A 1,153,433-nucleotide genomic window follows, 5' to 3' on the forward strand; every position below is an offset into this window, starting at 1 on the left:
CTAGCATTATTACACATATTATTGCCTACTTTATTCCTATTATTCAATTTAACATTCTCATTTACATTGACTGCATTAACAGAAGCAAGACGGTGCGAATGAGAGGAAGCGAAGGATGGAATGGAAGGATTTCTTCGCTCCAAACGCGAATGCTCATAAGATTGTATACACACAGATTTTCCTTTGTGTGCGTGAGAAACTTTTGCTAGCGCAGTTCGTTGCACGAGATCTTGTAACTGGACTTTGATACCGTCTAACTGAGCTATCAAGGTTTTTTTTCTTCAGTTTGACTTACAGTTTCATGTACGTTCTGAATAATAACATCTAAAATATTTTATTTTGCTGTATAGCATTATTACTAACAGGATGTATATTGTATTCGTTTGTTATTGCCAAGGACTTCGATCGCTGACTACGCATGCTGACAAGAAAATTAACTCTCTCCTCTAAACCTAAGGACTTTGCTAACTCAATAACAGTCTTATATGATTTTCTTACGACTACAGAATAGAACGAAGGCAATAACCCATCGATTATCAAGTTAATTTGTTCGGTCACTGGCATCTTCGGATCGTACTCAAGTATTAATTTCCACTTATGAAAAATGTAATCCAAGACAGATTCAGAATCTGACTGTTCCCTATTTCTCATTTCTTGCTCTAAAACTTGCGAAACTATAGTATCTTCATAGGCCTCTATTTATTTCTTCTTAATCTTAACATACATGAAATTATTATATTCTGCGGTTGATTGTAAAGGTAGCAGATAAGCACGAGCCCCATTTTCTAAACAATACGGCAACAAATGACGTTTCTGTACATCACGTAGATTATGAAGGATAGAAAAATCCTCAAAATGACTAAAAATGACTGAACTGACTCGTTCAATTTGCCGGAAAATCTGGGGGTTCTACTAAACGATCTATAGCAGAAGATATAGCACTAGTATTCTCCATTATTGCTATTTTCAAAATCACACTTATAATAAATATCTTATACTACTATATATATATATATATATATATATATATATATATATATATATATATATATCCAAAACCAAAATGTAAATAACACTTCTTATATACTAACAAAAGGAAAAACAAAAAATAATAACTTGGCAATTTTTTTTCTTCTCACCCACTTAATCATTCAACTAAGAAACAATAAAACAAAAATTACTCTAACAGAGCAAATGAATAAACGTAGAGAGAGTGGGCGGGTGGGCTAAAAGTGACTCTACTCAATTTCTCTCGACAAACTATGAATTACACTGTACAAATTACTCAAAATGCATCGTTATTATCTTTTAAAATCTTTAAAATACCTGACTTATCTACCGAGATATTTAGATTAATCGTAGAATCGTAATCTATCGAAATTTTGGCATCGTAACGAAGGCGTAAGCCTCACAACATCTCCATCATGTGCAGCTGCTGTGCCATGAGTTGTAGCTCAGAATAATCTCTAAAAATACTCATAGAATAATGTAACAATTGGGGATGGAACTGATGCACAACACAGTACTTAACAACTAAATTATGATTGAATTTAAATAAAATTCAAATGTTTCTATTTTGAAGATGACTAGTAGGAAAAAGGTGAGAGAGAGAAATAGGTTATGATTGAAAGATAAAGGATGAGCACTAGCCTGATAGATCCAAAATATGTATTTACTAAGGAAAAGCAGAAAAAGTTATTTATTTGTCATTTCAGTGGGGAATTTGATTCTTCATATTCTGAAATTGTGTTCCGTTGTACACTGGATGTACCAACCCGAATGGTGATTTTCCCAGTAGACATAAGTTATCCAGGAAATATTTTCAATTCAGTTTAAGATTATGTAAGAAGTATATTTTACATAAGGGATCAGGTGAGCGGCGTGAAAGAGTTCAGTTTCCTAGGACTAGCCCGTGGGCCGGCTGTTGCACATGGCTGACTAACCAGTGTTATGACCGTTTGGAATTGTCACAGTAAATTCATTTTTTTCATTAGAAGTGATAATATGATTTAGGAAACCTTCTCGGTTATTCAATACAATCACAAAACTATCTCCCTTTCCCAAATGAAATTCTTGTTCGCCGATATCATCTTATGTGACACCTATGAGTCTAACCTTTCCACTTTTGCTGATTGGTGGAGTCGCCGAACTACAGAAGTATAGTATATGTCTAACTCATCTGCATCTACACGAAAACTTTTCTAAGCATTCGCTTCCACGGTGTTTCTGAGGAGCTAATCGTAACATACTGTTAATGGTGGTATTCTTTAGTGTAGTGTTACAATAATGAAATTTTATGTATCAGCGGCACACTGTGCGTTCATTCACTACTCCTTGCCTAATACTATAATTGTATTTTGGAGATTATATATGCTGCATGGGCATTATGCAAAAGCGATTAAAAAGAGACTGGAAGCTTTCGACATGTGTGTATGGAGAAGAATGGAGAGGGCTTGTTCAAGCAGAAAGCGAATGAGAGGTTGACAGAAATGCTGGGGGAGTAAAGAACAATGTTATATTTAATTGGAAAGAGGAATACTTGATTTGATTTTAGTTTAGCGTCCCTTTCAGCAGCGAGACTATATGAGACGTGGGATTTAAACCACATGTACTTACGTCAGGAAACGAAACCGGTCTCCCACGCCAAATGCACGTGCGCTAACATTTATCCACGAGAGAGCACCCGACGAGAGGAAGAGAAGCTGATTGGGACATTGGCTGAGAAGAACTGTATCACGAGGTACGTACTAGAAGATATAATGGCAGAAATGTGATGGAAGAAGCGAATGATTCTAGAGTTGATGGATTGTATCTAAAGAGAAAAATCGTACTTGAAGATGAAGAGGTTAGCAGAAGACAGTGGATCGTCGAACTTTCTCACTTGCAGCAAGTGACTTACCAATAATAGAGATATTTGAGTTCTGCAGATTGATGTAAGTAAAAGGACATTTGCTCTTATTATGCTACCCTCCCTAGTAACAATATTCTAGTTTATTTTGAATTACATTGGGAGGAAGAGTTACAAATTTTCGAATTAGAATTGCAATTTATTAACTTAAATCAATATATCAACTATATTATTCTAGCTTATTCTTCACTTTTTATTTCTCCAAAGCTGATAAGTCTGATAATAATTGAGTTTCTTCTTCCACTTCTGATCACATCAAGAAACCAGCGACAACTGCGCCACACTTCTTCGATATTTTCCGAATTTGACTGCAAAGTGTAAAGCAGGTAGAACTTGAATTTCAGTGGGGAATTTAAGAAGTACCACTGAATATTGTGATTTATAGATAATCCATAACCCATTTTAATCCTAAGCAACATACACTATTTCTAAAATTACATTTGTAATAGATTAAACCAGCTAAATGAACCTGTTATCTTATTATCTATGGGTGTGGATGTGAACAGAGGTGTTCTGGACGCGACGGCGGATAGAAATATTGTTGATGCGACATTTTGTGTTCGCGCAAACCACTATGTAAAATTACCAGCAGAAATAGGTACAAATAGGCACAAGTTCTTTTTTTCTTCGTTTTTTGTTCAATTGCTTCGGAAAGAATTGGTTTGGAAGAGGGATTAAAGTGAGGGGGAACGTGGGGTGACGTCGTCACCCCACTTCCACAAAATATCTGTGGCGACCCTCCACTTTCTAAACAAATTACAATGGACAAGGATAGGCACGGGGGACGGCGTGACGTCATGCGTCCCCCTATCTTTTCAAATCCATTTTTACCCCTGACCTGGAATAATTTTCAGCATTGTATAGAGCATTTCTAACTTGATGCCTTGTGGCGGCATAATTGCTGCTGCTTCTCAGTAAACTACACAGAGAGAACGTGATGCACTAGGGAAACTTACCACGTTGTTGATAAAGGCACTGATGGCAGGCAAAGGGAAATACCTATTACGAAGTTAATGGTCTTGCAGATATCCTATTGCATCCATGACTACTACTACTACTCACCACTTGCACCCTTGACTTCTCGTGCATCCGTGACTACTCCTATAAACTTATCTTGTTTATCCATGACAAGTTCTACATTTGTTATTTGAAGGTCAAAAAAACGTGCTCCGATGTCATGAGTCGGTAAGTGTAAATGACTGAGTCATAGTTGTTACTTTATTTTTCTTTTCTTTTCCTTTCTTTTCTTGTAAATATAAGTAAGACTTTGTTGGGACTTTAAAACTAATACGAATAAACAAAGAACTTTTAGACTGTGCTGTAAAATGAATAAAAAGTACAAAGATTCCTTTCTAAGTTGTATTTAATTTCATCTTTGATAACAGTCTGAACTTAAGGACTTTTGGTTCAGATCTCACGTTAATCTATAGGTCCATCTTTATATAGTCTCGCTGCTGACAGAGAAGCTTACTTAAATTCAACAAACCATTCTGTTTCTTTGTTTCCATGTTGGCTTCTATTTCTTCTAATCTTCTGTCCATTTCCAGCCTCCTCTTCTCCCTATAAAATTTGTTAGCAATGTTCCTCTTATTAATAATTTTTTTTCGTATTATGGTTGGTTTTATCAATTTTTTGTAGATTTCATTCTTTTTTTATTAATTATCTACGTTCTTTATCTTAACATTGTTTACTCTTTCTCACCTGTTGTTTATCTGTCACATTATCTGATACTTCCTCTACAATATTTTTCACTTCTTACTGTTCTTGCTCGATTTCTTCGTCTCTATTTTTCTTTAATTTCCTATTATTCTCTATTTTTTCCTCTCTTGATATTTATTACAATTTGAGTCTTTCTAGATTATATCGCTGTACCACTCCCTATTCTCCACGTTTCTCTACTTCCCTTTTTTAAAATTCTGCATGGGCACTTTTTAACCAAAAAGTGATTTAAACCAACGTCTACATTCTATACGTTCTGTCATCCACCACAAACAGCCAAAAATAGATGTCTAACAATATCCACAAAAGTTTAAAGTGAAGTTTTGAAAAGAAGACTTGGATCGACCAGGATTTCTATTAAGGATGATAAGTTCCGGAATTTTCACTTTATGTAATTCCGAAAGTAAAATCGGAAAAATTCCGGAATTTGGAAAAGTTCTTGAATTTTGGAAAAATTACAGAATTCGGAAAAATTCCGGAACTTTTCCGAAATCCAGAAGTAAAATTTCCGGAATTCGAATTCCGGAAAATTTTAGCCACCTCTAGTTTCTATAATTACACTTTGATTGAAGTGTGTTTCCTAAGGGACTAGTAGGTATTAAATTTTCTCACGAAACGCTGTTTGAATTTCTTCAACACTTGAATAGGGCTGTGTTTTTATCATTTTATTTTGAATAAAATACGCAACTTAAGGGGCACGAAGATGTTGAAATCCACCTTTCATATAGGCCTAACGCCGGATACTTGAGCTAGTGTGTTCGTTTTAATTTCGTTTTTTATCACTGAAAATATCACGCTTTTGTAGAGCGACACTCTATATATTTACTTACAGTCTAATAGAAAGTGTAGAATCCATGGTGATTCTTAAAAGCGGATATAATCGACAAGAGAATAGAGGAATGTGTCTACATAGCAAATGCTGAACAAATAAGAGGAAGAACTCAGTTGTAATTCCTTGTAGAGTGACGTAATTAAGGTAACACGTGTCCAGCAAAGCAGAAGGCGGGAAAAAGCTGCTTAATTTGCAGGCGTATGCTGTTATACAAATATGAGAAACAAAAGGTACAAGAGTAACTAGTAGCAAAGCAGCACTTAAAGCGTATACTGGTAAAGAGAACCAGGTGTAAAATTAATTAGTGAGAAAGAGAATGAGATGTGTAACATGCTTATACGTATAACAGGGTGCATTATGATACATGGTTGTTAATTCTTGTACTTTTAAATAAAATATATGAATGGACTTTGCCTGACAACGTTTGAAAAAAATACCCTTGTATGGTATGGAGAAATTGTTTTGCAAATATTTGGATGAACAATTATTTCTTAATTCAAATTAAATATATATCATTCTATCAATTACTTTTGTTCGAGGAGGCAAATATTCGAATTGACATACGGAATGTGTTCAAAAAGTATTGAACTTTTGGTTGAAAAAAATACATTTACTGATTTGGAAATTCGAAACACTAATCCCCTTCAAAGTAGTCCCGTTGGTAATGCATACACTTCACCTAGCGCTTCCGCCATTCTTGGAAACACTTCCAGAAAGCATTTTTGGAATGGTGAGCTACCGTGCTGTTGCATTCCGCATGATGTCTTTCCTTGACTCAAATCGAGTCCGTTTTAATAGCATTTTCAGCTTGAGAAACATCCAAAAGTCTCGCAGAGTCATGTAGGATGAGGGGGGAGCCTAACAACACACAGGAATGTTGTGTTTGGCGATGAAAGCCTGAATGAAATTTCGCGCACATTTTCCTCGTGCTTAAATTCTCTTTCAAAATTGAATGTACCGATCCGATTGCATAGTTTCCGCGCGGGTATCTCCAAGTAATTGGCAAAATTTGATACTACTTTTACTACAAGTAAAGTACTACTTGGCATACTACTTGTAAAAATCTGTGGAAAAGTTTTATCATAGGATATTAGATAGCAGGGTATCGAAAGAAAGGTTTATTTAAACTTCTTAGCGAACTAAAACTTCGTATAGAAAACCTATATATGAACAGCACTTTAATCATGACTGCACTATGGTGGGAGGGGGGAAGTAGTTACTAGTAGTTTTGCAGTTCTAAAATTACATCGTATATGCTGTATTGTGTATCATACATCTACGATTTACATAAAAAGGACATATGACAATCATGAAGCAGAAGACTGTATTTAGAAAACAAATAACAACGTAAAGCGCATATGTTGCCAATTCCATTAAAATATAGAAGCTGCAATGGTGTTTAGTTATTGCTATTTTCATGATTATGCTTCTTATATAAATCATTTCATTAATAACATAAGTGGGTGTAGGTACGTAGAAGAAACCGACCCACTCCGAGAAGGAACGAAGAAAACCACGTCCGATGCATCACATGAAATAAGGAAATTGTGGTAAGAAGTAGGGTGGAAATGTATATGATAGGTGAATAATGCTTTCGTACTTATATACAATGATCAAAGCAATACTAATTTGGACAGAGACGGGTCTCTCGTAATCTTTCCTTTTCTCTCTCTCTGTCTCTCTCGCTCTCTCCATTCTCATTTCTCACTTTCTCTCTTTCGTGATTACAAAGTAGAAAAATGTTTCTTTTCGTGTGATGAATATACTTGAGCAGTTAAAAAGAAGGACACAAGGAAGTTAGATATTAACTTCATCACAGAACTCACGACCCTATGAAATAAAGAAAGAAACTAATACAAAGTAAACAAAACTGCTACGCGCTATGAAGCAGAAGGTATAATTTAATGATTAAGATAATCTGAAGATGTATGGCGAGGCGTATACCGCCGTATACCCTATGCTACAGCCCTGGTTACTGGAGATAATTATCTCTGAGAACGTTTAACAAACACCAGTATCTCGTGTACACCACGTGAATGAGTTTGGTTTGTATTGCGTAATATTTTCTTCACCTTAACTGGACTGGCTAACGCTCTCGCCTTTGGTGCAATCGGTCCCTGGTTCGATTCCCGGTGGGGCACTCGGTCGAAAATGTGTAAAAAGCTTTTTCAGGCTAGCCACCCTGAATGAGGCTTTCCTGGGTTTTCCTCATTCATACGAGGCAAATGCCGGGGTGGTATCTAACTTATAGGTCGCAGGCCGCTTCCTTCCTTCCTTCCATTTCCTCGAATAGTGTGCTCGCCGAGAGACGCCATCCCTCATGTACGTGACGGGCGAAATGACCTTAGATGCCGAAAGCCCAGAAATCTCAATCCTAAATCCTAAATCAACTTAGCAGGAAACGATAGTAGATTACAAGTCTCGGTTTTAGTACGGAGATTAGAGTGGAGATAGGATATATATATTCTTGGGACGCTTAAGTGATCCCAGAAACTGGCTTTTCTCTATCAATTACCGCTTTTTGCTATATAGCGATAACATTTAAAACTGAAAGCGGCTTAGTTCCGGTTTTAAAAGAGATATTAGAATGGAGACGGAATATGTTCTTGGGACGTTAAATTGCTTGCAGAAAAATTGTTTCTCGCTATTACCGTTTCTATTCTATAGCGATCAACGTTAAAAGCGGACGTCGTTGGTTTCTGCCATTTTCAGTTTTGAATAGGGGGTTTAAAGTGAAGATGATACCTATAACTAGAACACTAAATGTATTGCAAAAACCGCTTCTCACTGTCTCTTATTATCATTGCTGTATGTAGATCAATATCGAAATCGGAACTTGTAATGTATTTGTATAACTTCCAATTTTAGTAGAAAATTAAGGCTGGAGATGTAATGTATTCTTAGAGCGTTTAATTGATTACAGGAAACCTCTTCTCGCTATTAATTACCATTTCTGATCTATAGTGATTACCGTAAACAGGAAAATCGTTAATTCCTTACACTTCCAGTTTGAGCATCACCTGGATGAAAAGGAAAAATTCTTACTCATCTTTGGGGGTGTACATTCTGACCAAAATTGATAGTACAAGTTTTTCGTTTTTCTAATTGATTGTTATCCATTAAGTTATTCTTGATTATTTGTTCCCCGGATGCACAGACAGAATAATATTCAGTGTGAGTGTTATATTTCGTTCTGTTCCTACAAATCAGAAATGACAAAATGAACGAGTGAAACAAAAATTGACATAGAAAAGTGCTAGTGGGTTCATCGAGTGCAGTATTTAACTTTATTCTCAGGGGCCTCTAACAGGGGACTCTGGACGGTTACTAAGTAACTTCAAATGCCAAGATATGTTTCGAGATATATCGCTATTAAGGTCAGAATAACAAAACTACTTTTGTACGAAAGAATTTTTCTTGTGTAAGAAATTATCAGATTGTGTTTCAGGTAAAATGGCTGGTGCCTATAAATTAGAAACGCCGTGTTGAGAGAGTATAGGTGTGGGTGTGGTATATAAACACACAGTCGATCACTCTGGTGGCGATGGGTATCGTATTCGAACACAACATGAGCTGAAACAGAACATGTCTGGTTTATAAACCTGCTTTATCAATTATTCATCAAATAAGACATTCAATATCCAATAAGGTTTAGATGGTTTTAGGACGTCATTTTTCCTTCCCTAAAGGGTTAAAAATTGTACTAATTCTCTATTCAAATATTCAAACAAAATTTTCTTTGAATACTTGTTATTTGAAATTTCGAAATATTCATTCTTCGAATAATCACGCGAGTAAAAGGAACAGCTATTTTTTTTTAAAAAAAAGGAAATAAAAGCTTTAACGTCTCACGATCATGTCTTTTGGGTCAAGGAAAACAAATGATTACTAATGTCCGTATTTGTATGCAATTACGTATTTTTTTCCTTCATATGTAGGTTCGTCAAATCGTCGAATATCGTTTACTAAAAGTTATGAGAGAGATGCTTAAATAAATGAAACATGTTATACGGCATTCTAATCCACATAAACGTTGCTGATTCTTAATATAATAATTTCTTTATTTGTATTGTTTGTGATAATTATATTGATCAAGTTTTGTTTTATTTCACTTTGAATATTGTTATAATTTCTTTTTTAATTCGTACTTCTTCTGAATTCTATGCTATTTATATCTATGCATTGATACAAATATTGTTTACTAAAGCTATGTTAATTATGCCCAAATGGAAGAAATAAGTTATATAGTATGTCAGCATATACTGCGTTGATTTGTTAATGAGCTCTCATAATATTGACCTGAAAAATCTATTTTAGAACGTAAATAAATAACAAATTGATTATATTTTTTGATTTAGTCCTCTTCATTGATAATTTTTATATAATTAAAATGGAATTAATTGTTAACTGAATAAAAGAATGAGATAAAATGAAATTAATAACTTTTGAAACAATAAAGCAAGAATAACTTTATTACATATATTATTTAATTATTATAATTATATTATATATTTATTTACTACAGCGAATTTGTACTGTGCGTACAGAAATAGCTTAAACTTAAACAACGTAGTTGCAGTAAACTACGCGTATATGAGAAGTTTAGCAAATTTATACAATTCCCGGTGCAAATCCACTACCCTGTCACGATAGTATTTGAAAGCCAAAGAACACATTAATGTCGATTCATGGTCGGAAACAAGAAATATTAAATCAGAAACAATTATGTAACCATAACGTCAAAAGAAAAAGAAAAACTATTGTCCTTCAGAGTATAAACAGAGAGAAATTAATATATATGTATTGTAATTTATATACGAGGGCTATTCGAAAAGTAATGTAACCTTATATGTAAAAATATGTAACAGTCCAGGATTCTTTCTCGAATTGTAACCAATTCAAGAAGTCCTCATCAGGTGCCATATATACACCGATATTGTATATTTATTTTGTAATTTCTTCTATTTTTATATCTTGGATTTGGACAACGGTGCTTAAAAGTACACAATCTGTCATGTAGAAGAAGAAGAAGAAAATAATTTATATGTTATTGATTATATATAGAACGAATTAAGATTTAATCTGAATAGTTGAAATATATGTTGGTTTTATAGGTGTAATCTGCATTTATAGTTATCATAACAGCAGATAATCGTTTATTTAAAAAGAACGTTGGTATGACAACCGAAGAAATAAGTATAATTAATGAATTAAGTGAAAAGGAATAAAAGATAATAATCACACAAGTTGACGTGTCTAATTTAACCTATTTTGATCGTGTTGATGTGTCCAAAAATTACACGAACTGTGGGCTAAAATGTAACATGAAAAGTAATAGGTTATAATTGTTATATCGTTACACATCTAAATTCTATCTTATTGCGAGTAAATTGCTGGAACGCACGAATCATTCCACGATTTCTCGCTTTGTAAATAATGGTCTTAAAGTGTTGTGGCTGGGAGGAGTTCAGGAAGAAAAGTCCTAGTTCTCTATACAGACAATGCAGCGTACACGTTAAAGGCGGCTAGAGCACTTACAGTTTTTTACCCTCACTTAATTCATTTCACCTACATGACCCATGCTCAACCTGTTGTTGAAGAGGTGAGAAGATTTTTGGAAGTAAATCAACTAGTCTCTTTCACGAAAAAAACTGTTTGTTAAGGTGCCACAACGTGTTCAAGTTTACAGAGATGAACTGTCAGACATGCCACTTCCTCCAGAGCCTGTGTTAACACGATGGGGCATTTGGATACGGGCAGCACATTTATACAATGAACATTTTCAAAAAATTACATAAAAATTATACATATTACATAAAAATCCGGACTCTAATGATTACACTGGTCTGAAAGCAAAAAGCTGTTTAGGGGCCGCGGTGACTCAGTGGTAGAGCGTTCAGCTCTGGTGATTGGGATCCCTGGTTCGATCCCAGCTCGCGCCAAGTGAATTTTTTGGTGGATTTCCTCGGGGTTCTCCCTTTTCTTTCCACTTTCTTCATTCTACAATTTCACTCATTTATCATTATCGTTGTCTCCTTTTTAGGCTCGCCGGCATACCCGTGGGACGTAAAACTCAAAGTTTTCATTATTTTAATTTTCAAAAAGCTGTTTGCATAAGTTTTGTTGATTTTTACGCTTCTTGGTGCACCGAAGTCGAAAATGACCCCGTTTCTTCCTGCGACGCCAAGGTTTTGCACAATCGAAATGTTAGGTGGTCAAACAGGTAGCTGGAAATCGCTAAATTGCAAATGCATCCCACGAAAATAAAAATGGACATGGAAGATTAAATGTATTTGAAAACGCGAAACATGAAAATACATGTATATTGGTCCGGATACTGATCACTGACACATATCTTAATGTGTCATGAATGAGAGTACGAGATTATAAAGAAAAACCAAAAACAATAAATCTGTTCATAAAATGAATTTATTAAGATTACGTCTTAGATTTGTAAAATGTTGGTTAATAGTTCTAGCTACACTGTTTGTTGCTCAAATACTACGAGTACGCGTTTTTTTGCCCTGATATTAGAAAACTCATATTCGACAAGGACTTCACCAGTTCAATGACTCCAACTCAAAAAGAGGCTTAGGTTGCCTTTACTGTGGTCATCAAAACGTTTTTGGGAAACTGAAAGGACCCATAGTACAAGGAAATGGTGGAAAATGTACGCGTTCCGAAACTTGGTTGCTGCATGAGCTTAAAATTCCATTGTCTCAACTCCCACCTTGACTACTTTCTTGACAATGTAAGGGCAGTGAGTGAAGAGTAGGGGAAGCTTTTCCATTAAGATATCAAAGAAATGTAACGACGGATCAGGGGAACTGGAGTGTTACGATGATAGCAGATTACTGCTGGATGTTGTTTAGGGATATTGCGGTAGTCACCTACAAAAGAACAAGCTCCAAACGAAATTTAACCTTTTAAAGAAAGACGATTTCACAAGCAATCTGATTGAGGGTGATATTACTTTTTTGTCTTCACGTGTGTACGTGTTTCTGTACATTAATTTGTGTTACGCTGTTAATGGTGTTTCTGTAAATCGCATATTTGTGTTCAAATTTTTGTTCAACAATGACAACTCGTTTGTTCGAAACCCAGACGTCCCAGTACAAAACGATCATCATTCCTGGTTTCAGCGCACCCCAGCACATACGAATCAGTTAACTAAACCGAAACAGCTTAGCATTGTTTTAATTTTGGAGACCTGTGTTATTTAAACTGGATGGTTTTGAACTAGTTGGTTGAATGCGAATGTAGAAGGAAAGAAGGGAACCCAGAAATAACTCACAGACACTGAACTGTTCACTACAAACTTAAATAGTCGGGAATCGAACCAGAGACCTCTGACACCAGAGATGAGCGATCTACCACTCAACCGCCGTGATTCTAGTCATTCTAAACAACTATTTAAGTAATTATAGGAATATTCAGAGGTTACCAGGAAAATCGTTCGAAAAATTTATTTATTCACACAAATTGTGTTGTATCCTCCGTATGATTGTGTTAAATGTGCTGATATGTGGGTGAATGGTTAAGAAACGTATCTGTTATGGGTACGGTCATGATTTTGACTCCTTTTGGAAGCATACTACTTCAAGTGTCTATTTATCATTGGGAAGTAGTTAAGAAATTACTTGAATAGGGCGAGAGATCTCGTTCAGAAGACTCGAAACATAACATCACCAAGGTGAATGCTATGCGGCCAGTCACAGTTTAATGTTTGTGCGGTAGCCATATATCCATTCATATATAGGCTCGAGTATTTATTCATTGGAGAATTTTGTGAATGGGCACACATAATACAAAATTATATATATATATATATATATATATATATATATATATAATACGCAACAGAAAAAGAGGGAACCCACAAACTAATCAATCAATCAATCATCCAGTCAGTTGATACGATACGCACCATGCATTTACCTACCTGCCTGACGAGAGAAGTTTAATAAAGTTGTTTGCATGGCTGTCACAGGAAAAAGTAATCTCGAAACCAATTTTGGGAAACTGTCCATCAGAGGCAGATGTGGCGTTTTCCGTCCATGTTACGTATTCCCACAGCAGCAGCAGCAGAGAAAGGGATGGAGAAAAAAGAGTTAGCAACTGTCGTGTTTACACATTTCAAGCTAGATTAGTTTTATTCTAGGTTTGAAATTAGATTATCAGACCCACACAACAGATATCTGTATTTAACTGATGCGGAAAGCGTAAGTGAAAAAATTTGTCACATCCAACGAATAACCAGAAAGATCAAATTGCCATTCTTTAATACATGTTAATCCAAATTTGTCCTGTTACGTAATACACACAACCCTGAATCCTCCACAATGACAATTCAATTCAAATTTCTACTTACGAGTGTATTTATCATATGAATTCAAACTTTGATGAAGGATTGGATTAGAGAGGACAAAATGTGGTTTTAAAATATTCAATATAGCATGGATATGGAAGTTTAAATATGTTCTACAGGATGAACGAAAAATCAACGCCCACATAGCCAAATCAGTCTATATGTAGTTATGCACTATTATTTTTTATATCTAAAATCAAGGAGTTTGTATGTTCTTTTGTGACAATCAACACAAGAATATGTGGTGTCGCTTACGCCAGAGGTTTCTCCGTGATTCTAACGGTTTTACAATCGCATCTAACCGTTAAAAATTATGTCGTTCGTTACCAATTTTACAAGTTGATAGTTTTTACTCAACTGAAAGAGATTATTTAGGTTTTATTCTGCTAAATTGGATTATTTAGTTTTTATTCTACTGAAATAGATAATTTAGTTTTTACTCTACTAAAATAAGTTATTTAGTTTTATTCTTTTAAAATAGATTATTTAGTTTTTACTCTACTCAAATAGTAATTAGTTCTTATTCTACTGTAATAGATTATTGACTTTTAATGAAATAGATTTTTAATTTTTATTCTACTGAAATAGATTTAATTTTTATTCTACTGAAATAGATAATTTAAGTTTTAATAGATAGTTTAAGTGAATTCTTTTAAAATAGATTATTTATTTTCTACTCTACTAAAATAAATTATTTAGTTTCTATTCTATTGAAATAGAGTATTTAGTGTTTATTCTACTAAAATAGACTATTTACTTTTTACTTTACTGAAATAGATTATTTTTTTTTGTTCTACTAAAATAAATTATTTAGTTTTATTCTACTGAAATGGATTATTTAGTTTTTATTCTACTGAAATAGCTTATTTACTTAATTATTTGTTGTATATGGAAAATATACAGTGTTAATTAAAAAACTGTATCTATTGTAGTTTGATTTCTTTTTAACACTTGTAAATAAGAATAGTTTTACCTGAATACTTAGTTGTCTTTTGCACGTCACAGACTGCAAACTGCTATTACATAAGAAATTAAACCAAATAATGTAAGAAATTATTTATTATAGATGATAAGAAAATTTTGAAAATTACCTTTATATATACTGTATATCTATATCTATCTGTCTATCTATAGTCTTGTGAATTCTTTACAAGTCATTTTTTTTTCTGTATATGAACAATGAAATTGGTATGAACATAAACTCAATTGGCAATTAATTATATGTCACTACCAACATCTTCCGCTTGGTTAATTCACACTGTATGTCTGTGTATGTGTGCCAGCATCATCAGCCCCACCTAAACTCTCTCTCTCACTCCCTCGTACCAGCAGACTGAACGTCACACCTTACCTTGATGGACAGCTTCCCGAAATTAGCTTTCTCATTAATTTGCCTCTGACAGATATACAAACATGTCTCCTCTTTTTTTTTGCGATACTTGGATAATTGAATTCTCCACGTAATTGGTTGATTAATTGATTTATTTAAAATCGCCTTCAACCTTTTGGTGTTTTATAGAACTTTGTATGAAGTTCAAATTTTCAGTTCGTATTGATATCAATTAACGTAATTTCTCTCTTCAAATGGCTCAACAAATTCTGTGCCATTTAGTTCTTAGTAATTTTCAAATGTGCAGTAAAACAAATAAAAAAATGTTACACGCTAAAAAGAGGTGAAACTATATATTGTATATAATTCCGATAATTTGATAAATTATTATTAGGATTACCTAGTAGATCTAATAAGATTATTAGCATTGTACTTCGCAGGATAACCTTTCAATGAAATTGAATTTCTGAACTCCGTTTTTCGGAATAGATAGCTGGAGGAATGATCTGTTTTGACGAGTTCGTTATAGGAGTCAGTCCCGTGCAGATTAAGAATACGGAAGGGCCTCTTCTTCACGACTATTAGTCTACACAATAGCTCTTGAAGAATATTGAATTTTTTGGTTTTTGTAGTAGACAGCTAGAGCAATTATCTCGGTCCTAGTTCACTAACAAAGTTAATATCTTACATATTAAAAAAAATGGGATCCATTTTTACGTTGTAGGTTACCCTTCTTACTCTCCTTAGCACATACGTGCCGGGCTTAAGACAAAGTCATGTGTCTCTGAGATATCCATTGCAACGGAACGTTATCTTGTATAATGATATAATTAAGTAGTGTTGTTGTTCTTTGAAAGTTTACTGTATCATTTTACGTCCGACTCTGTACAAGCGTACCAAGCAAAATTTTAAAAGTTAATAATGAGTTTGCCGTAAAAAAAAATAATTATTTAATTCTACTTACACCATACAGTTAAATTTTCTAAGATAACCAGTAAATGTAAATTTGGCTAGATAGTGTTTTACTTCTGAAAAAGTTTATATTAACGTAAAATTTCCAGTTGTCCCAAAATCTTGTAACACCTGAGAAATTAATATTTTTACAGTTACTTATGCGCTTCCGTCTCTTCAAAGTTGAAAATCTAATATATATATATATATATATATATATATATATATATATATATATAACCGCGTTCCGTGCTCTTCGTATCCTTGCATACATGAAGTTATAATATTATCTCCCATTGAAATAAGCAGTGTGTTTCCGCCAGCTTATTATTTATGTTTACATATGAACCTACTATTTTTCTTTTAAAAAATCATACATTATTAGCCCTTAATAAAAAAACGCCCAGAGATGAGACATATACCAATTGATAACAAATGATATGAATGGGTATAGAATTTAATTTTCTTTGTGAACCTGAAACTTGATGCTGTAACATGTAACTAACACTGAAACATACACTAATAAAGCTTCTATTATGATATGAGGAAGACGATAGTATGCCTATACAGCATGGCTAATGAGATATAATTAACGATAATATTCATCTATAAAACTTTAATTTGTGTTGAACTGTAATATTGTGCTATATAATCCATTGGTAGACAAGATCAAGATTAACAAAATTATCGGCTTTGGGGGATGTGTACAGCGTGAACCTGAAAGATGTGCTCAAACTCTGGGAGGTGATTCGTTACATTAAAAGAAGAAGGGGAAAAAACATTTGCATGTTGTCAATTCGACATCGTGTACGAGTGACAAGGGTGCTAACTTTGTATCGAAACTCCAATCGTGATAATACACCGTTTAGATTCCAAGTTGGAACCCCTGTCACTCACACACGACGCGGAATTTGACAACATGCAAGAGGACATTCTGTCGTCTTTTGATGTCACAAATCACCTCCCGAAATATGTGCATATGTATCAGGTTTACACCCTATATATAAAAATACATAATATTCTCAAGCATGGTTTTCGAGGGAAACCCAGAGAAACGAATGTTAAAATCCTTAAAAGGATAATTGTATCTATTGTTTCCAATCAGTGTTATTTTTACGGCTGGGGTACTGGGTACGGAATTAACCCGGGAACCGTCGAGTTTTGATTTGTAACTCGAGTGGTGAGCGCTGTGCTCACTTACATTATAATCGTTTCTATAGCTGTTTATAACTTTATATGGGATTTATTTTGAACACATTTCTATATGTTGACATTTTGTGATTATTATTATTATTATTATTATTATTAATAATAAGAAGAAGAAAATAAAATCGCAAATAAAATTATAATGCGTTTATATACAACCATTTCTTATTATAAATTATATCTATTTTTATTATCAAAGTTTTTATGAAATCAATTTCTGTTATCCTATAAATAATACAATTAGTTGATTATCCTTGTCGCATAAAATTACATTTTTATTATCATTATAACAGAAGGATTCCATTTTCTAAAAAACATATTTACATAATTACAGCGAGTTTTCAGTATATGCTTTTCAAACGTTCATACTATTCATATTTTGAGTTGGAAATTTCTAATGAAATTAAAGATATAAATATCTTAGTGTAAACACTACTTCTGTCTCTTGATACATACAGTAGGTATTTCAATAATACGCTGTTCTACTCTATGTCTCACCACTGTCTTAATGCCACCCATTACACTTCCAACAGATGCTGACAGTGTGTTTCCCACATATTTGCACTTTACAGGCAGCATGTAGTACAGTAATTTCTCCTTTTTTTTTCGTAAGCCATAGGCGAATGTGCTCCATGTTGTTGTCCATGATCTCGGAAAAATCACTCACGCCGTCGCTCGAGAGGTGAGCGTGGAGCTCACAAATTACACATAGTCACATTTATAAGGCCAGTGCTACTCCAACAGAAGAGAATGAAAATGTTATACTTGACTCTCATACACAAAACATACCAAGAGACAGCTAAACAGCGCCTCAACTCTGTAACCCTACTAGGGCGGATTTGAAACGAGAACATAAACCAGGGTGAGCGCTGCGCTCATCTGTCGACCGTTCCCGGGTTAAACAAAAAAAGTAACAAGATAAGTTTCCTAGTTCACCGACAAGAAGATGAGAAAATATATACAATGGTTTCCCGAATATCAAATACAATGTTTGATGTAAAACATCCTTTCATTTGTTTCTCCAAGAGGGAGATGTCTCGAGAAAAAATATTAGACAACGTAGTAACACTACGGAAAATAATTAGGATATAAACATAAAACATGTTATAGACAAACATTTTTTTTAAAATTGAAGTGTTGAATCAAAATAATCTATAGATTTGGTAAAAGTTTGTAAAGTTAGTTGGGAGGTTATGAGAAGTTGAAAAAAGAAGAATATAGGAGGTGCTGTTCCTCTAATTCGAGGAATGGTCGTAATAGTAAGTGAGTAATTCTGAGAACGAAAGAAGTGAAAGTATAATTTCCTAAGGGTTATCATATTAAAACTTAGGGGAAAGGAGAAGAGTCTTGTAGTGATGCAGACGTACGCAACGGCTACTATGCTAATTACTGAAAAAGTACGGAGATAAGAAAATAGATAAAATCTTATCCAGGGAGCAAAGGAATGAATGCTTTATTTATAATGCGTAACTATAATGAAGTTATGAGGTAAACGATAGTGTTGTAAACAAAAATGGGTTAGGTTAAGAAAATTAAAGGGGAAGACAGGTGAGTCAATTACTGAGACAGAAGTCACTAATAGCTGGAAACACTGAGTATATTCCGGGCGTATCAAACATATCTGATATCAAGGAAAATACCATAATTTTTGGAGTGCGAATTTCCCACTTAGACACCGATGTTTTCTATGATTACGAATTTGTGCTGGTCGAAATTGATATCAAATTGAAAAATGAGGTCACAATAAAATTATATAACAAAACGTTAGAAATCCAAAAGTTTAAAAATGAAAACGAACGTGCTTCACATAAAAATTATGGTTTTCAAATGCAGAAAAATACGCAGGTACTAACGAGTGATGAGGGCATATTATGTTTTGCATGCTTGAAATTACAACAGAAGTAGAAATAGGGATCGCGGACAAAAAATACCTCAAGAAGCCATGAGTTGCGGAACAGGTATTGCAGAAAATGAAACTCGATATGAGAGAAAGACTTGGAAAGAAGATAATAGAGAAGATGGCAATACATGAATACCGATTTACGAAAGGAAACGATCAGGGATAATTTAACACAGAAGAATTAAAAAAGAGTAAAGAAATATGACTATCTGTACAAATATGTGAAATCTATGAAAATTTGGAGGAACCAAAGAATTGTTACGAAGGCACTAGAAAATAAAATGGGAAGCTAATCAGGGAATGGAATAAAGTAAAGATAAAATGGCAAGCTAATCAGGTAATGGAATAAAGTAAAGATAAAATGGCAAGCTAATCAGGGAATGGAATAAAGTAAACATAAAATGGGAAGCTAATCAGGAAATGGAATAAATTAAACATAAACAGGTTTAAATGAGAGTAGAGAGAGACCGCAAGACCTAGAAGTTAACGAAAATACAGTAAGCATGAATGACCAAAAGGGTATATAATACTACGAGATGAATTCGAATTATACCGTATATTTCTGAATCGATGACGACTTCTTTTTAAATTTCGTGCCCAAAGATAAGGAATCGTCCTTCATTGGAAACATGTATGATTTGGAATTGAGGTCGATGTTATGTAGGAAGAAAACCAAGGCCGCAATGATAGGTAGTGACTGATTATTCAGTGGAGTTTTCCAGTAAGAAAAACTAAGGGAAGTTTTTCAGATAGTCTTTCAGATAGTCTTTTGGCCATTCTCCTGTTTCATATATTTCATTGCATAGTCGCAAAAATTCTTTCTTTTCCTTGTCTCCTATATTTATATATGCTTATAAAGCAGACAGATATTTATAATTGATACGGTCTGCTCAGAGTTGCCAATCTAATGGTTTTCCTACCAAATTTTGGAACTCCTCTTACTTTATAACTTAGAAAAATGTACTGATAACAATTTGCAAATTCAGAAACGTCTGAGACTGGATCCCGAGCCATCAGAATAATGAAAATTTAAACATCTATAACAGATAACGAGATAACTGAAAAGCAGGACAAATACATGTCCGGCTTGACTACAAAGCCGAACTGTCCGACCAAAAGAAGGACATCTGCTCAGCTATTTTGCGAATTTGAACATCCCTGCTAACAATGTAAGTGCATCACCATATGCATACTCTTTTTATGGTCTTATCGTTATGCCAAAATACAGTTATGGGCTAAATTCCCTTAAGCTCGTAGCGATTACTTATATGATGATAAACGAAACAGGACCTCACCTAAATTAAACTACTCGTAATATCGGCTAACTTAAACTAATCTAACCTTGTAATTACCACAGCTTTCAAGCACCACATGGCGTTTTAATACATCATGATATTTGTCATTTTAGCTGGTAACTCTAAACCGAGGCGTTTCTAGACTTGTGTTTATTAGATTTATTCTCTCTCATTTGATATATAGAGAATCATCTCTTTGAATTTCATCACTGAATCTCTAAACATATTGTAATATACAAAATATACTTATCATATTGTGTTTTCCAACTCTGTCCCAGATATATTACAAAACATGCCATAATTTTCTTTTGACAGTGATTGACAGAAAGAAGTGTTTTAAATACATCTTATTTGAACACTATTTTGAGACCTAACACCTTTTAGGTACGGGCATAACTCTTTAAAAATATATTTTGACTTATTTTCCCCACAAAGTATGTTATAAAACTTTCAATATCGTTTTAGCTTTTAGTATACCGTATATGTCTGAATCCAAGACATTCCATACTTTAACATTTCGGCCTTGGTTTTCTGCCTACATAAGATCGACCTCAATTCCACATCATACATGTTGCTAATGCAGGACGATTCCTTATCTTTGGACACAAAATTTAAAAAGAAGTCATCGATTCAGAAATATACGGTATAATTCGAATTCATCTCGTAGTGTTATATATCGTTTTCGTCACTCACGCTTACTGTATTTTCATTAATTTCTAGGTCTTGCGGTCTCTCTCTACTCTCATTTAAATCTGTTTATATTTACTTTATTCCATTTCCTGATTACCTTCCCATTTTATGTTTACTTTATTCCATTCCCTGATTAGCTTTCCATTTTATGTTTACTTTATTCCATTCCCTGATTAGCTTCCCATTTTATGCTTATTTTATTCCATTCACTGATTAGCTTCCCATTTTATGTTTGCTTTATTCCATTCCCTGATTAGCTTGCCATTTTATCTTTACTTTATTCCATTCCCTGATTAGCTTTCTTTTTTATGTTCTAGTGCCTTCGTAACAATTCTTTGGTTCCTCCAAATTTTCATAGATTTCACATATTTGTACAGTTGGTCATATTTCCTTACTCTTTTTAATTCTTCTGTGTTAAAGTACCACCTCTCCTGATCTTTTCCTTTCGTAAATCGGTATTCATGTATTGCCATCTTCTCTATTATCTTTTTTTCAAGTCTTTCTCTCATATCGAGTTTCATTTTCTGCAATACCTGTTCCGCAACTCATGGCTTCTTGAGGTATTTTTTGTCCGCGATCCCTATTTCTACTTCTGTTGTAACTTCAAGCATGCAAAACTAATATGCCCTCGCCAGTCGTTAGTACCTGCGTATTTTTCTGCATTTGAAAACCATAATTTTTATATGAAGCACGTTCGTTTTCATTTTTAAACTTTTGGATTTCTAACGTTTTGTTATATAATTTTATTGTGACCTCATTTTTCAATTTGATATCAATTTCGACCAGCACAAAGTCGTAATCAGAGAAAACGTCGGTGTTTAAGTGGGGCATTCGCGCTCCAAAAATTATGGTATCTTCCTTGATATCAGATATGTTTGATAGCCCGGAAATACTTAGTGTTTCCAGCTATTAGTGACTTCTGTCTCAGTAATTGACTCACCTGTCTTCCCCTTTAATTTTCTTAACCTAACCCATTTTTGTTTACAACACTATCGTTTACCTCATAACTTCATTATAGTTACGCATTATAATAAAGCATTCACTTCTTTGCTCCCTGGATAAGATTTTATCTGTTTTCTTATCTCTGTACTTTTTCAGTAATTAGCATAGTAGTCGTTGCGTACGTCTGCATCACTACAAGACTTTTCTCCTTTCCCCTAAATTTTAATATGATAACCCTTAGGAAATTATACTTTCACTTCTTTCGTTCTCAGAATTATTCACTTACTATTACGACCATTCCTCGAATTAGAGGAACAGCACCTCCTATATTCTTCTTTTTTCAACTTCTCATTACCTCCCAACTAACTTTACAAACTTTTACCAAATCTATAGATTATTTTGATTCAACACTTCATTTTTTTAAAAATAATGTTTGTTTATATTTTTTATGTTTATATCCTATTTATTTTCCGTAGTGTTACTACGTTGTCTAATATTTTTTCTCGAGACATCTTCCTCTTGGAGAAACAAATAAAAGGATGTTTTACATCAAACATTGTATTTGATATGCGGAAGGCCATTGTACATATTTTCTTATCTTCTTGTCGGTGAACTAAGAAACTTATCTTGTTAGTTTTTATTTGTTTAATTTCATACCCAGTATCCCAGTCATAAAAAAATAACCCTGGGTAGGCCGCTCGCCGTGATTTCTGCCAACTTTAGCTACTTGAGAAACTACTGTTTTCTCCTAAGATATAGTTCTATATTTAGACCAATTCAGCAAGCTTGACCTTCCTGGTAGTGAACTTCCAGCGACATAGATCTAACTTTCATTACCAGAAGTAATCCTACCCTCGGAAGTGTTTTCGAGAATCTTTTCGGATTAAAAGGTGATAAAAATTTGTGGTTTTGTAGGAGTACGTGTGGTGCGGATCCAATGGTAAACTGTAGATCCATTTCTTATGTAGCCCGCACCATTTAAAAGACCCTTAAACTCCAAAGTAGCAAATGCGTGAGTCTTGCACTGATTAAAGTGTTAGAAACAACAGCAGCATAATGTACGAAAGTATTCGGAATTTCGAAGTATAACCCCTATTATGTTATGCAACCATAATCACGGTAAAGAGTGTTTGGTTGCCTACAAAATGGTTACTTTGCTGTAATTATCCCAGTACTCGTTGAGGGTTTTCATAATTTAGCTCCAAAGTTACCATCAGATCCTAAAGGAATATATGTGGAACCAACGGAAATGTATTCTATTCCAAACAGAAAAAGAATAGTCAAAATCGATGTGCCTATTTTGAAGTTATACAAGTCCAAGTCGTATAACTTAGACACAGGTATAGGGATTTCAATTTTCCTTTTATGTTTGAAAAAATATTCCTTCCAGGTGGTCCCATTGTATATCACCATTATAATCATAGGTATTCTTCCATTATTGGCAGGTCACTTACCGCAACTGAGAAGCTTCCATGCTCCACGGTCTTCAGCTAACCTCTGCGCATTGACGTATAACTTTTCAAACTTTCCTGTTTGGATATACTCCATCTATTGTAGCCTCTTGCGCTCCCTCTTTCTCTTTCCTGCCACCATTCCCTCTAGAACGTATCTCATGATATACTATTGTGTATTGTCGGTTTAAAGTTAAGAAAGCTTTGGTTCTTGGATTCTTGAGAACTTGAAAATTACTTTAAAATTTACACGTTTTGCAGGTTAAATTAGATGTGTTTTTGTATGTAGATATGAGATCTATTACCTTGAAACATTTAATAGCAGCAATTTCTACCAACTTCCATTACACTCATGTTTATATTGCTAAAAAAATATGGCTAATTTACATGTTGAACTCATAATTTGTAAGTAGCTCATCTAAAATATTATTTTCTCTTCTTTCAGGTAATGTTCCATCAGAGAGAATGAAAAGCAAGGCAGAAAAGTATGTATTTTTAAAATTATGTGATTAACGTATAATGTTGTACGTAAAGTTTGGTTTTGCTAATGAGTATGTTTGAAACGTTGCTACCGATGTGCAGTGAAGAACCGATTTTTAAATTAGTTCTCACTTTCCAGCACATCATAACCTAGACGTCCGAACTATGCTTTGAATAAGCAATGACAACTTTATAGGTAGATCAGATGTATCCGTTAATGTCTTTCAACAGTTATCAGAGCAAGAACGGTAAAACATAGCTTGGAATCATTTGGTAAATATTCCTTCCAAATATATTAATTATTTCCTTCTTCATTTATATCTCTGTATCACAACCAGAACAGTACCATTTCCCGTTTCATTGTTTTTCACAAGAGACCAAAAACGTGAACAGCGAGATGTCTTTTGAGGGTTTAGGATTTAGATTTCTGGGCTTTCGGCATCTATGGCCATTTAGCCCTTCACGCTTTGAGGGATGACGTCCCTCGGCGAGCACACTATCCGGGGAAAGGGAAGGAAGAAAATATAGGGGAAGGAAGAAAGCGGCCTGGGACCTATAAGTTAGACACAACCCCGGCATTTGCCTGGTGTGAATGAGGAAAATCCCGGAAAACCTCATTCAGGGTGGCTGGCCTGAAAAAGCTTGTTACACTTTTTCGACCGAGTGATCCCACTGGGAATCGAACCCGAGACCGCTCTCACCGAAGGCGAGAGCGTTAGCGACTACGCTTCCCCGAGCCACATGTGTCTTTTGATATGAACCGATGTAACAAAAGTAGAATCGATCTCGGTTCTAAACCCACTATCGCGGCCGGAAGTAGTACAAATCTAACAATTCCTCTTCAGAAGATTAGCGAGAAAGCGTTTTGTATGGGTTTAGCATTCCATGAACAGATGATATTTCAATCACGTTCAATCTTCTTCAGAAACAAGACGGTAGAAGTTTGCTACACCTTCCGGTCTCAATATGGATGCCATCCCATAGTTACGCATTTTTATTAGTAAATCAATGTAAAACTATAAACTATATAAGGGAAGATAGTACAATAGATGAAAATTTGGTGTAAGTTGTATTACTAATAATTTCTAATATGAATGGTATATAAAATCAAGGATACGAGTGACGAAATAAGCATTAAGGAAAAGAGAAAAGAAGTCACTGATTGAAGAATTATGGAAATTACTGATCAAATGTTGTATGCTAATTACTATTTGTATTGAGTATAAAGATTGGACATAACAATTAGCTAGAGCTTTCTATGAATATATGATTAGCATACGCGTCCTCGGTGCGAGATATCCGGGTTAGAATTCCGGCGGGAGCTCATGTGGCTCGGGTTTATATTAAAGCTGGCCGCATATTTAACGGAGGACAGGGTTCGGGCCAACGTTCAGTACTTGAACAATGTAACAAATCCTCGTATCGCATATGCACTCCAGCACGTTACACGCAAAGGTCTCTCCAATGCTATGACTGAGATACATATTCAATGCACTCAGACTTCTCTCTCTGCATTCTCTCCTGCCTCCCTCTGCCTTGGCTTGACTGACTTTCCTCTGGTCAATATGCGTCCGCCCTAAGCCATGGGTCCACGTTTCACATAGCTTCTGTACTAACGCTGAACTCCAATATATCGAACAATAGAAAATAGCTTCTAAAAAGAAACTAATTTCGTTTCGTGTTGTAAAACCAAGGTACACTCCCAAAACAATTAGAGGTCCAATATTCTAAATGGAAATGATAGGTTGACTCCTTTGGCTATATGGTTAGCGTATGCGACTTTGACACGGAAGACCTTGGTTCAATTCCACGCAGGAATTCATGTGGTTTGGATCCCATGTTAATCTTATATCCATGTCTCATATAGCCTTGGTGCTGCAACGGACGCAAAACTCCAATCTAATCAACCAAAATTTGATATATTTATCAATTTAGTTTCAATATACTGTTTGAGAGGGAGATAGTCTAATATTGGATTTTAGTGTCACTCCTTTCAGCTTCATTTTCACATACGAGAACAGTGCAAAGTCAAAGGGAGCAAGATCTGGTCTACAAGAATTTTCAGTGCTATAGTGGTCAAATATTCGGTGCAGGCTTTCGTGAGGTGAGCTGAAGCATTGTCATGATTGAGAAAGCAGCTGTCTATTCTTGAAATTGATCGTAGGTTCTTTATAGGTTCGATGACTTTAGACAGGCAGGTTTCAGTGTACCACTTACCTGTGATTGTCTTTTGAGTGTCACAAACGAAACGCTCGACGATTCAACTCGATTGTAAAAGTACAGCTAACATTTTCTTCTTTACTGATTGGGATTTTCTGACAGCTACATGCGTATCCTCATCATCAAGACGCAAACTCTCTTCTCAGCCTTGGTCGGCATATCATAATAGTACAACTAAGTCTCATCATCTGTCGCAATGTTGTTCACATATCAAGATTGTCCCTTATCAAACGTTTAAACATCTTGCAGTATCATGTCACACGCCGTGTCATCTGTCAAACTATGCGGTAGCCAGAGACAACAATGTTTCTTCACATGCAAATGATCAAGCAGAATCGAACGAATTGCTGGTGCACTTAGGTCTAACGTATCCTCAATCTGCTGGTAGGTCACTCGCCTGTCTTCGTCAAGCGTTTTTTCTAAAATCAGTAATGTTTTCCTCCGTAACTGACGTTCGTGGCCTTCCCACCCTGCCAGCGTCCTCCAGAGTGAAATTTTCCCTTTGGAATTATCTGTATCATTTGAATATAGTTGTACGATGTGGACAGACATCACCCAGTGCAAGATCATTTCTTCTAAATCCTGGTCTACGTTTAAACCATGCGCGAAGTTACACCGCAAAACGGCTCGTATCTCATTTCGTTCCCAAGATGCCTTAGCAAGTACTTTAGATTATCACTGCTAACGAAACACTCAGTCCATCGAATTGCCGCAGCGGTTACTATGCATGTATAAATATGTCTCAAATGCACAAAGAAGCAAACTTGTGTTACACATGGTTGCATTGTATTGCAACACTTACCTAGTACCCTTTATATATGGCATTTTTCCTAAAAACAAAGTTCGCGCTAATAAAATTCTGCAGGAGCGAAAAATACAGATAATGAGTATGAAAGAGTGTAAAAGTAGTATTAACTAGCTGAACCTGCGCTCTCTACGCAGTGCATTATTCACATATGAGCATGAATCTCCTTGTAATTCCTCACAACATCTCTACATGTCCCTTTACAGACAAAAGTAAGGACGTCTTGATAAAAATCGGCAAGGTTTATCACAAAGGGGAGATTTTCGATTATGTGTACAATACCTCGCACCCTTTGCAAGATTTGGGCCTACTTCTGGTTGGAGTTTCTAATTCATGTACGATCAGTGTTTTCTTTCTTCTTGCATGCAGCATGTAATAAGCAAACACAGTACACACACAATTAATTATAATGTCAGTGATATATGGTGTTGATTGAGCAAAGCACTTCAAAAAGTATTCATTTTAGACTGGAGAAAAGGTTATTCGGTTTTCATCATTTGGCCATGGAACAAACGCCGGAGATTTATGTACCAACCTCGTATACAAATGTGTGGTGTTGGAATGTATAACTCGTAGGATATGATGCTTTACTTTTTAAAATTTCAATACTTCTAGTGTACCTCTAAAAATGTAATAAAGAAATAACGGCCATTTTTAAAAAAATATTCAATTAGAACTGAACAAGCTACACAAAATTTGAGATATCATTGTGAAAAGAGTTGGCCACAAACTAACTTTTCTTGACAAAAGCATATCAACGTAGCATTTTAATATATAGATTCTCAATTTTCAACCAGACTTCTTTTTATCTCGAAATTTCATGCTACTGAAGAAGTGGTTTGTGCAGTGTTCATAGTCAAAAATCAACCGTCAGCAAACAGAAATTGTGCTCTGGCAAAATAAAATAATGAACAAACGAATGAACGGAAGAAAGAAAAATGTCGAATGAGAAACAAATGAAAGAAAACTGTAAAATATCAAACGGGAAATAATCCACTTCCAAATTTTCCAAACAAAATGTGTGTAAAACAATCTTTTTTAAGTATCGTTAAGCTCATCATAAGGGGATGGTACACTCAGCGACAAAGGTTATTTCTGTTTTGGTAAAATTTATTTTTGGTATAACGATGATATGGAGGGAACATACAAAACACTAAATTTTTTATAATTTACTCAAAACTGTACTCAAATTGTCCTTTCAATTCTGAAGTTGTTTACGAAACTAATTTCATCAAACGGAAAAAAACGTTTGTTGCCGACTGTACAAAAGTATGATGAACACAGTGCATTTCTGACAACATATAATAGTCCTACTTGTTTTTGATTAAAGAATACTTCTGCACAAACTATTATGTATTCGTGTAAGATCGAATAGTTTCATTTCACATTTATTATTATTATTATTATTATTATTATTATTATTATTATTATTATTATTATTATTATTATTAAGATTATTATTATTATTATTAAGATTATTATTATTATTATTATTATTATTATTATTATTATTATTATTATTATTATTATTATTATTATTATTATTATTATTATATCTTTTAATTAGTATAATGTGTAAACTTCAAACCCCCGAAATGTGACTTTCTGATTCAAGAAATGGGATTTTATAACTTTCCAGGTTGACTTCATTGATTTAGTTGTGGACTGTACGTAGTTTGCGAGTGAACTCTTTCTTTTTTTTCTCAATCTAAAAAAAAAAAGAACTTTGAAAGATTAGTGTTTTGCTTCTAGTTACAATGTTTAATTATTTACATTCATACTAGAATTAATCCTATCTCCTTCAACGGGTTATCAGCAATTAATTCTCGAAGATAAAAATTTCCGCTATTTTAGGCGAGACGGGAATTCCTTTCTCGCTTAATCCCATCTCGCATAAAATGATGACTAGGATATTTCTGTATTAATGAGGGAATTATTGTACAATGATTATAATCGTAAGCACTACGAATTTGTGAACTCATGAACACATTTGGAAAAAAAGTCCATACTACTTATTAATCTCTATTAAAAATCATACATATGAAATCAAGAAACTAATTTCAATATTGCTAATTTCTATCAGCTAGACTGTGAATATGAAAGAGTGATTCCTAAAATATAAATAAAAATAATTAGGCTTGGTTTTGAGGAAATCGAATTTTGATTTTCACTTTATGGTATGTAACCCAGGGCTAAAATGGTATTTCACTTTGAAAAGTTAGGGGACGCATAACGTCGCTCCATCCTCCGTTCCTATCTTTGCCCATTGTAATTTTTAAGAAGTGGCCGACGCTATAGATTTTTCTGGAAGTGTGAGAACGGAGCCCTCACGCATTTTCTCTCACTTTTACCACTGATGCCACCTTTTCTCTTGGAGAAAGAACGGGAAATAGACATCTGGCGGACACACATAGTGTACGTCAAAAATAACATTTTCAGCATACATGGGACATACCATTGCAAATCGGTCGAAATATCGAATTCGATTTTCGAATAAAGAGACTGTGGAAGGACAGAAATGCTGTCTCGTTTCTGTCGCAGCAAAGTAACGGTATTCACAGTGTTGCCACACTCCTAGCTCTGGAGTGTGCTGAAAATAGTACCAAATTGAAACAAAAAGGGCTGAATCATTTTTTATACCAGTGTAATACATGGCTCTATAACATGAAACTAAAAGAGGCAATTCTAGAACACTCTCTCCCCTCTTACAAGAGTCCAAATCAAGAAAGTGCTCTTCTTAAAAATTACTTTTTAAAAACATCCAAATAGGAGGACCCCGAACAATCATGAAAGTAGATGAAACTTTTGTCGCACGTAGGAAGTATAACAGAGGCCGCAAATTAAAAGGGAAAACAGTTATCTTTGGTATGCATTGTAAGGAAACCAAGCGCACCTCTAAATCAAAGTGATCAATAAACTGAAACGGTATTATGGCCATATATGAAAAAATGTCTAAAACGAGGAGCAAATCAATCATCTCAGAGTTCGTATGTAAACAGTACGTTATAATAAAATATTAAAATATAAATTATTGCACCTTATTCTCACTTATTTCACGACCAAAGGAGCATAATAGACACAATGTTGTAGCATGATGCGGTGCAACGTCACAGAATGAATGTTCAGTCAGCATTTTTTAAGAGTTCAACTCGCAGTATATGTAACGTGAGATGTAGGAGAAATCTTACTGACACTTTTGAAAATGTGACAAGTATTCGTTACATGGTGCTGAATTGAGTAGATTTGTGCCAACTTTTTCATAAAAGGTGCTGAAAATGCCAGCGTGGTACCAACGGGCCAATGAATGACAAAAAGAGCTGAATTTGATACAATTGTACCAAGTGTGGCAACACTGGGTGTTCATAAATATCTCAGTTTAATATAAAATTAAATGTTCACTCATAGCTTTTGAAGCGTTCGCCATTTTAACCTTATCGAGGAAGTGTAAAACCAAGACTGAGTAAACTTCATCGTAACGTGTTTATTACCTTGATAGATACACATATGAATTGTCTTCTACACACACATCATAATTAGCAGTTAATTTTTCTATGCACCTACAGTTGCAGTCGTTGCAAGTAAAATGTCGTGCTGGCCAAATTTCCGTTTATTCTCATTCTCAACTATAATTTCCATCTTTTCATAAACTTCTTTAGAAATCGTTTTAAAAGGAACTGGTCAACTCTATCGCTTTTTTACTTACAAGTGATATTTTTAACAATGCCAGAGAAATTGACTGAAACTTTCTTTCGGGTATACACTCACACAACCAATGGGCTATAGGAGAGAACAATGACGTGTCTGGAGATGGCCCCCTACCTCTCCTAAATTACACCAAGCGTTGCACATCGTTAATGTAACGTTAGTGCACGATAGTGCAATAAGAACTAACGTTGGTGCTATTAGAGTTTTCGAGATATTGAAGATTTTTGGTAGGAGTTAACTTTATATGAAGTTAGTCTCCCTCTCATCTATATGCAGACAGATTTTCACGGAACTTATCACAACGTTAGTGCATCGTTAGTGTACTTAAACGTATTAAGCACTAACGTTAATGCTACCATGTTTTGAGATTTATTTAAGACTAGCAGCGTTCACCCCGCTTCGCTGCGGTCACCCCGGAACGCAATAAACTTTGTTACTTAGATAATTTTTACTTTTTCGCTTTCAAGTGATATGATAAAAACCATAGTAGATTGCAGTAAATGTTAACATTATATCGCCTGTCATTTATGTTAACCCGCCGAGTGACACGGTCATGCGGGTTGCATATAAATACGTTTATTTTTACCTATGATGAACTAACAAAGGATTTGTACGTTATGGACACTTGAATGGTCAATTATCTCAAGACACTGGTAATTAAAAATTAAAGTGATATGATAAAAACCATCTAGGGTCCAAATCCTAATAACCCCCCAAAAATGAAAGAAATTGGTTCAGCCGTATTAGCGTGATGAGGGAACAAAGGATTTGTGCGTTCTCTTTTATATATAAGATTTTTGGTGAGGGGCCAACTCAGAAATACCAAATCCCATACAAATTGACATAGAAACATTGGGTTAACGGCAATCGTTAATGAATCGTTAGTGCACTTAAGCGCACTAAGCACTAACGTTAGTGGTACCATATTTTGTGATTCATTCAAGATTTTTGTGGGGGGGACAACTTCAGAAATATCAAATTCCATACGATTTGACGTAGAAACATGGAGTTAACGGCAATCGTTTGTGTATCGTTAGTGCACTTAAACGCACTAAGCACTAAGGTTAGTGCTATCACATTTTGGGATTTATTCAAGATTTTTGTTAAGGGCCACCTTTAGAAGTATCAAATTCCATAGAAATTGAGGCGGAAGCATGCGGTTAACGGCAATCCTTAGTGCATCGTTAGTGAACTGAAACGCACTAAGCACTAACGTTAGTGCTACCATATTTTGGGATTTATTCAAGATTTTTGGTAGGGGCCAGAAATTTGACATTTCTGAATTTGGCTCCCCACCAAAAATCTGGAATAAATCTCAAAATATGGCAACACTAACATTAGTGCTTAGTGCGTTTAAGTGCACTAACTATGCACTAACGTTGTGATAAGTTTGTTGAAAATATGTCTGCATAAAGATGCAAAAATTTTCAATATCTCGGAACCTGTGATAGCACTAACTTTAGTTCTCAGTGCACTAACGATGCACTAACGATGTGCAACGTTTGATGTAATTTGGGAGAGGTGGAGGAGAAAGCAACTTTAGGCACGTTGAACATTGTGTTATTTGTACGTTGTAAATGAAAGGACTGTTTGTTTATTTACTTTCCTTTGACATTGAATCGTTTAATTAGATACAGTTGATAATAATTCTTTCGCTGCATCTATTCATGTACGAAGAATCTTCATAATTTTCGGCTAAGAGCTTTTTTCATTGTATTTTATCTTTAGAGAAAGAAGAAACTACATTATACGTAGCAGTTCGGAGACAAAATAATTGGTTATTTCGATAATCGTTACAAAAGATATGATCGGAGGCAACTACTTGAAATGTAATAACCATTGAGTTATAATATACAGTATGTATTGATTGTGGACAAAAATAGAATTCAGTGAATGCAAATCAGCTCCTTAGAATGCCAAGATAGACGAGTCTTCTTTATTGAAGAGTTTTCTTATAAGCTTGTTTGCTCCCATGTTATGGAGAAGGTCAAGTGTCCATTGGTTTTTCTACTGGAGATTCTGTTTATAGAGATACTCGTATTATCTAAATAAAATAATAACATCCATCATTACAGACGAACCACAAGACAGTGTTTTATGATTTTTTTGGGTCTGAAATATATCCTTACACACGGAGAAGTTTTTGTTACATCACTTTTGTGATACAATTACGATGTTCGTAATAATTGACTACAAAAGTATCCGTTGAATTTGAATGGAAACAGGATATTGGTCTTGTTGATGCAATAATACTTTTTTTTTTCTATGGAAATAGGACATTGGTCTTGTTGATGCAATAATGAAATTTCTTTTCTATGGGAATTTCTATTGTAATTCTTGTTATTAATTTCACAAATGGTGTGTGTGTGTCAGTGTTATGAGTATGCGTGTAATTCTTATGAATTATGCACTAAAAAATGTCAATTGAGCACAATGGTTCTGTGCTACCTTAGTTGTTAAATTTTGACACATACTTGTCGCGACTTTATCACACTTTGGAGTAAAATGTTAAAATGGTAGTAGTTAAATACAAGCCATGATGAGGAACCGGTTTTTAGTAACATACGATTGATGTCATCTTGCAGACAGTTGACAAACACCTACGTCTTTAAAAACATGTTCTTCCTTCCTAAACGGAAATGACTCCTACGAAGGATAATATAGTGTTGGATAAATTTAGAAATAATTACGAGGAACGAAATGTAGTCGGCGATGAAATGAAATACAGTGAACACAGGAACAACAAATAACAGCACTTCTACTCGTGCAAAAATCAGAAAACTATTTCCGTGATTGATTTCAGACTATTATAACGTGTCATTTGTAACTTGGTACAAATGACTAACATACCTCTTAAAGCTTTGTTCATAGGTCAATGTAAAAATAATAATAGGAATTCTAAATGTAAGTTACTTAAATATTTATTATGTCCTCCAAGGCCACGTGGACGCTTACAATTGTAGTATACATGTGAATATGAAACATAGAACGTTGAAGTGGTTGTGGTACACTAACGAGTCGAAATGAAAAGGATGGGTGATTGCTGAGGGATAATATATCTGTAAATACTACTAATCGCAGTAAACCTCTGACCTTGACCCTTGATTGACACACATGTTTTCGGCTTGCGACGTAGAATCATGCCATACAGCTTTTTCTTTGTTATCACTTCGTTTTACGTTTCTTTCAGATCTTTCAGAATTTACCATTGCAGTCCCATAAGGAAAAAAATCGAGATTTGATCTTTGATCCTATATCTCTTCCATCTTTAGTACAAGTGACATGTTTCTATGTCGAAACAAAACTTATGTCCTTCGTCTAAAGTTACACTAAATTCCACGGCTTTACGTCCTACCACTTTTCCACAGTGAACAAATGAAATTGACACACGAATTAATCAATCCTCTGTATATATATGAAGCTTCTATTTCCGCGTTTTATACACCTAGTTCTATAACAACACGGCGCTTTGTTATTTTCACACGGCTTCTGTGTCAAATCGGTACCACCAGGCATATGTTAACCGCAACATCGGATCCTATTGGAATAACACCCTAAAGTGACAGTCATGTTTGGACCATTGGTCTTTGTTAAAATTCAGTTAATTAACAATATATATTGATTAAAAGTGAATATGTAGTATAAAAATAGTCTATTTCAGCAGAATAAATCTATCAACTGCATCAGACTGGCAAAACTACACGTTGTGCTACCTAATGCCTTAAAACATTCGTTTCTCTCGAATACTAGTAATCAGAATTTGCCCCTAAGTATGTTGTTTTGTTCCCACCAATGCCTTAATAGGTACAGTTGTCTTTGCACATTATTATAGTTAAACGTAAGTTAAAAGTTCAAAGTTAATCATAATTTTTACTGTATATCACTACTCATATTGTGTACTGTGATTTTTGTTAGTGTTGTAATGAAACGCTTGACGGCAGCATAGTTCAGTATCAGTTTCATTTTATTAGGGGATTGCTATTATGTTGTATAAAAAAGTTCGCTAAATAATTAGTTTCTCTCGATTTTTCTGGAAACTTTCACAATGATGAGTGTGTCGCTAACGCTCTCAGCTTTAGTGCGAGTGGTCCTGAGTTCGGATCCCGGTAGGGACCGTCGGTCGTAAATGTGTAACAGCTTTTTCGGGCCAGTCATCCTGAGTGAGGTTTTTCCTGAATTTTCCTCATTCACACCAGGTAAATGCCAGGATGTTACCTAAGATAATGGTCACAGGCCGCTTCCTTTCTTTCTAATTCATTTCTTGCTCTCCAATTCCGCCGACACTGTGATCACCGTGGGAGATTATCCCTTATGTGACGGGCTAACGTGGCCATAGATGCCGAAAGCCCATAATTATAATCTCTAATCCCCGTACAATGATGAGGATTTGCACTCACCAATATCATTTTATCCAGCTTATTTATGGACGTTTCATTTTCTGTTAAACGATCATAATGTTGTAGAATTTACATGTGCGACTATGGCCTCTAACTCTGAGCGAAGAACATAGATTGAAAGCATTTGACAACAAGATCCTGAGACGAATATTCGGACCGAAGAGGAACGGAAATAGCGGAAACTTCATATCGAAGAACTACGTAATTTATGCGGTTTACCAAACATTGTTAGCGTCATCAAATCTAGGAGGCTCAGGTAGGCAGGTCATGTAGCCAGAACGGAAGAAAGTAGGAACGCTTTCAAAGTCTTGACGGGAAGAGCAATCGGAAAAGGACCATTAGGAAGACCTAGAAGCAGATGGGATTACAATATTAAGATGGATCTCGCAGAGATAGGAATACAAAGTAGAAAATGGATCCAGTTGGCTAAGGACAGAAGTCAATAGAGAGCTTTTCTGAACGGGGCATTGAACCTCCGGGTTCTTAGGCCATAGAGTTTCTACACCTTTAATAATGTCAGGCAGAAAACGGCTTAATCTTGAACGTTATTTAAAGTGAAGCATTTAAAAAAAAAAAAACTAAAAACAATCCCTCTCAATGCACACGCTCATTGGAAGTATATTGAACCATTTCCATAAGATTTAGGAAAAACAAACTTTAGCCGTCCTCTCTAATGCATTTTCTAAAAGCGTTGTTTTTGACAGTTTTTTAAAGTTATATTTTTGCTTGAAAAGAAAAAGAGAGAGAGAATTGGTTGCTGGTTAGTAGCTAGCGTGTGTGACTTTTGTGCACGTGGTTCCGGAATCGATTGCCGGTGAGAAAGAGCAAAAAATAATTTTACAATCAATCACTTTCGTCAATCGTCTGTCTCCTTTAACTTAAAGGGCATAACCCTAGAACGTTAAACTAAAACGAGAAATGTTTACAGTTTCAACTAGCATTGACTGAATCCTAGGGGTATTCTATGAGATACCCTTCAATATAATTAATTAATAATCCCTGGTTATGTTTAACAAATTTACGATTCGACATAAGAAACATTTTTTTACTTGCATATTATGGAAAGAAAGTAATAATCTTCTTCCACTTATTACGAGAAAAATATTCATATTACTTACTTAGTAAATAACTTGTGAAGCCATCAGAACTCCTAGTTGTCTGCAACCAACTAAACTCCGGTGATGTTTTGTGTCTATAAGTAGCAGCTGCTAGTTATTTCTAAATATAATTAATTATATAAGTCTAAAACAATAAACTACAGAGAAAAGTATATGAAAACATTATATTGCCACTGGATTTACACACCTGTGAATAAAATTCCAGAGCTGTATTAATATACAAATATTTGAAATTGAAGTTGGAAGATTTGGCTCTAACATGCATGCAAACGAGTAACCTAATAAAAGTATTCTTATAACAACTAGCAGTGTCACGTACACCATGTGAAAGAGTGATTTGTATGGCGTAATATTTCTTCAATACTGAAACCGGAAGTGGTAGAGATAGTAGAGTGGTTCTAGAAACACTTAATTACCACTCCAGTTGCTCTACTGACATATCCAAGAGTGTGTGTGCCCCATTACACAGTGTCCAAATGCAAGCAATTATTCTTGTTATTCCCTGAAACTTTTTTTTAGGGATTAGGTATTCATACGCTTAGGTATTAGCGTGATGCACTGCAACGTTTGCCTTATTATATATGTTGATTCATAATTAACACATAATTTTATCCGTTTCGGAAAAATGTTTATTTGCTAGACCAATATCATAGAATAACTTTATTTGCTTTATAATATTATATTAGAATACATGGCAACTTCAAAGCAAGAATCACAATATTTTGCAATAAACTAAAAAGTATGACACTCATGCCCGACATCAAATGTTACCGTTGTGTCTTGCAGCTAACGTATCGTAAAGTGAATGAATTACTTCTCTGACATTAAGAGAAAAGAGAAGTATCTCATCTCTTGGACTCACGGGAATAAGAAATCCGATCTTCCGTTTATCTTGCGGATGCTCTGTCACTTCGAGCTCCCACCTACACGGTTGGGAGTTTCTGTGCCTTTTTTTCGTTCCTTCCTGTGACCTATCAAAGATAACTAGACAGCTTCTAGCACGACTTAGAAAGATAATCCACTCGTCATGGATATTTTAGAAGGTGAAAGCAGGGAGTAGATGTTTAACACCTGCAGGCTATCCGTTCTCGTTCTTTGAAATTCAACAAACTTTCTTCTTTTCGTCATGTTTTATATTTAATTCATTTTTAAAGCACTGAAAAGTCAAAATCTTCTCTAACCCAGTACTTGAAATAAGGGGGTATGCTGGGTATGGCATACCCCAACATCAAGGTATTTGTTATCAGCCTAACTAAACCTCTGATTTTCTTTCTTTTTTTTCGCGTCACGGTTGCAAAATTTATCTTTCTGGTTTACATACCACTTCCTCATAGTTTCACTTCAAACACCGCTCTAACGTCCGTATACTAAAGAAGACGCATAATTAATTGAAAGTGAATTATTGTAAAAGGGTAGGTGGAATGAGAATGTAGAAGAAACCGTAGAAATCTTGAGGAAACTTTAAAGAAAGGATGCTGTCTACCAGAAAGTAGCATGAACTAAGATTGTAACATGGGACTTTTTGCACGTCAGTTCTAAGCGATCTACCATTTAGTCACTGTGCCTCCTTTATACCGAAAAATTAAATCTTATGATTTATAAAGAGATTTTTTTGTATTTTTACATTTATACAAATCTAGATCTCTGGCTTTACTTATTTTTAGGTAACGTGTAACCCTCTAGTTACAGTGTATGTAGTATTACATTTTGAAAAAAATCTTGTCCCTGTCCCAATAATTTTGAACCTCACTGTATGACAATACAAGGTATAATCGTGTTTTACTGTATAAATTTCTTTAATTTTACTGTATAAATCTCTAATCCGTTTTGCCTTCATTTAAATAAAATTAGTTTTGAAGTTTCAGAACAATTAAGTATGTAAGTTTTCGGAAAATTATAAAGTATGCATTATTATTTCAATGTAATTCATATTTTAGTACTTGGATAGAATTTCTTCCGAACTTTCCACCAATCCGAAATCTGGTAGGACTCTTAAGACCCTACTTCAGCCCGATGAGATACCAATATCCTACCAAAATTTGGTTTTATCCAGTTTTGACAATTTTCTATTCGTTTTGTAATGCCGCCGCTTCTACGTTGTAATTGGAAATTAGATGCAACGTTAGTGGCCTAGTGCGTTTTTACGATGTCTTCGTTACGAGAGCAGTCAACATCCTTCACATCACCGATGTAAAATAATAATAATAATAATAATAATAATAATAATAATAATAATAATAATAATAATACATTTGAGGAAAAGCTACTAAAAATCAGGTAGTACTAGTTTAAATCGTTATATAAACAACGTAGAAGCGAAGTGGAGTCCTGAATTTTTGCAATTTTACCTGAGAAACAAACAGAAAGCTACGAAATATGAAATCTCGTGCTGTGATTGCCATGTTGAAAATCAGAAACCTCATGTTTTTTTCTGATCTTGTGAGTTTTACAAATTAAAATCTGGAGATTCGATCTCAAACCTTTTCCCTTCAAAATATTAGTTTACCTTCATTAAATTTATTAGGTTCGGTAACCTGTCCACGATATAGTCTCTTTGTGTGAGTAGTATCAGTATAAAAGATAGGACATGGAGGTATATGTAGTTTTTGAATTCATGAAATTAATTTATAAGATGTTTGATTAAATTTACCGTAGGGACTCCTATTTATTTCCATTGGCATAGCAACTAATTTTTTTAGTGTGGGTTAAATAACGACAGGAAGGTTCTTTTCCTTCAGAAGGGAATTCTCCTCAATCCCCTTTATTGGCTGAATTTAATATTTCAGACTGTACAGTATTTTAGTTTTAGGTGCAAGGACTACCTAGTGCCCTCTACCGCCCCCTTTCACGTTAGAGCCGATCAAAAGATGTGTTGATTTTTCCCTAGAAAGGTATATCAATGTTTAGTGTAGATATGTAGATTTTCATTTTGTGTAGTGATATGTATTTATATGTGTAGTTATAGAATATATGGTATCTTACGAGTAAATGTGAAGTGTGAGTGAGAACGTTTTGATAATTTATCTATTGACAATGTATTACGAGATTTTATACATTCATCTCATTCGGGATTAAACCTGTGAGCAATCCAGATATAGATTAGATCCGTCGTGTTGTTCCGTACATTTATTTTGTAATGTAACATGTATAATACGTCGGCAAATAGTACACAATACATTTTCCAGTGCAAATGTCAATTTTCATTTGACAGCGCCATATAGAATAGTGAGCTCGGCAAAGTTGAAATTAATAGTTTTTGATTTTTATAAAATTGCTATAATCCCTACGATTTTGGTAAGTAACTAAATTTAAAAAGTGCATTATCAAATGTATACACCAGAAGTTCCATTTTGTTTAAACGATAAATAACTGAATGGTAATAAAAATAAAACTGTTTAGTTTCTTAACTACTATCGACTATTAGGAGCAATATTCCCGTATTCGAAGTCCAGAAAGTGTTCATGTTTCGTAACCTTAGGTATCTCTGTGCGTATACGGTACTGGCTAATTTTCGGAATACATACACCTGTTAATGTGAGTACAGAATTGAAATATGAATCGTTCCGTACAGCAATGTGCCTATCAGAATAGAAATTAGTAGAATGCTACGGTATATGCGAGTGAGTGCAAATAAAACAAGTACGCTACTAGTACCCATGTACAGTGTAAAAAGTAGGTAATTTCAGTTCGCGAAGCTGATGCAGGAGTATCATTCACAGAATAATATTTAACGAGAAATATATATCAGTAAATAACGCTAAATTTTGCTCATATATGCTGTATAACAGGTTACAAAATATAAATATATGGTGTCATCCATAATAGTAAAGGTGAATTATGAATCGTTCGAGCTTTCATTGCAATGGCCAGTGTTTGAAATTTTTTTATCTGAGTTTATAATCCCTATACAATATCCTTACTGGATATGCGAATACAGATTATAATAAGTAGTTTTTGTACGCAAGTACTTATTTATAGTGGCATATATAGATTTAAATCTATAGGATATAACTGATATAGGCTGTTTGGGGCATTTTAAGAATTGTGTGTCTTGAGGATGTATCTCTATGAAATGAAATATCAATAAATGGATATAAGTAATTATAGATGAGATGCTGAGATAGCGTCGTCCAATGATAGGACACCTCATGGTATGTTAGCCCAGTTTATTATCTTTTTGCTACTGGTTAGTGTCGTGTTTTAAATATATTTGTATGAATGTTGGTGCATGGTAGTGAATGTTTCAAGCGATGGACCCGGCATCAAAAATCGTACGGAAGGGAATTTTGCATACATGGTTGGCCATATTTACAACTTCCAACTTGTCTATATGACCGTAATTATTCAAAACTGAGATGAAAGCATCACGAGTAGAATAAATTGATCGAATAGTGAAAGGAATAGTGTTGCTGGGAACGATCAGTATTTTATATTATTTTATATTTTTTCTCCATTTACGCATATTAGTGACTTAAACAAACCTAATATGTAAATGTGAATGTATACACTGACAGTATACTTGGCCTGACGATGCGGATAGTGTTTATTAAATATTTCAGTGCATCTCAAGAGAAACTACAGAACATTATAACCAATTATAGAATCGTTGTGCAGTTAAAGTAGACGTGCGCCCTTAATATTTGACTCGCACTCGAGCCCATTCGTTGTTTCTATTTGAACAGTGTTGTTTATACGGAGTTAAGTTAGTTGTTTGTATAGTGATAGGACAGATGAAGGCGAATAATATATTATGTTTACTACGGTAAAAGTTTTATCTTTCCGTACTAGCCGCCAATGTCACTCGTCCATAAATCTTCATTTTCCTTACTCTAAAGATGTAATTATTGAAATTAATGGCATCTCAAGACCTCACGAGTCTTGCGGACTGGTAATAACTGGCAAGATTTGGTTTATATTAACTTGCCATTACAATTTTTTTTAAATTTTGGTTATCCCCGTTCTGGATATTCTTTACTTTCTGACCTTTAACCTACTTTCCTCTATGTCTCAGCCTTAACTCTTCTCCTTAGCTATTCTGAGGTGTCGGATATTTTTTGTTGTATACAAATTTCTAAATTAGAGACCACACTATCCTTGCGGTAGACCAGACCGTAATCTGATTGATTTGGTACCGGAGACAGTTAATAGTCAATCATTCCAACTTCAGAGACATTTTAGACTACGTATTTAGTAGGCCACCTGTTTCGGCATATTAAGATACTTGTTTGGCTTTGAAGTCGACATCTTTTGCATTCCTTAGTTTCGAATACCGTTGTTTTAGTATCAATATTCTATCTTACCTTCTTCTGTACACTTCTATTCTCTTCTTCTAACTGTCCTTCTATTCCTTCTCTAAGACTTTTTTGTAACTTGCCCCACGTTTAACTTGACAATTTATATAACAACTTAGTATAGCTGATTCTAACCTAGAGACATTATCTGGATATTCGTTTTGATTTGCACGAAATGTTGTGTGTGTCGGGGGATATTTTACCACTGATAGCTTTGCCCTGCGGTGATTGTGAACGATTGTACGGTGGATGATTTATTCATGTTTTCATTTTCTCTGCAGTGAAGTAACTGAAATATTTTACAGATTTTTTATCTTGTCATATCAATACGAAATATTTTGTGTCCCACTAACCGTCTTGCTCATTGCGTTTAATTTTGTTTCAATATCACACTAGAGATGGATCTTTATTGATCATGGGCCCATGAATTTATTGCTTAATTCTTTTAAATCTGTCATTATGTATTCTAAACTGAAAAATTCCCATTACTACGGGTATAAATCAATTTAAAATCTCTATTCATTATTATATTGCACAGTGTATAATATTTCGAGGGCATGCCTGCATGCTACTCTTGATAACTACACATTTCAAAACAGTAAGGATCGATTAAGATGTAAACATGTTTTTTGTTGTGCGCATACTCTTTTCATTTGTCGAGTATTTTTGGGCATGATTTGTTTACGCAACCTTGAAATTATAGAAAACGGAATAATTAACTGCCAATTGTATAAGATGATTAAGTATATGTTTATCGAAATATAAATATGTGATACATGTCCATTTATTACGAAGAGTGTAGTATAATGTTAAGATACGTCGTCTCGATGTGAGTGAGGGGTTTCGTTACTTTACCAATCGGTTGCAATATAATGGATACGTTCTGTTGTTATAGTTTTCGCAAGTTCGATGAATTTGAAACTGTGAATTTGTAGAGTATACCGCCTTTGTAAATATGTGTTGTTATTTCTTTCTTTGTGATGTGATGTAATCTGAACTATATATCTGTGTCTAACACCTCTATGTGTCACATTACTAATTGCATGTTGGGTGTTGTAAGAGACAGGTTATCGCGACTCACCGCTAACTTTATATGTATCTATAAAACATTGTGAAATCCAAACTCTTTGAAATAATTACATCTCTATTCCCTTTCTGTGCCTGAATCTCCAAAATCAGATAGTGTCATGCATCCAAGTGACGTTGTCGTGATTGTTTCCTAACAGTGAGGAGTAATTTTAAAAACATAGTTTAAAAGTTTGTGACGAATTCACCTAAGGCATCCCTTATAGTAAAACGTCTCCACAACTCTTCGTGCTGTAAATTATATCAAATTTACTTTGATCTTCCGAAGTTGTCGACGTACATCGACTTTGACTATATACCCAAATAAGTAACAATAATAAATAAATTTGTTTAGAACCTAATTGCAGAAACTAGCTTTAAATACTAACATTTTATATATATATATATATATATATATATATATATATATATATATATATATATATATATATATATATATATATATATATATATATATGAATGATTATGCATACGTAATATGGATTAGTTACGAGATAACTAAATTATTATAGTATGTGTACTTTGAAGGAAGATATAGCGTGCGTGGACACCTGACGAGTGAAAGCATGGACACACTACATAAGTGATATCATTTAAAACAACGAGAAAATAGACTCGCTTAGTGAATTGTGATTTCCATCTAAGAATACAGCGAAAGAGATTCGATCTCTTGTTATGAATGTCGAACTTTCGTACTAAGCTATATTGAATTTCATAACTTGAACACTGGTGGATATGTCTTAATATTTATGTATACTAATATATATATATATATATATATATATATATGTAACCATATGTAACTAATTTCTTTTCTTGTTTTCTTGTCATCAGTAGATATAATAAATATTATAAAATTATAGTTAGGTGATAGTTTTCCTAACATATTTACCTATATTGAAACATTGTCAAATATGGTATAAATGGTCATTGAATTAATGGTAATTCCAGTCTTAAGTAGAGAACTGAAAAGTTTAGTGTAAACTAATAACCTTTGTTATGTGTAGCCTTTTATTGGAAAATGTGGTTACGTATTATTTATGATCTAGGTCATGGAGGTTACTAATCTCTGATTAATTCGAAACGACTCTATAGGGCAAGCCGAAGGAATGGAATGGAACTAGAGATAATAACTGTTGTGTCAAAAGATTTCAAGAACCCAAAATTCATGGATAATCAGCTTATCACCTGAATTTTTTTCCTTGACTAACTACAATATGACTAATTCATTGTGCAAGATTCAATAAGCGAGTAAAGATTACTTCATAATCAGAAACAACGAATAGGACAGTCAACTTAACATTTCTCATCATCTGGGCTGGGTCTAGGTATCTCTGACTTGTACATTTACCTGAATCCAGGTCAGAGTTGTATGGGTAAACATGTGTCTTGCAATAAACAGTTCAAACTCGATCCTCAAGTAATGGGACGGGAATATAAAGAACTTCTTGTATCTATTTAAGCTTCTTTATTATAGTTCGATGATTATCCCGTATTTGTTCGTCTCTACCTCTTCTTCTTTCCCTCTCTTTTACCTTCTTCTGTCTTCACCATAGACCATTCAATAGACCTTTCCTGTAACATTTTATTCTTGTGTTTTACTATCTCTGACATATTTCTTTCAGAAAACCTTCCTAACCCTCTTTCTTCCTTCTATTCACCTTCCTCTGCTTCCTTTACCTTCCTCTTCATTCCCTATATCTCTTTCTTAGTCTTTCTTTATTTTATTAAAACTGAAAAGGAAGTCGTGACTGGGAGCTGTCGCCATATGTGCGGTCAATGAGTTTAATTCCTTTTTAACTTCGGAAGTCAATAACCATTAAGGAAATACATATAAATACTAAATTTATCAATTAATTTACTTCGTTTATCAAATTAATATACTCGATGGTTGAGTATTCAAAAGTTCAAAATGGCGACCACATCTTCGTCTTGTCACTTCTCACTTCCTTTTTCAAACTGTAGGGAAGATACCGTAGACTATCTAGAAGTTTTAAAATGCATAAATGAAGGGAAGCGGACTAATATATAGTATCTCAGAAGCTCGTGAAGTCAGACCAACCCGAATAGATCTACTGTATTCAAGGTTGCATAACACTTACTGTTACAGATAGATCGTACTCGGGCTATACAATATGAAACAAGTAGCAGTGTACAGGGTACCTAATGTGAAGAAGTAGATATCACAAGGACACAACATAAAAATTGAAGTTTTGATTTATTTTAACGCCTTAAGAATTCATTTCCTCTCACTCTCCATACCTCACCAAAAATCCTTAGTATTTTTATGACATTGCACATTTATTACACATGGTGATTTTTTAAAACTCACGGATTTCATTTGGGTCTAGAATTTCTAACTAAAGTTCAATTTCCATGCAGTTTGTGGCAAATGCTGAAGGAAGGATGGAATATTTATGAGACTATGTTTACTTATTTAAATTCATCCGAGATAATACCGGCCACGCCTCAAGAAAAACAGCAAATATTCGCCAGTGTACCTTACAATTGGAAAGAAATGCGATGCGGTGTGGAAATTAGAGTCTTCTCTGTTAGATGGCAACCTCACCATAGTCAATAAGAAACCGGTAAATGGGCCGTTGCATTGAGAATTGTTCTGTACAGTTCTATGTGAGTATGATCAGTACACAATGAGAATAGTGTACACTTTGGATTAACATGAGTTTATCCTTTAAAATGTTTGGAGAACGGAATGTATTATTGCTACGTACAGGGCATTTAGAGACAAATTTGCTTTACGTTCTGCCCAAACGGGAATATAATATGGTCGCTAGTGAATACATTGGAAGAAACAGGATCGCTTCTGGCTGAAACAGGGAAGCATCGGACCCTGCAGGAGGATGTTGTGGAAGATGTCAGTCCTCGACACCTTATGTCGTCCATGAAATATCTCCTTCGTTGTCACAAGAATACTGCCATATCTATTCGACATGTGATTTATGGGTGTTACCACTAATACCTAATTTGTGTTCTCACTAACACTTAATTTGTATTCTGCAATTTCGCTTCAAAAATCCAAAACCTCATTCCATTGTAAGATACACTGGCGAATATTTGTTATTTATTTTTAGGCGTGGTCGATATTACTCCGAATGAATTTAAACCAATAAACACAGTTTCATAAATCTCCCATCCTTCCTTGATCATTTGCCATAAACCGCATGAAAATTGGACTTTAGTTAGAAATTTTAGACCGAAATGAAATCCGTGAGTTTTTTTTTAATTACCCTGTATATTTAAGATTCATTAATTGCGTTATATGTTTCTCAATTAGTATTGAAACTGGGAGTAGTAATAGATATCTACCACTTTCCGTTTTAGTAGAGATGGAATATACCCTTCTGACGCTTAATCCGCTAACTCGAAAGTTACAGGAAATCACTTCTCACCATTTATTACTCATTTTGCTTGACAGTGATCAACTTGGAAACCGGAAGTGATCGATTCTACCACATTCGGTTAGACTATCACTCCGTCAACGAAACACGATTTCTGACTTTTTATCCTCTACATCGTAACAAAAACTAGTTCTTGGAATTTTGGGATCAGTTAGTTTATGATATTTTGCGTCTCCCGGGCGGAAACGCAGACAGACATAATAGATACATAAAGAAAATTTTGGTGTCACTTCTTAATATTATTTAATTTCATGAAAAGTACTATTATATTAACCCAATTACAATACTTTTTTTATTTCTTCTTGTTGGCAATGATTCAATTATAGCAGAGCCGTCGTTAGTACTTTTTTCAATGAAGAGATCACAGATGAGCCATGAAAACATTGGAAATTCTTTTAACGAAATAATAAATAACAGAAGTAACAACGATCAATACGTGTAATCATGAAACGAGGCATTTTTCTTGTACAAAATCAATATAAAACTATGAACATGAAACTGTGAAGAAACCTTATTATACAAGTAAGATGCTTTAGTTTGTCAGTATTGCTAATATGAAACATCAAAATATATTAGAGTTGTGGGTAGTATAAATATGAGGAAGAGCACATTTAGATATTTTTAATCCTTGTTCTAGAAACAAGACGCTTCAAAGTGAATGTCCTAATAGTTTTACAGTTAAGCCAATAATTGTTGCTATCTCCGCTGCTTCTAGCTAACACCATGGGAGGTTGCTAGCGTGCAGGAAATTTGCAACAAGGCGAAGGCTTAGGACGGGGCAACAACTACTTAGGCTAATGAGAAAGACCAAACTTTTAACCCTACTGTAGTCGCGCTCATTTTATGACATGAGTAGTCGCTGCGGACTGAGATTCCGCAGGTATATTAAAGTTTTTAATTGCATACTAAATAAATGATATTACAAAAATCGCAAAGAATATTAACTATTTTATTGAAAAAATATTCACCTTCACGAAAACACTTGTTATAAAACTATTATTATTCCATCACTTGATTTAGTGATTGTATTTATCGCTAGCGTATTTCTGTTTATTTAATTTTCTTGTAGTAAATCGTTGCTTTAGAATGTTACAAAACATGTTTTACGTGATAAAATTTAATTAAAATCCCAATTGTTTAGCATTATTGTAACTCAGAGCTTATACAATATAAAAGAGATAGTATGCATATTGTATTACAGTGTCATTCGCAAAAAAAAAAAAAAAAAAAAATCATTTTCCGTAAAAACTGATTTTTTTCTATGAAGGCCTTTCAATACAAACTACGCATGTTCTAGATACAATTACATTCTGCAATATTTTTCCAATCACTTAGTTTTCCCACGAGGCACTTTCAATGCATTCTACACACACCACTGATGAATGTTCTAAGCACAAAAATGTTTTGCATCGAATGCAAAAATACCTTGTAGGTCGGTTTTTCTTTCTGTCGCATTTACTGCACCTTCCCCGGACGCCTTTGGAAGTTTCAGGTAAGTTTTGAGTAGCTTCCGTTCCAAGCAGATCATGAATTCGGTTCTTCAGACTGCCGGAAATATTTTTGACAGTTACTCTAATTTTCAGAAGGCTCTCTACCATTCGTAGGGACAACCCTTTCAAAAATTCTCGTCGAGGAACACACAAGTCACAGTTGTTCGCATTGTAAACAATGTCGGAATTTATGCCACCAATATTGAGCATAGAATAGAACACAACCATCATCCATCTGCAAGTGTTTCTTGCACAGTCATAGACAGAACATAGTTTGCCCACCATATCAAAACCCCCTTTAGTTTCATTGTATGTCAATATCATTTCTGGTTTTCCAGTTTCGGCGTCAACACTGTCATCATGGTGCATACTTGATATCAAGAGAACATTTATTTTCTTCCTGGGAAGGTATGACACCAAGGTACAATCTTTGTGGAAAGTAAATATCGATGATCCCTCGAGACGACTAACTGGCTTTGAAAATTCAAGGGGTAATTCGCTCTTGTTTTTTCTGATGGTACCCAGCAATGTCAATTGATAGTTTACTTTTAAGGTCTTCATTAGTTCCACACTCGTAAACCAATTGTCCGTGGTGACGTTTCTACCCGTCCCTTTTATTGGTTCACAAAGTCTTTCAACCACAGATGACGGTGAATTATCCACTCGGTAAGGTCCCGGAGGCTGCATGTCAACATATATTTCCAGATTGCTTGTATAGTACATTTTTGAATCACAAAGAGCAAATATTTTAATTCCATACTTATTAGGTTTGCTAGGTATATACTGGCGGAATGCACATCTTCCTCTGAATGCCTCAAGTTTTTCATCCACGGTTACAAACTCGAAAAGTGTGTAAGCAGTTTTACATTTTTGAACAAACGTGTCAAAAACGAATCTAATCGCAGCTAACTTATCTTGACCTTTGCGCTGTTCACGAGTTGCGGGGTAATCAAACCTAACATAACGTAAAAAAAAAATCGAAATCTGGATAGAGATATAGTGAGTTTGAAAATTTCTACGCCCGTACCATCCTTTCGCCACAGGTCATCAGCGTTAAGCCTACTACATTTCAAAACGCCTGCTAAATATATCAGGCCAATGAGAGCCTGAATTTCAGCAACATCTGTTTCTTTTGCGTCTTGGATACGCGTATAGTTTTGTCTCACAAGTGCATTTTTTTTTTGTTTGTATTGTCTACAAGAGCGTTCATTATTTCTTCTGGAAAAAATATTTTCAAATTTGGAGTGGGTCTTTCAAATCCTTTGTGGCTTGTTTTACACCAGGTAAATGCGTCACTATGTTCACTGATCTTGTTCTTACGGTTTTCGGGGGTACGTGCACACTAGGGTGGGCCGAAAACGGCTGAATTTTTTTTTTTTTTACAAAATTAAGATTGAGTACCGTGCAAAAGTTGTAAAATGTTATATTATGTTTCCTCACCAAAATACAGCCGGGTAAAAAGATATTTAACCGGACCCCGGGGGCCAGAAAGAACGCTAATTTTGAAAAAAAAAATGTAGCGACCAGTGAAAATATTATTAAAATATATTTTTAGAAAGTTAAGTTTCAGTACTGTGCAAAAGTTGTATAATATTATGTTATGTTTCTTCACCAAAATGGAGCCGGATAAAAAGATGTTTAACCGGGCCCCGGGGGCCCGAAAGAACGCTAATTTTGAAAAAATGTAACGACCAATAAAAATATTATTAAAATATATTGTTAATAAAAGTTAAGTTTCAGTACCGTGCAAAAGTTGTATAATATTATGTTATGTTTCTTCATCAAAATAGAGCCGGATAAAAAGATATTTAACTGAGCCCCGGGGGCCCCAAAGAACATTAATTTTAAAAAAATAGTTTCGAGTAGTGAAAATATTATTGAAATATTTTTTTAAAAAAGTTGTTTGAGTACCATGCAAAATTTGTATAATATTATATTATGTTTCTTCACGAAAATAGACCGGATAAAAAGATGTTTAACCGGGCCCCGGGGGCCCGAAAGAACGCTAATTTTGAAAAAAATGTAACGACCAATAAAAATATTATTAAAATATATTGTTAATAAAAGTTAAGTTTCAGTACCTTGCAAAAGTTGTATAATATTATGTTATGTTTCTTCACTAAAATAGAGCCGGATAAAAAGATATTTAACTGAGCCCCGGGGGCCCCAAAGAACATTAATTTAAAAAAAAATAGTTTCGAGTAGTGAAACTATTATTGAAATAATTATTTTTAGAAAGTTAAGTTTGAGTACCATGCAAAAGTTGTACAATGTTATGTTTCTTCACAGAAACAGAGCCGGATAAAAAGATATTTAACCGGGCCCCGGGAGCTCGAAAGAACGTTAATGCTCAAAAAATATAGTTGTGAGTACTGAAAATATTATTGAAATATTTGTTTTCAAAAAAATAAGTTTGAGTACCGTGTATAACGAAATACTTTAGTTTGTATAATATTTACCTGTACCGTGGGCAAAAAGTGCTCATAAATATGTAATATACTTAGTAGAATGTTCATTTTAAATTAACAGAAAAGAAGAATGTTTTTAATATATGTAAGAGATTATTATGGGATAGTTGTGGCTATGTACATGTTATGTGTTGACCTAGTCAAGTGAATTTATGTATTTCACGGTTTTTAAAAAGGAATATTTAAGACATATCAAGCAATAAAGGTGAGACTAATAATCTTTGAATATCTGAGTTGATTTTTACATAAAGAAAAGTAATTATCGCTTCGTAAAGGATATTTTACAAGACGAACCAGGTTGACGACGCTTTTCTATAGAGTCGTTATAAAAATTTGGTTTACCAAACCCGGGAACTTTTGAAAATTCAGTTCCCGAATAAGGAAAGTAGGGCTGAATTTACTTGGATATTACCATTTATGAATACGAACTTAACCGTATTACGAAGCGGTAAGGTCATCAAAAGAAAAATGGATAGTGAAATAGTGCAACAGGAATCTAATACCAGTAATCCAGGTGAAATGAGTGCAACACCAAGTTTGTCATCTGAGGATCGACTTTTGTTAGCTGTGCAGCGACAAATTATGCAAATGACGACTGAGATAAAACAAACCATGGAACAGAAGCTCAATGAATCTAACACAAACATGGAACAGAAGTTCTATGAAGCTAACCAGACCATGGAACAGAAGTTCTATGAAGCTAACCAGACTATGGAACAGAAGTTCTATGAAGCTAACCAGACCATGGAACAGAAGATAGAACTGAAGTTCTATGAAGCTAACCAGACCATGGAAAAGAAGATAGAACTGAAATTTAATGAAGCTAGCAAGCAGTATGAAGAATTAAGTAAACGAATAGAACGGATAGAACTGAAATCAGACGATACGAAACAAACAATCGTCCAGGTGATGAACGACATATCCTCGCAGTTTGAAGAGAAGTTAAAAAGGTTAGCCGATGAGTGTCAAGAAAAGCACGATCATCAAAATCATGAAATCTGTGCTGTAAAAAAGGATTTAACGTTAATAGAATCTTCCGTTAAACATCAAAAGATCCAGTTGGCTACTATGCAGGAAGAAATTAAAACGTTACAGGCTAGAGACACCATTTATCGCAATAATCTGGGCAGTGATCGCTTCGAGTTTCCCCAAACACCGGATATAAATACGCCTTCGCCGGAATCTGAGGAGGATATTATATTAGAGGAAAATTGTCCGAAGATCACTGATGAACGAAATATAAATGGTATCATGACACAGCACGCTACGGACCGGAACAATCACACCACAAGAACAAGGAGTGAGAAAAGAAAGGTAAAGCTAAGTGTCAAGATGAGCGAAATCAAAGCCATGAGTAAATTTAGTGGTAAGTGCAATGAAAATGCTAGTTCTTTCTTAGAGAAATTCCAAGACGAATGTAATATAATGTCTATCGACCGATCACAATACATGAAATTAATACCCCATGTATTACTCCCACCTTGTTCCTTATGGTTTAAGGCAATACGTGATCACATTAGTACATATGAGGAATTTAAAGCGGCATTGATCGCGAATTACGAAAATGACTTTTTGCTGGCAAACAGAGATGCCACTCTTAGAAATCAACATTTCAATCCTCGATTGCACAAATCTATTGTAGAGTTTGTTATAAATGTCTATAATGAATTAAAGGTTGTTAATCCCTTGCAATCGGAATCAAGAATAATTGCATCGATTCGCAATTTGCTTCCATTTAAATTACAGCAGATCTTATTTTCCACACAGTGTATGAGTTTCAGTCATTTATTAATGCTTGTACAATGCTACGAAACTCAATACCATGCTATGAATCTAACACAATCAGGAATGGGTAAAAATAAGAATAATTCAGATCATTTGGTCCCTGTTCGGAATTTGAATATCCGAAGTGTGAATAATAATGAACCGAACCTAAGACGAGTATACTCTAGCAATCAAAATGAACAAAATAGACAAGGTTATGTAGGGAATCCGCCTAACCTAATTAATCGTAATAATTCCTATGTTAGACCATATAGTCAAAATAGGTTTAAAAATAGACGAAATGTATGGAGAAATTCCACCAACGCAGCGAACTACGTGGATAGAAGTAATGGAAGGATAAGAGATGGCACTTCACATCAAGATCCAGGTATTGAAGTAATTTCTGTACAAAACAATAATACAGGACATAATCATGATTGTGCTGTACAGTGTACCCTATTGGAACCCTACTCGAGTATGAATTTAAACTAATTGCGGCTGATATGGTAGGGGTTAAACCCATGTCAGCTGTAGGTTCTCATGAGCATTTGTCTAAAAATTTAAGCGATAATTTCTATGAACATTTATCTTCCAATTTACCGGTTCATGCTAATTATGAAAATGATCTTTCCTATGACGTTTCTGTAAAATAAATTTATTTACTTCCATTTGATTATTCAAACGTAGGTTATGTTTAATTTTTATTCTTTCTTATTAATGTGAAGAATCATAATTCAATTTATAATTAGTTAAAGGCAAAAAAATTTACTTTATATCAGATTGATTTGTGTTTAATTGTCAAAGATTATGTTAAGAATAAGATCCATTCTATAAAATCAATTATTCAATAACTACCTTGAATGAAATTCTTCTTTATTTATGACATCTTAGTGCTACTATGTATACATTACAATTGCAACATCTAACTTATTTGTTATACAATGCGCCCGAAAAGAATAAATATTATTTGTCACATCATCGTTTGTAATAATGATCGAAACTAGTAATCTTGATAATTTGTGTTTCACCCTCGTTAATTATATTTCTAAGCGACGATGTTTTTAATGATAAAGAATAAATAATAATGTAATAAAAGAGAAATATTAATGAAATCAAAGATTTATTGTAAATGTATTTATGTGAATGATAATAACTAATATTTTATATATATATGAGGGTTAACAAAAAAATAATGAAGATATATACGAGGTGTGATCAAAATATAAAGAACATATGTAATGTACGAACATTAATCTAATCAGACCAGTGGTTCTTGAATATAAAAGCCAAGCCTACTCATGACTTTTATATTCAGTCCCTTTGTCGGGCGACATTTTCTATAACGAAATACTTTAGTTTGTATAATATTTACCTGTACCGTGGGCAAAAAGTGCTCATAAATATGTAATATACTTAGTAGAATGTTCATTTTAAATTAACAGAAAAGAAGAATGTTTTTAATATATGTAAGAGATTATTATGGGATAGTTGTGGCTATGTACATGTTATGTGTTGACCTAGTCAAGTGAATTTATGTATTTCACGGTTTTTAAAAAGGAATATTTAAGACATATCAAGCAATAAAGGTGAGACTAATAATCTTTGAATATCTGAGTTGATTTTTACATAAAGAAAAGTAATTATCGCTTCGTAAAGGATATTTTACAAGACGAACCAGGTTGACGACGCTTTTCTATAGAGTCGTTATACGTGCAAAAGTTGTATAATGCTATGTTTCTTCCCCAAAACAGAGGCAGATAAAAATATTTCACCAGGCCCCGCGGGTCCGAAAAGTGTTATTTTTTTTAAATATATAACATTATTTTAAGAATGTATAGAAAAGATGGTTAAGATTCCTAATACTTTAACTGGACCCGAGAATTTTAAATGTTCTGATCTGATCTGATGCAGCTCTTCGTCTGATTGGTGTGTAGTAGATATAATAGTACGGACACAAATACATAAGGTAAGATTGAAAAATTGACCAACAAACACCAAACCAGCCCAGATCTCACCACGCGGAGGTGGCTACACAGAGAGTTCCTCCCACCCACCCTCCTCTTACTTAAAGCTCCTTAGTTGAATCTTGGAACAAAATATTGAGATTTATGATCGAAGCTTGGTAGATACTTTTATGCTTCCAGTTTTGCGCGAATATAACTGTCTCTTGCAACACTACCGCATACTTCTAAAGAAGATTCTGTTACTACCTTTTCACACCTCTCCAAAGCCTGTGTGTGGAAGGGGAACGTGACAAACTGTGAAACCTCCTCTTTTCCACAATCATTTCGGTTAGTTCTTCTGTTGATACGTTAGCCAAAATTGGAGGTTTCGTCACTATTACTTCTGACCAATCGGTCAAATCGATATAATCCGCATATTCTTCAGTGCTTTGCCTACTGCAATTGTCAATTAGAACTATAGTTTGGTATTTTCGGCCATCAAAATAGACCCTTAAAATTAATAGCTTTACACTGTAGACGGTTTCTTTCTCTCTCTCTCTCTTTTTTTTTTTTTTTTTTTTTTTTTTGCTAGTTTCCTACAGATTTTGATCTTATCTACTACCTTGTCTTGGTTAGTTTTGTTCAGTAAATTAATATCTTCTAAAACAGCGGATACATTTTTAGCAGCCGACCTATTCAGGACACCTGTTAAATATTTTGCGGTACTCATTTGTTGAGGGCTCACTATTGTTTATTTAGGTTTACTTTAGATTTTATTCTCTAAACGATAGCCCCATGCGAACTCTTCATCGTCTGAATTCGGGGTGGAAGCACTTAACGTATGTTCCAAGTGCGGGACTGAGGCTAACGATTGTAACCCTCTTGTATTTGGTACCGCAGCATCATAATCGATCTGTGTGTCATGCTTTCTTTTGAGCCTATGGGTTTCTGCTTTATGTACATTGCAACTCGTCATTTGTCTCTGATTTCTCTGATCTAATATGAGCTCCCACGGCGGTATTTAATTGGATTTATCACACTTACAGGTTAATCTATCGCAGCATTTGCAACAGAAAATATCAAATAACATCTGAGCACCGTTCTTAAATTTCTTTAATTTGACTCTTAATGGAGGTATCTCGTTTCTTAATGAGGTTAATGATCGTTTTGCATTTTGAGTTGTAATTCAAAATCATATCCTTAATTCGAAAGCAAGACATACAGGAAGAGAGGCTCGCAGCCATATCGTTTCTAGTTTATTTGAATTCAGCAATGTAAGCGCCGCCTTCGGAAAGCCAGTGTTGTGCATTTTGCATCCAGATGCGAAAAAGTGATATTCTCTTAAAGTTTGAGAGTTCTGAGCTGGGCTCAATACGAAGGTTTTTCGTGTGTTAATATGGTAGTTATGAAAGTTATTTAAGGTCTCAATAGTTATTTGCGTATATTAAAACCATGTATTTCATGTTTTATGTATTAATAGTATTGTCTGGTAAAATGTTGTTATTACCTAAAATCATTTTATTTGAACAAAAAATTAGGCACTTTAGGGCCATGGGGGCCCGGTTAAATATTGTTTTAAAATCAACATATTTGACATGGCTTCACTTCGTACCAAGGCACAACTTTTGATAACTACTTAATCCTGAATATCTGAAAAAAATTTTTCGGCCCACCCTAGTGCACAATCCACTTTGTCTTCTGATCTTTCCCCAGATAAAATGGACTAACTTGCTTGCGATGTGGCACTTCCTCTTCATCAGATATTTCCTGTTCGGTGTCCGTGTCCATGATTTCAGTAGTCAAATTGTCGTCTTCTCTCTCATCTTCATCATCTTCATACACGGTATCATTTGCATCGACTGAGTACTCATCCAACAAACGCTGGATACGCTTTTTCTCTTCGTCATATTTATATTTATTTCCCACTGAGCTTTCCCCACATCTTTCTGGTCACCACTATATTTAGCTAACGTTAATGGTCGCTGCGGGCTCACGTTCCGCATTAGCTAATATCTCTAATACTAGTGCACGCTTCGAAGTGCAACTCTGTACTGATAAGCAGAAGCCGATTGTTAGGAGGTATAAAAAACAGGAAGGGGCAGGGGTGATTTGCGCGGAAAGAAATTCAACCATTGTTGACTGCAGACTGGGAGTCCGCAAGCGAGCACTGCAGGGTTAAGAAAATCAGTAGTGACTATTGTGTTGTTCGACCGCGCATATTGGGAAAAAATAAAACATGTTTGTTACAAAGATTTCTAGTACAAGTGTTATGGTAGGAATACGATTGGTAGAAAATATTTCTTTAAATTCACACAGTAGCAGACACGTAGCCTAGTCGTTAAATCATAACCGATAGCCTAGATTTAATCCGCAACGCGTGAAAGGAGTCTTTCTCTTCTTTGTACCAATGAAGCTCAGAAATCCACTCAGTCAGTATAAAATTGGTACTTGGGCCAACCTGGGAATAGAGATAGCCGCATCGAGGTACTGACTTCATTCTTTCTACTACGTACTATCAGCGTCATTTCAGATTTAGCTTAGGGAGAGTTGTCGGATTTTTCACAGTATGAGTAGTTATATATGAGTAGAGTTGATTTTTTCTAAAATGTATATCATTATGCTATTGACTTAAAGTACATACTAATATATCTCTGAAACTAAAGGCAATGATCCCCTTGCTCTCCCCTAAAGGACGCCCTTCGCCGGAGTCGTGTAAGTATATAGCCTTACATTCACAAAGTCTTATCCCAGTTCTGAGCATACATTTCCTTTCACATTTTTTCTTTACTCTAAGTGCGTATAGAAAAAATATATGCATTTTGCCAAAGAGCTTAAGGTCTACTATATATTTGGACAAAACATAATAAGAATATAAACCAATCCTTATGTTTACTTTTCATTTAAACTTGAAAGCTAAAGCGAAATCCGATCTAATATAATAACTATATTGTTAACGCTATTGGTGCGTACTGTACTAACATTACTCTATTTGTTTTATCCAGTGGCGGCGATTGGACGTTAAAAGTGAGGGGGCAAGATATGTGAATATATGTATATTAAAGTTACTGTTCCTGGTTGTTTCTAACACTGTTTGACGAAAGGTTGTATAACTAATAGGATACTATCTTTTTCAGTTAAAATACCTTATATCGTGTTTCATATTTAATTACGTAAACTGACAAGAGCAACGCACATAGGTACTAACCCTTGATTCCTTGCTCATGAACATCTTAAAATTCTGTCAGGAAAATTGTGTGATCAAATTGTTTAATAACATACTTGTAAAACAAATAAATAGAAAGTATATTATTAATCATGAATAATAATGACTAATGAATAATGACTAATCACTAATGAATAATGAGGCTTGTTTTGTAGAAGTTATATTGAAACTGGGGATTAATGAACAACTCACATTTTTAATTCCACACTTGCCATTAAACGTATGTTATTACTCTTAGAAAGTGAAAGACAGTAAATACTACAAGCATATGCTACGACGCAATTGTAATATTAATTCCTTTGAATTGCAATTAAATCGCAATTCCTGTAGCTGTCTTAACTCCACGGGAAGACAAATAACCAATACACACTTACGCAACGACAAATATTATATGATACCATTTTTTCTATAAACCAGTAATATATGCAAAAAGTTTACATTTCTAAATGAAACTATATACATTAATCTTTTAAATTATGGCTTTTTAAAGGTAAATTATTGAATTTCAGTCAATCAGCTACAGCATCATCCCTATCTATCCTAGGATCATGGTTAGTACCTCATTTTCTTCAGAATAGAACAACTTTCAAACGGTTCAATTTACGTTTTCCTATCGTGTCCCTAAGAAGGAAAATTTTGAGGAAAATCTGGATTTTTTCAAACTTTGATCCCCTCTGGACCCCCCTTGTTAACGCAAAGATCTCAAAATCAGCTGAAAAATACGAAGGGGTGTACTAAATGTGTATTAAAAAATTCAAGCTTCTATCTTGAAAATTAAGTGCGGGAAAATGTTTACCAATGAGCTAAGAACATTACCACAATGCCCCAGATGACTCGGATGTAATATAAATTTTTCCTGAAACATCCCTATTTATCCTATGATCATTGTTCGTACATTATTCTTTTTAGAACAGAACAGACTTTCAAACGGTACCATTAACATTTCTCCATCATGTATTTGAGGAGGGAAAATCGCGAAAAAAATGATCCTTGTTAAAAAGATATATATATATATTTTTTTTTTACCTTTTTGCCTCTCTGGACCCCCCCCCCTCTGTTTTATCGCAGAAATCTGAAAAGAATCTGGAAAATATGAAGGGGTGCACTGAATGTGTGTGCAAAATTTCGATCTTCTAGGTACAAAATTAAGCCCTGCAAAAAGTAATAAAAAAGTCATAACAAAAAATATTATTTTTAGTTATGACGTCATCACACTCTACGTCTCGACGCAGAAAGGCGTGAAAGAATGTGACATGTTCTACAATGCCTTCAGGCTTGAGAAAAAAAAGGAGTAAAAAGCTTGGTACTTTTTAAAATCGAATAATGAAGATTCTAGCCTATCACCGAAAAATAGATGATATAATTTAAAACAGTTAAGTGGTCACTTCAAAAAAGTGGGGGGGCAACTGCCCCCTCTTGCCCCCCCTAATCGCCGCCCATGGTTTTATCTGTATACTTTTCCTATTCTCTATTTGCCTATTTTCCACTGAACAACAGTAAATTCTATACTCATTCTTATATAAAGTTGACATAGTATGTTTTATACTGTGTTGAGTTTTGAAACAGTAGAAAATGACAATTAGCACTGAAAATAAACAGGTCACTTTAATCTCATTTGTGTTAAGTGTGACCAAGCATATCAATGAATGAAAGTATTGCTAAAACAATAGTATTAGCAGACATATTGTAGATCTTTGCACACTTTAGCTGTAGAGATGTACACGAGATGAGATTTGCTTCTTTTCGTTTCGTCTTGGAAACACTTCTAGTCCCTTCTCTTGACCTGAAAATGTATAGAGACGAGGTAAAATTAATAAGAAGTCACAATCAAAAAGTTACAAAGGTATGAAATTAGTAATATTCTGATCAAATGCAGCACATCTCGCAAGATGATCAGACAAACTGAGAACCCGATAAGAGAAGGAAGATGAACGGGCAACTGACGAGTCAAATGCCTGTAATTTTCTGACTTTATACTCTGTTCGACTTTGAGGTTAAGCAATTTCGTGTGTTGTAAAATTTTTATGTTTGGGCGCTAATTATTCGTGCTCCCACTTGTTTCGTTCCAAATTTAAATCCATCTATGTCAGACCTAAGAGCAGATCCATAGCATTTTATGGGCAAATATGTCACCTCTGCTCCCCCGAAATAGAGTTAAAGAAAACATTTTTTTTTTTTAAGAAATAGTTTCATTCTTAGGACATAAGGGTAAAGTTTATCACATTCGGCCAATTTCTGAGATGTTTCCCCTGTCAACCCTTGCATATATAAATAGAAAATGGTATTACTTCGGTTTTTAATGGTAGGTCGAAGAGTGGTTTTTGTATGTTTTGTTCCAATCACATAACTACTTCTTTGCTAGAGGCAAGAGTCAAATCCCAGAATTTTATGTTGAAATATGTCCTTTCTGCACTCTCCAAATAGAAATAGAAAGACACTTTTGAAATACTTTCATTCTCAGGACGTCAGGGAGATTAAATTGTGCAAGCATTAAACAATTTGGACAATTTTTCAAGGGTGTGACCCCTGTCAACTCTTGTATGTATAGGTAGAAAATTCGGATTTTATTGTTTGTTACATTTTAATTGTAGGTCAAAGAGCTATGGACTCTGTAAAATTCGTTCCAATAGCCCAACTCTTTCTTGACTAGACACATGCCGAACTCGATGCGCGAACTCTTACTATCATGTAGTAAATAAGAAATAACCTTGCGAGTTACAATTATCTCATTTTTTAAATAACACCTACAATAAGGAATTGTTATTGCGAATCTTCATGACTATATTATTGTTTAAATTACAAATCTTCTTTAACACAGTTACTTCTACTCATTATTAACTACAGCGGTGTAAATGAAACTAGGTATGTGATTTTGCCGATATCTAATTTCTTTAATATTCATCATCATCATAAGTATTCTGCCATTATTGGCAGATCACTTCCCTAAATTGAGAAACTTTCATGCTTTACGGTCTTCCGATAACCTCTTCGTCCTCATATACGAGTTCTCTGTTTTGATATCACTCATTAATTGTAGTCCTTTTCGCCAGCTCCTTCTCTTTCCTGCCACCATACCTCCTTGCATGTACCTGATGATACAGTTCCTTCTTAGCCAATGTCCTAACTAGTTTCTCCTCCCCTTCTTAATAATATTTAAAATTATCTTCTCTTTTCTTCTCTTTCCCCCAAATCTTCTCTTTCGTCTTATTCATTTTTCGCTCGATCCAGCTAATTTTTTTTCCATTTTCCTCCACATCCATATTTCCAAAGCTTCCAGTCGTTTTTCATTATTTTTGCGTAATGTACATGTTTGTGACTCATACAGTACAATACTCCACACGAAGTATTGTAAAGCATTCGTCTCTGGTGCTTGGGGTCCCTGGTTCTTTCTCAGCTCGCGCCAAGTGGAATTTTTGTGGTGGACAAACATCGTGTGCATGAGTTTTCTCGTTTCGCCTCACTTTATTCATTATACCATTGTATTCATTTCTCATCATTACCATCTCCTTTAGCCTAGCAGGCACAACCACGAGACGTAAAACTAAAAGATTTTATTTCATTTCCACACGAAGTATATTATGAGTCTTGTTCTAAACTCTTTATTCAAAGTCCCTCAAAATAGAATTATTTTTCCTCCTAAAGGCTTCTTTCACCATTCCTGTCCTTGCTTTTATGTCATGTTCACATTTCATATCATCACTAATAATGCTACTTACAAGTAAACCTTACGTTTGGGTGAATCGAGTTGCTGACTGAGACACATATGAGAAAGTAGTACTAATTGTGGTCAGTATTTCAGTGAAGTTATAGGTGCGAAGCTCCAGGGGTTTAGGAGATACAGCTACCAGAACATCACATGGAAGTACAGAATAGTCTTCATACAGTTTGAGGTGAAAGCTCTGTAAGACCTCTTGTAACGACAAAAGGTGAATAAAAATATATGTGTACATATTAGGACTAGGGGGAAGTCATATAGTAAGGGTATCCTTGACGGCGGCCATCTTGAAATCCGCCATTTTGAATTAAGGTTAAGTTTTTAAAATAGGAATAGGGTCATGTGATACATGATTTAAGGCTCAAATTTAATCAGAAGAACAATGGTGACGTTAATTTCGATTTACGCGCAATTGGTAAAAAGTTACAGGGAAATTAAATATTGTTGCAGCATATGTATTAGACCTTTACCCCACCTTGTAAATTTTGTGTTAATGATAATAATTAAATAAAAAGCAGGTGGATAAATATTAAGTCTATGGTAAGAGTTGCCTTGATGGAGGCCATGTTCAAATCCGCCATTTTGAATCAGACAAAAGTTTTAAACAAAACGCATAACATTGACACCTTATTAATAGCAATTTTTACCATAACTCCAACGGTATAACCATTTTTGCTTTATCATTAACCAGCACAAAATTAAATGGATCGCTCCTTACGACTACTGCTTTGACAGAAATGTTAACGACAAATGTTTCAAGTGTAACTCGATTGGCTTTGTCAGGTGTGCTCACTGTGAGCAGAGCATTTGTGCAAGTCATGCACTCTTTTCTGAACTACATATTGATTGTACTAATTGAGGACTTTTCTGGAAGAAAGACCCAAGTTCAATTATGACTCAATTCCACTTTGGTCATTTTTCCTTAAATTAGCAACTTGTTTATGCGATAACAAATGCTGGTTAATGATAAAGCAACAATTGTTATACCGTTGGATTTATGATAAAATTTGCTATTAATAAGGTGTCACTGTTATGCGTTTTGTTTAAAACTTTTGTCTGATTCAAAATGGCGGATTTGAACATGGCCGCCATCAAGGCAACTCTTACCATAGACTTAATATTTATCCACCTGCTTTTTATTTAATTATTATCATTAACACAAAAATTTACAAGGTGGGGTAAAGGACTAATACATATGCTGCAACAATATTTAATTTCCATGTAACTCTTTACCAATTGCGCGTAAATCGAAATTAACGTCACCATTGTTCTTCTGATTAAATTTGAGCCTTAAATCATGTATCACATGACCCTATTCTTATTTTAAAAACTTAACCTTAATTCAAAATGGCGGATTTCAAGATGGCCGCCGTCAAGGATACCCTTACTATATGACTTCCCCCTAGTCCTAATATGTACCCATATATATTTTATTCACCTTTTGTCATTACAAGAGGTCTTACAGAGCTTTTACCTCCAACTGTATGAAGACTATTCTGTACTTCCATGTGATATTCTGGTAGCTATATCTCCTAAACCCCTGGAGCTTCGCACCTATAACTTCACTGAATTACTGACCACAATTAGTACTACTTTCTCATATGTGTCTCAGTCAGCAACTCGATTCACCCAAACGTAAGGTTTACTTGTTAGGTACCAAATAGTTATTGGTTCTATTTTCAACCGTCCTACTTCTATATTTGACAACGATCGCTTCGTTCCAATCACCATGGTTTTTGTCTTTCAACACTTATTTTCATTCCATATTCCTCACAACTGTTCCTCAGGTTTTCTAAATCTTATTGGTTTTCTCTTCAGATTTCACAAGGTCTATATAATCTGCAAACTGTATACACCTAATGATTCTACTTACTACGGAAATGCCGCCTTCACTATCTCTCCTAGATATCTATTAAATAACCTAGATATATCTCTTCACTATTTTTGTAGGCTCTTTTTCACTATCACTCCTAGATAGATATTAGATAATGTAGGTGAGAGGCAGGATTCCTGTCGATCTCCCCTTCTATTCATTCTCTGTTATTTCCTCCCCTATTCTAACACTTGTTTTTTTGGTTCATATATAAGTATCTTATGAGTCTTTAATATTATTGACAGGTAATTACGTATGGAATGCCCATCAAGTTTTAATAGTTTCATTGCAGTAACTTGTAAACGACGAAAATTATTATTGTGTCGATCACATTCTATTGTTACTACTGCAAGAAAATTCGCAACTGAAGTGCGTTACTTCGTCTGCTATCTTACTTTAAATTCACCATAATTTAAAGTGCCGAATTTTGTTCATTGCCATTCGAGTAACGCTGTGGAGAACATCGATCCACTTAGTGGATAAGGATCTTGGAGGCTGCGGTAGCTCAATGGTAGAGACTTCTCCTCTGGTGCGTTCTCCCGTTTTCTCCTATTTTATTCATTCCATCATTGCATTAATTTCTCATCATCACCGCCTCCTTTAGCCTAGCCGATATAATCGTCGGACGTAAAACTAAAAGATTTCATTTTTGGATAAGTATCTTTCCAGCAGTATTACTTTTCTGTCAGCTTAGACTGCATAAGTGCCGAATTTTGTACATAAACCGGAAAAGTACCAGAAAAAATTCTTTGGGATGTAACTTTTGAAAAACAGCATTTTACCGAAAATAGTTGTCCCAGGCCAATATATTATTTGCTTTTGAGTTACGTGCTTGGAAACAAAAGAGTTAAATAACTTTTCAGGACACATTGTGTATTGAATGTGGAACAGAATGTAACTTTGTGAAATTTCGCTTAAGCTATTAGAGTGAGAAGGATGTACCTATTAGAGGCCATTTAATATTTATTATTATTTGCTCGTTGAATTAGCTCTTCTCCAGCGATGTTTCATCCTACGCATGTGTATCCTATATGCAGAGAAACGTGTCAGCAGAAGCTTCAGGTTTAATCTCTTCATATTGTATAACGTTAGTCTAATTTGATTTTGCATACATACTGCTAAACCTTCTATGAATGCATATGTGAATGTATATAAACCCTATATGGTCTAGTGGTGAAAAGCGAAAATGCCTCGCAGCTTTGCTACAATTCAGTATGAATTATTTAAAATGTTGAAACAAGGGTCTTTTGTATCATGTGTTCTTGTTCAAATACATCACTGCAAATTATTCTATTTAGGAAAATATTTACAGACACTGTTTTCCGTTGAGATTTCCACAAAACGTTTTTCAAATTAGCTGAGAAGATCTTTTTATCTTCAAAAGCTTTATCATATAATTTGCTGATACTTAGGGTTATAACAGTAGGCCTAACACGGAACTGTTAAGAAACAAAATGAGCAGATTTAGCTTCTCTGCTGATACCTTTATTGCTTTGAGAATTAAAGTGTATTTTAGACACTTTTACCTCCATACTTAGAAGATAAAATCTATAGAAGTATGTGCTTTTGTCAATTTGGCCTTCGTACTTAAAATACACATTTTTAAAAATGTATGTAAAAATGTAACTTCGATTACATATGAAGAACCATCCCCCCGCGAAATTCACTTTTCAACGGATTCTGAATCTTTGGAATGAGTCTTGTCGGTTTTTTTTTCAGAAAAAATGTTCCGGAGGGCACATTTAGCATTCATAGGGGAACATATTATTTTCACATGGTACTATTCTGTTTATTATTATTTATAGACGTATTATTCTGGTCTCCTCCGGGGATAGTCTCAGAGCTCCGGGGGGGGGGGGGCAGTGCCTAGTGTTGTAAAATATCCGGAAAGTTTGAAACGACTGGTAAAAAACAGTTTTTCCCGGAAAAATTGGGAAAAAACAAAAATCTTTGTATTAGGTCAGTTTTACTAGTAATGGAACCGTTTTTTTTTTCGAAGGCGTGAAAAATGTAAATTGAGAAATTTCAATATTGTGAATGTTTAATAAACGAAGCATTCGAAAATAAAACAGTTGTCATTATTCTTGGAAATTAATAGTCTGCGCTCATTTCTTTTGCGTGCTTTTTAGTCGTTTACTCCTGGTTGTGCATTGCATACACATCTACCATCATGAAGCATTTCTGTTGCAACAAATAGGGCTCTGAAATGAAACTGAGTTCTTAATGTGCTCTTTGATCTGGTTAAATTTTGTTAATTTCAACCAAATTACTTCTTAAAAGAAAGAACAGTAAGCAAATTTCACTAATACTCGTAAACTAAGACATAGTTACTATTATTTAATATTCAAATACAGCCTTTAATATAAACTTCATGTACAAAATTTTGTATGTAAACAAACACCTGTTTTCTAATGCAACAATCTATCTACATATATAAAATGAAAGTAACTATATTTGTAATTTAACAACTCTTGAGCCACCAGATTGATCTGGATAAAAAGTTTCAACATAGATGAGGTTCGGGCGTCGGGCCTGAGATGGAGTTTACCATTTCACTCTGAAAGTGCAACTTGGAGGAAGGAAGTGTGGATATATATTGAAAATTACCGATCTTAGTGTCGAACTCATGGTTTTCGGAGTTGCTGAGATGAACATAGTCATTTCCGATGAAGACTAAATTCAAATTCAGCTCTGCAACTTGGGGGAAGAGGAGGGAGTTACATAAAATGATCAAACATTACCGATATTAGTGTCAAATCCATAGTTTTCGTGGTTGCTGAGGTGAACAGTGACACTTTCCATGTCGTTTAAATCAAAATTCAACGCCGAAACTTTAGGAACGGGGAAGGGGGTGATATATAGAAAACAATGATCGAAAATGACTGATATTAGTGTCGAATCCAAAGTTTTCCTGGTTGCTGAGATGAACACTGACGCTTCTAATGCTGTTTAAATCCAAATTCAGAGCCGTGACCTATGGGCGGGGGAAAGGGGAGATATACAAATGATCGAAAATGACCAATAGTAGTGTCGAATTCACAGTTTTTGGGGTTGCTGTGATAAACAGTAACACCTCCGATCCTCTTAAACCCAAATGCAAACCCGCAACTTCGATAGGAAGAGAACAATGACTGAAAATGGCCAATATTAGTGTCAAATCCATAGTTTCCGGGGTCGCTGAGATGAACAGTGACATTTCCTATTCTGTTTAAATTCAAATTCATCCACGCAACTTGGGGGCGGGGAGATATATAAATATTATCGAAATTCACCGATATTAGTGTCGAATCCATAGTTTTGGGGGTCGCTGAAATGAACAGTACCATTTCTGATGCCGTTTAAATCAAAATTCATCCTCGTAACTTGGTGGCAGAAGAGATGGGAAATATATAAAAAATGATCAAAAATGACCAGTATTAGTGTCGAACCCATGGTTTTTGGGGTGGTTGAGATGAACAGTGACATTTCCGATGCCGTTTAAATCCAAATTTAGCCCCCATTAGTTACTCCTAAAGGGGTAAAGTGACATGTAAAAGTAAATAAAAGTGACTGATACTAGTGTCGAATTCATAGTTTTTGGGGTCCGTAATTTCATTGGCGACAGTTTTGGTGCCTTTTATACCCAAAATGAAGGGTATTCTTCCCGTACGAAGAACGGGTATTCTGTTAGTCTTTAATAATAACGAACGGAAATTTCACATGTTAAATTCTTTAATATATTTGTCACTGCTCAAACTTACGCACTTGTGCGGTGTATGTGTGTATATGTACATAAGATCATCTCTCTTTTTGAGTTGCTCGAAAAATATACAAATAATGAAAAGAGATTTTTGCCAGAAATCAAAAAACTACAAAGTAAATTAAAACCTGTTGCTTTAAGTATTTTTAAGCAAGAATAAACGTATGCTGGAGATACGTTACAGCAAATAAGATTAGTATCAGGCGAAGAAAGTTTTCTTAAATTATATTTTCCAGGTTTTTCCAATATTTCCGAACGAAAGATTTTTCTAATGGCTTCAAAATTTCCGGAAATTTTACACAACACAAGGACAATATGTATCTCCATAAAATATATACTGTATTTGATTTTAACATATCGGTATTAACTAAAATTATTCTGGCCCTCTTATTTAACACTTTCCTGCCATAAAACGGTAATTTTATAAGATTACTTAAGATAATTTAAATGCGTCTATATTAATTAATTTAACTAGGATTATATTTTAGGATCTTTGGTAGTCATAAATCCATATTATCACGGTGATAACTTTAAAGGAGTGGTACAAATATATTTGTTGCCACAAGATTTGCCTATTCTAATAGAAGAAGCAGAACTACTCAATGATTTAAAATGTAAACTAATAATATAAAATAATTTTCATTTTAAAAGCATAATGTAGTAAAATATTCGAAAGTTTCAATTTTTCTCAATATTTCCGTTTTTTTCCACGCTTGGGAAAAAACGGCAAAAAATTGTTTTTTTTAACCGAAAATTTCCGTTTTTTCCTGGGCCTTCACAACATTAGCAGTGCCACCTCAAAAACATGTATAAAGGAATGACTGGTCGCATTGTGCAACAAGGTACTTGTATATACAAACAGGAACGATTGTGGTAGAAGTTAGACAATGTAAAGTTGGTCGTTTCTGCTCACAGGTAGCTGGCACAGTGGGTGCAGTATAGGCGGAACTGGATCCACATTAACTCCGGTCTTCATTTTTCCTACAGCAATTAGTTCAGTTTTGAATACATATTCATTTCTATGTTTGCCTTCATTTCAGTAACTTCTTAAATTATCTCTTATACATAATTTTATTTTTTTGCTTAGTCCAATTGAAGAATTTAATGAAATCTTTGAGTTTTACGTCCTACGTTTATGCAGATTAGGCTAAAGGAGACGGTGATGAGGAGGAATGAGTGAAATGGTAGAATGAAGAAAGTAGGAGGAAACGGGAGAGTCCCCGAGGAAACCCATGCACATGGTGTCCTTGGCGGAGACTTGGATCGAACCCGGAACCCCAAGCACCAGAGGTGAACGCTCTACCATGGAGCCATCGCGGCCCCCACTTGAAACTTAAATTTTATATATTTGAATAATACTCGTACCTAGGTATGTATGTATACATTTGATTGTGTACACATACTTTAAATATAGGTATAAACGAATTTAATTACGTACATGTTAGTATTTTTGTTTTACTCTGTCTAATTCGTTCCCAACCTGCACCAAAATTGCCAGAATTCTACGTCTGTTTATATTTCTGCCTCATACACCTCGTTCATTTCGTTCACTTCGGTATTTTTCATTGAAAAAAGAACACAACAATTTGTCGTATTTGCATTCAGGAAGTTATTTTGTTTCGAAATTGCACATTTTCAGAAGCGTTTTGACTCAAACTTCTTTTTTCCCCCTATCTACTGTAAAATTAGCAATTTTGGAAATGTTTCCTTTTAAAAATAAGATCAACACCTTGAAACAAATTAGTTTCGTTTCACTTTATGGAACGACGGAGGTCTTCCAAATTATGATCGTTCAATATTCTAAGGAGAAGTGATGGATTTATCAGTCCCGATTTTAACAGACTAATAAAATAGAAAAGATGGAAGCTACATTTAGAATGTTAAGTCCATATATATATATAATATTGGGTGTTCTAAAAAGGGCACCCACGGACCATAATTAGAGCAATATTCTACAAGTCAAAATCAAGAAAAATATATTTATATACATTTCGAGTCCTCGTCTGAAGACACAAATTGCACTATGTGACAACATCGCAAATAAGAAAATATGGATTAGATCTACCAATCTATTAAATAGTTATAGGCTATCTATTCTTTCCAAATGGCAACTAAAGTCGATATTGATTGACACTAACATCACTTATTACTGTAACAATCGATTCAATGCATGTTGTATTCGTAGAGTAAAGCTAATGACTCCAAGTTAATCTGCGACGTTGCCACATTCGCTTTATTTTGGCCTGTAAAATAGTGTTCTGTGGTCATGGACGCCACTTTTAGAACACCTGATATATATATATTGTAGGCCTACAAGAAAAGCAATTTCTCTTTCTCTCTTACCGCTGCTTGCTCTATGAAAATAAAATATTAAAACAAAATATTAAAACTGAAAGTGTCACATTTCTATAGCTCCCGGATTCAATATGGAAGTTAAATTCGTGATTAAACCTATTCTTTGGACACTAAAATCATATCAGAAAACTGTTTCTCGTTATTTAGTATGGCTTTTTCTCTATTGAAACCGGATATTTAAGTAGTTTTTAAAGCTTCCGGTTTTTAGTAGAGTGAAGAGAAATAGTCGGCTCTTGAGATGCGGAATACAAATCAACAAATCATTTTCCACTATCATCACTCCTGCTTTATTGTGATAAACAATGAAACCTGAAATTTATGTTTACATCTATTCTGGTTGGATTAGGAGTATAAAGACAGAGATATACCTTATCTATTCTTCGGAAGCAGAATCCATATTGAGAAAACCATTTTTCGTTATCTTTCACCGTTACTTGTTAACTAATAGATGGACGGACATGATATGTTCAGTATGGCTTCTTATATTTAAACATTGTATAACTTACAATTCTAAAATGGCTCCGGCAGGAAAGAAGATAAGTTGATGAACCTTTTGATTACTCCTACTGAAAAACTTCTTTCGGGGCGTGGAAACTAAACTCCCAGACGAGCTTTGTTTCAAAGGATATATATATATATATATATATATATATATATATATATATATATATATATATATATATAATAACTTCAGCAAGTATAGTCATCAGCCTGAATATCTGCCTCCTTGACTACTCTAACTTCATTAGGTCGAACGCAACACATTTTCTGGAGTCACAAAGCCCTGGAGAGATCCAATCCAACTTACACATTACAACTTTAGAAACCGAGGTCAGTTGGTAGGACAGGGCTGTACTGAAACAGGCTTTTGCTATGGAATTGGTGAGAGCGTGTCCAATGAACACCATAAATCAATGGCATAACAACTTATTGCGTGTATAATGGATTGTTTCACTATATTTCATGTGAGATGAAAGCAAAACACTGATAATACATCAGTTCGAAAATGGTTTAAATATAGTGAAAATATCAACTCTGGAAAATTGAAAAAGTAAGTTTGCAAATCTTTGCCTCCATTCATGGACCTACTCCAACTCCTCGTCATTCGAACATCTCTCCCACAGGATAAGATTACGATGACAAATTTTACATAGAGTGTCGTAGAATAAAGAGCGTATTATCGAGTGCACGTAAGTTGGATAAAATCAGGTTGTCAAAAATATATTTAGCCTTTAATTCTAAATTGAGAAGACATTTATTGCTTTTTAAAATGAACATTACCAAATCACATATACTACATATTAAATTACCTTCTGCCATTTTTTCCAGCAACACCATGATACCGTTGAATTGAGCTTTTATCGTTTCTGCTCAAAATATTGTAGCACGTGATCTTTTACAGACATCTTTTGAAACTAACTTAAGACCATTCAAGGAGTTGTGCAGAGACCGAAACAAACGATAGTACTAGTGACAGATACGGGCTATACCGTGGATGCAGTGAAACTTATCAGTCAGGTTCCCTGAATTTTTGACGCATCTTTAGAGAAGAATATGTAGTCTGACATTTCAGCGTGCTATATGGCATCCTTTCTGTTGACCAGTTCCGGTCCGTTTGTTGAATTGTTAGATGCATTCGTGGTAGTTCTTAACAGTATAGGTCCGAGTCTATTGTTCGGACTGCGGTAGTAGCTTGTAATGCATGACGCCTTTCTACTCCCACCAAATGCACAACTCAATCTTTCTGGGCATGGGTATGAGCTTTACCACAGATATGCAGTTTCTGATTTCGATTACGATCTTTCCTTTTTATATATTGTTGTCGTGGATTATCCAATTTTTATTAATCTTGAGCAACTGCTACAGAAATAGCTTGCGTTTTTTACGTCACAGTAGTGATTTGCAGAATAAAATTTGATCATGTAAATATTGTTGAGTCAGATCATGTGGATCTCAAGTTTCGAGTTTCTTTTGTAGTCAGAATTCTCCAAATGATTTAAAATTGTCTGATGATGGATATTTAGATCATTTGTGATTTCTATCATGACCGCTTATATACAGATTTTCCTCGCCTTTGCCATATTATCATTTTTCTCCTTGATCGTCAAATGCGAGGAGTATTTTTGACATTGAAATTTCCAGAACTGAGGAGACTGACTGAACTTTTGGCGGTTGCTTTTGATAACGTATCTTTCCCCTAAGCAGCTCAAATTTCTTCACGGGCCTGTGCAGCACTTGCGTTCTTATCTAAATAAAATTCTATAACGTAGCACAGTTTTCCGAAAAGTACAGTACATACGGCGTAATACCTTACGTCTGATTATAAGAATTCCAACGGTAGCTTCAATTGTCAGTTGTCAAAAGGAGTTAGTTCCCACTGCGATCCATATACCTTGAGATTTGGAACCGTGCGCAAAAGACTCAATACTTTGTATATTACCTGACATTTTTACTATTCAGTGTTATTGACATTTGATTTGCAAAATTAAAATCTCGCAAATGGACAATTTCACTTTCAAATATATATTAATACTTAGTCTACGTAAATGGAAAAGTTCTACTACAACTTCATAGTTTAAGACATCCAAATTCAAATTGAAGTTTTTTGTAAAAAGGGACCTCAGTAACAATTTTAGGGTTTTGATATCAGAGCCTTCATACCAGTGAATTCCCTATAAAAGAGGCACATTACTCTTCCGGTTTGATCAGTATCATTTAGCTGAGCCTCCAATGTTACAGCACGCCCAAATCGAAAGCAAATCGTTGTAAGACTCTTAAGAAATCAGTAGTAACATAACATATGATTCACAAAAGATGTGCTTGAAAGTTCACAGGAGCGAGGATGAATCTGATAAGTTTGCAAATCGTTTTACGTAGTAGTTCTTAATTATAGTTTTCAAATTTACTCAGAATTGTGAATCAACTTCCTAAGATTTTTCTTCTTTCTTGAGGGAGGAGAAATTCAATGTCAAGGTGCAACTCATATGAGAAGAGGCCTCGCATCTTATTACGTTTATCATGAGGGAGAAGAACAAAATGGTCTTTACGAGATTTTTCTGTTTCATAGTAGAGATCGTAGAATGTGTGCCTTCTGAAGTTAGTGGAAGTAGTCATTTATTTCCAGACAACTGTCCAGGCAGCGCCGTAACTTAGATTTTCTTGTGGGGGGGGCGAAGCAAGCATTATTACTCTTATTTGGAACCCCTAGAAAAGTTTTTTTTTTAATTCTTGGGCCCCCTCTTTCCATCTTTCTCACTCTTTATGGGCCCCCCGGAGCCTGTGGGCTCTTCCGCAAGGCAAGATCTGCGGGGCCTTTAGTTACGCTCCTGGACCGTTCTCTATATGACAAATTAATTCAGGGGACAATATTGACAAGCCTCAAAGCAATAAGAATAATTATTATTCCTAGAATCCTTAATAGAAGACATATTTTACTCAAATGGGCCCAGGACTCATCTTTGTTTTATTTATTTTTTGTGTGCTGTTTTGTTTATGTAATGTAGTGAACTTCTTTGATGCTTCATTTATAATGTTCATATCGTATATGGTATACGAACATTTTGTCTTTAAGTGGGTCCCCCTCGAATGGCGGGGAGCTTTCCTGGGGGTCAGTTCCCCTCCTCCCCCCACAAGTTACGGCCCTGTGTCCAGGTCAGAATGCAGTTTCATAATTTGTCGGTTCTATCTTTGAGTTACTGAATCTCGAAAATTTTGGAGCGTACTTCATTTCTTTTCACTTTGAAAATATTTCTAACAACTATATGGCACAAAGTTTAAAACAACAAAGTTCGCCGTAAGAAGACACAAACAAGTATATACATTTAACCCACTATGAGAACTTATTTTCAAAGCCTCATGGAAATAGCCTAACACTGATAAAGTCAAAGTTTTGTTTCGAACGTTACTTGCATATCGTATCTGTCACCAGTGCTGCAAATATTGTTTAAATTTTCTGTATTATTTTTACTACTTTCAGAATAGCTTCATATAGGCTATATTCAGCCCGGTAGAAGACTGTTTGTTACAAGTCAAAATTACTCATTTGTGGGAATATGGCTCTTAAAGTTTGTTATTCTATCAAAATCTCTCCCTGGAATACGCCTACTGCAAATTTCGGCCATTTAAGGGTTAGTTTGTTTAGTTATGTTTATGCGAAAATACCACCAGGCAGAACTAAGATATCTCTCTCTTCTCTTTTGAGCGATGATAACTCAAAAAATGACAATTTTGAGTTATCATAGTTCAACTGTATATAATGTGACTTCCCAGAAAATCAAATGCTATGAGAGTAAAATTTTAGGAAATTCGAAGTGTTGGTGTTGTATCTATGCTTAAAATTTCTGAAAAAGTGATGAAAATATGTTTATGTATCCAAAAGAATTATGAACCCTCTAAACTTTGATTTAAAATTGTAATTGAGAATTGGCAACTGTAAAATTCTTTTTCGGGTCTTGGTACAATCAACTTTGTCCTTTTATTTTAGACATGGCATAATTAAGTAGACAGAGATGTAATGCATGTCTGTTAGGTGATAACAACAGATTCAATTTATTATTTAAAAAAAAATCTTATAATTTTATATTCAGCTTCGCTATATGTAAGAAATGCAGAATACATAATGATATTGAATTGTATCAATAATATTCAAAATATACGAGGATTCTTTAGCGAAACAATCTCATCTTTAGAGACTCTCATTACATGTAGGGTATCACCCATTGTGACAGCTAGTAAATTTTAATATAAATAAAGAACCACAGCTAAGCAACATACTCTATTTATTGTTGTTTGCGACGCACATACGACTTGAATTTATACGGAATGAAGGTATTCGTGATTCACAATTGAACTGACCGGACGAGCGCTGATACCAGAATCATAGTACTAAGTTTACTTTGTATGTTTTAGTCTCAAACTGTTTAATCTGATCAGGGAGACACGGAAATGTCTTCTTTTCAAGTTACTATTCCCACTATTCCTTGAAAAAATGTCACCACTATTCCTCAAGAAAATGACTGATCATAAACATGTCACTTTGCGTGCAAAGTTAGTTTATTCTTCCTCAAATAGTCTTAGAGAAATCACTGTCAGTGTACGAGATATTTTCACAAATAATAGAACTCCGATTCTTGCGGAGTTTGGTGGCGCAACAAGGGTGGATAATTCCCAATATGGCCGAAAAAGGACATAAATATTGACAAAAATGCTTTTGAACAATTTATATTTATATTTACAGTAGGGTGCTTACCCACATGTAATTATGACTTAATAAACAACAGTTTTCTATGTTTTCGTATTAAAATACTTTCTTTATTTGTAATCGAAGTTTCTTTAACATTTCAAACAATGTTTTTCTAAATAACATATTCTTTTAAGACTGTAATTTATTGTCACAAAAAAGAAGACAAATCGTAAGGAAGATTGTGGATAATCCGAAGTTCACTATAGTATGTGCATCATAATTTCAATACTACAGTGTGGTCCGGAAGTGGGCGTACCCCTAATTGGTTTTTCTGACGGTTTTAGGTTTTAACCACACTTGTTTTGTAACGGTGCTTGGCATTGTCTGGCAACATTGCTATCCATGTTCATTTGTTTTCTATGATTCACGTGCGCAATTGGCTGAATCAGGCGTTTCCTGTCCGCTGGATTGGAAGAGGTTGTGCATCTTCACTAGCTCCCTTTGCTTGGCCTCCAAGAAGTCCCGATCTGACGACACCAGACAATGCTCTCTGGGATTTCATAAAGCAACAAGGAACACTCGATATCACACAACGCAGAAATTACGAGCAGCTGTGGAACACACCTTCACTCTCGTGACTCCGGAGTATATCCGCAAAGCATCTGCGAGAACTTGGCGCAGAATTCAGCTGTGTTGCGATATGGATGATGATCATACCGATGTTTATGACTCTTAAGATTCTTAAGACTTCAAGGTAACTCTGTAGAGACATTCTACCATAATTAACACTATACTGTTGAAATTAAAGGGAGGGTACGCCCACTTCCGGACCACCCTGAATATGCGTCACCGTTAGGGTAACCGCTGTTAGGAGAAGACAAAGAAAGAAAGAAACAATCTGCTAGTTAACATGCGTTATTCATATTTAGTCCACAAATATACTAGCAATTGGTTCCAGCAGAATTTAAACAAAACTATTATTGACAACGACGAAATAATTTTTAGAGTTACAATTTTCTTTTCGGTTTTCTCGAAACCTAGGCATGAGATTTTTACCCTGAAGTATGTCATTTTGTTAAAATCAATGTCATTTATTGATTCATCCTCATTTCATCCTTGCAGAATATTACAGTTAAATAAAAGAGTTAAAGTCTTGGACTTAATTATAATTTTTGACGATATCTCATTAACCATACTGTATCGTGTCATCTTGCATATGTCATAATGACAATCTCGTTGAGGGTACACTCCAATGCCAGTTACATAATTATATGCGGCATGGTTATCGTACAATACATAATTTTGGATTTACAAAAACAAAAATGTAGTTTCTTAGATTTTCTCGAAAATTCAGCATGAGAATTTACATTTACTCATATCATTTTATTCAGCTGAATGAGATATATTAACTGATGTATCATCGTCGAAATTACTAAGCTGTGCCTTTACGTATATTTGTAATAAGAGTTTAGAGTTTCTGAGGTGCACTAGTCAATTATAATATTTTAGTATTAAATCCATCTACATCATGCCAACTATCAGTATCTAACCTTTGGTAATGTTGGAAAAATCAATGTTGATGTACGAACACAGTTTTCGTAACATTATTTAAGACAATAGGTCCATCATAACCATATCGCTTTAAAACAATTGTCATTATTTATTTATTTATTTATTTAACGGCAGAGTTAAGGCTATGTTTACCTTTTCTTACACTCAACCAACTCAAATGTACACAAGATATACGTACTACCGAATCCATAAAAATTACAATTGCTACATTAATGCATATTTACATACACACATATATACCTCTACACACGAATATGCTCCCTTACATACGCCCTCCCCCGCCATACCCTCATACTATTCATCATAAAAAACAAGAAAACTACATACACAGTCAATCGTACAAACTTGTATATTTCGATGTCCTTCTATTATACCATCTGCTGCATGTAAAAATATCCTTGTGTCTGCTTCATCTTGAGAACATGGTACTATTCGACTTAAATCCGCAGGTTGTGAACTAACGGCACTGATTCCTTGAGTGACAACAACTTTTCCTAATATTCTGCTAAACTTACAAATTTTGCCAATAAAAGAAATAATTCTGTTTTGTTTTCATTAACTTGAAGAAAGTCCTTCCAGTTTTTAGGCATCTTTTAATCCGCTTCAACTTTTCTTCGAATGCCTGTTCCTCTCTTTTCACAAACACAACTCTTCAAGCTATATTGTTTATGGGTATCAAACACTACGTTAACACGTTTCACTTGTCCTTTAAATCGATTTCTAATCATGCTTATGAACTTTTCGGCATAGTCAGCAAACGAATCTGTAGCTTCTGGTGTCAGAAAGTGCACAACGACTGCACCATCAAGAATAATCATTTCAACATCAGGTCCAGCTTGATGAGGTTCACCACTATCTTCTTCACTGCAAGAAATAAGTTTTACCAGGCAGGGTACTATGTCTGATTTACCTCCATACCGAATGCTTCCATTGCACTCTGCCAGTGACGGAGGAAATAATTGATGCTCATGACTGAAAAACTGATAAAGGTTGCCATCTCGAACTTGACATCCTATGTACATTCTAAGGAAAAGATTGCGGTCTTGTTTGACATCTACAGTTTGTTGGGTGGTTGTACATTTCGATCTAATTGGAGAACTTAAAAGCGGAAATTTATTCTTTGTCAGAGTTTCATTCATATTAACTTCACGGTTTAATAAACGATCAATAAGAATTGTGTGCTCTGTTCTCTTCCAAGTGCTTCCATGTTTCTATATGATTTTGTAATATTTTCGTCAGCAACCACACGTGAATCCAAAGTAACTAAATCTTGCGTACTGTTCAGAAAAGGATCTTCCATTTCTTTTATTGTTTGCGCCAGGTTTCTAACATCCTTGATAAATCGAATCTGATTTGACGACACATGTTCATGATGAATAGTTGAATCTGAGGAACTTGACAGGCTAATAATTTTTAAGAATTCCTCCACTACCCTTGACATTTCTGGCTCTGAGACCATTCATCTACGAAGTGCTTCTGGATTCTCTGTAATTCCTACAGCTCCTCCTTCGCCCTTAACAGGCGCATTATTATGTTCATGTGCTTCGTCAAGAGGCATGAAAGAAAAAGGTCTCGAAGTTTTATTTACTGTGAACTTCCCTTTGGAGAACTCTTGAAGAATAGTAGGGTGAGTTTCTTTAAGTCTTCTCATATCTCTGAGATGAACTGAAACAGCCCTGGCGTAGTTAGTGTGATCCAAAGCAAAGAACAACCACACAATGTTTGATAAAGAACTCACATAGCACTGAAAATCTCCTTCATGGACAGATCGATCCCATGTTAATATGTCAAGGATGACTTTCATTATAAAGTTCCAGAAGAAAAACTGGGGACTTTCCTTGCATCTAATTTTTGACCACTCATTAAAAGATAAGACCTCATTGCTGTCCTCTCTTGATTCAAGATATTGCTTGCAGGCGTCGCTCTTCAGTTTGAAAAGTGTGCATGCTGTTACTTGATAGGCACGAAGCTTCTTCTTTATGTGTACCACTTCCAGAAACGCGTTCGCAGACCCGGGAGTTGAAACCCTAGCTTGTTCTAGAGCAGTTGTCCAGCCACTTCCTTTGATAATGTCTCCAAGACATTTAAGAAGGGCCATCTTTATGTGAAGACCTCCTAACATTGCTACAAATGTATCTTCTCCATAAGAATTTGGCCAGGTCCATTGACTTTCCTTTAGAATCCTGAATAACGGTTGATCACAAGCGATGACTGGAACTTGATTGGGATTGAGGTGAGACACAGATTTTCTAATCACATCAATGCAATGTTTTATTGTTACTACTGAGTTAGAAAAAGAGGCAAAAGAGCACTTTGAGTCGGAGGTTGTTGACTTTCATTTTTTTTTAGAAGCATGATATGATGCCCATGTGCAATCTAGTCAGATGTGAATCTTCTTTTTCGGTATTACGGTAAACGTGTTCACACCATTCACTTTCTATATCATTTTCAGCATTCCCAATTTCTAATGGTGCTACCGTCTCAATTTTAGGTGGATACTGTTTCGTCTTCGGGAAAAATATAGGCTTGACTAGAGTGTAACGCTCTGGGAGTTTCATCAACTTTTTTCCGTTGTGCACTACACGCTCTTCAACTTGTTCTTGACCCAAATGTTCAATATCTGGATGCTGAAACAGTTATATTCCCGTTCCATGAAATGAAGTAGTAGATGATGTAGATGAAGTATTATGATCGATATTATCAATTGCAGCTGTAGTAAAAACATTTTTCTTCAAATGCAAGGGAGATACTGCTTCTACTTTTATGAAATGAATTATAGCAGAATTACCCAATTCTGCTGAGAGGCAGAGAATTTTGTCATAAGATACACTAAGTCCTAATTCAAACAACACATCAACTATTTATTTTGATCTTGTATATGAGTGAATCATACATCCAACGAAATGGGGCAGCGGCGTTTCGCTATTAGGAGAATGGACTAAATGCTGTGAAACTTTTCTGAGTTTTTAAAACAATTAGAGGATAAAAGCTGTGAAAGAGAGAGACAAATTTGGGACATATAATCCACTTTGTTTTCAATGTTAGGACCATATAATATCATTCCAATAAGAGTTAACAATGTCGTTGGTACACTGTTTTGTTGGCACTTATCCTCAAATGACTCTTTAAATTGAAACTGGGGATGTTTAAAAATATCTCGTCTTACTATGTTTGCAGCATGAGATAAAAAATGGCATCTAACTCAGAATAATGAGAACAGGCTTTCTTGAGGCTCTCTCCTATATCACTGTTTCTCACAAGCAAAACTTCTCGACCAGCGCCATGGGGCTCAAGTTCTGAAAAATGACTAAGTATTTTCTCTTTTAGCTGCGTTGAATGCACTGTACTTGGGGCACCACCCAGTTGCTCAATTCTCTGACAATAGAGTTTCTTGAGATGGCTCAACTGCAGCATAGGGGAAATTTCGTCGTCATAAAGAATATTTTCAATGTGCACTAAAAGTTCTGCTAACGCGTTTTGTTTCATATATATGAACGTATTCTTCTTCTGATCTTAATTTTTAATCTCTTTCACGATTATATAGGGCCACGAGACATTTTGCATGATACACGGCATTTTGAGCAAACATATCACCAGCACTTAGCTTTGCAATTAATTTGTGATCTTGAAGAGTAAAAACACATGATCTCACACGATTATCTATTTTAAGTGTTCGTGATTTTCTAAATGACTGTGATTTTTAATCCACTGGTTCGTCACAAAGGAAGCACGATGTATACCCACCTTGACTGACTGAAAGTGAGTCCTTTGATCTGCTATTTCTCTCACTTGATGCACATACTTCTGACTTATCTTGACTTCCACTTTTCATCTTTTTTCTCTTTCAATTGCCCTGTTCAATTTAGTTTTATTGAATTTCAAAGAGCAGCTTTTATGATATTTTGCCTTTTTATCCATAAATGTTTGCTTAATACCTTGTCCTTCATCCAGCCTTCTTATTTTAAACCCAGAAGGTAGTGACTCTATTTCTTCAAATTTTACTAAATTTTCCGCTATAGTTGAATACCCAGCAGCTTCATTTGATGATTTACCAGCAAAATCACCAAAGGAGGTCAGCCTCTCCTTTGTTACTTCTTGGCAAAAAAGACAAAGATCCCAGTTTGATTTCATCACGTGGTTTGGAAACCTCAGTATTGTGTATTAGTTTGAAATTTCGTTTCATTTTAGCTGAAATAAATCAAAAAAACAAAATTTGAGTGACACTGAAAGACGAAAGAAATAGCAGGCAAAATAACTGTAAAACTAATAAAAATAAATAAATAAATCAAAATTAAACATTTAAATTCAACATTTACCACGCCAAGTGTCAAATGACCTTTATCAAGAGCATAAAAGTGAAAAATAGATTATAATTTAAAAATTAAAATGCATTAAGATGTTAATGCAATTAAATGTTATTTTATATATACTGAGCGGCCATTTTTAATATGGCAGCTATCTCGACGAAATCACGTAATATTTTCTGGCTCCATCCCTAGAATTGTTTCTTATGATGTTTATAAACCGTGTGTAAAATTTGACGCTTGTATCATAAATTGCACGATTCTTTGAGATTTTGTTACGGATCCTCCAGACTATTAATTAAAATTTTCAAATGGCTTCGAATATTTTTTTCCTTTGCCGAATAAGCACCCAGTGCTGTCACATCCAAAGAATCATGTAACACTGGAAGTACAGATGCCTTTGTTGCACCTAGGATATGGTAAATATCTAACAAAGCTACACAGTTCTGTGGAGACGGTCTAAAGTAGTAATTTGTGGGAAGTCTTGGGTAATGCCTTAATTTTGAAACTAAGATATCGGTATCTTGAGCAAATATATAAATTATTGTAGCGCCTCTTCGTGTTGCATCTATAGAATGAATAATTATCTTGGTATCTGCTTCTTTCTGAGTGCTACTTAAGTATTCCAAATTGCAGTGAGTTGAAAATACATTTGTACGTCATACAGCTACAAGATTTTTCTGAGAGCATATGAAATACTCCGATAAATAGCATATTAACTCATCTTTAGTGCTTATGTGCGAAAGAAGTTTCTTCATGGAGATGTTTGCTATCATGGTACTGTCTACAATCCTGTATGAAACTGGAGGCATGTCTTGAAGTATTTTCTGTCTCACTTAATTCTTAATGGATTTGTGTTCATACCTATTAAATATCAGATGAATTTCGTGGAAGGCTCAGTATTGTTTAATAATTAATTTTGTGTACTCTTCTGCTAAATCCTGTCTTCACGTTTGGCGCTTTACTTAGAGCCTGTAGCTCCGGCATTCCTTGAACTAAAGCAACTGAGAAGGCCCCTTTTGCACAGAAAAGATTTTAGTTCTTTTCTTTGGTCAGTCGAGACCAGAGGCACCTGCATTTTTCCTGGAGAAGTATCAGATTTGATAGAATCTGCAAAATTTCAGTTAACATACTTTTGTTACTGCACAAATGCATCATTCCATCTAAATTAAAAAGACAGCATTGCACAACAGAAAACTCATAACGTTCCAGAATATCACGTAAGTCCGTCTGGCGCTGCTATCTTACTTGCAATGTTATGGTACCAGCACCTACGTATTTCTTTATTTTGGTTATGCTAATGATGTGGTAATTTTCAACATGGAGTGTTCTTCTTGACTTCTACAATTGAGAAATTATGAGCATTTACGAAGTTTTTTTTTTTAACTTATTCGTATCTCCATACCTCGAGAACTAATAGACCAATAGCAAATTAAAGGTCTTAAATTACACTAAAATTTGTGTCCCGTAACAAGTTTCTGTAAACCTGATAGTTTCTTTGTAATTTGGCAAAAAAAAAAAAAATTGATTTCGGAAAATATATGAAGTCCATTTTTAATTATCGCTTGTATGAAAAAATGATGCTGAACAGAATTTTTAGCTTTAAACTAGAACTTTCATTTGAAGCAAACGAAATAAAAATTGGTTAAGTGGTTCTCAAGATAATACATGTTTAGTAGTTTGAAATGGCAACCATATTGGTAACGTCACTACACGCGTTCTAAGAGGAATAAGAGTGATATCATGTTAATTATTCATTAGGAACACCAGAATAATCGAATGTCGCAAACGGCATGCTTTTGTCATCAACTTGCATGCAAACTTAAAACTTCGTCCCTACTATTTGACTTATTCTTACGTCCATACATCGGGAAGTAATAGGCCCATTTTGATTTTCTTTACAGCAAATTAGAGCTCTCAAACTACACTAAAATTTATGTTCCGTTACATATTTTCGTAAACCTGATAGTTTGTTTGTAATTCGCCAAAAAACACAAATTTTGATTTCGGAAAATATATAAAGTCCCTCGTTCATTTTTAATTATCGCTTATATGAAAGAATGTCACGGAACACAATTTTTAGCTTGAAATTAAATGTTTTATTTGACCCAAACAATAAATTTCGGTTGAGCGGTTCTCAACATAGTACGTGTTAAGTAGGTTGAAGTTACGGTCATATTGATGACGTCATCACACGCGTCCTAAGGATTGGAGTGAGTGACACCATGGTGATTGTTCATCAGGAAGGCGAGAATAATCGAATGTCGCGAACGGCATATTTGTTTCATCAACTTACATATGAACTATTAGAACTACATTAGAACTACGCCCCTACTATAAATATTATCCCTGCTCTCCTCCTTAAGATACGCATATATAATTAAGTTGATATGATTAAACCCCAATTCTAGGTAAGTGATAACTATATCCCAAAAAATAATTATTTCAATTAGTTTAGCCGATTTCCTGTCATAGGACAGAAACAAGATCTGTTTGTGCTTTATGTGATAGATTGTATTATAAACATACAAATTTCGATCATTCTTTCAAGTTCTAGTGCATCAACATATGCAGGGAAAATTTAGCCAAATAGAAGTGCGATAACTTCGTGAAAATACGGTACCTACTTGTAATTCTAGTAGTTCATAACTCATCCCTCGGCGCCTTTTTTGTGGTCAAGTGCTTAATGCGGTACATTCTGTGCGGTTCCGAGTTCTATTCCGGTTTAGAATATTTACTCCGGATAGAAATCCGAGTAATCGTTCAGATCCCTCTGAGAACTCTACTCTGCAAGTCCCTTCTCATGATCTCCGACCTGAAAAAAGGTCTTTTAACTTCAACTAACCAATCACCTTTCTGTCTTCTAGTACTGTGGCTCATTCCCCACACGAAAATCATTTGTCTTTTTATTTTACTCTTATGATAATTATATATTATTTAATTGGGTGATCTTAATTGTCTGATATTTTGACCTGTTACTTTTTTCTTACATGCTCTTCGGATTATTTTGTATACGAGAGATTAATTTTAGATGTTTACATTCACACCAAGCATATATGTTTATTTCTTATAATACTCGATTGCGTCGCAAGTTGATAAAATACATGTTTTATAAATTTGTATAAATACACCTATTGGTAGTTCTCTCTCTCCCTTTCTCTCTCTCTTTCTTTCTTTCTGTTTGTTAACTGTACGACAGACGCAAGAATAGAAACACACACTAAGCAGCAATGACAAACAGGATGAAACGAAAGGGGAGGGGAGGGATGTTTCAATGATTAGATTAGCTTTTATGTTAGTCACGTTCATTCGCAAATCCATGTTGATATTCTGTTTTCGTCTCAGTAAACACAGTTTTTTATTTTTTTTAAAAAAAGGCGAAAAAATTATCATTCACCAAAGCTCTCTCGACACGATAAGTAAGTTGTGTATCTATTATAGATATGTCTACTACGCTGTATTTTTTTTATCTATTTGAATACCTCTTATTTGCGCATCGAGACATTAAAATAATAGCATCTACACACACACACTACTTCCAGACCGAAATGATATATAGTGTAAAATGGGAACTGTGATGCAGTGTTACAAAGTCGAGAGATTTTCTCTAGATTCAGGGTGCTTGTACACGAGACACTTAAACATGTTAAGTAACTAAAAATGGAAACACTTAAAATCACGTTATTCAACAAATTTGGGAGTCACGGTGGCTCATTGGTAGAGTGCTTACCTCTGGTGCATGAGTCCCTGGTTCGATCCCCGACCAAGTAACTTTGTGGTGGACAAGATCGTGTCCGTAGGTTTTCTCAGAATCCTCCCATTTCTTCCCACTCCCTCATTCCATCAGTCTCTTGCTTTAATCATCGTGTCCCTTAGCCTAAAGAGCATAATCGTGGGACGTTAAACTGAAATAGTTCAAATACTTAGTTCTTGAACCGAGCCTGTCTCGTCCCGAAACGGTGTAAAAATTGTGTCTCGTCTCGAAACGTTTATCTGTTGCTGATGGAAGAGTTCTGTCTTGTTTCGTATTTCAGGACGCTTCTGTCTCATTTACTCTCATATCGTAGGCACCCTGTAATAATTCGATTGTTTTCCGTTAAGTAGAAGTCTCCTTTCGTCATTAAGGGCAATTATGACACGGGATCTACACCTAAATTGATTCCTTAAAACTTTTATAAGTAATGATGGTTTCAGAATATTTCTTGCGGGGGGAACTTCAATAGTAAAAGTACAAAAATGATGGTAACCTACTTTGATCATGATCGGAGGTATGCCACAAGGTGAAATGTTTCTCATTTTGTAATCTTTCAAATCATGACTGTAAATAAGCGCATCATATAAAAGTAATATTTGTATTAAAACTCTACTATATAACAGTGGTAGAGCGTTTACCTCCAGTGCTTCGGGTCCCGGGTTCGATCCCAGCTCGCGCCGTGTGGACTTTGTGGTGGACAAACACCATGCTCGTGGGTTTTCTCGGGGTTCTCCCGTTTCTTCCCACTTTCTTCATTCCACCATTTCACCCATCTTTCATCATCACCGTCTCCTTTAGCCTAACCGGCATAACCGTGGGACGTTAAAACGTAAAGATTTCATTTCATTTCTACTATATAACAACATTTTTAATGTAATAGTACACCGCCACACACACACACACAAGCAAACAGAAGTTCTCTGTACGGGACTCTAGGGTATGGATTCTATGTAATTTGTTACACTCCAGGACGATCGTCCGTGGCAATGTTTGTTATGAGCAAAAAACCTGAGTGATTTTGGATAGAGAAGATACAGATAACCCAGCCATACAAAAAGAAGTTCTGTCCACCGGACCCCAGGACATGGATTCGATGTATTTTGTTCCACAGAATGCAAATTTCGAAACCCCAAAACGATTAACTGTGTCAATTTTTTATGGGCGAAAAACATGAGCTCTTTTGGATCGGAAGGACACATAGTTTTTGCCCATAAAACAAAATTGACACCGTCAATCGTCGCGGGGTTTTGAAATTTGGATTTTGTGTAACGAAATACATCGAATCCATGTTCTGGGGTCCGGTGCACAGTACTTCTTTTTATGACTGTGTTACGTGTATCCTTGCTATCCAAAATCGCTCAAGTTTTTCGCCCATAAAAAGGAATACACGCGGTCAATCGTCCTGGGGTTTCTAAAGATGGATTCTGTGTGACATAATACATCGAAAGATGGATTCTGTGTGACATAATACATCGAAAGATGGATTCTGTGTGACATAATACATCGAAAGATGGATTCTGTGTGACATAATACATCGAAAGATGGATTCTGTGTGACATAATACATCGAATCCATACTCTGAAGTCAGGTGCATATAACTTTTATTTGTGTGTGATTATGTGTGTGTGTGTGTGTGTGTGCGGCTGTGTAATTAATTTTTGATCTTATATTAACCTATAATTGAAAACTTTTAGAATGTTCAAAGTAAATGAACAGGTAACATATGTGTAAAAGAAAATATATACACAAACTCTTTCTGGTTTCCAAGGGATACTTGTTGATGTGAGTTTAGTTTTCCTCGAGTCATATAAAGGTTCCCAATATAGGTAAACAAAAATGAAGACCTATAACATTTCAAACCGATGAATTCACCCAATTTATGCAAACCACTAAGCAAAATCTTTAAAAATACAGCACGTAAAATTAGAATTTTATAAAAATTGGTGTATAATTTCCTCATTAAAATTAAGCCATCAGCTTTCACGTATGTTCTGCTTCTAAAGGGGAAAAGGAACCAAGTTTTATCTTGCTAACTTCAGAAACTTGTGAAATACTTTATTCTCTACGAATAATCTAAGCCCCATTTCTCTTTTACTATACCCTTGTCGTTATTTATTAAACTTTAGCGTGCATTTTCTGCATCAAGGCTATATAAGATACCAACTTAGCCTGTATAATTCAAACCACTGTTCTGAATATCTGAAATCGAACCCAGGACCCTCTTCATGTAAGTCACACTCGCTTGCCACTCCGTAGGTGCATCCGTAGGAATAGATCTTAGCATTATATTTGAATCAAAATGATATGATAAAATCCAAACTTGACCGGCTATGTTCAAAAACTCGTTTCAAACAGCTGGATCATTTTGTCAGGAATAGCTGGAAAGGCGACATATAATATTGACAATAAGAAATATAAACCATATTTCGAAACCGAAACAGCTGCAAACTTTCTAAGGGATTTTGTCGTTCTGTGGTTAGTAACACTGCAGTTAGAAGGGGAGCATTTTTTTTTTTTTTTTTATTAATATTCTACTTATACTGCCGATGAGATATATTAGTATAGCTTTTATGTTTCGACGGTAACTGTCGAAGCGTTCACAGATTATTCATTAATAATTCCTTTTTCAAATTTAGTTATATTGTGACATGTCTAAACGGACGTATTTTTTTTTGCATTTCTATTCGTTTGATTTTGTATTTACATCTTTTGAAGGAGAATCTAATGCGCGCTTTATGCATCAAAGATCTTTGAATGAAAGACAAATCAAAGTGGGGAGTACAAAATGATCTCCATAACGATATTCACGATAATCTCCTGCTGTATAAATGTTTTTCATGTTCATCTGTTTATTTTGTACTTTACTCCTGAGAGGTATATTGTTATACTATACAGCGTGGGCGATACGTCTCTTGACACTGCCAATTATTTCGTATTCAATTGGTTTGTATATTGTCCTATTATACTGCACAGGGGCACACCCCCCGAAGGAGAAAGTTTCTTATTTTGTATATAAATAAAACCCATCCTAGAGTTTGGAGTTCTTAACAGTAGCTCTAAGTAGTAATATTACAACCCACCGCCTCCCCCAGAAGTCCGTCCTGGATCCGCCCCTGATACAGCATGGGCCATATGTTTCTTGATACTAGCAGTTATTTCGTTATCAGTTGATTTGTATATTGCCCTATAATATAGCGTGGGCCATACATCTCTTGACAATACCTATTATTCGTTTTCAATTGGTTTGTGTATTGTCCTATTATACAGCATGAGCCATACGTCGCTTGACACTAGCAGTTATTTCGTTTTCAGATGATTTGTATATTGCCCTATCACACAGCGTGGGACACACTTCTCTTGACAGTAGCAGTTATTTCGTTTTCAGATGAGTTGTATATTGCTCTGCCATACAGCGTGGGACACACGTCTCTTGACACTAGCTATTATTTCGTTTTCACTTGACTTCAGTAGCGGTAAGTGATTGAAGTAAACAATAAGTTAAGACTGTAATAATGCACAAGCGAGAACTATGTATGGCACAGATCGCACAAACTTTTGTTTATTCATTTTACTCCGATTGTATTCGCTCGACTTAAAAAAGAATGATCAGAAAAACAGTTTGCTTGTAGCAGCAGGGGTTGCCACTAACACTACTTATGAATCTTACGTTGTCATTTACACAAGAATGAAATCATGTGACAGTAGCACTCCAAGCGGTCAGAAACCTACAAGTGAAGATATAGGTAGAAACTACAGTATACGGTCAAATTACAAGTGTCAAGCCGTACAGTTCAATTGTTCTTATGTAATATGAAGTCAAGAGTACAATACGGCAGTAGCTACACTGACGAACGTGGGCGACAAACCACACTTGAATGCTTAATTTAATATTTTCCCATTGCCCTTCACACATATTACCCATTCGGCTTTATTTACACAACGCGATTTTCACACCAGTTAAGGAATAATTTATTAATTAATTTGTCGCGGTGCTTAACTCAATATTCTTGATTGGCGCGAAAATCGCGATGCATAAATAAGGCTCTATCGAGTGGTTTGTGAATAATAAGTTGCATGAAGTGATTTTATTTATTTATTTATTTATTTATTTATTGAACAATTTCCCAGATACAGCATAACTTTGCCATTTTACACAGGGACATGCTAACAAAAGAAAGAAAAGAAACAAGACAACAATAACAACAACATAGAAAAAAAAGAGTGTAAAAGTAAAACTATTCCGTCAAAGCTCGTTTAATTGCTCTTTCAAACACTGGGTAGCTAGAAAAAATGTCCACATCAGTTGTTACTTGATTATAACTGGTTGGTATTCTATAAAAAAGAGACCTCTGTATAACAGCCAACCTAGGACGGGCAAGATGGAATAGGTGGGTATTCCGAGTGATGCGGGAAGGGACACGTAAGGATAGTTCCTGAAGTAATATTTCCGATCTTAAGGTTCCATTAACTATTTTATGTAGATATTTTAGATCAGAGATAATTCTGCGTACTTCAGGAGTCTGAATATTAAGATGTCGCAAGAGCTCCTTCTTAGATAATATTCGAAGTGCAGGAACACGAAATCGGACTATAGCAATGAAGAAATTGAGAACAGAATCAAGTCTGGAGAGATGTGTAGGTGCTGCCATGGCCCATATGGGAGAGCAGTATTCGATCTTGGGCGCTATTAAAGTCTTATAAAAAGTTGCTAATGAAGAAACAGTGCGTAGTTCGGTGAATCGATAAAGAAGTCCCAACATGCGCATTGAATTCTTTAGTATTGAGGAGATGTGGTCAGAGAAGGTGAGTTTTGAATCAAAGATGACACCAAGATCGTTATGACTAGCAGAATGTGTGATAGGGGAATCGTTGATATGGTATGTGGAGGGAACAGGAGACTTTTTCAAAGTAATAGTAATACTGTCACATTTCTTACTGTTGAGTTTCAAGTGCCACATTTCACACCAGCCTGTAAGGTAATTTATGTCTTCCTGTAGAGCAATTGTGTCATGGAGACACGATATTTCTCTGTATAACTTACAATCGTCAGCAAAAAGCAGAAGGCCACTAGGTTGAGCTGATAAGTGCGTGTAGAGATCATCCATATACAGGACAAACAGTAGAGGCCCAAGTACACTCCCCTGAGGCACCCCTGAGATCACGGGTTGGGGGTTAGAAGTCGCCCCTGAAAGAACAACTCTCTGTTTACGGTCCTTCAAGTAGGTTGTGATTAGAGAGAGAAATTTGCCATGTACATTAAATCTATTGGAGAGTTTATGAAGAAGATGAATGTGACTGACAGAATCAAAGGCCTTCGAGAGATCAAAGTAGATAACATCTAATTGAGTATTGTTATTCATACATTTGACTGCACAGGAAAGAAGAGTACTTAAGTTTGAGAGACTTGAGCTTTTCGGTAGAAAGCCGTGCTGAGAACTATGGATGTAAGGTGAGGTGAATTTAAGTAGCCTGTCTTTAATTATTTTTTCGCAGATAATTGATATTACAGAGAGAAGAGATATTGGCCTATAGGAGGATACATGATCTTTAAGTCCTGATTTATATATTGGGGTCACGTGAGCCAGTTTCCAACTGGTGGGATAATACCCTTCCTTGAAGCATCTATTGAATAAGATAGATAGAGGAACCGCAATAACTGAAGCAGTTTTGTTGAGAAAGAGAGGACTAATTTTATCAGGTCCAAGTGATCTATGTGGAGATAACGATAGCAAGAGAGCCAGAACTTCGCCCGGGGTGGTAGAGAGAATGGATAAGGTGTCCGAACAGATGGGATGGAGAGGGGGGAGATGGGTTGTAGAGGAAAGGGAAGTAAATGTTTTGCAGAAGCAATTATTGAAGAGGTCTGGTCTTTGATCATCACTCGCTTCAGTATTTTCATCTTGAATTGTTGCCGGTATGCCCGGAGATTTTGTTCTAGATTTAATTACAGACCAAAAGACTTTAGGGTTACTAACAGTAAAATCACCAATTGAGTCCATGTATTCAAAATATTTACGTCGCTGTACCTTCTTGGCAAGACTTCTAATTCTAGCAATTCATTTTAAATGTTGTTACACTTGTAATTATGAAAGTTTACTAGTAATACAGTAAGTTAACAGAACATGAACCTGTGTTCGTAATTCAAAAGTGGTGGTTACACGATCACAATTAAGATGTGATTTTACAGCATTTTCCCAACACCTCAACAAGCAATTCCTTAACCTTAAGGAGTATAACCTTAATAACCTTAATAAGGAGTATAACCTTAAGGAGTATAACCTTAACCTTCCAAGCATAACCTTAATAAAACTACTGAAGAAACTGGGTATGTGGTAAATGTTAGACTAGCTAGGTGTAAATGTGTCATCACGGAAGAAACTGTCATGACAGTACCGCAATACTTTGTGCAATATCCGACCAAATCTACTGTAAAAGCATTCAGTGAATATTGTATTCCAGGCATAGCCCTCCAAGGTATGCTCAAATATCGTATCATAGGACCGAATCGTTTATTTCAAATGCATTTTTTTCTTAATTTACATATGATCCTCTCTGTATACCTTAACACATGAATTTTTAAAAACATTATATTACGTTACAAGCAACAATTCCAAAAGTACAATTATGGTTTCTCGCTTTACAATCTAGGTGTATTGTCCAGTTGCGTCAAAGGAAAACAGTATTATGAGAGAGACAGTACAGAAATAACGGTATTAGTACTAGTGAAAAGACATATGATTTGGATTCAACGATAAGCTTAGGTCCTCGTCTTATATAGCCTCGTTGTTGAAAGAGGAGCTAAATTAAAAATCAAAGCAAATCAACTAGGGAAAAGTAACTAAGTCAGGATGTATTTATAATTTCACTTTTTGTACAAATTTAACTATTCCTAATTCAATGACAGTATTTTCAAGAGAAATTATCTAAAAGTGAGATACTAGATTTATTTATATCACAAATTTGAAATCATTTTTCGAGCCGCCCCATGGACGCGTATGTCTAAAGGTAGTTTGGTTGGATTCAGTGTCCTCAAATTAGTGTAAATAGTGCAATTATTCCTTTATCCAAGAGTCGGTACTTTTTTGATTAGTGGCATAATTGTTAGTTTTTAAATATTAAGGATCCTAAGTATGGTTCCGGTATAGTATGCGAATGGTCATAATAACAAGGGTAAGTATATTTTGCAGATACGTTGCCTTCTAATTTTTTTTAAGTTGTTCACTAAAATTTAAAAAGAAAAGCAAAGTATGAGCGTAGCTTATACTTTTAAAATACGAAACTTTGAAGCGCGCGTTTCATTAGAAAAAGTGCTCACCAGTTGTACGAGAAGTCTCTTGTTCAATCCTAAACCATATAATTTTGTGATAGATATAATTTTCTTAAAAGTGATCTTTCCCTCCGCTTTATTCTCGTTCTACAGTTATTATATCATTATTATCTTAAACTTACTATTCGTCTCTTTTAATCTAAAACAGTGTTGTTCACCCTTTTTTCTCGTGTACTTTTAACAATACTTTACCATTCAATACTGTATCCCCTAGTTTTAACCTATCCTTAATTCAAATTATAGGTATCTAACTATATAAAAATAAATCATTGACTTTATTACTTATTAATTAAATAATCGAGTTTTACCATAAATGCGAGAATCATCCTATACATTTAATACAACTATGTTAATTCATCACTATCATCACCATAGGTATTCGGCTATTATTGGTATGTCACCTGCCACAGCTGAGAAGCTTCCATGTACCATGCTCTTGTGATAACTTTATCTTTACGTACGATTTCTCTGTTTTGATGTCGTTCATTAATTGTAATCTCCTTTGTCCTCTACCTCTCTTTGCTATCACCATAACTTGTAGCACATCCCTCATGATACAGTTCCTTCTTATCGAATGTGCCAATCAGTTTCTCTTCCTCTTCTTAATAATATCTAAACTTATTCATCCCTCTCGTACCATTTTCAACACCCTCTCATTCGTTTTCCGCTAGGCCCACCTAATCCTCTTCATTCTGCTCAGCCCGCCATTTCGAAAGCTTGCAGTCAATTTTATTCGTGTTTGCGTAATGTGCATCCTTGTGCCCCATATAGTACAATAATCCACACGAAGCATTTAATGAGTCTTTTTCTCAACCCCTTATTCAAGATCACACAAAATAAACTTTTCTTCCTCCTAAACGATTCTTCCGCCATTCCTATCCTTGTTTTTATTTCAGCTCCACCTTCATGTCATCACTAATAATACTAGCAAGTTATCGAAATCTAGACACCTGTTCTATTTTCTCCCCTCCTACTTCTATATTTGACACTGACTGCTTCGTTCCAATCGCCGTGGTTTTTGTCTTTCTAACATTTATTTTCATTCCATATTCTTTACAGCCCTTCCTCGACATTTAAAATTGTTATTGATTTTCTCTTCAGATTCCTCAACAAGCGCCATATCATCTGCAAATCATAGACACCTAATCATTCTACTTTCTATTGAAATGCCGTCTTTACTTTGCAGATTCTTTTTAACTATCTCTTCTAGATAGATATTAAATATTGTAGTTACGGAATAAATCTTGCAGTTATCATGGAATAAATAGTTTACTATAGTACAATGCATTATTTATATACTTTTAGTATCCTCTAGGAAGTGATCGTGTAGACTTGCGCTCACACATACCCGATGTCTAATATTACAGATATTTAAGGGCATAGTCTTGAAATAACTAACACTACATTTCATTTCAATTGATTGTGTTATTGTTGGTGGTACCTAACTTGGAGGACATTTTCCTGCGAAGATATTACAGGTAAGGAGGTCTGAACCACATGTACCCCAACCAATGATTAAGTTCTTACACCGCTAGCACAGAAAGTACCCTTGTTAACTGTTGGGTTACTTATGAGCCCTTTATAATTAGCACACACTAAAACCATTTCTGCATGCATAATAAGAAAAACCTTACAATAACCCAATTATATCGCTTCCATTATTCTAATTAATGTGTTCGCACAGTAGAGGTGTTGGATTGAATAACTTATCTAAAGATACGTCCTAAGAACAAACTAAACCTAAAGCTAATTAGAGCGGATGACAATATGCGAAGTCTTTCCTAAGTTAAACAAAGTTGGAGAACTTATCTGGTGGGATTTTGTCTTTACGCTTTCTCCTTGGTTGTATTTCATATTCATTTCAACCATCCATTTTGCATCCAGGCTCATAGAAGCATTAATGTCTTGTCGTTTTTTTCCTTTCTTTCTCCTCCTTGAGTCTGGTGCAGGAGAGAATTCGTTGTTCTTCTTGTTTTCATCTGGCTTAAAGTCTTCTCATTCTTGTTACACTCTACTCATGCAGTGCTGTGTATCTGTAAAAGAGAACACCATGAGCAGAGTTGCCAACATCAGTAGTTTCTCGCTTGATTCTGACTACTTTACTTGCGCGGTAGGAATAATTTTCTGCTTTTGAGATGTAGAGATTAAGATTTTAATTGGAAAATAAGTTTCCCTTGGGGCTATTAACAGATATGTATATACAAGATAAATAATATAAAGGACAAAGCTTACTTTATTTTGGTTCTAAGGACTCCAAGGTAGTTGTACCGTAGACACTACCACTTTAGGTGAATCAGCTGACTCACACGCTTCTCACAGTCAAATAGGTGTACAATATTTGTCATTTTCAATTACATTGGACAAGATATGCAAGATGGAAGAAGAGGGAAAGAAATTGGACGAATATAAGATGAGAGTTAAGAAGAAACTCAAGGTTGTGGCAAGTGCGCCGTTAAACTAAAGAGAAGTACAGATTTCCCTATTGTTGAAGAACACAAATGGGTATAACAATCCAGAAGACTAGTTCGAAGAGTTTCGGGATGTGGTGATCGTTCAGGAGAATCCTATGAAGAAAAGAATGAATGTAGTAGCAGATATAATAGAAAAAAGAGAAAGAAAAGAAACAAATGTAAACAGTGATATGGATTATAGAAAAAAGTAAAAAGAGGAGATTGTTGGTAGGAAATGTTACGATTGTGTATATAGCAATTCAAGGTAAGGGATAATGTGGCACTTAAGATAAACAGAATTTTGTGAATTTCAAGATACTAAGCTTTGATGTCGCGAGGAATCAAAAGATCAGAAGATTGGGAATTGTAAGAACTATAGATGAACTTATAATAAAATATTATAATATAATTACAGATAAAGAAAAATTAATTTATAAAAGATGATCACATAAGATTAATTTATGACTACATTGTAGATAGTGAACCCGATGGAATTGATAACGTGACATACTATTTTGGATAGTACATGATAAATAGTTAAGATCCACAATTGTGTATGTATTCCTAACTTATTGTAATCTAGCAATATATTCTTCAGACAATACAATTGAACAGTAATCAAGTGAAAATGCAAATGCAATATATATCGGTAGGTAATTTCGCTACAATTTCTTCCTAAAATTCTGTTTTAATCTAAGTAAGGCTACAAATTCTATACGGACAGGGTGGCTCAGTGGTAAAGCATTTACTTGTATTGCGTGGGGTCCCTTGCTTGATCTACAGCCAAGTAAATTTGTGGTGGACACATCGTGTTCATGGATTTGCTCGGAGAACTCCTATTTCCTCCTATTTTTCCTAATTATAGTCAGCCATTTCAAGACGATTTCACAGAAGATATTTTAATCAGTATGCTATTATGAATGTAATCTCTACATTTACGATTCAAGGTTTACACTATAATTTTGGTTGAAATTTGACGGTCGTAGATGACACAATATCGAAAGAGGATTCAATTTCTTTTCATGTAATAGAACTTCCACTGTGTTCCTTATCTTAAACGACAAAATTTTGTTTTTTAAACAGAGTTTAATCGATATTGAAAGCTGAGCGTCACAGACAGATTAATAATCAGCTTTTGCATTTACGTTATATTTAATTATTATCCATATGGCTCTACTATGTCCTTACAAACTTCTAATAATCCAATATATTCAAGCCTGGACTTGTCCTAACTCTTTTCGCTCAACATTTTCCGAAATATTTGAAGACAACCCATTCCATACAGAAATATTGCTCAGAACTACCCCTTATTCGGACACATCAACACATGTACAATTGCATTTTACAAAATTACAGGCACTGTGGTGAAACAGCCTAGCTATCTGTTTAAATATTTCACATTATATTCACCCCAATAATATTGCTAGAGCAATAAATAAATACACTGATACACCTAATAACATTGAAAAGGATAATATTATTTAAAAGCTGCTAATCAGGAAACAGGAAGCTAGGCTAAACTAAAGATTGCTAATCTAGTCAACTAACTAAACTCCCATTTAGCCGAAAGGCAATGTGCCATTGTTCCCAACGTGCGCCACGTGGAGGCACGGGAGGTCTAATGGACTATACGTAATCAAGATGAGCTTATATAATTTCGATGTTCGATCTTAAACAAACTAAAGACACAATCTTGATGGTCCCTCTCTCAACAATAACAAGTTCTTCCAACGATCTTCATGATCTCTTTCTCAATAGCTAGCTTTGCCACCCTTTTCTCCGTGTCTTTAGGTACAGCACGTCTAGAGCCCAACTGGAAAGATCTTGAAACTCTTTTCTTTTGGGGAAATCCTCCCTCAATCCATTACATTTACTTTTTCTCGAGAGGTAACTTCTAGGCTATGCCCATCGACAACATCGACAACAAACCTGTTCCTTTCGGTGTCAATGACAAAGTCCAGGTTGAACCATTCCCTATTAATTAAAAACGCGTTTTCTCTCATCACCTGGATCCTTTTTCCTGTTGTTGAAAAGTGACCTGTGTCATTAAGCAATACCGAGGTTATGAAGGATGGGATACACCATTAACACAGGCTTCAAACCACGACGAAAGCTTGAATCCGATACAGTCGATGGATTCACACACCATAATATAAGATTAAATCTTACAATATGTTGTTCCCATCGCACTATCTCACCTCCAGGAGAATTGAATTACAAGACTGCTACCTGTCCATTCATAATAAAATAATAAAATTGTATTATACTAAACATTGCGATAAAGCACATTTTAACGTTTTACAATTTACATGATTTCTTGACAACTGGTCAATCATTATCATCATAAGTCGTTCCATAATAAAAGATGACTGCCCATAACATTCTGTGTGACGTTACCGAACTAAACTATTAATTGTGGTTCCAGGGATGTGATGGGACATATACGGCAGCGTATACACACCTAGCATTTTTATACTTCAACTTATACCTACCTCAAATTTACGAACGAATGAACTATATGGAGTAGGGTATACTCTATGTTTTTGCAAACTGTCGAGCGTATACCTACTAAACATGCCTAGTGTTATATCACTGGTAAATCCACAGTGCAAACTTTATGAAGTACTTTTTTCTTCTTGTCTTAATTTTTTCAATAATCTTTTCTGTGGGTGTTCACCAGTGTTGGGCAAAATCAATTGAAATCAATTGCAATTGATCAATCAATTGAAAGTAATTGCTCTGAAAATCAATTGCAATTGATTTCAATTGCAATTGATTTCAATTTGTAATTGACAATTAATTTCAATTGCAATTGAATTCAATCATAAAATTTGCAATTACATTTTCGTCAATTGTTAATTGTTAATTGGTCACCAGGCAATTGAAACTTTTAATTGTTAATTGTCAATTGCAAAGGGTGCAATTGAAACATTTAATTGTTAATTGCAATTGACAATTGAAACTTGTAATTGTTAATTGTAATTGTTAATTGCAATTGAAACCAGCAATTACAACTGAAGATAAGAAGATGTGTGTGTATTGTGTTGTCCACTTGTTACTGTTTTACATATTTCAAATAAGGTACTTATAAGAAATGCTGGATACCTACCATCCCTTCCACCCCCCCATGGGAAGAAAGCCGGAAAACTAAGTATTTTTTAAAATATATTATGTTTATGGTTCTATCCCCCTCGAAAGAACTCTATATGCCCGTCATGCATACAATAGGAATGGGCACCAACGAGTTCGAGCGAGTTTTCTTTAAAACTCGACTCGACTCGAAGCAGACATCTTTGAGCTCGACTTGAGATCTCGGCTCGAAAAATTTCCCCCAACTCGATTCGAATTCGGATCGAGTTTCCAGTCGAGTCGAGCCAATTCTAGCTAAATTCTTTGTGTAGTTCCAAGTACTACTATCTTCAAGTATTCTACATAGACAATATAATTATCAATGATACTACTACTACTACTATAATTAATTATCATTATAACACCGTGTACCTGTATAAACATGGAATATAGGCGGTTTGTATCGGAATACTAAAAATTAGTTGACTGTCGATCTTGGTCGTCAAGAAATCTTCAGGAGGCAAGGACATCGGTCACGAGGTTCTTAGTTTGAGTTCAGGAGGAGCAAGTATTCGGGCTCGAGCCAAAAATTATTAAAAGTTATGGGACTCCAGCCAAACATGTTCAAAACTGCTCGACCCGGGTTTAGGGTTGTCAACAGCTCAAGCAGCTCGCTCACAGCTTATTTACTTATCGAGCCGAACCGAGAAGTGAGCCGAGCCAACAGCTCATCCAACCGAGCCAGCTCGAGCCGATGGCTCACATGAGCCGAGCCGAACCGAGCTGATTGCTTACCCCAACCGAGCCGGTTCGAGCCATCGGCTCAGTTAAGCTGACTCGAACCCACCCTATGGACTCGTTTCAACGGAGCCGGTTCAAGCCATTGGCTCAATTGAGCCCAGTCTATGGGTAATCCCAACCAAGCCAGTTCAAGCTGTACGCTCAGTTGAACCGATCCGAGTCGGTTGACATCACTATTCCGGTTGGGCTTCTACTTTGGCTAAAAAATTGGACCGTGCAGTTCTCAGCCTTGATGGTAAGAATTACAAAAAATGATATGAAATCTTTAGTTTTACGTCCCACGATTATGCCGTTTAGGCTAAAGCAGACGGTGATGATAGGAAATGAATGAAATGAAGAAAGTGGGAGGAAACGGGAGAACCCCGAGAAAATCCACGAGCACGGTGTTCGTCCACCACAAAGTACAAACTGCGCGAGCTGGGATCGAACCAGGGACCTCAAGCACCGGAGGTGAACGCTCTACCACTGACCCACCGCGCCAATTGGTAAGAACTACAGTATATACTTATATTGGTGCTCACGGCGTCATTAACTTGTTCCGCCACCAACGAATTTCAAGGTACTTTGTTTTGCATCTTTTGTGTCGCTTTATGCGCCTATTTCCACATTTTGTGCATCACCGGAAGTGGGTCAAAATGGGCCTACAAATATGGCGGAACACATTATTGCTCTTCCGCCACCAATGAATTTCGAGATCGTTTCCTTCACATCGTTTTGTGCCGTTTTGTGCGTCTACTTCCGTTTTGTACGTCGTGGGATGTGGGTTAAAATGAGTCCCCAAGGTGGGACGAAAACGATCAAGAGTTCCGCCACTATTAAATCTCGAGGTCGTTAATTTCACATCGCGTACCCTTTTGTACGTCTATTTCGACGTTTTGTGCGTCACTGGAAGATGGTCAAAATGGGCCTCGAAGGTGGGACGAAAATGACCCACTGCTCCGCCACTACCGAATTTCGAGGTCCTTCCTTTCGTATCGACTACTGAATTTTCGTGTTGTTTCGTGCCCCCATTTCCACGTTTCGTGCGTCACCAGAAGTGGGTCAAAATGGGCTTCCAAGATAGGACGAAAATGACCCACTGTTCCGCGACTATCGAATTTCGAGGTCGTTAATTTCACATCGCGTACCCTTTTGTGCGCCTATTTCGACGTTTTGTGCGTCACTGGAAGACGGTCAAAATGGGCCTCGAAGGTGGGATGAAAATGACCAAGAGTTCCGCCACTACTGAATTTCGATATCCTTCCTTTTGCATCGACTAGTGGATTTTCGTGCCGTTTCGTGCCCTTATTTCCACGTTTTATGCGTCACCTGAAGTGGGTCAAAATGGGCTTCCAAGATGGGACGAAAATGACCAAGAGTTCCGCTACTATCGAATTTCGAGGTCGTTAATTTCACATTGCATACCCTTTTGTGCGCGTATTTCGACGTTTTGTGCGTCACTGGAAGAAGGTCAAAATGGGCCTCGAAAGTGGGACGAAAATGACCCACTGCTCCGCCACTATACCTACCGAGTTTCGTGGTCCTTCCTTTCGCATCGACTAGTGAATGTTTCGTGCCCTTATTTTCACGTTTTTCGCGTCACCAGAAGTGTGTGAAAATGGACCTCCAAAGTGTGACCACAATGACCCATTGTTCCGACACTGTCGAATTTCTAGGTCGTTTCTTTCGCATCGTTTAGTGATTATTTTTTAAAAAGTTTTCTGTGCCTACTTCCTCGTCTTGTGCGTCACCGGAAGTGAGTTAAACGGGCCTTTAAAGTGGGAGTTAAATGGCTCACTATTCCGCCACTATCGAATTTCGGGGTTGGTTCTTTCGCATCATTTAGTGTGTATTTTGTACCGTTCTGTTCGCCTACTTCCACGTTTTGAACATCACCAGAAATGCGTCAAAATGGTCCATCAATGTGTGAGAAAATAGAGCCATTGTTCCGCCACTATCGAATTTGGGGGGTCGTTTCTTTCGCATCGTACAGTGCCTGCTTTGTACCGTTTTGCGCTCCTATTTCCACTTTAGTGCTTCTATTTCCACTTTAGTGCGACAACAAAAATGGGTCAAAATGGCCTACAAGTATAGCGAAATAACTTAATGCTGTTCCGTCACCATCAAATGAGGTCGTTTCCTTCACATTTTTTATACATGATTTGTGTCGCTTTGTGCATCAGTGGGAGAGGGTCAAAATGGACCTTGAAAGTGGAATGAATATGTCTTTCTCTGCCATATTTGTAGGTCGCCTTTGATCCACTTTCGTTGGCCTATAAAACGTGAAAGTATGTGCAGAAACGGTATAAATATGCACTAAACAATGCGAAAAAAGCGACCTTGAAATTCGATACTGGTGGGAGAGTGGATCCGTTTTCTTCCCACATTGAATGCCCATTTTGACCCACTACCATTGAATCACAAAACGTGGAAATAGGCTTAGAAAACGGTAGAAAACACGCACAAGACGATGTGAAGGAAACGACCTCGAAATCGTTCCTGACGGAACAGCATTAACTTGTTCCCCATATTTGTAGGATAAGATTGACCCATTTCCGGTGACGCAGAAAACGAGGAAATAGGCGCACAAAACGACACAAAAATGGAAATTTAGCTTAATTACGTGGAAATTTTAAGTTTGTAAGCTTAATTATATGGAAAATTTTATACATTTTTCCTTTACGTTGGTCTACTTTATGTTGATTTGGGACTTTTAAATTTTATTCATTTTTCCACTGAAAAGTATGTATAATTCAACAAGTTGATTTGATTTTGAGTTGATTTTGGGGTTTAACGTCCCGGTCAGCAGCGAGGCTATATGAGACATGGACCTACTGATTAACGTGGAATCCGAACCACATGAGCTCCCGCCGGGAATCGAACCCGGGTCTTCCACGCCAAAGGCGCGTACGCTAACCGCTTAGCCACGGATGAACTCTATAATTCAACAACGAAATAATTATTAGTTATAATTATAATAATTATCTATATAATTGAATTCATTGTAATTTGGTCCATAACAAACACTTTACCATTTCGTACTAGCTCTTATGCCCGTTCTTCGCACGGATCAGATAAAATAACAATGTAAACAAACTGAACAACGGGAGAACAATTAAGAAACATTTGTAAAATTGGATATATTTTGTGTGAATATATATCCAACAACGTATATGTGTTTTCATTGGGAAGACCGATGGGGGCTGAATTTGAACGTAAACACTATCGGGGGTTTCAGTATAGGTCTGAGCAACCCCGATAAATATGGATTCGACACAAATTCTAGTACTTTTACATGTCCCGGTGAACGCCCCTCAGACCCCCTTGGTTCGTATTGTGAAAAAAATCTCCTCTGGCCCCCACCAACCCCCAACTAATACCGCGAAAACTATGAATGTGACACTAACATCTGCCATTTTCTACTACTTTTTACATATGCCGGTAAAAGTCCCTATAATCCTCTGGTTCCAATTTTGAAAAAAAAAAAACAATGCCTCTGGCCCGCAGCCGATGGGGGCTGTATTTGGAAGTCAACGCCTGTGGAAGTATCACCATTCATCTCAGCGACAGCGAAAACTATGGATTTGACACTAATATCGGTAACTTTCCATTATTTTTACATGTCTCGCAATTCCCCACCCCCGGTGACTCCCGGCCCGCATACAATGGTGGCTAAATTTGAAAATCATCGCTAATGAAAGTATCACCATTGATCTCAGCCTCCTAGAAAACTACGGATTTGACATCAGTCATTGTGGATTATTTTTACATGTCTCGTGATCCCCTTTATAATGCCCCCCTTTCTTAGCTGATGGAGGCTAAATGTGAAAGTAAACGCGGTCTTGAGTTTCACCAATGAGCTCAGCTACCCCGAAAACTATGAATTTGACATTAATATCGGTCATTTTCGATTATTTTTTTACATGTCTCGGAATTCCCCCCTCTGGTGACCCAAGGCCCGCATACAACGGTGGATGAATTTGAAAGTCATCGCTAATGGTAGTGTCACCATTGATATCAGCAACCGCGAAAACTATGGATTTGACACTAATATCGGCATTTTGGGTTAATTGTACGTTTCGGCATTACCCCCCCCCCCGTTGACCCACGGCCCGTAGCCGAATACGGTGAATTTGGAAGTTAATGCGATCGGAGTTTCACCATTGATCTCAGCGACCGCGAAAACTATGAAATCGACACTGATATCGGTCATTTTCTACTACTTTTACATGTCCCGGTAAACGCCCCCCTGAGACCCCCTGGTTCGAATTTTTTCGAGAAAGCTTTGCCTTGGTGTGGGACCTGGACCAAGGTATCTTTGACCAAAATTTGGTAACTCTCGGTCGACTTGTCTGGTCCCCAGGCCGGTCCCGGTAAACGTCCCCTAGAGACCCCCTAGTAAGGAATTTAAAAAAAAAAACTCTTCGTCTTGGTCTGGGGCCTAGACCAAGCTACCCGTGACCAAATTTTGAAAAGTTTCGGTCCACTCGTCTCGTCCACAGGTCGCACAAAGATAGACAGATAGACACACGAACAAACTCTATTTTATTTATATTAGAAAGGTCAGATCCGCCGTTATTGTATTAGTGCGGTGCTTGAGCTATTGATCGTAAAAATTCAAACTCCGATGAGTGATAATTTTATAGGCTTGTTTTATTACAAGTTTAAACTCTTTAGTCAGTAGAGAAGAGGGCGTGAATCATGGGTCAGAGTTGATGACAATGGGTTTTGGTGGATCTGTGGGTCACAGTGGGTAAGAGTGGTTTATGGTGGGTGGTGGGTCAGAGTGGGTCACGGTAGGTCGTGGGTCACGACGGGTGGTGAGTCAATTGGTCGTGGCTAAAGTTTTCATTGCCCCACGCCCTCTCTGAACTACAGTGTTGAAAATTAATCAGTAAAAATCAATTGCAATTGATCAATCAATTGAAAGTAATTGCTGTGGAAATCAATTGCAATTGAATCAATTGTCAATTAATTTCAATTGCAATTGAATTACAGAATTCAATTGCAATTACTTTCCACTGCAATTACTTTCAATCAATTGATCAATTGCAATTGATTCTCCTTTTTTAATGGCCAACTGCAATTAACAATTAACCATTACTTATTTCAATTGTTAATTGCAATTAACAATTAAATTTACAGATTAATTGTTAATTGTTAATTCAATTGAAATTTGCCCAACACTGGTGTTCACTTATTGCTACATCAGTTATAACTCCCATTGCCATTTAACGTTATACGTCGTTCAGACTAGTAGTGCTAAATGTGGCCATTAATATAACTATTATTCGAACTGACCGAACGGGAAATGTCTAGTGCCATTTTTAGACTAGTCATCAAACCTGTAAAATCTTACTTTGGTAGGTGTGTTAAAATAATCAAAAATCAGGAAAAATATATTGAGAATTTTTGATTGCATTCTCGAGGATAAATCAGAGAAAGTTGTTGAACATATACATGATGACCCTCTATGATTTCTGAAGGTACGTAGCTCTCATACAGCCTCACAAGTGAAGATCACGAAGCGGCTCCCGCTTAAATCCGAACGAGACAATTGTGTCTGCATTTGATATGTTATAACTAAACGTATCCCAACGTTTTACATGCCACCGGTCGTGATATCATGAGTTAGAACATATCTTGTAATGCAAAAACTATTAGCTGGCAGAATAGTTTGAATCATGTCATTTGATCAGAAACGGTTGGGTATATGGAAAACTCGACGAACAGGTACCTATCATTTTCAAGGGCACAGTTATTGCACTAAAAAAAATGCTCAAACGGGGTCCAACTCAAAAGTTTCAAATAGCAAGAGGGGTTAAGCATCACATTATTGAAGCCTGTTGTTAAATGAAAGATAATGAAGCAAGTCTCGACTCTCTCTGACAACCCTTTGCAAATTTTCAGCTGGTGAAAATGCAAACAAAAACTTAATTGGAAAGTCTACGGTCAGTCCTATATAAATCGGAAACGGTGAGACCAACGATTTAAAGAAAAATGTCATGTTGTGGGGCTCCCGTAGGGTTCCAGGTAGGGTACAACTCAAAAGTTTCGAAGGCAAGGGGTGCTAAGTAGCGCATTGTTTGAAAGCTGTTGTGAAATGAAAGAAGATCAGTTCACAATGACGGACTAATTTATGTATGGTACAAACACGATAGAAAATGAAAGTGAGAATAACATTAGTAAGAAATAAACGAAATGGTAAACAATACAACGACTTATCAAAAAGATAGTCGTTAACCTGGTTCGTTTGCTGAGATAAAAATTCGAAGTGGTAGTATTTCTTCTTCATGTAAAAATTAGCTTCGATATGTAAATACCATTAATCTCACCTTTTTAATAAATATGACAACGTCTATAAATGGTGTTAAACTGGTTTATTATTTGATATAACTTAAATATCCTTTTCTTTAAACTGTTAAGTACACAAACTCACTGACTAGGTAACCATAAAACATGTCCATATCCTCAACTATCCCATAATAATCTCTTACATATATTAAAAACATTCTTCTTTTGTTAATATGAAATGAACATTCTACTAAGTATAGTGCATATGTATGAGTACTTTCTGCCCAAGGTACAGGTAAATATTACACAAACCAAAGTATTTTGTTGTGTAAAATGTCGCTCGACAAAGGGACTGAATATAAAAGTCATGAGTAGGCTTGGCTTTTATCTTCAAGAACCACTGGTCCGTTTACATTAGTGTTCTTTACATTGCTTATGTCCATCATATTTTAATCGCACCTTGTATATCTATTCATTATATTTCACATATACATATATATATAAATACATTCATAACAATTCTTTCATTTTATCAATATTTATCTTTAATTACATTAATTATATTTATTTCATTATATTATTATTACATTTTCTTATTAAAATATCGTCGCTTATTTAATTAATCGTCGAAGGTTGCGATTTCAAAAAATGTAAAGGACAAACGTGGGTTACAAAATAGTATTAATCTTTACGGGCGCATTAAATAACAAATAAGTCAGATGTTGCATTTAAAGGCATACATAGTAGCACTAAGATGTTATAAGAAAGAAGAATCGTATTTAAGGTAGTCGTTGAATAATTAATTTTATAGAATAGAGCTTCTTTTTAACATAATCTTTGACAATTAAGTTTTCAAAACAAATCAATCTAATATAAATAATCTTTGCTTTTAATCAATTATAAATCGAATTATAATTCCTCATATTAACAAGAAAGGATAAAAATCATTTGAAAATTAATTTTCCAGTCTACCTAAAACTCTATTTAAGCAATTCAAGTATTTTTAAGAATCGTTTTCATTATTGATATTAACACATAAACTTTAAAATGAAAATTTACAAGAATCTACAACTAACATGAATTTAACCTAATGTCAGTAACGGTAATCAGGTTACATTCGAACTTGCATACGGTTCTAATAAAGTACACTGTACTGCGCTATCATGATTAGGTTCTACATTGTGTTGTACATGTCTTTCATCGTGATTTTGATGTTGATATGAAGTCCCATCTCTTGATCTCCAATTACGTCTATCCACGTAGTTCGCTGTATTTCTGGAGTTTCGCTCAGTACTTCGATTATTTTTATATCTACTGCTGTTGAGTGATCTGACATCATAATTACCATGATTAGTTAGGTTAGGCGGATTCCCTACATGACCTTGTCTATTTTGTTCATTTGGATTGCTAGAGTATACTCGGCTTAGGTTAGGTTTCATATTATTCACACTCCGAATATTTAAATTCCGAACAGGCACCAAATGATCTGAATTATTCTTATTTTTACCTATTCCTGATTGTGGATTCATGGCATGGTATTGAGTTTCGTAGCATTGGACAAGCATCAATAAATGGCTGAAACTCATACACTGTGTGGAAAATAAGATCTGTTGCAGTTTAAATGGAAGCAAATTTCGAATCGATGCTATTATTCTCGATTCTGATTGCAAAGGATTAACGACCTTTAATTCGTTGTAGACATTTACAACAAACTCTACAATAGATTTGTGCAATCGAGGATTGAAGTGTTGATTTCTAAGGGTGGCATCTCTATTTGCCAGCAAAAAGTCATTTTCATAATTTGCGATCAATGCCGCTTTGAATTCCTCATATGTACTAATGTGATCACGTATTGCTTTAAACCATAAGGAACAAGGTGGGAGTAATACATGGGGTATTAATTTCATATATTGTGATCGATCGATAGACATTATATTGCATTCGTCTTGGAATTTCTCTAAGAAAGAAGTAGCATTCTCATTACACTTACCACTGAATTTGCTCATAGCTCGAATTTCACTCATCTTAACACTTAATTTTACCTTCTTTTTTTCATTCCTTGTTCTTGTTGAGTGATAGTTCCTATCCGTGACATGCTGTGTCGTCACACCATCTATGTTTCGCTCATCAGTACTCTTCGGACAACTTTCTTCTAGTATAATATCTTCATCAGACCCCTGCGAAGGCGAGTTCATTTCTGGTGAGTGGGGAAACTCAAAGCGATCACTACCCAGGTTATTACGGTAAATGTTGTCTTTAGCCTGTAACGTTCTAATCTCTTCCTGAATAGTAGCTAACAACTGTGTATTTACACGTATGTTATTAGAGTTGTTGCTGACCTGGATCTTTTGCTGTTTAATGGAAGATTCTATTACTTCTAAATCTTTTTTTACAGCACAGATTTCTTGATTTTGGTGATTGTGCTTTTCTTGACAATCATCGGATATCCTTTTTAACTTTTCCTCGAACTGTGAGGATATGTCGTTCACCACCTGGACAATTGTCTGTTTCGTTTCATCTGATTTCTGTTCTATCCGTCTACTTAATTCTTCATATTGCTTATTAGATTCGTCGAACTTTTGGTCCATTCGTCTACTTAATTCTTCATTTTGCTTGTTAGCTTGGTCAAACTTCTGTTCCATTTCGTCAAACTTCTGTTCCATTCGTCTGCTTAATTCTTCATTTTGCTTGTTAGCTTCGTCAAACTTCAGTTCTATCTTCTGTTCCATGGTCTTGTTAGCTTCGTCAAACTTCTGTTCCATTCGTCTACTTAATTCTTCATTTTGCTTGTTTATCTCGGTAGACATCTGCCTGAATTGTCGCTGTAAAGCTAACAAGAGTCGATCCTCTGATGACAAACCTGGTGTTACACTAGTTTCACCTTGGTCACTAGTATTTGATTCCTGCTGCATTGCTTCGTTGTCCATTTTTCTTATGATTACCTTACCACTTCGCAATATGGTTAAGTTCTTATTCATTAACTGTAGTATAAAAGTAAATTCAACCTTACTCTTCTTCTTCGGGAACTGAATTTACAAAGTCCCGGGTGAGGTAAACCAAATTTTTACAACGACTTATCAAAAAGATAGTCGTTAACCTGGTTCGTTTGCTGAGATAAAAATTCGAAGTGGTAGTATTTCTTCTTCATGTAAAAATTAGCTTCGATATGTAAATACCATTAATCTCACCTTTTTAATAAATATGACAACGTCTATAAATGGTGTTAAACTGGTTTATTATTTGATATAACTTAAATATCCTTTTCTTTAAACTGTTAAGTATACAAACTCACTGACTAGGTAACCATAAAACATGTCCATATCCTCAACTATCCCATAATAATCTCTTACATATATTAAAAACATTCTTCTTTTGTTAATATGAAATGAACATTCTACTAAGTATAGTGCATATGTATGAGTACTTTCTGCCCAAGGTACAGGTAAATATTACACAAACCAAAGTATTTTGTTGTAACAAATAAAAATATAATGCTAGTCTCCGTTCTATAATGCTTACAATCGTCTGGTAAAGCGGTTAGAGCTGCTGCCTGGTGGCAACAACTTCTATACTTCGGTCGGGCCACTCGTAGATCTCTTCATTTCAACGTGTCAAATAAATGAAAATGCAACATGGTACTCAGCTGTGATTGTCAGATGCAACATAATTGTTAGCATTTGAGAAGTTATATGTAATAGGCCTTATGCCATACTGCCATAGGCCTTTTTACAGGGATATTGTATTTTTAAATTCTTTAGTGTTAATTCTATACTCATGCAAAATTTCATTGCGATATAGTAAGTCTTGACGTTCCTACAATGAAGGAATAGAGGTCGTCCTGAGACGAAAGCGAGAATCTGCTACAGTTATGTTGGTGGAAAAGTTGTTTGAAATATGTTGAACATGTCACAGGATACTAGCACGAGTGTGCACGATTTCGATTGTAATCCGAAGAAACTGAAGAAACAGTTAAAAAGCGATCGTAATGCAGAGAAGGTGAAAGGAAACTTAAATGAGAGCTATACAACAAATAGTGGCAAAGATATTGCCAAACAGCCATTTGCGTTGGTGGATAGGTGCTGTAATGGGAAATGTTGCAAGAACTTAAATGCTGGGAAACAAGAAAAGTTGTTTGCTCAATTTCACGGAAGCGGTTCAAAGGAAGAACGAGATGCCCTGCTGTCAAGCCTACTACAGAGTAGATGTACGGAGCCAAAGAACGAGACGTACAGAGTTTGTTTCCTTTTCTGGACCCAGATGCTGTTGATTTGTATGAAGAAGTGTTCCGTCAAGCCCAAACCGTAAACCAAGAACCAAATAGCGAGGATGCAGGAAATAATCTTCATGAGTATGTTTTTCCAGCCCTACATAATGAATAAACTGTTTCTAGTGTCCAAGACTGTTGCATGTCCAGTTTCTACATAATAAATTGACTACTTCAATGCATAATTGTAACACGTATATTGTTTTGTTTACTTTATACTTTGTTCCTTACATTGCAATGACATTTCTTTATTCATTTTCAGAAAGTACATCACACAACTGCTGCGATACATATATGCCAGAATCCTGCAAAGTCGTTCTTTCTAAAAAGTACCTATGTAAGCTTTCCAAAAAACATTCATATTTATATTATAGAGAAACAAACTGTTAGTTTCTTTGTTTCTGTAGAAGAAAAAGAATAAACCTATGTTTCTCTTGTAGAGTGCATATGTACAAACCTTAAATAAAAAATATATAACTAAATTTGAAATGTTTACAGTAGATTTTCTCGGAACTGGGTTTCTCGTTATAGGCCCTTATTACATAGCACTCCCCATTTAATACAAACTCTTTTTTTTCTTTTACGATGGCAGCATATCGGATTACAGTGATAGCCGTTGACCTTTTGTGGATATCTACTATTGAAAATAACCGTAAATACCACATTTCGGTTTTCCAGCTCCAGCGGTTTGAGCTGGACATGTGTGTGATACATAGTGCGAAATTTGAACTCAGGATATCGCGTTTTCGAACATTTCATATCTTTTCGCCACCTACGCTTACTGATCAACATTCATGCCAAAATTGGTTTTCCTAGCTTCAGCAGTTTAAAGAGTTTATGCTTTCGATATAGGTTTAACCCACTATCTTGGATTCACTTTTCATTAACTTTGTATTTATATTTTGACCCTATGTCATTTTGCACATTGTTCTCGTAGAGAGTCGAGACTTATTCCATCTTTTTTCATTTAACAACAGCTTTCAAACGATGTGCTACGTAATCCCCTTGCCGTTCAAAAACTTTGAAAATGAAATCTGTAAGTTTTACGTCCCACAATTAGGCCGGTTAGGCTAAAGAAGACGGTGATGATGAGTAATGAATGAAATGGTGAAATGAAGAAAGTGGGAGGAAACGGGAGAACCGCGAGAAAACCCACGTACACGGTTCAAAAACTTTCAGTTGGGCCCCACCTGTAACAGTGTGGGACCCTGGGACATGACGTTTTTACTTTAAACAATTGTACTTTCTAAATAATGTCACCATGTGCTTTCCTGTTTTCACATTTGTCTCACAGTTCCGATTTATAGGGGTTACCATGGACTTTTCAATTTAGTTTTTGTTTACATTTTAACCCGCCGCCATTTTCCATAGGATTGTCGTAGAGAGTTGAGACTTTTTCCATCTTCTTTCATTTCACAACAGCTTTCAAATAATATGCTACTTATTCCCCCTTAATATTTGAAACTTTTGAGTTTAACCTTGTCTGAGACCCTGCGGGGGACCATGGGGTAAACTTTTTATCGTAAAAAGTGTTCTCTTAAGATGATAGGATACGTGGTCGTCGAGTTTTCCATATAGCCAACCGTTTCCGAACAAATTACCTGTTTCAAACTATTCTGCCAGCTAATAGATTTTACATTACAAAATATATTCTAACTCACGATACCCCGACCGTGGTACATATAACTTTGGAATTCGTCCAGTTATAACATATCAAATGCAAACACAATTGTCTCGTTCGGATCTTAGCGGAGACAGTTCGTGACTTTCCTTTATTAGTATTCTTCTCAATTACCTTCTTATTAACTTCCTTGATTCCATTCATATCACTTAATGGTTTTTTTCTTCTATTACGTTCCTTCACCATGTCATTCCAACTTCAAGGACTCTCCAACTAGAGTACCAAACTCTTCATTTGCTGCTCCAATTCATTTCTCCAATTCCTTCTATGTTCTCAACTACTATTTTACCCATAATATTTTCATTTTCAATTAGACCGTTCACAACTCTATCCATCATTTAATAATTTCTGGAAACTTTATACGTTAAAACAAATGGAATCATCATCCTACCTGTGAAACAAAATTCCGGAAAGTATTCATTAAATTCATGATGGTGGTACATGCAACCTTATATTTTAAGTACATAGCCTCTATACTAAAAAAGGGATGCTAAACTTCTACAAACTAGGTAACTGCAGTATGTAATATGTAAAAAAAGGACCCGTGTGATTGTTTGTCGACACAGGGATTATGGCAAATGCGCAGTGAATGGCGTGGGAGTGGAAGCCAGTAATTTAGGTTTTATAAAAGAAGAAACTGTATACCTATTAGACCAAGAAGATGAATGTCTATTAAAAGTGAATGATTGTGAAATTGCGTTTTTTTTTTTTTTTTTTGCATTCCCACTGGAAATAGAACCCGAAAACATGTGAATCAATGATGATAATGAAAAAGATGATGAAGATTGGAATTAGGTAATGGGTAGAACAGAATTTATACGATTAACGTTTAGGTTTCTGGAGATTAATGGTATACACTCGGGTGTAATAAGTTAAAGCTATAGTTCTTCCAAAAGAATGGAGCTTTAGGTGGAATTTACCCAAACATACTCTTGGAATATATTATAAATACAGGTTTCTTTGATATTTATTTAGCGATCGAAGAACAGCTTTCATATCTAATCTTATTCTTCTATTGAAACCAGAAGTGGTAGAAATCATTCAGTCTCGAATTCATTATTTTATCCCCATAGAGTAACTGTAAGAAATAACAAGAAAATATTTCGTTTTTAATATATACTTAGCGTCACGAGAATAGGTTTCATCTCCACTCTCTTCACGACATCCGTTTTAGTTTTTATCTTTGATTTTGAACCTTCATTCATACTTCTCTATATCTAGATGATGTTTTTCTTCACCGTCTTTATAATAGAAGTTGTTTTAAAAGCAAGGTATGTCGACCATTGTTCTTTTCGTGTTAGGGATAAACAGGCTCGGCACTTACGTCCTCATTATACCATTGACAACTCAGTCTGTCTAATATACCCTTAATAATCCTGTCCCTTGGCCTAAAGGGCATACTTGAGGGACGTAAAACTGAAAGATGAGTTTCCACGATATCTAATATCAATTACTCATGCATGTAATCTTGGATCCACTTGCCGGTGTGGGAACGTAAATCTTGTTATTGATTCGCAATAACCAGTTAATTTTAAAATTGAGTTTATAGTGTATATAACTTCAGTGTAGCAAGCGATAAATAGTGATATTAAAACACGCTGACTAGATACCAACAAATTGAGCATATGTCGGTTGTACTTCGCAGGTGTGAAGCTAAAGATTGAATGTACTACGTGGTATGATGTGTAGTTCTTCGGATGTTGAGAAGCCAAATAATGAATTATGTCCTGTAGTTTTGTGATAGTTACGAAATCAAGGTTAGAATTGTGTAGCATAATTCTTGCAAGGTTGCTAAGTATAATGTACAGTAGAGAAGCGGTACACAAGATTTTTTATTACAAACGTTTCTATACAAGTTTATGCACACTAAATTACAAATGAATAAATGTTTCTAATAATTCTTTGTCTGAGTGTGGAACTTCTGCGCAGAGCAGCGCCGAGATGTTATTTAGTTTTTCGAAGTACAAAGCTAAAGATTAATTGTACATCGTGTAGTTCTTTGAAGATTAAGAAGCCAAAGGTTAAACTGTGTCATAAAGTTTCTTGAAGATTGAGAAGCCAAAGATTGAAGTGTGTCGTTCAGTTCTTTGAAGATTGAGAATCCAAAGATTGACTGTCGTAAAGTTCTTTGAAGATTGTGAAGTCAAAGTTTAAACTGTGTCATGTAGTTCTTCGAAGATATGAAGCCAGCACGTATAATGTGTATTTCTTCAGAAGTTGTGAAGCCAACATTGAACTATACCGTGTACTCTTTTGAAGATTGCAAAGCTAAATGTTGAACTTATAACTTATAGTTTTTATAAGACCGTGAAGCTTAAAAAGTTACTGTATCAGCATACGATGTGGGTTTTAAAGTTTTAGAATTGGCAACTCTGACTATAGCTGGTGTCTGGGAAAGAATTGAAGTTAATAGGTTGAAAAGAGAAAGAAAAAAATCCGACGCTGTGCTGTTACAACTACATCTGTGTAAGATCCCTTCTGTTACTGAGAATGAGAGAGTAAGAGACAGAGTGGCCAGTTGGGAAAAGGAGATAAATTGAAACGCTGTACAACTTGGAAGAGACTGGGTTCAAAATCCCTCTGCGGTGCCTTCTGTTGCAGCTATAAAAGAGCGCATAGAAACTTTCTTTTAAAAATAATTCTAAAGAAAAGGACCAATGTAATGCCAAGTAAAGGGATTTTCAACTAACCGACGAAGAGGATAAAAGACGGAACGAACAAGCAATTCCGAAGTTTTTCTTATCCTTTCTTTGTGCACTTTCCCACACATAGAAAGAGAGACGTTTTTCTTACGCTTGTTGGTAATGTTAACTTATTCTTAAGGAATGCAATTATGAGTTCTTAATTACGTTTTCTAACAAGACAACTTGTAAGCAAGTATTTGTTGACTGCATGCTATTTATAAAGCTTTGCTGATATGATTGAGTTACAGATTATTTCGAGTAAGCACTACTAGTATTAGAAAACAATTTGGTTGCTGCAATTACTGAGGGAGAACGTGTGGTTGTTTGGATTAAAATTTAAAGTCCCTTTCAGCAACGAGCTTATATGAGATATGAATCTACAGCTTAACGTGAGATGTGAACCATATGAGATCCCAGCGGAAAACCAAGCTGATACTCCCGCGTTTAAAGCACGTACGCTAACCAGCCATGTGTAACCAGGAGGAAGCTCGAAAACACGTGTGATATACGCTGAGAAACATTTCTTGTTCAGTCGTAAAAACTAAATCGCTTATGCATTATTATATTGCAGATATTAAAAATACTTGAACCCTGCTCTCGCCTTTGGCCCAGTACAATAATTTAAAATTAAATACTCAATGAAAAGTAACGGAATTAAGTTTCTAGTTTTACGAGTTGCGTTTTGGCTTTTAGGCTAAAAGAAACAGGTAATCAATAAAGGTGAATGATTATTAAATACATTTAATTGGTGGAATAAGTATCTACGTGAGAAGAAACGCTAGAACCTTGCGAAAACTCACGGACATAATATCCAACTCGGATTCACATCACTTAGGATCTAACCAGAGACGTATCGGGGGTGAGCTCCCTACCATTAGGCTACCATGCTCCCCTGAATGCTGCATAGATAAGCACTTGTACTCATTTTGCCCTCAAGAGGGTTGCTCTCGCCCTCATTTTGGTAGATGATGGTGAGAGCAAGTAAGGGCGAGTGTGAACGAGATGGTTGTGGGTGAGTGTGAGTGAGGGTGAGGGTATCGGTAATATCTGAGTATGAGTGAGTTGATTGAGGGTGAAAGATGGTTTCAATAATATTTGAGTGTGAAGGCGAGTAAGGGTGAATGTGGAGGAGTTTAGTGATAGTGAGTGAGGGTTAGTGAAGGAAAAAATGAAATGAAATCTTTGAGTTTTACGTCCCACGATTATGCCGGTTAGGCTAAAGGAGACGGTGATGATGAGTAATGAATGAAATGGTGGAATGAAGAAAGTGGGAGGAAACGGGAGAACCCCGAGAAAACCCACGCACACGGTGTTTGTCCACCACAAAGTTTACTTGGCGGTTAGTGAAGGAGTCGATTGAGGGTGAAAAATGGTTTCAATAATATTTGAGTGTGAGGGCGAGTAAGGGTGAATGTGGAGAAGTCGAGTGAGAGTGAGTGAGGGTTAGTGAAGGAATCGATTGAGGGTGAGGACGGGTGAGTGTGAAGAAGTTGTTTGAGGGTGAGTGTGAGTGAGAGTTAGAAATAATGCCCACCTCTGGAATTCTGTATGGCGCTACAGTTGGTTACTTTCCTTCTCAGCAAATCACAAAGAGTAGGAAAGCTGCTGACCTGAGAAATGTTGTAAGACAGTGTGGAGAGGCAAACAGGAACATCGATAGCGTAGTCGTAGACTGAACAAACCTCTTTATTCTATACTCTTATCTCATCTGCCAACTTTTGTTCAATGTGTTTGGAACTTCAATTTCCCTTATTTTAGTAGCACGCTCCTATATCATACATGGATCAGTTGGAAATGCCTACTCTAATGCTTAGCGCGCTTGTCTTTAATGGAAGAGATCATGGGTACCATTTCAGATGAGACAGAACTAAACAGTGATTCAGATCCCATTTGAAAATGTAGGTCTCGTTCTCTATAGCCTCGCTGCTGATAAAGGGCACGCATAGCAATAAATCAATCTGTTCTTAAAACTGTAGCGTCGAAACTGAGATACAGGGTTGGTATAGCGCCTGTAACCGCCAGAAAATACCGTACTAAATATTTGTTAGTTCGTTCATAGAAAGTTTTCTCAACCTGGGGATCACGACCTACAACGGGCTCGCGAAGGTAGATGAAAAAGATATATTCAATTAGAATCTAGTATCGGAAAAATATTTTTAAACATTATTTAATTTTTTTATATTTTCTTAGAGATATTTTTATTTCCACAGTTACTTTCAAATACATTACTTACTATCAAATATCGTCGACAATCGAAAAGAGATTAGTTTCATTTGGAGTCCAACATCGTTCTTCGCAGAGTTGTATTGTTAAGTATTCTCCCTGTTGGCAGGTCCTGTGATTAATGAGTTTTTTTCCCTAAAGATTCGAGCCTGGAAATGTTTCTTCCATGTTTCTTGATCTTCAGCTTCCTCTTATACGTAAAGTATTTTTTTCTATTTTTCAAATAATCAATCATTTACGTTCTTCTTCTTTCTACTTCTCGGTTTTCTTCCATGTTTCTCTCCACAGTGGTATAAAGAAGACCATTTCTTCGCAAGATGTGCCCAATCTAGCTGGCTAAAACCATCCTCATCTCTCCTACTCGTTTTAACAAGGCTTATAGACACATATACAACTGTAAACGATATGAAGCAATAATCAAGAGACTTATTAGAAATCGGAAATTACTTATGGGTTTCACTGAAAAGAGGATGTGATAAAAAGGGAGTCTTGAAATGAAACAGGTTGAAAACCCCGGTTTATAGCGTAACATCTGCTTTCAGTATGAAATCATTTCGAGAATACCTTTACACCTTAACGTAGTAATTTTCGAACCACGTGCATTCCCAGCAAGGATCAAACCCGGGACCTAGCACGCAAAGCGGTAACCAGTCAAAAACTACTTAACACAATAGTTAAGAAATTCAAATGTTCACAAAACTTACAATTGTTTCTATTTCGTTACTCGACATCCATGGTGTAAGGTTCGATTCCCAGTGGGGTTACAAATCCACGGATGATAACTAGAGTAGTGATCTGTATTCAAAAAGTATGTTTCGTCTCATGAAGAATTAGTCCTTAAATCTTGTTGCTTAAGAGACGAGACGAGACGAGACAAGGCTCTTCCAATACGTAAAATACGAGACGGCATCTTCATGACACCTTCTCGAGAGAGAAAAGACTCAGTTCTAGCCTCATAAGCAACCGTAATGAAAAGGAACATCAGGCGCCAATAACAACCTTTTCTAAATGACTGCAAACATTGCATCAATATCAATACTTCCAGAATGACCATCGTATATTCTTCCCTTTTAATGTTTGCCTTCTTTTGTGTCTTTCAATGGAATCAACGACAAGTAAAACTTTTTGGTGTATCCTTTTTATTCCAACTCCACTATGAGTACTTAAAAAAAACATATGACCGAAAAGGAAGGGAGAAAAAAATCTATTATGTTACCGCTTCAAGAAGTGATCGGTTATCGTATGACGAGAGTGGACCTCATTCCTTTTTAGAAGTGACGTTGCCTTTGAGGAAATTCCTTGCAGCGGATATTTTTTTACGTCGAACATATTGGAAAGAGCAGCTGACTGCGTGAGTAATTCATTATCCATCGTCTCTCCCACTGTCCCAACCACAACCCCCAGTCCTTTCAATCTATTCTTCTCTCTTTCTATGGAGACAGGAAGAAACGAACATTTTCAAAGCTATCATCATTTTTCCTTCTCGTCACATGGATGCGATGCAGTTTCATCGCTTTTTATAACATAGTGCTTGAAAAGGCGATCAACTGACCGAAACATTCCTTGGTGTATCTTTGAAAAGAAAATGATGCTATAACACAAAAACCAAAAAGAAAGAAAGAGGTTGAAATGAGTTTCTTACGAAAAGAAGATATTTTACTTTGATGAAGAAGCATTGATTTGCTACAGCATGTATCAAAGGTTTGTTACATGTGTCAGTTTCAATATAATTTCCACAGAGTTATAAATTAGCTCAGTTGTGATACAATATGTTCATAAATTTGATAACCGAACTATGAAATGAAAGAAGCAAGTTGTAATATACATGGATAGAGAAACAACGCCTCTCACAGTTGTTAACGATCGAAAATGCAAAACTCCATGTTTTAAAACGCCGTGATTAAAAACGCTGGAATTTATTACAAGCGACTCAACGAAATGTACTCCATGTTTTAGCATTTTCCGGTACCGGTAAAATGAGCTGCGTAATTGAGTACTGGTATACACCTCTAAGCGCTAATTGAGCATTAATTGCATATTTTGAAAGATGGATATCTAGATAGAACACACACTAGTTCCTCTGTAATTCCTTGAACCGATTGTGATAACCTTTTAAACCAGGGCGTTCTAAGGCATAATGTTTCGTACTTTTGTCAGTTCATAGCTCTAAAAGAAGGCGTTTTTCGACGTATGTTTATTAGAATAATTCTCTTTCATTTGATACTTATTATCATCATCTCCGGGGATTTGGTCACCACGTTTGTAACATTATGTATAAAGATATTACTACGAATCAATCTCCTTTTTTAATACCGTAACATATGTAGAATCTTGTTTATGTGTGCCTAACATATTCATAAATATTCAACCTTATTCTTTACGATGTGTGGCGTCCTCTGGTTGGGAACTGTTTGGTATTTTCATACACACACGTGAATTATTCCTGCCAGCAGGGTACTGCAAGTTAAAGTTAGTGCTTCGAAGAGGACGAAGGTTGTGGAGGACTAGTATATACATTCATTTACATATTTAGATCTATGGAAAATCTCATATATTCTATAGGTACACCCATTCAGTTACACAACTCCCATGTACATTTTTACATTTTCGTTTTTTTCCATTTCCTAATTTCCCGACTCTCTGGATAGCAGAATCTCTTTGACTGCAAACTTCATCCTGATTTTGACCCATTGACCTATAGTTGGTTTTTGTTTCTCTTTTTTGACCATTTTCTTCCTTATTATATATTTAAATTATAAGCATTTTCTGCGGATATAACACACTTTTTGCAGCTTACTAACGGATGCGACTGAAAGATAATCCCCATTTGGGAAGGTAATAAAATGAAAACAAAAAAGCGAAATCCCTGAGTTTTACTTCCCACGATTATGCTGGCTAGGCTAAAGGAGACGGTGATGATGAAAAATTAATGAAATTGTTGAATGAAGAAAGTGTAAGGAAACGGGGGAAACCAGAGAAACCCACGCACATGGTGTTTGTCCACCACAAAGTTAACTTGGCGCGAGCTGGGATCGAACCAGGGGCCCCATGCACACCACTGAACCATTGCGGCCCACAAAATGAAAACTAAGAATACGTATTTTTTACTTCTGGAAAATACATACAATGTCGTTTTAAATCAACAGGTTTTGAACAAAACATCGTTAAGTGCCGGTCTTTATTATTAAAGGAAAGGGCAAAACTAATTATAAGTTAATGCTGCGTCACTACTACTGACTCGTCATTTTTTAAACTCCTCAACGAGAAGGGCAGAAAGTTTTCACAACCATTCCAAGGTGTACACTAAAAAGAGCATTGCACAGCTGTTCAATAATAGAGTACCTGCCATTCTACAGCTTTCCACCCGAAGCTATATAACAAAAATGGACAGTTTTCAATTCTGCCTCACCAAAGAAGTCCTCGATTATGGATTGGCTTATGTTAGGGTGAGGTATAAATGCTCTTTTCAATACACACCATGAAATCGTCAGGACAACATCATTATCTTTTTTTGTTGATAAGTTTTTGAAAATTGGCGGGTCATTCGTAGTTACGTAGCGTTCAGTTTGCATCAGCTTTGTGATTTGTATCAATAAGGGAGCACACCACTTAAATGATTGTTCGTTGGAATCACGTTGATTTAACATGGTGTTTTGTGTAATTTCAAGAAATTAAAATACAATTACTGTAGCTTCTTTAGTTTTGAATTGGTTAGCTTCCCAACTTGAAGTAGATCTTTCTTTTGCACCTTTTAGATGCTTATATGACCAAATGTGTTCTGAGGTTTCAAATGGTGAAGAAGAAGGAGTCAAAGCCATGTTCGCCGTTTTCTTTGATTTCTGTAGCCTAATGAATGACGAGTATGCACACAGGCCAACTTATTTCGAAGAAAACTACATGTGACTCATTCATTCCTCTCCTTGTGCTCTAAGGCTTAAACCAACGGGCCTGTAGGTAGTGAAAAAATAACTTGCATCATAATACCTATCCATTCTTCTTACTTTTCTGTCCTCAGACAACGTTCCTCTTGTTCATCAGATTTCCTACATTTCCGACATGTAGCTATTCTACAACTTCAAAATTTAATTTAAAAGAACCCGATTTGTTTTACAAGATGATAATAGAAAAGCGATGCCATAGCTGTATCCATTTCCATAGAATATTTTAATAAATGCTTCGAAAAATTACAGAATCACTGAGAAAAGTGTGTGTGGTCTCATGGAAGCTTCACGATGGTCGTTATATTTTCTGTATAGTGGGTGTCCTGTTATCTAGTGAACATGTTCTCGGACAGCATGTATATCTCTAGAACTGTGCGTTACCACTTTCATATTGATAAAGACTTTTTTGTTACCCGTCCTTAGATAAATTGTGCGAGGTACTTAGCAAAAGATCCTGTATAGCTAGATTCCGCAATAAAGGGTATATACGAGGTAAAATATATACGAAAAAGCCTTAAACAGTAGATCGAATTATCCTCGGCGTTGAAAAGGGGAGTTAAAATCCAATCAGTCAATCAATTATACAATGAAATGGACAAATATTGCATTCTATATTATAGCTAACAATACTGCTGTATACATTTATGCTCGGGTTCAAGGCTTACCATAAATTAGTTTATCTCGAAAGATAATTATATTAAATTCGAATAAATACCGTTTATTATTATTATTATTATTATTATTATTATTATTATTATTATTATTATTATTATTATTATTATTATTATTATTATTAAACTCCTGTAACATATACCGAATATAATTTCAGCTGGAAAGACGAGATGCGTGACAGGGAATTCCTGTGCTAGCTATAGCAATGACTTAAAGATTTAACAGAAATAATGAATACGAAATATGCTGTACTGCAAGTATGAGAATATTATTAGTTATAGTAGTATCAAGAGATCATGCACTGTAGTACCTAGTTTGGCTAGCACTTAATCATGTGTCATGATGGTGATGACGATTCTGATAATTTTCTTCACCATAATCTGCAATGATTCATCATGACAAGATTTTCTTAACCATGGATTATAATAATTCATCATAACACGATTTCCTTCATGTCACAGACGTGTATTGTACCCGTTGATTATATTTGACTAACTGACGGCTGTATAAAGTATGGTCGTATTATTTGAAACGTCGCTAGATGATGAACAAGATAGCATACTTCGTTGCCAAGTAGTTAATGCGCATGAGACTTCTCCTAGGATCCATTACCTGTTAGATGATTACCTCCCATATTAGCATTATGTCACGTATCATATAGCCTAGGTACACTCATATCCAAAATTATTGTCGCATATCTATAACTGTCTTCTTGTAAGAATATAATTTGATAATGATTTTGCAAGGTACTTTTAATACTGATACCATGTGTATAATCGGGAAATGTATATTTGTGGTAAATTTCATAGGAAAAGAATTTTAAATACGAAAATTAGAATGTGTAAAACAAAATGTTGCTAAATGGACAAGAAAGTTTTATTTTCGTTTTATTGTTCTTATTTACTGCTCTTTTGACATACATACTAACATTATAAAAAATACCGGGTGAATTCGTTATCAAATTATATTCCTACAACAATATATTTATAGACATGCGACAATAATTTTGGACATAAGTGTACATGCGGAAAGGGTAACTCCGATCAACAAATCACAGCAGTTATACTTGCTATATTATCGATCTTATTTTTAACTTTGGGTATATAAGTAACGTTAAACTTACATTGTGTTTTGGGCATATTTTATACGGAATGTCTTATCTGAATTTCCCCGTTCAACACATCAATTTTGCTTGAGTCATGTATTTTAATACTTGGACTTAAAAGGAATTACTTGATTAAACTTTGTTATTGGATTATTCAGTATTGATGCAACATTCATATAGTTCACAGCAGTTTTCTATGTAAATGCCGTGACCAGAATGTTGTAATAATCCTCTTGAAAGCAAACAAAAGAAAGTTTCCCATGTTACAGGGCTTTCGCTGGGTGATCTCCGTGGCAGGTATAAGAGTAAAGATCCTGCTGTGGAAAGTGTCGGGCTTCCAATGTGCTCCTCTAGGCTTGAAAAGAAACGAAACTCAACCCCTTTCTCCTTTCGTCCTTTTCTAAAGTTTTCTGTCATCTTTGGAGGAAACTACAAAGTCTTTATTTACATAAGCTTCTGTCCTTTTCTCTCTCCGCCTTACGCTTTTAGACTTGATGGCGTCATTAAGGGATTACCAGACATTCTCTAACAGTTGGGCTCCGTTCTCACGGTGAAGTAAAACAAATCTACATAGACGAAAAGAGGGGACAGATGACGATCTCTTCTCGTTGAAATAGAACCTAATTCTTCTTTGAATATTCGGGTTGGTTCTTACATTGCTTCCATGTTCCCTATGCTCTGACTCTTGATATATTCAGGTGGATTAAAAAGTCATGAAAAGTGATATCATTCTTATCAGTTAAGATTTTATGAGCACGTCTTAATCCAAGTGGAATGAAATATTTCGGTTAGTACAATTGCGGAGGTATAGGGTTTCTGGTGCCCTTTCGACCCTATTCGAAAACTTGCCACCGCTCTCCGGTGGACCCTTCTCACTAGTAGTCATATCGCTACTTACTAAAGTATTGAAAAACGGAACGTTAAATACTTTGTGCTGCCAAACATTCAAAATGTTATTTAACACAATACTAACTGCGAATAATGTCTGAAGAACTAACCTTTGAATTGATCAGTAGAAAAAATCGTTTCCTATATTTAATCAAGAGTGTAATGTTCCTTATAATGCTATATATTTTGATTCATTTGTTTTATATACATTTTTCTTATCTATTGGAAAGTATTTTAACTTTAAGTAAATAAAGGTAATGATCTTCCAGATTGATTGATAATGTAACTGTGTATACGTGTGTGTGTATAATAGCGTCAAACTATTGTTTTTCTCAAAGCGTGTTACTAAATATTTTTGAAAAGCTAACAAGTTTCCTTGGCCCATTTCTCGTAAGTGAAAATAGATAATAAAATGTAACTTACCACAATTATAGATAATATTATTCTGCTTCCGAAAATACGAATCTGAAGAATTATCAGTGCTGCCATCCATAGAAATTACAGTGTGTCCAAAATTTGAATTTCCCAAATATCTAGGTTAAGGCAGCGACTAGAAAAATGAACTCAACGGTAGTTGATTAACTATCATGTTGTCTTGGTTCCTTGTTTATTACTTTTTAAATAATGTTTGTATTTATTTTGTAATAACTTATTTATTTTGTAATAACTTCTGTAAGTGGTGAGTCCTACGAGACGACATGAAAAGATACATTACAATTTTCGTCTCGTTTTCAAGACAAGAGAAGCTTTTTTTTCTAAATCGTGTGCAACATCAGTTCACCGAAGTTTTAGATCTCACACTATTCTAGTGTTTCATGATTCACAGTATAAAAACTACAAAATAATAGTGATATATAAACACAATAAAGAGCATTTAACGACATTTAAAAATAGGCAAGCCATTGCATAACACACTTCAAAAATAAATAGTGTTGAAATGTTTTTATATTACATTCTTCGTAGACCTCACTTGACGTAAAATATTTCTGATAACTTCTGGATGAAATTAAGAAAAACCTTCAGGGGATAAATATTATACACAAATTTACAAAAAAATCGAGTCGATAACAGTTTTCTTCTAAGAATCGAAATGAGACATACAATTCTTCGAGAAACGAGACGATAATTCAACGATATTTACGAGTCAAGAAAAGAAAATATATGTTTTTTTTTTTTCAAGTCGTCTCGTTTCGTAGTCAACCACTGCATTTCAGTCACTCAACGCTTACCATATTAACGATTAGCAGGATTCGTTCATATATATTTTTTTTTGCCTAATTTTTGTTCTGAATAGCAAGTAATAATGCTTTCTGCCGATAATTAGACTAAGCATAAACTCTAATCTCCCGTAACTATGGAACTGATGAAATTCAAATTTGGCACCATGCATACAAAGAAGAGTAAGGTTGAACTGACAACTCGAATATATATTGTATGTGAGCTCACATGTGTAAAGAATACGAAAACAAGGTATACACTTTTTGAATAATTCATTTTTTAATATACAGAGAAAAGTAAGAATTCCTAAAACTTGTTAAGTATACAGTATTTATTCTTATTAATTATCAACCAGAAGTAACTAATGAATACTAATTGCATAGAAGAATTTTTTTAAAAAAGGGTCGGGAATTAGTTTCTTTCCAATAATTCTTTTTAAAAACCCTATATTCAGGTCAAGAACAATAAAGCTAATTGTCACCAGAATCCTAATTAAGGATATATGCAGGAAAGATGGAATATACATAAAAATGTAAAACGAAACTCAATTTTATCTTGTATCAAATTAAACGTAACGAAGACTTTTCAGATATTTTTGTCCCTTGGAATTACACCGCCCACTTAACAAAAATTGTAAGAAAAACAAACGAAAGGTTGATTTAAGATCTAACTGTGCTAATTAATTCTAAACATCCCGATAGCCCAAATTTATGAACAAATTGTGCTTCTGGGTAGAATTTGGGAATAAAATATAGTTAAGAATTCCCTTTCACGTTTAAATATTTTGAATGAAACCAACAATTTTATGCAAGGTGAAGTGTAGAATATAACTTTCAACTTAAGCAAAAAGTGTATATATATACAGTGAGATATAAATATTTTAATATATTGATGAAGTAAGATGAAACTGTTTTATTTTTTTAAAAGGAATGTAGCTTGTTTTATTCATTTATTCAGTCACAATTATATTATCTTAGTTTCTCACTAAAAATTCTTTCGCGATTCATGGGTTGAACTTACGTATTTAAAAACTTCTTTTTTGCCCTCTTTTTCCCTTCCATGCATAATGAACTTACATTTATATTTTCATTTTCTTAGCCTTTCTAATTCAAGTTGTCCTTCTTGTTCAAAGTAAAATGACAAAACTGGATTTAAGAACTTAGTTTATGGAAGTTTTATCTTAACATTCAACTAGGAAATTTAATTATAAAGGTCATGCTTTGGTGTGCTTTACATTGATTGCTAAATTAAGTGACACAGTATTTTCTATGTTTATTTTTGTTCTCTTCTGCAATGTATAAAGAAACATAATTCTAGTAAGTGTTTTATATTTATAACTTAACTAAGTTTTAAAAAGAAATAAATTGTTCAGTTGTGGTTACAATGAAAATGTGTGTGAAAAACGAGAATCTATGCAACAGTTTTATTATTATTATTATTATTATTATTATTATTATTATTATTATTATTATTATTATTATTATTATTATTATTATTTAAAGAAGTTTAGGAATGAGTTGATTTGATTTTAGCACCCCTTTCAGGAGCGAGTATATATGAGACGTAGACCCATAGCTTAACGTAGGATCCGAAGCACATGAACTCTCGCCACGAATCGAACCTGAATCTGGCACACCAAAGGCGAATGTGGTAACCGCTTAGCCACGAAAGAGCTTGAGGTTTGGAATAAAACACTCATATATATATATTATAGCTCCCAAATAGTTTCTTGGCTGAACAATCATGCAGAGTGTGGAGAAGAGACACAGATAAACCAAGATTTCCATTCGAGGGAAGAGTCACAGGTAAACAAAGATGCACAATGAAGATATTTTATTTGATTGATTTGATTTCTAGTTTAGCGTCTGTTTCAGCAGCGAGGGTATATCAGACGTGAGTCTGCAGTTTAATGTGAAATCCGAACTACATGAGCTTCTGCTGGAAATCGAATCCGGGTCCCCCAAGACAAAGGGGTGCACGATAACCTCTTAGCTATGAGGAAGCTAGATGAAGAGACGAATCAATAGATAAACAATGCAGTGTAGAGAATTTCTCAGATGAAAAAGAATACGGAATGGCAAGAAAAGTCACACATGCACAAAGATACGCCATGGGGAGAAGAGTCACAAATGTTCAAAAATGCGAAAAATAGAGAAGAGTCACAGATGAGATACGCAATAGAGAGAACAATCCCAAATGAACAATGATGCGAATTGGAGCAAAAGAATTATTTTTAAACAAAGGTGCGAAATGAACAAGAGTAAAATGTTTAATGAGTAAATAACAATAGGAAGCATAGTCACGGCGAACAAAGATGTACAGTGGAGAACACAGTCACGAGCAAACTAAGATGCACAGTCGAGAACAGAGCAACTTGCTTCTTGAAAGCCTTCTAACTAGTTAATACATGAAATACTCTTCAGAGTGAAGCTACGGCTACTTTGTGTGACTTATATTTGTATTGTTCTTACTAAATTTTGTTGTTAGTCTACAAAATGCTAATTGACACAAGCAGTGAATGCTAGAATTGTTAGGAGGAGATGAAAAATCGGATGTAGGGGTCTAATTTAAAATAAGGGGAGAATGTACTTGAAACAGTCTAAGAAAGCACTCTATCTTAGAAGAGTAATAGAAGGCTTCATGGAGTTTAAATAGGAGGAAGAAAGGAATGCTCCATTGATGTACTGTATTAAAAGAATAATTTTAGAAGATAACAAACCAGAAAAGATTACCTAAGGATCGTAGTATATGCAAACTGGAACATGCGAACTGATAAGAATGACAATATGTTTCTGATGATAATGACCATGGAAATATTTTAATTTCGTTTGCTATGTTGCTTGAGATTTATAGATACGCTATCGGTAATACAACATATTTCTGACCGTTTACATGTCTTTATCGGACGTCCAGTTTTATTTTCAACCTTCTAATAAGTTGAAGAGGATACAGAAGTAATAGATTTGACATGCACACAAAAGCGTCTGCGAAAAATCGAAGAAAACAGTTCTATAACGACAAACCACCGAGTGCGGTAGCCCTCATAGTATCAGAAGTAATATAATGTGAAGTTGCGTGAACTTTCCACAAAACTCCGCTACGTTATACAATTATATTTCGATAAATGCGCAAATGCTGTGCAGGACCATGAAGAAATTTATACTGTTTATGAGACATATGCTATTAAAAGGAACAATCGAAAGATAGTTTAAGATGCTTCCGTTTTGGAAATTTCGATGCCCAAGATTCTCTTTATATTAGGCGAACAATTGCAACAAGAGAGGTTCTTGCAAACCTCGAACAAGACTAACATGTAAGCAGTCATGACCTAACCATCCATCACCGGTGTTAAACCATTTGGAGACAGCTGGCTACAAAATGAAGCTTCATATTTGTGTGCCACATAATCTGACTGAAAAAAAATATTCAATTGGATTTCTATCTGCGAATCTTAGTCGATTAGCGTGAAGCATCGAGCGCACATGGTTTACATTTTCCTAATTTCGGCTGCTCACAGCTCTATCTATATAAAGATCATCTTTTAGGGACTCACGACCATCTTGAAACGCGAAATTCATTCGAATACTTTACCTTGACTAAGACAATAATGCCCATGTGCGTTCTGTATTCTACACGTTTCAGTCATCACAACTTTACAATATTTAACACAAGTTGATTGCAGCATATTGCTCCAGTCTCTCAGACTGACACTGAGTAAAGAAGCACTGACAACGTATAAGGAAACATAAATAAAAATGTGACGGTGATTCTGAACAGTATTCCAATAAAACATTTTTAAATACTTTCCGGATCCTTTGCGTCCGATTCTGCGAGGTGTGTATATAGAGAACTAAACTGGTAATACAATTTTCTGGCTTCGTTAGGTATTTTATTTGAGATAATTCCGGAACTTATTGAATACACTGTTTATATATATAAGGTAATATTTTAACAAGGAATGGATGTGCAGTTACGAATGCTTGGTTGCATGTAGAATCGCGAACACGCCTGGAAAACTACACAGCATATTTGCGACCAGAGAAAAGCATAAATACTGTGAAACGGTGAATAGAGCGACTGTGTCTAAACTGCGTTCACTGTATAACTGAACATCATGTAGCTAAAATTCTGTTCTACGCCTTAAGGAAATATTCAAGCAATGCAGAATAATCGGAAAAACTTATTGAAATTGTAATAATAAAAAAGTCTCTCTCTCCGTTTAAGATGCATTCTATATAACAACTGATTCTCAAAGAAAATAAAAGGAACGGGCCATCATACTAGACTTTCTTGCTTCAATTTCATAAACTAGATCAGGTTACGCTGCAGGCGTTACTGAAACAATTATTTGTGAAATACAAATAAAATTACAAGATTATTTCAGGGAAACTTCATCCGAAAAAAACTCACTGCCAAAAGTAAACTACGCTTAGTAGATATTTTCGTAAGTAGTAATTTTCACAGCGTTATGTTTTATAAATGAAATGTTTATTTATGTAATATAAAGAAAAATGTTTTATCTCGTCTTTGAGAAAATCGCCTGAAATGAAACTCAGCCCCAAGAATGAACTAATGAACTATCTCTTGGGGTCTCTTCAGGACAAATGAGTTCTGTCTTGTTGTCAGGTTATTATTTATGAACTATCAACAAAATTGCTTCAGTCGTTACTGAGAGAATTGTTCAGAAAACTCACCTGTAAGAGTTTTCTACCCATTGCAGATTTTTTAGGACAATAAGTTATCATATACTCATGTTAATAATGCAATATGTAAATAGCCTGGTGTTTTTTTTTTAACAAAATCACTCAAAAAGAGTCCATTTTTAAAAGTAGATGACCCCTTCTGGATATTTTCTAGAGACATTACTCATGCCTTAGTATGTAGTCATGTGCAACAACCTTCCCTATGCCAGTTCCGACCCATTGAACCCTTTCAACTGGCCCGCATGATCCTTTATTGAAAATGTATTTCTTACGTAATTTCTTAAACTGAACTGAAAATGTTTTCCTGGATAACTAGTGCCTACCTTGAAAATATTCTCCGTATCGGAACATCCAGTGTACCATCAAACATTGAGAGAGTAGTCCAGAACATTAAGGGTAAAGTTTCCTAATAAAATAGTAAATAAATAGATTTTTCTGCTTTTCTTTAGTAAATAAATATGTTGGTTGTTACTATTATAACAGATTGTGTGTTGCTGTGATTTAAGTGTACGATGAGCGAGTTTCTCCATCGAACACATAGAGCTCAGGATGCCAGTAAATCTCTGATTGGCACAAACCCTGTTCCAACTTGCACATGCATGGTAGACCTACAAAGTTTTAATGAAACATTTGACACATTTAAACAAAATCGTTAAAGCTATTTCCGCGACAAATTAAAAAAAAATCATTTTCACTCTCTAGTAAACTACCATATTTCGAAAATAAGGAAAAAATAAAAGAAAATCCTCTAGAGATTATTAGAGAAACCTCACGTTTAAAGTTCGGTGCCGATACGTTTAACTGTATGGGTTCTAAGGGAGCGAATATGTTTAAAAGAAACAGACAAACATACATTCAAAACATCACTTTTTCTACATGGAATAGCCATGAAACTTGTAAATGTGTTGAAGGCTCGAATTCGATTTTTTTTAACAATCATCATGCTTTCTTTCCTCCTTTCATCGCTCAAAAGTTAAAAAAAAGAAAGAAAAAAGAAAAAGAAATACGTCTTTTCGTTGGCACACATTAGAAATTAAATTAATTTCCTTGCTGTTTAAAAGTCACACGTAGCAGAAAAACTGCAACTATCTTTATTCTTTTTGAATTCTCATTTCCAGGACATGTTATCATATTAACTATCCCCACTGCTACAGCAATCAACAAACTCAAGCCTCTCTCTCTGCGTTTGAACATACTAAAACCATTGTCCTGCAAGCGTTGCAAATTCTCCTCTTGTTTTCTCGATATCCAATTTCAGCCATTTCAATTGATTCTGAAATCAGCAATGCATTGGTTGATGATGAGCAACGAAAGGACAGAGACAACAGATTTGCTGAAACCTCATCGTCACCATCTCTTTGGAAACCAATCAAAACTGACGAAAAGTTGATCTCGAGAGTATATTGTGTGTAAAGAGGATGATGAGATGGGGGTGGGGGCGAAGGCGTGAAGACTGAGTGACAACTGGTTCAATGTTCAAGTTGGTTGGTAAAAAGGATGGGGATCTAGGAAGCGAGGAAGAAGGGTGGCTGCTAGTTGTAGCTAAAATTCACATTAATCACTGTCATCGATTCTGGTTTGCTAAATCAACCGGGAAACGTGAAAGATTCAATGCCTTCATTAGATTCATCCAAACGTTGCGGTACTGGTTACTAGCTGTTTTCACAGTTGAGATTTCCCCTTGAAAATAAAACCCTCTTCTGTATTAACTTTCTTTTCTTTTTTACTGAAAGAAGATAACAAACCTATTGTAATACTATAATAATTTGTTCAATTAAATATAAGGGATTCTAGCGTATTTTTTTTTATCGAATCTATTTTCTTCTTGCATTCCGAACGTTTTGCTGTTTACTCACTGTGATTTAGAGGCGGCCCTGTAATGTAGTCACAAAGTCGCGTGCCTTCCTGGTTAATACGTAGAAAAATAATTAAGAAAAACTATGGGCATGTATAGAAATGATAAACAACCGAAAAACATTACTTATTTTAATATGGAGTTTGCAATCATCAATGAATTCCATGAGAGATTTGGCAACCTAGTGTAAGTTACGATGCTTAAGTTATACTCTGTTCAGGTGTTCAGCCTTAGTTCTTTCTGGTGTTCGCATGCCTCACAAAGCAGCCCTTTAAAGGCTTTCTCTTATTTACGATGGTATCATGCATTTTTCGTGACTGATAGACAGAATCTGATTCAGTCGGCAGAAAGATGAGAAAATAGAGCGGACCAAGGCTTTGTGGCTGTGTTCACGCACTCAATCTGAGTGAAGTGGGATGGTATTGTTCCAATTTTGCTCATACAAACAAAAGAATGCCTGATATTATATCAAAGACGAGAAGAATCTACAGTAAATTTCGAATCTGTTTCTTTGCGCTGCTCATACTCAAATTAATAGGAATGAGCACAATTTTTAGAGTACTTCATAATCTCAGGATTAATAACACCTCATAATTGTGCACGCCTCTCTTTTATTTTTACAAGTATACAAGTATTCTTGAGCTTCACTTTTAATTGATTTAACACTGAAACGGTACTGCGGAAGGAAACATGCGAAGCCACAGATAAATAAGCGTTACCAATTAGCAGACAATAATCAACTTCTAAGTGATGTGGGGATAAGATTAAGTCGGACAACACACACAGGGTAAGTAAATTCGACCTCAAATGGATCTCGGAACTTCATGCATATTTTTAAGCATCCTCGTTTGTATATTACTTCGAAAACGCGTCTTCGGTACGGAATACTACAGTTTGATTCTCGATAGGAACATATGTGATTTAGAGTCTACGTTAAACAGTCGATCTACATCTTGGTGTTGAAATGAATGGTCAAATGAATTATTTATTTGCTTTAGAAATGGTCGAAATTAAATACACAATTGTTTCTTTGTATCATGAAAATATTACCTTGTCTCTATTTTAGAAGAAATAAACGAAGACATTTAAGATTTCACTCTTACTTAGTTTTTGTGTCTGTTTCAAACTACACTGTTAAGTATGCATATTAATGACTGACTATGTAACCGAATGATTTTTACAGAATCGATTGAGAGTAGGGCTTGGTCACTCAGTATAAGATCGCTCTCCTTTGGCGCGAGAACGATCCCTGGTTTGATTCCCGCTCACACGAGTTTGTATTGGACAATATTTCTACGAGTTCTCCAGTTTCCTCCCACATTGTCATTCCACCAATTGCTTCATAATTTAATCTCATTAATTCATCCATGTCCTTTAGCCTAAGGGGCAGTAGCATAGGACGTAATCCAGAAATTTCATTTCATTTACAGAATTGATTGCGAAAATTCCATTAAAGAAATAGGAATTAATGTTGGGAACATCAATTGCTTTTCGTTTTTTGAATAACTTGAATTCTTTGTGCTGAATAAAATACTGTATGCAAAGTTGCAATAATTCTTTATATAAGACATATATAAAATATATTATGTTGCCATTCGTTACTGGACAATCCCCTCAAGAAATGCTTGGGATTGTCTGAAAACGTCATACAACCTATAAAAGGTATTGCTGGTTGAGAATACACTCACGAGAACAAGAGCTGAGTTCAATCGAGGGAGGACGCGTGTACAACGGTCTCCCGTAATGGCTAGTGATAATGAATTGTTAATGAGGATTGCTCGTATCATTACGATGGATCCTATAATGAGTAAATGCGAATATTGCTCTCATAGTATTTCTATGAAACATACCTGTGCCAAACATAGTGATATCCTTCGAAAAGAAATAGGAGAAGCTGATTACCATAAAATTGAGGCTCATCTAAATAAGTGTGCTGATGAAGGACTTATTAGAAGTCGTACATGCAAAATTACTTCAATCACCTGTACGGAAGATACCGGCTCTTTTCAGGAGCAATCTTATAGTAGTAATTCATCCTCCTCAGAAGAACCAGCATTTAAGATGGCCAAAAACACTATTAAACCCAGAGCTGTACAACCTCCTACAGTACCTCCTCTAGGACATACGCACTCTTCATGTAATGCTCAACCCCGTTGCCTTAAATGCTCAGGAAGTTACATGTCTTACGAATGTACTAAATCTAACGATCGAACTCCGGCAAGGTGTCCAAAGTGTGGAGGAGGACATCCAGCTAACTACAACAGATGCCCAGTTATCTATAAAATACTCAACCGCTTCAACACACAAAGTTCTGTACTCAAAAAGGAGGAATTTCCCCCTATACCTGCAGACTCTTGCAAAATCCAAGATCATCATTCTCAAGCCGATCAACTTATGTTCAGAAGACTACTACTCTCCAGGAGAAGAAAACTAGTTCCAAGCCTTAGATATTGACTACTTGACTACCGCAGAAAAAGATCTAGATCTAACAAATGCCACTCTAAAGGACTTCCTTGATATCTTCAAAGATCGGCATTTTACGCACCATATTGCTGCCATCAAAAGAAGACTTTCTAAAGTAAAAACAGCTAAAGATATATTCACCAAACTTTTCAACTTATGTGAAATTCTAGAAGACATTACATCTTCTCATCACTGGAAGAAATTGAATTACATTCAGGATCGCACCCTTATGAGGGCCATTCTTTTTAAGTTGATTGGTTACTTAGAGTATCCAGCATCCGTTCAAAGCTACCAATAGCATACTTCAACCAACTCCTGTCTTCTATAAATATTGTGAATAACTTCCAATTCTCAACAAAAGCTGCTACAGTTGCACCTTTATTTCTACATCGCAGACCCTCAATCATATGCTCGTGACACAAATGAGAGGCAAGGGCTCCTGATGAGCCCAGCACTCAAAATCGAAATATGTTAAGATCCGTTCACCAAAACGGTCATATTAGCTACAATAGTCAATACGGAGAGGTGACGCGAACGAGTGAAGTGGAAAAAGGATGATTATTGGAGCCCACAGGCTTGATATTCGACCCATGAGATTTCCAACAAGTTTTAGATACTCCGGTCGATAGTGAGTGATGTTATCGTGAAATGGAAGCGAGAAGGGGGCTATGACATGCCGGCCAACTTATTAAAGCGAAAATATTAACAGATCGTAACCGTCAATGATAGAAATATGTGGTGAAGTCAAACTGGATACCATCATTAGAGATGGTGGCACGAGAGTTTCAATCGGCTTCCAATAGTGCTGCAAGTGAAAGTACCGTCCGACGGGAGATCGCCGCACTTGGTTTTCATAGTCGGGTAATGGTTCACAAGCCACACAACAAGCCTGCAGTTTAACCCGTCGTTTTCAGTGATGCAGGAAACGCCGCCATTGAACTCTCGAACAATGGAAATCTGTCTTATGGAATAGTGAATCACGCTACCAGATGTGGTGATCCGATGGGCGTGTGTAGATTAGCACGCCCGGAGAACGTTGTTTACTGGACTGTATCGTACCCACAGTGAAAGGCGTAGGGAAGCATCATGGTGTTGTTCTGCTTTTCGTAGTATGGTCTTGATCCTCTTATTTTAGTTCGGGGAAACATGAATGGTGAAGCATGTCAAACAATTCTAGTCAATTTCGTGCTACCGACATTACGGGCACAAATCAGTGTTATCCCATACTTGTTTCAGCACGAAAATACTCTATCATACGGCTGGCATTATAAACACGTGGTTCGAGGACATGGACATGAAAAATCTTGATCGGCCAGCTGTTGAACGAGATGGAACACCGTGCTTGAAAGCCAGCGGCTCCTAAGTAAACTCTAGTAAAAACAGTAAAAAGAATTACGTGATATATTTCCATGTATATGATATGAATATCCACCGTAAAACTCACTATTACCCGTTAAGATGCGAACGGATTTACTCTATTAACAAATTTGGCCGAGATAATTGCTCTAGTTGCCTCTTGTAAAACAATCTTAATTTAAAACTTAACTTACTTTTTTTTTTTGTATTTCGACATCCACTTCCCAATGCCCTTTTCTTTTCATATGGTCTTATTGTAGCAGCCTCAACTGCTTCTTTTAGTCTTGTTCTCTGTTTCTATGTATTGTTTTATTTTTGGTAGTTTCCTCCTCTTTTCTTTAGCCTCAGGTTAGAGCGACACGAGGATTATTTTTCTATATCATGACATCTAATTTAAGTCATGTCTTAATTTCTCTTCATTTACTTATTTTTTGTGTCATTTTGCTTTTATAAAATACACGAAAACACAAGAACATAATCTGTAATAAAAATACAGCTGGAAAGAAAAAATTAAAATTTAATAAAACATTTTAAAAAGTATGCTTGTTTTTTTTATATTCTCACCTATTTGTTTGTCTTACACTTTCCTTCTCCTGTGCAATTTTTCACATCCAGTAAAAAACACTGTGATACGAAATCAGAACACCAGATTTTCTGTTTGTTGTTACGTCTATCTTTTCCATTTTCTATTTATTTTCCATTTTCCCAAGATTTATTTGTTTGTTCTCCTAAAACAAAATAATTTAAAATAGTACCGTATAGTAAATAAAGAAACATTATATCACTAATCTTCACTACACTCTAAAATGTGAAGTTTGAAGCTGTGATTAATATAAGGAAATTAATCTAATTTGTTATCAGATCTTGTTTTAAAGAATTGAATATATAAACAATTTTGGAGCGTAATAATTGAGTTTTATCTGTCTTTTTTAACTTGTTTTCTTATTTCACAATTTTCATATAATATGTATCTTGCTATTGTTGTTTTAGTTTCTTCGTCTTACAAGGTATATTCGCGAAGTGGCCCCTTGGGATTCGCGTAAAATTGATTAAAATCCAAAGTTCTCCGCGTCCTGACGTATATTGTACTAATTTTGGCGGCCCATACTGGTAATTTGCATATTTATGGGCCTTCGTATATCCGGAATTCAATCATACGCTACTATAACGCTCGAACACAAAATTTCCTTTAGCTTCTTTAAATATAACTGGACATGAAAATGGGCATATGCAAAACAAATTGGATCAAGTACTGCTTCTCTGACACATGTTACCCTTACCAGCCGTGATCTTGGATCCGGTATATTGGATTCAACTTTTCAAATGGGAATATGTGCAAGTGATACATCAAATTCATGTACAATGTTCCTGGAAATTCATTGATGAAGTGAGTTTTACCGTACAGTAGCCTGTACTGATTGGAAGGTATTGCATGTTAAATGTCAGGCACTTTACGAATATTAAACCAAATAGAAAGTTGTGCAGAGCCCGGTGTGTATGTGTAATATTTAAGTGATTCATCATTGACGAAATACTCTCTGAATGTACACTCCGCATCAAAAAAAATTGCGACAGTTAACGCAATATAGCGCATATTGCGCATATTTTCCAGTAATTTCGCCGTGCAAATTCAAAAGTACGTGAATAATACTAATACTAGTACTACTACTACTACTACTAATAATATTATTATTTACAGTATAGTTGTATATTATTAATATTATTAATATTATTATTATTATTATTATTATTATTATTATTATTATTATTATTATTATTATTATTATTATTATTATTATTAGCATCAATTACCCGCTTCGTTGGGATAAATTATGAAAAACTAGTAATACGTTCCGCCACTCAGTCACTGCTTAGTATTACTAAAGCGCTCTTTGATGTCGGTCATTTTCGATGAGTTTTATATATCCCCTCCCAACCCTATGTTGTGGGGCACGGCATCTGCAGTGTCATTGTTCATCTCAGCGACCCAGAAAACTATGAATTCGACACTAATATTGGTTATTTCGATCATTTTTATATGTCTCCCCGTCCTCCAAGTTGAGGGGCTTAATTTGGATTTTAATAGCATCAGATGTGTCACTGTTAATCTCAGGGACTCCAAAAATTATAGATTCGCCACCATTACCGGTCATTTTTCGTTCTTTCTTAAATGTCGCTCCCCTCCCCATCTCCTAAGCTACACCGTCAAAGTGATATGAGAGAAACCATCTCAGGTTCGAACTTCATTTAGGTTCAAAATTTGAAATTTGATCGAGATTGGTTTGGTGGTTCAAGAGTCATTAAGTTTCATATATATATATATATATATATATATATATATATATATATATATATATATATATATATCCCTCTTCCATTCCCCCTCCTCAAGTTCTCCCGTGAAAGTGAAATGATAACAATGATCTCAGGCCCGAACCTCAATTATGTTAAAAAAAATATATTTAAAAAAAATCAAATTAAGTAAGATTGATTCATTATTTCACGAGTTATCAAGTTTTATTTATTCTTTGTAAATTTTTGCCTCCCTCCATCAACCCTAACTTATACAATCAAAATAAATAGATAAATACCATCTTAGGCCAAAACCTCATCTATGTTGAAAATTTAATCGAAACCGGTGGGGTGATTCAAAAGTGATGAAGTCACAAAGACATTCATTTCATTTTTTAGATATATATCTCTCTCTCCGGCCCCTACGATGCACCGTCAAACTGAAATGACAAAAGTCGTCCCACATTCGAACCTTATCTGTATTTAAAGTTTGATAGAGATCGGACTGATGGTTCAAGAGTTATTATGTTTTAATTTATGTTCATATATCAACCCTCCTCCCCTCCTTTTCTCTTACTACTTCAAAGTACTACAGTTAAAATGAAATGATAAAAAAATCTTTCAGGTCCGAACCTTGTCAATGTTGAAAATTTGATCGAGATCGGTCGGGTGGTTCAAGAGAGTAGGAGCCACAAACATAGTTACTTTCAATTTTATAATAATAATAATAATAATAATAATAATAATAATAATATATTATTATTATTATTATTATTATTATTATTATTATTATTATTATTATTATTATTATTATTATGTTTATTTGCGTACTTTTGAGCTTGCACGGCGAAATTACTGGAAAATATGTTTTATTTCTCTATTTTTTCCTTGTTTACGTGTTTCTCCTATATAAGTGCGCACTAATTTCTCTCTAGGCTGTCGATTAAATCAATTTCGTTGTACACTTTGGTTCGTTCCAAAGATCAAGGCTAATATAAGTAATATTTGGCTTCTAATTTTTCGTGGCACGATAGTGTAGGGGTAATGTAATGGCTTTATGAAAAATACAGCTATCTAATATAGGTTCAAGTCCTGTGCATGCCATAGTTCAATTTTTTACAAAGTGATTGTGAACAATCGACTTATCACACTGAACAAGCATTAAATAAGAATGTGGAAGCAATCACCTGTATCATGATAAAAACGATTTACGAATGTTAGTTGGGAAATCTAAGGGAATTACCAGGACATTCAAAAGACATCATTGATCTGCATTATACACTTTTCGTGCTATCGTTTTCAGAAAGAAAAATTACATCATTTGTTAAACAAAGTTTGGCTAAAGCAATCGGTGGCGTAGTGGTAACGTGCTAGACTTTCAATGGAAAATCTTGGTTCGATTCCCCGTCAAGTAGTATGATTTTTTCTATTCCCATTCAAGTAGTATGATTTAATGTTCCAAAGTTAAAACGGAGCAAGAGCCCGATATACTTGGTCTGGAAAATCTAATTAACTGGGAACTTCGGCGTCGTGTTTTTCGTGCTCTGGGGATAACATCTCCAGTCTTCGTCATCTCTGACAGAACTACTGTTTAAACTCAAGGGAATAAGTAAAATCTCTTTTTTATCCTCTGTGTTACCGAGTCTCAGTCGAATTACCGGGTCACTATGAATTCCCTTCTCTTTGTTTCCACTTACTTCTTTGAGTGTTGCAATTCTTGTTTTCTTCCTTGCTTTCGTTTCCTTGCTTTCTTTTGTAGCTTCGCAGTTGCAAATATTCGTTTATGACTTCATTTTTCGATTGCTGGATGAGTCACTTTATTAGTCATTTTTTAAGTCTTCTGCAATGGAAGAACTAACCTCCTTTTGATTTTCATCCTCAAATTTGAGCTTTGTTTCACGTATTAAATTATGATCATCTTCCGTATCCTCTTCCATTTTTTATTCTTTGTTCACCTCCTTGTAGGTGTAGTTTCTTAATCATCTTTTATGTTCCTATTTATATTTTGTTTTCATGACGCACTTCTATTTTCATTTTAACTTGTATCCTTTTCAACAGGAATTCTACTACTTTCATATCCTTGTCTTTCTCTTTTTGCTCTTCGATTATACATACATTTAATATGGGTTATAGACCCTGATGTTCTTTTAATTTATTAGGCATATCGGTGTATGAAACACTTGAGTTTTAAGTATTTTATCCATTGTAATTTGTTTTCGATTTCCTTAAACCTGAGGATACTTTCCATCAAAGATGAGAAATTAAAAGTTCCTTCTGTTTTGTTTACTTAGCTGGTATGCAACCCAAATTTTGCGGGAGTAAATTTAGTTGCATACCATTTGCGTTCTAGAACATTAAATAAAGGGTTTTTGTCCTTCCCACAAATCAAGGCTTAAAGAGGATCTGAAAAGGTAGGGGACAGATGACCTGGGATATTTTTATTTATATCTTCGTTATATTTTTAGATTTTTAATATATATTTTTTGGTATTTTTGTTTTTTGGTACATTTACGTTAGGAGGTGAGCGGCAACTCTCAAGCTCAACCTGAAAATACCGTTTAGACTGATTTTTATGGGAATGATGCACACAAACTTTTACCCGGATTCACTCGCTTCTCACATCATGTCGCGTTAGCTATCTATTGCTAAAAATTCGCTTATATGTATCTGATATAGAGAGTCACCCTTACTCGTTAAGATATTAAGCTGTTGACCCCGTTAATGAACTCATGCGAGATAATCACTCAAGCTGACCTGCAAAGAAAGAATTAAAAAATTTGCAATTTATCCAAGGGATGTAGCTATAGATAACCATCTCTTTAAAGTCGCTATCGCTCTGGCTACCTGTTGCAAGAAGTAGATAAAAAAAATCGCTTACATGTATAGCCAACGTTAAAATAGGTGTTATCCGTTATCCAACCAAAATAACTGTTACGCAAATATTAAGATATATATGTAAATAAATGATGTTGTTCTTTCTAAAAAAAACATTGAATTGAATACACTTTATTCATGGCTTCTCTAGGGAAATTTTGGTATACTAGGGAATCATATCTAGTACAAACAATATTGCTGCTATGAGATATTCTGCGAATTTAAAATGGCCTTTAGCTTCAGAAGTAATAAAAAGTCCTTTTCTTTCTTCTCTATTCTATTCTGTGGTGTCATTTGCCCTCTTTTTGTGATTCTTCCTGTTTAGATTCTACTTCCTTAATCCTGTCATCATCAATTTGATCTCCTTTTTAATTGTTTTTCTTCCAAAGTTTGAAATTCCTATTGTGGAGAAGAGATATCATTATTTTCTCTTGAAACTGTTCAAACAAATTTCCCCAAGTGCCATTACTTTGTTAAAGACAGATCCGTAATTAGGGAAGCACATTAGAGTTCTTGTAATATGATTCCAAATACTGGCTTATTAATATTCTGCTTCCAAGTGATTGTTAAAGAAGCCTAACATTACGTATGTACTATAAACGAATAATTAACTCAAAAATGTGTGTTTACTTTCATTTGTATTTTTAGTCTACAGGTTGACCCAAAAGTAGGTATACAGACCAGCATCGATCACATATGATATTTTAATTTATTAACATAATGAATTTATTTGTTTCGGTCTGTTCCAAGCTTAAGGCATAAGTGAAAAGAAATTAAGAACACATAATGAAAAAAACTAAGTCAAAACCTGTATGGTTAACAATAAGTAAAAGGTATAAAATGTCATGATCAATCAGTATGGGATTGTATACCTTACTTTTGGACCAACCTGTATTACAACTTTTTCTTCTTATTTTTTAGCCCTGAGATCACTTTAAGTAAGAAAAATGTATGATTATATAGGTTAGCCTTCAGCATAATACCATGATTCTTCACTTTAAAAATATGAATACATTAGTCTTCGTCTAGATGGGAACTTCGTATTTTCTCATACTATTACCCCGTATTTGCTCGTACTATTGCTTCGAGTTTTTTCCTAATATTGCCTCGTATTCGCTCCTACTATTGCTCCATATTTGCTTTTACTGATGCTCCGTCTTTGCTCTTACTATTGATTCGTATTTGCTCGTACTATTGCTCCGTATTTGCTCCTACTATTGCTTTGTATTTGCTCCTACTATTGCTCCATATTTACTCTTACTGTTGCTCTGTCTTTGCTCTTACTAATGCTTCATATTTGCTCGTACTATTGCTCCGTATTTGCTCCTACTATTGCTTCGTATTTGCTCTTAACATTGCTCCGTAGTTGCTCCTACTATTGCTCCGTATTTGCTCGTACTGTTGCTCCGTATTTTCTCCTACTATTGGCTCGTATTTGCTCCTACTATTGCTCCATATTTGCCCTTACTGCTTCTCTGTCTTTGCTCTTACTAATGCTTCGTATTTGCTCGTACTATTGCTCCGTATTTGCTCCTATAATTGCCTCGTATATGCTCCTACTATTGCTTCATATTTGCTCTTACTGTTGCTCCGTCTTTGCTCTTACTATTGCCCCGTATTTGCTCGTACTATTGCTCCGTATTTGCTCCTACTATTGCTTCGTATTTGCTCTTACCATTGCTCCGTAGTTGCTCCTGCTATTGCTGTGTATTTGCTCGTACTATTGCTCCGTATTTGCTCGTACTATTGGCTCGTATTTGCTCGTACTATTGCTCCGTATTTGCTCCTACTATTGCTTCGTATTTGCTCTTACCATTGCTCCGTAGTTGCTCCTACTATTGCTTCGTATTTGCTCTTATCATTGCTCCGTAGTTGCTCTTACCATTGCTCCGTAGTTGCTCCTACTATTGCTCCGTATTTGCTCGTACTATTGCTCCGTATTTGCTCGTACTATTGGCTCGTATTTGCTCCTACTATTGCTCCATATTTGCTCTTACTGTTGCGCTGTCTTTGCTCTGACTAATGCTTCGTATTTGCTCGTACTATTGCTCCGTATTTGCTCGTACTATTGCTCCGTATTTGCTCCTACTATTGCTTCGTATTTGCTCTTACCATTGCTCCGTAGTTGCTCCTACTATTGCTCCGTATTTGCTCGTACTGTTGCTCCGTATTTTCTCCTACAATTGGCTCGTATTTGCCCCTACTATTGCTCCATATTTGCCCTTACTGTTGCTCTGTCTTTGCTCTTACTAATGCTTCGTATTTGCTCGTACTATTGCTCCGTATTTGCTCCTATAATTGCCTCGTATATGCTCCTACTATTGCTTCATATTTGCTCTTAAGGTTGCTCCGTCTTTGCTCTTACTATTGCCCCGTATTTGCTCGTACTATTGCTCCGTATTTGCTCCTACTATTGCTTCGTATTTGCTCTTACCATTTCTCCGTAGTTGCTCCTACTATTGCTGTGTATTTGCTCGTACTATTGCTCCATATTTGTTCCTACTATTGCTCTATATTTGCTTCTACTGTTGCTTTGTCTTTGCCCTTACTAATGCTTCGTATTTGCTCGTACTATTGCTCCGTATTTGCTTCCAATAATTGCTTCGTATTTGCTCTTACCATTGCTCCGTAGTTGCTCCTACTATTGCTTCGTATTTGCTCTTACCATTGCTCCGTAGCTGTTCCTACTATTGCTCCGTATTTGCTCGTACAATTGCTCCGTATTTGCTCGTACTATTGGCTCGTATTTGCTCCTACTATTGCTCCATATTTGCTCTTACTGTTGCGCTGTCTTTGCTCTTACTAATGCTTCGTATTTGCTCGTACTATTGCTCCGTATTTGCTCCTACTATTGCTTCGTATTTGCTCTTACCATTGCTCCGTAGTTGCTCCTACTATTGCTTCGTATTTGCTCTTATCATTGCTCCGTAGTTGCTCCTACTATTGCTCCGTATTTGCTCGTACTATTGCTCCGTATTTGCTCGTACTATTGCTGCGTATTTTCTCGTACTATTGGCTCGTATTTGCTCCTACTATTGCTCCATATTTGCTCTTACTGTTGCGCTGTCTTTGCTCTTACTAATGCTTCGTATTTGCTCGTACTATTGCTCCGTATTTGCTCCTACTATTGCTTCGTATTTGCTCTTACTATTGCTTCGTAGTTGCTCCTACTATTGCTCCGTAGTTGCTCCTACTATTGCTCCGTATTTGTTCGTACTATTGCTCCGTATTTGCTCGCCATACGGCCTTCAGCTCAAGAATCAGCCTTAGCTTCGTGTTTCGATCAATGATAAAAAGTAATCTCAAGTGTTGTGTTCAAATATTCATTTCAAATGGTCTACTCTTTTTTCCCTGATGATGTGACTAACAACCTCGAAATAATTTTATATATTGAGAAAAAATATAACTCGTCTTCTCTCTTTAACAGTGAAATATGCTGAAATGCTGCGACATATTTGCACTTGTTTTGAGTAAGAAGTTTATATACCAGAATTCATATTCTAAAAGGATTTCGTGGTACAGCCATCTTACTATAACGATTATAGGCCCCGCACTTTTTTATCCCACTTCTTTTCTTTCCTTTCTAAGGAACAGGTAAAGAAAAGCATGTTTAATTATATTCAATAGGAACTTCATAGCCAAAATTTCCTCTCTCTAACATAAAGGCCCAAAGGGGTATTCCCAAAGATGGTAAAAATTTAAGCATCTTAGGAACCACTTTGAACCCCCTCTAATCTTTATTCAGTTTTAAAAACCAATACATTCATTTAAACTAACACACATTATATATACAAAAACAACAGTAAAATGCAATGGTACTTCATAAAAAAAAATTGTATAGTAATAGGTGTATGTATAACTCTATTCAGTTCCCCTTCTCTCTCTTACTACCTTCGTTCTGACTGTTACTTCTATTATAACACATATCATACAACCTTTTAATACTCATAGTTGTGTAACCCTCAATAAAATACAAAGTTTTAATAATCCAATAATACCCAAACAGACAAGTCAAAAGATAAAAATATTATCAAGTACACCACAGACCAAGTTATGAAAGAAAAAACATAAATAATAACAATAAAGAAAGAACTATCTAAAATTGTAATAAATTTTTCCAAACATTTATATACAGCAACAACACCATTATAACAACAAGTAACATAACATTATCCAACCAATATTTCCAGTATAAAAAGACAATAAATAAATATAATGAACAAGAAACCAATTATTAAAATACCTAAACTCATTAAAAGCCTTTGATTCTGTTATATATAAACAATCGTCTCAACACTGCATTAAAAATTTCTAAATCATTCTTGTTCGTAAACTAATAAAACTAGTTGGTATAATCTAAATATGCATTAAGAATTTCAATACTTAATTTCAGAGCTAGTACAGCAATATGCTTGACAATAAAATTAGGCACATTAAATTTTTCCAAAAATTTTTAGCACTTTTTCTAATTGCTCCCCTGGAACCAATAATCACCGGTATTATCTTGATTTTTCCTTTAAAACTTCATATTTAGTAATTTTCTCTAATAAAGCTCTCTCTTCCATATTGCCTTCTTAAATCGAATAGTAACATCAAGAATATATCTATGAGTAAAATTTTCAACTACGAGATCTGGTTTCAGTTTACCCTTACTGGTGTCGAATTCTAACTCTTTGCCAGTTCTAAACCCCTTAATCTGACATTGCTTCTCCAGGATGTTCACCACTTGATTGTGTCTAAATATACGGGGATTAGCATGTTGAATACATTTTCCCAAAACATGGGCCTTAGACTCAATCGGTTCCTTGCAAATTCTACATTCAACATTTAAATTTGGCTGAGCTCTAGACAGAGATACCCTAACGCCCTAAGTGTTTGTACGCATCTTCAGTGCGTCTATAAACCGGTTATCCGGAAGAATCTCATTGTCAAAAAGGAAACAATTAGAGATAGGGTCATTATGAAAATACTGAATACATTTCCCTTGACTTTGCTTCCCCTTCCATATTCCAAAATTTTAAACTTTGACTTCATTTGATTTAACACTACTAAATTATATGGTCTTTCGATATCTAGTTTCTTTATAATCTTATCTTCAATTTTATTTAAATTCGATACCTTTATCATCTCAATCAAAACGTTATAATTTTCCAGGGATCTTAAAGTATAAATAAACTTGGCCTGTGCGAGCAATATAATATTGTGAATATTGGGGAACCCTAGCCTACCGTCCCCTTTCTTTGAATAAAATACACTGTCTACAGTTCAGTTTAGCAAATGCAACCATTGTTTTTAAAAAAAAAAACTTTCTAATTAAGTCATCAACAGAGTTCAAAAATGAAGGTTCGCTTAAACTCGCAATCCAGACGTAAAAAAAAAACTTAGGGAGCAAATATGTTTGAATCAAATAAATTTTCTGGCGTGTCTTTAAAGAAAGTTTATCTACCACACTCAGTATTCTACTTAATTCGTCTAAATGATATTTGTTCTGTATACCATTACATAAAGTGTATTTGCAGCCAAGATACTCGAAAGCTTCGTCTACTTCTAAATTTCTTATATAACTATTGCCCAACTTAAGGTTACAACCATCAGTAATCCATGATTTTCTATGTGGATTATAAAATGACAAACATTTATCCACAACAATTTTCATATCAAGTTTGTCTAACAACTCACGTACGAGTTGTAACATCTCCTCAAGTTCCTGCTGGGAATTAGCAAATATCAGTGCGTCATCGGCATAAGCGAGTAGAGGAATACGGACATTTTGAAAACTAACACCCATCTGCTTTATATCAAATTGCCTTATAACATTGTCTAATACCAAATTGAATACCAATGGACTAAGTGGGTCCCCCTGACGAACACCGCGCTTAATCTGAATATTAACATTCATATTACTAAATTCAGTTTGATTATTTTCATATAAATTAGCAACAGTGTTTACATAGTTTGTTGGTATAGCTCTATTTCTCAAGACATCTATTATTGCTTGGTGTGGAATGGTATCAAAAGCCTTAGAAATATCTAATAAACAACCATAAACAGGTTTAACAGTTTTCCCCAGTTTCAACATAGTATCCAACATGAAGCAGTTAACAAGAGTTGAATTAGCTGGTATAAATTCTTTTTGAGCCTTATGTATATGGATAACAGATCTTAACCTGGTATCAATAATTCCACTTAGAATTCTACATAACACTGAAGAAATTGTCAACGGACGCCAATTAGTTACTTTAGTTAAGTCTTTACCAGTTTTAGGAATGAGTACAGCTTTGTTCTGTTTCCAACTCATTGGAACATATCCTGAGGTTAAAATTAAATTATACACTTTTACCAGCACGTACATAACCTCCTCTTTATCGATATGCTTTTTACTAATTTTATCTAATCTAGGGGATGATCCAGATGGAACACTTTTAATTCGTTTCTTAACTTCTTGGAAAGTAATAAGTTGTTTTAGTTTGTCCTTTTCCTCGTCGGTTAACTCTTGTTGAACCATTGTTAACCTGCTCCTACCTGATTTGCCCCATAAATCATGATATAGTTTACGAACTTCCTCTGACTCTAAAGTAACATTTTCCAGTTTAAATATATCTCTATTGTCAAACACAAATTTAACCAATTTACCAGGATCTTCACTGTACATGTTCTGTAAATTGGCATACTTATGCTGAGCATTATACCTAAATGTTTTACCTGTATTTCTTTTTTCCTTTTTATTTTCCTTATTTCCCACCATTGCCTCCCGTATATGGATTTAACCGTTTCAAAACCTCTTCGATTTTTTCCACAATATCAGTCCCTGTCTTATGCCAAATACTAGCAATAATTCTATCTATCTCCTGAATTTCCTTATTACATGCATTAATATACAATGAGTTACAATACTCCCTAATACTCAGTAAATCTTTGTCATCCAATCTTACAACCTCATTAATAACAGCAACGTTTCTTTCCTTATCACCTGCACGTAACACTTCATTCACAATATCTTCTAGTTGTTGTCTTAAAATTAGGCTATCATTACAAACACCTTCACATAAATTATCATTTCCTACAATTTCTTTATCTGAAGATAAAGCTACTTCTGTCAGTGTTGCAGCACTATTCTCAGCTATTTTTTGATCGTTAATTTTATTTTCTAATTCTTTAACCCTTTTTTTTTCATAAAATATGATTTGATCTTTCAATTCCAATAACGACTTAGTACACTTTTCTATTTCATTTTCTTTATTTTTAAGGGACTTCGAGATGCGGATATCTTATTTTAACAATTGCAAAACACACTTTTCTCAGCCGTTCCCCTTCCTTTTAGGGGAAATATTTAAATATTCTTAAACATATGTTTAATTGTTTTAAGTTGGAAGTTTAAATTTAATGCCTATAACTTTGAGAATTTCGGAGATATGAATATTTTATTGTAAAAATTGCCACCCTTATTCCTGTCTAATTTCAAAAAAATCGTTAGTGGGTTCATACGTCACAAAATGTATGTACTGTACAAATTTCAATTTTCTAGCTTAAGGGATTTGGCTTGGGCGTTGATCTGTCACTCACTCATTTAGGACTTCTTCTTTTATGTATAAGGTTAGTTGAATTCCATTTACTGTTTTCTAGTATTATATTTTTAAAAAATGTTATCTTGTGCAACTCTTTTTTGAGTAGCTTATTAGATTTTATAATTATAAAAGTGTAAACTTTACCCTCCTATGGCCTTGGGGTCAATATGACCACATGGGACATATTTCTTAAATAATTTCTTTGTATTTTGTTTTCGGTTACTGATTATTTTAGTATTCCTCGACCTAGACAACCCAAAAGTTAGTTATTTTAAATAACGTTGTTAAATAAAAAAGGTAACACATCGACCTTGGGGTCACATTAACCCCAATGTCTAATATTATATAGTTTCTATTATTATATTTTACTTTTGCACGATGTTTGCGGTTACGCATTACTTTTGTATTCCTCAACCTAGTCTAGTTCTTTATATAATCCAAATATTAAAAGTAAATTATTTTAAGTTACGTTGTTAAATATAATGGTAACATATCAGACCTTGGAGTCATATTGACTCCAGTGTCTAATATTATAATTTTCCTATTACCTATTTATTATTAATATTATTATTAAGCCAACTCAAGACACGAAATTAACTATTATTTAATCTGTCTTTCATGTTTGAATGCCCTTAAAAGAAATCAAATAATTGGGGTCTAATAGACCTCAAGGACGGGTGTGTGTGTGTAAGTTTGAAGGAACGTAGGACAGTTAAGGCAGAAAGCAACGTTTTTAATTTCTTTACTACAATTGCTAATAATACATTTGCTTTTAAAACTTCGGTCGTGGTTGTTGCAACTTTTATCATCATCCGTCACTGTATGTAGACAATATTTACACTCATGTATCTACCGCATTGATCACTATTTGAGATGAAGAATTGATGCATGTTGTATTACAACACTAAACAATTCCAATTTCAAGCAAGTAGATTGAAAGTTTTGGTACGAATTGCCAAAGAGCAAAGCATCTGGATGATTACACCTTTTTTTCTTTCAGCAAAGCATCAAATCCTTCCACGAAACTTTCAATGGCCTTAACGTGTTAGAAATATTGATATGGCAGAAAATGGAGAGAATGAGGAAGAACGAGAAACGAATCGCTTTAAAGAAAGAAAATTCGTTCTAAATGTAATGATCCGTGAATTGGGACATTTTTGTGGTGAACCTCCATTTGCTTGTCTCAAGATACAGCCACAATCGATTGATTTTGGCGTCGTTGCTTCAACTAAGCTCAAAGGAAAGTAAAAGAAAAAGTGGTGAAAGCTAGAAAGATGATAGAAACACGACGAAAAGGCAAGGAAATCGGCTGAAACGATTGTAAAAAGAAATAAACGTACTGAAAAAAATAAAGGATTGGTCCTTTTGTCATACTCTCAATAGTCGAGAAGCTGATTTTAGATAACCAAGTTAGGTTTCATTGGTTACCAATCCTTTTCTTTCTCTCTCGCTTTAATACAAGAATCAATAAATCAACTTGATGTGTAAATTTATTATATACGGTTTATTTCTACGTGAAGACAATCCTAAACATCATGTTGTCTAAAAGGTAATGTGCCCTCTGCGCACGAGATGATATTAGTCTCCCAAATCTCAAGGTATATTAGCCGCAGTGGTTAATTGCTTAATGCCATTTGAAACTAGTAGATCCAGAAAAACTGTTGGAATCCTTATAACCAGACGTAAAGTATTGTACCGTGAAGATGAGTGCACTTTTTTCTGCATACCTGCGCTATGTTTACAATTTTATTTCGATAGAGGCACAGATGCTGCGCAGGCCTGTGAAGAAATTTTTGTTGTTTATGAATATGCGTTATTGAAAGCAATAGCCAAAATATTATTCAGGCGCTTTCGTTCTGAAAATGTTGATGTCCAGGATGCCTTCAGCAGCACACAACTAATCACATCAAAAATGAATATTATTCTGAAAAAATCGAGCAAAGCCGGCATGTAAGCAGTAATGCTATAGCCAATGACCTAAACATTTATTACCAAATAGAGTTTTGATCAATTTGGAAAAAGCTGGCTACAAAAAACACGCACAGCTCTACCTGCTTGACGTTTAGATTCCACATGATCTGGCTCGAAAGTATTTAATTTTGATAGAATTAAAATGAATGAAATGTAACGAACTCTAGCTATTTCTAAAGCGATGGTCATGAGTGATGAAAAGTGGAGAGGCTACAACAACAATTAGCGGAAAAATCGAGGCTGAAGCGACGAGAACTTTCACAGTCTGTAGCAAAACCTACACCGACACCCAAGAAGGTTTACCGTGCGTTCGGTGGGATTGGAAGGACATCTTACATCACTATATGCTGCCTGCGCTCCGGGCAGAACAATAGACTCTGGCCTACACTATCGACAATTCTCGCGAGTGCACTTAGCAATTCAAAACAAACGACCGGCGCTGGCCAAGAGATAGGGCATCGTATACCATGCTGACAACACTAGACTACATATAGCTTTAACGATCCGTCAGAAATTGAGAAAACTTGGCATGAAAACTTTAATGCATGCACTGCAGACATCAGATCTTGTATCGTGAAACTAGCATTTGCTTCAGTCTCTGCAGATCTCCCTGTGTACACATTTTTTAAAACCAGAAATCACAGAAGTTCAATAGTGACGCGACGGCATGGTGTTGCCGGAAAAGTGATGGAAGATTGTCGAACAAAATGATGGTTCCATAATACGTTATTTTTCAATAACATTAAATGTATTCTTAATTGTGAATCCTGGGGTCACACTGTCTCAGAGGTAGAGAGCTTACTTCTGGTGCGTGAGTTCACTCTTTCGATTCCCAGCCAAGTAAGTTTGTGGACAACAACATCGTGTCCGTGGGTTTTATTGAGGTACTCCCGTTTTCTTCTACATTCTCATTCTATCAATTCTTCCATCATCATTCACTTGACTTACTCACCGTCTCCCTTAGCCTAAAGGGCATAATTATGGAATCCAAAACTAAAAGACGTCATCTCATTTCAGTTTTCACTCCCAAAACATCATTACGTTTTAGACAACGTGATATATATGTATAACAGAACCTAGAAGTTTTGAGTGAGATTAACATATAGGAAAATTTAGGTCTATTTTAAATCCGTGGCTAAATGGTTAGCGATTCCACTTTTCGAGAAAGTGATCCAATTCGATTGTTTACGAAATACCATATAATGTGTATCACTTGTTAACTTCTACACAGTAAAAATAATGGTAGTGATAATTCAACTCAATTTTAATAGACCAGTGTTCCAGCGTGATTATCATTTTTGTGTGTCATTTCAACTCCAAAGAACTTGTGTTGCTATTAACACAATCTGTGTTAATATTTGACACAGTGATTGTGTTGGATGGGTATTACAGAACTAAGTGAATGAGTGAAGAAACGCGGAACTAGTAATACAGGACCAGCGCAACACTTTCCTTTTTATACATACTGTACTATCACTATATGTTGTTTAGAAACACTCCAGCTAGCATTGTTAACACAAACCATTAACATAAATAATATCAAAGGCTGCATTATTCGTTATTGGTCATTCAAACCTCCCATTTCTTAAGAACAGTGACATATCAACGGTATCACAGTTACCTTAAAAAGCAGTGTATCAGAGAGATACATCGATATTGTAATGCTGGGCGTGAACATATCATTCCGTTTATACCATAAATATTTAGTACGTGACAGTAAGAATTCATATTAGTTTTAAATTTTTGCTGTGAATATATGACATTTCCATTTAATAACGAAGACATATTAGCTTCCCTTTAATTGTTATTATTTTTATGCAGATATTAATTTTCTGACAACATATACATGAGTAGAAATTGTTCTATCAGCTATTGTACCTACATGCACTCGTCATAAGTGTATTTTGTACTTTGTAACCACTTATAAATGATTTATACCATACATTGTTATCCCTCATAAGTCACTTCCGTTTAATAAAAAAATGTAAAAGTAATGTTTGTCAGCTAAAAGAACTCCCAATGGTGAGTTAGTAAAAAACGATTCCACATCATATCAAGTGGTTGATTAAACGACTACCAATTTAACATTTTACTCCAAAATGCAATGGAATGGAAGTAGCACTATTCATATGTCAAAATAACAAAACTCGGATAATAGCGAGCCATTGTGTTGAATTGACACAGACATGTTTACTGTATTGATGAACACTCCTAAGCTGCAATTTGATAGGGGACGATAACATATCCTCTCTTTGTTTCCTTATTGTAATGTATTGCATACATAATACGATTTATATAAGTTTGCCTAAGAAATAAGTTTTACTCAATTCAAAGTAATTCATACAATCTGTATTGATATGAATATTACATTATTATTAATATTATTTATTTTTCCATTTAGTTGAGTTGTTAGCTTGAAGTTTAACATCAATTCTCAGCACGAAAGCTTCACAGTAAAAATGTATCAGTTCACTCTATGTTATCCGAGTTATGTTAATTTTTGATACAAGTATGGTGCTACTTCAACTCCGTTGTATTTTGGAGTAAATTCTTAAGATGGCAGTCGTTAAGTCAACTACCTGACATGATTCAAAATCAACTTAGTATTAACCATTGTTGTTGTTTATACACAGTTGCCAAAAAAATACTTTTAGAAACGTTTTCTTTGACTGTGCATGATATCTTACATAGAAGGTTACGTCTCAGAGTCTACAAGCTACAGCTTTTCAAAAAACTTCAATTTAATGACAAGCCTTGCACGTATGAATTTGCTATTGAAATGCTATCCACATTGATAACGATGATGATTTCGTTGAAAGGGTAGCTTTTTCTGACGAAGCCACCTTCCATACGTCAGGTACGTCAGGTGAAATGCATATACATAACCGCAGGATAAAGAGTAAGGAAAATAAATATCAACTTATGGAAAATAAACGCAACAGTCCTAAATTAAACATGTCGTGTGTGTTGACTGAAAATTCAGTCATAGGACCATTCTTCTTTGAAGTGGCTACACTTACAGGAGCAACGTATCTGGAAATGTTGGAGAGTTATGCTGTACCTCGCATGCCACAGGAATACATGTTCCAACAAGACGGGGCTACTTTCAGTTATGCCTCTTGTGTAAAATAATTTGTGGATAACTTGTTCTTATTTCCAGAATAATTGAATTGGAAGCTGCAGTCACATTCAATGGCCCTGAATCTACCCAACTTGACCATGGACCTCTTTCTTTGGGGGTACGTAAAAATGTTAACGCACCAGACACAAGTGCAAGATTTGGATAGCCTAAGACAAAGAATTGTTGATACTTATTGATCCGTGACACTTCAAATGTTCCGCAACACTTTAATGGGCTTTGAGTACCGCCTTGATGTTTGCCGAGCAAAAAAACAGCACGTGTTGAGGTGTACTTGAGACAGGGGTGGATCCAGGACGTACTTCTGGGGGGGCGGTGGATTGTAATACTGCTACTTAGAGCTACTTTTAAGAGCTCCAAACTCTGGGATGAGTTTTATTTATATATAAAATAAAAACGTTTCCTCTTGTGGGGGGGGAGGGCGATCGCCCCGATCGTCCCTCTGCATCCGCCACTGACTTGAGGTGAATTGAGTGATGTTTCTTTGCTGGATATAAAATTCTTTCCCGTTTTTACGAAAAACAAACCCGAACGATTTTATCACAGTTGGTTCTCGAGCTATTCAGATTTTCGATTGGTACATTTTTCTTTGAGTACAGTATTTTTGGGTTGGTACGACTCAAATATGCAAGTGACGTGTGTCACTTTCAAAGTTCAAAAGAATGAAAAACTCCAATTAGACTTCAACCACACCAGGATTTAGAATTGGTCAACCAACGATTGGATTCAAGACGAAAGAAGTCTGGAATCAGCAACTTCAATATTCTTATATCACACATCCATAAACACAATTGAATGGAAACTAAATATTCAGGTACATATTGATCTCATTCTGTTTTGACTGTCATTTTGGTAGAGCGTTCACCTCTGGTGCTTGGGGCCCTGGGTTCGATCCCAGTCCCCGCCAAGTGAATTTTTGGTAGACAAACAACGTGTGCGTGGGTTTCCTTGGTGTACTCCCCTTCCCTCCTACTTTCTTCATTCCACCATTTTCTTCATTTGTCATCATCACCGTAACCTTTAGCCTACGTGGGATGTAAAACTCAATGATTTCATTTCATTTTTTGTCATTTCCTTTCTCACTCATTGTAAAATATATTAAGAAAATGTTTTTGCAATAATAATTTGAGGGTTAGTTTTAGCATTTAGATTTCTGGGCTTTCGGCATCTAAGGCCATTTAGCTCTTCATGTTTTGAGAGGTGACGTCCCTCGGCGAACATACAATCCGGGGAAAGGGACGGATGAAGGATAGGGGAAGGGAGGAAGCGGCCTGGGACCTATAAGTTAGGTACCATCCCGGCATTTGGGTGGTTAGAATGAAAAAAACACAGGAAAACCTCATTCAGGGTGGCTGACCTGAAAAAGCGTTTTACAATTTTTCGACCGAGTGCCCCCACCGGGAATCGAACCTGGGATTGCTCGCATCGAAAACGAGAGCGTTAGTGACTACCCCATTTAACTTGAATACGAGCGTTGCAAAGAAAAATAATATTTCGAAAATCTACCGTAGAGTCCTTGAAACAATATTACTTTTTTGAACGATAAGCAGAGGAAATCCTTCCCACCTTGTCGGCGTCAGAGTTTATAGGCTCTACCTTATTTCCTCTTCCTAAAGAGATATGATATTCTGTGAGGTAACCGAACGATAGGAGGCGGCAAGCAAGAACACGTGAACAGAGAGTAACATCAAGCATTGTAACTTATACTATGTTTCCAAATCTCTCATAGACATCAATTAGGGTTGTAGACTTCATATTAAAATAATTTGTTTTCGATTGTTCCCATTCGTATACAAAAATTTTTTTCTTTCGTATTAATTAGGAAGTTACTTACTTTGTACATTACAGAACAGCTCCTGGTAAAGAAAAGCTGTGTCCATTTAATTTCCAAGCATTCTTGCTACGTTTTTAGAAACATCGTTTATCGTAGAAATAAAAATGAGTCAAGATACTCGAATTAAAATGTAACATGAATAAAAGATTGTAGTTGCCCGCATGATGTATAGTAATTATTTGTTCCATTTCCTTGTTTCAAAGCTTCTCTTCGTTCATTTCTGTTTGATTCACTTGTTCTTTTTTTTCATTTATAACTTCCTGTATGTCTCAACAAAATCTGTTAGCAAGATAGTTAACGCATGGTTTACTGGACAAAAGCTCTTTACGAGATAAACAAAGCACTCACCGCCATTTTGTTTTATCTATAACTCTTGTATTTCCAGCAAAACCAAAATTAGAAAGAAAATCCCAAACAGAAATAAAAAGAAGTGAGAAAAATAGAAAACGCATAAAAATAACTAATTTGAAGCCTATATTGTCACAAATTGAATTACGATGTTTCCTAATTTCGTTACAAGGATGTTCAGTGGGATTTTGTTGTTGACTAGGAAAAAAAGAGAGCGATCAATTATTTGATCATTGCGTTCGTCTTTTGTTCGCTAGAACAATAAATGCTTTCATTTCCAGCCGCGGCTACATGGATTTTTTCCTTCATTTTATTCATCAGATATGCAAAGTTTCTCCGCTGCATGGATGGATAATTTAACATTTAGTAGCTGAAGCGTGCCTTGGTAGATTTCATGGAAAGAACTTGCAGATGGGGAATGACAAATACTAGTATCATTTATCTAAACTATCCTTAAACATAGTGTTCATACAAGTAAGGTTTGTGTATGCGTGCGTGCGTGTGTATGTGTGTGTGAAGTTAGAAATGTTTTAAATTCTTAAAAAAAAAAAAACATTAAATTGACCAAAGAGCAAAATTTCTCTCTCTTCATTGACAAATTGTAGTGATAGTGGGAAACCAAATCAAGAACAACTTATATTTCAAGTACGAGGGTACGTCACTAGATATACGAGGTGTGATTGGAAAGTTTCAAGACTGGGCTTGTAATTTAAAAATGACAGTACTTGCAGGCTATTGCGATGGATCATCTTCAATGTAGTTCCCTGCTTCCTGAAAAACATAGATTCCAAGTGTGTTTCCTCTTCTGCAAGCAGTCCTGAAAATTGTCTTTCCTAAGGGTGTGAAGAACTCTCTCCGTATTTGCCTGGATATCGTCAATTGAATCAAATCTCTTCTCTTTCAGAGACACTTTTAATTTATAAAACAGGTAGAAGTTGGCAGGGTCCAAATCAGGGGAATAGGGAGGTTGCAAAGTATAGGAATGTTGAATTTGAGCCGATTAAGCAGGCTTGGGAACAATTCAAGTCGATGTTATTTCTGCTCATCTGACAACAATTTCAGAATAAATTTCGTGGACATTGCATGCATGTTCAAATCGTCAGTTAAGCTTGACTGAACCGCATAGAAGCTTAAATCGAGGTTAGCAGCTATTTCTCTAATTGTAAGTCTACGATCAGAACGCATTAAGTCGCAAACTTTCACAATATTTGCGTTGGTTTTGAACGTGGAAAGCCGACTGGAGCCGGGTCATCTTCAACTGAGTCGTGGCCATCTTTGAATTTGTTAAACCAGATAAACACGTTTGACCGTCTCAGACATTTATCTCCAAAAGCTGTTTTTAAGGGTTCATAAGTCTCCGAAGCAAATTTCCCGGTTTTAAAACAAAATTTAACACAAACGCGTTGTACCAGTTTTTCTTTTTTTCTTTCTTTCTTTCTTTCTTTTTTTTTTTTTTTTTTTTTTTTGTGCAATTAGTATTCCGCCAGGACACACACGAATGCCCGCACGCAACAGGTTTTTACGCTGTGCTGAACAAACATATCACAGTGATTCTTGCGGCACGTATCAAGGTCAGGCCAAGCCACCGCTTGCATGCGAAAGAGCAATGCGGGTTCGATGTGTTTTTCATTGTGATACAAGTTTGTTATATTCAAAAAATTGCTTATTTTTATTACTTCATGTCCACGTAAAACAGTAATAATAAATAAATAAACAATTTCCATTTCCATTGCTGTCGAAAATGTTATATAAAATTTATAAACTGCAATGCAATTTTAACTTCGGAAATTGCTATGCAAAAAACAAATTCTAAGGAAACAGTAGGTAATAATTAGTTATTTCACTAGAAGTCTTTGCATTAAGTCTATAATAGGTTTTGGTTCAAAATACATTTACTCTCCCAAAGGTTAGTCATCTGTGCAATAGTAACCATCATAGACAGTAGGACATAGAACTTTTCTACTCGTCTAAATAACCTTCGAATAGTGTTGAGTCTAACATGGGTGTCATTTGAAAGAAACCAAAGGAATTATTGTACTTTAAAATCTCAAAAAGAACGTAAAAATATTATTTTTTAATTGAAGAAAACGTGAAAAAAACATTTTAAACTTCATTTATATCCCATAATGGAAATGTGTGATTTTAAACGTTGGTCTGATGGCTAGCCCGTGTGTATTTGGTGCAAGTACTCCCGGTTCCGATTTCTGGTGGTGAATATTTACTTCCACAATCATCCACTTTTATTTTTCATATTTAGCCTAATGGGCATAATTGTGAGACATTAAACTAACAAGTTTCATTTCATTTTTTTCGATGAAAATTTATTCTGCGCTTAGAATGTTTGGGGGACAGGAGTAAAAGATTTCAAAAAAAATCTTTTTGAAGTTACATTTTTCCTTTTAGGTTAAAAGATTTTCTGGTGAAATCTCAAAAATATTGCTGAGGTTAAAAACTTCACATTCTTTGGGCATGTGAAGGTTATAAACCCTAAAATATGTTTGTTGTATGGCATCAGTTTAGCCTTAAATATAAGATTTTTTTAGTTAAACGTAAAAAGTGGAATCTGTGTATTTAGAACCTAATGTAATTCCCAGTACGTAAACATGCCTACACTAAGTCTAAGTTTGCCCTTAATTTCCCTTGATAGCTGAATCTTGGAAATCTTCTCTGTGTATAGCTTTCCAACTGTAAATTTCAAGCCATGCTGGAAGTCTTGATAGTTTTGACGTTTAAACCTATGTATGCTTAGACCAGATGAAAGAATGAAGGCTACGCAAGAGTGATTATGTGTTAGACCTAGCCTTAAATGTGTATGGCTTGACAAGTGTGAATTTTAAGTCATACTTGACAGGTGTATCAATTTAAAAGAATTTTAAGGCTAATAGCCCTATGTTATAGGCCTATATTATTATCAAGTCTGAAACAAGTTATCAATCGAGGAACTAGGAACTTTGCTATAGCCTTGGTTAAGTCTCCAGCCATGTAAATGAAAACTTGTGCAAGTCTACAGACTTAGCCTTGAAGGTTTGAGTAAGGATAGTAAAAGTCTTAAATTTTATTAGAGTTGGTGTATGAGAGGTTATATAAAGTCTAGAATATTTATTTATTTATTTATTTATTTATTTATTCGTTTCTTCTTGAGTACAAATTAGCTAAGATTTCAATTGCTGGTATCCCAATCTCTCTGCCAAGTTTTTTTTTATCACTTCTATTATTTAAAAATCTGTGCTTTATTGTGACTTTAGATATTTGAACAGTACTTTCATCAGACGCAGACTTGAAAATCCACATTTTGTAAAGTTTGGTTTATTCGGAAATGACAATTACAATATATTTGTGCCCTTGAGTTTCCTAATATATAACTTCAAAAAGTCTACTTTGCTATGTATGTTACTTTGTGTACAACGTTCATTTGAAGTAGCTTAGAATGGTGCGTAAGAATAGGAACTAATATGGGACAATTTAAGACAACATACTGGAATGTGGAAAGCGATACTGAATGCGTACCGGTATGTGTTAAGAGTCGTGAGCTTTCTCCTATTAAGAAGCTGGTCCAGAAATCCAGACAGAAAATGCATATGTTAGTACTCTGGATATTTAGTGATTTAAACAACATGTTTTCTGATCACTTTACCTTTCTCTTAAAAAATCTATAATTAAAACGGGAAATTGCACTACATTTTGGAACGTTTGCGTCCAGGCATAACAACTTTGGCTTTATTCTAAATATTGTTGAATGTGAGATTCTACTTACAACACCAAATGAGTAAAATATTGATCGTTTCTAATAGTGAAGGGATGGGATATTCCATAAATTTGTCAAGGGTAAGGAAAAGCATATTGCATCACATCACATTTGTAAGCAGCTACAGAAACCTAGCAACGAAGAGAAGACAAAGTAAAGGTGATAATGCCGACACTTGTCGGATACCTGACATAAAGAATCTGAAATATGATAACGCTGATTTTTTCATGGTAATGTAAGTAAGAAGGTTGACAAGGAAATTATATAGAATGTGAATAATACAAGTTTGTAAGTATAATTCAAGGTAATATTTGAATAAGCTTTTCAATGCAAACAAGATGTCTCATTTCGCCACCCACTTTTCCGAAACTGATGAAATAAGAGGTACCAGTTGAGTTGTAGCGATTAGTTCTAAGAGCTCTCGGACACAAATATTCATCATTGATTGAAAGTGATCCGAAATCTGTCCATTGGTAACAATTATGAGTTTTGTGAACTTTGATAGGATCTTTTGACAAATGTTAGAACTACATTCATATATTTCACTGAAAGAAACCGTTTACAAACTCCATGCGAGAAGACGTCAGAGGGTGGTTGATTGAATTTGGAGAACATAAGCCTCTAGAACATTTTCCAGTCATCTCGAAATAAACCTTTGCAAGAGTAAAAAGGTGTTAATGACCTTAAACAGCAGAGCAAGAATTCTCCATTTTAATGTGAAGATATGTGACACCTAGGCATTATTGAAACCTTACACTGTCTTATGTGTACGGAAAAAGAGACGTAATTTAAACCATAAATATCTAGGTTCTTATACATGAGTAGGAAGTTAGTGGTTAAACTTTAGTTATACATGACTGGTTCTGCTATATACTTTCGCGACAGATGAGTGCGATATGTATGTTCCGGCTCCTATAACGAAAAGATACCTTGGATCCACCCAGAAAAAAATTATTTATTCTTCCTCTGAGAGAAGAAAAATGTCGATTGTTAATTGAGGTTTAACATATTCCTCTCCAGTACCGAGGTTAAATGAGATGGGTTTAAAGCGGAATTCGAACAAATATTTCAGTTTGTATCTGGCTCTTCACTCGGAAATCAAAAACGAAACCACACGCAGGAACTAATGCTAGCCTGAGAGTTAACTATTTGCCATTACAAAGCACTGAACAGAATTATTGTTAGAACGAGATAGGAAGAAGCATAGTAGTAAACACAACGCGGTCAATGGATCCCCAGCTTGACTGCCTTTGTACATCATATTATGATCGGAACTCTCCGAACAAACCATAAATGCCACAGGTTATTGTTTTTGTGACGTGTTGGTGCCATCATTATTGAACTGAAAGAAATTCTTTGCAACATGACCTATCGCTTTCATGTGTTAACGGAAAATAGGTTATATGAACGGTGTGCCGCTTAGCTTGACGCTACCTGGAAATCGTTTGAACTTGATGACTGTAAGTTAAGGCATTTTCAATAGACAATGGAGTGAAACTGATACTTTCCGTAAAATGATGACAAATCAACCCAGTGGAACTATGATGTGACACTTCACTGAAGTTAGTGAGAAAGTGTTAGTGTTAAATTTTTTCATAGTGATTTCACCCTCACCGTCTCTAAAAAAAACAAAATAGGCTGAGGAAGATTTAGAAGCTTGCGACTTGTTTTCTGCCACAGACTTATAGATGTCAAGTTAACTCACCCTTCTTAGAGGTCAATGTTTTGTGAGAAGGAACTTTTCATAGAAATGTGACACCAAGAAAATATTTCGAAGACATAAGTAACATCAAGTTGTTGGCACAAAGAAGGACAAGAAGGACTGATATTGTTCTAGTTTTTTTCTTTATTTCTTCTCAGCTTCTTGCAATCTCTACTGTTGCTGCTGCTGCACGCACAGTATATGAAAAATCTCATCAGGTTATGATACTTCATCTTTTCGCATCTGTTGTTGGAATGAAACACTTGCGTCTGGCATCTCAGGTCCATTAATTTTCTTCACTTTGTAAAGAAGCAAAAGAAATTTTAAAAAAGAACATTTTCTTCGCATTAAAAGCGGAACTAACCTAAGAACAAGACCATATGAAGCTTTGAAACAAGGATTTATAATACAGAGTTGGTGTCAAGATTGATATTAAGCTAACACCATGTAATTTTTCAATTTGTATCGTACATCAACCTTACTGACTCTACAAAATTAACTTCTATAACAAGCTTGAAAAGATATACAGAATGAGAATAACAGGTTAAAGTTGAATCTTAACCAAGGTATATATAATAAGGTCGATGTTCTTCCACCGGAATTCGAATTTAAAACCTCATGTATCAGCCATTATACGAGTGTTCAATTACTATAAGCTGTGTCACGAATGAGGTTTTATTAAATTTGGTAATAAAGCAAGATTGTAATACTTTAGTGCCGCAGTAATTTTATTTCTTTAGGAGGAAATATTCACCTTTATATCATTTTTGCATATATGGAACTACAGGATGATTCACAAGGTAGTTGAAATACTTTGGTGCCGATAGAGTGGGTGAGTAAGTAAAAACAGTTCCCATGAACATAGGTCCGATTCTTATCGGTTTGCGAGCCACATGTTGCTAATAATTTTCAAGCATTTCTTAACTCGGTATGTAATTGGTGTTCTGGAAAGTGCTATAGCGTGTTGGGATTCATTTCCATTCTGCCTAAAGGCCCTCTAGCACTTTGTAGAAAATATTTTAAGTGATCTAATCTCGAGACAGAACGGGAATTCCAGTTCTGCCTCATCTTTGGAGACGGGGAGTTTTATGCGAGGAGGAATTTTAGACAAATGCAGCACAGAAAACTTGACTCCTAACGTGTTTTTATGCAGATCGGAACTTATGTAGGTGTATAATCGCTGTGGATTTTGGGTGGGGAGGGCCCAGACAAAATCCAAGGAAAATTCTGACGAGGCGGACAAAATACAGTGGACAGAATGATAGGAGTATATATGTGATGCACGTGGGCAAACCCTATATGATTATGTTTTTCCTTCAATTGACGTACATTCTAAAATTTTATCTGTATTTTTTCAATTTACTGACAACTTTTTTTTTCTCCTAAAATACTGAAAACCCAATAAAACGTAAAAATCTTATAATAAAAGGGCATATTGGCTTTAATTACTTTCACACACACTCATATGAAAATTCCTGGGTACTCCTATTTACTGTACATTTAATATATTTGAAATACGCGCAGTATATTACTGTAAGACAATTCATTTTAATTACGAAAAGTAATTGTGATATTATTTTATTTTTTTAGTGTTCATCCTTATGAGGAAGCATATAGCAGTCGTTTGAGTGTTGTATAAATATTTATTTTAATTCTGAAATGCTGATCAAGATTTTCTTTTAGCAAAAATCAAAATGTGAAATATATATATATATATACTTAATATAACAATTTTGTGTGTTTCATTGAGCTTTCAGAATTAACAAAAAATGTTATTTCAATAAAGTGGAGAATTACAGATAACATTTTAGAAGCATGACAGTTAAAGAAAAAAATCATGTTATTAGACTGCGTATATGATTCTGTCTCTTGATTTCAGTTCTTTTTTTTTTCAGAAAATTCTTTGGATTTTGTTTTCTTGGATTTTGTCCTGCATTCATAATAATCTATTCTACATGTTCTTCTCGGAAAAATGACTATGACACAGTTGTGTTATTAGCATTGCCATTCACATCTACTTTAATAAAGATGGACGTGATTTATGTTTTAATACCTACAGGGAAATGGAGAATTGATTAACTCAGTTGCAAGAAAGCCGTTTGACATTGTAATTGAAACGAACATAAAACAAATTTAATTTGGTCTAATATCCTGTCGTTTCACATAAAAAAAAAATATTCAGTTTCCCAAAATGCTAAGGCTCGCAGTACGTAAAAAGTACCACAGTTGTTATCCTCAACAAAACGATGGATAAAGCGGCCCTTAGAAATGCTTAGTCTTCTACATCACGACTCCTTTTTTGGAATCATCTTATTTGATTTGTCTTCTATACATAATTCTGTATTATATACAATGAGTATCGTATATATTATTTTCATACTTATATTATCAATGTAAATAGCAGCAATACAAAATATCAATATCACATATTGAAATACTAATGTTTTTTGTAGAATTTCAATCAAATCGAAAGGTCAGATATAATAGGAGATACGTAAGAGCCTCTTATGCATCCTCTTGCATTGTTTGTTCTACGTATAGCCAAACATGTCTTGAGAATGTGAACTGTGGCTCCTTTCAAGTATTGCGAGCCTTACCATATTGGAGATAAACTACTGGGAAACTAAACTGGGAACCGGTCAAAACCCCCACAGCCAAAACACCCACACTCAAGAAATGTCAAAACGCCCACACAAACGGTCATAACCCCCACACAAATGGACAAATCTCCCAAACACACGAACGGTCATAACCCCCACAGCCAAAACCCCCACACTCAAGAAATGTCAAAACGCCCACACGATCGGTCATAACCCCCACACAAATGGACAAATCTCCCAAATACACGAACGGTCATAACCCTCACAGCCAAAACCCCCACACTGGTAATCGGTCATAACCTCCAACGGTCATAACTCCCACACAAATGGACAAAACAGCCACACATAGCAACGGTCACAATCCGCACATAAATGGACAAAAACCCCACACAAATGGACAAAACTCCCACACAATCGGTCAAATCTCCCATACTCTGAAATGATCCTGGTTGTATGTCTTGCCCTTGTAATTTTTAATAACATTTTTTATTCCACTTAAACCGATGTTGCAACTATTCTTCTTGCACTGTTTTGTAATGACAGAAACACTAAAGTGGGCGTCGTAAAGAGCCGCAACAAAGACGTGCAATCACGATATTTTCAGAGTGTGGGGGATTTGTCCGATTGTGTGGGGGTTTTGTCCATTTGTGTGGGGGTTTTGTCCATTTATGTGGAGATTGTGACCGTTGCTATGTGTGGGAGTTTTGTCCATTTGTGTGGGAGTTTTGACCAATCGTGTGGGCGTTTTGACATTTCTTGAGTGTGGGGGTTTTGGCTGTGGGGGTTTTGACCTAGACCCGGGAAACTGAATAAAAGGTTTCTTGTGAAATGATTTGATACTAGACCGAATTAAGTTAGTTTTAGTTACAATGTCAAGCGGCTTTCTTGCAAAAGAGTCAAGCAATATTTTATTTCCCTGCAGATACTAAAAATATCGCATTCATTTTTATTGATGTGAATAATACTGTTAAAAACAGAATTGTATATAGTCATTTTCTGAGAAAAACAAGTAGAGTAACATCTAAATTTATGATGAAACTTAAAGAAATAGCTATTCTTCTTACAGAATCTGTTACAATCACTGAAGAAAAATTCTAGAAACAAATCCTTCTCTGCACAGAATTTGTAGTCTCCAAAGACAATTCAAAATTTTTCTACGAAGGGATCTAGTGCTGGCAGAATGGGAAGACACCCGCGTTGGAAAGGTAAAGAAGTTACCTTTCGAATGGTGTGTAGTACTCTAATGCACATGATATGGAAGTTATAAAAGGAAACTTCTTAAATTATCTCGAAAATTTTCCTTTGTTTCCGAAAAATTTGTGGGAATTGGATGGTATCATTGCCACTGAAATAGATAAAGAAACATAGCATAGCTTAACCCGTTATATGCCAAACATTGATGAAAAGTTTCACGTCATTGCTGCCGTAGTAATAAAATATTTCAGATGCTAACGCTGACTAGAGGAAAGTAGCAGAGCCTCTTTTAAATTACTTTAAGAATATCCTTCCCTTTCCATGGTGAGTAACTGACAATACTGGCACTGAGCAATGCAAAGTACGGGAATGTGTGGCGATAGCTGACAGAACTACTATCTCGGTCATGCAGATGTAGGTTACAACAGCTTCGGATAGGGTTGACCCATAAAGTAAATGCTTCTCCTTTAACAGTGGTCTGCAGTATGTTTGAGACGTTGTTTTGATTGTTGAGCTGTATAAAGAAAAGTATAAAGTAAATGTCGCACTCATTTACACACGAAGTATATGCGGACAGGTTTTTGTTTATAACTATTGTAATAGGAGTGCCAACGCAGCTGCTCAGGAATACAGAAGACGATATCTCGAGCACAGAATACCAGACCGGAAAGTCTTTAAAAACATGTTTTGTGTCTTACCTCAAAGCGGTTCATTTTTCAGTGTGATGGTGTTATTAGACCGCTGTGTAATGTAATCAGTTGAGGTACAAGAGAATATTGTTATGAGTGTAGGACGAAGTTCAACCACCAGCACAAGACGAATTGCGTTCCACAAAGTAGCATCTAGCGAACATTATATCTGGACGGGCTGTATTCATTCCACCGTTAACAAGTCCATCTTCAACCGGACGATGAAGTACAAAGCCTGCAATTTTGTCATTGATTATCTCATAACAGAGAATTGCTGCACTACATTTTGTTTACCGACAAATCCACGTTTACTCGAGACAGTATCAATAATACTCCTAACACTCATCACTGGTTAGTGAATAACCTGCATTTTACTATCGGACCCAATTTCCAGCAACATTTCTCTGTTATAGTGGGTGTGACTTCGAAAATAACGTGTTGATTAGACGTATCATTTTCCCAGAACGAATGACAGAAGCCTCTTATCTACATTTCTTATGAAATTTTCTACCTTTACAAAGGGAAGATGTACTGTACACTTGGCTACAAGAAAACGCATGTACACTCATGTCCAAAATATTTTCGCATGTCTATAAATATGTTGTTCTAGGAATATAATTTGATAACGAAATCGCCCGGTATTTCTTATAATGTTTGTAAGTGTATAATCGGTAGAAACATGTATGTAGCAAATTTCATATCAAAAGAGCAGTAAATAATAATAATAACACGAAAATAAAACTTTCTTCTCCATTTAGCAAGATTTTGTTTTATGCATTCTAATTTCGTATTTATAATTCTTTCCCTATGAAATTTACCACAAATATACATTTCCCGATTATACACATAGTACCAGTATTAAACGTACCCTGAAAAATCTTTATCAAATTATATTCTTTCAAGAAGACAGTTATAGATATGCGACAATCATTTTGGACATGAGTGTACATATAGCACGATGGCGCAGCAATCCATAACACTAGGAAGACTATCTTAATCACGTCTACCCCAACAGGTCGGTGGGACAAGAAATCTCGTTCACTGGCTTGTACGTCCCCCTGAACTTACTCCTTGGATTTTTGTGTATAAGAGTGATTAAGGGAGAGGTGGACAAAATCAAAGTCAATACAAGAGATACAATACAGTACAGTCAATACAATACAACTTGTCGCTCGTATCATCAATGCCTATACCGGCTTGAAGGATCACTGCGATTCATTAGGACGTTCCACCCGAAGAACCTTCAATAGAGTTGACAAACTTATTGAGGTTAGTGATGGTATCTTTGAACATATGTTGTTACAAGTGGGGAGCTCCAAAACAAAAAGCGCTAAGTCTATAATAAAAAAATCAGGAGAACAAAAAAGCTAATAACTCCGAAACTGTCAAGGACTTAAGTAAACTTTTAATGTTATATATTAATTAAACTAAGATAGGTGTTTCAAATTTTGCCATGTTTGCAACTCTGCCAGGTATTTCCGAACACGTTGGCATAAGTAGTAGATGGGGTTAGTGTATAGATAGATAGCCCTTGATGAACGTGTTTAGTCCCATTTCGATGGGTAGGAGCTAGGCGCGAAAGACAGACAGTCAGTGTATGTAATAGACGTGGTGCTGTTATACGATCCAGACCAACGAAGTTCAGTCCATTGTTCCAAAAGGAAGGTTCGAAGCTTTGTGGTAAGTGTTGCATTATGAAGACAAATGCCTTACGTCTACAATATGTGTAACGCTGTGTGCTTACATTGGGAATCATATTGTCACCCCATTTGGAAGTGCTTGCAATTTCGCCATGCAGAACAAAGGGTGGCGAATCGGTAACCTATGCTAATGTGCATGACGTACTGGAGTAAAGGCATTGATATCTCCTTTCCTACGGAATAAAGAGAAGTACAGCAAGTGTTCATCCATGGATTTAAAGAACACTGTGATCAGCGTTACCCAGCATTAGCTATCTGTCAAGCTACAAGTAAACAATTCAAGATTGGGTGCCTATATACAAGCACGAAAGACACAACGTACACTCCCTGATAGAAAACCTGTGTTAAATGTAGCAACGAAAGAGGTCTTAGTCCAGAGAATTGTGGTGCTAGCAGACGTAGGATTTCCTCACACACTTCGACTGTTGAAAAATGTCTACAAGTTTTGTACATAAAACAAAGTGCCACATCCTTTCAACAATATGCAAGGTGCAGCAAGTCGAACATGACTTAGTGTATTTTTGTTACGGCGTCCTGAACTAGCGAAATAAGCTCAGCATTTAAATGAAGCCAGGGCCCAGAAGGTAAATAAATACATATTTACTAATGGTTATGTATTATGTTGAACATAATGTTCATGGGGTGAAAATAAGTACTCCAGTATTTGTTTTGTAGAGCGGTTTGACTAGTCACCTTTGTTTAACAGTAGGGGTGGCAAAATTGTGAACAGGGGTATGCAATTACGCTAGTTCCACATTTTTATATTTTATATTTTGGAAGTAATATACTATTAGCGTACGGGTGTTATTTTTGTCTCACAGATAACTTAAGCCGTATACTATCCATTTCTAGTACGGACGTACTCGCCATACCTATCAGGAATTTGCAACAGTCGTTCAAAGCTTAACGTGGCGAAATTGCGCACATCTACCCTATTACAAGTTGAGATGGCATGATTATAAAAATCAATTTTTCAGTAATAGGCGAGTTATTGTTACAAACATTTTGGACAAAGTGCATTTGATGCGAACACACCGAAAATGATGTATCTGAGACTCCGTAAATGAAATACAGAAGTACACTGAGCATATTTTATTTACAATAGTACACACAACAGTGTATGAGGGATGTAGAAGTATAATGTATTCTGTCTCTGTATGCGAATATTAAAGAGTTAAACGTCACAAACTGAACATACATACTACCAATTGAAAACAATGAACTTTTGTTATAAGAATACACATACACATTAATGTCCTCTGCAGTAATACGCTCTCAATATTGTGTTGTGTTTCATACGATATCCACTTACTCTTCCAAGTAATCGCATTCGAACATACTTTCGTTTTCAGTACAACATGCAGGCTGTGCATCTAATCCTTCAATATAGAATTGAAGCATAGATTCACGTCTCCAGTATCTCCAAATCGTTTTTTTTCAGAAGGTTTGCAATGTCAGCTTTCTTTGCATCGAAGATTCGACTTTCCAGGGATAGTGCTGGGGCATTTGGTACGCTGGCAACCTTCATCCCTCGTTTCAGTGATGACACATACTTTTTACCAGGGTCGTTAAAAATGTGCAAAGTGTGCAATTTGAATTTTCTCGCCTTTCCTGATAGCGGCATTCTTCACCAGTGCTGCTGTCGGTGATAAGACAGTGAGTCACAACTAGAGGAAAGAAAGGAGCTTGAGAGCCTTAACTGGACTAACCATTCATCCTACTTTAGTTTACTTCACAACAACGAATTTTCAGTTGAATTTGTGAATAAAACACTTCCTAGAGTATGACGTCATTCCTTAATACTTTGACTACCTTCTGCTCAAAAACACAAAACGCGCTTTGTTGTGTGTTATGGTATGCTAAAGTATTAACTATTCCCAAAATTTCAGATTTTTAAATACAGGTCCATTGGAGATATTGGACAGTGTAATATGCCAACTTTGCTTAATTCCCCAAATTTACGATATTTTTCAGACCTTTGGGAGTAGCTACAGGTCTGGAAATTTTCGAGTGTAAACGTATGACTCCGGAATACATGCACACACAAATTCAGACCTCTACGTCAGTTGCTTCCTCTTCCCAAACATGTCTTCAATGTCCAAAAATGTTGCTACTGTAGCCCCTGATTTCACCCCTTTCAAGGGGTTTTAAGCAAAAAATGTTAAGAGGACAAAGTTTTAGCTGTGCACAAGTTGGACACACTCAACAATTTTCAATATGCTAGGACAAATGCATGCTGAGATATTCAAAATAACGTAAACGCCTGAAATCCAGAAAACGCAAAATGGCTGCAGAAGCTGCGTCGTTATGAGATGTTTTAAAAAACAATTAATTGTGGTTTTGAAGTACCCTGGTATAGTATAAACATTCATGAAAAAATTAGATTTTTCTATAAGGTCGAGCGGCAATTTTTCTTCTTTCTCGATCCCTTGGAATGGATTGACCCTTCCGTATTTGTTCCTCGTACTTTCAATAGATTTCCAGGAGTTCTAGTGGACGTTTTTTTATTACGAATCATTAATGTTATTTTTTTCGTTCGCTATGAAAGCTAACGACTTGAAACTTCTCATCTATGTTTTTCATAAAACAAGTTACGCGGTTCTTTCTTTTTTATCTGACTCGAATGATAGCGTTGCCATCTAATTAGCACATTTTTTCTTAAAAGAGTAAAAATTTTCGAGTCCATTTTAAAAAATTCATTTTGTGATTTCCTTATCATGAGCAATAGGAATGAAATGAACTTCACTCTTTCAATTTAACGCCCCACGGTTATGTCCGTTAGGCTAAGGGAGACAATTAAAGAAAGGGAATGATGATGGAAGAAGAGGTGAAATGAGAAAGTGGAAGGAGACGGGAGCACCCTGAGAAAACGCACAATGCTGTCCACCACAAACTTGCTTGGCGGTGGATCGAACGAGGGACCACAGACCCATCGTGCCTCCCTTCATGAGCAATAGAGTATCATACTACACTCCACTCGCAACGTCTCCCTTACCTCTGGAATGCGCTATGCCATTTCCAAGAAGGGCAATTATATGCTTAATAAGAATATTTTTTTTCTGTGGGGAGGTGTCCAAAATGATTAACAACATGTGGCTCGCAAATCATTGAGAATCGGATCTGTGTTCATGAGAACTTTTTTGCTTAGACTCACTCACACACTATCAGCACCCACTTCTTCATGAATCACCCTCGGGTGTAAGCATACGGATTCGTGTTTTCACCCGAGGTAGGTGCGTGTGTGTTACTTCATTTCACGACAACTTGAGGGACCTGAACGAAAATCGGTGGGCAAGTAATCCATCGTCTAACATGCCGTCAGAATGGGACATACCTCAATAAATACAATGTACAACTTGAGTGTATATTTTTCACATATACTTTTTTTTAAACTGCAATTTCATTCCCAGTCGAAACTGGGCGGGCCACAGAAGGTAACGCCTTCTCCGGGGCCAGGAGAAAAAACAGAATTGTTAGAAGCGCCTGAGTATAGATGGGATACAGGAAGCTATTGATTGTGGTGATGTACGATCATCGTTATATTGTTAGATGTTGTAGATGAAGTGTAGAGTAAGAGAGATTATGGACGATAGATATGCAGATGGCTTTGATAGATGCGACGACGTGGGTTATAAGTTGCCGTGGCCTGGTCAAGTTCATGCAGTGCAAGGAGATGGTCGACTGGTGGATAGGCATGCCGTGGTCGTGTAGGAGTCTGATACACACATAAATATATATTCTGTTGCAGCAGATCAAAAACTGTAAGTTCTTGCGTGGGTCGTTCAATATATAAGTTTCCCTACATTTGTAAACTATACATATATGTATAGGTGGGTGTTTTCTCATCTCTCCACCTAACCCCCACTGAGATTCAGGCACTTGTCTGACCATTGCAGCAATTTGTCCAAACCTTTGCAAAAAGATCAGAGCTCCCTCTATTGAGCACTTTCTTCACATTTTATTTCTCTTCTTCATCTGTTTCGAAACGTAATCCTTACAATGCAGACTTTATGGAAGTAACTCGGTGCTACATTGAGGCTCCATGGAGAATGGGGCAGCCGTTCCTACCCTAATTCTTTAATTTTTAGTCCTATTTGCATGAGGGTGGGTGTTATCGCCCAGAAGAGACCAGTCGCTTATATCGAATTGCGCTTCCCTGAAGAAGAATTCAGGTTTGGCACAAGCAACCTGTTTTGTTGTCAACTGGTGATGAAGAAGTACAGCTGACAGATGACGAGAAGAACACTAGCAGAAGTAGTGTGACGTAGGTATGGGCTCGCCCACTTTTCGCACGGGGGTTTCAAATGACACCATGGAATAGCACACAGATAACTACCCGGAGTAGCAGACGACATCTAAGTATAGACCACATCTCAAAAACCGAAAAGAGACTTGACCGTATCGTTGACCTTTCCCCGCTGCCCCTCTTTTAGGGTTCTTCTCGTGATTTGTGAGCTGTAAAGCAGAATGTGAGAAGAGTACTAAATAGCAGAGCCCTGATTTTTGGCAAAAGGGTTTGGACAAACTGCTTCAACGGTAAGACAAGACAAATGCCCAAATCCCAATGAGATTTACGTGGAGAAGTGAGGAAGGAGCCACCTACACATGCATGTATAATTTACAAGGGTATCTTATAACTTTTTTTTACAGCTTAGGGAAACATATTGAACGACCCATGTGTTGGTGACATACTACACTATTTCTGGGCCACAAAAGTTAGCTTTTTACCGATTCACGAAAACTACACATCGGAATTTATTTCCTCAATTATGGGAATTTGTTCAGGTAGATTGACAAATACTTCATCTTTACACATTTATTTCAAGGCCTTTTTATATGCATTGTAACTTTGCTATTATGTCGTTAATTGTGGAAAGCGTCTGCAACGATCTTGCTTCAAAACATACGAAAATAGGGGGAACAATTTACTCCCATTAAATCTTTCAGTTTTACGTCCCATGATTATACCGGGAAGGTAAAGGAGACAGTGATAATGAGACATGAATGAAATGGTGTAATGAATAAAGTGGGAGGAAACGGGAGAACCCCGAGAATAATCACACACATGGTGTTTGTCTAATATAGTAATGAAAAGCATAAAACTACTTACATGAGATAACCTCCTCCCCTCTTCTTCTCCCTACTCCTCTCAACCAAATGCTGAAATGACACTCCTACTAACATTCTTCTTCTCGGAAGTACTTTATAATTACTTATGGTCTTTTCAGCTGCAGAATAATAATCGTTCAATACTATAGACATAGTGGCTTCTACTATTGGACCCTCCCAACAAAAAAATATGGGTGCCCGCCTGCCCTTGCGGGACCATAATAAACAACAAATAAACGGAATTCAACTATAACTTTGGTAAGTGGACCGTCAGGTGCTATAAGGTCTTTCTGTTTGTTGTACATAGTTACAAATGTTTAAACAGTAACATTGGGTTACATCCTATCCAAAATATTCGTAATTTCTGTTACACTTATGTTATGGCGAATACGATGTAAGTAGAATACCTTTAATTGTTCTTGAACCGTCTCCGTTAATAGTGAGAACTTCACAGATCCTTAGAAAGAAAGGCAGATAGACAGACTGAAATAGAGGAAGAATAAAAGAAATGCACTCGTTCCATCTGTAGTGGAAGATTACTTGATGCAGATGGCGATGATGGTACAAAAGGAGAAGCGAAAAGTGTGTGTGTGTGTGAGAGAGAGAGGGTGTTTGATGGAAGAAAAAAGAAAAAAATAAAGAAGAAGAGAAAGCACTTTGTTTCTTGATGTCTACTTGGTCCACCGACCAAAGAAATTTCCGCAACTGTGAGCATTCCCTGACAGAGGTAGATGCTTAATGCATCACCACCATTACCATACTTCTGAGATGAAAAAAGACTGAGTGAATTTTCTTCTTCGTCTTTTGGTACGTGAATGGAGAAAGAAATGCACAAGAGCAGAGGAAGAAAGATGATTAATATGACAAAGGACACAAGAACTGGGAAGAAAAGGTAATGAGAAACTTTCAACAGATTAATTAAACATAGATCCGAGGATATATTAATTATAGGAGAGATATACTGTATGCGGTGTGCATTTTCGATTTTTTAAGTTATGTCGTAATGTAACATCTACTTGCTTATGAGGATAAAAATGTACATTGATACAAAGAGTATATGGTGATAGAACATTTCTCCACGAATAGCCTTTCAGGTGAGACATGTATTGTATATGCAGATATATAAATTGTACCAGTCTGCGATGGAATGTTACAATATACAATATATGCATACCTTTCATTTGCACATAACGATGACCGATGTGGCCTATTAGGAATTATATTTCTGGAGATTACTTGCAGCCATGACCTCACCTGATCTCATATAAGGAATGACGTCTATCGGTGATAGCATTACCCGCGAAAGAAGGTGACCTGGGACACTTGATGTTAGATCTTCGCCCGGCTTGAATGAAGAAAACTCAGAGAAACCTCACTCAGGATGGCCAGCCTGAAATTTTGACACTTTTGCGACCGAGTGTTCCCAACGGACATCAAACTCGGGATCGCTTGCTCCAAAAGCGAGAACGTCAGTGACTACGCTAACCCACAGACCCATGTAATTCACAGAAGATCATTATTCATGGAATTATATGAGATCTCTAGATTAGCAACAACTTATAAGCCAACATGTTCAGTTTTCCTTTCTTGTTTGAGCATATTCTAAAAACTTTCTGAAATTATTAAGGGTGTGTTTGTTCATACATCGTTAATACTAGTGAAATTTTAGTTCAAATCCAATCCTTCTACAGTACTAAGCTTTATTGACTGCTCAAGCCATTGTATCGGAAACTAACAATTATAGCTTACGTCCTTCCTATTATCCTGGTCTCATATGTACACAAATAGTTTTCAAATTCAATACAGGAATTTTGAAACTTAGAAATACTAAACATTTGTGCACTGCAACTGTCTTGTGTTAGTGCCGTGTTTGACGATAGCGAGTAGTACTCTAGGTGGTATAGCACGGATTAATCTGTGCACTAAGCCAGACGTTAGTGGCCCAAAATGAGAATGTCCTGTCTGATGTTCAATAAAGGAATATTGTGAGTATGCGGTTAGTTGGTATAAATTGTATTGGATACAGGCTCGTATCCAGGTGAGGTCTAGGGGACCGCCCCCCCAAGTTTTGCTGGCCCCCTCTAAAGTTTTCACGGTAGGCTTGCAAATGAACTATAATATGGTGATGAACTATAATACGGTATTGTTGGATCGGGCCCCCCTAACTTCAGCCGCCCCCCCCCCTAAATTTTTGGGCTGGCTATCGGCCTGATTGGATATATTGCTTATTATTGTCCACGAGACGAGGCGATAAATATGGCAGTTCTAATATTGTTTTGCGAGACAGGACGAGAAGTTCCACGACTCTCGTGAGCAACACTAATTTACTCAATTCTTAAATCTCAAGCACTGTATTAGTGTTAGATGATTCATACTGTACATGAAAACTGTAAAGTAATAAAGTGACTGCACTAACACAATGAAGAAAATCAATCAACGTTTAAAGACATGCAAGTTAAGTCATTACACAATATGGTTCAATAATAATAAATATAGTTTAAAAGGATCAGTAATTTAAGGAGCGACTTAACTTTCTGAAAAAAGAAACGAATTATTTCTGCTGAACTATTCAATGAGGATACTTACAAGATTTCATGTCGACATCATGTAATTCTCACTTACGGACATCTCAGAAAATATACTGTTAATCCGTTCTTTGTAGAAACAACAATACTCCTAAAGTTCTGTTCATTCTTAAAACAGTTGCAACTTTGTTTCGCTATGTGCAACTGACAAATTGTATTTATTTTTTTTTATTTCCCAAATTCAACATTGAAGTACTTAGCTCCTGTATTGGTGTAGAAGTGCCAACAAGCAAGATTCAACCAAAATGGAAGGTTATATTTGAAGCTGAAATGAATGAAATGTTAATTAAATATTCGGAAAACACGCAAGAGAGGTGCAAGAAGTATAAATGACTACAAACATGCAGTAATTAAGAGGTCAATTTACAATCAACTAAAAAGTTTCATAAAGCTTAGTAAGGGAGAACCTGATTTTGGATTACATGCATAATGTTTCGTTGCGAACAATTACTGTAAGGAATTATTTTGTCTCCGCCGGCTAACATTGAATGTATTTGAAATACTAACGCTGACTGGAGAAGGACATTTCTATTTGTATGATTGAAACTCAAGGCTCCATGCAGGTACTGTGGCAGGGGTGTTTCTGGGGGTTCGGTTCTGGGGGTGAGGAGAGAAAAAGTAGAGGGAAACTAGTCTTACCAACGTATAATATCAGTATAAACTAGTATGTACTTAAATCCTCTTCCTGCTTTAGGAAGTGGCCCTAATAAAAAGCGCTCAAAATCAAGGAAAAGCAGGGCCGTTTTTGAAAATTTTCTTACACTTCGCGCAAACCATGGTGGCGTCTCGCTGCTGGTCTGACGATCTTATTCATATGTACGGGGGCGTCGTCGTATATTTTCGCCCTGGGCGCTGATTTTACACGGCACAGTACTGGCCTCAACTTTTTTGCGTTATATATAGAATGCATCTCCCCCGCCCAACAATGTAATGAACATTACTTTTTGTTTTCTGAAGAACGTTCGTATTTGAGGAGCAAAGTTTTACCATTTTAATGATTTAGCCTAGAATCGATATGCTACATAGGGCTCAGATAAAAATGGAAACCTGTCGATAGGCTAATACAACAATCTAAGCTGTGGTAATACAACAACACTTAATTGACAGCTAAATTATATTATTGATTTTTTCTATCAGTTACAGGAGTTTTGGGATTTGAAAAATGAAAAGAAAATAGTTGATCGCATTCATACATTGTCGAGGGCAGGTTTCGCTACAGATAGAACATTTCAGTTTGTAGCATTTAGGCTTGTAACGGAGCTTGGAATACCACACACGTTTAATAAAGAAACTGAAAAAAAGTAGGATAAAATTGAGTAAATTTATTTATGCAAAGAGTTCGGAACTAAGATTGCGTCAAATAAGACAGTCTGCTGCGAGAGGTCACTAAATGAATACACACGATGTTGAAATTATTTTCCTTCTATGGGAAAAACTTGAGAAAAAAATTATCTAATTGACAAACCTACTAATATATTTAATATGGATGAGACAGGATTAGAAGTAAACAACATTGGAGGTTCTGTTATCACAGGGAAATGACCGAAAACCGTACAAGTTTTAAGTTCGGTTGAAAGGGAGAATATATAGCAGAGATTGATAGTTGCAATGCTGGTTAACAACAGTTTTTCCATCCGATATTAACTTTTGAAGGTGTAAATATTAAGGTAAAATACAATCAATATTTGCCACCAGGTCAAGGGTGTATATGAACGACAAATCATCTTATATTTCAAATGAACTTTCTTCACTAATGGCTCAATAAACATTTCTTGCAACCAGGGGGTAAAAGTGGATCTGAAAAGGTAGGGGGACGGTAGGTAGCTGCATGACGTCAGGCCGTTTCCGCTGCCTACCTTTGCCCATTATGTTTTTTTTAAGAACTGGGGGGACGCCGTACATATTTTTTCGAGGCTGGTGTACGGCGTCCTTCCGCGTTCCCCTTCACTTTTACCCCTCTTGCAACACAAATCACCAGATAAAAACGATGCACAACTGGACGGTCACGTCTTCCTACGCAGTTCGCCACAGCTACTGCAATAGGTGAAATAACGTCAATCTTGGTGTCTTCCTTCTTATTCTACTCATGCGTTACAATACTTGGATAAATGCTTTTTTGGCTTCTCGTACATAAAATTAAATGTACGGGAAACCACATAAAAGTTTCTGGCTTGGCTTTGTTAGAATAAATTGTCATTATTACTGAAATATTATGCAATTATTACTGAAATATTTGTACATGAAATATGAACAAAATTATGTTAGGGGTTTCCGAAAAACTCTATCCGAAGAGAACTCACCCTAGCAGTTGAATACTCTATCTGTATTATAGATCCAGACATATAGAGTAAATCATTTGAGCCATTTTTAAGAAAATTGTACGAATGAAACACACGCGTACCATTAAACCTCTGGAATATTGTTTTAAAAATAGATTATGTAATATTGTTTTGACTTATTTTTTTTAAGATTTTCAAACGTTTAATAGCAATGTATAATTTCATACACAAGAAAACAACCAGGAAACAACTACAAATTAGTCTACTTGATTTTGAAGTAAAGAAGAAAAATATTTGGTTTCACTGGAGTGCTATCAAAATTTAGTCTGTAATTACATCTATCAAGATTTTATCAGGAAACAGACAATCTGTTCACTTACAATTTCCAGTACACAAAGTTGCATTAAGTTATAAACGGACATACATAATATGAAAATGTAAATTAAATGACAAACCAAAGAACATAAAATAAATTGGACAAGCAAAACAGTAAAAGAAATATCCTGAACCTGTCATAGATAAAAAGTTAACCGAAATATACAAAATGATGTACAAAGAATCAATGCATTACATAATATACAAAATTCCAGGCAACACTGTGCTGTGAAATGTGATATAATTGAACCTTCATATAACAGTACTTGATGGTAGGTGTGGCTAGCGTGGAACGGATTAACTAGTTAAGACAAAAAACTTCTTCCATAGTAGGGGCAGAGGGGAATGATTTAAAAATGCAAGCTACGTTTCCCCGCTGAATTGCTAAACTGAGTCTCTGTATTAAAAATTGTTTGCTCCGCGGATCTCCTGTTTTCACAACCAGCTGTGAACCTATTTGTTTCACTAGATTCTTTGCCTCTTTGCTGAAAACACCCACTGTTTCAACAGCAAAGGGAATGAAAAAATGTTCTTCTTTTAAGTATTTATATTTTAAATGTTTTCGTCTGCACGCTGTTTCTGCCGCACTTCCAGCTTCCTTAGATGTTGATACGATATGAGAAGCTACAAAAGTATCAACACAAGTGACATCCCATACTAGACATTGCCCATTTTCCCAGGGGATTAACGTGATGCCATCTGTTCTTTTCCCATCATCCCTTGATAAACCTGATGGTTCTAAAATTGAAGGCACGTCTATGCTGGCCAAAGCACGCTTTAGGATATCATTTAATTCAGCGTGACGGGACACTCTGCCTGCGCTTTTGGGACAGCTCAATGGATGCAAACACTTTTGATTGACTTGCTCCCGACAAATGCATGTAAATTTTTTACACATGTTCATGCCAAGGCGTAGAGCAACACAAAGACGAAAAGAATTGTTATCCATGAAAGTTCCAATATTCCTCGATGGAATTGATTGCAACCATGCGCCAGATTCTTTTTCTTGTAAGGCCTTAAAGCGAGCTATATCAAATACATTATCCAAAAATAGCTCTTGCTCAATAACTGATTTTAAGATTATTTTGTCCCAGCTTTTCTGTACTTCAAATGTGGATGGTATTTGACTTATTATTGAAATATAAAATATAATATTGGAAATTGCTTTTGAGCAAGAAACGTATTTATTTATTTCCGTTTTTTAGTAAACGAACGTTTTATTTCGGTGTAGAATGTAAATTCAAAGTATCTTTCATCTCTGGGAATCTTATCAGAACAAGAGTATTAAAATTTGGTCTCAATACACTTAATGATATGACTTTGATATTGTATGCCTCTGACTATAAGAACGAACAGATAGATGGAATATAATAAAAAAATATGTATATAATGCTCTTCTCACTCCGAGCTCTCAGTTTGCGAAACATCATATAAAAATATTTTTTGAGTTTAGTATGTAGTATTTGTAGAAAAATGGACAGAGTAAGGAATGAGAGAGTAAGGGGAATAATCAAGATTGTAGAGATATCTAAGAAGATCCTAGAAAGAATAATGTAATGGTATGACCATCTACTGAGAAGAACAAAGGACTATGTGGTCAGAAGACTATATTTTCTCTTCTATTGCTTGCCTCTGAAGCGGAGACCAAATGCTTCTACCCCACAGCACGAGAGTTTGTGGTAGACGATATTGTTGTCATGTTTCTCCCATTATTTTCACCGCAGTAAATACGTACACTCATGTCCAAAATGATTGTCGCATATCTATAACTGTCTTCTTGTAAGAATATAATTTGATAATGATTTTGCATGCTACGTTTAATACTGATGCTATGTGTATAATCGGGAAAAGTATATTTGGGGTAAATTTCATAGGAAAAGAATTATAAATACGAAAATTAGAATGAGTAAAACCAAAAGGTTGCTAAATGGACAAGAAAGTTTTATTTTCGTTTTATTATTCTTTACTGCTCTTCTGATACGAAATTTGCCACATCCATGTCTTTGCTGATTATACACATACTAACATTATAAGAAATACCGGGCGAATTCGTTATCAAATTATATTCCTACAACAACATATTTATAGACATGCGACAATAATTTTGGACATGAGTGTACTTGTATTTATATGACTTCTTTTGATCCAAGACATAATAATTGCCTAAATTCAAACAAAAAATAAGGTTAATCTTACGATGAACCGAAAAAAATAATAAATTCAACTTGAGAGATATGTAAAAGTGCTTTAGCGGATTGAGTTCTGTTTCTTTAGGGACTAATGCTATAGCTATATTTGTTAATCGTGAGTCTCTGTTCCATATTTCCTTATGAACAGTACACATAGTGAATTGAAGTTTAAGCTTTTCTCCCTTATTCTTCCATCTATACGTGTTCTATATCTAAGAGTCCGAAGGGCATTTGACAGACAATTGCTTTTTGAAAGATGAGAAGATTTAAAGAGCCAAGCATATGGCTCCTATTTTCCTTTCTCTCTCTGTCTTTCTTATCCATCGACTAGTTCTCCTCTTTTCTTCGCGGCTGCACAGATTCGACAGAAAGGCAACGCGAGTTTTCAATTGAGTCTTTTCCTATTCTACACTCTTCTTTTCCTATTTCTTTTCTTCTTCGGTCTTTCTTCCTCAGACAATGCTTTACGACAGTTGGAATAGAAACTCTTTTTTTTTTCCTTTTAACGATATTTCATATCTATTATAAATCTTTTTCTATTCATCTTTTGTTGTTTTAAACGCCATTTTCTCTCTTCATTTCGTCATTTAAACAATGTTTTCTCCCTATTTGCAGCATAGAGAAAGGATTTAGAACAGGTTATCGCATTGTAAATAAGTTTTCTTCTACCTTGTTGACGTAAGATCTAGTTATGAATTCAAAATGAATCACTTCATAAAATATATTTGTCTTCGTATGTGGAATAGATGTTGTATAACTGTATTTTCAAACTTTATATATATATATATATATATATATATATATATATATATATATATATATATATATATATATATATATATATATATATTAGGGCGGAGCGAAAAATCACTTTTTTTATATATCGAAAACGCAATAGTGCGGAAAAGTTGTCAATTGATGTTGATAAAATAATGTAAAAATTTCGTCGCTGAAATCAAATAACTTCGGGTGGCGAATCGCCAAAAAAAAGTTTTTGTGTATTTATAGGGTATGCAAACCCGCCGTACATATAAATCTTTTGTGTTTCTACGGTAAATGAATAAAACTATTACCTATATTTCTTATCTTAAGCAGTCTGTAAAATTGAAGAAACAAATTCTAGATGATTTAGGCAGATTTGGAACCATAAAATAGCCCCTTTTAGCAAAACAAATTATTCTACACCATACATTGTACTTGTGGTCCCATATAAGGTTCCAGCATTGCATTAATACGCCGATAAATGTGTTCATTGTTCATTACAACTTTTCCTTCAACACTCCTTTTCCTTTAAAAAAAATTCTCGTACTGTTTAATACAGCTTACTTTGCTTCCCTGCGTAAGAATGTAATTTGGACTAGTCCAATTCATAGTAGCAGTATTAAAAAGAAACAACGTTAGTATTCGATAACTTTGTTCGAGTTTGGAAGACGATCTTTTCAAGATATTTTGCGGTGTTAGCATTGCGTTTCGGTGTTTACTTTGTTGTACGTAGTTGATAAGTATATAAACAGTTTGTTTGTGTACTGTAAATTAAACTTTATGTAATTGTGAGATTCGTACTTTGCATCAATATTGAAACTCTAACCATGCCAAAGATAAGAACAAGATTACGAACGACTTACTCCGTGTTTGAACATTCAGCTAAGCTTTCGGGTGTACAGTTACCCACAAAATCAGATGTAATAAAACATTATTTTTAATTGGTAGAAACTGTGAGAAAGGGTATGATTGATCTGTAAAGATGGTGGCGAGAGACGTTGCTCAGTGTGTGAAATCTGTTTAGGACAAGGCTTCCATCCCTACTGTGTCGTTAGAATGTATAGTTCAGCTTCTACTTGCCTTGCACGAAAAATATACAAGAACTTTGTTAAATCTGAGAAGAAAACGAAAGCTTCTGCTAGTTGCCAGAAAAAATGGATATATTTAAACAAGATTATACTAAGTTCTTTGATATATGTTCCTGTAAATGTCATGAACTTTCCATGTGCTCATATGAATTGAGAAAGTAAGTACCTAAGAAGGAGTGGGCATTTCTGCAAGATCAGAGAACAACACAAGTAGGCAGAATAGAGGGAGTTGACTACGAGGAGCCTATAAAACTAATCATACGCACTAAAAGGAAATCAGGAGAGACCATTCTCCAATAGTCTTCTCACATATCACAAACGAATACTTCTAATGAACTCCATACATCATCTTCTGATGGCGATGAGTCAAATGTTGATGATTACTTTGCGAAATAATAGGATATTAGAGAAAAAAGAAGCAAGGAGTAACGACATGTCCTTAGACCTCTTGTTGTGCTGGTAGACCGATTTGGAATATCTGATCGTGCAACTGCTCTGATAGCAACAGCTGCAATGCAAAGTTTTGGAATGATTGATCCAAAGGTGATAGACCGATCAAAAATCCGGCGAGAAAGGGAAAAGGTACGACAAAAGGAAGTGCTAATGGCCAAAGGAAAGGTTCTTAGAGTCTTATACTTCGATGGTCTTAAAGATCAAACTCTATGCAGGAAAAAGACTGGAGGTCGCTGGATTTTAGTAGAAAGATACCCTACTTGTAAAGGCGGAGAGCTAAACACGTATGACTAATGAGAACTTACCACATACCACATAAGATACATACCACAAAAGGAGCGGCAATTGGTTCAGGAAGTAATCCAAAATAACTGTTATTTCGCTAATCCGTTAATATATTGCTTTCTATGGTTGACAATCAAAGATTTCAAGTCAGAAAAAAGGCATGGAGAAAGATGTCAACGCAAGGGGAAAGGCTAGGAACGAGAAGAATAGAGATAATGATAGTAGCAACAGTAGGAAGACGAAACAAGGAAGACCTTCTAAAGTAGACAATGAGTCATATGTAAATAAGAAATATGCGACCAACGCACAATTTCAATGCAAACGATTACACTGACTTTATTAACTGAGAATCAGTTGAAGTGACGCATCCTCCAGCGCTGTCTTGTTTTCCAATAGAGAAATCTACAGTAATAACCACGAACATCCACTCATAAAAAGACCTTTGAAATATTCCCGTCACATTCAAAATACAGAACTCTGCGTGAAACTTGTAACAGAAGCATCTGCATCAGTTTGTGGCAGAGATAGTTTTATCAGACTTAAACTAAATCCCAATCTGTAAACCCAAAAGTAGAAGCAAAGGCAAACTATGCTCACCAAAGAACCAAAGATCTAATTTTGAACACACGTGTATGGATGGTAGGGTGGGCATGGGAGGGACCCGACCTACACCCCCGTTCTCGTCGTGGGTCCTGGGTCCTGGGTCGTTTCACTGAAACAAGCAGATGGATACAGAAAAAAATGTGTATTTTGTATTAAGTAGATTGTTATTTTGATCACATTGGCTATTGTGTGATTCCAAATCTGCCTAAATCATGCACAAAATATTACTTAAATTTCATATATTACTTAAGTTAAGAAATATAGGTAATACTTTTGTTCATTTACCGTAGAAACAGAAAAGAGTTATATGTACGGCGGGTTTGCATATCCTATAAATACACAAAATCTTCTTTGGCGATTCGCCACCCGAAGATATTCGATTTCAGCGACGAAATTTTTACATTATTTTATCAACGTCACTTGACAACTTTTCCGCACTATTGCGTTTTCGATCTATAAAAAAGTGATTTTTCGCTCCGCCCTAATATATATATATACACGAATATATAAAATGCATATATATGTAATATATAAGGATGCATTATATATCTTTAAATACCTTGTAACTTTTAAACAAATAATTTTTTAAAAAGATCTTGACTTGAAATTTTGTACGATTCAACAGAGCTGCCACCAGAGATTTGGTAGTCCTGGGCGAAGTAGAATTTGGTGCCCTCTGCACTCATCTCACGAAGCTTTTTTTTATATGCATATAAGAGAACCAGTTTTTGTTGTTATCCTACCAAGGGCGTCGATCCTGGGGGGCCGAGAGGGCCCGGGCCACCCCAAAGCTCATGTGGGTACCCTCATTGTATTTGTAAATTTACAATGTTTGGCATAATTTGAATGCAATTTGTCTTAAAATCCTCATATATGCTTTCTGCATCTGAATGGGCCTCCTAAATTTACAGAGAAATCGGTTCCCTTGTATGCTACATTGAATTTTTATCAAGCTGCTTGGACAGACCATTTCAGCAGCCAAGCAGGGCTAAAAGTGGATCTGAAAAGGTAGAGGCACGCATCATATACCGTCCCTCGTGCCTATCTTTCTTCATTGTAATTCTTTTAGAAAGTGGGGGACGCGACAGATATTTTCTTGAAGTGGTGGATGTAGTCCCCTCGCGTTCCCCCTCACTTTTACCCCTGCAGCCAAGTATCCGTTTACAAATAAGAGCTGTTATCAAAAGGCTTATTTTGGACTTTTTGTTAAACTTGACAGAACTACCTTTGGTTGTAAACAGAGCCACTTGGAAAACAGTTATACTCGTAGAAGTGATCTTTCGAAATGGGTGACAGTATTAATTTCCAGCAATAATTGTAAACTTTTGAAATATTGTTCTGTATATGACGGTTGACCACACAAATAGCATTTTAATTTTGATACTTTTATGGTAAAAAAAAAATTTTTGAAATGTAACGGAAATTCAGAAGCAGCCTTCTTTGCGAATTTCTTAATATTGATCGATGGAGTTTAAGTATATGTTTAATGTCTGTATTTAAAATCCAAAGTATAGTTTGGGTACTACATCACTTTTAAATTACAGTAATTACTTAATTCCTTAATAATGAAAGTTCTGAATTTAAGGTTACTTATTATTAATTAACTATTAAAAACACAGTAACACGCATACATGCATACAAACATACATACCTATACCTATACTATATTAATGTGTGTGTTTTGTATGTTTATAGATAGATAAAGGTACCACAAAACTAGATACAAATATACAAAGAATATCCTTGCGATATAAGTAGTTGATAGAGAAATGATCACAATAAATTCCTTCAGATTGGAAGCATTTCATATATCAATGGAGTAAAAAAAAAGTTGTAGTGATCAGTTTGAAAAACATGAAATTAAGTTGGGTTAAGTTCTGGCCTCTTAAGCCCCTATTCTAGAACTGCTTGAAGTTCGAACATGTTATTATTCCTCTTGTTTACCTTCATTTTTAATGTTTCCGCGCCAATAGGAACTTGTGTGTATGTCTCTTCATACAGTATTTTCATAGTTTCGTTCTCATCGTCATGATTAATCGGATTGGGTAGAAAAGCGGGATTAACTCATCAAACTAATCACAATCAAAACGCCAAATATATATTTTAGACTTTAACTGTTGTTAATTTTAAAAATGCTCTTGCGTAATAATCATTATTATAATATATTATGTATATATATAGGGTATGAACACCTAATATGAGGATAGGCACCTAAATTGAGACCCCCTACCTATCTTCTGAAGCAAGAGCTGCAGTCTAGTGGAAGCGAGCTAAAACAGAAGAAAATAGCCCAACACAGCACCGGAAGTCAGTTGAGCTCGTTATGTGAAGAGTTGTTAGTGTAGTGGAGGCTGAAGAAATTGTGCCCCTACAAAGTTCCCTTAATGCGCAGAAATCAGACGCTGAAAATGGAGAAGGGAAGTTGATATTCATTCTATCTTTACTTGCTTTTATACCAGTGAATATACGTATTGTAACATGTTATGAGTTACCAGTCTTCTTCCACTTATATTTGAAATGGCGTTAATCATTTGAATATCGGTCGAATGTCTTATTATGAGACTCTTAACGGATTCAGTATATGAGCCCGGTCTCATAATGTGACCCATATAGTAATCTTGGGTCTTATATTAGGATCTCATTTGTATCGACATTTCTGTATTCACAAAGTAGTCTCTTAGACTTAGTCCTGTACATAGAACCTGTGATTTCGTTGGTATTGTGCTGTCATTTTGGACACGTTTCTTCTCATTTGGTACTGTTGTGTTACTAAATTTATTTGTTCTGGAAAAGAAAAAAAAGTAAAGAAGCTTCAACAGAAGTAAGCCTCTGGGATAGGTAACTATCCTAGAAGTTTACGAGTTGGCTACCTTGTGTCATGACTGTTCTGTGGAAGGTGCTGCCCTCTACGAGCTTTCGTGGTTATGCAGCTAACCTCCCCTCTTCAGTTATGAAGACTGGGTAGGTATCCTTTTCTTTTGTAGGCAATTTATTTCTTTTTCAAGCATGTTATCTAAATTCGTATTATATTTGGCATTCAGTGATAACCTAAAAGTGAAAAGAAAATTATATTCGTTAAATGTGAATTATACCTATGTTGAGTTGTGAGAAAAGTGAAATTATAAAAGAAAATTGTGTTGAAGACCAAACAAAAGCTAAATTGAATTGGACGTTTAGATGTTAGAACAAGAAGGCTTTTGGTATGTATTTTTTCTTCTATTTTTGGCATGCAGACTGAAAAGGAACATGTATTTGGAATTTATCTTGTACCACAGGATAAGGTGCTTTATAGTTAATTTTTTCTTAAATTGCTGTTTCAACAAGTTTGCGGATAGTCAAAATTACTTGACATTTAACCGGAATTTGTTTGAGTTAATAATCTCATTTTTGAGAAGTTATTTTTACATTTGTTTTCGATTTTGGCTTTCAAATAAAATTTGTTATATTTGTTTAGTTGAAAATCTAATCTTTAATTACATATTTAACCTGAGAAAACACCGCAAAACGTACTATCTGAGCGGTTTAGTATTAATTTACTTAGATACCGCAACAGTACACATTTGCACATTAAAAAAGTGATAAAAAAGCGTTGCAGTTTATGTGCTCAAAAAGTGCAAAATTTTTCAGTGCTTATATTCTAAAATTGAAGGAAATGAGTTAGATTCAAGGTGTAACGTTTTATATTTTTGTGCCATCACAGGATTTGGCTTAACTCGTCAACGTCCAGTACCACCTACAGCTGACACTGCTTGAAAGGCGTCTTCTTCCTTGTACAATACGTCGACTTCTAATCTTTTATGTGTGGTGATGCAACATATATAGGAAAGTAGTTGGTGCTACTGTGGCTCACTAGGACCCACTGGTGGACGATTGGTGAACAAGTAGACGCTTTTAAAATAGTGTCAAGTGCAGGTGACATTGGGCGTTGACGGGTTAAAGAAAGTGTTCAATGGTGAATTAATAAAAGAACTCTTTTAAGAGTACACAAAAAGCCGGAGTCTCTTATTGGGTCCCCCTCATAAAAATGGCAGTGTAGCAACTTTGGCCACATTTTTCAATATAATTTTGTGTTGTTATATTTTTATGTATTCCAATAGTTTGTATCGTAAATGAGATATTCCACACAATATATTAAAGTAACAAAAATGTTCGTTTATGCAATAATTAACCAGTATGTAGCATTCTAACATTTAGGGTTTCATATTCGGGGTTCTTACCATATATATATATATATATATATATATATATATATATATATATATATATATAATCTTAAGTGACCGATATTAGTGTCGAATCCATGGTTTTTGCTGAGACTACCAGTAACACTTCCGATGCCGTTTAAATCCAAAGTCAGCCTCCATTAGTACTTCTATGGGCATAGTGGCACGTCAAAATAATTAAAAATGAGCGATATTAGTGTCATTTTCGTAGTTTTTAGGGACCCTAAGTTTAATTAGTGATACTTTTGGTGCCCTTCATGTCGAAAATGAAATGTATTCTCCCGTGCAAAAAACGGGCATTCTCGTAATGAATAATACATGTCACATTATAACGTTTTCGGTTGAGATGTAAATTAAAAATATGCAATAATCTTGTGTATAGTGCCATTTGAAAAATATAACTTTGTTTGATTGGCCACACTGCTAGCCTGTTTGTATTGCAGAGTATTCAAACACTGTCCCCCTGTCGATATTTGCATGGTAAAAAAAAAAAACAACTTTCTAAAATCTATTAGTTTAAAACTTACAAGGGAACATCAGCATAAATGGTTCACCTTGTATGTACAGATGGTGATCAGAAAAATGGAAACACCTGAACGAAATTGCAACTTACCAGATTAATATGGTGTCGGGCCACCTTTCGCCTGGTGTCGGGCCACCTTTCGCCTTCAGAACAGCCTTGATGTGACGTGGGATGGAGGCATAGAGGTCGTGAATGGTAGCAAGTGGAATTTTATACCATTCCTCGAGCAGGGCATCGGCCAGTTCTGTGAGAGAGGATGGAGGTGGAAATCGTCGCCGGAGTCGTGTTTCCAAGAAGGACCACAGATGTTCAATTATGTTGAGATTTGGGGATTGGGCGAGCCAGGAGAGGTGTTGAACTTCATCCCGATGTTCCTCAAACCACGCTGCAACAACGCCAGCTGTGTGAATGGGTGCATTATCCTGGAAGATGGTGTCATTGTCCGGGAACAACATCCGGACCATAGGATGCAAGTGGTCTCCTAAAATTGCGATATAATCGTTGGCAGTGATTCGTCCGCTAAGTGTGACCACAGGACCCAATGAAAACCATGATATTGCGGCCCACAGCATCACCGAGCCGCCGCCATGTTTCACAGTTGGGCGGAGACACTGCAGATGTTAAACTTCTTTGCGCGTTCTCCACACACAAACACGGCCCGTGATTGGGAATAGGGTGAAGGATGACTCATCCGACCATATCACACGTTTCCAGTCCTCAACGGTCCAAGTTGCATGATCGTGGCACCATTTGCGGCGTGCAAAAGCGTTATGGTCCCTGATGAGCGGTTTGGCCCGTACAACACGACCCCGTAAGTTCATGTCATGTAATTCGCGGCGGACTGTGATTGTCGAAATAGGGTGGGGGAGGTGCTGATTGAGTTCCTCTGTCATTTGCTCCGCAGTGGCACGACGGTTCTGCGTGACAATGCGCTTTAATACCCGGCGTAACCTGTCACTCATGATTTTCTTCCGCCCACTGTTCCGCTTCCCCGAAGTGGTTTTCCCGTGTGTTGTGTAGGCCGTCATCACCTTCGACACTGTCCCACGCGACACACCTAACACAGTAGACACTGCCGTCACACTCACTCCACATAACCGCTCACCATTTGCCCTCTTTGAAAATCTGAGAGGTCTCCCATTTTACACTCCTCCGTCTGCTGCAGCCACTGGACACTGCTGTTCTACTGCGCCTGACGTAGTATGGAGACCGACCTAACACACCACCACCAGCGGTCCGGCACTGCGGGCGCCATGACACCACTGCCAACCCATACATCTGACGTGTTGTCAACTACAGGTGTTTCCATTTTTCTGATCACCATCTGTATATCATATATGTGTATGTGTGTTTCGAAGTTCGGGGTCATAGGCCAACTCCGTCATGAGTAAAGGTACATAAAAAATGGAAAGAGATACGCCTTATGCTTAATGAAAAAGTAGCTTTTCCAGTTCAGCAGCCTATTCGAACAGAAAGTAAGGTCACGCTAAAATAGCATAGGTAACGTGCACATTGTTACCAGGGAACCTAGATAATCCATTTCCCATCAATGCTATATTATTGGTATACTAACGGCGCAAGTGGATAACCCTACTGAGCTGGCAACGGTACTTTTTATTTAGCGTAGGACGTCTTTTACCAGTGTTCGTAGTTTGAGGGAAATTTCCCTAATCTAGGGAAATTTCGAAGGTAAATTTAGCAAAAAGGAAAAAAAGTATTTTTTTCGATAAAAAGTGAAAATCCAGGGAAATTCTATTGCTGATTGATTCACGAATGTAAATACTTAAATTTTTCTTTGTTCTTCAGAAATAAAACAACGTAATAGTATGTTTAAAGTAGGATGATTTGTATCCATTGTTGGTTGGGTGTATTTGTGTGTATTTATTTGTAAAAAGAAAGGAAAAAGTAAAAATTATAGAAGCAAGAAGCAACTGAACAAAACATATGTAGTTGCCACTAACTTTAATATATTTAAATTAATCTTATCACATAGATTCCGCCATAGGAATTGTCCACTCAATAAGTTACGGAAAATTTGATAAGAAGAGGGGGCACTTTGTGTCAGTCTAAGGAAAGTTTCTTAAGGAAACCTACGAGCACTGCGCCTTCAGTATGGAACTCAAACGGCTGGTGCGATTGAAAATATTCCGCCATTTAAGATTGAAAACCAATTATTTTGCAATAACTTCCCTCTCTATTTTTTCCTTTCTTTGCTCATAACGAAGTTGATCTACAGTCCCGAACTTTCAGTACACCTTGTCAGTGGCGTATTTACAATTTTGTTTCCGGGGGGAGGCTTGGCCAACTTTGTTAATGGAAATGTGAAAATTCTGCAAGATATTTCATTTACTTTAATGTAATTAATACAATTTCTGGGGGGGGCTTAAGCCCGGAAGCCCTCCTTAAATATTCCACTGCACCCTGTATATCTGTAAAATAAGCAGAACGTATAAAAATAGTAATGTTTTCAGTCGTTTGTGTACTCAAAACTTTGACTTCTTATTAATTAAGACGTAATAAAAAAATTTATGGGTATAAAAATATGATATAATAAAGTTTGATTAAAGTTGTCTTTCTTGTTTCTTTCATTTCAGAATCATATTGCTTTTAATGGTCTCTCTTTTTAAACCCTGTTACAAGAAAGAAAGAAAAATGAAAGGGAGAAATGAAAAGTTAAATCAAGCACGGAGAGTGTCGCAAAACACAATAACTTAATTACATCTGTTTCTCCTCCAACCCAAGAATAACTAGATTAATTCATCGCACAATGGACGAATTTCTAGCCATCTGAGTTGATTTTTGTTCTTCGCGTTTTAACTGGTTTATTTTTGCAAGAAGAATATTGTTGTTGCTTCAAAAATACAGCGTTGGTGAAATCATAAAACTTAAAGTTAATGTCAGTCTGATAACAATTATTTACAAGTTTGAAAAAGTTATATTTTATTCTGTAAGTAAATATAAAATGAATGAAAGGTACTAAAAATAAACTCTCTACTGGGGAGGTGTCCGACCTTTTGTTTGGGAACAGGTAAACAAGTTTGGGAACTTCTGACACAAATACATTCGTCGTTTTATCAGTAATGAAACAAGATTTAAAGTAACTCAGAGCTATGGTGCTGGTGACGATGATAAAGGATAAATAACAATGCTTAATACACATCAACTGAGGTCAGCAATGTCTCAATTGGTTTGACAGAGCTTTCCACTCTTCCCTATCCTGGGTCGGAGATTTAATTTCGTTGTATCTTTTCTTCCCTATATCATGTATCATTTAGCCCCTATATTTTAAGTGTGGCCTTCCTCTTGATATTTTTTTTCCTTCTGAAATTTTCTCCATAGCTTAAGCTTCAAATCGTTGTGGGCTGCAGAACCAGTTGTCAGTTTATTGGTTGGTTACCACATTCCCTTAGTTTAATAACTCGCAAGATGTTATGGTTGGCCAAAGCAATTTCAATTAGATGACGTGTATTTCATAACAACTGATCAGTACTGATATTTTTTGGATTTTTGAACTAGGAGTTCGCAACAGCCTCATGATAATTTGATAGGTCATCAGAAATTATGCCCTACCGGAGATTGAATCTAAGGAACTTACGCAATTCCACTGTCCCAAGGATTTTAGAAGACATTAAACGTATTCTAAACACTTGGCTTCCAATAAAGATACGTATGTTACTTATTTGTAACTAAAGACTATAAATTAACGTATGATAAACTTTACTACAATGAAACTATCCAAAAGCAGAAGTTGAACTCGTGTTTTGTACGAAGAGGATGTCTGCCACGTGTTGCTATCAATCGTTAGCAATATTTGAAAGCGTTCCTACATCGAGTAGTCATCTTGGAAACTTGATTATTTTAAGAACAAATCGAAAGTTGAGCCTATTTGTTTCCTCTATCTCTCTCTTTGAAAGATTCACTGAAATATTTGTGGACTTTTGCTGAATATTTCAGAACTCCGAAGAAATTTCAAGTACCATCTATCCACTAAATGTAAAAAAATAATCTTACCGTCTTCCCTATATCTTGCATTATTTGATCCACATATTTCGATTTGCGGCCTTCTTCTAGATGTTTTTGCTTCTTCAATTTCCTCCATAAATATTAATGCGCTTTCCTCTTATTTTCTACAAACTGTTCAGCTTCAAATTTTTGCGGGCTGCAGAGCAGTTGTCATTCTAATCATTGGTTACTATTCCCTTAATTTAATAATTCGCAAAATATTATTACGGTCAGTCAAACCAATTTTAGTAGTAATGTATTTATAACAATTGATCCGTACTGATATTTTTTTTATTTTTGAACAGGGCTTCGCAATTGCCTCATAATAATTTGATAAGAGTTAACATCAAAACTTATGCCCTATCGGAGATTAAATCTCAGGAACTTACACACTCTTATTATAATGCAACTAACTAAAAAACAAAACTATATATGTATATGGAGTACAGAACAGTTAGGATATCCACGTACTAATTGAAGGCAATATTTGAAACCATTCTTACATCGAGCAGTGAGAGTAAGCAGATTAGTCAGCTTGGAAACTACATTATTTTGAGAACAAATTTAAAGTTGGGTGTATTTGTTTCCTCTGCTTGTATTTCTTTGATATATTCACTGAAACATTTGTGAAGCTTTGTTGAATGTTTGAGAAGTCCAGAGAAATTTGAAGACACCTTACTCAAAGCACCATCTAACCACCAAAATGTATAAAAGAAATAATCTCATCGACCGCTCAAATTGTCTTTGAAAAAGAGGTTTGAACAGAATTAGATTAACATCAGGAGGTGCTCAGGAATTTATTTCGGGAGGGCTCTAAAGCTTTGGAAGCGAATCCAAATTCAATATATGGAGTAAATAATATTCTAATTTGTAAAATCACCCTCTAAAAGTACAAAAAAGTCAATCTCTCTGGGAGAGGGGAGTCCGGGCCTCCCGAACACACCCTCCGCGTACCGGTACGTCTCTGGGTACATACTTTTAGGAGCAGTAAGTTTCTAATATATTAACGTAAATGTATACAACTTTTGTTCTGTAATGAAGAATAATCCATGAGGTTTCTTTAGTCCATTTTTGTTTCAAGCTAGTTGTAGACTACGTCCATCAAAGGCACGCATGCTAGCCACTGGACCAGCAGAAAACGATGTGTGACTTTTAAAGTATCTTCTCTGAAAACAACTTAGAAATTCTATGGTTATGTGAACTATGAGCGCATCAGAAATTCCCGCAAGATTTTTCCAAGATGGAACTGGAAGACAGACACAATCAAAGCCGCGAATACAAACACACACACACATCTTGATACACACAAGATGATGTTTCTTTCAGAAGAAATGTTCCGGGGACACACTTAATGTTCCGGGGGGCACTGCTGGTACTAATTATTATATTATAGACATATTATTTTGGTCTTCTCCGGGAGAGCACTCTCAGACGTCTGGAAGAAACACTGCACACAATGCTTCACGTGAAATAATTATTTTTACTGCAAAGCCTGAGTAACTACAATAAATATATTAAATGCTGTAGTGTGTGAATAAGCAAAGTAAAACATTTTGACTTTTATTTCGAAGAGCAAACTTCCTTTCGAAATCTCGCAGGATGTCCTCTTTTGCGGACGTCCTGTGCGCAAACCCTCGTATCACTGGAACCTGATCGTACTTATGTCTTGTTCTGTTGGATTGCCGAAATGACAAGTCTTGTAGCATGGTCATGAATGGCTTTGGTATGACAGTGACGCAGTTTCCGTCTTTATACTCAAAGAAGGTAAATACCAAGGGAATGTGAACGCAAAATCCATATCTTAGAGTAAACAACTTTTGATGACTGCTAAGTAATCTCCAAATTTACCTAATCTTGCCTTCTTCAAAATCTGAACTTCCTTTGTTTACGTTTATATATACACGAAAGACCGGCAGTTGTGGCAAAATGTCCTATTTTTCTATGTTTACAAACAATCGTGAATGAATCACATTTGTTCTGAACGTTGGTAATATTTGTCAATTTATTGTTGCTTCTTAAATTTTTTCGTTACATTCCTACAGAAAACACAAGTCACATTGCTCGCCGTTATCAAAGAATGCAACTCGCGTGATAAATAAGGAATTTAACGCTCATCACCGGAGCGAATATATCATTGTAGGCAGGTGCCCAATTGCTTGGACCCAATTCCTAAAAATTAAGTGTTCCTCCTTTCTTTTTTTTTTTTTTTTAAAAAAAAGTAGACTACTCCAGAGTTTGTTGTGACAAATCAGTGATAGCTTGTTTCGTAGACTAGATTTTATCCAATTAGTGTTCTTGAAAGTTTGATAATGGTACAGGGTGTTTCAAAATGAATATTTGGCTCTTAAAGCTTTGTAGTATTTATTATATTTAACGTACAAGTATAAATAATACATCATTAATGAAAGAGCAACTCAAATAGTTTTTGCTACAAGTGTTCAATGTGAGCACTATTTGTTACATGGCACACATCGAGTCGATAAGCGAGTTCTTCCCAAACCTTGATCAATGTGTTTGGAGTAATTGTTGCAACAACTGCTGCAATCCTCTTTTTTAAATTTCTCATTCTCCTTAAATTCCTTCTCATTTTTTAAACTTATCATTCTCCTTCTCCTCATTCTCATTCTCCACGCAGACGTCACTGGAATTGCTAATTCACGACTAGCCTTCCGAATTGATTTCTTGTGGCCAGTGTTTCTTCCAGACATGTTTTATTGGGGGGCATTGCCTCCCTCCGGAGCTCCGAGAGTGCCCTCCGGACAAGACCAAAATAATACATCTATAATATAATAATAAATAAAATAGTACCAGCAGTGCCCTCCCGGAATACTACCTGTGCCCCACGAAACGTTTCTGAAAGAACGACTGCTTGTGGCTACGCGTGAAAGACCCTCTCACTCGTTCAACACTTTCTTCAACCTCTCTTAGCTGTCCCGCACTTTTCCCTTTGCACAGACAGCCGGTGTTTTCAAACTGATGATGCCATCTACGAATGTTATTATCACTTGGTGGATTGTAATTGAACTCAATATGCAAACCACGTTACACTGTAACTACAGATTCAGTCTTTGCAAAATGTAAAACACAAAAAGCTTTCTGCTCACTAGTCGCCATCTTTGCTACTAGCGTTTTCTAACAGCATACAGAGGAAGTAGTGCATAGGCATGCGTGGGGACAAAACTCTTTGAGTTTATTATTTTCCTCTTTTATTTGATGTATTTTTTATAATTGTAAGTTAATTGTAATAAACACTACAACGTCTTAAAACCTCTGTATTCATTTTGAAACACCCTGTATAATTGAAGTTTAATTAAAAATTATGTTCCTCCCAATAAATCTCATCATTCCAATCTTCGTCCTATAATCCCGACCGTGGGCAATACTGATTGCTGAACAATTATAAATTCATAGAAATCATAGTTGATGTTAGTATGAATTCCAAGAAGCCTGACGTACTTCAAATATGATCCTGTCACATTTGTTGATTGTAGATGTTAAATAATCGTTTTCAGGTCTAAAACTCAAGTTCACTAGTGATGGGCACAAAAACAGGTTTTTCGGTTTTTGGGAAAACCGAAACCGATTTCGGTGAAACACCGAACCGTTTTTCTAGAAACCCAAAACTGATTTCGGTTAAAATCCGAGCATGTTTTGGAGAAAACCGAAATGTCGGTTTTTCAGTTTGTTTTTTCTAGAAACCGGTTTTTAGTTTTTATTTAAAAAACCGGTTTTGCGCATCCCTAAATTTAACAGACAAACGATATAACATATTTCTGGTTTCTTTTAAATGTCTGTAATATTGTCCAATTAGAAGTGAATTATTTGTTGTGTGGCATGGCTGTTTTATCACGTGCTAAGATAGGGTTAACCTGAACTGAGACCTTTTAACGTAGTTTTTGGTCACGGTATGTTCATGCTGCTAATGTTTATATGATTTGTAATTTTCTGTTCCTTCCTTTGTTTTGATGTCCTGGTCGTGATGCTGTCAGTCATACTTATTAATTAATGCTATTAAAGACACTTAAAGTGAGTTAACGCATTAAATGTTTGGTAAATTAATGACAAAAAAAATACAATAAATATATGCATTTCTTGTAATGTAAATTGCTATTACCAATGAAATTTTTATAAGTTATCTTGCAATTTTGCCTGCAATTTGCAATATTTTATTTTGCTTCAACTGTTGGTCTTTAATTATATAAGGTAAAAAATAATCTTCTTTGAGAGGGGCCGCGGTGGCTCAGTGATAGAGCGTTCACCTCTGGTGCATGGGGTCCCGGGTTCAAATTCTGCTCCCGCCAAGTGAACTTTGTGGTGGACAAACACCGTGTGCGTGGGTTTTCTCGGGGTTCTCCCGTTTCCTCCCACTTTCTTCATTCCACCATTTCATTCATTTCTCATAATCACCGTCTCCTTTAGCCTAACCGGCATCACCGTGGGACGTAAAACTCAAAGATTTTCTTCTTTGAGATATTTTGAATTGGTAACGTCTTTCCTAGTCCGTTTTTAGAGACAGCTGCTGAATAGGGTGAATGCAGTTCCATTCTTTACTGTCACTTTACGGAAATGACTAGCTGCATAAAGCACGGTCCAGTAGGGCTCTGTGTCACATTATGTCACTCACACGTATTTGTTTCCGTCGACATGGTTCTTGAGTCACCAGTTCTTTCCTTCTGCTGATCATGAACTCGATCCGCTTCATAGTACATATTCACAAGGGTAAGAATAATTTTCTAGTGGATAATTGTAGTAGTGTTTCCAGGACACCTTCTTCAGAACACGCTTTACACGAATATTGACGCTTTACTCTCACAAGTACTTTTCCTCCCGGCCAAGTAAGTTTGGGGTTAACAACATTGTGTTCGTAGGTTTTCTCGGAGTACTCAAGTTTCCTCTTAGTTTCTCATTCCACCAATTTTTCCATCACCATTCACTTGCCTTAATCATTGTCAGTATAATCGTGGGACGCTAAACTGAAATATTTCGTTTCAAGTACTTTACCACAGTGAATACTCTATGCTTATTTCTGTACTAGATAGCCACCTTGGAGTAAGCGCAGTGTTAACTAACTTTACTACTCCAGATCACTTGAGAAAGAAACAAACAAAAAAGATAATTTTCATTACGGAACAAATGTATGTATTTCCGTTATTTTATTAAATACTGATAACATTCCAAAACGGTTTTCCTAATTTTCCCCATTCTGTATATATGCTTCGTTATGTTTCAAAAATATACATTGTTTTCTTTTAGGAGGCAGCAAGAACATTGAGCTGAATTGTATACTTGTAATTCAACTGAAACAATATATACATTGTGGACTATTTATCATGAAATGAATTTCTAACTTTTAAAATAATATATAAGAATCATAATAATTTTGTAAGATGGACATATTGTCACTGTTTGATGACCTACTCTGCAATAGCACAAGGTTACCATGATACCAACCCATCGGAGGTATATTTTTAATAGAATTAAGTCAGGCTTTACATATTTTTTTTTAAAAAAATGGATATATTTAACATAAACTTATAACATCTATTATTAAGTCTTACAAACTATGGACGCTACAGTATCACAAACATCCATACATATCCACATTTTGGAAGCCACTACAACAATAATAACACAAATGAAACGCATATGTCAGTGCTCATCGGAAATACCTTTGTGTCAAATACTTGACAATGAAATGACGTATTTGTAACAAGTAGGAATAAGATTACAAAAAATCGAAGTGAATTTCTTCTAATAGTTTTATTTCGAGAAATTGCTTCAATAAATATCACATAATTACATTAGTAGTTTTCAATAAATGTAAAGATCATAAGAGCGATTTGAAGTCTAAATCCATCCTGGAGCAATGATGAACAAACGTTAAAATTTCCAACACTGCTTAAAATTATGAGAACTTGTTATAATTCAAAAAACTATTGCTGTGTTTGTTGAAGTCAATAAAAGAAACTTCTTTATATATATATATATATATATATATATATATATATATATATATATATATATATATATAATCAATTTCTCACAAATCTCTACCCATGTCTTTCATATCTTCTGAACGGGTATAGACACCAAATTGCTATCAAATGCATTACGATCTCTATAATTTGGGAACCATCTATATGTGATCGGATGTGATTCTTAATCTCTCTTTTTTAAAAAAACGTGAAAGTTTCAATCTCTTCTAACTTTGTTCCTACGTCTGAGAAACACGTCATATGATGACCATAATGTTCTATTCTAAGGTATTCCCGATGAACATTGGTACATCCATCCCACTCGCGTTTTACTGCTGTCGATGCATACGGATACAACTAGAAAAAGCTAGGGAAACTAGCCTTCTAGAACACTGTAGGTTTCCCCTAGAATACCGTTGGTCCACACGTAAGGTTATTTCAGTTCTCAGAATTAAGGGGTCATGGTCATTCTTAATAAAATATCCTAGTTACACCAATGTGTAAAGGCCTCCAAAAATTGAATGTTTATGCATGTTTGTGAGTCAGTAGCGTCTTTAGTTTGTATCACTGAATAAGAAATATCGTAGTTAGGTTTTCGTTTAATATGTAGATTTGAAATGTATAGTAACTTGACATAGTTCCATTTTTTAAAAATGCAATCTTATGTTGAGTTGGCAAGACTGTTAATCTAGTGATATTGCAGATTATATTAAGCACTGTCCCCCATTTGATATTTCCATGCTCCGAAATTTGAGAACTCCCTCATGGCTAACTGGTTAGCGTACGCGCTTTTGGAGTACGAAACCCTTGTTCAAATCCCGCCGGGAGCTCATGTGGTTCGGAATCCACGTTAAGTTGTAATTCCACGACTCATATAGCTTTGCTGCAGAAACAGACGTTAAACTGAAAATCAAATCAAATCAAATTTAATTAGCTTTTTCTCTTAGTTTAAAGGTTTCAAGATAACTAGTCCATCCTGTATAGATAGGGATGCAAATAAGCAACAAAATGTTATTCGCCCAAGAAAAAAGTTACTAGCCACACCCCACGATAGAAATCATTTACTTACATTCGGTATGATATTAAATATTCGTCCGCACTGGGAGCGAGTGGTTATTTGCATCCCTGTGTATAGTTATACGTACCAGTTATGTAACATTTTATTCAAATTGCTAGTTCTTCTCTTTTTATAAATACAAAGCTGATTAAATTGCAAGATAAGAAAAGAAATGAACCTTTCTCAGCTGGAATTGTTCTTAAACAAAACAAAAAAAAGTTGGCATTTATTTGGGTTTAGGTAATGTTGTACAATAGTGCATTAAGCTGGATGTTTTTACGTTCGTTCCTTATAAAAATACCCACCGATGACTTGGAATACTTACAGCTAATTGTAGCGAAGAAACTGTAGACTCTTAGAATTTATTTATGTGTATGCTAATGGAGTCAGAGGAATTGAAAATGTATAGCAACTCAAAGACCTTTCTAGCTAGATAATCCTAATGCCCTTACTGTGTTCCAAGTTGCATACTGGCCCGTTCGTCTCGTACGTGTGAGAGGGAACGAAGCCAACTTCTTCCTGTAAGAGTGATTTTAATATGGATGTCCGCTATACAAATTCACGCCGTTGAACCGTTTGACATGAATTTTGGAACATAGCTAGTACCTAACTCAAACTCGGGTTTTACCGTGTCAGTTTGATTAAAATAGATCTTCTAGAGGGGTAGAGTTTCAAAATGTATGCCTACAATAGATTATCTCGACGCACCTCAAGTTAGGGAGATGGAATAAAACTTGGTCTATAAGCTCCTCACTGAATATTATTATTGGACACATGTCCCATTATTCACGATAATTCTGCTTCTACGAGGGTAGGGAGCAATTTCTACTATTTTACTATTTTGTATTCATAAAATAGTATAAATACGGAAACTATTGAACTGTTCGAAATGAATGTTTGATATGTTTAGCACTTGCATCCACTGTGTTTTCACTATTTCATTTTGATTGAAATGAGTATCTTGAAGAGAGGAGGATAGCGTTTACGTGGAAAATGAAATCTTTCAGTTTAACGTCCCACGATTATGTCTGTTAGACTAAGTAAGGCGGATGATTAAGGCAAGTGAATGATGATGGAAGAATTAGTGGAATGGGAATGTGGGACAAAACGGCAGTACTCCGAGAAAACCCACGATATTTTTCACCATAAACTTACTTGACCGAGAATGGAACCAGGGATTCGTTGCACAAGAGGTAAGCGATTTACCACTTAGCCACCGTGGTCCCTTTTTTGTTTGCGTAGAATAGCGAGCTACATCATATGAAGTTAATTTTTGAACACATCTAGCACTTGGATCGGGTTAGGCTTTTATCATTTCATTTCAATTTTGCGTGATGATGCTGAGGAAAGATCAAATATGTGTAACTTTGGGTACATTGTAAGAGAAACAGCGTTTTATTTTTCTATTTCAACGTTCTACTGTTGTCTCCAGGATAAGGGAGATGGTGATGATGAGATGGGTGATAGTAGTGAAATGAAGGAAATTAGAGGAAACGGGAAAACTCATCTGCACGGTGTTTGTGTATTATAAAGCTCACTTGACTCGTGCTGGGAGCGAACCAGAGACCCCACGTCCCAGAGATGAACATTATACTACTGAGCCACTGAGCCTCCCACAAACAGTTTTCTGGAATTACTTCAATAGTGTTACAAAGAACATAATAAAACCAAATTGAAAAAATGTAATTCACATGTGATTTATTGTGTGTTTATTTTTTAATTAGTTCTTTGAATAAAGCAAAGCCTTAGGTATCCTGTTTGCTTGTAAGTATTGTTTTTAGACCCTATTCAATACAGCAGAAAAGTGCAGTATTTTCTCTTACCTTGTTTTTTCTGCACGCTTCTTTTACTAACGGTACAAAGTATTTCGGAAATGTACTTCCGTTCTAGTAATCTTGATGGTTTATTTTCTATATTTGATTTCTTTTGAAGGTCTATTAGTTACTGTTCTTGGACGTCACACAGATATAGTTTCACTACAGTTATCTTTGATCTTCTTACTCTTATTTACAGATAATATTGTTTAAAGATGTTGTATTCCTCCGTCTTCTTTATTGCGTAGACTATTGATTTACATGAGGTAGTGCTTTTATTTATGATCTGGAATATTAATAGTTCCTTTTTACTGAGTTCTTTAAATTTATTAAATGTCCCTTGTTATGTAAAAGTTTAGTTCTTTGACGAATAATTCTAATATTCATAAATTAAATTTATATTATATTAAATCCTATATAGACTGGCCCATATAAAAACCTAATAGTAGCCTGTTATGGTAATTCCGAATACCAGCCGCAAGACTATGAAAATATAAACAGTGGTCTACTTACTTGTTAACAAAAGATGCTGAAAGAATCCCACGTTAACGCCAAGATACTTCCGCTCACATCACATGATATTGGTTAACATCACACCTGAAGCTCTTCACGGGTCATGGTTTGGATGGTATTTCCCGACCCTGCCATTTTTATGTGGACCACCCTTGATAATGCAAATTATTTTTGTCAAAGTAAGACACATTTAAATGGCATTTGAAGAAGAAATCAGTCAAATTAAACAGTTAAGATTCCTGTTCATTTCAAAGAAATAAACAAAAAAAAATATTTCTCGAAATAAATCATTTATTTTGTAGTAGTATCAGCAAGTTATATAGTTAAGAAAGTATGCTATGCCTTGATGAAGCGAGGGGTCCTCTTTCTCACTAATTGCAACCTCAAACTATAGGAGTAAGTCTTTAATCTTCAACAAGACACGCAGAATATTCTATAAAAATCTGAGTTTGTTTAATAAATATAACATATACGTAGAATTTGGAAGAGCGTGCCCCATTCATTATTGGTCCATTTCTGTTACAAGTAGTTGAGATGAACGAAAACTTTTAAGAAAAAATAAACCATTTTCGACAATATTGTATTATTTGCGAAAATTGTCATATAACTTTTATTTAAATCTTCGGGTGGGGATTAAGTGTTGAAATTTGATTGATTTCAATTGCAAGGGTAGGAATTTAGTGGAAAGCTCAAGAAACATTATGCATCACACTCTCCTACAATCGATAATATTTACGAAATTTATGGTGGAACATTTTTAAAAATCTTTGGTTTCGGGTTGGAGGGAGGTAAACTCTTTCGTTCTTTATTGATTGTAAATCCAGGTAGTGAGAGTAATTGTTAATTTTCAATAAGTTTACGCCGCCTTGCATTAAAATGTAATATTTTTATGAAAGATATATTTGAATTGGATCATATTTTTTTAACCTGGGGTGAGGATAATACATACCATATTAAGGGCCACGTCTCACATAGCCTCGTTGGTGAAAGGGACGTTAAATTCAAAATCAACTCAACTCAACCACGTTAGGGCTAAATTCTCCAATCATTCTTGATTGATTTTAATCCCAATCACAGGGGATTCCTGAAAAGAGTCAAAGAAAATATACTGAATATTGTGTCGAAATAGAATGAATTTTGCACAAGTTATCGGGGAAATTAAAAAAATCAGAGAGGGGGGGAGTTACTACATTATTCTTTGCTGATTTTAGATTCATAAAAAGTTAGTAGTTTTGAAGATTTAGAGGAAATTGTACAACACCAAACTCAGACAGCTGAAATGGGAATTATCGTGAAACATTTTGTACGTTTGCGGACAATCTAATCCACATAATGGGCCTGAAACACTCACTATTCACGAATTTTAATCTCAAGCATTGGGGTTATAGAAAGAGATCAACGAAAATTACATTAAATTAGATAAAAAACGAATGAATTTCAGAAAATGTATTGTGAAACTGTAAAAGAATGCGAGGGAGAGAGAATAGGAGGGTAAATCCACTTACATTATTCTTTACTGCTTTTACGCCCTACATAGGGAATGATTACGAAGACTCAAAGAAAATGTGCGACTCATTCACCAAAATGGATCATTTTCTTAACACAAAATTATTATGTAACACATTCTTAGAATTGAGGAGGCAGGAATTCACTTTGATTCTTGACAGATCTTTAACACCAAGCTCTGGGGATATTCACAACCCCATAATGGAATCCGCAACATTCGGCCGCTACTCTTATCAGTTATACTATTAAAACAAGTAATGAATACTGACGGTGGTACCTTACCCTTTCTTGTAGGACATATCTTACAAGGCTATACTGAATTTTACGGATCGTGACAATACGTTCAGATACACTAACAGCAAAATACGTTCAGATGCACTTGAAACTCTCTTTTTCTTGAATTTTTGCTTTCAGATATTTTTCATTGAGATATCACGTACACTACATCAGAGATGGCACCCTCACTCATTTTTGCCCACAAGAGGGCCGCTCTCACCCTCACTCACCCTCATTTCGGTAGAAGAGGGTGACTGTGAAAGAGTCTATTGAGGGTGAGAGTGGCTGAGGGGGTCAACTGAGGGTGTCTGAGGGTGAGTGTGACGGATTCGATTGAGGGTGAGGGTGTCTGAGTGCGAGTATGAGAGAATTAACTGAGGGTGAGGGTGAAAGAGTCGACTGAGGGTGAGGGTGGCTGAGGGCGAATATGAGGGAATCAACTGAGGGTGAGGGTGGCTGAGGGTGAGGGCGAAGGAGTCAATTGAGGGTGAGGGTGAGTGAGGGTTAGCAAAAATGCACTCTGTTATATATCTCTGCACTACATATCAAAGAAGCAGGGGCGTCACTTGGGACTTCAAGGAAGAGCAATTGCTCTCCTTGAATTAGAAACTTATATACAAGTTTTAATCAACACGATAACTATGTAAAAAATAAAAAATGTGAAATCCCATACTTATCCAATAGTTTTTCACTCCACTCCCTCCCCGTGCAGCAACATCTGAAATGGTAATCCGTGGTACAAATTCAATGAACTCATGTTATTAGGATCAAACTTCGCATATGTTAGATGTTAACTTGCTATAGATATAAGTGTATGCAATATTATGTGCAGGGTTTTGGTTCTAGGGTTATGTGTAATAAAAAAAAATTAGTAACATTTTCAAATTATATAAACAGAACTCATCTGATCTAAATCAAACTTGGCATGGTTATCGATCTTGACCTACTATTACAAACGTATGTAACGCTCTGGTGTGTGGACTTCTGATTACTAAGCTATGCACTATCAAATTTCTAAATTAATTTGTTGGGCGCAATGGAAACGTAATAAACACTATTATGATGATAATTAAAAGTCACTCTTGCACAAGAAAAGCTCTTGAAATATTAATTAAAAGTCCGTCTTTACCAGAAAAAAATATAGAATGTCAAATTAAGGGCGATTAGTTTTATGAATATGCATGTTCCCCTTGCACTTTGAATTTTCTTTAAACACTAAACTTTGAAATTAAACTACTTCTTGTCTGTGGTATGGAGTATCTTAAAGTGGTCTTGTCCTTAGGTCACTTTTCATCAGCCTCACCTTTCCCTTATCGTTAAGAAAAGGAGAGACCAAGCACTTTAACTTAATGGACTGCTTTCCTTATATACCTTACTTGTGCACTTTCCGGAAAGTTTCTGCTAATAGTTAACGAAAATTGAATCAACCACGACTTGAGAAGTGCCGTTAACAATGTTCTCATTGTTGCATCCCTTTTGTTCCCTCAACGTCTGCTCTTATACGTGTAAGGATTAATACGTTGCTTTAATGTAGACGGGGCAGTTGAGGTAAATTTGTAGAAGAGTGATTATCTAGTTAAAGGAAATGGTAACGCGAAGCAGATAAATCTTTCTATGGATAGAATAATTATGTGTATGAATTAACAATTCATACAATATGGGAAACTAAGACACACTCATCCTTAAATGAAAACGCTTTTACAAACCCTATAATAAAATTGTTTGATGTTTTTGGTTTTGTCATGCATTTTATTTGTTAACACGTTGAGATATTATTTTTGCCAGATTTTCAATATACTTAAAAGCCAACAAACTGACCGCTTGAGAATATTATAGTGAGAAGCAACTCCGTATCCAGCCCAAAAATGTAGGGGGGCCGGTAGAAGTTAGGGGGCCGATCCAACCATATTATAGTTCATTTGCAAACCTACCGTAAGAATTTCAGGGGGGCAGTAAAACTTGAGACGGGCCCGGCCCTCTTGCATACAAACCTGGTGAGCAGAGAGTTGAGGTTTCATTATCTTTGTGCACAATCATATTAAAAAGTTCTGCTTTAGTTACCTTTATTAAAACTTTTGGTTACACCTATGCATTCACTTGTTTAATAAGGGATTGATTGAGGACTCTACTACATCACTCAATTACTAACATTGAAATGTTCGACTGACATGTGTCACTTTCAAAGGACGTGAAAACTTCAATAACGGCTCAGTCAAAGTAGTCTCCGGATGCAACCATATAGTTTTCATATATCTAAGTCAAAGATTGGATTCCATGGCGAGAGAAGTATGAAGTCTGTCCTTAACCGCACATTGCACTGCCCGACAATTAAAGGAGTTCTTTCTTTTCAAAAATAGATCGAGATATTAGGAGAAGTGTTATCGGTAAGAAAGGTATCAGAATATAATGTATAAGGATTAGTTTCATACTATAGCTCATGGACAGTCTGCATTGGTCTTTGAACGTCATGCAGGTGTACGTTCTTGCACAATATGAGGTGTGCATTTTAGCACATCACAATGTCTGTTGACTATTGCTGGATACATGCGGATAACTTCGCGGCTTATTTCATAGAGTTCAGCATTGTAATGATCTGCACTCATCAGAGGCAGATTTAATATTTTACCGTCAATAGGGCGAAATGTGTTTGCCGCCCCTGACGTACAAACTTTTAACACAACTGGATTTTTTTTTTTTAAATAAACTTATTGGATCAAAAGATCTAATATATTTCCTTACATCTCGAGAACTACATATAATGTACCCAAACCAAAACTAACAATTTACTCAGTATGGTGTGCTTATTCCGTAAAAAATACGAAAAATCGATTTAGGGATCAAAAATTTTGTGGCCGATGATCCACAAAATTCAATATATTTCATTCAATCAAACATTTTATTGTACGCTCCATATTTTGAGAACTACATATAGTGTAGTCAAACCAAAAATAACAATTCACTTAGTATAATGTGCTTATTCCTTAAAAAATACGAAAACTCGAATTAGGGTCCGTTCAAAATTTTGTGGCCTCAGATTCAAAAAATTCAACATATTTCATTCAATCATTTTCTTGAACGCCTCATATTTTGAGAACTTCATATAGTGTAGTCAAACCTAAACAAACAGTTTACTCAGTATGATGTGCATATTCATTTAAAAAATACGAAAACTCGATTTAGGGGCTGTCCAAAAATTTCGTGGATCCTGATTCAAAAAATTCAATATATTTCATTCAATAAAAAAATTTCTTGTACGCCTCATATCTCGAGAACTACATATAGTGTAGTCAAACCAAAAGTAAGAATTTACTCAATATGATGTACTTATTCCGTAAAAATATGAAAACTCGATTTAGGGGTCTTTCCAAAATGGTGTGGTCCCTGATTCAAAAACTAATTATTGGCCAAACAGCGTTACGCGCCCGCTCCTACGCAAGTGCCTACTTCAAGAACAGTGTTAAATTTTCACTCAGCTTCAACCACAATGAATGAAGCCAATAGACTCATTAAAGGGAATTATTGTTTCGAGGATATTTACTTCCACATTAATCATGCTTATTATTTTTCAACTTTTGCGATTTTTTCGCATCCTTTATTAAGTTTTCGGCCAATGTGTAACCTTAAAAATGTTGCAACCTTATGCCCGGGTCTAGTGAGTCTCACTGACGGATCGACGGAGAAGATGGTGAGGACAATCGCCTATCCTCCCCCCCCCCGGTAAAGGCTGCTTTTTCAAAGGCTCACATTTGAAATGTTTCACTACTGTATTCTGCTTTTATGCAAAACTCTTTATTTCAAGCCTATATTAATCGTCCTGGAGCAATCTGCCCCTTTAAGCGACCCTGCTGGATCCCACTAGTCTACAGATCTTTCCAGATGAGAAGCACCATGAGCACTAGCCAATGTTACGTAATATTCAGCGCAGCGTTGCCAGATTACAGATTCTCTTCTTGCTCTTTCTTCTTCTAACGTTATTTCAAATGAATCGACAGCATCATTCATAATGTCAACAAATATGCCAATAATATTTAGCATATTCATTGTCGGTACTGGAAATATACAGTAAAATACTAAATTAGTTGTCCTGTAATTTGTTCTATTAGAACTGTCAAAAGTTTGCCATCTATTTCATCTTGCTATGGTCGTAGTCTATGATAGGCTGAATTTTGTCGGTATGTTAGCCTGAGTCTTATATTTATTATAACAAGTTGTACGGTTTGTTACTCACAATTTTATGGTCTGCTCTTCTAATTTTTCTATATGTTGTGTTGTGCAAAGGATCATCCCCAGTCTTATTGTTACGAGGTTAGCTTCGTTGGTTGAGAGAGACTTCCTTGCATGAGCACAAATGAATCACACAAAGAAAAGTAATTTTAAAGCCTATGTTCTCAAGTTTTGAAAATTGAGTTTTTACTTTTCTCAACTGATGCGACTTCTTTCTTACCTTTTACTCTTTAAAAACATATAAACTCTAAAAATAATTCTTGTTTCCCTTACGAAAACTGACAACCATTTTCTAAATACATTTTATATACCTCATGACGCAATGTGCAACTTATTTACCAAGATAGAATTCGAGAAACAGTTATACTAGTGAAGGTAAGAAGCCTTGTTTCCACCTAATTGTATTAGCTCTACGCGTCTCGAAGCAATAAAATTTGTTTTGGGTGCAATAATTTATTATACTATTTAGATGCCTGCACGTTTTGTTCAGCAATCGTGTGCTCATATGTTCAGTAAAATTTAAAAGAAAGAGGAAATGGATGATGAAATAATCAAACATGAAACGTGATTAAAAATCACATTGCCTATACCAGATAAAGAAATGTTTGTTTTGAAATTGCCTTCCGAAAGAAATAGAATCTTCTATTTACATTATTTGTATTATACATATGATTTTTTTTAAAGAATACGTAGTTACGTGTTCTTATCTATCTTAAAAAAGGCCAAGGAGTGTTAGTGAGTTCCTTTGTTTACTATTCTGCGGCAGGGAACTGGTTCGATTCCATATTGAAATAACTGTTCTAAAGATGTTTACAATTGTTTATATAGAAACATTTAAAACATTGCATTATGACAACTACGTAGTAGACATACAAACATTGTTGTACTTCATTTTCGTACTTGCTCAACATAGCAAATAATATAGTAATACAATATCTTTAGGTAACGCGTTTGGTATTGATAATATTCGCAGTGGCGCGAAAAAATCGGTATATACTTTTGTTTGCCACCAATTGACATCACAGCGTAAATGCGATTGAAGAAAGCACACAGCCCGCTCTAGTCCATGTAACATATATAGATAGGTAGATATAGTGGTAAATCTAGTCCTGGACTGATAGTTTTGCTTTAGCAGAGAAGAGCATACTGCATCAACCCTCCCTCCTGGATAGGCTAAAGATACTAGCAGCTACATCTGCGAGTGGAAAGGTATACAAAAAAAGAAAAAAAAAAAGTGCCGCTATAATGGCACACAGTGAGAATGTGTTTTGTTGTTTTGCTGCGAGCAAAGTTTTGAGCGATGTGTCTGACATTTATACCAATTAACAAACACTATATTAAATTTCCTGTAATCTTTTCACGAAAACAATTTCCTGAGCGCATGCATTCTACACGAGTAAAATCCCTGTCAACTGGTTTTCCTATGCGCAAGGAAATTTAGAAAATATTCCAAATAAAAGGATTTATTTCTTATTTGGGCGCTTCTCTCGGGGCCCCAGATTGATGTGCCTGTACGAAAAGTACCTCGAAAAGTGTATTTCCTGGGCTACATAGTTATTTGCGAAGTTTCATTGAAGGACTCTTAGTGGGTATGACGATAAAAGAAAAAGAACCAAGGACAACAATTTTTGTAGCTAATATGACAGAAAGAGAGTGTATGCAGACTGTAGCATCTGATCTTATAAGTAAAATGGGTGGCAGAAAAACATTTGCAATATGAATAAATGCATGTTAATATCGAATAATCGTCATAAATCAGTCTCTATCAGCATATGATTCAAGTACTTCAAAAAGGGCCTCTCTTAAGAAAGGTTCCTGGACTACAAATAATAAAATGTGCATAATAGAGTGCCATCTTGCAATATGAATTTGAGTTGCGTACCAAAAAGACTTGTATTGAAAGTTGGGGAGCACGGTGACTCAATAGTAGAGTATTTACATATAGTGCGAGGAGTCCCTGGTTCGACGCCAGGTCACGTAAGTTTGAGGTGAACAACATCGAATTAGTGGATCTTCTCGGGATTCTTCCGTTTCTTCCTTCAATTTTCATCACACTAATTTATTTCGTGAACATTCTTTTCAGTGGTAGAGGGTTCACCTATGGTGCATGGGATCTTTGGTTCTATCCCAGCTCGCGCCAAGTAAACTTTGTGGTGGACAAACACCGTGTGCAATGGGTTTTCTCGGTTCCTCCCGGTTCCTCCTAGTTTCATCATTCCACTGCTTCACTCATTTCTCCTTTAGCCTAACTGGCATAATCGTGGGACGTAAAAAAATAAAAACTTTCTTTTCCATTAATCATTCATCTTCTATAGTGTACAGAGTATAATTGTGCGACGTAAAACTGAAATATTTCGCTTCACAACTCTTGTGCTGTTATTATAGTTTAATGTGTTTTAAAAGTATAGAGGGTCGCAGAGTGAAACCACGCAAATTGATTACCCATAAGAAACCTGTACATTAATAATAAACAGTAGGTCTCAGTCACACTTTGGATTAGCGCGAAATGGTGCTACTGTAAAAATTCCAGCTAATTATAGTGATACGTTCGGACTACACTAAAATTGAGTTTAGGTTGATATCAAAACGGAATCTGTGTAACCCAGACTTGGACGTGCAGCGCAACTTTCTCACTGAAAATTTCAATCTATGAACAATTCTATCCGTAAGGGTAAAAAAAAGAGTAATTTGCTAAACGTGACCTACGTACTGTATATGATTCATTTGATTTAGTTCTGTTCTGATATTAACACCAACCAAATTTTTACTTTAGTTCAAAAAATTAAATTAACATCCGAAATTAAAATCAGTGAAATATTGAAATCAGTGATGGTCGCTTAATAATGCATGGCAGGTCAAGACAAAAAGTAGAAACCGTACGTATGACGTCACTTTTCATGCGCCCCTTTGAGGCAACGGTTCGCAGTATGTTTGTAAGTCACACTTTTCCTGAACTACTCTTCTGCGTTGTTTGCTATGTGCCATGTGTGTAGACTAAATTGGACCTGAGCTACGAACATTTGAAAATAACTTTGAAATTTGTAGTTTTCTAGGCAAAACCTTTCGGTACTAACTGCCTTATCTTGCTGAATGAATTTAATTAGTAAAAGAGTTACATTAAATACTCTCCCAGTTTTAAAAGACAAATCTCGATTCAGGCATATTATGATGGCCAACTACACTTTTCCTGGGTTAAGAAAAGGGACGAATGATGAATTTTCATCCTTTATTTATAATTGCTTTTTTCGCGGGATCGGTCAGGCTAGCTGAACGCCCTTTAGTAATGACTGATTTAAATAATAGATAGCATTGTAGCACGCATTATCTTTTACTATGTAAATAGTGTTTCAAGCTTTGTAATAACAAGTTTAAATACAGTTTTTATATTTTCATCTGTCTTCGCAGAAAATATTAAATTTATATAAATTAATTGACTTTTTCTCATCATTTTCAGGTATGTTTATTGAGCTTCACTAAAAGAAGAAAAGTCTTAGCACTTGATGTAAGTATGGAATAAAATTCACATAATAGCTTCAGGTAGTTTTTACTCTACGCATATACATACATCGTGAGCATTAATTTAGGTTATATAATAGACATACTTCATACTGTTATAATTGGATTCTACAGTAGGCTTTAGTGATGGCTATTAGTCAACAGCTTGCTAGTTTTTAATCTAGTAATATTAAATAAAGCTCTGTCTTAATGTTTCATAAGTTAGCTTTCACTATTACCATCCGATGATCAATACTGAATTTCGTAATAAAGGGCATACCTACTTTTAGGAAAATAACTTGTTGCCAGGTTTTGAGCTAATGGAAAATAGTAAGTATCATATATTTGTTGTTACTCAGTAGATAATATCTACAGAAAATGTCCAACCTTTTTTGGTTGAGACTAAAAATATGTTTGAATTTTTGTGAATAACCGCCATACAAAAACATTTACATTGACAACATTTATAAGCTTAAAATTAAGGTAATTTCATAGGTAATAAGAGTGCTTTCACCACACGGTTATGAAGCAAATCACACCACACACCATTTCCTGGTGTGGCCATTATCGTCAATGTCTCACCTGCAATGACAAAACCAAAAGAATTCAGAAAAGGGAGATTTTTTGGCAGTGTTGGTATTAAAAAAAAAAAACTTTAGATATGTGTAAACATTATGCTGCAAACCACACCTTTCTATCTTTCACCTTTTCTGACTTATATGCGATCAAAGTTTGAAAGATAATTTTGGAACATCCGATGCATTAGAAAGGTAGCAGAAGCTTGTTCATCTAATGGTGACAACTAGTTTTCAGAAAATCTTTTAATGACTACATTCAGTGGCGTATTTAGGGGATGGCTATCGGGCTCAAGCTCCCCGCCCGAAATAAATTTGTTATATACAAAACTTCATTAAAATTTGTAGTCAAGCAAATGAAAAAAATAAGTGCTTATTCACGTGTTGTGCATAGCTCCCCCCGAAACAAAATTCTAAATATGCCACGGAGTACATTTAATGTGAATTGGATAATTTTTTGATTGCAACAAGTCTACAAAATTTGCATTGGTGCCTACAACATATTGCATGTTGAATTTATCTGATACCTGTAAGGAAGAGCAAACAACAGCATCCATTATTCCTTAACTCAATTTTCCATACTCAAGTATAACAAAATATATAGTAATCAGTGGCGTAAAGGGGGGCGGGGGCTTCCGAGCTTCTATTTACTAAAGGAAATAGATATCTTGTAGAATTTTAACATTTTCAGGAATGAAGTTAGCAAAGTCCCTCTCGAAACAAAATCGTAAGTACGGCACTGATAGTAATTATGACATATAGAAACATCGTTTCAAACTATAATGTTCAAAAGGAAGCTTACCAAGCCATTTCTTTCTAGGAGACTTTGTGTTCTTATCTAAAAAAGAAATTTCATTGTGCAAATTAGAATTAATTATTTACTAGGATCTTTGTTTCAAACCCAAGCTTGGATTATCTTAATGCATATGATTATGAGAATGCAGTCTTCTAAAGAGGGATATTATTTTTTTAAGCCCTACTAGCTTATAAATTGCGATGCCGATCGTTTTGAACATCAAATTATGGGTTTGCGATTACTAATTAAAACTATTCAAAGGTGAGAATGATTTCGAAGTACTAATATAAACGGAACATATATTACTAAAACAGCTCATTATATTTTCAGTGTTACCGCAGTACAGATAAAACTCCTCTTCATCAATTATTATAATGATTAATCACGAAACTGTTCCATAGTTACCTTACAACAAAATCCCAAACAAGATTGTTTTAAGAAGTAATTTAATTTTGCTGTATTATTAAACCCAATTAGCTTTCTTGTTATATTTATTTCACAGTCAGTATATTCAAAATACCTGGAATATGTAAGTAACATAGTTTATTTGGATCACATACGTTGTATTTTCCCTCTTGTTGGAAGAAAATCGTTGCTAACAATTTTAAGAAGTCCAAAAGATAGGGCTGTCAGACTTCCTGTATATACAGGATTTTCCTTTACTTTACAATTTATTTCTTACCATATATGAATGTTGTACAGGAACATATTTTTACTGTACTATCTGTCAAATAAGTAAATGTACAACTGTTGTAAGTGTGACATTTCTACTACGACTAATGTAGAGAATATGAGAATTAGAAAAAGCTTTCTTGATAAATTTGAGTTCAACGTCCTGCAATTATGCACCGAGGCTAAGGCAGACGGTGACAACGAAATGGACGATAATAATGGAATGAAGCCCATGTCAAGTATACTATCCCAGCGCATTTCTTTGAATCGTTCTGCAACGTGTACATCTCGTGTTTCGTCCATTTTTGTTGCTTCTTAGCACAGAAGTATCATATCATGGAATTACATATTGCGAGGAGGAAACCCTTTAATGCAGCTTACTTCTGCTCAATATGTATTTACATAATTTTGGGAATCCCTGTGCCATGTGAAGAGTCCCTTGTTCACTCGTTTATCACATATGATCTTTGCATTTTTAGATACTACATGTTATGCTTCTTTACATGCCGCCTGACTGTCATATGCACAGTTGTTTTAAAAGTAATCTCGATCAAAGTTATTTTTCTATTTTCATACACTCGTAACTTGCAGAAAGACGTTTATTTATCACCCATCATCATTAGCCTATGCGTTAAATATTTCGTTTCATTTAAATTCTTCATCCGAGAGGTTATTCTATACTGAGACAAAATAGATCAATCACACATGTGTATCTTTCTTTATTTCGAATTCTAAGTGTTCTAATTTGAACGATATACTACTACTTCTGATTGTTGAAATCTTGTATTTGATTATTGTTTATTTCTCTCATTCAACGTTTGACAAAATACTCAAAGAAATAGTCCAGTTTCTTTCGGAGTCACCCTTGTGCCGCCACCTCACTACATCCGATTGTACACTAATGAAATCTACGACTGAAAATAATGGTTATTCTCTTTTAGCCGACTTCGATTCGACGCTTTATTCTTGTTATGACTGTTTTTATATTTTTCCTACAAATTTTTGGGGTGATCAAGACGCCGAAAGGAGGCATTTTTAAACCCAGGTTGGTGTACACTTTTTGTTTTATCTCGGTGTCAGGAATCACTTCCCAATGTTTGTTGTATTAATTAAAGTACACTCTGTATATATACGGGCGCCATTTTATGTATTAAAACCACCAAATTTTGTTAGTAACGTAAATAGCTAAACTGTGAAAACATCTTTACTAGTGTGCCGGTGCTGGGCCATCAGTTGTAGCTCAGAATACTTATTAAATGAATGCAACCAAATGGGGATGGAACTGATGCACAACACGGTACCTAACTGTAAAATTGTGGTTGAATTTAAATAAAATTCAAATGTTTCTAATTTGAAAAATGACTAGTTTTGGGAAAGAGGTGAGAGAGAGAGGATGTAATTAAGAAATAGGAATGAGCACTAGCCTGATAATTCCAACGAGGCTGGCGTCGTCCTGGTCACCTGTAACGATGAAGGGTTTGCCCTGGAGGAACCTGGATGTTCTGGTAACAGCCAACAACTGGAACTCAATCCTGCTGAACTTCTAGGGGCGTCGAACTCTCTCTGCGATAATGCGTCTTTAGGATGTCCTCTCACACCTTCATTCCATTAGTCTCAACTGACAAACTCATAAGTGTCTGCGGCGATGAACCGGCAGAATGGTATCCTGGGGACATGAAGCTGGTTGTTCTCCAAATGTGAGATCCTCTTCTCTCGTAGATCCTGCACCTTCCTTAACTGTGTGTCGAATACCCCTTGTTGTTGTGTCCCCCTTGGTTTTGTGTCACTGAAGAATGATGACTTTGGAGTTCAAAGAATCGGGAAGTATCAGGCTATGCTTGAAGGTATGCGGAAAGGCAATGAGGAAAATAGTCGAGTTTATTAACAAATATGTGTTCACAACAGGTGTCTGAGAATATACAATCTTGATCAAAGTTTTCTTCCGATGAATTTTCAAAAGTTCATGATTCTGCCGTTGATAATGCAATTTAATAAAATAATTGAATTTAGCGAATTAAGTTAGGAGTTTACACAATTATCTCATGGTCACTTCATATCTAATACAGAGTTACTTCTTCACACTAGAGAAACACATTTAGTTCTTGTAATATTTTTTTCTCAAACAACATAAAGCTAAATGTAAACCAATAAATCAATATAGCCATACCTAGGTATTTTAGAAATACAATAGGCACTGATTGTTCGAACACTGCTCTAAAACACACAGAAATAATCAAATTTGTAAATAAAGAGCTTACCTAATAATGTTAATTGCATGTACCTACAAATTAGATATTAATTGCTTTACTGGCTTTATACATTTTTTTGAAAGGCGATTGTATTCTTAACCTGTTTTCTGTCAATAGCAAATGTATGAATGTATAATACAAAGTTAGTATACAGAAGATTTTTTTTTTTTTTTTTTAATGTGATATTTCATAGGCCACCTTTTATAAGGAGGCGCTGTACCCTTCACAGGTCATTTATCAACAGCCACTATTTGAATTTACTATGCAAAACTGGTTTACAGAAGAATAACTAAAACCACTTACCTATAATGTGATGTTTCGCAGGGCGCACTGTACCCTTAACGGTTATTTTATCAACAGAAACAGTATGTATTTACTGTACAGAATTGTGCTATACAGAAGAATAAATGAAACAGTTTATCTTTGATGTGGTTTCGCAAGGGCGCCTTACGTAAAGGGCGCATTGTTCTATTTATGGGTTCTTTACCAACAATAACAGTATGTATCCATTCTACAGAATTGTCCCATATAGAAGAAAAAATAAAACTATTTATCTTTGATGTGGTTTCGCAAGAGCGCCATATTATTATATGTATAGAGCGCACTGTGCTTGTCACGTGTTCTTTACCAATAACAACTGTAAGAATTTATTATTAAAAATAACTTGTACCTTTATTTATACTGTGTTGTTTCGGAGGGCGCACCGGGACATGTCCCCGTGGGCCAGCACGGGCCTGACCGTGAGGCAAAACAGGAGAACCTCAAAAAAGATTCGCCACAAGGTTCACTTGGTGCAGGCTCGGATCGAACCAGGAACCCTATGCACCAAATGTTAACGCCCCATCACTTAGCCAATGCGGTCCCTTACACAAAGCATTAGTTTTGTGGAGAGAGACAATGAAAGTCTGGAACAGAGATGGTCATTTTTCCTAACCCTCCCTCACCCTCACCCTCAATTGACGCCCCTCACCCTCACCCTCCATCACACTCACCCTCCATTGATGTCCTCCCCTCACACTCACCCTCAATTACTTTATCGCCCTCACCCTCATCTACTAAAATGAGGGTGAGGTGTGGGTGAGGGCGGCCCTCATGAGGGCAAAATGAGGGAGGATGACCATCTCTGGTCTGGAATATATTACGTAAGAGAGCATAAGTTGTAAACACAAATAATGCATAGCGTACCGGTAGATAAGTGACAATATGATAGAAATACAAAAGAATCTATGAAAGATGATTTGAAGTAGGAAGACAGAATTCCATTGTAGTTAATACACAAAGGGCAACGTACGCTCGGTGAAGTGATCGTGATCTAATGGTTAAGATAACGGGCTAGAAATCTGAAGGACCATAGTTTGAACCCGCTGAGTGTTCTTTCAGGTTTTTTTGTTGGCTTATTTTGTTTTTACGATTCTTCCTACGCCAAATTTAATATTTTATTGTAAAATTAGGTAGGAATATTATTATCGTTCATGATATAATTTTGACTATGGAAACTAAGTTTATATGATCATGCAAACTTATGTGTTTATTTTGGGCAGAAGTGGAGAACTTGTGGTCATGTGGGTGTTCTTAAAAATGTTAAAGTATATAAGTAGTATGAAATATACTGCTGAAAAGGTAAATGAATGAAATTTTTCTTACTTTATATTTTAATACTTTAAATTTTTCTTACAAAATTATGTATGGTGAAAAGTATCATATCGTACTCCCGGATGAAGATTATTACAATTCAAAAATACTAATTTTTGGGAAAACGAATTTTAAACTTTGTCAGTTTCTCGCCGTATTACAGGGATCAAAATGAACACTAGTTATTTTAGTATTGTCTAATATGGGTTATTAATCATGTACTGTACGATACAAATAAGCTTATTCGGATTGTTTGGAAACGACGTGTGTAAAAGAGAAAAAATCGCAGTTTTATTGTTCCTACATCGTCAAATTAGATATTTGAAGACTGGCTGTAGAAAACAATGTGTCACTTTAAAATTGTTTCACTTATTTTATTTTTTAAATACGTTTATGCCTTAGTAAGATTTTCATACTTGGTTATATGCTAGGTTGTATTTCTAAGCAACAGTACTTTCTATTTTTTGAGGCTTGGGCACAATTTACTATCTTTTATCTTTATTGTTACAGTAACTATTGTGTTTGGCACTTTTCTACATTATTTTCTACAGCGAGTCTTCATTTATATCACATTTAAATTCTATTGTTATGCTATGGTTTCCTCCGATTTTATTTTCGTTGCAATATCATATGCTTTCCATGCTTTGTAAATCAAGTGTTCATAAAATTACAGCTCATTGGACATAAAAGAAAGGGACATGATGGTTTAAAAAATAAGTATTGGTTTCTACTGAAAATGAATGGGGTTCCGGATTGAAACCCTGCTCCCGCCAAGTGAACTTTGTGGTGGATAAACACCGTGTGCGTGGGTTTTCTCGGAGTTTTCCCGTTTCCTCCCACTTTCTTCATTCCACCATTTCACTCATCATCACCGTCTCCTTTAGCCTAACCGGCATAGCCGTGGGACGTAAAACTCAGATTTCATTTCAATTACATTGCACAATAACAAAATAAAGAATATTTTGTTTACTATAGTTCTGTGAAAATAAACTAGTATGCCCATCTTGAAAACATAAATTGTAAGGGGAAACGTCAGTGTTTTAATCTTCCTTAAACTATAGATTCATTCGGGAATTTTTTTACGTTAATACATTTAGGGGGTCATTTTAAACTCTTGACACTTTTCTTGTTTCTTCGAACATTGTTTTGTAATCCTTGTTTGAAACGTATTGCTAGGACCATAATCAATATTTTCACGCAATATTTTCTTAATGATTTCCCATTTAGACACAAAAGCTCCATCTTTGTATTAACAATAAGTGAGTACTGTTCATAAATTTCATAAACATTAAATCTCCCTTATACTTTCAAGAAATATAACTTTATTATCGATTTTTCATAACAAATTGCTATTTTTGCGAACATGAAGACTTGAAGATATATGTTGCAAAACTTGTACAATACCGGTAGGTATACTTCTTATCTTTTGCGTACAAGGGTTTCAAACTTGTCACTCCCATATCCTCGTACAATGTTATTCCTGTTCCTCTAAAATAAGTTCCTGGAAAATGTCATCGTTTGTAAGACCACATACCTTTCACAAGACTGTTTCGCGCACAACAATAGCCTATCAGACTAGACGCAGTCCTTACAAGGGAAGAAAGGGAGATTATATATCGAAGTGGAAGATGGTTTATATACCAATCGAAAGCACTACTGACACCTATTATGAAACTGTAATAAAAATTTTCTGAATGCATATACTGTGCGAGTTATATTAATAAACAGGGTGTCTAGAAAATCCGTTGCAAGCCCCTACAAATCGCAAATGGTACGACAGATGCCAAAACAGGAAAACACGTGTTTGCTCATTTTAAAAGTACAATGTATCAAAGCAAAAAATTTTGTCTCAGGGCCACCCGCAGGGTCCCAGGCGGAGTCCAACTGAAACTTTGCAAATGGTGAAGAGATCAAGTATCATATCATTGGAAAGCTCTTAGGAAATAAACGAAGACGAAAAAAGTCTCTACTCTCTACAATTACCATGTGAAAAATGCGGCCGGTCAAAATGTCAGCAAAGCCACCATTGTAAAGTCTATGGCCACTCTCATAAGCCTGAAATGGTGCGCAGATGTCAAAACAGGAAAACACGTGAGTCATCATTTCGAAAGTAGAATGATTGAAAGTAAAAATATTTATCCCAGGTTCCTCCACAGGGTCCCAGACGGGGACTCCCAACTGAAAACTTTCAAATTTCAAGGGGGGTTAAGTAGCATATTGTTTGAAAACTGTTGTTCAATGAAAGTAGATGGAAGAAGTCCGGACGTTCTACGATAACTCTGTGTAAATATCTTACGTTTTAGTTCTTTTTTCTGTAGTCGGGTGTTCGTTTGTTTGCACTTTAATTCGTGTACGCAACGTAAAGAAAGGACATGCGCCTACTATAAGATTCTGCTCTTCCGGGCCCTTAATGTGTAAAGAAAGAAAGAACGAAAAAAGGAAAAGAAAAGAAACGACAAGAACAAAAAACGAGAAGGGACGAAGATTATTATATTGAAGTGGAAGATGGCTTATACACTAATCAAAAGCACTATGCTCATTAAGAAACTGTAATATTATTATTGGTCCGAATGCATTTACGGTGCGAGTCATATGCAAGTTTAATTGTAAATTTTCCCATTTTCACCCGAATATTGTATCAGATAGCATCGGAAATGGTTTGAATAAAGTCTGAAACTGATTTCTAGATATTTGTGTTTGACAAAAGTGCTAAATCGTTGTTCATTTTACATGCACAGTGAATAACTACTTCCATACACATGTAGTTGTTTAATTTAACAACAGCTTTCAAACACTCCCCTTGAAATTTGAAAGTTTTCAGTTGTGGTTCCCCGTCTGGGACCCTGTGGAGGACCCTGGGATAAATATTTTTACTTTCAATCATAATATTTTCGAAATGATGACTCACGTGTTTTCCTGTTTTGACATCTGTCGCACCATTTCAGATTTATGAGGGTGGCTATAGACTTTACAATGGTGGCTTTGCTGACATTTTGACCGGCCGCATTTTTCACATGGTAATTGTAGAGAGTAGAGACTTTTTTCGTCTTCGTTCATTTCCTAAGAGCTTTCCAATGATATGATACTTGATCTCTTCACTATTTGCAAATCTTGAGTTGGACCCTTCCTGGGACCCTGCGGATGGCCCTGGGAGAACAATTTTGGTTTTCATACGTTGTGCTTTCATACGTTAAAGTGATCAAACACGTTTTTTCCTGTTTTGGCATCTGTCGTACCGTTTGCGATTTCTAGGGGCTTGCAACAGATTTTCTAGACACCCTGTATATTAATATAACTCACACAGTATATGCATTCAGAAAATTTTTATTACAGTTTCGTAATATGTGTCATTAGTGCTTTCGATTGGTATATAAACCATCTTCCACTTCGATATATAATCTCCCTCTCTTCCCTTGTTAGACATCAGTTATCTGACGTAATGAAAATATCCCAGCAATTAGAGAATCATCATACTTTTTCTTACACTTCTTCTTTGTCTTCATCTTTTTCTTTTACTTTTTCTTCCTCTTCTTCTTCATGTGCGTATACAAGACGGTGTAGTAACTGTCATAACTGAAATATGAAACCTTGTTCAAAATTCCACCAAAAAAGACCAAAATTTAAGAATTGTTCCAATTAACACCCCAAAGGAAATTACGTAGAACGTGTAATAACTACATTCACACACAGTTATTATAAACAAAATTTTTAAATAAATATAAAATAATAATACAGAAGAACCTATTGCAAGGTGGCAGAAAGAACCGGTAAGATTTTTTTAAATCATACACTTAAAATACAATAAACAATACCTGGTGGTTAATTCAGGCCCGAACTGGCCCAGGTGGCTAGGTGGCTATCGCCGCCCAGACAGGGGCCAAATCAAAAGGGGGCCAAATGAAAATTTTAATGAAGAGAGGTCGGGAGGAATAGGAAGAAAAATGTGGAAAACGTGTGGAACAACTAATATTCTTGTGAACAGTCAAGGAGGCAATCTGCATACGTCAAGCTGTTTGAGCGTTTCATTAAAATTTTGTTGCGACTCATGTCCACTATAAAGTAAGAACGGGCCATGTAAGCTTCAGTCATATTGGTGCAAGTAAAAACAATAGTGAAGCCCAACACGCTTCCTATCGCGGAATATAAAATGGATCCGATAGTAAAGTAGCGTGACAATACAGTTCTTGAGAGTTTTGCTTCTTAGTCCAGGAAAAATAACAATTTGAAACCTAACAGAAAGAGCTCTGAGATGACTTTCATTAAGCCTGCCATTTTTTATGAGAATACGGGGCACCTTTGATCCCCTCTCCCAAACAAACTTTTTAACAGAATCCAATGAAATATAGCTCTGATGAACAACAGTATAATAGGCGAAAGTTTCCTAAGGTGCAGCTACTTTTTTCCCTGAATGAAGAATAAAGATATTTACAATCCAACTACAAAAGAATCGCTTTAAAAACTCAGAAGACTACTTATAAAAATTTACAGGAAAACAATATATAAATAATCTCGTTTTATTTTAAAATGAAATTAAATCTTTTTTTACGTCGTTTTATTTAAAATCACTGTTACAATCTATTTTCCATATTCTTCGTTCGTTCAGTAATATTTATTCACATGGTTGTATTTGTCAAAATTATGTTTATCAGTTTAATCTGATGAAAACTTAGCTGATTTTTCTCCTTGTGCCGTGTGTAATTGTCAGGGCCGGATTTACATATTTCTAAATCCTAATTTAAAGCACAATTCTGTGTCCCTAGTCTCTCTGAAAAGATTACACTATGGAAGACTCATTTTGCCCTTGTCTTATAATACTGATTTCCTGTATTATTACATTAAAAGTAACTAGAAAAGATGTATTTTTCCATGAAACTTCGCTTCTGTAAGTAGTAGCATCGAAAATATGGAATTTGTCGTATATTAATGAATTTATATGCGCGTATTAAAACGTTTGATCCGTTAAGTTGCATTTAAATTTGATTGTAGAATCTGCCAACACTGAGAGATTCGCGATAGAATCAACATGCATCGGGCAGAGTGTTTTAAGGCTATTAGTAAGAATTTAAAGGTATGTGTATATACAGGGTGGCCCAAAAGTAGGTATACACTCCTGCATTGATCAAGTATAACATTCTAGTTTATGGGTGTCTTTGCATCGACTCTACCGAGCTTATGTTGTAACATTGAGAACAAATAATGAATCTATGAATCTACCTGATGGATAACAATAAGAAATTATATAAAATGCAATGAGCTGATCTGTACGGTGTTATATATATATATATATATATACTTTTGAGTCACCTTGTATATTTATAACCCTGGAATATCCTCTTATACTGCAATTGTGTCACAGCATGCCTTTCTTATTAAACATTGCATATACGAACTATTAATAGATAACCCTATGATTCTAACCAAACAGATTTTAATGACCTTATTCGAAGTCTGAGTAAAATTGATGGGTAAAATAGTGGAATATAATTGATAAATCAGTAAACGCAACACTTCAAAGGAGACGGCACAAACACTTTTTTTTTTAAAAAAAAATGAAGGCTGGATTATGCTTATAAGTGTTAATGCTTTACAGATACCCTGCATTCTGAAAGAGTGGCGTTTGTTTATAGACAGCTCATTTAGAAGTTTCAAGGCTGTGCATCTGCACAATGGGAATAAGCACATCTCTATTCCTATTCTGTCTCTATGAAGGAAGACTTTAACAACTTCAAGACCTTATTGGACAATTTAGAATATACAAAATATGGATTGCAAGTAATAGGGAACTTCAAAATTATTGCCATACTCATGGGTTTGCAGGATGGTTTCAACAAATTCTCTTGTTATCTTTGTGAGACAGTAGTGATACCGAGGCCCACTACCGGAGGAAGTACTAGCCACAACGGAAGAAGTACACTGTTAGGATACATAACTTAAAATGCGAACCACTTGTTGACCCTAAAATTGTATTGCTACCACCTCTACACATTAAACTTGGCATTATCAAGCAACCTGTGAAAGCTTTATATAGAGATTCTGACACATTCAAGTTTTTACAAGACATGTTTCCACAGCTATCTCGTGTTAAGATGGAGGCTGGAGTATTCAAGTGATGATAATAATCCAGTCCACTGAGTTCTTCTAGATAATAATCCAGTCCACTGAGTTCCAATAAACATCAGTATATTGTGATTGGTAATGAAGATATGATAATTTAAACTTAGTTATGTCTCCTGACACGGTAGCAAAATTAGGATGACATCACCACAGGTATTCATAATCTTTGATCAAGTGCCTCCCGGCAGTATTTTTTTATTGTTTTAAATGTACGTAAGCACTGTAAAATATCATGTTGAGGTGCGAAAGTGAAATATTTTTACGCTAATTCCACTGACTAAATAATATATTTAGCTACTTTTTAGGTAAATACGACGGAGTAGCAATGTAGAAAAATATTTTAATATTGAACTCGGAAGATAATAATCACAGAAAGTATGTTCCTTATATAGCCTATATAATGTAGGTCCTTATGTTGTAGGGGGTCCCAAATGGTTTGAAAAATGTTGCAAGAGCTTATAAAAGAAACTTCGTTGAGCAAGTTTCTTTAGAAAACGAATCTATATATGAAAAGGTGAACTTCGCCACTACGGATAAATTCTGGTGCCATGAGCTCTCTCCCCAGTAAAATAACTGAGAATATTAAAATAAGATAGCTCCAGAATTTGTATTGCCTTACTTTGAAGCAGTTAGGTCAATTGCGTCCTAATTTTGAGATTTGTATATATTTTAATCAACACTAAAGTAGTTTATTCTACTAATAAGAAAGGTGAACTATTTATACCGATGTAAAATCGTGGTTTTCCCGTTCCCCGCAAAACTTAGAACGACACTGTTGCTTTGAAGGGCATTTTCACAGAGGCGTCATCAATGTTGGTAAGCAAAAAAAGCAACTTAAAAGATGTAAATAACCAATGGGGATGAAAAATGTATTATTCAAAAGGTCTTAACGAAAGAAATGTTTTTGATACAACTTCCATATTGATACTTTCCCATCGGAAATGGCGGTATGGTGTTTACAGCTGTCACAGGTCACTGGATCTTCCAATCGAAGGAGAATATGAAAAAGAGCAGATAACGTATTTAATGTCTTCGAGGGATAACATAATAGAACCTACTTTTATTATCAGGGACACCAGCAGGTGGGAAACTTAGATTTTTAAAAAAGTGAGGTAACACACACACACACACACACACACACACACACACACACACACACACATATATATATATATATATATATATATATATAGGGTGTTTCGAAACAACACTGGCAACGTTTTTGGGAAGTGATTCTTGATACCAAGATAAGACAAAAAGTGTAGACCAATCTGGCTGCAGAAATCCGTAATTTCGGAGTTATAGGCAGCCGAAAACATGAAAAAAATGAAAACTATGGGACTTACCGTAGTCGGGTCAAGATTTCATTTAGGAACTAGTATGTTCGCTATCCAAATATCCATGTTTCAGAATCCTACAATACTTCCGCAACAATTTTTATAGAGGCAGTTTCTGAGTAGAGGAGAGTTACCGAAGAGTACGCACGCCCTAAGAGCGCGCAGCGCCAATTACTCTGAAGTGGTAACACACAGAATTATTATTGCTACGCTATTTGATGCGTCTTTGTGTGAGTGTTGATACGAAGAAAACAGAAATTAACGTATAGCTCCAAACAGAAAATACAGATAAAAATAACTTTTTTGAATTCTTGATGTAATATTTTAGTACTCTTAGTTAAGAAATTTTTCTGATATAATAGCTAACTACAGTACCTTTGTTGCATGGTAGAAAACATGAATGTAGATAGAATTGTTTACCATGGCTTACTTTCGGGGTCTTGCATTTGCAGCCACCGGGATGAATTTCACTCGAATTGACTGCTGTTTCCCAAAGAGTGCGCGTTAGTGAGTTACCAAAGAGCGCGCGCGTACTCCTTGAGATAATTTCATTAAGAGTGTGTGTAGGTAGCGGCATTCATCATACAGACTATATGGTTATTTTCTGTAGTTAGTTAGTTTAAAAAAAGCGGAGTGTAACAGAATATTTGAATGGATTGTAAAATTATTTGCAATTGTTTGTCTTTGATTCAAGCACCAACATTAAATCTTCTATAAGAAGTATTTTCAATTTACAGTATTTCTAGCCCAATGTGTCAGGAATTGTACGAAGAAGACAATTGACGAGGACTGGATTCAGTGCATTAATTGTGAACGATGGTGACATGTTCAGTGTTCGTCATACGAATGGGATTTGGGTTTCAAGTATGATAGGTGTTGAGTGCGCCCTCTTAGGGACCACGAAGCGCACTCTTTGGGACAGTGGTTCTTAAGAGTACGCATTTGGTTTTTTTCACTTTTTAACGTATATCTCCGTATCTACATTTAGTAGTAAAGTTTTCCATTTCTTACAATGTAGCTTAACCTTCAATTAAAATTATATTCAATTTATATAATTTTTGCTTCATTATTTTTGGAGCTATTTCAAGATGAATATTAAGTGCGTACTCTTTGGTAACCTTCCTCTACTTCAAATTATATGCCTATGGGCAAACTTTACTTATAAAAAAAATGTTGCGTGAGTACCGCAGTATTTTGAAACATGTATTTTTGGATAGCGCGCACATTAGTTCCTAAGTAAAGTCTTGATCCGACTACGGTAAGTCCCATAGTATGGAAGATATGGAACTTTAATGATTATTTCATGTTTTCAGCAGCCAATAAATCCGAAATGAAGGATTTCTGCACTCAGATTGGTCCACACTTTATGTCTTATCTTGGAGTCAGGAATCATCTCCCAAAAGTTGTTAGTGTTGTTTTGAAATACCCTGTATATATCAAAGAAATTTTGAATATTTATACGCTGTTAAACCTTGTTACAAATCAGGAGTAAAAATTGTTTCTAAACACTCATCCTTTCTCAGGGTTAAATAAATGAACACTCATCGATCAGCCCTGCAGGGTCATACGAATTGGACATGGTTTATTTGTTTTTCATATATAAAAGTATATACAGTATCGAATATTCAACGCAGAGGGAGGAAATTGAAGATTGGTAGATAAAGAAGATTTAAAAATATAACAAATACCTGTTGAATAAATTTTCCCGCTATTTACATTGTACACTATCATTGGTTGCTGTCCAATCGATCATTGTTATGAACATATATGTTTTAACGCCAATTTGGTATGTGCTAAAAACACATGCACATCCATTTCCCAAGATATGTATATACATTATATATATATATATAAAGACAATGGCGAATACTTATGGACTGTTTATGATGGTCATAAACGAAATTATTATACTGGTTGTGACTGACATTTCAACAAGTTAAGTGTTCTCCATTATTTATAACGTGTACCTTATACGTACATTATAATACTCAATATCCCTGAAAGTGCAAATAAACTACGTAGTGTGTTTAGACTTCAGATAGAATTAATGGGGGTGTTTGTGGCTTCTGTAATTGCATCGGATGACTACATATTGCTGTAGCCAGGTTTCCATTCCCGGAAACAACAAAACCACTTCTATGTACTCTGTATTACTTTGTATGTCCAATGCCGATAATTGTTCTTGTTTGATATTAAGTGTGCACGATATAAAGGTATTGTTTCACAATTTAAGTTATTGATATGACTGAAAGACAATTTGGGTAACATAAAGGATCGTGTATATAAGATCAACTTTAATTTTAGAATATGATTTCAGAAAAAAATTGTTCTCCTGTATAAGCCGCAAGTAGCCCAGAAAATATTTTAGTTTTAGCTGCGTAGAAACAGCCGACAATGAGAACAAAACTTGGACACTTGCATATAATTTTACAAGTAACGTGTGTATCAGTGATTCTAAATCTGTTTTATCCTACCATAGAGGTCTGCACGGGCTCGGGCTTACAAAGCACACATCACTTCGGGCCCGGGCCGTAAATTTTCAAATATAAAACCATATTTTTCAGGCCTTACGGGCCTAACTTTGTAAATATACTATACAACGATGTTTATTGACCCGTTCTTTCTGGAGAATTTTCAGAGCACAACTGCAAAATTAAACCTCTAATTCCTGTAAATAAAAATACAATTTTGCGTTAATAGTTAAATTTTTCTATTTCGGGCTTATTTCGGGATCATTTGATTATCACACGAGCTCGGGCCGGGCTCAGGCCTAAATGCTAAAACATACTTCGGACTCGGGTTGGGCCTCACATTATAAATTCACGGGCCGGGCCGGGCTCGGGCTAACAATTTCGGCCCGTGCGGACCTCTATCCTACCACTACTTGATAAATGTTTTTTTTTCTTGAACGTCTGCCGTCATCTTAACGCTATTCATCTATACAGAAAGTCGGAGCTGAAAGTAAGACTTGCACAAAGCAGTTTAAGACCCGAAAAAAACAGCTTCAATTCTTAACATCGGTCTTGAAGAACATTGCGTATATTATTTTACTTTATTTCATTCTTTTTTACTTGGGCTGTGAGGACTGTAATTTACTCAAATTAATAGATGAATAAATTTCCACTGAATACAACGCAAACGCATAAGCGAATGAAGATTCAACAATACTATTAATTAGTCGATTTTACAACACATTACTCTCCTACCTATTCTAATTCATATTGTTTGGAAGGAAACTTCCTTTCCTCTCTTAATTCATTAAATGTTTCATTTCTTCCAGTGGGTACAGAGAGGCAAACAGTTTCTATTTTCATAACAGTGGATCAACAGCAATATGAATTGCTCATTATTAAGAAGCTCCAACATAACTGGCTCTTATCCATGACTCAGAATCATTACATGTTTTGCTGCTAATTTGAAAATAATAATTTTCAGGAACGCCCATGGATTTTTTTTCAAGAATAGGAGAGTGAAACACTGATACAAATGCAAAGTCGCGAATATGCACACCTTGATACACATAATAGTTTTATATAAAACAATCATTATTGACGCAGCGTGACACAAATTCATTAACTACAATAAATGTACCAAATTCTGTAACGTCTGAGAAAGCATATCTTATATGTTTTCACATGTATTTTGAGAAATTAAATCATTTTGAAAATCCAGTGAGGGGAATCTTCCCCCTCTTGTCTCCACTGCAGGCGCTCATGATATGTATAAAATAAATATCGTTTGTGAAAAGGTTTACATTTTGATAACCTCTGAAAACCAAAATTGCTTTCGTCCAATAAGGTAAAAGTTTTGAAATGTCAAAGTCCCCTAAACAATCTATCGCCACCATCGTTTCTTTATGTTCTAACTTCCTCTGCAATAACGAGAACGCCCCTTGGGGGCGTTAACACCCACGTTAAGGGTACTAAATGTAGCTATATAGACCACTGCTACGAGTATGTATGTCTGTCAGAAGAGAAACAATGATAAATATGCTGCAGTGTAGATCCATTTCTTTTTACATATACGGTACACAAAAATAATATGTTTTAGTATAATGAAAGCTATCGATTATTATTGCCAGTGGGGGACACACATTTTAGCGTCATTAAAATTCGTCTTTCAAGATTTTCTCGAAAAAGAAGCAAGAGAATTTATCCTCAATCATTTAATTTTGTTTAATTTAACCTTTAAGAGAAAACATGTCTCTGAGGTACGAATGCGTTTTCAATTTCTTGTTCTGGCAACATTGGTTCCAACAGAAATTTTCTCAATAACTTCTGAACATGTATTATCTGTCAGGAAAGTAAATGTACACCTGTTTTTCGAGTCTGGCATTCCTGCTCTCCATCTGTGGAGAGTATGAGAATTAAATCAATCAAATGTTTACTGAGGGGCAAAAAGAAAAGTTTAATCTGAATAAGACATTGCAGAGAGACACAAGCTGTGAATACGAATAGTGCATAGTGTAAATAAAGGACGACACCGAAAGAGAAAGCCAGACACAGCTGTTGAACTTAGAAAAAAGAGTAAAAATTGTTGAAGTGGGAACATAAAACACAAATACAACAAATACGCCGAAAACTAAGCATTCACCATCCCATGATCTTGGTGTAGTGGTTAAGGTGCTGGCTTACAAATGCAATGGTCGCCAGTTCGAATCTTCGGTGAGGACATTTTTAAAAATTTTTGTTTATAATATACTATGCAGCTCATGAGAGATGGTAAAAGAGATCGTATTTAGTCTTTCGTAGCAAATATTATTGGTAAGGTTTAGTACTGATAATACTTTTTGTTTTGTTTTTGTCTTTTTGTCTTGATAAAAGTAAAAAGAAAAATATGGAAGTAGACCATACTCATGGTTATTAAAAATACAATTTCTACATGCCTTACACCTCCCGACCACGTTCCTACGTTAGCAAGTAAGAGGTTTGTGTTTATGTCAGGCTGGTCAATACGTTTTGCAAAGGGGCCCGGTTTAGCTCTGACGCACCACAGGTGCGAGAAGGGAGCAAAACACTTTTTCTCTCTCCCTCTGTGTGTCTGTTTATCTATCTATCTGTATACATATAACGCTATTTGTGAATGCCGTAACCACCCTAATTTTCAGCGGATTGAGATGAAACTTGGCACAAACATTAATTGTTGAAATATCTTCAGTTCGTTAACCAGAATAATCAGACGAAAATGTTCAAAATGGCGGCCCTTTAAACTCTTAAAAACTTCCAAGGGAACCAAATTTCGCCCATAAATGGGTATTCAGAAAGTTTGAATAACTTTTCCTCTTTTACTGAAATATTTGTGTGCAGAGACTTATTGAAATATTGGACCCGATTAATCGCATAAAGAATGTTCACGCCCTTTTCGCTACGGTCAGGCTTTTTTTTTTGCAGGAGGGGGTTATTTTCGTAGTGATGATAAGATGATTGCTAGTGATTATATAAAATTACACATTGAAAGTGAAGTAACTTGTGAAACGTGTTATTTGAAAGAATCATATAATAAATGTGCTTTCCTCTAACACAGAGAGAGCGTGAATGGCGAGGAGTGTTATTTGAATTGCTTTTTAGTAACACATTGCATTGCAAATAAAGGTAGGCAACATTAGTGGTAAGTAAAACAATAATAATAATAATAATAATAATAATAATAATAATAATAATAATAATAATAATAATAATAATAATAATAATAATAGGTGTTGTTTGTGGCAAGGCAATATCTTCCTAAATTCTTCTTCAAACGTAATGATTGTAACGCCATATCTCCCTTACAAACAAAATATTAGCAATTTATATCGAAAAAACGGGAAACTGTTGAGTAATGGGAGCAACGTTGGACAGTATGCACTCATAGTACTCAGAAAAATAAGCGATTTCAATGAAAAATGAACGAAGAGTCATTGTCATGGGTAGTCATGTAGCCACGGCAGAGCCCTCTTTAGGCAAAATGTCGATAACTTATGTCGAGAGAACAGGAGGTGATAGTGAGATGGGACCAACGTTGGACACCGTGGACCCATAAGGCGCATCGAAAAAATTAGGGGGGCGGGCGCCAGCCAGCCTTACTTATTTCCACATAATAATATAAAATTATATTGTCGAAATACACACACGAGTTAGCTAGTAATATTTCATATTATTATTATTATTATTATTATTATTATTATTATTATTATTATTATTATTATTATTATTATTATTATTATCGACAGCGTCTTTTCATTATGTGTGCATGTTTGACATGAAGCCAAAGAGAAGATCCATCATTCATAGAAAGAATAAGAATAGCCAGTTACTTTAATTGTGAACGACGGCGAAAAATACGAAAAGAGACAACCTTAGCGAAAAGAAACAATACTTTCTCTCAAATGGACAAAAAATAAAGCCGAGAAAGATTCGAACTCACATGGAAGCGAAAAGCCAGTTCATTGTCCACTTTTTTTAACTGACTCACGGAACGTGTTTTAGTAACTTGCTTATTGCTAATTTTACTTGCTTCACTCGTTTAACTTGCTTTTTCTAATAACTTATAACGACAGGGACACGAACACAGAAACATCGAGGACAGTTAAAAATCATAGATACTCTCCCACCGGGAATCGAACCCGGGACACCATGCACCAAAGGCGCAAGTGCTAGCCACTAGACCAGCGGGCAGAGCACTGCTCACTCTCTGTGTCGTTAGGGATTACGACCACTGTATTGCCAGCTATCACTTCTGAGGGTTGTATACTATGATCACATGTTTCTTCTTTGCTGGAAGAGTTAAACCTACATTCTATGTAATACATGAAATGTTTAGACCTACATGCTCTTCATATAATGTAATAAAAGGTCATGCTGGGAATAAGAAAAAGAACATTCCTTGGACTAAACGGAAACTATTGGCATCAGAAATATTTATCTACGAGGCATGCGCAGTAGTATATTTTAGAATAGTTACTGTTTAGTTCAGTAAACGAAGAAAGGGGTATAAAAAAGCAAATATGTCGAGTCAACGAGATCGACCAGAGTTGACAGAGGCGGAGTAGTAATACAACAACTTGGTTAAATTGATAATTGGTTCTTTATTCTGTAGTAGATCGTATCACTCTTTACGGGAGAGTAGAGAAAGACTTAAACGCTGTTATATAGTAAGCATTAGTAACACGATCATAAAGACACAAATGGATGTAACTGTGAGTACTACAACTTGGATTTAACGAAAGCCGTTTAGATATTCAGTGGTTTGCAGGGTTGTATAAGACACAAAAAGTTAAGACACAATACAATTCTTCATACCTCAGCTTCCAGTAACTAGATACATGCAATTTCAGGATATATACTGAAACTGCTGTCGGATTTTAATACATGACGTATTGCAGGATACAAAATGCTTTTGCATTACTTGTTTGTTTGTAGACAGCTACTAGCTTAGTGTACTGAAAGGTTGTGTATAAACTAGAGATAGCCAATTCCGGAATTATTACTTTCCGGATTCCCGAAAGTAAAACCGGACAAATTCCGGAATTCGGAAAATTCCGATTTTGGAATAATTCCGGAATTCGGAAAATTCCGATCTTGGAGTAATTCCGGAATTCGTAAAAATCCGGAATTTAGAAATTTCTGATTTCGTTTACATTCCGGAATTCGGAACAATCCGGATTTTTTTCGAAATCCGGAATTTTTCTCAATTCCGGAATTATCTAAATTCCGGACTCTTCGCGAGTTCCGGAATTCTTCTGAATTACGGAGTTTAACTGAATTCAATACTTTTCCGAAATCCGGAAAGTTAAAGTTCCGCTTCCAAAAAATGAATTTATTTTGGTTAATATGAATCATGGTGGAAATAAGTCTTTGACCAGGTAATGGCGACTGCATTGAAAGAAATAGAGAGTATGAGAATTCAATCTGTCATATTTGTAGTTTCGTGTGGAGAAAATACAAACTTGTGAACCAACGGTTCAAGGAAAACACAAGTTATTAATGTAAACTTTTCGGACATCATAAAAGAAATACGAAAGACATTTTGAATCGAAGAAATATAACATACAAGTTTGCAAGCGGAGACAAAGAAACCTAACGTAACCAGACTAAAGACGAATCGTTTACCGCGTAGCGATCAAGGTCGAGCTGTTTTCCAGAGCGAGTTTCGAGTTGAGTCGAGTTTGATAATGGCTCGCTCGCTCGTTCAGCTCGTTTTAACTCTTTTTTAAATAATGGCCTGATTAGACTGGAAAGCGAAAGCCATGAGAAATGTAAGCACTAATATGGAATACTTTTTAGTGCAGCTCACGACAGGGGTGCGTCTCTTCTCGTAATTTTAGTGCATCTCGTGGGGCAATTTTTGTGTATCTCGTCTCGTCTAGATAACAAGAAGACAAGGTTTTTTTTTATTATTACGAGACAGCCTCAAATGTCGTAATCACCAATATAAGTATATACTGTTGTTCTCAAAATCAAGGCTGAGACCTGCACTGTCGAATTTTTGAGCCCAAGCAGAAGACCAACTCGGGTAGCGATATCAACCGGCTCTGCTCGTATCAACTGAGCGAACAGCTCGAGTCGGCTCGGTTGGGATGAGCAGATGACCCGAGCCGGCTCAGTTGGAACGAGCCATCGACTCAACTCAATTGAGCCGATGGCTCAAGCTTTCTCGGTTGGGATGGGTCCTTTACTCGGCTCATGTGAACCGGTTCAAGCCAGCTAAGTTGAAATTAGTCCATCGGCACGTTTCGATTCAGCTCAACTAAGCTGATGGCTCAAATCGGCTCGGTTGGGTGAGCTGTTGGCTCGGCTCACTTCTTGGTTCGGTTCGATAGTGAATGAGCTGTAAGCCGAGCCGCTCGAGCCGTTGAGAACCCTAAACCCGGTCCCAGCTGTTTTGAACATGTTTGGCTGAAGCCTATAACTCTTAACAATTTTTGGCTCGAGCCCGAAAACTTGCCCTTTCGGAACTCAAACCCAGAACGTGACCGATGTCCTTCCCTCCTGAAGACTTCTCGACGACCGAGATGGACAGTCAATTAGCTTTTACTATTCAGATACAAACCGTATATCTTTTAAAGATTATACACGGTGTTGATATAATAATAATAATAATAATAATAATAATAATAATAATAATAATAATAATAATAATAATAATAATAATAATAATAAAAGTTTTAAACTTGAAATTTGGCAAAACTTACTTAAAAGTAGAGATTTCGGGGAAAAGGTTCCGTACCTTCAAGACAGTGGCGTAGGGAAGGGGGCCCGGAGGGGCCGGCCCCCCAAAGAGGTCCGAAATTGTACTTTGGTACTTTGATGTTTGTAATTTTTTATATATTTTTATGTTTATATATTTTTTGTTTGTAATTTTTCTATATGTGCCTATAACAGCACTCCCCCCCCCAAACACACATCCTGGCTACGCTACTGCTTCAAGACACACCTGTTTTTTCTCCATACGAAACTACAAATATGACAGATTGAATTCTCATACACCCCATTTCTTTCAAAGAAGTCGCCATTACCTGGTCAAAGACTTATTTCCGCCACGATTCATATTAACCAAAATAAATTCATTTTTCGGAAGCGGAACTTTCACTTTCCGGATTTCGGAAAATTATGAAATTCAGTTAAACTCCGGAATTCAGAATAATTTCGGAACTCGGAAACAATCCGGAATTTAGAAAATTCTGGAATTGAGAAAAATTCCGGATTTCGAAAAAAATCCGGATTGTTCCGAATTCCGGAATGTAAACGAAATCAGAAATTTCTAAATTCCGGATCTTTCCGAATTCCTGAATTATTCCAAGATCGGAATTTTCCGAATTCCGGAATTATTCCAAAATCGGAATTTTCCGAATTCCGGAATTTGTCCGGTTTTACTTTCGGGAGTCCGGAAAGTAATAATTCCGGAATTGGCTATCTCTAGTTTATACACAACCTTTCAGAACACTAAGCTAGTAGCTGTCTACAAACAAACAAGTAATGCAAAGCATTTTGTATCCTGCAATACGTCATGTATTAAAATCCGACAGCAGTTTCAGTATATATCCTGAAATTGCATGTATCTAGTTACTGGAAGCTGAGGTATGAAGAATTGTATTGTGTCTTAACTTTTTGTGTCTTATACAACCCTGCAAACCACTGAATATCTAAACGGCTTTCGTTAAATCCAAGTTGTAGTACTCACAGTTACATCCATTTGTGTCTGTATGATCGTGTTACTAATGCTTACTATAAAACAGCGTTTAAGTCTTTCTCTACTCTCCCGTAAAGAGTGATACGATCTACTACAGAATAAAGAACCAATTATCAATTTAACCAAGTTGTTGTATTACTACTCCGCCTCTGTCAACTCTGGTCGATCTCGTTGACTCGACATATTTGCTTTTTTATACCCCTTTCTTCGTTTACTGAACTAAACAGTAACTATTCTGAAATATACTACTGCGCATGCCTCGTAGATAAATATTTCTGATGCCAATAGTTTCCGTTTAGTCCAAGGAATGTTCTTTTTCTTATTCCCAGCATGACCTTTTATTACATTATATGAAGAGCATGTAGGTCTAAACATTTCATGTATTACATAGAATGTAGGTTTAACTCTTCCAGCAAAGAAGAAACATGTGATCATAGTATACAACCCTCAGAAGTGATAGCTGGCAATACAGTGGTCGAAATCCCTAACGACACAGAGAGTGAGCAGTGTTCTGCCCGCTGGTTTAGTGGCTAGCACGTGCGCCTTTGGTGCATGGTGTCCCGGGTTCGATTCCCGGTGGGAGAGCATCTATGATTTTTAACTGTCCTCGATGTTTCTGTGTTCGTGTCCCTGTCGTTATAAGTTATTAGAAAAAGCAAGTTAAACGAGTGAAGCAAGTAAAATTAGCAATAAGTAAGTTACTAAAACACATTCGGTGAGTCAGTTAAAAAAAAAAAAGTGGACAATGAACTGACTGTTCGCGCCGTTCATGCTAGTTCGAATCTATCTCGGCTTTATTTTTTTATCCATTTGAGAGAAAGTATTGTTTCTTTTCGCTAAGGTTGTCTCTTTTCGTATTTTTCGCCGTCGTTCGCAATTAAAGTAACTGGCTATTCTTATTCTTTCTATGAATGATGGATCTTCTCTTGGGCTTCACGTCAAACATGCACACGTAATGATAAGACGCTGTCGGTAATAATAATAATAATAATAATAATAATAATAATAATAATAATATGAAATATTACTAGCTAACTCGTGTGTGTATTTCGACAATATAATTTTTTATTATTATGTGGAAATAAGTAAGGCTGGCTGGCGCCCGCCCCCCTAATTTTTTCGATGCGCCTTATGGGTCCACGGTGTCCAACGTTGGTCCCATCTCAGTATCACCTGCTGTTCTCTCGATATAAGTTATCGACATTTTGCCTAAAGAGGGCTCTGCTTGGCTCCATGACTACCCACGGCAATGACTCTTCGTTCATTTTTCATTGAAATCGCTTATTTTTCTGAGTACTATGAGTGCATACTGTCCAACGTTGCTCCCATCATTCAACAGTTTCCCGTTCTTTCGATATAAATTGCTAATGTTTTGTTTGTAAGGGAGATATGGCGTTACAATCATTACGTTTGAAGAAGAATTTAGGAAGATATTGCCTTGCCACAAACAACACCTATTATTATTATTATTATTATTATTATTATTATTATTATTATTATTATTATTATTGTTTTACTTACCACTAATGTTGCCTACCTTTATTTGCAATGCAATGTGTTACTAAAAAGCAATTCAAATAACACTCCTCGCCATTCACGCTCTCTCTGTGTTAGAGGAAAGCACATTTATTATATGATTCTTTCAAATAACACGTTTCACAAGTTACTTCACTTTCAATGTGTAATTTTATATAATCACTAGCAATCATCTTATCATCACTACGAAAATAACCCCCTCCTGCAAAAAAAAAAAAAAAAAGCCTGACCGTAGCGAAAAGGGCGTGAACATTCTTTATGCGATTAATCGGGTCCAATATTTCAATAAGTCTCTGCACACAAATATTTCAGTAAAAGAGGAAAAGTTATTCAAACTTTCTGAATACCCATTTATGGGCGAAATTTGGTTCCCTTGGAAGTTTTTAAGAGTTTAAAGGGCCGCCATTTTGAACATTTTCGTCTGATTATTCTGGTTAACGAACTGAAGATATTTCAACAATTAATGTTTGTGCCAAGTTTCATCTCAATCCGCTGAAAATTAGGGTGGTTACGGCATTCACAAATAGCGTTATATATATACAGATAGATAGATAAACAGACACACAGAGGGAGAGAGAAAAAGTGTTTTGCTCCCTTCTCGCACCTGTGGTGCGTCAGAGCTAAACCGGGCCCCTTTGCATAACGTATTGACCAGCCTGACCTAAACACAAACCTCTTACTTGCTAACGTAGGAACGTGGTCGGGAGGTGTAAGGCATGTAGAAATTGTATTTTTAATAACCATGAGTATGGTCTACTTCCATGTTTTTCTTTTTATTTTTTGCAGCTACATCGGAACGTTCAATTTTTATTCTTTACTAATTGCAAATGGCGTTTAGATTCAAAATATGAGGAATTTTGGTGGCATTTGTTCGGATATTTTTCTCTTTTGAAATGAAGAAAAGAATAAAACCAATACGCAAAGACAAAAGTATTATCAGTACTAAACCTTACCAATAATAATTGCTACGAAAGACTAAATACGACCTCTTTTACCATCTCTCATGAGCTGCATGTATTATAAACAAAAATTTTTAAAAATGTCCTCACCGAAGACTCGAACTGGCGACCATTGCATTTGTAAGCCAGCACCTTAACCACTACACCAAGATCATGGGATGGTGAATGCTTAGTTTTCGGCGTATTTGTTGTATTTGTGTTTTATGTTCCCACTTCAACAATTTTTACTCTTTTTTCTAAGTTCAACAGCTGTGTCTGGCTTTCTCTTACGGTGTCGTCCTTTATTTACACTATGCACTATTCGTATTCACAGCTTGTGTCCCTCTGCAATGTCTTATTCAGATTAAACTTTTCTTTTTGCTCCTCAGTAAACATTTGATTGATTTAATTCTCATACTCTCCACGGATGGAGAGCAGGAATGCCAGACTCGAAAAACAGGTGTACATTTACTTTCCTGACAGATAATACCTTCATGTCTGAGCAAGTGACTCATTCATGACAGTCTCGTCTATGAAAGCATTTATAACTATTTTCTAAAAGCCTACGGTGTACATTAGACTATATTTGAATTAAGGAAGATATTTTTCAGCGTCTATTATAGCCCTTTTATACACATGAACTAAGTTGTGTCACTAGTATGAACGGAAATAATAAACCAAGCAACTAATAGCAGACACAGACACATTTTGCTGTTTTTGTCCTTCGACACCCACGTTTTCAATTCGTAGTGTGAGAGGGTTCCCAGGACACAAGAAATACATAACACCTAGGCTATATTAGACATACATCAATTGCTTAAATACAAACAACAGTACATACCACTTGGAACCTAACCCGGCCTTCTAAACAGGCAGAAAATTTCTAACCAAATAGCCACGAGAATTCCCAACAATGTACGTTTGCTTTTGTCTAGAACGTATTTCCCTCATTTGCTTCTTTCCTTAGTGGTTTAATAATAATAATAATGATAAACATTCGGAAATTCTTCATTTCGCAAATAGGTGCAACAGGAAATTGGAAATGAAAAATAAAATGAAATCTTTGAGTTTTACGTCCCACGGTTATGCCGGTTAGGCTAAAGGAGACGGTGATGATGAGTAATGAATGAAATGGTGGAATGAAGAAAGTGGGAGAAAACGGGAGAACCCCGAGAAAACCCACGCACACGGTGTTTGTCCACCACAAGGTTCACTTGGCGGAGCTGGGATCGAACCCGGGACCCCAAGCACCAGAGGTGAACGCTCTACCACTGAGCCACCGCGGCCCCAACAGAAAATTGGATGGTTAATATATATGATTAATATGCAAAGAACAAAACGTAATAGACGACTAGTTAGATCCCATGGGTACGTTGCACGTTACAGAAAGATCAGGAATATAAGGTAACTTGGAAGGTGGTAGTAATATAAAGAAGCAGTTATGCATTTATCAAAGAGATGATACCGCATTGTAACATAGAATATAGGAATAGTCTATAGTTGTTTTAATACAGTCGAGAAGTCCAGTGTATGGTGTAAAATAAGTAAGTTTCAAGCGATAAACAACTGGATATTTTTCGTCTCTCATCAATAATTCAACGTTTTTTCTATTACGAAAGATACGTTGGTAATATTGTGTGCTGGCGGCCACTATGGTGTCCCCGTGCTCGAGCTTCCATTTGAGGAAGTTCTTCTTCACGAGGGGCGGATGTTGAGAGTTGCTTCAGACGGTTGCGCTACAACAAACGATGGCAGCAAATGTTTTGGTGGAAGGAACTGCGATCACTCAGTATCAATGCTCCAACTTAAAGCAATGCTTCACAAGCATTGGCGCAACTCTGTGGATCAGTGCGAAAAACGTCTTAGACACGCATTTACGAAAGTGACATTTATTTAGAAAGTAATTTTCTCAGTGATTTTATTTCGTAATTTTTACTAGAGTGTTTAATAAATGTTTTCCGAAATGTTTTTTAATGTTAGATGAAGGCAAAAATGAAGAATAGGAATTAATAATATTCTTGTCAGATAATTCGGATATCAACATCTCATGTAATCCTGGAAGGATTATTTACGAAAAGTGAAGATTTCGCGGAACATATGAGTTCAAGTGGCGAGGTGACAGCGCACGTAAATCAATTTACGAGGCATGTTTTTCAAGTAAACATCGGTTTCAAATAATAATTTGAAAAACAAGCATACTTTTATTGTTACGTGAAAGCCTGTATTACCTGACCAGGATAGCAGTGCGGTTTTGGGAGGATGGCGCTGCTGTTGTGTTTACATCAGTTTCTTAGCAAGCGCGGTGGAACAGGGGAGCGGAGAGTTTCACTCTGCAGTGTATCCAACGGTTTTTAAAAGTTGCAGTTTAGATGTTATGTATAGCCTAATCTCTTTCCGCTTAATAAAGAACGCCGTAAGTTATATGCTTGTAGTGAACCATTCCTGCAGTAATGCAGATGTACTGTGGATATATGTGTGATATATGAATGGAAATTACCAATTTAAGAACAACATAGCACAATTGACAACTCAGTGAGCTTCTACCGTGTATTAAAAAGATTATATAAAAATTGATTACGTTTTATTCGATGTCATTTTAAAACAGGAGCAGTCTGTAAAACACTGCTCGCAAGTTAATATGGAGGGTAGTTAATATTTTGGTTGTAGGTTTTTTTTTTTTTTTTGTTACTTAAGATGTTCTGCAAATAACTTCAATAACTTTTGAAACTGTTTGTCTTAACTTGAACCAGGGGCGGATCAGGAAGAATGTTCGGGGGGCGGTCGCTCGAAGTCAAATCAAGGTAAGAGTGTATTGCAAAAACAAAAAAGTAAAACAACTTTAGAAAAGGAGAAGTACCTATTGTCTGTAATTTCTAGAATAGAAATGGCCACCTGCGATTTCGAAGGTGGACATTTTTTTGAGCAAGAACGCTAATGTAAGTAATTTTTTGCAATTTATTGCTTTATTTGACTTCTGCAACGTAGAACAGAAAAAGTAAGGCCTACCTATTTTAGGTTTTATTTTACATTTATAATACAAAGGTGAAAATTCTTAGATTCTATTTTTAAAATAAAAAATATCCTATTCTAGGGATGAGACAATCGCCCCGATCACCCCGCCCTCTGGATCTGCCCCTGACTTGAGCATATGCGTGAAGTGGTTTATTACGAACAGGACAAAAAGAACTGTGATAGACTGATTACAAGTAATCCGGTTAGAAACACTGCTGCTTGCATTTTAGTTAATACCTTAATCTACCTTTCTACATAGTTTGCACCAATATTAAGAATTTGTCGTATGTTACAACAAGTTCTTAAATAGACTCCTCATAGAAGTCTGATTTGGCAACAACTGCAACATGGCCGTTTTGATCTCATCATCGTTGTCGCGGTGACCCAAATACTTCTTCAAATGCAGGAACATGTGATAATGAAGAAATCGTAAAGCGCGTGTTCTCTTTCACGTTTTCGTTAATTTTCAGCACCAAGTCTTCATGATAACAGAAAGTCGCTCACTTCATTCCTAATCATAAACATTTGTGGGGCCATCTCTAAAGTCTTTCACCCATTTGCGTACTACTTCATCGCTCATAATGTTTTTAGATACGCGTCACTAATCCGGCGATGAATTTCAACTACTGCTTTATGCCTTTAGCACTAAAGTAAGAAAACGTATCACGGCGCGTATTTCACAGTCGGTGGGATTCTCAATCGGTGCAGGCACTTTAACTATCCACAAACAAAGGCAAACACAACCGAACATTTCTGTAATCTGTCTGTGGGTTACCAACAGGCGTAGGCACACTGCGCGAATTCGCGGGATACAGATAGCAGCGCTGCAGCACCCGAATTTCAAAACGGTAGTTTAAAAAACACCTCGTACTTGCGATTTTTCAGATGATAATGAAGCACTGTTATACTGGTAAAGATTATTTTGCTTGTATTAAATAGAGCCAAATGTAGCCCAATGCAATCTCAAGATAAAATTTCATCAAATAAGTAACTTTAAAACTACAGATCTCATCGTAATCATATTGCTATATGAAATGTAACTCAAATTTAAATTAATGATTCAAGGAATTTTATATATAGAGAAGAGTACTTATAACCGACATTATATATAAGAAGATAAACTTAGAGAAGAAGAAAATGCACTCTCTATACTTACCAAAGGAACAGGAACACCAATTATGTTTTAGGGATTTAGATTTCTGGGCTTAGCCCGTCACGTTTGAGGGATGACGCCCCTCGGCGTTCAGACTATCCGGGGAAAGGGAGGGAATAAAGGATTGGGGAAGGAAGGAAGCGGTGGGACCTGTAGGTTAGGTACTATCCCCGCATTTGCCTGGTGTGAATGAGGAAAACCCAGGAAAACCTCATTCAGCATGGCGTTTTACACTTTTTCGATCGAGTGCCCCCACCGAGAATCGAACCCGGGACCGCTCGCACTGAGCCAATTATGTTTTCCAATAATATAAAGGCCAATTTACTTAGAGCGTACACGACTGCATTCTTATTGCCATATTATTTACTTTTCTGGTGTGTTTTTTAAAGATTATTAGTAATTTTAACCCATTTTCTGTCAATGCCCTTTAAATGTCAATGACAGACTTTGTATCAGACCCTCTCCTCTTTATCAATGATACTGCACAATATGTAACTTAAACCAAAGAGGGCAGAAAAAGCAAGTAAGTGTACTAACATTTTTCTCCTTACATAGCAGTTAGTTTTTTTTAGTTCAAGATAAGTAACCAATAGTTAGTATAAGATATAGTTAGGAACTAACCAACTGAATACGAAATCTTAACTAAATATGTTTCCTAGCGTAGAACAGGAAATAAGACAGACACTAAAACACAGTACTGAACCAGGTGCTTATGTATCCATTAACGTTCTCGCTAAATCCCACTTGACCATTAATTGCTTGACCCTCGAGACTAGAGGGATTATATTTGGGTTGCACTAGTTAAAATTGCATTTGTGTAAAATAGTATAAGAGTTTTATGTTCAATGCAATTAACATATGAAAATCAAAAACGGATGATTATATCAAATGCAAAAATCAATTGGCCACGTTATATTAATTTCCTAACATTTCACACCATAAAATAAATTTCTCCATATAAAAGAAGTTCTGTTTGACTAATAGATTGATCAATACCCGGGCCAAACCACTTAAGCTAGAAACTTAAAATTTGGGTAGGACATGGGATTTGCAATGTAAGATCCCACTAAGGAAGGATTTTTGGAAATTTTATGGGGAAGACGTGAAAGAAAGGTAGCTATTATTATCTTAAAATGTCCATATCTTGGAATTTCTGACAGTTGGGGATATGAAGATTTCTCATTTAAAATAATAAAACACTCAAAATTTGCCTAACGATTTCCATGTATTGGAGTGAGTGTACTGTTTCGGAATGCTGGAAAATAATTTAATAATCTTCCTGCAGTAAAATGTTATTTAGGAGCAATTTAGTGAGTATTTGTAAGTCTAATTTCACCGAAATCGGAACTTGTATTTTAGAACTAGGGATGCGCACGAGTCGAGTCGAGACAGAATCTTCCTGAGAAAATTTGAGTCGAGACACAGCTCTTCCAATAGAAAAATGTACGTTTTTCAAGTCGAGACATCACATTTACAGCACATTTTCGAGACGAGACAGCCTCAAATCTTGTCTCGTGCGCATCCCTATTTAGAATGAGTATTTTGAAATTAAAATAAGGTGTGATATAAATCCTTCAAATATTTTTCGAAAATTTTCTAATGAGAAAATACATAAATAAACATATGTAATATGAATTGACTTACGTGCTTTTTAGTATGCTTTTAGCTTGTGTATGCAATAAAAGTGTTGAGCAAAAGAACAAACGAATTATGTACTTTCGAAAGCTGAGGTGAAAAGTGCTTACTTTGTAAATTGTATATATTTTAAAACTAATATTACTATCAAGTGTACACCACTCACAGGAGTTTGGTTTGTATACCGTGATATTTTCTCTGTTATTAAAACAGGAACTGGTAGTAGGTTTCTGCCACTTCTTCGGTTTTAGGATTAGGAATTAGATTCCTGGGCTTTCGGTATCTATGGTCATGTTAGGCGTCAGGTAAGAGGGAGGCGATCACACTGCCCAAGAAATTGAGCAGGAAGAAGGGAATAGGTTAGGAAGGAAGCGGCCTAGGTACATTATGTAAGGTGCCATCCAAGCATTTGCCTGGTGTGAAAGAGGAAAACTCAGATTGGGTGGCCTGAAAAAGATTTTACACCTTTTTCGACCGAGTGTCCCCACGGAGAGTACTTCCAGTTTTAGTAGAGTGATTAGAGTAGAGAGAGTCAGTGGCGGATCCAGGATATGATCAAGGAAGGGGCTAAACCATAGTTTGCCGTTTTATCCAGTGTAAACAAGGATTGAAGCCCATTTTATCGAGTGTATACCTGAGCGTCAAGGGGGTCTATAGCCCTATAGTCCCCCCTTGGGTCCGCCACTGGAGAGAGTACTTCCAGTTTTAATAGAGAAGTTGTTGGGACGCTTAATGGATAGTAAAAAGCCATTTCTCTCTTTCAAATGGAATTTATTCTATAACGATCACCGTTGAAACTGAAAGTTGAAGATTTCTTGCCACTGCTGGTTTAATAGAGAGATTTCAGTGGAGATGACACATTTTCTTAACACTCTTAATTGATTACATAACAGAGCTTGTTGTTATACAGTGTGTTTGAAAAAGAACTCCCTAGTTTTAATGTGTCCTAGAATCTGTACGAAGTGACATACACTATTCTAGTTTGTGGTGTTTGATTCATCAAGTCTCCAAGTTTGGTTCCCCTGTAGTTGGCAGGTCTGCTTGACTTTGAGACGGCACCAGTGCTGTTTTTTTTTCCCTCAGTTTCCTCAGTTCAGTCCGGGCAAGCGTGCAGTGCAGAGCAACTGAGCAACAATGTGTACTGGCCAGGAGCGTCAGTAACGGCCCCGCAGATTTGCCGTGCGTGAGGACCTACAGGCTCCGGGGATCCATAAAGAGTAAGAGAAGGATGGAAAGAGGGGTCCTAAAAATTAGAAAAACTACTTTTTCTAGGGGGCTCAAATACGCTGTTAATGCTTGCCCCCCGTGAAAAAGTCTAAGTTACGGCGCTGCAGTTCTAGTTTCTTGTGTTTCAAGGAATGCTTAGTAGAATCCACAAGTTGTCAAAATTTTAACTGACAAACATGTATTGAACAAAAACTAAGGTAGTAAACTTTTGATTTCAAAATCAGGAAGAAAGGAACAAAAGCCAAGTGTGAAGAAAACAGTAAGACAACAGACGCTAAATCGATATAAATACTGAGATTGGGAATAAAGAAGGGTCCTTCGCCTTGTCTCGTACTGCGTCTTGACGAGTCTCAAACTTCATCGTTCTCACTCTCTTATACCTGAGGTCCTAGTAATTCTACTTAGACTTGATCAACTTCGTTTGACTTGAACTTTGTATTTGGTCAACTTGCATCAAACAGTCCGTATCTGAAGAATTTCGGTTATCAGTTTTGACATTCATTAAACTTTGAACTAACAACACTTTAGATGAGTATTTCCAGGCACCGTGATTTGGAGAAGCAAGAACATTTACCACGGTTTCAGAAAACAACACAGAGCAACAAACCACACTATCAAAGAATCAACACTGCCGACTAGCCAGGAAGGAGTTCATCGCTACCGTCACCAAATAATGAATTTGGAAGCAGAACATTTTGATACAGTTAATCTTGCTCATATGACGCTATGTTTTATTGGCAAATTGCGGATTCACTCGGACATGAATTGAACACAAACGGAAAAATCTTGAAACAATAATTAAACATTTTCAAAACACTAAAATCTTTCTTTTTAATCAAGACACACCCAAATTCAAATCCATGCATTTTAGATTTTCTTTTGTTGCTCACAATGAAGTGTGAGTGGAACTCGCTTTCTTTCGCTAATATTGAATTCAAACATCAGTTTTAGACGCCCTCAAAACACATACCAGAGAGTGAAGGCTAAATATGTTTCCAAACGCTTCAACTTATAAACCTGAATCCAATTTGATTCAATACTTTAAAATGTTTTGTATTCAGAAAATTTGTTGTGTTGTACATAAGGTATAGAAATGTCTATGTCCAGAGGTTTGATGAGGCCCTAAGCTTTATATGTCCAGGTGTCGTCTCCTTTGTCAATGCCAAATTGTCAAAAGGTACCCTGTATGCAGAATTGAACCAACGTGATTTATTTTAGGAGCATGCTACCAGGAGGTACACAATTACTTAGGTAATGTAAGTCTATGCAACACAAAATACTGTTACTATCTTTAGGTTTTGTTTTTATTTTATATTTTGAACATGTACATTCAGTTTTTTCGTTTGGGTTAAATTCCAAAGTTGGGCGTCCGTTTCCAGCAAAATTTTTAAAATTTAGAGGAAAGATATGGATAATTTGATCGTCTGTGTGCTTGATAATGTATAAGAGTCTCGAAAAATCTGCTTATTTGTTATATATAAGCGGTTATAAACATGGGACTATACGGCGAGCGGAGGGAACTACTTGGCGCAAGGTAACCGAACAGTTGCATTGTGGGAAAAAAACGAGCATTTATGTTATCAACATGGCGAATGTACAAGGGCAATGAACTAACAGTTTTAACATTTGTGAAGCAATACGTTGATAACGAGCAAAATCTTTTAAAAGTTTGTGAAGAGCACGGATTAATGAACCTAATAACTACTTACAGAAAGAATGGAATGGAGATAACAGCGAAAAAACGTGGCGAAAGCGGACGCCCAACTTCGGAATAAATGCCTTTCGTTTAAATCTTTTTGAGACCCAGGAGAGAATTGGTCTATCGTGTTCAGTTTATACATAAATCAGGAACTGCCTATATCTCTTTAAAACACACAACCCTACATTATTAAAGGAACATTGTGCTAACTACGTAATTTCCCAGTTGTCTCAGTATTTTCCCATTCTTCCAACGTGTCTCTTACACCCATATACTTTGAGGCAAGGACAGACGTCCTGCTTTATGCTCTGATACGAGACATATTGTCTTTAAATGAGTGTCAGGAAATGAGCAGAAGAGAAATACCACAGCTTTCATAACGAGATGTTCAGACGGTAACAAAACACAGTATACAAGCATGAGTTCAGGGGACAAAATTAGTGGAGATGAAATGAGTACAAACTCAGAACAAAAAGAAAGAGATAGTACTAAATGAAATAAACAGCTGTAAACGTTTATCTAAACATAGAATAGGTGGCTCTAAATCAAAGGCCCGGGTTCGATTCCCGGCGGGAGCTCATGTGGTTCGGATTCCACATTAATCAGTAGGTCCACGTCTCATATAGCCTCGCTGCTGAAAGGGACGCTAAACTACAATCAACTCAACTCTAAATCAAAGGATAAAGGCTGACAGCAGGAAATGTTGCATCTTAAACATTTCAATGTGTCATATGCCGAGAAATAATTTACCTTTATATCTCGTGTGCACTTTTTGTGTATATTTGAAACGTTAGATCACTGGCGCAAATCCCGGGGGGACGAGGGGGACATGTCCCCCTCAATCTTGCACCTGGGGGGGACTGTCCCCCCCAATAATCTGATTTAAAAAGTGCTTTTTCCGATAAGTGTCATGATTTGTGTCCGACTGCCCCAAAGGAATGTAAGATGAAATTGATTTCTCTTGGCTTTTCCATTTTTTTTTTCTAAAAAAGAATCGTCTTCTGTAGTATTTCAAACTGAACTTCGTGCTGTAGTGAGTTTAGTAGTGTCATCAATATGTATTAATTCCACTTCCGCTATTTGGGCACAAATTGCAATAAATGCCAGAGGAGGATATGCCCCTCTCCTCATGCTGGAAAGTTGTCTCAGCTGTAGGTACGGGCACAAATTCCGGGGAAATGGGGAGACATGTCCCCCCCAACATTGGAACTGGAGGCTCTCCCAATAATCCGATTTGAAAAGTGCTTTTTGCAGATAACTGTGATGAGTTGTGTCCGACTGCCACAAAGGAAAGTGAGATGAAATTTGTTTCTCTTGGCTTTTCCATTTTTAATGAAAATGAAGGCGTGCGATTGTGTGTGACGTAACCTGATATGAAATCCTATCTCCTCCTCTCCCCTAGGCCCTAGCACACGAAGAGTATATAGACTATCCAATGTCAGTAGAACCCATCTTTTCAGTAAATGCGCATTTAATCTATTTGTAGTATCAGCCTAGGCATCTACTCATGCTTCGTAGCTAACTAACTCTAGCCTATGGAACCCGGAGGTTCAATGCCGCGTTCACCAAAGCTCTCCACTGACTTCTATTCTTAGCCAACTGGATCCAGTTTCTACTTTGTATTCCTATCTCTGCGAGATCCATCTTAATATTGTCTTCCCATCTGCGCCTAGGTCTTCTTAATAGTCGTTTTTCCGATTGGTCTTACCGCTAACACTTTGAAAGCGTTCCTACTTTCTTCCATCCTGGCTAAATGTCCTGCCCACCTAAGCCTCCTAGACTTGATGACCTTAACAATGTTTGGTAAGCCGTATAATTTATGTAGTTCGTCGTTATGAAGTTTCCACCATTCCCCATTCCCGTTCCTCTTGGTCCGAATATTTCTCTCGAAATCTTATTCTCAAATACTTTCAGTCTATGCTCTGCACTCAGTAAGCGACCATGTTTCGAAACCATACAGAACAACATGTATGATTATCGTTTTATACATTTTAAGCTTCAAATCCCTCGACAGAATTCGCGACGACAAGAGGTTTTGAACTGAATAATAACACGAATTCCCTGTTTTTAGTCGACATTTAATTTCTTTGTGAATATGATTTTCGTCTGTTAATATTGATCCTAGATATTTGAAAGTATCCACTTTATCAAAAGTATTATTTAATATTTTAACACATACATAATTTGCCGTCTTACGGTCCGGACGCACTTCCATGTATTTAGTTTTCTCTGCATTTACTTCTAAACCCATGTCCATGCAAGCGCGTCTAATAAGACCTCTGCATTTCTTTATATTTTTCTCCTATCATCCCCTACTAAATTTACATAATCAGCGTACGCATAACCTGGTGAACACCATTCAGCTCTAGGCCCTGGTTGCTTTCTATCTTTGATTTTCCTTATAGCGTATTCCAGGACAAAGTTGAATAATAATGGCGACAAGGCATCTTCTTGTTTCAGGCCATTCTTAACGTGAAATCTCGTGGACAAAAATGTTCCTACCCGGACTTTACTTTGGGATTCATTTAAACATGCCTTAATTGATCTAATTAGCTTTTTCGGTATTCCAAGTTCTGTAAGAACGTTGTATATACAATGTTTCTCTCCTAACCGAGTTATAAGCCTTTCTAAAATCAATAAATAGTTGATGTACCGGACTACTGTATTCCCGCTTGTTTTCGAGTATTTGGCGAATGGTAAATATTTGGTCGATAGTTGGTCGATTTCGTCTAAATCCACAAAAATTTCATCTGCGTATGGGATCAATCTTGCTAATAGAATGTTTGAAAGGATTTTATAGGATGTTAACAGAAGAGAGATGTCTCGATAATTATTACAGTCAGTTTTGTCGCCTTTCTTGTGGATTGGAACAATGGTTGATTCTTCCCACTCTTGTGGCAATTTTTCCTTGTTGTAGATAAGGAGAATGAGTTTGTGTATCTTGTTCCACAATTTTTTGCCTCCAGCTAAAATTAACTCAGCCGTAATTTCGTTTACACCCGAGATTTGTGTTTCTTTAATTTCTTTATAGCGATTTTTACTTCTATTCGATTGGGTTCTGGAATATATAGTTCTGCGGTGTGTATCTTCCTTTCTCCACGCACATTAGTTTTTGGCTGCGTGTTAAGCAAATCGTCAAAGAAATCTTTCCATCTATTTAAAATGCTATCTGTATCACTGAGAACTGTTCCATTAGCTTTCTTTCATATATAAGAACGAGGTTGATAGCCTTTCTTAAATTCGTTGATCCCTTTATACATGTCCCGAATGTTTTTATTTTTACTATTATCTTCAAGTTCCTAAATTTTAGATTTCAAAATATCGCGTTTCTTTGTTCAAAAAGTTTTGGAAGTTCCTCGCCTGATGTCTACGAAATTTTGTGTAGTTATTTCATTCGGATTTTGTAGCCAACGTAATTTTGCCTGTTTTCTCTTCTCTGCTAGTTCGAACCATGGTTCGTTCCTACGTATTTCCGCGTGTCCCAATTTTTCTTTTGAGAGAGGATGTTTCGTAAGCAAAGAAAATAATTCAATTGCTGGAATATTTTTCTCTATAATCTTAAGGTTACATTTGTTAAGTAAAGAGTATGACATGTGTCAGATTTCTGAAACGATTCCTGTAATGTTATTGAGATTATAATCATTTTGCTCAAAGAGTATTGTTGCGTCATACATAATTGATATTCTTTCTTCATAGTTTTGGGGAAGTCGTCATTTACGATATATTATTATATAACTATAAAACAATTTTAACGTGGATCTTTGTGGATGCCTAATTAGAAACATACCAATTATAAATATGCATGTATTCAGATTTCAGAATGTTTTCATGGCAGTGATTTGTAATACTGATATGTACTACTACTTCATCTACATCACCTAATATATAATATACTCTACAAGAGTTGATCAGATTCATCTACCGTAATATGAGTTTCATCTCCCTTATCTAGAATAAGCCTCAAATCTGCCCACCTTCCAATGTTGAAGACAACCAATGGCGTATTTAGGATTTTCTTTCGAGGGCTATGCCCAACACAAAGAACGAAGTGGGCAATTGCCCACCTGAGTTTGAGAATTAAATATATTTTAATGTATGCATAAATTGAAGTTATAATGGCAAGAATTACAGATCAATAAATCCTATATGATATGATACAAAAATTTAGAAGTGATTCTAACCCTTTATTCTATTCATACAAGAAAAAGAAATCATCCTCTTGGCCGTCCTAATTTCCCGGGCTAATTATTCCCCCGTTTTGATTTTCTTTAATTCAAACATATCCTTCTTCTAAAAATTACTAAACGATATAATTGTTCCTTTGTTATAATAACTAAAGTCCTGTCATGTTGATATCCGCGCATGTTGGTGTGGAACACTAGTTTCGCTTATCAACTCCTCTTAGTTTTGGTGTTACTGATGACGGCCAACTTGAATCACAACTGACAACGGTCGATAAAGTATGATAGGCGAAATGAAAGTAGTAACGTCAAGAAAAAGAAACAGAAAAATAGAATACAGGGCTGAATAACAGGGGCCTTATTACAAGTGGGGCTGAGAAATAGAGCCCTATCACTTGCTGTATGAAAGCCTGGTACATTACAATACAAAACGCCATTGTTGTATGTGCGTTTCAAGTATTTGCTTTTTCTTGTTATTTGGAAATTACATTACAACCATTTTTTTTCTTTAATTTTTTGGGCCTCCAAGCGAGTTGGGCCCTAAGGTATAGCTTGTTTAGCTTATACGTTAATCCGGCACTGCTTGTGTTGATAAATATTATATCGTTCAATACACACGTTTTAACTGTGTCATTACTAACATAAGGAGCATATTGAATCAAAAAACGACATTTAAAAAAAATGTTTGAACAGATGGTTGCTGCCAGAAAAAGACCTGGATGTTGAATTAGAGAATAGTTTTTGCCGTGCCTTTCTGACTCGACATTTTAAGGTTTTAAGTCACTTTCAGCTTTTTTACTGGTATACTTCAAGGGAGATTTTCCTTTCGGAGTTAGCTAACCATTACCCCCTCCCCGAGGTAAGATAAATGAAATTTCAATTGCATGTAACGCTTGTGCAGGTCACATCTAGTATTGCCTCTGAGACGAGAGAAAACCCCTTTTTTGTCTCGTCTCGTTCATTTTTCTCGAATATTCGTTTCGTCTAGATCATCGAAGAATTCTGTGTCGTCTCGATTCTTCTTATCTAGGTTTACTTTGTAAATTTATGTATAAAATTTATTCACTGATTTCCATATTAATTGTATCTAGAAGTCACCAGAATTCTTCCGCATTCCGAGAGGTCCACAAAGAGTATGCTGTAACAACATTTAAACCATACTTATTATTGACGTATATTGTAACAACATTTAAACTATACTTATTATTGACGTATAATGTAACAACATTTAAACCATACTTATTATTGACGTATATTGTAACAACATTTAAACCATACTTATTATTGACGTATATTGTAACAACATTTAAACCATACGGTACTTATTATTGACGTATATTGTAACAACATTTAAACCATACTTATTATTGACGTATATTGTAACAACATTTAAACCATACTTATTATTGACGTATATTGTAACAACATTTAAACCATACTTATTATTGACGTATATTGTAACAACATTTAAACCATACTTATTATTGACGTATATTGTGTAATGACTTGTGTACTAACTTCAAACTTTGATAAATGGTCTTCATTGTGTTCCTATAAGCACTTTGTCAATTTATAGCTCTTTTTACTATAGATCATGTAACAATAAAACAGTGATTGAAATCTATAACTTCGGTGAAGTAGTGAGATTTGAAAAAAAAAGTACTGTATTTCTTGTCTGCTGAGCAACAGTAGTCACATCGTCCCGTGATATTTTGATTTTGTTCTCACAGACAAAATATTCTAGGAAAAAAATCTAATAATAGGCTTTTCTGATCAAACTATTACTCTGTTGGAATGTTTGGTAAAGAAACATTTTTCTACCTTGAAGGGAAAAAAATATTAGAATACAAGAGGAAACAGGTTAAAATAATCATAGGACCTAGTTGATAGTATGGAAAGTGCTTGGGGATTGTTGAGAAAGTGCAGAAGTGAGTAGGCTACTGAAATAGTAAACAAGTCACATCATTATTTAGCGACAGAAATATTCTCATCTTTCTTTGTTTTTTTTTTCTTTTGCATTCTTTGACACACAATCGGCATAGACATGTTTCTACTTCTAAAATTACTAGCATATAGTGTTTGCAAGATTCCTCCTCTCTCCCTCAGTATATTAAAGAGACACTGCGGAACCTAAACAGGCAACATCCCGACGCAGAAGGGAATTGTGCAAGTACAAGTGTTGTCTATCATTTTGTGTTTGTGGCTTTCCTAGGTCAGTGGTAAACGGAAAAAGAATCCTTAAACGCGTTGTTTCTCTCAGTTCAGTGCGACCGATTTCTGTAGGTCCTAAAACTTAAGACCTGTTCAGTTATGTGTTCATCTTTTGCCATATATCCTAGCAAAATAAATTGGGATTCTGTAGGGTCAAAGTAACCTTTTTAGGAACTCGGGCCCCTCAGCCCCTATCGGATCGACACCTGTTGACTTTGGCGCTGTTCTAAAATTCTTGATTTGCTTAAATCTATGAAATGCTAGAAGTTACCATGCATAAGTAAAATTTTAATGATATTCTGTATTTGTGGACTATTAAATGTTTAGTAGAAACTGTGTTTAATTAGTTCTGTATCATTTAGTTATATACACCAGTTCTAAAAAAAAGATACTGAAGTATGGATCTACTTTAGCGACTTGGGGAGTAGAAAACAAAATAATTTGTTCGAAACAATTGTCGCACAAGTATACTTTTATTTGCCACATAATAATTGCCTTTATGCTTGTTCGTTCATTTGCTTTGCAAATTATAGCTTATTCCTGAGTAGTATTAGCAGACGACATCTTCCGAGAAGTCATTCCATTCCAAGTCAACAATGATGAAAAATTCATGATCTCAGATTTTGATAATTTTTTGTATGTTGAAAGACATGTTTGCGAATAGTTATTTCCCACAATAAAACTTTTCCAGCCCTCTTAGTTAATTATCAATTAATTTTGCAATCAGATTCAAGGTCACAACTCAAAAAGAGCTGATTTTGCATTTTATTGTTTATTTTAATAATCGTAAGAGAGATGAAGCTAAAAATTTGCATTTGCATGTAACTTTTCCTGTAGATTTCAAATGGGCAATCAAAACTAATGAATATTATATAAGTGTAGAGTTATAGCAGCATTTATGGTCCCAGGTTCAGGTCTCGGAATGAGCATGTGATGAAAGTTGTATATGTGTGAAATTCTAGTACAAGGTGAAGAACCACTTATATTTTGTATGAGCCAAATTTGGTTTTAGGTATTTGAACATAAGGGTAAAAATAAAACTTCTAATATGTAGTACAATTTACAGTAGTAATTAATTTGCAAGGAATTAATACATTCTTCATATGGCTATTTGATGTTGATGAACAGTTCCAAATTGAGGTTGGATGGGGCACTAAGACTTTGAAAGGGGCCCTGTAAACGTCAAGCTCTTTATGCAGCGACAAAATGCCGCTGTTTTTAGGTTTGATTATATGCTATGGGCCTAATGAATATCCAAATGGAAACAGGCAGCACAGATTCGGAAGATTGCATGCTTCACAGATGCGCATCTTGCCCTGAAAGAGCTAAGTTTAACTGAAGATGTTCTGCAGCATCGCACGACTCAAGCCAATAGGCTTATCCCTGTGAAAACAGTACCTAAAACTAGAAGTAATCATGGCTTCATTCCTGACAGTAAAATAAGTTTAAAAATTGGCTAATTTCCTCTACACCAAGGGAACACCTACATAGAGTTTGAGTAGCTAAACAACACAAACAGAATAAAAGTCTTGGATCCAGGAAAATTTGTATGGCTGCAAATAGTGGATTGGGATGGTGCTGCGATATTCTGAGGAATATCAGGACTACAACCAAAGTTCTTACACCCTGCAGGGCCCGCTTCCACTTTTCATTGACCTGGAACCGACGATATGGTATAGATGCCAGCGCATCACAATCTTATTGACGCAACAGATCTCATTCCTATCACTATGTGATCTTTCACTAGTGGAAGATCACATAGTGTGTCACATGAGACTGTTCATAATTAACGAGTTATTCAAAAATTTCAGTAAACATTGATACATTGTACAATGCTAATGATTACTAGATAAGGCAACTGTTATTTTTTGTTATAATTGTAGGCTACTGTGTGGAATAGTTGTAATAAAATTTATAGAGTATTAAGTGGCCTATATCATTATTTCAGAAGCTCATTATGGGGCAAAATTTGGGTCACAATTCAGATATTTATGCGGCCGTAGGTTTAAATACCCAAAACCAAATTTGGTTTACACGAAATATAAGTATTTCTTCACCTTGTGCTAAAATTTCACATATGTGCAACTTTCACCACATACTTACTTCGTAATGTGGGACTGAGCTTGGGACCATAAATGCTGCTATATCTCTACACCTATACAATATTCATTAGTTTTGATTTCCGATTTGGAACCTACAGGCAAACTTACATGCGGATGCACATTTTTAAAGCTTCATTGCTCTTATGATTATTGAAATAAACAATAATATTTAAAACCAACAGTTTTTCAGTCGTGTTCTTGAAGCTGATTGCTTAATTAATTACTAAGTAACTATAAGGGCTGGAAAAGTTTTATTTTGGGAAATAACTATTCGCAAACATCTCTTTTAATGTAAAAAATTAAGCAAAATCTGAGACCATGAATTTTAAAAAAGCTTTTACTTTGGTTGATTTTAGATAGAATTGCCCCAAGATAAGTACGACTATTACACACTTGCTTTCGTGTTAATAGATACAAGTATTTGCAGGAATCGAGATGGAACTATTTTTTTCAGTTTTCAATTTTTCTCGAATTGATAGAGAACTCAAGAATGTCACTGTGGGAGAAAACCACCCGGGCGCTTATTTTACTCTGTGCGAGCTGTAAGACGTACCACCATGTTCGTATGAACGAGCTGTCCTTTGGTGCTGGAGCAGTTAGAGGAAAGGACGGGCAAAGCGAACCAGTTCACTTCAAAGCCTCAAGTGACATTTAAAATTAGTACAAAGAAACTGAAACTTTGAGGAAATATTTTACGATTCTTAGTCGTTCAAATGATAATATAAGAATAATGAGAATCTCATATACATAAGTGATATTATGTTATAACAACTATTGCAATTTATTCGCTTTGCCCCAATGATCGGGTAAAGTAGATGATGATAGTGGAGCAAACTGAATAAGCGAAAACTCTCATATTAAACGCCAGAGTTTAATACAAATATGTTTAATGTAAGTTTTATATAAAATAGACCTAATATTGACATACAAGAATATTGAAATACTTAACATTTTGTGAGTGTTAGTCTAATACAATTAAATACGGAATTGGATCTACACAGGGCTTGCATACACACACTAGACCTAGACATATTTAAAGAGCTCAAGTTCGTATAAGTCCGCTTTCTTATCAAATAGGCAGTATTTTATTTGTCCCTTTTCTTTTAATCTCAAGTAACTTCAATGACAACAATGTACATAACAGTCAACAAACTGAAGAAAATATGTTAGGGCTTAGAATATCACATCACATGCTTGGTTTGCACAGATCACAAACGTAAATGTCTTGATCCTGATAATCAATGCAATTTTCGTGAAACCATGACAGACAAATAGAGCATTAGATCTAGTCTTTAGTAGGTGAGTGTGAATAATATTCGTGACAAAATTTGCACTGGTAACTACCGTCTTGTTCTGAAGATTCTGGAAGTGATTTTTTGTAATTCCAGATGCACTTGGTATTCCTATAGCAGCAGCAAAATATTTATTCTTGTAGAAATATCTTGATCGGTACATTTACTTCCCTTTCCTGGTAGGAAAGTGCACTAGTACATGCTTTGGTAGACTTAGTGGACTTGCTATACTTCTTTGCACTCTTCTTTTGTGGAGATTCCTTGACAGTGAATCGCTATTCTTTTTTGCCCCACACTGCCACACGAAATACAAGAATATCTACAGCATATGGACTATGTAGTTACGATTACTTCCAAATATGATAATAAAAGTAAGAACCCACACTAATGCATACCATGTTTGCAAACATTCTATGCAGAGCCAGATTTAGGTGTGATGAGACCCTAGGATATTCAAGATAATCGACCCTTTCTGACCTCTAAGTCTAGTTGTCTTTTGCCAACTGACATTTTAGGAAGCAGGCTATCAGGAGTAGCCCGATTACTTACATCATAGAAGCACACTGTTGGTATATATATATAATTGGTATAATTTTATTTTTGGAATTGCAAATGATCACTTTTTCGAGTGGCCAGTTTTCTTTTTAAATTTTTGGGCGCCCCCAAGAGAGAGGGGTCCTAAACTATATGTTGTTAGCTTATACGTAAATCTGGCGCTGATTATACGGAATAATAGGAAACGATTTTGAAAAAAACTTACCTTGTGAATTTGTTTAACAAAATGCGAATTTTCTTTTCTTCTTCTCTTGTGGAAACAACAATACGTACACATTAGGCATTAACGTCCTTCTCTTCTTCCTCTAGTGACGTCATAAGCTTTGTCAATCATTTCCTGCCATTTATACCTAGGTATTCAATTGACTGTAAATTACGTTATTTGCTTTGCCTCCTCTTCCTCTACTTTCAACTAGCAGCTCGAAATGAATGAACTAATTCCTTACTAGTTTACATGAATGTGCCGTTCAAAAAAAGTCCATTTGTTCATGAACGAACCATTAGTACAAGCCACACGAAAATCGAGTTGTGGCAAACTACAAGTTACTCATTACCTATCGGTGTGTACTGTATTTATTGTACGCGAATATATGAGTTAATCCGCATAATACAGTACCTTTGTTTTTGTTTTTCATTATTAGTTTTGTCCTAATATGACCTAAAAATTCTCCTTCTTCGTGAAAAGAAGAGGGACTCAAAATGCGCTATAATTCTTTTGAGCTTCATACTACATCATAAAATAGTTTTACAATTTTGTGCCTTTCTCAGGTGCGTCCCATTTCTCCAATTTTGTCTACACTGCTTCACTTGACTCTCAGACTGGGAAGACAATGTTCAATAAACATACAAGCAAGGAAACATATTTTTTTAAAAAATCTTTAGTTTACTTCACTACAAATAATCTCTGCTCAATTATTGTCAATTTTGTACGAAGTTATTCACGGAAGAAAAGTACGAAAAATGTCAATTCAAACTATACAAATTCTATTTCATAGGTGGCACGAAGTTATATACTACAACTTAACATTTTCAACGTAATAAGCAACAAAACTAAAGTAATTTCATAAGAAGTGTTTTGAAAGAAAGTAAGTTTCTACCATATACAGTATATTCTTATATTTATTTTATTTTAGTAAAATTGTTTAGAGGGAATCCAAATTCTAAAAGATTCTTCGATAATAGTTAAAAATAAGCTGAAATGATTTCCCATGTGTTGAATCTTCATATACCTTTTGAGCAAATACTGATTATCTGTAGTGGTTATCAGAAATAAAATAAAATAAAATAAAATAAGTATGAGAGTTGGAATCTTGTATTTGTGTATGTATTGATACACCCATTGTTGCTTATCTTCGGTCAGGAGATTCGGCTTTGATCTCCAGTGGGAGATTGTAGTTTGGATCCCATTAAAAGGAACGCTAAATTCCAACCAATCAATACATTGTTGCTTATCCACTCATTACCGAAAGTAATGCAGACTCAACAGAGAATTGAACCGTGGATTTCAGACCCAAATTTGACCACAATAATAATAACAACTCAGAGACAAGAAACCTGTTTTTATGTTGTCGCATACTGTGAAATCCAGTCATCATGCTTTTCGATAAAAAGTCTTGTTTCGATTTACTTGTTTTAACCCCTTTCTGCACGATTTTTTTCTTTTAGCGAAAAAAATAATCAGTATTGGAAATCCTCATATGGGAACTTGAAAAATGAATTAAAACTTGAATTTTAGATTTTTCACTTAATTCCGATGAGAAATAAGTAAGTGCCATATATGACACACGTACAATTCACATACCAGATGACAACAAAATCTCTTATTCATACATGTCAATATTTCACACAGCAGACAAAACAGTCATTTGATGCCTTTGATAAATCACAGAAAACCTAAGTGAAAAAAGGAGATGTGCCATATGTGACATGGCATGCGGTAAAGGGTTAATAGATTATCTAAATTTGATTAAATCTATATTTCTATTAAATCTATATTTAATAGATTTTGCGTAGTATGAGCATTTTGTGTAATTTTACATACTACAAATAACATAATTGTAGAAAAATACTAATATTACTGTAGCATCACTATTTCTTACGAACACGAACTCACATTAATATTTTGTTATTAATGTCAAAATTCCAGATGTACATTATATAAAACATTTTTCTTTCATATTCAGATGCTGTCCTGATACTTTGTTTTCTTTGATCCAATATTGCGATTCTCTGAATTGAAATTATTAATTTCACTTCCACAAATATGGTTTGAACTCTAAAAATAACGGATGAAAGATTCTATTCAATTCCTAGACAATCCTAGAAAACTACTACAAACTCATGTGCCCTGATATAGACGAGTGAAATCTTCATACCACAAGTGAAAGCTGTCGTAGTGAGCTATATTTGTAACACAAACTGAACAACTGAGGATCAGTGATGCCAACGAAGAAATGAAGTTTCCCCTAAATCCTATATTTCATTAGAATACCTTCATTAGATTTCATTAGATTTAAAGCCAAGGATGGGTTAAGTGTACTTGAGTCTTAAGTAAATTGAGTCAATGGATGATATACATAAAAGTGAGATCTTACTCTTTGCTCAAGATTTTGACATTAATCTCAAGGTTGTATGCATAAAAAGCGTGACAGCGTGACATCATTTAAGTTTAATCGCAGGCACCTGAGTAAATACTCGGAACTTATGAATCAAACTTTGATTTCTCACTTTTCGTATGCATAAAGTTGGGTATAATCTCAACTAGCTGAGATTAATCTACAAATGTTTTGAACCATCCCAGTACCTGTCTCACTTGTTTCAGAATGTGTGACAGTGAATGGAAATGGCTGAATTTATGGATGTGGAGGCAAGAAGAAAAGTGTACAAAGTTCGGAGAGACTCTGATATGCATAACTATAAACGTCTATATAAATTTGCAAAACAAAATGTACAATGGTTCTCCCAGCATTTTCTTGGGGATTTACTAAAAACCAGAGGTTAGGGTTTTGAATAATGGGAAGAAGAGAGTTGTTTGCTCTCATGTTGCATTCTCAATAATAAATAAAGACAAAAGATAAACAAAAACATGTTAATAATAAATGTGTTAAACAAATATGGTGATGTAAGGAGGAACCACTTCTTGTTCTTTAGTAATTCACAATGGACTAAATCTTAGGGTAACCGTGGTGTCCCGTCAACGTCCGATTTCAATATGAGCACTCTAATACTTTCTATGTGTGATTACATGTAACCTTTAATGAGGAACAAGATTCCACTTGATCAGCTTTTCTATTTTTTATTATTTTGGAGAGAATCGAATTTTTCTGCTTATTTTAAAACTTTGATTCTCTTTCTTCAATCTCTTCTAGATATTTTGGGGAAACCGAGATTGCCATTTCTTTTTCAAAATCCGTGGAAACTATCACCGTTGTATGAGACGGGGGTACGGTGGCACAGTGGTGTCCTTTCCGCTGGTTTAGTGGTTGGAACATGTGCCTTTGATACATGGGGTCCCGGGTTCGATTCCGGTAGAATAGCATTTGGAATTTTAACTGTTCTCGTGTGTCTGTGTTCGTGTCCCTGTCGTTAAGAAAGTTACTGGAAAAAATGTAGACTATACAATGAAGTAAAGTAAGGTAAAGACATTAAGTTACTGAGACTCGTTCGGTAAATCAGTTAACTTTAAAAAAAAGTGGTAGAGTCTTACCTCTGGTGCGTAAGGTCCCTGGTTTGATCCCTGGCAAAGTCAGGTTGTGGTGGACTACATTTTGTCTGTGGATTTTCTCAGAGTACTCCCACTTTCTCATTCCACCAATTCTTCCATAACCATTCATTTGCTTTAATCATCGTCTCCCTTATTCTAAAGAATTAATTATGAGACGTTAAACTGAAATATTTCATTTCATATTTGTTTACTGTTGCATGAGTTGGCATTTTCGTTTTGTTTCCCTCTCACAAATGCAAAGGTGTTCCCAAATTGTTTCTACAGAATTGAAATAGAGTTGTGGCCGTACGGTGATAAGCACTTGGACGTCACTGTTTTATATTGCTAGAATGGCATTTATTCCGAAGTTGGGCGTCCGCTTTCGTCAAGTTTCTTCGCTGTTATTTCCTTTCCACACTTTCTGCAATTTGTTATTAGGTTCATTAATCCGAGCTCTTCACAAACTTTTAAAATATTTTGCTCGTTATCAACATATTGCTTCACAAATGTTAAAACTGCTAGTTCATTGCCCTTGTACATTCGCCATGTTGATAACATAAATGCTAGTTTCTTTCCCACAATGCAACTGTTCGGTTACCTTGCGCCAAGTAGTTCCCTCCGCTCGCCGTATAGTCCCATGTTTATAACCGCTTATATATAACAAATAAACAGATTTTTCGAGGCTCTTATATATTATCAAGCACACAAACGATCAAATTATCCATATCTTTCCTGTAAATTTTAAAAATTTCGCTGCAAACGGACGCCCAACTTTGGAATTTAACCCGCTGGAATATTCAAACGAAAGTAGCCGCAATTTATTCAATCTAATCCAACAAAAAAAGTCCTGCTTTTGTACTGGATTAATAACGCTACTGATTTTAATTTTACTGACAATTTTCACTTGCTGCACACATGTGAATTCCTGATTTAGAAAAGGGAAGGAAATAAACTTCACTTTTATTACGTCATTTCTGTATGAAACGTCATCAAAGTCAAGCTTGCATGAGACGGAACTGCATGTCACAGTAAAAACTATCTCATTTGCTATTCGTTCTTTTTATGCATACAAATTACGAGTAAGAACTCACTTGTCGATTAATCTCGAAGTCATTTTTATGCATATCATCTAACAACTTTCCAAGATGTCTGCACGCTTAAAAGTAATTTGATATAGGAAAAGGAAATATGGAAAAGTTCAGAAAAAATCCATCCTTCGAAATGCACTTAAGTTAGTTTTCTATCTTAAATTAAGTAGAGAAAACCTCCGAAGTTTGCGACAGTGTTTATAATTCCAAGTGTGATAACATAATGCAAGCAGATCACTCTCTTGGTCACTTTTCAACTCACTGTAATTCCAGCACATTTAAGTAAAGTGTATAACGCATTATCAAGAATCAGGGTGGTAGTTCACTTCACACAAGCAGATTTTATTTATTCACCTGTCACCTTCCCACTGCGAAAATTTGATTGAATCTTTCACTATATTTTGCAATTCTTTTGCTATTACAAATCTGAGAAACGAATTCCATTTCAACATTGATTTGTAAAATCGGAAAGTGGATGATAATTTGCTGTTTGCTGGTAAGATAAAGGAATAGATATATTTATCACATAAATAAATATGTATTAGGATGAAAGTTCGTACAGTAATATCGTGTTTTAAGAAAATACTACTTCGAATATATATATATATATATATATATATATATATATATATATATATATATATATATATATATATATGTATCTTGACAATCTTAAGACAATTTGCTGAAGTGAAATATCTATTTTTTCCTATCTCCCCTTACCGTTTATTTTGAAGTTGACATTTTAATTTTATTTAATATCTGTGAAGTTTTTGCGGACTTCGTAGATTCAAAATATACACTGCACTACTTCCCCATCTCCATCTAGAAGCATTGAAAAATCTAGAAGAAAGAAACTAAAGGAGATGTGACAAAGAATTGTTCAATCCAATTCGACATCAAGGTTTGCCCGTTGAAAAATTATAATTCTTTCACTAATTTTCTTTATATTGTCCCCTAAAAGGTTTCCGCTGGACGACATGTAAATATCTCACTTGGCATAGATGAAATTCAAGGGGCCACCAGAAATAATTGTAGAAAATTTACGACTTGAGTACAACCATGGCTTCCGGATGTGTGCCATTAAAACTACAGCGCAAAAAAGACAAGCCAACGTGTGCTATCAAACAGAGTCTGGGCAGGGCGAAATTGTTGGGCCCGGTCGGTACCGCGGGGATGCGTCCGAAGGAAGCAGACGTGTCAGCGATAGTAGGATGCGCGTAACCGAGAGTAGTGGAAAGAAGTGGGTTTCGGCAATGATACGAGTTTCAATTAAACTTGTCATGGTTTCACGCTAGTAAGGCTCGACTTGTAAACGAAAAATACGGGTTCTGTACATTCTGCAGAAATATACCGCCGGTGGAAAACAGCATCTTATAGTTAATTTTTATATGAACCCACTTATTTTATCCGTCGCAAAGCACTTGTAATGATTTTACATTAGTAACTCTACACATATAAACCTAAAATACAGCTGTATTACTTTATATTTAATTATGTCGCCTGCAAAAATTTATTCTTTATAACTATGTCTTTTCATGCAAAATATTGAATTTTACCTGTAAATCTCCCAAACTGTGGTGCCTCAAAACTACACCAGCACCGTTTTCCCTATTCAAGATTCGACTAATGAATTCTGGCAACGAAATGTTCATAAGCATCTCTAAGCTAAATGTAGACGAATCTTGAATTCAAGATTCACCTTTTAAGATTCGTCTGATATGAAATGATGTTGGTAGTACTGGGAAGGAATTACACAAAATTATATTTAGTAAAGCATAAATGAGGAATAGGTACAAATATGCAATATTATTTTGTTTCTGTGTAATGAAATCAATATACTTTGATACAATATACAAAATTGTTCTAAATATCGTTGTGTGCCTATGGTACTGACAAGGGAACCTTCCGAAAATGATAGTTGCAGTGAAAGATGTGGCCTATGCCAATTGAAAGAGCTGTAACAGAGATGAGCATTCCCAAAAAATTAGCTGCCCATAGCAATAGGTTCAAGAAATATAAGGGGTGGAAGTTCGGGAAACAGCAAGGTTGGACAAGGGAAAAAAGTACAAATTCCGCAAAAAAAAAAAGGGGGGGCACGGCAAAATACAATGCTGGCAAGTGATGTATAGAAAGAGATTTGCCACAATAGGGAACAAATGGAGGCCACCAGTAGGGTTAACAGTGTTGCCAACTGCAATAAAAAGTACATGTTTTGTAAAGAGCACTATATGAATTGAGTGCAATATTCAGTGTCATGTAGAACATAAGATATGGCGTGTATAATCAGTGGTACAATCTAACAAAAGAGAATAGAAAAAACAGAAATACGAAAAATACGGAAAAGACGAAGTTGGCCATAATGCGCCACATTTGATCACGAGCTGTGCATATTAGAATGAACAAAACAAGAAGCTCCGACTATGCAGGAAACCGACGTACCTAGAGTCGAAAAGAAAAACGAGTTCCAAAGTTGGCAGCACTGGCCATGAACATCCAGACAATTCTAATATAATTAGGCCACTCGCTTCACAAAAAGAAAATTCCGGCAACAGGCATCACTCGGAATGCATCAATGCTAGAGTGATTGAGGCAATGCCAAGTCGGGGAACATGAAATGGTTGGGTTGAGCCAACAACCTATAATAGAAGTAAACATTATGTCATGGTTGGGTCGTGTGCGGGAATATACAGGGTGTCCCACCAAACTTTGTGACCTGAAAGATTTGAGAAACGAACAAAAATATGCAGGATCCAGTTGTGCAGAAATGTACCAATGTCAGAGGATGATAAAAGTCTGTGAGAAGCAAGTGCCCCCAGGATCCCCATCATAGGGCCCCAGGAGCCAACTTCAAACTTTCAAATGGCAACAGGGACTGAGTGGTACCTCTCTCGATAGATCATGGAATGTGCAACAACACATATAGGAAACATTTGTTATATGAAGCATGCTTTTCAAAATGGCCGCCACAAATATATGTTGTGTCTTAACATGGCATCGAACATTGTGATCTCAAATTGCTGCGAAGCGAAAAGAGATCTTGCAAATCCAATTGCACAGGAATGTACTCATGTCGAGAGCCAAGAACACTTTGTAAGAAGTAAGTCCCCAGGGTCCCCATCATAAGGCTCGAGGGGTCAACCGCAACATTTCAAATGGGAACAGGGGCGGATGATATTTCTCTGGATAGATACAACACCGCCTATAAGAAACATTTGCCATATGAAGCACGGGTTTCAAAATGGCCGCCAAAAATACACGTTGTTCTTGTCACCGAGCAGATATTTTGGCGGCCATTTTGAAATCCCATATAGTAGATATTTCTAATATGCGTTGTTGCATATTCCATGATTTATCGAAAGAAATATAACCCGACCGATAGTGCTATTTGAAAGTTTGAAGTTGGCCCCTGGGACCCTATGATGGGGGACTTGGGGGCACTTGCGTCTCACAGAAGTTTCTCGCCCGCTGACATGGGTACATTCCTGCACAACTGGATGTGTCACATTTTTTTTCGCTTTGAAACTATTTCAGTCGCAGAGTTAGGTGGGACACTCTGGATACATCATATAGGCGGTGATAGTACTACAGACAGCAACACACAGCAGATCAAGCCTTTGATTATGTTTGCTTTCTACTGGTGTGGATATGTGATAGAAAGACCACCTAAGGTTCCGACACCTCTAGAGTACTGTTTCGAGACATTCACAGGCGATCATTGTACTATGTATGACGGATTGGCAGTATTCCGCTGTGCTCACTGCAAATGTATCTTCTGTTTGGACCATTGTCTCATCGAACAATTGCACGTACAATGTAGACGTGCATGTACAAATGATGCGAAGGCTAATGCCTCTTGCCGGATTTTTTTTTTTTGTGAAGCGAGTGGCCTAATTATATTAGAATTGTCTGGATTTTCATGGCCAGTGCTGTCAACTTTGGAACTCGTTTTTCTTTTCGACTCTAGGTACGTCGGTTTCCTGCATAGTTGGTGCTTCTTGTTTTGTTCATTCTAATATGCACAGCTCGTGATTAAATGTGGCGCATTATGGCCAACTTCGTCTTTTCCGTATTTTTCGTACTTCTGTTTTTTCTATTCTCTTTTGTTATATTGTACCACTGATTATACACGTCATATCTTATGTTCTACATGACACTGAATATTGCACTCAATTCATATAATGCTCTTTACAAAACATGTACTTTTTATTGCAGTTGGCAACACTGTTAACCCCACTGGTGGCCTTCATTTGTTCCCTATTGTGGCAAGTCTCTTTCTATACATCACTTGTCAGCATTGTATTTTGCTGTGCCCCCTTTTTTTATTGCGGAATTTGCAGTTTTCCCCCTTGTCCAACCTTGCTGTTTTCCGAACTTCCACCCCTTATATTTCTTGAACCTATTGCTATGGGCAGCTAATTTTTTGGGAATGCTCATCTCTGTTACAGCTCTTTCAATTGGCAAAGGTCACATCTTTCACTGCAACTATCATTTTCGGAAGGTTCCCTTGTGAGGCTTACCTGGGCTCAGAGGCACAGCGCACACTAAACGCTCTTTTCAAGATGAGGTTTCCATACCTATAAACCTAGAACGTATCCTCATGTTTATTTTACGAGGGAGATTATTAGAGTAAATGAAAGGTACACAAATTTCGTGAAGGAAATTGTGAGCAAAAGGAAACATTCATTAATAGCAAAGGTAGTGTGTGAGGCTCAATACGAGTACCTTTGTTCTCTAAAATGAATCTAATTTGGAATTTAGTTTCTAGAAAATTTTGATTAGTGTCGGACTGAAAACAACACTTATCCTAAAAACAGACATTCAGACGGGAGAGCAGAGTTATAGGCATTTGTAAAGAGACTGCAATAGATTCAGATTTATGTCAATGAATGCTTACTACTTACGGACTTAAAGTTTTCCATTCCAGTTCGTCGTAATTGGCACCAACACTCACACAAACACTTCACTAGTGCACAGTTTGTAGAAGTTGTTCGGTGGGACTTGTTTAGTCCACAAAGGTGAATGAAAAGTCCTCTAATTCATTGGACATCAAAATTGCTATAAGTTCAATCCCGTGCGGAGACCAATGAGGAGTCGGGGTTCCAGCATCATAGGCGGCTAGCAATCGTCTTTTCCCTTCTCTTCTGTGAGGACTATGTTTTCCGGTGACTTTTCTCTTTTTGGGTGGATGTCGAGGGTATCTTCTAAATACTCTGAAGTATCCAAAAAATTGTAAAACAGTCTTTTTACGTATTTTAAATCTTGATCCTCATATTAAATTTGTCTTTTGATGATTAAATTAAGCAAAAGAGGATGAGCTCGCACACGGAGATCTTGCGCGACGGAGTTTTGGAGGCAGAAGTCATCATGTTACAAATCGTTGGTCTTATTTGTAGCTTCATATGGCGTTGTTCGAGCGATGAAGCGTCCATCTCTCAGCAAATTGATTTCCTGGCGGTGAAAACGGTCTCTTCAATGCATTTCTATCTTAGGTTTGCAGTTTCGTTGAATTTTTTCAATCTTCTGCTCTGTCTGCATGTCTGTTTTCCGGCTAATGTTGAAGGCCGATTTAATGAAGTAAGAAAAGTAATCGTTTCTATGCAATGAAAAGTAATTTGGAATAGTTGAGTTTTTCTCCGATTATTTCCTTTTACTCGTTCTTATTTATTTTTGCTTTCTTTCAATAAATTACAAATTAGATTAGTTTTACGATATTGTGTGACATATCATTCAACAGTGCGTAACTGTGCTACGTAAATCGATGGAAAATATTTGTAAAATAAGTAGAAAAATGAGCAATAAATTAGAGAAACACAAAAATAGTGAAGACCCATGACATTTTTCATTATTGTGCAATTCACTTACAAAAATTATAAACATAATAACCATGTTCATAACCTTCATAGGCAGTATGAACCCACATGACGCACAACTAACACATAACTCAATCCGCTTCTTGATCACAAGAAAGTTTACCCGACCAAAAGATACATTCAGCTTCGCTGCTACAGGGATTTCCCCTTCACGATGTCGTGAACAGAAAAGTCCTTTCTCAAACAAAGTGAATTGAGAGGTGGACATTCACAATTTACTGATGTTCGTTGTGTATTGTTCTTAGGCTTATATTTTTCCTTTGGCGCATTATCCTTGCTCTCAGAGCTATTTCAATGGGCGCCTTATATGGTGATGAAGTCAGAATATTAGCAGTGCCTGATATTCATCCTGCTTCCCTGTTTTTACCTTATGTTGGACACAGGTGATAAGTCCAGTGAAGTGGTCACTGTGTCGCTCGTAGATTGTTCTCCTTCATTGTGACACACATAGAAAAATCTATTTCCACTGCTAGGTATACTTGCATTCCGACCATCTTTATTTTGTGTTGTCCACTGTTTCTCTAGATACGATGAAATCTTGATCTGTGAAAACATTCCGATTTACTGTATTGAACCCTGTCATTCACGGTGATCTCGCCAGTATGGCAATTGAGATATGCCTTACAAAAAGGAGTTCAGCGATGTCCATGTTAGTCAGTGGCCTAGCATGAAGCCTCATTCATATCCGTACTTCCAGTGTCTCGCAATAACCAGATTTGAGTGGACTTATGAACGTCTTATCCAGTGACTGCGTTTTGTGAGTAGTTCGCGGGAGCAGCATAAGATGCAGACATGATTCTCTCGAATCAGATTAATGAAGTGTAAGTTTTCGGAGTGCTCCAGAATCAAGAGAACAGATGACTCAGGTGATGGTTTCACTTTCCCAATAAAAGTGGAGGAAGTGCTTGGTTAATATATCACTCTGAATCCACCTCGAAGGATTGCCGACATACCCAGGCAAGCAACTCTCATTAACTGACTGGTCATGTTCTTGCGAGGGAATATGATCATGGGTGGTACGACTATTCCACTAGGACTCATGCGAGATACGACTTTCACCCGAGAACCTCTCTCAGCAAACCTTAGTGTTGTCACTTGTAGCTTATCCTTCGCTGTTCTGTAAGAACTCATACTATCTTACTTTCTATAACACTCTACCCAGTTTAGTCGACATTGAAGATCCTGTCTGTTGCGAACTTTTCTTCTCCATTTCTTCAGTTAGGATATGTTGACATTTTCTTTCGTGTAACCAGTGACCCGATGGAAAGAAGTTGCTGTTTGCTTTGGCAAGGAGCACCTGCCCTTATGAATATTCAAGAAGAGTATATGATACACCGGCTCTGTGTCCTAGAAATGGATTTGGAATAAAATTCTTTATGGGTATTTGAAATGCCATCGTTTGTAAATCTCGTCTCATTAGTCCATAATATTTTATTTGCATTGCTAGAGCATAATGAAGTGATTGCTCCCAAGGGCGCCGATCCTGGGGGGCCGAGGGGCCCGGTTCCACCAAAGTTCTTGTGGGCTCCCCTATGGTATTTATGAATATATAATATTTGGAATAATTTGAATGCAATTTGTCTCAAAATTCTCATATATATATATATACCTTCTGCATCTGAATGGACCCCCCAAATTTACTGAGAAATCGGCGCCCCTGATTGCTCCTCTATTTACGGCGGCAAAACTCATTTTCTCTTAAGATTGGTTTTTGTGGTTTCATTCACTGACAAGTCTGATTTAGCCAACCTGAAGAGTGTCGGACATGGAACGTTAAATGATTTTGTTGTCTTCAAGTAGCCCATCATCTTTGGCGCACCAATTTTATTGATTTTTAGATAGCAACCTCATCCGACAGATTTCTAGCATTTGACGATTTTCTATCTTTCGATGTCGTTGCCATATCTACAGATGAAAAGCAAGTTTTACAATCGGAGTCTGAATATGGAATGCCCGGTATTCGATATTTGAGCCACTAATGTCCTGTGAAACTACATGTTTAAAACACTCATAGTTCAAACTATAGAAACAAACTACGTATGTGATAATGTAGCTAGATATATCCTCTCTTCAAGTGAATACAACTCTATTTACAGAGACACGTATATTAAAAACGTAAGACGAGAAGTTTCGTGCCTACAAAGATTTCATTTAACTATGACAACAGTCAAACGTCACTGGCACGCTGCATTCAACTTTCAACTCACCATCGATTATTTCCTAGCGCACAAGAGGGTAGCAGGGCTTGTTTTGTAGATTGTCCGTTAGAGTGCTCATATTACCATATGAGATATTACGGTATTCCATATTAGTGTCCCTATTCCATATTTGTACCTCTTCTTCTATGTTAAAAGTTTATATCAAAATAGTTTAGTTCAACTACCATATATGACTAAGTAGGCATGATACAGACCTGTAATAAAGTAGCACCTAGTTACAAGAATTATAAAATATAGTTGGCATAAATCATAAAGAAGTTAGACTTCACTTAAATCATCAATAGGGTATGGTAGATCAGTGGTAGATCGCTCACCTCTGGTGCGAGAGATTCCTGGTTCGATCTCACGCTATGTGAGCGTGTGTGGACAACATCGTCCATTGTTTTTCTTCGAAATTTTCCCGTTTTCTAAAACATTCTTTCGCAATCATTCACGTCCACATTAACCATCCGTCTCCCCAGACAGCAATTTAAACTTGTTGCAAGGTTGCGGCAAACTTGCCTTTGCAGATCAATTGTCTTGCCGCAAGCTCTACTATGAAAGTCAATTTGCTTGCTGCAAGCTTGTGGCAAGCTAGTAAGTTACATCAGGGTAATGCTTGCGGCAAGCTTGTCTTTACAAGTGAAACACTAGTCAAATGATCTCAAACGCAAGCCAATTATAAGCGTAACTCATCAATGGCAAGCCTTATTAAGCTTATTGCAATTGAAAGACACGCCAAACAAGCCATATGCAAGCTTTCGACAAACGAATTTAGACAAAACAAAACATAAATCCGTGTATAGCAATCGTCCGACTAAATCCACGCTACAATTTTTGAGCACATCAAAAACATGTATGACATATAAATCGTCATACACCCACGAGCCGTGAAAACACCCACGACTCCGATCTGCTTCTACAAAAAATTAAAATAATCATAAAAGTTTTGATATATAATACCTTTTTTTATCATGCAAAGCCCGTAGAAGGGAATACCTTCTCTTGGGAGTGAATTTAAGTGTATAGGTTAATTAAGGATAAAGTAAAAGGGCAAAGAGGTTTTATTTCATTTATTTGATATCCTTATTCATCCATTAGATGGGAATATTTATTCATCAATTGATTTATAATCGTCATTAATCGTATGTTCACTATTTGTCATGATGTATGCATGAAAAGATGCAGTGCAAATCAGACGCCACAATACAGTGATATTGGTTACATAGACAGATGAAGGGTTATCTTTTTGTGTCGGGGCGACTCGAAACATAATGAGAGACAATATGATGCCCTTGTTAGTGCGAATTAAGGTACAAAGGATGGATAGATGTTGGGTGATAAATCTGGTGGTTGATATGCTAATAGAAAGTCGTCTATGTGTTCGTCAGGATGTGAAAGAACATACATTGTAATTAAATGCTGAAGGGATGTAGGTTGTAGATGGGGTGAACGTCTTGTTCAGCTTCTATTCGTATACTACTGCTAAAGATGGGATGGCCTTGCCTCCAACGAGTAGTGATGTATCTGGTAAGCATTTTGCTAAATGAAGAAGATGATGTGGAAATGGAATGCGATCATATAGTAGCCGGGTAGGACTAGTAGCCCAGTCAATGAAGGTAAAAATAAGCTAGATGTCGGAAGTAATTCCCGGAGAGCTGAATTTTTTCCTGTTGATAGACTATGATGAGACATGTAATTTCCCAAAAGTCCCCGGTTCTCCCCCTTGTGCTTTCCCCCCAGACCCCCTTAAAGGTGAATTTGCCGTCTCTCAGAAAATTAGCCATAACTTCGAAACCAGTAGAGCAAATGCTTCGTAGCTTTTTTATTTTCTTTGTCTAATGTTAAACTACAAAAAAGGTGTCTTTCACTTCTCTCGAGAAATGTATCGTTTCATGGCAATTGTGTTTTAAAGAGAAAACAACAGTTTTTTGGCGGGAAAAATTTCCTTTAATTTTTTCCTACGAGGTAAAGTAAAAAAATGTTTCAAATGAAAGTTTTAGATCGAAGTCAAGCTTTAAAACGAGGTATATTATGATAGTATTTATTTGACACATAACGAAAAAAATAATAAAAATGTGCTCCACTGGGTCAGCGAGCCTCAGTGCTGGTGTAATCCGACGAAATAGTACAGTGAGCTCAGAAAACGTCGTAAGAGCACAGAAGAGTTATGTACAATTTTTTATCCGATAAACTTAATTTGAATGGGCGGTATAAAGAAGCAACCTGGCTGGAATGGGCTTATGAACATTATTTGCAGCACCAAGCATTTTTCTGAATCTACATGTGTTATGGCAGTACCATTTATAAACTTAGACCCAAATAATATGTCTACCATCTATTCTGCTTTATCTTTTGCTGCAGAAAAAGAAATCAATCTTGCATTGCTACTTTTGACCAACCATTGTATCTGAAACCAACAGAAATCGTAGAAAGGTCAGGTCCTAATAGTGACTTATCAAAGGTTATTCTTAAGTTAGGTGGATTTCACCTTTTAATGTCTTATATGGGATCAGTAGGCCGCATAATGGAAGGAAGTGGCTTACAAAATCTATGGGAAACTGTTTATGGTTCGGCAACTGTTAATCACATGTTAAGTGGGCATTCATATTCTAGAGGAATAAGAGCTTATTGTTTAACTGCATCGTCTCTCATTACGGTAATGAGGGAAGAACATCCAAAGATAGAAGAGGACTGCAAGAAATTAGAAGACATATATCAGCAGCTTATTGACAAGGAACTGGATTTCAAGCAAATTAACTTGGATGATGAAGTTACAGAAACTGTTTTAAACATTGAAACAAATTTTGAAGAGATAAAATAATCAAGCAGGACAGCAAAGCTTTGGCTAAATCTAATTAAGTGCATAGATCGTATGTTGAAATTTATATTTGCAGAAAGAACTGGCAACTGGAACATGCACTTGAGTACAGTAGTAGACATGCTTCCATACTTCCATGCTGCAGGCCACTTGCCTTATGCTAAATCCGTGCATTTATATGCTCAGCATATGTTGAAACTCGAATCTAAACTATCAAAAGAAGAATACGAATTATTTACTAAACAAGGTTATTTTACCGTTCGCAGGAATGGGAAATATTGGTCAGTACATGATAATAGAACAATGCCTAATGCGTCCAATGAAAGCTGTGGGAGGTCTGACGCATGAAAGAGGAATAACAGATAGTACTTTGTCAAAATGGATTCATGGAACACCGTACTATTTAAAGATACAAGAAGCCTTAGATAAATTTGCAGGAACAGCCTTAAATTTTACTGAACAGCATGTTGAACTGCAGGAATCAAGGAAAGAAAGAGATAACAAGAATATTGAGAAATTTTCATTTTGGCTGAGACAGCACAACCCTTTTACAAAGCTTTCAGGGCATCTCGTGTCTTTACATTCCGGCTTTGTGTCAAATGATTGTGTTAACAGTGATAAAGCTTATGGAATGGATTTGGCAGCTATAGAAAATATGAAAGGTAAGAGTTTTGGAGAGCTAAAATTGAAAAGAAAAGACATGGTATAAGTCTGTATCGGTTCGGTCATTAAAAGTGAACATAAACCCACAACAGTTTTTTAATAGAATTTTATGTGTATGTGACAGCCCCAATAAACTGAAAGTGTATTTGGAGTATGAATTGTCTTCTGTACCTCCATCGTTTTTGATGATATTTATCTTCGGAAAGGAAGTAAATCGTCTATAGTTAAAGCATTTTCAGAAGGAATCGTTGAGCAACCATGCTTAGAAGATGCTGGGATAGTTATCGATGGAGGTTTCCTTCTTCATTATGTTTCATGGCCTAAGGATGCTACATATGGAGATATTGTTAGGAACTATTGCTTATTTGTACTGTCCAAGTATGGAAATAATTGTACAGTGGTGTTCGATGGTTATCCAGAAGAGGCGACTTCGAAAGATGAAGAACACCAAAGAAGGACACTAAAATATTCCTCATGCGAAATACAGTTAGACGAAAATAATAAATGTGTCGTAAAAAAAGAACCTTTTCTTTCTAACAGAAAGAACAAAAATAAATTGATTGAATGCACATGTAAGGAGTTGGAAAAGGTTGCATTAGCAGCAGTTATAGCTGAAGAAGATGCTGATACTGAAATTGTAAGGACTGGAATTGACAAATTTGATACCTTTTCCAGGGTGATTGTTGTTGGAAATGACACGGACATTTTAATATTGCTAGTTGCATTAGCACCAGAGAAGAGACCCATTTTTATTCGAATAGATGTTGGAGGAAAGAACCCGTCAAGCACTTGTTTTGATATCGATAAATTGAAAAGACCCAACAAAAATATAGACAAACTTCTCCTTTTTGCCCACGCTTTTTCTGGCTGTGATACAACTTTGTCATTTTTTTGGAATTGGGAAAACAAAAGCAGTTGAATTAATTCAAAAAACACAGAGGCAAAATGTGAGGCAGAATCTTTCCTGCAACAAGATGCATCAAAAGACTCTTGTCGAGAATGGAGAAAAGTTTGTTCTTTCAATGTACGGGCTAAGTAAATATTCAACTTTAAACGAAGCTCGTTATTTCAGATTTGCAAGATTAACTGCAAAGACTTCTTTGAATTCAAACTTTGATTTAGCTAAATTACCACCGACCTCAGAAGCGTGTCGTCAGCACCTCTTCAGAGTGTATTTACAGGTGCAATTGTGGTTAGGGAACAAACTTAATCCTACTGATTGGGGTTGGAAACATGAATATATCAAAGAAAGTGATGGAAAAAGAAGAGTCTTAAGACCTATACTAAGTATGAAACCTTTTGCTCCTGATGACCTCCTAGCAATAATTTCATGCTCTTGTAAGGCAGCGTGTGGAGATTATTGTCGCTGCAGAATATTTGACTTTATCTGTTCAGCTATGTGTGAGCACTGTAATGGGTTATCATGCAACAATGTACCTCAATACAATGAAGATTTTGAAGATCAATTACACGAATAATCTGGCTTCATTTTAAAATGAATATTAGAAAACATTGCACATAGTATTCTTAGGTTATAGTGGTGGGTGGGTAGTCCCTGATGCTTTTGTTGTTACGAATTTATTTAAAAGTATAGAAATTAAAATAAACTCATAATTTAAGAAAGCTGCCGGTTGTTGCCAGTCCGGAACATGGCGGGTCCATAGGTGGTGGATAATGGAAAGCCCAACATGAGGGTAGGGAATAGTCCCCCCGAACCAAAAACTGGCATCTTCTGATCTTATTCCTATGAGCCTTGAAGCATGTTCTTATGACGTTCAAAGCTACATTACTCAGCTCTGGCTTTACGTACTGTGACAATATACACCTCGTTTTAAAGCTTAGACTTCGATCTAAAACTTTTATTTGAAACATTTTTTTACTTTACCTCGTAGAAAAAAAATTAAAGGGATTTTTCCCGCCAAAAAACTGTTGCTTTCTATTTAAGACACAATTGCCACGAAACTATACGTTTCTCGAGAAAAATGCAAGACACCTTTTTTGTAGCTTAACATTAGGCAAAGAAAATAAAAAATTGCGAAGCATTTGCTCCATTGGTTTTGGATTTATGGCTAATTTTCTGAGAGACGGCAAATTCACCTTTAAGGGGACTGGAGGGAAACCACAAGGGGGAGAACCGGGAACTTTTGGCAAATTACATATCTCATCATAGTCTATCAACAGAGAGAAATTAAGCTCTCCGGGAATTTGTTCCGACACAAAATCTATTTTGACTGGGCTATAGGCAGTTTGATGCGATATGCCAGGCGTAATGCATGTCTTTCAATTATCTAGAGGCGGGTGTAGAATTTGTTACTGGCATTAAGCCATGCGATGTGTCCATGAAGTATAGATGATCGTATGAAGACTTTGTATGTATGTAACAAATCCTCTTGATGAAGGCCCCGTGAATACCGACTAATCTGTTCAGAAGCTTTAGTTTCTTTTGCGCCAGAGATAAGAGATGCTGAAGATGTTCACGCCATGAAAGATGATCATCAAAGATACCACCCAAATACCTCGCTGTACGTGTGACGGAAATACGTTTGCCTGCTATGGTAAGATGGAAAAGAGATATATTGCGTCGGACCTTACTGGTACGTCCTGATGGTATTATGACAAGTGACTGTGTTATAGTGGAGTTGATTCCGAGTCGCCAAATATTACACCAGTCACAGAACTTATTTATTGCCTCTTGAAGTATAGTATTGATATGCTGAATAGATTTCCCACAGGCAAGGTAAGCAGTATCATCTGCAAAGGTAAAGGTGTGGATAGGGTCAGGAGGAACAGGCAAATCTCGAACATATAATATATATAGGAGTGGCGATAGCGCTGACCCTTGGGGTACACGAGTAAGTGGGAAAATAGGTAAAGATAAAGATGAATTAATGCAAACATATGCTATGCGATTGGTAAGATAGTGATAAATCAGTCTGATATATGCGAATGGTAGTCGTAGAAGATGAAGTTTGTTAATTAATCCATCATGCCAAACTGAATCGAAAGCCTTTTGCAAATCAAATAATAATAAACAGGTAGGTTGGATGCTATTGAAGTGGTTGGTAAGAATAGTGGTAGTTTGAGTAGATTATCATTGAGACTGTAGTTAGGGCGAAAACCAGTTCGTGTAGAGGAATGTGATTGTGGAAAAAGTGAGTATGTAAGAGACGAACTAATATACGTTCAAGTATCTTTCCCAGTGTAGACGTAAGTTGTATTGGGCGGTAAGATTCTGCCTTGGTGTTATCCTTATGCGGTTTCAAAAATATTAAAACCTTTGAGGTTTTTCAAGAAGCCGGATAATCACCAGCTCGAAGTATAAGATTATATATAGCAGAGAGTAGGAGCAGAACCGCCAGTGGAACCTCTTTAATATGTCGGCAAGTTATACCATAAAAATCAGGAGCTGTATTCTTCTTATTAGCTAAGACTGGTGATCTCCAGAAGTGTAATCGGATGAGTAAGAGCATGATCCGAATCCAAGTCATGACTAGCACTAATACGAAGATGTGTTTGATGTGGATCTATTACGTTGCTGATTCTAGTGCGTAAACCTTCAGGGATATAGGAAATGACTGGTGGCGTAAAAATGCTTTGAAGTGATTGAGCAAATACATTAGCCGTCTCTGTGTCACTTTGTAGCGAGGTATTGATTGACGATATGCGGGAAGAGAGGCGAGCGTGTCCCTCAGTGCATGTGAAAGGCATTCCAGAATTTGGTAGGATTATGTTCCTGATCAAGATGGTTAACTGTTTGGATCCACTTGCATATTTTATAGGCAATTATATAATGGTGAACTTGGCGTAAATATTAGCGCTGTAGTTGTAAAAGACCAGGATCACGTGTGCGAAGATATTCATGGTATGCCTGCCGTGCAAGACAACTAGTGTGCGATATTGAGGAGAAAGTGCGGGTCGATCATAATTAGATCTAATTGTGGGTATATGCTAATGGCTACTATGTTGTATACCAATAGTGAGCGTATCGAGCGTGGTATGTAAGTCAGAGTGATGTACTGGAGTATTCACAATAGAGAGTGTAGTAGTCAAATCTTCTCGATATTTTCCCAGTTAGTACGGTCATAGCAGAGAACGGTATGTGGTGGTGTGTCAGGAGCTTGACGGTGGTTTGGAAAATGTAAAGTCACTTTAACTGGGTCGCGGTCACTGCCGATGGAAGATAGAATATGACAGTTTACGAATTGTTGTAATGTAGAGGAGACAATGACTGCGTCAGGTGTTGTATTCGAGGAAAGTTGGGCATGTCTTGGTAATGCACATAGTTCAGCACTTGTGTGGAGGATTAGGAATTGATGGAAGTTCCGTTGTTGCGTAAGAGTGCGACTGGATAAATTGAGATTAGTCATAATAATATAATGACGGAACGTGGTGTCCATGTATTGGAAGAATGTTAAGGGAATTTGAACATTAGGTCTAATATACATAGTAGCAAAGGCAATAGTACGTGAAAGAAAATAGATCAGGGTGATGTTGTGCTCCGGAAGAGGGGCTTGAAAGTGATGCGTGATCATGCGTTGAGGTATTCTGCTTCTTACTCCTATAAGGGTTCCGCCATTTGCTCGATCTCCAGGTGGACCATCGCAATGAGAAATAATATATGGCTGATAATGTACATGTTGGTGTGGCAAAAGATATGTTTCGTTCAACGCAAAGGCGTGAATATATTCTTCCAGTAGTAAAGTGTGAAGTATACCTGTCGAGTGTTGAAGGAGCGGATGTTTAAAAACAGAAATGCTAAATCCACGATTATACGTATGATTTTAGATAAGTCTTGAAACAAGATGAAGTTGAAAGTGTACGTGTTGACCAGAATATGTTGCATAAAGTTCAATGTTATATAGTTACTTAACTGTAAACATAACTTGGTTAAGAGTATGAGTACGCAGAAATGGATGAAAGTTTTGGGTAGTAACTATAAAGAAATGAATCATGTTTTCAGTTGTAACAGGATGAGTTTAAGCAATACAACGTTGCTTCTTGCCAATATCCAATATCTTGCTATATTAGCTGCGAGTACTTGAAATTTCTACCCTTTTATATAAAAACGCATGAAAATGTTTATACTTTAAACACAGCATTCAGATAAAGTTTATACTATAAGTTAAACTTTAAGTTCATATTAAAATATCAGCAACAGTTCTGTACTCTTTCAGGAAATAAGTAGGCCCAAATCTGCTGTCATCTATTTTCATATTTATGCTTTATACATAAATACTGCAATTCGTTATGTATCATGGTTACCGAAATATGAGGAAACAAAGAGCGACATTATAGGTACGTGGGACTTGAGTACTAGAAGGCACAATTTTTAAAAAAAGTTTTGTCCTTTATTCAAGGTGAATGCTAAAAAGACGCTAACAACGCGAACACTACCTTGCCGCAGAAAGTTAAGAGGTCAGTGTCACGTAGGTTTTGAGAACAACTGAAAATCGAACTCGCGCTGGCTTTTTATTCAATTTGAAGAAAGCGTCTCGCAAGTGAAGCTTGGGTTGCCCGCACTACAGCTTGCGCTAAGCAAAGTAAGCTTTTATCTATAAGCGAAAGCGAAAATAAATCAAATAAAACCGACAGGCAAGCTTGCGGCAAACAAGCATACTGTCTGGGTCCTTTACCCTAATTAATAATCATAGGACGCAAAACTACAGATTTAATTTCATTTTATTTACAAATTACCAATCACATAAATGACATGCAGTGAGATATAGTATTAACGTATATATAATGTCCATTTCTACCTTTTGAGTTCCACTAAAGTCATTAGTGCTGTATCGCCGGACCAATTAGAAAATGGAAAAAAGTACGAAAATGTACTGCATTCGGTTATATTTGGTTGGATTACATTACGTTACGTTAGATTACGTTACATTAGGCGTGCAGTATTCCTATACGGATACATAGAAGCTACGAGGGCGGTTTCATAAGTCCGTGTAAAATCCGAGAGAGGACAACACTGATGCGTACCGAGGTGATTGTCAGTTAGTAACATCTCTTGGAAGAACATACACCAAGTGGCAGCCAGATCTGTTTAGTGCTCTGTGTTTGGCGTGGCGTTAAATTGGGTAAGTCGAGAGTTTCACAAACATGAATGAAAGATAATTTCGCGTGGTGATCAAACATTATTTTATGAAAGGTACTTCGCCTCAGAAGACGAAGGAGATGCTAGATAAACATTATGATGAATCTGCACCTTTGATTAGAACAGTGTATAAGTGGTTTCAAAATTTTAGGAGTGACCATATGAGCACAAGTGACGGTGAACGTTTTGGACGCCCTATCGAGATCACTACACCAAAAATCATTGAAAAAATCCATGATATGATCATGGATGATAGACGAGTGAAGGTGCGTGAAATTGCTAGTGCTGTGGGCATCTCTAGTGAAAGGGTACATAATATTTTGCATCAAAACTTGGGCATGAAAAAGCTATCCACACGATGGGTGCCGCGATCGCTCACAGTGGATCAAAAACGAAATCGTGTGAGGCGTTCCCAGGACGGTTTGCGGCTGTTTCAACTTAATCCACAGGACTTTAAGTGTCGTTTCGTCACTGTGGACGAAACGTGGATACACCACTACACACCTAAAACCAAGGCACAGTCCAAACAATGGGTTGCCAGCGGGGAATCTGCACCAAAGAAGGCGAAGACCGTTCCTTCAGCAAGGAAAGTGATGGCGACTGTCTTTTGGGATTTTCAGGGCATAATCCTCATCGACTATTTAGCAAAGAGGAAAACTCTTACAGATGAATATTATTCATCGTTATTGCACCGTTTAAAAACTGGGCTGAAAGAAAAACGTCCACGATTGGCCAACAAAAAGTTCTTTTCGATCACGACAATTCCCCAGTGCACTCATCTGTCATTGTAGTCGCAAAATTGATGGAATTAAAATTTCAACTCCTTCCGCATCCCCCTTATTCACCATATTTTGCCCCCTAGGACTACTACTTGTTTCCCGATCTGAAGAAATGGTTGGCGGGACGCAGTTTTTCTTCAAACGAGGAGGTGGTTCCAGCAACTAGTGCCTATTTTGCAGAGTTGGACCAATCATATTATATAGAGGGGATCAACAAACTGGAGCAGCGTTGGACGACGTGTATCAGCCTCAAAGAAGACTACGTTGGAAAATAAAATAATGTTATCCCTGAAAATGCAGTAGTTTTCAATTTTGCACGGACTTATCAACAAGCAGGAGTAGGAGTAGTAGTATTAGTAAAAGTAGTAGTAGGAGTAGTAGAAACGAGGAATTAGATTCTGTTCTGGACATGAAATGGACAAATTAAAGACTTGACCAAATTTTTCTGTATATTTTACAATCTATGGATCCATATAGTAAAACAAGTGTTCCTCTCCGCGAAAAAGTTCATCTGCCTCCATATACAGTGCCGCTTACATCATCAAAAACAACCAACAGATACAACCACTTTCCTAACTTTTACTATTCCCCTTACCTGACTTTCACTCATTCTTCCTCAGAAACTTAAATAAATTCTCCAATTCACCCGGTAAATTTCCTAAAATTGTTCCTGCGAGACAGCCTTTAACCCCACAATAAGCGAATTAAAGCTACACCACTTCGCTTGTCTTCAGAGAATTCCTAATTCTTGTTACAATATTAGATATGATTTCTTTTCTTAACTTGTAGCGAGAACATGCTGAATTTTACCTGTGTATCTTCTCTCAAGAGCCGCACTGCTTTCTTTGGTTTACTGACGTGTTTTATCAAACGTTGGTACAGTGTGATTTTATTCTCTGCTTGTTTCTGCTTAAAACATGTATAAATCTTTACATGTTCAGATGTTGATTCACTGCTTTATTGTTAATTTGTCACGCAACACCAGCATAAATGTTCACGTTGGTCATTGTTATATTGCTGAATCTACAGTCCTTTGGAAGAAAGAAATGAAATACCATTAACAGCACCCTTCGCAATGGTAAACTGAAACAAATATACACTGATCTTGCTTAATGAGTTACATATCTGATTTCTATCCGTAAAGAGCTATTCTCGGAAACCATTAAGTGAAATGACTACATACATATGCCATATTGTTATTGAAAGCAAACAAATAAGCAAACATTCAACGAAGTTTGGTTCAGATTCCTTTAGAAACATTGGACTCTGCATGTATAATCCGTTTGTAATCGTAAATGCAGCTGATGTATTTTGCATCTGAGAAATAATAGTTACAATCATGGCATACGCAACGTTTGGGGATGCTTACGGGCCTAAATTGTACAGCATCATCTTTTAAAGTTTACAGTTTATTTGATTCATTTTCTCGAAAACTACTCTTGAGAATTAACACTTACGTATTTCTATTTCGTTCAACGCATGAAGATCTATCGCTTGATAAATGTCTTATTTTGGACAGTTTTTTCCCTTTAAATGACAATAATGTAGAAATTTTTGATTGACAGGAGTTTTCCTGTTTCCTTCCGAGGTTAAAAGAGGAGAGACCTGTTGATTACAATGCAACCGCAAACACTAACTTTGCATTTGTATGTGTGGCGCACCAGAAAACCCTACCGGAAAACGAATTTGAGAGTAGATGTACAGAAATCACAGGCGTTAAGCTACTCAGCTACAAATAGGACTCCAAGCTAATGAAACAAACTTATCATATGGTGGTGAAGTTGTATAACATTTTTGCGTTTTACATTTTTTTATGACTGAGAAAAGAAGAATGAAAACAAACGACTTTCGTTGTATTATTGTGAAATTACAGAAGACTTCCTAATAATGAGAAATCAGTACTTTAACCGAAAGGAGTAGGTCTATTACTTCCGGTGGCAAAAGAGAGATAAGGTCGGAGATGGGATCTGTTCTTGACATGCTGAACGTATTTGAAAACAGTTTTTCATTATCTCTTGTAGTTTCCGCTGTACAGCAAACAATATTGAAACTAAAGTGATAGTTTTTTTTACTACTTCCGGCTTGAAAAGAAGAATAAAGGCTCATTCACACATAGGGTGCCGTGCTCATGTCGTTCCTCTACCATGCTTCCTCCGTTCCATGGCCGGGACCATTCACATACACTATGTGATCAAAAGTACCTGGCTGAAAATTACTCACCTGTTCGTGATCCTCCATCGGTACTGCTGGAATTCAATATGGTCTTGGGCCACTCTTAGCCTTAATGACGGCTCCCACTCTCGCAGTCATACTTTCAATTAGGTGCTGGAAGGTTTCTTGAGGAAGCCCATTCTTCACGGAGTGCTGAACTGAGGAGAGGTATCGATGTAGGTCGGTGAGGCCTGGCACGAAGTCGGCGTTTCAAAACATCCCAAAGGTGTTCTATAGGATACGAGTCAGTACTCTGTGCGGGCCAGTCCATTACAGGGATGTTATGGTCTTGTAACCACTCCGCCACAGGCCGTGCAGTATGAACAGGTGCTCGATCGTGTTGAAAGATGCAATCGCCATCCCGGAATAGATCTTCAACAGTGGAAGCAAGAAGGTGCTCAAAACATCAATGTAGGCTTGCGCTGTGAGAGTGCCACACAAAACAACAAGGGCTGCAGGCCCCCTCCAAGAAAAACACGACCACACGATAACACCACCACCTCCGAATTTTACTGTTGGCACTACACACGCTGACAGATGACGTTCACCGGGCATTCGCCATATCCACACCCTGCCATCGGATCGCCACATTGTGTACCGGGATTCCTCACTCCACACAACGTTTTTCCACTTTTTAATCGTCCTATGTTTACGCTCCTTACACCAAGCGAGGCGTCGTTTGGCATTTACCTGCGTGATGTGTGGCTTATGAGCAGCCGCTCGACCATGAAATCCAAGTTTTCTCACCTCACACCTAACTGTCATAGTACTTGGAGTGGATCCTGATGCAGTTTGGAATTCCTGTGTGATGGTCTGGATATATGTCTGCCTATTACACTTTACGACCCTCTTCAACTGTCGGCGGTCTCTGCCTGTCAACAGACGAGGTCGGCCTGTACGCTTTTGTGCTGTACCTGTCCCTTCACGTTTCCCCTTCACTATCACATCAGACAGAGTGGAGCTAGGGATGTTTAGGAGTGTGGAAATCTAGCGTACAGAATTCTGGCACAAGTGACACCCAATCATCTGACCACTTCGAAGTTCGTGAGTTCCGCGGAGCGCCCCATTCTGCTTTCTCACGATGTCTAATGACTACTGAGGTCGCTGATAATAAGTACCTGGCAGTAGGTGGCAGCACAATGCACCTTATATGAAAAATTTATGTTTTGGAGGTGTCCGGATACTTTTGATCACATAGTGTATCATGCCATGCCATGCCGTGTCGTGCTCCTGCTGCTGCTTTCTACATTATTTCCCAACATGGTTTGCAAGGAGGTAAACTTCGTGTCACTTCGTGTTCTCCAAAGAAATCCGAAGGATCGCGGCCGACGAGCCACGACCGGGCTGGTTTCAGGCAACCGGTCGAGGCACGGCATGGAACGGCACGGAGACAGCACGTCATGTGAGAATTAAAAATAGTCAAAGTCTGAATAGAAACTTCGTGGGCCATTGCACGGATGGGCACGGCATGACAACGGCACGCTCTGTGAATTGACCATAAGAAATAAGGCGGAATCTACTTTTCGGATACCGGGACTCTGTTCGCTGTATGGAGATCACTATTGAAATTTATGTGGTAGTAGATTTCTACGGATGGACATCTCGATTATTCTTGAAACGTTAATAGAAAACTACTTGTTATAATGCCGTTTCCATCCTATGGTGTTCAACGTTAAAGCCGAAAATGGTTTATTTCTACCACTTGCGGTTTGAACAGAAATTTACGGCAGAATATAGAATATATTTTTTAAATACATTGTATCTATATCAAAGGTAGATCTTGCTATCTTTTACCATTTGGACTCTTACACCTATGTTAACAGACGAACAAACGGGTGGAAATCACCGCTCTAAACGACTTCAATAGCATTGATTTTTTAAGGAAAGAGGAAACAAAATATTGAATTAAATAGGTATGGATTTGTATATGGTCAAATTCTTGTCACAAATCAATAAAAATAAGTGTGTTTACAAACACATTGTTACTCAGGGTGAAACTAAGTGAACTCTCATCCATCAGCCCTGCAGAATCATACGAATTTGACATGATTTGTTTGCTCTTCGCATATATGTAGATACACAGTATACTCAACACAGAGGGAGGAACTTCAAAAGCTTTTAGAGAGAATTTCTGTTGAATACACTTTCCCGCCATTTCTGACTGTACCCCGTGGTTACTATGCCATCGATCACTATTACGAACCTATTATCGACAATTCATGATGCGCCACAAACATCTGCACATGTTGCTTTGTTTTGCAACATATATACGGATACGAGTATATATATATGAATGCATACTATGTGCGTCAAGACAAAGGCAAGCACTTATTGACTGTTTATGATAGTCATAAACGAAATTATGATACTAGTTGTGACTGGCATTTCAACAAGCTACACGTGCTCCATTATTCATAACGTGTTTCTAATCAAACGTACATTATAATACCCCATGGGTCTAAAGGAGCAAATAAACTATCTATAGTGTGTTTAGACTTCAGATAGAATTAATGGGGATGTTTGTGGCTTCTGAAATTGCATCGGATGATTACACATTGCTGGCGTTCCCTCCCTGAAACTTGTATTCTTCACACACCCACTCTTTCAAGCTCCTTGGTCATCCGCACTCTTTTTCTGACTACTTCTATTTCAGATTTATCCTTGACTTCTCAGACTTCATGGTTAATAATAATAATAATAATAATAATAATAATAATAATAATAATAATAATAATAATAATAATAATAATATACTCAAGTTGAGCATCTAGAAGAAATTGTTCGATGTCGATGTAATTCGTAAAAACGCATATCATCGGCGAATACGTAAATGATTGGGGTTCAAATGACCTGTGATAGCTAGAATGGCCATCAGAGTGCCTTAGTGTAGTTACCACGAGAACGTGTTATCAGGCTTAATAGGGTGTACAGGGTGTTTCAAAAAACAGCGACAACGTTTGGGAGATAATTACTGACACCAAAATAAGACAGAAAGTATAGCCCAACTGGATGCACAAATACTTTCTTTCGGAGTTATATGCTTTCAAAATCATGAAGAAAAGAACTTTAAACGTCCATAGCTCCGAAATTATTTGACCTACTGTAGTCGCGTCAAGACTTCACTTAGGAAATAATAGGTGCCCTATCCAAATTTCCATATTTCAGAATTCTGCGATACTTCCGCAACAATTGTTTATAGAGGTAGTTCATGAGTACTTAAAATTATATGCCCGTAGCCGAACTCCCTTGAGAACTATCAGTAGGGGGACTATTGGATCATTGTTCCATCCGTAGGCTGCAGCTAATATAGCAACACATGCGGCAGCGTTTTGAGTGTTGCCAGTCTCGGGAAGCATGGATTGCAACCCAGTTGCGTCGCAACATTTTCAGCGATGAATCTCGGTCCAAAGGTAGCAAAGGTTAATATGACAAATTTTTGAATGTGAGTTTTGGGTTCCCCTAGATACACATGTCTCTTATGAGTGATTATAGAATCATATGAAGTGTTGGCATTTCTATTAGTAGATACATCTGCGCCTTCACACGTGCCTGGAGTAATATTGTTTCACCATGTTATTGCATTGTTTCTTAGCATAGATTTCAATGCCTAATCTGGCTAGATTAGCTGAAGATGGTGATGCACTGTGCGAAAGACCATGGTAAACGTGAGCTGCTTCATTGTGGAAGAAGGATGAAATGCAGGCTGCTGGCAGTCACTTACATCTGATGAACGATGAGTCGAAATGTGATTGAAGGGAAGCAATCAGAAGTTATCGTGCGGAAAATTTTCAAGAGCTTCCGTCATGAAGTGGATTATCTGAAAATTTGTTAGTGGGTTGAAGTGTCCAGGAAGCCGTCATGTGTTTTACAAAGGATAGATAATTTCTTGAATGAATCAGTGGCAGCGTATACCGTGTTTACTAGCGTAATAGTTACCCTCGCATAATAGACGCTCCTTAAGTTTGAAATAAAACATTCCCAGCATGAAAGTCACAATCTAATGGATTTTTGTCTTTGTGAACGAGACTTTCTTCGAAATTGCTTATCTTTGGCAAGTCCGAGCAACAGCAACAAGCAGTGGCGAAATAAAGCGTCAGTCTCTCGAAATGTTATGGAAATGGATAGTACAAAGTTGATCTTCGATAACGTCTGACACCATGTCAAAAAGCTTCAAAAAGACCGGCATACCCACTGCTTTGGACGGAAGTGAAGATGATGCTCTCTGGAACAGTTACAGAGGTTCGTCAGAAAGTGAAACTTCGGATGAGAGTAAATAAGGGGCTTGTATGGACAGCTCTGACACTTCTTGTACGTGTGTGTCTTTTTTTGTGGTGTAACGTAGTTGTTGTTCATGTGTTTCCCGATTATGTAAATATATCGTTCTTTTGTGTCAATGCCAAGAATACTTTTGACTTCCAGGAATCATTAAGTTAAGAGTTTAATTTTAACAAATTTTAATATTTTACCGTTAGTAGGCTATACATTTTTTTATCTTGACACCATGCTGCATGTATCAACATTCGAAATTGTTTTGATTGTATTGATAACTGAATGGCAGCTTTTCTCGCGTAATACTCGCAGTTGGATTTTCGCATTTAAAAAATTGGTACAACAAGGGTGACTATTACGCAAGTAAACACGGCAATTGCAGTATTTTTCATAGTTTTGAAGATGGAGAAGTTGGAGATTTCCATGAACTCCTGTATCGGGAAAACGGCCTTGCTTTTGACGTCTGCTACTCGTAGCTATCTAACGATGACTTCCTAGAGGAAGTGGCTATAACGACATAAGTAGATCATGTCTTACCATTAGAATGGAAGTTTCTGAAAGAGCTGTCACTTTGGACGCTTCTTCATTCTGTGTTCGAGATTTTATAATTTACCACCTTGATCCATGACACAATTCGCAATTTTGCCTGACATGTTTATTGTCTGCTAAGGTGTTACCTCAGTTTAATGTAACAATTGTTCTCGTCCGTTAACTTGATACTACCTTGAAATTTACTACGATTGTAAAGTTCGATTGATGAGAGAATAGTTAACTTCTGGAGACACTCTTTCGTCTGTAATGACATCATAAAAATGGGCTCATTATACCTAGGTATTTACGCGGAAAAAATATATTTAAATAACGTTACTTGTATAACATATTTTCATACAAGTTAGAGCTTGAAACTTCATTAACAAGAAATAAAGACATTTTAAAGACCAAATTCACCTTATGTAGTTAAATGTGGCGACCAACGTGGCCGCCAAACTTTAAATAAAGCTCGCAGCTATGTGGCCAAGTTTTTGAAGCAATAGAATCCAGTGGAATAGATGAACTTAACAAAAAGTACTACATTTTATATTTTATAATTAATTACCCAAATTCAATAGCGCATATAAGAATTTCTTATATACAGAATGTTATTCCTTTCTCATAATGAATAAAACTGTTTTTAACATTGTTTGTATTCATGTACTAATCAACGGTGCCGACTTTCGAAAATTTATGTGGGTGCATATCAGTGGCTGGACGTGTTAGCCTATATGTTTTCATGGAAATCTCTATATATGATTGATTTATTTTTAGTTAAAATCTTCTATGAACACTGTCATAAATGGCTGTGCTGTGATAAAGTAAAATATACCGCTACTATAAGGATAAGTTAGGGCTGCCCTAACTCAATCAGTAACACGGCTGACTTAAACACAGAGAAAGGGGTCCAAACCTGGGTCTGCACTAAAATCGTGTGGGTGCCGGAGCCCAGGAGCACCCACGTAGTCGGCGCGCATGGTCCTTACTAATTATAATTAGTACAAATCAGGAGAAAAAGTGGATCTGAAAAGGTAAGGAGACAGATGACGTCAACTCGTCCCCCGTACTTATCTTTGACCATTGTAATTTTTTTACGAAGTGGAGGGATGCCATAAATATTTTCTGGATGTGGGGTAACGGCATCCTCGCGTTGCCCCTGAATATAATTAGATAATTGCCTAATCATCTCATTACATAATTGTATTCTAGGTACGTAACTTTTTCGCCGCTCCATATGTCTTAACTAAAAGAAATGACCCTAAATAACAATGAAATAAACATAATGAAAAAATGATAATTCTTACAGACGCAATCTACATGAACAAAGCAATTTACGCACGTTTTTATTTATGATTTTTAAAATTACATTACTGATTAATGAACATATTTGTTTGTAACAATTTTTCATTCTTTGTCTCTAAAATAATCAGTCACATGAACATTGTTATTGTGCCGTATTATTCTGCGGAAGTAAACTTGTAAGCTAAATGATGTAGCAAGAAGTCACTCAACTCGTATCGAGGAACCGTCGCATTATACTTTTACCTTACGCAGGCACCAAAGTACAAATTTCAGCTAACAATACATTGTAACTAATAGTGTTTTTTTGGACAAATAGACAGTGAATTCTGTAAGTTTTCCTAAATACTATGATCATAATTATTCTACGTACAATGGAAGTCTAAAACGTTAGTTGTGGCACTTGCATTTGATCACTGACAAATCATTTCGTAAGGATAATTTCTTGGACAATGCCCGTCGCATGAACAAACTGAGTATACCGTAGTCCATTTATTATACATTTACACAAAGAACAATGTTTTTGCAGATATTACATGTGATCAGTTCTTCACAGCACCTGGAATAATAGTCCGCTATTGAAGATACTCGTCTTCAGCTTGTCCCATTCCCAAGCGTCTGGTGCTTGAGGTTTGAAGTTTATCTCAAGATAATGCTTCCACAGTAAGGATTGTAAAGTATCTCGCTTCCTATGTTAACGTAATACATTTTCTGTGGCTGGTATGTGTTCTATAGCTCTATTACATGTCATTAAGGAAACATATACAGTCACTAATTCTAGAAATGTTACGTTGTATAGAAGAATAAAAAGCTTGGAATCGTATGCATAAGAGACTAATCACCGGTAGTTTTGCCTGTCAGGTACTGTTCGGAAACATGATTGATTGATTGATTCTATTAAAGGTTGATTTTATTAAAGGTCATCCAGACTTTCTAAGCTCTTTTTTTTTTTACCTATACCAAATAATGCAGAGACGCTATCGCGTATTGTAATTGAATTAAAGATAAGTAAATTGATACAGATCTCAGGTGAGAGTTGAAAACATAGATCATGTATAAAAATGCGTGTGATATACTGGTTATTATTATGCCGTGCAACTGATTTACCGGTTACAGACAGTTCTGTTTCAGATTAAATAACGTCTTCAAGTGCACACACAGTTCTCTCATCTTTGCACTGTTCTCTTGTAAGTTGTGTTGCCAAGAAGTGAAATAGCTCTACTTGCTCTCATCAACTCGAAGAAACTCATTGTATTTCCTTGAGATTTTTCTGAATAGCATCAGACGAATGTGAATGCCCTTTTCTCTTGAGTATCAGGCATCACCTTTCAGAGGTGCTAGACTGTACTACCATGTGCAAAATAAATGACGCGTCTCTTTATTTTGAAGTTTTTTGAAAATATCTCCGTTTTCTTTATATGTTCGAAATTTCGGAAGGTTTCCCCAGCAGGACAGGTTAATAACAAACCCGTTTTTAATATTTGTGTTAGATATTAGCTTAAAATAAAGAAATTAGAAGCAAAAAACATTAAATCGACAGAAATCTCGAGAATTACCAACTCTGCTAAAGTGGGAAATTTTCAAGAACACGAGGGAATTCTGCATTTCAACACGAAGCAGCGACATCAATGTCATTGAGAGAAATGTGGATTAAATCAACAAACTAAACTTTTAACGAATATTTCTAGTATGTCTTATTATATGCATTATCTGCAAACTCCAAATATATGAATATATGCTAAGTATTAACATAAAGATAGAGCAAATAGTGGAAATTATCTATGGAAAAGGACGAATTGGTAGGACGATCGTAATGAAATATCGTCTTTACCGGAACGGGCTCAGTTCACGTAAAAAAACAAATAGCTCAGTTAGTTAAAGCAACGGGTCTGTATGCTGAAGGTAGTGGGTTCGATTCCATGGAAGTGCCGTTATCATTTTTATCACTACACTACGGTTATTTTATTTATTTTTTTATGTGGGAAAGAATCAAATTGTAACGTATGTGTAAAACTCATGACGATACCAAAAAAAGAAAAAATGCCCTTGTCGCACTTGCATTAGCGTCCCTAATTTTGTTTGCAAACAGTTTCGTAATTATTTCCCCTGTGCTCACTGCTCACCATATGCTCGCTGGCGCATAACGAATGTTTCCCAGTAAATGTTAATTCTAATTTGGAGAATTTTATAAAGTTTCACAATATTTCTCACTAGATAGTCTTCTATCTACGTGTTTGGATATTTTGATAACAGATTTCCCTATTAAATGTTTAATTTTCCCTAGATGTTTAATTACGGAAAAGTTTTACAATGAATTTGTATTGAATTGAAATTGTTTTGAATTTACTACATAAGGTAAGTAGACCGAAGGAGGAGAACTCAAGTAATTGATATTCTACGTAAAGGCAACCTATTGTAGAATGATGATGCTTCTTACCTTCAGCACATAATCTTTACGTTAGAGAGTCAGACAGAGAAAAATCCTGGTTTTTCCTCCTCTATGACCACCCATCTTAAACCTCTACATATCATTGTTCGTCTCACAAAATTTCGGTGCTCTAAAAACATTCAAATAATAATAATAATAATAATAATAATAATAATAATAATAATCCTGAATATGCCATCCTTACATAATGTAAGGATATCTTAGTTTCCTAGTTTAAATCTTAAATATCTTAGTTTAAAATGCTTTCTTTAGTACTTATTTGAGCAACCATGTAGGAGGGGGTACGACTTTTTATTTTGCCCCTCTCATTTCAGTACCCTTCCAACAGAAAGTAATTTTTGATAAGCAGGACAGACAAAATGAATAAGAAATATATTTACAGCATCCTCTCCCCTTTCATGATTGGAATATCACGTAATATTTTTTTATTCTACGAAAGATGGCCCTGTGCGGTTAGGGGTAGGTAACTAAAAAAATACCTAATATATAGCGCCCCTTGATCGTAATATTACCGCTTCTTTATTTGTACGAGGGAGCCCCTACACAATCAAGGGTGACAAAAAGAATAGGAAGGGTGTCTATTGATTCCAGTGGTGGATTCAGCACGAACTCCTGGTGGAGGGGAGGGGAAGTGAAACATTCTTTTGATGATGTGAAGCTGTCACAAATTACCACTTAACTAAACTAAACAATAGTGGGGGGAACCGGAACCCAGTCAGTTTAAATTGATGTAAAAGTTTAATTTTTGGCTTCATATTAAAGTTTTGGTTTCAAATGAGAATTTCAGTCCAAGTGGTCAATGATCACATCTCGTGGGGCTCTTGAGTGTAGGCTAATACGGCCCCCTTATGAGAAAAGGCAAAATTATTAACATGTTATAACTTTAGAATTTTTCGTCTATTTTAAAGAAATATTTTGCTTCGTATTAGTGTTGGTTCCAAATGACAAATTCAGTCCGAGTGGACAATGATCAAATCTCCGGGGGGGGGGGTCTTCAGTATAGGGGGCTACGGCTCCCTTATGGGAAAAGGCAAAAATATGAAAATGCTTATAACTTCCGAATTTTCCATCTATTTTAAAGAAATTATTGGCTTCATATTAAAGTATTGGCTTCAAATGACAATTTCAGTCCGTGTGGACAATGATCAAATCTCGGAGGGCCCTTCGGTGTAGGGGTTTCGGCTTCTTTATGGGACAAGATTCACGTAGTTGATATTGCAAAATTGTTTTGTATATATAAGTGGAAACTTGCACCATTTGGTTAATTTTACCCCTTATGTTTTGCAGATTCATATTCCAAGCAATAGTTACTTCGCAGAGCTAAAAGAAGGCACTTACTAGTTTCATTAAAACGAAAGTCTTTTATGAGAGGAGCAGACGAACGAACAGGCACCCAAACGTTGGTTGAGTCGTACGGTTGAAACTCGTTAAGCTCGCTTCAATTATTATTATTATTATTATTATTATTATTATTATTATTATTAATAATAATAATAATAATAATAATAATAATAATAATAATAATAATAATCATAATAATAATAATAAAGCATTGCAGGGACCTTTGGTGCAGGGGGTCCGTGGCTCGATTCCACTTCGTGCCAAGTGAAATTTGAGGTGGACAAATACCGTGTGCATGGGTATGTGTTTTCTTGAGATTTTCCATTTTCCTCCCACTTTCTTCATTTCACCATTTCATTCATCATCATTCTCCCTTAGCGTAGGTGCATAATCGTCCAACGTTAAACTAGATATTGCAATTTCAATAATAATAATAATAAAAATTAATTCAACTGAAAGGACTGTAATTTATGTGGACAGCAATTATCATAAATATGCAACCATTATAAAAACAATGCTTTGAGTAGAAAGATAATCCTTTCCAAGTGTTAGCGAATGCGCACGAGATAAGACATGTCTCGAGAAAGAGACAAGACGCGCTTTGTGACATCCAAGATAATACGAGGCAAATGTTTTGGACACGAGATAGCTTGTAAAATGTCTCGTCTTGTCTGGAATGTCTCGAAAACAAAAGTCTAAGTTTTAAAATTATTTTTCAAGATCTATTCTCTCCGAAGTAGTTCTCTGCCTTAAAATTAATAACGACATTTGTGATTTAAAGAAAGATAAACAATGTCCAAAGTTAATAGTTAACTTTTCGAAAAGAAGCTTCATTAAGGGTGAACCTGAAAGATGTCCACAAACTTCGGGAGGTGATTCGTGACATCAAAAGGAAACAAATGGTCCTCTTGCAGTTTTCGAATTCAGCTTCGTTGTCGAGATACAGGTTGCCAACTGGTCGTGTTTGAGAAACTCACTGGGAATAAATTCAAGTCCAAGAATAAACTACTACTCATATATTTTTCAGGTCAATTGACTTATACCATGTTGTAAGGTCAAATATTTATTTATGAAGTGTGTACAAAATTCGCGAGGGTATTTTCTGAGAAAATCGTCGAGAAAAAGTCACCTCCAAGAATAAACTACCCCTCGTAAATTTTTCTAAGAGAAATATCTGATACTGCAATATAGGGTTGTTAATTAAATATTGGTTAATGAAAAATAAACAAAATTGTTAAAACCATTTTTGAGAAAATAGCGTTTTTCGATTTTCGGCTGTTTGTAAACCACACTTATTTTAGCTGGTAGGAAAACATGGAAAAGCTCCTGTAAGAATACTAAGTAAACCCTAAGTTTAAAATTTGGTGTAGATAAGTTGAACGGTATGGCCTCTAGGCGAGTGCATATAAAAGTGTTTCGAACGGACGGACCGGAAGGACGGGTGTCGAAAAGTCACATTTTCGGTATGTAGACGCCATGAAACATGTAAATCCGTTGAAATCTGAATTTGATATTATTTTCACAATCACTATATTTTCTTCTCTCTTTTGTCGCTCGAAAAAGAAAAGCCTGAGTTTACCACAAAAAGCTAGGGAGTTTCTCTAAAAATATTCAATTACAGGGCCACCGCACTAAACTTTTTCAATTCAATTTCTTAACTGTGTTAGGCCGCAGTTGTTACTGAAGTGTGTATTTGGATAATACGAATAAAATTATCGTATTATTCAAATACATCAAATGTCAGATTATCGAATAAAAAACTTCAATTGAAGAAAATCCATACTACAAAACTAACTCACACTTTGAGCACATTTTCATTAGACATATAATAGACCAATTAATGCAATCATTGTTTATGAAATATGAAAAAAATCAAATGAGTCACTTTGGGAAAGTCGTTCAAAAAGAACACGTCAGGAGTAACCTACCTCTTGTGAATTGTTTCGAACAATGAGTTAAGATATACTTTTGGTTATTAATGAAATATTTATTTGCGAAATTTGAACAAAATCGCCTGTCGTTCGAGAAAATTGTCGGGGAAATAACCTTGACCCCAAATATAAACTATCCGTTGTAATTGTTTTTCATAGAAATGACTTATACTAAAATATAGGGTTATTAATGAAATACTTATTTATGAATTATCAATAGAATTGTCCGAGTAATTTTTGAGAAAATCGTGAGGGAAAAATAACTCCCCGAATAAACTATCTCTTGAGGATTCTTTCAGGGTAAGCGAGTTATTCCATACTACTAGGTTTTTAATGAAATATTTATTTCTGAGTACGAACAAAATTGCTTGACTCATTTTTGAGAAAACCGTGGAGGAAAAACACCCCCAAGAGTAAACTACCCCTCGCATATTTTTTCAGGACAAACGAGTTTTGCCATATTGTTCGGTTATTAACGAAATATTTATTTTTGCAATATGAATAAACTCTTTTGAGTCGTTTTTGAGAAAATCGCCCAGACAACACTCCACCAAGAATAAACTACCCCTCGCATTTTTTTAGGACAAACGAGTTATGCCATATTGATAAGTTATTAATGAAATATTTATTTATGAAATATGAACGAAAACATTTGAGTCCATTTTGAGAAAATCACTGAGAAAAATCTCACCCCCTTAGTATAAACTACCCCTTGTAGATTTTTCTCAGATAAATGCCTTATACCACAAAATAGGGTTACTAATTAAATATTGATTTATAAAAAAAAGAAAGAAAACAAGATCGTTAGAGCCAGTTATGAGAAAATATCTTTTTTCTATTTTCATCGTACAGGAAACTACCCTTGTTTTGGGAGTAGGAGGGAAATTAAAAAAAAACTATAGGAAATACTATGAAAATCTTAAACTAAAATTTGGTGCAGATAAGTTGAACGGTATGGCTTCTAGGCGAGTGCACAGAAAAGTGTAGCGAACGGACGGACGAACAGATAGACATGTATCGACAAATAACTTTTTCGGTGTTAGGGGCTATAATACGTGTAAATTCGTTGAAATCTCAAATTTGATTTTTTTTCGAACACCATACTTTCTTCTCTCATTTGTCACTTCAAAGTAAAAGGAACTCAGAACTACAGATAAAAGACACCTACTTTTACACATAGACATTTATTGATTTAAAACTGTTTTAGTTTGTGTCATTTCACTTCCAATTGAAAGGTTTTACAATGATTAACGGCATACCAATGACGAGACGGAAGTTTTCAGAAAGTAAATGCATTCAGAAGTCTAGACTACATTACGCCTATCAGCCTGTTTTTACTTCTGCAATTATTGACAGTTGTAATTTCGTCCAAACGCTACATGAAATAATTTTTGGTTGACGTCATTGTGTTACTATTTTAGTATTGTTCTCTTCAGACTTGGTTGAAGTTTTGTCTTAACGGTTATACATTTTTTCTTTCTTATTTCATCGTTACACATAAGAACAAAATGTTATGGTGAGTGGTTAGTTTCGAACCTACGAACATTGAGTTTATATTCTTCCAACACTTTACCAATGGACCAAGCTTTGTCTTCACGTTAACGCCCGGTTACAGGGTTTACTACGATTTAAATAAAATGGCTGGTTGTTAGAATTCCCTGCTCACATATTTCGATAAATAATTTTCATTGCTTCGTAGATACGTAGAGCAATGTTTAGATACACATTTTAGGAGAGTGAATTTTGGTGTATATAATAATTTCATGCCAGGTAAAAGCTAGATAAGTTTTGATAAAATGTTTCATATGTAGTTCTCAATAATAGGCTTGCTGTTCGGAGTGAAGTTCCAAGGTTCAGCATTGCCTAGCAGTTTTTACTATTAATATCCCTTCTAACAATATTGGCAGTGGACAAAAGTTAGCCCGTGTTAAAGCTTTTTGCTCCTAATTTGGTTATTTTACTTTATTATTTAACGAATATATTGAAAATTGTCAGCAGGCACGTATGCAGTAATTTATTTCGGGAGAAGTCCGACTTCAATATTAGTATAAATTATAATAAAATTTAAAAGATAATCCTTAAATTTAGGCTAAATTTACAGAAAAGTTGGGATTTCAGAGGGGAGTCCGGACCACCTGGACCCACCCCTAAATGCATCCTTGTTTGTCAGTAACGTTTCCTCATTTTGAAACCCTCAAAAACTTCGGATATATAAAGGAAAACGAGTTATTTTCGATAAAATATCACTTCAAGGAGACGCGACAGTTTTATTGCACATGGTGATATCCCAAGTTCACAAGGGCAAGAATTCATTAATGTTGGTTCTCTGTCATTGTGCTCTATCGAAAGGCTAGGTTTGTAACATATTACTCCTACGAACAAGCATGACTGGCAGATAGGAATACTGAACACAGCTCCAGAGAAATGCATGCTGAACTTACGTTTATAGCTACGCTTTGATGATTTGCCCTCAAGGTCAATCGAGTGGTAATTCAGTTCCGTCTCTGTTCTTAAGCCATGTTCGTATTACTTCGAACAGTTTTGATAATGAAAAGCATGCCTCTTAATATAACATACTTCTTTCGCGTAAGAAATCGAAACTCAGTTGGTCAGAGCAACTAGTCTGTAAGAATTAGGTTGTTAGTTAGTTAGGAGCCCAGTACGAGTAAGGGTTTTTATTACTATTGTTTTTATCTTTTTTATGTGAGGAAAATCAAATTGTGACATCGCGATATCAAATGTATTTGATTAGGTAGCTTTGTCTCAGCTAAACTTTAAACATCAGTAACCGTCGAAATTATTTCATTAACCGATCACTTACTGAACATTTCAAACACGTCAAACCAGTGGCATAACGTGAAGGTTAACCTCTCCTCCGCAGTCCTTAGTTATGCGTCCGTACTTTCAAGGGCGGACTAAGGGCCGGGCGACTGCCCGGGGCGCCAGAGAAAGAGGGGCACCAAAACGAGCAAACATTGTGAAACATTGAGAAACATTGTGAAACTATAAAATTCTCCAAATTAGAATTAACATTTACTGGAAAACATTCGTTATGCATCAGTGAGCACAGGGGAAATAATTACGAATCTGTTTGCAAACAAAAATTAGAGACACTAATGCAAGTGCGACGATATTTTCTCTCTCTTTTTTTTTTTTGGTATCGTCATGAGTTTTACACATATGTTACAATTTGATTCTTTCCCAAATAAAAAATAAATAAAATAACCTTAGTGATAAAAATGACAACAGTACTTCCACGGGATTCGAACCGTCTACCTTCGGTATACAAACTCGTTGCTTTATCTAACTGAGCTATTTGCTCTCTTACGTAAGCTGCACCTGTTCTACAGTAAAGACGATTTTTCATTACGATTGGGCTAACAGTTCGTCTTTTTCCATAGGTAATTTCCACTATTTGCACTATCTATACGTTAATACTTAGCATATATTCATATATTTGGAGTTCGCTGATAATGCATATAATAAGACATACTAGAAATATTTCGTTAAAATTTTCGTTTGTAGATCTAATCCACGCTTCTCTCAATGACATAGATGTCGCTGCTTCGTGTTGAACTGCAGAATTCCCTCGCGTTCTTGAAATTTGAATACATTTTCTATACTCGATAAAATGCTGTATGTATCTTAGTCACAATCATGAAAAATAATGACTTATCAAGTGCAAAATAAAGTCTCTAATCGTGACCACACTTCGGCAGGAACATGCCGCGCACAACCAATGATACAAACTTAAGAAATAGAGCAAAACATACGAAGTCGCGTCACTAGCAGCCAGTTGTCGCGTCTACACGTCGTTCCATAGTGTTTAATGAGAGCCAACACACGAAAGAGAAAACACGTGGATCTCACGCAGCATGTGAAGAAATTCTCACCTGTGATTAAAACACTTTGAGATTTTACAATTGCCAGAATAAACTTGAATTTTGTAGAAAAAATAATGATCTTTAAATTTTAGCATACGTTATTTTTCATTTTTTAAGAGGGAACTAAGAAGGGAAGAGCTAAAGTCAATCAAGAAAACTTTCTATGAATAATTTATGTTTTTAAAAATTATTTTAACATTTAAAATTGACTACTTTGAAGAGATAACATTGACATTCTTCCTTTAGGTGTCTATATTTATTACCATGTGCAGTCATTATCTTAATCAATATTATATTACTATCGTTATGCAGTTATTCCTTTTGTCATATATAAAGGTAACCAAGGAAGGTCTGTCGCTTTTTCACCCACCACCTTCAAACATCGATATGTCACCTAAAACGTACTTGGAAGATCAAAAATAGTCTCCATCAGCATGGACTAATTTCTGCCAAAGTTCTGGAAGGCCATGGATTCCATCGCAGTAGAACTTGGTGAAGCGAAGTAAAGAAGGTATCAAATGCATTTGGCACCTCAACTAGGAATTTGAACTAGCGTCCTTTAAGGTGATTGTCCAAGGAATGTAACAAGTGATAATCGGACGGTGCAATGTCCGTGGAGGGTGCAATAATGTTTACCATCCAAGCGTAGAATAGTGTCCCGGGTTATCCTAACCATGTGAAGCTTAACGTTCTAATATACAGGAAAACTCCTTTGCGATTTAGAAGTTCTGACTCCAGAGTTATGAATTCTTCATGAACACTAAACTGCTGAGAGTATACAATTGCATTGATGCTCTGATCGGCTGGTAGCAGTTCCCAATGCAATTGTCACGCTGCCACGAGCTGTCCCTCAAACACACAAGAGGACCTTCTGCTGGTGCAGTGCTGGTTTCGGCTATTTTTGAACCGGCTCATGAGATGCCACCAAATTATGACGGCGCCCTGGAGCTTCGTACAGGACCCACTTCTCATCTCATGTCATTACCCTGTCCAGAAATGGCTCTTTCCTCAGACGAGACAGCAAAAAATCACAGGTGTCTGGTCTCGTTGCCTTCTGCCCTGAGTCAAATCATGTGGAACCCATCGACCCAACTTGTAGTGCTTCCCAAGCTGATGGACGTGCTGCTGTCCACTCACACTGAATCGTAGTCACAGTTCCTCACATGTCTGGCCACTTCGCCTCAATTGCTACCTGAAGATCTTCATTTCTTACATGTGTTGGTCTTCCGGCACATTGTGTGTCTTCGAGTGTTTCGTCACCGTCATCAAACTTGTTAACCACGGCTGTACTGTCTGCGTAGTCACGACACCCTCACCAAAGGCCTGGTATATCTTCCGTCGCCCTGCAGCGGCGTTTGACCCCAATTTGAACTCGTACAGCATACACACCCTAATGACGCTTTGTGGAGGTTCCGTGTTCACTCTGTCCTTCGCAAGTTCACAGTGTAACTGAACTGCCACAACCAGGCAATATGTTTGATATGCCCTAAACAACAACTGACCTTCGCCTTACCTCCATTCGCATTCAACTTACGGTCTGAGGGTCAATTGAACACAGACCTCCACAAAATGCGAAAGAACTTTCTTGGGTACCTTTATACGTATATCGAAATTGCATGCATACTTATATTCAGTATTTAATATTATATATATATATATATATATATATATATATATATATATATATATATATAATCTTATATTCGTGCACTAATATATTACTGCATTGATTATCATATACTTATAGGTATACTTACAGGAATAAATACCTTATCTTGTAAGCTATAGTAAAATCCATTGATTATACTTGTCTAATCCTGTAATGATTTTTCTCTCTTTTCAGGCAAGTACCGGTACTTTTCTATCTAGGATTCATTGTCGAATTATAAAATGTAACTCTGCAGTACGTGAGTATATGATTAAAACTCTCATTTATGTATTTTATTATGAAACTGAAAATTTGTAGTAGTAAAATAACTTATTTTATTCTAATGCTTTAAGGAATAATACTTAAATATAAATAATTTGTTCGATAAAATTTATTTCCATTGATACTAATGAATTGGATAGCAATCAGTATTAAATGGACAATAAAAAATTCACTTGCTTTACATACGTTAAAAAGAGGTTTGTAATCCCTTATGGAAGGTTTACTTCAATGGCCTCTCATTAAGTTATTTAAAACAGTCAGTGCAGAAGAAATACACAAATAAATATGTCTCAGCAAAGTCATAGGAAGTGGCCAAACGGGCTCGTGATATTCTGTTTTCTAAAAAAGTAGAAAAAGCTTACTTACTTCTGAATTAGTGTTCTCTATGGGAAATTATTTGCCTAATATTTGAAATCTTAATTTCTATTTTAAAAAATGAATATTCTACTAATGAATCGTCATTGTCAAATTGTGCTTATTCAGGTATTTTTAGCTTTGATTTCCAAAAATGGGGATACTAGGATTTAGTTTGATCTCGATAGAATTTTATTTTAGAACGATTGGTACAACATGGTCGGACAAATTAAAACGCAAAAACACAAGCTTCTGTTCTTCATAAGCTTGGTATTGCATTTCTGTCATTTTTCAAACGCATTTCTACGTAACACCAACGGTGCCAGTTTTCCAAAATTTACGTGGGCGGGACGTTTTATATATTTTCAGGGAAGTCTCGATATTTTTTGATTGCTTACCTTCCAGTTAAAATCTTCTATGAACTCTGTCATAAAGAGCTGTGCTCGATTCTATTCACAATATACTTAATTCCATTGTTTTATTATGGGGATTGTCTTTGACTAGGCCAGAGACATGTAAGGAATGGGGGAGTGTGTTACTTGGTTGCCTTTGCACAAACATACTTGAATCAAACAATTATGTTTTAGAGTTTAGAAATTTTAATTTCCACCTCAATGTTTTAATTGCTTCTTATTTTTTTGATACTGGCAAGTGAGAAATATTTATTTTATTTTTTGTTTCCATCAAACTTAAAATCTTGTGGGTGCGCCGCAGTGGATGATGAAGCCCGGAAGCACCCACGTAGTCAGCGCGCATGCATACCATATATTTATACTATTCATAATTCATGTGAATATTCATGTGTCAACAACTTCGCTCTATCTTCACATTTTGTTTTAAAATTAAGTAGATTTTCTTTTTCCGCTCTGTATTTCATTCACTGAAAACATAAAGAAGGATGCTGAGCTGTTATGTTCGCTTTCTCTTCCTATAACTTCTTTGTTTTCTTAGAAACTATGCCTTAATCATACATTCTTTGTGTGGTCATTCATATTGAACTAAATGAATTGAACACAAAGCTATTATTGAAAAGAAAATTATTTCTTGCTTAAAATCAATTCTTGAAACTACGTCTAAGCATTAATGAAATAAAATGAAATAAGATGTTCCTTAAATACTTTATATACATTGTAACATATCTAGATTTTAAAGCCATGTTGCGTCTTTTATGGTTTAGTTTATAATGTTCAATAAAATAGTGAAACATATTGCAAAAATAATTGAAATATTATTTGGTTCTTGGTTCCATAGTAAGTAATCTTGAGAAAAGAAGTTGTGTTTTCTAACAAAAGCGCTATGATTTCCTAATTCTCTACATTATGCTAAAGTCGTCTCTGGGCTCAAATTCTAAATTCACCTTAAAATTATTTAGCCACATTAAGTGCGGAGAAGTTGGGTTTAAAAATTTTCTACCTGAATGTTGAAATAGTCTTAGAGCTGATAGAGAAGGCGTAAGCCTCACGCTGTTCTATAACATTGTTTAAAAATTGATTACAGGCATGTGTAACCCCCGTAAGATTGTATAGAGCAGAAATAACTAACAGTGGGCGTAAGCATCACAAGTCTTCGCCATGTTTACATATGACATTTATATTAGTTCTAGATTCTAATTTGGAGGGTGAAAAGTTTTAATAGAATTTAATTCATAGTATGAATTTAGGCGTGTGTTAGTGAAATGTCTTATGCACTGGACAAAGCCTAGCGTAAACATTTTTCTCTGACACATACCTGTTAGATTGAGATGAAGATGAATATTCCATTTTGTATTATAGTTTATTATTGCTCAGCTCCAATTCTAATAAAATCTTGATCCGTGGAGGTTAATTATTGTGGGGACAAAGTAATAATAAACTAGTACTCCCTTACAAGTCCTTTACAAATTCTGTGGATAACTCACTGTATCGGCGGTAAAGTACGTTCAACGAAAGATATCAGTCTATCTCTGCTATAGTTTGAAAACTGTCTGTTAAACGCAGAATATTGAGCTTAAATTGAGTATATAACGTGAACCGACATAGATCTTGCGTTGTTTATTTTCTGAATAGCACTGGACGCCATCTTTAAAATTACCTAGTGATTAATAATCTTAAATCTCGTGGACAAGATGTAAGACTACGTGCAGTCTTGCCTTTACAGGTTAATATACCCTTTGCAGATTCAAGTTTCAGAACTTCAAGAAAATTTCGGAATTTAAGAAGTGTGAAATATGTTTGTACTGGCTTGTCGCCATGAGTTCATTGGTTATATAAATAAAGCTGTGATCGGCACACAAGACGAATTCACAAAGATGTGATTGTATAGTGCTTAATTAATTTATCCTGAGTGCTAATTGATGTAACAATTCTTCACATACAATTGTTTACAAGTGAACGAAATTCTGTATTTTCTGATACTTCGTACATTTATACCACTAAAATGAGAATCAAATTTAATTCGAAGTAAAATCTAACAAGAGGAAAGCAGACTTTGGTAAACGGATTGCCGAGCCATCTTTCGCGAAGCTGTAGTGAGCATTTAAAGTGTTTTATAAACTGGGAGAGCTCAATAGCCAGAAATAGCGAACAAAAAGCGTCTTAAAGTTTCCGACTCGCCGTATATATGATACGATGCGTTAAGCTATGAAATGACGCCATGGCAATGAGGAGCATCTACACCTCACGTGTAAAGGTTCCCGAGTTCAATATCCGCTCGAGTCATTTTTTTTGTTTTTTGCTTTAAGAAATAAAGTAGCCATTTGTAACTACAAGTAAAAGATTAATTCACCATATCTTTATAATGCATAAAACAATAGAAATGTTCAAATCACTTGTAAAAGCTTGCCATGTTCCATGTTAACTACCAATAAAATGTAATCTATTCCGTAAATATATTGATATCACGAGTTATATTATGGTTACCACATAGTCGTTGTGTAAAAAATGTTCTTGACGTTTTGTCTGTATATCTGTGGACGGTGTGCGAAGGGGGATGAGCGGTAAATTCCCTTTGGTAATACTGGATGCATGCAATAACCAGGGGCGTCATTTCAGATGACAGTAGGAAGGGAAAGTATGACAGTTGTAATCAGGACGTCATTTATTGGAGCAAAAGGGGGCAATTACTCCCGAAGAGCTTGAGGAATACATATATTTTAATTGATTGTCTACTAATATACTAGTACAAAGCGTGGGTTTTATGTCGGTCGTGCTCTTACCCCCTCAAACGAGTCTCACTATCTACTATTCCTGCTGGTTTCAATATAATTCAGAAAATATTACACTACACCAACCAGATTCTCTCACATGGTGTACACGTGACATTTCTGTTTGTTTCTCCTTACGTAGCCTTTTCTTCTGGTTCAAGATGACTACTCAACAATTACTATATGAAATGTATAGTAACTGACCAACTGAAAACAAAATCTTAGCTAAATATATTCCCTAACGTAGAACAAGAAACAAGGAAATAGACATTAAAATACAGAAGTAGACCAGGTGCTTGTGTGTAAGCCATTAACGTTTGCGCTGAACAATACATCAACTAAATCCCTCTTAACCATTAATTGCATGACCCCTGAGACCAGAGAGATTACATTGCAAGAGTTACACGAGTTAACATAGTGCTTGGATACGATAGCAAGACTTTTATGTTCAATGCAGTTAGATATGTTAAATTCAAAACGGAGAGTCACATCAAATACATGCATTAGTAGGATATATTACGGCATTAATTTCCTAACACCTCACACTGAAAAAAACTATACAATATTATTAAAGCAAGAAAAGTGTTTAAAAATGGAGATATATTAATCATGTTGAACGAAATATCTTGATAACTAAATCCTTATGCGTGGTTTTCGAGAAATTGTTTTGTAAAGCTAATAACTGACACGCATGATAACTCCTATATAAGATCAAGCAGATACTGGAATATACTTTTCTCAATTTTTTCCTTATACGATAGTAAAAAGACGAGAACACATTATGTGGCTAATATGATATAGCCTATAGTCCATAACTGTGATTAACTTATGAATTTTAATTTTATTTATTTATTCATACTATTGTCGAGGAATGTGACTTATATTGAGTCGAAACATCACGTGAATATGAACAGAATTTTATGCTAAATTGTCATTTCTAGTTTTTCGAGAAAAAATAATTTTTATGGCCCTAAAAAAGCATTTCGATCGATGCCAAAATAATAATTGATAGCTTTAATTCTGTTTGAAGAGATTAATTATCTATTTATTTATTTATTTAATGTGTGTAAAATACACTGTTATGTAGCAGATTATGTGTATTGCTGTATGACATCATCTAACAATGACTTATAGGTGTATTCCTAACAATTACACAAATATTCCTTAACAACGACATACATACTCTTAACAATGACAGACACACACTCTTAACAGTCACACATATACATCTAACAATGATACACTCATACTTCTAATAGTAATTCACATACACCTAACAATGATACAGATATACATTTAACAGTGATACACATATTCTTAGCAATGATACAAGCATAATTTTAAGTGACACACATACTCGTAACAATGACACACACACATACTTTTAAGAGTGACACACATACTTCTAACAATGCCACACATGTTCTTAAGAGTAACACACATACGCCTAACAAGATCCACACATTCTCTTAACATTGATAAATATACTAACAATGATACACACATACTCCTAACAACAACACACACACGCTCTTAACAGTGACACATATACTTTTAACAGTGATACACTACTTTTAACAATGACGCACATACTTCCAACAATGACACACACATATACTGTTAACAGTGATACACATATTGTAAGGATGATACAGATATACTTTTAACACTAACACACATTTGTAAGTTATAGACATACTTTTAACAGTGACACACATACTTCTAACAATGACACATGCATAATAATGATACACATACTCCTAACAATGATACACATATACTCTTGACAACGACACATATACCCCTAACAATGATACACACTTATTGCTAACAGTGACATATATACTGTAGGTAACGTAGTAGAGCGGATATATGTGATTTAGACGTCACATTATTGCCCCTTTTCCTCACGCTGCCCAATCCCTTGTTTTTCTTTGCGGAAATTTACCAATATTTTGGACACAATAAATAATATCGAAAACATTATTTTCCTGGTTTTTAATTAATTAATTTATTTTTAGTCATTGGATTTCAATTCTAACATAGTCATTTCAGTGACCCATTGATGGCTGCAGTGAGATGTTTACGAGTATCGCGGGATTAGCATTCAGTAAATGGTTTATTTTATTGTAACGTTAGCTCGTTGCATTTACGAAATGAACATGGAAGATAGAAACGTATCTAGCATATCAGGAGCAATGGGAAAATAGCTTTTCTTCTTATAACGAATCAAATAGGTACCCAAAGCTGCAATATTTAATAGGTACGCAGATTGTGGAGAGACATTATTCAACTGTATATGAGAGTAAACACAGTAAAAATAAGTATAGCAAACAAGTACTTTTGGTAGAGTTAACGAAGTTCAAACATTCGCATTGCATGCTTCGTATGCGATTTTCCTGGAGCTTTCTAGAACAAATAACCTGTTCAGTGACAGAAATATACAGAAGTGCGCAGTAGAAATGGAAAAGTTTCATTTTTTTGTCATAAGGAGAAGCAAAGAAGTTTTTTCTTTTTGTGCTGCTTTCTCATCATGTTGTGCAGAGAATATTAGAAATTTGTTAATTAAATGTGAAAGAAAGTAACTATATAGAATCGAGAAATGTCATTTCTTTTTTTTCTACGCCTTTCAAACCATAGATCAGTCAAATACAATTTGTGATATATTTATTCGCATAATACAGGAAGATTTGACGAGTAAAACTTGTTTCCTTCATGGGATCGCAAAGGGAAGGAACATTTATAAAGTAATTAAAAATTATGTTGATAAATTTAAAGATTTTGTGAATTATTCATCAATTAAAATAGAATATCCACCGATGATGGTAGGAGAAAAGTCTAGACTAATAGACCTCTTGAGTGAAAACAATATAAATTGCTCTGTATTTCCCTCTTTGTGACAAATCATTAAGCCCAACAAAGTTCGCAAAAAAAAAAAAAAAAAAAAAGTCAAAACTATCAACATGAGAAATTGGCAACGATATTTTCCATCGCCATTTTCATGAATTTTTAGAGGGAATGGAGAGCATGCAGACCTACTTATCTACAATCACGTTAGGTGGTTAAGTGCGAAAAGTTGTCTCCAGTTTTGTTTTTTTAATTGAGAAAAGAGGATTACATACGTTTTCCCACAGTTGCTCCTTGCCACAACTCGGGTTTCGTGTACTTTGCCACATCATAGTTATACTTAAATTAGCTATCTTGAATAACTATCATGAAAATTCACACATCATTGCGGATAGTATGAAGATTGAGATGATTCCAAGTTTGAACTCCTGAAGAAGACATGTGTAAATCTAGACGATACTAAGTTCCGTCTCGGTCTCGTCTCTAATATTTACAGAAATAAATACTCAGATTATCTTTACTCAAAATTCGAGCACTTACGTTACATATAAAATGGTGGAACAATTTCCGGCCTATGTTTAGCAGAAGGGGTCCAGCTCTTTTCCCTAAAAAAATGTTACTATTTTGGTAATTTCTGTTCACATTCGGTTAGTTTAGGGTAGAGTTGGTTAGTTTAAGTTAGGTTAGGCTAGTTTAGGTTACGTTAGGTTAGTTTAGTTTATGTTATATTAGTGAAGGAGTCCCACATAATTTTCCAAAAAATGATAGAATTTCGCTTATTTCTACTAACATGACGTTAGTTTAGGTTAGTTCAGGTTAGCTTACGTTAGTTTATGTTAGGTTAGGTTAAATTTGGTTACGTTATGTTACGTCTAAGTACTTGCATCACTCATTTCTTGTGCAAATTTTGTGTTTTTACTTGCGTCTGGGCCCCTTGTACTAAACATACTCCCAATTTTCTTTAGACAGATACGGGAGAGGGGTAGGGGCAAACGTCACCTCTGATCATGTCACAAAATTTTAAGTTATGATTTAATACATTTTATTTTCTCTACAGTAATTTTAATAACTGAGATCGTGTATCCAACTTTTTTTCGAAACCTAATTTTATAAAACAAACAAATAAGGTTCCAACCCCTAAACATTATTATCCACACAGTTCATGAATTCTCCAGGAAAAGATATGTTTAAAAGTTCCTGTTGTTTTAGTATAACCACTTGTAGGTATGAATAATGGGTAAAATGAACCTTCCTTAAAAACTGAGGGTTCATCTTCAAGTTGAAGGAGAGTAGATGCAACATTTTGAGCAAGAGCATCATATTAAACCAGAAAATTGATTAGAACTTGTAGGGTCTACTTATTAAAACTCAAAAGGAAATTCCAGATATAACCAGCACGGCCAATTTACACTGGAATTCTTGGAAATCAATAAGAATTACAAGATACTGAGAAACGGGGTTATTCAAATTCGGTCAAGTCTGCAGGCGCCGATCCTGGGGCTGAGGATGCTAATTCCTCACAAGTTTTCTTAAATCTAAAAAAAAATCTGGTTGTCTTTACTTGGATATTTGTGTGAATATTTGTCAATGAGTCACACATAGCTGAAAGCCCCAAGGTTCCAAAGTCACACAGAATCTGGCACCGTTTCTCAAGGCATATACTTACATGTATAATTCTGGTATTCGGTTAGTGGATCTACGAGAGAGCTCTGCAAAAATCTCAGACAGTATGCCTATTTATCGGATTTGAATCTGGAATCTATATATCGTGAAAAAAGAACGCTAATCACTGGCTTTTGTTCACTTGAAGAATTTGTTTGGTGTCTATTATGACTTAACGCTTAACGTAATTTTGTTCGTTCGTTAGAATCTCTTTTCAGCATTGAAGTTATACAATGAAATGTGGACCAAAGGTTTATTAAAGTAGAATCACTACACAGTAATACGTTCAGTTTCCAGGGCTCTCTCCTTAAAGAAATCGAATTCTCAACCCCAGGCGCGTGCGCTAGGCACTAGACTAGCGGGTCTTAAACAGTTTTGTATTCAAAATCATACATTATTGGAAGATATAGAAATAGCAGTATATGTTTTAAACGCACAAATTTAACGTTGCTACAGGAATCCATGAATTATCTACATATATTCGCAGTCAAGGTCGTCCGCAGAACGGACAGGGTAGCAGTTTCCCTCTGGAGTTTGGAAGGGTGTTCAGGTTTTGAAAATACATGTCAAAACATACTAAGTTCCTCTCACATACTATAGTTGTTAATATATATTACTATAGTTTATTTATTGTAATTAATGAGGATATTTGCTTATGTTGTTACCGTCAAGAAGTCTAGGATGTTCCGGTGGCAAGTCATGTAGCCAGAATGGGAGCAAGTAGGAACGTTTTCAAAGTTTCAACTGGAAATTCAACCGGAAGAGATCATTGAGAAGACCTAGTCGCAGATGGAAGACCAATATTAAGATGGATGTCGCAGAAATAGGAATACAAAGTAGAAAATTATATCCAGTTGGCTAAGGATAGCAGTCAATTGAGTGTTTGTGAACGCGTCATTGAATTTCCGGGTTCTATAGGCCTTACAGTTAGAGCATTTCTGTTTCAAACATGCCCCTGCAGGTGCTGCTGTCGATGTGTGTTTTTCGGTGCCTTCCTTGAAAGAATAGGAACAAGTTGCTATGGCCGAAATCCTTCAATTGTTGGATTCGAACAGGTTTGCCACATTGGATTACAATGCTTGGATTTTTAGTATTGGCAACTACGGTATATCTTGAGAAGTAGAGTACTTACAAGGTTCGAAGTTTTACATGCCCTCGATGTAATCACCAGGATTGTGAATCACGTGTCCCCAGCGATGGGGAAGCCGCTGGATGCCGTTGAGAGTGCCTAATCTCTGGATAGTGCAGATGGAGCGATCGGTCGCTCGGAGATCATCAACTGTACGAAAGTATGCCCCACGAAGTGGTTCCTTCATCTTCGGGAAGAGGTCGTAGTCGTAGGAACTTAAATCTGAAGAATACGGGGGATGATACAGCTGAATGTGCCCTTGCACTGTCATGCAGAATGATGAGTGGGTTCCTCAGGAAATGGCGTCGTACTTGTCTTGCAGCTGCTCGCAGATTGTTTTGCAAAAAATGCAGTAGTACTCTGCACTAACGGCGTGTTCTTGGGGGACGGTATAGTTTATGATTACATTATCCAGTCACATTGGTTGGGGTATTCCAAACTGTTGTTTTTCTCGGTGACCCAAAATGACGCCACTCGTTTGATTGCCGTTTCAGCTGTGGTTCATACGCTCTGGCCCAAGTCTCATCAATAGCAATGATCCGCCTTAAGAAGGCTTTACTTTGACGTTGATACCGCTCCAAGTGCATGTGAGCGGCATCATATAGCAGCCACTTGTGTTGTTCAGTCAGATCATGTGTAACCCACCTTGAGGCGATTTTATGCAATCCCAGGTTCTTCTTCTGAATTTTCAGCACAGTCGAATGCACTAGTCCTGTATCGTTGACAAATTGACGAATCGTGGCGTTCCGATCCGCTAGCACTAATGCGTTCACGTTCTGCACATTTTCTTCACTTACAGGAGGAGGGCCGGAGTGAGGCAGGTCTGTGACATTTTATCGTCCGTCATTAAGGGTTTTGACCTACCTTGCTACAGTTCGGTATGGTAATGCACTTGCACCGAAAATATCTTGCAATACTTTATAGCACTGTTTTGCATTCTTGCCTGTAGCGCATTCTATTTTAACGAGATCCTCTGATCTCGCTTCTTAAATATGAGTATATTCCGCGAGCACTCACGCAACGTGACTGTAGGTCACGAGCACTCACTCAGAACTGACTTCTAACTGTTGGCGCTGCGCGCGCATGAAGGGAAGGGCAGGCGAGTCCATGTCCTCTGAGGGAAGGTTGGGATCTAACCTACCGTTGGTATGAATCATAACGGATTGCTTTTGTTCCCATGTATATGTATAGCAGTGTTGCCATTTCTAAAAATCCAACCCTTGTATTTTACCGGTTTGGCTGTGCACTGTCTTGTTATAGCCATTCTAAGTAGCCTTAATCGGTAAGACCGCACGACTGGATGAAAAATTGGCAACACAAGCGAGGTCATTCACTTATTTTCCCAAAGCAAGGGAAGATTTTGTCCGTTAGAGGGCGTCGAGGGTGGGGTCGAAGTATGTTCCACATATTTTCCGAGGACACACTTTAAATGGAATGGCTGTAATTAGTTCTATGCATAGGCGGCGCCAGGATTTTGGTAATGTGGGTGCAGGCTAGGATGGGACAGCACATCCTTACATTGTTGCCATGCTTTGTACTATTGCGCCTTAAGATCTCAAAAACAATCCCTAAGTTTTACTAAAAAAACTAGAAAAACACTGTTTGAGAGCAAGTAATTTATGTGAGACTTAAGAAGCCACTCTAATATATCCAAACATAAGAAATAAGAAATATACAAAATAGAAAGGATTATTGTAGGAATTCTGAAAATCGCAGTTAATGTGGGTGCAGCTGCACCCACTGCACCCACTGTGGCGCCGTCTATGGTTCTGTGCGTATCATCCCCCGTGTTAGTGTATTCGTAACTGTTTGTTTGACGGAATTTTCCCATCCCCTTGGAATTAGTCTTTTGCTACTTTGGAATCAATCTTTTCCTCTCCCTGGAATAGATTGCTTCCCCTCCCTGGAAAAATTCTACGTTAGTTCCAGCATTTTCCTTTTTTCTCAAGTTGTTCTCATACCCCTACTCTTTGGAAAGGAATAGAAATCCCACATTTATCGCTGACACGAGATATTCTATCTTAAATGAGTGTTAGGAGAAACGAGGAAAACAGACATTCCACAGCTTTTATAGCAACACATTTACACGGCAACAAACACGGAATAAAACTATGAGTTCAGGGGGACAAAATTAGTGGAGAGGAAATGAGTACAAACTCAGAACAAAAAGAAAGAGATAGTACTAAATGAAATAAACAGCTGTAAACGTTCACCTAAACATAGAATAGGTGGCTCTAAATCAAAGGATAAAGGTTGACAGCGGAAAATGTTGCATCTTAAAATTTCAGTGTGTTATATTCCGAGAAATAATTTTATAATATATTTACGTTTACTTTCCATAATATTTTCTGTATGTTATCAGTTATTTGGATATAAACTGTGTAAGAAATCTCAAGGTTTACTTCTACTCTCAGGAGGTTGTGAAATATGTATATTTGTACGAAACGGTTGCTTGCACTTTCTTTTTTCTTTGATAGTTATAAACGTGGCTCACCACCCGAAAGTTAATACACATTTTATCTCATTCCCTTAATTACTGAGGAATGAAACGTTACATATTATAAATACTGTATTATAAGATACAAAAGCTGACAAATAAAAGAAAATATTTGATTCGTTTTAGAATGAGCACTCAAGAAGGTACTTGCTGTTAGATCTTACTAGAAGTGCTCAGTTTTATGAAATCTTTATTTATGTGTGTAAAGTATTTTAAACTAATGTTTTCGTTATGAAATAGATATATTGTTTGACCATTTTTCGTGTTATGTTTCACATTTTATTCGAATATTAATCTATATTTAAGGAAATAGATTTTGAAAAGAAACTTGCGCAATACGCCATAATGCACTGTTGCCAAATTATACGTTTACTGTGATAGTCACAATAAGAAAATTCCTGGATTCTAGCGTTGCAGTTCGAGAAGCGGGACTTAGCTGTGAATTGCAATAAGGGTCGAAAACTAATTTCTCCAGTAAGTATCCAAGCAGAATTCCATGATTACTTCCTATATTATTTGGCATCAGTAAACACTCGACACTATCTGGCAACGCCGGACTATTCAAGCAGCGTTCAGCTTAGCACCGAGGACACCTAGTGATCCATCTTAATCTACGAGGGCCATCCGGAAAGTGGTACCCGTATTGCAATAAAGACACAGTAGTACATATTAACAAATATACACATTTTTATTGGAAAGAGCATACTTTACACTACTTTCCCACATAATCACCAAGCAAATTGAGGCATTTGTCATACCGTGTGACGAGTTTTTGTATTCCAGCGTCATAGTCCTCCGCCGCCAGCGTATTGAGATACGTAGTCAAGCCTCGTTTAAGTTTTTCATCGCTGTCAAATCCTTTTCCCGCCAGGAAGTCAAGACACATTAGGAAAATGTTCACATAGTTCATCAATTCTGACGCGCCGATCGTTCCTCACGCAATCGTCTACTGACCTAAGCAGTTCGTCTGTAATGACAGATGGTCACCCTGAACGCTCCTCGTCGTGTGTACTTCCCCTCCCCAGGTTGAAGTTGCGATACCAGCGCCGAACAGACGACTCGTCCATCACATTGTCTCCATACACTTCCTTTAATTGGCGATGAGTTTCACAAGGTCGAACGTTTCGTGCATTAAGAAATTTAATCACGGCCCTCACTTCACAACTGGCGGGGTTCTTAATTCGTTTAAGCATTATAAACGAGCATAGACACAACACAGGCACTGCTAGCGTCACACAACCTTGCACAGAGACATGGTCTGACCTTCCCCAGCGGCTCCCCGAGTCGTCAGCGCTTCGTGCAAACGGGCAACACTTTCCGGATGGCCCTCGTATGAATCTTGGTTTGATTCACCTTCAATGCTACTTTTATATTTTGATTATTATTTTTTCTCGTCAATAATTTTTCCTTATCTATGATGTAAGAACATGTATTAAAAATCTCATAGGAAATTAGAAGCTATAGGAAATTAGAAGTTGGTTGGCATTCCTGAGCTGTGATCGAAACCGGCAACTTTAGTGATACAACTGTAAGTAATTTATTAGACGGAAAACCAGTTCGTGGGTCATGTAAAATTCCCATAACTACATTGCATGTGCTGTTTACATTACTTTTTGAAGAGTTTCTTAAAGTACAAAAATACTTACAAGATAAATGCAAGAATATACAAACAATGATTTGGGATGCATGGCAGAAAATAGATTCAGAATCCGTACAATTAGCCAACCAAGCTGCAACCGAGGAAATAAAGAACCCGCAACTATATGAAAAACTTGGAGACTTTTGTAAAAAAAAGGAGTGGGAAGAAAACTCCTTTCAAAATGGTTCTAAATTATATGAATATGGTTTTCACTTTGATGTCATTTACGCGAGCAGTGCAATGTGCAAACTGGAAGTTAAGATTGTCTTCATTAGAAGATTTTGCAAAGTGTTTCTTTGTATTGAACTTACCCGATTACAGTGCATTCTGTGCGTTGCATATTGCAGAAATGAATGCACTAGCAAAATATGGTCACAACTTGAAGAAGGAAAGTGGGCTCCTAACAAATCTAGTTCGCATTTTTGTAATCTTGGAGCGAATGAAGCATTTGAGCAAGCTAATCGTCGATTGAAAATTAGAGATGGAATTGTCGGAATAAGTCAAAATAAGGAAACGTTAATGAAGTTTTTTTCTAACAAGTCCAGAGCGAATAAAGATATGTGCTCTAGGCATGAAACCAAGTGAACCGGAAAAGCCTGAAGACTATCATGAAGCAAACTTGCCGCATCATCTCGTTATAAGAAAAGTGTCATTGCTATGATAGAATGTTTGAAAACCCTTGTCGATCATTTCACCTATGATAGGGAAGAACTGTTTAATATTGTCACAATAACTATTGCACCACCTGTGAAACAAGATGTGTCCAGCATGCCAGAGAGTGGTTTACAAGAACACTAAAAATTTGTTAGTGAGCGAATTTCTGGAAGAAAGAATTTCTGGGATACATTTTCACACAGAAAACTAAAATTATGGAAAACAAAGGTAAAAAATGTGAAAGTTCAAAGCAAATAATGTATTCTAGAAATAAAGGATGAGAAAAAAAACTGTTTAATGTCTTGTGGTTCGCGTTCTGATGTAAATTTCAAAGGAATTATCAGAAAGTATGAGTAAACAGCAGTCCCAAGATCCATGTTTGCAAGTGATGGAACAATGTACACAACTTAAGCCAAAAGTAAGCTGATGCACCATTTGGAAGAACTTTTCACAAAGGAAGTAACAATAGAGATTCCCAATCCTTCTTCAGTAACGAGCAAAGGTGCAAGCTAAATAGAATCTACTAACTCTGGGACGACAATTATAGATGGTATGGCAGAATAACATACATTGATACCTTCAAAAGATACGCAAACTGTTGCTGATTTGGCAGATAAGTTCACCAATAAATTTTTAGGCAAGTTCAACGAATACGCAGAAATTCATATCGTATTCGATACTTACTTTGAGAATTCCCTAAAAAAAAAAAAAAAAAAAAAAAAACCTGAGAAACACGGCAGCATGGTAACCAACCTGTTATCTACAAGGTTGAAGAAAAAATGAATATAAAACATGTCACTATGAAAAAACTTACATGGAAATGAAACTTTATAACGAAAAAACTCTCGTTATAAAATTAAATGCTTGCTTTCTGTAGTATTAAGTCAGAATTTGCTCAAGAGTCTAGTTATTTAGAAAAAAAAACTCTTGTTCCTTCTTCCCGTAGCGAAGTCAAACAAATCACTGGCAGAAGACCTCGGCACTTCACAGGAAGAAGCTGATACAAAAATAATCCTCCACGCAATAATTGCGACCCAAAGAGGAGCTAAAGATATAACATTTTTTCACCAGATACTGATGTTCTTTTACTAGCGATTACTAGGTGTCCAGAATTGATAAGTGATACCACATTTGTTTTAACTGGATCTCAGAAGCGCACGATTCGTATAGATTGAATATATCAATCCTTAGGTGAGAAAAGAATTGAAGCATGCATTCTCTTTCTGGATGTGACACTACTGGTTCCTTCAGTTACAAATCAAAAACCAGTTTTTGGAAGAGCTTCATAAATGTAACGACAAAATGCTCAAAGTTCTTCTCTTATTAGGCAAACAGATATTATGGAGGTGGTGTCAAAGCAAGTTCAGGGATCAAATATGCCTTCGACTCAAACTGTCCTTCACCCGACCATAAGAAGAGCTCATTACCAAGCGATGATATGGCGAAGAGCTCACATTCCACAACCTAATATTCCACCCTCAACTTCTGATTTAGACTGGATGGTAAAGGAAAACGAATACCTATCTGTCTTGTGTGATATGTCTTGTGCTCCTCAAGAACTAATTTCATCATTACGCTGTTACGGTGTCTAGCATCCTGTAAGTGTGTGCAAAATGATGTACCATGTACTGAAATGTGCTCATGCTCGGCTAAGACTAATAAATGTGAGAATGTTGCAAACCATAAAGAAGCGGATTATGGTAACAGTGACATCAAAGACTCTAAGCTATTCTGAAGTTGAACTTTTCATTCAGTTTCATGTTTGACAATTTTTAACATCTAAGTACATAATATATAGTAATGATGCATATGTTATTGCCAAATTATCATTATTATTGGTGTATCATTTAGTAGTAAGTTTTCCTTGCCCTGTCTTAAGTCTATAAAGCTTATTTTGTCTATTCCAGTACTAATAGAGTTTCAAAATGTTAACTACACACTGTAGTTTTATATACAGTAGTTCTATACTCATTTTATTTTATTTTGGATACAATTAAAGCAGATAGTAGAAAAATTGTAGGAAACAAAAGAGTAGAACTTCTAAAAATTTTCGTTTAAAAAAAGATAATCGAAAACGAATGAATAATAAACGAGACGGAGATGGGTTTAAATGTCGTTCTTCCGCCATCTTGAAATGGCTATCATGTTTGCCGGTGGAGAGTCCAAGACCTTTACCATCACATCTCGTACATCTTAAGTATCCAATAAAACTGATTTCTCCATATTCACAGTTAGTTGAATCTTATCCCAAACTTCTCTTGCAACAATATTGAAAAAAGTACAAAAAATTACCAAAAACATGATTTTTGCATTTTGGGTAAAAACTAAAGTAGATAGCAGAAATTTCGTAATAAATAAATGTATAGAATTACTAAACACTTTTTGTTTAAGAAAAAGATGATCGAAATCGGATGAAAAATAACCGAGGAAGAGATAAATAAAATGTCATTTGTCCGCCATATTTGCCCGTCGCGGGTCGCAAGATGTCCACCATCGCTTTTCTTATTCTACAATGCTCGTTCAAGGTTGACCGGGACTTTTATTTCTTCAGAGGAAACAGATAGCACAAGAAGCACCAAACTGATAGCTTTTCAAAGTATTCTCTGTGCGCGTCGAGGCAGCGTTGCCATTGTTGTGGTAGCCCCTGATTCCTTTGACGTAGAAAGAACTTGGTTGTTGTCATAGCCACTGGAGGACATCGTTCCGCAGTGCTTCATCTGTCGTTAATTTCTTCCGTCCCAGATGATCTTTAGAGGGACACATGATGATGGATTGCAACAATTCATCACCTTCCGCTCGAAACCGATTCAGAAGGTGTTCACAGACCGTCATGCGTGTTCACTTCTGAACAAATGTCAACTGGCGAGGAGCTCACCTTGCACAGATTTTGTGGAAGCGTAAGTGGTCGTGAATGATTGTCTGAACACTACCGACACTGATATTCACCTCGGCAGCAATATCCCGCACTGTTACTCGCCGGTTCTCAAGAATCATTTGCTCAACACGTGCGATATTCACTGGTGTGACTGCAGTCGAGCGAATGTGTCCACGCGCTTCATATGTCACCAGCTCCCGTCCTTCGCGAAACTGTTCACACCATTCGTACGCTCTTGTCCGTGGTATCGTTTGTTCACCATACTGTGCTTGCAATCTCACCTAGTTTAACTTTCTCCTTCACAAGAAATTTGATTACACAGCGGTGCTCCACAGCCACAGCCACACTGCTTGCCGCCATGTTCGCTGTAACTGTTGCGCATGCGCCAAATACGTCATGCCGAGCGCTAGTTACTCGAGAAGGAATACATTACGTCATCCGCAAGTTTAATCATGATCCGGTTATTCATCGATTATTTACGTACGAAAATCTCGGTGGGACTATTCACAATATTTAATCATCAATTGCACACGAGATGTAGCTAAGAAAAGCACTATAAACAAAAGGACGTGCTTGAGTATAAATTCTAGAAAATTCACAAACAAAATAGATTTTATGGCTCTAAAATGTCTAATACGTGGCCAACTAGTACCAGATCTAGAAATGTTAGTCCCCCGGCAAGAAAAACTGAAAGGGCTCCTCCATATTCATTAATTTTTTAACAGTACATATTAATGAAATATTCCTAGTATTTTATTTGCTATGGAATAGAGATTCAAATATTTACGTTTTACAAGAAATCCTTCCTCCTCGACTTCATCTAGGCAAACTCCCGTATAAGATCTGCCTTTTCAATGCTCGAAGCCCTCTCAGGATTGATTGCCAACTGTCGCAAGTCGCTCATTGTCTGGTGTGCCATTGATCATCGTAAATAGCACTTGATCCTCTTTAAAATTGAGAATGGCCTCTCAGTGGAAGCCATAGTCACGGGTAAACTCAAGAATAAAGCAGGAGTAATCAAAACTTCACGAGGAATTAGAGAACAGTGTTAGTCTTTGAAATATGGTCTTTAAGTTCAGTGCGAAAGGAAATTAATTGCAATGGTAGCGATGGGCCAATGCTTTGCTGGTAGTTCTTTTGTAGCTTACCCTTAACTAAAATTTCTTCTTCTGAAAGGTTCACAAGTACTTTCGGGAATATATCAAGAATTGTTTGTAACGATGTAAAATGGTTCTCTATTTCATTGTACACAATGGTAAATGTTTATTCTAAGCATTATCCCTGAAGCAGGCCTCTGTGTTCGAAAACCGATGATCTTTTATCAGTTCATCAGTTTTTTTTTTAAACTTTGGGTTGTCTTCTTTTCTACGAACACAGGGTTGACTTTCCACTTCTCAGCAACAGCTGTGGCCTCTTTGATGGTTTTCTTCTCTCATTTTCTTCAATTCCTCTCGACTCTCTTCAAGAGTGGGTAAAGCTTTCTTAAGATCAATTTGTTTAGTTTGGAGAAGTTGCAATACAATGTTCAGTTGTGAAAATATTTTTGACAGCACCACAGTCAAAAACACAAAGTCGAAGGAATCCATGATTTTCGTTAATCGCTCTGCTTCTGATACCTCGTTAGCCTTCTTACTTGTCAGTGAAAGTTTTCGGAGAGTTTTCATTACATCTGCGTACTTCAACCTGATAGTTACAATGGACTGATACCTTGAGCCCCATCTGATTGGATTGAGCTTTTTCAAAGTGAAATCTGATTCTCCTGTCAACGATGACAGAAAATCCAACCTGTTAATACTTTGGCCAAAAAATATACACAAATTCTAGAGCGTTGTGAACTAACTGGCAACTTCTTTTACACAGCCGCGCAGTGAATACATATAGCTTGTTCCTCAATTTCTTGAAGTTTCTTCTGAACATCTGAGTAAGCATCGTTCATCATATCCGTGTCCTCTGCAATTTTTTCACAGACAATCCTAATTTCTCCAAATGACTTAAGACTAGAGTTGCAAGTCCGGATGCAGTTGGATTTCTTACGTGTAAGAAATTCTAAGAACACTTCAGCAGTGTTGCACCTCGAAACCCTCGAAAGTAAGAGGCATCTCGTGTGTCGTTGTCAGTCCTGGTAGCTCATTAACTTGATTCAAGTAATTAAACTATTGTGAAAATATCATTCTTTTTCAAGTGTTTTAAAAATTAATACTTAGAAACAAGGTGCAGGGGTACCTTTAAAAGCCCTGGGGCCCCTTAGGGTCCGGGCTCCCCCGCACCGCGGGATCTTGAGGTTTATAGATCCGGCACTGTGGCCAACAAAGGTTCAAAACACGCAATAATACTATAATAGACCCTTGTCCTCGTCATGAAATATTTTCTTGTTAACGCTAACAAAATGGCAGTATTTACTATAGTTAATGAGATATAATAACATAAAACTATTATGTACTCTTAAACTTTAATTATTATGGTATTTCAATAAATGTTTCCAACACTGTTGTAAAATATACGTAGAACTGGACCACCGAAGGTATGACGTAATTGTCTTGAGCAAATTGAAGGAAAAACGAAAACCAAACTTTTCCAAAAACGAACGTAAATACAGAAAGCAAAGTATGAGAGCGTTTTAACTACTACTTGGTGTTTCCAGCACTAATAATTGCAAATCCTACATTAAATAATTATTAATCTGTTTTCTTATGCAAGTGAAATACGCACAATCATAAGAGAAAAATCGTCCTTCATTTGACTTCTTTTTCAGCCCAAGTCTGACTTTTAATTGCTGTTTAAAAAATAATTTAATGTGTGAGTTTTTAATAATGCCTCATGTATTAATTTAAGAGCTTTGTGAATACCTTATGAACCAAAACCCTGCAAACCAGAATGTCTCATATGCTTGTATACGATGATGATTCAGACAATTTCCCTCGGGGAGGAGCGGAGATTTCAATACACAGGGTTTTAAAATACTAATGAAAATATACTGTTGGCCCTTACTGAGCACAATTGGACATTTGTCCCTGATGAAATTTCGCGGCTCCATGGGGGAAATTCCCCAGGGCCACCCCCTGAAAACGTCAATGCTTATATAGCAGTTCAAGGTCCATCACCATGCCGAGTTTCATTCCAGTCGGATGAGTTTGTTGTTTGGCTTTTTGTTTCCGAAGATAAGGCTCAAAATTAGACTACCCATAACTCGGAACCAGAAAGCATGGACAGCATAATATTTCATAACCTTATATAGTAACAACGCGCCCCAAAGTTCTCTTTTCAGCAGCAACAGTTCGTTTGCTATCCTATGTGGTGTACTCGAGCCCAGTACTTCTTTGTCTCTCTTTTGCGATTTACACGTTTTGTTTTGTCTCTAACATCAGACGTTATTCGTGGCGGGCCTTCCACTTCATAGCTTTTGGGTATAGGCCGTGTTATTTTGTCTGACAAAGACACTGATGTTATTGACTTGTAAGATGGTTTGAGAAATGCCTCGCAGACTACACTTTGATCTGGTATGTCGAAAGTTTGAAACATAAAATGGTTAAACACAAATGACAGTTTGAGAATACTTCAACACTTTACTTCCCATAGCTACAAGTTTGAACAATAAGATAATTTGTGTATAGGGGAGACCTCTGATTTTCTTCTTCGTTTATTGAAAGCTGAACAAATGTTAGTTGAGATAAAGGGACTTGTGGTTTCAAAGATCGTCTTTCTAATTCATCTCCTAAGACATCTTCGAATTATCCAAAGCCGCTCCCACAATTCCAGAGTATCACTTGTTAAGGTTCATCATTTTGACTTATTCTTGGTGCCGTCTTCATCACAAATAACTAAGATGTCTGTGCTTGACATTTCCATTTTTAACTCCTTGTAAAACATATAATGTGTAAATGTTCATGAAATTCGCTCAATGTGAGTAGAAATGTTGAAACTTCATCCAAGCTAGGCGTTTGAGTAGCCTAGTTTGTAATCTAGAGTAAAAGCTGGACATGTTCTCAATATCCGTGTCATACGCAATATTAAGCTGATCGTCGTACACAACAAGGCCTATTGACACAGTCAAATTCATTTTTCTTTCCAAATTACTCTACACTTGGTCACAGGAGTATCTAGTTTTAATAGTGACTCCATGATTCAACGAATGAACGTATTTTCACTTACGTCCCACCATCGAAAACTAAAATTAGGTATTTTCCGGATACACACTTTTGGGAAAATGCGTTGTATGTTAGAATGGTAAGTCACAGACATACGGCCTTACATGGTATACAAGTATGCCGTCGTACGGGTCATCAGTTATTAGCTCAGATCACAGTTTTTGAAAGCTAAATTAATGGATGTAAATGATTGGGATGAAACTGATGTCCTGCATGGGACTTAATTAATATAGGTTCTGTCTAAACATAAATCCAATTCTTTTAAATTAATAAAATAAGACCAGTTTAAAAGGTAAGATAAAATAAAAAAGGAAAATATTATTAAAATAAAGGATTGAGCGCTAGCCTGAATAGTTCCTGGGTACTGGTATCTTCCTCGTCGTCTGGAATGACAAATAGAATCTTTCCTGTGTTTTTCATTCTCTGGTTGTTGGAGAAGTTAAAGCGTGTTGACATCTGAAACCAAATCCTGTCAAGCTGCTAGGGGCGTCGGAACAAATGTATGTTGATGGTTGATCTTCATTTCTGTATGATGAAATTTATATTCTTCCTAGACTGTTTCTGTGGCGATATATCTTCACAATTATAGCTCAAAAGGTATGATGAGAAGACGTCTCCAATGGTATTGAACGTTTCTCTTGATGTTGCACCTATCATATATTCATTACAATTACCCCTTGGATACGTGTCTTCTGTCTTTTGTTGAATCGGGACTATGACTTTTGCGAACAATGAACGAGGAAGTTCCTGCCTAAGCGGAAGAGAATGTATCAGGAAGGAAAGAAGACTAGTCATACATTTATTGGAAGCTTTTACGATGGCAATAAGAATATACATATTTACTCAAGCTGTCTGAGAATGTACAACAGATGAAAATAAACTGAACAAATTATTATTAAATTTAACAATTTCACAGCAGAAGCACACAGACGTGTTCAAATTATTAAACTCAACATTCAGTTTCTGAATATTTTACTGTTCTTACAATATTATGTCAGAAAACGCGTTTAAACTTGGTCCAAATTAGTGTTCTGTAACTCTGTTCTAATTTCTTGTAGTCAAGGCACATGCTTTTGAATATCAATAAATCAGACTCGTACGTGATATTCAAATATAAATACTGTACAGTGTGTGTATCTAAATTGAAAACAAAGAAAAAATGGAATACTTACAAAAAAAAAATGATCTCTCACTAAGTCTTAGTCTTTTATCTTTGTGGCATGCTATATACGAATTTAGCACATTTTGACTTCAATTCAGCATCATGAATCAACAAATTGTTGATGTTCTCTATCAATTGACTTACAAAAAAATATCTCTCACACAAAGATTAATATTTCGTTTGAAATCCGTTACTCTTTATTAAGTCTTTTATTATTTGTAGCATGCTATATACGAATTTAGCACATTTTGACTTTGATTCAGCATCATGATACCACAGATTGTTGATGTTCTCGATCAATTGACTTACAGAAAACATATCTCTCACACATAGATTAATATTTATATGAAATCCGTTATTCTTTTTTTAAGTCTTTTATCCTTTGTGGCATGCTATATACGAATTTAGCACATTTTGACTTTAATTCAGCATCATAATACCACAAATTGCTGATGTTCTCGATCAATTGACTTACAAAAAAAATATCTCTCATACAAAGATTAATATTTCGCATGAAATTCGTTATTGCTTGTTAAGTCTTTTACCCTTTGTGGCATACAATATACGTATTTAGCACATTTTGACTTCAGTTCAGTATTATGACACCACAAATTGTTGATGTTCTCGATCAATTGACTTACAAAAAATATCCTTCACACAATGATTAATATTTCATATGAAATCCGTTATTCTTTATTAAGTCTTTTATCCTTTGTGGCATGCTATATACGTATTTAGCACATTTTGACTTCAATTCAGCATCATGATACCACAAATTGTTGAGGTTCTCGATCAATTGATGTTTGGTTGTAATATGCTTCTTCTTTAGTTTTTCCTTCATGAAGCTCCAAGGGTTTTCAATCGAATTCGTATCTAGATTATTGCGCGTCCACGGAAGAACACTAATTTCGTTGTTCTCGAAGAATTTTGTCACAGTTTTGCCCGGGTGGCATAGGGTTCCATCACGCATAAAGACGAAGTGTGCGTCATCGAACCAGACTTCAGTCTGGGGAAGCAGTTCTTTTTGAAGAACTTGTAGGTATTGGTCATGCTTCATTGTTCCCTTTTATATACAATTTCCCAGGCCCGAAGACAGACAGCTCACGCCAGACCATGATTGAAGTAGGATGCTTCACAGTTTGTTGGAGGCATTCCAACTTGATTTTCCTTCCCAGGTCGACGTCGCACATGTTGTGAATATTAATTAGACACGAAGACACATGATTTATCACTGAAACACCTATTCTCCAATCATCAACAGTCCAATGTTGTGAGCTCGTGCCCATTCGATGCGCTTCTTTGCCATGATTGGAGCAACTTTTTCTTTCTTTCTTGGCCTGAGTGATTTTATTCCCTCAGCACAAAGAATCTTTCGAACATTTTTAGGCGAAATGTCTACACCATACTCAGCCATTTTTATGCTTAAGTCTCTAGAAATTGCGTTTCTGTTTCCCAGAGCCAATCGTTTAAGTTTTTCTGATACCTTGTAGCTTTAGTTGTGGTTTTCGTCCACACTTCCCAACCCTATTTTGCTGATACATTTGCTTCTTGCTCATCGCAACGGAGATTTTACTCACAGATTTTTGCCCTAACTCAACTCTACTAGCAATTTGTCGTTGTGTATATCTTCCCTCCGCCAGAAATGTTTTTACAACTTCCACTTTATGCAGAGAAAGGTCTCTGGCTTTTCCCATTATGCCACGATTACAGTACTTCACAGAATAAAAGATTAATACACAAAACATGTCACGATCACTTTAGACTTGCCTATTCGAACTGTTGAACGCTTTGAATGTCGTAATTGCTTACGACCGCAATACTTCGTATAGTAACTTATTAATAGAAACCACAATAGCTGTCTACAACTAAAATACCACATTCAGAACTCCCCTCTACTAATTCCATCTGCTGTTCAATGGTGATATCAACACTTCAACTGTACAGTAAACAAATGAAGCATCCTATGTTGGTAGCTTAACCTTAAATTACATGTTCTAGAACTCCGAAACTAGGACTGAAACATCAACTTTGCATTTTTCGAGCTTGAGTCTAATAATTTGAAAACGTCTGTAATTATGGCTATCTGCATATAATAGTGAGTCTTATCTCAATTTCGACAAAAAGTGACTTTCGACCCTTCGACAAATCGCTTGACGATTTACTCTGTGTCAAGTATAATCCTTGTTATGAAAGGAAATTGCCTCAGTCGGTGAGTAATAATTGTTCTAATAATTAATAGTCGCCCCGTATATAGCGCTACGTACATGATGCCACAAGCGTGCAAGGAATTCCAAGATTTAGAAGTGCCGCCTGAGATTTAAACCAATATATAAGAATATCCTTCCAATATAGGATAAATTCCTGTGTAAAATACAGTGAATCTATTATTTTATAACTATAGTTGTGGCGATTTAATTTGCACCTTAAAACTGAATTGTTCGATGTTAATTATTTCAAAATACGGTAAGGACTGTAACCATACTTAGATTTTAGTATTAATATTTGTGCAACCGCGTGTTTAGCCAGTTAATAACTTAATAGCGTGTATTTGATACAGATATGATTTAGTTGCAGCAAGCATTATGATTTTGTTTATTGGTACAGAACAAAAATAATATTTAATATATTCATACCTATTTGAATGTGTCGCTCTTCGGTGATGCGTTATTCCTACTGCAACACATTTGACAATTTAAGTACAACATAATGTACAGTAACCAGGGTAAGAGTGAGGGGAAACGCGGGGGGGACGCCGCACCCCGACCTCGAAGAAATATGTACGGTGTCCCCGCAATTCCTAAAAAAAATACGATGGACCAAGATAGGCAGGGAGATGGCGTGACGTCATGCCACTACCTACCGCCCCGTACCTTTTCAGATCCACTTTTACATCTGACAGTAACATATAGTAACGATGTAAGCTAACTTAATCTATACTAATATATTGTGACGATTTAAGTGAAACTTAATCTACAGCAACATATCGTGACAATTTAATAGCAACTTCTATTGTATTGTTTCAATAATGATGATACTGGACATCAATGTGCTTTGGTGTTAATTAGTGGGCTCGCTTGGGTTTATTATTTGTTGTTAATAACTCTTAATCCGTCATTGGCTCTTTGCAGTGAGACAAGGGTAATTGCAGGAACTCTTAATACCCGCTCAACTGAAGCTGAAATAATAATAATAATACAAACTCATGTTTGCAATCGAGTTTATGCTTCTCGAATTATTTTGAGGGCATTTGATTTACATAGAATACCATTTTGATTTTAAACGAAGGCAATTTTCTATTAAGTCATCTTTTGCTGTAACACCTAACAAAGCACAAGGAAAAAGAGTTTAAGATGTTAGTGTCTTCGCGAAGTCCGGTATTCACTTATGAACAACTTTATATTGTATTATCTTCTGTTTCATCTAGGAACCATATTAAATTATTCGTTGTTTTAAGCTTTCACGACGTTCAGCTTTTGTAGTTTTGGTTCTAGACCGAATATCTTTTCGGTGGTCCAATTAACAGCCTAATAATAAAAGAAGGAAACTGAATATCTTTCTTATATGTGGTCATTATCGTTTGCTACTCTTTGATTGGTTGATTTTGTAGTTTACGGACCAAAGGTCCTCAAGATTTGCGTATTCCTTATAAGAAGAAGATTTTCGGTTGGTAGGATATCCACTTTTGTTCCGCTTCCTGTAAGTGTACGTCTGTGGTCTCATTCGTAGTGGAGGATGATGGCTATTATGCTCTTCCTTCGTGCGTTACACTTGTCCGGCCACTTTTAAAGGTTTCGATCTACGAAAAAAACACTTTTACGTGATAAAGTACTGTCTCTGTATTGGGATAAAACTCTACGATGCATTTATGCTTCCTTCACAGCCTTCGACCATGGTAATCGTGCTCATTGTTTCTTCTTATTGAAAACTGCTAGAGGAGCGAACACTGTGTTATGGCAAAAGTGTCAATAATTTTTGACTAAGTCTCCAGTTCTGCATTCCAAAGTATCGAAGATGGATATTAACATTTTTGAATACCATAGTCAGATAATAATTTCCTCTCGCCAGTTCCTACTAGACGAAACCTAAGACAACATTTTTATAATAGATAGCCTTCGGCTAGCTGGAAACTCCGCTCCCCCACCCCCGCATTTGCTCGGCCTACGTACGACCTCGTACCTCTTAAACCCACAATTCTACGGAATTTCAAGCTTCTTTTCGTATTTCAAAATCGAAAAGATATGATTTTGTGTCCGAAGAACACACCCATTTAAATAGCATGGGAATTTCTACATTCCCCCTTTAGACCACCTAAAACTTTAAAATATTCACTTTTGGCAATTTTTATGTTGGTTAGTCCCGGAAAGCTACAATCATGCCAAATTTCAACTTTCCTCGTCAACGGGAAGTACCCCTTTATTTTTTTGTCAATTCATATAGTTTTATTTTTGTTAGGATATAGACCAACATAATTCCTTATCAACGCTGTTAACATTTTCAGCATAAGATGGTTTGATACGGAAGCTCTATCTGGAACATAATTAAAAATATAAGTGAATAATATGAAACAAATAATTATTTATCTGTAAACAAACTCCTGAATTTCCTTTTTATGCTTCCAATTTATAGTATGAATAAATAGGAAGTACATTTAGTTGTAGTGTAGTATTTCCAAATTTGAATTTTCACTAGCTCAGAGTGTTCTGTTACTTTTATAATTTTTTATATCACGAAAACAAAATGTGTACAATTCAAATTAACATAAGAGGAACATTTCAATCTTTCGACCACTTCGATCACCTGTAGTGCGACATCTTCAAATTCGAATTTTAACTAGCTCTGAATTTTGTACTATTTCTTTCTTATCTTTCTGTACCACTAAGAAAAAGTGTACCAAGGGTCAAAACAACATTTAGTCCACTTCGATAACATGTACTGAAACATCTTCAAATTGGAATTTCAACAAGCTCAACATTTTGTGGTAATTTGAAACTTTTTGTACCACCAAGAGAAAATTTTGTGTCATTCAAATAAACAAAGGAGCGCCATTCCAAAATTCGGGAAGTCCATTTAGTTATAGCAAGACATGCTGAAATTCGAATTTTGATCTGCTCAGAATTCTGTACTATTGTGAAGATATGTGTATTTGGATACATGTCAAAGTTTCTTATTTTGAACAACGGGACATTTCATTTTAAAAGAACATTACAGTGAAGAGAATAACTATTCATTTTAAGTTAAATCACCTTTCGACTTTTTTTTCTAAGTTCATTTGCCTTTGCTGTCTGTCATTTACTTCTTAGGTTTGTACTTTCTTAATTAATAAAATAACAGATTGCTTCCCCGTCAGCATTCCATCATCACCTTACCTTGGTTAATCTACGAGCATGCATTTTTTTCGTCGAGAGGCAAATCAGAGTGAATAACCCAGGACATGAACTCGGAAAGAACGCCATACAAATTCGATTGAGAGACTATTGGAAAGGACAGTCGACATGGAGCGAGGGACGAGTTAGAATGTAAACCGCGAGCTTCATTTTGAAATTTACGTTTTTTTTCTTTTTTTTTTGTTCAAAATAAGAAACTTTGACATGTATCCAAATACACATATCTTCACACTATTATAGTGTTCCCATAAGCCTGGAACATCAGGGAGTATCATGGTATTTGATTTTTGTCATGGAAAATTAGACAAATTATTGAAAAATTCTATAATTTCAGGGAAATAATTGATAAGTTCTTTAATGTCAGAGAAAAAAAGCAGTTGTTCCCGAAAATGTAGGCATCTTTGAAGGAGTAAGGTTATTTGGGATTTAGAGATCATGCAATACATCAATATAGGATATTAGGCTATAGATGCACTAAGTTATATGAAGGGGTGTTGTACCGTGATTTGTTGTTAGGTTCTTAACTCTAAAACCAGTTTAACTAGAGCATCTTGAATGCCTTAATGTAAACAAAGCGTAACGTCCTTGATCTTCTGAAGGTGCTGCTGTGGCTCAGTGGCACAATCTCGTACTACAATACAAGATGTGCAGGAGTACGATTTCCCCCTCATATATTATCAAAGAGTTAGTTTCTTTTCTACCTGTATCCCTCTTTTCTAACTGAAAGTGATGAAAGTCCATGATTTGCGGTTTCAGCTCTGACCGTCATGGTGTAAAAACGATAAAGATAGCAAAAAGCAGTTTTCAATCTAGATTTATTACAGCTAGAATAGCATTCAATTCCTAGTTTATCTTCTACTGCAATCAGAAGCAGGCCCGTATCCGTATCAGGCCGCTAGGGCAGGCTGGCCCCCCTAAATTTTCACTGCCCCCCTCTAAAAGTTTCACGGTAGGCATGCAAATGAACTATAATATGGTTGGGTCGAGCACTCCTAACTTCTACCGGGCCCCCCTACATTTTTGGGTTGGCTACCGGCCTGATCAGAAGTAACAGATATTTACTAACCCTGATTCCAATATTGATTTAGAACGAAAACGTAAATGAGATGCCACAAACGATTTTATGATATGGATTCTGAATCCTCAAAATAGATTTCTTCATCGTAGCTCTTATTCTTCTACTGAAGTCGAAACTAGTAACAACTAGTGAATTTTTAATGTTATTTTTATATGGTAATGGATGTAGAAAGTAGTGAGAAGCATTTTTTTTTTTAAATATAGATTTAGTAGCGCAAGAATAGGTTCTATATCCGACCTTTTATTCCTCTCTCTATTCGCATTCGTTCCCAATCTTGTGTACCTGGCGGCCTCTTCGTCAATCCTGCATACTTAACGACTCTCTATCCTTACAAATTCAGTACAGTATTGAATTTTGAAATCATCATCATTAATGAATACCACATTCTTTCTAATTTATCTCTATTCGTACTTCGAGTTACACTTCTGTATATCATTGTGGTTCAGTATTATTTCTACAACTTTTGTTCTCAATAGATTCAAGAGTTCTTACTCAATAGTGACTTTCTGTTTGTATGGAATTTAACTCCTCTTCCTTAAAAAATGACATTTCTCAGTTTAACGTCTAACGTATATTCCTGTTGTGCAACGGAGACGATGATTTATGCAAGTGAATGATCATGAAATAATTGGTGGAATGAGAATATGGGAGGAAACGGGAGTACGCCGACAGAAACCACAGACACAATGTTGTCCACTGTAGACTTACTCGACCGGGAAGTACTAGGGACCACATGCACCAGAAGTAAGCGCTCTACCACTGAACTGTCACAGAATATTTTGGTCTTAGAATATTTTTGTACCCCCAATAAATAAAAGAACATCCGAAAAAGAGGCATGGCAATAAAAGTGACAGCGGTCATAACCGCAAATTATCTTTCCCTCAGAAGAAGAGGGACAACTTGGCACGCGACACTATGACTGACAGGTAATAAACAGACCGCTCAGAATCTGCAGATCCCTTCAACGAATGTTCCCAATTTCCTTTCTCTGTTTTCTTTTTCTTCCTTTCTTTCTTTCTTCTTTTTACAAAGAATACAGTATAGAACATATTTACATTTATAAGTTTTTTTTTTTTTTTTTTTTTTTTAAATCTATTCTGGGTTACCTTTAGTGTTTTGCAACAAACATCCTGAATCGAATTCTGGAACATGTTTCTCACTCTTAAAAAGATAAAGATTAGTCAGAATTTTAAGAATTTATTGCCGAAATCTCAGTTTCGTGTGCTGATCTGAAATATCATGTACCTATTAAATGGATAACTAAGTTAGATAGTTCGGAGTCGGGTCAGTCACATTTGAAATAGAATTGAGAAACAAAAAAGAAGAAGAAGAAAGAAAGAAAGAAAAAAGAAAAGAAACTACAGTGCTTCGAATTTTATATTTACTGGTTTCTATTTTAACAATTCCTTAAGCTTATGTTTATTATATGTAGAGTTCAGAGCATAAGGCAATTAAGCAATAAAGTCGGGAGAAAAACAGGCATAAAATTTGTGCTGTAAACTCTATTCCTTGGAAATTTCAAGTCTTGGACGGTATGCTTAATTATATGAAAAATGTTACACTGCTTTTATTTATTTATTTATTTATTTTCTGCTTTACATTCGCCTACTTTACCTTGATTTGAGACTTTCAAATTTCATCCTATTTTCCACTGACAAGTATATGTAACTCTACTAGGAAATAATTATATATTATAACTATGTTGAAATTCATTGTACTTTGGCTAATGACAAACACTTTAGCATTTAATGTCGTAAAGGTCAGATCCACCGGTACTGTAAGAGAACGGTGCTTCAGCTAGAAATTCAAACTCCGATTAGTGATAATTTCACAGCCTTATTTATTACAAGTGTAAACTCTTTAGTTAGTGGAAGGCGTGGATCATGGGCCAAAGTTGATGACAATGGGTTTCGGTGGATGATGGGCCAGAGTAAGTCATGGTGAGCCAGAGTGGATCATGGTGGGTGCTGGGTCAGAGAGGGTTATGGTAGGTCGTGGGTTCAGTGGGTCATGGGTCACGGTGGGTGGTGGGTCAGTGGATCATGAGTCAAGTTTCTATTGACCCACGTCATCTCTGTGCACAATCATGCAACCTATAGAACTAACCGCTACTTTCATTATCTGGTGTAGATCTAATTCAGATACAGCATGGCAAATGCTGACCGTGAAAAACCACCTAAGTCGACTTTTTTTGAAAATTGATAGTTCTACATTGTGTAGAAGCGGCTAAGGCGAATTCATAAAATTGAGAAAGTTACCGCATTTCGTTCTGTCAAAATTAGCATGATAACTGTTGTAAAATTTAACTTTAAACTGCTCTCCTGTAAAATTTACTTTTCTCAACTTAACCGGTTATTGACTGGAACCAGCTATTTATCTGGAATCTTTTCCAAGATGCGAAGTTTAAGAGTATTTCTTGTTCTCTAAAAATAGCATCTCTAAAAATGGCATAATAAACGATTGAATCAATCTCGATAAACGCACATAAAATGATGATTCAGTACTAAATGTAATAGTTATTAACTGACTCCCGTTATGAATTTGTAAAATGCATTTGAAATAACACATCACCCCAGAAAGCAGAAAGGTGCTAAGCGCCAAATTGCAAATTTCTCAGGAGATGAATAAAAACGAATGAAACACTAATTAATTCCGATTCTTTCTTTCTTCTAGAATTCAGTTTTCACTACAAACCTTTCATATTGTCTCCTGCCACTTGTTTCCTTTCTGCACAACATTAAACATGGAATGGGTAGTCAGGATATGCGCTTAGCTGGAAATTAAAGAAACTGACACTTAGCACCTTTCTGCTTTCTGGGGACGATATATGTAAATAGCAAAAGAATAGATTATATAATGTTTCTGAGAAACTGGGTTTTCAATTGGTTTGGAGTATAATGCCTTTTCAGCACCAAAGATGCATGAGATATAGACATACAGCTTAACATGAATCCGAACAACATTAGAACTACATCGGGATCTTTCCCAGCGAAGGCGTGTATAGTAGCCATACAGAAACAGTGAGTTCGATAAACCGATTGCTAAATGCAGAAAAAAGGCTTCGTTGACACATATATCCATTATTTGCTGATTCTCATCGTGAAAGTCGCATTAAACAGCAGTTTAGATGGTTAATTCATTAAGAACCTATTCCATCTTTAACTTTTAAGCCATTAATTTTTCTGTAGAGTTACTTTTCTATTTGTATTTTATGTGAACTGGATATGACGTGATTTTATTTATTTTTTCCTCAAATCTAGTTAAATGTTCCTTGCTTCTTCGAAATACATTTGAATTACTTATAAATTTAATATTACTAAAATAAAATTTGATTACTAAATATAAAAATTATATTAATAAATTTAATTTTCACAAAATAGATTTGGCAACGAAATCAGGAAAATCGAACCATTAAAATTTCAGTTGATTAAGAAAGAAAATACTTCCCCATATAAACCAATGGGCTGAAAATCAAAGATGGTGCAAGTATTCAACATCTTTAATAACTACAACGAAAGGAAGAAATAAAACGAAAATGTAACAAATTGCTTGAAAATATCAAATTCCTATTGTTATTGGAACAAGTAGTTGTCGGCGTGGTTTGGTGGTTAGCATACCGAATGCCCATTACATGCAGCAGATTAGGATTACAATTTTATCCATATCATCAATATCGTAGCCCTCTCTGCTTGTTTAGTGGCTACTACGTGTGCCTTTGGTGTATGTGGTTCCGGATTCGATTCCCTGTAGGAGAGCCTTTGGTAATTTAACTATCCTCGATTCTTTATTTATGTCTTTGTAGTGTCCGGTATTTCTCAACAGCTGGAAAAGACTTAAATAACAATCAAAAAAGTTTATTTTGTTAAAAAAAAAAAGAGATACAAAACTCAACTCTGATGCATGGGTCCCTGCTTTGATCCTTGCCCACACGAGTTTGTGGAGGGCAATATCATGTCCGTTTGTATTCTTCATGTTCTCGCATATTCTCATTCCACCAATTATTTTATAATAGCTCAATTTCTATACCCACCTGTCTCATTTTGCCTAACCCTATTGCCATAACCATGAGACGATAAACATTTTTTTAATATCCATAACAAATATTGATAGTACGCATGTATTGTACTTTCCTTTTTCGCAGAAACCAAGTAAACGTGTGAAAAGAGTAATGAAAACAATCATATTATCAATTTCTGCAGATTTTAACCTATGAGTTTCAAGCTACTGGTTGTTCTTAAAGTAATAACTTTTGAAGACGATAACAATTTGCCTAGATAATGAATACGTGAAACATTTGATGCTCTTAGTTAGAGACTCACCAGATATTACGTAACGCTATTTTTAACCATTTTTTTACCCCTCCTTCCCTCTTGTCACACTTCGTAACGCAAGGCCGAACCCATGTGTTACGTAACACTTTTTGATTCTTGCTTTTCAGCAATTTGGCTTATTTTGGTGATTATTACAATAAAAAACTATTATTAATGGTAGACCTTTTTTACTATAAAATGCTTGTATTACCGTAATAATAAGTATTTTAACCCCATAAAGTTTTGTAACTAACCAGTCTTAATTCTTCGAAATTTCATACTGTCGTTTTCCCAAGGATATCGCACCCATCCTTTTAGGTGACCGATGATTGGCAAGGAGGAAATACTGCCGGAATATGCAGGTGAAATAAGATCTAAAGAACTGATATCGACTGCTTTTTCCACGATCCAGGATGCTTCATGCATTTGAAGTTCACCAGTGGTGATAATGCAAAGAAGTTTTCTTTCTCGTCGACCACAGATTAGAAGTGGCTGCACTCGTAAATGAGCAGGGACATCTCGTTTGTGAACTTGCTTTCGAGCGTCTTCTTTGGACTTCACTTTGCCCCGTTTCAAATTGTTCTTATTCTAAATCAGTGCCAAAATGCGTAAAAAACTCGATTTCTCCAGAAACATTCAAATCCAAAACTAAAGAAATTCCGTACGAAATGAATATCCGACGAATTAGGTTTTTAATATCTTATTTTTTGATGCAAATCGATGATCGTTCCGTCGCAGAAACTAATATTCTCAGAAATAGCGATACTAGTGGGGACGCGATACTAGTTACAATCACTAATAACTACCTGCAGAAAAGCGTATGCCATAAATGCAATGCTGGGATAGTAACAAAACGTAATTTTATTGTGGGACACCCGAATTCCATTCCCGGCGGGAGCTCATGTGGTTCGGATTCAACGATAATCATGTCTCATATAGCCTTGCTGCTGAACGGGACGTTAAACTCAAAATCAACCCAACGGAGTTTTATTGTATTGTAATAACCGCAAGGTTCGTCAGCAGTCATGCTACTATCAAATAGCGTTTTCGAATCCCTTCTGCATTATTAAGTTTATACAGGCTGTAGTTCACAATTTCCCAAAACAATAGAAATATTTATTTATTTATTTATAGAAAAGAAAAGAATTGAAAAAACTAGTTTGAAAGACTGCATATAAACCTGAGAATAAAAATAAACATTACAGCTAAAAAGAACTCGTTACGTAACGAAAATGTAACCCCTCTCCTTCCCCCTTGTCACACTTCGTAACGCAAGGCCAAACCCCTTCCCACATTTTGCAGCGTTACGTAATATGTGGACATCCCCTTAGCATGGATTACAAGCAAAAAATGAAATGAAATCTGAGTTTTACGTGCCACGCTTATACCGGTTAGGCTAAAGGAAACGGTGATGATGATTGAAATGGTGGAATGAAGAGAGTGGGAGGAAACGGGATAACCCCGAGGAAACCCACGCACACGGTGTTTGTCCACCGTAAAGTTCACTTGGCGGGGGCTGGGATCGAACCCAGGACCCCAAGCACCAGAGGTGAACGCTCTACCACTGAGCCACCGCGGCCCCCACTGTAGACAATTGTCACTACTTTTACATAATAAGGTAATTTATCAGTAGAATGTTCTCTAGGGTTCGATAATGTAAATCAGTGTAGTAAGAATACAATAAATATAGAGTTTTCTGCTTCAGAAATAAAAACTTCGAACTTTTTGTAGAATGTGGATACAAGAAGTACATACCCATGCATAAAATACTTAACGGGATCGCACATTAACAATTAATCAGTATCGTTTAATTTTCGTATGTGGACCGTAATCCCCTGCGGATGGGAAACATGGTGACATGCATTTTATCATGTCATTCAAAATACATTTCAGCTTAAAAGAGTGCTAGATCTCTGTGCGATATACGTTATAAGTTTATCAGTATCATTCTCTGTAATTTAAAACCTTCTACATTATACTTAAGGCTCATATAGAGGTGACGTATAATAATTTTACGAAAATTACGAAAAGATTGGAAATGAGTCAACGAGGGTGAAATAAATCCGAAAGAGACCGAGGGAACATAAATACTAAATTATATACTATATTGACTAAAATCAAACATAACACCTTTTTTACCCCTAAGAAAGCATTTTTCTTCAGAGAATGTAGTTTAAACTAAAATTTATCTGTTTTAACTTTGTAATGATTCCAATAAATTTACAAAAAATATTTACTCAGAGCTCGCTCCGTCGTTTGTAACAAGTAGTGTTACTCACAAGACGAGAACCCCTTTTAAAGTTCAAGACGGGACAGGTTGATAATATTCTAATATCTTCTGAACATTAGTACGCCCATATTAGATTTTAACACGGTTTTAATGTTCCAGTACTATCAATGTAAAAGCTATAAGTTGGTAATCTGATTGTAAGTACAATGTAATAGCATTTATCAAAGTTATTGAGATACTAGTAATCTCAATTAATATACTTGAATTATGAGTAACCTTTAAACTAGGGTCTTAAAATTTAATATGTTATAATTATGCTTAATTTGTTTTATCAGTTAATGTCATCTTAATATACAGTGGATCCTGAATATGAAATTATTTTTTGTATGTGGATTATATAAGAAATAATGAAGCTAAAAATTAGGCTTTATCATATATTAATAATTGAAATAGCGTTTCTCAAACCTATATAAAGAAAATTGTATGAATCATCCTATTTTAACCTTTGAAAGGAAATTTATTTATTTATGTTTTGAGCATATACAACTGTGCCAGTATACTAACCTTTCGAAAATAGAATTACTTAACATTGTTATTTTAAATTGATATTCATACTTAACAATACATATTAGTTTTCTTTAATAACTGAAGGCAATGAATTTATACCATTAACATACTTGTGATTAGATTAACCGCTCACTTGAAGCAGCACACGGGTGGAAAAAACTGTTGCGAGTCATGATGCATTAAAATAACGGCACTGAGGAAGCACATGCTCCCAGCGACACAACTAGGCTAGTTGTCGCACAGGGCAGGAACTAGCCTTAGCGTCCCCCCCCCCTTGACCAACCAAACCAAAACGCTCCCAGACTACACCTGATATTGGCATCACACAGTAATTCTCCTATTCCATTTCTTCTTCAAGTGTTAAAGCATGATTTCAAAATTGCAGTACATAATTTAATTTTTAGCACAAGATAAAACACCAAACTAGTTATTTGATTGCTAAATAATCTGAGAGTAGCATGCTTGACATATTCTTATAGTCTTATCATAATAACTGCAAACCACAATGTTTCTGGAATTGCATTGGGATGTGCACAGTGGGGTATTTAGGGGGATGGCTTCCGGGCTTAAGCCCCCCCCGAAATCTTACTTAGTATAGTAAAGTAAATGAAATATCTTGCAGAATTTTCACATTTCCAGGCAAAGCCCCCTTCCGAAACTTAGCAAAGCCCCTCCCGAAACCAAATCGTAAATACGCCACTGGATGTGCATATGTGTAGAATGAATCAACAATCAGTTGCTTTAGAGTAGAATGAAGCTGTTGTTTCGAGTATTATACTCGGACATTTTACAAATCTCTGAAATCGATCTCTGAAGTTTGGTGAAAACACAAAAAGCTGGAACTAAAATTTAAGTTTGCGGGCTCTTTTGGCTGCAAAGGTTTTTATAATGTCCTCAAAAGATAGCTTTGAAGCTAACTTATGCTCTATGGATATGATCCTAACGTTGGTGAGTCGTTGTTTCCCTCTTACGTTTCTGAAGCAATTTTATTATGATCTTTAGTTTACTAAAACTACTTTCCTTGCTTTATAGTGAAAATAAATATTTGCCCACTTTTGCGTCCCCTATCCGGCGCCAGGGGCACAGGCCCGTTTGCTTCCCTAGTTACGTCACAACGTCGCGCGGCACTTAGAGCAGTATCGGACATCTACTCTTATATTTTTGATGGGTTACAAAACTGCCGGAGGACTTCGATTGGCGTATGTGCAGACGGAGACTTTAACTACCAGTCATGTGTCGGTTATAAAGTGAATTGTGTTACTGCAGATGTGAAGCTACCGCGCAAACCGAGGGAGCAGAGAGCTAAATTCTCCAGCGGAATCTGATTTGGAAAAGCTGCTTCTAACCGTTCTAACATTAGTTTGCGCCCAGACGTGGAGTTAAATGTATTCTAGAATGGAGGGAATATGAAACGAGGACCTGAAATTTAAAGTGGAATTCCAACCACTAAATTACGTTCAAATTTCAAAGCTGTACCACTAGGAATCGAACTTGGGATCCCGTGCGCCATGTATAATCTATTGCTTACGCAAATATTTATACTTATTTAATAGTTTTAACTATTCTCCACTTAGTACTTGCATTTCAATGGAGTTATATTTTAATATGAATAATGGTTAATCTAAGAGGCCTATTAGTAGTTCGTGGGCCACAGAAACTCTCATATAGCTTCGCTGCTGGAAGAGGCTCACACCACTCAAATCAAACCACAGAAATGCTAGGTTAGACTTGAACGATTTTTACAGAATGTTTTAAGTTTATATGGGAAATACGTACATAAATAGCCACACACACACACGCACAATACAAGGTCTGTATATAAGGATGTTTGTGGGTGTGAGTGTATCTGTGTGTAATACACATAATTCAAAGTAATTAATATTACACTGTGCTATATGATTCCATAGTCGAGTAGTTGTGCATCATTTGCCATAATTTACGCATAGAAAATTTATGTGCTGTATACTCCACTATAATCTGTTCCACGTAACCTGATAGGAAAAAGAAGTTCCTTCCCCCCTGCTCAAGTACAGATGAATGGTGGTATTCTGTCTTCCACCATCAGCCCCCGCACACAGAAGTATAGAGTGTATCTAAATATGTCTAAATAATATATTACAACTTTAATAATATCACTACGTATTTTAAAACATTTAATTGCATTTGCCTGTATTAGTGAGGTAAGTAACACATGTTATTATAATGGAAATTTTATTGAACAATTATATTCTTTATTTTTATTCCTTTGGCAGTCGGGGTTGTGACATAATGTTGGAATGGCAAGTGATGGCAAGTTTGATTAGTGAATCGATATTTACTTATTAATACAATAATTTCATAATATAAAATCGAAAACCGAAAATGAAACCTTTATAAGTTTTACGTCTCACTATTATGCCGGCTAGGCTAAAGAAAACGGTGACATGAGAAATGAAAGAAATGTTGGAATAAAGAAAGTGGGAGGAAACGAGAGATCCCCGAGGAAACCCACGGATGCGGTATTTGTCCACCACAAAGTCAACTTGGCGCGAATTACGATCAAACCAAGGAACCCCAGCAACCATAGATGAAAGCTCTGAGCCACCGCGGCCCCAGACGTGTAGGATAGTCTAATGTTGTAACAACAGTTGAGTATTGTATAAGAAATGAAGAAAAAACACTTGGCCTAACGGCCCGATTTGTGGGCCTCAGCCGCTCCACGCTATCTGTTAATGGTTGGTGGAACTACGTCCAGTCTAGAGACGAGCACGCGCTCAGTGCGCCACGTCGCCCTATCATTAACCGGCGTATCGGGAACTCTCTAGACTTAGTGGACGTCACGTCTTATATTAACGTGACTTCCCAGTTTGCCACACAACGTTGGGGAAGCACTGGACGGGAATCAAACCCGGGACCACGCGGACATGAATCCACTAGACTACGGTGTTCCCACATAAGAAAAGAAAGTAACGATAAATACTAGTTCATTCAATTATACATAAATAACGAACGCTTTGGCTTAAAGAGCTCAAAGGCTAATCGTAGCAGAAACAAACATTTCCATTACATTTTAACCTGCGAAAAATCTATGTCCCATGTTTGTTATCAACCATCTTTCAAAGATCTTGCTTTACATTGTCTAGAAGCCTTCTCTTTCGCCCAGCTAATAATCTCCTTCTCCTAGGCTTTTTGAATATGACTTAATGAATACGTGCGTATTTCCCATACAAGTAACGTGTCATGCTTATACGTAGTAACTTCACTCTTTTTATAATACTCGGTGACCTGTAGTTATTGTAAAATAAAAGCTTGTATACTCTTTTAATTCACCTGAATGTATGTCTCTTTTGCTCCAAATATTTTTATGAACATTTTGTTTTCGAAACCCCGCAGTTCCCGTTCTTGTATTCGTGTTAGGGATCAGCTTCCACATTCATACAAAATTGGGCAGATTGAGCTGTTATTGATTTTAATATTTTCAATATTTGTTAAGACAATAAAATGTTTTACAGTAGGCTAAACTTTAGTTCATAAATGATATGCAATACTATTCAACAAGACAAAAACACTAATTGTTTGTTACTCGGGGTTGATAGCTAAAAGGAACAGCAGTGCCTTCTCAACATTAGGTGCGAGCGAATTGTACGAATTTATACTTTACACGATTCTGTTTATTAGAAAAGCTTCCCTCCCTGTGAAGGCTAACGAATTGCTTACCCCTTCTGCAGTGGTAAGTTGTGGGAGGTAGAGGATTTTCCTATCAGGTTGCCTGGAACAGACTTTAGTCCTTATCATATGTCTATTGAAGGTGCCATGCATGTTCGTTGTAAAACAAATTATAACTTATATTACTCTTAGTTATATTACTTTCAATGAGAGAGAAAACCTTACATATACAGTAGGTATTCAATATCTTTACAGCCCGCATATGTGGAGACACACACATGTTACCTAACAAAATATTAAAGCATTTGATTATTTACCATGAAATTGTATATAACGTAATAATAAAATTAATACTTCAATACATGTCTTAAGTATGTTTTAAAAAATGACATATAGGATCTAGGATGGTAATTATTTTTAATTTAAGACTTTTTATTGCATTTCTTATGGAGCAGTGAGGGTATTTTAGTATTGTTTCTGTATTTAAATGGTCTGTGAGTTTTGAAATACGGACTTACTGTACATTGTGTTGCAGTTATTTAGCTATTTCAATTCGTCTCCATTTAACCTGATTGGAATGATAATGATTGAGATATTGTTGCCTTGTTTCTTATAATTGAGAATAATTGAAGTTTTAAACTAATAGTTTTCGATAAATATACTCAATGTGTTTATGTTCTAATGATTTTAGATTCTTGTCTGTACTTCCGAAAGTTACGTTTATTAAATTCGTTATTTATATGTGATATTCTGTTATGTTTTATTATTTAGTAATGATTTCCTTATTGAAAAAGTAAGGTACGCCACTTTGAACCTAAGCTAAATTTCTAATGTGAAGCTTTTTTTTTCTTTTTTTTTTAAGGGGAGAGAAACTTTATGCTTGCGTTATATTTGTGATACCCATTGGTGTCTGAAGAAAATTTTCTAGGGAGGGACATCTCCATGGTAGCTATTTTAAGTCTCGTATACTTGGTTTGCTATATTACGTACACATTTTCATGAGCCAGGGCCCTCCTGCCTTCCCCTTCGATCGTCCATGCTGATACCTGTAAGAGGTCAGATGTTTAGTCAGGATTTTTGCATTCCATCCTATATTCTCAAACTTCTATTTTTCAAAATTATATGCTAGTAGTTTTGTGAAATCAGTGACTTTTAGTTTAGTTTCGTATGAGTATTAATTAAGAATGTGGGTGATCAGTATTTAAGAAGGAAAAAACTTAAATAGTTATCCCTATATAGCAGTTAGTTGTATTACCTATTACTAAATGAAATGTTCTGTCAAAGCTAGTTATAACACTTCCAAGAAACAGAAGTCAATTAAATAAAATAAGAAATCGATACGAGAGAAGAATTTTCGAGAACCCTGACGAGACGAGAATATTTCGTGAACCAATACGTGATCTCATGGCCAACATTAGTAATTAGTAAAATCATGCTCAGTGACGGGACACATTGTTCTTTCATCAGGCTGTCAAAAAAAAGTATGGAGCCTTCAAAGGTCAAAATTGAGAATAAATTTATTGTTATTTGAAAATAATATTATGAAAACACATATGTAATATTTTGTTTGGTGAACTTCTGTAATTTTTCGAGCAACATCCCGTCGCTATAATATTTCTAAGCTTTCTGTTAAAAAAAAAGTAAATAAATAAACGTGATTTTCACAAGTCTTTTTTGAAACTAAGTTAACACCGTTCCGGAAGTTCTACAGAGACCGAATTAAATTATAGTTTTATGGTGCAAGACCCGGGTTATACTTTGGATGCATTAAAAGCTCCCAGGCAAGTTCTCGCAATATTAACGGATCTTTAAAGATGTATGCGGTCTGGTGTTGTAGCCATATGACACCACTTCTATTAACCAGTTCCGACAGTTTCTTTGAACTGTTAGGTGCACTAGCGCTAACTGTTGACAGTACAGATCCGAGTCTATCGTTCTTCCCGGCAACAAGTAGTGATGTAAGTGGGTAACATTTAGGGATGCGCACGAGTCGAGTCGAGTCGAGATTTAAGCCTGTCTCGACTCGACTCGAGAAAATGTTGTCTCGACTCATGTCTCGACTCGAAAATATGTTTCTGTCTCGACTCGACTCGAATTCGAGTCGAGACGTCTCGAAATTCGAGTCGAGACAAAATATACGAATTAAAATATACGCACACATCAGCCAGAACATTATGACTATCTACCTAATTGCCAGTATGTCCACCTTTGGCACGGATAACAAAGGCGAGTCGTCTTGGCATGCACGCAATGATCCTTGGTAGGTCGCTGGGGAGAGTTGGACCAGATGTGCACACACACAGGTCACCTAATTACCGTGAATTCCAAGGAGGGGATGATGCGCTCTAACGTCATGTTCAATCACATCCCAGATGCGTTCGATTTGGTTCAGATCCGGCGAGTTGGAGGGCCAGCACATCACTTGGAACTCGCCCCTATGTTCCTCGAATCGCTCCATTACTCCTGGTCTTGTGACGTGGTGCATTATCTTGTCAAAAAATTCCACTACCGTTGAGAAACATGGTCGTCATGAAGGGCTGTACGTAGTCTGCAAGCAGTATGCAATACACCTCGGCGTCATGGTGCCTTGCTCAAGCTCCACCAGACAAATGGATGCTCACGTAAATGTTTCCCAGAGCTTAATTAAGCCGCCGCCAGGTTGTCTCCGTCCCGCAGTACAGGTGTCAAGGAGTTATTCCCTTGCAACACGATGGATTCGTACCCTCCCATCGTCATCGTCGGGATTCATCAGACAATGCAGCGCTCTGCCACTGCGTCAAGGTCCAGTAGCGATGGTCACGTGTTCATTTCAGTCGTAGTTGCCGATGTCGTTTTGTGAACATTCGCACATGGATGGGTCGTCGGTTGCGGAGGCCCATCGTTGGGAGTGTTCGGTGCACTGTGTGTTCAGACACACTTGTACTTTGCCCAGCATTAAAGTCTGATGTTTGTTCCGCCACAGTTCGCTGCCTGTCCTGTTTTACCAGTCTGCTCAGCCTACGACGTCCGACATCAGTAAAAAGGTGGAGGGCGCCCAATGATATTTGATAGTACTTCTTTACCTGTAAAAAATTTTAACGGCCCGGTAAGTTTGTATAGGGTAATTAACAAGCACAGAGCAGTACACACCACACGTTTAGGGAAACTTTGATAAATAAATCATTTCTACAGTCCATACAGGATGTTTTGGTGCTTAAGAATGGTACTCTGATTTGAGAAGAGTTTCTTTAAGTTAACTGTCATGAAATAACAGACCAACTTTTCAGTCCGGAGTGAAGTCGCCTACTTAAGCCTTCATAAAACCATAACTTCAAACAGATTTTCTCTAACGCAGCTAAGTTGTGCTTTAATCATGAGAGAGCAGAACATGTGTTTTCTTACATCATACTCCCTCAACATCTTAAAGACAATTTCATTAATCAGAAAGCTGTCTGGCATAAAGTCCTAAACATGAAATGGTCTATAAACAGACTCTCCATCAAAAAGGCTAATTCTGTTACTTATAGGATTGAGTTGGTTGAATATAAGAAAATTCCTCTCACCAGAGAAGTGAAGTGCCTTCAGCAGAATCTTCGTTTGAGGTTAAGTTTCTACAAAAACAGTCGTCAAGTTCTAGCACCGGAAACTGAGTCCAGTGTCCTTTAAGTTCGAACTCAATTGAATGTATTCATTCTGCGTTTAAAAAAAATAAAAAATAAAAAAAGTATTTGAACCTCGTAAACAAGGACCCTCCTTGCTCACGTTTCAAATAAGGCTCTTACTCTAAAATCCCTACGACTTGCTCCATTACTATAGAAACCAGGTATTGCTAGCAATCTTAAATAAACGTGGAAATGTCAATATCCATAAACAGACACTATCTCCCGTGAAAATGTTAGATGTTCCGTGCTAAGAAACAGGGTGAATTGATTTAAATCACGATTTAAATCAAGATTTAAATCACTTGATTATTTTTTTAAAAAATTCGTTGATTTAAATCGAATTACGAAATAAATTAATTTAAAGTGAAAATAAGTAAAATCCCGTTTCTGTTCTGTTATTTCGATGATGAAAGTTAATAATCATAATACAATGAGACTCAAATGTATCCTCGTCGCCATAAGTGCCTTTACATCGCAGTGACGGGTATGTGACCGCGCAGTACTCCAAGGAAGGGATGGTTGTATAAGAATTTGTGATTAATTTTGAAGAGTTTTTATTTTGACTAGGGAATTAACATAGGTGAAGGGAGTAAAGACACAGATTTGAAGCATCAGTTCACTGCTATTGAAGCATCAGTGCACGAAAAGATTCGTATTCTCAGTTTTTCTATTTATTGTTTTATATGTTAAGTTAAACACCACAATATGTATCACTGATATCGCAGATCGTATTATTTTTTAAAATCGTGTTTGTAACCTATTGTCAAAACATTCACCTCCAGACATGATGTAGAGAGAAGAGAAAGAGATACGACATCTGTAATATATGTATATGTGATTCACTAAGTAACTGTAGAAATTAGTTAAAGGACAGATAAGAGAGCGAAAAGAAGCTCTAGAAGTCTGAACTTTTTAGAAACGTCCTAGATAGGTGAAAATATAGTTAAAAATTGCCAAAGGTATCATGTAAATTACCTCTCTTTTCTTATATTCTAGTATACTTTTTCTTTCACATCCAAACATCTCTATTCAGAATTACGAGATAAAGGTGGAGAGAGAAACATTCCCATTTCAAGAATTATATCAGGAAAAAAATCTTTTGACTTAGACTAGATTCGAACTCGCAACCCTTGCATCCATGGCTCAGCACTCTACCGATTGAGCTAACAACTACTGTTGGAAAAGCTAGATTTCTACAACTACCGGTTGCTGAATGGTGTGTATTAACCAAGTTTGCCGAGATAATTGTTTCATATAGCTATAATAATAATAATAATAATAATAATAATAATAATAATAATAATAATAATAATAATAATAATAATAATAATAATAATAATAATAATAATAAAGTAGAAGAAGAACAGAATCTAAAAAGTCACATATGTTAAAAGTTTGACGTGCAGAGTAAGTCCTAATATGAGATTTTATTAATTATATATAATAAATGTAAGCGTGGTTTATTCGTGTGTGCTACTCAAACTGCGCAACTCACTACCTAGTCCCATAAGGGTTGTACGCTTATGGTACAGTAGCCTTGCGTCCTCCAACCGTGAAGAATGTTTCTGTTTGAACCTATGCGTGCCCAAAGAGGAAGGAGATTGAAAGAAAGAAAACTGGTTTAGAAGCGTGTCTTTCAGCTACTACTCTATACAAGACGTGCATCTACGACTTAACGTGGAACCCGAACCACACGACTCCTGACGGGAATCGAAACCCATATCACCTCTAGTTCTATCATGGGAGACACAGGAACATGTAAAAATAATCGAAAATTTCTTCTATCTTTCTGATAAAGAAAACAAAGTTGATACCAGATATAAATAACGAAAAAACATATGAATTTAAATGTAAAATTTGAGTCCAAAATACCCACTTATAAACAACTGCTGAATTTTAGAAAATAAAGACATGTAAATTGAAGTTATGTGATTAACTTGGAGCTTCAAAAACCAACACCCAGAAACCGCCGTGTAAAGTCTAACTGATGCAAATTTTTTTATTGCATAACTTGCTTTCGTCTAGGCGGGAGTCCGCCCCCAGACGCTTGCATTTGCTCTTTCTCCGACCTCTCACTTCTCATATCCCTAAGACCTCTGATCTTAAGTGGTTTCGAGATATGGCTATCTTATTGTAACAATTTCAACTCCCAACTTTGACTTCCTGCTGTTTTTCTTCTAACCGTAATATATATACTCTTAAGGGATTTTGGAATATGGCCAATCTATTTTACCAATTACAATTTAAACCTTTTTTTTCTAAGGAAAAATGAAAAAACGCAGAAACATGTCTTTAATTGTTTTACTTGCAAAACCTAAACACCAATTTTAATTCCCGGCGGGAGCTCATGTATTTCGAATTCCACGTTAATCAGTAGGTTAACGTTTCATATAGCTTCGCTACTGAATGGGACGTTAAACTCAAAATCAACTCAACCAATTTTCATGTCAATAACCTTAACGATTTTCGAGTTATGACCATCCAATTATAACAATTGTAACTTTACCCTATTTTCTTCCTTTCTAGGGCAAATATCATAAAAACGCTTACATACATATCTAATTATTTTAAATGAGAAGTCCATATACCAAATTTCATGTCGTTAACACTCAAAGATTCCAAGGTATGGGCATTTTAAGATAATTGCCACTCCTCTTTCTCCCTTTTCCCTTCAAATTTCCAAATATTCTTCTTTTAGTGGAACCTTACATTACAAATCATATGCCCTTTCTAAACTTCAAGTTTCTAGCTTAAGCGGTTTGGCCTAGCGTTGATCAATCAGCCAGCCAGAACTTGTTATTTTATATAGAAAGATACATAATAAAGCAAATTAATGACAAAAATATTACTACAAAAGCAATATAGCAAAGAACTCATATACTGTGTTAAAATATGTAGATATTCATTCATTTGGTAAATTTCATAAAACTAAGGGCACAAGCTTAGCGTACGTGCGTTTGGCGTGGGAGACCCAGGTTCGATTCCCGGTGGGAGCTCATGTGATTCGGATTCCACGTTAACCAGTAGGTCTACATATCATATAGCCTCGGTGCTGAACGGGATGTTAAACTCAAAATCAGCTCAGCTCTGCTAAGGGCATAAGCAGCGTGGACCTACGGCCTTTTGGGTCCAACCACAGATGACAAAATTACACTCCTATTGCTTTACAATTGCTGTAAATCTCCCTGCTTTGGAAATGAACGGAACTTGACATTCGCTTCACCAACTTTTCTATTTCGTGTGTTCATTTTAAAGCCGTACACAGCGCATGAGGGCATTGCTAAAGTTTTCAAAGTCAATGTAAGAAATACAGATGAGTTCTATTTACACAATGTGTACAGTAGAAAATATTCAATAATATTCCACATAGAAAATATCATACACAACAGTGTGTAAGAAATTCATAAAATGTTTAAAAATCAAAGAAAACGTACTTCAACACAAATGCAATTAAAACCTGACTCTGAGAGCGCAATAATGTTATCTTGTTCGAAGGGTCAGTGATTTTGTGCCGAACAGGCTGAGCGTGGGCTTACAATGCCTTATGTTTCGCAACATTGCTCTTGGTCAGGTGGTTTATTGCTTGTGCCTTTAGGTATTTGCCCTAAAGCTATACAGCGAGTTGTGTGCGTTCTTCCTTCCCTGCCCCTCGCTGGCGAAAATATTATTTGCTTTTCATGCATTAGGATAAGGGGCAAGACAGCTTGCGACCTTGAAAGGGAGCTTCAAGCAACCTTGGGAAGGGAGTAACATATAAAATGATCGAAAATGACAACCGGTGTTCATGTAGAGTTCATAGTTTCGAGGTCGCTGAGATGGTTAGGCGTAAAGCTATCAGCTATTTTCTGTTAATGATTTCTTCATATAACCAAGTTAACGAATCAGTGATAGAACGTTCACCTCTGGTGCTTGGGGTCACGGGTTCGATCCCAGTCCCCGCCAAGTGATCTTTGTGGTGGATAAACACAGTGTGCATGGTTTTTCTCGGAGTTCTCCCGTTTCCTCCCACTTTCTTCATTCCACCATTTCATTCATTATTCATCATCACCGTCTCCTTTAGCCTAACCGGCATAACCGCGGGACGTAAAACTCAAAGATTTCATTTCATTTCATTTTCAAGTTAACGAACCTTGACTTACCTGCGTACAGTGATTGGTTAGTGTGTCCTCGATGGCTATTTTTACTTTTTCCATGATCATCCCATACCATACAGTATTTTTTATGTTTTGAAAAAGCTTGATTCTATCAATTCGTTAAACAACAATGTTTCTTTTTTTTTTCTAATCATGTTTCTTAGTATTATCCTCTTCATTCTAACTAATTTAAATATTTTCAATAATTCAGAATTTAGACTAAAAAATGTTACAATGATCAAGAATTGTATAAGAAGAGGACTCTTCATTTCTAATCATTGTCATAACCGGAAGGGAAAGCTTTAAAAAAAATTGAAATAACTTAGCAGACGTAGAAAATCGACGGAAATAATAAACATCAACTATTAGTTGACTCTTAGAAGTATAGTATATAGTTCTCAACCGAAGTAGAAGATGCACTCTTTGCTTCATGAAAATAATACGAGTAAACATTTTCCAAAAATAATTACAGAAAAGTAATTTCATGACATTTACTGAGCGAACGTAGGTTACTGGTTAGCGTTGACCTTTGTAATTGGGAGTCTCCAGGTTCAAATTTCGATACGAGGCATCCTGACTAGTGATTTTGCAGTACCACTGGGCGAATACCGGGATACTTTTAATACATAAGCTTTGGGAAATTTTCTTGAAAACTTTGTTCTTATGTTGTTAATGTTTCAGTGTGAAATGGCATTTTGCTGCATGGAAAATATTTTTAGTAAACAAAATATAGTAGATGAATGGTTAGTATAAGGGACTCCTACTTGTTTTCTTTAGGTTCAAATCCCGACTGTTCTTATTGATTTTTTCTTTTAGTTACGCTCATATGTTGCGCTCCAGAAGTTCAATTTTGAATTAAATGTAGTCGCAGCTAGTTTAAACTGAAATTATTTTCAAAACTTTTTGCTATTATATGTTTTTGTTTTACTTGCGATGTTTCAACTTTGATATTAGATCTTAGACCTTAATGTAACTCATTTTCCTACGTCATATTATGATGAATGTTTTCACAACAACGATAGTCGGGCGGTAATACAGAATTCCATTGTTACTGCAGGGCCGGATCTTGAATCCTGCGAACTACGCGTTCGCAGGAGGCGCCAGGTGAACAGGGCACCAAATTAGAAAAATGAATTTTGTTTTAAATGTAAATATTCATTTTAAAAATGTTATGATGAAAAATTTTCCTCATATAGCTTCGAATAAATATTGTACAGACTGAGATACAGATAAAATACATCAAAAGGACAATAAAGTCGAATCTTCGCTTGGTTGGCTGTAAAACACCCCTTTACAAATGAAATGGACTCGCACATCAATTTCTTGCTGTATTGTACTGTGGAGTTACAACCACAGTTATTTGCTCAATTATCAGTTCTTTACTGAAAGAATGTGGGGATAGCACTTTGCATGGCAAGAGAGAAAGTACGTGGGGATCTGAGCAGTACAGCGCTGAAGTAATTAATTGGGGATGAATGAAATGAAATGCATGTTTTCTAATAGAAGAAATCACAGAGACACAAAGGTTAGGAAAGGAAAGGGTTTTACTGTACCTCAGCCATTTCGATATGATGAGCCTCTTCAAATATCGGGTGAAGCCTTATCCTCCAATTCGTTGAGTGTTTCCGTCTGGTATCGATCCCGGACCTCACGTTCGAGAGTGAAGAACCTCTCGACCTCAGGGCAACAGCTCCCAGATGTCCTGGCCTCTTCAGAATGACACCTCTGTCATGCAATGGTTGGTGAGGGCCCAGGCGTGTCGACCGTCTCTCAATTGCTGCTACGACGACTCTTCTGAATAGGGGTCCAAAGTGTGTTTCTGGCGGCTTCTGTCACACTTCTCACCTCGAGGGTCCCGTGTCCCCTGGTTTTGTTCTACTTCTTTGCTTTCGCTTCTTCCTGGTGCTCCGCACGTGGGTGACCAGCTCATCACAATTATCTTGGTCAATAGGGAAGTTTGTTAATTGCTGAAACGGCGTGGCTGAGCTTGTTTTGATGAAGTTACGGAAACTAGGAAGAGAATGGTAAGCATGAATTTGTATTGGGATGAGGTGACAACATAGGGAAGTCTCTTCTTTATTATTTAATAATTACAATTTCTTGTTTGAAGAACAATAACAACATACAGGGAGAATTCAAAATAGGCGCTAAGCCTGATATCCTCTAGAAATTGATGCCAATGCCACACTCACAAGAGATGCTAGTTTGAGGAAAATTTCCATGGCACAGGATAGATCTTTTAAAGAGGGAAAAGGGATATTTTACGAATATGAGATAAAATCAATGTAAATTTAGCTTTCCAATAGATGTTGTATTAAGCACTATGACCGTAGAGCTAAAGACTGGTATTCTTTCCCCAATCCCACCATATGCACAAAATACAAATATAACAGTCTCTTCATTCCTTTCTCAACAGTTAAGGGTTGAGAAAGATCACCGTAAATGAAATGCACATTATCAAAGTTGAAGCAAGCATGGGCACCCAAAAGGGGACGAAAGGGCCGGGCCCCACCTGGCTTACGATAAGTATAATGTATATGTATAATTTCTTAAGATTTTCTTAATACAAATAAAAATACCAAACGTAATATAGTAACGAGGGAGATGACCCCCCTAAAAACATTCTTCGGGCCCCCATGCAAGCAAGTAGGCTTTCTTGTTCATTCGTCCAGGGAGTGGAGCGAATACTAAGAAAAGACGGGCGGTACAAATGGGTTCTTTAAAAATCATTTCTGAGGGAAATTTTAACTTAAGTTCCTAATGACTCACAATCGCTGTCCAATGCTTAATGCTCACTTTGTTAATATCTATTAGTCATTTGTCATTCGTCAACATTTTCATTTCTATCCTAAGTCATTTTGTTTTTGTTTATATTTTTAATTTATAATGATGTGTGCTTTCACTTTTTAATAGTACTTTGTTTTTCATGTAATAATAATGACCAACAATATAAAACCAAGTGAGCATTTTATCGGAAAAGAAAGCTACAAAACGTGAAAGAAGATAAGAGGCAACCGAAGGCTCTAAAAAAGTTCTTTCGAGTGCTGGACAAAATTAGACAAATATTGAGGTGGGGAGTTGTCAATATCAGTCACTGTTAACGAAGCATTTGCAGGTCGACATTCTTTTGAAGCTGACAAATTTATTTTAACCTGATTGCAGTAATTTAATTGTTGAATTAAAATGGAACGATACGGTCATTTCGGTTACGGATCTGAATTAAATTTCATGTATTTCAAAATTTGTTTGAATACAATTAGTTTTCACGTGGCATATAAGTATATAACTTGAAAGGATATAATCGAAAGCGACGAAAGGTCATTTGGATGACAAGTATTTTTTTTCAGTACTCTCACTTTCAATCACAGCAGCGTATACAGATGCTCGTTTTATTATGACAGATAACAATAATTATTAATCCATTCTCTGCTAATAAATTTAGATGGAGCGATATTTTAAATTAGTAATAATTCTAATGCAAAGTAGAGTTTTGATTATTAGTTACTTGTGTTCAGGGATGTAACGACATAGGTGCTACGGATGCGCAAGGGGCCAGGTAGAGACAGAAATTTCCAGACAAAATTCGAGTCGAGACACGGCTCTTCCAATAGAGAAATATACATTTTTCGAGTCGAGCCATCACTTTTACAGCACATTTTCAGTCGAGACAGCCACAAATCTTGTATCGTGCGCATCCCTAATAGGTGCAGTTTTCTATTCACAAAACATCTTCCGGGGGGCACACTTAGTAGGGCCACTGCTGGTACTCTTTTATTTATTATTATATTATAGACGTATTATTTTGATCTCCTCCCGGGGGGAGTGGCCCCCTAAAATATGTGTGGACGAAACACTGAACAGGCAGTCTGAGAGTCTGGATCCCCCAATTAGCATAATTTCAGGGGGCAAATACACAAAATTATTTGCATTTTGTAGGCTATTCCGAAAAAATCTTCGGACCTCAATGGGTGCATCATTACTTGTGTTTACATTGTGTTACTGCCTGATTTCGAACGTCTATGTTGGAAAGAAACATGAAAGAATTGAATTGTTCTATAGGCATAAGGGGTCCTGAAAAGAATTTTTGCGGAGAAACATGATTTTAAAGTTCTGCCACTGATCGGGGACAAATTACATATAAATTAAGACACACTTTTGTCATTTGTTGTGTATTGAACTAGTTTAACTAAAATTAATAAAGAATTATTTGAAATCAAGTATATCTCAAGAACGATTAAATGGACTAGCTTTGATGGCCATTGAAGATGACATTCTGAATGAAATTGATATGGATGCAATAATAAGAGATTTTGCCAAATTGAAAGCCAGAAAAGTGTCTTTATAACATGAACTTTACAGTAACAAAGAAAACGAGAAATTAAGCTAATTACCATATTTGTATCACTAGAAAACACTATTTAAATATGCTTTTAATGAAGTGTAAGAGCATATCTCTTTGTCAAAATCAAACCTGTGATAATGGTAGACTTGAAGCTCATTAGTTTTATTCTATTTCGACTTTTATGTTTCAACTGTATTTGTCAAAATACATCTTAGGTATACATTTTAGTTGTTTCCTGTGCTTATTTAATAATAATAATAATAATAAAAAGATATAAATTATTAAAACTGGAACTTTGGTCATGATTCATCCACAGTTAATTAGGTTTAATTTTGCCATCTTCCTCTAATACTCACTGGAAGACTGAATTATTATATATTGAAGAAATTTGTAATTGTAACAATTATCTGATGAATTTTTGTCCATTACAGCATTCAATTCTTTTATTATCATATAGGCGGGGCGCCTAAATATTATTTGCTCACAGTTACGAAATGTCTACAACCGCCCCTGTTACTGTTATATATATATATATATATATATATATATATATATATATATATATATATATATATATATATAGAGAGAGAGAGAGAGAGAGAGAGAGAGAGAGAGAGAGAGAGAGACAAAGTTTTGACTCAGAAAAAGTACTGTTGAACGTACGATGCTACATGGGCTCCTGGAGGGTGCACAATTTACCCCTAAAAATGCTTTCGATCACTGAAATAAATTCCTGCCTACGCCCCTGTAAAGCAGTAACTTTGAGTAGCACGCACGAATAAACCACGCTTACATTTATTATATATAATTAATAAAATCTCATATTAGGACTTACTCTGCACGTCAAACTTTTAACATATGTGACTTTTTAGATTCTGTTCTTCTTCTACTTTATTATTATTATTATTATTATTATTATTATTATTATTATAGCTATATGAAACAATTATCTCGGCAAACTTGGTTAATACACACCATTCAGCAACCGGTAGTTGTAGAAATCTAGCTTTTCCAACAGTAGTTGTTAGCTCAATCGGTAGAGCGCTGAGCCATGGATGCAAGGGTTGCGAGTTCGAATCTAGTCTAAGTCAAAAGATTTTTTTCCTGATATAATTCTTGAAATGGGAATGTTTCTCTCTCCACCTTTATCTCGTAATTCTGAATAGAGATGTTTGGATGTGAAAGAAAAAGTATACTAGAATATAAGAAAAGAGAGGTAATTTACATGATACCTTTGGCAATTTTTAACTATATTTTCACCTATCTAGGACGTTTCTAAAAAGTTCAGACTTCTAGAGCTTCTTTTCGCTCTCTTATCTGTCCTTTAACTAATTTCTACAGTTACTTAGTGAATCACATATACATATATTACAGATGTCGTATCTCTTTCTCTTCTCTCTACATCATGTCTGGAGGTGAATGTTTTGACAATAGGTTACAAACACGATTTTAAAAAATAATACGATCTGCGATATCAGTGATACATATTGTGGTGTTTAACTTAACATATAAAACAATAAATAGAAAAACTGAGAATACGAATCTTTTCGTGCACTGATGCTTCAATAGCAGTGAACTGATGCTTCAAATCTGTGTCTTTACTCCCTTCACCTATGTTAATTCCCTAGTCAAAATAAAAACTCTTCAAAATTAATCACAAATTCTTATACAACCATCCCTTCCTTGGAGTACTGCGCGGTCACATACCCGTCACTGCGATGTAAAGGCACTTATGGCGACGAGGATACAAACATAGTATAGTATGAAAACAAGTGTCATGCAGAGGATGATTAGGGAAAATCCCGTTTTGAACAGGTAACGGAGCAATCCTGCTTTATTCTTTTCGTAACATTGGGTTTGGGTTTTAAAATCGTTAACTATTCCAACGGGGAAATCACCACCGAAACTTAAAACGAAAAATCTTTTTTGTGCGTATCTGTTTGTTTGTTCCCAGATAATAGGACGTATTTAGAGAGGTCCTATCCCCTCTCCAATTTTTTTTTTTTTTTTTTGTTAATTTTATAACTTTAAGCGAAATTTATGTATTTCATGCCGCAAGCTAGTTCTGAGTTTTTAAAAATAGGCCCTTGCCAAATATCAGTAGCTATTGAGAAAGAAAGTGTCATTTTGATAAATGTTGCTGTACTTTTTCCTTTAATGCTTAACCTTTTAAATTATATCACCTAGTTTTAGGTGATAGGGTAGAATCTTCATTATTCGATTAAAAAAGTACCAATAAGGCTTTTTACTTCGTTTTCTTTAAGACTGGAGGCATTTTAGAACAGGTTACATATGCTTTCACGCCTTTCTGCGTTGAGGCATAGTGTGTGATATCATAAATTTAAAAATATATTTTTTCTTATGCGTATTATTATTATTATTATTATTATTATTATTATTATTATTATTATTATTATTATTATTATTATTATTATTATTATTATTATTATTTGACGGGTTTATTTTGCATTCAGAAGACTGAAATTTTGGACACTCGTTCAGTGCACCCCTTAATAATTTTCAGATATTTTCAGACCTCTGCGTGGAAACAGCGAGGTCCAGAGGGCAAAAATGTTTAAAAAAAGAAGGATATTTTTAACAAAAATAGCTTTTTTCGTGATTTTCACGCCTCATATGGAGACATATGAATGGTACCGTTTGAAAGGCTGTTCCATTCTGAAGAAAATGATGTACATACTATGGTTCTTAGGATAAATAGGGATGTCTCAGGAAACTGTTACCTGAGATCCTGTTTTATACGGACATCTGGGGTATTTAGGGAATATTGTTTTTCGCGGGCTTACTTTTGCACCTACAAGATTGAAATTTTGCACATTTATTCAGTGCACTCCTCAGTATTTTTCAGATTTCTTTTAGATCACTGCCTTAAAACAGGGGGAGGGATCCACAGAGGTAAAAATTAAGAAAAAAGGATATTTCTAACAGAAAATTCCTTTTTTCGTGATTTACGCGCCCCAGATCACGATGGAGACATGTGAAGGGTACCGTTTGAAATTTGTTTTATTCTGAAGAGAATAATGCACAAATCATGATCCTAGGATAAATAAGGATGTCTGATGAAATTTTTATATTACATCTGGGTCATCTGGGGCATTGTGGGAATGTTGTTAGCTCATTGTTAAATAGTTTCCTCACCCTTACTAATCAAGATAGAAGCTTGAAATTTTGTACACACATTTAGTACACCCCTTAGTATTTCCCAGTTGCTTTTGAGATCTGTGCATTAACACAGGAGAGTCCAGAGGGGATCAAAATTTTTTTTTAAAAAATAAAAAAAATCCGATTACTCTCAAAATTTCCCGCTTCAGGGACATGATAGGGAAATGTGAATGTTACCGTTTGAAAAACTGTTCTATTCTAAAGAGAGTTATGTATGTACCATGACCCTAGGATAAATAGGGATGATGCTGTAGCTGCTTGACTGAAAGTCTATAATTTACCTTTAAAAAGAGCCATAATTTAAAAGTGTTAAAAACATTAAAAGGGGTTAAAAGGGTTAAAAAACATTGTTTGGGATTGATATAGGTTAACGATTAGGGATAATTCAAAATTCACCCCAATACTTCCACTTAAATGGCGTAATTAGCATTTAATACTAATTCCTAATGCTTTTTCTTCAGTTCGCGACTTGTATTATACGAGGAGAAAGATTTGATTTAAATCAAAAAATCGATTTAAATCAAAATATCAACAAAAATGATTTTTTTTAAAAAAATCATGATTTCCCCCCATGAAATCCCTGCTAAGAAATAACATAAGAGTAATCTATTTATCTATCTGGAAATTAATTTACCTACCCTTAACAAGAAACCAATCGAACTGACTCAAAATAGTTCTTAATTCCAGTCATACACTCAGAAATAACTTATTTCAATAGATATACTGCCTGCTTCAAAGCTTGTCATAGAGAATACTGCTCCAACTTGAGACTATACATATATAACAGAGAATCCATCTTTCTCGAAGCAAAACCTTTAAGTCCGGGTTGCTACACTTGAGACAATCAATGATGCCAAACACGCGCCTGAATTACGATAGATTTTTCTAAATTATACCAGATTTTTTACATATCTTTCCACACTAATTTTAAAGACCAGTCAGCACTTACTTTCATTAAGAGGAGCTAACTGTATTCATGTACTTGTATTAAAGAACTAACATGACTCTTACACAAACGATAAAAATGAATTAGTAAATGGCACATCATATGTATACATTCAATTTTAGTTTAAAGATATTTAAATGTGACTTAAATTTATATTTGTAAGTTTTTAGTTTATATCCGTATCAAACACCCAGTTTATGATGGATCTACTGCATAAAGTAGGATCCCAAAAAAAGGTCATTGGAATTTGTACCATTCTTCAGTCGAACCAGGAACTGAAACATAAAGAGTGACATTTTCTTTTTAAAGATACTTTATTAAGATACTTGAGTATTGTGAAAATTTATGTTAGTACCTAGGTAGAACTACTAACATTGTACAAGCGCAATTCCACAACTTTATGTACACATTACCAAATATTGAACCCTCTTGTGTCCATATTGTTAGCGTACGGGTCTTTGTTGCGGGAGACCCAGGTTTGATTTCCGGTGGGAACTCCTGTGGTTCTGATCCCACATTAATTTGTAAGTTCACGTCTCATATGGCCTCGATGCTAAAACGTATACTAAACTCTAATCGAATACTAAATACAAGTATTTAAAGAAAAATAATGACGCACGAAGATGACGTAAATTTGGCTATCAAATCCATCTTGTGTTTTCAGTTATTTTCCAATAGTATTTTTTTCTAGACATCCTTTCAGAAGACAGTGATGCAAATTTCGTAACTGCGAATTCCTGTCCGAAGTCATGAAATTTTCCGATGAGACGCAAAATTTCCCACCCAATAAGATAGATACCGTAAATTTACAATATCTAGCAATAAATAAGTTTGAAAAATATCGCTTTAGAGGTTCTATGACGTACAGTAGAATTCATTCTCGATGTATGAAAGGCATTATATATAATTATGCATGATAAGATCACAAACAAAATTTAAAAATATTAGGTGCACTTTTTTAAACAAACATTATATTTTCTTTTATGGTGTGGAAGGGGATATTAAGTTCGGCAAGAAGAAAAAAAAATATTGGTCTTAACACGATTCTTGTGTTGCTGTGCACCACATGTTCCTTGCCACAGAAAAGATGCAGTACATTTTGCAATTCCTTTACATTAGCTTGATGTTTCAAGTCTTTTGTGTGTTTCTCAAGTTCACTTTTACCACAAAAGAGCTCAATGTTAACAGGTCTTACATAGATTTGGTTCGATTCTCAACACGGACTGCAACTACACGTTAAATTGTAGATCCGAAAGCCACCCTTTGTTAAACCTTGCTTATTACCGCTCATCTTAATAATATATATAAGTTCACCGAGAAGCAAATGTTGCATTTCTCCCTTTCATCCTAGCACGAAACAAAACTAAACACAGCTGTAACACGAAGGAGCTACTTCGAAAAGAAGTAAGCTATCTATATTTATGTGGAAAACAACTTCATAGAGATGTGCACCAAATGATAGAAGTATGAAGTATTATTGCCACGCGGAAAACTTGGTCTATTATAATATTTGCCTCCCTCTGTTCGCTCTTTCGTATCATGTGTATCGGATGGTTTTGATACTTCTTCTGATCATTAAAACATAGCAATGATGCCTGTGTGCGGGGAAAATACCCAAAAGCACCAGATAACTGTCTTTCCATTTGTTTTGGAAACAACAAACCCATTTCACGTGTGCGAGAAAAAATGAGCAGAGCGAGATCAGGTGTTTAGTCATGGTCAGTTCGCAGCAGGAGTCCATGGTTAAACATTTGGCTCGCTATCTTTTCATATTGATGTGAAAACATACTCGCAAAACCTTACAAATACAAAAGACTGCACTTCAAAGAAAATTTTAAGACACAGATAGTTCAGTTTTCTCTTAGCATCTTTCTTCAGCAAAAGAATCGGTTCACTGTATTCGAATAAGGGAAGGGTTGAAAGGGTGAATTTATATTTTATAGAGGAAGTAACATTGTAAGTAACATAAACAATACATACCGCTTCCGACACTGTACTAAAGCATTTCTTTCAGCGGTATATCACTAGATCTATCCTGACCTCAAATTGTAAAGTAAAAAGGGACAGAAATATCCAAGATAACTGCGCACTTGAGTTTCAGTTCACAATCATAAAACTAGTGGGCAAGTAAACAGTCTTTTGTAAGCTAAAGAAAACGGTGATGTTGAGAATGAATGAAATGGTGGAATGAAGTAAGTGGAAGGGAACTAAAGAACCACAAGAAAGTCCACACACACGGTATTTCTATGCCACAAAACCCACTTGGTATCAGCTGGGATCGAATCCGAGTCTTCACACACCAAGGGTGAATGCTGTGCCATTGAGTCACAGCGGCCCCGGGGCTAGATCGAGTCGCTTTTGCCTTTATAGTTTCTTAGTATTTAAAGTAGTGAATGTTACGATTATGAAATAGATTTTCCTTAATGAGCTGCATAAAAACAAAAGCCTTCGAAATGCATTAAACAATTAGCGCGATTTGATTGTGTACTTAATAGTTTCTGTAAATTTAAAATTGATTACAAAATCAACCCGTAATTTTATTAGGTGAATATAAAATATACTCCCAGCACCAAACAAAACTATTTGGAATTGTCATGAAAAGAAAGAAAGAAAAAGCAAATAGCATTGTAAAAAGATTAGTAAGTAAGTGAAATACATTTCGGACGTGAATTTCGGAAAATAAAAATTACTAAACCCATTTCTCCTTCAGCAGTGCGCAGAATCAATGTCTAGCGAATGAACACCTCCATGATAACAGAGAGAAATCGGTGTTAAATCAATAACAAAAGAAAGCTAAATAAATTCATATTAAAAGTTATATCAGTGTGTAAATACGGAGACGCACCAAAGCTCGAAAACTTAATACACTATTACTTCTATGTATCAAGCAATCGTTCAGCTGTCATTTGAGAGGATGGAAATCCCAGGCTCCTGAACAACTATGTTACTAGAGTAAAGCAAGGAGTGTATTTATCTTACAGTGAACTGCTTTGATGCCAAGTGGCCTAACTCCAAAATTGAAATTTTCCAGGAGTGAAAGTTGAAGTTCAATATCTCATGGACAATCCAAGTTTCTTTTATGTTGGGAGCCAAAACCGTAACTACTGTATGTAGTTTATTGTTTTATGATTTAGTATTTACAAAAATCCTTTTAAAAAATATCTATTTATAGAAGTGAAAGGTACCTATATCTACTAGTTCTTGGCATCCAAGCAGTCCATTTTTTGTAATATACCATGTAAAATAGTCTCGTATGTGATGTACAACAAATGTTACATTATATATTACGGACATTACTGAAGTTAGAGAAGAAATATTTGGAGAACTTCGAAATGTGGTGTTGGAGGAAAATGGAGAAGATAAAATGGATAGAGAGAGCAACAAACGGAGATGTTTAAAACGGATAGGAGAGAAGAGGACACTTCTAGCCACCATTCTTCGTAGAAAGGTCAATTGGATTGGACACATCTTGCGAAGAAATTGTCTTCTTAACATCGCCATAGAAGGAAAGATGGAAAGGAAGCGAGGAATAGGAAGAAGAAGAACACAGCTGATCCAAGATTTGAAAGGTAGGAGAAAATATTGGGAGTTAAAAGAGGAAGCTGAAAATCGGGAAAAGTGGAAGAAACATTTCCAGGCCAAAATCTAAAATTGAGTTAAAAAAAAAAATCCTCATTAGTTCCAGGACCTGCCGAAAGGCAGAATATCTAATAATAATAATAATAATAATAATAATAATAATAATAATAATAATCGTAACTCGTGATACGCTGCAACACATTAAAGCCTCAAAGTAGTTAGGAAAGCGAATAATCCAGAAGTTAAGTAGTCCTATTGCGTTCATGGGAACGAAAACAATAATTATAACTATGCTAAATTACTATAGACTGCCAACTGTTCATTCAGAGAATTTATGAAGTTCATTTTATCGCAATAGTTTTATACAAACTACATATAGGCTACGGATAATAGTTTTATACAAAGTAGATAATCGATTATTATTATTATTATTATTATTATTATTATTATTATTATTATTATTATTATTATTATATTTGAAATACAATCAATATCACGACATTAGTTTTAATTAACTGAATTGAGCTGAAAATTAAATCTTGATCTCGAAAGATTAACTATTAAGTTTAGCGTTCTATAATTTTTTAAAGTAATAAATGCTGCAATTGGTTTCAAGGCTGTTTCTGAGTGAATACTTTCTTCAAAATAATATTAAAAATCATAGAAAGATTTTCGAGACATTCGAGTCGAGTCGAGATTTTCACGAGCAGTCTCGACTCGACTCGTGTCTCGACTCGAAAAATCGAGTCAAGAAATACGTTTGTCTCGACTCGTCTCGAATTTTACAACGTGTGTCTCGACTCGAATCTCGACTCGAATTCGAGTCGAGTCGAGTCGAGATTCGAGACATGTCTCGACTCGAGCGCATCCCTAGTAACATTCATAAGATCTAAACGGCATAAGATCTAAACGGCATAAATATAAGCACTAGACCTAAATTTTAGGTATGGTGCCATTTAGGTCTTATGCCGTTCAGATCTTGTCATTTTTCATTCAATTGTCTTAGTTCTGAAATTCGCCATCATCACACGACACTGCGACGATGCAATAACTACTTGGCAATAATGTTACGAATGTAGCTAATTCCAACGGTAACAGTTACATTTGTAATACTAAAATCTGCAGTTATACATGAATTACATAATATAACTTATTTAATTGTAAGAATTAACTGTTTAAATTTTCTACAAATTCGTATCATTCAAATTTAGCTACGAGAATCCCATGACAAATTCCTAAAATGAATAAAATAGAAGTGGTTAAAGAACATATTTGACGAGACTTTTCTGAAACCAAGTTTTACATGCTGAGGCATATGATTCCGGAAGTCCGTCGTTCGATTCTAGGGATGTCACAAAACTGTATTTCCCTCCCCCCAAGAAGAAACACACTTATGTAGCCTCAAGCTTCTTTGAAGCATTTTGTAAAAAACTTCTTTAGTTAACTAAACTAGGTGCAATAGCAGAAGCCCTTCGCCCTGCACATATCTACATCATATTCCATATCTTGACTTTTATTCCCTTACTTGCTACTTTTACACAACACACATCTTCTTATATGTTAGCTATACTTTGTTGTAAATAAATGAAATGTTTGAGTTTTACGTCCCACGGTTATGCCAGTTAGGCTAAAGGAGACGGTGATGATGAGAGATGAATGAAATGGTGGAATGAAGAAAGTGGGAGGAAACGGGAGAACCCCGAGAAAACCCACGCACACGGTGTTTATGCACCACAAAGTTCACTTCGCGGGAGCAGGGTTTGAACCCGAGACCCCAAGCACCAGAGGAGAACGCTCTACCACTGAGCCACCGCGGCCCTCTATATTTTGTTGTGTTACTTTGTCGAGTCAATATTTTGATATTGACTAACATGCCAGATAATGCTTTCTACAGAGTGATGTTATCTATATCGGCATACATAAACAATATTTAGTGTAGAAATCCATCTTTTCTACTTTAATCAGCTGTATTGATAAATTCACGTTGGACGATGTCACCTCCTGTGAGGTCGATTGAGGGTAATGCTTGAGGTACTGAACCTTGGAGATTTGTCCTAATCCTTCTAGAACTTTCGATCTACGTAATGACAACCTGACTGTGGGTGTTCCCTAACATTCGAAGTTTACTACCTTTTATGGAGAAGAGAAGAAAAGTGGTGGGCTTTTGTAAAACAGCTTTGAATAAAACCACGAACACAAAGTTTGTGGGGGAAGTGTGCATAAGATTTTCACGAAATAACTTCGTTGGACGACAGCTCATGGGGCTACCTCGATACATAAAGGTATTGTAATCAGCCGAAATATTGAAGGAACTTTAAATTACAAACCATTACATTTTACAGACCAAAGATTATTATTTTACCAACTCAAATTCTGCTGCATCTTTTCAAATATGCATTTTGTGTATTTGATTTATAATTAACCAAACAACTGTTAAAGTTACATCAAGAATTTAGTATTCATGTATTTTAATGAAAGAATTATACCATCATTCATGTTTCCAACATCTCATGAAGCTGGTAGTTGCAAGGGGCACTTCGTTACCTTGCTTGATTATTCATGTTATATATTTTAATATTAAATCCATGGGCGACGATTAGGGGGGCAAAGGGGGCAGTTGCCCACCCACTTTTTTGAAATGACCCATCAATGTATATAATTTTATTTGGATATATAAAGTTTTTATATGTATTAATGGTTCATAGAATAAAAATGGTGCCATAAAATATTTGCCGTTCCGTGAGTACGTATTGGTTGTCTTCCCGTCCAGTGAAGAAAGTTACATAAATTGTGTTTTAATTGCCACGAAAAATGGCCCAAAAATTAACCTATTGGAGTGCCACAATTCGAGTGTACTTTCATTTCTTCTTACAAGGGCTCGATATGTTAGTCAGTTGCTTTAGAACTAAATGAGATAATATTTCGCAAAAAAAGAAGTTCTTCACAAGCAGTGTTTCTTTCAGGAACAATGTAACGGGGTGCACACTTAGTATTCCGGGGGGAGCACTGCTTGTACTATTCTATTTATTATTATATTATAGACGTATTATTTTGGCCTCGTTCGGGGGGGTGGGATACTCTCAGAGCTTCGGGGGGTGGGATACTCTCAGAGCTTCGGGGGGCAGTGCTTCCCGAAAGCATGTCTGGAAGAAACACTGTTCACAAATTATTATTTAATTGCACAGAAATCGACAGTTCCTAAAATGTCTTTTCTTCTTTCTAATGGTAAGAAATATTTTGATTTGATTTTTTTTGAGTTTAACATCCCGTTCAGCAGTGAGGCTATATTAGACGTGGATCTACTGATTAACGTCCAATACAAACCACATGAGCTCCCGCCAGGAATCGAACCCGGCTCTCCCACGTCAAAGGCGCGGCATTGTTTTGCAGTGTAATATATGAATTTAGGGGTATACATACTGTATACAATTTTGTATATACAATTAAATTTAGTGAATTCAACATAATTCTATGTTTTAGGTAGGGGTGCGCACGAGACGAGTCGAGACAGAATTTTCCTGACAAAATTCGAGTCGAGACACTGCTCTTCCAATAGAGAAGAATACACTTTTCGAGTCGAGACATCACTTTTACAGCACATTTTCGAGACGAAACAGCCTTAAATCTTGTCTCTTGGGCATCCCTAGTTTTAGAATTATTTTGCATAACCCGAGTCTGGAGTGATTCTAAGTATTGTTGAGTTCTGATGTATTCCAAGAAAGTGAAAACTGTACCTAATGACAACCAACTTTTTCGGGAAGCTGCCAAAGCATTTCTTTAAATGTCGCAGCATATGCTTGTAGTATTTACTGTTTTTCTAAGAGTAATAACATGTAATAACATGCATGGAATTAAAAATATAAGTTGCTCATTAATTTCCAGTTTCAATATAACTTTTGCGAAACAAGCCTCATTCGTCATTACTGTTAGATTAATATTATCCTTTCTGTTTGTTTTGTGAATTTATCAAATAAGCCCCTAATCCGACCACACAATTTTCCAGACAGAATTTTAAGATGTTCATGAGCAAGGAATCAAATCTCTTCTTACACCTTCGTTGTTTAAGAGTACAAACTGCTAGTATCTACTTGCGTTGCTCTTGTCAATTTACTTAGTAAAATATGAAACACGATATACGGTATTTTTTCTGCAAAATACAGTATCCTAATAGTTATACAACTTTTCGTCAAACAAAATGTTAGAAGCAACCAAAAAACTAACATTGATACAAATGTTGAGATCATATCTTGCCCCCCGACTTTTGACGTCCAACCGCCGCCACTGATTAAATCTATATATATATAATTAAGTTGTGTATATTAATTAGTAAATCAGGCTTGACACGTATTTATCTAACACATTTATCTAGTACTATTTATTTAATAATTATAGCGCAATATATAATCTTACTATGTTTATAATATGTAAATGTATGTAAATCTCAATTAGTGCATTATCCCTTTCATTTATAAATGCCAAATTTTCTTTTAAGATCAAGATTCAATTAGTTAGATCGAGTATTACTCTCGCTCCCACTATAGTTTTTTAAAGATTTCTCTTTTCTTGCTTGCTTTTCCAGTAATTTTCTACTGCTGTAGAAGTTTCTACAACCGTTGAATACTTAAATTTTTTCTTCATTTTTTCTGTCCCCGGCAAAACATATAAAAAGGCGGATTTTTTACATGGTTTTTGCTGTTTCAGCTAGGGAGGCTTGTAGAGTAGAGGTCTATACTGGTGGCTGTTCAGTCCAAAGGGAATCAGCAAGTAAGCTTTTTTCTGGGAATTTGTCCTTTAGATTAGTTACTGGATGACCAGTGGATGTGTTAGTCCGTGGCTTCCTGTCCTGCTAGGGAAAGTGGTCTCTGGCCTAACTTAGGTGAAATTCCAGAGTTAGGAATAGGAATTAAAGAATAAAGTAGGAGTTTGAGCTCTACGTCAGAGTAATGACTTAAATGGGCTCTAGTAAATGGTTAGAAGGAGTGAAAAGTAATTTGCTCTTGAGGTGACCCTAGGGAGAGAGTGAACCCAGGTCACTTAGGTTTTTTGAAAATTTCCAGGTGCTGGGGTTCTTTTCCCATTAAAATTGAATCCAGGTTGCGGTTTGGGTTCGTTCCCCGTACAGTCAGGCAATAGTGAGGCTTGGCTGGTGTTTTTGTTTCAAACTGCTACTTTCGTGTTTGAAAGTATTAGAGTGTGTGTTTACCTTTTAACCTAGAGTCTTGAATGGAAGACGTAATAATATAGCTGGGCCATGAGTGACGGCTGCTACTCCTAATTCCCTAAGCTTACCAATCCTTTAAGAGTTTAGTTTCCTTTTCTGGATTTCTCAGAGTGTTGAGAGTCCAAACCAGGTGTAGGCCAGATTGTTACTGAAGTGAAGTTAATCAGTCTTTGAAAGCAAGGAATATGGACCTAGAGTAGAGAGAGTACTAGTTTCCCATATTATCGCAGTTCCCAAAGAAATATTAGAGAAGTCTTTTATTGTTTATGATTAGTGATATTTAAATTAGAGTCTGTGCTCCTTGAACTCTCATGATGAGTTCTTTGGGAAGCCTAGAAAATATTAAAGATTTTCTTTCAAGGACGAAGTAACGTCCTTTGAACCTCAAAATTCTAGTCACTCACCTTACCCTAATTAGAAAAATATTAAGTTTAATAAATATAGTTATCCATCGTAAATCCCTTGAGTGTATAATTTTAACTCAACCGTATTTTGAACCTGTTACCTAAACAACAGCGAGCGGACGATTTATTTCTTAAGGAATTTATTTCTTTTGTTGTAAAGTAGAAATGGCAGACTCGTTAGAGTGGGGTGATAAAGAATCTCGATTAGGTTTATAGTTTTCATGTAGATATAAAGTGATCAGATCCGAAGAGTGAGAGATAGAACTACTACATTGAAATATATATATATATAGGGTACAGCGGGGTAATTCGAATTGGCGGGGAATTTGAATAATGTTAAGCATTTTGCCAGCTGGAGTGGAAACGCGGCTCGCCATGTTAGTGAACCTGTGGTGAATTTGTAGGTGGTGGTTTGCAGAAGTCGCTCTCAGAAATACAAACTATTCCTTCGGTTCTGAAGGCTTATACGATTTTTTGTTTGATGCAAGGTAAGTACGAATGTGTGTATTTTTAGGTCGTTATAATTTTCAACGTTGTTTCCTTAAGCTTTCCTTATTATTAACTGGATAAAATGAAACCGCTCTGGATTATAATCGTATCAGTAGCATGTGGGGCATTGATATATTGTACACTGGCGTCAACTAATCAGCAGTTTTCATACCACAATTTGAATAGTAGTGAAATTAGAACTATAGGCCTACTATTTTATATTTGTTTGTCAAAAGCGAAAACTTCTAGTGTTAACAAGGAAACTGCGAATTCTTGTTTTGACTTACTGGGAAAATTAATGAACGAGTATGATCTCCAACTGTGATAGCATGCTGCAATGCCAGAAGGTTTTTTATACCTCCTGTAGTAATATTCAAAGGCGTACGCCTAAATCCGGACTTTAAAACCCAAAATCTCACTCACAACTTTTGTCCTTAGAGTTCTCCAAAGTCATGACATCGAAATGCTTTACCTACCTCCACACACAACACACATATTATAACCACTCGATCGCTCTGTTTTTAAGGCCCTTAAAGCCAATTACCACCAAGAGGCAACTATATTGATTCACTAAAACCCGAGTTCAGTGATTAGTAAATCTCAGTTCTGCATTTTGTTTACTGAAGCCTAGAAGTGGACAGCTTCTGTTGGACTGACAGTTAATGGGTTTTCATGTACTGGTATCTACCCGTTTAGTCCACAAGCTATTGAATAATTTCGATTCGCCCCTTCGGAAACGTATGGCCTTATTATACATTTTGAGGAGCAGTCTTCTCGGGAGGAAGATCTTAACAACGCGCCTTCTTCTTCCGGTGATGGCTCTCAAAATTTTGTCCCAACGAAGCCTATAGATAAACCCATACAACAAGTGCTTCCCAGCCCAGAAAAAAATTGTGTGCAGAAGAGACGTCGTGTCGCAGGAAAATCATGCCACTCAACTTCTGAAAATATTCGGGCAATGAGAATAAAACACCTCCGAGGAAAGACGCAAGCATCGGGTGTAACAAAATGCAAAGACACTACAAGAAAGAAGAGTGCTAATACAGAACCTGCCAAGAAAAAAACAAATAAATGCTCGAAAGAAACTGATATCCTATACCCCTTCCAGTGAAGAAAATGTAGGCCTAAGTCTAAAGATGGCTGCAGGCAATGAAGGTCAAACAAGGAATTGCTGTTTTTGCCTTCTTAATTACTATTCAGAACCTTCTGCTAGAAAGGGAGACTGGATTCGTTGCCAGCGTTGTAAGACATAGTTCTACGAAGTCTGTGTCGGTGCAGTTGTCGTTAAATACGAACGATGGAAGATGAATTAACCAATTACGGCTCTTTGTCTTAGACAGTGTTCTGAACATTTTTTTAGTGTAGGCCTACTTCCTTTCATTCAAAACTAGCATATTTCAACTACCGTAGAAATTGCAATCTAACTATTAAATAATTTATACATTATTTCTACAAGACTTGTTTATTTAGTTGGTTATTCATATTACCCCACTCGTTATTCAAATTGCCCCTCACATTTATGTTTTTCCAAATTTCGGCGGGGAAATTGAATACCCAAATTTCACAATGATGTATCTCAGATACTATCTTAAGAAAAATTGTTAAGTAATAGTAAGGTTCAAAGTTTTCGTTCACAATTTTGTATTTGAATACCAATTACAGTTTCCGAGATATATGAGAAAATGTCTGAAATTATTCAAATTACCCCACTGTACCCTATATATATATATATATATATATATATATATATATTAAAATTTTTTTACCTTACATAGTGGAGATAACATACCCTATTTGTTGCGCAACAATTTTCTTGCATTTTCTAGGTTGCCTTCAGTGTTTTCCCGACATTACTTTCAGTGACGGAACATAGTGGAGATACATTCAGAACTACAGTGCATTTTATAAAGAGTAAAAACATTGTATTATAAAGAGGAAAAACACTCTATAGCTTTCCAAAGATAGGAGAAAAGCCCACCGTTTATCTATTAGGACCAAATGCACTAGATATTTCAGGAATAAGCATTAAATAAGCACTGTATACACAAAAAACGCAGTAAATTTAAAATTAAAAGAACATTTATTATGCTGTACTACATTTTACAATGTGTTGTAATACAGTTGATATGTATAAGCAAAAGAACCAAAAACAAGAAATAACGGTAAAGTACTAATGTAATATGCAACACAATACAAATGCAGAGACAGGACTGATCCAGGAATTTTCTGAGGGGGAGCCCAGCTCTGAAAAATAAACTTAAGACATTTTTGATATTTGGTTCGCTAAATAAAAATGCAGACTTAAGTGTGGCGTAAGCGTAATACGTATTTATCTTTATATTGCCGAATTCAGTTTTAGAGATACACCCACATTTTTATATTCCTAAAGAAAAAGGTTAAATTCGGATAATTACAATTAGTGTATAGAAACTCATTAAAATACTAAATTATCTTTATCTGAAATCGTTGAAAATAATGTTTTTTATTGCACACACTCTTGTTCAAAAAATACTTTCATGAGAGAGAACAAAGTATTTCTTAACTTACCTCTGAACGAAGTTAATATCCTTCCAACTAAAATGATTCTAGAATTTCCAGATTCTAGAATTTCCAGAATAAAATTCAGTGTCTTGATGGCTTTCAATTGTTCCTTAATACAAACTTCATAATACTTTAAAATAGGGTAGATTACCCGATTTTAGCGGGTACCGTCCGATTTTTAGGTCCCATATTCTTCCCCCGCTTAATCATCTCTTAATCATGAAAAAACACCCGCTTTTTTGGATTGGAGAAAAATCTAAGACCACTTTGTTGATAAAGTGTTACTATACTCAACGCAAAACCGATACATATCTGTGTCAATCTCAATCGCCATTGAGTTAAATTTGGACTCAAGCTCAAGACTCAGGCTGTGAGCTATTTGGCCAGTGGGCGTGCGCAGAGCCGTTTGCTAATAAGAGATCTGTTCTAATGCACAGTGTTTTTTATTTCTATTTATTTGTTTATTTTTTCTAGTTCATGTGTTTTTATTGTAATGTATTGGCTGTTATATACGAATGATCGTGTTGTGACAAACATACTTGAATTATTAATGACTTTATAAACTTCAAAAAATGTGTCATAATCGTACACATTTTGCTTCAACCCATGAATGGTAATGTATGATCTCATGGGTGTGTATTTCTTTGATGACTATTCTATTCAGTTCAGCTGAACAAGTCTGTTTTTATCTAGTCTACGGGTTTACCTAGTCTTTATATATTCAGAAATGATTGCAAATTGATCCTTAGCACTTTGTTTAGCTTAGATTCATTATTAATATTTTTTATTTTAAAATGTTTATGCTGTATTTCATATATTGTGAAACCTTAGTAATTTTGTATGCTAGTACGATTTCAAGTAGCAGTCTTTAAAAATGATTAGAAATTTTATAAGAGATGGGCCAAGACTACTATTGTGCTGCCAAAATGTCTTGAGCCGTGGCAAAAATGTGAACTAAAGCTCACACCCTCACACACCCACGCGTTGAGCCAATAAGGGTTCAGCTGTTGCTAAGCGAGAGAAAGCGAGTGGAATTCCTTCAGCCGATAGCAGCGCTTGCAACGGAAGACTAGGGATCAAGTCAATGTGGCATTAGAATAAATATGTTTTATCTTTCTTATGATAAAAATTTAGAAATTATTTTTTGTTTTTCTTAGAGAGAAAACCGTATGAACAATATCTGCCATATGTCGTTTGCTTTTTTCTAAACTTGCCTTACATATATCCTTACAATTACAGATATCTTACTGTAATACTTATTTAATACTTACTTTACAATCAAGACTCACTTTTGTTGAACTGAATAAACGCAAAAAGTCAATTTGTCTACTTTAGTTTTTTTTATAAAAGTACATTGGATGTGTCACTTAAAAAAGAAATCAATTAAAAAAAAAGGTTCGAAGGATCCGAGATTAGTATTTCTAATACACAAGTTCACATCAGTATTTACGGTTTAGAATCCCCGCTATTCTAATTTTAATATATGGCAACTTTAGAATTCATTCTTGTAAGATTAATTTGACTGTACACACTGATTTAACTTATTGCAACAACGGTAACACACATTATTAAAAGTAATTTATTGTATACAAAGTTTAAGACGGCAATAGAGGGCGAATCAACTCGAATACGGCTTAAGTGTTTGTCAATTACTAATTTTATCTAACAAAACGACATTAAAAAATACAAATTTGTTGAGAATGTAAACACAGTTTAAAAAGATGTAATCCTTATTTCGCCTATTTATAGGTGCATATCAAAGCACACGGCAAAACAATGGATTAAAAAAAAATATCATATTACTTTATACCAATAACTGAAAGTTTGCATCATTTCGAAATGACACATAAGTCTTAAAATAATAATTTCTTGCTATTCGTTTCATAATTTTAATGCTATCTGTCTGTACTAGTGCTGCTTAAAGTACGGACTGAAACATCCTTTTTATCAAATTAAAAACCTATTAATAACATTTTCAATGTCCACGTAAGATTGCGATGTATGTACAACAATGCAAGTCCAGTCGACCTATCTTCTGTCATCCTAGACCTTATCCAGCTCTTGAATCTTCTTAGAGTTGAAAAGCTTCTTTCTGCTGTCGCTGTGGATATTGGCCAAGTAAGCAATATTTGTAACAGAGTTCAAAAATAGATAGATATTTCCATCAATTTTGGAATATGCTACTAGCGCCGTGTTGAACGTTTTGATAATCTTCGAACTTTTCTTCAAAGAACATACCTCATGTAAAAGTTTCGTTTCTATCGTGTCCTTATCGCGAAAAAGCAGAGGGAAGCATTTGTCACAAATATTTTCAATTCTTTCTTTCAATCACTCATATCTGAGATTTCTTCCAGCTATACGGGCACTAAAGTGTTTAAATCTTAGCAATTGACAGACTGTTTATAAAACGGTTCTGAAGATCAACATTAACACAATCTACTAATGGAATGTACACACATTTTTTTTCAATAAGACTTAATATTAGCTTCTTCATTATCAGAAACATTGGGATAGTTTGTCCGGTTGGCTTGTTTGTCAGTCAATCGTAGAATGCGAAGAGGACATCCATGTTTCTCATTACGCTTTTTTTTATGTTCAAAGATAATAGAAAAAACTGCCTTCTCCTTCAGTACTTCAATTGCATGTGTTTTCTCCTGTACCGCGTACACATCTATGTTTTCTTCCCGTAAGTATTTACTGAGCACAACAGCAGTGTTCAGGATATCACTTAAACTGACAATAGTAATTATAAATTCACCGTTAAGAATCGAATGTAATAAACAGTTTGCCATAGCTGCAGAAGCGTTGTCTTGCCAAAGGGGTACACATTGAAGAGATTCGGCTATTATCAGCGAATCTCCCTGGAACTCCAAAATGGAAACGTGCCTCTCGATCCAACGGGTTTCACAATAACTTCGTAATGAGTGTCCTAACACATTTTGAAGGTCATAATTGCGTTTCGAAGACATGTGGAAAAAGGCTAAAACTTCTTGAACACAACCAACAGCGTTCTTGCGCTCTGAACCTAAATTCGTTACTGACATAAGGTAAAGAAATACCTGTAAAGACAGGTACGTATCCATAGGGACGTAACATCGAATAATGGAATTGCACATTGAAGTGAAGAAACTTCATTTGTTGAAGTTGATACCCCTTCCACCTCGAAACCCGAAGACATATCTATTTTATTATTATTATTATTATTATTATTATTATTATTATTATTATTATTATTATTATTATTATTATTATTATTATTATTATTATTATTATTTTACTGGAGAATAATTTTTCGCCTGAGTGCTGAAAGGGAGCATTTCTTCACAGAAAACTGAAAAAATGTAAAAGTCTTTGATTTATTGATAGAGATGGACAAGAGATGAGACTCAAATATTTTTGCGAAATAAGAGACGAGACTTTAGCATTTCTCATAGCTCGTCTCGCGTCCATCCCTATTTATAAACTGTTTGGTTATTTCAATTTCAAAATGGGGTTTCGCAGTGATTTTTATGCGCTGGCGGAATAATTTCACACGCGTCACAGTAATGTTTCTCCTCGAACTGAGAACTTACAGCGAGGGTGCGACCTCCTCTCTATGTGCGCCCTTCATCTATCGCGACCTAGACATGGAGGTAACAAACGCGACTTAAACCTCGACCTCGATCGCGAGGTATCTTCGGTATGTCTTTATCCTAAATATAACACATACATCAAAATGAAAATTAAATCTTTAAGTTTTACGTCCCACGATTATGCCGGCAAGGCTAAAGGAGACGGTGATGATGAGAGATGAAAGTAATGGTGGAGGAAAGGGAGAAAAGGGAGGAAAAGGAGAACCCCGAGGAAACCCACGAACACGGTGTTTGACTACCACAAAGTTAATTTGGTGCGAGCTGGGATCGAACCAAGGACTCCATGCACCAGAGGTGAACGCTCTACCACTGAGCCATCCTGGTCCCTAACATCTAAGTTTAGATCAAATCGTTTTGCTAAGCTCGTTAGGTTGTACATAGATGGCGCAACTGCACATGACAGGAAATGCGTAAAGTAGGAACGAATATTAGTGTTAGTTCCATTTTTAAAGATTATGATATAAACGATAAATACTTTAATGCACTAGAGTTTTGTGTGTTTCGTTCTAATAAAGCAATATAAAATAGAACTGATATCTTTTTATAACAATAGTTAACGAGAAATCCTTGTGCAAAGTTTCTTTAAGTAAACTATTTTTTACAATTACTGTACTATATTACAATAAGTAATATTGTTTTGTGTAACTACTGTGTTTGAAATAAAAAGTTAGACCCCATGAAGTAACAAACTGGTATTTTTATTAGACAAGTCAGTAATGTAATAAAATGTTTCGCAACTTATTTTTGCTCGTAAAATATTCTCGAATTTCATCGTACAGGAAATCCAGTTACAAGACTAATTTATTTAGTACTTCGAATAACTGGCAGCAATTTATATCACTTCTCATATGTGACATTTTTTTTCTCTTAGGTTCAACTTTATATTACTGAACTTGACATATTGAAAAGTACACTTACAGTCACGAGGAAATTAGAACCTGGAAGTAAAGCTCAATGATTAATTCGTAATCGTTAAATTTGAAATACATAAGAGTGCTTGGTTCACTGAAGTATTTGTAAGTCTACTGATACGTAAAATTGCGTAAAACAATATATGCAGTGCTACAATTTCAGTTCACACAACCGTGTGTAAAGACATTCTTTGTATCGTGTTTGCATGTGAAGTCACTCTATTATACAATATACCTAATAATAATCGAATTTTTTTTTCCATAGACAGAAGGTTATTTACCTCAAATTTATATGCTAAATCATTTATTGCTCTATCACTTACAATGTTATTCTGGCATTCCGTATTCTACTTATTGTTTTTTTATCAACGACATTTTTACTCTGCACATTTGTAGCTCGAGCGACACATATTATGCGTAACATGTGCAGTCATTTCCAAATTGATTGTCGCATATTTATAACTGTCTTCTTGTAAGAATATAATTTGATAATTATTTTGCAGGGTACTTTTAATACTGATACTATGTGTATAATCAGGGAATGTATGTGGTGGTAAATTTCACAGGGAAAAATTATCTTACGAAATTATAATGAGTAACATAAAATGTTGCTAAATGGACAAGAAAATTTTATTTTCGTTTTATTGTTCTTATTTACTGCTCTTTTCACATGAAATTTGTTACATACATGTCTTTGCCGATTATACACATACTAACATTATAAGAAATATAATAATTCGGTATCAAATTATATTCCTACAATAACATATTTATAGACTTGCGACAATTTTGGACATGAATGTACGGTGAAAAATCATATGGGAACGAAAATAGAAACGAATAAACTATAACAAACAAGTCCTTATAGCCAGCCAGCATCGCGCGTCCTTTTTCGTCCATGTTCGCTGACTGTCTGCCGTGGAAGAATAGAATTGTCTGGTACATAAATAATGTTGAAAGTTCAATCTAGGTTTTTAGTGGTGACCGATAGAGATTTTAAAAAGCCAACTTTTTTCAGATGGAGGTTTTCCTCCCATAAAAACGCGTCCTTTTTTTTAACAAAACGACGAAATTTTCATTTTTAATTTTTTTATGACTTTCTTCTTCAGGAACTATGTTTGTTTCCTTGTAGTGGAGACTGCAATTAATCAAGTGCGTTTACAACTTGCAGTACTTGTGAGTTATATGTTCAATCCAGGGCTGGGTGTCTTGATTAGTTTTCAAACTTGCATTGCAGTTGTTACCAGCAATGTGTGAGTTATACAACCCAAATATCGCAAGTGTCATTTCGGTTGGTTAACTATTTTATCAACTACCAGAAGTTACGCATTTTTATATATGTGTTTAGGTTTACTAAATTCAATCTAACAGAAAAAAAAACAAAGAAACATACAAAACGATTTTCGATTTGGTAATATATATATATATATATATATATATATATATATATATATATATATATATATATATATATATATATATATATATATATATATATATATATATATATATATCTTGCTTACATCCTGCTCTCCATTTGAGAAACATTTCACCTTAAGCTTCAGAAGGTTCAGTTTATAAAGTTAAAGCCATAAACAAATAGGATATGGGTTAGTGTAACATCATTATTCCCACAATTCCTTATTCCTTTACCTTATTTTTGTTGATAAAAGCTGAAAAAAATCTCATACGCTATATTGTGCATAGAACTGCATGCTCTTATTTGTTTGTTTCTTTCAAGATTAGGATTTAGTTTCAGCACTGATGCTATATGAAAAGTCAGCAGTGTACACAACAGATCGTTCCCGTAGAGGTTCAAAGAGCCGCACATTTTACGTAGTAAAAAGAAATAAAAATTATTTTTTGAATGTATAAAATAATTCATAACTCACCATATAGACCATTGTCAGAAGTGTCCGTTCTTCGCACAGTTACAATTAATTTAATATAAAACCGGAAATTTGAATATTCTATCTAAATTGCCCCATTTCTCCTCCAGAAGACGAATTTGTTATAAATGCTGTAACACGTACCCGATCAGTTTTAATAAAGAGCTTAAATTTCCCTTATTTTTTAAAGAATTTAAATATTCGAATTTGGCACCTTTAATTTATATTGAGTATTTTATGAATAAATATTTTGAAATTCGAATATTATATGAATTTGTTACTTTGGGCACAGAATTTCCAAAAAAGCTGCAACGATTGTTAGTTTACTTTTAATGGGAAATTCATATACTTTGGGAACTTGTGAGATACACTAATCTTGCCAAAAAAAAAAAAAAGATTTGAATCTCTTGCATCTCCTTAAGAATACGTATTTCGAACATGGTTGTTTCTTGTTAATATGCATAGCTTGATATAAATCATTACACGCAGTGGCAAAACAAAGTATTCATTTTCATTTACATATATTCTATAATATCTTGATTAAGGAGGAGGTTTAAATCACGAACCCCTTATCTTCGTACGCCATGGTTATACGAAAATGACAGATATAAATGTTCAAAATTTCGGCTTTTATATATAAAAGCCGAAATTTTGAACATTTATATGTGTCATTTTCTTATAACCAGTTTATATACCTCTTTTCTTATATATATATTGTCTTCTTAAACAAGCATTATTTCATATAAATCTAAACGTGATTTTTATTCACATTCACAATTGTTGAGAAGAGAAAAAAATTGAGAAAACTATCAGAAAATATTTTCTTTTACTTCTTTATTCACGGGTCGGTTTATTAGCTGTCTGTCGCTATGTCGCGTGGCAACTTGTCCTTCTTGCGATTAAGACCGTCATCAGGTCTATTGTCCTGCCTCTTTTTCGGATGTTCCTTAATTCATTGCAGAACCCAAAATATGCTAGACAAGAATAAAGTATTTGTTTTGAAGGGAGCACGTGTCTAAAGTTAGCCCCGCCCACATTTCAAATGCTACTCAAACTTTCCACATGGTTAGTGCTTCGTTAGTGCACATTAGTGCACTAAACATTGACGTTAGTGCTATCATAATTTAGGAGTTATTGGCGAATAACTCGGGCGGGGCTAACTTTAGATTTTTCAATTTTTACACAATTTTACACTAATTGTCAGACAGAAAAGAGATAAACACCAGCGGTTAGTGCATTGTTAGTGCTCCAGAAAAAACTAAGAACAAACGCTAGTGTTATCATAGTTTATGAGTTATTAGTGAATAACTTCCGCCGGGCAAAATTTAAATTTATCGAATTTTTATAAAATTGACACACAAAAGTGGGATAAACGTCAAACGTTAGTGCATCGTTAGTGCTTCCAGAAACACCAACTACTAACGTTAGTGCTATCATAGTTTAGGAGTTATTAATGAATAACTCACGGGGCTAGCCCCGCCCACATTTCAAATGCTAGTGGGATAAACGTCAAACGTTAGTGCATCGTTAGTGCTTCCAGAAACACCAAGAACTAACGTTAGTGCTATCATAGTTTAGGAGTTATTAATGAATAACTCACGCGGCTAGCCCCGCCCACATTTCAAATGCTACTCAAACTTTCCACATGGTTAGTGCTTCGTTAGTGCACATTAATGCACTAAACATTGATGTTAGTGCTATCATAATTAAGGAGTTATTAGCGAATAACTCGGGCGGGGCTAGCTTTAGATTTTTCAATTTTTACACAATTTTGCACTAATTGTCAGACAGAAATTAGATAAAAACCAGCGGTTAGTGCATCGTTAGTGCTTCCAGAAACACCAAGTACTAACGTTACTGCTATCATAGTTTATGAGTTATTAGTGAATAATTTCCGTAGGGCAAAATTTAAATTTATCGAATTTTTAAAAAATTGACACACAAAAGTGGGATAAACGTCAAACGTTAGTGCATCGTTAGTGCTTCCAGAAACACCAACTTCCAACGTCAGTGCATCCACAGTTTAGGAGTTATTAATGAATAACTCACTGGGCCAGCCCCGCCCATATTTCAAATGCTAGTGGGATAAATGTCAAACGTTAGTGCATCGTTAGTGCTTCCAGAAACACCAACTACTGACGTTAGTGCTATCATAGTTTAGGAGTTATTAATGAATAACTCGCGCGGGGCTAACTTTAGATTTTTCAATTTTTACACAATTTTACACTAATTGTCAGACAGAAATGAGATAAACACCAGCGGTTAGTGCATTGTTAGTGCTCCAGAAAAAACTAAGAACAAACGCTAGTGTTATCATAGTTTATGAGTTATTAGTGAATAACTTCCGCCGGGCAAAATTTAAATTTATCGAATTTTTATAAAATTGACACACAAAAGTGGGATAAACGTCAAACGTTAGTGCATCGTTAGTGCTTCCAGAAACACCAACTACTAACGTTAGTGCTATCATAGTTTAGGAGTTATTAATGAATAACTCACGGGGCTAGCCCCGCCCACATTTCAAATGCTAGTGGGATAAACGTCAAACGTTAGTGCATCGTTAGTGCTTCCAGAAACACCAAGAACTAACGTTAGTGCTATCATAGTTTAGGAGTTATTAATGAATAACTCACGCGGCTAGCCCCGCCCACATTTCAAATGCTACTCAAACTTTCCACATGGTTAGTGCTTCGTTAGTGCACATTAATGCACTAAACATTGATGTTAGTGCTATCATAATTAAGGAGTTATTAGCGAATAACTCGGGCGGGGCTAGCTTTAGATTTTTCAATTTTTACACAATTTTGCACTAATTGTCAGACAGAAATTAGATAAAAACCAGCGGTTAGTGCATCGTTAGTGCTTCCAGAAACACCAAGTACTAACGTTACTGCTATCATAGTTTATGAGTTATTAGTGAATAATTTCCGTAGGGCAAAATTTAAATTTATCGAATTTTTAAAAAATTGACACACAAAAGTGGGATAAACGTCAAACGTTAGTGCATCGTTAGTGCTTCCAGAAACACCAACTTCCAACGTCAGTGCATCCACAGTTTAGGAGTTATTAATGAATAACTCACTGGGCCAGCCCCGCCCATATTTCAAATGCTAGTGGGATAAATGTCAAACGTTAGTGCATCGTTAGTGCTTCCAGAAACACCAACTACTGACGTTAGTGCTATCATAGTTTAGGAGTTATTAATGAATAACTCGCGCGGGGCTAACTTTAGATTTTTCAATTTTTACACAATTTTACACTAATTGTCAGACAGAAATGAGATAAACACCAGCGGTTAGTGCATTGTTAGTGCTCCAGAAAAAACTAAGAACAAACGCTAGTGTTATCATAGTTTATGAGTTATTAGTGAATAACTTCCGCCGGGCAAAATTTAAATTTATCGAATTTTTATAAAATTGACACACAAAAGTGGGATAAACGTCAAACGTTAGTGCATCGTTAGTGCTTCCAGAAACACCAACTACTAACGTTAGTGCTATCATAGTTTAGGAGTTATTAATGAATAACTCACGGGGCTAGCCCCGCCCACATTTCAAATGCTAGTGGGATAAACGTCAAACGTTAGTGCATCGTTAGTGCTTCCAGAAACACCAAGAACTAACGTTAGTGCTATCATAGTTTAGGAGTTATTAATGAATAACTCACGCGGCTAGCCCCGCCCACATTTCAAATGCTACTCAAACTTTCCACATGGTTAGTGCTTCGTTAGTGCACATTAATGCACTGAACATTGATGTTAGTGCTATCATAATTAAGGAGTTATTGGCGAATAACTCGGGCGGGGCTAGCTTTAGATTTTTCAATTTTTACACAATTTTGCACTAATTGTCAGACAGAAATTAGATAAAAACCAGCGGTTAGTGCATCGTTAGTGCTTCCAGAAACACCAAGTACTAACGTTACTGCTATCATAGTTTATGAGTTATTAGTGAATAATTTCCGTAGGGCAAAATTTAAATTTATCGAATTTTTAAAAAATTGACACACAAAAGTGGGATAAACGTCAAACGTTAGTGCATCGTTAGTGCTTCCAGAAACACCAATTTCCAACGTCAGTGCATCCACAGTTTAGGAGTTATTAATGAATAACTCACTGGGCTAGCCCCGCCCATATTTCAAATGCTAGTGGGATAAATGTCAAACGTTAGTGCATCGTTAGTGCTTCCAGAAACACCAACTACTGACGTTAGTGCTATCATAGTTTAGGAGTAATTAATGAATAACTCGCGCGGGGCTAACTTTAGATTTTTAAATTTTTACACAATTTTACACTAATTGTCAGACAGAAATGAGATAAACACCAGCGGTTAGTGCATTGTTACTGCTCCAGAAAACAACTAAGAACAAACGCTAGTGTTATCATAGTTTATGAGTTATTAGTGAATAACTTCCGGAGCGCAAAATTTAAATTTAAAGAATTTTATAAAATTGACACACAAAAGTGGGCTAAACGTCAAACGTTAGTGCATCGTTAGTGCTTCCAGAAACACCAACTACTAACGTTAGTGCTATCATAGTTTAGGAGTTATTAATGAATAACTCACGGGGCTAGCCCCGCCCACATTTCAAATGCTAGTGGGATAAACGTCAAACGTTAGTGCATCGTTAGTGCTTCCAGAAACATCAAGAACTAACGTTAGTGCTATCATAGTTTAGGAGTTATTAATGAATAACTCACGCGGCCAGCCCCGCCCACATTTCAAATGCTTCTCAAACTTTCCACATGGTTAGTGCTTCGTTAGTGCACATTAGTGCACTAAACATTGATGTTAGTGCTATCATAATTAAGGAGTTATTAGCGAATAACTCGGGCGGGGCTAGCTTTAGATTTTTCAATTTTTACACAATTTTGCACTAATTGTCAGACAGAAATTAGATAAAAACCAGCGGTTAGTGCATCGTTAGTGCTTCCAGAAACACCAAGTACTAACGTTACTGCTATCATAGTTTATGAGTTATTAGTGAATAATTTCCGTAGGGCAAAATTTAAATTTATCGAATTTTTAAAAAATTGACACACAAAAGTGGGATAAACGTCAAACGTTAGTGCATCGTTAGTGCTTCCAGAAACACCAACTTCCAACGTCAGTGCATCCACAGTTTAGGAGTTATTAATGAATAACTCACTGGGCCAGCCCCGCCCATATTTCAAATGCTAGTGGGATAAATGTCAAACGTTAGTGCATCGTTAGTGCTTCCAGAAACACCAACTACTGACGTTAGTGCTATCATAGTTTAGGAGTTATTAATGAATAACTCGCGCGGGGCTAACTTTAGATTTTTCAATTTTTACACAATTTTACACTAATTGTCAGACAGAAATGAGATAAACACCAGCGGTTAGTGCATTGTTAGTGCTCCAGAAAAAACTAAGAACAAACGCTAGTGTTATCATAGTTTATGAGTTATTAGTGAATAACTTCCGCCGGGCAAAATTTAAATTTATCGAATTTTTATAAAATTGACACACAAAAGTGGGATAAACGTCAAACGTTAGTGCATCGTTAGTGCTTCCAGAAACACCAACTACTAACGTTAGTGCTATCATAGTTTAGGAGTTATTAATGAATAACTCACGGGGCTAGCCCCGCCCACATTTCAAATGCTAGTGGGATAAACGTCAAACGTTAGTGCATCGTTAGTGCTTCCAGAAACACCAAGAACTAACGTTAGTGCTATCATAGTTTAGGAGTTATTAATGAATAACTCACGCGGCTAGCCCCGCCCACATTTCAAATGCTACTCAAACTTTCCACATGGTTAGTGCTTCGTTAGTGCACATTAATGCACTGAACATTGATGTTAGTGCTATCATAATTAAGGAGTTATTGGCGAATAACTCGGGCGGGGCTAGCTTTAGATTTTTCAATTTTTACACAATTTTGCACTAATTGTCAGACAGAAATTAGATAAAAACCAGCGGTTAGTGCATCGTTAGTGCTTCCAGAAACACCAAGTACTAACGTTACTGCTATCATAGTTTATGAGTTATTAGTGAATAATTTCCGTAGGGCAAAATTTAAATTTATCGAATTTTTAAAAAATTGACACACAAAAGTGGGATAAACGTCAAACGTTAGTGCATCGTTAGTGCTTCCAGAAACACCAATTTCCAACGTCAGTGCATCCACAGTTTAGGAGTTATTAATGAATAACTCACTGGGCTAGCCCCGCCCATATTTCAAATGCTAGTGGGATAAATGTCAAACGTTAGTGCATCGTTAGTGCTTCCAGAAACACCAACTACTGACGTTAGTGCTATCATAGTTTAGGAGTAATTAATGAATAACTCGCGCGGGGCTAACTTTAGATTTTTCAATTTTTACACAATTTTACACTAATTGTCAGACAGAAATGAGATAAACACCAGCGGTTAGTGCATTGTTACTGCTCCAGAAAACAACTAAGAACAAACGCTAGTGTTATCATAGTTTATGAGTTATTAGTGAATAACTTCCGGAGCGCAAAATTTAAATTTAAAGAATTTTATAAAATTGACACACAAAAGTGGGCTAAACGTCAAACGTTAGTGCATCGTTAGTGCTTCCAGAAACACCAACTACTAACGTTAGTGCTATCATAGTTTAGGAGTTATTAATGAATAACTCACGGGGCTAGCCCCGCCCACATTTCAAATGCTAGTGGGATAAACGTCAAACGTTAGTGCATCGTTAGTGCTTCCAGAAACATCAAGAACTAACGTTAGTGCTATCATAGTTTAGGAGTTATTAATGAATAACTCACGCGGCCAGCCCCGCCCACATTTCAAATGCTTCTCAAACTTTCCACATGGTTAGTGCTTCGTTAGTGCACATTAGTGCACTAAACATTGACGTTAGTGCTATCATAATTAAGGAGTTATTAGCGAATAACTCGGGCGGGGCTAGCTTTAGATTTTTCAATTTTTACACAATTTTGCACTAATTGTCAGACAGAAATGAGATAAACACCAGCGGTTAGTGCATTGTTAGTGCTCCAGAAAACACTAAGAACAAACGCTAGTGTTATCATAGTTTATGAGTTATTAGTGAATAGCTTCCGCAGGGCAAAATTTAAATTTTTCGAATTTTTATAAAATTGACACACAAAAGTGGGATAAACGTCAAACGTTAGTGCATCGTTAGTGCTTCCAGAAACACCAAGAACTAACGTTAGTGCTATCATAGTTTAGGAGTTATTAATGAATAACTCACGCGGATAGCCCCGCCCAAATTTCAAATGCTACTCAAACTTTCCACATGGTTAGTGCTTCCTTAGTGCACATTAGTGCACTAACCATTGACGTTAGTGCTATCATAATTTAGGAGTTATTGGCGAATAACTCGGGCGGGGCGAGCTTTAGATTTTTCAATTTTAACACAATTTTGCACTAATTGTCAGACAGAAATGAGATAAAAACCAGCGGTTAGTGCATCGTTAGTGCTTCCAGAAACACCAAGTACTAACGTTAGTGCTATCATAGTTTATGAGTTATTAGTGAATAACTTCCGTAGGGCAAAATTTAAATTTATCGAATTTTTAAAAAATTCACACCCAAAAGTGGGATAAACGTCAAACGTTAGTGCATCGTTAGTGCTTTCAGAAACACCAACTACGAACATCAGTGCTATCACAGTTTAGGAGTTATTAATGAATAACTCACGTGGCTTGCCCCGCCCACATTTCAAATGCTACTCAAACTTTCCACATGGTTAGTGCTTCGTTAGTGCACATTAGTGCACTAAACATTGCCGTTAGTGCTATCATAATTAAGGAGCTATTGGCGAATAACTCTGGCGGGGCTAACTTTAGATTTTTCAATTTTAACACAATTTTACACTAATTGTCAGACAGAAAAGAGATAATCATCAGGGGTTAGTGTATTGTTAGTACTCCAGAAAACACTAAGAACAAACGCTAGTGCTATCATAGCTTAGGAGTTATTAATGAATAACTTCCGTAGGGAAAAATTTAAATTTATCGAATTTTTAAAATTTGACACACAAAAGTGGGATAAACGTCAAACGTTAGTGCATCGTTAGTGCTTCCAGAAACACCAAGAACTAACGTTAGTGCTATCATAGTTTAGGATTTATTAAGAATAACTCACGCGGCTTGCCCCGCCCACATGTCAAATGCTACTCAAACTTCCCACATGTTTAGTACTTCGTTAGTGCACATTACTGCACTAAATATTAACGTTAGTGCTATCATAATTAAGGAGTTATGGGCGAATAACTCGGGCGGGGCTAACTTTGGATTTTTGAATTTTAACGCAATTTTACACTAATTGTCAGACAGAAAAGAGATGTACAATAGCGGTTAGTGCATTGTTAGTGCTCCAGAAAACACTAAGAACAAACGATAGTGCTATCATAGCTTAGGAGTTATTAATGAATAACTTCCGTAGGGAAAAAATTAAATTTATCGAATTTTTAAAATTTGACACACAAAAGTGGGCTAAACGTCAAACGTTAGTGCATCGTTAGTGCTTCCAGAAACACCAACTACTAACGTTAGTGCTATCATAGTTTAGGAGTTATTAATGAATATCTCACGGGGTTAGCCCCGCCCAAATTTCAAATGCTAGTGGGATAAACGTCAAACTTTAGTGCATCGTTAGTGCTTCCAGAAACACCAAGAACTAACGTTAGTGCTATCATAGTTTAGGAGTTATTATTGAATAACTCACGCGGCTAACCCCGCCCACATTTCAAATGCTACTCAAACTTTTCACATGGTTAGTGCTTCGTTAGTGCACATTAGTGCACTAAACATTGACGTTAATGCTATCATAATTAAGGAGTTATTAGCGAATAACTCGGGCGTGGCTAACTTTAAATTTTTCAATTTTTACACAATTTTGCACTAACTGTCAGACAGAAATGAGATAAAGACCAGCGGTTAGTGCATCGTTAGTGCTTCCAGAAATACCAAGTGCTAACGTTAGTGCTATTATAGCTTAGGAGTTATTAATGAATTACTTCCGCAGGGCAAAATTTAAATTTATCGAATTTTTAAAAAATTGACACACAAAAGTGGGATAAACGTCAAACGTTAGTGCATCGTTAGTGCTTCCAGAAACACCAACTACTAACGTTAGTGCTATCATAGTTTAGGAGTTATTAATGAATAACTCACGCGGCTAGCCCCGCCCACATTTCAAATGCTACTCAAACTTTCCACATGGTTAGTGCTTCGTTAGTTCACATTAGTGCACTAAACATTGCCGTTAGTGCTATCATAATTAAGGAGCTATTGGCGAATAACTCGGGCGTGGCTAACTTTAAATTTTTCAATTTTTACACAATTTTGCACTAACTGTCAGACAAAAAATGAGTTAAAGACCAGCGGTTAGTGCATCGTTAGTGCTTCCAGAAATACCAAGTACTAACGTTAGTGCTATCATAGCTTAGGAGTTATTAATGAATAACTTCCGTAGGGCAAAATTTAAATTTATCGAATTTTTAAAAAATTGACACAAAAGTGGGATAAACGTCAAACGTTAGTGCATCGTTAGTGCTTCCAGAAACACCAACTACTAACGTTAGTGCTATCATAGTTTAGGAGTTAATAATGAATAACTCACGGGGCTAGCCCCGCCCACATTTCAAATGCTAGTGGGATAAACGTCAAACGTTAGTGCATCGTTAGTGCTTCCAGAAACACCAAGAACTAACGTTAGTGCTATCATAATTTAGGAGTTATTAATGAATAACTCACGCGGCTAGCCCCGCCCACATTTCAAATGCTACTCTAAGTTTCCACATGGTTAGTGCTTCGTTAGTGCACATTAGTGCACTAAACGTTGACGTTAGTGCTATCATAATTAAGGAGTTATTGGCGAATAACTCGGGCGGGGCTAACTTTAGATTTTTCAATTTTTACACAATTTTGCACTAATTGTCAGATAGAAATGATATAAAGACCAGCGGTTAGTGCATCGTTAGTGCTTCCAGAAACACAAAGTACTAATGTTAGTGCTATCATAGTCTAGGAGTTATTAATGAATAACTCACGGGGCTAGCCCCGCCCACATTTCAAATGCTAGTCAAACTTTCCACATGGTTAGTGCTTCGTTAGTGCGCATTAGTGCACTGAACATTGACGTTAGTGCTATCGTAGTTTAAGGGTTATTAATGAAGTTCACCCTGGGTCCCTACTTCAAGCAATAACGATAAAATTAGTACCATTCGTTAGTGCATCGTTAGTGCTTCTAGAAAATACTAATAATTTCGTTAGTCCTTCAATATTAGTGTAGATATAGCCAATTATGTCGCGAAACTTCCGTAAAAATGCATGCAGAATTTTTCATTGCGTCAAATTACCGCCAAATACAAAAGCACTAATGACCTCTCCTAGTGCAATCGTTAGTGCATCGATTCCTATTGCATCAAAAGCGAACGTTATTGCTTCATTAGCGTAGGTGCTATAAGTAAAAAGCATGTAGAGGGGCCAAGTTCACGTTGCTCCCCTACTTCAAGCATTAATGATAAAATTAGTATCATTCGTTAGTGTATCGTTGGTGCTTCTATAAAACACTTGTAGTTTCGTTATTGCTTTAATATTATTGTGGTTATGGTTAATTACGTGTCACGAAACTCCCATAAGAAATGCATGGGGAATTTTTCTTTGCGTCGAATTACCGCGAAATTCAAAAATACTAATGATATCTTTCAATGCAATAGTTAGTGCATCGCTAGTGTTTCTTAGTGCACCAACCGTAACGTTAGTGCTTCATTAGTATAGGTACTAGAAGTAAAAAAAAATCTTTGGGCCTAGCATGAACTTGGTCCCCCATTTAAACACTAACAAAGTGATTAATGCCGTTCGTTAGTGTATCGTTAGTGCTTCTAGAAAATACTAACAGTTTCCTTAGTGTTTCACTATTAGTGTAGATATAGCCTATTGTAAGTCACGAAACTCCCATTAGAAATGCATGAGGAAGTTTTCTTTGCGTTAAATTCCCGCCAAATTCAAAAGCACTAATGACTTTTTCTAGTGCAATTGTTAATGTATCTTTAGTGCCTCTTAGCGAACCAACCCTAACGTTAGTGCTTCATTAGTTTAGGAACTACAAGTAAAAAAAAAACTTTGCGCCTAGCATGAACTAGCCCCCCCCCCCCGACTTTGAGCACTAACGAAAAGATTAGTGTCATTCGTTATTGCAGCGTTAGTGCTTCTTGAAAATGCTAATAGTTTCGTTAGTGCTTAAATATCAGTGTGGATATCGCCAATTATAAGTCACGAAACTCCCATAAGAAATGCATGGGAAATTTTTCATTGCGTCGAATTACCGCGAAATTCAAAAGCTCTATTGATCTCTTTTAGTGCACGCGTTAGTGCATGGTTAGTGTTTCTTAATGCAGCAACCCTACTGTTAGTGCTTCATTAGTGTAGGAACTACAAGTAAAAAAACCCTTTGGACATATCGTGAAGTTGCTCCCCCCACTTTGAGTACTAACGAAAAGATTGGTGCCATTCCTTAGTGTATCGTTAGTGCTTCTAGAAAATACTAATAGTTTCGTTAGTGTCCTCTCTAAGTGTAGATATAGAAAGTTGTAAGTCACGAAGCTCCCAAAAGAAATGCATGAGTATTTTTCATTGCGTTAAATTCTCGTACGTAATAGTAACCATTACACTAATATATGATTATTAGTGCTTTTAAATTTGGGGGAAGAATTTTACAAAATGGAAAGTGCTACGTGTCTAAATTTAGCCCCGCACGCATCTCAAATACTAAAAAAAAAAAAAAAAAAATTTCACATGGTTAGTGCTTCGTTATTGCCCATTAGTGAATATCATTTGCGAGACTAAATTGAAATTTTTCTAATTTTACAATTATTGTCCTACAAAGGTGAGATAGACGTCAAAAGTTAGTGCATCGTTGTTGCTTCCCGAAGCACGAAGCATTACTGTTAATTTCTATTATAGTTTAAGAGTTATAAGTGAATAAGTCACTCTGTGCTAAATTTAATTTTAGCGAATTTTACAATAATTGTCCGACAAAGGTGGAATAAACGTTAAAGATTAGTGCATCGTTAGTGCTCCGAAAGACACTAAGCATTAACGTTACTGCTACCGTAGTTTAGGAGTTAAAAATGAATAACTCGGGGTGGGGGGTACTTTAGATCTTTAAATTTTATACAATTTTACGCTAATTGTGTGATGGAAATTGGACAAAACCAACGTTTAGTCCTCCGCTGACTGAGCACTAATGTTAATGTTATTTTAATTTAAGTGTTATTAACATCGGGCTAAATTTAAATTTATCGAATTTTACAATAATTGTCCATCAAAAGATAGGATAATTGCTAAAAGTTCGTGCTTTTTAGTGCTTCAAAAAATACTAAGCATAACGATAGCGCTATCATAGATAAAGAGTTATCAGTGAATAACACGGGCGGAACTCAATTAAAATTTATCAAATTTTACACAAATTGTGTAAAAATTGAAAAACTTGAAGTTAGCCCCGCTCGAGTTATTTGCTAAAACTCCTAAACTGTGACGGCACTGAAGTTAAGTGATTAATGTTTCATGGAGCACTAACAGTGAACTAATCTTCGATGGTTATCTTTCCTTTATGGGACAATTAATGTGAAGTTCGATAAATTTAAATTCAATCCTATTCGGATTATTCATGAAAGCACTAACGACAATGCGTAGTGTTTTATAGAACTCTAGCAATGCAGTAAGTGCTTGTGTTTGTCCCACTTTTGTGGGACAATTAGTGTAAAATTGTTTAAGTTGAAAAATCTAAAGTTAGACAGGGTTGAGTTATTCATTAATAAGTACTAAAATATGATAGCACTAACGTTAGTACTTATTATTTTTTGAAGATTTAAGGATGCACTAACCTTTAGCGTTTGTCCTACCATTGTGAGAAAATTAGTGTTAATTCGATACTTTTAAATTCAGTTTCGTCCGAGTTACTCATTAATAATTTCCAAACTACGATTTCACTAACGTTAGAGCTAAGGTAGCATTAACGTTAGAGCTTTTTGGAGTATTAACGCTGTACTAACCTTTGACGTTTATTAAACCTTTGAGAACAATTATTTTAAACTTCGATAAATTTAAATTTAGCCCCGAGTGTGTTATTCACTTATAACTCATAAACTATGACAGCAATCAGTGTTTTATAGAGCTCTATTAATGTACTAATCACTGGTGTTAGTCCCACACTTGTGGCACAATTACTAAAAAATTGTGTAAAAGTTGAAAAATCTAAAGTTAGCCCCGCCCGAGCTATTCATTATTAACTTCTAAGTATGATAGTACTAACGTTAGAGTTTAGTGCACTAATGTGCAATAACGAAGCACTAAATATGTAAATAGTTTTAGTAGCACTTGAGAAGCGTGCGGGGCTAAATAGCTAATTTAGACACATAGCATTTTTCATTTCGTAAAATTCCCCATATTTAAAAGCACTAATAACCACATATAGTGTAATAGTTATAGTATAGTGCAGTGTTAGTAGCTCTTATTGCAGAACTCCTATCATTAGTGCCTCAACAGTACGGACGGTAGAAAATAAAACTTAGGGGAAGCTAATTATACGCTAGCCCATAGAAGCATTCACGTTGAGAAGCATTAATGTTCTTTCTTGGTGCACTAGCAAGCAATAACGAAACACTAACGATGCCACTAGAAGAGACCACTACTGCTTTTGAATTTCGTGAGAAATTAACCTAATGAAAAATTCTCCATCTTTTTCTTATGGGAGACTCGTGATTTATAATTGACTATATCAACACTAATAGTGAAGCACTAACGAAACTATTAGTATTTTCTAGAAGTACAAACGCTGCAATAACGAATGGCACTAATCTTTTCGTTAGCGCTCAAAGTCGGGGGGGGGGGGGAATTCATGCTAGGCACAAAGTTTTTTTTTACTTGTAGTTCCTAAACTAATGAAGCACTAACGTTAGGGTTGGTTCGCTAAGAGGCACTAACGATACATTAACGACTGCAAAGAAAAAGTCATTAGTGCTTTTGAATTTGGCGGGAATTTAACGCAAAGAAAACTTCCTCATGCATTTCTAATGGGAGTTTCGTGACTTACAATAGGCTATATCTACACTAATAGTGAAACACTAAGGAAACTGTTAGTATTTTCTAGAAGCACTAACGATACACTAACGAATGGCATTAATCACTTTGTTAGTGTTTAAGTGGGGGACCAAGTTCATGCTAGGCCCAAAGAGTTTTTTACCTCTAGTCCCTATACTAATGAAGCACTAACGTTACGGTTGGTGCACTAAGAAGCACTAGCGATGCACTAACCATTGCACTAAAAGATATCGTTAGTGCTTTTGAATTTGGCGGTAATTTAACGCAATGAAAAATACCCCATGCATTTCGTATGGGAGTTTCGTTACTTATAATTGACTATATCTAAACTAAAAGTGAAGCACTAGCGAAACAATTAATTTTTTCTAGAAGAACTAACAACGGCACTAACGAACGGCGCTATTTCTTTCGTTATTGTTGAAGTGAGAGGCCGGCGTGTACCATTGTTTAGGCTCTAGAGCCTACACTAATAAAGCACTAACGTCAGGGGTTGGTGCACTAGGAAGCACTAACGATGCATTAACGAATGGCACTAGGTATTTTGTTAGTGCTTGAAGTGGGGGACAGTGTGAACTTGGCCCCTCCAAAGGTTTTTTATTTGTAACTCCTACACTAATGAAGCACTAACGCTAGGGGTTGGTGCACAGTAGTAGGGGCCTCACTATATCTAGTCGAGTCAGCAAATTTTTTATGACGTCATAGGTCAAAGGTCAATGGCCTTGGCCCGTGGTCAATGACCTAGGAGTAGTGATGGGCAGTGGGAATATTCCCGGTGGGAAGGAATTTTAAAAATGGGAATATTCCCGGTTTTTTTCCCTGGCCTATAAACTCCCGGGAAGGAATTTATTTCCATTTCTTTACTTTATCTTTCAAATTATAAGAACCATATGACTAATTACTTTATTTTAATATATTCTATTATGATTTACTTCTAGGTTTTAAAGAATTTGGAGGTTTAAAATTTGAAATTATTTGACGGTACTTTATATAACTAATAATATGATTTTTAAGTTCTATTTCCATTTGCACTACAAAGTAAGGTAATTGTTTAGTATTGGGGGGCCAAAACTAGCAAAAATAGGATGATTTACGGAAGAAATGAGTTGATAGTGATGTTCAAGTAGTCAAGAAAGTATCGAACATATTTTTTAGGGCAGTAGGGAATTTATACAAAACGGAAAGGTATGTGGAACTGATTTATGTGATAAAAGAAAGTGAATTGTTGGTAACGGAGACAGAAAACAACGTGCCATGCGGGGCTCTAACCCGCCTTCATTCGCTAACGCTCGCTCTGCAATGCTGTCTGAAATTAATTTTGCTAACGTAATTTAACGTATGAAACCATAAAACAACCGCATCGGAATAGAATATCGCAAAAAAGTAGATGCAAAAGCTGGCCCCCAATGCTAAAGAACAGCCAAAATTAGAAAAGTACTAATTTACAAAATGTAAAAATAGAGATGAAGTACTGTTAATAAACCCTGAGCCACCATTAGTAATAGACGTCGGTCTGTCTCCTCTCTCTGACTCGAATTTCTGAAAAGGTACTCGGACTTTTTTTTTTTTTTTTTTTTTTACATGTGAATTAACGTATGGAATTTCGAGAAATATGTAGAATGAAAGGTCGTGTGTGGCAATGTTACATGCTAAAATATAAAGATAAGTAAGTATCTTGCAAATTTTGTGAACATAAATATGTATGCGCAAATGTTGATAAATTGGTGAGACATGTATCTTCTAGCATTTATCCAATCTAATTGGTTTATAACATTTATAAATTTAATGTGTTTATAATATCAGTAATAGTCAAGTTGAGCAAATCCACTTACATATAAACTTAAACTGTTACTATATAATTTACTATATAATTTTTTCGCACATATTTAATTGATAGATCATATTGCAAATAAATATACATTTATGCGTACTTTCTAAATATAATAGAGTGTTAATAAAGTAACATAGTACCGTTCAGAATATATAGATTTTAAAGAATCCTCTGTGAAAAACAGTAATAATATGCTGTGATATAATAATTAATTCAACCTTGAAATCATAATATAGTAATAGAATGCAATTTTCTTTCTGATTGTACATAAATTCCCGGATAAATTCCCATTTTGGGAATCTTCCCGGGAATATTCCCAAGGAATTTTCCCGGGAATTTACCCATTACTACCTAGGGGTACTTAGGGCCACTCCCTCTAAATTTTGGCAGGGGTACCTTGGCCCATTCCTTAAATTTTGGAAAGTGCCAAATCTAAAAATTTGGTATGGTAACCTAGAACCATAGTATGTACCACTATAAATTTGGGTGGCCCACCTCGTTCCCTTTCATGAGTACAAAATTGCCAAATTTTAGTACAACCACGTGTTTGATTTTTTGGCCCAATTTACCCCCTTTGGTGAGGTCCTATTACCTTATATGGTTATATGGTTATGTATATTGGTCCATTCCCTATCATAAGACATGAGTATATAAATGCACCCCTTGAAAATTTTGGGAGGGGTGCTTTGGCACACCCCTTCAATTTTAGAAATTGCCCAATTTAAACATTTGGTATAATAGTATAGAACCCTAGTATGTATCACTATAAATTTAGGTGGTCCACTTAGTTCCCTTTAGGGGTACAAAATTGCCAAATTTTAGTACAACCACGTGTTTGGTTTTTTGGCCCAATTTATCCCCTTGGATGAGGTCCTATTACCTTATATGGCTATATGGTTATGTATAGGGGTCCATTCATGGGTAAAGAACTACCAAAAATCAAATTTCGGAGGTTATTGACCCCTTTGATAAGTATTTAGCACGTTATATGGGTATCTACAGAGGTTTATTACCTTTATATGTTTGTTCGTTCTAAATTTGGGAATTATCAAATAACAAAATTCGGTAAACGTTTTCTAGGACCCATTGTAAATGTTGGTGTTCCTCTTAATGCCAAATATTCAAAAAATTTTAAGGTTATTGACCTATTTTTTTTAATAGGGATTTATTATTGAATGAGTACAGGATTTATTACTTTTTTCATAAGACACAGGTGTATTTGTGTACCAATCTTAAATTTTGGGAGGGGCACATTTCTTATTGTTAAATAAATAATTGGTAATTGTTCTTAAAATTGGATGGTATCTCATTCATTGGGTAAATCATTGTCACACGTGATCAGTTATTGACCTATGATGGGATTAGGAGTCCAAGACATTGGTACATTGAAACTTTGTAGGATAATCTGCGAATTGTCAAATGCAATTGCGTCATTGGTTTTGATTATTCTAGCCTATGGACCAAATATAAACGTAAGCAATACGATGTACCACGTGATTGACCTTGATGAGGTAGTGTAGAAGGATTCATTTCCTTTGTTGTGGTACTTCTTAAGTTTGAGTACACACTTCTAGAAAACAGTTGGTTCTACTAACGTAAACAATTGACGGACATTGTTGACCTTATTGAACATATAATGATATGATTAATTCTAAGACTTAGGTATATCGAGAGAAGTATTCTTTAAATTTAGGAATTTTCATAAACAGAATTTTATCATAAGGCGCGAAATTTGAAACAATACATTGAACTTCAGTTACAGCTCATAATCTAAGATCATTGGTGGTGGTTGATTTGATCTTGAGCTTTAGAAATCTGATAGCTAACCTTATTGAATCTTATGGCTCATAGTCTTAAGGGAATACATGCTACAACACTGAAATTTAGTCACAAGGTGATGTAATCTGACACTGGCAAAGTTATTGTTGATGCAATTTGATTGGCTGATCACTATCTTTCGTGCAATCTGATTGGCTGATCAGTATCTTTCATGCAATCTGATTGGTTGACGAATTTCAAATCTTTGCTGCATTCAGTTTTAAGTTTTGTTTAACATTTAAAAATCTTGGTTTCGTTCAACATTCTGCACTTATTGATAAAAATGATCAAAACCGTTTATTTGTTAATCGAATAGTTAAAAACCGGATAATATTTGACGGTTAACCGTGAAACGTGAAATTATTTTATTTGAAATTTTTGGTTCGAAATTTTTTCGTTTGGAGCTTTTTGTTTGAAAATTCTTTTCAAATTTTTGTTTGAATTTATGTTTCAGAATTTTTTTGACAACTTTTGTTTCAAAATTGTGTTTAAATTTTTGTTTGAAAATTTTTGTTTGAAATTTTTGTTTGTAAATTTTTGGTTCCAAATTTTTGTTTGAATTTTTTTTTAAAATTTTTTGTAAAACTTTTTTCAAAATTTTTGATTTTCGTTTGAAAATTTTTGTTTGAAATTTTTCGTCTCAAATTTTTTTGTAATTTTTTTTTTAAATTTTTTGTTTGATAATTTTTGTTTGAAAATTTTTTGTTTGAATTTTTTAAGATTGTGCTCTCATTAGTAAAGAACCGGAACTGTTTAGAACAAAAACTTCTGGCAACAATGTTTTATTTCATGATGCAATAGTACACGTCAAAACATGGGGTTGTACTTGAAATGAAAAACACAAATCATTGAAATGGATCATTTTATTACACTGCCCATACATCCATACCAGATATAGGATCTGGATATTGTCGATATAATGTATTTTGAACTTCTTGCACTAGTTTGTCTTTAGCATATATTTTAAATTACAATTGAAGTCTTTTAAGGTCTATTGCAATGTCAATTGGTGGAAACTCAATGTCCATTTGATCACAAATAAACTGTTTATCAATACAGGTATGCACCCACGAACGATGTTGACAACCATCACAACATCTAGATACATGTTGTACAATATGCATAACACATTTCTGAAAATAGTACTTTTTCAGGAATATACTTGTTTTGTTGCACACTTCTACTGCATGTTTTACACACTGGAATACATTGATGAATTTGTTCCATTCCGTTTACGTTAGAAACACCATGTTGCGAGGGACATGCAATGCGAGGGACTCTTTTTACGTAACAGCACCATCTTCTCTTCGAGGACTGTACGCAGCACCACTTCATGATTTGAGCCTAATGATTTGACTATGGTCACATTTAGCTCATCATGAAAATAATAATTAATTTGGTCGATTCGTTCCATTCTTCACAGGTCAGTTGTACACAAATTGTTCTGCTTTGCCCAATCGAATCACAGGTTCAAACATTGTAGCACTGATACCAATCATCACATGTTTTGTTTATCGGATAATAGCTTGCGAAGAGGATTTCTTTATCGTTAGAAGTACACATCTTTCCTCCTGAAACGCACTTGCTCTAATGATTTCATGGGCTGACACGAAATTTGCTGATTTCATAGTTATTGGCGACGTCATTGGAAAGGAATGTGCTGACGTTTGAATTCATGATTTCATCACATTTGCGGACGTCATGCTGACCAACCAAATTCATAGATCGCATTCTGCGATTAAAGATTTCAGCATACAGCTACGTCTGACGTCGAATGTGCTGACGTTTGAATTCATGATTTCATCACAATTGCAGACGAAACCAAATTCACTGATCCGGCTGTGTACTAAATTCAAATTGATGACTTCGACCCAAGAATCCTTTGTAACATAAAGATACAGAACCAGTATTTAAGAAACGTAACAGTTCTTCTTGTTTTGATGCTTCCATGGGTAAATATTTTGCTGATAAAATTATATTCTTATCATTTTCAAGCTTCACTTTCAAGATTCTTAATCCAAATCCCTTAATCTTTGTAGGGATTATTTGGCTAGTTAAGATTCTATAAGGTACATTTTGTTGTAAATCAGTAATCTTGGTAAATGATTTCATCACATCACGTGTGTTTAGAAACTGCAGACAAGTAGCCGTGATGACGTTATCATGAATACTAACTCGAACGATACTTATATATGATGCAAAACTGATGACGTTGCATTATCATATTCTGAGTGTACTATTCCATCATGATAAACAGTGTTGCCAGATGTTTATGTTCTAAACAGTTCCGGTTCTTTATCAATGAGTGCACAAACTTAAAAAATGTCAAACCAAAATTTCCCAAACCAAAACTAATAAAAAGTTTACAAACAAAAATTTCGAAACGAAAAATTTCAAACAAAAAATTTCATACGAAAAAATTTCAAACAAAATTTTCAAGCAAAATTTTGAAACGAAAAGAATTTTCAAACAAAAAATTTTAAAACAAAATCATCAAACAAAAAAATTCAAACGAAAAAATTCAAACAAAATTTGGAAACAAAAAGTTTCAAACAATTTTTCAAACAAATTTTAAACAAAAAATTTGGAAACGAAAAAATTTCAATCAAAAAATTTTCAAACAAAAATTTCAAACTAAAAATTTTGAAACGAAAAAAATTCAAACAAAAATTTCAAACTAAAAATTTTGAAACGAAAAAATTCAAACAAAAATTTCAAACAAATTTTGAAAAAAAAATAAAAAAATTCAAAAAATTCCAAAGTAAAAATTTTCCAACTAAAAATTTTACGTTTTACGGTTAATCATCAAACTTTATCCGGTTTTTAACTATTCGATTAACAAATAAACGGTATTGATCATATTTATCAATAAGTGCAGAATGTTGAACGAAACCAAGATTTTTAAATGTTAAACAAAACTTAAAACTGAATGCAGCAAAGATTTGAAATTCATCAACCAATCAGATTACACAAAGATAGTGATCAGCCAATCAGCTTGCACGAAAGATAGTGATCCACGAATCAAATTGCATCAACAATAACTTTGCCAGTGTCAGATTACATCAACTTGTGACTAAATTTCAGTGTTGTAGCATGTATTGCCTTTAACTATGAGTCATAAGGTGCAATAAGCTTAGCCATCAGATTTCTAAAGCTCAAGATCAAATCAACCACCACCAATGATCTTAGACTATGAGCTGTGATTAAAGTTCAATGTATTGTTTCAAATTTCGCGTCTTATGTTAAAGTACTGTTTATCACAATTCCCAAATTTAAAGAATACTTCTCTCGATATACCTAAGTCTTAGAATTAATCATATCATTATATGTTCAATAAGATCCATAATGTCCGTCAATTGTTTATCTTAGTAGAACCAACTGTTTTCTAGAAGTGTGTACTCAAACTTAAGAAGTACCACAACAAATGAAATGAATCCTTCTACACTACCTCATCAAGGTCAATCACATGGTACATCATATTGCTTACGTTTATATTTGGCGAGAATAATCAAAACTAATGACGTAATTTTATTTTGACAATTCTCAAATTATCCTACAAAGTTTCAATGTACCAATGTCTTGGACTCCTAATCCCATCATAGGTCAATAACTGACCACGTGATCATACTAATATTTGGCAATGGTTTACCGAAATATTGAGATACCATCCAATTTTAAGAACAATTACCAATCATTGATTTAACAATAAGAAATGTACCCCTCTCAAAATTTAAGATTGGTACACAAATACACCTGTGTCTTATGATCAATAACCTTTAAAATCTGAATAGTTGGCTATAAGAGGGACACCAACTTGTTACTTGATAATTCCCAAATTTGAGGAATGGTTCTATGTAACCCAACAAAATTTAAAAGGGAACATAAAAATATAAAGGTAATAAACCTCTATACACAATTCGTCCTTATCAAAGGGAATAATCACTTGCGAAATTTACATTTTTTGACAATTTTTTACCCATGAAAGGAAACAAAATGGACCACCCAAATTTATACTAATACATATTAGGGTCCTATAGTACTATATTAAATGTTTAAATTTGGCAATTTCCAAAATTTAAGGTAGAAGCCAATGTACTACTTCAAATTTTTCAACGGGTTCACCAATGTATCTATATCTTAAGAAATAAAATAGACCTCTATAAATGCCCATATAATCATATAAGGTAATAAGACCTCATCAAATGAAATAAAATGGGTCAATAACCTCCGAAATTTGATTTTTTGGTAGTTCTTTACCAGGGGAAGGGAACGAGGTGGACCATCCAAATTTATAGTAGCACATGTTTAAGTCCTGTAATATGATAACAAATGCTTATATTAAACAACTTCTAAAATTGAGTGGATGAGCCAAGGTACCCTCTCCCAAATTTTTAAAGGGGTGTAACAATGTACCCATGTCTTATAATAGGAAATTAAGCCCCTATACATGATTATATAACTATATAAGGTAATAGGACCTCATTAAAAGGGATGAATTGAGCCTAAAGTCAAACAAATGGTACAACATATTGCTTGTCTATATTTTGGCAATTTTTTATCCACGAAAGGGAACTAGGTGGACCACCCAAATTTATCAGGATACATGTTGATGCCATGTACTATGATACCGAATGCTTAAATTGGAAAATTTCCAAATTTGAAGGGGTAGGCCAAGGTACCCCTACCAAAAAATTTAAAGGGGTGCATCATTGTACCCATGACTTATGATAGGAAATTGACTCCCTATACATGACCATATAACCATATAAGATAATAGAATTTCGTCAAAGGGGATAAATTGGTCCAAAACCAAACATGTGATTGTACTAAAATTTGGCAATTTTGTACCCCTAAAGGGAACGAGGTGGACCACCCAAATTTATAGTGATACATACTAGGGTTCTATACTATTATACCAAATGTTTAAATTGGGCAATTTCTAAAATTGAAGGGGTGGGCCAAGATATCCCTTCCAAAATTTTCAAGGGGTGCATTAATATACCCATGTCTTATGATAGGGAATGGACCAATATACATAACCATATAACCATATAAGGTAATAGGACCTCACCAAAGGGGATAAATTAGGACAAAAAACCAAACACGTGGTTGTACTAAAATTTGGCAATTTTGTACCCATGAAAGGGAACGAGGTGGACCACCCAAATTTATAGTGGTACATACTATGGTCCTAGTTAAAATACCAAATTTTTAGATTTGGCAATTTCCAAAATTTAAGGATGGTGGTCCTATGTACCCCTGCTAAAATTTAGAGGGGGTGGTCCTAAATACCCCTAGGTCATTGACCCCGGGCCAAGGTCATTGACCTTTGACCTATGACGTCATAAAAATTTTGCTGACTCAACTAGATATATTGAGGCCCCTACTATTTGCATTAAGAAGCACAAGCTATGCACTAACGACTGACACTAATGTTATCGTTAGTGCGTCAAGTGGGGGCCAAGTTCACACACCTTAAGTGTTTATGTTTAGGGTTTAATTAAGAATAACATTCCTGGAACAATTAGGTTGAGCTAATTATTATAGAGCTAATAGTAGCGCTTGATATTTTGAAAAGTTAAAGATGCAATAACCTTAGGCTTTTGTGTCACTTTTTTGGGACAATTATTGTAAAAGTTAATAAATATTAACTTAGCTCTACCCGAGTTATTGACTAATAACTCACAAATATAATAACACTATCCTTAGAGCTTAGTATTCTGAAGTGCACTGACAATGGAATTTGCTGCACATTTGTAACACAATAAGAATATAAGTGTGTGATAGCTGAATTTGTCAAAAAGCCCGAGTTACTCACTAATGACTAATAAACAATGATAGTACTATTAGTGCTTGCTGTTTCTCGAAGCACTCAAGATGCAATAAAGGGTCTTTCCTGGTAAGATAGTAAAATCGGTCCTTGATCCAAATTGGGTCGCTATTGGCCAAAAAGGTAACCCTTACCTAAAACTACCCCCAAAAATTTTGACCCCCCCTTCCCTTTCCGGATTATCGTATCATACATCATCATCATCATAGGTATTCTGCCTTTATTGGCAGGTCACTTGCCGCAGCTGAGAAGCTTCCATGCTCCACGATCCTCCGCTAACCTTTTCGTCTTCGCGTATGATCTTTCTGTTTTAATATCATCCATTAATTGTAGTCTCTTTCGCCCCCTCTCTCTCTTTCCCGCCACCATACCCTCTAGGACGTTCCTCATGATACAATCTCTTCTTAGGCAATGTCCCAACCAGTTTCTCTTCCTCTTCCTAATAATATCTAAAAGTGTTCTTTTCTCACCCACCATTTCTAACACTCTCTCATTCGTATCATACATATTCAAAATTAAATATTTTTTAATTTTGGTGGGAGTGGTCCAACATTTTTGAAAGTTTCACAAATTGTAGATACTATGTAGATCCAAATGTGCAATTTTTTCCGAAACTATCGGTGCGTATTTTCTTTATTTATTTTTTATTTTATTTTATTTTTTTTTGCGTATTGAAAATTTCAAAAAAAAAAAAAAAAGATGAAAAAATTTTGGGGAAGACACGTTCCTGATTTTTTGGTTAAAAATTTGTTATACCCTTGGGTACTACATATATTTTTTTTCAGGGCCTGAAAGTGGTGGCAACATTGTCAAAAAGAAATAAAACTGAAACCGAACGTGTTTTTCGCACAGTTATTACACCATTTTAGGGTACTCAAGGTGAGGGTCCCCTTCAAACAATTCTTTGCTAAAATTACAATTTTCCTTTCCCTTGTGTCCGTTCCGCTTCTGTCGTTTTTCGGGTGATTCGATTGTGCCCATTTCGAAACAGAAACCCCAAGTATATCTCCGCAACAGTGCTTCCACTTCAACCGATTCTTGCACAACGAAGCTACACAGCTCGTAATTGAGCGCTGCCGGTAGAGAGCGCCACTGTGTGCGGCCACTGAAGCAAGCACTGATAGATACGAAAAACTGACGCAATGTAAGTGCAACTTTGCAAGAGTCGCACGAAATTGAAGCACTATTGCGGAGATATATTTGGTGTTTCTATTCCGAAATGGACACAATCGAAGCATCCAAAAAACGACAGAAGCAGAAGGGACGCAAGAGAAAAGAAAATTGTCAACTTTGGCAAAGAATTGAATAGGCCCTAACCTTGAGGGTCCTTAAATGATGAGCATTTACCATCGACTAAAGAGGCACAAACCATTGACGTTTACCCCATATTTGTGGGATATTTATTGTAATATTCGGTAAATTTACGTTTGCAACCGCGTGAGTTATTCATTAATAACTCCTAAACTATGATAGCACTAACGTTAGTAGTTGGTGTTTCTGGGAGCACTAACGATGCACTAACGTTTGACGTTTATCCCACTTTTGTGTGTCATTTTTTTAAAAAATCGATAATTTAAATTTTGCCCAGCGGAAGTTATTCACTAATAACTCATAAACTATGATAACACTAGCGTTTGTTCTTAGTGTTTTCTGGAGCACTAACAATGCACTAACCGCTGGTGTTTATCTCTTTTCTGTCTGACAATTAGTGTAAAATTGTGTAAAAATTGAAAAATCTAAAGTTAGCCCCGCTCGAGTTATTCATTATTAACTCTTAAGCTACGATAGCACTAACGCCAATGTTTGGTGCACTAATGTTCAGTAACGAAGCACCAACCATGTGGAAAGTTTGAGTAGCATTTGATATGTGGGCGGGGCTAGCCCCGTGAGTTATTCATTAATAACTCCTAAACTATGATACCACTAACGTTAGTACATGGCGTTTCTGGAAGCACTAACGATGCACTAATGTTTGACGTTAATCCCACTTTTGTGTGCCAATTTTTTAAAAATTCGATAAATTTAAATTTTGCCCTGCGCAAGTTATTCACTAATAACTCATGAACTATGACAACACTAGCGTTTGATCTTAGTATTTTGTGGAGCACTAACAATGCACTAACCGCTGGTGTTTATCTCATTTTTGTCTGACAATTAGTGTAAAATTGTGTAAAAATTGAAAAATCTAAGGTCACCTCCGCGCGAATTATTCTTTAATAACTCTCAAACTACGATAGCACTAGCGCTAATGTTTAGTGCAGTAATGTGCACTAACGAAGCGCTAACCATGTGGAAAGTTTGAGTAGCATTTGAAATATGGGCGGGCCTAGCCGCGTGAGTTATTCACTAATAACTCCTAAACTATGATAGCACTAACGTTAGTAGTTGGTGTTTCTGGAAACACTAACGATGAACTAACGTTTGACGTTTATCCCACTTGTGTGTCAATTTTTTAAAAAATCGATAAATTTAAATTTTGCCCTGCGGAAATTATTCAATAATAGCTCATAAACTATGATAACACTAGCGTTTGTTCTTAGTGTTTTCTGGAGCACTAACAATGCACTAACCGCGGGTGTTTATCTCTATTCTGTCTGACAATTAGTGTAAAATTGTGTTAAAATTGAAAAATCTAAAGTTAGCCCCGCCCGAGTTATTCGCCAATAACTTTTTAATTATGATAGCACTAACGTCAATGTTTAGTGCACTAATGTGCACTAACGAAGCACTAACCATGTGGAAAGTTTGAGTAGCATTTGACGTTTATCCCACTAAGGTTTGACGTTTATCCCACTAGCATTTGAAATGTGGGCGGGGCTAGCCCCGTGAGTTATTCATTAATAACTCCTAAACTATGATACTACTAACGTTAGTACTTGGTGTTTGTGGAGGCACTAACGATGCACTAACGTTCGACGTTTATCCCACTTTTGTGTGTCAATTTTTTAAAAAATCCATAAATTTAAATTTTACCCTACGGAAGTTATTCATTAATAACTCATAAGCTATGATAGCACTAACATTAGTACTTGGTGTTTCTGGAAGCACTAACGATGCACTTACCGCTGGTCTTTATCTCATTTCTGCCTGACAATTAGTGCAAAATTCTGTAAAAATTGAAAAATCTAAAGTTAGCCCCGCCCGAGTTATTTACCAATAACTCCTTTATTATGATAGCACTAACGTCAATGTTTAGTGCACTAATGTGCACTAACGAAGCACTAACCATGTGGAAAGTTTGAGTAGCATTTGAAATGTGGACGGGGCTATCCGCGTGAGTTATTCATTAATAACTCCTAAACTATGATAGCACTAACGTTAGTTCTTGGTGTTTCTGGAAGCACTAACGATGCACTAACGTTTGACGTTTATCCCACTAGCATATGAAATGTGGGCGGGGCTAGCCCCGTGAGTTATTCATTAATATCTCTTAAACTATGATAGCACTAATGTTAGTAGTTGGTGTTTCTGAAAGCACTCACGATGCACTAACGTTTGACGTTTATCCCACTTTTGTGTGTCAATTTATTAAAAATTCGATAAATTTAAATTTTGCCCAGCGGAAGTTATTCACTAATAACTCATAAACTATGATAACACTAGCGTTTGTTCTTAGTGTTTTCTGGAGCACTAACAATGCACTACCCGTTGGTGTTTATGTCATTTCTGTCTGACAATTAATGTAAAATTGTGTAAAAATTGAAAAATCTAAAGTTAGCCCCGCCCGACTTATTCGCCAATAACTCCTTAATTATGGTAGCACAAACGTCAATGTTTAGTGCACTAATGTGCATTAACGAAGCACTAACCATGTGGAAAGTTTGAGTAGCATTTGAAATGTGGGCGGGGTAGCCGCGTGAGTTATTCATTAATAACTCCTAAACTATGATAGCACTAACGTTAGTTCTTGATGTTTCTCGAAGCACTAACGATGCACTAACGTTTGACGTTTATCCCACTAGCATTTGAAATGTGGGCGGGGCTAGCCCCGTGAGTTATTCATCAATAACTCCTAAACTATGATAGCACTAACGTTAGAAGTTGGTGTTTCTGGAAGCACTAACGATGCACTAACGTTTGACGTATATCCCACTAGCATTTGAAATGTGGGCGGGGCTAGCCCCGTGAGATATTCACTAATGACTCCTAAACTATGATAGCACTAACGTTAGTACTTTGTGTTTCTGGAGGCACTAACGATGCACTAACCGCTGGTGTTTATCTCATTTCTGTCTGACAATTAGTGTAAAATTGTGTTAAAATTGAAAAATCTAAAGTTAGCCCCGCCCGAGTTATTCGCCAATAACTCCTTAATTATGAAAGCACTAACGTCAATATTTAGTGCACTAATGTGCACAAACGAAGCATTAACCATGTGCAAAGTTTGAGTAGCATTTGAAATGTGGGCGGGGATAGCCGCGTGAGTTATTTATTATTAACTCCTAAATTATGATAGCCCTAACCTTAGTTCTTGATGTTTCTGGAAGCACTAACGATGCACTAACGTTTGACGTATATCCCACTAACATTTGAAATGTGGGCGGGGCTAGCCCCGTGAGTTATTCATTAATAACTCCTAAACTATGATAGCACTAATGTTACTAGTTGGTGTTTCTGAAAGCACTAACGATGCACTAACGTTTGACGTTTATCTTACTTTTGTGTGTCAATTTTTTAAAAATTCCATAAATTTAAATTTGTGCTACGGAAGTTATTCATTAATAACTCTTAAGCTATGATAGCACTTACGTTATACTTGGTGTTTCTGGAAGCACTAACGATGCACTTACCGCTGGTGTTTATCTCATTTCTGCCTGACAATTAGTGCAAAATTGTGTTAAAATTGAAAAATCTAAAGTTAGCCCGCCCGAGTTATTCGCTAATAACTCCTTAATTATGATAGCACTAACGTCAATGTTTAGTGCAGTAATGTGCACTAACGAGGCACTAACCATGTGGAAAGTTTGAGTAGCATTTGAAATGTGGGCGGGTCTAGCCGCGTGAGTTATTCATTAATAACTCCTAAACTATGATAGCACTAACGTTAGTTCTTGGTGTTTCTGGAAGCACTAACGATGCACTAACGTTTGACGTTTATCCCACTGGTATTTGAAATATGGGCGGGGCTAGTTCCGTGAGTTATTCATTAGTAACTCCTAAACTATGATAGCACTAATGTTAGTAGTTGGTGTTTCTGGAAGCACTAACGATGCACTAACGTTTGACGTTTATCCCACTTTTGTGTGTCAATTTATTAAAAATTCGATAAATTTAAATTTTGCCCTACGGAAGTTATTCACTAATAACTCCTAAACTATGATAGAACTAACGTTAGTACTTGTTGTTTCTGGAAGCACTAACGATGCACTAACCGCTGGTCTTTATCTCATTTCTGCCTCACAATTAGTGCAAAATTGTATAAAAATTGAAAAATCTAAAGTTAGCCCCGCCCGAGTTATTCGCCAATAACTCCTTAATTATGATAGCACTAACGGCAATGTTTAGTGCACTAATGTGCACTAACGAAGCACTAACCATGTGGAAAGTTTGAGTAGCATTTGAAATGTGGGCGGGGCTAGCCGCGTGAGTTATTCATTAATAACTCCTAAACTAGGATAGCACTAACGTTAGTTCTTGGTGTTTCTGGAAGCACTAACGATGCACTAACGTTTGACGTTTATCCCACAAGCACTTGAAATGTGGGCGGGGCTAGCCCGGTGAGTTATTCATTAATATCTCTTAAACTATGATAGCACTAACAATAGTAGTTGGTGTTTCTGAAAGCACTAACGATGCACTAACGTTTGACGTTTATCCCACTTTTGTGTGTCAATTTTTTAAAAATTCGATAAATTTAAATTTTGCCCTATGGAAGTTATTCACTAATAACTCATAAATATGAAAGCACTAACGTTAGTACTTGGTGTTTCTTGAAGCACTAACGATGCACTAACCGCTGGTTTTTATCTCATTTCTGTCTGACAATTAGTGCAAAATTGTGTAAAAATTGAAAAATCTAAAGCTAGCCCCGCCCGAGTTATTCGCTAATAACTCCTTAATTATGATAGCACTAACGTCAATGTTTAGTGCACTAATGTGCACTAACGAAGCACTAACCATGTGGAAAGTTTGAGTAGCATTTGAAATGTGGGCGGGGCTAGCCGCGTGAGTTATTCATTAATAACTCCTAAACTATGATAGCACTAACGTTAGTTCTTGATGTTTCTGGAAGCACTAACGATGCACTAACGTTTGACGTTTATCCCACTAGCATTTGAAATGTGGGCGGGGCTAGCCCCGTGAGTTATTCATTAATAACTCCTAAACTATGATAGCACTAACGTTAGTAGTTGGTGTTTCTGGAAGCACTAACGATGCACTAACGTTTGACGTTTATCCCACTTTTGTGTGTCAATTTTATAAAAATTCGATAAATTTAAATTTTGCCCGGCGGAAGTTATTCACTAATAACTCATAAACTATGATAACACTGGCGTTTGTTCTTAGTTTTTTCTGGAGCACTAACAATGCACTAACCGCTGGTGTTTATCTCTTTTCTGTCTGACAATTAGTGTAAAATTGTGTAAAAATTGAAAAATCTAAAGTTAGCCCCGCCCGAGTTATTCGCCAATAACTCCTAAATTATGATAGCACTAACGTCAATGTTTAGTTCACTAATGTGCACTAACGAAGCACTAACCATGTGGAAAGTTTGTGTAGCATTTGAAATGTGGGCGGGGCTAACTTTAGACACGTGAAGGGAGCAGCATATTCTGAGCGGTCTGTTTATTACCTGTCAATCATTGTGTCGCGTGCCAAGTTGTCTCTCTTCTTCTGAGGGAAAGATAATTTGCGGTTATGACCGCTGTCACTTTTATTGCCATGCCTCTTTTTCCGATGTTCTTTTATTTATTGGGGGTACCAAAATATTCTAGGACCAAAATATTCTGTGACAGAACCATTGTGCTCCCTCTTTGCTACAACATTCGTAATGATTGTAAATGTGAATGTAGTTTACAGGTATTTCTGTGTCAGCTGCTTACATTCAAGGGCGCACCCACAGCAGAGGCCCACCGGGTCAGGACCCTCTCCAAATTTTCCAACTTAACGTACACTCATGTCCAAAATTATTGTCGCATGTCTATAAATTTGTTGCTGTAGGAATATAATTTGATAACTAATTCGCCAGGTATTTCTTATAATGTTAGTATGTGTATAATAGGCAAATACATGTATGTGGAAAATTTCATGTCAAAAGAGCACTAAATAAGAACAATAAAAAGAAAACAAAACTTTCTTGTCCATTTAGCAACATTTTGTTTTACTCACTCTAATTTTCATATTTATAAGTATTTTCCTATGAAATTTACCACAAATATATATATTTTCCGATTATACACATAATATCAGTATTAAAAGTACCCTGCAAAATCAATTTCAAATTATATTCTTACAAGAACACAGTTATAGATATGCGACAATCATTTTGGACATGAATGTACATTTGTATACTTTCTCAATAAAACTGTACTTGTTTAACAGGGAAATGATTGATATAGCATAAGACGTTGACCATACACTTCATCTGTACTCTTTCTCTTATAAAAACAATCTAATTCTATCATTTTTTTTCTGAAAATATAGGGGGAAATATTTTACAATTACTTATCGTCTTTTCGGGTCTATAATAATAGCCGTTCAGTATTACATAGACGAAGTGGCTTGTAGTATTGGACCTCCGCTTCAAAGCTTGGACCTCTCCCAACAAAAATTTCTGGGTGCGCGCTGATTGTGCCTCTTATGTGTTCTTCGCTCACCAGGTTGGGAACTACTACTCAGTTGCAACAAGAAGTTCTAGATCTGTCAGTTCTAGTTTGAGTAATGAACTTGTATAATTTGTAAGTCTACTGCCAAGTTCACAATTGAAACGAAACTCACTTATTAAATAATATTTTTTTGTAAAAAGAATCCAAAGATGTTTAATGGTTGATTTTTGATGTTGCTTCTTTCCATATTGTTCTTTGTATTTGTATGCGCAACGAGGAAACTAAGAACATAAAGTATAATGTGGTATCCAACGTTGTTCAATTATCAATCATGTGCAACGGGATTCAGTGTGTTGTATAGAGGAAGCACTCTCGCTATGTAATGAAGAAATGTTTACAACCAGTAGGTAAAGAAGAGGTATGTATCTCCAATCAATCAGATAATTCCTTTCACGTAGGCATGTAGTCGATTACATAACGCTTGTACACACACACACACACATTGCATACATACATACATATTCACACATATTCATGATCTTTATGACTGGAAGTTGTGTGTTCAATACTTACTGATTGCATTGAATACATTCAATTTCTCTATAGAATTTCTGTTAATGTTATGAAACGCATATTTAATGTTAGTTAATCCGTATCAAATGAGGAAAATATGAAGATAATGTATCCGGGAGATGAATAAAATCAAATATAATTGAATTGAATGCATAGACACAAAAACTATGGATATTATGTGAGTCTGAATTTCTGTATTTATTCAGGAACAGCAAGAAATGAGAATTAACGAACTCCATACATTACATGTTACTACTTTTGTTGCTATTAATTTGCAGTTTGATATAGGGCTTGTATACTGAAAGGAAATGGTCCCAACCTGACAAGTCCGAATTCGACGAAATTTCGTATAGATACTAATTTCAGGTCGGTGAATAACGTGGGAATTCGTCTCGCTTTTACGTACTTTACGAGATACATAAGATGATGTAAAACAGAATGCAACGTAAGACACCTATGTAAGAAGCAAGTGCTGCAAATCTACGCTTTACCCTAATGCATGTCATAATAGCACACAAAGGAAAGAAACTACAGTTGAAACATATTGAACGGAACCTAAAACGATACATGCCCTATCGATGTATATCGGAAAAAGTAGATTGCAAACGAAGTGAGTTGGACAAAGAACCATGGAACATTAGATGCAGGTAAGAAATGCTGCTGCCTCAAAACCTTTTGTTGCACATATATCATCGTCAACTTGAAATAGAGTTTGAAGAATATTTCGGAAACCACAATTCAGTTCTTTTTTTACGTATCCAGCCTTGCGCCACGCATACACTAACATGTCTTGCAGCGCAGAGTAACAGAATTGATGATAGACCACGGAATGTAATTTCATTATAAAGACTCTATCATGGAACGTTTTTGTACTATTTTCAAATATAATCTTGTGTCCAAGGAACTTTTCAATACTCCGAATGAGAATTTTGTACTGCCGGAAAAAGTAAACCTCAAAAAGTAAACCACAATTCGGAGGAATTATTTGTGTTCGAAGCGTCTTCTTGTTTAACATCTGTTGTATTTGGGGATCGTTACAAATATCATGATCAGTCTGTCCACTCCAGGAATCTAATAGCAGTAACGTGTCATCCCTAACATCAGGAATTTAACACGTTCGTCATCCATCTTTTCACATGTAATTTCGTGAGTTTTCCCGACTTGCTAGTATCAACGACAAGGTTAAATGGAGGGTGTCTGTCTAGAATTTAATTTTAGGCCTGAACTCTCCTTTCGTTTCTCGGAAACATATGTAAAATCGTGTCCCTAATGGAACCCAGTTTCCGTTCTAATGTTGACCTTCCAAGATGCAACTGCAATTTGTAAACGATGCGATTTCAGGAAAATGTGTCCTCAAAGACTCGTACTTCTTTCCACTATATCAACATCGAACGTTGTTTCTCCTTTCATTTTCATGTGGAACTCGCTTTACTCAACGGGAGATTTTACTGCGACGCCACTGCGTTCCTCATTATCGCCACGAGATTCCGCATTTTCATTTTGGTATCCACGTGTGGGCTTTCATCATTCTATACCGGTGTATTACAGAATGCTTCTACGTTGTTTAACTTCTGCATCACCCTGTATATCTAACAAAGTATTCAAAAACGAATCAAATGGCTACTCCCACGTTACTCACCGACCTCAAATTAGTATTTATAAGAACTTGCGTCCAATTCAGATTGGGAATACATTGTTTTGCATCTCCCTGTATATCTCGCAAGATACGCAAAAGCTAATCGAATGAATATTACCACGTTATTCACCGACCTCAAATTAGTATCTATACAAAATTTCGTCCGCTTTGAACTGGGATTATGTGGTTGTCTTATGTTACATTCTTTTGCATCACCCTGTATATCTCGCAAGGTACGCAAACGCGAATCGAATGACTATTTCCACGTTATTGACCGACTTCAAATTAGTATCTATACGAAATTTCGTCCAATTCGGACTTGTCAGGTTGGGACCATTCCCTTGTTAAGTAGAGGAATCTGAGGTGATTATTGAATAGAGGCATATCTGCTGTTTTGTGTTTTAGTCTTACGGCGATTTTTGATAACATTTCTAACCGTAAGAAGACAGCGAGCACATTGTGTAACTTGAAGATTTGCAGTTTAAATATAGCTGTACATTTGAATCGTTCTCACATGAATCATTAAATGCTGGTCATTAGATGTCTCTCCAAGCCCATTATGTTTCATGTTCAGAACAAATCACATCACGAAATTTAAAATAGAAAACGGGATGATAAATAAATACACTGATTAACAGTTGAATACAAACGTGATTCTACCTAAAGAAAAAGGAGCGGTTGTTCAATTATGAACATCAGAAATTATTAATTATTGCTTCAACAATTGCTTTATTTCTATTATAATTTGACATAGTATGTTGTATAAAATATTATTTACTATTACGTTTTGTCACTCGAAAGCTCCTTATTTTTATTGTACGTATAACTTAAGAAATAATTGCCTGTACAATATAACATTTCACAATCTCGTACGGCAGGTAAAATTTACCACTATAACCACTTTGAAACGAAGAACGGAAATAACTTCAACCAAATATTGCATATTTTTCTTCGGTAGAGATTACTTCGTAGAAAAGAGAATTAATTGACTTCCAAACTATGCTACACAAAAGTATTGGAAGTGCTTTTGCCTGTCTGTCCGTCCGCATGTTGACCGGTATCAAAGCGAAAACAGTGAGTGATATCCAGAAGCGGATCTTTCGCAATCGATTCAGCATCCCAAGAACAGGTTCCATCTTTTCCTTTAACTCATTATTCAAACTGAAAGTAGTTAAAATTAACCATTTCCGGTATCAACGTTTATCGCCATAAAACGAAAACGGTAGCTAAAAGATTTTTATTTGAAATTGGAAGTACTGGCTCCAGAGTTTTGACTCTTTCTTGAACACGGCTCAACTGCTGACAATACACGTTGCATTGATGCTCTGACTAGTTGGTAGCAGTTGTCGATACACGATGCTGCGACCAGTCCACTTAACACATAGAAGGGCCTTTTTTTGGTGTACTGCTGGTTCGGTTTTTTGGAACCGGTTCATGAAATGCAACCAATGATGACGGCGCAATGACGCTTCGTACAGGACCCACTTCTCATCACATATCAACACCCTGTCCAGAAATGGCTCCTTCCTCAGACGAGACAGCAAAGAAACATAGGTGTATGCTCGCTTTACCAGAGTCAAATCATGTGGGACCTATCGACCCAACTTATAGCGCTTCCCAAGTTGATGGAGGTGCTGCTGAATGGTTTCTCCAGTCACATTGAAATGTAGTCCCAGTTTCTCACATGTCTGGCCTCTGTTCGCCTTAACTTGCTGCGTGGAAATCTTCATTTTCTACATGTGTTGGTCTTCCGGCAGGTGATACATCTTCGAGTGTTTCACCAGAGTCCTTAAACTTGTTAAATCACCGCTGTGCTGTCCCCGTAGTTACAACACCCTCATCAAAGGCCTAGCATATCTTTCGACTCGCAGCAGCGGCATTTGACCCCAGTTTGAACTCGTACAGCATACACATTCTTATGACGCTCTGTGGAGGTCAAATGCCCACTCTGTCTTTAGGCAAGTTTACGGTGTCTCTGAATTACCACAACCAGGTAGTGTGTTGAATATACCCACATCAACAGCTAACCTCAGCTTTATCTCCATTCGCATTGAACTCACGGTGTGAGGGTCAATTGAACACAGACCTCCACAAAAAGCGACAGAATATTCTTGATTACTTTTATAGATGTAGTTCGGGTTGGGGATGGTTTCTGTCATTCCACGTTGACAGTGCAACTTAGGGGAAGGGGAGGGAGGAGAGATTTGAAGAATGATCTAAAATGACTGATATTATTGTCGAATCTATACTTTTAGAGGTCACTGAGATGAACAGTGACATATCCGATACCTTTTAAATCCAAATTCATCCATTTATGTCCAAAATGAAACTTATTCTCCCAGTGCGAAGAAGGAACATTTTGCTAGTACATCATAAAACACAAAGTGAGAAAAAAAACGTACCTGACTGCCGTCCTAAATTAGTCACAAGGATCAAATTACGTTCATTTCTTAAAAATGCCACATCCGCCAAGATAAAAGTCCACCATACGATATTAGAAAATAGAGGCAATCGGGTAGCGCGACAGTTGCGTCCCTTTTACTACAAATACTTTCGGGAACAACGGCAAGCCGTTCCAAATTATAACACGTGGAAGGCATGTTATCTGACACGAAATTTCAACCAAAATTTAGAAGCTACCAAGACAAGTTCTAGCGTGTACAAAAGTGGCATAGCATGAAATAATCATTAGATCTGATTCAATTGAAGAGAGACACGTCCATTTTTTTTTTTTTTTTTGAAAGTGGAGTTTTCCCCTGAAAATCTAAGCGTTAGTACTGTTCAATAGCCACATCAACTATTCAGATGAAATTAATATTGCAAAGAGTACTCTTATTAAGCATTTGATCATGATACTACGAAGACGACAGCACTCAGCATGGTTTGTGGCATATACTGTAGCTTAAAATTGTGCTTAACTCTTTAATCTTTTTGAGCTTTAATATTGTACAAACGGGACCCGTAAACCATTGATTGCTGACATCAAGCTGTACAAAATGACATGATTATGGGTAAATTATTATGTGTAGTTTTTGAGAAAACTCGCAAAAGACTATTTTATGGTTCCTAAAACTACGTTGCTCATTGCTACGAATAACTGGTAGTTTTTGTTCTCCTGAAAGAGTTTGTTTAATTACGTACTGTTCACGTAAAATAACTAGCAGTTTCACTTGTACAGAATGTGAAGGCGTTCAGTTTGTATGGCGTGATATTTTCTCATTATTGAAACCGAAAGTGTTAGTAGATTTCTACGAATTCTAATTTTACTAGAGATACTAGGGTGGAGATAGAACATATTCTTGAGACGCTTAATTGATTACAGAAAACCACTTCTCACTGCTTATTACCGTTTTAAATCTATAGCGATAAATGTTAAAACTAAAAGTGGTCGGTTTCTGCCACTTCAGGTTTGATTAGGAATAGGAATTAGACCTCTGGGCTTTCGGATCTAAAGTCATATTAGCTAGTCATGTATGAGGAATTTGACGTTCCTCGACGATCACACTATCCGAGGAAAAGGAAGAGGCTTGGGACTTATTTGCTAGGTGCCATCCCGGCATTTGCCTGGTGTCAATGAGGAAAACCCATGAAATCCTCACTCAGAATGGCTGACCTGAAAAAAATTTCACACTTTTTCTTCCAAGTTTCTCCACTGGGAATCGAACCCAAGACCGCTCGCACCAAAGACCAAAGCGTTAGCAATTACGCTACGCGGAGCCACTAGTGGTTTGAATAGAGCGTTAAGAGAGAAAATGCTACCTATTCTTAGAACGTAAAATCAATTATTAAAAAAAAAAACGGTTCTTGCTATTCCTCATGGTTTATGCTCTTTGTAGATCAATATTGCAACCAGAAGTTGTAGCGAATTTATATCATTTCCAGTTTCAGTAGAGAGTAGCTGCAATATATTCCTGGGATTCTTAATTGATTGCAAAAAGCCAATTCCCTTTTTCTATTTTAGTTTTTGTTCTACAGTAATCAAGTAAAAAACCCTGAAATGGCTTGTATTTCTACTACTTCAGTTCCAATATCACCTCAGATCAACAAACAAGATTTCTACTTTTCAGAAAATTGTGTTTCATTAAGTAGTTCTTGACATTTTCTTTTTGTCCCTTAGAGGCACACCCACATGGACAGAGTAAATATACAAAGGATAAATCACATTTCTTAATAATACGCTGCAAGGGTAAAAGTGGATCTGGAAAGGTAAGGGGACGTATGACGTCACGCCTTCCCCCGCGCCTATCTTTGCCCATTGTATTCTTTTTAAGAAAATGGATGGACGCCACAAGCGGGGAGCCGACGTCATCCTGCGTTCTCAATCACTTTTACCCCTGAAACGCTGTTAATGAAGGAGTTTTACTGAACCAAACTTCTTAATAATACGCTGTTGATAAAAGAACATGTTTATTTTGTACAACTCAAATAATCTTATTTTCATGCAAGATGGCGCCCATCTTATTTTACCATCGATGTCCCCAAATAGCTCGACAAAAATTTTTGCGACATCGTGCTCAATGGTCAGAAAATAAGCCTCGCCTCAAGCCACGTGACATTTTCTAGCAAAGTATGCCAAAAGGAGGAGTTTAGAATCTTAAGAATTAGGTTAAGTATTACACTCAATACTTTCTTTAATACACCACATAAGTTCCTGTATGTCAGCAAATTCTGTACGCAGGCAGTTTCCGTAACCTATTGGACAACAGTGATTCCTATGTGGTGTTCTAACACTTCATGCAATTTCTACCCTTCTATTGTAATCAGTAAGTATTGTTTCGTAAAATTACTAACAGTGTTAAAAAGGCGGTTAATCTTCAACCATTCTGTTCACGAATTAAATAAAATGCTGGAAGGTTGAAGGCAACTTGGGATCAAAGCTAAATTTTAATTGCCGAATTGGCCATGTTTTTTACTCTTTCTTAATACACAATAAAATTAAAACAATTGTTTCCAGTGTTGCCAATTTGGGGAGAAAGTCGCTAAATCTAGGGGATTCACCTTCCAGGACAGTGACAAAAAATATTTTTTCCGATTAGCGACATTTTTGGTGATTTTGGAATGACGATTTGGCGACTTACCTACAAATCTAGCGACTTTTGTGCTGCGAACAACTTGTCCTAAAATAAGCACTATTAGCTCGAATCAGTTCAGATATATGTTTATTCCTTTTGCTTATTTGAATCAGTGCAGGTGTTGACGAGCTGGGAAAGTGCATAACATTTATCTCTATATTCCCACTTTGATTGCTGTTACCTCTAATCTCCTCATGGGGACCAATCCCAGCTTTTAATGTCCTTTAGTTTACAGAGCTTCCTTTAGAGGCACAAATAATACATTGCCGATAGCAAACAATTATCTGTAGAAGCGAGAGTAGAAGTGAAGTGTGTAAGATTTTTTCCTCGACTTTTAATTTTGTTCGTTTTTCTAAACTCATTTTTGATTTCGCTGAAGCAAAATTGATCATAAAGTTAAAAATGTATAAAAGTGAAATATTAGTTATATATGTCTTTCATATATGTTCTTGTAGCGTAGATAGTACTATGGTTTGAATTGATCACGTATCTTATACACACACATACATATTATATATATATATATATATATATATATATATATATATATATATATATATATATATATATATATATATATATATATATAAGAGGCGAAATTCCACGAAAATTTTTTTTAGCGACTTTTCACCCGAAATTGGAGTCATTTCATCTCCTATTTAGCGACTTTTCGTATTAACTTGTTGGCAACACTGATTGTTTCCACAACAAGAAGTATTTCCGTATATTATGAAGGCAGAAAACATTCCTTTGATCTAATAATACAATCTTATCAGCTGCCTTTAGGATACACTTTCTTAAAATGTGCCATTAGCAGTACGTTCTAGAGAATCAATTTTCTTTCGTTATTTTAAATAAACCTTAGAGCATCACATTCCAATGTTACTGTAAAGTAAATACCCGCGAGATATTTTAGGATTCCAAAAGAAATGCTTCTTCTTAGTTCATAAAATGTTGCTTTAGGTTGTAACGGAGCTTTCAGTTGCTAATAGGATATAAAGAGAGAAGGAAATATTCTATCGCATTTCTTGCTAGTAACAAAAAGTATACAATGTAGGAATGACATGATTTAATTCGATAAAAGTGACGCCCTCATAAGTGGAACATTCTTGCATATTAAGAGAACCAGCTTTAGAAATATTTAAAACAAAATCGAGACACTGAACAAGCTGGCGATATCTGACAACAAACCTAAATATAGCCATTGTTATCTCATTATTCATGCTAGAAGGGAGGGAGAAGTTTACTTTCCAAATAGCCTCACTTTTATTTACGTAATTTTATTTCAATTTTAATTTTTACATCACCATATCAAATATCGAATTATTAAGTTCACTACAGAGCTATCTGTTTGAAAAATATAAAATTATTTTAGAAAATTTTGAAAATATATTACATAACTATAAGCCAAAACGGGATTTAAAAAAAAAAAAGGTGTACTTCTGCGTCCCGTTTTCATTTTTTCGGAACCTCGTACGACTTTTTTCATTTTTAAACAAAGTAAGTCTCGTCAAAAATTAGAAGTCTGCTCACCCTATCCTATATTATTGCTTTATATGAGACTTAAAAAATCTCAAATATCTTTAGTATATGACGAAGAAATTGTATAAAGGTTTTATACACACACACACACACACACACACACACACATATATATATATATATATATATATATATATATATATATATATATATATATATATATATATATATATATATTGTAAGACTCTGTCCCATATAGGATGTAGATAAAGCAACGTAATAAAAAGTGTCTCCGGAATCCACTCCCACTACCGGCTTTTATTATAAAAATTCACTAATTAACAGTATTTTACAAGTATACTACAAAGATATTTTCTCTATACTTGTGAGGTTAGAAACAGGTAGTCTTTGAGCGAGAGGTCGCAGACAGGATGTCCACAAAGCCACGTAACAGGCTAGGCAGAGTGGCGAAGGATTCCCCAAAGCTCCGTGGCAAGCAGTGAGAGGGTTAGTGATTACAGAGCCCCGTAGCAGGCTAAGCAATTGCATATAGGATTCCCGACAAAGCCCCGAAGCAGGCTAGAGGCCTGGGATTTGGTTACTCCTAATGTTCCGAAGCCAACAGTAGTAGGGACACCAGTGAACTGGTACTGATCCGCTGTCGGCTGCCGAATTTATAGATCCTCAGGCGGCTGTGGCGCTGCTGCTCCGATGTCGTCGTCTGCTTCGTAGGAGGAGCCAGAAGTCCATCGTCTGCTGGTTGTAGTGGATCCATGTGATGTATAGTATCGCCACGTAAAACTATGTGGTGGTGTTTACAAACATAAACGTAAAGTGTGGTTTGTACACAATACCACGTGGGATATTACAATATATATATACACTAATGGATAGATTTCATTCAGCTAATCAAAATTATATGAGTTATTGAAGAACTTTAGAGAATAAAAAACGAAATTTTTGTAAACTTAAAAGTTAATGCTGCGGAGAACCACAGTCTCCTACATAGATGAGACACACTGAAGTACACTGAGAAGATTCCGTTCTCCGGATAGCGGTATATTGTACAAATATACGGAATCCACATATTTACTACAGAAATCAATACGGAGCATACGCTACCCATATACTTTTCCCGCTTACGTATTATTCCATGCGGTTGAAGGATGTCTGACATACAATAATCTTCAGGATATTATATATGTATAAGTGTTTTACATACGTCAGCTAGATGTTACATACGTCCATCTGTATGTGAGATCCTGACCACCTATATACAGCTCTTTCGTTCGTACGGAAACTACGTAAAATATGGAACACGTAACGGAAACTTACTGGGAAATACGAAACACTTATTGAAAACACACGGAAAATATGTATTAAATATACCTCTTCAGATATGTGTTTGCTGTATGTTAAGTCCAAAAACTACAGGATTTACAATTATAACCTACGTCTTTACGTACGCCACACACGTTTTTCTTCTCAGTGTAGTCTATACCAGGGGGGTCCACCTTGTCCAGAATCCCCCAAAATTTCCAAACTCGGCATACATTTGTACACTTTCTCAATAAAACTACATTTGTTTAACAGGGAAATGATCAATGTTACATAACATTTTGATCTTACACTTCATCTATTCTTTCTCTTATAAAAACAATTTAGTTCTGTTATTTTTTTCTGAAACTATAGGTAGAAGTTATTTACAATTAGTTACCGTCTTTTCGGGTACAGAGTAATACTCGTTCAATACTACATAGACGTAGTGACGTGTAGTATTGCCCCTCCCAAAATTTGGCCCCCTTCCAACAAAAATATCTGTGTGTTTGCCTGATTAGTGATGGGTAAATTCCCGTGAAGATATTTTTTGAGAATATTCCCGGGAAGATTCCCAAAATGGGAAAGATCCGGGAATTTATGTTTAATCAGAAAGAAAATTGCATTCTATTACTATATTATGATTTCAAAGTGGAATTAATTTTTATATCACAGCATATTATTAATGTTGTTCACAGAAGATTCTTTAAAATGTATATATTCTGAACGGTGCTATATTACTTTATTAACACTTTATTATATTTAGAGAGTACGCATAAATGTATATTTATTTACAATATGTTCTATCAATTAAATATGTGTGAAAAATTTATATAGTAACAGTTTAAATTTATATGTAAGTGGGTTTGCTCAACTTGACTCTATTGCTGACATTATAAACACATTAAATTTATAAATCTTATAAACCAATTAGATAGGATAAATGCTAGAAGATACACGTCTTACCAATTTATCAACATTTGCGCATACAGACGTTAATTCACATGTAAAAGAAGTCGAGTACCTCTTCAGAAATTCGAGCTAGAGAGAGGAGACAGACCGACGTCTATTACTAATGGTGGTTCAGGGTTTATTAATAGTACTTCATCTCTATTTCTACATAATTCTAAATTACTTTACAAAATGGCTCCTTTTCATCATTTGTAAATTAGTACTTTGCTAATTTTGGCTGTTCTTTAGCATTGGGGGCCAGCTTTTGCACGTATTTTTTTGCGATATCCTATTCCGATGCGGTTGTTTTATGGTTTCATACGTTAAATTACGTTACCAACATTAAATTCAGACAGCGTTGCAGAGCGAGCGTTAGCGAATGAAGGCGGGTTACAGCCCCGCATGGCACGTTGTTTTCTATCACAATTCAACGTTACCAATAATTCACTTTGTTTTCTCACATAAATCATTTCCACTTACATTTCCGTTTTGTATAAATCCCCCACTGCCCTAAAAAAAAAATGTGTTCGATACTTTCTTGACTACTTGAACATCACTATCAACTCATTTCTTCCGTAAATCATTCTACTTTTGCTAGTTTTGGCCTCTCAATACTAAACAATTACCTTACTTTTTAGTTCAAATCAAAATGGAACTTAAAAACTCATATTATTAGTTATATAAAGTACCGTCAAATAATTTAATTTTTTTTAAAACCCAGAAGTAAATCATAATATATTAAAATAAAGTAATTAGTCATATGGTTCTTATAATTTGGAAGATAAAGTAGAGAAATGGAAATGAATTCCTTCCCGGGAGTTTATAGGCCAGGGAAAAACCCGGAAATATTCCCATTTTTTAAATTCCTTCCCACCGGGAATATTCCCACTGCCCATCACTATGCCTGATGCCATATGATTAGATTTAGGAACTATATTTCTGGACATTCGGCATCTATGACTTTTTAAGCCCGTCACGTACGATGTCCTTCGGCGATTACACCACTCGGGGAAGTGGGGAAGGAAGGAAGTGACCTGTAACCTTTATGTTACGTGCCATTTCGGCATTTTCTTGGTGTGAATGAGAAAAAGCCCAGGCAAACTTAAAACAGAGTAGCTGGCTTGAACAAGGCTTTTACAAACTTCCGACCGGGTGTCCTCACCAGAAATCGGACATGTAACCTGTCGCATCAAAGGTGAGAGTGTTAGCTATAATGCCACTTAAGATTACAAACTATTACAAGGATAAGGAATATATCTCGAGGTGACCAAAATGACGTAGTTGACGGTAATTTATCGTTCGTAGTTCTCGAGAAAATCCAGAGAAGCAATTTTATGGTTCTTGACAGTATGTTGACGGTTCCCAATAGAACGAGTAATTAATAAGTTTTTACTTCCATTAGAATAGATTGTTTATTAGCTTGTATGTTATAAGCCTATATGTAAAAACAATACACTACTTAGTGGCAGATTGTACTGTACCTATTGTTTGTCTTCTTCTAATGCTTACACACATGCCCCTAACATTGACATAGATACTTGTAGCATTTACGCACACGCTAGTTGTAAACTTATGAGGCAATTACATGATAAACTCAAAGATTCTTTGTACGAATTCTTTCATCAGTATCGGGGGAAGCTAATGTGGTTCGTACTCCTTGTTAAAGCTGTAGGCCTACGTCTCATCTAGCCTTGCTGCTGAAAGGGACACTAAACTGTAACCCAGTTCTTTTTATCAATGCTCCAAGAACACCCTACAGAAATGACTTTCATTAACTTTTAAAGTCTTGAACAGTAAGATGGTTCGGAATCCACACTAAGCTGTAGATCCAGTAAGCCTTGCTGCCGAAAAGGACACTAAACTCAAGTTGTGCTGTTAGCCCGTCAAATGTGTGGGTTTATGTTCCTTGGCGATCACACTGCCTTGGAAATTAGGGAGAAAGAAGGGGTTGGGGAAAGTAGGAGGAAACCTAGGACCTTATGTTGTTTAGCATCCCAGTATTTGTCTGGTGTGAATGACTAAACTCCAAGGAAATCCTTAATCATAATGACTGACCTGGAAAGCTGTTAAACCTTTCCAACCGAGTATCTCCGCCGGGAATCGAACCGGAGACCTCTCACACCAAAGGCAGAGCGTCAACGACTACGTGAAAACAGACGTCGCTCATGAGAAGAGAAGAAGTATTGTGCCCCTTCTCTTAGTAGTTGTCGTCTACTTAAGCTCCAATTTGATAATTTAAACTAGATCAAATCTTATTTTTTCTTTTCTGCGTGTGTTTCATCATTAGTTAATTAGTATCGGACTTCAGAAGAAAACATTAAATGAATTTATTGACCATGTCTACAGCGACAACTCCCAGTCATGACCTCTCTTCAGTTTTATTTAAAAGTAAGAAAGAGTGAAGAAGAGATATATGAAAGTCAAGAAGGAGAATAGAAGAAACAAAGAAGAAAGAAAGAAAAAAACTAGAAATGAAGAAATACTGGATAATCATGGAAATATAGTAAGGAGGTTTAATTAAGTATTAAAAAGAGATTAATACCCGAATTTTATTGTTCGAGGATCGATTCTGAATTATTCTTGATAAGACACATGTTCCCTCACACTACTCTTATCTAGATCCAGGTAACTGCACAAGTGAGAGTTACACTGACCCAGCCCAGATAATGATAAGTATTAATTGATCCAATACACACATATTATCGTACATATGAACCAATACAAAGTTAGTTATCACCCTTGGCCGCGAACCAATACACATATATTATAGTAATAGTACACACATATTGTAAACACTATCATCATAAATCAAGATTAAAGGCTACCACTTAAAACTAGAGTTATCATTTATTAACGCGCACAAGCAAACATACAGGACAATGTATTGATATAGGTAAATCAGCTTTAAAGGGAACTATCAACTAGGTACATTTTGTTTACATTTATTACATTTATTACAAATAAACACAGAAAATGTTAATTACATGCAAATGAGTATACAAATAGATATATCATTACGCATGGAATCTTGGATTACATCAATATAGATTCAATATTAACAGGAGGATGAAAAAAATAAACTTTTAATGAAATAAAGCGTAAATTTGAAAATTTCGTTACGTCCTATTATATCTCTTTTTTTTTTTTAAAAAAAAAAAAACTTAATATGATGGTTAAACGAGTCTTTTCTGGCGGTTTCAGGTAATATTTTATATTGCGCATCCATAATGCTCCCTTTTTGTGTCAATGCGCGTTATAACTTTATTTAGATACGCATATGAAACAATATTTATGCACTTGTGAATTACACGTATTCAGTTTGTAACATTATTCGTTTAAGCATTTCCAATTCATAGATTGAAAATAAACAGTTTTCAAATTAATTTCTCTGTGACTATACCACCCATTTCGTTATTGCATTTATTATCTCATCCGTCCGTAATTTTTAAATCACTGTCATATTTTATCATTAAACTCACACCTTGGTATTTACAGTATTAATACAATCTAAAGAAGACAAATTTCCTGAATTCAAAGAGGTTTTTTGTTGTAAGCACTTTCGTATCAAGACCATAATCACTGATTTAGGAAACACTATTCTGGTTCAAAGGTTGTAGATGACGAATGGAATTTAAAAATAATTATAAGGGAGATTCTAGGTTTACTGACTTGAATTTTTTTGTGTGTTACGTCCTACGGTTATGCCGGGTAGACTAAAGGAGACGGTGATGATGAGAGATGAGTGAAATGGTGGAATGAATAAAGTGGGAGGAAACGGAAGAACCCCGAGAAAACCCACGCACATGGTGTTTGTCCACCACAAAGTTCACTTGGTGGGAGCAGGGTTTGAACCCGAGACTCCAAGCATCAAAGGTGAACGTTCTACCACTGAGCCACCGCGGCCCCCATTTACTGACTTGAGAATGAGGTATATGGTAGTTTAGGGTTACGACAACCTGCCTTAATTACATGCCACATGCAATTAGTACAACAGGGGATGTTAATATATACATATACAAGTTAACCACATTACAAGGATTAAGGATAATGTTTAACATGGAGCGGTATATTCTAAATTTACATTTGTGGAAATTTCTGAAATTATGGCAAACAACTTAACCCTTCGGGGCCGGTAACAAAATCCTTTATACATATTTATCCAATGATTCAACACTTATACGCTTTTCTTCAATATCACATTTATATTCATTACATATTTATATTTCAACATACATATATTTATTCATTATTTAACTTTCAAATTAGTTACCACCCTCAATAAAACGCTGAGGTTGCAACACTACAAACAATAAAATAAATTCGACTATTTAATGAATGAATAACCGCGCATTATGGTTAACATTTATATTCTTCACAATTTGGACATTTAAACTACAAGGCAGGTACGTAAACTAAATTACAATATAGAAATTTTATTTTTACAATTTGTCATCCAGATGATGAAACCTTAAAATTTTAATAACATTTATGGGCCCAAACATCCACACAGAATTCATCTCTATTGAGCTCGATAGAAACAAAAATGGAGACAATGAATAGTATAACAGTGAATTCCAATCAAAGAATGGTAAGAGAGATGAAAGCGAAGTTAAATTGTACACCGGACAATCGCTCGCCACTGCTGTGGGTCGAATTGGGATGGAAGTAGTCACTTGATACCTGACGAAAGTGAATACCTTCACGAATTGTGTCTCGTAATATCTCAATTGAATATCTAAGTCCAAATGATGTATGTTAAATGGTTAAAATTTGTCAAGTTAAAAACTGGTTGAGAAGGTTGAAAAAAATCTTAGGGAAGAGAATAGAAAGATAGCTAGAGAAGAGTAAAAGTGGCGCGCCAATGCAATAAGCTAGAACTCGTTTTACTACAAAGATAAGATGTCGAATGTATGACAATCGTCAACTTCACAAAGACAAGGGCTTTATGGAAATCCTACTACACGCTGTATCCAGTCAATGTCATTGACGACTCCGGAACTACCGGAAGGTCAGTGTGGTCTCTTAATTTAGAATTTCTAACTAAAAAAATATCCGGCCACTGGGAATTCTCATGAACCAACTCTCGATTCTTTCTATACAAATCACAACACATTTGCACTTCAAGTCTTCATATTATATGCAATGAAAATTTAATATTGCTGACTGTATTCCTTGGATAAATGTGACTATATTCTGAAAATAACAATGATATTAATCACCAAAAGCAACGAAAGGTGAAAATTTGAAATTGCAATCTGGCGACGGAATAGCGTCATGTATGGTAACTTCTGTTTATGAACGAACGTAAAGTTTGTATTTGTTAATTATTTAATTAGTAGACTACATAACGTATTGTGCTTTTCAGAACAGTTAGTTGGTAATGTAATTCATTTATTTATCTGTTCATATGGGACAGAACTACGACATATTTCTCAAACAATCACGAAAAAGAGATGATTTTTGAGCTAACTAATTTCTTAAGTCTCGAGGGAACAAAACACTAACGATGAGTAATTGTTTACGGGACGTAAGATGGCATTGTAATATAAAATTAACTTTGTACTACTAAACGCGCTTTGTACTATATTAAAAGCTAGCTACGCGTTGTATATCATGAGATAACAACACAGAATTACGGTAAATTTGTATTACGGACTAATTTGCTTAATAGAATGGACTAAAAGAGATGAATAATAAGGAGTCAACAATACATTGTCCTTTAAAAAATTAATAATACTTTCACACATACATCACTCCTACTAATCACATACTAAATTACACATATACATGCTACATCACACTTGAACAAAAACTACACATACTAACACATATCACTATAAAATTAATTACTATATATAGTCCAAACAAATCACTGAAATTACCCCATTCCAAACTGGCTCGGGAACAGAAGGGAGCAAAAGGGTCAGATCCAGGTGGCCCTTCTATCAACTAACCCATGTTTTCAATTATAAGATTGTTGTTAATGTCCCGGGAGGGACATATTGAAAATATTAAGGAAAAAAGATTCCTTTCCTGAGGGGAAAAGAACCTTTATGAAATTATACAACTCATGTCAGTTGGAAGCTGCAGTCAATTTAAGCGCAAAAGAGAGTCCCTGTTAAATTTTACACTGACATGATGAAAATTAACTTAACTACAAAAGAACCTACAAATACCGCCATATTAAAAATTCACAAATACTATAGACAGCTATATATACATTGAGGTTTTTCAGTCTAGATTTGGCCAATTTCGACTTACTAAAAACTTAGAAGAATCCATGGCGCCAGATCCGTAAGTGCTCGATGTGTTTCCCTTGGTTCCTAACAATAGCCCGACAGCGTAATTTCCACTGTAATAAGCTTCTCTGAAGAACTGGGAGGGGAATCTTGTCCCATTCCCTTTGCACAGCTTTCCAAAGTCCTTCCACAGTTGTCACACGTCGTTTTCCCAAAGCCCACTTCAGCAATCTAAATCCACAATAGTCCATAGGACTTGCATCTGGAGATTTAACAGGTACCTCATTGAAAGGTATCACCTGTATACCACTTGCCTCCTCCATCTCCCTGTAGAATGCGAGGGACGATCGTGAGGTATGTGATGAGGCCTTGTCCATGTGAATGCGCACCAGATTGGCGTCATTTCCGTACATTGTTGGAATATCATGATCGTAGATCGGCCGCATGATCTGCTCTTGAAAATACTGCGAATTTATTTTGCAGTTCTTCGCCACCCTACGAATCTTCAGTTTACCTCGGTAGCAGTAGCCAGTAACGACCATGAACCCATTTGGGAAGGATTCTTTACAGACACGGATTAACCTTCTGAAGTTCTTGGCGCCTTTCTCTCGGTACATGATGGCTCTCGGTTTGCCGCAGTCGGAAAGGTAAATCCATGCTTCGTCGATCTTTACGACGTACACGCACCTTTGTTTTGCTAGAAGCCGTTCGTACAGCTTCCGGGCGTTACACTTTCGTCCCTTTTCTTGGGCATCCGTGAGAAGATGGCCGCGAGCTTTCATGACTTTTTCCAGTTTGAGTTGATCGTGTAATGTGCGGCTCACAGTCCCCAAAGACACGTCAAGACGATTAGCCATACACTTTTGTGTTGGCGGATTTCTTTCATTGCCATTTTTGAAGTTTCCTCTGCATGCTGGAGGTGGCTTTGGTGCATTCCCGCTTCTTAGGGAACTTCGTTGGTGATCCAAATAGTGGAGCTTCGTTGCAATTCGGACTTTTAATAACATTTTTTATTCAACTTAAACTGATGTTACAAGTTTATTCTTTGCACTGTTTTCTAATGACAGAAACACTAAGGGGGGCGTCATAAAGAGCCGCAACATAGCCTTGCCAAAACCGACTTAGTTTGGGCGGCATTTTGGTCACAGAGCGGAAACACACACACTTGGAAACAAATTTAACACAACACACAACAATGGTCCTGTTTTGTGCGTTATTGTCGTCCGCGCGGAAAAAAACAACTCCGTTCCCAGGAAGCCACTGCACAACACTGCAGGACGCCACGAGTCAGGTCAAGTGAGTCCATTCTGCCCGGGAGGGGGAAGGAACGAAATCGGTCAAACGTAGGTTGAACAACCTCTGTATATATATATATATATATATATATATATATATATATATATATATATATATATATATCTGGATAGGGTACCGCAACCCGATTCTGAATTTTTGGAGGAAGGAAAATTTTGGATGAAAGCACTAATTTCCAAACGTAGTTAGATGAGATCACAAGATCGGAAAATTAACACACTTCACTTTGATGAACCTGTCCACAGCTACTTGTAGATGCAAACATGGCGTCTGCAGTGCTGAATTCTATATTTTATACTTTTCGACTAGTTTCACTGCAGGATTTTAATAGTTCAGGACTCCGTTCTGCTTCCAACGGGTTTATTTACTGTTTCAGACATGGTTACCTGATTGCTACATCTTTTTTCGTGACAAAATCCTAATTTTCCTGGAGGAGAATTTACACAGTCCGTCTCTAGAAGTGGAACACGAAGAACAAGGTGAAGGCGCGTCAGAATACTAAGGCGGAAATATAGTTCGTAATCAGAGCAAAGGAATTTTCGCGGCGGAAAATATAAAGCGAATAAAAAATGGTAAAAACTGAATGAAATCGGATTTAAGCAGGATATGGGCATCTTTGAGGGACGAAGGGGGTCTAAATTATTCTACCAAATATTAGATTGGTGGACAATTTCAGAAAATTCTGCCCAATTCGTGACCTATGATTTACATTGCAATAAGAATGTATAATTTCAATAATCATCCATTTGATGTGCCCATATACAGAAAATTACGATGAAGTACTATATAAATAAAGAAATTATTCCCTCAAATATATTTTTTTCTATATTATTCTGAAGCTCCTGCGTTAATTTTTGGTTTAAATAAAGAACAAATTGATTTAATACATAAACCGAAAATTATGTGTTAAAAGTTTACAATACACAGTACGGTCAAAAATTATTGTCCCCCCCCCCAAAAAAAAGTTATGCTACCTTGACTGTAATGACACATTACATACGTTACACGGAGCCACCCAGTCATTTGCGATTTACAAACACTTGACGTTTTGTTTGAAACATCCGGTATATTATGTATACTAATGAAGATGGCAGACTCCTTATAATTGAAACATCGGATAAAAGTGAACGTTATTAACGAATACGAGTATATAAGTCTTTTCTATTAGCAAGAGACAAAGATTTGTGATTAGATACAGGATAGAAAATAATAATAATTGGAAGTAGTAGTAGTAGCTGGTAGTTGGAAGAAAATAATAATTTTAATCTGTCGGCCCACATAACATATCGAAGGCCTTTTGCCGGTCAAATTGTAGAAGATAGGATGATAGGTCTTTATTGACTTAATTAGTAATTGAGATGCTTAAGCGTAACAGGTTATCCAGGAGACTATATTTTAGACGAAAGTCTGTTTTGTGTAATCTTCGAAAATTATAGGTAGTGAGGTGAACATAAAAGCTACAAACAACAATGCTATTTCAAAGATTTTCCTCAATGTTGAAGTTAGTTGAAGGAAATTATTAGATTGTGAATGTATCTGGTCGTTATTCGGTTTTGAGAACATCGAAATATTGGAAAGCTTCTATCAGGATATGAAAAAGTGTCCAGGTAGCAGTGATTGAAGCATTATTAAGAGAGCTTCTTTGTTCTGTTATTATCCAACCGTGGCGCATTACTATTCTTGTTCCGAACCGCGTATGTTGTTTCACTAGTTGTAATAGAAGCTGTCCAAGGGTCATCATCATCAATATATGCTTATCTCACTCGGGCCCAGGCTCACCGTCCCCAAAGAGGCTCGCGCTTACTAAATTATGTGAGGCTCACATTAAGTCAGGCTCGCACTAGCTCGATCTCAATACCCTCAATGAGGCTTCTGCAAGCTCGATCTCGCTTGAGCGACCTCGATTGGGGTCCCACAGTGAGACTAAAAGCTGATTCACACATGGGGTGCCGAGTCCATGTCATTCCCCTGCCATACTCCATCTGTGCCACGACCGCGACTTTTCGCACATACCATGTGCTGTGCCGTGCCGATGGATTGCAAGGAGGAAATCTTCGTGTTGGTTGGTGTGCTCCAAAGAAAGTCGGGGATTGCGGCCAACGAGCTACGACTGGGCTGGTTTCTCTTCAAGCCGGACAGTCGGAGCACGACACGGCACGGAACGTCAGGTATGAATTTTAAGAAAAGGCAACCTAACGAATTTCCAATGTCAAAATTTGAAAAAGAAACTTCTTGAAGCACTGCGGGGACGGTAAAGGTCATGGAAATAGCATAGTATGTCTGAATTAATCCTTACAGATTTGTAGTTGATCCGTCCACTTATTTGTTACTTCGTACGATAATTCTTGAATGGAATTAATTTCTAAAATTTTCTTTTCTTGCAATAAATAGCTGGATAAATTATGTCAGCCAAGTTAAGAATGGACTCAATCCGACTATACCTTCGACATAAAGAGTTTTTAGTTTGGAATAAAGACATGGGCGGAGAGAACTGAAAATTGAAATTTAGTATTAGTAACGAAAACAGTTACTGTTCTTTCATTATTTTAGGGCAAAGTTTCATCTTCATCCAAGGAAATTTTAAGTCTTGAGCACGATTATTTTTGTGTCGATTTTAGCTGTTGAAATTATGGCCACCCTAATCGTATAGTCAATCGTATGTCAGGATATGAGTTGAATTGATTTTGAGTTTAACCTCCCGTTCAGCAGCGAGACTATATGAGATGTGGACCTACTGATTAACGTGGAATCCAAACCACTTGAGCTCCCGCCGTGAATCGAAGCCGGGTCTCCCACAGCAAAGGCGCGTACCGCTTAACCATGAAGAAGCTCGGTATGTCAGGATGTGTCTAACCTGACTTTCTCTACTTTGATATACCGTGTATTGCTGAAGTTGGCGTAGAAAAGTTGCGTATCCGTCACACAATCAAATAATTACCTAATTTAATAGTTCTCTACAGATCATGGAAATGGCAAAGCCCACTGAGAAAGTTACATAATTCAACCATGAACGAAGATTCGAGGCACAAGCTACGTAACATATGTGATAGTCCCAGAGTTTTTCCTGGTTTTCTAACCATAGTACAAACTGAAGGCCTTCTTAATCAATGGCGTTCAAGTTTGCTTTTGAGATTTGAAAGTTACGTGTCAGAGAAGATAACAAAATTTGTCAGCAGAGTTCAAGCATTCGCGATCCATATTCAATCACGAGTCACTTTGTACTCACTTCACACGAATTAAACTAGACAGGAGCACTATATTCGAAACATTTGTAACAAATATGTTTTAAACCACATTCGTAACGAGTACAGCCGGATAAAACAACAAAAGCGAACTCTACATTTTTATCGCTCGCGGACTCCCCACAGGACACACACTCCACCCCTTCCCTTCCGTGTTACTTGCTGACGGTAATAACAGGCTAAGTAAACATAGACTAGAAACATACGTATAACAATAACAATACATCAATATTTTCTGCAATGAGCAATATCATAATACTTACTTTTCACGGATTTTGGAAACATCGGATACGACAATGTTCTTTGGTGTTAGCAGGCGTGGCACCCAGATTTTTTTGTTGGGAAAGTGCAAGGTTTGAAGGGGAGTCCAATATTACAAGCCAATATGCAGTATGAATGGGTATTATCCTCATCCGAAAAGACGATAAGTAATTGTAGAAGTACTTCCAGTTATATTTTCAGAAAAAAATGATGGAACTCGATTGGTTTTATAAGATAAAGAGTACAGTCGAAAGACTGACAGGTAAACTCTTTCAGAACTTCTTTGTTAGATTAAGACAGTAGGGGACGGAAGCTTCTTAGTATTCACCAAGTATCCTGCCAATAGTAGCAGAATATTAATGGTTATGATGATGAGTTTTTTTTAAATCCCAGAGAAAGACTATTTTCTAGAAAAAAGAAAAGAAAAAAGGAAGAAAGAAAGAAAAAGAAAAATATATTCGTTTGTTCGGATGATATAGCATCTTACAGCCAAAAGCAAGATTGTGTCATGACAGACAAAGTTCAGCTATAAATAAATATCAAAGAAAGAAACTAAAAGAGAAAAGAAAATATTTACCTCGTAGCCGTCAGAATATCATTATTTACATTTTTTGTTTATGTCGGTAATATGAATCTGAAAGTTGATTTTTTTTCAGTTGGATTCTGTAAAGGTGTACCCTTTTTGCATAGTAAGAGAATAAAGATGAAAAATAAAGCTTTGAAAGTATGCATCTGTGTTCAATGATAAAAAGAGAATGTAATAACAAAACAAATACGAAAATGGGCCTGAAAATGCAATAGCGTAATAAATAAAGCAAGAAGCATTGCATGTATACCTCTGGCATCAACATTGTTGCTTTGTACTGGAACTACGTTTGCTGGATTTTTCAGCTAGAAAGAAGGAACATATAAGCTATAATATTCAGAATATACACATAACAAACATATATATATATATATATATATATATATATAGTCTCATATAGTAACATACTATTGATAAGTACCATGATAATTGATAACATACAATTGTTTCTTAAAATATTATAAAATTACCGCTTTAATGCAGTACGTAGAGCAATAGCACACGGTATTGTTTTCTCCCACAATCTTTTATCAAAATTCCTGCTATATACAATGTATCACAAAGTCAATATAAGTGCATTACTTAAGATTAATACAAAGTTCACTAAATAGTATTAGATTCTAGGTCCAGGCAAGCAAGGGAGAGATTCCTACAAAGCTCCAGGCAAGCTAAGTGGAGGTGAGTTCAGATTCTCAGTGATTCAGGCAAGCAAACAGAGGTTGGATTTCCACAAAACTCCAGGCAAGCTAAGCGGTTAGGAAAACCAGAAAAGTCCACGCTAGGTAAGTGTTTGCGGTTAAGATTCTCTCAAAGCTTCACGCAAGGTACGAGAATGGTTGAGTTCCCACAAAGTCCTGCCAAGCTGAGTGGGCAGGAGACCTCAAAACTTCTGGCAAGCTAGGAGGCTTGGATTAGGTTAGATCTCCCAGAGCTCCAGACAAGCTAAGAGAGAGATTAACTGACCAGCCGAAGCTGATGTCAATGGAGGCGTTGCATGGAGATTGATATCTTCTGATGAGCATCGGTTGCGCTGGTGTTCTTCTTCTATTACACGATCACATTATGATGAGAATGCATGTCTTCTGCTTCGTGTAGTAATTCAAGTAGAAGAACATGTGGTTTTGTTTAAAAATACAAACAGTAATTCTTTCTGTTATAAATATAAATCACGTGAAGGATATTACAATATAACTGCAATACAGAAAACACAAAAAAGTATACTATAATTCCGAGTAGGAGCTTATGTGGTTCAGATCTTACATTAAACTGAAGGTTCGAGTCTCATATAGCATCGGTGCTAAAGGAAAGACTAAACTTAAATCTAACCAACCAATTACACAAATCTTTGTTGCCTTTTAATTTTATTTTAATGAAGGGCCTGGCATCGTTTAGAGTTCCATCTCCTTTTTTTTATACGTTCCAAACCTCGTTGTGATATATTAGCTGCCTCTGATATTAGTATATTACGATCGATCCAAACTGCAATATGATCGAGATGGTGTTGACAATAAAGGCTAAGATGCTAACATGCCAAACTATTAAACGTTAAGTTTGAGGCGTCAGTAAGAAAGGAGGTAAGAGCGCAACCTGTTCAAATTTCTATCTCAACACTAAGTTACATCATTGGCAATACTTTGTTGACAGTGTGCGAGAAATCAGTTTCTCTAATTGATTTTTTTCGCACTCGATTAGAAAAACGTTTTAAAATTATTCAAGGCTATTCTTTCTTTTATTTATTTAGAAAAGGGACGAAATCATGGGCGCCCGAAGTGGAGGGAAGGGTGGGGCTCGGTCCCCCCTCTGGCTCACGAAACTATATTTGTAATATAGCAAACCACGTATATTAAATACCAGAAATACCAGATGTAATACAGCAATCACGAAGTTGGGCTGTTCCGTAGAAAATTTTCTTCGGGCGCCCCTGGACGAAATATTTTTACGGGAAAATAAAAAAGATATAACATTAAACATGGCAGAAATACGTATTATTTACTGCAAAAACGTAAGATTTTGCAACTCTAATCGATATGGGTAAACATACAGAGATTTTAGTAAACATATAGGCATCGCAAAAGCATAACAAAGGAAGACGATTAGTCAAAGTAAATATATTACGAAAAGGATGATTTATCCTAGTTTAGGGTCCTTCTTCAGACGATATTTGTTTATCAGGTCGTCTAAAATCTATTATTGAACCTTTTGCGCATGAGACGGTATTAGTGTCCCAAATATCAGGATATAAAAATTACAGCGGGTCTGGGCAAACGTCAACAGCTGAGAGTTGAAGCTACTAGATGTGCAAAAAGTGTAGGAATTCTTATAACACTGCTGGAAAGTAAAAATACATACAACGTAGGCAAAATCATTTCTTATTTACTAAATGGACTACGCTAATCGCAAAAATAACTATAAAAATAGCCTGTTAGCTGAAGTTTCCAAGATATGGGGGAAAATGTAATCCACTTTTACGGGTTTTATACTTCTCAAAATACTGCCAACATATTGCAGAGTATGAAGTTAAATATTTTCAAGTGATCGAGACAAGCTATGAATCGTTCGTTACATTACAGTTGATTTTACTACGTACGGCAGCGAGTAACTGAAGGAAAGTACTGAATTTGTCCCGACGAACAGTGGGGCCAAAGCACTGAATTCTTGGCCCAAAGTAGGAATGCACAATACGAAGCAGAAAATTGTAAGGAAACCAATTAGTTCTGTGTGTGCAGTGGCTACAATAATGTATTCAATATGTAGAATAAATATTTGGACATAAAATACAAGCAAACAAAAAGAACAAAAAGAACAAAAATAAAATTTTTAGGTGGCATGCACCAAGATTCACTATATGAACATGTCTTTGGAAGTGTAAAAAAGATCCGTGGACTGAAATGTTTGTGTTATTTCGACATAATTTCATCAAAAGTATAGAGGTTTACTTCGTTGATTATAGTTTAGCGTCCCGTTCAGCAGCGAGCCTATATGAGACGTGGACCTACTGATTAACGTGGAATGCGAACCACATGAGCTCCCGCCGGGAATCGAACCCGGGTCTCCCACGCCAAAGGCGAGTACGCTAACCGCTTAGCCACGGAGGAGCTCAAATTTTTTTGTTGGGAAAGGTGCAAACTTTGAAGGGGAGTCCAATATTACAAGCCACTATGTAGTATGAATGGGTATTATCCTCGCCCGAAAAGACGATAAGTAATTGTACAAATACTTCCAGTTATAATTTCAGAAAAAATGATAGAACTCGATTGGTTATATAAGATAAAGAGTACAGACGAAAGACTGACAGTTAAACTCTTTCAGAGCTTCTTTGTTAGATTAAGACTGTAGGGCAAGGAAGATTCTTAGTATTCACCAAGTGTCCTGCCAATAGAAAGCAGAATATCAATGGTTATAATGATGATTTTTTTAAATCCCAGAGAAAGACTATTTTCTATAAAATAAAGAAAAGAAAAGAAAAAGAAAAAAGAAAAATGTATTCCTTTGTTCGGATGATATAGCATCTTACTGCCAAAAGCAAGACTGTGTCATGACAGACAAAGTTCAGCTATAAATAAATATCAAAGAAAGAAAGAAAAAGAGAAAAGAAAATATTTACCTTGTAGCCGTCAGAATATCATTATTTACATTTTTTGTTTATGTCGGTAATATGAATCTCAAAGTTGATTTTTTTTTTTTTTTTTTTTTTTTTTAGTTGGGTTCTGTAAAGGTGTACCCTTTTGCATAGTAAGAGAATAAAGATGGAAAATAAAGCTTTGAAAGTATGCATCTGTGTTCAATGATAAAAAAGAATGTAATGACAAAACAAATACGAAAATGGGCCTGAAAATGCAATAGCGTAATAAATAAAGCAAGAAACATTGCATGTATACCTCTGGCATCAACATTGTTGCTTTGTACTGGAACTACGTTTGCTGGATTTTTCAGCTAGAAAGAAGCTATAATATTCAGAATATACACATAACAAACATATATATCGTCTCATATAGTAACATACAATTGATAAGTACCATGACAATGATAACACACAATTGTTTCTTAAAATATTATAAAATTACCGCTTTAATGCAGTACGTAGAGCAATAGCACACGGAATTGTTTTCTCCTACAATCTTTTATCAAAATTCCTGCTATATACACTGTATCACAAAGTCAATATAAGTGCATTACTTAAGATCAATACAAAGTTCACTAAATAGTATTAGATTCTAGGCCCAGGCAAGCAAGGGAGAGATTCCTACAAAGCTCCAGGCAAGCTAAGTGGAGGTGAGTTCAGATTCTCAGTGATTCAGGCAAGCAAACAGAGGTTGGATTCCCATAAAGCTCCAGGCAAGCTAAGCGGTTAGGAAAACCACAAAGGTCCACGCTAGGTAAGTGTTTGCGGTTAAGATTCTCTCAAAGCTTCACGCAAGGTACCAGAATGTTTGAGTTCCCACAAAATCCTGCCAAGCTGAGTGGGCAGTAGACCTCAAAACTTCTGGCAAGCTAGGAGGCTTGGATTAGGTTAGATCTCCCAGAGCTCCAGACAAGCTAAGAGAGAGATTAACTGACTAGCCGACACTGATGTCAATGGAGGCGTTGCATGGAGATTGATACCTTCTGATGAGCATCGGTTGCGCTGGTGTTCTTCTTCTATTACACGATCACATTATGATGAGAATGCATGTCTTCTGCTTCGTGTAGTAATTCAAGTAGAAGAACATGTGGTTTTGTTTAAAAATACAAAAAGTAATTCTTTTTGTTATAAATATAAATCACGTGAAGGATATTACAATATAACTGCAATACAGAAAACACAAAAAAAGTATACTATAATTCCGAGTAGGAGCTTATGTGGTTCAGATCTTACATTAAACTGAAGGTTCGAGTCTCATATAACATCGGTGCTAAAGGAAAGACTAAACTTAAATCTAACCAACCAATTACACAAATCTTTGTTGCCTTTTAATTTTATTTTAATGAAGGGCCTGGCATTGTTTAGAGTTCCATCTCCTTTTTTTTTATACGTTCGAAACCTCGTTGTGATATATTAGCTGCTTCTGATATTAGTATATTCCGATCGATCCAAACTGCAGTATCATCGAGAAGGTGTTGACAATAAAGGCTAAGATGCTAAAAATCCAAACTATTAAACGTTAAGTTTGAGGTGCCAGTAAGAAAGGAGGTAAGAGCGCAACATGTTCAAATTTCTATCTCAGCACTAAGTTACATCATTGGCAATACTTTGTTGACAGTGTGCGAGAAATCAGTTTCTCTAATTGATTTTTTTCGCACTCGATTAGAAAAACGTTTTAAAATTATTCAGGGCTATTCTTTCTTTTATTTATTTAGAAAAGGGACGAAATCATGGGCGCTCGAAGTGGAGGGCAGAGTGGGGCTCGGTCCTCCCTCTGGCTCACAAAACTGTATTTGTAATATAGCAAACCACGTATATTAAATACCAGAAATACCAGATGTAATACAGCAATCACGAAGTTGGGCCGTTCCCTAGAAAATTTTCTTCGGGCGCTCCTGGACGAAATATTTTTACGGGAAAATAAAAAAAATAACATTAAACATGGCAGAAATACGTATTATTTACTGCAAAAACGTAAGATTTTGCAACTCTAATCGATATGGGTAAACGTACAGAGATTTTAGTAAACATATAGGCATCGCAAAAGCATAACAAAGGGAGACGATTAGTCAAAGTAAATATATTACGAAAAGGATGATTTATCCTAGTTTAGGGTCCTTCTTCAGACGATATTTGTTTATCAGGTCGTCTAAAGTGTATTATTGAACGTTTTGCGCATGAGACGGTATTAGTGTCCCAAGTATCAGGATATAAAAATTACAGCGGGTCTGGGCAAACGTCAACAGCTGAGAGTTGAAGCTACTAGATGTGCAAAAAGTGTAGGAATTCTTATAACACTGCTGGAAAGTGAAAATACATACATCGTAGGCGAAATCATTTCTTATTTACTAAATGGACTACGCTAATCGCAAAAATAACTATAAAAATAGCCTGTTAGCTGAAGTTTCCAAGATATGGGGGAAAATGTAATCCACTTTTACGGGTTTTATACTTCTCAAAATACTGCCAACATATTGCAGAGTATGAAGTTAAATATTTTCAAGTGATCGAGACAAGTTATGTATCGTTCGTTACATTACAGTTGATTTTACTACGTACGGCAGCGAGTAATGAATTTGTCCCGACGAACAGTGGAGCCAAAGCACTGAATTCTTGTCAAAAAGTAGGAATGCGCAATACGAAGCAGAAAATTGTAAGAAAACCAATTAGTTCTGTGTGTGCAGTGGCTACAATAATGTATTCAATATGTAGAATAAATATTTGGACATAAAACAAATTTATAAGCAAGCAAAAAGAAAAAAATACAGTTTTTAAGTGGCACACACCAAGATGCACTATATAAACATGTCTTTGGAAGTGTAAAAGAAGATCCGTGGACTGAAATGTTTATGTTATTTCGACATTATTTAATCAAAAGTATAGAATTTTACATCACAAAAGGAAATATTCCTTATATTCGCGCCTAAATTATATAACAGATTGTATGACTGGTATAAACACACACCTGGTACGATCGACTTACATTCTTGCGCATGAAAGGGAAAAGTGTAATTATTCAATTTACAACTGAAGAAGAATAAAATTAAAGAAAAGTTCTTTATTCTCAAAATGATTTCAAAGTTGTGGAGGATTCATTATGACAATGAAGATACAAGGACGCTTCAATACATAAAAATTAACTCATCATAAGTTCTCGATATGAATATATTGAGTTGAGTTGAATTTGAGTTTAACGTCCTTTTCAACAGCTAGGCTATACGAGACGAGACCTACTGATTAACATGGAATACGAACCACATAAGCTCCTGACTGGAATTGAACCCGGGTCTCTCACGCCTAAGGCGAATAAACTAACTGCTTAGCCACGAAGGAGATCCATATGAATATATTATTCAGGGATGCAAATAACCACTCGCCCGAGGCGAGTGGTTCATCGGAGCGGGCAAGTATTTAATATCATACCAAATGATTTCTACTGTGGGATGTGGACTACTAGCTTTATCTTGGGTGAGTAAAATTTTGTAGCTTATTTGCATCCCTGTGTTAAACACTTTATGATCTACACGCTTCGGTAACCTGTTCAGGTTATTTCATATATTGCATCGTGCAATACGTAGGTTCATTTCAGGGCCTTAATTGGAACACTGTAGCTGGATAGAGCGGAGGCTCATTACAGTTGATTCCAATGTCTGTGCAAGCATCACAAGAAACAAATACACTGAATTGATCAACACCATTTTTAATATGGTGCTACCTTATGATCCGTAGATTGTTTAGCAAATATTGGCAATTTAAAATTTCGCAACCATTAATCAAATATTTTTGACTAGCTTTTAGTTCTGTTGGTGAATGTCAGAGAAGTATGACTAGATGTTGGGAACAAGATGGGGCCTGGGGGTGAAGCCCTCAACGAGGTCTGGGGCAAAATTCCCAGAATCGACTTATATTCAATTTTGTCAATACGTGCATGGGATCACACGTCTAATAACCTAACACTTGCTCTCACATTCATCCTAGCTCAATTCAAAAGCAGCACTACATTCAGAATGTGTTTTTCCTAAAACATTTTCATGCACCATATTTCCCAAAAGTGCAAATATGTGCAGGTTCTCTCTTTGCATACAGTAAAAACAATGTTTCCGCTACGACATATTTAAAAATCACAGACATATTATGCCATATTTTCTACTAAAATGCCATTCTATCGTTTGACCATAATTTATATGCTTTCAGTATCACAGCATTTTCCAAATATGATATTTAGTAGTACTACTACACATCACATCAACCCTCTAAATATACAAAACGATACATATATGTGGGTTGTGTTACTATGTTTACCAGCCACTGAATATCTGTATGCAATGAAGGGATAGTTGTATTCAAAGTCAACTTCCTATCTTCTGTCACTAAGCAGATTCTCTCCGGCTTGGGCGGATAACCAAGTTTACACGTGTTATTACCTCATTGTAAGCTGCTATTACTTCATTTCCTGCATACTATCTTATGTGTGCACTATTACGGTTTCATTATAACAAATTATATCGAGTCAATCTTTTATTTCATTTTTCGGGCTTTTGCCAAGAATGGCCTGGTTTGCCCCACTGTGCGACGCATAGAGTAAAAAAGATGCAAAATAGGAATGTTTTAAGGTATTTATTACATAGCACAACGTACTTCACATGAATGCAATGTACAATGTTCATGAGAAGTTGATACCGTTCTAAAGCTTCATCCTTTCCCTTTAATTTGATATCACCTTCATTTCGATTTCATTATTACTTAGGGCATGAGAGGCTTTTGAATCGTAAAAAATGTCTAACACCAAAGTTTTGTCGTATCCGATCTTTCCGAAATTGCCTGCGAAAATTCGCGGAAGGTAAAAAGTATTATGTTGTGTATTGTAGAAAATATGCTCTGAAGATTGATTACAAAAGTGAACATTGAAAATTATTCAAGGACTCATCAAAGTTAAGTCTAAAAGCTGTCTTTCTGATCAATGTCAAACTGTTTCAGTCGGTTCCAATTGGTTACGCAGCTTACATGAAGAAAACATGACAATTTGAAACAGTTATTGTTCATGTCATGTTTAACTGTCCGATTTCCAGTGATCTCAATGTCATTGGCATTTTACTTGGCTTGCAGCAGGGTTACGCGAAATTTTGTTGGCTTTTTTTATCTGTGGAACAGTCAAACCTATGTCACTACAAACAGACATTTTAGCCTGCGAGTCAATCTTTTCGATCTGGGACACAGAATGTAATTAACACAACACTTACAGAATTCAGAAAAAATACACTACATGCTATTTTTGTAAAATTAGAGTTAATGAAAATTTTTAGAATGGCCATGGACAAACCTCGGAAAGCATTTTTATATTTGCATAAGAAATATTCACGTCTCAGTGAGACTGGAATAAAGAAGTGGTTTCTCGTTGGTCAACAAATACATGAACGTTTCAAAGATCAACATTTCAATAATATTTTAACAGGGTATGAGAAGTTAGCCTAGAATTTCGTTTTTCAAATATCCACCAACTTCTCTGGAAGAACAAAGGAAAAAATGTAAAAATGTAGTGAATAATCTATGTAGTGAGTAAGTGTTATGAAAAACTGGGATATAACATGACCTTGAAGTTGCAAGTCTTGCATTCTCACTTGGACTTCTTCTGCGAGAAATGTATGTTTTTCAACTAAATAATTTCTTACTTTACCGTTTTACACTTGTCAGTATTCAACATTTTGTTGCCTACTTTTCTTCTGTATACATTACTCAGTTGAATATCCACTTCGTCCAGCACAAGGTTATGATCAGAGAAAATGTCGGCCCCCGAAAATGTCTTCGTGATTTCCAAGCTATTTCGACACATGTTCTGAATCATAATGTAGTCTATCTTACAACGATATTTTATATCTATTTTGTGAATTTCTTCTATTTTTATAGTTTGGTTTTGAGCAACGATGCATAAAAGTACACAATCTGTTATGTAGAAGAAGAAGAAGAAAAGAATATAATGTTGATTCAAAATAGAAAAAATAAGGTTGAAGATAAATGTTAGTAGTTGAAGATATATGTTGATTTTATATATATATATATAAAATTACCCTTTATTACCCTTTATTCTATGATTATTACCCTTTATTCTTTTCACTTAACTTCATTAATAATAATAATTTTCCTTGTTAGTTGTTATAGCAACTTTTAAATAAACAAATATATCTGTTGTTACAATAACTAAGAGTACCGATTATATATATATATATATATATATATATATATATATATATATATATATATATATATATATATATATATATATATATATATATATAATCGGTACTCTTAGTTATTGTAACAACAGATATATTTGTTTATTTAAAAGTTGCTATAACAACTAACAAGGAAAATTATTATTATTAATGAAGTTAAGTGAAAAGAATAAAGGGTAATAATCATAGAAAGTGACGTGTCTTATTTAATGTAATTTGATCGTGTTGATATAGCTAAACATTACGCGAACTGTGGGCTGGAATGTAACATAAATATAACGTTACAATCTGATATCTTCCGCCGTCTATTGTTGAATTCTATTTGGATTGTCTACAAAAATTGACCAGTCCCTCTTCTCTTTCGCCTAAACCATATTTGCCTGCAAAACTACCTTCCTGCTTCTTTCCCACAACTGTATCCAAATTCCCCGTTACAATTACGCGTGCACACCTCTTATTCCTCTATATAATTTCTTCCATGTTCTCACAATGTTTGTTCCTTTACGTGTAATAAGTGGAATAGAAATCAACCCAGGACCCCAAACCTTACTGAAGGATGCGTTAGTCAAATTGAAGGGATGGGAAAAACATTGTCATAGTTACGTGAGAATATCAGCGATTTTTGTAAATTTTGTTTTGCTTCATTATACAACACTGAGATTATGTTACTATTATCGGAACCTACTATTAACGTGAGGCCCGCACCATGCCCATGGCTTGAATTTGGTGTAATTGATGGTACACAGACAATTATGTGAGATCAACGCTCACAGTACAGGCCGTTCTGCACCACACTATTTTGCCTCCAAATGAACTGGGTTATATTACCACATCTCCCATGGATAGAGGAAAAGCAAATTTACTCGGCCAAAATATTTATAACCCTGTATATTATTGAGAAACGTCATAATATAAACAATCCTCTTGGTAATTGTAAAACAGAGATGAAATAAAATCATGTAACTTGCGTAGAAATGGTATAAAATAGGATCCAATGTCGGACTTCCGTTTCTCAAGTGATTAAATCTTCAATCTTCCTAGGTCAAAATTAGTTATGTATGATAATGATGACGTCATAACACTCAATATATCCAGTTTTATAGACAGTATCTGCATATTATTGTGCAAGTTGAAATATAATATAGATCTATAGCATGGTGTTTCTTTTAACAGCCGGGGGTACTTCCATTACTGGGGCATTCACTTTTTCTAGACCAAAATATTTGGACATTATATGAAAGTTTACAATGTTAAACAATCGAGACGCTTCATGAAAAATAACTATGGACTTATTTCTTGCTGAAACATCAGCATTAACTAAGGGTCTTCACTACAGCGAAATTAAACTACTGCTAATTTTAGAGTTTTTCTGTAATATCTTCAAAACAAATAAAAAATATTTGAAAAGTAGAAACGTAGTGAACTAGACAATATCATTTTGCTTGTCATACCTTCAGCACAATTCACCTATCTGCTTTTGGTATGCCGCTATTTACAGAACCCGCTAAAAGTGCTAAATCTATCTACAGTTGCAAATCGAAAGCAGATAGATCAGTTGTTATAACAGTATCACATGCAAAATCGCGTTGTCTAGTTCACTCCGTTTCTGCTTAATTCGAATATTTTTATTTGTTTTGAAGGTATTACAGAAAAACTCTAAAATTAGCGATAGTTTAATTTCGCTGTAGTGAAGACCCTTAAGTAATAGGTCAAAAGTGACATAGAATAGATTATTTATATAAGTTGAGTATCGATCACTATTAAAATTGGGACTTTTAAAAGACATGTCATGAATGATATTAGCTTACGTTTGTGAGAGGGACCAATAATTTTGAACAATTCCTGGAGGACAAGAGATGAAAATCTGGGGCTATCCAGGTTGAATCGGGACGTTTTTGAGTTCTAATAATGGCTGTAACATCTGACTTTGCATAATGAAGCAAAATTATTGGTGCGTGCTTGACATTTGAAAAAGGGAAGTCTATTTTACAGTGGCATATGGAATTTGAAAATGGCCGCTGAAACTCAACATCAGTGGATGCGTGAGTTTGGAACAAAACGCCCTTTTAACACAAGACAAAAAAATGAAATCTTTGAGTTTTACGTCCCACGGTTATGCCGGTTAGGCTAAAGGAGACGGTGATGATGAGAGATGAGTGAAATGGTGGAATGAAGAAAGTGGGAGGAAACGGGAGAACCCCGAGAAAACCCACGAGCACGGTGTTTGTCCACCACAAAGTTCACTTGGCGGGGGCTGGGATCGAACCCGGGACCCCAAGCACCAGAGGTGAACGCTCTACCACTGAGCCACCGCGCCCCCCTTTTAACACAAGACAGTTACAGGGGGTTGTGACAAGTTTGAGTCGCATGGTATCATTTATGATGTTCATAGGGAAAACTTCGGGAAACCTCATACACCTGCAAGACCAGCTTCTTCGGCTACGGTTTGTTCGAAAAGTTAACAAGATATCCACCGAAGTCTGCTACACACTCCTGTACGAGTGACTTCAATTTAGAAGGTGTCTGGTTCGTTATATTCCACTTTTAGTAATCTTCGAAATAATTCAAACGTTTTATCACTTTCTTAGCTGATTTTTAATACTCAACCATGAGAAGCGTACATAATCAACTTTCTGCATATTCAACAAGATGTCTACGTACCTACACACCTATTTACTACGTTGCCGTAGCAACAACTCTCTTTTAAGTTAACGATTACAAAATAATCTCTCGATATCTCTATGTGTCTTTCTTTTCTTTATATATAATACTGCTCAAATAATTCGCCTCTGATCCCTTTTTATAAGCTGGCACAGATTGCTAATATTATATACAACGTTATCGTTGTAAATTGTACTTTATTATAATTTTACATTAAACTTGTAACACAGAATTAAATTTAGTACTAACAGACAGTACAGAGTTTTCTTTTAGTAAAGTGTTTATACATTTGTTTGGACGTTCTCTGCATTTTGATTTCTGTAGGGAAGACTAGCTGGTTAATTAATACCCTGTCCGTATGGGCGGCAGATGCCCTTTGTTTTTCAGTACTTTATTGAGTCTCTTTCATGGACTTTGATTTAGATTTACGGAGGCTATACATATTCCCGGAAACGTTTACAGACTAACATTTTAAATCCTGTATAACTCACGTCCAGAAGCAATTTTATTTTACAAGTACCGTAATTCATAGGCAGATAATAGCTAGTTTAAAGTGAAAAATCTTGTCTCTTATTGGCCTACAGTGACTGGTCAAAAAAAAAAAAACTCATTAGACAGATAGATATTTATAGAGAGTTGGGCAGGCGACAACTCTGCCCGATCAGAGTATTCCATCAGGTTAATTGCTTTCCCAATCCGTGACAAATTATGCCTTGGCGTAATACCAATTGATTAATTGCGTCCTGCTATCTCCCTGTTGTCCTCCCTTCCCTGTTTGTTCTAAAGCACCATGCGTGTGTATCATCGCTTGGTTGAATTGGATTGGCGTTGCACGGAACAAGGATAAGAAGCAGTTGTCGAAAACATTCTCTAAAAAAATATTTATTATAAGCTGTATTGTAGTGTGTGAGGGAGTTCTCAAAAATGTGTTGATTACATCTCGTTGAATAAAATAAAAAAAACAACATCGCCTGAATATTTGAATTATCATATATATAAATAAATATATAAAATTTTAAAGATTTAGAGAGCTACATGATGGCTAACACAATTCAATTATTGAAATGGCATAGCAGGGACTGTGATGTAAATTTCATGAAATACGGAGTTTTGTAATGAACCACAATAAACTAACTCGATTAACTATGCTTTTGTATTGGTTACCAAATCGTGAACGACGGTTGATAACATTACGTGATCGTTTCTGTTTTCGACACGTTACGTTGTGAATAGTAAATACCTAATGATATTAATCGGCCATTGATATAATCGTCTATTTGAGTTTCGCATGAGTGAATATAAATTAAGGTCACTTAAATTACATTTAGTTATAATTAATTCTGAGAGGGTAGGTGATAGATTTAATAACAGCTAAAAATGTACCAACTATCATATAACAGTAAAGGTCTGAAATTACACTGAGAAATACATCATCACCATCATTATTTTCACTTGCATCTGAGAAGCTTCCATGCTCGACGATCTTCCGTTTCGTCTTCACTATGATTTTTCTGTTTTGATATCGTCCAATAATTGTAGTCTTCTTTGCTCCCTCCATCTATTTTCTGCTAATATACCTATATCTCTCCCCCATGATACAATTCCTTCTCAGCTAATGTCCCAACAAGTTTCTCTTCCTTTTCTTAATAATATTTAAAATTATCCTGTTTTCCCCCACTATTTCTAGCACCATCTCATTCGTTTTCCGCTCGACCCAGGCAATTCTTTCCATTCGTCTCCACACCTACATTTCGAAAACTTCCAGTCGTTTCTCATAATTTTTCCGTAATGTCCATGTTTCTGACACATACAATACAATACTCCAACGAAGAATTGTATGAATCTTTTTCCAGCTCTTTATTCAACGCCACACAAAATAGTATTTTCTTCCTCCTAAAGGCTTCTTTCGCCATTGCTATCCTTGCTTTTATTTCATGTTCACATTTCATATCATTACTAATAATACTATCCAGGTATCGAAACCTAGTCTCCTGTTTTATTTTCTCCCCTTCTACTTCTATATTTGACACCGATCCCTTCGTTCCAATATCCGTGACTTTTGTCATTTTAACATTTACTTTCATTCTATATTCTTGACAGCCCTTCCTGAAGTTTTCTAACATCTTATTGATATTTTCAGTTTCTGCAACAAGCACCCTATCACCTACAAACCGTATACATCTAATTATTCTACTTCCTACTGAAATGTAGTCTCCATTTAGTAAGCTCTTTTTCACCATCTCTTCTATATAGATATTAAATAATGTAGGTGAGACAGCACGCCTGTCGAACTCTTCTTCCAATTATACTCTCCTCGAGTCTTTGATCTTTCCATTTCAACCCAATTTACATTAGAACTTGCAACAGCAATTCCCAATTCACTCGGTCAAAATACATGATAGATGTTAAATTTCCACAGTTTGCTTCAATGTTGTTCTTACTCCTTCTCGGGACCCAGAAAAAAATTATGAAATCATACTTTGCAAATATTTTATGTAACGTATTTTCTCCTTCAGTATACGAGACATGGAATCGTTGACTTCGTCCTGTAATCCTGCGAGAAGATATAGTGTAAAATGAAAAATGACATGAAATTTACAATTTAAGTCGCACCGCTATGCTCTTTAGGCTAAGGGAGACGGATAGATTAGTTAATGTGTACGTGCATAATTATGGAAGAATTAATTGAATGAGAATGTGGAAGAAAACCAGAAAACTCCAATAAAACTTAAGTATACGATGTTGTCCACGATAAACTAACATGACTTGGGATCGAACCACAAATTCCTTGCACTAGAGGTGAGAGATGCTATGCCACTGTAACTCTTGCAACTCTTAGCGAGATAGTGTGTAGGCTGTCCTAGTAGTTTATGATTTTTAAACTAAAGACCAAAAATAAACAATTTTAAAGGATTGGCAATAGATAAGGAGACTGTAGGGGGCCGCGGTGGCTCAGTGGTAGAGCGTTCACCTCTGGTGCTTGGGGTTCTGGGTTCGATCCCAGCCCCTGCCAAGTGAACTTTGTGGGGGACAAATACCGGGCCTAGGACAAATCTGCCAATGACCAAATGCGCCAATCGTGAAAATGGACAAATCTGCCAATTGACAAATCCGCCAATTACCAAATCTGCCAATTACCAAATGCGCCAATTGTGAAAATGGACAAATCTGCCAATTGACAAATCCGCCAATTACCAAATCTGCCAATGGACAAATCTGCCAATGGATAAGTCACCGAACTATCATTTTACTTTAGATGTATTCTTTAATCATCGTCCCACAGTATTACAAAGAAGAGGAAGGAGAATTTATGAAAGAGCGGAAAAGGGTATTTTAATTTTAATGTGTTTTACTTTTATAAATTCGCAATTATGTTTCAAAATGAATGTTTACTGATGTTGGTTTTTGTAATTTAGTATCCCATTGCTGTACTTAGGTTATATGAGACGTGACGTAACACGTTTGAATTTTAATGCCCTCTCACTGGGAATCGAACCCGAAAAGATTAATGTTTGTTGTAATTATTGGATAGCCAACAAGCCTATTTGGTCTTTCACTTAAGTAGCTATTGCTTCAATTCTGTTCATCCGATTATCTTGGTTCATATGCCATTCACTTCAGAATAAACCAAGCTTGCAAATGGTACTATGCGCATGTGTACATGATGTATAAGAAGAAGGAAATTCAAGGTAAAATTGGGAATTTCCCGTCCAAAAGTCCCTTTGTTCAAATGTAGCACCCCTTGGTACGGCCCCAACTAAAGGCACCCAAATATAATATACCTTTAAAACTACTGTAGTTTATAAATAATATATGTGCCAAGTTTCATTGTAATACCTACAATAGTTGTGACGGAAAAATATTTCTCAGTTCTGCTTGACAATACCAAATTTCATATAGAAAGAAAGTGAGATAACTAAAAAAACAAATTAGTCCGAACAGTATTATTTATTTGAAATGAAATGAAATCTGAGTTTTACGTCCAACGGTTATGGCGGTAAGGCTAAAGGAGACGGTGATGATGAGTAATGAAAAAATGGTAGAATGAAGAAAGTGGGAGGAAACGGGAGAAACTCGAGGAAACTCACGCACACGGTGTTTGTCCACCACAAAGTTCACTTGGCGGGGACTGGGATCGAAAACGGGACCCCAAGCACCAGAGGTGAACGCTCCACCACTGAGCCACCGCGGCCCTATTATTTATTTGAGTATCATGACTTATACGTCATTCTCTTCAGAATAAAACAGGCTTTCAAATGATATCATGATAATATGTGTGTGTGTGTGTGTTGTACGAGAAAAGGGGAAATTAGGGTAAAATTGGGAATTTTCCGTCCAACAACAATCGGCAAGAGCAGAGTTGCTCCAGTAGCCCTGATATCATTTCTCCATCATATATATAACTTGGTAGAAATGTTTCCAATGTTCATCAATGACTGCTCCGCAATTTTCTGGGAAGAAATCTATGTGGGAGTGGAACATATGTATTTTTAGTGATACATTATACCCTATTGCTTGGTAGAAGGTATTAGGTGAAACTCTACTTTCTTATAGTTCTGAGACCGCTCGTTTTCCAAAACATTCGTCACCACTTTTCGGAAAGAATCTCATGTAATCCTCTCTTCATTTTCTAACACTGCATCAAATTCAGGATCATTGAGGAGTTGAATTGAGGAGGCGAATTTGAGTGCCAATAAGGATTCATACTTGATTTTAGTTTCAGCAATTTGTGGAAGTTTACGCAGAATATATTTGAAGAATGTTTTGATGCGTCTATGAATAGCCGCCATTCATTGAGATTATCGTCTATGTTAAGTTTACTCATAAGACCAGTTAGGTCTACATAGTTACAACGTAATATGTCACTTTCCACTGAAACTACTGTTTGGAGATTCTGACCTGTTCAAAACACGAACACTTTTAGATCTTCAGAATAAGCTCCCCACTTCTTGAGTTTGGATGCCAGCAGTTCTGCGCCACTTTTTGAAAACCCCAGGTAATTTAATTCAGGTTGAGTATCATATGGTGAATAGATAATGATATTTTGGTTTTGTGAGGTTAGAATCGTTGGAAGACGATGAATCTGCAGCAGAATTTGACAATGTGGGTCGACATTGTTCACCTTTTGTTCTTCATCGGGTAAAACACTGGAGTAAGGTACGAGAACTTGTGAAACCTTTAGTTCTTCAGAGTGTAGCTCAGTGATGAACATTTCAAGGAATATTTGAATTGAATAAGTAGCAGTCCACTTTTTTTTTTTTTTTTTTTTTTTTGATATACCTTTAATTGGAAGAACTATGCAAAAATAGCAGTTTGAAGTATGATCTGTCTGTTCTCTCCATATCATTGGAACTGCAAATGGCACGCATGGCCTTTTTCCGTGTAGCCAGTCCCGCAAATTTGTAGAACAAGTATTACAACATATATGTGGTGCTCAGTTCTTGTCCACATCTCCCACTTTACAGCCAAAGTACAAGTGATAGGTTTTCTTTATGATAGGAGCGAAATACCCCTTTTCGCTTCACTTCGTTAAAAACAACAATTTGCTCTTCACTGCAAACACATTTACGCGACATGTTTCTGCTTAGTATAGTCATAGAAAGATAAATAATAATAATAATAATAATAATAATAATAATAATAATAATAATAATAATAATAATAATAATAGCACCCACCCTCCCGCCCAATATACCACCACCACTACTTCCGAGATGGCAAATTGTAACTACAAAATAACGTTACACAACATGTTTTCTCTGTCAAACTCTTCAATATAAACTAAACCGTGAAGTGGTTGATATTTCTTTGTCAGCGATGAAGTGCGAGCAATATGAATAGGCAGAGACTACACAGGAATTTATTTCGGAAGGGGCCCTAAGCTTTTCGGGGGTCCAAATACAATTTGAAGCTAAATTATATTAAAATTTGTAAAATTTAACCTGAAATTAGACTAAATTTACAAACAAGTCGGGGTGTCAAGACCCACAGGACCACCCCTGCGTATGTCCCTGAGGGTAGCAATGAAACTAACCGTCAAACAATGGAAGTTTATTGAAATAAGTAGACAGCTTCTGTTGCTACGAACCCTTAATTTGCCCAGCAGAGCACATCGGATGATAACGTATTTCTTTGAAACCCGAACCAATCTTCAAAAACGAATTTCATATTCGTTATCAGCACCCTCAAATTAGTGAGAATTGATTAGTTTTATCTCCGAAGCATTTTCACTGTTGACCAGTGTTTTCAGAGCAAGTTTCTCTTTATGTAGTTAATACGTTTAATGTGGATTAAATATGATCCAAGGTTAGTTGATATAAAAGGAAAATTAGTATAATTGAGTTAATCTTTCATCTATTAGTAAATCCACATTAGCAACTAGTGTTTTGTAACTTGTATGCTTAGTGCATAAAATAATTTTTTGATCTTGATAACAGATTCCTAAAGTGAAAAATATTAACTGTTAACAATCGGATTGTACCTTTTGTTGCTTGATTTCTCTTAACACTGACACACACATTTCCAAGGATGATACGCGTAGTCCTAACAGTCTTCCAATGACGAGACATATATCATTCCATTGATAATATTGAGGTAAACAAAATGCCATGTAAAAACCCGTGTAAACTTTTCTAGAACATGTACTAAAACATCCTATTCGTAGATATGAAAATTGATGCTTTGTTACAGCTACTTACTGATATAAAAGTGAAACTGAATTATATCGTCATTAACCATGCGCGCTGATCTTGGGGATCGGCCTCCCTGGATGTAGATATCTTTATTCGAATTTGTGACAAGGAACTACACATATTTCAATGCCTCCCCAAAGTTATATAGAAGTCGTCGTCTCTGTCATTAAGATCTTTATTACACCAATTCTAAGACTACATTACTCAGTTAATGAAATATAGTCCAGAATGTTGATTGATTTTCTTCCTTTAAAAATTATATATATATATATATATATATATATATATATATATATATATATATATATATATATATATATATATATATATATATATATATATATATATATATATGTCAAACACATTATATATGTATAAATCACATCGAACCAATTAAAATGAGATGCTCGAGTACACGTTTACATGTTTAGTTTATTTTTTTTAAAAAAATATGCTGCACTAACAACTGAATCTTTCGTTGCCAATAATCAGTGACAGCTTTCATTCATTGTCCTTTCAGTAGCGAACTAGCAGCTTGCTTGTCTTTTCATAAGGTGACACACATATACGTTTCCGAACATGCTAGTTGTAATCGTAGGTAATAACAATCAAGTTAATTAAGAAGTCTTGGTAATAAGTATTTTCAAATTGGTCAAAATGAATCCGAACCTGTTTTCGGTACGGTTAATTTGAATATGGACTTCAAAATATAAGCCGTCACTTTAGAATCTTTTTGAAGAAAATTACAAAAGTGTTTACTTAAAATATTTACTTTATTTATTATTTACAAGGCTATAAAAATATTTATTCACATTCTTTCAAATATTCACAACTTTCACAATTACAAATTAGAATTTCTCACTAAGTACAAGGTCGTACAAAAAATAAATACCAAAATTTATAGTTGTACAACAATTTCTTCTATTATAACTTTCGGTTTTAAATTTCACGACTGTAAATCAGATCAAGAGGACAACAGTTACTTGTAACATGGGCAAAGTTCCTACAGTCTAAGAACCCAGCAAAGCTGACTGTCAGTGAACTATAGAAGCTGCTGGATGTATAAACTAACGTCTTATGATAATGTAGCCAACTACGAGTGGTGGTGAAGCTAGAATTAGAATCACAATGTTAAAATTCTTTCTTCTTTTCTTTTTTTTTAAAAAAAAGAAAAAAATACGATAAGTGCTTCGTAGTTTACCGTACTTAGTACAGCATTACATAAATTCTGTTACATCAACTGGAATTTTTCATGTTACAGAAATAAAAGTATACTGTCACTCATGTGTGCCCGAAGGAGGGGCAGGGGGTCGCTCCCCTAGTTAACGAAAACGTATTAAATTTCTTAATACAACTAAAAAATATCCAATGGAATAGGGTATATAGTAACCAGGGAGATGAGTTCCCTACAAACTTTTCATCGGGCGCCCATGCTGTCATTATTTTTTCTGGATAAATGAATTGTTAGATTTGAAAAATATTTCTGTAAATATTTTTATTTTTAATTTTGTTCTGAGTACCTATAATCTGATCTGGTGTCTTGTTAGTACATTTGAGCGTTTAATAAACATGCAAAAGTTCGATACTCTGGAAGTTTGGTGACTTTTTTTCTTTTTTCTGAGCATTGATGCCACTGTTACATAATTATGCAAACAGGTATTTATTAATTTGGGATAGCGGATACTGGATACTGTAGGCAATGTTGTGAGAAGTCATATGGTTTTACACTTGTTTAGTCATGGTTCTGGCCATTCTAAGCTATGTTGTCGGGTGCCTGCTTGGTTATCTGAAACCGTAATAATGCGACTAACCGAATGAATCGCTGATTAGAATATTTGAGGTCTGTTAGTCTACTGGTACTCATAGCGAAAATACATGCGATAAAGCTAGTCTTAACACTGCAACAGAATATCGATTTATGAATATCTTAAAAGGACATGGATGTTTGTTCCAACTACATTTTCAAAGCGTGCGAAAACTCAGCTATAAAATTCAAGAAGTAGTTTTTATTTTGTATGTAATATCGAATCCTCTTCTGGTGTTTTGTTCAATACATGACAAAATTGGTAATTTTGAAAAGAAAAAGCAATGTATGTTCAAGATGATATCAGAACAAGGGTTCGATATTACAAACTAAGAATTAATTTCAATTTTATTCTTATGGATATTATGCACGTCGTAGGTGCCACGCTTCTTTCATTCACTTTTGTGTTTTCTTTAGTTAAGTAGTCTTTAACACCAGTGGACCAGCGTGCACTCTAGTTGCATCCATCCAGGAAAAATTATTGCTAGCTAGTGTGTGTACTGATACAGTTTCCAGCAATTCGATAAAACTTGGGTCAATATATATTGCCCAGCAAGAATTCTTACTGGATCTAGCAAGAGGGCACGCTGGACCGGCAAGGACCTCTAGATAGGGAATCGGTGTGATAATTACCGTAAATCTTGTACGGTAATAACACACCTGTGCTGTTTTTTTTTTAAAAAAAACGATCCCTAAATTTTACGGTAAATTACCGTAAAATATACGGTACCAAATTTGTTTCTAAACACGGTCAATATTATTTTGCTTCTAAATATACGGTCTGCCGTTTTTATGAAAAAACGGTGGTCCGTAAAATTTAGGGTAATCGGATGGCAGCGAGAGTTGACGGTAATCGGTCAGTAAATTTAAGGCAAAATTTTTTACAGTGTATATGAAAAATAACTAAATATTCTAAACTTTCTAAATATAGTACTCAAAAAAGATTTCAAGATACGTGTTTGTAAACAAGTCATGATTATACTAACTACTGCTTACTTATTAACGATATTATTATTGCTATAATAATTGCATTTCTTCTTACTTTCCTTATCCATTTTCTGTTAAAGATTATAGCTTCTTATTGAAGACTTTTTATTATTAACTGATTACCAGCTGCATTCTTCTATTATAATAAGGAATACATATATTGGTTTATTTCGAAAATATAAAAAAGAAGCTGACATCCGCTTAATGAATTAGGTTAGCCATAGACAGGGCTGCTCCTAGATTTTATGGTCTTTTACACAAATTCTATGAGAGGTCCAACCAAACTTGTGAAATCTCCATCCCCGTAAAGGTCGTCAGCACAGTTGTAACTTTGTTTTTGTTGAAATAGTAAAGTAACAATATTTATATGGTTCAAGTCCTTTTTTATTATTTCTTCCACTACTTTTAAAGGGCCTGTGACACATCCATAATGTATCTGGGTCACAACAACCGATTTTGATGAATCTTGGTAGACTAATAGAACACTTTGCAAAACTACTGTAACTAGCAGGAATTTGTCGAAAAAACTGTAGTTTCTGAGATACAGTCGATTCATTAAAGACCAAATTTGTCGTGATATCTCGAGAACGAATCCACAGAAAACAAGAAAACTTTGCAAGCCATAGTAGATACACGATAGCTTTAAAAAAAATAAAACGAATTGTTTGCACCTGCGAAAAACTGCGCATAATGCGAAAATAATTGTGCGCATTCGCATATCTCTAAAACGTGAAGACTGCGATATATTTTTCTATTGCTTAGTTTGAACTACATGACAAGTATAACATAATGCAAGAAAAAACTAGACTCAAAGGTGAGCGTTTTCAACCAATTCAGGTGGGAAGATGTTAGGGTGGTCTGGCCCCGGACACCCGTGTCTACTTACGCACTTTGTCTGGCTTCTCAGTCATACATTTCCATTACACCTGTGTAGAAGTCATATAGTTAACATTAATAGTCGCCATATTCGGTTGTAGTGATATCAAGTACTGTAAGTCTTCAATGTTACACAACAGTAACACAGTATTAAGAGAGCGTAAGGAAACACTATCAGGCCTATAGACGCAGTCTATTCGAACACATCAGTGTGATGCAGGCATCTATGCTTCAAAGAAAAGTGTCAAAATCATAGGTCATAGGGTTTACTTATATATAGTTAGTGTGGCCATGAGACGAAATCTTTGGTGTTGTCTCATCTCGTCGCGTGAAACAGTCTCGTCGCAAACATGAGATGCTGGTGTCGTCTCGTGTCTTTGTCTCGAAGCCTGTGCCTGGTGTCGTGTCGTCTCGTAGAACATTACGAGACAAAACTCATGATAAAATTGAAGGGAAAACCGACTAAATGCTAGTCGTGACCCGAACAAGCCTGCGTAACTACCGTCGCGGATCTCTCACGTCAGCCTTTGCTTTATACAACTGGGTAGTATTGCTACGAGACGACGCGGGATATTGGGGCTGTCGCATTTTGTCTCCTTACAACACTGTCGCGTGTCTCGTCTTGCAAATAATAGATAGATTTCGTCTCGAAGTGTTTGCTCGTTGTCGAGACGAGACGAGACATGGAAAAGGTTTCGTTTCGTGGCAACACTAACTATATATAGGTAACCCTATGGGCTATGATTTTGGCATGTTTCTTTGATGCATAGATGCCTGCATCTCATTGATGTGTTCCAATAGACCGCGATCATAGGCCTGAAAGTGTATCGTTACGCTCTGCGTAGGTGCAGGCAATTCGTTTTAATTTCGTTTCAAAGGTATCATGTATCTACTATGGCTTGCAAAGTTTGCTTGTTCTCGGTGGAACCGTTCCCGAGACATCACGACAAATGTCATTTTTAATGAGTCGACTAGCTCTGAATCGAATCTCAGAAACTACAGCTTTTTCGACAAATTCCTGCTGTAGTTTTGCAAAGTGTCCTATTAATCTACCAAGTTTCATCAAAATCGGTTGTTGTGACCCAGATACATTATGGATGTGTCACAGGCCCTTTAAAAGTAGTGGAAGAAATAATAAAAAAGGACTTGAACCATATAAATATTGTTACTTTACTATTTCAACAAAAACAAAGTTACAACTGTGCTGACGACCTTTACGGGGATGGAGATTTCACAAGTTTGGTTGGACCTCTCATAGAATTTGTGTAAAAGACCATAAAATCTAGGAGCAGCCCTGTCTATGGCTAACCTAATTCATTAAGCGGATGTCAGCTTCTTTTTTATATTTTCGAAATAAACCAATATATGTATTCCTTATTATAATAGAAGAATGCAGCTGGTAATCAGTTAATAATAAAAAGTCTTCAATAAGAAGCTATAATCTTTAACAGAAAATGGATAAGGAAAGTAAGAAGAAATGCAATTATTATAGCAATAATAATATCGTTAATAAGTAAGCAGTAGTTAGTATAATCATGACTTGTTTACAAACACGTATCTTGAAATCTTTTTTGAGTACTATATTTAGAAAGTTTAGAATATTTAGTTATTTTTCATATACACTGTAAAAAATTTTGCCTTAAATTTACTGACCGATTACCGTCAACTCTCGCTGCCATCCGATTACCCTAAATTTTACGGACCACCGTTTTTTCATAAAAACGGCAGACCGTATATTTAGAAGCAAAATAATATTGACCGTGTTTAGAAACAAATTTGGTACCGTATATTTTACGGTAATTTATCGTAAAATTTAGGGATCGTTTTTTTTTTAAAAAAACAGCACAGGTGTGTTATTACCGTACAAGATTTACGGTAATTATCACACCGATTCCCTATCTAGAGGTCCTTGCCGGTCCAGCGTGCCCTCTTGCTAGATCCAGTAAGAATTCTTGCTGGGCAATATATATTGACCAAGTTTTATCGAATTGCTGGAAACTGTATCAGTACACACACTAGCTAGCAATAATTTTTCCTGGATGGATGCAACTAGAGTGCACGCTGGTCCACTGGTGTTAAAGACTACTTAACTAAAGAAAACACAAAAATGAATGAAAGAAGCGTTGCACCTACGACGTGCATAATATCCATAAGAATAAAATTGAAATTAATTCTTAGTTTGTAATATCGAACCCTTGTTCTGATATCATCTTGAACATACATTGCTTTTTCTTTTCAAAATTACCAATTTTGTCATGTATTGAACAAAACATCAGAAGAGGATTCGATATTACATACAAAAAAAAAAACTACTTCTTGAATTTTATAGCTGAGTTTTCGCACGCTTTGAAAATGTAGTTGGAACAAACATCCATGTCCTTTTAAGATATTCATAAATCGATATTCTGTTGCAGTGTTAAGACTAGCTTTATCGCATGTATTTTCGCTATGAGTACCAGTAGACTAATAGACCTCAAATATTCTAATCAGCGATTCATTCGGTTAGTCGCATTATTACGGTTTCAGATAACCAAGCAGGCACCCGACAACATAGCTTAGAATGGCCAGAACCATGACTAAACAAGTGTAAAACCATATGACTTCTCACAACATTGCCTACAGTATCCAGTATCCGCTATCCCAAATTAATAAATACCTGTTTGCATAATTATGTAACAGTGGCATCAATGCTCAAAAAAAAAGTCACCAAACTTCCAGAGTATCGAACTTTTGCATGTTTATTAAACGCTCAAATGTACTAACAAGACACCAGATCAGATTATAGTTTAGAAACAAAAACAAAAACAAATATAACACCACTTCCAGAAGGCAATACACAGTTGACTATTATTTAACTATCGATGGGAAAATGATACAAGTTTGCAAGCAGTTTTTTCTTTGTACTCTTGACGTTAGTGATAAAGTGTGTCGTTTCGTTTTGCAGAAAGGGCTTTCTTTGGGAAGTACAGGTCACGAGCTTCGAGGGAAACACAAACCGAAACACAGTTTAACATCAGCAGATAAAGACATTGTAAAAGAGCATGTGCTATCGATGTCCCGAGTTGACTCTCATTATTGTCGATCTTCAACCTGCTATTATTATGTTGAGGCAGGACTGTCGTATGTGAAGCTTTACAACCTTTATAAGGAATACTGCAAGGAGAAGAAAGTCCCACCTGGAAATGTGATGGGGCTTACTTCATACTGGAAAATTCTGAAAGAAATGAATATCAAGATACACAAGCCGAAGAAAGATCAATATAAAACTTGTCAGTTTTAAAAATTTGTCTTCTGAGGAAAAAGAAAGAGAGAAATTGTTTTATGAATAACATTTGAAAAGGAAAGAAGCAAGGTAAGAAGAGCAAAAAGACAAAGAAAAAGCAACAAAGGACGATACTCATATAGCTATCTATTTTGATCTCAAACAAGTCTTGACAACGCCTTCACGTAAAACGGGTGTTATGTATTATGTTCGTAAACTTAATGTTTACAACCTCACCATCTACAATCTAGCCACGCGCGAAGGGGTTTGTTACATATGGGATGAAAGAAGGGGTAAGAGAGGCCCTGATGAAATTGCCTCCTGCATTCTACTCGCGAGTAAACAAGTGACGATGTATTCAGACTGTTGTAGTGGACAGAATTTGAACAAGGAAAATGCAGCAATGTGTATGTATGCAGCCATAATACAAGTGTAACCTGTATTGACCACAAGTTTCTTGAACCAGAACACACTCAGATGGAAGTTGATTCCATGCATAGTCATAGAACGCGCAAAGAAGAACATAGATAATTATACACCTTCTGATTGGTGTATAGTTGCTAAGATGGCAAGACGAAAGCTGTAGCCATTCACGGAACATTCGATGACAACAGAATATTTCTATAATTTTGATGCAGCAAAAAGCTATTATAAGTTAGCTACATTCGAAGATCAGAACGGTGTTATTTTTCCATGGCAAAAGTTAAGATGGCTGAGATTCACAAAATACGAAAATAAGATTCTCTTCAAGGAAAGGATGACAGAGCCTTTCAGAGAATCCTCACATTCAAGATCCTTCCGAACACCTAGAAAGAAATACAATCCTTTTCATCTGTACTCAGGACTGCTACCAATTTCCAAGGAAATGAAGAATGATTTAATGAAACTCTGTAACACTAAAGTAATCCTGTAAGAGTATCACAGCTTTTCCATAAATCCTGTTACATTCGATTACGCTAAGGACTACTTAGAGATTTCCTACTCGGGCACTCAGTAAAAGTACTTGTGCATAATCTGAAATAGCTAATGAAGATTGGAATTAATCTTGTTATGGGTAAAAATTAATCAGTACTATTGAATCTCACTATTGCATCTCTATGTATGAAAAAAAAGTATTGAATATTCTCTTTCGTTATCTTGGTTGTGTAAACAGAACGTGGTAAAGTCCAATCTAGAAAAATTACTATTCCTCTGATAGAAAAAAGTACTCACGGAAAGGACTACTGTTATAATTGTATTTTTAATTCATTGTGTATACTGTATCATTGTGTATACTGTTTTATTATTGCGTAAGTAAACAGCAGCGGTATGTAGAAATTCATTTAAGTACTTTGTTGGAAATAAATTGTTTATGACATAAGGGCGTATGTACGACACTAACATGTAGAAATTCAATAAAAATGTTATGTATGAAAATACACATGATAAAAGGCATAATAAATAAACTTTGACCTCAAATATCAAAATGACAAAAAACATTTGTGTTTGCTTCTAATCTGAGAGAGTACCGAGAGATTCAAATCAAGCAAAATCTTTTTTTCTTCTCTCCTGTAAAAAATTAAAAATGCAAATTACGCCCCTCTGCCATGTGGCCGACGAACATTACTCACATATTTATCTTCATACTCTGTTGTATTTCTTTCATTATAATATATTCATGGGCATGTTCAGTTTCGTCCTTTGGAACAAATGCTATAACTTCAATAAAAGTATCACAAGTTGCCTACTTATAATAAAGTATATATAAAGTATATATATTTTCTTATTATTCGGGTAAGTGTTATTCTCTTACAATTTTCACTTTATGGTTTTCAATGAATAGGTTAGGTTCTCTAAAATAACGATTCGTATGACATGTTCCTTTTTCTGTACTTATAAATTTATTTATAACTATAAACTTATTTACACAAAATTTAACATTTCGACTCATATTTCTTTGATTTGCATAACTACTGTAGTTATATATTTTTCATTAGTCATTTCGATAACCTGAGAATATATATAAACTATAAATTTATAAAGTAAGTAGTCGTAACTTCGAAATCAACATGTATTCTTCTTCCATTTCTCATTCAGTCACCTTGTTTTAGATATATAATGTACTTTTTTTTACAATTGCAAACATAATATAGAGTCACAATTACACAATTTAATGGCATGTATAAATATTATAGTGTCTTACGTATGTTCGTTAAAATGTCATACATTAAAGCTTATACATACCACGTTCTTGATAAAGTTATTACAACCTATTGCATGCCAATAGAGGCACTTGGGAAGAAGGGCAATGCATTATACTACATTACATTAGTAGAATCGCTTTTGGTGTTCTTTCAGGTACCTCATTGCAACCACAACATTGGCCTACACCACGGGATGTAGAAAGAGTAGAAACAACATTTTGATTTTCTTTCCAGTGATTATGTAACAAATTTAAGAAAAAAGACGATAATAGTGAAATGAAGAAAGTGAGAGGAGCCGGAAATAACTAGAGAAAACTACACGATGTTTGTCCACAAGGCGCACTTGCTGGAAGCTTGGATCATAGCAGGGTCTTCCCCCTCCAAAAAAAAAAAAAAAAAAAAAACACTAGATAACTTTGTTTAAGTCTGATGAAGATACTGTTATAGTATTAAAACTTCACATCTTATACAGTGTTTTTACTAAAAAGTGTTGTACCTTGTTACGACTATTGAGTTAAATATAAAATATGTTTACAAGGTCTACAGGTGGTTTATTTAACGTTAGAAATATTTTTTGAACATATCGTTGTGCATGTTAAGGAGATACAAAGAATTTTCACCTATACAAAATTAAACATCACTTTCATTACTGCTTACAGTAACTGTATACACATACATAATTTTCAACTTAACCGGTGGTTTTCATTTGATAATCAGACAAAAGTGTCTAGGATAAGCGCATATTATAATTACACATGAGACTGGATTTGAGACAGGTCTAGTACCTAGGATATATCTGCCACACAGGAAGTCCTGGGTTCGATTCCCAGTGGGAGAGATTTTAAGTTTAAGCGCATTGCGGTGGTTCGGATCCCATCTCAAACTGTAGGTCCAAGTTATATATAGCCTCGGAGTTGGAAATAAACGCTAAACACTAATAATTAACTAATTAGATGGGTGCTTCTAGGATCAAACATTTATAGAGGATTTTTGATAGGCGTTCAGCACCCGTAGAATTTTTCGCTGGAATTTATTCCGAAATATATCACTCTGATGCCGATCGATGCACCAATTAATATCCCTATTTAATTGCACGAATCACTCTTAAAACGGTAGTTACAATCAATCCAACCCACTTTCCCTCTACTGTTTTTATCAGGCGCATACACAGCAATTTCTTTCTAGAGGGGGGTCCAATTTCAATTTGAGAATAAAGAATTTTAAAATTTGTAAAATCGCTCCTAAAATTAGACTAAATTCATAGAAAAGCAGCTTTGGGGGGGGGGGGAGCTGAGTCCGGACCACCAGAACCTATCGCCTGTGTATGTCCCTGGTTTGTATTTTATTGGTTAAACTAGCTGAAATGCCCGTTCTTCGAACGGGGAGATCAGGTTTATTAAAATATTTGAACTCCCAACTACCCTAACAATATACATTTCAATAATTGATTACACGGTTCATCCCGACTATACATGTCATCCCCCATGTGACCCCGAAGGGTTGACAGGGGTTTATTAGCCACATTTGGACAGAAACGCCATCGGGTTTGGCATTATTCATCTCCACAACCCCGAAAACCTTGGATTCCAAACAAATATCGCTCATTTTCGATTATTTATACTTCATTCCCCCTGTGACCCCCCTAGAGATGGTAGGGGTATCTGACCTCCACTGAGACTGAAACGCTATCTGGATTGTCACCATTTATCGCCGTGACCCCGAAAACTGAGAAATCGACACTAATACCTGTCATTTTCGATTATTTGTATGTCATCTCCTTGTGACCCTCTTGGGGATGGTAGGTATATCTCACCCCTACAACATTTTGTGTTGGTTATAAGTAATATGTGTACCAAATTTCGTTAAAATTGCTCCGGGCGTTCCAGAGTTATGCTAGACAATATATAGATACATACAAACACACCTACATACATTATTTTTTTTTACATATCATCCTCCTGCGACCCTCCTAGGGATGAAAGGGGTATCTTTCGCCCATAGTGTTTGTTTCCTCACTGTAAGTAATACGTGTACCAAGTTTGGTTGAAATTGCTCCAGGCATTCGAGAGTTATGCTCGAACATACATACATACATACATCCTTTTTATATGTATAGATAATGCCTTAACAAGTTTAAAGTTTTTAATCTACGTACAGTACAACCTCGTTTATCCGGCCCTCGTTCACCCGGATCTCCGGATAATCCAAACCGGATTTGTAGAAACTTTTTAAAATTTAATGTTCACATAGATAATAATTTTTAACTATGATAGCAAGAACGTAACCAAAAGTACGACAAACATTTTCTTTTTGTTTTGATTAAATGTACAGTTCGTGTATAGATTTCACAGTAAATTATGGTAATACTGTACCTAAAATGATTCTTATCGAGTTTTAGAAAGCTTTACTCACAAGACGTTGAAGTGAATTGACTCAGGATTTGTTTTGCTTATTATCCATATTATCAGGATTATTCGGATTTTCGATTTTCCAGATTGCCTTTGGTCCCAGATAGTCTGGATAAACGTGGATGTACTGTATATAAAATAATACGTATGTATGAACGGATTTAGACCCTATGTGTATGTGTGTATATGTTCTAGCATAATTCTGGAACGCCTTGAGCAATTTCAACCAAACTTGGTACAAGTATTACTTACAGTGAGGAAACAAACACTATGGACGAAAGATACCCCTTTCATCCTTAGGAGGGTCACAAGAGGATGATATGTAAAAAATAATGTATGTAGGTGTGTCTGTATGTATCTATATATTGTGTAGCATAACTCTGGAACGCCCGGAGCAATTTTAACGAAATTTTGTACACATATTACTTATAACCAGGAAAAAATGTTGTAGGGGTGAGATACATCTATCATCCCCAAGAGGATCACAGGGGGATCACATATACAAATAATCGAAAATGACTGGTATTAGTGTCAAATTCTTATCTTAGTGTTCGGGGTCACGGAGATGAATGGTGACTCTCAATGCCATTACCGTAAAATATTGCCTCCACTGGTATGGGAAGTGAGGGGGGAGTTAAAAATAAAAAGTCATAGTGAGTATGGCATGAACAAAGAATAGGTTCAGTCGAAATAAACCGGGTAATCAATCTTTGAAATGAGCATTATATGGGGAGTTGGGGGATTCAAATATTTTGCACAAACTTCGTCATACTGTGCGAAGAACTAGCATTTTAGCTAATATATATAGTGAAACTTGTATAAAACAGAAGGCGGTGCGTCCGAATTTTACTCGAAGGAATAACAGCGATAAGGACTGTGAGGAGTTTCCGTTATAGACAGATTTCCGTTTTATTCAAGTTCCGGTTTCTACAAGTTTCACTGGATATATAATCATAGTCAACCATTGTCAATACAGTGCTGGGTGAAGGTCTTTCCAACTCTTTTCCGCAACAACCTATCGCAACAATCTTATCTTAATCAAACTTGGAAAACAATTCAGTTGGTGTTCGACTCTGGAAAATCAAAGTTTCGGATACTTGACGCAAGCACAAACAATAATAACAGAACATAATGTCAGCTTCAGAAAATGTTAAAAGCACAGGCAAATTGTGTAGCTAATGGATTTATATATCACTATTTACAAATATTAAGTTTTCAAAATTTCAGAACAGAAAATAGGAAAAAAATATAACTTGTTATAATGCAATAAGTGTTTTACATGTTGATTTTCTACTATTCATAACATAATAGGAAACAACAAGCATTTTTTTTTTCAAACATTTAGTTCCAGTGTAATACGTTATGTACAAAGACTGGAGCCGTTTCTGCAAAATCTGAAACACTCTTTTAGTTTCTTTTTTGGTGGTTGACCCACAGCATCTTGATGTAGCTCAGTTGAAACCGTTTCTTCAACTTGTTGAATTAAGTACTATCAAAATAGTCCAGAAGTTCCAGCTCTTCCTCCGAAGCCTCTTGTATTCCTGATGCACATCTGTTGCGGGAAGAAATGTCAATCCGTTAATTTTCTCCCATAATAGTCATTGCTCTTGCACCGTTCTGTGAATCCAATCTCTTGAACCTTTCTCCACGTTGACTGAGTCAGGTTAAAAAAAAGCAATGCTGTACACGAGTTGATAATATTTCTGTGATAGAATTACTGGAAACTTTTATCTCTTATCTCAAATACGGGTCTAGGATGTTTCGGTGTAGGACATTTCGCTGTAGGGTGTTTCGGTGTAGGATGTTTCGGTGCTGGACGTTTCGTTGTACGGACGTTACGGTGTAAGGACGTTTCGGTGTAAGGACGCTTGGCTGTAAAGGACGTTTCGGTGTATAGCCTAATATTTGATTGCATTAATCATATGCTTGTAATGAACAGTCATGAAGTGTCATAGTGTAGTCACTCTGCAATAGCGTAAACTGATTAATATTGTAATTGAGTCTCATTGTTATTGCTCAGTCTCTTCGTAACATCAGCGTATTTTTTTTCTTTTTTCTGACTTCATGTCCGCCAATTAACTTATGTGTTCCATTTGAACAGCACTAACAAGGAGACTTACGGAAGTGTAATTTACTGATTTGAATGAAACTTTGCAAACTTGTAGAATATTAAAAAATAATCGTCACGTACGATTTTTTTTTATTTTGGCAATGGTGCGGATTTAAGGGTAGAAACCACCCTTTTAGAGGTGGCCTCCAAGCATAAACAGAAAATAATCATTAAAATAGAAGATTAAATGATACAGCCAGCTTACTGCCAAGGGGGTTTTAGGACAGGTGATTCAGAACCTGACGTTAAAATTACAAAATTCAAATTGGCGGATCCAATATGATGATTACTATTACAAATAGTCTTCTGGTTTGAAATGTTCTGCAGTTAGCCAAGAACAATTATAATTGGCAGGGACTACTGAGAGAAGGTGCACACTGACGCGAAACCCCTTTCTGTACTTATTTTAACAGGACGTTTGATTAAATCTATAGCCCAAAAAGTTAGAAGCCAGTACCAATGCTTTTGTCGCGAAGAAGAAGCAACACATGTTATTGGAAAAGGAAATATTTATAACTCTGATAAATATGGTTTCATTTTTAAATGTAGACGGGACGTACTCTAGTGTTTACAGAGACACAAACAGTGGAAAGTGTGGCGCAGTCAGTAAATTCTATGACTCATAGCTACATCATACAGCCTATAATTTCTGTAAATAGTGTTTTGTTATCACCACTGTTAATTCTTTTGTAGGAAAACAATGGAACATTTGGTCTTGTAGTCCAACACAACCTCTTTAAATTTGTAAACATCCTTGTAAAAACATCAAATCCGGAAAAATTAACATCAAGTCTTGTGAGATCATGGTTCCAAGAGATTTTTCTTCAAGCGTCTAATCCAAAGTCCATTTTGTTATTAGCTTCGTGGAGTGGTCACATTTCATCAACTTTGAACCTATTTTAAGAACAAAAGAGTAACTCATAATATAAACAATTTCTGCGGGAACAACTGGTAGGATTCAGGCTCTTCTTGTGCTCTTTAGGCCATTAAAAAATTTTCTTGAGACATTTATCTGACACTGTCCTTCTCTACAACTATAACATGAATTTACATCTCCGTAATAATATAATTAAGATCCCAACACTGATTCATAATCAGTTTTCTTCTCCTAGATTTGCTAATCTTATTCGGTATGCATGATATAAAAGCGGTTATTTTGAAGAAAAACCTCCTGTGTTTGAAAATTTTCTTTCAAAGATTGTGCAGCATTTTGCGATTTGTGCACAGTTATTGCCGTAATAAGGTGTGTGTGGTGTACACAATGTTTATACATCACACACTTTTTTTTTTACTATATACCATTACCGTAAAACGTTTTCCCAATCAATTCATAATTATAACATTTCAGGATATAAGAAGTTCTGACATAGAGTGAAGCGAGGGGACCCACTATAAATAAGTAACCCCTGCCAATTACAGCAGCATTTAATTTTTTTATTTATTAATTTATATTTTCTACTTCATGAATTTATTTCTCCGTAACGAATAATTTTCATTTTGAAGAGTGGACATTTCGATATAAACATTGGAACTTTTACACCGAACCAGCCTCACACCTAAACGTCCTTACACCGAAACATCCGTGCACCAAAACGTCCTACACCGAAACGCCCTGCACCAAAACGTCCTACATCAAAACATCCTACACCGAATCAGCCGTATCCCCTCAAATACGATATCTGAAATATGTAACTCTTTATTTAATAATAATAATAATAATAATAATAATAATAATAATAATAATAATAATTATTATTATTATTATTATTATTATTATTATTATTATTATTATTATTATTATATTTCGATTTGCTTCAGTTGAAGATTAAAGAAAGCAATTTCAAAAACTTTTCCGATTCATTCATTGTACTTGTATTATATTCTAAAAGACACTGGTGATGATATTATCGTGACAAAATTTTCGGTGACGAAATTACCTATATGGTAATATTTTGGTGACAAAATTACCAGTGACGAAATTACCGTGACGAACTTTCCGGTGACGAAGTTTCCGGTGACAAAATTACCGCCGCCCGTTTCCTCTCGACGTTTCTCCCATTGTGACCAGAGAAAAACAAAAAGAGGGAAGGAAGCGAAACCTTGCATGAAGCAACTGTAGGAAAGGGGACACCTAGCCACGTATTGGTTAATATCACCGGATGTAAAATGTTGCCAACTAAACACAAAGTTGTATTTTTTGAATGGCACTACGTTATGTTATTACAAATTTTAAGTCTATATACAAATCGAAAACAAACAATACCACTTTTATTGTTCAGTGTTGCAAACTAATTATGCTATAATATCACAAAAATCCAGAAACATCCCAATTTTGGAGGTCTCTATAACAGTGATGACGCAAGTGAGACGGATGGTGCATCGCACATCGAAAGCACCTTAGTGTCGAATACTATGGTCAGCATATGATGTATTTCTATCAAACAGAAGAAAAAAGCTACAAGGAATTCAAACCTTGACTTCTTGCAAAAGGCTTTATTTCGAAAAAGAGCTGAGATAAGTATCACATCTAATTACGTAGATTATTTTCAAGAGATGTAATGATCATAATGCCGTTTACAGCAATTTGATATTTTTCACCGTTTAGGAGATATAATAATGAATGTTAAAGTTGGCAATACTACTAAAAGTCGTGAAATTAGGAGAATATGTGGTAATCACAACTACCAAAAACTGTTGGTCAAGTATCAAAGGTGCGAAAACAAGCAACGATCGCTTTATAAATTTCTTGCAACTGCGTCATTTTAAAATGTATTGCCAACTGTAACATGTATATATGATGTCTAGTGATGGGTAAATTCCCGGGAAGATATTTTTCCGGAATATTCCCGGGAAGATTCCCCAAAATGGGAATTTTCCGGGAATTTATCTACAATCACAAATAAAATTGCATTCTATTACTATATTATGATTTCAAAGTTAAATTCGTTTCTATATCACAGTATATTATTACTCTTGTTCCCAGTGGAGCCTTTAAAATGTATATTCTGAACGATGTTATTTTATTAATAATTTATTATATTTAGAGAGTACGCATAAATCTATATTTATTTACAATATGTTCTACGAAAGTAAATATGTTTCAAAAATAATATAGTAAGTCGACATACTTTTAAACCGCTAAAAAGTTTAAATTTACATGTAAGTGGATTATCTGAACTTGACTCTACTACTGATATAAACATATTACATTTTTAAGTGTTATAAACAAATTAGGTTGGATAAGTGCCAGAAGACACATGTCCCACCATTTTGTCAACATTTGCGATTGCAAGATACTTTCTTATCTTTATAATTTTGCATGTAATATTGCCATACACGACATTTTTTCCTGCCCATTTCTCGAAATTTCATGCTTTAACTCACATGTAAGAGAAGTCAGAGTACCTCTTCAGAAATTCGAGTCAGAGACAGGAGACAGACCGACGTCTATTACTAACGGTGGTTCAGGGTTTATTAATAGTACTTTATCTCTATTTCTACATAATTCTACATTACTTTACAAAATGGATTCTTTTCATCATTTGTAAATTAGTACTTTGCTACTTTTGGCTATTGTTTAGTTTGGTGGGTCCAGATTTTGCACCTACTTTTTTTGCGATATTCTATTCCGATGCGGTTGTTTTATGGTTTCATATGGTTTCATTAAATTCAGACAGCATCGCCGAGCGAGAGTTAGCGAGTGAAGGCGGGGTAGAGCCCCGCAGGGCACGTTGTTTTCTATCTTCGTTACCAACAATTCACTTTCTTTTCTCACATAAATCACTTCCACTTACCTTTACGGTTTGTACAAATTAACTACTGCCATAAACAAAATTGTGTTCAATACTTTCTTGACTAATTGAACACCACTATCAACTCATTTGTTCCGTAAATCGTCCTACTTTTTGCTAGTTTTGGGCCCCCAATACTAAACAATTACCCTACCTTTTAGTGCATATGGAAATGGTACTTAAAAACTCATATTATTAATTATGTCAAGTACAGTCAAAAAAAATTAAATTTTTTAACCTCCAAATTCTTTAAAATCTAGAAGTAAATCATAATATATTAAAATAATGTAATTATTCGTACGGTTCTTATAATTTGGAAGATAAAGTAAAGAAATGGATATAAATTTCTTCCCGGGAATTTATAGGCCAGGGAAAAAACCCGGGAATATTCCTATTTTTTAAAATCCCTTCCCACTGGGAATATTCCCACTGCCCATCACTAGTAATGTCCAAGAGGTCGGGCGCCCCAAACTATAACCTCAGTGCAGAAAGTAGCCAATCACTTCAGCAAATAACAAAAACATTCATTTTTAACAGTTATAAATTCATCGAAATTAACACATAATTACAAGCAAATTATCTCTCATTGCCTTAGAGCATGTACGATTTATTGAACTTTTACATCATATGTCTCTCCGGTCTTCACAAAATAACAAACTTTTTAAACATATAGGGGAGTCCGGGGCTAGTTGGCGAACTTTTCATTCTTTATTTTTTTTTATGAGCAGATTGTGCACTGTATTGCAATGTAATGGATGTGTACGGACAGACCAATGTTTCCTCTAATAAATTCCATTTTTGTTTTTGTTTTGTTGCTTACAGTTTTCGAGAAATAATTTTTCTTTTTTTTTAAAACGGAGTATGCCAACCGACCCCTACTGAGGGTCTGGTTGGCTGATAGCGTGGGGCTAGTTGGCATTCTTTTTAAATATAGCAAAGCACACAAAAAATTGGATTTATTAGAAATATACGTTATTTTCCTGAATTCTATTATATATATTGCAATGAAGTAGGCTATTTGAAGTTTGAAATTACTTTTATTCACAACATTTAAAAGAATCAGCATTATGAAATATGAAAACTTCTTTCTTTTATTCTAGCTTGGTTGTCATGACATTGAAAGCTACAAGATTATCAAACCACATCAGTTTTAATATGATTTGGTGTAGGTTAATTCTTCATATTAGTTCAAAATGTAATTAAAATAACTGAACTATCAAGAAAGGTAGTTTATTTCTCGCTGTTCACAAAGTAGCTAAGAGAAACTAAGATATGTTTTAGCTGAATTATCGAGAAATGCAATTTATTTCCTACTTTCCACAAAGAAAGAAAAAGCAATAGCTAGGCCTCTATTTTTGTAACAAAAGAGCACATGCAAAATATTCTTGATCCTGAGAATTAGGCCTATTCAGAAAATTCAGAGTCCGGCATACAGTCTTTTCTCGATTTCTAAATTTTGACAGCAATCCAATATCTGCATGCTATTCTATAACATTGAAGTAAAAGATTGGTAGAACTGTAAACTATATAACAATAAAATAAACAATGTAACAATAAAAATAAAATTAAATAAAATTTCACATGAGGTTGTTTGGCGCACTTGCCAACCAACCCCAAATGCTATACGCCAACTAACCCCAAGCCCATTTTGTGCAACAAAGTCGTAATTACTCAGCAATTGTTTGGCATTTACGTTTTATTGTTTGAATATCCATAAAAACAAAGTTCAGATCTAACTAATGCTATATTACTTACCTCTGTACCCCAAGTAGTGACGATTCTGTGATGTAACAGAGAACTGAAAAAAATACTTCAGACCGGCAAAAACACTCTTTATCTAATAGACACCATAATCCGCAAGTTACAAATTCCATATAAAGGTGGCAGCTGCATCCATAGGTCCTTCTTTTATGACAGTAGCAACAGCTCATTATGTTAATTAATGAAGGAGTTATATGCAGTTCGTCAACCAGCCCCGATCTCCCCCAATAAGTAAATGTTAATGCTATTGTAAATGGTTACCTCGTTCAAATCCTCAAATATTTGGGCGATGATTTGATTACTTTCTCTTAATTACTCTTAGTTTCTTGCTTGTTATTCGTAAATACTTTCTTTCTTTATGTTTTTACTAGATTATCCAGTTATTTGATGATAATACAAACAGAATTGGGTGTTTTCCGTTTGGCAGAATTGTCAATTGGAAGATTTGTCCATTTTCACGATTGGCGCATTTGGTAATTGGCAGGTTTGGTAATTGGCAGGTTTGGTAATTGGCGGATTTGTCAATTGGCAGATTTGTCCATTGGCAGATTTGGTAATTGGCTCATTTGTCCATTCTCACGATTGGCGCATTTGGTCATTTTCGCGTTTGGCAGGTTTGGTAGTTGGCGGATTTGTCAATTGGCAGATTTGTCCATTGGCAGATTTGTCCATTCTCGCGATTGGCGCGTTTGGTCATTTTCGCGTTTGGCGCATTTGGTAATTGGCAGATTTGGTAATTGGCAGATTTGGTAATTGGCAGATTTGGTAATTGGCAGATTTGTCAATTGGCAGATTTGTCAATTGGCAGATTTGTCCATTGTCAGATTTATCCATTGGCTGATTTGTCCATTTTCACAATTGGCACATTTGGTCATTTTCGCGTTTGGCGCAATTGGCAGATTTGTCCGGGTCCCCAAATACCGTGTGCGTGGGTTTCCTCGGTGTTCTCCCGTTTCCTCCCACTTTCTACATTCCACCATTTCATTCATTGTTCATCATCACCGTCTCCTTTAGCCTAACCGGCATAACCGTGGGACGTAAAACTCAAAAGTTTTCCTATCGGAGACTATGATGATGAGAAATGAATGAAAATGGTGGAATGAAGAAAATAGGAGGAAACGAGAGAACTCCGAGAAAACCCACGCATTATGGTGTTTGTCCACCACAAAAATCGCTTGGCGCGAGCTGGGATCGAATCAAGAACCATGCACTAGAAGTGAACGCTCTACAATTGAGTCACTGTATAAATATCCGGCATCCAAATATTTACTACGGTAATCTGTACGGAGGATTTATTATCCATATGCTACATACGTACGGCCTTTTACTCGCTTGTATATCATATGATGCCGCTCCAAGATGTCTGGCACCTAAGAAGCATATATTACATGCATATACGAATGTTAGATACGTCAGCTATATGTTATATACGTCCATCTGTAGGTGAGATCCATCCTTCCTATATACAGTTTTTCTTTCTTACGGGAGCTCATTCGTGGCTAATTGGTTAGCGTACGCGCCTTTGGCTTGGGAGACCCAGGTTCGATTCCCGCCGGTATTTCATGTGCTTCGGATTCCACGTTAATCGGTAGTTTCCGTCTCATATAGCCTCGCTGCTAAAAGGTACGTTATACTCAAAGTGCTTCATAAGGAAAGTACGTGTAGATGGAACACTTATACAGAAAGTATTATAAAACATATGTTTTCAGTTATACGTTTGCTGCAGCATGTTTTACGTATGTTACATATGTTGGCGTATACGTTAACTCAAAAACTACATGATTTACGCAAGTAAACTACGTTTTTACGTAAGCCACATACGTTTTTTTCCTGTGTAAGATGCAGTTCTGTGTCACAAGTACATGTTTCGCATTGGACATATTGTTTCCCTCAGGGAGTGTAAACAGTTCTTTGTCAAATATTGCCATACGTGCATGTTTGTCTTAGAGATACATAAATGGGCCAAAAAGGGTGTCAGTTGTATTCCTATCATATTTCTAAAAATAAATACGTTGAATTACCAAATTTGGGGTAATGGATTAGCCGGATTAGCGGAAGTGACGAATTATTGAGTGTCTGACATTTATTTAATTTATTTATTTATCTTGTTTTTTTTATTTATTTTGAAAACATAGGGGATAGAATGTACTGTACTTCATTAAATCGAAGGATATAATTTTAAAACATAGAGGATAACTTTATTAAATCCAAATATACATTAATTTTCAAAGCAAACTTAGTCCTTGAGTAGCATCACTCACTATGAAACATGTCTCTAATTTTTAACTGTCGCAATGATGATAAGCGACGGTGGTATGCTTTATCATGCAACCGAACTGTAAAGAATGCTACAATTTCGAATATGTACGGTATATAAAGCATTGTTTAACTAAGCATTGTTGCGCCTGTGCACGATAATTCATTGTGCACGTTATTTTGGTTGGATGTGCGCCGGATTATTGAGAGGCCGAACTACTGAAGGCTGGGTTAGCGAGAGTCTAGTGTACTCAGCTTGTTGAACGTCACCTTATATCCTAAATATAACGGCTACTCTCAGAAAGGAGAACGGATAATGCTTTGAGAACTGAGAATATTTTTTGTTGACTCAGAATATATTACACCATGTGTAATATAGGATTGATAAGATCCTTTCTCTTGTAATTACGAGTTACAGACACGGCAATTTTATCTTCTTTTTAATATATAGGAGAGTGTAGGCGTCTCTAGTAACAACCGACTTAATGTTAATCCAATTTCAATTAACAGAGCATTTTGGTTGATCGACGCCAGCGTAGGCTTAAAACGAGATTCAACACAATGCGTTTCCACATCAGTATCTTCCTTTGTAACTATGTCGCTCACTTCATGCTATCACTATTCAAGAACATTGAGCTGGAAGAGATTCTAGAGAAACGATGTAATTGAAAGCTATTTCAATGTCTTCATCCTCCATGGTAAACATAACGTTACCTCATTACGTTCAACGCGAAGACTCGCTTAAGGGTCTTTTCTGCATAACCAACAATTAAAGTTAGTGAACAATTAAAGACACTAACGAATCAGAAAATTTTACAAATACAACCAAATTTTATCTACAAGACTCTATTAAACTAATTAACTATTGTCAGACAATATTTTCGAATATATCAGAAATGGGTCCTCAAAAGTAGATGATGTACAATATGAAATGTACCGAAAAGTGTATTTTACTAAACGCCATATGTATTCATGGGTTACTTTATACAATTAAAATATTGATTGTTACTTTATATATATATATATATATATATATATATATATATATATATATATATATATAGATAGATAGATATATATATATATATATATAGATATAGATAGATAGATATATATAGATAGATAGATAGATAGATAGATAGATAGATGCGGGCTACTTGGACCCAATTTTGCAATAAATTCGTTCTCTCGGCCTGTTTTCATCCACGAAAACTCGAAAGTTATTGTCATAATCCATATTAAGTGGAACTACAGGCTTTATTGTACATATCGAGGACAGTTTTAGTTACATATATTGGAAACAAAGCACAGGCGATTATTGTAAAAAATGGGTCCAAGTAAGTCTTGCGTTCGGGCTACTTGAACCCAACCCCATATTTTCCTACAGAAAATCATTGAAACCTGCTCTGAGACTAAGTAGGACGTAGGTGTTCCAAGAACAACACTTTTTATTTACTGCAAACCACAAAGAGAACGTGTTAAGAGGTACTATCAAATATCATGACTGTAATAGCTGATTACGTTTTTTTCTACAGCTGCACGAGCCCTATCTATATTAGCAGCGAATCTAGTCGTTGACTGGAGGTGCAGTTTCTAAAATAACTACCCAATCTAGACTGAGAAGATTGTCTTAGAAAGCAATGACAGTTCTCCCATGCTTGGCTAAATAGGACTTCACAATAAATCTGAAATCAATTTAATTAACGGGGAATCAGAAATCACAAACTTTATCAAGGTGACTAGCGAAGGCTAATTCTTCTTCTTCAGCGAACACTTTCAGATGGCCCGGATTCTGTCCTGACCTGTTCTTTAATATTCTTTCTATGATGGAACGACTTACCTTGAAGTGAGCTTCTGTTTCTTTTTGCGACATTTTACCCGACTGAATTGCTGGTAAACATTCTTCAAGCTGTTATGAAAAATCAGCATATTTTCGACCTGCAGGCAATCTTTTATATTGATGTACTACCATGAGCAAAATAAATGACGCGTCTCTTTATTTTGAAGTTTTTTTAAAATATCTCCGTTTTCTTTATATGTTCGAAATTTCGAAAGGTTTCCCCAGCAGGACAGGTTAATAACAAACCCGTTTTTAATATTTGTGTTAGATATTAACTTAAAATAAATAAATTAGAAGCAAAAAACATTAAATCGACAGAAATCTCGAGAATTACCAACTCTGCTAAAGTGGGAAATTTTCAAGAACACGAGGGAATTCTGCATTTCAACACGAAGCAGCGACATCTATGTCATTGAGAGAAATGTGGATTAAATCTACAAACTAAACTTTTAACGAATATTTCTAGTATGTCTTATTATATGCATTATCTGCAAACTCCAAATATATGAATACGGTATATGCTAAGTATTAACATAAAGATAGAGCAAATAGTGGAAATTATCTATGGAAAAGGACGAATTGGTAGCACGATAGTAATGAAATATCGTCTTTACCGGAACAGGCTCAGTTCACGTAAGAAAAACAAATAGCTGAGTTAGTTAAAGCAACGAGTCTGTATACTGAAGGTAGCGGGTTCGATCCCATGGCAGTGCCGTTGTCATTTTTATCACTACACTACGGTTATTTTATTTATTTTTTTATGTGGGAAAGAATCAAATTGTAACGTATGTGTAAAATTCATGACGATACCAAAAAAAGAAAAAATGCCGTTGTCGCACTTGCATTAGCGTCTCTAATTTTGTTTGCAAACAGTTTCGTAATTATTTCCCCTGTGCCCTGTGCTCACTGCTCACCATATGCTCGCTGGCGCATAACGAATGTTTCCCAGTAAATGTTAATTCTAATTTGGAGAATTTTATAAAGTTTCACAATATTTCTCACTAGATAGTCTTCTATCTACGTGTTTGGATATTTTGATAACAGATGTCCCTATTAAATGTTTAATTTTCCCTAGATGTTTAATTACGGAAAAGTTTTACAATGTATTTGTATTGAATTGAAATTGTTTTGAATTTACTAGATAAGGTAAGTAGACCGAAGGAGGAGAACTCAAGTAATTGATATTCTACGTAAAAGCAACCTATTGTAGAATGATGATGCTTCTTACCTTCAGCACATAATCATTACGTTAGAGAGTCAGACAGAGAAAAATCCTGGTTTTTCCTCCCCTATGACCACCCATCTTAAACCTCTACATATCATTGTTCGTCTCACAAAATTTCGGTGCTCCAAAAACATTCAATAATAATAATAATAATAATAATAATAATAATAATAACAATAATAATAATAATCCTGAATATGCCATCCTTACATAATGTAAGGATATCTTAAATATCTTAGTTTAAAATGCTTTCTTTAGTACTTATTTGAGCAACCATGTAGGAGGGGGTACGACTTTTTATTTTGCCCCGCTCATTTCAGTACCCTTCCAACAGAAAGTAATTTTTGATAAGCAGGACAGACAAAATGAATAAGAAATATATTTACAGCATCCTCTCCCCTTTCATGATTGGAATATCACGTAATATTTTTTATTCTACGAAAGATGGCCCTGTGCGGTTAGGGGTAGGTAACTAAAAAAATACCAAATGTATAGCGCCCCTTGATTGTAATATTACCGCTTCTTTATTTGTACAAGGGAGCCCCTACACAATCAAGGGTGACAAAAAGAATAGGAAGAGTGTCTATTGATTCCAGTGGTGGATCCAGCACGAACTCCTGGGGGAGGGGAGGGGAGGGGAGGGGAAGTGAAACATTCTTTTGATGATGTGAAGCTGTCACAAATTACCACTTAACTAAACTAAACAATAGTGGGGTGAACCGGAACCCAGTCAGTTTAAATTGATGTAAAAGTTTAATTTTTGGCTTCATATTAAAGTTTTGGTTTGAAATGAGAATTTCAGTCCAAGTGGTCAATGATCAAATCTCCGGGGGGAGGCTCTTCAGTATAGGGGGCTACGGCTCCCTTATGGGAAAAGGCAAAAATATGAAAATGCTTATAACTTCCGAATTTTCCGTCTATTTTAAAGAAATTATTGGCTTCATATTAAAGTCTTGGCTTCAAATGACAATTTCAGTCCCTGTGGACAATGATCAAATCTCGGAGGGCTCTTCGGTGTAGGGGTTTCGGCCTCTTTATGGGACAAGATTCACGTGGTTGATATTGCAAAATTGTTTTGTATATATGAGTGGAAACTTGCACCATTTGGTTAATTTTACCTCTTATGTTTTGCAGATTCATATTCCAAGCAATAGTTACTTCGCAGAGCTAAAAGAAGGCACTTACTAGTTTCATTAAAATGAAATGTCTTTTATGAGAGGAGCAGACGAACGAACAGGCACCCAAACGTTGGTTGAGTCGTACGGTTGAAACTCGTTAAGCTCGCTTCAATTATTATTATTATTATTATTATTATTATTATTATTATTATTATTATTATTATTATTATTATTATTATTAATAATAATAATAATAATAATAATAATAATAAAGCATTGCAGGGACCTTTGGTGCAGGAGGTCCGTGCCTCGATTCCACTTCGTGCCAAGTGAAATTTGAGGTGGACAAATACCGTGTGCATGGGTATGTGTTTTCTTGAGATTTTCCATTTACTCCCACTTTCTTCATTTCACCATTTCATTCATCATCATTCTCCCTTAGCGTAGGTGCATAATCGTCCAACGTTAAACTAGATATTGCAATTTCAATAATAATAATAATAATAATAATAATAATAATAAAAATTAATTCAACTGAAAGGACTGTAATTTATGTGGACAGCAATTATCATAAATATGCAACCATTATAACAACAATGCTTTGAGTAGAAAGATAATCCTTTCCAAGTGTTAACGAATGCGCACGAGATAAGACATGTCTCGAGAAAGAGACGAAACGCGCTTTGTGACATCCAAGATAATACAAGGCAAATGTTTTGGACACGAGATAGCTTGTAAAATGTCTCGTCTTGTCTGGAATGTCTCGAAAACAAAAGTCTAAGTTTTAAAATTATTTTTCAAGATCTATTCTCTCAGAAGTAGTTCTCTGCCTTAAAATTAATAACGGCATTTGTGATTTTTAAAAAAATAAACAATGCCTAAAGTTAATAGTTAACTTTTCGAAAAGAAGCATCATTAAGGGTGAACCTGAAAGATGTCCACAAACTTCGGGAGGTGATTCGTGACATCAAAAGGAGACAAATGGTCCTCTTGCAGTTTTCGAATTCAGCTTCGTTGTCGAGATACAGGATTGCCAACTGGTCGTGTTTGAGAAACTCACTGGGAATAAATTCAAGTCCAAGAATAAACTACTACTCATATATTTTTTAGGTCAATTGACTTATACCATGTTGTAAGGTCAAATATTTATTTATGAAGTGTGTACAAAATTCGCCAGTGTCTTTTCTGAGAAAATCGTCGAGAAAAAGTCACCTCCAAGAATAAACTACCCCTCGTAAATTTTTCTAAGAGAAATATCTGATACTGCAATATAGGGTTGTTAATTAAATATTGATTAATGAAAAATAAACAAAATTGTTAAAACCATTTTTGAGAAAATAGCGTTTATCGATTTTCGGCTGTTGGTAAACCACACTTATTTTAGGTGGTAGGAAAAAAATGGAAAAGCTCCTGTAAGAATACTAAGTAAACCCTAAGTTTAAAATTTGGTGTAGATAAGTTGAACGGTATGGCCTCTAGGCGAGTGCATATAAAAGTGTGCCGAACGGACGGACCGGAAGGACGGGTGTCGAAAACTCACATTTTCGGTATGTAGACGCCATGAAACATGTAAATCCGTTGAAATCTGAATTTGATATTATTTTCACAATCACTATATTTTCTTCTCTCTTTTGTCGCTCGAAAAAGAAAAGCCTGAGTTTACCACAAAAAGCTAGGGAGTTTCTCAAAAATATTCAATTACAGGGCCACCGCACTAAACTTTTTCAATTCAATTTCTTAACTATGTTAGGCCGCAGTTGTTACTGAAGTGTGTATTTGGATAATACGAATAAAATTATCGTACTATTCAAATACATCGAATGTCAGATTATCGAATAAAAAACTTCGATTAAAGAAAATCCACACTACAAAACTAACTCACACTTTGAGCACATTTTCATTAGACATATAATAGACCAATTAATGCAATCATTGTTTACGAAATATGAAAAAAATCAAATGAGTCACTTTGGGAAAGTCGTTCAAAAAAAACACGTCAGGAGTAACCTACCTCTTGTGAATTGTTTCGAACAATGAGTTAAGATATACTTTTGGTTATTAATGAAATATTTATTTGCGAAATTTGAACAAAATCGCCTGTCGTTCGAGAAAATTGTCGGGGAAATAACCTTGACCCCAAAAATAAACTATCCGTTGTAATTGTTTTTCATAGAAATGACTTATACTAAAATATAGGGTTATTAATGAAATACTTATTTATGAATTATCAATAAAATTGTCCGAGTAATTTTTGAGAAAATCGTGAGGGAAAAATAACTCCCCGAATAAACTATCTCTTGAGGATTCTTTCAGGGTAAGCGAGTTATTCCATATTACTAGGTTTTTAATGAAATATTTATTTCTGAGTACGAACAAAATTGCTTGACTCATTTTTGAGAAAACCGTGGAGGAAAAACACCCCCAAGAGTAAACTACCCCTCGCATATTTTTTCAGGACAAACGAGTTTTGCCATATTGTTCGGTAATTAACGAAATATTTATTTTTGAAATATGAATAAACTCTTTTGAGTCGTTTTTGAGAAAATCGCCCAGACAACACTCCACCAAGAATAAACTACCTCTCGCATTTTTTTAGGACAAACGAGTTATGCCATATTGATAAGTTATTAATGAAATCTTTATTTATGAAATATGAACGAAAACACTTGAGTCCATTTTGAGAAAATCACTGAGAAAAACTCACCCCCTTAGTATAAACTACCCCTTGTAGATTTTTCTCAGATAAATGCCTTATACCACAAAATAGGGTTGCTAATTAAATATTGATTTATAAAAAAAGAAAGAAAACAAGATCGTTAGAGTCAGTTATGAGAAAATATCTTTTTTCTATTTTCATCGTACAGGAAACTACTCTTGTTTTGGGAGTAGGAGGGAAATAAAAAAAACTATAGGAAATACTATGAAAATCTTAAACTTAAATTTGGTGCAGATAAGTTGAACGGTATGGCCTCTAGGCGAGTGCACAGAAAAGTGTAGGGAACGGACGGACGAACAGATAGACATGTATCGAAAAATAACTTTTTCGGTGTTAGGGGCTATAGTACGTGTAAATTCGTTGAAATCTCAAATTTGATTATTTTCGAACACCATACTTTCTTCTCTCATTTGTCACTTCAAAGTAAAAGGAACTTAGAACTACAGACACCTACTTTTACACATAGACATTTATTGATTTAAAACATTTTTAGTTTGTGTCATTTCACTTCCAATTGAAAGGTTTTACAATGATTAACGGCATACCAATGACGAGACGGAAGTTTTCAGGAAGTAAATGCATTTAGAAGTCTAGACTGCATTACAGCTATCAGCCTGTTTTTACTTCTGCAATTGTTGACAGCTGTAATTTCGTCCAAACGCTACATGAAATAATTTTTGGTTGACGCCATTGTGTTACTATTTTAGTATTGTTCTCTTCAGACTTGGTTGAAGTTTTGTCTTAACGGTTATACATTTTTTTCTTATTTCATCGTTACACATAAGAATAAAATGTTGTGGTGACTGGATAGATTCGAACCTACGAACATTGAGTTTTTATTCTTCAAACACTTTACCAATGGACCAAGCTTTGTCCTCACATTAACGTACGGTTACAGGGTTTATTACGATTTAAATAAAATGGCTGGCTCATAGAGTTTCCTGCTCACATATTTCGATAAAAAAATTCATTGCTTCGTAGATACGTAGAGCAATGTTTAGATACACATTTTTGGAGAGTGCATTTTAATTTCATGCCAGAAAAAAGCTGGATAAGTTTTAATAACATGTTTCATATGTAGTTCTCAACAATAGACTTGTTGTTCGGGATGACGTTCCAAGGTTTAGCATTGACTAGCAGTTTTTGCTATTAATATCCCTTCTAGCAATATTGGCAGTGGACAAAAGTTAGCCCGTGTTGAAGCTTTTTGCTCCTAATTTAGTTATTTTACTTTATTATTTAACGAATATATTGAAAATTGTCAGAGACACGTATGCAGTAATTTATTTTGGGAGGGGTCCGACTTCAATATTAGGATAAATTATAATAAAATTTTAAAAGATAATCCCCAAAATTAGGCTAAATTTACAGAAAAGTTGGGGTTTCAGAGGGGGTCCGGACCCCCTGGACCCACCCCTAAATGCGTCCTTGTTTGTCAGTAACGTTTCCTCATTTTGAAACCCTCAAAAACTTCGGATAGACTATATAAAGGAAAACGAGTTATTTTCGATTAAATATCACTTCAAGGAGACGCGTCAGTTTTATTGCACATGGTGGTATCCCACGTTCACAATGTCAAGAATTCCTTTCCTATGATTCTCTGTCATTGTGCTCTATCGAAAGGTTAGGTTTGTAACATATTACTTCTACGAACAAGCATGACTGGTAGATAGGAATACTGAACACAACTCCAGAGAAATGCATGCTGAACTTACGTTTATAGCTACGCTTTGGTGATTTGCCCTCAAGGTCAATCGAGTGGTAATTCAGTTCCGTCTCTGTTCTTAAGCCATGTTCGTATTACTTCGAACAGTTTTGATAATCAAAAGCATGCCTCTTAATATAACAGACTTCTTTCGCGTAAGAAATCGAAACTCAGTTGGTCAGAGCAACTAGTCTGTACGAATTAGGTTGTTAGTTAGTTAGGAGCCCAGTACGAGTAAGGGTTTTTATTACTATTATTTTATCTTTTTTATGTGAGGAAAAATCAAATTGTGACATCGCGATATCAAATGTATTTGATTAGGTAGCTTTGTCTTAGCTAAACTTTAAACATCAGTAACCGTCGAAATTATTTCACTAACCGATCACTTACTGAAAATTTCAAACACGTCAAACCAGTGGCATAACATGAAGGTTAACCTCTCCTCCGCAGTCCTTAGTTATGCGTCCGTACTTTCAAGGGCGGACTAAGGGCTGGGCGACTGCCCGGGGCGCCAGAGGAAGAGGGGCACCAAAACGAGCCTCAAAAAGTAAATTTTATAATGTGCTTTCTACTGACGTTTTTGGTTTATATTCTTGAGAAGTAGTGGCAATTATATGATCTTTTTCCATTTCACTATGGAAGAAGAGAGTTTCATAGTACTAAGGGGGCTGTATCGAAAAATGGAGAGATGGCATGTAGAATAAAGAGTGCCGGTAATTAAGTATTGTTTGTTTGTTTGCTTGAGTTTAGCATTTCACGGTTATGCCTTAATGGGCAAGGGAGATGTGGATAGTAATTATAGTGGAATTAGAACCACTTTTATCGTTCAACAGTAATCCACCGGGAATTGGACCCGGTACCACAGAAGGCAGGCGTGCTAGCCGCTAGACCAGGGGGTGGAGTTGGTATTGTTTATAGCGGGCCATATTCTTTGTGAAGTTTTCCTAGGTAATGGATTTCTTTTTGAAAATGGGTTTAAAACAGGGGCGTCATTTAGGGATTGCAGGGAGGGGCATTTGCCCCCCCTGAGTGAGATGTATATAGATTTTATCATTAAAATAGTAGTAAATCAGTGAAAAATGCGAAATTTTACTTATATCAAGAGGGTTTGCCCCCCCAAAGCAAATTCTGAAATGACGCTCCTGGTTTAAACTATTAAAAACACTATGATAAAATGTAAAATATAGGCTACTACTAGGGGAAGGGCGCCAAAAAGTCACTTTGCCCGTGTGAAAATTTGGCCTGCTCCGCCCCTGCGTACTTTCTGTATATTTTTTGGCCTTGCAGCTTGTGCGGTCCCTACGCCACATTGTTGCGGGGGCGCTATTTACGCCTACGCTTCGAACGTAATTCAATAACTGTTTAAGAAATTCTACCATCAGCGTGGAAACGGGAACATATTTTTCTAATAGTCCGATAGAGCTTTCACTCAGAACGCCAGATACAATTTTTCAGAGTGGGCTCTAACTAAGTAGAAGGAAGATCTGTTTCCTAAGTAAGTTCCTTTCAGAAAGTTTGCTATTTCATTAACAGTGATGTAAATAAACATACTCATCGTTATTAGCTCGACACCAAACCATCCTGGACAAATCCCTCTAGAACAATGATCGCCAAAAGTTATTCTGCCTAATTTTATAAGCGACTCAAGGGTGAAACACTTGTTAACGAAAGCAATGTTCTGTATATACCAGTGTTGGATAAGTTACTTGTAAAAATGTAACGCGTTATAAGTTCTTTACTTTCTCTTAAAATGTAACGCGTTAGTAACGCGTTACTTGCCCCCAAAAAGTAACTGTTACTTTACTTCGAAAGTAACGCGTTACTTTTAGGTCCGAAACTTTAAAAATGTGAAAAAAAATTATGACCAATTTTCCGTACTACTATTACTACCGCTATTATTATTATTATTATTATTATTATTATTATTATTATTATTATTATTATTATTATTATTATTATTATTATTATTATTATTATTAATAATAATAATAATAATAATAATAATGCACGTTTTGAATCGCTTTATCTAAATGCAGGGACAAATTTTTACTTGATATATGAACATTTTCATATAATGTAACATTGATAAAATGCCATACTGCGTTACTCGTAAGGATGGACACGAGCGAGTTCGAGCGAGTTTTCTTTGACACTCGACTCGACTAGAAACAGACATCTTTGAGCTCGACCCGAGAACTCAACTCGAAAAATTTCCTCCAACTCGACTCGAATTGGGGTCGAGTTCCGAGTCGACTCGAGCCAAATCCGGTGTGTAGTTTCGAGTACATTCTTCAAGTATATTACATAGACAGTATAATTATTATCAATGACACTACTACTACTACAACTTATATTATTATTATTATATTATTATTATCAAAATTATTATTATTATAACAACACTGTATATAAAAAGAAAGATAGGCGGTTTGTATTTGAATACTAAAAAACTAGTTGATTGCCAACCTAGGTAGTCTTGAAGTCTCGGAGTCAAGGACATTGTTCACGAGCTTCTGAATTTGGGTTGAGGGTCTAGGTTGAGTATTCGGGCTCGTGCCAAACACTGTTAAAAGTTATAGGGCACTGGCCAAATATCTTCAAAACTGCTCGGCCCGGGTTTAGAATTGTCAACGACTCGAGCAACTCGGCTCACAGCTCATTCACTATCGACCCGAACCGAGAAGTGAGCCGAGCCAACAGCTCACCCAAGCGACTCGGCTAGAGTCCTCGGCTCAGTTGAGCTGAACCGAGCAAATGGCTCATCCCTACCAAGCCAGCTCGAGCCGATGGTTCACCTCAAGTGAGCCGGCTCGAGCCATCTTCTCAGTTGGGCCGAGCCGAGCTGAGCTCGTTATAAAATATCTCTTGTGGTCTCGTCATCGAGACGAGACGAGATGCGAGCAGTGTCCCCTCTCGTGAGCAACACTAAAAGTATTCCATGGCTTTCGTTTTCCAGTGTAATCAGGCCATGATTTCAAGACGACTTAAAACCAACAAGCCAATTATCAAACTCGACTGGACTCGAAACTCGACGCGAAAAACTGAATCGGCTCGGAACTCGACTCAAGGATATTACCCTTGACTTGACTCGAAACTCGACTTGAATTCGAGTCGAGTCGAGTTTTAGCTTGACTCGTGTTCATCCCTATGAGTTAGAAAAAAAGGTTGCTTATTATTATTCTGCTAAAGTAATTATATAATAATAACAATGTTATTATGTAAAATTAAAAATAAAGAATATAGAAAAACATTACACTACTCTATAATCAACGGGATTCTAGGATAAGCAAACTGATCTGAAGGAACTCCAATATTACATACCACCAGCAAACTATTTTCTAGTAATAAAGTAGGCCTGCTCATCAAAACACAGTTTATTCATATTAACCCCTTATTGTAAATCGTTAATTAGGGGAACGTGGGGCATAATGGGGAAGCTAAGATATTTGCCTTTCTAAATTGGTAACCAATATCTCAATTGCAGTAATTTTTCTGCGGTAGACACGTTGGACATTTATTGTGATATTTCAATCAGCAAATCCTTTCAAAAATATTGTTTTGCACCTTTTTGCTTAGCTTATTCCAAAAATGGCTCTTTTCCCCATTATGCCCCCTACGTGGGGCATAATGGAACATTGGATTCAGTCAACCCCATTATGCCCCTACCCCATACTGCCCCGTACACTATTACATCTATAATATCCAGATCTAATATAGACTTATCATAAAACAACAATATATGATGACTATTATACAACACAACTTGAATTTTATGAAAAATTTATTAGACTCAATAATCAAATATAACAAAAGATGAGTACTCTTTTTTTTTAAAAAAAATGTTGATAATTACTTCAAAAGCTACATTCTGAATTAGGCATTATTAAGAAAAAGAAAAAATGTGATCATTGGGAATTGTACTACAAAGTTTATGCAGATTACATCGAATTATTGTCAGTTAAATCTTAATATTTCCTTGTATCAAATCAACATAACCAAATTTTAAGAATTCAGCATGAAGAACGCGGTGGCTCAGTGGTAGAGCGTTCACCTCTGGTGCTTGGGGTCCCGGGTTCGATCCCAGCCTCCGCCAAGTGAACTTTGTGGTGGACAAACACCGTGCTCGTGGGTTTTCTCGGGGTTCTCCCGTTTCCTCCCACTTTCTTCATTCCACCATTTCACTCATCTCTCATAATCACCGTCTCCTTTAGCCTAACCGGCATAACCGTGGGACGTAAAACTCAAAGATTTCATTTCATTTTTTTTTTATTTATTTTAAGCTAATATCTAACACAAATATTAAAAACGGGTTTGTTATTAACCTGTCCTGCTGGGGAAACTTTCCGAAATTTCGAACATATAAAGAAAACGGAGATATTTTCAAAAAACTTCAAAATAAAGAGGCGCGTCATTTATTTTGCTCATAGTAGTACCATTTTGTACCGGTATCCTTAAGGAAACAACGAAAAGTCTTTACTTGTGTGACACGTGACAACAGACCTTTATTTTTCATTGATAAAGATAACAAAGGATGGGGTGGGATAAAGATAACAAAAGATGAGGTGAGAAAAAATATCCATGTTTTCCAGGTCATATGTACACACTTCATAAATAATGCAATTACGCACACATCTTATTATATATGAGAAAGTTTACCATGTCAGTTTCATTAACCTATATGTAACTACTTATGTGTTTACTTAGCATTGGTTCCACTTTCTTGCAAATAGTGTCCACACATAAAAGTTTGGCGGTCAATAAATACACTCTTTTCCTCAACGACCTTTCTCAACAATGCTGCTCAATTGTAGCCTACCACAGAACTAGTTTCAACGTCTGTACGCCTGCATTATGATCCCATCTAACGGATCTAACTCTGAACTCACTCATTATTGCATTGCATATGGGACTTTAAACGAGTTTTTGGTATGGGTCCAAGTAGCCCCTTAAGGGTCCAAGTAGCCCGCAATTACGGTATATAATTGGTCATATAAAGTCTGCGCGGTTTTTTGGTACATTTTTGAAAAAAAATATTGAAAATCAATTTAAACCGAGTATATATTGACCATTATTATCTACGACCTTTTGCCATTTTTCGGGTAGCTTCATAATTCCATCGGTGTAGAACTTCTGTGGTTTATCGCCCAAAAAACTTGGCCAAGTGATTTTCAGCGGCTCTTCAGTCGTCCATTTTTTTTTTAAAGTATGAAGAGAGTTTTCTAGTTTTCCAGAGAAAGTGAAGAGATTGCTCAGTTGGCAACAATGCATTACATATGATGCTATTGAGCATGTCTGTGGGTACAATGTTTCCTTACTATACTGTTGTGTCAATGTTATTTGGATTACTTTAATTATTTTGAAGTTCTTTCTGTGTCAGTGTATCTTTCGCATTGCTATCTTCACATGATTCTAGATCCTTCTTTCCTCTGTATCTCCTGTGTTTCTGGGTGTCGGACCGTAAAACTTTGGATTTCTCACTTTTCTTCACTCCTCTATCGATTGCACATTGTTTGATTGGGCAATGCTACTATCAATATAAGATGTTCCCTTATGAGATTTTTTTTCGTATTCAGCATGAAAAAGTCTACAAGAGAAACAGATGTTTTGACCGCTCCAGCAACGAGGTCGTTTTGCACCCATGCGCTGAGGTAACTTAATCATAAAAACAGAAAAATACTAATACAGTTTCTTAATCGCAGACCTGTGTTGTTATTAGAAACAGACGAAGATACTTTTTAGCGCCATAAAAGATTTTTTTTTAATTCTTGAAACCTTCACCTGATTACACCCTCAAGCATGTTATTTTGTTGAGCATTAAGTAATCTATTGACTCGTGTATATACCATCCTTGGAAATAACGTGTCTCCATGATACATAGAAATATTATGTCTCTATGACACAATTACAGCAAGACATATAATACATTACATGCTGGTGTAAAATGTGGCACGTGGCGTATTTAGGGGGGTGGCTTCCGGGCTTAAGAACCCCTCCGAAATCTTACCTAGTATAGTAAAGTAAATGAAATATCTTGCAGAATTTTCACATTTCCAGGCAAAACCCCTCCCGAAACAAAATCGTAAATACGCCACTGGTGACAGTACTACTATTACTTTCAAAAAGCTTCCTATTCCCTCCACATGCCATGTCAATGATTCCCCTATCACACATTCTGCTAGTCATAATGAACTTCGTTTCATCTTTGTTTCAAATTTACATTCTCTGACCACATCTCCTAAATACTTAAAAATTCAGTGCGCATGGGTTGGGACTTCTTTATTAATTCACTGAACTACGCACTGTTTCGTCATTAGCAACTTTTTATAAAACTAATAGCGCCCAAGATCGAATACTGCTCTCCCATATGGACCATAGCAGCACCTACACATCTCTCCAGACTTGATTCTAGTCTTATTATTTATTTATTTATTTTTCGCTATAGTCCGTTCCCGTGTTCCTGCACTTCGAATATTATCTAAGAAGGAACTCTTGCGACATCTGAATACCCAGAGCGGAAGTACGTAGAATTATCTCTGACCTGAAATATCTTCATAAAATAGTGAATGGAGACTTAAGATCGAAAATATTACTTCAAGAACTATCCTTACCTGTCCCTTCCCACATCACCCGAAATACCCACCTATCTTGCCCGTCGTAGATTGGCAATTATAGTTTTTTTTTTTTTTTTTTTTTTTTTTACAGAATACCAAACAGTTATAATCAACTAACAACTTATGTGAACATTTTTTCGAGCTACCCGTTGTTTGAAAGAGCAATTAAACGAGTTTTGACGGAATAATATTACTTTTACACTCTTCTTTGACGCTGTTTTATGTTGTTGTTGTTATTGTTGTCTTGATTTTTTTTCTTTCTTTTGTTAACATTTCCCTGTGTGAAATGGCAAAGTTATGCTGTATCTAGGAATTTGTTCAATAAATAAATAAAATATCATATTGCTTTTAAACAGAAATTTAAGTTTGAGTTATTCATAATTCTGGGCTATATCCAAGTAATCATAACGTGTATTATAGTCTCGCTAATGCCCTAAGGAAGAGCTTAATAATAGTATATATCAGTATCACTGTCATCTTTAATACATGGGCCAGTTATCATGCAACATAAATTTTTTAAGTTTCTAAAAATAATTATAATTTTTTCGATTTTCTCGGAAACAATGCATCAAGTTTTACATTCACTAATATCATTCTGTTCAGCTGCATGAGGTCTAACGACTGATATGTCTCTGAATTATAGCCAACTCTTATTCTATTATACGCTAACAATATTGTAGAGTTTTGGACATTATTTTCGATAAATCAAATTTTCCAAAGTCGATACGTAGCTGAAATGCTTTCTCTTACTCGTAAAGGATAGAGCATTGTATCCTCTGCCTTGAAAATCGTTAGAAGCTATACCATCTCACCACTGATATGATTTATTCCAAAGTCGTTCTTACCTCAATGTCCTAAATCTTAACTTCAAAACTTTTTGTGACCTCTTTTACAGCTTAGAAAATGGATAGGAATTTTATCACAAGTTTAGATCACTATAAACATTTTTTGGGAATCCAAGCAACACCAAATTCGATGTGAATTTAGCCCCAGAAAGTGACATTCCGTTGTGTGATGCCTGAGCCATAAAAGTCGTCAATTATAAAAAAGAAAAAAATAAATATCAATAGTATTGCTACAAAAAGTCAGCAAAACAGTAATCGGGGATACGCTGAAGGAGCTCAAAATGACCCAAATATTTGTGCGAGGCTGGAACAGTAGAAGAGAGGATGAGTAAGGACGTACATACCTGATTCATACCGTTAAAGTCAATATCAGTGCCTGCCCTGTAAAAGCAGAGGTTACAATATCAAAGGCATATGTCTTTAAGGAATAATAAATTATTCCATTGCATATAGAAGTATTACGTTTTCATATATACAGTTTATTTACTTTTAACACACAAATATATTAACTAGAATAGGTTCACGTAACACCATTAAACTACCTGGTTCAATATGTAATAAGACAAGTCAATATAATTATTTGCTTTTATATTATTTAAATATTAAAACTTAAGAATAATTCTATTCGTTAACTGATTCCTTACACAACATGTCGGATATTACCACTTATTACATTACACATCACCATAGCAACGGTAAAAAAATTACAATCGAAAATAAGATTAACACATATTTCTTTCAATTACAAATAACTCACACAGTTAGCCTCTGATCCATATTCATAATAGCTGGTACAGGTATATTTTAAGCACATTTACAAATAAATTATAAATTAATTACAAATAAATTGCAACGTTATCGTTGTATGTCCAAAGGTGAGCGCATTCACAATGTCTTGGCCGCCATTTTGAATACGGTGACCGATATAAAAAAAATCTTTTGGCACTACGCTTTTTAGTTTTTAAAGATCTTTCAAACGAGGTTTCATTTGCCCCATGTTTCCATTTAAAATTTTAAAATTAGACTCTTGGGCCTCCCTGAAGGGCAGCCCTAGGGGACACCGCGACAACACCATTCGATGTATCCTATGGTACTTCCTCTTTGAGTTTTTGTTTGGTCCATTTATGTTGAGCAGTTTTCCAGATACTTCCGTGGAAAATTTAAAATGGACCACCCTGTATACATGCATACATTCAAAATGGGCCCCTCACTTCTTCATATATATATATATATATATATATATATATATATATATATATATATATATACTATTTGTGTGCGTGTGTGTTTTATTTCAATTACGGAATTAGAAGCAGATACACTACCACATTCGTTAGGCACACTTCCAATAAAATACGACTACCAGACATGGTATTTAACGTCTCATAGCATGATTAAAAAGAAATTGAAATTTTATAGAACACTTCTGACTATACGAAAATAAATAGAATTCAATTATATGCACCGCCACCACGCTCCTAGTTACTTAATTCTATGCTCGATGCGAGCTTGTTTTGTGAGACATCATTTTTTCGTTTCTTCACACTCCATTTGCCCATAAAGGATTTAAAAATTTGAACCAGGCAGTGCTAAGTTAAAAAATTCGTAACTGTCATGAAAGTAGACTGCTGGTAGTGCTTGAAATACTTCAATACAAGAAGATTGGAGAAAATTTGCTCTTCCGTGTTAATAAAAAAAAGAGCCTCCATGTTCTTTGCTTAATACAACAGCCGACACTGGTAGAAGCCCATATTTAGCGAAATCCGGTGAGAAAGTAGTTGGTTATGGCTAGTGACATTCACAAATCACCAACTTCGATGCATCGAGTCCTACATACTGGCCAAGGGCTGCGATCATACAAGGGTTGTATTGTATGTAGATGCACCAAGTGCTGGATTTACTACAAGGACACACGTTGAGCGAAAATGTAATAAGGAAGACGAAAAATATAGAAGTTGAATACTAATAATAATAATAATAATAATAATAATAATAATAATAATAATAATAATAATAATAATAATAATAATAAACATGATTAAAATAAGAATAAACGCTATACATTTAATAATTCGTCCACTGAATGTATTGGCTTTAATCATTGGTGATTGAAGTTGAAGATTAGTAGAAAACATTGTACTTGCACTAGACAGTTCCGTAGAGGCGGAGGTGAAACGCTATTGTGTTTATGCGCTGTGCCCTACGCATGTGTACCTTACAACAAAGTCACAAGACCAAAATTAATTATCATTTGTACAAAAATGTTGATACAAAGCACAAAATAATTTTATTTAATATATATATATATATATATATAATATATACTGGGACGGATCCAGGATATAATCAAGGGAGGGGCTAAACTATATTTTGCTGTTTTATCCAGTGTAAAGCAGGATTGAAGCCCATTTTATCCAGTGTATACCTGAGCGTCAAGGAGGGGGCTATAGCCCCTATATTCTCCCTTGAATCCGCCACTGTATATCTACGTATATATATATATACGTAGATAGAAAGACAAAAGCCATGGTGATTGGAACGAAGGGGTCTGTGTCAAATATAAAAATAGGAGGGGAGAAAATAGAGCAAGTGAATAGTTTTCGATACCTGGGTAGTATTCCTAGTAATAACATGAAGTGCGAACTGAAATAAAAGCAAGGATAGGAATGGCGAAAGAAGCCTTCAGGAGAAAGAAAAGTCTGTTTTGTGGTACCTTGAAGAAAGAGTTGAGAAAAAGACTCATAAAATGCTTCGTGTGGAGGGTTGTACTGTATGGGGCGGAAACGTGGACATTACGTAAAGGTGATGAAAATCGACTGGAAGCCTTCGAAATGTGGGTGTGGAGAAGAATGGAAAGAATTAGTTGGGTCGAGCGCAAAACGAATGAGAGAGTGTTAGAAATGGTGGGTGAGAAAAGAACACTTTTATATATTATTAGGAAGAGGAAGAGAAACTGGTTGGGACATTGCCTAAGAAGAGATTGTATTATGAGGGATGTCCTAGAGGGTATGGTGTCGGGAAAGAGAGGGAGGGGGCGAAGGAGACTACAATTAATGGATGATATAAAAACAGAAAGATCATACGCGAAGACGAAGAAGTTAGCGGAGGACCGTGGAGCATGGAAGCTTCTCAGCTGCGGCAAGTGACCTGCCAATAAAGGCAGAATACCTATGATGATGATGATATGCGTAGAAGTGAGAGGCGTATATACCTTTGGCCCTAGGGGCGGCAAAACATTAAATCTAACTCTGGATGGGCAGATCACTTTCTCAGGCCGAATTTCAAGATCTACAGGAATTTAAACCTGGTTGTTTTCACTAACATTCACGTTTCAAATGAAAAAAGAATACATAAATTGTAAGGTTGACTGGATTAGGTGCGGTAGGCAGTACCAAATAATTTGTTTGTATAGAAATAAATGGATATTTGTAGTCAGATTAGTATGGTTACCTATTTGTTACAAAACCCCTGGACGGTTGCAACTGTATATATCCAAAATATGGCCGTTGAATGGAATGGTTAGAATGTACGCGTATGAATTATAAAATTTTATTGACGTTCAATGAAAAAAGTAATTTGCAACTATGAGAGGGACTATATACCAATTGATCCAAATTATCGAGCTAGAAAAAGTAACTAGGTGAGTATGAATATTCATGCATAATCATAGATAAACGATTTTTTAACTCAAAAATTAAGACACAGCTATAGGATACATGCACCGCTACATGCGTATATTAGGATGAAGCTGGCATTTAAGTGAACCTTCACTAGCTGCTTATTACGGCACTAAGGCTACAGTACTTATTATGGTTAGTAAGATAAGTTATTACAGCATATATTTTAAGTTTAAATTTAAGTAAAACATACAAACACTTTTGGAAACATGTAAAATGTCTGGGTCTGCAGTGGTCGGGCGGAGACCGAGGTGCCGGGCTGCTTAGCGATTTGTTAGCTCAAACTCCATACTAGAAGAGGTTCCGTAGTATTTAACAATGAAGAGAATTAAGCAGATGGTGATAGTGTAAAATGTGCAATCACATTGATTTCCGAAGATAGAATAGGATTTAGATTTCTGGGCTTTCGGCATCTAAGGCCATTTAGCCCTTCACGTTTTGAGGGATGACGTCCCTCGGCGAGCACAAATCCGGGGAAAGGGAAGGAAGGAAGCGGCCTGAGACCTATAAGTTAGTTACCACCCCAGCATTTGCCTGATGTGAATGAGGAAAACCTCATTCAGGGTGGCTGGCCTGAAAAAGCATTTTACACATTTTTGACCGAGTGCCCCCACCGGGAATCGAACCCGGGACCGCTCGCACCGAAAGCGAGAGCGTCTGATTTCCAAAGAAAACAAGTACTTGGCGCTCGTTTAGGTTATGTGAGGGTGAATTAAACACCAAGTGTATGCTGCGAGGAACAGTGTCCCAGATGCTAATGATCTACAAGACTCCCAAGGAAAGCAGTTTGGACAGAAGAAAAGCCTCCCACAATCTGCGTCGTCAATCACAGTTCGCAGCAAGTTACAGACGTGGACATACAGACATGGTCGGGTTGTACGTGCAAAACCACTGCAAAAGGACAACAGGGTGTTGGCACAACGCCAATAATGCCACCACGAACATGCAATATGGACCACTGAAGACTGGAAACTTGTGATATGTTTGGATCAGTCATTCTTCACCTTATATGAAGCTACGGGCCATGTTCATGTATGCCGGTCACCCAAAGAAGTGCATGATGCGCAGTGTTCTGCCCAACCGTAAAGCATGGCGACGGCTTGTGATGCTGTATACCCATATCATGCTTTTCAGTGGACCTGTGCTGACGTTTACTAGTCGTGTCACTGCCGTGGTTACGTTGTCATTTTAATGTCCCACGTGACCCTATGATCGACGTATTGTTTCTGGGCAATCACGTCATATTCCTGGATAATAATGCACACACCTGGAGCTGGTATAGTGTAGTTTGAGTAAAATGAGGATGAAATTGAACACTTTTTCTGCCCTTTCCAATTCCTGGTCATAAACATATTTAAACATATATGGTCCGTTTTAGACACGAATCCGGCACGGATTTCCGTCTGTGTTATCTCTTACAGAACTAAGTGATGCACTGCGCGTGATCGTCATAGGTGTTCTGTCATTACTGGTACGTCACTTACTGCAACTGACAATGAGTTTCTCCCTCCTTCTGTCTTGAGATAGTCCATTAATTGCAGTCTTCGCCCCCTCCCTCTCTTTCCTGCCACAATACCCTCTAGCACGTCCGATACAGTTCCTGTTTATCCAATGTCCCAACCACTTTCTCTTCTTTTTAATTATATCTAAAATTATTCTTTTCTCCCCTACCATTTCTAACACCATCTCATTCGTTTTCCTCTCAACCCAGATAATTCTCTCCATTCTTCTTCACACCACATTTGGAAAGCTTTTATCATTTTTGCGTAATGTCCATGTTTCTGACCTATAAAGTACAATACTCCACACGAAGCATTTTATAAGTCCTTTTCGCAAATCTTTATTCAATGTCCCACAAAATAGTGTTTTCTTCCTTCTAAAGGATTATTTTACCATTCTATTCTTCCTTTTATTTACGGTTCACACTTCATATCGTCGCTAATAATAATACCCAGGTATCGAAAGTTAGTCACCTGTTCTATTTTCTTTCCCCCTACTTCTATGTTTGACATCTACCTCTTAGATCCAAGTGGCATGGCTTTTGTCTTTCTAACATTTTTCATCCCTTATTCTTCACAGCCCTTTCTCAAGTTTTCTAAAATTTTTATTTATTTTCTTTTCAGATGCTGCAACAAGCGCCATATCACCTGCAAACCATATACACCTAATCATTCTACCTGCTACTGAAATGCTGTCTTCATTTTGTAGACCCTTTTTCACTACCTATTCTAGATAGGTATTAAATAATATAGGCGAGAGATAGCATCCCTATCGATCTTCCCTTCCAATTGCAATCTCTTCTGTCATTTCCTCCCCTATTCTAACATTACCTTCTTTAGAATTTCCAACAACAACTCCCAATTCAGGCGGTCAAAAACCTTTTGCAGATCAATAAATACCGGTACCACATATACCTCTTTTCCTTTTTGTATGAAACTTTTACCAATCACTCTTAATATTCGAATTACAGCTGTGGTGTACTTATCTCTCCTGAACCCAAATTGCTTCTCTCGACTTTTTCGTTTTTCTTCCATATAACCTTATGTTCAGAATTCGAAGCAAAATTTTTGCTGCAATGGTTATGAGACAAATAGGTCTATAATCGGGTTCGATTTCTTAGCCATCGGTATCATGATAGTCTTCAGAAAGTCTTTTGCCCACTCTCCTGTTTCATGTATTTCATTGCACAATCGGAACAACTTTTTCTTGCCCTTGTCTTCCATATTCTTAATGAATTCGATGGCTATATTATCTATGCCGGTTGCCATTCCATTCCTAATTTCGGATATAGCCTTTTCAAACTCATCCCGAATAATACTAAACCCTTTATCATCCTCGAGTCCTTCATTTTCTACTTCAATATCTAGGTCACAAAATGGTGTAATATTCCACTTGCTACCTCTTACAACCTCTATGACTTCATTCCCCGCTAAACTCAGAGGAGTTCTGAAGGTGAAAAGTGGCTCAGCACCATATTAATTTGGAAAAAATTGCAATTTTGCAGCCGTTTCCGTTACATATATAATATACGACTTTTATGCTCCGTATTTGAGAAGAAGATTTGTTTATATATCCGCATTTGATCAATATGCGCCAGCTTCCAAGCTGGGATTGATTGAATTTAGCCCTAATTTATATACTTATTGGTGATCTATCTGAACCAGAAGCAGTAGACCTATTTTGGAATCCTGAGCGAAGGCTTATAGCAAGTGCAATTAAAAAATCAATGTTGGCTTGTGAGGAAAAATCACGTAGGTGAAAACTGAAATGAAATGAAATTTTTCAGTGTAACGTCACACGATTACGTCCTCTAGGCTAAAGGAGACTATAATTAAGGCAACTGAATGATGATGGAAGAATTATTGGTGGAATGAGTATGTGGAAGGAAACTAGAGTACCGCGAGAAAACACGAATACGATGTTGTCCACCACAAACTTACTTGGTCGGGGATCGAACCAAGGACCTCACACACCAGAGGTAAGCGCTCTACCACTGAACCACCGTATCCCCCATGTGAAAATTAAAATGTTATCGCTAAAGACTAAAGAAATTACTTGCCTAATGCCTAAATTTAAGATTTTTTTTAGAATCAAGGATGGAATTATGTTTTTATCAATCTGACTTGATTCACAAGCCGCCACTGTTTAACACCCTTAAATTGTACAAAAGTTACTGTCAAGTCAGACAGACAGACAGAGACGTAAAGAAACATACAATTGCGTGTCATTTAGAAGATCGTTTTAATTATAGAACTTTTTGTTTTGTTGCTTTCCCTTTCGTAGGCAATAGGAAGAAGAGTTTCCGCCAAAGGAGTCTAAGTATGCTCTTATTTGTTCCACTGGGAAGCAATATTCTCATTAGTTATGAGTCTTTTATCACTACAGAAATGGGAATTGCGCTAGAGAAATTATTTCTTTTCTTTGTTTGGTTGTTTTGAGTGTGTGTTGGGTAACATGGAGGAGGTATCATCCCATCACTTGTAGAAAAAATTGGCCCACGAAAGGGTTAAGATATTATCACTTTCAAAACTTGAACGGAACTGTCCTAATCTGTTTATATTATCTTTTAAATGTTCTCTCGAGACAAGTGAACATCATCTTTAATGTAGAGCAGAAGGTAACAAGATAGATCGGCAAGAATAATGTTTTCAGTTCTTTGTCAAGGGAGACTAGATGCGCTTCTGCTTGAAGCAGAATCCTCTCAGCTTCTCTCTCTCTCGCTCGCTCTATCTTGTGACAGTAAGAAAAAAAATCATGAGCTGCTTTAACATGGAGATAGGTGAAAAGCTCTTGTTTCATTATAAAAGCTACCTGCGTAACGATACAATCTATTGCTGGTTACAAGACAAAGACCGTGCTAGTAGGCTTACTAATATAGTATACTTGTATAACTGACATGAAATAGGAGTAGACCCACGAATCTCCCACTATAAAGATTATTAACAAGAAACGTTGTTTAAACATTCTACTTTATCAACAGGGTTTCCCTTTTAGTGAACATTTTAATATTCATTAAATTTTACCTAATTGTCTCAAAGCAGAATTCTCTGAATACGTACGTCAAAGAGAAAAATAAATAAATAAAAATGAAGTAGTTTTAACTGAAGATTGATATGTGTATTACATGCGTAATATGTAACTTGAGTTGTACTTCTCGTAATTCAAAATATTTATCGACAATTGTATTTCCAAAAGGACCTGTGATTATAGGATTTTTGGATAATATCTCAGTGGGTAATTTATTTCGCTTGAAGTAATGATTCATTGCAATCGTTTTTCACATACACGTGAAAATTGGTATCAATTATATATCTGTTATTGCCTAATTTGAAGTTCACTTTCTCGAATGGGTTAACGACAGAAACTGATTAAGGGCGGAGTTAATGGAGCCCAGGTTCCGTTGGCCACAGGCTCAGGGAGCCCCCAAAAATCCCTCTCTTTAACACTAAAATATAGCAATCAACTTATTATAGGCCTATTATAGGCTTCAGACCCATATTAATTTTTTTTCCCGTTCGCTACGCTTGCTGTATCGATAGAATTAAGTCTTCTTCCACCAGCGTCTTCACGATACTTATTTTGTAAGGAACTGAGCTACACCCTCCATTCCGAAAGAAACCGAACTTTTGAAAACAAATAGTACCACTAGTGCCATCTGTTGTAATATTTTACCGGTAGATGGCGTAGTCCCTCATTGACAACTGGTATAAATGTCATGATATTTGGATGCACGGCAACAAAGTTATTGCGTTTCAGCTGTCAGTGTGTTGTGTACATCGGTCGGAAAATGAGTTTCAAACAACGAGCTGCAATTGAGTTTTTTGTTAAACTGGGTAAAACTTTTAGTGAAACCGCACCAAATGCTACAAAATGCATATGGTGATGAGTGTCTATCCCGTACGCAAGTTTACGAGTGGTTCAGGCGATTCAAATCGGGTAGAGAGACGCTGGATGATGACGAAAGATCAGGCCGTCCCAGAACCGGATTATCGGAAGAAAACATCGAAAAAGTGCGTGAATTCATCAAACATAACAAAAAATCGTCGGTGAAAGTTATTGAAATGGAATTAGGCATTCCTCAAACAACCGCATACCGCATTTTGACCGAAGTTTTGGGCCTTAAGAAGGTTAATTCGCGGTTTGTACCACACAAACTCACCGAAGACCAAAAAGTTGATCGAATTGCGCATTGCAAAGACATCGTTAAAAGTGCTCGGCAGGATCGAAACTTCTTGAAATCGATTGTAACTGGTGACGAGACGTGGTGTTTTGAATATGAGCCCGAAACAAAGCGGCAAAGTGCTGAATGGAGAGCGCCGGATGAAGGAACACCCAAAAAAAGTCGCTTGGTGAAGTCAAAAGTTAAGGTGATGTTGATTTGTTTTTACGATTCAAAAGGAATTATCCACAAAGAATTTGTTCAGCCCGGCCAGACAGTCACTGGAGAGTTTTACTTAGGCGTCATGAAGCGTTTGCTTTCAAGAATTCGTCGTATTCGGCCCGAATATCGCGAAATCGGCAGTTGGACTCTTTTGGACGATAATGCACCATCACATCGTTCGCGACTTGTAACTGAATTTTTGGTCAAAAATCACATTATTCGGTTGCATCATCCGCCCTATTCACCAGATCTCGCTCCGTGCGATTTCTATCTGTTCCCGAAACTGCATTTGGCGATGAAAGGAAAGTGGCACGCATCGATTGATGCCATTGAGAAGGCGACGACCGCCGTCCTAAAGACCATTCCAATAAAGGACATGGAGAAGTCGTTTGACAACTTGTTGGAGCGTGCAAATATGTGTATCGATGCAGAAGGGGAATACATTGATTAATAAAAATGATTTGTTCCAAAATGTACATTGCTTTTTTGTTTTTTTAAAACGTTCGGTTTCTTTTGGAATGGAGGGTGTATTTTGGGCCTCTATTACAAACCAAACTATTACCTTGTGGTGACAATTTCTTTGATATACATATATATATATATATATATATATATATATATATATATATATATATATATATATATATATATATATATATATATATATATATATATATATATATATATGTTATTTCAATGTCGTTTAATGACATAGGGAATCCTTTGCAGAGCAAAAATGTAGGAAAACTTTTCTAATGTAGTCTTTATCTATTTGTATATGATTTTTCTCCTTTTACTCTATTAGTGTTTTTACAAGGACCGTTGACCATTTGGCTTGTATTTGACTTTTGCTTGTACACTGCCATATATGAGCATTTCACTGTTAGTAATGAATGTAATCAAACTAATTATTGTAAAGTTGGAGCACATTAAAATATTACAACATAGTTCTAGGTGTTTCGATAAGTCTATGAGGCTGTGGAGGGCAGAAAAGAAAATTTATGCGCTGGAATTTTTCGTAACATAGAGCCCCCTTGAAATACCTGGCTCCAGGGCCCCAAACGCCTTAATCTGCCGCTGGTTAACGAATATATTTATAATATGTACGTTACTAATGTCCTTATTTAACGGCGTTGAACACATTACCATATTTCTTTTTTCTGTCCATTGATTTATAAAGGGAATTATTTTATTGATTTCTTTTTCTTTTTCTTTTTTTTAAGTAAATAAAACTTTTATTATGTCGGACATTCAGATATACATTCTGCTATCATTTGATACAATATAATACAAAATTCTGCTATATAAGCTTTAGGAATGTAGCTATTTAGGTAACATATGCTGTCCAAAATTGGAAACTTTCGAAGTGAATGCCACAAGGAACGGTCCTAGGGCCAATTACATTTTAAATATTTTAAATATATGAAAATGGTTGATTCTTCGTCTAGTAGCAATTGCGAGAGTTTCGTGAGAGGAGAGTGATTACAAAAGGAAGATTTCGTCCAAAGCTTTTCCCGAGGGGAGAGTTCCTAGCATCGCTGCTACGTTCCCTCTTTGCACAGCCATACTTATTCTTTGTATAAGATAGGATGATGCTCAGGTGTCGCCTGTGTTAAGAGTTATGCGGTATCCAACTTCATTAATGAAGTTTAGACCTTCCTGGCCCCAGGAGCCACAAGTTTCAATGGCTATGGTAACGAAGTGGTATTTGTTCAAGAGGTTGTTATAGTTTCGTCTCTTTTCATATTCTCTGCGAGTTGCAACCGTCCCAGCTTTTGTGGAAGACGAAGGAAGATTAGAGGGGGCTATGGTATCGGTACAAGTGATATCCCATATTAAAGCCTTCCCTCGTTTCCAAGGCACCAAAGACATTCCGTCAGGTCTCTTGCCATCAGAGCGACTACACCCCATTGGCTCTCTCACGGAAAGCGTTCCAGAGGAGATGAGGGCTCTCATAATGAGATCGTTAACAGTGGAGTGTCGAGAGTATCTGCCAGCACCGTGAGCACCGTGATAGGCCATGTATACCTTTCTTATCCACTAAGCTTCCGCAAGCAGGGCACTGGCGTTGTTCACAGACATCTGCTCCCAAACATAACGCACAAGCGATTCGAAAACTTTCGTCGGGAAGATGCAGCCCTAGGGATGAAGATGGGATAGCTTGTAACCATGCACCTGCTTTTGGGGAAGAAGTAGCAAGAAGACGTGCCTTATTTTCAGGATTGGTGGAGGACTGAAGAATAGAAGATAATCTGGAGTCTATAAGAGGAGTGTCCCATGAAGATTGAAAACTTGTCTTGTCAAGATCAGGTAGATCGAGTCCGCCGCACGATATCCACTGGGAGATACAATCATTTATCTCAGCTTATGAATCCTGATGAATATCCCGGCGAAGAAGAGAAGAGAAGATTGGCATAGAACTATAAATGGAAGAAACCAAAGACGGAATAGCCAAGTCAAGGGCTCGACAAATTCCTAGACGTCCGTGATCCACTGGGAGAGATGTCTGCAGCCATGAGCTATCTGTAAGAGAGCAGTTGAGAAGGGATTCTAGGCCAAGTCGGATGGATTCATCGCATTGTTCCAAAAGATCTGTCTCACGCCAGGATGGAGAACTACGAAGGAAATATAACAATCTAGGAATGGCTAATGAGGCCCGTAGGAGATAAAAAGCTGAGTGGGTAGATATCTTAGGCGAGTGAAGAAGAGATCTAATTTAGATATCTTGTCCAACAACAAAATGCATCGAGTATCAGTGTGTAGCGCTGCACGTAACACGGAGGCTCTGTTGGATGATATAAGCTGAATTCCAGGGGCAACGTCGTTGAAAAGGGAGTAAAGGGTGTTAGCCTGTTCGTTTGAGACCTCAGGAAACAGACTTCGCATTTGCAGAAATTGAGGTGTAATCCAATGTCACGAGATTGAGTACGAATCTTTGACAAAGCTTCGAGGACATTATCCTTGTGTCCAGCTATAGTCCCATCGTCGAGGTACCAAATATTTAACTCAGTATTGATATTTCTGACAATAGATTGAAGTATTAACGCAAATACAGCAGGTCCTAGGGGGTCGCCTTGTTGAAAACCTTGCTGGGAGAGTATGATATCTTCACCAAAAAATAGATGACTAGGCTGGAAGTAGCACTGTTGTATGAAGGCATATATATAAAGGAAGTGCGTTTTTTTACTGCTGTAAGAATAGAGTCTCTGTTGATTTCGTTGAATGCATTCCGGAAATCTAGTTTCAAGAAAATTTTCTCTTGTTTGCGGGGATAATAATAATATATTCGGGTGACATGGGCTCTAACCTCTGAGCCATGAGGAACGCACACTCCCAACTGATATGGTGACAAGAAATTAGATAACGGTTCCCTAATTCTTTGGCATATTATCTTAACTGATAGCCGTCTCCAAACGTTACCGACTGCGATGGGGCGTATATCACCACCTTTCTTCCTTAACGCTATAAGCGACGCTCCGAAAAATAGTGGTCTAATTTCTGTAGGTACGTTTTCAGTGAGGATTATGTGAAGAAAATCACTGATAGTGCTTAAAAGACGGTCTCTAGATCGTTTATTTTCTATTTTTAGTTTAATTACTGGAAGTTTAATTACATGTTTTAACTGACTTCTTGTTCAAATCTATGGTATTTAAATGTTTCTTACTTCGTGAAAATTAAATTTCGTTAAATATAATTTTATTATTTAATGATGGAATTTAATTTAAGTATTTACTAACTAACACTATGATCTATGGAACCTAGATGTTCAATGCGGTGTTCACTGAAACGCTCCATTCACATCTGTCCTTAGGAACTGGATCCAGTTTCTATTTTCTATTCCTTTTTCCTACGAGATTAATCTTAATATTGTCCTCCCATCTGCGCCTAGGTCTTCCTAATGGACGTTTTCCGATTGGATTTCCAGTTAAAACTTTAAAAGCGATTCTACTTTCTTTAATTCTGATTATGTGACCTGCCCCCTGAGCCTCCTAGACTTGATGACCCTAACAGTGTTTGGTAAACGCTATAAATTATGTAGATCCTCGTTATAAAGTTTCCGTCATTCTCCAATCCCGTTCCTCTTGGGTCCAAATATTTGTTTCAGGGGATTTTATTATCAAATACTTTTCAATCTACGTTCTTCCCTCAGAGTAATCGACCATGTTTTTTAACTATACAGAAGAACAGGCATGATTATTGTTTTATATATTTTAAGATTCAAATTTCTTTACAGAATGCGTGGCGACAAGAGATTTTGAACTGAATAATAACACAAATTTCCTGCTTTTAGTGGACATTTAATTTCTTCGTGAATATGGTTTTCGTCTGTTAATATTGATCGTAGATATTTGAAAGTATCCACTTTATCGAAAGCATTATTTGATATTTTGACGCATTCATAATTTGTAGTGTTATGATCGCGGAGCATTTCCAATATTTAGTTCTCTCTGCATTTACTTCTAAACCCATGCCCCTGAAAGCGTTTAATAAGATCTCTGCATTTGTTTCTATTGTCCTCCCATCATCCCTATTAAGTCATTACTGTATATAATGGAAATGCAATTAAATAAAGCAAGTGACATTTAATTTGCCTTGAAGATGGAAAGTGTAAAATCACATAAATAAAAATGCAGTTTATTTAATTGAAAACAGAGAAATAATTTCCGATATTATAAATGAATAGGCTTTAAACCACAGATGGCTAGGTATGCAATACCATTAATTCTTTCAGTTTATTCTGGATGAAAATAAGTGTATCACTGGTCTATCACATGATCTTGGAGACCAGTTTGCTTATTATTTCATGAAATTATTCGCTATGTGTAAGTAAAGCGATATCCTCAAAGAGATATACCTAATAACCACTTTACTGCATTATTCTAAAGTGCACCAGTCTCTCCGAAATCTTGTAAATCCACTTACAAATTTTAAGCTCTACTGAAGACATCATTTGTCTGAAGCCAAATGATTAGTATAGATGTTGATAACATTCGTGTCCATGGGTTCTTCCATTTTCTCGGTGGTGGGTGGCTCATGCGGTTCAAATCTCACTATGCCCATCCTCATGTTTCTCAATATTAGTGAATACCAAAAGACAATATGGAATACCAAAATCGTAAGAAGTAAGCAAGATAGTATCTACAAAACGACATTATATCATAAAGACCTTTGGTATAGTGTACAAATTTGGGTGCCCAGTAATTACCGTATGACGTCGTAAACAGCACCCAAATTGCTGTTCTATAAGGAATAGTGTCTAAACATTTAACCTAAACTATTACATAAAGGATTGCAAATAGGTGGTTGATGACCATTAAATTCATATTACTACAGATTTGAACATAAAATGTGGAGAGAAAACTCGTTTTGTGACGAAAGCAAGGAACAAGGATCTCCGGAAATTCCCATTCAAAAGGGGTAAGGGAATTCAAATTATCCCCAAGAATAGTGCGATTAGAGACATCAAACATGCTATGTAAACTCTTCACTAGACGTAAAGCAACATATGTTTCAGTGTTTCTGAAAATTCCGCTCTAAAGGGAGAGAAGAGGAATATTTATAAAACACTTAAATTTCCCATTGTTTAGTCAAAAAGTACCGGATGTGAGGATTCTGATGATACCGCCCCAAAGGTAGGGAGAGGCCAATTTCAATTATATTTATTCACAAAATACCGAATATTGGAAGTCTCTTGAGTGGAAGATGTAAAATTTCGTATAAACTCTTGAATAACAATAAGAGAATAGAGCTACATGTCTCACCGTTTTCAAAAAATCATGAATCTAATGGGAAAATGTTGAGTGATCTCTATAATATCGGGATTTCCTTTTCTTTATGAAGAAAGTGCCCATTTTGAAGAATTGCCTAAATTGGAGACGGTGCAAATCAGTATTTAGCAGGGGCGGGTGGTGATATCACTTGCACGGCTCTAAATGTAAATTTTTTGTATTTTATGCACAAATACGTAAAATATTTTCTATTGTACAACTGAACCACAACCAAAGTATTTTAGTAAAAATAAATTTTTGGTGTTCAGTGCAAGATAATATTGACATATCTATAAATTTTCATTTAACAGACTGAAAGGAAGGAAGAAGTTTCCATTTGCAGTTGCAACAATCGTTGCCATTAGATCCAGTACAATTAAGTATATGGCAAAGAACTACTATTTCTTAACATAAAGAGGATCATTTATACCTTCATCGGTGCTATCTACTTGTATTGTCCACTAGTAGTTGCATCCATTTCCGCAACCGCTAGTTAGCTTCTTAAACTGTTAGGAATTCCTTCGTTTTGCAGCACTTCTCAGTTGGTGGGGTGGGTGAGTCGCACCAGCTTGGAAGAGACTGATTCAGAAAACACAAATTCATAAATAGCAAATACGCGTCTCCTGGTAGAAATGGTTCTTCTACGCATATTTTCGACTTTTCCTCCACCCTCCCCCGTAGGTAAGAAAATAAAATTGCTATTTGCCAATATACGAAAATAAGAGTCCCAGTGTAACCTTCTCATCCAGCGTATTTGCTTGCCTCCCCCGTTGGACCAAATTTTCTGCGCGAAAGCCTGGGTGGTAGTGCAAATAAGATCAGCGGCGTAACATTAGGGCCTGCAATTCAAATGGGCTTCTCATGGCTACGTGACCCGCACACTCTGTCCTTTTCTGATTAAGAGAGGAGGTCACGATGGCTCAATGGTAGAGAATTACCTCTGTTGCATGGGGTCCCTCGTTCGATCCCCGGCCAAGTAAGTTTGTGGTGGACAACATCGTGTTCGTACACTTTCTCGGGGTAATTCCGATTCTTCCCACTTCCTCATTCCACCAATTCTTACATCATCATAATTCACTTGAATTTTCAGTTGATATAAAGACCATGAACCCCTTTACAGCAATGTGATATCTTAAACTGTTCCGGGGATATGAAAAACATTGCTATACTGTCTCAAGCAGGAGCGGATCCAGGGGGGGGGGCGATCGCCCCGATCGCCCCCCAGAAGAGGAAACTTTCTTATTTTATATATATAAATAAAACCCATCCCAAAGTTTGGAGCCCTTAAAAGTAGCAGTATGACAACCCACCGCCCCACCCCCAGAAGTCGGTCCTGGATCCGCCCCTGGTCTCAAGTGAGTACTTGTAAAAATTATTTAAAATAATTGTTGGTTTCGATTGCTTCTATTAGGATCAGAATCAGGAGGAGAATAACAACTTGAGCAAGAAAGTGGAGAGAAGGTGGAATGGAATGAAACAAGTATTGACAGTGTTCGACTAACCGTGAATCCACGAATAGTGTCTACAAAAAAACATTGATTACGTCTTATTTGCTTGTCATCTATCTCTACTATCAGCGCTAAGGTTGCTACTCTCACTCTGAGTGGTTCACTGAAAATTTGAGAAGCAAGTTCTGACGTCAGAGTTGAAAATGATAGATCTATACTTTCTGCCTTACCTTAATCTAAGGAATCACCCACCAAACATTTTTTGTTGGTGTTGTTTAGAAACACCTTGCATACTTACATAGATATACTCACTAATGCTATCTGTGAAAATAATAACACCAAGAAAGACACATGTAAACAGAGGCGGATCCTGGACGGACTTCTGGGAGGGCGTTGTAATACTGCTACTTAGAGCTACTTCTAAGAGCTTCAAACTCCTTTTATTTATATATAAAGTAAGAAAGTTTCCTCTCCTTGAAAGAGGGGGGGTAAATCGCCCCGATCGCCCCCCTGGATCCGCCAATTTTTGGTAGAAGGCGTTCAAGCTTTGGGGGGGGGTTCCAATACTACAAGTCTCTACGTCTATGACGTATTGAACTGATATTGTTCTGCATCCGAGAAAACAATACGCAATTGTAAAATACTTCCACTTACTCGTATATTTTCAGACAAACAATTATAAAATTAGGTTGTTTTAATAAGAGTGCAAAGCAAGTGTAAGGTCAAATTTTCATGCTATAGCAATCGTTTCCCTGTTAAACAAATATATTTTCATTGAGAAAGTTTGTAAATGTTTGTTGAGTTTGGGAGCTTTGGGAGGGGTCAGAATCCAATGTAACGCCGTGGGTGAGCCTCAGGGGGCGGATCCAGGGGGGCAATTGCCCCCCGCCCAGAAGAGGAAACTTTCTTATTTTATATAAAAACCCATCCCAGAGTTTGGAGCTCGTAAAAGTAGCTCTAAGTAGCAGTATTATAAACCACCGTCCCCCCAGAAGTCCTCCCTTGGTAAGCCCCAACTATTAGTAAAGATTGTTTACATATGACTACACAGAAATCATACTAATTTCAAAATTGTAATATATATATATATATATATATATATAGGGCCGTCGCGTGGGTGGGGCGACCGGGGCAATTGCCCGGACGCCACGATCAAGGGAGGCGCCGGGACAACAAATCAACAACATTCAAGAAATTCACATTATGTTGGTAAATGAATTGTGTTTTTTTAGTAATATCAATGCAGATATTTTAACAAGATCACGCCACGGCTAAGTAAACCATTTATTTATTTATTTATTTATTTCATAAGGACAACACAACAGGTTTAATGCACAGTTGTATTGTCGTGTACATACATACACTATTATACATACACAAATATACGTCGCTTAATTATGGAGAAGTTATTGTCTGACAATTGTCTTGAACTTGTTTTCGGACGTTATGAAATCTAAACATGTCGTAATATGAAGCACACGTTCTCCACAAAGGAGATTTATGCCATATGTTAGTTCTTGCTTTTCTACAATAGAATGTTCCAGTGTTTGCTGTCCTAGTCTTACCTGTTGGGACACGTAATAACATTTCTGAAACTAATTCTGGACCTAGTCAATTTTACCGTTTTATAATTTAGGTAAGAACAACAGAACAAACACCCATCTCCTTTTTTCTAATGCTTAAAAGTAAAATTCGTTACTAAGTCTTCATAGGGGACATTCTTTGGGTAGAAACCGGTTTTCTTGTATGCAAGCATTAAAAAAAAAAAAAAAAAAAAACAATTAATTGCACACTTTCTATTGCATCAGAGTATTTAGTGACATTTGGTGTCCAAACAATTCAACAATATTCTAATTTTGACCTCACATACGAAAAATATAACCTTATAAATGTTGATTCTTTGTAGAAATCCTGTCTCATCTTATAAATTAAACCTAGGTTTCTATATGCACTACTCGTTATTGCGTCAACGTGTTGAGCAAAGGTTAATTTGCTAATATAACTCCTAGATCTTTGATAGTATTTGGGGTAGACAAAGAAGTGTCACTCATTGTACAGGCAATGTTAATTGGATTTTTTTTCCTCCTGAAAGATACAGATTTACATTTAGACACATCAGGACTTATTTATTCTTATCACACCATATTTGAATTCTCTCATTAGACTGTTAATGTTTCACGCAGTCATCAGTTGAGTTGTCTATTTCCAAAACGACTCATGTAAATTTACAGAAAATCCTAGAAAACCTTTTTTTTAAATGTAGGATTCGCATGTTTTGTACAACTGGGAATACTTCAGTGTGTTCAAGTGAAAAACCTGAAAATCCTCACGTATTTTCAGTTCTACAAAACGCATTTATCCTACAATTTCTCTCGGTTTTCTGGGATTTTCCGTAAATGGACAAGAGCCGTTTAGGAAATTGACGACTCAATTGAACTTACATTGGAGTATAATTTGCGATCGTCGGCAAAGAGAAGAACTTGAGAAGGTTTAATACACAGAGAAATATCATTAATAACAAGAAGAAACAACAGGGGACCTAGATTATATCCTTGAGGAATTCCTAATAGAGTATTGAGGTTGAAAACTACCGGTAAAGTAAAACATTCTCTATGATTACTCAATTGAAACTCTCTCCAGCCCTCTGTGAGAAGAGCTTATCTTGGAATTTAATATTTGTATCGTTATTTGTATATTCTATGCTATTACTATCTTGATGTGTATCAAGTTCAAAATAAGCAAGAATAGCACTCGATTTCAATAAATTCAAAAACCATTATTTCATTAACTTTTGTTTTAACTACAAAAGCCATTCACCACTTTTATCCAACTTATTTTATCTTACATTAGGATCTTACATTCCATATTTGGCCTAGGTTTAGCAGAAGGGGTCCAGATCTTTTATCTAAAAAATGTTACAATTTTGGTCATTTCTGTTCACATTCGGTTAGTTTAGCGTAGGTTAGGTTAGTTCAGTTTATGTTGTATTAGTGTAGGGGTCCCGCACAATTTTCCAAGAAAATAATAGAATTTCGCTTATTTCTACTAATATTAGGATAATTTAGGTTAGTCCAGGTTAGCTTAGGTTAATTTATGTTAGGTTAGGTTAGATTTGGTTACGTTATGTTACGTCTAAGTACTTGCATCATTCATTTCTCCTGTAAATTTTGTGTTTTTTACGTGCTTCTGGACCCTTTGTACTAAACATACCCCCCATATTTAAATCTAGGAGTACGGAATAAACTCTGTTTTTTTCATAACACTTTTTTTTTGGGGGGGCTGGAAATTCTCGCCCCAGACGCTTACAACCCACGCAACGGCCCTGTAGATATATGTATATACACCACGCTTTAGTAAATCAATATTTTTAGATTCCACGAATTGGGAGTTTTAACTATAGAAAGCATATGAACCAACAAATGTGTTTTATGTATACATATAACCTGTTGATAGTGTATGCAGATGTTGTTGATAGGCTGTTGATAGCAGCTTGTATGATGTTGGGTGGAATATGTATTGTGTGCTCGTTCACGTGCTGAGTGGCCGATGAAACAATGAAGAGCTCTCACTCTGCGACACCTGGATCGACAATGTAGAAGTAAAAGCCTGTGATTATTATGTACTCACAGTGACATCTTGTTTGTGCATGTAAACGCCTGAACAATAAACCAAACGCTCACTCTAATTGTACGTGAAGTATTTCAAGCACACACTATTTCTACATAAAACAACATCGTTACTTCATGTACTCATACAATGTACATATTTATATACAGATACACAACATGAGACAAAAGCCATTTGCTAGTACACAAAGAACAACATTTTGTATTGGGCTTTTCTTTTTACATGACTTAATGTAGACCCAAATGATGTGGTAGAGTTTATCACCTGTTAGTTTATAGATGTAGAAGATGTTTTGTAGAATACAAAAGAATAATGGGAGGATTCAGTTAAATGTTCAATACTATGCTGTCAAAGACACTAAAATAAAGTAGTTATAGGCATTGATAGTAACATGCCCGATATTTAAGGAATTTATAATTCTATTTCTCATCTAAAGTTGCACATACACACACGAAGGCAAAACAATGCATGTAGCCATATGTGAAAGGTAAAAGATGTTTGAAATTCAACATTATAAAGTAAACGATTACTTTTTCATCATATCAAAAATAGTTTAAAAATAATAAACTGCATAGCTATGAGTAGATATAATTTTGTGATAGAAAATGTAAGATAGTAACTTTTTTTTACTCGCACCTTGACTTGGATAATACACGTCTACACACTGAGAAAAAAAGGACTAGGATTTCCGTGTGCATACATCGTATTTACGCGGGTGCGCTCCTTAAGTAATGTAATTTCATGTATAAAAGTACAGCAGCTGGGAACACCATGCCAAGTTTGGAGTTCGGCATCGAACTAGACTCGCTGTGATTGGATAATTGTATTCACATGATTGATTTCGTGTTAAAAACTATTACTCTCGTAAGGAAGGGGAGTCACAGATTTAAAAAGAAGCAAGAGGGGACAGTCGTAGGAAGGTGGTAACAACATTATATACGTAAGTTACCACCGTCGGAATGGGTACGGCGTTAATTCTAGATTTGAAATGGTGGTCCCACAATACAAAATTTTCGCTGGACGGTGGTGTAGATCGTACTACTGATGAAACAACATTACTTAATGTGGTGACGCGCGTAACCTGGTAAAAACAGCATTTACATGCCGACTGGATTATGCATTTTTCTCCGTGCATGAACGTTTGTTGCAAGTATACGAAAAACCAGGTGTCTTTATACCAATTTACACAACTAGATGTCAAGAAAGAATTCCGCTTGTTAAGGAATATATAGCCGGAGAAGATATGAATTGAAGCATACCATAAATTGTACATCTCTTGAAGATCAGCCAGTTAATAGACATGATGTGATAAATTTGAAGAGATCATTGTATTTTCGGCATTTTGTATTCAAGGGCAATGGCGCCGATTTCTCTGTAAATTTGGGGGGGATTCAGATGCAGAAGGCATATATGAGGATTTTTAAGACAAATTGCATTCAAATTATGTCAAATATTGTATATTCATAAATACAATGCGGGGGCTCACATGAGCTTTGTGGGGTGCGGGAGTGTCCGATGATGCTGATGGTATGATGGTAATATTTAATCTCACTGCTGAAAAAAACAATGTGAGGAAATGAAAACTGTTGTTCAGTTTGGGGAATTGTCAAAGAATTTCTTTTGGCAGCTGTAGAGTACGTTTGGAAAAGAAAATTTGAAGTTAAATATACTTTGGTGCTTGATAAAAATGACAACAGATGCCGCTGAAGCTTCGTGATTTCTTCCTATAGCGCACTCATAACATGGGACAAGGATAAAATTAAATTATTAAAATTTTCTGAAACACACTATTACATGCAGTAATTTATGTTGAACCAAGCTATTTGAAGTTCTATTATACTTCCTGAAATAACATTATAACATTTCATGTTAATTCAAGTAAAGATGAACTGCTAATATAGTTGCTAAAACAGATAGTACAGTCAATATTTTGGGTGAGTCAAAATATAGTTGAAGTGCTAATAAAATGTCCTTAAGCTTACATTGATTTAAGTAAAATTGATGTGCTGCGTTACTTTATGCCACAATGTAAACACACAGTGAAGGTTTTACATTGGCTAAAATCGTATTTACGTGTTCTCGAACTTTGTGAAAACTGAATTCAAAGAAGTTGAAGTGATATTAATTTTCTAAGGCCACAGAGAAATATTTTAAGTTCTCTCAAGTAAGTTGAAGTACAACTGTTTCATGAAACACTCAGTGAAGTAATTTACGTTCATTTAGCTGAAGTTGACTACCTCGAACTTGCTGAAACTAAGTGGAATATTTTACGTTTATTGAATTAAAGTTGAAGTTTTAAACATACTTCTTAAAAGATATATATTTTTCGTTCGTTCAAGTAAATTTGAAGTTTTACCATTATGCCAAAAACACATAATGAAACGTTTACAATGAATCATATAGAGCCGAAGAGCCCAATATACTGTAAAGTACCCAAAATTAAATAATAATTTCCTACATTTATTTTAAGAATTGTATTGAGGAGGAAGCTGTGAGCACCATGTCGTGCAGCAAATATATATATTCTGAAGTCTTCTGTCATTGAACACAAAATGTCTAGAATACTTCCTAACCGTGATTTAAACAGATAGGGCACATTATACATTGCTATTTACACATTACAAGACGTTTCTGCCTCTATATTCATTGGACATATTAGACTTACAGGTACATTTTCAACATTTTTAGGGTAGTTGATATTAACGCTGTTATAATGCATTCAGGAAATTTTTATCCACTGATAGCAAACATCTGGATATTTTTTGAACACACTAAACAATGATCAAACGTCGTTTCTTAAAAAAAAATGTGTCCAAACATTGATTTATTTATTCCAGAGTGTTTCAAGTAAAGTTTGAAGGATTCGTTTCGCCGATGAAAGGTTTCATTTCAAACTATAGCTTATCTGTACAAAGTCTTCATCTTTATTCTGACCAAGTTGTCAAGTTCAATATCTGTACAGTACAGCACAAGCGATTTACGAAAACTTCAAGGGAAGTCTTCAAATTTACATTGGCATAAATGGGGTGTACATTGGTAATTATATGGAGAATACACGGAGAAAAATGCATAATCCAGTCGGCATGTAAATGCTGTTTTTACCAGGTTACGCGCGTCACCACATAAAGTAATGTTGTTTCATCCGTAGTGCTATCTACACCACCGTCCAGCAAAAAAATTGTATTGTAGGACCACCATTTTAAATCTAGAATAAACGCCATACCCATTCCGACGGTGGTAACTTACGTATATAATGTTGTTACCACCTTAATACGACTGTCCCCTCTTCGTTCTTTCTAAATCTGTGACTCCCTACCTTACGAGAGTACCGTAATAGTTTTTAACACTAAATTAATCATGTGAATAAAATTATCCAATCACAGCGAGTCTAGTTCGACACCGAACTCCAGACTTGGCATGGTGTTCCCACTTGCTGTACTTTTATACATGAAATTACATTACTTAAGGAGCGCACCCGCGTAAATACGATGTATCCACACAGAAATCCTAGTCCTTTTTTTTCTCAGTGTAGTTAAACATTATATATTATTAACTTGAATATATGTGTATCTGGAGTTCAGACTAGTATTGACAAACTGAAATAATACTGACTCTCTGAGCAAAATCCTTCCTGCGTGCAATTTGAACACTCAGTCATTGACCAAGTACTTCAACGCGTACTCAACATCGGAGAGTAAGAGAGAAATTTGAAGCATCGACGCTTCGTGCTCATACCTAGGATGGAAGTCGTTCCTCTTTCCAATAGAAAATGCTGTTTAAAAATATATTGATGATATGAGTATTCAGGTTAGACGCTGCAAAGATGTCGAATATACAGGGTGGCCCAAACGTAGGTATACAGTCCCGTACTGATCGGTCATGACACTTTATATTATTTACTTACTGTTATCCACACAGGTATTGACTTAGTTTATTCCTTATCTGTTCTTAATTTATTTTCACTTATACCTTAAGCTCGCAACAAACCAAAGTAAACAAATTTATTATATTAATACAGAAAATTAAAATATCATACTTGTTCGATGCTGGTCTGTATACCTACTTTTGAGTCACCCTGTACAGAGAGAGAGAGAGAGACATAGATGGATAGTTATCAAAATAATGGGAAATAAAATAATGGAATACTTCAACAAAATTCAGATTACCTAATTACTACGCGTTGGACTTTTTTATGTTTGTGAAACACCTTAGGCTATATTCACTGGAAAATTGAGACATAACCATATAACCCGTGAATCGTTTTCAGATGAATAGTAGAAAATGTCTTATGCAACACAGCACTTAGTTTTATCATCAATTATGGAGGAGGAAAGCAGTATGCCTATGTACTTAATTCACTACATTAAAACTGACCACAGATTTTCAATAATGGTTGTGTCGGGAATTGGGATACAGTGAATTCTGATGTTCCTCCAATATCGGCAGTACATTTTGGCTTATTTTCATCTTTGAAAATTATGTTGTTGGAAAACAACTTCTGTGCAATAGGATGCATAATCACTGCTCACTCATAATTATGTCTATGATCCATTGCCTCGGCTCTGACTTGTCAAGATTATTGGTGGGGGGGGGGAGAGAATTGATCACAGAAAATAATGAATCTTAGAAATAAAAATTACGTCTTCGTGTAGCAGTTTTTAAGTAGGTGTTATATTCCTCATGCAAACGAGATGTAACTAAAAAAAAAAAAAAAAAAACAGAAAATATTTTAAAGTATCTTCATGTCTTTTGTATCTGCTCATTGTTTTCTGATAACATTTTGATCGAAAAGTATGTATTATGTCGTATGAAAATAGTTTTACTTGTTTCTTTTTTTCTATACTTTTACTTTTTTTTACATAATGGACAAGGTGTGTGAGAAAAGTAATAAGATTGGCAACACTGTGAGCGATCTGGCAATATTGTGTCTACCGGCCTGTGCTAGATCGGTTTGTTTATACCTTCCACTTCCTCAGCCCGAGTTACAACTTCGTACAGCTAACACATTATTTTTGGCAGCGCCATCACTGAAGTTGTGTTTTTGTTGTGTGTTACAGAAATGGAGCATCGGAATTTAGAGCAACATTAAGGAATAAAGTTTTGTGTTAAACTTGGTGTATCCGCGAGTGTGACTTTTGAAAAGTTGAAACAGCTCTATGGGGAACATTGCGTATCAAGAGCACAAGTTTGCTGCTGGCACAAATCTTTTTTGGAAGGCCGAGAACACGCTGAAGATGAACCTTGCTCAGGGAGACTTTCAACTTCAAAAACTAACGAAAACGTTGAACGTGTGAGGGCTCTTGTGAGATCAGATCGTCGTTTAACAATAAGGATGATGAGTGAACAGATAATTTAAACACTTTCACCGTACATCAAATTTTGACGGACACTTTGAACATGCGAAAGATTTGTGCCAAAATGGTACCGGAAAACTTCACAACTGAACAGAAGGACAATCGAAAAAACGTGTGCGTTGGTCTTCTTGAGAGGATTGCGAATGACCAAGAATTCTTCAATTGTATGATCACAGGTGATGAATCCTGGATATTTGAGTACGATCCTGAAACAAAGCGGCAAAGCGAAGAGTGGCACACTCCGTCATCTCTTCGGACGAAGAAATGTGGAATAAGCAAATCAAAGATAAAGACGATGCTGATTTTTTTTTTGACAGTAAGGGTTCGTGCACAAAGAATTCGTTCCACCGGGACAAACTGCCGACCAAGTGTTTTATAAAAGTGCCCTTGAAAGGCTCAATAAAACAGTGATTTGTGTGAGACCAGACATTGCAGACAAGTGGATGCTTCATCATGACAATGCCCCTCCGCAATTTCCATCGGTGAATTTTTGACCTCAAAACGCATAACTGTTGTTCCTCAACCCCCCTATTCACCTGATTTGAGTCCTTGTGACTTTTTCCTTTTCCCGAAATTGAAACATGCCCTAAAAGATGTCATTTTGGAACTCTGGAGAACATTCAAAAGACTGTGACCGACCAGTTAAAAGCCATACCAGTTGAAGATTTCCAGCGCTGCTACGAAGAGTGGGACCAACGACCCCGCCAGTGTATAGCTGCCCAAGGGGACTACTTTGAAGGGGATAACATTGTTGTTTGAAAAACGTAGAAACTTTAGTTAGTACAAAATCAGTCTCATTACTTTTCTAACACACCTCGTATGCAGTAAAATGTAACCTGACATCCCGAATTAAATTAATGAACATATCAAAATAAAGCAAAACTTGCTCTAGTCACTTGATTATTTTTTAAAATGAACTCATTAATGAACTGTCACAGGTCCAATTATCAAGCACAGTTTGATGTATGTGGAGTACCTCTAAGCTGCTTAGTATATTCTGCCCAATGTCTTCAGTTGACGAAGAGCAGTGAATGTAGCTGTTGTTACTCGCAAAGTGTGGAGGAGCATCGTGAATTTGGCAGCTACATGCAGAAGTTCCTGGAGGGTCTGTCTTCCAAAACAAACTTTCCTATGCCACCCACACATGTCAGTTAGAACCACTTTCTTCTGTTTAGAGGTATCATCAAGCATGGACAGAGGTAAGGAGAGCCTATCAGCATTCCAGATCTTGGCGATATAATTAGCGCTTTTGCTCAGAGTTTGTTGTCCAACTGTTCACGACAGATATACTGTGTCTCTACGACGCGACGGTTACATTTTGTACTTCTATAGAATCATGTCTTAGTTTAACACTTGACTTTACTGCGTCGCACACTCAGTGTATATTGATGTATAATATCTTTCGGAGTGCAGAACTTCTCAACTTTGGCAGCATCACGATTTTCAAGTTTCTTAGGAGCGTGACGTTGTCGAGGCAATTCTGGCTTATCAACGAGCTCGTTATCTGTACATTTCTGCCAGAACTACTTGGAACTCATTCGATTGTGTTTGTGTGTTTAAATTTCTCAAAAGATTGAGGTTTTCATAGTTGTTTAAGATTTGTTGGGAACTGGAGGGTGTCTACGTCCACCGATGAGAGCAATCTGTTCGCAGTTCAGTACAGCCAGTCTTCTCATTCATTCCTAAATAGTTGCAATTTTTTAGGGGATTACTTAATAGTTTGTAAACAACTCGTTGACTAAATTCATGATGTCTCTCATAAAGGGTAGGCGGCACAAGATGTCCTTAACCTACAAGTTCAAGCTATGAGCTCCAAAATGCACATAAATAACCTGAGGCTGTAGATTTATAACTACCTTTTGCAACCCTTTAAATCTTCCTCTCAAAAAGGAGGCACCATTGTAATAATTGTCTCTTCAAATTCTCTATAGGTAAGTCCAGACTCACCAGAATGTCTTTACGTCAAAAAAAATAAAGAGTTGGCTTCACAGTGTTCGGAATCTCGTAAAAGCCTAAAATTTCTTCAGAAATTTCAGAATTGTCATTCACAGTTCAAATGAAAAATATCAATTGTTCATAAATGGAAAAGTCGTGAGTTTTGTCAAACACAATAACAAAATATTCTCGACTCTTAATATCCCGTCGGATTCCGTCTTCAATAGTAGGTCATCAGTCTCATCTGTACAGCATTCCTCTTCATTGATAAACCCTCGCCACCAGTTTTGCATGCCGCAATCTCCTTAAGCACTGCCGTGTATACACTTCATTCAACAGAACAAGCACCTAGAAGTTGTCTCTGTTTGGAAATCGAAGAGAGGTCTCAGTTTGCATCACTATTGTCAGGCCTATTTTCACACATAGTTGTGTATTATACCGCCTCACGTACTACTCACTATCACTCTTCACACTACTGATATAAGAACATCACAGTCGACGAATAATCAGTGTTACATAATTACGAGATTATGCATTGAAGTGTACAAGAGTTTACATTATTTTGATAAGTACTAAATGTGTACCTAGGTATATAAATCATTTTTCTATATGGTAAATACAATACAAAACTAGTAACACCGTCAAGTGTAGACCACGCCTAACCGAAAGTGGTAATATATTTATTCCACTCTCGGTTTTAGTAGAGAGATTAGAGTGGAGATGGAAAATGAAATGAAATCTTTAAATTTTACGCCCCACGGTTATGCTGGCTAGGCTAAAGGAGACGGTGATGATGAGAAATGAATGAAAAGGTTCAATGAAGAAAGTGGGAGGAAACGGGAGAACCCCGAGAGAACCCACGCACACCGTGTTTGTACAACACAAAGCTTACTTGGTGTGAGCTGGGATCGAACCCTATGTACCTGAGGTGAACGCTCTGACACTGAGCCACCGCGGTTCACCCAGAGTGGAGATGGAATATCTTATAATGGAAATAAATGATCCCAGAAAACAGATTTAGCCAAATCTAAAGAACTTTATTCTATGGCGACTAACACTAAAGCCGGAAGTGATTAATTTCTGCCACATCCGGTTTGAGTAGAATGATAATAGAGGAGGTTTTACCTACTCTTAGAACGTTCAATCGATTCCAAGAAACCCTTTCTCGCTATCTGTTATCGTTTTTGCTCAATGTAGATCAATACTGAAACCGGAAGTTGTAATGACATTCTTCCATGTACGGTTTGAGTGGAGAGTTAAGAATTGATATGTAATGTATCCTTGGGATGCTTAATCGATTGCAGAAAATAGCTTCTCTCTGTTACCGTTTTTCCTTTATAGCGATCAACGTCCAAACTGGAAATGGTTAATTTCTACCTCTTCCTGTTTGAATATCAGCTCGAAAAACGGACTTGATTCCTAACTTCTACATCCTGACCAAATCTGGTGATGATTGATCAAATACTTCTTGAAAAGTTTGTCTCCTGGAGAGACAGATGGACAGGTAGACATATAAAGATTTCTAAACCAGATCGCTTAATGTACGAGGGACGTTTGATAAGTTATCTACCTAGACAGGAAGGAATACAGATAGGCTCACCTGGTCATCACTGTTTTCCCATGTAGTCACCATGGAGGTCTGTGCGCTGTTGCCACTTTTTGGGCAGTGAAGAAATCCCAGAGAAAAATAGCCTTTGTCATGGACTGCAAATCACTGGTAAACAGCCTGTTGGACCTCGTCTGGCGATAAACCTTGTCCCATGCAGGCGTTCCTTCAGATTTCGGAAGAGGAAATAGTCACTACTGGGGAAACTTGAATGAGAAACTTGATGACCGAGCGATGCTTCAACTTCTGCAAATCCATTGTTCGCGGCGTCACATAAACATTCTGCTCACTGCCATATCGTTGCTCCGAGTGACCTTAAGGTTGGTTTAAAGGGACAAGTTTTGCCGATAGATGTCACTAGAGTCTTCCTATCTCTCCCATGTATTTTTTACCTTTTATGAAAATTTACAATTTCTTTTATAAATTTCAACCTAGAGACTTCAAAGTTTTAGAGAAGGAACTTCATAACCTATTAAATTGAACAAACCGTGCCGATTTTTTATTTAGAATTTTCTTCATTGTTCAAACAGCTTCATCGTTAAAGATTTGGATATCCATTTCAACAATCAAGCCATTTCAACAATGAAGAAAATTCTAAGTAAAAAATCGGCACGGTTTGTTTCCTTTAAAAGGTTATGAAGTTCCTTCTCTAAAAATTTGAAGTCTCTAGGTTGAAATTTATAAAAGAAATTGTAAATTTTCATAAAAGGTAAAAAATACATGGGAGAGATAGGAAGACTGTAGTGACATCTATCGCCAAACCTTGTCCCTTTACACTAACCTTAAATTGCGCTGCGAGGTTCCCCACAGTGGCCTTGGTATGCGTGCCAAGCGTCAATTCGCTCCGCTCCTTCCTTCCTTTCTAGGTAGATAACTTATTCGACGCCCCTCGTATAACAAAATGACAGGCACTCTTTATTTTTTGCCATCATAATTACTGCTCTCATAATCACCCTAATTACCCTACATTAAAATGAGGCTGGTGAAAGTTACGGAATCAATATTATTTAAAGGGAATGGTGAGAGCATCAATATTACTTGAGGATGAGGGAGTGTGTGTGTGTATAAGGGTTATTAAAATTGCCCACATCAACGTTATAGATTTCAGTTCTCGACTTTTTAAGCGAACATTGAACACATAACACTATTCATTAAATAAATGATTTAGTTAAAGTTATTGATATTTATCAAATTTAAACCTATTCCATTTACGCTTCGCTTCATCACTGAATAGAGTATCTAAGCAAGGAATACAAAGAAACCTATACTTGAGAGAAGTTATACACAATATAATGTCGGTGAATGTACACCACGCTTACCTCTTTTGTCCCATTGCTTATATAAATAAAAGAGGAAGCCCACAATAGAAGTCATATTGAAAGAAGAATCAACATTCATGCATTTTCCATGAAAACTATTCTAAGGAACATCAAAAGGCGAAAATGAAGTAGAAATTGTTCCCATATTCCCCCAAGCCCCTTTCTCCTATGCAACCAGCACGAAAAACCCAAAGAATGAAGATACGAAAATAAAAAGGAACGGGTTTCCACACAAGTGTTCTGGGACGGGAAACGTAATTTCCTTCGGGGCTTGCCAAAGGAAATTGGTAGGTGGAAAGGGACAAACAGCTAAGAAACTAAAGGGATTTTTTTCTCTTTCTTTCCCCCCCCCCCGTAAACCCTACTGTTTCCATATGTCTCCTTTGGTCTCTCGTACAACATTCAGGAAATGAAGGGAATTTAATACTAGGATTTTCTTTTTAAGTCTTAAAAAGCAGAGCAGAAAAGAAAAGAAAAACAATGTCAGCTAAAAAGAATGGGAAAAAATGAACAGAGGAACTATGATATTAGTGTAGAAGCAGACCGGACGGAAAAGTATGCTTGTAGATGAGCAACAAATGAATGCCCTTAAAAAGAAGATAAGAGAAGAACCCTTGAAGGTCTTACTTAAAGAAAATGACAAATAAATTACAACAAAATACAAACAAAGAGCTTAGCATAGCATACAAAGTTTACCTTCATTATTCAAACATTTTTACGTACCGTACAACTAAAGTGTCTCACTTTTTTACTATAATAGATATTGCAGATACCTTTCTGTCTGTAATATACTATAAGATAAAACTCGCCTGACATATATATATATATATATATATATATATATATATATATATATATATATATATATACAGGGCGAGTTACCAGTCACCGTCCACTTTTTTCTTTGAGTTCAGTGTTCCGCAATTACGCACTCAGGCTAAGGGAAATCGATGATAATGAGAACGGGAGATAATGGTGGAATAAAGTAAGTGAGAGAACACACATACACAAAAGAGAAAGAAAACTGACACACGCGGTAGTTGTTGCCAACAAAACCTACTTGTTATGAGCTAGGTTAGAACCAGGGGGGATTACAAAGGATGAACGCTGTACTACTGAGCCACTGCGGCTCAAGAAATGCTCACGCCACGGGATATAAAAGTAGGGGTGCACAAGTCACCAATAAACTTGAGAGACACAATGATGTGGTGGAAAGAGTTGAAACAGCCACTGGCGTACCATAGGCGTATTTCCGTAGTTTTCTGCACAATTAGCGTTGTGTCATCTAGTAAGTAAATTTTCCAATAACCTGTATGCTATATTTCTGTAATGATATGGTCGCCTTCCGAAAATATGCAGACGCCTCTTGTTTGCATCTCTAGAGGATACGGTGAGTGGCTGAGTGGTAGAGCGCTGAGTGGGGTCCTTGGTTCGATGCCCAACCAAATAAGTTTGTGATGGACAACATTGTGTCCGTGGGTTTTTCTCGGAGTACTCCCGTTTCCTTCCACATTCTCATTCCACCGATGCTTATACCATCATACACTTGGCTTAATCATAGTCTCCTTTAGCCTAAAGGGCATAATTGTGAAACGTTAAACTGAAAGATTTTGTTTTATTTCATCCTTTTGATGAATCTCTTTGAAGAAATCTCGTCCTGAAATTTGGACATACCTTTAAACATTACCCTGAATGTATTTATTATAGAGCAGACACACGGGAACCGTGTAACAGCTACGTGTAAAATATAACTATTACTTATTTCGTTATAGCGTATATTAAAATTTTACGCATCTTCAGCACATTCTTTATATTCAATTTTCTCATCTCGCGCACAGAGGGTCAGTGGTAGCTGGCGTGTGGTAGTCCAGCGATCTGATGCATTACGCCACATTGCCACGTTAAATGAATCTTGTAGCTGTCATAAAAAAAAACTTTCAACCCGATTTTTCTATTTACTCTTTACATGTTACAAATTCTTGAAGGCAAGAAAGGTTTCTCCACACATGCAGCACTGCACTCTAGTGGACGAATAGTGAAACTCCTCATTAAAAACGTGTATTTTGGCGCACTTCCCCTAGCTGTCCAAAAGAATCCGTTGTTTCGGAAGCGTCGAAACTTTTTTTTTTTTTTATTTTATGTCAGCGGTAGTGCGGTAGCAAACAAGACGTCCCAGAAAGTTGCGCGTCGTTCAACTCCTTACAAGATGGAAAAAATGTTTTATGACCCTTTCAAGACTATGTGTACACGGTGAAATATGGTAGGGCTTCAAGATTTTTTTTATGACAGCTACAAGTTGTTCTAACGTGACAATATGGCTTAAGGTTGATGAACACAAGGTAAAGGCCATCATGAGTTTAAGTCTCATTGAAGAGCACGGGTATTTTTAAATCTTCTCGTCTGGTCTGGCAAGAATTTGGAATGCACTAAGAAGGAATTAAGTGAGAAACTGAAGTTTGTTCGGTAGTTCGTTCTCTTTATTTTACATAAGAAAAAGGGAAAAAGAAAGAAAATAGAATGAAGAACTAGGAACTGGAAGAGCACTTACCTGAAATGTAAGTTGTCCTGGTTCTATGTAGTGCGCAGTATCTTCTGTTTGTGGTTTCCCGTGGTTCTCACTCTTCCTCCCACATTCTTATTCCACAAATTCACTACTACCCCATAAATAATGATGTAAGGGGGGCTATACAGGAGTGTACGGCTTATACCCACGTAAGATGTTTATAGTCCATCGTATACTGGAATTTACAATAAAACGACCGTGTACAGCTGTGCCTAATCTTTATATTTAAAATAAAAAGTAGAGTGTATATAGCCCTACCAAAAAAGGCGGTACATCACTGACTATAGGGCACAAACGTGGGATGGTTCTTATTCTTCCTTTTTCATTTTCACATATTTTTACTCACGAATTGTGAAACTTAATATGGTCAATATGCAGAGTTATATTAACCATTAATCAAAATAAGCTCATATTTAGGGCATCAAGGAAAGATGGCACTCCTAGCCGAATTAACCATGATCCAGTATGGTATGGTGCTATACTGCAAAACGTATTACAGCTGAACCAGTATCACGAAGAAGCAAGGACGCCCATCAGTGGGGGGGAGATGGGGCGCTCACCCCCTCTACATGAAATTGTACTTTGGAAGATCGAAAACTAATATATTTTTTTAAAGAATAGACTAGTTAGCACAAAGTTTAAGACTACATTTGAAATGTCGCTTATACTTGCCCCCTCCTAGAAAACACAACGTGGCCGCCCTTGCCAAGAGGGTGCCCTACATTAAATTAAAAACTTGCGTACATATATGTACAAAAAATAACCATTCAGAGAGTCCAGACCTCCCGCCAAAGGTAACGAAATCAGACGGGGAAAAATTCTCCATATCCCTAAATAAAAGCAGGGGAAACTTTGTATGCTGTCTGTGAATTTTGTATACTTTCCGCTCAGCGTCAGCGAAAAACACACATTCACATATTTCATCAAAACATTCGTTGGCGAAAGTAATAATAATAATAATAATAATAATAATAATAATAATAATAATAATATAATCAGGGGCGCAAATCTGCCTTCAACTTTGGGCGGGACGGATAAGACCGTCCCCTTTTTTTTAAGCGATGTTCAAAATATTTATGAAGTTGAAAAACAATGCTGTGGTAGCTTCACTTTTCATATATTTTTGTAATTAAATTAGTATAGCGCGTGAAATTCAAGGACAAATTGGGATTTTTTTTCTATCTGCCTCTCGGGATGGGATTTTGTAACATACGAGGTTGGTATCACTGCATCTATGTCATCTGAAATCATACTAATGGCTATTTGGAACATCTACTTCCTAATAATAAAACAAAAAATTAAAGTGCACACTGACCCATACATAGTACCTGTGGGTAAGATGATTAAAAAATTATAGAGTATGCAACTAAAAATGGAACATTCAATAATAACATGTAAGTTTAATCTCGCATTGTGAAATTCTGAATAAGCTTGCAAATCATACGATTTCAAAACTGAAACCAGAAATTAAAACTCTAGAGATTGTCATCTTCTCTCAAATTTTCCGTTCAATGAAAATCTATATTGGACAGTAGATTTTTGACACTTCTGGTTGTGAATTGTAGTGACCGCGACCATGCGTTAAGCCTAGACTTTATACATATACAAGGTGGTCCGGAAGTGGGCGTACCCCCCTTTAGTTTCAACAGTATAGTGTTACTTATGGTAGAATATGTATACACAGTTACCTTGAAGTCTTAAGATTTTTAAGAGTCGTGAACATCGGTATGTTCACGATCCATGTCGTAACACAGCTGAATTCAAGAAACGTGCGCAGTTACCTGAATCAGACGTTTTCTGGCCGCTGGATTGGAAGAGGTTGTGCATGTTTACCAGCTCCCTTTGCCTGGCCTCCAAGAAGTCCCGATCTGCCAACTCAAGACAATACTGTCTGAAGTTTCATAAAGCTACAAATAAGAAACACTCGATATCACACAACGCAGGAATTACGAGCAGCTGTGGAACACGACTTCACACTCGTAACTCCGGAGTATCTCCGCAAAACACCTGCGAGAACTTGGTGCAGAATTCAGCTGTGTTACAACATCGATAGTGATCACATCGATGTTTATGACTTAAAACTCTTAAGACTTCAAGATAACTGTGTACAGACATTCTGTCATATTTAACACTATACTGTTGAAACTAAAGGGGGGTACGCCCACTTCCCCACTACATCTGTAGAGCTGCTTTCACTTACGTATGATACATCAGAATAATTCGACAGGATTTGTGGAACTGTTTTCCGAACGCAAACTTGAGAAAAAGTGAAACAGCAGCAAACGCAGCCAAACGAGCAGTAAAACAGCAGTGCAGCAAACGCAGCCAAACGAGCAGTAAAACAGCAGTGCAGCAAACGTTGCCAAACTTAGAGGAGATGGCAAACGAGCGAGAAAGAAACAGCACTTAAAGAACGATTGCATGAACACTAACAATTATTGCAATTACACGGTAACAATAATAATAGAAAAATATAAAATAACAGCAATGATAAGAATAAAACGAAAACTAAGCGAAAATTTTTACAACACTTCACTTTCAGGAGATGTTCTCCACCAAGAGCCATACGACACTTGGTAGAGGTTGAAGACCACGACAAATCCTCGCGTTCTATTGGGTTGTAAAATTCGTAAATGTAGGTCAAACTTCACGACTCTTCGTGATCACTATAGATTGAATTGATTATATTGAGTTTAGTGTTTCTTTCAGCAGCGCTAGTATGTGAGACGTGGACCTACAGTGGGATTCAAATCACTTGAGCTCCCGCCTAAAATCAGACTCGTCTGGTTCTGATAGAGGGAAATAGAACAACATAGAATCTATACTTGCAATACTGAATCCGTTTCAAAGAACTATTTCTCATTTTTGTTGACATTTATTCAAAATGGTGATCAGTGTTAAAACTAGAAATCTTCAATTTGCAGCACTTCTGGTTTGAATAAAGGGCTAAGCATTGCGACGAGACTTCTTGACGCATTGAACCCGTATTAGAAACACACTGGTGTCTATATTTTAGAGCTTTTGCTTTGTGAAAATTAATATTGAAACCGGAAGTTGTAGTACATGGCTCCACTTCCGGTTTCAATTGAGGTATAAAGTAAGACATGCAACATAGTGTTGTGGTACTAAACCCATATCAAGAAACTGGTTTTTCCTATTTGTTACCATTTTTTCACTATGTCGATCAGTGCTCGAATTTGAAATTGTAGATTTTCACGACTTTCGGTTTGAATACAAGGTTAATAGAAAAAAAATATATACTTAAGCCGCGGAATTGATTCCAGAAAATTAATTAGAATACAAAGACAAATAGACATTTTCGATTAGACGTAAAAGCTCCAAAGCTCAATCTAGCCTTTTTGCTTTTTCCTCTGCGTCAACACATTTTCTTCAAGATCGAGTGTTTATAAGAAGAAAGAGAGAGAGAAAAAGAAGGGTTTAAGCTATTTTCAGCTGTGTATTAATAAGGTCTTTCTGTGTTTATCTTCTTATGCAATGTCAAGAGTGATTTAATTGGCACTAGAATTGCGTGTCCATATTTAGAAAATTTGAAAATGGCACTCGATAAACTGACAGTTTAGATTCCATCTAGGCACAGTCATTGTTATGTTGTTATTTGAATGTTATGTTGTGAGAACTCAGCATTTTGTTTCACTTTTGTTCTTAGTTTTTTTTTTTTTTCATTGGACCTTATTAAGATGTGAAATCAGATCGTTGTACAACACACACTATACAATTAAAAAGCAACACAGATTTATGTACCATTCTTGATTGCTTAGATTTTAGCTACACTGAGAAAAATCCGGGCTGCGGTATCTTGTACAAATATACGGAATCCTTATGTTTACTACAGGAATCTATACGGAACAACGTTATCCGTATGCAGCATACGCACTGCCCTTTTTCCACTCAGATGTTACGTCATGCCCTGCAGGATGTCTGACATTTGACCGTCTTCCATATATTACATTACATATAGACAAGTTATATGCACTGGCGCAAATCCCGGGGGGGACGAGGGGGACATGTCCCCCCAATGTTGGCCCTGGGGGGACTGTCCCCCCCAATAATCTGATTTAAAAAGTGCTTTTTGGCATAAATGTGATGATTTGTGTCCCACTGCCACAAAGGAATGTAAGATGAAATTGATTTCTCAGTATTTCAAACTGAACTTAGTGCTGTAGTGCGTTTAGTAGTTTCATCAATATGTATTAATTCCACTTCCGCTACTTGGGCACAAATTGCAATAAATGCCAAAAAAAAAGGATATGCCCCTCTCCTCATGCTGGAAAGTTGTCTCAACTGTAGGTACGGGAATAAATTCCGGGGAAATGGGGAGGCATGTCCCCCCCCCCCAACATTGGAACGGAGGCTCTCCCAATAATCCGATTTGAAAAGTGCTTTTTCCAGATAAGTGTGATGATTTGTGTCCGACTGCCACAAAGGAAAGTGAGATGAAATTGGTTTCTCTTGGCTTTTACATTTTTTAATGAAAATGAAGGCGTGCGACTGTGCGTGACGTAACCGGATATGAAATATTTTCTCCTTCTCTCCCCTAGGTCGTAGCACACGAAGAGTATATAGAATACCCAATGTCAGTAGAACCCAATATTTTTATTAAATGCGCACTTCATCTATTTTGTAGTATCAGCCTAGGCATCTACTCATGCTTCGTAAGCTAACTTACTCTATAGCTTATGGAACCCGAAGGTTCAATACCGCGTTCACAAAAGCTCTCCACTGATTTCTATCCTTAGCCTACTGGATCCAGTTTCTGCTTTGTTTTCCTATTTTTGCGAAATCCATCTTAGTATTGTTTCCCATCTGCGCCTAGGTCTTTTTAATGGTCGTTTTCCGATTGGTCTTACCGCTAACACTTTGAAAGCGTTCCTACTTTCTTCCATCCTGGCTATATGTCCTGCCCAACTAAGCCTCCTAGACTTGATGACCCTAACAATGTTTGGTAAGTCGTATTATTTATGTAGTTCCTCGTTATGAAGTTTCCGCCATTCCCCATTCCCGTTCCTCTTGGGTCCGAATATTCGTCTGAGGATCTTGTTCTCAAATACTTTGTCTATGTTCTTCCCTCAGAGTAAGGTACCATGTTTCCAAACCATACAGAACAACAGACATGATTATCGTTTTATATATTTTAAGCTTCAAATTTCTCGACAGAATTCGCGACGACAAGAGATTTTGAACTGAATAATAACATGAATTTCCTGTTTTTAGTCGACATTTAATTTCTTCGTGAATATGATTTTCATCTGTTAATATTGATCCTAGATATTTGAAAGTATCAACTTTATCAAAAGTATTATTTAATAATTTAACGCATTCATAATTTGCCGTATTACGGTCCCGACGCATTTCCATGTATTTACTTTTCTCTTTCTATTTACTTCTAAACCCATGTCCCTACAAGCGTTTAATAAGACCTCTGCATTTCTTTCTATTGTTCTTCTATCATCCCCTATTAAATTTACATCATCAGCGTACGCATAACCAAGTGAACACCGTTCAGCTCTAGGCCCTGGTTGCTATCTTTGATTTTCCTTATAGCATATTCCAGGACAAAGTTGAATAATAATGGCGACAACGCATCTTCTTGTTTCAGATCATTTTCGACGTGAAAGCTCGTGGCCAAAATGTTTTCCTACCCGGACTTTACTTTGGGATTCATTTAAACATATTTTAATTAATCTAATTAATTTTTTTGGATTTCCATATTCTGTAAGAACGTTGTACAATGTTTCTCTCCTAACCGAGTCGTAAGCCTTTCTACACTCAATAAATAGTTTATGTACCGGGCTACTGTATTCCCACTTCTTTTCAAGTATTTGGCGAATGGCAAATATTTGGTCGATAGTTGATCGATTTCCTCTAAATCCGCACTGATAATCTCCAATAATTTCATCTGTGTATGGGCTCAATGTTGCTAATGGAATATTTGAAAGCATTTTATAGGATGTTGACAGAAGAAAAATGCTTCCATAATTATTGCCAGTTTGGTCGCCTTTCTTGTGGATTGGAACGATGATTGATTCTTTCCACTCTTGTGGCAATTCCTCCTTGTTGTAGGTAAGGAAGACGAGTTTGTGTATCTTGTTCCACAATTTTTCGCCTCCAGCTAAAATGAACTCAGCCGAAATTTCGTTTACATCCGGAGATTTGTGTTTCTTTAATTTCTTTATAGCGATTTCTACTTCTATTCGGTTGGGTTCTGGAACACACGGTTCTCCGGTGTGTATCTCCCTTTCTCCACGCACATTAGTTTTTGGCTGCGTGTTAAGCAAATCGTCAAAGAAACCTTTCCATCTATTCAAAATGCTATCTGTATCAGTGAGAACTGTTCCATCAACTTTCTTTAATATAAGCACGAGATTGATAGCCTTTCTTAAATTCGTTGATCCCTTTATACATATCCCGAAGGTTTTTATTTTTATTGTTATCTTCAAGTTCCTTAATTTTAGCTTTCAAAAAATCCCATTTCTCTGTTTAAAAGTTTTGGAAGTTTCCCGCCTGATGTCTACGAAATTTTGTGAACTTATTTCATTCGGATTTTGTAGCTAACGTAATTTTGCCTGTTTTCTCTTCTCTGCTAGTTGGAACCATGGTTTGTTCCTACGTATTTCCACGTGTCCCAATTTTTTTTTCCGAGAGAATGTTTCCTAAGCAAAGAAAAGAATTCAATCGCTGGAATATTTTTCTCCATAATCTTAAGGTTACGTCTGTTAATTAAATAGTATATGACATGCGTCAGATTTTTGTAACGATTCCTGTAATGATATTGAGATTATCATCATTTTGCTCAAATAAGTGTATTGTTGCGTCACACATAATTGATACTCTTTCTTCATAGTTTTGGCGAAGTCATTATTTATATTATTATATTATTTTAAAACAATTTTAACGTGGATCTTTGTGGATGCCTAATTAGAAACATATTAATTATAAATATGCATATATTCAGATTTCAGAATGTGTTCACGGCAGTGATTTGTAATATTGTTATGTATTACTACTTCATCTATATCTCCTAATATATAATATACTCTACAACAGTTGATCAGATTCATCTACCGTAATATAAGTTTCATCTCCCTTCTCTAGAATAAGCCTCAAATCTGCCCACCTTCCAATGTTAAAGACAACCAATGGCGTATTTAGGATTTTGTTTCGAGGGGCTACGCCCAACACAAGGAAGGAAGTGGGCAATTGCCCACCTGAGTTTGAGAATTAAATATATTTTAGTTTATGCATAAATTGAAGTTATAATGGCAAGAATTGCAGACCGATAAATCCTATATGATATACAAAAATTTAGGAGTGAATCTAACCCTTTATTCTATTCATACAAGAAAAAGGAAGCATCCTCTTGCCCTTCCTAATTCCCGGGCTAATTATTCCCCAGTTTTGATTTTCTTTAATTCAAATATTTCCTTCTTTTAAAAATAACTAAACCATATAATTTTTCTATGTTATAATAACTAAAGTCCTGTCATATTGATATCCGCGCAAGTTGGTGTGGAACACCAGTCTCGCTTATCAACTCCTCTTAGTTTTGGTGTTACTGGTGACGGCCGACTTGAATCACAACTGACAACCGTCGATAAAGTATGATAGGCGAAATGAAAGAAAGTAACATCAAGAAAAAGAAACAGAAAAGTAGAAAGGATGAAAGAAAGAACAAAATTACACAGTTCTTACATGTAATGAAATTTGACAAATACAGTATTATTTCTGAACAAAGAGCATAAGAAAATGGAAAGTCAATGACATTCTTAGAAATGGTACGGTAAGGATTATTGTTGTACGTGGAATGCAAAAACTAACAAATTTATTTATTTCGGGGGGAGCTTGAGCCCGATAGCCCCCTAAATACGCCACTGAAGACAATTCTGCTCCCTGATCCTCCACAGCATTATTTTCAACTTCACAAACACACACACACACACACACACACACACACACACACACATATATATATATATATATATATATATATATATATATATATATATATATATATATATATATATATATATATATATATATATATGTATGTATGTATGTATATGGGAACGGTCTTACCCGTCCCCCCCAATGTTGAAGACAGATTTGCGCCGATGGTTATATGTATTAGCTATATGTTAAATTATGTCCACCTGTATGTGTGATCCTGATGACATATGTACAATTCTTTCGTTCGTACGAAAAGTACGTGTTTTCGGAACACCTATACGGAAAGTCCTTATAAAAAATTCGTTTTCACTTATATGTTTGCTGCAGACGGTTGTACGTTAAGTCCAAAAACTACAAGATTTACATATGCAACCTACCTTTTTACGTATGCCGCATACGTCTTCTTTCTCAGTGATAAGTGTCCCATTATCCATCGAGGCTATATGATAACAGGACCTATAGCTTAACGTGGGAACTGAATCAAATGAACTCCCACCAAGAATTATAAATTACATTTTTGTGTTCTGTCTCTTGCAATTATTTTAAATGGAACTGCTTCATTTTTCAATTAAAATTATTGCACGTTACTACGTGAAACTCTATATGTGTTGATTATATGTAAATTCTGAATATCACATATCTTCCTTTCTTCTTCCTGAAAATTGTAAAATCTTTCTTTTATTTTTTTTTTTTTCTCTACGAATTGTCTGGCAGCTCTAATCTTTCGTAACTATCGTCCCAATAGACTATAATACTGTTACTTGTATTATAGATAATAATTGGATCTGACTCTAGAAATTAGCTTAATTTCATCCTCAGTGACTAATTGATTTTGAAGATATCGGGTTACATATCCTATCAACAGCGTACTTTTGTAATTACACGTAATAAGCTATTCTCGCGTCCTATGTATAAATTAAATGGTATTTGGGTTTCTAACTGCTATATACTAATTGGATTGCTTATTAAGTTTGCAATCAACTCTATTTCCAATCGTCTTTGTTATGTGAAAGCAATTTTAAAAAGAGAGCGTAAAAGTGGTTGTTGAAATAGAATTTTCTGTTGAGGCTGCAAATTTATCACGTAATACCTATATAGTTTATGAATGACGAAACGTTATAGGTGTTAATATTACCGAAAAGTTTTGATATTTAACGTACAGAAGCAAAATACATTCTTAAGATTGAGTACCATTTTGACTCTTAATTTTCCACGTTATACTTATTACAAATATGATACGAAAATTGAAACTTGTTGATTAGTAACTTTTTACAAGATTTGAATCAGTTATCTTCTATCGATCTTCTATGTTGGCAGAAGTACAGTGTCTACACTATGGCGCAAAATTTCAGTCAGACGCACTCGCCAATCCAAAAATGATGGTCGCTAGTATCTCTTACGTACAAATTATGAGACCCCCTCCCCACGGCCTTTGTTTTGACAAAGAAAGATATTACATCAGGGTATAAAATTTCAAAACCAGACAATTATATTCAGAAATAACAATTTTTAATTGGACAATTAATATACGTTAAAAAATATCTTAAGACTTCACATTTGTGTAACGGCCTCTCTCTGCACTAAAGTATGTTATCGATTGCAGTGATAATTGTATCTCATGCAAACGTCTATTTATAAAGTATTTTATGTATTATCTACTTATTTTGTCATTTATTTATCTATTTATCACTGACATCGTGACGTGATTGGTTGATCTCTTCTAGGCACGGGGCTGTTCCCCAGCTGATCTACCTTGAATCAGCGGGAAAAATTATCTCTCGCGCTGACACGCCGGGAGGTCAACCATTTCGAATGAGGGTGGGAAAGGAGGGGCGAGTTATAACGTTGTGAAAACTTCACTTTTCATGTCCGCTGTGATGACTTCAAATTCCGTGTTTTCTCTCTCACTCACATGTCAGTGACAATTACTTTCGTGGAAACAGTAACTGCGTAGCCCTGCGAATTTAGGTAGGAACTATTCTTACTGAAGACTGGTCGCCAGCTCTAAATTGCTAGTAGCTAATGGTGACCTGGCGACCGGAAATTTTGCGCCCTGGTCTATACCACGACTTTGCTCGGCTGGCTACGTCAGCTTCTACTGGCCGTAGCGTTACCGGAAGAAACTTTGTTCTCCACATATTTTGTGTGGAACGTCCTGAAAATTGTTTCTCGTTAGGATTCTACTTTCTTTGTTCATTTATTGTATCTTCTCCCTCATTTCTTAAGTACCCGAATATAAATTGTGTTATTTGCTGCTTATATTTTCTAACTATCGCATAAGGATTAACTTAGTTTAGAAACACATTTCGCACCAGCTAGCACTATTCTAACAGCAAACGAAAGATTTCGTGTCAAAATTACGAATTTGACTTTCGATTGATTTCGAGTTTATTGGTGACTGATTATGTCTACCGTAGAGAATTTTGTTAACGCGGATTTTATATATAAAAAAATCCCTTACATGTTGCTCTTTCAGAAATATTAACGTCAATAAAGTCCCACGAAATGATTTTTCCCACAGATTGGCATTACAGTCCTAGAATGAAGTGCCTTAGTAAGATAAACGAGAAAAATGACTTTCAAATTGAAATCTTTCAGATACCGCTCAGGCAACAGTAAAAGTCAGTAACTAGTTTTCGATATATTTCTATTTGCACTTTTTTTTTACACTAATATGAGAATTCTGAATCCAAGGAACTATTTCTAAACATATGCGCCCATAGGATCACGAGGAAACTTATCTCAAATTTGGGATATCACTACGTATTTAAATTTCAAATTTAAGATCACTTTTCTAAGCACCCAGGGAACACGAATATATATATATATATATGGATTAGAAATGTATCCAATTGAGAATACTTTTTATTAGTAGTGTAACCGTCAGTTCTTTCCCTGATTTTAATTAAACTTAATGTTATGCTTACCTTGATATTACCAGCAGCATTTATAGTTACCATTGAAGTCCAAGGGTTAAGTTCCAAAGTTGGTCGTGCGTTTTTAGCAAATGTTTGAAAATTTACCGGGAAGAAATTGATATTTTGCTCGTTTGTGTGCTTGATAATATATAAGGAGAGCGAAACTTTGAAATGAAATGAAATCTTTAGTTTTACGTCCCACGGTTATGCCGGTTAAGCTAAAGGAGACGGTGATGATGAGAAATGAATGAAATGGTGGAATGAAGAAAGTGGGAGGAAACGGGAGAACCCCGAGAAAACCCACGAGCACAGTGTCTGTCCACCACAAACTACGGGAATCTGGGATCAAACCAGGGACCCCAAGCACCGGGAGTGAACGCTCTACCACTGAGCCACCTCGCCCCTAGCGGAACTTAGGTTTACTTATATATATATACGTGGATATAATCATGGAACTACATATTAGGCAAGGGGAGGGAAGTAGTTCGCGCAAGGTTACCACATGGCTGGATTGTGGGAAAGTAACGAGTATTTGTGTTCTAAATACGGCTGCAGGTGTATAGAGACACACCAGTTGATATGCTTACCCATAGAACTTATATTCTATTAATGCTAACAAAATGGGTCCAAACTTTCCTAACCCTACGTTACTCTACTCTACCCTACCCTAACCTATTGTAAACTTTTAAAGTGGTCCTAGAAATTGATGATTTTTAAATTTTCGTAGCTGTTATTATGCTTTTTGTCGAAAAGCAAGAGGATGACAAATTTCGGAATAAATGCCGAAATCAATAAGTATGAAGGCATTAAATTTACTCTGAGGTTGGAACTTTCGGCACATTGAGTTGTAAAAAGATGTTGAGCATTTACATCATGTAGGTTCCTCAGCCAATTCATTGATACGGGGAAATATTCCTTTTTTCTTTGAAATGAACCTAAGATTATATGATTCATTTTTTTTAAATCGATTCAAATGTTCTATACTTGTGATGTAATTTTGTAACGCATTGCTGTAATATTCACATCAAGTTTAATTTAAATATGCTGACTCGTTTAGAGGAAGGGATCCCATTCCGTAGTGGTTAGCGTCAAAGTAATGCTCAATCTGCGTTTCAGTTTGCGATAATTATAATCGGTATATTGCTTGCAGTTGCTTGTTCCACCTTTTGCGTTGCGGTCTGCAAATTTTCTTCCGGAAAATGGAACGGAATGTGACTCAAAACAAGATACATTTAAATACTGTTACAGAAGAAATCGGCAACATCAAACAGTTTAAATTTCAGTCAATTTCAAACAAAGGAGACACTTGCCTCATTATAAATCAAGAAAAATGCAGAAATTTTATGTGACCATGAGACGAGACGTCACAGAATTTTAGTTACTAGATAAGACGGGAGTTTCGTTAGAAGATACGAAATGCTATGTAATTATCTTGATGAGTTGCGAGATGAGATAGTCTCTTCCATGTAAACGCCCACTCTGGTTTCATGTGTGGGTACCAAGTTTATATGTACTTCTACGTAGGGATTAGCATGAGCGGTTTCGAGTGAATCTTTATTGAAACTTGACCCGACTCGAAACAGACATCTTTGAATTCGACTCGAGAACTTGTCTCGAAACATTTTCTCCAACTCGACTCGAATTCGGGTCGTGTTTTGAGTTGAGTCGAGCCAAAACTAGCGAAATCCTGTCATCCTGTGTGTAGTTTCAAGTACTACCTTCAAGTATCCTACATAGGCAATATAATTATTATCGGTGATGCTACTACTACTGCAACTTTATTATTATTATTATTATTATTATTATTATTATTATTATTATTATTATTATTATTATTATTATTATTATTATTATTATTATTATAAATCCGTGTATAAACATTAAAGATACGCTGCTTGTATCTGAATATTAAGAACTAGTTGACTGACGACTTCCGTAGTCGTGAAGTCTAATAGACAAGGACATCGTTCATGAGGTTCCAGGTTTATATTCCGGAGGAGCATCAGACCCGTTGCCAGACGAAGTCAGAGGATGAACCCTCTCTCAAGATTATGCTTCGCGGAATTGTAAGTTGTGATAACTTGCGTTTCGGACTCTAATTAAAACATGAATTTGCAATGGAAACTAATTTTGCTTTCATGATTACTTTACGTCATATAGTCAAAACGAGCCAAATTCTGTATTTAGTTTTAAGTACTCTGGGCCAAGAATGATGGAAGGGACGAGCATATGAAGAATAAAGGATCACACGCAATGTCAACCCTCCACAGCTCTGACGTTATCATCAAGGGCGAGGAGATAGGGTCAAAACAGAGTTGACTTAAATTTAATTACAGCAAACTGACATCTTGCCTTATACCTTTGGAAAGCGATGGGGGAAGTTAGCTGCCAGATCAGATTATTTCAATATAGGTGTCATCCCGACATCGCCTCGTAGATGAGAACAGCGTAAGGGACCGTCCACATATTACGTAACGCTATTTTTAACCAACTTTAACCCCCTCCCTCCCCTTTGTCACACTTCGTAACGCAAGACTGAACCACTCCTCCTTCGTTACGTAACACTTTTTAAGTTTTGTTTCTTCGCTGATTTTCATGATTTTGGGGGTTATTACAATAAAAAATATAAAATATATTACAACAAAAACAGAGCTTTAGATCTAACTCGACTCGAGAAAATTACGTTTGACTCGACTCATGCCCATCCCTACTTCTGCGACAATTAGAGACGAATATTCACCATTGAATTCGTCGCCACAGCGTTTATAATTTAAGATAGACGAAGGACTTCGAACCAAAGACATCAGATATGCAAATGAAAGAGGTGCTGCTTTGACGATCGTCATAGCTAAATAAATAAAAACAGCTTACTCTAAAGTAAGGATTTACAAATGACAGTCAGATGTTTCAAATTCATTACGCCAGCTGCAAATCATCCCTATCACACAACTCCTACATCAGAGTACACTTATAGTACAGATGGGATACCTAGGTATTTAACGTTGAATCTCTGTCTTACATACGGTACGTCTAATCAAAAATTAACATTATCTTGGAAACATACTTTAGCCTGATCTTCATCCACAAAATCGTCGCTTTATATTATAACATTATCTTAAAATCATTATCATGCTAATATGGATGCACTAGCTTCATTAAGTTCGTCAACATTACTTCATTCCTTTAAAACCATATATACGTATTTATTCATAATAATTTTCATCATTATTTCACAGAAGAATAAGAATGCTTAAGACTCTTCATACGACACTAGATTCTCTACGTTTATTCGTATCAGTTGAGAGCACAGAAACACTACACAATTTCAATAGAAACAGAATTGAATGGTAATTATATTCCTTTGAACTAGTGTACCGGTACAAGAAGTAGCAGAAAAGACTTATCAACGAACGCAGCAATATTAGACTGAACGATATCGTAAAACACCATATCCTCATTTACTTTTGGATTTCGGAGTCTTATTTACTTTTGGATTACGGACGTAGAAAAATTTATAACAACGTTACGAGTCTTAATCGAAACACTTTTGAAAAGAAATGTTCATTAAAAAAAACAGACCTCTATATCGGATAGGTGGATATGTTTCATACCGATGTGCAAGATTTAATGTGCTATTTATTCGTATTTATTTTTTGTTGAATTGTGAATATACGTAAATATAAATTACGTACTCTTTTACTCTTTTAGTCTTGTTATCTCTGTAAGTTGCATATTGTTGTATATTTTACCTGTTACTAAATATTCTTTTTTTTATCTAGATATAGCATTTTTTTTTTTTTTTTGTAAAACTAACATCGTTTCAAAAGTAATTCGATTAAGATCATTCTATATACATCATTACGAGACATTGGGCGGCATATTTAAGACGAAACAGTCTCAACTATTGTGTTATCGAATCCAGTGGCGTTCTCAATGTGGGGTTTGTGGTTCCAACCCCATGATATGCAAGAATGAACATCTACCATTACATGAACTTTGGAGCTTCTAAGCTTCTACCCCTTGACGAACGATGCATACGCCACGGCGGACAATCTCAAAGATTTAACAATTTCTAGAATACATGCATTATGAAATGCACAAAAGGCATAGTGCAAATTTATTTTTAAAAGGATTTCAGTCCTAAAACAAAATTGCTGTGTCTTAGAATAAATTTGTAAATGTATTTCTGTATCTTTAGCTAATTACGCACAGGTACTATTGATTATTTGAAAAAAATAACAGCATACTAGATACCTTCATAGAGATCGAAACTTCATTGCATGGAAATTTTTTTTTTTTTTTTTTTTGCTAGCCAGAGCTAGCTACCCGCTCGAGGGTTACGCCCTCTATGGGGAATTGGGTAACATTACAATGAGAAGAAATAAGAGTTGTGGTGGTTGGTCTATGGGATGTTTGTCTTACTGGGTTTGAAAAGGGGTATAGGAATGAAGGAAGGTGTTATCGTTATTATACAGAGGATTTTATTTTATTTTATTTTATTTTATTTGTTGATCTTTAGCATTGGTAGGTTGAACATTGTGATCTTTAGATCACAATCATGAGGTGAAGATGAGATGGCATGATGTGGTGAAGTGCGAATCACAAACACAACACTGGGTTATGTTAGTTGACTGATGCTGGTTAATCTTCTCGCTTGGGGGCTGCTCCAAGCATTGATGAAAGACAAGGGAAAGCCCAGATTAGTGACAGAGGTATTACAGTGCGTATGATGGACAGATGAGAGGCTGTGGGTCGTCGGTCTTTAATTCTTCTGCTAAGTGGAGGTACCTGTGGTTTGGAGGTAGAGTGTAATGGTAAATCGTGAAAAGAAGAGATAACGGCGTATGTATAATGGGAGTTGAAATAGGAAAGTCTATGTGAGCGTTCATGGTGTCTATGAGAAGCGGGTGGCGTTCATGCAGGTGTTTATCGATATATTTGAGACGGAGAGATTCGAGATGGAAGAGAATATGTGGAAAAGGGATTCTTTCGTACAATTCGCATGTTGGACTTGGCAATTTTATCCTATAAGCAATGCGGAGTGCATGGCGTTCTAAGATCTTTAATTTGTTATAGAAGGATGGTGGTGCAGCGATCCAAGCTAGATTAGCATACGTCAGAACTGGACGCAAAAAGACCTTGTAAGTATTTAACACAGTTGTAGAACTGAGACCCCAGGTAGTGCCCGTGAGACGTTTTAATAAATTGAGCCGGTTTGAAGCTTTTGTAATCACGTCCTGTAAATGTGGTTTCCAAGTGAGATGTGTGTCTAAGGTGAGGCCGAGGTATTTGACAGATTTACTGAGTTGAATACGTGTATCTTCGACTGTGAGATGAAGTAGATTGGGGTTTCGGTGGACCTTTGTGCGTTTTTTGGGCGGCAAGAAAACTATAGTCTGGGTCTTGAGAGCGTTTATCTTGAGGCGCCACTTTTCACACCAGTTAATAAATGAATCTATAGCGGACTGCATTGAAATATTAAGTTGGTGAACAGTTTTACCAAGTGCTAGGAACGCTGTATCGTCTGCATATTGAAAAACATGAACGTTCGGAGGTAATGGTGGTAAGTCAGCCACATAAAGAAGATAAAGCAGAGGGGAGAGTGAAGATCCTTCTGGTACACCAGAGTAAAGGAATATAGGATGAGAGAATGTGTCGTTAATAGATACGTATGCCAAGCGACAATGCAGAAAGTTATAGATGAATCGAATATAAGCAAGAGGAAGCCGGAAGCTCAAAAGTTTGTACATAAGTCCTGCGTGCCATACTTTATCAAATGCTTTCTCCAAATCAAATAAGGTAAGGCAAGATGGTCGTGATGTATTATATTGGTTGGTGATGTGATTGAGAAGACGGAGTAATTGGTCGTTGATACTAAAATTTGGGCGAAATCCAGCTTGCGTCCGTGGTAAAAGATTATAATGAGTAAGATGGATATGCAGTCGTTGAACTAAGATTGTTTCGAGAATTTTACTGAACACAGGCGTTAATTGAATAGGTCGATATGAAGAAATACTGTCAGCTGGTTTATTAGGTTTGAGAAACATCAGAATTTTAGACGTCTTCCATTGTGATGGTATGAATCCAGTACGTAAGATGAAAGTATAGATTAGTGAGAGAAGGTAGAGGACTGCATATGAACATTCCTTAATATGGCGATAAGAGATTGCGTCTATACCTGGGGCTGTATTACGTTTTCTTCGAATGGCTGAAGTAATATCATCAGGAGTGATGGCCGCTGTTAGTGTTTTATGAATATTCAGCTGGTGGTTGCTGTTTGGCTGAAGATGAGCAGATGAAAAATCAAATTGATCCACCGGATGATTATGAACAGGACGGTCAGGAGTAAGTGGGGTGAAGATATCCTGAAGATATGTGGCAAAGGCATTTGCTTTATCGAGATCAGAGTGAAGAGGTTTGTCGTTAAGAATGAGTGGATATGACGTTCTATTTGATTTGCCAGAAAGAGCGTTGAGGCGTTTCCAGTAACGTGACGGGTGGGATGTCTCTGCAAGAGTGTTGCAGGTTTTTACCCACTGACGTAATTTATAGGCTTTAACATAGTTTTGGACTGTACGTTGTAGAGCTCTGTGATGGCGAAGAGCCTCTCGACTTCCTGTATGAATGTAGTCCCGAAAAAAGTGTCGCGATCGCTGCACCATGGCAAGATATTGCGGCGGAAGTTTAGGCTTATATGGCGTATATTGTGATTGTGGTATATATTGTGCTGAAGCGTGATTGATATGGCGTGTAATAGTATCCAATAGATGATATAGTTCGTCTTCGGTAGTAGGTGGATCAAGTCCTTCTAGGTGTGTTGAAAGATATAAACGATATTTCTCCCAGTCGGCTTTATCATATCTTAAGATCATATGAGGTGGGGTTGCATCAAGAGGTCGAGGAGTGCGACATTGAATGAATAGCTTGATCGGTACATGATCACTTCCTAATGGGTCTAAGACTTCAAGTGTTGTGCGCTGTGTTAAGGTAGCTGAAGTAATAGCTACGTCAGGGGTCGTATTTGATTCTGGGCGTGTCGGTTTTGGTAGTTGGTGATATGTGCCTGTTGTAGCAGTGGTGATGAAGTTCACAAAATTCGTTTTGTCTCTGATAGAACGACTATGAATATTGATGTCAGCTAAGATGATATAGCGCTGAAACGAGTTTGAAATATACTGAAAGAATCCCAGAGGGATTGGGTGGCCTGGTCGTACATAGATTGTTGCTATGGTGATGTAATCTGATTTGTAGTAAAGGGTGATTATGAGATGTTCTGGTAGATTCTGTGCTGGACATGTATGTATGCGATATGGGATATGGGGTGAGAAGCCGATAGCAACGCCACCATTTGCACGTCGTGCTGGTAGAGTGCTGTCTTTGCGGATTAATGTGTAGCCTGGAATTTTGCATTGCAATTTTGGAGTAAGATGAGTTTCGTTCAGTAGGAAAGCATTTGCTTTTTCTTCGAGAAGGAGTTGTTCGAAAAGTAGTTTGTGAGTGAAGAGTGAACGAATATTTAGAAAGAGAAAGACTAAACCCATAATGCTCATGACAGGATGAAATTTAAAGGCCTTGCTGAGATGGAAAAGTATGAAAGTAGGCCGTAGGTCCATTGTAAGTTGCATGAAATTGAAGGTGAAAGACTGATTGTGCAGCGAATTGAACGTGTTGCAAAACTAGAGGACGTGCGAACGGATGTATGTTTTGAAGCGTGAGCGTGATGAAAGCTAGGAGTTGTTTGATTGTTATAGGTTGATCTGAGGTAGTATGAGTGTCAGAAGTTTGATTTTGTGCATCATGCATGCGGAGAGGAACAACTAATTCTGGCTGTGCTTCTTGAGGAACAGGTTTCGATTTGCATTTGTAACTATAAGCAGGATGACGTTCGTGACAGGTAGGGCAGTCAGGTGGTTGTTGCATGTTTGGACAGGTTCGGGTGTGGTGGGGACCACCACAGTAACCACATTTGAAAGTATTAGTACATTTTGATGTTGGATGTGTATACTCCTGGCAACGGTCGCAACGTATTGGTAGAGGGGCTGGAGTTTTCGATGGTTCAACTCTGTGTCGTTTCTTGTAGATGTATGCCCCGTGTTCCAATAGATCGTCAATAGTGTCTTGTGATTCGGTCAAGACCCGCACCATGTAAGTAGCTCCTTGGTTGTTACGGATGCGAAGACATTTCTTGAACACGTACCCTTCTTGACGTAATTCCTCTTCAATTTCGTCATCGCTGTATGATGGATCCACTCCGCGAATGACCACAGATAGTGTAGGAGATCGTCTGGGTGGCGGCGGTAGTTTGGTACGTTGGTCGTGGAGTTTTGTAAGTTTTGCTGTCTTGCCAAAGATTTCGAAACTGTGCTTGTCTCGTATTGTTGTAGCAAAATGCGGCAGAGGTGACTTTATGATGTAGCCGTTTTGTGTTTGAACAATTTGTAAAATTTCTGTGCGTGGTCGGTATTTAAGAATTTGTTGAAGTAACAGTTTGGTGTTGCGGAGTTTTGGATCAAAGTTTTGTAGAAGAAAGTTATGAACGTCTGGTTGAGGTTTGTGAGAGAGTTGCTGGATGCCGTCTACTATCATGAGTCGGGAGCTATCGTCGGAACTAGCAATACTGATGTTATCGTCATGGTTCTTCTTGTGAGGTGGAGATGTAGATGTAGATGCTATGTTACCGTTGTCCGTAATCCTGGTATTCTCATCTGGTCGTGGTGTCACAAGGACTGGTGTTTCAAACGCATCCTTATAGCTCTTTCGTTTCTCTACTTTATGAGCAGCCGCAGGGAGGCCTGATGGTGTAGGAGCTGTCGCAGGAAGAGACTGGTGTTGTCCGCTGGCCATAATGGCCAATGAAGATGGTGGATGGAAAACCAATGATTGAAGATCAGTATGTTGAACGGAAGATGAAGAGATGATGATGATGAAGCTAAGCTTCCAAAAATATGCACACTAACGTGTACAGTAGTGCAGTCTCCACTCGAGTGAAACCCTCTGTCTCTCTCACCCTCTCGCCCGCCACTGAGAACTGCCGGGCTTGCGTCCACAAGCTCGTAATATCCTCAGTCAGGACTTGACACTGTAAACAATGCCTCAAATGAGAAAGCTGGAAACCAGCGAAGTATGCGTGCATGGAAAATTTCTCCTCTGCGCATATAACTCCAGTTTTAATTATTTTGACATCGAAAGCTGCTAAATTTCTACTTAGTACAATGACCCATTATAGTTGCTTCTTCTGTTTACTCTGTTTCTTGTTCTGTTTTTTCTTTTTCTTTAAAAAAAATTCTTTTTAATTCACTATTTTTCTTTGCCTCATTGTCGGAAACTCACAACTCAAGGACAAGCGACTGAAGTGACATCTAGTTTTCTCATTCCCTTGTTGGTGGAGACTGAAGACATCTCGTTACGGTTCGAAAAGTACACTTTCATGACGTTGATGTCTGTGCGCTCCGAGTAACACAAAGTTCTGTCTTAAGAAATAGTTCTTTTTAAGAATAAAGAACAGAATGGTGTAGCATTTCCTCTGGAAAACTCTGAAGAGAAAGTATATATATATATATATATATATATATATATATATATATAAAATACATGTATATTATATGAAGCGAAGTCATTTTGTCACAGAAAGTTTAGACCGCAAAACTTCTAGTACTACTTCCTTCAGCAGTGCGTTAAGAATTACATTTCTTTTTTCTTTTTCACTTTTAAAGAAAGTTTTGTGTGGTTTTTGAAATGAATTCACTAGTAATGCACTTTTTAAGAGATAATAAAAAGCTGCAAATGATATACCGGTTGGTTCTTTGAGCAATGTTTTCAGAAAAAAACTTTACCTGCCATTCTGATCTCTCTTTTTTTCTTTTGTTACTTGCAAACATGGCGTTACCTTTTTTCTGTTTTCTGAAAATTTTATGTAAAAGTTTAGTTTTACGTTAAATCTGAAATTATGATCATCGTAAAATGCATTTTTGTCAGAAGAAAAAAAAATCTTAAAGCAATGATTAATAAATAAAGAAAACTATACAGGTACTATTCATTCTACGGGTGAGCAGTTATTTCTTCAACACATACTTCTGGAAGACTCTTTGCTACCAGATTTATCAAGCGCCTTCCCATTGAGGCTAAGGTAAATTAACTTCTGAATACATCTTATGCAGAGCACAGTCTATAACGAATAGTTTCCCAGCGTAGTCCTCATACATGGACTTCTTGTCTTTAGCTGGACAAAATTTTCTGGAAGAAAGCCTGCTGGTCAGTGATGATTTCCCGGAGAGGCCCAAAGGGGGAGAATCTCCCCCCTGGAACATAGTGCGTTGTTTTTTCAAAGTTATAAAATGGTATTAAAAACAGTGTGACTGAAAGTTCATGTCTTCTTGTAAAATTCTCCTTGCACTCGCTCTAGGAAGCCCAACAGCTGCAGCATGCTTCCTTGTAGAACTTCTTGGAGACTGCAAAACAGACTATTTTACACTCTCAATATTCCCAGGAGTACTTTTAGATCGGATAGATGGTCCTTTCTTCCAATATTGAACCCGTTATTCGAAAATTCTCTACCTCCTGCAAGATAGTTGTCAGATCAGGGACATTTTCATCGTGTGGAAAAGCGAATTGTAAGCAAAAAGCTTTTTTAATACTCTAGTCACACGAAACTGTTGCTTTTCAACAAACATTTCTTATGCGTTAGGGTTGTCATTCGTCCCGGAAAATCCGGGATCGTAACAGAACGAGATCTGCGTCTCGGTGTCCGGAAAATATTTCTCGGGATGCTTAAATGTCCAGGATAAGAAAAGACGGGAATATTATAATTTGCTTTTTTTCACTGGATTATTATTACAAACGCCGGCAGAATATATTGCCAATGAACTAACCGTTCTTTTTTTTTTAAAAAAAAAAAGAAAAAGAAAACACGAAGAGACAAAACGTTTGAAGAGAAACATCGTACCTTGAATGAGCTAAAACGGACTCTGAAACAACAGATTCTGAGAAATAATAATAATAAAAAAATGCTTACCGATGGAGGGGGTAAATCATCTGCTTATGTGTACTTAACTAGGGAGGAGAAAGTCGACTAAAATGACTAAGAAATTAATTACGTAATACTTGAACAACTCTATCTAGTGAAAGAAAAGTAAATTAGTATAGAACACTTCTTTTCACTCTAAGCATTTCAAAGATTCTGGTAATTTAGTAGCGTCCCGGATTTTTATTTTTGAAATATGGCAACCCTATTCTGCGTACGCACAATGATCTCACCAAACCATAATGGCGACTAAAAACGACAGGTGAGTCGAGATGGAGAGTGACAACCTCAACTTCTCTTGCCCCTTCACTGTCAGCACTAGAATCAATCGAAAAGTAAAAAAAAAAAAAAAAAAAAATATTGCTTTTTATGGATATTATTAGCAATAATTGTATTGTCAGCTGTTGTATCATTTCAATATACAACACAATAGATTGATTCAAATCAGAAAAAAAGTAAGTACAAGGTATTTCCGATGTCATTGTATATTTTTAAAATAAACAAAAGTTCTATCTGCAATACTTTTTTCGATTTATTAGCCTTTAAAATGTTGGAGATTTTGTTGGCTCACCTTGTGCAACTATCCTTCAGTACCTAAGATTCATTGGGCCTTATGCAGAGTCGTTTTGACGCGTGATTAGTGCCATACTAAAGAGTTTGACTGACAATGATTTCCTGCAGCAGTCAGGCTTTTAGTATGACGTTAATCATATGTCGAAACGACTCTTCACAATGCCCATAGTGTTTGAGAGCTTCTGTTAAGTTGATATATTCTGTTTCTCCTATCAAGTTATTTTAAAGCGTTCATTGAATGAACTTTGCAGGCAGAATTGCATTTGCATTCTTCGAATGGTCATATCAACGTATAATTCAACTTACTATCATAATCTTCGAGATGTCCTTGTCGTTTATTGGGCTCACGCAAATAGGGCTTTTAATATTGCAATATTAGCACGTCCGTTACTTCACAAGTTAAATCTTTAACGGGATTTAATTTTTGAATGCTTTTCTGCGTTTTGATCATTTTACTCTCTGATCTATTTTTGCTACTAATATTACTAAAAAGTATGATGTCCTTTTTTTTTTTTACATAGTGTGTTGTTTGCATAATACAATAACTTAGCAGATGCTAACAGAGGTAACTTTCCAATACTTTTTCTACATTAATATTTCAGTTAGAAGTTGGCCGCCTACATACATAAGATCCTTAGTTATTAATTCATCTTCTGCGAATTAACATATTTTGCCTGTAAATGTTCCTAAAAAGTAGCCACTGTATTCCCTGCCATCTCTTTTCTTTATCTTTTTATATTCATGATGATCTGTTATTCTTCAAATTAATAGTTCAAAGCCTTCGGATGATTGCAAACAAATGTAGATCTAAGAGTGCTAGTTTACTTTTAGCTCATCACACTTTCAAAGATTTACAGGTAAAATTCAATACTATACATGAAAAGACATATTTATAAAGAACAAATTTCTGCAGGCATAGAATTAAATTCAAAGTAATACACCTGTAAGGTTTACGAGTACCTGTAGGGTTACTAGTGTAAAATCATTACAAGTGCTTTACGACGGATGAAATAAATGAGTGCATATGAAAGATGATTGTATTAGATACTATGTTCTACCGCATATGAAAGATGATTGTATCAGATACTAAAATCGATTCTGATTGGTTGTCGTCTTTTGTCTTTAATCTTCGTTTAACAAAGTAACAAATGAAGGAAGCATACCGCGTGCCGGTCTTTTCGACTTTCGAGATTGTGTGCCTAGAGTTGTGAGTAATTTAATTTCAGTGATCGTAATTGTGATGGAAAAATAATGAAACCACGAGTAAAACATTTTTCCGAACACGAGAAATTTATTGTGTAATTTCATTAGTGGAAAAATACAAAGACATTATTGAATGTAAACAGACTGACTTCGATCAACAAAGTTTAAACCCCCAAATTTGGCCGTTCAAGTTAAAACCAAGTTTATCCACGATTTGACCGAGACCTAACCTTCAACGTTGTTGGTGCAACAGACATTTTCACCGAGCTTAATTATGACCCTCGTTCAACAGTTGAACTTGATTGGTGCACACGGCCATCAAGACTCATCTTAATCGGTGTAGCCATTTGATTGCAATGCAATCACAAAGTCTTAGTATCTCTGTAATGCCTTTTACGCCGACGGATTGTTTGTTATAATAGTAACCTGTTAGTACTTTCTCATAGCTTTTACGAAACCAGATGTTTTGATGCAGTTAATTAGTCTTGTTATTTCACGACTAGTTTGTAATGTAAAAGAGTTCGTGGAAATGATAGATAAGCTGAGTTATGTATGTAAAATGAACTAAGAGTAACCTTCAACTTGCCCCCACCACTGCATTAAAGATAGGATAAAACCCATGTGATAGAGTCAAACTAAATTAAAACAAGTTGTCTAGTCTGTTTAAAAATGTTCTACAGTTGTTCCGTTGTCCTACTAAGATAATCAATAGCACATTGTTTTCTAATAAGTTCATTCTTGAAGAAGTTTTACTGTTATATTTTTTTCATTACTAAAATATAATTCTTTTCTTTTTCCCTTACAGATCCTGAGATAGGAAATGGTAACTTGTTCACAGAAGTTGGTCGGAAGATGTCCAATTTCCTCACAGGATGGGGACATCATAAAAACCGGACAACTCGAGAACAACACAATCACGTTCATAGCGGACCAGATATCACCTCATCCACAAAACCAGGTCCACTACAAGATGCTCTTTTTGCCGATCCATCTTTGGCTTTCGTTGTACGCGTGAAAAGGACACTTCAACGTCAGTTTCGCGGCAATGACTCTGCGATCCATATTCGACACGCTAAGCACCGCGCCACCAAAGTGACTACACAGCGAGTGCACCAGAGACACAAAAATCACACAGTCTCTTCTTCGTCACAACCTTTGTTATCAGTAACTCCAACACCAGCGGTGCAGGAAACCGCAGTTAACAGTAACGCTAATAACAATAATAATAATGTTAGTGGTTTTACTCCAGTGTCTTGGTATCATGGTGAAGGTGAAGATGATAGTGATGTGAATTGGACATCGTCCATTGACTCTGCCAAAGACCCTAACAAAAAACTCTCCTCGCGTGATTCGCCTACAAAGAGACGAATAGAAATGTGCTACGGAACAAATGAAGTTCTTCTTATCATTGGAGTCACGTGTGGAGTGAATTTTGCCTTCATTTTTGTCGTCATGACATTCGTCCATATCTGCAATAGGAAGAAAAAGTCGCCAGAGTAAGTTTTTTTAAAATTAAGTATTTAACTCTTATACATATGTATAATACTTTTATACCGGATGGTTTATAACGTAAACACGATATACCACATTATAGTGAAAAAAATATAACTATCAATATTAGTCTGTTGGGAATTATTTAGGAAATCATATTCATAGCTGAGTCTTATTTCGAAGATAATACCTATATTTCATGGTAATTTCGGAGGCAAAATCCATAGTACAAGCTTATTTCGGAACTAATACAATAGTGAAGTTAACTTAGAAAGCAATACTCATCGTCCATTTATTTATGAAGTAACATCCAAATTCTTATTTTGGAAGTAACATCCATAGTTAAAGCTTACTTCGGACTTAACACCCATAGTTGAGGCTTATTTAAGAAATAATACTAACACCTCATTCTTATTTTGGAAGTATTCCTAATACCCTGAACTCATTTTTATTTCGGAAATAGTATCTTTAGCTGAGGTTTATATCAGAACTACTACCCATACTTAAACTTTATTTCGGAAGTATTGCTTATAGTTGAGGTTAATTTAGGTAGTATTATTACAAATAATCGAATAATACAGTTAAGACTTATTTTGGGACAACGCCGATAGTTGTTATCTATTAAGAAAATAGTACTCACAATTTATATATAATAAATAGAAGTAAAATGTGTGAATACCTTTTTGAGTTTTTATGCCAATTGTTCGAAACTTATGATTGAATATAGGCCTACCTCGTAACATCAACAGGACATTTCGTAACATCGAAACGCAAAACATCGAGAGCCAAATCATCGACAACCAATTTATCGACAACCAAATAATCGACAGCCAATTCACGGACAACCAAAACATCGACAAGCAACTCTAGGACAACAAATCATCGACAGCCAAATAATCGATAACCACATCACAGATAACAAATCATAGAAGGCCAAGTCATTGACAGCCAAGTCATCGACAGGTTGATGAAATGATTGTCGATAAACTGAGTTCATGATTTTGGATGTTGATATTCTGGGTGTCGATGATTTGTACATTGATGGTTGGCTGCTAATGACTTGGCTATCTATATGATTTGGTCGTCGATATTTGAAATGTCGATGAATTGGTTGACGGTATTTAGGTGTCGATGGTTTGATTGTCAATGACTTGGCTGTTGATTTCTGTGTTGAAATGTGCCATCGATGAAATATATGTCGATGTTATTGGATCTACTTTTGGTGTCGATGATTTGACGTGATACCACTCCCTTTTTAAATAAAAAAAAATATTATGCACAGCATGGCATTGGTGTCGCATAACATCTGAGATTTCATGTAGTTATTAGCTAATGTTGTCTATCAATTCAATGAAAATTTTATTCTTTGTTGCCTAACTACCAATAGGCTTTTTATTAGTCATTATAGATATGTACCATTTACACTTACTACACTCTATTGATTGATTCTTTATTTATTCCGTATTAACTTACCAAGCCTAATGTAAAGTGCAAATAATGTATAATTTTGTAGAGATATAGATCAGTGACGACGCCAGAGGGGGGGCAAGGGGGGCGAGCGCCCCCCTGGTGGCTACTCCTGCCCCCCTGACTGCCATTCAGACTGCCCCCCCAGACTCCTACAATCATATAACCAATGAAAGCTTTCTACATATAGTATTTTATATCAGTATCATAACCAATCTCATTGTCAGATCGTACTATCTATACATTTACTATGTGGCAGATTAGTCCTCAAGCTTTCTTCTTTGAGGTCTGGGTATGCATGCATATTTCTGTTTTCTAATTTAGCGCCTTTTCCGGTAAATTTTAGTTAGTATACAGTTCTTTCTTATGAATTTTAATTACTGTGCCTAGTGAACAATAGTAGATTTGGTCGACTTGTTTTCTTCTCATTGGGTCAACTTCGATTAGAAAGAAAAGAAAGGTAAAACCAATTACATAACTTGTTTGTATTTATCCAGTTTTGAAGTTTTCAGTTTCATATTTTGTTTTATTTAAAGGTTCTATACTTCTATTTCCTGAAACATTATTCTCGGCTTTCAATATTCGGAGGATGGGCTTACAACAGCTTAATTTGCGACTACCAGGGCTTAATTTTTTGAAGGAAAAAAAGTTGTGTTTTTCCTTCTTGCAAATGATAATAATAATAAATGTATGGAATTAAATCGATTATTTATTTAGCTCCCAATAAAACGTATTGTCAGAGTGTGGATCTTTAATTAGTAATTGGTATACACTAGTGCTCCCTTACTTATTTTGTTTCAAAGTACTGACATGACGTCTACCATATTGACTAGAAATGTACGTGGAGCTGCTGAAAAATTCGTAGCCCAACCCAGGAGTGCACGTGGAATGGTGAAGTTTTACTTCTTCTACACTTCCCCCGTGAGTCAATATACTACCTTGTACAGTGCTCCAGTTTTGCAGAAGTTAAAAAAATCTGGAGACTTCCTCGCACCAATGTCTTATCAGATCTGAAGTTCAATCAGATCTAAGTTTGGGAAATAAATACAGGCAATAGTTAGACGGAGCTAAATCTGGGGAATAAGGATGATGATCTAGACATTGAAATCCTAGATTATGCAATGCTAATTGTGTTCACAGGGGTTCGATTGACAGGTGTATTCTCTTAAAGGAACGATTGACAGGTGTATTCTCTCAATTCCTTTCTCTTCATTTTCCGCGGTGTTGAACTTTGAATTTTTGTTTCAGTTTTGTGAGTAATGTAGAAAGTCTGAATTAAATATCTGACCGTTGCGGAGGTACTCTATGAGTACGACTCCATACTTATCCCAGAAGAATGTTGCAAATAGTTTTTCAACCTACTTCTGTGTCTTGAACTTCTTGGGGCGAGGGAGAAATGAGTGCTACTACTCCATTGACTGTTGTTTCGATTCAGGATCATAGTGGTACAACCATATTTCGTTCATGGTTACTATTCGTGAGCGAAATGATCAGCATTACATTCAAACTGGAAGAAGACTTCTGTTAATGCCGTCACTCTTTTATTCTCCTGACAGATTTTTTGGGAACCCACTGTGCCAAGAACTTGCGCATACCCAAGCCATTCTGAATTATACTACCAACGAGTTCCAAAGAAATGCCCACAATCTTTACTGAGACGGTAAAAACTGGGGAAGGGGGTTGCAGCCAGACCTCAGACTATAATAAGTATATCGTGAGTTTACTAAACACTTTAAAAAGTGTTTAAATAATAGCTTAAATTCTCTTTGTCAGTCAAAAACTTGGGTGGCGTAGGAACCCCGGCCCCACGTTATATCTACCACTGGCTGAAATGCTGTAATTTTCAAGAATAATGTCACAATTTGCATTCATGATTTCGGGAACAGTCACTGGATGTAAAGTCATCCTGAATGTAAAGCATAATTTGTTGAGAAACCGCCACGTTTGAACTAAGCCATCAATTCTTCACCACTGTATATAATGGAGGAGAGTCCCGTAGTGTTTCACTGATTTTCTCATTAATTTACTTTGGTGACTATCCTTGATGGAACAAAAATGTTATAATAGTTGTGATCTGGATGTTCGCTGTTTGGGCGCACATAATCACTTCAGAGGCCTGAGAAAGCATTAAGAATTTCATTATTAATATGAAAATTTGTTGAAAACATGAAAATTTGTTTCAAAACTACAGTTTCATCTTTCTACGGTTGGATTACGAGATTTTCAGCAGCCCCTCGTAAATTATATATATATATATATATATATATATATATATATATATATATATATATATATATATATATATATATATATATATATATATATATATATATATATATATATACGTTGCATATAGTACTAGACGAATTTGTTACTTGTAGCAAACGCGAAAGTAATTCAATTTAAGTTTCAAAAGTTGCATTGAAAAATATTTCATGTGCAGACGTTACTTATTTGTTAGTTACAAATTTTACTTGAAATAAGTTTATCATATAGGCCTAATATAAAATCAACAACGAAATACAAAATGTAAAGTAAGTCAAACATAATAAATGTCATTTTTGGTGTGGAAAATAGCCGCCCCCCCCGAAAATGTATCTGCCCCTCCTTTGCCCCCCTAGGAACTTACAGCTGGCGTCGTCACTGATATAGATTGAGGTTGATATTCAAAACTACGTATTAGGTGTCTTAATTATTGATTTTCGCTGGTAGAGCATCGAACTTAAGATTCGAAATTCTAACCTTCAGGTTTCATTCCGATATCTAGCTTTATCAAAGATCATTATGCAGTTTTCCCTGCCTGCTATCAGCAATATTTTAGCTTGTTTTCGTGACAATGCTGGCTTTTAAAAATCGTTGCAATATTAACTTAAGAACACCTAAGGAACCACAAAAAATATTATCACTACTTTCTCCACTAATTTGAAGAAATACTATTATGAGTCGAAGAAAGGTAGTTTTGAGTTTCTTTAACATCTAACTCATCTTGTTCAGCGTAATCAAGTTTCTACTTGTGTAAAGGGAAAAGTCAATCAGCTTTTTTTTACGATGTTTACCCTGAGTAATGTCAGGAACAACGACATTGTTCTTTCGTTGTTATGTGCGTTTTCAACGGCATTGAATACTTGAGCCATCTTTCCTTATTTATGAGGAACTATTCTAATATTTTCTTTAATTTCGAACTAAAATTGTGATGAAGTGGTTTCATACATTTCTTCTTCAAGTATGATCCAATGTTTCGAGCTTTTTCTTAAATGAATTTGAATTTTATATATAAACTAGCACCCTCCAAATCTTCGGCTCACTATTACGCGCTAATAGTTCTTAAAGTTCGTACTTAATTAAAGTTCTAATTTTTTACATTTAACTTTGTAATGATCAAATCTAAATATGACTACGCCTCTTGTCCTATTTTGAAGTAATTAAATTGAAACAGTGGAGTTTTTAAATTGCAATTAAATTGTCGCATTTGTTTTATATGTGCAAAATGCCTGCACATTAGCTTCATCTCTTGTAGGTTGGGTAGATACAGTGAATCTACAGGCAGCTATTAGTCTGACTGTGAACTATTACTAGTGTAACAAGCTGGCGGAAGGAATTTTGCATTATATACAGGGTATTTCAAAACAACACTAACAACGTTTGGGATGTGATTCCTGACACCAAGATAAGACAAAAACGATAGACCAACCTAGAAGCCCAAATGCTTCCTTTCGGAGTTACAGACCGCCCGAAAACATGAAAAAATGAACTTTAAAGGCCCATAGCTCCAAAACTATGGGAACTACCGTAGTCGGGTCAAGACTTCACTTCGGAACTAATATGTGCCCTATCCAAATATCCCAGTTTCAGAATCCTGAGGCACTTTCAAATTGTATGCTCATAGCCAAACTCCCTCTATAAAAATTGTTGCGTGAGTACCTTAGGATTCTGAAACATGTATTTTATTTTATAAGACATATACCAGTTCCTAAGTGAAATATTGACCAAACAACGCTAAGTCTCATAGCTTTGGAGCTATGGACGTTTGAAGTTCATTTTATCATATTTTCGGCAGCCTATAACTCCGAAAGGAAACATTTGTGCACACAGGTTGGTCTATACTTTTTGTCTTATGTTGACGTGAGGAATCACCTCCCAAACGTTGTCGATGTTGTTTTGAAACACCCTGTATATAGAATTCAGGCCATCACATCTGTGTGTTATTTAACAGGTATTGTAATTGTAAAATACTTCGATCTATGTTTTCAGGGGGAAAAGTATAGAACTAGATTATTTGTATAAGGGAAAGAATACACAAGAAGAGTAAGATGAAATGTTCATGATACGTCAATAATTTTCCTGTTAAACAAGTATAGTTTTATTGAGAAAATGTACAAATGTATGTTGTTTTAGGAAGATGTGGTACGAGGTCCGTATCCAGTTGCTCCTCCTCTGTTGGCGCGCTAATGAGAAATTTCAATATTAATTGAATTAAAGGGTATAAGACGGTGAAAAGTGCCCTTACACGGATTGCTGTGATATTTACACCAAAGGTATCTCATATCCAAGGATCACTTTGGTAAAAAAAAAAAAAAAAAAAAAAAAAAAAAAAAAAAAAAAAAAACGAAATTCCTCCGAATTTCGAAGTTATTGTTGAAAATTTGAAAATCAAAAAGTGTTCATATCTTGGAAACGACTTACATTACGAGGATGAAACATAACATGAATATACTTTGTTTGAAGGATCTTACCGTAAACAAGAAACAACGTATTCTGCCTTCAAATTTCTAGCGAAAAGTGCGTAGAAAATATTCGAATTCAAATATTTTTACTTTGTTTGAATGACCATATTCTGTTTTCCACCATAGAAGCAACACCAAACCACCTAGAATGTATTTTGATCGTGATGTGATTCTCACGGTGCAAACTTGGTGTAAAATGAGGAAAACAAAAGTCGAACTCGCCTGGAAGATATGAAATTCGCGTTACGCTATAAATGTTTTGGCCGGCGCGGATATTGTCAGAAGTCACAAATGGTTGAGTTTGAATTTCTGATTCGTTATGAATGGCTCTACATGACAGTATAACTCCCGTATCATGCGACTATAAGAGTGGATGTTCGTGTTTTGGTCGCTTACGAGAAATATGCCAACCCACGCTTTGCTATTACTTGCAGAAATTTAATTTTTTGTCGGTAGATGTGTATAGAATTTCAGCACCTCCGTGTTAATTTTTCCCCTCTATCTTGTCTTTTACGCATATGTCATGGGTTCAAATTTTTAGCACAGCTCTAAAAGAGTTTGCACCTTTTTCTTAGAAACTCCTGAACGAATTCGTTTAATATTTATACCACGCACTCCATACTAGCTGGTAATGCTACCGAACTAGGATTATTTTTCTAGGTTACATAGAAAGCAGATAATTATTTTTAAAACTCTAACAAGGAACCCTTTGGGTGCGAGGTTGCAAGTGCAATCTCTAGTAAGGCTCGTTTGAAAGTGTAGTATGAGCAATGACAACAGGGAAAATATTAGCTGCTAATGATTGATCATGTGCATGCGGACGACCACAGAAAATGCGTGTCTGGGAGGTGCAGAGATCAACCTTCACAAAAGAGACAACGTCAACATTCACCAAAGTTCAAAGCAAACCATCAACTTGCACTATAAACACCGAATAAAAAATGATGCGCCACGATGATCACAAACATTCGCACCGTCAAGATCGAAGGCGGACTCCTTGGGAGTTACGCCAATTCAGGACGTTTAAATAGGTATCCTCTCTTAAAGAATGTATATAGAATCATATTGGTGTAACAGGTGCCAACACATTCCATCAGTTTTCATCTCCCCGATATACCTATATGATTTTATATGCATTCTGTGAGAGTGGATACCTAACTGAACGTCCTGAACGCCTTGTAAATCTCAAAGAATTCTCCTTCGATCTTGATTGTGCGAACGTTTGTGATCACTGTGGCGCGTTATTTTTCATTCGATGTTCATACTACAAGTTAATGGTTTGTTTTGGACATTTCGTGAATGTCAACGATGTCCATTTTGTGAAGTGTAATACATACATCCCATAGAAGGTTGATCGCTACACCTCCCGGACACACATTTTCTGTCTCCTTGCTCATGCATATGGTGAGTCAATAACAGCTAATATTTTTCCTGTTATCATTGTTCACACCACACTTTCAAATGAACCTTACTAGAGATTGAACTTGCGACCTCGCACTCAAGGGGTTCATTGTAAGTATTTTAATTATGTTATTTTTTATATTCACTAAAGAGTAATTGAGAGAAATAAGGAAATACGCTATAGTTCCAGTTCACTAAATAGAGGTACGTAAAGTAAGATTTATGCAAAATTTGGCTACTTTAGCATTAATAGTTTGTGAGAAAATGGTACATGTATGTTCAGAAATGCAATTTTAAGAAACTATAAGTTTATAATTTACAATGGATTTTCATCAATAAGGCGGATCACAACATTCAGAAAGCACTATATATCCAACGTCTTTTCTTCGTTCTTGATTCTTTTGAAAGGATTGCCAACTCAGATTTTCTTATACGTTTTCTGTCCAAGTCCCGCAGTAGTTTGAAGGTATATTCACCGCTTGAAATTCACATCTTTTCCAGAACAGTAGTTCTTGCTTCACGGCCACTATTAAAACACAGAACAGCATCATTACACTGCAATCTGTACGATTTTAGAACCAGCAAATGTAGTTTTTCGGCATAGTTGGCACTTCAGTGCATTGAAACTTTCATTGGGATTCTGTGTTTTCTCATGCAAACATTTTCCCAAAGGGCAGCCTCCGCAAGAGCTCTCTAGTAGGTTTGATAGCATTCATCACTGCAGCAAGCATGAATGTTTATATTCATAATGTTCTCCAATTGCTTGAAATCTGTTATACCCAGACCATGAATTCTCTCCTTTGGGACATAGCATATGCGTTGGTTTCTCGTCAGTTGAATATTTACGAAAGTAAGTTGCCTTACTGCTTTCTTCATCTCCTGAAGGTTACCAATGTTTTCTCTGATTGCTTCCCTATAATCACTGTTGAATTCAGGTTTGTTGAAGGGAGAGCTCAGCCCCCGTAGAATATATGTGCGCTCTCCCTAGAATAGCTATACGAATATATTGAAATATTTGCTCTTGTCTTTAAATTTTTCGGAAATAAAAGTCTTAAAAATCAAGACTTTTAAAAAGAACATTAGTTTTTTTTCTTTTGGCCAATCTAATTGTTTTAATTAGCAAACCGAATTCTCGTATAAAGTCGAAGTTAAATAAAAACTTGAAAATTAGATACAGACGTACACAAATGCTTTACAACGTTAGTTAAGGAAAATTGCAATATGTTGATCCTTTTGTAAATATAGGACGAAGAAAGGAAGGAGAGCTAGCATTGGCATGAAATGTTGATATAAAAAGGTTGGGAAGTGAAGCACTATAGTAGAGACTTGGTAAACAAAATAAAACAGCCCGAACGAAGTTGAAATTAGCCTTCATCCTCCTGAGGTATTCTTCGCATATATATTGCATAGGTTTCGAGATGTGATGTTTTAGAAGCCTTCTTGCAGTGTTGGGAGCAAGGGAGGAATGCAAAAGGCCGAAAAAGAGTCTCTCACATGGAGGTGTAATGTGAGGGTTTTCCACATTGGTTTTTATAGAAAGATTTCTGTTTTGTACGTTTTATGTATTCCGACATTCGCCTGGTGGGACGAAGAAACTTTCTTGGAAAATTTTGAGTTAGAATGGCCTTGCCGGACCAAATCCGGATTTTTAAACTGTACCTCTTAAATTTTTATTGCCCTCCCTTTTAGAAAAGTCTGAATTCAATACTGGCTATAATATATCTGTAAGCAATCTGCGCGCTTCATGTAATACTTCCGCCTGATAGGTTTACTACCACGAACTAATAAGGAAAACAAAGAACAGTGAATGTAGAACAGTAAACAACACTAAGCAAAATGATGTGTGCATTCTTTTTGGAACGACAAAGCAAAAATATATTCACATCATTACAGAAGAGTGTTATGGTCAGGCAACCTGGAATGAACGAAAAAACTGAAAATAGATATATTTAAGCCTGAAAAATACAACGAAGTACACAATAATATGCATTTCTCGAAGGAAACCTGATGTCAGACGGTCATGAAACTTTCAGCAATGAAACGTCAAAGATACTTTCCAAAAATCGAAAGTTTTGACCTCAAACACGGACACCCCTTAAGAAACAATGTGAGACCGCTAGTGCCGCTGATAATCGAAATATCATTTACGATTTTATTAAAACTGCGCACTGGAAATTCGAATAGTGTTAGTACTGCAATTCTCGAGCTGGGAAAGGAACAGCATGTTTCGGATATGAGTACATCTGTCATGAAGTCCTTCGAGAAAAAAATATTACCCTGTAAGTTCGGAGTCGCGGCCTGTTCAGGAGAAGAGCTCATAACTATTGAAAAAGCTATTGTGGCAGCGAAACTTCACAATACTGTTGATTATTTGGTACTAATCTTTGATGTAATACATATTCGACACGGCAAGAGTCAAATAATGAGTATGAGCTAAAATCGTACTCTGGACAAAAAAGCTTGCCTCAATATATGTCGTTTACATTTTCCACTACTACTGGTTATATTGTAAATATGCTGGGGACATATTCTGCAATCGCAAATGACGCAGCAAAAGTAAAATGTGTGTTTCAAGATCCAAACGGGCTAGCGATTCACATGGCACAAGGTGATATTTATTGTATGAATCGCAGCTTTCGGGAAATAACTGAATATTTGAAAGAAAGAGAATTTACAGTTTTAATGCCTACACTGAAAGGTAAGCGCAGGCAATTCACTACGGTTGAGGCGAACATTTCCTGCTCAAAAATTTGCTGGGTTGTTGAGGCAGTTCATGGTATTCATGGAGTGGTATTGCCTTCTATATCACCAACTGGATAACATGTTGCTGCCTCAAATTAGATTGTTATGTTAGACAGCTTTTTCTTTTTTTTTACATAATACTTTCAGTAATCGTTTTAATTCTGACGATGGCCTCAACGAGGAAGTCCAATAAATAGAGCGACAGCACATCGCAGAGAACACATTAGGATTAGAAGTAGAAGAGTTCGGTTGGAACAAGTGTACACGCTGTTTCGCACAAGTCACATCTGTGGACATTCTGAACTTTTCGGAATTGACAGAAAGGGATCTAAAAATTCGGTTTATAGGTTTTTATCAACTGTCTTAGGCATCTTCTACACGGCTGAAATGACGAACGAGAGCTCCCTTCGTGCCTAAGCTGTTAGCGTACGTGTCTTTGGCATGGGAGACCCGAGTACGATTTTTGGCGGGAACTAATATGGCAGGAGTTAGTTAAACAGTAGGTCCACGTCTCATATAGCCTCGCTGCTGAAAGGGACGTTAAAATCAACTCATGTAATGATGAATGAAAATATAAACGTAAACAAGAAAGTTCTGTCGCTTTTTTACCCACCATCTTCGGACATCGATATGTCACCTAAGACGTACCTGGAAGATCAAAAATAGTCCACATCATTTTTAGCCAAATGTCTGGAAGGTCATGGATTCCATCGCAGTAGAACTTTGTGGGCCGTGAAGCGGAGAAGATATCAAGTGCATTTTGCAAATCTACTGGGGATTTGAACAGGCGTCCTCTAAGGTGATTGTCCAAGGAATGGAACAGGTGATAATCGGACGGTGCAGTGTCCGGGAAGTGTAGCGGATGCAATAGTGTTTTCCATCCAAGGCGTAGAATGGTGTCTCAGGTGATCTTAACCACGTGGGTTTGGCGTTCTCCTGTAACAGGAGGACCCCTTTGCGTCTCCAAAGTTTTGAGTTTTTCTTTAACACAGCTCAACTGCTGACAATAAGCAGTTGCATTGATGCTCTGACCAGACGGTAGCTGTTCCCGATGCACGATGCCACGAGTAGTCCACCAAACACACAAGAGGACATTCTTCTGATGCAGTACTGCTTTCGGCTGTTTTGGAATCGGTTCATAGGGTGCTAACCAATGATGACGGCACCGTGGATCTTTGTACAGGGCCCACTTCTCATCACATGTCAATACCATGTCCAGAAATGGCTCCTTCCTCAGGAGAAACAACAAAGAAATACGGATGTCTCCTCGCGTTGCCTCCTGGCCCAGTGTCAAATCTTGTGGGACCCATCAACATAACTTGTAGTGCTTCCCAAGCTGATGGGCGTGCTGTCGAATGGTTTCTCGACTCACACTGAATTGTAGTCCCAGTTCCTCACACGTCTAGCCTCAATTGCTGCCTGAAGATCTTCATTTCGTACATGTATTGGTCTTCCGGCATGTGTTGTGTCTTTGAGTGTTTCATCGCCGTCCTTAAACTTGTTAAACCACAGCTGCACTGTCCATGTAGTCACGACACTCTCACCAATGGCCTGGCATATCTTCCACCCCGCTGCAGCGCCGTTTGACCCCAGTTTGAGTCGTACAACATAGACACCCTTATAACGCTCTGTGGAAGTCACATGTTCACTCTTTCCTTACGCAAGTTCACGGAGTAGCTAACTGAATTGCCACAACCAGGTAGTTTGTTGGATTTACCCACACCAACAACTGATCTTCCTTTTATCTCCATTCGCATTCAACTCACGTTGTGAGGGCCAGTTGACCACAGACTTCCACGAAAATCGGCAGAACTTTCTTGGTTACCTTTATAACAGCATCAATCTCCATTTCCTGCAAGAACATACACACACCGTTAAATTCAAGTTATGATCTCGACATTTCGTAGGAATACATACAAGCGTTACATTGATTTTGTTCCAAATACAATAGGGTATTCGGGTCTGAAGTCGTATTATTGTGAATGTGCATATGGAAACTGAACTGTTTGATGTTGTCGCTGCAAACATTTATTACCTTTCATGAACTCGATACTTTGCTAAAGATTATTTGGGCTACAGAGATTTTAACCAAATGGTTCATCGCCAGTCTTGTCACTCCAGTAATAAAGGCACATAGTGATGAAGATTGAAGGTTCCACATACCGTGCCCTTCATTTTCCTTGTAATGTTATCTAATAGAGGATAGACATTGCAAAAAACTTGAAATATTATTGTATTTTCATCATCTTGTGCATTATAATAATTTGCACATTATATATGTGTATATCTTATATATAGGAATAACCAAAAGCGTTTTCTGTAAATCACGATTTAAAGTATTGGTATCCTACTAAGGCAGACTGAAAATCAATGGCGCAAGTGTTCTCACGCTGTTTCTGGAATAGGTACAATTATGAAAGTTATATTCTCACGTAGTTCATGACAAGCCACAAACTTAAACTCAACGATCTTTGACTTCTTACAGTATTCGTGTCGGCCAAAACATTTGGGGATAACGCGTGTTGCATATCTTCCAGGTGTGTTCGAGTTTAGTTTTCCTCCTTTTACAATAAGTTGCACCGTGAGTATCAAACCACAGTCAAATATATTATAGGTGGTTTGATGCTGCTTCTATGGTGAAAAATAGAAAGTGGTAATTCGAGCACAAAGTAAAAATATTTGAATCCGAATATTTTCGACGCTTTTTTCACTAGAAATTTGAAGGCGAAATACATTGTTTCTTGTTTTCGGTAGTTTCCTTTAACCCTTTAATGGTCAAGTATTGATAGCATTACCATTAAAATATTTATTCGGTTTATGATTCAGCCATGTCTTATTGATCATAATTTCGTAATTTTTAAAGTAATTTTGTACCTTGGTTACAAAATACTGGGTGTTTATTTCAAATCAACATTGCCATAAAATATATCTTAGGTGTAGCTGCTGAGCAGCATTGCCCTATTACGGTAAAATATCATAAGAATACTTCAGTAATTACCAGCAGTTTCGTTGAAATATTTTCCTACAGAGCAAGAAATTAGAATTTTTTAAAAAAAAATAAAAAGGAACTTTCGCAGAACGTAGGAGATAAAGCTTCTACAATACTAAATTTGACTGTCCGTGCTGACGAAGACTAGAAGTGTCTAAAGAAGCGATCTACAAATCATATATATACATATTGTATGAAAGCAATAATGCCAATTAAATGATTACTGAAGTTATAATTCGTGTGGATAATGCAATATAACGCGATGTTGCTTGAGAGCAACATTGCTCACTAAAGTGTTATGCAAAGTTTATTCATATTTTATTTCATCCTGGTAACTTAAGTCGTTTCCGAGATATGAACACTTTCTTGATTTTCAAATTTTCAACAATAACTTCGAAATCGAAGGAATTTCAAGTTGATTTTCTGACCAAAGTTATCTTTGGATATGGGTACCTTTGGTATACCATCACAGAATCCGCGTACGGACACTTTGCACCGCCTTATCCGACCATATCCTTTGATTACTAAATGTTAAAACTATGTATAACAAATTAAGGGTCACTTAGATGGATTTAAGAAGAGACCAGTTAAATAAAACAACTAATTGCGATTAATTAAAAAAAGATAACAAAAAAGGCATGTATTCATCATAAAATTTAGTGGGATCAAAGTCAAATGTGGTGCGGTATCTTTAAGCAGAGACACACCAAAATTTGAAGACATACGTCTTTTAAAAAAAAACTAAAATTGTTACTCTCAATAAAATAGCAAAATTCAGTTATGATATATCATGAATTGCACTGTCGGATAATTTGTTTGTAACAGCAAAACAACTGACTTATTTGTTTTGTTATATCTCTTTCCAATTCCGGTACATAGCTTTCTTTCATCAAATGAGTTGATTGATATATGTCTTGCTTGTGTGCAATTGCTGGAAATAACCCATCTCCGGGCAGTAAATTAGGTACCGTGTTCCGGAAATGGGTTAACGGAATAAAACGACTCCGATACCTGTTGCTTTATTTAACGAAAAGGAGTTAATTGATATAAAAGTTGCAGCTGTGTAATCGCTGGAAATACTCCATCCCTGGAAACTGTATTGTTTCTTTCTTAGAATATAGCAGATTATGATTGTCTTCGTCTGCAAATATACACTTCTGCCAATGATTTGATTTCGTGGCGAAAGGAGTGTGGAGTCTGCGGTGCATAGATTTCCTCAACTGTTCATAGTAAATTATCAGGGAAGATCTACCTTCCTGAAATTTGACAGAGGTGTCAGAAGAGGTTGTAGCTGAAGGAAGATTCGTAAGATGAATACGGTGAATGAGGGAGTTTCTTGTACTGTAGCTGATTGAGAGTTTGCATCTTCCTTTGAGCGGCATGTGCGTACGAAGTGTAGTTCAACGTGAGCATGAAGTATCTGTTGATTATTCATGAATGATTGCAGATAGTTTGGGCTGCATTTCATGGAAATCAGGACAATAACGATTTTCAGTGCTTGGTTTGCTACGGGAGAAGAATACAAGGTGGCTCACACCCATCGTAACAACAGAAACACCTCCTGAAAGTGGTCTGGGACACTGTCAATCCTCACGTTGATCATGACCACAGTCACTGACTTGGCCAGTTACAATTCTCGTCTCAAATGACAATTCGATCCGTACACTTGGGAGCTACATATCTCCAGATGGTGATTCTTCTTGAGCGATGTCAAACTTATGTGGCACCCATTAGCTCAACTTTTCTACCTTACTAGTTGCACACAGCAGCAGAGCAACAGTGGTATGGTGTGGTATATACCTTTCCAATAGCAAGAACTCTTTACAGACAGCTGATTTGACCACGTCCCTAAGGAGCTTATTCGAACATGATATTAGTTAGTCCCTTTGGGGTTCATTGCAACCATCAGACAATCCAATGGCGAATGAAGCTTTCATTCCCCATTCATGATCCAAACGCACCACTATTGTTTTTGCTAGCTTGCTGTTGTCAAAATGTTCCTGTTTGATTCGTATCGAAAAATTATTCTCAACTGTGTGTTCTCGTGGTGCTGTTTTGTATCACACTCTTCGATAATGCAATGCCTCCTGACTGTCAAAGTAACCCAGATTCTTTGCTGGATGTGTACTGAGTTTCTGAAGTTAGACTTGCTATTTTAGCCTATCCCTGTGTTGTGTTGCTTAGGTGAGTTTCTTATAAGATCTCAAAGTACACATGCATTTACAAATCTAATTACTTAACGTTCCATAGTTACGCCTTTTAAAGTAAAGGAGACAGAGATTAATGAAAGTGAATGAATATGTTGTACATCAGAAACTCAAATGACATTCGATAGAATCAGGCTGCTCTACCACACTTTTCAAACGAGTTATTATTTATTATTTTTGTTATTGTTTTTATCGAAAATTTTTCATGAGGATTATGAGTCGACAAGGGTGGGTACATATGTAAACACATCGAGGAGAGTTAAAAACGGTCATGGCCTTCAGAGGCATACAGACCTCCAATTGGTTTCATCCAATAATTGTCCGCCTAACGTCTTAGACCTTTCGCCTACTCCATACTGTCGCCGTTGAGCTGCCGTGTAATGGATATATTTCTTGTAGAATTTATCTAACAGACGAAGAAAGAAATGCTAAAATCCTTTTTCAGCCTGCTTGTAGAAATTCATACCATTTCACGCCCATTTAGGTAAATTTAGATCTGATACCAGGTACCACTCTAAATCTGATACATAGACGAAGGGAGAATCGATTTATAAGACTTCTTGCATAGCATAGTTTGGAGTCAGGGATTTATTTGTAGCCAGGGAAGCCTGGGAATTTCCTCCTTCTAAGTTTGACTTCCCTATCTCTAGATTTAATTCAGTCTTCCCAGCCTGGGAAGATATTTTCCCCCTTTCTTAGACTATACAATAATTCATGTTTTCAGTATGTTTATTATCGCGAGCTGTGTTGGTCTTGTTTATAGAATTGCTTCCCGAAGAAAAATTTTTTCAACTGGCACCACTACTTATCATTCTTAACCTGAGTAGCACAGCAATAATAATAAGAATAAAAAAAAAAGTTTTCAGTAATCAGTGAACAGTCATAGCAGTTGTGAATTGGTATCATTTTCGTTGACAAGCACGTTAAAAAGAACAAAAGGAAATTGATATTAGACTATATTTTAACAAAAGAAAAGCTCCTGATGATGAGGCAAGTAATTCTAGCACACAAAGTAAGAGGCTTTGAAGATAGTGCAACGTCCGAAATCACATTAGAGATATCTCATCAGAAAAATGAAAATGATTCGGGACCTAGTGTTAATAATGGTAAAGTTATTTCTAGCCCCAGTGGCTTGTTCTCTTCAATATGTGAGCAAAAACAATTTGCAAGCTGGAAAATTAAACGACGTGGCTAGGTGTTAAACAAAATACTAATGACATTGGCGTTGTGTGTATTATATGTGCTTCCGTTTGTAAACTCGGTATTGATACAGTGCGTGAGTTTTCTCGGGGCTCTTCTGTTTCCTTCCACTTTCTTCATTCCACCATTTCGTTCATTTTTCATCATCACCGTCTCCTTTAGCAGAACCGGCATAAACGTGGGACGTAAAACTTGAAGATTTAATTTTATTTCGGTATTCATACAGAAAGAAGAATAAATGTACAAAGTGTATGGTGCAACGATATTATTGCAAAAGCATCAAAGAAACGTTTTTATAAAATTGTTAACCACGAAAAGTCTATTGCACACAAAAAATGTTCATATGTCAATATGTGAACAAAGGGATAGGGAAGAAATATAGGTTTCAATGGCAAATGCAGAAGACAGGTGGAAAATTGTGAATGAAATTCGTGTTAAAAACACAGCTACGATATTTAGGACTGCCTACGTTATTGTCCAAAATCGTCTATCGTTTACGATGCTTTCACATCTTATTAAATTACAAGAAATAAATTTAATGGACCTCGGACAAGTTCTTTACTGCTATGTTACATGTGCAAATATTAATGACTTTTAGCTACAGAAATGAAGGCAAACTGGCCGAATACCTTGCGCGTTCCGTTGAACCCTTCGAGCTAATGGTGGATGAATCCTCCACTGTGTCTCATAAACCAGTTCTCATTGTGTATATCCGTACTGTAGTTAATCACGTATGTATCAATATAATTTTAGGATTATTTGAGTTACAGGCAATAACAGGCAGAGAAGTTTGTGATTCCGTGATTATGTGAAGGTATGAATCTTTCCAAAACTATATTACGGGAAAGACTTATGGCAGTTTGTCTGAGAGCGCCAGTAACATACAAGGCGGAATAAAAGATGCTGTCTCTTGACTGCAGCGAGAATTAGACACCAATTTACTCGTGTTTTACTACATGAGTCAGAAGATGGAACTGGTTGTTCACAATGCTGTTAATACGGTTTCAGATATGGTTCATTTTCAAAACTTTGTAGAACGATTACACGGGTTTACTCAATATCCCCGTAGAACACGAGGAATCGAATTAATATCAGGAGAACTAAGTATTCGCTTCTATAATATTACTAAAGTTTTTGATGTACGGTGGTGAGGCTGTTCATATCGTTCAGTAGAAGCATTGTGGAAGTCCTACCCTGCGCTAGTGGAACACTTTCGAGAAGCTTCTACAAATTTGCAGAGAAGTTTTGAGCAGCGTGCAATATTTTTGGGCCTGCAAAATTTCACTAAGTGGAATTTTGTTTATGAAATGTCCATGATCCGAGATGTGCTGGAACCTCTAAATGTCCTTAGCCTGTTTCTACAAGAAAGGTCAGCATCCCTTGTACTGTACAGGCAAAAAGCAAAATTGAAACAACTGTACGTGTACTGGAAGGATTGCAAGAGAAGGATGGCATGTTCATGGAAGAATTACAACGTCAGTTTGAAGAAACTGGTCAGTTTTGTGGAGTCCCACTTGCAAAACCCTTAGACAGTTCTCTTGAGAAGTACCAGCAAAACAGATTGCAATTCTGTCAGGGTCTAGCATATAACATACGGTCTTGCTTTTCTAACGAAACGCAGTAGGGTCGAGGTTTTGCTACAATCTAAGTGGTCAGAAGAATTGTCTGCAAGAATGTTATACGGCGACAAAGAAGTAATGGAAATTAAAATAAAATAAAATTTTCCTCTGATAATTCAGCCAAAATTCTGCAGCATTCCGAGAGAACCTCCTAATATTGGACCAAATCTACAAAATCTTAACATGAAACAATTGTTCTTCTAGTTTCATCTGCATACTGTGGAAGAGGCTTTTCTAGCTTAAACTTACAGCACACTGACGCTAGAAACCCTTTATCTGTAAAAAAAACCCTCGAATCTACCAGACATTACAAGACTTCTGTCACCAGCTGGATAAAAAGCAGACATCATGCTGCTACCGACAAATCAACTGGGAAAAAGACGGTGTCCGAGTTAAACCAATCTCCTATTGCTTCACTATTCTAAAGTGAGGTACGGTGTGACAGTACTATTAATTCTACTGGTACTAAAACTTATTTATGGTATGAAGAATGACATTTAGCACCGTCTTTCCCCTTCTATTTAATAAAATTAGATTCAAGTGTATGTGAACTTATCACTGTTATGCAAAAAGTAAACTCCTAACTTTTGTAGTATTTATTGTTCGGGCAATGAATTTCGTCTTCAAATACCTAATAAGAATGGACTAATGAATTACTTGTCATAACAAAACAGTTTTACGTAGGAGTGTGACACTTGTTATGACAAGTTATGCAGGTTGCAATGTAAGTATAGGGCTTTTGCTGGATGCAGCACACTTGTCCTCAGCAGTAGGACGAAAAGTAGCAAGGCAAGTAACGAATGTGATCTCACCTACCTAACCAAATTTTATCTAACACCAATATTTATCATAAAATTGTTTTTTAATGAAAAAAATATGAACTTGGAAACTGGCTATGAAACTATTACTATAATTTCAAAGTATATAGGTTTAAAAATAACGTTGTCCCAATCTGACTTTATAGTTGTTCTGTTATACGGAACACAATCTTTCATAAATATTCCCCCCTTCTACAAAATCCACAAATAAATCACTGGTTTGGAGATATAATAATTGGCAACTTTGAAAAAAGAGTTTGCGTCCTTCCAGTCTAATGAGATGTCTGACGATAAACAGAGACTACGACAAACACAACTAAGTAAAAATGTTTAAACCAAAAATGGTTAGACTATCACTTCAAGTTACAATAGAAGGATACAATTATAGGTGAAACATGCTCTTAAGACTCTCAGTCTACATTTTAAAAAAAATCCCTACTTACATTTTAAAAATCCCTTGATAAAAGAGACTGATACTTTTGTAGCACATTTCAAAACCTTCCGATTTTTCTGCGGGAAACAGATACGGGCGGATATGGAACATATTCCTTGCAACACTGAATAAATATAAGATTCTCTATATATTTCTATATATTTCCGATAAGCTTCTCTATATATTTCCGATTTATATTTGTGGAGGTCAGTGTTGAAATCTGAAATCTTGTATGTTAATAAGTCACAGTTTGAATAGACAGTAGGGGTGAAGATCAAAACTATACTTGACATGTTAAATACGAACCGAAAATTATTTATCCAGAAATAGTAAGTTCCTATCCGGATTCAGTTGCGGAACAAGAGTTGACGTGAAACCTATTCTTGGGACGTAGAATCCACCCCGTAAAATGCTCATCAGTATCTCATACCTTTTTTGTTTTATGGTGTTCAACATTCAAACCGGAAACGATTCATTTCTACTACTTTCAGTTTGAATAACACATTGAGGTATAACCTATTCTTCGGAGATGGAACCCGTACCAGAAAACTATTTCTCGCTATGTTATCGTCTTTGCTCTGATATTCATCGTAGCCTTTCTGCATGACATCCCATAATAGAATAGCGCAGAAAATAACTGAGGATGTTGATAGGCCCGTATCCAGGGGGGCTAGGGGGCCGGGCCCCACTACATTTTGGTTTCCCCCCTAAAATTTTCACGGTAGGGCTGCAAATTAACTATAATATGGTGATGAACTATAATATGGTTGGATCGGGCCCCCCTAGCTTCCACCCTCCCCCCCTACATTTTTGTGCTGGCTACAGGCCTGGATGTTAGATATACTCAACAACGTAGGCAAGATGCAAAAAGAGCACTATGAAAGCCATTGGTAACTGAAGTGATGCTTAAGAAGATGAAGGAACACAGAAGGGCGAAAACCACACATATCAAACAATACAAACACCAATCGAACCCGGGACCCCAAGCACGAAAAGTGAATACTCTACCACTGAGCCACCGCGGGCCCCAAAGTAGAGTTGGATTAGACTAGTGTGGGTAATTAATGTGTTTAAAATTCTATATTAAGCTGTAAATCTACGTTCCATACAGCCTTGGTGCTGAACTTCATCTTAAACTTCAAACCAAGCATATCTGGCTATTCTTATAGTGGTTTCTTTTTCTGGTGAATCTTTGAGTGGTACATTTAAATATAATTTCTGCCCGACTCTTTTTCCAATAACACTGTACTGTCTTCCATTGTTATTTTTTCCTCTTATCAAATAGCTTCACAGCGTGTCTGGAACTACATCAATGAATAATAAACGTTCATTCGTTTGGATACTTTATTTTTCCAATATTCTCTTGATAGCTGCCCGGACCTGAAAATGCATTTTTCCAACAAGCCCTCTCGGAGGAAGTACGCATACCAAAGATAGAGAAACATTACTATACATAAGTATATTCTTTTAGTTTTACTATTTTGAATGAATGAAATATTTAAATAGAAATTTGAAGAACGGTTCTACCTAGAAATGAAAAGAAAACAATTTCAAATATGCGTATTTTTCTAGTAAAAATAATATATTTTTTCAATGTTGTAATGTACATTATCCTAGGATGTTATCTGCAATAAAACTTTCTCTGACGGTAAAATATTTTAACTGTGTAATATGAAAATTCTGTGCTTCAACTAAAATGCAAATTAAAGTCTTAGATTGCCCTTTGGGAGCACTGCTTTAATATACTTAACATTCTTAACAAATACATTAGAAGAGTAAATTGCTTCTACAAATATGTTAGCATGGTTTAAGCGTCAATTAGGAGATTTAAAGTTTTATCATCTACATTATAATTTCTACAACTTTGTCAGATTTATGAGAGAATTTTACAATCTTCTCGCAATAATTAACATACATCATTGAGTAAAATAATGAAGGCCCTATAACTTGTCATATTTTATTTCATGTTTAGTCGATATTTTGTAATTATTGTAGAACCATTGGTAATTATTCTTAAATACCTACTACCATGAGACCATTAAATTATGGTCGTAAATGTAGGGTGTAGTGATTTGTTTCTTTAAATAGAACAAGTTAGCGGTCATATTGGTAATTATTTGACTTACCAACGTAGCAGACCGGTAGCCATCCCCAAAATTTAGGGGGACCCCGATCCAAGCATATTGTAGTCCATAACCATATTATAGTTCATTTGCAAGCCTACCCTGAAAATTTGTTTGGTATTATTTTGTTTAGTTTTGCATTATTGCTGTTTAAGTTATGTAGCACACGGTCATATTAAACTTAATCCTTTGAAGTCAATTTATATTTCGCGAGTTTGTCAAAATAAATCTCGATGAATTAGATTTATAATGATTGGTATTTAACTATCTATTAAAACTGTTGAAAAACATGGTTTAGTTATTGTTAGTCCTACACCAAATCGGGTAAATTGTTAGGCCTAAGCATCCAACTCGATATTAGACGAAATCAACTGCAAAAAGGATATTGAGTGTGACACGAAATTCCTTTCCAAATTAGTTTATTGGTCTTTTTTGTGTGTGAATCATTTGGAATTTGAGTCAATTGTAACACCGAGGCTATTTCAGACATCGTTCAACAGCTTCGCCTAGAATTCCAACCAGGCCCGTAGCCAGCCCTAAATTTAGGGGGAACCGGTAGAAGTTAGGGGAGGTCCGATCCAATCATATTATACTTCATCACCATATTATAGTTCATTTGCAAGTCTACCGTAAAACTTTTAGGGGGCCAGGCAAAGTTTAGGGCAGCCGGCCCCCTAGCCCCCCGTGGATACGGGCCTGATTCCAACCACTTGAGGTCCGAGTAAGGAACAAATCCGGTGTCCATTGGCGTATTTAGGATTTTATTTCGGGGGCTATGCACAACACGGGGAATCAGGAGGCAATTGCCTACCTGAATTTGAGATTTGAGTATATTTTAATTGATTATCTACTACTATAGGAAGGAACATGAAACTCGTATGTCGATGCAGGATTTTACCCCCCCCCCCCAGGCAAATCTGAAATGATGCTGCTACAAACGCACGTTGAATATTTGTAATCTGATTTCAATTTAACTGATTTCACTGTAGAAAAAATGGAAATATTCAATTTTATCTGTGTAAGCTTTTACCTGAAAGAAAATGTTGAGACAAGTTGAAGCTGAAATATATTAATTGCTGTTTTAATGGCAAGAATTGAAGACTGGTGAATCTTATGTAATATAATATACAGTAAGATTTAGCAGTTAATCCAACCTTTTATTTTATTCATAGAAGAAAAAGAAATAATTCTCTTGACTTACCTAACTTCCCGGCCTACTTATTCCCCCTTCTTGATTTTCTATAATTGAAACGTTTACCTTTATGACTAAATGATGTGAATATTCCTTTGCTGTAAAAACTAAAGTCTCATTATGTTGATATCCGTGCAAGTAGGTGTGGGGACACCAGTTTCGCGTATCAGCTCCTCTTAGTTTTAGTGTTACTAATAACGGCCGACTTAAATCACAACAAACAACGGTTGAAAATATAATACGAGAAACGAAAGAAAGTAATAACTAAGAAACAAAAGAGTAGAAAGGACGAAAGAAAGAAAAAGGAATGCAGTTCTTACGTGAAATGAAATTTGACAAATACAATATTATTTCTGTACAAAGAGCATAAGAAAGTGAAAAGTCAATGAAATTCTTAGAAATGGTAAGAAGGATTATTGTTGTATGCTGAATGCGAAAAACTAAATTTTTCGGGTGAGGGGGCTTGTTGCTCGGTAGCCCCCCTAAATACGCCAATGCCTCTGAATATGCTAAACATACAGTATAACCACTAGGAAGCTCTGTGGATAGGTCAAGAATGACGTATTTCTGCTGGTATTTCCGGTATTATTTGTTTCCTCATATTTCAGTTTCATTATTCGCTTAACATTTATCATATGTTACCCAATATTTGTACAATAAACATTATCTGTTATTTATCACAAGAAACAAGGTAAAAATAAACAAAAAATAAAGTTTGTAATCGGAAGTGCGAGTATGCACACTTTAGTTAATTGTGTTCATCATAGCTATATTATCGTACTGGATACATAGCGTCATTTAACATTAAATGAAAACATGTGTATAGGTATGATCTGTGGGCTCAGTCCAAGTGACTCGAAATACATTTTTAACATATTTAGGCGCCTATATAAAGTTTATTGGAAACTAAAATTTATAGTAATTTTGTAATATGTATCTTACACCATTTTTATAAAATGTTCCCTCTCCTGATTGTCAATCTCCTGAGAATTCAACAATCATCCTATAGAGTGATAGGGTCCTATAGGGTTCCTATTCGATCCCAGCTTCCGCCAAGTAGATCTTGAGGTGGGTTTTCTCGGAGTTCTCCTGTTTCCTCCACTTTCTTCATCGCATCTCCTTCACATCATCCATCTCATTATCGTCGTCTCTTTTAGTTTCGATGTAAATCGTGGTACATTAAACTTTGAAAAATGTACATTCACTAGTATTAGCAATTAGTTTCGTCGTTGACCAAACATAAAGGCTACATATTGGAGATTTAATGTTTTAAAGTTAGCGCAATATGGCCACATAAAATTACAGGTATAAAATAATAATTACATGAGCTTCCTTCGGGAATCGAATCCAGAACGTTTCCTCCAGTGTATGCACGTATGCTAATCGTGTTACAAGAGGGAGCACATCAGGAATTATTGAAATTAAAGTGTTAGTCCGTACATACTTACGGGTTTTAGTTATTGAAAATAATCTCCTCAGGTTTGTGCAGGCCGGTAGCCAGCCCAAAAATGTAGGGGGGGGGGGCATCCAACCATATTATAGTTTATCACCATATTATAGTTCATTTGCAAGCCTACCATGAAAATTTTAGGAGGGGCAGCAAAAATTTAGGGGGGCCATCCCCCTAGGAACCCTTGGATACGGACGTGGGTTTGTGTAACAATGTAAAGAGAAAAACAAACTACGAAAATGAAAATTATTTCAAAATGAATCAATCTGTTTATCTTATCGGATTGTTTATAAAATGATGAATGTTTTGTACACACAGATATTCATGCATGTGAAAGAACTGAAAGAGGGGGGAAAAAACGAGATAGGAAGTGGGAGAGAAGAGTTGTTTGTATGCAAATACTATCCACAATCGGTCTATGAAACCGGAAAAATAAAAACGCACGAGATACTTTGTGTTGAATTGAAGTGAGAGCAACCCAACTGAAAAGCTGGTTGTAATTCGTTCCAATATTAGGGCAGTCGTTGTTTCAGATTCTCGTGCAGCCACCAACAGATGCTGGTTTTGTCCTCGACAACAGATGGTTTCTATCCACTGATTCACCCCATTCAACAAAGTTAATAGTTAAAAGTTAATAGTTATTTCTTACATATACAAGGCAAAATAGAAAAATGAAATGAAATCTTTAAGTTTTATGTCCCACGATTATGCCGGTTAGGCTAAAGGAGACGGCGATGGTGAGAGATGAGTGAAATGGTGGAATGAAGAAAGTGGGAGGAAACGGGAGAACCCCGAGAAAACCCACGAGCACGGTGTCTGTCCACCACAACGTCCACACAGCGCGAGCTGGGATCGAACCAGGGGGCCCCAACACCGGAGGTGAACGCTCTATCACTGAGCCACCGCGCCTCCAAGGCAAGATAGAGATAGACTAACTAACTAACTAACTAATTAGCTCTATGGCCTATGGAACCCGGAGGTTCAATGCCGCGTTCACAAAAGCTCTCCACTGACTTCTATCCTTAGCTAACTGCATCCAGTTTCTACTTTGTTTCCAATCTCTGCGAGATCCATTTTAATATTGTCCTCCCATCTGCGCCTAGATCTTCCTAATGGTCGTTTTCCGATTGGTCTTCCAGTCAAGGCTTTGAAAGCGTTTCTACTTTCTTCCATTCTAGCTACATGACCCGCCCACCTAAGCCTCCTAGACTTGTCGACCCTAACAATGTTGGGTAAACCGTATAAATTTTGTAGTTCCTCGTTATGAAGTTTCCGCCATTCCCCATTCCCGTTCCTCTTGGCTCCGAATATTCGTCTCAGGATCTTGTTCTCAAATACTTTCAGTCTATGTTCTTCCCACAGACTAAGCGACCATGTTTCGCAACCATACAGAACAACAGGCATGATTATCGTTTTATATATTTTAAACTTCAAATTCCTCAACAGAATTCGCGACGACAAGAGATTTTGAACTGAATAATAACACGAATTCCCTGCTTTTAGTCGACATTTAATTTCTTCGTGAATATGATTTTCGTCTGTTAATATTGATCCTAGATATTTGAAAGTATCCACTTTATCAAAAGTATTATTTAATATTTTAACGCCTCCACAATTTGTCGTACTACGGTTCCGACGCACTTCCACGTATTTAGTTTTTTTCTGCATTTACTTCTAAACCCATAAAGATAGACTTCCATTACAAATTGATCCTTTATACATTGTCTTTAAATATGCCCATTTTGTAAAGAAATACGTAAGATTATTCGAAAAGTACACTAAATATTTTTTTAATGAGAAATTTCTTTCAATGAAGTTCGTGTTAAACATTATCCTTAAACCTAAATTTTTGTAAATAATATTACCATTTTAGAAGCTCGCTTTCCTCCGAACAATATACATTAGCCTGACATAAGTGAATAGACACCTGTAGGGAAACACGATTAAAAAAAACTTACGAATGCAAACGGCCTATGAATATGACGTAGAATGCAGTGTAACAAATGCCAGTATAGTCCTTGGTCGTAGTGTAAAGATTGATGGGGATTACCGAGGTCGTATAATTAGTTATTGGATGTGCGGTAAAAGTCACACTGACAAAAATACGTTATCCTAACATCGGTATATTGTACGAATATACGGAATCAGTATGTTTACTGCGGAAATGAGTACGAAGCATACATTGTCCGTTTGCTACATACTTTTCCCACTTCGATGTTACATCGTGCCGTTGCATTATGTATTACATCTAGCAGTCATTCATATATTACATACATATACGTATGTTAGATATGTCAGCTATATGTTACATACCTCCATCTGTATGAGAGATCTTGACCGCTTATATTTCGTTCGTACGGAATATGCGTTTATTTGGAACACTTATACGGAAAATACATATAAAATTTTACTTTCTCAGTTCTACGTTTGCTGTACGTTAAGTCCAAAAACTACAGGATTTACACATGTAACCTACTTTTTTAAGTACAAAACATAGCTTTTTTTCTCACTGCAACGCACACTCAGTACTATGTTACGTATGCAAATAGTAACGCTTAACATGATTACAGTACAATTTATACGGAATGGAACGACATATGTAGATTCGAGATTGGGCGATTCTCAAACGTGCGGATATCACGATGACGAAACCAGCTATCTCATTCTCCCCATAGCCTACTATTGCAGCCGAGTTGACAAATTACCATGAACCTTCCAGTGGTATTTGCATAGTGCAGGAGTATATATATTCATCGCGAAAGAGAAGCCTCTCCTTACAAAACCATAAATGAGGACATACAATTGGTTCACTGCCATATGCAACAATGTGACCACCACAATTTTGAAACCATGTTGCATCCTCCAATGTAAACCGACTTTACCCATTTGGATCAAACAGTCAAAGAGTGGCTGTAGTAGCAATCGATTGACCCAATTCACTACAATTCCGTATTCCGACCGCAACATACAGCAGTATAAGTGTCATGGTGTTAGATTCAATTTGAAATTGGTCGCAGTAACTTAGTCACACTTCATTCTTTTGCGAGGGTCGCATTAATGTTACGATACCCACTGATGTATGTACTACCAGATGCTCCCACGTGTTACTGTGGATAATACATATCTATATTGCGTTCTTCCTTTCCTATCTTTCATATACTCGTAGAATACGTCTGAACGCGAGATCTCGAAAAATTTGAACGTCTCGTATGGGCATCTTAAAGAAGTATCAACACTCCTTTTCCTTTCGTTTCTTATTTTTTGCAACAAATATCAAACAAACGATGAAAAACGTATTTAATTATTTTAAGTGAAGGATTCAAACACTATGGGCCTTATGCAGAGTCGTTTTGACGTATGATTAGCGTCATACTAAACCCTGACTACTGCAGGAAACATATGTTAGTTGAACCCTTTTGTATGGCACTAGTGATGCGTCAGAACGACTCTGCATAAGGCCCTATATGTCTTTTTTCTAACCGTAGGGGATTCTGAGATTTGCAACCTAACCTTTCTTCGCACTCATTTTCCTTCATTTTATTACAAAATCAAAAGCGCAATTAACACTAGTGTAATTATTTTAAATAAGAAGCACATATAATAAATTTCGTGAACCTAACTCTTTGTAAAGTAATTGAAATTTCTGCCCACTTTTTCCATCTAACTCTCTTTTATTTCTTTCTAGACTGAATGCCCCAAAACACTGAAACATATTTCTAATTATTTTAAGTGAGAAATCCAAATATCAAATTTCATGTTTATATCCTTAACAAATTTAGAGTTACGGGTTCTTATTATAATAGTTGTAGTTCCCGCTCAATTTTCCTTCTCACAGTTTTTTTTATTCTCTTCTAGATAAAATACCAGAAAACGCTGAAACAAGTTTCGAATCATTTTAAATGAGAATCATATCAATTTTCATGTCACTACATTTCAGGAAGTCGAAAATACGGGAAAGTTTATATTGTAATTACAATATCTATTCCCCTTCCCTGTAGAATTTCCAAAAATCCTTCCTTTCTGGTACCTTGTGTCAAAAATCCTATGCACTGTCCGAATTCCAAGTTTTAATGTAAGGAGTTTGGATTGGTCAGTGACTCAGGGTTTCTTATTTTATATACAGTATAAAGATTGCAAGACTACTTGCTACCCGTTTTTGCAACAGATGAACTGTCGCGGGACAGTACGTAATTCATATATCATAGGGCACCCTGTAATAAGACAAAACTGACCACAATCTGGAAAAAGGCCAAATGAGGCGCAAATTCTGTTAAGGCCTGGATAATTTCCGGACACATATCCTATAGATGATGTTCGGTATCTTCTATACCTAAAACCAAGAATAACTCGGCAAGTCTCTAGCGAAATCTTTCCCAATGGTTCAATAGGTCTTTGGTGATGAGTGTTTACCACAAAGGCAAGTCTTGGACAAGGCACACGGTGTTTTGGGAATTCTGTGAAGAGGTCAACGACGAAGCCTGCGCTGGATACCCGTGAACCTCCTCAAACAACGAAATGTGACTTGTGTGGAAGAACGTTTGCAAACAAAGCGTTGAATGAATGTTCGTTTAATGGCCAACATGTTAAATATTCCAAAAACTATCATCCACGATATTGTGACCAAGGATTTGGACATGAGAAAAGTTTGCGCGAAGCTTGTTTCAAGAATTTTGACCGACGACCAAGACTCTCCCCGAGTGGAAATTTGTCAAGACATTTTGGAAATGTGTGTAGATAATCCTCAGTTTTTGGAAAATGTCAACACGAGTAATGAAATGTGAATATTCTAGTCTTGACTTGGCTTCCGCAGACATTCTTTTGTTTTCCTGTTTGAAATTCCCTAAAAAGACATAATTACAGAACAATAACGAAATGAAAGCTGCTTGTGACTGGATGTTAAACGCACTTCGTTAACGGCCTTCCTTTACACATTGGAAATTCTGCTTGCAAAAATGTATCGACGCACAAGAACAATAATTTCAAGAAGTTTAATGTACAGATATTATTATTATTACACTAGTTAACAAAGGTTTTGTTACATAAAAGGAAATACCTGTTCTTAAAGGAACTTTTTGCGCTGAATTCGAATATGCACTCGGTTTTTCTCCATCACGTACGATTTTCCCGTAACAGAGGGATTTTCGGGAAAATCCATCAAAAATTTCCCTTTTCGTTTATTTTACACCCCAAGATCTTGTCCCCTTGCATATACTAACATAGAAATTATACCTAAGTATACTTTGATTCATATTTAACAAACCCTCCAAGTTTCGTAATAATCGCTTTATTCTTTCTAGAGAAATAAATATGTTTGTATGTATACTGTGTGTACTGTTTATTGCACCTTATAGTAATGCTTTCAGATCTCTTAAGTTGAGGTAAAACGTTTTGCTTTATTACCACAAACACATATATAAAATATAATACAATATAATTTACAAGTGTGACAATTTACAATAAACAATAATACAAATGTACCAAAAGGTCATGAAAAGACAATCAAAACTATCACAATATATGAAACTTCCATTGGGTTACAAAAACGTACACTACTTCCTTCTTTTGTAAGAAATGTTGCATTCTCTAACAAGACCCCAACAATAGTCCCCCATCATTGAAGGATCCCATCGTCCCTGGTACCTTTTCTCCATTGCCATTATATCTTGGTGGAATCTTTCCCCCTGTTCGTCGCTGAGAGCACCTAGGTTAGCAGGAAAGAAGCTGAGGTGGGAGTGCAAAAAGTGGATTTTTAAAGACATCCTACAACCCAACTCGTTGTATTTCTGTATCATGTCCTGTACGATTTCTGTGTAACTCTCAGCTTTGTTATTGCCCAGAAACTTGCGCACAACACACTTAAATGCTGTCCAGGCAGCTAGCTCAGCACTGTTTAACTTGCTGTCAAAGCTATCATCAAGCATTAATTTCCTAATTTGGGGACCAATAAACACTCCCGCTGAAATCTTAGCATCACTCAGGTTAGGGAACTTATCTCGCAAATACTTGAAACCTTCACCAGATGTGTCCATGGCTTTGACAAAGTTTTTCATAAGTCCTAAATTGATATGAAGTGGCGGTAGTAATATCTTATTAGGATCTACCAAAGGAGCGTATTTGACGTTGCATTCTCCAGGTACGTAATTCACTCTAGGTTCCCATTCCTTCACTTCATAATGTTTGTCATCAGCTCGGCTATCCCATAAACATAAAAGACATTGGTACTTCGTGTAACCGCACTGCAGTCCTAATAAAATACCAACTACCTTGAGATCACAACATATTTGCCAACAATGGTCCTTGTAATTTATAAGATTTAGCAAAGTTGACATGGTGTCATAGGATTCCTTAATCTTCACTGAGTGCGCAAGTGGTATAGAAGGTTTTTTATTTCCATTATGTAAAAGGACAGCTTTAAGGCTGACCTTTGACGCGTCGATAAATAACCTCCATTCTTCTGGAACGTAAGGAATTCCTAGCTCCGCCATCAACCCATTTATATCCGTACATACGCACACATTATCTTGCATTGAGAAATAGCTTGAAAATTGAACATGCCTTTTCCTGTACACTGATATGTTCGTTTCTGCATCCAATAAGTTCCACTGCTGGAGCCTTGATCCCAGAAGTTCCGCCTCTTGTTTTGTCAGGTGCAAATCACGGACTAACTGTACGTGATGGAGAGAAACTGTACGTGATGGAGAGAAACCGAGTGCATATTCGAATTCAGCGCAAAAAGTTCCTTTAAGATCAGGTGATTTTTCTCATGTAACAAACAAAAAGTTTAAATTTGTTAACTAGTGTTATTATTACGAAAATAAATGTTTTTTATTCACATTTGTAGACTTGGTGACATTATTTTCCGAACAGGCTTTGTATATGAACTAGTAACATGCATATTATTGTACATATATATTTCCTTCACTTAGTTTTTATTCGTTTCGATTATACATACGTATTTAAATAGTTAATCCTTTTAATAATCTGATACGTTATTTCAATGCCAAATTAGTCTTTACAAACTAAGAAAATCTATACCTAAACAAAAATTAATTTCAAATTCGGGATACATTTTTCTTATGGAAAATATAACTGGAAAGCGAAAACAAACGAAAAACGAGAGAGAACCGAAACAGAGAAATAAAACGATCCAATTAAAGTCAGCTTAATGTCATTTAGTGCTGTTAGAATTGATTTCCAATAATTCATTAACTGTTTTGTCTGTGTTTTGGGGGGGAAATTAAGAAAATCAAGCGAAACAAAAACAAATCAGAAAACATAAAAGGAAAGTGTATGAGGAACAAAGAAATAGGAACGAAAATTGTAAATAGGAAGCAAATTGAGTTCTTATGGCAAAAAAAAAAAAAAAGATTTCACGTTTAAAATGACTTGAGGAAAAGTTAATTTAATTTTGTTTCAGAGAAAGAGAGAAACAGAAAAAACGCCAGAATGATATATTACAACCGCATTTCTAAAAGTAAACAGATCTTATTGCTGTTCGTTTTTGTTTTTTCAATCTTTATTTTCAAATCTGGTAGAAGAAAATCAAGTTATTTGTTTGATTAAAACCATTTCTTTGTGTTATGTACACTGTTGTCAATATTCAGGTTGTTCCATAATGTTGACATGCTATGGAGAATATAGTTTCAGTGTTCTCGAAATGTACACATACGAGGCCCTTCAGGAAAGTAAGCTTCTCTAGGGCGGTAAATACAAAGAATATACTTTGACCTTGAAACATTTATTGGCTCAGATCTAGCACAGATGACACTACTTTTCACCATATTTCACCAAAGGAATTCAGATATTTGTCATACCTTGGGATCAACTAGTTCATTCCGATGTGTAAAAGTGAGCCGCCTGGGAGTGGAACCATTATATGACTGTCGTGTGCATTGTTCCTCACTATCAAAATGCTTACTGGACACGATTTTCTTGAGGTGTAAGAAGACATGGAAATTGCTTGAAGCAAGATCCGTGTTATACAGTGGGTGAGAACCGATATGCCAGTAGTCGCATCTCAATCAGGCGCATTATGTCAAAGAACAACTGGCACCCTTATAAGCTGCAACTTCACTTACAGAAGATGATTCAGATCATTTTCTGGAATTTGCTCAACGGGACCCGATTAGCCACGACAAAGACCCAGATTCTCCTCTAATGCATTGTTTACTGATGAAGCAAAGGTTTACCTGTCGGGAGATGTTACCAAACAAAACGTGCGGCATTGGTAAAATAACAATCCGCATTGGTTTGACTCATTTGCAACTGTTCTCAGAAGACGATGTGGTGTAGCGTGTAGGAGGCTCGCATTGTGGATCCATTTTCTATCTGTGAGGCGTGTTATCACCGCATGTCAGAAAACAACATTTTCAATAACTGCTGTACAAGGATGGATCGTTTCCTAAGTTTTTTTCAGCACAATAGTGCTCCAACTCATTACGGTACATGTGTTCGTGAGCACTTCGATCAGCATTTTCCTAATGTGTATTAGTCGGCGAGTGTCTGTGGAATGAACCCTTGTTCACCTGACATGCAAACTATGTTGCGTATGCAGTAAAAATTTATGATGTTCAGCACCTCAAGAAACAGATCGTAGATGCATGTTCCAAAATTACAGCTGACACTTTGCGCAAGATTTCGTGTGACTGGGAACTCAAATTGCATCGGGCAATCGATCAAGTGGGAAACAACTTCGTCACGTCCGGTAATAATGCATTGTTCTCGCCGCATGACTCACCTCTTTTGTTGGAGACGCAACAAATAAAGTCATAAGTTCGTAATGATCAGAGATAAGGCAAAATTAACAGTGTCATACAATTTCTAGAATAATTAGCTATTAAATATTATATCACATACTGTGGTTTGCACTTGCGTAAAATCAAAATGCTGGGCATCATTATGATGGGTCCTTATATATATAATATGATTTAGAAGGAAGCACAGGTTTTATAAATTATGATTCGAACACAGTCTACAATTATTAAGAGCCTTCTATATAAAGAGAGAGGGAGTGATGTACAATTTATGCATTTCAATTCAGCAAACGAACATCCGGACACACCTATTTCAAATCAAGATTGTTATAATAAGTTCCTTATGTGTTCTATTCCAAGATATCTACGGTGATATACAAATATTATACTATAGACACTTTCAATAAAAAGTCTCCGGTACGTTCGTAATATAGTTGTTTTGTAATTGAAATTAGTTTCTAATGTTATAAATGAGCATATCACACACAAATATACACAGACTTGCTTCCGTTACTTTCTCCTCATCACTACATGTGCAACGATATCTTATAGTTTAATCAGATAACACAAATGTTAATGCACGTGCCAACACGTAGTGGCACACTGAAAATTAAATCAAACGTCCAACTAGAAATTAACATATAGTTTGTTTTAATTTTATAACGAAAATGATATCTGTTTAAGTGTCTGTTAGTTATATTTGACTCATTTCTTTATAACACTATGCTTACTCATAATTCTGTATGGTGTATGTATTTTTTGTCTTAAAATAACATTTCTCCCTCTGGTTTCGAGTTTAATTTAATCTATCTTGAAAAAAGTACAAGAGGGAAGGAATTGTACCGTAAGAATCAACACAGAACAAGCGAACTGCAAATACAATGTGGGCAGTCATAGTTACAGTTTCCTAATAAATTATTTAAAAGCTAGATACTTTTCTAAATTCCGTTAGAGTTGTACACACTTTCCATGAATTTTCATCTAACCTGCTCTCAACAGAGTCTACAAGCGAAAGAATGAATGAGAGAGAGAGAGAGAAAAACAAGAAAAGAGAGAGTTTTCAGATTCAGAACACGTGCGGCTATCTGTACACGTCGTTGTTCATTACCGGGTCGCATCTCTTACGGGAGTTGAGAGACAGAGTCATACGGGACATGATTCACTTGTCTGCATTCGTTTGACCCTATTACATTGATGGCCTTCACCTGGCGAAACGCATGAAAAGGACAAATTGTTCCCATTTTCGTGAGCTGCAAGGATGAGAACAATACATGTATAGACTGGATGCATTTTATATTCTGCATTTTATACAGTATATGTAGAGTGTATGTAATTTTTCTGAATTAATAACACCATGAGTTTCTTACCCTGATCATTAAAAAAAAAAAAAAAAAAAAAAAAAAAAAGAGTTTGATGTGATATATGCTCACACAGGAAGAGTCATTTTAGGTAAACTCAAACTACGCATATGTATACCAGGTAGTTGTCTATTACGGAAGCTTTTATTATGGTTGTCAAGTTCGAGATACAAGTTTCATATCAAAATAAGTCAAGAATGGCACTCTGTGCAATAGACACAGAAAAAGATAAGTGAAGTTTAGGTTTACTCAAAATTGTTCATTATCTCTGTTTCTACCGTTCCACATTTTTGCAAATCTTTTGGGAAAATCAAAATGCAGACACACTTCCATCTGGCTAACTCATTATTTGCACGTTAATCCCTCGTGCTCCAGGTGTCATTTTGCTCATGTAATACCGGTTTCATTTACTGCTGAAAGAGTGTCAAGACCGTTATACTGGACATAGTTATTGTGCGCGTAAAGAAAGCATTCACATTACTGATAAAAACAATTATTTGCACTGTGGAACATTTTGACTGAAAAAGGGAAATTCTGATACTCTGAAGGAATTTTATGCTGCTTCAGGTTCGCAACACTGACCAGAGATCCAAGACAATGCTCTTCCTTTTACAATCTCGAAAAAGATTTCAAAGTTGCTAGATATTTATCGTCAAAACAAACATGTGTGTTGTAATTGAATGCTTTCTTAAGGCCTGCCATCTACTGACAAGGAAAGGACATGAACCTATCAACGGGACTACCTAATCAATTTTAGTCCATTCGATAAATATTACAAAGATATGTTCATGCACAAAATATTAGGTGCCATGGACAACGGAGTAAGGCCCTGGGGCCAATTGACCTTGTTAGTATAAAGAAAATCGTAGACTCGCAGTGAAATAGCTATTACATTGAACACTGTTCATTGGAATATCATGGTTTATAGTTCATTCTCTTCAGCATGAAACAAGCTTTGCCAGAAGTGCTATGTATTGGGACTGATAACGTACATGAGCAGGGAAAATTGGGGAGAATGTCGGGAAAATTCCCTCCAGAAACCCCACCCATCAACTTTGGACCCCTATGGTGTGGCCCTGGGTAGAAGCACACAATCAGAATATATCTCAAAAAATAGTAGCCTATATGGCATAAGAAATGTGTGTACCAAGTTTTGTATTGATAGATGGAATAGAAGTGAGGGAATAATTTGTATACCAATACACGATTTCCCCTCATACCTATTTTGTCAAGCAATACGAAACTTGGCACACACATTTCTTATCCTCTGTAGTATTTTCCGAGATACATTTGAAATGTGTACGTTTACCCAGGGCCACTCAAGAGGAGTCCAAAGTTGATGTGTGGGTTTTCTGCAGGGAGATTTTCCGACATTCTCCCAATTTTCCATGTTCATGTACGTTATAAGCCCCAATACATAGCACCTCTGGCAAGTTTGTTTCATGCTGGAAAGAATGAACTATAACTCATGATTTTCCAATGAACAGTGTTCTTGCAATAGCTATTTCACTGCAGGTTTACGATTTTCTTTATACTAACAGGGTCAGTAGGCCCCAGAGACTTACTCCGTTGTCCATGGCACCTATTTTTTGGTGCATGAACATATCTTTGTTTTGTTTATCGAATGGACTAGGTTTGATTAGGAAGTCCCGTTGAGAGGTTCATGTCCTTTCCTTGTGAGGTTTTTTTGTCTTTCTATCAGTAAGGTGCTGTCACCTAAGGAGAAATAGTAGAACTAAGTTTTGCCTTGCACCCACTAAGAACGTTCTTCACCTCCAGAATTAATACCACCCTTAATAAGGGATAAGTTTCCGTGACATTCACTGGTACGTAAGGGGTTAACTCTAGACACAAGAATGATAACATCTAATTCGTTTACAACTTCGCTTTTTAAAATATTATGAGAATGTTGAAATGTATGAAAAACAACTATAAACAAGTGTACTTACACAGCATTCTGTTAAACTTCGCTTAGTCATATTTATGAATAGGGATGATTTTTTTTAAAACAATTTCTTCTTGGAATACAACTGGTCAAACATCAAAATTAAATTGACAGTAAATTTTAACTTAGACAAATGCTGACAAATCAGGAAATTGGGAAAATGTATGGGGGCAGATTTCGTTTAACTCACAAAATGCGGATTTTCTCTCTTAAACTTTTAATTTTTGTTTAACTATAGTACTGTTAATATATAAAACCAATTATGCCAATCAGTAGTTAACATTTAAACCGAACGTAATTACATGCCTGAGGATAATTTCACATTCGTAGGTTTTTTTAAAAAAAAATGAGTAAAAACTAATTTTTGTGACGGTAAAAAAGTATGTCGTAAGATGTCAATGATGTTTGATAGTTTTTGTTTAAGCTGAGACAGAGTATTCGTTCATTTGTTTTTATATATGTTAAAGAATAAACTGCTAAATAACATATTATATTTCCTTGTATTCTTTTAAGGATGACACACATGCCACTAATAGTGACACACTCATATTCAACAGCGGCATTCACACAACTAATACATTCTGCACGAAATATTATGTTGATTAATTTTCATACTATTCGTTTGGAATTTATTGAGATCTTGGTTACCAACGGACTCTCGGGATAGCTTTTCTGCTCTCATTTTTCCCAGGATAGTTTGTGGTCGGTGACGTCACGTGAAGGTATCGCGGTATTTTTCAAAATAAGTGAAATACTGCATAAACAATAAACAAGTACAATACTGTTTCAAGTTGGGCAAAAGTTATCTTACTTGTGCAGTAGCTCATTCTAATAACATAGGAAGCAATACAAATGAAATAATGTTCCATCGATTCCCTAAAAATGATGAACTTCGAAGAAGATTGATTTCCCGCTGTAAACGAAAGAACACTTTTAACGTGGATAACGCACGAATATGTTCTGCTCGCTTTTCACCAGAGGATTATCAAAGAGTTTGAAAAAACGAGCTTCTAAGTTTCCTGCAAAAGTAGTGTTTAAGATCTGACGCTGTTCCTTCATTATTAATACCAAACTGGCATGGGGAAAAATAAACTAGACACTAGTCAAGTTGAAAAACAGGTGTGTAACAACAATAATTAATTTTACTTTTATGACATTTGTTTCTGTAAAGCGAAGTGGAAGGGGATACCAACTAGAATATAAATGTATACTCTCATATATTTTTTAGTTTAAATGATATTCGCAAGTTTTGTTAAGTATCTGAAACATTATTCTGACAAAGCGCTCAAAGTGCACTTTCAGCAGAACATTCATAGGAACGTATTACGAACTTAACCTAACCTAACTTTATCTAATCTAACCTAATCTAATCTTATTTAACCGAACCGTACCTGTTACGTACAGATCACATTGAATTTATTCCTTCTCGAATGCCACATCGTGTGACAAAATTATTTGTTCTGATCAAAGTGCACTCTTACCATATTCTTATAATTGAAGGGCTGGCCGAGAGAGGGGGTTAAGCCACAAAAACTAAATTCCGATAAATCGAAGGGCAAAGGGTAGGACAAATAACTGCAATTTTTCCCCTGTGAAGGTGGTTCTTTTATGTATGTATACCACTCTATAGATATCTGTGCAACTTATAAGCTGTAATCAGTGGCGGCGGTTGGACGTTAAAAGTGGGGGGGGGCAAGACATGATCTCAATATTTGTATATCAATGTTAGTTTTCCTGGTTTCTTCTAACATTTTGTTTGACGAAAGGTTGTATAACTATTAGGATACTCTCTTTTCCAGTTAAAATACCGTATATCGTGTTTCATATTTTTTTTAAAGTAAATTGGCAAGAACAACGCAAGTAGATACTAGCCCTTAATAACAAATTTGCAAAACAAATAAACAGAAAAAATATTAGTGGAATAGTAATGAAAAATGAGGCTTGTTTTGCAAAAGTTACATTGAAACCGGGGATTAATGAACAACTTATATTTTTAATTCCACACATGCTATTAAATGTATGTTATTACTCTTAGAAAGATAGTAAATACTAGAAGCATATGCTGCGACATTTAAAGAAGTACTTTTGCAGCTTCCCGAAGCATGTTCGTTGCATGTACAATTTTCACTTTCTTGGAATACGTACATCAAAACTCAACTATACTTAGAATCACTCCAAAATAATCCTAAAACATAGAATTATGTTGAATTCACTAAATTTAATTGTATATACAAAATTGTATATGTACACCCCTAAACTCGTATATTACACTGCAAACATTGCCGCGCCTTTGACGTGGGAAACCCGGGTTCGATTCCTGGCGGGAGCTCATGTGGTTTGCATTCCACGTTAATCAGTACGTCCTCGTTTCATATAGCCTCACTGCTGAACGGGATGTTAAACTAAAAAAAAAAATCAAATCAAAATATTTCTTAGTATTAGAAAGATGAAAAGACATTTTAGGAACTTTCGATTTTTGTGCAATTGAAGAATAACTTGTGATTCACAAGTTGTGAAGGACTTCTTTTTTGTACGAAATGTTATCTCAATTTGTACCAAAGCGGCTGACTAACATATTGAGCCCTTGTAAGAAGAATGAAAATACACTCGAATTATGGCGCTACAATAGGTTAATTTTTGGGTCATTGTTCATGGTAATTAAAACGCAATTCCTGTAGCTTTCTTAACTGAACCGGAAGACAACCAATACGTACTCACGGGACGGCAAATATTTTATGGCACAATTGTTATTCTATGAACCATTAATACATACAAAAACTTAATATTTCCAAATGAAACTATATACATTAATGGGTAATTTCAAAAAAGTGGGGGGGCAACTGCCCCCCTTTGCCCCCCCTAATCGCCGCCCATGGCTGTAATACATAATGTAAAATGTGTTATATTGAATAATAAACAAATATTAGTAATGTAAAGGAAATATTTTGCAGTCACGACTTCTGACAATTTGGTTAATACACACTAAATACAACGGGTTAGGTTAGATTTCTAACCTGACCTAACTTAACCTAGCCTAATTTGGTTATATTAGGTTAGGGTAGATTAGATTTCTAACACAACCTAACCTAATTTATTACATATCCGGAATTTCTGAAATTTTGAATAATGTTTCCTTTATGTATTTTACTACCTTATTGAAATATTCTTATTGAGAGGATTGGTTTACGGAAAGTATTTGAACTCCTTCCACCCTTAGAAGTCACGTTTCAATGAAAGTGCAACGACAAAAATCCATAATGCCACCCCTTCCACACGCCCAAAGAGGATGCATTTGGTTTTAAACGGTATCGGGAGGGTCACTGTTCATTTCAGTGACCCTGAAAATTATGGACTGGGCACCAATTTCGGCTGTTTTTGATTATTTGTCATCTCCATCCTATCTCCTCTCATCCCGAGCCAAAAAATGATAAGATCCTACGTTAGGCCTGGCTGCATTAAAGTACCAAAAATAGTTAAAGTTGGTCGAGAAGTTAGCAATCAAACACCGTTATAATGAATAGAAAATGCCCCCTCTTCCCCTTAAAACGGAAATTTTCAAAAACAATGGGACATGTTTTTCTTTAAGCTTAATGAGGAGTTTATATACCGAGTTTCATCTTTCTAACTTGATAGGTTCGTCAGATACTGTATTTTAGGTACAAATTTTGAACCCCTTAGGATTCGCCCTTTAATCAAAGTAATGTGATAAAAATCTTAGTTAGGCCAGGTCAACTCATGTACGGTATTAAAAATTATAAAAATCGGTCCAAAGCTCTAGAATAAATTAGCCAGTAAACATTATATTCATTTTTATTTGTATAGATTGATTAATCATTATTGACGGTATTTATATATTCATTACATTATATTGCCTCATCTGTGAGTAGAAATAACTCATTATTTGTATTTGGAAAGACAAGGAATATCATAATTATGTTTTGAATCCAGTTTTACGAATAAAGCGCTAAGTGTAACAAGCAGGCAAGGAAAAAAATCTTCACCGATACCTCCACAGGACGTCACGGACAGGAAGCCAATCAGAGCGCTAATCGCGAACTGGGGCTACCTGTTATTTTATATACGTTGCTTGGTTACTACATATGTACAATTTTCGGCTAAAGTTATGAGAGAGTGATTTAATGTCGTAGATTAGGAGACCTCTATACTTCGTACTTGTTTTAAGTTGGTCATTAACTGTACGTGAACAGTAGTCTACTTAAAGAAAAAGGTTAAAAGGTCTCCCTATACATATACACAAACCACTTCCAAAGTTTTACCGGGTGTTTGTAATGGCTTCTCAGAACTCAGAGAAACACAATCAATGTTGTTTGCAACTTAACCATTCATAATGGGAATTATGTTTGGTATGTTGAACACGGAGATAATATGTTTCTATCTGTGGTCAGTTGATTGGTTAAATTAACCGGAATAAGATGAATTAAAATTATTTCTCCTGAATTTCCCAGAAGTGTTTACTGTAATGGTTATGCTTTAATGATGTCATTATTTTATTTTCATTGTTAAAATACTTGAAAATACACCATCCACTGACTTGTGAGTGTTTCTGCGTTACAAAGTGACTAATGCACGTGCCTTCCGTGTGTATGATCGCAAGTTATCCCTCTGTTAAAGACATAAATATTTAGTAAAGATATGCAAGCAGCTTTAGCTTAGATTTCTTAATACTTGAGACCAACAACAAGATCTCGTAGTAAGCAGGGCCGGCCTTAAGCCGATTGGACCGATTGCTCCCAATCGGGGCCCGCGCCTAAGGGGCCCCGCGCTAGTGGTTTCTATTCTACTCTTCAGTCTAATTTACTATCCCGTGTCATTTTAACTGCATATTAGGCCACAGAGAAAACAAGTTTGTTGTGGTCCCTGTGACTAAATTATCCTCCTAATACATGTAATTAATACATGCGGGGCCTCCAAACAACTGGCTATGGCACCGTGAAGATAGCTCTGCTACTTTCGGTTGTCAAGTACACACAACAACATATTGCAACACAGCTACATCCATGAACTCCACAAGGGAGGGTATGCTCTCTCCCTAACAAGTAAATGAATAGTTTGTATTAAGTTTCTGGGCATGAACAAATATGTTTTGAACTTAATGCTGCAGTAGTTTCTTTATTTTTTTGCGTTTGCAATTTCTGTTGTAAAAATAAATATTACGTCCAGGGAGTATTCTGCACACCTCCAACATCCCTAAGACACTCCCTCAAGTTTCCTTACCCCCTGGGAGTAAATATATTGTTTTCTCTGAGTTTGCACCCTCATTACATCATTATTCAGGGTGCATACCCTCTTTTATTTTGAATACCCAACTAAGTAAAAGTTCCTGGCGTTCTTACTGATTATGTCATGTGATACTAACATGAATGCCGAGGTGGTATCAAAAACTCAACCTCAGTGCGACTTCTTTGTATATCCTTTCTCTTATTATAGCTATATTAAAAATACAAAGCTAGAGGACAAACTTTGCCCTCTGCTGCGAAAAATCCCGTGAATGTATTTTTTTAAAAAAAATCAAATCAGAAAACCGAATCAGAAAAACTAGTGCGCACTGAATAGGTGGTTGCTTACGAAGGTTTGTCTTCTCACTCGAATAATCCAATGGAAAATATGTCATCCATCTTCCATCAATTCCTTAAAGTTTGTGATCGTCTCATCGCCGTTTCATTTTGTCTGCAGTCGATAACGATTTCAAGCTGATTATACCTTTCATACATAGTTACCAACGATGTTCTCACTAGCGTACATTAGGTTTATCTGACTTGAATTATTTTCAAAAAGATATAGCTGTTAAGAAATCTTTGAATCAATGAATTCATATTAAGGTGCATTTCACTATGTCTTACAAATATGAACTTATGGAGACATAGAATTCGCCATTGGATTTCTCGTAAAATTCTAACCCAATTTGATATATTACATGACTCCTTCCTATTTTAATGGTCGATCGAGATACAAGATGGCTGGCTTCAAGATGATGGCCATCAGTGGCGGATCCAGAATATTATCAAGGGAGGGGCTAAACCACAGTTTGCAGCTTTATCTAGTGTAAAGCAGGATTCAAGCCCATTTTATCCAGTTATACCTCAGCGTCAAGGGGGGGCTATAGCCCTCCTTGGATCCGCGCCTGATGGCCATGATAAGCATACCCTCAAATAGATGTCTACTTCCTCCCGGTGTCGGTTAATGTATTTTTGGTTTAATTCCGCTTTACGAATAAAATGAAATTTTCAAACTTGAAACACATTGTTATGGCTTATTCTGATCAATGAGGTTTTTGACCACTGCGGCCAAGCCCTTCCATGTGAAATCAACCAAAATTTCAGGAAAGAAACCTCGTTGTCTCAGAATTGGATGAAACTTGGTGTATATGTAGCCCGCTATGAGAGATGATCATGCACCAAATTTTAGTCCTGTACCCCCTGTAGCTTCACAGTACAGGGTGATAAAAATGGACAAATTATGCTTTTTGTAGAACCTTATTAGCTTCAATTGGTCATATTTCCCTTAAATGTTGAACGAGACAGAAAATAATATACCATTTTGAAGAGGAAATAATATGCTACAGGATATGTCAGGAACATGTATTTGAAAATCAAACATTTTCCGGGAAATCCAGGGGAAAAAATTGGATCAGTGATATCTTAGAAAGTGCCAATTTGATTTACTTGAAATTGGGTACCATACCAAGTAGCCCCATATATCCGGTATAAGTGTGCCAAATGTGAACTTGGGCCAAGAATGGGTCTGGAGTCTAGAATTATTTTCGTGTGACCATGTCGAGAGACACCTAGGGTGTCAATGTGGAAACTTGCCAATTTGTCAGTACTGATAAAGTAAGGTGTAAAGACTTAGCAGTAATGTTTTTCTGTGCAATCTGTAATTCAGTAATCCTGTTTGTAACATTCCATTGTCAGTCGTTGTACATTACATTGATCTAAATATGTGATGCAGCTCGACAGATTCCTGGAACCCGTAGATTTCACTCTGCTTGGTTCCTGTATCTAAAAGAAAGGTCGCAATGACGCAATATTTTTTTAAACCAAACTTTAAGGAGGAGTTAGTAATTGCAACAGATGGCTGACAAGCTGGCATTATCATTTATAGAATCAGGGGCTTTGTCACTTGCACCTATGGTGGCTTCTGGTGGCTTGCTTGTGTTCTGCAAGTCGACGAGACACATGAAACAGCAACGTTGTGTTTTCTGAGACCTCATGGACCAGCATCTTCCTTTGTATATCCAGATATACCAGATGTGTTCCCACTGCCTGCTTCTGACATCATCTCTCTTGTTGATCCTATAACTGCAACTAACCGTACATATACGCTCAGCAACAAAGAGATGGAAGAAGCCAGTCGACTGCTTCAATACAGGCAGGCACCCCTGACAATTCATCACTTCCAGCAGGTCAGCAATAGCTAAATATTTCTTACATCTTACTCCACCAGTACAGACAAATTGACAACTTGCCATATTGGCACCCAGGTGTGTCTCCCAACATGACCACGCGAAAATAATTGTAGACTCCAGGCCCATTCTTGGCCCAAGTTGACATTTGGCATACTTATGACGGACATACTTTGGTACCTAATATCAAGGAAATCAAATGGGCACTTTTTGAGATATCGCTGATCCAATAATTTCCCGGGATTTCCCGGAAAATGATATTTGATTTTCAAATAAATGTCCTGACATACCCTATAGCCTATTCTTTCCTCTTCAAAATGGTATATTATTTTTCTGTAGTCTGAAACTAAAGGGGGAACAGGGTTACAATTTGGTGCATGATCATTTCTCATAGGGGACTACATATAAATCAAATTTCATCGAAATCTGACACGATTAGGTTTTTTGCTTGGTTGATTTCACATTGAATGACCCGGTCTCTTTATGAACGGAAGCACTTTAAATTTTGCATATGCTCGTTTGCTGATATTCCACACTTCTCTGCCAAGTTTGATCAAGAAACTAGATTTGGACATCGATAGGTTTACTTCTAAGGGAAGGAAATTATGAAATAGTGGTACAGAACCTTCTTGAAAAATTGTTAGGCACAAGGGTGAAATATGTATTTTAAAATTCATTTACTGTCTGCATCATTTCAATTTGAGTTATTTCTCTGAAAAATTAGCTACTATAAGCAATGAACAGGGTGAGCATTTTCACCAGAACATTTTAAAAATGGAAAAACGTTATAAATGAATGGGTATAGCTACTAGACAACTAATGAGAGCGATATATATATATTGATTCTACAGACCTTGGTGCAAGTTACTTGTAAACCTGGGGCCCCGCAAAAAGTTCCCAATCGGGCCCCGCACCTCCTAAGGCCGGCCCTGGTAGTAAGTAGGAAAAAAATGAGTGATTCTTCGGAGAACATTCACATAAATGCGTTAATCTTTCAATACCATTTCTTTTTCAGCTATCCAATTTCTATAGTAATATTTTATTTATAAACTAACTGAAATACCGCTCCTTTACACGGGAAGAATATAATTTGAACTCTTTCATCCCAACTTACAATACTTGTTTCAATCAAATTGAAGAGATACAGAGTCAACTCTGCTCAAAGGCTAACCATGTTCAAAAATACATTACTTTAAACGATTACTTGGTTTCTGGACATTAGGCATTTTATAAATAGGAAATTGGAAATTAAAAAATGGTCTCTTTTTCCCCTTTTGGAAGCGGAATTTTTGAAAACGTTGGGACACGCCGTCAGTAATTACTAATTAGGAATTTATATATATATCGAGGGTCATCTCCATAACTTGAAAAAGCTTCTGCGATAATGTATTACTGGCAAATACTTTGAATTCCCATATATCTTATTTAGACGCATTTCGTACTTCGATTACAATGAAAATATATAAAGTCAGCCGAACTAAAGCGCTACCAAAAAGTTTATTTGAAATAGTTTAGTCGTTTCAGCACATTGGGCATTTCATGAATACAAAATCACATTGTAATACAGAAATACTATTGAAATTACCTAGTCCTCTCTTTAGAATCTGAAGTTTCAGCAATACATAGACACATGTTCTATTACTTTTAACAATGCGTTTCTATGCCGAGTGTAAATTTCCCCCAGCTTGAAAAATTCCTGATATACTTTATTTCGGAAACATTTTAACTTGTTTTTCCTCGCATAGAATATGCACTTTAATCAAAATGAGATCACGGATACCTGGCCAGAGAACTACTAACCATGTTCCAAACTTCAATTCAAATAGTTCGGCCGTTTATCCGTGATGATGTAACGGACAACGCCGATTTCATTTTGTTTCATCATAGGTATCATTAGAGGCTGTCAAAAATAAATAAATAAACAAAATAGGAAGAAACTGTACTTTCTTCCGTGCACACCGTCTGCTTTTCATATTTTCAGTTCCTTCCTGAACCAATTCCACGATATGAATGGAGAATCGTCACGCTGTAATATACACCACAGTTTATAGAGGAAACTTGTTTCTCCATACAGTGTGAGTTCGAGAAGTACAGTGAGTACCATGGGAATAGTAGACGATGGTATGAATGACTAAGAATGGATGGGTTTAGGGATGTGCACAAGTCGAGATACACTTTGTAAAATTCGAGACGAATCGAGACAAACGTATTTCTCGAATCGAAACACGAGTCGAGTTGAGAATGCTCGTAAAAAATCTCGACTCGACTCGAATGTCTCAAAAATCTTTCTATAATGTTTAATATTATTTTGAAGAAAATATTCACGCAGAAATAGCCTTGAAACTAATTCAGCATTTATTACTTTAGAAAGATACAGAACACATAAACTTAATAGTTAATCTTTCTAGATCAAGATTTAATTTTCAGCTCAATTCAGTTAATTAAAATAATAATTAATGTTGTGATATTTGATTGTACTTCAAATATTATAATAATAATGATAATAATAATTGATTATTTAGTTTGTATAAAACTATTGAGATAAAGCTAGTTTCATAAATTCTCTGAATGAGATGGGAGGGTGCGAATCCGTCGTGTTCTATGGGAACAGCTTCTTGACACCTGTACTGCGGGACGGAGACAAACTGGCGGCGACTTAATTATGCTCTGGAAACATTCTCGTGAGCATCCATGTATCTAGTGGAGCTCGAGCAAGGCACCATGACGGCCGAGGCGTATCGCACACTGCTTGCAGACAGAGTACATCCCTTCATGACGACCATGTTTCCCAACGTTAGTGGCATTTTTCGAGAAGATAATGCACCATGTCACAAGGCGATGAGTGTGGTGGAGAGGTTCGAGGAACACCGGGGCGAGTTCCAAGTGATGTGCTGGCCTCCAACTCGCCGGATCTAAACCCAATCGAACCTAAACCCCTTAGATGTGTTGAACATTTTCTCAGCATCAATTCTCTCCCGCCAGCTCGAATGGAAATGTTGATAAGGATTCGTTTCCCTGTTACTTCACAGTTTATTGTCGAATGTGACATTGTAGATCCGTGAGAGATGAGAGGAACAAAATTATCTTAATTTACAGGGCAAGTCAAAATGATGGGCCCGATTTCAGAAATTTAATCTGTGAATTCTAATAAACACACAGAGTGGCTCAAAAGTAGGTATACAGCCCAGCATCGATCAAATATGACATTTTAATTTATTAATATAATGTATTTACTTGCTTTGGTTCATTCCGATCTTAAGATATAAGTGAAACTAAATTTAGAACAAATAACGAAGAAACTAAATCAATACCTGTATTGATAACAATTTGGGCCACTAAACTGTTGCTAAAGTTTTCTTCAAACGTATCACAAGTGTTCCACGTGAGCAATTCGCGTAACACGGCACACATCAAGCCGATACCAGTAGTCTATTTCCCAGTGGTCGCCGAACTTATAAAGCTTCTGAGCAACCGTACCGTTCTTAAATCTTACTGTGAGCTACCAACCAAACGAACTATCAACTTTAAATAGTATCTTACATTAAGGTGGTTCAGCTCAGTGGAGGAATCAAAGTTAGTCAACCGGAGCGTTAGCGGAAACGATCGAAAATTTCCTTTTGAGCTACAAGTAACTCGCAATCGACGGTTTGGCGATCACTGCCATTTCCTGTCAAACCTTTTCTTAGCATGTTGCGGTCGGCCAGTCGATTTTCGTTTGCAGATGCAGCCCGAATTTCTGAAATGCTCATACGACTTACAAATTACTTTCTCTATAGGTAGGATATTTCACAGAATAAATTTCTGAAATTGGTTCCATTGTTTTGAATTACCCTGTAGAATAGATCAAAGTCACAGATGAGCTTGAGAGATTATGATATTTGGTGTTCTTTAAGATGAACATAGTGATTTAGGGATCATCTCTTCTAATGTCAGTCTTCTCTATTCTTTAAGTTTTGATGTGTTCACGTGAAGGAAGTATAGACAAAGAAAATATCAGCTCCAAAGAAGAATCTCTGTTATAATTATAGAGTTTCTTTTGCTACAACTCCTTTATATACATATATGTAACCTGTCTGTCTATCTTTCTGCCCATCCGGAAGACAATAAAATCTAAAGAAACGAGTTCACTGATGGAAACATCACTTATTAAAGTCGACCACCCTAGAGCAAATATAGATGGCGAAAAGAGGTTTCCTGAGATCAATTACGTGTCTCATCCTTAACTCTACTAAAACCGGAAAAAAAATAGAAATCCACTACAACTTCCGGTTACAATGTTGATATCCATTGAGCAAAAATAATAAAATATAACGAGAAATTGTTTTTTTTGGGGGGGGAGGGTTAGGATAATTAGCGATTTAAGAATGTGTATAATGTTCTTTCTTAATTCTGTATTTAAACTAGAAATCCTTGGAATGAACCATTTCTGGTTTAACGTTGATCAATAGAGAGTAAAAACGGTAATAGATAGTGAGACACGGTTTCCTGCAATCAATTTAAGTCGTAAGAATACATTCCATCTACACGCTCTCTACTAAACGCAGCAGTAAAGGAAGCGTAGCACCACTTCCGGTTCCAATATTAATTGAGGAAATATTAAGCCAGACACTCCAAATCAATTCGCGTTGTGTACACATGACACTACTACTTGGTTAAAAATTGGTTTATCACGGAGAAGGTGTATTCTTAACGACGAGAGCAAGTGAAAGGAGGATTTTTAGTGAAAAGAGTCGCTACAGAAGAGAATACATATTCATATTGTGTAGGACACAGGAGCGCACTGATTACATAAAACAAAGGGCACGGTACAGGTAGTCGAAGAGGAAAGGTTATTGTATCATTTATAGATGTCTATTCTTACAAATATCTCGTATTATGTGTACAACCACATATAATTTTAACTATAACATAAGATATAATTTTGATATAAAGACATTTCAAACAAATGTATTGTTAGGGTTAGTTTCATCATCGATTTCAGAAGACAGCCGCAAGGCAACCCACTTATATAGCTGTAACTTCAATAAGTCAATCGTACAGGTGTCTTGAAAAGATATTACCAAGAAAAATTTTGTTCAATGTTACAATTTTCTTCTTGATCTATAGATGGTGATCCGGAAGTAGGTGTACACCTAATTGGTGTTTTCTGACGGTTTTAGATTTTACCCATATTTATTCGGTAACATGCTTGGCATTGTCTGGATGGAGCACCAGCGAACTTCGCGATTCACGTGCGCAATTACCCGAAGCAGACGTTTCCTGTCCGTTGGATTGGAAGAGGTTGAGCAAGAGCATCTTCACCACCTCCCTTTGCTTGGCCTCCAAGAAGTCCCGATCTAACGACACCAGACAATGCTCTCTGGAATTTCATAAAGCAACAAAAAACACTTCATATCACATAACGCAGGAATTACGAGCAGCTGTGGGACACGCCTTCACCCTCGTGTCTCTGGAATATCTCCTCAAAACATCTGCGAAAACTTGGCGCAGAATTTAGCTGTGTTACGACATCGATGGTGATCATACCGATGTTTATGACTCTTAAGACTTCAAGGTAACTGTGTACCGACATTCTACCATAACTAACACTATATTGTTGAAACTAAATGGGGGGTACGCCCACTTCCGGACCACCCTGTACTAACGTTTATTCATTTCTGTTTCTTTTATAATCAGATAAGTTTGCACTCTCCTCATTACAGCACTCCTCCAAAAATTGTATTAAAAACGAAAGATTTACGAGAGATGCGATTTATTTCGGGTATGATTCGATTAAAATAACGTAGATATATTTGGAAGGACTAATCAATTTATTGTCATGTTTGATTAGACTTTTTAGAGGCGCTCTAAAGAGGAGAGTGCAAAATTGTCTGATTTTGAAACAGAAACAAATGAATAAATGTTAGTAGGGTTGTGCAGAAATGATAATATGGAAAACCGTTAAAACTTAAACAATAAAATGGACGGTACATTAGATGCAGATTTATTGTACGGAATTTGTTTAAGTACAGATTTAATGTACTTAAACAATAAAATGGACGGTGCAGATTTATTGTACGGATACATACATACATTCATTACACATACAGTTCTTTTTTCTGTAAATCGACTTTTCGTATCTTATACAATCATTTCTTGGATGTGGACTTGCACTCGTCGGTACATATTTACTTTAGGAGGACTTAGGAATACGTACACGATAACACCTATTGTGCAGAAGACAATATCCTAACCAACTTGTTCCAGGTAGTCATTAAGAAGCACGAATGCTATCTGGCCGAGTCAGGCCAGAAATGAAGCAATGGGCCAGAGCGACAGCGAACTGGTGCGTCCGTAGGGAACATGCGCGTCAGCGAATATGAGAATACATATAAAAGAGGATAGCGGAAAAGATTGTATATGGCATAAAATTACTTACTTTACGTGTTGAATTATGTATTTGTACGTTACTAAAGACGTTTTCATTGCTTACATATTTGAGATCCAAATTAACGATGCATTACTAACGTAAATTTCACAATTATGTGAATCCCTTCACTCTTGGACATTTTTTTTTTAGTTGCGCGTCATGAGTTAGCATATTGACTTCAAATATTTCACTTCGCTTCACTGTATATTGTGGTTACTAGGTACCTTATAGAAAAATCCGTGTATAATCGTTCGACTTTCAATGATGTATTTTTTTAAATGTAGATACACATTTGATAGGTAAGAACACAACATATTTAGGTTATTTACACACTAGTCTATTAAAATAACATTACCGAATTGTGTTGTAGATTTTGCAAATCTGTGGATCCGTACAGTAAATCTGCATTGTACATTATTTGTGAAGATGCTTTCTTATTAAGACCGAGATTGAAAATACGAAGAAGGATCAAAGAGAGGTAGAGAAGAATAAGTTTCCTATTAACAGATGATAGTAAAGGAAAGGAGGTGTTGCTAAAACCGCAATGCCTGGAGGGTTTTTTATACTTCCGTCAAGTGGCTCGCTTGTAATGGCAGAATTGTTTTCCCTAGAGCTCCTTTGCTTCTATGTAGTTAGCGTACGCGATTGTCACAAGGGAGAATTGGTTTGATTCCCAATTGGATATTATAAATTCATGACTTATATGGCCTTGTTGTTGAAAAGGAACACTAAAGTCCCAAACAAGTAGCAATCGATATTATTATTAATGCTACCTTCTGAGAACTACGTATAAAAGTTTCAGACCTGATTATTTCATGCTTTGTTTCTTATTCTATACCTCTATTTCTAGAGTTAAATCAATCTATATGTCACAATAGTCCTTTCGTTATAAACTAATCAATGTTTCAATACAAGGCAGAACTTTCCTTAACTAGCCGCTGGCTTATATATCACGCGAGTAAAATGCAAAATTCCTTACGTGACACTATCTTTTGTATACTTCCTCTGCAGACTAATAAATAGTGGACCAATATAGCCTGTCCCTTCCTTTGAATACTTTGTACTATATTTAGAATATGTCAGCCTTTCGTGACATTAGGAAATAAAGATTACATTGGATGAATAATGTACAGGATGCAACGTTTGAACCGTATTTCTTTTTCATCAATTACCGTATGCAGTAAAATCTCAGTCTGTTTCTTAGGAGAAGAAAGTTGAGTCATATATACTGTACATATATAGGGTGTTTCAAAACAACACTGATAACGTTTGAGAAGTGATTCCTGACACCAAGATAAGACAAAAAGTTAGACCAACCTAGGATGCACAAATGCTTTCTTTCGGAGTTATAAGCTGCCGAAAACAAAACAATTAAAGGTAAGTAGCCCAAAACAATAGGATCTTCAATACTTCACTTAGGAACTAATAACGTTATGTGCCCTATCCAAATATCCATGTTTCATAATCCTGTGGTACTTCCGAAATAATTTCTATACAGGTAGTTGACAAGTACTGACGGGCAGGCCCGTGCTGGCTCACCGGGACACCGGGACGCGTCCCGGTGCGCCCTCCGAAACATCACAGTATAAATAAAGATACAAGTTTTTAGTAATAAATTCTTACAGTTTTATTGGTGAAGAACCAGTGAATGGTCCAGTGTGCTCTTTACATTAGGCGCCCTTGCGAGTCCACATCAAAGATGAACGATTTTATTTACTCTTCTGTATACCACATTTTTGTACAATAAATACATACAGATACTATTTTTAAAGAACCCGTGAAAGGTACAGTGCGCCTTTTACATAAGGCGCCCTCGAAACATCACATTATGGTTTTAGTTATCCTGTGTACCAGCTTTATATAATAAATTCAAATAGTGATTGTTTAAAGAAGCTTTGAAGAATACAAGGCGCCCTTTACAATTCATACAGTTGCTATTGGCAGAGAACAGGTAAAGAGTATATTCAGTTATAAAAATATTATAAAGTTATGTAGCTATTAAACGAAACAATGTGATAGTGTCAATAATAGTTCGGATAGTCAAACGTACGAGCATTCATGAAATACTACACTGACACTAGTCTCTAGTTTAGGGTTTTTACGGCATCAAAGCTTTCACAGTCTTAATATGCATTCATATATCCGAGCATATTGATTGTTCCTGTGTGTTTTAAATCAGTGTTCGGATAATCAGTACCTATTGTAATTCTAAAATATAGCTGTATTCATTTCCGTAAAATGTGGTCTTCCTGTCACCACGGCACGGCGCGTCCTCAGGTTGTGGATCGAGGAGAAGTCCTTTGGAATATAGAGGTTAGCTGCGAATATACTGTATAAGCAGTCGTGGAAGGACAAGGCGTGATCCTCCAGCTTGGGGATTTGATGTGGGGCTAACAAATCATTTTGTAAAAGAAAAAAAAAAAGAGATTGTTAAAATATATTCGCAAGAATCCTCGGATCAGAACTGGTAACTTGGCACGGACTCAGCAAAGCAAAATCGACATAAGAATTGGAACATGGAAGATAAGAAGTCTCTATAGGGCAGGTGCGTTAAAATGTGTAACGATTGAGTTTAGAAATAGAAGATGGACCTAGTGGGATATCAGGAAGTTAGATGAGAAGGAAATGGAGGAGTCCAGTCGGGAAATTTTACGTTCTTTTACAGGGAACGAATTAAAAGTTACCAACTAGGATCAGGGCTTTTCGTTCACAAACGAATACGTAATCATCAGCAATTACATGGCTTGAATTTGTTAATGATAGATTTTCTTTTACTTCTCTTAAGGGTCGGTGGTGTAATATTATTGTTTTAAATGTACATGCCCCAACAGAAAATAAGGATGACAGTAAAAAAAAGTTTTTACGAAAGAATAGAACGGGTATTTGATCATCTTCTGCAATATTATATGACAATTCTGTTAGGCGGTTTCAATGCGAAGGTAGGACGAGAGCGTATTTTCAAACCGATTATAAGGAAGAAATGTCTGCATAAAGAAGGTTGTGACAACGGCGTTAGACTCGTGAACATTGCAACATCCAGAAACATTATCGTGATGGTTACAAAATTCTCACATCGCGACGTTCATAAATATACTTGGACCTAACCAAACGGAAAAACACATAATCAAATCGATCACCTCAAGTTCACGCAGTCGCTTCGCGCAACATACGGTTTCCTAGCTACGGGAGGCGTGGGAAATTTACTTTCTGGATGCGTCTCGTATATTAAAGAAAGCTGAAGAAACAGTTCTCACTGATCAGGATAGCATCTTAAATAGGTGGAAAGATTTCTTTGACGAGTTGCTTAACACATAACCAAAAACTAATGGGCGTGGAGAAAGTGAAATGCATACAACACATCCGTATATTCCAGAACCTAACCAGATAGAAATAGAAATCGCTATTAAAAAATTAAAGAAATACATATCTCCGGGTGTACACGATATTCTGGTTGACTTAATTTTAGCTGGAGGGGGGAATTGTAGAGCAAGATACACAAAATTATTCTCCTTATCAGGAACAAGGAGGAATTACCACAAGAGTGAAAAGAGTCAATCATTGTTCCAGTTCAGAAGAAAAGCAACAAGACTGATTATTATTGAGACATTTCTCTTCTGTCAATATCCAATAAATTTTCTTAAATATTCTATTAGCAAGATTGACTCCATACGCAGATGAAATTATTGGAGATTATCAGAGCGGATGTAGGTAAAATCGATCAACTATCGACCAAATATTTACTATTCAACTAATACTTGAAACGAAATGGGAATACAATATTCTGGCACATCAATTATTGACTTTAGACTAGGGTAGGAGGGAAACATTGCACAACATGCTTATATAATTTGCAATACCGAAAAAGGTAGATTAATTAAGATATGTTTAAATGAATCCCAAAGTAAGGTTCGAGTAGAGAAATTCTTGTTCACGAGCTTTCACGTTGAGAATGGCCTGAAAGAAGGAGATGCGTTGTTGCCAATATTTAGTTTGTTCTGGAGAACACTATGAGGAAAATCAAAGGCAGGAATCAGGTCCTAGAGCTCAATTGTATTTACCAGGTTATGGCGTATGCTTATGATGTAAATTTAATAGTGGATGATAGAACAATAGAAAGGAATGCGGAAATCTTACTTAACGCTTGCAGAGATATGGGCTTAAAAGTAAATGCAGAGAAAACTAAATAAATGGAAGTTTGTCGAGATCGTAATACTGCATTTTATGGATGCGTTAAAATACCAAATAATATTTTCTTTCGACAAAGTGGATACTTTCAAATATCTAGAATTATTATTAACAGACCAAAACCATAATCACAAAAAAAAAAAGAAAAATTGATTTCAACTGAAAGCAGGGTTTTCGTGTTATTATTCAGTTAAAAATCTTTTGCTGTCGCGAATTCTGTTGAGGAATTTGTAGCTTAAAATATAAAACTATAATCATGCCTGTTGTGCTGTATGGTTGCGAAACATGGTCACTGACTTTGAGGGAAAATCGCAGACTGATAGTATTTGAAAACAAGATTCTTAAACCAATACTCGAACTCCAAGAGGAACGGGAATGGGGAATGGCGGAAACTTCATAACGATGAACTGCATAATTTTATACCGTTTACAAAAACATTGTTATGATCATCAAGTCTAGGAGGCTCAAATGGGCAGGTTATGTAGCCAGAATGGAAGAAATTAGAAACATTTTCAAAGTTCGAACTGGAAATCCAAATAGGAAAACGAAAATTAGGAAGACCGAGGCGCAGATGGGAGGACAATATTAAAATGGTTCTCGCAGATATTGAAATATAAAGTAGAAACTGGGTCCAGTAGGCTAAGGACGGAAGTCAATAGAGACCTTTGTAAATGCGGCACTGAACCTCCTGTGTCCATAGGTCATAGAGCTATATTAAGTTGTTGATACATTTAGCTTCTTTTTTTGACACAAATGTTACTGCAGGAACTAAAAAAGCTTTTCTCTAGTAAAGAGGATTTCGATTCAAGGTTTCCAAAAATTAGCGATTTACGTTAATACTAAAACAAATTTGATGGTGATTTTGTGGCATCTATACTTTCTTTAAAAGTATATATATATATATATATATATATATATATATATATATATATATATATATATATATATATATATATATATATATATATATATATATATATATATTCTCGTTTGTATGGGCGCCCTTTTAGTAGACTTGTCCACCGCCCTCGTTAGTATCCCAGCACGGCTCTGCTGACGGGTACAAATTATACGCCCGTAGCTAAACTCCCTTTATAAAAATTGTTGCGTGAGTACCTTAGGATTCTGAAACATGTATTTTTGGGTAGCGCACATGTTAGTTCCTAAGTGAAGAGTTGATCCAACTACGGTAGCTCCCACAGGTTTGGAGCTATGGACCTTTCAAATCCATTTATTCTTGTTTTGGGTAGCCTATAACTCCGAAATGAAACATTTGTGCACAGAGATTGGTCTATACTTTTTGTCTTATCTTGGTGTCAGGAATCAGCTCCCAAACGTTGTCGCTATTGTTTTGAAACATAGGTACACATATACGTCTTATTTTAAGAAATACTTAAGTATTTTTGATATATCTATTTTATTAGCTGTGATTTTATCAGATAAAGTGCACCAATACTCTGGTTATTTCGTTTTCTTGTTATATAGTCCGTGTTCAAAACTACTGTGTTATCTTCAACATTAAAAACATGATAACTTGATTAATAATCGAAATACGTGATGATCGAGCTCGAGTAGTGGACATTATCCACTATAACATTCTGCAGTAAGGTTTCCGGTTACTTCCGAGTTATCTAGTCTGTCTGGGTTACCAGGTCAGACCGTTCTGAGAAACTAGACTTAGACGGTGAAGTTTGCCAGGCAAATGTCTTTACCTAAGTTACACATGTGTCCCAGTGTAATCCGTGCCAACACTGAGCTCTGTCTCCCACAAAATTGAAACACTTCTCGATCTGTTCTTATCTAGCTGATCTATGGATCACTAGTTAGCCCTTCTACATACCTCTTTCGTAGAAACCTAAATCTTTCCTTTAGCGAAAAGACAGTGATACTGTTCGCAAATGTATCGAAGTATAAATGTCGCCCTTTCTTATTTGGGCCTGGCCTTAAGGGGGCCAAAACTGCTGAATGGAGTTAAGGACATTGGCACATACTAGTGTATTGCCAGAAGTTTGCGACCTGACACTGAAAGGTTACGCATGAAGTAACAAGCCACACAGTCCCAGCAACAATTTCAATCATCTAGGTGCGTCATTTCGTTGGAGACCATGTGCGTTGATCTCGCTTACTGCACGATAATGTGCCACTTCACTTTACCGTTGTTGCCAAGTAGAGTGGGTGATAAATCTAATAGAAGCCACTGTGCTTCACTGTGGCCTTGGCAACAACAGCTATGTGGGTTTCGACTGTTGTTGCCAAGGCTATATTGCTAAATAAAGCTGTAAAATGGCTGCAGAGTCTCATAGAAGCCACAGTGTTTCACTGTAGTCTTGTCATCAACAGCTGTGTGAGCTTCAGTTGTTGTTACCAAGGCTGCACTGCTAAATCTGAGCTGTAGGTTGGGTGCTGAATCTCATAGAAGCCAGTCTTTCAATGTAGCCTTGGCGACAGCAGCCATGTGAACTGGAATATTATTATACAATATGGGAACTCAATGCACAGTTACTTATACAAATTACTACCTCCAACGAACTGACCGGCGCTAGACGGTTGAAATTAATACATTATTTTTTCCATAGATGACACTATATGCCATGAATAGTTTATTGCCAGTTACGAAGGTGGTGTACCTAGCGGCACACTCCGGCCACTTTTTATTCTTAAGATTTCCCCAGATCCTCATTTTACAGAAATGAATAGATCCCTTATTCACATTGGAACGAGAATAGAAGAACATTTTCCTGGTCTCACCTGTGGTGAAATTAGGGTTACCCAGTTAGTCGATAAGAAGCCTACTAGAACACTTTGACTCTGTTTCCAGCTACAACTTCCCACAGAAAGTAAAAAAAGAAAAAGTACATTAAAAGAATATACATTAAAGTAATTTAAGTGTATGAATAGATTTAGTAATACATTGAAGTAATTAGGAATTAGTCTTCGTTGTGGACGACAACGTGGCGCACCTAATCTTAAGTATTCTCCTGATACGATTTGTGAGAGTAGAGATACGATTAAAAGAAAACTTCCCTCAGCGGGCACGATGCGATGCGATGTAATAGAAGAAAGAGACAGTCTATTAGATTTAGGTCATTCTGTGTAGTTGACAGTAAATCCCCGATTGGGTCACTCTTCGTTTTCCGCTTGGATACGCGCCTTCTCAAGCGCAAGTCCGCCTTCAGAGAGTGAAAGGAAAGGACTGTTGACTCAGCATATCCAGAGAACGCCTTCTTAGTCCTTCTGGCTTCCTTCTTCAATTCTCTAGATTCCACTTGCCTCTCTCGTTCTCCGCTTCTGTGTGTCTCTGCGTTTGTGCCATTTCTATTCTTGGTATTTTTTTTTTTAATTCTAGGCTGAAGCCCTAGAAACAACGCCCTCATATTACTATTTTATGTACGAGATTTTTCAACTCAATTAAAGACAAGACTTAACATTTAGGTCAGAAACTGGCGACTTAGTGTATTATTTAGACAATTTGATTGTATATAGGGGGTTTCTCTTTCTACATAACTCATACTGAACCGTAACGGAAAACAGTTATAGCATTATAATGTAGTTTACTTAAATAATACTGGTGTGGTGATAAGAAATTTGTGTATCATCACGATCAAAACTGCCTTTACGCTTTCCATCTTGCGGAGTATTTCACCATCTTCACGTATACGAACGGAATTTGCGTAAGAATTTGGGTTAAAGTTATTAATTTGACTAAATAAGAAGTGGGCATTTTTAGTTAGGATTCTAATTCGCAGTATCATTAAAATATCATCTCTAAAAAAAACGGATATTCTCATTTTTTCAATGTCTTGTCCAATACTTTAGAGTAAGCACTACAATATGAAATGAAATCTTAAAGTTTTACGTCCCACGTTTATGCGGCTAGGCTACGGGAGACGGTAATGATGAGAAATGAATGAAATGGTGGAATGAAGAAAGTGGAAGGAAACGGGAGAACCCCGAGAAAACCGTGCACATGGTGTTTGCCCACCAAAAAGCTCATCTGGGGCGAGCTGGGGTCGAACCAAGGATCCCATGCACCAGAAGTAAACACACTACCACTGAGCCATTGCGTCCCCAGCACTACCACATGCATCAGTAACTGATTATATAACTTATTTTTTAAAATCGACTCTGCAGTCTATTTGTCGGATCATTCCTTTTTTGAGATAAGACAGAGAAAATAGAAACAAAGAGAGAGGAGAAAGAAAGAGAGATAACGTCTATAATATATATATATATATATATATATATATATATATATATATATATATATATATATATAATATGATTCACTAAACAACTATACTCGATTTATAATGCAGGTAAGAAAGGAGCAGGAAGATCTCAAACTCTGAACTTTTAAAAATGTCCTGAAAAGTCGCAAATATGCTTAAATTACCAATATAATGATGTAACTGCTCTCAATTTTTGTATCCTCAAGTATCCTAACGTCTCTATGTAGAATTTTGAGATAAAGAGAACATTTTCCCTTCAGGTTTTAAATCAGAAGAAAATGCTGTTTTCCCGACTACGTTTTGCATCCGTAACCTTTTCATTATGAATCCAATATTCTACCATTCTGTTAAATAAGCTTCTTTGCATTATTTCAAAAATTAGTATTTCTAAATGTGTAATGTTTGCTATTAAATTTCACTTATTTACTTCTTTGCAAGACATATAAACCACTCTCCGTTAACACATTGACTTTTCCTAATGATTGTTACGGTTCGAGGTCGACCAGGGCCGTGTACCAGCGTTTTCAAAAATTCTGCTCCCTATTCAGAAAATAAGAAATGTAAGGATTCACTTGAGTTTGAGGTGTGAAATTCGGTATATAAAAAACTCTAAACTAGAAATAGTGGAAAATGTATTTCAGAGTACTCGAAATTACTCTTTAAGGGGAAGGAGGGATTTTTTCATTTCCTCTGGACATTGAACCTGACGTTGTAGCTTTCATCATCATGGGAAAGTAGATTAACTTCGTAATAGATCCTTGAACACACAGTTGTTTTAGAACCAGTTTCTATCGTGACACCCTCATTAGAATGCTTATATTAAGGTTTAGGTAGAAGTTTAAAATAACTGCCTAGATACAGTGTCTCAGAAGATCAGAATGTTAAGAAAATGAATCTTGATTTATATAAACTCCTTATTAAGAGCAAGTGGACATGTACCCCAGAGTTTTCGAAAATTACAATCCTAAGGAGACTAAGGGAAATTATCTATAACTTTTTGTCAATATATGAAAATTGCACCAATTTTATCTATGTCATCACAGAAAAACTACTGAATTGTCTGAAACGTACTCTCGATCTTGTCATATTACTTTTATTAAAATGCGTATCGTACAAGTTGAGTGTTAACATACACGAGTAATTACGCCGACATTTATGTATTTCAGGAGGCTTTAACTTTAGTGAGATAAAATTCGTTATTATCAACTCCTTACTTACTGAAATGCCCTATTCTGAAAATTCTGCTTCTGGAGAGGTCTGGTCTGGTCTGGTGTGTCTGACTATTGCGATGTTGGGAGTACCGGGTTCTTTTTCGGGAACCCCTGCCTCCGATTTGAGCTGAATAGCATATGAATTAAACGCATATGAGCTGATGGTGAAGGGCAACTGTCACACCTTCGTGATGTATGTTTATTTGTATTGATAGATGGAATAGAGTGGTGATCTTGAGGTTGTTGTATGGAGAACTAATGGCACTGACGATGATTGGTTCCTGAGTGAGTCAATGGTGGTTGTCTGAAGTGGCCCTCATAAGGGTGGTGGTCCTGTATGTGATGAGAAGATGTCTTCAAGGTGTAGCCTTTGTGATGTCGTCCAGAATTTCAGTGAGTATCGTCAATTTGGTGAGTGTATCTGCAGCTTTCTGTAGATGTGGAAGTCTGTTTTTGAATGCTTTTAAAAGTTTAAATAGCTGTGGATCTCTAAGGATAGTGAGAAGTTCTGTTAAACTGGTTTCTGTATCAAGCAGAGTATCTTCTTTAGTAGTATCTTCTTTAGAAGTGAGATTAGGCATCTTTTTACGCATAGTTGTCGTCTTCTTAGCATAGGTGTCTGTATGAGCCAGTGCCGGCCCGGGAGGCACAGCAGAGGATTCAGATGTTAAAGCAGGAAATTCTTCTTTAGATGGTAATTTCTGTTTATTCGTGCGTCGTGATATTATTTTATGGAGAACTGGGCATCCTTGGAAGTTTCCTGGGTTACCTCCTCCACAATTCGGGCATTTAGCTGGAACTTCTGATGATTGTTTTGTACATTCATACGTGGCATGAGATTCAGCACATTTCATATATCTTGGTGGAGCTCCACAATATAATTGGGTGTGTTCATAACGTTGCCATCGGTAACATTGTATAAACATCTTAGGTTTATATGTTTCTACACAAATGCGGTAAAATCCAATGTATTGTAGCTGATAAATTGATAAAGCATCTGTACAGTCTTGCGTAATGTAACCAGAAAAACGGGGAAGGGTTTTCCACCATGTCCTGTGAGTTGTTGGACTGATACAACAGCGAATCCTCTATTTGCTAGATCGGTCTGAATATGATCCATGTTAGTGTCAATTGGTAATTTATGGATGACCACCTTAATCAGTGATTATGATCATTGCTAGTGCATACTGAAACTTGAGGTGCATTTCGCCAGCCCCCCCACCTTGGAGTTTCGAAACAAAACCTATGCCAATCGTTTGTGCTACGTTTGTGCCGGAATGTACCGCAAAAATTTTTGTCTGTACCACTTCCGGTACGAAGTTATAAGGGTTTTGAAGTGGGGGGCTAGGGAAACGGCAGCCTCCAACCTAGGAATTTCAAAACAAAACCTATGCCAATCGTTTGTGCTACGTTTGTGCCGGAATGTAACGCAAAAATTTTCGTTTATACCACTTCCGGTACGAAGTTATAAGGGTTTTGAAGTGGAGAGGTTGCAGAAACGGAAGCCTGCAACCTTGGAATTTCGAAACAAAAACTATGCTAATCGCTTGTGCTACGTTTGTGCCGGAATGTACCGCAAAAATTTTCGTTTGTACCACTTCCGGTACGAAGTTATAAGGGTTTTGAAGTGGGGGCTGAAGAAACGGCAGCCCACCCACCTAAAAATTTCAAAACAAAACCTATGCCAATCGTTTGTGCTACGTTTGTGCCGGAATGTAACGCAAAAATTTTCGTTTGTACCATTTCCGGTATGAAGTTATAAGGTTTTAAAATGGGGAGCTGGGGAAACGGCAGCCTTCAACCTAGGAATTTCGAAACAAAAACTATGCTAATCGTTTGTGCTACGTTTGTGCCGGAATGTACCGCAAAAATTTTCGGTTGTACCACTTCCGGTACGAAATTGTAAGGGTATTGAAGTGGGGGGCTGGGGAAACGGCAGCCCCCCACCTAGGAACTTCAAAACAAAACCTATGCCAATCGTTTGTGCTACGTTTGTGCCGGAATGTACCGCAAAAATTTTCATTTGTACCACTTTTGGTACAAAGTTATAAGGGTTTTGAACTGGAGGGGCTGCAGAAACGGAAGCCTGCAACCTTGGAATTTCGAAACAAAACTATGCTAATCGTTTGTGCTACGTTTGTGCCGGAATGTACCGCAAAAGTTTTGGTTGTACCACTTCCGGTACGAAATTGTAAGGTTTTAGAAGAGGCGGGCTGGGGAAACGGCAGCCCCCCCACCTAGGAATTTCAAAGCAAAATTTATGTCAATCGTTTGTGCTAGGTTTGTGCCTGAATGTACCGCAAAAATTTTCGTTTGTACCACTTCCGGTACAAGGTTATAAGGGTTTAAAAGTGGGGGCTTGGGAAACGGCAGCCCCCCACCTAAAAATTTCAAAACAAAACCTATGGCAATCGTGTGTGCTACGTTTGTGCTGGAATGTACCGCAAAAATTTTCGTTTATACCACTTCCGGTACGAAGTTATAAGGCTTTTAAAGTGGGGGACTGGAGAAATGGCAGACTCGAACCTTGGAATTTCGAAACAAAAGGTATGCCAATCGTTTGTGCCGGAATTTACCACAAAAAGTTTCGTTTGTACCACTTCCGGTACGAAGTTATAAGGGTTTTATGTGGGGGCTGGAGAAACGGCAGCCTCCAAACTTGGAATTTCGAAACAAAACCTATGGCAATCGTTTGTGCTACGTTTGTGCCGGAATGTACCGCAAAAATTTTCGTTTGTACCACTTCCGGTACGAAGTTATAAGGGTTTTAAATTGGGTGCCTGGAGAAACGGCAGCCTCCAAACTTGGAATTTCGAAACAAAACCTATGGCAATCGTTTGTGCTACGTTTGTGCCGGAATGTACCGCAAAAATTTTCGTATTTACCACTTCCGGTACGAAGTTATAAGGGTTTTAAATTGGGTGCCTGGAGAAACGGCAGCCTCCAAACTTGGAATTTCGAAACAAAACCTATGGCAATCGTTTGTGCTACGTTTGTGCTGGAATGTACCGCAAAAATGTTCGTTTGTACCACTTCCGGTACGAAGTTATAAGGGTTTTAAAGTGGGGGGCAAACTTCAGAAACATCAAATTCAATACAAATAGAGATAGAAACATTGAGTTAACGGGAATCGTTAGTGCACTCATAAGCACTAAGCACTAACGTTAGTGCTATCATATTTTGGGATTTTTTCAAGATTTTTGGTGGGGGGGGGCCAACTTCAGAAATATCAAATTGTATACAAATAAAGGTAGAAACATAGTGTTAACAGCAATCATTAGTGGATCATTAGTGCACTTAAACGCACTAAGCACTTACGTTAGCGCTACTATATTTTGAGATTTATTCAAAAAATTTGGTGGGGTGGTCAACTTCAGAAATATCAAATTTTATACAAATAGGGATAGAAACATGGGGTTAATGGCAAACGTTAGTGCATCGTTAGTACACTTAAACGTACTAAGCACTATCGTTGGTGCTACCATATTTTGGAATTCATTCAAGATTTTCGGTGGGATGGGCAACTTCAGTAATTTCGAATTCTATACAAATAGAGATAGGAACATGCAGTTAAAGACAATCGTTATTGCATCGTTAGTGCACTTAAATGCACTAAGCATTAAGGTTAGCATTACCATATTTTGGGATTTATTCAAGATTTCTGGTGGGACTAACTTAAGAAATATCAAATTTCATACAAACATTTAGTGCTTTCTAGAAGCACTAACGATACACTAATGAATGGCATTAATTTTTTGTTAGTGCTTGAAGTTGACGCAAGTTCCCCGTGCCCTCCAAAGATATTGTACCTGTAGCATCTACACTAATGAAGTACTTACGTTAGGGGTTGGTGCACTAACAACCACTAACAATTGCACTAGAAGATATCATTATTGCTTTTGAATATGGAGGAAATTTGATGCAATTAAAAATTCCCAATAAATGTCTTATAGGAGTTAAGTGACATGTAATTGTCCATAACTACACTAATATTGAAGGACAAACGAAACTGTTAGTGTTTTCTAGAAACACTAACGATGCACTAACGATTGCACTAGAATAGATCATTAGTACTCTTGAATTTGACGGAAATTTGACGCAATGAAAAATTTCCCATAAATTTATTATGTGTTTCGTTACATGTAATTGGCCATAAGTAAACTAATATTGAAGTTCTAACTAAATTGTTAGTGTTTTCCAGAAGCACTACCAATGCACTAACGGATGGCACTAAGTTTTAGTTAGTGCTTGAAGTGGGGGCGCTAAGTTCACTCTGGCCTCAAATGGTCTTTTAATTGTAGCACATTTACTAATGAAGCACTAACCTTAGGTGTAGATGCGCTAAGAAGCACTAACAATGCACTAACGATCGCTCTAGAAGAGATCATTAGTGATTTTGAATTTGGCGGAAATTTGATTCAATGAAAAATTTGCCTAAATTTCTTGTGAGTCTCGTGATATGTAATTGGCCATAACTACACTAATAGTGAAGCACTAACAAAATTGTTAGTGCTTTATAGAAGTACTAACGAATTGGACTATTTTTTCCGTTAGTGCTTAAAGTGTCGGTGCGAAATTCACGCTGACTTCTCCATAGTTTTTTTTTTACTTGTAACACCTACACTAATGAAGCACTAACGTTAGGTGTTTGTGCTCTAAGAAGCAATTACGATGCACTAACAATTGCACTAACAGAGGTAATTAGTGCTTTTGAATGAGATGGGAGTTTGATACAATGAATAATTCCCCATGTGTTTCTTATGGGAGTTTTGAGACTTATAATTGGCCATTTCTACACTAATGGTGAAACACTAACCAAACTACTTGTATCTTCTAGAAGTATTAACAATGCACTAACGTATAAAACTAATTTTTTCGTTAGTGCTTGTAATGGGGGCTAAGTTCACGATAAATTCGAAAGTTTTCTTTCCTTGTAATATTAGTGCTTCCTAGTGCACCAACACCTAAGTTTCGTGCTTCATTAGTGTAGGTGCTACAAGTAAGAAACCTTTGCGGGCCAGCGTGAACTTGGTTCCCACTTCAAGCAGTAACGAAAAATAAGTCCATTCGTTAATGTATCGTTAGCGCTTCTGCAAAACACTCATAGTTCCGTTAATGCTTAACTATTGATGTAGATATGGCCAATTATATGCCACAAAAATCCCATAAGAGATTCATGTGGAATTTTTCATTGCGTCAAATTTCCGCCAAAATCAAAAGCACTAATGACCTCTTCTACTGAAATCGTTAGTGTTTTTTAGTGCATTAACACCTAACGTTAGTTCTTCATTAATGTAGGTCCTACAAGTAAAAAAAACCTTTGGAAGCTTTCATGAACTTGGCGCCCCATTTCAACCAATAACGAAAAAATTAGAGCTGTTTTCGTTAGTGCTTAACTATTAGTGTAGTTATGGCCAGTTACATCTCAGGAAACTCACATAAGAAATTTAAGGGGAGTTTTTCACTGTGTCAAATTTCTGCCAAATTAAAAAGCACTAATGATCATTTCCAGTACAATCCTTAGTGCATCGTTAGTGCTTCTTCGTGCACCAACCCCTAACGTTAGTGCTTAATTAGTGTAGGTGCTACAAGTAAAATATCTTTGGTGGTCAGCGTGAATTTGCGCCCTCTTCAAGCACTAATAAAGTAATTAGTGCATTCGTTACTGATTCCTGAAAATACTGACACTTTGTATGGAATTTGATATTTCTGAAGTTGCCCCCACCAAAAATTTTGAATAAATTTCAAAATGTGGTAACACTAACGTTAGTGCTTAGTGCATTTAAGTGCACTAATCACGCTCTAACGATTGCCGTTAACTCCATGTTTCTACCTTTATTTGTATAAAATTTGATATTTTTGAAATTGGCCCCCCACCAAAGATCTTGAATAAATCCCAAAATATGGTAGCACTAATGTTAGTGCTTATTGCGTTTAAGTGCACTAACAATGCACTAACGATTACCGTCAACCCCATGTTTCTACCTCTATTTCTATAGAATTTGATATTTCTGAAGTTGGCCCCTCACCGAAAATCTTGAATAATCCCAAAATATGGTAGCACTTACGGTAGTGCTTAGTGTGTTTAAGTGCACTAACGATGCACTAACGATGCGCTAAGTTTTGTGAAAATCTGTCTGCATAAAGATGGGTGGGGGGCTAACATCATATGAAGTAGGTCCCAAACCAAAATCTTCAATATCTCGTAAACGCTGATAGCACTAACGTTAGTTCTAAATGCACTAACGTGCACTAACGATGCATTAACGATGTGCAACGTTTGGTGTGATTTGGGAGAGGTGGGGGGCCAACTTCAGGCACGTAATTTTTTTTGCGGTACATTCCGGTAAAAACGTACCACAAACGATTGACATAGTCTTATCTCGAAATTCCAAGATGGGGGGTTCTGGAAACGGCAGCCCCCTAGTTAAAACTGTCATACTTTTGTACTGGAAGTGATACATACAAAAATGTTTGCGATACATTCCGACACAAATGTTGTTAAACGATTTGCATAGGTCTCGTTTCGAAATTCCGAGGGGGCATCAAAACGGCAGCCCCGTAGCTTGAAACTCTCGTATCTTTGTACCGGAAGTGGTACAGAAAAGAGTTTAGCGAAACGTTCCTGTTCAAAAGTAGTGCAAAGAGTGGGCATAGGTTTCATTTCGAAATTACTGGGTGCGGGGCTGCCGTTACCACAGCCCCTCTTGAAAACTCATATAACTTCGTACCGGAAGTGGAACAAACGAAAATTTTTGCGGTACATTCCGGCACAAACGTAGAACACACGATTGGCATAGGTTTTGTTTCGAAATTCCAAGGTTGGAGGCTGCCGTTTCTCCAGCCCCCCCACTTTAAAACTCTTATAACTACGTACCGGAAGTGGTAAAAACGAAAATGTTTGCGGTACATTCCGGCACAAACGTAGCACACACGATTGGCATAGGTTTTGTTTCTAAATTCCAAGTTTGGAGGCTGCCGTTTCCCCAGCCCCCCACTTCAAAACCCTTTTAACTTCGTACCGGAAGTGGTACAAACGAAAATTTTTGCGGTACATTCCGGCACAAACGTAGCACAAACGATTGCCATAGGTTTTGTTTCGAAATTCCAAGTTTGGAGGCTGCAGTTTCTCCAGCCCCCCCACTTTAAAACCCTTTTAACTTCGTACCGGAAGTGGTACAAACGAAAATTTTTGCGGTACATTCCGGCACAAACGTAGCACACACGATTGGCATAGGTTTTGTTTCGAAATTCCAAGGTTGGAGGCTGCCGTTTCTCCAGCCCCCCCACTTTAAAACTCTTATAACTACGTACCGGAAGTGGTAAAAACGAAAATGTTTGCGGTACATTCCGGCACAAACGTAGCACAACGATTGGCATAGGTTTTGTTTCTAAATTCCAAGTTTGGAGGCTGCCGTTTCCCCAGCCTCCCACTTCAAAACCCTTACAACTGCGTACCGGATGTGGTACAAACAAAAATTTTTGCGGTACATTCCGGCACAAACGTAGCACAAACGATTGCCATAGGTATTGTTTCGAAATTCCAAGTTTGGAGGCTGCCGCTTCTCCAGCCCCCCCACTTTAAAACCCTTATAACTTCGTAGCGGAAGTGGTACAAACGAAAATTTTTGCGGTACATTCCGGCACAAACGTAGCAAAAACGAATGCCATAGTTTTTGTTTCGAAATTCCAAGTTTTGAGGCTGCCGTTTCACCAGCCCCCCCACTTTAAAACCCTTATAACTTCGTACCGGAAGTGGTACAAACGAAAATGTTTACGGTACATTCCGGCACAAACGTAGCACAAACGATTGGCATACCTTTTGTTTCGAAATTCCAAGGTTGGAGGCTTCCGTTTCTCCAGCCGCCCCCACTTTGAAACCTTTATAACTTCGTACCGGAAGTGGTACAAACGAAAATTTTTGCGGTACATTCCGGCACAAACGTAGCACAAACGATTGCCATAGGTTTTGTTTCGAAATTCCAAGTTTGGAGGCTGCCGTTTCTCCAGCCCCCCATTTACAAACCCTTATAACTTCGTACCGGAAGTGGTACAAACGAAAATTTTTGCGGTACATTCCGGCACAAACGTAGCACAAACGAATGCCATAGTTTTTGTTTCGAAATTCCTAGTTTTGAGGCTGTCGTTTCTCCAGCCCACCCACTTTAAAACCCTTATAACTTCGTACCGGAAGTGGTACAAACGAAAATGTTTACGGTACATTCCGGCACAAACGATTGCCATAGGTTTTGTTTCGAAATTCCAAGTTTGGTGGCTGCCGTTTCTCCAGTCCCCCACTTTAAAACCCTTTTAACTTCGTAGCGGAAGTGGTAAATACGAAAATTTTTGCGGTACATTCCGGCACAAACGTAGCACACACGATTGGCATAGGTTTTGTTTCGAAATTCCAAGGTTGGAGGCTGCCGTTTCTCCAGCCCCCCACTTTAAAACTCTTATAACTACGTACCGGAAGTGGTAAAAACGAAAATGTTTGCGGTACATTCCGGCACAAACGTAGCACACACGATTGGCATAGGTTTTGTTTCTAAATTCCAAGTTTGGAGGCTGCCGTTTCCCCAGCCTCCCACTTCAAAACCCTTACAACTGCGTACCGGATGTGGTACAAACAAAAATTTTTGCGGTACATTCCGGCACAAACGTAGCACAAACGATTGCCATAGGTTTTGTTTCGAAATTCCAAGTTTGGAGGCTGCAGTTTCTCCAGCCCCCCACTTTAAAACCCTTTTAACTTCGTACCGGAAGTGGTACAAACGAAAATTTTTGCGGTACATTCCGGCACAAACGTAGCATAACGATTGGCATACCTTTTGTTTCGAAATTCCAAGGTTGGAGGCTTCCGTTTCTCCAGCCGCCCCCACTTTGAAACCTTTATAACTTCGTACCGGAAGTGGTACAAACGAAAATTTTTGCGGTACATTCCGGCACGAACGTAGCACAAACGATTGCCATAGGTTTTGTTTCGAAATTCCAAGTTTGGAGGCTTCCGTTTCTCCAGCCCCCCATTTACAAACCCTTATAACTTCGTACCGGAAGTGGTACAAACGAAAATTTTTGCGGTACATTCCGGCACAAACGTAGCACAAACGATTAGCATATTTTTTGTTTCGAAATTCCAAGGTATCAGGTTTCCGTTTCTGCAGCCCCCCCACTTCAAAACCCTTATAACTTCGTACCGGAAGCGGTACAAACGAAAATTTTTGCGGTACATTCCGGCACAAACGTAGCACAAACGAATGCCATAGTTTTTGTTTCGAAATTCCTAGTTTTGAGGCTGCCGTTTCTCCAGCCCACCCACTTTAAAACCCTTATAACTTCGTACCGGAAGTGGTACAAACGAAAATGTTTACGGTACATTCCCGCACAAACGATTGCCATAGGTTTTGTTTCGAAATTCCAAGTTTGGAGGCTGCCGTTTCTCCAGCCCCCCACTTTAAAACCCTTTTAACTTCGTACCGGAAGTGGTAAATACGAAAATTTTTGCGGTACATTCCGGCACAAACGTAGCACAAACGATTGGCATACCTTTTGTTTCGAAATTCCAAGGTTGAAGGCTTCCGTTACTCCAGCCCCCCACTTCAAAACCCTTATAACTTCGTACCGGAAGTGGTACAAACGAAAATTTTTGCGGTACATTCCGGCACAAACGTAGCACAAACGATTGCCATAGGTTTTGTTTCGAAATTCCAAGTTTGGAGGCTGCCGTTTCTCCAGCCCACCCACTTTAAAACCCTTATAACTTCGTACCGGAAGTGGTAGAAACGAAAATTTTTGCGGTACATTCCGGCACAAACGTAGCAGAAACGATTGGCATAGGTTTTGTTTTGAAATTCCTAGGTGGGGGGCTGCGGTTTCCCCAGCCCCCCACTTTAAAACCCTTATAACTTCGTACCGGAAGTGGTACAAACGAAAATTTTTGCGGTACATTCCGGCACAAACGTAGCACAAACGATTGCCATAGGTTTCGTTTCGAAATTCCAAGGAGGGGGCTGCCGTTTCCTCAGCCCCCCCCATTTTAAAACTATTATAACTTCGTACCGGAAGTGGTAGAAACGAAAATTTTTGCGGTACATTCCGGCACAAACGTAGCTCAAACGATTGGCATAGGTTTTTTTTCGAAACTCCAAGGTGGGGGGCTGGCGAAATGCACCTTGAAACTTGAAGTGTTTACAGAGATTTATATCTTTTGTGTAATCATAGTTAGATATCTGATTAAGGAGCAATTTTTAAAATATCTTAATTTCCCGTTTAGTATTCATAAAATGACCAATGTGTGTGAACTTTGAAATGGTTTAAGTCAGTTTCTGAATATAATTGTCATTTTGGTTGATGACTATTTTTTTTCTTTTTTCAGCGAATTTATTTTGCTTGAAACAAAATATCTTAGAGAAAGGATACTTAAATTTCTAGCACAGATTAAACGCTGCACTCTATGAATTACAATTTTAAACATATTTATCACTTGGGTCGAACTGATGTTTTTATTTCACTTCTATTTAAACAAACATATTATGAGAGAAGAGTTTCCAAATATACTTCTATATACGAAGGTGGATTGGAACGTTCGTGGCCAGACCTACGAAATTAGAAAATATTTGGATAAGTTATGTTTTAGTTTTCCACGTAATCCTCCTTGACCGAGATATATTTGTGCCACCTGTCCGGTAACTCTCCTATGCCACTTTTAAAAAAAAATGATTTCTTGAGGCCTACAAAATTATTGTAGTACATTAAGGGGGAACGTGGGGGACGCCGTCCCCCACTTTCAGAAAATATCTGTCTCCACCACTTTCCAAAAAAATTACAATGGGTAAACATAGGAACGGGGAACGGTGTGATGTCATGCGTTTCCCTACCTTTCCAGATCCACTTTTACCACTAAGTACAGCTCGTTTCATCTCTGCTTCCGAAAAAAAATGATGACACCCTAAAAACTTTTTCAGGTTTCTAAACAAGTGAAAGTCCGAGTGGGTCAGATCAGGCGAATAGGGTGAGTGCGACAGAGTTCGAACCCACAGGAATGAATATCAGCCATGGATGCAAGGGACATGTGAACGCATGCATTGTCCTGGTGATTTTTTCCATGTCACATATTTCCGTCATTTCCGCCAACTTAGCGCCTTATAAACTCTTCAAGTGAAACAATACAGAAATGAAATTTTACACAGTGGCTACCAAGGGATAGAGCCACTCAATTAATGTATATAGCCATAACATAATTGCTTCCTTCCTAGTCAGGCTATGAACTTTCCAATCCACCCTGGTATATTCGTTAAACCTTACTCAGCAAATAACGTGCATTTCAGTTAGTATGTATAATACTATACTCCTAATTCTACCTACCAATGCCTTATGCTCTCTTGTCTAAAGTTACTTAGAAGTATACCATATCTATCTTATACCAAGGTAACAGTGTAGATTTCCATGAACCAAAAATGTAATAAAATGATTCTTCTAGTTTTACGTCCCACGCTTATGCTCTTTAGGCTAAAGGAGACGGATGATTAATGAAGGAAATAAACAGTTAAAGAAATAGCGAAATGATGAAGAAGTTAAAGAAATAGCGATATTTAAATACGTGTACATGAAATCTGATAATCGAGTATTACGCGTTCGAAGAATACTAATTTTTGGAAGTGCTGCAACGGAGTTGTAGTTAGCTTAGCATTACAATGTTGTGCTGAGTTGGATCAAATCGTGGTCGGAACACAAAATGTTTTACTGCTTTAAATATGAAGGGGAAATGTTCCCTTTATCTGGTAATCCTGGCTAGAGACGTTATAATGCTCGAGAATGCTGAAACTAAGAAAAAAAAGGAGAGAAATTACATTTAGGATTTTTTTTTTTAATTTTTAAAATTTAGGATGTCCTTGCTCCTCTGATGTTGCCTTGTAAATCGAGTTGCCTATAGTTGTCAAATACATCTTATAGACGTTATACGAGGGCTATCCAGAAAGTAGATTACGTTTTCGTCTGTGTCCGCTAGGGGCGGGGCTAGCGCGGCCATCTTGGGGTCAGAGCGTTGCGCAGCTCAGTCGGCATCTAGCCGTGCCAGTGAGAGGTTCGTGCTGTGCTCCGTTAAGATACTGTGACGGTTTGAAATGTCTGCGTTAATTGAAAATCCCGCGAGCTGCGAGGTGCGTGCAGTAATAAGGTTTCTGACAGCAAAAAACTGTAAACCGATAGAAATCTATCGGCAGCTGTGTGAAGTGTATGGGGACAACATTATCACTGAAGGTGGAGTGCGACAGTGGGTCATAAGATTTAAAAATGGCCGAACCAATGTTCACGACGAAGATCGAAGTGGGAGACCCAGCAAAGTGACTGCCGAACTTGTCGAAAAAGTCGATGTTAAAGTCTGTGAAAATCGAAAGTTCACAATAACGGAACTTTCTTTGAGTTTTCCACAAATTTCGCGAAGTTTGTTGCACGAAATCATCAGCGAAAAGCTTGGTTACCACAAGTTTTGTGCAAGATGGATTCCAAAAATCTTGACAGAGGACCACAAAAATCAGCGAATGGCTGCAGCGTTGCACTTTTTGGACGCCTACAATAAGGATGGTGACTCTTTACTCGATCGCATCGTTACTGGTGATGAAACATGGGTGAAACACGTGAACTGTGAAACGAAATTGCAATCAATGCAGTGGGGGCACACAGGTTCTCCCCAAAAACCCAAGAAATGCATGCAAAAAATGTCGGCAAGGAAGATGATGGCGACTGTTTTTTGGGACAGAAAAGGTGTGATTTTGGTGGACTTCCTGGAAAGAGGCACTACAATAAACGCTCAAAGGTATTGCCAAACTCTGCAAAACCTCAGAAGAGCAATTCAAAACAAGCGCAGAGGAATGTTGAGCTCTAAGATCTTGTTGATTCACGACAACGCCCGGCCCCACACGGCAAATGTCACGCGTGAAGTTCTTGAATCTTTTCAGTGGGAGTTGTTTCCTCATCCGCCGTACAGTCCCGACCTGGCACCGAGCGACTTCCACCTATTCCCAGCAATGAAGAAGTGGCTGGCTATGCAGCGTTTTGATGACGACGAACAGCTGCAAGAAGAGGTAACGAAGTGGTTGAAGTCGCAGGCGGCCGAATTTTTCGACGAAGGAATTTCCAAGCTCGTACATCGCTACGATAAATGCCTTAATTTGAATGGTGACTATGTCGAAAAGTAGTATTTGTGTGTGGCTTTCATCTGTATATAATAAAATTTGTTTCCTATACTTTGTTGATTTTTTATTCCAAAACGTAATCTACTTTCTGGATAGCCCTCGTATTTCTTTATTTGTCTTCTCTTTGTCTCATCTCTGGAGATGAATGTTCCGACAAATGGGAAGCAGAATTGATTTAAAAAATGGTAAAATTTAGCTGACGGGGTCCAGAAGTACGTTAAAAATACAAAACTTACGACAGAAATGGAAGATGCAAGTACTTAGACCTAACATAACCTAACCAAATCTAACCTAACCTAATCTAACCTAACCTAACCTAAACTAACTTATACTAATCTGAACTACCCTAAACTAACCTAATATTAATAGAAATAAGCGAAATTTTATCATTTGTTCGGAAATTATGCTGGATCCCTACACTAATATAATCTAACATAAAGTAACCTAACCAAACCGATACTAACCTAATCCAACCTAAACTAACCTGAACTAAACTAAACTAACCTAATGTGAATAGAAAGTACCGAAATTGTAACATTTGTTAGAAAAAATAGCTGGACCCCTTCTGCTAAACATTGTCCTAAAAGATTAACAATTTCTGCACTGTCACTGATACATATTGTAGTGTTTCCCTTAAGGTATCAGACAAGAAATCGTAAAATAAGAATCCGAATCATTTGAGAAATGATATTGCACTGATGAGGCGAATCTGAATCTTAACTGCATAAAGTTACTCCATAATTCTTTACTCAAATAAGCAAATCATAACTTGTATCGCAAATTCTTATACGCAACCTGGCTTCGTATAGTCTACATCAGAGTGGACACGTACTCTACAAGACGAATGGTGTAAAGACATTTTTGATCTTGATGATACAATAAATTTTCTGGTTAATGGTTATACTGTATAGCCTATTCGTTTAATTTCATTACATCAATACAATTATGTCGTGGTTTTGTAATAAAGCTTTCTAGGAGGAGAGTTAGTGTAGTGGGAAACGGCCTACACAGTGAGGATTGATATTGCATGATGGTCAGTGCACCGCCAACTGCACCAGATTCAAGTACCGGTGTGGTTCGTTAGCCCACGTTAATAGCAGGTCCTCTCTTTGATAACCTTGGTATTGGATAAGGACGCAAACTGAACTGAATTCAATTTTTTTTAAAGGAAATTTGTAATGGGCGTAGAGATACACCGGGTGACCAGGAGGAACAGTTGCCACCCCAACCCGTCACTGGAGTTTCGAAGCATGTTCAGTTCTTGGAAATAAATTCAAGTCAAAACATACTAATTTGGTTCCACATAGTATAGTATAGTATTTAATATATTTATATTAAATACAATAAACTATAGTTTATTTACGTAAGTTAACAAGGATACGTGCTTAAATAATTGTTCCTTTGTTCGGTGGATCATGAGCACGCGTGCATTGAAGTATGTGTTTATTTGCAACTCTCGTTTTAACGATCTTTTGTTCCCCTTGGAAAAAATCTGAATGGCGTCCTTGGTTATACAGGGTGGCCCAAAAATAGGTATTCGGACCAGCATCGATAAAGTATGACATTTTAATTTAAGATAATGAATTCATTTGCTTTTGTTTGTTCCGAGCTTAAGGTATAAGTGAAAATAAATTAAGAACAGACAAAGAAGAAACTAAGTCAATACCTGTATGGATAACAATAAGTAAATGATATAAAATGTCATGACTTATTGGAACATTTTGCCACTCTGTATAATAAGTGTAAAGAGAGTTGTTCTACATTTTGTTTTGGTACAATTGATACTAAATACAATGTTTCAACGAAATTGTGCACAATGACTCTACATAGCACTAACTATAGCTTTTTGTTTTGTTTTGCCACAAACTATGTGTTTGGTAGATACTTTTTAGTACCTAAATTAAATACTCCATTCTTTGCCAATGCTAAAATCAATTGTTTTTGTTGAGTACAACATTTGATGCAGTGATCTTTCTACACCCAATATTGCTTAAGGAAAAACAAGGAAAAAGTATATTGCGGTATGATCAATATCTTCAGTATCCCTTTGGATTAAAATATTTCTCATCACGTTCATCTTCACTTATACAGAATTATCCAGCTGGTGGTTGTCACCTAACAAAATATATGTTTTCTCCTCCAAGCATTTAGCATGCTTCACGCTATAGGTCAGAATCGCGTTTAATTAAAACTTCTAATAGTTAACATGTAACACTTTTTATTGAAGTTTACCCTTCAGCTACCTTTGCGGCTACGCACATATTGATGCTTAAATCTCAATATCATTGGCAAATATGCTTCCTGTGATTTGGCGGTAGAGGTTGCTAAATATTACACTATGCAAAATCTAAAAGATTACAATGGTCTGTAGGTTATATACTGTGTTTATATTGATAAGTTACTAAATTACATTGTACTTAACATGAAATAAACACCTGTGGGTTTTATATGAGTAACTAGCAAATTATGTACTCCTCCACGTGTTGCTGTAATTAATATTTTGCCTTCAATCTGCAGCAAAGAACGCAACTTTCGAAATACCTGAAATTTCTGCTCTAGTAAGTTGGCAGCACTGAACGTTACACTTTTGCTTTTGTGATTGGTAGTCATGGAACGTCGCATAGCGCGTGATCGTGATCTGTTTTCTGTTCCTACCCGTTCCATATGGGCTTGTTACGAGTGGGGTTCTTTGGTCGGGCGATTTTCGCAACGGTGACGTGAATTGGCTACCTAGGTCTTGTGATTTGACACTATAAGATTTCTTTCCAGAGCCGGATCCAGGATTTTCTGAGGGGGCGGGGTGCACCAATAACTACCAGTACATTTGAATTAAATTTGAGTTTCTTAAATGCCTTTGGGCATCTGTGATGTGAATGAGGAATTTCTTTGGAAACGCAAAGTGTCTATTCTCAATGAATTCTTTTCCTTCAACCTGCAAAACTCACTGCTAGCTTCAGGTACTGTACATTTACAACGAAGGGGGATGCACGTGCACCTTTGCATCCCCCATAAATCCGGTCCTGTTTCTTTCTGTGGTGTTATTTGAAGTCTCGTATGTGTTCCAATAAGCCACGATCACTTCCAGAGCTTAAGGACGAGATTCAACGTGTAATTTCTGAACTAGAGGTGCAAGTATGCCGAAACTTATGGAAAATTTCATCGAAAGAACGATACTGTGCCTGCAGAGTATTAGAGTGCTTTTGAGTGATACCATATTTCATACATAATCACAGGTAGCATACACTGCAAAAATATATAAATATGTAGGCCAGTATGTATATTACTTACCGTAATTTTATCAATAACTTTGTATGTTATTATTCACTCAAAAATTGCGTTGTTTAGAGGATATCCTTTATATGTCAAATTCGTCTGACCGGGCCCGTATCCAGGGGGGTCTAGAGGGGACCGCCCCCCCCTAAATTTTTGCTGGCCCCCTCTAAAATGTTCACGGTAGGCTTGCAATTGAAATATAATATGGTGATGAACTATAATATTGTTGGATCGGGCCCCCCTAAAGTTTTGGGCTGGCTGCCGGCCTGCGTCTGACCTCGACGTTTTTCAACGAATTAGATCCTAGGGAGGCACCCCTACCCCTTTTTTTCATTTTATATCAAGCATATTTTTAATTATTTTACATTAAAATGCTAAACACCAAATTTCCTGTCTCTATCTTAAGGGGTTCCGATATTTAGATATATATATAATTGCAACTCTTATCCTTCTTACCATCTCTGTTCTTCTTTTTGAGAAAAAATATCTAAAACGCTGAAATACGTGTTTAAATAAAAAAAATCCAAATACTAAATGTCTTGTCTTTAACGTTAACGAATTCCGAGATATGGCCATCTTTTACAATAATTGTAACCCATACCCCTTTTTTTCCTGAACATCCTATTTTCTTCCCTTCTAGGTCAAATATCAAAAAAGTTGAAACAAGTGTTTTATTATTTTAAGTGAGAAGGTCACAAACTAAAATTTCATATTTCTAGGCTAGCCTTCAAGAATTCCGAGATACGAACATTTTATTATAATTTCCACCCTTATGCGAATTTGTAAAACATATAATATATAAATATACAGTAAAACCTGCCTTCAACGGACCCTTTATTAAACGGAAAACTGTTTTAAACGGAAATATTTCACGGTCCCATGAATTTTGGAGAACAAAATGTGTAAAAAGTCCCTTCATTAAGCGGAAACTGTGTTACGCGGACAGCGGAAAGGAAAATAAACATTTAACGGAAAATTCTGAGTTCCAGACTACAGCGTTTAGAAGATGTTTAGACATTTTGTGAGACATATACATTAAACTGTCTGCGATAAAATGTTCGTTCTTTTGTTAAATATTTCTGGACGTGTAGAACTTCCCTAATCACTACTCATATTCACCCCCACAAATTGCCCTTAATCCCCGCAACTTAATCAAGAATCATACGGAATGTTGGAAAGAAGAAAACGAGATAGAGGAAGAAGAGGAATACGATATTGAGTTCGAAGAAGAGTGTAGAATAAATACATATAAAGATGCTCTCAGAAGCTTAAAGGAACTGCAAAAATTTGCCTTACGGAAAAATGATTCTGATTCACTTAGTATAATTTCTCAGACTAAAGTGATGCGGAAAGTCAAGTAGCCAAGCAGCAATGTACACAAAAAACTCTGCTTGGCTGTTAGAAAAATAAAGAAAACGTGTGCATAGTATATTTTGTATTCATTTTAATTTTTTTGTGTATTTATTCGTAGAAGAAAGAAGCACTGTAATCGAACAATGTACGTACAGCAATATATTTTCTCAGTATGCCCCTTTATGAGCATGTATTTTTTTAAAAAAGAAGGAAAGGTCTACCTCCACTAAGCGGAAACCTGACTTTAACGGAAATTTTTGCAAGTCCCTCTCGATTCCGCTAAAGACAGGTTTCACTGTATTATATTGCAACTAACACGAAATAGCTATTCAAATAACTTCAACGTTGTTAGTAACTGGAACCACAAGATACCCTCGTTAAAATAGAAGGATTACCTTCAGAGCAAATGTAACGTCTAGAGGTTTCTAATAGATAATTTGCAGTTCATTTTTCTGTTTTAAATGAGGAAGAACGAATTTTACTTAATTGCTCTGTACTCGGAAACCAGAAGAAAATATGTATTTCCATTGATTGTTATCCCGCTTATAGAAATTAGACAGTCGATTTTAAATTCCAATACATCTATACTTCGAAATAAATAAATAAGATAATATTGTTTTTATTTCTTCTATTGTAAACTTGTTTAAAACACGTCTAATAATTCTTAGGCCTGTGGACAGACAATCGGGAGCCACGACTCCCGAAGAATCATGATTCCCGAAGAATCACTTCTTCCAAAGAACAACGAATCTCAAAAAGTAACAACTCTCGAAGAATCGTGGCTCATTTCTAGTGAACAACGACTCACTCACTCATCCAAAAGAGTTAGTCAGAAGAATCGGCTCACTCGCGAGCGATACATCACTAAATCGGGGGCGTTCTCTTTAAGGCTGGTTGATTTGTTCATAATTTAGTCAAGATGTCTTCCTAATTTTAAGACATCTGGCGTAATTCCTATTCGTGTAACCATCATCTGCTAGACAGTATACTAAAAATGAATGTATCTGAATTTAGTTTAATTGGAGTAAAGTTAATTGCTCACTACATTCTTTTTATCTTCTTTTAAGATCAGAATCATAAGAGTTAAAAAAATAAAAATAATTAGCAGACCGTAATCTCTCTCTCTCTGTCTCTCTCTAGAGAATGAGATCAAAGTAACTCTAGCAGAATTGCTTTACTGAGACAAGCCTTCATTGGGGACAGAAACCCAAGTACCCTGAATATGAACACATACCTGTATCCACTGATCTTTACACAATGCCAAATTAATTGAGACCAGGATAACGCAACTCTCCCACAACAAGCAATCCAGTATCCATAAACTCAAATGTATATATTAAAAGTAAATATTAATTTCATTCCCTACCCTACTCAGGCTGAAACTATCGTTTTAATTCTACTTAGATATGAACCCACAGAGGGAAAAAGGGTCGAGGCCCCCGAAACGACTTCATGACTCTCCCAAATGGAAAAATGAAATTAAATGTAATCTTTTAAGTTCTGCGTCCCACGATTAAACCGGCTAGGCTAAAGGAGACGGTGGTGATGAGAAATGAATGAAATGGTGGAATGAAGAAAGTGGGAGAAAACGGGAGAACCCCAAAAGAACCTACACACCACCACAAAGTTCACTTGGCGTGAGCTAGGATAGAACCAAGGACACCACGTAGCAAAGGTGAACGTTCTACTACTGAGTTTGACTGGTATGTGTTTATTTAAACATGTTTACTAAAGCAAAATGACAAATGCTTGTAGAAAAAATAGTCTAAAGTGTTTCAGTTCAATGTCCCGCGATTATGCCCTTTAGGCCAAATGATACGATGACGGAGGTAAGTGGGTGATGATTTAAGAATTGGTGGAATGAGACAGTGGAAGGTAGCGGAAGTATTCCGAAAAAACTCACGCATCAGAGGTAATCAATTAGAATTACCCATTCTTGACACGGAAAGGATAAGGTTTAATGAATATAAAACCAAAAAATTTCATATTGTGAAAACATTGTCCTCTTCTTCTTACACTGTTGGAAGTGGAATTGTCGGAAACGCTGCAACTCATGTTTACTTATTTTTTTGTAATAATAAGTTTTTATATATCGAATTTCACGCCTCCAACTTCAGCGAATGCTCACATTAGGCATTTTCTGAATAAAGAAACGGAAGGTTTAATATTAGAAATTGCTCCCTTTTAGAAGGCGAAACTTTGAAAACTCGAAAGACGTTTTCAGTTAATTTTAATTAGGAGTTTATGTACCAGATTTCTTACTTCCAACTTAAACGAATACTTACATTTTTTTTGTATAAAGAATCAGAAATTTGTACATTGTAGATAGATTTTACTGTTCCCTTTTCCCATTAGAAGCGAAATTATCAAAACTTGAATTCTCTTAGTTTTAATTAGGAGTTTAAATATCAAATTTTACACCCCTAACTTTTTGAATCCTCACATTTGGGAGTTTCATAAAAGACGTAGAGTCGAAATTTGAAGATAGGAATTGTCTCCTTTTCCCTATTTAAAAGTGCAATTTTCGAAAAAAAAAACACTAAAACAAGTATTCAGTTCTTTCAAATGGGAAGCTCATATGCCAAGTTTTATCTCCTAATGTGAGATACGTCGCTCTTCGAAAAAAAAAAAGAGATTTGAACTCTCTTTAACCCTTTATTGCACGTGTTAACTTTGGTCGTGTTGAAACATGTTTTTCTCCTTTCTTTCTTTATGAATTACTTATAATATCCAATAAGATGTTTTTTATGTTTTTACTTCTGGGGTATCAAGTTACAGAATAGATGTCATGGTTGTATTATACTATTGAAAATAGAGTTTAGTGTCGATATCAGCAGAAACCATGTTTTATGAAAGATTGTGAAACAGATATTTTTTTTTAATGTTAAGAGAACAAAAAAAGGTTTTATGAAAGAAATTACAAGTAACAAACGTTTTCTGCTTTCTATATGCTTTTTGGTGCTCTCTGACACTCTCTTTCCGACCTATGCCTCTAGACGAAAACTGTGTGATAGAAAGCTTAACTTCATTGGAGCCACATGGCATCGGCTTGCGTTACTCGCTAATGTACAAATTTTAAGAATATTATTATTATTATTGTTTCCCTATGATGTCAATTGGCATCAAAATGCATTTTAGGGTTAACCTCTCTTAGGATATGTGTTTAAAAATCCTTTCTTATCACTTGTTATCATGGTAAGATAATTCAAATTTTGTTTCTTACTATAGTAGTATGCCCTTTATATTGATGAGTGGACCATTTTTATTCTTTTATATAATAGTGTAGATATACATGTAAAAGCAAAAAGATCCTAATCCCCGTCAACACCTTATAATAATTACGAACGTCCCAACTGCAATAATGAGTGCCTTACTGATGCCTGGCATAGCCAGAATTACATAGTGGAGAGCACTAATAAAATTTCGGAGTAACGAATAAATGCGCTTTACACACATACACATACGCATACATCAAGCATTATGAGGTACCAGAGGCTGAAATATGTGCCATATGATCGGCCAGAATACTTCGTGGGCTCTTGTGACATGAAGTTTACTATTTTATTTCAGTACACACAACTGAGGCGAATTCCAGATGGGGCGAATAAGAAAGAATTTATATTCTTTTCCGTTTTCTTGCGTTACACAGTATTGAAATACTGATAAAATTTGCTAAGAAGTATTAAATGGAACTTTGAAAAGACCATGGCCAGCCAGAGGATTCACCTTCAAGTAGGTAATGAGTGGCCAGCACATCCTCTCCCAAGTGTCATTGTTTCTGGCTTTATGAATCGGAGTTATCCATTTCTTAATTCAGTTACTTCCCCCGATTGCCCCATGACCCTGGGTCAATACTAGAAAATTTTAGTGCTCCCAGCGAGAATAAACCAGGAGTCATGCACACCGAGGTCTCACACGCTGAACCGGAGCTTAATAATAATAATAATAATAGTAATAATAATAATAATAATAATAATAATAATAATAATAATAATAATAATAATAATAATAATAATAATAATAATAATAAAATTTAAACATCTACTTTAGTTTTCAATGTTCTCTATTCGCAACCGCAAAGGTAAATGTTCATGCATATCGTAACGAAATGGATTAAGAATATAGTATAAAACTAATCTGCTGAATCTTGTGTAGGCTTAAGAATAGAACTTATGGAAGGTATATTGAAGGTAATTTTTTAGAGTAAAAATAGTAATAGCGTGAATCGGTTTTCTGCAGTCAATTGAACATCCCAAAAATATATTCCATCTCTATTCTAATATCTTTATTAAAATCATGAATGGTAGAAATCGACTACCACTCTCTGTTTCGAAAAGCTCAAAGTATACAGACCAACTACTTTACGTGGTGTACACGTGACACTGCTAGATATTTCTTTTTAATTTTATAAAAATTAAATAAGTAGAAATTAGTAATAAATTATTAACGTAATGCTAAAAGTATTAAGAATATGTAGATGACGGTTGCGTTAGCTTAATTAGTGAAAAAATAATTGTGCTCGTTTCTAATTACGAATTGATGTTTTACAGTTCATAAAATGGCATTGCGTCTACAGAAGATTGCTTACATCAACCATAATCAATATTCATTTACTATTAATACTAATGATACTTTCCAAAATTAATTTGGAATTTAAATACGGAGGGAAAAATAGTCTAAAAGTCATAGAAAACGCTAAAATTTAAATGAAGATAAAGTGTAAGGCAACTAGTGTAATGGACCGAACTAACACGATTCCATTTTATACATTCATAGTTTCCTTTCTAAATGGAGAAACCCTATTGTTCGACCATAGCCTGCTTTGTTTCTGTAGAAATCTTTTGTAAAGAGATCTCTGGTTACTATAGTAACGGTTTTTTGAAAAAACTAAATAACTAGTTCTCCTGTCGGAAAGATCGAGTTCTATCTCATTTGTGAATGACCTTACCCGTGAGATACAAAGACCAGCTTCCAGATAAGGATATCTTATACGCTACGTAATTACGATGCCAGTTTCCCCTCTGGTACAATGGCATTGAAATGTTCATTATAACTGTCGCCACCAGAGGACTCTGAGCAATTATTCCTTTTTCTCTTACTAAAATAAAACCAAGTTTTGAAGAAAAAAGAAAATCGGCCACGTCTACGAACTCAAGAAATGTTAAAATGTTATCCGCGGTGAGAAAGTGAAAGTTAGAATTTAAAGACTGAGATTAAAAGAGCTGGTTAAAGTTTAAAACTCTTTTATGCTATATCTTACTTTAGATAAGGCCTTGTTACAAAAAGATTCGAAGGATTTGCCCTGTTTTTCTTTAATGGCTTGTGTTTGAATGGCTTTTGAATTACTTAAAATTGCGGTGTAAACTTAAGTAATTTCAAGGAGTTCCTAACCAGAGTTGCTAAGTTGAGGGATAAATCCTGCGGAGCAAGGTTTCCGACGTTTAGAGGAAATGTGTGAATATTTTAGATAAATGTTGAAATGAAATTAACTCCTTGGTACCTTACAGTTCAAGTGTACAATTATCTTTAAAATGTCTGAATTATAACGACTCTATAGAAAAGCGTCGTCAACCTGGTCCGTCTTTTAAAATATAAGTTACGAAGCGATAATTACTTTTCTTTATGCAAGAATCAACTCAGATATTTAAAGATCATTAGTCTCACCTTTATTGCTTGATATGTCTTAAATATTCTCCTTTTAAAACCGTGAAATACATAAATTCACTTGACTAGATCAACACATAACATGTACATAGTCACAACTATTCCATAATAATCTCTTACATATATTAAAAACATTCTTCTTTTCTGTTAATTTAAAATGAACATTCTACTAAGTATATTACATATTTATGAGCACTTTTTGCCCATGGTACAGGTAAATATTATACAAACTAAAGTATTTCGTTATAGAAAATGTCGCCCGATAAAGGGACTGAATATAAAAGTCATGAGTAGGCTTGGCTTTTATATTCAAGAACCACTGGTCTGATTACATTAATGTTCGTACATTACATATGTTCTTTATATTTTGATCACACCTCGTATATATCTCCATTACATTTTGGTTAACCCTCATATATATAAAATATTATTTATTATCATTCACATAAATACATTTACAATAAATCTTTGATTTCATTAATATTTCTCTTTTATTACATTATTATTTATTCTTTATTATTAAAAACATCGTCGCTTATAAATATAATTAACGAGGGTGAAACACAAATTATGAAGATTAATAGTTTCGATCATTATTACAAACGGTGATATGACAAAATAATATTTGTTCTTTTCGGGCGCATTGTATAACAAATAAGTTAGATGTTGCAATTTTAATGTATACATAGTAGCACTAAGATGTCATAAATAAAGAAGAATTTCACTCAAGGTAGTCATTGAATAATTGATTTTATAGAATGGATCTTATTCTTAACATAATCTTTGACAATTAAACACAAATCAATCTAATATAAATAATCTTTGCCTTTAACTAATTATAAATTGAATTATGATTCTTCACATTAATAAGAAAGAATAAAAATTAAACATAACCTACGTTTGAATAATCAAATAGAAGTAAAGAAATTTATTTTACAGAAACAAAAGACACCCTTTTGTTATTATATAAACACATTTTTCATTATTATTATTATTTTTCATTCTTATTTATTTGATCAAGAATGTTGGGTGCTACTAACTCTTTAACTAGATGCATCCATTTTTCTTTTGTATACGGAGTAGGCTTCCAAACCTTTAACTCATCTATGTTGCGAAGTCCAATTGACATCCCCGTTTTAGCGTTTAACAATTCGAAGACTTTAGGATTTATCTCCTTAAAACATAAATAAGGGCCTGAAAAAATGTCACAAAATTTATAGATTTTCTTTAACAACATATTACTCTGCGGATGTTGTTTAACGAAAACTAAATCGTTGACCTTGATCCGATATTTTCCTTCTTGTAAAGATTCTACTTGCGAATTACGTTTCAAAAACTTGTTGTGTCTTCGGATCTTAACCATGTTCACTAAATTGGATGAGTCTATAATTGTCGAATCTTCTAATTTGACATCAAAATGTTGTTCCACAGGGAAAATTACATCAGAGCCATTATGCACCTTAGCAGGAGACACACCTAAAGTGTCTGATATAGAATGGTTCAAAAGGTACGTAATTTGGTTGACATGCTTAATCCATTCAGCATGTTTATCCTTACAAAAGTGCCGAAACAACATACCGAAATTGCGATGTACATTTTCTACTACGGAGCTACTTGGGTGATACGGAGTCACAAAATGAATTTTAATGTTGGCCTTATTCATGGCTTTGAGAAACACATCACTTTTGAATTGTGAGCCGTTATCGCATAATATATGCTCGATAGGGCCACAATGTGGAATATATACATTTAGAATTTTATTCACTATAGCAGCGGAGGTTGCTTTGCGCAAGGGGTAGGCTACCACATACCGTGAAAAGATATCCATTGTTGTTAACAAATAAACTTCTCCAGTAGCTGCTCTGGGTAACGGTCCATATAAATCAATCGATAGGAATGAATGTGGTCTCTCCGGTGTTATTGAAAGCATTGGTTTTTGTATAGCCTGATAATTATGCTTAATTTGCATACACTCGATACAGTCATTGATATAATTTTTGACCTGAGCTCGCATTCCTTTCCAATAAAAAGATTTATTAATCAAGGCACATACCTTTACATACCCAAAATGTCCAAAATCGTCATGGTAGGCCTTTAAGATGCGTGCTGTTAACGTAGGTGGAATACAAATTTTGTTCCTAGATTTGAACTTAAAATCCTTAATGAGTAAGATTCCGTTATTTAATTTAAATCTGGAATTCCAGTGCTTGGGACAACTACATCCATCGCCACATGAAGATAAATGTTCCATGATTTGTTGGTATTCATGATACTTCATTTGATGTTCTCTTAAATCTTCTATTGAAATGGTAGCTATTTCATCTTGTAAGATCTTAAATTCATTAATAGACAAAATATGTTGCTCTTCTCCAGGAAACAGGCGTGATAAAGTATCTACGGGTCCATTATCTACTCCTTTAATGTGTTGTACTTCGAAATCATAAGCTTGCAGATCTAACGACCAGCGAAGTAATCTGTTATTATACCCCTGTACGCTATTAAGATATCGCAATGAATTATGGTCGGTAAGTACTACGAAATGACATCCGCTCAGATAGGGAGCGAATTTTTGTATAGCAAAACGTACAGCCAAAAGTTCAATTTCTGTTGTAGTGTATCCCTTTTCAGCTTTCTTTAAAGTACGGCTAGCGCAATGTATAACAGCTGGTTCCTGCATCGTTGGGTTAGGCTGCCAGAGTACTGCAGAGATTCCAAGTTGAGAACCGTCACATTGTACGTAGAAAGGAACGTCGTATCTGGGGTGATTCAAATGGATATTTCGTTTTACGCACTCCTTCAATTTATTAAAACTGTGTTCCTGGATCGGACCCCATTGCCATGGTATACCCTTCTTTATGATCATAAATAAAGGCTGGGCTATCTCAGCGAATCGCGGGATGGCTTTGCGAAACCAATTGAAGAGTCCTAATATTGGTCGTGTCTGTTTCACATTTACTGGAGCAGGCAGATCTTCTATGGCTTGAACTTTAGATTGACTGAATTGCAAACCAGAGGCATCAATTTGGTACCCAAGAAATTCTATAGAATTCTGCAAAAACTTGGATTTCTGTAAATTGATAGTAAGGCCTGAACTTTCCAATCTGTCTAAAACTATATCTAAATACTTCAGGTATTCATGTGGATTTTTCCCCATGATTAAGATATCATCAGCATACGTTATCACGTTGCTACGCAAGTCTTGACCTAGAACTTTGTTCAAGCAGGATGCTAATGCTGCACTACCATTGATAAGCCCAAAGACTACACGATTGTATTCGTACAAGTGACCTTCAAAACTAAATGCTGTAAATGGTTTTGAATCTTCGTGTAACTCGACCTGATTATACGCCATTACTAGATCTAAATTTCCGAATACAGTGTTCCCTTGTAAAGAAGCTAGTATTTCTTCTACTGGAGGATACCTCACTTGTTCCAGATCAATGTGACCGTTAGTTCGCCTCAAATCTAATACCACACGTAGAGAACCATTTTTCTTTGGAACAACATGTAATGGATTAAGGTGGACGCTCCTCGAAGGCCTAATGATCCCATCTCTTAACATATCTGCTATTTGTTGACGTACATTCTCTCTGTATCTATATGGAATTATATAGGGCTTGGTTACTATAGGTTTATCAGTTTTAACTTTAAAAGAGTAAACAAAATCCTTGCAGCATCCAGGACGTTCTGAAAAGACCTTTCTATGTTTATATAAAATGTTCTTAAAGTCTGCTATTACGGTATTATCAGCAAAATCAAGGCTGCTTTCGAGAGATTTAACATGTTCAGAAAATACTACATCATCCTTTACATTCATCAAATTTTGTTTCTTTTCCAATCGTTGATCATTTAATTTATCACCTTTTTCACTAATAGAAACATTATTCACTATAGGAGACAGATCATTATATTGGCACGCACTATTATCTAATTTTGGAAGCAGTTTCTGAACAATTTTCTGAGGTATACCCGGTATCGTCAAAGTTTGGTTTTTAAAATCAAGCATGACTCGTAATTGGGATAGTAAATCTAAACCCATAATTAAGTTCTCGTTAAGATCCTTTATAACCAAAATAGGGATTGATATTTCGAAATCTTGAATAGATATTGACACACGGGTAATTCCTGCTACTCTCTTTTTATGTTTACCGGTAAAATCAACTATAATAAGGTTCTCAGCCTTTTGTAGCTTAGGATTCGAATAATTACTAGTAATTACTTTCCACCATGAATACGATAATAGAGAGGCGTTTGCTCCCGTATCGAGTAAAGCTTCGGTACTTAATCCATTGACTTTAATAGGTATTTTAGCGGTACTATATGATTTTAAAAATACAAAATTTTCTTCGATATTAAAACCATCATTGACAGTATCATCCTCAAACCAACAACGATTTACAACAGGTATAAATTGATATTGACACCTGTTAATTGCTATTTCCGAATAGTTATTCACAGAAACGTCATAGGAAAGATCATTTTCATAATTAGCATGAACCTGTAAATTGGAAGATAAATGTTCATAGAAATTATCGCTTAAATTTTTAGATAAATGCTCATGAGAATCTACAGCTGACATGGGTTTAACCCCTACCATATCAGCCGCAATTAGTTTAAATTCATACTCGAGTAGGGTTCCAATAGGGTACACTGTACAGCACAATCATGATTATGTCCTGTATTATTGTTCTGTACAGAAATTACTTCAATACCTGGATCTTGATGTGAAGTGCCATCTCTTGTCCTTCCATTACTTCTATCCACGTAGTTCGCTGCGTTTGTGGAATTTCGCCATACATTTCGTCTATTTTTAAACCTATTTTGACTATATGGTCTAACATAGGAATTATTACGATTAATTAGGTTAGGCGGATTCCCTACATAACCTTGTCTATTTTGTTCATTTTGATTGCTAGAGTATACTCGTCTTAGGTTCGGTTCAGTATTATTCACACTTCGGATATTCAAATTCCGAACAGGGACCAAATGATCTGAATTATTCTTATTTTTACCCATTCCTGGTTGTGTTAGATTCATAGCATGATATTGAGTTTCGTAGCATTGTACAAGCATTAATAAATGACTGAAACTCATACACTGTGTGGAAAATAAGATCTGCTGTAATTTAAATGGAAGCAAATTGCGAATCGATGCAATTATTCTTGATTCCGATTGCAAGGGATTAACAACCTTTAATTCGTTATAGACATTCACAACAAACTCTACAATAGATTTGTGCAATCGAGGATTGAAATGTTGATTTCTAAGGGTGGCATCTCTGTTTGCCAGCAAAAAGTCATTTTCGTAATTCGCGATCAATGCCGCTTTAAATTCCTCATATGTACTAATGTGATCACGTATTGCCTTAAACCATAAGGAACAAGGTGGGAGTAATACATGGGGTATTAATTTCATGTATTGTGATCGGTCGATAGACATTATATTGCATTCGTCTTGGAATTTCTCTAAGAAAGAACTAGCATTTTCATTGCACTTACCACTAAATTTACTCATGGCTTTGATTTCGCTCATCTTGACACTTAACTTTACCTTTCTTTTCTCACTCCTTGTTCTTGTGATGTGATTGTTCCGGTCCGTGGCGTGTTGTGTCATGATACCATCCATATTTCGTTCATCAGTGATCTTCGGACAATTTTCCTCTAATATAATATCCTCCTCAGATTCTGGCGAAGGCGTATTTATATCCGGTGATTGGGGAAACTCGAAGCGATCACTGCTCAGATTATTGCGATAAATGTTGTCTCTAGCCTGTAACGTTTTAATTTCTTCCTGCATAGTAGCCAACTGGATCTTTTGCTGTTTAACGGAAGATTCTATTAACGTTAAATCCTTTTTTACAGCGCAGATTTCATGATTTTGATGATCGTGCTTTTCTTGACACTCATCGGCTATCCTTTTTAACTTCTCTTCAAACTGCGAGGATATATCGTTCATCACCTGGACGATTGTTTGTTTCGTATCGTCTGATTTCAGTTCTATCCGTTCTATCCGTCTGCTTAATTCTTCATACTGCTTGCTAGCTTCGTTGAATTTCAGTTCTATCTTCTTTTCCATGGTCTGGTTAGATTCGTTTAACTTCTGTTCCATGGTCTTGTTAGCTTCATAGAACTTCTGTTCCATGGTCTTGCTAGCTTCATAGAACTTCTGTTCCATGGTTTGGTTAGATTCGTCTAACTTCTGTTCCATGGTCTTGTTAGCTTCATAGAACTTCTGTTCCATGTTTGTGTTAGATTCATTGAGCTTCTGTTCCATGGTTTGTTTTATCTCGGTCGTCATTTGCATAATTTGTCGCTGCACAGCTAACAAGAGTCGATCCTCAGATGACAAACTTGGTGTTGCACTAATTTCACCTTGATTACTGATATTTGATTCCTGTTGCACAATTTCACTATCCATTTTTCTTTTAATGACCTTACCGCTTCGTAATACGGTTAAGTTCGTATTCATAAATGGTAATATCAAAGTAAATTCAGCCCTACTTTCCTTCTTCGGGAACTGAATTTTCAAAAGTCCCGGGTTTGGTAAACCAAATTTTTATAACGACACTATAGAAAAGCGTCGTCAACCTGGTCCGTCTTTTAAAATATAAGTTACGAAGCGATAATTACTTTTCTTTATGCAAGAATCAACTCAGATATTTAAAGATCATTAGTCTCACCTTTATTGCTTGATATGTCTTAAATATTCTCCTTTTAAAACCGTGAAATACATAAATTCACTTGACTAGATCAACACATAACATGTACATAGTCACAACTATCCCATAATAATCTCTTACATATATTAAAAACATTCTTCTTTTCTGTTAATTTAAAATGAACATTCTACTAAGTATATTACATATTTATGAGCACTTTTTGCCCATGGTACAGGTAAATATTATACAAACTAAAGTATTTCGTTATAGAATCAACAATTTATTTTTCCAACTTTCGAGTCTTGAGCACCAAATTTCTTTAGTAACTTGATTAGTAATATGATTAATCATTTCACGTCCGCAAGACATGCAAAATGAATTATTGTCACCAAACACAATTGAAGGGTAAGGGGAAAAAACAAGGAATGTCCATGTGTATGCTTTAACGCGTGCTTTGTCCTATCTGTTGGTGACCCTTGGTACTATTTGACTATATGTACCATGCATGCGTAGATGTAGAAATGTCCATGTATTGTGCGTTCACTCTAGGATGGAAGATTGTTTACTACATAAATTGATGCTTTTGAGATGACTGAGATATTAACATTATGACAAATCGAGTTAGTTATTATGTAATACAATCTTACATATAATGTACACTCAATTTTGTACAAGTGTTCTTGTTCGAAAGTGTGCGAAAACCATGTACGCCTGGCAATATTGCAAGCCTGCAGTTTGTATTGTAAACAATAAACAGAGACAGCGAAGACCGTTAGGTTCGCTGGACAGCGTTGTTTTCATGATAAGGCGATAGTAACATATTGTGCTGATTGTAAACAGGGGCTGGGAATTTCGATGCCGGTATAGGTGGAAATATTCTCGCCACATTATTGCCTGTTGGTGAAGGTACGTGTTCAAAGTACAGCATATAGCGAATTTTAACATGTAAACATTTTAAAGCAGAACCTGTAAACATTTGCCTGTTTGGGTGCCCTTACCAGACACTGTCCAACACAAAAAGGCATTAAAATAGGTAGATTGAGCGTGGGCATGAACCCAGCTCTGGCTGGTATTCCTTTTTAAGATTTTCCTCAGTCCCACGAGGTGAATTCCTACACGGTAGCTTCTGTAAGGCAGGAGCGGTTCCAGGACGGACTTCTGGGGGGGGGGACGGTGGGTTTTAATACTGCTACTTAGAGCTACTTTTAAGAGCTCCAAACTCTGGGATGGGTTGTATTTAAATATATAAAATAAGAAAGTTTCCTCTCCAGGGGGGGGGGAATCGCCCCTGGATCCACTACTGTTGTAAGGCCAGAATTGGGCCAAACACTGAGGCCCCAGAATTGGCGGGAAATATATTCCGCCAGAATATTATGTTGCCAACACTTCCACAAATATTATGGTGGTGGGTTCCGATATCCCTTCTTCGTTTACATGTGCTTAAATTCATTATGAAGTAAATGTAGAAGTGTTTCTTTCATTATCTTTCTTTCTTTCTTCTCATCTTTCTCCTCCTCGCTCTCTTTTCCCCACCTTCTTAAAATCTGAATACTATCCTCCTGTAAGATTGTTTCTCTCCACGGCCCAAGGTTTAAAGAGACCAACTTGATATAGGTAACTATTAGCAGAACTGTACCAATAAATTCACATTAGAGACAGCGCCGTAACTTAGTTTTTTTTCTGGGAGGCAAGAGGCAAGCATTAATACGTGTATTTGGGCCTCTTAGAAAAAAAATGTTTTCTCATTCTTGGGCCCCCTCTTTCTATCTTTCTCTTACTATTTATGCCCTCCGGACCCGTGGGCCCTCCCTCACGGCAAGGTATGCGGGGCCGTTACTTACGTCACTGAGCCCCTTCCATACATGACAAATTAATTAAGGGGACAATATTGACAAATCTCAAAACCGTAGTAATAAATGTTATTTCTAGGGCCCCTAATAGTAACTTTTTTTTTTTACTGAAGTGGCCCACGACTCACTTTTGTTTTATTTACCTTTTGTGCGCTGCTTTATGTAATATAGTGAAAATGATGCTTCATTTATAATTTCCTGTTCGTATCGTATATAGATTAAGAAAATGTTGTCTCAAAATGGGCCCCTTCGAACGGCGGGGAACCTCCCTGGGGGGCAGTTGCCTCTTCCCTGCCCCACACAAGTTACGGCCCTAATTATAGAAGAAGTAAACTGTTTCGAAATTTACGCAACTTGCATATACCAAACCCTACTAGTGCTAAAGTTGATGGGTTAGTGCCACTGTTACCACTGCGTTAAGGGGAAAGAAGGGGAAGGACTGCTAAGATTCGCTAGCCAGGTTTCGTGCCAAAACACAGCTCCAAGCTTCAGTAAACGGACAATAAAAAGAAGCAACAGATTAGACTAACCCTTCATTTTAAAACGCAGTTTTCTCAAAAATGCAGTTTGGTGACATTCCTTTTTTTCCCCTTACCCTTCAATTGCGCTTTCATTGAACAGTCTCCATCAATAATTAGAGGGGACAAAATGGCTCAGTAGGCGGTGGCAATACCCAAGTGGTTTCGAGAGTTTGGATTCGGAAAATGAGGCGTTATCCACCGGGGGCTCAAATCCCTCTGAAGAGCATGGTCGGGATTAACTGTTCTCGATGTGTTCGTGTTCCTGTCATGTTTGGATTTAGTAGAATTTCAGAGATGAACATGAAGACCAATATACGAGTTGGAACGAACGTTAAAAAAAAAAGTGGTGGAGTGCTTACCTGTAATGTGTGGAGTCATTTGTTCGATCCAAGGCCAAGTATATTTCTGTTGAACAACTTCGTGTCCGTGGGTTTTCTCGGGGTACTCTCGTTTCCTTCCACATTCTCATTCCACAAATTCTTCCTTCATGATTCGTCTCCAGGACATAATTGTTAGACGTTAAACTGAAAGATTTCATTTCATTTCATTTTCATTAATAGTCAGTAAGATTTTTCTTACTACAGTTATTTCTTATGGATAAGATGATTCACGATAAGAAATTCGATAAGCGCCAAACTATACAGTACTGAAACTCGCACATCTCGAACACACGGTTGCTTTGCCGCCAACGGGGCAAAGCTCCATCTGCACATATTCGTTGTAATGAAAAGAAAGTTGTGTTGTGCAGTAGATTTTGGAAATGTGTCTCTTGATGGAGGAAAAAGTATTCATATTTGAGCATTATTTCCGCTCATACGGAAGCGATCTTGAAGGTGAACCGAGTTTGAAAAAGGTGGCAGAACAAATTCCGAGAGGAGTTTAATAAGACGGCACCAAGTATCACAGTTATGCTGTCTATTGTTACGTAATTTCGCCGTTCTGGTAGTGTACTGTGTCAACGGAAGGGAAAGTTTAGTTGACCAGTAACTGTTTCGACAAATGAGAATCGCGCACGTGTTCTCCACAAGCTGCTGCATTCGCCCCGACGAAGTCTACGACGAACAGCCTTGAAACCAAACGTCAGCGGTACGTCCGTTCACCGATTGTTTAAAGGCATAGGTGGATTTCCGTACCGTATACAGATTGGACAACGCTTTACAGAGCCAGATATGCGAGCCAGGATGGTGTATTGTGGAACATTTTTGGCTATGGCATACGGGGATCCAGATTTCTTGAAGAATGTGTGGTTCTCCGCCGAAAGTCACATTCACTTGAACGGCTACATCAATCGCCAGACAACTCACTTCCTGGGTTTTGAGCGGCCAGATGTTATCGTCCACAAACCACTTATCCAGCACACGGTTTAGTAGGCCCCTATTTCGTTGAAGATATGGAATGCAATGCTCATACTATCACCCAAGAATGCTACTGGGGTTTAGTGATCGAGCCATTTCTTCAAGTTTTCAGAAAATTCTGTCGTGCAAGAAACATTAAGATGAATAGACAGTTGTATCAACAGGACGGGGTGATCAGCCATATCGCTCGAGAATCTCTAGCTATGCTGCAGGAAAACTTTCCAGGACGAATCATTTCACGTGGTACTGACTTCCCATACCCGTCCCATTCTCGCGAACTTACACCACTTGATGCCTACTTGTAGGGAATGTTAAAGGAGACTGTGTTCAACTGTGAAGATCCACCAAGAAATGTGCCTGCATCACGTGAGCAAATCATCTCCTTTTGCAGAAGTCTGCAGCAACCTTTGCCTCAGAATATGTTTGAGAATCTGCTTGAACGATATGAACACTGTCTGCAGCGAGGCGGTGCACATTTCGAACACTTACATTACACATACTGTAAAAAATCAACACGCTAATAGTGTATGCATGCATGTATGTATGTAGTGTGTTTGTTAATTTCTTTTGAGGAGAAATAAACTCTCAGATGGCAATAATGTAATTTTGTTCATTTTTTCATTTCAGTACAATATATTTTGGCGCATACTGCAATAGCACTAATACCCACAAACACAAAACGAAAAAGTAGATCCATTATTGAAGTCATGAGGAGGCTCGTAAGAAAAATCACACCAATATCTTTTGGCTTGAAACATTAAGAAGAAAACTTTTGTAACGTGCTAATTATTGTATATAACAATTAATACATTAGATAACACTTATTCTTTAGTTTCAAGCCATAAAACCTATCGCACTATCACACTAGGTTATCCAGCAAAAGATCAGCTAATTACGGTATTTAGCCATGTTTAAGGTATAGGTCATTATTGCACGATTCTTATCATCTTCGTCCTAATCTAGTTTTATAGTATCTTCACTTCATAGGCAGAATATAATTTAAAAATGATAATTATTGATTTTTAATACGAGTATGTATATTTTAACGTTGATACAATGATATTATACAAGTTCCTGCCAGAAGTTTTAAATTCCTCACATGCAGTTGAAACTCAGATGCACAAGTTTTATAGTACAAAAGTATTTTCTAATCAACGTGTGGAAGTCTTTAAAACTTTATCATTGATTGAGTTATAAATGAACAACTTTACAAGCCATATTCCTACGTGAAGTTCTAAAGTGCAATAATACAAAATGTCATTTAGCTGCACAAGTGTTACCTAGGTAAAGTGCAGAAGACTTACAATGTAGGACTCGTCCTTGTAGTTTTAGCACTTCTGCATTTTAGAACTTAAGGAACGTCGTACGACTTGTCTCTTCTTATACTTTTTCATTGGATGTATGTTTATTTTTCGTGTACGAGAGGTATTTGACATTCGTTGGAGGTTTTTTTGTTTCTCTGAGAATCCTGATATCACTGGATCTAATCCCGGTATTCTTTCTTCGATAAATAATTGTTTGCAGATACTTTGTTAGCTTCACAGTAGGAAAAAAGTGATCGATCTGGCTCAACATTAGCCATATGAGGCCAACTCACAAGCCCCTGGGAAAATGACCACCGTGCACCGTGAGCCCACGCTCTTTTACGACCTAAAATTTAGGGGTGAATTTAATCCCTTTTATGAGCACTTTTAATTGGGTGTATTCGTTCTCTTTTATGACCACTTTTAAGGGGTGAACTCGTTCCCTTTTACGAGCCCCCCCTGGGAATTGACCACCATACAACGTGAGTCCATGGTCTTTTACGATCTCCATTTTAGGGGTGAACTCGTTCCCTTTTATGACCTCCATTTTAGGGAGTGTACTCGTTCCCTTTTATGATCTCCATTTTAAGGGTGAACTCGTTCCCTTTTATGAGCATATTTTTCAACCCTTATTTTAACATAGCAGATAACACATAGAAGAGCAGATAACACATAGCACTATTTTAACATAGCAGATAACATGTAAGATTACGAACACATATAAGAGCAGAAGACTACATAACATAGCAGGCCTCCATTTTAAGGGTGAACTCGTTCTCTTTTATGAGCATATTTTTCAACCCCTATTTTAACATAACAGAAATGACATAAGAATACGTAACAGCAGGGTATACTCGTTTTCTTTTATGAGCACTTTTTCAACATAGCAGACAAAGAACTTAGCAAAGAGGTACGAACACATAAAATAACAAGGGTGTACTCGTTTTCAACCCCTAAGCATGTCCTCAAACTACTGACCATCGTGAACAAAGGTCAAACTAAGAAACGAAACAACATATCGAGGTGCTGTTTCCACATTTAGCAATTGGTCATCAAAAAAGTACTGACCATCAAGGTCAAAAATTAAAACTCGAAAACAGAGCCACATTTAGCAATAGGTCATCAGGTACTACATGTCCCAAAATTAGTGGTCATCGAGGTCAAAGGCCAAAATACTTAAAACCAAATAACTCTTAAATGGATCCACATATTGAGATGCTGTTTCCAAATCTAGTAACTGGTCATCAACTACTACAAGTTCCAAACTAGTGGCCATCGAGGTCAAAGGTCAAGTACTTAAAACCTAATTACTCGAAAATGGATCCACGTATCGAGGTGCTGTTTCCACATTTAGCAATTGGTCATCAGGTACTACAAGTTCCAAAATTAGTGGTCATCGAGGTCAAAGGTCAAAATACTTAAAAACTAATATCTCGAAAACGAAGCAACATATTGAGGTGCTGTTTCCAAATCTAGTAATAGGTCATCAACTAGTACATGTTAAAAAGTACTGATCATCGAGGTCAAAGGTCAACATACTTAAAACCTAATAACACGAAAACTGAGTCACATATTGAGGTGCTGTTTCCACATTTAGTAATCGGCCACCAACTACTACAAGTTCCAAATAATGATCATCGAGGTCAAAGGTCAACATACTTAAAAACTAATATCTCGAAAACGAAGCAACATATTGAGATGGTGTTTCCACATCTAGTAACTGGTCATCAACTACTACAAGTTCCAAAATAATGATCATTGGGGTCAAAGGTCAACATACTTAAAACCTAATAACTCAACAACTGAGTCACATATTGAGGTGCTGTTTCCACATTTAGTAATCGGCCACCAACTACTACAAGTTCCAAAATAATGATCATCGAGGTCAAAGGTCAACATACTTAAAACCCAATCACTCGTAAACGAAGCAACATATTGAGATGGTGTTTCCACATTTAGCAATTGGTCATCAACTACTACAAGTTCCAAAATAATGATCATCGAGGTCAAAGGTCAAAGTACTTAAAACCCAATATCACGAAAACTGAGCCACATATTGAGGTGCTGTTTCCACATTTAGTAATCAACCACCAACTACTACAAGTTCCAAAATAGTGACCATCGCGGTCAAAGGTCAACATACTTAAAACCCAATCACTCGTAAACGAAGCAACATATTGAGATGGTGTTTCCACATCTAGTAACTGGTCATCAACTACTACAAGTTTCAAAATAATGATCATCGGGGTCAAAGGTCAACATACTTAAAACCTAATAACTCGACAACTGAGTCACATACTGAGATGCTGTTTCCACATTTAGTAATTGGTCATCAGGTACTACAAGTTCCAAAATTAGTCGCCATCGAGGTCAAAGGTCAAAATACTTAAAACCCAATCACTCGTAAACTGAGCCAATATTGAGGTGGTGTTTCCACATTTAGCAATTGGTCATCAACTACTACAAGTTCCAAAATAATGGTCATCGAGGTCAAAGTACTTAAAACCCAATAACACGAAAACTGAGCCACATATTGAGGTGCTGTTTCCACATTTAGTAATCGGCCACCAACTACTACAAGTTCCAAAATAATGATCATCGGGGTCAAAGGTCAACATACTTAAAACCCAATTACTCGTAAACGAAGCAACATATTCAGGTGTTGTTGCCACATTTAGTAATTGGTCATCAGGTACTACAAGTTTCAAAATAATGATCATCGAGGTCAAAGGTCAAAATTTAAAACCTAATAAGTCGAAAATGGATCCACATATTGAGGTGCTATTGTCACATTTAGTAATTGGTCATCAACCACTGCAAGTTCCAAAAATAATGAACGCGAATAACTTAAACAGAGCAACGTTTTGAGGTGCTGTTTCCAAATCTAGGAATACGTCATCAACTACTACATGTTCTGAAAACACTGACCATGGAGGTTAAAGGTCAAATATTTAAGCTTTAATAACTTTAAACAGAGCCTGTGTGACCTATTAAGTTTTGTACCAAGCAGAGAGAAGTGAAGAATGAAAAAATATGACTGGCTTACTTCGAGAAAGAAAGCAACGATATACATTTTAACTAGCTGCGTATTTTAAATCATTTTGTACTATTTAAATAAACAATCGGATAAATTTAACCGGCTCAGAAGTTCAATACTATTTTGTACTCTTGAGTGAGCTTTCCAATTTTGTAGCAAGAAGGACCATTTTTTAAACTAACTCAGAATTTCATATCATTTTGTAATACTCAAATTTGGATGAAGTGTTTAGTTTTGTACAAACCAGAAAAATTTGATTGGATTATTTCCTTAGGTACCAACTGGAAAAAGTGAAGGGCCATTATTCAAATAAACGAAGGAATAGAGTATTTAGTTTTTGTACGAACTAGAAAAAAAGAAGTGAAGTATGAATAAAATTTAGGTGGACTATTTTCTTTTGTACCAACTGGAAAAGAGAAGAAGAGCTACTTTAACTAGCTCATTATGTACTGTTTAAGGAAACGAAAATTGACTATTTAACTAGCTCAGAATTTATGTAAGAATAATTTCGATGTTCTACTTTTTATACCAACGAGAAAAAATGAACTAGCTGAATATTTAAATATACGAAAGAATAAATTTAAGTGACCTATTCAATTTTGTACCAATGAGAAATGGCTCAGCAAAAGGCGAAGAAGGACTATTTTACATAATTTTACTACTCAAATAAACAATGAAGTATTTAGTTTTGCACCATTTTGGAGTATTCAAATAAACAAAGGAATTATAATTTGTGTCAACTCTAAAATCAATTAAACGAAGTAATGCATTTGAGTGAGCTATTTAATTTGACAAACCGAAGTTGAGTATTTTATACCATTTTGTATTATTTCAACAAAGGAATAAGCAAAACGAAGGCATAAATATGAGTGAGCTATTTAATTTTGTAGCTGAGTATTTTAACGAAAGAACAAAATTGTACTAACCAGAAAAAACCGAAGAAGGCCCATTTTAACTAACTGAGAATTTCTGTACCTTTTTGTACTATTTAAACAAACGATGGAGCAAATTTGAGTGGCCTGTTTTTTGTACTAACCAGAAAAATCGAAGAAGGTACCTTTATACTAGCTTAATGAACGAAAGAACAAATTTGGGTGTTCTACTTTTTTATTTTAACTTGCTGAGTATTTTATACCATTTTGTACTACTCAAATAAACGAAAGAAAAAGCGAAAAAAGACCTTTTTAACTAGCGCAGAATTTCTGTAACGAGAAAGAAAGCAAAGATACGCCATATTAACTATTTAAATAAACGAAGGGATAAATTTAAGTGATCTATTCCATTTTGTACCAAGGAGAAATGTCATTTTTATCTAGCTTAGAATTTCTAGTGCATGTTGTATTATGTAAACAAAACGAAGGGCTAAATTTGAGAAAGCGAATATGAACCATTTTACTCAAATTTGGATGGAGTATTTAGCTTTGTATGAACCAGAAAAAAAGTGAAGAAGGACCATTTTAACTAGTTCAATATTTCTGTATAATTTTGTACTACCCAAATAAACGAAATTTTATTTTTGTACCAATCAGAAGGGTCATTTTAAATAGCCAAGCAGAAAAAAGGAAAGAATTAACACTTTGTACTAATCAAGTAAACGAAGGTATAAATTTATTGAGGTGTCCTATTTCTTTTTTACCAACGAGAACCATTTTTAACTGGCTTAGAATTTTATACCTTTTTGAAAAATTTGTATCAAATCGAAAAAAGCAAGGAAATACCATTTTAAATAGCTCAGCATGTTATAGCTTTTTGTGTTTTTGGTCTACCCAATTTCTTGACCAAGTTGTACTATTTAAACAAACAAAGGAATAAATTTGTGTAACCTATTCACTTTTATAGCAAGCAGAAAAAGCCCCTTTTAGTTTTATACCAACCATGAAGGTCCATTATACCATTTTGTATTACGGGTGCTCTATTTCATTTTTGTAACAATCAGAAGAAAAGATTAGAATTTTATACCTTTGTGGTGTTACATTTTGTATATTTTTGTGTCATCCAGAGAACAATTTAAATTGACTCTCCCGTCACTAAGAAAGGCTTATAAAATATTTCAACGTAAGATTTAACAAACCAGAATTGTGTCATAATTGTGTAGAACAGACTCCATAGCAATTTGCGTAACATCATGCATGGCCATTTTTGATCACAACAGAAGAAGAGATCATATCAAAGTAAGAAAAGCAGATATTTAAGCAACGTTACGAATGCGTTACCTAACATTTGTATTGCTAAGGTACTGCCTATTGTTCAACGATTCAATTATTTATAGACTTTCCTTCCTCGTCTAAGTCAAAAAAGACAAATATATATTTTTGCATTTATGTATTTTATTATAATGGAATATAAGTTTATGGAGTATATTTGGAAATAATAGAACATACATTATGATGTTGTATTGCCTTGAAACATATTATTAAACACGGAGAATGCATAGAACACCTGAGAAAACTATTTATTTGATTTGTTTTTGCTGAAGAGTAGAAAAATGACTAGCATGGAAATTGTTTATGTTTCACCTAGAGAAAAAGAAATGCAGCGTGAAAACGAAAAACCTATACTGTTAATCCAGCCATCTGACCCCGATTTGCCAGATGAATTACGTGATAAAGTGAGAATCATATATCCAACACAAGAAATAGAAGAAGTGTATTATTTTAGACGCTATAATAGATATAATGATGAAATACTCCCGGAAAGTGATGATGACAGTGTTTCAAATATTACCTGTTTTGAACTGGAAGCTAATGAGTGTGACTGTACTAGTGAAACCATTAGTGATACATGTGTTATACAATTATTTAATGAGTATACACCAAATTCAGTATTATTATGTGAAGCATGTTCTAAACATAATGAGAATGAAAAAGATCACAACTGTTTGCTGCAGTATGATTACGAATTATTGCAAAAGGTGTGGACGATCTTAATTAAATGTGAAATGAGAGAGAAAATTTATAAACTTTATATAAAGAAGCATTTTAAAGGTTGTAATATTAAAAACACTTATACTTTGGAGAAAAAATTTAATCTGGTATATGAATACATTACAGAGTGTGATTATTATATCAACAAAATAGTAGAAATGTTTTTAGAGAAAGATAAACAATTATTTAATTCTGTAAATGAACACTGAGCCCACTGTAGCATATGCATTTGATTGTGTAAGAATAGAAGAACTTGAACTGTTAACTGGATCAATTTGTAGTACTGTAATATTAAGAGTTGAGTTGAGATGATTTTAGTTTAGCGTCCCTTTCAGCAGCGAGGCTATAAGAGACGTGGACCTACTGCTTAACGTGGAATCCGAACCACATGAGCTCCCGCCGGGAATCGAACCTTGGTCTCCCACGCCATAGGCGCGTATGCTAACCGCTTAGCCACGGAGGAGCTCTGTAATATTAAGAATTTAATAGATAACTAACATTGGACTCTGGCAACTGAATTGTCAGGGAGAGTCAATTTAAATTTTTCTCTGGATGACACAAAAATATACAAAATGTAACGCCACAAAGGTATAAAATTCTAATCTTTTCTTCTGATTGTTACAAAAATGAAATAGACCACCCGTAATACAAAATGGTATAATGGACCTTCATGGTTGGTATAAAACTAAAAGGGGCTTTTTCTGCTTGCTATAAAAGTGAATAGGTTACACAAATTTATTCCTTTGTTTGTTTAAATAGTACAACTTGGTCAAGAAATTGGGTAGACCAAAAACACAAAAAGCTATAACATGCTGAGCTATTTAAAATGGTATTTCCTTGCTTTTTTCGATTTGATACAAATTTTTCAAAAAGGTATAAAATTCTAAGCCAGTTAAAAATGGTTCTCGTTGGTAAAAAAGAAATAGGACACCTCAATAAATTTATACCTTCGTTTACTTGATTAGTACAAAGTGTTAATTCTTTCCTTTTTTCTGCTTGGCTATTTAAAATGACCCTTCTGATTGGTACAAAAATAAAATTTCGTTTATTTGGGTAGTACAAAATTATACAGAAATATTGAACTAGTTAAAATGGTCCTTCTTCACTTTTTTCTGGTTCATACAAAGCTAAATACTCCATCCAAATTTGAGTAAAATGGTTCATGTTCGCTTTCTCAAATTTAGCCCTTCGTTTTGTTTACATAATACAACATGCACTAGAAATTCTAAGCTAGATAAAAATGACATTTCTCCTTGGTACAAAATGGAATAGATCACTTAAATTTATCCCTTCGTTTATTTAAATAGTTAATATGGCGTATCTTTGCTTTCTTTCTCGTTACAGAAATTCTGCGCTAGTTAAAAAGGTCTTTTTTCGCTTTTTCTTTCGTTTATTTGAGTAGTACAAAATGGTATAAAATACTCAGCAAGTTAAAATAAAAAAGTAGAACACCCAAATTTGTTCTTTCGTTCATTGAGCTAGTATAAAGGTACCTTCTTCGATTTTTCTGGTTAGTACAAAAAACAAGCCACTCAAATTTGCTCCATCGTTTGTTTAAATAGTACAAAAAGGTACAGAAATTCTCAGTTAGTTAAAATGGGCCTTCTTCGGTTTTTTCTGATTATTACAATTTTGTTCTTTCGTTAAAATACTCAGCTACAAAATTAAATAGCTCACTCATATTTATGCCTTCGTTTTGCTTATTCCTTTGTTTGTTGAAATAATACAAAATGGTATAAAATACTTAACTTCGGTTTGTCAAATTAAATAGCTCACTCAAATGCATTACTTCGTTTAATTGATTTTAGAGTTGACACAAATTATAATTCCTTTGTTTATTTGAATACTCCAAAATGGTGCAAAACTAAATACTTCATTGTTTATTTGAGTAGTAAAATTATATAAAATAGTCCTTCTTCGCCTTTTGCTGAGCCATTTCTCATTGGTACAAAATTGAATAGGTCACTTAAATTTATTCTTTCGTATATTTAAATATTCAGCTAGTTCATTTTTCTCGTTGGTATAAAAAGTAGAACATCGAAATTATTCTTACATAAATTCTGAGCTAGTTAAATAGTCAATTTTCGTTTCCTTAAACAGTACATAATGAGCTAGTTAAAGTAGCTCTTCTTCTCTTTTCCAGTTGGTACAAAAGAAAATAGTCCACCTAAATTTTATTCATACTTCACTTCTTTTTTTCTAGTTCGTACAAAAACTAAATACTCTATTCCTTCGTTTATTTGAATAATGGCCCTTCACTTTTTCCAGTTGGTACCTAAGGAAATAATCCAATCAAATTTTTCTGGTTTGTACAAAACTAAACACTTCATCCAAATTTGAGTATTACAAAATGATATGAAATTCTGAGTTAGTTTAAAAAATGGTCCTTCTTGCTACAAAATTGGAAAGCTCACTCAAGAGTACAAAATAGTATTGAACTTCTGAGCCGGTTAAATTTATCCGATTGTTTATTTAAATAGTACAAAATGATTTAAAATACGCAGCTAGTTAAAATGTATATCGTTGCTTTCTTTCTCGAAGTAAGCCAGTCATATTTTTTCATTCTTCACTTCTCTCTGCTTGGTACAAAACTTAATAGGTCACACAGGCTCTGTTTAAAGTTATTAAAGCTTAAATATTTGACCTTTAACCTCCATGGTCAGTGTTTTCAGAACATGTAGTAGTTGATGACGTATTCCTAGATTTGGAAACAGCACCTCAAAACGTTGCTCTGTTTAAGAGTTATTCGCGTTCATTGGTTCATTGGGCGTTCATTATTTTTGGAACTTGCAGTGGTTGATGACCAATTACTAAATGTGACAATAGCACCTCAATATGTGGATCCATTTTCGACTTATTAGGTTTTAAATTTTGACCTTTGACCTCGATGATCATTATTTTGAAACTTGTAGTACCTGATGACCAATTACTAAATGTGGCAACAACACCTGAATATGTTGCTTCGTTTACGAGTAATTGGGTTTTAAGTATGTTGACCTTTGACCCCGATGATCATTATTTTGGAACTTGTAGTAGTTGATGACCAGTTACTAGATGTGGAAACACCATCTCAATATGTTGCTTCGTTTACGAGTGATTGGGTTTTAAGTACTTTGACCTTTGACCGCGATGGTCACTATTTTGGAACTTGTAGTAGTTGGTGGTTGATTACTAAATGTGGAAACAGCACCTCAATATGTGGCTCAGTTTACGAGTGATTGGGTTTTAAGTATTTTGACCTTTGACCTCGATGGCGACTAATTTTGGAACTTGTAGTACCTGATGACCAATTACTAAATGTGGAAACAGCATCTCAGTATGTGACTCAGTTGTCGAGTTATTAGGTTTTAAGTATGTTGACCTTTGACTTTGATGGCGACTAATTTTGGAACTTGTAGTAGTTGATGACCAATTGCTAAATGTGGAAACACCACATCAATATGTGGCTCAGTTTACGAGTGATTGGGTTTTAAGTATGTTGACCTTTGACCTCGATGGCGACTAATTTTGGAACTTGTAGTACCTGATGACCAATTACTAAATGTGGAAACAGCATCTCAATATGTGACTCAGTTGTCGAGTTATTAGGTTTTAAGTATGTTGACCTTTGACCCCGATGATCATTATTTTGGAACTTGTAGTAGTTGATGACCAGTTACTAGATGTGGAAACACCATCTCAATATGTTGCTTTGTTTACGAGTGATTGGGTTTTAAGTATGTTGACCTTTGACCTCGATGATCATTATTTTGGAACTTGTAGTAGTTGGTGGCCGATTACTAAATGTGGAAACAGCACCTCAATATGTGACTCAGTTTTCGTGTTATTAGGTTTTAAGTATGTTGACCTTTGACCTCGATGATCAGTACTTTTTAACATGTACTAGTTGATGACCTATTACTAGATTTGGAAACAGCACCTCAATATGTTGCTTCGTTTTCGAGATATTAGTTTTTAAGTATTTTGACCTTTGACCTCGATGACCACTAATTTTGGAACTTGTAGTACCTGATGACCAATTGCTAAATGTGGAAACAGCACCTCGATACGTGGATCCATTTTCGAGTAATTAGGTTTTAAGTACTGTGACCTTTGACCTCGATGGCCACTAGTTTGGAACTTGTAGTAGTTGATGACCAGTTACTAGATTTGGAAACAGCACCTCAATATGTGGATCCATTTAAGAGTTATTTGGTTTTAAGTATTTTGGCCTTTGACCTCGATGACCACTAATTTTGGGACATGTAGTACCTGATGACCTATTGCTAAATGTGGCTCTGTTTTCGAGTTTTAATTTTTGACCTTGATGGTCAGTACTTTTTTGATGACCAATTGCTAAATGTGGAAACAGCACCTCGATATGTTGTTTCGTTTCTTAGTTTGACCTTTGTTCACGATGGTCAGTAGTTTGAGGACATGCTTATTTCATTTCTGCTATGTTAAAATGTTCAAATAGGGGTTGAAAAAGTAATCATAAAAGGGAACGAGTTAACCCCTCTAAAATGGAGGTCGTAAAAGAGAACGAATCTTATGTATTATCTGCTCTCCTATGTAATTTCATTAGGGGTGGAAAAAAATGGTCATCAAAGAGAATGAATGAATACACCCTCTAAAATGATTATCTGTAGACCGTGGTTGTTCAATTGTAATCTTTGCTCGTTATGTTAAAATAAGGGTTGGAATGAGTTATGTATTCTTATGTCATTTCTGCTATGTTAAAATAGGGGTTGGAAAATACGCCATGCTCTTTTATTAGCTGAGCTATGTATTATCTGTTGTGCTGTGTGTTCATAGTCTCAGTGTAATTTCTGCTATGTTAAAATAAGGGTTGGAAAATATGCTCATAAAAGGGAATGAATACACCCTTGTTATGTTAGGTACTCTTATGTGTTATCTGCTCTGCTGTGTGTTACGTAGTGTTATGTGTTATCTTCTCTTCTATGTGTTCGTAATCTTATGTGTTATCTCCTATGTTAAAATAGGGGTTGAAAACAAGTACACCCTTGTTATGTTATGTGTTCGTACCCCTTTGCTATGTTCTTTGTCTGCTATGTTGAAAAAGTGCTCATAAAAGAGAACGAGTATACCCTGCTATGTTACGTATTCTTATGTCATTTCTGTTATGTTAAAATAGGGGTTGAAAAATATGCTCATAAAAGAGAACGAGTTCACCCTTAAAATGGAGGCCTGCTATGTTATGTAGTCTTCTGCTCTTATATGTGTTCGTAATCTTACATGTTATCTGCTATGTTAAAATAGTGCTATGTGTTATCTGCTCTTCTATGTGTTATCTGCTATGTTAAAATAAGGGTTGAAAAATATGCTCATAAAAGGGAACGAGTTCACCCTTAAAATGGAGATCATAAAAGGGAACGAGTACACTCCCTAAAATGGAGGTCATAAAAGGGAACGAGTTCACCCCTAAAATGGAGATCGTAAAAGACCATGGACTCACGTTGTATGGTGGTCAATTCCCAGGGGGGGCTCGTAAAAGGGAACGAGTTCACCCCTTAAAAGTGTTCATAAAAGAGAACGAATACACCCCCTTAAAAGTGCTCATAAAAGGGATTAAATTCACCCTTAAATTTTAGGTCGTAAAAGACCGTGGGCTCACGGTGCACGGTGGTCATTTTCCCAGGGGCTTGTGAGTTGGCCTCATATGGCTAATGTTGAGCCAGATCGATCACTTTTTTCCTACTCTTCACATGTACTTTCACATTATGCTTTTCAACTTCTACCTCATATTTCAGTTTAACCCTTGTAGCACCAAGGGGGGTGCACATGCACCCCAGCTTCAATTTTTATGCACGGTTTCCGTATTTTTTGTGCATAAATTTATACGATGCAAGCGCCTAAATACGATAAAAATACATTTATTTGTTAATTTCAAACGTAATTGTAAAGCATAAGCACAGTGCTACGTAAGTATTAAACCATTTCCGTATGGGGTGCACTAGACCCCTCCTTGGTGCTTAACGTAACTTGCTAGCCTTGATGCTTCTAGGGTTTTAAATCATCAAGGCGGTTCAGTTTAGTTTGGAAATTGTTAATTGCAGTGTTTCTCTGAGGAAGAACAAGATATATCTGAATACTTCCATTTAATGACCAAACTGATTGAAAGTTACAGCTTAACAGTACAACCTTCATACGGAATGATTGTCAATGTTTGATGTGTAAAGATATATAAGAATTAGATTTTGAGGAGGAGGAGGGGCTTGGCAATTCTATATATATAGTATTTCTTTCCTAATTCACAATCTAACTCATTTAATGACAAAATAACTTCATTACCAGAGAATCAAAGTCATCACAGAGTTATATCATCCAGGGATGTATGCACGGGGTGGATCCTGGGATACGACCCACCAAAATCCCAACTTTTCTGTAAATTTAGTCTAATTTTATTGGTAGTTTTATAAATTTTAATGTAATTTATTCTCTTATTGAATTCGGACCCTCCGGAAAGCTTTGAAAATCCCGGAAATAAATTCTGCCCACGCGTTTGATATCCTCTATCTAGAGTAAGAGAATCTAGAGGATGAACAATCTGAGAAAACAATCACATTTTACATTACTATTTCACAGGATTTTACTGCAGCTATTTGTTGTTTTCTAGACAGTTCTCAACTGCGGGTCACCGTGAGCATAGCTTTCTTTTAATATCAATATTGCCTCATGATATAAGGTCAAGACTGAAGAATCCTATTCTTAACAGGAATCGAAGCCGGGTCCTCACGCAGGAAAGGCACACGCTGACAACAATAATGATAATAACAGTAGTAAATGAAGCCAAGTTGGCTCTGTGGTAGAGGTCTCACTTCTGGCGCATGGTGCTCCTGGTTCGAGCCTTACTCGCGTCAACTGATGTTTGTGGTGAACAAGCACTGTGCGCGCGGATTCTTCAATTTCTTTTTGTCATTCCACCATTTCGTTCATTATCATCAGCTTCACAGTCTCTTTTAACCTCAATTCATCATTGTGAAACGTTAAACGTAAAATAAGAATTTTATTCATTTCGTAGTACGAACACTTTTAAATATCTTTAAAAGCGTATACGGAGATAACTCGACTATCACGCTCATTCTCACAATGAAATTATGCTATAATAGTCGAATCTGTGGTAATTTGGATGAAACGTACTTGTAAAATGGTTGATCTTTTTCAAGAAGTTTCAGTATCATTACAAATATATCTTTAAACGTGTTAAGTAAAATGTGGACTTTCATTTAGGAAAATAAAAGTATTCTTTAATTTTTTTTTATTTCAATTTGAAATTTGAATTTCACTCCTACTGCTACTTGTCGGATTATAACAAAGCACACTATGTAGAGAATGAAGACTTAAAATAATTGATTATGCATGTATTGAGCCACTTCTTGCGGCAGCATTAATTAGAATTTAGATCGCAAAAATTGGATCCTGCTTTTCCTCTATAATTACAATTTGGATTTCAATAATTAGGTAGAGGTATTCCTCTATTATTATTTGGTCTAGGAATTAATTCGTGCGGTTTTTAATAAAAATTGAAGCTTTATTTCAAAAACAAAGTAAATGAATACGTTAACAAAAATATTGTCCATCGCTAGCCACTACTTTCTCCCATCTTTCAGGCAATTTACGGATTCCGTGTCGAAAGAATTCCTCATCTTTTGACGCAATCTAATCAAAGATCCATTTTTCGATATTTTCTGAAGAAGTGAACCGCTGTCCAATCAAATCGTTATTCATGCAATCGATCAAGTAGTAGTCAGACGGAGCAGTGTCTGGTGAATATGGCGGGTGGAGTAACACTTTCCATCCGACATTTTCCAAATAGGTTTTGACCGGTTTTGCGACATGTGGTCGAGCGTTATCATCTTGATAAATAAGTTTATTATGCCTGTTATTCCATTCTGGTCGTTTTCAGGCCAGAGCTTGCTTGAAACGCATTAATTGTTGTCGATAGCTGTGTCCATTAATAGTTTCACCAAGTTTCAGAAGTTCATAGTACACCACACGTTTCAAATCCCACCATATATACAGCATAACCTTTGCACAATGAATATCTCGTTTCGGTTGTGAAGGACCTGGTTCACCTTGCTTCACCCAGGCCTTTTTTCGTTTAGGATTCTCGTAATGAATCCACTTCTTATCACCAGTTACAATTCGATGCAAAAATCCCTTCCTTTTCTGTCTTTGAAGCAGCAATTCGCAAACGGTTTTTCTTCTTTCAACGTCTTTCTTTTCAATTCATGTGAAACCCAATAAGACATCTTTTGAATCATTCCTATGGCTTTGAGACGTTTGGAAACTGTTGTTTGCTCAACTCCAAATGCTTCTGCAAGTTCGTCCTGCGTTTGACACGAGTCCTGATCAAGCAATGCTCTCAATTCTTCATCTTCAAATTCTTTTGGCTGTCCAAATTGCTTTTGGTCTTCCAAGCTGAAATCACCACCTTTAAACCGTGCAAACCACTTCTGACACGTTCGCTCAGCTAGAGCATGGTCACCAAACACTTCCACTAAAATATGATGACTTGCGGTAGCACTTTTCTTCATGTTAAAGCAATGAAGAATAACTCCCCGCTAAAACACTTTATCAGGCACAAAATGCGCCATTTTCAGTTGAAGAAAAAATGTTGTTGTTTCCGCTTCAAGCAACTGACATATACTAAACAAGATGCTCAATGACAGTAGTTTTCAACGCATGTTTGGATCAACGAAACTATGGGACAATAAGCTAGTTACGCCATCTTTTGTAAAACCGCACGAATTAATTCCTAGACCAAATAGAATTTGGATTGCAAGAATTGTATTGAGGTACTCCTCTATAATTACAACTTGGATTGCAATAATTGGATCAAAATATTCCTCTATAATTAGAGTTTGAACCACAATAATTGGATACAGACAATTTGATCTAATTCCTCTGTAATTAGAATTCGGATAACAACAATTGTGTCGAAGCATTCCTCTATCCTTATTAAACCACGCAAATTTTTACTAGATAACATGTGGTGGTACGCTGCATGCAGTGCATGCTTTACTCAATAGATGACGCTAGCATGCAGACAATCCACATTTAAAACTATTGTGGAGATTCAATCCCAACTTCAGCTACAAATGAAGAGTATACGGGAAAAAGGGGGCTCATTGCAATGTTTTTGCGAAGAAAGAAGATATGAATACCATGTGTTGTTGCTAGTTTGTACTTTTAGAACACTACGAATATTGTGAAAAAAGTGACTCGTTGCAGAGATACTTACACAAGAACAACAGCCATACAAAAAAGAATATCAACATTTTGAATTGCTTCTTCTAAAAATTAAAATGTAAAATATCGATTAGCTCCTTCTTTCCGTGTATACTTCAAATATATTGTTTCACTTTAATTATTAGGAAACAATAATGATGACATCATAGTATGAACGTGTTTTGATGTTTATTGTTATCCCGATTCTTCTGTAAATTTTAGTCTGATTTTAGTAGTAGCTTTACAGATTTTAATATAATTTATCCTCATATTGAATTTGATCCCCGAAAATCTTAGTCCTCCTTCCGAAATAAATTCCCTGCATACGTCCCGGCCCGTAACCCCACTTAGATTTGAGCATTAATGTTTGTGTAACCACAAGTTAGGTAATCATTAAAAAAAAAAAAAAAAAAAAAAAAAAAAAAAAGGAAAGAAAAGAAAGAAAAAAATAGAAGTTAAACGTAAAGAACTTTTATTTACGCTCAATTTTAACCTATAGTATACAGCGAACCAGAAGAATTAATTTGCGTAATATCTGTACGATTTTTTATATTTAGCAAATAGAAAATGCGGCTTGCTGCAACATTGATGGTTGTAGAATAGATTCGACCAAGTTCATATTCTCATCCCACTGGGATCCATCTTTTTTGTAGGAGTAGGTTGCAAGCTAGACAAAGGGGGACAAACTTTATTACATTCCTAGAGATATTTTTTTTTGTCTATCATATAAAAAGAAAGAAGAAACTGTCATCTGTTCTCTATAAACTAATTAGTTTCGGTGAATACAAGTTTAACGTGTCGTTGTATGTAGAACTTAAAATTTAATATCTGTAGCCTGATGCTTTGTAATTTTATGGCAAATGTAGCAAAACTAGCCGTTACTTTAGATCCTTTTATTGCAATAGAGAGAAAGAGAGGAGGTAGGTATCCGTGGAGGCAATTTGTCTCTGGTCGTTTTCCCCGCTCATTCAAGTGGAGCAGGGTGTGACCTTATAGCCTTAATGAGGACACCTTCTCCTGTATCTTGTGGCTTTCCGAGATGGGGAAGTTTCTCCCGTCCTTCCTAATCCCGGAGAAACACAACCACAGCGTTTTATCGATTGTAGGACTTCCACCGCTCTTCTTCTCTTCCTTGCACTAAAGGGTTTACGAAAAGAGAAAGAAAAAAAATTCAGCCCACAAATGAAGCAACGAGAAAATTTTCTACGGTTGGATAACGGTGCAAAAGAAATAAATGGAATAGAATAGTTACTCTCTAAAAGGAGACATTGGCGAGAAAGGTTGTGTTAGGTTCAGTTCTAACATCAAGTCATCACTTGCTTTTTTAGAGACATCGTAATCGAACGACCAACTCTTTTTATCCATTTCTTTACCACACATCCTGTTTAAATACTTATTTTGTGCTGTGCAATGAAAAATGCACCAAATATTTATTACTTAATTAAACAAATAAGTAATAGGTAGTAAACAATTAATTCAGATTTTCGAAGAAAGTATAAAAACATTTTCATTCTATAGTTAGTTGGTTAAAGGTTTAAAAGAAAAATGAAACGAAATGTACATCACGCGGTTATGTTCTTTAGTCTAAAGGAGACAGATGTTTAATGAAAGTGAATACTTATGAAATACTTAGTGAAGTGAGAATATACGATATTGTTCTCCACAGAATCGTATGGCTTGGGATTGAAGCAAGGCCCCCTTGAACTAGAGCTAAGAGCTTTAGTATATTTCTTTAAAAAGTTTCTCCAACCGGTACATGGTCTTGTGATTAATCAGTTTTCTACTTAATAGAATATAACATCTACATACAAATTTTAAGGAAAATTTCAAAAATTCCCAGGGTTTTTAGAAAGACTCAAATCCCAATAGAAGTCTTCTGAAAATTGGCAGATTATCCCCTAAACCGCTTGATTAAATCATACCAGCTACCACTCAGCCATCATGTCTCCAGTTAGAGTTTGACGTATATCACAGAATAGGACTTATGTTTACCTGGGGGCACGGTGGCTCAGTGGTAAAGCGCTCACCTCTTATGCGTGAGGTCCTTGGTTCGATCCTTGGTCAAGTAAGTTGACTTAGCCTAAAGGATATAATCGTGGAACGTTAAACTGAAATATTTCATTTATTGGATCAAAAGATCCAATGTATTCGAGGCAAAAATTTTCTTGTAGTCCTTATATCTGGAGAACAGCATATAGTATAGCCAAATCCAAACTGTCACTTAGCTCAGTATTATGTGCTGATTCCACAAAAAGAACGAAAACCAGATTTAGGGACCGTTCAAAAATTTTGTGGCCCTTGATCCAGAAATACCTTAAAGGATCCAAAATATTTTAATCTAAATTTTTCTTTTACGCCTTATATCTGGAGAACTACATATAGTGTAGCCAAACCCAAGTTATCACTAAACTCGGTATGGCGCACTTATTCCGTAAAAAAATTACTAAAACTCGATTCAGAGTCCGTTCAAAAATTGTTAGGCTCGTGATCCAAAAATGCATCAAAAGATCCAATATATTTCGATTAAAAATTTCCTCTTACATATTATATCTGGAGAATGACATATAGTGTAGCCAAACCCAAACTATCATTGAACTCAGTATGATGTGCTTATTCAGTAAAAAAGATAAGAAAACTTGATTTAGGGGCCGTTCAAGAATTTTGTGGCCTCTGATCCATAAACTAATTATTGGCTAATAACGCATTCTTTAGATGCACATTTTTTTTTTACCTTCTTAAAATTCTTGGCCTATATCGCAATCTTTTGAACTATTTTTTGGGTCAGTCCTAAAATTTTTGTTTTTACCTATTGTGCAGTTTAACATACATTAAAACATTATAAGTATTTCAACCAGAATTAGGACTAGCATCTCATTATAGAAGGCCAAAATGCTCATTATTTATACATAAGTTAACTGTATTTTTATGATTTGGTTTAATAGAGTTCCGATACCCGCAATTATATACAATACTACTTGGCAGCATTTTATTTGTCCTTGAAAGGAAAGCCATACCATTCAGAAATTTCGTTGAAATTTTATCCTCATTGTTCTTTCTCACTGCCAAATTTGGTATGTTTGTTCTACATGTTTATCACCAGTGTTGGGCAAATTTCAATTGAATTAACAATTAACAATTAATCTGAAAATTTAATTGTTAATTGCAATTAACAATTGAAATAAGTAATGGTTAATTGTTAATTGCAGTTGGCCATTAAAAAAGGAGAATCAATTGCAATTGATCAATTGATTGAAAGTAATTGCAGTGGAAAGTAATTGCAATTGAATTCTGTAATTCAATTGCAATTGAAATTAATTGGCAATTGATTCAATTGCAATTGATTTCCACAGCAATTACTTTCAATTGATCGATCAATTGCAATTGATTTTCACTGATTAATTTTCAACACTGTAGTTCAGAGAGGGCGTGGGGCAATGAAAACTTTAGCCACGACCAATTGACTCACCACCCGTCGTGACCCACGACCGACCGTGACCCACTCTGATCCACCACCCACCATAAACCACTCTTACCCACTGCGACCCACAGACCCACCAAAACCCATTGTCATCAACTCTGACCTATGATTCACGCCCTTTTCTCTACTGACTAAAGAGTTTAAACTTGTAATAAAACAAGCCTATAAAATTATCACTCATCGGAGTTTGAATTTTTACGATCAATAGCTCAAGCACCGCACTAATACAATAACGGCGGATCTCACCTTTCTAATATAAATAAAATAGAGTTTGTTCGTGTGTCTATCTGTCTATCTTTATGCGACCTGTGAACGAGACGAGTGGACCGAAACTTTTCAAAATTTGGTCACGGGTAGCTTGGTCTAGGCCCCAGACCAAGACGAAGAGCTTTTTTTAAAATTCCTTACTAGGGGGTCTCCAGGGGACGTTTACCGGTACCGGCCTGGGGACCAGACAAGTCGACCGAGAGTTACCAAATTTTGGTCAAAGATACCTTGGTCCAGGTCCCACACCAAGGAAAAGCTTTTTCGAAAAAATTCGAACCAGGGGGTCTCAGGGGGGCGTTTACCGGGACATGTAAAAGTAGTAGAAAATGACCGATATCAGTGTCGATTTCATAGTTTTCGCGGTCGCTGAGATCAATGGTGAAACTCCGATCGCATTAACTTCCAAATTCACCGTATCCGGCTACGGGCCGTGGGTCAACGGGGGGGGGGGGGAATGCCGAAACGTACAAGTAATCCAAAATGCCGATATTAGTGTCAAATCCATAGTTTTCGCGGTTGCTGATATCAATGGTGACACTACCACTAGCGATGACTTTCAAATTCATCCACCGTTGTATGCGGGCCTTGGGTCACCAGAGGGGGAAATTCCGAGACATGTAAAAAAATAATCGAAAATGACCGATATTAATGTCAAATTCATAGTTTTCGGGGTATCTGAGCTCATTGGTGAAACTCAAGACCGCGTTTACTTTCACATTTAGCCCCCATCAGATAAGAAACGGGGGCATTATAACGGGAATCACGAGACATGTAAAAATAATCCATAATGACCGATGTCAAATCCGTGGTTTTCGCGGTGGCTGAGATCAATGGTGATACTTTCATTAGCGATGATTTTCAAATTTAGCCACCATTGTATGCAGGCCGAGAGTCACCGGGGGTGGGGAATTGCGAGACATGTAAAAATAATGGAAAGTGACTGATATTAGTGTCAAATCCATAGTTTTCGCTGTCGCTGAGATGAATGGTGATACTTCCACAGGCGTTGACTTCCAAATACAGCCCCCATCGGCTGCGGGCCAGAGGCATTGTTTTTTTTTCAAAATTGGAACCAGAGGATTATAGGGACTTTTACCGGCATATGTAAAAAGTAGTAGAAAATGGCAGATGTTAGTGTCACATTCATAGTTTTCGCGGTATTATTTGGGGGTTGGTGAGGGCCAGAGGAGATTTTTTCAAATACGAACCAAGGGGGTCTGAGGGGGCGTTCACCGGGACATGTAAAAGTACTAGAATTTGTGCCGAATCCATATTTATCGGGGTTGCTCAGACCTATAGTGACACCCCCGGTAGTGTTTACGTTCAAATTCAGCCCCCATCGGCCTTCCCAATGAAAACACAAATATGGCGGAACAAGTTAATGCTGGTCCGTCAGGAACGATTTCGAGGTCGTTTCCTTCACATTGTCTTTTGCGTGTTTTCTACCGTTTTGTAAGCCTATTTCCACGTTTTGTGATTCAATGGTAGTGGGTCAAAATGGGCATTCAATGTGGGAAGAAAACTGATCCACTCTCCCACCAGTATCGAATTTCAAGGTCGCTTTTTTCGCATTGTTCAATGCATATTTATACCGTTTCTGCGCATACTTTCACGTTTTGTAGGCCAACGAAAGTGGGTCAAAGGCGACCTACAAATATGGCAGAGAAAGACATATTCATTCCACTTTCAAGGTCCATTTTGAACCTCTCCCACTGATGCACAAAGCGACACAAATCATGTATAAAAAATGTGAAGGAAACGACCTCATTTGATGGTGACGGAACAGCATTAATTTATTCCGCTATACTTGTAGGCCATTTTGACCCATTTTTGTTGTCGCACTAAAGTGGAAATAGAAGCACTAAAGTGGAAATAGGAGCACAAAACGGTACAAAGCAGGCAGTGTACGATGCGAAAGAAACGACCCCCCAAATTCGATAGTGGCGGAACAATGGCTCTATTTTCTCACACATTGATGGACCATTTTGACGCATTTCTGCTGATGCTCAAAACGTGGAAGTAGGCGAACAGAACGGTACAAAATACACACTAAATGATGCGAAAGAACCAACCCCGAAATTCGATAGTGGCGGAATAGTGAGCCATTTAACTCCCACTTTAAAGGCCCGTTTAACTCACTTCCGGTGACGCACAAGACGAGGAAGTAGGCACAGAAAACTTTTTAAAAAATAATCACTAAACGATACGAAGGAAACGACCTAGAAATTCGACAGTGTCGGAACAATGGGTCATTTTGGTCACACTTTGGAGGTCCATTTTCACACACTTCTGGTAACGCGCAAAACGTGAAAATAAGGGCACGAAACATTCACTAGTCGACGCGAAAGGAAGGACCACGAAATTCGGTAGGTATAGTGGCGGAGCAGTGGGTCATTTTCGTCCCACCTTCGAGGCCCATTTTGACCGTCTTCCATTGACGCACAAAACGTCGAAATACGCGCACAAAAGGGTATGCGATGTGAAATTAACGACCTCGAAATTCGATAGTAGCGGAACTCTTGGTCATTTTCGTCCCATCTTGAAAGCCCATTTTGACCCACTTCAGGTGACGCATAAAACGTGGAAATAAGGACACGAACCGGCACGAAAATCCACTAGTCGATGCAAAACGAAGGATATCGAAATTCAGTAGTGGCGGAACAGTGGGTCATTTTCGTTCTATCTTGGAAGCCCATTTTGACCCACTTCTGGTGACCCACGAAACGTGGAAATGAAGGCACGAAACAACACAAAAACTCAGTAGTCGATACGAAAGGAAGGACCTCGAAATTCGGTAGTGGCGGAGCGGTGGGTCATTTTCGTCCCACCTTCGAGGTCCATTTTGACCATCTTCCAGTGACGCACAAAACGTCGAAATAGACGTACAAAAGGGTACGCGATGTGAAATTAACGACCTCGAGATTTAATAGTGGCGGAACTCTTGATCGTTTTCGTCCCACCTTGGGGACTCATTTTAACCCACATCCCACGAGGTACAAAACGGAAGTAGACGCACAAAACGGCACAAAACGATGTGAAGGAAACGATCTCGAAATTCATTGGTGGCGGAAGAGCAATAACTTGTTCCGCCATATTTGTAGGCCCATTTTGACCCACTTCTGGTGATGCACAAAATGTGGGAATAGGCACATAAAGCGACACAAAACACGCACAAAAGATGCAGAACAAAGTACCTTGAAATTCGTTGGTGGCGGAACAAGTTAATGACGCCGTGAGCACCAATATAAGTATATACTGTAGTTCTTACCAGTTGGCGCGGTGGGTCAGTGGTAGAGCGTTCACCTCCGGTGCTTGAGGTCCCTGGTTCGATCCCAGCTCGCGCAGTTTGTACTTTGTGGTGGAAACACCGTGCTCGTGGATTTTCTCGGGGTTCTCCCGTTTCCTCCCACTTTCTTCATTTCATTCATTTCCTATCATCACCGTCTCCTTTAGCCTAACCGGCATAATCGTGGGACGTAAAACTAAAGATTTCATATCATTTTTTGTAATTCTTACCATCAAGGCTGAGAACTGCACGGTCCAATTTTTTAGCCAAAGTAGAAGCCCAACCGGAATAGTGATGTCAACCGACTCGGATCGGTTCAACTGAGCGTACAGCTTGAACTGGCTTGGTTGGGATTACCCATCGACTGGGCTCAATTGAGCCAATGGCTTGAACCGGCTCCGTTGAAACGAGTCCATAGGCTGGGTTCGAGTCAGCTTAACTGAGCCGATGGCTCGAACCGGCTCGGTTGGGGTGAGCAATCAGCTCGGTTCGGCTCGGCTCGTGTGAGCATCGGCTCCAGCTGGCTCGGTTGGATGAGCTGTTGGCTCGGCTCACTTCTCGGTTCGGCTCGATAAGTGAATAAGCTGTGAGCGAGCCGCTTGAGCTGTTGACAACCCTAAACCCGGGTCGAGCAGTTTTGAACATATTTGGCTGGAGTCCCATAACTTTTAATAATTTTTGGCTCGAGCCCGAATACTTGCTCCTCCTGAACTCAAACCAAGAACCTCGTGACCGATGTCCTTGCCTCCTGAAGATTTCTTGACGACCGAGATCGACAGTCAACTAATTTTTAGTATTCCGATACAAACCGCCTATATTCCATGTTTATACAGGTACACGGTGTTATAATGATAATTAATTATAGTAGTAGTAGTAGTATCATTGATAATTATATTGTCTATGTATGATACTTGAAGATAGTAACACAAAGAATTTAACTCGAATTGGCTCGACTCGACTGGAAACTCGATCCGAATTCGAGTCGAGTTGGGGGAAATTTTTCGAGCCGATATCTCAAGTCGAGCTCAAAGATGTCTGCTTCGAGTCGAGTCGAGTTTTAAAGAAAACTCGCTCGAACTCGTTGGTGCCCATTCCTATTGTATGCATGACGGGCATATAGAGTTCTTTCGAGGGGGATAATATATAAACATAATATATTTTTAAAAATACTTAGTTTCCCGGCTTTCTTCCCGTGGGGGGGGGGAAGGATGGTAGGTATCCAGCATTTCTTATAAGTACCTTATTTGAAATATGTAAAACAGTAACAAGTGGACAACACAATACACACACATCTTATCTTCAGTTTTAATTGCTGATTTCAATTGCAATTAACAATTACAATTAACAATTACAAGTTTCAATTGTCAATTGCAATTAACAATTAAATGTTTCAATTGCACCCTTTGCAATTGACAATTAACAATTAAAAGTTTCAATTGCCTGGTGACCAATTAACAATTAACAATTGACGAAAATTTAATTGCAAATTTTATGATTGAATTCAATTGCAATTGAATTAATTGTCAATTACAAATTGAAATCAATTGCAATTGATTTTCAAAGCAATTACTTTCAATTGATTGATCAGCTTGCCCAACACTGTTTATCACGCAATAAGTTGAATATTAGCTGTTGTTTGAACGCGCAATAGCGACAATAGCCTGTAAAGTCTATAAAGCTATTATAAAAAAAAAGTTCTTACATTATAATATTATCAAAACTTGTGAAATGCTATCAAATGTGAGATATTATTAAATGTTAGACTACACTCAGAAAAATCCGTTATCCGGACAGCGGTATAGTATTCAAATATACGGAATCCTTATGTTTACTACGGAAATCAGTACGGATTATACGTTATCCATATGCTTCATAATTTTCACGCTTAGATCTTATATACTATCGTTGCACGATGTATGACATCTACAGTCTTCCATATATTCCATACATATCAGTATGTCATGTACGTCAGCTGTATGTTACGTACGTTCAATTGTACGATCCTGATCCCCTATGTACAGTTCCTTCGTTCCTATGAAAGTGTTTATTCGGAACACTTATACGGAAATTACGTGTAAAATATACATTTTTAGCTATACGTTTGCTGTATGTTAAGTCCAAAAACTACTGGATTTATACATGTAACCTAGGTTTTTACGTACGCCACATTCGTTTTTTCCTCAGTGTATTATCAAAGATTCTAAACTATTACCAAAGCTTAATCAAACAACACTATCAAATCTGACAAAGCATTATCATATCTAATTAAATTGCTATCTTGGTTTACTAACCCATTTTTTTTAAGCTTGTGAAGCTTTATCAAAGCTAGTCAAATTATTACCAAAGTATGTCAACTATTATCAATACTTGTTGAATTAATGTTATAATATTGCCAAATTTATAACGTAATTACAAAATGTTTCCAATTATAAAAGCTAGTTAAACTATTATCAAGTTTTCAAACTAGACTACCAACAGTTATTAAACTTTTATCAAATGAGTTAAGTTGATTTTGAGTTTAACGTCCCTTTCATTTGTTAGGCTATATGAGATACAACCTACCGCTTAACGTGGAATTCGAACCAAATGAGTTCCCGCCGGGAGCCGAACCCGGGTCTCCCACGTCAAAGGCGCGTATGCTAACCGCTTAGCCACGAAGAAACTAAAAAAAAAACTATCATCAAAACTTGTGAAAGTTTTATCAATACTTGTTGCACAATTATGATTGTTTGCTAAAATTAGTATCAAATTTTGTCAAATTATGACAACTTTTCGAAGTTGTATTTTGAGAACTTGTCAAAATGTTACAAAAATTTGTTATAATAGAATCAAAGATTGTTGAACTATTCCACAGTTCACTGACTGCAAACCTTGCAAGTTAGTCTGTTTTATAATATTCTATTAATATGTTTGTATGTTCAAGTAATACTGTCATTCTTCAATTTTCTAAGATAAATAACACTAGTAAACAAAGGTTTTGTTACATAAAAGGAAATATCTGTTCTTAAAGAAACTTTTTGCGCTGAATTCGAATATGCACTCGATTTTTCTCCATCACGTACGATTTTCCCGTAACAGAGGGATTTTCGGGAAATTCCCTCAAAAATTTCCCTTTTCGTTTATTTTACACCCCAAGATCTTGTCCCCTTGCATATACTAACATAGAAATTATACCTAAGTATACTTTGATTCATATTTAACAAACCCTCCAAGTTTCGTAATAATCGCTTTATTCTTTCTAAAGAAATAAATATGTTTGTATGTATACTGTGTGTACTGTTTATTGCACCTTATAGTAATGCTTTCAGATCTCTTAAGTTGAGGTAAAACGTTTTGCTTTATTACCACAAACACATATATAAAATATAATACAATATAATTTACAAGTGTGACAATTTACAATAAACAATAATACAAATGTACCAAAAGGTCATGAAAAGACAATCAAAACTATCACAATATATGAAACTTCCATTAGGTTACAAAAACGTACACTACTTCCTTCTTTTGTAAGAAATGTTGCATTCTCTAACAAGACCCCAAAATAGTCCCCCATCATTGAAGGATCCTATCGTCCCTGGTACCTTTTCTCCATTGCCATTATATCTTGGTGGAATCTTTCTCCCTGTTCGTCGCTGAGAGCACCTAGGTTAGCAGGAAAGAAGCTGAGGTGGGAGTGCAAAAAGTGGATTTTTAAAGACATCCTACAACCCAACTCTTTGTATTTCTGTATCATGTCCTGTACGATTTCTGTGTAACTCTCAGCTTTGTTATTGCCCAGAAAGTTGCGCACAACACACTTAAATGCTGTCCAGGCAGCTAGCTCAACACTGTTTAACTTGCTGTCAAAGCTATCATCAAGCATTAATTTCCTAATTTGGGGACCAATAAACACTCCCGCTGAAATCTTAGCATCACTCAGGTTAGGGAACTTATCTCGCAAATACTTGAAACCTTCACCAGATGTGTCCATGGCTTTGACAAAGTTTTTCATAAGTCCTAACTTGATGTGAAGTGGCGGTAGTAACATCTTATTAGGATCTACCAAAGGAGCGTATTTGACGTTGCATTCTCCAGGTACGTAATTCACTCTAGGTTCCCATTCCTTCACTTCATAATGTTTGTCATCAGATCGGCTATTCCATAAACATAAAAAACATTGGTACTTCGTGTAACCGCACTGCAGTCCTAATAAAATACCAACTACCTTGAGATCACAACATATTTGCCAACAATGGACTTGTAATTTATAAGATTTAGCAAAGTTGACATGGTGTCATAGGATTTCTTAATCTTCACTGAGTGCGCAAGTGGTATAGAAGGTTTTTTATTTCCATTATGTAAAAGGACAGCTTTAAGGCTGACCTTTGACGCGTCGATAAATAACCACCATTCTTCTGGAACGTAAGGAATTCCTAGCTCCGCCATCAACCCATTTATATCCGTACATACGCACACATTATCTTGCATTGAGAAATAGCTTGAAAATTGAACATGCCTTTTCCTGTACACTGATATGTTCGTTTCTGCATCCAATAAGTTCCACTGCTGGATCCCTGATCCCAGAAGTTCCGCCTCTTGTTTTGTCAGGTGCAAATCACGGACTAGGTCATTAAGTTCACATTGCCGGATGAAATGTGGCTCGCGAACACAGTCAGGGATGAACGTTGGATCCTTGGATATACATGTTGATGTCTAGGTTCATCAAGGTCATGATCATCATCAGAGTCTTTTGGCCATATCTCTTCCCAGTTGGTAGGGGGCTCGGGAAGTGGAAGTTCATCCCCGTGCGGAATAGGTCTAATTGCGAATTTAACGTTGGGATAACTTATTGTGTATTTGCTTTTTTTTAGAATGTCCCTTAACTACTGTGAGACAAAAATAACAATCATCCAGATGGTTGGTGGGTTTTCTCCACACCATTGGTACAGCAAATTTCATGAACCTCCGTTTCCCTTTGGCCCATGCAAGTAAAGTGACGTAGCACGACGCACAAATTATGTTGGGTGACCAAGTTTTGTCCTGATCTCCCACACGACATCCGAAATATATATAATATGCTAGTTTCACCGATGGCGTAATGGATCTACACTGTCCTTTAACTACAAACTGGCCACACACATAACAAAAACTATTTGGTGAGTTAACACACGAACGCCGTCCTCTTGACGCCATTGTACTGATCACAAACTAAACTTCTGGTCTTAGTTGGGTATAAGGCCGTTAAGATCAAACATGAAAGCACTCTTAGCAGCAAAGACAACTTTGAAAGTGAAGTAGTGTTAAACCACACGTCAATATAAAAATGTACAAAACTCCCTCACCAGGTGTCAAGAACACAAGAAAGAAAGAAATGCGCGGGGGGAGGGGGAAAACGATACCGTAGTGGAAAATTCAGACTGCATTAGTTCATTGTTGTCAACAATGAGTCTGTATTCCATTCTTTCTTTCTTTTGCATTCTGTTACATTTGATAACAAATATTGATAACCATTTCATGAAAAAAACGAAAAAACTTGGAGAATTGTGTATATATATGTATTAAGATATACATATACTGTACGTTTAAACAAAATATATGTTGGAAGTACATTGTATTTTTATACACGTTTCTACTTTACAGAGAGCAATACAAGTGTGTTGTTGACTATTGTAAATAGTCATTTTTATGTCTGTGTTTGTAGTAATAAAGCAAATCGTTTTTACCCGAACTCAGGAGATCTGAAAGCATTACTATCAGGTGCAATGAACAGTGCACACAGTATACATACAAATATATTTATTTCTCTAGAAAGAACAAAGCGATTTTTATGAAACTTTTAGGGTTTATTAAATATAAATCAAGGTATACTTAGGTATAATTTCTATGTTACTATATGTAAGGGGACAGGAGCTAGGGAATAAAATATCTGAAAAAGGGAAATTTTTGAGGGAATTTCCCGAAAATCCCTCTGTTACGGGAAAACTGTACGGATGTTACGTGATGGAGAGAAACCGAGTGCATATTCGAATTCAGCGCAAAAAGTTCCTTTAAGATCAGGTGATTTTTCTCATGTAACAAACAAAAAGTTTAAATTTGTTAACTAGTGTAATTTACATATTTTCCCATTCGTTCCTCCTCAACCCCTAGTCTCGCTGCAACCTGAAATACAATTCCGTTTTGTGGGTTGCGTCCCAGGTCGATTATTGAGTACTATAGTGCAACATTGTATTAATCTGTGATATTTGGTAGCTTCTTGTTTGCTGCAGTAAACACAAGGACAAATTAAAAATAAACAAACTCTGTGTTAATTTACATTTATTTACCGGTTTTCTGTACAGTAAAGAAGTATTATTGAAATAAAGAATTGCTCAACAACAACAGAATTGAGAGATTTCTGTACACTGTCCGAACCGCCTAACCTGATAATTACTACCGTACTGTTATTCTCTTTGTCATCACGAAACGGATTATCACATTATAAAGTATAATATTCATATGTATGTTTTGCTCAAAGCTATATTGATATAATGAAAGCTATTCATTTTGTATTAGAAACCGTAAGTTATTTAACTCTCGAAAAACGCGACGAATCAAATTCCCGCTTGGCCATACAGACAGAAGGGTACTCCAAATTTTGTATATCCTTAACTCGTATTCCCAAAGCACCCTCTTTAAGATGAAAAACTCCGACCTGTATATGTTAGATAAATTTGAATTATGCCATTTCAAACAATGCATTACAAAAATCACTACAACGTGTTAATGTTGGAAGCATGTAAAGAAGGAGAGGTTACTATGATATAGGTTATGTTGGTACTGAGGATTAAATGATAAATATGTTGCTTGAATGTTCCGTTTGAAGGTGACATACTCAATAAGTTTAGTACGGAAACTCGTTAAGCAAATCAGCAGATGGCCGGCCTATAATAGGAGAACGCATATAACAGTTAGACATAGCCATCAATGGAAACGTGTAGTATCTTAAAATCAAAATTTTATTTGATTTCAAAGGATATTGATCTATCACATAAACACATTACTTTTTGAATTTAAATTTCACTAAGTCAAAATCTGAATTATATCTTGAGATATGTACAAGGTGGGTAAAAAGTAACTGTTAAAATAAAAGTATTATAAATTCTGTAGCATTGATTCTTATTTATTCGCATTACAAAAATGTATGTCCTCCATCAAATAAGAAAACAAAGGAACATGTTAAATTTCATAGCTGCACAATTGATACTTTTCTGAAGAAAGGCAATTGTAATGTTGACATTAACCTCTTGAATCCTTCTCTCCAGTTCCTCCAGTGTACAAAATTTACACTTATTCTCTAGTGTAGTCACACGGCATGAGACCTAAAGTTTATTACTGGTTATTCGTGAGAGTCCACACTGAGAAAAATGATTGGGTTGAAACGTGACCACGCGGTGTAGTTAAAAAGTTTGAAACGAAATTGGGTTGTTTGGGAACGATGGGTGGTCACTTGCAACCCAACTGCATTAACCCTTGGGTCGACAAAATAACTATATGTCACTGTAGAGTATTTTAAACCAACATTTCGGTCTTACCTGGTTAACGGAAAGTGTCATGATGCGTGAAACATATACTCTAAACAAAGCTTATTTACGTGGACTATTTAGTAGATATACTACAAAAATTACAACACATGTTGGTTATTTATTGTCTATTCAGTAGAAGTTATAAAGAGCTATATCTTGACAGAGCACGATTGTAAAAGCAACGTTAGCTCCGGCTCAAGCGGAAGGCTACAGAGGAAGAAAATAGCGCCAAAAAGAAAAAAATACATTGCATCGAAGCCACAATGCATGAATAGCAGTGCTGTAATCTTTTCTCCTTATCTGTTATTCTTATGTCGTAGCACATAAGAATAACAGATGGCGCAACCGTTACTCATGTAACTGTTGTCAAACTATTTACAAGTTTAAAAAACTACTACTGTTACCAATTACAGGAAACATAGAAGGTTATTCGTTGCTTTGCATAAATGCCAAATATACTGCGAAAAGCTCTGAAAATGAAAATATTCTCAGCCAGTAATTAATTATTTCTAGTATGCTCAGAAGTCAATATCCTTGGTGTTGAATAAAGTTTCAAATGAGAAGCTCAAGTGGTACTCAATTTCTGTTATGAAGTGTTTGGTCACATTGGTAACCCACTTAGGGTTTAACATTAACCACGTGTTGTGTTAAATTTCGTAATGGTTAACGTGATGTTTACTCTTTTAACCCAATATTTCGTTGTTTTAACTCCACCATGGTCAATTTTACCTCATTGTTGGGTTATTTGCACTCCCTCCTTTCTCCAAGCGACCCCGCAATATGGTCATTTCTTACCCCATGCTTGTTCACTTTTAACTACACGTTTGGTCAAACGCATAACCGGTTTAGTGGAATTTACACTTTGTTGGATCATATTGTACACCAAGTTGGATTAAACGTATTAACCGGTTATGCGATTTTACACCAATTGGGTCCTTGGGTTGGATTCCTACAGTTAACTACACATTGGGTTGAACTTATTTCAACCCAATTTAACTAAACGCTTTGACCCTATTTGGGTCGGAGCAGTTTTAGCCACCTGGTTGGGTTAAAATATGCACCAATAGGGTCAATTTCAACTCAATCATTTTTCTCAGTGCAGCATTGCGATCTATGAACTTGTTTCATAAACAGATAAGTGATCGACTGTGGTTGTTTACATTGTTCGTACTTCTTCCAGCAATAAACGATTGAACTAAGTGAATCAGGCGATGCGAAAGCTTAATAAAAAAAAAAAAAAGTGAGATTACTTTATATGGGGACATCATTGTCTATTGGGTAGCTACACTGTAGTCTAATGGGTCCTGGATCGGATTCCCGGGTGGTGCCTAACCAATTATCGGTGTCCACCCAGCGTCGTGATGTCGGCAAACTGGAAAGTCACGTGAATGAAAGACGTGACGGCCATTAGGTCTAGAAAGCTCCTGATACGCCGGTAAGTGATAGGACTTTGTGGCACGCTGACTACACTTTCGGCGTTCGGATGGGCGTAGTTCCACCAATCGCTGATAGATGGAATGGAGCAGCTCAGGCCGACAATCGGCCAAGTTTGTTTTGAGTACTTGATATGAACAGTATTATGAATTATAACTTTTATAGAGTACAAAAATAGTCAGTTATTTTTCTCATACTGATATTAACCGTGCATTTTACTCAGGAATAAGGTTAAGAATTTCATTATCCTCACAAGTACCGTATAAACGTTACTGTTAGGAGATGTGTCTCACAATTAGAGGACGAGAAATACCAATCTATACCATGTGTTAGTTAACGTTGTATTTTTTTTTTTTTTTTTTTTTTTTTGCTTACATAATAGATAAATAAATACAAATATCTGTCCCAGCAAACGGTAAAATTCATCAATTTATTGTTTAAAACGAACGCTATACTTTTTTAGCATCATAAAACTTATTTTTCTCCAGTTTCTCAAAACCGATGCTTGATGATTTACCTTCAATAATATTTTATTCAATTGAATGAGAGCAATCAACTGATACACTCATTGTCAAAAGTCTGAGGCCAGTAGTGATTTTTTCAGAATTTTCCAAACGAAATACACAGTTGTCCATGTAACTCTGTGTTGGAGTTGGGTTCTAAAATAAACATAATTGATCACATAAGGAAACAAAAACACGCTATCCTGTATCTACTAAGACAAATTTATTGAGTATGTTTGCATTCATCGAAATGCAGATCCGTAGTCTTAATAATATAAAAGTAAACAACAAAGTTCTGTCGCTTTTTGTGGGGCTCTCTGTTCAATTGGCCCTCACACCGTGAGTTGAATACAAATGAAGATAAGCTAAAGGTCAGTTGTTAGTGTGGTTATATCCAACATACTACCTGGTTGTGGCAGTTCAGTTACACTGTGAATTTTCGTAAGGACAGGGTGAACATGGGACCTCCATAGAGCGTCATAAGGAGGGTGTATCCTGTACGAGTTCAAACTGGGGTTAAACGCCGCTGCAGCGGGGTGAAAGATAATCCAGGCCTTTGGTGAGGGCGTCATAACTACGCGGACGGTGTAGTGGTAGTTTAACAAGTTTAAGAACGGTGGAGAAACACTCGAAGACGCACCACGTGCCGGAAGAACAACACACATATAAAAGGAAGATCCTCAGGCAGCAATTGACTACAATTGAGAGTGAGTAGAGAAACCATTCGGCAGCACCTCCATTAAATTGATAAACACTACAAATTGGGTGAATGGGCTACACATGATTTGACTCTGGGTCAGAAGGCAACGCGAGCAGACGGCTGTGTGTTTTGCTGTCTCGTTTGAGGAAGGGGCCATTTCTAGACAGGGTGTTGACATGTGATGGAAAGTGGGTTCTGTACGAAGCTCCACAGTACCGTCATTACTGGTTAACAGCTCATGAACAGGTTCCAAAACAGCCGAAACCAGCACTGCACCAGAAGAAGGTCGTCCTGTGAGTTTTGAGGACTGTTCGCGGTAGCGTGCAATCGGGAACTGCTACCAGCTGGTCAAAGCATCAATGTAACTGTGTAGTGTCAGCAGTTGAGTCATGTTCAACAAAATACTAAAACTCTGGAGCCAGCACTTCTGAATCACAAAGGGGTCCTCCTGTTACAGGACAACGTTAAGCCTCACGTGGCTAGGATGACCCGAGGATACCATTCTACATCTTGGATAGGACACCCAATTGCATCCGCCATACTCCCCAGACATTGCACCGTACGATTATCACCTGTTCCATTCCTTGGACAATCACCTTAGAGGATAACAGTTAAAATTCCTAGTAGAGGGGCAAAATACACTTGATGCAAAATGCACTTTGCTTCACGGACCACCAAGTTCTACAACGATGGAATCCAAGGCCTTCCAGAACGTTGGCAGAAGTCGATGCTGATGCTGACAATTTTTGACCTTCCAGATTAGGTGACAGATGCCGTGTGACTGTGGCAGATATTCCAGTTTTGTATTGATGTGAGCTTCTTCTTCGCTTTGGAGATAGTTACTCGATACCCTTGAAGAATATTTGGGATCTTTATCCTATTTTAGTACAAAGTTACGCCCCAAACTACACATTCCTAATAGAATTGCATGCTTCACGTAAATGTTATGATATACACTTGTATCCATTATTATCTAAAAACATAATTGCTTGTAAAACTTCTCCACATAGTGACACTACTTTTCCATGGTTGTGCTATAAGTATTACAAATCAGGATGAAAGTGCTTTTCAGAAGAACGATGCTCAAACATCTGGCGATGAGAACCGAGAAGTTGAAATTTAGATTTGTCTGTGCTGAGTGCCCTCTTCTATTGTTAATCTGTCCTCTATTTATGCTATGGCACAATAATGTCTTCCTGCGATATGTCCTCCGGGAAGGAGTGGTTTCTTTGTTGCAACTGCACACAAGACCATAAATCTGCAGGTTTCGAACTACTATCCTATCTGATACCGATTGGGAACAGCTCATCTGTAGTTCTGTTGCTAATTCCAGAGCGGTTAAACGTCTATTCCGTTTGTACGTAGTTCTAATGAACTTGTCCTTACAACAAGTTATTTCTAATGGCCCCGCATGACGTAGTGGCTGTGGTGCGAGCTCTCCCGGGATCGATTTCCGGTGGGGACACTCGGTCGAAAAAGTGTAACAGTTTTTTCAGGCCTGCCATCTTGAGTGAGGTTCTTCTTGGGTTTCCCTCATTTGCACTAGGTAAATGCCGAGATGGTACCTAACAACGGTCCCAGGCCGCTTCCTTCCTCTCCTTTCCTCGGATATGCTCGCCGAGGGCCGTCATCCCTCATATACATGACGGGCTAAATAGCCATAGATGCCGATAGCCCAGAAATCTAATTCCAAATTCCAAAATAATTTACTAATTCACGTGAGGAAAAGCAGCACGATCGCATGTAACATATTCGCACCCAACTTTACTGAATACAACATGATTAAGTAGTATACACACGACTGTTCGTTGTAATATACAGACAAGTAATGATAAGGTTTCATATGAACAACTAAAGTTGTTCAAACAAAGCGTGATGTTCGTTGTCTGTTCTAGCAGTCTTCCTCAATAAATATGTCTCAATGTAATGAGGAGCATGCATTTTTGTATCCTTATATTAACAACGTTATTTATTTGGCAAAACAAGGGCAATAACCACGGTTTTGTATAAACACAGTGTCTTTTATTTGGGAAGATGTCTCTATTCTGATTGACAATGACAATGTGTCTATTGTTTTATCTTGGAACAATATTCTAGTTAAATACAATTTTAAAAAATAGGAGATAATCATAATTTCGAACTCCTGTCTCATTATCCATATTGCATAGCGTCGTTTTGCTAGTATTATAATAGAATGCTTAATGCGGTTATATTTCAATATCTGCTTTATCTTAATATGTGATAGGAGCACGAACGCTCAGTGGTAGAGTGCTTACTTCTGATACGTGAAGTCTCTGCTTCGATTCCCTGCCATATAAGTTTGTGCAGGACAACATTGTAATTGTGGGTTTTCTCGGGGTTCTCCCGTTTCCTCCTTCTTTGTCATTTCAACAATTCTTCCATCGCCATCGAAAGCATTGTCTCCTTTAGTCTAACCTGCATGATCGTGGGACGTTAAACTAAAGATTTAATTTTTTTAATAGGGGGCGCGGTGGTTCAGTGGTAGAGCGTTCACCTCCGATGCTTGGGATCCGTGGTTTGATCCCAGCTCGCGCCGTGTGGACTTTGTGGTGGACAAACACCGTGCTCGTGGGTTTCCTCGGGGTTCTCCCATTTCCTCCCACTTTCTTTATTCCACCATTTCACTCATTTCTCATCTTCACCGTCTCCTTTAGCCTAACCGGCATAAACGTGGGACGTAAAACTTAAAGATTTCATTTCGTTTTTCATTTTTTTAAATATGTGATGTGCTTATTGCTGAGCATAAATTTTAAAATGTGATGACAAAATGTTTTAAGTCGAAACTTGCGCATGAGGATTTATACACACCCATAATATTTCATTCAGAATAATAGGCTCCATCGATTGATGAATAATGTCTCATCTTTGATCACGTTTTATTTTTGTAATATGCTAATAATGTTGTAGTATTATTATTATTTAAATCCTTTACTACACGAACAATTCATTTCCGTATGAATAGAATTTGTTTTGTTATTTCTACTTGTAAGGTTTCACTTTAATGTATACAAATGCACCACAACCAATGGTTTTTTTCCCGTCATTTTTCCTTTCTCTCTTTCTCTTAACCACAAATATTTCACAGTTATATTCCACAAAGAGAGAAAAAAGTAGTATATATATATACGTATACATATGAACTTTTCATTTGGTGGTTGAAACTGTTCCCTTGTTCATGTATGGTTACGGTGTTTGGTCAATGTTTCCATTTTTCTTCTTTATTTTTTTCAAAACCTTTAGGCTAATATTACTACTACTACTATTACTATAATGTAACTACTAGCAATAGTAATATTAATGTCAGTTATTTTCTTTTTCCTTCATCTAATTCCACAGGTCGATTTTTAAAAAAAGAAGGAAAAAGTGAAGTATAAAATGTTAGTGGTAAAACAAAATGGGTAATAGACCAAGAAGGTGGCGGCTCCTAGTGTTTTAAACCTCTAACTAACTACCTATCGCAAAAACCGCTCTCATTTTTAATTATCGTTATCCCAGCTACGAATATCAGTTATAATAACAATTTAAGAACGAGCAACAGTTAAAAGTCATTACTTTAAGTTAACTTCTTCCCCTATCCCCAGAGAGAAAACCACTAGGAAAGAAGTGTTGCTGGGTATATTTTTTTTAATAAATGAAAGAAAAACTTAGAATTTTAGGTTTAGTGGTTTATGTACTATGTTCTTAGCTTTGGAGCACATGTTGAAGCAAATATAAAACAAAAACGTAAGCGTAGAGAAGAGTTGTTATCATTGATATGACTAATTTTTAAAATTATCTTATTCTAAAATAATCCTTTATTCATTTCAGTATACATACTTTTTTTTATTATAAGTACACACTGCGTGTACGACATAGCTAATCAAGCGGTTCATCATTTACATTTTTTTCTGAATAGCAACAGTATTGAGAACTACAGTGTTTAAATACTTTTTAGCCCATTGACTTTTATGAGGAATTATTTTTATTTAAAATGAACTAGAATTTTAATTGTGATTTATTCTTCAATTTTAATGAAATACCTAAGTTGAATTAAATTAAACATTATATAAGTTCGATTATTAAATTAAATATTAAAATTTAAATATACCAAAATATTTCTTTCACAAAGTGAGGGACATTTAAACAGATTTAGAGAAGAAACCAGCACAATCAACCCATTAAAATTTCAGTTCATTTAAAAAAAAAAACAGAATAATTATTACCTATGTACAGGGGGTAAAAGTGAGCGGGAACGCACAGGGACGTCGTCCTTCCACTTCCACAAATATCTGTGGCGTTCCCCGCTTTAAAAAAAACTACAATGGGCAAAGATAGGCATGAAGAACGGCTTAACGTCACACGTCCACCTACGTTTTCAGATTCACTTTTACCCCTGCCTATATAAATCAATGGACTATGAATAGGGTTTTCAACTGTCCAGATTTGGGCTGGACTAAACAGGAATTTTCTGGAGGAAATTATTTGCTCACCGATACGGTTAAAATCCCAAAGTTTAATATTCCGTTTCCTGAATAATGAATATACGTTACGTTAGTTACAATAATAAATAAATAAATTAATAAGCAAATAAAGTGTAGGTTTGCAACTATCGTAATCACTGGTGTTACATATCCAGTGCAGCACTAGTGTCAGGAAAGGCACAAAGTTAAAAATTCAACTGAAAGGTGGACTGACCTTCTCAGCAATAGTGGTTGTAAAAATATCAATTGGTATTACTGTCTTTTCCCTGTATATTCATGGATTTTCTTTTCTTCCTTGCACTGAAAATCCTTCTGAAAAATAAGGCATTCCTTTAAAAAATACTTGGTTTCAGTAAGTAAGATCCTGAACATTTGTGTTTCTTTGATTAAAACACGCCATAATTGAAAACCAATCATTGTATTAGTGATGATGATGATAATACTTGGGTAAAATTTAAGTTTTCGTTAAAATAAGTCTTTCATGTAGTTATCATGTAAAAATGGAAATCACAGATCTGGAACTTACAAAAATATGAATAACAATAAAACTGTATAATTAAAAATTGTAGCATTATAATTTTAAGTTGTAATATAAAGGTACTTTCCCCCTCGATCCCTAAGTAACTCCCTGATAAATAAGGATGCACAGTCCTGTCATTAAATATTTGTCCTGAAATGAGTCACCACATAGCTAGAGTCCTATATTAGAAGCAAAGGTGACACAGGTTTCCAACATCGTTAATGAATACTCTATGATACTAACAAGCAAGGGTTTTCACGTGTCATATGCCGATTTGCTTCAAACTACATGAGCGAATAAACTAATCAAAAGTAAGACATATATGGATTTTACATGTTTAAGACATACATTGGCCTATGTTCACACATTAGGGACGTGTTTACCCCCTTCATCCCCCGCGTTTGCCAATATAAAGAACGTATGTCCTACTTTTAATTCCTTTATTCACTCCAGGAGTTTCAAGCAAATCGGAGTGTGACTATTGTAAACCCTTGCTTGTAAGTACAAATCTCAAATTAAAAACCTACAGCAAGAGAACCAAATGTTTGAACAGAAAACGATTTTGCATTTGCATTAAGTGGGTCAAAGTCTATCATGCTGAATTTCATCAAGACAGATGAGTTCTTCTGACCATGCACGTTACATAGTATACTATTTTTTGTGATATTTGTAATTTTTAAAGAAACATCACTTTAACCCTTGAATTCATTTCGGCGTGCTCTGACACTGTAATAATTACGTGTTTACCTTCTGATGGAGCATTAGACGTTGTAGCGTGAAGTTATTACTTTTATTCAATTGATGTTCAATCTACTTGTGTGCTGATGTTCTTTTGTTGAATTGAATTTTTTGCTATTTTTCAAGGTATGTATTTACTTTGGGGTACCCTGAACATAAGCAGATTCAGAAGATCAAAGGGTCGTTCACCTCACCTGATTTACCCCCTGGCACCACATGTGGGAATTCCTGAGTGTATTTTTTTTAAAATTAGAAGTCCCCTAATAACTATTGTTTTCAATATTACACTGCAGATCGCTGGAACACAACTCTTAGTGATTGTGTATATGCCAACCGAAATAGTATCGATAAAGTGATTGTGGCAGTTTCGAAGACCTAAGTGAAGTTTAGGATAACGTCAGCACTCAGTACTCCAACTCCGAAATTCACTTCAGAATGAAAGCCATATTCTATATTTATATTTAGTTGTTGAATATTAGGTGGCTTAACTAGTGACAACGGTTGTGATTTACTAACAATCTGAGTCATTTCCAAACATCATATTAATATTGAAATAAATACACATCTACTAAATGTGATGATAAAAAATACGAAAGGTAGTTGGGGTTCTCCAGCATTCCATATGTGTCTTAAAAATCGCAGAAAGTGGGTGTGTATTTCAGGGTTTAGAGTGAAATTCATAGGTTGCAAACAATCAAAATTCAGACGTGTTAAGAAATGTTTGGAAGCATGCTGTAGGGGCTAAGATAGATAGTAAGATGTACTTCTTAATATGTCAGAACCATTTGAAATCAAGCAGAATCGCATTCAACAAAGGGAAACATAGGGGTAAAAGTGGATCTGAATAAGTGGGGGGACGGTAGATAGCGGCATGACGTTACGCCGTTCCCCCCGCATATCTTTGCCCATTGTAACTTTTTAGGAACTGGGCCCCCGCAATTTTACCCCTGATTATACCAGATTATATACATAGACACTTCGTACTAACAAGGTAGGTAATAGATTTAACAGTTTACAAAGGGGGCGATTTAACAGTTTATGAGAAAAAGGAATCCTTTTACTTTGCACTTTAAAATCCTTTATCCTGCACTTTAAAATCCTTTTACAGTGAAACACAAAACAATAAACACCGCAAGCAATAAATAATTTTATCATAGAGTGAGGATAATGTAAAACAGCAAATAATTAAACTCAAATACGTTAATTACAGCTCTGTAAGTACTGTATAATTGGTTTATTAAACCTTTACAATAGAAAATAAACTATAATCTGATTGGGATAGTGCAACCATTATTTAGCTCTAAGCAAATATATATTAAAATTTAAATTGAATTAACAGGGAAGAACTAATCGTTTTCTCAAGTGTGTTTCTCCCGAATGAACTTGAATTGAATACAAGAAAGGCTTCAACTAGATTATTTGCCAATAATCTCCTCGGTGCAGACAAGAGGATTTTCCACTGATGTTCTGTGGATAACAGCATATACACTGGTTTTATAGAAGTGAACAACAGCCGATTATTGTACCAAGCACAACATACAAGTGAAGAATACTTGAATTCTGAGCATTGAAGTAGAAAGTAATCCATACACTAAGCAGATGAGGGATGATATCACTTATGATAGACATACATGTGAAGTACATTTGGATAAAGATGCATATAGAGTAAATTCGGTGCCAAGTGCCAGTCAATAGAAAAAAATATTCCCATCAAGCGAAAAGTGAATAACAATAGAGATGAGAAATTTGCCCCCAGGTAGAAGTGAATTGTAGAAAGAACAGTATAGAATTTACGAACGACACGCTATGTTTGAGGACCACGGTTACTCAGTAATAGAGAGTTCCTCTCTGGCGCCTGGGGTCCAACCTCCCGTCAAATGGACTTGGTAGTGAATAAACACCATGTGTGTGGGTTTTATCGAGGCCCTCCGTTTCCTTCCACTTTCGTCATTCCATCTTTCCTATCGTCCATCATAATCATCATCGTCTCTCTTAGTCTCTGTGCATAATCGTAGGGTGTTATAAAAATACGCCACGGTGACGTAATCAGTAAAGCATCTACCTAAGGTGCTCACACATAAGTAGGTTTTAGAACACAGGTTTCGCCCTGAAGATTTCTTTGGGGAAGGGGATTGAAAATGTCACAATTGAAGTTTAAGCATACCACAATTATGTTTTTAAGAACGGAAAATGTTCTGAAATTCAATAAGAATTCATGTGGAAGTTATCTTGGTTTCGTTACAACTAACTCCTGTATCTGCTACAACTTTTTGTGGCGGATTGCGCCCAAGCATTTCGGTTGAGCTACCTCTGCTTCTACGTAACATTTGGGGAAGTTGTGGTTCGACGCTTTTCTTGTTTCTATCCTTGTTTCAATTCAGCTCAAGGGACTATCTAAGCTCCGTAAAATCAGTTGCTGACCATATCGCTTACTATAATCAGTGTGACAATTACGCAGTGTGACCGGGCCTGTAAAAAAATGAATACCAAGTGTAATCAATTTACTTACGTTTATTCAACGTAGAGACTTACTTTGTTCACACAGAGCTTTTAGCGATTCATTAAATCATGAAATTAGTTTTGGAATCATGGAGTGTAATGATGTTCAGGTTCCTCGTCACTGCTTTCTGGCTGGTGGAAAGATCGCAAATAATAATAATAATAATAATAATAATAATAATAATAATAATAATAATAATAATAATAATAATAATAATAATAATAATAATCAACCCTTCAGTGGTGTTTTTGATTTGGGGAAAATAAAGTGACGAGAGAGGAATGGGTCTGGCGAGTATGGGAGGTGTGATGGTAACAGGAGTACATTTTTTGAACGAAGAAGTACACGAACAATCACTACATTATCTGCTCCTCCCTTATATAATGGGGCAAAACATGCATGCAGCTTCCGTTTCTTTGAATCCTCCGTTATTATAAAGAGTATGTGTGTGTCACTGTTAGGAGAAATCAAATAACAATAAATACAATCTGCTACTAAACAGTTCATATTTTTGTGACACTTCGTAAAATAATAATAATATTTCAGCAGAATAAAAACTATTCCAGAGCATGAAAACTGTCAACGGGATACACTGAACTAGAACTTTTGAACGAGAAGAAACGAACGACATACTTTTTAACGGTACAAAAGTTCATTTCTTTCTATTATCTGAAACTACACATGAGAATTCACTTTGAAAAGTGAAATTTATCCTGAAGTGATCTATAGATTGATATATGCCTTATCTTTTGATATCATAGTTAATAAAAAATAAATGTTAAAAGTTAATCAAAATTTCGGGATATATCTCATTAACCATACTGTATACTGGGCTATATCTCATAACCATATCATATACTGGGCTATATCTCATTACCATAGCATATACTGGGTTATATCTTATTAATCATACTATATACTCGGCTATATCTCATTAACCATATTGTATACTAGGCTATATCTCATCAACCATACTGTATACTGGGCTATATCTCATTAACCATACTGTATAATGAGCTATATCTCATTAACCGTATTGTATACTGGGCTATATCTCATTAACCATACTGTGTATTAGGCTATATCTCATTAACAGTACCGCATACTGTACGGGATATATTTCACTAACCATACCGTATTCTGGGTTATATCTCATTAACCACACTTTATACTGGGCTATATCTTATTAACCATACTGCATACTGGGCTATATCTCATTAACCATACCTTATACTGTACGGGATATATCTCACTAACCATACCGTATGCTGGGTTATATCTCATTAACCATACTGTGTACTAAGCTATATCTCGTTAACCATAAAGTATACTTGACTATATCTTATTAACCAAACCATGTACTGTCGTCTTGATAGTGTCATAATGAAATACTTGACTAGAGTATGTTACAGTTAATAGGTGATGACGTGATTAGAAACTCATTTAATTATTAACGTATCTTGCAAATCAAAATCTAAAAATAAAATAATCTTGCAACAGTGGAATTTAGACATTAGACTACAGTAATTGGAGAAAAATATACTCTAAAACTTTAACACTAACTGCTAGTAATTTTTGTGTCCGCATATCAGAAGAAAGAAGATATGAATTTTCTAATGTGTAACGACCGTTCCGTTACAGCTACATGATCTGCCCATCTGAGCTCCTAGACTTGATGACCGTAACAATGTTTGGTAAACGATATAAATTATGCAGTTCCTCGGTATGAAGTTTTCACCATTCCCAATTCCCGTTCCTCTTGCGTCCGAATAGTCGTCTAAGGATCTCATCCGGAAATATTGTCAGTCTTCGTTTTCCCCTCAGAGTAAGCGGTCATGTTTTCAACCATACAGGACAACAGGCATGATATGGTAACAGGCAGTCATATATACAGGGTGACTGGTAATTCGATGCATTCCTCTACAAGTACTTCGGAACATTTTCACCTATATGAACCGGGGATCGCAAATCAATAGTTTCTGTGTAATTTGCACATGTGTGATTTCTTTGAAATTTGCCGGCTAACGAGAAGTGCGCGAGAAAGTTTTCGTAGAGCGATGAAATTTTGCGTATGTAATCTTGCATATCTATGTAGGTAATGTGGTAATATACAACTTGTAATCCTGCATTGCTGCTGTGTTATAGGCCCGAAAGTGAAGTAAGGTGTAGTAGTCCAAAATCCATTACTGTACCTCAGAAAGCGGCGTGGCAACATCACAGAAGTACTTGCCCCTAGGAAATGACTGCATTCTTGGGAAGAGATGGAATGAAGATGGTGTGCGGTCAAGTCAAAACTCGAACTATGACGTATTTCTTTCCCTGGGGCCTGCATCTGTCTGGACTACATTCGAGCAGTGAACGGGTGCGTTGCTTTCCAGGAGGCGGACACCTTTTGTGAGCGTAACAAACTCTTGGATTTCACAGAATCCTGCAACACACGCAACAGTGATGAATAGTATATCCCAGTAATTGTGATACCCTTTACCTGGAAAGCAAGTAGTAAAACCCCACGAGATCACATTGTTCGCTCAGAATTGAACACGGACGTCTTTTGTTAGTGGTACGTCGGCTCGCTGTCATTGGTTTGACTAGATTTTCCCTGGTATTCTTCACTCCCACCAAGCGAAGAGTGGGATGATATCTTTTACAAGGCAGGGCCATTCGTTCCCAAATCCTAAGCCCACCTAAAAGACAGATGTGACCCCGGCGTTGGAGGTTTAAACTCTTCCTTGAGTCCTTCCATAAATACATAAATACATAAAGAAAGAAAGCAATACCAATCGAATACACCGACGTACCACCATCACAGGAAGTCCGTGTTCAACTCAGAGCGAACAATGTGATCACGTTTATTTGGGATCAGCATGGGGTAATACTACTTGCTTTCCAGGTAAAGGGTACCACAATTACTAGGATATACTATGCCTCACTGCTGCGTGCATTGCGGGATTCTGTGAAATCCAAGAGTGTGGTATGCTCACAAAAGGTGTCCGCCTCCTGGAAAACAACGCATCCCTTCACTGCTTGAAAGTTGGCCAGACACATGCATGGTCGTGAGTATCTTTCACAGTTCTCGTTTTCTCTGGACCGTACACAATCTTCATTCCACCTCTCCCCAAAAATGCAGTTATTTCCTAGAGCCAAGTACTTCCGCGATGTTCCCACGCCACTTTCTAAGGTTTGAAAATGGATTTTAGACCACTACACCTTACTTCACTTTCAGACCTATAACACAGGAACGGTGCATATTTGCAAGCTGTACATTAAAACATTACCTACATAGGTATGCAGGATTAGATGTCAGCTAGATGGCGGCAAACATCCTCTAGCGGATGACATCTACCGAACAAAATTGAAAGTTCTATGAGTAATTCTTTTTACTGTCTTTAGCAGAGTTTGGTGTGGAACTAATTTTTCTAAGGTACGTTTCATCTTTGCCTTCTAATGTAAATGGTATTGCTAAATTCATCCGTTCTAGTTCCACTATTCGATTCCAATAATGAGCTCATTCGTAGCTAAGCGGTTAGCATACACGCTTTTGGCGTGGGAGGCCTGGGTTCGATTCTCAGTGGGAGCTTATGTGGTTCGGATTTCACGTTAATCAGTAGGTAATGTCTCATATAGCCTCGTTGCTGAAAGGGAAGTTAAAATCAACTGAACTCGATCCCAATAGTTTGGAAGTTATCACGTTCGTTTCCATAGTGTCTATATAAACATTTGTACATAAACGTCTATATAATGTAAACATTGATTATATTACTTTAGAGTTAGTGTTATGAAACGTGTATTTGTTCTTGTTGGAAATTAGATTTGTCAGTATTGTTATGGATTGATATACATATTTTGCCATTCCGACAAATTCTATTGAAATTAATTTGCAGCCCCACTTTTATTCATTTCTTTTATATAAAAAAAACTATTTTTTAATTTTCAAAATATGGAAATAGCATTTTCCTACGTGGCTAAGCTTCAGTGCATAAATTCCATTCCAAACAAGGTATGACGGATGAATATGCTGTCTGGGAATGAGAGCAGATTACAGGGTTGGAGAAGGGAGGACGAGAGGAGAGGTTGTGATTTTCCACTCATCAACACAAAACTATTTGCACACATTAATGTAGGATATAATTAAAATGCAAATAGGTGTTTGCACTGTTGTTTTTTATCAAGGATTTCATCTGACACGTTTAAAATAGATTTTTAGCGGTCTATAAGGAAAATACAGCTTTTACATTAGTTTTATATGTACAGCAGGCTGAGTCTATGTTGCATGTTTTTAACGCTTGTATCTCCGGAGCGAGAGAGTTATCGACTAACGTTCTTTAGGGTCTTAGTGACTAGCACGTGTGTCTCTGGTCTACGCGGTCTCTGTTTCCATTCCCGGTGCAGAGCACCAAACAATTACTTTCAAAAGCGTTATTTATAGCCTACACTGAAAAAAAAATGTAGGTGGCATACTTAAAAACGTAGGTTACATTCGTAATTCCTGTAGTTTCTGGACTTAACGTACAACCATATATAACATCCTGCAGCAAACGTATAGCTGAAAAAGTATGTATTATACGTACTGTCTGCACAAGTGCAATGACGTCATTCGTGTGACGTTATCTGCAGTAACAAGTATATACGGAGGTAATATCTAGCTTTGTGACGTCAGGGTCGTATGTAGCATGTGGGTTAATAATGACGACATACACTGACTATCAGGACGGAGCATGATTTCAAGAAGTATGCAATATACGTTCTGTACGTATGTTTCTTGCGTTCAACCCCGAGACAGCATCTATATTGTACTTGTGCCCCATACGTACGACTAGATACAGTATACGTATTGTACGTATGTATTATACAGATTTTCCTTATGTCGCACACAGCTTGTCCAGATACAGCATACAGAATATCCGTATGCACCATACAGAGTGCATATATGTAGCTTACAGACTGTCTGCATGCAGCATATAGATTATACGTATGTCGCGTACAGGTTGGCCATATGTAATGTATAGATTGGATGTATATAGCTAATAGGTTGTCCATATGAAATATACAGATTTTACCTGTATCGAATACGTATTGCCTTCTTGTAATGTATGGATCGGACATATGCAGGATCTAGAGTGTACGTATAGTGCACCATTATTAAAGTGCTGCAACATACTGCAAAGTGCATGATACATTCTTACTGTAATGTTGTCAAATATTGTTTTACTCTGTATGAAAACAAAAATAGCTTAAAATATGGTTGATCTCCTTTGTGCCAATAATAATAAAATTAACAAAACTACACTTTTCAAATCTTAGTTTGGAGCAGTGAAACTGTCCAAAGAAATGTATTTACCTGCAGGGTGTCCTATAAGTTTGGGCTTCCTGCTAATTCGTTGGAAAGCTACTGCAAAGTCAAGTGTTGAAAAGTGACACAAGCGTTAATTTTAAAATTATGGGCACAAAGGAGGTTAACCATATATTAAACTATTTTCGTTTCCATACAGAGTAAATCAATATGTGATATATTACTGTAAGAATTTATCATATGGTTTGCAGTTAGTTAGTTGCAGCACCTCAATAATAATGCAAAATGCACAGCCTTATACAATCCTATATTCAAACTCAAACAAGATTTACGTACAATCATTTATTAAGCTGTTATCATCCATTGCTTGTACGATATAAAGATTATTTTACCTCATTCTTTTCCTTAATAGTATCTTCTACTAAAGTGCAGTTGTTACCACAAGAGGCCTGAATAGAATTTTCCAGAAATAACTTCTCTGTACATTTTAATTAACAGGTATGTCTTTTTTTTTTAAATGTCGCAATAATTAAAAGTGTGGTGTCAGCCGGAAACGTATTCGCTTACAATATGATTCCTACTCAGTACTCGCAATTAAAAATGAAACACCAAGAAGGAGACTGGGTAGATGCGCCAAAGTTCCCAGGCCGATACCTAATAGTAAGTGCAGAATACTCTTAAACGTTCGCTGTATTCGCTGTGTGACAACGTGGTGACAGCGGAGGCGTTGTGCAGCCATCGACTAAACATATTTATTCTTCCCTGCTATAGACATTCTGCAAATTTGGACTTTCCTGGATGCATCCTTCTTAGTGCAACATTTTAAGGAAAGAGCAATTTAACAGTCTCATACATTGCTTAAAGAAAGAGCAATGATTCTCAGAATTACTCGGAAGATATATATACACAATAATTTAAAACGGTTATTTCAAACTTTGCAATTCAAAGCACGAAAAGAACTATAGATAAAGGAACACTGATTTTACCCAAATAGTAATTAGTAAACTCAATCACACTCAGTACCATTAGTTGCTTGGTGTTATCCGTAAGTCAGAGATCACGGTATCTCATTTCGTGTAGATTTTTGCATTTGTTTAACGCTAAAAATGTATTTTATCGCTAATTGAACCCAGTACCATATATATACCGACAGGACGTACCTTAGTCACAAGGTGACATGAGTGAAACACTAAACTATTCGATTGACACCTGCGGCCTTGTCAACACTAGAGAAAGTTACAAAGTGATTAAGTAAATACGGAACATAGTTCATACAAAGTATAGCGATGTATGAAGTCTCCGTTTCATACGACTTGGATAAAGGATACATCTGAAATAGCAACAAAGAAATATATAATGATTTCTCTGGATAATTTGGATTAGTCCAGAATTCGAACACACACACGCTGGTAAGTCCAACATTTTTTTTTAATTTCTTTCTTCGGATTCCCAATAAAGTTGACTACTGAAAAGCTGAGTTATAGATTCTGTATTAAAACAACACCTTCGCTAGACATGTTCAGTATACACATTGTCTTACATACAGAACAATACATTAGTTATTAATGCATGTCTGAAATAATAGTGCTTCGTATAGAATTTTACTTCATCCAATCGCAATAGCACAAAGATAAAAAATATTGCTAGGGATAATGTTCTTATTACAGAGAAAAAGAATTAAAATGACTTAACATTAACAATCATTTTCTTTAAACAGAGATAATATTTTATTATAATTTATGGAAGAAAGAAATAATTTGTAGTACAGTATCTTTATTAGGGTTATATATTCGTACAAAATAATGTAAGTACAACTGAGTCTGTCTTCAGAAAGGGCGTACTTTTAGCCACAACCTACACTGCTTCTTTTGACTGTCTTTCAAGCAGAATCCTGGTTTGATGCACGAAATACCTGCAACAAAAATCAGAAAATATTTAAACTGTTATATTCAGTGTGCTTAATTTGGTTGTACTTAACAATACAAAGTATCTTAACATTTTTGAGATTAAATGGACAAAATCTGTTCGGTCATGTATGGACTTTTGGGTTGCACGTAGAAAAACTATGAAGTGTTTATTGATGCTGAACAACAACTCAAAATGTATTACCATTCAAAAGTAAGTGGGTACCTCAATGGTGTTCGGGCTACCATGGGGTACCTAATGTCTGTATTTTTTAGATATATGAAAATATATGTCTCTAAAATGTAAGGAACTGACATCTGTTTACCGAAAACCTCAACTCGGTAAGCCTTATGGATATCGAGATATGGGAAAATAAAGAGCGATACTACAGAACTGTGGAGTTTGCGTACTAGATGGTGCAGTTTCGGAAACGTAATTACGAGGGCTTACAACAACCTCAAAAGTAGTTTCAATTAAATACACTACACACACGCCCTGATGGGGGTTTTCGGGTACCATGATATTCCCAGAACTCTCATTTCTAAATATTCTAAAATATGTCTTAATAACGTTTTAAAGAACGTTAGAGGTGTGTGTTTACCGAAACCGCAAGTCGGTACGCCTAACAGTTACCGAAATATGGTGAAATAAAAACCGACACCATAGGTACGTGGAGCTTGCATATTAGACAGTACAATTTAGAAAATTAATTAAAATATGACTATCAAGATATTGTCAAATAAAGGGAGGATCCATATAGTTATGGGGTTTTCGTGTTAGGTGGTAAAATTTCCGAAACCGGTCATGTAAAGTTAATAAGCATCAGTAGCAATTTCATCTTAAAATAATTAGGTATTTCCATGGAGTTTAAGAACATCATGGGGTCTACCAAGATTAAATTTTAAAAGTTTTGTAAAATATATTTTGACATTTGTAAAGAGTATTAGAAATATGTATTTACCTAAAAGTTCCAGCTAGTACCTCTAGCAGCTAGAGAGACACCATACAATAAAAGCGTATTAGATCTTGAAATTTCAGAAAACAATTATTGATCCTAACAAAAGTTAAATAAGATGGTACTTATATGGATTAAGTGAGTACCTCAGACTCGTCAGTACAATTTCGATCGAAAGATTAATTCAGCTCTAAATTTTCTTTGGACAATTCCAAGCGTTCATCGGGCTCTGAAATAAAGTGAACATTTTTTGTCAATATCTAATATAGCAAGCGAGATATAAGGAATTATGCATTTTATGACGTCGTAAAAATAGAGACCCACATGGATTTGTACTTTTGAGTATTTGCTGTAAGAAGAAGAAATTTCAGAAAACAACCGTATATACCTTAATAGACAATTAAATGGGCGAGGGCACGATGGCTTAGGGGTAGAGTGCTTACCTCTAGTGTATTGGGTTCTTGGTTCGATCCACGGTCAAGTCAGTTTGTAGTGCACATCGTATTCGTGGGTTTTCTCGGGGTACTCTCTTTCCTCCCACCTTTGCATTCCATCAATTCTGTCAACAACATTCACTTGCTTTAATCATAATCTCCCTGAGACTAAAATGCATAATCGTGGGTCGCTACACTGAAATATTTCCTTTTATTTAATTTTAAAATTAAATAGGGAGTTAAGTATGATCGTATCTCTACAGGTTAAGTGAATACTCCAATAGTTTCTGCAAAAAAAGATTAGTTAAATACCCTACCACTAAGCTACTGTGTCCCCGCCCACTGAATTGTCTATTAAGGTATATACAGTAGTTTTCTGAATTTTTTTTCTTATAGGAAAGAGCCAAAAGTACAAATCCGTAAAGATCTCTATTTTTACGTCATAAAATATATAATTCCTTATATCTTGGTTACTATCTTAGATATTGACAGCGAATTTTCAATCTTTTGCACAGCTCGATGAACCCTTGGAATTGCCTGAAGAAAACCTAGGACTGAACTAATCTTTCGATCGAAATTGTACTGAGGTACTCATTTAACCCATAGAAGTACCATCTTATTTAATTTTGTTGCCACCAATAATTGTTTCCGAAATTTCAAGATCTCGTACGCTTTTATTTCACAGTGTTTCTCCAGATGTTAGATGTACTAGCTGGAAGTTTTGGGTAAACACATATTTCAAATACTGTTTACAAATGTCAGATTATATTTTCAAAAGCTTTTAAAATTTAATTTTGGTAGACTCCATGATGTTCTAACATTCCATGAAGATATCTAATTACTTTAAGATGAAATTACTACTGGTGTTTATTAACTTTCCATGACCGATTTCGGAAATTTTAGCATCTAACACGAAAACCCCTTAACTGTGTTGGTCCTCCCTTTATTTGACAACATCTTGATAGCCGTTAGTCATATTTTAATTCAATTTCCGAATTGTAGCGTCAAGTATGCAAGCCCCACATACCTATAGTTTATTTTCCCATACCTCGGTATCCATAAGGCTTACCGAGTTGCAGTTTTCAGTAAAAAAAAAAAATCAGTTCTTTACATTTTAGAGACATGTATTTCCATATATCTAAAACGCAGAAATTAAGTACCGCATTGGAACTCCATTGGAGTACTCACTTACTTTTGCATAGCAGGGTAAAAACGCCAGTGGTTCTCACTTTAAGGTTGAAAACATACTATTTTGTCTCTTCTCTGAGCATCGTGAATCTGTCGGAGCTGTACCATAGTTGGAAAGACTCACTGATCCTTCCTATAATGACCATGTAGTTAGAATTAAAAAAGGAGTAGCCGTTGGAGGAAAAACAATATTTTAAAATCCTTGCACCAGTAGTCGTCACCTTAAAATCAAAATGTTCCAGTAGTAGTCAGGATTTTCTACCAGTGTTCGTCACTCAAATAACTTGACATAATTTATTCAAAAACGCACTGTGTATCAGTTTAGGGTTAAGAATACAATATAAAGTAGTAAGCTTAATAACTTTGCATCACTTTTAGCACTCAAGAAATAAAATAAAAACGTTTTTACACACTTTTTAAAGCAATTTCAGAGAGAAAAATGTTAACTGAATTCAAAAGTTAACTGTATATCACTTCCACGTTAAGAGTACAATATTAAATACTATGTTTAATAACTATACGTCACTTTAAACTCTCAAGAATGAAAATAAACGTTTGTACATACATTTTAAAAACAATCTGAGAAACAAAATAAGTTAACTGAATTCAAAATTTAATTATACATCACCTTAAGCTTGAGAATACACTATAAAATACAGAGATTAATAAAAAATGAAATCTTTAAGTTTAACGTCCCACGATTATGCCGGTTAGGCTACAGGAGACGGAGATAATGAGAAATGAGTGAAATGGTGGAATGAAGAAAGTGGGAGGAAACGGGAGAACCCCGAGAAAACCCACGAGCACGGTGTTTGTCCACTACAAAGTCCACACGGCGCGAGTTGGGATCGAACCAGGGACCCCAAACACCGGAGGTTAACACTCTACCACTGAGCCACCGCGCCCCCCTGAGATTAATAATAATGCATTACTGAAGAATGAAAACAAAAATGTTTTAGCTACCTATATTGTATTTACATGTTACCGGTATTTCTCATTAACTTTTTTTTTTTTTTTTGATACCTCATGATCAAGTGTAGGGATGCGCAAGAGAAAAGATTTGAGATTGTCTCCTCTCGAAAAGGTGCCGCGAAAGTTATGTCTCGTCTCGAAAACTGGATCCGTTTCTATTGGAAAAGCTCTATCTCGTCTCGAATTTCGTAACAAAAATTCTGTCTCGTCTTGTCTCGTGCGCATCCCTAATCAGGTCCATAGCCAAAAACTTCATTTTGGAGGGGGTTCGATAGGGCTTTGGGATATCCGAATTTAGATATAGATAATCGATATTGACAAACTATCGAAACTTGTTCGAAATATCGAAAAATACAGCAATATCGAAATATAAACAATATCAAAAATCGAAAATATAGAAATATGAAAGAGATCAAAAATATGGATATATCGATCAAAAATGGATATATGATCTTGGAATACGATTTGGTGGAATAATGAGGGAGAAAAATAATCATTGATTAAATATTAAATTGAAAAGAAATAAGAGCCTGACGCTCAAATACTTATCTATCCGGCACCCATCTTGATCCCCATAAAATATCATGAAGTGCTTGATTGATTCTAAACCCAATAATAGTAATAGTAATTTAACAACAAACACAGAATATATAATTTACGCACCTTGAAATGTAGAAATTAATGATTGTAATCCCCAGCTTTCCAATAGACGTTTGATTTCTCCAAATGAAGATTCGGATATCTTGTTTCTTCTCAAGCAATAATGGGTTACAATAATCAGTTGCAGTCCAAAGCCAAGTCACTAAGTTAAGCATGAAAATAAAGAATTCATTAGTTAGATGCATACAAAATCCTACGCATATAAATCCGAATCTACTTGTATTAAATTGTAAATTTAAACAAACTAAATTATACTACTTTGGAAAGCGTCTCCAAATATAATGTTTTCATTCTAAAGTGAAGGAATTTTTAAAATCGGATAACCCGTTTGCGCTGTACACTCGCTATGCGTCCAATGTGAAATGAAAATGCAACATTGCCATTTACCTGGACCCACAACGTAAGTGAGTGAAGTTACTGTCTTTTACGCTAACATGTCGATGGCCAGCCCCCGTTTCAAACAGTAACTTCATTCACTTATGTTGTGGGTCCAGGTAAATGACAACGTTGCATTTTCATTTAAAATTGGGTGCATAAAGAGTATACAGCACAAACATCTCGTCCGATTTTTTTTAAAAAGTGATCACTTTAGATCGAAAACGTCATATTTCGAGATGTTTTTCCTCTTACATTTTGTTGTAACTCTGATAATAACAGAGTTATCCTATGTCAGGGAACGTTTGAGACATCCTGTATACATCATAAGAAGTTCCTTTCTAAATTCTACACGGATGTGGTTTCATTGAATGTGAGGTGGGTGATACACATTAGGCCTTTTGGGAGTACGTCACACGGACGACCGTAATTTTGTGCTCAAAATTTTTATGAATTGATGGGATATGTGATACATATGGCCACGGACTAGAATTTTCTCAGTATGTCAAATATGCAATCAGATTTCATGCAGCTTAATTTGGTGAAAAGCTATTGCCAATTGAACGTTACATTTACCTCTTTCTTGCAGATGTTGAACCATGCCGTTAGCACGTGAGGAATGGATCGAAATAATCAAACTGTGGGGCGGGAGGAGTATATGTGCAGTGGTTGCCGATTGCAGTCATCCACAATGTGACTCTGTGTCACATGTTTCAGTGTCACAGTAATTAACTAAATTTGAGAAGACGGGGACATTCGTGAACATACATCGTAGCGGTTCAAACTCGCGGAACCTTTTTCCTTCCCCATTTTGAACCGGTACATGAAACAGCGGCGTAGCGTAAGGGAACGCCTGTATGCCCGGCATCCCCTGTTAATAAGAAAAAAGTACGTATTTCATTATATTTATAAATTGTTTGCTTATAATTATCACATTATTTCCACTGCAATCTTGTGGATGCGCTCTCTCGCTTTACTTTGGCAAGCGGAACCTACGCATGCGCATCACTCAGATGCACATTTTCTGTCTTTCCTCTTGTTGTACGCTACGTTCCTCGGGCATCCAGGCCTACTGCAAGCATCGGGGTTTTCGTCTGCTTTCTGTCGAATGCGCATGCCCAACTACTCCCCGCCATCCCTTTGCATCCCAACATTTGCTTTAGATATAAGCTGGCGTATGCTCAAGTACTGCCAGCTCTATATATTTTGAACTAAGCTATGGTTTCTGTATAGAACGTACGACCGCTGTCAAGGAAATAGAACAAAACATAAATAGTTAGTTCAACGCCATTATGAAGCATGTCGCTTATGTAAGTGATATATAAAAATAGTTATGCTTTAATCGTAATTAAATGCATCGTAATTGTAATAGTAATTAAAGGCAAACTAATAATCTACATCATAAATACATATCATGTCCCAGAATGTAGCCAGATATTCTTTGAGAGGACTCACATACACAAGCATAACTATAATTCATTCTGTAAAATCACGGTCACCGATCCGGTAGGCCACCCTCTGCCCTTCACAAAGTTCACTTGTGCTCTTCCGTATCTGGATATCTGACAGTGAAGTAGATACACAGAAATAGGCCCCCAGAGTTGCTTTAAGTGCTTTCTATTTGTATCTTCAAATGATATAAACACTCAGGCCCATTTTCACGAACGGGCACCTGAGGTCCGGACCCAAGATAACAAATTTCTAGGGGTGACATTAAAAAAAACACGAGATTGAAGAAGCTGCGGAGCAAGAAGCTGCCCACGAGATAGAAATAAAGGGAATTATACTGAAAACAATATTTATACAAAAGTGGAGCCGGTTTTTCTCGTCACAATGCTAGTGGCAGAAAAGGAGCTGAGACAATTGCTTATTGGCGTCTAACGTAATCTACACATTTGCTACTGTATGCTCCACCAGGCGTGCAATTACAGGAGCCTGGGCCCCTAAATGTTTTGGCCTCCTAATTATTAAGAGTAGTTATTGATAAAAGAGATCCAGAATTGTGACGATTGGACCCCCTAGCATATTTGTGCCTCTCTCCTAAACTTTAATGGCTGGTTGCGGGCCTTAATGAGCAGACTCAGCCTGTTAATCTTCTATTTGTGTTGTGTAATCGTATGGGATGGTTGCAAATTATGCCGTGCTAAATATAAAGCTTCTGCAAGTTTCTTGTGATAAATTATTGGCTCACCTCTCCCTGGCTATGCTCTTGCGTTCTGTACTAGATTTATGCTTTTGATTAGCAACATTGATCGTTGGTGGTCAAGAAAAATTGGCGGTATATATATATATATATATATATATATATATATATATATATATATATATATATATATATATTTTGCGTTGTGATTTGAAATGAATATTTGTTTTATTTTTTATTTTTTTTTATTTTTATTTTTTTACTGTAGTATGAAAAAAATTACATTTATAACTAAGAGACAAAGCTGTGGAAAGTGTTCGGCGGCTACAAGGTTAGGAAGTACCTTACTAACTTTTAGCAAATGATGACTACGATAACAGTACCAGACACAAATTTAATTTATTTTTTTAACAACTACCATATCTCGGTTGACTTACGAGCAGCGCTGCTCTCTGAAAGGGATACGACCTACTCCAAAGCTTTCCATAAAAACGACAACTAGCAATCAGTCGCAAATATTTCAGTCTTCGTGGTATGATGATAGGTTTTCTTGGCTTTCTGGGTGTTCTGTAGGGAATAAAATGTTATGTTTCGTCTGCATTATGTTTGGGGCAAAGGAGTCGGAGTGGTGTTCAAACGGTATTTCTGATTTGGGTAATTTCATGAAGAAAGCTCTAAAACATGAGTCATCGAAACAACATTTGCTGCATAGTGAATCTTTTCACTTGTTAAGGAAACTACACATTCAACATGCATTGCATTGTATTGTATTATATCAGACAAGTGACTAACTTTGGCATCCCCCTTTCGGAATACCACGCTACGCTACTGACATGAAAATGCCATTTTCTCCATGTTTGCCTGCGCCGATTTTGAAAATTCCTTCACTAATCGATTTCTGTCGTCGAGTACTACAAGAAACAGTTAAAATCTCGCGGGCCCTTTTTTCTTCCCCATTTTGAACTGATACATGAAAATGCGATTTTCTTCATGCTTGCCTGCGCCAATTTTGACAATTCTTCACTAGTCGATTTCTCTCGTCGAGTACTACAAGAAACAGTTAAAATCTCGCGGTTCTTTTTCATTCCCCATTTTGAACCGGAACATAAAAACGAGATTTTCTCTATGTTTGCCTGCGCCGATTTTGAAAATTCCTTCACTAATCGATTTCTCTCGACGAGTACTACAAGAATCAGTTAAAATCTCGCGGAACCTTTTTCCTTCCCCATTTTGAACCGGTACATGAAAATGCCATTTTCTCCATGTTTGCCTGCGCCGATTTTGAAAATTCCTTCACTAATCGATTTCCCTCGTCGAGTACTACAAGAAACAGTTAAAATCTCGCGGGCCCTTTTTTCTTCCCCATTTTGAACTGATACATGAAAATGCGATTTTCTTCATGCTTGCCTGCGCCGATTTTGACAATTCTTCACTAGTCGATTTCTCTCGTCGAGTACTACAAGAAACAGTTAAAATCTCGCGGTTCTTTTTCATTCCCTATTCTGAACCGGAACATAAAAACGAGATTTTCTCTATGTTTGCCTGCGCCGATTTTGAAAATTCCTTCACTAATCGATTTCTCTCGACGAGTACTACAAGAATCAGTTAAAATCTCGCGGAACCTTTTTCCTTCCACATTTTGAACCGGAACATAAAAACGAGATTTTCTCTGTTTGCCTGCGCCGATTTTGAAAATTCCTTCACTAATCGATTTCTCTCGACGAGTACTACAAGAATCAGTTAAAATCTCGCGGAACCTTTTTCCTTCCCCATTTTGAACCGGTACATGAAAATGCCATTTTCTCCATGTTTGCCTGCGCCGATTTTGAAAATTCCTTCACTAATCGATTTCTGTCGTCGAGTACTACAAGAAACAGTTAAAATCTCGCGGGCCCTTTTTTCTTCCCCATTTTGAACTGATACATGAAAATGCGATTTTCTTCATGCTTGCCTGCGCCGATTTTGACAATTCTTCACTAGTCGATTTCTCTCGTCGAGTACTACAAGAATCAGTTAAAATCTCGCGGTTCTTTTTCATTCCCCATTTTGAACCGGAACATAAAAACGAGATTTTCTCTATGTTTGCCTGCGCCGATTTTGAAAATTCCTTCACTAATCGATTTCTCTCGACGAGTACTACAAGAATCAGTTAAAATCTTGCGGAACCTTTTTCCTTCCCCATTTTGAAGCGGTACATGAAAATGCCATTTTCTCCATGTTTGCCTGCGCCGATTTTGAAAATTCCTTCACTAATCGATTTCTGTCGTCGAGTACTACAAGAAACAGTTAAAATCTCGCGGGCCCTTTTTTCTTCCCCATTTTGAACTGATACATGAAAATGCCATTTTCTTCATGCTTGCCTGCGCCGATTTTGACAATTCTTCACTAGTCGATTTCTCTCGTCGAGTACTACAAGAATCAGTTAAAATCTCGCGGTTCTTTTTCATTCCCCATTTTGAACCGGAACATAAAAACGAGATTTTCTCTATGTTTGCCTGCGCCGATTTTGAAAATTCCTTCACTAATCGATTTCTCTCGACGAGTACTACAAGAATCAGTTAAAATCTCGCGGAACCTTTTTCCTTCTCCATTTTGAACCGGTACATGAAAATGCCATTTTCTCCATGTTTGCCTGCGCCGATTTTGAAAATTCCTTCACTAATCGATTTCTCTCGTCGAGTACTACAAGAAACAGTTAAAATCTCGCGGGCCCTTTTTTCTTCCCCATTTTGAACTGATACATGAAAATGCGATTTTCTTCATGCTTGCCTGCGCCGATTTTGACAATTCTTCACTAGTCAATTTCTCTCGTCGAGTACTACAAGAATCAGTTAAAATCTCGCGGTTCTTTTTCATTCCCCATTTTGAACTGGTACATGAAAATGCGATTTTCTCTATGTTTGCCTGCGCCGATTTTGAAAATTCCTTCACTAATCGATTTCTCTCGACGAGTACTACAAGAATCAGTTAAAATCTCGCGGAACCTTTTTCCTTCTCCATTTTGAACCGGTACATGAAAATGCCATTTTCTCCATGTTTGCCTGCGCCGATTTTGAAAATTCCTTCACTAATCGATTTCTCTCGTCGAGTACTACAAGAAACAGTTAAAATCTCGCGGGCCCTTTTTTCTTCCCCATTTTGAACTGATACATGAAAATGCGATTTTCTTCATGCTTGCCTGCGCCGATTTTGACAATTCTTCACTAGTCAATTTCTCTCGTCGAGTACTACAAGAATCAGTTAAAATCTCGCGGTTCTTTTTCATTCCCCATTTTGAACTGGTACATGAAAATGCGATTTTCTCTATGTTTGCCAGCGCCGATTTTGAAAATTCCTTCACTAATCGATTTCTCTCGACGAGTACTACAAGAATCAGTTAAAATCTCGCGGAACCTTTTTCCTTCTCCATCTTGAACCGGTACATGAAAATGCCATTTTCTCCATGTTTGCCTGCGCCGATTTTGAAAATTCCTTCACTAATCGATTTCTCTCGTCGAGTACTACAAGAAACAGTTAAAATCTCCCGGGCCCTTTTTTCTTCCCCATTTTGAACTGATACATGAAAATGCCATTTTCTTCATGCTTGCCTGCGCCGATTTTGACAATTCCTTCACTAGTCGATTTCTCTCGTCGAGTATTACAAGAATCAGTTAAAATCTTGCGGCCCTTTTTTCTTCCCCACTTTGAACCGGAACATGAAAATGAGATTTTCTCTATGTTTGCCTGCGCCGATTTTGAAAATTCCTTCACTAATCGATTTCTCTCGACGAGTACTACAAGAATCAGTTAAAATCTCGCGAAACCTTTTTCCTTCCCCATTTTGAACCGGTACATGAAAATGCCATTTTCTCCATGTTTGCCTGCGCCGATTTTGAAAATTCCTTCACTAATCGATTTCTCTCGTCGTGTACAAGAATCAATTAAAATCTCGCGGTCGTCTTTTCTTCCCCATTTTGAACCGGTACATGAAAATGCGATTTTCTGCATGTTTACCTGCGCCGATTTTGAAAATTCTTTCAGTAATTTATTTCTGTTGTCGAGTACTATTAGAATCAGTTAAAATCTCGCGGGCCCTTTTTTCTTCCCCAAGCCAATATTTTTGTATATTTTGAATGTATTCCAGTATGGAACAAAAGTATTATATAATTCCCTTAGTAGGTTTCTCAACTTCATATTTTTCAACTTAAATTTTATTTATTTTAATTATTTATTTTCTTGTGACTCAATATTTAATTGCAATCGTTCATTGGGGAGAAGGGTGGCCATTCTCAAATATATAAATATAGTATTCTTAAAATTTATGTGTTCTCGTACTATTAGTTTCTTCCACTAGACCTGGAAATTGAAAAATTAATACCTGGAAAACCTGGAAAATTCAGGGAAATTGAGTTCCATATTTATGTATGAACACTGCTATTTACAATTTTTTTTTTCGAATAGGGAGAACTGTACAAAAGGGTGTTTTGGGAATGGTATAACAATAGGTTTCTGGGAGTGTTGTTCGAAATGAAATCTTTAAGTTTTACGTCCCACTATTATGCTGGCTAGGCTAAAGATAACGGGGTGTTGTTCGCAGTGTTGAATTCAGACATTTACACCCGGGGGGGAATGTCAACTGCTCGGGGGAGGGTTATTTTTCTGTATTTTTTTCAAGAAAGCAGCATATTTAACAATTCCATTCACATACACATCTTACCTAATATTGAGACTAATTGCCGATAAATATTCAATGAGATTATAATTTTAAGAAAACAATCGTTTGATTTCATCTAAAACATTAAATAAAGACTGGCAAAAATAGTTTACACTAAACTTTAACTGCTATTTACAGTAACTATTTTTATTATTTCCTATATTCAGTAATTACTGTTTGTTACTAATGTAAAAATTTTTAAAAAGATTTAAATTAACTGAAATATTTTTTCTCCTAAAACAAACATACTTAGGAATATCTTAATAAAAACTTATCATTCTTTCTCACACTTCTGATTCTAAATCAAACATATTAGCCTTGGTTTCTTCACTGCATATACATCAATAGTTTAGTTGACGAAATCTTCAGTAGGATTAGTGCCGTGTCGTGGAAAATCAGCGCTTGGCGCGAGAGTATACGACGGCATCCCCGTATATATGAGTGAGGTCGACAGACCAGCCGCCAAAGGTGGGAAAATTTTAAAAAGTAAACCCTGCTTTTCCTTGATTTTGAGCACTTTTCATTACTTTTTTCCTTTCATTTTATATATGTCCACATGTATTTCATTCCTCTGTTTTTCTTTCCTTCTTTTCTTTTCTTTTTCCCTCCCGAATTTTTCACCCCTTACTTCGGCGCCCGGGGCCGTCGCCCCGCTTGCCCCTCCCCCATGGAACGGCACTGAGCAGGATCTTGGCCACCTTCAATAGCAATCTTTCACTTATATACTATTATCATATTGATAAATTCTATATAAGTCTCTAATCAAGGAGGGATAACTGTTCCTCCCTGATCCCTCTAAATGACGCCCACTGAATCTCACCCTTTAACTGAATTATTTTTAATTAAAGAAAGATGTGTTTACTTTAACAATCGTAAAACACATTTACGTCTGTTACTTCCGATGCGATAAATGGGATTTAGGCGCCCTATTTCAAATAATGTAGGAACTGTATATTTTCAAGAACTGAAGTCTGCTGACATGAGAGATTATATGGAATGATCGAAAGATCTTCCCTATCTTTCCTTTCGTATCTCAACCTGTGCTAGTGCTACCTACTAATATATAATATAGGGCGAGAGTATAGTACCTACTAAAATACAAACCTTTCTTCAACAGTTAACAATTTCATGTTCTGCCAAACTCAGTCATAGCGTTAAGAAATACAAGTTTTATTCACTATTTGGTATTCTATCTTAGATGTTACATGTTAACATTTATATAGAATGGGTCTGCGTCATTTATATGTATATTGAGAGATCGGATTTCGTCTGCACGTACACGGACAGAAAAGCAAATAATTGGGTGAAGTAATTTCTACATTTTGTGACTGAAATTTTGGGAGTTTCTCCGGGGGGGAATGAATTTTTTTCGGGGGGAGATTCCCCCCGGGCTACCCCCTGAATTCAACCCTGGTTGTTCGGTGGGGGTCAATGTTGCCAATTTTGGGTAAAGTCGCTAAATAAGGGGAATTCGACCTCAACGATAGCGTAGGTTGACCATAAAATTTTCAGTTAAAAACGGGACAGGTTCTTGCAACACTAGACTTTTAGATCTACCTTTGTTCTTATCAGTGCCTTGATATCAGATTTCCTCCTCTCTCTCTTTGTTACAGAGCGGGTACTTATGAAAAAGGAAAGACACGTTGAAATTTGTTCAACACACAACCAACTGCCAAAACCTCTGCTGCCTTTCGAGCAGTACTGCGAACTATAGAGTATGTTTAATATAGGGAATTTCAGTTCAATTTTTGCCTCTTTGTTATTATTAATTATTAATACTTTTAAAAGGAGTAAAGATACTGGGTTTGTTATTTACTTCTTTCATTTACATAGAACGGGACGAATACTACTTTTTCCATCTACTGACGGGACGGCCGGGACACGCCACTAAAACGGGACTGTCCCGGTCAAAACGGGACGTATGGTGGCCCTACGATAGCGACAAAAAATATTTTTTTCCGATTGGAGACTTTTTTGGGTGATTTTTAAATGACGATTTACCTACTTACACATTTAGCGACTTTTTGCTCCAAACAAAATGTTCATCTGTAGAGAAGCATTATTAGTTCAAAACAGTTTTTACGTTCTTTTTTTCTGTTTGTTTGTTTTAATCAGCGCAACTGATGAAGAGTTTGGAAATACAGCATACTCACTGCCCCACAATCCTGCATTGTTATGTTACCCTTGCCCTCTAACGAAGAACAACTACAAACTTGATGTCCTTTAGTTCGCAGAGTTTCCGTTGAGAAACACACGTAATACATCATTACCGATAGCAACAAGATTAGCTATAGATTGCGTGAATAAAGGCGAAGAAGATATTTGTTATATTTGTCCTTTGGGGTCTTTTAATTATTCTGCACTTTTTCTTTTACAAAAAAATTGCTTAACGTAAGTACTGTAGTGTTAATTATTTCGGAACTATTTTGACCACAATATGAACAAAAGTACCCGAAACAACCTGAAATGATCCCTGAATTAAAGGATTGGTTGCGCCCTATTTACAAAGATGTGAGTAGAACCAGCGGCGCAAATCTGTCTTCAACATTGGGGGGGGGGGGGTAAGACCGTTACCATACTTTTTTTTGACGATGTCCAAAATACTTATGAAGTTGAAAAACAATGTTGTGGAGGATCCGAGTTGTCTTCAGCGTTGGGAGGCTGCAGATTTGAGGCTTATTCTGGGGGACATCTATTTTATCTCACGTTCCTTTGTAGCAATCGGACAAAAATAATCAAATTTCTCCCAAAAAACACATTTCAAATCGGATTATTGGGGAGAAGTCCCCCTCAGTTCCAAGATTGGAGGGGACATGTATCCGTCATCCCCCCCCCCCACGGATTTGCGCCAGTGAGTAGAACATATTGTTTAATTTACATCTACAACTTTAAAACAATGCTTATAGACAATGAATTTCTCTATTATTTTTTATAGCGACTTTTCACCCAAAATTGGAGTCGTCATATCCCGTTTCGCAAACTTATTGCCAACATTTTGGAAACTGGTTGCGAAGAGAGCTACAATGGATGAGTCGAGTTATTTCGTGAGCCTAAGTACAAGATTCCAAAGAGATTAAGAAAAAATGAAATGAAACCTTTGAGTTTTACGTCCCACAGTTATGCCGGTTAGGCTAAAGGAGACGCTGATGATAAGCAATGAATGAAATGGTGGAATGAAGAAAGTGGAAGGAAACGGGAGAACCCCGAGGAAACCCACGCACAAGGTGTTTGTCCATCACAAAGTTCATTTGACGGGGGCTGGGATCGAACCCGGGACCCCAAGTACCGGAGGTGAACGCTCTACCACTGAGCCACCGCAGCTCTTAAGAGATTAAGAGTCACAAACATAGTCACTTTCAATTTTGTAATGTATATAGGTCTATATATTGCATCACTGACTAATAACTAAAATCCTTGGATTGTATATATAAAAGTCGCCCCCTGCCCGTAAAAAGCTTCATTCGAACTCGGAATCGAACAATTGCATCTGTAAAACAGTGCTGATTTGATTTTAACGTTCCTTTCAGCAGCAAGGCTGTATGAGACGTGGACCTACAGATTAACGTGGAATCCGAACCACATAAACTCCGGCCGGGAATCGAAAAAATGAAATGAAATCTTTGAGTTTTATGTCCAACGGTTATGCCGGTTAGGCTAATGGAGACGGTGATGAGTAATGAATTAAATAGTGGAATGAAGAAAGTGGGAGGAAACGGGAGAACCCCGAGAAAACCCACGCACACGGTGTTTGTCCACCACAAGGTTCACTTGGCGGGGCTGGGATCGAACCCGGGACCCCAAGCACCAGAGGTGAACCTTCTACCACTGAGCCACCGCGGCTCCCGGCCGGGAATCGAACCCGGGTGTCCCACGCCAAAGGCGTGTTCACTAACCACTTAGCCACGAGGGAGCTCTTCTATAAGGCAGTGTAAGCAAACAAAAAAACGCACACTGGATGTTTGCGCAACTGAGGATCAAAACATTCTCAATGGAGTATGAGAAATAGTTAACGCCAATCAAAGTGTGCTTTTGCTTATTTATTACTTCGTTAATACTTAATTCCTTCTAGAAATAGTGAAACTATACTATGAAGAAACACTAATAAACTAATAACAATTACGTTGTATTTCTTACCACACCACGACCATTTTTACCACCCATAGAATTTGAACCTAGTACTATACTGCATTAGTCACGCCGTAACGAAAGATGAACACCTGGCACTCGTAGCTGTTGAAGCTGTATTGTAGCTACCTGTATATCACGCGGCCTGCGTTGGTACTCCTCAACATAAATACCTCACAGCCCAAAGCCAGGAAACATCACAGACAGAAGACAGGGGCACAAGCAGTGCCTGACACTTCACGAACTCTAAACCCGCCAAGACTCAACTCAACATGACCTTCAATTACGTTCTAGAAACCAAACCAATGCTAAGGCACAAACTTACCAACTTCCTATATGAAAACACAAGAAAAAAATCTAACTTTTTTGGTTCCAAAGTGATGACATAACAATAATACTAAAAAGGTTTTAATTTTCAGTAACCCAAACATTAATTAACTAGGGAACATAACAAAGCAAAAATAAATAAAAATAAAAATAAATTAAATTAAAAAATAAAAATCTGACAAGTAAACTCTCCCTGACTACTTTTTTTTTTTTTTAATTTCAGTGAGGCTGTAAAATATGTCAGTATCTTCGTAAAATATATATATTTCAATGTAAACAAGTTCTTTAAACAAAAGAAAGCTTTGTAGTAGAGCGCTTACCTCTGACGCGTTAGGTCCCTGGTTCGATTCCTACTCCCGACAAATAGCCTTTTGGTGAACACTGTAGGTGTGGTTATTCTTAAGACTTTCCAGTTTCCTTACATTTTCTTGATTCCACCATTATCATGTATCTCATTGTCACCTTCTCTCTTACATTGATGTACAATCATGGGGCGTTAAACTAAAAGCAAAAAAAAAAAAAAAAAATTTTGCAAATATCCTAGTAAAAATGAGTTTTCTAGACTACACAAGTGGCCCCGCGTAGGGTAGTCGCTAGCGCTCTCGCCTTCGGTGCGAACGGTTCCGGGTTCGATCCCGGGGGAGAACTCGGTCGAAAAAGTATCAAAAGATTTTAAGTCCAGCCATCCTGAATGAGGTTTCCTTGGGTTTTCCTCATTCACAGCAGGCAAATGCCGGAGTGGTACCTAACATATAGGTCCCAGGCCGTTTTCTTCCTTCCCCAATCCTTTCTTCCCTTCCTTTCCCCGGATAGTGTACTCGCCGAGGAAAGTCATCCCTCATATGGGGTAACAAGGCCATTGATGCCGAAAGCCCAGAAATCTAAATCCTAAATCTTCACTACACAAGGAAATTTCCGCGCTGAAAACGGTTTATTAGCAATTATGTTAAGCAGTCCTGTAGTAAATCTGCACCAAGTAATAAATCGTCACATATAAAATGGAATGAATAAACACATAACATTCATTTTGCTACCTTGAAACATAATATGTTTCAAAACATTAATATTCAAAGTTTTTTCAAAATTCAGATTCACCCATTCCATTCTCCTCAATCATTTACGAGTTACAATAGTAAGAATTGTAGTCATAAACTACATTACTTACTTAGTACTATATTAAAGCAAGTTACACTAAAAGAATATATAATTAATGGAATATTTAACTAAAGTAATAGTTAACTATTGTACTTACCCAGGCTTTTGTTTCCTTCCTCTCTTCTGTTCCGTTTGTAAACAACCTCGTTTCGCAAGCAAAAGACGGTAGTTCAATGACGTCAGCCATGGCGAAAGAAAGAGTGTCTATAGGCGGTCTGGATCTTACACACAGATGGACGTATATAACGTATAGCTGAAGTATTTAACATACGTATACGTATGTAAAATACGGAAAATTGTTAGATGTCAGACATCCTGCAGCGACATGATGTAACATCTAAGCGGGTAAAAGGCAGTACCTCTGTAGTATATGGATAAAGTACGCTCCGTACAGATTTCCTTAGTAAACATAACGAATCCTTGTATTTGTACAATATACCGCTGTCCGGATAATGGATTTTTCTCAGTGTATAGGGCGTAATCGTGCGACTTGAAACAAAGCACTCTTACGTATATGTACCTCATAACCCCTTATCGCTATAGCAAAATTCATTGCAATTTATACAAAAATGTTGAAATAAAAGTATTCATATATATATATATATATATATATATATATATATATATATATATATATACGTAAATTTTATTTTGTGTTTTCTAAATGATTGATCACCACCACCCTCAATCGCTCTTTGAATTGTCATTAACATTTGACCAATGGTAATATCAGTTGCATTAGGTGTTCTCTTGTGTGGATATTCAAAATCCAAGAGTTCGTACCTTATACCATTGAGATGAATTTTTGTTCTGTAATGAGTGATTCCAAATTATGTTGAATGATTTAGTACTAAATCTAGTTTCTGTTTGATGTGTTATTCTTGAATGACAAAATATTGTAAGTCAGAAATAATATTAAGTATAGGTTGAAGCTATCATTTATTATACCTCCAACCTATACTTGATATTGTTTCTAACTGTACAAATAAATACGAACATTGATTTTATATGGCCAATGTTTATCATTATGCAATCAGCCAAATCCTTTACAATCAAATGAATCTGGTAGATTCCTTCATACAAGATATTGCTTAGCGAAGTAACTTCTCAAATATTTAACAGTCTTAAATAAAGTCCAATCTTAGAGTGTTACCTCGGAAGGAATTTGAATGGATACTATAGTACAGCTGGAGATAGTTTATTGTGGAGAATATGGAAGTCTAGTAGGCTACATCAACAAACAATATAAACCAAAACAAAGCGTAGAAAATACACAATTAAAAGAAAAATTTAAAAATCATATTAACCAAACTCAAAAAAAGCACTAAAGAGTCGGATATAATAATAAAGTATAGAAAATAATAAGATAGCTGAAAGCAGAAAATAATTAAAGAAACACAAAGTTACTACTATATTGTTAATAAAAATATGTAAAGTCTGTGCCAAGACAAACAAATTAATGAAATGAAAAATGAAATCTGTAAGTCTTACGTCCCACGGTTGTGCCGGCTAGAGTAATGGAGACGGTGATGGTAAGAAATGAATGACATGGTGGAATGAAGAAAGTGGTAGGAGACGGAAGAACTCCGAGAAAACCCCACACACACGGTGTTTGTCCACCATAATGTAACACGAATGGTAAGAGTGAAAAACACAACCTGAAAGCTGTGCAGGAAACACAATTGAGGTAAAACTAAGCACCAGTGTAGACACGGAAATGTCGCTAACGAAAGAGACCAATATGTTCATCGTAGAGGAATATTATTCACGATTACCACTGAATAAAGTACAAGAAAATATTCGTCCCGAATTCAATTGTGATCCACCTACCAACCTACCCATACCAAGTTATAAAGAATTTTGAACGAAAAGGATCTGTGCTCGTGAGTATTCATATGAGTAAGGAACATGAATACTCGCTTTGGAAAAGTACCTAGGTGCAAAAGGAAGATATTCACTAGCAAATCTTGCAGACTCAAACAAAGTGCACAGAGTGTCTCCTGCAGCAAACGAGTGTTACGAACAATATTTTGGCGCGTCCTGAAAATCGTTAAGTTGAAGCTATACAAGAACTAGGCTCTACACACCTTCTAGTCATGATTTTATTTGTGAGGTAACCTGGAAAGCAAGGTGTGTTACAACAACCCATCAACCATTGACGAACTGCAACAAAAAATACCCTGGATTCAACATCCAAACATCCAATTAGATAAGTTAAATTCGAATTGAACGAGATTTTTCAGGAATACCTGTGCCTGAAATGTGACAGTCAATATTTCCGGCAGCACCTCTACAGACGGAGGAATAGATGTTTGTCCATCTGCTGCCTTTGATCTACTTGTATAACACCGCTTTGCAGTTCTTATGTTGATCACTTGATTAACGTTCTCATCCAATATGTGGTTAGAGTGAGACGTGTGTGCCAGATTTTGACATAGAATTCTTATAAGCAATACAAGGTTTCGGGTATGAATATAAGTGAACTTTCCGCAAAACTGCTGCACATGTTACTAATTTTATTTGAATAAAGGAGCAAATGTTCCACAAGCCTACGAAGACATTTGTGCTGCTTATGGACGAGACACGTTATCAAAGGCAACAGTCACTTCAGTTCCGGAAATTTCGGTGCCGTAGACTCCTCGCAGAGGACAACCAATTCTCAAAATTTGAAGGATATTTTGGCTAAAGTCGAGTAAGACCAGCATGTTAACAGTCAACATCAGTGATGGCATAAACATCTATCACCAATCAGTGTTAGACCGATTGAAGAAAGCAGACTATAAAAAGAAGTTCAACGTTTGGATTCCACATGAACTGGCTCAAAAACGTTTATTCGATCGAATGTCTATCTGCTAATTTGTACTGAAACGTTAAGCGCTCGAGCCGTTTCTGTAGTGGTTGATCACAAAAGATGAAAAAGTGGATAATCAAGTACAATCTGCGAAAGAGACCGTGGTCAAAGCGATGGGATACTACCCAGTTTGTTTCAAAGCTCACACGGACTCTCAGGAAGGTTATGCTGTTCGTTTGTCGGGATTGGAAGGGCATCGTGCATCATAAGTAGCTGTCGTCGGGAAGAATGAATTTGCGCGAGCGCACCTAGTAATTCAAAAGTAACGGTCGGAAGTGATCAACAGAAAGGGTGTCGTTATATCATGTTAACAGCGTCGCATAGCATACATTTTAACGAAAGTCAAAAAGTTGAGAGTACTTGACTTCATGTTTTAGTCCAATCACTGTATAGCCCAATCAGGGCACTGTGAGACTGTCATATTTTTTCCACTACCTGAATTATTTTAAGTTATTATTAAAAGATGCCATTGGAAATCTGGTGTCACAATTTTTGGACCAGAAATCAATGGAAGTTCTGTATAGCGAAGGGATTATGGTGTTACCAGAAGAGTTCCAGAGGATCGTCGAACAAAATACTCCATATATAGTTTCGTAATATTGTTTTCAAATTACAATAATTGTATGCTCAATTTTAACCTCCAAAGGCTGATTACTTTATAAACAACCTGATATTACCGTTCCAACCTGATAAGGTTGTACGCGAAATATTAGAGTTTCCATTTTCTCATTTTAATTTGATCAGTCTTAGACGTGGAGTATAGCGATGCGCACGAGACGAGTCGAGACAGAATTTTCCTGACAAAATTCGTGTTGAGACAGGGCTCTTTTAATAGAGAAATATACATTTTCGAGTCGAGACATCACTTTTACGGCACATTTTCGAGACGAGACAGCCACAAACCTTGTCTCGGGCGTATCCCTAGTGGAGTATTATTTATATATGAAGCAAATACAGTACTCTAAGAACAAATAAACACAAACACGTACATACATCAGAGGTATTCTTCAATTTCGTTCTGTTTTTCCTTTGAATTGTTCGAGACTTGAAAAAAAGCACATATATCACTATAGGAATTCTAACCTTGTGCTTTGTTTTATATATTTTTTTATTTTTTATTTACTTATTTTGTTCTGTTGTGTAAAAAGAATTGTACAGGTAGTGGGGAAACCGAGGGAAATTGATCAGGAGAACAAGCTATAAATCCGCTGCAAACATTTCGATGGAACGAACAAAAGACTATTTGGAACAAAAGTAGAAAAGCAAAAATTTCCGGCAGGGTTTCCACTTTCGATAACTTCACAATGAATTTAGTACTAGTTTTATTATGGGATTTTATGGTGTATTATAAACGCGAAGTATTAAGGTATTCTAATTTTTTATTTTTATTCATCGTACTTTGATATGAACGTAAGTCATACCTTGAGTAATGTTATGTTATTTAGTGATTAGTTTTGTCCTTGGCTGCCCTATTTGGATATTTTCCAGTATACAATAAAATGACGATCTTTTACTTTGCTAATTATGAAAACTAACTGAATGTTGCCCACTCTAATTTTGGAACTGCGTACAGTTTCGGCAATATATTGTCTTTGTCTGGCACATCGACGTTCGACAAAGGCAATGATTTTCTTACGAAATACTAACACATTAATAATAATTAGTTTTTTGGAGGTCAGGTTTCACTTGTATTTAAGTTATATGATTTTTTGGCTCAGATTTTAATTTTATTCAAGTTACATGGTGTTTTGATCAGATTTCACTGTTATTTAAGTTATACGACCACTAACTTATGTTGGTTATTTGTAACATAAATATAACCAACACAAACTGTTTTCTTTTGCACGTATGTTTATCAAAGACGTTTCCCATAGGTTAGAGTAGGTTATTTCAATAAACAAATGTCATAGTTCAAAAACGCTTTATTAACAATAATATTTTTTTTAAATTGACTGTCTGTCTGTTCATTTTTCATTTGCTTTTTTCTCTTTATAAAGATCTACAACACAAGGACAATATTATAAATGCGCGAACAATGTAAACCAATTGAACTTTGATCAAGCTTGGCATGATAATAAACCTCGCCAAACTTCGTACACATATGCAATATGATAGTGTGCAGGTTTTTTTTATTCCCTAGTTGTATACGAAGAAGTTCCAGGTTTGAATAATTTATCAATAAATAAATAAATAAATAAATAAAATCTCTACGCGACAGATAAAACTCGTTCAATATTTGTGGAACTTAAATAGTGGCAGATTTTGAAGAGCTTACTTTGCATACCAAATAAACCAATGCAATGAGCATGTTTGATTAGCGATTTATGTGGGTCATTATATTTGGGTTTTAGATTTAGTCAAATTTTCACAATACAAAATTATTCTACAAGTGATTCGTATTTAGAACAAAAATGCATAGAGTAAATTTGTTAGTAAACATTACATTCAAATATTATAAAAAAAATTATTAGAAATTTCATTAGATATATTGTTTATGCAGTATGTTATAAAACAGCTTTAAAAGTCAATGGAAAACTTTTTTTTCGAAATGAATAATGTTATTATACATTAGTACATCATAAATATTTATATAGAAAATTGTTTGGCACTTGTTCTGTAGCGAAAAGATCTCTTTTCTATTAAAAATTATTTTGCATCTTTTGTCCTATAAAGAAATAGATCCCTTTTCCTATACAAAATTGTTTGGCACGTGTTGTTCTATAACGAAGGAGGACCCTTTTTTTATGTATATAGCCTAGGAAATGGTTCAATACTTGTCCCATAACCGAAGGTGTTGTCCTAGAACTAGAGAGATCCCTTCCTTTATATGTAGAAAATTGTTTGGCACGTATTGTCTAATAACGAAAGAAATCTCTTTTATATATAAAATTATTTCGAATGTTTTTTCATGTAACAAACAAATATCACTATATATTTTGTTCGGCACGTGCTCCACTATAACGAAAGAGATACATTTTTTATAGAATTTCTTTTGCTCATGTTGTCCTATAATGGAGTAGCTTCCATTTTTATAATAACAATATTTGAGTCGTATTGTTTTATAATGGTAGAAAACCGTAGTTTTATACTTAAAAGTAAAGCATATCATTCATATTTAATACTGGAATTCGGCTAGCTGAGAACTCCGCCCCCAGACCACTGAATTTCCTAGGCCTAGGGCTTCGCACCTCTTATATGCTAACACGTCTCTCTGATCTTAAGAAATTTCGAAATATAGTCATATTATTATAACAATTGCAACCCCCCCCCCCCATCCTTTTTGTTTTCCCGCCGTTGCTCTTCCCTTCTAAGGGAAACACGCAGGAATAAGTCTTTAATTAACATGTCTGTAATCTTAAGGGATTTTGAGATATGGCCATCTTATAACAATTGTAGCCTCCACTTTTTATTCTTACTTCTTAAAGGAAGCATCGAAAAATGCTTACTCATCTCTTTAACTATTGTAAATGAAAAGTCTAAATACTGAATTTCATGTCTCTCTAACCTTAAAGGGTTGGAGATACAGTCATTCTATTACAACAATTGTTACACCACCTTTTTTTTTTTTTTTTTTACCAAGCCTTTTCCTTTCGTTCTAGGGGTAATATCAAATAATAATGGAACACAGCTTTAATTATTTTAAATAACAAATCTATGTTTAAGTCTCATATTTCTACCCTTCACATATTCGGAGATATGGACATTTTATTATAATGATTCTCACTCCTATTTGCCTCCCTTCCTAATCAAATTTCAAAAAAAAAAAAGTTCCTAAAGGTAGCTTACGTCATGAATCCTATGCACTGTTCAAATTTTATTATTCTGTCCTGCAGTTTGGCCTGGGCGTTGATCAGACAGTCAGGATGTCTTCTTTTATATATAAAGATTCGAATATACAGTATATTCTGCCACGAGATATTTTTTAACTGTAAGAATTTTGAACAAAATATATCTGTATATTTATCACATCAATATAAATATTTTAGTTTTCTTTTAACTGAATAAGCATGAAATGTTATATTAACTAAAACGGTTAGAGGATAAAGGTGGTATGTAACATATTGTACATTTCGGGAAAATTAACTTTCACAACTATGTCTGTTAACATACCCTTCATCGTTTCCAAATCTCTTCAGTGGGACGAGGAGTTAATAAATGAGTTATGTGGCATGACTAACATATAACACATACACAAAAAGCCAGAATTCAACGTTTCGAAAAATGTAACATAACACCTTTATTCTCTAAGCGCTTCAATTGTATAAACTACTAGAATTAGTCATGTAACATTTCTCTTCATTGAATTATGCGAACTGTTGCTGTAAAATGGCCGTAGATAAACTAATTTGCATATTTCGTTTCACAGATGTGATATCAAAATTAGTATAACCTATTTTCCTCAAAGAGTTAGAAAGAGTTACGTCTATCTATCAAGTGCTGTATTTTTTGTATCTTATTTACGCACAAGAACTCCATAACTCTCATAATAACCATAAATAAAGTTAAAAACTATTTTCAAGAGATTTGACATTAATGGAAACGCAAGAAAATACGATGACACATAATATTCAAAATTCAAACTTGAAGTTGAATTCATTAAGTTTAGAATAGTCGGGGAACCATACAGAGAACGCTATTTCATAATCATATTGATTGCAGAAACCTACTTAATCTATTTAGTAGTTCATGCTCCAATAAGTGCAACCTGACCTGAAATTATCTTTTTTTTTTAAATTTTACATTAAACCTGTGTATATCCTATACGAAAGTCACCAATATAGAGACAGTGCAACTTACAACAGGTTAGTGAGAACCAAAACTTGATAACCAAAACTTAATTGGCTGTCAATATGAACAGCAGAAGAAAGTTAAAAGCGGGTGTGTGTATTCTTGTAGAGATGATAAACTCTTAAATACTCGTAGTATTTAAGCTTTACCCGATACCCTACTACCTGTAAGTAATTTCTATTTTTGATGCTGTAACATCTTAGAAAGTAATATTTTGTATGTAGTTTTTTCTATTTTGACACTTATTTTTAGGAACTTTTGAATTTCTGACCTGGTACTTATTGGTCTTTTCTCGTTGGCAACTCTGATTTACACACACACACACACACACGCACACACACACACATAAAGAAAATAGTACAGAAATACAAGAAAGAGAATGTACGGTTATATTCGAAGCTTGTCTCTTTGTGTTCGTGATCCCTTTAGTGGCGATCTACTAGCACTTGAAGAATGCATGGAAAAACAACAGAAAAGAAGGACGAAACAGTCCACGACATCGGAATCCAATAAACTGCTAGTCTTTGGGGCCATTCGCTTTTTTATATATATACTTTTTTATTTCGAGAGTCCTTAAGGACAAAAGTTGCAACAAACTTTAGCTTGTCCTCAAGAAGCAATATATTTATCTGTTTGCTGTATGAGGTAGAACTGAATACTATTTCCGTAAGAAGTAGCCTTTTTTTTAACTTTAAGATATTCAAACAGAACTGTACATTTAATTAAGTTATCTTTTTCTAATTTTGAAAGTTATAAATTTATGATAATAATTTATAAATAAGGTTATTAAAACACATTAAATGTAGATATATTTCTTAAAATTTAAAACAAACAAAATGCATTATATTTATTGTTAGTTCAAAATATAATATTTTAACCGATATTATATTTTGCTATGATAGCAAGTGATGCCAGATAATTAACTCTACGTATATACTGACTCTTGAATGAAAAACAATTTCATTTTTGCTTAAAAACAGCATTAAGTGTTAAGGTTAAACTTTAGTTCTCGTAACTGACCTATATCTTATATTGAATTATGGAGTCCAGTTAAAAAAAATATACGAGAAGTTTGTGTTAAGCAAAAGAGAAAAATAAATCTATTAGGTTATGTTTCACCAACTACTAAATAATGTTAAGTATTTTAGCTTACTTGTTTATCATTCGTAAATATCTCTTTCGATTAAAAGTTTTTACTCTATTCATGTACAGGTAAACTCTTAAATAACCAGTATACACACCTTTTAAATACACATTAATTTCTTTCGGCTTAAGTTCCAAAGTTGGGCGTCCGTTTCTAGCAAAATTTTAAAAATTTACCGGAAAGAAATAGGCAATGTGCTCGTGTGTGTGCTTGACAATGTAAAAAGAGAACGGAAATTGTGTTTATTATTTTTATGAGCGGATATAATCATGGAACAATTAGGCAAGGGGAGGAAACTACTTCGCGCAAGGTTACTGTATGGTTGTATTGTGGGAAAATATCGAGCATTAATTTTATCAAAATGGGTCAAAAATTCCCTAGCGCTTATGCTAAACCGCCCCTGCCCTATCCTACATATCCCTACCTTACTTTACTTTATCCTACTCTATATTCTATTATACCCTTTAAAAGCGGTTTAAAAATGGATTATTTTAAAATTTCCATAGTTGTTATTACCCATTTTGTCGAAATCCAAGCAGACGACCAACTTCGGAATAAATGCCCTCTTTTCTGACAGTTCTACCTGTAACTATGTATAGCATAATAAATAAATGTCAAATAACTTCTTTTTTAAAACACTCTATCCGATTAATCAGTTAAATTCTTATAACCATTTCCAAGTCGAGAATAGTTCCAAACATACTGTTTAAAATGCAATCATATATTGACATGCAAATCTAAAATATAATGTAGAGTCACAATATAATATACAAAATATTACGTACGCTTGTCACAATATAATTCTTGTATCAAAAAAAAATAAAAATCATATTAAAAAACGAATACATATAAATTATAAGGTTTTTTTTCTTATATTCTAATTATAAGGTTGTTCATTCTAGTGTAAGATAAAAACAATGTGTTTCTCTTATCTTTTCTTCTAATCTTAACCAGATACACATGATCCTTATTTATGAAACAATCTGATCAACCAACTAATTATTATTTTCATACCAACAGTTTAAAATTTGCATTCTTTCAGTCACAATTCCTAATAAGATCACACACACACACATACACACACACAGTTTAAATAACTAAATACCTAATAAAATACTATTTTATCAAAATAAAGTTTAATAACACAAAAAATTGATTAGTTAAAATGTATATTAAAGATAAGTTTCTACAGGTGGAAAGATTTTATGAATGACTAGAACAAAAATGTGCAGATTAGTTATTTATTTAGTTGATGATGATAAAACCCAAGGGCTTGTTTTCTCATAATCAACGTTACAAATGTGATTTTACATATAATATAACTTTAGCAAAATATAATGTAACATTAATAAAATAGATGCTCCCTGTATATACTAAGGTACCCAAACCCACAAACTCTTCCTTTCTGTTTCACACACACCACTCACTCATATGTTCAGCATAAGTATAGAGTGGTAGATTAACACTACGCTGGACAACGTCGAGACAGTGGACTTAGTTTTTTTGTTCCTTCCTCTTGTATCCATCTCTCTGTATCTTCCATGATCAATCATTTGGATTTATCATTTGTTCCCTTTACCTTATTTCAGAATAATTGCGGGTCATTGGTCTGAAGATTTCGTTAATTTTGTATTTGTAATCTTGAACAGAATTATTCTTGTGTTCTTTTACCTTTGTTTCCGGGCAAATAAAAATAAATTCATTAATATGTTCATTATTTAAGTTATTACATACTAACAGTTTATACTATCAGATACGCAAGGAAGGTTTACGGATTTTAACCCTTACCCTTCAACAAGATATTATGAGAGAATGAATAACATTAAGATATACTATGCAAGCATGAAAATATATGAGTTTGGGAGATTGAACCCCCTTGTTGATGAAATATTTTTGAATTCATGCGTTACTGAGTTAGTCTTCATGTTCTCCAGGTGATTGAAGATTGACAGCTTATGAGTTAATTCGGTATTTATGGGCTGACATTTTGTAACTTAACTGATAGCAGACTAATATATTATAAATTATTTAGCAGGAGTTCACTAGCTGATTACAGACTGACAGTTTTACGTTCACTAGATAATTAAAGATTGACAGTTTACTGTTGTGTGTTGTGATAACGACATTGTTCTTTATTACAGACTACTGGATCAGGTAATTATTAAATAAATAAAACAATGTATTTAAATGTTTCAAGGACTGCAACTATATCCAATTGTATAGGGTTATTATATGGAATGTGTGTACACTATTTTTCAGTACTTCCTACATCATGCATACAGTAAACTGCAAAAATTAGTAAGGCATAGTATACGAAACTACATGTAAATCGTCTTTTTGTGATTAACTTAGGAAGGTGTGGGAAGAATTTTAATTTCGTTTTCTTTAATGTACAAAAAACGGACTTCTCTGTAAAGTTATAGAAAATGTGCCATAAGCGGTTCAATTCATTCGAGGGATATTGACACCACAATATGTAAGATGTGTGTATATGTACCTATACACACACATCGTATTCGTTGGTGACTGTATATATAATGAAATTGATCCTTTTATTTTCTTAAAATTTTCTAAACTTCAGACAAGTCTTAGCAATACAATTGAACACAGCACGGAAAAGTTTTACACATATTTTACTTTTGATTTCGAAATATTTTTATCCGTTAACTGGAGTGATAAGGCCCAAATGACCCTTATGAGGAATTTGTCAATAAAATGAAGAGAAAGTAAAATTTTTTGCTGTGATTCCACTTCCCTACCATATTATATCACCTCTAAGAAAGACCAAACTACAGTAGCACACTATCTGTTCTTGGTTTTAAAATGTGATATGCTACCAGTCTTGGAAAGCTGCAGATTTTCACTGTGAATTGTATATTTGCCAGTTCTGGAACGACCATATCATTATACCTTTATTCTATTCACAAATTGCTTGTAAAGGAAATGTGGAATCCACCGTACTAGTTAACGAATATCCAATTACCATTCGTGTGTAATACCTTGATTTTTTCATTTAAGAATATGATACCTAACATTATTGAAGATGCACATGTGTTTTCTAGTTTTGTACTAACGCTTCAAACTTACTAGCTAACATTAATCATCTTTATGTATCAATGTAAATTTGTGTACGGTTTGTATTTTTATTTTTGCTTTTTTCTTTCTAGGGATGAAGCAATGGCTCTGGTGGACAGTGAGTGTGCCTCTCCTGTAGACCGGAAGTTGTCATTGGTCGATCATCATGTGATGAAAGGCCATTCGTCACTCAGCAGTGTGCAAGAGTATGTAAATTCCCTGCCTGTTGATCCGACCGCAATGGATATCACGTCTAAAAGTGGATCTCTTGTGTCAATTCATTGTGTTGGTGTGGGTGGTGGTAATGGTAGATTTCAACAACGTGATGGTCCAAACAAAACAGCAACAACATGGAAAAATAAACAGAAGTTTTCACGCCTTTCTCCAGCGTTTTCTATGGAGAATTTGCACATATTGGAGTAATTGTAGTAGACATTAGAAGTGGCGCAAGAATCGCAGTGGTTTCTTCTTTCTTAAAATTATTGTTCATGTTTAAAAAAAATAATATTTTTCACTCAGCAATTGTATCTATTGCAAATTATTTTATTTCTAACTTCAATTATGTTTTTCTCGAGGGTGCTCATTAGTAAGTTTCAGTTCTATTATAAATAATAAACAGTTTATTTCAGTAAGTTAAGGCTCTTCACTAAGCCCACCTGTATTAAAAAACAAACTCAAAAAACGTGACCTATTAAGGCGAATTGATACGATAATACACATCTTTCAATTCTCTAATATGATATTAGCACAATGAAAGCATATTTTATCGTTAATGAGGTAAAGTAACTTACAATTATTATTATTAACCCTTAAACCTTAATTTTACATATTTTTCAATCAATAGTTTCAGAGTTCTACGTATCTATTTTGTAATATAATTTGAAAATATAAGTAAATTGATACTTATCAACATCATCATCATATGTGTTCTTCCATTACAAGTTATTCCATTAGTAATCATTTCGTTATAATCTCATAATCTTTCTTTTCTTCTTCCTGCCTTCTTTTGATTTGTTTAGATGTAGAAATCGCTACAATCTATCGTCTTTTACATTCTACTATATATTCCTTATTACGTTTTCACGTAAGAATCATTACGATCTTTTCACCCGTCCTCCCTTTCTTTGTTTCGTTTAGACATAAGAATTGTTGGAATCTTTTTCTCTTCAATTTGCCTGCTTTTCATTGTACTATGTCTTCCTGTACTTCATTTTGACGTGAAAACTTACAATTGTACTATACTGTCCTTTACTTCGTTTTGACGTAAGAGGTGTTACAATATTGCCTTTCCATCCGTCCTTCTCTCCTTTCCTCGTTCAGAAAAAAAAAATTGGTACAGCCTTTCCTCTTTCCTATTGTACTATATCTTCCTTTATTCCATTTTGACGTAGGAATTATTACGATCTTTTCTGTTTTGTTCACCCTCTCTTCCTTTGTTTCGTTTAGACGTAAGCATTTCTACAATATTTTGTCTTCATCTTTTATTATAATGTACTACATCTCCTTTCACTTGGTTTTAGCATAAGAACTATTACAATATTTTATGCATCCTCTTTCTTTAGTTATTTTTGCATCGTTTAGATGTAAAAATTGCTACAATCTTTTCTGATTTAATTTGTATAGTATCTTCCTTTGTTTTGACGTAACAGTTATTACAGACTTTTCATTTCACCCTTCCTTTACTTCATTTAAACGAAAGAATTGCTACAACCCTTTCTCTTCAGCTTTCCTGTTTTACATAGTACTATACAAGATGTTTCAAAAAGAATTATCTGATTTTAAAAGTCCATGTGTATTTATAAAAACATACTATAAAAATGGGATAAATTGCGAAATACTCTTTAAATATTAGCTATGTTATTACAAATGTTCTATGAGTCCACTAGCAGCAGCACGAACAACATCTAGATGATAGCTAAATTCGTCATTTCATCGGAAGTGCGAGTCCGATCTGGATTCTTACTTTTGCACAAGCATTCTGTCTCTTCAAATTGGCGATACCAACGATGAAGGCTTTTGGGTGGAGGCTAATCAATGCCAAAACACCGACGAAAAACACGCTGGACCGAAATCCCTGACTCAGTCTTTGCAAACTGCAGCACACAAAACGCCTTCTGTTGAGCGGACGCCTTCTTACTTCTGACTGACTGCAAACTAAGAAGACGCATTGACTGACATCTGACGGCGATTTTCTGGAACTCAAGGCCACGCCCATTCAAAGGACACTCATTCCCTTGCCGGTATGTCCCATGTTCCGTAATTATTACCGCCCAAAATCAGGGCATTCTTTTTTAAACACGGTGTATATTTCCTTTCGTTTGCTTCGTTCAGACGTACAGAATTTAAAATTATTTTCTTCTCACTCTTCAATTTTTAGCTTTCTACTCTATTTTCATTAAGACTTTATTTCAGCTTTTTTTACTATGATTTCTCTTGCTCTCTCCCATATCTAAATTTCCAATGCTGTCAGTTTTTTTTTTAATCGTAATTTCATAATGTCCATCTGTTAACAACAAAATATTGCGAAATTCAGCAATTGTTTTCTAGATATATCAAATACCGGACACAAATTTAAGTACTTGACACTTTTTGTCGTCATAAAACTCTCTCATATCTTTAATGTGTAAGTGTAACCTACAAGTATTCATTAGGGAACACTATTTGTTCCAAAAGTTCCCGCTGGTCTAGTTACTAATCCGTATCCATTTTGGAGCTCTTTCTTTACCGGTTTCGCTTTCCGGTGAGAGAATACAAACATTTAATTTCAAAAATCATTTATTTTCATTAATCATCCATCTTCTTTAGGTGAAACATATAAACGTGGAACGTTAAACTTTAGAAATAATTTTTTCACTTACCCTCCAGCTTGTTGAGCACTATAGGTTTAAAAGTCGTGCTTAGTTACAAGATATAATTGTTTATATTTAATAACATTTTTAGCTTAAACACTAACTACTCCACAACCCATACCATACAATTCCTCAGCGACTAACCTATACAGGTAAGCAACATTGGCATCATTTGGGGCTTCATTTGGGGAAAACCAATAAAACGTTGTGAGAAGGGTAGTAAAGAGCCTTAAATACTCATCTATCAGATAGTTTGACCTAATATGTATTTTGTATGTTTGTAATTTAATATAAATTTCCATCTTATATGGGACACGTATCTACTATTTAACACTTTCACCGTCTTGCGTATTACACATATATACCACTAGCTTTTACGAGTGAGTTTAGTATAGTATATTGACTTACGAATTGAGTGTTTTATGTCGTGTATATTATCCTGACGCACGGTCTGCAATTAAATAAAACTTTGTTATGGTAGAAAATTGGTTCTGGTGTATGATTTCTTAATATTGGCAAAACTGTCACGAATTAAAGCATGCTGATTGAGTTTTCTTTCATCTGAAACTAGAATATTCCAAACTTACCTGACGTTGAAAGTGTTAATGTGAGATCCTAATCATCATAAGCTCCCTTCAAGAATCGAAACTTGATTTCATTTACAAAAGGTTTCATTTTAAGTCATGTTGTAACCTTTGTCTTACACATTTATGTGTTGTCAAACTTTTCCTTCTTTCTCTTTTATTTGAATTCCTAATTTTACGGTAACTTTTTCGTATTATTAACAATAACAACTACAACATGAAACCTATTCTTATTTTCTTAAACCGTGTACTGTTACAGAAGAAGCAATAAAACTATACACTCAGTAAGTGGTATAAATACATACCTCTCCCAGCAGTGATTTCTTTAATCAATAATACACGTAGAAGGGGATGGAGAACTTGAGCCAGAAGTTTACAAGGAACTATTGCCATAAAGTGAAACAGTACTCAAAGGTAGCAACTGGCGTTGTTATTAATAAACGAATATAAAGGAATGAATGTGCTTGCTTGGAAGCAACTTGAGTCTCTTTTCTTGTAATTTGACTATTATAAAATTGTTGTTGTTATATATGAAATTTGATACAACGAGAAAGCTAATAAAAGAAAACATTTACCAGATCATACAATGAAGTGTTATTCAAATTGGTATGGAATTTCATTTAAACAAAATTAATTATCTTAGCGTTAGTTGCTGTATACAAACATATCCTTCACCTCTGAAGCTTTTAACTGCCCTTAGGATTTTTTTGAAAAAGATGATCTAGCAAACTCCTTGTGGAATAACTGTGGCTCTGAAGTAATCATAAGTTGATGTACATTTATACCTTGAAAAACAAAAGTTAGGCTTAAATGAATATATGTAAACGAATAAATGAATAAACTTCCGTTCATACATAAAAGTTTATGGATTCATGCAGTAATATTGAAATGAATGGAATAATTATGGATGATGTTTCTTTTTCCGTTTCGTTTGAACATATAATTTCCTCATTAAAATTGTATATGTTAGAGTTATAATATTCTTAAATAGAATTTGAGAAATAATGTACATATAAAATATTGCTGATTTTATTCTGTTGACAAGAGCATATTCTTCCCTACATAAAATAGTGGTATAAATGTTAGGTTCTTTCTCTATGGACCAAGCATAGGGAAAACCAAGTATTTCCTTTCTACATAATTTGTATAACTATGGGTCAGTGGTCGTAAATTGAGGGACATTTACGTAATTTACCAACTTTGTATAATGTTCAATTGGATAAAAGATAAAAATGTGTTTGAAGTCCATTACACGTAGAAAACTACATTTTTGCACACATGATTGTCCTATATTGACAACATTTTTGAGGGTTTACCGCTGTGATTTTACTTCTAGTTTCCCGTTTATGTGATGAGGTGTAATCCATCACATGCTTCTAATATATTTGTGAATATGTGCTAATAGGGTATTCAGTTATGGCAGATTATGGCTGAAAGTTAAGATCAAGTAGATGTTAGAACTTAAAAGTATGTTGAACTAAACATGAAAAGTATTCTCTATTTTTAAAGGAATAGAGACCATGAAACCCAAGATTTGATTTTAAAGAACAAATGAAGAACGTAAGAGTAGCACAACTATTTAATTCCAAACATCACGGAAGTCGAACAACATCTTTAAACTAATCCCATGCTTTCTTTAAGTGGTGAACACAGGCACGTAACAATATCAGCAAATAATCATACTGATAGACGCTTTCGCTGACCAGAAGAGAGGTAGTTACAGGACGCACACCCTAACATGAACACAACATAAACATATTAGATATAACTTACATTGCCCAGCACGTAAATTAAGGAAATTTCAGAGCCTGAAATGTAAAAAGAAACAAGTGATAAGAAATGAAGTATACCTTGTGTATACAAGTATAGATAAATTTACTCAGATCTGAATTTCATTCACTGTAGAAAGGAATATTCTATCCTTAGATGAAAATTCGCCTCATTCCTCCACTAATTTAAACATGTACTAAAAGGATAATCAGACGTAAACTCACAGCTGTAACACCACGTAACTTAGGCATGTTTAAGACGACTAAAATTAAGAAGATCCGTATTTCATTTATAGTGATTTTTTTAAACACTCGTGAATTATATATTGTATTTTATCTCACCATGCACATATCAAGACCCACAGAGTTAACTATTACCAAAAGTTCCAAATTCATTTTGTTTGTTACTTGTATTTAACTGTAAATAAGTTATTTACATTGAATATATATATATATATATATATATATATATATATATATATATATATATATATATATATATATATATACTGTTATTTAATCATGTATCAAGCATAATAAAATACATTAAGAATTTTATGATTTTATTATATTTTTATTTAAGATATTATCAATCTTAATGGATTTATGATGTACCGTTACTTATATTTTAAAATATATATTGACTAGGTATAGTTAGATTTTCTCAATTAGTTTGATTGTAGTAGAGAATTATGTGTACTTTTTAAGATAAAATGTTTCATATTTACGTTTATTTTGACATTTTTTATCGATCAGATTCAGTACACAATATTGACATGTGCACTATCAATTTCTCATAATAAATTATTATTATTATTATTATTATTATTATTATTATTATTATTATTATTATTATTATTATTATTATTATTATAACATCAACAAAATACACCTTAGGAAGTATTGAACTGAAGAAGAATGTCATAAGTTGTAAAATAGTATTACATTCTGCAAATATGTTATTTTAAGAAAAAAGTAAATCGTTTTAAGAAATGCAAATATTATGTGGCATACATTATGATTCTATTATTACTGTTATCATAGAGAAGACAAAATTTCTCAACTGTTTTGAAAGTTTGTATTTACATTCCAAACGTGTGAACATAATTTGAATGTTGTTTATCCAGTTACAATTTTGTATAAAGTTATTGTAATACAATCAGTTGGATGCATTGAAATATATACCTAAATAAATTGTTCGCCATAATTCTCATTTAAAAAATAACCCAGTATTAACGTGTAGTACGTAATTGCAAAGTTAGTAAACTGAAGACAATCAAATTGCCAAGTTTCAATTTGAACAGATAATTGTGATGTGTAATTGTGTTTAAGATAAAACATACGAAATTTGACATCAATATTATAAATGTTAGTTTGTACCTTACTTTTCCCCATACACATAAATTGAGATTTCCTATTTACACGTGTAGTATTTTTCAATATTATAAATATATTTTTAAAGAAACAATTAGTTATGAATTGCATTTGAATTGAGTATGTTTGCAAATTACGCATTTTACAGATTCTTACAGAAATGAGTGATTGTTGTATGTTTATCTCCAGAGCATTTTCTTTATCATGTGAGTAGGTAAAACATTGGTGCAACAATTCATATTATTAATCTGAGAAATGAAGTTCTACACAATTTTATTGCATTTTTAAAAAATCCTAAGGAATTTAACTTTTTTTTCCATACAGTCGATCAAAATGTAAACATCGATTTAAATTAAAATAAAATAAAAAGTTATGTAAACTATGAATGTTAAAATTGCCAAAATGTAATCGAAAATTCTTTGCAGGTGTTATTATGGTTTACTGTGAAAACTTGTTCAATGTAGTGGGACACGATGGTTCAGTCGCAAAATCTTCATCTCTGGCGTGCAGTGTCTCTGACTTAATCCTGAATCATAGGAGTTTGTGATGAAAAACACCATGGCCGTGGGTTGTCTCAGGGTAATTATTTCATAATAATTCATTTTCATCAACCATCCGTCTATTTTAGCCTAAAGGACATTAGCGTAATAGGTTAAATTCGAGATTTCATTTGTTTAGTCAATGTTTATGTACAGGGAAAGGAAGCCCATATTTAACACTTACCGGCCCCATATTTCACTTTATTCCCATCATGTTACATGCGAATAGTAGATACGATTACTTATTTATATTAGCTTGAATAAAAAGACTAGAATCAAATATACCTTCATGCTCTATAAGAGAGCATCTTCAATAATTCCTCTCATTCCTTCCATAATATGACACAATATGCCACTTTTAATTAAACTGCCTTAACTGTTATATCTTATACCTAAAAGGGATGAATACAAAATGGTAAGAAAGAAGTACCAAATTATGTGATTTATGTATGTGTTGTTGCACCAGTGTGACATTTTAAATACAATTATCAATAAATCTACACTGAAAATAGATTGTATCTCCTGTTATTATTCCTATGTATAGCTATCTGTTTAGATACAAACCACATACTACATATTCTTAATACTGTAAATAGAATTTCTTTCCGAGCAACGGAATGAAACAAAATGAAAAGCAATCAGTCGTTTACAAGGAACGTATTTTTCTATTAAGAAACTGTGATACAAATTTTAATATTTCAACTAGTTGTTATAACATTTTAAGCAAATTAATATAGGGTCTATATATATATCGTAAGTACATGTTGTCTTGTATTTTGGTTTTTCCATAATGTACATTTAAATACAAAATATAATAATAGTGATGGTAATAATAATAATCATAAAATATATCTTAAGTGAACACTATAAAATATGTGTGATTTTCGTTTAAACTGTGAACTGTATTTTGACTCTTTGACATTATCACGTAAGGTTTAATTCACCAAAATAAAGTTTAAGATACTGTTGTATTCTGTATGTATATAACATATCAATGATATATTTACATCAAATGCATATATTTTAAGAATAAAGTGAACATTTAAAAATAATTACGAGTTTATTTTTTTTTTAATTTAGTGATTACTTTTTCTCGTTGTCACTGAAAATAATGTTAACATAATTTGGAAATGATTTTACTTTGGATTGTAATTCGTTCATCAGAGATTATCAGAGTAGTTGATATCTTTTAACCGCAAGATTGCCATCCGAAGTATTGATACAACGACATTTTGATTCTTTATTACTTAGTTAAGGTTCCCGTTTCGCTTTATTGGACTTGTAGTAATCAAACTAATGAACTATAAACAACCCCTTTCTTTTACTAGTGTGTTACATATTCTTATATTGTTCCATATTCATATGTCAAATAGACGAACATAACCCCTTCTGCATGATTTTATTTCTTTTTGGTTAAAAATAAAGTATGTGGTAGGTTTCGAGGCTACTAGACCATATTGAAAAGTATTTTTTTTAAAAAAAGCTTTTTTATTCGAAAAAAGAAGAACAAATGGTGTGGTCTATTTTTAGTCATTCATACAATGATGGTAAAATATAATTACTTATGCTAGTAGTATCAAACGCCACACGCACTACAATTAAACTTTTGCCTTTCATTGGCACACGATCTATATCTTCACATCTTTACTAATGATATATGAAACCGATTTAAAAAAAAATAGTGACTTTATTGATAGACAAATTAACTTCTAACTTCTCACACTTCACAGTTTTGGTCCATATTTGGACATTCATTCGCAGAAAGTATAATATAGTTATTTTTACTAAAACTATCATACTTTACACGGAATACAAATAACGTGTGATCTTTCAATAAAACACGGTCTATATCTTCATATCTGCTTTATGTGACAGATTTGAAACATCCTTTAGCCTTTACACAAATGATTTTCGCACACAGCTGATCTAGGCTTCACACTTTTACTTAGGCCTTATGAAAACGATTGAAGCAGTCTCTGTCATTATTGTTACACAAATGAACTTCGCACTTCTCACATATTACTGCTGATCTCCCCTTGAAGCCAGGAAGTTTGCATCTTTGTCGATCTGCATATGTAGGCAAGTGTTCAACATTGCCTAAACGAATGTCGGCCCCAGGGATAAATGCACAGGGTCCACTTCGTTGCTTCTTGACTACTCCATGCTCGACCTCACTACAGGGGCGTCCTCTACTACGTGTTGGTGGCTTGTTGAGCTTGCAGAGGGCAGATGCAACTTCTATTTTCAAGTGCACTAATGGCTTGGACAAACCTGTCTTGCGCCTTCACAATAGCCAAGCATTTATAATGGCCATATCAAGAAGATGTTGAAAGATTCTCATGTACCACTCTTTAGACCGAATCGTTATACGGTAGTAGCCTAACATGGAATCCAGGAGATCGACTCCTCCCATATATTCGTTGTAGACTTTCACAAGATTGGGGCATGGAATCATTTGAAACTCCCTCTGGGATCTGACAAAACGTCCTGCTTCCCCAACTGGCCTACTTCCTGCAAACGATGATAGCAAACATAAAACTTTGTTGTCGTACCAAGCGACCGCACATAGTTTCACACAATCAGCAACTGTAACTTTCTCAACAAAAGTCCCCCTCCCTTTTATCTTCATAGCTGATTCTGTTGGCATATCAACGGCTCCAAGTCTATTCAACCTGATAGTTCCTAGTGCATTTGTACCTTCCTTTTTGATAACCTGAAGTTGGATGTTGTTGAACCAATTGTTGAACAAAAGTGTGTTTTTTTTAGGTTTCTTGGAATTGTGCGTGAAAGACGAATAACAACATTCCCACTAACACCAACATCTGCTTCATTTGGATGTAGAATATTATCGGAAGCACCGGTAAATATTTCAGTCACAGCTGAAGCCGGATTTGCCACTAAGAACAAACACTTTATACCCCACTTATGAGGTTTTGCGGGGTTATATTGTTTGAGAGAGCTTCGGCCTTTGAACGGGATGATTTGCTCATCGATACATAGTTTTTCTTCTTTAGGCACAGTTCCCAAAGATGAGCGGAGAAATTCGATAATTGGTCTGACCTTATGCAGCTTGTCGTGACCGTCCTGTCCAGCTGGAATGAACGTGGTGGTGTTGTCATTGAAGTGAAGGAAACGGCGTATTTCTTCCCATCGATTGACTGACATAACTTCATATATTCGCGGATGTCCAAGTAGAACACTCCAATAATCTCTGCAAGAAAGTAACTGGATCACGGACATATTCACTAATATGCCAATATATTGTTCAATGTCGCTTTTAGTAATATATACTGGCTTATTTGGTCTTATTTGTGTCGCATACAGGTTCGTTTGCTGAACTATGTGATTGATTAGCTCATCCGAGAACAGGTATTTGAAAAAGTCGAAAGGGCCGTTTAGGTATTGAATCGATGTAAGTAAAGTTATGTCACCAGTGAATTTAATTTCACGTCTACTAACCGAGAAAATACCGTTTTTCCACACCACTTTATCGTTCTTGCAACTAGCCTTCTAATTTCTTGGACGAACCACTGACGGCTGGTTGGTTGACGGGGTCGGTTCTTGTTCTTCGTTAGAACTTAAACACGGCGTGTCCGGGATGATGGTGATATTACGATCCGATGACATAGCTCTCAGGCTGGACAGGAACTCATCCTCGGAATCAGGAGCTAAGATCCTGCACCACTCTTCGTCGTTCGAAAGATCTGAGTCTTCACTAGCTGAACCATTCTGTGGGAGTGCTTTCACATAGGAAGTATGTCCGTAAAATTTCCATGGGTCCATTTTCCAGACTGAAAAGATACAAAGAGTACGAAAAATGCCTTAGAAAAGCGAAAACCACTACGATTATAAACATGTAATAAAGACAGCTTTACATTTGATGGGGCCTCACACTACATAAGAGTACAACATTGGCGATAGTTCAAGCCTCAGTAGCCATTTACGAAACAGTTTATTTGCCACTTGCCCTTTGGCCCGATTAGCTCGAACTATCGAGACTCTATTGTATACCAAATAAATTCCTAAATTGGCAAGAACTGCCCCGTGACAGCAAATCTCTCATCTGATATTTGAAAAGGAAACTATTTATAGTAAATTGTTTTTGAGATACGTTTTACACGTAAAGTAGCAAATACAAAAACAGCAGCATAAAAGGACAATGGAGAACAGTGTTGTAGAATTCCTGCAGAGATGCCTATATTTAGACCATAGTTTTTTTCATACAAAAAAGTAAAACCATTATTATCAACAGTAATACATTATTCTCTCTTTAAAAATATCCAACTTTCATGACAAATTTTATTTTTGACTAATTCAAAGTATTTCTTGGAGAAAAAAGAAAAAAATCTTACCTTTGTTCCATAAACCACGTTTTCAGTCGCTTGCTCTCACCAAACTACACTTCCTTTCTCCAAAGCGCCAGAATGTGGCAGCACATGTGTAGCGTGAATCACTAGCGGTCTATTTATCAACCAGCATGCACGAAAGGAAAATATAATTTCAAGCTTCTAAGGAAACAGTACCTTTGCGGTATGGTCTAAAACTAGACCGCTATGTATGAAGGGGATAAAATATTCAAGGTATATAATATAAGAGGTAGCACCTGTTCGCGTTTAGCGTTCTGATTGGCTGGCTGTCCGTGACGTCTTTTGGAGGGACTTTTGCCCATCTTGAAACAATAACCAACTAGAGTAATTGCGTATACAGTATTTCACTTGTTCTCTTGAACAACACCTCGCAATACTCAAGGATGTTATAAAATAGAGGCTCTGCTCATATGTATCTTCATCCTGTAACTGAATGACCGCCATACATGTTGACTCAAAACACTGCGATCTTCATATTTGGAGATGTAGTAAGTCTTTATTTTTATTTAAGTCGTTGATTCAGATTTATATTTTGCAATGGTTACACGTATGGGTGCACAAATAGGAGTGAGAAGAAATTACCCGAAATAAGCTTTCACAGGTAAGAAAATCACCAATCATAGGATACGTATGGGTAAGACGTATGGCATCACGATTTTGTTGTAGGGGAAAATCCTCTATTTTATAACATCCTTGGCAGTACCTTCACCTGACATTACCACCGCAAAGTATTCTGGGAAAATGAGAGCAGAAAAGCTGAATCGAGAGTCCCTTGGAACTTACTATTAGAACCAAGGATCTTTATAAAATAGAGAATCTGCCCTTACAACAAAATCCTGAAGCCATACGTCACAGTTTCGCCACCCCTACTCTGCCCACTCCGCCCAATAGGATCGCAATGTTTTGAGCCAACAATCATGGCGGAAATGAAAGTAGCCAATCAGGCAATGGCAGAGACGAGAGTAGCCAATCAGACACATTGTTTTTTGGCTTCATTGATTTAATAGGATGAAGATACATATAGGAAGATACTTTATTTATAACATCCTTGATTAGAACTGATATTTACATAGTAAAAAGTCTCTACAACAACGTTATAAAGAATTCCTTTTCTTCTTATTATTGGCTGGTATACATTTAAAGCGCTTCTTCCCCGTTATAGTAGCAACCCTTTCCTTCTAGAAAAGAATGTCCAATTTTGAAATGGCATATACTAGTGATCGTTCATTATATCTTCCTCAGATTCGGTGCATCCATCAATTCTGATTTTATTGAGATGAATTTAAAGAAGTGAGTTAATTGCGTTAACGAATAAAAATGGCTTGTAACACTTGTCCTCACTAAGAACTCTCGCAATGCTACATGGTTCTTTGGCATGAACCGTCCACACTCATTAATCACGTTCTCAATTCTTTACATCCCCTCTTCTGTCAGTTGTACTAGTTCTGTGACTTGTTTTCAAGAAGTAAGTCAACTAGGAAATCAATTTGTAATATAAGCCAAGGTTGTTCCTACAGGTGATTCTAACTTTGTCATAACGTTTATGGCAATGGATGTCAAAAGGATCGCTTTAAACAGGAAATACTTCTGTTATATTACTCTTATCGTCCACGGACACGATAGCCAGTTCTTGTTCATTTTCATTGATCGTACTTTAACCACAACTTACAATTACGAACTACTATCATTTTTTCCTTTATGATACAAAAATAAATTAAGATACGTAAAATCCAGTACGGAGGTTAGTATAGCTATTTTTTTTTTTTTAAAATAAACTCTGTGAGTAACTAGATAGATGCCGCCAGCTTCACTGCCTTGCAAAACCCAATATATGGCGATAGAATACAAGCAATTTACTTATTTAAAATTATTGTGCCGGTTTAATCGCAACTGCTGTGAAGAATATGGGATGAAAATAAATGTTAGAAAGACAAAGGCCATGGTAATTAGAACGAAGCGGTAGGTGTCAAATATAGAAGTAGAAAGGAAGAAAATAGAACAGCTGACTAGTTTTCGATACGTGGATAGTAATATTAGTAATGATATGAAGTGTGAACGTGGAATAGAAGCAAGAATAGCAATGGCGAAAGAAGCCTTTAGGAGGAAGAAAAGTCAATTTTGTGGGGCCTTGAATAAAGAGTTGAGAAAAAATTTTTAGAATGCTTCTTGTGGAGTATTGTAATGTATGTACATTACACACAAATGATGACAAACCATTGGAAGTTTTCGAAATGTGGGTGTGGAGAAAAATGAAGATATTAGCTAGGTGCAGCTGAAAACGAATGAGAGGGGAGAAAAGAATAATTTTAAACATTACTAAGAAGAGGAAGAGAAGCTAGTTGGGACATTAGCTACGAAGGAAATGTATCATGAGAGATGTGCTAGAGAATATTATGGCAGGAAAGAGTGAGGGGGAGCGAAGGAGACTACAATTAATGTACGATATCAGTAGGGTGGGGACACTTGGGCTTGTTTTTTTTCCTACTGCGCATGCGCAAATCCTTGACGCTGATTGGCTGGCGCAGGTCACGTGACCCCGCCCCCTTGACCACGCCCCTTGACGCTGATTGGCTGGTACCGGCCACGCTCTTCTACGACCTCCATTGTAGGAGTATCTACTGCGCTGACTGGCTGGCGCGGGACCCCGTCCCCCTTGACGCTGATTGGCTGGTGCCGAACCACGCCCCCTTGACGCTGATTGGTAGGTACCGGCCACGCCCCTTGACGCTGATTGGCTGGTACCGGCCACGCTCTTTTACGACCTCCATTTTAGGAATATATACTGCGCTGACTGGCTGGCGCGGGACCCCGTCCACCTTGACGCTGATTGGCTGGCGCCTGACCACGCCCCCTTGACGCTGATTGGTTGGTACCGGCCACGCCCCTTGACGCTGATTGGTTGGCGCCAGCCACACTCTTTTATGACCTCCATTTTAGGAGTATCTACTGCGCTGACTGTCTGGCGGCGGACCCCCCGCCGATTGGCTGGCGCAGGACCCTCCCCCTTAACGCTGATTGGCTGGCGCCGGACCTGGCTCCCTTTACGCTGATTGGTCGGCCACACGCACAGTCTTTTAGGAGTGCCGCGCTGATTGGTCGGCGCCGGACCCCGCACATAAAATTCGTTCCCTTTTATGAGCACTTTACGAACACATAGCAGAGCCGATAACACATTCTCCATCCACCTATTTAACATAGCACATATAGCATAGCAGGGGTGTATTCGTTCCCTTTTATGAGCACTTTTAACATAGCAGATATTACACAGAGACTACGAACACATAGCAGATCGATAACACATTCTCCAACCGCCTATTTAACATAGCACATATTACATAAGACTCGTCCCCTTTTATGAGCACTTTTACCATAGCCGAAATTACACAGAGACTACGAACACATGACATAGCACATATTACGTAAGACTATATAGCATAGCAGGGGTGCCCTCGTTTCCTTTTATGAGCACCTTTTTTCAACATAGCAGAGAATGGAGACCAATTTTTGACCTACTGCGCATATGCGCAAAACTGTTCCGATTCCGCCCGAGCAGAACTGCCGTTCTCTTTATCAATGGTACCAGAACACACACACACACAGCAGACCACAGTCTGTTCAAGTTTAGGAGCAGATTACGGATATGCGCAGAAACATAAAATAAGACCTAACACCCCCGTTCTCTTTTACGAACACTTTATAGCATAATAGAGCAGAGAATAAAAACATAACAACACACACACAACCACACACACACACACACTTGATTGCTTATGCGCAGTAAAATTAAATTTCCAATTCATTACACATTGCACGTATGCGCAGAAAAATTACAGTCACATAACATACTGTTCCAGTTTCAGTGCCAGTTCCGGTTCAGGATCCGATTACGCAAACTGTTCCGATTCATGTTCCGATTCCCCCGGAGCAGACTACGTGCAACAAGTAGGCCGTAAAAGACTATGACCTATTATTCATTCCCTAAATAACATAGTATACACCCACGCGCAAAAACATTTACATTTCCGATTCCACCATGCTGATTACGAATACCATACTTACTTTTACCTGGGTCTTATAGTTTATGTGGGATATGTCGTTTGTATGACACTTAAAACCTAATAACTCAAAAACGGAGCCACATATTGAGGTCGTGTTTCCACATTTAGTACTTGGTCATCAACTACTACAAGTTCCAAAATAATGACCATCGAGGTCAAAGGTCAACATACTTAAAACCTAATAACTCAAAAACGGAGCCACATATTGAGGTCGTGTTTCCACATTTAGTAATTGGTCATCAACTACTACAAGTTCCAGAATAATGACCATCGAGGTCAAAGGTCAACATACTTAAAACCTAATAACTCGTAAATGGATCAACATATTGAGATGCTGTTTCCAAATCTTGTAATTGGTCATCAGGTACTACAAGTTCCAAAATAATGACCATCGAGGTCAAAGGTCAACATACTTAAAACCTAATAACTCGTAAACGGATCCACATATTGAGATGGTGTTTCCACATTTAGTAATTGGTCATCAGGTACTACAAGTTCCAAAATAATGACCAACGAGGTCAAAGGTCAACATACTTAAAACCTAATAACCCGGAAACTGAGCCAAATATTGAGATGCTGTTTCCAAATCTAGTAATACGTCATCAGCTACTACATGTTCGAAAAGTACTGACTATCGAGGTCAAAAATCAAATATTTAAGCTTTAATAACATTAAACAAAGCCTGTGTGACCTATTCAGTTTTCTACCAAGCAGAGAGAAGTGAAGAATGAATAAATATGACTGGCTTACTTCGAGAAAGAAAGCAACAATATACATTTTAACTAGCTGAGAATTTTAAATCATCTTGTACTATTTAAACAAACGAAAGGATAAATTTGAATGACCTATTCAATTTTGAACCAACGAAAAATGCCATTTTAACTGGCTCAGAATTTGAGTGGTCCAAAGAGGCGAAGAAGAATTATTTTATATAATTTTACTACTCAAATAAGCAATGGAGTATTTAGTTTTGTACCACCGAGAAAAACAAAGAAATTGCACCATTTTGGAGTATTCAAATAAAGAAAGGACTTATAATCTGAGTCAACTCAAAATCAATTAAACGAAGTAATGCATTTGAGTGAGCTGTTTAATTTTGTAACAACCAGACGAAAACCGAAGCTGAGTATTTTATACCATTTTGTATTATTTCAACATACAAAGGAAAAAGCAAAAAAGAACCATTTTAAACTTGGCTAATAAAAGAAGGCATAAATATGAGTGAGCTATTTAATTTTGTAGCAACCAGAGAAAAACCGAAGAAGGCCCATTTTAACTAGTTCAATATTTCTGTACAATTTTGTACCACCCCAAATTTTATTTTTGTACCAATCAGAAGAAAATCGAAGAAGGACAATTTTATACTTTTTCTACCATTCAAAAACTGATGATAACTTGAGTAGTCTAAGTTTTTGTACTCATTCGAAGAAAAGCAAAGAAGAACCATTTCATACCTAATGTTGCCATGGCTATAAGAGAAGGAATAAATTAATATGGGTGTCCTAACCATTTATATCAGGCTTAGATTTTTATGCCCTTTTTGGTAATATTTGTACCAAACAGAAAAAAGGTACACAAATAAACAAAGGAATAAATTTTTTAATAACCACAAAAAGAGGAGCTCAGCCTGATATACCATTTGAGAGGCCTATTGAATTTTGTACCAACGAGAAATCTCATTTCCAGGCCATGTTTTACCATTTAAACAAACGAAGGACTAAATTTGAGAAAGCGAACATGGACTCACTCAGAATTTTATATCATTTTGTAATACGCAAATTTGGATGGATTATTAAGTTTTGTACCAAGCAGAAAAAGGAAACAAAGGTATAAATTTGTACTGACCGGAAAAACCGAGAAGGATCGATTTGTACCAAACCGAGAAAAGCAAGGAAATACCATTTAACTAAATAATAATTTTTGTGCTAACTAAAACAGCGAAGAAAGACCATTTTAACTAGCTCAGCATGTTATAACTTTTTGTGCTACACATTTGAGTGGTCTACCCAATTTCTTGACCATGTTGTACTATTTAAACAAACAAAAGAATAAATTTGCACTAACCAGACTCAAAATTTTATATCATTTTGTAATACTCGAATGGACAAAGGAATAAATTTGTGCGGCCTATTTAGTTTTGTAGCAAGCAAAAAAAAAGAACTAACATTTTGTACTAATCAAATTTTGGGTGGCTTAAGGAAAGAAGGTCAATTTGTACCTTTTTGTGCTATTAAAATAAACAAAGGGTTAAAATTTTAGTGACCTATTCAATTTTGTACCAAGTAGAAAAATTTGAAGAAGGCCCTTTATAACAAGCTCAGTATTTTTATATCATTTTGTATTACTCTAATAAATTTGGGTGGTCTATTTCATTTTTGTAACAATCAGAAGAAAATTGAAGATGATACATTTTATATTTTTGTGACGGATTAAAAAAAACAGTGGTTCATTTAGTTGTGGTGCTACATTTGTATATTTTTGTGTCATCCAGATAACAATTTAAATTGCCTCTCCCTTCACTATATCGGTATTGACGTGTGTTTAGCGAATTAGGTTGGCAAAATACTAACGGCGATGCTAAAGTCCAAAGTTTACCGGTCACTAAATATTTGAGCGTGAGATTTAACAAACCAGAGTTGCGTCATAATTCAATTATAACTTAATCCATAGCAATTAGCGTACTAAAGAAAACTGATGAAGGACGACAAATCATGACAGCATACTTGGCCATTTTCGATTACAACAAAATAAATCATATCAAAGTAAGAATCAGCTCATCAAAGAAAAGAAAAGTTTTCAAAGTTCCATGTTCCATACCATCTATAAAGAATGCGGAATTATTCATTCTGTTGCTGCAGATATTTAAGCAACGTTAATAATGCCTTACCTAACACTTGTATTGCTAGTATAGTGAGGATCCTAAGGTACTGCCTATTGCTCAACGATTCAATTAATTTTAAACTTTCTTTCCTCGTTTAAGGTAAATTATATGAAACTTATTAAGCTCAAAAAGATAAATATATATTTTTGTATTTATGTATTTTATTATAATGTAATATAAGTCTATGGAGTTTATTTGGAAAATATTAGAACATACATCATGATGTTATATTAACGAATTATTTTGTAGTGCCTTGAAACATATTATTAAACACGGAGAACGCATAGAATGCTTTTATTGTAGGTATATAAATAGCTGTATCACGCTTCAAAAATTATTTATTTGATTTGTTTTTGTTGAAGAGCAGAGAAAATGACTAGCACGGAGATTGTTTATGTTTCACCTAGAGAAAAAGAAATTCAACGTGAAAACGAAAAACCTATACTGTTAATTCACCCGTCTGACCCCGATTTGCCAGATGAATTACGTCATAAAGTGAGAGTCATATATCCAACACAAGAAATAGAAGAAGTGTATTATTTTAGACGCTATAATAGATATAATGATGAAATTCTCCCGAGAAGTTACGATGACAGTATTTCAAATATTACCTGTTTTGAAGTAGAAGCTAATGTGTGCGGGTGTACTAGTGAAAGTATTAGTAATACATGTGTTATACAATTATTTAATAAGTATAAACCAAATTCAGAATTATTATGTGAAGCATGTTCTGAACATAAAATGAAAAAGATAACAACTATTTGCTGCAGTATGATTACGAATTATTACAAAAGGTGTGGACGATCTTAATTAAACGTGAAATGAGAGAGACAATCTATAAACTTTATTTAAAGAAGCATTTTAAAGGTTGTAATATTAAGAACACTTATACTTTGGAGAAAAAATTTAATCTGGTATATGAATACATCACAGAGTTTGATTATTACATCAAAGAAATAGTAGAAATGTTTTTAGAAAAAGATAAACAATTATTTAATTCTGCAAATGAACACTGAGACACTGTAGCATATGCATTTGATTGTGCATGAATAGACGAACATATTAGGGCTAAAATTACAAAAGGTTACAGAGAAATGGGCTGTTAAAATTACGAAATACCGGCTACTGATCTGTCAGTGAGACTAATGTATTGTTTTCTTTAAAAGAAATCAATAAGCTGATCTGGAGGACACAAAAATATACAAATGTAGCACCACAACTAAATGAACCACTCGTTTTTTTAATCCGTCACAAAGGTATAAAATATATCATCTTCACTTTTCTTCTGATTGTTACAAAAATGAAATAGACCACCCAAATTTATTAGAGTAATACAAAATGGTATAAAAATACTGAGCTTGTTAAAATGGGCCTTCTTCATTTTTTTGTGGTTGGTACAAAACTAAAAGGTGGTATAAAAGTGAATTGATTTATTCCTTCGTTTATTTGAATAGCACAAAATGTATAGAAATTCTGAGCTTATTCCTTCGTTTGTTTGAGTAGCAGTTTTTCTTTGTTTTTCTCTGGTTGGTACAGAAAGTAGAATTTGAGTAGTACAAAATATATATAAAATAGACCTTTTCTCCGCTTTTTTAATTGCAAACAAAATTTATTCATTCTTCAATTTTCTCTATTTGGTACAAAATTGAATAGGTCACTCAAATTTTAATCTTTTTTATTTTAATAGCACAAAAAGATACAAATTGACCTTCTTTCCTTAAGCCACCCAAAATTTGATTAGTACAAAATGTTAGTTCTTTTTTTTGCTTGCTACAAAACTAAATAGGCCGCACAAATTTATTCCTTTGTCCATTCGAGTATTACAAAATGATATAAAATTTTGAGTCTGGTTAGTACAAATTTATTCCTTTGTTTGTTTAAATAGTACAACATGGTCAAGAAATTGGGTAGACCACTCAATTGTGTAGCACAAAAAGTTATAACATGCTGAGCTAGTTAAAATGGTCTTTCTTCGCTGTTTTGGTTAGCACAAAAATTATTATTTAGTTAAATGGTATTTCCTTGCTTTTTTCGGTTTGGTACAAATCGATCCTTCTCGGTTTTTCCGGTCAGTACAAATTTATACCTTTGTTTCCTTTTTCTGCTTGGTACAAAACTTAATAATCCATCCAAATTTGCGTATTACAAAATGATATAAAATTCTGAGTCAATATTCGCTTTTTCAAATTTATTCCTTCGTTTGTTTGAATGGTAAAACATGGCCTGGAAATGAGATTTCTCGTTGGTACAAAATTCAATAGGCCACTCAAATGGTATATCAGGCTGAGCTCCGTTTTTTGTGGTTATTAAAAATGTATTCCTTTGTTTATTTGTGTCGCTTTTTTCTGTTTGGTACAAATATTACCAAAAAGGGCATAAAAATCTAAATCTGTTATATAAATGGTTAGGACACCCATATTTATTTATTCCTTCCCTTATAGCCATGGCAACATTAGGTATGAAATGGTTCTTCTTTGCTTTTCTTCGAATGATTACAAAAATTTAGACTACTCAAGTTATCCTGAGTTTTTTAATGGCACAAAAAGTATAAAATTGCCCTTCTTTGATTTTCTTCTGATTGGTACAAAAATAAAATTTGGGGTGGTACAAAATTGTACAGAAATATTGAACTAGTTAAAATGGACCTTCCTCGGATTTTCTCTGGTTGCTACAAAATTAAATAGCTCACATATATTTATGCCTTTGTTTATTAGACTAGTTTAAAATGATATAAAATTCACAGCTAGTTAAAATGGTCCTTTGTTTGTTGAAATAATACAAAATGGTATAAAATACTCAGCTAGTTAAGATGATCCTGCTTCGGTGTTTGAAATTAAATAACTCACTCAAATGCATTACTTCGTTTAATTGATTTTGAGTTGACACAAGTTATAAGGCCTTTGTTTATTTGAATACTCCAAAATGGTGCAATTGCTTTTTTCGGCTGTACAAAACTAAATAGACCACTCAAATTCTGAGCCGGATAAAATGGCATTTCTCAATAGTACAAAATTGAATAGGTCACTCAAATTTATCCTTTCGTTTGTTTAAATAGTACAAGATGATTTAAAATTCTCAGCTAGTTAAAATGTACATCGTTACTTTCTTTCTCGAAGTAAGCCAGTCATATTTGTTCATTCTTCACTTCTCTCTGCTTGGTACAAAACTGAATAGGTCACACAGGCTTTTCTGCTTGGTACAAAACTAACTAATCCATCCAAATTTGCGTATTACAAAATGATATAAAATTCTGAGTCCATGTTCGCTTTCTCAAAGTTATCCCCTTCGTTTGTTTAAATAGTAAAACATGACCAGGAAATGAGATTTTTCGTTGGTACAAAATTCAAAAGGCCACTCAAATGGTCTTTCTTTGCTTTTTTTCTGTTTGGTACAAATATTACAAAAAGACATAAAAATCTATGCCTATTATAAATAGTTAGAACACCCATATTTAAATGGCAACATTAGGTATGAAAAAGCTGAGCTACTTAAAATGGTTCTTTGAATGAGTACAAAAACTTAGACTACTCAAGTTATCCTCGGTTTTTTAATGGTACAAAAAGAAATTTGGGTAGTACAAAATTGTACAGAAATATTGAAGTAGTTAATATGGGCCTTCTTCGGTTTTTCTCTGGTTGCTACAAAATTAAATAGCTCACTCATATTTATGCCTTCGTTTATTAGCCTAGTTTAAAATGGTCCTTTTTTGCTTTTTCCTTTGTTTGTTGAAATAATACAAAATGGTTAACAATATTCAGCTTCTGTTTTCGTCTGGTTGTTACAAAATTAAATAGCTCACTCAAATGCATTACTTCGTTTAATTGATTTTGAGTTGACACAGATTATAAGTCCTTTGTTTATTTGAATACTCCAAAATGGTGCAATTTCTTTGTTTTTCTCGGTGGTACAAAACTAAATATTCCATTGCTTATTTTAGTAGTAAAATTATATAAAATAGTCCTTCTTCGCCTCTTTGGACCACTCAAATTCTGAGCCAGTTAAAATGGCATTTCTCATTGGTACAAAATTGAATAGGTCACTTAAATTTATTCTTTCGTATATTTAAATGGTTCATTTTTTCTCTGGTTGGTACAAAAGTAGAATTTGAGTAGTACAAAATGTACATAAATAGACCGTTTCTCCGCTTTTCTAATTGCAAACAAAATTTATTCATTCTTCAATTTTTTCTATATGGTACAAAATTGAATAGGTCACTCAAATTTTAATCCTTTTTTATTTTAATAGCACAAAAGGTACAAATTGACCTTGTTTGCTTAAGCCACCGAAAATTTGATTAGTACAAAATATTAGTTCTTTCCTTTTTCTGCTTGCTACAAAACTAAATAATCCATCCAAATTTGCGTATTACGAAATGATATAAAATTCTGAGTCCATGTTCGCTTTCTCAAATTTAGTCCTTCGTTTGTTTAAATGGTAAAACATGGCCTGGAAATGAGATTTCTCGTTGGTACAAAATTCAATAGGCCACTCAAATGGTATATCAGGCTGAGCTCCGCTTTTTGTGGTTATTAAAAATTTAATCCTTTGTTTATTCGTGTAGCTTTTTTCTGATTGGTACAAATATTATAAAAAAGGCATAAAAATCTAAGCCTGATATAAATGGTTAGGACACCCATATTTAAATGGCAACATTAGTTATGAAAAAGCTGAGCTACTTAAAATGGTTCTTCGAACGAGTACAAAAAACTTAGACTACTCAAGTTATTCTCGGTTTTTTAATAGTAAAAAAAGTGTAAAATTGCTCTTCTTTGATTTGCTTCTGATTGGTGCAAAAATAAAATTTTGGTAGTACAAAATTGAACTAGTTAAAATGGACCATCTTCGGTTTTTTCTCTGGTTGTTAGAAAGTTAAATAGCTCACTCATATTTATGCCTTCGTTTATTAGCCTAGTTTAAAATGATATAAAATTTGCAGCTAGTTAAAATGTTCCTTTGTTTGTTGAAATAATAAAAAATTGTATAAAATACTCAGCTATTTAAGATGATCCTGCTTCGGTGTTTCAAATTAAATAGCTCACTCAAATGCATTACTTCATTTAATTGATTTTGAGTTGACACAAATTATAATTCCTTTGTTTATTTGAATACTCCAAAATGGTGCAATTGCTTTGTTTTTCTCGGGGGTACAAAACTAAATAGACCACTCAAATTCTGCTAGATAAAATGGCATTTCTCGTTGGTTCAAAATTGACTAGGTCATTCAAATTTATCCTTTCGTTTGTTTAAATACTACAAGATGATTTAAAATTCTCAGCTAGTTAAAATGTATATCGTTGCTTTCTTTCTCAAAGTAAGCCAGCAATATATTGATCCGTTTTCGAGCTATTGGGTTTTATGTATGTTGACCCTTGACCGCGATGGTCATTATTTTGGATCTTGTAGTAGTTGATGACCAATTACTAAATGTGCAAACACCATCTCAATATGTGGATCCGTTTACGAGTTATTAGGTTTTATGTATGTTGACCTTTGAACTTGATGGTCATTATTTTAGAACTTGTAGTACTTGATGACCAATTACTAAATGTGGAAACACCATCTCAATATGTGGATCCGTTTTCGAGTTATTAGGTTTTAAGTATGTTGACCTTTGACCTCGATGGTCATTATTTTGGAACTTGTAGTACCTGATGACCAATTACTAAATGTGGAAACACCATCTCAATATGTGGGTCCGTTTACGAGTTATTAGGTTTTAAGTATGTTGACCTTTGACCTCGATGGTCATTATTTTGGAACTTGTAGTCGTTGATGACCAATTACTAAATGTGGAAACACGACCTCAATATGTGGCTCCGTTTTTGAGTTATTAGGTTTTAAGTGTCATACAAACGACATATCCCACATAAACTATAAGACCCAGATAAAAGTAAGTATGGTATTCGTAGTCAGCATGGTGGAATCGGAAATGTAAATGTTTTTGCGCATGCGTGTTATTTCTACTAAATTGGATTTGGCATACGCAACCAAGCGTGGGTGTATACTATGTTATTTAGGGAATGAATAATAGGTCATAGTCTTTTACGGCCTACTTGTTGCACGTAGTCTGCTCCGGGGGAATCGGAACATGAATCGGAACAGTTTGCGTAATCGGATCCTGAACCGGAACTGGCACTGACACTGGAACAGTGTGTTATGTGACTGTAATTTTTCTGCACATACGTGCAATGTGTAATGAATTGGAAATTTAATTTTACTGCGCATAAGCAATCAAGTGTGTGTGTGTGTGTGGTTGTGTGTGTGTTGTTATGTTTTTATTCTCTGCTCTATTATGCTATAAAGTGTTCGTAAAAGAGAACGGGGGTGTTATGTCTTATTTTATGTTTCTGCGCATATCCGTAATCTGCTCCTAAACTTGAACAGACTGTGGTCTGCTGTGTGTGTGTGTGTGTTCTGGTACCATTGATAAAGAGAACGGCAGTTCTGCTCGGGCGGAATCGGAACAGTTTTGCGCATATGCGCAGTAGGTCAAAAATTGGTCTCCATTCTCTGCTATGTTGAAAAAAGTTGCTCATAAAAGGAAACGAGGGCACCCCTGCTATGCTATATAGTCTTACGTAATATGTGCTATGTCATGTGTTCGTAGTCTCTGTGTAATTTCGGCTATGGTAAAAGTGCTCATAAAAGGGGACGAGTCTTATGTAATATGTGCTATGTTAAATAGGCGGTTGGAGAATGTGTTATCGATCTGCTATGTGTTCGTAGTCTCTGTGTAATATCTGCTATGTTAAAAGTGCTCATAAAAGGGAACGAATACACCCCTGCTATGCTATATGTGCTATGTTAAATAGGTGGATGGAGAATGTGTTATCGGCTCTGCTATGTGTTCGTAAAGTGCTCATAAAAGGGAACGAATTTTATGTGGCGGGGTCCGGCGCCGACCAATCAGCGCGGCACTCCTAAAAGACTGTGCGTGTGGCCGACCAATCAGCGTAATGGGAGCGAGGTCCGGCGCCAGCCAATCAGCGTTAAGGGGGAGGGTCCTGCGCCACCCAATCGGCGGGGGTCCGCCGCCAGACAGTCAGCGCAGTAGATACTCCTAAAATGGAGGTCATAAAAGAGTGTGGCTGGCGCCAACCAATCAGCGTCAAGGGGCGTGGCCGGTACCAACCAATCAGCGTCAAGGGGGCGTGGTCCGGCACCAGCCAATCAGCGTCAAGGTGGACGGGGTCCCGCGCCAGCCAGTCAGCGCAGTATATATTCCTAAAATGGAGGTCGTAAAAGAGCGTGGCCGGTACCAGCCAATCAGCGTCAAGGGGCGTGGCCGGTACCAACCAATCAGCGTCAAGGGGGCGTGGTCCGGCGCCAGCCAATCAGCGTCAAGGGGGACAGTGTTCTGGTACCATTGATAAAGAGAACGGCAGTTTTGCTCCGGCGGAATCGGAACAGTTTTGCGCATATGCGCATTAGGTCAAAAATTGGTCTCCATTCTCTGCTATGTTGAAAAAAGGTGCTCATAAAAGGAAACGAGGGCACCCCTGCTATGCTATATAGTCTTACGTAATATGTGCTATGTCATGTGTTCGTAGTCTGTGTGTAATTTCGGCTATGTTAAAAGTGCTCATAAAAGGGAACGAGTCTTATGTAATATGTGCTATGTTAAATAGGCGGTTGGAGAATGTGTTATCGATCTGCTATGTGTTCGTAGTCTCTGTGTAATATCTGCTATGTTAAAAGTGCTCATAAAGGGAACGAATACACTCCTGCTATGCTATATGTGCTATGTTAAATAGGTGGATGGAGAATGTTTTATCTGCTCTGTTTGTAAAGTGCTCATAAAAGGGAACGAATCTTATGTGGCATGCGCTCTGGCGGGGTCCGGCGGCAGCCAATCTGCGTGGCACTCCTAAAAAACCGTGCGCGTGGCCGACCAATCAGCGACAAGGGGGCGTGGTCCAGTGCCAGCCAATCAGCGTCAAGGGGGCGTGGTCCGGCGCTGGCCAATCAGCGTCAAGGGAGCGGGGTCCGATACCATCCAATCAGCGGGGACCTGCGCCAGCCAATCGGTGTGAAGGGGGACGGTGTCCGGCGCCAGCCAGTCATCGCAGTAGATACTCCTAAAATGGAGGTCGTAAAAGAGCGTGGGTATGGCCGGCCACACCCCTTCACGCTGATTGTGTGGCCGGCCAATCAGCGTCAAGGGGCGTGGCCGGTACCAGCCAATCAGCGTCAAGGGGCGTGGCCGACGCTAGCCAATCAGCGCAAGGGGCGTGGCCGGGGGCGTGGTCAGCCAATCAGCGTCAAGGGGCGTGGCCAAGGGGGCGGGATCACGTCACCTGCGCCAGCCAATCAGCGTCAAGGATTTGCGCATGCGCAGTAGGAAAAAAACAAGCCCAAGTGTCCCCACCCTACTGATATCTCAACAGAAAATTCATACGAGAAAAGGAAGAGGTTAGCGAAAGACCGTGGAGCATGGAAGCTTTTCACAAGAGAAGGACCCACAAGTTGTCTTTCAAATCTGATTCCCACATATCACTTCTGATAGAACCTAATGAGAAATAAAAATCAGCAAAATATAAGGTGCTATAGACCAGAAGGATAGGACCTACAGGACTTCAACATTTGAATATCTAAAAAAATTATATCATGGAAATATATACGATTTAAGTAAATATCTTAAAAAAATGTTAAAGCAATCGAAACAAAAGGTGCACAATATAATGAGAACAAAATGCCGTATCGAAAACCACAAATAGTGTTGCCATAGATGAGCAGTGTTGTCAACTCAGCATAAAAGTATTTTGTTTGAAATGGCACCATATACAAATGTGCACAGATTGAAAATGCACTATTATCACTAAACATAAAAGTGAAGTGTAGGGGTACTTTTTACTTTCGGTTCAATATGCTGTTCTGAACGAGTATTGCTTTTTGATTTTTTTCCCTTCTGACCCTTACATTTTCCGTACTATATTTTGATTTCCGAATTCGATACACGTAAATGTGTTTAAGAGTATCATTACCATGTTCCCAAATCATTGACTAATACCAGATTTCATGATTCCAATGGCTTAAGAATTTTAAAAGACTACAAAGTATGCAATGGGAACTACATATTTAAATTATCTAAATGAAGCTTCAATCTCATGATTTGAGGTTATATGAAGGAAGCAGTTGGCCCCTAAGTTTAAGACTAATTAATAGTATACTAGTGGAAGATACAAAACTCTACCTAAACGGTGGAAGGTGCTATGCCCTCAAGCAAAACTTCATATGTTACTGCTTCATACGTTACTAACTATTACGAATGATTCGAACTTTGTTTCTGCAAATTCATATTAACTTTTTTTTCGCTCTGTAAGGTGGCTTAATCAAATTTGACCCTAGAAATAAGGGGCCTTACGAATAGTCGTTTTGACATATGATTAGCGTCATATACAGGGTGTCCCAAAAGTAATGGGGAAAATGAAACCACAGATTCCTGGTACCAAAACAAGCAAAAAAGTATATATGACATATAGTTCGGAAATGGACAGGAGCGAAGCTAGACAATTCCGAAAGTGAGGAAAAGGAATTTCACACCTGCTTACCGGAATAATGATAGGAGCTAGGAAATGGATTCAGAAACATATAAAAATCATATCTTCTTGACCTGTTAACTGCATGCTACATAACTGCGCTAGAGATTCTTCATACGTTATGTAGAAATTCACCAAATATCTGTACTCTAAGCAACTACAGCCACCCACCATGAGTCTCACCCATTATCTCTGTGAGTATACAACATTCCAGTCACCCTGAGGAGTGTAAGAATTGCCAAGGGGATGAGAAGGAAATCCCCTCTGTAAAACTGGATATTTTCTGTAAGTTTTGAATTTCCACATGTTAATTTTCTCGGATGTACACTTTATCTTCCTTGTAAAACATACTTTAATTCCCATCCTGTTCCTGCGGTTAATACAACCATGCTAGGCACGCTTTGCTTTGACCGACAGTTTGCAGTCATCCATGTAACACACTTTGTACTGTATTTCTTCTATCTTCATTGTACCGTTGCACTATACGTTCCGGAAAGTCACTCCGTTAATTCCCAGACGATGTATCATATCATATGATACTTATGTATTTATAACCTGCTTTCCTAGCTCCGATCATTATACCGGTAGCCAAGTGTGAAGTTCCTTTCACCATTCAAAGTTGTCTCGCTACTCCCCTGTTCATTTCCAGACTATATGTTATATAAACTTTTTTTACTAGTTTTCTTGCCAGGAAGCTGTGGTTTCATTTTTTTACCGTTTCTTTTGGGACACGCTGTAGAGGCCTGACTACTGTAGGAAACATATGTTAGTCGAACTCTTTTATATGGCACAAATCACGTGTCAGAACGACTCTTCTTAAGGCCCAGGCGTTCGTTTGAACAAACAAAATTTATAGTAACCCCAAAACTCTGGAAGCTGTGTGGGTTCCAGTCTTGTTCATATTCCCAACCTTTATATTAACTTATACTCGAGGATCCTCCTATAATGCTTCCAACAAGTAAATTTGTAACAGGACAGACAAAATGTAAGAGAAATACCAACTTGCATAAGTACCAGCTGCGCATCTATGCCCACATCAATTCCTGTTTCAAATAATTGTAATATTTTCAGATGATTTTAAGCGTTCATGCGTCTCACAATACGTACAGTGCAGGAATACGAATATTAATTATGCCGTTGCAGATGTAACTTTTGACTTAATGTGTAACATTTCGATCGTCTCTAGAGAACCCTCGCTTGCCCAGTAGCAGCTCTTATGCCTGTTGACGAATCCTTCTACATGAAACACAACATGATCACTAATATATATATATATATATATATATATATATATATATATATATATATATATATATATATATACAGGGTGAGTCAAAATAAGTGTTAAAAGCCAATATCTCGCGAACTATACATCATATGAAAAATATTAAGAGACAATGTACAATACAGAGGGGCCTCAGAAATGAGTCAAACATTAGGCTTCCCCCGCCATCCATTTTTGGGGGAGGGGGGAGAACGTGAAATTTTCAAAAGGGAACATAGGTCTAGTGATACCTCGTTCGAAAGAGCTTGAAAAATTGAACAATTTTTGTAGGAAACAATTTTTGATATGGGGCACCGTTTTCAAGATGGGCCCCAAAAATGGTCCTGTATTCGATAAAATTTCCAGTACTTATAAATAAGTGTTACAAGCCAATATATCGCGAACTATACATCATATAAGAAAAATATTAAGAGACAATGTACAATACAGAGGGGCCTCAGAAATGAGTCAAACATTAGGCTTCCCCAGCCCCCATTTTCGGGGGAGGGGGTGACCGTGAAATTTTCAAATGGGAACATAGGTCGAGTGATACCTCGTTCGAAAGAGCTTGAAACATTGAACAATTTTTGTAGGAAACAATTTTTGATATGGGGCACCGTTTTCAAGATAGACCCCAAAATTGGTCCTGTAGCAGATAAAATTTCCAGTACTTATAAATTGGAAACGGCTAAGTAGAAAAACATGAAACAAAAAATGAAAAAGGTAAACGCCATAGGCAACGTGGAATGGTGTTGTCGTGGTGCCCCAGGGCCCCATTATGGGCCCCGGGACCAATTTTAAAATTTCAAATCTGAATATAGGTCGAGTGTACCTTGTTTGATAGATTATGGAAAACCAAATAGCTTATTAAGAAAATGTTTTAATTTCGGGCAAGCCTGTTTCAAAATGGCCTCCTGAAATCGTTCCACATTCAGATAGAAAGTGCAGTGTTCAAACTGAGTGTTACAAGCCAATATCCCGCGAATTATTGTATCAAATAAAAAGTGTTAATAGTCAATGTACAATACAAACAGGCCTAAAAATATGTCGAACACGAGGTTCCATCATCATACTGTAAGTGAATATCAAGTAAAATGTTGTTAGTTAATAATTTTTCTATTGTTTGTTTATGTGTGTATTCGTGTCTACTGTTGTTCTCAGATGTTCGCTTTCTCGGGACCAAGGTGCGTTTGAGTATACCACCAGTTTAACCAGCTACAAGTCTATGTGGCCATCACAGAAGAATAGCTCGCAACCGGGGATGCACTCACTCGCTCCATAGTCATGGGAGAAAGAATCGAACTCAGAAGACCTGCCCTACAAGTGTATTATCTAAATGAAGTTTGCGCAACGGAAAAAAAAATATAAATAAACTCGAAAATTTGGAAAAGTAAATAAAAAAAAATCTCAGGATTCGTGACATTCACTGATGGGTTCCCCGTAACGTTTCACTCATATCATTTTCCCTTCGATGATTCATTTATCGGATTGATAGGAAGACGCACTATTTTGATCTCGACTAAATCATGTTTTACTATAAAATTTTCCTACTCTACTGTATCTCTGTTATATGGAATAAAACATAATTGTCAACCAGAAGCTTTACTTGTTTCACCGAAGCTCTATACAAACTGTTTACATTTAGTTTAGGGGCACAACAATACATCGCATTACACTTTAAAGAACCATTTTACCGTGCGTGTCACAATTCGTGACCAGCCATTTTAAAATATTACATGCACACATACTCTCATAGCTTTCAATTTATTTTACATATTCCCAATATTTAATACTTTTATTAATAGTCACTTATTCTCGAGTATATCAAGGAAAGTGACTCACATTGGCATTCATATCTTTCATTTTTTTAAAAAAAATCTTATGTTTTAGCTGTTCACAGCAGCTACTATTACTAGGCACCCTTTTTCCATATTTATTCATTTCTTGCCTACACATTCTGTTACAAAAATACACATGAAATCACTAAATCCTTAACCTACACTAACCTAAGACACATTCACACTACACACTCACACCAAAAAATTTGTTTTATAACGTAAAAACGCTTTGGTTGGCAGTCCAGGCCACATTTCTTTTAATGGGAATTTGTTACTTAAAAAACAATTATATGAATGTTCGCACGGTGTAGAAAAACCAATTGCCCCTATCGAAAACTTGTGATAAAACGACCCATCGTGCTTCTTTTATCAAAGTACAGCTTCGGTTTATTTTCTCATACTTTACGGATACGTTAAGGTTAAAAAAAAACTTTTAAAAAAAATAAAATATATTGAAATGTTCTATACCGGAGAACGTCATTCCTATCCTATTTGTCTAGCTTGGTTCTAATGGACAGCCAAATGATGCATAGCCAAATAAAAAAAAATCCCAACAATAATAAAGAATACTGCATATAGCCTTACACAAGATTTAGGCTTTCTTTGAATAACAGGAATTTAGATGGTCACTCTAAATGAAAATGTTATACTCGCATGTATATATTCCGTCAGTATTTTGTTCTACCTTTTATTCCCCCCCCCCCTTCATAGATAAGCCTAAGCCGTCACATATTGTCTCAGTAATTGTATAGATCCTACGGGAAAGGAATTTACGAAGACATAGTTATATTATTATGCTTCATTGAACACCATATTCCAACTGTATAACTTGGTGAATTTCGAGGTTAAAAAGAAAATATTCATAAATCCAGGCTACCAAGTTACTTCGATTGAAACCACTTTAGAAATAAAGTAAACATTACTTACATTTCGGATGAGTTTATATGCAAGAAGAATCCAATGGTTGTCCTTACGAGTACCAGTTCCTGTTAACCATTCTTATTAAATTTTGTGATGAATTTCATGGTTCCAGAAGGAAAACAACTATCACTCACATCCTTTATAATATACAGTCCCACCTGAACCAGTTAATGTCTATTAACTATCACGGTTCTTCCAAAAAATCAGGATCCAATTATGTAGAAATCAGATTCCGTCCATAGTTCATACAGACAACTTACAACATTGGGCTGCTTCGCTTCACTAATTCCCCTCGCTACTCGCTCCGTTCCGTTCAAACAAATGACACAAAATATCGCAAATTTTGCAATCGAACCTTTTTAGATCTTTTAGTAGAAAAAAACCGTTCTGGAGCGGCTTCCTTTACCACTTTATGCCGATAATATCTGACGGGCAGTAACTGAGGATTGCCCTCTTAGGCTGACGCCATTACAGTACAACAACAATGTGACGTAACAGTCTGAAGATTGAAGATGAGCTAATTATCAGAGAGTTCAAAGGAAAGCGACCAATTATAAATAATTCTGTAAATCTGTGCTACTGACGTCACACAAGACAAGAGTGAAGATGATGCACCAAAACCGAATGAATCTTGACGATTTTCTATCAAGATGGCTGAAACTCTAAAGAATTTTATGAAGAATAATTTTATAATAAATTTTTTAAAGAAAATTTTGGGAGAATTTTCAGAATGTTTGGAGATAGGAAAAACGTTCTACAGATGAAAATAAAAGAAATAAGCAAAATATTATTAAAGAAATATAGGAAATTAAGATAGAAATGAACAAAACATAGACGTTAAATACGAAATAAAATCCTAAACCTATTTTAATGCACGTCCTAACTTAATCCTACCTTCTAATATTACAAGAAAATTAAATGACAACATTACATCCTTACATATCCTATAATATTTTATTCTACGCTATTATACAGGGCGTTCGAAAATTTTCAACATGATAACTCCATATTGGGAGGTAACAATGTTCTGGGGCAAAATCGACCTATAAGGGTTAACGTAATAATAATAATAATAATATTAATAATAATAATAATAATAATAATAATAATAATAATAATAATAATAAGATGATGATGATGATGAAGAAGAAGAAGGATACTACTACGAAAAATAATAATAAAACTAGTAATAATAATAATAATAATAATAATAATAATAATAATATGAATGAAAATAATAAGACGATGAATAATACTAATACGTATGCTCAAAGAGACGTCGTTTCTCAATCACTACAATCCTATGAGAAAGGGATAGGAAGGTACCTATTAGGCCCTACTTGTAGGCAACATCTCAACATGTGCCCAGTTAGAGTAAGGAAAGCCCGCCAACGTCATTGCCTGGGGAATGGAACCGATGGCCTTCGGAACACAGTACAACGATAACGTTGTATATTGCATTAACAATCTGTACCATCTTATATAAAAAAAAGGATCAAAGGCGAATTATTTGAGCCGTTTTGTACAAAGAAAAGAAAGTTACAAAGAAATATCTTTAGATTATATTTGATCGACGACTATTAATGTAATCGCTATGAAAACGTAATAAATGTAAGTGTAAGTGTGCAGACATCTCGTTAAATATGTCAATGTGGAATATAAACGCTTCTCAAGATTAAGTATTAAAACCAATTTAAGAAAATTGTAAATTGTGTTTGTCACGTAGTTTAAGAACCGGGATACAATCTAGATACTACGTAGAAATAAATGCAGTAAAATTAGTGGTGTCTCAACTCCAGAAAATAGACATTTTAACGTATTATAAATTGGTGCCGGAAACCCGAAAATAGACATTAGAAACGTAACAATATCTAGTACTTTTAATTTCTTAATAATGGCTGGTATACACAAGTGTCAATAGAGCCGATCACACAGGGGACGGGGAATGTGATTTTCATTGTTCTACTGAAAACATTTGACTCTACCTGTGTGTTGTTTGTTCATGCAGTGTGAATAGTATGGTATTATTTTTTTCTTGTTGAGTAGTAGTGTTCAACGTAAAATCATCATGGATGTTACATTGCCTAGCTGTTAGTGAGAGTGTTAGTGACTTAAAGGGAAGTGGCAGTGTGGATATTGTAGGTAGGGGCTGTAGTTGTGTGTTGAACGGTTCAAAAGCGTAGAAAGAACTGGATATCAACTTTGGTGATAAGTTTTCCGTACAAGAACACTATCACATTAATATTATTAGTTTGGGTAGCGTTTGAATAGAGCAATGGCGGTGTTTGATCATTGTGTAGATATGTTGCTGGTGTTGGGCGAATGTAGAAGAAACTATCATAACGCGGCACTAATGTATGCAATGCGCTATCCCCAACGCCAATAAAAATCTCACATGGCATTTCTGCGATTGGAGAGACGTTTGCGGCAACATGGTAGTCTTGTCCGGGAACGAGGTAGGGGTCGTTACCGCTCTGAAACCAATGAAGAACGTGCAACAGGAATATTGGCAGCAGTGCATGTAGACCCACATGTTACCACGAGACACCTTGCTGAGGCCAGTGGAGTTAGCCAAAGATCTGTAGTGCGTATTTTGCACGAGTACATGTTTCATCCGTATCATATCATCTTATATCAGGAACTATCTGGCAATGATTTTCATGCCAGATTGCAATTTTGTCTATGGTTGGAAGGTATAGAAAACAGACAGCGCAACTTCATATCCACCATCTTGTTTAGCGATGAAGCTACATTTACAAACACAGGACACGTAAACCGACATAATATGCATCATTGGGCTAGGGAAAATCCACTATGGCAGAGACAAGTTGCTCATCTGCACCGGTGGTCTCTTAATGTATGGTGTGGCATCCTTGGTAACCATATCATTGGGCCATATTTTTTTGATGGACGTCTTACTGGTGATACCTATGCCGCATTTATCAGTGATGTACTATACCCGGAGTTGTTAGAGAATATTCCTTTCGCTAAACGTATAAGAATGTGGTATCAACATGATGGTGCTCCGGCACACAACGCACGCCAGGTCATAGCCTTATTGGACCACCGTATGGCGAATAAATGGATTGGGCGTCGAGGTCCTATTCACTGGCCTCCACGATCTCCTGACCTAACCCCACTTGATTTTTTCCTCTGGTGTTATGTTAAGGATCGGGTAATGTCCAACGTACCAACAACTACTGATGATATGAAGGCGCGTATCCAAGGTGTGTGTGCATCTATCACTCCAGAGATGCTACATGATGTACGAACATCCCTATGCCGCCGCTTACGGAGTTGTGTGGAGCAGGATGGAGGACATATCGAGCATCATTTGTAACATGGTAAGTGTTGAAATTATTTGCTTTACAGTGATTGAAATTACAATTTTTAACATCGCACATACCCGTAGAATTACTAAACGTTATTCTACTGCTTTACAGGATATTAGGTTGTGGTAATGCTGTTGTGAAAGGCTTGCCTGAAATCAAAACAACTTTTGTAGTAAGCTGTTTGGTATTTCACGATCTATCAAAGAGGTATCACTCGCCCTATGTTGCGATTTGAAAATTCCATGTACACCCCTCCATACAAAAGCGGGGGGAGGGAACTTTAACTCAAATTTCAGGCTTTCTGTATTGTACATTGACTCTTAACACTTTTCTTATTTGATGCGTAGTTCGCTTAATATTGGCGTGTAATACTAAATTTGAACACTGCACTTTCAATTTGAATGTGGAACCATTTTGGCGGCCATTTTGAAACAGGCTTGTCCAAAATGAAAACAAATTTTGTACGAAGCTGTTTGGCTTTCCACGATCTATCAAACAAGGTATCACTCAACTTACAGGTATATTCCCATTTGAAATTTTGAAATTGGTCAGGGGGCCCCATGATTAGGGCCCTGGGGACACCACGACAACATCATTCCACATTGCCTATGATGTTTTCGTTTTTCATTTTTTGTTTAATCGTTTCCTACTCATACGTTTCCGATTTATAAGTACTGGAAATTTTATCTGATACAGGATCAATTTTGGGGCCTATCTTGAAAACGGTGCCCCATATCAAAAATTGTTTCCTACAAAAATTGTTCAAGTTTTCAAGCTCTTTCAAACAAGGTATCACTCGACCTACGTTCCCATTTGAAAATTTCACGGTCACCCCCTCCCCCGAAAATGGGGGCGGGGGAAGCCTAATGTTTGACTCATTTCTGAGGCCCCTCTGTATTGTACATTGTCTCTTAATATTTTTCATATGTGATGTATAGTTCGCGATATATTGGCTTGTAACACTTATTTGGCTCACCCTGTATATATATATATATATGTATGTATGTATGTATGTATATATATATTCTTCGATACAATTCTATAAGACTATTAAATGTTAAGACAAGTAAGTGATTTATGCAACCCAGCTACCATTTAGTGAGTCTATTTTGCTCTCTTCTCTCTCTCTCTTTCTATGTATTTGTTTATGTGTGTATGTGTGTGTTCGTTCAATCGCTTCGGTATGATCTGAGCGTGCCTTTGACCAGCAAGGCTATATGAAATATAGACCAAATGATAAAGCGGGATCCGAACCACGTGTACTCTCGACGGGAATTGAAGATGCACACACTAGTCATGTAGCCACGAAGGATCTCTCTAATTGTATTTGAACTTGAGTGAGCGAGGGTAAAAACTCTTGCTTGTATTGGTGGGAACAAAATCTGTTCTTTGCTTTTTTTTTTTTTCCTTTAAAGGAACTGTTTCTGGATTTTATCACACCGAGGACGTGAAAGTACAGCTCTGGACGTAGTGCAGGATTTACCCTAACACAGCACCAACAACAGCCCGGCATTGCGGTCGTCGCCTGACCGCTGTTAATCCAGACATCTGACGCGTTTCTAACTCCAGTTATTTGTATTAAATTGGTGAGGATCTTTGGTGGTTGTGAGTAGATAACGCTTGAAGCCTAGGGAGGATTATAAGTTCCACCAGTGTATATAATAAGATGTCCATGATTGATACTGGGACTCTTCATGAAAAACAACTATACAGATAACTTGAACTAGTTTCTTTTAAATCGTACGAGTATATTATAGATTTGAAAGAACTTCGATCAAACATCGTGTTCAGAGTTTTCACTTTTTTTTTTTTAAACTACTTTAGAATAACGAAAGGAGATGAGAAAATATGGTGACCATGAAAAATATTGAATTCGAGATTTCAACTGATTTTGCACATTTAAATATCCCCCACAAGTAATTTTTGAATGCCGGAGAGTGAAAATTATTACTATACATTATGCAATAGCTTATATTATTTAGGTAATACAATCTAAAATCTGTTATACAAGTTTATTGCGCATACAGATAGCACAGTCCTATTATGGATTACAACATATAGCTCCGGCACCTACGTAGAATAAATATGTAACAGGCTATATGCTTCACGTTTATACATGTTTTAACATAAATAAGTAATACGTATGTACCGGTAAGTTATATTTAAAAGCGCTACTAGAAATAATTGATCAAACATAAATTTTCCTTAATAATGTTTCCATCCTGCTGCAAAAGACTTGGATTGGGCGACATAACGTTACAACTATACTGTACAGATGTAGCATAAGTTAAAGAGGCCACCACAAATATTACTATACACTGTTTGTTCCCAGTAGTTTATGCAATCCGTGTGAGTCGATCTGCCCTTGTAGCATATAGTTACAGTATGCAGTTTTCTGAAATGATTGTTCGCGTTTTCTGTAGATATTGCTCGTTTTCAAGCCACATTGGTGTCATCTTGCGTCATGTAAGCTTTTTTGGCGGACAAACACTGTGTGTGTGGATTTTCTCGGCGTTTCTCCGTTTCCTCCTACTTTCTTCTTTCCACCATTTCAATCATTTCTCATCACTACCGCCTCCCTTAGCCTTGGTGCATAATTGCGGGACGATAAACTAGATACTTCATTTCATTTCAAAGCATATTAGTAGTGTTCTTCTTCCAAAGCTAAAGAGAAACGTAGTATTGAACATCGGTAATACCGTACACCATAGGTGTCGATTACATGGGTATGGCCTTGGCTCCGAGACTCAAGCATCCGTTGGAAATTTTCAATGTGTGCTCATAAAATCAATATCTAAATAACATATCTGACATTGACAAAAACTTAGTGCATGTGACCGCAAGTTTGATTTCATGGGCAGATGCTTATACATTGAATAATTGTTTATTAATATAATTTTTAGCCTCCTTAGGTATACGGCACATCGAGGATTGAACGATATAACATTATACTACAAAAAATTTATATTGTAAAATTGAAAGTGGCTATTTTTGTGACTCCTAATCTCTTGAACCAGCCGACCGACCTCGATCAAATTTTCAACATAGATGAAGTTTGGGCCTGGGAGTATTTTCGTTTCACTTTGACGGTAAAACTTACGGGAGGGGAAGGGGGAGTTATAAAATAATCAATAAAACTTAAAACTCTTGAACCAAAGGAACAATCTCGATCAAATTTTTATCATAGCTGAGGTTCAAGCCTGGAATGTTATCTGTTAGTTCACTTTGACGGAGCAATGCAGGGAGGAGGAGGAGGGGATATGAACAAAAATCAATATAAATAAAAATAAAAATGACTGAGTTTGTGACTTAATAACTCTTGTACCGATCTCAATCAAATATTTAACATGTATGAAGTTCGGTCCTGGAAAGGTTTTTGGATTTTGTTTCACTTTGATGGTAGAACCTAGGGGAGGAGTTTATATAAAATAAACTTAATAACTTATGAAACACCCGACCGATCTTGATTTCAACATAGGGTAAGCTATCCTGTAATTGGCACTGCCCAGTTATTTGGCATTTCAAAGAATAGTATCAAAAATTAAGATATATACTAAACTGACAACATTGGTTTGGTTCCCTCCCTTTAGCATGGTCTTCAGTTGTTATTTGCAAGTAGCGTCAACTTTGCTGGACATTTGTTTTGAAATAATTGCGTGTATTTGGAAAGCTTTTTTGATTTTCAACATTTCTGCCCAATTCTAAGCAGGTAGGTTAAGAAATGCACTTTCACTATTCTGTTATTATTTACTGTTGTAATAAAAATATTATACATGATTGTCTTTCAACGGTTAGTTATACCTTTAAAGAAGTGGATTACTTTTATTGCCAACAATTGTCAGATCGTTTCATGCTTTCAGGGGGTGCCAATAATTGGTATTGCTAATATATTTAATGTCCATTTACTTGGCACAGGGGCCAATAACTGGCATTTTTATATAAATATATTTTTCATGTTTTACCATTACCATTGTTCTATTTAACGCATATGAATTACGATGCTAGCGCTCTTACCTTGATAGCTTTATTTCTACCAGTTGTTGGCACCAGTGCCAAGTACCGGCATTCAGAGTGCCAATTATTGGTACAAACTTTTGGTGCACTTATAGTACCTATTTTAACTATTGATCTTCGTTGTCTTAGTAGACCAGTAGAAGTTTAAAGTCAGTGTTAGAATTTTTATGTGTAGGTCTACGCTTCATTTTGTTTTTTTTAAAGCCGTTACTCGATAATGTAAGAAAGAAGGGTAGAGCAAGATTTCGTGCGGTTATTGGAATATAGTCTAAAATGTTGATGTTGTCAAGAAGGTGTTTCCAGGGCCGGTGTATCTTTATTAAGTGTCTCATGTTCACAAACTGTAATCTAAAAGAGTCAGTGACAATGAATGACGAAAATTTCTCTAGTTGCACGGGTGGAAAGAACAGTTCTAACATTAGATAAACATAGGTAAACGTTTTAAGCACTGACATTCTTGTAGCTCAGTCTTTCCTCGTTACTCCAGAAGTCCAACGCCTACATTTCTGCAACGCGCAATTTCTGCTCTTCTCTTTTTCTTCATCGTTTACCACTGAATTTTCTGGATCACACAAAAAGGCTGGCTGGTTGTATTACTGTTTTTTCTTTGAGGAACAGTGGTAACCTGGGATCACATAATGCTTCTGGCGCTTCTCTACACTTTGTATAGTCGGCTGCTTATTCAACTGCTTATGCCTGCTCAATTCCTTAATTTTTCTGTGATACATGTAGGCTCTATTTAGAAATCCTCTCTCCATCGCCCAATCGAATTTTAATAGTTCCACTTTCGCCTCCAGCTCTACTACTACTGCTGCTAGTATTACTATATCTACTATTATTACCGCTATTTCTATAGCAAGTAAGGCCACAATTGCTGCTACTAGTACTATTACATCTACTTCTAGTACTATTACAGCTAGTAGTAAAATAACCCTATTTTGTGCTTGCTTTTATCAAGTGTATTAATCCGATTCCTTATTTTACGTTATTTTGTTCGATCCTATTTTTATTGCAAATTCAATTGTGGAACTGAAAATTTGGCTATGGTACCTCCATACACACAAGAACAGCTTCAGAAGGTTTTGCAAGATGTTGAAGGTGGAATGGGAGTGGAAACTACAGCCAGAAAGTATGGCGTTCCACGTTCGACCATTCAGTTTCGTCGAAGTGAAAATTTCACTAAATCATCTCGAGGAGCTCTTCCAATTTTGACTGCTGAAGAAGAAGAAATTCTAATCTGCAGGGTTTGCGAATGCGTCAGAAAAGATTTCCCAAGAAGAAAAGATCTGCAAGCTAGTGTCCAGGATTCTTAAATCTCAATCAAAGGAAAACGCCATTTAAAAATAACCTACCTGGGCATAAATGGTATAGATCTTTCAGAAAGCGGCATCCTGAGTTGGCAAAGGAAACACCGGAAGGCTTTACTGCTGCTAGTGCTTGTGTATCAGAAGATGGCATCCGAAGGTGGTTCAAGTCAGTGGAAGATTTACTTAAAGAAGAGGGATTATTTGAAGTACTTAATGATCTTACACGAATATACAATGGAGACTAAACTAACTTCATCCTCTGTCCCCAAAAGAATACTGTTTTAGCTCCAAGAGGTATAAAGAATGTTTACCAAGTTCAAACCACAAACGCTAAGACTAGTCTTACTGTAATGTGCACCTTTTCTGCGAATGGCACAGTGTGTGCACCTATGATCATCCACCCATTACAAAGAATTCCTTCGGAACTATCTCGAAAAGTTCCTAAAGAATGGGGAATAGGCAGAAGTGACAACGGCTGGATGAAATCAGAAGTCTTCTTCGAATTTATTGGAAATGTTTTTCATCCGTTTTTAGTTCAGAAACGAATTACTTTTTCAGTTATACTGTTTATCGATGGTCATAAGACTCACTTGACATATCAACTTTCAAGACTATGCAAGGAACTACAGATCGTTTTAATAGCTTTATATCCGAATTCGACCAGAATTCTCCAACCTGCGGATGTTTCAGCTTTCAGGCCTATAAAAGCTGGATGGAAAGAAGCAGTTTTGAAGTGGCGAAGATCGAACCCAAATCAGGCAATCACGAAAGAAGAATTTGCTCCTATTCTTAACATTCTTTTAGAAAATATTGATCTTTCAAAAACTCTAAAAACGTTTTCAGAGCTACATGTTTTTACCCATGGAATCCTGATGCCATTGATTTCTCTAAATGCGTAGGAAAAATGAAACGTCGTCAAGATAACAAAGCACCGGAGCTCACCGGAACAGAAAGTAGGAATCCACAGCACTCAGAATATTGGAAATTCTGTCAAATTGTTGGTAAGGAAAGGTTACAGCGTTTTGAGGCTTCAGATTCCCCTGCAAAATATAGTGATGAATTTAAAATTCTGTATCATTTGTGGAAAGCTTATCACAAAGTAGAGTATGCGCAACCTGAAAATAACATCAGAATTCCCGAAGATAGCTCTCACAACGAAACATCTATGAACGTAAGAGAAGATTTTGAAGCAATTGTTATCAGTATAGCCGTCTCTGCAGCACAAAGTTTCCCTTCAGCTAATCCGATCAACTCCTCAGGAAACGTATTGCAACAGTGCGAAGAAGCAAAACCTCCCGATGAAATTGTACAGCCATTAGAAAATATTTTGATGTGGCCGGAAACACCAAATCGAAAGAGGAAGAGAAAAATTGAGCGCATTTCATTTGTTCTTACATCAAAGAAATGGAACGATGTTCATGAAGAAAAGAAAAGACAAGCTAGAAGAAGAAAGTAAGAAGGAGAAACGACGCGAGGATTGAGATAGGAAGAGAGAAGTTCTAGCTGGATCAAAAGTTATTCCGAGATCTGCAAACACCGCACAGGTATCCTAATCCAGCCAATGATTTCTGTAGCAGCAGAAAATAGGAAGTCTAGCACGACAAACTCATCGTTAGAGGAAGAAAAACTTCTGCTCCGACATAACGACCTAACCGTAAAAGAAAGACGAACCAAAACAACAAAACGTGGAATGTGTTTTGTGTGTAGTAGACCAGTAATGCAAGGACTAACATGTTCATCGTGTCAAAAGACACTTCATCTATCTTGTGTGCCAAACAACCATTTAGAATACGTTACTGATGATTCAGATAACGATTTATTCTTGTACCACCTGGTATCAAATTTGTGATGATGATGAAGAATTATTAGATAATGAATTCCTTGCTCTTGTTAAAGCACGACTGTAGGTAGATTATCGTCTGAAAAGCTTCATTCTAATTTAAGCATGAAAGATTGCGCTTAGAGGGTATCATTCAGCACAGTGGTCTGCTATTTTGTGTTGTGTAGCATGATGTAGCCTTAAGAATTGAAACGATTTGTATGAACGTGTATAGACTGTAGGCCCAGGTATTCTACATGCAAACATTTTTTCTTATCACTAAAAATTCAAGATAATAAAGGCACCTTTTGTTTATATATATATGTCTCTCTGTCTGTGTGTCTATCTTGAGGTCCGAAGTGGTCTAAAATCACGGAAGAACAGCAAAATTTGTAATTTTTATCCATAAATACAGAATAAAACATTGTAGCTAAAACATTTCTCAGTTTTATTTTTCTGTGTTTTTCATAATTTTTAATTGGGTATATATTCAATTTTTATTTTAATAGTTTTATAATTACAATATATTCGTATTGTATACTACTTAATGATAGTTTGATGAATTAATGCTTGCAATAACTGTAAACGTTTTAGGATAAGTAAGCCTAGGTCTACTATGTAAAGGTGAGGTGCCAATAACTGGGCATCAGGTGACAATAATTGGTCAGTGTGTGCCAACAACTAGGCATTTTGAGGTTCTCAATAAAAAATATATTTTAAAGGAATAAATACTTTCCGTTTTCGCTATGTCTCACTAGTTTTCACTTCAGAAAAGGTGTAAAAGTTTATAAAATGACTCAACCCAAAAATTGTAGCGATACAATACGCTTATTTACTTATTTTCTGAAAAAAGCCTCTTAAAGTGCCAATAACTGGTATGTTTACCCTAGATGAAGTTCAGGCCTGGAGTGATTTTTATCATTTTAGTTTGATTGTGCAACGTAGGGGAGGGGGAGGAGGGATATATATATATATATATATATATATATATATATATGTGTGTGTGTGTGTGTGTGTGTGTGTGTGTGTGTCTGTGTCTGTGTCTGTGCCTGTGTATGTATAAAATTAAAAATATAAGTGACTGTCATTGTGACTCCATCACTCTTGAGCCAGCCGATCGATCTCAATCAAATTTTCAACATAGATGAGGTTCGGACTTGGGGTGTTTTTTCAAATTACTTTGTCGGTAGGACTTAGGGGTTAGGAGGAGGGGATGGAAAATGTACAAAAATAAATAAAATTTAATAACTCTTGAATCACCCGACCGAACTCGATCTCATTTTCAACATAGATGAGGATCGGACCTGAGGTATTTTCTCTCATATCACTTTGACCCTGCTGTTTAGGGAGGGGGAATGAAACATATTTAAAAATGATCGAAAAATGACCGATATTAAAATGGAGTCTATAGTTTTAGGGGTCGCTGGGATAAGCAGTGACACTTCCGATGCTATTTAAATCCAAGTTCAGCCTCGTGCCTTGGCAGAGGGAAGAGAAGATATATAAAAACGATCGAAAATGGCAAATATTATTGTCGAATCTATAGTTTTCCATCCGATTCCGTTTACAACCAAATTCAGCCTCGTAACTTGGGGAAAGGGAGATACATAATATTGATCAAGAATGACCAAATATTACTGTCGAATCCATAGTTTTTGGCGTCGCTAAGACGAACAGTGATACTTCCAACCACGCTTAAATGCAAATTCAGCACCGCAACTTGGAGGAGAAACGAAATATATAAAATTATCGAAAATTACCATTATCAATGTCGAACTCATGGTTTTCGAGGTCATTGAGATGAACAATGACACTTCCGATGCTGTATCTCACAACATGGAGGAGAAGGATATATATACAGATGGCGATCAGAAAAATGGAAACACCTGAACGAAATTGCAACTTATCAGATTAGTATGGTGTCGGGCCACCTTTCGCCTTCAGAACAGCCTTGATGCGACGTGGGATGGAGGCATAAAGATCGTGAATGGTAGCAAGTAGAATTTTACACCATTCCTCGTGCAGGGCATCGGCCAGTTCTGTGAGAGAGGATGGAGGTGGAAATCGTCGCCGGAGTCGTGTTTGCAAGACGTCAGTTGAGATATGGGGATTGGGCGGGCCAGGGGAGGTGTTGAACTTCATCCCGATGTTGCTCAAACCACGCTGCAATAACGCCAGCTGTGTGAATGCGTGCATTATCATCCTGGAAGATGGCATCATTGTCCGGGAACAAAATCCGGACCGTAGGATGAAAGTGGTCTCCTAAAATTGCGACATAATCGTTGGCAGTGATTCGACCTCTAAGTGTGACCACAGGACCCAATAAAAACCATGATATTGCGGCCCACAGCATCACCGAGCCGCCACTATGTTTCACAGTTGGGCGGAGACACTGCAGATCATAAGCTTCTTTGGGCGTTCTCCACACATAAACACGGCCCGTGGTTGGGAATAGGGTGAAGGGTGACTCATCCGACTATATCACACGTTTCCAGTCCTCAACGGTCCAAGTTGCATGGTCGCGGCACCATTTGCAGCGTGCGAAAGCGTTATGGTCTCTGATGAGCGGTTTGGCCCATGCAACACGACCCCGTAAGTTCATGTCATGTAATTCGCGGCGGACCGTGATTGTCGAAACAGTGGCACGACGGTTCTGCGTGACAATGCGCTTTAATACCCGACGTGACCTGTCACTCATGATTTTCTTCCGCTGCCCCGATGTGGTTTTCCCGTGTGTTGTGTAGGCCGTCATCATCACCGACACTGTCCCACGCGACACACCTAACACAGTGGCCACTGCCGTTACACTCACTTTACATAACCGCGCACCAACAATTTGCCCTCTTTGAAAATCTGAGAGGTCTCCCATTTTACACTACCTCCGTCTGCTGCAGCCACTGGACACTGCTGTTCCACTGCGCCTGACGTAGTATGGAGACCGACCTAACATACCACCACCAGTGGTCCGGCGCTGCGGGCGCCACGACACCACTGCCAACCCATACATCTGACGTGTTGCCAACTACAGGTGTTTTCCATTTTTCTGATCACCATATATATATATAAGTTTATTGAATTTTAATAACAATATCCGTAAATCATCCGCAGCGGAATCATGTCCATCCTTCAGCCAAGAAATAACTAGCTCGTCTGCTTTGAGCTTGTCCAGCAGTGGACCATTAACATTGATGAACAAGTTAGACAATGTTTGAGCACTTCATCTATTTCTAATATCAGTCATCTGTAAATTGATAAGGGGAAATCCCCGTTCCCACTCTGGCGTGGAAATTTATAATACTTCTATTCGACGTAGAAACTGCAAGTCCTCATGGACAATCTGCTTGTTAGACTTGAGTTTGATAATGACTTTTCTCGATCAGTTTTCAAATACTCAACAAGAAGTATCACCTCTCTATGACCATACAACATCTTTTCCATATCGACCATGCCAGTTGGCAATGTCGAATCATGGAGAACAGAAACTTCACCTACCAAACCTTCGATAGGGAATCTTGTGCATAACTTATCAATTTCAGCCTGATAAATTGATGATTTCTTATTTGTTTATAAATTTAATTTTTGTAATTATACATGAAAGTTTGATGTCATTACCAAGTCCGCCCCCTAGAAATAAAAGGGAACGAGGTTCTGGGGAAGTGTTCAGAGGTGAATGTGAATTTCTCTCCTTCTTCCCCTTCAGTTCCACACTGCTGTTTATCATGGGCCAAAATACGATGAATTTCATTTAAATTATCATAGTATAATTATTTCCTTGTTGAATTATCGATACTTTTCAGTGGAAAAAAGGATTAAATTTGAAAGTCCCAAATCAAGGTAAGTAAACCAACGTAAAGGAAAAAAATTAAAAATTTCCATATAATCTTGCGTACAAACCAAACTTAAAATTTCTGTGTAATTAAGCTTACAGTTTTGTGTCTATTTTTCTCACAACTTTATGGGTTTATTGCCCTGTTCTGTGAGCGCTCCATATAATAAAAATAAGCTTCAGCAACTGTATTTTTTGTTTCTGAATTTTTTCTTAACTAATATCGATCGTTTTCGATCATTTTTACAAACCAAGTCACTACCAATTTTCCATATATAGAAAGTGCTCTCCTCCATAAAGGAGAATTAAGAAAAAATACTAGGACACATTCTGTTCATTTTCAATAAAGAGTTAATACACTGAATTTCAGCTCAGAAAGTTGAACTCGAGATACTAATTTTTTTCGCAAAAATTCGGATCCTCACTACCCCCTTAGGATATGTAGCTATTATAATGAAAGCAATATAACATCCCAATTTGGATTAAGGCCTAGCTGTATACCCAAAGTCTTGACTTTGCAATTTGGCCGTGATGATCAGGCACACATAGTTACATTCAATTTTTTATTTAATAATTTATATATTATAGTGATTCAAAAATGTATTTTTCCCTTAGTTTGCTCCTCTAAAAACTCACAGGCCTCGAAAGACAAGTAGTAGTATAAGTCATATTGATATTATTACAATTGCAAATATCAATATCCAAAAGTGCCTGAAGTTCTTTTTTTTTCACTTAGATATATTCACCTCAGGTAAGTAGACAGAAACAAATGGGAAAAGGAAGAGAAATGAAGGTCTTGAAAGTAAAATGCAAATTTACCAGTCTTTAGAAGATATTATATACAATGCAGTGAGCAGAGTGAGTTTGTCGATCAGACTGAGTCGGTGGGTCGCAGTGGGTCATGGTGGGATGTGGGTTCCAGTGGGTCACGGTGGTTGGTGGGTCACTGTGAGTCATGGTGGGTGGTGTGTCACAGAGGGTCACGGTGGGTGGTGAGTCACAGTGGGTCACATGTTGACCCACGACCCACTGACCCACTTAGAAAACTTGACCCACTGAACCACTCCATCTCTGATTACGTCATCTGTCCTTTGTTGAACTAAACAAAATTCTGCAGTCTAGGAGATTGAAACTAATCACTGTTTGCAGTAATTAACGATTCTACTTATACGTAGTTACCTACGAAGGACACTTAGGTCAATTGCTACTAAAAATCCTGTCAAACCATCGCTGGTGGATATTCCCTGTCTACAACTGTTTGTTGTCATATCAGTTGTTAACTAAAGTTGGAAAGCAGTAATAAAAGCTAAAAATATGTTTATATATTTTCTCATTTATAGTAGGATACGATATTGATAATCATATGTTTATGTGCATTTTTTCCTCAAGAGTCACAGCCATTCCTGCACCAGTCCTGCGGTAAGAGCCGGGTTAATTTTTTCTTTATCCGTATCATCTTTCTTAGTGGCGCAATTGGTCCATGCTTTTATTTTCTGTTTTCTTCACTTCCGTAGCACTAAGAAAGAAATGACCCTAGGCAGATGTACAACACTACGAAGAACACCTACATAATGTACAAGTACATAAACTATTGTTGCAGAAATGCTTAAGAAGCAAATAGACATACCAAGCCGAGATCATGTTCAAAGCACCGTCTCGGGAGCATTGAGTTGTTTGACGTTACAAAAAAGGGCACAATATTTGAGTTTCCAATAGGCCTTGAACCCAGGTTTCTCGTATTCGAGACCAGAGATGGTCAGTTTTCCTAACCCTCCCTCACCCTCACCCTCAATTGTCGCCCCTCACCCTCACCCTCCATTGACGCCCCCATACTCATCCTCCTTCACACTCACCCTCCATTGACGCCCTCCCCTCATCCTCACACTCACACTCCATTGACGCCCTCCCCTCACCCTCCCTCACACTTGCCCTCTATTGACGTCCTCACACTCACCCTCCATTGACGCCCTCAACTTCACCCTCCCTCACACTCACCCTCCATTAACGCCCTCATCATCACCCTCCATTGACGCCCTCACCCTCCCTCACACTCACCCTCCATTAACGCTCTCACCCTCAAACGACACCCTCACCCTCGCCCTTGCTCACACCCACACTCAAATAACGCCCTCACACTTACCCTCAAGCAACTAAGTTAATCAGGACACGACAAACTTAAATGTGCCCAATATAGTACGTGTAAAAGAGTACGTACGTGTAATTCCCCTCTAAGGTGTGGAATTTTTAAAAAACCTAAAAAAAGTTACTATTTATGGTAAATTGGTATTCCAAGTTTTATCTTCCTATCTTCAGAAATCTGGGAGATACAATTCCTTGAAAAAAAACTACCATTACTCTTTTAGGATACACGTTTCCGAAAATCCTTCCATATCACTTGTTTTGTGACAAAAGGAGCATTTTATGTAAATTGAACATTCCTCCCAATAGAAATGTGGTCTGGCTGATAATGAGTCACTCACTACTACTGTTCTATATAATAGCATAGTATTGTTGTTATTACTGAAGCTTTGAAAATAAAATGCTGCATCTGAAATCCCAGAAAAGGTCAGAAAAGGCATCTGAAATCCCATTTTTCTCTTACTTAGAAGAAGAAATAAAGCTTTTTCTTAGTTACAATTTCAGAATGAATGAATATATGAATATTTATTAAGTTCTCTTCTGAACGAATATATAAAAAAAACATTAATTCCTGAGAACTTCTAGTATTTTTAATGGGTTACTTTCGTTAAACTTTGAAATTTTCGGTAGCTAAAAACTTGCAGTAGATATTTTTATATATTTCGTAATTATTATTTCTATAAAGTGAAAATATATAAATATAGAAAAGTAATAAAGTTATGAGAAACATCTTGTCTTCGCGCATGAAAAGCGTATGAAACTGATGGGATATTGATATGAAGATTTTCTGTGAACTACGATTAATTCTAAGAAAAAACTACATTACATTTTCTAACACATTTTCCAGAAATGAAGAATTGCAAAATAATTAATTTTATGAACCCTTACCCTCACCCTCACCTCCCTCACACTCACCCTCAACTGACACCCTCACCCTCCCTCACACTTACCATCCACTGACGCCCTCACACTCACCCTCCCTCACACTTACCCTCCATTGACGCCCTCACACTCATCCTCTCTCACACTCACCCTCCATTGACGCCCTCACACTCACCCTCCCTGACACTCACCCTCAATTACTTTATCGCCCTCAACCTCAACTATTAAATGAGCGTGAGGGCGGCCCTCATGAGGGCAAAATGAGGGAGGATGACCATTTCTGTTCGAGACTGTGGTATGGAGGACAGATAAAAAATAGCCAGATGTAAATATGTTCTTTGGTCCATATTGTATACGTGGAATGACTAATGATACATGGAATGATTAAAAGGACTATTTGCATCACCCCAAAATATGTTAGTCACTTCACCCCAGCTTGTCTTTTTTCAATATATGTTTTCTATGTGTATGTTCGCAATATATTGAGGCATGCATATCCATATACATGCGTACCCAATAAATCGCCTCATGCTACTGTGGAAGTATTGCATGCAACACGATTACTTGAGGAAAGAATCGCATTAGTTTTTTAGTGTTCCATATTACAATAGCAAGAAAAAAGGCTACAAATCTACTCACTTTTCCTGCTGCCCATTTTCACTGCATTCAATAGTCCGCTTCTTTCTTTGGCGTAGGAGACCTGGGTTCGATTCCCAGCGGGAGCTCATGTGGTTCGGATACCACGTTAATAAGTAGGTTCACGTCTCATATAGCCTTGCTGCTGAAAGGGACGCTAAACTAAAATCAACTAAACTCCGCTTCTTTCCTCTGTACACTGCCTTCTTCATCAGCCCCAAATACAATGCTGAACATTTACAGGGCTTTGTAAGGTCAGTGCCGATCATGCTTTGTTGCATTAACCTTAACTCTATTCACTTCACCCCTCTGGCCATTTCCCCCCGAATTACTCTAAGTCTCCATACAAATTATGAAAACGGTGACTAGTGCCTAATTTCTTTTTACAAATGAAATTATATTATGCTATAGTTAGAGGATATGTTCCACTGGGGATGCCAATACTGAAAAATACAATTACCAGCACCCCCTCAAAATTTCCTGTAACATAGGCTTATTTGTGAAGTATCTCAGTTCGGATCCATCCATCCATCCATGAAAATGTACTATCGTGAATTAAAATGAAATAGCACCTGTATTCTGCATCAGAGCCCTGCAAACCCAGGCTCGAAGACGGCCCGGCCCGACCCAAATGGATCTGAATTCTGTGCCCGGCTCGACCCGACCCGGCCCGGCCCGGCCCGAATCTCGAGCCGGGCTCTAACCGGGCCGGGCACAAATCGGGCCGAAACGGGCCGAGCCGGGCCGGCCCGACTCGGCCCCAACACTGTGAAAGACGGATCGGTAACTAATGTTGGCAGCCTGTGTTAATCGTAATGTGTTTGGCATGGGCGGCGATTAGGGGGGGCAAAGGGGGGCAGTTGCCCCCGCACTTTTTTAAAGTAACCAATTAATGTATATAGTTTCATTTGGAAATGTAACGATTTTGTATGTGTTACTGATTAATAGGAAAAAATGCTGCCATATAATATTTGCTGTTGCGTGAATACGTATTGGTTGTCTTCCCGTGGAGTAAAGAAAGCTACAGTAATTGCGTTTTAATCGCCACAGAAAATAACCCCAAAAAATAACCTATTGGAGCACAATTTCAGCATACTTTCATTTCTTCTTACAAGGGCTCGATATGTTAGTGAGTCGCTTTGAAGCTAATCGAAAGAACATTATGCAAAAAAGTAGGGCCTATTTCACAAGTTATTCTTTAATTGCACAAAAATTGACAGTTCCTAAAATGTCTTTTCTTCTTTCTAAAGTAAGGAATATCGATTAAAAAGAGCGTGATAAGAAACAACTTCTACCTTTTCCATTGTTTTGTAGTGTAATATACGAGTGAAGTGTTGTGTTTAAGGATGTACGAGTGAATATATAATAAAATTTAGTAAATTGAACATAATTCTAGGTTTTAAGTTTATTTTGTATAACTGAAGTGTGGATTGTAAGTATTGTTGTGTTTTGATGTGTTCCAAGAAAGTGAAATCTGCACCTAATGGCAACGAACATATTTCAAGAAGTTGCAAAAGCAAATATTTCTTTAAATGTCGTAGCATATGCTTGTAGTATTTACTGTCTTTCATTTTCTAAAAGTAATAACATACATTTAATAGCATGTGTGGAATTAAATATTAAGTTTTTCATTAATCCTCAGTTTCAATATAACTTTTGCAAAACAAGCATCATTATTCATTACTATGATTAATATTATCTATATATATAAAAGAGAACGCACAAAATCCTTTGTCCGCTCATCACGGTAATACGGCTGAACCGATTTCTTTCATTTTTGGGGGGTTGTTAGGATTTGGACCCTAGATGGTTTTTATCATATCACTTTAATTTTTAATTACCAGTGTCTTGAGATAATTGACCAATCAGGTGTGCATACGTAGAAAAAATCCTTTGTCCGCTCATCACGCTAATACGGCTGAACCGATTTCTTTCATTTTTGGGGGGTTGTTAGGATGTGGACCCTAGATGTTTTTTATCATATCACTTTAATTTTCAATTACCAGTGTCTTGAGATAATTGACCATTCAGGTGTCCATACGTACAAATCCTTTGTTATTAGTTCATCATAGGTATAAAAATAAACGTATTTATATGCAACCCGCATGACCCTGTGACTCGGCGGGTTAACATAACTGACAGGCGCTATAAATCACTTGAAAGCGAAAAAGTAAAAATTATCTAAGTAACAAAGTTTATTGCGTTCCGGGATGACCGCAGCGAAGCGGGGCGGGTTGGGGTGACCGCAGCGAAGCGGGGCGGGTTAACATAAATGACAGGCGATATAATGTTAACATTAGTGCAATCTTCTATGGTTTTTATCATATCACTTGAAAGCGAAAAAGTAAAAATTATCTAAGTAACAAAGTTTATTGCGTTCCGGGGTGACCGCAGCGAAGCGGGGTGAACGCTGCTAGTCCTTTCTATTTATTTGTTTTGCAAATTTATTAAATAATCTGATCACACAATTTTCCAGACAGAATTTTAAGATGTTCATGAGCAAGGAATCAAATCTCTTCTTACACTTTCGTTGTTTAAGAGTACAAAGGGCTAGTATCTACTTGCGTTGTTCTTCTCAATTTACTTAATAAACTATTATATACGATATACGGTATTTTAACTGAAAATATAGTATGCTATTAGTTATACAACCTTTCGTCAAACAAAATGTTAGAAACAACCAGGAAAACTAACATTTATATACAAATATTCAGATCATGTCTTGCCCCCTCACTTTTAACGTCCAACCGCCGCCACTGGTGTTTGGGAAATTAACTCTTTATTCAAGACTGTAAAGTACTGTACTTCTACTACTCTTATTACTACTACTACTGCTACTGCTTTTATTATTATTATTATTATTATTATTATTATTATTATTATTATTATTATTATTATTATTATTATTATTATTATTATTATTATTACTTCTACTACTACAACTGCTACGAGCGTCAGAGTTGACATGTCTGGTGGTACATACTTTACAATCTAAGTACAGAAAAAATCGAAGAAATACTAGTTATTATGGCCAGTCTGCGTAGTCTGGCCAGTAGAATGCATTCACATCTGGTGGTATAGGTCGTCGGATCGATCCCTCCTTATGTTATGTGAGCTTTGTTGTGGACAAAAATCGTGAGCGTGGGAGTTTTTGGATTAGCCCGTTTTCGTCCAATGTCTTCATTCCACCAATTCATCCATCATCATTCATACGTCTTGAGCCGTAATTGCCTAAAGAACATATGAGAAAGTCAAGTCCTTGACCTACTAATTAGAATTTGTTCCGCTACATGAGACCACGGAGGCCGAAACCATGAACTGGCGTGTTCATAAGATTAGCGCAATTTGTAGTAATGTTCAATTAGCACGGCAGATTCCAAATCATATTACATGTTCCTGTATTCTTTATAATTCGATGCTACAATAATAATAACAAAAAACAATGATCAAATAAATCACCCAGACCACAGGATCGATGAAGTGTTCCTGGAACGGTGCGTAACAAGTAAATAACAGAGCTATATGACGATATGACGAAATGCGAGGCAGTAAATCAAAACAAAATCCACACATATCATTGTTGATCAAAAAATACCTCAAAAGTCCCCTGAATGAAAAATGTATAGATATCAGCTATCAAAAATGCCTCTTAACATCACATATAATAGAAGGGATAGTTGATATTAAGAAAATGAAAATATAAGGTTTCCTAAGAAACCAATAGTGCAAAATGAACATCGCTTTACTGTATGTCCTTGTACGCATCGGATAGCACGGAAACAGATTCAACAGTTTCAGGCTTTAGAGCATTTCTCCGTTCCTGAGTACTAAAATCTCTTTCAGTAGACGCACTAGAAGCAGGGATGACGAGATACTGACGCGTTAATTTACACAATTTTGGTAATGTTTGTTCTTGTTGCTTCCACCACTGCAGTATATCTAGTTCTCTTACACATGCTGACATGTTGAGGTAGATGTCTACATCATCATCAAATTCACCAGAGATTGAATGTCTATCTTCCCAATCCATTAGTTTATTCTTCTTGGTAGGTGGTTCCAAGTTATGCCAACTAGCCTAAAGGAGACGATGGTGAGAAATAAATGAAATAGTGGAGTAAATAAAGTGGAAGGAAACAGGAGAACGCCGCGAACCCCCCACACGGTGTTTGTCCACCACAAAGTTCACTTGGCGAGAGCTCGGATCAAACCAGGGACCCCATACACCAGAGGTGAACGCTCAACCGCTGAGCCACCGTTCCAGGAACACCTAATCGACCCTGGCGATTTGGTGATTTATTTGATCATTATATTTTGTTATATTTGTAGCATCATACTATAAACAATACATGAACATGTAACACCATTCGATATTTGCCTTGCTAATTGAACATTACTACAAATTGCACTGATCTTATGAGCACGCCAGTTTATGGTTTTGCCCTCCGTGGTGCAATGGTAGCGTACCAAATTCTACTTACTAGGTCAAGTACTTGACTTTACCATACGTTCTTTAGGTAACTACGGCTCAGGCTGAATGGATGATGATGGGATGAATTGGTGGAAAGAAAACAGTGGGAGGAAGCGGGACCACCCCAGAAACTCCCATGCACACGATGTTTGTCCACAACAAAGCTCACATAGCATGAGCAGGGATTGATCCGACGACCTCTAGCACCAGATGCGAGTGTTTTTTCTATTGAGCCACTATTCTCCCTCGTAGATCAAGCATCGGTTCACATTCTACGCAGACCGGCCATAATAACTAGCATTTCTCAATTTTATTCTGTACTTAGAAGGTAAATTCGGTACCATCAGACATGTCAACTCTGACGCGAAGTCGTAGCACTTGTAGTTGTATTAGCAGTGGTCGTAGTAGTAATAGTAGAAGTAGTAATAGTAGTAGTAGAAGTAGTAATAGTAATAGTATTACCAGTACATCACAGTCTTGAATAAAGAGTGAGTTTCCCAAACACATTACGATTAACATAGGCTGACAGTAAGACCGTACAAACACGGCAAAAATAGAGGTAGTGGAGGACATTAAAAAAACAAATAGGCTGACAACATTAGCTTCCGAACCGTCTTTCAGACTATCGGGCCGAGCCGGGCCCCGGCTCGGCCCGAAATGTGCCCGGCCCGGTTAGGGCCCGGTCCAGTTTGATATTACTTGAAACGGGTCGGGCCGAATCGGGCGCGCCCGGCCCGTGCAGGGTTCTGTTCTGCATATCCTTAGTACATTTACTAATAAGCATTTAGTAGGTACATTGTGCTAAAAATGAGAAACTAAAGTCGGTAGTGATAATTTCATTTTATTTACCAGTAACAGCCACTTTTAAAAAAAAATATCGAAACAAATGAACAAAAGTATATTAAGCCTGGCGTGACAATCTTGGATTTACAAAATGAAATTTACTCTTTAATTCTATAGTTCAACATTAAATTATTTCGATGTTCGATGTTTTATTCTGGATTAGATATTTCAAAATACCGGTCATAAATGGACTGGTAAGAATTTTGTACCTGTCATTGGACTTAATCAAAATAACAGCAATATTTCCTACCAGGCCGGTGAAATACCGGCCAGTTGACAACCCTACGTTCCACATGTCTTCCATGTTCAAACATAATGTTAGGATCTCTAACCAATTTTGACGACCAAGTGACAATGTGTCTCTTGTTATTTGAGTGCTAGCTTGTATAATTCTCCTTATCTGATGGTCATCATTATAGATTTTCTTTGGTATACAATCGCTGTTGGGTCCCCCCAAAGGTAAAGCACGGAGTAGTGAGATCTGGTGAGTTCTGTAAAATGTTGCGATACTTGCTGTTTGTATGGATGCCACCTGTTAGTGGGCAAAACGCGCGTGACATTGCTTTAGCTGATTACAATTTCCGAAGAACGGTATAGGGTCCCGTTTGTCGGACTCTTGGTCATCACTGCCAACGTACTTCATCTGTTGCTATCTTTAGTCTTCCAGGCCTGCGTTCGTTGGTAACAGAACTTGTTCTTTTGAATTTCTTGATAAGTGTGGCCACGTTGTCATGGGTCATGTGCGTTCTTTGGGTTACAATGAGTGTGCGTGCTATATGACGTCTGTTATCCCTCTTAGCAAACAGAAGGGATGTCCGTCTGTTCTTTCCTCGTTAGTAGTGTATTTTTACATTGGTTCAACTAGGGGCAGATCCAGGGAGCGATCGGGGTGATCGCACCCTCCACAGAAGTGGAAAGTTTCTTAATAAAGAAATAAAACCCATCCCAGAGTATGGAGCTCTAAGTAGCAGTTACAAACCCCCAGAAGTCCGTCCTTGATCCGCCACTGTGCTCTTCTGCCTCAAAAACAAATAAATAAATGAATGAATGAACACACTGGTCAGCATGCGTTCGGTTGTCTCGAAGGCACTGGCGTCTCTGGCATGTAAAATTTGGGGGGACATGAAAAAGCGAATTAAATGGTACCACCTAACCCAAGCTATTTATTATCTTCAATTCCATGTGTTACTTTCACGGACCCCCTGAGAACTCCGAACTCTGTTATAATCGTTTAACAGCCTGAATATTATATTCCAAATATGGTCGTTAGTAAATAAATTAAATTAGAATAAAATATGCAATATTTTATATTTCAAAATATTGGGGGGAACGCGTCTCCCTCGTCTCCCCGCCAGAGACGCCCATCTTGAACGTAATAATAGCTGTTTCTTTATAATTTTGACATGCTCATTCGGAAAATGAAGTACAGTTTTTGCACTACAGTATATTACTTTCCTTAATTTGAGACAAGAAAGTGTTGTTTCAGATATTGTCAATAGATGGCGCCACGTAAATATGCACAAAATACATGTACTTGTTTGTTACAAATCTTTCATTTTGCAACTGAATGTGAATAAAAGTAATATAAACACTTATTTTTGAAATGAAATCTTTGAGTTTTACGTCCCACGATTTTGACGGTTAGGCTAAAGGAGACGGTGATGATGAGTAATGAATGAAATGGAGGAATGAAGAAAGCGGGAGGAAACGGGAGAACCCCGAGAAAACCCACGCACACGGTATTTGTCCACCACAAAGTTTACTTGGCAGGGGCTGGGATCGAACCCGAGACCTCAAGCACCAGAGGTGAACGCTCTACCACTGAGCTACCGCGCCCTGTAACACCTATTTTTATTGTGTTGACATGCTATTGTTAAACCATTTTGGCTTTGAGTATTTATACGCCTATTTACTTATAAATATCCATAGTAGTATTGAAAATGTTTTGTTTTATGTGAGTTATCGCGGTGTGTGTAGTTATTTTGCGAGTGCTCTGTTGTTCTTTGGTGGGCTGAAATATAAAAAAAAGTACTTATTTGAGCAGTGTTTGGTGTTTCTGGTTGATAGATATTGACTGAAGCTAGCCATTTTGAAAACAAGTTCCTATTCTGCTTATTTTGCCAGTGTTGTGTTGTTCTAGTTAATGTGTAGTGACTTAAACTAGTTAACAAATATGTTTTAATGTACTTATTTCACCAATGCAGTCTCTTCTTGGATAACTTAAGTTGACTCAAGTTAGCTATTTATAAATATTTTAATGTGCTGGTACTTATGTTGGTACTGTTGTGTCTTCCTGGTTAGCGCAGTGACTCAATTGTTAGAAAATGACATCGCGTAAATGTTTGAATGATCCTGATATTTTCTGTTATGTGTGTGGCAGTTACACTGTGCTCAAACAGAGACTCCCTATTACAAGTTTCATAAAAAAGTGTAATTGGCTTATTTTGGTATAAAATTAGGCGATCAAGATAAATAGTGGGCACCTCACAGTGTGTACAGAATATGTGTAGAGACACTGAGATCCTAGACAAACGGTAAAAAGAAAGGAATGCAGTTCGGAATACCTACGGTGTGGAGGGAGCCTCGAAACCATCATGATGACTGTTATTTCTGTGCTATAAATCTTAAGGGATTCAATGCGAAGAACAAGAATGGATAACATAGCTTCGGGAATTCGGTCCGTTCCTCATGGTGAAAATCTACTGATTCCCAATCCGCCAGTCTCTATGGATGTTTTACCATCATCTAATAGTAGTGAAGCAAATGTTCCATGCGAGGATGATAGCAACTATCCTACCACGATTCCGCAGCCGTTTACACAATCAGAACTTAATGATCTTGTTAGAGATATAAATCTACCAAAGGAGAGTGCAGAAGTTATTGGGTCTAGATTTCGTTCGAAAAACCTTTTGGCCAGTAGGACACATTACTCATGGTATAGACATCGAGAGAGAGAATTTCTTCCTTATGTGTTCTGCAACAAAATTCCAGCTGTTTGTGGATGCATTGGGTGCTACTCATAACGCATCCGGTTGGAGACTTTATATAGATGCTTCGAAATTCAGCCTAAAAGGAGTTCTTCTGCATAACGGAAACACACTTGGATCAATTCCTGTAGCATACTCTGTTACATAGAAAGAAACGTAAAATACCTTGAAATTAATACTTTCTAAGTTAAAATACGAACAACACGTTGGTCTGTTTGCGGAGAATTGATATTCATAGGTCTTCTAATAGAAATGTAGTCAGGATATACAAAATACCCATGCTTTTTATGTGAATGGGATAGCAGGGCCAGAGACAAGCACTGGAATGTGAGAGAGTGGCCTCAGCGCTGTGATTTGTCTACAGGTAAAAAAAAAAAAAAAGTGTAATCTACACTCCACTAATTGATCGCAATGAAGTGCTACTTCCACCACTTCATCTGAAACTGGGACTTATGAAGCAATTTGTGAAAGCTGTGGACAAGAATGGGCAGCGTTTTCAACATATAGCTAAAACTTTTTCATCACTGGGTGCAGCAAAACTTTCGGAAGGTAATTTTACAGGCCCACAAATTAGAAAGCTGTTAGTAGGTGACACATTTAAAAATTCAATGACCGAATTGAAAAAAAACGCCTGGTTAAGTTTCAAAAATGTTGTAGTTAACTTTCTCGGAAACACCATATGTAACAATTGTAGAAGATATGTTGACCCATTTTCGCGCACTTGGGTGTAACATGAGCCTGAAGATACATTTTTTACATTCTTATCTCGACTTCTTTCCTGCCAATCTTAGTGAGGTCAGCGAAGAGCAAGGGGAGATTTCAGAAAGATATTTCTGAAATGGAGAGCAGATACCAAAGCAGATGGAATATCACAATGTTGGCACACTGTTGCTGGATGATGAACAGGGATCGTTACAGTTACGACAGAAGATGTAGGAAAACAAAAAGGTGTGCATTTAAAAAGGAATAAGTGGTTTCTCAATGAACTTGAGAACCATCGCAAGTAAGCGTATTCAACATTATACCGTAGGAAATTAGGTTTATGATAAAATTATGTGTGTATAGCATTGTTTAGTGTACCCAAAACAATCTAGTTTATTTGTTTGAATTGTTTTATTGAATTGTTGTGCAGTATTATTCGTGCCTTCCGAAATTATATAGTACTATATAGCCTACGTGTATTGAAATTATGGTAGTGTTCGAAATAAAGATTGCTTATTGTAAGGAAACCTGATGTGATAGGCATAAATAGATATCATTTCTGTAATCAGCGCCCAAAAATCAGTTAGGATCACCTATTAGTTTGTAAACAACCGAAACTTTTTTTAAATGCTCACCACACTGAGAAAAAAAAAATGTAGGTGGCGTACTTAAAAAGATAGGTTACATGCGTAATTCCTGTAGTTTTTGGACTTAACGTATAGCAGACGTATAACTGAAAACGCATGTTTCATAATACTTTCTGTATAAGTGTTCCATCTATACGTACTTTCCGTATGAAACAATGTAGGCGGTCAGGATCTCACATACAAATGGACGTATATAACATATAGCTAACGAAGGTAACGGAAGCAAATGTATGTGATATACGGAAAACTGTTAGATGTCAGACATCCTGCAACGGCATGATGTAACATCTAAGGACAGTGCCTATGTAGCATACGGATAAAGTATGTTCCGTACTGATTTCTATAGTGAGCAAGAGGATACCGTATATTTGTACAATATGCCGCTGTCCGGAGAACGGATTTTTCTCTGTGCAGTGACATTAGTCATCTTTTTTACAATTTGTATGGCCTTATGACTCACCCCGTATATTTATTTTGAGACCGTTAAGTGTTTACGCTTGTAGTGTTCAAAATTGCAGTACTGGTAACATTTTAATCAATTCATTACTAGTTAGACCGAAAAACGGTTATTAAACTACTGAAGAACTGGTAGTGTTCGACTTCGTCCGAAGAGATCATTGATATATCTCACGTATATGATAAACCTCGCGTTCTAAACAGGTCATCATTTAATAAAGGAATACTGCAACATTTCTTTCAGCGTCTCCACAAAAGAAAATGTCTAAACAACTTGAATAAAAGCGTCGTATTTGCTCTTATACCAAATGCATCAGGTAAGGAACAACAATGTTTTAATATTCCTTTCCAGTGTTGTCTCATAACTTCATATAAACTTCAACATTTCAAATACCTTTATGTTCATCTTAAAGCGTCATCAGTAGAACGCACTTGTAACTACAGGAGCTCACAAAATTATCTGAAATTGTCCAAGATTTATGAAATCATATAAACGCTAAGATGTCAATGAGTTACAGGCATAAACAGAATATAATTTATAATCAATTTATCCCTCCGAAAATGTAAAAAAGGACGTTCAGTCAAGGCTACATTGTCCAGTGAGTTCTAGGACTGGAGTACGAGCGTGTCCGCCGGGGAATAAGTGGGGCGTGTCCCCCAGAAATTTTCCATGAGGGGATTGTCCCCCCCAACAATGGAGAGTGGGATTCTTTCTCAAATGTTTTGGCAAAACTGATGAAATACTAAAATAGGAACGTCGATTGGCAATTAATGATTCATGGGATTGCTAAAAAATTAAAATTTCTTTGAAGAAAATTCTGCAACAATTATAATGATATATAATTGAAGTACAGAACGTAGTGAGACTGTAGTAGATACATCAAAAATTATCATAAAGCGTGCACACTTTTAATTGTGGCAAAAATAAGGTTTTCAAATATACCTTTATGAAAATGGTAGATTCTAATTGAAAGTACGAGGTTCGTAGTGCGTCTTTTTATTTTGTACAGCTACTGATTTGCGAAAGACTTACAACTTGCTTCCAAAGCAGAAATATTTCGAACCCTTGCCTAAAGAGACCTTTTCCTTTGTGTGCGGATGTGAAGATCCTTTGCGTGTTCCAGGCATGTAGGCAGGATTTCATAATGGTGGGCGTCCGTGACATAAAGTACTGTGGTTATGATCCCAAGGGCTCGATCATTTTAAACTATTTTATTGGCAACATATATTGGATCGTTTAGCCAGGATTTCGTAATGGGGGAAATGCGTGACATGAAATACTGTGTTTATAACACCAGGGGTTCGATGAATATAAACTATTTCACTGGCAAACTTTTTCTCGTTCCTTTTTGTTTCATCTTTCGTTATTTTTTTTTCATTTCTGGTTTCGAAGGGTAGGGATGCGCATGAGTCGAGTTGAGTCGAGATTTAAACCTGTCTCCACTCTTCTCGAGAAAATGTTGTCTCTACTCGAAAATGTGTTCCTGTATCAACTCGACAGTTTCTATATCGACTCGACTTGAATTCGAGACGAAACGTCTCGAAATTCGAGTCGAGACAAAATATACGAGTTAAAATATACGCGCACATCAGCCAGAACATTATGCCTACCTACCTAATTGTCAGTGTGTCCACCTTTGGCACGGATAACAATGGCGACGCGTCTTGGCATGGACACAATGATCATTGAAAGGTCACTGGAGAGAGTTGGCACCACATGCGTACACACAGGTCACCTAATTCCCGTAAATTCTGGGGAATCCCATCTGTGTTCCACTGGGTTCAGATCCGGCGAGTTGGGGGCCAGCATATCACTTGGAACTTGTCTCTATGTTCCTCGAACCACTCCATCACAATCCTGGCCTTTCGAAAAATGCCACTACCGTTGGGAAACATGGTCATCATGGAGGGGTGTACGGAATCTGCAAGCAGTGTGCGATACGCCTCGGCCGTCATGGTACCTTGCTCGAGCCCCACTAGACACATGGATGTTCCGCAGAGGATAATCAAGCCGCCGCCAGTCCCGCAGTACAGGTGTCAAGGAGCTGTTCCCTTGGAACACGACGGATTTGTCATGATGAAGAACGTATCGGGATTCATCAGACAATGCAACGCTCTGCAACTGTGCCAAGATACAGTGACGGTGATCATGTGGTCATTTCTGTCGTAGTTGCCGATGTCATGGTGTTAGCATTCGCACATGGATAGGTCATGGGCTTCGGAGGCCCATCGTTAGGGGTGTTCGGTGCACTGTGTGTTCAGACAAACTTGTACTTTACCCAGCAATAAAGTATGATGTAAGTTCTGCCACAGTTCGCTGCCTGTCCTGTTTTACCAGTCTGCACAGCCTATGACATCCGACATCTGTATTGCGGTGGGGGCGCCCAACCCCTCGATGTTTGGACTTCGTTTCCCTTGGTTTCGCCACTTGTTGAAGACCTCACCACAGCACTCCTCGAACACCCGACGAGTCCTGCAGTTTCCTTAATTCTCCTGCCGAGTGTCCTGGCCATTACACCTGCCCTCAGTAAAACTCAGATAGATCGCGGGCCTTCCCCATACTACACACGGCCACCTCTCTCACTCATACTACATGCACCGTACCTGTGACTGACTAGCGAGCATTCGTCGGCAGGTGGCGCAGCTACCGCCTGGACGGGTTGATATCGATAGTAAGTAGATAGTCACATTTTCTGGCTGATCAGTACATAATAAATAAATTTAAAATGTAGGAAATTTTCAACATTCTGATTAACTTGCAGTAAATTTAACAAGTTATTTCAAGAAGGAACTGACTTGGACCAGACATCGGTTAGTTGATGAGGCAATCTTCTTTCTGTTTTTTAGGTGTGCGGCTTTGACGTCAACAAATATTTCATGCCTTGTGAAATTTTGATGTTTGGTGCCCATCAGTCGCGCTTCTATTTTCTTCTAATTTTTCAAGTTCATGATAATTAACAATACATTGCGCAGTTCGAATACATGTTCACGTTTTCAAACAATCCAACTCAATCCGCTTCATCGGCGGCAATTCAAAACCTGCTATGTGCATTTTGCAGGAGAAGCGAAAAACAGTATCCTGGTTAGCTTTTTGGCTTTATAAAAGTGATGTTATAAGTAATATTTGATGCTGCACGTAACTGGTACCTTCTCAAGTTACTTGAAAAGGTATCAAGTTACGTGCAGCATCAAATATTACTTATAACATCACTTTTATAAAGCCAAAAAGCTAACCAGGATACTGTTTTTCGCTTCTCCTGCAAAATGCACATAGCAGGTTTTGAATTGCCGCCGACGAAATCTACGTGCTCATTTACTCAGTATTCAAGGTTTTAATTACAACTTGAATTGTTAAAATGAGAACGTAAGTTGTATTAGATATCTAGGCAATTCCCATGGATAATTCAAGCACAAGCTGATTAAGGTCTTTCTAACAAGTACTTCTGCTGTTCATAAACGTTACGTATTCGAGTAGGAAAAAAAAAAGAAAGAAAGAAGTAAAAATAGTAATTTGCAACCGTGACTCACTCGGGCTCATGCTCTCTATCGTCAATGGAGCTCGCGTTCGCTAATCCCAATGAGGATCACACTAGTCAAGATTCTCACTAATTCGAGCTTGAGCTTGATATTTACTGTGAAATTCTCTTTAGCTCAATCTCGTAATGCCACATGTCATTTCCCGTTTTTACATTTGTCTCGCCATTTTCGATTTATAGGGGTGGCCGTGGACTTCAATTAAGTTTTTGTTTACATTTTGACCCGCCGCCATTTTACACAAGGTTGTCGTAGAGAGTCGTGACTTGCTCCATTTTCCTTCATTTTACAACAGCTTTCAAACGATGTGCTACTTAACCCCTTTCTCTATTTGAAACTTTTGAGTTGGACCCCGTCTGGGGTCCTGTGGGGAACCCTGGTTGAAACTTTTTACCTCAAAAAGTGTGCCCTTGAAAATGATGGGATACGTGTTCACCGACTTTACCATTTACCCAACCGTTTCCGAACAAATGACTCGGTTCAAACTATTCTACCAGGAATTTTTTTTGGTAGCTTTTACATTACAAACCAGTTGAGAATGCTCCAAGAACATTGCCAGAACGAACTTAAAAAGAATGGAGATATGGAGCGGTAAGGATAACTGTCATTGTACCTAGATGTAAAAGTAAATCTTTTTATCCGCACCTTCTTCTCTTTCTCGCAAAAATTAGCAAAATATCATCTCTCTATGACTTACAGTTCTCGAGATATGGCTGCTTAAATAACCAGAAATTCGAACGTCTTGGCCAATATCTGGGGAACGGTGGCCAATTGGCCAGTAGACAGTTAATCAGTGGCCACAGGTTACTTTTTGGTACCAAAATATTTACCATCCTCTTAGGTATTTATCAACATCAATATCATCTCTCTACAACTTATGGTTCCCGAGCTATAGCTTTTCTAAATATCCAGAAATTGGTCATTTTTTGGTCAATATCACTAGAACGGTAAGTCATAGAGAGATTATATTCATGTTAATCAATACTTAAGAGTATGGTGAACATTTTGGTACCGATAATAATGGGTGGCCACTAGCGAACTGGCCATTAGCCAAACCAGTGGCCAGTTGAACAGTGGGCACCGGTTACTATTTGGTACCTAAATATTTACCATCCTCTTAGGTATTGACCAACATCAATATCATCTCTCTACAACTTTTGTGGTTCCCGAGATATAGCTCGTTAAATATCTAGAAATTGGCCATTTTTTAACCAATATCACGGGAACGGTAAGTTATAGAGAGATGATATTGCATTTAATTAATCCCTAATAGAATATTAAACATTTTCGTACTGATATTAAGTTGTGGTCTCTGACCAACTGGCCATTGGACAAACCACTGGCCAGTTGGACAGTGGCTACCGGCTACTACTTGGTATCAAACCGTTTACCATCCTTTTAGATACTGATCAACACAAATATGATCTCTCTATGACATACGGTTCGCGAGATATAGGTCCTTAAATTTCTGGAAATCGGCCATTGTTTAACCAATATCTTAACGGACGCGACGCGAACGGTAAGAGTGACGCGAAAAATTTTATCACTTTCTCTTATACTTTTTGATGCTATATCGAATGCAGTGTTCAAAATTTAAAAAAAATCACAAATAACAGACAGACGGACAGACAGACAGAAAGACAGACCCACAGACAGAGAATTCAGTAACGAACTTTGTAAGTTCGTTGAATATCTTGTAACTCACGATATCCCGCCCGGTGGCTCGTATAACTTCGGGATTCTAGTTATAACATATCGAACGCGAACACAATTGCCTCGTTCGGACCTCAGCGGAGCCACTCCCTTGTCAGTAAGCAACTGTCTTCTTCAATTAACAAGTAACAATATCTCGAATTGTTTTCTTAGTAGATATTTCCGGTAAACACTATAATTTATTGTAATACACGGTAATTGTACAGAGATTGTTCAGTCTATATTTGGCCAATTTCGACTTACCTAAAAATTTAGAAGAATGCATGGCGCCAGCTCCGTAGATGCTCAATGTGTTTCCATTGGTTCCTAACAATAGCCCGACAGCGTACTTTCCACTCTAAGTCCTTCCACAGTTGTCACACGCCCTTTACCCAAAGCACGCTTCAGCAATCCAAATCCATAATAGTCCATAGGACTTGCATCTGGAGATTTAACAGGTACCTCATTGAAAGGTATCACCTGTATACCACTCGCCTCCTGCATCTCCCTGTAGAATACAACGGATGATCGTGAGGTCTGTGATGAGGCCTTATCCATGTGAATGCGCGCCAGACTGGCGTCATTCCCATACATTGTTGGAATCTCATGCTCGTAGATCGGCCGCATGATCTGCTACTGAAAATACTTCAAATTTATTTTGCAGTTCTTCGCCACCCTACGACACAGACGTAGGTACGAGTAATAGTAACCAGTAACGACCATGAACCCTTTTGGGAAGGATTCTTTACAGACACGGACCCCCACCTTCTAAAGTTCTTAGCGCCTTTCTCTCAGTACATGATGGCTCTCGGTTTGCCGCAGTCGGAAAGGTTTAATCCATGCTTCATCAAACGTTACGACGTACATCCTCCTTTGTTTTTCCAGATGCCGTTCGTACAGTTTCCGGGCGTTACACTTTCATTCCTTTTGGTGGGCATCCGTGAGAAGATGGCGCAAGCATTCATGACTTTTTCCAGCTTGACTTGATGGTGTAACGTCCGGCTCACAGTCCCCAGAAAGGCTTTCAAAATGCATTAAAATTATAAATGACAAGTAAAAGGTGCCTGCTTAGCGTACCTTGGAGGGGCCCCCTCAGGTCTACTCCTCCGCACCGCAGGGTCTGCGGGCCTTTTATCGCCGCCACTGGCTAATATGAATATGAAACAGATGTCAGGCAAGGCCAACTGAAAGGACAGCGGTGTTTTCTATATGATCAGACGATGACTTATTTATGGCACGAGCCATAGTAGAAGGCGGCATAGTTGAAGAAATTGTACCGTCTCAGTAACCTCAATTGCACGAAAATTTCCAAAGCAGGATCATTGACCTGAGTACCGCTTCTTGTCCACTTTGTCCAAGAGTGGAATGGTTTGTTTCTAACTTTTCTACCGAAAAGCATTTGTCTGGAATGGTGTTTCGGTGACAATAAGATAAAGAAAATATACTACGCAGGGAGAGAGAGCAGGGAGGAGGGAGTGTGCCAATTATTCCTTCCTCTAAACTTTCCTTCGCCTTCTACAAGAGAATGACCGTGCATTTTTTTTTTTAAATTTCCATTTTCTGCCTAGTCTTTCAAGAAAGCGAAGAAGGGCTGGGAGATGTGAGAGAAAAACCTGTAGGATTCCAGAACAAGTTTACCTCTTGTTTGTCTTGATTGCTAACAATATTGATTCTCCATAAATTAGGCATTCCTCATGCTCCCATGCATAAAGCCATTCTGTTACACACATTTTTGCATCGTATAGGCATATATCTTAAATAAAAACAAAGAATATGCTGAATATGCTCTTAAGCACTAATATATGCATTAACCTTTGAAATATGCATTTATATGTATTATAAAACTTCAAATTCGAGCTGTACTATTGTTGTTAAAACACCCTACCAAGTCTAACAGAGATGCATATAAGCAAATAAAAGATGCATTTGCATCCGATGTCTGCTCATTACCAACCTTGTAAGTAGCATGGAAGCATAGTGCAGAGCATGCATCATTGTGTGTGGTGATCACAGAACCTTGTAAGGAAAACCTGAGAAGACATAATGAATCGCAGTGGTTTCAGCGTTGACTTTGAATAAAAGTGTCATTTTTTTTAATCATGTGTTTCTTTGTATTGCTTCCTGTATCATACCTTCTATGTATGGCTCAAGTTCCACTAATCTATGCCACTTCGGGCATACGAAACTTACTTTCGCAAGTGACATAGCACGCGGAATTTATTTTTGTCCTAAGCGTTGCACAACAGTGTATACCTAGGTACATATACTAGCAGAAGTGTCCGATTTACGTGAAGAAGAATAAAGTTTAATGAATAAAATCCCAGAAATTTCAGTGTTATACGAAATAACTTATTTCTTCCTTTAAAAAAGGGAAAACTGGAACACGTGTTTGCTCATTCTTATTGAGGAGCTTATAATCAATAATTCACGTCTCTGACTTAAGTGAATCCTCACATTCAACATTATGTGCTTATAAGATCTGAAGTTAGAGCAGTATAGGTATTACTGTTTCTTACTTCATGAGCGAAGTGTTTGCATCCTGGATTTCACACCTCCAACTCAGGCCTCCAACCATAACTTAAAACAAGGGAGGGCACGATAATTTTGGGCGGCTAACTCAAAATCTTTCAGTGTTACTTCATGTCGCACGATTTTGCCCTGTAAGCTAAAGAAAACAGTGACGTTGAGAATGAATGAAATGGTGGAATGAAGTAAGTTGGAGGAAACTAGAGAACCACGAGAAAGTCCACATACAAGGTGTTTCTGTGCCACAAAGCCCACTTGGCACCAGCTGGGATCGAATCAGAGTCCTCACACACCAACGGTGAAATCTGTGCCACTGAGTCATAGCGGACCCGGGGCTAGGTCGAGTCCACTTTACTTTATAGTTTCGTAGTAGATAAATGTTACGATTATGAAGCCTTCCAAATGCCAATCGAATTAAACAATTAGTTCGATTTGATTGTGAACTTATATTAATAGTTTTTTGTAAACTTAAAACTGATTACAAAATGTATCCGTAATTTTATTGGGTGAATATAAAATATACTCCCAGCACAAAACAAAACTATCTGGAATTGTCATGAAAAGAAAGAGAAGCGTTGCAACCAGAAGAAAAAGTAAGGAGTGTATTTATCTTACATTGAACTGCTTTGTTGCCAAGTGGTCTAACTGAAATTTAAATTTTCCAGGAGTGAAAGTTGAAGTTCAATATCTCATAAGCAATCCATATTTCTTTTATGTTGGGAACCAAAACCATAACTACTGTATATAGTTAATTGTTTTATTCAGTGTTTACAAAACTCCTTTTAACAAATACCTATCTACAGAAGTGAAAGTTACCTGTACTGGTTTTTGGCACCCAAGCAGTCCATTTATTCTAATATACTATGTAAAATAGTCTCGTATCGTAATATGTAATGTATCCTCGTCGCCAAAAGTGCCTTTACATCGCCGTGACGGGTATGTGACAGCGCAGTACATTAAAGAAGGGATGGTTGCATAAGAATTTGTGATTAATTTTGAAGAGTTTTTATTTTGACTAGGAAAATAAAGTAGGTATAGGGAGTAAAGACACAGATTTGAAGCATCAGTGCACTGTCATCTCTGAAAAGATTCGTATTATTGCCTTATATGTTAAGTTAAACACCACAACATCTGTCACTGATAGCGTAGATCATCTTACTTTTTAAAATTGCCTCTGTAGCCTATTTGTCCATACATTAATCTCCAGACATGATGTATAGAGAGGAGAAAGAAAGAGATACAACATCTGTAAGATTTATGTAATTCACTAAGGGACTATAGGAAACGACTAAGCTAATTACTGCTACTAGCGCTTTCTAATCTTCAGGGATTTACTACATGTTCGCAAAACATTATTCTAAGTCCTAAATCTGTGCGTGAATTATTTCGTTCGCCTCACTGTAATTATTTTAGAATGGAAACTGATTACGCTGAACGTGAAAATGTTTCTCGTAAAGCAAGGGCCGTAATAAATGTAAATAAGGTTCTCATTATTATATAAAACACATAAGTATTTATTCCGTGTATAGAACAATATAATACAGTAACTAAGCAACATCATAATCACTAACGCCCGCAGGATTTTTTTCAACGGGTGGAGGGGAAGTCCGATATAGAATGTTTCGTTTTATTCCCTATATATATTAACAGTCATAACATTTATCATTGATAGCATATATCGTCTTTCGCCACTGTAGCTTATTAGTCAGAACATTCATCTCCAGACATGATGTCGAGAGAATAGAAAGAAATAGATATGAACAGTGGTGTAACTAATTTTACTGCGCCCTGGATCGATCGATCATCGATTTACTCATACTCCCCCAGGCCCTCTGCCACAGGTATTTCAGCTGCTGCGTTATATATATGGTTCCATGTTAGAAGGGCCAAACAAAAGGGCAAAGACAGAAAGACCCGAGTCAAAAGGGCCCTGCGTCAAATGGGCCCGGGTCGAGATGGCCCCCTCGCTACAAAAGGGCCCGAGTCAAAAGATCTCCGCAACAACAGGGCACGAGTCAAAAGACCCTGCGTCAAACGGGCTCGGATCAAAAGGGCCCGAATCAAAACGCCCCTCATAAAAAGGACCCGGGTCGAAAGGTCTCCGCAACAAAAGGGCCCGAGTCAAAAGGCCCCGAATCAAAACGACCCTCATAAAAAAGCCCGAGTCAAAAGGGACTCCGCTACAAAAGAGCCAGAGTCAAACGACCCTGCGTCAAAAGGGACCGAGTCAAAAGTGGCCGAATCAAAACGCCCCTCATAAAAAGAGTCATAGTCAAAAGGAGCCCACGAGAAAAGGATCCGAGTCAAAGGCCCTGCGTCAAATGAGCCCGGGTCAAAAGGGGCTCTGCCACAAAAGGGTCCGTGTGAAAACGACCCCACATCAAAAGGTCCCGGGTCAACAGGTCTCCACAACATAAGTCCCGAGTCAAAAGGGCCCGAATCAAAACGCCCGTCATAAAAAGAAGCAGAGTCAAAAGGGGCCCCGCTACGAAAGGGCCCGAGTCAAACGGCCGTAAGTCAAAAGGTCGCGGATTAAAAAGTCCCTAGTCAAAAGGGGCCAAATCAAAATGCACCTCAAAAAGAGCCCGGGTCAAAAGGGTTCCACGACAAAGTTACCTGAGTCAAAAGACCCTGCGTCAAACGGACCCGGGTCAAATAAAGCCGGAGTCAAACGGCCCCGCGTCTAAAGGGCCCGGGTCGAAAGGTCTCAACAAAAGGGCCCGAGCCAGAAGGCCCGAATCAAAACGCCCCTCATCAAAAGGGCCATAGTCAAAAGAGTCTCCCGACAAAAGACCCGAGTCAAAAGGACCTGCATTAAACGCGCCTGCGTCGAAATGGGCCCCGCTACAAAAGGGCCCGAGTGAAATCTGCCCCACATCAAAAGGGACCTGTTCAAAAGGTCTCCACAACATAAGGGCCCGAATCATAATGCCCCTCATAAAAAGGAGCCGAGTCCAAAGGGGTCCCCCTACTAAAGTGGCCGAGTAAAACGGCCGTGCGTCAAAAGGGTGCTGGTTTAAAGGGCTGGAGTCAAAAGGGGCCGACTCAAAACGCCCCTCATAAAAAGAACCCAAGTCAAAAGTGTTCCACGACAAAGGGACCCGAGTCAAAAGGCCCTGCGTCAAATGGACCCGGGTCAAATAAAGCCGGAGTCAAACGGGCCCGCGTCGAAAGGGCCCGGTCGAAATATTTTCTCAACAAACGGGCCCGAGACAGATGGCCCGAATCAAAACGCCCCTCATCAAAAGGGCCCGGGTCGGAATGTCTCCGCAACAAAAGGGCCTGAGAATCGTTTGTTAACACAACGCAAAAATTTGAGATTTAGATAGCGATAATAAACATAACAATTATAATGATGTCTGCAGAATTTTTGTGTATACTGGTACGGAATGACAACCAACGTCAGTAACAGAGGCGACTCTTGAGGGAAGTGACATTGGTAAAAATTAACATTTTACGAACGCAATCCACAAGAAGTTAACTGCACAAATGTATGATGGAATTTCATTTACGGTGGAAAACATTAACGGTCTCAAAACAAAAGATCAAACAAAACTAGTGATGAGCGCAAGAGTCTTGGTCTTGCAGTTTTTGCAAGAGTCTTGCATGCAAGACCAAGACCAGGAATCCCGATGCAAGACCAAGACCAAGACCAAGGGGTGCAAGACCAAGACCAAGACCACACCTGCAAGACCAAGACCAAGACCAAGACCAAGACTCTTGCGCAAGAGTCTTGCACAAGTACCGTTTCGGTGGTAGAGCAGTCACATGTGGTTATACGGGTCCCTGGTTGGATTCTAGCATGCGCCATGGAAACTTTTTAGTGGGCAAACACCGTGTGCGTGGGTTTTCTCGGTAGAGACCTGCATGGGCCGGGCCTTGCCCGAGACACGAAGCCCGGCCCTACCCGCGGGCCGGACTTGGGCGGGCCGATTCTATTATTTCTTTGAGTCGGGCCGGGCTTGGGCCGATTAATTGCAATTCTTTAACCCTCGAGAAGTCGCGCTGAAAAAGTAACGCGAGTAGTCGCGCGCGGTCAAATGGACCGAACGAACATAATGTGTTGCAAAAATCGTTTTAAACAGTTTTCTTGTATTAGAAACGTAATTTTGTATATTTTCTGATTAAGAGGGAATAACATTTTTATTATTATAATAAGTTTTACAGTAATAACTATTAGAGAAACCTACAACTAGACATGTTATTTTTTTATTTCTCATTTGGAATAAAATGTTTTTGTCGTTACATATTTCTTTAGATAGATAGCTACGCACTGGTTTTATTGAAAATTCTAAACCTGATGATGATCTTTTGTTTTTGTCAACTTTGGTTCGTCTAAAATTAGAAATGCAATAGTAAATTAGTTAAAAATATACTATATAAACATAACAATAAAACAAAGCTTCACAGCGCATTTTACATTGAATTAGAGCTCAGTCGTAGCTTAGCGGTTAGCATACACGCCTTTGGCGTGGGACTGCCGGCTCGATTCCCGGTGGGACCTCATGTGGTTCGGATCCTTCGTTAAGCAGTAGGTCCACGTCTTACATAGCCTTGATGCTGAAAAGGGCGCTAAATTGAAATCAAATCAAATTTACATTGAATTATTTTAAGGTCCTGTTATTTTGAAACTTCACCTATACAGCACTACATTGAATTATTTTAAGTTATCTTCAAATTTACACTGTTCTACACTTCGTCGTCGCTTATTTCGTCCCCTCTTGCTCTGACTACATTCGGGGAATCGCTGGTCATTTCTGGGTTTAAGGTCTTCAGATTCGCTCGCAGACTCCTCACTTGACCTTTCGTGTTCACTCATATATAAATATTCATTATGATCTTCCTCAGACAAAGCTTCCACGAGATCATGTCGGCTGATTTATCCAAATAGTCAATCCCTAACATTTCCCTCCGTTGTTTTAAGCTGTTCAGTTCTAATTTTCTCTTTTCTCATACTTGGTATCAGTTTGTTAACTCTGTCGACCTCTCTTCCGTCCATTAAAATAATATTTATGTTTATAAAGCTTAAACACCTCCAAAGCAAAGGTCACGTGCAGAGCGAAACACTGAGAAAAAACATTACACGGTTAGTCGCGCGCGGTGGAAAGCACCGCAGAATCACTAAACAATCACTAGTACTTAAACTAAACAACGGATAACGGAGTGATTGAGCAGGAATGTTTGGGAAGGTGAGAGGCAAGATTAGCTAGACGGAGAAGTCTGTCGGACAAACAGAATGGACACACGATCGAAAATAATTTCCCTGTGGTGCTTTCGACCGCGGCGCGACTACTCGAGGGTTAATAATTATTGACATTCGTTAAACGATAATTAGAATAAAGGCAAACGTTGAAGAAGTGTGCCCGTGAAAAATGTTATAAAATGAAACTTCGAAAATTTATCGGGCCCGGGCCGGGCTTGGGCCAAGAATTTTAAAAAACTTATAGGGCCGGGCCGGGCTCGGGCCGAAAATCTCCAAAACGTTTCGGGTCCGGGCTGGGCCGCGCCTACATACATTCGGGCTGGATTGGGCTCGGGCCAAAAACTTCGGCCCGTGCAGGTCTCTATTTCTCGGTGTTTTGATGTTCCCTCCTACTTTCTTCAATCCACTATTTCATTCATTTCTCATGAATACCGTCTCCCTTAGCCCCAATGCATAATCGTGGGACGTTAAACTAGATATTTCGTTTCGTTTTAAAACATATTAGTGGTGTTTTTCTTCCAAAACTAAAGTGAAATGTAGTATTGAACATTGGTGATACCGTACACCATAGGTGTCGACTACATGGGTATGGCCTTGGCTCCCAGACTCAAGCATCCGTTGGGAATTTTTAATGTGTGCTCATAAAATTAATATCGAAATAACATTTTCATGACATTGAAAAAACTTAATACATGTAACCGCAAGTTTGATTTCGTGGGCAGATGCTTATACGTTGAATAATTGTTTATCAATATAACTTTTAGCATCCTTAGATATACGACACATCGAGGGTTGAGCGATATAACATTATCCTACAACAATAAATCTATGTCATAAAATTGAAAGTGACTATTTTTGTGACTCCTAATCTCTTGAACCACCCAACCGATCTCGATCAAATTTTCAACACAGATGGAGTTTGAGCCTGGGAGTGTTTTCATCATTTCACTTTGACGGTAAGCTTAGGAAAGGGGAGAAGGGGGAGTTATAGAATAATAAATAAAACTTAACAACTTCAACCAAACGAGTAATCTCGATCAAATTTTTAACATAGAGGAGGTTCAAGCCTGGAATGTTATATGTCAGTTCACTTTGGTGGTAGAACGTAGGGGGAGAAGAGCGAAAGGGTATATATATATATATATATATATATATATATATATATATATATATATATATATATATATATGACTTAATAACTCTTGAACCACCTGACCGAACTCGATCTTATTTTAAGATAGATGAGGATCGGGCCTGAGATGGTTTTTATCAAATCACTTTGATCTTGAAGTTTCGGGGAGAGGGAGAGGAAAGATATTTAAAAATGATGGAAAATGACCGACATTGAAATGGAATCTATAGTTTTGGGGACCGCTAAGGTAAACAATGATACTTCCGGTGCTGTTTAAATCAAAATTCAGCCCCGTAGCTTGGCGGAGGGGAGGGGAGATATATAAAAATGATCGAAAATGGCGAATATTAGTGTCGAATCCATAGTTTTCGAGGTCGCTGAGTTGAATACTGAGACTTCCTATACCATTTACGACCAAATTCAGCCTCGTAATTTGGGGAAGAGGGAAATGCATAATAATGATTAAAAATGACCAAATATTAAAGCGAATAAAAAATCACTTTAGCCCTAATTCGCAGATATATCAAGTTATTACAATAAACATATCACTTAATAGCTACTAACCATTTTTATTTAATCCTTTGAAATCACCTGACTCGTATCCAGTTATCGTTGATTTACATCTACAGCCATCTATTTCATGTATATCATGTAGATAATAATGTTTACCATGACAACATGTCATGTCAATAATAATGTTTTTTCTTTTAACTATATATAGGCTATATGTTTGATTATTGCGCCTCTGATCAGTATTGACAAAATAGGTACAGATTAATTATAATAAGGATATATCGTTGTATGAAATGTCGCCCAGAACGGGAATTCCGTAACAGTATTACAGAGAAGGAAAGAACCCTGGATATTTTCAAAACATTCACTTTTTGAATAGCCCTCGTATTAATTATTATTACATCAATATAAGTAGTTTTCACTTCTCTTCTTTCTCCATATATATATATATATATTAATTCATTCATAACATTTTATTTTATTACAAATCACATATCATAAAAACGTCGATTCATTAAAAATATTGTTTATGGGTCTATTCAAAATTATAACTAACTGATGACTTACGCAGAGTTACTAGTTAATTATTCCTTTTTACATCGAGCGATAACATTCATATACAAATAACATTATTTCCAATTAAGATCGTCATCACATCAAATATCAACAAGATCAGAAGGCAATAATTACATTTAGAAACTTCAATTAAGATCAATGTCATAGATTTCAATTTAACACAATCAAATCTCTTTTGAACATGTAAAGTAAAATAAAGGTAAACATAACACTCAAAGTTAGTACAAAGATAAAATAAATTAATCACATCATAACATGTTACACATATTCAAAGTTTAAATGAAGTACTCATAATACAACTCGTAACATCTGAGAGAATAGATTAAGAATTGTTATCCACAAATAAATTACTATCATTCTCAAATAAACTATTAGATGAACATTGAGACGAATAATCATGAGAACCTTCAGCTGATATGGGATTAACCCCAACCATATCAGCAGGTTTTAGTTTAAATTAGGGTTAACAAATGAATCCATTAGGGTGCATTGAACACCGCAATCTTGATTCTCTCTTGATCCATTTCCTGTTTCATTTATTGCTTCGGTCCTATTTCGACAATTCCTGCCATCTCGAGATCTCCAATTAAATCTGTTTTGAGTCATACTGGCATGCATCACATTGTTACCGTAATTGCGTCTTCCACGAAAGTTTCTTCTGTTCGCCCAACTGTTCCTTGGATTACCATAATTCGTTCCATTTCTACCGCTGGTATCGAATCTTTCATTAGCTCCAGTTCCAGTACGCATTACAAATCTTTCACTAATTCCAATCCCAGTATTGTCACGTAATCTCTCATCGCTGCGAAGATTTTCGGTATTCTCATTAGTTATATTCAGGTTTCTGACGGGAATCGGATTAGACAGATTGCGATTACTTCCGCTAGGGTTCGGGAATTGATTCTCAAAGTTCTGAACTAAGATTATGAGATGATTGAAGTTTACGCATTGAGCTGACAACAGAATCTGTTGTAATTTATACGGCAATAAAATGCGTACGGAAGCGATTATTCTGGATTCGGGCTGAAACGGATTGACAAGTTTGAGTTCATTATATGCATTGATTGTAAAATCCGTAAGGGATTTATCGACCCGAGGTGAATAGTGGCGAGTTCGCACCATCGCATCGCGGTTAGCTAACAAGAAATCATTTTCGTAATTAGCCAACAGGGCCCGTTTGAATTCTTCGTAGGATTTTATATGGTCGCGAATAGCTTTAAACCACAAGGAACAAGGAGGAAGTAACAGATGTGGTAACAACTTCATAAATTTAGATTGAGCTATGCCCATAATTTCACACTCTGCTTCAAATTTTTCTAAGAACGAGCTTGCGGTTTCGTCACACTTACCGCTGAATTTTGTCATGGCCTTGATTTCGCTGACCTTGACATTTATTTTGCTATCGTTGCGGTTTCGTTGACGTTGGTAATGGTCTATACTCCTTTCACGCTTATTTATTTCATTCTTCCTTTTGCGATCACGATCTTGGAAACGTCTTCTGAGGTTTTCCGTAGCTAAATCATCATCAGTAGAACCTTTAGAGGAAGATGATCTGTCGGTTTCCATTAATGGAGTTCTCGGGCAATGATGCGATATTTCCTGTTGATTGGGAGCATCCAAAACCTCCTTATACACAGGATTATTGTGGTTTCCTTCCCTTTCTTGTAATAATCTGACTTCCTCTTGTAAGTTAGTTATCTGTATACTATGTGAGTCGACCTGGGCAGTGATATTCGCCATTTGATTCTTTTGTTGGTTTGTAGTAGATTCCATGACTTCGACGACTTTCTTTATTGATTCAGTTTCCAGGGTTAACTGATCTTGCCTGCATTCCCATTTGTCGCAGAATTGCTGGAACCGGTTATCTATTTCACGCGTTACATCGTTGGTGATTTTGATGGTAACCTCATCAGTCAGTACATGCAAATCTTCTCTCAAATTATGCTGTAGCCGATCGAAATTTTCATGGATACCCTGAACTCTATCTGCAAGAGATTTGTGTTGAGTCAATAATTGTTCGAACTTTTCATCGCTCGATTTTTGTATTTGTTCTAACTTTTCATCGCTCGATTTTTGTATTTGTTCTATCCATTTTTGCATCTGTTCCATCTTTTCATCGTTCGATTTTTGTATTTGTTGATTCGTCTTTTGCATTTGTTCCAGCTTATCAGTTAGCAGTTGGCTAATCGTACTAACAAGGTTAGCCTGGCCATATTCAGGCGTGTTTTCTACTAAAGTACTCGGTACATCCATTACGTCAGGATTCTGCATATCTCTAATCCTTTGTATTTTCTTTCCGCTTCTTAAAACGGTGAAATTCATAAAAAGGATATACGTTTGCAAATATACCTCGTCCTTACTTCTTTTCAGAACTTTGAGGTAAGGTCCCGGTTTTACGGCACCAGATAAAGCGAATAAAAAATCACTTTAGCCCTAATTCGCAGATATATCAAGTTATTACAATAAACATATCACTTAATAGCTACTAACCATTTTTATTTAATCCTTTGAAATCACCTGACTCGTATCCAGTTATCGTTGATTTACATCTACAGCCATCTATTTCATGTATATCATGTAGATAATAATGTTTACCATGACAACATGTCATGTCAATAATAATGTTTTTTCTTTTAACTATATATAGGCTATATGTTTGATTATTGCGCCTCTGATCAGTATTGACAAAATAGGTACAGATTAATTATAATAAGGATATATCGTTGTAATATTAGTGCCGAATCCATAGTTTCGTGGTCTCTGACACGAACAGTGACACTTGTGATGCCGTTTAAATCCAAATTCAGCCCGGCAACTTGGGGAGGAGGAAGAGAGGGAAACATAAAAATAATCGAAGATGACCGATATTAGAGAGCGCTTTACTAATAGTAAAAAAAGTGATTGACTAACGATATATATATATATATATATATATATATATATATATATATATATATATATATATATATATATATATATATATATAATCATTATTATTATTATTATTATTATTATTATTATTATTATTATTATTATTTTAGTTTAACCCAACAAAGTAGATACTTGATGCTAGTAATCCATATTCACAAGTGAGACTTCAAATAACTTGGAGTTTGATGCCCTTATTTTGTATTTCTAATACAGGTCAACAGTATTTATATAAATTGAGTCTACACAAAAGACATAGACAGTTGAGTTGTTTTCAGTTTTCCCTCAAATTATTCTAAAATATTAAGAGGTTTGATTATAATAATTATTATTTTAATTTTCTTTCCCTCTTTTTTTTTTTTTTTTTTTTTTGTCAATATTGCTAAACATATCATCATCATAATAGCTATTCTGCTATTATTGGCAGGTTATTTGCTTCAACAGACAAGGTTTGACGTTCGGTGGTCCTCAGCTGGTCTCTTCGTCTTGACGTGGCAATTTTCTGTTTCAATACCTTCCTTCAACAAGTCTGCTTCGCTCCCTCCCTCTTTTTCCTTCCACAATACTCTCTAGCACGTCCCTTGTAATACAGTTCCTCGTCAGCCAATATATTAAACAGTTCCCTTTCCCCCTCTTAACAATATCTAAAATTCTTCTTTTTTTTCTCCTACTGCTAATATTTCTAACACATTCGTTTTCGTTCAACACGGCTAATTCTCTCCTTTTTTCTCCATGCCCATGTTTCGAAAGTCTGCAATTTTTTCATCGCTTTTGCGTAATGTGAATGTCTCTGCCCCATGGAAATGAAATGAAATCTTTGAGTTTTACGTCCCACGGTTATGCTAAAGGAGACGGTGATAATGAGTGATGAATGAAATGGTAGAATGAAGAAAGTGGGAGGAAACGGGAGAACCCCGAGAAAACCCACGCACACGGTGTTTGTCCACCACAAAGTTCACTTGGCGGGGGCTGGGATCGAACCCGACACCTCAAGCACCAGAGGTGAACGCTCTACCACTGAGCCACCGCGGCCCCCTCTGCCCCATGGAGTACATATTGGAATCAGTAAAACAAAAATTCAATATTTAATTGGAAGTTTGTTTAATACAAGAATTAGCTAATCGTGGTTGGAAAGAAAAATCTGACGCCTTTAGAGTGTAAAAATAATTTTGCAATTCATGGTATTTCAATAATCTGTGCCGTCTGATTTTCTTTCATGCGAAACAGGGGTAGCCTCCTCAGTTTGGGAACCAGTGGAATGTTGGATCTGTTAAAAAATATATATATAAACAGATTACGAAACCCTGTGATTTAGGCATATCTTATAAGTAGTGAAGCATGGGCACCCATTAAAAAAAATAAAGGTCATAACCTATGTTGTACGCTATCATACTTACACGACGTTAAATTATATTACACTTAGAAACATACATTGTATTTCCGTTACTACTGGTGCTTTGTAGAGTTTATTATCCCTTATATCCATAGTAAAATTTACCTATGAAAAGCTTGAGATTTCTTAAATGCAAAGAGCTCCTCCGTGGCTAAGCGGTTAGCGTACGCGCCTTTGGCGTGGGAGGCCCGGGTTCGATTCCCGGCGGGAGCTCATGATAATAATCACAATATGCATAACAATGAACAAAAAGTGATTGATGTGTTTTGTTTAGTGATGAGCAAATGCAAGGTCTTGGTCTGAGCTCCTCCGTGGCTAAGCGGTTAGCGTACGCGCCTTTGGCGTGGGAGACCCGGGTTCGATTCCCGGCGGGAGCTCATGTGGTTCGGATTCCACGTTAATCAGTAGGTCCACGTCTCATATAGCCTCGCTGCTAAAAGGGACGCTAAACTAAAATCAACTCAACTCAACTCTTAAATGCAAGACTTGCAAGACTCTTGCATACAAGACCAAGACCAAGACTCGATGTGCAAGACCAAGACCAAGACCTTGCGTTGAGTTGAGTTGATTTTAGTTTAGCGTCCCTTTCAGCAGCGAGGCTATATGAGACGTGGACCTACTGATTAACGTGGAATCCGAACCACATGAGCTCCCGCCGGGAATCGAACCCGGGTCTCCCACGCCAAAGGCGCGTACGCTAACCGCTTAGCCACGGAGGAGCTCAGACCAAGACCTTGCATTTGCTCATCACTAAACAAAACACATCAATCACTTTTTGTTCATTGTTATGCATATTGTGATTATTATTATTATTATTATTATTATTATTATTATTATTATTATTATTATTATTATTATTACTATTATTATTATTATATTACTTTTATTATTATTACCATTTTTATTAATAATAATATGCAAGGTCAGTGGTAGCCCATGCCTTCAAACCAGTATACGCCACTGTTTGAAACTATGAAGTCTACATTAACATAGGTCGTCTTTCGATCATTTTATGTTCGAAGGTGTGCATAGGTGTCTTACCCCTTCCCCCAAAGCATGAAAAGCAAACACAGCCAGGGGCAGAGAGAGAGACACACACAGAACACACAGCTCGCTGTGTACCTGCAAGAGACCTATGGGTAACTATAATTGCCCTCTTGTTACAAGGTGTTGAGTCAGGTAGTATCAAGGTCAGTTCCTGCAGTTGAACACGAAGTTGACTGTTAGAAAACAGAAGCATATAACTAGTCTCATCTGTTTACTTTTCACGAATATTTTTCACCTTCATGTGTACAGATCACGTCTGGCGTACCTTTAAAAGGCATGCTGTGTCAAGTATATATTCCCAAAAAGATATGAGTACTCAAAAGGCAAAAGCCTGTAGCTACTTTTGTTTTCCTTTTTCTATTAGCGTGGAAGCGTTGTTTCAACATCCTTCTTGCGGGAGCTCATGTGGTTCGGATTCCACGTTAATCAGTAGGTCCACGTCTCATATAGCCTCGTTGCTGAACGGGACGTTAAACTCAAAATCAACTCAACATCCTTCTTGTAGCTTGCTTAGCACTTTCACTTCATCTTTTTAGTTGAGCTTTCGGCTATGAATACTAGGGATGGCCACATTTTTTCGAAAAATACTTTTTCGAAAAATGAATTTTTCAAAAACGAAAATTTTTTCGAAAATACGAATTTTTTTCGAGAAACGAAAAACGATTTTTTTTTCGAAAAAACGAAAACGAAATTTTTCCGAAAACCGGAAAACGAAAACTACCGAAAAACGGAAAACGGATAATTTTTGTAAAACAAATTGAGTTTATTTCATTTGTTAGTACTTCCAAACTATAGTATACTATGCATACGTATAGGAAGTCTTATAGAAGGGCTATGTTCATCTGTCTGCCTATCCATCCGTTCGTCTGTCAGCTGGTATCAGAGCAAGAGCGGCAAGAAATAGCGAGAAGCATACATGTAAGTTTGCAACACGAATAGATTCATCTAATGCATTTGACTTTTATTTAATAATCCAGAAGTGGTAGAGATCTATCGCTTTCTGCTACATTGTTGATCAACACAGAACACAAACGGTAACATATAGAAAGACGCGATTTTCCAGAACCAATTCAGTGTCCCAAGAATATATTCAATGTTCGCCCTTATTACACTTGCAGCTTAAGCTATGCATAAGTATCGAAAATCTTGAGAATGGCTTTGTCCGTCTGTCTGTCGAGAGGTGTCAGAGCAAAACAGTAACAAATATTGAGAAGTCGTTTCTTGCGGTCGATTTAGAGCCCCTAAAATAGGTTCGATCTCCTAAATTAACCCTCCATTTAAAACCGTAAGTGGTTCTAATACCATTTTTGGTTTCAATTTGTATCGCTATAGAACGAAAATCGTAATAGATAGCGAGAAGCGATTTGTTGCAAACAATTTAGCGTCTTAGACAACATACAACTATCCACAACATTTAATCAAAACCAGAAATTGTTTATATTTACTATTATTTCCGGTTTTAATACTGAATTACGAGATATCGAGATGTAGATTTTGGCAATCGATTCAACTACCTAGAAATAGCTGTACCTTTTCCATTAATCCTCTATTCAGATCGGAAGTTGTTTAAAATAATCATTTTCGGTTTAACATTAATCGATATAGAACAAAAATGGTAATAGATAGCCACAAGTGTGTGTTTTTTTTTTTTTTTTTTTTTTAACGAATCTATACAGCGTCTCAAGAGTATATAAGCTATATATCATCTCAACGCACAATACTATCAAAATTGAAAGTGGCTGAATTTACTAGTATATTCAATAGGGATTCAATACGGATTTTTATAAAGCAAAAGATTGAAGAAATAGTGATGCGGTTTTTCGCGATCGACTAAGCGTTCTAAGAATAGACTCTACCTTCTCCCTTGATCTCTATTCACACCAGAAGTGGTTCAAATTAACGATTACAAGTTTCAACATTAATCGCCACAGAAGAAAATTGGTAATAAATAGCGACAAGTGGTTCATCTACAATCGATTCAGGTTCTCAAGAGGAAATACAATTACAATCCACAACACTCCACAAAGGCAGAAATGGTTGAAGGTTATTACTATTTTTGATTTTATAGGTAATACTAATTTCCATAGAGCAAAATCGGTCAGAGATATCGAGATGCATTTTTTAAAATTAATCCAGCATCCCAAGAATATATTCCACCTTCTTCGTTAACACTTTATTTGAACCGAAAGTGTTCAAATTAACCATTTCCGGTGTTAACACTTGTCGCGATAAAACAAAATTGTAATAGATAGCGACAAGCAATTTTCTGGAATCAATTCAGGGTTTTAAGAGAACATATCTTCATAACCTGCACCACTCTTCTGAAACGGAAATGCTTGATATTTACTACTACTTTCGGTTCCAATACTTATATGCATAGAACAATAACTATAAAAGATATCGAGAAGTTCTCTGAAATCGATTCAGCGTCCTAAAAATATATTCCGTCTCCTCCCTTAACCCTCTATTCAAGCCGGAAGTGGTTCAAATTAGCCATTCCTGCTTTCAATCTTTATCGCCATAGAACAAAAACGATAAGTGATAGCTAATAATGGCTTTTTGATATGGATTCAGCATCCGAGGAACAGATTCTATCTTTGATTTTATTAACCTATTCCAACCAAGAGTTTTAGTTGTGCTACTTGTTGTACTGAAGTTTTGAATATTCAATTCGCATGGATTGCAAGTCTGCCTCAGTTTTACACTGTGAAACGAATCTCATTTGTTTCTCTACAAAAACAGGAAAAAATGTATCACAATCAGGGGGGATCCAGGGGTCGATCGCCCCCCAGAAGAGAACACTCCTATTTTATATATAAATAAAACCCATCCCAGAGTTGGAGCTCGTAAAAATAGCTCTAAGTAGCAGTATTACAACCCCCCCCCCAGAAGTCCGTCCTGGATCCGCCCCTGATCACAACTCCCGGTTTCAGTATTGATCATCATAGAGCAAGCGAGAAGCATGAATTCAGTACCTTCGCAATAGACTATGTCCAAGTTTTATCCTGTGGTAGAAATTTCCTACTACTTCTAATTTCAATAGTGATCACCATAGAGCAAAACTAATAAGAGATAATGAGATATGTTTATATATATGAATCCAGGATTCGAAGATTGTCATATCGATCGCTATCCCTCTATGTAAACCGGAAATAGTGATAAACTACCATTTCCGATTTCATAGTAAAGAAAAGGCGATAACCGGAAGCAGGATTTGATATGGATATATAGAGGTAGTTTCCATCTCTAAGTTTAATGCAACCGAAAGTGATAAATACTTACTATATCTCTGGTTACAATCTTTCTTTCTCATAGAACGAGAGAAGTACTAGGAAGCGACAAACGTTTCTTTTCAATATATAATTTTATAATTCCAAGAAAAGATTTCAAGCCCTGCAACTGGTCTAGTGGCTAGCGCGTATTCCTTTGATGCACAGGGTCCCGAGTGGGAAAACATTGAACGTGTTATGGTGGTTCGGATTCCACTTTATAATGTAGGTCCAAGTCTTGTATAGTCTTGCTCGATTCTGAAAAGGGACGCTGAACTTCAACAAACAACCAAATAAAAAATATTTCATCTTAGTAGTATTCTTCTACTGAAGTTAGTAGCAGTAAAAACTAATACGAAAACGAAGACCCACCTATTTAAAATTTGAATTCTCGTTTGATGAGATTATTATAGTCAGATACTTAGTTCTTTGTCTTACCGTATATAAAACATCTTTAGAACAAATAAACCATTCAATAGTATTTTGTTAGTATTAAATTGCCTATTTTTGAAAGCAATCAAATTGTTTTTGATACTGACTTAATTAGTTATAGAAAATAAGATAAATGAATGGGGGATCTTAGTGAGAAGTCTTTAGTATCAGTACATATAATCACTTCATGTTTCATATTTTGTTAAAATCAATTGTTAAAAGTCAATTTATTACAGAGTTGCCTGATACTATCACGATCAGTTTATACAGCATCCTTCTATTTGGTAATTTATTAGTCTTTTTTTACATTATAAAATATAATGTCGGGCTAATTGCTGTATCGCCGGACTAATTTTAGGAAATTTACCGGGTCAATTGGAGAATTCATTTAAGTTTATGAGGAAGAGTGATTGAAAGTCAGGTAAGGGGAATAGCAAAAGCTCAGATAGTGATTGCATTTGCTGGTTGTTTTTGATGTTGTAAGCGGCACTGTATGTGGAGACGGATGGACTATTTCGCGGAGAGGTACACTTGTTTTAATATACGAATCCATAGATTGTAAAATGTATAGATAAATTTGAGCAAATCTTTAATTTTCCCATTTCATGTCGAGAACAGAAACCAACAAACCCCTGTGGGGCTTCTAATCCGTTCCTACTACTATCACTACCCCTACTCCTACTCCTCCTACTACTACTACTGCTACTCCTACTTATACTATGGATCCGTATAGTAAACCTACGCACCTAATAACATAATCTAACGTAACTTAATGTAATCCAACCAAATATAACCGAATGCAGTATATTTTGTTCCAGTTTTTCGATTTTCAAATTGATCCGGCGATTCAGCAGTAATGCCATATTGTCGATGACACATTAATAATCACTAGTAAATAATTATTTTTTAATATTCTGTAAAATATAAATTTTACACTGTTTACCTTTGTGAATTATTATTTCTAATTTATATCCCTCAAGAACCGAGAACCAAGGGTCTGTGGATCACAATATTTCATGCTGAGCTCGCACACGTACTAGACTTGTTAAAGTCTATGACCATATCAACTTTGGCCAATATCGGATGAGATTAACGCGTTTTAATGAAATTTATTCATTTAACTAAGTTCAAGTCCAAATTTTCTGAACAGTATTTTGAGAAAAAATACTGCTACAGGCTAGTCAGAGCATCAATGCAACTCTGTACTGTCAACAGTTGAGCCGTGTACAAAAAAAAAAAAAAAAAAAAAAAAAGACTCTGGAGCCAGCACTTCTGAATCGCAAAGGGGTCCTCCTCTTACAGGACAAAGCTAAGCCCCACGTGGCTAGGATAACCCGGGACACCATTCTACACTTTGGATGGGAAACACTATTGCATCCGCCATACTCCCCGGACATTGCACCGTCCGATTACCACCTGTTCCATTCCTTGGACAATCAGCTTAGAGGACACTAGTTGAAATCCCTAGTAGAGGTGCAAAATGCACTTGATACCTTTTTCGATTCACGGCCCACCAAGTTCTACCGCGATGGAATACATGGCCTTCCAAAACGTTGGCAGAAGGAGACTATTTTTGATCTTCCAGGTATGTCTTAGGTTAAATATCGATGTTTGAAGGTGTTGGGTGAAAAAGCGACAGATCTTTCTTGGTTACCTTTATAGTTACTAAGCTCGTCAAGATCTACCACCTTACCAAGTTTGGTAAAAATTGGATGAGTTCCATCTTTCGCGCTTTAATGAAATTTCTTGATTTCACTGATTCCAAACCTAACATTGATAGCTAATAACTCAGGAACAAAAATTCTGCACATCATAATATTTTATATGAGCTTCCATGCATACCAAGCTTGTCAATATTTACGATCCTACCAACTTTAGTCAAGATCATTTGAGTTTAATCAAATGCGACTTGGTGAAATTTTTTGATATCACTAACTTAAAACACAAATTTGATTAGCAATAACTCGGGAACCAAAGTCCCAAACAACATAATATTTAACATGTGTACTAAATACATTGCAGTCCATAACCATACTAATTTTGGTCGTGATTGGATGAGTTTCATCAATAGTAGCACTACACACTATCCTTTCATTAGATCGAGCTCCTCCGTGGCTTAGCGGTTAGCGTACGCGCCTTTGCCGTGTTAGACCCGCGTTCGATTCCCGGCGGGAGCTCATGTGGTTCGGATTCCACGTTAATCAATGAAATGAAATGAAATCTTTGAGTTTTACGTCCCACGGTTATGCCGGTTAGGCTAAAGGAGACGGTGATGATGAGAGATGAATGAAAATGGTGGAATGAAGAAAGTGGGAGAAAACGGGAGAACCCCGAGAAAACCCACGAGCACGGTGTTTGTCCACCACAAAGTTCACTTGGCGGAGGCTGGGATCGAACCCGGGACCCCAAACACCAGAGGTGAACGTCCACGTTAATCAGTAGGTCCACGTCTCATATAGCCTCGCTGCTGAACGGGACGTTAAACTCAAAATCAATTCAACCTTTCATTAGATCCAAATACAAGGAGCACGGTAGCTCAGTGTTAGAACGTTTACCTCTTGTGCATTTGATCCCAGACCAAGTAAGTTCGTGGCAGACAACTTCGTGTCCGTGTATTTTCCCGGGGTACTCCCATTTCCTCCCACATTATCATTCCACGAATTCCGAAAACTTTTCGAGAAACGAAAAATCATCAAAAAAGGGAAAACGAATTTTTCGAAAAAAATCTTTTCGAAAAAACGAAAAACGATTTTTTTCGAAAAACGAAAAATCTTTCGAAAAAACGGAAAACAATTTTTTTCGAAAAATGAAAGACGAAAAAATTTCCGAAAAACGAAAGACTTTTTTTTTCGAAAAACGAACGAAAAAACGAGAAATGAAATTTCCGAAAATCAGATTTTTTAAAAAGGCCATCCCTAATGAATACCACCGCGACAAGTCGTGGTTCTTATGATAGTGGCGTATTTTCGTCCGGAGAAATTATGGAAATAATAAATAATGTAGACTCCGATGCTTTTGAAACGGACGATGAATGTAGTTTGTACGAAGATTCTAGCATCAATTTATGTGACACACATACCTCTTTTCATATAACATCGCTGTTGAACGGGACGTTAAACTCTAAATCAAAACTCAACACATACCTCTTTCTATTTAAAAATATTGTGTGGTATACAATATTCGGAATTCAAGATGGCTGCCATGATGTGCACTAAATCAATTATGTCGTTATTATTGTTCTGTCCCAATACTTTTCAGTAACCCTGTATACAGATCCACATGTCTTCTCACAGCAAAATTAATTTAATGTTTTCCACAGAATATTTTTCATACTAATATGTATTTTTATACTTTGATCCAGGAGTAGAAATGGAATTCTAGAAGTAAGGGAAAAGTCAGCAATAGATAAAGTTTGATTGAGCTATGTCACGAGAATACAAACTCAGAAAGACGGTAGTTAGGGGCGGACTGGCCAGGGCCCTTAAGTCGCAATCGCGGCCTAGGCCCTCTAAGAAAACAATGAAAGAATAAAGAAAGAAAGAGAAAGAAAAGCTAAAACAAAAGAGAGCTAAATAATTCGGTAGCTCAGTGTTATTATGCTACCAACACACACTCCTCTTCCACCCTTCCATCAATCAGTAAGTTATCTTTTTTAATAGGGTCCTTTCGTTACTAGATTTGTGGCTAGGTCCATCTTTCACTATGGTCTTTTATTATCAGAAACTGTGATTTAGTTTGTACTTGGGACCTTGGGCCCTTCTTTCAATATATTGGATAGTTGGGTCCTTCTTTCATTACATTGAGAAGTTGGAGCCCTGGGCCCTTTATTCATTATATTGGGCAGTTGGGGCCCTTCTTTCATTTCATTGAGCAGTTGCGGTCCTAGGCATGTTTTTCATCATGTTGAGCTGTTGGGACCTGGAACCTTTTTTCATAATGTAGGGTAGTTGCATCCCTTTCAAGGTTAAAGACTGGTGCCTGGTTTGTAGCTGGGTTCATATTTAACCACAGGCTGGTTGGTTCTTTATGGATGTTAATACACCTTGTAGGTCTATATTTGATAAGTTAATTCAAAAATGGGAAAACAACGCATTTTTAAAAATTTATTTTCTATCAAAAAGTTTACAAAATAACAGGAGAAAACAGTGGAAAACGCCAAGAAAGCGGGCATTTCAACATAATGGTTGATTCTATCCAAGATGTTTCAGGGCTTAATCAGCTGGCTATAGTAATTCTCTGCGTTATAAACGGTCAAGTATTTGAGCGGCTGTTAGTAGTTGTCGTAAACAGCTTGGGCGCCTCTGGCAGGGGGACGATGGGGACGCGTCCCTCCAATATTTTGAAGTACAAATTATTCAATATTTTGTTCTAATTTAATTTATTTACTAACGGCAGAATAACATATAAATGATAATAATTATATTTATTTGTCATATAATATTCAGGCTGTGTAACAGAGTTCTTCATATGCCTCACGGGATCCGTGAAGGTAAGCAGAAATGTAACAAATGGAATTACAGATAATAAACAGGTTGGGCTAGATAGTACCATTTAAATAACTTTCTTTGATGTCCTCCCCAAATTGTATATGCCAGAGACGCCAGTGGTAAACAATGACACTACAAGACAAGTAACTTATAATGAAATCAAAAGAGTACTTTGTGACAAAAATGTTTTGATGCTTGTGATGATATTGTAAGTTGCTTTTTTGATGGAGCTGCTAACTTCAGTGGATGCTATTAAGGAGTTGAAGCATTACTGGAGAAGGATAATCCTGAAATCATTTACACCCAATGCATGGCTTATGCTCTTAATTTCGTTATGACAAATTCGACTGAGTAGATACCTGAAGCTGCAAATTTATTTGAAACCAGTGCCATGTTCTGTTTGAATACTACAAAAGAAAGGATGTTTGTAAGAAAATGATTGATGCAAGCCACGAGGGACATGACAGACTACGAAAAGTTCAACAAGTTGGTACAACACGATGATGGAGCAGAAACAAGGCACTGAATGCAGTAGTGGACACTAATGAGTTTCGCTACGAAACATGAAACCAAGACGAGGATGACTGTCTATCATCAAGATTTCTTTCATTTTTTTTTTGTTCCTCAGTGATGATGTACAGAACAGGGGTTTTAATGCGAAATGAAAATTTTAAGCTAAACTTTGCTGAATAAATGGGCAGAATTTAACACTGTAATGAGGACTTCTATGTTTCAGGACTTATTTACGGAAACGGAGCCTGTTTCAAAATACCTGCAGTCTCACGGATTGGACTATCTTACTACCTGGAGATTTCTAGATAATTTGCAGCAGCAGCTTCAGAAGAAAATAGAGGCTAAAGATGTCTGTTTAATGCTTTACGAAAACACAAAAATATTTTGTGTGAAAATAAATCAACAGCTTGCGCAATCTGGTGTAGAGATAGCAATGGAAAAAGACTTTTTGCACAGAAGAATCTTAAAGAAAAAGAAAATGCCAGGAGTGCAGATGAACTGGAAAAGAACTTAAATATAAGTGAAAATGATTTATTCAGAATAAAAAAACTTCAACGAAAATTCTGAATACAGCTGTTACATGTGTCAGTGATAGATATCAGCAGCCGAAAGAATTCCAAATACTGGAACCTAAGGACTTTTCAGAAATCAAGAAGAATGGTGTATCTGCAAGAGCATTCAGAGTTCTTCCGAAAAAAAAACTAAATATAAAACAGGAGAAAATATACAAAGAGCTCCAGCAGTTCTCTGTCGTGTATTTCCCTGTCACAAAACGTTCTCGTTTTTGATGATCCTGAAGAGAATGATGCCCCTGAATCCGTAGAAGATGATGATGATTATGCATCTGAGCATGCTATGGAAGATGGAACATCTTTGGACGGGATTCACGGTAAGAGTGATAATGATGCTGCAAACACCTTGTATAAAAATTGTTTGTCATGTGCAGGGAAAATTTTGCACCAATTTCCGTCAGTCTAGTTGCTTTAATAATTTATACATTGTATACAAACATGCGTTGTCTCTACCATGCACACAAGTGACATGTGGAAGGTGCTTCTCAAAGTTAAAGTTAGAGTAAACAAATCTCAGAGCTAGTTTGTGTGAAGACATTTGGACACATTTTTGCTAATGAATATGGAAAGAGACATGTTAAATTTAGTGTCTGTGAACGAAGTTATTCAGAAACTCCGCGATTCATAAGCTGAACTGCAAAGAATCTTAACTTTTTAAAATTATTAGTTGTTTCGTGGTTCAACAGTGTTTATCATTTTCAGTAAAACTGTCGTGTTCATTCCACAGTCAAAAGTTATTATTAGTTGTTTAGTGTTACAATTTTTAGTAAGCTGCCCTGTTCATTCCATAGTAAAAGTTATTCGCTATTATTTTTTTTAGAGTTTCAGCTACTATACAGAGTGTCTAAAAGTCCCGTGACATACGGTAACTCTCTTATTATCAGAGTTACAACAAAATATAGGCGGGTAAACGGTCTCCAAATATGATGTTTTCAATCTAAAGTGAAAGAATTTTTCAAATCGGACAAGCCGTTTGGGCTGTACACTCTATATGCGCCCAACGTTACATGAAAATGCAACGTTACAATTTACCCGGACCCACAACATAAATGAATGAAGTTACTGTCTATTAAAAACATTATATTTGTAGGCGGTTTCCTCTCTTACATTTTGTTGTAACTCTGATAACAACAGAGTTATCCATGTCAGGGGACTTTTTAGACACCCCGTGTGGCAATGCAATAATAATTATAAAATATTCTCTTGAAAGTTTGTTTCTGGAAATTCTGTGCTTGCTGTGTCATCAAATTTTCACCGACCAATGATAAATTATAGCTTGCAAAAACTATCAAGTAACAACCAATTTACAACTGCACAACGCGATGGCTCATCGCAGATGTTGATTGTACGCAGTGGCGCAACCAGGATTTTATTTCGGGAGGGGCCAAGAATATCCAGTACAGTAGTCTGCAAACGACGTGCTGCACCATTTGATTTGGACAAAATTGAAATTTTGAATTCTCCTCATTACAAGCAATTTAGTTATCCTTATTATTAACATGCTAAAAAACCTTAAAATGAAAATTCCAATTCACAAATTCCCTATTATTAACGGTTACAAGTTTTAAAATTTGCGCTATAATAAATATTTTGAACATCTTTATTTTTGCATAAAATGACGCACTCTTTACTAACGTTTATTACTCTAAGAAATTAATGTAGGGGTTTTCACTGGGTATTTCTCCTTTCGTACAGTGCTTTGACTTAATTCAATATTCATTTATGCTTTGATCTATTTTGAAATTTCACCAAAATTTGTCTGCAACGCTGCTGTATAAGATAGATCAGGTTTGCTTCGGAGAGGGCATGGGCCCCCGAGTTCATAGCTCGTTGCGCCACTGATTGTACGTTATTTTAGAAATTGGTGTTATAGTCTGAGCTCCCTCCACAGTAACCGCGGCCTAGGCCCTAATACACCCAGTCCGCCTATGACGGGAGTGCAAGCAACCTTTCATGAAGAACGACTTAAGCGATAGCGATTGTTCCAAAACAATCAACAAGCAAACAAAACTAATATTATCATTCAAATTTCCTATTTGTTATTAATAACCACAGATATATTTCCTTCATTTGCATAAACACTTCAACTTACTAAGGGGACACAATCCTCTTTTGCATGATTGATCTCCACTCTTGCTTTGATCTCAAGCTTTTTACACGTGGAACCGTATTTACCGGGCCCTTTGGACGCGGGGTCTTTCTGACTTGTGCCTTTTTGACGCAGGGCCCTTTTGACTCGCACCCAGTTGACGCCTGGCCGTTTTGACCCGTGCCCTATTGTAATGGTGCTCCTTTTGATCAGGGCCCGTTTGACGAAGTTTCTTGTTGACTCTTTCCCTTTTGTCGCAGAACCCTTTGTATCCGGACCCTTTTGACGCAGCGTCCTTATAACTCGGCTCCTTTTGTTGCAGATCCTTTTTAACCCGGGCCCTTTTAACGCAGAGCCATTTTGTCGCGCAGACCTTTTTACCTAGGCCCTTTCGACGCGGGGCTGTTTTGACTCGGGCATTTTGTAGCGGGCCCCCTTTTGACTCGGACCCGTTTGACGCAGGGCCCTTTTGACTCGGATCCTTTTGTCGTGGTACTCTTTTGACCCAGGCCCTTTTCATGAGGAGCGTTTTGATTCGGCCCCTTTTGACTCGGGTCCTTTTGTTGCGTAGATCTTTTGACCCAGGCCCTTTTGATAGGGGGCCATTTGACTCGGGTCCTTTTGTAGCGGGGCTTTTTTTCACTCGGGCCCGTTCGACGCAGAGCCCTTGCGACTCGAGCCCCTTTGTACTGGGAACCTTTGACTCGGGCCCTATTGATGAGGGGTGTTTTGATTCGGGTCCGTTTAACGCGGGGCATTCTGACTCGGGTCATTTTGTCGTGGGACCCTTTTGACACGGGCTCTTTAAATGAAGGGCGTTTTGATTCAAGTCTTTTTTGACTCAAACCCTTTTATTGCGGAGAGGTTTTGACCCGGGCAATTTTGACTCGGGACATTTTGACTCGGGACATTTTGACTCGGGCCCTCTTGTACGCGGCACCTTTTGACACGGGTTCATTTGAGGCAGGTCTCTTTTGACTCGGGCTCTTTTGTCGTGGGACCCTTTTGACGCGGAGCTTTTGATTCTTGCCCTTTTGACTCCTACCCTTTTCTTGCGGAGAAGTTTGTCCCAAGCCCTTTTTTCGCGGGTCCCTTTCGACTCGTGCCCTTTGTAGAGGGGCCACTTTTGACTTCTGCTCTTTTCTTGTGGAGATCTTTTGACCCGGGCCCATTTGACGTGGGAAATTTTTGACTCGGGCTCTTTTGTAGCGGGACTCTTTTTATCCTGGCCATTTTCATGATGGGCGTTTCGTTTCGGCCCTTTTTGACTCGGTCCTTTTGTTGCGGAGACCTTTTGAACCGGGCCCGTTTGACGCAGGTCGCTGGGGACTCAAGCCCTTTTGTCGTGGGACCCTTTTGACTCGGGTCCTTTTAATGAAAGGCGTTTTGACTCGTGCCCATTTTTGCGGAGACCTTTTGAACAGGGCCCTTTTGACGCCGAGCCGTTTGACTCGGGCCATTTTGCAGCGATGCCCCTTTTTGACCCGGGGCCTTTTGACTCGGGTTATTTTGTCGTGGGTCTCTTTTGACCCGGGCTCTTTTTATGAGGGCCGTTTTGATTCGGCCCCTTTTGACTCGGGCCCTTTTGTTGCGGAGGCCTTTTAGCCTGGGCCGTTTGACTCGGGTTCTTTTGTAGCAGGGCTCTTTTTCAGCCGGGCTTGTTTGAAGCAAGTCCCTTTTTACTCGGGCCCTTTTGTCATGGACCCTTTTGATGAGGGTCGTTTTGATTCGGGCAATTTTGACTCCTGCCCTTTTGTTTCGGAAACCTTTTGACTCGAGCACTTTTGTTGCGGAGTCATTGTGGTCTGGCTTTTTTAAAACATGGTCCATTTTGACTCGGGCCCTTTTGACTTGGGCCCTTTTGTTGCGGAGACGTTTCGACCTGGGTCCTTTTCACATTGGCCATTTTGACTCGGGCCCCTTTGTAGCGGGGCCTCTTTCAACCCGGGTCGGTTTGAAGCAGGGCCGTTTTGACTCGGGTCCTTTTGTTGCGGTCCATATTGACTCTGGCCTTTCGGTCTTTTCCCTTTTGTCAGGCCCTTTTGACATGGAACCGTATATATAACGCAGCAGCTGAAATACCTGGGGCAGGGGGCCTGGGGGAGTATGAGTAAATCGAAGGTAGATCGATCCAGGGCGCAGTAAAATTAATCACATCACTGTTCATATCAATTTATTTTTTCTTTCGACATATCTGGAGATCAGTTTTCTGACTAATAGCCTACAGCGGCGAAAGACGATATACGTTATCAGTGTTATGACTGTTAACGTAATATATATAGGGAATAAAACGAAAAACTCTATATCGGTCTCCCCCCCCCCCGTTAGAAAAAATCCTGCGGGCGTTAGTGATTATGATGTTGCTTAGTTACTGTATTATATTATTCTATACACGGAATAAATACTTATGTGTTTTATATAATAATAAGAACCTGATCTACATTTATTACGGCCCTTGCTTTACGACAACGAAACATATTCATGTTCAGCGTAATCAGTTTCCATTCACAAATAATTACAGTGAGGCGAATGAAATAATTCAAGCCCGAACATGTCGTAGTAAATTCCTGAAGAGTGAAAAGCGCTAGTAGCAGTTGTTAGCAGTTTTTAACTTAACATATAAGACAATAATTTGAAAAACTGAGAATACAAATCTTTTCAGAGATGACAGTGCACTGATGCTTTAAATCTATGCCCTTACTCCCTATACCTACGTTATTTCCCTAGTCAAAATAAAAACTCTTCAAAATTAATCAAAATTTCTTATGCAACCATCCCTTCCTTAGAGTACTGCGGTGTCACATACCCGTCACGGCGATGTAAAGGCACTTTTGGCGACGAGGATACAATAAATGTTACATTATATATTATTCGTAACACGCGATATGCTGCAACACATTAAAGCCTCAAAATAGTTGGGGAAGCGAATAATCCAGAAGTTATGTAGCCCTATTGCGTTCACAGAAATGAAAACACAACAGCTATAACTATGCTAAATTACTATAGACTGCCAATTGCTCATTCAGAGAATTTATGATGTTCACTTTATCGCAATGGTTTTATAAAAACTAGATATAGGCTACGGATAATAGTTTTATACAAACTACTGTAGATAATCAAATATTGTCATTACTGTTAGTATTATTACATTTGAAGTACAATCAAATATCACCACATTAATTATTAGTTTCAATTAACTGAATTGAGCTGAAAATTCAATCTCGAAAGATTAACTATTAAGTTTATGCGTTCTGTACCTTTCTAAAGTAATAAATGCTGGAATTGGTTTCGAAGCTGTTCCTGAGTGAATATTTTGTTCAAAATAATGTTAAAAATTATAGAAATATTTTCGAAACATTCGAGTCAAGTCGAGATTTTTACAAGCAGTGTCCACTCGACTCGTGTCTCGACTCGAAAATTCGAGTCGAGAAATGCGTTTGTCTCGACTCGTCTCGAATTTTACAAAGTGTGTGTCGACTCGAATTCGAGTCGAGTTGAGTCAAGATTCGAGACATGTCTCGATTCGTGCGCATCCCTATCGAAGCGGGTCCGAAATCCCTGGACACCCATTGACTACGTGCCTGCATGTACTTTCTAACTTCGTCAACTGGACTGGGCGCGCGTGCGGCAGTTTTTGAGAAGACTTATTTTGCAGCATGTTTTCTCCAACAATAACGTTGCTTGGATTGCTGTGACCATGTGTGTGACTGTGAATATAAAATTGATCTGAATTTTTCGTATGTTGCTTGTTTTCAGTGTTGTTTTAGTGTTTTAAACAAATAAATTTGTCATAAGAAAAAAGATAACACTGTGGGTCAAAGCCAGGGTTGTCAACCGTCCCGATTCTATCGTTACTGCACCGATTTCTGATTTATTTGCCCCGCGTCCCGACAGGACGATCGTCGGAACGCACATTGTCTCGATTTATCGATTTACAAAGTTAATTAATATTTTACTTTTTTTTTTATAAAGGAATACCTTATTCTTTTACACGGGCAGTTTTATGTATAGAATCAATTTAACAAATTTGTGTTTTACCTAATTTGACTCATGAAGAAATAGTTAGCAGCTCGTCTTTAATTTATAGTTATTACCTAATTGTTTTGAGTTGATAATCCTGCTGATTATGATGATAGTATATTCTATGTAGTGTTAAATATATTGTTTTTGCAATAACTACATAAAAGCGACTTCTACTCACGTGGCAATAACACTAGTACTAACTTCAGCGGGTGGCCGTCAAGCCAAAGAGAAGATTTGTTTAGTTGATAGTCTGTTTCAGCAATTCTTTAAAGGAGCTCGTTTATTTGTGATAAAAACTAAACATTCTATATAGTTTTCTTTATAAACGGTTTTATGTTAAATAAATCATCATTCTTTCATTTTGAATTTTTTGTATGATGATAGCCAAAGAATAAGACTTAGTTTTAATAATACTTTTGTCAGTAATTACTTAACAATGTTATGCATTCATTTGTGATAAAAAAAATGTATATAGACTTCTCTCTAAACTTTGTATATATTAAATAAGTTGCAGTTGTTTTAGTTGAATTTGTTGCATACATGTATATTGTTTATACCTAATGATGAGCAGTGGATGGGTTAAATAAAAAATAAGGTGCCGCATTCATTCAGGTTCGTGTTACGAGTATTCAGTTATGTACATTGTTTTCGCCGTACGTGTGGTCGGCTCCGGGGGGGGGGGGGCACTCCAAAGCCGAGTGTCTCGTCCCGATTTTTTTCTTATGAAAAGTTGGCAGCCCTGGTCAATGGAAAAAAGAGGAGAAAAATTAGTTCAAATAATAGCTAAAGGTGACGGATTACAGCCTCACAATGGAATTTCAAATCTCCGTAACAGGTCACCATCACCATCAGTGTCTATAGGAGAAAACCCTCAATCTCCATGTTTAGCAAGTAGTTCAGATTTTCTTCACCCTTTGAACTTTTAAAAACCCAATCAACCTTTACTGTTACCTACAAATTTTCCACAACAGTCTCTGAAAAGGTCGAACATTGAAATTTGTGCCAACCTGATTCCAGATATTTTCCTGGCGTCAATCCGAAAAAAAAAAAAAAAATAACGGCATTTCCTGTTTTGTTGTATGGACTTCTTGAAGAACAATAAAGTACAAGTTCATACTAGAAACATTGAAGACGTTTTCACGACTGTAGGATTTTGCAACTGGAAGAAGGCTAAAAAGAAATTACGTATACACGAAACTTAAGAATTCACTACACGCAGAGAAAAAAAACAATAAAAATTCAACTAAACAGACAAATTTAAGATTATCGTCAACTGAAAGCCAAGAAATGTCTCGAAGAAAATAATACGTATACTTTATGTTGCGAGCCAAGGACTCACATTTAGAGAACATGACTCTGGAAATTTCTTTCAATTGATGAACCTTCGCTCTGAAGATTTCCCACAGTTGAAGAACTGGATAGTTAAACACGAAGAGACGTAATTTCAATAATGATAAAATACGGAACAAAATTCTGGAAATCATGGGTCAAGATTTTTTTTTTTTTTTTTTTTTTTACATATGTAACAAAATTAAATCTTAACACCCTCGTCTTTTCTCTATCATGTCTGATAGTTTCCTGATCTGAGTGGTGAAGAACAATGAAGTATTTGTGCCAGGTGGGTTGATGAAGATCTCTGTCCTCATGAAAGTTTTCATGGGTTCTACAGTAGACTATATGAAAAACTATTGGTGAGTTCATAGCTGCAGTTTTTCTAAATGCGATAATGAGACTCCAGCTTCCCATTGCCCAACTCAGAGGACAAGCTTAAGATGATGCTCGAAATGTGAGTTGTGCAAACATTGGTATTGAATCTATCATATGTAAATGGCAATCTCTTTCCTTGTACGCAAATTGTGGATCTCACTGTGCTAATCTTGTGATTAAGAATGCCTGTTGTGCGTCAGAAACACGGTACTAAGAAACACTTTGCAGTAGGTGCATGAACTAGGACTAGGGCCTACTGCTTTTACAATCAATTCCAGTGAGGTCATGATTTTCTGCTCTGATCGAGGTTAATGCCGGTGGTTCCATCTCAAACATTGTGAACATTAAACCCTTGTGTCCCACGAGGTGGATTTGTACACTCAGTCAAATAACGGGAGTTGTTGAACACTACAAAAAAATCTCTATACGTTGGAAGACATGAAGACTGAAGGAAATGCGAACACATATTCAGGATCAGTAGCTGGGTTTTTACGCTTTTTGAAGAAAGATCTACGTTCCTTGGGCTCCTAATGACTAAAGATATTATCAGTAGATTGGACCTTCTTAACAGGACACTTTAAGACCCACTTTCATTGTCAAAATGGAAAACAATGCATCCCGTAAGTGAAGGCATGAACATGACTAATATGCTCAGTCACTGACTTTAAATTCAATATACTGTCCCGAAACTTATAAGTTAATATCATGGCCCTTAAAACTCCATTAATTTTAATAAATTTTGTATAAATAGGATTTTCCGTGCCTCTGGAATAGAACTTGTTACCCATTATTGATAGGATTTATCCGAACTTGCAGCACTTTGATTTATCATGTGACAATATGTAGTTCTCCAGGTATAAGGCGTACAAAAATTTTTGATTGAACGAAATATATTGGATATTTTGGATCAGGGGCCAAAAAGTTTTAATAGCTCCTAAATAGGTTTTTTTTTTTTTTTTTTTTTTTTTTTTTTTTTTTTTTTTTTTTTTTACGGAATAAGCACATCATACTGAGGTAAATGAAGTTTGGATTTAGTTACACTATATGTAGTTCGCCGGATATAAGGCCTACACGAAAATTTTTGAATGAAGTATATTGGTTCTTTTGATCCAAAAATAGGATAAAATATGAATAACGTTTATGAAAGGACTATAACGAACTTTTTTCCTTGATTTTGAACTCATTTTTCAAAGTAACTGCCCCTTCTCTTGTGTAATTTGGAAAGAAGAATGTTCTTTTGACGTTGAATCTTCTAGTAGGAGTGAATTTGTATCTTCATTTATTGACTGTTCTTCAATAATATTTTCATCTGTATGTGTGTTTGTGTTAGATGCATTGGTTATCTCTTTTCCGTGCTGTGTTGGCCGGTTCTCTTGTCTGAGACTTGCTCTTCTTGGTTACAGCCGATTTTTTTTTCTTGTTTCTCATTTCTTCTGAATATGAGAAATGCTATTGCTCTCTTTGGCTTCCTAACAATGAATCCGTTCACCGATTTGTAATATTTGGCTCGTTCAATGCACAAGGAAATCAAATCACTTTGATGACCATTTTGGATATATTCCGTTTTTAAGATTTCTTTAGAGTTTAAAAGATTCATGTCCAGATTTTGCATATAACTCTTTATAATGTGAAAGACAATGTTAACTCTTGAATGTAATTAATTGTACCGTATAAACTTTTATGTCCCTTTTTCTCTCAATTTTAGTAATTGATCTTGATTCACTTGTGCTATGAACGCTCTATTTTTGATTATGTTAAGTGTTCTTAAAAAAGAAAAATGGGTTTGTAATGCTGTTGGACAATATCGTAAAGATTCTAAAATCGTAATAAAAGCAGCTGATGATTGGTGGTAGACATGGCTTCAGTCCATATTGCTGTATTAGCTTGTGGGGTGTGATCATATGGCACAGTGGATCAAAACAAAAACCAAAAAAGTACTCGAAACCAAATAACTTAGACAAATTAACCTGAAGCCTTAAAAATGGACACACTTGCTTATCTCATTTAGAGGGTCAATTATTTACACGACCAAGCCAATTTGATTATATTAAATTGTTGAAAGCATAATCAACAGTGTACGTAGACTGGAATGAAACGAGACTTTTAGTTCTTGATTAACATTTTCAATGTTATTGTAGCGCTTCCGATTAAAACTGGAAAAGGGGGGCCGTTGCCACAGCAACCACTGTTGCCATAACAACGAATCCTGTCACCGCTCGTCAATCTAAAACTGATTGAGGAAAAAGGAAGCTGCAACAAATGTGATGCACAGAATAAGTCGTGAGTGGGAACCCTTCACCCCTGGTGGGGATGTTCATGAAGCTATCAGCTTATGCCTAATTATATTGGAATATAATTTCCATTTCTTAATTTCTTAATTTCGAACATACTAGGTTCGATCGAAAAGAGAAAACCTTTTATCGGACTTCTAAAGAAAATAAAATCAAATAAATACATGACCGTGTTTATTACATATAGAATTCCCAGTCACGACCCCCCCCTTTCAGTTTTATTAAAAAGAAATTAGAAGAAGGAGAAGAAGATGAAGAAAAGAAAAAGAAGATAGAAGAGGAAAGATGTAAAGTAAGAAGGTGATAAAGGGGAAGCTGTTACTAGATGTTTTGAGGAATATGGTAAAGGAAAGTGAATAATTATCTAATTGTGATCATTTCCAATAGCTATTGGGTAAATGTCTGGTATTAGGGTGATCAAAGGTAGACACATGTTAACCCATACATCCCCGATCTAGATCCATTTGACCCCAACTACCGAATTATCCCAATCTAGCTCGGAGATAGATGAGAAAGTTTAATTTTACCGTTTATTCAATATTTCCAGAAGTTCTAGACTAATATCCAATATTTGAAAAATGAACGACGAAGTTGATGGCATGTTAGAAACGACCACAGAGGAAAAAAAAAATCAGAGTATCACATATTTGTCGAAGATTTTGACTTTCACAGTTCTCCCATGCTGATCATTCGTTCAGGCTACTTCAGTCCTTTTTACTTCCTTCATAGAGCCAACTTAAGTTAGTATTAACATTCAATGAGTTCAATTGATAACTACCAATAATTATAATAAATTACACATGTATGACAAGATAATTGGTGCACTTAATACTAAACCTACATTTCACTCACACACACATTCATACAGGACAATGTATACTTCGGGTTGTATTTGGTTGAATTAAACTAACCTAACTACAATGCTATAGACATTTATTACATTTCAATAGAAGAAGATTTAGTTTGACATAACAGAACAAAAAATTTAATACATGAAAAGAATGTTTCATAAACATGCACAGAAATTCGCTACTTGCAACAAGATCAAATAACACATTTCCCTTTTATATATATATATATATTAAAAGTTGAATTACATGAAAAAGAATTAAACCAAAGACGAAACAAGAAAAAAGAAGAAAAAAAAAACTTCAAAGGTCGAGATATATTTAAAATTCAGTGCAATGAATACATATCGTTGCAGGCAAAAGAGAAAAAATAATTGGTTAATCATTCAAAAAAAAAAAACACTTTAGTAATATTTTATTGAGTCTTTGTCTCAATAGGAGACATATCGACAGTTTTATGAGTCTTTGTTCTTACGTCGATAATAGCTCCTTTTTTTTTTCTTTTAACTCTCTTTAGGCACTGTGGTTTGTGTCCATGAGAGTATTCAATTGGTTTTGTTTTAACTATAGACAACTAATTGCTTCATATCACATATATGTTTATATTTTTCATTTTGTCACTCGACGCACTTGATCTAAAATTTCAAAGTTTGTTAATATTAAAGAAAATTTATCAAATCCAGTCACAGATATTGGGAACATATTTCCATATTCCGGTATTCACATTAACTTATTAAACAGATTTCAGTTCGTTGAATTTAAGATCACTAATTTTTTTCCTAGTATAGATCTTGTAGTCAAAAGATTCTAAATATTGAATAGTTTGGTTTCCGATCGTAGGGGAAGGATTTGTTTCATGGTTTACTGATGGAAAGATTCGTTGGAGGGGCGCACTGTTTCGTAGGTTGCTAATTTCACTCGCAAAGTAAATTTGGGTAAGGATTAGGGTTATTCTTATTTATCTTACGACCCGCTACTTGTTTTATTCACATGCAGTAGTTAACATTATATTCCACTTTAATAGTTACAAAAATTAATAACAACTCAACAAAAAGTAATTTATGACAATTTACGCGGGAATACTATATATCACAAATAGTTAGTTAATACCGGGTGTCAAAAATCTATGGCAACCTAACAAGACCAGGGTAAATATCGAGCCCATTACATACATACTAGTATATATATATATATGTATTCATATTAATCAATACAATAAATTTCACTTTAATATCTATCTTAATATTTCATCGACGTTTAAATTCTACATCACCGTTCATATTCGACAAGTATTCATATTTTATAAATATTTATATTTATTTGGCTCAAAGACAAAACAAAAACCCTGACTATCAACATTCACTTTTTTCCTTCATAAGGTTGCAACATTGTATTTCATATGAATAAACCCGATAATCAATAATCATTTTCAATTTACTAAAGATCCGCGTATATATACAAAAAAAAAAATAGCTGGTGTTATTTAATGAGTTGACATAAGAGGTGGAAAATGCAACAAATAGAGCAGGCACGTAACTTTTAAAACTATGTAAGTACATATATATAGATGTATATACAGAAAAAAAAATCAATGTTATTCGAAACTAGTGGGCCCAAACTATTAATACATACACACTATATGACCAATCAATAGAAATAAAACCAGAAATCAGTCGTCAATGGGTATAATTTGTACGATCAATAAATAACAAATAAGTTTCTAGGAATCTGAAAGCATAGTGTACCTTCTCGTCAATTTCTCCCGTGGTGGATTGAATATCGCGAAAATGGTCCTGAGTTGTGCTGCAATACCTCCACGAATTGCATCCCTCGATGTCTCAGTTAGTACATACGATCGAAATAAGTGAAATGAATATTGTATGTTTTATGAGTTTCAGAAACCGGGGGGGGGGGCAAGGTTGAAAAATTTAAAAAAAAAATCTCTAAGTAATGAAGACAGAGAGAGAGATAGAAAAGAAAGAAGACGAAGAATAGGGGCGCCAAAGACTCAAGTGAGAAATAACTAACGCTACAAAGACAGAAGTCGAATTTCACTCTCAACAAATCCTTAGCCAAAATATTATTAAAATGCCAAAAGGGTGGTCTACTCAAATACTTAGACTCAAGGAGCGCCCTGCTGCCAAGGAGCAAGTCTGTGTCTTGTAAATAATAACTTCACAAGTTATTGCTTGTAAAATTATTATCTAGTAACCGTATCCGGCCCAAACCAACAGGGTCCCGGAAATCGTCCGGAAGGTTGGAGTAGAGTCTTAATTTAGAATTTCAAAAGAAAAAAAAAATCATCCGACCACTTGGAAACTAGAAGATTCCAGAATAGTAATGAAATTAGAGTAATAGCTAAGATATCCCTAATGAGAATTTGCCAAAATAAAAAAAAATTAAATAAACTGAATTTTGGATCGGTGATTTCAATAACCAAAACATCACCGATAGCTACCCTGCGCAGACACGCCACAGTCTGGGATGTCGTTAATTTCCCTCATCTAATTAAACTAAGAAAAGAAATGAAAATACTTAAAGGGACTAGGGGTCGACATCCGGGTACGCGATAACATAAATATTAATTTAGTAGCAGTTAATTTAATCGGATAGTCCGAACTGAGTTATATGAACACTGCACAATAAATAAATAAGGTAAGCAACGAAAAAAAAAAATCTCGGAGAGGCAATGAATGCTAAAGGTACAAATGACCGAAACCTGTACTTTTCGATGATCACAGGATATAGCAGTTAGTTTTCTTAATTATCATTTCTGTCATCCTTTAGAAGTAATTCCCACATGATACTACTCTATCTATTGAAAGGCTTAAGATCTGGGGCTGTTGTTAGGAGGTACATAAATGCAAAGTAACACACAATTCCCAACTATAATTTACTATCCAAGTAGCAAACTCGGTTGGATGAATGCACTGGTGTGGAAGTCAAAACGCGAGAGATTTTTTTTTCTTCGTAAACATATTCATATTTTCACTATATAAAATTCACTAGGCCTATCCATTTAAATATAGGGGTCATCATTTCATTCATATTATATATCATATTATTAACATATCATTACATTCATTCATTATCTACTAATTTTCGCACGAAGTAATATTTTATAAACACCCTATTTCGTACATTTTACACGCAGGCCATACACATATTTACATTACGCAGTAATAAATATATATATATATAACTATCACAATCTATCACGCTCAAACCACCACACGATCACATTCATCGAACCACGTACTCTTTATTTCGAAGCACCCAAATTGTATTTACCTTGCAGGTTTAAAAAAAAAATCATACATGTATTTACGGAAAGTTAAATTGTCAACGATTAATCTATTTCTGATTTGTTGATAAAACTGAAGCAACAATGGAATTTTCTACAGCCACGGGAAAAGAGAATTTAATACTACATTTTCAAACAAACAGTAACAGCATATGGGCTTTACTTCTATTAAGAAAATAGGTGTTCTTTATTTCAGCGGATTATTCATTAACTACTGGACCTAGCAAGCTGAAATTTTCAGTACAGTAAGATCTCATGCTATTTTATACGAAGGTATACTCATCCGAACCGAAAACCATGTCCACGGGAAGTAATTTGAGAATAACTGTCCAAAATCAAACAATCTAAATCACTAAGTCATGCGATGTCGTACTGTCAACAAACAATTGACTACCGAAAACTGACGCTATGGCGCTGTAGTGGAGGCATAATTTACCGTGTACGGAAATGTATACTTGTACTCATTAATCAGAAATTTAATATTTACTCTGGTTTATTTATGTTAGAAAAATGGTACTAAATTAAAGCATATTTATACACTGTCCAAATCGAAAATTCACACACTCACACAAAACTACTAACTACATACACCACTGTTAGTACTATACATAAAGACGACTAACTAAACTAAACATGCACCATTTAGTTACATGCATGTTGACGAAAATAACCTAACACATTAGATTTAAAATACATTACTCCCTCGTCGATATATACAGTCGGCTCTATTTAATTTAAAGGGGGTCACAAATGAGAAAGGTAACACTAGGTCTAATTGACCTGACCAATTGTTTACATAATGATTGCCAAAAATTGATGCCCTGGGGGCACCTTAACGAGGTTTATGGAGGGACCCTTCCCCTGAAAGGGGAAAAGGCCCTAAAACGAACAATAACTAACCCATTCCCCCGCTAGAACTGGTTCAATTTGGAAAAGGGGATAGGAGCCCTTTTAAGCTAACTTAAGCTGCCATTATGATTATTCACTTTACAACCATCAAACCTACGTACATGCGATTACTGAATAAATAATAAAAAGTCACTTCTACTTAATACACGAACAACATGCACTAACAGGTCGTAATTTCCCTAATCCCTACTTGAGTTTGAAATAAAAAAAAGTAAAGTCACTCTTTCACTGTTGTCTATTCTCGATAGGCAGCAAACATGGCTTCCTAGTAAACAGAACTGGAATTTGTTGTTTCACTGAATTGCAGCTTCTTTACCAAAATTTGTGGATTTTCCGGGCTCCTATTCCGTTGTAAATCTTTAACTATTGAATTACATTATATGTTACCTTAGTTGTTCTTGGAAATTGGAATTCTTCCCGAAAAATATGTAGCACAAAATTCACAAGCTGCTCCTTGTCAGGTGTCTTCGATTGTTCTGATAATATTGCGCCGAAAAAGCCAGAGGTAGGAGAATTCCTCCAATCAGAACGAAAACTTTAGCCGCGGAAATTACAAAGCAAATAGAAATTTGGCAAATCCAGATATAACCGGATCTGAAAGCGACTATGGACTAGTGAGAGGGGGTGAGGGAAAGATTAGGTACCTGGCCAAAATCTACATTGGTCTGAAATTAAGGAAATTTATATCCAATAACGGAACTATGTTTCGGTATGACGTCAGAATGGTAAACCTTGTAACTATTCAAATTATATATCCGGAAATGGGATTTACACTTAATCAAAATGTAAATAAATATATTATACAGTGGGAATATGGTTACTAACGAAACCTTTGGGTTCATTATATTTAATTCGAAGTAGAGAGAGTAAATAAATTGTGTAACTAAACCGAAATTGAATTAAAAAAAATTACTAGGTACAGGGTGCGTAAAAAAAAAAGAAAATTGCCATTACTTTCAACTGTAATGGTATATTACAGTTTTCCCCGGCCCATTAACAAAATTTTGTTAGAATAACAAAATTTTGCTAATTGGGAATACTAACTAATGATGCTTGTTAAATTAACACACTCATTCATCCCATTCAAACGTTACCAGTCACTCTAGGACAGTGTATTATATCTACTTGGGGTATTGCGCAAGTAATTCACTACGTTTATCTTCTGTACAATTGAAAATCTTTAAATTTCGAAAATTGTGAGTTCCGATACTTTCACCTTTGAGATTATACAAAACAGCGCAGTTTTTTAATAATTTTTTCACGATAAACGGGCCAGTGAAAATTTTCATCCATTTGGCGGATTCCTGCTTTATTATTGACGATAAGTTGTGTAATTTCAGCATTACTAGTTGACCTTCCTCAAGAGTAACAGAATGTGTTGACCGTTTACTAGAATTTCGTGAATTTATATCTATCTCCGTAAATTTAAACCTATTTTCAACGGAATCTAATTGTTTTGGCCATGGGAACACCTTCCGGTAGTTGTCAACAGCAGAGTAACTCAGAAAGCGTTCCGCCGGCGTGCAACCAATACTTGAGCAATAAGAATTATTAAGAAGGTCCTGTATTTTTACAAGATATCTATACCAGGTGGTTTGATCTTCATTACACCATAACCGAACTAACCTATTGAGCTCTTTATGGCTGCGCTCTGTTATGCTGTTACCCTGAGGAGAATAGCTAGCTGTTTTCTTGTGTTTAATTTTATACTTAGCACAGAAATCCTGCCACAGTTTGGACTGGAACTGTGGGCCCCTGTCGCTTAAGAATTCTTGAGGATATGGTAAAAGGTGAAAATATCTTCTCTCTAGTACCGTTATTATTTCTTTGGTATGAGCTTTTCTGAGCGGAAGAAAAGTAACAAAACGAGAGTAAATATCTATTAATGATAAAATATAATAGTATCCCTGGCTAGGTGGTAATTTCCCAATAAGGTCCACCCCCAGAGTCTCATGGGGTACATTTGCTCTTATGTGATATTCTTGCTGAGCTATGGTTCGGTTTGCGAACTTTGTTTCCGCACATTGGATACAGTTTCGGATGAAATTTTTTATGGTAGCTTTTTGATTTTTCCAATAAAAGATTGCGCGACAAAAGCGATAACATTTTTGAACTCCAAAATGACCTGTGGAGTGAACAATACTGATAATTTGGTGAATACAAGCCTGAGGTATTACTAAAAGCCATTTTTGAACTCGCAACGGTTTTATGTACATTAACCCACAATGCATTGCGATTCTATTCTGATTACCACTATTTTCAAATTGCCTTAAGAACGTTTGACATAATTCATCAGTTTCTTGATTTTTCTTGATATGATTTAAATCAATGTCAGCATATTGTGTTTTCGTTAGGAAATGCACATAATGGGTTTCGGGTTCAAGCAATACCTCAGGCGGGTACCTACTAAGTGTATCGGCGATAATGTTCTCGCGGCCTGGACAGTGCTGAAATGTTAAATCAAATTTCTGTAATTTAAGTAGGATCCTGGTGGTTCTTGGTTCAAGGTTCTTCTGAGTGAAAGCATGAGTAACTGCTGCATTGTCGGTATGAACATGCGTGATACGACCCATGATATGTTGTTCAAAGTGCTCACATAGGAACAGAACGGACAGTAGTTCCAACTGAGAGATCGACAGAGACAATTCGTAAGGCTTTACCCGTCGACTAGCATATCCGATGACATTAGGATCTTCTTGACCTGCTGGATATTGTGCAAGATAGCCAGCCAGATTTTCCATACACGCTTCACTGTGTATGTGAAATGGCAGGGAAAAATCTGGCTGACTTAGAGCAGGCGGATTGCTAATAAGCTCTTTTAACTTATGGAAAGTTTCCAATGTTTCATCGTTCCATGTGAATTTTTGATCCTTTTTTAGTAGCTGATATAATTTAGCGGTAAGTCCAGAAAAGTTTGGTACGAACTTTCTCCTCCACCCTATGAGGCCTAGGAACTTTTGTAATGCCTTCTTTGATTTCGGAACCGGAAAACAACGAATGGGTTCGTTTAATTTAGGGTCGACCCTTATCGTTTTGCCACTAATGATATGACCTAAAAATTTTATCTCCCGTGCGAAGAACTTACATTTTTGAAAATTTAAGGAAAAATTTGCCCTCTTGAAAATTTCAAAGGTTCTTTCTAAGTGAGATAAGTGTTCTTCTTCCGTGACCGATTTTACCATAACATCATCAAGGTATAAAACTACAAAAGAACGAGTTGAGTCGTTGAAAAAATTAGTCATAACGGATTGAAAAACAGCAGGACTGCTCTTCAATCCCTGTGGCAAAACGGTAAGACAATATTGCCTTCCTTTATACACAAAGCTAGTACATTGATATGATTCTTTGTGTAAACTGATCCCATAATAGGCACTAGACGCATCAAAAGATGAGAACCAAGTGGCTTGTGAAACACGATGTAATAAATCGTCTATTGGTTCAACCTGTGCTTGTGGAGAAATAATTTTTGAGTTGGTAGCCCTGAGGTCCAAAACGGGACGTACGCCCCCAGAGGCCTTTCTGACAACATGAATAGGATTTCTGTATGGGGACATCTGTTCTATAGCAATTCCTAATCGTAACCATTTATTTAATTCGGCCTCAAACTCGGGTTGCATTGCTTGTGGGACAGAATAGCAAGGTCCTACAACTGGTTCGTTATCTTTTAGTTGAATTTTGTATGGAGGCGCATTAACACGACGTGGGTACTCGGAGAAGAGAGATCTGTACTGTAATAATAGTTTACGGAGACCTGATCTAATTGGTGGTGGTAAGTCATCCCGAGTAGTAATGTAAGTGTCAATGTCTTGTGGAGAGACATTGCATTCGGCATTCAGGAATGGATCCAGCTGATCGTCCCTGTTAACCTCTCCCCCATTGAGAGGTGTCACTGCACAAGCAGCTTGACAGATAAACCTGGGGTCAAGCATGGGCTGATCCATCACTGGCCGCCCTGACTCACCGATTGCAATCTCTCTTTCCGGTATTCCCACTAACATTACATTTGGTTTATTAGTTGAAACAGTAACTGCATTCCCGAGACTATCTTTCATACGAATTTCTTTCTTTTCACGGTCGATGATACAATGGAACTTATCTAAGAATGGGCAACCCAAGATTAAATCCGTTCGCAAGTACTTAATAACAAAAATAGCTATTTCAAAAATATGGTCTTGAATATTAAGATTGAAATTTTGAACCCCTTGAACTGAAAAACTTTCCTTCCCAGCAAATGCACCCAGTGTAAGACCCGTGTACGGCCTTAATTTTGCAGAAGGGAAGCGCTGTTTCAATCTTCTCCACACCTCCCAGTCCATTAGGCAGAGCTCCGAACCACTATCAATGGTAGCAACAAGTTCAACGCCACCGATACTTCCTTTTAGGCTGGGAGATGCCGAGAAATAACGTTCTTCCCCCACCGCAAATGGCTCTTCATCGATTACGAATTTTATTATAAATTCTAAGGAATTCGGTGAGGGGTATTCTTGTATCTGAAACTCGGATTTACTATTATTAGAATATTGCATTTTGTAGTTAATGGGGTGTATGTACCCGCAGTTATCCTCCCCCATTTCATCAGGTAACTGCGGCATTAGTTTGTCGACTTTACCGCCGTTTCGCGACTATCACTCCCATTTAATATTGTTCTAGGCTCACCGTTACCACGCACCTGCGAAGGGACTGAATTCTGGGGTCGATTTACATTATTGTTACTATTATTCTGACTATTACCGTTCTCCCTTCTTCCGTACGCCCTGTTCCTCCTGGTGTTATCGCCCCTACCCGGGTTCGATTCCATGTTGGTACGGTCATAGGGACGATAACTCCGGCGATTGTTGAACATGGGCCGATTCCTAAATAGTCGCCGGCCATTATTGTTGTTTTCTGAGCCATACCCACTAGAATAACGAGATCCAGCTTGGGTATAACTCAGGAAATCTGTCTGGCAACTTGCCGTTACCTTCGTCTTCGTCGGTTTTAGAATTTTTGCCTGTCGGGCGAAGTATCGTTTTGGTGGACCACCAACTTCCTTACCGCACAAGGCAGCTAAACGTGAGGTGACTTCTCGCACCGTTTGGCACAAGTGGGACGCTATGGCCCGGGACTCATCGGGTGGAAGAGCGTTAACTATAATATCTACAAGTTCAGCCTGAGAGGGATGTTCAGCTATCTGATAATATAGTTCGATAATTTTCCAAGCATAGTCCAAGAGGGACCCATACTTGGAGCGATCATACCGGAGTGATTGTAAGTTTCTCTTTTGGAGCCGTTCGATGTGCTCATTACAATATTCTTCTTTGAAAAGAATCAAAAAATCACTAAACGTCCGGATTTGGTATTTAACCGAAGCAAACCATGCGCCCGAAGCGGCGATCAAACATTTTTCAACTATCTGTAGGCGTTCCCCATCTGTAAGTTTGTACATGTCTAAATATTGCTGCAGTCTCCGCAGGAAAACTCGAGGTAACCCGTTAGTAATGTTCCCATCGAAAGTGGGAAAACGTTCAATATCCCGGAGGGAAACTTTAGAGCTCATACTATGCGGGGCAGGAAAAGAATCCAGTGGAATCAACGCGTTATCCTGAGCAGTTGGGGTTGTCACCGGATTTGCCACCGACGGAGTGGTCACTGAACTGAACGCTCCCATATGACCAAGAGAGGTTTTGTAATTTGTGTTGACCATGTAAGGTTCAAACTTAGGACCCACCACGGTAGTAACCGACGGTCCGGCACATCTCCTTTCCCCTCCTGGCAGCACGCTGTACGATTGTACCATTCCAAAGGTAGAGTGAGCATTTACGCTAGTGACTGTTGTAGTCACAACACTCGACTGCATCGGTACATCGAAGTTACTCAACCATGATTTCGAGGTTGGCTGATGCGGGGAGCAATACATTGCTGTGTCCCGTGCATCAGGCAACACTTGACTCTTTCCCGGGAGGACGTTACTTGTTTCTGGGAGAATTTTCCCTGGAGAATCGCCATCAGGAAAAGGATAGGAGATATCAGACTTGGCGATTTGCAATTTAGTAATATTCCCCTTAATACTGTCTACTTCGGTTTGAATTCGACTAATTCTTTGATCAACCGACTCTAGTTTAGTTTCTATTGATAGGTCGGATATTACAACATTCAATCTACTTATTTCAGCCTGCTGCTGTTCAACTTTTTGTTCGATGTCACCAAATCTTTTGTTCGTACTCTCAAACCTTACATCTATTTCGTTTAATTTTTTATTTGTTTCGTCTCTGAGCTGCTCGGTAGACTGTTGGGCCCGGTATCTAACCTGCTCTAGTTCCGTAGACGTTTGCTCTTTCAATTTGCTCATCGAAGAAGCAAAGTCTAAACAAATCTGGTCAAATTTATTGTTTAATACCTCGAATCGAGCGTCGGTCTCTCGTTTCGAGGTATCAAACTTCTCATTTATCTCACGCCTTAAGTTTTCACTATTCTGGTCTAACTTTTCATTTATCTCACGCCTCATTTCTGCATTCTCACGTCTCAGATCTGCACCATTCTGTTCTATTTTAACTTCCATGTTAGTGAATTTTTCGTTCATATTAGAAAATTTTTCATGCATCATTTCCATCATCTGGCGAATTAATGCAGACGTGTCAGACCCTCCAGATGACATTCCTTCCTTCGGGTTTGCCGTCTGATCCCGAGAATCACTTTGATTTCCACTCTTTTCCTCATCGTCGAGGTCAGATATCTCCGCTGGAGATATTTGGCCTCGGTCCTTTTCACACTCCTCACAATATTTCATTATTTCGCCGGTTTGAACTTTTTCTGCATTTTCAGCAGTATCGTCCAAATTGGAGCAAGCAAAGTGGATCCATTTTAGTCCACAACCGGTACATCTTATAAGTCTCCGCGGGGCGCGAGATCTTTTCTCTTTTTCGTCTAACGTGCATTGAGTGCACGTGACTTCACACTCGTCCTGTGATACAACAACCTTTTTTGTTGCCATAGCTTTGAGACACTTTACACTTTACAAAAGACAAGATATATATATCAAAAATACACATATACTATAAGATACTTATTCGCTATCCAAACAAGTATTATTCATAAATTAAAGGACTCCCATTCTCTTTCCTTCCTTGAAACCCTTCTAGCGTTTAGTTCTATTTTAGAAAAATTTTGACACTCCTTCTCTTTTTCCCCCTTAGAAAAGGAAACAAAAATGACAAAGTAGCCAACGACTCTACTTGTTTCACTTGACTATAAAATTTCTCGTATTAATTTCAATGTTGTAATCAATTCAACATGCCTTCAACCTCACTCTTTGACATTCTTAAAAAAAATTTCAAATCTATCGGTCGCCATTTAAACGGAGATCCGTTGCCATGGGAACAAACGTTGCCATGACAAACATTCTTGTCGCGGTTCACCAATTCAAACTAATTGGCATGATAACTGGTATTATTCAATAAGCATTTTCAGATCCGTTACCACAGTAAACATGGTTACCATGGCAACAATCTTGTCACGTGTCGCCATTCTAAAACTGGAAAAGGGGGGCCGTTGCCACAGCAACCACTGTTGCCATAACAACGAATCCTGTCACCGCTCGTCAATCTAAAACTGATTGAGGAAAAAGGAAGCTGCAACAAATGTGATGCACAGAATAAGTCGTGAGTGGGAACCCTTCACCCCTGGTGGGGATGTTCATGAAGCTATCAGCTTATGCCTAATTATATTGGAATATAATTTCCATTTCTTAATTTCTTAATTTCGAACATACTAGGTTCGATCGAAAAGAGAAAACCTTTTATCGGACTTCTAAAGAAAATAAAATCAAATAAATACATGACCGTGTTTATTACATATAGAATTCCCAGTCACGACCCCCCCCTTTCAGTTTTATTAAAAAGAAATTAGAAGAAGGAGAAGAAGATGAAGAAAAGAAAAAGAAGATAGAAGAGGAAAGATGTAAAGTAAGAAGGTGATAAAGGGGAAGCTGTTACTAGATGTTTTGAGGAATATGGTAAAGGAAAGTGAATAATTATCTAATTGTGATCATTTCCAATAGCTATTGGGTAAATGTCTGGTATTAGGGTGATCAAAGGTAGACACATGTTAACCCATACATCCCCGATCTAGATCCATTTGACCCCAACTACCGAATTATCCCAATCTAGCTCGGAGATAGATGAGAAAGTTTAATTTTACCGTTTATTCAATATTTCCAGAAGTTCTAGACTAATATCCAATATTTGAAAAATGAACGACGAAGGTGATGGCATGTTAGAAACGACCACAGAGAAAAAAAAAATCAGAGTATCACATATTTGTCGAAGATTTTGACTTTCACAGTTCTCCCATGCTGATCATTCGTTCAGGCTACTTCAGTCCTTTTTACTTCCTTCATAGAGCCAACTTAAGTTAGTATTAACATTCAATGAGTTCAATTGATAACTACCAATAATTATAATAAATTACACATGTATGACAAGATAATTGGTGCACTTAATACTAAACCTACATTTCACTCACACACACATTCATACAGGACAATGTATACTTCGGGTTGTATTTGGTTGAATTAAACTAACCTAACTACAATGCTATAGACATTTATTACATTTCAATAGAAGAAGATTTAGTTTGACATAACAGAACAAAAAATTTAATACATGAAAAGAATGTTTCATAAACATGCACAGAAATTCGCTACTTGCAACAAGATCAAATAACACATTTCCCTTTTATATATATATATATATTAAAAGTTGAATTACATGAAAAAGAATTAAACCAAAGACGAAACAAGAAAAAAGAAGAAAAAAAAACTTCAAAGGTCGAGATATATTTAAAATTCAGTGCAATGAATACATATCGTTGCAGGCAAAAGAGAAAAAATAATTGGTTAATCATTCAAAAAAAAAACACTTTAGTAATATTTTATTGAGTCTTTGTCTCAATAGGAGACATATCGACAGTTTTATGAGTCTTTGTTCTTACGTCGATAATAGCTCCTTTTTTTTCTTTTAACTCTCTTTAGGCACTGTGGTTTGTGTCCATGAGAGTATTCAATTGGTTTTGTTTTAACTATAGACAACTAATTGCTTCATATCACATATATGTTTATATTTTTCATTTTGTCACTCGACGCACTTGATCTAATATTTCAAAGTTTGTTAATATTAAAGAAAATTTATCAAATCCAGTCACAGATATTGGGAACATATTTCCATATTCCGGTATTCACATTAACTTATTAAACAGATTTCAGTTCGTTGAATTTAAGATCACTAATTTTTTTCCTAGTATAGATCTTGTAGTCAAAAGATTCTAAATATTGAATAGTTTGGTTTCCGATCGTAGGGGAAGGATTTGTTTCATGGTTTACTGATGGAAAGATTCGTTGGAGGGGCGCACTGTTTCGTAGGTTGCTAATTTCACTCGCAAAGTAAATTTGGGTAAGGATTAGGGTTATTCTTATTTATCTTACGACCCGCTACTTGTTTTATTCACATGCAGTAGTTAACATTATATTCCACTTTAATAGTTACAAAAATTAATAACAACTCAACAAAAAGTAATTTATGACAATTTACGCGGGAATACTATATATCACAAATAGTTAGTTAATACCGGGTGTCAAAAATCTATGGCAACCTAACAAGACCAGGGTAAATATCGAGCCCATTACATACATACTAGTATATATATATATATATGTATTCATATTAATCAATACAATAAATTTCACTTTAATATCTATCTTAATATTTCATCGACGTTTAAATTCTACATCACCGTTCATATTCGACAAGTATTCATATTTTATAAATATTTATATTTATTTGGCTCAAAGACAAAACAAAAACCCTGACTATCAACATTCACTTTTTTCCTTCATAAGGTTGCAACATTGTATTTCATATGAATAAACCCGATAATCAATAATCATTTTCAATTTACTAAAGATCCGCGTATATATACAAAAAAAATAGCTGGTGTTATTTAATGAGTTGACATAAGAGGTGGAAAATGCAACAAATAGAGCAGGCACGTAACTTTTAAAACTATGTAAGTACATATATATAGATGTATATACAGAAAAAAAAATCAATGTTATTCGAAACTAGTGGGCCCAAACTATTAATACATACACACTATATGACCAATCAATAGAAATAAAACCAGAAATCAGTCGTCAATGGGTATAATTTGTACGATCAATAAATAACAAATAAGTTTCTAGGAATCTGAAAGCATAGTGTACCTTCTCGTCAATTTCTCCCGTGGTGGATTGAATATCGCGAAAATGGTCCTGAGTTGTGCTGCAATACCTCCACGAATTGCATCCCTCGATGTCTCAGTTAGTACATACGATCGAAATAAGTGAAATGAATATTGTATGTTTTATGAGTTTCAGAAACCGGGGGGGGGGCAAGGTTGAAAAATTTAAAAAAAAAAATCTCTAAGTAATGAAGACAGAGAGAGAGATAGAAAAGAAAGAAGACGAAGAATAGGGGCGCCAAAGACTCAAGTGAGAAATAACTAACGCTACAAAGACAGAAGTCGAATTTCACTCTCAACAAATCCTTAGCCAAAATATTATTAAAATGCCAAAAGGGTGGTCTACTCAAATACTTAGACTCAAGGAGCGCCCTGCTGCCAAGGAGCAAGTCTGTGTCTTGTAAATAATAACTTCACAAGTTATTGCTTGTAAAATTATTATCTAGTAACCGTATCCGGCCCAAACCAACAGGGTCCCGGAAATCGTCCGGAAGGTTGGAGTAGAGTCTTAATTTAGAATTTCAAAAGAAAAAAAAATCATCCGACCACTTGGAAACTAGAAGATTCCAGAATAGTAATGAAATTAGAGTAATAGCTAAGATATCCCTAATGAGAATTTGCCAAAATAAAAAAAAATTAAATAAACTGAATTTTGGATCGGTGATTTCAATAACCAAAACATCACCGATAGCTACCCTGCGCAGACACGCCACAGTCTGGGATGTCGTTAATTTCCCTCATCTAATTAAACTAAGAAAAGAAATGAAAATACTTAAAGGGACTAGGGGTCGACATCCGGGTACGCGATAACATAAATATTAATTTAGTAGCAGTTAATTTAATCGGATAGTCCGAACTGAGTTATATGAACACTGCACAATAAATAAATAAGGTAAGCAACGAAAAAAAAAATCTCGGAGAGGCAATGAATGCTAAAGGTACAAATGACCGAAACCTGTACTTTTCGATGATCACAGGATATAGCAGTTAGTTTTCTTAATTATCATTTCTGTCATCCTTTAGAAGTAATTCCCACATGATACTACTCTATCTATTGAAAGGCTTAAGATCTGGGGCTGTTGTTAGGAGGTACATAAATGCAAAGTAACACACAATTCCCAACTATAATTTACTATCCAAGTAGCAAACTCGGTTGGATGAATGCACTGGTGTGGAAGTCAAAACGCGAGAGATTTTTTTTTCTTCGTAAACATATTCATATTTTCACTATATAAAATTCACTAGGCCTATCCATTTAAATATAGGGGTCATCATTTCATTCATATTATATATCATATTATTAACATATCATTACATTCATTCATTATCTACTAATTTTCGCACGAAGTAATATTTTATAAACACCCTATTTCGTACATTTTACACGCAGGCCATACACATATTTACATTACGCAGTAATAAATATATATATATATAACTATCACAATCTATCACGCTCAAACCACCACACGATCACATTCATCGAACCACGTACTCTTTATTTCGAAGCACCCAAATTGTATTTAACTTGCAGGTTTAAAAAAAAAATCATACATGTATTTACGGAAAGTTAAATTGTCAACGATTAATCTATTTCTGATTTGTTGATAAAACTGAAGCAACAATGGAATTTTCTACAGCCACGGGAAAAGAGAATTTAATACTACATTTTCAAACAAACAGTAACAGCATATGGGCTTTACTTCTATTAAGAAAATAGGTGTTCTTTATTTCAGCGGATTATTCATTAACTACTGGACCTAGCAAGCTGAAATTTTCAGTACAGTAAGATCTCATGCTATTTTATACGAAGGTATACTCATCCGAACCGAAAACCATGTCCACGGGAAGTAATTTGAGAATAACTGTCCAAAATCAAACAATCTAAATCACTAAGTCATGCGATGTCGTACTGTCAACAAACAATTGACTACCGAAAACTGACGCTATGGCGCTGTAGTGGAGGCATAATTTACCGTGTACGGAAATGTATACTTGTACTCATTAATCAGAAATTTAATATTTACTCTGGTTTATTTATGTTAGAAAAATGGTACTAAATTAAAGCATATTTATACACTGTCCAAATCGAAAATTCACACACTCACACAAAACTACTAACTACATACACCACTGTTAGTACTATACATAAAGACGACTAACTAAACTAAACATGCACCATTTAGTTACATGCATGTTGACGAAAATAACCTAACACATTAGATTTAAAATACATTACTCCCTCGTCGATATATACAGTCGGCTCTATTTAATTTAAAGGGGGTCACAAATGAGAAAGGTAACACTAGGTCTAATTGACCTGACCAATTGTTTACATAATGATTGCCAAAAATTGATGCCCTGGGGGCACCTTAACGAGGTTTATGGAGGGACCCTTCCCCTGAAAGGGGAAAAGGCCCTAAAACGAACAATAACTAACCCATTCCCCCGCTAGAACTGGTTCAATTTGGAAAAGGGGATAGGAGCCCTTTTAAGCTAACTTAAGCTGCCATTATGATTATTCACTTTACAACCATCAAACCTACGTACATGCGATTACTGAATAAATAATAAAAAGTCACTTCTACTTAATACACGAACAACATGCACTAACAGGTCGTAATTTCCCTAATCCCTACTTGAGTTTGAAATAAAAAAAAGTAAAGTCACTCTTTCACTGTTGTCTATTCTCGATAGGCAGCAAACATGGCTTCCTAGTAAACAGAACTGGAATTTGTTGTTTCACTGAATTGCAGCTTCTTTACCAAAATTTGTGGATTTTCCGGGCTCCTATTCCGTTGTAAATCTTTAACTATTGAATTACATTATATGTTACCTTAGTTGTCCTTGGAAATTGGAATTCTTCCCGAAAAATATGTAGCACAAAATTCACAAGCTGCTCCTTGTCAGGTGTCTTCGATTGTTCTGATAATATTGCGCCGAAAAAGCCAGAGGTAGGAGAATTCCTCCAATCAGAACGAAAACTTTAGCCGCGGAAATTACAAAGCAAATAGAAATTTGGCAAATCCAGATATAACCGGATCTGAAAGCGACTATGGACTAGTGAGAGGGGGTGAGGGAAAGATTAGGTACCTGGCCAAAATCTACATTGGTCTGAAATTAAGGAAATTTATATCCAATAACGGAACTATGTTTCGGTATGACGTCAGAATGGTAAACCTTGTAACTATTCAAATTATATATCCGGAAATGGGATTTACACTTAATCAAAATATAAATAAATATATTATACAGTGGGAATATGGTTACTAACGAAACCTTTGGGTTCATTATATTTAATTCGAAGTAGAGAGAGTAAATAAATTGTGTAACTAAACCGAAATTGAATTAAAAAAAATTACTAGGTACAGGGTGCGTAAAAAAAAAGAAAATTGCCATTACTTTCAACTGTAATGGTATATTACACGATCCATACAAAAAATGAAAAAAAAAATGGCTGCCTAACGAAACTTCTTTTTTCGAAAGAATATATTCATCTTACAACATTAATATTAATCGCTACAATTATATTAAAAATAAAATATTTACAGTCCTCCTTTTTGAAACATTATCATAAATATCTACTTACAGATGTTAAATCCAACGTTTCTCAACCGCTGTGTCGCGAGTACATGTCAGGCGTGTCGCGAGATATCTTTTAGTGTCTTCTAAAATCTTCCGTAAAGACTTATCTTTAGAAGAAAATAAAAATTTGTCGCCAATCGACTTGATTTCACACTTTTCTTTCAAGTTTAAAGCTAGAAATTTTGCTTTTAACGCTGTTCATTTTTCTTTGGAAAGAAACACTGGACATGAGAACGTGTTTGTCAAGAGTTCGTCCACGCATGGATATGCCTTTCAAAAATCGCCAGGGACAAATATCTTACTAGTTTTAAGTTTGATGTCTTCTCTTAAATTTCTGATGAAAATATATCTTTCTCACCTTCCTGGTTAAAGGTCATAAGTTTATTTTATGTTAATATATTCTATTCAACAGTCTTACATAATTTGCTTGTGAAGTTTGTACCTCATAGTCGTTTCCATAATAAAAAATGTATTCTTTGTATTTTTATGTCTTTGCTTTTTTCATCTAGGAATTAAAAAATCACATGTAGGGGTTTGTCGAAAGTTTGAAACGTACTTTGGTGTGCCCCAAAGGAAAAAAGTTGAGAAACGCTGGTTCAACTAATGTTTCTACAACAATAAATCAAGAGACAAGCGTACCTAATTCTTGGTACTGAACGGAAACGACTAATTCAACGTCGATAAAAGGAATGTTTTAATAATAGTAATCATAATGCAACGAAATATATTATAAAACGAAAGCGATGTTATCAAAACTATTAATTAAAATATATCAACATATTTGCTAAAATACATAATGCTAAATAATTTTCATAAGATCAAACAAAGTTTTATTAACTTCTTCGACATCATCTACTAAACCTTCGGCGTCATCCCTGTCATCTCCAACTGATCCATTACACTGGTTAACATGATCGTTTTCACAAAAGAAATGAGTGCTGAGCCTGATGCATTTCGTTCTTCTGAATTCAAAAATGTAATCAAAATCTTTACATTAGGCAAGCTTTTGTTGTGACAGTTTCTTCAGTCTTATCCCCGAAATAGATCGTATTTTCATTGAGCATACATGTTTTGGAGCAGCATAGTTAATCTAGATTACTAACATAGAAAGATGGTTAAGGTCTCGGACTATTACGGAGCGGTAAAGCTTTCACCTGCTGTAAAGTTTATTTTTATTGATTCCATAGAGTGGTAGTGGTACGTCATGGAATTTCGATAAAATATTGTGGAAATTATATATTTCCATTTGCATAATTATCCACTTGATGTACCACAAAACGGGCGACAAAATTATATAAACAGCTTATGGAACATACATATCATTCGATTTGCCAAAGGTGTCCTTGGTATACAGTTCAGAAACCGGAAACTGATGGTGAAAACTTTGTTGTCTTCGAAAAAATTGAGAGCATTATAAATGTATGTCAATGTCGGACACGTTTAGTAGGTTTTCTTGTGTTGAGCCCGCCAGGATTTGTTTCTGTGTAAGTGGAATGTTGTTTGTTTCGTTTCTCATGTTATTCAGTATTCATGTATTTGAAATCTAAATTTCTTAAAGTTAAGAGTTGCAAAATTGAAGGAAGAAATATTTATTGGACCACAAATAACATAATTATTTGATAATACAAATTTTGCAGAACTGTTTAATCCCCTGGAAGATAAAGAGTGGAAAGCCTATATAAATATCTGCTGCGGTTTTCCTGGAAAACACAAAGCGCACAACTATCGAGAAATAGTGAGTGATCTTGTAATTCGTACTTGACTATGGGATGCAATATTTGTTTTAAAAAAATCCACTTCTTAGAAACAAAATTAGATTTTTCCCTACAAAATCTTGGGTCAGTAAGTGATACACATGGCGAGCTATTTCATCAGCAAACTGTAAGAATGGAAAGGAGGTACCAAGGCACATGAAGTAGTCCCAGGATACTGGGCGGCTACTGGTGGAAATTGGAGAAAGACATCCCAGAGACTAAATGTAGCCCAAATTCATCATTTATGTTAAGTAACATTCATTTACTGACAAGGGACCATTCCGATTTGCTGAATTTAATTGCTGAAAATGTTTACTAGCACTGGATTCAGCACTAAAAGATACAGAGAAATAGAGGATCTTTAGTTTCAAACCATATACAGGGTGGGGGATATAGAACGTAGAAAATGTCTAGAAATGCCCTGTAATTTTTGAAACGAGTCGAGGGATTGAGGTCAAATGTTGGATATGAGGAATTTATGTAGAGCTCCACTGAATAGGCGTAATGTGAACAGTATTTTAACTGCCAACTGTATGTATCTGTTGTGAGAAGAGTCACCCATGTTACAATCGGCACGTTTTGTTGAAGGGGGTTATTAAAATATCAGAACTGGCCTGACTGGGACAGGTGTCTTTGTGCAAGGTAACCACGCCAGCATTCATTCAATGGAATTACTTCTCATGCTGTTACATTTTGTAAACATTCTTCTTGATGTTCCAGGGTTCGATTCTATCTCTTTCTACCCCTCGGGCATACATGTTCATGGACGGTACTGCAGGGTCTCTAATGCCTCATTCACGTCACCTTTACGACAGTATTGATACATTGCCATAGCGTGGAACGCCTCCTGTTACAGAGGTCTGTATTGGCTACTATTGATTTCAATAGACGGTGTGTGTCAAGAGCCATATGCCACATTATCCCTTTCCCGTATATTATTCTTGCGCTAATTCCAATATGGCGGCCTTTCAGATGTTCGGCATGATTCACATTAAAACTATTCAGTGAAGCTCTAGATGCATTCGTCATATCCAACATTTGACTACACTACAGTCCCTCTACTTGTTTCAAAATTAATGGCATTTCTAAATATTTTCTACTTTCTATCTTCGCACTTTGCTCTCATTTATCTCCTATCCTGTATACGGTCTGGCAATAAACACTTTCTTTTTCTCTGTTTCTTTTGGTGCTGAAACCAGTACATGCAGTCATTTTCAGCAATTTAATCCACCCAATTTTAATGGGCCGTTGTGAACTAAGTACTTTTGTTTTTTTTTATTGTTCCATAAGGACACCTTCGATAAATCGAATATCTATATGATATTTGAATCCCATAAGCTGTCTCCCTTTATACAATTTTGTTACCCGTTGATACGGTGCGGGAAGAGGGAGGGATTGTGCAATTGAAAATATGCAATTACCAATACTTTACTGAAATTCAATAAGCCCCAACTTCCTATGTGATCAATGACAACCAAGTTTATATGAGGTGAAAGCTGTGTTCTTCCACAATAATTTAACAGCCAAACCATTCTTCTACGTTAATAAACACCTGATCTATGCCTCTGAACACATGCATATTTCAAGAAACATGCATGTGGTCCATTTCGCGTATAAGGGTGAAAAAAATTAGTATCATTCTCGTATAGCATTGCTGCTGAACGGGACGTAAAACTCAAAATCAAATCAGAAATTAGTATCACAACAAAACCTTGCCTGCTGGAAAAATTCTGATTATATTTTTGCATTTAAAGCAAAACAAACAGACTTGATAACTTTGGTTCTTGTGAAATAAGTCATTTTTAAATAATGATTTTGATAACTTTTTTTGAATTTTTACCCCATTGAGGAAAGGTCTTAGACTGGCGGACAATTCTGAGGCAAACCCTACTTTGAATTAGACTCTCTCTCAGAAGTATGGAAATGTTTTAACTGTTTTCGAAGTAGTTGTGTTTATATCCCAGTTGTGTTGGATTAAGTAGAAAATTGAACTACAAGGTCCTAGATACAAGTGTCCCCGTTGAACTGTTAAAATAGAAGTTGCAGAACATTCATCTCTTGTGAGAAGTTTTCATTCGATTCCAGATCACGTTTGTGATGGATATATTTTTAGTTTAACGTCCCATGATTATGCACCGAGACTAAGAGAGAGGGTGATGACGAGATGAGTCATATGGTGAAATAGGAAAGTGGGAGGAAACAGGAGAAACTCTTGAAAACACATGTCTCATTGTATCTTCACCACAAAGAACCTCACATATCAGCGGTGAGCACTCTACCACTGAGCCACCAAGGCTACTCTGGTCAACAATACCATATTCGTGTTTTATCTCGAGAATTTGCTCCCACATTCCTATCTCTTCAATTATTCCACTATCATTCATTCTCATTAATCGTGCATCTTCTTCAACCTGCACAGCATTATAAGCCATAATGTGCTAGATGAGTAGATTAGCTAATGCCGAAACTATACAAGAACTTAGTAAAAGTCTTCAACTGCGATGCTTTGCTCTTGTCTTTCGTTAACAATACTCCTTTCCTCCTATTAAATTAATGCAACATTGACAATATTACACAATTACACAATCCTTTATTAGATACCTACAATATAAGTTGAAACTTTCTGCTATAAGAAAGTGTAATGAAGATCAAACTAAGAGGAAAACTCACAAATAATATTACCAAGGAAAATGAAAGAAGAATAGAAATCCGTGGTGACATGTTTTTACCACCACGTTTGGCGCCAAAATAACGCGTCATCATTTTCAATGCTTCTTACTTTTGCGTAAGAACTTTCCTGAACTATTTACGACAGGAGCGAAAAATTCTTTTGTTCCTCAGATTGTGTTAGAACACCATCTCTTCTTCATTCTAAGTCGTTAAAAGACTTCGTACAAAAATTATTAATTTTTCTTTTAATAAACTGAGTTTCATGATGTCATTACCGAGGAATGAGAAGTTAATTAACTTAATTATACACGTCAAGAGTTTTGTGTTCTGAGGAGAAGTAGAGAAATAGAGTTTTGAGAAGTTTTGTAAGAAAGTTATAGAAAGAGGTATGGAATGAATAAAAATTCCAGAAGACGTTTAAAATAAAAGATGATGTTCGTGAAGGAAAATTAATAATAAAATAAAGAAAGGAATGAACATTCTACAATATTTAATGTACTGTGTCGAAAACAAGGATGACACAAAATACCAAGCGACAATTCCCATTCAGCTAAACAAAGTGATGTGCATGAATGTAAAACCATTTTGGAGTTTTCGGGGAAGTTCAGAAAGCTGTTTTTCCTTTCTTTTTGCTGAACTAAGCACTGATACCGTACGACAACTACGCCAGGTGTTGGGATGAATTTGATATTGAAGTATATCCTTGTCCAGGAATCAAGATGGCATCCGGACAGCTAAGTATTTGAGCGTCATGCTCTCTCTTTATTTCATTTTTCCATCACTAATCAATTTTATAGCGGTAACCAAGAAATTTGTGTCGCTTTTCCTGGAGGTCTGTCTTTAGTTGGCCCTCACTCCGCGAGTTGAATGCGAATGGAGATAAGGCGTAGGTTAGTTATTGGTGTGCGTATGCCCTGGTTTTGACAGTTCAGTTACACCGTGAACTTGCGTTAGAACAGAGTGAACACGGAATCTTCACAGAACGTTATAAGGGCGTGTACACTGTACGAGTTCAAATTGGTGTTAAACCTCGCTGTAGTGGGGCGGAAGATAAGGTTAGCTACAAAAGTCTCCGTACAGCATGTAGCAGCCAAAGCAAAGCAATAGAAAGTGAAAAGTATGGGAGGTAATAAAGCGAAGTGGTACTATTCGTAATCGAGAACACCTAGTTGGAGAGTGTACAAAATACTGTGCTGATGTATTTGACCACTTAGGCGTAAAAGGCTAATAACTGTACAAAAAGCGAAATGAAGGTCAAAAAAGTTTTCGTACACAAAAGGAATAGTAGCAAACCTTGAGCTTTCGGCGTTACTGTGTGAACAAACGGCGCCATGGGACTTCAATCATGTGTAGCAGTAGCAATGTGCCAGTCAGAACGAACAGAATAGAAGCAACCGGGTAAGCAATTGTGCATAAGAACATGGAAGTACCGAGGCCAATTCGTGAGTTGATAGTGAAGTTAGATACAGAAGGACAATAGCTTCGACAAATACCGAAAAACGTTAAGAAAAAACACTCGAAGATGCAGTATGTAATAAAGAGGTGTAAAGAAACAAAATGTTATGAAGATCGTAAGCGTAGCGACTGCCCAACGAAATTGGATGTGCATAATCAACGTGCCATTCTACAAACAATCAGGAGTGAACCACGAACGAGTGCTCCGAAATTTGCTAGCATGCTGGAAACGGACTATGGTGTGAAAGTTGTGCCTGAAAGTGTTAGCAGGGTTATCACAAAAGCGAGATATAATAGTCGTGCAGCAAGGAAAATGCCCTTTCTGAGTCGGATAAACAGGGAGAAACGTCGGAAGTTTGCAAGAAAATATCTAGACACGTCAATAGCCTCCAGGAATTCAGTGTTATTCAGCGATAAAAGTAAATTTACTGTTTTCGGATTGGATGGATGAATTAGGGGGTGAAGGAAACCCAAAACTCACATAAACCATAAGAACGTATGTCCAACGGTGAAGCATGGTGTTTCAGTATGCTTATCTATCGTTCATGAGTGCAGCTGGAGTGGGGAAGTTTTAGTTTATCGAGGTTATGATGGATCAACATGTTTATTTAAACATTTTAAAAGCAAATATTCATTTATTTAGTGTGTTACTTATCGCTTAAGGGGCTATATTATTTAGTGTGTTAGATTTGGCATACCGATACCTGATGTCCAAGTGAACAAAATATGTTTTGTTAGTTGTTTCTTATTTGCCATGGTTTCTACACTGTCTTCTATTGAATGTATTAATTGCAGGTGTACGAAAACGTTTGTGACTAACTGTATTCCAGTCCTTTTGTGAGGATCGTGAGTACGCGGACAGTGCAGCGGTGGTTTAATAAGTTTAAGGACGGTGAAGAAACACTCGAAGATGCACCACGTGCCGGAAGAACAACACATGTACAAAATTAAGATCTTCAGGCACCAATTGATACATACGGTGACTAGACATGTAAGGAACTGGGACTACAATTGAGTGTGAGTGGAGAAACCATTCGGCAGCTCCTCCATTAACTTGGGAAGCACTACAAGTTGGGTTGATGGGTCTCACATGATTTGACTCCGGGCTAGAAGGCAACGCGAGCAGACACCTGTGTTTCTTTGCTGTGTTTATTGTCTCAGGAAGGAGCCATATCTGGACAAGATGTTGACATGTGATGAGAAGTGGGCTTGTACGAAGTTCCCTGTCACCGTTATCATTGGTTAGCTTCCCATGAACCGGTTTCAAAACAGCCGAAATCAGCACTGCACAAGAAGAAGGTCCTCTGTGTGTTTGGTGTACTGCTCGTGGTATCTTGCATCGTTAACTGCTACCAGCTGGTCAGAACATCAATGCAACTGTGTACTCTCAACAGTTGAGCCATGTCCAAGAAAAACTCAAAACTCTGGAGCCAGCACTTCTGAATCGCGAAGGGATCCTCGTGTTACAGAACAATGCTAAGCCCCATGTGGCTAGTATGGCTCCGGACACCGTTTTACTCGTTGGATGAGAAACACTATTCCATCCGCCATATTCCCTATACATTGCACCGCGCGAGTATCAACTGTTCCATTTCTTAGACAATGATCTTAGAGGACGCCAGCTCAAATCCCAGTTAGAAGTGCAAAATGCACTTTATACCTTCTTCGCCTCATGGCCCACTGCGCGAAGTTCTACCGCGATGGAACCCATGGCCTTCCAGAACGTTAGTAGAAGGTCGTCGGTGCCGATGGGGATTATTTTTGATCGTCCAGGCACATCTTAGATGACATAACGATGTTTGAAGGTGATGCGTGAAAGAGCGTAGTACTTTCTTGGTTACCTTTATACTTTCAGATAAAAACTAGTTTGTTACAATCTTTATACTATATTATCTAATTTCTACCTAGGTATATATCGGGTGGCTCTACCGACCACATTTTTACAATATATATTAGTTTAAAAACAATACTAAACCTAGAACTGACCAATTCGTCCCTGTTGGAACGGACCATCTTTCCATTGATAATTTTATCAAAAAATCATTAAAATAAAACTAGTGAAATAGTTGACTAGGTCTTAAGGCTGCGACTACCTTTATAAAATCATCCGTAAGATGGTAACTGGAAATGTATATATTCTTGTCAATTTCGCATTTCATTATGAATAAGGCTATGGTTTCTATGACTTGTCATATATTCATCTTGGCATCTCTTTTACACAAAATATACAAAGATTTCTGACTCTTGCGAATAAGGCTATGATTTCTATGACTTGTCATATATTCATCTTGGCATCTCTTTTACACAAAATATAAAAAGATTTCTGACTCTTACGAATAAGGCAATGATTTCTATGACTTGTCATATATTCATCTTGGCATCTCTTTTACACAAAATATAAAAAGATTTCTGACTCTTGTGAACACGAAAGTACGGATTTTGTTATACTTTATGTAAATTCATATTTGAACTATTTTTTTGTTTTAGATCATATTTTGACCTGATGTGGTATACAAATATATTTTTGTTACTTTTTTGTATGAATGTAACTTATTGCCAGTGAATATATTTGCCAGTGTTGGGAGAAAAGTTATTTAAAACAAATTTCCTTAGAAATATTTGACCTTGTGTAAGAAGATTTGGAAGATTCAGTATTGGTGGATCAAAGCAGTTGACCTGGCATGGCATTATCACTTTGAAAAGAAAAAAATGCACCTCAGTTTCTATCTGTCACTGTCACTCTCTGTCTTCTCCGCTGCAAGTATTTCTGGACTCCAGTTATTTTGCTGCATAGACTAGAAAATATTTTCACTCACATCGAGTGAAGTGTTTAAAGCACACGCGAGAAGTATATTTGAAGCAGTACTGTGAAAATATTGGAAAGTTGCTTTTACTACAATTAGAAGTATGACCATGGAATATCTTTCCTCCGGACACCTCCTGAAATCATCACTGGTATTTGATACTACAACAGTCATTTTTCACTTTAAACTAAACTTATGGATAGTTTTCAAATATGAGGGATATTTGACAAAAGTTGGATGAAGTTTTGGCATAGAACCTGTCATCATTGAGTTTCAAAGGGCCTTATGCAGAGTCGTTCCGACGCGTGATTATTATCGTACTAAAGAGTTCGACTAACACATGCTTCCTGCAGTAGTCAGGCTTTTAGTATAACGCTAATCATAAGTCAAAACGACTCTGAATAAGGAGGAAAATGTCTAACAGTTTCATGTCATGTCATGCAATACTTATTTGTTTACTGTACATGTAAAAAAAGAATTATTGTTAACTGAAACATTTTATTTAATAATATTTTGTCTACTCCTACACAATTGCAAAAATACTTCTTAATAGCTACGCATATTGTATTTGTAAGTTTGACAATTGATGAATATTTCTTAAAATTTATAACTAGCATAGCAAATTTGAATACACGTCAAACAGTAGCATGTTGATAATGTTAACTTCAAACGTTGAATGAAAATTGTAGTAATAAGATGCTATAATGGTAAGGAAGGAGTGAAATGCAACTTGAAACAAACTGAGTTCAGAAGCTACTATTTGAAGAGTGCAACAAATTACAAAAAAGATCTTGTAAGAACCTGAACATATGCCAAAATTATATTAAAATTTGCGTTTTTCAATACGTTTTTTTCTGTTTGTTGTGACAGTTTACTGAAGAATAAGGAAGTTAATGCCATGTTCCTTATTTCATTTTTACTTTCTTTTTTAATATAAGTATACTATTATTCCCATCATAGAGGAGCTGACGGTTACAATTTCTGTATGTCAACAACTTTGAGATTGCCCGTTCATTTAGAATTTAACGTCACTTCGAAGTACCGAAAATATGAAAGAGCGCTGCAGTCACGGTAAGTCATTCGCAGAGCGGTCATCTACGGTATGAGTAGTCCCTATTCGATTCCAAGCCTGCCGTGTCGTGACAAAACGCTGTAACTTTGGCGGAGAAGTTTTGCGAAAATGAGCCGTAAAGTTTTCATCCGAAAATGTGATCTGTATCGTGTAGAACCAGTGTAACTAGGCAATAATGGTCAACCAATCAATTTTCACCAAATTTAATCACACAACATGCATTTACGTAACATTACATGTAACCACGTGTTTCCAAAGTCAAGATACACTGGTTCTACACGACACAGATCACATTTTCTGATGAAAACTTTACGGCTCTGCTCCGCCAAAGTTACAGCATTTTGTCACGACACGGCAGAAGCTGTACAAGTTTGTAGTGAACAACAACGTGTTCGTGAGTTTCACTGGGATTCTCTGGTTTCTTCTCTGATTTCTTTTATCCCACCACTCCCTTCATGATCATTCACTTCCCTTAATCATCCGTAAATTTCAGCTTAAAAAGCATAATCATAAGAGACTTAAAGCAAGAGATATCATCTTATTTAGTTACCCATACTACTTCGTTTCCTCGATGAATTCGAATTAGTATTGGGTAGTATTTGCTATAGTTTAGTTAAAAAATGCACGATCCTTGTCATTAGACTGACTAAACATTATGATTAGAGTTGTCATTTTCGTGACTTAAAAGAAACTTTTACTGGATAGTACGATTTGCTTGCCTTCGGTATATCTTCTCTGAAATCTTTGGCGGTAGACAATATACAGTATTAGTGCTTTAATAAAAACCTAAACTTTCGTTTAAGAGCGAACAGCCGAACAGCTAGTTTGGATTAAGAGATGCGATTTAACATGAGTCATGAAGGAAATAGTTATATTCTACCTGCTGGTGTATCGGGTCTAGGGTTGACAGATTTCGCATAGATAAGAAAGAAAAATTTTACGATTTTCACAGAGAAAAAATTATATTTTGATATTTTACATATAAGAAATGTGAATATTGTTTTGTATAGTAGTACAGGATATTTTTAATCAGAAACTGAGACAGTTCCTTTAAAAGTAGCTTTGAGAAAAAATGAAACCAATTACATAATATCTTGTGGCTATGCTTTAATTAATATTACAGGAATTCTTGGTTCGAAAACTGAATGCATAATCCTGCTTTATTTTTTCCTTAGCCTCACAACATAAATACGGGGATTGTACTTTCAAACTCTATGCTGGTCAGCTATTTGTTTTCCGAATTTTAGACCCAGAAGATCATATATACTCTAGCTTTGTCATGATATAAGTCGTACAACTGAAGCAGTTGTAAGAGTACTTATCCTAATAATGAATATAGTAGCTTTTGTATCAGAGTTGTCATTTGAAGAGGGCAATTGCTCTCCCCTGAGTTTAAGAAATTCTATTATATGAATAAAAACGAGGAACTCTTACTTCGGTCAAGAATCTTGCCACCAAGCCAAATCTGAAATGACGCTGCTGTTGTATGTGTGTGTTAAAGAATTGATCTGTATATTTGATACACATCGCAACTGTTTTAAACAATCATAATTAACAGAACAATAACACAGTAACGTTGCACTAGGCCTTCCAAATATTTCAATATAATACAAACTGTCTTTGTTGTCAAGACATATCGAACCAGCTTTCTTTCTTTTCAAGTTCAAGCAGGCATTGCACCATTGCACCACCAACATACTAACTCCGACCTACCCAATTACAGTGGCCGCCACTGCGTCTTGATCGTCTTTACCTCTGTGCTTTTCATCTTCGTTTTATCCTTCCCTTCCATTTTCACGCATCGTGATAAATCACGGAAGAAACCACATACCTATCTAGTACAGGCCAGAAATCACTTAAGGGACTTAGAATTTTAGAGACTATGCACTATGTACGAGTACTCATTATGTAAAGTCTCGAGACACTTCTCAAGTACTATGTGTGATCAAAAAAAAAAAAAACTTTTGCCACAATATCTTTATTGCTCATTTTACAACATTCTAAGCTCTGTTCCTCTCAATCTAGCCCCCTCTACTGGCAATGTAGTGTTCCCAACTTTTGAAAAACCTCACAGAATGCACTTTCTGGGATGTTGCGCAGGTATCTTCTCGCATTGTTCCGAATCGCCTTTATGACTTGGAAACGGAGTCTTTTCAAAGTAATTTTATGTTTGGTAAAAATTAAAAAAAAAGGTTTACTGGAGCTAGCTGCGGAGAATAGGGTGGAAGGTGCAGAACGGGAGTCTGATGTTTTGTCAGATAACTGCGGATGAGGAGCGAAACGTGAGTAAGCACATTAGCACGGTTCACTATCCAAGTCTGGTTTTCCTACAATTCAGGCCTCTTTCCGCGCACAACATCCCTCAACCGCGCTAAAATGTCCAGATGAAACGGTTTGTGTACCATCTAACGGACAATGCCTTCCGAATAAAAAAAAAATAAAAAACACAATCAACATCAACTTGATATTTACTGACTCATGCATAATTTATTTTTGAACAAGGAGAATGGATTGAATGGATTGAAAACCAACTGAAATGTCTATGCAAATGTTTTGTCAAGTTTGTAGCAAAATTTCACACACTCACTTTGTCTTCAAGCTCCTTCATTGTCACTGTATAATTAATGCGACAAACAGCTGTTGCACGTTATCAGTTCATCAGCTGTAGCTTAGTGACTAACGGTTTTGTATAAATCTGCCGCTTTGTGCGATCAGAAGAAGCAGCGCTCTCCCTCTGTCGGTTTGCACGCTATTTCAAAAATTTTGCTCAACACGCCTCGTAAGTGCTGTTATTCTGCTCTAGGAGTACGACTTATTATGATAAAATGAGTAATGTATTGAGATTTGTCGCTTTCATACTGTATTCTTAAAATATGGCTGATTTATAAAGAGAGCACGTTGGCTTAATACCTCTGATGCGAGTGATCCTTAGTTCGATTCCCGACCAAGTTAGTTTGAGGTGGACAACATCGTGTCCGCAGGTATTTTCGGACAATTGTCGTTCCTTCCCACATTCTCATTCCACCATTTTTCCATAATCATTCACTTGCCTTAATCATCCGTCTCAAATAGCCTAAAAGCCATAATCGTGGGACGTTAAACTGAAAGATTAAATTTTCATTTCATTTCATGGAAAAGTTAGCACCAGCGGCGAAATTATAGGGATGCATGATGTGCCAGGCCCCCTGTTCGAAATCTTTGGGCCTCCAGTGTTTAACTATGATAATTTTTGTTGTGTGACTGTATAGTAGTAAGTAAACCAAACGTTAGCACGAGAGAAGAAAACTGTTTTTTAAAGGAAAATAGTAAAATCGTAGTAATTACCATTGTGTGCTCATATTGTAAATCTGCGCATGGGTAAGTGTAAAAGAGTTAAATGTTTGAATAGAATGAGCACTATTCTGAAAATAGAATATGATTTTACTTTAAAAAATTACATTTGTATATTTTTTTTCTGGTATCAGCTTGTTAATTTGAAGGATATGCTATAGGCCCTAAACAAGTGCTATTTCCTTATTGAAATTATTCTGTGTAACGCTCTACTATATTATACTAAATATGATGTATTTTTTTATTTTGAACTTTAATTCTATTTCAGAAACAAAGCTTGAAAACACGTCAAATTGTAAGCTCTACTGCCATCTAGCGGCAACCATAGCCAACTACGTCAGCAATGTACGGTTTTTTATCAGTACGAGCTGACGATGTGTAGAAGAGGAGGTTGCAATAAAGAAACACATGCTGATACGCAGGCGCACTCCTTATTCCTGAGTGTTACTGCTTAAAGTACTGACACAAAAATACCTCTTCCTTGTCTCTTTATACTTACCTCGAATTTAATTATACATTTTTGACTTAATATCTCTTAAATTTCAAACACAATTAGCAATTACTAGTCAATGTAAGTTTAAAATAGTTTTCCTTTGCAAAATGCTTATATCGACATTATTAAACGATAGTTAAGTAAGAAAAATTGAAAATAAAATCTTTGAGTCTTACGTAACACACTTATACCGGCTAGGCTAAAGGAGACGGTGATGATAAGAAATGAATGAAATAGTGGATTGAAGAAAGTGGGAGGACTCGCGAGAACCCCGAGGAAACCCACGCACACGGTGTTTGTCCACCACAGAGTTCACTTGCCGCAAGCTGGGGTCGAACCAGGGACCCCAAGCGCCAGAGGTGAAAATTCTACCACGACCCAGATAAGAAATAAGATAATTAGCAAAGAATTAAAAACTAAAAACTCTAATGTACTTAATTCTCTTGAAAGTAACAATTCTACGTAACACTAGTATACGGATATTCCTTCCTTTTGCGACATATCTTGTTTTGTCCAGGATAGTCTTCTTTCTCCCATCTCCTCTGTTCTTCATGCTAAATCTGCAAGATGTAAAATCAAGGTCATTACCATTTCTGGACAGACCATGATGGTCCAAACACGGTAAGCGTGAAGGTATTGGCACTCATGATGTGATGTAGTCAGAACAACGCCCGAGCTCCTTTACCTCCACAGGTCGTCCTAGACACCGTAGGTGTGAACTGCATGGATATTGCGGGCACCGGGGCTCTAGCACCCAACGGGAGATTTTCAATGGGTTCAGCAACCACTGGATTTATGCGTGGGAATTAATTTCAAAATTACACATTCTTGCCATGAAAAAGAAGTAGATTATGACAACGTCTGCAGGGAACAAAGAATAGACACTGTAGTGAGAAAATTTATTATATTTTAACGTGGTATAGAGTTGTTGACATCTACAATAAACAAGGAAATTAGTTCCCAACTTTACCGCATGCAGAGATAAATATAATGAGAGATATCCGTTTTATCTTATTAGGGTGCGCGCTTACCGTACAAAAACAGTTCTTCGGCATGGCAGACAGAGGCTCGATTCCCACTAGAAGCCCATGTGATTTGGATTCCACGCTAAATTGTAGTTCTACGTCTCATATAGGATTGGTGCTGAACGGAAATTTAAACTACATACCAATCATCAATCAATCAAAATAATTTTTGTAATTAAAAAAAAAAGTTTTCTCGGTTGCCATGAAAACTACCTTTAAGGACTATATCATTCTTTGAGTCCAATAAGTTCTGTTGGTTGGTTCGGATGGAATTATTTTTCATTAAATGATAATAATATTGTAGAAAATTTTAATTGTTACTGCGCCATTCCTGTTACGTACCTTACAAACCAATGCAACAAAAACTGCAGTTAGAAACATTGGCGGCATTTAGGGGGGGGCAAGAGGGGGCAGTTGCCCCCCCCCCCACTTTTTTTAAGTGACCACTTAAATCTTTTAAATTATATAATCTATTTTTCTGTGATAGGCTAGAATCTTCATTATTCGATTTAAAAAGTCCCAAAAAAGCTTTCTACTTCTGTTTCTTTCTCAAGACTGGAGGCATTGTAGAACACGTTACATATGCTTTCACGCCTTTCTGCGTCGAGATGTAGTGTGAATACGTCAAAACTATAAAAAAAAAAAAAAATTGTTATGACTTTTTTATTACTTTTTGCAGGGCTTACTTTTGCATCTAGAAGATTGAAATTTTGCACACATATTCAGTGCACCTCTTAATATTTTCCACGTTCTTTTCAGATTTCTGCGAGAAAACGGGGGGGGGGGGTGTCCAAAGGGGCAAAAAGGTAAAAAAGTTATTTAACAAAGATCCTTTTTTTTTCGTGATTTTCCTTTCTCAGATACATGATGGAGACATGTGAGCGGTACCGTTTGAAAGAATGTTCTGTTCTAAAAAGAATGATGTACGGAACATGATTCTGGTATAAATAGAGATGTCTCAGGGAATTTTTATCTGAGATTTTTTTTATACGAAAATCTGGAGTATTATAGAGATATAATTTTTGCGGGCTTACTTTTCTACCTAGAAGATTGAAATTTTGCACACACATTTAGTACACCCTTTAGTATTTTTCAGATTTGTTTTAGATCTCTGCGTTAAAACAGGGGGTAGAGAGGGGCAAAAAAGTTCAAAGAAGAAATATTTTTTAAACAAATAATCCATTTTTTCATGATTTTCCAACCTCAGGTACAAGATGGAGACATGTGAGTGGTACCGTTTGAAAGTATGTTCTATTCTGAAGGGAATGATGTACGTACAATGATCCTAGGATAAATAGGGATGTCTCAGGAAAATTTTATATTACATCTGGGTCATCTGGGTCATTATGGGAATGTTCTTAGCTCATTGGTAAACATTTTCCCGCACTTAGTTTTCAAGATAGAAGCTTGTTTTTTTTTTAATTACACATTTAGTACACCCCTTTCTTATTTTTCAGTTGATTTTGAGATCTGTGCGTTAACATAGTGGGTTCAGAAGGGATCAAAGTTTTTAAAAAATCAGAAAAATTCATGTTTCCCTCAAAAGTTCCAGCCTTAGGGACATGATAGGAAAGCATAAATGGAACCGTTTGAAAGGTTGTTCTATTCTGAAGAGAATGAAGTACTAACCATGATCCTAAGATAAATAGGGATGATGCTGTAGCTAATTGACTGAAATTCAATAATTTACCTTTAAAAAGCCATAATCTAAACTGGCTAATGTATATAGTTTAATTTGGAAATGGAAAGTTTTTGCATATATTACTAGTTCATAGAAAAAGTTGTACCATATAATATTTGTCGTTGCGTAAGTGGGTATTGGTTATTTGTCTTCCCGTGGAGTTAAGACAGCTACAGGAATTGCGTTTTAATTGCAATTCAAAGGAATTAATATTACAATTGTGTCGTAGCATATGCTTGTAGTATTTACTGCCTTTCATTTTCTAAAAGTATTGATACACTTAATGGCAAGTGTGGAACTAAAAATGTAAGTTGTTTATTAATCCCCAGTTTCAATATAACTTCTACAAAACAAGCCTCATTATTCATTAGTATGATTAATATTATCCTTTCTATTTATTTGTTTTACAAATGTTATTAAGTAATCTGATCACACAATTTTCCAGACAGAATTTAATGATATTCATGAGCTAGGAATGAAGGTTTAGTGCCTAATGCGCGTTGCTCTTGTCAATTTACTTAATTAAATACGAAACACGATATACGGTATTTTAACTGAAAAAGATAGTACCCTATTAGTTATACAACCTTTCGTCAGACAAAGTGTTAGAAACAACCAGGAAAACTAACATTGATATACAAATATCCAGATCATATCTTGCCCCCCCACTTTTAACGTCCAATCGCCGCCACTGGTTAGAAACCAAAAACTTATCAACAATTATGAATAGAAAAAGCCTCAATTAGTGTGCAAATTCTGAAGAACATATTTGATATAAATAATGTATCTTTAAGAAGTTATTTATAGTAAGAAAAGTGAAAGACATGTGTAGGGCTACACAATGGTCTACGAACAAAACCATAAACAAGCAGGACTTGTCTAAGGTAAGTTCGTTGATTTTCTTACATTCACATTTTAGCTTATTTGACCAATGATAATGCCTTAATATTTTGAATCTCTAAAAGTAAGGTAGATATAATAACCTACTGCAGGTAAAAGAATTTTATGATCTTTTCATTCTTTGTAAAGACCTAAGAATTTTTGTCTGGACGAATATTTGAAGTGTTCGATTCTCAGTGAAAGTCCATGCTTCAAATCCTTTATTGTTGGAACTTTCATGATTTTTCTTATCTCTTCTCGGATCTTCCAAAATTCTTCCCAATGTGTTTTTTTAAATCATTTTTCCAGTACAAATGGTTGCAAATATATTTTTGAAACTATATATTGTGTAATATAAGGCAGGACTTTTAATAATAGAATGAAACAAAGTAATTTAAGCGTCGGTGTGTTTTTCAAGCATAAACGATATTTCAAAGCCATTAGAAATGGAACACTGTTGCGAAAAGAAATTATCGTCGCGAGGCCCTCTAACTTTTGAATATTTATTCCGTTTACATAGAAGGCGGAAGATAGTTACTTTTTAACTTGTAGTAATCACGAGAGACAGCATAGAAACGAAGAAAAAAGGGCTGAACAAAGAAAAAGAAGAAGAAACACGGAGTAAAGCGGTTTAAAGACATGCAAGGGTTGCTGCTTGGGAAACGGATAACATTCCCACGATCAGATTTTTTAAAAACGGGTTTATCACCCAATTGTCAAATATAAAACGTTGCAAAGTTCATTGTAGAATGTCGGGCTGAAATCCTCGTTAAGAGTTAGTTAGTCTAATTATTCTCTTGTTTATACTCACAAGCTTTCAGCCAATCACACGAGCCAAGTACAACATTGCATGCCGTGCTTACGTTCAGCAATTGGTCTCTGCCCTATGCTTTTAGTTTTTTGCATTCATACCGTTACTTTCATCTTGTTTGTCATTTGTGTGTTTGTCTTCCCGTACAAACTAATCGACTAAATATTAAATCATTATAGAGATGTTCTTTTATGCTTTAATACAAAACTAGTTTATTCTTTGTGTGCAAGTTTTCTTTTATTTCTACTTTACAGGGACGGCGTTTCTTAAAATATAGCCAAATAGATACTGAACTAAGAGCAAACCTAATAGGTGAAAGAAAAGTATACGCTAGAGAACAAGAGACACTACACTAACAAGTTTGATTGTCTTAGGTAAGATCATATGGCTGTTTTATAATTGAGCTTTTTTCGTAGTTGTATTTGTTTGAGATTTCCCTTACTTAAAGACTCTGAGATTCATAATCTTATTATCTTCTTCCTGTAATAAGAATTCTTGTCCGAGCATATTCCAACCAAAGGGATAAAGAAACAGTTTATCATGGGCCTAAGATTAGTTAACATTTTCAATTTGTCACCCTAGAGAAAGAAGTGTAACCCGCACTTGATTACCATCCGAGAGAAATTTCATCTCGTCTCATATTGCAGAAATAACTAACAAAAATTCATGTTATTCGGTGAATTCAGTGAATTACAAAGAATTGTAAGCAACAAATTATATAATAGTAATATACTTGAGGGAAACATTTTAAGGTATCCTTGTTCTGATACGGTAGGTAAATGTTTCAAAATACCATTTTAATACATAAATTAAGTCAAAAATTGTTAACTAGTTCTGTCGTTTTCATTTTCTATATCATAGGTTTATATCCGATTATTTTTTTCCTTGAAATGAACTGTTAATAATGTAACTTTAATTTAATCTTTGCATCTAGTTAATTACCTCTTGGTTTCTAGAAATGAATTTCTATTACAAACAAGTTTTATATTACTTAAATTGCATTTGTTTAATAATTAATCTATTTATATATGCAACAAATTTTAAATTTCGTTGAGTAAACCACTTGAATGTTAAAAGGATAATAACCCTATAAACAAGAATAAAAACTTATACCTACCGATAAAACTTTTTGAGCTGAACAAAATGGTACGCGTCAGTATGAAAGCTCTTACGTAGTTTTCGAGAAACTGAAGAAACTAATTTCCTTGGAAACCTAAAAACTGACTCTGTATAAGAACTATACCATTATTAAGGTTAAAATGATATTGAAATGTGTCCTCACTAAGTTTTTCATTATGATACTAGCAAGTCAGCACTACGTACGTAGTAAGATTAATAAGATGTAGCCGAAAATTATCATTTGGCTAAGATAAAGTCCAAATATAAGATATACGTATTGGCTGTGATTTCAGCCAATATATCACATCTGGCTAAACAAAAATAAGCTAGCTTGAGGGTAAATTCTCCTGTGCAGTTATCAGAAAATACAAGAAAAACTAACTTTTGTGACTCTAACCAGTGTGAAGCCTCTCGGGAAAGTATGTGACCATGCTATTGGAAAACCATTACACTCACCTAACATTTTATTTGCCCCAATCTCCTTCAAACTAATACCCTCGTGCTTTCACACACCAAGTTTTGTAGACTTTTATTGCTGAGAACAGGCCTGAAACTTACCAGGAACTGAAACAGTAGCAGACGTTGCGTTGCATTAGATCTCCGGTCGGGTGCGAAGCAGAGTTTCTCTTGGTACATTTTGATTTTTGAGAAGAGGCAAAAATCTTAAGAGGCTCTACCTAGAGATAAGAAGCTTGATGAAACATCGAAATCTTGTTATGTGGTGAAAAGGGCATTCACATGAGCTGCATGAATGTAATATTTATCTTGCTGCAGGGGCTTTGAAGTCCACAGATCTTTTTATTTCGGACAAAGTTTCAGTTAAATGACGGGATGTGTCTAAAGAGAGGATATTTCTATCTTTACGTCCTTCCTGTACGTACCAGTACTCATGTTGCACATCGCCACGACGATCGATAAACATAGTTAACATTGGTTTAATTTTGTTACGCACCTGGCGACCTTCTCTGGGTCTTCCCAAGCTTTGTCAGATTTTAACGAGGTTGTAATCGATTGTGACTGACCTCGCGTCCTATCCGTACACCTCGCGTCTTTACCATTTTAGCCGCGCCGAAACCACAGAAGAGTACCAAATATAACTCCGTCCTCCACAACAGCGGATTCAAATGAAATTAACACCATCTGCAGGCTAAATACATCATGAATCCCTCTTTCACGACTCTAAATTTGGCCAAACTGCATTATGCAGTTTTTCAGAAATAAATCGTTGGATACTTTTTCGACAGGCCTCGTATGTTGTTCGTTGCTATAAGAATTCACAGTTTTTGCTTTGCTGGAGGAGATTATTATTTATTTACGTATTTGTATATGTAGCAAAACACAATGCTAACTAGCAGAATGTTGTTTCTCTTTTACTAAATATTATTTACGTACATACTAATTGTAATACTTTCTCTATATATCAATGGAATAAAGAATTAAGAATGAGAAAAGGTATTTAACACCGTTTAAGCGGTTTCACTTGAGAAATAATTTGTGGTCAAATTTCTTAGAATATACTGTTTAGGCCATAAATGATATACGGAGCAGAAACATAAAGAAAATAGCAAAAATATTAAATATTATCGAAATGAGACGAATGTGCTGGATGTGTGGGATAACAAGAAGAGAAAGAGTAAGAAATGAAAAAGTAAGGGGTAAACCATGGTTATAGATTTATCTAAAGAAGATCTAAGATCTAAGACTGCAGTACTATAGTCATATAATGAGAAGAACAAACGACTGGATATGTAGAAGAGTGGTGATAATGGCAGTGGATGGGAGGAGAGACAGACGGAGACCACGAAGGGACTTCGTGGATATGTTTACATCAGGGAGAAAAGTTTAACAGGGGAAAGATATCAGAATAGAACTTAATAGAGAAGATTTATTAGAAACATCTACCCCACATAAATTGAAATAACGGAGAAGAGGAAGAAGAAGATATTTTTAAGTCTATCTTTTTTAAATTCAATTGATAATTTAGCAAGGTACACTAATAATCTAGATAGTTTGTTCTTTCTATAGTAACACTGCAAAGATATCCGTATGCACTTCTTTATTTACTGCGAAGTTATAGTATTATCTCTTAGGGCAAACTAACCATCTTTTCTCCTAGAGAAACTGCAAGATTCATCGTCTCAGAAACAACGTTCTATCTGTAGATGCTACTCTACCGTTCGTGAAAATTGCAGCAACGAGAAACAATGACCCAAAGAATACCAAATTTGGAAGATGAGAAGAACAGTATATTAACACTAAATGACTCAGTTTGCAATGAGATGGCTGCCACGGGGGTTCAGCAGCTCTTTCTGTTATTTTAGCGTTGCGCCCTCGCTTGTGGTAACGTTCATCACTCTCAGACAGCTTAAAGCCATGTAATGAAATGGAAACCTAAAAGTAAAAGCCAGTATGCCTCATCGATGTCAAAAGACGTAACATCAGCATGTATGTTCGAATGCAGCAGAATATTCAGCATATGGGGAACGGATATGTCATAAGGTGATATTTTGGTTCGTACAGGAAATGCTGCTGCGACCCTGACGCGTGTGTGGAAACAGTGGATATGAAAGGGTTATATACAATGACGAGTGTGTACTAGGTCAAGCAATGCGACCATAACACGGGATGGTAACCTGTTGTGCGCATGGCGGTTACACACCTTTCAGCTTGTTCTACATTCTAACTCGACGCTGGAGTACTGCAACGGGTGTGGAATTACGTGCGTCAGCGTTTCGACACTATTTGCTACAAACTGCACTACTAACGTGCATATCATTGCGTCGGCTTTCATTAAGCAGCCGTGTACATGTGAACACTGTCACTGGCATGCTGTTGGCATAATGTAGTCTCTGACAGATTAGAGCGGGACTCATTCAAAAACACTAGATAAATGGATAATAGGTAGATATTTTGCACCCGACGTTTATCTTTTCAGCAGCTGAAGTTCCTTTAATTGAAACAGCGTTTTTGCAGAAATAGGTAGTGGAAATGGTAATTCTTTTAAAGCAAGCCGTGGTTCTAATTTGCGTTACTTTGCCATTTAATCATCTTTCAGTTAATATAAAAGGATGTTCTTTCAGATGAACTTTACAGTAACTTTATCTAGACCGATGACGATTGATTTACCATGAAATTCTGGCAAGGAAAGAATTAAGAAAACATAATTGGCCGACTGCTTCCTCCGCCTCCCTCCTAGAAGTGACAAGTTGTCGAATGAACCTCACATAGTTTCTGAATATTGGTACTAGTCTTCCTATCCTTACTCTTGTTTCTGTATCTAGGCTAATCACGGCTTGAGCTTTTAACATATGAAAGTAATCTATGAAATATGCATTAGAAAAACACGTCTAACAGAAATTATCTTACTTTGCAGAATGGGATATGTAATCAAAATTTAAAGGAAATACTTTTCTTATTTATAAGTCAAGTCTTTACTTAACTAACTCTAACATCATTTTTGCTATTACACGTAGTGTTAAAAAATTATAAGGCATACATTTTTTATGTTTATTCGCGGGACACCATTTGGCTATGACTGATGTAGACCATTTCTACCTGTAATGACAGGTTTCGAATTAATGCTCATCATGATAGTTCACAGTTTAACTCTAGTAAATATCTGGAGTCCTCTCAGCTCCAGTGTTGTTAGTCTGCAATTGACATCAAAAGCAGCAAGAAGTGATCTAGATACGACAAGGTTGGACGATATGTTAAAAGTTCAAAATTGCTGTAATAGCACCTTCATGGTATTGCATAGTCTGATCGTTGTACCACTTATGCTTTATAATTTGATTTCGGGAACAATAATTTTATTCAATAAAGGAATATGTTCGTTAGGGAGCAGCAAGCTCGGGATGTCGGTGTTCTGAGCAAGAGATTCATAGCACAATGTTGTCCAAGTTAATAAGGACGATTATTTCAAGTTGAACGTATAAATAATAGACGAATTCACAAGGCGTTTGGTTCTCCATTGTCGAACAATCTGTATATTATCAGTGTTACAAAGGAAGTGTCTAAATTCGAAGTAAGGGTGGATATTGTTTGGTACACTCCAAAGCAGCAATATTTCATACATTACTTCATTGATGATGAACCATTCATCGAGTTATATTAAAACTATATAGACGTGGAGAGCGTCATCAATCGAGATGTCATCTTTCAGAACAGACAGCATCATCTAATCATCCAATAATATCGACTAATGCCCATATACATTAAGAAGCAAGATCCGGTAGTGCATTGCATATACACGCGATGTACAAAACTACTATGCTCTTGCATATCAATGAATGAATATACCTGAATATAAACACGCAAACAAGACTTTGGACATAGTTGTAGAATGTTACACAACTATTCTAATTGTTTGTTTCAGCTTTCTAACCATTAAGATCTGGGAATTGTATCTATCTATACATATTTTCCGTATAACATATCATTTGAACAAGCAATTAATACACCAAGAAACTTAAGTACTGAAATGGTGTTATTACGCAGATTACTTTGTTATCTGCAATGATATATGCAAAACTATGAACAGAAAATTGCTTTCTGATCAATGTTTGTACTTCTTTTCTTAACTACATTGTTTACACAGGAAACTGTTCTAGGAAATCTCTATTCTTTTTCTTCTCTTAATCTAAATCATGACACCAGAAAAAAAGAAAAGATGAAACTAGGTCCAGATATAGATCCAAAGAAAAGATTGACTATCTCCCTGTTTAGATTCGAAACGACCGTTTCCGGTAGAGGTACAAATCATGTGGTATGTCTGCGGCTGTCCGCCATTTCGTGATCGACTTTACGAAAGTAAAATATACAATGTAATGTGCAGAGAATTTTCAAAACATTAATTGACACAAATTTGCATAAAAAAGACAATGGTTGTTGCATATGTTTATATGAAAAAAGACATGGTGCAGATCAACTATAAAGGAACTATAGATAAATTTCCACTTCATTAACGACTTAACGAATAAACAACAAAATCTAATAATAGAAAATATAAAAATACGAAAACTGAAGAAAGGAAACAATTAGTCAACCGTTCAAAACGACACAGGACCACTTTAGAATGTCCAAGAAATTTTGGCCATTAACCCATTATTGCACAAAGCTTATCAGCTAGGTTATTTCAGATTATTTGGTTGTTTTTCATGCAGGGGACTGCTATGAACAGATTTTGATCAATATATATTTTTGTTACGTCATAATAGGGTAGTTACGTAACGTCCGATAAATCGGACGCTGTGCATGATAGTCACTTAAATCGTTAGGACTCGTTTTAAAATGATTCTGTATTTCCTTAAAATGTTGTTACAAGGAAAAACGGTAATATACATAATTTTAAATAACGAAGAGCGCATTAATATTCTACATACACACACACACACACACACACATATATATATATATATATATATATATATATATATATATATATATATATATAATTAGAAAAGAAGAAAAAGAGAACAAAATTTGTATACAATTTACAGTTTGTATATTACAGGACTGTATTCAATTCGTATACATTGCTTATTCTTACATTATCATTTTACTGATGATACACATGGAAATATTTAGGATGAACTCCTCTAAGGCATTTATGAACTTAGACTTTCCTGAGCATTTATTATAAGCACATTTTCGTTCAGGTTTGCTTACCTTTGGCCAATGATCATAGCGATCATTGCGCTCATCTTGAAGGACCTTGTTCATTGACTTTCCTTGTCGAAACACTGCTCCGTTCTCCGTCAATATAAAAGAGCCTTCTAAAACTGAGAAGTGAAAAACTGTATTTCTTGGATTGAAGCTTCTTTGTCAATAACCAAGAAATCACAACTGAAACAAGTAGGAAATATGCAAATATTGGCCAGTATCCTTTTCGCTTCCATGTTCTTTTTCAGGACGATACCACACTGATCTGGTTAATCCACTCCTTCAATTCCTTTATTGTAGCTGGCTATATTGTTAGGCTGCTCCACACTTATCCTTGACATCTTTACGTGATACCTCCGAATTGTTGAACCCAACGAAATTTTTTCGTAGCTCGTTGCCACAGTAACTACATTGCTATCGTTCAACCTAACAAGGGTGGCCTTTTCGTTGCTAGGATAGTCATGTGCAACTCCTGGTTCTTTTAAATCTCTTTGATGTCCCTTAGTAGGCGGTTGCGGATTCGTCCTTGCTGAATTGTACTTTGTGCACGAATACTCATATTACTCAGATGATTCATGATATCTACGGAAGTAAAGTAATTGCCGTAGAATATTTTATACCTAGCATTACGTGGAATGCTTGCTGAAGTTAGCAACGATAATACTACACTTCCATCCAGTCCATACTGATAGGATTCATCCTCCCCTACCGAACGCAGCCGTTTATTTATGTAGCGCTTTTTTTTTCTTTGTTGTCGACGAAGATATCCTGTCCATTCGTTTCCTATTCATTACTTGCGTTACAGTGATGACGGAAAGAGTTGTTAAATGTTATCACAGCAGATGAAACCTGCATACGTTACGACTAAGGTTCGAATTTCTATTACTAAAACCTTTGAAAATATGTATACATTTATCTTTTAAAATCACAAAATATGATCAAACGTATGATGTGAGAAAAACCTCGCAACCTCAACCACTAAAACACTTGATTTTAGATATCTAGAAAATACATGAGGTGATATCAGGTTCTCTCAGACGAATGTCAAGTATTCCCTTCACTCAAAAAAATACCCCTACTCTTACTACCATCAAAGTATCAGTAAAAATTCGTGTGGGTGACATGGGGTGAAATTCTTCGTCGTAATATCTCCCATTGTTCTCAATTTGAATTACCAGTACTGTTAAAATGATACTTTGTTCTCCGCCTGCGAATGGAAACATTTTCTACCATCATGCAACAAACAAATTGGACTTCAGGTATAGTTATAGCCTAGAAGAAAGAGGGAGATGGAGACAAACAGAGATTGAGAAATTCATTTCTCTTTCCGAAGGGTTGATACCAGGACACGAAGTGCTACTCCTCATAATGTACGATATTCTTTCAAATTGCGTTTCACAAAACCAATTATTAAGATGAAAAGAAGTTGGAAATAACCTCGCTGACAATACTCACAGGCATGTTTCTGAGCAATAAATGAATTGCCAGCTTAAAATATCACATAAAATACGTTTGTATATCATTGACTAATAAAAATACTTTTTGTGTTCAAAAGTATGATATGTGTTTATACCTGATTAGGGCTGTAAAACGATGCCAGGATAAAAGTATAACATAGCATAGAAATCCGAGCTTTAATTATGACAACGCAGAACGAAACAATTCACAGCAATGGACGTGCAGTCATTTTTCAAACGAAGACCAAAGAAGTTTGCTTGCTCTTTGATTTTATGAAGCCTAGGACAGCAAGCAATATGAATGGATATTATGAAACATTGAACGGACAATGAATAGCCATACAAAAACGGACTATGTAAAATTACTCGCCGTATAGCCCGGACTTTGTCCCGATTTTCTTTTACTTTTTCCGCAAGCTGAAGAAGTGGCTGGGAGAACAGTAACTCCGAACAGATGAGAAAATTCGAGATACCACGAGGACCTCAATCAATATGCAAGCGACACGTTGTTTTACACATGGTACACAGGTAGTGGTGTATGAGTATGACAAATGCCGTAGTTTTCACAATGACTTTATTGAACGGTATTGTGATTAATTTTTATATGAAAATTAAACAATTTTATTACATTTGTTTTCCTTTTACACTGCATCGGAGGTTGAAAAAGTAGTCGTCGTATATATACATAAAATTGTTAATGTTTCGGTATTTATATATATTTTAACATGTTTATAATTTATTCGTAAGTTATAATATTACTGCATATTTTTAAATAAGATATATAAATCATTATTTATAATTATCATTTATTACAGAATGTTATTTTAGTGAAGACATTGCTGAAAATAAGAACATTAATTTTAAGTTCAACTGAGCAGTGACCGTAAAATTTGAATATTTAAGCCAGTATAAAGAACTGTAAGGTAAGGTTTTACTTTACACACAGTAGAACAGAATAAATTACTTTGGGAATTTGAGATATATTTCATACATTGCTGATCAAAGTTAGACAAAATTACGTATTTGTTTAATGTCTAAGTATATGCTCTTTATTGTAATTAAAAGTAGAGAGACGATTCCTAAAGCACAACAAATTGTTGAGTCTTCATTGTACTTCATCATGTAGTATATCCTACAACTATATACAGTAACATTTAAGGTTATTACTATACGGTAATTATTATTATTACTATATGTGGCATCAATATCTAATTTTTGGTATAACAAAATTAAATAATTACAGTACCAATATTAATGGACACATACGAATTTTACGTAAACGTTCTTATTAAAGTAACTAAAGTCTATGGCCTATGAAACCCGAAGGTTCAATGCCGCGTTCACAAAAGCTTACGAAAAGAAAAACAAGCGTACAACCAAATTACCGTTTAAAAAAAGTACACTGTAATTGGAATTTAACATTTTTTTTTAATTTCCTTTCCTTTTCTTCTTCTATTTCATTTTCTGTTGTTTCCTGTTCATGCCTTTCCTTTCCATTACTCCTGTTTTTCTCTTGTATTTACTTCTTTTCCTCTCTTTCCTTCCCCTTAATTTTCGTTCTTTTTCTCAATCCTCCTTATTTTAACTTTGTTTCAGTATTCAATCCTCTTCCTAAGTTTCTCTTTGTTCTTCTGTCATATTTTTCCCCTTTTATTATCTTCAATATATAATATGGTCGTCCCATTCTCTTTCGTTTTCTCTTTGTACAAAATAAAGAAAATACCGTTGTAAAGTACGCAAAAGTAGTCCCAAATGGTTGAATGTAGATCAGAAACGGCATTGTCTGCTCATTTCACAAGCAATATTTACCTATTTTGAATGACATTCCTTCGTTTCTTTTGAAGCTGTATCAGAGATCGTGGCAGTACAACTAGTATTCAGGAACCAACGAGCAGAAAAATTCAGTGGTGACATACTGGTCAAGGTTTCCCATTTTGTAACGGCATCATTCATTCAACCTGCAACAATAGAGAAAGTATTTAAACCAGAGTATGCAAATTGCAAGTAAAGTACCTACAAGATTTACTTTATCATATATTCTAATACATATATCTATCTGTCTTCTTCCATGTTAGGTCGGAAACATGTCAAATTATCCTATGTTTCATTAGTATAGGAATTATTGTAGAACAGTTATGTCTGTCTCACTGTTTGCAAAAGTACCACAGAAAAAGCAGTAAGAGATAACGAGACATATTATTTTGAAATATATATTCCTGTGCCTCTCAATAATAGGTTTTCTCTCCACCATTTTCGTTCTATCAATCCAAAACTGTTCAAATCTACGATTTCCACTTTTAGTAAACATCACGAAAAAATTGGAAATAATGTTAAACATTTTTTTAAAAATATTGATTTATTATACGAAGAATAGATGCATTATCTGCTCCTATCTCTCTAGTAACGATCAAAAATAACGTTACAATGATCTCTTTAGAAATTTTTGTCTCGATTGCCTATACTGCTACAGGGTATACATGACACTGCAAACTGGCATTCCAAATATAGACTGGTTCCAATTTTTTTAAAATGCATATTAATCAATCAGGAGGCATTTTTGATGAAAAGTAGGTAAATATGATTTTTAACATAAATAAACCTCCCTGAATTCAAATATTGTGTTTATCAATCTGAAATCTCACTCTGAAAGCTTCTAAACTATAGTTAAAATTTTCAGATAAATGGGTAACAAACGAAATCATTGTTAATATAAATGTGTACGTTCTACATCTCCTGCTCACTACAGGACCAATTTTGTTTAAAATTTGCATAAAAATTTCTTACTACCAGATAATGAATACTATCGGGGTTAGTCATCCTACCTAACTTCCTTCTTTCAGAGGGATGGGTGGAAGGAGAAAATAATGCTATTTTAATGTATGTTTCAGCTTAACGCATGAGCAATTACAACCATACTTGATACACAAATGTCTTACAATCTGAAAACGTATACTATAAGACACTACCAGCATTCCTACGGGTTGTACGAGAAGAAAGAGGGTTTCAAGTAAAAATAAGAAAAAACGATTGATATTTAGTGTCGAACCCATAGTTTTCGGGGTCGCTGAGATAAATAGTAAAAGTTCATATGCCTTTGAAGTCTAAGTTTAACCTCCATCTGCTAAACAGGGACAGATCCAGGGGGCGATCCCCCCTCAGAAGAGGAAACTTTCTTATTTTATATATAAATAAAATTCATCCCAGAGTTTGGAACTCTTATAAGTAGCTCTAAGTAGCAGTATTAATACCCCCCCAGAAGTCCGTCCTGGATCCGCTCTGCTGCTAGAGTAGTGAGAGAAGCGAGAGTGGGGAGGGGTCACACGTACAAATAATCTACATCGACCGATGTTAGAGTAAATCCTTAGTTTTCGGGGCTGCTAAGCTGATTGATGGCAGTCCGAAAGACATAGAATTCATTCCCTTTCCTGTCGAACAGAAGATTGGAAATACACGGACAAATGAGCTAGTACATTATGCTATGTTAATGCAATACAAAGTGTGAAACAAACGCTATCATAAATAAACTGGACCATTTATTTTTTAAGGACATGCTTAAATTTTTATCAATGGGAACCTTCAATGAAATTGATCCAGATCACAGCCAAGAATGGCTTATAGGAACAGGGAAGAGAGGAGGAGGCATTATTGTAATTACAAAATCAACAATGTCTGAAACTGAAGATTCATTACTCAACACCTAGAAATTAGGTCAAGATCAAACGTTAGAATTTGTTAGAAAAAGACTAACACTACCGAAAACAAATCCATTTCATGAGAGTTTCTTTTATCCACTAAACAATACCAAGGCACTAATATTTGCCGTTATGTCTTTATACTGTTGAACAATCCATAGTTAAGAACGTTGACTTATAACAGACAGAAGTATTTTGCATCGCGTAATTATGGCGTATCAAGCAGGAAGGTAGTGAATCTGCACAAAATGTAACAACATGAATTATTGTCAGTGTCCATTTCCATAGCAGAATTATATGGAGATCTCAGAACTGGAAGTAAGGCCGCTCTTGCAAATATAAACAATTTATACAACCTGCTTCCCAAATGTGACTTTAGAAGGTAACTTGTGTCTTATGGTCTGATTTTTAGCTTCTTGGATGTGTAGAGGGAACCCGAGTACTGCCAAACCTTTCGATAATGTGGCGGACAGTTTTGTAAATTATGTGCTTCATCTTGGTGACAGTTTCGACAGAATTGACATTGCATTTGATCGTTATCGAATCACAATCCATGAAAGAAAGAACACGATAGAAACACTTCAAAGGACTTACACCCCTTACAAGATCGATTTAAAACACAAACGTTTCTTTATTAAATAATTGGTAAATACTTTTGGCACTTCCAGAAAATAAGGCTGACCTTTTCCACTTGCTAGAGGGGCTAATTATTTAAGCTCCTAGAAACAAAAACATTAGTGTTCCTGGGGAGGTTGAAAATGAAGGCATGGTGAAATCTTAAGACCCATATATATAGATACAAGATCCTTAGTTGCCGAACATGAAGAAGCACATTGTTTTAGCGCAAGATACTGACGTTTTGGTACTTTTAGTAGCACATTACAGTTGACTAAATTGCAAATTACTATAGCTAAAAATGGACACAGCAGCAAAACGAAAATATATACCTATTCACATACTTTGTGAGAAGTTGTCTATTGTGATAAAAGATCTGAGTTCTATAATTCCATTACATGCCATTACTGGCTGTGATGCCATTTCCCATATAGCTGGTCATGGTAAAAAGAAAACGTGGATAACATTCTGTCAAAATTACCAGCTTCTGCAAAATCTTGGTAAAGCTGCACTTCAGGCAGAAACAATCAAATCAGCTGAAAAGTTTGTATGTAGAATGTATAACCTTCAAAAAGGACAGACTGTAATGACGCAAGAGTAACTTTGTTTCAAAAATACCAAGTTCCTGAATCCCTTTCTCCAACAACTGACTGCATAACATTCCACATACAAAGACCACATTACCAAACTATGGTTTGGAAACAAACGACATCCAATATTCCCAACTTGCCTTCACTTGAGGAAATGGGTTGAACCAAGGAAGATGGAAAACCTGGGCCAAGATAACTGTCCTTACTTCAATACCAGGTTCCTGTGTAAAAATAATTGCATGTGGCTATTCTACTGGATGTAAATGTAATAATTGCAGTTGCAAGAAAGGAAAATTAAATGGCACTTTAATATGTAAATGTAGAATTACTGAAAGTATATGTATGAATGAGTAATGTAATTCTTCGAACATTAAATTAATTTGTAAGGGTGGTCATGGATTGAAAGTGTTAAGAATACACAATGGATTGTTTGTTCATTAAATAACTTATTAACAGTCCATTTCTGTAACAGTTTTCATCTTCATAATCTAAAATGTATCGGCAGAAAATTTTGGATACTGGAAAACCTTGTTTCCATGCTAATTACAATGTAAAGAATAACTACATAATAACGTAACAACGTTGTTTTGGATAAATCATAAATAATTAAGTTCTTTATATGCGCCCAGAACAAAATTTCTTACGAATTAAGTACGAATTTAACTTAATGTGCCTAGTGTACAGTGGGGAAGGCTCAGGAGTTCGCTAGGATCGTTCCAATATCGAACCACGTAAAATACACTGCAAACCTATCCGCAAGCCCCAGCAATGTTCAACAGATATTGTGCTCTAATGTTCATTTGAATGCAAACTTATATACGAACTTCAATTCTCGCTCTCAAACGAAGGTGCAGACTAGCCATCATTTGTAGTATGATATATATATATATATATATATATATATATATATATATATATATATATATATATATGTTAATTGTCGCGAAACGTATTTCTAAATAAAGGGTAGGAGCCTCTCTCTTACCCACTGTATTTTCCTAACATGTCTCCAAGCGAATACAACATTTTTGGTATATCAATCACTTCTTAGTAGGACAGCTCTACCTAGAGACCACTCATTAATCTAGTATTGTATTTTCCCCATTTTTTACCTTTGGAATTGACAATCATCGGTTGGGCATTTCAGTCGCACCTACATTAGCAACATTTCTTCGATAATTTCGTAACATTGTATTACTACTTTATGTTATTGATTAACTTGCTTAGGCTTATTTAAACACTTTTTTCATTGCACTGACGTGTCATCTATACCTTAACATTGGATGAAAATACACTAGCTCTAACCGGGAATCAAATCCAGAACCAATGCACTTGAATCACTTGACCACAACAAGGCACATTTAAAAATAAGTTTCAATTTTGTTTCTAAGAGTTTGATTAGGTGCAACATTTAAAAATATATTTAAGAAAGGGTACGGAACAACTGAACTTTCTCGCTCGAATTTCCTAAACTGACTCGTGTTAGGCTGTAGCTATTACTGAAACATTTAAATCGAAAATGCGAATAAAATAAAGGAGTTTGGAAAACTGTTCGAGGAAATTTTAGGCCCAAATGTAAAGTACCCATTACTCATATTTCCGTTACAAATAACTTATGTCATATATTAGAATTGATAGGGAAATAATTGTATGTGAACTAAGAGCAAAAGCGTCTGAATAACTTCTGAGACAATCGTGAAAAAGTCACCCCAAGAATAAACTATCACTTGTGGATCTTTTCAGAACAAACGAGTTATGCTATGTTGTTACTGTTTTCATGAAACATGTATTTATAAAATATGAACAAAATCGCCCGAGTCGTTCTTGAGAAAATAGCAGGGTAAACCTTATACTCAAAAGTGATATACCACTTCAAGATTTTCAGAATGATGGAATTATATCATACCATTAGGTTCAGGGCCGGATCCAGGATTTTCTGACGGGGGTGCACCAATAACTACCGGTACACTTGAATCAAATTTAAATTTTTAAAATGCCTTTAGGCATCTGTGGCGTGTATGAGGAATTGACTTAAACTATTGCTTTTGCAAAACTTCGCTTTCTTTTAATCCCGAAATGGAAACATGTCATGAAATTTTCGGGAAGTATTGCTATTTTCATCACCAGCTTCTCACTTTAGATAGTATATATCACAACGGAGGGGGTTGCACGTGCTCCGGTGCACCCCCTAAATCCGGCCCTGATTAGGTTATTTATGTAACATTTATTTATAAAATATGGAGAACAAACATCATCTGAGTTGTTTCTGCCTAAGGTTCCAAAGTTACTCCCAAAGGTAAAGTATTCTGTCTGTAATTTTGAGGATAAACGATTTATGCGATGTTGTAAATTATTTCTGTAAATCAATTTTAAGCAAATACTCGAAAAAAAAAACGACTGTCAAAGTAAACCTCTTTTGGACAAGCGAGTTATACCATCTTGGAAGGTTACTACTGAAATATTTCTTGCTGTAATTAGAATAAATTCGTCTCAGTTATTACTAGAGGGCAAAATTAGGGAAGAACGGACAGTTCTGTATTCATAAATTGTAATTGAGTTCAAGTAATGTTCGGAGGTTGTATAATGCGAATAGCGAAAACAATTAATAATCATAATCAGTTTACAAGTATTCACAAGTGATAGTAGTTCTATTAATAAACGAGCTTAATAAATTTCATCTTAAATATAAGACGGAAGACTTTCCCAATTTCATCTGTGTTCAACATATTGAATTCACATAAAGGGATCAAAAGTTCCTATACTCTCAAGCAAACATAATTCACATGCCAAAGTTCAGTTACCTTTATAATCAACGACCCAAAAGAAGCATGAAATTAAAAAAGATTTCTCGTATTCAAGTTTTTCACATGTGAATTAGATATCTGTATGCGTTGTATAGGACTATGCCGATATACTAGAATTCGTGCCTGGATATTGAAAACTACGGAACGGAAGTCCAACGACAGCCTTGCTCTGCAATTTTAGTCTGTCGTAAAGTTATATTGCATGCATAACATCAAAATCTTTTTCTTCAAAGTTTCTTTTTTTTAATATTCCATGTCGCCGTATGTGTATTTTACAAAGAAAATACTTGTTAAGGGTATTGTGTGAAATAAGCTAAAAGATGGTAATAGATGGTGATAATCTTACATAAAACCTTTTTACAAATTTGGAACGTAATAGCCATACAAGACAGGTATACGAATTATTTCTCACTTAACTTACGAATTCGACGCATACAAATTCAACACTGCAAAATTAAACTGTCGAAAAGATTAATTAGTTCACAATTTTTCGGGTTAGAACCTCACCAAAAATACTAAGATTGGAGAAGTTTCGGGAGTGGCAGCATACACCTGGAGGGTGTTTGTTATGGAAGAGAATAATGAGTAAAATTCTAAAAGAAATTGATAAGGTCATTGCAGAAACGGAGACTGAAATAAACGTGCCCACTTCTGAAAAAGAATACTACCACAAGATTTATTCTCTCCAACTAGAATCTACGTTTGTAGTTCTGAAGCCATTGTTAAAGAGTTTTCTTTCAGTACACTAATTCCTCTACCACCTATCGAAGATAAGATGAATATTTTAAGAATATACTACATATATTAACTATTCAAAAGTCAGTTATGAAATGTGTTTCCTAAAATTGAGTGGTTGTAAAAGTTTAATATTCCTTCGTCAGAACGGAGACTTATAGATAATAATAATAATAATAATAATAATAATAATAATAATAATAATAATAATAATAATAATATAATAATAATAATAAATTTTGGAAATAACAAAGAGGATAGGAAGAACATCAGGGACTCTCACAGGATTTTCTTTAGGGGCGGAGAAGAGGAAAGTTGAACATACACACTCACACACTTTTGTACACGCGAGCACATGATTCTTCATGTAAAACAACAATTATTTACACATACATTACATAACATTATTAACAACTCTAAATACTACAATATTTAATATAAATATACTATAATCTGAGTCATCATCATCATCATAGGTATTCTGCCATTATTGCTAGGTCACTTGCCGCAGCTGAGAAGCTTCCATGCTCCACGGTCCTCCGCTAACTTCGTCTTCGCGTATGATCTTTCTGTTTTTATATCATCCATTAATTGTAGTTTCCTTCGCCCCTCCCTGTCTTTCCCGCCATCATACCCTCTAAGACGTCCCTCATGATACAATCTCTTCTTAGGCAATGTCCCAACCAGTTTCTCTTCCTCTTCGTAATAATATCTAAAAGTGTTCTTTTCTCACCCACCATTTCTAACACTCTCTCATTCGTTTTCCGCTCGACCCAACTAATTCTTTCCATTCTTCTCCACACCCACATTTCGAAGGCTTCCAGTCGATTTTCATCACCTTTACGTAATGTCCACGTTTCCGGCCCATACAGTACAACACTCCATACGAAGCATTTTATGAGTCTTTTTCTCAACTCTTTATTCAAGGTCCCACAAAAGAGACTTTTCTTCCTCCTAAAGGCTTCTTCGCCATTCCTATCCTTGCTTTTATTTCACGTTCGCACTTCATGTTATTACTAAGAATACTACCTAGATATCGAAAACTATTCACTTGTTCTATTTTCTCCCCTCCAACTTTTATATTTGACACAGACCCCTTCGTTCCAATCACCATGGCTTTTGACTTTCTATCATTTATATTCATCCCATATTCTTCAAAGCCCTTTCTCATTTTTTCTAACATTTTATTGATTTTCTTTTCAGATTCCGCAACAAACGCCTTATCGTCTGCAAATCTTATGCATCTAATCATTCTACCTCCTACCGAAATGCCATCATCATCTCTTTTCACTATCTCTTCTAGATAGACATTAAATAGTGTTGGTGAGAGGCAGCATCCTTGTCGAACTCCCCTCCTAATTGCACTCTCTTCCGTCAGTTCTTTCCCTATCCTAACACGTACTTGTTGGTTCATGTATAAGTTTCTTATGAGTCTTTTATTTTTCCATTCCAACCTTATCTTCGTTAGAACTCCCAACAACAATTCCCAATTCACGCGGTCGAAAGCCTTTTCTAGATCAATAAATATAACATACGCCTCTTTCCCTTTTTCTATAAATCTTTCACCGATCGCCCTTAATAATCCAATTGCATCTCTTGTGCCCTTGCCTCTTCTGAACCCGGACTGCTCCTTCTCAACTTCCTTATTTGTTCTTTCATATAACCTTCTGTTCAGTATTCGGAGCAGAATATTAGCTGCATGAGATATGAGATTAATAGTTCTATAATCCTCACATCTCCTTGGGTTCAATTTCTTAGCCATCGGTATCATGACCGATTTCAGAAAGTATTTTGGCCAATCTCCTGTTTCATATATTTCATTGCATAGTCGGAACAATTCTTTATTTCCCTTGTCTCCTATATTTTTAATGAATTCGATTGGTATGTTGTCAATTCCGGTTGCCTTTCCATCCGATATAGCCTTTTCAAAATCATCCCGAAAAATACTAAATCCTTCATCATCCTCGCCTACTTCATTTTCTACTTGAACATTTAGGCTACACGGTCTATTAATACTCTCATATAAGTCTTCAGCGTATTCTTTCCACCTTTCTATGACCTCATTTCTCTCGCTGACTACCTTCCCATTCTTATTTTCTACTGCCATCATAATACCCCCTTGTTTCCTCCGAAATTCCATATATTTCAACTCTTTGTACATTTCCTCATATTTTCCAACTCTTTCTAATTCTTCTATGTCCTCGCGTTTTCTTTTATAAAACTCTTCCCTCGCTCTCTCTGTTTCTCTTCGTAATTCATTATTTAACTTTCTGTACATCTTTCTGCCCTCTTCTGCATCAACCTGTTTCCACATCTTCCTCTCCCTCATTTTCTGCAACATCTGCTCTGTAACCCATGGTTTCTTAGCAGTTTTGTGTTCGCGGTAACCTACTGCGTCTTCTGCAGCCTGCTGTAAGCAACGTTTAATATGTTCCCACCGTGCGTTACTACCTGCACCTATTCTTTCCTCGTTTGAACATTTTTTTTTCGAATTTTTTAACGGAAAGATTTCTTATTTCCTCGTTTTTCAACTTTTCGGTATTCAACACTTTGTTACCTACTTTTCTTCTGCCTACATTTTTCAGTTGAATATATTCTTCGCCCAGCTCAAGATTATGATCAGAGAAAATATCAGCCCCGGGAAGGGTCTTCGCGTTCTTTAAGCTATTCCGATACCTGTCCTGAATCATAACATAGTCTATCTGAAATCTTCCGCCGTATATTGGTGATTTCCATGTATATCTTCTTCTCTTGTGCTGATTGAACCAAGTGTTCCCAATTACTAATGAATTCTGTGTACAGAAATTCACCAGTCCCTCTCCCCTTTCATTTCTTTCGCCTAAACCATATTTGCCTGCGATACTACCTTCCTGTTTTTCTCCAACAACTGCATTGAAATCTCCCATTAGAATTATGCATGCACCCTTCTTCATCTATAATTTATTCTATTTTCTCATAATTTTCCTCTACTTCTTCAGTTGCATGCGAAGTCGTCAGTGCATATGTCTGTATCACCACTAGATCCTTCGTTTTCCCTTTAAGTCTTAACATCATAGGTCTATCATCAATAAATTCTACTGTCACTACCTTCTCCTTTAAGCGCATTCCAAGAATTATTCCTACGCCATTATGACCGCCCTTTCCATTACCTGAGTAAAACATTCTATATCCTTCGCTGTTCAATACCCCATTACCTTCCCACCTAACTTCACATACGCCTATCAAATCTAAATTATTTTGTTTCATTTCTTCTTTAAGATTTTCTAATTTTCCCCCCTGTAACATAGTACGTGCATCCCATGTCCCTATCCTAAACCTTTGGCTTTTCCTTGTCTTTCTTTTTCTGTCTGTCTTCCCCCCCATTATTACTTTCTCGTCCAATAGTCCTTCCCAAGCCATCCCCCTCCCGGAGATCCGAATGGGGGGATGTTTTACCTCCGAAACTACATTTTGACCTGCGAAAGATCATTGTTCATATGTTCTCTTTTTGTTGTCAGCAAACTAGGGAAAATAGAGTGGTGGTTTCCCGTTGCCTTCCACCCCGCAGTATCCCAGCTGTTAAAGTCACTCTGACCACGCCTGGGACTAATGTCCAAGTTGCCGTATCAATCACTATGATTTCCGCCAACTTGGCTATTGGAGAACTGCTGCCTTCTCCCAGAACACTCTTCGTCTGGCTACTCCATTTAGACCAATTCGGTAGGGGTGGCCCTTCTGGTAGTGAACTACCACCGACTCAGCTCTAAATTTCACTGTAGCACGGAATCCTCCCCACCCGACACATAAGTGTCTTCGTAAAGGTGGTGTTTATTGGGGAGGATAATCTGAGTAAGTGAATCTAATATGTTTTTGACATGTATTTTGAGGATTGAAACCCTTTCAAAAGTCTAGGGGAATATAACTATTATGCTACTTGTCTTACACTGCAGGCGCCCATGAAATGAAATCTTTAAGTTTTACGTCCCACGGTTATGCCCGTTAGGCTAAAGGAGACGGTGATGATGAGAGATGAGTGAAATGGTGGAATGAAGAAAGTGCGAGGAAACGGGAGAACTCCGAGAAAATCCACGAGCTCGGTGTTTGTCCACCACAAAGTCCACACGGCGTGAGCTGCGATCGAACCAGGGACTCCAAGCGCCGGAGGTGAACCATCTACCACTGAGCCACCGCGCCCCCCTGCAGGCGCCCATGAGTTATATCACAATTGCAATTCATGTATAGAAAGATTCTGGAGCTATCGTTACAAAATGGACAGTATATTGTTTAGGATCGTTTTGCCTTATGTCAATTTTTTTACCAACCAGGAAGTATTTATTATTATTATTATTTTATTAAATTAAAATTACGTGTAGTTTTACGCCTTGTTCCTTAACCATTTTAGGATTTATGGTATATTTTTATACCATGGTGTACTATTGTCTTTGACCTCTTATTTAGGTTCTACCACAGGTATTTAAGCCGGCTTTTTAATTGGACAAGTTAAGGGTGGACCAAAGAACATCCGACATGGGTTTTGGAATAGAATGTTCAACTTGGCGGTGCCAAATGGGGGCGGAGGAACGTGACTTTTTTTTTCTTAAGAAACTTTCAAAATTTTTTTCACGCTTTTAGTTTTCAAGATGTCAGATTGAAACTTTGCATACGGATTGTGTTTGCCTTTGAGTATTTTTCAATCTTTTAAAGACCCATATGTAAAACCGCTGCCGGCCCGAGGGACGCACTTTTTCCGAGGGGTGATTTTTTCAGAAAAATCCGTTTTTTCCCGAGTTTTTCGGTTCAGGTGTATGATACGGACATGTGTCTGGTATCGTTGGAAAGAGCTCGTCATACTACAGAAAATGGTGTTTGAACCATGACTATAGGCCAAGTAGTATTGACGCAGTGACTTATATACAGTACATGGGTCGATATACAGCGTGATTCAAAATGATTTGAAGGATAGGATACGTTCTATAAGTGATGATACTTTATCAACAATGAAACCTCTATGGAAATATTTTCAATATTATTCTCAAGTTTTGTTTTGGAACGAGCGTAGTAGTTTAAAATTTATCCGCTAGGTGGCAGAGTGATTAGTTCCAAGATGGCTGCCTGTGGTGCAGAGAGAGAATTTTGCGTTTCAAAGTTTCACGTTTGTCGGTCTGTTGTTAGTGTTCAACGCGAGTTCCGCACAAAATTTCATAAAGATCCACCATCAAAGAACCCCATACGTAAGTGGTATGACAAATTCAACAGAACGGAATGCATTTGTAAAGAAAAATCGCCTGGTAGGCCGTCCACTTATGAGGCAGATGTCAAAAGGGTTCGAACCAGTTTTTAACGTAGCCCACAAAAGTCAACAAGGAGAGTTAGCAAAGAGCTTCAAATGCCTCAAACAACTTTTTGGCGTGTAGTGCGTAGACATTGAAAGATGTATCCGTATCGAGTGCAGTTGTTAACAGGTGTTGCAGGTGCGAACACTTAACACCTAATGATCGCACGTGTCGCAAGACTTTTTGTGAGTCATTTCAAGAGTTGTGCAGTGTTGATGATGACTTTTTGGGCTCAGTGATGAGGCTACGTTCCATGTGACAAGAAGAGTGAATAAACAAAATGTTCGCATTTGGAGAACTGACAAGCCTTACCAAATCTATGAAATTGTGCGTGATTCATCGAAGACGAATATGTTTTGTGCAATTTCATATTCAAAAGTTTATGGTACGTACTTCTTCGATGAGGGAACTGTGACTGGACAAACATTTCTACAAATGCTTACTACGTGGCTTATGCCACAGCTCGAACATGACAGTGCTAACTTCATCTATCAATTGGATGGAGTTCCATGTTACTTTCATCACAATGGCAGAAATTTCCTCAACAACAGACTGCCACACCGCTGTATTGGGCGGTCAGGTTAAAATGATCACCAGCTTCTACGTTGGGCACCAAGATCACCGGACTTAACCCCCTGCGATTTTTTTCTGTGGGGACATCTAAAAAGCATTGTCTACAAGCCCTCTCTACCGCAAGATGTGAATGAACTGAAAGAGTGCTTCACTGCTGCAGTGCAAACTGTTGATGCAAACATGTTGAAACGGGTCTGGACGGAATTGGAATACCAAATAGATCTATGCAGGATAACAAAGGAGGCCTACATAGAACATTTGTGATGTACTATTTTCATTTTTTTATCACAAAAACTTGGCGAGTTTTAGCATTTAAGATTTGAAGCTATTTGGGTGATTAATATAAAAGTTATAAGGAGTTGTAATCGTTCAGATCATTTTGAATCACGCTGTATATGTGTAAGGCTAAATTCAGACATTCAACATTGTTTTCAAGATACAAGATTGAACTTTTGCATACGTATTATGTGCATAACATCGTATTTTTTGAAAATCAGATCCCTACGTGAAACCAGGGCCGGGCCAGGGCTTTTTCCGTTTATGGTGTATATTATGGACAAGCGAGGGGCACCGTTGAAATGTATGCACTATCCTGAAAACAAAACGTATGAGCCACGATCCTACGGTAAATAGTAAGGAAGCACTAGCTGTTTGAGTGAAAGTCTAAAATTTATCTCAAAAAGTGGAAATCCTAAAAGTGTTAAAGTAGGAGGATTACTAAGGAAAGGGAATAAATTTGAAACAATTGGTAAAATCAGAATGTGGGACGAAACGGCAGAGTCCCGATAAAGCTCAGGAATACGATGTTGTTGATCACAGGATGACGTGGCTTTGGATCGAATCAGAAACCCTTCGTTCTAGAGGGAAGGACTGTGCCATTGTGCCACCGTGAACAATTAATATTATTATTAGTATTATTTAAAATAAAGCAGTATAGTGTATGACCATTTAAGTCTTTTAAAAAATATTTTTAATAATAAAAAGGTTGGGAAAAGAGTTTTATTTTGTCGCTTCACATTTGAACAAACTTACTAACTCCACATCTAATTCGTTCATCTCCTCCTGATGGAGCATTTAATTACTTTGAAATCCACAATTAGAATTACTTTGAAAAGAATTTGTATTAATCAGCCCTTATTTCTATTAGGCATAATTCACAGAATCTAGTATAAAAAGATCCATTGCGCCATTGTATAATATAACAGAAATGGAAAAAAATATAAGAATTCGAAATACTTTATAAATTAATTGATAAATTTATTAATTTATAAATTGTAATTAGGTTGTTTTAGTTTAAGTTTTCGGCAGAAAACTTATACCGTTCATATTCTGTGAGTATTTTTTAATCCTCAGGTAAACGGATATATGGAGAACTGATTCTGGATAATAATGCATGCTTACCCGGATATCTAACAACTGATGCAATGTAACAGAACGACTGTGCTTCACTGACAATGTACGCTCTATTCGTTTAATAAAACAGTTGACAAATTACTTGTTTGACTTTCTAACGCTTTCTAAGATAATTAATTTTCTATGGATTTTTGAATGATAGTTGTGTTGTGGGCAACGTAATTTTTTAATGTATGAGGCCCATTGAAGTTCTAATGTCTCTTTCTTGTTCATGATTGGGAGTGGCATCAGGTAGAAATGTAGAAGCAGAAGCGGATTTTGGGGGTGGCCTTGCGGCAACAGGTCCAGGCCCACCGTCTGATTATTTTCCTCCAAGAAGTAGATAGAAAAGGATATTGTACAGGATGTGGCAAGGCAATAGAGCACGAGGAGCAGTCCTGTGGTTATGTGAAATCGATAAGTCGCATACTGACCGAGATATTCGGTACCTTGTTAAAACTGAGAAGTAATATTTGCAAAAGATGGCAGCGCTGTACAGTGGGTTAGAATCCTCACAACATGGACAAAATATGAAAACAGCGCAATTTGCGTAGGTTCATGTACTCGTGGGTTTTCGAGGTCCCTGATAGCGATGATGACGTCAAAAGTGACTTATCGATCTTTCATAACCATAATACTGCTCCTCATGCTCTACCGTCTTGCTTTATAGGTTTTAAACTATATTGCATTAGTGACCATTTTCGAGTTATTGGCCCTTTTCCAAACTCAACTTCCCTTTTCTGTTGGTGAAAACACTGTAGAACGGAGCCTTCTAAATTTGAAATCAGCGTAAACAGTTATCGTCAATATTTAATTCAAGATCTACAAAGCGTTAGTACCTCACTCCCTGTGTGCACCACGGCGTTTGAATTTAACACATGTTTTGCGTTATTTCTCTATAACTTTTCAACACTGATCTGCGTGTACTATCTCTTTTGTTTTATTTTCGTTTTTGCTTCCAATGATGATATACAATTTAGGTCATTCGATTTACCAAAAAATCTTGGGTTGGCAACACTGTTCATCCGGTGATATTCGTGAATACATGGACAGATATAGTCCTTTCTCTAGTTGCTTTGTGCAAAGTTTCGTTTCTCTGTCTCTTTTCGTTTCTCCGTCAATGTGGTGGGTGTCATCAGTTATATAATTGTTCGGTTCTCCTGTAGACTCTTTTACCTGATTACAATCAATTGAAATTACCTCCTCCTATGATGTATTTTAATTTGGTGGCTTTGATTGTTTTTAACTGAGAAGTTACCACCAGTCGTCCACAATATTGCACAGAAACTCCGGGCGTCTCACTGGTTGGACGTTTGGTATAATATTGTATTCACTGGGTTGATAGGAGACGTTCAAAAATATCTTATTTTCTTTAATATTCTTCCCCTTTTCACTGTCCTGTCTTCCGTTTTCTTTTCATCTCTGTGTGTTTCTACTTTCATCTAAAGCATAGCAAACACATTATTGCCATTACACAACAGGTGTTGGTTTGTGTAACAAAGAGCGGAATTTTCTTTTCATCTTAATTAAGTTAACAACATAATACTCAATAATAGTCACAGACAGCAGTATATATGTAAGTGTCTGTAGCATGACACATGTATCTTTGTATTGACAGCTTCAAAACATTTGCATTGCTTTTATAGGATTTGGCTTTACAATTAATTTAGAAGATTTTCGTATCATTAGAAATCGAGGAGGAAATCGTATCATTAGAACCACATGTTTAAAGGAAGAATAACTTGTGTCTAACGTGATGATTTCGAACAGACGGACAAAAAGTTTATTTTTGTTAAAAAAATATACTGGGTGTATCTAAAGACCAGGGTCGTAGGCCAACTCGGTTGCCGGTAAAGATGCGAAAATATGAAAAGAGTTGAAAATTTTTGGAAATAGGGTTTTCACCCTAAGATGCTGAACGTTTTTCAGCTGCACCAGTCGTTTGGGGTCCACACTGGTAAGGCATGCTATGTTAAATGAAAAACAAAGTAACGTTGCCAGTTTAGTAAGCTATTTCCTTGGTCCCTCATCATACCAACAATACAGTATTGTTGGGAAACGGATTTGTAGTGTTCTAGGTCCCCCTCCACAGCAATGTTCACGTTCTCCGTGCCAGTTTTAGTATCCTTACGTTTCCTTCGAATAACCTCTGATCTCGTGACGTTTCTTTTCTTATGTATTATTATTTATTATTAACATAGGCCGCCTTACTAATGTGGAGGCCAAATAGCTTATGAGATTGGAAAAATTCCATCCTTTTAGATTGAAAACTAGTTGTTTAAATTTTTCTCTTTCCATGTTTTCCTATCTTTGCTCATAGCAGAGTTGACCCATGGTTCCGAACTTTAATTACACTCGTAATTTTGTAATCGTCTAACCTTTTGAAAACAGTGAGGAGTAAACTTTGTGAGATTGCATAAAATATGATTTTAAATTCAAGAGTTTGTGTCCCCACAGTGAAATACAGTTATTTTAGAAAAGAAGATGATGCTATAGTTGCAAGAGACTCAACTAAATTAGAACCAAAGCTGAGAAGTCCACCAAGTTCTTTCAAAGCATCGTTAAGGAATCCAAAACAAGAGCTTCAGAAAGCTTGACATACCTGATGTCCAGGGCCGGACTTCCTATAGGTTTCCCAGTCAGTTTGCATTACAATCTGTAGAAACACTGTCGTAGTGTCGAAAGCATTCAAGAAGTGCACTTAAAAGGCTTTTAAAATATATTTTCTGTGAGTTAATATATAAAACAGATGTTAGCTGTATTCCAATACTGCTGAATCTAAAGATTTGACATTTGAAGGTTTTGGAAATTCGAGGTTAAAGGGGGATGAATTATTATAATAAGATGTCAATCCCTTAAGATTAGAGATGTAATGTCTCTTGAGATTGAGATGTAAGATTAGGGATGTCTCTTGACCATTGCAGTATGCTAGCGTACAAGTTCGTGGTGCATTTTATGAAGTGCAGCTCTATAATGATAACACCTCGTCTGAAGTTTACAAATTTTTTGAACTAAAAATCCAATCCAGGAAATCTCCCCATACAGTCAGAAATCTCCACATCTCCAGACGTGGATTATTTTTCAATGTAGCACACACGAGTTCAACTTCTTCATTTTACTGATTGCATGGAAGGACAAAAATGATATGAAGTGTCCTTAACATATCTCCAATGACACGAACACTTTTCAGTGGGTCTGTTTTCACGGATTCCTGAGGACCTCGTCAGAACGTGATCTTTGTTGGTGCCCATGGATGTCATTTTTCTAGGGTGTGTCACCGGAATGAAATTTGACAGATCAAGAGCGAATGCTCCGTTCATCATGATAATTGTAGCCCATATGCAGATAGTGTTTTTCTTCGGTTTTGTATACACAAGGTCCCAGTTTGACTTCGTAAATGAAAGTTATTTGCAATTGTGTGTTCTCCATAGTGCACTTTCAAATGACCCTAGTCAACAGGGCACTGCCCTGCTCGCCTGAGTATCCCAGCTTGTTTCCTATACGTGTACAGAATTTGTAATTCTAGACGTATGCGATAATATAAAGGTAACCAAAAAGTTATCTCGTTTTTTCACTCACCAATTTTGAACATCTATATATCACCTAAGACGTAACTGGAAGATCAAAAATAGTCTCTTTCAGCATCGACGGCCATCTGCGAACGTTCTGGAAGGTCATGGGTTCCATTGCGGTAGATTTTGGTGTTCCGTGAAGCGAAGAAAGAATCAAGTGCACTTTGCACCTCTAATACGATTTTGAAGTGACGCCCTCTAAGGTGATTGTCCAAGGAATGGAACAGGTAATATTCGGACGATGCAATGTCCGGGGAGTATGGCGGATGAAATAGTCTTTCCGATCCAAGGCGTAGAATGTTTCCCCGGGTCATCCTAGCCACGTGGGGCTTAGCGTTCTCCTGTAACAGGAGGGCCCCTTTGCGAGTCAGAAGCTGGCTCCAGATTTTTGAGACTTCTTGAACATGGATTAACTGCAGAGATAACACAGTTCCATTGATGCTCTGACTAGCTGGTAGCAGTTCCCGATGTATGATGCCGCGATCAGTCCACTAAACACACACGAGGACCTTCTTCTGGTGCAGTGCTAGTTTCGGCTGTTTTAGAACTGGTTGATGGGATGCTGTGGAGCTTCGTACAGGTCCCATTTTTCATCACATGTCAACACCGTGCCCAGAAATGGCTCCTTCCTCAAACGAGATAGCAAAGAAACTCAGGTGTCTGCTCGCATTGCCTTTTGGCCCGGAGTCAAATCATGTAAAACCTATCGACCAAACTTGTAGTGCTTCTCAAGTAGGCGAAGGTGCTGCCGAATGATTTTTCCACTCAAACTGAATTGTAGTTCCAGTTCATCACATATCTGGCCACCGTTCGCCTCAATTGCTGCCTGAAGATGTTCATTTTGTACATGTATTGGTCTTTCGGCACTTGTTGCGTCTTCGATTGTTTCGTCACCGTCCTTAAACATGCTAAACCACGGCTTCACTGTCCGAATAGTCACGACACACTTACCAAAGACTTGGCATATTTTCCGTTCCGCTGCAGCGGGGTTTGACCCCAGTTTGAACTCGTACAGTATACACACTCTTATGACACTCTGTGGAGGTTCCATGTTCACTCTGTTCTGACGCAAGTTCACAGTGTAACTGAACTGTGACAACCAGGTAGGATGTTGTATATATCCACACCAACAACTGACCTTCGCCTTATTTCTATTTGCATTCAACTCACGGTGTGAGTGCCAAATGAACACAGAGTTCCACAAAAGCGACATAACTTTCCTGGTTACCTTTATAGTTTATCTGTGCTTTTTGCTGAAATTGTAATGCTCTACACGTTACATGATGACATTGCAAATATTTTTGTCATTTATTTATTCCATATAATTATGATTTCGTTGTTTATATTCATTTGTTATTAGTTATCTATAATTTATCGGATATTGTATTTGGCTTTTCAATGGAATGTATATGTTGGCTAAAACTTAATCTTGGCACGACCATGACCTTATGAACATGACATAACGCAAACTCAGAGCCACAGTAAAGAAAACCCCACTATTATGACTATCACCTATACTCAGAAAAGCCCTGCATCTAAGCCTCAGTTGCTTTTGCAGAACCAAAAAGCACCAGGACAGGACAGGAAGCAAGAAGACGAGCGAGAAGGACCATCAGGCAACTCATCGCAAGCTCCACCAAGACGCTCCTCCCCACACCCTCTGCGGCTAACTCCACACGCACAACACGATCTTCAAAATAGGAACCACTACACACATCACAATGGAGAACACTGCCTTCCCAGAAAGAAACACTCCTTCCCTCTATGTTGGGTAGATATTATCAATTACAACCCATATCTCAGAGACTCTGGAAACAATTCCACGACATAGGGTAATTTAAGTCAAACCCTAGAAATTTCTCACAAGGAATGAACTCTGGTTTAATTATATTTTTATTATATAATTATACGTAATGTAAATACAATTGTAAGGGGTGTAGAGTGAAGTACACCTAGAAGTCGAATCGAGTCTAGTCGAGACGAGATTCGGGACATGTCTCAACCCATGCGCCTCCCTACAAAATATTATGTGCAGATCATTTTTGAGAGTAATTTACAACTGAACTTGGATTTGAAAATGGCAAAATCAAGAAGTTTCACTAAAACGCAATCGATAATGCTCATCCGACTTTGGCATAAAATTAGTACAGTAGTAGATTTTTACGATATCAGTACAAATATAAAATATTGCTTATGTAGACGTTTGTTTTATTTAGTTATTGATGATGAAAAATAAGAAATGGAGTTTTTTTTTTTTAAATTTTCGCAAAATCTTTCACTAAAATTTTAACTATAGAAAAGTAAGAAAAGAAAATATCTAAGTTCAAAGAGTATCTTAAAACGCAAAACAATTTCATTACCTTATCATGATATCCGCAAAATTTAAAAGACCTTCTAAATCGTAATTGTCACATGCACTATTTTCTAGTTTTATCAGTAGCTTCTATTCGTAGCCTTCATCTAGCAACATACAAAAACCGGGAAAATAATGTAAATAATTGAGTACTTACTTAACTAATGGATCAGGATGTAATTATGAGGTAAATGCATTTTCTGTTAGACAAAAAATGTCTATCGTTTGTATTATCATTAAAGGCAGAAAGTACTTCACAAGAGCCAACTCCACAATGTTTTATCTTAGAATATCAATTAAAATTTTGACGTCATTGCTATCGCAGGACAAAAAAGGGGGAAAGGGAGAAAAGAAAAGCTTTTAAGAGAGACTAAATTTAGATCAAAAAGCAAAGCCAATTAACGACTCAGGTTACAGACTTCTTTCTTTCTTGTTGATGGGTAAACAAAAGATTATAAGTGAGACGGGGAATGTATAGAGTCCTTTAAGAGATTCTGAAGATGTTCAATCAGTGATTGACTCTTCGTTTTTCTTTCGTTATTTATCTACAGTCTCTACAAGTGACTCACATGGCAAAACTATGTTATGGCACTCTACACGTTCACATATTATCTAAACATCTTTTATACGGTACTCAAACCTGGACTTCACTGTAGCCGTTCAGTTTTGTCGAACTTAAAGATCTGAGATACTCCATACATTTTGAATCCTCCACACACTAAAAACGAGTAGGTTGATGAAAACCATAAAAATATAGTAAAACATGGTATGGCCGTTGGAAACATATTTCTTGTTACATAAACAATATTAACATTACCTCCTATGTTACCAGAATCATGTGAGAAAATTCTTTTGTGGTACATAAAACGTACCATATTGTTGTTGCTTTTGTAGTTGCACGCATAATACATATAGTTGAGTGAACAATATACATAGTTGTATGTGTAAGGCAAACATCAGGGACTATCTCAAGTTCTTGTTGGACCATCCGAGAGTCCTAGGAAAACTCAGCTTCGGAAGGATCCCAGGCAATGCCAATCCATCACAAGTAAGTCACAGCAACGCCGAGGTTTCCAAGCTTCTATTGCCTCTGCTTCTTCCATTGTGTCGTCTGATTCAGTCCGCAGCTGATCACCACCAGCACCGAACAATAGCTATTCCGAACGCCTTCAGCAATCTCCACCATCAAAGAAACGACATCTTGCATCTACATCGGATCCAGATCAGATTCAAATGGACACAGCTGCATCTGCAAGCGATAACAACGCGCCTCATTTATCTTCTATTTATTTAATGCTACTCACAAATTTCGATACGAAGTTCAGCAACGCGAAGTTCGTCGCCATTCAGTTACGTAAATATCTTCCTAGAGCTGCGATTACACAAATCCTGCATACTAGAAATGGCATCATTCTAAAAACATCCGATCCAACTCTCCTTACTAACATTAACAACAAGGTGCCTATTGATACCTTTGGTCGCGACGCAAAGATTTAAGCACTCTCATCATCAACTCGCAAGCAGCCTCCACCTCCGAAACGCTCACCATTATTATCTGTAGTCATCCGCGCTGATCCAACGCTCACGCCAGTTTTATCGAGATTATCTTCGCACTCGCAACCCTGAAGCACTCGGTCATCATCACCAACTACAACGCACAGTTCACAATTACATTGAAGATTATAAACTTCGAAAATGGGTAAACACATGCAATAATCTATCCGAGACTTCTCATCCAACCAAATTTTGGAACCGTTTCAATGCATTATGTGGCAAATTTACTAGCACACCCTATCCGATTCTCCAAGGCGACACACCTGTTTCCACCAATAGTGATAAGGCAAACGCCTTCGCAGATCACTTGCAAGAGATTTTCACCCCATCATCGGGCAATACTGCAGTCGCTGCAGATAGGCTTAACACGCCTACATCGCACCTTCAACCAAACGCCATCCATCTATTACCGCCAGACACAGACATATCTAACCCTATTAGCGTTCACGAGATCTGTCAGGTTCTCCACAATAAACGAAATACTGCACCTGGTCTAGATAATATAACATACCGCCATATCAAAGAGTGTCCAGCTTTGTTATTACTCCTCCTCGCTAATATTTATACCGTTATCTTGTGCACAGGCTTGTTTCCTTTAACATGGAAAATCTCTAAGACATTCATGTTTCTAAAACCGAATAAATCACCCCACAACGTTTCATCATATCGTCCTATTCAGTTAACTTCGACTTTCAGTAAGATCCTGGAGCGCATCCTGGTCAAGTGCCTACATATCTACCTAAACGATCGCAGCTTAATTCCTATCACACAAGCCGGGTTCAGGCCCTCTTTTTCTATTAACGGTCAGCTTTTAAGACTCACATCACTTATTACTGAACATTACAATTCTGCAAAACCATCCTGTGTAGTCCTATTTGATTTAGAGAAGGCGTTTGATAAAGTCTGGCACCACGGGCTAATATACAAACTTCTTCTGTTTCGACTCCCCATGTGCTACATCCGCCTGATATACAATTTCATTACCAACCGTCTCGCCTACATATCCATTCCTGACTGTTTATCGCATCCGATCTTTCTCCTTACCGGAGTGCCACAAGGGTCGGCATTATCTCCTTTACTCTACCTCTTGTACGTCGCTGACATGCCCAGACTACCTGATAATGTTCTTCTTTTTCAATATGCCGATGACACGGCTTTCGTTGGACTCGGAGACTCCATCCAACAGATTAATACCGTTCTCCAGCTTGCTATCGATCGTTTCAGTAACTGTTGTAATCACTGGAGACTTACTATTAACGCAACAAAAACGCAGGCCATGGTCTTCTTATCTCCACGACGATCTTCCAGAGTGCGCAGAAACCCATGTCGCTTATCTCTCCATGTTGATCAAGTGCCGCTTCAGGCCAAAAATACAGTAACGTGTCTGGGAATTACCTTTGATCGCCATCTTACCTGGTCGCAACATCTGAAAACAGTCACTACTAAAGCCTATAATCGCATCAATCTTTTGAAACGTCTTACTGGTACTACCTGGGGTCTGAAGCCACACGCAATCCTCAATACCTACAAAGTTTTCCTCCGATCTGTTTTGACATATGGTTTCACTGCCTGGATAGCCGCCCGACCTCAGTACTATCATAAAGTTTTCATCTTAGAACGTTACGCTTTCCGTACAGCTTATCGTATTAAGCTCCCTAGCCCTACGGAGGAACTTTACCGCCATATTACTTTTCCAATTCTGAAATTTCACCTTGAAAAACTACGTCTAACATATATCTCTAAACGCTTTCAAACTCGCCACCCATTACTTCAAGATAAAATGCATTGTTTAGCAGTTCATCCCACACCTTACACCTACTATTATCCACCACTATCTCTACTGTTTTCATTATATCACTACACGCTTCAACCACCACCAGACCCGACTTTGCGATTCATATCACAATATGTTGTTCACAATCATCTTCCTCTCATCCGTCCATCATTTCCCGCACAGTGATTACCTTTGTTTATTAACTTGCGCTCCCCATGTTCTCATCAGTGCCTAGAGCAGCCCCTAGGCTGAAGAATAAGCTCATCTGTCTTACTAACATAACCTCAAGTGTTGTATTGTGTACTGCACTTCGCCTCATCTTTCACGCTTATTGGAATATTTTTGAAATGTTTTGTATTATTATTTCTATTCTTATATTTCACGCACATTTTTCAATGCACGTTTTAACGTATTTCTAATCATTGTGTTATTTTGTATATTTAACTTTGTTTTTTCACCTCACCGAATGTTAAGGATCAAAGTTCCATACATCGTTGTATCATCTTTGTGTTTGCACTATCACTCGCTATGTTTTCCACAGGACGAACCTCTGTTGATCCTGTCACTTCTGTTGCATCTACTAAGGCGGATAAAAGAAAGGAACGTAGTGCTAAACCAAGTCCCAAACGTTCACGCTTGCCTCATTCTAAAGAGGACCTCCAGTCGGATTCATCACGAGCTAAACGTCATCATACACTCAGTGAATCGTCTTCCCCAACTACTTCTGGTACACTTCAACATGGATACAAACTTTCCATCACTACCTAGATCGCAAAATCGACCTTCAGTCAGTATTCTACAGCCTGCAGCAACTACTTCATTCTTACTTACCAATTACGGCCCAAAATACCAAGATCTCAAGCAGCTTTACCTTCGTCTCACCAAGTACGTTCCTCGTTCATAGATCACCGAAACCGTCTCGACCCGTAAGGATATCATCATTTAGTCTCCTGATTCCAATCTGGCTTCTTCACTTCTTAACACCCATTCATATGAGTTTTTGGGCAGAAACGCAAATCTTTCTAAACTTGCTCCCTCTTGCACCAAACGACCACCAACGCCTCCACGTTCTCCAGCACTCTCTATTGTCATCAGAGGAATTCCACCTAACTACACAGATGACGAGATTGCAGAGAAACTCAAACTCGACAGGCACTCTAACTCAATGCATCTTCTGCAACCTTTAGATATCGGAGTATTTGCCCCCCTCAAAAAACACTGGAGACAGATCTTGGAAAAATGGAGGAAGGAATCGCATCGGAAGGGAATCATACCTAAGGAGCAAGTTCCATCTTTATTGAAAAGACTCATGCATACTTTGCTGCTAAAGTTCCAAGCAATGTCCAAAGTGCTTTTATAACAACTGGACTTTATCCCTTCGATAATCTGCTGAATACCATTGAGCACCAGGGCATGGTTGCTATCTTTAGGATGGACCACTTATTTTTATAAGGTCTTGAAACTTTAAAATGAAACAAAAAAAGCTGAAATTTTGTACTATGGAAATATCGGCAGGGGAATGTTGCTTGAAATACTCTCTGCTACCATACAATCAAAAGTGTTATTACTATTATTCAAATGACACTACGAAAATATTTATTACCACACTTGTTATTTAAACTAATAGTGAAATGTGAAGAAAAGTTTATTTACGGAAGTTTGTGCATTTTCTGGCATATAAATAACTATAACATAATGAGCCATGTATCTAGTACAAATAAGCACATTAGATGACAGAACTGTTATTCTTGTAAATGCTGCCCAAAAGTTCACTTCATAACATTTCTTTCAAAATAATTACAAGAAATGTAACATGTTTTATCTTCCGTTGCATACTTTTTGTTTTTTAAAAAAAAGTATCTCATGAAACTTTGCTTAAAATAAAAAGGTACGACAAAGTTGGATTATCACTGTCACTTATGAGATATTTCTGGTATGAATACAAGGAGTATTGCAAATTTATTATATCGACATACTCATCAGCTTGACGTGCAATACGTCACAAGCTGTCTTTTGTACCTAGCTTAGCTGCGAAGTGTTAACGTACCTTTGAGGACGTTGTGTTGCATACGCACAATCGAGACCAGCACGCATACGCTCTCACTGGGATTGAGAGCGCTTTTCAGTGCTGGAGGGTGAAACCTTTCATCAACATCATCATTAGTCACCTGTAGGCGCAACATATCTTTTCATTCAGGCATTCACCCAAGGACGGATTTTTCGATGGCGGACTCACGATTCGGCACAGGAAAAATGACAAAACAAAGTTACAATGAATTGAAAATTTGATGTTTTTCAAAGGACTTCACTTGGAATGAATGTTTAGATAAGTATTACATTAAATCAGGAACATGGTTTTCAAAATAATACCTTTTTCCGTAATTTGATCTATCATGCCACTTGAAGATATGAAATAAGGTATATTTCTATATATTGCTTAAAATGGCGTATTTGTGTCAACTTTGTAAAACAATTTTTGATTTATTTTGCTTCTTTTACGTTACAACAATACCTTTTACTGGGATAATTACAAGTTATGGTAATTTTATAATTTTAAGCAGTGTTGTGTTAGTGTTTCATTATCTCCAGAACAATTTGATATGAAATTATTTAATTCATTATATTATAATATAATATATATCGACATTGTAGTCGATATATATTATTATAATCGATATATATTATAAATATATATCGATATTATAATCGACATTGTAGTTATTGCATCTAATGAAAACTTTCTATTCAGTTGCATGAGGTACTTATCTAAGAAATTTTCTAAAAAAAAATACTTTTGAAAAATGTTAAATCAATTGTAACTTGGTTCGTATTCATTCTAAATTTATTATATCATGATCATAGTATTAGTCACTAAATTACTTTGTATGAACATTGTCTCGTCTGTTTCATTTGTGTATTTAATCTTGTAAAAGCATTAAAACGTTGGACGTTTGTGATACTGTATCGTACTTAGTTTGCAACGCTGAATAATAAATGTAAGATTGGAAACTTTCATTAAACATATATTCAACTTAAGTAGTGTTATTTGAAAAAATACAACCTTATATTCAGTTGACAACACTGTTAACCTTGTGATATCACGGAGTATGCCAAACAATGTTCCCTTGAGTTTTTCGTTGATTAGTTTAAAAGTTGCAAGTATATATACAAGTTACAAATGTAACTACATACAAATGTATAAAAGTTACAAATGTAAAGTATATAAGGAAAATTGATTTATACCATATTATATGTTTGGTAATGGAATATTTATTTACGAAAATGAATAGAATTTCCTGAAACGTTTTTGTAAAAATCGTCCGAAAAAAGCTAACCCTCTAGAATAAAGCATCACAGAGAAGTACCTTATTACGAGCTTCTGGTTTATGAAAAAATAAACAAAATTGTTATAGTGATTTCTGAGATAAACTCATTTACTATTTTTGTTTTCACCCTTCAATAAACAACCCTAATTTTGGGAGTAAGAAAAAATTTCGAAATTTTTCTGCGGAAAGTCTCATAAAATCTCAAGTTTTAAATTTTGAGCTGGTACATTGAACTGTGTGTAATCAACGCGAGTGTACACCAATACGAACAGACGGAAAGATGTCGTAAAATCACTTGTTTTCTTTACGTGGTGTCCGTGAAACGAGTAAATCTATTGAAATATCGAATTCGATTTTTCTTGTTCATGATCAACTTACTTTCTTTAAACGTTGCTCGAAAGTTAAAAGTTCCAAAATTATCCTAGGATACAATGCGCTGATAACATTCATACAAAGAAATAGAGATTCAATATGTGAGTTTCCTTCGGAAATATAAAACTGCAGCATATTTCAAACCCATTGAAATTAGCTATTGAAATTCAAAGCAGTACACATACATATAATTTCTGGTTGCTACAAGGGGATAAAATCAAAATATAGAACCTCTTTCTTGGAAACTGAATCTGTATTTAAAAAAAGCTGTTATTCGCAATAGTTTACTGTTTTTGTACTGTCGAGGTCAATGTTGAATCCGGAATTAGTAGAAAATTTCTTATACTTCCGTTTTCAGTAGAGAGATGAGGGTAAAGATTATATTTTTTCTTTAGGCGCTGAATCCAGTTCATAAAACCGGTTGTTGCTATCCGATACCATTTTCGTTTCATGGTAGATGAACGTTGAATCGGTTTGAATTGAGCGTTAACGGAGGAGACCACACATATTCGTAGCCTGGAGACGTTAAATTAATTCCAGAGGACCGCTTCTTTATATCTCTTACCGTTTGTGTTTTGGTACTTGTCAACAGACAGAAGGACGGGCAAAGCCATTTTATAAGACATGAGAGTTCCGATAATTATGCATAACGTAGTTTGGCAATCTAAATATGAATTATATTGCTGTTGTTGAGTCTAAAATTTACCAACAGCATCTATATGTTTGTTTCTGCGTGAATTTGAGCGTTTTTTTGTGAATATGTGGGAGAATTTTTAGAGATTAGGTTCAATTGGGATACATTGTCTAGGTAACCTCAATCATTTAATAAACCATAAATAATTCTGAGTTATTAAAACTCCATAATCGCTGGTATTTCGAAAAATGAGAAAAAGATAAACACACAAATTTAACAGAACAACAATAAAAGCAGGAAAACGAGTAACTGAGAAAAATAAACAAACAAAACAAAGAAAGAAAAAAAATAAACATAGACAAAATTGAAAATTCGTTGGAACTGATGTTTCGACACCTGTACTAACATTCCGCAATATATAAAACTCATGAAGTGTTCACAGCATTACAGATTATGTTATATTCTAATTTCTATTTTATTAATATTTAAAACACAATTAAATTAAATCCGTTGATAAAGATTTGAACATTCAGTGCATTAGAACTGCTAATTGCAAATGAATAATTTATTAGTAAATGCAACTACTAAGGCATATAGCATTAATGATTGTGAAAACTCTGAAACATTATGTAAATATATTGCAACTTGGACTTAGGGAACAAAATCATAGGTTTACAGACTCTGGATTATTGTTTCTGAAGGGGGATGTTATACTGCACCGCTAAAAGTGTCAGCGCAAAAGAATTGTTATTATACATTTTTTAAAACGTTTATTAATGTTTTCTAATTTTTTAAAAATAGTTTTGCTTTATTGACACAACAGCATACAGCCACTAGTGCGCCAAGAGAAAAAATACACATACAATACTGATTACATCACAATACTATACACAGCATAATATATAGTAAACTATTGATACAAATGAAGTACAAGTATTAGAAATTTGGATTAAAAGAATTAATGTTCTTGGTACTTAGGCCGATCTTCGTCCTCAATGTTCCCTACAACTATTTAAGATAAAAAAAACGTCTTCCATAATAGAAGGAGAGAGGAATGACTTAAAAATACAAGTTGCGTTTTCCCGCTGGATTGCTAAACGGAGTCTTTGTATTAAAAATTGTTTGCTCCTCGGATCCCCTGTTTTCACAACCAGCTGTGAACCAATTTGTTTCACTAGATTCTTTGCCTCTTTGCTTTTCTAACATTTATTAATGTTAGTTTGTAATGTTAATGTTACTTTCTGTTCCAACTTTGTTTCATTTTTGCTCCTTTAAACCTGAAATAGAAAAGGAGAACATATAATATATTTAAAACTAATAATAACAGAAAATAAAAATGTCGTTTTTAAAAAATTAATTGAACTGTTATTGTGTTTCGTGAATTAATGTTCTGATCACTTAAGTCGTTGGAAAAAAACATAAAAGCACTGAAATTCAAAATTACTCATGTAAATTGATCACTGGAAGTAACTATTGTTAAAGTAGAATGTGTTTTAGTATGGCATTCGCCTTTGAAACCATTCAACATTCATTGGTTTCGGCCCAGATCGACTTCTTTGTTTCACTTCTCAACGCCAAAGTCATGGCTTAAAATGTAGTAAGATAAAATTACACTGAATCTAAATTCCAGTAAACAAATGGTCTTGACATGCATTATGTGCACTGTAAAAAAAATCATAGGTAAATTTACAAAACACTTAGGCAATCTGTTTGGCAAATCTCTATGTAAATCAATGTACACCTATAAAGTAAAATTACTAATATGATATATTGTAAAATTACATATTTATCAATAAAAATATCATATTTCTTATAAACATACTGTAAATTAGTAAAAGAAAAACAGCAAACTTTGTAATTTAATCGAAGGAAATGTAAATCGACTTACAAGATGAAGGGTAAATGATTTTGCATTGATATTTGGCAATTTAAATACAGATTGTTTGCAGTGTTTATAACAGCAGGCTTACCTGCAACTTCCAGAATTAAGTAATAAAATCGTACGGGTGAACTGAAACAGATAGTGGGGCCGCGGTGGCTCAGTGGTACAGCGTTCACCTCTGGTGCATGGGGTCCCGGGTTCATACCCTGCTCCCGCCAAGTGAACTTTGTGGTGGGCAAACACCGTGTGCGTGGGTTTTCTCGGGGTTCTCCCGTTTCCTCCCACTTTCTTCATTCCACCATTTCATTCATTTCTCATAATCACCGTCTCCTTTAGCCTAACCAGCATAATCGTGGGACGTAAAGCTCAAAGATTTCATTTCATTTCATTTTGCAACAGATAGTGGCTACGAAATACAAAATGTACTGCAAAATTAACAGAATCTGACTAAATGTCAGTATGAGAGTTACAAAAAAGCTAATGAAGGTGATCTGTGTAGTGTGATTAATTAGGGAGAGAAACGAAGTTAAATTTTGGACTGTATGAGTTCTGTACTTCGTGAGTTCGCATATTGATGCGGTATTAGGTAAACAGGGAATGAAGCTTAATATGACAGTGTTTCAAACAAATTCTCTTATTAACTAACCTAGGACGTATATGCTATAGTAATGTAGACCGGAAACTAATAACAAGGGAGTTGTACCTGAAACAAATGTCGTGAAATGGGACAAAAAATATTGGATGCCGTATATTTTATGGATGCATATTTGTAAAATCAACTGAAGAAATGTATTACTTGATTTCACAATAAGATTGTATAAGTAATTAAAATATATAAGCATCTTACCTCTTGCATGTATAATAACATAGAAATAAGAAATGGAAAGTGTGTTATTTACCACGTACTACACCATAAGAAATGCACGATGCATTGAAATGCTTTTCGATGGCAGTGTGCAAAGCGATCATCGAAGTGATGCCAAACTGTGCCACACACAAAGCATCTGTTTTATGTCAGATAAAGTGTTTTCCACCTCCCTCGTTCAAGCATACTTAAGCATACTCACCGTCGCTGACACGCCTATTTTTTACGGACGCAACCCCTTACTGACGCTCCGCCCTTCCTGCTTCATTCCTTGCCGGAATCGGTTAGATCGCACTTGAGCTTTCTCAGTAGGGACCTATTTAAGAAACTTACGTCGCAAACTAAATTTCTTATTTAGGTAGAGACCGGAATGGATTTCTTGTTGGAAAATAAATTACGAACAGTGGCGGATACAGAAAAATAGTTTGAGAGCTGCTTCACTTAGAAAAACTCCGTGTTTTTAGAAATCACTAGACGTTTGGGGGGACTTAATTTTTGAAAAATAAATCATGGAATTTTGGTGGGCTTCAACATGAAAGTTCCAAACCCCGTAAATCTTCCACTGATTACGATTGAAATCTTTAAGTTTTATTTCCCAGCCGGCTAGGCTAAAGGAGACGATGATGATGAGAAATCAATGAAATGGTGTAATGAAGAAAGTGGGAGAAAACGGGAGAACCCCGAGAAAACCCATGCACATGGTGTTTGTCCACCACAAAGTTCACTTGGTGTGAGCTGGGATCGAAAAAGTAAGCCCATATATCAGAGGTGAACGCTCTACCACTGAGCCACTGCTGATTACGATTGAGATGACATTCTTGGACATAAAGAGCAACCAAGGCAAATCAGCTCAAGGGGATTTTTTTCTGTTCCTGATTTGTCATTTTTGTGGGACGTATGCTAAACCATCAGAATGTGGTTTATGTATCGGTACAGGAAAATCCATAATTTTCTTTACAAATATCGATAATTCATACTAAGTACTGATACCGGTACCGTCATTCTAATGTCAATATTTGTAAATTGCATGTAGCTTTGTGTAGGAAGTGTAATGTATAAATACTGAAAGGAAAACATTACACAGAAACATTATGTTCATATGTTGAACATACATTTTTGTATGTTGTGCAAAGTATCCCTATTTATGGGGTTACTTTGCACCAAAGTTTATATTTCAATAACTATGGTCATACTGAATGTTTACTAATGCACTTGCACAAATGTTTTTTTCATATACAGTATCTAACTATTATATGTTTAAAATACAGTGTTCTAAATCATTACGTTTGTAAGTTAGATGCGATTCTCTTTAAAATTCCTTATATCTGATGCAAAGTAACCCTGTCTTACGATAATTGAAATTATAGCTAGTGATCGTGTGCATTGTAGAAGCAAGATTTTTTTAAAATCAAAATTTCAATCGCCTCACTTTTCAACTTCAATCCCAACCGACAGAAGTAAGTACTAATTCTTAATTTTCCAAGGAAACGTACCATCGTTTTAAGAAATTATCGTGCTACGGAAACAAAGAGGAATCCATATTATATTTCTTTCATCCTTAGATACTTTATTTCTTGCCATTTCTTGCACTTCTGGTACCTTATTTATTGTGGATGGAATTACATCCTGGGTGTCTATCATACAGATTCACATTATGTGGACGTACCCGTTAAGGGTATAAATAAAGCATACGGGCAAATAACTTGAAAAGACACATCAAACACAGTGCAAGAAACATCAAGCCAACTTGTCCATAAAAGGTCAGCAAAAGGCACGAATTTCATCTAATCATACGCAGGAAGAAAGGAAAGAATCTCGAGAAAATTAACGTATACATTACTGTCCACCACAAACATGTTCTGGGATCGAACCCAGGACTCTCACCTTCAACCACTTAAACATCGTCTTCTTACGAGCCTGTTTAAAAATTTCGCAAAACTACGTAAAAATTGAATATTCTCTGCAATGTTTGATTCTTCTATATTCTAGTATCTTTAACAACTACTAATATTACCAGCATATTATATGGTGTATGATAGAAAATGCACTTAAGACATGTCGGTACGAGAATATGTTTCTCCGTCTGCCAATCTAAAATTTCCAGGTTTTCTTTAGAAAGTGACTGTAATAACCAAGTGATCAGTACTATCCATTGTGAATAATCTGCTTTCCATAATTTGATTCAGATGTGTTTTTCAACGTAATTTTAGACGCAACATTAAAAAAAATATACTGTATGTATCTCACTAAACATATTACATCGATTCCACTTATATAAAACTCAGCAGTATTATATTACCGTTCTGATGTGAATAATTGTTAAGCAAAGTTCCTGTTATAGTATGTATAAATAACAAGTTATAAATGGTATATATAATGTCCGGACTATTGTATATGATTTCAGTTTCTCTATATACCTATAAAATAAAACTGGTTTCAAACTAATAACATCTCTGTTTTTGCGTATTTTATTTGATTGATTGATTGAGTTGCATTACGTCCTTTGTCAGTAGCGAGCCTACATAGAACAAGATCTACAATTTAAAGTAGGATCTAAACCATTCTAAATGTTTTCAACGATTGAAACTGAAATCTTGAGCGTCAAATAAACTAGCCCTAGTTGCTCCCTCAGCTTATCTATTGGCTACAGCGTAAGCCTTTTGTGTTTGAGGTCTCAGGTTACATTTCCAGTGGAAGAATGTCTTGAACATATTACAGTGGATCAGATTTCACACTGCAAATAATAATTCAGTACTTGAACATCTCCAAAAATGCACTAAAGTGATCTGTCAGTGAACAACAAAAAATGTTTAAAATACCTCTTAACGACAGTGATTAATACAAAGTACTCTATGGATGTTAAAAATTCATCTGAGCTTGATCTCTAATGAGTATAAGGGAAGAGAAATTGCTTTAAACAACAGTACAACACTTTGCAAATTACTATTTACACATTTGCAAGTCGTTTCTGTCCGTATACGAGGGGTGCCCACAAGGGGGGCTATGACACAAACTGCGTCATTGAAATATTTGGGGGGGGGTTAAAAATCTATATAAATATGTTTGAGGGAGTGTAAAAATTAATCGAAAAGATTTTTTTTTCATGGAAGAACACCTACGGATAGACAATTGAGGGGGGGGTGCGTCATGGACATGAGGGGGGTGGGCACCACTGCGTATACTCATAGCACAAATCAGAAGTTGAGGTTCGTTATGATCCCTTTAAGGACAACTCTTATTAATCACTATTATCTTGTATGTTAGACATTTTTCATTCAATGATAAAATACTTCGTGGCATTTTGAACATCTTTAAAAAATGACCAAAGTTCTTTCGTAAAACAATGTCCGAACACTATTTTTTGGAGCATCTTTTAACTCTTTTGAAAGTTACATAATTTGTTAACTGTAATTGTTCTAACATTTGAAAATCTTTTGCTGTGGACTTTATACTTGAAGTCCACTTCCCATAAATTACGATCTAACCAACCAAATGAATGGTAACCACTTAACAGGAAGAATTGCTTTCCTATTCGTGAGATTACGCTTTGCCACTGATATTGACCCACTTGTGAGGAAATAATCTCATTTGTATGTCTCTAATGTTTACAATACTTATCTTTCTAAGTTTATCTCTCTCCCTCTTTCTCTCTCTCTCTCTTCGTATCTATCTTCGTCTCTCTCTTGGTCTATATCTAATTCGTCTCTGACTCTCTTTCTCAATGACTTTAATTTGCTGTCAGTGTCTGTCATTCTTAGACTATTAAATTTCCCCTGAGTGATTACAAAGTTTGCATTGAATTGCCACACTGTTACGGAAATAGTTCTCGATGTAATAATTGGAGTGTAGACGCTCTATTCATTTGTGTAATTGCAATGAATATCAATTTGGATACTCCATTTATTAGAGATAGTAACAACAATTGCTCTTATTCGAAAGCAGCGTTTCTCTGTCTAATAAGTGTTAAATCTTCAATGTTCCTCCCTTTCAGGTTCCCACAAGTGGAAGCAAATATGTGCGTTTAATAAAGTGGATAAATGTCTGCAGCCAAAGGAGAGGGGGGTGATTGATGAACAACAATATAATGCGAATAATGTATAGATATTTTCCCAACATACTTCTTCAGACGTTTCATAAGTTTTCTTTCAACTGCCTTCAATATGTCAGAATCTATCGCATTAATTTATACGGAAAGGTAAAACTCTTTTCTTTGAACCGAACAAATTTTTTAAGTGCTTTACTTTTGTTGATTATTTTCTCAAATCTACTTAAATATCCCTGGCTTTTGGAAAATTATATTATGTAATGTATTAGGCGCATGTTAAAAGGCAGTTTGACATTATAAGAAAAAAAGAAAGAAAATGGGAAACAAACCAACCAAAGAAAGAAAACATCGTTAGGGCCAAAGCCAGCGCACTATGAGGAGTCATTAAAACGTTTCCATTGAAAACTTCGAGTCGATTGAGCAACACGGGGAGATAAGGTATATGATCCGATTTCTCAACGCAAGAGGACAGAATGCAGTTCATACCAGATCCGTAATGCCATAAACTGCCTTATCTCTGCGACGTGCTGTCCAAAATCGGCGAAGGAGATTGGTATGGTCTGGATTTCTTCCGATTCATGACAACGCCTGCCCGTGCTGCTTAAAGAACGAAAATATCCTATGGGACTTATGGACTGACTGAAGCCTCAGGTGCAGATTTCCGTAGGGACGATCTACTAGAGCTTGTGCTATTCTACTAAAAATTCTCAGAGCTTCAAAATGACTATAAATAAATATAGTTAAGGTATGTAATTATACAGAATCAACAATTAATTTTACTCCTTTTATTTCATATTTTATAATAGCCAAACGACTCTCGTTTACACGTGCCTAATTGATCCAACTGCATCGATAATCTTTCCAGATAATGACAAATGTAACAATTGCACTTCGCCACAGCAGAAAGTGTTCAGCCAATCAAGGTGAAATTTGGTACGTGGGTGAAGACTAAGAAGTGCCAGGTCTGAAAGAACTTTACTCCGTATAGGTTATGGGAATGGTTAATAAATTTCCACGAAACATACATATAATAGTTATTTCATAAATACTCTCAGAGGTTTCAAGATAAAATCAGACACAATGTTGACGATATTTTTATATTTTTTGTAAGTTGATGCATGGAAGTGTGGAGCATGAACAGCGCCATAACTTAGATTTTTCTGGGGGGGGGGGATATTAGTAGGCGTATTTGGGCCCTCTAGAAAAAGTTGTTTTTCTAAATCTTTGGTCCGCTCTTTCCAGTTTTCTCTTACACTTTATGAGCCCCCGAAGCCTGTGAGCCTCCCCGCACGGCATGGTCTGTGGGGCAGTTAGTTACGCCTCTGGGCCCGTTCCACATATACAACAAAATTAATTAATGGGACAATATAGGCAAATCTCAAAGCCATACGAATAAATATTATTTCTAGGGCCCCTACTAGTAGGCATTTTTTACTGAAATGGGCCCACGACTCATTTTTGTTTTATTTACCTTTTGTATACTGTTTTGTTTATGTAATGTGGGGAACCTGTTTGATGCTTCATTTATAATTTCATGTTCATAATTTCATGTCCATATACGAGTAAGAAAATTTTGTCTTAAAATGGGCCCTCCTCGAACGGCAGGGAATTTCCCTGGAGGGGCAGTTGCCCCTTTCCCCCACAAGTTACGGCCCTGAGCATGAAGAGCTTCAATCAGTTTTCAAAATATCGATCTTGAGCCTGGATGCAGGGAGGACATTCCTTGATGGAAATGCGAACAGTGGCGTTGGGAAGTGGCGAGCTGCCTATACTGCACCACGTTTCAGGGAGTGCAGATTAGAGTTTCCCTTTTTTCAGACTATTTATTGAAGCACTAGCTACAGTTTGTAGTCGAATGGGTTCAGAATCAGGATGCTATAGGGCCAGTCTGATGTGTAGATGAAATCTGGAATCTTGGACAATAGTCACTCCTGTGTTGACCGTGTTTGTGCGAGGGAGCAAAATCCTGTTGTTCCTCTGTAGATTGGGGAACATAGTAGTACTTCGTGGTTTCATCAATTAGCCGATGTTCTCACCCCATATACAACAAAAACTGAAGCCATGTTCCGTCTTTGAAGCTCACTCCACCACAACATAACTGATGGTAAGTGTTGGGACCTTTGATCCTGAAAACACTTTCAGCAGATTGCACCTGATGATGATGCTTACACACTGTTCTTTTGAGCATTAAAGGACTATTCAACTGCGAGCAGCTTCTCGTCGGAAAGGATAAATGTAACAGTTTTCTTCGTAATGCTTGAGGAGGTTATTGGCTTTTACCATGCTCTTCTGGTGTAATGTATCAGCAATGAAATGGCCTGTACGAGATTTGTGACTCTGAGCTCCAGGTTCTGAATGAACACTTGTGGCATGATTGGTCTCGAAATTGACATCTCTCGGGACATGACTAATTGAGTTCTGACGGGTATCGCCGATTCTTCCAGCTACACCTTTAACTGCCTGTGGTATCCTTACTGTATGCAGACTATCACTACGCTGCCGACTATTGACACTTCCCGTTTCGTTATAACAAATGGTGCGGTACATTTCTCTATCTATCATTGATTTGCAGAGGTTTCAGGGTGGCAAAGATCCGTGGTAGTGGCATTCCCACCTTGTGTAGCGTTATCATTGCAAGACGATTCTCGCCACTCCATTTTTACATCTTCCCATTGCCACGCGTTTCACCTTGGTATGACCACTTCCGAGGTCCATTTCTCCAACAATACTCAGGTGTCATACTCACTCATACCCAGTATGAGTAAGTTCCAGTATAACTATGGAGCAATTTCCCAAACTTGATACACGTATGACTTACAATTTGGAGACCAGTGCATTAGCGATATGACACGTTACCAACCTTATAGGAGTGCGAAGTGGGTGAGATGTGAAAATAATCAACGACAACCAATATTAGTATCGAATCCGTAGTTTGAGAAATGTCGGCGAGGTGAGTTGTGACAATCTCGATGTTGTTTAATATCAAGATCAGACCCCATCAACATGGCGGTAAGAAGGAGTGAAAAATGAAATTTCCAAAATGACCTACATTAGTGTTGAATCCATACCCAGATAGCATGTAAGCTTAAATCAAGGGTCCCTTTCCCTTGATTTTGGCTTAGCAATGTACAGTTGATGCGACAAGCGACAATCAACGTTTATTTTAGCTTGTTTTTAACTTGAAAAGAATATTGAATGCGACAAGCGACAATCAACGTTTATTTTAGCTTGTTTTTAACTTGAAAAGAAGCTTGAATTTATCAACTTTCTACTAAGCCTATTTCAAGCTTGATTCAAAACGCTTGACGTTTGTCGATTGTTTAGCAAATGGAGCCATCTGTAGGATTGGTGAGTAGTCTGAGTTTTGGCGCTTGATTTCTTCCAAAAGGTAAACAAAGGTAAGCTATGTGTATGAAATGTAATAGTAAGCCCTACTTTAGTTTTAGTTACAAAATAAAAAGGTGATTTTTATTTTAGACTGGTGCGCTGAGCGCTTTTAGGATGGTATTACTTCATTACTTTTGAAATATGGATGGAATTTTATGTTTATACCTTTTATGTTGTTTTCTTTTTTCTTTTAAGTGTGTTCATCCGTATAATGTATACCATATTTAGCCATTGGATTCTTTAAAGTTAGTGATGGCTCTTGACAATTAGCATCAGCATAGGCGCCCGAAGGGGAGGGGGGTGGGGCCCGGGCCCCCTTTGGCTTACAAAAATGTATACGTAATATAGGAAACCATGTATATTAAATACCAGGCGTAATATAGCAACCATGGAGATGGGCCCCTCCCTAGAAAATTTTCCTCGGGCACCCCTGAATATCAGTACAAAAATTAGAGGGTTAACTTCAGCAGACGGCTTTATCATATTAAAAATTTATAGGCGGAATACTTGATAACTGTTAAGGCATTGCTTTAGCAGACGGCTGTACCATATTTATATCGATTTTATGGTCATTTTTCACTAGATTTGAGATAATACTGTTACATATAGAGAATTTTGGAACTTGGGGACCAAAATCAGGTAAAACCACCGTGTTTACAGGAGAAATGAGTTGGTGTTACGTAACCGTAATTACTAACATAACTAACTAATCCTAACCTAAATCATCAAAAATACGTATTCAGGTAAAATAACCATGTAAAAATTATTGCGGATATTTTATGTATTTTTCCACTTTCCTCGTTGATGTGCATGTCCTCCGTCGCTGACACGCCTGCTCTCTACGGACGCATCCCCTCGCTCCGCTCGGGACTCCCAGCTACACTCCTGCCCTGACGGTTAGATGGCATTCGTGCTTTTTTTGTAGCCACCTAGCACAAGTTGGTTCGTGGTTTATGCACTAGCTTCTCATTTAGTGGATATTCTACAAAAAGGAACCGGGAAATGCAATGTGTGAACATTTGGTAGAACCATCTGCTCGAGTGATGCCCAAGTATCTTAACCCAGCCTAACCTAAACTAACTTAACCTACCTAAACCATAAAAAAATACAAAATATATACAAAGAAAGTACAAAATTTAAGCAAAATATTGCCCCCCCCCCCCAGTTCAAAAATATGCCGTTACATAACACTTTACGTAGCATAGCTGAGCGAGCGAAGGGAAATAGATGCCCCGCAGGGCTCGTTTTTTTCCCCCTACTTTTAAGTTACACGCGTTTGGCATTGCAACCATTGCAGACGATCATTTTCCAAAGCTTCATATGTACTTACTGCCATCTCATTCCTTGCTTGTATTCGTCTGCCTACCGCCTTGTCAATTAGATCCACCATAACATACTTAATTTTCCATTTCGTAGGATTCTATATAACAGATACGATTTATGAAGTCTAAACACATTAAAATAATTTATTTAACTAGGTAGAGCCATCTGCTAGAGTTAACCCCATATTAATAATGAAGGTAGTTAAATGATAATGTAAGTGTTTTAAACTCAATAAATTGTATGTGCAAATGAGTATACATGGGAAAGTAAGTATGTTATGGTGGAGCTATTTGCCAGGGCGGAAGGCGGTTAAATACAAGCAAGGAACGAAATGCCAGTATTTGTATGTTAAGTTTTGGAAAATGACAGTCTACAATGGCTTCAATGCCAATCGTGTGTAACAAAAGATAAGGGGAAAAAACAAGTCCTACGGGGCTTCTAATTCCCTCCGCTCGCTCAGCTGTGGTTCGTGAAGCGTTTGTAAAGTAGTGCCCCAAATCTAGTGAAAAAATCAACAAAATCGATTTAAATTTGGAGAGCCGTCTGCTAAAGTAATGAAAATTACGTTTTATCTCTACAATCGAGGAGAAAACTGCTTTGAATTAATACATTGCCTAAGCTTTCTTGTTTTAGCTTTCACCGATACACTAAAAATTTTAACTGATGTGGCTTCCCCAAGAATCGGTACGGATGATATTTAAATGCAGCAAGCAAGTCTGGACATTTCACTCATTTTAGAATGCATCATGCTTATCTTTCGTTCCTTATGTTCTTCCATATTTATTCGGAGGTTGGGGGCAAAATTGAAGAATATAAATACTTATGTCCGACTTTATTTAGTAACAATTACTTATTCTAAGGTATACTTCATCAATCTTAGATTAAGTGATATCGCTCATTTCATCGCTTTACAATAAGTGCAAGGAAAGGTTCGATCGGGTATGGACTTTTTTGTTTAGGGTAAAAGAACGATGAATTTCGAAAAATTACTTATTAGATATTAATAATAATTCAAAATGGATTATTACGCGAAAATAAGTTGGCATATTAGTTTGAAGTTTGTAAGCTAAGAAGTCGAGGGTGTAAGTTTGAAGAAAACTAGGTTTTTCGTTGCTTACATTTTTATCTTTTTATCCTCTAAAAACAGTAACTTCTGTCTCTTAATTGATTTTAGTGCTTTTGTTTACTTTTTTTTTCTGAATAGGTGAATGAAGTCTGGATCTAAAATCTCAGAAAAATATTTGCAATCTGAACGGATGTAATAAAGAAATAACGCTATTTTTCAGGATTGGCCAAAATCGTGTTTTTTTAAAACTTTTTTTCACTTAAACCGGAATGTTTGCTTTACACCAGTTTTTTTTTTTTTTTTTTTTTTTTTTGTTTAAATACGTTTACCTTAGATTAAAGTGGAGTAACCGTTGCCCTTTTTTTTTTTTTTATTAAGAGTAAAGGTAATTTGAGGCTGATGATTCGATTAAACAAGGTCGCAAGCTCGAGAAATGAACGCAACTCGCTAAAACTAGAGGTCATAGGCCAACTAGTTCTGCAAATGATTTGCCATTACATCATAAATTATTCAGCAGTCTACTCCTTCAGCATTGGTTAAGCTTGAATTTTCCTTGTCGGAGGCATGATAGACCACAAGTTGAGTGGGGCTGGGATTCGTGAAAAATACTTTTTTAACTTGTCTCTTTAATTGTGATTTTATTTTATCAAGTTTGGAGTTCCCGCCGAACTGCCTGTAGTGCGCTGCCACACTAGCGGACGGTCAACAAAACTTTTCCACAGAAGCTGATTAAGTGTCTAAATTTATAACATTGGAAAGTAGATCGACGAAACAGAGATTTTTATTAGGTTTGATTGGTTTGTTAATAATAATAATAATAAAAAGTTTTATTTAGAAAGATAGTATGAATGGTCCAGAACTATTAGTCACTTCCTGTGTTGATTAGCAAATTAAATTAAGCCTATATTTCTGACTGACTAAATTAGATCTTCTGTACTATATAGTCTTTTAAAATTGTCCATTGATTTAATCTGTATAACTATAGAGTGATTCCATTTTGCAGTTCTTTCCCTTTTGGTTCTTAAGTGGCTCCTAAAATATTCACAAGTATGCAAGATCACTGCAACGTATTTCTATCAGTTGACCTCCGTGGATGATGAGTCTGTGGATTTATCACCTTTGTTATCAAGGGATTCTGGTTTCGAGTTCAAATGAAGGACAATATCTCTCTGCAAATTGAGTAGTGGTTCGGATCTCACTTTAAGCTGTAGGTCCCGTTCTTCATAACCCCGCTGTTATGTCCTTAACCATAGAAAGACGAAGGTTGGTCAAATTTACCCGCACTTTCTTTTTCTCTTTGCCCGAACAAATGAATTTTACGTTTGAAATTTTTTGTATTTTCTTCTGTAATCTAAACTTAAATTTAGTTTTATTAGAAAGCACATTATTGTGGTAGTTGTTTTTTTTTTTTTTTTTTTTTTTAGCGCAGGAGACTAAGTACATTTTTTTTTAGCAACTTAGAAATGTTAAGAGGAGTACAGTTTTACTTTGAAAGGATCATGTAAACTTATCTATTCTTTGAATGGATGACTAAATTAACATAATCTACTTTTATACATTGAGCAAACGTAATACTCTCAGGTTTAGTATAGTAACTTGTCTACACAGGCTAATGTATTTCAAGCTACTTCATGTCTGCTAACCAAATGCGGTAGTAGTCTGTACTGGGACTTGTAATATTTCCTATTAAAATAAAATTTCACAAGTCTTAAAATAATTTTACAACTCTCATTTATTAGTAGCAGTCATTAAATAACTTGAAAATACATTAGTAGGTTTAAAATTGGAATTTACAACCACGAGCAAAATTGACCTCCCTTAGTCTTTCACGTGACCAATTATAGTTTAGTCTTCCTAGGGTTAATGTTAAGATACACGGATGACTAATGATAGTGAATGATTATGAAGGAATTAGTGGCATGAGAACGGGAAAACCCTCACGAATATGATATTGTCCATCATAAACTCATAAGGCCGGAGATTGAACCAAAGATCCGTCGCACCAAAAGGCAACGTTCTACCTCTGAGCAATCAACCCTTTCCTTCCGCAGTGCTGATTTATAACGTCATACTCTAATGACCTGGCCATAATTCTCCAACGTAGTGGTCTTCTACACAGGTCTTCCTAATTGTTCCCCACTTTTCCCCCCAAGATTTCTGATTAAATGAACAGCGAAATCATATTTAAATAAAATCTTGGAGTTTTCTCCCACGGTTATGCGGGGCAGCCTAAAGGAGACGGTGATGATGAGAATGAATTAAATAATGGATTGAAGAAAGTGGAGGGGAACGGTAGGACCCTGAGAAAATCTACGCACATGGTGTTTGTCCACCACAAACGTACATCCATGTCCAAAATTATTGTCGCATGTCTATAAATATGTTGTTGTAGGAATAAAATTTGATAACGAATTCGCCCTGTATTTCTTATAATGTTGGTATGTGCATAATCGGCAAAGACATGTATGTGGCAAATTTCATGTCAAAAGAGCAGTAAATAAGAACAATAAAACTTTCTTGTCCATTTGTTTTACTCATTCTAATTTATGTGCTTATAATTCTTTCCCTATAAAATTTTCCACAAATACACATTTCTCGATTATACTACACATAGTATCGGTATTAAAAGTACCCTGCAAAATCATTATCAAATTATATTCTTACAAGAAGACAGTTATAGATATGCGACAATCATTTTGAACATGAATGTACATTTAATTGTTTCAATGTTTTGTGAAAGAATATATTTTCTAGTTATATTAACACCTTCAAAACAATATTTCCTAAAATTTATTGCAGATATCAGAATTGTATTTGGCCAAATGCAATCTACTTTAGCTGACCTTAGTGAAAGAGTATCTTCCGTCGAGAAGAAGGTCGACACACTTCTAATTAATGGTGTGAGTGTGAAAGCAGAGTCCATAAACGAAGAATCCGAACTTCTTAGCCTTCTGCCTCTGCGAACGTTGAATGATTTTCAAACATTTGAGAGAAAGCTTGAAGAAACTAACTTCGGAAAGAAATATGTAAGTATCCTATCAAACCTGTACAAGTTATGAAGCAGGTTTCAAATCTTTGTTATATCTTTTAATTTACGCTTTTTGGAACATCTCTCTTTTGACTAAATGTTAGCATCAACTCCATTTTTGCCAATTTAGCCATTATCATGTGCATTAGCCATGGACTATAATTTTGGTCAACTTGCCATTCATACTTGCTAATATAGTCATTTAGGCGGCAATTAAATCTTTTGCAGTCAATTTTTTTTTTTTTTTTTAGAAAATATGAAAAACCTAAAAAAAGTAGTTTATCTTGGTATTTTTCTAATTCTTTTGTTTACAACAGCACTTACATTGTCACAGTAGATTAGATATCTTTTATCAGTCTCACCTATCCGTCACGGTAAATTGGGATTTCTGGATCTGGTTTCTCCATAGTTAATTTGTTTGATTAGTTTCTAGTGTATTTTTAGTTTGGGTGGAGTTTTTCTTGTTGAGATGCGTGCATGTGCATGTATATATTTTTGTGATAGATCAATAGTGTTATCAAGCCATACCCAGCATTAGAAGTTGAAAATAATTCAAGAGATTTTATTACTTCTAGTCAATGAAGGAACAAATTGTATTGTGAAACTGTTTGATTTGAGGATATCAAAAGATAAATAATATTAGAACATCTTTGTAAACTAGTAGACTTAAAGTACCAAATATTTAGTTTCTTTATTCCTAAATTCTGTTACCTATAATTTAAGGTAAGTTGAGCCATTTTTAGCTAGTTTTTGTGCGTCATTTAGCTATTTTCTAACACTACTTGTTGGCAGCACTGATTAACCCACTGTTACTTGTTACTTTTGGAAGTGTATGTAATTTCCATATACATACACACACACACACACACACATATATATATATATATATATATATATATATATATATATATATATATATATATATATTATTTTTTTCTAATTCAAACGGACAATGGTCCTTTTAAATAACCACTATTCCGATATAAAGCTGAAAGTTACCAAATAAATCCCAGGTAAACAGTTTTTGTTAGTCACGTAGCCCATTTGATACGGCCTTCCGTGAAACTCAGAACCCCACGCCTTTTTTTTTTCACACTTCACATTACGGTATCTAAAAATTAATCTAGTTTCATTCATGCTTCGTTTTTTTTCCCACTGGTAGAAAAACATAACAATACGGACCCTTATATATATTGTTTTTCTTTTTGATTTCAGCATGCATTAGATCTAAATACTTTCCTTTCTTACAGGTAAAAGTATTACTGTCAATTGGTGGTAAGGATTTTAAAAGGTTTCGCTCACAATACAATAAGAAGAACTTTGTGCGACAAACTCGCAATGGAATTCTCCTACTCTGGCAGGAAACCAAGGATCATGAAGCAAAAAAGCACACCTTTGGGTCCAACCAAATGTGCAATAAGATCAACAGTAAGTTGATTTGAAAAGTTGTACTGAAATATTTAACTTCATTTATTTATTTATGCTAGTAACCATACAAAATTCCAGTTTGCTAATTATTAAGTCTTACTTCTCTCGTACTGGACGTGTGTTCTCATATTAGTATGTCCCAAGCAATCAGAAGTAATTCTTCATGAATAAAGTGTGCTTTGAGTACTTTAGGATTCTTTTACTGTCAAGTAGTAAAATATGTAAATGTTTTCACCCTTACTGGGTGAATATAACATCTGTGCAGAATGTATAGGAAATTCAATAACTGATCCAACACTCTATGTTGTAAACAAAGCTTTACTGGCAAAGTATATATTTAAACAAATCTTTGCTTGAAAAAGCATTCAAAAGAATTTGTAAGGTGTACGGAAAATCTAAAACCAAATAAAATTCCAAGGTAGGAATGATTCCAGGGCTAAATAAAGTCAATAGTGTCAACGAATTTAAATTAAAGTACAGTGTAGGAATCACTACTGTAAAGTATAATTTTGCACCAGACTTTTCGTGTATACCTGTAAATTTGATACTGTCTACCACACGAATATAACTTTTGTTGAGTTGGCAACACTGTTAGTCTGGTAGTATTACATAGTATGCCAAACTGTCTCCCCTGCCGATATTTTAAAGGTGCAAAATTTCAGAGCTCTTTGTCTAACACTGGAACGCAGATAAAACACTAGAAGAACATAGCTTTCGAAGTTACCATAATTCCAGTATCAAAAGAGAAAAGTTGCAGGCTTTCAAGACGGCGAATAGTCAAACTTTCGTCTTTCTGTCGTCTTCATCTTTCAATTTTTCGTGACAACGAAGTTAGCCAAAACCTAATGTGTTTTTTGTAGTGTTATTTAAGGTGACTTTAAACGTTGACTCAAAACCATATCACCACTAAGGGCACCGGAAGAAAGTCTTGTTACATTTGTATCGAAAAATGTAACTTTTCCATTATATAATACACCAAAAGTGTGGTGGAAGATAACTTTCTATAGTACCCTTACATAAAAATCACAAAATAGGGGCCTAGCTTAGGTGACTTGAAAAATAATATAGGAATTAGTTTCAGCTGTAGGTATCCATGTTTACAAACATACCATAATTTCGTAAAGCTATTTAAGAGGGAAATTTATTTCAAATGACGGGTTTTTTTTTTGTTTTTTTTTTAAAGAATAAAAATCGCTAGTATTTGCTTGAAATTCTATCTTTCTTTTCAGCTGCTGTTCGTAAGATGTACACCGTCGCAACAGAAGAAACGGTGAAGGAAGTATTGGGTGTTTGGCTGCAGCAGGCGGAGCCTAGACTACTGCGTAGGTAAGTATAGTTTTACCTATTTTCCTTACAATCACGAGAGAGACCGGAAAGTTCTTACCATCACTAAATAAGCTAGGGATCTGCAACTTGGTCCATGGACGCGTTCTTCTCTACATATACGTTTTGTATTCACTACATTTCTCACATCATTAGGTCAATAGATCAATATCATATGCATAAAATTCTGTGGATTTGGAGGAAAAAGAGATTTCGACCGTTTCAATGCCTCTTACTTTCCCGGATCCCAAGATATGAACATTTAATTATAATAATTGTAATCCTTCCTTTTTTCTTCCTTTTAGGATATGTATCATAAAACGCTTTTGTAATAATTTTAAATGAGAAGTTACTTCCATATTTCAAATCTTAAGAGATTTAGAGATACCGACATTTTATTAGAATAATTGTAATCCCCACCTTTGTTTTCTCCTCTCCACATCGTTTCTTTCCCTTTTTACTAGCATGACAAAAAAGAAAAAAAAGGGCCGAAACACGTGGCAAATGAGAAATGGAAATACTGAACTTCAAATCTCTCACCTTAAGGGATTAAATACTTTACTATAATAATTATAATCCCCATCCATTTTTCTTTCCACCCCCCTTTCTTACCTCCGAGGCATATTTCAAAAGCGCTTAAATTCTTATCTACTTATTTTAAATAATATGAAAATACCAAATTTCATGTTTCAAACCTTCATAAATTCAGAGATTTCGACATCTTATAATAATTGTAATCCTCACTCCTTTTCTTTTCTTTCTCACCTTTTTTTCTTTTTTTCCTTTGTACTAAAATATCAAAAACCGCTTAAATATGTCAAATTATTTGAAATGAGACATCCGAATATCAAAGTTCAAGTCTGTAACCTTAAGGAATTCGGAGATATGGTTATATTTTAAAAATACGTCCCACACCTATTTTCCTCCCCTTCCTGTCGAATTTGCAAAAATCCTTCCTTAGTGGTATCCTACGTAACAAATACCATGTACTGTCCATATTTAACTTGTCTATCTTAAGCGATTTGGCCTGTGCAAAGATCTGTCGGTCACTCAATCACTTAGGTCTTTGTATTTTATATAGCGAGATGAGTCCATTTTTACGCACTCATGTATTAGTACACAGTGAAATGAGATGAAATGTTTACCTTGTATGTATTTATTATTTTATTATCCCTTATAATTTAGCAGCTTTCCTGTTACTTTCCTCGGAGGATGGAAATTTTAACTAAAATCGAGATTCATTACTGTTTACATTTTTATTTTCTTGTCTTCTGGAAGAAAGTACCTCTGTTAATTTTATTTTTTGATTACTCCTCTCTGCTGAATGAAATCTTTTTTTTTTAAGGCTAACATTTTTTACTTGATTAATTTTGGTGTTGATTACTTCTTTTCTATACTGAAGAAAATTTCATTTTTTGAAAACTGCGATGTCAGAGTAATAGAGAGATAGGCACTTACTGTTATATTTGCCTTCTAAAAACATTTCCTACCTGGTGTATGAAAAACAGAAAGCAACTAACCTCTTTTTTTCTTGACTAATTTTAGTGTTATTTTACATCTTTTCTATCTACTGAACGAACTCATCTCTTGAGAGAAAAACTACAATACCACCCTCTTTCTTGATTGATTAGAGTTAATTACTTCTTTTCTATACTAAATGAAACCATCTTACATTCTGGAAAACTCTGCAATGCCATTGTAATAGAGAAATATGCAATTGCAGAATCTTCCAGACGATAAGATTATTTCGTTTAGTATATAAACAAGCAATAAAGTACTATAATTAATTAAGATACAGATGGTATTGTAGTTTTTTTTCCTTCTCAGAAGATACGGTTTCATTCAGGAGATAGAAAAGAAGTAAAATAACATTAAAACTAATCAAGAAACAGTTTTTTTTCCTAGAAGATAAAGACTTCAGCAGTTAGAAAGTTTTGTTAAAAGACAAAATAATAGTAAATGCACATTTCTCTCTTACAAAGACATTCCCGAGTTTTCGGGAAGATAAGACTTCATTCAGTATGAAAAAGAAGTAATCAACACTAAAATTGAACAAGAAATAAAGGTTAATGTTTTATCCACAAGATAGAGACTTCATTCAGCAGTGGCAGTGATAAAAAAATAAATTAAAAAAGTAAGAGTAGTTTTTTTCCCCCCAAAGACAAAAAGATTTCAATAGGATGGAACACGCCAAAGTATGCGTATGCGTAAACACTCGAACAACAAATTACCAGGAAAATAAATAGGGAGACATAGGTCTTAAAATGCATTCAGAATTTGACTGGATTGAAGTAAATGAAGTGATTTTCCTTCCTTGTGCCATGTACACTGAGAAATGTTTCTGCTTTCAAAGATGGGATATAAAGAACTAGGTCGATAGGTCGCAGGAGTATTTATTACTTCTCTATAATGAATTGTGAAACGACGCTAATGACTCCGACACGACGTTCCATGAATATGGGTCAAATAAACTTAAGTGTTACATTTACGGTAATGAGTCATCCCTTCTTCATTTGATATGTATGATGAAGGCAATATGCATGTCTTCCTATCAGTGATTCTTGTGTTTTGAAAGAATGAAACGTTGCAAAGATGTATTCCTCCGCTGTAAGGCTCAGGATTAAAATCCGTTTGTTTTACTGTCACAAATAATTCCAGTGAATTGTTGTTCGACACCTCTTTACGTATTAGTCACCAGTAACTATTTTATTTTTTATTTTTAAAGAGAAATATTTCATTGAACCTCTAAGGTATGTTCCAAACTCGTTGCAAAATGGTACGAAGTTGTCCGTGTACACGGTGCCTACTTTAGTAAATTCTACACTTTCCCATGCGTTCTGTTGTACGTGACGCAGGATAACACCTTGTAGGTCATCATCTGTTATTTATGTTGCTCCGTGAAGAATACAAGGTATACAGGTTCACACACTTATGACCTATCTTTCCTGTGAATCGTGAGATCAGATTGCATTTCATACAAGGCATGCAGAGAAAATTACAGAAATAAGTAAATATTTGTTCTTCCATCTCTCAGTGATTTCTTATATCAGTGATTACTTCGTTTGTTTTTCGTAACGCCGTGCTTATACAACAGTACCGAGTGAGTCAATATGACATTTTCTGGATTTATCTCAATTTGATGCTCTCACAGAACAATGCACATTTTCAGCTAGGAAATTAAAAAAAAACCTTACTGAAAATTTACTGGCACTAGAACATTGAAATAGGTAAAGTGAATAAATACCATGCAGTGGTACCAGTGATGAAACGAGTAACATACTTCGTGACTCGTGTTCCCGAAGTAGTCATATCCCTGACCCTGTATGACCCAGACAGATTCGTGCGATCCCGAGACGACTTAATATCAGACTGTGGGAGAGTATGTTGTAATTGTAACAAACGCGATTCTTTCCTTTCAAGTGTTTCTTATGAGTGATCGTCAAAATTTAATCAAATAAGGCTGTAAAACGTAAAATGTAGAATATAAGGGATGCCGCTAAACCGAAAGAGTGTTTGGGTAATGTTTGTGTATAGTAGTGTTTAAAATTACTTTATTAATTTTCAGTATGGGAAGATGAATTATATTGTGTTTGACATAGTCAAGACACTTTGAATAAGAAGTGTCACACTACAAATCTAACATCTGAATAGGTGAGCTCGATTAGGGAATATTAATTCACTATAAAAAATTCTACAGTAATGCTATAGAGATCATATTTGGAGTGCTTCCAAGCCATGGATCACCAGATCTGAGAAATGAGTGCCAGACTCTGTTGCCTTGTGTGGCACTTACTTCAAAGAATAATAATGTATTTTAATGAGAGCGTATTTATAAGGTAAACAATATGAATGTTTTCTTTTAACTGTGCAATCAATTACATGTTTTTCAGCACGTATTTATGATCGTTATTTTGCAGAGAACGAAGAAATTCAAAACCTGTAGTGGAAGGTCACACCGTTGAAGTTGAGGAACCCAATTAAGGAAATAAGTTAGAAATAATACAAAAAATGTAAATAAGTTCAATAAATAACATTGTAATACAAGCTGATTGTTTTCATGGAACCTTATATCAGTTATTGCGTAGAATGTAGGGATAATTTATTTCAATTATGTAGCAGCAGGATGCGAAATCATAACAGTTATGATCGGGGAGAGATAGGAGTAAATAAATAAGTAAAAAAAATTGCACTGGAAAGTTTTGAAATGAAGATTTCATATATTGAACATCCAAAATTAATGATATATGTAAGGTTAGGGATAATGCTTATCCACTAGGTTGTCCACTAACTGCACAGATTTACTGTAAATAGTTTGTATACTTCTGACAGTGTCGATGTCACCTTATCTCTCCAGTAAATTATTGAGGATGAATTTTCTTTCAAAATTTTGAAGTGTGGGAATGGCCATCCTCAGTATTTCGCATCCTGTGTAGCAGTGGTTCTAGGATTTAATTTATATTTCTTTCTTTCCTGAAATCTGATAATTTAAAAGTTTGCTTAGCCCTTGACGCTTGTCTAGTGGTGTACGTCTTTGGTGCGCCTAGGGTTGTGGTCGATTCCCAGTGGAAGACCTTACAAACACTGAACGCATTACTGTTCGGATTCTACAGGTCAGTGTCTCATGTAAAATTTCGTGCTGAAACGGGACGCTCAACTTCAACATCAAACTGTGGTTAATGGTAAACTAATTGGATGCTGATCTGCCAGGTCGCATAGTATATTCACCAAGGAACTCAGGAAAAGTGTTGCTTTCTATGTTGAGATAAGATACTAATCTCAATAGACTGGAGTATGGGGTATATATTCAACACCAATGTTGTGTGAGACATGGATTTATAATTTAACATGATATTTCAATAATGTTACTCAACAGAAATAAACCTGAATCTCGTGCTGCAAAGACGCATAATGGACCAAGGAAAGAAGCATAATACAGATTGTGAAAGTATACATTATTTTGCTTTCATTTTGACCGAACACAACTATTCTTTTTCAGAACATTGCTTATGTAGGTTTAACAGTTCTTTCGTCGTCACCTTTACGTTTATTTTTGCAGGATTGTTCTCTATATGAGGTTGATTTCATTTTGTATAAGGTTTGATGTGAGGCCCAGTAGTGTAAACCTTGATACAGATTTGTTTCTGCACGTGAGAAAATGATTCATCTGCTTGGCGTCATGTATAATGTTTGATGTGAAGGTTAGTATAATGTTCAGTGTGTAAGTTACATAAATGATGGTGTGTGTTCTTTTGCCATCTGAGGGCGTTTGGATATTGCCACCACTTTATTGGCATTAAAAATATTGCAGAAACCATAGCTTACTACTATGTTTACTATTAATAGTAAGTATGGTATGGTTTCCCCTATATATATTTAAAATAATGCCAATAAAGTGATGGCAATATCTAAACACCTCAGATGGCAAAAGAATACACACCATCATTTATGTAACTTACACATTGAACATTATACTAACCTTCACATCAAACATTATACATGTCGCCAAGCAGATGAATCATTTTCTCACTTGCAGAAATAAATTTGTATCAAGCTTTACTGAGAAGCTTGCAATAAACGAGACATATTAAGCATGTGCTAAACTTGAAGTGGACAGCTTGAAATAAGCTTGAGGTGACAAGCCTGTAGCAAGCATTATGTACTAAGTTTGAAATAAACTTGAGGTAACAAGCCTGTAGCAAGCATTATGTACTAAGTTTGAAATAAACTTGAGGTAACAAGCCTGTAGCAAGCATTATGTACCAAGTTTGAAATAGACTTGAGGTAACAAGCCTGGAGCAAGCATTACGTACCAAGTTTGAAATAAACTTGAGGTAACAAGCCTGTAGCATGCTTTATGTAACAAGTTTGCAATAAGCTTGAGCTGACAAGCTTGAAACAACCTTACAGTATAAGCCTACAATATGCTTGTCGCCTGTCAACTTCGTCGCTTGAATCAGCCTTGATATACGCTTACGGACTTGTCGTAACAAGCTTGGGACAAGCTTATATCCTTGCCACGACAAGCTTATATCATGCTTGTGGCAAGCTGTTTCTGCTATCTGGGTAGTATTTTGAATCTCTAGGTTGAATACTGATAGTCCAGACGGCATTCATCCCCAAGTTCAAACAAGAACGAATATGTCAGCTGGTCTAGCTTGACTCCAGAGTTTCGACTCCTTAATAACTCTATAGTGATCCCTTTAATAACTAGAACGTGAAGTGATGATGGTAAATCTTTCTCTTGACAACATACACCCATCACTGCTTGATATCGTATAACTATTCACTCATCCCAAGGCAAGATGTTGCCGAAAGATGTCATTTATCTCGGTGTAAAAGAGATGTCTCACTTCTTGGAGACATCTTTTTTCAATTCGTGTTCTTTTGCGAAAGGATCTCCATTGAAACAGACCAAAATGTGAAAACGTCGCGAGAGTTTCTACGATACATTCACAAATACTTGGTGGCATGAGCGGTTCAATCTGTAGACTCAGAATGTGATGAACTATCAGAATATGAATCCTCTGATCGGACACGTACGCAGAAATTTATTTCAGAGGAGGGTTTCAAATTCAATACGAGGATAAATTATATTGAAATTTTTAAAATTACCCCTAAAATTAGACTAAATTTACAGAAAAGTCGGGTTTTTGGGGAAGTGGACCCATACAAACCACACCTTTCGTACGTTTCTGCTTCTGATTCTGAGAATAATGACATCTAGAACGACACCGGTTTCTCGCAAACTGACGAAGAAGAGAGGATTTGTAATTCGAACTCTCCAGTAAAATCTCCACCACGAAAAGCTTCCCGCATAACAACAATTAAATAATGACTAGATATTTAGAGTTCGAATTGATGAATGAAGAGATGACATTGTTGCGTCACTGGATTCCGGAACAAAAATCTATTCAATTCAAAAATTATCTTGGATATTGAAGCTTTAACTTCTTTCCATTAGCACAAATTCATGACCTTTGGCACATTAACTGAAAATGTATGTGTTTGTTGTTATACAGGATGTAGCAGAGGAAGCGCATGTATCTTTTAAATCGCTAGTACTCAGCGACGAGTAGATATATTGATTTTGAGCGACTGTTGGCAGACAGCTCCGACAATGCAGTTTTAATCTCTATGGAGCGTTGGAGCGTAGAGCATCGTGTATTCTCAGTCGAGCAGTTCTTTAGAAATAGTGATTCGTGGTCAAGGTTCGTCTTTTTCGTCAAAATTTTAATGTCGAACTTCGAGATAGAGTCTCAGATCGAAACATTATATTCCGATGGGTTGCAGCGGTCAGAAGTACTGAATCTGTCATGAAAAAGAAACCACCTGGTGTTCCCTGTTCAGTTCGAACTCCAGAAAACGTAAACAAAATGTAAAGGGTCTCTTACTAGTCCGCAACGATCCGCTAGGCGATAGGCTGTATCTCGGGGTATGTCACATCGTTCGCTTCATCGTATCTTACATGACGATCTCAAATTTTCTTTTTTTCAGAGCTATATAGAATTGATATGAAAACTAATTTGTTTTACAATTATAACAGATATTATTATTTATAATAAAAATATAAAACAAGTGTGTCGCGAATTCCTTCAGTAAAGTGTGTCGTCAGAGAAGGGAGGTTGAGAATCACTGCGCCAGGATATCATTGCGTCAGGATAACGTCTGCAATATCCAGGCTCCCCGCTGTATTGTGTGCAATGTTCTATAGTTTTAATATTATGCAGTATAGATGTCTCGAAAATTAAGCTATTAAGCAGAGATGCTGAACGTCAAAATTACACGAAATTTCCTTTTAAATGAGCACTTGAAAAATTTATTTAAATATGGAATGTACCAAATATCGTTCGAAATATACCGTAAGTGGAAATACACCACTTATCGTTTTGAACTAAACCAATCGCCTTATTCGTTAAAAATCGGGCCAAGGTAAAGATATGTCCATCAGAAAGCCCTATGTATATTCATATGTCTTCAAAAATTATGTTCGTCAGAACGTTACAGTCAACGGTGAGTGTTACACAGACATGACTGCTAACTTTTTCGTGCCTCAGTTGGCAGACATTAATGTTGGAGACATGTGGTTTCAGCAGGGCGGCCCCACATGCCACACAGTACGCGGCACAATTAATTTACTGAAAGAAACATTGGCCGAACGATTAATTTAACGAAATAGACCTGTTAACTGGTCACCTTGTTCGTGCGATTTGACCCCATTTCATAATTTTCTCTGGGTATATGTAAGGTCGCATGTCTACGGCGAGAATCCAGAAACAATTGAGCACTTGGAAGCCAACATTCGACGCGTTATTGCTAAAATACAGCCTGATTTACTGCGAAGAGTGTCAGAAAATTGGACCTCCAGGTTACGCCATGTTCGCAACAGCGCGGTGTCCCCACGCCGAAAATCATATTCAAACATTAACACCATAAAATTATCTCTCAAATTATCTCAATATTATCTCCAATTTCATGGATATTAAAAACATTTTTCTGTGTTTCATTTCATCATACAATTCGCCGCCTCTAAACAAGCACCCTTTATTTGTCCTAGAAGGGTGACGAAGGGTGACGAACAGGAGAAGATATAGCGGTGAAGTCTGCAATTATCATAACAAGATGTGCACATCTTGGACTCCATTAACGTTACAAACATTGCGTTTGGTACGCGGACTTTTCATCTAGAACAATTAAAATTGATCACCTAAATTTTTGGATTTGGATGGGAATTTATCGTCTGTTTCATTACTGAGTGTATATGAAACATGAACCTATATCTCAATGTCCGATCTGAACCACATGTCACATCTGATTCACATTAGGTTTCTCTTCGTCTTTCGCACCAAAGATGCGTACGTTAACCATATATTCACGAGGGAGTTCATGTTTGAACTAGAACTGATCAGAAAAGGAGGGGATGATTCCCTAGACTTCCGATATAAGACTTTCAAAATATTTTTACGAGACTTTCGTGGAAGTTTAGACGATTTCTTTATGAAAGGTGCCAAAAGAGGAACACGAAAGATTGCCGTAAATAACACGTGGGAGTATTTGCTAGCGTACGACACTGAGTGATCAGTGAATTGCGACCACGCCTCTACACAATAAAGTGTGGTCAGTAGGCGAGTTGATTACGTGACTACACCGAATGGTAGTATTGCAGAGAAAGAACACACTCGAGGCTATATGTTGGCAGACAGCACACTGTTATAACGGGAGGGGAGCAGGATTTATCCTCATTCAAATAGGGCATTATTGTGGGTACCAGAGCAATAAGTGCGTCACTAACCAAGACAGCACTACTTGTCGGATGTGCCCGTTCATGTATAGTGAAGGTGTACAAGGAATGGGAAAAAATGGGGTAACGGTCTCCAAGAGACGGAACTAAACGTTGTTACAGAAGTTCAAAACGTGGGGTGAGCGTAGCGTCAAACAGCCCATGACAGCCAGACGAACCCGAAATCAGTGTCCCGGAATTACGTGACATATACAATGGTTGATGGGTGGATGCACATGCATACCGCATGCAACTATACAGTTTACGCTGGCACGCATGAAGTTCCACAGCAAACGAGTCATTCCTTACGACTTGTAACCTCCGACTTCAATGCGCTTGGGCACAAAGAATCAGACAGCAAGTTCAACGTGGCAGAGGTCGTATCCAGAATGTGATTGTGAAGAAGAATCGAGAGACCCAAAATCGTTCAACCTGGTCATCACCTCGTTGCTTAATCCTCACTGAAGGATACCTCATACAGAGCCAGAATTTCTGAGATTATTCGAACAGTCATCATAGCCGTCCATCTAGTCAGAGCTTTCCAAAATCTAAAAACGACAAACTGGCAGAGAAACATTACTAACAATGCTGAAGTCATCGATAACAATAGCCACCGCATTTAACATCCTTTTGTAAAGTAGCTTCCCTCTCTCTGAAATATCTATCCCTCTCTTAGCCATCTCTTATTGACTGATTACTGTCACTTGTCAAGATTATTTCATTTTGCACACTACCCAATAAACTCCGGTATTAGTTGTACAAGTCCTAATCATTCAGTACCAGCATATGTTCCTGAATATCCTCTGTGTATTGAGTTGAGTTGCTGAGCTGACGACCCTAGTTTCACACGGATGAAAATCTAGTTTTAGATTTATTTTACAGGTCAGATATAAGTATTTGAAAATCTAGTATATTGTGGATTCTGAACTTCTAATGACTACCCCGTTAGTTTTGTACGATGGTTAATGTTTTATTCCTAGTTGCTAAAATGATTTATTTATTTATAGATATTGCTAGGTATTACAAGCATCTAAGGACTTAAGCCCGTTACACATGAGGGATGAACACAATAACGGGGAAGATGAAAGGATAGGAGAAATGAGGAAGGAATTAAGCAACTTGGGACCTGTAAGTTAGATTCCAGTATCATCCCGGCATTTGCCAGGCATTTACGACGAAAACCAAGAAAGACTTCACTCAGGATGGCTGATCTGAAAAGATTATTGTGTTTTCAACCAAGAGTCCTCAGTAAAAATGGAAACGAACCGTTCTCAGCAAAGGTAAGAACGTTAGCTACTACCTGCGCGAGACCACTATTTGCTAAAATGAATAATACAAGATATTGTGGAACGATGGTCACCCTTTTACACAAGGTTCTAAGATAAGGTACTTTGAGCAGCAATGTTAAGTTTTAGCGAAGTTTGAAGAATTCCACCCCAAATGTAATAGTTCAGTAGACAGGCAGTTTACGAAAAGTAGGTGCCTACCCACAATGACAAGTGGTCTATGGTAGAGTTTAGGTGAGATAATGTCGATATTCAAGAATTAATTTTAGAATATTAATAGCGTTTAATTGATAGATCTCAATAAGTTGAAGATAACGATTTGAACGAGTGTAAAACTTAAACATCATGCGTAGATTTCGAGAAAAATGGCAAAAAATGTCTGGAAATCTAAAAATTGATATTGTAGAACTACGCCACATTCTAAGGTAAAACAGATACTATGATGTGCAATCCTCTTCCTCTTCATTACTGCATTAGTGTGATCACAGTAATGAGCTATAGCCAAAAATTATGGTTAACTACCAACTTTAGTTTTTGTTTAAATAAAATAATGTCCCACATTGATACATGCATCAGATGACTAATAACATAGTGACAGTTCCTAGTTTAAAATGGGAAATAGCCATTAACTCTGATAACTTCTAAAAGTTTAATTTTTGTTTTAAGAATAACGTTGTCCAGAGATGAGTCACAAAAGAATCGGTAGATGACATTGACCTGAACATAATGACGTGATTGCAGGATAAACTCTTAGGCGTAGTTTGTAAGGAAATTGAAAAGAATAAATTCTATGGCTCTAAGTGGTACCACATATAATACAGCCAATAAATATTAAATCATACCACTATGAAAAACATGATAAGTACATTGTTAAAGGCATGCAAATTTCATTCATATGAACTAACAAGTAAGGTTTTTCAAATTTCGCACCCCAATTTGTTTGAAATTCCTGGAGTGAATAAAGGAATCAAAATTAGAACATACGTGTTTTTTATATCGGCGAACGTGCGGGATAAAGGAGATTAACAGCCCCTAAACTGTGAACATTGCTCAATATAACACCATGTAGGAAACACAATAACGAGCAACACACTCTTTTAATTCGCTGGACGCTTTTAAAATTAGTAGAGGAAGAAACAATAAGTGAATAACAATGTAATAGTTGTCGTTACTTCTCGCAAATGACAGATCAATTACTTATATTTGTCATTTGCATGCAATGTGGAAAGTGGTACGAATTCTTGTTGCTATGGAGAGATTTACGGAAACAGTAGATGGATTCCTTGTAAATATTGGCCAAGATGAAAGATAAGATTCGAATTCTTACAGTTTGAATTGTCGTTTGTACCTGTTTTAGAAAGCAATATCTTGTGTGTTTAGAGCAAGGTTACGTCAGACGATACTAAAAATTAAATTATAATTACGAAAAATCCATAACAAAATTGGACACTAAATTTAATTCGTTTTATCTTTGATAAGAGTGTTGCAAGTGGAACATTATACAGGGTGTCCGAGAATTATCTATACAAATTTACGACGTTATATTGAAAGAAGTTAATGTGATATTTACATGCGGTTTTTTTTGCATTCAATAGAGAAAGTCTTAAAGTTTTTTACATGTTCAGTACACCTCTATGTGGGCACCATGTGTAATACGAAGCACATCCAGACGAAAATCAATTTCAGCCCATGTGCGCTGCAGCAAATCATCAGTTACTGTCTGAAAAGCAGCAAGGATACGCTACTTTAGCTGTTCAAGGTTTGCTACCCGCGTAGCGAAGACGATGTTCTTAAGGTACCCCCACAGGAAGAAGTCCAGTGGTGTCAGATCCAGCGACCGCGAAGGCCATGATATCGGACCATCGCGATCAATCCACCTATTGGGAAACACTTCATCCAGGTATTCTCGAACTTCTAAAGACCAGTGCGGCGGAGCTCCATCGTGTTGAAACAGAATGTTTGGTTGCAGATCCTCCAACTGAGGAATCACATAAAGCTGGAGCAAATCCAGATAGACCTGACCTGTGATTGAATTTTCAGCGAAAAAGAAAGGTCCAATAATGCGATTAAGCATTAACCCACACCATCACCAGACATTTACGTTAGGTCCGTCTCCTTTAGCCTAACCGGCATAACCGTGGGACGTAAAACTTAAAGATTTCATTTCATTTTTTTTTTACATTTACATTAGGGCTGTCGCGCTCCATCTCACGTGTTACATGAGGGTTCTCGGATCCCCATATGCGAACATTGTGCCTGTTCAACTTCCCAGACACATGGAATGTTGCCTCGTCACTGAAACAAATCTTTTGCAGGAACTGGTTATCGTGCTCAATGCGGTTCAGCATGTAACAAGCGAAGTCAGTACGTCTAGGTTTGTCGGTTGGCAATAAGGCCTGAAGGAGTTGTGCCTTGTAGGCGTGCAGCTTCAGCCGTTTATGAAAAACATCATGAACCGTAGCCCTGGGCATATTCAATTCTCTCGCCGCTTTGCGAACAGATTTTGTTGGACTACGCACAAAGATCTGTTTCACTCTTTCCACATCTTCCTGACTGGTACTTGGTCTTTCAGCTCCTTTCTGGTGCAGAACACTTCCCGTTTCCATGAATTATTTATACCAAGCTTTAATTGTAGCTCTCGTTGGAGGATCACGTGCATACTTGGTCCTTACATTCCGCTGCACCCGAGTCTCCGACTTCGTTTCTATGTACCAGGCAACACACTGTGCTTTTTTTTCTGGTGTCCACATCTTCATTTATTGTTTGCTAACCTGTAAAAGACAAAAGAAGAACCTGTAAGACTTTCTGCATTGAATGCACAAAACCGACTGTAAAAGGAAAAACTTTAAGTCTTTCTGCATTGAATGCAACAAACCGCATGTCAATATCACCTTAACTTCTTTAACTCTGGCGTGATTAAATTTGTATAGATAATTCTCGGACACGGTGTATAGTATTAACAAAAAGACAATCACGCCAGAGTAAAGCGTCTATCAGAGCAATATATTCAAGTACAAGTGTGCCGATAAATTATCAGCGAACAATGGTCAATGTGTTAAACGTATGCCTTGTGTCCTATATATCATTGATGACGTGCACTGAACGGTATATATATATATATATATATACATATATATATGCACAATAAGGCATGTTTATAATTATGTTTATTGGGACGTAATAAGTCAAAGCTGTATGGCCCTATCCAAGATGGGTGTAAACCCATTAAATGTTATTCGTCTACTTGCAGTCTATTTTGCTATTGTAGATGTTCCACAGCCACCACCAAACAAGGCAGAGATACACCTTGCATACTACCTCCGAGAATTGATCTATGACGCTACAGATTGAGCCATGTCAATGTACAACGAAGACGTGACTGTACACTTTGATTTCTATTAGGATGTCATGAAACCAAATGATATCACCGACTCTGGAGAAGTGCATGAAACTTACGAGGAATATGTGCGAAGGAGAGCATCAGTGACCTGCAGTGTTATGATTGGTGAGTCTGTAGACTTGGATTACGAAAGAAGCGCAGTTGAATTATTGAGTGAAAAACGAAACAGCTTGTCGTAACACACGTTATGCAACACTACAAGAAAATAACGTCCCGAAAACAGTCGTATTGTTGGGAAAACCAACTCTCTTCAGGTGGAACACGCAAAGACAATTGTGTGAGGTGTCGCTCACCGTACTTCACTACTTTCTAGCCGCCGTCGGTGCACATTTACCGCTGCATGACGTAGACTTGTAGCGGCAGGCTCGTCAGGGAAGTCAGAAGCATAACCTCGCTTCATTTACGGCCTCAAAAAACGTGGTTGTGAGCATTTTAGCGGTTGATCAATATTCTTTCACGTAAACTGATCAAACTTATAGCTGTTTTCCAACATTAGCCAGTGTGTACATTTATTGGCGTAACTAGTTATGGTCTTCTTAACAGGTGTAGTGTTGAATATGTTCGCATTTTAGAGAAGTGTTCACTAACTTCATCCCCCACTTTGGCCGATATAAAAAGAAAACGTATATCCTACTTTTGATTCTTTTATTCACTCCAGGAGTTTCAACCAAATTCCCATTGTGCGTCGATAGTTATGGCCTTGCTAAAATGTGTCATATTGCCCTATGTTCGCACTTTGGGGGTGTTTATCCCCTTCATCCCCCACGTTGGCCGATATAAAAAATATGTATGTCCTATTTTGATTCCTTTATTCAGTGCAGGAGTTTCAAGCACATTCCCTTTGTGCTTTGCTAGTTACGGCCTTGCTAAAATGTGTCTAATTCCCTATATTCACACTTTAGGGGATGTTTACCCCTTCATTCCCCACGTTGACCGATATAGAAACACGTAATTCATACGTTGATTCCTTTATTCACTCCAGGAATTTCAAGCAAATCGGAGTGTGACACTTGAAAAACCTTGCTTGTAAGTTTAAGATAGTTGTAAAAACTAATTATGAAAATTAATTATATACTGTTAAATAGGGAATTAGTAATTAGACCATCATTAACTAATCTCAGCATATACATCTCACCGTAACCAACGCCAGGAGAAAGGAGCATAAAATGGTCAAAACGTGACATAGCAAGTTTTACCATCCTTCTGCTGATTTGATTCATAAGGTTGAAATCCAGTTTGCTATACAAAAATGTACATATCATATTTGGTCATTCTCGTATAAAATTGATAACTTTTCTTCTGGTCAAACAGGTTATTTATTTATTTATTTATTTTATGTACTCAACATAAATAGTACACCCTTAAATAGAGAGGATAATTTGTCTGAGAAAGGCTATGTTACATAGCCGAAACTGTAACACAAATATATATTCTCAATATATATATAAATATATATATATAGCCCAGTCAATGAAGGGTCGAATATGGAGAAAAAATGGTGGAAGGTCGGAACAAATTTTATTTTCTTCATAAAAGTGTCCCCAACAACATACTAATTTTTCACCCCTTTACCATCCCGGATTTGGCCGCCATCTTGGAACAATGGCGCCAAAAATTAGTTTTTTTTTGTAAATATCTCGCATGGAAAGCATTTTATAACAAAACATGTTATTACAAAACATAATCTACATTAAATTCTATACAAGAAATTTTCTCTTCGTTTTTTCTCTAGGATGCATCGTTTAGATGTTATAGGCATGGCTAATTATGCATTGTTCTTTCATCATCGATTTGTAGCAGAACATTAACTAAAATTTTCTGATACTATTCTGTTTTAGTGATTTTCTTATGTAAAATATAAATTAATATATTTTTCATTCATTGCAAATATGACTAAGGATAAGTAATCAGGTGTATTAGATCATGTATGTTCAACATGTCAGCTGAAAAATGTCTCAGTGATAGTGTTACATGTATAGTAAAAGAAAAGGGAGTGAGAACATTAATAGACTGCAGTATTAAATTGAGAGATGGAAACGAATGACAATTTAAGAGACAGAGAAATGTTACGCTTCATGAAAAGTGTAGAAAAGTTTTCACAGAAACAAAAATAGCAAAGCGTTGCTACCAGAACATACTTCATTACCTACGCCGATAACCCTTAGGTGAGAAGTACTAAGATTTAATTTTCAAGAAGCCTGCCTGTTTTGTAGACAATGTACATCAGATGAATTTTTAAAGAAACAAAGTAAAAAAACTTGTGAGTGAGCGTGAGAGTGTACATGGCGTGGAAATCACTCAAGTTAAAAGATTCTATTATGGAAGCAGCTGACGGAAAAAATGACGACTGGGGCAAAGAAGTTAGTATTAGGATTGGCAATTTCATGATTTAGTTGCTGCTGAAGCCAGATTTTATTCCTCATGCATGAAAAACTTCTACAAGAGTTCATCTGAAATAAAACGTGATCGTCCGGAAGATAATGTTCTTTTAAATGCCATGGCTCATGCTTTCAATAACCTTGAAGCTAACAAAGATGAATGCCAATTTACATTCATTTTTTTTTTCAAGATTATGATGATGCACTGCTAACTGAAAAAAATAAATAATAAGAACTAAATTGAAAGAAAAGTACTCAGAAGATATTATTATCTCAACAAATAAAGAATGCAGGGTACAGAAGAACCGAAACTTGAAATAGTTCTGCCTCAGCATATGATGCACACAGTCCTAACGATAAGAGAACATTAAGAGTATGCTTATCACCATACGTTTGATTAAGATGCATGGCAAGTTCTACTTGCCATGTTGATAAAACATATTTTGGTGCAGCTGCTGCAATTATGACGTGAGAAATTGTTATACTTTTTCTATTCCATTTTGTGTTTTTCAAGATAATAGTGCCGAAAAGGCATTTTACGGTACCAGGAACGAATGAATTGTCATTCAAAGATTATCTGTTGATAGCTATTCATCAGTTTCGTAAACCTGGGTTCTGATATCTTCAGCAATTATTTGTCCGGTTGCCGTTATGATTCTCCATATACATATGCTTTGGTGATCATGTCATGCGTCCGTGAGAATTTTATGCCTGTATCACGGAAGCAAATTATGTGCTTTATGTTGTTTGTTGATATAATAATATGTTCTGAGTATTTTTCTCTGATTATATACTTCTCTGAGCAACTAAATCATGAACATCGCCAATCCTATTACCAACTTCCTTCCCAAGTCGTCATTTTTTTCTGTCAGCTGCTTTCATAATAGAATCTTTAATTTAAATGATTTCGACGCCATGTACACTCTCACGCTCACTTACATTTTTTTACTTTGTCTCTTTAAAAATTCATCTGATGTACATTGTCTACAAAACTGGCAGGCTTCCTGAAAATTAAATCTTACTTGTTAGTACTTCTCATCTAATGGTTATCTGTGTAGGTAATGCAGTAGGTTGTGGTAGCAACACTTTGCTATTTTCGTTTCTGTGAAAACATTTCTACACTTTTCATGAAGCGTAACACTTCTCTGTCTCTTAAATTGTCATTCGTTTCCATCTTTCAATATAATACTGCAGTTACTAATGTTTTCACTCCCTTTTCTTTTACTATACATGTAACACTATCACCGAGACATTTTTCAGCTGATATGTTGAACATACATGATCTAATACACCTGATTACTTATCCTTAGTCATACTTGCAATGAATGAAAAATAAATTAATTTTTATTTTACATAAGAAAATCACTAAAACAGAATAGTATCAGAAAATTTTTGTTAATGTTCTGCTACAAAGCGACGATGAAAGAACAATGCATAATTAGCCATGCCTATAACATCTAAACGGTGCATCCTAGAGAAAAAACGAGGAGAAAATTTCTTGTAGAGAATTTAATGTAGATTATATTTTGTAGCGAGATATTTACCAAAAAAACTATTTTATGGCGCCATTTTTCCAAGATGGCGTCCAAATCTTGGATGGTAAAGGGGTTGAAAATTAGTGTGTTGTTATGGACACTTTTATAAAATTTGTTATAGCTTTCCACCATTTTACCTTATTCGACCCTAAATCATCCCTTATTGGCTGGCCTAATACTGCTTTTGTCAGTTGGAGTTTTAAGTGCAATCTTAAATAGCAGTATATATTATAAGAGTGTAAAAAATATTGCAAGCAGCTACCCACATATTACTTGTAAAAATGGCCCTGTTACAATAAAATGAGAGATGGATGCAGATGGAGATGATGGGAACCTTTCGATGGAGATTTTATTTCAAGTTATCGACAGCATTTTTGTGTAGTTTCAAGATGACAGACATCTATATTATTCTAACAATTACCTACTGATTAACCTTTAGTGTACATCTTCTTTTGTCACATTGAGATGAATCGTTTTTAAGAATTAGATATTTAACAAGGTTTTTTACTTATTTGTCCCACATAGATGTGTGTGCTCCAAAATAAGAGAAAAATTGATAGAGAGATAACGAAAGAGCAAGAGAGAGAGAGAGAATTACGTAGGAAAGGAATCTGACTATTTGTTACGAACAACTACAGCAGCAAAAAGAAGAATTACGCGGTAATCTAGTCAAAGCGTAAGATTAATTCAAGACGGTGCGCGAGAAACAGTATAATTCAGAAAACAGATTTTCAGTAGACATTTTTTTTATTTTAACAAGCATAAGTATGAATCACATATACTAACAGCAACAAGACGTGATTATCGGTCTCACGTTGAGAATTGACTTATACAAAGTTACCCGGAGGTGGAGCATGACACATACAGGAACATCTCCAATTTTGATTTATCTCATTTTCGCCAATTTCTAACATTCCCTTTCTGCACTGGAGTAGAAATTCTTAGATTATTTTCATGAAACCGTTTTTTCCATACTACATGAAACATGTATAGAACATTTTTATTTAGAAACTGCGTAGGTCCATAGTAGGTTCCGAGGAAGTGGACCCGCATAATTGTGCGTGTTTTGAAGCCGTACTGAGCGTGAAAAATGAAAAATTCTTGCTTGTGTAATACAGAAAAGCTACACGCACGATTGTCCGGGCTCGGATGGAAAGGTTTATACTGTTTCTCCGTAGCCTAGAATTAAAAACATGACGGACATAATTTCTCTTTACAAATTATCACCTCTCCCATGTACGGAAAAATCCCTTTATTTTGCCACACAATTTTCTAGCTATTCCTCTAAATATTATTATCATTTTTATTCTTAAATTTGTATTTTTGTTCAAGTTTTTGTTTCTACCTTGGTTTTCTTGTTCCTAACAAATTGCTCCATCTACAAACTTCCTAAGAATGATATTGTGTTGTGGTTAGTGTGTATGATTCAGTTTCAATCATTCCCGCTAAAGCACTTAATTTATCTATAGCTACTAAGTACACATAGTTTGCACTAATTCTACTGCGTGTATACGTGCTGTAGCCAGTAATCAGCCAGTGCTGAGCTAGTTTCCCTTTCGTTGTGTTTTCCTCTAGTTCATAAGTAAAATATGCACCAATACCAGGTGTTTACTTGTACTCATAACAAAGATGCATTTCACTACACAATTGAGAAATGTATCAAATACAATGGATCCAGAATATAAAATAATCAGACTAAATTTTCTAATATTATTTCATAATGTGATAATGGAATAAAACGTAAGTATTTTATAGTGACACAGGGTAATGCCACGTAGTGGGGAATACTGCGCAGAAGTATGCAGAACTGTAAAGCAATCACAATGCTGGAAACATCTCCCTCGCACGTGCAGTGGATGTAATGAAAACCGTTAAAAATATTACGCCGCTGTACGCCTTATTTATTGCGTAAGAGTACGTTTTACAAAAAGTTATTCTCGATCTAAATTTTCGCTTAAAAAACTGAAGAAGTGGTAAAAAGTTGTAAATTTTCATTGTGTAATTTTGCTATAGAATTAAAACTTACATAATGAAGATCAATATCATCTAAGTTTGTTTCTTATAGGCATATACAACAAAGGACTCGTTATGCCGCGCAGTCTTTGTGGAGTGACTCTACACGCTAACCCTCACTAAGTCTAGTCACTTACAGTAGATAATAGAAGGTTTTTAACGAACGGAAATCTAAAAGTATAAAAGAAATTGAAGATAAATCGTGAAAAGCGATCTAAGTGCCATTTAGTCAAAATTTCATTTTTAATGCCAAAATGATCTATAGCTTGGCACTATATAAAAAACAAGCTTTACTTAACCGCTTTACTTTTTATTTTATCTAATTGCTGTCTAGCGTTTTCAACATTATTGTAGCTTGAAGCTGAAAGAAAATATTTCATTTTTCTAGAAAGTACAGAGTGATCACAAACTCCTGTTACCTTCTGTCGCGTGCCCACATATTCATAGATGGTCTCATTGTATTAATGTGGTATCATGACAACGGACAAGTTTGAGGTAGCGTAAATATTCTTTACTATTCATTCCAGAGTGTCTGTGTGTACAGCATCGTTTTCATAACTGAGTGCGATTCTCTTCCATGTACGATGTGAAATGCTCAACATTCTTGCCATGATGGCAGTAAATGCACGTCAAACACCGTCTTTAAGTTTGTCAACTGTCTAGTAATGATTAGCAACCTTTTGTTTAATGAACCCCATAATGCATTGTCGCAAGATGATAGATTAAGATTCCGAGATGATCACTCAAAAGATCCCATTAAATGGGCACAACCACGTTCAACCCATTCACCAGAAAATACCTCATTGAGGTAATCTCTAACGGCAATAGCATAATGAACTGGTGTTCCATCCTTCTGGAACCATACACGACGGACCAATCCCCGATCTGGCAGATATAGAATAAACCAATTATGTAATATGGTGGGATACGCAATGTGACTCACCGCATCGTCAAACAAATATGCACTCACGAAGTGGGTTGTAGACATTGCAGTTCAGATCGTGACATGTGGTGGGTTATATTCATCATAAATATGTGGGTATTCTTTACTCTAGAAATAAACGTTTCTAGCTTTTTACACTACGATATATTGCGCACTCGTCCGAGAGAAAAAAAATTCCCCCTTCAAGAAAGAGTTGTAAAGACATCGAGGATTCACCTACAAGCCTGCTAACGTTTTGCATGTCACTATCACTCAATTAGTTTACAAATGAAGTTTAAATGCCTATGACTACAAATCCTTCATCAATTTTTTTTTTTTTTTTTTTTTTTTTTGTGGTGTCGAGTATGGAATACTCAATTCCTGTGACCACTTACGAATGGACATTTTTTGGCAAACGTTCGACAGATGCTGCAGTCTCCACATACGTTTCTAGTTGTGTTGTTGTTTGTCCTGAGCGGAGCTTATCTTTTATGGAACCATGTGCAAACAGCCTTTTCTCCCACCGTAAAGTTGTTGATTTTGAAGGGAAAGGATTCTGGAACCTTACAGTGAAAGTCTGCTGAATATCTCTAATTGATTTTCCTAGATGGAGTCGTTCATGAGCCCACGTGCTCCTTACGACCCGTTTCTCCACGGTGGAAGTATACTCATCAGCCATGATTTAGATGTATATCAGCACCTTCAAAAAAGAAACAACAATCCATTAACATCTATGTAATATACAGAGGATAACGGGAATTTGTGATCATTCTGTTGATATATGGCAATTAGATACATCCCTCTCTCTTCTTTAATTTTACTTAGGGACAGATCTTTTAAAGTGCAACTGATTTTGTTGTGTGATAAAGATGAAGTGGATGATTGAAAGTTGATGCTTTTTCTCTTACGATTTTTAAGAGATGGGGAATTGCAATATCGTAGTGTGCTTCGTTCAAACTAGTCAAACGCAAAAAAGATTGGTTGGAATTTCCGAAAATTTCATGTGTGACTTCTGTATGGAAAAAAAAATAAATGAATTGTAATGAATTCCCTGTTTGGGGGAGTAACCAGATATTTTGAGGGTGTTGAATGAATTATCTGAACACCAAATACAAAGCACTTCATTTCATGCCTCTTACACTGAAATTACTAATCTAATAAACTTATATTACGTTTTATTAATGTATCATCTGTTTAAGTGTATATAAATTACTGCACGTAGTGAAACCCCAGAATGTATGTGTTCTAGTTTTCATAGTTTAGTATCAAGTAATTTCTGGTTGTGCAAGAATAAATTTCTTTCAGTAGAATGCCAACTTGAAACCTGAGTTACCGCAATATATGTGGTTACATTCTTAGCCTCTCATTAACTAGTTTTACTATGTTCTGAACTGTTAAACAGTTTTTTAAATTCGAGAAAAAAATTATCATTTTTGAAAACATCCGTTTCTTACCTGTGAACCGAGTAATACTTTCTTAAACGAGAGATTTCAGTTTTCTCAAATCATTGTGAGAAATAATGACTCAAATGCGAGGAATTATGTCTCATTTCTGAGGGTGCAAATACTTTCTCAAATTTGAGAAAAAATGTATTTTTTCTTAAAATTGAGAAAGTAACATTTGACGAAATGTTACATATATAATGGCCTCTTTTGATATCCATTACAGTATAAGATTATATTTCTTTGGATGCGCCCTTGTTGTTTATCTTTACCAACATCAAAATTTTATTAGTTATAGTTAGCATTGCATTTATGACATTTTTCTGTTATTTCGTTGTATAAGTTAATATTGGGTTATAATTAATCTGCACCAGCAGTGTACTGTCGTTAATGGACGTGAAACAATAGCCAGTTGTCTTTTTTCTTCTCTGTTAAATTCCGATTTTCTGCTGTTTTTGCAGTTAGTGACTAAAATAGAAATAACTAAGGATAAGAGATGGCGCTGTAAACACTAAGTATTGGGAAGCTTTGCTTTCATTTTTTAATTCAATTTTTACTATTTACAATTCATTGCTTTGGACAATTTTATAATTGTTACAAGTTTCATATACTATATTTCATTTTCAATATGTTCATGCGCCGCTTATCCTTCTTTATTATTACATTAATTGGAATAATAATAATAATAATTAAGGAACAATTTTATTTAAAACAGGCAAATTCGACCATCTTGGCTCGTGCCATTTTAATCAAGGATCTTATAAAATATAGGATCTGCCCTTACCACAAAATCTTGAAGCCATACGTCACAGTTTCGCCACCCCTACTCTGCCCACTCTGGCCAATAGTATCGGAATGTATTGAGCCAACAATCATGGCGGAAACGAAAATAGCCAATCAGACGATGCAAGAAACGAGAGTAGCCAAACAGACTTGGCGATGCTCAGTTGTTTTTTGGCTTCATTGATTTAATAGGATGAATTTAATATGGGCAGATCCTCTATTTTATAACATCCTTGATTTTAGTACATTTTTTATTTCAAACAATTTATAATTAAAACAAATATAGAGACGTAGCCCATCAGGGGACTCTTGATTCAGTTTTTCTGCTGGCTCGATCCCAGTCTCTGCCAAGTGAACTTTGTGGTGGACAAACACCGTGCTCGTGGGTTTTCTCGGGGTTCTCCCGTTTCCTCCCACTTTCTTCATTCCACCATTTCACTCATCTCTCATCATCACCGTCTCCTTTAGCCTAACCGGCATAATCGTGGGACATAAAACTTAAAGATTTCATTTCATTTCATTTTTTCAGTTTTTCTGCTCTCATTTTTCACAGGATACTTTGAGGCTGGTGACGTCAGATGGAAGTATCGCGGTATTTTTGAACAGAACAACTGAAATACTCATAAACAATTACGCTACTGTTTCAAGATGGTCAAAAACCATCTTAATTGCGCAGCAGCTCATTTTAATAACAAAGGAAGCAATACAAATGAAATAATGTTCCATCGATTCCCTAAAAATGATGAACTTCGAAGAAGATGGATTCCCCATTGCAAGTAAAAGAACACTTTTAATATGGATAACATACAAATATTTTCAGCTCACCTTTCCCAACAGGATTATCGAAGGGTCTGAAAAATGAGCTTCTCGGTTTCCCGCAATAGTAGTGTTTAAGATCTGACGCTGTTCCTTCATTATTAATACCAAATTGGCATGGGGGGGGGGGGAATGAACTATATGTTAGTCAAGTTGAAAAACAGGTGTGTAACAATCATTTATTTTACTTTATTGACATTTGTTTCTGAGGGCCTGAAACTTAAGGAGTTTATGTACGTACAGCGAGGTGGAAGGGGGTACCAACAAGAATATAAATGCATCCTCTCATATATTCTTTAGTTTAAATTATATTCTTAGGTTTCGTTTAGTATCTGAATCATTATTCTGGCAAAATGCTCAATGTACACTTTGAGCAGAACATTCATAGGAACCTATTACGAACCGAACTTAACCTAACCTAATCTTGTCTAAACGAACCGTTCTTGTTACGTACAAATTACCTTGATTTTATTCCTTCTCCAATGCAACATCGTGTGATAAAATCACTTGTTCTGCTCAAAGTGCACTTAAGCCATTATTCGTATAATTGAAGAGCTGATAGACAGAGGGGGATAAGCCACGAAAACTAAATTCCAAGAAATCGAAGGGTAAAGTGGAGGACAAATAACTGCAAATTTTCCCCTGTGAGGGTGGTTCTTTTATGTATGTATACCACTCTATAGATATCTGTGCAACTTGTAACCTGTAATACATAATGTACAGTGTGTTGTATTGAGTAATAAACGAATATTGTAATAATGTAAAGGAAATATTTTGCAGTGACGATATCTGGCAGTTTGATTAATACACACTAAATACAAAAGGTTAGGTTGGATTTCTAACCTAACCTAACTTAACATACCCAAATTAAGTTAGGTTAGGTTCGGTTATATTAGATTTCTAATGTTACATAACCTATAATAACCAAACCCGACCTAATTTGGTATTATATACCCGGAATGTCTTTATACTTTGAATTATGTTTGTTTAAGGTAGATTAGATTTCTAACGTAACTTAACCTATCCCAACACTATCTAACCTAATTTATTATTACATACCTGGAACCGAATCTCTGAATAATTTGAATTATATTTGCTTTATGATTTTACTACCTGAAATGCTCTCATGGAGAAGATTGGTTTATGGAAAGTAAATTCCTTCCCCCTTTAGAATTCACGTTTCAATAAAAGCGTAATGACAAATATCTATAATGTCATCCCTTCCCCACACCCAAAGAGGATGAATTTAGATTTAAACCGTATCGAGATAGGTCACTATTCATTTCAGTGAACATGAAAATTATGGACTGGACACTAATTTCGATGTTTTCGATTATTTGTCATCTCCTTCGTATCTTCTCTCATCTCCGAGCCGAAAAATGATAAGATCCTAAGTTAGGCCTAGGCAGGGGCGGATTTAGGGTTTTAATTTGGGTAGGCCCGCTGCCTCTCTGATGGATACATAAACACATTTGATTGATTAATGAAAGTAAGGAATTACTTTTACAGTATTGGTTGATGCTATTAAACAATTATCTACCATTAATATAAATAGTGGAAAACATATTTACTCTTTAGTGTATCTTTTAGCGTTTATATAGTTTTCAAAATGTCTGGGTAGGGCTGTGCCTACCCACTGAAGCCGCCACTGGGTCTGAGTGCATTAAAGTACCGAAAATACATGGTAGACACGGCGCAAGCTAACTTTGCACTTTGAAACCGTTACTTCCCGAGCGAGTGAGATGAAAATGAGAGGAAATGGTTGCTACTACGCATGCGCAAGATATGTTGCCAACCGCGATTACCCAAACTTCTCAGTAGTAGATCCTAAAGTGTTTATTACAGAAAAAAACTAGTTTGTTTATTACTGAATGTTTGCCTCTTTGCAAAGCATCACACATCCTCTCTACTATTTTTGCAATTGGTACAATTGATAACAATAGACCATCATTTGATCTTTCTTTCTCAAAGTAAGCTCTGACATTATATATCATTTCCCTACTTAAGACTTCTGATCGTAGTACTGCTCCCGATTTTTTTTTAAAAAAAGATCTTTTATCTTCCATATCATAGCGTTAATTAACCAAAGTATAAGAGAATTTTAAATCAATTATTAAAATTAAGAATAACTGAATGTATCAAACACCTGAACGTGCCGGCATAAAAAAAGGATAAAAAACTCATACAAATATATCCACACAATTCTAGATATTAACACACAAAAGAATAGATGCACATAGTATTTTAGTTCTACAAAACACAAAAATTCAGATTTATATACACTACTATAACACAATGCTAAGTAATACTGAGTAAAAAAAAAAAAAAAAACCCTCCTACATATCTGTTGGTCAACATAACACACGGTACATTTTGGCAATCGTAGCATTCCATTCGCTTAGGGTCTAAAACAAGATACATTGCTCATTCACCCTTTGAAATAAGATATTTCCGATGCTTGTCGAGGTTTGTTCTTTGGCTAGGTTTCGTGTATGCTGGTAGATTGAAAATAAGGTCTTTGTTACGAGGGTGTTATTATCGTATTCCGGTTCAGGGTAGTGTGGATAGTCTAGTGTAATAGTTTGTAGGTGTCTCGGTGTGTGAATTAACGTGACTAGGAATGTTATAAACTCCAGAGTGAAGCACAAAAAGATCCATTCACAGGCTAGAGAGGTGATTTGGAATGTAATTAAATTTATGGAGATGGAAGCTCGAAAAAGTGCCTTCACAATTCCTGTTGGAAAAGCTTTAGAAAGAACAGCAAAGGCTGTAGGGGTATTGTTACGGACGATCAAAAATATTTAAAAGGAAGGGCAGACAGTTGAAGCTAAGAAAACTTGTTTTGAAACTCCGAATAAAATCCGGCGTTGTCAGAGACCTGTGGTTGGGGTAGATGAATTTAACAGTGATGAATTCGGAGAACAATTTGCGACTTTTATAAAACTGAACACACAGTTCCTACTGTTTCGACACTGAGGAAAAAGCTTTCAGAATCAATAGGTTTTCAGGGTGGGTGCACAAGCCTTAGAAAAATTCTAAAAGATCTTGGGTTTCTGTGGAAAAAGACTAAAACTAACAGAACCGTACTTGTCGAGTCTCAAGAAATTCGGGAAAAAGAATGTCCTATTGAGACGTATAAAGGTATATCGAAACCAAGCGAGAAATATAGTTTATGTAGACGAACCATACATATCATCTCAAGTTTCAAACAAATCTTGGACCGACGACAGCTCTCACGGTCCATTAGCATCAGTCTCTCGGGGTCAGAGGTTAATTATGATTCATGCAGGAGGGGAAAATGGGTTTGTACCCAATGCATTATTAATGTGGAAAGCAAGTCAGTCTACAGGTGACTACCACAATCAAATGAATCAAGAGAATTATGAAAAGTGGGTTACAGATAAATTTATACCAAATGCCCCTCACAATTCTGTCGTGGTTTGTGATAATGCATCCTATCATAACGTTATTTTGGAAAAAGCACCTACCTCTGGTTCGACTAAGCAAAAAATGATGCAGTGGCTGACAGAGAAAGACGTTTCTTTTGATTGTAATATGCTGAAGCCGGAACTGTATAGTTTAATCCAATCACACAAAGTAGGTTTAAAAAGTTTGCAATTGACGAAATTTTCAAACGCCATGGACACTCTGTGCTTCGTTTACCCGTACCAGCCGGAACTCAATCCAATTTTAAAAGTTTGTCTTTGGTGAAAGGATGGGTTTCGTCACGAAACACAACTTTCAAAATTAATGATGTTCAAATGAGATTCGGGCAAATCGGGAGGAACGAATGGATATCAGTTTGTAATCACGTGAAGCAAATTGAAACTCAGTATTGGGAAGCAGAAGAAATTGTGGATGAAATTTCTGAGAGGGTCGTTATCAGTCTTGGTGGTGTCGATAGTGATAGCAACAGTGATTCAGAGGAGGATACTGACGGCGACTTATCCGGAATAGAAGATATGTAGGTGAGTGTTTCCTTTATGTACGCATACACATAGATGGAAAAATATTTGACATTTCATTTTTATTTGTGGAATGTCAACGTCTATTATTAATAGTAATGATTTAGGTATACATAGATGAAAAGGTACAACGTATGAGTTATGAATAATACCTCAAATTTCTAGATTCATGGCGAATATTTATTTCAGTTGGCAACGCTGATAAGTTCACTTTTCTGCCTCCTAAATCACGGTCAGATGGGAACCAAATCGCGAACAGCATGACGTCACTCAAGTGCAGAGTTGTTGTGCGCCGTGTCTACTTTAAGTTGGTCGGTGAGGAGTTAGCAATCAAACATTTTTATAATGATGTTTATTTATATGAATAGAATATGCCCCTTCTTCCCCTTGAAACAATGGGACATGTTTTCCCTTAAGTTTAATGAGGAGTTTATATACCGAGTTTTATCTTTCTAACTTGATAGGCTCGTGAGATACTGTATTTTAAGCACAAGTTTTGAACCTTTTCTACCCACTTAGGAGTCGCCCTTTAATCAAAGTAATGTAACAAAAATTTTAGTCAGGCCAGGGGCCTATTCCACCATTGGACTTTGCAACTTTTCACTTTTCACTTTGCAAGGTTTGCAAAGTGAAAAGTTTTTGAGTTCCACCATTATTTTTGAAGAACTTTGCAATTTGATGTTCTGCAACCGCAAAGTTGCAAAGTCTTTGCAAAGTGACAGTTGAATGTTCAAGTGCGACTTTAGGCGCTGTATTTAAAAGGATTAGTAATTAGGAGTTTTAGTAAATTATTTCAGAAATGGGAAGAAAAGAAGTTGAGGAGAAGAAAATAGCAGTTCTTCAGGTGGTGAAAGAGAAACGTCATATATTATTTGGTTCCTATAAAGACAACAAATTGAGCAAAAGTTTGAAAGAAAAAGCATGGACAGAGGTCTTGGAAAAAGCCAAATCTGTAGAACTTGCTGGAGAGAACAGAGATTGGACCTTTGCTCGTGACAATTTATACGGCTTATGGAAAAGCCGAGCATTAGTAAGTAGTTTCATTTGTAGTCGGCTTATGTTTAGCAGAAGGGGTCCAGCAATTGTTTCGGGTTATGTCGGACAGATGGAGGCCAAAATTAGGTTAAAAAAACAGAATGGTACAAGAGAAATCATTCCATGTTACGAAAAGGTAATTGAAGTGTGAGCAATGTGTGGTCGTAGTGATATCGAAAATCAGTGTGTGCAATTGGGGGGTGGGAAATATGTGATAGACTATTTGCTCTTCGCGGAATAATACGTAAGGATGTACGAATACACAAATTAAAGTGTGACCGTTTTGAGGTATCGGGTGCGACATTTGAATTCTGAACCTAACATAACCGAACCTAACCTAAAGCGGGATCCTGTATCACGTGCGATATTTCAATTATGAACCTAACATAACCTACCTATGGCGGATCCTGTATTGGGTGCGGTATTTCAATTCTGAACCTAACCTAACCTGATCTGAAGTATCCTAATATAACCTAACCAAAAGTAACCTTAGTTTTAAGAAAGTACTGAAAATTTATCAGGAAGTAACAAATTTTTGGTAATAATTGCTGGCCTCTATCTGTCCGACATATGCCATTGTCTAAAAGATGTTACAATTTCTGTTCACATTAGGTTAGGTTAGGTTAGATGAGGGCATATTTTTGGAACTGGGTAGCCGGAATATTTAACTTAAATTTCGCGATTTCTTGCTGTATGTTCTGTATCTTTTGATGGTGTAGGTAGATTAGGTTAGTTTGGGTTAGTTTAGTTTAGAATAGGGTAGAATATTTGGATTTGATGGACTAGAATTCTTTACTTAAAATTCGGCTTGGTTTTAGGTTAGGTTAGATTAGTTTAGGTTATGTTATGTTATGTTAGTGCTTAGTAATTATACTTACGTAACATCAACTCATTTCTCCTGTAAACATGGTGATTTTACCTGATTTTGCCCCCCCCCCCAGTTCCAAAATTATCCCGGCGTATTTAGGTTATTTGATGTTAGACTATATTAGTGTAAGGGTTCAGCATAATTTCCAAGAAAACGATAGAATTTCGCTTATTTCCACTAATATTAGGTTAATTTACGTTAGTTCAGGTTAGTTTGTGTTAGGTTAGGTTACATTTGGTTACGTTATGTTAGGTCTAAGTACTTGCATCATCCATTAAATTCTGTTATTTACGTGCTTCTCGACCCCTTCTGCTAAACATAACCCTTGTAGTCCATAAGTAATTGCATAGAATGAGTACTCGACATTGTGTTTACTCGAGCAGGCGGTTCTACGAAATAGAAAATTTATAGGTAAGGTACGATGTGAAATACTTTTTGTGAAGGAATGAGAGTGTGAATATAAGTAATTACTGTCAGAATATAGCATATTGAAACGAATTTTGAGTGACACTAAAAGTATTGTATGTGTAAGCATACTCTTCCAATATCCTCGTTTATGTGCATACCTCCATAAATATTTTATTAGCAAAGCTATAATGTATTATGAACGGTCTGTAAAGAAAAACTCTGCAAAATATTTTTTACTCTTGTGTATGTCGAGATGATTTGTTTTAAAGATTGTTTTTCGAAAACTGCTGAGCCGGTTTTGTTCATATTTCATGAACAAATACTTCACTAACAACTCTATAATATGGCGTAAGCTGTTTCTGCTTGAAAAATTTGCAAAAGTGGATTTACTCTTGGAGTGGATTTTTCATACTATATATTTTCTCAGAAAGTACGGCAGTCTTGCTCATTCTTTAGAAATATTTTAGTAATATCATTTATTATTTTATTATTATTAAGATTTATTATTTTTAAAATGTATTATTTTATTTAATTAGTGGGAACGAGAAGGTTATTGCGGTTGTCCTTATCTTGTGTTGTACGGCATAGGCGTCTCTGGCGGGGGGACGAGGGGGTCGCGTCCCCCCAATATTTTGAAGTACAAAATATTTAATATTTAATTCTAATTTAATTTATTTACTAACGACAGAATAACAAATAAACTTTCTTCGATGTCTCCCCAAATTTTACATGCCAGAGACGCCAGTGTTGTACAGTATTGTTCGAAAGATCTTGTCCACCTGCCTTGCTTTAAAATGCCACATTCTGGCAACCTTAGATGCAAGTTAAATTAATGGATTATGTAAAAATTAATGCAAAAAAGTATAATGTGATGTAAATTCATCCTCAATTTAAAAGTTCTCAAATTAAACGAGGGCCATTTACACTTAATTCTACTTCCCAGTTTTATTTATAATTTTGCGATACGTATTATGAAAGAAGAAACGGCTGGTTTAAATCAAAAAATCGATTTAAATAAAAAAAAATCTTGATTTTTTTCCACCATGGTATATAATCTCGTATATTCAGATGTGATGGTCGGTAATTTCATGTAATAGAAACAGAAAAAAACAAAGCAGTGCTGTTTCTTGTCTTATATTAAAATTAATTATTTTATTAAAATAATAATATATTTGTGACAGATGTAAAAGGGCCAGTTTCAAAATTACGTTTTTTTTCGTAAAACGCATTTTAATTTTTTTGAGTGTATCGTTTCAATGTATTTCAAACATTATTCGGAAAATCATTTCAAACTAGTCCATGCTGACACAGCTCTTCTTGCACAGGAAAATATGCATTTAAATTGACAAAAATACGATTATTTGGCAAAAAAAAAAAAAAAAAGTTGCATTGGCCCGTTTAGATTGAAGCCACATATATATACACACATAACCGTGCCATATTTTAATTTCGACTGAAAACAAAAGATGTCAGTTTACCCAAAAGTCGGATATTATATATTTTTTAATAAAGTAGTGGTTTAATAAAGTATATTGTTTTTATTTTCTGCACTTTTCTTTATTACTCAAGTAAAGCTTTTTACTGTATACATTTCTTTTTCCTAGGCAAAACGAGACAACGCCAGGAAGACCGGACATCAGGGCGGAGCAGCTACTAAGCTGGATCCAGTGGATGAATTTATTTTTACTATACTAGCAGAGGACAATGAGGTTATAGATGGGCTGTCCCTTCCGGAGTCATATGCAGAAGTGCGGCTGCCAGAAGAAAGTCCTGCTATTGAAAAAGAAGATTTCCACATTTCTGAAGTTGTGATGCCCGAAATTGAACTGAGTGATCCAGTGCCAACAACTTCTAATAATATTCCTTTAAAGAAGAGAAAGTATGCCAGACAGGTCGAAGGAAGTGCATCCAAGAAAGAGAAGTTGAAACTCGAATTGTTGCGCGTTGAAATTTACCATAAGAAGTTGAAGGCGTTGAAACTAGAAAGGGAGATGGGTCTCCCCCCTTCAGAATTCACGGAAGAACTGGCACAAAAAGCATCAGCAACATTTCAAATTGTAAATGCGGAAAATGTGGACCTACTGTAACTGCTCTCTATAACAAATGAAAATGAGAAGTAAAAACTTTTTGTCACGGTTATATGATTGATTATCTGTTTTGAATTCCTGTTTTCGTTATATTGGCAAAGACATTAGAATATTCTTGTTTTCATACGCAGGGCGTTTCAAAACAATAGCGACAACGTTCGGGGGGTGATTCCTGACACCAAAATAAGAGAAAACTAATAGACCAATCTGTGGCCAAATGTGCGGAGTTACAAGCTGCCGAAAATGTGGAAAAATGAACTTTAAATATCCTCAGCTCCACCACGATGTGTCTCATCGTAGTCGGGTCAAGACATCATTGTGCCCTATCCAAATATCAGTGTTTCAGAATCCTCCGGTACTTGCACAACTATTCTCATAGAGCCAGTTAAAGAGTATTTAGAAAATTTGAAACATTCCCGAACTGTATCTCTAGAAATTGTAGCGCAAGTACTGAATAATTCTGAAAGATGCATTTTTGGATAGAACACTAGTTCCTAAGTGATGTCTTGACCCGACTACGATAATTATCTATAAAGTTCTCCTTTTTTACGTTTTCGGCAGCCTATACCTCCCAAACTATGCACTTTTGATCACAGGTTGGTCTATACTGTTTTTCTTTCTGTCAAGAATCACCTCCCAAGTGTTGCCGGTGTTGTTTAGAAACATCCTGTATATGTTACTTAGGGTTGGCCTGTTTAAACGAAAATAATTTAAACCTAATTGTGTGACAGCATTCAAATTTGAACGAATTTCGTTTTCGTTTAATGAAACATGTCTGAGGCAGATTTATTATTATTATTATTATTATTATTATTATTATTTATTCATGAACAGAAATAGAATTTAGATATATAAATATATTGAAAGTTGAAGAATAGAGTATAGATTTACAAATTACAGTGTATAGTGTGATTTTGATTTAAGAATAATTACACTTTTTATAAACATCAAGCATGACATAAATACTTATGTTAAAATCCATGTGTGACGAATAACTAATGTTCCTGTTATGACAAAGATTATACAGTATGTTTGTGTGAATTATGTATTACATACATTCCTATTAGATTTTGCATGAATAAAGTACTTTCTAAAGTTATGATAATTCTTTTTCTTTCTTTCTTTCTTTTTTTTTAAGTTTGCTAAACTCCGTTTTTAAATTTTGCCAAATAGTAAATAGTCAACAGAACAGCTAACGTAACTGAAAACTTTCAGATGTGAATTTATTTATTTTATTTCTTGTTTTTGTTTTATTTAATTTATTTTTGCTGTGCTCGCTTTTGTGAAGTAGTAATTATTGAGTTAATTTATGCGTTCCAGTAAGTAAATGTGTTCCTATTATTTCATTTAGGCTAAATTCTTTTACGTCCAGTATTTAACAAGTTAGTGGTAATTGTCAGTATGAAATGTTGTGGTATCAGTTTCATAAATGTTATTTGTTTTGAATCGTGTTTCTTCTTAATCAAGTATTTCTGCAAATAGAATATTTCACAATCGATCTCATGACGCACATGTTAGTTTATTATGAACAAGCACAGAATAACTTAAAAAGGATATATTTACTGAATGTATTTTATAAAATATTTATTTACACACCCGTAGCTACTACCGTGTCTTGCAACAAACAAATTATGAGTTTACTTGGGTCTCAGTGCTTGGTTCTGTGTTATGGACTTGGGGGCTTTAAATTTCTGAGCTCTCGTCATCTTAAGGCCATTTAGCCGATCACGTTTGAGGGATGACATCCCTCGGCGAACCCACTATCCGGGGAAAGGGAAAGAAGAAAGGATTGGGGAAGGAAGGAAGCGGCTTAAGACCTATAAGTTAGGTACCACCCCGGCATTTACCTAGTGTGAATGAGGAAAACCCACTAAAACCTCATTCAGGGTGGCTGGCCTGAAAAGCGTTTTACACTTTTTCGACCGAGTGTCCCCACCGGGAATCTAACTCGGACCCGCTCGCACCGAAGGTGAGAGCGTTAGCGACTACGCTACGCGTGGCCACTGCTCTGGACTTGGATAGTGTTTCCACTTGTGTATTTGCCAAGTATACATCTGAATAATGGAAGCGCTGGCTCTTCTACTAGTGTCTAAGGAGGTTTTCATACTTTTTGTTACGTAATTTTTCATTTAATTCATATTCCTGAATTTATTTTTTGCCGGATACGTTAAACATTATTTCCTATGACGTCGTTACCTGTTTTAGACATCTCTGTCTCCAATTTTTTCCCATTACTATTGGGGAATTACATTTATTCAGAATGTTCTCTATTGCAATGTCAACTAATTATTCCGAAGTAGGGGCTAATCTTTGGTTTTAATATCAATCGTGGGCTTTAGATTCCCCCCTTTCTTTTCTTGTTATCGTCCACTCTCTTCCTATTGGCTCATTTATTTTGAAGATCGGTATGCAGCGGCTACAGAGTCACTCAAGATGAAGGTGACGAGGAAGTCATTGAAATGTAGCGTCGGTGCGCTGTCTTAATATTTGGATGCTTCCGTTAGTACAAAAATTTCTACTTCTATTATCATTAATATGAATCCTATTACGTTAAGTACTACAACATCCTCCTTTAGAAACATTCTGTATGTGTTACGGAGGGTTGGCTGATTTAAACGAAAAGGAATTAAACCTCAATGTGTAAGAGGCAAGTTTTTTCTTACTCAGGAAAAAAAAAAGTTTCGAGATATGAATGTAATTGAAAGGTAAAGAACATGGTATAGAGTCACAAATTACAGTGTATAGGGGCACTTTTGTTTGATAGGTTACTCAATAAACCAATAACAATATTGCAAGGATCCCCACATCATGACAAGAGCACATAACAACACAACACGTGGTATTGTTTGAAAACAGCATAACAGACGAGAAGCCGACACGGAAAACTCCGAGGGACGCCGAAAGAAGACGGACCTCACGGAAGGACCCGAAGAGGATGGATAAAGGGCGGACCACCGAGGGACCCAGCATCAGTCGTTCAACCGATCAAACCACCTACACTGCCCTGAGGTCGCACTGGACTAGGGGTACACCTATCCTTACCCGAGATCGCACTGGACTAGGGGTACACCTATCCTTACCCGAGATCGCACTGGACTAGGGGTCCTTTCTACTACCAAGTCTCGCGAAGCTTCCTTGAGCTGAGGGGGCTATCCTTCAAGACTCACGAGAACCGGCAGGTGCCTTGGAGACTGCTTTGAGAGAAGGGGCACCATGCAAACACCTACTTCCTCTCATCTGGATAATAACAAGATAGACACTATTTTACTCTTTGTAATCAAAGACGTTTTGTATTTTACAAATTTTATAATAAATTCGTGAAAATGAAATGAAATCTTTGAGATTTACGTCCGACGGTTATGCCGATTAGGCTAAAGGAGACGGTGATGATGAGTAATGAATGAAATGGTGGAATTAAGAAAGTGGGAGGAAACGGGAGAACCCCGAGGAAACACACGCACACGGGGTTTGTCCACCACAAAGTTCACTTGGCGGGGGCTGGGATCGAAGCCGGGATCCCAAGCATCAGAGGCGAACGCTCTACCACTGAGCCACCGCGGTCCCAATAAATTGGTGAAGGGGATAAATCTAGGTCCATTATTGACTCTACCAAAGTCATTACAATATAGAGTTGTCACCATGCACACCATTTACGTGGGTGCTCCGGGGCTGCAGCGCCCACACAAATAATCTTGTGGGTGCGGTGCACCCACAAGATTTTTAGTTTGGATCCGGGTTTGAACCCGTTTCTATTGCGTTTAAGACAGCCGTGTTACCGACTGAGCTAGGGCAGCCCCAACTTTATAGTACTTTATCACAGCATAGCCCTTTATGACAGTGTTCATAAGATTTTAACTAAAAATAAGTCAATCAAATATCAAAACTTACCTGAAAACATATAACACGTCCCGTACGCACCCACATAAATTTTGGAAAGTCGGCGCCGTTGGTTGTCATCTTTCCAAAACAAAATGTACGCGCTATTTATGCAACTAATATGTGGAGAAATTTACCAGCAGTTCTTTTCCAGTAATCGTGCAATACATTTATGTGTAGCGAATTATATTTATCTAAGTAATAAAGAAAAGTGAAATAGTTGAAATCTAATAGGTCAGGATACCAAATGTTGTCTTTCCCCGGATATGGAAAATTCTTGAATAAGATGTACGAGATTTAGGTTCATTGTGAACGGCACATCCACTGGGTGAACTTCTAGAGAATTCCATTCCATTAACGGGACACAAACGCACTTACTACTGCCTCAATTGTCGCTAAAGGAGGTTCTAAGGACTACTGTGCATCTTATAACCAACCTATATGATTTTATTGTTCATTGGGAACGGCTCCATCATGAGCTTGCACAGTGCTTACGTAAAAATACATGGTGCAGAACTACAAATCTTAACTTCAGGATGCAGCACAAATAAAATAAAACAAGAAATAGTTAACCTATCCCAATACTTTAATAAATATACTTAATACACACAAAATCTGTGAAATCGAAGATCAAGCAGTTTAGGTTGGCTAGGTTAAGTTATATCAAAATAATGTGAACAACAGATATAATGGTTCTGTCATACATGTCCAAAATGATTGTCGCATATCTATAACTGTCTACTTGTAAGAATATAATTTGATAATAATCTTACAGGGTACTTTTAATACTGCCACTATGTGTATAATCGGGAAATTTATTCTTCTGGTAAATTTCATAGGAAAATAATTAAAAACACGAAAATTACAATTAGTAAAACAAAATGTTGCTAGATGGACAGGAAAGTTTTATTTTAGTTGTATTTTTCTTATTTACTGCTCTTTTGACATGAAATTTCCCACATACGTCTTTACCGATTATACACATACTACCATTTATAAAAAAAATACCGGGTGAATTCGTTATCAAATTATATTCCTACAACAACATATTTATAGACATGCGACAATAATTTTGGACATGAGTGTATATATCCAATAATTCAGGAAAAGTATCTCAGAAGGTTATTTAAACGTTCAATTGCAGCCGGTTGGGCTACGTTCTCTTCCTCGACATCGACGGTCCCATCATCGTTCTCTTCCAAGCCATTGCCCATCTCCAGAAACTCCTGCCGACCAACAGTACATGCAACATTATGCAACGTGGCACACGCTAGAATGACCTTCCCAGCCTCTTGTGGACTCATTCGAATATGATTTAAACACGGGAACTGCTCTTTTAAAATACCATAACTGTTCTCAATAATTATCCTTGTGCTTTTGTGGGCTCTATTGAAACGTTGCTCAGACGGATCTTCTGGATTCCTATGCAAAGGTGGTATAAGCCAATTCTTCAATTCATATGCACTGTCGCCAAGCAAAACTGCACCGGGAAACGGTCTCCAACCTCCTTCAAATAGACGGCTTACCGCAGAATTCCGTAAAACACGACTATCATGTACACTTCCAGGCCAATTCGCACTTGCGCTGTAAAACACATAATCGGGACCACATATCATCAAAACGTTAATTGAGTGCTTCCCATGCCTATCTACAAACACCTCTTCATTTTGTGATGGAGCATCGATATTAATAAGTGTTCCATCTATGCACCCACAAACTGATGGAAAACCACCTTTCCGTAAAAAAAATCTCGTGCAATGTTGTTTCTGTCATTTGGCCATTTTACTATATCTGGAAACATAATGTTTATAATAGAATTCACAACACCATGTACTGTTCTACAAACAGTTGCTTTTGATACACCGTGCATTTGTCCTAATCCGTGCATTTGAGCACCATTTCCTAACCAATGAAGGCAAAGAAGTACTTGTTGCTTTGCTGTAAGGGCTTTACTACGTTTTGTTGTTCTTTTCAAAGCCGGTCCAATGTGTTCTAATACAAATTCTACTTACTCACTTGTCAAACGAAAGCATTCTTTAAACTGAAATAAATTCATGCCGTGGAAGTTGATTCTGTTTTTATACACTTTCTTAGGAATATCATCCTCACTTGATTCATCACTAGAATATAATAACCTCCGAAACATTTCCAAATGGCAATGGCTCTTAGTCAATCATTCAGGCAAAGCTAAACTATTCTTTGCAAAATACGATACAACTTTGCAGACTCTTGCTTTGCACTTTTCAGTTTTAAGATGATGGTGGAACAAAAGCCAGAAATTTCTGCAAAGTCTTTGCAAATTTTTGCTTTGCACTTTTCACTTTTCACTTTGCAGAAATATTTTTTCGTGGAACATAAACCTTGCTGCAAATTGCAAAGCGCAAAGTGAAAAGTTGCAAAGTTCAATGGTGGAATAGGCCCCAGGTCAACTCATGTACTAAAAATTCTAAAAATCGGTCTAAAGGTCTAGGAAAAGTTAGCGACTAAACATTATATTCATTTTTATTTGTATAGATAACATCATTATTGACGGTGTTTATTTATTTGTTTATTTATTATATTGTGTCATCTGTGAGTAGAAGAAAAACTCATTCTTTGCATTTAGTAGGACAAGGAAGTTCATAATTATATTGTTTTGAATCCAGTTTTACGAGTAAAGCGCGAAGTGTAACAAGCACTCAAGCGAAAAAATCACCGATACCTCCAATCAGAACGCTAATCGCGAACTGGGGCTACCTGTTATCTTATATACCTTGGTAGTCCACAAGGCCCTAAGGCTGGGACTTCCTTTAAAAATCTCCTGTAAGGGAGGTAACTGAAAAAAATAGAAATAACTGTGTATATAATAATGTCGTTCAAAGAGAAAGACAATATAAATATGTCGTACTAGATCCAATAGTCTGGAATCTGTGAGGATTCCGTAAGTGGATGATCTCTTTTCTTTATAAATAACATGTTTCACATCAGGAAAAATAAAATATCTTAAGTTCATTACACATAATTCGGATGTCTGAACATATATGATAGCGTACTCATTATTGTGTTTGCCATGTTAAATTATTCATTTATCAATAGCTTCCTGCGCTTAAGTTTAGAGTTGCCACTCCAATTTCATACCTACAAAAAAGCAATAAAAACATTCAACCGTGAAGTTTTACTATACGGATCCATAGTATAAGTAGTAATAGGAGTATGAATAGGGGCAGAGGTACGAGTAGGAGTGGGAACGGGTTAGAAGCCCCGCAGGAGTTCGTTGGGTTCTGTTCTCAACATAAAATGGGTATGTTGCTGAATCATCCAATCTTCCGCGTCTTGGAAATAGCATCCACTTCCAGATATCTTTTCATGTGAAACATGTTATTTATAAAGAAAAAAGAAAAGAGATCATCCACTTACGGAATCCTCACAGATTCCAGACTATTGGATCTAGTACGACATATTCTCGTATTAAACATCACTTTACTGCGAAACTTACACACCTAAACATCACATAAGAATTCCAAATCATCATTTCTTACCGCATTTCTCCTGTAAGTTTTCCAAATGGTTATAAAAAACGGTGGGGTAACTATAAACTTAAACTTAACCCGCTTCCTGTGATTAAATTTTCATCCTTGTGCTATTAGGAGACGAAGTCAGTATAGAAGTAATATATATATATATATATATATATATATATATATATATATATATATATATATATATATATACATTAGGGCGGAGCGAAAAATCACTTTTTTATATATCAAAGACGCAATAGTGCGGAAAAGTTGTCAATTGATGTTGATAAAAGAATGTAAAAATTTCGTCGCTGAAATCGAATATCTTCCGGTGGCGAATCGCCAAAAAAGATTTTGTATCTTTATAGGGTATGCAAACCCGCCGTACACATAACTTTTTTGTGTTTCTACAACAAATGAACAAATTATTACTTATATTTCTTAACGTAAGCAGTCTATAAAATTGAAGAAATAATTTCTAAATGATTTATGGCAGATTTAGGAACATAAAATAGCCCATTTTAGCAAAACAAAGTATTGCATATCATATACTGTACTTGTAGTTTCTTATAAGGTTCTAGCATTAAATTAATATGCCGATAAATGTGTTCATTGTTCATTATAATTTTTCCTTCAACACTCTTTTTCCTTTTAAAAATTTTCGTGCTGCTTTATAGATTTGGACTAGTCAAATTGATAGTAGCAGTATTAAAAAGAAACAACGTTAGTATTCGATAACTTTGTTCGAGTGTGGAAGAGGATATTTTCAAGGTAATTTTACGGTGTTAACATTGCGTTTCAGTGTTTACTTCGTTATGTGTAGTTGGTACGTGTATAAACAGTTTGTTTTTGTACTGTGAATTAAACTTTATGTAATGTGTGTGAGATCTGTATTTTATATCAATATAGAAACTCTAACCATACCGAAGATAAGAACAAGATCAAGAACGACTCACCCCGTACTTGGAAATTCAGCTGAACTTTCAAGTGTGTAGTTCCCACAAAATTAGATGTAATGAAGCATTATTTTCAATTGGTAGAGCTGGAAAAGTGTGAGAAAGGGTATGATCGATCTGTAAAGAAGTTGACGAGAGACGTTGCTCAATGTGTGAAATCTGTTTAGGGCAAAGCTTCCATCCATACTTTGTCGTTACAACCTGTAGTCGAGTTTCTACTTGCTTTGCACGGAAAGTATATAAGAAGTTTGTTAAATCTGAGAAGAAAACGAAAGCTTCTGCTAGCTTCGGGAGAAACTGGAGATATTTAAACAAGATTACATGAAGTCTTGTGATATATGCTCCTGAACTTTTCATGTGCTCATGTGAATTAAGAAAGAAAATACCTAGGAACGAGTGGACATTTCTGCAAGATCAGAGAACAACACGAGTAGCCAGAATAGAGAGAGTTGACTACGAGGAGACTTTAAAATTAATCATACTCACTAAAAGTAGATCACGAAAGACCACCTGCCAACAGTCTTCTTACACATTACAAACAAGTATTTCTAATGAACTCCAGACATCATCTTCTGATAGCGATGAGTCAGGTGTTGATGATTACTTTGCAAAACAACAGAATATTAGAGAGAAAAGAAGCAAGCAGCAACGACATGTCTTTAGACTTCTCGGTATGCTCGCAGACCGATTTCGAACATCTGATCGTGCAACTGCTTTGATAGCAACAGCTACATTACAATCTTTTGGAATAATTGATCCACAAAATATTGGCTAGATGACAGACTGCCCAAAAGTCCGGCGAGAAAGGGAAAATATAGGACAAAAGGAAGTGCTAATGGCCAAAGGAAAGGATCTTAGAGGCTTGTACTTTGATGGTCTTAAAGATCAAACTCTATGCAGGAAAGAGACTGGAGGTCGCTGATTTTCAGTAAAGAGGTACGCTACTTGTAAAGATGGAGCTAAACACGTGTTGTTAATGATAACTTCTTCAAGGTACATACCACAAAAGGAGCGGCAATTGGTTCAAGAAGTGCGTAATCCAAAATAACTGCTATTTCGCACACCCGGAGAATATATTACTTTCTATGGTTGACGATGAAAGACTTCACATAAGAAAAAAGGCATAGAGAAAGATAGTCAACGTAATGGGAAAAGCTAGGAATGAGAAGAGTAGATATTATGACAGTAGTATCAGTAGGAAGACGAAACGAGGAAGACCAGCTAAAAAGACAATGAGTCACATGTAAAAAAAAATGTATGCTACCAAAGCTCAATTTGAATGCAAACGATTACACAGACCTTATTAATTGGAAATCAGTTGAAGTGAGGCATCCTCAATGTTGTCTTGTTTTCCAACAAAGAACTTGAAATCTACAATAATAACCGTGAACATCCAGTGATAAAAAGAGCTTTAAAATATTCCTGTCATATTACGAGTACAGAACGCTGCGTGAGACTTGTAACAGAAGCATCTACAGCAGTTTGTGGCAGAGATGGTTTTATCAGACTTACACATTAAAAATATCGATTTGTAAACACAAAAGTAGAAACAAAGGCAAACTATGCTCTGCAAATAACCAGAGATTTAAATTTGAACATACGTGTATGAATGGTAGGGTGGGTATGGGAGGGACCTGACCGGCACCCACGTCCTCGTCGTGGGTCCTGGGTTATTTTGCTGAAACAAGCAAAGATGTGCAGAAAAAATATGTATTTTGTATTAAGTAGATTGTTATTTTGATCAAATTGACTAGTGTGTGATCCAAAATGCGCCTAAATCATTCAGAAAACATTTCTTAAATTTTATATATTACTTAACTTACGAAATGTAGGTTATACTTTTGTTCATTTACCGTAGAAACGCAAAGAGTGCTCTGTACGGCGGGTTTGCATACCCTATAAAGACACAAAATCTTTTTTGGCGATTCGCCACCCGAAGGTATTCGATTTCAGTGACGAAATTTTTACAGTATTTTATCAACATCAATTGACAACTTTTCCGCACTATTGCGTTTTCGATATATAAAAAAGTGATTTTTCGCTCCTCCCTAATATATATATATATATATATATATATATATATATATATATATATATATATATATATATATATATATATATATATATATATATTATTTATTGAACAAATTCCCAGATACAGCATAATTGTGCCATTTTACACAGGTAAATGTCAACAAGCGGGAAAAAAAAGAAAAAAGAAAAAGAATTAAAAAATAAACAACAACAGTAACATCAATAGTATTAACAAAGAGTGCACAAGTAATATTATTTAGCCAGCACGCGTTTTATTGCTCTTTCAAACACCGGGTAGCTCGAAAAAACGTCCACCTCACTTGTTAGATTATTATAATAGTTGGGTACTCGGTGAAGAGGAGACCTCTGTATAATTGTCAACCTAGGGCGTGCAAGATGGAATAGGTGGGTATTCCGGGTTTTGCGGGAAGGGACATGTAAGGATAGTTGTTGAATTAGGGTTTCTGATCTTAGGTTCCCATTTACAATCTTATGAAGAAACTTCCAATCAGAGTTATTTCTGCGTACTTCCGGCGTCTGGATATTAAGATATCGCAAAATTTCCTCCTTAGGTAATATTCGAAGTGCGGGAACACGAAAACGTACTATTGCAATAAAGAAATTGAGAACAAACTCAAGTCTAGAGAGATGTGTAGGTGCGGCCATGGCCCATATGGGAGAGCAGTATTCGATCTTGGGTGCTATTAGAGTTTTATAAAATGTTGTTAATGATGCCCCACTACATAGTTCAGTGAATCGGTAAAGAAGCCCCAGCATACGCATTGATTTCTTAACTATTGAGGAGATGTGGTCAGAGAACGAGAGTTTCGAATCAAAGATGACACCAAGACCATTATGACTGGCAGAATGTGTTATAAGGGAATCGTTAATATGGTATTTGGAGGGAACAGGAGACTTTTTCAGAATAATTGTAATACCGTCACATTTCTTACTGTTAAGTTTCAATTGCCACATTTCACACCCGTCTACAAGATAATTTATGTCTTCCTGTAGGGCAATTGTGTCATGCGAACATGATATTTCTCTGATATTTCTCTCTATATGTATATATAATATGATGAAACACGGCGATTTAAATGATTAAATATGCATTAGAATACGATGACGTAACTAAATAAATGTTAATGATGTGTATTGGTGGATGAAATAGGAATGCTGTTACACAACTTATATGTTAATGTGGATAAATTTGGAGGTATGTATGAATGTGTACACTATTATAATCATACTGGCGTAACCGTGTTGATTGTAACCGACGTGATGAGGCAACAACCCTTTGTGTGCTATGCACAGTGACGATAATAAAATTAGCTCGATATTCTATAGTTGCATTTGATTTCCATTCTTATCTTATGGTACGTATTGCGTTTTTTATTCCTGATGTTTTTTACTCAATTCCTATGTTCTATATCCTTCCTTTTAACGTATCCTACGCTGGCAACGTACCAGCACTCGGAAGTCCCATGCTTTGATATTAACTCGGCGATATTTCTAGCAGATCTTATGATAAACAACACTTATTGTGGGATTGCCTGCTCCTTGCCAGAACGGCGGAAGAAAGGGCACTATACATATAGGGCCCAATTTTGAGAAACGCATTCCTTTAAAAAAAACTTAGAAATATTTTTCTTAAAAGCGAGAAACGGTGCATAGGAACTGAGCTCTCAAATACAAGATGGAGAAGCGAAAGGATTAAACAAAATATAAACATGCAAAAACATTTCAAAGTATTGGTACATACAGAACTTATATTAAATAAACATCTACAGTTATATTGGTTAAAATGTAACACATTTTAACCTTCATTTCAAACCAAGAAAATTCCACGAAGACCACCAAGACTCCGGAGATCCAGTACTCACCCTCTACCTTCCACCTTCTTCATTACGACAGGAGCATGTGACGGTTTCTGGCCTCATAAAGGACACGATTTAGATAGAAAACAAGAGCAAAAAGCCGTATTCATGTAAAAACTGCCACGAAACGCACGTATATTTTCATTACACAATTATTATCCATCTCTGCTACTGTATCCCTTAACCTTGGAGCACAATATTCGGGCGTTAATTAAAAACATGAAAGGAAATCTTTGAGTTTTACGTCCCACGTTGTATCGGGAAGGTTAAAGGAGACGATGATGATGAGAATGAATGAGATATTGGAATGAAGAAGGTGGAAAGAAACGGGAGAATCCCGAGAAAATCCACTACAAAGACCACTTGGAACAAGCTGGGATCGAACCAAGGGCCTCAGCCTCCAGAAGTGAACGCTCTACTACTGAGTTACTGCTGCCCTCAAGTTAAATTAGATATACTACTTTGTACTGGGTGCGTACAGTAGTATATCGTCGCCTGAGATTCAACCCCGGGTAAGTAACATTTTACCAATTTTACAGGAGAAACAAAAAAACTGTTTGAAAACTAGCTTTAGCTTCATTATACGCGGCATTGCTTTTAAGGGAATAACAGAATCATTTGTCGTGATATAGGCGTACTACTTAACGAGATTGTGCGCCATCATATGCTGATTTTAATGGTACCAAAAACTCAAAATCGCCAAAGTAGGAGATACGCGGTATTGAATCTCAGATTGTGAGAATTGACGGGGGGAATGCCAGGGAGAAAAAATATTTCCCCTGGAGAAGAAAATGGTCATCCCTGGCAAAGGTAACTTTTCAAATTCTCTATACAGTATATAATATACGTGGGTAATGACTGGGTGCGATTCATCTCTCCCCCTGGGTGAAATTCATCCCATCCCCTGGGAAAAATATTCAATTCGCACAATGATTATATGCCTCAACTATCCTGCAAACGTATATCATTAAAACAATTACTGGTGAGGAAAAAAAGGAATCGCCAATCTATGCTAGGTGATCAGTAGAAAGATTCACTGCATTAGAATTCCATAATAATAAATCATACTTTTAGCGCTCTTTCTAACAACACAGATGACTTATGTGTTCTTCGTTTCCGTACATAAGCTATTTTGCACCTTATAACGAATGACAAAACATTGACATGCCTATCCCATTCATTCTATTGTGATATAGAAAACGTGTCCTATACGCGCCTTCACTTGTTATTGCTGCACTCGTTATTATGTGAATCGAATAAAGGAGCCAACCTGACTACTATAGCCTATACTGTATAACCTATTTGAGGGGGTCAGCGTTCTACCCCCTAATGAATGCATTGCATTATCTTTTATGGAAGTACGTTTGCAATTCACTCAAACTTACGTTCGAAAGATGATATACATACCGCTCCTCGCCGCTGTCACAAGATGTGTCCCATACGCCATCGCAGTCGCATCACCGTGCTGCGTACTGATGTTCATTCGCACTCTACTACAACTGAAATCCTTTATATCGTTTCCTGTATAGTAATTAAGGCCTAGCAATATTACTCCCTAGTAAAACATAGTAATATTATTTCGGTAAGATTGTTACGGTCACTTTTTAATCATATATGATATTGCAAATTCTCATAAATGGGAACCAGAAAATTTGTCTTCAGCTCACAAATGAAAACTCGTTTGAAACTAATCAGACATTTTTCTTCAAATATGAGTAAAAATTACTTATTTTTTTTGAACACGCGTTATTCTCATTTATGGTCAAGGACATTTTTAAGGGTGTACTTATATATTGACATGTCTATATTTGTTTCCTTGACTTTAATTTCCATCATGTTTCATTTGAATAACCCAGGTCATTAGTTTCTATTATGACGGCATTCAAAGACATATAAAAAGATACCGTTTTTTATCTTTGACAATCATATCCTTTTATTTCTTGCTTAAATTTCAAATTTTCACTAATATGAAGTAAACATACCTTTACTAGGTTGTGATTAGAAATATCCCAATACTTGTTCTATAATGATGCTGTAACCTTGAAAGGCGTAATAAAACATATAATTTTTGCACTTTGCCTTAATGAAACTGGTTTGAATCACAATGTGTATTAATCTTAGGATTGCTCCTTTTGCCATATATATCTATTATTAACGAGAGTTTGTAGTAAGAAAAGAAAGTTGATAAAGAAACCACAACTTAAAAGAGAAACAAAGAACAAATCAAGGCAGACACAAAGGAGTTAAGAACAAAGTGAAAGTATAGAAATTTTATATACTGAAAGACCTTTACAGTCTTGTATTAAGAAGTAAAGCTCATTATTACATAATGAAGTTTAACCACAAGTAATTACGGAGAAAATTTGGAAAACAAAGGTTCTTCTGCCTCAAACAAATTGCTTGCTTAAAAGCAATTTTCACATTCCGTATTGAAAAAGATTTAGTTGTTCTTCAAAGGCAATTTCTTCAATATGTTAGGTTTAAATATTGAATAACTGAGATAGTAGAAAAATATCTATGATGCTTATGTAGGAAAACTATGATTTCTTTAGTTTTTTCTCGTTGCTGAATTGTTAACGCTCTTGTTTCGTTTATTAGAGTTCAAAGCTATGTTATTCTTTAGTATCAGAATTCTTATAGAACAGCGTATGTCTGTCTGTCTGTGTATTAACAGGTAGGCCTATTCAGTGCTTTCTCTGTATGCGTCCAGTTTCGGATTCTACACCTGGAAAATCGATTATACGCGCAAGTTTGCAATTTTAAGTATTTCGATCACTTATGGACGATATTGCACATAATTGCCGTCTACAACTTAAAATGATAAAAAAGTATCTTCAAAATTTTCAGCTTAATGGACAGACTTCTAGTAAAGAGCTCGTTATTGAAATGCTATAGCGTATTGATCGGAAATACTTGCCACGATAAAGGAATACGTCCTCGTGTTGTAGGATTTTTGCAGGTAGTATATTGACTATATTAGGAGTGTGTGATATATGGATTTGGATATCGTACAATCGATACCGACAAATATCAAAACTTGTTATATTAAAGAATCAAATATATCGAGAGATGTGATTTTGATGTCGACTTTTCGATTTTAAATACGAAAAATCGAAAATAGTGATTAGAATTTGTGATTAGAGAGTCTGTTACCTGACTTTCGCTTTTAAGAAGGTCATTGTGATTATGGATTAGAAGTGTTTCTCTGTCACTATTAGTACAGCGTATGTCATTGTTGGAAGTGCATGGGCCACAGTGGCTCAGTTGTAGAGCGCTTGCCTCTGATGCGTGGATCCCTGGTTCGATCCCCTGCCAAGAAAGTTTGTGATGGACAACGTTGTGTCTGTGAGATTTCTCGGGGTACTTTCGTTACCGCCCACATTCTCATTCCACCAATTCGTCTATCATAATATCTTGCCTTAATCAAGCATCTTCCTTAGCCTAAAGAGCATAATCGTGAAATGTTAAACTAAAAGATTTCATTTCATTTCATTTAACAGTACATTTTATTTCTTATGTATACAATTCATAAGCAAATAAGATATTTACTACAGGAGAATAAAACCTATTGATTACTATTAACAACGAACGACGTACTTTTTTACTGCCATACAAATTTGTTCTTTGTCGATGACCCCGATGACTACACGTGAAAGTTTACTCTTTAAGTTTCTCATTTTGTTCAAGTAATGTGATCTATTGAATAATATGCAAGTTAGCCTCACATTTGGATAACACTGGTCGACATTTTTTCAAAAGTTGAGTGATGTTTTGAAATGAATAGGTAACTTCGAATGGATTTTTAATGCTGATTTCAAAAATAAAATCAGTTTCTCTCTATCACGTCACATTTTTTCACAAATCGTTAAAACATATTAGCATCAGCAGGTATATTGTTTTATTACTAAGCCTATAAGGGACTTAACGAAACGTATTACATATTAAGTTTAGGTATTTCTTACAATTTTTGTACAGTTCTTAAATGTGTGCGACATGCCACAAGATTGTAAAATTAATGTTAATGTTAATGTAAATGTAAATTTTCATTTACACCTACATACAAAATCACAAATACATTACGTTACTTAGCATCAAACTTCATTCGCTTCGATTTGCTGACATCGCTGACGCTCGACACGGGAACATCCCTTTTCAACATCCAGCAATAATCTGCCATCATGTTAACGTTCCATCTCCCCTGGTATCACTTTTCCATCTCTGCTATGTCTTTATGAAATCTCTCCCCATGCTCCTCACTGTAGTCTCCGAGATTACGTGGAAAGAAATCAAGATGGGAGTTGAGGAAATGTAACTTTAGGCTCATTTTGCTTCCAAGTTTACATAAATTTGCCAAAAGGTTTTTCACGTAATGTTCATAGTTCTTATGTTTTTCATTTCCCAGAAAATGGGCAACTACCAGTTTGAAACTAACCCAGGCCTCCCTTTCAGCTTCTGTCATTATTTGCTCAAATTCACGGTCAAGCATCAACTTTCTTATTTGAGGGCCAACAAAAATGTCTTCTTTCAGTTTCCCATCACTGATTGCTGGAAATTTACTTCCAATGTATTTAAAACATTCCCCATCCATTTTTAATGCTTTAACGAACTGTTTCATGATTCCTAACTTAATATGCAATGGAGGTAGTAGTATTTTAGACGATGACACCAATTGCTGTTGTCACATTCTTCTTTCCTGGAGAGAAAGACTTTCTACGTGGCCACATTTTCACTTTCCAATGATTCTCCCTGTCCCGACTGTCCCATTCACACAGACAGCAGGGAAATTTTGTGTTCCCGGAATGGAGACCTAACAACAATGCTATCACTTTAAAATCGCCACACACTGACCAACCATGTTCTTCGTATTTCACTTGTACGAGCATAAGTCTCAACGTTTCATACGTTTCCTTCAAGAACACAGAATATGCTATGGGAATCGATGGTAATACATTACCGTTGCTCAACAAAACACCTTTCAAGCTGGCCTTCAATGCATCAATAAAGAATCTCCATTCTGTTGCATTGTATGCAATACCATAGAATTCTATCACTTTCCTTATGTTGTTGCAATACACTAAATTTTCTACTTCAGTGAAGTATGATAGAAGTTCTTTCTCTCGGTGCCTGTATCATGAAAAATGTGTTTCAGGAGACAAGAGACAATTTTTCTTCAACCAGGAATCAAGAAGTTGGGCACTCTCTTTTGGTAAATTTAAATCTCTCACAAGATCATTAAGTTCATGTTGCGTAAGTGGCTTTGGGGAGCTAGTACTCGTACTAGGATACAGTGCATCATCATCACGCTCTTCTAATTCTACCTCAACTTCACTGTCACTAGAACAACTTTCGACAGTAGTAGGTACAGATGGTACAGGTATATCTGGCCCATGAGCTACAGGTCTGATAGCTGATTGTATGTTGTTTGGATAGTTCACCTTACTTTTGTCCTTAGCACTAAAACCACTAACGTTAACAGCACAGAAATAACAGTCTTTAACATGATTTTTTGGTTCACGCCATACCATTGGGACTCCAAACGGAAGGGCTTTCTTCTTGCCACATGTCCACAATCGCAAAGCCTCCACACAAGTCTTGCAAACTGTATGTGGGGCCCACTTTTTGTTCTGGTCACCTAATTTCATTCCAAAATATGCATTGTATGCATCCTTCACAAATTTTGTTACACGTTGTCTTTGTCTCGTCACTACATAACATCCGCAAATGTAGCAAAAAATGTCTGGACAGTTCACACACTTTCTAGATGACATTGCTTCACTGTTTCAAAGCAACAAACCGCAGAGAAGCTTGATCAAAACAGCGTATCCTAGAGCTGTGTATACATAAATTGTTTACGTGACACTTACCGTGATTTCTTACATTAAGTAATTGATACATGAAAAAATTGCACTGTATTACATCAGTTAATGAGACTATCTATAACAGCAAAAAATTATGTCTTTCTTTCGGTTACTTTTAAGAATTTACAACAAAACTTTGAATGTCTAAATTATCCATTATTGTAATATTGTGGGGCCTGCCATCTACCGGGTAAAAATAGAAAAACTGTGGGTGATGGGAACAAAAGAAACATAGTTTTGGGATCAGTATCAAAATAGTTGTTCAAAATAGCAATTAGTTTCCAGACATCAAAACCTATGTCGACCAGTGTAATATTATAGTTTACACAAACTATATGATTCAGAATCGGGAGGTGTGTCATCAACCATACTTTTGACTACTGTCGTCTTGCTTGCGTCTCAAAAAAAAAAAAAAAGTTTAATCAGGGTATACTTTAACACTAGTTTCATCTCAATAGATGGCGTGGTTATTGTACACGATCAATTTTTCAGGTTCATATAAATTCATGTTTCTCTAAAAGTACGAATAAGAATTTCCATTTACTCATACAATTATATTGAACTTAGTCATATCTATAAATTGTTTTCAAGGTGATGAAGAGAAATGCAAATGTCAAGTAATATAACCTACGTAATATTGAAATTATAATAATTCTACTGACACCTTATTTACAAAATTCTATCAACTCATTTAAATTTTACTTGGGAATACAAAAATGTGCAAATCAACATACACTTATAGAGAAAAAATTACCTTCGTGTTAGACTCACAAAATCAAGTACAAAGGGTCTATTCGGCTGCAATGATGTGAACAGACTTTGGGGAAGATGCTGAAATACAGCTCAAATGTACAAGAGAGTATGTAGATTCTATATTCCAAAAGCAAATTGTCCTAAAATGGATGAAACATAGTCAAAAAAAGCACAAATCATGAAAATTAAAGTCCATGAAAAATCTATGAAAAAATAATGAAGTCTTCCCCATATCTCAAAAATTGTAATAAGGAGATGGCCAATTGAAAGCTTATTGCAATGACCTAGTGAAGAGCTTAAAAAGGATGTATAGCACGTAAGGTAAATGTGGATAGAACATCGTCAAAAGTCAAGTTGATTTAGTAAATTCCATAATAATGATAAAGTTTGTTCATCTTCTGCGAATTGCCCAGGGCACCCCACGCGGAGGTTACGTGCTTGAAATATCTCACATGTGGATTTGGAATTTCGAGACTCGATTTAGCACGCAACGTGACTTTTGACCACATCATATAACATAGCCTGGTCCTCATGACAAACCAGATACACCCTTTTGTTTGTTGAATGAAATATCCCATTGAAGGATAAAAGTGTTGCATACAAAGTAATAGATTCTATTTAATGGCGTGACACGGGAAAATACTCTCAAATAGCTTTGGCTGAGACACAAATGAATTCTGACAAGATTCCATTACTCTGAGGAAATCCATCTCGCTTCTCTTTGTCGTCCCTTGTCTCAGAACAATTCTCAGAACTTTCACTTGACACTTGAATCCAGGACATATGCTCCTTAGGAAATTACACGCTTAATAACCTTATCACATCAATGTCTATACGTTCTTGAATTGTTTCCAGCCTCTCGGGCTTCAAATTTCACAATTGACTTTTTTGAAGTGGTTTTATAATAAGGAAGTTTGCTAGTGGCTTGAAGGTTTTATTGGTAACTGTTGGGTGAAATGTGATTCCACTTAGAGAGATTTGTCATTCGCAATTCACCATCTGTGGATGGCAAACAGAATAAAATTTGCACACTGTAACTCAAAATCTGTTTCCATATTCATCAAGTTAGAGATAGTTAGAATGTCGTCCTTCTCTCTCGCTTTCCACTCCCTTTTCTCTTTTTGCTCTCTCTCTTTTGTTAGTGGTTCCTTCGTCTGGTTCTTTTATGGTATTTTGTTAAGAAAAGAAGAGAAGAGATTGGTGAAACAAATGCGTATCGACAACAGTACACAAACTGATTGAATTACGCAGTTTGTATATGTATATTTCAGCATTGTTTTTCCTCTCTAAAAGATTCATGCATTAAGAAAAAAAGACGAGAAAAATATTAGAACATTGTTATGGAGCGTGATGTAGGCCTACCCCACTCCTCTTTCTTTAAAGCCTTTAATAAATTCCCAAGCTATTATTGAATGAGGCCCGTTTTACCGCAGCTCGGAAGTTTCGTCGGAGTCACTTGGAACTCAAATTACACTAGTTAACAAATTTAAACTTTTTGTTTGTTACATGAGAAAAATCACCTGATCTTAAAGGAACTTTTTGCGCTGAATTCGAATATGCACTCGGTTTCTCTCCATCACGTACAGTTTTCCCGTAACAGAGGGATTTTCGGGAAATTCCCTCAAAAATTTCCCTTTTTCAGATATTTTATTTCCCTAGCTCCTGTCGCCTTACATATAGTAACATAGAAATTATACCTAAGTATACCTTGATTTATATTTAATAAACCCTAAAAGTTTCGTAAAAATCGCTTTGTTCTTTCTAGAGAAATAAATATATTTGTATGTATACTGTGTGCACTGTTTATTGCACCTGATAGTAATGCTTTCAGATCTCCTGAGTTGGGGTAAAAACGATTTGCACCTGACAAAACAAGAGGCGGAACTTCTGGGATCAAGGCTCCAGCAGTGGAACTTATTGGATGCAGAAACGAACATATCAGTGTACAGGAAAAGGCATGTTCAATTTTCAAGCTATTTCTCAATGCAAGATAATGTGTGCGTATGTACGGATATAAATGGGTTGATGGCGGAGCTAGGAATTCCTTACGTTCCAGAAGAATGGAGGTTATTTATCGACGCGTCAAAGGTCAGCCTTAAAGCTGTCCTTTTACATAATGGAAATAAAAAACCTTCTATACCACTTGCGCACTCAGTGAAGATTAAGGAATCCTATGACACCATGTCAACTTTGCTAAATCTTATAAATTACAAGGACCATTGTTGGCAAATATGTTGTGATCTCAAGGTAGTTGGTATTTTATTAGGACTGCAGTGCGGTTACAATAAGTACCAATTTTTTTTATGTTTATTTGATAGCCGAGCTGATGACAAACATTATGAAGTGAAGGAATGGGAACCTAGAGTGAATTACGTACCTGGAGAATGCAACGTCAAATACGCTCCTTTGGTAGATCCTAATAAGATATTACTACCGCCACTTCATATCAAGTTAGGACTTATGAAAAACTTTGTCAAAGCCATGGACACATCTGGTGAAGGTTTCAAGTATTTGCGAGATAAGTTCCCTAACCTGAGTGATGCTAAGATTTCAGCGGGAGTGTTTATTGGTCCCCAAATTAGGAAATTAATGCTTGATGATAGCTTTGACAGCAAGTTAAACAGTGCTGAGCTAGCTGCCTGGACAGCATTTAAGTGTGTTGTGCGCAACTTTCTGGGCAATAACAAAGCTGAGAGTTACACAGAAATCGTACAGGACATGATACAGAAATACAAAGAGTTGGGTTGTAGGATGTCTTTAAAAATCCACTTTTTGCACTCCCACCTCAGCTTCTTTCCTGCTAACCTAGGTGCTCTCAGCGACGAACAGGGGGAAAGATTCCACCAAGATATAATGGCAATGGAGAAAAGGTACCAGGGACGATGGGATCCTTCAATGATGGGGGACTATTGTTGGTGTCTTGTTAGAGAATGCAACATTTCTTACAAAAGAAGGAAGTAGTGTACGTTTTTGTAACCCAATGGAAGTTTCATATATTGTGATAGTTTTGATTGTCTTTTCATGACCTTTTGGTACATTTGTATTATTGTTTATTGTAAATTGTCACACTTGTAAATTATATTGTATTATATTTTATATATGTGTTTGTGGTAATAAAGCAAAACGTTTTACCTCAACTTAAGAGATCTGAAAGCATTACTATAAGGTGCAATAAACAGTACACACAGTATACATACAAACATATTTATTTCTCTAGAAAGAATAAAGCGATTATTACGAAACTTGGAGGGTTTGTTAAATATGAATCAAAGTATACTTAGGTATAATTTCTATGTTAGTATATGCAAGGGGACAAGATCTTAGGGTGTAAAATAAACGAAAAGGGAAATTTTTGAGGGAATTTCCCGAAAATCCCTCTGTTACGGGAAAATCGTACGTGATGGAGAAAAACCGAGTGCATATTCGAATTCAGCGCAAAAAGTTCCTTTAAGAACAGGTATTTCCTTTTATGTAACAAAACCTTTGTTAACTAGTGTTATCTTTTTCGTGTCGCACTGCAAACGAACCGAACTGTGGTAGGCGTGGCTTTCCCACTGTATTTAATAGAAAAGACAAAGTAAAGAAGCGCAACGTAAAGTGATCAAAAAATAGTGCTTCTTAATCTGATAGAATTTTAACATCTAATTTAATTATGCCAATAAGTACTGGTTTTAACACCCGTCACTAAGTGTATTAAATTGTGTTAATTATTTCCATTGGAAATTTAGTATAAACTTGCACATTTTGGTACTGGCGTAAGACCACACACGCGCGCCGAGTGACAGTGAGTGGCGCCAACGAAATATTAAGAGAAAGAAGGATATCAGCGACTCAATGTTAAATTATTATAAAATTGTTAATTTTCAGCAACAGTGATTAGAATATTAATCACAATGAGTGGAAGTATGTAATATGAAAAAAACTACGTTATTTTGGAATTCCTAAGATGTTAATATTCAGTTTAATTTTGTTTAGTTTATTTTCATCAAGTGCCTATCGCTATGTAGACATTGTGACGTATTGTGCTGATAATTCCATTAAAGAAAATTAATCGTTATCTGAAATATTATTAATATTAAAATTCTCCAGTGATTACTCACCTTACCATAATTTAAAGTCTAGTGTAGTGGTTGATATAACTTGAGTTTCATCTACAAGTTATACTTCACGGGTATAGTTGTACTTTATACACTCTATTTTACGTATTTAATGTAGGGGCTCATATAACCTAAGAAGAAACGAATATTTGAGTTGCTTGATGGAGAACTTCTACTTTATTCAGTGATTTCAAGATTCACCCCTCCTTCTAAGTAACGCCTAATTGTGACAAATGAACATAGGCGGAGCTATGGGGGGCATAGAGGAGCATTGCCCCCCAACTTTTTAACAAAACAATAAAAATGTCACCTATGAGATTCGTCAATTTTCATTTGTATTTACCGTGCCTCCCGAGCAGACAAAAGGTGTGCCCCTTCCAGAAGACAATTCCTAAGTCCGCCCATGCAAGTGAATCAGTGAAGGCGAGTGTAAAAAATCAATTCATATTGAGCTCAATTAGTGATCTTGCGTGTTGGAAATCTTCGTATAATGGGCTATACATATATTAAAAGGTGTTAAGGTCAAAGTATGTTCCATTATTCAACAACTAATTTGTTTAAAGAGATGTTATTAGTTATGTGCTCGAATCAATGTAAAACAAGTTACACAGTAAGTATAAGTACATCATTCAAATGGTGATTCACATATAGCTGAGCAAAATATAAATTTTACAATAAAGCTCTTGTGTTTCTATCGAACGACTTGGTACCTATGTTAGCACTTTCAAATTTCATATTGATACACTACTTGTGATTGGATTTATATGAAGAATATGCTTGTTCGAATAAAGTATACTTTTCCCAATACTTTATAAGGGCATATACATGCAGTGTTCTCGTCTAGTCACTGGCTTGAAAGAGTTGTCGGCTGATACAGTCCAGGGTTCGAGTCAAACAATTTCAATTTCTCGCTTATAGAGATTGACATTGAATTGGCCAATGTGCGGTAATTACTTTAATTATATATGAGACAACCACATACCGAACAACACAAATCTAATGATGTCAGAATATGAGACAAAATATGAAATTATTTAAAAAAATATTCTTAGGCAGATCTTGAAAGGCAACCCAAATAGGAAATTATTGAACCCAGTCCAGTTATAATAGTTATACAAGGTGTCCACAAAGTCCAGTGCCACCCAATAATTCCGAAACATTTGAAGAAATTAAATAAAATCATTCAGTTTAGCGTCTCACATTTATGCCTTTTAGGCTAAGGGAGAAGATGATAAAGGCCAGTGAATGATAATGTAAGAATTAGTGGAATGAAAAATCGGGAGGAATTCAGAATACTCGGGGAAAACTCACTGACACGATGTTGACCATTAAATGCTTACTTGGCCGGGGGTGGAACCAGGGACTTCACACATAAGAGGTAAGCGCTCTCCAATGACGCACAGTGCCCCCTACCGAAATATTTGACATTGGCGAGCACACCGAGACAGGTATTTCATTGTTTTATTCGGCTCATTGCGTATTTTTCTTATTTTGTTAGAGGGGGCAGGTAGGGCTGTTCCGATAATCGAGTAATCGATAAGAATTCGATAAAATTTCAAAACCGTTTCGTCGATAAGGAATTTTAATTTTATCGAATTATCGAAATTTCAAGACTCTCGAATTGTTTGAGACTCTCGAAACGTTTGAAAGATTCGAAGTGTTTGAGACACTCAAAGTTTTAGAAACATTCGACGAGTTTGAGAGACTCGAATTGTTTGAAAGCAGCAAATACTGAAAGATCTGGAAGAAACAATGCAATGGATTTTATCATAGATGTAGGTCTACATGTGTACTACATGTACGCAGGATGTTCATTTTAAAAGTTGCCTCCCTTGAAATGAAGTGAAAGGAGAGTTTCTATCCACATGTCTTTAAAACCAATGTTTATGTCTGTAAAAGAATTAAGCAGTCTGTCAGGGAAGGGAGTGAGAGACACACAGACAAACAGACAGAAAGGTAGATAAAATATTGATTGGACAGGATTGGAATCCAAGATAACATGGGCTTTATGCAGAATCGTTCTGGCCCGTGATTAGTGCCATATTAAAGTTTTCGACTAATATATGTTTCCTGCAGCAGCCAGGCATTTAGTATGACGCTAATCATACGTCAAAATGACTCTGCATAAGGCCCCATTAGGCTACAAACTACCACTTTATCGATTGTCAACAACAGGGTAAGCAGAAAAATGAAAATTTTGTATCTGGTTTCGAGGATTTACTGACGTACATCACAAGGGATTGGAGTTGGAATGGGTGTCATGTGAAAATAATTCAAAACAACACATATAAGTGATTAATGACAATGCATAGCTTTAGGCTTTCTTGAAATAAATACTGCCATTTCCAATGCAGTTTAAGCCCAATTCCAGCCTTATTGTCATAGGAGGAGGTTGTAGAAGGTGCAAAAAAATATAAAAGATGACTTAAATTATTTTCGAATTCAAAGTTTTCGAATTCGGGAAAGTAGCTGGCTCATTATAAATTACTTTTAAGGATAGTTGGTACCCACTTCAAGCTTGGTTTCTGAGTCATATCAATTTGATTACACAGGGTATTCTGTGGGGTTAGGAAGTTACAAATTTTATGGCAAAAGTGGAGTATTTTCTGTATTTTCATCAATTTACTTTCATTGGTGTAAGTATCCTAAGTGGATCAGATATTTTCCATAAACGTATTATTCCTGTGCAAAGAACTGGAATATCTGGTATTTCTTTATATTAAGGGTATACCTGAAGTTGCGCCTATTCAACATGTCAATCAAATTTACACTTCATCAAAGAATTTCGCTATTTCAAATGTTGTTAGCAACAGCAGACTTATATACGTAATTTATCTGATAAAATGTTCACAAACTTATAGCATCTGCAATCCGGATACTCCAAAATGTTGAACAACAGCCATCAGACACAAAAAAGATTGGGTAACATGTTGTTTTCACTAAAAATGTTGATTAGGCTTCAACAGCGTTAGTACATAAACATGGTCACCGACACTTTGCCTGTTAGATTCCAGATGGGTTCAGTAATTAGTACTTTCTAGTTTCACGCACCATAGACTATTTCATAAATAAATAATTGAATTAACAATAAAAAAGGACTTCTGACTGTAAATAATACAATTTTTACTTTCCATATCGCTCTTTTCCTTTAGAATTAAAAAATTGGAAAAGTATCGTAAATTCATAAATTAGTTTCTGAGTCATTAGTTTTGTTTTAATAAAATCGATCAATTAATATTCTGTTTCAATATATTCTATATTCTTCTAAAAGTAATAAATAACATTCAAAAAATACGATTTAGTAATCATCTATTCTGAAGAAGTCTGTATCAAACTCTCCAATGGTTTTCTTCTGAACTCATGTGTGTGACATCACTTTGGAAGCGTCGGAAGATCTCTATGTGTGGCAAAAAGTCACCGTGGAATATTACAACCCATCAAATCAGTTTGCCCTCAGTGTCCTCCTGATACTAAGTCCACCTGTCTCTCACAGAAAAACAAAGATATGACGTAGTAATATCCTTACTACATTACAGGTGGCAGAAACTTACTACATTACAAAAACTGGAAAGGAATTTCAGGCTTGGCAAATCTCACAAGCTTGATTTTGGACATCCTGTAGAATTATAGAGGTGGCTCTTTACAAAGCATATACGTAGCATGACTTGTATAACATACAAGCAAAGAACAGAGCATAGAAGAGAGCAAAGTTAATCCAATAACCGGAATTTTTGCAAGAAAGTGGATCTTCACGAAGCCAAAAAAATGAAGAAATAGATAGTTACAACTTCATTTGAAAAAGAACAAGGTGTTGCCATGAATTGTAATGGAGGTCTCAAAATTGATTGTAAAAACGTAATTTGTAATTGTTAACTTTAAATTGTATCTTGTATCATTGTTATATTCTGAGATTTGTTACCAGATAACAAAAGCAAAATGGATTTATGAGATTTTGTTTCTCTTTGTGTGTGCATAGTGATTGCTTATGGCGTTTAGAGCCATCATATGCTCTTTGAATATAATGATATGGAACTTTCACATGTAAGATAAACCTAGCAAATATCAGATACCTCAATAATATCGGATACCTTTTCACGTCAAGCAGGTGCTACTATCGGTACACCACGTCTTCACCAAGTAGCGTCGTATTGTCCTTGCGAAGTTGAAAGCTGTGAAAGAACGTGATTCTGAAGTGTCCAAGAAAATGGAACTTCAGTTCATTGCAATGTTTGGAGGTAGTATTTCATCTAGAGATAGAACACAGAAGGTAAGGAGAAACAACATTATAGTTATTTTGTTCGAAAATTCAATATTATCTAGTACCTAAATATGTCAGACTCGTTGCGCCACATATGGCACTGTTCGGGTTGACGATTAATGTTCCCCCGAGGGAACATTCGTTCTAACATAGGATGGAAAGAACTGTCCAATATCAGATATCAGATATAGGTACGATTTGCAAGTTCTTCCCTATTGTTTCAGATGTCCCAGAGAAAGAAACGGTACAAATAGTCAATACTGCAGCTATTTAGCTGTGAAAAATCATGAAATGGGTTATCTGAAAGCAGTGATAACGTTCGACGTTACTCGCTCTAAAATTGAAAATCACGTGAAATATCCAACAAAAATGTTGAGGATCTCATGTCAAGTTCTTTATGATGAAAGCAAATGCTCGGTACAAAGCAGAAAAATGAATTATCACAGTATTGCAAAGAAATGGGTAGACGCTTCTATGGATTCCGACAAAGCAATATTCGCATTTTAACTTAAAAACTAGCAGTAAAAAGCAAAGTGAATATCAACTTTGCAGAGTGTACAGGAATGACCGGTGGAAAGAGACGTACGAAACTTCTTCGTCGCCATTCGTCGTTAGTTGTTCCTGCTCCAAGTAGAGTTATAGTTGCGCTAGTGAAAGATTTCACGCGTGATAAAGTGAACACATTCTTTGACATAGTGACACCGGAGCTAAGTACAGTACATTTGGATCCCTACAAATGTATAATGACGAAACGGGTATCACAGTTGTACCAGACACACAAGTAAAGTTCAACAGCATGAAAGCAGGAAAAGGAAGTTGTGAAACTCACCTCAACAGAAAGATATGCCCTAGTAACGGTTGTGACATGTATGAATGCAGCTGGGGTTATGTACCCTCCCTGCTTGCATTTCCTTGCACTTATATGAAAGTAGAAATTCTTGACAGAACTCACCCTGGCACATAAACATAAACAATGAAGTCAACCAAAACTCAGACAGTGTAAGAAATGTTTGCAGAAACGAAACATTCTCGTAACACGCATATTTGAAAACAAAACAGTGGAAGTTGTCCAATCAAGTGCAATAAAAGTTACATATTTCAATTGTGAAATTGATTACTTTCAGAAGTCCCTAGTACCCAAACATGGCATTCGCGATGACTATTTAAAAGTTGTAAGATTCCCTTCGGCATATTGTTATGGTTTTTGTATCTTGGATCTGAGCGATGAAATTATCTGATCAGACCGTGACAAAAAATGTGTACTAAGTCTAGATTTATATTTTTCCTAGACTTCGTCCGGTAAAATTTCTCGCGATACCTGCAGAAGTCTTTTTCGAAAACTCCTGAGCTTCCTCACTTAGCATCTCTATTGGGAGAGGAGCTACGAATATAGTAAATCCTCCAGCGATTTTCCATGTGCGGGAAGACATGTCTAGGTGGCAAGACGACACGGACACAATGGCACTAGCAGTCAGTGTCTGTGAGCATTGAGCGCCCGCTCAGATTCGTTGAAACTCACTTCGTTTGCCAAGGAGCAGGTAGGAACAGCTAATTCTAACAGAAAAATATTAATTGAGAGACCATCGAAAATATTAAACTGAAAGGGAAACCTTGGACTTGCTAGGGAACTTTCAAGGTCTGCAAATATACAACAAAGTATTGACTTCGAGTATAGAGTTGTAAAAGTGCCACAGTGCGCAAAGTGCCTCAGAGGCCTACTAATGGCTTTAAAGGATTGCTATTGTTATGATCAACAATACCAATATTTAACATTTCATAAATATCAATATACTTAGGAGTAACAGTTCCGTCATACTACTACTCATGAAAAGCATTTTTACAAGGATGGCTAATGATCCACTTTCGACAGTATTTTTTTTTTTTCATGAACAAGTGTTGTCAGGATGAAAAACATATATGTTATATATAGAGTAGACATTCGTCTACTAAAAGATTATAGACGTTCGTTCCAGTAATAGAGTTCATTTTTGGAGTTTTGCCCAGTTTTTTTTTCATTCATTTCGATGACTGTGCGCCACCAACCAAATAAGTTTGACATTGTTTAAGTCACACGTAAAAAAAAAGAAAGAACTATTTCCTGTCATTTAGTCAACACACAACTGTGCTGAATCGTCTCACGTTCTATACTTTTTATTCCCATGTGGTATGACAATTTCCTACTATATTTTCACTTGCACTGTACATGTCCAACTACCTTACATATATCATTCAGTTAACTCATAATACGCGTATTAAGAAAGAAACGTCTTCATGACGCTGGGTTAAGAAACTGAATCATGAAGAAAATCCTGCAATGAAGATAAAGGAGTCTATATAAGTATAATATGTAAATAAATTCTGAAAGGAAGAACCACAAACAGCAAAAGCTCGGCCTCTCCCTGAATCGCTATAAAGATTGTTAAGTAACTGTTTTGTACTCATATACATATTAATAAATTCTAAATTCTAAAAATTCTATAAATAAATGGTCTTGTTGTGCATTGTAGAAGTGAGAGAAAGTTTTATTATTACTAGTATTATTATTAACATTTACGTCGCCTTACCCTTTAACTGGCACTCCAACCGACAACATTACTTCTTTATCTTTCAAGAAAATACACGCATTGCTTCTTGATAAACAAAATCATTATTATTAATGGTAGCCGTAGTAATGCGTAGTAGTAGTCGTCGTAGTAATATTAGTAACAGTTTCTTCTTTGCTCGTCATCTGAGCAGGCGATAAGGTATCATTTAGAACATCCAAGTACATTACTGTTTCTCTGCTTTTTCCTTTCATTCTTTCTTACTCCAGGTTTTACAGGAAGTTTATTATCACTGCATGTGTCCAGTATTAACTTTTCCTATATCTTTCTCATGTTTTGTCTTTAATTCTTATGATATCAAGCACTTTTATCAACGTTTTGGATGTCACTCCGATATCTGATATTACTATTTGTATTGTTCTCACATTTTTGATTTCCATTCTTCTCTTATGTTCTCAGCTAGTGCTTTGTATTTTTATATGTTTTTCTCTATGTACTTTCTCCAGGTTGTATTTGCCATTGTGTTTTCTGTTAAGTGTTTCTTTGCTGGGTGGTACGGTGGCACAGTGGTAGAGCTCTTACCTGTGGTGCGTGGGATCCTTGTTCGATTCTACGTAAGTTTGTAATGGACAACATTGTGCCCGTGGATCTTCTCGAGGTACTCCCATTTCCTCGCACATTCTCATTCTGCCACTCATTCCCTAATTATTAACTGGCCTAAATCATCCGTCTTCCTTAGCGTAAAGGGCATAACGTGCAACGTTAGACTGAAAGATTTGTGTTTTTGTGTTGTGTTATTGTGACGTCTAGCCTGTTATGATGTACCATACCCCTTTGTCGGTTAGTATTATTGTATGGCAGCAAAGTTTGTCTTTGCCTGTTTGTAGTATGGCCTGTGGGAATCTCGCACACAGAAATTTTCGCTGCAAGGGGTTCGGTACTAAAATACACTAATTGTGTGTAGTGTGGAACCGGTGTTATTCTGCACTCGAAAATATCCATAAGTAATTGTTAAGTACTAAAATCTATTATTATCAGGAAAATAAAGCTAGAAATAGATTTTACTAGAAAAGAAAGAGTACAGATCAAATGTAAGAAATTCGTATGCTATATCAATAATTTTTAGGGGCTATAAATGGTAATGTAGGGGCAATGTAGGGGCTATAAATGGTTTATAAATATTAGTGGAAATATAATAAAATTTTGTATGTACTTGCTAGTTTATTTCGCGGTGAGTCCAGGGTTTCTAACGTAGAGGTCGCGACCCCTAATGGAATCGCTAAGATAAGCGGAAGAAATAAATATAATTAGAATCTAATACCAGAAAATGTTTCCAAATATTATTCTGAATTGACGGGCTTGGAATCTCCTCTAATAGGCATATTTTTATACATATAGTTAAGAATAGCAAACAATAGGTCTACTAAACTTTTTCAACAGGTGCAAAGTTGTTTAACAAAATTAATTTAAATGAAAGAGGTACGATATGAAACTAATGAGAACTGCATATTGAAATACCACAAAAATGCAAATACAACAAAACCTGAATATTTAAAGCTAATAAGATATCTGAGCATGGTGTGATTTCACTAGTATGACAGTGACCAGTTCAATCTTCGTGACGCACATTATCAAGTCATTTTCAACTGATAAGCGATTTCTTGTATTTGTTTTAATGCTTACCATCGAAGAAATACCACTTTAGCACAAGTATGATGTATCAAATGGAATTGTTACTTTTAAAGGAGCAGATATCAGACCAATATATTCTTGTCTCCTTTTCATTCAGAACTTGCTCAAGTCCTCGTTAGAGAAAACAAGTTGCAGGCAATTGTTGCACTATAATTCTATTAGCTGGTCAATAAGTTGTGAGCTTTGATCAGTTTCTTTGATTGTCCCTTCAATGGAAGGGTTTAATATCCGTTTAGAACCAGCACTTTCATCATAGAGAATATATTACTGTTACTGTGTCCATAATATAGTATATACAAGAAATGGATTCTACTATTATAGAAATAGACGAATATCGTGAGATCTCTGCAATAAACATATTAAAAATTCCACACAAACTTATTAGAAACCAGAAATTATAAGTGGGCTGCTGGAAAGAGGATGTGATAAAATGGGGGTCGTGATAGGAGTTAGGTTGATAACCACTGCCTTAGACTGTTTATACATTATTATTATTATTATTATTATTATTATTATTATTATTATTATTATTATTATTATTATTATTATTATTATTATTATTTTGATGTTACAGAAGTCGTGTCGTATAGGTCCGAAAGAACGCAATTTATGAAGGGGTACAAGTAATTTTATTTTTTACATTGTACAAGTTTACTTGTTATCAGCTGTTCTCAATGAAGCTACTTGTTCTTGGTCAATAGTTATTTGGTGTTTGTACGGTAATTAATTTAACACCTCTTTATTAGACCATTTAACACCTAGCGTTATCACGAGTCACCTAGTTTTCCGTTTGCAGCCATTTAGAAACGCGAAAATAAATGCCGATTTTCTAAATGGGTAGAAATCAAAACCAGGTAACGGTATGTCATGTAAAACAATATTGTCTAGCGAGATCTTGTTCCACATTTCGATTATCTTTTATTTTTTTAAAGATATCACATAACTACTGTAAAATTAACGATATATTAATTTCTCATATATACTATATATATATATATATATATATATATATATATATATATATATATATATATATATATATAGGCCCGGATCCAAGGGGGCTATATATAGTCTATATTTGTCGTCTGTTATAATCGTATTCTATATGCTAACTATATATTATTTACTTGGTGGAAACGTTCAGATGAACTATTGCTCTTATAAGAATGTGCATGTTACTCTGTATCAGAATGAAACATCGATGCAAGGGACGTAAGGATCTAGGATCAATCGTTTGGATTCTGAAGGTAATCTAGATTTTTGTGAATAATAATATACCAGGATGATATCAATCGAATAGTGTACAACGGAATCAAGTCTACTTTCCATCATTTTGAATACATTTCATCCTTAAGATCTCTTCCTGGATCTCCTTTCACAGCTTAAAAGATTAATTATAAATAATTCTTATAATGAAACAGAACTGGGTTAACTTTTCCATGTATTTAAACGTACAATACAAACGTTATGTTTCTTTACCTCACAGCGTTAGTAATTGGAATTGGACCTGATTCTCTTGTGCGCTGAATGCTCCATATTGTCCACTTGCCCTACCAGGCTTTCAAATTCATAATTACCGTAAGAACACGACGTTAAAGAAGGCGTCTTCTGGAAAGACCGAAAACAATGTAATACGAAACCAAACTATGAGATTTAAAATTTGGATTCTTAACGGAAATATTCTCAATTGGAATGGCATGAATACTAGTTGCAGCAACTGTACTTTGATACAAAGCCAACGAATTTTCACAATATGAGTTGAAGTTTTGTTCTGGTTCAGTTCGACATGATGAGTGTCCTCGTCATACAACCCTGATATTTCCTCTGTATTGTAATATTCTGTAGGTAGAGTCAAATGATGTATACCGAATTTTTTAACCCTTCATTCTTTTATTATAAAAATGTCTACTCGTGACCTTGGTCTTTCGCTCCGCCTTTTGCTGTAGTTTTAACGTGTGTACAGAGACTTTGCGGACAGCTTTCTTGCCCTATGAAACCCAGTTTGACAAGTGTCACTGTCTGCAAGTTGTTTGGATGGAAACGGATCAGTCTTCTTATATTAGTTCATATAAATACAAGAATTATTCGTTAAAATCTCTTTCTTAATTTATAATATTATTACATAGTACAGAAAATTAATTTAAATATGATTTGTTACAGAATGTTGTTTTGGAGACGATACTGCTGAAAATAAGAATATTAACTTCTAATACAACTTAACAAAAGCCTATAAAACGTGAGAATTTCGATCAGTATAAAAAACAATGTAAGGTAAGGTTTTTACTTTACTCACAGTAGCAATGTAGAAGTTACTTTTCGAACTTAAGGTATAATATTTACATTGCAGATCTAAATAACACCAAATTAAATGTAGTATTTAGTTTAATGTCCTACATCTATGTTCTTTGTGGTGATGTAAATGAATGACTAATCAAAGTAACGTATGCCATCTGATCATGTTTTTCATGACGTGGGTTCTTCCAAGGCTGTTCCAACACGTTATTCTTTTAACTTCCGAGCGTCGATAGGACAGAGGAATCTATGAATATCATAAAAACATCGAATTTGAGACTTCAACGTCGCATTTACACACATTTCATAGTACATAAAGCAAACGACCCTAGACGCACTGGAATATCGCTTTCCGGGATGTCGACGTCGAGCTCTCTCGCGGTTAAGAGGTTTAACTTATGCGCCTTTAGCGAGAGAGACAAGGGCCCGGATCTTCCAGATCATACGTCTCATATAGCCTCGCTGCAAAATGGAACCCTAAACTGAAAACTAAACTAAACTAGAACCTTAACATCAAATCAAATAATCAAATCAGCGAAGTGAAGCATTGTTAGGCCTGGTTAGAGAATGTTAACGAGTCATTCGTACTCACTAGATGAGTTGGCATTGCGCTGCCCACTTAGTGTTGTGAGTACAATTGAGGAACAATTTGGAGGGAAAAAGTACCGACACCTGTCTAGAAAGCCAGCATTAGCGTAAGGTGAAGTTAGTGTGTTAAAAGGAAAGGTAAATATGAATAATAGCAAATTTATAAAAGCAATTTAAACAACTTTGTTTATTCATTAATCAATGGTCCATTAACAAAGAAATAATATAGGTAATTTTTCCTTTTAAAAAATCAGAAAGATTAGTTTACTTTCGGGAAAAAATATTTTCTGAGAACTTTCTTAAAAGTGAGCCAGTCTAGTTGCTTAATATTTTATAAATAAATGTTTCATTAGCAACTGGGCAATGCAGCTTTAGTGATTTGTCCTGACAGATTCCATACAGAGGAGTTTTCTATTTCAACTGAGTTTTTATCGAATTTTTTTGAACGACTCAACGGATATTGTTCATTTATCATAAATAAATATCTCAATAATATCTGCAGCATGACATGATTTAATTTTAAAAACCGGGATTGAGAAACTTTAGTGTTGTGTCACTTACCTATTATTCAGCATAATTGCATCCTGTATTACTGCCTTCTCTATTTACAAAACGTATTCCTGTTTCTTGCTTATTGGTTTTACATTTGATCAACTGGACTTTCTCCATTCTTCTTCACATTTACATTTCCAAAACTACACATCTCGTTGCTTTTAGCTAGGGTTTATGGATCTTGCCCCGTAAATAATGAAACATGTAATAAGACCTTATCTTAATTTTTTATTCCAAAATTCTTGTTCTTCCTAAATATTTGTTTTCCCATTCCTATTCTTCCATTTATTTCCTGTTCCGACTCTAACATAAGAACAGATTTTAGTTCTTCCTTTTGTTTAATCACTTCTACTGTTTAATACAAACTATACCTCTTTCCAATTAACATTATTTGTTACCTTTTAACGTCTCATTTGCTGAATACTCTTAGTAATTTCTCTTTGAATGTACTTGCATTGATTAATTTTCTGATCACATGCCGCAAAACAGTCATGTTATCCCCAAAGTGCCTTGACTTAACCCCTCTGTTTTTATCAAAATACTCTCTCAATGTAGACTGTTTTCACTGTATCTTCTAGATTTATGTACAAAGACGATTTTACATTTCAGCAGAATTAATTTTTAAAATGTTTAGACTTTTAGTTGATTTGGAGTTAAGCATCCCCTTCAATACCAAGCATATATAAAATACGGACTTACAACTTAACGTTGGATTCTAACCACGTAACCTTCCCACCGGGTATCGAGCCGGGACACCAACCTCCTAATGAACATACTTAACTATTATAATAAAATGTATACAACTATAAATAGGGTGGTGAAAAGATGTCAGACTTATGCGCATGAGGTCATGTTAGAATCCCAAATTCCTAGGTATATGAGTCGTAGCTGATTCGCTCTAGCATAATTTAACAGCAGAGTTGAAACAAATCAATGTGCAAAAAGTGTTGGGATTCTTATAATCAGACAAGCCATTGCACCGTGAAGGTGAGTGAACTTTCCCCAAGAGAACTTGATTGCGATGTTTTAATGTATCCTCCGTTTTGCACTGTCAGGCTATCATTCATTTCGGCTTCTGCAGAACTCCCTGAATGTCATTAAATTAGTTTCAAAGGATGCCAGTATAACAACGTGTCATAATTCTTCATCTGAAAATGACAGAAAGTCATCGATCAAAACAGTCCAGAAACCTTCAAACAACAATAAATTTATTTTCAAACTGGATCTGCAAAGGATCGATACTTTCATTGAGTTAACCTAATGTATAATAAAGCATAAATAATAATTTTCCGACAACTTAATTTTGTAGTAATGTTATCAGCGCTATGTAGGTTAACTTCCAATAGATCAGTCCCCTCAGATTATGGCCATACTTGGAAGAGCTCTTACTCAAAATGTATCTTCAATCACGGAAACTTCGGAAACATAAAGAACCCTCTAAACAGTGTTTTACGTTTAAAATGTGTTGAACTTATCCGATGATAAATCGGAGAACAGGTTACGGCAAGAGGAATGTAAATGCACATAATCTGAGGTTAAAATAAGTGAAGCCCAGACTGTTTTGTATTCATCAATTGTAACTGAATTCAATTAATGCCTGAAGAACAAAAAATCGCATTTCCCCTTCCTCTTTCATTTTAAATTCATATAAAGGCATCACAAATTTCTGTTCCTTCAAGCAAATACATGATTTCACATTTCAATAGCTCAAATGAAATATGGATCTATAATAATATTTCTACGGTCCAAACGTTTCACATGTGAACGATGATGGCATTCTGTGATATTAAAAACAACGATACCAATACTCAGGTGTAGAATTAAAAACTAAAGCTAAACAGCTTGAAACTAAGTTCCATGGACCTAAACCTACCAGCGCCATACAATTCCTTCATGAAGGTTATATTCAATCACACTTAATGAAAGAATATTTTATTCAGAGACTTATGAATATCTATTTGCTACCTTTTGAGTTCAGAAATTCAAAAGAAAGATGTGATAGTAGAGTCATTTACAATTCCTCTCCCCATTTCAAAGTTGAATTCTTCAAAATAAAAATCCTTGTGTTTTAGAAACCTTGATACCGACAATCACTTATCCATCCAAACTCATTTCAATTCACAGCAGTTCTGATGTGGTGATAAGAGAGACAAATTAATGTTTTCAAGATTTGTCTAATTTTTTATTCTTCAATATAAAGGAATGGAACTAATTCTCTATACACAATTTCAAACTGATCTGTAATATTCATTTGTTTACAATTATATTGTATCCATAACATCACACAAAGAAACGTACATTTACAAAGTGAGTATTCTGCGAATATGAGTTAATAGATGGTGATAACCATATACATTTTCTTTTCTTAGAAATTTGGAATGCAAATAACAGTAGACAACAGATATAAGAATTTATTTTTCCCTTTTCCAAATTCATAGATTGTATATAAATTTGTCAGTGCAAAATTAAATTGTCGAAAAAAATAATTAGTTCATAAGGTTCCAGGTCAGAACCTCACCAAAAAGAAAAAGAATAAATTGAGGAGAGGATATCATCTGTCATCACATCAAATAACTAGACATTTCGCTTATGAAAAAGAATAGTTTGTAAAATACTATAAGACATTTATAAATTTAGTACAGAAGTGAAAGCGATAATGAACGTGTCCACTTCTGGAAAAGAATACAGTCACACGATTTATTCTATTCAGCCAGGAAATGCTTTTGTACTTTCGAAGCCATGATTAAACAGTATTGTTTCAATAAAGTGATAATAAACTCTTCTGCCACCTGTCGAAAATAAAATGAGTATTTTAAGATTGCACTGCATATGTTAAATATTCAGAAGTTAGTTCTGAATGATATTCCTTAATATTGAACAATATTGTCGGAACCGAAGATTATAGATAATAATAATAATGATAATATAATAATAATAATAATAATAATAATAATAATAATAATAATAATAATAATAATAATAATAATAATAATAATACTTATTTCTGTGTCATGAACAGCTTAATGACAAAAATACAGCTGTTTATCAGACGAACATAAACACATAGCATTCAATATGATAATATAACATACATTCTGAAATGATACAAAAATAATCATAAAATAGCATCGCATTAAACAATAATTGCTTGTTGCATTGGGATTTAGGATACTTACTTCTACTTATTGTCACTTGTTCTCATCTGTAATGTGCAAGGATTCCCTTCTCTGACTTTAATATTTACGTTTTCAGAATCGCCTTGTACTTTGTTTTGAACTTCGAGTGTTGGGTTGTGTATCACTCCAGAAAATGTTTTCGGCTTTTTCTTAGTTGATAATAGTTCATTCAATTAAATTTTTTTGGTTTAACATGCATCACTTCTGTCTTCAGTGCATCATATTTTTCATTGATATCACATAACATAATTAACAACTGACACAATTTATTTTTCACCTCACCATAGCATGACCCTTGCAGCACAATACTCCAGACGAAGCACTTTCTATGTCTTTACTCAACTTCTTATTCAATAACCAACAAAATTGTACTTTTTTCCTTTTAATGGTTTCTTTCGCCGTTCTTATGCTTGCTTTTATTTCAGTTTTACACCTCTTCTATTTTCTGCTCTCCTACTACTATATTTGATATTCACCTCTTTTTTCCCATCACCATGGTACTTGTCTTTCTAACTTTTATTTTCATTCCATATTCTTTACAGCCCTTCCTCACGTTTTCTAACATGTTATTGATTTTCTCTTCAGATTTTGCAACAAGTGCCATATGATCTTTAAACCGTAGAGGCCTGATCATTCTACCTCCTACCGAAATGCCGTCTTTATTTTGAAGGCTTTCTTCACTATTTCTTCTAGATAGATATTATATAATGTAGATGAGAGACATCGTGCCTGTCGAATTCTCCTTCCAATTGCACTCTTCTGTGTCACTTCATCCTCTATTTTAACACTTACTTGCTGGTTCGTATATAAGTTTCTTATGAGTCTTCGACCTTTCCATTCCAACTCAATCATCTTTAGAACTTCCAACAATCCCCAATGGAAGCTTAAAAACCCTTTTCTAGATCAATAATTAAAACACATCTCCTTCCCTTTTTCCAGCAAACTTTCACCGATCATCCTTAATAATACAATAGGATATTCTGTGCCATTACCTCTTCTCAACCCGAACTGATCCTCCTCAACTTCTTCAATTATTCTTCCATACACATTCTGTTCAGAATTAGAAGCAAAATTTTCGCTGCATGATATATGCGAACAATAGTTCTATAATCCTCACACCTCTTTGGGTTTGATTTCTTAGCCATCGGAATCATGATCATCTTCAGGATTATTTTGGCCACTTTCCTGTTTCATATATTTCATTGCACAGTCGGAGCAATTCTTTCATGCTCTTGTCTTCTATATTCTTAATAACTTCGATTGATATATTATCAATACTGCTTGTCTTCCAATTCCTAATTTCGGACATAGTTTTTTCAAACTCATTCAAAAGAATTCTATACCCTTTATCATCCTCGCTTATTTCATTTGCTACTTCTACATCTACGCCTGAGTGTCTATTCCTACTCTCTGTAAGTCCTCAACATATTCTTTCCGTCTTCCTAAGACTTAATTCTCTCGCTGACTACATTCCATTCTTATTTTCTATTGCCATCGTAATACCTCCTTGTTTCCTCCGAAGTTCTTCAGATGTCACTTTTTTGTACCTTTCCTCGTACTTCTGATCTCTTTCTAATTCTTCTGTGTTGTCGCATTTTCTTTTGTAAAACTTTTCCCTTGTTCTGTCTGTTTTCCTTCGAAACTCGTTGTATAACTTTGTGTACATTTCTGTGCCTTCTTCTGTATCAAGCTACTCCCACGTCTTTCTTTCCCTCATTTTCGGCTACATCTGTACTGTAACCCATGGTTTCTAACAATCGCGGTAACCTACTACTTCTTCTGCATCTTGATATATGCAAAATTTAGTATGTTCCCATCGTCTGTGACTACTTGCACATATAATTTCTATTCTTCGAATTTCTTAACGAGAAGATTTCGTACTTCTTCGTTATTTCAACTTTGCAGTAACCAGCATCTTGTTGCTAAATTTTCTCCTGTGTACATTTCTCAGTTAAATATCAAGTTCCGCGCGCACAAGATTTTGATCAGGGAAAGTTCTAGCCCCGGGAAGGGATTTCGCGTTTTTCAAACTGTTCCGATATCTGTCCTACATCATAACATAGTATACATAAACAGGTATATATATATCTTCCGCCATGTATTGTGAATTTCCCTGTATATCATCTTCTCTTGTACAGAGGGAACCACGTGTTCCCAATTACAGGTAAATTTTGCTACAGAATTTCATCAGTCCTTTCCTCTTTCATTTCTTTCGTTTAAGCCATATCTGTCTATGATACTACCTTTCTGTTTTCTCTCACAACTGCATTATACAGTCATACAACATCTAAATTTCTTATTGACAGAATCTACGAAGATAACTCTGCCAGTTACTCTTTCTAAATGTGAACTGTTCTCCACGTCGGGTAAAGCAAATCCAATTATAGAAGCCCAGTTTCAAAATTGTTTCCTGGAATTCGGACAATATATGCTCGCGAGCTACCGTTATTAGGAACACCACTACTTCAAGATACCTATGAATGTTATTTTGAAGACCATTTGAACAGTTTAAAAATGATAACACATAGATTTAAAGGAATGCCATCACATAGAGCCTTCTTCCTCCTAAAAAATTGTCTAGGTGTTCCCAACTTAAATTTTTTTGCGTACCACTCTCATATGGCTTCTCCCATCAAAAATTCTTCAGTTGGATAACTCTCTGAAAACTTCTTTACAATCAATAATAAATCAAGTTTTAAATGAAAGTCAATGGGCTCAGGCAAGTTTACCAATACGATTCGGTGGTTTATATATTCGATGAGCATCCGATTTGAGCCTTCGTTCGTTTCTGTCTTCTTGCTGTGGGGTATTGTCACTAGTCTACAACATTTTGAAAATTTAAGTTGACGAAGTGAAAATCCCTCATCTGTTGGAAGCATTGGAATTATGGAAAGGCATCTATAATAATACAATTCCAGAGGCCAAAGAATTACAAAGAAAATGGGATGAAATCCTACTAAACGAGGAGGTAATTTCACAAAATACTTTTGACGTTGCTCCCCTAAAAGCACTTCAGAAAAAACAGCCTGGCGCCTGGATACAAGCTACATACACCTTTAAAAAAAATCGGAAGTGTTTTAGACGATAATATTTTCAAAATATGTGTAATATTACGCTTGTGACTAAATGTTTGCCACCCATTCACATGTGCGTGCCAAGATCGAGTGGACGAGATGAACTGCATTAGAAGTGGTGGTAGAATCACACGTCACACGGAATTAAACCAAATAATCAAATGAGCACTCGCCACCATCGACATTCCTAGCATCGTAGAGAAACAAGGATTGTATCGAAACGATGGTAAAAGACCGGACGGAGTAACTTTAATCCCTTCGAAAATGGGCCAGAGTCTTGAATGGGATGTAACATGTGTTGATACTTTCGCTCCTTCAGGCATAACTCTAACGTGTGAGGAAGCAGGAAATGCAGCAGAAGCAGCCGTTAAACATAAACATACAAACTACTCCAGACTGAAAGAAGATCATCTTTTTGTTGCTTTTGCTACAGAAACGATGGGGGTTTTCAGCAAAGAAGGCAGTGAATTTTTGAATGAATTAGGATCAAGTTTAATTAAGAAGTCAGGCAACACAAGAAGCAAACACTATTTACTACAACGAATAAGCCTAGCAATACAGAGAGGAAATACAGTCAGCATTTTGAAATCCTTTCCATTAGCAGAAGAGCTGGATGAATTTTTTCACTTCAGATAAGTAGTATAAACAGTAGTATGGACATGGTGATGAACATCCATTTGCTTTTCTAAGAAACACATCGATGTTTGTCTTAATTTGTAAATAGGTTAATATTAAAATTTAGCACTGGAAGACTCATTTATTGCAATACAAACAAGAACATAGTTTGAACACTGTTACAGGAAATTTGATCAAGCGCTAATGAAATTTCAAGGTTGTTGCTTGGCGCTTGCTGTAGTGTAATATTTTCGTGCGTTTCTTCGTAGCATGTGAATGGATTTTGGTTGAGTATGGTTAGTCGTAATCAGTCGAAGGAACAGTGAGGTGAAAAAATGATCAGATTTATTATTTGTGCTAATAAAAAGGGAAAAAGAAGAAATACATAAAAATAAAATAAGTAAAACACTAAACAAAATGAGTTTATAAGATTCCTCGTCACAACCTCACCAAAAAGAGAATTCATTAAGGAAAAAAATTATATACTCACAAACATGACTGTATTTTGGAAATTATTAGAGAAGAGAATCTCTAATTACTAAACGACATTAATAAAATCATTGCAAAACTGAAGATGGGGAAAAGCGTGTTAATTTCTGAGAACGGACGATTTATTCTCTCCAACTAAGACATGTGTTTGTAATTTTAAAGGCATTACTAAAGAGTATTATTTCAAGAAAACCGAGAACTAAATATGATGCACCCTGTCGGAAATTAAATGAATATTTTAGGATTATGCAGCATATGTTATCTGTTGAGAAATTAGTTTTGAGTATTGTTTCTTAATATACAATCTTTGTGAATAATTGTTTCAAGTTTAGTACCGGTATTACTTTTTCAGAACCAAGGGTTATGAATAATAATTAATAATAATTAAAACTTTCTGTTGGAAATTCTATCCATGACCGGTGTTTCTTTCAGGAAAAATATTCCAGGGCTGCACACTTATTTGTTAGTGTTCCGAGGGGCATATATTAGTTTCACACGGTACTATTCTTCCTATTATTAATAGTATAGGCCTAGCATATTATATTGGTCTCCTCGGGGCGGCACTCTCAGAACTCATGGGCCATGCCCCTCCAAAAATGTCTCTTGATGGGGCAATTAATTATTACTTTGAGATCATCAACTAAAATTAACTTGGAAAATAATATATATTAACAAACCTTTATTTCTACTAAACATAATTTACAGAACCTAGTAACCTAAGATTTGTCACGCCATTGAAGTAAAAATACTAGATATGAATAAAACTGAAAGAAGTCGAAATTATATATAGATTAAATGATAAATTGATATAATTATAAATTCTAATTAGTTTGATTTTATTTTATTTTTCGGGAAGTAACTTATACCGTTCATATACTGTGAGCTTTTGTTTTTTTTGTCCGCAGGTAAATGGATCCAAGGATTTGATTCTGGATAATGGAAAATGCTAAACCTGATATATAACAACTTCCGACAGTTGTGCTAAGCACAGTTTGTAGGTCTAATAAGTGCAGTGAAGATTATATCCAAAGGTGAGCACCATTGGCATAAGCGATACTTCAAAAACCAAAACTTTGAGGTTAATTCTTCTCGTGACCCTATGAACAAATATGATCAGAAATATTTTCGTTGGATTCAGCGTCCACAAATGAATATAAAATGCGAAATTAGAAAGTTATTCAAGTTTGGGCAGTTTCTACCAGTTGCATTAATGTCAGTTCTATACTTAACAGCTTTCATTTCTAATATGTTTTATTGACTTCATTACGTTTTTCCAGAAATACAACTCTGTGTTCAAAATGTTTAAAATGTAGGGGCTATAAATGGTTTATTAATATTAGTGGAAATATAATATTAAAATTTTGAACATACTTTCTAGTTTATTTCGCGGATACTTATTATCCCTTAGTCCAGGGTTTCTAACCTGGGTGTCGCGACCCCTAGGAGAATCACGAAGATAAGCGGAAGAGATAAATATAATTAGAATCTAATGCAAGAAGATATTTCCAAATATTATACTGAATTGACGGGCTTAGAATCTCCTCATAGGCATATTTTTATACATAGAAATATAGTTAAAAACAACAAACAATAGGTTTACTAAACATTTTTCAACAGGTGCAGAGTTGTTTTAAAAATCAATTTAAATGAAAGAGGTACGATATGAAACTAATGAGAACTGCATATTGAAATAAAACAAAAATGCAAATACAGCAAAACCTGAATATTGAAATACAATTAAAATTGAAAGCTAATGAGACAAGGGCATCCATACTAAGGGTGGACTTGTCCTGAAAATGTAAATCGCGGTTTCGGTTTGCCACTTAAACCGGTTTGGAATGGTTAACCGAAACCGAACCGAACCGTTCTCAAACCGAACCGAATCGTACCGTTCAGAACCCTGTCCAAAGGGTTTGAAACGTGGTTTCGTTTACTATTGGCTAACCAAAACTTAAGCGAACTCCGTCAAAGCGAATTTACCTGTGGAGCGTAATTTAATCTTTAACTCACTCGTAACATATGACCAGTTAGCAGATTTGTGTATAATAAAAGAATAAAATAGCAATGAGCCTGAAAGTACTCATTGCAGTATATATATATATATATATATATATATATATATATATATATATATATATATATATATATATATATACATACATATATATATATATATATATATATATATATATATATATATATATATATATATATATATATATATATATATAGATAGATAGATAGATAGATAGGTAGGTAGATATAGATATAGATATAGATATATAATGTTTGTATATCTTTTGTATGTATGTAGATAGATAAAAATATCACACAACTAGATACCACGTATGCACAAAAAAATCCTGGCAATACAAGTATTTGATGGAGAAATGATCCCAATAAATTCCTTCAAATTAGAAGCATTTCATATGTCAACGGAATAAAAGAAAATCACTGGTAGTGATCAGTCTTTGAAAAAGATGAAATTCGTTGGGTTGAGTTCTGACCTGTTAAGCCCTTATTTTACAACTGCTTCAAATTCGAAAATGTTATTATTCCCCTTGATATCTTCACTTTTAATATTCAACACCCGCTCAAATAGCAGCTTGCATGTGTGTCTTCATTTCTCTCATTTTTCATACTTTCATTCTCCCCGTCGTGATTAGTATTATAAGAAGAGCGTGATTAATCTAACCAAACTCATCATTATCAAAACGCCGAACACATATTTCAGACTTTGACCGTTTCTGATTTTGAAAACGCTCCTACGTACAATATAAATCAATACTCGGCACTTTGTATATCACATTGTTAACAAATCATTATATAATAACTTTCTGTAAGTAATAAGTAAAAACTTCTTGAGAGTTTTACTGAAACGTTTGGATTGCGAGCGGAGCAAGCAAGAAAATTTTTAACAAATCTATTTCTTGGCTAACCGACAACAATATTGATTTAATAGGGCGCCAATACTTTTACGGGCCACCGCATCGTTTACTCATTTTCAACACTTCTTTTTTCTTATTGCTTGTTCGGCGCCCTGTTGCTACCAGCTCCAACCCCCGTAGCTACAGCCCTGGGTGTGGTATCTTCTCCGTTACGATGTAGGTTTTGTACAATTACTAATTGTAGGCATAAATATCATTCTCTGACAGAAGAGTTGCACTAAGTTGCAATCTCGCTATCTTCGATTCTGGACAGTGAACATAATGGCGAGGAAACATCTACCATTTCCCACTTTAATTTCGCTTTATTTCATCATCATATGGCCAACGAGTGTGATTACAGAGGTAATGGAGGACTACACACGTGAGGAATTGGCAGACATTGATCTGGCATACGGGAAAGCGGACGGTAATGGCTATGTGGAACAACGGCTGTACACACAACAGTTTCCTAATCTTAGAATTTCACATCACCTAACGTTTTCCGATGTAAATCGAAGATTACAAGAAACAGGATTGCTGGAAGCACGCAGGCCTAATGCTGGACGAAACAGAACCGTATGGACTGTGGCTTTTGAGGAGGAAATTCTTGCTTGAGATAAGATAAAACCGTCCACCAGCACACGGGTAGCAGCTGCTGAAATTAACACCCATCATCGGCAGATTTGGAACATGCTTCACGAAAATCCAATGTACTCTTTACATGTCCAAAGGGTACATGCATTACACGCCATGCACATAGGCGGGAGTTTGTCCAGTGGCTACGCAAACCATGCTAATATATCCCGCTTCATGTATCGTATTCTCTTCAAAGATAAAGCTATGTTTTCCCATGATGGAGTTATGAACACTCACACTCAACATTTGTGGTCTGAGGCAAACCCATATAAAATGACAACTCGTGCCCATCAGGAACGGTTTTCTGTGAATCATGAATCGTTGATAATTCTCATTAGCCCGTACCTACTACCACAATGCCTAACCAGGTGGGAGTATTGGATATTTTTGAAAAAGATTCTGCCTGAACTATTAGAGACTGTGCCACTGGTTGTTCACCGAAACATGTGGTTTATTCACAAGGGTGCTCCAGCACATTTGCTGTGGAGGTGCGAAATTATTGTAACGTATCCTTTCTGAACAAATGGACGGCAGAGAAGGACCGGTATCTGGGCCACCTCGCTCATCCGACCTTAACCACTTAGATTCCTTTTTCTGGGGCCATATGAAACAACTAATCTACGCGACACCTGTGCAATCAGAGGAGGATTTGGTTGCTCGAATTGTTGCTGCAGCGTGGAGCATTCAGGAAACGCCAGGAGTGTTTCGCAGCGTCTTTCCCTTCGACGGCGTTTTAACTTCTGCATTGAAGTGGTGGGTCAAAACTTTGAACATCTTTTGCAGTGTCCTTTCTAACAACCATCCTCTTTCCATGCAAACAAAGACTCCCCTCTGTACCTTGCTCCCTACAACTACCTTCTGTATGCAGTCCCATTATACGGGTTTGGGTACAAAACCTCGCGGCCAGAACCTCGCGGCGACAACTTCGCGGACCAAAACCTCGTCTAGCCAAAACCTCGCCTCCCAAAACCTCGCGGCCCCAAACCTCGCCGGGCCGAAACCTCGCGTTACAAAATCTCGCCTGGCCAAAACCTCGCCGCCCAAAACGTCGCGGGCCAAAATCTCGCGGGGCCAAAACCTAGCCACCCAAAACTCGCGGGCCAAAATCTCGCCGCGCCGGGCCAAAACCTCGCCACGCCAAAATCTCGTCTTCCAAAACCTCGCGCCCCAAAATAACGCCATACCCAAAATCTCGCCTGACCAAAATGTAAATGTTCCAACAGATGATAAGGATGACGGTATAAAAGACGCTGCTTCAGAAGAAGTATCACGGGTATTTGACCAAGTCCCGCGATACCATATAAAAATTCTATTTCTGCATTAGAGGATTTCAATGTGAAGGTAGGGCGACAGGATGTTTTTAAACTGGTTATAGGGAAAGAAAGTCTGCATAAGGAAAGTAATGACAACTAACGGGGTTAGTTTCGTGAACTTTGGAACATCCAAAAACTTAAAATTTTAACAAAATCTAATAATATTTATGAAAGTATGAAATAATATATGAGTTTTTACGACGTCCCTTAATTATGTCCTGTAGGTTAAAAGAGACGTAGATGACCAGGATGAAGGAAATGATCGAATAAAGAAAGTGGCAGGAAACGGAAATAACCCGAGAAAGCCCACGCGCACGATGTTTTGTATCTTCTTCTTCTTCTTCTTCTTCTTCTTCTTCTTATTATTATTATTATTATTATTATTATTATTATTATTATTATTATTATTATTATTATTATTATTATTATTTGTAATGTGGAATTGCATATTAAGAAACTCATTGGCTAAATTTTAAAGAAAAGTTTCATTCGCGGCGAGGTTTTGGCCACGCGATGTTTTGGGTGGCGAGGTTTTGTACCGGCGAGATTTTGGCCCGCGAGGTTTTGGGCGGCGAGGTTTGGGCCACGCGAGGTTTTGGCCCGGCGAGATTTTGGCCCGCGAAGTTTTGGCCCGCGAGATTTTGAGCGGCGATGTTTCGGCCGCGAGATTTTGTCCGTATCCCCATTATACGATTTGGAAACAGAAATATCGGCTCCTGTTAGAGTACGTACAAATATCGTGAATGGAAGGAATATTTTGTTTCACATTTGTCAGTTTAGAACATTGAATAAAAAAGAAACGTACTGTAGTCGCATTTGTGTGATGTACTGATCGAAATGAATGTGCTAAAACAGTTATGTGTATTATTAGGATTATTATTATTATTATTATTATTATTATTATTATTATTATTATTATTATTATTATTATTATTATTATTATTATTATTATTCGTTCTTCATTTGTCTGTAGTTCTTGTTCAATTACTGTAGTTGTAAAGGTAGATGCGTTCTCAAAAGGATTGCGATATCATTAATATGAGCAGATCAGCAATCGGAATTTCTTGATTTTCTCTTACTTATCGGCTTGTGCCGTACGTATTTTTACATTCTAGCGACGTAAAGTTTCCAGCGAATTCTTGTACAACGACTTTACTAGTACTTTTTGAGAAGGTATGCAACCACACACAGTAATTCTTACTTCATCCTCCATCTTTTATCTTTGTGTATGATAATTGACCTGTCAGGTAGTTATATTTCCAGGCAGTGAAATGTCCTATACATGTTCTTGTCCACTCAATTCACGTCATAAAATGTCATGGAATCCCTAATGTTCTTTGGGGAATCCCCAGCGCCGCCATTGCACGTATCTGAAAACTGCAAAATTGGATAGAGCAGGTTAGGATTCTTTGTTGATATCATGCCGCATCACGTCTACAATCAGCAGTTTGTGCAATATTTAACTCTAAAGTTTGTTTTCCCATGCTTTAGGCAGCCTATAACACGTAAACGACACACTTTTCGCCCTATGTGTACTGGAACTTTTTTTTTCTTTTGCTCTCAGGAATCACCCCTCTGTTTCTGTTCAACGAACTTAGCGCCATACTCTGTAACGTCATCAGAATCAATTTGACCACACTAACACGACAAAAGTAACTGCTCTCAAAAACAGCACAAAGTTTCTTGGTTACCTCATAATATAACACCACGATATATTCCACATACAGGGCGTAAATCATTCCCCCCCCTGGTCATTTCAAGATGAGTTTAATGTTTCATTCTAAACGTTCTCCTGAATAGCATCCACTCTTCAAGTAACTGCCTCACTACCACGGTATCTTCTAAGTCCGCACATGACATAAAGTTGTTTTCCAACTGATATTAAGAGTTTTATTCCAAAATCCAAAGCATTAGCACCCACACAAGTACGACCCTTCAATTGTTTCAGTAGTATCGAGATAATTTTAATCTGAATAAAGTTATACCGAAAAACGTAACATTCAGCCTTATTGTAATGTCTGGGTGGACGGTCCCTAATAACGCAAACTGCATTTCTGTCGATTTCATATATTGAACTGAAACCGAACGAAACAGTCCTCAAAAAGAGCCCAACAGTTCTTAAACCGAACCGAACCATTCTACAAACCGAACCGTTACAAAACCAAACCGAACCGAACCGTTCCCAAGCCATACCGAACCGAACCGTTCCCAAAACCCAGCCGAACCGAACCGAACCGTCCATAAACCGTACCGTTCCCACACCGAACCAGACTCGTTTGAAGTCCAAACCGATTGATTCGGTTTAAACTACAAACCGAAGCGAAACCGGTTAACCGGTTCCTGGAACAAAACTACACCCATACTGTGGTTTCCAAGGGTTGAAAGTATACACGATATTTCAAATATTGCTTCAAATTGTGCTCTAACTAATGTAAAAATTCAATTGAGTTTTCGATATTCCGAAGTACGATTTTCTAAAATGGGGCAAGGTGGAGCGCTTGCTAATGGTCTCCCTTGTAATGAGATACCTGAACATGGTGTGATTTCACTAGTACTGCAATATCCAGTTCAATCTTCGTGACACCCATCATCACGTCATTTTCAAGTCATAAGAGATTTCTTGTATTTCTTTTAATGCTTACAATCGAAGGAAAACCACTTAGCACAGGTACGATGTAGCATATCGAATTATTACTTTTAAAGCAGCATATATCAGACCAATATATTCTTGTCTCCTCTTCATCCAGAATTTGTCCAAGTCCTCGTTACAGAAAATCAGTTGCAGGCAATTGTTGCACGCTAATTCTGAGTGTCTCTTCAATGAAAGAGCTATATATTCGTTTATAACCAGCACTTTCATCGTAGAGAATATTTTACTGTTAATGTGTCCACAATATAATTTATACAAGAAATGGATTCTACTATTATAGAAATAGACGAATATCGTGAGATCTCTGCAATAAGCATATTAAAAATTCCACACAAACTTATTAGAAACCAGAAATTATAAGTGGGTTGCTGGCAAGAGGATGTGATAAAATGGGGGTCGTGACAGGAATTAGGTTGATAACCACTACCTTACTCTATTTATTATTATTATTATTATTATTATTATTATTATTATTATTATTATTATTATTATTATTATTATTATTATTATTATTATTATTATTGTTTCTGTTTTTTGATGAATAAATGTTCACAAAACAACTTAATTGTGATAAATGAATAAATGTTTATTTGCACTAACTACACAACAACTGAAACACTTACAACTTACTCTTATATTGTCTTTTTTTACGAATTCCGGAGGACCATCTTGTATGGATCTCTTGGTGCTCAACTTGCTGACACTCACACACACACACACACACACACACTGTTTTTTTTAAAAAACAAAAGAGAAACGTTATGCAAATGTAATGGCAATGATACAAACTCACCATAAAAGTCTCTACATTCTCCCCTCTCTTGATTGAACCAAGTCAATCAACTTACACATAATTCACATTAGCACTTTTAGGTAAAGGTACAATGTTAGTAATTGGTCTCTTAACAGTCCCTGTTTTACACTTTACACTCACTACTCTCACTAGTCCATCTTTTCCCGGAAACACTTGTTGAATGACATCTAATTTCCATAACAATGGAGGAGAATTGTCTTCTCTGATTAGAACCACATCTCCAATAGAAATATTAGGTTGTTTTGTTGTCCACTTTCTTCTCTGCTGGAGTTCATGTAGATAATCCTAAGACCATCTTTTCCAAAAATGCTGCTTCATCTTCTGAAGGTGATTCCATCTTGATAATCGGTTGGTCGGAATGTCCACTACATCTGGCTCAGGAATGCTCATCAAAGGTTCACCAATAAGGAAATGTCCTGGAGACAAAAATGAAGGATCATCGGGATCATTGGATAGAACGGTGATTGGTCTTGAATTCAAACAGGCTTCTATTTGTGTTATGACTGTGTTGAGTTCTTCAAATGTCAAAATCGTGCAACCTACTATTCTTCTTAAATGAAACTTAAATGACTTCACTGCACTTTTCCAAATGCCTGCAAAATGACTTGCTCTGGGTGGAATGAAATGCCATGTAAATCCTTCTTGCACTGCAACATTTTGAATTGAGTTTTGAAATTGTTGTGAACTGAGTAGTTGTTGAAGCTTCTTAAGTTTTTGCTGAGCTCCAATGAAATTGGTTTCGTTGTTACTATAGATGTTCGAAAATTTGCCTCTTCTGGATACAAATCTTCGAAGAGCTGCTAAAAATACTTGGCTACTCAAATCACTCACTAACTCCATATGAATCGCTTTGGTTGCTAAGCACACGAATACTGCAACATACGCCTTTGTCACTTTACGAGATCAAGTTCCTTGCTTAATCATTAGGGGACCGGCGAAATCCACCCCTACGTGAATAAAAGCTCGAGCTGTCTGTACTCGTGCTGATGGTAATTGACCCATGAGTTGTTCTGAGGCTGACGCTTTCAATTTAAAACAAACTAGACACTGATGAATGATAGATCGAACGACTTGTTTAGCTCGTGGGATCCAATATTTTTGCCTCAATGATGAAATCAATAACTGCGGTCCAGCATGTAACAATCTTCTATGTTCCGCTTCAATTATCAATTTGGTGAGATGCTCTTTAGGTGGTAAGATGATCTGATGTCGGCTATCATACGGTAAGTCGGAGTTTTTTAGCCGTCCTCCCACTCGTAGCAACTGTTCATTATCTATAAATGGATACAAAGATTTAAGTTCACTTTGGGATGAAACTTGGCCTGATGAAGCTAAGTCCTTGAATTCTTGCGAATAACTAATCTGCTGGATTAGCTTAATGCATTGTTGTAAAGTATCACTAATTTCAGTAGTGGAAATAGTTCCTACTTTCTTCTCGTCGTGATTTTTACAATTGTAAATAAAACGACGACACAAACAAATAACTCGCAATAGTTTCCACAATGATGAAAATTTTTCCAGAAAGCTTATGTCACCTTCATAACTGACTAAAGATATGCTCGTTACTTTCCTTTCTTCTGTAACATCTTCGTCCACCACTTCTGATTGTTTGGGTCATGCCGATGATTCAAGCCATGCGGGTCCATGCCACCAAATATCTGCTTCCTTCAACTGTTTCGGATCCATTCCCCGTGTAATAATATCGGCTGGATTGTCCATTGACGACACATGATGCCACTGGTTGACTGATGTGATCTCCTGTATCTCTGCAACCCTGTTTGCCACGAACTCCTTCCATCTGGCAGCTGGAGATGATATCCATGCAAGCACTATTTTTGAATCGGTCCAGAAGTAATTACTATTCACTGAAATGTTTAATACCGGAATTATTTTGTGATACAACCTGCTCAAAAATACTGCCGCACAAAGTTCAAGCCTTGGTAAAGTTACCTTTTTAATAGGAGCTATTCTCGATTTAGAACCCAAAAGTTTAACAGTAGTTTTGCCTGAAATGTCCACAGTTTTAACATAAATGGAACAGCCGTACGCAAGTTGACTGCTGTCAGCAAACCCATGTATCTCGACATGAACATAATTCTTCAATACTACACATCTATCAATTTGTATTTCGTTAACACTTGGAAGATGATGACACAGATCTAACCATTGTTGATAGAGCTCTGATGGTATTTGATCATCAAAATTGATCTTATGGATCCACATTTGTTGTAAGAAAATCTTGAACGGAGTAACTACAGGGCTGATAAGTCCTAAAGGATCAAATATTTTTGCTATTGTCGAAGTCACTTGACGTTTGGTTGGTATGTTGGTCGTGAGACATTCTTTAACTGACTTGTTGGTGATGAGAAGCTTATCTGATGCAGGATTCCACGATAAACCCAATGTTGAAACACCTGACTCGGACTCAAATTCAAACGGTAAGTTAATTTCCCTATGTTCTTCTGGCACTGCTTCCAACAATGCTGGCTCGTTCGAACACCATTTTCTTAAAGTAAACCCATCGCTTTGCAATAATTGAGTAAGTCGTTTCTGAAGCTTTAACGCCTGTTCAACGTTATGGCATCCTGAGCTTACATCATCCATATAAAAATCGCGTTCCAATACTATCGCTGCTTGAGGATATTTACATCTTTCTTCTTCCGCTAACCTTCGAAGACACGCAGTCGCCAAATATGGTGATGATGCTTCACCATATGCGACCCGCTGCAACTCATAAATCTTGACTGGTTCCACTGATGAATATCTCCACAGAATTCTTTGAAGTCCAATGTCATCTTCATGAACTTTAATCATTCGATACATTGACTGAATATCCGCCGTAAAAGCAATAGGAAAGGTTCGAAATCTCGTGACAATTGAATGTAAATCTTGCTGGATTGTTGGTCCTGTCATAAGTATGTCGTTTAATGAAACCCTCGTTGAAGTCTTTGCAGAAGCGTCTAAAACCACTCTTAGCTTTGTTGTGGTACTGGATGGTTTCAATACTGCATGATGTGGCAGATAACATTTCATACCATTATCTTCATGTTCTTCTTTCACTGGTTTCATATGATCTAATTCTTCATATTCCCTCATAAAGTTACAGTACTGCTCGTTAATTTCTGGACACTGCTGCAACCGTCTTTCTAGCTGGTAATATCTACGAAGAGCTAAATTATATGATTCTCCTAATGGTTTATGGTTTGGCTTAATTCGCAGACGTACAACAAATCGACCACTGCTATCTCTGGTAGTTTTTTCCTCAAAGTGTCGTTCACATTGCCTTTCTTCTTGAGTCATGACTGTTGAATGTATAGTTTCGAGCTCCCAAAATATCTGCAACTGTCTATCAAGGCTACTTTCTTGCACAAAAAATGACACTTGTGGTATACTAGAATCTCTTATTGTAGGAACTTTACCCGCCAAAATGTACCCAAATTCAGTCTCTTGTACTACTGGATAATTCCCTGGTCTAGTTAGTTTATGCGATCGCAAAATGTCCAAAAACACTTCCGCGCCTAACAAAATGTCAATAGTATCTGGTTGGTGAAAATTAGGATCTGCATACACTATGTCTGTCGGCAAGTTCCAATCAGCATGATCTATTGGCCTACTTGGAATGTTATCTGTTATTTTGAGCAAAACTAAACAGTTTACATCAATTGAAAATTCACGAATTCTTGATTCTATATGTACATCTACACAATGCTTTGTTTCACTAATCACACTATTAATACCTTGAATTGGAACTCGGTGTTTATTTTTAGGTAGACGCAACCTTTGAACTAAATCTTCAGTTACAAAATTACTTTGACTGGCAGAATCTAATAATACTCTACATGGATGTAATTTACCATTCGCATCTCGTACATTTACTATAGCAGTAGATAACATAACAGTAACATTTGGTTTTCCCTTAAAAATGCAATAAGAACTTTGTGTCATATTTTCCCTATTCGTATTTGAATGACTCGAAGAATTTCTTGATTGTGAATTAGCAACACTGGTTTTCTCATCTGATTTTGACATTAAGTCATAATGCAGCAAGGTATTATGCCTTTTGGAGCATCGTTTACAGCCACCTGATCTGCACGTCTTTACTTTACATTCTTTTTTTGAGACAGTTGAAACACAATAAATTATCTCGAACATAGTCTTGTCTTTCTTTTGTTTCAGCGTTTAAAAATGCAGGACATTTAAACAGCTGATGTATTAGGTTTTGTTTACAAAAGTTACAGAAAGACTGAGTTGTTGTCATGTATGATTTGGTTGTTTTTTCTTTTTGTTTTGGTTCAGCACTCTGTCTATTTTTATCGCCCCTTGACCTTGACACTACTTCCTGCGATGGTGTATTTTTTATAGTTTCAAATGCTTGACACCTACGTTCCAAGAAAGCAAAGAACTCTGATAAGGGAAGGAAAGAATGATCTGTGATTTGTAACTTCCACGCACGCCTAGTGTTACTGTCTAATTGAGAAACGAAATGTTGAACTAACAAAACCTCTTCTAGTGGTGTCTGCAAATCTAAAGCTCGTAATGCATTCAAGTTACTAGTAGCTGTATTAATAAATTCTCTTAATTCTGATGTAGTTTCCTTTGTGATACATTTAATATGTAACAAATTACGGACATGAGTAGCTGCAATCAAACGCTTATTTTCATACCTGTCTTTCAATAATTGCCATGCAATTTTATAATTAGCTTCTGTAACTTGCAGATTCGCTATTAAATCATACGCCTCCCCCCTCAATGCACTCCTTAGGTAATGGAACTTTTGCAACACTGACACGTTATCGTTATTATGAATCATAACTTTAAAATTGTCTGAAAATGAAAGCCAATTTTCGTATCGTCCTTCAAATGATGGCAATTCAACACGAGGCAATTTTAATTGATCATTTGACACCTGATTCTCATTTTTTGAGGAATTGTTTGAATGAGATTCCTGGCTACGCTGAATAATACAATCCTCTAGTTGCGCTAATACATCATAGTAACTGGTTTCAAAGTCCTCTCTATATGCATCGTCCTCTACTTGTTCGTAATTTATTTCTAACTGTGATTGTACTTCATCGAACGTTTTATACAACTCAATCATTGCAGTCTTACGTACTTTCACCTGACTAATTGTAGTTGTTGAATTAATATTACTTACGTAGTTTTGAATTCTTGTCAGTTGACTTTTGCACACACCACGTTGCTTCACTAACTTGCTTCTTTCTGAGTCCTCCATCTTGAAAAATGTTGTAAGTCCACACTAACTAATAAACACAAGTCCACACTGATGAACGTGTTCTCACTTATGTCTATTCATATAGTTTCCAGAAGAATTAATAAACGTCACTGCACACATGAACAGAACTACACAAAGAGCAGTGTAACAATTGTTCACATACACACTTCACAGTTTATATCAAACGCAAGTTCACTGTGATCCGGTCGGAGCTGACCAATGTTTCTGTTTTTTGATGAATAAATGTTCACAAAACAACTTAATTGTGATAAATGAATAAATGTTTATTTGCACTAACTACACAACAACTGAAACACTTACAACTTACTGTTATATTGTCTTTTTTTACGAATTCCGGAGGACCGTCTTGTATGGATCTCTTGGTGCTCAACTTGCTGACACTCACACACAAACACACACAGTTTTTTTAAAAAAACAAAAGAGAAACGTTATGCAAATGTAATGGCAATGATACAAACTCACTATAAAAGTCTCTACAATTATTTTAATGTTACAGAAGTCGTGTCGTACAGGTCCGAAAGAACACAATTTATGAAGGGTTATAAGTAATTTTATTTTTTCATTCTACAGTTTTGCTTGTTCTCAGTCAATGGAACTACTTGTTCTCAGTCAATAGTTATTTTGTGTTTTAATGGTAATTAATTTAACACATCTTTGTTAGACCATGCGTAATATTTGTGACTTCGAATGATATTTTTTTATATCAGTTGTTTCGCTTCACATCCTCGGGCGCGATCCGAAGGTTGGGAACCATTGGTCTAGAATCTTGTTCCAGTGAATGGTGATGTGTCGTTTGAGAATGTTGTCTAATATTTCAATTCTACCCAAGTCTTCTTGATAACTTGCAAATTAAAAAGAAAAGGTGGACAAGATTTCAAACACAACATGAAATACTTTGGTTGAATTACGAACAAAACGTTTTTCATCCAGGTAAAGTTTTGGTCATCAAAAAAGGGACTATCTCCCAGAGATTAAGTCCGAAAAAATTACTCTTAATCCTTACGAATTGCAGTTAGATCTGGGTCTTTTCCTTATATGTCTGCCACAGTAAGGGATGGAAATTAAGTGGTAATACTACAGTATGCTTTTTATGTTTTAGTTGTAGACAAACCGAATAGCTACATTACAGAACATTACGGTAATTTTAAGTCACAAATGTTATTTATATTTTTCATCTAGATCGATTAAAAATGGGATGGAAGTCTGGATAATATAATAACTATAAACAGAATACAATGATTAACCATCTGCTTCAAACGATTTGTGAATTGTTTCGCTGTCAATTACAGTATCCCCGAAACATACCTTTTCCCAGCTACCTTCACCTTCACCCCAAGGTAGGGTAATCATCAGTCGCCTAGTAGCTTTCAGTTTGCAGCCATTTAGAAACGCGAAAATAAATGCCGATTTTCTAAATGGCTGGAAATCGAAACCACGAAACGGTATTTCATGTAAAACAATATTGTCTAGCGAGATTTTTTTCCACATTTCGATTGTCTTTTATCTTTTTAAAGATATCACATAACTACTGTAAAATTAGCGATATTTTAATTTAGCATATACGTATATATGTATATATATGTGGCTTGAACCTAAATAAGGCAATGAGACATTTGTCAATTTTAACGCCTATAAATGGATATTTTTTTGTGCAAGAAAAGTAAATGTTAATATGAATGTGTGCAAGAAAACTTTCATTTGTATTCGATGAAATTGAAGAATATCTCATTTTTCTCAAAAAGTGACATTGGCGCATTTAGATCCAAGACACAAACACAACAAACACACACACATAAGACAGTTTCTTACGAACAGCCTTTTGTGCCGTACCAACAATTATTGCTTCTTCCTGGGCAAGTTTTGGATGTGGTTTATGGGGGCTACGTTGCATTGCATCCGATATGTGTAGCATTTTTTCTTCATCGCGCACTGACGGTCTACCACTTCGATCATAGCCCATTACCGTTCCAATGTCTCTAAATTTATCGTTCAGTGCCCTTACAGTGTCACGATTCGGAACAGGTGTATCCGAAAACCTAGCTGCAAACTTATCTTTGATTGTCTGTTTGTACTCACTTTGTTCACGGAGCACATGTTCAACCAGGAATATTCGTTGTTCCAAAGTTAACACCATTGTTTCAGAGACCGCTAACTAGATGTAACCATCACTTCAACGTCACTTTGCCAACTGCAAACTAAGATAGGAACTTCACGCAAGGCGATAATATAGCAGTATTGCAAAGCTTCGCATAAAATTTTATTTCATGTGACTTTGACTTGGCACGATTCAGTGTATAGAACATCCTGAACGCTCTCTCTCTCTCTCTCTCTCTCTCTCTCTCTATATATATATATATATATATATATATATATATATATATATATATATATATATATATATATATATATATATGTGTGTGTGTGTGTGTGTGTGTGTAGCTACAAAGTTCTACAAGTCCCTTTCAAAATCTTTAAATACTCCAAGTAAATGTTTCCATTGTGGGCTATGTGCATTCTTTTTCCGCACACTATGTTGCTTCAGCCAGAAAGGAAGTTTGTCTTAGCTCATAACGTCCTCAGACGGGATACGTTATACTTCATAGCTCATAGCAGCCTCGGAAGTAAGTATTAAATTTTTAGTCTCCGTAGCTAATGGCGGTCTCAGGAAAAGTATTGTAGGTGAACGAGCAGCAATGCCACTAACAATTTCTTGGTCCTGTCGTTCGCTTTTGTAGAGATCCTTTTGGGTTCTTGGATTACTTCATGGTTCTCCGTATCCTCTTCGCTTCTTCCGAAACATTTAGTTCCCTTCTGTCGTCTGCCATTGTTTGTTTATATGTCGTAAATACATATCATTATAATAAAATCATTTGGCTTATATTACGCGTGGGTTCATTGATCCTTGCATTAGAAACAAGGGATAGACATGTTGGTAATAAATAGCATTGAGTTCAAAACATTTTGTTTGACCTTACCTATCTCAGTCTTTCTCTGAGCGTAAGTCTATAACAATCATAAAACTTTACGGGTAATTTTCTTCATATTGTAGCACTGCATTACATCGATCTTTGTCATGAAGATCTCTGTAGGAAATGGAGTAGAGTTTTACAGTCACTTATGTACATCCTTACGTTATCCATTCTTACATCATATTTCCATTTTTAATCAGATAGGTGGTACTCGTACACTTTCTGCCCTTGCTCTTTTGCTCCGCCTTATGCTGTAGTTTTAACGTGTGCACAGAGACTTTGCGGACAGCTTGCTTGCCCTGTGAAACCCAGTTTGACAAGTGTCACTGTCTGCAAGTTGGTTGGATGGAAACGGATCAGTCTTCTTATATTAGTACATATAAATAACAGGATTATTCGTTAAAATCTCTTTCTTAATTTATAATATTATTGCATAGTACAGAAAATTAAATTAAATATTATTTGTTACAGAATGTTGTTTTGGAGAAGACACTGCTGAAAATAAGAACATTAGCTTCAAATACAATTGAACAAAGCCTGTAAAACGTGAAAATTTCGATCAGTAGAAAAAACAATGTAAGGTAAGGTTTTTACTTTACTCACAGTACGACAGTAAAAGTTACTTTTCGAATTTTAGCTATAATATTTACATTTCAGATCTAAATAACACAAAATTAAATGTAGTGTTTAGTTTAATGTCCTACATCTATGTTCTTTATGGTAATGTAAAAGAATGACTAATCAAAGTAACGTATGCCATCTGATCATGTTTTTCATGACGTGAGTTCTTCGGAGGCTGTTCCAACACGTTATTCTTTTAACTTCCGAGCGTCGACAGAACAGAGGAATCTATGAATATCATAAAAACATCGAATTTGAGACTTCAATGTCGCATTTACACATGTTTCATAGTACATAAAGCAAACGACCCTAGACACACTGGAATATCGCTTTCCGGGATGTCGACGTCGAGCTCTCTCGTGATTCAGAGGTTTAACTTATGCGCCTTTAGCGTGGGAGACAAGGGTCTGGATCATCCAAATCACACGTCTCATATAGCCTCGCTGCAAAATGGAACCCTAAACTGAAAACTAAACTAAACTAGAACCCTAAACATAAAATCAAATAATCAAATCAGCGAAGTCAAGCATTGTTATATCTGGTTAGTGAATGTTAGAGAGACATTTGTACTCACTAGATGAGTTGGCGTTGCGTTGTCCACTTAGTGTTGTGAGTACAATTGAGGAACAATTTGCAGCGAAAAGTAGCGAAACCCCGTCTAGAAAGCAGCATTAGCGTAAGGTGGATCTGCTGTGTTAAGTGGAAAGGTAAATATAAGTAATAGCAAATTTATAAAAGCGATTTAAACAACTTTGTTTATTCATTAATCAATGGTCCATTAACAAAGAAATAATATAGGTAATTTTTCTTTAAAAAATTCAGAAAAATTAGTTTACTTTTCGGAAAAAAGATTTTCTGAGAACTTTCTTAAAAGTGAGCCAATCTAGTTTCTTAATATTTTATAAATAAATGTTTCATTAGCAACTGTGCAATGCACTTAATGATTTGTCCTGACAGATTCCATACAGAGTAGTTCTCACTTTGAACTAAGTTTTTATCGGATTTTGTTGAACGACTCAGTCGAAATTGTTCATTTATCATAAATAAATATCTCAATAATACCTACAGCATGACATGATTTAATTTTAAAAACCGGGATTGAGAAGCTTTAGTGTTGTGTCACTTACCTATTATTCAGCGTAATTGCATCCTGTATTACTGCCTTCTCTAATTACAAAACGTATTCCTGTTTCTTGCTTATTGGTTTTACATTTGATCAACTGGACTTTCTCCATTCTTCTTCACATTTACATTTCCAAAACTACACATCTCGTTGCTTTTTGCTAGGGTTTATGAATCTTGCCCCGTAGATTATGAAACATGTAATATGACCTTATCTTAACTTTTTATTCCAAAATCATTGTTCTTCCTAAATATTTGTTTTCCCATTCCTATCGTTCCCTTTATTTTCTGTTCCGACTCTAGCATAAGAACAGATATTAGTTCTTCTGTTTGTTTCTTCACTTCTACTGTTTAATACAAACTATACCTCTTTCCAACTAACATTATTTGTGTGCTTTAACGTCTCATTTGCCGCATACTCTTAGTAATTTCTCTTTGAATTTACTTGCATTGATTAATTTTCTGATCACATGCCGCAAAACAGTCATGTTATCCCCAAAGTGCCTTAAATTAACCCGTCTGTTTTTATCAAAATTCTCTCTCAATGTAGACTATTTTCACTGTCTTCTAGATTTATGTACAAAGACGATATTACATTTCAGCAGAATTAATTTTTAAAATGTTTAGACTTTTAGTTGATTTGGAGTTAAGCATCCCCTTCAATACCAAGTATATATAAAATACGGACTTACAACTTAACGTTGGATTCTAACCACGTAACCTTCCCACCGGGTATCAGGCCGGGACACCAACCTCCTAATGAACATACCTAACTATTATTATCAAATGTATATAACTATAAATAAGGTGGTGTAAAAGATGTGAGACTTATGCGCATGAGGTCATGTTAGAATCCCAAATTCCTAGTTATATGAGTCTCAGCTGATTAGGTCTAGCATCATTTAACATCAGAGTTGAAACTAGTCAATGTACAAAAAATGTTGAGATTTTTATAATCAGACATAAGGCATTGCACCGTGAAGGTGAGTGAACTTTCAACAAGAGAACTTGGTCGCGATGTTTTAATGTATCCTCCGTTTTGCACTGTCAGGCTATCATTCATTTCGGCTTCTGCAGAACTCCGTGAATGTCATTAAATTAGTTTCAAAAAATGCCAGTAAAACAACGTGTCACAATTCCTCATCAGAAAATGACAGAAAGTCATTGATCAAAACGGTCCATAAACCTTCAAACAACAATAAATTTATTTTCAAACTCTATCTCCAAAGTGTCAATACTCTTATTAAGATAACCTAATATATAATAAAGCATAAATAATAACTTTCCGACAACTTAATTTTGTAGTGATGTTATCAGCGCTATGTAGATCAACTTTCAATAGATTAGTCCCCTCAGAATATGGCCATACTTGCAAGAGTTCTTACAGGAAGTGTATCTTCAGTCACGGAAACATAAAAATCACTCTAAACATTGTTTTATTTTTAAATGTGTTGAATCTATCCGATAATACATCGGAGAAAATGAATACAGCAACAGGAATGGTACAGTTGCAGATAATCTGAGGCCAAAATAAGTGAAGCCCAGACTGTTTTGTATTCATCAATTGTAACTGAGTTTAATTAATTCCTGAAGATTGTGTACTGCAAATGAAGAAAGTATTGTAATCACGGGTAGCCTACTCAAGCATGATAGGCTTTACTAATAAAACAGCAAAATAATTAAATTTTTTTCTTAAATAGAAAACAAAAAATCGCATTTAGCTCTTCGTCCTTCATTTCAAATTCATATAAAGCCATCACAAATTTCTGTTCCTTCAAGCAAATACATGATTTCACATTTCAATAATTCAAATGAAATATGGATCTTATAACGAAATACTTTGGATAGATTATTAATTACCTGTACCTTGGGCAGAAAGTGCTCATACATGTGCACTATACTTAATAGAATGTTAATTTAATATTAACAAAAGAAGAATGTTTTTAATATCTGTAAGAGATATTGAGAGTGTTATGTAATTAGTTGCTATGTAATTGTTTATGGATACCTAATCATCATGTCTGTGTGCATGACAGTTTGAATGAAAATACATAAAAGTGTATCAACTAATAAACCATTTGATACCGTTCATCGACTTTATAATTCTGATAGAAAAGGTGAGAATAATAATATATATAATTATTAAAGATATTTTTGCATGCAAACAATTGTTACCACTCGAGATTTATATATCAACGATCGAACCAGGTTGACGACTACCCTTGGTGAGTCGTTATAAAAATTTTGGTTTACCTCACCCGGGAATTGCTGTAAATTCATATCCCGAAGCAAAGTAAGGGTGAATTTACTTTTGTAATAAAGTTAATGAATACAAATTTCACAAGACTGAGAAGTGGTAAAATAATTATAAGAAAACTGAACGGTGAGGCCATAGAAAATGAATCCAATGATGGTGATAACGGTGAACATAGTGTAGCACCAGGAATGACATTCGAAGAACGAATCTTGCTAGCCTTACAGCGGCAAGAACAATGTCGAAAGGACGATTTTGAAGCCATGAAACAAAATTTGGTCGAATTAAAGCAGACGATAGAACATAAGTCTGAAGAACCCAATAAGCAATACGAGGAATTGAAGCAGACGATAGAACAGAAGATAGAACAGAAGTCCGAAGAATCTAACAAGCAATACGAGGAGTTAAGGCAGACGATAGAGCATAAGTCTGAAGAATCTAACAAGCAATATGAGGAATTAAGTAGACGAATGGAACAGAAGTCAGATGAAACGAAACAGTCAATTGTCCAGGCGATGAATGACATCACCTCGCAGTTCGAGGAAAAGTTAAAAAGAATATCCGAGGATTGTCAGGATAAGCACAACCACCAAATCCAAGAAATCAGTGATGTAAAAAAGGATTTAGAAGTAATAGAATCTTCTGTTCAACAGCAAAAGATTCAGGTCATCAATAATTCTAACAACATACGTGCAAATACGCAATTGATAGCTACTCTACAGGAAGAAATTAGAACGCTACAGGTTAAGGACCACACATACCACAATAATATGGGTAGTGATCGCTTGGAGTTTCCTCACTCACCAGAGATGACTTCGCCTTCACCTGTGTCTGATGAGGATATTATTTTGGAAAAAATTCATCCGAAGAGTACAGATGGGCGGAAAAGGGATGGTGCAACGACACATCACGTCATGGATAGGAATTGTCACCCAATAAGTACATGGAATGATAAAAGGAAGGTAAAGTTAAGTGTTAAGATGAGTGAAATACGGGCTATGAGTAAATTCACTGGTAAATGTAATGAGAACGCTACTTCTTTCCTGGAAAAATTTCAGGACGAATGCAATATAATGTGTATAAATAGATCACAATATATGAAATTAATCCCTCATGTATTACTCCCACCATGTTCTTTATGGTTTAAAGCCGTACGTGATCACATCAATACTTATGAGGAATTCAAAGCAGCGCTAATTGCGAATTATGAAAATGACTTTTTGCTTGCAAATCGAGATGCCACCATTAGAAATCAACATTTCAATCCTCGTTTGCACAAATCTGTTGTTGAATTTGTTGTAAATACATACAACGAATTAAAAGTCGTTAATCCCTTGCAATCGGAATCTAGAATAATAGCATCGATTCGAAATTTGTTCCCATTTAAGTTACAACAGATCTTGTTTTCTACACAGTGTATGAGTTTCAACCATTTATTAATGCTTGTCCAATGCTATGAAACCCAATACCATGCTTTGAATCAACAAGTAGGAGGGGGTAAAAATAAGAATAATTCAGATCATTTTGTACCTGTTCGGAATCTAAATATCAGAAGTGTGAACGATACGGAACACAACCTAAGCCGAGTAAATTCTAGCAATCAAAACGAGCAAAATAGGCAAAGTTACGTAGGGAATCCGCCTAACCTAATTAATCGTAGCAATCCTTATGTTAGAGCATATAATCAAAATAGGTTTAAAAATAGACGGAATGTATGGCGAAATTCCAGGAATACAACAAACTACGTGGATAGACGTAATTGGAGAACAAGAGATGGCACTTCGCATCAAGATCCAGGTATCGAAGTAATTCCTGTACAGAACAGTGATACGGGACATAATCATGATTGTGCTGTACAATGTACTTTATTGGAACCATACACGAGTATGAATTTAAACTAATTGCGGCTGATGTGGTAGGGGTTAAACCCATATCAGCTGTAGATTCTCATGAACATTTATCTACAAATTTAAGCGATAATTCTTATGAACATTTATCTTCCAATTTACATGTTCATGTTAATGATGAAAATGATCTTTCACGTGACGTCTCTGTAAATAATTATTCGGAAATAGCAATTAATAGATGTCAGTAAAAATTTATACCTGTTGTAAATCGTTGTTGGTTCGAAGATGATGCTGTCAATGATGGTTTTAATATTGAAGAAAATTTTGTATTTTTAAAATCATATAGTACAGCTAAAATACCTATTAAAGTCAATGGGTTAAGTACTGAAGCTTTACTTGATACAGGAGCAAATGCCTCTCTATTATCGTATTCATTGTGGAAAGCAATTACTAGTAATTATTCGAATCCTAAGCTACAAAAGGCTGAGAACCTTATTATAGTTGATTTTACCGGTAAACATAAAAAGAGAGTAGCTGGAATTACTCGTGTGACAATAACTATTCAAGATTTTGAAATATCAATCCCTATTCTGGTAATAAAGGAACTTAACGAGAAATTAATTATGGGTTTAGATTTATTATCTCAATTACGTGTCATGCTTGATTTTAAAAACCAAACGTTGACTATACCTGGTATACCTCAGGAAATCGTTCAGAAACTGCTTCCAAAATTAGATAATATTGCTTGTCAATATAATAATATTTCTCATGTAGTGAATAATGTTTCTGTTAGTGCAGAAAGTGGTAAATTAAATGATCAACGCATGGAAGACACACAAAATTTTGTTGGATTTAAATGACGATGTATTGTTTTCTGAACGTGTTAAATCACTCGAAAGCAATCTTGATTTTACAGATAATACAGTAAAAGCTGACTTTAAGAATATCCTATATAAACATAAAAATGTATTTTCAGAACGTCCTGGGCGTTGTAAGGATTTTGTTTATTCTTTTAAAGTTAAAACAGACAAACCCATAGTAACCAAGCCCTATATAATTCCATATAGATACAGGGAAAATGTACGTCAGCAAATTACAGATATGTTAAGAGATGGAATCATTAGGCCTTCACGAAGCGTGCATCTTAATCCATTACATGTTGTTCCAAAGAAAAATGGTTCTCTACGTGTGGTATTAGATTTGAGACGCACGAATTGTCACATTGATCTGGAACAAGTGAGGTATCCTCCAGTGGAAGAAATACTGGCTTCTTTACAAGGGAATGCTGTCTTCGGAAATTTAGACCTAGTAATGGCATATAATCAGGTCGAATTACATGAAGATTCGAAACCGTACACAGCATTTAGTTTTGAAGGTCACTTATACGAATACAACCGTGTAGTCTTTGGGCTTATCAATGGTAGTGCGGCGTTAGCATCCTGCTTGAATAAAGTCTTGGGTCAAGACTTACGTAGCAACGTGATAACTTACGCTGATGACATCTCAATAATGGGAAAAAATCCACATGAATATTTGAAATACTTAGATATAGTTTTAGACAGATTGGAAAGTTTGGGCCTTACTATCAATCTACAGAAATCGAAATTTCTGCAGAATTCCATAGAATTTCTTGGATACCAAATTGATGCCTCTGGTTTACAATTCAGTCAATCTAAAGTACAAGCCATAGAAGATCTGCCTGCCCCATTAAATGTGAAACAGACACGGCAAATATTAGGGCTCTTCAATTGGTTTCGCAAAGCCATCCCACGATTCGCTGAGATAGCCCAGCCTTTATTTATGATTATAAAGAAAGGAGTACCATGGCAATGGGGTCCGATTCAAGAACACAGGTTTAATAAGTTGAAGGAGTGCGTAAAACGAAACATCCATTTGAATCACCCCAGATATGACGTTCCTTTCTATGTTCAGTGTGACGGTTCCCAACTTGGAATCTCTGCAGTACTCTGGCAACCTAATCCAACTATTCAAGAACCAGCTGTTATTCACTGCGCTAGCCGTACTTTAAAGAAAGCTGAAAAAGGATACACCACGACAGAAATCGAACTTTTGGCTGTACGTTTTGCGATACAAAAATTTGCTCCATATCTTAGCGGATGTCATTTCATAGTACTTACCGATCATAATTCATTGCGATACCTTAACAGCGTACAGGGATATAATAACAGAGTACTTCGCTGGTCGTTAGATCTTCAAGCTTATGATTTCGAAGTACGACACATTAAAGGGGTAGATAATGGACCCGTAGATACCTTATCACGTCTGTTTCCTGGAGAAGAACAACATATCTTGTCCATCAACGAATTTAAGATCTTACAGGATGAAATAGCAACCATTTCAATAGAAGATCTACGAGAACATCAAATGAATTATCATGAATATAAACAAATTATGGAACATTTATCTTCATGCAGTGAGGAATGTAATTGTCCCAAACATTGGAATTCCAGATTTAAATTGACCAATGGAATTCTACTTATTAAAGATTTTAAATTCAAATCTAGAAACAAAATTTGTATTCCACCTACGCTAACAACACGCATATTAAAGGCCTATCATGACGATTTCGGTCATTTTGGTTATTTAAAAGTATGTGCCTTGATTAATAAATCCTTTTATTGGAAGGGAATGAGAACTCAAATCAAAAATTATATCAAGGACTGTATTGAGTGCATGCGAATTAAACATAATTACCAGGCTGTACAAAAACCAATGCTCTCAATAACGCCTGAAAGACCACATTCGTTTCTGTCAATCGATCTATATGGACCTTTACCAAGAGCAGCTACTGGAGAAACTTATTTACTAACAACCATGGATATCTTTTCACGTTATGTAGTAGCTTATCCTCTGCGTAGAGCAACTTCCGCTGCTATCATAAATAAAATCTTGAATGTATATATTCCACATTGTGGCCCTATCGAACACATATTATGCGATAATGGTTCACAGTTCAAAAGTGATGTGTTCATCAAAGCCATGAACAAGGCTAACATTAAAATTCATTTTGTAACTCCGTACCATCCTAGTAGCTCTGTTGTAGAAAATGTACATCGCAATTTTGGTATGTTGTTTCGACACTTTTGTAAAGACAAACATGCCGAATGGATCAAGCATGTCAATCAAATCACGTACCTTTTGAATCATTCTATATCAGATACTTTAGGCGTGTCTCCTGCTAATGTACATAATGGTTCTGATTTGATTTTTCCTGTGGAACAACATTTTGATGTCAAGTTAGAAGATTCAACAATTATAGATTCTTCCAGTTTAGTGAATATGGTAAAAATCCGAAGACATAACAAATTTTTGAAACGTAATTCTCAAGTAGAATCTTTACAAGAAGGAAAATATCGGATCAAGGTCAATGACTTAGTTTTTGTTAAACAACATCCACAAAGTAATATGTTGTTAAAGAAGATTTATAAATTTTGTGACATTTTCTCAGGTCCTTATTTATGTTTTAAGGAAATAAATCCTAAAGTTTTTGAATTGTTGAACGCTAAAACGGGTACGTCAATTGGACTTCGTAATATAGATGAGTTAAAGGTTTGGAAACCTACTCAGTATACAAAAGAAAAATGGATGCATCTAGTGAAAGAGTTAGTTGCGCCTGACATTCTTGCTCAAATAAATAGGAATGAAGAAGACTGAAAAAAAATAATAACAAAAGGGTGTCTGCTGTTTATGTAAAAATAGATTTATTTTCTTCCTTTTGGTCATTCGAACGTAGGTTATGTTTAATTTTTGGTTTTTAGTCAATTTTATTTTCTTTGATTTTCATTAACCAACGATAAGTTTCCAATGATTTTAATTCTTTCTTATTAACGTGAAGGATTATAATTTAATTCATGATTGATTAAACACAAAAATTGTTTTCATTATATTAATTTGTGTTGAAACTTTTTTGTTAAAAATAAGTATTAATGAAATGAAAGATTTGTTATTAATGTATATATATATATGAAATGAAGATACATACGAGGGGCGATCAAAATGTGAAAGGCATAAGTAATGTAAGACCATTATTGTAAACGGACCAGTGGTTCTTGAAGATAAAAGCCAAGCTCGCTTATGACTTTTATATTCAGTCCAATTGTCGGGCGACATTTTATATAACGAAATACTTTGGATAGATTATTAATTACCTGTACCTTGGGCAGAAAGTGCTCATACATGTGCACTATACTTAATAGAATGTTAATTTAATATTAACAAAAGAAGAATGTTTTTAATATCGGTAAGAGATATTGAGAGTGTTATGTAATTAGTTGCTATGTAATTGTTTATGGATACCTAATCATCATGTCTGTGTGCATGACAGTTTGAATGAAAATACATAAAAGTGTATCAACTAATAAACCATTTGATACCGTTCATCGACTTTATAATTCTGATAGAAAAGGTGAGAATAATAATATATATAATTATTAAAGATATTTTGCATGCAAACAATTGTTACCACTCGAGATTTATATATCAACGATCGAACAAGGTTGACGACTACTCTTGGTGAGTCGTTATAATCTAGAATAATATTTGTTCGGTCCAAACGTTTCACATGTGAATGATGATGGTATGTTGTGAATTAAAAAAGAAACGATACGAATATTCATGTCTAGATATTAAAATTTAAAACTAAACAGCTTGAAACGAAGCTCCATGGACTTAAAACCTACCAGCGCTCTACAATTCCTCCATGAAGGTAATATTTAATCACACTTAATGAAAACATATTTTATTCAGAGACTCATGGATATCTATTTGCTAACTTTGAGTTCAGAAATACAAAAGAAATATGTGATAATAGCATCATTTACAATTCCTCCCCCTATTTCAACGTTTAATTCTTAAAAATAAAAATTCTTGTGTTTTAGAAACCTTGCTACCGACGATCACTCATTCTTCCTAAACTGATTTCAATTCTCAACAGTTCTGATGTGGTGATAAGAGAGACAAATTAATGTTTTCAAGATTTGTCTAATTTTTTGTTCTTCAATATAAAGGAATGGAACTAATTCTCTATACACAATTTCAAACTGATCTGTAATATTCATTTGTTTACAATTATATTGTATCCATAACATCACACAAAGAAACGTACAGTTACAAAGTGCGTATTCTGTGAATATGAGTTAAAAGATGGTGATAACCATATCGTCCCTTTCCGGCATTAATGCAGTAAGCGACATTTTGAAAATTTTACAGGAGAGCCGAAAAACTGAAATTTTGATGGTTTTTCTTGAATAACTTTTTTGTTTTCTGGACTATTTTCGTAAGAAGAATACAGCTAATATAATTAAACAAGCTCCGTCAAATAGGACAGTGACGTATATAAGAGCTTAAAAATATTCACTTATTTTGGCGCTTAATTCATTTTTGCTTACAAAAATTTTAACAAATCAATGCTTCAAACGACATTCACTCAAATGTAACAATGCATTAAGGCACACGGTGTCATAGTGAGATTGCGTTAAGTGACATTTAGGGGGGAAAATGGTAATGAATTCCTGATTCGTTAATTGAAGAATGTTAGTTGTATACTGATCTGTAAAATACTGAACGCTTCTTGAAATAATGCTGCTTAAAATAAATTTGGCAAGAAAAATGCTTTGGCTTACCTCTCCTTTATATGTAAAAATTAATATAATCTTCTGAATAGTTAAGTTAATAATAGCTGACACTATTATTTAGTTTTCTCATTTATTTTTAGTTTTTTTTAAATTTATTAAAGCTTAGAATATTGCAAATTATTACTGATTTGTTAAACTTACTGATACAATGAAAATTTGCATCATTCATTTACTAAATAAATGCAAATTGTCGAAACTTCACAAAGCTGTAACTGTATCAATTTTTAACTATTGCAAAAAAAATTAAAAATAATGACAACGTGTTTCAACCTTGAGTTTCTTCTTCATCTTCATCTGTCTCAGGGAGGGTATCTTGTGTTTCTCCCATGTGTGGCAACTGCTGGTAAACCCGTGTATATGCTTTGGTAGAATATTCTGATTACACAATTTGACAAGACCCTGGTACTTGGCTTTACTGATAGGGATGGCTGCTGCATAAAGTCTGCTTGGCTGCTTTTGTCCTAGTGGGCGAAATTTCAGTGTAAGATACACTGCGTCCTTAGTCATTGAATACTTAACTTTGGCAAATTCATTATTTTTTGAAAAAATGACAACTCTCATTTTTGACAGCAAGAAAGGTTCCCCTGACTCATGTTTCTTAGCAATGAAGATTTGGGCTGCCAAAGTTGACCAATTTCTAAAAGAATCATGCTTCCATAATTCATGGATGTTGCTTTGTTCTTGCCATTCTCATGACGGTAATCCACTCGGATGGACTTTCAATTTTTTGATTATGAGATGCTTTCTCAATTTGACAATGCACACTGTCCACAGGCATATATGTGTGACCCGGTACCAACTAATTGATATGGATTCGTTGTAAGTTTTTGGATTTTTCAAGTTCACATTTCAACATGGCCAAAATATTTCTATTTTTGTTTTCACCGGCACAGTTATTGCAATACAGGATTATAGTTGAAACATTACCTCGTTCGTCCACTACATCTATATATCTCGAAAGGATATAAGCGATTTCATTCTAACCACGTTTACCTTCGCTCTCACCCCATACATAATTGTTCTGCTTTTTTTATTCATATATCGGGAGATTGTATACAGAATACTTTCGTCTGTAGTACAAAGGCATGGAATCGCCATGAGGTACGCTCAAAACTTTCTGCAAATCGAAACTCGCGACAAGTGTTCCTTCCTGACTACCACTCACTCTGCTGTTTTTTGAAACGAGCCTTAGTTGCTTCTTCATCTTCAATATGTCGGGTGTAATCAGCCTTCTCTTCTTGGGTTACGTCTGTCTTGTTGGTAAAGGCGATACATTTCTGGCACTTGTTCTTTTTGTGTCTATGAAACCCAAGGTTGAATTTTGAGTTAAATATATAACGAAAAACTCTTTCACTCACAGGAATATTTCCTTCTTCGTTCATTCCACGTGAGTAAATCGTATAGAGATAAACGATGTTTTTGAGATCCTCGGGAAGATATAGTCGTGTTGTTTTATTTCTACAGTAGTGGGAAGGCACTACAGGAAGCCTTTGAATGAATTCAACAACGAGCTTCACATCTCGCTCGGATGTCGCATTGGGGCGAACTGAGTGGCGTCCTCGACCATCAGGTTTTGCTGAGCCTTCAGTGGATTGTGTAACAGTGTAATTCACAAACCTTTGTGAGATATCTAATGTTGAGAGCAAGAATTGAAGATAAACTCTTCTATAGCCTTCACCTTCGTTAATAAAATACTGAAAAGATGATGCCTGTGGGCTCTTACCATGAATCCTCCTTCTTTTCACTGGAACTTGTCTGGTTGCTCTTAAGATCCAATTCCTTTAATCATTCGGTTTTAAAGACCAAAAGTGTCTAAATAAGGATTGGCGCCTCTCTTCCGTAATATCAGAACATTTATTTGGGCAAGACTTGCATTTGTTTGGTTGTACAGTATTTGTTTCTTCTCCATTCTTTCTTGCCTGTTTCTGTTGTAAGCTTGGCCACTTTGCTTTAATCATTTTTTGTGAATGGGTTTCTTTTTAATTCTCAATCTCTTTTCCCCTACGATGTTATTTTCTGGTGTAAAAGTAATCTTCCTCCGCTTCCTAGCACCGCTTTCCTCATTGCAACCATCACCTGAATTCGACTATCCAGCTGAATTTCCTGAAACCCTTTTTCTCTTAACATATAATATACCTAGGTATATTCATCTGATGTGGTTGGTGTTTTGTCCAACCAATCTATTGAGTTTTCGGAAGAACAAGCCTGGTTAAATATATCATCGTCAGAGAAATAGTCTAAATAGCTCAGTCCCAAATTTGTTCTTTTTCTCAAGTTCCGTTTCTCAGCGAAATAATATTCATCTCTTTCTCGATTCTTTTCTAAAGTTCCCTCTTCATTCGGGTTTAGGGTCTCTCCCTCTACTGCTGTCTCCTGATGTTTGTTTGGGTTTTTCTTCCCTTCTTCAGTCTTCTTCTCATCCGGGTATAGGGTATCTTCCACTGCTACTCTCTTCTGAAGCTGGTTTGGGTTTTCCTTTCCTTCTTCAGCCTTGTTAACATCCGGTTTCTAGCATATCTTCTACAGCTACTTTCTTCTGATGCTTGTTTGGGTTTTCCTTCCCTTCTTCAGTCTACTCCTCATCCTGGTTTAGTGTCTCTTCCACTGCTACTGTCTCCTGAAGCTTGTTTGGGTTTTCCTTCCCTTCTTCATTCTTTTCCTCATTGTGGTTTAAAGTCTCCTTCACTGCTACTGTCTCCTGATACTTGTTTGGGTTTTTCTTCCCTTCTTCAGCCTTTTCCTCATCCGGGTTTAGGGTATATTCTACTGTGACTCTCTTCTGATACTTGTTGGGGGTTTTCTTCCCTTCTTCAGCCTTCTTCTCGTCCGACTTTAAGGGTATCTTCCACTGCTAGTTTCTTCTTGTTGTTTGGATTCTCCTTTCCTTCTTCAGCCTTGTTAACATCCGGTTTCTAGGGTATCTTCCACAGCTACTTTCTTCTGATGCTTGTTTGGATTTTTCTTCCCTTCTTCAGCCTTGTTCTCATCCGGGTTTAGGGTATCTTCCACTGCTACTCTCTTCTGATGCTTGTTTGGGTTTTTCTTCCTTTCTTCAGCCCCAATTTTCATGATCTCACTCTTCAAACAATTAACTGTATTGGAATATGTCCCGCTTGGTACCCTCGGCTTCATGACTTGTTTTAAAACTTGCTGTTTGGTTAGATTTAAAATTTTCCTCCCACGGGAAAACTAAAAGCAGAAAATAGCAAAAAAATAAACCGACCTAAAATGTGATAAAAGCAATATTTTTTGTAAGTGGAGTGGAAAGTAATAGTTTTAAAAGCTTTGACTAATAGCAGTGGTGCCCACCCCCCCCTTATGTCCATGACGCACCCCCCAATTGTCTACCCGTAGGTGTTCTTCCATGAAAAAATCTTCTTTTCGATTAATTTTTACACTCCCTCAAACATATTTATACAGATATTTTACCCCCCCCAAATATTTCAATGACGCACTTTGCGTCATAGCCCCCCCTTGTGGGCACCCCTGCTAATAGTACCTCCTGTTTACTAAATAAATCTGACTTTTGAAGTTGGCAGAAATCTTACATCCATTAAATAAATTAGGTAGCTTTGATTTCCATTGACCTAAAAGGTCCGCTATAAGTATTAGCATGTGATAGTGTAAGTTGAAGCTTTAGGAAAATATTACTCTGCTATTTTTATCACGCTCTTTGAAATCGGTTTAATTTTTATATAATTAATATTGACAATCTGTTCCCTGGCCGGACGGGTGGGGGCAACTTGCCTGCCTGCCAAACAGCATTGGATAGGTCGAACGTGAGCACGAACCTTGTTCTAGCCAGTCATCGAAACTGAAGATCGCCGTGATATTTTTCAGTCTTAACAGGCGAATGTCGGGACGGCACTTCTGTAAGGCCAGAGCCGCTGGCTTTCCACATCCTTGCCCTCTATTCTTCTCCAGCCTGACCCTTAGTTTAATGAAGGCCACAACTAATTGACATTGCTAATTAGTTACTAAAAGCAACCTTTCTTAACAGCTAGATTTGATATGGACAGAACGATCATTACAATAGGAATAACCGCCATCAAATATGGATAACACGTAACTTCCACGTCATGAGCAGGTAACAAAGAAGACGCGCACGGCTACCGAACATAATAGCACGCAGCTGATGCCCGCTATGTGCAAACAAAATTATGTGAGTAAATTTTGACTAGCCCAAACTGTTGGGGCACAAATGACTGCTGCCAGTACACCTGAGACAGTCCTACTTGTGTGATGTTAAAGCGCTACAGTGTCATGGTTTTACCAACAGTGCTCATGACGGTCAGTCATCCGCCAAGCGATCACACTTGGATCAGGTACGTGCGGTGGGCAGAAAATGAACAACGAATAGCACTATGGTATCTCACCACAGGCGTATGTCAATGGAGGAATTGACGCGCCAGTACAATATGGGCCAATAAATCCTACAACAAATTTCAACCATGACCATGTGACGTACCTTACATCGGTTAGGGTAACATAGCCGTAGACCAACACTATTACAATAACACAGAAATAACATACGGCTGACATGAACAAAAGCAAAGGGATCATTAGACTATGGATCAATGAAAGGTTATCTGCAGTGGTAAGTCCCGCTTTTCACTGAACCATGTCGATGATATTGTTGGAAACTACATGAGTATACGTCTCCGGGTTGCAGCATGGTAATTCAATAGGACGGTGGCGGTGCTGTTTATTGTCTGGGTCTTGGAAGCGACGCACAAGTATTTCTTACTCGATTAAATTTTCATGGCCCATACCTCCAAGTCCAAGAGATCACCGCCATATTTTAGCAGGAGAACGGAAGGTGTCATCGGGCTGCGTTTTTTACATAATGGTTGGAGGAACATTAAAATGAGTTTTCAATACTACCCTGATATCCAAAATTGTCCGACTTAATCCTATTAAGCATGTATGGAACATGCTGTGATGTTCTGTGCAATGTGCTGCACATCGTCCAAATGTGCACCACTTGCAGGATGGCTTGGACTGAACCTGCAGAATACAAGGAGTATACCTTGAGGAATCTATTCATAAGCGTATGAATGCTTTGATTACCCAGAATGAACACGCTCTTAGATAAGGTCCCTAATGTAGTGATCGTTTAGTCTTAGTGTATAAAATAATCATTCCTAATAACTTGTCAACAATAGGAATATTTTATATAATATGTTTACTGAATTTTAACGACTCCTTCACCATTCCGTAAGCTGAACAGTGTTACCTAACGCAAAAAGCTGCGCTGAAATAAGAATTTTCGAATACATTAGTGTACAAACAAAATACATGCACTCATAAAGACATCCTAAAAAATGAATTATTTGAAGTCCTACGGTACGTTATTTTCAGTGTGTGAAACCGGGATATTGTTTTGCACCTTTCCATTTAAGTGATAGGATGTTTAGAACACACTTTTTGTGATTGTTCATATTTTACCTTGATTTTTATCCAGTTGTACACAGGAAGTTTATTAAACACTGAAAAACATGTTCACGAAACTTCGATAATCGTTCATTAAGCAGAAAAATGTCCGGCTTTTCAACGATATTTTAAGCGTTTTAAAGGCAAAGTTTAAACTTCTAAGACCCATTGATATTCTTAAAAAAATCTTCAGTCCATTACGGTGAATATCAACCCATGTATGTTGATAGTAGTTCCCCGACATCATAGGCGTATCGATCCTAGCAGGAAAATCTAGGATGGATACGGTCATGTGGGGTTATGGAATGCTACATCAAAGGGGTTCTTGTATAATTGACATACTAAAGTTAACTGTAAAACAATGAATAAATAATTTCTAATAGTTCTTAATATAAACTTACTCAATAGGAAAAACAAAATCTCAGTGTAAATGTATATTTCTGACTTCAATGAAAATATTTTTGGAAGTGGATGCAACTGGTAGAAATTAGTCAAAAAACCATAATTATTTTCATGAAATTTGATTTTTCTAGGGATTTTCTAGACTTTGGTTTAGGTAAGGATTATGCCCCTAGGCCCGCTATTTACACCTAAGCTACACATATTTACACCTAAGCTACACATATTTACATCTAAGCTGCACCTAGTTACACCTAAGGTTTCTTTTCTGCCCGACAACAATTCCCATCATTAGGCTTATATTCACACAAAGAATGCCGTTGCATGTACTGTCTGCGAATAGTTTGTTGTTTAGGATTTTACTTCAACTCGCAGAAGCGTTGTTGTGCTAAGGTTAAGTAAACATAAATTTGCTTTCCCCCACCTATTGTTGAAAAGGACGTATATGTACAATAATTTTACCATTCTCCCTGAAACCATTAAAATAACACCGACTATTTAATACACACCAGGCCCACTATGGAATTTCTGTTCCTATTTTGTTGACAAGTTTTGAAATTATTAAATTTATTATAAATGAAAACGAAATTATTGGTTTTATCCTACTATTTAGTGAAATGATGTTAAAAAACTGATATCTGAAACCATACAGTAAAGGGAACTGAAACAATCATTGTGAAAACGCAAAAAGTTGCTTCAAACCTTACTATTGTTTTCCTCTTGCATGGTCAATACAATTGTCACTTTCAGTCTACTGCGAAAAATGTATTAAACGCCAAACGTAGAACCTCTTAGCTCCTTCTCCCTTAATTGCTCGCAACACACTGTTTTTTCCCAATAGGCGCTCTGAAGTCGTGTAAATTGGACGCTTGTGCAGCTTCGGAAGTTTTCACCGAAGAACTTCTGCACCGAAATATGAAACCTTAAAATGTATTATACGACGTTACAAACTGTTATTGCAAGTAAAATAGCAGTAAGTAGCTATAACAATATTACCGTTTACTTCAGAAGTGAGGCTGAGAGCCTCTTACGTATATTTTTAAGATAACAAAATTGCTGTAAGGAAAAGTATTTGTTCTTAGCTGGTAAATGGAACTGCAGCAAATACTGGAAATCATTGATATCATTACATCAAAATTGTTTCAAGCGACTCAGAACCAACTTCAATCTGTCGCTTACTACACTTTTGCCATGAAATATTGTAATAATCATGTCCATACCACATTTATTTGCTCCAAGCACGAAAATAATTTGGTGTTTGAAACAATCTAGACTACAAGTCAGTTTCTTCGTATCATCGGAAACATTTATGCAGTAAATACAAACGACTGAGTGTTACATACGACATTTTTGCCTCCAGCAAGTGTAATTACATCCGTATAAGCGACATAGCTATCTCGGCAACGGTTAAAGATAGAAACATAGCGATTAGACCATTCGATGCGCCTTAAAATTCTGAGCAAAAAACTGCAAAAAAAAGTCAATTTCGAAAAAAATGTCGCTTACTGCGTTAATGCCGGAAAGGGACGATATATACATTTTCTTTTCTTACAAAATTGGGATGCAAATAACAGTAGACGAAAGATATAAGAATTTATTTTTTCTCCCTCCAAATTCACAGATTGTATGCAAATTTGTCAGTGCAAAATTAAATTGTCGAAAAGAATAATTAGTTCATAAGGTTCCAGGTCAGAACCTCACCAAAAAGAAAAAGAATAAATTGAGGAGAGGATATCATCTATCATCACATCAAATAACTAGACATTTCGCTTATGAAAAAGAATAGTTTGTAAAATACTATAAGACATTTATAAATTTAGTACAGAAGTGAAAACGAGAATGAACGTGTCCACTTCTGAAAAAGAATACAGTCACACGATTTATTCTATCCAGCCAGAAATTGCGTTTGTACTTTCGAAGCCATGATTAAACAGTATTGTTTCAGTAAAAGTGATAATAAACTCTTTTGCCACCTGTCGAAAATAAAATGAGTATTTTAAGATTGCACTGCATATGTTAACTATTCAGAAGTTAGTTCTGAATGATGTTCCTTAATATTGAACAATATTATCAGAACCGAAGATTATGGATAGTACTACTACTACTACTACTACTACCAATAATAATAATAATAATAATTTTAAGAATAATACTTATTTCTGTGCCATGAACAGCCTAATGACAAAAATGCATCACCTTATCAGCCGAAAATAAACACATATTACATTCAATATGAAAATATAACATACCCTCTGAAATAATAAATAATGATAAAATATTATAGTATCGCAATAAGCAATAATTGCTTGTTGCATTGGGTTTTAGGATACAAACTTCCACTTACTATAACTTGTTTGCAGCTGTAATGTGCTTCTCTGACCTTAATACTCACGTTTTCAGAATCGCCTTGTACTTTGTTTTGAACATTGAGTGTTGGGTTGTTTTTCACTTCAGCAAATGTTTTCGGCTTGTTCTTAGTTGATAATAGTTCATTCAATTAAATTTGTATTGTTTAACATTCATCTCTTCTGCCTTCAGTGCATCATATTTTTCATTGATATCACTTAACATAATTAACAACTGACACAATTTATTTTCACCTCACCATAGCATGTAGAACAAATGTGTCCATTATTACTTGAAAAAGAACCTGGCATGTCTTCTAAGTCTTAATTTTCATTAACTCAGCATCAGCACACTTTGCTCTTCTTTCCGACATGTAATACGATGCTTCATTACGGTAATGGTTGCAATGTCGTCTCGGTGCCTTATGCGATGTTGGCATTTACCACGTTGATATCATCATGATCATTAATATTCTGCCATCATTGACAGGTCACTTCCCGCAACTGAGAAGCTTCCATGCTCCACAGTCTTTCGCTAACCTCTTTGTCTTCACTTATGATTTTTCTGTTTTCATTTCGTCACTTAATTGTAGTTTCATTCGCCTCCTCCCTCTCTCTTTCCGCTATAATAGCCCCTAACACAACCCTTATGATACAATTCCTCCTTAGCCAATGTTTCAATCAGTACTCTTCCTTTTCGTAATAATATGTATAATTTTTCTTTTCTTCCCCACCATTTCTAACACCCTCTCATTCATGTTTCACTCGACCCAACTAATTCTCTCCATTCTGCGTCACACACACATTCCAAATGCTTCCAGTCCTTTTTCATCCTTTTCGAGTAATGTCCATGTTTCTGACCGTTACAGCACAATACTCCACACGAAGCACTTTTCTAAGTCTTTAATCAACTCTTTATTCAAAAACCCACAAAATTGTACTTTTGTCTTCCTAATGGCTTCTTTCGCCTTTCCTGTCCTGCTTTTATTTCATGTTTGCTCTTCATAACATTACTAATAATATTACACAGGTATCGAAAACTAGTCACCTGTTCTATTTTCTGCTCTCCTGTTTCTATATTTGATATTCGCTTATTTTTTTCCATCGCCATTGCTTTTGTCTTTGTAATTTTATTTTCATTCCATATTCTTTACAGCCCTTCCTCACGTTTTCTAACATGTTATTGATTTTCTCTTCAGATTTTGCCACAAGTGCCATATGATCTGTAAACCGTAGACGCCTGATCATTCTACCTCCTACCGAAATGCCGTCTTTATTTTGAAGGCTTTCTTCATTATTTCTTCTAGATAGATATTAAATAATGTAGATGAGAAACATCGTGCCTGTCGAATTCCCCTTCTAATTGCACTCTCCTGTGTCATTTCATCCCCTATTTTAACACTTACTTGCTGGTTCGTATACAAGTTTCTTATAAGTCTTCGACCTTTCCATTCCAACTTAACCATCTTTAGAACTTCCAACAATTCCCAATTCAAGCCGTCCAAAGCCTTTTCTAGATCAATAAACAAAACAAATCTTCCTTTTTTCTAGCAAACTTTCACTAATCACCCTTAATAATACAATAGGATCTTCTGTGCCATTATCTTTCCTGAAGCCGAACTGATCCTCAACTTCTTCAATTGTTCTTCCATACAACTTTCTGTTCAGAATTAGAAGCAAAATTTTTGCTGCATGATATATGCGACCAGTAGTTCCATAATCCTCACACCTCTTTAGGTTTGATTTTTTAGCCATCGGAATCATGATCATCTTCAGGATGTATTTTGGCCTCTTTCCTGTTTCATATATTTCATTGTACAATCAGAACAATTCTTTCATGCTCTTGTTTTCTATATTCTTAAACCTCTAATGCATGGCCAATTTTTCCTACACAAATGCATAACATGGGTCTCTCAGGCCCGCATTTCAAATAAATGAAAAATATGAGTTTATTTTATAATTTTTATTATATTTCAGAACTACAATAGAGTTTAACATAGCTAAAAGTCAAATGACTGTTTTTTTTTGTTTCTTGCCATATATATATATATATATATATATATATATATATATATATATATATATATATATATATATATATAAAGTATAATAACAATTTTGGTTGAAAGTTTTCTAATAACTGTAACAGAGAGTATTTTTGCGTTAACATACTCACTAAAGTCTACCGGTAAATTTTTGCAGTTCCTTCACATTCAACTTATACAATAAAACTTATTTAATTTTTGTTGTGATATCTCCAGTAAATATTTACTTTTGAAGCTATACTATTAGTACTTGCATTCACTGCACAAAATTACACTGTTCTCACCAAATACAGTTCATTTGCAGTCGACTCGCACCATTTTATTTTTTCTATCTCTGCTAGCTGACCACTTATAGCATCTCTTTCTTTTTCCCGGAATAGCTTTGAGTCTGTCTTCATTGGAATTGAGTCCTTAGAGTTCCACTGCAGTTCTTGTTCCTTCCGGAATATGGGCATTTTTATTTTCTTCTTGCATGTGGAGTAACATTAGTTCTTTTGCCAGCTTTCTTTAAGGAAATTTCTTCTTTTGGATGAATTCTTGGAAATACACCAGGAAAGCGCTTACATGCTACATCTGGCATGTTAAAAAAACCAAATAGATGGTCATCTTTTTGATTTTCGTTTTGTGGTGTAGTTTCTTGTTATTTGATCCAGACAATCTACTACTCCTTTCGTGTTATTGTAATATATGATTATCTCCGGTTTTGTTATATATGAATATCTCTGGAATAATATTTGTCTCTGTATATTGTGCTGAGAGGAACTACGCTTTTGTGTCGTTTAGGGACATAACTTACAATTGTCATATTTCACAAAATCCAAATTCAGAAGACTGGTCTGGACGTTCCTTGTTTGTTTTCATGATAACTGGAACTTCACTCTTGTTCTGTTTTATAGTTCCAACTGTTGTGAACTTCTCGCAAGGAGCTTTTGCTAAAGAAACCTACGGAAATTAATTATCAAAAGTAACATTTCTTCCTGAATTCTCGATGTGTTTTACTAACTCAAGAATTAAGTGTTTTGGACCGAATATTTTACTACAGGATTATTTGCCCCTGTATCGTGTATAAAATTCCATCCAATACAAAGCTATTTTTCATATCAGACAACCAAAATATTTTAAGTTCATACTTGGATGATTTACTAGGCATGTAGCGGTATTAAACGAATTGGCATCGTCCTCTACAAGGAAGAAGCTGTTCATCAATAGTCATGCACTTACTCAGAATGTATTTTGTTCTACGGTTATTCGAAGGAAAAATAAATAGTCCAAACGACCGAAAAGGAACCAGTCGATCTGTTTCTACCCTTTCCTTCCTGGTCCTTTCACCATCAAACCGTAACACCTTTCTTATTATTTCAAATCGACTCACAGATTTACATGCTTGATAGTGGGGATTAGTATCAGAAGAACAACACGGACTGAAGTGTTCCCTTTATTTTCAACACCCTCGTCATCCATCCAAGTAATTTTGTTCTCAACTGCTAACCTTATTTTATATATAACTGAAAATGACAGCAAATAATACATATGAAACTTGATAAATTCTTACTGTACTCTTCTCTAGACAGAAACGCCGGTGCACCACAACCACAAAAGTTTCCCCTTCTAAGATACAATTCACTTCTAAAGCAGGAAAGTACGTAAGTCTAATTTAAGTCTAATTAAGAAAGGAAAAACACGATGTTTCCTTGGGAGATGCTAGACAAATTAGGGTAAAAGCTTTAGCGGGTCTCTGAGACCCATGTTATGGAATAACGGGGTATAAATGAAAAGCAGTCAATAAGTATCTTATTTCTGGCAGTTTAAGTAAATTGCTTGCATGACGCTAGTCCTGAAAATATTTCGAAAGATGTCAGAGACATTTATCAAGCAAATCTGAAAAGTGACCAAATTAACGCACTTCCTTTAAGTGGCCGGGCCTCTGAGACCCATAGTATTATGCACTTGAGAGTTAATAACTTCGATTGATATATTATCAATCCCGTTTGCTTTCCAATTCCTAATCTCGGACATAGCTTTTTCAAACTCATTCAAAAGAATACTAAACCCTTTATCATCCTCGCTTATTTCATTTTCTACTTCTACATCTACGCCTCAGTGTCTATTCCTACTCTCTGTAAGTCCTCAACATATTCTTTCCGTCTTCCTAAGACTTAATTCTCTCGCTGACTACATTCTATTCTTATTTTCTATTGCCATCGTAATACCTCCTTGTTTCCTCCGAAATTCTGCAGATTTCATTTCTTTGTACGTTTTCTCGTACTTCCGATCTCTTTCTAATTCTGCTGTGTTCTCGCATTTTTTAAAAAAAAAACTCTTCCCTTGTTCTGTCTCTTTTCCTTCGCAACTCGTTGTTTAACTTCGTGTACATTTTTGTGCCCTCTTCTGTATCAAGCTATTCCCACGTCTTCCTTTCCCTCAATTTCTGCTACATCTTTTCTGTAACCCATGGTTTCTTAGCAGTTTTGTATTCGCAGTAAAATTCTGCTTTTTCTGCAGCTTGATGTATGCAAAATTTAGTATGTTCCCATCGGCTGTGACTACCTGCACATATAATTCCTTTTCTTCAAATTTCTCAACGAAAAGATTTCGTACTTCTTCGTTTTCTCAACTTCGCAGTAACCAGCATCTTGTTGCTTAATTTTCTTCTGTGTACATTCTTCAGTTAAATATCCAGTTCGGCGATCACAAGGTTATGATGAGGGAAAGTGTCAGCCCCAGGAAGGGACTTCGCGTTGTTCAAGCTGCTCCGATATATGTCCTAAATCATGCCGCCATGTGCTGAAAATTTCCATAGTATCATCTTCTATCGTGCTGATGGAACCACGTGTTCCCAATTACTGGTGAATTTTGTATAGAATTTCACCAGTCCTTTCCCCTCTTCATTTCTTTCGTTTAAATCATATTTGTCTGTGACACTACGGTTCTGTTTTTCCCCCACAACTGCATTTAAATCTCCCATTACAATTACACATGCATCCCTCTTCCCACTGTGTGTAATTTCTTCTACTTACTTATAAGTTTTCTCTACTGTATCAATTGTATGCGAAGCTGTCGATGCATATTTCTGTACAAATACTAGATCCTTCCATTTTCCTTTAAATCATAACTCTATCTTCAACACATTCTACATTAACTACACTATCTTTTATACGCTTACGTTGCTATACTATTAACAAAATACATACCACACTCAATGCGTCCAAGTTTTAGGCAGTTGTTTACGTGTTTTTTTTTTTTACACAACCAGTGCACTAATATTAGCTTTTAACAAAAAAATGGTTTGAGAGATAATCCGCACGTGTCCTTAGTAAGTGCCATGTTGAATAATAATAATAAATGTTTTCTTTATGTCGACTTTTTTTTAATCAAACAGGAAATGTTTATTAGTACTTTATTGAAACAAAATCACTTCTAGTTTTACGACTTCATGGTTAGATGAGACGGATTACTAATGAAGGTAAATAAATATGAAACATTTAGTGGAATGGGACTGTGGGAGGAAACGAGAGAATTTCGACAAAATCCACGAACATGATATTATCGATCACAGGCTCACGAGGTCTGAATCAAACCAGCGGCACTTCACACCAGAGGTGAGCACTGTACCAATGAGCTACCGTGCCCTGTTATTATTTGTACTAATATTTAATTTAAAGGAATATAGATAGTGTATGCATATTTAACTATTTTAATAATGATAAAAAATTGAGAGAATTCTACTCTTTAGTCGTCCCACATTGAATGAAAATACTAACGCTACTAGTGATGTAATTCCTTCATCATCTCCTGGTGGTGCAATTCATTATTACTTTGAGATCATCAATTAAAATTAACTTAAAAATTAATTTTCTATAACAAACCCTTATTTCTACTAAACATAATGTACAGAATCTAGTAACCGAGAGATTCATTACGTCATTGAAGTAAAAATATTGGATATAAATAACATCCTGTAAAATGTCGAAATTGTATATAGGTTAAGTTATAAATTAATATTATTATAAATAGTTTGATTTTATTTCAGTTTTTGGGAAGTAACTTATACTGTCCATATGCTGTGAGTTATTTTAATCTCCAGGTTAAGTGGATATGAAGATTTGCTACTGGATAATGCAGAATGATACATAATAACAACTGATGCAAAACAACATAATAGAAAATAATATATTTCAAGGAAATAAGTGTGCTTCGTGGATAATGTACTTTCCATCCGTTTAATAAAACAATTATCAATTTATTTGTTTGACTTTCTAACTCTTTTCAAGTTAAGTAATTGTCTATGAGATGGTTGCGGTGTAGGTAATGTATTTTTTAATGTAATTCATCTATTCAAGTTCTAAGGTCTATTCCTTTTTCGTAGAAATGGTAGAAGGTAGAAATGCAAATGTCGTTTAAAATACTCGACTGTTCTTTGAATAATGGCAAGGACATGCAGTGAAAAATTGGATAGACATACTAAACTACACACACACACACACACACACATATATATATATATATATATATATATATATACATATATATATATATATATATATATATATATATATATATATATATATATATATATATACATATATATATATATATATATATATATATATATATATATATATATATATATATATATATATATATATGTGTGTGTGTGTGTGTGTGTGTGTATATATATATATATAGCTAGATAGATAGATATAGAATAGATATATACAGTGCACATTGTATATCTATATGACCTTTCCAATCTGTCTTGGTGAATACATTGGCACAATGATAGCGCGCATACCTGTGGTACATGCAGATCCTGGTTCGATCCCGGGCCAAATAAGTTTGTGGTGGACAACATCGTGTCCGCTGCTCTTCTCAAATTACTTGCGTTTATTCCCATATTCTTATTCCAATAATTCTGCTATCGTTATTCACTTGCCTTAATCATGAGTCTTCCTTAGCCCTAAGGGTATAATTGGGACATAGGCGTGCCCACCGAAATTTTTCTAGTTGGGGGGACAGTATCTTTCACTCAACAATGTAGATTAAATTTAAAGAAAGACTAATGGCACACCTCCCTACATTTTTAAAATGTCATATGAATGAATTAAAAGTGCTGCAATTAGGGATAAATCCTATCAGTGGTGGGTAACAGATTCTATTCCAGCACGGAAAACCTTATTTATGGAACTGTTGACACAATTTATTAAAATTAAATGGATTTCCAGGGCGATGATATTGAGTTGTAGGTTTCATGACAGTGCAATGAATTTAAGTGAATGACAACATATTCAAATTTATGTCTTCATTTGGAGGTCTTGAAAAACCTTGCTTGCAGGTACTAGCCAGCCAAAATGTCTACTAGCCACACCATTTTGCATCGACACAGTAAATATATCAAAACATTTGTTTATTGGTATGTCTCTTACAAATAAAAAAGAGTGACATCTGCTTTTTATTGTTGAATGTTTTGTGAAATGTTCAGCTGTATGTAATAAGAGTGGACTAGCCAAATGTAAAAAAATACTTCCCACTATCGAGCAAGCGAGTGGATTCTTCAAGCCTTGGTCATTTATGAGTTGCATCATTGCCATTTTGACACTGAAAATAGGCCTTAAAGTGTCCTGTTAAGAAGCTCCAACCTGCTGATAATATCTCTAGTCGTTATGAGCCGGAGAAATGTAGATCCTTCTTCAAAAATTCACAAAAGCCCAGCTCCTGATCCTGAAGATGTGTTGAAATTCCTGCTGTCTTCATCTCTTCCAACGTAGAGATAATTAATTTATAATGTTCAATAACTTCCTTATTTGACTTAGTAAAAAAATCATACAGTCAAACACAAAGGTGTAATGTTTACAATGATTGAGACGGTACCACAAGCATTTGCCTCGATCAGAGCAGAAAATCTTAATCTCACCGGAAGTGATTGGTGAAAACAGTACTCCTAGTTCATGCACCACTGCAAAGAGTTTCTATTCCTGACGCAGTACAGGTATCCATAATCACAAGAATAACCCAGTGAACTCCACAATGTTTGTATTTATACAAGGCAAGACATTGATGTTTACATATGATAGATTGAAAACCAATGTTTGCACCACTCATATTTCGAACGCCATCACAAGCTCATTCTCGTGAATTGAGCAATGGCAAGTCTCACTATCGCATCCGGAATAACTTAAGCTATAAACTCGCCAGTAGGTTTTTGATATACTGTAGAATCTAAGAAAACTTTCATGATGACAAAGATCTTCATCAACCCACCTGGCACAAATACTTAATTGTTCTTCACCACTAACATCACGGGAGCCATAAGATATTTTATAAAACAAAGGAGGGTGAGCTCATGATTTCAAGAATTTTGTTCTGCATTTACCATCATTGAAATTATATCTCTTTATGTTTCACTCTATTCAGCTCTTCAATTGTGGCAAATCTTCAGAGCAAAAGCTCAACTGAAAGAAATTACTGGACTTGGAGTCATGCCTTCTAAATGCGAGTCCCTTTCTTGCAAGACAGTGTATACTTCAAATTGTTTTTTCCATGCGTTTCCTGGCTTTCATTGTTCATCTGAAATGTGTCCATTTATTTGCTTTTCTATTGAATTTTTTCTCTGAGTGTAGTGCAGTACAGCCAGTTTACGGCATTCTGAAGTTTCTTGTATACAGAATTTCAGCTTAGCCTTCTTCCAGTTGCAAAATCTTACAATAGTGAAAACGTCTTCCATGCTTTTAGTAAGAACTTTATGATTATTGTGGTTCAAGAAGTCCATAAATATAAAAACAGAAAATAACGTTACTTTTGCTTCGATCGATATGCAGCCAGGGAAATGTTTGGAATCTTTCGACCTTTCAGAGACTGTCAAAGGAAATTTGTAGGTAACACTCCAGCGCATGATTGAGCTTCCAAATTTTCAAAGAGTGAAGAAATTCTGAACCACTTGCTGGACAGGGAGACTGAGGGATTTTTTTCTATAAACACTAGTGTTAATGATGACCTAGTACGGAGATTTGAATTTCCATTGACAGTTTCAAGTTGGGTGCGAGGTGACTCAGTGGCAGAGGGTTCACCTCTGATGCTTGGAGTAACTGGTTCGATCCCAGCTCGCGCCGTGTGGACTTTGTGGTAGACCAACACTGTTCTTGTGGGTTTTCTCGGGGTTCTTCCGTTTCCTCCCACTTTTTTAATTCCACCGTTTCATTCATTCCTCATCATCACCGTCTCCTTTAGCCTAACCGGCATAATCGTGGGACGTAAAACTGAAAGACTTCATTTCATTTTTTTCTGTTCAAGTTGTAATCCATCAGCTGAACTATTACTTGAATTAATTTTTATCTTCTTTTCTTCAATAATGGTACTGCTTTGGCTCACGTGCTGTCTTTTTTTATTTTTCTTATGTCAAATTTATTCATTTCAAATAATAGAACAACACAAAACAGAAGTAACAGAAGAAAAATTTCAGATCAATGGTATATTCACAGTTACACACATGAACATAGCTGTCTAAACAATATTACTCTTGGGGGCGGGGGAGAACGCTGCGAAACACGTCCTCTCAGAAACAGTGACGTAGGCTGCCCAGCCCAGTAGAAGAAATTGAATAGTACATTAGAAAGAACACGCAAAGGGACATCAAGTAACGACGAGAAAACAGCTAAGAATCTTTCCCCAATTTGTCTCACAGTTGCCAGATGGAGGGAAACTTCCTTCGGCGTAGGGAAAAAATGCTCAACATTTGCAGAGGGGAAAGTATATACTTTTTCTTAAAATGTCTTAAAGTGTAGGGAAATTCTTGTTGAGTATACTTTTACAATTGGCAGAATAAAAAAATAAGTTGCAATTTCTCACAAAGAGGCACGGCTATCATTATTGGGAAGTAAAAAAATACAGAATAAAACATGATCGGTGTTTCCGTCACGTGTGAACTATTGCAAGTGTCTGGAACTTGCGATAAGAAACCAGTCAACACATGCAAAACCACAACATTCACATTTATCGGAGTGGCAACAAGACAACAATTGTGTATTGAGATCTAAACTTTATTTCTTTCTTTTCTTTTTTTTTTAAGAAAGGGAAGTGGTGTTTTGTTAAGAATAGGGATGCGCACGAGACAAGATTTGTGGTTGTCTCGACTCGAAAATGTGCTGTAAAAGTGATGTCTCGATTCAAAAAATGTATATTTCTCTATTGGAAGAGCCATGTCTCGACTCGAATATTGTCAGGAAAATCCTGTCTCGACTCGTCTCGTGCGCATCCGTAGTTAAGAAAAGAAAGTGGCAGTACTATTTTTAAAAGAAAGGTGAAAGATTAATGATAATATAAAAGATCTCAGTCTAAGTGGATGAGATTTCAAATTGAATTTTGTGAGTTGCATGTAGAGTGATCTTCAGTAGGGATATACCTTATTTTCTATTTAGCTCAGTGTTGTCATATTACCTGATTTTAACGGGTACCACCCGATTTTCAGGTTCTATATTCGTCCCCCGCTTAAACATATCTTAATCACGAAAAACCACCCGATTTTTGGGATTGAAGAAAAATCTAAGACGACTTAGTTGATAAAGTGGTGATATATTCAACGTAAACCGCCACACCTCTGATAATTTCAATCGCGATTGAGTTAAGTTTGGACTCGCGCTCAGGCTCAGGCTGTTGGCTGTCTGAGCAGTGCGCGTGTGTAGGTACATTTATTAATAAGAGATTTGGTCTAATGCACAATGGTTTTCTTTGTGTAGTTCACGAATGTAGATGTTGTGACAAACATACTTAAATTATTCATGCCTTCATAAGCTACAAGAATGCCGAACGACAATTTGAAGTGTAACTTTAAAGACTCTTATAGATGCGAATTTACGTATGTTAGCCAGGGAAGAACTCAGTTTGAAGCAAAATGTACACTCTGGAAAACTCAATTTCGTTTGAAACGTAGGCTGCAGGGAAGCAACATGGACCCCACCTGATTTTTATATATTTTGTAAACTAGACCACGAGGAACACGAATCTGAAGGAATTTTGACATTCCGAATTTCGGAACTCGAGATATTCGAACATAAATTGACCAAGGAAGCAAACTGGACTCCACCTGATTTTTATATATTTTGTAAATTAGACCACGGGGAACACGAATATGAAGAAATTTTTACATTCCAAATTTCGGAACTCGAGATATCGAACATAAAGTGACCACGGAAGCAAACTGGACCCCACCTGATTTTTATATATTTTGTAAATTAGACCACGGGGAACACGAATATGAAGGAATTTTGGCATTTTGAATTTTGGAATTCGAGATATTCGAATATAAAATGACCACAGAAGCAAACTGGGCCCCACCTGAATTTATATATTTTGTAAACTAGACCACGAGGAACACGAATCTGAAGGAATTTTGACATTCCGAATTTCGAAACCCGAGATATTCGAACATAAAGTGACCACGGAAGTAAACCGGCCCCTACCTGATTTTTATATATTTTGTAAACTGGATCACGAGGAACACGAATCTAAAGGAGTTTTGACATTCCGACTTCCGGAACTCGAGATATTAAAACTTAAAGTTTAATATAGACCATGGGCGCCCACAGAGGGGAATAAGAGGCGGCAATTGCTCCCCCTTGGATTTTCGAAAAATGCTAACTTTTATTGGCTCTTCTGGTCACTAAACTTTGAGTTTAATTGCTTTCGGAAGCCGAAGATTCTTTTTTTTTTTTTTTTAAATTTCTGTTAATGGTGTAGTGTTCAGAATGGATATGACTCTTTTTTACTAAGAGGCAAAAAGGTCAGAATAGCGTTGTCCGAATTCCGGAATCAAGCAAGTTGAAAGTAAAGAAAGAAAGCTAGGTCCTATATTATCTTCCATCTTTTTCTGCACAACACATGATATATCTCTTCGAGGTGATAAATCAAATTCGGGTGTGTTCCTTGATGTGTTAGACTTTCTTGTCGAGCCGGTAGACACTCCGCCTTGGACAGAGTAGTTTTGACGTATGATTAGCGTCATACTAAACGCCTGACTACTGCAGGAAACATAGGTCTATGTTAGTTGAAATGTTCACTGAGTTCACTGTGTTCAAAGAACACATTAAAGGACGATCGGCAATGCGAAATATACTTCACAATGAATTCAAAATGAATTGATTTCAGTTTGTGAAAAGGAATAGCTTTAGTTAACCCAAAATAGAAGAATTCCTTGGTTTTGTGTCTCTATAGGAACTTAATGCAAAGGTAATTGTAACTGAAGTTTTATCCTTTTTGTCAAAATGTGTCCTTGATATGTTGAAATTATGTGGACAGAGTTATGACGAATGCGACACAATGGTAGGAGCGGAAGGTGGTGTGAACAGAATAATACGAAAACAATATCCTAAGGCGTTATTTCTCACTGTACTAGCCATAAATTAAATTTGGTTATTAATGACAATAATGAAGTTAAACACATTCGAAATTCAGTTGCAACTATGCAAAATATAATCATTTTTTTGGGGGGGGGGGTGAAAGGTCTGTCAGGTTTGTCTTGTTCATAATGTGCCTCTCTTCTGTGAAACATGGTGGTCTGCAGAGAACAAAAACATCACAACATTTTTGGAAAAGTCTCAGAAATAGTGAATTGCCTAAAACAGCTGTCTCCTGGTGGAAACAGAAGCTCGCAACAAAGTACTCATTACGTACTTACATTCTTCAGCGTCATCTGGTACATTAATATCAATGCACATCATGGCCAAATACAGTGCTATTTTAGAACCAACTACAAATGCTCTACAGGGAGAGACAATAATCTTTCCAAGGTACAAGAATACATTGAAGTTATTTTGGACATGTTTGAAAATCATCCAGATGTCACCAACTGCTTTCACCAACTTTCACATTTGGTACATGGGGTCCTCGGTTCGATCCCAACTCGCGCCAAGTGAACTTTGTTTTGAAAAACACCCTGTGTGGGTTTTTTTATCGAAATTCTCTCAGTTTCTCCCACTTTCTTCATTCCACCATTTTCATTCATTACTCATCATTTCCGTCTCCTTTAGCTTCTCGGGTATAATCGTGGGACGTAAAAGTAGAACGTCCATTTAGTACTTTAATGAGAGTAAAAGCTTGGTTACGCTTAAGAATGGAGGAGAAAAGACCCAGTGGACTGTATATATTGTGTCCACCGAAAATAAGTGCTTGTAAACAAGAAAGTGTTCATACATCAAGCAATTATAACATTCGCTAAGGAGGGTCCTCGTCGACTAGAATTTCTGTTCAACGAACACCGATGAATGAAATGTAGGCTAAGTAGATTATTTGTGTTGTCTTTTTCCTGTCAATGCTATCCTAATTCTAGTCTGTGATTTTTTATATATTTTTACTCTATATAGATTAGTTAATGAAGATATACTATGTGCTAAAATAATTGATCAGTTCACCATATATATATATATATAATATGTATGTATGTGTGTGTGTGTCTTGCCCCTCCTTGGAAAAAATCCTGCGGGCGCCCATGATATAGACGCTATGTATTTATATAAAAAAACACTATATTCTCTATATGAAACATATTATGTCCTGTGAGATATATAAAGGTAACCAAGAATGTTCTGTTGCTTTTTGTGGAGGTCTGTGCTAAATTGGTCCTCACACCCTGAGTTGAATGCGAATGGAGGAAAGGCGAAGGTCAGATGTTGGTGTATGTATATCCAACATTCTACCTACTTGTGGCAGTTCAGTTACAACGTGAACTTGTGTAAGGACAAAGTGAATATAGATCCTTCACAGAGCGTCATAAGAGCGTGTATGCTGTACGAGTTCAAACTTGGGTCAAACGCCACTACAGCGGAGCGGAAGATATCTCAAGGCCTTTCGTGAGAGTGTCGTGATTACGCAGACAGTCCAAGGGTGGTTTAGAAAGTTTAAGAACAGTGACAAAACACATACGAAAGACGCACCACGTGCCGGAAGACAAACACATGTACAAAATTAAGATCTTCAGGTAGCAATTGAGGCGAACAGTGGAGAGACATGTGAGAAACTGGGGCTAACATTCAATGTGAGTGGAGAAACTATTCAGCAGCCCCTCCATCAACTTGGGAAGTACTACAAGTTGAGTCTATGGGTCCCACATGATTTTTACTCCGGTCCAGAAGGATATGCCAGCAGACACCTGTGTTTCGTTGCTGACTCGTCTGAGGAAGAATCCATTTCTGGACAGGATGTTGACATGTGATGTGAAGTGGGTCCTGTACGAAGCTCCACGGCGTCATCATTGGTTAAAATCCCATGAACCGGTTCCAAAACGGCTGAAACCAGTAATGCAGCAGAAAGTCCTCCTGTGTGTTTTGTGGACTGCTCGCGACATCGTGCATCGGGACTTGCTACTGGCTGGTCAGAGTAGAACATCAATGCGACTGTGTACTGTCAGCACTTGAGTCGTTTTCAAGAAAAACTCAAAAGCCTGGAGCCAGCACTTCTCAATTGCTAAGGGGTTCTCCCGTTACGGGACAACGCTAAGCCCCACATGGATAGAATGACCCGGGACACCATCCTACGCCTTGGGTGGGAAACACTATTGCATCCGCCATACTTTCCGGACATTGCACCGTCCGATTATCACCTGTTCCATTCCTTGGACACTCACCTTAGAGAACTCCAGTTCAACTCCGTAGTAGAGGTGCGAAGTGCACTTGATACCTTCTTCGCTTCACGGCAAACAAAGTTCTACCGCGAAGGAATCCATGCCCATCCCGAACGTTGGCAGAAGGTCGTTGATACTGATGGGTATTATATTTGATCTTCCAGGTACGTCTTAGGTGACATATCGATGCTCTAAGGTGAGTGGTCTAAAAGCGACAGAACTTTCTTCTTTACTTTTATACATAGTCTACTATATAAAACTACTGTACAAGTTCTAGTATCTCGAGTTCGGGAAGTCGGAATGTCAAAAATCCTTCAGATTATTGCTCATTTTTATCTAGTTTACAAAACATATAAAAATCAAATGGGGTGCCTTTTGCTTCCGTGGTCACTTTATGTTCGAACATCTGGAGTTCCGAAATTCGGAATGTCAAAATTCCTTAAGATTCGTGTTCCTCGTGGTCTACAAAATATATAAAAATCAGGTGGGGTCCAGTTTTTTTTTTATGGACACTTTATGTTCGAATATCTCGAGTTCCGTCATGTCAAAATTCCTTCTGATTCGTGTACTTCGTGGTCTAATTTACAAAATATATGCAGGGGTCCAGTTTGCTTCCCTGCAGCCGAAAAGTACATTGGAAGTGTCATCAAAGAAATAACTAAAAAAAAAGTGCGAAGGATCCCAGGTCAGTATTTGTAACACACAAGTTCACATCAGTCCGTATGGTTTAGAACCCGCCACTTTTCTGATTTTAAAATATGGCAACCCTAATTTAGCTGTGACTTGTACAACCATCGAACTATCCCTTTCGCACAGTGCTGTACATATTACCGTAATAGTCTTGGAGCAAACAAAAAAAAGTTAAAACACACATATAAATCAATACAATTGTCTCGATCGATAGATGCTTTCACAATTGTTAAAAGGTGTAATTAATAACAGCATACATTGTTTCTGCTTTGAAAAGGACAAATATAGTTTCGCTTATAAAACCGCAAATACGGTTTCGGGCGACTTTCGCTTTTGAAAAGAGCTTTTACGGTTTCCGTTTGGAAATCCGCTTTTGCAGTTTCGATTTCGAAAACCGCTTTTGCGGTTTCGGTTTTGAAAACCATTTTGCGGTTTCGGTTTTGAAAATCGTTTTTTCGTTTTCGGTTTTGAAAACCGCTTTTTCGGTTTCAGTTTTGAAAACCGTTTTAGCGGTTTCAGTTTTGAAAACCGCTTTTTCGGTTTTCGGTTTTCAGAAAACCGATTTTCTCAAAAACCGAAAACCGCAAATGTCACATAAATTCGACAGCACTAATACACACCCTCACATGAAGGAAAAGATCTTTTTATTCAGGCTTTCTTTCATATTTCCGAAGTTAAACACAGTGTTGTAATGTAAATCTTCCATCGATTCTCGAGTTCGGCGCAATAATGCTGTTATTTTTTACACGAGGCAGACACAGGAAAAGTCGGTATATTATAAACTGTTTCATTCAACATTTTCTCTTTTCTCTTTGTAGTGCTACAGTTGCAGAGGGAAAGAAATCTCTTTAGATACTTAAAAAGTGACATTTTATTTCTTGCAGCTACAGCTTTCTTGGAAGACTCAAGGCTGAAATATTTAAAACTGAGCATAAAAATGTTGATTATGGATTAGTTTTCTGGGTTGTCCGCATCTATGGCCATTTAGCCCGTCACGTATACGAGGAGTGACGTCCCTCGACGAGCACACTATCCGATGAAAGGGAAGGAAGAAAGCATTGGGGAAGGAAGGAAACGGAATGGGACCCTTATATTAGGTATCACCCCGGTATTTGACTGGTGTGAATAAGGAGAACTCAGGAAAGGCCTTACTCAAGATGGCTGGCATATAAAAGCTGTTACACTCTTACGACCGAGCGTCCCCACCGGGAATCGAATCCGGAACCGCTATCACCAAAGATGAGAGCGTTAGCGACTATGCTACGCGGGGCTATTTGAAATCTGATAACTATCACAGTAAGTGAAATTCAAAATATTTTTGCCTTGGAAGCAAGTTATAAGTTATCCACAAATCGGTAGCTGTACAAAATAGAAAGAGGCACTAAGAACTACTTTAATTAGAATCTAGAATTATCATAAAAGTATCTTTCAAAATTTTCTTTTTGGTACAAATGAACGTGTGCAAGATTTATGATAGTTTTAGGTGTTGCTAAATCAGTCTCTCTACGTTCTCTTCTTGATTTATATACTCTGGTAAATATTGCAGAATTTTCTTCAATGAAGTTGTTATTTTTTCCCCATTTCAGGGGAATCATTAATTGGCAATCGACGTTCCTATTCAAGTTTTCATCATTTTTGCCAAGATATTTGGGGAAGAATCTCTGTTATACAATTTTCTGGGAAGAGAATCTCCTTCTAGAGAAATTCTGAGGGAAACGTGTCCCCCCCCCAACCCCACGGATAGTATGCCCGTGATTGGAGAACGTTAAACGGAAGGAATTAATTTCCCATGTATGTCCTCTATGACCATTCCTATAGAGTAATGTTCCTCACTTCTTGCAAATGTCGTATCATTCGGGAAAATCCTGACTTTGGAAGAACAACACACTACTTTATACTCAAAGAAAAAGATTAAACATAGTAGTTAACAAGTTTGAAAATTCAAAACATGCAATATGTATAAACTACACTGAGAAAAATTCGTTCTCTGGACAGCGGTATATTGTACAAAGATACGGTATCCTCTTGCTTACTACAGAAATCAGTATGAAGCATACGTTATATATATGTTACAGACGCACTGTCCTTAGATGTTACATCATGCCGTTGCAGGATGTCTAACATCTTACGGTTTTCCGTATATCACATGCATATACTTATGTTACTTTCGTCAGCTATATGTTATATACGTCCATCTGTATGTGAGATCCTGACTGCCTATATTGTTTCATATGGAAAGTACAAATAGATGGAACACTTATACGGAAAGTATTATAAAACATGCGTTTTCTGTTTATACGTTTGCTCTACGTTAAGTCAAAAAACTACAGGAAATACGCATGTACACTCATGTCCAAAATTATTGTCGCATGTCTATAAACATGTTGATGTAGGAATATAATTTGATAACGAATTCGCCGAATATTTCTTATAATATTAGTATGTGTATAATTGGCAAAGACATGTCTGTGGCAAATTTCACGTGAAAAGAGCAGTAAAAAAGAACAATAAAACGAAAATAAAACTTTCTTGTTCATTTAGCAACATTTTGTTTTATTCATTCTAATATTCGTATTTATAATTCTTTTCCTATGAAATTTACCACAAATATACATTTCCCGATTGTACACATAGTATCAGTATTAAAAGTACCCTGCAAAATCATTATCAAGTCCATCTGTAGGATAGCACAACATACACCATGAATAAAAGCATTCCCATTATTCCCTCTATCAGCGTTGGATTCCCGACTGGCAAACAAAGTAAACTGTTTAGGGCTGGAAAAGAAAAAAGCACATCAATATTTGGATCAGATTTCATTAGCGGACAGCTTATCACGCGGTGGTGTAGTGGCGGGCGGGGGCCCTCCGGACATAAAATGCCTAGAGCCGCAAAATGCCTAAATTCACCACTGTCATCCATCTGCGTATTTATTCAGTGTTTTAGTGAGTCTCGTTACCCTTCAGTTTACTTTGTAGTATTATTGTGGGTGGATAGATAGAGATGTAAAGTTTAAATAGTATTTTCTAATCAGCCTTGGGCAAGCAAAACCTTTTGGCAAAAGTATAGCAAAATAAAACACAAAAATAAGTTATTTTTTTAAATACTAGTTCAGATTGTTGGTTTAAAAGCAATCAATGGGAAAAGAATCTTGTTCACAAGCTTCAAAGTCCCATGAAAATTATTTATCATAAGATATTAAAATCCATCCAGTGACTTGCAATTATAGTAGGAAATAGATTCTCTACATCAACTGTTATAGTAAGACACAGATGACGTGATGTGTGAACTCCAATTTCAGTGGTGGCGCTAGGATCAACTAGGCGGTCACAACACTTTCCGCTTTCTGTTTGGCAAGCTGTCAACACTTTCCGCGCTGTTGCCACGCTCTTACCCTACCCTTCTTCCCCGTCCCTTCCCTCTTCGTTTTATCTAAACGTCAAAAAGTAGGACGAAAAAGTCTTTTTACTCAGGATCATTTAATATTGTGTTGGTAGTGGATGCAAAATTTATTTTGTAAAACTTCAGACAAGCGCATGTCGATTAGTATCTAGCTTCCGTGAAGGCATTTGTGTGAGTTCTTTATTCTTTTTACATACTGGCACGTTTAGGTATGCATTCTGCTGTTCCATTATTATAATTGATTTAATTTCTCTTGCACTTCGTAAAAACATAGACCACGGAACATAAAAGACTACGAAAGACTTAATGTTGCAGTAGACTAGGCTTCCTCAACACGGTCCCCTTTTATCACACATTCTTGCCTCCGACCCTTACAATTAATTTCCTGGGTATAAGTTTTTATTATTTTTATTATTGCTGTTCATCGCTTACAGTTGTAAGTTCTATTTGTATATTTCTTGTATTTAAATCTGCAGATTTTAACGAGTTTCATTCCTCTTTTATTCCAATTGTTTTTAAAACGATTCTCGTAATTCTTCAAAATCCTTTTTTTTTTTTTTTTTTGGATTTGGAAATAAGTGTACAAATAAAAATATGTCTATCAAAAGAAGTTCAAAATATCTTTTTAAAAAATATTTTTTCTGCTAGAACCTAATTACATTTATCATTTATATCCTCCTTCTCACCCTCATATCGGGCTGTGATGGTTCAGTGTTAAGCCTGTAGCAATACCCGAGTGGTCTCGGGGGTTCGGCTTCGAATCCCTCTGAAGAGCATGGTCGGATTTTTAATTGTCCTGGACCTTTCTGTGTTTGTGTTCCTGTCGTGTTTGGATTACTCACAAGTTGGACGAACTGTCCATGCGAAATAGTATCCCAGTTAGGAAGAACTTTAAAAAAAAAGTGGTAGAGTGTTCACCTATGGTGCATGAGGTCCTTGGTTCGACCCTAGCTCGGGCCAAGTGAGCTTTGTGATGGAGAAACATGCACGTGTTTGCTCGAGGTTCTCCCGTTACCTTCTACTTAATTCCACCATTTAATTCATTTCTCATCCTCACCGTCTTATTTAGAATAGCCTGCATGATCGTTGGACGTAACCTGAAGATTTCATTTTTTTCAACGCTCATGTTCTCGCGAGGCCAAGGTTGTGAAACCTTGCAATATATATATAGTTAATTTAAATTCATATTCTTTGCAATAACTTATTTATAGTTACGGAGTCCTTTTCCTTTCTTTCTCCTACTCTTTTTTTCTATTGAGAAGAATGAAATGAACCGTAATTTTGAGGCAAACGTGTCATCTGAGCGCCGCGGACTTTGAAGAGAAACTGAAGCACACCAGACACCACATGGTTTGTTTTTCAGTCGGCAGTCGTGTTGGGTATCTTAATGTTAAATGTGGCAACTCATCTCTGTTGATAGTCGTGTTGGGGGTGGATAGTGTGTTTGCTGTTCCTATTGCTTGACACTTTCTTGTAGTCTGAGAAATAGTGTTGCAAAGTTGAGAACATTTCTCTACGTAAACAGAGTGATGGGGAAAGGTACTACAATATTATAAAGCAAATTTCCTCTGAATTTCAGAACTTATTTGGAGCATTGCATGTATTTTAAGAAAACAGTATTTACAAAAAAAAAAATCTTTAAGAATCGAAAAAAGACTCTTTAGGTTACTTTCAACAACTATTTTAATTTCATACAAATTTACTACATACAGCATGAGACGTTTCAAATACTAAGGACAAGTTCAACATCTGGCCAGCTTTTTTATTTACCCGAAGTATAATAATCATAACAGAAATCTCAGTAATAATAATAATAATAACTAATTGAATTAAGAACGTTTTGTAGAATTCTGCATTGTGAAGAAAGTATAAAATATGTTTTTTTTTTCCAAGGTTCACCATTACTACCCGGAATGCTTCATATGTTTTAAAATAGTGCACATTGATCATATACTGAACGCTAACCAACTCTCTGATACATCCTGAGACACCAATTAATACTGAAAACAGAAACAACCTATAACAATATAAGACTAAGTTGAAGGAAGTTGGCCAGTGACTGCACCGAAAATGTCATTTATTTGCTAGATGGAGTTTAAGGAAAGCATCTGGAGAAACCTCAGACAGGATAGATAGTCTTCGGATTTGAACCTGGGATCATCACATTAAGAAAAAAGATCGCTAACCACTAGCCTATATTTTTGATTGATTTTTTTTATTTGATGTTTAGCGTCTTTTTTAGCAGCGAGACAATGTGGGACGTGGACCTACAAACTTTCGTATAATTATTAGAGTTCTATTTTAAAATAAGGATTCCAATGCTCTGATATACCCTGAAATATATTTGTATTTTTAAATATTTTAATGAAAAATCGTATTTTTGTTGTGAATGCAGATTGTCGGTAAACCTTTATCATGTAGGACATTGTTTCACACAAAAACAATAAAACACAGAAAAACGAAATTCAAATCAACTTAAATCTTAAATTACTATAAACACAACATCTTTATTTTGTCATAACACAATCCTATTGTTCGCAAAATCATTCAATTGTTGCGTAATATCATGCACTTACTTAAGTAATAAATAAGAAATCTTTTCGTTGAAAAATTCGATGAAAAATGTTCAAACGAGAGAAGGATAGGCGCAGGTAGTAACGCACAGTGGGAACATATTAAACGTTGCTTACAGCAGGCTACAGAATAAGCAGTAGGTTACCGCGAACACAAAACTGCTAAACAAAAACCCTGGATTACAGAGCAGATGTTGCAGAAAATGAGGGAAAGAAAGATGTGGAAACAGGTTGATACAAAAGAGGGCACAAAGATGTACAGAAAGTTAAATAATGATTTACGAAGAGAAACAGACAGAGCGAGGGAAGAGTTTTACAAAAGAAAATGCGAGGACATAGAAGAATTAGAAAGAGTTGGGAAATATGAGGAAATGTACAAGGAGGTGAAATCTATGGAATTTCGGAGGAAACAAGGGGGTATTATGATGGCAGTAGAAAATAAGAATGAGAAGGTAGTCAGCGAGAGAAATGAGGTCATAGGAAGGTGGAAAGAATACGTTGAAGACTTATATGAGAGTAGGGATAGACCGTGTAGCCTAAATGTTGAAGCAAAAAATGAAGTAGGCGAGGATGATAAAGGATTTAGTATTCTTCGGGATGAGTTTGAAAAGGCTATATCCGAGATTAGGAATGGAAAGGCAACCGGAATAGAAAACATACTAATCGAATTCATTGAAAATATAGGAGACAAGGGAAAGAAATTGTTACGATTGTTACGACTATGCAATGAAATATATGAAACAGGAGAATGGCCAAAAGACTTTCTGAAAACGATCATGATACCGATGGCTAAGAAATCTAACCCAAAGAGATGTGAGGATTATAGAACTATTAGTCTCATATCTCATGCAGCTAAAATTCTGCTCCGAATACTGAACAGAAGGTTATATGGAAGGACAAATAAAGATGTTGAGGAGGAGCAGTTCGGGTTCAGAAGAGGCAAGGGCACAAGAGATGCAATTGGATTATTATGGGCGATCGGTGAAAGATTTATAGAAAAAGGGAAAGAGGTGTATGTTGTATTTATTGATCTAGAAAAGGCTTTTGACCGCGTGAATTGGGAATTGTTGTTGGGAGTTCTAACAAAGATAGGGCTGGAATGGAAAGATAGAAGACTCATAAAAAACTTATACATGAACCAACAAGTAAGTGTTAGGGTAGGGGAAGAACTGACGGAAGAGAGTGCAATGGGAAGGAGAGTTCGACAAGGAATGCTGCCTCTCGCCAACACTATTTAATGTCTATCTAGAAGATATAGTGAAAAAGAACCTACATGATGATGATGGCATTTCGGTAGGAGGTAGAATGATTAGATGCATAAGATTTGCAGACGATGTGGCGATTCTTGCAGAATCTGAAAAGAAAATGAATAAAATGTTAGAAAAACTGAGAAAGGGCTTTGAAGAATATGGGATGAAAATAAATGTTAGAAAGACAAAAGCCATGGTGATTGGAACGAAGGGGTCTGTGTCAAGTATAAAAGTAGGAGGGGAGAAAATAGAACAAGTGAATAGCTTTCGATATCTGGGTAGTATTTTTAGTAATAACATGAAGTGCGAACGTGAAATAAAATCAAGGATAGGAATGGCGAAAGAAGCCTTTATGAGAAAGAAAAGTCTGTTTTGTGGGACCTTAAATAGAGAGTAGGAAAAAGACTCATAAAATGCTTCGTGTGGAATGTTGTACTGTATGGGGCGGAAAAGTGGAAATTACGGAACGGTGACTGGAAGCCTTCAAAATCTGGGTGTGGAGAAGAATGGAAAGAATTAGTTGGGTAGAGCGGAAAACGAATGAGAGAGTGTTAGAAATGGTGGGTGAGAAAAGAACACTTTTAGATATTATTAGGAAGAGGAATATAAACTGGTTGGGAGATTGCCTAAGAAGAGAATGTATCATGAGGGACGTCCAAGAGAGTATGATGGCGGAAAAGAGAGGGAGGGGGCGAAGGCGACTACAATTAATGGATGATATTAAAACAGAAAGATCATACGCGAAGACGAAAAGGTTGGCGGAGGACCGTGGAGCATGGAAGCTTCTGAGCTGCTGCAAAGTGACCTGCCAATAAAGGCAGAATACCTATGATGATGATGATGACTTAAATAACTATTTCAGAGAAGCAATATACTCCATCATGACTAAATGATTTTCTTCTCACATTGTTTTAATAGGTAATGGGTTGACTCCCTGTGGGAGTTTGTTTCCAATCCTAACTTCTAGCTGCCTCATACTCGCTTACCTTTCCTTGCTATAACGTTAGGTCAGTTCCTTTTCTGGCTAGAAAACAAATCTTGTTGAAGCATACCAAATAAAAATAAAAAGTTACTTATAGATTAAGAGGATTTAAAATGTTTAGGAATCAGTTTTATTCATAACCCACTGTAGAACACCCTTGTGTCTATGTGAATAGCGTACGCGGCTTTTGCGCGGAAGACCAAGGTTCGAATTCCGGTAGGAGCTCATGTGGTTCGGATCCCAAATTAAGCTGTAGTTCCGCGTTCCACATACTCTTGCTGCTGAAACGGACGCTAAACTCAAATAAAAAAGATCATATCATAACCAATTGTATTTATATTCATTGTAGCTATATAGAACTCCTCATTGTTCAGCCGACAAAGAAAATGATATATTTCTGGAATACGACTCGACAATGAATAACATGAACACAAGAAAATTAAACATTTATCTTTCTGCATTAATAGCACTATATAGTTCTTATAACAACAGTAACTACTCGAGTTCATAAATTTTCAACACTTTTTAGTTCGCATATTTTCCGTCAATCTTGTCATCTGTGGCGCACTTGTAGCCAAAGTGAAATTTTCATAAAAACTAAAAATAAGAAGAGGTAAACACTAAAAAAAGGAAGTAGAGCAAGATAAAATAAGAAAAAAAAACACAGATACATTCTAAACAATAAACTTAGACATTTAAGAGTAAGTTTCCAGTACCTACCTATGGCTTACTTTGAGCTACTATCTGGCATATCAACATACTAGACATGGTCTAGAATATTACCTTGAATATGGCTATGGGCGATACCTTCCCTTTTCCCTATCTCGCCCTTGCCCAAAAGATGCTTGCAAAACGTAAAAGTAAATGTTTCTTCATATATGAGGTAATCAGTTTCCACATAAAACAATGCTTATTATTATTATTATTATTATTATTATTATTATTATTATTATTATTATTATTATTATTATTATTATTATTATTATTATTATTATTATTATTATTATTATTACAAGAATGTACTTTCAGCAAATATTAACTATTTCATTGCCATCTTCATTCACAAATTTTAGGAGTCCAAAGTGTTTTACCACTTACAAATGTGTGTGTGTGTGTTTTTTTTTAAATATTTTCTTAAAATAAATCACCAAAAATTCATTGCAATATCTTTTGTAATGAATTCTGTCTTTTCTAATAACAATAGAATACGATTAGATAATAATAATAGCATGTAAAATTTTAGTCAGATAGTTTATTTCAAAGGCGAATAAGAAATGCTGCTTCCTACGTCCAAATCGTGATGTAACTTGCGCCTTAACAATGGGTACTGTTTTTGTTTGCTGAAGACTCGAAGGGGCGCCCTCTGAACTCTCACGCAGTAAAGAGAAATGTAAATCCCAGCAACTAATAACTGGTAGACAAACGGAGCCTCTATATGGTGCAAACAATACATTGAGACTTTTCTCGAACATTCCTGAAAATACAAGAGCTACCTCTAGTAAAATGTTTGTTTGAAGCAGTATAAAATGCGGTTGCCTTAGCTCTTCACTAGTGATTCAAAAGAAGAAATGAAGTAAATTTTTGTAAGAAGAGCGTACGTGCCCTGTGCCTGTGCATTAGCTGCCTATAAAATGAAGAGAATAGATAGTTTCTTTAAACCAGTGTCGAAAAAAATAGCTACAGATGAAAGTGAAGACAGTAGGAAAGAAAGAGGAGCACAGATTGTTGTAAGTGATAAAGTCGTTGTTAGTAATTCAACGGTAAAATCTGTCTGCGACTGAAGCCGAAGTTATGATACGAAAACTGTATCTTAGAAACAATGTAAAGTGTACGCAACTACAAGTAAAAGTACAGAAGCTGTTGTGAGTGTTAATTTCCCAGACATCGGCGAAGTTTCGGACTATGTCTTTAATTCGAATCCAACAAATCCCCCACTGTCAAATCAACAAAGAAAAACTGTGTTGACTAATGTGTTTGTACCTGATACATCTTTCATTTTCCCGACTCACTGTTATGGAAAAAGGAAATTGCGTTTTCAGAGAGACTGGATGACAAAATGGGAATTGCTAATATTTTCTCCTGTGAAATGTGGAGCCTACTGTAAATACTGTGTTATATTCTCGTCAGAATATGCAGGAAAAATCCTGCATCAGAAAGTCGGAAGTTTCGTATCAAAACCTTTTAACAATTGGAAAGACGCAACTGAAAGATTTAGAGAACATTCTACGTCGCAATTCCATCAGTTTCCAACATTTGCAGCAGAAAAGTTTGTAAAGATCATGAAATCAAAAATGGAGGATGTTGCTACGCAACTGAGTGAACAAAAAAGAAAGGAAAATGAACAAAACACAGCGGCTTTGAGAGCTTTAGTGGAAACTGTCATTTTCTGTGTAGAACAAGATTTGTCTTTACGAGGTGACAAAGACAGTGGTCCCATATCTCTAGAAAAACCGCTTCATAAGGATGGGAAATTTCGGGCATTGTTGCGAGTTAGAGCACCTTATGATGAAACTTTGCTAAAACATGTAATAAACAGTCCCAAGAATGCAACTTACTTAAGTCCTGAAATTCAAAATGAGATAATACAAGTTTGTGGAAAGCTCATACAACAAAAAATAGTGAATCGAGTAAATCAAAACAAATATTTCGCCATTTCACAAAAAGAAAAAAAGATAGGTTATTTAACACAATGTGATATAAATCTTCCTTTTATAGCTAAATAAATCTTATTCTTATGGTTTCCCTCAAGGATCTTATAAAATAGAGGATCTGCCCTTACAACAGAATCTTGAAGCCATACGTCACAGTTTCGCTACGCCTACTCTGCCCACTCCGTCCAAAAGGATCGCAATGTTTCGAGCCAACAATCATGGCGGAAACGAAAGTAGCCAATCTGACGATATTAGAAACGAGAGTAGCCAATCAGACGTGCCGATACTCGGTTGCTTTTTGGCTCCACCGATTTAATAGGATGAAGATACATATGGGCAGATCCTCTATTTATAGCATCCTTGGTTTCGTTGTAAAGGTTTTACTATCATCGGTCTATACCGATATTGTTACTCCATGGTCCATTAGTATTTAGATTAGTGTGTATAATCTTTGGTTAAATTTTTGGTGAAGGCACAAACTTGTTTAGACATCTATCTACTTATTTATATATTTATATCTACTTATCTATTTCATTTACTTGATAGTGTAAGAGCAACATGTTATAGCCCTTTTTGGGGGATACCTACACCTAAAGTAAATTTTGTTCTATATCTTTATTTCTCTGTTATTATATCATTCACATGTTTATATTAGTTATTATTCATGTTTTTATTGTTTTGTGTTACGCAATCATGCAATTAATGATTATTTTATTGACGACTTTACGTTTTGTATGATATGTCAACTCTTTACGTATCCACATGTTGATATGGTTCTTCATGTAGATTTACCGTATGCATTCACATATTTATAAAATTTACAGAAAAAAATTGTAATAATATTTTAATAACCAGTGTGTAAATAAGCGAAATATATTCTTATGTATGAGATTCGTGTCTAGATATAATAATGGAAATAATTCGGTTAAGCATTGATTCACTCGCAAGGAAGCCATTCATCAGAGTATACATAGTGAAGTGAAGTGTGGTAACTCATGACGAAAGTTAAAGGATCATCATATTTGTGAAACAGATGTTAGTTATATGTTTCGTTATTTTGGAACACAAATGTGCAAGAAACCAAATATATCAGGATATTTTACCTATAACGATTTTAGGCATGTACAAATACATAATTCAACACTGAAGTTAAGTATTTTGTGCCATATAGTGTATTGGGCTATCCTTGTTTATATGTATACCCGCCGTCGCTGACTCACCTGCTCCCTACTGACGAACATTTAACGCAAGTTGGTTAGTGGTTTTGCACAATAATTCTTATCGCATACGTACACCAAATTCATCCTAAAGTGAACCTGCACAGATGATTGCAAATCCACACCTCAAAATTAATTGTTTGATACAAAGTCAATTTACTGAAAAAGTATATATGGAATGAACTTATGTATAGATCCCTACAATAAATCTGCATCGGAAAATTTGCACCCATTTTAATAAAATTAATCGATTGTAATTTCTTGTGTCTGCGTAAACTGGAGCGGGCATTGTAAAGTTTAACCGTAATTGTGTAGTATTTCTAGATTTTGTAAACGTGGACTGCATAATCATGAGCTATAAGTAATGACAGCAAAATCATGAGTATTTTTATTAATACTCAAGGATCAAATGTATAGACTTGGTTATTTACAGTAGTAGATATATCTAATTCAATATTTTCAATTGAATCCTCAAAATTTCCAGCAACTCAAGTAAGTTTCTCATTGTCTTCTTTAATAAACAGTTCAAAACAAATGTTTTTCATGCAACACTATGTTTATGAACATTGAATTTAGATAAGCAGCTCACACTATGTTTAATCAACGTTACGAGGAATACTTATTAAACCCAAATGTTTTTAGCTACCAGATTGAATCTTTAATGTTATTGGACGAAGTACTGAAATTATAAATATTTATTTAATTGATACGAATGACTTAGGTAATAGACGACGTAGTTTTATAATATGAGATGTTGTCGACAGTTTTATAATTATTGTGTTTAAGCGAGAAGTAGCAAAGTACGAAAGTAAAACGACCTAATTACAAGGGCTGCTTAACTCTAGATTACTATCGTGTTTTCTTATAATATTATTACTACCAATACGTTAATTTTCTCCTATGTCGTCGCAGAGCCAGTTAACCACGTCAGCATTGCTGGTGGTGGAAGCGTATATGGTTGGGGAAAACATAGCAGCTACTTGTAAATTTTACACGGTAGTAGTCTAGTGTTAAATTGTTACTTTCTGTAAGAAACTATATTTCTCTGCAATAGGCATAATATTTTTATCCAAGCTGTTCAATTCGAAGGTCTAACTTGCACAATCTTATTAAGACAATATTATTCATACTTAAGTTTGCAAGCTACTATAAAAGCTTGACTATGAAGAAGATTTATTTATGATTGGTTTGTAATTTAGTTGTTCACGCATCTGTTACTTATCTTGGAATACTTGAGGATAAATTTTTAAGCATTTTGGTACCATCCCTGTTTTGCACTAAGGACAGTTGCATTTTCATCCAGAGTTTTCTGTTCCGGCTGAAGTCCTGAATTTAAATATTATTTCTGATGTCCTGATATGGCTCGACTGTAGGGTGTCGAGCCCAAGGTCTTCAACAACTGATTACATGGACAGTGAAGTCATAAATACACAGTTTGACATATATCCATCCCTAATTCTAGTTATCAACGTATCTCAGTACTCCAGATCATAATTTTCAGCTTGCTATATCCTTTCCTGAGCAGAAGGGAAAAACACATTGAACCAAGTTTAAGTGCTCTTAGGCCAGGTCAAATAGCAGCGGAAAATCTTGTGGTTAGGATTGTAAGTGTAACTGTGGTTGAATGTCTTATACATGACTTTTCGATTCAGATTTTGCTTGGAGGGAAAATTCACCACCGGTATAAGAGTTTCATATTTTTAATTAGTATATTAGTATACAATTGATTTAATAAATACGTACACGTATTTCTCAAACTTACGAGACGCATCACCCTATACCCTCCACAAATGACTGCCCTGGTATAACTTCAGTATTCAAGAGACATCTGAAAATCCAAATTAACCAACTAACGAATGAACATAACATTTACTTGTACCAATTCCATTTAATATACACGACGGAAGGATCAGATTCCACCCGCTCCGTCGACAGGTCCTTTGTAAACTCCCAACTTTCACAAACTACCCGTTCTTCAATAGGCTCTGAGGTTTTAAAGTCCTGGATTCCAATCTATGGACCGTGATTGGTCAAGGGTATCCAGAGGAAGGTGTCGGAAAGCCATAGGGTTTCGCCGCTTTATTTCCATTCCTTGGTACATGTTTTACAGTCACCAGCAGAAATATCTCCCCCATTAGTGTTCCAATTCCTTTCCTTGATATCTAGAAGATTTGCAGTTGTAAAAACACCTGAACAGGTGCAACCCAACTAACTTGAAGCATTTGCTCACAAAGACAGCAGTAGGTAGCACTGAGGCAGGTGCTTATGCAGATGAAACTTTGGAGTAGGTGACGAACGAAACAATTCTCCATTCTGAGATGAATCTCTATGGTTCGGAGCGTGTTGTACAACCACCACCATATATTAACCTCAATAGTGCTGTGTATGTAATATATTATTTCATTGTATACCACACGTTCAAAGAAATAAAAAAAAAACATTGAACACATATGAATTAGAAAATGCTTAGTAGATGAAAATATCAAATCTATTTCAACTGAAGGAAAGAAGTTCGTAAACCATTGTTCCCATTGACATATCTTCTCCGATTCTTCTCATTGAAACATCTTTTTCTTTCTGAAGAGGTGAAGCTCTTGCTTGTCACACTAAGTATGAATTGAAATTAAAATTGAAGCATGTGAAAAAATGGATCTTGCTAGAATCGAACTGGGGTTTCCCAAATGGTCGCTCATTGTGCTAACCAGTAACCTACAGAGAGACTGTTAGCTAGTCAATTAACGACATAGTGTGTTAATTGAAATATAGTGTGTACAATTGTAAGAAATTAAAAAAACTCTACACTCTTTACCAGACACCCAGTATAAAACTGCTTGGTTATCAAATCATCGGCGCCCAAAGGGGGCCCGTCCCCATGGCTTGACATCATCATAATCATATGTATTCTGCCTTTATTGGCAGGCCACTTGCCGCAGCTGAGAAGCTTCCATGCTCCACGGTCCTCCGCTAACCTCTTCGTCTTCGCGTATGATCTTTCTGTTTTAATATCATCCATTAATTGTAGTCTCCTTCACCCCCTCCCTCTCTTTTCCGCCACCATACACTCTAGGACGTCCCTCATGATACAATCTCTTCTTAGGCAATGTCCCAACCAGTTTATCTTCCTCTTCCTAATAATATCTAAAAGTGTTCTTTTCTCACCCACCATTTCTAACACTCTATCGTCCGTTTTCCGATCGACCCAACTAATTCTTTCCATTCTTCTCCACACCCACATTTCGAAGGCTTCCAGTCGATTTTCGTCACCTTTACGTCATGTCCACGTTTCCGCCCCATACAGTACAACACTCCACACGAAGCATTTTATGAGTCTTTTTCTCAACTTTTTATTCAAGGTTCCACAAAACAGACTTTTCTTCCTCATAAAGGCTTCTTTCACCATTCCTATCCTTGATTTTATTTCACGTTCGCTCTTCATGTTATTACTAAGAATACTACCCAGATATCGAAAACTATTCTCTTGTTCTAATTTCTCCTCCCACTTTTATATTTGACACAGACCCCTTCGTTCCAATCACCATGGCTTTTGTCTTTCTAACATTTATTTTCATCCCATATTCTTTAAATCCCTTTCTCAGTTTTTCTAACATGTTATTGATTTTCTTTTCAGATTCTGCAAGAATCGCCATATCGTCTGCAAATCTTATGCATCTAATCATTCTAACTCCTATCGAAATGCCATCATCATCATGTAAACTCTTTTTCACTATCTCTTCTAGATAGACATTAAATAGTGTTGGCGAGAGGCAGCATCCTTGTCGAACTCCCCTTCCCATTGCACTCTCTTCCGTCAGTTCTTCCCCTACCATAACACCTGCTTGTTGGTTCATGTATAAGTTTCTTATGAGTCTTCTATCTTTCCATTGCAACCCTATCTTCGTTAGAACTCCCAACAACAATTCCCAATTCACGCGGTCAAAAGCCTTTTCTAGATCAATATTTCCCTTTTTCTATAAATCTTTCGGTGTCACGTCAGAAGGGCCCGGACAAAAGGGCGAGGACAAAAAGGCCCGAGTCAAAACGGCCCCGCGTCAAAAGGGCCCCGGTCATAAGGGCCCGAGTCAAAAGGGCCCCACGTCAAAAAGGCCCCGCGTCAAAAGGGCCCGGGTCAAAAGGGCCCCGCGTCAAAAGGGCCCCGGTCATAAGGGCCCGAGTCAAAAGGGCCCCACGTCAAAAGGGCCCCGCGTCAAAAGGGCCCGGGTCAAAAAGGCCCCGCGACAAAAGGGCCCGAGTCAAAAGGGCCCCGCGTCAAAAGGGCCCCGGTCATAAGGGCCCGAGTCAAAAGGGCCCCACGTCAAAAGGGCCCCGCGCAAAAGGGCCCCGCGTCAAAAGGGCCCGAGTCAAAAGGGCCCCGCGTCAAAAGGGCCCCGGTCATAAGGGCCCGAGTCAAAAGGGCCCTACGTCAAAAAGGCCCGGGTCAAAAGGGCCCCGCGTCAAAAGGGCCCCGGTCATAAGGGCCCGAGTCAAAAGGGCCCTGCGTCCAAAGATGCCGGGTCAAAAGGGTCCCCGGCAAAAGGGCGCGAGTCAAAAAGGCCCTGAGCCAAAAGGGGCCCCGAGTCAAAAGGACCCCGCGATCAAAGGGCCTCACATCAAAAAAGCCTGAGATATAGCGTGAAAGACATGAGAAATATAAAATTGCTTATTAGATTAAAAGTATTCAGTGGACACCACCTGCTTTGTGTTGAAAGAACGTACATGTGGATCTGTATACAGTGTTAGTCAAAGTTATTACGACAGCCCAGTTAGGATTCATGTGAACAGAGAAAAGTGTTGCAGGTAGGTATTGATCAGTGCCGTGTCATGGTGCGGGTGAGCGGGGCAACGACCCTGGCTGCCGAAGTAAGGTGGCGAAAAATTCGGGAGTAAGAAATAAAAGGAAAGAAGGAAAGAAAGAGAAAGAGGAAAAATTACTTGGAATATTTTAGATCAATAGTAGATAGTGTTACTCGTGTTAGGAAAATCTATGTACACCCAACAACAAAAGTCTCTCCACCCTAAGTGCTCTAATTCCATAACTTGGGGTCCAGGTAATTTGCAGTTGTGAGAACGCCTGGACAGATGCAACCCAATTTACACGTAACTTTTCTCGGCACTGACAACAGTTGGTAGCACTGAATCCAGTCTTTATGCAAGTAAAATTGTGAGTAGATGACGCACGAAACATTTCTCCATTCTGAGATGAACCTCTCTGTTTTAGAGCGTGTTGTCCAATGAACATCATATGTTAATCTCAATATTGTTGTGTATGTAATGTATTATTTCACTATATACTGTATATTCAAAGAAATAAAAACACTGATCACACATAAATCAGAAAATGCTTGAAAGTAGACGAAAATATCAAATCTAGAACAACTGCTGGAAATAAGTTAGTAAATGATTGCCTTCATTGAGAGACCTTCTCCAATTCTCCTCATTCCAATATTTTTTCTTTCTGGAGGAGAGAAAATCTTGGTTGTCACACTATGTATTGAAATTGAAACATTTGAAAAAGTAAGAAAATGACCGGGATTTGAACGCGGGTCCGCCGAATATAAGTTCAATGCGCTAAAAACTTACCCACCTCGTCACTTCATCTTCCGCCTAAACTATTAGCTAGTTAAAAGCATTGCATGTAAGACTATACACAAAATACCCGTATAAGGAGATGTTCTTTATGAGTGTCACAATGACTTACTCAAGGTTTCCTTATTTAACTCAAAAACAAGTGATATAGACCTTCGTCAATGAGGAAAATATCGCGAAGCGTTCTTCAAGATGAGGCTACCTCATTGTTTTTAACTGGTCCCGATTTATATTACTGCAATTCTTCCTCACCGTGACTTCTAATTTCTAAAGAAGAAAAGCCGGCAGACATTATTTTCGCATTCTTTGAATTGCATCAACACGTATAGAAATAGTGTGTGCTATGTTTATGTAACATAGCTACTAGTTTATTTTCTTATCTTTGTATCAAGTGTGAAAGCAGAGAACTGCCATATCAGTGACTCGGGTTCGAATCCCAGCGTGACAGTTATTTTTCTTTATTCGAAGGTATTGTTTATGTAATTGATATTGTAATTCTGTTATTATTATTATTATTATTATTATTATTATTATTATTATTATTATTATTATTATTATTATTATTATTATTATTTTGCGTATAACTGTATGAATTTCAATGGCAACTGTCGCCGAATATTAAAAAGTGAATATGGTAGAACTATGAAATAAAGTAAAGAGATGCGCGTAATTTTATCATAAAATTATATGGCGCAACGAATTTTATCTTATCGTAAACGGTTATCGTCGAATATACACGGTTAAAGGAGCACTCTGTTGATCAAATTAAGTATTGACCACCGGCAGAAAAAATACAGAGTAACTGCAAGTCGAGTACGTACTATTGTACAGGAGTATACTCAAAGACCTTTAGAGAACTATCTTCGTGGCTTGGTTCACAATTTTAATTTGCAATCCACGCAAGCAGTTTGAGACAAATGTCAATCGTATTTTGCATTTGGAAAGTTAAGCAAAAATGATAATAAACTTATGTCCAATATAAGTTGGAAGAATTTCAAAACAGATTAAAGTAACCAGAATTTTTCAATGTAAGTTCACATACTTTATATATCTGCGACTTGGGACTAAAAGGGCTAATGTCAACACGAAGTAGTTTGGAGTATATATACTATTCATATTAACATTTGCTTTTCTTGCAAAAGAAAATATCCATTTATAGGCGTTAAAATTTGACGAACATCTCATTTTTTTTTGCCAAAAAGTGACACTGGCCCTTTTAGACCCAATTTAGTCAACAAGATATGAAGATTTTTCTTTCTAAGGATTCATGTTAAGTAAGTAATTTTCAAATATAATAAATGTAATGTTTATCTCAAAAATACTTTTTGTTAGTAATGTCTTTTTTCACTCTTTTTATCTTACTGTAAGGCTTTATGCAAGATTGGTACTTCTAAAATATAATGATCATAGTGTAATGTTAATCAAAGTCAAGTTGTTCAAAAAATATACTGTAATGTAAAACAATTATATACGTATAAAATCTGATCAGATACAACAGAAAATACAAACAAATGCTATTTGTTTGTAATGTTTGTCATTTGTCTTTCAGCTGTTTTTAAATCCCTATTATAAGGCTTCGTGTTAGGTTAGCACCGTTAATATATAATAAGAATAATGTAATGTTCACCGAAGTCAAGTTGTTAATATTATATATATATAATTTGATGAGATTTAGTGGAGAAAACATATATAATAGTTTTAGTAAGGATTTTTTGTTTATAATATACTTCTTGTTTCATTATTTTTTATTTGATTCCATGTCAGTAAGTCCTAGACAAAGAACGACGTGTAGAGAAGGGGTCGTCCTCAATGCAATATCGTATATCAGTGGCTCCCAATCATGTTTACCTGGCACCCTCAATGCAAGCCCTTAATACTTCACACATTTCTTACCGCTTGTTGGCTACACGTACTTTTTCTGATCTTTTACCTGATTTTAGATACACCATTGAATTTTCAATTCGATAATAATAATAATAATAATAATAATAATAATAATAATAATAATAATAATAATAATAATAATAATAATAATCTCAATATATTTATATTTCCTCTAGCAAGACTTCTGAATACCTTTGTAGTCCAATATTATTATTTACCAGCTGTATTCCTAATTAAACCACAGTTCGTATTCAAAAAATATTTTGCATTCCTACTTTTAATTTAACATATCTCTTATATCATTCGTAATATTTCTAATTAAGAATGTAGTTTATTTCTGTCAGTAGCTTCTGCACTTCTGTTCTTCGAAATAACATCCCATCAATGTGGGTTTTCATCGCTCCAATAGTGATAATTTTTTCGGTTCATCAGACCATATAAGGTAAATATCACTTCATCAAAGAACACCGGAGGGAGGGGCACGGTGGTTCAGTGGTAGAACGCTTAGCTCTGGTGTGTAGGACTACTGGTTCGATTCCCGGCCAAGTAAGGTTGTGGTGGACAATATTGTATAGGTCCACTCCGAATCCACTCCGAAGAGAATCCACTCCGAAATTAGGGCAAAATGTAGGATACGGTGGCTTTTGGAAACCAAAATTAGAAAGATTAAAAAAATTGGTAAAAGCAAGAAGAAAAAGTTATCAGGCAACCCTAGAACCGAGGCTCAAAAATATTAGGCTCCAAAATTATAGAAAGATAAAGGATGAATATGAACAGGCGGTATTACTGGAGAAAAAACGAAGTTGGGAATTGTTTCTGGCGAAAAACATAGAAATGGATCCTTGGGGTTTTCCATATAAATTAATTATGCAAAAGATTAATCCTACAACATTATGCACAATTAAAAATGCAGATGGAACATATACAAAAACAAGAGAAGAAACACTAGGCAAATTAATACAGAAATTTTTTCCTAAGGATACGGTGGAAGATGATACAATGGGACAGATGCAGCTAAGAAGAAATCATGCAAGAGAAGCAACAGTAGTAGATGTGGACGACTCCGAATTGGTATCAAATGATGAAGTAGAAAAAATTATAAAGAAACTAAAAACAGGTAAGGCCCCAGGCCTCGATGAAATAACAAATGAAATATATAAAAGGAATAAAGATATATGGGCTCCTTACTTAACAAGATTTTACAACATATTGTTAAAGAAACAAACATTCCCAAATGAATGGAAAATTTCGAAGTTAATTATACTACTTAAGAGCCTGGACAGAGACCCCTTAGAAATTGGTGCCTACAGACCAGTATGTTTACTAAAGAACATAAGCAAAATTTATGAGAGAGTTATAGCTAATAGGATAAACAAGTATAGAAATACACAGAATGACACCCTACAATATGGTTTTAGAGCGGGAAGATCGACTGAGGATGCACTGAATGTTTTTAAAGAACAAATACAAAATAGTAGCTACCAAAAGAAATATGCTCTAGCGTTGTTTGTTGACATTGAGGGAGCATTCGATAATCTATGGATACCAGCGTTATTAGAGAATTTGAAGAAATTAAGGCTTCCACAATATCTGCAAAACGTAATAAAAGATTATTTCCAACACAGAAAAATAGTTATACAAACAGAAATGGGAGATAAAGAAATACAAAATGAAAAGGGCTGTCCACAAGGTTCAATCTTGGGACCCCTGATGTGGGATATACAACTACAGCCTTGCCTGGAGAAAATGGCAAAGAATGAGTTAATAGATAGAATCATAGCCTTTGCTGATGATATTGTAATAATAACCTCGGCAAATTCCAGAAGAGAAATAGAAACAAAAACTAACCAAGTAGTGGAAAGTCTATATAACTGGTGCTCTGAAAATAAATTAAAGCTATCAGCGGAAAAAACTAAGTTTATGCTTTTTGGAACCAAATTAACTAGGGAACCACAAATAAAATTATTAAATCAAAAAATAAAAAGAGTAACAGAATTTAAATACTTAGGGCTAACAATAGATGAAAATTTAAACTTTGAGAAACATGTACAATATATAGTTGAAAAAAGTAATAAAATTGCCAACAAACTAATGACAACTGGCAAAAATACATACAAGTTACCAAATAAAATATTAAAGCTATACCATGATACAATACTATGTGCGACTATGGCATACGCTTCAAGTCTATGGGTACATCGAATTTTCGAGAACAAAAAAATTAGAGATTCCATAAATAGACCTCAAAGAAATTTACTTATAAGACTAAGTGGAGCCTTTAACACAGTGCCAAATGAAGCATTATGTATACTACTACCAGTGTTGAATTCAGACATTTTCACCCGGGGGGAGAATGTAACTCCTCGGGGGGTTGCTTTTCTGTATTTTTGCAAGAAAGCAGCATATTTAACAATTTCATTCACATGCACATCTTACCTAATATTGAGACTAATTGCTGATAAATATTCAATGTGAGATTATAATTTAAAAAAACAATAATTTAATTTTATCTAGAACATTAAATAAAGACTGGCAAAAATATTTTAGACTAAACTTTAACTGCTATTTACAGTACCTATTTTTGTTATTATTTCCTATAATCAGAAGTTACTGATTGACTAATGTAGAAGTTTTTTAAAAATATTTAAATTAACTCAAATATTTTTTGTCCTAAAACAAACATAGATAGGAAAACCTTAACAAAAAGTTATCATTCTTTCTCACACTTCTGATTCTAAATCAAGCATATTAGCCTTGGTTTCTGCACTGCAATAGTTTAGTTTACGAAATCTTCAGTAGGATTAGTGCCGTGTCGTGGAAAATCAGCGCTTGGTGCGAGAGTATACGAGGGCACTCCCGTATATATGAGTGAGGTAGACAGAACAGGCGCGAAAGGTGAGAAAATTTTAAAAAGTAAGCCCAACTTTTCCTTGATTTTGAGCACTTTTTATTAATTCTTTCCTTTCATTTTATATATGTGCACATGCCCACATGTGCACATGTGTTTCATTCCTCTTTTTTTCTTTCCTTCTTTTCTTTTCTTTTTCCCTCCCGAATTTTGCGCCCCTTACTTCGGCGTCCGGGGCCGTCGCCCCGCTTGCCCCTCTCACATGACACGGCACTGAGCAGGATCTTCATCACCTTCAATAGCAATCTTTCACTTATATACTACTATTACATTGATAAATTCTATATAAATCTCTAACCCAGGAGGGATAACATTTCCTCCCTGATCCCTCTAAATGACGCCCTCTGAATCTTACCCTTTAACTGACTTATTTTTAATTAAAGAAAGGTGTGTTTACTCTAACAATCGTAAAACACATTTACGTCTGTTACTTCCGATCAGGGGTGTAGCCAAGGTGGGGCCCATCGGGGCCAGGCCCTCCAAATGGTTTCCTGCCCCCCCCCAAATGACCAGCTTTTAAAACATCATAGTAAAATTATCTCGCTTCATTCATTTAAAAGTAACAAAGTTTATTGACAATTAATAATTTATGGTAAAATAGTATGGAGAAATATTGTTTTTTCCATACCGATCGAAAAATAGTATAGTATTTCTTCCTTATACCGATCGAAAAATAGGATACTTTTTTGTGACAGCAAATTACACAATTCACTGCGATTTATATTTGACAGTTTGAAGACAAACGTTTTAACAAGGTACTACACATACAGCCATAAAACAAAGGTACTAAACTGATTTGTAAGTACAGTATATTTTTATATTCTTTAACAAGTGTTTTAAAGGACATAGAGGATGGAAAATTTGGTGAGAAACAATGATTTTATTCAATTTGAATTTCATTCGCTCTCTCTTTTATTTCTACTCAGTGTAATAAAATAATTATGTTTTTCTTAGTCACGAATAATAAATAAATATTTTTGTCAGGAAACCGTAAAGAAATTAAGTGAAATTTCAAAGAAAATCAATCTTGTGTAGATAGGTTCTGTATATAAGGTCTTAAATTTAAATATAAAGGTAACCAAGAAAAGTTTTGTTGCTTTTTTACCCACCACATTCAAACATCGATATGTCACCTAACCTGGAAGATCAAAAATAGTCCCCATCAGCATCGACGACCTTCTGAAAACGTTCTGGAAGATCATGGAATCCATCGCGGTAGAACATGGCGGGCCGTGAAACGAAGAAAGTATCAGGTGCATTTTGGACATTTACTAGTGATTTGAACTGGCATCCCCTGAGGTGATTGTCCAAAGAATGGAACGGGTGATAATCGGACGGTGCAATACCCGGGGAATATAGTGGTTGCAATATTGTTTCCCATCCAAGGCGGAAAATGGTGTCCTGAGTCATCCTAGCCACGTGGGACTTAGCGTTGTCCGTAAACGAGGACACATTTGCAATTCAGAAGTGATGGCTCCAGAGTTTTGAGTTTTTGTTGAGCACAGCTCAACTGCTGACACTACACAGTTGCATTGATACTCTGACCAGCTGGTAGCAGTTCCCGATGCACGATGCACCAAACACACAGAAGGACCTTATTCTGGTACAGTGCTGGTTTCGGCTGTTTTGAAATCGGTTCATGGGATGCTAACCAATGATGACGGCGCCGTGGAGCTTCGTATAAGACACACTTTTTATCACATGTCAACGCCCTGTCCAGAAATGGCTACGAAACAGTAAATAAACACAGGCGACTGCCGCGTTGCCTTCTGGACCGGAATCAAAATATGTGAGACCCATCGACCCAACTTCTAGTGCTTCACAAGTTGATGGATGTGCTGCCGAATGGTTTCTTCACACACTGAAGTGTAGTCCGTGTTCCTCTTTGTACTTGTGTTGGTCTTCTGTCACGTATTGTTTTCGGGAGTTTCGTCATCGTCCTTAAACTTGTTAAACCATCGCTGCAATGTCCGGGTCATCACGACACCCTCACCAAAGGCCTGGCATATCTTCTGTCCCGCTACAGCGGCGTTTGACCTCCATTTGAACTCGTTCAGCACACATGCTCTTATGACGCTCTGTGGATGTCCCATGTTCCCTCTGTCTTTACGCAAGTGTGTTTGAATTGCCACAACCAGGTAGTATGTTGGATATACCCACACCAACAACTGATGTTCGCTTTATCTCCACTCGCATTCAACTCACGGTGTGAGGTCCAATTGAACACAGACCTCCACGAAAAGGGACAGAACTTTCTTGGTTACCTTTATAATTATGCACAGAAGTATAGCGTTTGGTCTGGTCACGGGCAGTAGTTCTTGATTAAGCATAATAAAAACTATCTTGAATATAATTTATGGATAATAATAATAATAATAATAATAATAATAATAAGACGAAACTAAAATAGTGTTTTTAGTTTTCCAGAAGAAAACCAAAATTTTTCTTTCTTTCAGGCCTCAAAAACACTAGCAGCAACACTTTTTTTGACTTTGAACATTGTAGCTGGCCCCCCTCAAAAACGACGCCCCCCCTACGCAAACCTGCTGGCTACACCCCTGCTTCCGATGCGAGAAATGGGATTTAGGAACTCTATTTCAAATCATGCAAGAACTGTACATTTTCAAGAACTGAAGTCTGCTGACATCAGATATCATATGAAATGATCGAAAGATCTTCCCTATCTTTCCTTTCCTATCTCAATCTGTGCTAGTGCTAATATATAATATAGGGCGAGAGTATAGTACTTACTAAAATACAAACCCTTCTTCAACAGTTAACAATTTCATTTTCTGCCAAACTCGGTCATAGAGTTAAAAATACAAGTTTTATTGACTATTTGGTATTCTATCTTAGATGTTACATGTTTAATATTTATATAGAATGGGTCTGCGTCATTTATATGTATATTGAGAGATCGGATTTCGTCTGCACGTGCACGGAAAGAAAAGCAAATAATTGGGTGAAGTAATTTCTACATTTTGTGACTGAAATTTTTTGAGTTTCTCCGGGAAGGAATGAATTTTCTTCGGGGGGGAGATTCCCCCCCGGGCTACCCCCTGAATTCATCCCTGACTACTACATATAAAACCACTACATCTGGTAATACTACAAAGAGCAGCATTCTACTGGCTAAAAAAGAAAGAAAACGAAATGCTAATAGATCTTCTTGGCAAGGCAGTAACAACAAAGAAGGAGATCGAAGAAACTATAGATGAAATATGGAACTTAGAATGGACAAACTCAAACAAATCAAGAAGATTATGGGATATTATTCCAACAATTAATAAAAGGAAAAAGTTAAAACATCTAGATCCAAGTCCAGGTGTCATTCACTTTCTAAGTGGGCACGGCCCCTATGAAACTTACCTGTATAGAATAAAGGCCAAAGAAAATACAATTTGTGAATGCGGCGAAATTGGAACACCAGAGCACCACATCTTTTGGTGCCCTCTGACAGAAGATGTAATACCAGAGAGGGAAAATATCAGACGTAAAAATCTAATACAAATAATCGAAAACGAAATGATTTTAACATCTTAAAGCGAATAGCAAACAGCTATTCTGAAATAAGAAGAAAAACTTATTACAATGAAAACGAATAAGCATTGCATAAATGTAAATAGAATTAGAGTTGATTTGTCTTTGAGTGTTTTGAATGAATGAAATCTTCCGGACCGAAGAAAATCTTCAGGATGGCACTGGTATTCCGTGTCCCCCGGGGGAGAGGAGCGAGTGGATCATCGCATCCCCGGTTTGCACCGGATGGAACTCCGGACGCGTATGGTCTTGTGTGTGTGCGTCGCATGTGTGCTTTTGTGTTCGTGGTCTCCGGGTTTTCGGTTTTCGGGTTTTTGGGTGTACCTCATTGCGTCATGGACGATAAGTGAAGAGGAGTGTCTCAGAGATAGTGAACTTAGTGACCGCTTCAGTCGATCTCGGCCGAAATGACGGTCCCAGCCTGGGTGTGCGGGCGGAAGGACACAACGGACCAGGATCCACACTAAGTGCTCTGAGTGGGTCCTGGACCTCAAGTCAGCACATAAAGGACTGATATGGCATGGACACGAAACTGAGAACACTCACAGAACACTACATGAATAACTATTAAATTTATGTCATATAAGAGTGGAAGTTATTAGTGAAGTGAAATGTTAGTGTAAATGTGTTCCGTGACCACAGGAGAGAACCAATCATACAGTGAAAAACCATAGTGATCTGTTTTGCTGTGAAAAGTGAAGAGGAGTGCAGTTTGATAAATAATCATACAGCATACGGGAGAGGAACCATTGTCATACGGTGAAAACCGAAGAAAGAAGATGAAGCAACATATTATTAGATAAAACTTAACTAAATAATATAAAAAATTAAATAATTAATAAAGTAAATATAAAATTAATTAAACAACATCATTAAACACTCATGTGGAATAACAAGAGGGAAAAAGGATAAATAGTAGCCTAATTAATACATGTATTAATACATGATAATAAATAATATAATAAACCATTAAACAAGAATAGGAAACCATAATTACATTTTTTTAAAAAAAATAAAAATTAGAAACTAGGTAACTAAAAAACATAAGACTATAATCTTTAAAAAAAATCTTAATAATTAAGAAAAGAAATCAATCAGTAGGAATTAAATGGTTACGAACTATAGGGAAATAATATATAAAAATAAACAAATAACAGCAAAATAGAAGAGTAGATTAGTTAGATAATATAGATAGATAAGTAGATAAGAATTAATAACAATAGAATGTATTATTTAAGTATTTTATATCGTATTCCATACTATTACAGTTGTTGGATCAGGAATTGAAATACTAAGTAGTATAGTTCAGGATAGGTGCAGATAGATTTAAGCTGAGTAGCACTTTGCAAGAAAATTGTTGTTATTTTTTTTCTCATAGTTTATTCTTGTTGTTCTTTGTTTTTTGTTTGTTTTGTTCTTGTGCCGTGTTTTTTTTTTGTACTTTCCTTTTTCCCTTTTCCTTTTCACCTTTTTTCTTTCAAACATGGATACCCAATAAAGATAAGAAAATAAATAAATGGCAATGATGATAACCCGTTCCGGTCAAAAGTTTCAGATGCCGGATCTGAAAGACGGGCCTGAGCCAAAAAAAAAGAAAAAAAGAAAAAAATATTGTATAGGTGAGTTTTCCCGGGGTACCCTCGTTTCATTTTGATTTCACCCGTTCTTTCATCATCATTCACTTGCTTTAATCATCGTCATCCTAAAGGGCATAATGTGGGACGTTAAACTGACAGTCTGAAAGTTATCAGAGAATGCCATGTCATTTACGACAATATTGCTGTCATCGATATTTCATATCATTACTTCGCAAAACTCAATGCGGTGATTAAAGTCGTCTTCCGTTATTCCATGCACTAAACGCATTCTCCTAGGGTTTCAACTTATACCGCCTTATGCAGAGTCGTTTTGACGTATGATTAGCGTCATACTAAAGGTTTGACTACTGCAATTAACATATGTTAATCGAACTCTTTAGTATGGTACTAATCATACTTCAGAATGACTTTACATAAAGAGCATAGTGTACAAAAATTCATTGCGCTGAACTCTGGGAAACACCTAGCTTGTTAGCAACTCTGGTTATCAATGAATGCGGAATTTCCAAAAAAGATTGTAAATTAAAAGAAACTGCCAAATTGCTACATTGTTTCGGCCTTCCTGATCGCATGCGGTACCTTTCTGCAAAACATTCAATTGTCTCTTAGGCAGTTGACTTCGAAATTGGGTTATGGTCGGAAAATGTAGCATTAAATAACTGTTGTACCTCTGTATATGATCTCTTCCTATCCTATAACCGGTGTCACGTCAGAAGGGCCCGAACAAAAGGGCGAGGACAGAAAAGCCTTAGTCAAAAGGGCTCCAGTCATAAGGGCCTGAGTCAAAAGGACCCTGGTCAGAAGGGCCCCGGTCAAAAGGGCCCCGTAACAAAAAGGCCCCATGTCAAGAAATCTGAGATATAGCCTGCAAAACTTCAGAAGTATAAAAATACTTATTAGATGAAAAATATTACGTGGACATACCTGTTTATTTGTGTTGAAAGAACATACATGTGGAAAAAATATAGGGTTAGTAAAAATGTTACGACAGACCAGTAATAACGATACGCGTGGACGGAGGTAAAGTAAATATTGCAGATGATGGATTCTGCGATATTTGATATCACACAATATCTTTTGAATGGAAAGAGGTGGGTTTGACACATCAATTTAGGCTAAAATGTTCCCACAGATGAGAAGAAGAACTCATTTTTTAAAACCTATCTTCATTCGTTTGCGAGATAGGGTGCTACGTTTGACAATTGTATCTAGTAGACCAAAGTATCTGGACAGGCAAAGAGACACGTAGACGTAGAAAAGTAAAAGGTTGCAGGTTGATGCGAAAACTACACTGAGTGAGGGCGTGGACATAATGACAGCCATCCTAGATTCGCCATATTGGATATCACATAATATTTTTAAATGGAAAGGAGTATGTTTAGCACATCAATTTAGGATTGAATTTTCCTACAAACGAGAATATGATTCATTCTTTACCAATCCTCATTCTTTTACGAGGAACGTGTGCTATGTTTGACATTAGTGTGTAGTAGACAAAAGTATCAGGAAAATAAAATAATAATGTGGCGGAGGAAAAGCAAATGTTGCAAGTGTGTGTTGTTGCAAAAAACTACATTGAATGGGGATGTGGACACTGTTGATCACATAAATATTCAGATATTATTAAAAAAAACTACTATAAAATGTCCTCTAAAATTATTTTATTCCTCCAAGTTAATACAGTTAGTATTTAATAGCAAACACACAATGATTTATAACTTTCTTTAAGCATTTCGGCATCGTTGTTACAATTTTCCTGGTGTAGTGTGGGAAAATATTGTTCCAATCTGTATGTAATGCTTTTCTCAAACCTTCTTTCACCGTAACTCGTATATATTGACCTTACGTTGCAATTCGCTCCAAAGATTCTCTATGGGATTAAAGCCGGTACTGTGTGGTGGGCAGTTTTGCAGTCTTTAGCGAACTTTTGGGCAGTTTTAAAGCAATCTTTTCTTTACAACATATACTTTGTTTGGGATCAATATCTTGATAAAATTAGAAGTCCTTCTAAGAACGTTAAGATATATTTCTTCTGTATTTTAAAGCAGGCTGGAAGTTCTTGACATTTATTTCTGTATTTACTTGTCGAAACACTATTATTCTACCATCATATTCATGCAGGTTTAACTTAAATTCGTCGATAAAAACATTCCCACCAGTTTTTTAGTTTATTTTCAAAAGCCCTAGAAAATTTAAGTATCTTATATTTCTTAATTTGGGTAATACATGGTTTCTTTCTAGCAATTCTACCATTATATCCTTCCCGTATTAACTCTACATGGTACAATACGAAGCAAAAAACCTGCAACATGAAAGTTTAAGTTCATTGTGAAACTACGCCAACAACATAGGCAACCAACCTAACGTCTTTGTGGCATTGATCACGCCAGGATAACCTTCGGCTTCGTCCCCCTGCACACTTCGTTTGGAGCAAGAAATGCATAGACCACGTGACTACAAACCACAAATTTCTCACAAGATGGAGTAATAGATTGAGGTTCTTCTCATTTCTCTTCTCATTTTACATCCTCAGTTTTAAAGAGAGAGAAAGAGAAAAAGGTCAACGTGATAAAAACTAAATAAAGAGGAATATGCGAAATATAAACGAAAAGAAAACGTGCGCATATATTGACAAATGACACATGCACTTCAAAGGAGACCACCTCAAATTTTGTTATGAACCATATATAATAACTGTGAAAATCAGCAAACCACAAAGACATAATTACACACAGTAAGTGTTATATAACACATATTTATTTAAATAAATAAAAATGCTTGCAGAAAGCTGAAAATGTCTTTAAAATCTCAACCATAACTGAAACAAGAGATTACTTCTCTATTGTTTTTCTTCGTAGCATCCATCTACATGGAGAAATGAGAAAGAGAGAACATCTTAAGAGATTCGCACGTATACAATATCGGAAACTGCTAAATGGAAATAATTACAGTCTTTGAATGGGATTCGAACCCAGAACCATAGTAATAGAAATCCCATACTCTACCGATGTAGCTAGTCTGACAGTAATATCCTGTTACCCCATCATTACCTATGAAAGATGGAATGGAGTGTGCAGAAAACTACGTTTAACATGTCCACGACAGACCGCCTATAACCTATGTCTAATTGGTACTTAAAAAAGCTACTTCTACACGTGCATAGAAAAGTAAAATCAAATGAGTAGTTAGTACACATCACTTTGTCTGACTCACTCTATCTCTGACTATAGAAATCGAGGAAGAATAAAAAAGTATAGAGGTGAGAACACAGGGAGAACAAGCAAAAATATAAGTTGCAGGAAACTGAATATAAAGGAGAGAGAGAGAGAGACATAGAGACAGAGAGAAAAAGAGGAACGGAGCAAATTATTTAATATACATCGGAAAAGAAGGTTCACAACTGTGCTATACATTTAATGTATTGAATACTCTGCAGGCCCGTATCCACGGGGGGTCTAGGGGGCCGGGCCCCCCTAAACTTTGGCTGGCCCCAATAAAAGTTTCACGATAAGCTTGCAAATGAACTATAATATGGTGATGAAGTATAATATGATTGGGTTGGGCTCCCCCTAACTTCGACCGGCCCCCCCTAAATTTTTGGGCTGGCTACGGGCCCGATACTCTGTTTCTTCTAAATTGCTTGCTAGATGACAAATATTAATTTGTAAAAACGTAGCAAATGCCCGCGTTGTCTTGTTTTCTTACTGTTTCAGTGATAGTGGAAAACGTGGTTTATGCAACATAATAAATTACTAATTTTCCCACAACAACCATGTAGATCTTGTTGATGATTTTGAGTTTAACGTCCGTTCAGCAGCGAGACTATATGAGACGTGGACCTACTTATTAACGTGGAATCCGAACCATATGAGCTGCTGCCGGGAATCGAAGCAACCATGTACTGTTGGTAAGAAATTTCTAAGCAAAAGAAAAAACTGATCAGCAAAATACATAAAACGATAGTCGTGCAAACTATTACTTAAAGAGAATTTATTGTAAAATCAATACATTCATGTGGCGGTATATAGTCGTAAAGTGATTAGAAAACTTAATATTAAACTGTTGATCACATTGTTTTACTTATTTGAATTCAATGTCGTATAGATTCAGTTTTAGCTCTAGATTTCAGCGTTCTCACTTCGATTCTTAACTTGTTGGAAATATGCATTAATCGAAATTATAAAAGTATACGAAATTTAACTAGCTAAAAGAAGAGAATAACACAAAAATCCGGATTAGAGTACGTCGTCGCCAACATGTGCTTTTATTTCAGGGAGCATATAGTCGAGAAGATCAACATTTTTTTACCATTAAGTAGGCCTATAATTCGATGGATACCACCTCAACCTGAAGTCTCGCATATCCATCCCCAACAGTGAATCGTCACATGACCCATTCGTGCTGAACGGGCCATATATTGTGGATCAAACCGTCTTCCAGATGGGCGATACACACGTGTTGGCCCAAAGTTTCCAGTGGAAAATATTTTCTCATCTGTAAAGACAACAATGTCCCAGTGACAAGTAATATTTTGCTCTGTAAACGCCAGTCTATCGACTTTGTGATCTTCTGTCAATCTCTCCTTAACAGCAGCCCGGACGGACTTTAAGCCTGCGGCCCGAAGTCGCCGTCGGACTGTAGTTACATCACCGGGAAAGGCGGTAGACTGCTGCAGTTGTCGGGCACACATGAAAGGCTGTCGACAGCATTGATCAACTAATCGTTGGTCTTGTGTCGGTGAGGACACTCATGGCCGACCACTTCCAGATTTTCGAGTTAGATTTCCAGTTTCCTCATATTTTTTCCACCATCTGAACGCTGTTGCACGATGCACGCCTAATCGAGCGCCTGCTTCAGGAACACTCAATCCCGCATGTTCAATAAGAGCGATAACACTCTCACGTACAGAATGATCATATTGCGCCATTCTTACACAAAAGTAAAAGTGCTAAAAACGTCTTTGAATATAGGATAATGCACAATATTGCTATACATGACGTCGTATTATGAAAGACATGCACAGAAGAAGTAGATGTGCCTGTAATCAACTGTTGTTGCACGCAAAAATACTCACTCACTGTTAGTAACAAAATATTTTCCATTTTTTTAAAAAATCCAATACATTAGAATATAGTAGCAGTTACTAACTTTCAAGAACATAACTTCCATCGAGTGGTGGGCATAAACAAAAACTCGTAACTATGCAACAGTTAACTTCCATCAAAACCCCCGAAGCACTTTACAGATTTAATCTGATTTATTTGTGCAATTTAGATACATATAAGATTACAACTTGTCTGGGAAATTTGTTCATACTCGTCTAAAACAGTTCTATTCTATTATTCGCCACTCGTATACATTATATGACAAACAACAAAACAGAAACAAGTAAAGTGCAAATACTCTAGACAATATTTTTCAAACCGTACTAGAGAATTAAGATATAGCCGAGCGGTTTAGTAGAGTAGTCTACTACCTCCGCCTTCTCGTGCTCAAACCCACCTGAGGTTTGTGTCTATTCTCTGCTTTTTTTTTCTTGTGCTTTCACAACGAACGTTTTTTCTATAATTCCTATAAGCTATGACTTGCAAACCCTAAACAAAATACACATGTTTGTTGTAATACTCTAATCCGGATTTTTATGTTATTCTCTTCTTTTAGCTAGTTAAATTTCGTATACTTTTATAATTTCGATTAATGCATATTTCCAACAAGTTAAGAATCGAAGTGAGAACGCTGAAATCTAGAGCTAAAACCGAATCTATACGACATTGAATTCAAATAAGTAAAACAATGTGATCAACAGTTTAATATTAAGTTTTCTAATCACTTTACGACTATATACCGCCACATGGATGTATTGATTTTACAATAAATTCTCTTTAAGTAATAGTTTGCACGACTATCGTTTTATGTATTTTGCTGATCAGTTTTTTCTTTTGCTTAGAAATTTCTTACCAACAGTACATGGTTGCTTCGATTCCCGGCAGCAGCTCATATGGTTCGGATTCCACGTTAATAAGTAGGTCCACGTCTCATATAGTCTCGCTGCTGAACGGACGTTAAACTCAAAATCATCAACAAGATCTACATGGTTGTTGTGGGAAAATTAGTAATTTATTATGTTGCCTAAACCACGTTTTCCACTATCACTGAAACAGTAAGAAAACAAGACAACGCGGGCATTTGCTACGTATTTACAAATTAATATTTGTCATCTAGCAAGCAATTTAGAAGAAACAGAGTATCAGGCCCGTAGCCAGCCCAAAAATTTAGGGGGGGGGGCGGCCGAAGTTAGGGGGAGCCCGACCAATCATATTATACTTCATCACCATATTATAGTTCATTTGCAAGCCTATCGTGAAACCTTTTTTGGGGCCAGCCAAAGTTTAGGGGGGCCCGGCCCCCCCAGACCCCCCGTGGATATGGGCCTGCAGAGTATTCAATACATTAAATGTATAGCACAGTTGTGAACCTTCTTTTCCGATGTATATTAAATCATTTGCTCCGTTCCTCTATTGTTCTCTCTGTCTCTCTGTCTCTCTCTCTCTCTCCTTTATATTCAGTTTCCTGCAACTTATATTTTTGCTTGTTCTCCCTGTGTTCTCACCTCTATACTTTTTTATTCTTCCTCGATTTCTATAGTCAGAGATAGAGTGAGTCAGACAAAGTGATGTGTACTAACTACTCATTTGATTTTACTTTTCTATGCACGTGTAGAAGTAGCTTTTTTAAGTACCAATTAGACATAGGTTATAGGCGGTCTGTCGTGGACATGTTAAACGTAGTTTTCTGCACACTCCATTCCATCTTTCATAGGTAATGATGGGGTAACAGGATATTACTGTCAGACTAGCTACATCGGTAGAGTATGGGATTTCTATTACTATGGTTCTGGGTTCGAATCCCATCCAAAGACTGTAATTTTTTCCATTTAGCAGTTTCCGATATTGTATACGTGCGAATCTCTTAAGATGTTCTCTCTTTCTCATTTCTCCATGTAGATGGATGCTACGAAGAAAAACAATAGAGAAGTAATCTCTTGTTTCAGTTATGGTTGAGATTATAAAGACATTTTCAGCTTTCTGCAAGCATTTTTATTTATTTAAATAAATATGTGTTATATAACACTTACTGTGTGTAATTATGTCTTTGTGGTTTGCTGATTCTCACAGTTATTATATATGGTTCATAACAAAATTTGAGGTGGTCTCCTTTGAAGTGCATGTGTCATTTGTCAATATATGCGCACGTTTTCTTTTCGTTTATATTTCGCATATTCCTCTTTATTTAGTTTTTATCACGTTGACCTTTTTCTCTTTCTCTCTCTTTAAAACTGAGGATGTAAAATGAGAAGAGAAATGAGAAGAACCTCAATCTATTACTCCATCTTGTGAGAAATTTGTGGTTTGTAGTCACGTGGTCTATGCATTTCTTGCTCCAAACGAAGTGTGCAGGGGGACGAAGCCGAAGGTTATCCTGGCGTGATCAGTGCCACAAAGACGTTAGGTTGGTTGCCTATGTTGTTGGCGTAGTTTCACAATGAACTTAAACTTTCATGTTGCAGGTTTTTTGCTTCGTATTGTACAATACAATGACCAGAAGAATCATCGTTATCACCCACTACTATTTGAACGACGTTGTTGAGCTCTACCAAATATTCGAAACTGCACATTAAAAGCATTCTATTGCTTTATAATCGTAAAGTAACAATTAATCACAAATATAGTTACTATTAAAATATGTTATACATACGTGGTAACTTCTTAATATTTTACAAACGTAAGCAAACGAACAGAAACGTTAAGAACACAATGAAGTACTATTTATTAGTTACCTGTCTAAATACTTTCTTCTACTAGAAACAAATGTCAAGCTTAGCACACACTATCGCGTAAATGAATAGAGATCGGTCAAAAGTCGACTCAGTAAGGGATGCGCACGAGACGAGTCGAGACAGAATTTTCCTGAGAATATCCGAGTCGAGACAGCTCTTCTAATAGAAAAATTCACATTTTTCGAGTCGAGACATCACATTTACAGTACATTTTTGAGACGAGACAGCCTTAAATCTTGTCTCGTGCGCATCCCTAATTCAGATTATCGTTTGTAGCAAGATTCTAGCCTAAATTTATGTGACACAAGTACCTTTGTCTATTTGAAAATATTTTATGGTATATAATATGCGGAATTCAAGTTGGGTGCCATGATCATTTAACGCAGTTTTAACACAAATACCAACCTGTAACATTTACTTTTCCTTTGTCCATTTGTCTCTTTGTTACTGCCCTGTCATGATACTTTTTTTCTATTAGATACATATGTCAAACACCCCGTCTCATAAACAAATGGTAATGTGTCAAAAATGAGTTCACCTTCACATTTGTGGAAATATAAAGCCTAAACTGAAGTGCAAGATCATAGCCTTTTCCATTAAAAAATGTACGATCCGCAATATAGTGTAATTCAAAATGGCCTCCACGGTGACCACACTCCAAGCCAATGCAGTTTTTGCAATAACACCAATTGCAATTTTTTATTTTCCCCCGTCCACGCGTGTCGTTATTATTGTTCTGTCCCAATACTTTTGACTAACCCTGTATGGAGATCCACATGTATGTTCTTGCACCAAAATTAAAGAAACGTTTTCAAGATAATATTATTCATATAATACGTATTTTTCTACTTTGATTCAGAGGCAGAAATTGAATTTTAGAACTAAGGGAACAGTCATTAATAGATAGTCTGATTGGGCTAGGTCTCGAGAATACAAACTTAGAGATATGATATGATATGATTTTCACTTTAGCATCCCTTTGAGCAGCGAGGCTCTATGAGATGTGGACCTGCTGATTAACGTGGAATTCGAACCACATGAGATCCCGCCGGGAATCGAACCCGGGTCTTCCACGTCTACAAACTCAGAGAGACGCGGTTGAAAGCAAACTTTCATCGAGAAACGACTTAAGCGATAGGGATTGTTGCAGAACAAACAGCAACCAAACAAAATTAAGATCACCATTCAAGTTTCCTTTTTGTCTCTAATAACCACTGATATTCTTCCTTCTATTAGACAATCACTTCTGCTTACTAAAGTGGCACTATCCACTCGTGCATCTTTGATTTCCACTTCTGTTTTGATTTCAGGCTTTCTGGCCGTGGGACTATTTCTACCCGGGCTCTTTCCACTCAAGCCCTTTTTCGCGGGACCCTTTTGACATGAGGCTTTTTTGACTCGGGCCCTTTTCTCGCGGGGCCGTTTTGAGGGAGAGGCCCTTTAGACTCAGGCCCTTTTGTTGCGGTGCCCTTTTGATCCGGGCCCTTTTGACGCGAAGCCCTTTTGACCCGGGCCCTTTTGACGCGGGGCCCTTTTGACGCGGGGCCCTTTTGACCCGGGCCCTTTTGACGCGGGGCCCTTTTGACCGGGCCTATTTGACGCGGGGCCCTTTTGACCCGGGCCCTTTTGACGCTGGGCCCTTTTGACCGGGGCCCTTTTGACGTAGGGCCCTTTTGACCCGGGCCCTTTTGACGCGGGGCCGTTTTGACCGGGGCCCTTTTGACGCGGGGCCGTTTTGACTCGGGCCTTTCTGTCCTCGCCCTTTTGTCCGGGCCCTTCTGACATGGAATCAAATCTTTCATCGATCGCCCATAATAATCCAATTGCATCTCTTCTACCCTTGCCTCTTCTAAACCCGAACTGCTCCTCCTCAACATCTTTATTTGTTCTTTCATATAACCTTCTGTTCAGTATTCGGAGCAGAATTTTAGCTGCATGAGATATGAGACTAATAGTTCTATAATTCTCACATCTCTTTGGGTTAGATTTCTTAGCCATCGGTATCATGATCGTTTTCAGAAAGTCTTTTGGCCATTCTCCTGTTTCATATATTTCATTGCATAGTCGTAACAATCGTAACAATTTCTTTCCCTTGTCTCCTATATTTTTAATGAATTCGATCGGTATGTTATCTTCCGGTTGCCTTTCCATTCTTAATCTCTGATATAGCCTTTTCAAACTCATCCCGAAAAATACTAAATCCTTTATCATCCTCGCCTACTTCATTTTCTACTTCTACATTTAGGCTACAGGTCTATCCCTACTCTGTCTTCAACGTATTCTTTCCACCTTCCTATGACCTCATTTCTCTCGCTGACTACCTTCCCATTCTTATTTTCTACTGCCATCATAATACCCCCTTGTTTCCTCCGAAATTCCATAGATTTCACCTCCTTGTACATTTCCTCATATTTCCCAACTCTTTCTAATTCTTCTATGTCCTCGCATTTTCTTTTGTAAAACTCTTCCCTCGCTCTGTTTCTCTTCGTAATTTATTTAGCTTTCTGTACATCTTTGTGCCCTCTTTTGTATCAACCCGTTTCCACATCTTCCTTTCCCTCATTTTCTGCAACATCTGCTCTGTAACCCATGGTTTCTTAACAGTTTTGTGTTCGCGGTAACCTACTGCTTCTTCTGCAAGCCTGCTGTAAGCAACGTTTAATATGTTCCCATCGTGCGTTACTACCTGCACCTATCCTTTCCTTGTTGAACATTTTTCTTCAAATTTTTCAACGAAAAGATTTCTTATTTCCTCGTTTTTCATCCTTTCAGCATTCAACACTTTGTTACCTACTTTTCTTCTGCCTACATTTTTCAGTTGAATATCTACTTCGGCCAGCACAATATTATGGTCAGAGAAAATATCAGCCCCGGGAAGGGTCTTCGCGTTCTTTAAGCTATTTCGATACCTGTCCTGAATCATAACATAGTCTATCTGATATCCTCCGCCGTCTATTGGTGATTTCCATGTATATCTTCTTCTCTTGTGCTGATTGAACCAAGTGTTCCCAATTACTAGTGAATTCTGTCTACAGAAATTCACCAGTCCCTCTCCCCTTTCATTTCTTTCGCTTAAACCATATTTGCCTTCGATACTACCTTCCTGTTTTTCTCCCACAACTGCATTAAAATCTCCCATTAGAATTATGCATACACCCTTCTTCTCCCTATCTATAATTTCTTCTATATTCTCATAATTTTCCTCTACTTCTTCAGTTGCATGCGAAGCCGTCGGTGCATATGTCTGTATCACTACTAGATCCTTCGTTTTCCCTTTAAGTCTTAACATCATAACTCTATCATCAATAAATTGTACTTTCACTACCTTCGCCTTTAAGCGCTTTCCAAGAATTATTCCTACGCCATTATGACCGCCCTTTTCATTACCTGAGTAAAACATTCTATATCCTTCGCTGTTCAATACCCCATTATCTTTCTATCTAACTTCAAAACGCCTACCAAATCTAAATTATTTTGTTTCATTTCTTCTTTAAGGTTTTCTAATTTTCCTCCCTGTAACATAGTACGTATTAAATTTCTTAAGATTTTCTTAACAAAAAAAATAACCAAAGGTAATATAGCAACCAGAAAGATGGGCTCCCCTAGAAAATTTTCTTCGTTCGCCCATGGTCACTATAGATTAGAATTTACAATACACAGAAACATGATGTGTTTGGTGAGAAAGACTTTGTCTTCTAGGGATAACTGAGCAATAAAAGGAAATGAAATGAGGATATGGTGTTGTTCTGAACGTCTATTCTTCCAATTGTAGGGTTCATTTGACGTGACCTACGATAAACAACTGCTGCTTCCAAGTCGAAGGTTGCAGCATGATATCTGTGAGGTTTATTTAAATTGTTGGCAGCTTCGGAGAGTCATTGTAGTTGTTGTAGACTTTCAGTAAGCATGGCTTGAGGATTTGGAGTGTCAGATCGTGGTTCTGTGTTTTCAGCATCTTGCATTATTTGTCCTAAAAATTGAGGCAATGATGGTTGATATAATTCCCGTATGTTCACTAGACGTAGCATGGGTCAAAGCGATGCTAATACACTTGTAGAAGCACGTACACTAGCCACACTAGGTTGAGTGTTCCGAGTGATCACATGATGCACGAAAGATGAAACATTTAAAAGGATCCGAAAGTTGGTGTCGGAGAATAGATAAACTCCGGGAAACGATCTTCTGGATATTGAGCATTGACACTATAAGTCGTAGACGGCACTCAGAATGCGTCGTAAGGCTTCACATGCTCTGGGGAATCAAGGGAAACCTTGGTGCTCTTTCTCAGACACTAAGACGAAACAATGGTGACTTCTGAATGAAAGTTCTATAGATTTAGAGGTTCTCGTGAGGATTGGGTGACGCGGATTATCTAACCTAGATATAAGTTGTCAAATTAGCAGTTGCGAATCGTACATGGTCATAATGATCCAGAGGTGTAAAATTGCACTCGAAAGTGGAACAATGGCTGTTCGTATTCGTACCTCAGACGAGGCATGGAATGAGACGAATATGAAAATAAGGTTGCTGTAATAGATTTCCACAGGGTTGGTAAAAGTGAGACTAAGATTTTCGAAACACTTTTCATTTTTTAATAAGACTTGGCAATTTTTAAAATCAAAACTTGGCAATGTCAAGTTTCATCCCCCCCCCCTAATCTTGTAATGTTCTCTACACCGCTGATGGTATATCTTCCTTATACCGATCGGAAAGTAGCATGGTATACTTTTTTATGTGACAGCAGATTCCACATTTTACTGCGATTTATATTTGACAGTTTGATGACAAACGTTTTAACTAGGTACTATAAATACTACCATAAAACATTGGTACTAAATTAATTTGTAAGTACATTATATTTTTATATGCTCTACCTCGTATTTTATAAAACATTTTTTATCATATGGAAAATTTGGTGAAAAACAAAGTTTTTCAATTTTTCAGTTTGGATTTCATTCGTTTTTTTTTTTAAATGGTACTTGGTGTAAAACAGGAAGAAAGATATAGCTGTTAATAAAATAGTTATGTTTGTTTATTCACAAATAATAATAAAATATTTTTGTTAGGAAATCTTAAAGAAATTAAGTGTAATTTCAAAGAAAATCAATCTTATGTAGATAGGTTCTGGGTACAAAGGCTTAAATAGTTACGCACAAAGGTATAACATCTGGTCCGGCACAGTAGTTCTGGGTTAAATATAATAAAAACTATCTGGAACATAATTTATGGAGAAAAAGTATAATAATAATAATAATAATAAGAAGAAGAAGAAGAAGAAGAAGAAGACGAAGAAGACACTTAAAAAGCAGTGGTTTTAGTTTTCCGGAAGGAAACCAAAATTTTCCGGTTTTTTCAGACCTTAAAAACACTAGCTGCAACACATTTTTTTTGGCTTGGCCTCCCCTCAAAAACGACGGGCCGCTCCTACATTAACCTGCTGGCTATACCCCTGGACGTCCTGATCCCTTCGAGTCCGGAATGAGAAAAACACCATTGTACGTGACTAGACCTGGTGAAAAATCTACTTGTGTGCTTCATTTGGTAGCACCACATGACTCCGTTCTATACGAAAAGCTGACGACACACACACATTATTATTATTATTATTATTATTATTATTATTATTATTATTATTATTAAAGTTGTCTTCTTTCGACAATAATTAACTTCAAATTATGAATCCCTCTTGACGTTAGCGAAATTAGCGTTCTTCAATGCGTTTCTCACTACTCAAGAGTTATTTACGGCTGTTTGAAAAGGGATCAAAATTACGAAAAGTTTCATTATAGTCCAGCACATTTTAAATACCCTATATTGCGATTATTACAATCGTTTCTGTAACTGCACTCTACTTGTAATAATAGCAACTTATGCAGCAAATCATATTAAGGAATTTGATTTCAGTGGATTTCCATTTTGTAAATTTAAAATTTTGCTTTTTTTTCGCAAGGAGTGGATAAGATTATATCTCTTTGGAAAAAGATATAATAATAATAGTTCTTTAGAGTTTATTCCTTTACTCCTTGTACTTTATTTAATTTCCTTTGTTTATTACTTGAGAAGATTATAGATATTGTAGCTTTTATTCTTTCGTGGAAATTGGAAAAGCTTAAATTCTCCTTTGGAAGCGAATGTAAACAGACAACAAATTGGAAGATCTTTTCACTTATGTAAGTCTTTTATGCTCTTTGTTATCTTTTACTTCAAACACACAAATTTACTTATAGTAATGTTTAAGAAAAATTTAAAATATCTTATATACAGGGTGATTGCGCATCGTTGACTGAAACTGCGGGAAACTTATTTACAGGTAAAGACAGTAAAATAAAAAAAAAAGTCATATGAACATTGGGTGAATGCGGCTTCGTTTGGACGCAAGAGGCATCTGAAATATCACCTTCCGAGGCGGTATTTAGTAATATTGAGAGAATGGAGAGAAATAAGAATGCCAGGTCAAAAGATATAAAAAGCAGAGTAAGGGGCGTTTCCACAGGATATTCTCATGACTTTTGATTTTTCTACATTGATTTCCATTTCATGTGTTTTCCAGTGTCAATCATCTGCTATAATTCTTCTTCTCTTCTAACTATATTAACCGTATCAACTTCATATCTGACCTTGCTAGTGGTCTGTCCTCCAATCTTGAAATCTCCCATTTCCATTAATGCTTCCTTCAGAGAAAAATTCTTGACTATTCTACTATCCACAAGATCTATTTGGATTCGTGCTATCAAGATACTATCAGAAGTATTTGGGCTGAAAATGATACTTCGCACACATGGCTTGCAGTGGATCGAACTACAAACTTATTGGAATGTTACATTGCCAATCTAGTGGTATGAAGGCCCTGATTGACCGTCACGACCATTTCTGGTCTGTTCAAGTGTTTTGGACAGAACAAATCATTCCACAGTTGCACATTTCGTCAATGATGAACTGATAGTGTTGTGGCTAGAAACTGTTTCTTCACAAAATGTGCTTATGACGCGGCTTACATGTTAAAAGGTGCCAATTCGTTGGAAATGTTCTACCCAAATCTTGTTCGCATGTGCTGTTTGGTAAATGGATTACATTGTGTGGCAGAAGAGTTGGGATAAATTTATCTGTAGTCAATAAGCTTGTGTCTTTCACTAAGAAAGCTTTTCTGACAGTCCCTGGCCGTATACAGTGCTACAGAAATATGCTGCCAAATATGGATTTACCGCCGCAATCTGTTCTGACTCGGTAAGGCACCTAGATAGAGGCTGTTAACTTCTACAATGATAATTTTGATGTTGTAAAGTCAGTTGTCGTCACATTTTCTGCGGAGTCCAGTGTCTCAGCGCGTTATTTTAAAAATGCGTTCGCCAACCCTAATGTTGAATGTTCCCTAGCGTACATCGCAAGTAACATTGGGTGGATTGCAAACACTATCCACAAACTGGAAACTTCAGGTCTTACTTGGAAAGAAACCATGACACTAATGGATGATGCCGAAAGAAACTCAACATGGTTCATGGAGAAAAAGACATGAACACTGCCCAGAATTTCCAGTCAGTTTTGAAGAGAAATCCAGGATATCTAACCTTCAGGATTACATGAAGGATACTGGAGAAAGAAGAGGTGGAGGCCCCTCAAGACATCAGCCCTACAAAGTGCCATCTCTTGAAGTTCGTGCTTCTCACCTCCTGTGACTTGGGGAGATCCTTTTCCGCCTATAAAAGAATCCTAATTGACAGACGACTCTTCATAACCACTAAACATCTGGAGAAATATTTAATGGATCACTGTGTATCACAAAAGTAACATCTTTTTTTTTCATTTTAAGTTTCTTTTGTTATGATACGATTTTCATTTTCATGCAAAAAATTACTTGTTACTTGTCAAAATTTGAATTATCTGTGGCACGTTATGAAAGTAATTTTTATAAATTGCATACATTTGTTCAGACAATCTAGAATAAGCAACTGGAACATATGTAAGTGAACTTTTTTCAATAAGAAAATAACACAGAAATGCAATAACCATGACAAATATATGTTTAAATTTTTTACACAGTTTTACATATTTCATTGTTTCTTACATATTTATGTGCATGTTTTGCTAGTTTGGACTACATAAAAGTTCAGGCTTTAGTAATGAGTCTGTAGTGTTGCTACTAGTGACCAGATGATGTCATGGAACTGGAGTAGGTCTGAATCGGCATCAAGATGTCCTCGAAATTTAACGGGTAGTGCCTTCCATGTTCGCTAGGTGCCAATTTAATACGATGGAGACTGGTCACAACGACCAGTCAGTGGAAAGTAAATGCCGAGTCGAGAGAGAAGAATTGAGCGAAGAATCAGTAGGTGCTAATATAAATATATGGTAAACAATATAAAATTTCAGCGGATAGACTAACAATATTTACATAATAATGTGTAAATGTAATAAATATTCCTGAAATAAAAATGGTTGTGTGAGACATTGTTGAAATAAATCAACATTCAGGAAAATAATGATTCAATATCATCAGTAGAACATACAGATGGTGATCAGAAAAATGGAAACACCAGAACAAAATTGCAACTTACCAGATTTATATGGTGTCGGGCCACCTTTCGCCTTCAGAACATCCTTGATGTGACGTGGGATGGAGGCATAGAGGTCGTGAATGGTAGCAAGTAGAATTTTAAACCATTCCTCGTGCAGGACATCGTTCAGTTCTGTGAGAGTGGAATGAGGTGGAAATCGTCGCCGGAGTCGTGTTTCCAAGACGGACCACAGATGTTCAATTATGTTGAAATCTGGGGATTGGGCGGGCCAGGGGAGGTGTTGAACTTCATCCCGATGTTCCTCAAACCACGCTGCAACAATGCCAGCTGTGTGAATTGGTGCATTATCATCCTGGAAGATGGCGTCATTGTCCGGGAACAACATCCGGACCATAGGATGCAAGTGGACTCCTAAAATTGCGACATAATCGTTGACAGTGATTCGCCCGCTAAGTGTGACCACAGGACCCAATGAAAACTATGATACGGCGGCCCACAGCATCACCGAGCCGCCGCTATGTTTCACAGTTGGGCGGAGACACTGCAGATCATAAGCTTCTTTGGGCGTTCTCCACACATAAACATGGCCCGTGGTTGGGAATAGGGTGAAGGATGACTCATCCGACACTATCACACGTTTCCAGTCCTCAACGGTCCAAGTGTCATGGTCGCGGCACCATTTGCGGTGTGCGAAAGCGTTATGGTCCCTGATGAGCGGTTTGGCCCGTGCAACACGACCCCGTAAGTTCATGTCATGTAATTCGCGGCGGACTGTGATTGTTGAAACAGGGTGGGGGAGGTGCTGATTGAGTTACTCCGTCACTTGCTCCGCAGTGGCATGACGGTTCTGCGTAACAATGCGCTTTAATACCCGGCGTGACCTGTCACTCATGATTTTCTTCCGCCCACTGTTCCGCTTCCCCGATGTGGTTTTCCCGTGTGTTTTGTGGGCCGTCATCACCTTCGACACTGTCCCATGCGACGCACCTAACACAGTAGCCACTGCCGTTACACTCACTCCACATAACCGCGCACCAACAACTTGCCCACTTTGAAAATATGACAGGTCGCCCTTTTTACACTACCTCCGTCTGCTGCAGCCACTGGACACTGCTGCTCCACTGCGCCTGACGTAGTATGGAGACCGACCTAACACACCACGACCTGCGGTCCGGCGCTGCGGACGCCACGACACCACTGCCAACCCATACATCTGACGTGTTGCCAACTACAGGTGTTTCCATTTTTCTGGTCACCATCTGTACATCAGTAACAAAATTACCACAGGAATAAGTGTAATTTGAAAAAAAAATGGAACAATGACGTATTTTCAGAAACATTTTAAAAAGAAGTGAATTCAAAGAGCATTTTTCTTTTTTAGAAATAGAAGTAAGTACTTTTAAACAAATACGTCGTAGTGGATAATAGTGACAAAATTTAGGTAATAACTTAGTCCCAAAAATTAAAATGAATATTGGAAATCTTTCAGAGTTGAGATAAAGATTTTAACAAAATTATTTATGAGGCTTACTGCATTAGTCCAAAATATTATTTTTACATTTGCAGAAATCACAGCACATTATTTCCAATTTTCTACAGGGACATATAGTTTCTCTGAAGGATATCTGGCAATTACATTGCTTAGGAAAATCATCAGGTTCCTAGTGATCATCTCACCTGTGGAATTAAAATATCGTCTTCCTTTATGTAACAATAGTCCTACGGATTGAGTTTCTCAGGCGGTTCAAAAGAATGGATCCAGTTATAGCATAGCAAGTATCTTCTTTTTGATCAAGTAGCTTCTCGACATCTTTCACCGGAGACGTTATTGTGTCCACAGTTTTGGTTGTACTGAAGCGCAATTGGGCTCGGTAGAAACTCTAGAAGCTAAGCTACGCCGCAGTTTGACCAACATAGAAATAGCAAGTTCTGTCTAGCCGCGAGGGCCCTAAAACACTTATTTTGTAGGCGTGCCTCGTATATATACACATATATACAAGGTGATTCTTTATAGGGTTAACAACTTCAATCAGTTATATTTTTTTATTGGAACCGCATACGTACACAATTGGTTTATATGTCATTATACTGCGAAACACTTTCAGTTTTCATGACAAATTCATTATGGCTCAATGCACCTTCATCCTGGACACACCCCAACGAAACACAATTTCCTGCCAAACAGTAGTCAGCAATTCAGAGGTAAAATCAGCGATGACTGCGATGTTTCAGTTCATCAACATAATCAGGTAGGGGAGGGGTGTACACCTTATCTTTCACAAACTCTCACAGGAAGCTTAAGAACATCTTTGTCTTCAGTTATTGTCTTCAGCATTTCATCAGTACATACAACACATTTTTAAAGAAGTTTGCTTGAAATAATTTCTTCATTTCCGACAATATTTGGGTTTTTGTTAGTTTCCAATATGCCAGGATTATTGCCTAAAATAATCATTCTAATTGTATTTAACACATTTAAAGCTATAGGATGATCATAGAGTCCTCAAGTGTCTTCAAAGCGTTGGGTCTACGGGTGAAGTACTACGATCTTCACCGACTCCATCCGAACGAAAACTGAAGTGTTTTGAGACAACTTATTCTCTAGTAACCTTGATATCCAGATACTTATCAATGTAATGAAAATATCTGGGTTGGAAACACAAAGTATGTCTGATTTGGTAACTGTCAGGTGGAGACCGTACGACCAAGGGATGGTAATTAGGATAAATTCCGTAATACTGGGTGATTTTTTTAAAACTCAAGGATTTTATTTGGATCTAAATTTTTGAACTGGAATTCCGATTTTCATGCGATTTGTGGCAAATGATAAAGGAATGATGGGAAATTTATGGAATTATGTTTACTGGTTTAACTTCATCCGGAGAAATATCGGCCACATCTCAAAATTAACAGCAAAAAATATTTGCCAGTGTACCTTATAATTGGAATTGGTTCGATGTACAGATTTGAGGTTTCTTCGCTAGATGGCAACTTTGCCAAGGTCAAAGAGAAACAGGAAACTGGGCCGTTGTGTTGGGAATTATGCTGTATAGTTCTATGCTACTGTGTGAGTATGAGTAGGACGCCGTGAGAATAGTGTACTCTTTGGAGCAACATGAGTTTATCGTTAAAAGTTTTTGGAGAATGGAATCAGATATTGATACGCAAAGGGCATTAAAACAAAACCGCCTCATATTTTGCCCCAGACAGAAACATAATATGGTCGCTAGTGAATAATTTGGAATAAAAAGGATCGCTTCTGAGTGAGACAGGTAAGCATTGGACTCCCCAGGCTGGTGTTGTGGAAGATGTCAGTTTATTGAATCCTTAGGACGCCCAAGAAATCTTCCGTCGTTTGTCGCAAGAATCCGGATGTAGCTATTCAACATGTGATTTATGGCTGTTAAAACTAACGTTTAATTTATATTCTGCAATTTTGCTTCAAAAATCCAAAACCTCATTCGAAGTGTAAAGTACACTGGCGAAAATGCGTTGTTTTTCTTGAGGCCTGATTGATATTACTCCGGATGAATTTAAGCAAGTAAACATAGTCACAGAAATCTGCCATCCTACCTTGATCATTTGCCACAAACCGCATGAAAATCGGACTTCAGTTAGAAATTCTAGACCCAAATGAAACCTGTAAGTGTTACAAAATTACCCTGTATATGCGGAGCAGTAGGAAAGCAGTATGCAGTGAATTGAGCAGGGCGGTGATACTGTAAAATGGACGACCTTTCTCATTTCCGAAGACTGCAAATTGTTAGCTCTCGGTTAGGTGGTGCAAGCGTCGTGAACGTGAGTAGCCCATTTGCAAATGGGTCTTTCTCCAAAAATTTTGGAAATTGAGTTATTGATATCGTTGGATTCCTCCCTTAAATCTGCACGGGATTATATACTTGTTACTCGAGTGAAACGATTCTAAAGTCATTAAAAACAAAAATAAAACTTTGGTCCAGTTCCATAGGGACTCTTGTCCATTCAATATGGTGCGTTCTTTTACAGTTGTGTTCTACAGAATCAAAATGGCCCTTATCCAGTGAACTCTACCATTAAATGAATGTATCCATTTCCAAAGCGGTTTCTGTCCATTGTTTCGTTGAAACAGAAGAACCCATCCTAATTTATTTTTAAAAGTGCATTCATTCTGCATTGCATAGTAAGTTATTGTTATACACATTGACAAGAATGATTTTATAATAATAAAAAAAGAGCAACGAAATTTAACGATCATATTTTCTGCTATGCTGTGGTGATATCGGTTCTTTGTGACTGTTAGCTAATGTAATTTTTATGTAGTTGGTAATACATCAGTGAGGTGTAATTTCAATCCAAAATAATTATTCTTTGGAGCAGTCCTTTTGTTTGTGGACGTACGTTGATCATGAACGTAGATAATTCTGCCAATGAAGCCTAAGTTGCAGTAGTTGCAGTGAAACAGGGAGGGAATGTTAGGCCTGCTATCACCGGTTAAGGACGTAAGAAAACTCGTATTTCTGCCATATTTGAACGGATCTTATAATAGAGAAGAACTACGAAATGTGCAAAACGTGAGATTTCTATACTTTTACCATGGAAAGTACAAACTTAGTGAACGCTTCTCCTATGTTTCTCGTTCCTGCAAAATCAAACCAGAGCAAGAACCCTGAAAAAAACAGTAAGAACAATTTTTGTTCACTCTGGAAAGTCGTTGGACCAATACCTAAAGAAAGAACAAGAAGAAAATAAGTGGAGGAGGAAGGAAGAAAGGCAGAACATGAAATCAGTAGCTAAACCAGAAACACACACTCAGTCACAAAAGACAAATAACGATTGTACCAAATAATCACTTAAACACCAAACTATCACAATATAGTATACACATAACGAAGAAGAAAAAGTGAAATCAGAAAATTGTATTACAGGTACAAGAAACACTGAATTATCATAAGACACTCCCTTGTAGTTCTTGTAGGCTTGTTTCTTGAATGCACTTGTGTGATGATGAATGCGTGAACAAGAGTCTAAATACATGAAGTCAAAGAACATTTTCTAGTACAAGGACTAGCTCCACGTACAACGTACTTAGATTAGATTTATTGGAGGAATCAACTCAATAACTTCGCGTCACCTGTTTCAAACGATCCAAACTATCCTAAAGATTAGTTAACAATTAGAGTTACCATCAGAGTAGAAAGATGCAAAGTTAACGAAGCAAGAAGTACTCAGAACCCTACTTCATGCCCAAATTGTTGTGAATATGGGTACTTCACCCAACAGCTCAACTAACCATCTGTTCGCTACAGATACGTGGACTTACCACTAGACGAGAACTTGTGTCTTACATGTAAAACTTAAAAGATATCGCACTGAAGAAAGCAACTGACAATGTCCGCTCCAATTTCCTCTTGGAAACTTCGGAATACCACTGAAAGAAAAATTATGTCAGATAAAGAATAAGAACTCAACGCTTGCGGAAATTTGCTTAACTGGTTCCCAACAAAGTAATAATTGCAGTATAAAGGAAGCCAGAGTTAAACTTGTTACAATCGGCTAAAGATTACAGAATAAGAAGGCAATTAAACACTAACAAATAAGTACAAGTTACAGAAGAAACAGAAAATACCACCACAATCGTTCAATGAACTGATCTTCAGCCATTGGAACACCCATCAAGAAAATGGTCCTTTGGGTCATTAAGTTACTAATTCGCAAACAAAGAAGTGTATAAAGGAAGAAATCTCCAGAGATTCTCCTGGAAGTTTCAAGATTCCAAATGGGATAACACAAAACATTGGTGATTTCTTCGTCTCATTCTCCAAATAAAGCAAAAAGAACCCAACACACTTAAATGCTGGTTTAGTCACTACTCTGTACGCTTTTGGTGCAAGAGCTCTTGGCTCAATTGCCGGTGGAAGAACATTCAAAATTACAACGTATTATGATGGATCAGATTTACTTTACATTGTATGTCCATGTTTTATATAGTTTCCGTACTGAAAACAGGCGCTAAACTTTAATAAATAAAGCAAACACAAACAACAGCTGCCGTAAATATGATACATTAGAAATAATAACCTGGAATTGAAACCATTACACACCATTCTTCACTCTCACTAATATAGCACCACCAACAACCACAGAACGAAGGAAGAATCTTCCAATAAGAAGAAAGAACTAAATGAATAAGCCAATGAGAAAGAAGATCGTAGAAATCTAACTTCCAATAAGGATGCTGCTCACTTTCACAATACCGTTAGTCCCCCTAGTGGTTTCATTTGCAGAAGCCTATCATTCTACCTATCTACATAAGACAAACACAAGCGGCTAACATTGCATAATGACAAACTGATAACCTACTCAAAATCCATTCTTATACACCAGAAATTAGTGTTTAGTTCATGTCGTCATAAATGTTGGGCATCAATATTTCGAAAGTAAATAAAAGGAATTGAAAACATTTATTAATTCATGGAAAAGTATTTTGATGGCACTGTCCAACATACTTTCTAATATTTTCATATTCTTTATTGTCTTTGAGCTAACCACTAAAATTACATTGAGATAATACAAAGACCTAGAGGTGCCCTTCCCTATGTCGCAGTATTGGTTCGAGTGTGGTCTCGACTGTAGCGTTCCCTTCGAGATTTCCCTTCCCAAGATGGCGTATTCCGCAAGTCTCAGTCACCTACATATGTAAACAAAAAAAAAACACATATCAGAACTTCATTTGTATATAACGTATATACATTCGCCTTATGAACAAATCTGAGACTTCCTTTGTTAATGACATGATGAATTGCTGATTGAGACTTATAAATCGGATGGCTACACCACGTCGTTTCATTTGATTTTTCGACGTCATCATTGTCGTTGTTTCTTTAGGAATATTGTACCATTCCTTATGCAGTATAGCACTCAGTTCAGGCCATCATGAGTACAGAAATTCTGCTCTGGACTTCGAGATCCAGATCTTACAACCATCGCAATATAATGTTGAAATCTGGAACTTGTGCGAAGCTTGAGAGTTGCTGTGATTAGTCCTAATGTTAACGAAACTACTCCTCAACTGTTCCAGCAGTCTAAATTGACACTTTGGAAAATTGTTATTGATCAGACATATTTCCTCAGTAAGTAAGCACATGTACGGCAAATCTAAGTTTGCTCTTAAGTTCATTTGATCCACTTTACCATAGAGATTCTCTCTGTGTTTGACTTTGCCAAGTCTACATTTTAAGTCATACTTGACAGGAGTGTCAACTTAAAGAAATTTAAGGCTAGCCTTATATTATATTATTGGCAAGCAATCAAGAAACTATCAAGTTTCCTAGCCTTGGTTAGATCTGCAGCCATTTAAATGCAAGCTTGTGCCAGCTTGTGCCAGCTTGTACAAGCGTACAAACTTAACCTTGAAGGTTTGAGTAAGGCTATTAAAAGTCTGGAATTTTATTAGGGACTGACCATAGGATCTATTTCATAATCTAAAATGTCCACTTCATCATTGGCAGTAATACGTACGGGAGCATTATCACAGTATTCACGAAATACCTGGAAACTAGCGAGCCACAGCACCAGTCGCCATGTATCAAGTAGAGAGGAAATAGTTTGAAGCAAAATCTTGTTTAGGGTACAAAATATATAAGTACATCATATTGTTGGAAACAAGGTGAGAGAGAGATTAAATGTTTTCAATCGTCGGTGTATTTTTCGAAATTGATTTGAATCTGGTGACAATAATGGATTTAAAATTTGAAACCCTATTCACGGGTATTTATGTTACGTAACCCGTATCGGACTACATTCTGTCTACCATCGATGGTAACAAACCTCTTCAAAACTCGTGAATCACTCTCACTCCGCTTCCATTCTCTGTTAATTCCTACTATTCTCAAATCTTATCTTGACTTGAGTTCTGTACGCCATAATCATCTTACACACAGCTCCTCATGGCACATCTAACACATGGATTACTTTACATCATTTGTGCCAACTAACGGCCAATCCATGGTTTAGTTCTTTATAACTAAGATATATCTATTTTCATTTGCACTAGTCCATTTCAACATATGTCTGCGTCCTCCCTGCCTGATGCACCGCAGACATTACCTAACATCTCATTAACCCCATTTCTTGCATATTACATATTAGTAACTACGTTTGTTTCCATTATTTTATAACCATTTGTATTGAGTTCGTGCGATTTAAATGTCAGTTTCGGCGTATGTGCAAAACAACCCTCTGTTACGCTACTAGTGGATGGACCGAGGTCATGCGTACGATATCAAATACCTTGTGCATGTTCAGACAAAAGGTTGATGTCCCAGTCAGTCGAAAGACATTGTGTTATTGAGGAGTGTTGTACGGAAATCCAACATGGAGAACACACCATTGTAAATGATTTTCCCTTACAATTTCAAACTAGAACATTTTGGACATCTAGTCGTTTAAACATTAAGTGTTCATTTGGGCCAAGGCTTATGAATGAATGCAGTATACATTGTTGGTTTTGGGAATTTTCTGCAGGTCCCGCGGAAACCGAATAACAGAATGTTCTATTGAGCTCCTCAGGAATATTTTGGAAATTGATCCTATTAAAAGTGCTCATGTCATTGCAGACGAGTTAGGTATAAACCATTCTGTCGTTCTGTGCCTCTCACAATCGGTAAGGGGAAAAGGTTGGTCTCTTGAGTGCGACATTACTTGATACGGGCTAATAAGGATCGCCGTCAGGAGCTGTGCTCTTCTCTGAGTCTAAGGAATAAACGACAAAGTATGCTGCATCAGATTATCATTTCTACTGGAAAATGGAATTGCTACAACAATCGTAAACTATCTGGAAGGCTGAAGGATAGTGGTAAACGTCAAGAACGAGTTTCTTAAACTATATCTCTACCAATTACTTTGTTGCTAATATGGTGAGCTGTGGTAAGAATGGTCCATCATGTCTTTCTACATCGAGGTGAAACCACCGTTTCAGATCGTTACAATGCTCCTAGATTACAAAATTAGGTGAAAATTCATCCAAAATTTGCTTTCGTAGCGCATCACTAATTGCAACATCATCTAGTTTCATGTAGCTTCTGGTATTTTTCTTTCTCTCTAGCAGTATGTGACCGAGCGTTGAGAATGATGTTTTGAGATTTAATTCAGAGTAAAATAGAGGCTGGAGGGTGATTTTTCAGCCAGCCTAGTATTTGCGTTACTTTTGATTAAGCAACTCTTGCTAACAAAAAATGAATTCACCACACATTTCAATGACTGCATAACACTATGTTAGTAAAATCGTGTACTCTAAGAATAATAAACTTTCATAAATAAATATTTTCTTAATATGTACTTTAAATTTTTAAAGAAAAATCTGTGAATTTTCAACCAGTCTAATTGAATATAAAGACAATCTCACAGTTTCCTCAAATGCTCTTTTTCTCTTATTGTCCAAAAATTTAATATATTGAAATATATCGAAAGAAACAAAGTACACACATGAAAACTTATTGAAATATTTGTTTCAGTTTTATAAACATTTTGGGTAAAGTACAAAAGTCTTATTATTAGTGATCAGACAGATGTTGACTAATGTTTTTGTGGTGAAAGTGGGATTTTAGTTCGCGTATGTTTTAAAGAGGTTCTCTTTGACTTTATTTACCAAAAATTGTCCATGGGTAGCATAAAGATACCTTCCTCAGAATATGATTATTAGCTTCAAATAAAGTAAATCATACCTAGAGAAAAAAGTAAACAACATTTTGGGTGAATGTTCAACTAGTCTAGTATTAGAATACAAAGAAAAATTCTAATAATCTAGAGTTAAATACACGCATATTTATCTGTAAGCATCATACAATGGTCAACAGGCAAGACGTCTTCATGTCATACAAAACAGCATGCCCACTTGTAACTTGGAGAGTCGGATTACGGGCAGACTCTCCCAAACTTGAAGTATGAAATTCTTCCTCAGTCACTGTATTCGAATAACCTCCTTCCCCCTGACTTTCAGCATTTCAATCATTTCTTGACAAAGAATAACTTCCATGATAGGCAGTGTGTAATGTCATACCGTAGACTTCTACGCATCACAGACTTTACACTTCTTTCGTCATGGAATTCAATTATTAGCTGCACGATTGTATAAGTCTTCTGTGCCTATAGACGGTTTGACTAACCAGAAATTTAATTTTTAGTTTTGGGAGGGAGCCTTGAAAGTAACTGTATATACGAGTTTATACGTGGATTAAATTAAATATTAATGTGATTTCTCAAATTGCAGAAATTCGGTTAAGTGTTATTTTGACGTGAGAAGATGTAACTTTATTCCACTAGACTTGTATCTCAACATTATATTTTAGAGTTTGAACACTTCAAAACCATTTAGAGTAATCATAACCATTTCATGCTAAAACCTTCAAATTTTTAAAACTAGTAAACCAATCGTCTTACACTTAAAAGAGCTCAGAAGTTATAAAATGGTGTAGTCAGTGACAGAGGTACACACCTATAATGTATTTTCTTAATAAAATTAAATCAAATCAACAAATTCGTAAGTAATGAAATAATTTGAGCACAAGTAAGTGGAAATTCGCAGATAATTAGGTTCACCTTATTCTCAAGAACATAATTAAATTTATCCAGGTTTTCCGAAGTTTTAAACATTATGAGAAACCTATAATGAAATTCTCTGGCAATTCTTAATATTTTTAATAACTTATGTTCTCATGTAAGTTTGAATAAATCTGATTGTTCGATCACCAATTTGTGAGAGCAGTGTATGATCACAAGAGACCAGATATTTAGACATTAAAAACCTAGAAACTAGGCAGGCAGGCAAACAGCCACTTATTTTTTTAAGTAGGTAGTGAAATAGGCACTGAAATGTAACTCGCAAAAGTACGCAATACAATTAAAAAATAGAGTCGTCATAGATAATGGTCAAAGAACATATCTGCCTGGTAATACCTTTTTTACTGTATATATAAAAACGAAGCTTAACATTATATTCCATGTGTCTTTGGCAAATACATACTATGCAGCACTTTATCCCTACACAGCGGTCCAAAGTGTTCAGGCAGTTCGTAATTTACAACATTTGATTTGTACACACAGAAATTCATACACAACACGCAACAGTCGGAAGATAAAATATTGGCAGATTTCCAAACAAAAAGGAAAATTGTTCCGTGTATTTTAATTCAAGACATTGTTTTTCGGATATGCTTAGTTATTTTCTGGACTACTTGTGATCATTACTTAAATCTGTTTCAAATCTATAATCTGAACATTGTATTGGCATTAAATGTTACTACAGTAGTAAATATTATCTGGTCCCTGGTAGATCCTTCCGAAAGAGCAGGCTTGGTGCTATTCAGAGTAACCTGTTGTATTGACGGTAAGTGCAGAGGTAGAATATTTTGTAATTAATTTGGGCCATTAAGCATTTAAAGAAGATATACTCGCTTTAAAATTTGAAATTTGGGACGGTAGAGTATTTTTGGATTAGTGAAAAATTACTTCGTAGTTTGTACGGAATTAACATTTTGCTTTCAGATATAAGACCAAAAATTTGTTAAATTTTGCTTACCTTATATTATTTAAATGTCTGATCCTTGCTTAGGATCGTATTATTGTTATTTTTTAACTTTGCAAGGATTTTTCTTTTCTTTCTTTTTTTTTTTTTGCCATTTTCTGTTTCCACGTGTTGATTTATATTTAATTAGGCTATCTGCTGATGTTTCTATCTTCAGACTCTTTCCGTGATTATTCTGCTCTTTCATTGCCATAAATCAGTCAGCTTGAATCTTTTCGAAAGACACTTATTTTGAGGTGAACAACTGTCGGGTTGTTGCCATTCATTTATAATAAATTGCTAACATTTGTTACAATCAGCTAATGTTATGTGTCGATTAACATCTTGGCGTTCAATAGCTGGCTTATTTCTATTCGAACTCTCGGACTTCGATTCAAGGTTGGCAACATTCGACTAGTTGCGTCCTTTAGTAGCCATTGGTAACTTCCATTTTGAATTCATTTACGAATTGCTTTTTGCTGCTGTGTACTGTGTTTGGCTTATATATTTCGATAATTTATACTTTTATTTTTGTGAATAAAAGCTGATAGAATTAATAATAGATTACTGAAAGAATTTTGATATCATTGTGAATGTCTATAAAGTTCATGCTAAATATTCAAATTACACAAAGATAATTACACTTTCAATATTGTTAGTGATTATTGACCAGATCCGAGAGGTTTAATACATACTATCCAGTAGTTCCTTAACAGTTTAATTAATATTTGAATTTAACTATATCGGCATTTGTTTTAATAAATTATTTGAATTGTTTTTGCTCAAGTTGCTGGAAATTATAATATTTGTAGTAAAAATAATAGTTTTGAGATATTTCTTTTTAATATATATTTTTTAAATTATCATTCTGCATTTGATTATAATTTTGGTATTAATTAGGTTTATATCTTTATTGGATTTTGTATTTATGCAAGAGTTGTTAAAGCGAATATAAGCCTATTAAACTAACCTGTTGCATTGTGAGAGGAGTTACAACCGAGCCATACTGTTAGTCTGACTCTGAGCGACTTTGATAGTATAACTGTTGTTTGTTCACACAACCAGTTCTAACTGTAGATGGCTATTAGGATCGCTTCATCTGCCCATAACTTTGTTTCTCTTAATCTTATAATACTCACAAGAGGCAGAATCTTCTCTTGAAGTACGAAAATATATATTTTTATACCAACGAAGTCTTATTTTGAAGGAAATACATAGAATAGGCAACATCAGGCATTAAACAATTATAATTTGCGCAGTAAAGGACGAAATAGGCAAATCAAAATTGGCTAAGATTGGAACTATAATCCCCCGTATAAACTCAAGGTTATTTTTGATCATATATTTAATATTAAATAATAGACATTTCGCCTAACATCTAGTCTCAATGAACACAATATTTAATGAAGAAAATAATAATTCTTATTGTAAACAATTGTATTAATTTTTTGATACTTACTTTTTAACAATATCGGAAAATCCTCGACAACGATAAGTGTTACACTGAATGGATTATGACTGTGAAAAAATATTTTGTAAGTATTTCCGCACATTTGTTAACAAGTCACTAAATTATATTTGTACTTTTCCAAAATTTGAAGCATAGTTCTACATAGTTTCATTATCTTTAAGTAATAAAATATAGGATATACTCCTATATATATCTAACACTTAAGCGCAGTAAGATATCTCGAAAGTGTATACGGTATTGTTAAGTTTGATTACATAGAAAGAATGTAACACAAGTAGCTCGGTACTTAGCCGATACTTTAGATCTGTACAAACATCTCTCCGTGTACAAAAATAGTTGGTCTTGTAAACTATTTAGTTTAAAATTGTCTATTCATATGAATTTTTACAAGAAAGCCAAACCACAACGTGAATCACAACTGAGCTCAAATATGGGAAATAATTAATCGAGTACAAAAGCACTAGACTAAATAGTATTACACGTGTATACACGCAATCATTACCTTATCTTCCACCTAGGAGTGTAGCTAGGATTGAGTTTGGGAGGAGGGAATTCGGTGGTGGTTTTGGTTACTTTCCTATTTGGTTTCATGCTTTAGGATATCTCTTCCCAATAGACCTTTTCCTTTCGAGAAGAGTTCTAATCCCGCAAACCCATCCCTGTTGACGCCACTGTTTTCAGCTAACACACACATATCCAGAAATACATATCAGGCAGTGTCTAAACGCTAGCATATTTTTTTTATTTTAAACAATGAAAAATGTCTATACGTAAAATAATGTATCGAATTACACTAAAGTTACAAATTTGTACTTGTTACGGGTACGGACCTCCAGATAATACGGCCGGCGGAGGCCCGCTGCCAGCTACAAAAGTCTGAGGGGCCATAAACGATTTAGGGACACATAAACAAATTATAGAGCCAAGTCTTGTTTTTCATTGTAGTAACCATAACGATACCTTATAAATTTGAGGAGCCAAAGACAATTTAGTGGGGCTGGTCCCCATGACACCCCGTACCTGCGAGTTTGGTCCTGATATGTCCCTACCACCATGACTAGTCTAATTCAACTGAGAATATGAATATGTACAACCATTACTGACACGAAAATCAGAGAAAATAATTTGAAGGAAAATAAGAATAACAGTTACGTGACAGGGCGTGTGCCACACAGGTTGCTGCAAAACTCAATCACTTTAAATGCTCGAATTCACTGACAACTGCTGAGCAGGTGACAGCGGCCAGTGAATGCGCGGTGGGAATATAATGAAATAGGATTTGTCGAAGTAGACGCTCTGTCAAAGGTCTTTCGTGCAAACTAAAAAGAAATTGATAATGCCGCACGGATTCTAGCAATGTGCCCCGGAAGGTTAATAGTGTATTTTCTTTCATATACATTACATTAAAAGTACATTCATTCCTCGTTTCAATACACGTAAAACAGACAATACAGTCCTATGCTTCTGATCGTCCGCTGCTTCCAGCACTAAGCCTGCAGTGGCTTAATATCCGCAATCATATTACGAAAGAACGAGGAATATTGTTGTACTGTGCTTTTAGTTAAGTCCATTATGCACTCAGCGTATAATACCTGAAACACCGTAAATATAAAACTCTCGGCTGAAATGCAAGTGAGACCTAATGAATCAATCGGAAGATAGACTAGAATCAAACGATCTAAATGAGGAAAGGACTGCGGACGTAAAGAGAGTGAAGTGTACCAAACATAAAAGAAAATGGACATACAGGAAGAAGGAGGAATATGAATGTGAAAAGCAACAAATTTTCGAGAAGTCGGAAAATGGATCTCAAGAAATCCTTGGGAAGAAAACTGGTCTACTTGGAAACCAAGAAGTAGGGAATGTCATATGAACTACAAAACGAAACGTGATAAAGTAAAAGGAACGTATCGAAGAGAACTATAAAAAGATCGAAGGAAAAAGAACAGAGTGAAATCAATAGAGTATTGTGATCAGGTCGAGTAATTATTTCAAGTATAAACAGACGTTAAAAACACTACTAGTGTAATCCTGTTATGAATAAACTATATTATAAAATTGAAAGTGACTATGTTTGTAACTTTTAATCTGTTGAAGCACCCAACCGATCTCGATCAAACTTTCAACATAGATAATGCTCAGGACTCAAATGGTTTTCATCATTTCACTCTGACGGTGCAACGTAGGGGAGGGAAAAGATGGAAATATGTATTTTTAAAAAATGATAATGACTATCATGGTAATCTTTGGTAATGACTAAAAAATTGTAATTTTTGTGACTTCATCATTCTTAAACCTCCCGAGCGATCTCGATCAAATTTTCAACATACATGAAGTTCGGGTGTGCGTTGATTTTTATTATACACTTTGACCGTGCAACTTAGGAGAGGGTGAGTAAATGGGAGTAACTTCATTCACTTATGTTGTGGGTCCAGGTAAATGGCAACGTTGCATTTTCACTTAACATTGGGCACATAAAGAGTGTACAGCAAAACGACTCGTCCGATTTAAAAAAAAAAAAAAAAACTTCAATTTAGATTGAAAACATCATATTTGTAGACGGTTTCCCCTCTTATATTTTGTTGTAACTCTGATAATAACAGAGTTATCGTATGTCAGGGAGCTTTTGAGACACCCTGTATATATGTGTTATAGAAAATGACCAATTTCAGTGTCGAATCCATAGTTTTCAGGGTCGTTGAGATCAACAGTGACACTTCCGTTTAAATTCAAATTCAGTACTGTTACTTGGGTGAATGGAACTTCAAAGTCAGATGCACTCGCTAATCCAAAGATGATGGTCACCAGTATCTGTCACATACAAATTATGAGAACCCTCCCCCACAATCTTTGGTTTGACAAAGAAAGAGATTGCATCAGAACATACAATTTCAAACCCAGACAATTAGATTCAGGATAATCAATTTTGAATTGGACAATTCATATATATGTTAAAAATATCTTTCCTTAAGACTTCACGTTTGGATAACGCTTTCTCTCTGCACTGAAATTCCAGTTGTCGATTGCAGTTTTCGGATCAGTCCTTAACTGAAGAGTCATTGATGAAAATTGTCAGCAAATAATCCAGTATGACTATCTTAAGTAAATTCCTCTATGTAGTCTTAACTCTGTTGAGAGTGCTGAAGCCTTTCTCACATGAAACAGTACTCACAGGTAAAAATGCACAATATGTGACAATTGGAAGCGAATTTGAGAATCTCGTAATGAAGTTTTCACTGTAAATCTTTCTCGGTGTCTGATTCAATGTCAATGCAGAAAAAAATATTATATTCTGTCCACTCTGCTAAAATAAGGACCACTTTTTCACTGTATAAATCTGGTTGCAAGTTCTTAAAAAGCAATTTTATTTTTAATGTCTTTAATTAAAAGCAGAAACTGGGCAGCATTGTAAGCTTAGACAGAAACCATCCCGACTGAACAATGGTCGCCAGCTCTAAATTTCGGGTCGCCAATGGCGACCTGGCGACCGGTTTTGGGATAGAACTTTTGAACCTGAAGTTATACAGAAATAATGATTATACCAAAATGAAGCCTTATTCATGCATATATTTTTAAACTAGGAAGCAACGACTGAAGTACATTAGGAATCACACAGTGTTGCCAGATGTAACCAAAGGTGTAAATCAGTTTTTTCGCAAAACATGTAAATTGACTCATAACTTATACGTATGGATGTTCTGTCGTTAATTTTCAGTTTGTTTACTGGGAGTAGCTTGGAAACTATGGAGCAGAAGAAAGAATTTTTCATTTCTACCGATAACTAATTCGATGAAGCCTCTCTAAGGGGGAACTAGTGTAATCGTAGCTTTCATAAATTAACACTCTGAATTGGCAATTTTGCTGATGTTTCAGTGCATCAAAAGGTGTGTTAAGGATCTGTCTACATTATGCAATTCCTAAAAATACTGAAAAACAAACTTTGAAATTATCGTGATAAAATTTTTACTTATATGCACCCGGCAACACTGCTATTCATTTCTATGGGGCTATTTAAAGCAAGAGGTATACAAGAACAATTCTCGAACTATTCAAGACCTGCAAACGAACATTCGCAGTGCCATTGAGAACATTAACAATTCTAATCTTCGTAAAGTTGCTGCCAATCTGATGAAACGTGTGAACCAGTGTTTGAATCAAAACAGGGAGCACTCCTAGCATCCGCCGTAGAGCTGGTAACTCATTTCTGCTAGTAGCAGTGTTGCCTGGTGCATGTAAGTAAACGTTTTATCATAATAATTTCAAAGCTTGTTTTCCTTGTTTTCAGGAATTTCATAATCTAGACAGATCCTTAACACACCTTTTGATGCACTGAAACATCAGCAAAGTTGCCAATTCAGAGTGTTGATTTATGAAGACAACAATTTCCCTAGTTTCCCCTTATAGAGGCCTCATCCGATTAGTTATCGATGGAAATGAAAAATTCTATTTTCTGCTCCATAGTTTCCAAGCCACTCCAAATAAACAAACTAAAAATTAACGACAGAACATCCATACGTATGAATTATGAGTCAATTTACATGTTTTGCAAAAAAAAAAAAAAAAAAATATTTACACCTTCGGTTACATCTGGCAACATTGTGTAGTTCCTATTGTACTTCAATCGTTGCTTCCTAGTTTAAAAATGTATGCATGCACAAGGCTTCGTTTTGGTATAACCGTTATTCGTGTATTACTTCAGGCTCAAAGGTTCTACTATCCCAATTTCCGGGTTACATTGTATATCGGACACCCTGTATATATATACCAAAAAGTCTCAAATAATCCCACAACTTTCGGAATGAAGCAAATCACAACGTACTTATATGGGGTGGCGCCTTTTTTGGCCTGTATCACAGCATATTCCCTCCGAGGGAGGCGTTCCAGTAGCTGCTGACAGGTATCAGGTGGGATGACAGCCCACTCCTCTCACAAGGCGGTTCCAAGTGCGGCAGGTGAATTTGGACGAGTTGGTCCGGATCTTAAGCACCGCTGCAATTCATCCCACAGATGTTTCACGGTTACAAATCAGGAGATTGAGCAGGCTACTGGAGTCGTTGCACATTATTCTCATTATATCACGCCATAAAATTGACAGCTTTATTTCAAGGGGCATTATCATCCTAATAGTAACAAGGGTCCATTCCAAATAACTTCCGTAATGTGGGAAGCACTGAATTGTCCAAAATGTCCAGATAATTTGCACTCGTCATGTTATCAGACACAAAAACAATCGGGCCTAGGCCGAACCAAAAAAATGCGCCCAACACAATTACACCACCACCACAAATCCCACTGTTTTCACATTCAGTCTGGTAAGAAGCCCTAAGTTCTTGTCTATGCACCACTCTCAGTCAAACTCAATCCTCCCCTGACGCACGATAACTGATAATGTCTTCTGCACCCAAACAAATGACTGGCATCGCGCAGGTTGCTCTGGATTACTTACGATGTCTTACCAGACTAGCGGTGACATATAAATTACACACACACACACACACACACACACACACACACACACACATACCTCTATATATATGGTAAAAAATGACGGATATCAGAGAGCGCTTTTGTAATAGTTAAAAGCGACTAACTAACATAACATATTACAAGGGGCGTTCCATATTGATTTACAATTATTTTTTTTACATTTATAAGAACTTTTACGCCTCGGCAGATACACCTACTGTCTCAACATGGTCTCCATTAAGAACTACATACCTGCGCCACCGATGTGACAACTTCTTTATGCCATCTACGAACCACTTTTTCTGTGCCTGTCGCACCTATGTTCGAGGAGCGTCGTGCAGTTCCTGGAAGTCGGCGAAATGATGTCCACGCAGCGGTTTCTTCAATGCCCCGAACAGGTGGTACTAAGAAGGGGCTAAGTGAGGAGAATAAGGTGGGTGTGGCACCACCTGGAACCCTAGCTCATTAATGGCAGTCACGATTGCCCGACTCATGCGGTGACGACCGTTGTCGTGTTACAGGAGCACATATTTCGCCCATTTACCTGATCGTTTCGTCTAAATTGCAGAGCGCAAACTCAGAAGAGTTGTCACGTGTGACTCGCTGTTAATGGTAGTACTAGGTTCCAACCAATCAATGAGGATGATTCCATCCTTGTCCCGGATGGCCATGCGTTTGCCTATGGAGGGCTGTGTACGGAACGTCTTTGGCATGGGGCTGTCTTTATGCTTCCACTGCATTGGTTGGGCTTTGGTCTCTGGTTCATGGTAGTGCAGCCAAGTCTCGTCCCCAGTAACGCGTTTGGGCATGAATCCTTCTAGATCCTGGCTGTCGCGTTGCAGAAGATCACTGCTCATGTAATTGCGTTGTTGTCTTTGTGCTGCCCTCAGGGATTTGGGAACCCATCTATCAGACATCTTACCCATTTTAAGATGTTCGTGCACTATGCAGTGCAGAGTGATTCTTCAAAGTCCTATGGCTGTCTTCGGTTCCGTGTACGTGATGCACGTGATGTCCTGAATAAGCCTCTCCACTCTTGAAATATTCACTCGTGTTGTCACATTCATTTTGCTTCCAGAACTGATTCCCTTCTCCGTTGAAGTGCAGCCACTTTTCCAGCCGTCCATCCAGTTGTATACCGTTTTGCGTGACGGTGCGCAATTGAATTTCCGCAGTCTGTACACTCTCTTTCTAAATTGTCCATAAAAGTCCTTGCTTATCTCCTTTCATATTGTCCGCCCACGTACGTACAGCGGATGGTGAAATGTGCTGTAGTTTCCAGGGATTAGACTTCTGTGTATTGTTCTTGCACCTGGCAGACCTAAGTGCTACTTCCTTAGAAATGTAATGCCGAGCTCAATGGTGGACTCTTAAAGAAGAAGAACAAGAAAGGGAAAGTGTAAATCAATATGGAACACTCTTTCTACTGTTTTTTTTTTAAATTTAACCGTGAAGCAGGTAATTGGTGCTAGTACATTGTAATGATAAGTTAGTCTAAAATTAAATAGATTGAATTTGTATTATTTGTAAATACAGAAGCTGATCCGTTCTTATTGGTACAACTTGCAGACGGATACATGTACGTGCAGGTTTCACAGAGCAATAAAACTTTATCAGTTCCTTAGTTACTGTACGTATACTAGGGTGAATGTGTGGTAGGAGACAAAATAACGCCGAAATAAAATCCCTTTTGAGAAGAGTACGTCAAGGGTCTTTCCCATGCAAACTTCATCCTATCCCGCACAGAACAGTATCGGAAAAATAGTTTGATGTATGATGGCCCACTTTAGTGTGTATTGTGGTACAATCTTGATTGTGTGTAATTTTTAGTGCTCTAATTTGTTCTATTTGTTCAATGGCAAGTACTGTAGATTAACTTAAACACACACACACACACATTTATTTGTCATGTGCACAAATGCAAATGAAAAAAAAATGTCTTAGCAATACGTATGGATCGCTTTGAAATGTAAGAAGGAAAAAATTGAAACTGGTAAAAGCACACAAACGATCGTTGTGTTTGGTTTTATAGTACATTGTGCTGTATATACGCTGCAGCAAGTAATGTCAAATATAATTTCGATACTAATACAGAGTTGACAGGGCTATCACATGCTCGTGCCAAGGGTTGTCCTTATGACACACATCATCCCAGCCATGATCCACTTCATTCTAAGTTTTGGGATTGAATGAAATCTTGTATAACTTCTGAGGGCATATCATTCAATTGCTTACCACTTAATTTAGACAAGTATTAATTTTCCCCGTCAATGTTGAAAGGTCAACTGGCTTAATCACGGACGCCTACTAGGGCTTTTTCCAATGAAGACAAAATACCCACACTGAAGCTCAGTCACGAATACACACACACACATACTTTAATGCGCATGTGCCCGTAATACATCATATGAAGCAACAATTATTTACGCATATATTCTTATTAACTGCAGTAAATATATTTTCTACTATAATAATATAATATATAATACTAGCATATATTACCCGCTTCGCTGGGTTGAAATGAAAATTTAAATGCACAACTCCATATCTCATGTGTTTAATACCCGTGAAATATGCTTGCAGTAAATGTTAACATTATATCGCCTGTCATTTATGTTAACCCGCCGAGTGACACGGTCATGCGGGTTGCATATAAATACGTTTATTTTTACCTATGATGAACTAACAAAGGATTTGTACGTTATGGACACTTGAATGGTCAATTATCTCAAGACACTGGTAATTAAAAATTAAAGTGATATGATAAAAACCATCTAGGGTCCAAATCCTAATAACCCCCCAAAAATAAAAGAAATTGGTTCAGCCGTATTAGCGTGATGAGGGAACAAAGGATTTTGTACGTTCTCTTTTATATATAAGATAAATATATTCTTTTAATATATAAGTAAACAAATCATTATGTCTTGATATATAATTCCAAGAACTGAATACTCTCCAAAAATCCAGAGCGGTGCAACCGACATTTGTTAATGTATAATATTCTAAACCAGGGTGTCTCAACCTGGTGGTCGCACTCCTAGAGGGGTTGCTAGAGGGTTTCACGGGGGTCACGAAGGTAAGCGGAGGAGATAAATATAATTAGAATCTAATGCAGGAAAATATTTTTAAATACTAATTTGAATTTCGATCTGATATTCATATTTTTACTTTATATATAGACCCTACTGTTAACTTAAAAGCTAATGAGATACTTGGTCATGGTGTGATACCGCTAGTGAGGCAATGTCCAGTCCAATCTTTGTGACGCACTTTATCAAGTCATTTTCAATTGATAAGCGATTTCTTGCCTTTGTTTTAATTTTTACCATGAAAAGGAAAGAATCACACAGGTACGAAGTACCAAATAGAATTATATCAGAACAGGATATTCTTCTCTCCTCTTCAGCCAAAATTTGCCGAAGTCCTCGCTACACAAAACCATTTGCAAGGACTTGTCGCACAATAATTCTATTTGTTAGTCAAGAAATTGTGGACTTAGGTCAGCAACTTTGATGGCCCCTCCAATGGAGGAGTTTAATATTAATCTTGAACCTGTACTTTCATCGTAGGGAATGAATTACTGTTACTGTATCCACTATATACAAGAATTAGAAACGGATGGATATCGTGAGATCTCTGCAATAGGTATATTAAATATCCCACACAAGCTTATTACAAACTTGAAATCATAAGGGAGTCGCTAGAAAGGGAATGTGATAAAATGAGGGACGTGATAGGAATTCGATAAAAACCACTGCTCTAACTGGCCACTTTGACCTCGTTATAACACCCATTATTGCACCAGTCAGGAAAAGCCGTAAAATCTTACAAAGAATATATTCAAAGACAAATTAGAAAATTATAGATAAAAAATTCCCATAGAGAAAGCATTTTTTTTAGTCATTAATAGTTTTATTTATATTATATTTCAGATACGGAGTCAAAACAATAAACTGCTAAAACAAAACACCAGATAAGACGTCCCACCCTACTTCACGCACTGAAAACGATACATTGTTAAGAGAAAACACTAGATAAGACGTCCTACCTACTTTATGAAGTGAACGCAACAAACTTTAAACAAAACACCAGATCAAACGGTTTTCCGTGCGGTATGGAGTGAAAACGATAAACTGTTATGAAATCTCCAGAGGAGACGCCATTCCTTACTTTATGGAGTGAAAACGATAAACTTCTAAAGAATCACCAGATAAGACGCCATTCCCTACTTTATGGAGAGAAAACGATAAACTGTCTTTAAAAATTACAACACGTCCTACACTACTTTACGGAGTGGAAACAATAAACTTTTAAACAAGCAACAGATAAGACGTCCTTCCCTTCTTTATGGAGAGAAAACGATAAACTTCTAAAGAACCACCAGACAAGACGTCCTTCCCTACTTTATGGGGAGGAAACGATAAACTTCTCAAGCACCATCAGATGAAACGCCTTTCCCTACTTTATGGAGAGAAAACGATAAACTTCTAAAGGACCACCAGATGAAACGTCCTTCCCTACTTTATGGAGAGAAAAAAATAAACTTCTCAAGGACCACCAGATAAGACGTTCTTCTCTACTTTATGGAGAGAAAACGATAAACTTGTAAAGTAGCACCAGAGAAGACGTCCTTACCTGCTTTATGGAGGGAAAACGATCAACTTCTCAAGGACCACCAGATAAGACGTCCTTCCCTACTTTATGGAGAGAAAACGATAAACTTGTAAAGAACCACCAGATAAGACGTTCTTCTCTACTTTATGGAGAGAAAACGATAAACTTGTAAAGTACCACCAGATAAGACGTCCTTACCTGCTTTACGGAGAAAAAACGATCAACTTCTCAAGGACCACCAGATAAGACGTCCTTCCCTACTTTATGGAGAGAAAACGATAAACTTCTAAAGAACCACCAGACAAGACGACCTTCCCTACTTTATGGGGAGGAAACGATAAACTTCTAAAGGACCACCAGATGAAACGCCCTTCCCTACTTTATGGAGACAAAACGATAAACTTCTCAAGGACCACCAGATAAGACGTCCTTCTCTACTTTATGGAGAGAAAACGATAAACTTGTAAAGTACCACCAGATAAGACGTCCTTCCCTACTTTATGGAGAGAAAACGATCAACTTCTCAAGGACCATCAGATAAGACGTCCTTTCCTACTTTATGGAGAGAAAACGATAAACTTCTAAAGGACCACCAGATAAGACGGTCTTTGCCTACTTTATGGAGAGAAGACGATAAACTTCTAAAGGACCACCAGATAAGACGTCCTTCCCTACTTTATGGTGAGAAAACGATAAAATTCGCAAGGACCACCAGCTAAGACGTCCTTCCCTACTTTATGGAGAGAAAACGATAAACTTGTAAAGAACCACCAGATAAGACGTCTTTCCTACTTTATGGAGAGAAAACGATAAACTTGTAAAGAACCACCAGATAAGACGTCCTTCCCTACTTTATGGAGAGAAAACGATAAACTTCTAAAGGACCACCAGATAGGACGTCTTTCCCTACTTTATGGAGAGAAAACAATAAACTTCTCAAGGACCACCAGATAAGACGTCTTTCCTACTTTATGGAGAGAAAACGATAAACTTGTAAAGAACCACCAGATAAGACGTCCTTCCCTACTTTATGGAGAGAAAACGATAAACTTCTAAAGGACCACCAGATAGGACGTCTTTCCCTACTTTATGGAGAGAAAACAATAAACTTCTCAAGGACCACCAGATAAGACGTCTTTCCTACTTTATGGAGAGAAAACGATAAACTTGTAAAGAACCACCAGATAAGACGTCCTTCCCTGCTTTGTGGAGAGAAAACGATAAACTTGTAAAGAACCACCAGATAAGACGTCCTTCCCTACTTTATGGAGAGAAAACGATAACTTGTAAAGAACCACCAGATAAGACGTCCTTCCCTACTTTATGAAGAGAAAACGATAAACTTCTCAAGAACCACCAGATAAGACGTCCTTCCCTACTTTATGGAGAGAAAACGATAAACTTGTAAAGAACCACCAGATAAGACGTCCTTACCTGCTTTATCGAGAGAAAACGATAAACTTCTAAAGGACCACCAGATAAGACGTCCTTACCTGCTTTATCGAGAGAAAATGATAAACTTCTAAAGGACCACCAGATAAGACGTCCTTCCCTACTTTATGGAGAAAAAACGATATAATTCGCAAGGACCTCCAGATAAGACGTCCTTCCCTACTTTATGGAGAGAAAGCGATAAACTTCTAAAGGACCACCAGATAAGACGTCCTTCCCTACTTTATGGAGAAAAAACGACATAATTCGCAAGGACCTCCAGATAAGACGTCCTTCCCTACTTTAAGGAGAGAAAGCGATAAACTTGTAAAGAACCACCAGATAAGACGTCCTTCCCTACTTTATGGAGAGAAAGCGATAAACTTGTAAAGAACCACCAGATAAGACGTCCTTCCCTACTTTATGGAGAGAAAACGATAAACTTCTAAAGGACCACCAGATAAGACGTCCTTCCCTACTTTATGGAGAGAAAACGATAAACTTCTAAAGGACCACCAGATAAGACGTCTTTGTCTACTTTATGGAGAGAAAACGATAAACTTCTAAAGGACGACCAGATAAGACGTCTTTGCCTACTTTATGGAGAGAAAACGATAAACTTCTAAAGGACCACCAGATAAGACGTCCTTCCCTACTTTATGGAGAGAAAACGATAAACTTCTCAAGGACCACCAGATAAGACGTCCTTCCCTACTTTATGGAGAGAAAACGATAAACTTGTAAAGAACCACCAGATAAGACGTCCTTCCCTACTTTATGGAGAGAAAACGATAAACTTCTAAAGGACCACCAGATAAGACGTCTTTCCTACTTTATAGAGAGAAAGCGATAAACTTCTAAAGGACCACCAGATAAGACATCCTTCACTACTTTATGGAGAGAAAACGATAAAATTCTAAAGGACCGCCAGATAAGACGTCTTTGCTTACTTTATGGAGAGAAAACGATAAACTTCTAAAGGACCACCAGATAAGACGTCCTTCACTACTTTATGGAGAGAAAACGATAAACTTCTAAAGGACCACCAGATAAGACGTCCTTCCCTACTTTATGGAGAGAAAACGATAAACTTCTAAAGGACCATCAGATAAGACTTCTTTGCCTACTTTATGGAGAGAAAACGATAAATTTCTCAAGGACCACCAGATAATACGTCTTTCCTACTTTATGGAGAGAAAACGACAAACTTCTAAAGGACCACCAAATAAGACGTCCTTCCCCACTTTATGGAGAGAAAACGATAAACTTCTCAAGGACCACCATATAAGACGTCCTTCCCTACTTTATGGAGAGAAAACGATAAACTTGTAAAGAACCACCAGATAAGACGTCCTTCCCTACTTTATGGAGAGAAAACGATAAACTTCTAAAGGACCACCAGATAGGACGTCTTTCCTACTTTATAGAGAGAAAACGATAAACTTCTAAAGGACCACCAGATAAGACATCCTTCACTACTTTATGGAGAGAAAACGATAAAATTCTAAAGGACCACCAGATAAGACGTCTTTGCTTACTTTATGGAGAGAAAACGATAAACTTCTAAAGGACCACCAGATAAGACGTCCTTCACTACTTTATGGAGAGAAAACGATAAACTTCTAAAGGACCACCAGATAAGACGTCCTTCCCTACTTTATGGAGAGAAAACGATAAACTTCTAAAGGACCATCAGATAAGACTTCTTTGCCTACTTTATGGAGAGAAAACGATAAATTTCTCAAGGACCACCAGATAATACGTCTTTCCTACTTTATGGAGAGAAAACGATAAAGTTGTAAAGAACCACCGGAAAAGACGTCCTTCCCTACTTTGTGGAGAGAAAACGATAAACTTGTAAAGAACCACCAGATAAGACGTCCTTCCCTACTTTATGGAGAGAAAACGATAAACTTGTAAAGAACCACCAGAGAAGACGTTCTTCCCTACGTTATGGAGAGAAAACGATAAACTTCTAAAGGACCACCAGATAAGACGTCTTTGCCTACTTTATGGAGAGAAAACGATAAACTTCTTAAGGACCATCAGATAAGACGTCTTTCCTACTTTATGGAGAGAAAACGATAAACTTGTAAAGAACCACCAGATAAGACGTCCTTCCCTACTTTATGGAGAGAAAACGATAAACTTGTAAAGAACCACCAGATAAGACGTCCTTCCCTACTTTATGGAGAGAAAACGATAAACTTCTAAAGGACCACCAGATAAGACGTCCTTCACTACTTTATAGAGAGAAAACGATAAACTTGTAAAGGACCACCAGATAAGACATCCTTCCCTACTTTATGGTGAGAAAACGATAAACTTCTAAAGGATCACCAGATGAAACGTCCTTCTCTACTTTATGGAGAGAAAACGATAAACTTCTAAAGAACCACCAGATGTAACATCTTTTTCTACTTTATATATTTACAACCATACAATGTTTACAAATTACCACATAAAGTTTGTTCTCCACTCTATGAAGTTACAACGATTAACTGTTAGAATTTCATTATTTATAATGTTTTTCTTAATATTTATGTGTATTGTAAAGGATGTGCGTGATTGAATGTGATAATTAATTCGTGCATGTGAATGTTCGAAATAAAACCTGTTTTCAAAGTAAAATGTTTAACATATTGTAATTATCTTTCTATTAATTGGAGATAGTTATATAACAACGATATTATTCGACAGTGATGTTTTAAGGGTGAACAATGTGTTGTTTTATTACTTGGGAAGAGTTGGACAATCAATTGTATACTATGTGAAACAATTTTTCCCTGTTTATATTATAATTGTACAAAATTTCAATCTTTTTTATCTACAAGTTTATAAATCATAGGAACATTTCAATACACAGTATGGTGCTAAATTCGTTGTAGAAAAGCAGAGGAGTAATTCCTTACAGTAAAACAAACAAAAAAGGTCAAATAAACATAGGGCGAAAACCGCGTTGTTTACGTGTTACAGGCTGCCGAAAGGATGGGAAATCAAACTTTAAATATTGCACAAAGTTACTAGCGTAGACGTGATGCTACATGATATCATCAAAGGATCCTAACCTGCTCTATCCAAATTTGCAGTTTTCAGATTTCAGCAATGGCGGCGAAACGAATTCCCCAGAGGGCGCTAGAGATTCCCGGACATTTTTGACGTAAATTGAGTGGACAAGATCATGTAAAGGACGTCTCATTGAATGGAAATAATACTACGTGGCAGGTCAGTACTCATAGACACAAACTAAAAGATGACGGATGAGGTAAAAATCACTGTGCGTGGTTGCCTACCTCCTCAAAAATACTAGTAAAGACTAGTGCTGTCGAAAACGATTTTTGAAAGAAAAAAAACGAAAACCGGTTTTTTGAAGAAAGTGAAGTTTCATAAAACCGAAATGTCGGTTTTCAAAACCGCATTTGCGGCTTTCGGTTTTCATAAAAACGGTTTTCTCAAAAACCAAAACCGCAAATGTCACAAAAATTCGACAGAACTAATATCAAGTAACGACGGGAAAACAGCAAAGAATCTTTCCTCACTCCGGCTCACAGTTGCCCGATGGAGGGAAATTTCCCTCGGCATAAGGAAAAATGCTCAAAATTTGCAGAAAGTAAAGAAGGTATTTTTTCTTAAAATGTCTTAAAGTGTAGGGAAATTCTTGGTGAGTACACTTTTACAAGGGGCAGAATAAAAAAAATAAGTTGCAATTTCTCACAAAGAGGCACGGATATCGTTATTGGGAAGTAAAAGGATACAGAGCAAAACATAATCGGTGCTATACACTATTGCGGGTGTCTGGGACTTGCGATAAGAAACCAGTCAACACATGCGAAACCACACCATTTACATTTATCGGAGTAGCAACAAATCAACAATAAAATTGTGTGTTGCGATCTAGATTTTCTCTCTTTCTTTTCTTTTCTTTTTTTTTTTTAAGAAAGGGAAGTGATGATTTTTTGTTAACAAAAGAAAGAGTGTCTGTACTCTTTTAAAAAACAAGGGGAAAGAATAATAATAATATAAAAGATCTCAGTCTAAGTGGATGAGATTTCAAATGGAATTTCATGAGTTGCATGTGTAGTGATCTTAAATAGGGATATACCTTATTTTCTATTTTTCATCAGTGTTGGCTCATTACCTGATATTAGCGGGTAGCGCCCGATTTTTAGGTTCTATATTCGTCCCCCACTTAAACATATCTTAATCACTAAAAACTACCGGCTTTTTGGGATTGGAGAAAAATCTAAGAGAACTTAGTTGAAAAAAGTGTTTGTATATTCAACGTAAACCGATACACCACTGACAATCTCAATCACAATTAAGTTAAATTTGGACTCGCGCTCAGGCTCAGGCCCTGGACTATCTGAGCAGTGCGCGTGTGCAAGGCCATTTACTAACAACAGACCTGCTCTAATGCACAAACGTTTTCTTTTTGTATTTCATGTGTTTTTAATGTAATGTATTGGGAGTCTATACAAATGAATATTTGTTTGTAGATGTTGTGACAAACATACTTGAATTATTCATGCCATCATAAGCTACAAGAATGCCGAACGACAATTTCAAGTGTAACTCGAAAGACTCTTATTGAAGCGAATTTACGTTTCTTGGCCAGGGCAGAACTCAGATTGAAGCAAAATGTACACTCTGGAAAACTATTTCTTTGAAAAGTAGGATGCAGGGAAGCAACTGGACCTCACCTGATTTTTACATATTTTGTAAATTAGACCACGAGAAACACGAACCTGAAGGAATTTTGACATTCCGAATTTCGGAACTCGAGATATTCGAACAAAGTGACCAAAGAAGCAAAAAAGACCCCATTTGATTTTTACATATTTTGTAAATTAGACCACGAGAAACACGAACCTGAAGGAATTTTGACATTCCGAATTTCGGAACTCGAGATATTCGAACAAAGTGACCAAAGAAGCAAAAAAGACCCCATTTGATTTTTATATATTTTGTAAACTAGACCACAAGGAACACGAATCTGAAGGAATTTTGACATTCCGAATTTCGGAACTCGAGATATTAGATCAAAAGTGACCACGGAAGCAAATTGGACTTCACCTGATTTTTATATATTTTGTAAACCAGATCACGAGGAACATGAATCTGAAGGATTTTGACATTCCGACCTTCGGAACTCGAGATATTAAAACTTAAAATTTAATATAGACACTATCTATCTATATGAAAAAACACAATATTCTCTATACGAAATATATTATGTTCTGTGAGATATATAAAGGTAACCAAGAAAGTTCTGTCGCTTTTTGTGGAGGTCTTTGTTCAATTGGCCCTCACACCGTGAGTTGAATAGAGATAAGACGAAGGTCAGTTGTTGGTTTGGGAATATCCAACATTCTACCTGGTTGTGGCAGTTCAGTTACAACGTGAACTGTGTAAGGACAGAGTGAATATTGAACCTCCACAGAGCGTAATAAGGGCATGTGTGCTGTACGAGTTCAAACTTGGGTCAAACGCCACTGTTGCGGGGTGGAAGATACCTCAGGCCTTTTGTGAGGTTGTCATGATTACGGAGACAGTGCAAGAGTGGTTTAGCAAGTTTAAGGACGGTGATGAAACTCACGAAAGATGCACCACACGTGCCAGAAGACCAACACATGTACAAAACGAGGATCTTCAGGTAGCAATTGAGCCGAACAGTGGACAGACATGTGAGGAACTGGGGCTAACATTCAATGTTAGTGGAGAAACCATTCGGCAGCACCTATACCAACTTGGGAAGCACTACAAATTGGGTCTATGGGTCCCACATAATTTATCTCCGGGCCAGAAGGGTACGCGAGCAGACACTTGTGATTCTTTGCTGTCTCGTCTGAGGAAGGAGCTATTTCTGGACAGGATGTTGACATGTGATGAGAAGTGGGTCCTGTACGAAGCTCCACGGCGTCGTCATCCCTTGAACCCATCGTTAAAATCCCATGAACCGGTTTCAAAACAGCTGAAATCAGCAATACAGCAGAAAGTCCTCCTGTGTGTTTGGTGGACTGCTCGCGACATCGTGCATCGCGAACTGCTACCGGCTGGTCAGAAAAGAACATAAATGCAACTGTCTACTATCAGTAGTTGAGCCGTGTTCAAGAAAAACTCAAAACCTTGAAGCCAACACTTCTCAATCCTTATGGGGTTCTCCCTTACGGGACTACGTTAAGCCCCACATGACTAGAATTACCCGGAACACCATCCTACGACTTGGATGGGAAACACTATTGCATTTGGCATACTTTCCGGACATTGCGCCGTCCGATTATCACCTGTTCCTTTCCTTGGACACTGACCATAGAGGACTCCAGTTCAACTCCATAGTAGAGGTGCAAAATGCACTTGATACCCTCTTCGCTTCAGGGCAAACTAAGTTCTACCGCCCATCCCAAACGTTGGCAAAAGGTCGTTGATACAGATGGGTACTATTTTTGATCTTCCAGGTACGCATTAGGTGACATGTCGATGCTCTAAGGTGATAGGTCAAAAGGCGACAGGACTTTCTTCGTTACTTTTATACATACTATATAAAACTACTGTATAAGTTCTAGTATCTCGGGTTCGGGAAGTCGGAATGTCAAGATTCCTTCAGATTATTGCTCATTTGGTCCAGTTTTGAAAAAATATATAAAAACCAAATGGGGTCCTTTTCGCTTCTGTGGTCACTTTATGTTCGAACATCTCGAGTTTCGAAATTCGGAATGTTAAAATTCCTTCAGATTCGTGTTCCACGTTGTCTAATGTATAACATATATGAAAATCAGGTGGGGTCCAGTTTGCTTTCCTGCAGCCGAGAAGTACCTTGGAAGTGTCATCAAAGAAATAACTAAAAAAAAAAGTGCTAAGTATCTCAGGTCAGTATTTGTAACACGCAAGTTGACATCAGTACTTACGGTTTAGAACCCCTCACTTTTCTGATTTTAAAAAATGGCAACCCTAATTTAGCTGTGACTTGTACAACCATAGAACTATCTCTTTCGCACAGTACTGCACATATTACCGTAATAATCTTGGAGCAAATAAAAAAGTTAAAAACACACATATAAATCAATACATTTGTCTCGATTGATAGATGCTTTCACAATTGATAAAAGTGTAATTAAAAACAGCAAACATTATTCTGCTTTAAAAAGGAGAAACATGGTTTCCCTTATAAAGCCGCAAACACGGTTTCGGGCGGATTGCGCTTTCGAAAAGAGCTTTTGTGGTTTCCGTTTGGAAATCCGCTCTTGCGATTTCATTTTCCAAAACAGCATTTGTGGTTTCGGTTTTGAAAACTGGTTTTGCGGTTTCAGTTTCGTAAACCGCATTTGCGGTTTTCGGTTTTCAAAAAACCGGTTTCCTCAAAAGCCGAAAACCGCAAATCTCACAAAAATTCGTCAGCACTAGTAAAAACGTTGTACAAGAATTCACTGGAAATGTCACGTTGGTGCAATGTAAAAATAGGTAAAACACAAGCTGATAGGTAACAGAAAATAAATATATTCCGATTGCTGACCTGCTTAATAATATCGCAACGCTTTGGATAACACGGCTGATTTTACTATTACAGGAATTGAACGAGAACTACTATTAAAAGACAAATAAAGCACGCGTAATAATAATAATAATAATAATAATAATAATAATAATAATAATAATAATAATAATAATAATAATAATACACATAACTGTTTGAGCACACTCATGTCGATCGTATATCACACAAATGAAGGGTACACGGTAAAAAAGGGACTAATCAACATTATACATTTTTGTTAGGAGAAATAATTTAAAATGTTGGTTGGCGCCTTCTTTGCTTGTATGGCTGTTTTTCTTCTGTAAGTTTCTCTGCAACGAGTCACTTTTTTTCACAATATTTGTAGTACTTTTTGAAGTACAAACTAGCACCAACTTGTGCAAAAATTGCAATGAGCCTTTTTTTTCGTATACTCTTCAAATGAGACTACAGTGCGTTCTTATTTAAATCAATGTTCTAAACTGACGGACGTTCTAAACAAGACATTCGTTAAACTTCCGACAGTTGTAACAGGGGCAGATATTTCTGGTTCCAAATCGTATAACGGGACTGCATATCTAATAGAGTTGTAGGGAGCAAAGTACAGAGAAGTTTTTGTTAAAACGAAAAGAGGATGGTAGTCAGAACTATCACTACAAAAGGTGTTCAAAGTTTCATCCCGCCACTTCAATGCAAAGGTTACAGTGGCGGCGAAGGAACCGAAGAACTCGTTGAAACACTCCTGGCGTTTTCCTAATGCTCCAGGCAGCAGCAATAATGCGAGCAACCAAATCCTCCTCTGATTGTACAGTCGTCACATAGACTAGTTGTTTCAGATGGCCCAAAAAAGAAATCTAAAGGGTTAAGGGCTTGTGAGGAAGGTGGCCAAGATACTGGTCCTTCACTGCCGATCCATTTGTTCGGAAAGGATGCATTGAGAAAACTTCGTATCTCCGCTGCGAATTGTGCTGGAGCACCGTCGTGCATAAACCACATGTTTCGACGAGCAGCCAGTGGCATCATCTCTAATAGTTCAGGTAGAAATTCTTCCAAACATTTGAGATACTCTCACCCGGTCAAGCTTTGTGGTAGTAGGTACGGTCCGATGAGATAATTATCAATAATTCCTGATAACACATTCATGGGCACGAGTTGACATTCCGTTTGGGTTTGCCTCAGACACAAATGTTGATTTGAGTATTGAATACTCCATTATGGGAAAACGTAGCTTCATCTGTGAAGAGAACACGAGACATGAAGCAGGGTGTTCAGCACGTCGTTCGCGTAGCCACTGGACAAACTCCCGCCTACGTGGAGAATGAGCGACGAGTAATGCATGTACCTTTTGGACGTGGAAAGAGTACATAGATTTTCGTGGAGCACGTTCCATATTTGCCGATGATGTGTTAATGGAAGGGTTTCTCTGAACTCGAGCAAGAACGTCCTCCTCTAAAGCCACAAAGCCACGGTTGTTTCGTCCAGCATTGGGCCCTTGTGCTTCCTGCAATACTGTTTCTCGTAGTGTTCGATCTACACTGGAGGAAGTTGGACGGTGTCAAATTCTACGATTAGAAACTTTTGTCTGTACAGCCGTTGTGTCAGACGGCCATTACCATCTGCTTTCCCGTATGCTAGAAGAATGTCTACTAATTCCTCAAGTGTGTACTGTTCCATCTCCTCTGTAATCACAAGCGTTGGGCATGCACACTGTGTGGCAATGAAATGAAGCGAAATTAAATAGGAAATAGATGTTCCCTCCGGACTTGTAGTCACTGTCCGAAATCGAAGATAGCGAGATAGCAACTTAGTGCAAATTTTCGGTCAAAGAATAATATTTGAGTATACAGATTACCAAATCTACAAGACCTACAGCGTGACGGAGAAGACACCACATCACAAAACAGGAAAGTTCATACACCACTAGTACGACAGACTTAAAATATTAATATATTATCAAATACATTCACAAATATCGTATTGCCCTCCTGTAAGGCACGCATAATGTCACAAACGATGTTCTGGTCATAAAAGAAATGCACACAACTTAATACATTCACCTTAGGGATGCAATGCACTCTAATGAACCCCCCCCCCAAAAAAAAAAACGAGCATAGCCGTTAACAGCAATGATATTATACAGTACCTAGTCTTTCATTTTGAAACAGTTGATGAGAAACACGCGAATGATATGTGGGGTAGAACTAGCCCTAAAAAGAAGATTCATTCAACTGTCCATAGTGTCGATCCCATTCTTACGCAAGCGTGGAACAAACTAGCTCATTCACTCATCTACAATGACTCCAGTGCACGCACAATACAAAAAAAAAAAAAAATTAAAGGGCGTAGCAAATGAACCAAACAAATATCAAGTTGCCTTAGTTATGTTGTTTCTTGCAAAGATACTGGAGAGTTGAGTTGATTTTGAGATTAACGTCTCTTTCAGCAGCGAGGCTATATGGAACGGGGCCTACTGATTAACGTGGAAACCGAACTCCATGAGCTAACCGGGAACCGGGTCTCCCACCCTAACTGCTTAGTCAGGAAGGAGCTCAAAAAGATACTGGAAAGAATGACAGACGAGTACGTACATTACAAAACACAAATAAACTAAACGACCGCAGCAGTAGCAGTAAAAGCGATTTTATGTCATTACTATGAGCAGATCAACAATTGGAATATATTTATTTTCTGTTACCTCTCTGCTTGTGTTTTACGTATTCTCACATTGCACCAACGTGACGTTTCAGTGAATTTTTGCACTGTACAACATCTTTACTAGTATTTTTATCGAGGTATGCAACGACGCACAGTGATAATTACCTCATCCGCCATCTTTTCATCTGTGTGTATGAGTACTGACCTGCCACATATTATTATTTCCATTGAATGAGACGTCCTTTACATGCTCTTGTCCACTCTCTTTACGTCAAAAATGTCCGAGAATTCCTAACGCCCCTTGGGGAATCCCTTTCTCCGCCATTGCTCAAATCTGAAAACTGCAAATTTGGATAGAGCAGGTTAGGAAACTTTGACAATATCATGTCTCATCACGTCTACGCTCAGTACTTTGTGCAATATTTAACTCTGAAGTCTGTTTTTTCCCATGCTTTCGGCAGCCTGTAACACGTAAACAACCAGTTTTCGTCCTATGTTTATTTGACCTTTTTTGTTTGTTTTACTGTAAGGAATCACTCCTCTGCTTTTGTATATACAACGAATTTAGTGCCATACTGTATATGGACAATATTATATACTCCTGGTGTAATTTGCAAAGGAAAAAAGAAATATTCAGAATTCAGACATGATACTTTATTGAGAGAAAACGATAATTTGTATAATACCTGCTACATATGTGTTTACCGTTGTATTTGTAAATATGCTGTCAATAATTTAACTAGAAAGTTTTAGGAACAAATAGAATTTTGGTTAAATATTACTAATTGTTTAGATGAATATAAATCATATAGTATTCTGAATGTACGCAGCAATTAACAAATTGTAAACGACTGAATTTCTAGCGCAACGTAGAGATTAGTTTGAAGTATTAAATATTTTAAATCTAGAGCCATCTATAGATGTTGATAATAATCCTGTCCCTGAAAATATTGACATTCGATATTATTGAAGTTAACTTTGTTTTTTTAACAGAGTTTATTTCTTATACAGAAATTAAATGTTAGAGAAGTCGATGCTAGCAAATACATATTTATATCATAGTTCTGTATCAGACGAAAATATTACATGCTACTAACGTTTTTCTTTTTTTTTTTTTTATGAAAACAGAAAACAATTTCCAAGTAATTTGTCGCCCATCCTGGCGGTCTAGTGGCTAGAACGTGTGCATTATGGAACGACCGAGTTTTCTCCCTGGTCGTTTCTTATTGTGCCCTAAACATCAGCTGCACGTCTCAACTTAGCTATTGGAAAGAAAATAACAAACAAATTAAGTATTATGCAACACCTTTCCGCACAGTAAACGATCCTACTGAGAGCTAGCTCTAATAGATTTAAAACAGTGAAAGCATCCAGAAAGCTGCTAGGTTGAGCAAAGCGAAGCAGGCAGACAGGGCATACCCCATCCATTACGATTGACAATGTTGTTGCATGCAAGACATTTTTCTCCAGCACACCATTTTCTTAGGAAGAGGAATGGTAACACGTCAATAAGTACAAGTAAAATCACACCTAAGGAAAGGTGGGCCTATCTGTTCTGGCTGGCTTGCAAAGACCTTCCCTTACAAAAATGAAAAATGAAATAAAATCGTTAAGTTTAACGTCCCACGATTATGCCGGTTAGGCTGAAGGAGACGGTGATAATGAGAAATGAGTGAAATGGTGGAATGAAGGAAGTGGGAGGAAACGGGAGAACCCCGAGAAAACCCACGAGCACAGTGTTTGTCCAGCACAAAGTCCACACGGTGCGAGCTGAGATCGAACCGGGGACTCCAAGCACCGGAGGTGAAAGCTCTACCACTGAGCCACCGCGCCCCCTTCCCTTATAAATTTTTATTGACATGAAACTTGTAGTTCTATAGACTGTACGTACATCTGTCAAGCTAAATAATGTGCTAAATCTGTTACGAGGAAAGGCATTATTTAAAATTAAAGGATGACTACAAGGCAGTTCAAAATGAAATGAAATGAAATTTTTGAGATTTACGTCCCACGTTTATGCCAGTTAGGTTAAAGTAGACGGTGATTAAGAGAAATGAATGAAATGGTGTTTGTCCAGCACAAAGTTCACACTGTGCGAGCTGGGATCGAACCAGGGACCCCATACACCAGAGGTGAACGCTCTACCACTGAGCCACCGCAGTCACTTTACAAGGCCTTTCATTACGCAGTGTGAGGATTGCAGGGAGGGAAATAAAAATGGAAATCTTATTGGAGTTCAACGTCCCACGTTTATGCTGATTAGTCCTAGAGAAATGATGATTAAAGCAAGTGAATGATAAGGGAAGAGTTAGTGGAATGAGAAAGTGGGAGGAAACGGGTGTACCCCAGAAAATTCATGACCACGATGTTGTCCACCATAAACGTACTTGGCCGGAGATCGAACCCGGGACCCATGCCCCAGAGGTAAGCGCTCTACCACTGAGCCACCATGCGCCCTACAAAACAATGGATAGAATCTTCTATTTAATAGGGCACTTCTTACATACATAGACATATGTTGATAAATAATGTCTTCCAGCAGAATAGATATTATTGACAACGAACATGATACTTTTTTATTGTCATAAGAAATTATTTGTAGAAAACTATGAATCACAGTTTCCCTCAAAACATGTCATTTTGTTCCGCTTCTCATAACTCATTAATTAATATATAGGCTGCTTATATGCCAAGTGGTGAAAATCCAAAATTTAAGTTTTCATGGCAGTAAATTTGAACATAAACATTTGGTGAAAAATTCATATTATTTCTGTTACGTCGCCAACCAACGCCATAATTATGCAGCTTATGGACTAATAATTAACTGTCTACAAAAATATTTAAAGAAAAAGTATCCACGTATAGAAGTGAATGAAGTCCATTTTCCGTTTTCTTTTAAAAAAAACTTAGTCTACTTGGCATCCAAACGGTCCACATTGTCTTATGCGTATTTGGTCAATATTACAGGGAACATTGGTTTTAATAGAGTTAATTATACTTCTAAACTCTACCTCACTAACCATTCTGTGAATTGTCTTCCTGATAGTATCACAATAAAAAAAAAACTTGGTAATGATATACTTGAGTAGTACTTTCACCTCAAACGATAATGTGGCTCTCTTACATTTTCAGTCTTTAAAGTTTACAAGAAAAGTTTCTGCCATTTTTTCCAGAACCTACATATAAGGGTTTACTTTCATCCATAATTCTTTGTTCACTTCAGTAAGATATATTATGAGTATATGTTTCATATCTAGACATTTTTTCATTATACGGAAATAATATTGAAGAATTGATGTGCATTATAGAGATTTAATTAGTGGGGCCAATAATACGAACGAAGGCATTCTGAAGCAAGTTTTGAAGGCTTTTTAAATTTTTTTATTCGTCATATGCGATACTCAGTGTAGTTTGAAAGCACAAAGTTTTGTGTTTACAAGGATAGAACAAGTGCAGTGGTAGCACGCATGGTATCTAAGATTTTGAATGTGACCTAGAAAGAAAGAGAAAATTAGCAGACGAAAACTGGTTCTTGAAGCGAGCGTGGTGAGCTTTTACCATTCGACTCAATCAGTACGTGTGTATGGAGTGCGAGATCCGGGTTAGATTCCCAACGGGAGCTCATGTGGTTCGGATTCCACCTTAATCACTAGGTCCCATTTCATTGCCTCGTTGCTGAAACGGACGTTAAACTCAAAATCAACTCAACCGGTATGTGTGTATGTCTATTCGTCCAACTGTTTCATGTTAACACTGGAATGTAACATCATTTTCTTAAAATTACCTCATTGCGAAAGCTCTACCATAGCTGGAAAACTGTGGGTGCGCAATCTTTTAGCATTATCATGGGTTTTGTCACAAGTGTTCGCACTGTTCTTAAAGATTCTACATAAAACTGTTGATATTCTTCTGTATCATAAGAGGAAACTGGAAACTGGAACTGGACATTATAATAAGAGGTTTTTCTCCTTTACCGGCAAATCATAAAAAGACGAACATATTTAGTTACATCAAATCATGAGTATTCAAAAAAAATGATGCGAAAATTTGTACTTGCAACAAACTTCCCAATATTGGCATTAAGCAAGTAATGTAAAAACATTAGAATTACAGTTTCATTGTTCACAAAACTCTTATTCATATGTCTGGTTGAAACAACATATATATGCAATTCCAGAAGACATGCATACATTAAATTCATTGAAGATAGGCAAAGAAATCTTAGTATTAATTTTAAATTTTGAAATGTTTTGAAAACTGTAGAAAAATGGGAGATCGACAGATAAGCATCAAAACATCAAAATTTCACAAAGCATAAAATATTTCTAGCACTGAAAATTGGACAACTCTAAACCAGAAAAATATTGGCTCATTAACTATCTGCTTTCCAAGTGTCAGTTGCTTCTTGTCATAACTTGAGACATTTGCTGCAAGGTAATTAAAATCTTGCTAATATCTTACATTTTATTTATTACTATATAGTTTTACATTACCTCGTACATTTTGTCTCGACTCGAAATTCGAGAAGTCTCGTTTCTAATTTCGAATCGAGTCAAGACAGAATCTGTCGAGTCGAGTCAGGAATATGTTTTCGAGTCGAGACAGCGTTTTCTCGAAACGAGGAGAGACAGTTTTAAATTTCGACTCAACTCGACTCGTGCGCATCCCTACCGAGAAGTGAGCTGAGTCAACAGCTCATCCCAACCGAGACAACTCGAGCTGATGGCTTATCCCAATCGAGCAGGCTCGAGCTTTTCACTCGGTTGACATCACTACCAAGGTTGAGATTCTGCTCGGGCTCGAAAATTCGACCGCAACACTAAAAGTATTCCACATTACTGCTTACCTTTCTCATAGCTTTTGCTTTCCAGTCTAATCACTTAATCAGACCATGATTTTAAAACGAGCTAAAACGAGCTGAACGAGCGAGCTATTTATCAAACTCAACTCGACTCGAAACTCGACCTCAAAAACAGTGACTCAACTCGAGAAAATTACCTTTGACTCGACTCGAAACTTGACTCGAATTCGAGTTCAGTCGAGTTTTAGCTCGACTTGAGCCCATCCCTAATTTCGTGGCACGATCTCACTTGACTGTCCCGGCTTCAAACGAGCCTGACACTTTCTAAGCTCTGAATGAGACGTAACGTTTCCAAAATTCTCCCATCATTCCTAAAGATGAAGAGATCATATGATGCTTGTATTTTACGGTTGAACACACACTACATAAATGAGAGTGAGACAGTTCTTGGAAATTGCTATCTATTGTCACAGAGCAGCAGCATTTTTGCACATGGGTTTGTTGTCCATATCGAAGGATAGTATGAATTAATGTATGTAGCGCGGTCCCGGGTTCGAGTCCCGGTGGGGGCACTCGGTCGAGAAAGTATAAAACGCTTTTTGAGGCTAGTCACCCTGAATGAGGTTTTCCTCATTCACACTAGGCAAATGCTGGGGTGGTACCTAATTTATAGGTCCCAGGCCGCTTCCTTCCTTCTCCAATCCTTTTTTCCTTCCCTTTTCCCGGATCGTGTGCTCGCCGAGGGACGTCATCCCTCAAACATGACGGGCTAAATGGTCTTAGATGCCGAAAGCCCAGAACTCTAAATCCTAAATCCTAATGTATGTAGCTAGAGTTCAATAGAAGACTTTTTTTAAGAATTTGAAACTGGAAACTGATATAAGGAATGAATACAACTACAACAGCATACAACCTTTCTTTCCTTCTTCTTGGCCAAAAACTACATGAATACTCCATAATTTACTTTTAAATTACGGCAAAATATTTACAATTATCCACGTGGGTCTTCCTTACACCGTGTCCAGGGTTCAAGTCCTGATGAAAAGAGCCTTGAAATTTCATCGTATTACGTTGCTTACAATTCTATCTTGAATTGAAGGTCGCTGTGCCATATAACCTTGGTACTCAAAGGGATGCTCGGAACGATTGCAATAAGCGGTCCTATCTGCTGGTGTAGTGGCTAGTGTGTATTTCCTTTATTGTATATGTTTCCAGGTTTGATTCACGGTAGGAGAGCACAAAGTTTAATTTTTCATCATCCACTTACATTAACCATTTATCTCCTTCAACCGGAAGACCATAATGATGGGACATTAAATTAAAAATGTGTTTTTTTTTCTATATAATGAGCAATCGAATATGGTTTAGTCTTTGAACTGTATACACGGAAGAGGTTTATTCAAAATATTCGAAATGTATATTTGAAGAGAAATTTATTTGTTATCACAATCTTCTGGTAGGTTCAATATTTCTGTTCATATCTAACAGTTATCAAAGGTTCTACGGAGATGTATTGTTCTACTAGACTAAACTTGAGCTTGAATGTCATATGGACTCTCACCAATCAGCTTAGAGACTCTTAGAAATGTGGATTCGACATGAATATGGATCGTTCTCGATTATTTTTCATGTCGCTCCTTCTATCCACCTCTAGGGGGACTGGAGATGTCTTATCCCTACAATATCATGTTCTGATCGTATGTCATATTTGTATCAAACTCGATTGAAATTGCTCCTAGTGTTCCAGAATTATGCTTGAACATACACAACATATTCTAGGGATGATACCAAGACCGACACTACTCCAAGTATCTTGTTTCTCGTCTTTAAATTTGGAGACTACACCGAGTCCGAGACAGACTTTAGTAAATCGAAACGAGACCGAGATTCAACAAATCGAGCCTTACTCGAGAGTCCGAAACTAAACCGTGAACGAGATAGACAGTTGTATTTGGAGACATGCCGAGACAAGACCAAGCTCAATCTCGGAAGTTTTGGTCTCGTGTCGAATATTAACAAAAATTACTAAAATTGTATGCCTTGCCAAAAATTTGTTACTACTGTATTATGTTATATGTTAGTTGGTGGAACAATTGCCCATGGATGGTCTTAATCATAGACGTGTGCACGGGAGAGAGGGAGAAAACGCTACCTCTAATAGCTTGGTATTTAGATATAACGAAAATGTTTTAAACAACACATAATTTGAATTGGGATTCAATATATCTTATTCTCTTTCCAGTCTTTAAAATGACCGAAAAGCAACATTGTCAAAAATATTCCGAATCTTCGTTTTGTAAAACAAACATATAATGTTTCAGTTTTCAAATATTTCTTTTCACACAGCTTAAAAATTTACCTTGGAAAGATATGTTTATTTTATTTTATTTTATACTGCAACTGCTCGTGTTGTATCAAATTTATTCTGAAACTGAGAATAAAATGCTAAGATTGGTAGAGAGTAGGAATTTCAGCATAAGGCAAGATCATAGGAAGAGGAAAACTATCAGATTAAACCAGTGAATTGATTAAAAATATCAAGATGTAAATTGTATAGTTGGTTGGCTTGGAATTTAGCGTTCATTCAGCACCGAAGCAATATGAGATGTCGAACTGCGACTTAAGGGGGAATCTAAACTACCATTATGGTTTGAAACTTTTCAATGACATTCGACCAAGATTCGAACCCAGAACTCCATGCTCCAAGGCACGTGCTCTGGCTAGTAGTATTGTGTCTGTCTGTCTGCTAGTCAAGAATAATGTAATGCAAAGTGTTTTAATTAACACTACAGTGGTAACGTTCAGGAAACTTTCATAAATGGTGACGTTGGGTCTACGGGACCCATTCAAGTTTTTACTCACTGAAATCAATTAAAGACGAACAGTTTATTACTTCCAGCTTACATTGACGAAATTATCTTTAGTTACATTTAACGAACGAGTACAGTAATTCATTTTGAATGCCAAATTCAAAATTAATATATGTCTTTTATTGTTATGAAAGTATTTAACGAACATTTTTCATTCAGCTATTATTTAGTTAGGTTTGGTTTAAACACAGTATTCAATACGTAAAACAATATTCCAGATATGATACAAAAAATGAAACTTGTTAGGTAATGACAATATTACTTGAAACTGAAGGAAAATATGTCTTTTAACTTTATTTCAATTTTTCTTTGCACTAATTTCCATCGAATTTGTGAAAAACTGCAGCCACTCTTATTGGCATTTTTACATGTAATGATCTGAACATTCACCACACAACATTCTTGCGTGACCCAGGCAAATCCACTTACCACAATTTTGGCAAAAGTACCTAGTTTTGCTGTCTTTAAACATGTTGCAACGTCCTCGTTTCAATTCTCGCTGCATAGGAGCATGCTCTTCAAGGGTTAATTCACATAATCTTGCAGCTGATTTTCGAAGATCAGTAGGATTGCGTTTATTTTGTGCTCTCTGCATCAACTGGCTCTGTATCAATTCTTTAGACATCGGTATACGAGCAGTCACGATGTTACTAGAACGAGAACGAATATTCACATTTCCTTTTATCTTTCTCCATTTCGTGTTCTTGTCTCTACCTACAAAATATTTGTGCACAGTTTCTTCAAAACCAGAACTTCCATCACTGTTTCCTCCTTCATCACTAGTATAATGATAACTTGGCAAACAAACGTCAGGATCACAATCTTCATCATCTTCTTTGCAAGCAAATATGAAGTTCTCTCTTCTAAAATCGCTACTTAATATTATTTGATCGTGCTAGTAAAAATAACATCACTGGTAACGTTGGGTCTGTCTGGCCCACTCTATCAAATAGCACGCGGCACACAACAATGACCAAGCGAAAACTAAAACAGGCTACGTATGATTAAACTACAACTTAGGAGCGGAAGGTAGGGGGAGGATGTAGCAGTTCGAGTGTTTCCAACTAAAGTTATATTATTTTTTTGTAAAGGCTTGGGTCTCACAGGCCCAACGTTACCAGCGTAGTGTTAATTCATTAGGGTTCAATGTTGATTTTCGATATCGATGATATCTCAAACAAAATGTCTGTTGTTCCGTCATTTTCGACTATATCAGCGAGGCTACATCAGATGTGAACTACAGCTTAACGTGGGATCCTAACCACATGGCCTGCCGGGAATCGAATCCGGATGTACAACGCCAAAGGAGCGTACGCTAACTGCTTAGTTACGAAGGAGATTCATATATTGATGGAAATGACACCGAGACTGATACGATGTTTTGTGACTCGAGACGAGACCTACAGAGTATATATTTTATGTATAATCTTTAAGAACAGTGCGAACATTTGTGACAAAACCCATGATAGTGCTAAAAGATTGCACACCGACAGTTTTCCCGCTATGGTAGAGCTTTCGCAATGAGGCAATTTTAAAAAACGATGTTTCATTCTAGTGTTAACATGAAACAGTTGGACGAATAGACATTCAAATATACCGGTTGAGTTGATTTTGAGTTTAACGTCCCTTTAAGCAGCGAGGGAATGAGATGGAACCTACTGATTAAGGTGGAATCCGAACCACATGAACTTCCATTGGGAATCTAACCCGGATCTCCCACTCCATACACACGTACCGGTTGAGTCGAATGGTAGAAGCTCACAACGCTCGTTTCAACAACCAGTTTTCGTCTGCTAATTTTCTTTCTTTCTTTATGCCACATTCAAAATCTTAGATAGATGTACGGTACACATGAGAGGGGAAGTGCTCTTATCCTTTAAGTTGATTCAAGGTCACTGAGCTCAACGAAGGTAGAGATAGGTTTAGGCAAACAATACACAAAATATGAAGATTTTTACTAAATATGAAAATATTATCATATATGAAGTATTAAAACACGCTATTTCTATTCAACACACCATGAGGCATTAGGACTATTGCGCGGCATAGTTTAAAAATTGAAATTTCATATTATGCTCTGATTATAAAAATAATATTAATAGTTGTTTTCACATGATAATTTTGGAAAGTAGGCGGATTTATACTTGTACAATAATACTAAATAAACTGAAAGTTGTTTTGAAGACGTTTGTAAGTACGAAAATGTGAATGCCCAATAATTGTGATGTAAGAAATTCTGGGATGTAACAAAAATATACAACACCCCTGCTAATATATTTAAAACATTTCGGATGTACTGCACTGAGATAAATGCATACTCCAGTCGGCATGTAAATGCTGTTTTTACCAGGTTACGCGCGTCACCTCATTAAGTAATGTTGTTTCAACCGTAGTACTGTCTACACCACCGTCCAGCGAAAATTTTGTATTCTAGGACCACCATTTCAAATCTAGAATTAACGCCATATCCATTCCGACGGTGGTAACTTACGTATATAATGTTGTTACCACCTTCCTACGATTGTTCCCTCCTGCTTCTTTCTAAATCTGTGACTCCCTACCTTACGAGAGTAATAGTTTTCAACACGAAACCAATCATGTGAATAAAATTATCCAATCACAGCGAGTCTAGTTCGACGCCGAACTCCAGACATGGCATGGTGTTCCCACTTGCTGTACTTTTATACATGAAATTACATTACTTAAGGAGCGCACCCGCGTAAATACGATGTATCCACACGGAAATCCTAGTCCTTTTTTTCTCAGTGTGCATTGTTTACTATATAGGTTTCAAATATTCTTGATTGCACTAGTGAGAAATAATAAATTTACGTCGTACTTGTCTCTTCAAGAACAGTGAATGTGAGGCGAACACCACACAATAAAAATGCTCTTATTCTTTCTAAGCTGACATTGCTTCTCTTTGTCTGACTACCTGATAAACACTATGAAAACTATTAAAATCTCAAGAGAGGAGCTCTTATACCGGTATGCACTTCCTGTTTATTTTTGTTTTGTAGGTTAGAGATAGAAGCAGCTTATTTTTTTAAAGTATATTGATGATAATACCCTAAAGATCAGTGATACCGACACCGTTTGTCCCTTTTGTACCGTTTTCTTATTTTAGCAGATGGCTAGGCGCACGGTCAAAGCACACTGCATTGGGAAGAGAGAAAAATTGAAAGGTAGTAAATCTCAAACAACCCCCGGTTAAAAAACAGAAATATTCCGTTGTCCCCCAAGACATTAGCGCGTGAGCAACTGGATTTTCCCTTCTTTCAGGGGATACTGACAGGAACAAATTGAGTTCATATGTTCATTTTGGAAAACCTAAAAATTAATGTATGGTCAGGAATATCCATGATGTGTTTAAAAAACTATTTGTAGAATATCCATTATGCATGGTTTGTGATTTTAAAAAGTAACGATTAATTTTATAATTATTACGAACTTGATTAACGAATATCAATTAAAATTTAATTTCTAAAAACTTAATTGATTAAATTAAAAATTAACAAAAATTAAATTGATTATTTTAATCGTTATTTTTTTTAATTACAAGCCTTAAACGCATTATAATTGTGGGCCACGGTGACTCAGTGGAGAGTGTTTAACTCTGATGCGTAGGGTCCCTGGTTCAATCACCAGCCAAGTAAGTTTATGGTGGCTAACATCGTATCCGTGGGTTTTCAAAAATGGAATTTTCCAGGAGTGAAAGTTAAAGTTCAGTATCTCATTAACAATTCTCTCATGCTGGCAATGAAAATCAACTATCTAATTTATAATTTTATAATTTACTGTTTATGAAAATCTTTTTAATAAGATACCTATTTATCGAAGTGAATGTAAATATTAGTTTTTTTTTTCTAGAGTCAGACTACTTGGCCTAATAACGATCCATTTATTGTAATAAGCTATGTAAAATAGTCTTATATCCATACCACAATATGTGATGTGCAACAAATGTTACATCATGTGTTTTCCATTACTCATGATATGCTTAACACATTATTAGTTAGGGAATTGAATAGTCCAGAAGTTATTATGTAGGCCTATTGCGTTCATGGGAACAAAAAGACGATAGTTACAATTATGTTCAATTACTATAGACTGCCAATTGCTCACATGAGGTTCACTTTGCCGCAACAGTTATATACAAATTAGATATCTGAATAGATATTATTTATTTATTTATTTATTTATTTGCCAAAGTTCCAGATACAGCAAGACAGCCATTTTACACTGAAACTATATAACAAAATATAAAATTAACAATAACAAATATAAACGAAAAGCTATATAAAGGTCCATAAATGTAGCAATAACAAATTCAAATAAAACTAGGGTTCCATAAGTGTAGCAATAATTTCCTGTCGGAATACATTCTCAGATTTAAAAATATCCACGTCAGAAGCTATGGAGTTAAATTCAAAAGCCAGTCTATGGAACAAAGAACGCTGAATAATTGATAATCGAGACGTGTTGCAATGAAGTAGTTCATTATTTCTAGTTCTTGTTGCAGGTACACGAATATTAAATTTAGAGATTAGTTCTTCAGTTCTAAGTTTCCCAATTAGAATTCTATGAAGAAACATCATATTAAATAGCATGCGACGAGATGAAGGTGTACTAATGCCAAGAACAGTCAACAATTCAGGTTATTTAAGTATTGCTATTATATTTAAAGTACTATCAAATATCACGACATATAATTAGCCCTATTAGTTTTAATTAACTGAGATGAGAAGAAAATTAAAGCTTGCTGGCGATAAGTTTACGTATTCTGTACCTTATCAAAGTAATAAATGCTGGTATTAGTTTCAAAGCAAGTAGCTGTTTCTGAGTGATTAGTTTCTTCGAAATAATTTTAAAAATATGCAAAGATTTTCGAGACATTCGAGTCGAGACGAGATTTTTACAAGCAGTCTCAAATTTTCCAAATGTGTCTCGACTCCAATCTCGTCTCGAATTCGAATCGAATCGAATCGTGATTTGAGACATCTCTCGACTCGTGCGCATCCGGTTTGGCTCGAGCAATGAGCAATGAGCTAAACCTGGGCCAAGCAGTTTTGAATATGTTTGTCCAGCGCCCGTTAACTTTTAACAAATTTTGGCTCGAGCCGAAATACTTGCTCCTCCGAAACTCAAACCCAGAACCTCATGAACGACGTTGTTGCTTCTTAGACTTCACTACTACAGAGTAACGTTTCTTCGTTTTGTGGAGGGGCACTGCTTCTTGGAGCTCTGAGCGCCCCCTTCCGGAGGAAACCGAAATAATACGTCTGTAATATAATAATAAATAGAATAGTACTGTGTGAAAATAATATGTATCCCTCCAAATACTAAGTGTGTCCCCGGAATTTTTTTTTCTGAAAGAAGCACTGCTACAGAGGTCGGCAGTCACTTAGTTTTTAATATTAAATACAAACCACGTATCTTTCGTGTTTATACACGGTATTCTAATAATAATAATAATAATAAATATAATAATAATAATAATAATAATAATAATAATAATAATAATAATAATAATATGTAGTAGAAGTAGTCACATTGATAATTATATTGTCTATGTAAGAAAATTGAAGAGAGTACTTGAAACTACACACAGGATGTTGCTCGAGTTGGAGGAAATTTTTCGAGCCGAGTTCTCGAGTCGAGCTAAAAGATGTCTGGTACGAGTCGGGTCGAGTTTCAAAGAAAACTCGCTCGAACTCGCTCACGCCAATCCCTATAGGAAATACATATAATGATCACTAGATATTAATATAACGTTAGTCTATTTTCAACGTAAATACTACCAACTTTCGAGAAAATAAATTCAAGTTAATTTACCAAAGTGTCAGCACATTTGTGGAACAGTAACATAGGGAAAGGCTATGACAGGGAAAAGGACACTACCATGACTGGTCGCTTACCAATTTTAGAAGTTTCCATTATCATCTTTAACATAATCCATTTATAGAATCTTCTGTCTGTGTCCATATGCTCTATCGCGTACGTCGGAATACCAATCTCTTCCTAAATAATAAATTAATGACCTTACTACTTTTCGTTCATTTTATACCTTTATGCAATATGAAACATGAGCCTACACATTAAAGTAGAATCTGAAGCACATGAGCTCCAACGTCAAATCGATCCTGGGTCTCCTTGCGCCAAAGACAAGTACGCAAACCCTTTTCTGCATTTCCCGTCCCAACTCTCCATCCACGAACTTGAATCATAACTGTTGACAATCTATGTTCTGACCAAATTTGGTGGTAATTCCTCAAGTACTTCTTGATTTATTTGTCTTTCGAACGGATAAACACACAGAGTAAATATATAAAGAAGTGTTGGTAAGCCAACCTCCTTAAATATGAAATGAAATTTGTTAGTTTAACATTAAACAACCATGTCCTTTTGGGCTAAAGAGGACGGGCGAATAAGGCAAATGAAAAATGGTAAAATTAAGTCTCTGTGTTCGCTCACCGAGAGTTGAACCTGAGACCTTGGTGCACACACTAACCACTAGAGTAGCGATGAGGAGGGTTAGAAAATAAGTAACACTAGTTTAAATTGGTATTAGTTAAACATGAACTAACCATTAATTTTATTTTTATATGGTAGTAGGAAAACATGATGTGTACTGTACATTTAAACAGGCAACCAGATTTCAAACTTATGAATTAAATTTAAAATACTTTAAGTTCAGTGGTGAAAATTATATATATATATATATATATATATATATATATATATATATATATATATATAGGAGTAAAGTTCCGAGGGAATGCCGTCCCCCATCTCCAAATAATATGTAAGAATTCCTCCCAGTTCCTAAAATATTACAATAGGCAGAGATAGACAGGGGAACGGCGTGACGTCACGCTGCTACCTACCGTCCCCCTACCTTTTCAAATCCACTTTTATCCCTGTATATATATACACTGATAAACAGGCATATAGAAGCTAATACGTCAAACTGTAGATCATTCTTTCTATTAAATTGTAGATCATTCTTTACAACGAATGTCATGAAAATTTGTGCCATTGACACGTCTTACAAGGTATGCTTTTCCAAGAATTACAGAATTTTCGTGACCTTTCCACCCCTCTCGAGCCTCTATAGTTTGCTTCTGACAAAAAGTATGTGTTTTCCTCATGATTAAGTAACTATTCCAAGAAAAAAAGTGTGTGATTCTAACGACTGCAAAAATGTTTATAACCTGTTTTAAGTCAGATATAAATGCTATAATTTTGTTAGGTTACATAAAATACATTGTTATCTTTTCTATCTGTATGACCACTCGAAAAAAAATCCTAGAGAGAGGGGAAAAAGAAAATGTTCTTCAGAGAGGGAACTAAATTTTTGTCACAGGGAATATCCCTTTCACCTTCTCCGTCAATTCGTACACTGGACCAGCTGATGTTTTATTACCAAATAGAGTAGCCACCTGGTTGGCACAGAGTGACGTAATTAAAAGTTTGCAGGAAACTGCTATTTCAACCATTTTCCAAACAAATAACTTTCAATCAAACATCCTTCAGAAATCCATTTTAGTGATGGGCATTTTTCCTAACCCTCATTCCCCGTCATACTCAAAGAATTCCCTCACCCACAGCCATCCTCACCCTCAATTGACTCCCTCACCCTTACCCTCAACCACCCTCACCCTCAGTCGATTCCCTCATCTTCAGCCTCAATCAACTTCCTCACCCTCAGACACCCTCAACCTCATCTACCAAAAGCAGGGTGAGTGAGGATGAGGGCGGCCCTCTTGAGGGCAAAAATGAGTGACGGTGCCCATCTCTGGCGTATACTGGGCTATATCTTATTAACTCTATCATATACCAGGCTATATCTCATTAAGTATACCATCTTATTAACCCTATCATATACCGGCCTATACCTCATTAAGTATACTGTATACCCTAACAGCACAGGATGTGCTAGGCATGTGCCATTTAGGTGTCCCAGCTACTTTTTTGATACCTGACAGTTGGCACATATGATATTCATTAGGGTGGGCCGAAATTTTTTTTCAGATATTCAGGATTGAGTAGTTATCAAAAGTTGTGCTTTGGTACGAAATGAAGCCATGTCAAATATGTTGATTTTAAAACAATATTTAACCGGGCCCTCGTGGCCCTAAAGTGCCTAATTTTTTGTTCAAATAAAATGATTTTTGGTAATAAGAGCATTTTACCAGACAATACTATTAATACATAAAACATGAAATACATGAATTTAATATACGCAAATAACTATTGAGACCTTAACTAACTTTCATAACTACCATATTAACACACGAAAAACCTTCGTATTGAGCCCAGCTCAGAACTCTCAAACTTTAAGAGAATATCACTTTTTCGCATCTAGATGCAAAATACACAACACTGGCTTTCCGAAGGCGGCGCTTACATTGCTGAATTCAAATAAACTAGAAACGATATGGCTGCGAGCCTCTCTTCCTGTATTGTTTTGCCTTCGAATTAAGGACATGATTTTGAATTACAAATCAAAATGCAAAACGATCATTAACCCCATTAAGAAACAAGATACCTCTCTTAAGAGCCAAATTAAAAAAATTTAAGAACGGTGCTCAGAAGTTATTTGATATTTTCTCTTGCAAATACTGCGATAGATTAACCTGTAAGTGTGATAAATCAAATTAAATACAACCGTGGGAGCTCATATTAAATCAGAGAAATCAGAGACAAATGACGAGTTGCAATGTAGATAAAGAAGAAACCCACAGGCTCAAAAGAAAGCATGACACACAGATCGATTATGATGCTGCGGTTCCAAATACAAGAGGGTCACAATCATTAGCCTCAATCCCGCACTTGGAACATTAGCCCAGTCAATGAAGATCAAAAAATATCAAAGTTCGGAAAAAATTTGGGTAAAGCTGATTTTCTCACAAGTGATAGACCACTATGAGAAGAACATTTTCCTAAAAGTCCCCGCCCCTCCCCATGGATCCTTCCCCGCCACGCCCCCTCAAAGTTAAAAATGGGCGTTTTAGAAAAAAGGCCATATCTTCAAAACTAATGGACATATTGACATGCTTCTTTCTTTTCGTAATCTGTGAAATGTGCTCTACAATTTCGTATTCCTTAAAGTTTTTCATAAACCTAATGGTTTCTTGGCAATTTTAACCCAAAGAGTAAAAAATGAAAAAATCGCCCGCGCCATTTTGTTTTTCCTCTTATATTTCCTTAGTGAGTTGTGATATGGAAAAATGTTTCAAATAAATCTTAAAGAGCATAAAATTTTCTTTCCAACGGTGTATATATTGTGGGAGTTACTCTTAAAATTAGCCATGTAGCGTGGTAAGTTTGAAGACGAGCGGGCTCAAATTTTCGCCTCAAATATCAGTTACTATGTTTCATTTCGAAAAAAAAGACAAAGTTTTTTTGTTTTTCAAATAATAAACCACTGCATTGTTAGAAAAGCATTTTCGTGATATCCCTTCTCTCCTCCGGATCTCCCGCCTTACGCTTTCCCATTCTAAAGTTAAAAATGAGCGTCATCCATCAAAAGAAGTTTTGTAGTTGTGTCATATGATTTTGGTATTAATAAGAAAATATTAATTAAAATGTAGTTTTAATGTGGTTAAATGACTAAATGAGCATTACTTTATTAAAATTAATGTTTATATTGACTTTTGCAGTATTTTTAGACTATGTAGGCTGTATGTGTAGTGACATTATTGTTCACGTTGTTGGCAACACTGCCCCCTTCCACTCAATCTTTATCAGACTTCGTGAAGAACAAACGAGTCAGTTGAGTCATAACAACTGGTGAGCTATGTTGTTGTGTTCAGCGTCTCTGTGAAATACTAATTGTTTGATAACAATGGCCAGTTCAAGTTTCTCATGTATTATTTGTGGGGATGAATTGGAAGGAGATACCGTAATAGTTGAAAAGGGGCTGAAAACGATTATTGAAAGTAGCTTAAAGCTCAACGATGGGCTTCATGAAAAGTTGGAAGGAAAACAAAATATTACAGTTCAGAAAAGATGCAGGCAAAATTATACTCGACCTTCGAGTATTAACGCTGCTATTAGAAGATCAGATAAATGCGAAAGTAATCCATCTTAAATGGCATCTTCGGTTTTGAGGAGTTCGGAAGTGAAATTTGACTTTAGAAAAGATTGTTTTCTTTGCAAAACCATCAGAAATTGACACAAAGGCACCTTCAAACCGAAGGAAACCTATTCACATTGTAACGACAATTGAAATAAGAGAAAACATGCTGAAAAAGTGTGAAGAAAGAAACGATACCTGGGGACAGAAATAAAGGCCAGGCTTCTTAGTGTTAGCGACCTTATAGCTCCTGAAGCAAGGTATCACAAATACTGTTTCAGAGATTTTTGTAGAACTACCAAACAAGATCACGGGTCGTTTGATAGGCCAAAATCAGAGTTGAACGAAGCATTTACTATATTATATGAACATATAGAGAATAGTGACGAATGCCAGTACACAATAAAGGAACTACAGAACCTTTTAACGGAATTTTCCAGTCTCCAGGAAACGTACACAGATAAACACTTGAAGAACCTTCTTACGGAACATTTTAAGAATCGTTTATTCATGTCAAATATAAAAGGACAACAAAATGTTCTGTGTTTATCTTATAAAGCTAACAAACTTATTGATCAGTGGTACAGAGATAGAGACACAGATCCTGCTACAGAGCGTATGAGAATAGTGTTAGTAGCTGCAGACATTATTAGAGAGGATATACAGAAAATGATGTACGATTTTCAGAAATATCCAAGTGTTGATGAGATCAGAAGCGGAGGGAAAAATCTTGTTCCAGAGAGTCTTAAATGTTTTACTAATAGAGTAACAGAAAAGAAAGGAGCTCCAGATACGAAGAAAAATGAACGAAAATGTGCGGTAATAAATCACGCAATAATTTCTGATGTGAGACCAAGATCGTTTTTATCTCCCATTCAAACAGGTTTGGGGTAACACTGCATAGGTTATATGGATCAAAACATCTTATTGATCTTCTAGCATCAATAGGTGTTTGCGTCTCATACAATGAAGTATCTGTATACATGAAGTCTCTCATAAATGCTGGATCGCCTAAGGTAAATGATGAAGGATTCATCCAATACGTATTTGACAATGCAGATGTTAACGTACGAACACTAGACGGATTAAACACATTCCACGCGATGGGAGGGATAAAATGCATAACACCAAGTAAATGTGTTAAAACAGAAGTGGAGGTGAAGCGAACTCCGTTGGGAACATTCAATCCTGAAACTATTCGTATTCTTTCGTATACCAAAAAAAGTCACCGTAGTGGGCTCTCCAATATTTTTGTGGAAGATTTTAATGACTTGAAAGTTACAAGAGGAATTGAATGTCGAACGGTACACTCCATATTTCCAATGAATGTTTTGTGGATTGCAGGCGCAGATATACAGCCTGGGTGGAATGGATTCATGACCTCCGTAATGAGTAGAAGAGAAGATTGTGAATATACATATATATTAGGAATTCCCTTTATAAACATGGATCCTATCAATCCATCAACAATTTTCTCTGCTCTCAGTTATGCTGCAGAACAATGTCAGAAGCAACGCCGTGCCTGTATTGTTACGTTCGATCAACCATTGTTTTTAAAGGCGGTTGAAATTGTAGCGTCAGCAAATCCCAACAGTGTAGTGTCAAAAATTATTCTGAGGCTAGGAGGATTCCATCTATTAATGTCTTTTATGGGTGCTATTGGAAAGATAATGGAGGGGAGTGGTTTGGAAGACCTATGGGCTACAGTTTACGGTAAACTGACTGTGAACCACATGTTGAATGGTCACGCATACGCAAGAGCTGTCCGAGGATATAGCCTTACTGCTTGTGCGATTGTTAAAGTGATGAAGAGCAGTTTTCCTGAAATAAATTGCTCTCTTGCATATTTGGAAAATATTTCTAAAGATCTTCTTGAAACGGGTTTTAATGAACAAGATGTTCTAGAAGAACCAGCTATTAAAGAAGCTTTGAGCAAATTTAACGATTTTTTGCAGGAAATTAGAACTTTAAGCAGAACAATTAAGCTGTGGGTTAATCTCCTTAGGTGCATTGACCTTATAATGCTGTTTATCTTTGCAGAAAGATAAGGAAACTGGGATTTACATCTAAATACAACAATTCAAATGCTCCCATATTTTCATGCTGCCGGACATCTCCCCTATGCTAAATCCGCCCACTTGTATGCACAAGAGATGTGCAAACTTGAATCAAAACTCACAAATCAAGAACTAGTTCTTTTTAAGCAGAAAGGATTCTTCACTATTAGGCGGAAATTCAAGTACTAGTCAGGAACGTGGTCTGATTTCTGATATGTGCATAGAACAAGATTTGATGCGACCCATGAAATCTATTGGAGGACTGATACATGGCCGTGGCATTACTGACAATACTCTTTCAAAATGGGTACTTGGAACACCATTCTTTCTCAAAGTCCATGAGGCTGTAGAAGATTTTTTCGGAACAGCAATGCAGTTTAGCGAACAGCACGTTGAACTACGAGAATTCAGAAAGAAGAAAGACTTGTCAGACTTACAGAAGTTTACAGCTTGGTTACAAGAACACAATCCTTTTACAAAGTTGTCTGGTGAACTGGTCTCTTTGGCCACTGGGTTTGTTTGTGATGATTCAATAAACTGTGATCAAGCATACGATGTCGGTTTGTCTACCACAAACAAAATTAAAGGTAAAAATTTCCAAGAACTCAAACTGCACAGAAAAGATATGGTGAAGACACAGGCAGCACAGAAGTCAACAAGAGTAAGATCAAAAGAGGTCAATATCAATTCTCAACAGCTTTTTATCGGATATTGTGTGTCTGTGATAGCGCCAGCAAATTAAAGACATATTTCGAATATGAATTGGCAGTACGCCCACCAGCTCTGTTTGACGAAGTTTCTCTTCGAAAAGGTACAAAATCATCCTTGGTGAAAGTTTTTGAAGAAGGAATCATCGAAGAACTAGATGTAAAGGATGCAATATATATTGTAGACGTAGGGTTTCTTTTTCATCATCTTCCATGGCCAAAAAATTGTACCTTTGGAGCTGTCTTAGAGAACTATTGTACACACGTTCTTAATAAATATGGTCAAAAATCTATCGTTGTTTTTTATGGTTTCCCTAGTGAGCCTACCACGAAAAATGAAAAACAAAACAGGAGAGCGGCGAAAATATCTTCACAAGACATATTTTTTTTGTCAAAACACAGTCTGTGCCACGGGAAAAGACGAGTTCTTAGGTAATAGAAACAATAAGAAGAGATTATCGTTGGCTCTGGGGCCTGAACTCGTGAAACGGGGATTGACTGTAATTACAGCAGAGGAAGACGCAGATGTTGACATTGTAATGACGGCCATTCAACAGTTGAAAACTGCTTTAAAAGTTATTGTTGTAGGATCTGATACTGACCTGGTAGTCGTACTTACTGCTTTGTCTCCTGAGAAAGAAAGTGCTTCTGTTTACTTCTGTAAAGAGAAAGGTGGTGTGACTCCGAACACACGGTACTTCAGGATCGAAACATCGATTGAAAAGTTTGGAGATTGCCGGCAACTACTTTTGTTCTGTCATGCGTTTACATTGTGTGACACGACACCGAGTTTTTATGGTATGGGCAAATTAAAAGTAATAGATATGCTCAAATCATCGGAATTTCAAAAATGGGCCAGAATGTTTTTGGATATTTCAAAATCTAAAGGAGAAATATTATCTACAGGTGAAAAATTAGTTTTGGCTTTGTATAGTTTGGAAAAATACTCAGATTTGAATGAAGCCCGATACCACATATTTTTGTCTTTGACAAAGAAAAGTTTACTAAGATCTAACTTTGACCTGGCCAAACTACCTCCAACTTCTGAAGCGTGTAATGGACATTCGCTCAGAGTATTTTTGTAAGTACAGAAATGGTTAGGAAATAAACTTCCAGACACAGAATGGGGTTGGAGGATAGAATTAATTAAAGAAAATGGAAATCTCCAAAAAGACATTGAAACCTATTCCCACATCCAAGCCATTTGCACCAGACGAGCTTCTGTACATAATATCATGTTCATGTAAGCAAGGATGTGGCCAATACTGTAAATGTAAAATAACTAAAATAGATTGCTCTGCAATGTGTGCGCACTGTAGTGGGCTGTCTTGCCTAAATTCACATTTCTATTCCGAGGAAGAACTTGTAGAATCATCATATGAAAATTAAATAGTATACTGTATAGCTACGGAAGATTAAGTTGAAAATACTGCAGTAAGCATAGGGGACATGTTCAAAATTAAGATGTAAACATAATAAAAAATGTTATGGATGTAATTTTATATCCTAATTGACAGGAGATCCAAGGCAAAAAATAGGGAAAGGAAGAGCAAACAAAATATTTCGAATTTTTATAGTTTATTTGTTTATCTAGAAATTATTAGATTTATAAAAAATAGAAAATAAAATAAAATAATTATTTCACTTTTTAAGAATAAAACAGAATGTGAAAATTATCATTGTATTGAATATTTTTGGAGATAATACCTTTTGTCAGAAACGCTTATTTTTAAATTTGGAATGGTAATGGGGATGGTAATGGGTAATGGGGTTAAAGCTTCACAGGGGAGGCAGGACTAAACAAAAATGCTTTTCTAACAATGCAGTGGTTAATTATTTGAAAAAAAGAGTTTTGTTATTATTATTTTCTTCTTTCGAAATAAAACATAGTGACTGATATTTGAGGCGAAAATTTGAGCCTGCTCGTCTTCAAACTTACCTCGCTACATGGCTAATTTTAAGAGTAACCCCCACAATATATACACCGTTGGAAAGAAAATTTTATGCTCTTTAAGATGTATTTGAAACACTTTTCCATATCACAACTCACTAAGGAAATATAAGAGGGAAAACAAAATGGCGCAGGCGATTTTTTTCATTTTTTACTCTTTAGGTTAAAATTGCCAAGAAACCATTAGGTTTATGAAAAACTTTAGGGTATACGAAATTGTAGAGCACATTTCACAGATTACGAAAAGAAAGAAGCATGTCAATATGTCCATTAGTTTTGAAGATATGTCCTTTTTTCTAAAACGCCCATTTTTAACTTTGAGGGGGCGTAGCGGGGAAAGCTCCATGGGGAGGGGCGGGGACTTTTGGAAAAATGTTCTTCTCATAGTGGTCTATCACTTGGGAGAAAATCAGCTTTACCCAAATTTTTTTCTTGCAAAAACCTTTATTGACTCGGCTACATACATTAAGTGCTTCCACTCCGAATTCAGACGATGAAGAGTTCGCATGGAGTTATCGTTTAGAAAATAAAATCTAAAGTAAACCTAAATAAACAGTAGTGAGCCCTAAACAAATGAGTACCGCAAAAGATTTAACAGGTGTCTCGAATAGATCTGCTGCTAAAATTGTATCCGCTGTTTTAGAAGATATTAATTTACTGAACAAACCTAACCAAGACAAGATTAATAGGTGATAAAAACAAAATCCGTAGGAAACTAGCAAAAAAAGATAAAGAAAGAGAAAAAAGAAACCGTCTACAGTGTAAAGCTACTAATTTTGAGGGTCTATTTTGATGGTCGAAAATACCAAACTAAAGATCTAATTGACAATTGCAGTAGCCAAAGCACTGAAGAATATGCGGATTATATCGATTTGACCGACTAGTTAGAAGTAATAGTAACGAAACCTCCAATTTTAGCTAATGTATCAACAGAAGAACTAACCGAAATAATTGTGGAAAGGAGGAGGTTTCACAGTTTGTCACGTTCCCCTTCTACACACAAGCTTTGAACATAAATCTCAATATTTTGTTCCAAGATTCAACTAAGGAGCTTTAAGTAATAGGGAGGTGAGTGGGAGGAACTCGCTATGTAGCCATCTCCGCGTGGGGAGTTCTGGGCTGGTTTGGTGTTTGTTGGTCAATTTTTCAATCTTACCTTATGAATTTGCGTCCGTACTATTATATCTACTAAACACCAATCAGACGAAGAGCTGCACATCAGATCAGAACATTTAAAATCCTGGGGTAAGTTAAAGTATTAGGAATCTTAACCAATTTTCTATACATACTTAAAATAATGGTAATATATATACCATTATTATATATACCATTATTATATATATATTTAAAAAATAACACTTTTCGTACAATATTTTTCCTGGTGAAATATTTTTTTCTGCTTCTGTTTTGGGGAAGAAACATAGCATTATACAACTTTTGCACGGTACTCAAACTTAATTTCCTGAGAACAAATATTTCAATAAAATTTTCACTACTCACAACGATATTTTTTCAGCATTAACGTTCTTTCGGGCTCCCAGGACCCGGTTAAATATCTTTTTATCCGTTTTTATCTGTTTTGGCGAGGAAACATGACATTATAAATTTTGCACGGTACTCAAACTTAACTTTCTAAAAATACATTTCAATAATATTTTCACTATTTACAACTATCCTTTTTTAAAATTAATGTTCTTTAGGGCCCCCGGGGCCAGGTTAAATAACTTTTATTCCGGCTCTGTTTCTTTGAAGAAACATAACATTATACAAGTTTTGTACGGTACTGAAACTTAACTTTCTAAAAATTATTTTAATAATATTTTCATTGGGCGCTACTTTTTTTTTCAAAATTACCGTTCTTTTGGGTTCTGGGGCCCGGTTAAATATCTTTTTATCCGGCTCTATTTTGATGAAGAAACATAACATAATATTATACAACTTTTGCACGGTACTCAATCTTAATTTTCTTAAAAAAAAAAAATTCGGCCGCTTTCGGCCCACCCTAATATTCATGTGCTAAATATGTACTTCAGCTACCTACAGTTTTAGGTACTTGTTACACATAATTGATATTTGCAACTATGTAATACAAATATATCATTTATATACCTGGCTCACTTTCGTACTCTAACAGTCATTTGTTTTTATGTCATCATTTGGGACATATATCTGTCATGTTCTAGGTATTCCTTTAGGAACATACTGTTTCAGATACTCTAACAGTACAAGATGTGCTAGGCATGCTACATTTACGTCTTATAAATCCATCTCCCACGTTTGATGCATTTGTTGCTTCTTTCCTAAGCGATTGTGTAGTAGAAGCAACAAACACATCAAATTTATTAGATGGCAACTATCGCCGATCATTTGAAAGTGAATATGGAAGAACCATGAAATAAAGTAAATAGACACTCGTCATTTTGTTATAAAATTACCCCTCTACAATTTATCCCTGTACAAGCGATATAGTCATCATCGCTTCCATAGACAAGTCGGTATAGTACATGGTTAGTTATCAAAAGTTTGTGGTTCGCGCCCACCCTGGGTACTTGTTTTTTTTGTTTTTTTTTATTTTTCAAATTGTTTTCTAGACTCACCTTTAATGTAAACACATTATGCATATAACATATTTTGAGGGTGTAATTATGTAGTTCATTGACGCTTACGGCATGGGGAACATGCCAAGAACATACTAGGCACGTTCCCCAGGTGTATGTCAGGCATGTGCTTAGAGGCGAACATAGACTGTGACTATCACTAGCCATCCATGTGATTTCTCTCTCAGAAGTACATAAGGGACATACTGGGCACATACCCATGTACCTGAGGGAATATGATAGGCATTTGATTGCTATGTGATTGTGCTGCTAGGGTACTGGGGTATATCTTATTAACTCTATCATATACCGGGCTATATCTCATTAAGTATACAGTATACTGGTCTCCATCTTATTAACCCTATTATATACAGGGCTATATCTTATTAACACTATCATATAAAGGACAATATCGCATTAAGTATACCGTATACAGAGATATATCTTATTAACCCTATCATATACCGGGCTTTATCTCATTAAGTATACCGCATACTGGACTATATCTTATTAACCTTATCATACACAGGACAATATCTCATTCAGCATACCATATACTAGGCTATATCTTATTAACCCTATCATATACAGGCTATATCTCATTAAGTATACCGCATATAGCTCCTGAATCGTGGTGTGTGGAAGTTTGTACCATTGTTACTCCAAAACATACTCCAGTTCCTTAAGGGATGCTGGTGGAGGGTAATGAGACCGAACACGCCTCTAACTCAGACCACAATGGCTCAATGATGTTCAGATCTGGTGATTGTGGGACCCAGGGGAGGTGTGATAGCTCCTTATCATGCTCCTCAAACCATGATTTCACCGTTTTTGTAGAGTGACACGGTGCCAAATCATCTTGGTAGATGCCATCACCATCAGGGCCCCCAAAATGGCCTCGTATGCCTTAGCATTCATCATTCTATGCAGGGCTGTAATGGGACCTGCAGAAAACCACGATATCACTGCCCATACTGTAACAGAACCACCCCCATGCTTTACAGTTGGGAGCAGACAGTCTATATCATAGACCTGCGACGGTGTTCTCCATACGTAAACACGACCGGTTGTTGAAAACAAGGTTAAGGTCGATTCATCGGGCCACATTAAGTGTTTCTATTGGTCATGAGTCCACGCTTTATGGTCCTTGCACCATTGGATATGCCTCTTCGCATTTACTGCTGTGTGACCAGGGGTTTGGTGATAGCGGCCCTGCCATGAAGTTTCATTTTATGAAGTTCCCGTCGCACTGTTTTCGATGAAACCTGGTTCTGGAGGCCGAAATTGAGTTCAGACGTAATTTTCATTGCAGTGGTCTTCTTTTTAGCTGCTACAATCCGTTTTAATGCCCTCCGGCCCTTATCTGACAGGATTGTCTTTCGACCATTGTTGTGCTTTGCAGACGTCGTTTGTCCAAGAATTGTGTATGCCCTAGTGACATTGGACACAGTAACTTTCGATACTCCCACAATGTTCGACACTGATGCCACTGAAGCTCCAACCAGACGGGCACCAACGATCATGCCTCTTTGGAAGTCTGTCAGGTTGCCCATTTTATCGCATCACTTTCACACCACGACACTCACAAGTGAACGGTTACTGCTGACGGAAGAGGAAGGTCCACATAACACATTAAAAACAAAAAACGATCGGCAACCGCCAAACGTGTTGTACAGTGGAGGATCAAACTTACGTGTCCTGTATAAAGTGTATTTATATTTTGTCCTTCTCCTGTATATTATTTTTTCCTGATGAATTGTTCCTAGAGTGAGCTACGGGGTCAAGAGTAACTCCTGTCTCTACATCATGAAGGGAAAAGTCTTGAGATGAGTGCGTATAATTATATGTATTTAGGTGACAACTATAGCCGATCATTTGAAAATGAATACCGGAAAACCATGAAATTAAGTAAATAGACACGCGTCAATCTAAATTATAAAATTGAAAGTAATATGTTTGTGACTCTTAATCTCTTGAACCGCTCGACCGATCTTGATCAATTTTCAACGTAGATGCGGTTCTGGCCTGGGAGTAATTTTACCTATTTATTTTGACGGTACAGCTTAGGGGAGGGGGTGGAGGGGGACACAGAAAAAAAATAACTCTTGAACCACCCGACCGATCTTGATCAAATTTTCAATGTAGATGAGGATCGGGACTCTTATGATTTTTATCATTTCACTTTGATGGAGCAACGTAGGGAAGGGGGTGGAGGAGGAGATATACAAAAATCAATAAATAAAAAAATATAAGCGACTATATTCTTGAATTAATTACTTTTGAACCACCCGATCGATCTCAATCAAATTTTCAACATATGAAGTTCAAGCCTGGGAAGTTTTTCTTATCATTTTATTTTGACAGTAGATCTTAGGGAAGGGGGGAGGAGAAATATATGAAAATAAATAAAACTTAATAACTTTTGAACCACCCGACCCATCTCGATCAAACATTCAACATAGATAAGGTTCGAGCCTGGGATGTTTCCTTCATTTCACTTTTACTGTGCAACGTAGGAGAGGGGAGGGTGGAGATGTACGTTAAAAAAGTGAAAATAAAAGTGACTGTCTCTGACTTCATCACGCTTAAACCGCCGACCGATCGTTAAAAAATGTTCAACACACATGAGGTTCGGACTTGGGGTGTTTTTTATCATATCACTTTAACAGTAGAAGTTAGAAGGGGGAAGGAGAGGGAAGAAATCTATAAAAATAAATGAAACTCAATAACTCTTGAGCCACCAGACTTAACTTGATCAAACTTTCAACATAGATAAAGTTCGGGCCTGGGATGTTTCCGTTATTTCACTTTTACGGTGGAACTATAGGTGGGGGAAGGAAGATATATATATATATATATATATATATATATATATATATATATATATATATATATATATATATATATATATATATATATATATATATATATGTAAAAAGAATAAAAATAAAATTGACGGGCTTGGTGACTTCATCACGCTTTAACCACAGGACTGCCTTTATTAAATTTTCAATATGGATGAGGTTCGAACCTGACGTGTATTTTTTATCATATTACTTTGATGGTAGACCTTAGGGGAGGGGGAGGGGAGGAAAGAAATATATAAAAATAAATAAAACTTAATAACTCTTGTACCACCCAACCGATCTCTATCAAATTTTCAACATAAATGACGTTCGGGCTCTGGATAATTTTTATCATTTAACTTTGACGGTGCAACGTAGGAGGAGGTGGAGATATATGAAAAAAAAAATGAAAGTGACTGCCTATGTGACTTCACTCTTGAACCACCCAACCGATCTCGATCAAATTTTCAACATAGATGAGGTTCGGGCCTGGGATGTTATTTATTCACTTTGGCAATAGAACTTAGGGGAAGAAGTAGGAGGGGGAGATATATAAAAATAAATAAAACAATAATCTTGAACCACCAGATCGATCTCGATCAAATTTTCAACCTAGATTAAGTTCGAACATGAGATGATTTTTGTCACATCACTTTCATGATGTAACCAAAAGGAGGGAAAGACATTTACAAATGATTGAAAATGACCGATATTGTGTCAAATCTATAGTTTTTGATTTCGCTGGGATGAAACAGTGACACTTCTGATGCCACTTAAATCCAAATTATGCTCCACAAAAAATGCTCCAAATTATGCTCCATATATATAATCAAAATTACCAATATTAATGTTGAATTCATACTTTTCGGGATCGCTGAGATGAACAATGACATTTCCAATGACATGGCCCGCAACATGGGGAGGAGAGGGGATATATAAAAATCATCGAAAATGACCAATATCAAGGTGCGCTTTAGTAATAGTAAAATGTGACTGACCAACGAAACATATTACTATTTTTTCTTAACTTAACCCAGCGGAGCGAGTAATTGATACTAGTTTGTTATAAAATTACATGGCAAACGGATTTTATCTTATCTCAAACGGTTATCGTCGAATATACACGATTACAGGGGCACTCTGATTAGCCAAATTAAAAATACCTCAATGATTTATGCCTCTACAAGCTACCTTTTTTCCGTCGGCTCCATGGCCAGGTCGGAAAAACAAGCACCTAGTAATCAAAAGGTTGGTGGCTCGCGCCTACCTCGGAGCACTTTCCTTTTTACTTTTTTAAAAGTGTTTTAGACTGAACTTAATGTAAACAAATTACTCATAGAGGCGATTTAACATATTTTGCGGAGTAATTTTGTTGTTCATTAGCGTTTCGTCTCGTCTCTGCCGCTGGTGGTATAATTTTCAAACCGGAAGTGGGGCCACCGCAGATAGTCGCAGCGAACCGCCAATGTTTGGCGAGATATCTCTAGTTACCCATCGGTGGTCCACCGACGCTTACGGCATGAGGTAAGTATACCGTATACTGGGATATATCTTACTAATCATATCGTGTACTGGGCTATATCTCATTAACCATACTACGTACAATCATTGTTAGTGTCATAATAAAAAGAAAGTTGATTAGTTTCATCTTAATACGTTGCGTGGTTTTGTACAGCATTCATTTTAAGGTTTACAAAAGAATTCGTTTTTTGTCAATCTTCCCGAAAATTATGGATGATGATTTACACTCACCCATATCATTTTGCTTAGTTTAATAAAATCTATCGATTGGCTTTATACAGGGATAACAGGTTGCTCCGCTACGCTCTTGCACAGCTTTAGAGGCAGGAGCTACTCTGAGGTACAGAATCAGGAAAAAAAGAAAAAAGGAAAGAAATAAGGGAAGATGACAGAACAAAAGTTAGCTGTAAACGTACTTTCAACTTACACCAGAAAAATTATGTTCGAAGTTGTGTTTTAAATGTTTATTTGCTCGTCAAATATTCATAATTAGATTTCAGTTTGCTGTTTATGCTTAAATTATGGGTTTTGGCTCTCTTCTCCGCTATCAAACGCTTCGGTGCAGTTGAATTTCGTGTTTCAATCCTAGGTGTATATATCACATCTTTTGGAGAATATATTTCCGTTAAACAGTAACAATATGATAGAATTTCTTATTTATTAAAGAGATATCAGACAACAATTACAAATATCTCACTTGAATGATTAGATAACATATTTTGAGAATAGAAAATCTAATTCCCCTATGCCCATCAGATGGAAAGTGATACTATACCCTAAAAATGAATACTTTCTTAACAACAACAAAAAAAGCTATTTAATTTCCTTCCTCATTAGGACCATTTCTTGCCATTAGAAATGATTATTCACTTTCTACTTTTGTGTGATTGATATAAAAGAAAGTTACAGGTTCCTCCATCTCTCTCTCTTTTCCTTCGTTATTCGTTATCAAATGTACGCCTCATTTTCCTCCCAAGAAATCTCATCCTCATAATTGATGGATATTAGTAAACTACCACGTTACAGCCTTGTTAATTACTCTCATTTAGGGCAACGCTAATGAGATTTCACATGTTTCCTCTTTGCCGTGAAATTACAGTTATTTAAACTCTTTTTGTTTCAATACATTCTTGGCCGAATTCAACTCTTTAAAGCAGAATGTTTCATCACTTGCAAGATAGCTCCACTCACATATAGGCACAGGTGACGGGTTATTTCTTTTAATTCCATCAGGGGCACTAACATTAACATTACTAATCATATCAACTGTCAATAATATTGAAAGTATGAAAATAATACGTATAATGAAGGTATAATTATGAAAATAAAATATGAGGAAACTCACGTGTTCAGTTTCGGAGAAATTTGACTGGAGAAAAGTCAGCCGCATAAAAACAACCCTTTCTGGTACTCTTATGAAAAATAACGTACGCCATATTGTTGCACTATGTGATGTATTCAGATACTAGCTATTTATACAATAATAATAATAATAATAATAATAATAATAATAATAATAATAATAATAATAATAATAATTATTATTATTATTATTATTATTATTATTATTATTATTATTACTGTGTTCTATTATTCTGCGTACTATCCTATTTTACCGCAGTGTATTTTCCTTTTAGTTTACGAATTTAATTTCTTATTTGTCATCAACTGAAGCATGCTGGGAACTTGTTGGCCCGCCTTGGAAAATTGCCAGATACTTCAGTTGACGTAATTGCCTGGTGAGTGAACTTCCATGTTTTTAGTATGCTAAAATTTTTTTCTTTCTGTTATAGCATAATTGAGTCCTAGTATTAATATATTGCAGATAAGTTCTTCTATATAAAAGAAAAGTAAGAGTGTTGTATATTTTGAGATTTTTTTATTATTATTATTATTATTATTATTATTATTATTATTATTATTATTATTATTATTATTATTATTATTATTATTATTATTATTATTTGTCAGTTTTTTTTTACTTGAGGCTATCGCCATTTTTGCGAAAAGGACTATTGTGTCCTCATGTTATATCAAAATAATAATGGACTATAACATATTGCATTTACAAGTAGGGGCTAACAAGTGTTTAACTAAATTTCAACAATTTCGTAGCTACGTTCTTTTTCTTGTTAGTTATTTGTTGTTAATAAAATATATTTACAATTGTTAATTACCGACTTTTGACATTTATAAAGCCAGCAGCTTAACCCCCAAAAGCATTATAGAGTATATGTATATTTCGTTTAGTACCAGAAACCAAATTCAAATACTCGGGAAGGCTTTCTACTCATCCAGCTGTGTGGCTGGTTTGTCTCTTCGGCCTTACAACGTGCTTTCTAATACATTTTGGAATCATTCAATTTGTCTTGGGTGGGTTCTGAAGATGGGGAGAGCAAATGGTTACAATGGTTAATGTTTACTGCCAAGGATATGTTACTAGGAATGCAATGGATATACCCGATTGCAATGAAATGAGCTGAGCGAGCTTAAACTACGTAATCAGGAAGCGTTTTTCGGTGATTATTCCTCGATGGTACATCGGATTTTTGATTTCGACCTATGTTGTCACTCAGCACGAAATACTCTATCAGCGTGCTAAGTTTGTTTGAGATCGACCAAACGGTCTAGGAGTAAGCGTTTTTCGGTGATTATTCTTCGATGGTACATCGGATTTTTGATTTCGACCTATGTTGTCACTCAGCACGACATACTCTATCAGCGTGCTAAGTTTGGTTGAGATCGGCCAAACGGTCTAGGAGGAAGCGTTTTTCGGTGATTATTTCTCGATGGTACATCGGATTTTTTTTATTTCGACCTATGTTGTCACTCAGCACGACATACCCTATCAGCGTGCTAAGTTTGGTTGAGATCGGCCAAACGGTCTAGGAGGAGTTCGCGGACAACCAAACGGCTAACCCGAGTATAAGAGCTTCGCTTCGCTCAGCTCAATGATTGTAGCAATGTGAAATCACTAGGATGTCTATAAGCGAATTAGCATCTATCGAACTCAAAAAAAAAAAAAAACAAAAAAAAAAAAATAGTTGAAATGTTTTAGCCGCGATGTAGGAGTTTTTATCTCAAGGGAATTGTTACCTACCGAGAGGTAGAAGAAAAATCACTAGGGAATTATTATCGGGCTAATATATCCCAGAGAATAAAAATTCTGTACTATATCGGCTGGCATCATCGAGCGGTCTGAGACATCATACCGGTAGTCACAAAACCTGTGTGTCATAGACTCTTTTATAGAGCATGTGTGTTGCATTTCATATTAATCATTCTATTTTCATGATTTCTTTTCGCACAAAGGAGAGAATTTTGGAACGTAATATTCAAAATCGTATTTATAATATATATATAAAACTTTTCAGTCTATGGAGTAACACTTCTAATATACCGATCGATGTTGCTAGCGAGCAGGCAATTTAAAGATTTAAAATTATTGTTATGATTTAATTACAACTTACAAATTGAATTTTTCAACTTAGAGGTTTGAAACGAAATGAAATATTTCGGTTTAATTTCCTACGATTTTGCCCTTTATGCTAAGAGAGATGATGATTAAGGAAAAGCAATCATAAAGGAAGGTGCAATGAGAAGGTGAGATAAACGGAAATATTCAGAGAAAACCTATGGATACGTGGTTGTTTACCGCAAACTTACTTGGACGGGGATCGAACCAGCGACCCTGTGTACCAGAGATAAGCGCTATACCACTTAGGCACCATGGAGTATAGCAAGAACTAGTCTGCGCTACTATGTGCATGCTATCGAAGGTAGTAAGAGTTTAGTATGGTTGAACTTGAGCAAGAATTAATCTGACCTAGTGTGAAAGTCAACAAGTATAGTATGACTGAATTTGAGCAAGAATTAATCTGACCTAGTGTGAAAGTCAACGAGTATAGTATGACTGAATTTGAGCAAAAATTAATCTCACCTAGTCTGAAAGTCAACGAGTATAGTATGACTGAATTTGAGCAAGAATTAATCTGACCTAGTGTGAAAGTCAACGAGTATAGTATGACTGAATTTGAGCAAGAATTAGTTCGACCTAATGTTAAAGTCAACTAGTATAATATGATTGAATTTGAGCAAGAATTAATCTGACCTAGTGTGAAAGTCAACGAGTTTAGTATGACTGAATTTGAGCAAGAATTAATCTGACCTAGTGTGAAAGTCAACGAGTATAGTATGACTGAATTTGAGCAAGAATTAATCTGACCTAGTGTGAAAGTCAACGAGTATAGTATGACTGAATTTGAGCAAGAATTAATCTGACCTAGTGTGAAAGTCAACGAGTATAGTATGACTGAATTTGAGCAAGAATTAGTTTGACCTATTGTGAAAATCAGCTGTTGTATGGCTGAACTTGAACAAGAGTTAGTTTGAGCTGACATGTCACTGAATATACCTAGGTAGTAAGCCTGAGCTTAAGAATCGTTAGTCTGAGCTAGTGTGAACGACATTGAGGATAGTAACCCAGAGCTTTAGCAAAAAATAGTCTGAGTTAATGTGGACGTCATCGTGTATAGTAAGCCTCAGCTTTAGTAGAAATTAGTCTGAGCTGGTGTGTGAACGTCATTGAGGGTGACAAGCCTGATCTTAAGCAAGGATTAGTCTGAGCTCATGTGCACGTTATCTAGGATACTAAGCCTGAGCTTGAATAAGTGCTAGTTTGAGCTGGTGTGTGAATGTCGTTGAGGGTATTATGAGAGGAACTGGAAATCCTGTCAGCAGTATACGTGGAGCATTGGGGAGTGCATGTGAGCAGAGCAACTTTGAACCTTCGAGATGAGAATGATATCCATGAGTTGCTATTCTCATTCTGGTTTAGTCTGTGAGAAATGATTGAAGAGAGAGATGTACAATCGTATTGCCGTAACAATGGTAAATGTGAAATTGAGCAGCGCATTAACATGACATTCCTTGTGAAACTAAAGAAGCCACCGAATGAGTGTGTGAAAGTGATGCATGATGTGTACAGTGAAAATACTGTATCAAATACGCGAGTGTTTGAATAGCACAATCGCATTGCGTGAACGTAGATGATAATGAAAGACATGCTCATCCTGTTACAGCATCAACAGAGAAAACAGTGACTGACATTGTAAGGAAAGATCACAGGCTCAGCATTCGAATGATAACGTACGAACTGGGCATCTATAAGGAGTCTGTCCTCACAATTTCCACAATCATTTGTACATGAGGAAAGTTTACGCTAAGATGGTAAGAGTAAACCTCACAGAGGAGCAGAAGAAATTTCGAAAGCACGTGTGCAGTGACGCAATGGAACGCCTGGAAGCAGAACCGCACTTGGTAACAACAATCCTCACTTATGATGAGACGTGGATTTTTCAGTATGATCCTGAAAAGGAAAGGCAATCTGTGCACTAGAAAACAGCGTGAACGAATAAGGTATCCAATTGGAAATCGAAAGTGAAGTTCTTGCTCGTGATCTTTGATATCAATGGGCTGCTCCAGATTAAATAGATACCATTAGGTTAGACAGTAAAAAGCATTATTATCAGCAAATTGTGGTGAAGCTGCAAAAACGCGTAAAAAAGAGATACCTCTTGTGTGAGAACAAAGAATGGATTGTGCATCACAACAATGCTAAGTCGCATACTGCTTTGACCGTTAAGCAGTTTCTGGCAGCTAAGAAAACTCTAGTGTTAGAACACTCATACACTGAGAAAAATCGGTTCTCCGGGCAGCAGTAATTTGTATAAAAAATATACGGAATCCCATTCCTTAGTACAGAAATCACTACATAGCATATGCTACATAGACATTGTCCTTAGATGTTACATCATGTCGTTGCAGGATGTCTGATATCTAACAGTTTTCTTATATTACATACATATATATATACAAATATATGTATGTCAGCTATATGTTATATACGTCCATTTGTATGTGAGATCCTGACCGCCTACATTGTTTCATACACAAAGTATGTACAGATGGAACACTTATACAGAAAGTGTTATAAAGCATGCGTTTTCAGTTATACGTTTGCTGTACGTTAAGTCCAAAAACTACAGGATTTACAAATGTAACATACGATTTTAAGTACGCCACATAAATTTTTTTCAGTGTATTTTTTTCCGGATTTGGCACCATGTGATTTTTCTTTTTCAACACTAGAAGGACAAAGCCGTCATTTTGACGGCATCACGTAAAACAATTTTCTATATCTCATATATTTCTTTGACTGACGCAACCATACTTTAGGACTTTTATTATTTTAAAGACAGGTTTGACATAGCATATAAACATTGGGTGTCTATTTTAAATAAATACATATTTTTGTTGTATACCCCTAGAAGGACCAGACCGTCAATTTGACTGCCTCATTTAAAAATCCATATTTGCTGTTGATGTGGACTGTTTTATAGGTTATAGGGCCGCGGTGGCTCAGTGGTAGAGCGTTCACCTCTGGTCTTTGGGGTCACGGGTTCGATCCCAGCCCCCGCCGAGTAAACTTTGTGGTGGACAAGCACCGTGTGCGTGGGTTTTCTCGGGGTTCTTCGGTTTACTCCCACTTTCTTCATTCCACCCTTTTATTCATTACTTATCATCACCGTCTCCTTTAGCCTGACCGGCATAAGCGTGGGACGTAAAACTCAAAGATTTCAATTTTTTTGTTTTATAGGTTGTACGCTATGTGATAGTATCTCTATTGGAAATAATACATTCTGAAATATTTTACATTATTTTTTCCAACGAGTTTGCTATTTGAAATATTTTATTTCTGCTTTTCATTGCTGTAAGGAAAAAAGATATATGGCACTTCTTTGAATATATTTTCTTCTTCAATTATGTTCGTATCTGGTTGGTAACACTGTTCCCTGTAGAAATAAAAGTTTTCTTGAAGGTACTACCATGAGCAAAATAAATGACGCGTCTCTTTATTTTGAAGTTTTTTGAAAATATCTCCGTTTTCTTTATATGTTCGAAATTTCGGAAAGTTTCCCCAGCAGGAAACGTTAATAACAAGCCCGTTTTAAATATTTGTGTTAGATATTAGTTTAAAATAAATAAATTAGAAGCGAAAAACATTAAATCGACTGAAATTACGGGAATTACCAACTCTGCTAAAGTGGAAAATTTTCAAGAACGCGAGGGAATTCTGCAGTTCAACACGAAGCAGCGACATCTATGTCATTGAGAGAAATGTGGATTAATTCTACAAACGAAACTTTTAACGAAACATTTCTAATATGTCTTATTACGTGCATTATCTGCAAACTCCAAATATATGAATCTATACTAAGTATTAACATATAGATAGAGCATATAGTGGAAATTGTCTATGGAAAAGGACGAATTGGTAGCACGATCGTAATGAAAAATCATCTTTACCGTATAACATGTTCAATTTGCGTAATAAAACAAATAGCTCAGTTAGTTAAAGCAACGAGTCTGTATGCCGAAGGTAGCTGGTTCGAATCCCCACAGAGGTGCAACTGTCATTTTTATTACTGTGGTTATTTTATTTATTTTTTATGTGGGAAAGAATCAAATTGTAACATATGTGTAAAACTCATGACGATACCAAAAAAAAAAGAAAAAAAAAGAAAAAATGTTGTCGCACTTGCATTAGTGTCCCTAAGTTTTGTTTGTAAACAGTTATGTAATTATTTTCCCTGTGCTCACTGCTCACAATATGCTCGCTGGTGCATAATGAATGTTTCCCAGTAAAAGCTAATTCTAATTTGGAGATTTTTATAAAGTTTCACAATGTTTATCATTAAATAGTCTTCTATCTACTTGTTTGGACACTTTGATACCAGATTTCCCTATTAAATGTTTAATTTTCAGTAGATGTTTCATTACGGAAAAGTTTTACAGTGTATTTGTCTTGAATTGAAATTGTTTTGAATTTACCCCACAAGGTAAGTAGCCCGAAGGAGGAGAACTGAAGTAGCTGATATTCTACGTAAAAGCAACCAATTTTAGATTGATGACGCTTCTTACCTTCAGCACATAATCTTTACGTTAGAGAGTCAGAGAGAAAAATCCTTTTTTTTCCCTCCCCTTTGACCACTCATCTTAAAGCTCTACATGTAATGATTCGTGTCACATAATTTCGTCTCTCCAAAGATATTCATATAATAATAATAATAATTATTATTATTATTGGCGTAAATGGCGCCCCCACAACCCTGTGGCGTGGGGACCGCACAAGCTGCAAAGTCAAAAAATATATAGAAAATACGCAGGGACGGACCAGGCCAAATTTTCACCTGGGCAAAGTGACTTTATGGCGCCCTCCCCCCTAGTATAGGAAAGGGGGGCAAGAGTACGCAAATTTTAATTAAACTTATATATTTTGGTAAAAAATAGTTACAACGGAAAACTTTTACATGGAACACAAAACTTGAACTCTCCTTTACGAAATGTGAACTCAACTTTTATATACCTCTATTCTTAGAGGAAGTAGAACTCATAAAATGAAAACATTCAAATTCGTACTCTTGCCCCTATATGTGGGGCAAGAGTACGAAATTAAAGGGGCAAGAGTACGCACCCAAAAGAGCATTAATAATTATCACAGATGAAGGTGCTACTCCTTTATATGATGTGCATTGTTCATGCCACCATTCATGGCACCTTGCGCACTTGATCCAGTCTTCTATTGGTGGATCACTGTAAATGATATTGCATAATGGACACTCGTACACTACTTCCTCACTGACCTTAGGAGTTGTAGCTACAACTTCGGTTGTAGCTTTCCTGGTGCAAGATGATGTTTGCCTTTGCTCTTTGAAGGGCGCCGTTTCGGAAGTAAGTTCTGCTTGAAAGAAGAGGATGTCAGAATCTCTGATTGACTTCGAGAAGATCAAGATCTACTGGTTGAGTGCTTGGTAGCAGTTGGAGGAGGACTGACAACCACCAAAGGAGTGCATGGTGTAAATGGTCCACATGGGCCCCTGCTTACCTCCAGTTAAGATCTAGTTTACTGGTTGAAAGTTTGGTAACCGATGAACAAGCAGTCAGCAGAGAAGTGTTTGATGTGGATAATCCGCATGAGCTCCTGCTTGCTTCTAGTGAGGATCTAGCGTTACTGTTTAAAGGTTTGGTAACAGATGGAGGAGGACGAGCAACTGGCAAAGGAGTGTTTGATCTGGATGCACCGCATGGGTCCCTTTTTACTTCCAGTAAATCATCCGATGAACGATTTTGGGCTCTATTCAGGTCTGATGCTTGATTTTTTGCTTCAGGAATGCTTTCGTCTTCAGACCTGGCTTCTACATTTAAGTCTATCACATCCACAATAGAAGGAAGAAAATCTTCTTCAGTGAACACATCTGGATTCAGTAGGACAACTCCAAATTCTTGAAGGCTGGATACCAATGGTTGCAGCGTTGTAGTCATCATCATCATAGGTATTCTGCCTTTATTGGCAGGTCACTTGTCGCAGCTGAGAAGCTTCCATGCTCCACGGTCCTCCGCTAACCTCTTCGTCTTCGCGTATGATCTTTCTGTTTTAATATCATCCATTAATTGTAGTCTCCTTCGCCCCCTCCCTCTCTTTCCCACCACCATACCCTCTACGATGTCCCTCATGATACAACCTCTTCTTAGGCAATGTCCCAACCAGTTTGTCTTCCTTTTCCTAATAATATCTAAAAGTGTTCTTTTCTCACCCACCATTTCTAACACTCTCTAATTCGTTTTCCTTTCGACCCAACTAATTCTTTCCAATCTTCTCCACACCCGCATTTCGAAAGCTTCCAGTCGATTTTCATCATCTTTACGTAATGTCCACGATTCCGCCCCATACAGTACAACACTCCACACGAAGCATTTTATGAGTCTTTTTTGTAGTAAGCCTCAGTAAACAAACTCGCAACTTGGAATTATGTGGGATGGATGATTCCTCATCCATTTATCACACAGTTGAATACCAGGATTTCATCGGGTCAAAAAAAAAAAAAAAAAAAAAGGAGCGATCTAATAGTTTCAAATTATGACTGGGATTTGGTGGTAAACTCAACATCACTATCCTATTTTGCCTGCAGAAATCAATCGCTTCGATTAAAATGTGAGAGGTCTGATTGTCAACAAGTAAAGTTACCTTTTTCGTAACCGAATTTGATCACACATGTTGGTGTAAATAATATAACCATTCTACGAAAAGTTGTGAGTTGATGAACCAGAATTAGATATTCCCACAGAACCTGGCGGCGAGCCATCGAATAATTCTTGTTTCATTTGTTTTGTGGGAAATATCTGGGGAATAAAGGAACCAGATGCACTCACCATGATACAGCTGTTATGTTAACTCCAAAATCACTAGATACAGTTTTATTCACAACTGATTTTTAGTCGACTTTTGGAACTTTATGAGGAACCTTATTTATTCCAGTTTCGTACATGTTGTAGATATCCCATGGAGAATAGCCGTTTTGTCTTACAAGATCTTTTAGACAATTAAAAAAACATTCAACTTGTGGCTTGCTAAAACCACGAGCTCTCCCCAGACCAGTCTTTGAAGGCTGTTGCAAAGCAGTTGTTAAATGTCTACGACGGAAAGACTGTCCAATCTCTTTCTGCCATTCGATTCACACGACTAAAGGATATGGGGCACCTAGTTACGTTCAGCAAAATTGTATGCCATTCTTCTTAGATCTTTTAAAGTTAATTCATAGAAGAATTGCTCCAGTAATGTGATATATTACACTAATTCGTTCTCCATTTCTTCGGTAAATAGGCCTACTGGCTTTATTGTACCTAAAGACATTGGAGATTCTCATTCAAAAAAAGAAAAGAAAAATCTTTTATTCTCCTTATATCAGTAATGGGAATGCATAGGATACAAAAAAAAATCAGATAATATTTATACCCTTTATAAAAAATATATTTCCAGCGTATTCCATCAGTTACAGAATGCTTGTCACTACAAGCGTAACTTGAAAACTTCTCGACCTATCCTTGATGAAGCTACATATTGTCAAATGTTAAGCTAGGTTAGCTTCATATATCTTTATAGAATCCCATACCAATCATTGGACTGATACCGCCTTATGCAGAGTCATTTTAACGTATGATTACTAAAGGACTGACCACTACAGGAAACATACGGTAGTCGAACTTTTTAGTATGGCACTAATCACGCGTCAGAACGACTCTAAATAAGGCCCATTGAAATTTATTACTGAAGACTACTGACATTTAAGATAAAAGAGGACAAAGCGTAGTATTTCAGAAACCTGAATAAAATAAGCAAGCGTAACGTTATTCAATAACTGCAGATGTCACTATCTCACACGCTTATCTGTTTCGAAAACTCAAACACCACCTTAGATACTGTTATGTAAGGAATAGTATTTAGAATAAAAATTTATCCCTCGTACATAAGAAAATATCAGGATTCTTCAGAAACGTTAGAGGCTACATATGGGAACCAGTATTCGTAAAGTTTGCCGTCACTCTATTACAACGGAATTTACATTCTTTTTTGATTGTTAGTTCTAAATCAAATTGGATTCTTTTTCATAGAACAGAAGGGGCAAGAGTACGCACGCGTACCCTTGCCCCGTAGGTATCTGCGTACCCTTGCCCCCTCACTACACAATTGACTTTCCCGTGATGTTGTACAGCCAACTGTTGGAAGAAAGTCAATTTACTCCATCCTGTCAAACAATGGATATGTTAGAAACTAACGCTTTATAGTACTTTGAAATCGTTATAAAATTGTGTAAGTTATTCATTAACTACTTATGTCCCAATATTATATCAAACTATTAGAAAAACATAAATAATTACCTAGAAAGCTTGTAGTTTGCCGCAGCACACTCAAACTTGTTTAGGTTCTAGACGCCACTAACATCAAACTCCACGTGACGCATTATTGCCATACGCGAATATATTCACCTGATTTTAGGGAATCGTATCCTTACCCCCCACGTACTCTTGCCCCCCTCTACTCTATTAGCCTATATTTTACATTTATCCTAGCGTTTTTAATAGTTTAAACCCATTTTTTCAGAAAGACATTCATTACCTAGGAAAACTTCACAAAAAATATGGCCTGCTATAAACAATACGAACAACGCCCCCCCCTCCAGCTTGGTCTAGTGGCTAGCATGCCTGCCTTCTGTGGTCCCGGGTCCAATTCCCGGTGGGTTACTGTTGAACGATAAACGTGGTTCGGATTTCACTATAATCAGTATCCACATCTCCTTTGGCCATTAAGGCATAACTGTGGAACGCTAAACTCAAGCAAAGAAACAAACAATACTTACTCCCCCTCCACTCTTTATTCTACATGCCATCTCTCAATTTGTCGATACAGTCCCCTTAGTGCTATGAAACTCTTCTTCCATGGTGAAATGGAAAAAGATTATGTAATTGCCGCTACTTTACAAGAATATAAACCAAAAAAGTCAGTAGGAAACACATTATAAAATTTACTTTTTGAGGCTCGTTTTGGCGTCCCTCTGACTCTTGCCCCGCCCAAGGTCCGGCCATGAAAGTATGGACGAATAACTAAGGGCTGCGGACGTGAGGTTAACCTTCATGTTATGCGACTGGTGTTTGAAATGTTCAGTAACTGATGGGTTAGTAAAATAATTTCGACAGTTAAAGTTTAGCTAAGACAAAGTTACCTAACCAAATACATTTGATATCGCGATGTTACAATTTGATTTTTCCTCACATAAAAAAGAGAAAAACAATAGTAAAAAAAACTCTTACTCGTATTAGGCTCCAACTAACAACCTAATTCGTACAGACTAGTTGCTCTGACCAACTGAGTTTCGATTTCTTACGCGAAAGAAGTCTGTTATATTACGAGGCATGCTTTTCATTATGATCGTGCTGTTAATTTATTCTTTCGATAGGTAATTTCCACTCTTTGCTTTACCTATATAAATAAATGTATGGATTCATATATTAAGTGTCTTTGGATAATGTGTGAAATAATTTCGCGACATATATACTTGCTTAAATGTATTGTATGCTATGATTTGCCCTGATTGTCTGTTGATATGGTGGTTGGAAAACACACGTCAAAACTATTCGAAGTAATACCAACCCAGCTTAAGAACAGGGACTGAACTGAATCATCACTCGATTGACCTTGAGGGCAAAAAACACCAAAGGGTAGCTATAACGAAAGTTCAGCATGCATTTCTGTGGAGCTCTGTTCAGTATCACGGTTCTCTGGCAAACACGTTTGTTCTTAGGAGTATATATTACAAACCTAACCTTTCGATACAGCGCAATTGCAGAGAACCAAAGTAAAGGAATTCTTGCCCTTGTTAAGTTGGGGTACCACCATGTGCAATAAAAAATATCGCGTCTCCTTGAAGTGATACTTTATCGAAAATAACTCGTTTTCCTTTATATATTCGAAGTTTCTGAGGGTTTCAAAATGAGAAACATTACTGAAAAACAAGGACGCATTTAGGGGTGGGTTCAGGGGGTCCAGACCCCCTCTGAAATCCCAACTTTTCTGTAAATTTAACCTAATTTTGGGGGTTATTTTTTAAAAAAAATATTATAATTTATCCTAATATTGAAGTCGGACCCCCAGATAACTTTGGACCCCTCCCGAAGTAAATTCCTGCATACGTGCTTGCTGACAAAGATATTTTCAATATATTCGTTAAATAATAAAGTAAAATAACTAAATTAGGAGCAAAAAGCTTCAACACGGTCCAACTTTTGTCCACTGCCAATATTGTTAGAAGGTATATTAATAGCAAAAACTTATAGTCAATGCTTAACCTTGGAACTTCATCCCGAACACAAGCATATTTTCGAAACACACTAAGGCCTAGCCAGAAAGCATTGTAAGCGAGTTACGTTTGGCAACATCGCACGGAAACAAATGAATGCTGAATTGCATTGTAACCCGTTTCTACTACTACAATTTTTATTACTAACTTCGCTATGGATCTGTGGAACTGTATAGTACAACTTATTTTAACGAAAATAAAAAAAAATAATTGTTAAATCACTTTTTGAATATTATTTTAAATCTTTTTTTAAACGAAAGAAGTGTTATAAACTTTTTTTAAAAATAATAAAAATAATCGTCCCTAGTCAGGATTTGAACCCACGCCAAAACCAATCTTCCTCACTAGCATGCTGCGCTAGCTCACTCAGCTACGAGAGCCGACAGCATTTATCGTTTATTTTGTGCTATATTCACGTCATGACTCGTGATGTCACCAACAGGATCACGATATAGACGTCATTATTTTTCCTACATTGCAGAGTCCCCCGAGAATTGATCATTGTCTACTCGGACTGGAATTGTCATTTGGAACAAACACTTGAATATGAAGCCAAAAGTTCCTTTAAAATAGACGAAAACTTCGAAAGTTTTAAGAATTTTAATATTTTTGCCTTTTCCCATAAGGGGGTCATAGCCTCTACACCGAAAAGCCCCCCAAGATTTGATCATTGACCACTCGGGCTGAAATTCTCATTTGAAACCAAAACTTTAATATGAAGTAAAAAATTAAACTTTTACATCAATTTGAACTGACTGGATTCCGGTTAACCACACCATTATGTTTAGTTTAGTTAAGTGGTAATTTGTGACAGCTTCATATCAACAAAAGAATCCTTCACTTCACCGCTTCCCCCCCACTCAGGAATCCGTGCTGGATCAGCCACTAGAATCAATAGACACTTTTCCTATTCTTTTTGTCACCCTTGGTTGTGTAGGAGCTCCCTCGAACAAATAAAGAAGCGGTAATATTACAATCAAGGGGAGCTATGTATTAGGTATCTCTTTAGTTACTTACCCCTAACCGCACAGGGTTATCTTCAGTAGAATTAAAAATGCTACGTGATATTCCAATCATGAACGGGGAGAGGGTGATATAAATATATTTTCTTATTCATTTTGTCTGCCCTGCTTATCAGAAATTACGTAACGTTGTCCCTGTTTGTCAGTAACGTTGTCCTTGTCTGTTGGGAGGAAATGAGAGGGGCAAAAAACCGTCGTGCCGCCTCCCACATGGTTGCTCAAATTATTACAAAAGAAAACATTTTAAACTAAGATGTCTAAGGTTACTACATTAGGTAAGTATGGTATCATGGGCGGCATTAGGGGGGGGCAAAGGGGGCATTTGTCCCCCCACTTTTTTGAAGTAACCCATTAATGTATATAGTTTCATTTGGAAATGTAATGTTTTTGTATGTATTAAGGTCTCATAGAAAAAATGGTGCCATATAATATTTGTCATTGCGTGAGTATATATTGGTTGTTTTCCCGTGAAGTTAAGAAAGCAACAGGAATTGCATTTTAATTGCCACGGAAAACACCCCCAAAATTAACCTATTGAAGCACAATAATTCCAGCATACTTTCAATTCAGTGGTATAGAAGCAAAACCTGATAAATCCATTATTCAATTTTGTCAAGAAACGAAGAAGTGACGCCCTTATGCTTCAGAATTGTTGAACATTTTTTTGTTTAGTGATCAATAATACAAATGAGTGAAATCAACAACTAAACAAAAAAGTTGTTAAGAAATTCTGAAAACATGAGGGCGTAACTTTTTCTTCGTTCCCAGCCAAAATTCAAAAACGAATTTAGAAGGTTTTGCTTCTATACAACCTTCTTACAACGGCTCGATATGTTAGTCAGCCGCTTTGAAACTAATTGAGAGAACATTTGCAAAAAAAAAAAAAAAAAAAAAAAAGTATTTCACAAGGAATTCTTTAATTGCACAAAAATTGACAGTTCCTAAAATGTCTTTTCTTCTTTCTAAAGTAAGGAATATTGATTAAAAAGAGCGTAATAAGAAACAACTTCTACCTTTTCCATTGTTTTGTAGTGTAATATACGAGTGAAGTGGTGTGTTTAGGGGTGTACGAGTTTATACACAATTAGATTTAGTAAATTCAACATAATTCTAGGTTTTAGAATTATTTTGTATAACTGGAGTGTGAAATGATTCTAAGTGTGGTTGTGT

The 1,153,433-nt window shown here is 36.2% G+C and overlaps 3 protein-coding genes across 3 annotated transcripts; 2 read left to right on the forward strand and 1 right to left on the reverse strand.

The window, feature by feature from the left end:
• The first annotated feature begins 207,421 nt into the window (after positions 1-207,421).
• On the forward strand, positions 207,422-711,158 carry LOC145664634 (uncharacterized). Its single transcript, XM_081731469.1, has 4 exons — positions 207,422-207,464; positions 295,524-295,587; positions 538,232-538,922; positions 710,779-711,158. Exons 3-4 carry the CDS (start codon positions 538,279-538,281, stop codon positions 711,107-711,109), a joined length of 975 nt encoding a protein of 324 aa, XP_081587595.1. The 5' UTR covers positions 207,422-207,464; positions 295,524-295,587; positions 538,232-538,278; the 3' UTR covers positions 711,110-711,158.
• A 189,267-nt stretch (positions 711,159-900,425) lies between these two features.
• LOC145663721 (uncharacterized) lies at positions 900,426-907,436 on the forward strand. Its single transcript, XM_081729803.1, has 4 exons — positions 900,426-900,654; positions 901,907-902,084; positions 903,314-903,410; positions 907,325-907,436. Exons 1-4 carry the CDS (start codon positions 900,451-900,453, stop codon positions 907,386-907,388), a joined length of 543 nt encoding a protein of 180 aa, XP_081585929.1. The 5' UTR covers positions 900,426-900,450; the 3' UTR covers positions 907,389-907,436.
• An 8,699-nt stretch (positions 907,437-916,135) lies between these two features.
• LOC145665409 (uncharacterized) lies at positions 916,136-916,576 on the reverse strand. Its single transcript, XM_081732715.1, has one exon. It carries the CDS (start codon positions 916,574-916,576, stop codon positions 916,136-916,138), a length of 441 nt encoding a protein of 146 aa, XP_081588841.1.
• Between the last annotated feature and the right edge of the window lie 236,857 nt (positions 916,577-1,153,433).

Source organism: Thermobia domestica, chromosome 11 (assembly GCF_964235325.1).
Source record: "Thermobia domestica chromosome 11, izTheDome1.hap1.1, whole genome shotgun sequence".
NCBI lineage: Eukaryota > Metazoa > Arthropoda > Insecta > Zygentoma > Lepismatidae > Thermobia > Thermobia domestica.

What these genes read in the sequence shown, in the direction of transcription:
- LOC145664634 (XM_081731469.1), top strand. Translation starts at nt 538,279, where the DNA reads ATGTCCAATTTCCTCACAGGATGGGGACATCATAAAAACCGGACAACT. An exon ending in AGGAAGAAAAAGTCGCCAGA is followed by an intron (nt 538,923 to 710,778) that starts GTAAGTTTTTTT and finishes TTTTCTTTCTAG; the next exon opens with GGATGAAGCAATGGCTCTGG.
- LOC145663721 (XM_081729803.1), top strand. Translation starts at nt 900,451, where the DNA reads ATGCAATCTACTTTAGCTGACCTTAGTGAAAGAGTATCTTCCGTCGAG. An exon ending in AATGTGCAATAAGATCAACA is followed by an intron (nt 902,085 to 903,313) that starts GTAAGTTGATTT and finishes CTTTCTTTTCAG; the next exon opens with CTGCTGTTCGTAAGATGTAC. An exon ending in GAGCCTAGACTACTGCGTAG is followed by an intron (nt 903,411 to 907,324) that starts GTAAGTATAGTT and finishes GTTATTTTGCAG; the next exon opens with AGAACGAAGAAATTCAAAAC.
- LOC145665409 (XM_081732715.1), bottom strand. Translation starts at nt 916,576, where the DNA reads ATGGAAACGGGAAGTGTTCTGCACCAGAAAGGAGCTGAAAGACCAAGT.